This window comes from Camelina sativa, chromosome 1 (assembly GCF_030686135.1).
Source record: "Camelina sativa cultivar CO46 ecotype springtype chromosome 1, ASM3068613v1".
NCBI classification, from domain to species: domain Eukaryota; kingdom Viridiplantae; phylum Streptophyta; class Magnoliopsida; order Brassicales; family Brassicaceae; genus Camelina; species Camelina sativa.
This window is the reverse complement of record NC_141880.1, coordinates 4,829,840-5,889,264: the sequence shown is the minus strand read 5'-3', so window position 1 is coordinate 5,889,264 and position 1,059,425 is coordinate 4,829,840. Positions and strand designations below refer to the sequence as shown.

The window sequence follows — 1,059,425 nt, the reverse complement described above, 5'->3', positions numbered from 1 at the left end:
TCAGGCATCCAAAAATCCCTGGACACGGTAGCTGGCTCGGATCGCCAGGGGAGCCAGGATTTGACCAGACTCACAATCTCAGAGAATGTCCTATTACTATCTCTTGTACCCATCTAAAATCTTCCAAACCTTCCCAACCATCATGCTAGGACGGTCATGGAAAGTCTAGAATCCAAATAATAAAAAAGCTCAACAACACCTACTAAACAAATGGAATACCCTTAAAAAATCCAACAACTGCTACTGTAAATCTCCAGCAAATAAATATATATATATATATATATATAATCTCAATCAGATTGGCTCGTATCGATTCATCCTTCTTCGAGAAAACTCAAGCACATACCGATGGTCTATCATTATTCTCCAAAAAGGCTGATTATAGCAAATCAAGAGACCCCCTTGAGCTTCACCTCTCTCTCACTGAACATCAAAACAACACATATACAAAAGTTAAAATGCTAAAAATTGGTTTCAACATGAAAACATGTTTCATGACGATCTAATAATTCGCAGATTAACACAAACACCAATCATAAAAAAAAAAAAAAAAAAAAAAAATACAATTCTAGGGGGACGATCGAAGAAACATTCGTTCTGTTTTTCTAAAACATTTTTTCCCCAGGGATATATGCAACGGCGACTTAAAACCAAGCATAACCTAATAATTACCAGAAATTCAAAAAAAAAATAATCCTTGAAAATCTCACGATCATGATGAATCACAAAAAGAGAAGGCGAATCGTTTTCTTAAAAAAAAAAAAAAAAAAATGTTTACCCTAAAAACTCATCTGAATTGGAACGAATCGAATTTTACCTTTGAGCAGAGAAACCTAATTCAAGTCACACAAGAAGATCGTCGTCGTCTTCAATACTCGAATTTTGAGGGATTGTTCCCCCCTTTGATTTTTTTTTTGAAAATTAAAATTAAAAATTAAAAAAAAAAAAAGAAAACAAATGAGAAAATTTGGAGGTATTGACTGATATGATATATTCATGTTTTTCTGTGGCAGAGAAAGCGACATCGTCGCGTCAATAATCTCAGTCGCACTGATCATAGCCTACACCTTCACGTACCCAATCAATAACTCCGTATTTAATTTCCTTTTTTTTTTTGTTAACTGCGTAATTTATGTGTGTGTGTTTTTATTGGCCCACGGAATGAAGAATATGGACCCCAAAAAAATACATACATTCCATAATTAGGATTTATATAAATTATTATTAATTCGCGTTATTAGTTATTACTGACAACTACTACTACACATCAAAAAAAAAATTATATAAAAGAAATCTAGAAAATTTTTTTTTTTTTTTGTCAACAAAAGAATCGGCTCAAATGAGCCAATTTGAAGGTAAATTGTTCACAAACAATACATGATGCGGAGAGTAATGCGTTTGACGTGCCAAAGAATCCGTATTAACATTTGTAGTACGAGGAATATGAGATAAAGAGAAAGAAGAAAACTCCTCTCGGTCAGTCTTGATTCCATCCAAATATATTGCAAAGGCCGGCCAGTCGTGAGGGGAAAACACCATCTTCACGAAATCCAAATTGTCTAAGAAAAAAGCCACATCTCAGAAATCATGGTCAATCATGCACCGCATCGCCCATATGAAAGCTTCCACTTCTGCGTGCAAAGGAGACAAATTGCGCCGGTAATTGGTAGCTCCAACAAATGATGCCGATCCTTGTAAAGAAGTACAATACCATCCTGCACCTGCAAAAGCATCAGTCGCTTTCCAAGAATCATCAACAAAACACCAATAACCAGAATAAACCAAAGGAAGGGGAAGGTTTCGCCCTCGCGTCCGAAAAGTAAGAACCACAAGGGAGGAAGGAATCGCCTCCACCGCGTCTTCCACCTGGGCTTGCAGTCAAGATGACGCTTCCCCTCGTGTCATTCGCACAATGTCATCTGGTCGGTCCATCTACAGGATTTATTCCTGAAAATAGTTTTTTTAAAACTTTTATACCTTTATTTTCAAATATATAATTATATTTGTTTTAAACATTTGTTGCAATTTAGTTAATGAGTGATGTTTTTTCCACCCAAGAAAACAAAAAAAAAGTCAATTAATCATGCAAATATCCCCATTGAGATGTATATGTTTTTTAATTTTGTTTTTCTCTAATGATTTTTTTGTATATTAAATATTTGGACGGGAGAAAATAATTATAAGAAGACGGACACAAGGCGTTTCCTTTCTTTGATTTAATTCTCGTGAGTTATTTACTTGTTTCAGGAAGCCAATCAAATACACCTATGTGTCTTTCTTTCTTCACAAGATTTTGTTTTTGTAAAAAAGAGCGTTATCAAGTATCAACAAAGAATAGTACTCCTTCACTCCTAAAATAAATTATTTTCGATTAAATAGTTAGAAGATAACCAAAACATCGACTAGTCATTCCCGTTTCGTAAGCAATTTCTTATTCAACACAACCTGGCATACTTATTTTACAACTATATTACCCCTTTCAAGGTCACAACCCAAAAAATATGGTGGAGATAATATAGTATGGTATTTATCGTTTAATTATCAGAAACACGCATTTTAGTCAATTAACCATTTCGGAAGGCAACAAACATAGGAACAAGATGCAGTCATTGACAGCTAGAAAGGTAGACTAGTTTCATCATTTGGTTTGGATACGAAGTTTCCTTATCTAATTATAGATACACAAACAAATTTTTCTTTCTTTGGGATATTGCAACATGAGCCTATTCCGTTCCGACATGGGTCCAATATATACTACGTTGATGTTTTACTTTTATTTTTTGTTTCATCTATGTACACATGATGAATATAATTTCGGTGGATCGGATGTATATTACGTTGAATATATTTTGGAAGTAATTGGTACCATAACTGCCCTTTAATTTTCTTGCCATATTTTGAGTCATGGTTTTGGGCCATCTAGAGAAGCAAGAAGTTTGGTGGACTCATTGGGTCTACATGCCCAATTCGTTTTGTTTGTATCTGTTTAATTTAAAAACAGGTTTATTTGTGTGACTTGCGACAACAACAAAGAAAAAGACAAGTGCATAATCCGTTTTGGAGTTGGCTAAGTGGCACAAAGCAAGATATTGTGAAAAACTTAGGCGCTGTTTAATTGCAATTTGTACTTTTTATCAGTTATAAAAATTATAATTGAAACCTTATATTTATTTATATATTACGTATGTAGACAAAGCACTAATAATACACCCTCCCAATTTAAATCTATGAGTTTATCTTTATACAATCTTTTTTGGGGGTCAATCGCAAGCATGCTAATCTTATATGTCTCATTCCACTTTCTTAAAATGTCCCCAAAAAGAGTTTTTTTTTTAATAATTCCGTAAATTAGGATCACTCACACGTAGTAGAAGGTAGAATGGGATGTATCACTAATTGTCCCTTTGCACACCAATAGAGATGTACGTGCTCGCAAAATAATATTAGGCTACCTAATACTTCAAATAAAGTACTTCATACACTAGATCATAATTCGGTTTAATTTATCTAACGATAATTTAAAAACTCGTCTCTTGTTTGTCAGTAACCGATACATGGACCTGGTGCTTATCCTAACAGAAAAAGGGCACAAAAAGTACCCCCAAAAAAGGTTAGATATATTGGACCGTTTGTGTCATCTAAATTGGATTTGTAATAGATGATGTACACTTAGGAACAAACCCACCATTTATAAACTGTTTAAAATACATACGTCAAAAAGTGTCATTTAAGCATTGAAAGCTCTTCGACTAAGGCAATCTACATGTCTTTTGACGAGTGTTACCATGCCATGATGAGACGGGGACTAGATAAACATTTCAAAAACAAAAAAGTTCGGTTTTGAACTTTAAATCTGAATGAATCGAGATATATAGGTTTAATACAGTTAATGGTAACAAATAAACGATACTTACTGTTCTGTTAATCTGTTAGATAAATGCACAAAATTCAAATCCGGATTCGTAATTTGTTTATCTATGTAGAAGAAAAGTGTTTTTCTTTATATTTTAAACATGTTTTTTTTTCGGTGATCTCATCAAATAATATAACTCAACTTGCTGTTTTAGTATCAATTCGGGATCCGTCAGCTACGAGAAAAGTTCAATATGACAAAAGTTTGCTATTATTCAATTAAAGTGTGTAAATTAATGGGACAAAATAAAAACCTAACTTTTACTTCATATGATTAAAGAAAGAAACTCGAATATGTAATTAAGACAGAGACAAAAAGGGTAATGATGTCTGACACTTATCCGCCTAATTAGACCTAAAACCTGTGACACGATCATCGTCGACTTCAACTTCATTTACAAAGAGTGACGAGTGACGACCAAATATCATTTTATGTAATTGATATTACATAATTAATTACAATGCTATATATAACCGTACGTACCTCTTTTTATCCTAGTGTAAAATGATACACTTCGATCTTTTCAATAACTTAATCACGATCGACGCACGATATGATATGTATCAGTATACTATACTGTATACGTATATCAATTTTAATTGCGTCTAACAATTATTCAGGTGGTGTGATATATTAACTATTTAGCATTGACTCAATTGTTTATGCAGTTGCTGATATTGTGTAATTACAACAAGAAAAGTGACTATATTTCTATTGAACGAAATCTGAGTGAATATTTTTGCCATTAAAAGTTGTTAATGACAGTGTTTATTTCCTCCGATCCGTTTCATAACAAGTTTAGAATTTCACAAAAAAACAAAAAGTATATCGTATAGTACTTTCAAAGCAATTTATATTATTATTTAATTTATTAGTCAGAGAGACTACATATTATATATATTGTAATAATAATGCTATATTATAAACTCTAAATGATTTTTGCCTGGTATTTCTATAATTAGCAACGTTGTGAGTGTGACATGCGCACAAGAGGATATACAACTCAAATTTGATTGAGCAACTTCTCAAGCTACCTAGAGCCTATCTTGCTTTCTAAAATAAAAATTATAAATGTTGTATATATTTTTTTTTGTTCTCCAAAGATTGTCTTTAATTATGATTTCACATTAAACATGTGGAAGAAGACCTTGATCAGATCGATATATTAGTAGTTCACATATTAATAATGTACACAAATAAATCTATAAAATAACTCGACATCACAGGCATAAAAATTAAAAATCATTAAAATTCGAAGATTCAAACATATATAACGAGTCCTTTCTCCTAAACCACGTGGAATTAAAAATGTGATAAGAACTTAATTAATTGCTTTGAAGGTTAAGTTGACTTAAAATAATCAGAAACGAACAAAGTAAGTAACTTCCACATATCGGTTGTGCATATAAACCCCTCTTTTAATCCATTTGTGTCGACCAAATCGAATCAACAAAAAAAAAAAAAAAAAAAAATTATAATCATTGTCTTGATATTGATATATGCAATACCGACGACCTTTTGAGACAAAATCTTGGCAGAATCGAATCTGTCCAGCGGAGACTATGGTGAAGATTCATCCCGATGATGTGACGACAACCTCCGGCGCTGGAGACGAAACAATTTCGCCGTACTTGACGACGGAGCCAGAGAGTTTCACGATCTGGATGAAGTCGTTGGTGTTCAACACAAATGGCTGCACCGTCTTCAATTCCAAAGGAAGGATTATTTATCGTGTCGATAATTATAATTCTAAGAGCTGCCGTGAAGTTTATCTCATGGATTTGTCCGGTCATGTCTTGTTTACCTTACGTGGACAGGTATACACACGTCCCTCTCTTTTTTCATGCAATGATATAAAATATAGAGATAAATAAAATCTTTATTCACTTCTCGAAACTAATTAAGTTTTTGTTTTTGTGTGTGTGTGTGTAGAAATTTGGATTATTCAAGACTTGGGAAGGATATAGATCATCATCTGGAAGAGCCGAATCAACAACAAAATTAGAATATTTTCGCGTGAAAAATAAAGTTTTTCAGATTCCGAATAAAGATTCGTCGTCTTCGTATAGAGTCGTCGCGGGATCGTGTAGAAACGACGAACAATATTGTTATAAGATGGTAAATCACGGAGGAAGTTTAGTGATTGAGGAAAATTGTGGGAAATTATTGGCAGAAGTGAAGAGAAAACAATCGAGGAATGGTTTGAAGTTAGGAGAAGATGTTTTGACGATGACCGTGGAGTCACAAGTTGATCACTCTTTCATCGTTGGACTTGTTTTAGCTCATAGCCTTATCAATTGTATACTGTAAAAGGTGAATACTTTACTTAACCATTGGTAAAATAGCATAAAATTGATGAGATTTTTGGGTTGTAACTAGCTTATAAATTTTTAGCTTCCACTAGTTTTTTTGGAGTTGTTACTTATAAAAAAGTACACAACATATGTTACGATTAAATAAATACTAAAAAAAAAACAAAAACAGTACGACTGATGTTACTTGTAAGGTAAAGTTTTAATAAAGTGAGTGTAAGCTCTCTTTTCTTCGCTTAAAAAAAAAAAAAAAAAAAACAGGGTCTTATATGATAAATTAATAATTTTGAGATGAATTCTATAATTTTATATGGTAGCGGTCTGTAATAAGTGAATAAATTAAAATGTTTCAGGACCCAACTAACAATTATCCATTATTATTTTAAACCGTAATTAAAATATGATATGTACCAGCAAAATCGTAATTATTGTACACAATTTTATGGGTGAGATTCGATTCGAGACCTAAGAGAAGATCTGAATCGTTTAGCTCCGGGAGACGTTAAAATGACATCGCACCATCCCATTCTTCAGTTCTTCTCATTAGAGATGTTAAACGATCGCGCTCGCATTCATCTAGTTTGTTAGAACCACACGGTTTCCGTAATTATGTCTAAAACTCACCCTAATAAGTCTAACTAATTACTAGATCATCCCGTAGATTGGCAATGAAAACGGACGATAGAGGATAACATGGCAAGGAACATCGTAAAGGTCGCAAAAAACAACTTAGGTGCACCAAGTCAACATTGACATTGTTTTAGCGACGTTAGCTAGGAGGAAGAAAAACTGACAAAGAACTGGAATACGAAGACGTTCATACTAGAAAACTGACCAAAAAAAACTCACCCTTCATATGATCCACTCTCGAATAATCGAGAACTGGAATACGAAGACGTTCGAGAATCGAATCGATTCCTAAAAGAAGAAGATCTGCATCGTTCACCTTTGGGAGACTCTAACGCCGCACCATCTTTGCTTACGCTAGACTAATATATATCATTCATTTGAATTTTGTCCTTGGGGGAGTTTTGTAGGTGTGGGTTTCATTTTTGCTATGGATGTGGATCTGCGTGGGTTATTCGATGCGTTATTCGTACCTGAAGGCCTATTCGATGCGTTATTCCGTCAAATTTATTAAGAAAAATAAAAAAATTTGTTTTCAGTTTTTTTTTTTTTTTACTAAGGTTGTGTGGTGTATTGTTTAGCACTCTAGCGTAACGACTTTTATTGGCATAAAGAAACTGTTATGCCCATTACATGAATATGCAAATGTAAGTCCATTTTAAAAAAGAAATTATTCAAAAACAAAAGGATTAATTTGTCCCATGAAATTATTGTATCGCATTTTCATATATGAAAAGGTTTTAAAAGGTCGAAGGTTGATTCTACTTTGATTAAATCCTGTAGCACTGAAATGTGTATTGTTGTGAGTGGAATTAATCGGGTTACGCGGGTTAATACATATCCATCTACTTAGATGAAATCATGTCGCCAAAAATTATAACTATTGTAGAATCTACTACCAAAACACCAAAAAATGTGTAATTTCTATATAAGCGTAAAAGAAGAGTAATTAGAGAAAAAAGTCCATACTATATCTATGGTCCATTTTACTAGACTTCCGCCATAGACCATAGTCAAATAAATAATTGTTTTACTTTAGACGAAGAATAGTCTCTATATTTATTTACCCCACCAAAAAAAAGAAGGAAAAAAGTCTCATTTACCTGAATAATTCTGTAAAATGTAATGATCTTAATGATTATAATTCACCTAAAAGTCTCATGTCCGTATTACCCCGCCAATACAGTTGAATGGGTATACTTTTTTCTTTCGGTATAATTTTTTCTTTCGTTTTTATTACAGACTTTAAAATATTTTGGGATGGTTATCTTATCTAAAAAATAAAGAAGTTGATCAGCAGGTCAATTAAAACATAATGTGCACTTAACCACGATCTAGTGGTGTCGTCGTAACATTTCAGGATCGAATCCACAGAGACCAAACAATACACTATGAAATTGTGAAGATTAAATATAGGTAAGACAAAAGAGGAAATTTGTGAATATTGTAACAAATCGAAAAAGGAAAATAAATTAGTTGCTTTTAATTCAGAAAGGAAATATTGGGTGCAGGGAATCTATGGGGAATATTATCTCGGACTAGGATGATTAGATGGGATGCGTTAAGCACCGTTCTAGAACTCAAATCACGGTTGTAAAGCTAACCTACTTTCGCAGCGTTAACTATCTATGCAACATATTCACTAAACCCTAAACCATCGTTTGGATCTAGCAAACCAAGCAAACAATAAAAGTTTAGGTTTGATCTGTTCACAAGGTGCCTCAACTTCAACTTCTGTTGGTTAAGGTCCACCTTGCTCACCTATGTTCTTTTCTAGCAACTCAACAACACTTTTGGTGCCCCGATGAATTTAACCTATGATCATAAACTAGGTAGCTAATCTAGTTTAGGCTTTAAGAACAACAAAAGATGAAGTACAAAATAAATCAATCCCAAATCTAAAACACCATCATTAGAGAATCATAAACCCCATTGAAACCCGAAACCCAATAGGAAAACTACTCAAACATAAAGAAACAGAAACAACAAATCAAAGATGAAGAAGACATAATTGAATTGCAAAAGAAAATAAATAAAAAAAGGTTCAGAATTCTTCTCCAAAGTGTTAAAGAGGATTAGAGATCTTCTCCCAAAGTTACAAGTGCTCAAAGATTGCGTAGAATAAAATTTGTCCTTCTAGAGATCGTGCCTCTTGCTTAAATACTAAAATAAAACCCTAAAAGTCGGTTTAAAACGAAAAAGAAAAAGTTGCTTCGGGTTCGGCCGATCCAGGATGCTTTTTCTGTGTTTGCTCCATCTGCTTGCTAGTCCGATCAGTCCTCACCAAATTGGTTCCAGATGCTTGTTTTCATCCCCAAAACACTCAGGTTTAGTTTGCTTCAAATTCTCTAAAGGACTTTCTTTCACAAAACTTCTCACTTTTGTATTAGTCAGATGGTGAATTATTTCGAGTTGAGTTGCATTGAGCTTTCAATCTACATTTTATTGTTTCTATCATTTCTACAACCCTTAAACCGGGAACTACGATGAATTAACGTGAGTCTCTTTGTTAGAGAGAATCGTTATACGTACACGTTTGCTTTGTTAACGAGAAGACACATATATAACAATTTAGAAACCGATGCAACATTACATCATATTGTCTTTGGTTTAATAGTTAAGAGACACCTAAAACTGAACCATTGTAACCACACTTGAGTTACAGCAAATTTGACTACATCGAACCGTTGTAAGGCACACAAGTTTGTTGTAACCAACCTTTTTGGTTCAGAAACTCATCAATAGTAAACTTCTTCGCCTCCTCGTCTGTCATTATCGGAGTATACCCAATCCAATTGACCCTCTTAGTCACGTCAGAACCCGGTCCATAGTTTTGGTATTCTCCCAATGTTACCGTTGGAGGAGGAGGATCCGTTGAGCTGTTCCAAGCCAGCCAATCCCTAGGGTCAACTAATTTACTCAACTCGGTATGCATAACAATGACTCTAACATAGCTCCTCCATGGACGTCCTAGATATACTCTGAAATCATCGTCGTCATATGGCATGATTTTGCTAAGTGTGATGGAGAAACCCGTGTTGCTTTCTCGATCAATGGCGGCTTGCGCTGTAACATTTACCACCTGTTCCAAAAGTGGCTGTCGTGGCATAATGCTGAAGTTTTAGAACACCGCAGTCGCGTCGCCAAAAATAAAATCGACCGTGCCAACTATATCACACTCAAGAAACAACTGATGGCCTGAATGTGCATATAAGGTGTCCTGAAAGCCTTCAAAACGACATCTGTACATCACGGAAAAGGAGGACTTGCTGTGGAAAGCGACAGCTTGATGTTGAAGAAATGATATCTTTTTGTGTTTTAATGCTCATTACTGTCCTCCATTAGCCTTTTTCTATTTTTTGCGTTTGGGTCATAGAAATAGGAGTCGACATTTCTCTTTAGCTTCATATATCCTTGAAAGGTAAAGAAAACATGTCATTTTCGTTAAACTAAAGACCAAATAATTGTATGGGAGGCCATGTGACTTGTACCCGACCTAGGTGTTAACTAACCTATGTATATGATGTAGTTAATTATAAGTGTGGTTTATTTTTGAATTTCCTACTTGTAACATCAGTAACATACGTCATACTGTAGAAGTCTGATATGATTTTTTATTGTGTTGACTGAGAGGATTATTCCATGTGGGTTACTGAGGTATACGTTTTATTACTACTGTAATAAAAGAAAATCTATTAGTTTGTAATACTAAACCTTTACATGTAATTTTTGTAAAACGATGGATCATGTATAGAAAACAATTGTCGACCATAAAGAAAAAAATATTGGCTGGTTCAAGTTTAAGCATACTTTCAAAAAAAAATCAGAACTTGAACATTTAAATTTTTATCATCATTGTACGTTAGAAAAAAGAAAAAAAAGTAGTTATTATACTTTTTATAAAAATTTGGATCTACAAGCTAACATCAATAAGGAGTGTATATAAACAAGTATTTAAGTGATTTATGTAAAATCATCAAACCATATGTTAATCAGTTAGGATTTTTTAAAAGTTTATTAAAATCTAATCAATACAATAAAACTACAACTATTCTCACCAGAACAACAAACATCAGCCTTTGTATTGAAACATAGAGTGACACATCAGTTAAAATAAATATCCAATGAAATTATAACAAATAATACAACTAAGCTTTTCTTAGCTAGGTGGACAAAGGAACAAAACGTGGAGAAACAGAAAACGGTGAAGATGAAATTGCAATCTCATTCAATAGCTTTCTCAATCTCTTTGTTCTAGATTCAATTTTGTCAGCTATGTTGATTGAGAACTGTTCTATTCAAAGTTAGACTAGATATAATCTATTTTTCTCTAAAGTTTTGTTATCATTGTTTTGAAGATTTCTATAATCGATTTCTAAATCTACTCTATGTGAGTTTGTTGCTTGTGAAGATGATAACTCCAGCAGTGAAGACCGGTTTGTTCGTTGGGTTGAAATCTCGATTGCTAGGTTAAAGTAATATCGATTGAACCTAGGGTTAAGGGGGGGGGGGAATCCATGGATATTCCTCTGTCTCGTCTTAACTAAAATCTGAAGAATATCGATTGTTTTTCAACCGATGAGATTTGGGATTGAGGATCAGAATCAACCACAAGCCAAGAAAAAGCGAGGTAGGCCTAGGAAGTACACTCATGATGGTAGCATTGCGTTGGGTTTAGCTCCCACTTCTCCTTTTCTCTCTGCCGTTTCTAATTCTTACAGTGTTGTGGTGAAGGTGGTGTTGGAGATAGTGGAGGAAATGGAACTTTGTTGATCCACATGGTAAACGAGACAGAGGAAGACCTCCTGGTTCTAGCAAGAAGCAGCTTGATGCTTTAGGTATTAAACAAGAACTCTACAGTTTGAATATTTTATCACAATTTGCTTTGGATTACATGAAATTTGATTTGATGGGTTTGTTTTTGTAGGAGGCGCTGCAGGAGTTGGGTTTACCCCTCATGTCATCGAAGTGAAGACAGGAGAGGTAAAGTGTTGTTATTCTGTTTTAGTAATCTCAAAATATGTTTTATTTCCTGGTTCAAGATTGTAATCTCAAAATGTAACTGTATCACTCTTCAAGATTGTAATTTGTTTTGTTATAGTGAATTTAGATGGAAGAATGAGTGTTAGATGTTGTTCTTTTGGTAAATTGTTATGAAATTTACTTACTATTTTTTTCAGGACATAGCGGCAAAGGTGATGGTTTTTTCGGATCAAGAGCCAAGAACAATATGTATTCTCTCTGAAAGTGGTGTAGTTTGTAGAGTGACACTTCGTCAAGCTTCTCATTCTGGTGGAATCATTTCTTATGAGATTTAAAATTATGTTTTTTTTTTAAATCACAATCTGTTTAATCATTTGATGTTCATTTGTTTCGTGATGTGATATAGGTTGTAGTGGGAAGCTTTGTTGCGGAAGCAAAGAAACCTAAACAAAGTAGTGTTAACAATGTTAGGGGCCAGAATCCTGAACCGGCTACAGCGCCTGCTCACATGTTGAACTTGGATCAGTCTCTCAAAGACCATCTAGCGAGTCATCAGTAGAGAATGAGAGCGGTTCTCCAGCAATGCACCTCTTCGTCCTTATCAGATGCAAATGTATCAACATTTTTGGCCTAATCATGGTCTATGAAAAGAATTTGCTGCGGAATCCTATCTCAGTTTTGGTTTTGGTTATGGTTAGGGTGGAATTGATCTTTCTTTCTTTTGAGAGTCTGATCTCTTCTTTGTTGCTTACACAATCATAAGAAGAGACAAGTATCATCTTGTTCTTTGTAGCTTTTTCTTTTTAGAGGTTGATAAAAATATATTCATTTTCAAGTTTTTATAAATATACAATATTAAAAATATTAAAAAAATATATTATTATACTATAATAATTTTCAAAATAAAAATTTTAAATTAAGGACCTCAATTTTAAGTATTACCAATGGACCCACAAAAAAAAAGGTTTTTGCCAACAAAAAAGAAAAAGTTTTTTAAGAAGTTGTTAACTTAACTTTTATTCAAAATTAGTAATTAAAAATGTTTTAAGCAATGTTGTTAATACTCTACCAATGGAGATGCTCTTTAGTGTGCTTAGAGTCAGTTTGGTGTCAATTTTGTTCCTAATTATTGCTTAAACTTTTTTTTCTTAATTTCTACTGCTAAAGTTTTTGTCTTTTTTTTTTTTTAATTAAATTTTCTTGAAAATGATTTTGGTTTTGTCATGTTAACATAAGTTTTGAGAATGCACATTTTTCTCTTCCCATATTAAAATTTATTTGAGGTACATTAATATCACTTTTCGGGCTCTAATAAGATTTTGCAATGCTTTGCTAAAGAGCTGCATATGGTTTTTTGACAAATGCAACAATCCCATACTAACAAAAACTGCATCTTCAAATTAGAGTTAGTTAGGCTATTTCTATAATTAATTTTACTCGATTTAAATGTAAACATTTATAAGACATCCTAGACTTGACTTTGAGATTTTTCTATTCATATTTATTAGTACATTTTTCTATCTTTTGGCATTGTATAAACTATAGTTTTTACAATTAATTCAATTCTCAAAAAAATCATATTTTCAATATTTAAATCTATATATAATATCAATTTGAATAAATGCGACCAACAGTTGTGTTTTTTCAATCGTACTTGTTGGATATTTTCCGAAAAGTCGTGATGGTTCATTAAAACGGTTACTTATGAAAAGTTACAACGGTTCACTGTAGAGTTGTGTTTATTGGAACATTCATATCTTTTGAAATCTATATATATTTGTCTATCTGAACTGTTTTAATTTTTTTTGCCATGATACAAAATAATATAAATTTTCAGTCTCAACAGTTTTTACAGCTTTCTAAATTATTATTCTCTAGCATTCATTCTTTTAAAAGTAAAGAAATTCCTCCAATTCTTGATTTAACAAAAGATTTTTAGAATGATGAATCTAATTTACAACTTTTAGTTAATTTTAAATATAAAAATACCTATGTTTTTTTTCAACAGTTAGATGGATTATATAGTGAGTTTTTGAATTTGAGATTTTCAATATGGTAATAAAGATGTCTTCTATTTGAAAGCAGTTTATATGGATTATTAGGTATAATCAATTGCAGACAGTTGCGATTTTTCGTAGTACCTTTTCGTAAATTTTTTGTTTTTCTGTTTTTTTTTAAATCAAACGGTTGTATCTGTTTATTGTAGAGATGTGTCTTTTCACTATATTTTATTTATATTTTTTCATCACAACTTTCGTTCTAATAGGTGTTTGACTTGTGTCTATTTAAATAGTCATGTCTTCTGAACTCTCTTTATATTTGTCTCTTCATCAGTTACCAACAATTTCGTTGAAACAAATTTTTCACTTTATGTTGAATCTAAATAATTGAATATTAATATCTAATATTCAACGTTATTCTATAATCTAACTAAAAATTTATCGTAACTTTCGTTAAAAACTTTTTTAATTTTAAAAATTTATTTTATCATGTTTTTGAAAGTTGTGTATTTTAATTTCAATAGTTTCACTCATTATTAAATATATTTTTAATTATAATTCTTTATTAAAAATTACATTTACTCATTACAACCATTAATTCAATATTCTTAATTAAGATCACTTTGTCATTATGATTTTTTTAATTGTACCTCTTTACCATAATTCTTCATATATCTTATATATTTATAATAATTTAAACAATACTTTTTGCAAAGTTTCGTCTATTCTACATAACATTTTTTTTATAAATTTTTATTTTGATGGTTGTGTTTTAAGTAACAGATTATGTTTAATATTTATGTATTCAAACTATTCTATTACATTCAAATGATTTCATAATGTATAGTTTTAAATTTTAAATTTATTTATTTTTTTCTAAAATACTTCCCCCGCGATGTCGCGGGGGTCTGAGTCCTAGTATATCTAAAAATTGTTACAAAAAGTATCCCGCGGCGTAGCGCGAGTCTAACCTAGTGTTACTAAAAATTAGTGTCCCATACACAGCCCTCTGCTGCCATCAGCTCTGCTACTCCTATTTCTATGACTCAAACGCTAAAAATAGAAAAAGGCTAATGGAGGACAGTAATGAGCATTAAGACACAAAAAGATATCATTTCTTCAACTTACATAAAGAGAGGGAGAGAGAGAGATTACATAGGGAGAGCTCAAGAGAGATCATAGTGTCCCTCTCCTGCCATCAGCTATGCGAATCTATTATTCAAAATACTAGTTCAATACTCTAAATATCCTCTAAACCATAACTGAATTTAATTCAAACCCACTCATATAAGTGAAATTGTTTCACTCAAAAAATATAATTTGGAATTGATACAAAATAAAATAAAATATGCTGATTGTGAAATGTTGTTAGTTATAATTTAAAAATGTTGTTAGTTATAATTTATAAATGACTAAATGTTAGTATAAATTTTTTTTTTTGAAACAAAACATAAATAAATTAATTAATTAATTCACGGTACACCTCCAAACATAAATAAATATATACACTTTTTTTCCTTCAACTCCCTCCTCCTCATGAACAATTGTGATAGTCGGATCGGAACAAATCAGGAAAGACACAGATATTTCAATTCCTTATTGCTCATATTCTAATATTTTGCTTATATTTTGCTTATATTTTGCTTACTTTTATCTTATAGTTTGCTTATTTTGTCAATTCTTTTCTAAAAAGTAATATTAGTGATATTTTTGTCAATTCTTTTCATTTTTACAACCTTTTTGGTTCAGAAAATCATCAACAGTAAACTTCTTCGCCTCCTCGTCTGTCATTACTAAAGTATACCCAATCTAATTGACCCTCTTAATCACATCGGAATCCGGTCCATAGTTTTGGTATTCTCCCAATGTTACCGTCGGAGGAGGAGGATCTGTTGAGCTGTTCCAAGCCAGCCAACCCCTAGGGTCAACCAATTGACTCAACTCGGTATGCATGACAATGACTCTAGCGTAGCTCCTCTATAGACGTCCTAGATATACTCTGAAATTACCATCGTCATATGGTATAATTTTACTATGTGTGCTCGAGATCACCGGTGTTACTTTCTCGATCAATGGCAGTTTGCTTTGTGATAGTTACCACCTGTCCCAAAAGTGGCCGTCGTGGCATAATGCTGCAGTTTTGGAACACCGCAGTCGTGTCGCCAAAAATTAGATTGACCGTGCCAACTATATCACACTCAAGAAACAATTTATCGCATTCTCTGTAGAGCTGCTCGCCCTTGTGCGCATATAGTGTATCCTGGAATCTGTTGAAGGCACACAGAAACATATTCAAATGCGTCGATCTGGCGTGGAATAATGATATCCAGTTTCTACTTATATTTGACTATATCCAGTTTTAAGTTTGATTCTTTTAGTATTGTAATAAATGTTTTAAAATTTTTATAATGTAACATATATATTTTTTATAATAAAATGTATTATACTATAACTACAATTTTTAGTTTTATTTTCCTAATTTTGCATAAACTCTATAACTAACATTTATAACATAATAAAATATATTAAAAACACATTTTTAATATAAATTTTATCATACTTGGTGAAGACATCTATATTTAAGATGACTAATGGGAGGAGAAAAAATAAAAACAAGCTAGCTGGGACCTAAAATTAAATTAGTAATATTATTTAAAAGTTTAAGACATCCATTTGAGTATTTCAGACACCTAAAGATCAATCTAACCTGATCACATCTTTTTGCTGTGAATTTGAGTGCCACAGCTCAAAACTTTATTTTATAAATAAGTGTCTAAAATCATGAAGCAATAACATAATAATTGAATTCATTAACAATCCTAGATTCTTTTATTCTAATTGAATAACACAAAACTTGGAATGACTTTATAAACTTCTAAATCCAATAACCCAAATTTATTAAGATTTTAGATGACTTTTTACAAATCACAAACTAATAACACTAAACTTTAACATAATTTAACAAAATCTTGATCTAATAATAACAAATTCTAAGTAATATTTAAAATCTTTAAAACTTTATTCAAATCTCAAACCAATAACCCTCCTAGGTGCGCTCACTCCTACAGCACCCACTGCAGGGTACGTTACGTGGCGACTAAGATCAAATGTTACGTAAATGTTATTTGTTAATACATATTCAAATATTTTTTTCCAAAAATATGATGTATTAAACCAATAAGGGAAAATTGTTTATGGTAAGAAATTTATGGACATTTATGTTTTGAATCCCAAGATCAAGAGTTCTATAAGTAGAGCTTTTTCAGGATCTAAAAAATCTCAACCCAATTTGTTTCTTCAAACTTTATACAAGAAAGAAAAAAAAAAGAAGCAATGGGTTTCACAAAAATCTTTGTGACTTGCTTTCTGGTATTTATAATGGTTGTTTCGTTATCCACCCAAAGCGATTTGGTACCAGGTAATTGGTTTTTTAATCATATATATAGTTGTTGTTTTTTTTATCAGATATATAGTTTGTGTAAATTGTAAACCAATATATACAACATGGGGAAATCTGATAAATTATTAAAGAATATATGTTTGAAATATATATATATATATATATATATATATATATATATATATATATATATATAATTTGGCATGTTGTAGTTATATTTACGATTTGAGTAATATGTAGTTTGTGTATATACATGTACAGAGATCAAACCGGAGAAATACAAACTCGGCATGCAGTGCTTATTACATACCAAATGTACGATTTCATTTGATTCACAACAATGCTCCAACTTCTGCAAAGTATTGACGTACCTGAAAGGAGAATGTCGTCCTCCGTATGGGAAGCCTGACGACCCTTTTGTTTGTTGCTGCTATTATCAACAATGATGTTCCGTTAATTTCTTTATCTATGTTTGCCTTTATTATTGTATATGATGGTCATGTGACATATTTCTCTCTTATTAATAAAATAAAACAATCGCTATAATGATATGTATTATTTGCCTTTAATTAAATAAAACCATCTTGTAAAAAACATGATAGATACTACAGTTACGATAATCTTTTGTGTTTCCTTGTTGCTTTCCGGTGACTATTGCAAAACTATTTGCAGTTTCTAAGCTCATTTGATTTTTACTGGTGAATAATGCAAACTATTATCTGACATACACAAGCTACTAATGTTTTTTTTTAAGTAGGTCCTTTGTCATTCTTATAGAACCTTGATTTTGAAGCGTACAACCCAATTTTGAGGGTTGAATGATGATTAGTACTTAATTAGTCCTATAAGAATGACAAAGGACCGCCAATCTAGAGAACCTTATGTGATTTTAATAACTTCTTGGGTAAGAGTTCTAGGTTCCAATGATGCAAACATTCTCTTCCAGTCCAGATATGACTACTCTCCGCCAGTCTGATAATTGTTCCAACTTCCAACTGTCAGAGATATCATCCCAAGTTTATAATTGGCATGCATCTATGTATGCCTCCATGTCTAGTTTGCTTCGAAGAAACATACTCTTATCATCACTCCTACCGTCAATCACGGTCATTGTCCATGCGGAACGAGAAAGATTGTTTCTCTTTAATGTGTCCTCATTTGAATCAGTGATTCCTACGTCTCCAACAATGATGCGTTCACACAAACGTAGACCATATTCAGTGAACCCTGTATCGCTACACCCAGATAAAAAAGCAACAAACGTAACCCCATCTGGAGCAACGCCTGACTCAATCATCCAATCAAACAGATTCATCTCTTCTTCAATACTTCCATTGATTGCATAACAGTTTAGCATCGTGTTCCATGAAGTCAAATCCTTATTTAACAACATTCCATCAAAGACTCTCCGAGAATACTCAACCTCGCCACACTTACCATACATATCCATCAACGAATTAAGCAACGGAACATGAGGCAATATAGTCGTCAAAGTCGCCCAACTAAACCCAATCATCTCTTCCTGCATCTTTCTGAACAGATGAAACATCTCATGCACCCGAGCTTTCTTGCTGAGCACCGAAATCAAAGAAAGAAAAAGTATATTTTTTTAAGGACAACATGGAGAAGATTTAGAAATTGTAAAAGAAATCTTGGTTCATGAAAAAATAATGTGGCATATATAATTAATATTGTATGGAAATTTTTTGTATCTGTGTGTGTGCAGAGATCCAAACTAAAGAACTGAAGGTCCACATGAAATTCTTTGAGGATTTATTATGCACGATCTCATATGGAGCACGACAATGCACCGAGACCTACTTATCAAAGGGGTACGAGACAGGAGACTGCCATCCGCCCTATAAGAGGCCTGACAAACCTTTCTGTTGTTGTCGTTATTATCAATACCGATGATCCATCTACTTCTTTATGAGAGTCAGTCAATGTGGTTTCTATGCTATCAAGAAAATAAGTGAAAAGATTTATGTGTGTTTTTGTTTTTTAAAAATAACCAAAAGGCATATTTGACTACAATTCAATTAATTAAAATTTCATATTCCAATGCTATCTTCATTGACAACTAATTAATCCTATGCATTTATCTAAAAACAAAGACCCTTCGAATTCAACATCCAACGCCATTATTTAGCGTGAATGCACTTAGAGACTAGTAGTAAACTAAACTCACAGAACAAGATGAATGACGGTTCGTCATCATCATCGTCAAGCCCAAAGATGGACACGGATGTGTTGGTAGACGAAACCTACTTCTCTGCTTTATTCGATTACGACGACGTTTTCCCAATCTCCGATGAAAACTACGCTACGGAGCTCTATCTCCAAGAGGCTCTGTTTTCTTCCTTGGTCGCTTCGACGGTTGGGGTTAATCATCATCATCCCCAAGTCCAGATGAACCTTGTCACGCGGGTTAAGCAGGAACCACCGGAGATAAAAATCGAGGAGGATCCCATCGAACCATCATCAAGAATGTTCTGTATGGACCAAAAACCTTCGTCTGACATCTTCCGAGGAACAACTAACTGCGCTCACTCCTACTGCACCGACTGCACCGTACGTTACGTGGCGACTAAGATCAAAGATAACGCAGCGAGGATCAAATGCCCTGACCTGGAGTGCACGAGCCTGATAGAGCCCCACACGTGTCGAGATCTAATCCCTAAGGACGTGTTCGACCGCTGGGAGAAAATCTTGTGCGAGTCGCTTATTTCCTCATGGGATAAGTTCTACTGTCCGTTCAAAGATTGTTCGGCAATGATGGTGAACGATGGAGGTGGTGATGCTAACGTGACGCAGACGGAGTGTCCGTCTTGTCACAGACTGTTCTGCGTTCAGTGTAAGGTTACGTGGCATGCGGGGATTGGCTGTGAGGAGTTCCAGAAGTATGGGAATACGAAAAAGAAGAGTAGTGATGAAGAAGATGCTTTGTTGGTTCAGATGGCGAAGAACAAGCAGTGGAGAAGGTGTCCTCAGTGCAAGTACTACGTTGATAAAGTCGATGGTTGCTTGCATATAAATTGCAGGTTTGTGTTTTTATCATTACAAATCTTTTGTTTTTTTGTTTTTTTAGGAAGTGTCCAATTCTAACATTGTTTGGTTTTTTGTCCTTTGGGGAGTTTTGTAGGTGTGGGTTTCAGTTTTGCTATGGATGTGGATCTGCGTGGGTTTCTTCTCACGCTTGCCATATTCGTACTTAAAGGCCCATTCGATGCGTTATCTGATCAAATTTATTTATAAATCTAAGCTATGGTTGTTGGCGTATTGTTTAGCACTCCAGCGTAACGACTGTTATGCCTCTTACATTAATATGCAAATGTTAGTCTATTGGAAGAAAAATATTAAGGTTTCAAAAGGTTGAAGGTTTGATTCGACTTTGACTAATAAGTTAAAGCTAAAGCGAAAGAGGTCCATTCTATATGTTTCGCTTTAGAGAACTTCCTACTTACTAGTCAGTTCCCCCATAGTCAATAATAATTGGTTTTACTTTTAGATAAGGAATCCTAGAATAGTCTCTATTTTTTTTTTACCCCACAAATAAAAGAAGAAAAAGGAATAGTCCCATTGTACCTAAATAATTCTGCAAAATTCAATGGTCTTAATGAATTTCAGAAATTTTGGCCTGACTAATTTCTGCAAAATAAATAATACACTAGACCTACACTTACTGTCCGTATTACCCCGCCAATACAGTTGAATGGGTACAAATTTTTTCGTTTTTAATTATAGACTTTAAATTCTTGGGGTTGGTTATTTTCTTGTAACAAAAAAAAAATAGCAAAAGAACAAAAATCACGTGAACACAACACACTGCGTTGGTCTCTGGGCTAATAATATACTGTAATATAAACATCGACCAAACTAGTCAGGTGGATTTCTATGGAACATAAACACATCTTGTAACTCGTATTTATTATGCTTCCAAAATGTTTTGTTTCCTCTAAGCGTCAAACTAAGAATTATAGAGTTTTTTTATAACTTGTTGTTGTATATTTATTTTTCATTAAGAAGTCCTTCTAAGTTCTAATCATATGACATACTTCTGGTAAGATTCGTTGATCAATTTTATCGAAAGAAAAATAAATGTTATTTTGGTCAAAACATCTCAAATGTATCTAACAACTAATCAAACATTGGACAAAAATTTCATAATGGCTTATCCTTATTCTGATTAATAAAAAGTTTTAAGTTTATCCTAAGATTCTAAACACGAGTGAACTGAACACATATCGAACAAGCCAAGGACCCACGTCTGTTTAGTGTTAGCTTTTACCAAATCCAAATGACGTGAAAATCCTTACTTTTGTTTTGACGTCAAGAGATGGAATCAAAACAAGATTTTAATAATAATCGACTAGATATGTTATCCCAATCAATGCATATTTAGATTTTCTTTTGTTGAAAATAACCCGTGAACGAAACATATGAATCTGTCACCTGGAAACATAACTGCACCTACCGAATATATATGTTTTTATCTTTCCTCTTCAATTTCTTCTAATGGACAATATCTATATGAGAAATTAAAAATCCCATCTACTATTGTAGTTTCAAACACTCTCACATTTAATTTTTAGAAGAAAAAAAAAGTATATAGGGGTAATTCCGTAAATAAACAAAGCAACCAAAAAAAGAGACAGTGCCTCCAGCTCACAAAAACACAACTTCTTCTGCTTCCTTCCTCCGTGTACACACTAGGACTAGGGTAAACCACAGTCTCTCCTCTCTTTCTCCGCTTCTGTATCATCAATGTGGTACCCTCATCAACCTTCTTCTTCTTCCTCCACTCACTAACCAAATCCACAATCAAAAACCCTAACTTTCTCCGTCAATGGCTCTCTTCTTCTTCTTCTTCCTCTTCCTCTTGACTCTTCTTTCCCCATCTTCTTCCAACGACCTAAACTCCTTGACTTACATCATCCACGTCGACCACGAAGCTAAACCTTCAATCTTCCCAACTCACCGTCACTGGTACACCTCCTCACTTGCCTCACTCACATCCACCACTCCCTCTATCATCCACACATACGACACCGTTTTCCACGGCTTCTCCGCAAGACTCACTTCACAAGACGCTGGTCAGCTCTTAAACCATCCTCATGTCATCTCTGTTATCCCCGAGCAAGTCCGTCACTTGCACACCACTCGTTCCCCTGAGTTTCTTGGTCTTCGGTCCACCGACAAAGCGGGCTTACTCGAAGAGTCCGATTTCGGGTCGGATCTTGTAATCGGAGTAATCGATACGGGTATTTGGCCCGAAAGACCAAGCTTTGATGACCGTGGTCTTGGCCCTGTTCCCATTAGATGGAAAGGCCAATGCATCGCTTCTCAAGATTTCCCTACAACGGCTTGTAACCGTAAACTCGTCGGAGCTAGATTCTTCTGCGGCGGTTACGAAGCAACCAACGGGAAGATGAACGAAACGACTGAGTTTCGTTCCCCGCGTGACTCAGATGGACATGGAACCCACACTGCTTCGATCTCCGCCGGCCGTTACGTTTTTCCGGCGTCGACGCTCGGCTACGCTCGCGGCCTCGCTGCTGGTATGGCTCCGAAGGCTAGACTCGCCGCGTACAAAGTCTGTTGGAACTCCGGCTGTTACGACTCCGATATCTTAGCTGCTTTCGACACCGCCGTCGCCGACGGCGTCGATGTCATCTCTCTCTCCGTCGGAGGCGTCGTGGTTCCTTATTACCTAGACGCAATCGCCATTGGAGCTTTCGGAGCTATTGACAGAGGGATCTTCGTCTCTGCTTCCGCCGGAAACGGAGGTCCCGGTGCTTTGACGGTGACTAACGTTGCTCCGTGGATGACTACAGTCGGAGCTGGAACAATCGATAGGGATTTCCCGGCGAATGTGAAGCTCGGCAACGGGAAGATGATTTCAGGTGTTAGTGTTTACGGTGGACCGGGTCTGGATCCGGGTCGAATGTACCCGCTTGTTTACGGTGGTAGTTTACTCGGTGGTGACGGTTACTCTTCGTCTCTGTGTCTCGAAGGTTCGTTGGATCCAAATTTGGTTAAGGGAAAGATCGTTCTTTGTGATAGAGGAATCAATTCTAGAGCAACCAAAGGTGAGATCGTGAGAAAAAACGGAGGCTTGGGGATGATTATAGCGAATGGTGTGTTCGACGGCGAAGGTTTAGTCGCCGATTGTCACGTGTTACCGGCGACATCGGTTGGTGCTTCTGGAGGAGATGAGATACGAAGGTACATATCTGAATCGTCTAAATCTCGTTCATCGAAGAAACCAACGGCTACGATTGTTTTCAAAGGGACTCGACTTGGGATTCGACCCGCTCCTGTTGTGGCATCTTTCTCTGCTCGTGGACCTAATCCAGAGACGCCGGACATTCTTAAACCGGATGTAATCGCACCCGGTTTGAACATTTTAGCTGCTTGGCCTGACCGGATTGGTCCATCGGGTGTTCCTTCTGATAACCGGAGAACGGAGTTCAACATTTTATCAGGCACTTCAATGGCGTGCCCACACGTGTCTGGTCTAGCTGCTCTGCTCAAGGCGTCTCATCCGGATTGGAGTCCTGCGGCGATAAGATCAGCATTGATGACGACGGCTTACAGGGTTGATAACCGCGGTGAGGCTATGATGGATGAGTCCACTGGCAATACATCTTCGGTTATGGATTATGGTTCGGGTCATGTTCACCCAACCAAAGCTATGGATCCGGGATTAGTCTACGATATAACACCTTATGATTATATCAACTTCTTGTGTAATTCTAACTACACAGGAGCCAACATTGTGACAATAACCCGTCGCAAAGCGGACTGCGACGGTGCGAGACGAGCGGGACATGTTGGGAATTTGAACTACCCGTCGTTTTCAGTCGTGTTTCAGCAGTACGGAGAGATGAAAATGTCGACACATTTCATTAGGACAGTGACTAATGTAGGCGACTCTGATTCGGTTTATGAGATTAAGATTAGCCCGCCGAGAGGGACTACGGTGACGGTTGAACCGGAGAAGCTATCGTTCAGACGGGTCGGACAGAAACTGAGTTTTGTTGTTAGGGTAAAGGCCACAGAGGTGAAGCTGTCACCAGGAGCGACAAATGTGGAGACTGGTCATATAGTTTGGTCAGATGGGAAACGAAATGTGACAAGTCCCTTGGTGGTCACTCTTCAACAACCTTTGTAAAGGGGTTTAAGGATTTGGTGACCGGAAAAATTCTGGTCTCCTTTGTTATAAATGATGAAGGAAGATCGTAAGTTGTTGTCGTCGTCTATGTGATCTGTAATATAAAAAATTGTATCTTTTGTTGTTTAAGTAAGAAGATGCAGCATCTAAGGAACGTCCCATTTTTGTAGAATCTATCAATCTAATATCCTTGCACTTGTGATGTGGGCTTTGAATGAGGCTTTTGAAGCTTAAAGCTCTAAGCCCACATTGACGCACTTCAATATATTTTCTTTCTAGGCGAGTTGGTGAAAGTAGAAAAAGATATTCGTTTTGTCATCGAGATAATGATTATATAATTTATATTGAAGTTCGGAAAGGTTACAACCTTACATCAACCAAGGAACCTGAGAAAGGTTCACCAACGAGCACCAAAAAAATCAGACTCTACCCCATTTATAGAAACACAAAAGAACAAGGCTTCAACACCAAGAGCCCAATTGGCTAAAAAGGATTATAGAATGATAATTCGATTAATGGCCTAAAATAGAAGAGGTACGTGTTTGCAGGTGAGTGTTGTGTACTTTACTTTACTGGTAGTAGTGGCAGACAGCAATATATATTATGTTTATGGGTTAAAATAAACACTTTTAGATTTGTGATTAAAATATTCGATTTAGAAGCTTTCTAGATTTTACAGTCATCTAACATAAATACAGCTCACCTACCAGTAAAAAAAAGATCAAAAATAATTCCATTACCTTTTCCTAACAAAAAGATATAATTAAAATTGCACCTTTTTCTTTCAGAAATTTCTTTAAATACCACTAAAAAAGTTTTTTTTCCAAAAATATCACATTTTAATTTTTTTCCAAAATACCATAAAAGTTTTTTTTTCCAAAATTACCATAAACACAAAAATTGATTTTTAAAAATGTAAATTTTTTTTTAGGTTTGGGTTGGCACATTTACATTTTGGGTATAGTTTTTAGGGGTAGAGTTTAATATTTAGAATTAAGAAATTAGTTTTTAGTATTAGAACTTTAATTCAATTATGTAGTATTTTTGAAAAAAATTACATATTAATGATATTTTTGAAAAAAAACTAAATTGTGATATTTTTAAAATAAAAATCAATTTTAATGGTATTTATGACAATTTCCCTTTTTCTTTTGTTTGCCGCAATTGCGCATTTTAACTCCTTCTTTTATTTTTATTTTCTGTATATAATTTCGTTATTTAAAATTTGAGGGCGTATATTGTATAATGTGTCTCATATAATAACGAAACAAGAAATAATTGCAGGATACGGGATGGGGGTAGCATTCAAAACTTACATCATCTTCTGTTTCTTGAGATCAGCTATTTTAGGAGCTTTGTCTCAATCGAACCAAAAAAGATAATGGTCCTACCTCTTTTTGCATTCTTAACTTTATCTTCATTATTCTGTGCTCGTTTTATTTTTGTACTATATATTGATTTACTTACTATACATACCGACGTAGATACAGTATACTAAAATACACTACATAATTATCCCGAATATAAATCACCATAAAAAAACGACAAATAAAGGGTGATTTATTAAACATGCATGTTATGAAACCGGGAAAGATAAGAATAAGACCCAAACTAGAAATTCTCTTGAATTCGAAGTTAGGGGATACTCAAAAATAGAAGATGGTCATTGGATCCTCAAACTTTTTGGATGTTAACCCTAATACCTCAGGAAGCTGGTTTTGGAAGAGTTTATGCAAGCTAAGACCGCTTGCAAAACCGTTTATAGTGTGTGAAGTTCGCTCAGGAGATACTTGCAGTTTTTGGAATGATAATTGGACATTTCTGGAACCGTTAATTGAAGTCACTGGTCAGAATGGTCCTCAGACTGTGGGTTTACCTGTGAATGCAGTGGTTGCTGATGCACTAAGAGATGGCGACTGGTGGATTTCTGCTTCTCGGAGTAGGAACCCCATTATTCAATTGATCAAACAATGTCTGCCCAATCCTCATGATATTCTCAGGGGTGGAGAAGAGGATACGTATCTGTGGAAGATAGGTGACTCTGTTCCCTCAAGTAAGTTCTCTGCTGCGGCTACCTGGCGTTTTTTGAATCCTCCTGGTCCATCCATAGACTGGCATGGTGCGGTTTGGTTCAAAGGAAAGATTCCTCGGCATGCGTTTATTGCTTGGATTGCTGCTCGCCATAGATTGCATACGAGGGATAGGCTCATCAGTTGGGGTCTTCATGTCCCCTCTAATTGCCTCCTCTGCAACAGATTTGATGAATCTTTGCAACATATTTTATTTGATTGTGATTTCTCTCAGGAGGTTTGGTCTTATTTCACGTCAAGAGCGAATGTGACCTCCCCGATGGTGTTTCAAGATGTGCTCAGATGGATGAATTCTCCTGCTCGGGATAAGAATGTTGCCTTTATTCTCCTGCTCGGGATAAGAATGTTGCCTTTATTCTGAAGCTAGCTTTCCAGCCCACCATTTATATTATTTGGAAGGAAAGGAATGGGAGGATTCACACAGATTCTGCTCGGTCACCTTCAGCTCTAATCCAGGATGCAAAGACTATTATTAGATGCCACCTTGACCCCCTATCTCGTGCTCAAGATTACAGTAATCCCTCTACCGTCTCCTTTCTTGCTACTTGGTTCGATCTGTTTCAGTAAGTTTCGGGCCTTCTTCTGTTTCTTCTCCTCTTTTCTTTCTTTCTTTCGTTCTTCTTTCCCCTTTTTCTCTTTCACAGGTAAGGTTTATTTACCTTGTGAGGTCTGTTTGGCTTTTTGGGCTGTAAAGCTTTTGTAATTTCCGGTATCTAATGGAAAAGTAAGTATTAAAAAAAAAAAAAAAAAAAAAAGATGGTCAAAGGGAAAGAAAGATCACTTTGAAGAACTTGGGTTCGTGAAGTCTATAATCGAGAGTTTATTAGAAAAAAACGATAATGTTTTTATTGAATGAATAAGCTTCGGCTGCAGGCCGTACAATATATAGAGTTCTCAAACACAAACCCTCAATAATTAAATCGGTTAATAAAAGCCTGACATTGAACCATATTTAATTATAAAACCAAAACTAAATTGCATAATAAGATAGAATTAACTAAGGATCAAAAATCCTGTCACATGTTAAGAGACTCCGGATAATTTGAATTAGGAGAACTAATGATATGCAATTAACAATAAAATAGATGAAGATATTATTAAAGTTTAGAACTATGAATATGCGCGTCAAGTGTGGTGTGGTACAAAGGTAGGACCAGGACAACGCAAAGCCTTGTCGTAAAGTCCACTTGCTCAACTTGTCTTTCCTACTTCTTATCTCTCTTTTTAAAATCTCAAGAAACATCGTCTAACACAAACACACACGCACATAGATGATCTATATGATCTCATTTTTTGGTATTTTACTATTTTCTAGTTTTGCTACTCCATGATAATCTGTTTTAAAAATCCCCGCTTAGCATCGATTACGCCCCGTAAAATTGCTAGGTCCACCCTCTCCGCCTCGATTAATGACTAATCCCACCTAACATCTATTATCCGATTATACTGTCTAATCCGATTAATTCCCGCATAATTTTGGATGTACCTATTATTTTTGGAGCCAAATATAAATCAAATATATATATTTCTATTATTTAGACATTTAAATTAAGAGTTTATGATGTTTTACAATAACTAATGTACAAACTTTTAATTAAAATCATTATTTTTTCTTAATATTACGTTTTTATGTTTTTTACCGTAATTTTAAAGACAATACTATAACTTTATATTTTATTTGATATTTTTCTTTTCACATAAACATAATTATACATATATTTAGTACTATATAGTTTTAATTTACTATTAATTTAATAAAATAATCCAAAAACTAGTCTCCGATTAATCCCCGTTTAATTTCCGATTTTCTCGCTAAACGCTAGGTCCACCCCAACCGCCCGATTAGCGCCTAACGATTTCTAAAACAGGGATCTCAACTAGGGATGGGTTCATTTATTTTAGATTTGTCAAGATAGTATGAAATCTCAACAACAAATCATTTGATTGATATGTTTACGTGCTCGAAGTTGGCAATTCTGTGGGAACTGCTAGAAGTATTAAACATTAGAAATATCTACACATTTTGTATTTTACTATCTATTTTAGATACTTCTGTATCATTAGAAATATCTACACATTAGATACTTCTGTATCTCTATCTATTTTACAAATATGTAGACCGTTCGTGTTTATTGTTCAATAAAGCGGTCTATTTATAAAAAAGTATAACTTGTCATTTTCTTTTGTCAATATAATTCCATGTATTTTGGTCTCTGATTTTTTTTAACAAATGATAATAAAAATATTAAATAATGCATGCATCTAATTGTCAAAATAATGCATGCACCTAATATGTTACCCTGTGCACAGCCTCCTTTATTTACCGTGGCATGTCTATAGCCACATATTCTATTTTCTTTACTTTGCCTGGTTTACATGAAAGTCTTATACGACTTATGTATGACTCTTCTCACATCAAAGTGTTAAAAGTATAGGATATAATAGGCTGATCTTCAAGAATTCGAACCCAAAAAGTTTATCTAGACTTCAAAGGACAAATTTCGGTAATTACTTTTTGACATTTGTAAAGACAGTCAAAGATAATAAATATAGAATTCAACTTACCGTCTCTTAACCTATTCTCTTGTAGAACCATATATTACCAGGCAAATTTATTGTAAAGATTAGCATTTGTAGTTTGTTTAAATTACTTGATAAGTGTCACAACATAACCAAGATCTTTTACTAAAAACAGACAAAAGTCGACAAAATCTATATATATTTAACCCTACTATGCTTTATATGTGGGCTCAAATAAATATCAAAATAAAATATTCTTATTGATAAAGAATACAAGAATATATATCCTAATGGTCAATGTTTTTTTCATTTCTTTTTTTTCACGAAAAGATTATATTGAAAATAGTACAACTGGAACCTACAAAGGATCAAAGACAATCAATATATATCTTAATGGTCAATGTTATTCATGATTATCTCCCATATATAGTGATTACACACATTAATAGAATCTACACCAAACTGTAAAATTATTTACCCACACCTAAACCATGACAATTAACCTTATTAGCCATTACGAGTCGCGAGCAAGGGTATAATAGTAAAGAAGCAGACTATATAATATACGACGCACCCTTTCTCAATCTTTCTGGAGAGAGAGAGTAACAGACCATCATAGCTAGCAGAGAAAATTGAAAGAAAAAAAAGAGAACCCCAAAGAAAGATAATATTTATAGTTTCGCCCCAAAGATTCTATTTCTGATCATTTACACCCCTGAAAGAGCAGAGCCGCCATGTGTGGAGGAGCTATAATCTCCGATTTCATTCCGCCGCCGAGGTCCCGCCGTGTCACGAGCGAGTTTATATGGCCGGATCTGAAGAACAAAGGGAAAGCTTCGAAGAAGAGATCGACGAAGAAGCGATCCGATTTCTTCGATCTGGACGATGAGTTCGAAGCTGACTTCCAAGGGTTTAAGGATGATTCGTCTTTTGACTGCGATGTCGATGATGTCTTCGGAAATGCGAAGCCTTTTGTCTTCGCCGCAACTACCAAACCTGTACCTTCACCTGCCTCCGCCTTCGTCTCCTCTGGTATATATATATATATATACTTGGGAATTGATTCGAAATCTCAGCTTTATTTGAATGGGTTTTATGTGTTTATCTCTCTATCGTATGTTGAGTGTTCCTTTAGCCAAAAAGTAAAGATCTTTATATACTTTTCAAGGTTTCTGGGGATAAAGGAACAAGAGATAGGCTTTTTGCTTGGCTTTGTTTGAACTCAAAAAAAAAAGTCAAAATATTGAGAATTTTGTCATGTATTGTTATTTGACTTTTTTGTTTAATTATGTTGATGAAATGTTTTAGATCTTCTGGATCTTTGGTTTTCAAAGGCTTTTATGTGCGTCTATAGCTTTGATTGTTGTTTGAAGTCTTTGGAATTGGTTGATCTCGTTGGTTTTGTTACCATCTGCTGTCACTATATTGATTATTTACCAGCTTACTGGGTTTTGGAGTTGTCAATTTCCAGATCCCTTAGTCTTTGAAGAGATGCAGTTTCTCCTTTTGTTTATGATATCGTATTCTATAATTCTCTAATTGGTTATTGGTAAAGTTGTGTGTTCTGATATGAGTCTCTGACGGTTCAGTTCAGCTAATGATTGATCTTGTGTGTTTTGGCTCCAATAAAAGGTTCAACTTCTGCCAAGAAAATTGTAGAGTCAGATGGCCAAGCTGAGAAATCTTCTAAGAGGAAGAGGAAGAATCAGTACCGTGGGATTAGGCAGCGCCCTTGGGGCAAATGGGCAGCTGAGATTCGTGATCCAAGAAAAGGCTCCCGGGAATGGCTTGGAACGTTCGACACAGCTGAGGAAGCAGCAAGAGCCTACGATGCAGCAGCACGCAGAATACGCGGCAGCAAAGCTAAGGTGAATTTCCCAGAGGAGAAGAAGAACCCTAGCATCTCCCAGAATCGCCCTAGTGCTAAGACCAGTAATCTTCAGAAACCAGTGGCTAAACCAAACCAAAGCCCTACATTGGTTCAGCAGCAAACACATCTGAGTCAGCAGTACTGCAACAACTCTTTTGACAACATGGGACATGACTCTTGTGGTGATATGAGTTTCATGGAAGAGAAGCCTCAGATGTACAACAATCAGTTTGGTTTAACAAACTCGTTCGATGCTGGAGGTAACAACGGATACCAGTATTTCAGTTCTGATCAGGGCAGCAACTCATTTGACTGCTCTGAGTTCGGGTGGAGTGATCACGGCCCCAGAACACCCGAGATCTCGTCAATGCTAGTCAATAATAACCAAGCTCCTTACATTGAAGAAACCAATGCAGCCAAGAAGCTTAAACCTAACTCCGAGGACGGGATAAGCCACAATGATGAGTCTGATGATCTGATGGTGTACCTTGACAACGCCTTATGGGACGCTCCACTAGAAGTGGAAGCCATGCTTGGCGCAGATACTGGTGCATTGACTCGGGAAGAGGAAAACCCGGAGCTGTGGAGCTTAGATGAGATCAATTTCATGCTGGAAGGAGACTTTTGAAGTGATTGATGGTTCCTTAGTTTGTAAATAAAGCTGTGTGTTGGTGAGTTTTAATCTCTTCTGTAGTAAATCTTGTTGAACCGTAAAGATAAACAACCTTACTTGATCTTCTTCTGTCTTCTGTGTACAGGATTTTGCTGTTGTGGGGGATGGTACAAGTCACACTTAGCGCTTGTTGCATTGGTATCTTATGAGTCCTTCTCTTCCATTCTCTTTTTAACTTTCCTGAAATAAAAAAAGGGGTGATGAAGTATATAGGAGGTATAAAATATCATCTGATGAGTCTTGTTGTATGTTCCCTTCATTTTTGTCTTTCTTTCTCTCTGTTTTTATATTTGTTGTAGCGTATCATCATCACCCTCGAATGTATTTTTGTTTTGTATCCCCCAAACATATATAACATTATAATAAAATCTATTTGGAACCTCTCTTATATGTTACTATAAATCAGCTTTGAATAATGCAAACAAATTTCCGTTTAATCTGGTGGTTCACTTTAAAAGCAAAAAGAGAAAGAAAGATTCTTCGGAAACAATAGTGCGATTGAGTGAAAATTAAGGAAACATGATCAAGGCCACTGCTTAGATTGTTTAGAGGATAAAGTTGAGAGATTGAAGTGCGGAGCGGAGGTTGATTCAACGCAGCGATGGAGGTTGTCGAGGACGAAGCGGCGGTTTAAATTCGAAGCTGGTTTAGATTCGGTTCGGTTCGGTTCAAGGCTTCATTGATTCATTCGTATATTTAAGAAAAAAAAAATCGGTTTACGAGGTTCTCAGGTTCGGTTCAATGCGGTTTCGTTGTTCTGAATTTCTGATCATACGATGTTTCTGATCATCGTATATAACCGGAGAGAGAGACGGAGAGCTTTTAAATTTTGTTTGCTCCTCCGCTAGAGAGGTCAGCGACCGTGGAAAGGTTTCTCGAGCTTTTGCCGATAAATGGAAAACACATAACCAATCGTTTCCCTCCATGTTCATGGGTTCCTCTAATCAATCGAACTCTACTTCTTTCAAATATATCAGGTTAACAACGATCAACATTATTCAACCTTGTTTTCTTAAGATTCCTTCGTCATGTTCTTGTGTTATTAGCAGAAAGAAGTTTACTTGTCGCGTCATTCTCAGCTCACTTGTAATAAGCTCGCCTAATGTCACTCACTGCACCTTACAAATCTTAAAACACTGTCTCGGCTCTAGACGTCTTTAATGTAAACGGTTTTTTTTTGTTTGTATATCCTCGTTTCGGTATGAAATGGAATTCGAGTGTTACAGCTTACAACAACAACCATTTTACTTATTTCACAAAGAAACAGAACACGATTAGGGGGGTTTCTAAATTTCTTGCGCTGGAAGATCGGACACAGATTTACCTACGAGATCCCTTATATTCACCGGAGAGACAACATGTTTGTCTCCAGAATAAAACAAATTAGCGATTTCTTTATCGGTTTTCTCGGTGTTGTGACGCCCGTCGAAGAACAGAAACGATTTCTGGTAGCTGCAGAGCTTTGAATGCACGTTGCTGTAACCGCACCCGAATGCATTTCTCGATCCAGTACCACAGCAAGAAGTCGTTGTATCAGTATATCCTAACCATATAAACCACAATTTCATTTCGAATAATAATAACTAATACAACTTAATCGAAATGTACAAAGGAGATAAAAACTTAATTTCAATGATTTAATTACCGTGGAGTGATGGTTCATTGATCCTCCGGAGGATTTCACCGTTGAAATCAAAGAAGCTGTACCTTAAGCCACGGTATGGTACGGTCATCGCATGGAGAACACGACTAAGCCTTTCATTGTGTGTTTTCACCATGAAGTTAACCATCTCCATACAACTTTCACCTGTCTTTAACTCTTGTCTCACTATCGGTAAGCAACCAAGCGGTCCCAAGCTCTGTACCCCTAACTTCCTCGCCCCACCTGACCTGTATAATTTCTGCATATATCCAAAAAAATTTCCTACTACAATCAAAACTTGTAAAAGCTAGACTAAATCTGGACCGGTCATGTAACTATAAGATTAGTCCATTGCAACATTTTTTTCTAGCTGGATAACAAGTTAAAGACTTGTAAATAACTACAACACATACCATGAGCTCTCTTGATATCCTAGAGAGAACGTTGGCAACATGAGCAATCTGCTCCACAGGATTAGCATTTGGATGATCCTTAGCGAAATTCAAGTAATCATCAGCTCCGATGTTCAACATGTATATAGCTTCTGCTCGTTCTTTATCAGTCCATTTCTTATGCAACTCTACAAATTTCGAAATCTGTTCTCCAAAATTCATCTGCCAAAAAAAACCCAACAAAACTGAACACATAGATGTATATATAAAAATCTTACAAAACCATGGTGAACTAAAGATTGCTTACAGTTACAGTCTTGGATTCAGATCCAAGTACAACTGCTCCAGCCATAGCGAAGCTCGCTCCTCGAGAAAGATCGGCTTTTGGATCAAGTACCGGAGGAATTGGTTCCCGTTGACCAATCAATCGACCTAGTTTTGCAATTAGATCTTGAATCAATAACAAGAATTAACCCTTAAATAGAGTGTAACACTTTTTCGTCTATATTTGTATTTTTGTACCGACGAAGTCTGGGACAATGTGGCCGTCAGACCAACGACCGGTTGGATCATCGACGGAGTCGCCGTAAGGCCAGGCGGTGGCTGGATCGAACTCCGAGGAGAAGAACTTCGTGTTGCCCACATCGTAGGAAGAGTCGCCGAAAGTGAATAAGAGAGGGGGTTCGCCGGAAACGATCACCGGGAAACTGGCGAGTGTGAAATACGTTAGTAGCCCTAAGAAGAAGAGCGCGTAAGGGTTCTTTGCCATTTTTGGAAAGGTTTCAGCTTTCAGTCTTTTGTCTTCTACTCTGTTTCCTCTGTTTTGTAGTGTTAACTGTTAAACTATGTGATCTACCAAACCAAACCAAACCAAACCAAACCGAAATTAATTCCGGTTTGATTATCTTTTGTTACTCTATAAGAACATAAGAAGTCAACTGGAACTAAAACCAAAAAGTGTGTCAAGAGATAAATCATAAATGTGAGGAGATCCAATTTATATTTAATAGCCGTGGTTACCAAGGTGGGGAACATGGAGCTTGCATTACCAAGGTGGGAACATATCATAAACTCACTTTTACAAAGCTTCCAACTACCCTTGTTTGGGAAAATTCACCATAGCCATGGTGTCTTAATAAATAATCTTGGTAGAAATCGCCTATCTTGTAACAAAAGTAATCACAATTAAGGCAATTTAAAGTTTATTTTGGAATTAATGGTGTCGTTATATATCTTGGCAAGAATTGTACATCTTGTAACAAAAGTAATCACAATCGTCTATATACCTAACTTGCATTCATATGACTTTACAAGGAAGAGAAAAGTATGGAAGAAACGTTAGATTGAGATGCACGTGAAACTCGGACTTATTTTAAATTAAGTACCAGATGGAGAGCAATAATTGGATATCAAAAATTTTAAAAGTTTTTAGAAAAGCGATTACTGGTGACGTGGCAAGGGTGATTTTAAAGGCGATTAGGGTTTTTTTCCGTGACGGCTAAGGATGTCGTCGTTGGGGTCTGATGGATACTGGCGCTGATCTCGCGTCGGAGGGTAGATCTGGGGCTTGATGGTAGTGCACGGGGGCCAAGTGAGATTCTGATTCCGCAAGTGGGATCTACGCACGACTCTGTTTTCGATGTGTTGGTGAATGAGGGTGATGCACCGGCAAAGAAGTCTTTTCTCACGGTAGCTAAAAAACATATGTTTACAAAACAGAAGTTTGTGGTGGAACGGGTAGTGGGCAGGAGAGGGTTATCGTCCCTAAAGAGGTGTTAATGGGGTCGAAGCTTCTATAGGAAGATTTCTTGATCGGGAAATTTCTTAATGATAAAGCTCCTCATGTTGGAAAAGTTCATATGATTCTTAATAAGATCTGGAGGTTAGGGGATAAGTCCACAATGATTGATGTTATTGTCATCATTGACACAACACTCAAGTTTCGTGTTAACAACGAAACAATGCGGCGTAGGGTTTTGAATCGGGGTATGTGGAATATCATGGGAATTCCGATGATTGTTAGTAAATGGTCTCCGTTTGCAGAGGAAGTGCAGCCGGCTATGACGTCCGTTCAGCTATGGGTCAAGTTAAAGGATGTTCTCCCATCAATGTTCACAGAAAAGGGACTAGAGTTCTTAGCAAGTGGAGTGGGGAAGCCAGTTCGTCTCCATCCAAAAACAGAAGCCTGTGAACGTTTTGACAAAGCTCAAATTCTAGTTGAAGTTGATCTCACTAAGGTTTTACCACGAGAGTCGTAATTAGAGGTGAAAAGGAAGGAGAGTTGGATGCGGTTATTCACTATTTTTACCCTTGGCTTCCACCAAGGTGCATTGGTTGTAATAAGTGGGGCCACTTAAGAGACTCTTGTCTGATGGAGAGTACCTCAAAGGATTCGGCTCATGAGGAGCAAGAATTACCGATCACTCTAATGACTGATGGGAAGGCTTTAGAGGGAGCACGGACTGCAGAAACAAGGGAAGGTTCACCTACGGTGGCTACTGTCTCTCCTGACGCGGGTTTGGCAGCGATTTCACCGGGGGATGCAGATGGTTGGAGCACCCCTCAAAAGAAGAGCCGTAGCCCCAGTAAGGAAACTAACTCTACACTGGCTGATGGTTCTAAACTATCGAATTCTTACTCTGTTCTGAGTGAAAATGAGGATATGGGGGAGGGAGATGTGGAGGTAACGGATGTGGCAGAGACGCATCCTGTAGAGCATACGAAGGTGGGTGCTTCTCGAGAAAGTTTACTGGTAAAGCACTCAATTTCACTAGCTGACAAACCGACGACAGATCCACCGATGCGCCCATATCTTCCCCGAGATTCTAAAACAGCTCACAAAATGGTCACTATTTCTTCTACTCGTGGAGCGGGTATGAAGAACTCTAAACGTCGTTAATCATGTCAGGTTTCTTTTGGAATGTCCGCGGCTTAAACAGATAAAAAGACATTCCGTTATAAAGAAATGGGTGGAGGAGAATAAGACGAAATTTGGGTGCTTGATAGAAACTCGAGTACGAGAGATGAAAATTCCATTGGTGGTATCTAAAGTATTTAATGATTGGTCGGTTATTACAAATTATGAGTATAATCGCCGGGGTCGAATTTGGCTAGTATGGGGACATGATGTCCTTCTCACTCTTTTTTACAAGAGTGCACAGAAGATAACTTGTTCAATCCAGCTGCCTGATCAGGGAGAGGATTTATTTTGTTCTTTTATTTATGGTTATAACACGACAACAGAGAGAAGGGAGTTGTGGTCGGAGCTTCATGATCATGCAGATAGCCCGATTATTAATGGTAAGCCGTGGATGATAATGGGGGATTTTAACGAAACTCTGGACTTGTCGGAGCATTCACACCTGGACGGTCAGCCTGTGGCCACGGCAGGTATGAGGGATTTTCAAAGTATCGTGAACTATTGTTCGCTCTCCGATTTAGCAGCTCATGGCCCATTGTTTACTTGGAGTAATAAAAGGGTGACTGATCTTATCTCTAAGAAACTGGATCGAGTTATGGTGAATGCTCGTTGGTGGCATTCTTTTCCGACATCATACAATGTTTTTGAGGCAGGTGGTTGCTCATATCATCTGCGGTGTCAGATAGATCTCACGGCACGTGGGGGTAATCCATGTTCTCGTCGGAAGCCTTTTAAGTTTGTTAATGCTATTACGAGTTTACCGGATTTTAAACCATTTGTCAGTAACGCTTGGCAAACAACTGAGCCGCTGCATATGTCCACGTCTACGCTATATCGGTTCACTAAGAAGTTGAAAGCTTTGAAGGCGGGATTGCGGAAGTTGGCTAAGAACAGATTGGGTGACTTTGTCAGGAAAGCAAAGGAGGCTTATGAGGATTTATGTCAGAAACAGGAGCAGACACTATTGTTCCCGACGTCGCATGCGATGGATGCAGAAAATATGGCTTATGAACGGTGGGAGCGTGTGGCTAGTTTGGAATAGAAATACCTTAAGCAGAGATCAAAGCTGCACTGGTTGTAGGTTGGGGATAAAAACAACAAAACTTTCCATAGGGCTGTGCTTCAACGTGCGACAAAAAATTCTATTAGAGAGATCCAGAGACCAGATGGCTCTGTCAGTAAGGATCCGGATGAGATAAAACTTGAAGCAGAGAGATTTTTTAGAGAGTTCCTGCAGTTGGTTCCTGGTGACTATGAGGAGGTTTAAGTTGATTTCTTGCAGGGTTTGATGTTGTATCGCTGCTCCGAACGCGACAAAACTCTTTTGACTCGACCTGTTTTAGCAGAAGAGATTCAGAAGGTTTTGTTTGCAATGCCAAATAATAAATCGCTTGGTCCATATGGGGATACGTCAGAGTTTTATAAAGCAGCTTGGAACTCTGTGGGTCACGAGTTTGTTTTGGCGGTTCAGTCATTCTTTGTCAAAGGCTTTCTACCCAAAGGAGTCAATTCAACAATATTTGAATTGTCCATGTATTTTCGGATGATCTGCTTGTATTTTCGGATGGTAGTATTCGTTCCATAGAGGGGATAGTCCATGTATTTTTGAATTTTGCACGGCGCTCTGGTCTGCGTATCAGTATGGAAAAAACAACTGTTTACCTTGCGGGGGTCTCTCCCGAAGTTCACCAAGAAATTATAGATCGATTCTCCTTTGTCGTGGGTACTCTGCCGGTTCGATACTTAGGACTTCCTCTAGTCACTAAGCGTCTCTCTACAACTGATTACCTTCATCTCATTGAGCAAGTCAAACGACGGATTGGATCTTGGTCCACACGTTTCCTCTCGTATGTTGGTCGCCTTAATTTAATTAGTTTTGTTCTTTGGAGCATTTGTAATTTTTGGTTAGCTGCATACCGCCTTCCCTGGGAATGTATTCGAACTGTGGAGAAGATTTGTTCAACGTATCTTTGGTCTGGAGCAGAGCTTAACACAAATAAAGCCAAGGTTGCTTGGGTGGACGTCTGTAAGCCAAAAACTGAAGGGGGTTTAGGTCTGCGATCTTTGCAAGAAGCCAATGATGTGAGTTGTTTGAAGCTAATTTGGCGTATCATCTCTTGCGAGGATTCGCTGTGGGTTATATGGGTACAACAAACTCTTCTCAAGCATTCCTCTCTCTGGTCAGTTGAGGAAACACAGCTGGGCTCCTGGATGTGGAAAAAGATATTGAAGTTTCGGGATGTTGCAAAACCTTTTACTAAGACTACCGTCAATGATGGCCAGAGGACTTCTTTCTGGTTCGATAACTGGTCTCATTTGGGTCGTCTTATGCCTCTAGTTGGACCACGGGGAATCATTGATATGGGTATCAGTTTACACGCTACAGTTGCTGAGGCTTGGACCCATCGTCGGCGACGCCATCGAACAACCCAACTCACTGCAGTAGAGGACGTGTTGAATACGCACTGGTTTAACCGCAATACAGAGGTAGATAAAGTTCTATGGAAAGGGAAGAATGATGAGTACAAAGCTGTTTTTCTACTAGGGATACCTGGAATAATCTCCGTCAAGCCTCAAGTGTGGTCGGTTGGAGTAGGGGGTATGGTTCACCCATGCCACTCCAAAATTTTCTTTTGGTGTTTGGCTAGCAGTGCAAAATAGGCTGTCCACAGGGGACCGGATGATGCTCTGGAACAACGGAGCGGATGCCACCTGTGTTTTCTGTCACAATGCTCTCGAAGCGAGAGACCATCTCTTTTTCTCCTGTGAGTTTACAGCTGGGCTTTGGAACAACCTTGCGTCTCGCATTTACACCACTAGACACTCCACTGATTGGCAAATGGTCGTCAATACGGCTTCTTCTTCTTGGCCTCATCGGACAATTGGGTTTCTTGCGCGTTACGTTTTGCAGATCTCTGTATATTCGCTTTGGCGGGAACGGAATGACCTTCGACATGAAGCTCCCCCCATCGCACAAGCTCAGCTCATTCAACGGATTGATCGACAAATTCGAAACCAACTGCTTGCAATTCAGCTTGGAGGTGATGTACGGTTTCAAGATGGATTGGACATTTGGCTAGCATCGCGTTTTTGATTCCTTTGCCTTAATCCTTAATCAGCTTTCCCTGTGGAAAACAAAAAAAAACTTTTAAGTTCCATGTCGCACAGGGTATAATAACTTTTTTATTTTTTGAATCTAATTTAACATATTTTCAAAAAAAAAAATTAGATATCGAAAGTGCTTCAGAAGAAAGGAAACTCGAGTTTCAATTTAGTACTAGAGATTGCAATACCTGATTATTTTAATTTCCATAGATTACGACATTTTAAAAGCAATTTATTCGACGGCATAAGCAGAATTAGGACGCAACGATATCGATACTTTACACGATAGTAGCTCGTATATGTATCTGAACGATTCTGCTCAAAGTGATCCCTTTTGTTAGGCATAGAATCCCGCGTAGGAGTCCTGAGAGGGGAGACGACGACGGGCCGAAAACGTGTTAGGTTCCCAAAACTCACGCATCTTCTCTCCGGTTGGGTAGACGATGAGCTCACGTATATTCATAGGTTGGATCACGTTAAGGTTGGCTGAGTAGAGAAGATGGGCGATTTCTTCCTGCGCTTTCTCTGAGTTGTGACGTCCGTCGAAGAAGAGGTAAGCTCGCTGATAGTCACACAGCTTTGAGTGGACGTTTCCTTTTCCGCGACCGTATGCATTATGTGTCCCAACACCGCAACAAGATGAGTTTGATACGTAGAATCCTATACATATATGTATTCAGGTATTAATTTTTTGTATCAAACAAAAAAGAGAAACTTTGGTCGAGTGAATGATCTTACGGTAGTTGAGATTTCTCTGAGTTCTACGAAAAATAGCGTCGTAGAAATCGAAGACAGCGAACTGAAAACCGTCAATGTCGGGGGAATTAGCAAAGTCGTTTAGCATCGGACCGATCTTTTCGTTATGTTGTTTGGCCAAATCGTTGAGTAGCTCGTAACAGTCGTTGCCGGTCTTGTAGTCTTGCCTCACGATCGGTAAGCAGCCTAATGGTGCTAGCAATTGAACCACAAATTTCCTCGCCCCCAAATTGGTCAACGACTGTTTATTGGTATATAATCAATCAATTAAACACACAATAGACAAAACAAACGATGTTTTATTGGTTTGTCGAGCACTTACTCTAATGTCAGTCTTTAATTGGCTAGTGACGGAAGTGACAAAAGCTTGCTGCTTAGTAGCGTCTGCATCGGGATGTTTCTGGATGTAGTTCAAATAATCTTCCGTGCCAATGTATATCATAAACAATGACTTTTTGATGTAATCAGTGGTCCAATTTGCTTTCATAATTTCGAATGTAGTCACTTGTTGACTCATTGTCATTACACAGATATATTATAAAACAATTTAACTCTTTTTTATTGATTTTACTGATATATGTAAAAAAGCTAAAATCTATAAATTTAGTCTTCAACGTTTATAGCAGAAGTAGACTTACAGATTCCACCGGACTCCCAAGAATAGAAGCATCGGTGACAGCAAAACTAACTCCACGTGTAACATTAGCGTCCGGTTTAAGCGCCGGTGGGACTCCGTTCGGAATAGACATGAAATCAGCTATAATCATATATACCATATATTATATTATCTTGTTTAATAACCGATATATTTATACAGTATACAAGTAATATACCGATCAATTAGTGAATGCGTGAACCAACAGAAAATTATTCGAAATCTGAGAGTAATAAGAGCGTACCGATAAAGTCAGGGACGATGTGGCCATCGGAAAACTTGCCGTTAGGGTCGTCACGGGATTTGCCGTAAGGCCATTTGGTTTGGGCAGGATTTTTGTCCTTGCTGAGAAACACTTTGTTTCCGACGTCGTAGTAGGAGTCTCCGAACGTGAACAACGCTACGTTGGGAACACCCTCGCCGGCGTAGACGATGGTGGGATTGTCGAAGATGGTTAATATCAGTAACACTCCCAGAATACTCACCAAATTACAATTGTCTGCCATCTCAATAATTATTAGTTAAGTGAGGAAGTGAACTTCACACAGTTCACTTGGTCATATTTATATTGCATAGGTTGGTAAATTTTTGTTGAGTAAAATGTTACGGTTTAAAAAAAACAAAAAAAAAAGTACACAACTACAAGGTAAAAAACACAATCTAAATTGCACCTTAGATATGAGGCCCCCATAGCATGTATGTTAGGTCCGAAATTTTGTTTATATATAAACTTTCTGTGGCCATGTTATTGCTTCTAAATTTCTATCTGTTTGAAAATGAAAAAAATTCTAACTCATGTCATTTGTTATCTAATTAATTTACTTGTAAACAAAAAAAAAACAACAATTATATGATTAACATATCTACTTAAAGTTTTTCTGTTTCAAATTTAAGTTACTTTCAAATGACACTGAACATACTATTCAGTATTCATGTTTCTTTAGTTTCTTCGCTACTATTCCCATCCGTAACACTTTTTTTCGAGATTTACTGAACACAAAATTATCTAAAGTTTTTACGTGTAGATCACTAAAATGTCCAACTTCACAAATAATAGACAATTTTGATGATACTAAACCTTTTCGTATGGATTAAAACAGTCCCTTAAATTAATTGTGTGTTGACCAACTAATTCTTATATGAACATAAGATAAGGAATCACAAATGTACTTATTATAAAGATAGTAATATTCACCTAGTCATATAGTTAAAACATAACAGTTTACATTAAGAAAAAAAAATCGAGTTAGCGTAAAACAAACTGCTTTTCAAAAATAAATACGAAGGAACTCCATAACAGAACATAACTCTAATTAAAGTACACTTTAATTTGCTGGTGTCTTTTAAAGCAAATTATGTTGCTCGGGATATTGCCAATAGTTTTCATCGCCATGGTCATTTCGTTTGCGATCATATTTTACACTAGGTGGACTGCTATCTTACAAAGCTTGGCGTCACTCAAAGATTTGCTGAACAAGCGAGAATTAAGTTGAGGCTTTTTGTTTCTTTATACTCTGTTTTACCTACGTGGCTCTGTTTCATCTTTTGTTGTGTTTTTGAATATTTCTCAAAAAAATAACACTTGCATACAATATATCATTTACTAAAATATTAACAACCAATTCTTGTAAAGAAAGCGTGCAAATATATAAAACACCAAAAATGTGTAATTTCTATATAAATATACATATACAGTATTTTTAATATGTAGTTTTTTTACTGAATACAAAAATGTGGTGTGAATCTTCGTCTTGATTAATAGTGAGAAGAATCTTGTAAAGATATATTTCAATCTTGCATTTGAACAATGTATCATATCAAGTTATAAGTTTTTTTTGTTTACAAAAAGAAAAAAAGAGAGTTATAAGTTTTGGTATACTGAAATTTTTGGAAAATCCAAAATTACTTATATATATACATATATAGTTGTGTGTTTTCTGATCAATTATTGAATTGTGTACGTAGTAGTATCCTCTTTTTTTTTTGAACGAAAAAAACTTTTCATTAAAGCTTAGGAGTTCTTATACAAGAGGAGAACCTTCTTTGCCAGAAGATCGGTTTGGCGATTCTGTAATGGGGAAATGAAATTAAACGAGCAATAAGTAAAATTCGAAGATAGAGCAAGGACATCGTGGAGAGTCCCATGAAGTTCCAGTTGGAGTTTCTGATTAAGGGCTTGGACCAGCATGAGCGAGTCGGAAGCGAAAGAAATTCTTGTGATGTTCGATTTAATTGCAACTCTTATCGCAGTAAAAGTTGCCAGTGATTCGGCCATCAGGGGGGATCCAACATGATTCGTCGAGGTAGAGCCTTCTGCATGTACCTGGTCGAAGCGATCTTTAATCACCCACCCCAATCCGGATGCGTTTTCACTCCAAGATGCATCTGTGAAACATACAAGGTTTTGCCTGGGGGATGAGGGTTGAAACCTAGTTGTTAAGGGTGGATCGGGTCGAATACCGGATAATTGGGCATGTTGCCAATCCTTAGCTCTTGTCAGAGCTAAAAGCAGTGTTTCCTCCACAGAGATCTGTTTTTTACTGAAGATTAGCTGATTACGGGTGGTCCAGATCGACCAGAGCAGCCAAGGGGAGATTGGACCAGATCCGATACCTGTTGGGGGTAAACAAGTGAGTTTATTAGCTTTGGTAATGCCCTCCTTAGTCGAATTAATGCTATCCAGATGGAGTGGTTTATCAACAGGAAGCATAGCCCAGATTCGTTTAGCGAAAGCACAGTGAAAAAAGAGGTGGAGTGTTGTCTCGTCCTCATCACAATGGGGGCATTTTGCTGAGTCACTGATAGATCGATGGAGGAGGTTAGCTCCCACCGGTAGGGCATTTTGCGCAGCTTTCCAAAGGAGGAGTTTGGTTTTTGGTGAGATCTTTACAGCCCATATATTATTTTGCCAGTTGAAGGAGTTCCCGTTACTGCTAGTTGTCTGAAGCTCTATACTTGGCTGGTCATCCGATTTGGTGGACTCGAAGTAACCTGATTTGGTGGAATATGAACCATCTTTTGTGGGTAGCCAAGCCCAGACATCCTCAGCCCCTCTGAAGCTTGGTCTTAATAGCAGGATCTCTTCTTCATAGTTGGGTAGAATATTCCTGATGAGTTCAATATTCTAAGTCTTGGAGTTTGGCAGGAGGAGATCTGCAACTTTGAGGTTCTGTGAAGCTTCTGTTGGAGGTCCCATAGGGGAAAGGGGAGTGGAAACAGAGAGCCACAAGGTTCTCCATACTGGGATAGAGGCACCCGAGCCTACTAGCATTCCCAGGTTTGCTTTTAGTAGGTCATCCATACAAATACTTTGCCATCCATGCGAGGAAGAGGAGGGGGCTCTACATTCCAGAAGAGTAGTGTTCTTACAGTATTTGCCACTGAGAACCTTTGCAAATAGAGTGTGGGGTTTTGTGATTAACCTCCAACTTAGTTTTGCAAGTATGGCCTTGTTAAAGTGTTTGATATCTCTTATCCCCAAGCATCCAGCTTGTGTTGGTTTTGTCATCTTCCTCCAAGCAATCCATGACATTTTCCTCTTCTCTGTCTTTGTATCCCACCAAAATCTTGTGAGGGCTGATTGTATGCGTTTACATAATGATCCAGGGAGGTGAAAACAGGACATGGTGTATGTCGGCATCGTTGACAAAACTGACTTGAGCATGGTAAGCTTCCCAACAGTGGAGTGAAACCTCGAGGACCAGCTAAGAGCTCTTTTCTGCGATCCACAATAGATGCACGTAGTAGTATCCAATTAGTGTAATGAGACTACCAAAAATAATGGTCCTACGAAGGTGACAAAAAGCCAGTACGTCCAGTATGTATGATTAGTCTGTGGCAAAAAAAAAACACATGGCTAAAACATTGGTGGTTTAGGAAACTTCAATCTAGTTTTTCATTTTTTCTACAGAATAAAGGCTGCAAATGGTTGTCTAATATTGAAAAAATGGGTTGAACAAAATTGGGTTGAATAGTATTCAACTCATTCGCCTCCAAAATAGTGGTTGAACAGGTTGAACATTTTTGCTGTAGGATTAGTTAAATGCAAATAGTGAAAATTGGTTAAATAATTTTTTTCAACCTGTTCAATCTCTTCAACCATACAAACATTTGCACCCAAAGTAAATTCTATATTAGAGTTAGGTTTGTTTTTCCAATCCTATGGGGTGGCAACTACCGTTCTTATTAATTTTTTACCCTACAAGTCTAGGTTGAAATTGGAATTCTAGATTTTAGCTATTTTATTTTATTTTCTCTTATACTAACCAAAATTTTTGGATGCCAGCATAAAATTAGATTAATTTATAATGTAGATAAGCTGAAATTAGTGACATCTAAAATAACATGAATTTTATTTTCATTAAAAAGATATAATTTGTTAAAAGTTGATCCCAAACTCTAGAAAATGTATGAATCTAGGATCCAGATTTTCAATTTATATACCAATTTTTGTTGAAGGTGCTTATATCAATAAATTTTAGCTGGAAAGTGCTTAATTTTAATATAATTATGTTACATGATTTTAATTTCATATCATATCGTCATTCTAGAACGATAAGGCACTATCAAAACTGTATCAAACAAATAGTGACATAAACTTTTTTCTACTTCATTTTATACAAACTTTAGAAAATATAATTTAGCAGAATTTTTTTAGATCAACTAATTTTTCCAATAATTTGTTGTTAAAGCTATACATGAGGTAACACTTTAGTTGAAAGTGCTGACTTTAGTACATCCTAGTTGGAAATATATTGTTTTGTCTCAATATAATTTATACACATGATTCTTATCATCATTCTAGAATTTATAAGGGGCTATGAGACTATCAAAGACCATATCAAGAAATACGTGGGACAAAAATTTATGTTCCAACGTATAGCGTCGTTCGTTATTTATTTTTCTAAAAGTTCATCTTAATCCATCTTAATACAATTTCTTCGTTAACTTTTTTCCTTCTTTTTTGGTTTTGTTTTGAAATTCTGAAATTCCTTCAACACCATATATCTCAAACCCCTTTGAATTAGGATTTTTTCGTGTCAACAACATTATACTTCATATCCCTTATCCATTCCTTCTGATAGCTCCATATCTCATATCCCTAAAGACCAAGACCTCAGTTCTCACCGCCACTATCTTCTATAATAGAGGCTAGAGAGGACTTGTACTGTTCTCAATATACATATTGTAATCCATTCTTTACCAAGTAAAATAAGGATTAAAAAAAAGAGTAAAATAAGGGACCAAAACTGTTTCATTCAAAAGTGAAAAAGATGACCAAAACAAAAAAAAATATTGATAGTTGATAAAAAAAAAAGGAAAAAAAAAACTCTTAACACGGTTAAAAATGACAAAATTGATCACTAAGTACCAAACCACATATAAGAGCAGGAGCAATGATAGTTTTCATTATAATATTTTATAAAAATAATAATAAAATATTAAATATTAGTATTTAATTAGGAAAATCTAAAAAAAAAAGTGGGGAAGATTTTTCATAGTCTCTCATTTGAAAGATTCTATCTACTTTTTTGTGAGATTCACATCATTAAACAATAATAATTATTATTTTATTATTTCTTTTTTAGATAAGAGACTATGGGGAAAGACTCCACTCCCATTGCACATGTTCTAAGAGCATTTGTAGTCGGAAAAACCTTTCATAATCTCTCAAATATATTATTTTAATAAGTTTTGTATAATTTTATGGTTTACTTAAAATTTAAACTAGAAATAAAACTTAGAACCAATTATGTATAGACATGTGTAAAACAAGTCTCTCACAAAGTTCTCAAAGTGGGTGAGAGATTCACGGAGAGACTCCTATTTCACATGCCCTAGCTAAGAAGCTGTTGGTTTAGATTCTTGAAACAATATGGAGGAGATTTCGCTTTATTTCATTGCCTCTTGGCAAGCAACAAATTATTTCAATCCAAGGAGATTATATGAATTTTTGATGGTTTACAGTTACGAATGTACCAACTCTAGTCATTCAGCAATTTAGTTATTGCAGGTCCAATTGTGCATTTAATTTCCACCAAAGAACCCCAAACGGTCCCTTTAGTTTAATGTCACTCTGATCAAAATAAGACATTGTCGCCTACGTAGTCATACGTACTTTTACGATGATTTTTCCTTTTTGTTGTTGTTGAAAACTTATTCGATGATTGTTGTGGTAATGATGAGACGAAAGATGAATTGATTGAATACATTGAATATGCCTCCAAGAGTTATTGTGGTAATCGATTAATTCAATATATGGTCCTTGTGAATTGATGTAAATGCAGGCACGGTGTTATAAGTTACTATAGTTTACGTAGTACACTGACACTCTCTTGACAAAGCAGTAACAGGCTTACCATCTACTTCCTATGGACCATATCTTGTGTGCTACCAACTTAACAACCATGATTAATGATTTTAAAAAGAGAGACTCAAGCAATATGGTATATACCAATTGTATTCAAAACCAAAAATCTTTCATATGGGTGTTTCAACAAAAAAAACAAAATACCGTAACTTTTTTTCTTTTCGTTATCATTATATAATGTTACATGTAAGTATTGATAAAGTTTGGTCTTAACTATTAAATAGTAAATACATAAATTTATTATTATTTTTTTTTGTAGGGAGAAATTTTATTATATTTGTTTGACTAATTTTTAAACACATAAAACAAAAACTAAGAGTTAACAAAAAAAAAACGTTATTTAAAAAATATGGATACAACTAAATATTAAGATACACACCAGATTACTATTCAAGGTTTTCAAAAAAAAAATCTATAATTAACCAATAGCCATAAATCTAGTAACATTAGCCACAAAGGACTATATATGAAACCTATTTTTATTACCGACACAGTGGTGACTTTTATATATCTAAAATACCTAGGTTAAACTATGTCATGTCTTGTGGATATTGGACGGTCATTTTATCGAGAGGTTAATAACCACAGAACTTGCAAAATTCCTTCTTAAACCCTTCCGAGAAAAGTTTTGGAAGGTGAAAACAATATAAAGAGGATAGGAAGTAGCTAGAAGCTAAGCCTAGAACCATAAGTATTATAATTCTTTGCGAAGTCATTCACGAAACTATATGTTTTAAAACCAATCGTGAAACTGGCACCTTACTGCAAGACTAAAATATATATAATTAAATTAGATTTGTTCGTTAAAACAAAATAAAAAATCATATGTAACAAAATAATTAACCAAATACCAAGAATGTAACTAGCATTCGACGGGAAAAAACAGAATTGTCCTTTTGAGGATGGACGTTAATTAGCAGTGCTACCGCCCCATGTACATAGATTAAAAGACATATAACTGTAAGATAAAGAAACACAAAAAAAAATTTTGTAAGCTAAAAAGACACAAAAAAACAAAAGTTTGTAAGTTAAAAAGGTACAAAAAAAATTGTAAACTAGAAAAGGCACAAAAAAACAAAAAATTGTAAACTAGAAAAGGCACAAAAATAAAAATTATGAACCAACAAGACTCAAAAGAAAATATGTAATATGTTGAAGCCGGCAGTGGCCGTATCATTCCAGACTAGCTCGGCAACTTACTCACACATATATGTTTATATCGATCGCTTGAATATAAATATGAATAATATTGTGTTTTGGCTGCAGCTGGATTCATGGGTATCCCAAGAATCTCACCGATCATTGGCAGCTCTGCGGATTTCACTCACGGAGCTAGCTTCGCTATCGCCGGTGCCACTGTTCTTGCCTCCTTGGTTCTCCTCTCGAGACGGTATATATCCCTAAAGACTAAGACTTCTCAGTTCTCAGTAACACTATTTTCTATAATAGAGGCTAGGACTTATACTGTTCTCAATATACATATTGTAATCTATTCTTTACCAAGTAAAATAAGGAACCAAAACTGTTTAAAAGAAGATTGATGTTGAAAAAAAAAAATCTTAACACGGTTAAAAATGAAAAAACTGATTACTAAGTAACAAACCACATACTATAAAAGAAGCTGTTGGTTTAGATTCTTGAAACAATATGGAGTACTGCTGCTTTATTTCTTTGCCTCTTGGCAAGCAACAAATTATTTCAAACCAAGGAGAATTACAGAAATTTTTGATGGTTTACATTTACGAATGTACCAACTTTAGTCGTTCAGTAAATTAGTTATTGAAGGTCCCATTGTGCATTAATTTCCACCAAGAAACCCAAACAGTCCATTTAGTTTAATGTCACTCACTTCTACGATGATTTTTTTTTTTGTTGTTGAAAACTTATACGATGATTGTGGTAATGATGAGACGAAATATGAATTGGTTGAATACATTGAATATGCTCGAGAGAGTCGAAAAAATAGGTGATATCAATCAATATGTTATAACTATGTTACATTGAAACTCGTTTAAAGTTCCGTTTCCCGTTTCTGAAACGTTTCAAAAACTGAAATTCGTGGAAACACGGAAACAAGCCACAGAAACACGATTTTTAAAAATTTTTGTTTGGAAACACGAGGAAAACATTTTTTTAGCTTAGAAACTTAATAAATAAAATAATTTAAAAATATATATTCATAATACATATAAATATACAATATATTAATGTTTTAGTTCAACTATTTAAACTTTATGTTTTGAATTTATGTTATTACAAATATTTTTTTTGATATAGGTTTTATGTTTGGTGTTTTATTATGTATATACATATATATCCAGATATATATACATACGTTTCCAAAACGTTTTCATTTCGTAATTTTAGAAAATTATCGTTTTCCGTTTCTGAAACGTTACGCTTCCACATATCCGTTTCTGTTTCCATTTCCATGCAACCTAGGTTATACCAAATGTTATTCAAAAAACCGAACTCTTTCATATACGGGTGTTTCAAACTTTCAACAAAAAAAAAATAGCAAAATGCCGTAACTTTCTTCTCTTTTCATTATTGCAAATTTTACATGTATGTATTGATAAATTTTTGGTTTTAATTATTAAATCGCAAATACAATAATTTGTTGGTTAGGTACTTATTAGTTTAAGATGTTTCATATACGGTATGTTCTTTTCCTTAAGTTCAATCCTAATTTATTCCCTTTGACAAAAAGCAAAAAAAAAATGTTCCATCCTTTGCTCCACAATATGGATTTAATTTGGAGCCTTGTTGGTTTTGTACTGAATAAATCCCCTAACTCTAAGCCACAAAGAGCATAGGCAAGGCATTGCATGTAACCCAAGGATTATTAGTCGAGCTATAGTTTTCTAGTTTTCTTTACAATACGTTTGGTCAGGGAAGGGACTCAGGGAGAGGTCTGGTGGTGGTCCTGGAGGGAGAAGCAGCTAACCTTAAATACTCGTTATAGTCTGGGGCCTGTTGCTACATAATTTAGTTGATCTTCATAAGTAACGGGGAGTGTTGCTTTCAATTTTATTTGGAGCATATTATAACCAGACATATCACAACTAATATGGTACGCTTTTTAATGAACTTTACCAGATTTTAACAACCAAAATCAATGGAATGGCGACAAAACATTAATGGTCCCTGCAGTGCCGGTCTAACATTAACGAGGGTCCTACGCAAAATTTGAAAAATGCGTCTTTTTCACCTATGACAAAAGTTATAGATTTTCTATAAAAGGCCATCACTTAATATTTTAAGGTCTTTTATATATTCTACAAATGAAAAAAGGCTTTTTATATGTAAATAAAAAAAAACTTTATACATGTCTTTAAAAAAAAGCCTTTTGTTTAACAGATTTTTAAATAAAAGAGGCTTTTAAAATATTGGGCCCAAATCTTTGACTTCACTTGCTTCTCCTGTGAGCCCGGACCTGGATCCCTCCGAGTTTGTGCAAAAAGCCAGTGGGTCTCGTGTGATTGTTTGGTCGCCGGCTAAAAAACACGTGTCTAAAAAAACAGGTGAAAAATATTGTCATTCATTAGATGCATGGTGGATGAGTGGATCATTACCATTTTACCATATACTAGTGGTTAAACATTTAGCATTTTACATTTACTACTGGTGAAGTTTTATTTTTCTATTTTTGATTTCTTCCTATTAACAAAACTTCTATTAAACATTTACCAAACATTTCACAATTTTCAAAAATTTTGTTTGTAAAAATTCGAAGGATTAGGACGTCGATTTTCCAAACTTAAGTGTTGTCGAATCCATGGATCTCTAACACACATGCAAAACCAGCTCGACATATATGCTTGAACCCATATAGACCTCATATATTTGTTAGTAACATTAGCCACAAGGCTTATTTTTATTACTGTCACAGTGGTGATTTTTATATATCTAAGATAAGCCACCAAACTTGCAAAAAATCCTTCTTAAACCCCTTCAAGAAGAGGTTTGGAAGGTGAAAAGTGAAAACAATATAAAGAGGATTGGAAGTAGCTAGAACCGTAAGTATTATTTGCGAAGTCATTCACGAAACAATATCTATATGTTTTAAAACCGATCGTGAAAGTAGCCCCTTACTGCAAGAATAATATAATTAAATTATATTTGTTTGTTAAAACTTAAAAAAAAAAATCAAAAATCGTTTGTAACTAAATAAATAAATCAAATATCACTAATGTAACTAGCTACCGACGGGAAAAGACAGAATTGTCATTTTACTAATTTGCATGTACTACTATACTCTCTTTTAGAGAATTCTAGCCCTCATCACTCCTAACTCCTAATTAAGGTCCATCCTCTCCAAAGCAGTTCCACTCTTGGCTCTCGAATGGCGGATCCTAATTCGGGTCTCTTCTCTCTCTCTTGTCTACTAGTCACTACGCTAGCTCTTCTCCACTACCCCACCTCCTCCGTGGCTCAGACGCTCTTCGTCTTTGGCGACGGCTACTACGACGCCGGCAACAAGCAGTTCCTCTCCGGGAACCGTGTCGACGCCAATTCTCCCCCGTACGGAATATCCGTAGGAGAAGCTACTGGACGGTGGTCCGATGGCCGTATCGTTCCAGACTATCTCGGTAACTTACTCACACACATATATGTTTATATCGATCGCTTGAATATAAATATGAATAATGTTGTGTTCTGGCTGCAGCTGGATTCATGGGTATCCCAAGAATCCCACCGATCCTTCGCAGCTCTGGGGATTTCACTCACGGAGCTAGCTTCGCTATCGCCGGTGCCACTGTCCTTGGTTCTGCTCTCGAGACGGTAGGCTTAAGTTTTTGTTTTGTTGTTTTGTTTTTTCTTTTGAAAAGGAAAAAATCTAACGTTGAGTAGATCAAGTTTTCTTGAAATCCTAATTTCTCTGTTAGATTTCGTCTTTAGGTTATCTAGATTTATGTTCGGAAATATTCTGTTCAAATAGTATTCACAATTTGAGTTTGACAATAATATATATTTGGAGATATATTTTGGTTTAGTATGAATGTATGATTAGTTTACGTAACCTTAATTTTATCAAAAAAAAAAAGTAAAAAAAAAATATTAATATTTTACGTATGCATTATTATTATGAATGAAGAATGATATACAGATGACTCTGTCTCAACAAGTCAAGAAATTCTCGCAAAACAAGAACAAATGGACTGATAAAGCGCTGTCAGAAGCTATCTACTTAACCTACATTGGCTCTGATGATTACTTGAACTATGCCAAGAATAACCCAAATCCCTCTCATGATCAAAAGCAAGCCTTTGTGGATCAAGTCATCACTTCCATAGAGGCAGCAATAAAGGTAAATAATGCTTAGCAGCTACATGATAAACTAGATATGATGCTTTCGTATATTGGTTACATCTTTCTCTCTCTGTCTCTCTCAGGCTGTTCACGAGGCGGGAGGGAGGAAGTTCGCCTTCCAAAACTTACCACCGTTAGGCTGCTTGCCCATGGTTAAACAAGAGACAGGAAACAATAAAGACTGTGTGAAGCTGCCTTCAGAAATGGCAGCATTGCATAACAACAACTTATCGAAGCTCATAGAGAAACTGGCACTAGATCTTGAGAGTTTCCAGTTCTCGTTCTACGATTTCTTCAGCTCAATCCAGAACAGAGTTTTAGAGCCCCACACTTACAGTAAGTCCTTAATTATGATCAAATACAACCATCATTTCCTACGTTTTCAAACCCAGGTGGTCCATTAATTTTTTTTCATTTTGTGCAGTATTCGGGACAGGAACAGCTGCTTGTTGCGGGACAGGGCCACTAAAGGGGACAGGCTGTGCAGCCAACAACGTGTGTGTCAATCCAAATGGGTACGTCTTCTTCGACGGTAAGTATTTGACACAAAAAGCGAACTTTCAGGTAGCCGATCTGATGTGGAATGCAAACCCTCAAGTCATTGAACCGAACAATCTCCGTGAGCTTCTCGTCTTTCCTCTCGACATACCATTCATCTACAATGTCAAAAGCCTTGACCAAGTTGGTAAAGATGGCTCCTTTGTGATAAAATGAGATCGTGTGTAATTGAAATAATCAAAGGCCAAGGTTGTATATCTTGGCACTTCTTAAGATAATATACTGTTAATGTCGGGTTGGTGGGCAATGTAACGAAAATAATAAAATTTGACGATGATGTCGTGCTGTCAAAATATTGAAGATGGTGACGTTGTGGAACTTCTAGTTAAATGCTCCATAAACACAGAAGGAAGACATTCATCTTAAAATAGGCCTTTCGGTAGTTAGGCCTGTGGCCGTGGGCTCCTATCAAATGGATTAAAAACCCACGATTTGGTTATTTAGTTACCAATGGTATTATTTTACTTAGGTTAGATTATATGAAAGTATGAGATAAATTAGTTACAAAAGTATGTATTTGAAAATGGCCATTTTGTTATTCTTTTTTTCACTGAAATTATAAAACAACGTCGATTTTTTCTTAAATCAAATCAAGCCAGAGTAATCAATTAAATCTAGTGCTGTATGGAAATAAGTTTGCTACTAGATTTAATTGATTACTCTGGCTTGATTTGATTTAACAAAAAATCGACGTTGTTTTAGAATTTCAAATTTCTAAAATAATACCATTGATAATTAAAGGATATCCTTTGATATTTAATTGATTACTATGGGTTTTGCGGCTGATGTCTATGGGTTTTGCGGCCCATAGTAAAAGAAAGAAATTTAATTTAAAGAATATGTAAAGAGAGAGAGAGACAGGGAGAGAGTAAAGGACTAAAGGTCATCAGTTAGTTGAAAAAGAGGTAAGTATATAAATTAAATTAAGAACAAGAAAAGAAAGTGGTTGCCAAAAGAAGACACCTGTTCTCTCAATCATTGGACGTTTCACTAATTTCCACATTTTCGGCTCTAATTAATCTTTCTCTCCCCCCATTTCCGTTTTATCTTCTTCTTTAACCTAACTTCTTTTTTTTCTGTACGTAAAAATGTACTCTGATCTCATTTCGTTTTTTTTTTTTACTTTTTATGTTTTAACTTTAAAACTTCAGTCTCAAATTCACAATCAAAAGCACGCAAATAAACCTACCTCAAGTTTATTAAGAATAGCAGTAGAAGGTAAGTATGGTACTACTAACATGTTTATTTCTAAAAGAAGAAAAATATAATAATGTCCTTAGAAAGGCCCCCGCCTAGCTGAAAAAATGTTTAAGTGGGTTACGTTTCATTTGATGGATTTGTGTTTGCGTGAGTTGATGAGTTCCATTCCATTTATAAAAAATGTAATTTAGCTAATAAACAAATTACGTACGAAAACAGCCGCCACGGTGGTCCAGACATATTCCACGTGATGCTCGTTGTGATAGAACGAAACGCCCACGTTATGACACGTCATCTTGCCAGCTGTTTCCAGTTCCTCGGTTTCAGGGTCTTTCCCATGTTGTTCTTTGTACAGGTCACACTAGTTCCCCTCCCCCCCCCCCCAAACTTGGTCGTCTTAAGCCGTCAGATGTACAGAATCCAACGGTTCGGGCTTTCACATTTTACGTCCTTCCTTCCTTCTCATAATACGATTAGGTAATTCTAACTAATTTCAAAGTTAAGCATTTTAGAGTTAACTAGGACGATTTATTTATATGAGAGTGACATAAGTTGAAACTCTTATCATTTGCAAACCTTTGACTATGTAAGGGAGGAGGATTACATATACTATAATTTTGGCAAAGGGACGAATATAAGTTAGATATCCTCGTTGAGAACTTATAAATTAGATTATGATTAAATGGAATATTAAGCTGACCATGGAATATAAGCATATTAGTATATTCTTCTTTTTGTTTATACTAATATTCCCATTCGCTAGTTGCTTTTTTCTAATGATTCTCTATTCTCCAATTTACACAACTTTTAGAGAAGCCAATGGCCCGACGGCAAGTCGAATCCAACTTACACATATAATACTACTTCCGAGTCATTTTGCCCACATGTTATTCGTAAATTTTTTTAGATATCTTTTCAAGTATGCAATCGTTATCATATTTTTAAATTACCATTTTTCTGTTTTTTTTTGTTTTGGACAAAAATTTTAAATTACCATTTGTTTCCGATGTTCTATGTTATAGATATTTAAGGGGAAGAGACTTGGAAATTATTGACAAATTAAAAGTGATGACTAAATTTTAGTTGATTTATATTGTTGAATAGATTTTTATAATTTTTATTCAATTAACTTATTAGAAGCTACATATAATTTCACGGAAAAATCTGCTTAATTACTATTCCGTCTTTGAATCATTAGTTTTTGGGGCCAGCTTAATTAGTCTTTGAAGTTATCTTTTACGGGCATCTTATAACATTTTATCAATGAGTAAGTTAAATAGAACTGATTAATTCAATCACGCCACAAAATATCTGAAAGGAAAGAGCTAGAAGGATTCATGCAAATAACGTTGTACTCCCGTACACGTTTTGCTTAATCTTCTCATCGCTGTAAGAAAAGTACGAATAGGTCTTTAATTATTTTGTATTAAAATTAGTACTTACTTAATTAATGTAAAGTGAAAACGAGTTTGACATTATTTGTAAATTAGAAAATCGATATTCCCGAAGCTGACTGCGTTTTTGTCATTGACTTACTTCATAAGAGTAGCATGTAAAGAAAACGTTTTGTGAAAACTTTTGTCTTTTGTCTTTGGGTGGTTAATATTAATATATAATTTTGAAATCACGAATGTTTTTCTAGCTAACACGAGTTTAGCATTTTGTTTTGTCATGTTTTGAGTTTGCATAGTTCCGATGCTAACAAAGGAAACCGTAGGCTTTGTTGTCTTCTCATATTTGAAATAGTCTTTTTTTTTTTTTGTTGAACAAACTCATATTTGAAATAGTCTAATAACTACATTTTATGTTAAGTCGTATAAATATTATATTGTTCTTAATTTTACTTTTCTTACAGACAATGAAAGTGTTCTCCATTTTTTTTACTATGCATTTTTCCCCCATAAATTTTAGTTTTTTGATATAAACTTTACTATATCAGTGATCTATCATCATATCAATCAAACTACTAAAAATTAGATACATTTGTTTTGTTTATTCTTTTTTTTTTAATTTATCTAAAACTAATTAAGTAGTTGTCGCATTTGGGATCAAGATCGTCTGCAAAATTTCGTAATGAATCGTTTCTTTATTTGTATTTTGTCGTTTTAAATGATTACTAATCAAGCATTGATTCGATTTATTGGATATCGTGAGAAGTATTTATAAAATCTTTTTTAGAATGTCCGTTGACGTAGTTTGATCATCTAATTAAAAAATCTAGATGATTGTTTTTAACGTTTACATTTGACAAACAACCATATTAGTTATAATAATTTAACGACTTCAATTAATTTTGAAATAGTTTTTAGATTGTGACTTTCGAGAATAAATATACGCTAAATGTCAACATAAAACACAACCACTCGAGGTAGTTATAATCTTAAAGATTTTTATTGATTTGTTTTAACGTTGCAATTATGTTTAGCTATTAATATATACAATATTAAATGATTTTTTTTATAAGATGAATGTACCGATAAATTCATCTTATTTCTCTATAAATGTAATCTTCTAAGAGAAACATATTTGTTATTCTATGCTATTTTTCTTATATTTATAATTACATTAAAATTTACTTAGAAATATAATTTTTATCTTTTTTTACATCAATCTTATATTTATTAGAAATATAATTTTTCCTTAATTTATTAGGGGAATAATTTAGAATTTTTCTCCCAACCATTTTGTATAATTATTTTGTCATTATTTTAGCTCCTTAAAACTATGCTTATTTTAATATCAATATTGATTAGAATTAAAAATAAGAATCTATATTTATTCACAGTTGTGTAAGAATATTAATGAAAGATAATCTATATATATTCTTATATTGATTTCTGTTTCTGGTTTCCATGTCCTAATAGGGTTATTATCAACTTAAAATGCTTATTTATTTGAGTGCAAATTATATAAGCTAATTTACAGCAGTTAATTTTTTACAGCCAGTTCATATAGAGCTAATTTTTGATTAAGAACTATATACTTTTTTAATATATTATTGTTTGAGTGTAAAATTTTCAAACAAATAAAAACCAATTAAATCTTTCAAACATAGTCGCTAGAGAGAGAAAAAGAGAGAGGAAAGTCGCCGGCTTCGTTCTGCCTCTCCGGTTGCCCTTCCGGCGCCGGAGAGGGCTCCGCCCTTTAGTTATTTTGTAGTTCTTTTGTTGTCTTTTCCTGCTCCTTGTCTACCTTTCGCCGGCGGTTGGGTGCCTCTCGATGGTGGTGGTTCCGGAGTTATCTCACCGAGTGAAGCAAAGATTCCGTGGTGGTGGTTACTGGTGAAGGCTCTGGTGCGATGTTGGAGGACAATGTCGACTCTATGGCTAGATCTGGCGAATCTGGGTTGGCGTCTTCGCTTACGGGTTCCGGCGGTTTTGTCTCCGGCGGTTTGTTGGCTTCGGTGAGCAATAAGAGATGAAGCTTCTCTTCGACGAGCTTCTGCGGTCGGGTTTGGGTTCTTATTCAGATCTGACCACTCATTCCAGCCATGGCGGTGTATTACAGCAAGGAGCGGTTTGTTTTAGTTTCAGTCCGACCAAGGAGTGTGCCTTGTAAAACGACGAAAGTGATGTAGCTCCTCGTTCTTGCACTGTGAGGTGATGATATGCTATTCTGTGTTCTCAATTTTTCATCTTTAGAAGATTAGCATTCTGGTTGTTATTTGGTTAGTTCCGAGAAGCAGCTATTTCGTCGGTTTTGCCTCACGACCCTTGGTCGGGTCAGTCGGATGTATTGTCCGTTTTTAGGTTTAGTACCGGAACAATTAAAGGCCGGAGAGACCAAGCTCTTCTGATGATGCGCCTTTGGGTGTTGAAGCTATTGGGACAAGTTCTATATGTCGATCCAGAGGTTCTCATAGCTGGGATTTGTTCGTTTTCAATAGTAGTTTTTTTGGTTTTCTCTGTGTTAGTATTTGTTTTCGTGTCATTAGGTTAATTTAGGTGGTTTAAGAGATGATTTCACACCGAGTCGTGCTGTGTTATCTATGGTTACAAAATGCAATGGTTCTCGATCAGGTAGCGTTGGATCCGCCTAGTGTTCCAGGGTTGTAATTGATCAACCATTTTCATTTGTTTTGGTCCAAATCTTAAAAGGTGAATGTAATGTTTGTTTGATTCACAAACATTTTACTAGTCAAACTTACCTTTTCGAAATTGAATTATTTTTTTCTAAGAACCGTTTTATCTTTCTTTCTTTTGTTATTTTGGCAAAGGACAAAATATAATTACAGATTTTGGAGATATTTAAACGAGCGCCCAAAGTTAAAAAAAAAAAAAAACACACTTGGAAAAAAAAAAAGTCCTCAAAGCTAAAAAATTGTTTTTTTTTTTTTTTTCTCTCGTTAAATTTTTCTGTGGTTCCGGTCACCGCAGCTCTGTCATCATCTTCATTCTTCTTCTTCTTCGTCTGAAATTTACTCGGATTCTCTCTGAATTTCCCCTTCCTCAAAAATCTCGATCTGTTTCGTATAGTGAGAGGGTGAATTTAGGATCCTTGTGTGTCTGTGTTTCTGGGTTACAGTTGTAAATTTTGAATTATTATTGTGTGTGTGTGAAGTCAGATTCAGTTTCCTGTGAGCTGTACAGATTTGGTTTTTTGGGTTATATCGTTCTGTGATCTATTTCGGGGGGGGGGGGGGGGGGGGTTCTTTTTTTCTCTTTCTGTGATTTTCGTTTATTGTTTGTTTTCGTCGGGCCCGAGTTTACCGGAGCTCCGGGTCTGACGTGATTTTTTTTCTCAAATGGCGGCGTCAGAGAGATCGGTTGATAAACAAGTCGACATGACTTCTTCTTCCTTTCTCCAAAAATTCAGGCTTTACGAGACCCGCTCGGTGATTCTTCTTCTCATCTCTCATCATTGATTTGATTAATTCTCTTGTTTTTGTTCTCTTTTGATTTCGTTTTGATGGATTTGGTAATCTGATTAAGGTATATGTGTTTTTGATTGAAAACAGAGCTTTTACATGATTGGAAGAGATAAAAACAGAACGTCTTGGAGAGTCTTGAAGCTAGATAGGACAGAGCCAACAGAGGTTAACATTTACGAAGATTCAACGGCTTACACAGAAGCTGAGTGCTTTGAAACTTTGAGAAGGATACATGAAGGAAACAGGTCATCTGGTGGTTTGAAATTTGTCACCACTTGCTATGGGATCATCGGTAATGAATTGTCTTTATTGCATCAACCATCTGATTCTATACTATTTTGTTTCTTCTTCTTCTTCTTCTTCTTCTTCTTCTTCTTCTTCTTTTGTAAGGTTAACATAAGGTTTCTTGGTTTAGGATTCATAAGGTTCTTGGGACCTTATTACATGCTGATAATCACTAAAAGAAAGAAGCTTGGTGAAATTTGTGGGCATACAGTTTATGGTGTTGCAAAGAGCAAGATTATTACCATCCCACATGCTTCTGTGCTATCCAATGTGGCTTGTTCTAAGGATGAGAAAAGGTCTTCTTATGTCACTTCTGCTTGTAAAATGGAAAACCTGTACCTCGGTACCTTTTATCCATACATTACATTTCGACATTATTAAACTTTTACCACTTGTATTTAGATCTTAAGACCATTATGTTTTTGTCTTTGATCTGCACAATTTTAGTGTCACAGGTTTATATTAGACAAGTTAACAGTTGTTGAGGTAACTGTGATTGAATTCGTCACAGGTTCTTTTTTAATTTGTCCATTGCTGTTGGTGATAATCCAGCAGCTTAGAGTTTCATTAATATCCTTTCCATTTTGTTTAAGTCTTTAGTCAGACAATCTTTGTTGCACTTTTTGCTTTTTACTATTTCTAGGTATTCTTCTCCCCTGTCTCTACAGTGGACACACTTCTATTTGTTGTATTTATTTTGATATGTTATATGTGACAGAGGTATTATCAAGAAAGGGAGACCTCTCTTTTACCTTCTTCTACTTTCATTTGATCTGTTATATTTGGAACTTTGATTTATCTTGTAACCTTGCTTCCTTTATCAGATTATTTACTGATACAGGTTCTAAATCATGTTTTGTTTTCTTCTGTCTTCCTTGGAAACTTTATAGGTACAAGAGGCTACTCTGCACTGTTGATCTCACAAAGGACTTCTTCTTCAGCTATTCCTATCACATCATGCATACACTTCAGAGGAATCTGTCTGACAAGGTGGAAAGACACACTTACTACGAATCTATGTTTGTCTGGAATGAATACTTAACTCGAAAGATTCGGAATAACGTTCAGGACTGTATGTGGACAGTTGCATTGGTATATGGATTTTTCAAACAGGTATTACTTGTTCTTTCAGTCAGAGATAAGCATATTACAAGTAGGTGTTGTGATAATTTAACTTCACATTGAAGAATTAGGACTACTCCCTATCCCTCACTATGTGGATGCCCTCTCGATTCTTTTGTCTTTTGATGCTCATTAAAAGTTGTTAACCTTTGGAATTGCTTTTGTTGTTGTCTAATATATAGGTTAAGCTATCTGTTTCTGAGAAGAAATTTAGATTGACTCTAATTGCTCGCCGATCTCGGCATTATGCTGGCACAAGGTACAATCTCTCCACTTGAGCTTGTTCTATCTCTACCATTAATATGGCTAAGCTGTAATGGGATAAGTCTTTGTTGGATCATAATCTTCTATCTTTTTCCCCAGATACCTGAAACGTGGTGTGAACGAGAAAGGCAGGGTAGCTAATGATGTCGAGACAGAGCAGATCGTTTTCGAGGAAGCTCAAGATTGTAATCCCGGCCGAATAAGTTCTGTAGTTCAGAATCGGGGTTCAATACCTTTGTTCTGGTCTCAGGAGACCTCACGCTTGAATATCAAACCTGATATTATATGTATGATCTTCTTTCTCCAACATAATATATTCTTATCAATTCCATTTTTTTTCTCCTTTGTTTTGGTGCTGATATCATCTCTTATATGTGGAAAGTGTCAGCGAAGGACCCCAACTTTGAGGCAACCAGACTGCATTTTGAAAATCTTGGAAAGAGATATGGGAATCCAATCATCATTTTGAACTTGATAAAGGTTGGTATTCTATATCGTCGATAGTCTAGAGGATACAAATTCTGATCTATTATTCATGGTTTGTTCTAATTCACTAAATTGAAAAAAACAGACGCGTGAAAAGAGGCCTCGGGAGACTATTCTGCGTGCAGAGTTTGCAAATGCAATTAGATATATAAATAAAGGGTTAAGCAAGGAGGATCGTCTAAGGCCTCTTCACTGGGACTTGCATAAACACTCCAGAAAGTACGTGATGGGCACAACCTCATATGCTTCTTTGTTTCTATTCTTTTCATTGCATTGTAGTGTTTTTACTAACTGAAAAAGGTTCCTTGCTTTTCCAGAAAAGGCACAAACGTGTTGGCAATTCTTGGTAGGTTGGCTACTTATGCTCTGAACTTGACTGGCATCTTCTACTGTCATCTAACTCCAGATCTTAGTGGCGATGGATTTCAGAACCAGAATCCGTCCACTTTGGAGTGAGTATCCAATTTACCAATAGTTCTTTACCCTCTATGTAGTTTCTTGCGTAACACATTTCTCAACTCTCTTGTATTCTTAGTAGTTAGGCTCTAAATAACCTCTTTGCCCCAAAAAGGCTCTAATTAATTTAATCCTTCCGGTTTTTATTGTAGGAACAACGATGGTGATGGTTCTTATGATCTACCCAGTAAAGATGAAATTGCACCAGATTTGGCTGTGGAAAGTGGTAATGATAGTAAGGATGCTACTGAAGATCGGCAAAAGGAAGCTACCATGCTTCAGAAAGGAGTCCTGAGGACCAATTGCATAGACTGTTTAGATCGCACCAATGTTGCTCAATATGCCTATGGGTTGGTAGCATTTGGGCGTCAACTCCATGCTTTGGGATTGACAGAGTCTACTAATATTGATCTAGACAATCCCCTCGCTGAAGATTTGATGGGAATTTATGAGACAATGGGAGATACACTTGCACTTCAGTATGGAGGATCCGCGGCACACAACAAGGTCTCCTTGTTAGCTTCCCTGGCAACATATTGTTCCCGTTTTAGCTAAAATTCTATTAGACATAATTATTAATCAATGATCTTATATCTGTGGACACAGATATTTTGTGAAAGGCGTGGTCAATGGAGAGCGGCGACTCAATCACAGGAATTCTTTAGAACTTTGCAACGTTACTACAGTAACGCCTATATGGATGCTGAAAAGCAAGATGCAATTAACGTGTAAGATGGATTAATCTTTCTCTGTTTCCTATGCCTCCTCTGGTATGAAAACATTATTTGACTATAGACTTGTATTTTGCTACAGGTTCTTGGGATACTTTCAGCCACAACCAGATAAGGCAGCGCTATGGGAATTGGGTTCTGATCAGCATTACAATGCAGCAAGATTTCTTGCCAATGCTGTACCAGAGAATTCGAGGTATAGTTCATGGTTAACTAGACACTTGTGGAGAGGTTTGAAACATTTTATGTTCACTAGAGATACTCACATTCCATTTGATTGCCCTTTAGGTCTACGATAAAACGATCTTTATCAGAAAGTAGCATCCTTAGTGAGAGCAGTGCAACTGCGTTAGGTAGACATGGTTGTGCTGAAAAAGATGAAGAAGTTAAAGGTCTTTCAGATTCAGCACCTGAGATATCAACGTCTGAAACTGCAACGATTGCTGCTAGTTTGAGGTATAAAAAAGCTTATGATCTCTGTCAAATTAATTAATCTTGTAAAAATTTGGGTTCTTGTCAGCTAAATCTGATGCTTTTGTTTTGCAGTGCTCCACCACCAATATTAGAGGAATTAGGTTTAGATGATATTCTTGAAAACGATTGTTTCTGCTGTGATGGTCATGGTGAGCAATGTACATGTGCAGCTTTTGACATGGATTGGGTTTCTTCTTCAGGGAACTCTTGTGAAGATGAGAGTTACGGAAGGTTAAGACAAAAATGATGTCTATTTGAATATCTAAATGTCGCTAATGTTAGTATCAACCAAAAAATGTCCTCCTAATGTCTTGACATTTCTTGTTTCTGCAGATCCACAGTGGTTAGATCCTTTGAAACCATCCCTGAAAGTACAAAAATAGAGTCAGAAATTTGTGTTGTTGAACCAGATTCCAGCAGTATAAAGGTAAATAATAAGTTTAAAACACGAAGCAGCTATTGATGGATAAAAAACCTATGCTAATACCAAACTCTGATTTCTTTTCTTTTTTGGTTTACATTTACAACAGTTGAACTCAGAAGCCATTTCCGGGATTCCTGAAAGTTATGTGAGATGGGTAATGGATGAAGAGGGACATTTCTGGTGACAACAAAGCTGCTTTTCAACAGTAAACAGTATTAAGCAAAGAAAATTAAAATACCTTTAGTGGTGACGGGTAAAAAAGAAAGTAACTGAAAAAAGAAGAACTAACCGCCGCTAATTATATAATTAATCGGATTGGAAGCGAAAAAAAAAAAAAAAAAAAAAGGGGTTGAAAAGGTGAGAGTGAGAGAGTGAGAGAGAGATGGAGAGGGGATAGAGTAACAATTTGTAAATATGTTACAGAAGACATTGATGATGAACAAAACTCAGACTTTGTTCCCATTTTTCTTTTTCTTTTTTTGAGTATTCGGTTTAATTTATATATATGATGGGCAACTCTGATTATTCGACTGCAATAAAAACAGAGTGAGTACTTTCAAACGACTCCAATAGAGTGCTACAGTTAGAGATAGGTTTCCAAAACGTCTCGGACCTTTTAAACGTCTCATAAACAAGTTGATATGTCCAAGTGGTCAATGATATATATAAGTAATCTGTTAGGTAGGCAGTAGGCTTAGCCCCGGCGTTTTTGAATCTTTCTCTCTACGATATTATATCAATCAAAACTAAACTAGGTCGTTTTGATTTTTTGAACACATCAGATCCAAAACGACGGTTTATGACTCACTCGTGATAGACTCACTTTAGTCGTTTTGATGCAATACAAAAATGAAAATTGTACTAACATAACAATATATTATACTTTCTTAATTTTTAAAAAAACTAAATTCGTTTTTTAAAAATTAATCATTTCTCATGTTTTATTAAAATGTTTTCCTTAGAAATTAATATTACATAATTGTTGAATATTAATATTAAATCACTAAGATATATTTATATATAAAATACAAGAAGTATAATATACATTCAAAAATATAATTATATATTTTTTTTTGTATTTTAAAGAATGTTGGCATTTTAATGTAAACATATGAATATATTTTTTACTAATTAACCGATCACATTTAAATAGTTTCCGATCGGTTCAACTCTCCTAACTGAAGCCAACCCGAATGGATTGGTAAATTCGGGTCAGGTTTTTATCGCAGGTCCCTATCGGAAGAAACCATGCTAAATTTCGAACACCCGTGGCCAATGCTACTCAAACCCAGGTGGCGGAACTTTTCTCCTCGTGGCCAATCCTAAAATCTATTCTTTTTTTGTCATTCAAGATTTTCAAAAAATATATTCTCTTAAATTTAGGAAAACTAGTTTTGAGTGGTTTCTTCCAATTTCAAAGAGAAATTAAAAACTATAATTTGTAGTTTTTGACATCAGATTTTATATCAGATTTTGGCTTTGATTATGCAAAATCCACTTTTTCAACAGTTATTGATTTTTTAAAAAAATTGATTTTTAATATGAGGGAAACCAGATTTTGGTGGATTTTACCAATTCCTTCATCGAATCCAAAAACCACAGTTGTAGGTTTTTAGGAAAATATTACGTAACTTTTTTTTTCAAAAATAAAAATTATAATAAATTTAATAAAACCTTTTCCTAAATAATTATATATAAAAATCAAAAACTAATCAAGTTACCATTCAAGATTTTGCAAAAACTAAAATCTACAAACTAAAAACCATTTAAAACTACAAAACATTCGGGGCCTTTGTTAAAATCTTTTTTTTTCAACGATAACATGTTTTATTTTTAAGTTTTTGATTTATTAATTTTAAATTCAATTGCAAAAACTAAAAACCAAGAAATCAAAAACCAAAATTCAAAATTTAAAATATAAAAACCGAAAACCATCTGAAAACTAATAACCATTTATGGCCTAAATCTAAAATCTAGTTTCAAAAACTGGAAACAATAAAGATGGTGCCCCATACAAATATTTTTTATGGATTAGCCACTGTAATTCGGTTTCGTTAAGTAAGAAGAAATATGTTATTAGCGTGCTTGTATTTAAGTAATAATATATTTTTCCCTCCGAGTAACAGTAAGAAAAAAGAATACAAAAAAGATTCCGCTAAATACATTATATACCATTCACAAATAGTACTTGTGTTGAATTATAAAACGTGAAATGCAACTGCCTGTTTTTTTGTAGGCTCAGCTACGTTCAGAAACCCCAATCCTTTGAAAATAGACTCGATACCGGTCACAACTGGTAAAACACCAATTACCAAACCAAACATAACTAAACGACTAATTGAACGAGACATGATTGATTCCACTTACAGAATGTTGCCGTCTGATAAGTCTGAAACTTTGGATAGTCCACGCGACTCAGATTCCCTGAGACAATCGTTTTGAACTTCCGGTCGCAGTGTCCGTATATTTTCATCTTGTCTCGAGACAAGATGACGTACTCCATATATACTCCCTCTTTGATGTATACAACTACACGTGTAGTTGTTGTCTTAGGAAAAGCAGCAATCGCTTCCCTGATCGTTACGTAGTCCCCCGAGCCGTCCGCAGCCACCGTAAAATCCAGTTTAGGCGAACAGCTAATCGTTGAACTACGACATTGAGTCAAGAGGAAGAAGAAGATGATTAGACAGACGTTCATTGGGTCCTTTAGGGCGAGAAGAGTGAGGTACTCCGAGAGCGATAATAGAGGTTTTAGAAGTGTGATCTATATTGTTAAGTTATTAATTAAAAAACTTACTAGAAATCTATTTCTACAAGAAAAGACACATACGTAAAAATATTTATTTATTATGTTTTGTTGCATTTTGTATATGTATTGTTTATTTTTCGCTAATTGTTTTTTGATATAAAAACCTAGATAATTACTTAAAACACATTACTAATACGGCTACACAATATCGTTTCACAATATTCATTCGGAGTGTGAGCTATATTGTTTTTTTTTTGGTGTGGACAAGGAGACAAAGTCTCCCGTACTTTATTCAAAACAGAAAAATAAAAACTACAAACGCACACGACGAGGCTGCGCTAACCCCATAGAATCCTCTAAAAGAATTGAATGAACACTAGGTGGACAATCCTCAAGAGAATACAATCCTAGTGGTTTCTCAAAGGCATAATTAGCTAAACCATCTGCCAAGCGATTTGCCTCTCTATACACATGAGATATTCAGACTATTCAGTTCTTCATAAGAAAGCCATAGCACAGTCGTGCTAGGAGTGACATGGGATGAGTATCACTTATCCCAATCTGTAAAATACCAACCACAACCTCCGAATCTACCTCTAACTCCACTCGAGGCACCCTCCTCGCCCAAGCAAACACTAACTCATAATAAACACCCCAGAGCTCCGCCAAGGGTGCAGAACACAATCCTATATTCAACACAAACCCATGTATCCAACGACCATCACTATCTCGTAGAACTCCCCCAGCTGCAGCCAAACCTGGGTTCCCACGAGATGCACCGTCTGTATTCAACTTCACCCAACCATCATTAGGTGTAACCCAAGTAATATGTTTCACCATGCTCACTCTCTCAGATGTACCCTTACCTACAACCAAATGTGCCTGAAAGACCTCTTTGGCTTTATCCTTAATAAAACAAACTCTATCTCGACATTGACCACTCTCCCCAAACACATTGATACACCTCCACTTCCATCCCCACCAAACTGCCATACCAAAAACTGTTAGCCATGGGACATCAAACTACTGGACCATATCACCCAAATTTCCAAATAACCAGCCTAACAGTGATTGGCTAAAGAAGCACCCTCTCTTACTCGGCAATAAGAGCCGACTTCAAACTCCTGACATCGCAGGACAATCACGCAGGACATGAATGATCGTCTCCTCCCCTCATTTACAAACTTGACAAACCCTTGAATCACTCAAATGACGTCTATGACGCCTAACACAGGTCATGATCACTTGGCTAGCTACCGACCATAAGAAAACACGGACCCATTCAGGGAGAACAGCTTGCCAAATTCGTCCAAAGAAGCTCCCCATACTTGCTCTTGGCTCTGTCTGCTTTGATAAAAAAGTGTAAGCATAGCTTACCGTGAACCGACCATCAGAGGTAGACCCCCATGCCACCCTGTCCTTACCTCCAGTAAAGACATCAACCACCACTGCTCCCAACCGTAACCTGTCCAAATAAGAGACAAACGGTAAAATGCGAGATAAATCCCATCCTGACCCTGCCACCCAAAGATCACAAACTCGCAACTGAAGCAGTTCTACAGGTATCTCTCTAATCCTCCCCTTTACCATTGGTTCCTCCCCTACCCAATGGTCTGTCCAAAACTTCACATATTGACCATCTCCCACAACCCACCTCAATCCTGGGAACACCACATCTCTCAAACCTGATCCCACACTCCTCCAGGTAGACGACCAAGTAGATTTTTTTTTAGTCCAAGCCGTATCTGGGTACTCACCCACCTTATACTTGCACCTAAGCACACGAGCCCACATGCTCGCTTTATCAGACATTATGCGCCAACCAATCTTAGCAATCAAAGCCTTGTTCATCCTTTCAGAAGACTTAATGCCCAAACCCCCCTTTTTCTCTTGGCAAGCATATCCTCTTCCAAGAAACAAGGTGTTGTTTTCTCTTTTCAACAGTACTCCCCAAATAAAAGCTCGAGATAAAGCATCTAACCTTAACAAGGTTGACTTAGGCATTAAGATAGTGCTCATTGAGTGAACTGGGACCGAAGACAACACCGACTTTGTCAAGGTGATCCGTCCTGCTAGACTCAACACACGACCTTTCCATCCTGAGAGTTTTGACGACACTCTCTCAAAAACAGTTCCAAAAGTATCTTTATTTATCCTTTTGTGCAGAATAGGCATCCCAAGATACTTACCAAGGTCCCATGCATGCTTGATACCACTTTCCTCACTGATCAACCTCCCCATATCACGGCTAACATTATCTGAAAAGAAGATTTTGGATTTCTCCAAACTCACTTTTTGACCTGAAGCAACACAGAAGGTCTCCAACACTCCCTGAATAATTTGTATTTGAGCCACTGAAGCTTCTGCGAAGTGTATAAGATCATCTGCAAAGCAAAGATGTGAAAGTTTAGGTCCTCTCCGCAAAATACTAATCGGTTTCCATTTCTTCAGCTCAATGGCCCGGTCGATCTGATGGCATAACCGTTCAAGGCATAACACAAAGAGATACAGCGATAAGGGATCTCCCTGCCTTAAGCCCCGAGATGGCTTAAATGGTGCGGACTTCTCACCATTCCAAAGTATACTCATCGAAGGACCTTTAACACATTTCATAATCCAGTCTATCCACTGTACCGGGAACCTTGCTGTATGAAGAGTGTCTTCGAGGAAGTCCCAACGTATTATATCATATGCTTTCTCCAAGTCCAACTTAAGCATCATCCAACCCTTGACCCCTTTCTTCCTTCGCATTGAATGGACCGCCTCTTGTACAATAACAATATTGTTTGTGCTTAATCGACCCGGGGTAAAGCTCGATTGGGCAGGTCCAATCAACGATGGCATCACACTCTTCAGCCACATCACCATGGCCTTGGTAATGGTCTTGAATAAGACATTACACAAGCTTATCAGTCTGAACTGCTTTATAGATTCAGGTTTCTGGACTTTAGCAATCAGAACCACAAGAGCATCATTCATATGTTCTGGTAACTCTCCTGTCTCAAAAAACTTTAGCACAAACCTGACCACAGATTCTCCCACCACATCCCAGCACTCCTGATAGAACACCGGTTGGAACCCATCCGGTCCCGGAGCTTTATACTTCCCCATACTCCGCACAGAGCTCTCCACCTCCTGAGCTGTGAACTGCTTCTCGAACTGAAGAACCTCTGATTCTGAAAGGCTCACAAAACCATGCGATGGCAGCTTCTCGACCACCTTATCCATTGAGTATACGCGTTTGTAATACGCAATACCCAATTCTTCAAGTTCACTCGAATCAGAGATCCATCAGCCATCATCCCCTTTAAGCATTTCAATACGATTCCTTCTTCTCCTTAGAATTGTGGAAGTGTGAAAGTATCGTGTATTCCTATCACTAAATGCAATCAGCTTCTCTCGCGACTTTTGGAACCATATCATCTCTTCCTGTTCCAAGATCACATCAAACTCGTGAGATAAAGTACGTTCACGATCAAGGAGATCATCTGTCTGATTCAGATCCAACTAAGTTTGAATCTCTTTCAATTCTTCCAGGACTTTATCCTTCCTACGTTGAACATCCCCAAAAACATCAATGTTCCAACGCTTCAACTTATTCCTCAACACATACATAAAAATATTTACTTATTATGTTTTGCTTGTAAAATGCATATGTTTTGCTTATTTTTCGCTAATTTTTCTTTGATATAAAAAACTAGATAATTACTTAAAACACATTACTAATACGGTTACACAATATTGTTTCACAAAATTCATTGCGGAAAAACCGCTTTCAACATCCATATGTTAAGTAAAATTATATATATACATATTAATACACATATATCAAAATTTTGATTGTCTTTATCATAATTTAAAAAAGCTTTCCATAAGCAAAAGTTATTACTATATTAGAATTACTTTGATAAAAGCAGAAACTAAGACAAAGCAAACTCATGGTGTAAGAAAGTTAAAAAAACGTTAGTTCATGTTGATGATTGTAAGTTAGTTGTAACAACAGTAAAAATTAGTATTGAAACTTAATCAAACAAAGTATGTTTCATTAAAGCAATTAGATTAAAATTGGTAAATTGCATATACAAAGAAATTTCATATAAAACTTTATCATGAAATCTGTAATTATAGTGTAAATCTTTATGGTATGAGTTTTAAGGATCTCTTGATTGGGCTTTCTTTCTCTTCTCTCTCTCAAATCTTTGAGAGAGAGAAAGCAGATGTATATTATTCTGACGACTCTTGTCGTCCGTTTTTTGTTTCCGGCTAAGTCTGCTTTATATTTTTCGCTTAGATGCGAGTTCTTCTTAGCCAATATGGCTAAGTTTTGTGTTTTTTTTTCCTTTTGGAGAGCCATGTAAATTTCTTTCAAGTTAAAGAGATCAAAGCCGAGTGGTGATTCATAAGTCTTATATCATCAGATTGCTCGATTCCAAGCAAGAGGAAAGTAAATCCTCATACCCTTCCTAGTGGCTGTAATTGGCTGTGTATGATGGTTTCTTTTAATGTTTGGGAATCGTGATGGGAGGAATTTTGTTGAGGGTGAAGAGCAGTTTAGGAGAACAAAGTTTTGCGACTAATCTGACATCTAGCCATCTCCCGTTTTCCGGTGCTTCACAAATCTGAGGATTCATGGGGTTTTTGTTTCTTAACACTCGGAGTAAGATGCAGAAGGAAAGTGGTGAGATTCGGGGCAAAAAGTTGAAGATCGACGGATCCCTGTAGCGAAAAAGATGAATTTTGGCTGGATTTTCTTTTGGATCTGATCGGAGACTCAGCTCCAGTGGAAGGCGGCGTGACTCAGTCGTTTTTTCCACCCCAACTTCTTAAATTAACATATGTCCACTACGTGTCCCTTTCTTGACCTATTTGTGTTTTGTTGTATTTTGTACTAGAGGGGGTCATTGGTTCTATGGTTTTAATGGATTTGGAAATCCAAACAAAAATCATGTGTTATTCAATCAATGATTTTAAAATACTTATCAAAATTATGTGTTATTGGTTTTATGATTTACAAATACGTGTTAAAATCTCATACTATTTATTTAATGATTTGTTTTTGGATTTCCAAATCCACATTATGTTTTAAATGAATTTGAATTGATTTGAAAGTGTAAAATAGAAGGATTTAAATCCAAGGATAAAACATATTATTTCAAAATCCATGTGTTTTGATTTTTAGAATTTACAATTCCATATGAATTTAAAATCATCTCTCCAATCATAGACTATTAGGTTTATGATTGGGCTTTAGTTTGTTGGGCTCCGTTTTCACCTTGTAATGTAGGTTGCCCATCTTGGACTTAATTAATGAAGGGTTTATTGCACCCACACCCACTTTGTGTTCAACTTGTTGCACCCACACCCACTTTACAAACTTGCTATACTTGGGTAAACGAGCTATTTCCCCATAAGAACTATCATATCTAGTTAGATAGAGCCCGAACTTTGACCACGATCTAGATATCCCCAGAAAAAAGTTCCAAACGTATGTCCCCACAGATCAAAATTTCAAAATCTAAATCTCCCCGAAATAGTATTACAAGATTTAAATTCCCACAAACTATGGTTTTAATCGGTTTATTATGTACCAAATAAATCTTAACCAACTAAAACAATAATAAACCAAAAGTAAACCAATTTTAACCCAAATTACAATTAATTAACTACAAAACCAAGCCAATTTTCTCGAAAAACCAATCCTCTCGACAACAATCAATCTTCTCTTTTCCTTATCACCTTCTTCCTCACCTAAAGTCATTTTGAATAAAAGAACAGTCAACTATGCCAAATCAAAAATCATCGTAGACCTCCAAGCCCAGTTGTGATTAACACCACATGTAATGGAAACGAGAATACTAATGATCTATGAACATCACCGAAATCGGAGATCTGATGACGGAACTGACGGTTATTGAACAGATCTAAGATTTCAAATCCGAGAGCATCATCGAGTTCCGTAATCAGAGATTGAAGACGGATAAGGCAAAGCTTGTAATGCTTGGTGATTTCATCGTACTCGAGAATGAGTCTCACTTGACTAAGACGATGCTCTGTGGTTGTATATACACGAGCTAGCGGAGAAAATTGAGATATACAGCGACATTAAGCTTGAGACGAACTCTACTTGTTGTTTGTTGTTGAAGATATTCCCAGAGATTGATGATAACGGAGGAGGCAGCGATTAAGTTCAGCGCCGTTACGCATGCTAGATCTTTGCTTCTACAAATTTATAACTTCACACCCTCTAAAATCTAAAGTATTCTTAATTTACCCCACTACTTTTATTTTAATCTTAAGTATTTATTTTACTTTTAATTTGTTTTATTTTGGTTTGTTTTCGAAAATAGATAGTTTGGCCTCGGTTTAGAGCTTAAACCGATATAACCCAGATACATGAAGATTTAGATTTTGAATTTTTGATCTGTAGGGACATACGTTTGGAACTTTTTTCTGGGGGATATCTAGATCGTGGTCAAAGTTCGGACTCTATCTAGCTAGATATGATAGTTCTTATGGGGAAATAGCTCGTTTTCCCGCTATACTTTCTTAAGTTTGCTGCTTAGGTGTCATTGTTAGTTGGACAATTTTGTATCTCTCCTCTTTCTCTCCTTCTTTTCTCTATTTTTTTTTGTTATTAACACTTTAAATGGTTATCATAAAACAAATTATCTATTTATTTATATATAATATGTTATGATTATATATTTTCTATATTTTAAGATACATATTGTTATACTTTTGATGAATTTTTAGATTTTATAAAGTATCAATTTGTCGTTGAACATTTGTTCAATGATAAGTGGATAGTCAATTGCAGTATTGTTAATAGATAGTTACTTGTTTTTATTCATACAGAATAGAAGTAATATACATCAATTCAGGTGATTATGACAACATGTCTATATAGAAACATATGGGGTTATAGTGCAATTTGTGGATACGATATTTGTCCACATGGATAACTATTTGTGGATACAATATTTGTGGATACATTATTTGTCAAACTTATCCAAATGGATAACTATTTGTGGATACAATATAAGTAATGAATAACACTCACACAACAAAACTCAAACTTTTTCCTAGATCAAACTAATACAAATTCAATATTAAAAAGTTCACAAGACCACAATTAATCAGTAAAATCACAAATCACAATAAAACCAAGAAAACCCAGATCGAATTTCATATAATCTAAAGTGATAACGAAAAAGATCTAAAGATTTCACTTTCTCTAGATTTCCACAATTGTTGGAATGGTTTTTGAAAACTTTAAAAAATGAATATGAGAGAGAAAGAGAGAGAAACATAAATAAGTTTTTCTCTTTCAATGGATGAGCAAAAGCAAAACAAGGAAGATGAAGATGTATTGTTTGGTTGAATAATTGTGAGAGAGATAGAGAGAGAGAAAATATAGAAGGAGTTAGAAGGAGTGAGGGGTAATATGTAATTAAACTTGAGAAAAATATATCAATAATATAAAGTAGATGTGAGTATTAATACTTTTGGAGAAAGTGAATGTCCGTCCAAAATTTTTATTAATGAATGTGTGCCAACCAAAAAAAATAAAAAAAATGATCTCTTGATTGAAACAAAAAACTTGTTTATTTATGATAGGTTTTAATTAGGTTAATATTATGTATATCTCAATATAATTTTTGAGCTTCCGTTTCAAAACCCAAATTGCATAGCAGTTAACTTAAGTTTTTTGACAAAAATTCAGCTATTTTACAAAATTCAAAATTTGAACTCTATCTACTTTGATACAATAATTTTCGTAGGGAGAAAGAGGAAATAGATCGTCAATCTATTTTTTTTTTTTTATAGATCGTCAATCTAGTTTCGAGAATTTTTTTTTGAAAAGTTTTTATTGAGGTTTTAAAATTTTTGTAATAGATTTAGTATAAGATAATTTAAATATTAAAATACGTTTTTCATTCTTGTATAATAAGTCATCTTCGACAAAATAAAGGAGGATGTGGGCGGCAAAAAAATGTAGAAGAAACAAAAACAATTCGTAATCATGATTAGTGGGTTAATTAACTTATGGGATTAATAAAATAAATAAATATTAGGGGTCCCGTGAGATAATTTGACGCGTTTAAAACCCAAAAGCACAAATTTCCAAAAAGGCTGACGGTGGCGGAAGACCTCGGAGTTTAGTATAATTTACGAAAAAAAGCCAAACCACATCTGATTAGAATCTTCTGGAGTGTCCCTCAGATGATGTCGACACATCTGAGAAAATATCTTCTTTTTTTTTTGGCAATATTATACATTCAGCAAAATTTATTTCCAATTTTTATTGACCACATATTCAATCATGGAAAATTAATGTGTTATATATATTACGAATAAAAAAAAAATCAAAAACCCGTTTTACTCATCCGCAATATTACCGCACTAAATATTTATATAAATGTTATCACTAAAATCTAATACCACATCAGTTTTATTGGTTAGTTTAAACTGTAAAGGAAAAAAAAATATTATTTCTGATATTTTTTATTTTTATATTTCACTCGATACTCCTTTTCTTTCTTTCGTAGAAATATCATTTATTAATAAGAAGAAGATAATTATTAATTTAATAATATAATTAAAAAGAAGAAAAGTAGAAGAAGGACAAAAAAAAAAAAAATCTAACAAGTGGTAAGAGGTTCTGGAGAGTTCCATTTCCACCCTCTGTATCTCTCTCTCTCTCGTACAGAGGCAGAGGCAGAGGCAGAGGTGAGAAACAACCAACATTACAAATTTAAAAAAAAAAAGTTTTTTTTTTCTCTCCTAATTTCTTCTTTGATCATCTTCTGCAATACCAAATCAAACCCTAATCTATTCTTATTCTTTCAGTTTCGAATCTCTTTGGTACCACCACCCAAGTTCGTTGGCTCTGTTTTCTTAGGGAGTTGAATTCGTTGAAAGTACGAGTTTTTATTTATTGGGTTTCTGTTTTTGTTGTTGATCTGCTGGGTTTTTGTATCTGGAGGAGAAAGTTAAATTATGGCGTCGAATAATAACGAGAAAAGCGAGGAGAATTTGTATGCTGTTCTGGGTTTGAAGAAGGAATGTACCACGACGGAGCTCCGTTCTGCTTACAAGAAGCTTGCTCTTGTAAGTTTTCTTACTTCTCCGATAAATTTTTGATTTTTGTCTGGTTTGTTCCTTACCTCGGATGTATCTAATTTGGTAAAATATTATTGATTGTGATTGAGAACAAACATGATGCATCCTTAGATCGATTTGTTTGATTGAGATTTTGGAGATTTGGATCAGATTTGTGTGTTTCGGTAAACTGATTGAGAGAAGTTTGGTTTATTTTTGGAATCAGAGATGGCATCCAGATCGTTGTTCTTCAATGGAGTTTGTAGAAGAAGCAAAGAAGAAATTTCAAGCAATCCAAGAAGCTTACTCTGGTAACTTCCTTCCACCTGCTTTTCTCCTAATCTTTCTTTGTCTCTCTTATTGTTTCGATTTCTTTAGTGTTACTTTACAAAACAGATGGGGACTGGTTATTATTGGATACAAGAGATCTTCTATTATTTTCTGGTTCCTTGATATAATCTTTTTGATATTGTTTAATGGTTTCTGATTGAGCTTTTCTATCTTTTTATAATGGGCACAACAGTTCTGTCTGACTCCAACAAGAGGTTCCTGTATGATGTTGGAGCTTATAATACTGATGATGATGATGACCAAAACGTAAAGTCCCTTTTTTTTTTTTTCTTGCTTTTAAAGATTTTCACTTTCGACCTGTTTTTCCATAAGATTTTTATAGATCCAGCCAGAGTTACTTTTCTTCTATTGCATCTGAAGAGCATTGCTTTTGAGGATTTGATTGATCTGTTGACATGTCTATTTTGATCATATCAATCATGTAATAATAGAAACTTGTTGGTTTGTGGATGCAGGGGATGGGAGATTTCTTGAGTGAAATGGCGGCTATGATGAATCAATCCAAGCCTAATGTAAGCAGCCTGCTTTAGTTTTCAATCTATCTTTTAGACACCGTTGATTGACCTGAGTGATGATGATGATATGAGATATATTGTTTTGCAGGAGAATGACACAGGGGACGGTTTTGAGCAACTACAAGATCTGTTTAATGAGATGTTTCAAGGAGACGCTGCTGCATTCTCATCATCATCATCATCTTGCTCCACTTCAACGTTCACTTCCTCTTGTAGTTTTGTATTTGATACAGACACGCAGCGGTCATCGTCATTTCAGACAAGTTCAATGGGGATGAATGATCCTTTTGGATTTGACCCGAGAGCTCATCATACCTTTTCTTTAGGGGTAAGGAACTTTAAAAACCCTGAATACTATACTTTTCCTGTATCACTTTTTGCGTCTTCTTGATGATGAATTGGTTTTGGTGGAAAAAGCAGGTTGACCATCAGCAGGATTTCAAGAAAGGGAAGAACAATGGCGGAAGGAGAAACAACAGAAGGAAGAACAGTGTTCCATCGGCTGGTCACGAGACGTCGTCGAACAACAACTATGGAGTCCCCACCTCATAGGCAGACACTTCACTCCATATTTTTTGCTAACTCATCTCCTCACATTTGTCGACTAGTACGCAGACAAGATGATTGGTTCTTGTCTTGTCAACGAGGATGTTTAAAAAAAAAACTCAAAAAGTGTCCTCGTTTTGTTAACTACTACCCACCTCCTTCTCTCGAAGCTTCTTTTCTTTGTTTCTCTCTGCTTTTGTCATTGGATTGTTTTCTGCTAAGATCATTGAAATCAACGAAATCAACTGATTTATGCTGAGACCACGGACACATGGTCCTTCTATATTCTTATAGCCATTGATTTTTTCAGCATTTAATAAAATAAAGAGATGCATTATCAGTTGTTCCATCATAGTCGATTCTATTATTTGTTCCATTTTTAATTGTGTCAATGTCAATTACAGTAAAAGTTTACAAACCGCACTTGAAATATCCGAATTGTAAAAACAAAGCAGATTCACGTGTCTAGTGAATAATTGTAAAAACAAAGCAGATTCACGTGTCTAGTGAATCAGAGTTGTTTCTGAGACGGAATCAGAGTCTGAACCTGATCTTTCTGCTGATTCAGGTGATATTTTGCCACCATTTGTCCTGCCACCGCTAGTGGAAGTAGATAAGACAGAGCTTGGTGAGGTGGCAATGGCGATATTGGGAATTGCAGAAAGTTACGAGAAGGTGGAGAGACAGTTTAAACAAAAGATGGGAGTTGGAGAAGGAAAGGATGAGATTAGCTAAGGAGCTTGAGTTACAGAGAATGCAATTCTTTAAAGCTCAATCGGAGATGTTACGGAACAGTCAAGACGGTGTAAGGGGGAATCAGGAGTCACCATAGTACCAAGGATAACGGCAATGTAAGCTAACAGTTTAAGAGATTAATACTCTTGGGATCTTAATGTATAAAATGATGACTGCTGTGGAATGTGTGAAATGTAAACGGATTCTGAAAAATATAAGACTGTGGCATGAGTTTGATGAATGCACAAATGCTTGAAAAGATTCCAACCTTAATTCCTGAAACCAGTTACTACAAAGTGATAGACACAAGAGTAGTTTTATGAAGAGCTGAACAAAAGATAAGTCGCTAATACTACTTTCATCTGAAGGATGAATTTTTGAAAGACATTAAAGAAACTGAAACTTAGAAGATGTCAGAGTCTTCGGTGAGTGTGAACTCAGTTGAATCGAAACGCCAAGCCAGAGGAGTGGAAGGCATCATCATAGAGCCATGTCGAACTGGGGAGCGCCATGGAGTTGAGCTCTTCAGCCAATCAGTCAACTTGGGAGATGCAATCTCTTCTGGTTCGTCGTAAGTCAGATTGTTCTTAGCATCCATCTGAAACCAAAAACACACAAGGTAGAGTCACAAAACAAGAACAAAGATTCAATCAGAATCATGTAAATGACTAATCTCTCATGATTCAAGAGTCTCAGACCAAATATACACATTGAGTTCTCTTTTAAAGTAAAGTACCTTTTCCATGTCATAACTGAGATGCTTCTCCTTGATGCTAGAACCTGCAAAAATAAAAGAAGAAGCTTAGCACAAATTTACTCAAAAAGATTAGTTAGCAACTTAGCATCAGAACTTAGGAAGATATATATATATATATAGTTACCATGGTTAAGTAGAATGAGATCAGCAGAGAAGTGATCATCCCACATATTCTGCTGCTGTTTGATGCATTTGCTGTGATCGTGTAAGAACCTTTCCCCAGCTATGTCAATCTCATCTTTCACAGTAGAAGCAGCAGCAGAAGCGATTTGCTTGTTCTTTGAAGAAGCTTTAGCAAGAATCCCAGACTTGTTTGTAATATCATTCAGAGCCTTACGAGCTCCACCAGGTTTCTTCTGACCAAGTACAGTTCCTTTGGATTTCACAGAAGCCGCAGTAGCAATAGACTCTGTAAATAACCCACAAAGAAAGCAAAACAAAGAAAATGTTAAAAATCTTGTTTTCAAAGCATCCATCAAGATATTGATTTGAAGAGATTGTAATAGAGAAAGATGATTTTACTTTCGCGATGAATCGGAGCGTTCTCGTCTGGGAAGATCATCTGGTGAAGAGTGTTCATGTTCGCCATAGGTTTTTTAAAACTGTGAAATTAAAAAAACACGAAAATCAAATCACAAATTTGGGGGAGAAAGAATCAAGAAGATCGAAGCGAATTTGGCGGATTTGATTCCAGAATTGATAAAATCAATCAGATATAAACCCTAAAAATTTGATTCGAGAGACCCAATTCGAGATCCAACACAAAGATATCGTTTCTTTTCATAAAACCCAGTTTGATTCTCGATCTGAACTTAAAATCAGAAGGAAGGAAGAAAGAGATTACCTTTGTAAAGAACGAAGTAGTTTTCTTGGTGATGTTTCTTGTTAGAAGAGAGAAGAGTCTCGAAGGAAGAAGACGAAGAGCGCTTTTTGTTTTTTTTTTTGTGAAATTGTGTAACGGTAATGTTGTTCTTTCCTTTTTCTTTCTGAGAGTATCTGACGACGATAAAAGCAGAGAGAAACTCTGAATTAGGCCAAAAAAAGTGAATTTATAGAAAAAAAAAATATATATATATATATCTACTAGCCGTTAAGAGCCGTTGCAGAATACAGGCCCAATGAGAGCAGTTGGCCCAGGCTCATTGGAATTGAAAATGTCTATTTGAACGGAGAAAAAAAAACAAAAGAAAAGTTGATTAGTCAGTAAAAAAAAGTTGTTTATCTTATATATATGCTTGTGTTTCGCCTCTATCCTCCATGTAAAAGACTTGCTAGGTAATATAAATGCATATAGTCATAAGCTTGGTAGTGATCGATTTGTAAAATTAATTACTATCATAATCAAATATATATGCAGCTGGAACACCAAATGAAACGCATGCTACTAGTATCAATGCTTGCGATTGCTTTGATCTCTCTCTCTCTCTTTTTATTCCCTTGTGATCCTCTCTTCTGTAGAACATATTATTATCCTATTTGTTTAAAAGTTTGTAAATCACTATATCTAAACGTCCGGTAATATACTGTAGGATTGTGCTAAACGCATTGGACCGTTGAAAAAGAACAAAAAATATGAGAAGAAGGATCTGAACTGAAATTACTTTTGGTGTTTACGTAAATGGTATGTGTATGCTATGTACATAATGGTCACTTTTGGTGTTTTTAGAAATTTTAAATTCCTCATGGTTTTTTTTTGTTTTTGGTTTCACAATCTACGAAGATAGTATAAGTTGTTTTTGAAACATAGTCTATTTAGTTCTTCTGCAATTTCAAAAGTGTGGGTTATATTTATTATAAAAACTGATGTGATCAGTGATAACATCAACGTAATATATATATATATATCGCATTCTCGTTAATTATGCATGTGTCTTGGTGAGGGTGAGATGATTAAAGTTGCATATCGTGCTTAGGGAGTTAAAATCGCATACATGACACATTCTTTGTTCATATCCACTTAGAACAAAGTAGGTGTAATTTACTGGCAAATATTTTTAATAAGCCCATTTATAGCCCAAAGTAAATGACACCCACGTCAGCGTTCTTATTTTAATATATGAATAATAAGGGAAAAAAGGTTAAAGGGACTAATCGAATCCGATTTAACGAATGAAGAAGCAACCAACTGGAGGGAACACATTTATCGACGGACACTATAAAAAGGTCTACGACCGATACGATACTGAAACTGACGGTTAGGCTAAGGGTAGTTTCGGTACATCATCGGAAAAATGGTTGTTCAGAGGAAAGGGGATAGTTCCGGTAATTATAGAATAAGTAGATGGGCTTTTCCGTCAATATACATCCTCGTCGGCTTACCAAGAAATGGCGAAATTACGATAGAAACCCATCTTTTTACCCCTAAACCGAGCCGGCAACTTTACCGGTGACGGAATCTTACTCTGACCTACCAATCACGTCATTCCACGTCAATTCCCCGTATCTTCTCACGTTCCTCCACGTGTCCCTCTCCCTACTCACCGACGCCGTCTCCTTCCCGTTTACCCCGAACAGAATTATTAACCCAAACCCTAACCCTATCTCCTCTTTCTACCTATCTCAGATCCGGCGAAATTGAAAACTCATGGAGGACGATGAAGATATCCAATCTCACGGTTCCGATTCACCTGATCCGTCTTCTTCGCCGGCGGCGGGACGAATCACGGTTACGGTGGCTTCGACAGGTCCGCCTTCTTATTCTCTGACTCCTCCGGCTAATTGTTCTGAGCAGGATCCGGATGCGTTGGCTCTCGCGCTGCTTCCGATTCAGGCGAGCGGTGGTGGTGGTGGTGGTAGCAGCAGTGGGAGACCAACCGGTGGCGGCGGGAGGGAGGATTGCTGGAGCGAAGGTGCTACGGCTGTGTTGATTGATGCGTGGGGTGAGAGGTACTTGGAGCTTAGCAGAGGCAATCTGAAGCAGAAGCACTGGAAAGAGGTGGCTGAGATCGTGAGCAGCAGAGAGGATTACGGTAAAATTCCCAAAACTGATATACAGTGTAAGAATAGGATTGATACGGTGAAGAAGAAGTATAAACAAGAAAAGGTGAGAATCGCTACCGGCGGTGGCCGTAGCAGATGGGTCTTCTTTGACAAACTTGACCGTCTCATTGGATCAACGGCCAAGATCCCGACGGCAACTCCTGGAGTCAGCGGTGGTGGAGGTCCTGGAGTAGGAGGAGGATTGCATAAGATTCCTATGGGTATTCCTATGGGCACTCGCTCGAATCTGTACCATCAGCAAGCTAAGGCTGCTGCAGCGCCTCCCTTTAATAATCTTGATCGTCTAATGGGAGCTACAGCTAGGGTCTCAGCTGCTTCGTTCGGTGGCAGTGGCGGAGGAGGAGGAGGAGGAGGAGGAGGATCCGTCAATGTACCAATGGGAATTCCGATGAGTAGCCGTTCAACTCCGTTTGGGCAGCAGGGTAGGACGCTGCCACAGCAACGTAGGACGCTGCCACAGCAACGTAGGACGCTGCCACAGCAACAGCAGCAAGGGATGATGGTGAAAAGGTGTAGTGAGTCAAAACGTTGGCGTTTTAAGAAGAGGAATGCTTCTGAGTCAGACTCGGAATCCGAAGCAGCAATGTCAGATGATTCCGGGGACAGTTTACCACCTCCGCCTCTGTCAAAGAGGATGAAGACAGAGGAGAAGAGGAAGCCAGATGGTGATGGAGTGGGGAACAAGTGGACGGAGCTAACTCGGGCAATCATGAGATTTGGTGAAGCTTATGAGCAAACAGAGAACGCCAAGCTGCAACAGGTGGTTGAGATGGAGAAAGAGAGGATGAAGTTCTTGAAGGAACTGGAGTTGCAGAGAATGCAGTTCTTTGTGCAGACTCAGTTGGAGATATCACAACTTAAGCAGCAACATGGTGGGAGAATGGGAAACACCAGTAATAATGATCATAACAGCCGCAAGAACAACATCAATGCGATAGTCAACAACAGCAACAACAATGTGGGTAATAATAACTAGAGTGTTAGTGATTCAGGGTCGTTAATTAATATATTTTTAGATTTTGAGTCTTGAATTGTTGAAAGAGAAACTTATCTAGGCTTGATGAGTGTATTAATATTTTGCATATTTTTTGTTAACTTTGGTCACATGGAACAGATTTTAACATCCTTTTAGTCCTGCATAACTTTCTTCAGACTCCTCTGACGCATTGAATGAGGTCTTTTATGCAGGTTACTAAACTTCTCTGAATCTCTTGAGTTAGATTGCGTTTCTGTGAGCTGACACTAGTTAGGTTAGAACATGGCATAAGCTCCCATCCTTGTCACAGCCCAAGATATAAAGTTGTGAAGATTTGCATGTGTACCTAAACACATTTAAACTGTTTCCTTCAAATAATTGTTTTAGCTATAGATTTTCTTGTGTCTGAAGCATCATCAATCCACCAACGATCTGCTATAAAAGTAGAATGTTAGGCAACAAAAAAAACTTTCCGTTTGTCTGTTGAATTCTTTATGATGTTTTCGCCTTTTGGAATTTTTTTAGTAGTACAGTACTATACAAAATGACAAATCACAGAAGATTTCATCACAACACAGATATGTTATCACAGTTTCACCTTCCGCACTAAGCTATATAACTAAAATATTTGAACTATTCATGTATTGGAAAAGTAAATCATATGATACTTGAGTAAAATACACATTCTTCCCAGACCCACCGCAAACATCATTCAAACTAGCACTATTGTGATGAATACAATACAATAATGAAGACTTAGAAAATGATGCTTCTAGATAAATTCTGAAAATTTTGGTTCACTTTTTTTTTGTAGAAAGGATTTTGATACCAACAACATATTAATAGGCTTCATGAGTATAATTACTAATTAATGAACTAAATCTAGAGTGATATTTGTATCACTAGACTAGAATTACTAATTGTTTTCACTTTTCATCTTGGTTAATTTTTAATATATATTTTTGGGTAAACAAAATCTAGTAACAAAAGTGATAACTAAAGAAATAGTAAAATATTGAATGTGGCAAATGAATGAATGAATATTCTTATATTTAAAGTAGGCAAGAGAAGAAGATACCAAAAAGAAAGAAATTGGGTAGGATATAAGCCATGTCTCTCCATTATTATTATTTTGTGTTAGGGTCAATTCAGCATTTAAAATCAGAGAAGAATAAAAGATTGATATCCTATAATTAGATATTTTTCCAGCCTTTTTCAAGGGGTCCATTATTTTGATTTAAAGTGTCTCCAAAAGTTGGAATATAAAAAAAAAATATATTGGTTGGTGTTAAAAATATTAATTATGAGCAGAGTGGAATAAGTAATTTAATATACTCATATTTGTCAGCATCTATTCTACCTATTAGTATTATTTATTTTAATATATATATATATATATATATACACAGATTTTATTTACTCTTTGAAACAGCGAATCATTGTGCTTGTTTACTCTTTAAGCTTAACGTTAAATATTTAGATCTCAAAGCTAAAGTACCCAATCTACCCCCATTCGTTCATCAGCCAATTTGTGACTAAAAGACGAATTTACCATGTTGTTTGTTATTATGTGTATACTTTAAAGAGTAATAAAAATCGAAGGAGGAAGGGTATTACGGGTAAGTGAAGAAAGCCGTTTGGGATCAGGCGAGACCTATTTACGTAATTTCGCTATTTACTGCCGACTTTTTATATATTTGTTTAATTTAAAATTTCAAATTTTACGCTCTTTTACTCTTTTTTACTCGTTTTTATTTTTATTTTTATTTTTCACGCATACGCTACTTCGCGTCAACAAAAATGGTGATTTTTGTCTGAAGATCGTTTTTTTTTCCTTCTTCTTCTTCTCTCTCTTGATTTCGCACTTTCTCTCTCTAAAGTATGTTTTAAAATTTTGTGTGTGACACTAAATGGTAGATAAATCGAATCTATCAGCCAAAAAATAAAATAAAGCTTACATCCCCAACCCCAAGTGAAATTAGATACCCCTCAAGTTGACTTGAGTTTTTTTTTTTGAATTGAAGCTTATACAAAAAGAGACAAATCTCCATTGCTAGGGTTTTAAGAGGAGAAGAGGATGCTGAATATAGAAAGCAGAGAGAGAGAGAGAGATTGAGTAACTAGTATTCGAATGTGAATCTGAAAGAGACTGATTCAATCGGGAAACAGACGAAGACTCATCTTCTCAGGTAAGGTACTGATAATGACCGATCCGAATACGACTTGCACTTGAAATTTTCAGAGTCTTCATGATTACAATGGCCTTGTTATTTTTTTTTATTTTTTTTTTCTGATTTGAGTTTTTACTTGAAATTGAATTCGAATTCAAATCCTCGGTCTTTGTTGATTCGCCTTCCTTTATTGATTGGGTTTTTAAATTTTCCACCATGATCGGAACTAGATCTAAGCAATGTGCTTTGATTCTGTAATTTGGTAACTTTGGGGTTTCTATTATTGTAATTGTGATGTTACTCTTTATGTTATTTACTGATTGCTTCACGTTTCTCTTTCATTTTCTCCGGACGCTTCAAGTTCCTCCTTTAGCATGTACGTTTTTTTTTTTTTAGAGATTTACCTTTGCTTTGCGTTTTACTCAGTATATGCTTTTTTTTGGGTTTGTTAAGGGGGGAAGACTGAGGCTTTTGTGCAAAGGGGAGGAGAAGATGAGACCAGCTATACCTCTTGATTATGCTGTCTTCCAACTCTCTCCAAAGCGGTCAAGGTTATAATTATATCAGAGAGAGTGATTCTTATTTTTTCGAATTCATACTTGTTATAGTGTGTGTGTGTGTGTGTGTTTATTTTTATTTTTAATAAAGATACTACTCTTCATGTTTTTCTTTCTGGCAGATGTGAGTTGTTTGTGTCTACTTCGGGGAATACTGAGAAACTTGCTTCTGGACTGGTGAAACCATTTGTTGCTCATTTGAAAATTGCAGAAGAACAGGTCGCCCGTGATGTTCAGTCTATTAGGCTAGATGTTGAAAGCAACAAAAATGCTGGAACTTGGTTTACCAAAGGGACTCTCGAGAGGTTATACATTCAATTCTGAGTCGAGGGATGTTGGAGTCTTGTGGAGCAGAGCTTATGCTAACATACTAATTTTTTTTATACCTGCTGGCTTCTAGGTTTGTACGCTTTGTTAGTACCCCAGAGGTTCTGGAATTGGTAAGCACATTAGATGTGGAAATGTCTCAGTTGGAGGCTGCCAGAAAAATATATGGCGAGGTAGGTACTTCACCTTTTTTTTTAATTCCAAGTTAGCAAAATACTGTGTTAATTGGAATGCTTTTATTGATTTTGATATTATCTTGCTTAAGGGAACTGGTGATCAGCGATCTGGTGCAAAAGGTATGCATATTGTTAACTTGTCTTTTAGTTGTACACTCTGTTACATTTACTCTCCATGAAAAATTGTGCATTGGCTCTAAGGAGTCTGTTACAGTGATGATTGATGAACAAATTGTGAAGTGAATTAGAGTATGGGGTCTTTATATTGTTTTCTGTTAATCTACCAAGGTCCATCAGATATATTTAATTACATGTTAGTCGTTTCTTTCTTGCTTTGGCACAATCTGGCTAAACCTTTCTTGATTTTTGATGGCACAGAAACTATACCAGCAGCTGATGTGACAAAGTAAAGTCTCTTAATCTTGCAAATTTGCTTGATATTAAATAGTCTTATGCACTCCTGAAATGTGTAACACTGAATCTTTCCCCATTTTTCTGCATTTCCAGAAAGGAGTTGCTGAAAGCTATTGATTTACGGCTTGCAGCAGTTAGACAGGACTTAGCAACTGCCTGTAATCGCGCATCGGCTGCTGGTTTCAACCCTATCAGTGTCTCCGAACTTAGTCAATTTGCTGATCGATTTGGGGCCAATCGCTTGAAGTAAGTATTAAGATATCCCTTACTCCATATCCTATATAGAATATCCCAGGTTTTCCCTGTTGTTCTGGCCCTTGTGTCAGAAATTTTTTGGATCCCTTTTTACACACAAGATGACAAGACATCTTCAATTACTTGGCCTTGTCTAATTTATCTGGGTTTAAACCAAGAAGGTGGCAGGTGCTGTATTTGATAGTTGCAGCCAATAAATCGTACACCTTTATGTATGCATATTATTGCTAGGTAGACCCTACAACTAAGGTTGCTAGATTTATTACCCTCTGCCAGTGCTCCTTCTTTAAAAATTTGGACTTTGTTATACTATATTTTGCAACACCAGACTAATATATATTCAGTTAACCACCTTAATTGCATGTGTTTATAGTCACGTTTATGTTTTAGGTTTACCTGATTAGGCTTTAATTCATACTCTTTTTCGTAAACAGAAACCTATCAGGCTCTAAATTAGGTTGGTTTGGTCTGATGGAGACTTGAGAACTGCCATTAGGTGGATGGACATGATTATAATATGTCTTGGTCGCCTAACTGGACTACAAAATTCAGCATCTAAATTTTTTTCGCTGACCAATAGGCATTTTTAATTCAGAGTTCCAAACATATTTTGGCTTTCAACTTAGTTAATTGTCAGTTATGTGTACACTGATCATGCCTGGTTTCTCGCAGTGAGGCATGCACCAAGTTTATCACACTGTGCCAGAGAAGGCCAGAGCTTTTGAGCTCTTGGAGGGTCAATCAGGAAGAAGAAGCGATACGTTCGTCATGGGAATCTGATATGTCAATTGATGATCCCAGTGAAGACCCATCTAGAGACCTGGCGACTAACAGAAACCAACAACATAGGGAATATCAAACTGGTATGGAAGAGGAAAGTGCAACAGGAACCAACAACTGTCAGCCAAAATCAAAGCTTAAGCCACAAACACAAAGTAGTAATGATGAAAAGGATGAAGAAGAGGAAAAAAGTACTGTACAAAATGAGCCTTTAGTGACTCAGTCTAGGCAACTCACGAGACGGCTTAGTGTGCAGGAGAGGATCAGCATGTTTGAAAACAAGCAGAAAGAGAACTCTGGAGGGAAAACAGCTGTGGCAAAATCGACTGAGCTGAGAAGACTTTCTTCTGATTTATCATCTGCTGCAGGCATGGAAAAGGTTGTGGTACGAAGATGGAGTGGTGCTAGTGACATGAGCATTGATTTGGGAAATGACAGGAAGGATGATACTGGTGATAGTCCACTGTGTACTCCCTCGTCATCTTCAGTGTCCAAAGATGGAAGTGGTACATCCTCGAAACTATTTGTCGGCTACAATAAAAAAGAGCAGAATGGATTGAGCCATGCTGCGAATTCTCATAGGACTGAGGAAGAATGTACTTCCAACAATGGCAGTGACTGGGGAACGGATGAAGTAGAGTCTCAAAATTCAAGTTCTACTTTCTTGCAAAAAGACAAGGAGGTAGGCATGAAGGAGCCATTGAGCACGAATAATCAAGTGGGACATCAAGGATATTCTCAGGATGGTTTTTCAAAGAAGAATTCCAAGTATAAATTCTATGAAAAGAATTCCAGAGCCACTTCGGATCACACAGGGAATGCAAATAGAAATGATGAGGCGGACAACAAAATGAGCGATTTTGAATCAAATAGGCAGAATCAGATACAGTTTAGGGATCCGCGGAGTCATTCATTGTCTACATTACATCACTTAGGTGGTACTGAACCTAACATCATAAGTGTACAGAGCAATGGAGGAACTGCAGAGTCTCCTAGGAAAGAGTTACTGCCTTCGGATAGGCAATCGCCACTTGTTGAGGATCGCCAGAGAAAGACACCGGTTTATGGAGGTCAGTAAAGAAGGTTATAGTAAAGTTTTCTTGGTCTTTCGTTTATATGCATGTTCTTGAATAGATGCATTTCATATATGGGAATTTCTTTATAATTTCAGCCGTTTCTTATGCTTCGACCCAATATTGATATCAAGGGGAATTCAAAGGACCATCATGCACTCCCTTTCTCAGTTGTTTGTACGCTTAAAAGTCTATAGTTTATTCTTTGCTTACCTGCGTTCTAATGCTTAAAATGATCATGAACGTAGAAGTATTCTTTTTATTGTTATTAAACACTTGAGTCTGAGAATAGGAGAACGACTAATTCTCAATGTGATAACGTACCTCTCTTCTTTTCTTTAAATATCTTGACTTCGACAAAGGGGAAAATTGAGTAACTTTCTGATTATTTTCTTGTTGCACGATCTTCTTTTAGGTTCTCAACAGATGAAAAGGCCGCATAGTAGAAGGACTGAGAATAGTTCAGCTGATGTAAATACAAAGCCACCTGCAGCCGTTAATAGTGTTTCAGATTTCTCCGAGAGTGATACTCTGACCCAAATGTCCCCGACAGAGCAAGTTCAAAGGGCAAGACCGTCTAAGGGAAGCCAAGAGCTGAATAACGAATTGAAAGTGAAAGCAAACGAGCTTGAAAAGCTATTTGCTGAACATATGCTCCGTGTCCCAGGGGATCAATCCAGTTCTGTGCGTAGAGGTAAGCCCGGAAAGCCGAGTGAACAGGCGGTGACTTCGCAGCTGAGAAGACCTGCTGCACAGGATCTATCTTCTGTTCAAAATTCTGATCAGAAGACCCTGGCGATGCCAACTTTAAGCTCAAACGATGAAGACAAGTTCAAAACTCCGCCAACAATGAAGATGGTTGCTAACAATGACTATGAAGATATCACGAGGCAAAAATTCCCAGAAATCAGCTTTTCGGATAATTCGAGGGGAAAGTTCTATGAGACATATATGCAAAAAAGAGACGCAAAGCTGAAGGAAGACTGGAGTTGCAGAAGGACCGAGAAGGAAGCCAAATTGAAGGTGATGCAAGATATACTTGATCGCAGTAACGCTGAGATGAAAACCAAATTTTCTCAGTCTACAGGGAGACGTGATTCAGATGCCAGACGTGCAGAGAAGCTTGTATACTTCAATTCGAAGTTGAGTGCTAAAAAGGATCAGGTATAGAGCATTTCCTTCTTCTGAAAGTTTACCTGTGGTAGCCTAAAACTACTGAGTGGGTGAAATATTATCCTTGGTTTCCTAATAGTTTAACAATGTGACGACTTGACAGCATCCAATTAGCTCATTTCACAGTGAAGAAGATGAGGATGTTTCCAGGAGCACCCAGAATAAAAAGCTACAACAAAATAAAAACAATTTGACTGCTCGAACTACTGCTACATCAGCGTCACGCTCGGCAGCCAAAGTTTCTACTCCCAGTGTTGTTAGGCGGAGAGGACAATCAGAAAAACTTCTTGCACAGTCAGTCCCCAACTTCTCCGAGATCAAAAAGGAAGGCATGAAACCAGCCTCGGGAGTTGGAAAAAATGGTGTCCGCACCCAGGGGAGAAGCTCTATCCGCTCAAAGGTTGTAGCTGAAGAAGAGAAGTTGCGAAGGCCGAAAAATTTCAGAAAAGGTGCTGCTGAGTTGGCGACAGACTTATCTCAACTGAATTCAGAGGATGGTGTTTCCGTACCTCTGAATGAACAAGAGCAAAGCGGGAGAGATTGTAACAATTACGGCATTGGTATCAGCTCTGATAATGCGCAGCTGAAGACTTCAGAAGGATCTGATGCATCAGATGATATAGAGAAAGAGGGGACGGGAGAAGCACTTGACGACACGGAAGTGGAAGCTTTTACTGATGCAGAAAACGAGATGCCTAGACTAAGTCAGGAGTCTGAAGAATGGGGTAGTACTGGGATTGCAAATGGTGAATCTACTTCTCAGCTTGAACGTGGTTCAAATGCTGAATTATCTGCTGATATGGCTTCTAGGCATCAAACCATGGGTTCACTTCTGGACTCTCCCGGAGAAAGTACTGTTCCATGGAATTCGCGAGTTAAGCATCAATATTCAAACGAGGCATCTGAACTTGATGGTTCAGTGGACTCTCCAGTGGGTAGTCCTGCTTTCTGGAACTTATCTTCCCTTAACCATACAGAGAACGATACAAGTCAAATGAGAAAGAAATGGGGAGCTGCTCAGAAACGAGTGCCTGCTGGTAACCCATCTCAAAATCAGTGTCAACAGGATGTGACAAAAGGATTGAAAAGGCTTTTGAATTTTGGAAGGAAAAATCGTGCGGCTGAGAGTTTGGCTGACTGGATATCTGCTACAACGTCTGAAGGCGATGAGGATACTGACGATGGAAGAGATATTGCAAATCGATCATCTGAAGACTTGAGAAAGTCGCGAATGGGATTCTTACAGAGCCACCCCTCTGGTGATAGCTTCAACGAGAGCGAGCTATTTAATGAACAAGGTAAACAACCATTTCATATACCATAGTATTCACTGCCTCAACAGTTTTTACGAAAATCATCTAAAGATGTTCTTCACACGAATCAAATAACTCTAGATATATCAGTACTAGAGTTAACAATGACTTAGATTTATTTCTTGGTTTGTTCTTGATCTGAGTCATGTAAGATGATCTAATATTGTGTACCTGATTTCAGTCCAACCCACTGGCGCACCATTGAGCTTTAAACTGAAGGAAGATCAGACTTCAGGAACTTCTGCAAAAGGTAATCAATCAAGTGTTCTACTCTCAAAAACTCGTAAACCTTTTTTATCTCCACAAAATGTGAAGAATCTACTATCTAGCATCTGAGCTTTTTTAATCATTAAACGGAGATCTTACTTCCTAATTCACAGTCCTAGCTGCGATCTTTAACTCCTTGCTTATTATTTTTTACTCACTATTAAGTTTCATGTTTACTGCAGCACCAAGGTCATTCTTTTCACTCTCCAATTTTCGTAGCAAAGGGAAATGATTCGACACCAAGATCATAACAGCAGTCAGGATCCAAGCGAATGAAAGGTATAAGATCGCAACGCAGGCACACCAGACACAAGTATATAAGTGAAATATTCTGAGATATCATGTGCTCTTTGTTTCAGATCAATGTATCATTGAGAATAGTCCCTCTTCTCTTCAATATTTCTTTGTTAACTTTTATGATAGTGGTTTTGAAGCCTACATTGTAAATTGTATCAAACCTGAAACATGTCCGTATCGGTTTGATATCGATGTGATTTTGGTAGTACAAGCAAAAAAGGATGGCAATGTTCATTTAGTCTTTAGGTAATGTGCGGCTGTGAATCATGTCCAATATAAAACTTGGAAGCTCGTAGATAATTTAAAAAAAAAGTCTAGTTAGCAACATCTAATTTTAGTAATATTGTTGCTAACTAGACTTATAGTTGAGAAGAAAAACAATTACGTATTTACAACATATACAATAATCTCGTATTTGTGATCAACACGCAAAAGTGGGACAAAGAAGGTATATTACTCTTACTCACCTTCCCAAATAACCTTTCTCCATCTTCCTCGGAAAGTGACGTGAGATCAAAGTTGACGCGACCCACTCTGAAATCCCCAAGTAGTCCCTTTCCCTTTAACCCCAGAGTCTCTACCCCATCAAGGATTCTCAAGGGTACCTTAGTCATTCATCCAAAAAGAAAAGCAAATTGGGACAAGAAATCCTAAGTAACATGATCACTTGACTTCAAAGCCAAGTGAAAATTGATGATGTTACTTACCTGACATGCAAAGAAAGAGAAGATGCTCCATCATCAAGGAACAGAGACTCCAACCCAAAAGCAAAAAAAAAAAAGAACCAAAAGAAACCTTTCTTTATTCCCTCTTTTGTAAAAATTCAATCTCACACTGTTCAATATTCAAGAATGGCTTCTCTTACGCCGAAAGTGTTAATCAAGCTTCTTCAGACGATGAACACCAACATCAAGGTTCGAGGGGAATATCGGTCTGTTCTCCTGCAGGTAATTGGCATTGTCCCTGCTTTAGCCGGCTCAGAGCTTTGGCCAAACCAAGGCTTTTTCATCAAAGTGTCCGATTCTTCTCACTCCACATATGTCTCATTGAGGAACGAAGACAACGAACTTATCTTGAACAACAAATTGGGATTGGGACAGTTCTTCTACGTTGATAAGCTTGAAGCTGGGACACCTGTTCCTGTGGTAGTGGGAGTCAGACCGATCTCCGGACGACATCCTTTTGTAGGAAATCCCAAAGATTTGATGCAAATGTTGGTACCTAATGAGACTACACCTTTGCAAGAAGAAAATCACAGCCAAGAAAAAGTGGTGCAATAATATAACCATTAGATTCTTGAACTTTTTCACGTTTATAATAACAGATCTGTTCTCTAACACAAATCGTTCAGCAGAAAGATGGTGAGAGATCAAACAAGGTGGAGAATCTAAGAAAACATCAACCTTTTGTAATCAAAGAAGAGAAGACAGGTGTTGCTTCAAGATATATGAAAGGTATATCAAACCCAAAGACAAGTGGATCAGATTCGAGTAGCGGCGGTAGCAACACTGAGGGTGAGACTGGATCAATAATGGTGACTAAGAAACTTGGTGGTGGATTGGCTAAAGGCAAGCAAAGGGAGCACAAAGATCAGGTGAGTGTTCTTCTGATAAGTCACAATGGCCTTAAGATAAGAAAAATTCCCAACATTAGTCTGTAATTAACATATATGTGCTTAGACACGTCAACCTGGTCCTCCACAATCTCGGCCTGCTACAGCTCCAACAAAGGCAGAGCCAAAGAAACTCTCTTTGAGCTCTACTGTGAATTACATAAACAAGAAGAGTTGCTCTTCCGAGGATGCATCATGGAGCTCTCTGCCTGTTAATCTATCAAAAATGGGTAAAGTACGCTTTATATGATCTCTGTATCTCTTTTTTTTCTTTTTCTTTTTCGAATCATCCCCTTATGAACTCATCTCTGAATCCAAAAGGGAATACTGAGAAGGAGAAATATTGCTGCTCTAATTGCCACAGAGGTGCAAAAAGAGGCATTGGCTGCTTCACATCTTATCAAATGTATCAGGCAAGTTACCTATGAAACTAAGATACAAATTTTGTTTTTCTATGAAAAGTTGTCTTTTGCTTCTAATCAAGAAAACAATGATTTTGCAGTATGTTTGCTGACCTCAGCTCAAATGCTTCCCCAAAGAATCCACATACTTCTCTTAAAAACTTCTTCACTCTGCAGAGTATCCTTGACCAAGCACAAGCCACAGCTGCAGCATCAAAAGATAAATCAATCCAGCCAGTGAATATTCATTCATTATGGACGGAACCTGAAAAGTTGAGCAAAAAAGCTAGTCTAACTTCAAGCAGAGCTACAATGAAACCTCCTAAAACTCTAACAGAAGCCGAGAAGCTGGAATGGGTCAAGGGAAATGGCACAGAAGAGATAAGAGAACTGAGAAATACTTTGAAACGAGAGACAAGAAGCTGGTTTTTGAAATTCTTGGAAGATGCATTAGATTCTGGATTCCATGCTAGTGTTTTAGAGAAGAAAGGAAAAACCAAAGGAGCGCAACCAGCGGAACCAGAGAATCATATTACAGAGACATTATCCCAACTTAAGCAAGCAAACGAATGGCTAGAAAAAGTTAAAAGTGATAATCATTCTAGTGATAGTTCTTTGTTAGAGAATATAGAACGATTGAAAAAGAAAATATACTCTTGCTTGCTACTTTATGTGGATTCAGCTGCATCAGCTATTGGAGTATAGGCAAGCTCGAGACTGACAAGACAACCGATACAATGGGGAAATGTGCCTTGCAACAACAATGAAATTACTTCACAAATCGAACTAGATCTAAAGTTATGTACATTGTGTGTATGCTAATTTATTGTGTATAATAGAAACAGTATCAGACATATGTTAATATATTGAACACGAGTTTCTGTGGTTTGTAGAGTGAATTTTAAGGTTTGACAAAGATCACTTGGCAAACAAGTTTGACAAAAGATCACTTGGAATACTTGTTTGACAGTGACACATTTATGCTGTAAGCAACCGACATGATGCAACACATGAGACAACGATCACATGTTATGATGGAACAGAAAATTATTTCATAACAATATAATCAACTACACTGACCATCAAGAATCAAGAAGCTGTAGTTGTAAACACTAATCTGATAGAGGCACATTGAATCTTTCATCACCAAAAACTGATTGAAGTCGACAGGAATTTGAGGCGGCTAATTTCAAGTAGATATAAAGAGGATAATCATCTTGCCAAGATGTGATAATAACCAAAAATATATTCATAAAACGTGCAAAGAAATATGGAAAGGCTTTTTATTTCCAAGAAAAATATATAAAAAGCAGGTTATAAGCCTAGAATCTGTACAAGTTCATGGACCCCAAAACAGCTTCAAGATACATTACAAGGTTCCTGGCTTCGGGTTAATAGTACTTCCTAAAAGTAAGCTTCAGACGACCTGGCTGGATACTTGGTTCCTAAACCAGAACCTTGTGGGCAGTATAGTATCTTCAAGAACTGATTTTTGTTAATACTGCCTAAAAGTCAAATTCAGACGACCAGGTCGGAGACTTGTTTCCTGAAGAAGCACTTTGGGGGCAGTCTTTTTGCGAATTGATCTTACGCCATGAAAGATATTCCTGGATTTGCCACCAAATAGTAGAACATCTCCAGACTCCAAGACTAACGTTTCTGCCATGGCTTCATCCATTTGATCACCATACAAGAACTCGGCTGAATCTCCAACAGAAAATGAAACAACAGGTAATCCCTTCCGAATGGACTTTTCGCTCTCGTCTTTGTCCTGAAACATCAAGGATTTACAACTAATGATGCAACTACCTTTGAGCTTTATGAAATCACAAAGTTGTTTGAAATACTAACCCGATGGAGGCCAAGTCTCCCGGTGGATGTGTAGAAGTTAACAATACATATGTCTGGGGACATAAATGGCATTGTAACTTCTCCACTCGTTTCATTTGATTTAGAGGCAGTAAGGGACTGTGATTCTTTAATTGCTTTCTCGACAAACTGATTGAACTCAACTGGAATTTTTGGCGGACGAGAACCATCATCTGGTCGAACTTCTCCATATCGAGATGTTTCAGGGTCCCAGTTTTTCCCAAGGCACATCATTTTCAAGCGCAATATTGCTTCATCCCTGTAACCTGGTTGATAGAAGCCACCTTCACCCAAACCCAGCTGACGGCATTTGTTCACAATCATCACCTACACAATTTTGAGAGCAAAAAAAGTGTGCAAATGATGCATATAGGAATTGAAGGACAAGCAACCACGAGCAGAAAGAGGGAAGTAGGGACGCAGAGAGCGTACTTACTTGATCATTGATTGACAAATAGTTCTTGAGAAGTACCATTCCAGGTCTAATAACAGTGTGTCCTTTAGTTGATTTCCTCTTTTCTTTGTTCAGATTAAACAGAGCGGGTTTTAGTACTATCCCTGTCTTCTTGGGACAGATATCAAATGGTCCCGTGCTTCTTTCACTTAACGAGTTCCCTTCACCACCAGACTTGTGAGCAGTACTATTCGGATCCTCAGCACTAGAAAGCTCAACCTTCTCACTTGTAGAAGACACAGAGTCCTGGCAAGACAACGAAACATCTTCCATCTGGTTCACAAGATCATGGATTCGAGCGCAATTCTTGACATCCTTGTCCTCGGATTCTTTAGAGACAAACAAACTTCCAGAAAGACTTATGCTCTTAGGGCTAGACGAAGCAGATGATTGCAAAAGATCTTTGTTATCTCCAGAAAACTTGAAAGCAGCATCTTCATCAGGTTGCTTGGTAGAAACTATCTTATCTTCTTGGAGCTTTCTATGCCGTTGAAGACCCTTTTCCACATATACCGCACTGGACTTCGGAACGTAAAATTGCAATGGACTGTGTTCATGGCGGCCACGCCCAAAACTATCTCTAGGAGACCATGATGTTCTACTTCCACCTCTCTCACGAGGACCTCTACCCATACTACCAGACGAATCAACCAAAGACCTATCAACTGTACTTACACTTCTCCTATTATGTTGAACACCCTTTTCCACAAAAACCGCATTGGACTCCTGAAAGTACACTTGACGTGGACTGTGTTCATGGCCGCCACGCCCAGTACTATCTCTAGGAGACCATGATGTTGCACATCCACTTCTCCCCCGTGGTCCTCTACCCCTACTACCAGAAGAATCATCCAAAGACCTATCAGCTGTAACCTGTAAATTACAAAGGAAAAAAAGCTCTGCTTACGAACTATAAAAAGTAGCACACACAACAAGTAAAGTCTAATCAAGCGATTCTGGGAAGCATATGAGACGACAATCAAGTATATACCGGAATTTCGCCTTTCGGACGGTAACTCATTTTTCGTCGAGAACCCCTACGGTCGTCAAAGCCCCTAGCTTCGTCGCGATTCATCGATTTCACTCTCAAACCCTTTTCAAAAAGACGGTAACTTTAGCAGGTAGAAGTAGAACTGAAGCGTCCTCTCAGGGAATCTGATGTTTGCCCTTTCTTATAGACACAGTTTCTTTAGGGTTAAAAATTGCAACTTTGCAAAGAGACTCTTCGGTTTAGGTGAATCGGTGTTGTTCACTCAACTGACAAATCTCTCCGTTGGGAAGTTCAATCGCCGTTCACCGTCTTCGGCGTTGCTGACTCAGCATGCCATGTCATCACTGACATGGATAATCCGCTAAACAAACAAGGCCTGAAATCAGATTTATTTTAGGCCGATGATATTCCCAAATAAAGCCCATTGGCAGGACTCTCTAGAGCAAGTAGAAGATTTGCAGCAGTATCGATTCGACACGTGATCTTCCTACAAAAAGGAAACTACTAGTGAGTAGAGATTTTGTCGTAGTGTGGTCAGTGTCACCGACCGGGCCCGTGTTGTGTCGAAAAGCAGACTAGATAGATTTAGTCTCAACTTCTTTAGTCTGTCTCTGGATTTCTTCAGATAAGTGAGTAACTTCTACAATCAGCTCTTTAGATCATATGTTATGGTTTTACTTCTAAGGCCCTTAATGATCTCAGTGTATATATATATACTTTTCGCTGTTTCTTCTTGTATTTTAACAACTGAACTTACTACTACAGAGTTGACAATTTCTATTTAGGTTCTTGTGGAGTAGTGAAGTGTTGTTTGATTGTCGGTTTATTTCCTTTGTAGATAGATGGATCAAATTGTAAACGTGGATGAGTTTCAAGAGCTGGCCAAACAGGCCCTTCCTAAGATGTACTTTGATTTCTACAATGGAGGAGCAGAGGATCAACACACTCTCAAGGAGAATGTTGAATCTTTCCGTAGAATCATGTAACAAAAATCCATATCAATATATCCATTTTGGTGGGTGATCGTGTAATAGGTTTACATGTGTTGTGTGTTTTGATTGATGTTCAGGTTTAGGCCTAGGGTACTCGTTGATGTGAGAAAAATAGATATGTCTACCAAAATATTGGGTTTTCCCATCTCAGCTCCCATCATGATTGCACCAACAGCAATGCATAAGTTGGCTCATCCTGAAGGTCTGTTTACTCTATCTTCATAACTAGCTCTCAAATAGTATGCAGTTGCTGGATTTGGGATATTGATTTGATTTTTCTTTTATGTTAGGAGAAACCGCCACTGCCAAAGCTGCAGCTGCGTGTAACACTATCATGGTAATAAGGTGACTATTGAAATGCATGTTTGTTTACATTGTTTAATGATCTGTAGTGTTTTGTTGTGTGATTTCATCAGATAGTATCATTCATGTCTACTTGCACTATTGAGGAGGTTGCTTCAAGTTGTAACGCTGTTCGGTTTCTTCAAATATATGTAAGTACACACAGTCATGATTTTTTGCTGCTTTTGTTATCTCCTCCAAACTATTGCTCCCTTGGTATCTGGCCTTACTTCTTAGTTCCGCTCTAATATATTCTATAGGTGTACAAGAAACGTGATGTAACAGCTCAGATTGTGAGAAGAGCTGAAAAAGCAGGATTCAAGGCAATAGTTCTAACTGTTGATGTTCCCAAACTTGGTAGAAGGGAAGCAGATATAAAGAACAAGTAACATTCTCCATTACTCTTTTGACATTCTGGGGACATTTTCTTGCAGGAATTAGCTTTACTACTCCATTACTTCTCTTTTGGATTTACTACTTTGCTTAGCCTATCTGATATAAGGTAGTTTCTGAAAGAATGTTCCATATGTTTTCTATAGAATGATATCCCCGCAGCTGAAGAATTTTGAAGGTTTAGTTTCGACCGAAGTTCGACCTGTGAGTAGAGCTTATATTAAAGGTTCATGTAAAGTAAAACCTTACAGGTTGTTAACATGATAATTTCTCTTAGAATGAAGGTTCAGGGGTTGAAGCCTTTGCCGCTAGTACATTTGATGCTTCCTTAAGTTGGAAGGTGAAATCTTATGAATGATTCTTTCTGTGTCCTTGGAAGGTGAAATCTTACAAAGTTCCTATCTGACGGCATTCTTGGTAACTTTTGCATTGCAAAATTTTAGGACATCGAATGGTTGAGATCTATTACAAAGTTGCCAATCCTTGTCAAAGGGTTACTCACACGTGAAGACGGTAAGATCCATGTCTCATAGCATGTACCATACTCTGTCAAGCCCAAGGTATTTAAAAGAACACTCTGTTTGATGTTATTGGCAGCTCTTAAGGCTGTTGAAGCCGGTGTAGATGGTATAGTGGTATCTAACCACGGGGCTCGCCAGCTTGACTATTCCCCTGCTACAATAACTGTCTTAGAAGAGGTAACCCCATCAAAGCATGCTTTAAAAAAACTTATTCGTCTTAACAAACTGAATTTTGTTTCCTGGAACTGCAGGTTGTACATGCTGTCAGAGGTAGGATTCCGGTTTTGCTTGATGGAGGAGTACGACGAGGAACCGATGTTTTCAAAGCGCTGGCGCTGGGAGCCCAAGCTGTTCTTGTACGCTATCAATGCTGTATTAGCATACATATATCAGGTTACTCTCCGTTGATGTAACACTTTCTAGTTGGCTGATGCAGATAGGGAGGCCTATAGTCTATGGCCTTGCAGCTAAGGGTGAAGATGGAGTGAAAAAAGTGATCGAGATGCTAAAGAATGAGTTTGAGATTACTATGGCCCTTTCTGGCTGTCCCACTATTGATGACATAACCAGAAACCATGTTAGGACAGAGAATGAGAGACTTCACTCTATGCTCTGAAGTCTGATCCAACAACATCAGACAGTCGACCAACAGTATGAGATACTGTCCATGGCTCCATCCACATAAATAAAAAGCATGTTTTGTTTCGTTTTGCTTAACTTGCTGGTTATGATAACCCTATGAGAGAGACGGTTTTCTAAAAAGTGAAAGATGATTGACATATTAATCAATGGGACTAAAAGAAACATGATGTCTCAGCAATTGACAAAATTTGTCACAATGTATACATCAGTCTGATCAGTGAAATCACTCGTCTATAAAGAAAGACAAGCTGCATCGTAAATTACACAGCCAATATATGCCGTCTTTCTGGGCATTTGGTGAGGAAGAAAGTTGGTGCGGTTATAAGGTGAGACAATATCATTATATCAAGATGTTGAAAGTTCCTCCTGAAGCTCCAACTGGGACATACGATACTCTCTCTCAAACAACATGAACTCCTGCATAATGCATCTAAATCGATCAGATTATTCTCAGTCACTAACTTTGAATGATTCATATGCAGATAAGATCTCATTACTCATATTCCTTTAGATGTTTCGCACAAAAGTAACAAACATATTTCTGAGGCAGAACCATATTATTAAAAGCTAACAGATATTCATTCAGATGAATAACCAACAATGATGTAATGAAAAATGAGGAGTGTTTGACTGTTTTTCATGGAGTAAAGAACTGAGTATAACTAACCTGTAATTGTTGCCGACTGAACAAAGAGAGAAACCCAGTTTCATCAGAAGCCACAAGCTCAATCAGTTCATCATGATCTTCAGGTGGATTTCCCGACTCCATCAGAGAAACAGAAACCTGTGAATACGTAATAAATGGAGGTTAATTCATCTAACCACGGACATCCGAGTAGGTATAAGTTCGATCTTCTATAGTTCTCGCCAATGTAAACAACCAAAGACTTTTCATTCTCCAAAAGTCTTAGTAGACACTTTTGTTATAGGGTAGGCGAATTGGCCGCAGAGAGATACATACGTATCCATTGTTATAATTTAATATGGCAGAGGCTAGTTGCTTTACCTGCATCGATCGAAGAACGAGCTCTGGAAGACAGCATCTTCTACAGAGACCCCGGACAATATATGTTGCAGGTGTTTCAAGCGAGCCTTCTTTGCTTGAATACCAAGCGTCTAGGCGGGATATATCCATTGTAACACCTGCTTGGAAACGGGTAAGCTCACCTGCAGTCAAATTTTAATTTTTTTTGCTTGTTTCATTAATGCTGGTGATTTCATCTTGGATGAAACATCCCCAAATTTTTATGGAGAAAAGAAGGTAAACCACAGTGAACGAGAAATATGTTCCACAGAAATCCAAACCTTTAAAACCAGCTGCAGCCACTGCACTTAGAATACCACCGTCATTTGCATTATGTGGCCCAAGTCCATCACCCTTAATTGCTAAACACCGGAGCACAACCTCGATGCAGTAGCTGTCCCTTGAAGAAATCGATACATTGACCTGAAAGTGAAGAACACAAACATTAACGTCGTACAATGCTTTCGAGATGCTGTCACATCATAGAATAAATTAATTCATGTCCAGGGAGAAGCAAACTTTTATATATATATAACCATGGGTGAGGGAAAATCAAAGGTTCCAGGAAAACGAAACAATGGATGAAAGGATTACCATTAACTGGCGATCTAAAACAACTTCCTCACTGACAGAAGAGTAAAGTGCACTCATTAATGCAGCACAAACAGTGGCATCTGGGCGCAAACATGCACCAGAAGGCAAACAGAGCATCGCAGTTGCATGCAATTCAAGGAACAAATCTTCTTCTGATTCGAATACATGGTCTTCGAGAAATGTCATCCAGGGATTGTCTCGTCCTGTATTGAGGTTCAAAACTATCACAGTTAACAGCATTTTCAATTAACTTAAAAACTGCCAAGTCATGCATAGTCAACCATATATTATAAAGTATGGCACCACTTACTTAAGAGCAATGTCAAAGAAGAATCCAGAGTCTCTTTAGCTGCTACAACAGCCCTCTGATTTTCCTCTTCTGACAGTTCAGTGACTTCAGCATTCTCTAATTGAAATTTGAGCCAGTTGCGATATTTTGCATCACAGGAATAATACTCATTCTGTTGAAAGACAAAGAGGTACGTTTTATCTGGATACTGAATGTTTTAATCAAAGGAATAACAAAGCGTAAAACTGCAGTGAAGCACATACCCAGTCTTGGAACTCTTGCAAATTCTCGGAAACATAGTCCTCAAGGGTATCTGGATTTTCTGAGAGTTGCTTCAGAGGTTCAGCAAGAAAACTAAGAAGCGTGTGTGCACCCACGGGAGTTGCAGGCACCCTCCACATGGCGATCAAAGCAAACTCTCTGAAAAGTATGTTGCTGAAGAGAGGAAAAACAATAATACCATGAAACAGAGCCAAAAGTGAAGGATATAAGTGGTTGACAGATGTTACATATTAAAAGGACTTCTGGTCCTCTGATTTCAACATTACGTCTCCATTAAGGAATTCTTCGCAGAAACAGATATATAGCCATATGTCAGTATGTATTGACCGTACCTGTGCATCAAAGATCGCAATAGTAATTTAGAAGTAACATCCTTGACATCTTTTATAGTAGATGGAGGTGTAAAACAGAGCCACTGAATCGCTATGGCTTTTTGAAGACTCTGCTGACGATGCTGCTCCGCAACATCAACTGAGGGATCATATTTTGCAAGTTTGATTTCCCGAGATCTTGACAAAACCCTGTGAATGTTCCATGAAGTTGCAACTTCTGAGATTAATAGAGTCAAATGTATCTCACTATTACATATTAAGCTAGGAAAAAATCTCGACCAATAATACCTGTCAACTATTTCTTCAAAATTGCCTTTAGTGTCATTCACAGGAGAAAATGGCAAGTATTCCATAGCGGACAGGAAGATTTTGTACTTCACATGTACGCTATTTACAGAGCAGAAGGAAAAATGTCAAAGAATTAACTTTATGTCATACACCTATATGCAATATGGGTGCTTGTCCACGAAGTTGAGAGGGTCACACAGTGCAATATGAAAGACTATACCTCCGATATTTATCATCAAATAACCGAAAATAATAATTAGAAATACCTGCTATGCATCCTTAGCTCCATCATGTGTACAAAAAGTTCAATGCATCGATGAGGAGCAAGCTGGGAAGCATAAATTCCTACTAATTCTTCATGTTGTTTTGAAAATAGAAACATCGCATACCTGGCAACATTTCATAGGTCACTAAAAAGCCAGTTGAACATAATATGCATGAAATGTATCATGAAGTAGGATAATAAGTTCCACAAATGCACTCTGCTAAGACAGAGGAACCATCTTGAAGTGACTCACATATGAAGAATAAGATCACCAACATTATTGAGCTTCTCACTGAAAGAGTCGTTGATTTCATCAGTAAATAGAAGCCTAATAACAAGCACCACATGGGCACCGAACTTTATCATATGAGGATCTCCATGGGGCCTGCCAGATGCAAAACGTATTAAGTCAAGGCACTCATATAGCAATGCTGCAACAAACTATAAATAACCAAGAAACATCAGCAAATAGATATTGTCATTTTGAGACCCCTACCACAACATCCCTGAGTTGGGAATTTTTGTTAATTTGAAAGAAAATGCTAGGATCCGACAATCAGCAGATTATCCCATAATTTTTAATAGAAATTAAACTATCTGGAGAAAAATTAATGATTGCCTGAAGTTGCTTTGATCATCGTCTAAGGGCGCTATCCATGACCATATGATATCAAGAAGATGTGATATATCGCCCAACATAAGGTTCATCTGCCAAAAGAAAGTATTAAAGATGAACATAATACTTGACAGAAAAATCTATGGCTATTAAAATACCTGAATTTGCCGGTGCTGCTCTTTGCATCCTCTGACAACAGCTTCGTGCACCATTTCCCTATGCCAGGAAAAAAACAGTAAGTTGGGCTGTCGCTCTTTACAGACAGGACAAAAATAAAATTTCCCAGTAGTCGCATTCATACCCTGAATGGAGTTTCTGAAGAAGAGCAGGAAGGTCACGGGGTTGTTGGTTTAGGACATGGAGGGGCCAATCTTCTTGCCCAAGTGAAGCCTGACAACCATTTTGCATAGTTTCCGGGCTTTCATCAATGCAGCTTCTAAAGCTTTCTGCCAACCCTGGCTTTGATTGGGCTAGTTCAAGATCAACCTGAACATCAAGCCAAGATTTCGCCATAGCCCAGCAAGCTGACTGCAGAAAAATCACCATCAACGCTAAACAATGTCAATTCATGCAGCACTAAAGTAATCTACAGAACAAGTTAGAGGAAGATAGCAGTTTCCAGTTTCTAAAAATAAATTCATATGAATGGTAGTGACTAAAACAGGTCTTGTCAATAATTCATAACCAACTTTAAACAATTTATGTGTGATAATTCAGTTCGACAGGGACACACAGGGTAATAACTCAAGACGAAGTAACCTTTCAAATAAGCACCTTAGAATATAATGCTGAGAATTTGGCAAGACAACCAAGAAAAAATGTCAACAGGACATTAAGTAAGAGAAAAATGGTAGCCAAAAAAGCAAAGTTGGAATATGCTAAATAAAATCAATCTGATTATACAAGTGTGCATGCCCTTACCTCCCAATCGGTACAAACTGGTAACATGCGGTTCAGGTTGCTACATTGTGTTGCAAAAACAGCAACTTCATGTTTGCCGCCATCCTGCTCAGCAATTTTCTTCAGAAACAAATGAAGAAAGAATAGTAAGTTATGTTTTTCTGAGGGAAAATTAACCTCAAGTTCATTAAAAAGCAATAAAACTATCCAGATTCTGTTTTACCTCCGATGCACAGTAGGACGCCCATTTCCAAAGACGCAGTTGATTGCCAAAGCCACTTTCCTGCTCAATGGCCTGGAGAGTCCTATTTTTCCCATTCTTTACTAATGCCTCAACAGAAGGAAACATGTCCATTCCAGAAAAAGTGCATAAAGTTGCGGCTCTCCATGGCTGCCAAAGTAGAAATATTAATCGACATTATCGCTACACACCTTTCTAATCAGTATCCTTAGAGAATTCATATACTTATGAATATTACCTGCCCAGCGGACCTGCAGAGATCACATGCCTCTTCTATTCTCCCAGCCCTTATCAAAGTCCAAACATCCTCAAGAACAGATTCATCTTGTTTCTGCCAAAGAGAAGTTGTCAATAGTTATTTTAATTAACAGAAATAATGAAAACGAAATATGACCCTCACAGGGTTCTCGAACATACAAAAGAAGCAGTTAGAATTGCTATGTTACACGCCCTAAAGCAAGCCAGTTAGTTAAATAATTGAGAATGAGATCTTAATTATGAAAAAAAATAGGCAGCCATTATGACAAAATATATGTTACCCTTCTCATCCACATTGCATTGCTTTCTGCACAGTTCCACCAACATTGTGTATACCATATATTCATTGAATGATATATTGAAATGTTAAAACATGCACATCAGCACTAATAATTTAGATGAACCTAATGTTAACCATAGCTGAACAGACTTACATTGTCATCAGGAAGAATACGAGCATGTTCACGTGTTGGAGCGTCAAAATCCAGATGGTGTACAGTGTCACCGGTAGAGCCATTTTTCTTGAGATATCTTTGTGTGTGATGCCACACTCCAGCGTTCGGAAGATAAGTACCCACATGAGATCCCCGCACCTGAGAACATTAACATTTCCTGGTAAGCAAATTCTAATAAAGTGTTAATCACCTCTATCAATTTGGGGGTTCATCACACAATTCTTTACCTAAGTTGAATTAAGCCTAGGAAACAGTACCAACACCCTCAATATATGACAAGTACGAACACAAACTACAGACAATGTTTAGAAGCAATAGATAACATTCCATTCATACACAATGAGGTCCAGTATTTCTCTAGGCGCAGAGGAATTCACTACTAGAAAATAATGCAAGCATGACCAGACCAGATCAACCAATCAAGTAAAATGCCAAAATGACAATGGTAAACTAATATATTGAAAAAGAATATACTGGAATAGCCACCTTTCTTTCCAAGTCAAGTGATTTTGAAGCCATTTCTTCAAGCCACATGACTATCCGAAGGCATAGCTGAGCTGTATGGTCGTTTACAACAAACTGACAAGCCTCCAAATGAGATGTTGATGGCACCTAACGACATTCATCATAATCAAATAAGCCAACGCGTAAGATGTATCAAATATGAATGATTAATTTTAAAAAAAAATTACGAAAGAATGCTTACCAGGGTCAGTTCCTTCGGAACTTGTTCAGTAACTGCAAGAGCAAAGACACATGATCGATAATACCATTTCTAACACAAGCCACCCAGTACTTTAATTGAAAATATTACATGACACAGAGCTTTGACAGACATCAGTAATCAAAATGAACAAAACGCCTGCCCTATTCCTAAAAGGCCAAAGCAACAGAAAGATGGAGTTGAGTTTCCTAACCTTTTCCATATAGGTTCCATAAAAGTGACCAGGAGGCAGCCTCACCAAGCAAAAGCTGAGCCTTCTGTCTCATAAGTTTATCCTCCACAACACGATGTCTAATATCTGATCCATATCTGTAGATACCGGAAAGGCATGAAACACAAACAAAGAATTTAAAGTAGAAGACGTTCTGACTGTTAAACTCTCAGAGCCAGAAGACATACCTAATAGATTGTGAAACATGCCTGCATGATTCCTCAAGTCTCAATATTAGATCTGGAATGAGCATTAGTCCTGCAGAACCAAGACGTCATAATTACAATAAGAGAGAACCAGATAATAATGGGACTATAAAAACTAACACAAACAGATACATTGGATAGTTGAGATTTTGAAAGAATGAGAACCACTTAAACGCATGCAGAGAAACACAGCCTAATATCTGCATATTCATGTCTGAAGAAATCTTAGACGAAGAGTGATATATAACACAAACCTTGAAGTGCAGAATCAATTAGGGAAGCAAACAAAGCAAAAGTTGTATCTCCACTCTCGACTAACTCATCATTCTCAATCTTGCAAGCCTTGAGTGATTGACTTTCTACTCGACGAAACGAAGCCTCATTATCATCATCCAGAATTCCAACACTCTCCGTCCTGGAAGCAGATAACGGGTTGGTGTGTGTTCCTTCGTAATGATCGGTGTGAAAATTGTCAACCTCCTCCTTAATGTTTTCAAGAAGCAAAGCAGTATTTGTTGGACTATGGATGTTATGCCCATCATAAAGTAATCTATTCTCCCGGACATTTGAACTCAAGACTTCCTCATGTGGCGATGTAGAGTGTCTCTTTCTGCAAGCATTGTACACGGGCATCAAAAATGTTATACCTCCAAAACACGTAAATAAGAGGTTAAACAATACACATCAATGCAGAGTTCCCAATACAAAGAACATAAAAATGTTTTCAAAATTCTAATTCTTATGAATGAATTAAACCCCATACGCAGATTTATGAACTGAAACCATAAACCCTAACAAGAAAACAAAATCCAAAACTTCAACAAAATTCCGAAACTTTCGAGTACAATCTTATTCAAGTATTGCTACATTCAGCTGATTTAGACTGTACTTAGAAACAAACGACAACCACGAAAGAAAAATCCCACTTTAAAATCCAAAATAACGAGAGACCCAGAAGATCGAGAAAAGTTATGCAAATCGGGAAAAGGTTAAGTCGAAATAGTTACCGATAACGACGGAATTGATCCCTAACACTGAGGACCTCGGGGTCGAAGTAGCTAGGGGAAGTCTCCATATCCATGTCCATTTCTTCGCCAGCAAAAAAAAAAAAAACTACTCCAAAGTGCTATAAGAAAATCTGAGAAAACAATTCAATCGCGGGGCAAAGCTTGAGCGACGATTAGGGTTTCGTAGTCGTCGATTTCTAAAACCCTCTAAAAATCCTCCGCCCGGTGGAAGACAGTGCTACGATACTACGAGCACCGAACAGAGTTAAATAAAGCCCAAGCCGAACGCTGCGTTTCATCTTTCAAGCTCAGTAAAAAAAAGAAGGGGTATAACTGTAATAAAATAGAAAATTAGGGGCAGTAATGAAAAAAAAATAGACCAGCGGAAACGAGTTTTTAAATAAGCTTTTCCCAAGCCGTGGTTTTATCCTCTCAGAGAGCGTTCTTTAGAGATGACGGCGCTTATCCGGTGTTGCTCCTCCTTCTCCTATACTTCCGGTGGCCAACCACCGCCGCGCGACAAGTCTCATGGTCCAGGTTAGCTCATATTTCACTAGCTGAATCAGATTTTCCAATTCAAGGGTCTCTGTTGCTATGTGAGTGATCCTCTTTTGGTGATGAGGCATCAGAATGTCGGAGACTGAACTAGGCTTTTGTAATTTCATTCGGGGTGATTGTGTTGCTCAGAACACGCATTATGTTCATGATAAGTGTGTAGCTTGATTATGCCCTCAACTCTTCAAAAGCATTTTTTTTTTTTAACTCTGGCGTGATCTCCTGTTGTGTTGTTCTCATTTGTGTTCTTGTTGAGATCTTTGTGATACATCTTCCATATCCGTGTCACCCAAGACTCTGAATACGTGAATCTTATACACTCGAATTGGTAGTTGAGGAGCTTAGCGAATTTGATGGTTTTCACGGATTGTGTTTGCATTCCTGAAACTAGTTCAACCCTCTTGTCATATTTTCATGTTAGCTCATTTGTCAATTCGTGGTTGCTGATGAAGTCATCTTACTGGATTCAGACATTTCGCCGTTACTTTTTTCAGGGATTGGAAAGTTACTAGTCAGAAACCCTGGAGATCATCATCCTTTTTCCAAAATTTTGCAGTTGTCTTCTCATCACAAGGAGCGTGAAGGCAGCGTGGAAACTCTTGAAAAGTTGTCAGCTTTTGAGGTAGGTTGGTGAGTTCCGTGATGTTTAGATATATCCCACTATAACCTGTGAGTATTATATTGCTTGAATACCAGGATAGTGTTTGACTCAGTTTAGTTTTTGCTGTCAAGTTTTTTCGTTTTGATAGTAAGCCTTTAGATGTGGATGTGGCAGGGAATTGGGAGGCTCAAATTACCGGTGATGGCAGTGTTGTTGACAAACTCCCTACAGATGGCTACACCACTTGAAGCTTTGGCTGCTGAGACATGTGAGCCAGAGAGCTCCATGTTCAGTATGCCAATTTTGTTACTTGTAGCTTTAGTTGGAGCCACTGTTGGAGGTAGTAAACTAGTCTTTTCTTCAAACTTTGCTCCTACGAACTGTACTCATTGGGGTTTTGATAACAATTTTTGTGGTACACAAACCAGGGTTGGTTGCTCGGCAGAGGAAAGGGGAGTTACAGAGATTGAATGAACAACTACGACAGATTAACGCAGCTCTTAGGAGACAAGCGAAAATCGAGTCTTATGCACCAAGTTTGAGTTATGCGCCAGTGGGAGCGAGAATCCCAGAGAGTGAAATCATTGTGGAACCAAAGAAACAGGAGTTGATTTCCAAGTTGAAAACGGGAAAAACCTTTCTTAGGAACCAAGAACCAGAGAAAGCGTATGCTGAGTTCAAGTTAGCTTTGGAACTTGCTCAGAGTCTCGGAGACCCCATCGAAGAAAAGAAAGCTGCAAGAGGGTTAGGCGCCTCGCTTCAACGCCAAGGGAAGTATAGAGAAGCCATACAATATCACTCCATGGTTCTAGCCATCTCAAAGAGGGTAGGTGAAGATTCTGGAATCACTGAAGCATATGGAGCTATTGCAGACTGTTATACAGAGCTGGGAGATCTCGAGAAAGCTGGAAATTTCTATGACACATACATTGCTCGGTTAGAGACAGACTGATTCTTCCGCAATGTCCTTTGTTATATGTTTGTGTTCTATGTCAAATCACATAAAATGGACATCCAAATCCCTTTTATTGAATGTAATTTGCTTGTCTTACAGTCCATGGGGACACATAACTAAGCATACAGCTGAAGATGTAACTTTATATAGATAACTTAAGAGAGAGATGACAGACACACACACAAACAAGTTCTAGAAAAAGGAAAAACAAAAGAAAGAAAAGCAAAGAGATTGAACTTAAGATCAGTGCCTCGGAGGTTTATTACTGATAGTACATGAGCTGTTGTGCGGCGGCAACATTCTGATAGCCACCATCGTACATGGCTGCAGTATGTCCAGCTGCATTCATTCCATGAGCTGCTTGCCTTAGAGGGTGTTGACCCTGTGGATGCATTAAGGCATTCACACTAGCCATCTTGCTTAATGCCAATTGCCTCTCATAGGCTAAGAGATCAGCTGCAGACAGACCAGGCACTGGTGCTGGGGCAGGTGGGGGAAGTGGGTTTGAGGCTGTACCTGGTGGAGTTGGTTTGTTTCCCCATGAGCACTACAGTTAACAAAATGAAATGTCAGATTACATGCTAAGTCTCAGATAAAGCAAGTTTCGGGAACAGTGAGATCAAATAGAGAGGGATATTTTGTGGTTTGAAGTACCTTTATCTGTCTGTTAAAGAGGTAAGGCTGACTGTTACCCATCTGAATAGCAAGAGCAGCCTCGGGATGCGTATTATATCTCACGAAACCAAAGCCTTTGTCTCGTTGGACACGGACCTCTTCAATAACTCCAGCACCAAGAGCATGGAAGTAGCGGTGTAGATCAAGCTGAGTTACCTGCAAGATAGATCGCTGTCATGATGTACCCCAAATCTACTGATGCAATAATTCATCAAAGAGCCTTAATAAAACTGTTTTTATTATGATAGTGATCCACGTTACAAGGAGCACTTCCTAGTCGATAACGTACCTCTGGAGCAAGATTTCCCACATAAACAGTAGTAAACTGAGAATTGTTTTCAGGTGCTTCCTCATTTAGGGTCTCTTTACCATCCTCTGCACAATCAAACGACCAACGTAGCTTTGTTAGCTGTGAGTTTTTCTTATTACCCAGAGAAAATCAATGTATTTTTACGAATTCCACTTGCAGGTGAAATAGAAAATTCAGAATCTTGCACAGTCAAAGAAGAACAACCTGATGAGCCAGTTGTAAGTTCTACAACACTTTTTCCATCAGAACTGTGCTTATCCTCACCAGAAGTAGCGCCCTTCGTGGCCCAGTTGCATCTGATCTGTCTGCTACTTAACCACTTACCTGCGAATATGTGGTAAAATCAAAGGTTTATCGCTAAGGATAAAGACACAATCTCAGTTCTTGACTAATAAATCAAGATTACTCGTTGAAACAGAAACTATGTAACTTTCAGCAGTTATTGACTAATAAATCAAGAAAACTCATAATACGAACTCCACAACTGAGAAGGCACAGTTCAAAAATGAGAATGAAAGTCCTGAGATCTCAGCTGCAATACAATCCTTACCATTCATCTCATTAACGGCAGTTTGAGCTTCCTGCAAATGGAAACAACATTTAACATTAATGTAAACCACAAAAGATCCTTGAGCTAAAACAAGTAGTCACCGCATGACTTAAAAGAATATACATTACCTGTTGATTGCGGAAGGAAACAAACCCAAAGCCTCTTGAGCGCCCAGTCTTCTGGTCCCACATAACTCTTGCATCCCTTCAAGAGAATACTAATATTAGACTCAGTTCAAGATTAAGAGTTGGATGTGATGTTTCAGCAGATAAGCTTAACCAATAGGAGAATTTTGTGATTCTTAAAAAAAGTGTTTGATCAGCATATGAGAACTTACGAACAAGCGGGAAAAACAGAAAAGCTTTGATATAAAGTAGCGTCAGTAACCTCTGGACTGAGATCTCCAACAAAAATGTTGAAATGGCCTGCAACTCATGAGAAACAAAAACATTGAGCATCCCAAACAAACAAAATGCAAATCTTTGAAAAAAATCAAAAACTTACTTGAAGTGTCTTCCCTCTGACCAGTGGCATATGCCCAATTGACTTTGATAGGCTGTCCAAACCTGTGAATTGAAGTATTATAACCTAAGTGAAAGCGTTTGAAGAAATAATGAAAAAAACAGAACTATGAAAATTGTTCCTTACAGATGCCTTCCATTCAGGGACAGTATAGCCAGAGCAGCAGATCTACGGTCGAAGTAGTGAACAAATCCATATGATGACTGAAATCAGAAAAGTACATTTTTGTCAGTGAGTCCCTTTTTAGTAAAGTTGAGGAACCCAATCTAAGCAGAGCAGCAAGTAGATTTTTTCTCAAGCATGCAACTAGGCAATTCTTTTGTTATGCTCGTCCAAAAAAAGAATGCTACTTTAAAAGACGGTCACTTTCACAATCTTAACACAAAAAGGTAGAAGAAAGAAAAAAAGGTGAATTTCGAGTCTCTCTACCTTATCTTTCCTTATGAGTTTACTGCTTTCAACAGGGCCAGTGCTAGTAAAAATCTCTTGAAGCAGAGGCTCTGTGACCTGTGTATGGATGTTTCCAACATACCTGCCAAATGATTATAGGAGTTAAAACATAAACTCAGAACTACACACCTTCAAAACAAAGTGATGCTCAAAACCAATTCACTCACACGCTACGGCAAGTACTGGGATCAAAACCAGGAGGAAGGTTTCCACTTGGAACAGGCTCTAACTGCAGATGCCCAAAATTATGAAAAAAAATATGAAAAGGGATTGCAGCAAAAGAAGAAAAAAAAAATCATTCCTTTTCTATCTCCATGAGATGAGACGGTATATATCAGCTCAATTTGGTAATGGCCCAACAAAAAACTAAAACACAAAAGACATCATCAACAGATAAAGGAACGAATTGTTAGCCTGGGTACAGGATCTGGAAACCCTAGCCTTCCCGTTCAATCAAATCATAAAATGGAACACAAACGATACAGCCCGTTGGAATGAGCCATAGCTTCAAATGATGAACACAAACTAAACCCGACCCGGAATTAAAGGACCCACGAGAGAGACGATAGTGTAGAAATGGAATTAATAATTAAAAAAAAACTTTCACAACTCCGATTTCGACCAAAATTAGACACATCGAAGAAGATGTAAAAAAGGTAGAAAGAAAAATTAAACCTGAGGAGGAGCCAAAACACCAGGATGGTAAAGAGAGTGTTGCTGCATCAGAGCTTGTTGCTGCATCAAAACTTGTTGTTGTTGTTGTTGCTGTTGCTTCAGTCTCGGATTCTGCATTTTTTTTGCCCTTACTGCGATGAAAAGAAAGATATCTGTTTTGTTTCTCCCAGAAAGCTCTCCGCTAGGGTTCAGGTACTATCTCGCTCACGAGATGAAGAAAGAAAGAAAGAAAAAAAAAACTAACCAAAAAAAAAAAAAAAAAAAAAAAAAAAAGAGAAAAAGGTAGAATGAGGAAAAAAAAAAAAAAATCAGAGAGGAAAGAGAAAGAAGCTGTCCGTAGAAGATGAGAGGGACCGTGCGGCACAAGTGAACTATTTATAGCACGATTTATTTTATTGCTACTTTTCAGACAAGAAGTGAGGTGATACTAACGTTACAGGGCTGTGACGATCTTTTTTTCTGGTGACAGCCAATAACGCTCCTTGTTGTCATTCCCCTTTGCTGACACAGCCCATTGTCAGGCCCAGGCCCATATTAAAACGCAGTCGTTTATCCCGTGGATGTGGAGGGACCACTGTATATCTCTCTGACTAAACTTGTTCCGTGGACCCAAGCGTGTATATTGAGTTAGTCAGGTCTGTGTAAACTGATTGAGTTCGTGGTCTAAGTTCAGGGTCTTGAAATAAAAAAAACATAATGATAGAAAATTGTATTTATCATTTTCTTCTTTTTTTGTGAATATATATATATATATATCAAATTTTCAGATTAATTATGACTTTTCATTGTGTAACTTAAACCTAATTCTTCAAACATTGAAGAACCTTAAATATCCACTACAACTTGTATTACGTAATCATCAGCTCGATCAAAATTAAGTATGGTCCACCAACCTCATCTCATTATGAGGTTTGACAATGTACATTTATGTTAGCTGGTTTACGACTATTCCAAATAAACGTATTAAAACGTCTCCATTATAATAATTTTTTAAAAAAAAAGATTCACCAAAATTCTGGTACTACTCTTATCCGTAGAGGTAATTTGATTATAAATTGTATAATACAAAATTGATGTCTTTACCAACATGGTCCAACTCCAACCACGTCAATCAAAGTATATTGACCATTGTAGTTGTAGGTAATGTATCTATGGAATTGTGTATTATGTCATAATCATCATTATATATGCTTGACTTGAGTTTCCAAAATTACTGGCTTAAGTGATCCCACTATAAAAATGGGAAGATGAATCATCATAAGACATGATTGGATATATCTAGATATGTGTCTCTTTTTTTTGTAGAGAAAGTGGGGACTTTGTTTTAGGCATTATACTAGCATTTATGACTTCAGATCTCACCCAATTTTTAATTTTACCGGGCATTTCACGCCGCCGGAGAGTAATTCCGAACAAAGTTTAAATCTTTTGGGCAAACGTATACACAAAAACACAAAGAGAGGAGTTGAATAGTCCAAAGAGATTTTTATTTAATTTTATTTTCCGATTTCCCACTTTTCTCTAGCATAAACTTTCAAAAAAAACAAAAAACAATACTTGTCTTCATTTACCTCCTTACAAAAAAAAAAAAATTATATACATTATTATAAAATTAAAAACTTAAACCGCTCTTTTATAAATTCAAACTGATATATAATTTCGTTCTAATTGTAAAATCTAAACAATAACCATCTCATTTGTAAACTTTAACCGATATATAATTTCATTATAATTATAAAATCTAAACTCTAACCATCTCATTTGTAAACTCAAACCGAGATATAATTTTATTTTAATTGTAAAATCTAAATTCTAACCATCTCATTTGTAAACCCAAATCGACATATAATTTTGTTATAATTGTAAAATCTAAAGCATAATCACCTCATTTGTAAACCAAAACCGACATATAATTTCGTTTTAATTATAAAATGTAAAGCTTAATTCTCATATATAAACTCAAACTTATATATAACCTCCTTTAATTGTAAAATGTAAACCAAATTAATATTTTACTTTCCTTATTTTTTAATTTGTATTGCTTTTAAATTTAATTTTAATTAATTTTTAAATAAAAAAATTTTGATTAATAGAGGAAGGGGTGAATACAAAAGGTTGATCGGTACTGGTGAATATTTTTTAAAAGAAAACAAAAAACAATACTACAAAACAGACAGCTTTTGCCTTACTAATAAGACTTCTGATAAGAAAAATATTTTTAAAAAATTCGTAAGGACAAACTGAAAAAAAAAAAAAAAAAAAATTGGACCAATCTCATTCATCTGAGAAGAAGAAGAAGCAAAAGAAAAAGAAGAAGAAGACCTAATTTGAATCGGTGGAGAGGTTAGTGAGAATATGATTTCATTTGCTTTTCAACTGGTGTCTTTTTAATTTTTGTTCTGTTGTCTGATTGATTGATATTTTTGTTAAAGATGGAACCGCCGGAGAATAGTTTAGATTCCGATGATTCGAAGTTAGAGACGGCACAGAGGATAATACTCCGGTGGGACTCTGCGGCTTCTGAGGAAGCTAGAGGTAAGATGATTTTCCAAAGCGATCGTGATGAAGTTGATCGTTTCCTTCGAGCCGTTGATGAAATCCAACGCTCCTTATCTTCTATCTCCTTCTCTTCTTCCTCTTCCTCCTCCGCCGCCGCAACCGCTGTTGATGACAACGAGGTCAAAGCTAACTCAGCTATCCAAATCGCCATGGCTAGACTCGAAGACGAGTTCCGTAACATTCTTCTCTCCCATACAACTGTATTCGAACCTGATTCGCTTTTTCTCGAGGAGTCATCATCGTCATCAGTCTCTCCGTCGTTATGCGCCGAAGCTGGAGATGACAGCTCCGTAACTACTGCGACCGAAGAAGAAGAGTTGAACTCGCCAGGTGGTTCCGGTTCAAGCCGGTTAACTCGTAGGAGAAGCAGTTACAGATCCACAAGCAGTATACGAGAAATGGATCTGATTTCTCCTGAGGCTGTTTCTGATCTAAGATCGATTGTTCAGCGAATGGTCGCCGCCGGTTACTCTCGTGAATGTATCCAAGTCTACGGAACTGTTCGCAAGTCAGCCATGGAAACCATTTTTAAGCAGCTTGGTATTGTCAAGATAAGCATCGGAGATGTGCAGAAGCTTGACTGGGAAGCTGTTGTTGGAAAGATGAGACAATGGATCCGTGCAGCTAAGGTCTGTATTAGAGTTGTGTTCTCCAGTGAGAAGAGGCTTTGTGAGCAGCTTTTTGATGGCATATGCACGGCCATGGATGAGACTTGTTTCATGGAGACAGTGAAGGCTTCTGCTCTCAGACTTTTCACTTTCCCTGAAGCTGTTAGCATTAGTAGAAGATCACCTGAGAAGCTTTTCAAGATTCTTGATTTACATGATGCGTTAACGGATATGTTGCCTGATATAGAAGCAATCTTTGACTCTGATTCATCAGATACTATTAGGGTTCAAGCCGTTGAGATTCAGTCTAGACTAGCGGAAGCTGCTAGAGGTATACTCTCGGAGTTTGAGAATGCTGTTCTTCGTGAGCCTTCGATAGTTCCTGTCCCTGGAGGAACGATTCACCCGTTGACGAGGTATGTGATGAACTACATTGTTATGATCTCTGATTATAAGCAAACCCTGGATGATCTTATCATGTCGAATCCTTCTACTGGCTCTGATCAAAACACACCGGATATGGATTTCACTGAGTTAGAGAGTAAGTCTCCATTGGATTTGCATTTGATTTGGTTGATCGTGGTTTTGCATTTCAACTTAGAAGAGAAGTCCAATCACTATAGAGACACATCTCTAGCTCACATATTTATCATGAACAACATCCATTACATTGTTCAGAAAGTGAAAAGGTCACCTGAGCTAAGGGAAATGATTGGGGACCATTATTTAAGGAAACTCACTGGGATATTTAGACATGCTGCCACAAACTACCAGAGAGCTACATGGGTCAGAGTACTGAATAGCCTGAGAGATGAAGGGTTACATGTGAGTGGGAGTTTCTCCTCAGGTGTATCGAGAAGTGCACTGAGAGAGAGGTTTAAGGCATTCAATACTATGTTCGAAGAGGTTCACAGGACTCAGTCCACATGGTCGGTTCCAGATGCTCAGCTTAGAGAGGAACTCCGAATATCTCTATCCGAGCATCTAATCCCGGCTTATAGATCGTTTCTTGGAAGGTTCAGGGGTCATATAGAGAGTGGGAGACACCCTGAGAACTACTTGAAATACTCAGTTGAAGATATCGAGACCATCGTTCTAGATTTCTTCGAAGGATATACTACACCACCACACTTGAGGAGGCGATAAATGAAGATTAACACGAACATTCGTCTTCTTTCTTACTTTCTTTTTTTCAGCCACGTGCCACTTTAGGATGTCGTAGAATAGACCCATTCTTTGAATTGATATTCACAAGGTTTCTTCTGCCCGATGGAATCATTTCCAGGTAAACATATATTTGTGTGTTGTTGTTTGTGCTATATGTCTTCTTTTAACCAAAGTCCTGATTGGTCACAGGACCAACAAGTACCATGTAAATTTTGCAATGTGCCACGTCCTTCTTTAGTCTTTTGCTTTTGCTCCATTTTCGTTTCTGTTTGTGCAGTTTGGTTGTAGTTCTTCTTGCATAGATTGTCTCCAACTCTCCATCCTGGTTGGCAGAGCTTATAGGCAAGCCCCTTTGTTTACAAGTGTTAGCCAACGGTTAAGTATTCTTGAAATTCAAAACGGAAAAGTCTTATATCTTGATTTTGATAAGATATCCCAATCTCTCTACCCAATTGGCCAATTCCAAGAGAAGGCACAAAAAAAATGATAAATATTTTTCTTCTGAAAAGGTAAAATAGATCCGAAGAGACAGAAGTACACAGATTATTTTTCGCATATTCTTCCAAAATGAAACAAAAGACTTGCGTCGATCCCCTAAATTTAACACACCAAAAAGGCTCATCATAAAACTTGCGAGCCAAAGCAGAGCATCAAGCCAAGAATGAATGGGGACACAATCTGGTTTAATCAAAGTCAAGGAACTCCATTCTCTTCCTCATTGTTCCTCTCAGCTCACTTTCTTCCCTCTCCACCTTTTGCGCCTACACCAACACAAAAATTCCCCAAAATCAAATCATCAGTAAGCAAGCACACAACATCACAAATGAATTAAACAGATGTGTGAAAGTTAGAACATGTGATGTGATGCCTTACCCTTTTAATCTCTGCCTCTGAGACACGAATCATATGTGGAGGAAGTTCTTCTCTCTCCGTGTCCTAAGACACATGGTTTAAGAAACTCAGTGATCTAGAAAACACAAAGTGAGATAACAAAAACAAACAAACAAGGAGAAGTCTTACCAGCTCACCAATCAGAACAACATTCTCTCCACGGATTACATAGAGGCCTAAAGGAATGTCGCAGTATTGTTCACCAACAATTACCCTCTCACACGCACCTTCTAGAACCGCATTGGCTATACATATACAACGAACAAAGAATAGTTTAAATCTGTCTCCCATCAACAATATCACAAAAGTAGGAGCATGAATAGATAAGTATATACCAAATTGATCAAAAGAACGGAGTGTTCCCATAAGCTTTCTACCATCTCTAAGGAGCACAAGTAGTTTTCCTGCATCGTCAAGAGCAGAGCCAACAATTATAAGTAGCTGATGCACATTGATTCATTGTTAAAAGCAAACCTAACTCCAAATGAGTTTCGTAGTTAAACATCAGCAAAATGAGGATCATGAAACTTCAAAATTAAAGAAGCAATATCGAAATGAACTTGAATTTTGGATCCTTAAGCCGATAATGACAAATTCGACACAGGCTAAAGTATATTCTTCTTAAGTTGAATCAAGAGTGAGCCAGCAATCCCATCACATTTTATCTCATGCATGCTAAAAGCTTAACATCAATAGCTGATGAAGAACATTCAGATTTGACACAACAGATAAAACTAAAAGCTTTTTAAGATTCAATCTCTTAATCAACAAAGAGCGTCTCTTTTCCGATAACTCAACACCAAAATTGACAAGGCTTGAATAAGGCCGCAGAATAATAAAAGCCTAGTTATCAATTTAAGAACTCAAAATCAAAACGCAAGCAACACTGAATTGTTTGCAAGAATAAGCTCCATAAATGCATTCAAACCCATCAAGCCGTATCCTTGTAACATACATAACGCTTCAAACAAATCTGTAAATCAGAGAGGAAAAGGGAGACGGATTTTTACTATCGAGATAACTAGCGAGTGAGGTTGAAAGATAGATTTCTTCAGGGCCAGCCCAAGACATCGCTCACTGACTCTATCCGCTTGAAATTGATGAAAAGTTTCGGTCTTCCTATAAAACACAAACTGATAGATATAATGGTCTCAGATTCTCTAGCTGAAGAGATAGGATTGGCTATATCGAACGCAGACGAGTCTAAATTTTGACAGGAAGGCGGAAATTAGGGTTTTGACTAAAGGGTTTAAATTGAGAAAAAGAGATAAAGAAAAAATAAAAAGATTGAGACTTTCGACACGAGATCGGAGATTGGGACACGGGTTCGTCAAAAAAATATAAAACCCAGATCCGATCGCGCACTTTGGATGAGAAATTTCGAAGAAACAACGCCAGAGAGCTATAAAAGTGTCCGACCGAACTCGATAAAAAACTTCAACCACTTTCCCAGTTAAAAATATTGACAATTTTTTTAATTAATTTCTCATATTTACACTAGTAAATATAACAGTAAAACTTTAAAATTTAAATAATACTCCACTAATATATCGCCACGTCAGCACTAGATATTGGCGGCGCGAAACTACGCGGCGTTTGCTAAGCATAAAAACGTAGCGCAGTTTATTTATTTAAAGCAAAAACGAAATCAGTTTTGTACTTTTGTAGCTATCATCATCATCACCACCGTCGTCGTCGTCGGAGAGAAATCCCCCTACCTTCCCCGGAGATATCGTACATAAACAGCTAAAGCAAACTTAACCTCTTCCACCGAAAAACCCCTAAAAGAAAAAAATCAGGGTCACGATTCCGTCTTACTTCTCCAGGTTCGATTTCGTGTTTTTACGATTCGATTTTAGGGTTTTGTTTCTTTAGTTCACGGATCTTGTTCCCTTTGCAATCGATTATGTTCAATTTCGGATTGTTTCCATCGGTTGAAAACTGCGAATAAGTTATCTAGAGTATAGGGTTTGTTGTAGTATTCGAGAAATTTCAGGAAAGTGAGACTTTTCTATTAATGGCATAGTTTTTTTTTCCCCCAATTTTTTTTTTTTTTTTTTTTTGGGATATATCTTGAAAAGAATGTTCCTTTCTACGAAATTGTATTCCAATTTTCCAGTTTTACATGTTTTTGGAGATTTCTGGAAAAAAAAGTCGGAGATTGAAATTGTGCATCCAATGTAGTTAGATCGATTTTTATTTTATTTTTAGTCTGAGTTTTTTCTCTTTAGATTATTTCCACATCTAAGCTCTATTGAGTGATTTCTTTTGTTCTGAATTGTTTCATTGATGTTTTTATAGGGAAAGGTTGGTCATGGCAACTGCAACTATGGCAACCGCAGCTGGAGCAGCTGCTCTTCTTTATTACACGTTGAATCGGAAATTAATAGCTGGTCCATCTGATGTTGACGATGAGAATTCTGAGACTCGTGCTTCTTTGAGGATTGACCGTGTTTCACATAGACTTATCCAAGCTCCAGCCACTTGGTTGGAGACAATCTCTACTCTTTCTGAGACTCTTCGTTTTACTTACTCTGAGACTCTCGGCAAGTGGCCTATTGGAGATCTTGCTTTTGGGATCAATTTTCTCCTCAAGAGGCAGGTAAACATCTCTTTATCTTTTGTAACAGTGACAAGTTCTGGATTTTTTTTTCAGTTATTTCTTCATCTTTGTAATTGTATGTTTATAACCGCAGGGACTTTTACATGTTGATCGTGTCTTTGGTGGTAAAGATAGTATAGAGCTTAAAGGACCAGAAGTAGCCACTGAACTCAGATATCTTTTGCACTTGTTGACACTGTGTTGGCATTTCTCCAAGAAGCCATTTCCCTTGTTCTTAGAAGAGACTGGCTTTACAAAGGAAAACGTCCTTATTCACGAACCCAAAGCTGGGGTAAAACTTTAACAACTCTCAACTCCTAGGCACTTTTTTCGCCGTAGAAACTGAGAATTAGTTTGTGAATCATGTAGATATTGAAGCCAGCTTTTACGGTTCTTGTCGATCACAATACAAAATGTTTTTTACTGTTGATCCGTGGAACGCATAGCATCAAGGACACTTTGACGGCTGCAACAGGAGCAATCGTTCCGTTCCATCATACTGTTGTAAACGAGAGGGGGGTCAGCAATTTGGTCTTAGGATATGCACATTGTGGTATGGTTGCTGCTGCCCGGTGTATAGCCAAACTTGCTACCCCTTGTCTTCTCAAGGGTCTTGAGCAATATCCAGATTACAAAATCAAGGTACTTTATGTAGCCGCTTCTCTATTCTTGATTTCACCTGGTTTCTAAAACCTATTATGTGAGAAACTAAAGACTGTCTCGTGCCCCTTACATTGTAATTTTTCTGGATGTTGTTGGCAGATCGTAGGTCACTCTTTGGGCGGTGGAACAGCTGCACTTCTGACATATATATTGCGGGAGCAGAAAATGCTCTCTACAGCTACCTGTGTTACATTTGCCCCAGGTTTTTCATCCAAAATAGTTTTCAGTTATATCTGTTGATAACTTCGTAGATATTAAGACTGAGCTTTTGTTCCTATATTCTTCAGCTGCCTGTATGACTTGGGAATTAGCTAACTCTGGGAATGACTTCATTGTATCTGTCATAAACGGAGCCGATCTGGTGCCTACATTTTCTGCTGCAGCAGTAGATGACTTACGGGCTGAGGTTAGCTTCCTAGACCCTAAATTCTATGCTTCATTTATATACTTGGGAAAACGTTTGTTGTAATTTCTTGAGATAAACCATTTGTTCTCCCCTTTCCACCTCTTCAGGTAACAGCATCTGCTTGGCTAAATGATCTAAGAAATCAAATCGAACGGACTCGAATTCTCAGCACTGTTTATCGCTCAGCGACGGCTTTAGGATCACGGCTTCCATCTATGGCCACTGCCAAAGCAAAAGTTGCTGGTGCTGGTGCAATGTTACGACCAGTTTCTAGTGGCACACAGGTAATAAACTACACCGAATATGCTCCTGGAGTTTATATAGAACTTAAGACTTAAGAAGTTTGAAAATATAACAAAACTCTTTGCAGGTTGTGATGAGAAGAGCTCAAAGCATGCTGACCCGTCCTGCACTAACCATATCTTCTTGGTCATGTATGGGACCCCGGCGCAGAGCCTCTGCTATTCAATCAAACTCGGAACATCAGTTAGATTCTTCTGAAGCAATGTCCCAAGATATACCTGAAACTTCAGATCCTCTTCTTGTTACGGATGAAGAAATAACCGGGAAATGGAAATCAGAAGCTGAGAGTTCTAATTACAACGAAACATCTGCTCATCTCGGAGCAACTGATCTTGATGAGTGTGAGGATCCAGCTGAAATCGGAACACGCGAAGAGCGGATGACTGAAGCTGAGCTATGGCAGCAACTTGAGCATGACCTTTACCACGATTCGTCAGAACAACCTGAAGAAGAAACCGACGTGGCAAAAGAAATCAAAGAAGAAGAAGAAGCCGTCATTGCAGAGGCCGGTGTTGCCCCACCAGAGAACCAGACGGCTGAGATGAAAGAATCCCGCAGATTCCTCCCAGCGGGTAAAATCATGCATATTGTCACAGTACGACCCGAGGCCGTAGAGGCTAACGACGAAGAAGAAGAAGAAGAAGAAGAAGAAGCAGACGGTTCTGCCCTCGAGAGGCCTCCTGAGACAACAGTGGAGACGGTGGAGGAGGGTAGAGTAGGAATATTTCTGACGCCAAGGTCATTGTATAGTAAGGTGAGGTTATCGCAGAGGATGATAAGCGATCATTTCATGCCTGTTTACAGACGACAGATCGAACGTCTAATACAAGAGCTAACAATTGAACATCCTTAAAAAAAAGCTTCTCTTCTTGTTTTTTTCCCTTCCTCTTTTTTTGGCGGTAAAAATTTGTATTTGCAGTTGTAAATACGTACTACACTACTTGTCGACGACTATTATCTTTATGAAAAGTGATAAATTTTTGTTTATCCAGTTACATTTCGCTATTTTAGTGAGTTAGAAGATTGTCTTTTTCAAATTGTGGAATCGACAATTGTTAAAATGTCTCTTTCTAGGCCTAATCACACTCAGTAGGCGATGTCATTTGTCTCATTTTATAAAATCGTTGTCGCTTTAAATTTTTAATAATACGGATATAGACATGTATCATCGTGCTGACGAGAAATTAAAATACACTGATAGGAATGTTGTAAAGTTAAATGAAAAGAATGCCACGTCTGTCGTTGTTGATATGATCCTGATCCCCGTGTCAAAAATCAAACCTGATCACACCAAATGTTTTTGACAAGGCCCAGATAGATTCCCTCACCATTTTTCATTTGCCAACTTTCAAAATTCCAGGTTTCAATACGAAGGAAGAACATTTTACAATTCAATCCATCTCTGATTTACACAACCTGATCCTCAATTGCGTTTCGCCTGATCGAAACTTGGGGACCCCGAGGGTTTTTTTCTTCTTTTTCTTCCAATACCGTATCTTGTTTGTGTTAGAAACCCTAGCCCCCTTTTTTCTGATTCCGTTAGGTTTTTAGGGTTTATGATCATCGACGGTTGGTTGGTGACTTGTTGATAATAAAGGTTTTGTAAAATGAGCGCGGTGAGTTTTCTTTACAGCTCGAAAAACCCCAAATTTCGAGGGTTTTTTAATGGGATTTGTGCTCTCGTCCTCTTCTGCTTCTTCTTTGATCGGAGCGAAATTCTCAGGAACCCTTTGTTAAAAAACGCGTCTTTCGTCAATGGCGGTATTGGTTCCGCCTCCGCCTCCGGAGATAACAGATTCCCCCAGTTTACGGTAATTCGTAGGCATGTGATGCAAATCGAAACGAATGGTTCTGATCCTGGTCTTGGTAATAGCAGCTTGAGTAGCAGCAATACTGTGTTATGCTCGGGTTTACACAACCACATGGGTTATGCTGATCAATGCGAGTTCTTAAAAGCAAACCCAAGTTGTTCTCCTGATGGATTCTTTGATTACCTCAGCTTCTTTTACTGCTCCTGCAGAGATTTCAGGATCTTGGGTTACCTGATGCTAGGTGTTTGGCTTGTTGCTTTGTTTTATCTGTTGGGTAATACTGCTGCGGATTACTTTTGTTGTTCCTTGGAGAAGCTTTCAAAGCTTTTGAGGCTGCCTCCAACTGTTGCTGGTGTTACTCTGCTTCCGCTTGGGAATGGAGCACCAGATGTGTTTGCAAGTATTGCTGCTTTTGTTGGATCAGATAAAGGAGAAGTTGGTCTTAATAGTGTCTTGGGTGGTGCTGTGTTTGTTACTTCAGTCGTTGTTGGGATTGTTTCGCTTTGTGTTGCGGATAAGGAAGTCAAGCTCGATAAGAAATGCTTCATCAGAGACTTGAGTTTCTTCCTTTTTACGCTTGTGTCGTTGCTGGTGATATTGATGGTTGGTAAAGTCACAGTAAGGATTGCTATTGCGTTTGTGTCTATATATGTTGTGTATGCTTTCCTTGTTGCAGCGAATGTGATTCTGAGAAAACATGCTAAGAGGTTTAAGCTGGAGGCTATTACTCCTTTGCTACCTATGCAAGGAAGCGTGTTTTCCCCGAGTGTTGGAGAGGATATGCCAATGCATAACCCCTTGATTGAAACTGATACTGAGGATGGTCCACCTCGGCTACAGAGTCTTCCTCAGTGGATGTGGGCGTCAAATGTGGCCATCTATTCAAACCATTTCGCAAAAGTTAGTGTACATGATGAAGACAGGGCACCTTGGGGATGGGTTGATGACAGTTCAGAAGTTGAGATCTCCTCATGTACTAAAATCACTTCCTTGTTAGAAATCCCGCTGACGATTCCAAGGAGGTTAACAATTCCGTCGGTGGAGGAAGATACATGGTCAAAGACATACGCTGTGGCCAGCGTCTCATTAGCGCCTGTCCTTTTGGCGTCTCTCTGGAGTAGTCAAGACGATGTGAGTCCCCAAGCTTGTGGTGTGGCTTACTTTATCAGCGTTGCTATAGGCTCTACTCTTGGATTTCTTGCATACAAAAACACAGAACCAGATCACCCACCTCGAAGATTCTTGATCCCTTGGGTTCTTGGTGGGTTCATCATGAGCATCGTATGGTTCTACATGATTGCAAACGAACTAGTTGCTCTTCTGGTGACATTTGGTGAGATATACGGAATCAACCCGTCGATACTTGCGTTAACAGTACTTGCTTGGGGAAACTCAATGGGTGACTTAGTGTCGAATATCGCATTGACGATGAACGGTGGGGATGATGGTGTACAAATCGCTCTATCGGGATGCTATGCAGGTCCAATGTTCAACACACTCGTCGGATTAGGTATGTCGATGCTTCTCGGCGCATGGTCCAAGAGTCCTGACACATACATGCTACCAAAAGACAAAAGCCTATTCTACACACTTGGGTTTCTAGTAATGGGTTTGGTTTGGGCTATGGTGATGCTCCCGCGTAACGACATGCGACCTAACAAAACCTTAGGTATGGGACTCATTGCAATATATCTGATATTCGTCACTTTTAGGCTGAGTTGCGCCATGGGATTTATACCGTGGGCTGCTTAGAAAAAAGCTACTATATTGTAACCTTGTTTTAGTCTCTAACCCACAAAACTAATGAGAGGCTTACTGTATACCCAAAAACTTGTCATGAGAGAGAGAGAGTTATATTTTTGAATCTTTAGCGTGTTTGTTATTTGTTTGTCCGTTTGTCATACCTGCCCATTTTTATAACCGCAAAATCTTGTTTACCTCGTGTCAACATTAAAGATTAAACCAGTCATGTGACCCACGTCTCTTCCTTGATATTATGTTTGTTATCTTTTTTGGGGAATATGAATACCATTTGGGACCAATAGCGACCAATAAATAATTCATAAAATTGCTAACGTGGAATATAATAAACGAGATACAAGATTCAGAAGCTCGCTCAAAGAGATAATAAATACGTCACCAAAAGTATCACCACTCAACGAATCCATCGCCATTGCCAATTTGCCATGGCTAAGCTTTCTCTCTCCTTCTTTTTCGTATTCTCTCTCTTCCTCTGTTTCTTATCCACTTCTTCTTCTTCTTCTTCATCGGATTCCTTCGAATCCTATATCGTCCATGTACAGAGCTCTCATAAGCCTTCCCTCTTCTCCTCTCACAACCACTGGCACGTCTCGCTACTCCGCTCTCTCCCTTCTTCTCCTCAACCACCAACGCTCCTCTACTCTTACTCACGCGCAGCTCATGGCTTCTCCGCTCGTCTCTCCCCTCTCCAGACCGAAGCACTCCGTCGTCATCCTTCCGTCATCTCCATCATCCCAGATCAGGCGCGTGAGATCCACACCACTCACACGCCTGACTTCCTCGGTTTCTCCCAAAATTCTGGTCTCTGGAGCAACTCCGATGACGGCGAGGACGTGATCATCGGAGTTTTAGATACTGGAATCTGGCCGGAGCATCCGAGTTTCTCCGATTCAGGTCTCGGTCCTGTTCCATCTGCCTGGAAAGGCGAGTGCGAGACCGGACCTGATTTTCCCGCCTCGTCTTGTAACCGGAAACTAATCGGAGCTCGTGCGTATTACAGAGGATATTTTGCAGGGCAAGTGAACGGAACAAAACTGCATGCGGCCAAGGATTCGAGATCGCCGCGCGATACAGAAGGCCATGGAACGCATACGGCATCTACGGCGGCTGGATCGGTGGTTGCAAACGCCAGTTTGTACCACTACGCGCAAGGAACGGCGCGTGGGATGGCGTCAAAGGCGAGAATCGCCGCTTACAAAATCTGTTGGAGCGTTGGCTGTTACGATTCCGATATCCTCGCCGGCATGGATCAGGCGGTTGCGGACGGTGTTCACGTTATCTCTCTCTCCGTCGGAAGTAGCGGTTACGCCCGGGATTTTAGCAAGGACTCTATTGCGATCGGATCATTTGGAGCGACGAGGCACGGCATCGTCGTTTCTTGCTCCGCCGGTAACTCTGGTCCTGGTCCCGAAACTGCGACGAACATCGCTCCTTGGATGCTAACCGTCGGCGCGTCCACCGTCGACAGAGAATTCTCCGCAAACGTAATCACCGGCGACGGGAAAGTCTACACGGGGACATCACTTTACGCTGGCGAATCTCTGCCGGATTCTCAAATGTCTCTGCCGGAATCTCAAATTTCTCTGGTATATTCCGGCGACTGCGGGAGCAAATTGTGCACCACTGGGGAATTGAATTCATCATTGGTCCAAGGCAAAATCGTTCTCTGTGACAGAGGAGGCAGCGCCAGAGTTGAGAAAGGAAGAGCCGTCAAACTAGCCGGTGGTGCAGGTATGATTCTAGCGAACACTGCCTCAAGCGGTGAAGAACTCACCGCCGATTCGCATCTAGTTCCAGCGACAATGGTTGGGGCTAAAGCTGGAGATCAAATCCGCGACTACATCAAAACATCAGACTCTCCCACCGCAACAATCAACTTCCTCGGCACTATGATCGGACCATCTCCGCCTTCTCCCAGAGTCGCTGCTTTCTCCAGCCGTGGACCAAACCACTTAACACCGGTTATACTTAAACCGGACGTGATTGCGCCTGGAGTCAACATTTTAGCCGGTTGGACCGGACTGGTTGGTCCAACCGATTTAGATATCGATCCAAGACGGGTCCAATTCAACATCATCTCCGGTACATCGATGTCGTGCCCACACGTGAGTGGACTCGCCGCACTCCTCCGTAGAGCTCATCCCGATTGGTCACCAGCGGCAGTCAAATCCGCACTCGTAACAACGGCTTACGACGTCGAAAATTCCGGCGAGCCACTCGAGGATCTCGCCACCGGTAAACCGTCGAATTCGTTCATCCACGGAGCTGGGCACGTCGATCCAAATAAAGCTCTGAATCCTGGTTTGGTTTACGACATTGAAGTCAAAGAGTACGTGGCTTTCCTCTGTGCCGTTGGATACGAGTTTCCGGGGATTCTAGTCTTCCTTCAAGATCCAAGTCTTTACGACGCCTGCGAAACGAGCAAGCTCAGAACCGCCGGAGATCTCAACTACCCATCGTTCGCCGTTGTTTTCGGATCGTCCGGAGAGGTTGTGAAATACAAAAGAGTTGTTAAAAACGTGGGAAGCAACGTCGACGCGGTGTACGAAGTCGGAGTAAAATCTCCGGCGAATGTTGAGATTGATGTGTCTCCGAGCAAGCTAGAGTTTAACAAGGAGAAGAGCGAGTTGGAGTATGAAGTGACGTTTAAGAGCGTTGTGCTTGGCGGAGGAGTCGGATCGGTTCCGAGTCAAGAATTCGGATCGATCGAATGGACTGACGGTGATCACGTGGTTAAGAGTCCGGTGGCCGTCCAATGGGGTAAGGGATCATCATCAGCTCAGTCCTTTTGAGTTCTGATTGATGATGGCTCGTCTGGTTCTATCATGTTTTCTTCTTCAATGGAGAAAAAAAGACATCTTTGTTGGGTTTGTTTTAATGGGCCGATCAGTGTTACTTCATTATTGAGCCCTCACTGAACAGGGTTAGATTAGACCCACTATGCATTGCGTGGGGTGAATGAGCTGAAAATTCGATTGGCATTTGTAAACTTTAGATTCTTAGTTTGATTTTCATGCATCCAAATGTTTCGTAATAAAACATTCGATTCTGATTCGAAAGCAGAAAAAGAATCGTTTTGGATATGATTTGTTTTTTATTATAATAAAGATTATCAAAAACTTCAATCTTTGATTCTGTAACTTGATTAATCGATATCAAATTACAGCCTACTACGGTTTAAATAAATGATGGTTTCTTTCTTCTAACCAAAAAATCGACCGTCAGCTTGGGTTTATCGAGTATCGACTCGTGAAGCAGAGTTGGTGATGGGCAAAATAGTCTGACTAGTGGGCCTGGAATTCAATTTCGGTACCCTATATTTTACGGGGTTTTTTCTTCTTTTTTTTTTGTTTAGGTGTTGGCTTCAAAAATTAATAATGGTGGTGGACCGTATTACCTTTTTTTCTTAATGAGCCTTCAGATCTCAAGACCGGCTTCGCTTCTAACTTATTCTGAAGTGTCTTCTTTAGACCATCTCCAGTAGAGCAACTCATACTCATAACTAAACTAATTATACAATTAATACTAAACTAACTAAAGCAACCTATAAACTACATTTAAAAAAAAATTACCCTTTTACTAGAAAAACTTATAAAGATTGCTTAATCATTAAAATAATAAATTTTTAAATTACAAATTTCAACTTAAACTACAAAACAAACATCTACAATGTAAAGGATACAAAATTCAATCAAGGTTGCAAATTTTGAGTACTACTATTGAGACTGATAAACCATCAACAAGAAGAAAGAGAGACAGATCCCCATGGTCATTATATGAATGAGCAAACTCTATTATCATGTAAAACCGTCGTTTCAAAACAAGAATCCAAAAATACAAAAAAGGCTATGATTCATTCATGATGGAAAGAAAGACATCGGTGATATGAAAGTAGAAGCTACATGAGTGAGTTCTTTGCTAATTACCTTTCTATACAGCCCACTTTACGATAATACACCAAAGGCCTTTGTCTCTATAGTAGCTGTAGAGCCTTTCAACAAAAAGATCCAAATCAGCAATTGGTTGAACATTTAAACTCTGTCCATTAAGAAGACCCGACGGGCTCTCACTACCAGGACTTGGTATTCCTCCGTAGTTAGATAGCTCAATCTCGTGGGACTCATTATGAAGTAATCCGGTTGTCAAAGACGATGATGATTCACCACGTTGCCATTTAAAAATTTGGACCCTTTTGCCCAGTGCTCATCATTTGTAACAAGAATCCAACAACAAATCCTGCATCAAACATTTGAAAAAACATAAACTATCTAGAATGCAAATCACTAATGACGGATGCGGAACTTGTGGCATAACCTGCTACAAACATGTTTCTATAACTGGTTCCCACCATGATAGATACAACCAAGAACCCCCTATACTTTGCTTGACACTCAAATGACTAACAGTATCATATGGATAGTAATATATACTCAATCAAGGTTCACGCAACCTTGTCAAAAATCTACCTTGATAAAACTCAATTCCCTTGAATTGACTCAGTTATAAACAAGAAGAAGAAGCATGAAAAAAAACAGTGAATTGCTTCCCAATAGAACAAGGGTTTGTCTAATTTCAAAAGCGACTTAATCAGGAGCGAGTCTTGACAAAACCCATCATAGGCTAACAGGATGATCAACTCCACTAAACCCACGATCAACAGAACTTTCCCCTTGAATTTTTCCAAAGCAACATCATTCCCATCAATGTCCTGCCTCCAAAATACATCTCAATTTTTTTAGATTTTGTAGAATGGAGGTTTTGACTTCAAAGAGTTTTTTGTGCTAAGAAAGGTTTGCGATTCTGGTGAGATCACTATATACAAATTCTGGTGAGAAACCCTAACATTTCAAAGCCTCAGGAGAAGACGAACCTTGTGTGCGCGACTCGCTCGCCGGTGGACTCCGCCGTCCCTTTAAGGCAATCAGACTCACCATCCGCCGTCGTTATCACACCATCCGCCGATGGTTCCGTCGCCGCAGTGAAGCAACCGTAATGACGATGAGACTGAGCTGGAAGGTGATGATAGTTGCAGGGAATCGCATGTTCTATCGCCGTTTGTAACGAGAGAGACGCGAGAGAGACGCGAGAGAGAGTCGGGAAGAATAAAAGAAGAAATAGGAAAAAAAGAAAATATTTTACGCGTCCACCAATGGGCATACGCCACGTCGCGTTTCTCATAGGGTTGCTCGCTTGTTTTCGAAAGCAACGATACTCTGTTTATTGGACCTGTTTACTGGACTTGGAAATGAGTTTTTTATTGGGAAATTGGGAGTGGAGTAACCCACCATGGTTACTCTTACATTAATTAATTATATAAATAATCATAAATTAAGTTAAGTAACTCTAAGAGAACCTAAGTAAAATTATCTTATTACTAGAGAACTACAAAGAGGTTACTCAAACATTTAAATAATAATTTTTTAATTTTGATTTATTAATTATCAAACTTTAATTATCTAAAATGATAAAACAATTATTTAAATTTTTTATATTACATAAAATAGAAAACAATATTTTACAAACTTAAACATATTTTACAAAATACGGAATAGTAAACATATTTTATAAAATTCAAAATATTATACATATTAAACATAGTTTGGAGTAAGATTTATTGTGCGGTTGCACCAAATTTTTGCCAGATATGCTCAATCAAGTCTTTTTGCAAAAGATCATGCATTTGTGTATCATGAACATCATTTCGAATGCCCATCATATTATGTAGATTTGTTGGGATATCTGTAGAATATGATAAATCGACATGAGAACTTCCGCTTCCTTCTCCGTGATGGAATTCCGCTGGATCGTAGAAATTGTAGTCATGTCGTTCGTCTTCCACTATCATGTTATGCAGGATGATAGATGCTCTCATTATTTTCCCTATTTTCCCTTTATCCCAAAAAAGTGCGGGATTCTTCACGATTGCAAATCGAGCTTGCAAGACTCCAAATGCACGCTCTACATCTTTACGACATCCTTCTTGCCATTGATCAAAGAGTTTTGCTTTTCGACCACGTGGAAGTGTAATGGATTGGATGAAAGTTGCCCATTTGGGATAGATACCATCCGTTAGGTAGTACGCCATTTTGTATTGCCGTCCATTGACAACGTATCTAACTCTCGGAGCTCGGCCCTCTAGGATATCATCAAACACAGGGGAGCGGTCCAAGACGTTGATATCATTTAACGAACCAGGTGGTCCAAAAAATGCGTGCCAAATCCATAAATCTTGTGATGCCACAGCTTCTAGTACGATTGACGGTTTACCAGATCCACGTGTATATTGTCCTTTCCATGCAGTGGGACAATTCTTCCACTCCCAATGCATACAATCTATGCTCCCTATCATTCCGGGGAAACCGCGATGTTCTCCAATATTCAGTAATCGTTGGAGGTCTTCCGGTGTAGGTCTTCTCAGATACTCGTCGCCAAACAAATTTATAACTCCCTCAACAAAATGTAGAAGGCATTTGTGGGAGGTTGTTTCAGCGAGTCGTAAATATTCATCCACCGCATCTGCCGTATATCCGTAAGCCATCAAACGAATAGCTGCCGTACATTTCTGAAGTGCAGAAAGACCAAGCCTTCCAGTAGCATCTCGCCTTTGTCTGAAGTATGGGACTCCATTCTCAATAGCGGTAACAATACGAAGGAACAATGGTTTGTTCATTCTAAAGCGACGACGGAACATAGCGTTAGTGTAAGTTGGATTATCACTAAAATAATCATTCCACAACCGAGTGTGGCCTTCTTCACGGTCTCTCTCAATGTGCACTCTTCGGATTATTGGAGCTGGTGGTACATATGGGTGAGTGTAGTTGTATTGGATCATCTCCACTATACTATCAACTTCCTCTTCTACAATATCATCAACTTCTTGATCGGAACTCCAATTAGACATTTTTTTGCAATTTGGATATAGTAGAAGGCTTATGGGAAGTGTGATTTATTTTGTATAGGAAAAGGGTTTAGGTTACAAGGTATATTTGGTTGAGTAGTAGAAGTGAAAAGGTTGAGCAAAGGAAATTTTATTTGGTTGAGTAGTAGAAGTGAAGATAGGATGAAAGAGAAGAGAATAATCGGAAGAGAATAATCAGAAAGCATTGATGTAAAACGATGAAAGAGTAGGAGAAGTGAATATATAGTCTTAACAGCAAACACAAAGTACCAAGTGGGCAATACAACCCTTACAAAAGACAAAACAACACAAACAAATCTGTGACTGTCCTTGCAAGACACAAGACAACCAAAACAAAACAGAAGACAACAACTCACAACCCGTGTTACAAAACACCCCTCCACGGGTTACAAAAGAGTTAACAACTCACAGACCCGTGACAACAAGACAACAAGACAACAACTCACAGACCCGTGACAACAAGACAACAAGACAACAACTAAAAACAACACCCCTCCACGGGTGTAAACACAACACATCTATGTCTTTGACAACACATGTTTCCCTTCTCGTATCACCTTAATTTGTTGTCGCAAAACCTGAAACAAAAGAACAAAAAACAAAACAAGTGTTAAACAAACAACATATAGCATAAGTTTAATGAAAACAAGAGTTAAACACAAAAGAGGATAGTTACACACAAAAGAGTTAAACCCAAACCTAAGTGTTTGTCAACATTTGGTCAACGAGTTTGTCCCTAAGAAGTTGTTCGGCACTTGTTAGTTCAGTCTTGTTAAGGAGGCTGTCTAGCAGTCTCATTTTGCCGTGTCTCTCTTTAGCCGCTTGTTCTTGTTCTTTCATTGCAATGATCTTGTCTAGCTTACCAACAGAACCATCCTCTACATCAATAGTCACAGCCGGTTTCTTCCCTTTTTTCTTAGAAGCTTTAACCCCCGGAGGCCTCATCTCAGCTCCATCATTGCACTCTCCGGGTGAGGATGCTCCTGCTCCATCTGAAGCGAGTTTAGTCCGCTTATGGCTACACTCCTCCGTGATCCATTTCTGATCATGCTTCAGTTCCCTCCAGCAATGTCCTAGCAGAAGTGGACAGGCTGAGAAGAGAATGTATTTGGAAGAATTGGATTATCTTGGGAGTTAGAGTCTTTTTGAGAATTCATAAGATCAACAAAATATGTATGTGGATTACGAATAAGGCTTCTAGGATCCATTGGTTGTTTTAGTGAAAGCTGATGTTAAAAGAAAAGGGTTTGTATAGAAAAAGTTAATGGTTTATGTTAGTGCTAACATGGAGGGTTTATATTGAGCTCAAGTGGTTTTGGGTTTTCAAATTTATGGTTGTAAATTAACTACAACAACCACAAATTTATTACATTAAAACAACCTACTCGACAAGTATCTCTCTAATCAAGTACTATTCGTATTTAAGAACTCCAACAAACAAAAAAGCAATCATCAATGTCCTGACTTGACTATTACCTAATCTAACACTAATTCATCCCAACACACAATCGCAAACAATAACTATCAACAACATATGAAAGCTGTCGTACCATACCTTTTCAAATAAGAGAATCCAAAACGCTGCAGTCCGCTTCATGAATAATCATTCCAAATGATCTCCATTTGACCTCGCACAAACATGTAAAAATAGTCAATATAAATCACATAAACAGAAACAAAAACATTGTACTCTTAACAAGAACAACAGAATAATCTCATAATAAAAAGCAAACCTCTGGTGGTTTCGAGAGGAGCTTAAAGAGCCCCACGAAGTTTCACCTTTTGCAACCTCTCCATGTTTACACTCTTTGGCTGCTCTAATGGCAATCCAAGAGCCTGTGCACAAATCAGCTGAAACTAGAAAGAGAAAACATCATCAGAAGCAGGGTTAGTAGTATAACTTGGTAAATCTCAAAATTCATGTAAAAGAAGAAAGAGAGATGAACATAGTTAATCAGTTAACTTACATAAGCCACAATGATGGTCGTCGGTTTTTCAACTCCTAAGAGGAAAATAAAAAAGCCATATCAACAGTTATTTCACTATATCAAAAAAGAGAGTAAATATGGGAGAGATTAGGAAAACAAACAAAGAGAAGACTCCACTCTTTCTCAACCATCACCGAGAGATCTTAGTCCCAGAAACCACAAAAGGTCTTGCGCTTTGGCAAGTCATCATCTCCATTGATGCCTTTATCTGCTAGTCAAGAGACAAATCCTTGAGGCTGATGCAACAAAAAAGAAAAGAAAACATGCATACCAAAAGTTAGCTAGAGACAAGAGATAAGAAACAAAATAACAAGACATATATATAATAAGCAAGTCTAAGCTCATGGCTGCAAACTTACTTGTCCCTTCATATTGCTGCTAGTTGTGATCCATCCTTTGACAAAGCTTGCTGTTCGGGAGTAATTCCAAAAGAAGACCTGCAACAAAGAGAGAGAGAGTGAGACCCCCCCAAAAAAGAAAAGAAGTCGTTAAAATCAAACAGAGAGTGACAAGAATGAATAAAAACCCAAGAAGATCTTAGTGCCCTCCTCCTCAATCAAACCATCAGGGAGAGATCTTAGTATCCTCCTCAATCGCCGATCGATCAATACTACAGTTATCCTCCGCAATCAATCAATCTGGATTTACAAAAAAATATAATAATAGAAATATGAGTAAATATAAGGAATTCGAGTGAATGAAAAAAAAACCCTATGTAATAGAAATCAATTTAGAGATCAAACCCTAGAAGAAGTTGAGATTTCAGAGACGAAAGCCATGCTTCCAAAAAGCACCTGCGAGAGACAGAAGGAGAAGAAGAAGAAGAAGAAACAAGTTAGTAAAAAAAAAAACAGAGGAAGCAACACGATAAATCAATCACCGAAAGATCAAAGCCAAATCCTAGAAGAGGAACTCACCTAGAGGCCGTGTGAGCGACAATCAGATTAAACTTGCTTTAAAAAACCTGCAACAAGAGACGACGAAGAAACAAAACAAAAAAATCAGAGACGCGACGCGTTAAGAAAAAGAATAACAGAGCGATGCAATTGGATTGAGAGAGAGAGAGAACAAACCCTAGAAGGATAGGAACGAAACCCTTAAGAATGAAGAAGATCACTTGGGCAGACTGCTTAATCCAATTGATAACTCGATTCTTCTCTCTTTCTTCTTTTCCCGATTACATATGAATCGCCATTTCTTTCGCCGGAGTTCTCGAGAGAGAAGAGAGAGAGACTTTGGGGAAGAAAAGAAAAGAAAATGAGTAAAAAATAAAAAAAAAACGCTTTTATATTTAACAAACACCCATTCACAAGTCGCCACGTAGCGTTCTTCAAGTGTTGCTCAAACTCCTTCCCAGGGTATCGATTCTTCGATAATGGACCCATTTTTGGGTTGTTTAATATTATTTTGGGGCCCAAATAGTGGAGTAACTTTGTGAGTACTCCCCACTAATCATGCTCTAATAGGAATACTCACTATTGAAGATGCTCTTACGAATTACGATCCACAACTTACCCCGTATAAAAGATTATTTTACGAATTTGGTCAGCAGTTCGAACTATAATAATCATGTGACACGGCTAATCATACTGAATTTCACTCTAGATTGACGTTAAACCTTAGTTGGTTCCTCTATTATATAAGTTAACTAGGATTCTAAACACAAAATGTTATTTTTTCTTGGTCTTTGTTTTATTTCATGTGCAAACTCAATCTGTAAAATTTATTTATTTTTGGCCAAATTGTGCATATAAGAGCAAAAATGTACTATTGCATAAGTCAATTTAAAGTCGTGGAAACATTATTAAAGAAAAAAATTCGTGTATATAAGAGCAAAAAAGTAGTATAGTAGTCAACATCAAACCAGAAATAAATAAATGAACAAAACAACAGCCGTCCATTAATTAACGCGCACACAAAACTGTTCATAAGTCAAGAAGACACATATCATCGTTTTCTCGGTGAATGGTTTTCACTTTAGAAAATTGAACTAAAGTGGACTTTCTAGGTAATAGAGACAAATCGGCTCCCTTTGCGCAACGTAATTATATTGTGTCGTCTTCTAAAGCACAGCAAGACAAAGACATAGTACTACATATGCTTACTATTGTAGTCTTAAAAGCTTATCTACTCACTGGTCTCCTTAATTATCTACTTACTAGTCTTCTTAAATAAGATAATAGAATCACCGTTAGATAATATTCACCATATTGATCAACTATCTCTATATGAAACTTGAGTACTCGCATCATTTTGCTAGTCAAATGGTTACAAAGCATCATTTTCAGTCTATTCTCTATCTAATTTTGTTTCCCTATACCAGCTTGTTTATCTTTGGCATTCACCGTAATTTAATTCCTACTATATTTACATGAATATTTCAATACACATAAAAAATAAATAAATGTGTGGCACTAGTGAAATGACGTGGTATATAGGGCATTCCCCCTAAATAGATGGAATATATGTCGTATAACAACAAAAACTACAAATGGGTTTATGATTTGGACATACGATATTAGTTTACGGAAATTACGCAATATTTCAAATTATTACAAGTGATCACAAGTAACTTAACCACATAACAACATTTCACGACTCTTAGTCTCTCTCTCTCTCTATATAAAGTTTCTCAATCGAAGTACTTCATAAACCATCTTTCACTTTCTTTCATATATCTATAAAAAATCTATATCAAGATTTCAATGGATCCCCATTTAGTTCTCGCTGCCGCCTCCAACGCATTCCGGTGGCCGTCAAGTCGCCGAAAGATTTATCTCTGTCGCAGGGCCGTCTCTACTCCATGGCAGAGTAGGCAAATGCCATGGGTCCATCCCAAATATTAAAAAAATTCTTTAAGCAAAAGGGTCCAATTTTTTCAAAAAAAAAATTTATTAAAAGTTTTTAGGTTTTTTAAAAATTTGACAGAGATCCCATATTTGTTTAAGACGGGGCTGCTCCGTCGGCGTAAGCCACAAGTTGTTCGTCTCGGCGGTAAAAACAGTACACCACGTGGTAGGTTCTCGCTTAAGAGGGTGGTGACCAGGATGAGACTCAATTGGCTGAAGCTGTACTACGTGAGGCTCGTGAAGAATATCAAAGCGTATTATAGCACTGTAGTGAAGGAGTTTGAGGACGCCGGAGCCACCACCATCCAGCAGCGCCAGCGCAGGACGGTGGAAACGGCTGCTTTTGCCGCTCCTGGTCTCGGCTTATCTTTCCGTCCCATGTCGTGCCACGAACAACCTCGTTTGTTTCTTGTATAGCTAAATATTTACCTTGAGTTTTTACCTTCACGAGTCTTTTGGAGCTTTTATTCTAAACTTTTTTAAAATTTCTTGTTTAAAACTATTAGGAAAAAAAAAAAAATTTGAGCATAACAGTTCTGCAAGAATAATGTCAAAAACTATAGTACAAAACAGTTTGAACGAAACAGGATATTAAAGTTAAATGGAACTCTGAAGTTTGAATAGTATGATCATGGGAGAAAATAAACTTGGTCGAAAGATTCTTGTCGGCTAAAAGATATTGCTTTTCATTTTATTTTTCTTTGTTTTGACTTACATGATATATCACTTATACAGCCATGCAGGTACTTGTGTGGTGGGAATGTTTTCTATTCACAGCTAACGTCAACGAAAATCTATTTGTAACTCAAAATTTATATAGAATTGATTCCAGTAATATATATATATTAGTGATTGATCCGCACATACCTGCCGAGTTTTTTTAAATTATTTTTTTCATATGTGTTTCTTAGAATAATACTTGTTTAATTTTATATTTTTGTAATTGTATTATTATTGTACGTTCTTATTTAGTTTAGTAGTAATTTTAAAAAAAATGTTTTTAGTGATAGTATTGGATTAGTTAGTAAGGAATACCCACAAAATTGTAATGGGCCTGTATATTTTCAATTTTAGTTGGGCCGTAGATAATATCCCTTCTTTGATTTGTGAATGATTAATTGTAGTAATAAAAAACAAACAGAAAAGAAACGAAAGGACATAAAAAAAATTGGCTCTTCTTCTCCGCTCCTCTTCGACCGAAATTCACAACGAAACAAATACGATTCCAGCTGAATCTAAATCGGTATTCTGGATTTTAATAAAACCCAGATACTTCATCAATATCTTTTTGTGGTTAGAGAATTGATTCTCTAAACGGGTAAGTTTAAAGTTGGAACAGTCTTTTCAATTTTGTTTACCAATTGAATTTGTTGTTTGCGTTGAAACCTTAGATTTTATCAATCATTTAAATAGATTTTTGGTGTTGGATTTGAAACCTGGATTTTGTTGTTTGCAGATTTTAGTTTTCTTTTTTTTGTTCTAGGAAAGTGGCTCTCTAAACAGTGCTCTTTATATTTCATCAATCAGGTCAACGATTTCTCTAAGAGAAACTCAGATCTACCGTTACAATCACTGCTTTTTGATGTTCTTCAAAATTGATTGAACTGGTAAGTAAATGGTTTGATCTATTTCTCTATTTAAACCAAAAGTTTAATTTGTTATTTGTTTCGTAAACTAGTTGATGTCTTTTGTTTGAATATAGCCTTAACGTGGAATTTGTCCCATGTAAATCCGGTATGAGACTTTTGATCCTTTAAATATTAGTCTGCTTCATATTCAGTTATCAAAATCTTATGAAATTACATTGTTTACTTGTCAATTCTTCTTCTAAAATCTGTGTTTTTTTTACCTTGTTAGGATATAAAACTGTTGAGGACTACGATTAAACCAAAGATAAGTATTGAAATCAATGTTAAGTTTAAACAGTTATTGGTTTTTAAGTTTACAAAACACTAATACGAATTTGTTTTGTGGTAGGCTGATTCTGAATTTTGGTTATGATGACTACACTTAGAAACTGGCAGTTGAGTAAAGAATACATCAGCACTTGATATTTGTAAGTTCTTCAAGTTCTATAGTCATCTCTAATTTTTGGCGTTTAAATCTTGTCTAAACTTTTTAATTGTTTGTGATTAAGAATGAAAAATTAAAGACAATACTTTTATTTGAGATTTTTTCAAAATTATTTACAAAGGAAGCAAATATTGTTTTATAGACAAAATTACTGTAATAAGTTTAATTTCTTATTTGTTTTGTAAACTAATTGATGTCTTTTGTTTGAATATAGCCTTAACGTGAAATTTGATGACTACACTTACAAACTGGCAGTCGAGTAAAGAATAAATCATCACTTGATACTTGTAAGTTCATCAAGTTCCATATTCATCTCCAATTTTTGGCGTTTAAATATTGTCTAATTTTTTTATTTTTTTATGATTAACAAAGAATAATCGAAACTCACCGTAAATTCCTGAATTTTCGACTTCTCACTTATCGTTTTAAATGTGGGTGCTATTGATTTCCTCAGGATATTAAACAGTTGAGGAACACAATATCAAATATAAGAAACGGATTCAATTTTCCGTTAATACTATTCCGGTTTTAATTTATATAACTAAACTCTGATTAAATTTTGTTTTAATCTTTAGGATGATCCTGTATTTCCAAGAAGATGATTAACAGCACAATTTGGAAGTGAATCAATGAAGAAGACATCTATACTATTAATTGGTAAGTTTTCCAAGCTTCATAATTGACTGGTTTGTCATATCTTTAAAATTCTCTCAGTTTTGTGATTGTTTATGATAAAAGTAAGTAATCTATATGCAAGATTTCAAAAAAAAAATTATAAAAAAATAAGCTTTGAATAGTGTGGAAAAAATGAAGTTAAACCCACTGAAGATTCAGTTGGTTTACTTCAAACAAAAAAAACCACACTATCAAACCACATAATATCTATACTTAAAAGATAAAATCCTTGGTCATTGACGTCAGGTCCTTAACATAAGCTTTCACTGTTATTCCTTCTCAAAAACATTTCTCTGTAACTGGCACCATACTCTTCTACACCATTCTCGATTCCTTTCATCCACTGTAACAATCCTTATAAAATACCAGAAGTAGTAATAGGTTATATATTGAAAATACGTAGAAACATCAAATTATTTTATTACTAAAAATACAGAAAATATGATAGAAAAAATCATACCTTTATGAAAGATTTCTAAGCGAGTTATTTCAAATTCCGAAACACTTCTTTGAATACAACATTCATTGTTTGCTTCGGAGGGTTTCCATCTTTATCCACTATCAAAATTTTCAATCCCTTTTTTGAGGTCACTCTTGAAACTGCAACATATAGCTGACCATGTGAAAAACATGGTCTAGGCAAATAGAGACCAACATAATTCTAAAGACTGTTCCTGACTTTTGTTAATAGTCATTGCAAAAGCAACAACTAAAGGTAACTGTTTTCGACGCATTTTGAAAGGCAGTTTAGTGTCTGAAGGAGTGAGCAATATCCTTGAAATTAATACTTTGTCTCCAACTCTGTCTCCTGTAATCACAATAGCTTCTAGAACAAACTCAGCCATTTGTGTGATCTGCAACCTTGTACCATTCATTAGCCCTCCCCTTGGATCTATATTTCTTAACAACATAACTGGACAACCAACCTTCAATCTTATTCGATGATTATGTACTCCAGAGACCTTTAGACTATTTAAAAAATCAGGTGTAAGCACTGGATTGTTCTCATAACGTTTGTCAGCTGGATCTATAGAATCTGAACTTAGGTATGTTCTTTCCTCACCTATAGACATATAAACACGGGTCAGCATTAATGGCAATCTTTTCACCAGCCTCTTCAATCGCTTCTTTGATAGATGGTAGACACATCTTTTTGGAAGTAGCTGATTGTGCTGTAGCATCTTCATTAGAATCATCTTTCCTTTTTGAGGAAGGTGTAGTAACATTTGTCCCAATCTCATTACTATTGGTCAAATCATCACGGTCCTACAAAATCACGTGTTATTGATTATTGAAATGAACCAATTAGTAGTTCAAAATTTTGGAATAACACACATACATGGACATCAGTAGAGATAACATCCTTAGGATCAACAGCTACCTCAGAATCTTCAATGTTGTCAACATCTGTAGAATTATCACCCATCTCTACGTAGGAGAGCTTGTAAGTCGCTTTACCGTCTATGATGTTGGAGGTTTCTACAGAAGCAAGAAATAGGAAAGTCTTTCCTACCAAGGCTTGTAAAGCTGGTGGAACCATCGTTGGATCTTTAATCTGTAAATTTAATTGAAAGTTATGATAAAACAGCCTCTATATTTGTTTACAATAATTTGATTATCAGATCTTAAACCTCATCGTATTGTCCTCCTAACACATCGATGGAAGTTTGGTTGACCACCTTGATAGCATTGTTGTCAAGGAAAATACACTTTGTCTCACCAGTGTTATCCATAACATCTAGGACCAGTTTGTACCTTATATACATAATGCCCAAATAACGAAATGTTTCATTATACACAGTCACAATGCATCAAATAGGTAAAACTAAATAACTTTTAGTGAAACCAGTTACCTGCAGTTCACCTTTGATACATCCTGATTGCAAGTCTTGCACTCAAACAAAGTCTTCTCGTTTTTGTTCATGATATCATTCTCCTTTTTTGGTATAATAAAGCATGTTTGTTTACACTTTACACAGGTAAAGTAATACCAGCCATACTCCATATCGATATGATAGATATGGCAAACTATCTTAAACTTTTCTTCCTATAAAATAATTAAAGAGAATAAGTAAAATGTGTAATATTTAGTTTTAGGACATGAATAGTTACCATTGTAGATTCAAGTAGATCTGAAATAGTGCTTCGAGGGAATTGGTTGATGTAATCTTCCTTGTCATTTTGTTGCTTCCCACTATTGCAGTTTCTTTCCCCGATAGTTACTTTCAAATCATCATTTGGCAACCTAAGAATTTTATTGTAAAACAATTGTAATGTTAAATATATTTAAACAAAACATTGCAGAGCCATTCAAATTTTTAGTTTAGAAAAATACCCTCCAGCAAAACCTTGAACAGGAGAGTAGTTTGGGTTGATTAGCATCAAGGAAATATCAAATGCATTTGAAACTGTTCATTGGCCTACATAATTTGAAATCGGGTCAATCCAAATAGGAACCTTGATACTTCACATATAACACGAAACAGATTGACAAAACTTACCATTGTATGTATTAATTTTTGCACAATGCATCAAGCATATGACGTTTGAATCATTTGCATTGACATGCTGTCCAAATATTGTCAGCAAACTTCCCCGAGAAGGTGCATGTCAATCGCTGATCTCTGCATTTTAAATTTTTAAAGAGCAATGTTTAGTGTTTATTACTCGCAAGGAAACCAAAATTAATGAAAACTGTATTTTCTACCTTGTATCTCTTAGCTCAACCTCTAATCTCTTTTTCGGTTTGTCATTGACTTCTGACATCGTAATGTCACCAATAGAAACCACCTGACCAAGAACATCTATAGTAGAAAATATGTAGCATATTCTCATATTAAAAATATTGATCCACGTATCTATATTTATAAATTTTAACCCAACAATATAATAGATGTACCTATTAGAATGTGTTCATTCAAACCATCTTCTGCAAGTATGTTCTCATATGAAGCTAAATCCAGATAAAAGTCATTGCACAGATCAGGACAACGGGTTATGACGGTTGAGTTCATGATGGTCATCTTGTATGGATGTTTGGTAGCATGAAACTTTCCAGATGCTCTTGTCAGTTGGAAATTCTGAATAATTCTCCACTCTCCGAAGACGATCAGCCTTTGGAATTTGTTCAATTGCTGCTTCTTTACCGTTGCATGAATTAAAGTACCCTAATAATGAAACAGTCACGTTATTTTAGAACATATAATGATTGATTTATCGTAGACTTTGACGGAAAAATAAACTTACTTCGATATCAGCCAATATCATCTCTATAGTCTCTCCAGTGTATGTTTTACATTGCTTCCACGAATGAACGATCTTGACTCTAATTTTCCATGTTGTTTTGAAGGCCTTAAGATCAGAGAGATTTGTGAAAGCATCATTGGCGGCCATCTCTTTTTAAAAGGTGATTATCTGACTTATTATTCTAGGTCTGAGGTGTTTGATCGTTTATGTCGTCTACGCTTGTTTATATAGGAATTTGACTTGTGAATTGTTTGGATTGTGCAAAGTGTAGAATATTCTGTGAATAAATTAAAGATTGTCAGTTAATAATTTAAGTTAGATTGATATGATTAAGGATGTTTTTTATGGGATTAGATTAATTAACGTTTTTGTTTGATATCATTGATATTACGTTTGGTAAGTTTTTAAAATCTGTATTGTTTGGATTCCCAAAATTTTTGCAGATCATTTTGCGAAGAGATATAGAATTATTTACTTATAGCAAATGGTAAGTTATTTAAAATGGTTTACCAATCGAATCCTTGTTTTGTTGGAGATTATACGATTTTTCAAATGATATGATTTGTTTTCCATATAAACTTGTTTTGATTTGGTGAGTGTTTCCAGATTACAGAATCCGTAATCTTTGGGAATTATTTACTACCTTGTGTCTCGGAGCTCAACCTTTAATTGTTTTTGAAATGGTAAGTTTTTCTACTCTAAAATCCCGAATTTGTTGGAGAGTAAATGATAACATTGAAGAATGTTGGTGCTTAGATTTTTAATGCAAGCTGTTTGATCTTTTTATTTACCTTATATTATTGGGAGAACCAGTTTGTTTGGACACATAGTTAGCTTATGAAAGATCCGAATAAGTTAATAGGCAAACATAAAGATCCGCGTGTTTTTCAATTAAAGATTACTTCTTTGCCCTCAATTGTTTTTTTCTTTCTTCTGTCCCTTTTTATTTGGTAGGGGCATTTCATGTTATGTTTGGTTTATTGTTTTTTTTATTCCTTAGTGTGCTTCCCAATTAATAGTATAGATGCACACAATTTTAGATTTAAAATTTTCTTTAACGTGAAATTCACCTTTTCCCTTCTTTCACCATCTCACCATTTTGTAAGTAAAATGACTACTTATATTTTGTGTTCAAAATTAGATTACTTACCAGTCTTACCTAACTGATGATGAGTAGTATGAGACTCAAGTGTCTGAAATCATCTTTTGTTGGGGTGGACTACTGAGACATATATTATTTGTTTTCAATCTTTTCTCTTCTTCATCATCAGGTTCACTTATTTTATAAGTCATTGGGTTCACAAAATTTCTATATATCATTGGGTATATAAGCCCCAAAACAAATATCATACTTTTTAGCCTAGCCCAGGTACTAAACTCGACTCAAATAGCCCTCTGAAGAGGGTATTGGGCTAATGATGCTTGTTGCACTTTGCATCACATGTATATATATCCTTTACTCGAACTAAACCAGACTAAACCAAACCGGAATAATAATACAATGTGAGGGGAGGATGCGTGTGTGAGGAGGCTGATTGCGTGAAGGAGAGGAAAAGGCAGCGCAACAATTCCACGTGGTTAAGTCATGGCTGACCTAATCCTTTTGCTTCTTACGCAAATCAAATCGCATTCCATTACTCGATTGTTATTTAGGGACCATTCGTTCTTGTTCTTGTATTTATACGTTTTTAAACCGAAACTAACAAATTTGATTCCTAAAAATATCTGAATGCTGCATATAAAACCAAAAAAACAATATGTCTTTCTAACCAACTAAAATTGAAATATGTACATTCTTCTTCCGCCGTCGACATAAAATTCCACGTTACTTGTAATTAAAAATATCATACGTTAGACTAACTAACGCACGTGCTATAGAATGTAACATGCTTTGATGGAATCGTTGACCTTCTCAACAACCGTAACACAAGATTCACGGCTGTAACTCGGTTTAAGCTTCGTGAACTGCCTCAAGACACGTGATCCCCACAAGTCATGGAGGTGATGCTGGGGAATGGACACGTGAGACGAGCGTGACAGCCATTTCTTTTTTCTTCTAATTTTTATGGCCGCCAAATTAGACGCGTGTCATGTTCAGTTTTGCCGACTTGTCGCCACGTGGCGACTTTTCTTGCTTTGATTTTTTTTTTTTTTTTCTTGCTAGTGAAACGCGTCGGTGTGTCCTTATCAACACTCCCTTCTTCTAAAAGTTTAATTCATCTTCTAGAGTTTTGGCCTTTTGGGAATAAAATTAGACGAAAAAAAGATCCACATTGTTTATAAAAATTACTCCGTATTTAGACCAAGTGATCCGAATCAATCAATGCATTGGAAATTGTCACTGTTGCCCCTAGCTTAATCTCATTATTAACCTGTCCACCTTTCTTTCTTTTTTTGTTTGACTGTTAGTTTTGATATTAAAGAAGATCTGAGTTGTAATAAATACTAGAAGAGAATGCGTCTTCTATTTGAAGGAATTGATTTCACTATAGTTTTAGAATTGATTTCACTATAGGATATAATTAAATAATGAAGAAAGTTGTTTTCTCAACACTCGTCATTATTTACCAACACTGTAAATGGATCAAGTTGATGCTGATGATGCATATGGGATGACTCATCTGCCGCTGACACTATACTATAACGTCTATCTTCATTTTCAACAAAACAAATGAGCAGTTTTTTATTTTTATTTTAAAGTCCAAGAAGATAAGAAGATTATATATATATATATATTATATAAGTTTTATTAATATAATAAAAATGGCGGGGTCATGTATTGGCGTGAAGCTAAAGAAAGCATATGAGAATAATATGATTACCAATAATAACTCATTATAAATAGGAACAAAAATAATATCCCCGTATATAAATCCGACTGGTGCAAAAAAATGAATGTGAATATTTTCGAGGATAATGCCGTTTATGCAATTAGATTTGATCAAATTATAGATAGTTACGATGAAACTTGTACTTTACTACTAATCTTTTAGTTGCTAGACGAGTTAGGCTTACAGAAAAAAAAAAAGAAAAAAGATCATCTTTACAATGTCTTTTATCAGCACACAATAGCCATTTTATTTTAGTGAACTCACTCTACTTCATAAAAATATTATGGATCTGATTAGTAACATATCCAAATATGTACAGAAAAGCTGTAAGTGAAAGCTCTAAATTTTTACAAAATAATATAAAACTGTAAAAAAAATTTGAACATGAAAGCGGTACAAAAAAAAGTTAAGAATAAAGTATTTAGTAAAGCTTTTGTAATTGGTAAAAAAATCAAAATGTACATTTTGTACTACTTTATTTTTGGTTACCAATCACACCTTATCCTGTTTATAAGTTTTGAGTATTTTATAGGCAAATTGAAGTTGGGATCATATCGATGTCATCTGATTGGATTCCCATTAATCAAGTTTTTTTTAGCGTGTCATCAATTTAATTAAAATTATTATCGCAAAGTCTATTTAATCACAACGAATCAGGGATTAAACTAATAATATCCGTAGCATTATTCTAATTCGTGTTTTGGATTTGGACGACAAGTTTCATATGATCAAAATGTAAACACAAAATCGGAAGATCATTTCATTTTCATAGATCTTTGATTCGGGGATGCATCACTAACAAATATTCTATCTTAAACATCTCTCTCATAATGGATAACGAGCTCTCTAGACTGTAGTCACTGTAATAATAAACTCCACTTGGTTAATAATAGTAGTAAGTAATGAGACCGGATTAAGCGTAAAAGGGTATTTGCGTAATAGTATAACTTCGGTTTAAGCTTTGGTCGGCCGAACTTAAAACAGACGAATAAGAACAGAGCAAGAGAGAGAGAGAGAGACACTCACTGGTTTCTTCTAAATTCTTCTAATTAACGAAACAAAAAAAAAAAAAAAAAAGAAAAATCAAATACAGATATTATTATAATTTCTTCCTTAAAGCAAAGCGTCCAAGTCTCTTCTTCTTCTTCTTCTCCTTCCTCCCACACCCTCCCTTATTGCGTCCAAGTCTCTTCTTCTTCTTCTTCTTCTCCTTCCTCGCACACCCTCCCTTCCCCTCTTGTCTCCATTAGACCCTTTCCTTCAACTTTTCATATTCAATAACTCGTATAAATTGTACATACCTTTCTTCTCTTCTTCCTCCAAATCTAAGTTATTTTTTTTCTTCCTAGAGGTCCGTATACATCTGGGTTTCGTGTTAGAACTCGTGGGTATTGAGTGAATCTGTTTGTTTCAATATAAAAGAGGTGACTTTTTTTTTTTTTTTAATTTTCCCCCGGGAAAAATTGACGATTTTGAGGAGCTAATTCCGTTCGTTTATTCTTTTGATTTCTGAGACAAACTTTAAAAAAAAAAAAAAAAAAAAAAAAAGAAAAAACTGAAACTTAGGATTGTAAAGCAGAAACAACGAGCTCCAATGGTGGTGGCGACGACTATAGCACTATACGCTAGCCCACCAAGCAGCGTTTGTTCCACGCCACATCAGATCTCATCATGTGATCTCGATCTGACTTCCAGGAGTTCGTCTTCATCATCTCCTTCTTCCATGGCCTCCTCCTCCTCCTCTCCTCAGAAGCCAATCGTCGTCGGAGGTCTCTCTTCTCTTTTCTCCGGCAAATCTTCGTCTTCCTCTTCCTCTTACTCAACCGGAGTTGATGAGTTCTCTTCACTACGTGATGATTTGAAAGATCTGAGCTTGAGCAGCTCCTTTTGTTATTCCCCTGCGAAATTTGTGAATTCTTCTTGTCTTAGACGAGATCACCACCAGAGCCCTATCTCTGTTTTTCATGGTCCTGTCTCGTCTAGTTGTAGCCCTCCGATGAGAACGTCTCGTGATCGGAATCTCGATGGCTCGTTTCGTGTTGGAGCTAGTAGTCGATTGTTTAACGGATTCGTGAAGAAAGCTCTTGGGTCGTGTGTTGATTACGAATTGGGATCTTCGGATTCTGTTCTCGTTGATGAGCTTACGTTTCCTATGGAGGATGGTTTTGGGGTTGACACGAGAAAGCCATATGCTAGGGATTTGCTAAGACGTGCTCAATTAAGACATGAGATCTTCAAGGATGAATCTGTTATCAAAGCGTTTTATGAAGCAGAGAAAGCTCATAGAGGACAGGTAGAAAAAAAAAAAAACAGTCTCATTTTTATGAAAGTTTCAGTTTTTGTATGCTTTTTTTTGGTGACTGAAACTTTTTGTTTGATGTGTGTGTGTAATCAGATGAGAGCTAGTGGTGATCCTTACCTTCAACATTGCGTTGAGACTGCTATGTTGTTGGCTAAAATCGGAGCTAACTCAACTGTTGTTGTTGCTGGCCTTCTCCATGATACTATGGATGATTCGTTCATGAGCTATGATTATATTCTTAGAAACTTTGGAGCAGGAGTTGCTGATTTGGTCGAAGGGGTAAGGAACATGGACATTTATTGATTGAGATTCTTGGTTTTGAAATCCGTGTGTGTTAGCTAATTGAGTTCAATGTCTTGTGTTTTGTATAGGTTTCAAAGCTTAGCCAATTGAGTAAACTGGCTAGAGAGAACAATACAGCGTGTAAAACCGTTGAAGCAGATCGATTGCACACAATGTTTCTTGCAATGGCAGATGCAAGAGCTGTTCTTATAAAACTGGCTGATCGATTACACAACATGAAGACGCTTTACGCTTTGTCCCCAGTGAAGCAGCAGAGGTTTGCTAAAGAGACGCTGGAAATATTCGCACCTTTGGCTAATCGTTTGGGAATCTCTACATGGAAAGTTCAGCTTGAGAATCTGTGTTTCAAGCATCTTCACCCAGACCAGCATAATGAGATGTCAACCATGCTCGAGGATTCATTCGATGAAGCCATGATTACTTCTGCGATAGAAAAATTGGAGCAAGCTCTTAAGAAAGAAGGCATTTCTTATCATGTTCTGTGTGGCCGTCACAAGAGCTTGTATAGTATCTACAGCAAGATGTTAAAGTAAGTTCTCTTTCCTCTCTTTTTACAGAACAAACAGAGTGAGTGTTACTAGAAGACTAACGTTGATGTTGCCCTTTCGATTGTACCAGGAAAAAGCTAACAGTGGATGAAATCCATGACATTCATGGGCTACGTTTGATTGTTGACAACGAAGGAGATTGTTACAAGGCCTTAGGAGTAGTACATAGTGTATGGTCTGAAGTTCCTGGAAAGCTGAAGGATTACATAACTGATCCCAAGTTCAACGGGTATATCTCGTCGTTTTAGGTTGTGGTTGGTTGTGGCTTATTAAAATGTAATCAATCTCACTTTGGTAAATTGGATTTTATTAGGTATCAATCTTTGCATACGGTAGTGATGGACAATGGAACAGTCCCACTTGAAGTCCAAATACGTACACAAGAGATGCATTTGCAAGCAGAATTCGGGTTTGCAGCTCACTGGAGGTATAAGGAAGGTGACTGCAAATACTCTTCGTTTGTTCTTCAGATGGTTGAATGGGCTAGGTGGGTCGTAACCTGGCATTGCGAAGCAATGAGCAAAGACAGATCTTCCATCAGTTCTTCTGATACCATCAAACCCCCTTGCAAGTTTCCATCTCACTCCGAGGACTGCCCGGCTTCTTACAAGCCTAACAGTAGCCAGGACGGACCAGTCTATGTCATCGTAATCGAAAATGACAAGGTTTGTTATAACTTTTAATAACCTTGCCTAGTTAGTACAAAAAGAGTTTTTACACTTTGATTGTTATACTGAAAAAATCAAGAAAATGCAGATGTCTGTGCAAGAATTTCCAGCGAGTTCTACAGTCTCGGATCTACTGAGCCGGGCGGGGCCTGGGAGCTCGAGGTGGTCCATGTACGGGATACCAGCAAAGGAAGAACTAAGACCAAGGCTAAACCAAAGACATGTAAGTGACCTCAAGTGGAAGCTGAAGATGGGTGATGTGGTTGAGCTGACTCCACCAATTCCTGATGAGTCTCTGACTGAATACAGAGAAGAGATTCAACGGATGTATGATCGTGGACTCGCGTTTTCCCGCCCTGGAACTATGGTCGGATGGGGAAGCTGATGAACGAGTCTTCAAATTGTTAACTAGTCCATGTAATTTGTATATATTTATAGTAACGATTAATTTCTTGTACATAACAAATAGTTCCGTTGCTTCAATTTAAGCTTTAAAAGAATAGCTAAAAAGTATAAAACCCATCACAAGTTTAGGCCCTATAAAACCAATCACAAGTTTAGGCCCTTTTTAATCTGTAAGCCCATTAACGAAATCTTATAATCTCTTTCATCGAGACGCCGTTTCATTTGTCTCTGCAACAGCTTCTCTACTACGCCGTTTATGTAATTTTTGTTGTTTTTTTGGGAATGACGACGACGACGACGATGTTGGATCTTACTGAGGATTTGGTAGCGGAGATACTCGCTAGGGTTCCTATGACCTCTCTCAGATCAGTGCGATCTACTTGCCCAAAATGGAACGCTCTCTCCAAAAATAGGATCTTTGGTAAAGCAGCAGCAACGAATCAGTTTCTAGGGTTTATGATGATGGATTCTAGGGTTTGCTCTCTGAGGTTTGATCTCCAAGGAATCCGAAACGACGACGGTGGTGACTTGGTTGATCCATCTATAAAGCAAGTAAGTGTACTTGACAATATCGAGGTATCTAAAGCCTTGCACTGTGATGGTTTACTGTTATGCGTCCCCAAAGGACGCAACTCGAGCACTCTTGGTATGGAATCCATATTTAGGGCAAACCAGGTTGATCCAACCTAGTAACAACTTTGACATATTTGATAGGTTTGCTCTTGGGTATGACAACAACCGTAACCACAAAATCTTGAGGGTTTTTGATTTTTATCGATCCAGCGAGCGTGTTTTTGGTTGCGAAATCTATGATTTTAGCTCTCATTCGTGGAAGGTTCTTGATGATGTCACTCCCAACGGGATAATACGGTCTCATCAACGAGGCCAGTCTTTGAAAGGGTATGCTTACTTCTACGCTGAAGAGAAGGTAATATTGGAAGGAGGAGTAACAGAGACTCATGACTTTTTGCTCTGTTTTGATTTTACATCAGAGAGGTTTGGACCACGTCTGTCTCTGCCGTTTGTCGCTTCTGATGAAGACACTCTGGCTCTATCTTGTGTCAGAGACGAGCAGCTTGCTGTGTTACATCAACGTTGGGAGACATGTGAGGTAATGGAGATTTGGGTTACAAATAAGATTGGTCACGGTGAAGTGTCTTCGAGCAAGTTCTTGGAAGTGGATATGCATCAGCTCACTGGTTTCCCTATTGACCCTTGTCCTGGGAGCTTTTTCATTAATGAGGAAGAGAGAGTCGCTGTGGTTTTCGATCTTGACGGACATGTTATGACTGGGACCTGTAGCCACCAGACAGCGCATATTATTGGACCAGATGGATACTTCAAATCTGTGAATATTGGAGAAGTTCCGCCGAATCAAGGATATACTGTGATCCCACTTGTGTGCTCCTCTTATGTTCCAAGTTTAGTCAAGATAGATTGAGTAGTTCCCATTTGTGTCCATTAATGCAATTTATCTACTTGGATAATCTTTATAACCATTAGCTGCTATTCACAAGGGCTTGTTTTCGTAATGTTTATATTTTCTAAAAACAAGTTCATGTAGGTGTCTGTGATGTTTAAGTGGTGATTTGTGATTTGTGCTTTGTCCGTTGGATTCGCAACCTACTACAAGTACAAACCTAACGATGTTATTATAAGTACTGAAACTATAATTCATCGCAGCCGTGTTTTTTCGAAACCTACAAACAATGATGTCGGATCTTTCTGGGGGCTTGGTAACAGAGATATTTGGAGAAGAAGTGCCGGCGGCAAGTAATCAGTTTCTGGGGTTCATGATGATGGATAATAGGGTTTGTTCCTTGAGATCCAATCTCCAAGGAATCCGCAACGACAAGGAAGGAGGAGACTTGGTTGATCCGTTTGTAGTAAACCAAGTAAGTGTACTTGACCAAATCGAGGTATCTAAAGTCTTTCACAGTGACTGTTTATTGTTATGCGTTCTCAAGGACAACTCGAGGCTCTTGGTATGGAATCCCTATTTAGGGCAAACGAGATGGATCCAACAGAGAGACAGTTTCCACAGGTTAGATAATTATGCTATCGGTTATGACAACAAGAACCGTAACCACAAAGTCTTGAGGTTTGTTGATTATTACCTCGAAGAGCTTGTTTTTGGGTTCGAAATCTACGAATTTAGCTCTAACTCATGGAGGGTTCTTGATGTCACTCCCGACTGGAATATTGAGTTTTTTCAACGAGGCGTGTCTTTGAAGGAGGGAAACAGTTACTTTTACGCTCAAGAGAAGCTAATGCCGCCAGAAGAGGGAATCGAGTCGGACGAAGTAGATACAACAGACCTTCCAGTTTTTCTACTCTGTTTTGATTTCACAGCAGAGAGGTTTGGGACGCGTCTTCCTCTGCCGTTTCACTCTCATGATGAAGAGACTGTGTCTCTATCTTGTGTCAGACAAGAGCAGCTCGCCGTGTTATATCAACACTATGACAGGTGCTTGGAGATTTGGATCACCACTAAGATCGAGCCTAGTGCCGTGTCTTGGAGCATGTTTTTAAAAGTGGATATGGGACCACTCACTGGCTTTAAGTTTGATGTTGAAGCTGCGAGTTTCCTCATTGACGAGGACAAGAGAGTCGCCGTGGTTTTCGATCTTGACGGATATGAACAAACCGAGACTTGTCGCTACCAAACAGCTCACATCATTGGACAAAATGGAGGAGGATACTTCAAGTCTGTGAATATCAGAGAAGCTCCCAATGTGGGAAAACCTGACAGATATGGACATACTTTCCGTAGATATTGTGTCCCACTTGTGTGCCCTTCTTATGTTCCAAGTTTAGTACAGTTAGATTAGTTTATCTTTTTTCAGTTAGACAAACGTAAAAAAGATGGCTAGCTACTTCCACAATGAACAAAAGGAAACTGCCTCTCCTTTCCATGTTAACCCGGCAAAGGTGTCTCCATCTTCCATTCTTATTTCCCAATTTTTGTCATATTTTCTCAGTAAAGATTTGGCTCCATCAATCGCATCTTCACCAAATGCTTCTGCAGCAAAACCAGCTTTTCTCATCCTCTGATACCATTTCTCTTTTCCTTCATCCATCTCTCCTGCATTCATCAACACCTTTGTTGCCTCTCCTTCGATTAGCTTCCTCTCTTCGCTATTCTCTTCTTTGAATCCTGAGCTTGTTGAATCCAGAAACTTCCACATATACTCAAGTTTCCTGGAGAAACCTTCTGCAAAGTCCCCACTGGTACTGCCTTCTCCATTGTTCTCACAAAGAATCACTCCTTTTGGCCTTAAACTTCTCAGTGCCCTCAGAGCTTCGCTTCTCTCTTCAGGGATGCTATACTTCAGGTGATGCAGCCTAAACTGAGCACAGACGATCAACGTCTCGTGAGGTGAGGTATCGATGAGTTGGAACTTGTCAACTACACTAATCTGGAGGTTGATCTTGAGAGACCGAGCAAAGCCAAGGAGTTGAGAATCATAACTGTAAGCGGGTGGACCAACAGAGAAAGTTATGTCTGCGGTAAGATCAGATACAACACTTATTCGAACATGAGGATGAGGTCCTTCTGATCTGCAGCTCAGAGCCTCCAACAAAGTGGGCCATTGCATACCGTGAGAGACACCGATATCAATAATATGCAGATCCTTTTTATCTATGGGCTCTTGTGCTAGAATTTGCAGGATTGCTGAGTTTGCCATGTTATTAGGCAAAGCAAACCAAGGGCTTACCTCATAAAACTTAAGCAAAGTCTTCTGAAACATCTTCACTTCTGTTGAAGCAAACGCAACAACGCGCGACGAGGATGATGGCAAAGAGGATGATGAAAGATGATGCTGCAGAGCGCGAAGTCCAAACTCTGCAAGCCGACGATTTGCATCGCCAGATGAAGAAGCAAGTTCAGAGAGAACACAAAGGTAGTGTTGAACCCTTGATGAGTTCCTTGACCGTAATAGCCAAGGCACAAGGGTTAAGTAGTTGCTCTGCCCATCTCTCTTCCTTGTTACCATCTTTGCAGCTCTTCTCACTAGACTTGTTTGATTTTTTCTTGCTCCTTGCTGATCTTTTCACGTGTTGGGCCTCGATAAGCTTGTCACTGCTCCTTTTCCTGGACTGATTGTTTGGTTGCTGAATTACAGGTGAAGGATACAAATCAATGGGTGGACCTCCTGTTACCACTTACATGTTAGTTGCTTCCCAACCCACATATGCACTAAGATCTTGACTATAGCTTTGAATGTAACCATGTTCCGGGTCTTGAGTCTGATCCCATTCCCACGTTTGAGACCCATCAAAATCTTGGAGCAAATAAGAATCATCGAATCCTGGTAATGGGGATAAGGAAACAGAATCCTCGAGCCAGCTTAGGACATGATCTAGAGTCTGGTTCGGTGGTTCTGTTTCTTCTAACGACATTGAATAAATGATGAAAAAGGTATAGTTTGTGACTATTTGATAGGTTAAGGTAAAAGATAAACAACAGTAACAGGACTAGAGAATTTCTAGATGAGATTTGAATATATATTGAAATGGCGTGTGGTCTTCTATAGAGGAGTGTGTCGATAACTACATTGATTAGTAACCTACTTTTAGAAAAATGGTTATAAGGCTTGTGAAAGTATCATTTGAGTATTACAATTTGATTGGCATTCCACAAGTCAATTAGTCTCATCACATATTGCAATTTGGGACCATTGTTGTAGGTTGTACTATATATACTGAATATGTTGCATATCAGAGATTATATATAATGTTATAGTTAGGTAGTAGTACTACCTAAATGGACATTTACATGTGGAAATAAATCACTATATCAAATTTGAGGGATTAAAGTAATAAATATGTTATCTTCTTCTAGCAACTTGGTAGGTTTCTAGGATAATATTTTTATTGTCACTAAAAAGTACTGGTCTGAATTTATAACAATATTCATAACATTGTTGAAAGATTTAGAGAGATGTCCTGATCAAATATTGCTTCAAAGCTGTATGCGTATTTGGTTGGTGAAGGAATGTAAGCGTAACGATTTGGTTGGTTGTAAGAACTGAGAAATGATTGGAGGATATGTAAACGTCAAGACATAATATAACCTTAATAAAATGAGGCGTAGACAAAGATGTTTTTGTTCCAAGATGATCAAATGACATTTGACTGATTGTGTCTAGCCTTTTTATGGTTGGATATACAATTCATCCATACAAAAGCAAAAACGTTTTGAAAATATGTATGTAAAATGGAAGATATGAAAAATGTCTTCATCTTTTGAAATCTATAAGATAAAACCACTCTGTCAAATTTTCCAATGACTAAGTATAATAAACGTCGACAAAACCTTGTCCCATGGAGAGTCTTTTAGTTTGCTCTAGAAGTTTTCCCATTATACTAAAAGTAAAATTACAAATTAAACATTGACAAAAGCCGAAAGTGTTTATCATGTCATTGGCCTTGTTACCAATTATGGTTGATGTCGAAATTTGGTTTGGAAACAGACTAAAATAGGCAACAATATTGAGCTCTAAAAACAAATCATTTATACATTACATAAAATCACAAATCCATGTGGGTGCACACGTAATCGAAGTTTAAATCAAAGTATAAACAACTCAGCAACAAGCACACTAGAAAAATGAAAGACAAGAAAAGGAATGAAAACTGTTGAAAGATTTCAACTTCTTTTGCAGTAGAATGAAAGCAAACTTGTAAAACAGAAACTTTTATGGATCAATATATAGCCAAGGATGACTTCCCGTCATGATTCTCATTAACCACTTGCCACAGAGTAAGAGTCTCACATGAGAACTGAGACATGGTGGTTTGATGGATAACCTGAGAACCCGTTTTGTTGGAACATGTCGTTGTTGTTCCCGGTTATGTCCTGTTGCCAGAACTTTCCCGGAGAGTTCTTGCAGACATGCGGTGAGCCCGAGAATGGAGGAGGTTTTGATTCTTGAAGCTTCTTTGTGTTGAGGAAACGCCCACCAGAGCCTCTTGCTCTCTTTAACGCATGACGGTGGCGCGACTCGTGAAGGTACGGCTGCATAATTTCATACACAGAATTGGTCTTACACATTATAATTGAAACTTTATGTTGTTCTATGTGGTGCAACAGAGATAAACATACTTTGCGGACTTTGATGAGCTTGTTCTGAGCTTCAAGCTTTGCACGGTGCTGTCTACGACGTAGAATTGCTTGGTACTGTTTCGCATTAACGAAAATTGGTTCATTCTCTGGAATGTTGTGAGGCAAAAGCATTCTAGAAGGAACCAACCCTCCAATTTGGGGATGCTGCACCTACAAAGTTTTTAATAACAAATACTTCATACGATCAAGAATTGTTTTTTAAGTGCAGAGGATTCACTGAGACAAGATGCAACATGAGCATTATCTTAAGATGTAAAGTGTATTACCGTGTGTTGTGATGCATACGGAAAAGACAAGTAACCATTGAAATGTGGCGTTTCAGTGCTGTGTAAAGGCCAAGAAGCCGCCTGAGAGCATATAGACATCAGAATCAAGAAGTGCGTAGCTTTAGACTCAGTCTCATGTACGACAAGATTCACACTAAGATCTAAAGATGATAGACTAATTAACCTCAATAGGAGGAACCACGGAATGTTGTGAAACCTTCGACAAGATTGACTTGCAATGACTTCTAATAGGATTCTCCGGGTTTTCTTTGTAACCTGCATCAAAAACAAGAAGCCATTCGATCAGCCAAAACTACTAACAGGATAACAGCTGACACAATGTGGACTCTTATTCAAGAAGTTGACAAGTGGACCTGAGAGATGGGTAACAATGTTGTGGCCATAACGAGTATTAGGTTCGCTTAAACTTGCAACTTCACTATATGACTCTCCTCCAGTGGACTGAGTAGAGGAGGAATCATGGTCCTGCAACTGAAAATCAGTTTGTTTCATCCGTGGGAAATGGGTAGACATCATCTCCATCGTCAAAGTGCTGTTGTCAGTCACGGAAGAAGATCCTTGGAGTTTTTGAGTTAGTGAAGACAGAGCTGTCCTAAGAAGTTGCGGGGTAAGGCAATGAACGAAACTCTTGCATTGTCTGAGACACTACTACAGTTCAATAAGCTCATCTCCAGACCACAGTAGATCCATCAAGAGACAAAGAGATGTTTTTTACTCAGTCAACAACTATAAACCCAATAAGTAAAAACCAGTTATGATAGATATTGCAATCACTTGGAGGAAGTAATCTAAAAACCATTCTTGATTCAAAAGTATAGAGCAACAAAACAACAGATCTAAGAGCAGATCCAATAATCATAGTAAAGATAGATAGCAAGATTCAGACTTTGAGAATCAACGGCCTAACAAATCAGATTAATAAATAATAATAATAAAAAAACAGATTTTTGATTAATCACTGAACATGCAATTCCACTAACTCAATCGACTTAAGAGCCTACGAACTTGGTATGATCCAATGAAAAAGCGAGAAAAACAGAACATAACTAAAAAAAAGAAGAAACAAACAAAAAAAAGCATTCAGATGTTCTCACCAATCACCCAAAAATGGGTTTTTTTTAGGAACCCTCTCAAAGCAAAGCAAAGCAGAGTACAACAAGTAGAGTCAAATAGAGCGACTAAAAAACTTACCCAAAAATTAGAGAGAATCTATCTTATGGACTTTGGTGTGAAGATGGAGAGAAAGAGAAAATAAAAGAAAGAAAAAAATCATGTAAGGGTGAGATGATGCATGTCTCCTTCCTCAAAACATGGCTTTTTCTTCTTTTATCTCTTAATCAATTTCACTGTCTCTGCAAAATTTGGTAGTATTTAATATTATTGGCTATGGCTACAAAAGCTTTTACCAATGTTTATATTCCCAATTCTACTAGTACTATTTCACCATGAACACTACCTTTTTTCGCTGACACTATTAGTTAACAGTATTATTAATTATTCGTTGTTTACATTATGAACCACTCCTTGTCTTTCTTCCTTTTTTTTTTTCTATTTTATGTCCCTTAGACTTGGTCAGTAAAACTCATTTACTAAGTAATATAATCAGCTCAAAATACACCCTTTTTTGTATAAACCAAAAAAAATGGGTACAAAACATATGGAAGAGAGAATAATCATCATGTTGATGTTGTGTTAATGAGAGAATTAGTCACCTTAATCTGCATCACATAGAGACATTTGTTGTACCCTTTTACTTTACTTTACTTACCATTTTTTTTTTTGATTATTAAATTCACAGCCTCCACATCGCTGTTCATAAATTCACGCGCTTGTCGAGGGTGCGTGATATTCACGTCTGGTGTTTTTGGATCGGTAATAAACCAAAAAAAAAGTCTCGGTGGATTAATAGCCCTTTCAACAATCTATTTACTTGATTTAGTTTATGGGGGTTTAGGCTTAGGCTACATATATAATTTTACTTCGCGTGAAAAGAAACTGAAAATTAAGTCAAGGTAGGGGGCATAATCACTTTTCTCCCCATTTATATTGTTCTCGCAACCTGTAAGATGAAGAAAATTCCCCAACACAACAAGCAAGGTATTATAATTGAGAGTATTCCTTCCCTTATTCACCCTGCCTTCTTTCGGTATCTTAGCAAATCACCATGAAATTTCGTGAAAAGTTGTATTAAAAATAAAAAATAAAATAAAAACTGAAAGCGTAATTAGCAATTGAATAAGTGACTTAGACCATGTCGAATGGTTTCTTCTATAATAGATGATCTCTATAATAGAGAAGAGTTTTACTCCAATGGTTTTCTCTATTTTTTCTTTTAAAAAGAATATTTCAAATAGATTCTTTTTTATTTTACAATTAACATCTTTTATTTATAAAAATTGCAAACTAACTCATTTTACTTTAAATTTGTAACACTTTCATAAAATTATTATTTTTATTTAAATTAAATTTGTAACACTTTCACAATATTTTAGCGATATTGGTGGATCCCGATTATTAAGTTATTAGTTTTTTGTATTAAAATAATTACTATGGATTGAATGAAAAATAAATATTATAATTTATAGAAATTATCTTTTCCAAATGGTAGTCTCAATATTTTAGACTAAATATCTATACTTAAATTTATATTATTAGTTTTTAAAAATACTTATTTTATTAAATTTGAATTATTAGTTCTTAAAAATATTTATTTTATTTATTTTGGTCATAAATAAAATAAGTTAAATATTAAGAGGACTACTTTGCAAATAAAATAGTTCACCTCTATTTATAGAAGAAAAAATAGAGTTCCTCTAAAAATAGAGGAAAAAAATAGCAATCTCTATTATAGAGATGAAAATAGAGATCCATTGGAGCAAAAAAACTACTCTATAATAGAGTTTACATGACCATTCCAGATGCTCTTACAAGAAAGCTATAGCAAAAATAAATTCTGGATGAAGATTGGTGAGCGGCAATCATAATTTCCCATAAGTCTATTGCAATTGAAATATCCCCCACTAAACCAAAACAATAATGTTTTTAGTTTACGACATTAGACAAGGGAATATTGTTTGTAAGTTTTTTTTTTTTTAACAGGATACGGGTATCTATCTATATATATATATATATATATATATTTTTTTTTTTTTTGTCAAACATACACTCCATTAACTTAAGGTATAAGGTTTATGGTACTCCACTCTAAGAACAATATAATACAACCAACGAACTTATACAGGAGGAAAAAAAGCCATAATGTGTTGCTTAAAAAAAAGCACAACACCCAGAGCAAGCTACAACAAAGGGTAAAACAAGCTTGCGAGCATCTACAGTAGAAAGAACAAAAGATACAATAAATACTTAAACTAAGATAAAGAGGTCTTAAGATCCTATAGATAGTGAGAACCACCAGGAAGATAGGCCAAATGAAGTGACAGTAGGCTGCCCAAGACCTATTCATTGGCCGTGAAATGACGATATGCCGCAGTGGAATGCTGAGATTCCAACGGGTTTTTATAAACCTAGCTTGCACTAAAGATGATAAGTCTTCGGCTCCCTAGAAAGGGAGAGTAGGTTGGGAACAAGTTCCCAGAAGTCGAGTGACGGAGAAAAGATCTGAGATAAAACCTTCTTGCCACACCCCTGTGAAAGAGCTTAACCGAATGAATAGCAGAAAGGGTGAATCAAGACGGAATTGTGTAGTCAAGGGAATGGACTCGTCGAGAAAGTTGCTCTCCAATTGGGAGGAAATAAATAAGAGATGGATAGTAAGCAATTGGGATGATATTTTTCTTATTCGATGAACACAAAAGTCTTTTTTCTCTTAAAGGAAGGTGCTCTCCCCTAAGGAGGAATTAGGCATCACATTCCATAATTGGAACTGGATTTTAAAGCAATATCTTAACGCCAACATTCTCGTGGAATTAATAAAAGTACATAACCAAAAATTAATGGACCTAGCCTCAAATGTACTTAATCTGATAGGCAAAAATGGCTTTAAGTTTACAATATATGCTAGTCCAGTTGAGAAATTCTTGGGCCTGACCCAGAAATGATTTAACAATGGCAACCCTAAATCATAGGTTTGATATACTAGATAGAAAGCACAGCAGCAACGGCAGCATGAGGCGAGGCTGGCGGTTTGGCACACGCGCCTCCGGCAAGGTTTGACACAACCACCATTCAATAGATCTAGATCTCCAACGTATAGATGGGACAATGACAACGGCGAAAACAAACTGCGGTTGCACATAGACGTCACTGGCAACAACGACACCGAATCTGGAAGACCCGAACAAGGGCCACTGGAGCAGCCAACAGAGCAAAAAACCATGCCCTCAAGACTTCTCACCTCCTCAAGATTGAAGGATCTGGGGTTTTGCGGAGGAAGGAGGAGGCAGAACTCTTCGAAGACCAGAACGTGCGGAGGAATGAGCGAACAGACGACTGACATGGCGATATTTTGATTTCCGGCCACCAGATCTAGAAATCCAAGCACTGCCTCGACGGAAAATGACCCAACAAATATCACAGCAATAGAGATCCAGATGTGGGTTTGGTCCTTGCAGAAAACGGAATAGCATCCATCGGTGAGACTCGAACTCCACCCAAAGGAATCAGAAGCAGCGAGATCTTCTGCAGATCCATGTAAAGAGGCTCTTCGGCTAAACGCTGAGACACAATCTCGACCACTGTAGGTCGGAGTAGCAACTAGTGGGGATGGAAAATAGAGTATCCGTGTAATGGTTTGGGTAAAAGAGTAGTTTTGGAAGAGAACGGAAAAACTCAAAACCAAAGATATTTGTTTGGGATTCGAGACGGCGAGGGATATTGCAGACGGTTGTTGCAGATGAATGCCTATAAGATCTCCGGCCGCCAGATCTGGAAAAAGAGATGAAACACGGTGGTCGGGAAATGACCTTCGGTTATATACCGAGAAAGAACTAACTCCAAAAGAGATTAGTGAGCCACTGAAGTGCAAGCCGGAGCATAGAAGTCTCAGCGAGGAAGCTGGAAACAAACAGTGGACAGAGGAGAAACCGGGAGAAGGAGATTCAGTCCGACGCCGGTGAGCAATGGCTCCACCGACGTCAGAGAATGGAGAAGTTTTGGTTGTCTCATTAATAGTGCCCGAGAGAGAGTTTAAGTCCCTGTGTGTAGTACGATAGTATATTTTTATCTATATATATATATATATATATAAAGTTAACTTTTCTCTCTTCTCATTCCTCTACATCATCATCTACCTAATCAATATTTTTTTTTTGCATAAAAAATACTATTTTAAATATTCATTAATTGCTTATTTATTATTTATAATTAATAATAGTAAAAATAAATAAAAAACAAATTAACGAAAATTAATCAACTTTTTAAAATAGTATGAAGATAATATAAATTTTTTTTAGTAAATAATAAAATTAATAACTATATAAAAATGAATTAAGTAAAATAAATAAAAAAATTTAAAATAGTAAAAATAAAACTATGAGTTTGTTTTAGTAATAATGTTATTATTCAAATTATAACCAAAAAATGATCATATTCCAAAATTTAGAATGGGTTGATGAGTTTTAGAATAGAAGTAAGAGGAGGTTATTGGTTCTATGATTCTAATGGATTTGGAAATCCAAACAAATTTCATGTATTATTCAATCATTGATTTTAAAATACTTATCAAAATTAGGTGTTATTGGTTCTATGATTTACAAATACTTGTTAAAATCTCATGTTATTCATTTAATGATTTGTTTTTGGATTTCAAAATCCATAGTATGTTTTAAATGGATTTGAATGGATTTGAAAGTGTAAAATAGAAGGGTTCAAATCCAAGGATAAAACATGTTATTTCAAAATCCATGTGTTTTGATTTCTAGAATTTAAAATTCTATATAGATTTAGAAATCACATCTCCAATAACAGCCCCTTAGATTCTAATGCATGGTGGAGTTAAAAACAATTATGTAATTGTATTTATAAAAACCTAAACAGAAAAATAAAACTAAAGTGAAACATTAGTTTCTAAGAAACATATACTATAAAGATTTAATATTAAATTTCACTTATAAAGGTAAAAAATTAATTACATAACTCAACTTAAAAGTTATAATCTAAAACGAAGATATTATAAGGGTCACACCTTTTTTTAGAAAACTATGAAAAAGAATTTTGAAAAAATAATCCATATATAAAAAGAAAATTAATGGTCAGAAAATATAGAAAAAATGATATGTAAGCTGTTACAAAAAGTGGCATGTGATTTGCGTAGTATATCTCATAAGGTATATTATCAACTGGAGCTACAATTTTAATATATATATATATATATATATAAAATAAGCGCGAGACTTCATCAATTTTATCAAATGATTTTAACCCAAAATATTGGCAAAACAACATATTTAAAGTACACTATGTTTTTTATAGAAGACGAAGCTGAGGTTGTATCACAAAATTAACATCTGCAGATAACATATGAGGTTTTAGAAAAATATGTAACTTGGATTAGTGACTGGATATTCATTGTCAGGTTTAAATGTTTCACCATTTAGATATTCTCGACTTGATCGGAAATTCTATTATGGTAGGTGATGTACTTCGACAACCCCATTACAGCGACATAACACTAAAACTGTTCATGAAACTTTGTATATTTGCATTTATTGTGTGATATTGAAATGTTTAAATGGTCTCTATAATTAGATCAACAATCCACATTCGATGTTAGAAGTTTAAAAAAAATGCTTTTATGGGATATAAATATGGAATGAACTCTTCTAACGATAAAAAGTCAGGAGATTATCGACAATATTGTTTAATCTTCCTGTGAGGTTCTTAAATCATTTTTTGTTATTACTTGATATATTGTTCATTTGCCAGAAAAAACATTATTGTGACTCTAAACAATATATGTTATATATAGATTAGTAAAATAAGTATGGCGTTTATATATATTTATCTTTTAATCTTTAAATAATTATATTTATATTCAATTATTCTAATTGATAAAAAAATTAAATAAAATCTCACGCAAATAGATGTCACAAAGAAATATTATCTTCAACAATATATCTATTGTATATCACTTAGTAAAGTATGTTCAGTGTTTATATAAATTTATACCCAAAAGTTGGAATGATTATATTTGATTTTAACAATTTATATTGATAAAAAAAAAAATTAAAATCCCATGCACAGGTACAAATTCTAGTTATAAATAATATCGAGTTTTGTTACAGCAGGAGATATTTAAAGAAAAATACATCCGAGCAAATATATTAGATAGGTAGTGCAGATCAAATTAGAGAACTTGAAAGTTTTGAAACCAATGGTGGAGATAGGTATCCTGGAGAGAGATTGATGTTAGTGTGGATGATGCTGAGATATCAAGCCCCAGCAAACGACGCCTCACCATTAGTAGAATCTGCTTCCTGATCTTGGTCGTTGTGCAGGTAGATGGAGAATGTAATCTGGCGTTGCGTTCTGACCAAATGGAGTGGATGAGAGCTTGGAAGATCAACTTGCAAATGGCATTGAGCTTCCGATTCGTTGTTGGAGACTTCAGCCAATCAAGATGGCCGTTGAATGTGGTTGATTGCGGAGGTGATAGTGGAGCAAAGAAATCCAGCCAAAGCACCTTGGAGAAAGGGCATTGGAAAAAAAGGTGTTCCCTTGATTCCTCACCATCCAAGCAGAGAAGACAATTTGTAGGAACCTGCACATTCCAACTTCTCAGCCTATCTCTTGTTGTTAGTCTATCCAGAGCCGTTAACCAAGACATGAAGGCAAGCTTCGGAATGTTCTCCTTGAACCATATCTGCGAGTGCCACGATACAGCTGGACCAGGAGGGTGAAGATGCTGCCAAGTTCGTGAAGAAGAAAAATTGGCAGTGGCCTGATCCGGAAGAAGTTTCCATTTGAAGACGTCCGGATCAGTGGAAGATGTTGGTGGAGCATGATCATGAAGACAGGAGCGAAGCAGTTGGATCAGCGGGTTTCGCCCCCGAGGAATAGACCAATTTCCATTCACCACAGCTTGAGATACTTTCGACATCAAACCAAGTCCAGTAACCCGAGGACCATTCTCCCCTATGATCTCGAGAAGAGGACCCAGACCTGTCCAATTATCGTGCCAAAAATAAATGTCTGCGCCTGAAATAACCTCACTGTAAATGAAAGGACGAGCCAAAGTCCGCAATTCTTTGTAAGTTAGGGAGATTTGCACAAATTATTAAAACCAATGACTCAACGGAGATTCGATCCTCTTTCTTTTTTTTCTTAAACCTTGAAACACATGTATTTGTTGCCCACCAGACCAAATGGTCTCAGCTACGTCTCGACCCACATATTCAAATTGATCATTTACTTATGATAATAACCACGAGACCAAATAAATGAGGACGTCAAAGTGAAGACACACGTGAGAAACCTAAACTCTTATCTTCTTCGATACAAAACAAAAATGCAGAGAGTACACTCAGTACGGACTACAGATGGATCTTTATCATTTTTTTTTTTTCAGCACGAAATATCAAAACCAGATGAAGAGGAATCTAAAAAAAAAAAATATGGTTTCAGTAATTGGGCAAGGGAGAGAGAAGAAAGAAGAGTGAATAAAACTAGAAGGTTCGTTCATGTCCTCCCTTCACCAAAAAAAAAAAACAGCATCATCACCATCGGGTACTCATTAGTCATTACTCTCGTCCTTGATTATGATATTGCATGTCCTGTAAAAACACAGAGATTTCTTCAGCATCCGTAGCTCTTTGACCATCAAACAAAAAGGTAATATATATTAGCAATTTTTAACCTGCTGGTAAGGAGGAGGCTGCTGGTACGTGTAATACACTGGCCTAGGCTGACCAGGTATCATTTGCTGCTGCTGACCAGGCACCATTTGCTGCTGCTGACCAGGCACCATTTGCTGCTGCGGGTACTACATCACAATCCCAACATCAATATTAGCCTTTTGATGTTTCCCTTTTTTTTTTTTTGTTAATACGGATTCAGTAGGGTTTGTGTATTAGTGTCAAACCTGGGGTTGTCCGCCTGGATGATAATAACCTTGAGGATGATACATCATCATCGGTGGTTGGTTGCCAGGATATGGCGGGACCTGCCAATTTTCACACGGTGAGTTGTATAAACATAATTCAGTTAGACTATACTAAGATTAATATACACATGTCACAGGGAACTTACTCCGTAATTAACAGGCGGCATTCCAGGCATCTGCTGAACAGGAGCAACATGACTAGGACCAGGGTAGTAGAATGAGGCATCTGGGATTGGAGCTTGAGGTCTCGCAGCAGCTGGTTGTGGTTTGAAACTCTTCGCGTTTGGATTGAATTTGAATTCCTGATCAAACCCAACGACCCATAATTAGTGAAGAAAAACAAACGGTAGTAACATTTCATCAAGTTTGAACAAATCAAACAAAAAACCTTTGCATTCGGATTAAGCGTGGACTTTTCTGATGAGGTCATAGAACCAATTGATGAGCTTGGTGATAGCCCAGGACGACTTGATGTTGAAGGAACTGGGCGGCTTTCTGAATTTCTAGAACCCGACTGCCCAAAAGAGCTTTCAGATTTTGTTTGACCAGAACCTTGACTGACTTGACTTTCTCTCTCAGTAACAGCCTTCGACGCCGATGTTGCACCACCACCAATTTTTGCACTTTCGTTGATATCTACATTCCACACAATACATATTTACAAAATGCTCAAGTCTTACAACATGATTCCTAATTAGATGGAAGTATCATAACAGGTCACCAATCCCTGTGTACAAATGAACATTTCTAAATTCCATTTAGCAACCTTAACAGAGTTCACCATGAATGGAATATTACTAATGCCACTAGATAGTCCATTGAGATAAACGTGATAATTAATCATTGTGTCAGATCGAGAAAAAACTTGAATCATGCTTATAAAACGAAAGGTGATTCTACGTTTAGAACAACAAAACACGATCAGACTTCTGCGGACACCAATTGTTCAAACAGGCAAACAAGTTATAGTGGGTCAGATACAGAAAACAGCGTAAGAAGGAAGTAGTGTATACCTCCATGGCCAGAAGTTGATTCCTCAGCTGACTGTGTTAATACAGAAGGAAACCAAATAACCAATGTTAAAAATACTAGAACAACAATGAAAGGACATATACAATCATGATTAACGGCATAATCAACATGGCGTTGACATTACTCTGTTATTGTGTGAAACCTCTTGATCATTGTTGGTTCTTCTTCGCTCATCTAGCTGGCTCTCACTATTATTTCAAGAGAAACTTCCAATGTGATAAAATATTTTATATGATTTTTCAGATGCGTAGCTTATTAGCCAAAAGAAAATTGACCTGATACTGCTTCCTGCGGCAGGTAGATCTTTGGATTGCTGTTTAGAGGTCGAGCAGCTTTGATCTACATTTGTATTATCCCGCGAAGACTGAATGTCACCCTGAAAGAAAAAGAATGGCAATGTTACCAATCGTTCAGCTATAAACTACTATCAAAGAAGAACTCAGCCATACCCATGATTCTTCATAATGCTTCCTGCTACTAGAAACTAACTCCTGCGACTCAGAAATAGTTAAACTACCAAAAGTCATAATATCCAGCAGTACGTTGTCCTCCTCACCCAACCCACTATCATCTAATTCAGTAACTCGACGGACAGATGAGTATCTGGCTTCCTCGTCAAAATCAGATTTCACACTTAACTGAAGGCCTCTTTCCTGCAGGCAAGAATAATTAGAAATTTGATCGCATAACAACAAAAACATAGGAATCAAGGTGCAAATAAAACCCCCTGATTACCTCTGCTACATGAAGATCTCGGGTAGTCTCACCCTCAATCTCGTTCGCAATCCTCCGGGCTTGCTCTTCCAACTCTTTACTCTGAGTCCCTCTCTCAAGTTTTGTGGTATAGAGTTCTTCGTCGAAAGTGCTCTTTACTCCAAACAGTGACTCATTCGCCTCAAACTGATTCCATTTCCTACAAGCAGAAACGAATCATCTAAGCATTTTACCAGTAAAAAAAAAACCAGGTAACCACAGAGAAAAGTTTACTCAAACATTATTCTTCCTACTCTTAGGAAATTCACCACTGGCTCTTCCTCACCAAAACATATAAAGGATTTCACTAAATAATAGAATTCTAGCTCTACACATGGAAAGAGAATTGCTTTCCAAAAGGAATATCATAATCATAGTCTAAAATGCAAGCACAAGAATAATCTATTCATTCCCACTATCTCTCAACTAAATGTTCAGCTAAGAAACCATGCTCTGAAAATCTAGCTGACAAATAAGCATACTTAAGATTTGATGAATATAGGTTTGACAAGATTTACAAATATATTTATGAATGTGTGTGTGTATACCTATTCCAAGGGCTATCAAACACATTCTCCAAATCTGCACGCTGTGGAACACTCTCATCAGGTACCCAGGGTTTCAGCTGTCTTTCCCTCTCAACATGATAAGACTGTGATATAGAAGAGTCTGTCCACAGCTCCCCCGGCTTCTCACTCTGAACTGCATTTGACATGCCATTCCAGGATACAGATAGATCCTAACACCAAAATCAATGATAAAAGGTAATGACAATGTCAAAACTCCAAGTAGTATCCCTGCCATGTAACACATTGACATAAACTTAAAAAAATAAATAATTCCACTTAGTTTACAAAAGCAAGCACACCTTAGCTACAACTTGCACAATTTCATCTGCAGGAATAATGAATGTCTTGGACGGCGGCTTTCTGACAAACTCGGAACGGGATTTATGGCCTCGTAAAGTACCTTCTTTAATCAAGCATGCCATCTTTAGAATGATTCCTGGAAGTATCAAGCAATTTCTAAGTTGCAAGAAAAAGGTTGTGTCTTTCATGCTTTACAGGAAAAAAAAATAATGATTCAGAGCCTCACCATAATCCTTCTCTACATCAGCAGCATGAAATATACCACTATACATCGATCCATTTTTTAGATGCACTTCCACATGATGCCCGATCTTACATGTCGTGAGGTACACTAATCGATCATGTGAAAGCCTCTTTAAGCTTCCAGCTTCCCCATTGAATGCTGAATATTTATTAACAAGCATGAGGAATCAGAAGGTGACGTTGCAGATAAATCACAGAATATGAACAGCTAACCTGGCTCCCCATTTAATGAAGTTTTCGACTGAATAGGTTGGATACTCATTGCAGCCTTAGACTGTTCAAACTAACAAGGGGAAAAATATAGTTAGTCAAAGGTAACTTACAAAAAAGAAATAATTTAAAGGGCAATGAGTCAGAAGAATTAAGTTCGTGTAAACCCTTGGAGGCATCAAATAGCCATTATTAAATATCACAAACGTAATTGCTACACTGAAGCGGAAACTAAAAATAGGATGTTTCCCCTGAAATCCAGATTACTACTATCTAAAGGGATAATACAATCAGTGAAAAAATAAACATATAAACAACAACACTTGGTTGGCTTCATGCATCAAACATGCCGATTAGTCTTAAGAGTGTGGATGAAACAAAACGGAAACAAAAACAGTGTTGACTTTAACGATTAAGCCACAGGGAGATATTAACAACAAAAAGAGTTTCAGCACAAACAATCATCTGCAATCAAGAAATGGAAACAAACTTATAGAGTTACAGTACAACCACAGGCGAAAAAAAGGAATGCATTAAGATGAATCAAAAATGCAATCAAGAAACGGGATCTCCAACGTATTCCGAGTTTGAACTACGTATTTCAGTAAAATAAACCCTAAATCATCAAATTCCCAAAATCTGGCTCGATAACGCGAAAGAACAAAGAAGCAACGAACAATAAACAAAAAAATCCAGATATTAAGAATCTAAGAAGATGATATTTACCTAAAAAAATCTAACCCGATCAGAAACCAAACCGCTTCAGCACACCAATCAAAGAATGATCCTAAAAGGGGACGGACGAGCTCGATAGTATTCCAACGCAACACCGAGTTAGGATTTCAGATACAGCTAGGGGTTACGCGGAGAGAGTGAAGGTGAACGGATTCACCATGAATCAAAGAGCGAAAGATTAATCGAAGAGAATGATCCCGGAGCTGAGCTTAACACTTCGATTTTGTGCAAGAAGCAAATTGATCGTTTCGTAGAGTACGAATCACCTACAGGGAAGTGTACAATAAACTTGATTACTTTGATTGGGCCTTAAATGGGCTTAACTTGGGCTACCAACTGAATTTGGTCAACTTCAGAATGTCAACTTGTCTTTTCTCTGTAGTCTTTTTTTGATCGATCACTTACCTTAACCACTAAGAACGTACAACTTTCAAAAACTTCATCCGAGTATAGTTTACACACAATAAATTATTCAAAAAAGGAATCATTCTCGATCTTTTAACACGAATAAAACATAAAGGATGCTCAAGCCTTCAAAATCAGCAAGAATAAAGAGTTTTTTAAAAGGGAAGCATAACCTGAAGCAAAAGGATACTTCAAATTTGAAATGAAATTTCAAAAAGTGCATGGTTTGCTTAATGATGGGGATAAGGTTAACTTGGCTTTCAAAATGGTTTTTAAATCGAAGTGCTTAAGCTTTGAAGGAGAGACAGGAAGGTGGAGGGGGAAAAAAAAGCATTAATAGGCTTAGTTGGAAAAACAACTCTATAAAGTTTAAATGATTATTTAATTATAAGCTTGAATCTAAAATATTTTACATGCTTCATTGCATGTCTCATCATCACACTTGTTTTTTTAGATAAGTCACTTTATACCTTTTTTTCAGTTTCGAAGGTGCAATGCAATATACTATTTGTCATCATAAAGCTAGGCATAAATACTAGTGATCGTTATTGATAAAATTAAGTATTCAAAAAACACCTTAAAAATAATAATTAACGGATGAGATTCACGTGAATTATAGGTAAGCTAATTAAACATGGATTAGTTGGACTTTAGAGAGGTATGAATACAATGTTAATACTATTGCTTTAAATGACGCACTTTGTGAGGTATTACTTGGAAGTTGTAAAGGATAGGTCGTAGTTATACTTATATAAACATTAAAAACGAAAGAGAAACAACAAAAACCACAAACTATATAGTATACAAGTATCAAACAAAAAACCAAGAAAAAACACAGTAGTCATTCACGTGGCGAGGTAAAAAATTAAATAATTGATATTTTTGCAGAATCCAATCTGATCATTCATTGCTGTAAAATCATTTTTTTTTTTTTTTTGGGTTCTAACAGAATAGTGTTTCAGCTTGTTTTAGTGAAACGAAATAGAGAAAGAGCAAATAAAAAGAAAAACTAAAATGTCATATTAAATTCGATTTTTTTTTTTAAATGGTGTATACAAATTCCACAGTGTAGTTAATTCTCGCCCGTTGTTTCACGGCGCTCCTGTGACCAAATCTGACAATGTATACATATACACTACACTCGTAAATATTCCATTTTTGGTTTCTATTGAATGCCAACTAGTTGTGTTTTAATGTTGAATGAATTTTGAATAAATTAGAAGTAACTTGCTAAACTAGTAACCAAACAAAAAAAAAAAAAAACTTGTAACATTGTATCACATTGATTTCCCAGAGTCACTGTCTTAAACTATGGAAAAAATTGTAGTTGAGAAAATTGACAGATAACAAAAATGGATTATTGGTTACCTTTTCTTTTTCTTTAATTGGGTGCAAAATTAGACAGCCAAAAACATTTAACAATGCACGTATCAATATGTGGTCACAACTTAGCTTAAATATCGTCCTTTATTTATAGAAAGGAAAAATAAAAAAAAAGTATGTAAAGAAAACAAAAACCAAGAGAGAAAATAACATTTGAAAACTTCTTGGTCCAATTTCTTCCACACTCAGTTAAACAGTAAAATTATTATACTATTTGACAAAAAAAATATACTAGTTTTTTTTTTTTTTTTAGGTTTGCTTACTTAGTAGTACTATTTTGTTAACTGATCTTAATCTTTGGTCCAAGTAGTAGTAAGACATATATATGGGTAGAGAGAACTAAACGATGAATCAAAACTTGACAAAATCTAACTAAACACATAAAAGTTGCAATAAAGCCGTAAAACTCTATTCTGTTGGTTAGTAAAAACTGTGTGTTACGTTTTTTTGTTTTCTTCTTCGTTGGTCATAATAATCCATAAATACGAAAGTTAAAGACGAATCTGAAAATTAGCCAATAGTGTTGATTCTGAAGAACAAATAAAAGAAAAGAAGAAGAAGAAGAAAGAAAGAGTATAGAATAGGAAGGAACACAATACAACACTTGTGCGCAAACTTTCACAGTGTCCGACGATCTCACAGCCCAAATATCAAAGTTCCTCTCTCTCTCTCTTTTATTTCTCTCTCTCTCTCTCTCTCTTTAAAAATCGTAGCTTTATTGCATTTTGCTTCTGCATTCGGCTTTGGATTTCATAAAGTGTGAAGATTTAAGAGTGTCTCTCACTCAATCTCTCTGTTAAGAGCTTCAACCTGCAAGGAACAGCAGACCCACCAGAGAGTTTTATTTATTTTTATTTTTTTAAAAGGAAGAGTTTTTAATGCGAAATCGTTTTCTAGGTCTGATCTGCAGATCCTGGTACCCTAATTTCCCGCTGCTGTTACGGTCTCTTCCTTCTCTTGCCGTCATTTGACTGACCTCTACTTCAATGGTCTAGTTTTATTTCTGAGAATCTCTGTGCCATAAGAGAGAAGAAGATAAGCAATCGAATTAAGCGAGTGTTTTTTATATTTGAAAGCCAAGTGCGTTTACTACTGTACCGCATAAAGGTAACAAATCATTACAAGTCTTATGTCTTAAAAAGTTTTCTTTTTAGATTTGATCGTGTTTCCTTCACCTTAATTCTCAGGTTGAAATTTGAAACTTTGTGGAGGGTGTGAGAGAGAGATGCTGACATGCATAGCTTGTTCGAAGCAGCTAAACAATGGTGGATCTAAGAAACAAGAGGAAGATGATGAAGAAGAAGAAGAAGACAGAGTCAGGTCTAAGCAACCTATTAAGTCCCTGACGTCACAGGTAGATAACATTCTTTCCTCTGTGTGTCACTTTCACGAGAAACACACACAAAATGAGATAAATGAAAAGAAACTCCGAGACAGGACCATTTCTTTTGTTCTTGTTGGTTTCTGTTTGGAAGCTAAGAACATATCAACAAGTCAATTTCTGATCTTTTCAAAGAATTAGGAATAGTTTCCTTTATCTCTAGAATCCCAAATTAAGTCCGTGACTTTCTTTTTTTTTTTCTTGTACTTAATTTTGTCAATACCATGTGAATCTTCAGATAAAAGACATGGCAGTAAAAGCATCAGGTGCTTATAAAAGCTGCAAACCGTGTTCAGGGTCGTCAAACCAGAATAAGAACGGAAACTACGCTGATTCGGATGCTGCTTCGAATTCTGGGAGGTTTCGTTATGCGTATAAGAGAGCAGGGAGTGGAAGCTCAACACCGAAAATTTTGGGGAAGGAAATGGAGTCAAGGTTGAAAGGGTTTGTGAGTGGAGAAGGAACACCTGAATCCATGAGTGGTAGGACAGAGTCCACAGTTTTCATGGAGGAAGAAGATGAGCTTAAGGAGTGGGTTGCTCAAGTTGAGCCTGGTGTCCTCATCACATTTGTATCATTGCCTGAAGGAGGGAATGATATGAAACGGATTCGGTTCAGGTAACTTTAACTGTTTTGTAGCATTTTACACAAAAAAAAAAAGAAAGTTGGGATCTTGAACTGAATCAAGATGGTGGTACATTGTGTTTTTATATCGGGGACATTGCAGATGATATACTCAACTGATATGAACTATTCCATACTCCATAGTGTTTTGAAATCTGTTGAGTTTTGATTTTGGAAATAGAGATGTGTGGTTATTGGAGACCAGCTAATGAGAAGTACAGTTGATATTTAGGATATAATTATGTGAGATTTCTGTGTTGGAAACTGTTGCTGCTTTCGATTTTTCTTGATTCAATTGAAGTGGTCCCCAAACATTTGCTGGAATTATGAGAACTTGTACATCTTTTTGCCAAGAAAGGTTTTTGAGATGTGGGTTATATTTTGGTTGTTGAATCCAAATGCAGAACTTAAATGGATTCCCCAAGAACAATTGTGTGGGGAAGTGTTTGGTGAATTAGTTAGTTCTTTTTGTATGTGGAAAATCTAATGAGACCAGGAAGATCTAACAAACTTTCTTCATGACCTCATTAAAGAGGAACATTTTGGCTCTCAAGGATTGAATTGACAATTACTGCAGACTCTAAGTTTTATGCTTAAAAGGCAGCTTCTAATTTGTTGATTTTGACTTCAAATTTGTATTGCTTGCAGCCGTGAAATGTTTGATAAATGGCAAGCTCAAAAGTGGTGGGCAGAGAATTTCGACAAGGTGATGGAATTATACAATGTGCAGCAGTTCAATCAGCAGAGTGTCCCACTTCCAACTCCTCCTAGATCCGAAGATGAGGTATATGCTCTGGCTTCACTTATGAAACACATTGAATTCAGTCATCATAAAAAAAAACCTGTATTTGATTCTTTGAGGTCTAACTAGTTTTAATTTGGTATACCAGAGCTCACGAATTCCGCCTAGCAAGAATGATCCAGCAACTCCACCACTGAACAAAGAAAGCTCTCGAGGAAAAGGCTACGCTTCTTCTGGCTCACTCACTCACCAACCAACAGCCCAAACACGAAGTCGACACCATGATTCATCTGGTCTTGCTACAACGCCAAAACTCTCTAGCATAAGTGGGACAAAAACCGAGACATCATCGGTTGATGAGTCTGCAAGAAGTAGCTCATCAAGGGAAGGAGAAGAAGAAGAAGAAGCAGATCATTCAGAAGAGCTCTCTGTAAGTAACGCAAGTGACATTGAAACTGAATGGGTTGAACAGGACGAAGCCGGTGTTTACATCACAATCAGAGCTTTACCGGATGGGACTCGGGAGCTTAGACGGGTTCGCTTCAGGTAAAAGACATGACTTTTTTCTCTGTTCCTTTTAAAAAGCAAGAAACAATTAAACATCATTTTCCTTGTGGTTGGGTTTGTAGCCGAGAGAAGTTTGGGGAAACGAACGCAAGATTGTGGTGGGAGCAGAACAGAGCTCGGATACAACAACAATACTTGTGATGATGATGATCTGTAGAGGGATCTCTGGACGCAGGAGGAAAACAAAACACTTCTTTTTTAATACTATGTTTTAACTACTGGGATTAAAGCTACAGATTAATGGAAGTAACTTCGGTTTCAGATAATGCATGTACCCACCATTTAGTTGGTGGTTGTTAGTAGTTCTCTTTCTATTCTTTTTTCATTTACATCTTCTCTATAAAGAGGTATTAGTTTTACACTTTTATCAGTTTATGTATAGAAAAGTCCAATTCTAAAGAAATTCATACTAGTATTTCACTGGCCACCTTACCCAATTTGTTTTTTAAAGACAATATTAATACTTTGCACTTTATAAGAAAAAATGTACTTGTCTCTAATAAATAATTCATTTATTATATATGACAATGATTATGGTATGTACTTTAAATGTATCAATTAAATAGTAATGAAACCATGAAAATTGCAGCTATTAAACTTGTACTAATCTCTTTTGAAATTTCCATCTCTCACTTCCAATTACTATATGGGAAAAAAAAAGATATTTTTCCAAACAATTGTCCATCTACACTTTTTTTTCTATAGGTTTGATCATATAGGTTTTAATTTGGTTTTTAACCCAGTTTTGCCCTCATTTTTCAAAAACGAAAATATGAAAATATAAATAAATTTTGAAAGTAAATTTATGTCCAAAAAAAAAAAAACCAAATAGAAACCTAAGTCTCTGATTCACTGAGAGACTTCTACAAGACTAAAACCCTTATTTCTTTTTCTCTTTTAGTAACTCAATTCCACATCAAACATACTTTGCTCTGTTTCATAGTCTTCTCAAACCATCACCTTCCACTTTTCAAGATACGTAGTGGGTTGCAAAGTCAGTAATCTCGCACGTTTTTCTTCACCATCAATAAATCTCCACTCCTTGTTGGCATCCAATGTCCATACACAACAAGTAACGTAGATTTGCATCATAAACAAGTAAGGGAAATTTTCGTGGAAGGTGGAAGAGATTGTAAACAACCAATTATCATAAGTTATGTCGAATGTCATTTTTTGCTGTTTTTGTCTTTCTTCTAAATAATTTAGAATACACCTTCTAAACTATATTAGAACATATATAAACAATAAATACAGAATCATAACTATAAATTACAATTATTCAAAAAATATTCACTTTCCTTATTGAGTTTATTTTCTTTCTATTTCTAGAGTATTCTAAGTTTTACAGATTATAAATTCTCAAATGTTTATGATATATCTTCTACTAATTTTAGTATACAGGGTAAAACGTGGAAAATATATTCTGAATTGATGTAGAATGAAGAATAATTTAGAATATATATTCTTAATTTGGTAGAACATACAAAATTCAGTTTCTGAAGTTTTTAGAACACATTTTTCGTCTACACTTCTTAGAACATGTACAAACTGTAGAATTAACAATCTAAAATTTTCAGAACTTAAAAAAATCGTAGAAAGTCTTTTCTGAACAATTCAGACCAAAAATCATCAATTTATAAACTGATTTTTGACACCCTAAACATTTTTTTAAAATTTTTTTTACACAGTTGTATACTAACATGGGTTTACTATTTGTTTTTTGGTCCAAACTCCTAAAAACTTTACTATATCTACTAGTAGGCTCATTTTCATCATAATTGACCATTTTAAAAAAAAAGTGTATATAGACAAATATTGGGAAAAAACTCCTTTTTTTATAATTTCCCTTACATATTATTTACAAGAAAAATAGTTATTTTTTGGTTTATCCGATTAGTGGTTTTGGAACTAATTTTTTTTTTTTTTTAGCGTGAAGAGAATAAACCAACAAAGCCTCTCTCTCTCTCTTTCTCTCTCTCTATTTATTTTCCCCAAATCTTAACTTCTTTTTTTTTTTTTTTTTTTTTTCTCGTCTCCTCTGTGTGTACTCGAAACCCTAGTCCTCTCTATATCCGATTTTTAGGGTTTAAGAGTCAAATCATTTAGCATCTCTTACCTGGCCTACGCGGATCGCACTTGGTTTCGCTAGATAACTCTCATACTCGATCCTTTTTTTGATTTTTCTCTGTTTCTTTTGCGTGTTTGCGATTATTCGATAGAACGGCTTTGATCCGTAATGGTGACTGGGTCCAGAACTAGCAGTAATCGTGGGGTAGGACTCGATGATGGAGCCAAAAAGATGATTCAATCGATTAAGGAAATTGTGGGTAATCACTCCGATGCCGATATTTACACTGCCCTTAAAGAAGCAAACATGGACGCTGACGAGGCTGTGCAGAAGCTGATTTATCAAGGTTTCTCTCTCTTTTCCCATCTATTTCTCTCTCTCACTCTCTCTCCAAAGTTAGGGTTTTTACTATTTGTTCTCGTCTTCCTCGTGATCACAAAGGAATGATGTTACATCTTGTTTGCGCCCTATTATTATATCTGGGATAAGGCGTATGTAGAATCCTGTAGATTGCTTATGCTAAGTTCCGGTTTTGCTTTTTTGTTCTATTGGGGTTTCTGGTGATAATTCGATTGACGTTGATAGCTGTTAGGTTCCTGTTTCCATTTCGATATTTGTCTATTCTCTCCAGGATTCGTAAATTATTATATCCGTGATATAGTATTGGTCTTCACTTGGATTTCATTTTACGTTTTTTTTACTGTCATTCTGTTCTGTCGTGTTTTGTTGTTTGCAAATGGTGTCTTTTATCTGTGTTTTGGTGCACTAAAGCCTTTCTTTTGATCAGATCCATTCCACGAGGTGAAGAGAAAAAGAGACAGGAAGAAAGAGGTAAAGTCTCAAATATTTGTTTCGTTTCTTCTCTTTTGAACCTTTGTGGCATTGGCACACACCATCATGTTATAGTTTTTTCAGTTTCACTCCTTATTCTTTTCGAAGCTGCAGTTGAAGAATGGGACTAGATTTTCCATCGTGTTAGTAGTGCTTGTGTTACTAGTATATCTCATCGGGTGTCTACGTGTGTTTTTGGTTTTTAGCGAGCATTTTAACCATCCTTTTAAATTTTGTGTGCCCTTTAGTTGAACTGGTTGTCGAAAACCTTTTCAACTTTTCTAGCCATTCAAATAGTTTGCTGAATTCGTGGAGATCATTAGCAACCTCTGTCTTGTATATAACTCTGATTTTTGGGGCGTGTTCTTTGACTTCAGGATACAGTACTTGTTGAGCCGGCCGACAGAAAGAAACCTCTTGAAAATGTTACCAGTGAAGTGAAAGTTCATACGCAGCCTGAATATAATGTTCGGAGAGGAGGCTACAATAGAAACTTCGTCCCCAGGAATGCTGGTCAACGAAATGCATTTCCTAGGAATCCTGCTACTGGTAAATCAATTTTCTGATAATATACGTCCCAGTTTCTTTTGCATGCTTATACCAAAAATCTTTTCACTTGTTTTAAGTTGATTTTTAAATGGTTCTTAAACATAAACCTATAACGGGGGCATAAAATGCACTTTGTTGAATCCAGAAAAACATATGAAGGTCGAGGAAAAATAGAAATTAGTGTTTAATGCATTTTACTATTTTTGAATCTTTGTGATTGGCGTGAGGCCTTGAAGTTTTATCTGATGTATTAATTGTATTTCACCTAGAAATGTTGTTCTGTATGTTTATAATTTGTCCGTTTCATGGTAGTGCAGGATCCAACAGAGAGTTTCGTGTTGTTAGGGACAACAGGTCTAATCCAAATGTTGAAGAAGAGTTGAAGCATTCTTCTGCCCTGTCTTCTGAATCAAATATTAACAAAGTGGTGGCCACTGTGAATAAAAAGGGGTACGCATGATCAATTGTAATATATCCTGTTGTTCTTATTCGAGCTTTCTATCGCTTACTTGCCTTGTTTTGCTTTTTTACATAATGAAATAGCATGATACGTTGTTTACTCTGAATGATCTGTTTTTAGTGTTACTATTACAAGGGAGTTAATTTGCTTTAGCTGTACTTTTCCAAAAAATTAGTAAAGTAGGACTCTAAGACGATAAGAGACGTACATTTGTTTTGTGCTATTTGTGGTTTGGTAGACGAAAGTAGGAGTGTGTATGTTCTCTTGGTAGGCGTTCCTCTGAAATATTCCTCAAATATGGTTACTTTTGAGCAAACTATGCTGAATTCAAATGTGAAAAATAAGAATTTTTCGCTTTATTTTCATTGTTTGCCAGCTCAACAGGTGGTTTGGGAGATTGTGACTCTTCTGGGGTTCAAGATTTTACTGGTGATGTCAGGCTCAGGCAGGGTGAAATTGCTCCTTCGCACCGTTCTACCAATAAAGAGCTCTCTGATGGAAAGCAGACAGTCCGTGGAGTTACTTTGCCATCAACCAATTCAGTTCTTGGTGTATATGCGTCTTCCACAGATCCAGTTCACGTACCATCCCCTGTTTCTAGATCATCACCCGTGGGAGCTATTAAACGCGAAGTAAGGGGTGTAGGTTTAGGTGAAAAACCTTCTGAAAATGTTGGTAAAGATCCATCTGTCCGATCTTTTCCAGGGTCCTCTATTAGGAAGAATGGGCCTCCAAATGCATATCGACCATCTTCCCCAACTTCAAAGATTGATCACAATCAAACTACTGCACGAGAGCCTATTATGTCCAGCGGTGTTGAAAAGAATAAGTCATTTTTGAACAGACAGCGTGGGAATAGAGGAAGTCAATATGCTAGAACACAACAAGTTGGTGGCCATACAAAGGGTAACACTTATACGCCAATTATTTATTAATCTAATGGATGTTGTGCTTTATTTGATTTCTGCTAGGCGGCTCTTTTCTCTGTATATAGCTTCTGTCTTTGTTAATATAATCCTTTCTTTCAATCTATTGGGAAGTCCTGGTGGTAGCCATTTCTTTTCATGACTTCTGATACTCTTGATCAACCTGTACGTAATGCAGGAGTCTCACAGAACAAGGAGTGGAAACCTAAATCAAATCAGAAACCTGTTGGACACAACCCTGGAGTAATTGGAACACCTACAAAGTCTCAAGCTCGCCGTCCTGCTGATAATTCCATAAACGTGGAATCAGAAGCCGTTAAGTTGCAAGATACGCTTTCGCATGTTCATATCAGTGAAAGTCAGAATGTCATCATCGCAGATCATATTCGCGTCCCGGAGACTGACCGCTGTCACCTGACTTTTGGTAGCTTTGTTCAAGAGTTCAATTCGTCAAGAAATTCAGCATCTGCTTTTAAAGAATCATGCTCTTCAGAAGAACTTAGAGAATCTGATCAGAGGTAAGTTCTGACATTTGGTGGTATTGTTTGTTTTTGTACATATTGGTTCTAGTTTGAGATTATTTGCATCGTTCTTTCAATTAATTGGTGATATTGTTGACAGTTTGCCAGCTACTTGTCCTGAGGCTTCAACAGATGGTCTGGGCGTTCAGCCTATTAGTATTCTTGATGATCATGTCAGAATTTCTGCATCTGAGTCACCCGTCTCGGCTGTATCTGAGCCACAGTTACCCGACCAGAAAGAAACTAATAGATCTGACAATTTGGATGAGTACGCGGGAGTCCAATCACTCAATAGGAATGGTCCACCTTACACTCCTTTAGAGTTTGAACAGCAGCAAGATCCTCCCGACTTGCAAAAATTCTCAGTAAGGATTCTTGCAATTTTAACTTTTAAAAATTCACCGAAAGATTAATTTTAATAAAGAATGACATGCTTGTCCTTTCCAGCAGGCATATGATAATCATGGTAGCTATGAATTTCCTTATTTTAGTCCTGCAATGGATGAAACCATACGAGGTCAAGGATTACCATCTCCACAGGAGGTAATTTATGTTTCTTTTAGTTTTTACTGGTTTGGCTGCATGTGTTGATGCGTCAGAGTCTAGTTAGTTCCTCTTTGAGCAGCTGGTTTGTGCATGTGTTTATCTTTTCATTTCATAAACCAGGAAAAACTAATCAGGTGTTCTTTTAATAATGCAGCAGGCAATAGGTTCTCACATGGTAAATAATGCCCCTCCATCTACTATTCCCATGTTGCAGCAACAACAACAACAAGCATCAATGCAACAGATATATCCACAGGTTCATGTTTCACATTATCCCAATCTCATGCCTTATCGTCAGTTCCTCTCCCCAGTCTATGTTCCCCACCAGATGCCCATGCCAGGCTACTCTGGTAACCCAGCAGCATATGCACACCCTTCAAATGGTAATGGCTATGTACTGATGCCTGGAGGCGGTTCTCATCTCGGTTCAAATGGTGTCAAGTATGGGATCAATCAGCAATTCAAACCAGTTCCAACAGGTGGGCATACGGGGTTTGGGACGTACAACAATCCTAATGGGTATCCAATTAATCCTCCCAATGTAGTTGGAAACGCTACTGGACTTGAAGATTCATCTCGCATGAAATACAAAGATGGAAATATCTACAATCCAAATCCTCAGGTAATGATAAGTAACTATTAAGTATGTTAGTCTCCGAACTTCATGTTGTCAGTTATGTTTCATTCTGATGAGTGTTTCCTTATCTGACACAACAGGCTGAGACATCTGAGATTTGGATGCCAAATCCCAGAGATCTTTCAAGCCTTCAGTCTCCTCAATATTACAACGTCGCTGGACAAACGCCTCATGGCGCTTACTTATCATCCCATACAGCACATCCATCCTACAACGCCGCTGCAGCAGCAGCACAATCACCTCACATGCAGTTCCAGGGTCTCTTTCACCCGCCACAGCCTGGTACGATGGCGAATCCGCACCACATGGGACCTGGGCTTGGTGGTAATGTTGGAGCTGGGGTCGTGCCCTCTCCTCCGTCTCAAGTTGGTACTTATCAGCAATCACAAATTGGTCATCCGAACTGGCCAGCAAGCTTCTGAACAAAATCTAACCTTTGTCTACTTGTCTAATGGGTTATAATAGCCAAAAGCAAATATTTTGATTCTCCTTATGAAACGCCCAAACTCTGTTTTGATTAATCTTTTTATTCAATGCATAAAAGGTTCCCCGCTCTCAGTAGTTATCAATAAATGTTTTGTCTGCTTCCATACCCCCTCATCTTTTACAGCTGCAGGTATGTTGTTAACCTCCCATGGTGTCAAAGTGTCAAGGTAAAGTTCTATCCGTGCTTCTTAAACTTTTACTCCTACTATAGTTTCTGTCAATTCCAAGAACCCTACAATGCATGTGATGGTGTTTAAGTGTGAAACCCTGTCACTCAAAACATTGTTGCTTGTTGCTAGTGTTTCCACATTGTCGATGTTCATTAAGTAGAGTTGAGAGTTTTGTTTAGCTGTTGAATTTTCTTCTTTTGATTTGTGTCTCCATTTCTCTTCATATTTCTTATTAAATTCTTGATAGAGAATCATTAGTTGTTGAGCTTGACCTAACTTTCCTCTAGCCTTTAGAATATAAAACAAATATTCTTAATCAGAAAACTTGTTGAAGCTAAGTCTATAGGTTTTGATTAGCTCCTTGATTACTTTTGTTTTTAGGTGTCATAGCACACTATGTCATCATAACAAAAGAATCTAATTGATCGTTTTGTTGACATATTTAGAGAACTAAATACTTAGTTTGGAGGAGGTGGGTCTTTAAATCAAGGGGCCAACTAGTTTACTTAAGAGGGTAATTTGTACGGACTTTTCTTGCTCCTCTGATTTAATAGGCCGTGGCTCTTTTTTCTTATCTCCCAATTCATGCTCCTACCTTATTGAGAAATGATTACTCTCTACGAATCTCTTGGGACTCCGTGATTTTGAGCGCTAATACTCTAATTTGTCTTATTTTGACCGGTCTTGAGATAACTAAACGTGGTTTCACTGTTGTTTCACTCAATAATAATAACACCTACCGAGTTAGCAAGGATTAGCTTGAGATTTTCTAGATATTCTGTAATTTGTTGAGTTTGTGAATTAAGGAAATGGTACTGAAAATGATTGAGGAGATTTTTGTATTAGAAAAATAATTTTGACTAAGACTGGCTAGCGTAGAGTAGAGGTTTAGGGTTCATCACTTAGATAACCTACCCGCATGTAAGAGGGATAATGATGGGCAATTTTGGCACTTTTTAACCCTATTATATATCTCTCATAGAATAATTTATAGGAGATTAAGAAGAATTGGCAAATTTAATTGAAGATTAGTTTGTTTATTTTTTCCTAAATAAGTCAAAAGGTTCAATGATCGGTTTTAGAGATTTATAAAGCCATTGACCCCTAACTTCTTACCACTTTTGTTCAATGAAGGCCTGTTTGTTGAATCAAAAAATATTAATTTCTCCCAACAAATCATCTAATTCTGTTAAAAGTTGACACGTAAATGCAATGCAGTAATAAGTAAACTGTTAATATCTTTATCGACGATAATATGTTCGAAACGTTGTATATGTGATTTGTGAACATGACATGTCGAATCAAAAGATAGTGGAGTGATTTATAGACATCCATTCATACACCAACATCGAATGGTATAATGGTAAGTGTAGTTTCTTCTTTGATTGGGCTGTTAGAGGAAAATATTAATATCAAACGTTACTCTTAAAGAGTTGTATCGTGTATGCTCTCTAGCTATTTGATTTAAATGGAATCTGCTTTTGCTATATTGCATGCACCAACTCAATCATGATGTGATCGGAATCTTTTTGTCTTTCTTTTGTTTATCATATCCCACACATGCGTGGAATCACTGCAACTTCTGTTTATTGTACATATTATATAATTCTTTCGTAGTTATTTCTCTCTTGTTTTCGTTTACCTATGGTACGACTTACGGGATTATATATTTTAAAATAAGGTTATATACATTATATTTCTACATTCTAAATTTCTAATCATTTTAGTAACTTAACTTTGTAATATATGAAAGTCGTAAAAAGTATCTGCCAAAATTTAAAGCGCTGTTATAAAACCATATGTTTTTTTTTTTTTTTTTGTTAAAGAAAACCATATGTTTTTTATTCAACAGAAAATCATGAATCATCTATATATGATATGTGCGATATTTAGAAAATTTTAGAGACTGACACGGACGTTTCATTACAACATGTTAAATATATGAAATTCAGTAATTGTTAAGAGTTAACATGAACGCTTTTAAATTTTTTTAATACGTATTACTTGAACTATTTCATAATTTCTCATTAATTAAAATCAAGTTTGGTATGGTTTACAATATTTTTTATATAAACACAGCATAAATTAATTGTAAAAATGGTTGAGAGATGGGTCCAGTTAATGAAGAGCTCCACGAGTGTGAAGTTTCGTGGATTCGAAGGGGCGTTCATAATGCATATGTGTTGTGTGTCATTCTATGGTGAATTTCACATACAGTACTCTTTTATATAAGAAAACTACTGTAGTTACTTTACAAAACTCGTTTCCCCTATGTTACATTTTTTATCACGTTTAGTTTTTTTTTTTCCCTTAATTCAACCCGGCATGTTTATAAGGTTGATATAATTAATATCTATACTTATGCTGTTAAGCAACAGTAATCTATCCTTCCATGCATCTGTTTTCCCCTTAGCCCACGGGAGTAATCATTTTGCAAATGAGCACCATTATCTTTTCAGCATGCACTCTTCTCACACATTCTAATTGAGACTTGTATTATTCTTAATGATCCAATAATTTGTTATTCAGAAAACACATCTCAAAACCAAAGTTGGCAAGGGTGATTTACGATTTAATCTGAATAATATATTTCAGATATCCTGTCTATATTCTAGTACCCAACTACACCACTCAAAGAAATAGGTTAAGCAGTATAATAACTACGCACCGCATGCTTATGCATTATAAGCATCATTCTATTCTTTGTATCTATTTTAAGATCACAGCTTAAAATTAAGATATATATGAGAGATAATCAATATACATATCTTCCAAAGATTTTGCGGCTACAAATGATTAGTATTAATATTCCTTCTTTGTTATCAAAAGTGCTTTCCGTTAGCTAACTGTATAAGTAATCAACTTTACATATCATTACATGTGGAGACTAATTATACTAATTTTGTCCCATGGTGTGCGTAAGAATATTAAATTGGAAAAAGAACGTCGGAAAATACATATGTTATTGTCCACTACATTTGTTCAAAAAAATCTAGTCACATGTTATTTACCTCATCATGTTAAAACATTTCATCCATCTTAAATGTTATTCACGTTAAGTCAATATATAGCAAAAATTAATTAAATATTTTGAACCGATTGGTAGCTTGGAACGTGTCTATAAACATAAACTTAACTATCCTCTAATTAATAAGGCACAGAAAACTGATAGATACTGTATGTAGAATTCCTTGAAATTATCAAATAAATAAGCCTAATTTCGCTAAAATAGGCAAATTGCCTTCGGCAGTAGTTAGGAGGGGATCGGATACATATAGTTAAAGATGTTAATTATGAGAGAGAAGTTGATCACACACAATCAATGATTCAAAGTTAAAATCAAGTTGTAAAAATAAAAGGAACCTTAACATAATCATCATATAGCTGAGTCAAAATTTTTGAATTCAAAACTTATTTATATAGAATTCATTTACATTATAATATGGTATTGTTGTTTTGAAAAAGAAAAAAAAAACTTATAAAAGATAACAATCGATATTATAACAGTGTTGGCCTGTTGAGTCACCTTTACATGGTAAAAGAAAGCGACGTTTATTACAGTAATTCTTCATAATTAAAAAATAATCATCTCTACTTGTTAATAAAGCCTGATTTTGTTAAATCAGATAGATGATATTGTCTTAATCCCGCTGTCTATGTCTAATCATTTCCATTATACTGTTGGCTCCCTGCTGTTTTGCCCTCCTTCCTAGCAATTTCGTCACAAACATGCAATAAACAAATTTTGTAAAAAAGTATTTAAACTAAAATTTAACATGTTTGCTTATCTTATCTTATTTTGTCGACCGTTTATGTGTATTGTTTAAGATTCAAATTTTAGTTAATTATTATCTATAGGGTGTTTCCAATAATCAATCTCATTAATTTCTTAATTAGATTGAAGATAAATTAATATGAGCTAGGAACTCAAATACCAACTAAAGTTTTTTTTTTTTTTTTTTTTTTTTTTTTTTTTTTTTTTTTTTTTTAAATACCAACTAAAGTTGCTTGCAAAATTATGGTTGTTACTGAGATATGCTGATTTGGTGTTAGGTTAATAAGTGATAAGAGTCTCTTTAGCCGCATTGCTTGACTGTTGCTTAATCCTCCATTAGCTATTTCTTTTAACCAATCTTTACTCTTTACACTTCACAAACACAGCATTTTGCTTCTTAATCTTTTTTTGTTTCTGATTTCTAAAGCTAAAGCAAGCCTATATAGCGTTCGTAGTAGGGTTTTCCAAAATATCGCCATCGCTTTATTTCCTTATCTCCTACTATTTAAGTTCTTTCTCCAATATTTGACTAGTTCCCTTCATGTTACATATTCTCTACTGTATATATAGACCTGGGTCAAATTCTGCAGTTAAATCGTTTTCCTATGTTTGACTAATTCAGTGCACATTTTAGTATTTTTTTATATAAAAAACTCAGAGTGAAATATGGGTCAGAGTTTAAATATCTGTTTTGAAGGAAGAGTATTTGGCAGATAAATTATCTTAAAAGAATGCAAGACTTTTATGAGTTCTCTCAACAAATTAAAAACTCTTCGTTCCACTCGTTCTGCAATTGTAAGCCTAGATGAACATGTTCCTTCTATACGACTATACTAAATAGATACACACATTAAGTTAAACATGATCCTTAAAAGTGTTTCTTTTCGACTTGGGATCAAGAGCATACGACACACCAAATCTTTGTTCACCACAATTCCCTTATTTTCTTAACAACTCAACCATGTGGAAGTGTCTTTCAGTCTTAAACTTGAGATCATTCGTTGCACACACAAAAAAAAAAAAAAAAAAAAAAAAAAAACTTGAGATCATTCATGTCGTCTCTCAAAGTTTTTTTCTCTAATTAGTGTCTCTCTCTCTCTCTCCATGCTTCTTCTCGGTTTAATATTTCTCAGCTTTTGTAATTACGTTATAACGTCCATGTCTTTTTCTTGAACTCAAAAGCCACAACAAGAAAGCCGCCGCTTATTAATCTACACTAACATAGTTCTCAAATAGTCTAAAGATATTCACAAGTATTTATCAATTCTTTACTCCGAAATTTTATAATTTGTATCTAAACATTTAGAACGTTGTAGTTTTGAAATGTTTAATTAGGCATAATGAGATTAGAAAACAAAAAAAAAAGTTGCAACGGACCCAAGTATCTGTATTGGGTTTGCTGTAATAAATGATAGAATTGTTTTGCTTCTAGTATTAAATAAAATACAATAATATGGAAAACAAATTAAGACTTATATGATGAGGAATGAACAACTTTAATCTTTTACTTTATAAGTAGGGAACACATAAGTGAATCTTTGAGTCTTGTCATGTGAATAAAGGCTAAGCTGCTCTGTAACCCAGGAGTGATATCCCATAATCCCTTTTTGTTCAAGACCAATTCCTAGTATTTTTTAACCATTTTGATTCATGGACATATGAAAATCTATAAATTTTGGATTTTAGAATAATATTTACTACTCGTCCACCTAAAAAAAATAGCAACAGACAACACCTTTTTTTACGCTTTACGTTTTAAGGTGGCAAATTACGCTCTCACTTTTTTCTTTCCTTACATTTCACATTTTTGTAACATCTGGTTCTGCAACTAGATTTGAAGTTTTTTTTTTTAATGACCACAGAGTGTATGCTTGGCAAAAACATTATATTAAAAAAATTAACAGTTCACTAATTTATACTAACTAGTACATTGTTAACGTTTTGTCATGAAATTACAAACACACACAAAACAAACAAACTATATTATTAGCTAACTTCTCCCCATCATGATGTTGCATTGCATGGTTCCGAAGCTCCATTCTACAAGCTAAGTCTATAATGTTTCATTCAAATAATCAAATAAAAATAACGTGAACGTCAATCTATTTCCTAAGAAATCTCACTTCTGTTTTTGTCATATACCTACATACCTGTTTTTACCATATAGCAATAAGTATCAAATACTTTTAATTTTATTTTAAAAATGAAAGATGATTGATGTTAATAAGTTTTGTGGGGGACGAAGCAGAGAGAGTCCATAGCTGTCGAGAAAGACACGTGGCAATGATTACTCTCTGCCCTTCTTTATAAACACACTCCTTCCTTCTTCCTTCCTTCCGTCTCTCCTCCTCTCTCACCCATTACTTATTACATCTCTTCCCTTTCCCGGCCACCTCGAAACTTTTCTTCTCTCATGGAGACTTGGGAGAAGCCTATTTCTTCATCTCACCACCGTCGTCAACCTTCCTTCTCCTCCTCTCTCCTCGACCAAATCTACCGCTCCATCGACGATTCCTCCCCTGCCGCCCTCGACTCCACCTGCAGGAAGAAGAAACATCATCATCATCATCATCATCATCATCACCAACACCGTAACGAGGATCGTGAGATCTCTCCAGTTTATCACCGCCGCTCAGTCGCCGCTGATTTCGAGAGATCAAGTAGGAGGACCAACACCACCGACTTTCTCAGACATTCTAACTCCAGCTCCTCCGACTCTAGCGGCGGCGGTTTCTCATCTTCTGAGTCTGATTCTTTCTACGGACGTTCCAAATCTTCTGCCTCCCCACCTCCTCCGTCCACTCGTCAACAACAACCGAAGCCTATTCGGACATCAACCGTCGACAACTCCTCCTCCGTCCAGAAACCTAAAGAACTCGGTGGTTTCTTGAGAACCAAGTCAAAAGCGTTAAAGATCTACTCCGATTTGAAAAAAGTGAAACAACCAATCTCTCCCGGCGGCAGACTCGCTACTTTCCTCAACTCTCTTTTCACCAACGCCGCCGCAACTAACCCTAAGAAGCAGCAGCGCAAGAAAACTACCTCCTCCGTGGAAGAAACAGTACACTCCTCTTCCACCACCACGTGCTCATCCGCGTCGTCCTTCTCCAGGTCTTGCTTGAGTAAAACTCCGTCGTCTAGCGGCAAATCAAAAAGATCCGTACGGTTCTGTCCTGTCAATGTGATCCTCGACGAAGATAGTACTTCTTCTATTCCCATGCCTTACGCTTATAACAACAGGCTCTACGGTAGTAACGAAGCTAAACGCGACGTCATGGAAGAGCATTGCCGTGTTATCGAAGCAGCCAAGGACCTTCTCAGAACTTACCATAATAAGAACAAGGTTACTACAACAACGTACGACGATGACATCAACATCACCAACGTAGAAGATGACGATGATGCCGCGAGTTGCGCCAGCTCTGATCTATTCGAGTTGGAGAATCTCTCGGCCATTGGGATCGAGAGGTATCGTGAAGAGCTCCCGGTTTACGAAACCACTCGTCTGGATAATATGAATCGAGCCATTGCTACTGGTTTACTCGTATAATTGTATATTACTTTAGTTAATGGTTGGGGTAATTAGTTTTTAGATCATTCGGTTTTTTTACCCGTTGGGGTTTATGTTTTACCGCTTCCTGCAGTAAACGGTTTTTGTGCTCTCCTTGTTAAGTAACTCGTGTATGTATATCCATCGTTAATTAATCTCATCTTAAACTTGGTATCTAAGTTCATAACTGAGCAGCTTAATTAGCTTCTGATTACACTGAGCTAATCTTTATTGCGAGAGTTCCAGAATCATCATAGAGGTGACGGAAGAAAAAGATAGTCAAGTTTTCTATTCTCTTCGTCAATTAGAATAGCAAAGAGTCGTTGCCTTTTCTTTGTTTCTTACTCTGTTTTTTTTGGTAAAATTAATACTATATTATAACAAGAAGAAGATTTGAGTAGATGAAATAATTATTAATTAACTAAAAGTAAAATATTTGATTTGATGCTACTAATAATGATCAATAAGATGGGGGAAAAAGTGAAAGAGACATGGTCTCAAATGTCATGGACAATAGTATCCAATATTTGATTCTTTTCGAGTACTTATTTTTTTAACTTTTTTTGCCTGAATTTGATTGGGTTGGCTTGTCTGGTTCTAAACATGGCTTCTGATTATAATCTTGGATTATGCATTATATAAGTCTTGTCTATTTCTAAGTACACGCATTCCTTTCATATCTACCTATCACTGATGATTATATTAAACATCAAGTGATCAAGATATTGAACGTTACGTTAGTAGTTAACATGCATGTTGTTAATTAGAATGTTAGAACGTGTTGGGTCTGATATTAGGTCAGTAATTAATTCTTTCTTAAAACGACATGCAAATAGATTCTAGAATAGTAAAAGTTTCTGTTGAAAACACTATATATATCAAAATGACGAATCATGTGTTTTAATATGTTACGTACGTATGTCAGATTGTCATGTCAACCTTCGATTTGATTGCCTGATAGAAAGATAAAGACTCACATATGTAACGTTATAAATCATATAATAATATATTGGCCTTGACTGGTGAAGACAATTAAAACTGTACAAAGTATTTTATTTTTTACCAATTACAAAAACGTTATTAAAAACTTTACTTTCAGGGTACAGTTTTTACGTACGGCTCTTATCCACAATTTTGCACTATTCTGTAACAGCTTACAGCTCTAGTTTACAGCTTTGGGTACGTTACCAATCGGACCCATTCATATTTCGGAATTTATTTGCAATTTTGCATAATACATGCCCAAAAAAAAGGCATGACCAAAATTAAATTTGGTTCAAAGTAACAAATTGGACCACCGAATCATAGCGTTATGATAAGCTATTAAAGCTAACACAAACATGCTACTCTTAGCTTGAAATATATGTACTTATATAATAAGTAAAGTATAATTACACAAGTAAACTATTGCCTATATATACAAACTAATTAAAAAAGGCTAATATGGCTATGTAGTCAAAAGTATCCGATACAAAGGACACATCGCATAGTCTAGTAGCCCAACTTCCCACTTTTATTTTCTTTTCATTTGTTTTAGATCACTTTAATTAAACGGTTTATTTGTAGCTTGCAATCCCCGCATAATCGAGAATCAATCCTTTTAATAGCTTCAATAAGAAAAAAGGAAATAAATCTTATACTTCAATGCTGTCAAAACAAAAACAAAACAAAAATCTAATTAAAGTAAAAGTTAGTGAGTTAATTAGTGTATAAACAAATACTTACATCGGTAAGTATACTATGTGGATTTGTCCCTATTTGTGGTGGGTGAAGTGGGGGAGTTAGGAAAGTGAAAATATAATCATGAGAGTAACGTGCTGATTTAGCCAATTAATTTCAAAAGTTTGACTCCAACAATCAAATCTCTAATCAATTAAACAAGTAATTACTTTTTATATACAAACCAAAATGGCGGTAAAGACTAATGTGACCAAAAAAAAAAAGTTGTTTGTAGGACATAAAATGACCAGTTAAATAAGCGGTTGTATTTGAAAAGCAATTACAGATTGAAATTAAAATTATTATTTTTTTAATTTCCTTTCATATAATTTGTAAACTATTATAACAATTTTTATATATGCATGTCTTGTTTAACACTAATAATTTCTTTCGGTAATTAATAGAATATAAAATACACGAGTGTATAAATACGTATTAACGTAGAAGTTTCGTGGTGAATGGTGATCATACAAATCAACAAAAGCATTTAATTTGGACAGCTACATATGACATATCATATATATGTATATATATTGACACAGTAAATTGATATGTATGTTATAAAGATAAAAGAATAATAAAGGGGCATACAATGTCCCATATCAACCATGCACAACTCGTCATTCTCATGCACTACCAGCTATTTCTATATATATTAACTAGCTAGGGCTTAACACCGTTTCAAATCACACAAGCTAAGACACACACTCAGTCCACTATATGTAATATGTATATTTAATTCGAAAAACTTACTCTCTATTTGTGAGTGTGCACGGACGTGTACATGTCGTCGTAAAACGGTACATATGGTGCAATGGTGGGACACTCTCAACACTATTATAAGCTTTCTTGTGTGTGTATGTGTCTACTAGCTAGCTATCATAGAATATAGTCGAATTCGACATCCAACTATCCAAGTGTATATTTATATACCCAATGCTTATATATATTTCTAACTTTCTAAAAAGACAATTTAGCTGTAGATGAAATTGTTAATCGAATTGAGAAAGCGAGTAATTTCGTGTAGTGGTGTTTAATTGGAGAAGCCGATCGAGAAGGGAAAGAGACGAAGAGATGGACCAATCACCAATGAAGGTGAGATATAGGTCGGACCGGCCGGGGAAGAAACGAGTGGATATAAATGTAGCCCGCACGTGACGGGGGTGGCCACTTAAGTGTCGTAACTCTCCCACGTGCACACGTGTAACCACTCGTTTTTTTTCTGATCCCTATAGAAAAAATCTTCCACTCAACATCAAAATATATAGATCCCCACACTGGACCAGGATCAAAAGTAGTAAACACTGTTCCCTTTTTTTTGTTTTTTAAAAGTTACGATGCCAACAAAACTAACCAAATATACATCGTTTTTTTTAATAAGAAAACTGATTGTTTCTTTAGCTGATCAGGATAATTCTGTCATAATCAAAATGAACTTTGTTTTTCTCTTTCTGCAATTTGATGGATGAATTCAATCTGTTTTGAAGATTCGAATATGTTTTTCTTGTTGGATACTAATATATCTTCTATTTAGAAAGACAATAATTAATGGAGTGTAAGTTTTCTTTAGTTTTTGTTGTACAAAGTCATCATAATTTTACATTGTAGTGGGAAAAAAAACATTAAATGGTAAAATACCTGATTTTCTACATATACTTCGGAAATTTATCTGGATTTAGATCCAAGAATGTTTATTCAAGTTATAGAAAACAAAAGCATTCCACAGTTTTCAAGCTGTTAATTAATAAGTGAATAGAATTGATTAAAGTGGTGAATATATTCTAGGAACTGGTGAAAGTGGATTAAAATTGCTTTCTTGTACCACTTCACAGTTCACACACATCTTAATTGTATGTATTGTGTTACACAGCTAGGCTAAATTCATTCTTTGAAGAAATTATAATTAGTGGTCAAAACTCAAGACACGAGAAGGAAAGCAAAAGAAGAGAATGTTGGAAGCTAAACCCCAAAATTCTAAAAAAAAAAATTAAAGAAGAATGTTTTTGTTTGATTCCAAGAAGATTATTGTTGTGGTTCCATATTTTTTGTCTGAGCATCGATTAACGATGAATGACGTACGTATAACTTTCACCATCTGCCATGGCATACCGATTTTTCCCCTTCTTTTTTTCTTTTTTTCTTTTGGTTTGTTATCATATGACTTTTATGAATATATTGGATTATTGGTTATAGTTTTGCTATGACACAGATATTTGATTCTCTTTTTTCTTCCAAGTGCTAAAATGTTTTATAAAAAGATACAATGAAAATGACTGTAGAAAATATCAACATATTACTATTATTGCCTTTGGATTCGTCATAAACCAAACTCCAAATCATTAATTTCCAGTGCCCATGCATGATGCCTAATGCATGAGCTTGTCTTCTATCTATCTTTTGGACCATTCCTATAATCATAATTATTCGACATTACTTTATAACGATAACGATTGATCTGTTTCATATGAGTCAATGTCATGGTCTTGTTTTCTATATATGTTTAGTCCCTCTCGTCATGTAATATCTAAACGAAACACAACACTACAGTATTATTTTTATTTTCTTATAATGTTAACGATCGAGCAGATCATGATGATTAATACTAATTTTTGTTACGTTGGTACATAATGTTTCACTGTAAAATTATTAATAAAATATTACCAATATAATGATTTATTAGTTGAATACTCAGCCATGTCAGTCGATATTATATACAGTACAATTTACTTCATGTTTTTAATATTTAACTATTATAAAAGTTGTAAGTGGCATTAAAAAAAACCATTCTCGTACATCACATTTAGTCATTTACTATCTTGATAAAAAGAAAACTATTACCGGTTTAAGAAGGCATGTCTTTTTTTTTTTTTGGGCAAACAAGAAGGCATGCCAGTAAACCAGAACCAAACAGAATCAATCTTTGCTTTTATCAATTTTTTTTTCATTCTTTGTAATCGTGTTGTGTCTAATATATATCAGTTTGATTTGTAATAATTTGAAGAAAAAGAAAGTGTTGTTATCTTCAAGTTTGCCCAAAAATCTTCTCATGTTCGATCCAAGATAAATTAAAAGTTACAATTTGTAAATATCTTATAAGTCTAATGTAAATGTTTTTTTAAAAACAAAACTATTAAATGTTGAGGTTAACGAAGTCCGTAACATAAAACTATTAATGAATAAACGTAATTTCAACAATTAAAATACTTTTTAGGGTTTTCCTATATATAAAGCATCTCTTGTTTCTTTTCACCTCACCAATCTTACATCCAAAACTTGAAAAAAAAAAAGAAAGAGAATATCCTACATCCAAAACCAAAAGCTAATATGACAAAGTGTCTTCTTATGGCAGTGTTCGTATCTATAGTAATGTTTTACATGGTTAATCCAATTTTTTCACAGGAAATGGATCCATATTCACATGAGGTTCCCAACTACAGATTTCGAATTTTACGTCGAAACTCCCGATGAAGCTCCATTCGAAGAAGCTGATTCACCCGCAATAAAATATGACACAGAGCTGGTTAACCATTACTCGCACAAACAACGTGATTTTCTTCGGGCTTGTGCAGAAAAGTCAAATTCGAAATGCGAAGATGAGATTTTCATGAACGTGATGGGAGAGAAGACCCCATTAACAGATGAATGTTGTCGTGATATATTGAAGACCGGCAAAGATTGCCATCTCGAAGTTGTTAAAGCTATATTCGCCGCATATGATTACACAGATATTGCATCTAAGGCTATAAGCAAACAAACATGGAACGATTGTGTCGTTAAAATTGGGAGCAAAGATTGATGCTTCAGTCTCTTTGGAGCAATAAACTAAATATCCATTCGTGCTGATGTGTCTATGCATTTTTGTAATTTGACCGTCCCCAATTTATTTTTGGTAATCAAGAGGCAAGAATTATATATATAAAAAAAAATATTTTACGTTTTTAAACATCATTCAAACGAGCCCAACATAAACTAACAATGCATATGAAAAATGATACTAGTGGGTAAAATATTCGGATATTCAAAATATGTTTTCGATCTAATCATATAAGAAATTGAAGTCATATATGGATTTTTCGAAGTTGGATTACAATATAATACTTCACCCAATTTTGTACTATTATTCTTACAAATTTTTGGTGGATATGGATATGCCAATTCATGTCTAATTATAGATGCCTACAAATGTTTAACATTCTCTCTAATTGTGATCTTTACATCATTCGGACATGTACTGTAAACCGTAGATATTATGAATTCATAATCAATTCGTTTAAATTTTTTTGCAGATTTTGGAATCTATTACGAACATGCAAATGATAAAGTGCATTACACAAATCTATTTCAAAACACCATATAATAACAGACGGGCTTCACCGCTAACAAGATTGGGTTTATAAGCCCAAAAAATATTTTAACTTACATCAAAATCAAAACGCAGCGAAGGCGAGTCGTTTCCCAGGTTTTGTTGTATACATTACTTTTCTCTGTCAAACCGAACTCTCAACAACAATGGCGACTGAATCTCCGAATTCTGTTCAGAAAAGTAAGTCATTGACGATGTTTTTTTTTTGTAGTTGAATCTCTTGGAATTTGGATTTCTAAACGATTAACTTGATAAACCTACCTACCTATACACCAAAAGATTGTTTCCAGAATCTGATGATGATTTATATATTTTTGACGGCTCTGATCTGATCGTATTTTGGGTTTTTGTTGTCGCAGTTTTTGTTCATCTAAGAGCTACCGGTGGTGCTCCGATACTGAAACAATCCAAATTCAAGGTATATATTCTTTTTTTTTTTATTTTTTGTAATCAATCACGAATGAGAATGATCAAGTTTTATCTAATAAGACGAAATTAGGGTTCTTATGTTGATTAGAGTTTCAGTTGATACAATGTATGTTCACCATGAGATTTTCAATTTAGGAGAAAATCTACTAGTGGTTTGTTCATCATTGCCTTTTTGTTAGTTTGATAGATTCAATTCTTTCACATTGATCAACTAGGCAACACCGTAATCATGATCCTTTCTTGGTTTGAGAATGTTTGTTTGATTTTAGAGTTATATGTGCTCTTGCGTTTTTTTTTTTTTTTTTTGATCTTTTATCTTCAGATTTCAGGGACTGATAAGTTTGCTAAAGTGATTGATTTTCTAAGACGGCAGCTTCACTCTGACTCATTGGTAATTTTATTCAATCAAAACATTCTTTTGTGTTATCTTTTGAAACAGTGATTGATTTGTTTACTGATAAGTTTGTGTTATCTCTCTCTCTCTCTCTCTCTCTCTCTCTCTCTCTCTCTCCCTCTCTCCACGGTGTCAGTTTGTGTATGTAAACAGCGCTTTCTCGCCAAACCCCGATGAATCAGTAATTGATCTCTATAATGTAAGTATTATGTTTAATTCCGCATGCATTGGCTCTATCTCTCTTTCTCTTTCTCTGCCCTTAAAATCTTACAGTTTGTATTTTGGTACTATGCTACTGAAAGTAGTAGGTAGTTTTACATTATCCATCTGTGTACTTTTAATCCTGAAACCCGTATAGTTAACTTTGCTTTCATCCTCTTAGCATTGGATAATAAATAACAATGTAGTGCTGGTTTCGGTGGATGATTGCAGAACTTTGGGTTTGATGGTAAACTGGTGGTTAACTATGCGAGTTCCATGGCATGGGGTTAAAGTTGCATCTTATGTTGTCTCTCGGTCCAAAATCATGGATCTGGCAGATGTGATCTGATACAAGCTGCTACTCTTTCTTTGGTAGGAGAATCCAAGTGTAGATGTGACCCATACTTGTTGTACATCCTTAGGAATGGCACTTCATCAATTTTTTTTTTTTTTTAACCTGAATAGATATGACAAAAGTGGAACAGTTTTTGTCTGATACTTTCATATTCAAGAAATGATTCAATCAAGTAAAGAGCTCATTTTTTTTCTTCTCTGATTGGTGTTGTTTCTAGACTTAAATATATCATGCTCGCCAACAACAACAACAGTTGAAATTACAAAATGGGCTGTATAAAATGGGCTTGGATCAATTAGATGTATATGATGAGGCTAGAACGAGAATGTGATGAAATAGGTGACGGCGATTGACATTGGATCCCGTTGTTTCTTCTCTCACAACGGAACAGCAACTATTTTTTTTGTTCTCTCTTTTCGTCTCCCTCAAAAAAAAAAAAACGGAGTTATTTAAGTATTATTACAGCTTGTAAATTGTACAAATAAATATATATCGAAATCGAAATCGAAATCTTCTATATCTACGTTCCCCCAATTTTTCGCCTTAATCTCTCCTTCCTCAACCCCTAGATTTAGCCCTAAACCGTTACTCCTCTTAATCTCTCTCTCTCTCTCTCTCTTTGCATTTTCCCGGAAAAATTTACCCTTTCCGCCAAGTTTTTTATTTTTTTTCCTTTTTGTTGTATACACAGAGTCAAATTGTTCTTCTTCCTTGACGTTCTTGTGTGACCCCTTTTTTGGCCCCGAATTCGAATCTTCAATTTTACAAAATAGTTTGTGAGAGATTCCTTTTGATTCTTGCTTCTTCTCGACTCCATCTCTCTGGGGAAAATAGAGAGGGAGAGGAAGAACGAACGGAGACCTCCTCCTCAGATTATATCTCTCTTCCTCAAATCAATCAATCAATCAGTCTGGGTGATTGATGAGATGATGATATTAATGGGTTTTTTGAATTTTGTATATACATCATCCTTGAATGTTTTACTACTTCTCGGTATGTTTCTCAGCTTCCTCCTTCTTGTCCAATCACAACAACAAGTACAACCTCAATTTCAATCTCCACCTCCGCCGCCGCCTCAATTGCTTCAATCTCCGCTGACTCCGCCTCAGTTCAACACGCCTCCTCCTCCTTCACAATCCAACGCTGGAGTTATTATGTCTCCTCCTAATTCTCCGCCGCCACCATCATCATCATCATCATCACCTCCACCGCCGCCGATTCCAAAACCCTCTCATCCTCATCCTCCTCCACCTCCGCGTGCGCAAGCTTCTCCTCCTCCTCCTCCTCCGCAATCTAATAGCAGAAACCACCAACCACGGAGGCTACGGCCGCCGTCTCCTCCTCCTCCTCCTCCTCCTCCTTCTCGGGTCTTCAAGCGAACAGAGAAGAGTGGATTGAACACAGGGAAAACAGTGGGTCTAGTATTCGCTGGGTTTGCAGCAATGTTGCAGATTTGCGTTGTTGCCTTCTTGCTTTTCAAGAGAAAGCAGCTTCTCCGGATGACACATACTTATTGATTCTTTTTTCGTGGAGCAGAGATAATCTTCTTACTGAGAGATTTCATACTTTTTGAGAGACGAGGAGACAACAAGCATCAAACAAACAATTTAAATAGGAACTCAATTTTTTGATTTGCTGCAATGGATGGTTTCCTCAAAACACTTGAATCAGCCCTTTTCCTCTGTATATTTGGGTATTTCCTTCTTCGTTTGTATTCAATCTTTTGATTTTTTTTTTTTTTTTTTCGTTCTTTTTGAAAAAGGTCGTGTAGTTTTTTCGTTTACATTGCCTAACGATGCTAACTAGAGAGAGTGAACAGAGAGGTTTGGAAAAGAAAAAGAGAAACAATGGCTCTCAAGTCAAGTCATGTAAAATTTGTTCTTTAGGGATTTCTGTGAGATGAAAACCGATTATCTAATTTCATTTTGTGAGAGGTTTGGCTAAATGTGTTTCTGCTGTTGGTTTAGTATTACTATTCTTGTTACGTTCTCTTGATGGGATTCAGGGTTTGTACACAATTCCCCTGTTTCTGCATATTCTAAGGTATATCTCGCTTTGTTTGTGTGATGTTACTATGTTAGTATAGTGAGAATCTAGGCAGTGAAAAAGATAGGAAGATCAAGTTTCTTTCTCTATGTTATGCTTTCCTTAGGCTATAGATTCTTTCTCACTCCATATTGACATGGGAACTGCTTAGACTGTAGTTGATAGCTCTTGGAATCAGAAAATGTCAATCTTTCCTGTTTTATAGCCTCTAAGGAATCAGAAAATGTTGAATTTGTCGTGTTTGATAGCTCTTGGAATCAGAAACTGTTGGGATCTTTCATGTTTTTATCTGTAAAAATTTGGTTATTTAGAAAGATGCAAAGTGGGGATTTGATGATAACTGGCCTCTCTGGATGTATGTATGTATGGTCTGGTTTGGTTAGAACTTCCGGTGTTTTGGTTTACGCAAAACCTGTCTAATTAGGATAGTTTCACATGGAAGAAGAATGGTACTTTTTTTATCTTGTTCCCTATTCTGAAAGTGTTTAAGACGCGTTTTTGTTTGGTATGAGACCAAAAAGATGAGCTGGTTTTAATCTGGACCTGATTCCCCTCATAGAATCTTTCGTTGGCAACATGTTTCATTTTTAATTCTCCAAAATACATTTATGATAATACTAAAAATATAATACCAGTGTTGGTAATGATTCCAAGTAATCATACGCACGTAAAAGACTAATAAACTTAATGGATCAAGAGTCATGATGTTTGTCTTTTAACTCTCTCACTTTTTTCCTTTGGCCAAAGAAGCACATGCATGCAAGGAAGCATACCCAAAAGTTGTGTATGATTTGTTTGTTTTCCTATAAACGACAAAATTTCTTATGTTCTACATATAATAATAAGTTGAATTTGTTGCCATATTATGTTGAGTTTTGACCATTCTCTCGTTCTGTAAATGCGTGATTCAAGACTTGGGTCCACGGAACGTCATTCCATATAGTTGAGGATAGCCCCATAGTTCAAATAGTAATCGATTCTAAAAAACTTTGAAGTGTAAAAACATCATTGCGGATACTCTTATACTTTGCTTCAACCACAATTACGATAATTTTCAACAAGCCCAAGAGTCTTCCTCCAGATAAGCGTTTTACAATTTGAACACATATACTTAACATGTAATTGCCTAGAAAAAACTAGGTTCATGTGTTAAATAGATTCATATATAAGAGGTATGCCTGCACCCTAAGAAACAAACTCAATATATATATATATATAGATAGATGGCACTGCCCTGCCACAGAGTCGTGTTTTCTTTTGTTGCTTTCAGGGACACTAAAATATAAAACGATTTCTTGAGAAAGCAAGAGAACACACACAGACATATCTGTCGGATCACTTTTCTTGTTGGACCTAACACACATAGAAAAAGAGAAAGATACATAAATGTATACATATAGGTTTCTGCAAACAGTGTCCTGTCTCATTGTTCCACGGAAATAGATGTGAAATGTGACTCTTCAACATTTCGAAGTTGTGTGTGTTGGTGCAGACCCATCATTGAATACTGCCATCCTTAATCAGCTACCTGAGAAAATTAATCTAGAATTATCAATAATTAAAATCAACTTATTCTTTTTATTTAGCGTAGATTAGATTATTTTTGCAGTAATTACCAGTGTCGAGTCTTGAGTGGGAAGAAAGGTCAAGCCAAGAATCAGAACTCTTGTTCTGTGCCCAGTCCTCACCGAAGAAGTGATGAAGAGACTTCTTTGATTCCGGTGAATCTTTCTCCTCTTCTTCTTGATGACTTTGATGATCTTGTCTTGATGAATTAGCAAGGACACTACTTCTTGTGGGTTTGTTGAACATGTCGGCGCCCAAAACGAAACACTGTTGCTGTTGCTGTTGCTGTCGATGATGATGATGATCCTGTTCATGATCATGTTGAAGATGTTGAGATGATGATGAGGATGAGTATGTGTGATGATGATCAATCTTGTGATCAGTAGTACTACAGTGGTGGTACGGGTCATTCATCACTGTTGTTGCTAACGGTTGTTGGTGATGGTATGGAGAATCTTGAAAGCTTCTAGATGCTTCTGGAAAAAACGTTCTTTCTCCAACTCCAACCCTCTCCCCAATTCCTTGAAAATACCTGAAATTGTAATACAAAAAAAATCCCCATATATAAAATAGAAGTTTCTTCCTTTTCAAGAATTAACAATCCTAATTAAGCATGAAAAAGATAAATTAAAGATAAGATTATATACAGAACCTGAAGTCTTTGTGGTCAGTAGCAGAGGCTAGGACATTGAACTGAGAAGTAGGATTAGTGTTTTGATGAAGTGACAAAGCAGAAGCATGATGAAGAGGTTGTTGTTGTTGTTGTTTAGGTGAAGTAGAAGGGTAAGGATAATCAAGAGAATGGCTGTTGAAGTAACCTCTAGTGACGTTACTGCTACTTCCACCAACACCAAACCTGTTACTGTTATTGTAAGCATCCATTGAAGAAGAAGAGGCAGAATAAGTAGTTGAAGAGGAAGACGAGGAAGAAGAAGACAAGGTGGGACTTGGGCTGTTGTTGTTGGGGAATGAGAGAGATGGTGATGTTAAAGGAGTTGTAGTTGTCTGATTCTGGTCAATAGATTTTCTGGCACGGTTTCTTCCTCTGTGCATGTGTTTCTCACAGTACTTTGAATCTGGGTAAGCTTCTCTTGAGCATCTCCACTTCTTGCCATCTGTTCTTCTGCATCGTCCTGGTTCTGGATCTGGTTTCCTCCCAAATCCCATCTGGTAACATCCCCATCCAACTGCATCATTTAATTAAAACAAAACCCTAAACTTAGTCATGCTGTTAAACCCTAATTAAGACCTTAATTAGTTCCAAAATCATCAGAATAATATTGTGAAAAAACTTCCAAAGTGGTCGTTGGAACTTGGAAGAAGAAAAAGGTGAAAACTTTATTAAGCAGAAACTCAAAAATCTAAAGTGTATAAAACGCATAAAGCTGCAAACTTTGGGCATTAGAATCAACAAAAGATTGAAACTTTATGCAAGCCAAATAAAAAGAAATGAAAAAAGAAGAAGAAGATGTGTAGAGCTTACGGGATTGGTGAGGGAGGAGTCTAGAGACCAAGGCAGAATCCAAGCTTTTTCTAATGGAGAAGATGAGTTCAGGTGGGACAGGAACACCAGAGACCATGTACTTGTAAATTAGGGCTTGGTGTTCCAGTTCTTGCCATTGTGTTGGTGTAAATAAAGGCCTCTCTATTGTTCTCCCACTACTTCCACTTAGACTCATCATCTTTTCTCTTTCTATCTTCTCTCTAGCTAGCTTCCCTCAAAGAAAGGTTTATATATGTAGCAAAAGCATAAAAGAAGATAAGAGCTTGCTTTCTTGATGGATTCAGAGACTAGGGTTCCTGAGTTTCGGACAGGGACAGACAAAGAAGACCACCCTCTCTGTCACCTTTTGATCTCTCTCTCTCTCTCTCTCTCTCTCTATCAAAGCATATATTCCTCAGATGCAAATTGCATGAACACTACTAGCTTAGGTTCTTCCTCTTCACGAGACCATTCTCTCTTTAATATATATTCCCTATTTCTGTATTTAGGAGAGATATAAATTAGTCACACTCTAGTAGATAGGTTTATTTTTTGGTTGAACGTTAATCAAAACGAAACATGATATTTATATTGTTTATACTATGTGTTTAATAAATTAAAGAGTTATCACAAAACATTCAATAAAGAAATGAAAAAAAAAAAATCAAATCAGGACAAGAGCTTTTAAGGAGTTTTGCCATGTAGTGTAAAATCAAAACAACATTAAAATATCCAATATTGTAAATGTTAAAATAGATAAAATGTAATGTAAGGGGGATGAAGAAGAGTGTGGTCCTATAAAGACTGGCAAATCTGAAGAGACTCAGGCCCAGTGTTCCTGTTGCTTCTTCTGCAGCACTTGATGCTCCTGTCTCTCTGACTAAACTCTTTCCCTCTCTTCTCAATCTTTTCTTCAAATCACACCATTTCTTTAATTAATTTATTTTATTTTCAAACTAGTATATATATATATATATATATATATAACTATTTGTGTTTTTTTTTTATAAAAAGAGTGCATTGATTTTGGGAATCTTTTTTTTTCTTTCTTCCTTTGAGCTGACGCACTTTTTAATTTCAGCTGTATCCCAACACTTCATGGCCTAAAAATGAGTGCCATTTCTTTTTATTGAGCTCATTTTTTTCTTTCATTTTTTACATTTTTTGTTTATTACATTGAGTGAGCTCTGTTGTTATTACTGTCTAAGACAGGGGAAAAACAGATAGATGCAACAAAAAAAAAACAAGTATTTAATGAAAAGAATTCGGAAGGAGCTTCTTGTATCACACACTGCACGAATCTCTGACTCGAGAAGAAGAAACCAAACTTTTTTGCTGACCTGAAAAAGAGTAATATTATAGATTTTACAGTTTCTGACGACAATAGAAAACAAAAAGATTTTTACAATTTCACATTGTTTACATAGAGATGGCTGAAATGCATGTGGTTTTATTTATTTTACAAGGTGGCAAAATGGTAAATAAGGAACAAAGAAGAGGGTGTTTAGATGAGAAATAGAGAGCAGGGAAGAGACCATTGGATAAAGAAGGGGACTAGGTTTGTTTGGTTGCAAGTGAAGTGAAAGTACTTTTGTCCTTTTAAAAAAAAAATGTTAAGATATTTTGTCGTTTTTTATTAAATATTTTTTAAAAAATCGCTCATTAGTTTTTTTTTTCAGTCTATACAAAATTGAAAAAAAAAGAGTATAGGATTATAAGAAAGAAGAGAAAGGCATGTGAAGTATCAGAAATATGCAGAGAGGGTTGGGTTCATTAAGTGCAGAGAAAAAAAAAAAAAAAAAGGAGTAAGACTGTTCACTCCTCTGTTTGTTTCTCTGTCTCTTTTCACATGCTCTGTCCTTTTCTCTCCTTTTTTTTGAAGCCCCCTAGATCTTTCTCCCTTACACACCTACTATCTACTATTCTTTACTTACACATTTATAAGTCCGATACATAATGCACTCATTTCATATATTTCTTACATATACATGATCCTCAAAATTTAGGGTTTTAAAATTGTTGCATTGGATCGAATTATGAACTAATCCTTTTGTAGACTAGATCACCTTATTTTCTTGGATGGATGATAATCTGATGCATACTTTGATTTAATGGAAATAAGTTTACAAAACAAATTGAACATATATTGTGTTAATTTTATGTTTGTTGTTTGTTTTATGAACTGGAAGAATACGATCATGTAAGATATAGCTAGTGAGATCAACCAAATAAAATATCGATGGTCACCTTAGCATGACTAAACTAACCATCATCCTTAAATTGGTTGGGAAAAATAATATGCATGTATATATATTGAGAGATATAAGATGGTATTGGACCTATTGGTACGCATGTTACGTTTGGTGGTTGGTCCAACTGATGATCATGATGATGAATAAGGTAGGAAGAAGAAGGTGGAAAAACCTTTGGACTAAGGGATATTTCCGTTTAAGAGCATAAGTTTCCATTTTAGTCATTCATATGCATGATCATCATCATCTTTTCTTCTTACTTTTCTCTTCTCTCTTTCTTTTATTTTATTATGTTTTATTTAAACAAATTCATTAACATGAAAAATGGGGGAGTTGCTATATAGAGTTGTGATATCAGATATAAATAGGAGATGAGGGGTGGCTAAAGGTAGGTATTATAGGGCAGAGACCTACCTCCTTCTCTCCCTTTGACTCACTTTTCTCCATTTTTAGTTTTTTTTTAGTTTTATGACATGTAAATACTGTACCATAACTATCTTTTTAGGCCTCGAGGGATATTTACGAATCATATATATTATTTATTTTACACGAGCGAAATGTAATATACTTCTGATTTCTGAACCATCCAATCACATTTAACATGGCTATAACCTATAGTTATATGCTCAAAACTTATTATTTTTGTCCCGGTCCTTTTGGATATTAGTCTTTCCCATTAATTACGAGTTGATTATCATTTTATTTTATTTTGTAACTGAAACTATATGTGAAAGAATAAAATGAATCTAGGATAAGAATATGGTAATAATAATGACGACCAAAAGTAGACTAATCACGAATATTCATAAGGTGCTAATGTCATGCAATTAGCACAGACAATTATTAATTATAATGATTTACTAAACAATACAAACCCATAAACCTATCGAAAATGACAATATGAGACATATTAATTGTGGTGATCACAATAGTACATACTGACACCAATTTCATTTCATACGTGAGTTTGAGCCACAGGTTCATAGTTCCTACTCCTTCGTTAATGGGCCGGAGATGGAGATAGTGGCAGCAATCGTCGAGGGGATCGTCGTCGGCGTTGGCAACAACAACAACATATGAAACAAATAAGCCAAAGTATCAATCGGACAAGTTGGATTACAAGTATTAACACAGGAAACACGACCCAAAATCCAACATAAATCATTAGTATATAACGAATTATTTGATCGTCAGATTGAACTAATGCGACCGCGAAAAAGAACGCTGCCGATATACAAAGAACCGCCGCCACCATAAATGTTACGAGGGTCGCCATTATCATTCGGTTCCTGTAAATAACTATATCATCAGATAACTGTATTTTTATCTGAAGAACAATTCTCACTAATAATACCAACTGTACAAAAACCTCATAAGATATATATGAAATCGATTATTTTTCATACTTTTATAGTCCAACCAAACAACTATCGATTTAGTATTTTCATTTTTTCCAATCAGTTTTGTTGAATTGGTTTAAGTCAACCATCGGGCACATTAAACCAAAGTCAACACCTTATTGTTAATGTAGTACATGACTAATTTTAGTCCTCAGTTTTTAGTTTTTACTTTCCTGCAGTAATATCTTGTCAAACACAAAAGTTACATTAAATTTCAGACTTTCAATAATATTTACATAAGTTGCACATATAATTAATTTATTGGTTGGTAGTGGACTAGTTGGTACCTTAGTCGTAAACCGCTGATGACGAGGAGAATGAAACTCATCGAGGCAGAAAAAGACACTGTACTACTAATAACCATCCCAAGATAGGCTTGACGTTTGGAACTCTCGTACTCCAATACAGCCGTCCCCGCTTTCCCTTTACAAACCGGAGCTCCAGTTTGATTTCCGAAAGAACAATTGTCACTTTGCCATACGCCACCGGGAGGACTAACCATAACTTGAAAACTCATACCAGCTATAACCGTTGCCGTAACCATCAGATTTCCTCTGGTTTTTTCTAACCAATCACTTTGGCGGTTTAAGTACTTTGCGAACCACTCCGATGTTGATTCTTCTCGACCGTTGGCTTCCATGATTCAAAGCGATAATTGTTATTAATTTTAAGAGTTTTAACAAGTTATATGTGTAATTTCTTTGATTGTCGTCTTAGATTATATAGGAAAAAAAGAATGAACTCTTGCTTTAAGGAAGAGGGATAGAAATTTCTGGTTTCATCAGCTAAAAGTCTAGTTTGATACTATTCGTATGTTGATTATGGCAATAGAAAACATATTATTTGAGAACTACATCAGCAAGTCAACACAGCGATCGTGGGCTCGGAAACACTTCCAGGTTGGCATTTGTCTTTATGTTCTTGATTGAATTTTCTCAACTATTATCTTAATTCTTTATTCCTTGCATTTCAGGATGGTGGTGGCGTGAACCGCATGGTCGTCTCGTACGAGCGTCGCATTGCCGAGCTGGAGAAGCAACTTGCCGATTCTCGTACTTCTGAACCATCGAGGAGATCGACTGAGGAGCTTCGTCAGGATCTCGATAAAGAGCGAGGGGTTTCTGCTGTTCTCACGAAGCAAAATGCCGGTTTCAGGAAGCAAGTAGCCGATCTCAAGGCTTCTCTTGACGCTTCCCGCTCTCGTCTCGAGCAGTTCAAGGTTGATCACGCGTTTCAGAAAGCGCAGTTGCAGCAGCTGCAAGCGGAGCGGCATGGCATCGATGTCGAGGTTGCTGGCTACAGGTCTCGTATTGAGAGGATGAGGAAGCATATTCTTGACAACAGAGCGGCGCAGGAGTCTCTTCTGACCTTGAGCCAGGTGAACGACACCTATGATTGTCTTCAGGAGTTGGCGAAGAGTGGTACGATCGTTCCGTCGAAGACTTTGCTCGGCTTGGAGGCTGATGCGAAGATGTGGGAGGACAAGGTTCTTGGTTTCGATATCGCCGACGTTCTGGACAGCGATCTCGAGGCTCTCCCAGAGACTGCGATCGTTCCTACGAACCTTCAGGCGGCAGAGGTTCCCGTGATCGTAGGAGAGGAGGTCGTCATGGCAGGGGCACCTGCGGGATCGGACGCCCAGGTTGCTGACGAGCAGTGACTCGCTTTTATCTTGTTTTATTAGAACCTATTCCCGTTTGTAACGGATGTTGGGCCGTTTAGGCGATGTATTTTTCTTTTTGAACCTTTGCATTATGATTGGACTTGCTTTATGTGTTGTCTGCTGGTTTTATGATATGTGTCCATCGTTCTATGGATGTGTTTTTCGAGAATTGCGGTATTGATTGCTATGCCTCGAAAATTGCACTATTTGTTCTATAAATTGGCCTTCAAGTTGCTCATTTCTCATCATCCTCCTTTCTTGTTTTAAAGATAAATCTCTCCTTTTGAAGGGTAGTTGAGATCGGTAATATGCCTGTGACAACGAGGTCGGCGTGGCTGAGGAGGGCGCGAGAGCGGCTCTCCGTGAGGTCCGACGACGTAGTTCGTTCCGAGATGGAGTTTTATCGTGCTCGAATCCAGAGGTTGAGAGCTTACATTCTCGCTACGCGTCGAAAGTTCGAGCGTCATTTCTGGTTTCATCGTGTTGACGGAGTTATCGGATATCTTGAAACTATGATCGACGAGGGATTTTTGAATGCACGGACCATTTCTTCGTTGAAAGCAACCGCGCTGAGGGGATTCGCTCGTATCTCGAGGAGATGGCTGCTAGGGGTGCGAATGTTCCGATGGACACGCTGGAAAGTCTGCGGAGGGAGTGCCAGGTCTGGCATGTGAAAATTTGCGAGCTCGAGTTTGATAAACCCTCCGATGCCGATCTGGGATTTGACGACTAAGTTTGCACTTTGAGACTTGTTCTTTTTGTTAGTTGTGTGTGCCGAATGTGGTTTTTCGTGTTTGGCTTTCGTTGCCTTGTCTTTTGTGTTTTTCCGGAATAAGGATGTTTATGGAATGAAAATATTTTTGTGTATTTCCTATCTTTGGTATCGAGTTGTATTTTACGGTGCAAGACGTCTCCTGGCTTATCCTGTTACGTGTTTCGAATACCAAATGTTTAGGGTGGTAGTTGAGATGAGCTCGTCGTACCTTTTAGGTGCGGCTCTGGTGTCCGGCTTACCCTGTGTGTGCCACGAGGTCGGTAAGAGAGTGCAAGTAAGAACTTGGCTTATACAAACTTAACCGCCTGCTAGCTGAATGCGATATGGGTCGGCTTATTTATGCAGATTATTTCACTGCTGCATCCATGAGGAACGCGTTTTAAATCGTTCCCTTGGCCAGAGGGTCGATGTAAGAGCTGGACATCTCGCAGAGACGGACTCGTTCGAGAGAGCTCGTGTGTTTGATAGATTAAAACTTTTGTTTTTAATTTTTTGGTATAGATGTGCCGTGTGACGGGCTGCCTACGTATCCTTAGAAAAGGGATCAAGCCATTCGTAGTTCGTATTACAAAGGGAGAGCTCGGTAGTACGAGCGTTCTTTTTATTTTTTTTATTTTTTTATTTTTTTTGGTAAGCAAGTTCTAATGGTAATAACGTTTAAGGTTGCTTGAATTCCATGAGCGAGGGATTGGTGTGCCGTCCATGGCGAGCAGCTGGTAGACGCCGGGAGTGACGACCTTGGAGATCAGGTAAGGGCCTTCCCAATGAGCGCCCATTTTTCCTGCGTTGAGCTCGGCCGTGTTCTCGAAGACTTTTCGGAGGACGAGGTCGCCTTCGTCGAAGTGGCGTGGCATCACCTTCTTGTTGTAATATTTAGCGGCTAGCTGTTGATAGTTCTGAATTCGAAGAAGAGCCTTGTCGCGTTCTTCTTCGAGGGTATCGAGCATCATCTTAGCATTGAGAGTAGGATCGTGCACAAGCATTGAGCGTCGTAAGGTAGGTACGCCGATTTCCTCTGGTGCGAGGGCTTCCATTCCATGCGCGAGGGAGAACGGTGTCCTTCCTGTTGATCGGCGCGGGGAAGTTCGGTGCGACCATAGAACGCCATCGAGCTCGTCGGCCCAGAGACCTTTCTTATCTTCAAGTCGTTTCTTTAGTCCGTCAATGATGGTCTTATTGGTCGCTTCGGCCTGTCTGTTGCCTTGTGGGTAGCGGGGGGTCGACTTGCTCAAATGGATTCTCCACTTCGCGCAAAAACCTTCGAATTGGAGCGAAGTGAATTGCGCGCCGTTGTCGGTGACGATCTCATACGGAATTTCGTGCCTGCAGATGATGTTCTTCCACACAAATTTCTGGACTTCGTTTGTTCCGATTTTTGCGTAGGCGCCGCCTTCAACCCATTTGGTGAAATAATCCGTCATAATGAGAATGTATTTCTTTTGACGGGACGCAGGGAGAGGTCCAACGATATCCATTGCCCATCGCATAAAAGGATATGGTGGAGAGGTCGTTCTCAACAGTTCGGTTGGCGCGTGGATAATCGGAGCGTGGCGCTGGCATTTCTCGCATCTAGCGACGAACTTATTGCAGTCGTCGTTCATAGTTGGCCAATAATGACCATTGTTGCGTATGCGTTGTGCGAGCGCGCGACCTCCTGAGTGATTACCGCCAGAACCTTAATGAACCTCTCTCATTACATCGTTGATTTCTTCGGGACCGACGCAAGTCAAAAGTGTACCAGATGCTGTCCAACGGAAGATGTTGCCATCGAGAAGTGTGTAATGCGCACAGCGAGTTCGAAGGCGCCGGGCCTCCCACTTGTCTGAAGGGACGATACCGTCTGCGATAAAACAACGGATTTCTTCTTGCCAATCGTGTGGTCGCTCGTGAAGTTCAGGATTGGGTTGGGCGTGCAATGATGACGCTCGTTCGTGAGATGGTGGCGATTGTTCCTGAGACGACGAAGTTCGTCCTTCTTCGCTGGTTGCAGATCCCTGCTCGGCCGAGCACTCCACATGTGGCACATTTGCCGGTGGTTCGATGACGAAGAGCGTGAGTATGGGGTTGCTGTCCTTTGTTCTTTGCTTTTTCGAGACTTGATCGCTGAAAGTCTCGTGTTCGATGAGCTGTTGTTTCTTTTTCTTATCTTGGATGTTGGGCTCGACGTGCGCGGGGAGATTGATGCTTGGTCGATCGATGCTCTCGACAGGGATTACTCGGCGTAAGTCAGGATTGGAGGTGGATGCGAGGACGGCCAGAGCGTCGGCCGGTGCGTTGTCACTTCGGGGAATTTTGTTCAACTCGAATGTCTCAAAATTGTTGGACATATCTTGGACAACTCGGAGGTAGGCATCCATGCGGTCGTTCTTCGCCTCGTAATCGCCGCTAAACTGGTGAGTTACCAGCTGTGAGTCACAGAAGACTTGTATCTTTTTCACTCATATTCCACTTGCCAATCGCATTCCGACGATTAGGGCTTCGTACTCGGCCTCGTTGTTTGAGGCGGGAAAGGCGAGCCGGAACGATTGTTCGAGTACTTCACCCGTTGGTGAAATGAGGTGAATGCCGATCCCGGAGCCGTGTCGAGAGGATGCGCCATCCACGTGCAGTGTCCACTTCTCCTCTCGCGGACAGCCGAACTCTAGCTTGGGGGGAGTTCGATCAAGAAATCAGCGAGCACCTGAGATTTTGCACAAGTGCGGTTTTTATATTCGATGTCGTACTCGCTGAGTTCCACTGCCCACTTCGCCAGGCGGCCCGATTGACTGGGGCTGTGGAGGATGCTTCGCAGAGGTTGGTTGGTTAAGACTTCAACAGTGTGGGATTGAAAATACGGCCGAAGCTTCCTGGCCGAAATAACTACAGCGTAAGCGAGTTTTTCCAACGTGGGATATCGGAGCTCGGCTCCGTCTAAGCTTTTACTCACATAAAAGATTGGGTGTTGTTCTCCTCTGTCCTCCTTGATTAGTACGCCACTGACCGCCGAACCGGAGACAGCGATGTACATATATAGAGTTTCGCCCTGATCGGGCTTTGCTAGGACAGGGGGAGTAGCTAGGTAGTGCTTGAGTTCTTGGAAAGCAGACTCGCACTTATCATCCCATTCAAACTTTTTGTTGCTACGAAGCAACTGGTAGAAAGGTAGACATTTATCGGTAGAGCGTGAAATAAATCTGTTCAGAGCAGCGATCCGCCCGGTGAGGCGCTGAACTTCTCGGGTGTTGCGTGGTGATGGGAGGTTGGTGAGCGCCGAAATTTGTTTCGGGTTAGCTTCGATACCTCTCTTCGTGTCGAGGTATCCTAAGAATTCTCCAGAAGTCACGCCGAACGAACACTTGGCTGGGTTCAGCTTCATATTGTATCGGTTTAGCACTTCAAAACACTGAGCGAGATGCAAGACGTGATCAACGGCCTGGATTGACTTGACCAGCATATCATCGATGTAAACTTCCATGGTTCGTCCGAGCTGCTCGGCAAACATGAGGTTGACGAGGCGCTGATAGGTTGCACCAGCGTTCTTGTGGCCGAATGGCATAACCTTGTAACAGTAAGTTCCTTGATCGGTGATGAAAGCCGTTTTCTCTTGATCGTTCTTGTGCATCATAATTTGGTTGTATCCTGAGTACGCATCCATGAACGACAAGAGCTCGTTCCCCGCGGTCGCCTCGACTAGTTGGTCGATGCGCGGCAGGGGAAAGCTATCCTTTGGACATGCCTTGTTGAGATCGGTAAAATCGACACACACTCGCCACTTGCCGTTCTTTTTCTTCACCACTACAGGATTGCTCAGCCAGTCAGGATACTTAACCTCACGGATGGATCCAGCCTCGAGTAGTTTCTTGACCTCCTCGTTAACGGCGGCGGTACGCTCTAGCCCGAGCTTTCGACGCCTTTGTTTGATCGGTTTGAACGTCGAGTCCACATTGAGCTCGTGGCAGGTTACATTTGGGTCGATGCCGGTCATACTGTTCATGCTCCACGCAAAGGTCGCTGCGTTCTGGCACAGGAACTTTACGAGCTCGTCCTTGATTGGTTGTGGTAGGTCGGCCCCAATTCCCACGCATCGAGTTGCGTCGGAAGAGTCAATATTTACTTGGACGATTGATTCAGAGTTAGGGCGAACACGACTGTCTGGGCGCTCGGCTGAGTCCGAAACGGTGAACGTCCGAGCGTGGCGTTGTTACGCTCGATGATGAAGCAGGTTCGTGCTACCAGCGGGTCCCCTTGTAGTGTAAATATTCCTCTAGGAGTTGGGAACTTTACGCACTGGTGGTAAGTTGACGCCACGGCCTTCATCTTATGCAACCAAGGAGTGCCGAGGATGACGTTGTATACGATCGGCTTGTCGACGATAGCGAAGTTGATGCAATGCATCGTCCCGCCCACATAGACCGGCAGCATGATCGTACCCTCCGTCATAACCGTGTCACCGTCGAATCCGGTGAGGGGTTGAACATCGTGTTCGGTGGTCCGCAAGTCGATTTCCATTTGAATGAGCACGTCTTTGAAAATGACGTTTACCGAACTACCTATGTCGATCAAGATTTTGGTAACCATGCTCTCGCCGATCTCCATCTCGACCACCAGTGGGTCGTTATGGGGTCCAGTGAGACCTGATGCGTCGGCTTCTGTGAACACGATTGGATCGGAGTTCGTAGTAGGTGGCGTGCTTTGAGCTAACCATCCTCGTTTGGCCTCTAGTCCCCGTCGATAAGCTTTGATAGAACGGACCGAGTCGCGGCAAGTCGCCAGACCATCCATGATCATGTGTATTCTTCGGCGTGGAGCCGGAGCGTTGGCATCCTCAGTTCGCTCGGGATTCCTTTTATGGGTTGGTGGGGGCGGAGGTAGAATTTTGGGTCTCGGTTGTGGCGCGGTGGCGGCGTCATATTGCTTGCTCGGGTTTTCGTTCTCAGGATTGAAGAAATGGTTATCCCTGTGAGCGGCTATTTGACGTCGCTTGAGATCGACGTCAATTTGGCCTTCTTTAAATTTGTCGAGCAATATTTGTTGGAGGGTGCGGCACTCTTCTGTTGAGTGACCTGCTCGCTTGTGGTATTCGCAATATTTGTTGCCACCCTTTCCTGATGGGTCTCGGACCCACTTGTTATTCCACGGTCTTGATGAAGACGCCTTGGGATCTTGATTACTAACTGCAAACGTTTGGACTTTCTTTCCTTTGTCCAACTTGTCGGCGTATTCTTTGTCGAAGTGTTGACGAGGCTCGTGATGCTCGTCTTGTGCCTTCTCTTTTCCTTTGGATGATTTAGGGGCCGGGGGTTCTGGACGGTTTGTCCTCGATGCCTTCTCTTCGTCTAACTCTATGTATCTGTTAGCGCGATGTAGCGCGTCGTCCAGAGTCAGGGGCTCGTGTATTATGATGTCTTCCCTAAATTGGGAGCCGTGAGCGAGAGCATTTCGGAGAGCCGATATTGCTGTGTCGTCGGCAATCGAGAGCTTTGACACGATTCTTTTAAACCTTTCCATGAAGTCTCGGAGAGATTCGTCGTTTCGCTGGAACATGTTCCAGAGATCGGCGTTTGACGCGCCTCGAATCATGAATGTAGAGTGATGTTGAAGAAAGGCGGTGGTAAGCTCGTGATAGCTCCCTATCGAGTTCGGTGGGAGCCGGGAGAACCACCCTAGAGCCTCATGGGCTAAATTCTCAACGAACAGCTGGCAGCAGCCAGCTTCGTACTCTTCGTCACTGAAATGAGCTCGGCTGATTGCAAAACTCATTGACGTCAAAAATGGCTTCGGATCGTCTAATCCGTTGTACGGGGTGAACTTGAACTTGTTTACGTAGCGGACTTGAATGCGGGAGATTCGCACCGTGAACGGTGAGCGTTGGACTTCTTCGAGCACTCGATCGAGGTTGGGAGCAGAGCTCGTGGCTCGATGGACTCTGGAAGAGAGTTCGTGGACCATCGCCTCTAGGCGTCGTATGGTTTCATCCTTGAGGTCGGCTTTGGGCTGTTGTTGGATCGGCAATGTCGGAGTCGGCGGGCTACCGCTCTTTTGGTCATGGCCGTCTCGCAGCTCTTCATTTGGCTCCTCTCGACTGCGGCGATCAACGGATCCTACGATAATGGACGTCGGGCGGCGTCTGTGGCCGTCGTATCGGTCCTCCACAGAAGGTTGCGCTGGGGGAGGATTCTCGTTCTCGCCGGCAGGACTGCTGTCGTTTCGGCGCTCGCCCCTCCTTCGTTGGAGCCTGCTGATCTGGTTCTGCGAGGCCTCTTGTGCGGCTGCGATGGCCTCGAGCCGTTCGTTCGTTCGTGTTTCCTGGCCATCAAGACGACCGAGAATGATCTGCATCATATCGTCGAGTCTGTTTCTTTGTATAGGTAAGGGGAAAGCGGCGCTGGGGGGAGCGGTAGCGTTGGTGAGAGCGGCGGTTAGGAGGGCAGCGGCGCTGGTAACCAGCTGGTCTGCGACAGGTCCGGTTCCGGCGTGCGCAGCTACAGGAGGCTCGGAGGATGTGTCAGGCGCCGACGGAGAGACTGTGCTCGGCAATGGGCCCTCGTCTGGGCTTGGCAGGGAGCTCGGCAGGGAGCTTGGCAGGGAGCTCGGCAGGGAGCTCGGCAGGGAGCTTGGCAGGGAGCTCGGAAGGGAGCTCGGCAGGGAGCTTGGCAGGGAGCTCGGAAGGGAGCTCGGCAGGGAACTCGGCAGGGGGACAGTTCGCGTCCTCGTTCGCCCCCATCGCTGCCCCGTTGGCTGCTCCGTTGCTTCGTCGAAGTTTTCGCTGGGGTTCGTCATGCCTTTTGAGATTTTGAGGAAGTGAGGATCGTCGATTTTGAGTCGTTAAAAGAAACGCTTTACTCTTGCCCCACGGTGGGCGCCAATTGTTTGTACCGGGGAATTACATAGTTTAAACAAATAAGATTTAGTGGGAATGAGCGAGCAAGTTCTTTATTAATCGGGAAAAACGTGAGATCGTCACTTAAACAAATCGTATTAGAGCTCGTTAGTCCACAGACGAACTAGTAAGCTTAAAATGACGATAGAAAACAAGACGAGTTATACGAAAGATAATAGCAGTTTTCGATGCAAAGTATTGCTCTGGGGGTATTGTCCGCGGGTCAGGATGATGATCCCAATAAATGTTTTCTCCTTTTATAGGAGACTGTTGACCTAGGAGAGTTTAGGGTTCCCTTCACGAATTCCCGAGATTGCCCCTTTGCGGGAATTAATGACTTGCTTTCAACCTCGCTGGGCCGAGAATGCAACTAATGAGTGTCGTTGAGCCGAGTGGCATATTGGGCGTAGCCCATATCCAACAGATTATATAGGAAAAAAAGAATGAACTCTTGCTTTAAGGAAGAGGGATAGAAATTTCTGGTTTCATCAGCTAAAAGTCTAGTTTGATACTATTCGTATGTTGATTATGGCAATAGAAAACATATTATTTGAGAACTACATCAGCAAGTCAACACAGCGATATTTAGGTAGTCGTCGCTTTTTTTTTTTTTTTTTTTTTTTTAATATTTATATAGAGTTCAAGTTTTTTAGGTTTGGAATTGCACAACATCAAATTTGACTTTGGGAGCTTCTTTTTTCTTTTTCTATTCTTTCAACGGTCTTTGATTTTCATAGTACCTACATCTACATGTGTGATGTGTCAAATGAATGAACTTGCCAAATAAAATGTTGGAGATATATATAGATGAAGATGGAACACTCGCTGCAAATTGCATAGCATTCAGCAAATCAAAAGTAGATCAGTCGTTAATGTTGGACAGTGAAAATAATTACGTGATACTGTTTTTCCACTGTAAAATAGATAATAATCTACTACCAACATAATGTAATGATCTGGTGGTTGCTTTGATACCAAATATAAACTTAACTTCATGTAATCAACTATGAGTCTACGACCAATGTAATCTGGTGGTTACTCTGATACCAAATATAAATGTAACTTCATGTAATCAACTACGAGTCCACGACCAATGCAATTTAGTGGTTGAAATAGTCGCTATTAGATTAAAAATACCCACAAGGCCCTTTTAAGTTTAACTATTATAATAAAAGTGTCGCATAAGAAAACCATGCTCGTATATATATCACACCACGATTTTACTTATATATATATATATATGCATAAATTTAAATCCATATGTTACTCATATAGAATATGTTGGATAACTCAGCTTAAATATGTATCTGAGTGAGGTGGGTAACAAAACAAAATAGCATGTATTAGTTTTTATTTATTTATTATTAATTCAGTAATTCTCTAATAAACATGTAGCTAGCCTAAAATAAATATATATATATATATATATATATATATATATATATATATATATATATATTGTTGTTATCGAATTGGAAAGAGAAGAAAATATTAAATGTTAAAGAACCCCTAACCAAAAAAATAATTGCTTACAGACTGTGATCGACAGTCATGAAATTAGTCCGATACAAATTTACCCAGAAATATTTAACTAAAAAATCTAATCATGAATTTGGTGTATTTACATCATAATTTTCACATGTTCCGGCACAGATGCTTTCGTACATAATAAATTATATATGAATTGTATGAATCTTCCACATTAGATTGCTGAACTATTGTATGGTACTGATCAACGTCTTAATTAATTTAATAACACAATTTAATTTCAATGAAGAAATACAAAAACCCCCATGTTAAACCTTATAAAATGACAATAAGAGGCATATATTATAGTTGTAACATTGCTGACACATTGTCCTTTCATACGTGAGTTTGAGCCACATGTTCATAGTTCCTACTCTTCGTCAATTGGCCGAGATGGATGTAGCTAGTGGAAGCAATCGTGGAGGGGATCGTCGACGACGTTGGCAAATACGACGACATATGCGACAAATAAGCCAACATATCAATCGAACAAGTTGGATTAGGAAAAAAAAAAAAAAAGTTGGATTAGGAATAGTAAAACAGGAAACGCGACCCAAAATAAAAAATAAATCAGAAGCATATACAGAATTATTTCATCGTCGGATGGCACCAATACGATTGCGAAAAAGAACGCTGCCGATACACAAATTACCGCTGCGGAGTGTATAACAAAAACATCATAAGATAACTATGATATATGAGATCTATTATTTTTCATATAAAGTCAGTAAGTCCAGTTAAAAAACGATCGAGTTAGTATTTTATACCAATCTGTTTTGTTAAGTAGTTTAAGTCAACCATTGGGCACACTAACCTAAAATCAACATCTTAACCTTAATTCTTTTACATGACTATTTTTAGACTTTTAGTTCTAACTTTTCACTGTTTCAGTAATAAATTGTCAAACGCAAAAGTTACTATAAAATTCGAGGGTTCATGCAAGTTATTATAGATTGAATATCCATCCGTTTCAAAATATATGATATTTTGCTTAAAAACTCGCAAATTAAAAAAAGACTAATTTAAAAAAGTTCAACCAATTATAAACAAGACTACATAATAGAAAATATTAAACTAATCTAAAAATTACATAAAACGGAGGACGTACTAATTAAGTAGTCTTCTTATATGAAATTGTACTGTACATAGTTGATTGGTTGGTACCTTAGTCGTAAACCACTGATGAAGAGAAGAATGAGGCTCATCGAGGCAGAGAATGACACTGTACTGCTAATAACCATCCCAAGATAGGCTACACGCTTGCAAATCTTGTAATCCAATACAACAGTTACCTCTTTCTACAAACCCGAACTCTAGTTTAAAAAACAAAATTTTCCCACCAAAATTAAAAAAAAAAAAAATCCGCCAAAACAATATTGTCAAAAAATATTCCTGCCAAAAAAAGTTTACAAAAATTTTATAAGGTTTTAATAAGGTTTAAACGACTTAAAAATATTTATAAGACATTTATAAAGTTTTTATAAGTAGAAACTTTATAAAAACTTTGTAAATGCCTTAAAAAAACCTTATAAAAATCTTATAAAATTTTTTTTTAAAAACATTGTAAAAGCGTTTACAAGATTTTTTATAAGATTTTTATAAGGTTTTATAGATTTTTAAAAGCGTTTACAAGGTTTTAATAAGTTTTTATAAGATTTTTATAAGGTCAACATTATGGATTGTATGAATCTTCTTCCACATTAGATAGCTGAAGCCTCTTCTTCATCTCATCCTTATCAATATAAGTTTAAGTTCGATTAAAAGCAAAAATTGAGGTCTCAATGTTCCAAGATAGTTTTGTTGTTTTTGATAAGATAATAATTATGTAGTGAATTTGCAAGCGGATGCAGGGGATGATTGTTATATGTGGAAGATTGGTGATGGTGTACCCTATATACTTTCTCTACTGTAAAAACTTGGTCTTACTTGAACCCGCCTAGATCATGAGTGGAATGGTATGAAGCAGTTTGGTTTATAGGAAGGATTCCTAGGCATGCTTTTGTTGCATGGGTTAACTCTAGACACAGGCTTCATACAAAGGATAGACTTCACAGCTGGGGTCTAGTGGTGTCTCCACTCTGTCTGCACTGCAACTCACACGACGAGTCTCGGCAACATCTATTCTTTGATTGCGCTTATTCCTCTGAGATTTGGCACTATTTCACATCGTGAGCCCATGTTTCTCCACTTGCTTTATTTGAGGATGGAGTTACATGGCTGAAGAATCCTTGCCGAGATAAGAACACAGCTTTGATTCTTCGGCTAGCGTGTCAAGCATCGGTCTACATAATCTGGACAGAACGCAATTATCGTATCCATAACAATACCTTTCACTTGCTTCTGTTCAACTTCTTGAAGTTAAAAGCATAATTCGGTGTCATCTCGATCCTTTGTCGAGAGCTCAGCGGCTTACCTCCCCTTCGGACTCCTTTTTGGTTACCTGGTTCGTTTATTCGAGTAATCTTTTTATATCTGTTGTATTGTAGGTGTATCTCTTTTAGGAGGCACTTGGTTGTAATTAATGAAGGTATGTGTTAAAAAAAAAAAAAAAATAATAATAATAATAATAATAATAAATTTTTCACAAATCACAAACAGCGTGTCGTTTTATTTGTTTCTGATGAACTAACGCGTTGTTTTCTCTCAGACGAGCGTAGACGTCGTTATGACGTTGGGGTCCTTTTAGAACGGGTCAAAAGTTCAAGGGTAAAAAAACAAAAATTATGTGAAGATCTTTTTAATCAACTTGGATAAATACAAGGGTCCGTTTTGCAATTTTTCCTGAACAAAGTCGCCGAAATTAGGGTTTTAGTATTTTAGTGAGTGGTCTCTTCTTCTACATTGTTTGCAGCTTCTTTGATCGACTGAGAGAATCCAAAGCTTTAACAACCATGGGAAGCGAAGACATGATTGACCACCTTAACGACGAAGAGGAAGAGGAGGAGTTCAACACACCAGAACCTCTAGAGAAGAAGCAAAGGAAAGGGAAGGAGATTGCAACAGAAACAGAACCAGAAACAGAGGATCAAAACAGAGACAAGAAAATCAGACTCAAGGTGAAACAAATCCGTGAGAGACCCGATAGAATCTCTCCTATCGTCGCTTATTTCTCTACAAGCTACGATCCTTGCGAGGTAGATCCAGAAACGGGCGAGAAAGTTCATGAAACTCCAAAAGTTACTGTTTACAAGCATAAGGATGAGACGAAGAAGAGGCTTCAGGTTGTGGTAAGCCCTCCTGGCGCGAACGTGGAGTTCGTGGGAACGAATTACACTGGGGAGCAAGCGGCTATGCAGACTACTGCTTATGCATTGGGTGTCGTCAATAGAGAGAAGAAGACGATCAGGATTTTTCCGGTTGCGCACAATAAGGTTTGAAAAAATAGATTTTTTTTCTGTTACCCTTGTTTTTGATGAGGTTTGAGTTAGTGGGAATGTTTTAGTGTATTGTTAATAATAAAAGGAATGATTTTTGGGAGTTGAGTTTTGGTTTGTGTTATTAGAAACTAGAGTTGAAGTTTTGGGTTTTAACTTGCAGATAATAAGATTGGAGCCAAGAATTAAAACTGAAGAAGCAAATGAGGAAGAAGCTTCAGACGCAGAACTTAGCATAAGAGATCGACTAAGCAAAACTAACCAGAAGTATAGTACAAAGAAAGTTGTTTCTCGGGTATGTCATCTTTTCTATGTGTCACTTGTTCTCTACAGTATCTATCAGTCTTATTGGTATCATTGCAAATATAAGCTGCTGTATATAATCCTAGCTTCTGACTTAGTACCTATATTAATCTTGAGATTCATTGAGAGGATTATAAATCTTAATGAGAATGTGTGTGTCTTTATGCAGGATAAGAAGAAGCGTAACTTAAATCTGGGAGATGATGCCGAGACTCAGAAGTTCCTTGACGGGAAACTTAATGAACTTGATATTAATACGGGGGCTCTTGAAGGAACCAGTTCTACTGTTGCACGCAACATTCCTCCTTATGATGCCTCTGCAACTTCTCCAAGGGAAGCTTATCCTTTGGACAAAATCATCGAAAAGGGAGAATGGAACTTCCTTGGAGATATATACAGGTTTCTGCAGCAGGAAACTGAAGCAGCACCTGACAGTTACCCTTTTTTTGTCCGCAACAGATTGTACAAGTTGCGAGATATCAAGGTAAGATTTTGATTCTATTATTGGTAGCATATGCATATACGTGGTAAACATGGTAACTCTAACATGCGGAACTATCATGTTGGCTTTGCTGTTAACAAAGATTCTGAACTTGTAGATATAGTCAATTTGATCGTCATAGTTTCATCTACAGCTCAGATTCTGTATGCGTATTTGATTTTTGCTGTTTGATATGCAGGACGATGACGAGAAGCAGAGGGTTTCTGGTGCTTTGACGTTTCTCACTCATCTAATTAAGTTCAAGGACAGAAGCTCTATGAATTTTGAATCCGCTAAAAACCACAGGATTCCAGATATCATCCATCGGAAATTTGTTAGCATGTTCAAGGATCCTGAATCAGATAGGATACCTGTTGAGAAGTCCAACCTTCTGACAAGCTATGTTCTTGTGCTTTCACTTCACGTGGATAATTTCAAGACCGATCCAGAAGACATAGCTAAAGATCTTAGGATGAGCACAGTTGATCTAAGGAAACATTTTGAGAACCTTGGCTGCATAATCTCGATGGAGAAGACAACTAGGGTTGCAACCTTACCGACCCCTCTCAGTTTCCCGCAGATCAGGCGGAGGAGGAAGACACAAAAGTGATGACGATCTGTACTGTATTTTTTTGCTTATTTGCTGGTACTTTAGACATATTTTCGTTGGGCTTAATGTAGTATTTAAAAGACATGTTTCTTGGGTTTAATGATGTTTTCGAAAATTCCATGATATTGAACTAAGAGGTACTTTATTAACAAAACAAGTAGTATGGGTTTTAATAATTTCAACCCCATGATGAAATAAGCATTACGCCACAAAATCCGGTTAACAGTAAAATTGTTGGATTTCCTTATTTTATTTTGGGACAAAAAATCTGCCACCTCAATGTAATGAATAGCAAAACACGCAACTTTAAAGGCCTCAGTGCTAAAGGGACAAATCTGGTAGTGAGCCAGAGAAATTTGATGTCAGACTCTTATGAATTTAGCTTTGATGTGTGTGTGTGTATGTGTGTGTCTGGATTTTAGAGCAACATAGATTCCGGGGTTTCGATGTAGCCCTTGAAAGCTTTCAGCCACTCCGCTCCAATAGCACCTGCACATGAAGAACACTTACTAGATGTTTTCGACGAAATGATTACTGATAATACAATAGGGGATGGGAGGAAGAATCTGTTACCATCTATTACGCGGTGGTCACAGCTTAGTGTTACAGACATGTACGAAGCAACGTTGTATTGGTCAGGACCAGTACCGGGAACAACTCTCTTTTCGGCTGTTTTGAGATTCAGACACCACAATATAATAAGTTATGGGGAAGAAACTCCAATGGATAAAGTCGATGGGTGTGCTAAGGGCTTACCGGATCCTATTGCTAGAATGGCAGCTTGAGGTGGATTGATGACGGCACAAAACTGTTTGATGCCAAAAGGTCCTCCCAAGTTGGAGACTGTGAATGTCCCTCCCTGTCAGAAGAAACAGTTTTGAGTTGATTTTCTTTCAGAGCAGCATTATTAGTGAGCAGTGACCAAAATCTAATCTAACCTCGTAATCTTCCGGCTTCAAGCTGTTTTCTTTTGCTTTCTGGGCCAAGAATCGAACCTCTTCTCCAATTGTGGACAGTCCTTTCTTGTCTGCGTCCTGCAATCAAGCAATTTGATAAACTGAGTTTTTTATTTTCTGAAATCTCAAGTTTCTGCGAAGAAATGTTAATAACTGTATCAACAGCTCCCTCACCTTGACCACAGGAACGTAAAGCCCATTTTCTGTTTGTACAGCAACGTTGATGTTGACATTTTTAAATCTGTACATAAAAAGAGTAAAATAAGAACCACGAAACTAGATGATTTGCAAAGTTGTCATGAACCTCTGAAGCAGAATATGTACTTACTGGCGGATATATTCGTCTGTCCATGAACTGTTGCACTGAGGAACTTTTCGAAGAGCCAGTGCAGCAGCCTGCAATTTCGAATAAGAAAAGGTTTCATAATGGATAACAGAGAAGGATATTTAATTAGGCTTGCAAGAAAGGAAGTATGATGCACCTTAATAACAAGATCATTTACAGATATCCGTTTCCCACCAGAAGCCTCTTGGAATGAATTGAGTTGACTCCTAAGACTGCATATAACAATAGCTATGTTTAGCACCCATTGACCGAATCAAATACATAATCTGAAACTTAATACTTACCCCATCATTTTGTCCACACATGTATCCACGGTCAGGTAGTAGTGAGGAATAGTTTGCTTTGAGAATGCCAAACGTGAGGCTGTGACCTGTCAAATTCATACAGTTAACAAATTTTGGAATTTTTGGCTTATAGTGCCCAAAACAGAGAGATCGTGGGTCAAGGTAACCTAGAAATACCACAAGCAATTAAGATATAAGGTTGTATAGGTATTTGCCTTTCGTATCTGAGTGTGAGGGATGTCAACATAGTCCAGATCTGGAACCTTTGAATCCGTGCGCTTGGAAGGCTTGGCAGTAGTTTCTTTACCACCTGAAGCTGTCCCATAGGAAGATGCATTAGGACACATGGATGACGTAAATTCGGTAAAGAGAAGCAAGAAAGACTGGGGAAAAATGGAAGGAGAGGGCATAGCCAAGGCGTTATTATACCTAAGAAATCTTCGACATCAGCCTTCACTATCCGTCCTTCAGGACCTGTGCCTTTGATGCTTGAGAGAGGTACCTAATGTTTTTAAGGGAAAAGTAGGACAAAAAGTTAAGAGCATGGGGATCAAACACTAGAGCTTTACTAGTAACTTTTTTTTGGAAACTAACACTATTATCTTCAGCCAACTTTCTTGCAAGAGGACTGGCAAAAATACGATCTTCTGAAGGAGCCGAGCTTGGCTTGGTACTCTTGGCTTCAGGAGCACTGGTTGTTTTCTCAACCTTCTCTTCCTTTGGAGGGGAAGGAGCTGGTTTTTCTTCAGGAGCAGCACGACCAGTATCAGATGAGGGGGTGTAATCTTTAAACTTTTGAATATCCTCTTCCTCTTCAACTGTGATAGCAATCACCTAGTTGGGGACAAAGTACACTTATATGTGATTTATATAAAGAAAGATATTTTGTCAATTTTGTTGCATAATTCATTGATTTGCTGTTGCAACTCTATAGTAACAAAAAGGGAGCGTAAGGCTCACAATAAATATTTTATGAGAAGCCATTATAATTAACAAGTCTCCACGAAAAAGAAGAAACAATCATACCTCCCCAACTTGAATTTCTTTAGCCCCTTCCTCCTTTACTATCTTGGCTAGAAAACCCTCTTCCATGCATTCCATTTCGACGGTTGCTTTGTCCTAAAATATTTAGATTGAGATTAGTGTTATTTTCCTGGCAGAAGAATAAAAAGAAGAAGAGATTCAATCTGGATTAACATTACAGTTTCGACTTCACAAAGCACTTCACCAGGAGCAACTTTATCACCTTCTTTCTTCAGCCACCTGGCAATGTTACCCTGAAGTTTCAACAAGTAGCTTTAGTAGAGTGATAAAATAATATACCACGTAAATTTTAGTAAGTAGGTACTCAAAAATCCATACCTCAGTCATCGTTGGCGAAAGAGAAGGCATTCCAATCTCTTGATGAGGAGGAAGATCTGAAACATATGTTTAGAAGTTCTCGGTAAAACAAACCATGTGGAATGTATATCCACAGTGAAAGAAAAAAGGTATCCCCAAAAGGCACAAAAACCAAGTCAGACGCTAGTTATTCCAGTTACCATTAATATTCCACACAGTTGCACAATATTGCCATAACAGAAAATTCCGTGATAAACCCCTTATAGATCGTTAACTAGCTACATAGCTAGCATATACAAGGCCGGCCTAAAGAAGTATGAAATATGATCCGGCAAAAGAATACTGGTTTTCTCTACACAGATTATCATACAGGCCAAAGAATACATAAAAAGAGCAAGCTGGAAGTCATGTACAAGTTAAAGTTAAACTCTTGATGAAGAACTAAACTAACTACCTGAACTTGATGAAAATCCTCTTACTGATCGCATCTGGGAGCTGAAACGCAAGAAAGTTAGCTTACAGTAAGAAAATTAGCTTAAGATAGAAGTATCCATACAGGAACACAGTAAGAAGTATGCACATGACAATTTACATACCTTATAAATTCTTTAAAAAGTCTTGGTCCTGCCATTGTGCTGCTTAGTTTTGTGCTCATTGTTGAAATACCACTAGGCATTGATACCTATATATTGCATTTAACAACGTTACGACAAAAAACACAGAGAGGATTATGCTATAAGGGCAAAGCCGAGAAAGAAATCAGAACAGAAGGGACTAACATTGCCGGCACTACATTTAGAAATTCTCTCCACAGTGGAATAATTCAGGCGGGACTTGAAGATATCTGAAGAACAAAAACAAGAAAATGCTGAAGGGAGAAGCATAACATATTACTCAAAAACATATTAACTGTTAATCATTTTAAAGAGGGAACACAACTCTCTTCCTCAATGGGAAAACGATACGAATAGCAAATTTAAACTATTCCAGCTCCACAGAGATGGTGTGGTGCTTGTAACCGTGTCAACCAATAGAAACAACCGTATAGCTGGATACAATTCCACATCACATGAGCACAAGAATAGCAACGAAGAGGACACGAAAAATTCAAACTAAGTTACCTTGTCCACCAGTGAGAGAGGGCTGGGTACAGTTGGAGAAACATCGGACAGCCACAGCATGGTCACGCCTCAGTATTGTGGAAACATGTTTCAACTGTCAAAATCACACAACCATCAAAGCGGCGTTATACAAATGACTCTGCTTGCAAAACCAGAACCCAGAACTCTTCCAGTAGTAATAAAAATGAACACACTAGCGTGACAACCACAATTTGCAAAAATCATAACGCGAACCTTAACTAAAGCTATGGATAGCAAAATGCAGAATTGCCCATGATTAAAAATCAATCATTACCAACCAAAAGTTTCGTTAATGGAATACCAAATGGAAACAATTTTATAATCACGAAATCAAAATGATCATCGAAGAATTAAAAAACACGATCAGATAGGTACCCAAAAAAATGAAAAAAGGGAGAGGGAGAAAGAGAAACCTTTTTGGAATGATTGATGATGATACGAGATGCGTAAGTCATTGTTGTGCAAATCGGAACACTGCCTCAGCCCCCGATCCGAATTCGCAACTGTGAATGTTTCGATTAGAAAGGAAGATGTAGAAAACAAAACAAATTCAAATGGTATGGAGTGTTTAGGGTTTTCAGCAAAAACAAAATATCAGAAGATCGACGAAATCAATTATTTTGACTTTTTTTTTTTATTTTAATTCCAATCCAAATTTTCGTTTTTGATTCTCTGAGCTTTTGCGAGTCACCAAAAGACAGAGATCATCAGGTGCGTTAAGAGTGAGTAGGCATCTAATGAACGGCGGGGATTTGTCAAACTCAAACAAAGGCCGATTTTAAAGTCAAAACTTTACTAATGGGCCTAATCTTCCTAGGCCCGTATAAAATTGAATCTATGTTTCAACTTTCAACAGACTCTATAAAATACGTTGTTATTGTAAAATACGTTCTTGATGAAAATACTCGTATGGCTCAATTTTTACACTTATGATGATCATTCACCAAGTCGTGAAAGTTCTTGTCCTAGGGGACATGTTCCTCTCACTCAGCTGCTACCAGCATTTTAAATCGTTTGAAAAAAAATCTCAAAAAAAACAGAGCGGAACTGGGGGCAATTCTTTATGTCTTTTGCTTAGTTTTCCTCATACATTTTGACTCTAAAGCACGATTCTGTTTTTGCCCTCTCCAGCTATGTCTACAATGGCAACAGCTTAGTAAAGCCGTTAGAAGGCTGCAAGAAACTCATTGTGATGTCCTTCGTTTCGTCCAGAGGTGCTCAAGAAATTGTAACAATTGAATACTATGTATCTCTACTCTAGACACATAGGCATGTACCCCCTGACTAACTAACTCCACTTTGTATCCCACAACTTGTCTTCTAAAATATTTATATAAAATTATTGGATTCAAGGATTCACTTGTAAATGCATTTGAATGTTGTCATGTGGAACAGTAATTACCTGATTAAACATCGAACATAGAGAGACAAATGTGTTAATACTTGAATAATGATTAATATATTTTCCCATAATAGTTTTTTACCATTCAATTTAATTATTTTTGTAATTTGAAGCTAGGTTGCATGAAAACGGAAACATATATGCAGAAGTGAAACGCTTCGGAAACAAAACGATTTTTTCTAAAATTAGGAAATGAAAACATTTTGGAAACATATATATATATATATATTGAATAAAACACCAAACATAAATATTATATGGTTGAACTAAAACACTAATAATATTATATATTTATATGTATAATGAATTCATATATTTCCAAGTTATTTATTACTAAGTTTCCAAAAAAAATGATTTTGGTCGCATTTTCAAATAGAAATTTATAGGAATCGTGTTTCCAAAATGAAAATGGAGTTTCCATCGTGTTTTTAAATAGAATTTTTATGAATCGTGTTTCCATAACTTATTTCTTTGTTTCCACGAGTTTCAGAAACGGAAAATGGAGCTCAAAAAAGAGTTTTGATGCAACATATATTTGGAGAACGAAAGCTTTAAAAATAAATTAAAAATAGATTGAATTTTTTTTTCCTTTTTTCCGTCAATAAATAATCCTTTTGTCACAAAATAATTAATAAAAATAATGAAGAATTTATGTTCCAAAGTAGTTGCCCACTAGATATTCTTTAATCTAGAGACATATGTGTTAATACTTAATAAATAATAATAATAAACATTTTTTGAGAGAATACTTAGTTTATCATTCACTTTTATTCTCATTGTAATTTGGAGAAAGAAAACTCTAGAAAATACAATAAAATAATTATTAATGAAGAAATAATGAATTTAATTTGTGTTATTGTCCCAAAATAACTAATAAAATAATGAAGAATATATGTTCCCAAAACAAATTGAGTTAGTGTGGTTAAGACATGAGTTAGTGTGATGCATCAAACAAAACAAATGTCAAATCCTTGTCCGACGAGCCAACAAAGGAGTAAAAAGAAAGAGAGAAGAGGGGTAAAAGGGGAAATACAAGTAAAAGAAAAAGGAGGAAGAAGATTTCCAAAGGAGAGAAAGGAAAACCCTAAAGGCGGAGTATATAAAGTTAAAAAGCAACGCGTTTTCTCTCTGCCTCTTTCGGTTTTTTCACATCAGTAGTCTCTCACAACAAAGCCTCAATCTTCGCTCGCTCCTTCGCTCTCCTTACTCTCTCAACCCGGTTCAGATCCGTGTTTGGGAGATTCAAGCTCCCTGAAATTTTCCTACTTTCGTTTACTAATCTCTTCTCAACGTTTGCTCCAGGTATATTGCATCTATTTCTCCTTTTCCTATGTCTTTTATCGATTTGTGATTTGGGTCTATACTTTTTTTACTTTGTTCTGTGATTCGTTTTTGTTTTCGATAGATTTGGTGAGTTGTTGATTTGAAAGTTTTGATTTTTTTTTATTTATTATTCCGTTGTTTCTAGATCGTTTGTTATGGTTACCCTTATTTTGTTGCTCTGTTTATTATATTATATGAGATGTTGGTGCTGATGATGACGACGATTTATGTTTTTGGATCTAACCCATCTTTAGGAATCTGTTGATTTGTGAATTTTACAGTGATTGTTTGTATGTCTTTATTACCGCTAGGTTACATAACTCAGATGTTATTGTCTTTATAAACTGTTTCTTAACAGTTCGTTGTGGTTGTCTGGATTTAAAAGGTCTTTCATGTTGGAGAAATAGGTTTGAGTGGTGTCTATCTTTATATATATGGATAACCATGTGCCTTTTTATACATTCTCTCCGAACATCATCTGAGGCAGATATTAATGCTTGTTTTCCTCTCTTTATGGACTTCGAGTTTGGCTATTTTGTCACATTCCCTCTTTTGCAATCGTTATTTATCACTAAGTGAAATAGATGTTTTCTTTATTTGCCTCATCACGATATCTAATTTTTGTTGTTGTTCTGTGTGTATGTAGTATGGCGGGATCTGCACCAGAAGGCACCCAGTTTGATGCACGTCAGTTTGACCAGAAACTGAATGAAGTGTGAGTCTTTTTGTTCTATTTTTCCATCTTGTGTGTTGTGCTCTTTCTGAATGTTTAGTTGCTAATTTGTATTGTATGTATGCAGACTTGAGGGACAGGATGAGTTCTTCACTTCTTATGATGAGGTTCATGAGAGCTTTGATGCCATGGGTCTCCAAGAGAACCTTCTCAGGGGTATCTATGCTTATGGTATGTGTTGAAGTACTCTTGAAAGCTATCTTTTTGTGATTTTGTGTCTCGCTTATAAGCATCATCTCATGCGTGCATCTGTGTTCTTTTAGGTTTTGAGAAGCCTTCTGCTATTCAGCAGAGAGGAATTGTCCCCTTTTGCAAAGGTCTCGATGTGATTCAACAGGCCCAGTCTGGTACTGGGAAAACAGCTACTTTCTGCTCTGGTGTATTGCAGCAGCTGGACTACACCCTTGTCCAGTGTCAGGCTTTGGTTTTGGCTCCAACTAGAGAGCTTGCTCAGCAAATTGAGAAGGTCATGAGGGCCCTTGGTGATTACCTTGGTGTCAAGGTTCACGCCTGTGTTGGTGGAACCAGTGTTCGTGAGGACCAGCGCATTCTCCAAGCTGGTGTCCATGTTGTTGTTGGAACTCCAGGACGTGTCTTTGACATGTTAAAGAGGCAGTCTCTCCGTGCTGACAGCATCAAGATGTTTGTTCTCGATGAAGCTGATGAAATGCTCTCCCGTGGTTTCAAGGACCAGGTTTGTCAATATTTCCCTAGAGCTTCAAATCCGTTTCCCGTTATGGTTAAACTCTAATCTCACTTTGTTTCCTTGATGTTGAAGATCTATGACATATTCCAGCTTCTTCCTCCAAAGATCCAAGTTGGTGTGTTCTCAGCAACCATGCCACCAGAAGCTCTTGAGATCACAAGGAAGTTCATGAGCAAGCCAGTGAGAATCTTGGTGAAGCGTGATGAGCTAACCCTCGAAGGTATCAAGCAGTTCTATGTCAACGTTGAGAAAGAAGAGTGGAAGCTCGAGACACTCTGTGATCTCTACGAGACTCTCGCCATCACGCAGAGTGTCATCTTCGTGAACACCAGGCGTAAGGTTGACTGGCTCACAGACAAAATGAGGAGCCGTGACCACACAGTCTCAGCTACCCACGGAGACATGGACCAGAACACCAGAGACATCATCATGAGGGAGTTCAGGTCTGGTTCCTCGCGTGTTCTCATCACCACTGACCTCTTGGCTCGTGGTATCGATGTGCAACAAGTCTCTCTGGTTATCAACTTCGACCTCCCAACTCAGCCAGAGAACTACCTCCACCGTATCGGAAGAAGTGGAAGGTTCGGGAGAAAGGGAGTGGCGATCAACTTCGTGACTCGTGATGATGAGAGGATGCTGTTTGATATTCAGAAGTTCTACAACGTGGTTGTCGAAGAGCTGCCTTCGAACGTGGCCGATCTGCTGTGAAGGGAGAAAAAGAAGTCCGTCCGTTGCCGTACTAGTATCACCGGAGAAGAAAGGTTTTTCTTGTTTTGCAAGGCACTCTTTGATCTGATTTTGACACCGTCGTCTCTCTATCAGCGATTTCTCTTTTAAGTTTTTCTTAGTTGTTTTTCTCTCTTCTCCTTCCCCCTCTACGAACATATCTCTCTTCTGACCATTTTTATTTATGGAGTATTTATTTCTTCTCTATTTTAAAATTTCGGCTTTGTTGTTTGTCTTTGATTATTGTATCGATCAAATCCTTTCATCAAAAGTTTGGTTTAAAACCTTTTTTCATGTGTTTGGTTCCGAAGTCGTAAGATTCATTATCAGGCCAATGTTTGTGGCTTAAAGATAATGTGAATATGCGACGTTACATCATTGTCATTGTGGCATCAATCAAAATGCAATGGCACACTCTCTCACGCGCTACATCAATGACAAATCTTGTTATGAAAAAGTCTGTTTCCACACGGCGACGAACTCGCTTTACATCTTCTTTATATTTCTAGAGCGTTTTGTTCTTTTGTTTAAAACTTTTAATAATAGTTTTATATTTCTTGCCTTAATTGAAAGTATGTTAGATGTACACTACTAAATTTATTTCGTCTGAGCCGGTGTATTATTCAAAATGTGTGAGTCGAGCCTACCACCGACAAGGGTTACTCGGGTTTTATTATTTGAACTGAAATCATTGGTCTCAAGTTCTGCAGTGTTTTTTCACGAAAAAGAATATCTAATTAAAAGTAATTTCTTCCATTATTTCGTGTGAGAAACTACCGGTTTGGACAATCCGCGTGCCTATCAGAGAATAGTAGTTGGGAAAAAATCACATCCACACAACACAAACCTAACCAACACAGAGCACAAGCATAGAACCAAAAAAACACACAAGAAAAAAGTCTAATGATTCATACCAGTATTACCGGTAATATTTTTTTCTACTACTTGTACATTAAATGAATAACTTAACTCTTTTGAAGAGTTTGACCACACAAAAAAAAAAAAGGTTTTGAAGAAGGGAAAATAAAAACATAAGTAGGTCCTTGATCAACTCAACATGACAATTGTAAATTGATTTCCCAAAAAGACTCTTTTTAGTGTATTTTGAAAAATAAACTAATTAGTATTATTTAATTAATTTACTAACTTTTTTTTTTTTTTAAAGACAACATAGACGACGACGACTCTTCTTCTTCGTTTCAGAATTCAGACCAAACAAAACTCAAATCAGTAAATCACCATGGAGAATTATTACAAAGAAATGGAACCGCCAGCAGCTTCCGGAAACCGCAGAGACGCAGTTTCAGTGAAAGGCCACAGCGTGAGTTTCGACGATTCAGCCGCCGATCAGAGTCAGACGAACAACGATTACCAGTTAAAGATAAAGAAAAGCAAAAGCGTTCCAAACGCGGATCGTGGTTCGGCGTCGGCGTCTAGAAGCTGGAGTTTCAGCGATCCAGAATCACGGAGGAAGAGAAGAGTCGCTGGCTATAAAGTTTATTCCGTCGAACAGAAGATGAAGGGATCCATTAGAAAGAGCTTCAAATGGTTCAAAGGCGTCATCGGTATTTCTTGATTTCTATATATATTTTCTCTGAATTTCTTTATATAGAAATTTTCAAAACCCACCCGAAACGATGAAAAAAATCTATCTTCCGAGTTAAAAATATCTCTTTGTTGTAACAAATACAGGAAACTCAAACTAATATGTTTCTTTCTCGTGCAATTATATCAAGATTGTATAGTCTTGATTCTTGAATGAGACAGATAATGAATGAACAAAATCAGTTTCCATATCTACCTGTGAATGACCATACCACTTCAATTACATCAAAAAACCATTCCTTTTCAAGAAAAAAAAAAAGAAGCTATTTTATAAGAATCTCTAATCAATTTTTTTTTAGTATACACACACAAACTCGCACAATACAACATTCTCCCGTCCCTTTCTTTGTAATTCTATTATCTTCAATCCCAGTTCTCCTTGTTCTGTTTCCTCCAAAGTAATGAATATTTCTCGTGAGAGAGGAAAACTTACTGGATCAATTATTTCAACTATGTTGTGTGGTGGAGGTTGTATCAGTTGATGCTGAGACGCCACTCATCCCGCTCATAACGCTCAAAATAGAGTGTTTCCTCTGGAGCCTTCCTCTCAACTGCCGGATCTTTGCATCTACACGAGCCGTGAATCCTATCTTGGTCTTCTCTCTAGCCTTAGATCTCTCTCTCGTCCACATACGCTCGTCCTGTACGTCAATTCTGAAATACTTGATCTCTTGAATGATGTGATGGTCCAAAGGGTTCAACGATCTCTGGAACGAAATGTGAGCCAAGTAAGGAAGTGTTGTTGCGGCTATGACCAGCAGTGAGGTTAGCCAGTAGATTGGTGCTGGTGCTAGGGTTTCCGAGAGCATGTGGAACATGTTGCCTGAAATTTTTGGAGGTAACCTGCCAAAGAGTGCAAGGAAGATGTACCACATGACGATACTTCCCCAGATAAATGCGTGCTGGATCCAAGTGAAATGGCTCATGGTTAAAGCTATTTGTACGTTCACTGCCCAAATGATGCAAGTGAACATGGTGGTTCCCATTGCGTTCATGTCTGCTGTCTGGCCCCCAGAACAGAAAGATTGGACGTCGAAGATGCCAATGTTGAGGCCAAAGATGACTATGGATGCGTAGACTCCATTTCCCATCCACCCGAGGATTCTGTGCCAGTCAAAGAACAAGTTCTTGGGGCCTTGCTGGTACAATGCAGGGAACTAGCAAGAGGGAGAAAGTTAATATTAGAAGAAGGGTTTCAGGGTTTAGATTGGAGAGAGTTAAATGAGCAGAGAAGCGTAAACCTGTAAGCAGACTTCTGAAGATACGTCTTGCTCGAAAACTCCGAGGGATATGACGGGGAGAGAAGTGAGGATAACGTTGAACATCAACAAGTAGTAGTCATTGTATATGGCTTGACCAGAAAACCCAGTGAAAGCCTCAAAGTAGAAGAGAGTCAGACCAAATGTTATGTTCTTGTAAAAGAAGTAACAGATCTGTCAGAAAAGAATGTGAATCAAAATCAGGTTGTAAGTTGTCCGATGGGTTATGATGGGATTTTCTGTATATCAATTATACCACAGATACTTACCATCTGGGCTATTCTTTTGTAGCACCAGTGCCCGTGGACAACAAGTAGTCTCTCTAAAAACCGAAACTGGGCTATGGAGAAATCGCTTGCCATTACAGCCTGAAGAGAAAGAGAAATGCATTTGCAATCAGAAACAGACCTATATCGCCATTAACCAAAGAAAATGTCTAGTTAAATCGAAAACACGTTTAATGACCTGCATGCCTTCCACACCACTGATGCCTACACCTATATCAGCTTCTTGAATCATTCCAACATCATTTGCACCATCACCGATTGCCAAGGTTGTCTTTCCTGTTCCTTCTTTTGCTAGTCTTGTTACCTAGAAACCGAGATAGATAGACAAAAGTAAGTGATTTCAGTCAATAACAAAAAGATAGAACTAGGACTTGTGGTGTATCAATCTTACCAGTGCCTTCTGTTTGGGAGAGACACGACAGCATATCACTGAAGCACAATCAACAGCCAGGGCAAGAAACTGATACTTAATATCATCCTCCAAAGCATATGTAAGTGTCTTTCCATCAATGATCAAAGCAAACGCTGCATGTGGATCCTTCTCTAGTTTGATCATCTGTGAAGCATTTATGATCTGCATCAAAATGCTCTCTCTCGCAGCCTGGCCATTTACAACAAGAAAAAGTTTCTCACATCAAATGCAAGCATTTATTGAAACAGTAATGTAGGTTTTTATAGTATCAGCCTAATACATACCGCTTCTGGGTCTTGGAATGATCCCTCTTCGTTTCTTAGTGCTATGGATATCTGCTTCATACCCTGTCGCAGCAAACTGCAGGCATATCTGCATTTGGAAAAACAAAGAACTTAGTCCACTTAGTATCTATTATAAAATTCCCAAGATTTGGGGTCGTGGTATTATCAGCAACATAAAAGAATAACACACCCTATGTTAATTGCTGTCTCCATCTTATCTCCTGTCAAAACCCATATCTTGAGACCAGCTTGGGCAAGCTTATCTATGCACTGAGGCACCTGTAACGAACAATAAACAGTAAGCTGAAAGGAAATATCAGTTATTAGCGTCATGGTAGTAATCCTATACAAACTTCCACTACATACCCCTTTCTGCAGTTTATCTTCCACTGCAGTAGCACCGACAAGAATCAATTCCTTCTCCATCATATCGGATACCTTTTCGAGCATTTCATCTCTGTCAGCTCCGACTGAAGTTTTGGCTTTGTGAAATTCACTGTTCCAAATCGAATACTCAGTCTCATCCAGCTTTCTATAACTGAGCGCTAATGTGCGTAAACCAGCTTCACCATATCCATTCAAATGCTTTGAAGTGGCTTCCAGATATTTTTTTCCATTCTTGGATAACCGGTCGAATATTATGCTGCAAATTTTCAAGATGACCCATTGAACTTTACTTTAGTATAACAGATACGCTATATTGAACTGCTTGAAGTTATGAGGCCAACCTGTCAGCACCTTTACAGAGTAGAAGAATCTGCCCTTTTTCATCACGAATGATAACAGACATTCTTTTTCTTTGGCTAGTGAAGTCCAAAACATTTAAAACTTTGTATTCTCTATAAAAGATTGGACAAGTAGTTAGATATATATTCACTGGAACCGATACGAACAAGTGAAAGATTTACAGTTACAATCTCACCTTTCAAGTGGTTGGCCTAAATGTCGTTCACTGATAAACACACTTGATTGAGTTCTTTTAGTAAACTCAAAACCAAACTCCCCAGCGGCAACAAGGAAAGCAACTTCATCAGGAGACTCTGCTTCATAAGTACACTTTCCAGTATCTTCCTCCACCTCGGGAATAGCAGTGTGACAAACAGCAAGTATACGCAGAAACATCAAAATGTCATCTGGATTGGGTTCATTTAACCAGTTTCCGTTCATGAGACGTTGATCCTCAAAACTAAACCCCTTGACACCAGTGGACTGCGTCTGATCTATTTCGTCAGTAGCAGTGATTACAGTCTCCAACTCAATATCTGATGAGTTCTTGCTGGGCATTTTGGCATATCCATGCATCCTTCCTCTAGTCCTTGGAAGGTCGTTCATTTCTTCACCTTGCTCCTCATCGAGATCTATCGCCATCTGCTTTGCTGCAGCTAGTTCTACTTCACTGGCGCGAACACCATAAGAAGTACCCGCGATGGAGCATTTCAAAAAATCCATCTGATTGCATGTCAGAGTTCCTGTTTTATCGGAAAGGATTGTGTCAACTTGTCCCAGCTCTTCATTCAAATTTGATGTGCGTGCTTGAGCTGGAGTCCCGCTCTCGCTATCATACATGTGCAAGTCTTGGTTTATGAAAGTTGCCTGCAAAACTTTTACGAGCTCAATGGAAACATACAATGAGATGGGAATCAAGTACCCATAAAGCAAGACAGCAGTGATCAGATGGACGACCCAAGCGTGAAAAGGATTTCTTGGATTAGTTAAGCGCTCGGGCTTATCTGGTCGTAAGTACCACCACTCTCCCATATGCATCTTTGTCATCACTGCGAAACCCAGTGAGCTGATGAAGGAGACGGTCACAAGGAGGGCAAAGAGAGTATATATGATGTAGTCCATTCTCTTTTCAATTCTGCTTCTCTTTGAAGGGGATTTTGTTGAATTCTGCATGACTTTTGTGTCATGGCCAGTAAATATGACCACCCCATAGACATAAGCCGTGTTCCTGAGCTTAGAGTCTCTCAAGAGAATCTGGTTAGGATCGAGCGGATAAACCTGGCCATCATATTCAAGATTTCCAACAAACGTATACAGGTTAGGATTGGGATCTTCACATTTAATAGTTCCAGAGAAAGTGTGGAAAGCATCATCCCGTTCCAAAGGCAAGGTAACATCCAAACATCTCTTAACTTTGAGGTTGGTCTCGCCATCTAAGTTCATGGTCTCGACATAACAGATCCCATCCTCGTAACTTGATGACAATAAGAGCAAATCAGCAGGGAAAAATTGATCCTTTTCCACCTTGACAACATCCCCAACACGGATCTTGTTCCACTTCCTACGACCAAAAACACCATCCCCTCTATGAACAATGGCTTTCCTGGAATTGACCTTCACATCCTGCATAAACCGGCGCCAGTCCTCCAAAGCCTCTTTACCCATACTAAGCCCGACCACAAAAATCAAAGGTGCAATCATACTCCATTTGTTGAATGGGGAGAGAGGGAAGACAGAGAGAATTGCAGCAACGAGGAAGTAGAAATTGGCAACACGGTGGAATTGCTCATACAAGCATTTGGGCAAGAAGGTGATGAGGTTATACCTAGTGGTGGACACATAGTTAGAGGTGTATCTGAGGACTTTAGCCAGATGCATATGAGGCTGGTTACAGTGAACAATTCTAGTGTATCCAGGTCCATTAATGCTATGGGGTTCTTGATCTTCTAGGGTTTTTGGCCTAAGGCATCTAAAGGTGTAAAAATGGCTTTTCCGAATCCTTGATCTTATTCTGCGACGCCCCATTATCTCAAAAAGTGTGAGCACAACGCAAGATAGAGAGAGACCGAATCAGCTGTTCAACAAAGAAACACGAAGATCTCCTGGTTCAGAGGCCCTCGCCACTACTGTGAGAAATCAAACAAAAATCAAGAAAATAAAATAAAATCAGCTTAACGAACCACAAATCGAGCCCTTTGAATAAACCACCGCCAGAATCGAATCAAGAAACGATCACACGAAAAAACCAAGGAATCCGTTAACGAATCGTCGTATCAGAACCCCACCAACATTCCCAAAAAAAAAAAAAGAAAAAACCTTGCAGCACAAGACAACGGAAATCCCTAAGAAACTGCGACGCAAAATTCCAAAAATTAAATAAACGAAATCGAGTTTGGGATCGAAGGAAATACCTAGAATCGGGAGGATCGTTCATGAAGAAACTCGCGCAAACACCCGATTCCAACGGAGATGTTGACACAAAAACCAAAAAAAGCTGATGATGTGAGATGATGGCTTTTATGGCAAAAAAAACTCAACAGAAGAGGGAGGAAGAAGGCGAAAAGGCTCCTTTCTTCTCGCTTTTGTTGTCTCTCTTTCTCTCTTTTTTGAAGAAGATGAAGAAAGATCGAAAAGGGACAAAAACAATGTCACACTCTCTCTCCCTGCGGGGGGCGTTCTGCTGCAACTCTCTCTCTCTCTCTCCAACCCAACGCAGCAATTTCCGTTTCAGCTTCCTATTTTACCGATTCTTTTTATTATTAGTGTTTTTCTTTTCAGTTAAAAAAACCTAAAACAAAATCAAACTATTTAATTTATTAAATTTCTGATTTGTATAACCAAACAACTGGTTTTATTTAATATTTTCTAATTAAATAATGATATGTTTCTTTGTCACAAGGTTTACAATTACTACGATTAAGATCACACAACAATTATGTAATAGTACTCCGTAATTTAATAAAAGCGAATTTATTTTCGATAATTTTTATGAAAGTAATTGTAGTCCGTACAAAGTACGTTTACCACTTACGCACGGAGACTAAAAACCGGTTTGGTTATACAACTAAACCGAATATAACCATCATTCACTTCATTACTCTGGCTCTGGGTCGTCACTTCCAAGTCCAATCTGTTCCTCATTAAATATCAAGCCCGGCCCAATCAACTTACTACTATTACTTGACAAACAAACAAACAAACGATCCCCCTCCTGCTTCTTCTAGTATACAAAATTTCATGTTACCCAAAAAATAAATCTCACTAACGAAAATATTATATCGGTTTAACTAAGTTTTGGTTTATACATTATATACTAAATCCTAGCTAAATAATTAAGTTGATTGGTGTTTTTCATTTTTAGTAATCTTGACGTTTTAATTTACTAACAAGTCTTTAATACTGGCGAGTGATGATTATACCTTAAAAGAGATTGTACATGTGAATAAATAATATGTTAAATTGTGTTTAGTTAAGGGATTCAAAAGAGAGAATGATTTTGATTAAGGGGCACAATGGCATCTCCAACCCTCCGGCTGGTAATTAGCATAATGAGGAGAGAGGTGAGGAATTGAAGAAACGGTTGGGACTTGGATGGCTTCACATGGCTCACATCCGTAGCATTTCTTCTCACAACTTGGTGGCTTTGATCCTATCCTTCTTCCTTTCTCTATTTCTTCTATCTCTCTGTCCTCACTCGGCTTCAATAAGGGCCTATTTGAGTTGTGTTCTGCAGCTTGTGGGCTTCTTATCTCTGCAGGCCATATAGTAATTTTTATTGTGAAAAGAAAAAAAAAAAGACATTAATACATATTCCATTGAAATTCCTATGCTTCTTTTGCTATAAAGAGATGACCCAAGAACACATGCACCTTTTTTAACAACCTTTTCACTGACTAATCTATGAAAGTCATTTCTAAAACAAAATTTGTTTTTTTTTTATACCCGTTGATCATGCAAATATTTGGGACCACGGTCTAATATAGTCAGTAATACAAGTCATTAATTTGCTCATAAAATTAGTAAAGCAATTAAGAATTCAACCTAACCTTCTTTGCAAACAGAAACCAAACAGAGAACTCTTTCATTCATACTTACATATCTACATGTGCCTTTCATTATATAGATACATACATAGTAATGGTCTAATTAAGTAGACTCTTGAAGAAATAAGAAACTGAACCTGGATAAAAAGAAACGTGACTGGAAGCAATAGGCCTGCTTGCTGCACCAACCCAGCTCACTATTTGTATCATCATCACGGCCAGTATAAGCACAAGACACTTTCCTATTTCTCTCATTCGCATGATGATGATAATGTGATAATGATGGCTACTAATGATGTATATAAAGGTTTAAAGAAAAGAAAGAGGAGGAAGAAGAAGAAGAAGAAAGAAGAACCAGTGGGTTTTAGGGGGTTTAGGCCTAATGCCTATAGGCTATAGCAATAGGAAGGTTGTTGTTGCTTATGGGACAATGGAAGTAATTTTCTTACCAATCTATCAATGTTTTGCCTTTATCTTTTAATCAAAAAGCAAACTGATTAACCAATGAGCAAGTTTTTCTTTTTAAAAAATTTGAATTATTTTTTTGGGATTTTACAGCTCATTTAATTGCATATCTTTTTCTGACATGTCTCAGTACATGAAAGTAAATAATATTCGAATCAGAAAATCAGAAGAAAACAGATAAGAATACGAGTGCGAGAGAGAGAGAGAGAGAGAGAGATCAGTCTACTAGAGAAGAATCTATGTACGAGTTGGTCCATTCATCATCAGAACAATGCTTTTATATATTTTGAAACGAAAGAAAAATAAAATGATAGTATTACAGGTAAGTAAATAAAATTACTATTTCTCTTTTCAATTTATGTGTGCATAGACTGCAGAGCCATTCCACATTTCCACGGCTCAATGGCTTCGTTTCCATTAAGAGTAGTAAAATAAATAAACTCGCAGAAGGTCTCTCATTTATGAATAGATCACTCTTACAGATAATTCACATTACATATAGGACTCATGTAAATATGCATTGAGATATATAATTTTTTTAAAATAAAATAATTGATACCGATTCATTCCGTATCGAATCATCGTGACACTTAATTTGGAATAAGGTCAACTCTGATCTCATGAGGACAAAACCATGCACTTGATTGTGGACCGTCCACATATCTATCAAAATTTCTTTTTTTTACACGTTGTTCAAATTTGATTTTTTAAAATGAAAAGAAATTAACGAAGATTAGTTATATATGTGCTATTTATAATAACAAAAGTAATTGTAAACTATAATAAGATATTACATACGTGGTAAGTGACAGTGTTATTTTCATGCACTAATAAGCGTAGGTAGGAAGGCTTTGATGGTGTCAGCTCGAATAAATGAATGGAAATGGACACATCATATATCTATTTTTAGAATATGGTCCGAGCAATTTTCATAAAATTGACTGATCAATTCGTTTCTAGTTTTAGTAAACGCCAAGCCTCACACCACACGGAGTGTGAATATTACTCCAAAAAGGAATCGTATCAGTCAAATTTGAATTTCACAGTTTTAGCAATTTCTTTACATCAAGTAAAATAAATTATTCCTCCTACCTTTTTTCCTACTTTCTTACAAAATTTGTTTTCCAAACGTAAAAATGAATTTAAGAGGCATCTACCAGATTTGAATATCTTCCAAGAAGTAAAATGAATAAAGAGAACGGTTTAAAAGTACTCACATTTGACTTTGACAAAAATAAATACACTCACGTTTGACTAGGCTTCATACATTTTATATGTATTGGAAGAGTATTAATAAGTAGTACTTAATTTGTCCAAAAAAACAAATATAAAAATATATGCTAAAAGAAAAAGAAAAAAACATACATCTCTGATTGGCTATGAATTGTCAAAAGTGTACAGAGTACTGGATAGCACCTGGAAATAGCTGTGTTAAATGTCACTGTGATTTAATTAGTCATAGTAATAAGATTGATTATTTATTTTCTCTTCTCGTTTAACAAAACAAAAAGACTACTTTATTAAGTCGATAAGTATAGTGACTAATATACTAACATGTTTACATTTTTAATGGTATAGTGACTTATATTTTCCAAACTTTCACAGGGTTTATTGGACTAGCTATTCATTTGATCTCTCTTTCTATGGTACGTAGTAGTTTTTTCACACGTATGTCTTCGGAAATCATTCCTACTAAATCATGCTTCCACATGTAAACCTCTTAAGATAAATGAATCATACCGTGCATATATAAGGTTCATTTTATATTCTATAGAGAATCATGCAGTTACTACCTCTACCCCCATAGGAACATTGAAAGTGAACGTTGAACCAAATTATGGTGGATATGTGACGAGAGCTTCCTTCTTGTCCCGTGGAAGCTTTTTTTTTTTTGGATCAAATACTTGCTTTTTTATTCATCAACCCGGGTTTCATTACAGATAAAGCCTTTTTTGCGAGACCATCTGCCTAATGACTGAAATCCCTAGGGATAAATTTGAAAGAATAGAAACTAAAATGAGAGGATAGTTCCTTCGATTGGATCTCCCGATTAAGAGCTTTGACAAGATTCAACGAGTCAGAAGCGAAGATAATGTTGGTGAATTCCGATTTAGTGGCAACTCTTACTGTCGTCAAAGTTGCTAAAGCTTCAGCCATCAACGGTGAGGACACAAGCGAATTCGACGACTCTCCCTCCAAGATCAAGGTGTCGTTTGGATCGCTGAAACTCCATCCGAATCCTGTGTGGCCATCCGCTTGCCAGGCTGCATCTGAACAAGCCAAAATGGCAGATCCCCGATTGGGGAAACTCGGAGGGTCGTGCCTTTGGACAGGGTTGATTATGGATTTCGATTGGGCCTCTTGCCATTCTCGACATTGTACAATCGCCATTGATAGGGTTTCTACAGGGGTTTGAAAGTCTTTGTTGAATATCTTTCGATTTCGTGCCGTCCAAATCGACCATAGTATCCACGGTGAGAGGGGACCCAAAGTTATGCGAGTAGGTGGGAGACTTTTCAACTTTCCAGCGATGGTAATACCCGATTTGATTGTAATAACTTCCTGTTTCCTGAGCGGGGTGGACAGTGGAGCCATATGCCATAAACGTTCAGCAAAAGGGCAGTGGAAGAACAAGTGTAGGGTCGTCTCTTCGGCTCCACAGTGAGGGCATACTACGTTTGCATCGATATGTTTCTGTTGCAGCTTTGCTCCCACAGGGAGTGCCTCTTGAGCCAGTTTCCATAGGAACATTTTAACTTTTGGGGAGCATCGTAGTTGCCAAATGGAAGAGAGACAGTTAAAATCGGTTGCTGGAGGTGGTAGCAGAGGGTTGTCTCCTCTTTTGCTCAGGTTTAGTGCCTCATAGTACCCCGATTTAGCCGTGTATACACCAGTCGTTGTTGGTAACCAAGCCCATTTATCTAGGGCCCCTGTTGTACTTGGTCTCAGTTTTAGGATATCATGCTCGTAAGTAGGTAGGATCTCTCTTAATAGGGGGACATTCCAATCAGATCCCGGAATAATAAGGTCCGCAACACATAGTGTACTTGAAGCTTCTGTTGGAGGTCCCATTGGACACATCATGTTGGTTAAAGATAGCCAGGAGCTGTACCAGATTGGTGTATCCTTACCAGTTCCCTGTGGAAGCTTTTATATTATATATGTCCAACAAACTTTCATGCTCTTATACAATGTATTTTCCCACAATGTATACGTAAAAGTTGGACCTACCCATGAATCCAAACTAAACAGATTATAGATAAGAATAGTGCAGCAAGTTCTTATAAAAACAACGGCCACAAAGAAGCCAGCTGCTAACACCCAAAAAAAATTATCCATTTTTGGGGGGGAAGAAAAAGTTAAGATGTTAATGCATGCGCAATATAATCACGGAGAACAAGATAAGTAAATATGAAAACATACGTTAAGTTTGATCATGTTATGGAAGTAAAAAAATGGGATAAGAGAAATTGGTTAAGAGGTCAGTTTCAGAACCACCAAGAAGATATATGTCAAATTAAGAGATGAAGTGTGCTTCCGACAGAATCTCGAGTCCGTTGAGCTTTGACTTCCTTAAACAGCATATAACCAAATTTCACTTCAAAAGAGTTAAAGATGTTGCAAGTTTAGTGTTTTCGTTATCTTCAAATGTGCTTTTCTGATTCACAACAAAGCCAAAACTACCTAAGGTCTCAGGGCCTCGTCGGGGAGTTTTAATATTTTCGATAACTAGCTTAGGTGTTAACTACGTATATACATACCATTAATTGTTTGGTAAAACCAAAATCATTGGTATATATTTGTAAAATACTTGCTGAAAGTACGTAAGGTTTGATCACCTAGCTATTAGTTTAACAAAGTTATAATTTTTAACATCTACTAGCTAATAATTAAAGCAATTAACAAGCTTAATTGTAAGTCATTTTGTAATTACTAATTAAAGTAGAGATACACGTAATGACCTGAGAATTTTTAACTTCATCAGTTAATTAAACGAAACAACTAAGAACACAAAGACGGTAGAAAAATTAAAACAATTCGTGTTTCGTGGTAAAATTTTCTCTACTTGATATCACTAAACTGAGAAACCACTTTGCCTTTAATTTTGGGATTTTGCCTCGAGGAGAAGGAGGCAAAGTGGGGGCTTTTCTATTTTTTATTTTAATTTGCCTTTTCCTTGTCACTCTTTCTTGTTGTCGCACACAGATACTATACTTGATATGTTGATATACACGAATGATTTTTTTTTCTTTTTCTATAAGATTATAATTCATAATGCGCAAGGAAACGAAGAAAGACATCATCCTAAACATTTTATTTGCATTGTAGTTCTTTGCTCCAATTGTTTGATTTTTTTTTATCTTGTTTTAGGTTCGATCTTTAGAAAATACGATACATATTCTCCATGGACAAAATTTGTTATCGAGATAAAAAAAAAAGATACATAGACAGATCCACACATATTAATCGAACAATTTTGAAAAAAAAAAAATCAGAATAATAACATAATTTTGACACTTCAAATAGGAAAATAGGAATTCTTTTTTGCAACATTTTGCATGTAACAGTTAAGAATAATTATGGAGAGGATATGCTCATATTATTTGTTAGAATAAAATAAAATAAAATTTCTTGAAGCAAAAAGTCAAAATGTATAGAAAGTTAGTGTCCTTTGATGGCTCATCAAAAATAGAAAGGAAAGTGTGAAAGCTCTTTACTAGTTGCATGTGCCATCGAAGGCAAAATCAAAAGAATCTTATGTTTGGGCCTAGTGCTTCGGTCACAAGCATTAAATTCATCCTTAATGTTGATATCTCTGTCCTGATTCCTGAACAATATTAATGTCAATTTGGTATTGCAAGGTCGATTAATATAAGCATAAGAAGTATGTTCTATGAAACATAAATAGTGTGATGTACATTCTTTTTAAAATATGTGTATAATAATATTTCTATATTTCATTTGTCGGAAGATTTATCCATAACTTGTTACGGAGAAAGTAATATGTATTCATAAAGTTGGCTAATAAAAATAAAAACGAAGAATGTATGCATTTACTAAATTAGACGAAATATATGCATGAAATAGATACAATTTTCATATGATCATTATAATATTGATGAGATGATTTTTAGGTTATCAATCCAAACGTAATATATAAATGTTATTTTATAGGAGCGATCAACAAAGAGACCGACAAAACATTCAGCCTCCGATCCCAGACAAATCCCACCCACGAATCCATCACTTAGAATGTTGAATAGGAGACTAGCTAGGAGTGCTAGCAGGTTTTACCTTTCATAACATTTCCAGTGGCCAAATCACAGTCATGATCATTTGATTACCAACTATATAAACATAAACTATACTTATATACGAAAAAGCACGTCTATCTCAATTGTTTATAGCAAGCTTTACCGACCGAGCGGGGGTCTCTAATCGCGATTGCATCACATCACATCCGTTGTAATCAAAATGTTATGGACAATATATATCTTAACCATATGACTATAATAACCCAAACTGACTATATATATATATATATATATATATATATATGTCTTGCGATCGGTGTATTAACATATAATAAAGTACTTCACTGTTGCTTCCGGCAGAAGAGAGTAATCAACCAAATCGCCAACAAATTTAGGGTTTAGTTTAGATAATCAAACCCATCATTAATATATATTATATATATTAAACCCACACCTAACGCATATATATGCGATGCTGATGACGATTATAACATCACTCAAAACTGATTCACGTTAACAAATACTCCGACTTCACATAATTAGGAGCTAGAGTTTGAAGTTCAGAAAGAAAAAACATATTCAAGCTGTTCACTCGGGAATATCCGATTAACAAAAAAAAGGTTGAGTTAATACTGTGTACATGTAGATGTAGTGACACTATCATATCAGCTTTAACTCCTAAAGTCTTTTAACAAAAAATGTTTTAACACTTAAAAGTCAAATTAAGAATCTAATGTAAAGTTGAATTCGAACCCTTTATGTCAAAATTAAAACTTTACTTCCTTTGTTGGCAATCCTTATTACATATTATTATTATATGCAGTGCGTATCCAATTACACATTTGACATTTCTTTCGACATAATATCGGAAACTTACATATTTAAAATTTAATCATGCCAGAATGAAAACTAAATTGAAAACTAAGTCATAGGATTCACAGTGTCTGCATGAGCAACACGTGTCTGTGTAGAAGAAGACAATGGCCATGATTCTGTAATAAGCCACACAGGCTCTCACTGAGAAGAAACTTCAGCTTTTAGCCTTTTAACCTTTTATAACACAAAAACCCTAAAAAAATACACTGGGCCACTCTCGTCTTCAGTGTGCTAAAAACCACCTAAAATAATAATAATAATATTTTTTTGTTAGATCATTTGTTTGCAACTTGTTACATTACAGCTAATTCATCGTATGTTCCCCGACAAAAATAAATTTATTATAAGTTCTAAGTTATTGTTCATATAAATTATACTGTATTGTTTCTGAATTCACAAAAGAAGAAGAAACTGGGTCCACATCAGTAGGTGGAATATTATTATCTATTACTTTTGTAATTAACTAATGGTAAGTTTCTGCAGCCATTTCTCATTTTAATTGTGTGTATTAATCTCACCAATTCTCAATACAATATTATAAGTTAAAAACACTTCAACATCGTACAAACATTCTTAGAGAGAGAACGAGGAAGAGAGAGAGAGAGAGAGGATGGGTCATCACTCGTGCTGCAACAAGCAAAAGGTGAAGAGAGGGCTTTGGTCACCCGAAGAAGACGAAAAGCTCATCAACTACATCAATTCATATGGCCATGGATGTTGGAGCTCGGTTCCCAAACATGCAGGTACATATAAAATATATATATATATGGGTCTTGTGTCTTATATAATCTACTAAGTCTCTGTCTTTAGGTTTTAATCTTTTTTTTTGTGTGTGTGTGTGTGTGATCAGGTTTGCAGAGATGTGGGAAGAGTTGTAGATTAAGATGGATAAATTATCTACGACCTGATCTTAAACGTGGAAGCTTCTCTCCTCAAGAAGCTGCTCTTATCATTGAGCTTCATAGCATTCTTGGTAACAGGTTTGTCAGCTAATTAATTAACATTATACATGTAAAACAGAAACTAACACTTCATTAAGAAATTGGAATTACTTTCCTAATCAAATTATTTTGTATGTTATGGGTTTTGACAGATGGGCTCAAATTGCTAAACACCTACCTGGGAGAACAGATAACGAGGTCAAGAATTTTTGGAATTCAAGCATAAAAAAGAAGCTCATGTCTCACCACCATCATGGTCATCATCTTCATCACCATCATCATCATCTCTCTTCAATGGCGAGTTTGCTCACCAATCTTCCTTATCACAATGGATTCAGCCCTTCTACTGTCGACGATGAAAGTTCAAGATTCATGTCCAATATCATCACAAATACTAACCCTAATTTCATCACTCCAAGCCACCTCTCTCTTCCGCCTCCTCATGTTATGACTCCATTGACGATGTTCCCAACCTCTAGAGAAGGAGATTTCAATTTTATAACCACAAACCAGTCTCATCAAGACAATAACCTTTACAACAATTTCGACATTCTGTCAGCCACACCAGTCATAAACAATCATCATCAACCTTTACTCTCTTCTTCTTCTCATGATAATGATCCCCAATGGCCAGCGTTACCAGATTTCCCAGCGAGTACCATTTCCGCTTTTCAAGAAACCCTTCAAGATTATGATGATGCTAATAAACTCAACGTGTTTGTGACACCGTACAACGATAATAATGCCAAGAAGCTATTATGTGGAAAGGTTCTCGAAGGCAAAGTACTATCCTCCTCCTCGCCAATTTCACAAGATCACGGCCTTCTTCTTCCCACCTCGTACAATTTGCAAATGTCAACTACGGTTGATCATCATCATCATCATCGAGCGGACTCATACATCAATCACATGATCATACCTTCATCATCCTCATCGTCGCCAATCTCTTGTGGACAGTACGTCATTACTTAAGCAAACCCTAGCTAGTCTTACTCCATCAACATGGGATTCCTAGACATGGGTACGTATTAAATACCTAAATAGAATCTATATATATACGATTTTTATCTATATATAAATAGAAAAAGAGGGAAACATAAATAATCACCCATATGTTTTATAAGTCTTCTCAATATATATAGTACAAGGATTTGTGATATGTTACATGAATTACTTTTTATATATATTGCATTGAATTTAAATAATGAGGGAAAACATAAAATGGTGTCAGTTCTTCTTAATTCAGGTTATCGTCGTGTGAGTTGTGGAAAAAGTTTTACTATACTACATATAAAGTTCGTCCTTAGAACATTTTAATGAACACGTACAAACACACATATGTATGTAAAAGCACGTATATGTGAAGGATGTACGATCTCTCTCTCTCTCTCTCGTCATCTACGTACGCATGTGTTTGTATATGGTCAGTTTGTTTTGCCTCTGTATTGGAAAGTATTGTCTTGATCTTTGTTTTTTTCTTTGTCCCTTATTGCTTCTCTCTCTCTATGATATTTCGTAGGGTCAATATAATTTGGACCGTCATAAATCAATGCAAGTTCAGTGTACAACTTTTTTTTGGTCAACTGGGAGATTCTCTTTAGATCATTTTCAAAATGTTTTGACAAAAAAACAGAATTTGTATCCTTAATCGTCTTGCTTGTTATTAAAACGATGATAATTTTGTTCACATCATGGAGAACAAAAGATTCATTGATATAAACTATCCATTACAAAAGGAGCTGAGAACTTTAAAATTTGACCTTCACTTCAATCTGAGATCGACAACATTATCAAAACATGGATGCGAAGACATTCAAATTATTTATGAGATCGAAGTTTCAGATTTTCTAGCCTGACGGTGGAGCCTGAATCCTTTTGATAACCGAAGATTCACCAATGGAAAGATGGAAGAGATTCTAGGCTGAGACTCTGTGACGCCCTTTTGCTATTCTCCGAGCTATGACTCTCCGCCCACCTTTGGTTGCCTTCCTGCTCATATTCATATATTAACTGAGTAAACAGTTTTTGTCACTCAAACACCATGTACAAATGTAGATCTTGTTCTGTATGCAATTAGTACTAAACAACAATGACTCTAATGTGAATGAGAAGAGAATGAGCAAATGATTAGAGGAGTAAGAAGTTTCAAAGTTTCAATCATATGTTTTGATTCACTAGATTTTGCTGAGGAATCAAACCACTAGTGGATCAAAACAAGACATTGAAACACAAAGAGACATACCGAGCAAAGAATCCATGGTTGCGTTTACGCCTTATAGTGCTTGGTTGGAATGTCCTCTTAGGAAACAGAAGCAATGGCTCACTTGAAGGATCGACTACATCACCAAACACAAAGATATTAGATAGGCACCATTGAGCACCAAAATGTACAAATTTGCAGCTCTAAGACCAACAAACAATGGAAGCCTGGACTCTTCTTAAGATTCTGGACGCATTACACTCATGAACTAGATGAAACTCAAGCACAACACATCCAAATTCTTAACCCTCCTACAAGGAGAGACATAAGTAAAAAAAAAAAACAGGTTTGTTTCCCAAATTGCTACCAGCGCTCTAGAACTTGCCATGATCCCAATTCAAAAACCAGAACACTACACCATAACTCAGTAATTCCACTAGTACCAAAAGAACCAGTGACAGGACTCGAGAAAACGACCCATACATTGTTTCTATTGTGTAAGAAAAATTTCTGAATTTCATCTAGACACAAATTACAGAACACTTGATTATTGTTCGAACATCTACTGTTTTACACACTCTATAAAACCATACGGATACACCAGGAGAGTAAGACCAAATTACGAATCTAGCTACTGACAAAAACAATCAAATGTGGGGTAAGAGAGAGTGAGGTACCTTCTGGTAAGAAGAATTCGAGTGAAGGAAGACCAGAAGGGTAAAGGAAGCCACGGTCATTGAGTTCCTGGATCGAAGCAGTGTCGTTAGGGCGCGAATTGAGTGTGCTCTGTAGATTCGACAACGACGGGAAAAAATACGGCGGGAGTTCTTGTCTCTGAGGAGCTATCTGTTGAATAGACGCTCTGAGATTGCTCTGCACAAGGTTCGTCGTCGGCTTCGTTAGAAACCGATTCATCAGCGAAGCTCCTGACCTGATTAGGGTTTTGGCCGCCATTTTTGTCTCCCCCTTCTCCGAGATTGCGATATCTTTCTCCCACAGTACTTCTCACTCTTCGAAAAATGTACGAGAAGACGAGGATACATGGGCTTTTGGGCCACAAGCCCAACTATAATAATATTCAACTAGGGGTAATTTCGTCATTTGATTTTCATGTAAGCAGAAGAACTACCAAGTCTACAATGAACAAAGAAGAGTGTTGTAGTCTACAAAATCAACAGTGTTCATCATGGTCTCTAACGTTGTGTAGATCATCTCGCTCGACGAATGAGACCAATCAGCGACTGCAAAGGAATGAGTCTGGTTACTGATTACGATCCAGCTCAAGGCTGGTTCTTTCGTAACCCCAAGATCTCTCATCAGCTCTCTAACCTTCTCAGCTGAAGAACTGACTCCAGATTCGTTGTAAATGTTGTGTAGCAATACGTATGAGCCAGATGCCTCGGGTTCGAGTCCCAGTAATCTCTCTGCAACACGGCTCCCAACTGCGCTGTCCTTGTACACCCTGCAAGAACTCAGTAAAGCTCTCCACATCACTGGATGGTCTTCAAAACCAGAGCTCAAAATTAGATTCTCAGCATCTGATAATCTACCCTTGCGACCTAAAATATCGACTAGGCAAGTGAAATGTTTCTCGTTTGGGTTAATCCCGTAATCGTTCTTCATGCTTTGGAAATAGTCTAGTCCTTGTGTGACCAATCCTCCGTGGCAACAAGCTATTAGAACACCGAGAAAGGCTTGCTGGTTCGGTTTAATCCCGTGGGTTTTCATTGATTCAAAGATGTCTAAGGCATTGGTAGCATAACCGTGTTGCGCAAGGCTTGAGATCATAGCTGAGTATGCTGCAACGTCTGGGTTTTGAACTTCGGTAAATATTTTACTAGCAAGCGGCATGTTACCTGATTTTGCGTACATGGAGATGCTTGAAGTCTTAACGCCTGTGAAAGCATCAATTCCACTCTTTATAGCATAACCCTGAATCTGCTCACCTGAGCTTAACGCAGCAAAATCAGCACAAGCACTCATCATAAGGGAAACTGTATACTCTTCCGGTCTTATTCGGGTTAAAAAAAGTTGCCGGAACAGATTAAATGCGCCTTCAAGCTGCTCGTTTTGGACATGGCAATCAATCATCGATGTCCATGAGGCAATATCTTTCTTTGATGTCGCAGCAAAGCATCGCATTCCGTCTTCAGTTGAACCCGTTAACGCATACAGCTCGATTAGAGCGCTCCCAATAAACTCATCAGACTGAAAATTGTTCTTACATATGAGGGCGTGAATCTGCTTTCCATATTCCAAGGTCTTCGCCGCACTACAAGCTTTGAGCACAGCTGAAAAAGTGGATGGCGAGGGTTCAAATCCCAATCTTTGCATATCCATGAAGAGGTTAAACGCTTCAGTAGAAGCTTCCTCAGTTATTTCATCCATTTGGAGAAACCCTGAAATCATTGCGTTATACGTAATCACATTCTTGGCAGGCATCAAACTGAAAAGCTTTATCGACTCCTTCAGACTTCCATTTTTGGCATACATGTGAAGCAATGCAGTACGGACAACTATATCAAATTCCATTCCTAGTTTCACTGCGTAACAGTGAATTGCCATACCTTTTCCCATCAATCCTTCGTTCAGATATACGCAACAAGCTTTTAGGACACTTCCCAGAGCATAAGTAGTCAGATCTAGGCCGTCTCTATGCATTTTTGCCAACAGATTAAGGGGTTCTTCCGCTGCACCAACCCGGACATAACCGGAAATCAAAGAATTCCATGAAACTTGATCCCTTTCATTGCATCTATCAAACAAGGACATTGCTTGGTCAAGATTCCCACACTTACTATACATATAAATCAACACGTTGATCAAAAAAACTTGCTGAGACAGACCAACAACCAACCCATGCAACAATTTGCCTAAAGCAAGATCACATCTTTCTCCACAAAATCCCAATGCACCGGCATACGTGAACTTATCTAGCTTCAAATTAACATCCCTCGCTTCAAGAAACAATTCCATGGCTTGTTCATAAAACCCAATCTGGGTGTAGCCAGAAATCAAAGAATTATAAGAAATAATGTTTCGTTCAGGCATTCTGTCGAACAACTGGCGTGCGAAGCCCAACTCCCGGCATTTACAATACATGTTGAGAAGATTGTTGAGCAGGTATAGACACGGGTTCAATGAAGACTTGATCATGTGGCCATGAGCGAGCTTTCCCAGTTCCACGGAGCCTGATTTCGCGGCTGTCTGAAAAAGTTTGGTGTAAGTTTGGTGTAAACCAATCCAACTCGTTTGGTTAATATAACAAGTAGAGAATCTTGAGCACTGCTGCTGAAAGAAGTCTTTGTTCGGAACTGTAACAACATGTTCTCCCATCACATAACGAAACTAAACGGCTTTTTTTTTTTGTCCTGTCTGCAACACAACGGTCCGGTCTCTCTACATAAAAGACGATTTGCTTCTTTCTTTTTCTAATCTGGGTCTATATAGAGCCTTCATTAAATTGTTTTGGGCCTCGTGTGAAATTGTTGTATACCTGATTTATTTTCAATGTGTCACATTTTAGTTTGACCATCTTTTTTATCAAAAAAATTATTTTGTTTATTTTCACAAAAAAAGAAAAAAAAAGAAAGAAAATACACATGTGTACACACATACATTCATGTTAATTAACTCAAGCTCATATACTGTACGTAAAATTTCGCCGTAAATTATATTTACAGAGACATTTCTACTATCACCAAAATAAATCTCATTAACTTTTTAGATTTGTTGGTCAACGGAAAAATGAATCGGGCGGTGGAAGAATTTACTAAACCGGAGGGGAGCACCACCGTCCAAAACTTTGGAAAAGGTAAAAGAGGCGGCGAAGTGGATCCCAACTAATATAAACTGGGCTTTCATGTGGGGCCCAATATCTTATTGTCCAGCAGCCAGCCAATGTAAATTCACACGTGGACCCCATAATCTTTCTTTACCATCTATCGATGCAATGAGTATATCATAATTTTCTTTTGGTTTAAAATAATTGTTTTTTTCTTCTTTAATCCAATATAGAAATTTTTAAATTCATATAGAGAAATTCATATACTGTATTTGGTTAAATTTTCTATTAGTAAAAACTAAAAGACTAAAAGAGTAGTATGTATTTTAGGTGAAATGTCTTATTGTTTAAAGTTGTTAATTAACCGGAACAAGGTTTATAATTAATCCCAAAACCAAAAGTCATATTTTAATTTTATGTTGTTGGGTTAAAAAGAGTATTAGAAAATAGAAATAAATCAAAAAGTAAATTATTCGTTGGGAAAAATTAAAAAAAAAAAAATATATAACTTTTTGGCATATAGTATTTTGTTTTGTCAAATAAATAAGAAAGAAGAAGCTCCTATGACCTTTGGAGAAGCAGTCGTCTTAAAGAAGCACCGGTGTGCATCCCCAAAGCTAAGCTCGACAGATCTCTCTTTTTTGTATTCCTCACCATTCTCTTCATCAATTTAATCTGAGCTTCGTTGAGCGATGATGGGTAATTTTATACTTATACAATCCCTTCTCTGCTCAATTAATAATCTTCCTCCTGATCTCGTGGATCCGTTTTTTTTTTTTTTTTTTTTTTAAATCTCTTTGATCTGATCAGTTTTTGTTTTTGACCAAGCGTTACTCGTTTTCGATTTCAGTTTCTTAGTAACTTGTTTGTGTGATTCGGGCTGTGATCTATCTCTGCTGTGTATTTCGATTAGGTGATTCGGTTCTTCATCTGTGTTCTATTGAGTAGCAGATTAGTGTAAAAGGTTCGATTTCTGGGGAAATTTGGGTGAGGGGTTTAATGGAAATATCTGAATCGTGGCTAGGTTTCTAAGTGGATTAACAGTTATTTGACTACTGCGAAAATGCGATAAAAAAAATCCAAAGTTGTGATTCTGGGTTTAATGGCGACACTCATGCGAGGAGTTAGGATGATTTAAAGCCTATTTTTTGGAGATTTTACTGAACAGGAATGATTGAGTTTCAGATCCAGTTATTTACATGAGGGAAGATCTTGCTTCGTTTAGAGATACTACTTTGTTGGTGTGTGCTAATTTTATTTCTTTCTTCATTGCTTTGAAACTGCAGATGCCGCTTGCTCTACCCAGCTTATCGATGGAGATGGTGTCTTTAATGTTACTGGTGTTGATCATTTCATCAAGGAGGTTAAGTTGGAAGAATGTGGTCTTTCTTATGCGGTTGTGTCCATTATGGGTCCTCAAAGTAGTGGTATGTATCATAACCTTGAATGTTAAAATTGATTCTTTTTGGGATCTATTTGTTTGTGTAAGGACTGATTCTATGCAATCCTGGTTGAATCTGCAGGGAAGAGTACGCTCTTGAATAATTTGTTTGGAACAAACTTTAGGGAAATGGATGCATTTCGAGGAAGGCATGCTCTATTCTTTGTATACGTTGTTCCAAGAATATAGATTCTAATTCAATATTTTTAACTGCTGAAATTCCATGTTTTCAGGTCTCAGACGACTAAGGGTATTTGGATCGCCAGATGCGCTGGTATTGAGCCTTGTACCGTTGTGATGGATTTAGAGGGTACCGATGGGAGAGAGCGTGGTGAGGTGTGTAACCTCGATCCTTTTCATATTTGCTTCTTTTAATAATTTGCATCACACGCCAGTTAGTATGTCTTACTTTTAGGCTTTGCACTTAATGTGACTGTCTAAAAAGAATGTGTCAGTGCAGAATGCTTACTGACGAAGTTTTCTTGTCTATGGATGTTAGGATGATACTGCTTTCGAGAAACAGAGTGCTCTTTTTGCACTTGCTGTGTCAGACATAGTTCTTATAAACATGTAAGTAGATTTCTGTACTTTATTTTCTTTGGTACTAAAAGATAACAGGACATCGTTTGCCGTCTTTATCTTATCTCCTACTGTTACTCGGATTTGTAATGCAGGTGGTGTCATGATATTGGTCGGGAACAAGCAGCGAATAAACCTCTTTTAAAGACTGTGTTCCAGGTATGTGCCTGTATCTTCTTATCAGGATGAGTTATTCTGATCCGACGTCTCGACATCATTTTCTTTTCTACTTGCGTACAGGTTATGTTGCGGTTGTTTAGTCCGCGGAAGACGACTTTGATGTTTGTCATAAGAGATAAAACACGGGTATGCATTTTGTGTTTTATTTTCTTCGTCGTTCTATTTTCCGGATTTATAAGTTTTGGATGTTTCTAAATCCTGAATAATTGCAGACGCCACTCGAAAATTTAGAACCAGTCCTGAGGGAAGACATTCAAAAGGTACAAGAAAACACAGTCTTAGCTTTTATGTGCTTTGATCCTTTGAGTAATACTGCAATTCCTAATATTATGTCCTTAAATACAGATATGGGATTCTGTCCCCAAGCCTCAGGCACACAAAGAAACTCCACTTAGTGATTTCTTCAATGTACGTCTCTATGACACAGGATAAGAACTTAGTATCCTTCTTCTTTTCACTAGGATCAAGAAATAGAGTTGTTTCTTGTTTGACAGGTTGAAGTAGTTGCCCTCTCTAGTTATGAAGAAAAAGAAGAGCAATTCAAGGAGCAGGTTTGTTCACAATTACCTTTACATTTTGGAGAAGTCCAGGGTCACCATTTATTGCTCAACATATGGTTCGTAGGGTAATACTAATCTTTTTCTTTAACTTTTGAAAGGTCTATAATTTGAGACAGCGGTTTTTCCAATCTGTCGCACCTGGTGGGCTTGCTGGTGATCGACGAGGAGTTGTCCCTGCCAATGCATTCGCTTTCAGTGCAAAACAAATGTGGCAAGTCATCAAAGACAACAAAGACTTGGATCTTCCAGCACACAAGGTAATTTTGCTTGCCAAGGCTCCCTCCCATCAGTTGTACATCATTGTTCCTTCTGGTCCTGTTAATTATGTGCTGCCTATACGCAGGTCATGGTAGCAACTGTGCGATGTGAGGAAATTGCCAATGAAAAATTCTCTGGTTTTATCGCGAATGAGGTGAATTTCCTTTATACTGCTTCACGTTTATTCTTTTTCAATGGCTCTTTCGTTAATATTAATATCTAAACTTTTGATAGAATTGGCGTGAGTTGGAAGAGGCCGTACAGTCTGGTCCTGTTTCCGGTTTTGGAAGAAAGCTTAGCTCAGTTCTCCAGTCTAGCTTATCAGAGTAAGAATATCTTGCTGAAAATTGTTCTGTACAGATTTTCCTGTGTGTTGCCGTTATTAAACTATAGGTTTTTATACATATATTTTGACTCTAGGAGGGTGGGAGTTTCCTTTTCACGTGTTTGCTGATTTTTTTCATAGGTATGACACAGAAGCGACATACTTTGAAGAAGGTGTAAGATCATCCAAGAGACAACAGCTGCAAGAAAAGTTATTGCAAGTAATGCAAATGCTCTTAACCTTTGACTGTTATACTTGTGTTTTGTTGCTATTATGTGCCGCCTGGAACATTCAGAGACTTCCATCGTTGTAAAAAACCAGATACCTAGTATTAGGCTCTCATTTTCTTATTGTCCTGTCCTGTCCAGCTTGTTCAACCAACTTTCCAAGACGTGCTTGGACATTTAAGATCTGGAGCACTTGAAAACTTTAAGCACGCTTTTGAGAAGGCCTTGGATGCTGGAGAAGGGTTTTCATCCTCCGCGAAATCCTGCGCTCTGTCATGCATATCTAAGTTTGATAAAGGATGTGAAGGTATAGCTTATTGTTGACGTTACTTCTGAAAGTATTGTGATATAGGATAGAATGTTAGAAACCTGAAGATTATAAAAATGAAAGAAGAACTAAAAAGATATTCGACCTCAATGGGAATCACAAAGGAAATGTTTTGTTGCAGAGGCTGTTATTGAACAAGCAAAATGGGATACAACTAAAACTAGGGAAAAGCTTGAGCGTGATATTGAAGCCCATATCTCTTCTGTTCGTACTACAAAGATGTCTGAACTGACTACTCTGTATGAGGTAAATAGAATTGGTCTGCATAATCTAGCATCAAGAAAGTGTAAACTCCTATCTGGACCTTCCTAATAGATAATCATCATTGCAGTCAAAGCTAAATGTAGCATTATCCGGACCGGTGGAAGCACTTCTGGATGGGGCTAATGATGAAACATGGCCAGCAATAAGAAAGCTACTTAGACGGGAAGGAGAATTGGCTGTCTATGGTCTATCCAACGCATTATCTGGTTTTGAAATGGACGAAGAAACACGAAATAAAATGCTCTCTGACCTTGAAAAGTATGCTCAAGGTATTGTTGAAACCAAGGCTAAGGAAGAGGCTGGAAGAGCGTTGATGCGCATGAAGGATAGGTGTCACCATTTTACTCTTTTATCATTTCCTTGTCGGATAACTTCCATCTTTTTACTCAACTTTCTGAATTCTGATTAAATAAACTTCTATTCAGATTTGCTACAATCTTCAGCCATGATTCTGATTCAATGCCACGCGTCTGGACTGGAAAGGAGGACATCAGAGCAATCACAAAAATGGCTCGTTCTGCAGTATGAAACCTACTTGATATAGCAATCTCTCAGTACCTATTCTTTGAATCAATCTCAAATTTCTCAAAATTTTGATATTACCCTTGTTCTCTTTTTTTTTTTTTCTAGTCCTTAAAGCTGCTGTCTGTTATGGCTGTTATACGCTTGGATGATGAACTTGACAATATTGAGAAGACATTGACGCTCGCTCTGTTTAATTCTACGGGCAACAATGCTACTAGCAAGAGCATCAGCACAATTGATTCACTCGCCTCAAGTACTTGGGAGCAGGTGGCTAAAACCTCACTCACTTTATATTATGAAAACAGAAAATTTCTCATATTTATTGCTCACACCTTATTGTTACCTTGTTATTATCAGGTTGCAGCAGAAAAGACGTTGATCACGCCTGTGCAGTGTAAAACTCTGTGGAGGCAATTCAAGAACGAGACAGAATATACTGTTACACAGGCCATTTCTGCACAGGTATTTTTTGCAATCCCTACTTTCAAACATATATTCGTTTTGCTCATTCACACGAGCTCAGTGCTGTAAATTGTTTTAAAATATAGTCTCTGGCCATTTTGTTTTTAGCTTTTTATCTCCTTTCTCATCTTGGTGATTCATAAGCTATCAGCCATTTAAAATTATAGATGTTTCAATCTGAATAAAGTCGCATTAAATTTCAGGAAGCTAACCGACGGAATAACAACTGGCTGCCACCTCCATGGGCAATTCTAGCCCTTGTTGTTCTTGGATTCAATGAATTTATGACTCTCTTAAGGTACTCTTGCCCATTCTTTTAAACTCACTCAGCTTTTTCATATAATCAATCAAGATTTCCCTACTAACTTTGGCTTTTCTTGCCTGCATCTCTCGTTGCAGAAATCCTCTATGGCTCTTAGTTCTTTTTGTTGGATACCTTATTTCCAAAGCATTGTGGGTGCAATTAAATATTTCAGGAGAATTCCAAAATGGCGCGGTATGAGCACGACTTCCAACATCCTTGTTTCCACTTTTTCTCCTGCTCTTCATTTGATCACAGTTGTATAATCTCTCTGAAATGCCAATGTTTTATCTGTGATCGACAACAGCTACCTGGACTTCTCTCCTTGTCAACCAAATTCCTTCCAACGGTCATGAACCTCCTTAAAAAGCTAGCAGAAGAAGGACAAGCACCACCCACAAACAGCAACCAATCAATGAACTCCTCAGCTCAATCCGAGGTAACAACCAATGGAGAAAGCAGTAGCAGCAGCAGCTCTGGTTCATCTCCAGCAAAAACCGTACCAATTGATACGAGTGCATAGAAGGAAGAAACTATACAAGCTTATGCTGTAGTGCGAGCCCACGAAACTAGAAACTTAAAATTCGTTGCCCTTTTCAAAAAAGGTAGCTCTCATTTTTGGTGTTGATCAGAGAGATTCACCGAGAGCCATATGTTTTTATGTCCTCCGATGGCATTGGTTCCTCTTGCAGATGCCAAAGTGATCTTGTATGTTCCTAGACTAAGATTCTGATGCAGACAAAAAAATATTGTTGATTTGTTTGCAAGTTCTGTAGTGATGTGGTTTATTGTATCTGTTAAAGAAGAAAAACCGGTTTTTGATTAAGTGAATTCAGTTTGGTTTGTTGATTGATAAATTACAGATTTTCTCATTTGCAAGTTATATCACGTCAAATTCAGTGTAATCAGTTTTCTCACTATAGAATTTTGGGCCGTTGGAAAAAATTATCAAATGGGCCTGAGGTAATGGATGAACTTGCAAACCTAATTATGGAGTTGCAGAAACAGAGCTTAACCCAACAACGCACACAGAAAGTTCCAGACTTTTGTTTTTCTAAAAGAAAAAAGTTTCACTCTTTGGACGAAAATAAAATAAAATTCATTGATCATTCACCATCAAAGTCAAAAACCCCAGAAAAACCCTAAAGCCCTTGAAGCCTCTCTCCTTGTTTGCAAGCGGAAATGTATCGAGTGCTATCAAAGTTATCTTCTTCAATTGGGTATGGTTTCGTTCTTTCATACAATGAGCTTATATTCAAAACTTATAATTTACTCGATCAATTTGTACTGATGGGCAATAGCTTTTTTCTTCTTTCTGGGATTGATTGTTTTGCAGTGCGTCTACTTCCAGGAAACTGGTGAGTTACTTTGAACTCTCTGGGTTACTTTTTTTTTTGCAAGTTTGATTGCATTTCGTTTATGGACATTATTGTTTGTTGGTTACCTGCTAAAAATGTGTCAAATCACAGATCAAATTACAGGTCCAGAGAAGTTGCATCAGTGATGCAATGTAAAAAAATTAGGGTTTACATCAAAGTTTACAACTTGAGCTACTTAATTGGCAGAATTGCTCTGGTTTAGTCTGGAATTTAGCTTGAATTGGCCTAACCTCTATCTCTAACTGTCTGTTTGATTACGATTTTGATCTTCTTTTTGGTTTTATCTCTTGCCATTAAGGTTTCTGGGCGGATTATAAGTAGCAGAAACTATGCAGCCAAGGATATCAGTTTTGGGATCGGTGCTCGGGCAGCTATGTTGCAGGGTGTATCCGAGGTTGCAGAAGCTGTGAAAGTCACTATGGGGCCAAAGGTATATTCTTTTTTGGTTCTCACAGGGTTTAGAGCAATGTAGAGTGGGTTGTTCTAGAAACAGTCGGTCAAATTCAATATCTTTCTTTTAATTCTGGGATGTCAGGGAAGAAATGTGATAATTGAGAACAGTTACGGTGGACCAAAGATCACAAAGGATGGTGTCACCGTGGCAAAAAGCATATCATTCCAAGCAAAAGCTAAGAATATTGGTGCAGAGCTCGTGAAACAGGTTGCAAATGCCACTAACAAGGTTGCTGGAGATGGTAATGTTCCCTCTTTGAGTTAATGAGAACACATTGCAGAGATCATATCATCATCTTAATTTCTGTTTGCTTTCTTTGGTTATATAGGTACCACTTGTGCCACTGTTTTGACTCAGGCGATACTCATCGAAGGTTGCAAGTCAGTGGCTGCTGGTGTAAATGTGATGGATTTGCGTGTTGGCATAAATATGGCAATTGCTGCAGTTGTCTCTGATTTGAAAAGCAGAGCTGTTATGATTAGCACCCCGGAAGAGATTACACAGGTGAATTTAGAAACTTATTCACTATGTCAGCATTTTCGAATGATATACCAAGCGTTGATCTGTTTACTGCTATTGCTTATATTCCTTTGATAGGTTGCTACTATATCTGCAAACGGGGAGCGTGAGATAGGGGAACTAATTGCAAGAGCCATGGAGAAAGTTGGAAAGGAAGGGGTTATCACCGTTGCTGTAAGCTTACTTTTTCTTCTCTTGCCTTGCATATTAGATCACTTGATGATTGCCTGATCACTGTATTATTCTTCGAACACTCAGGACGGTAACACTTTAGATAACGAGCTAGAAGTAGTGGAAGGAATGAAGCTAGCCAGAGGTTACATTTCTCCTTATTTTATTACGGACGAGAAGACCCAGAAATGCGTGAGTGAAATCTATCATTTTTGGTAGGTTGTGAAAAGGAAAGAAAGGGTATTGAGGTAACTAAAGGTTGTTTTGTAGGAGCTTGAAAATCCCATCATCCTCATTCATGAGAAGAAGGTTTCAGACATGAACTCTTTGTTGAAAGTTCTAGAAGCAGCTGTGCAAGTAAAGTCTTTCCTTGATTAACTATAATACTTTGTTCTGAAGTTCGGTTTATATAAGTTTGCTACAAGAAAAAACCACTCACTTCTCTTTTTATATTTTTTATGGTTGTACAGAGTAGCAGGCCACTTCTTATTGTAGCAGAAGATGTTGAGAGTGATGCATTAGCTATGCTTATTCTCAATAAGCATCATGCTGGGCTTAAGGTATGCGCTATCAAGGCTCCGGGGTTCGGTGACAACAGGAAAGCAAGCTTGGATGATCTTGCGGTTCTTACTGGAGCGGAGGTAATTTCTAAGAAACAGCATGTATTATATTTGTGTCACGTTTTCATTTTCTAACTCACTCGTTTATGCACAGGTTATCTCTGAGGAGCGCGGGCTATCTCTAGACAAAATTCGCCCTGAATTGCTTGGAACTGCGAAGAAAGTAAGAGGATATATCATATCTGGTTTCTGTTTCTGCTTATGTGAGTATCATTTCTAATACAAACTCTTTGAAAAAGGTTACTATCACCCGTGATGACACTATTATCCTACATGGTGGTGGTGATAAAAAGCTAATCGAAGAAAGATGTGAAGAGGTATATGATTATTTTCCAACAATATCTCTATCATGAATCTTGCTCACTAGAATACTACACTATATACAGTTGAAGCAACCCTTTGTTACTTTCATGTTCTACAGTTAAGATCAGCCAATGAAAAGAGCACTTCCACTTTTGATAAAGAGAAAACGCAAGAAAGACTCTCAAAACTATCAGGTGGTGTTGCAGTCTTCAAGGTTAGTCAATCACCCATCAATCGAGTCTTTCTAAACTCTTCCATACCAAAAATAGCTGATATGTGTCTGGTTCCTATATAGGTTGGAGGGGCAAGTGAAACTGAAGTTGGAGAGAGAAAAGACAGAGTCACTGATGCTTTAAACGCTACAAGAGCAGCCGTGGAAGAAGGCATCATACCGGGTAAGTATATATTATTCGTTTGCTCTCTCTGTTTCCTCTGATTATTTCATCATGTTGCTTTCTAAGTGTGTAAATTTCGACTAGGTGGTGGTGTGGCTCTGTTATATGCTACAAAGGCTTTAGACGACCTTCAAACTCAAAACGAAGATCAAAGAAGAGGTGTTCAGATTGTTCAGAATGCTCTCAAGGTTTTAATCTCTTTCTTCTTCATCATGAAAGTTCTTTTCTTCAATGTCCGAAACTGTAAACCGTGACAAGGAGTTGTGAATCTTTGTGTAGGCTCCTGTAGTGACAATAGCTGAAAATGCTGGTTACGATGGTTCTTTAGTGGTTGGCAAGTTATTAGAGCAAGACGATTGCAATTTCGGTTTCGATGCTGCCAAAGGTTAGATACTTAGTTTCCTTGAGTACATCTGAAAACGCAAGTCTCATCAATCTTTGAATTTTGTTTGGTGTTGCGATAGGTACATATGTGGATATGGTGAAAGCTGGAATCATAGACCCGGTGAAGGTTATCAAAACTGCCTTAACCGATGCTGCCAGGTAAGAAGTGTCCTAAAAAATCAAACCGTTGGTTGTGTATGTGGAACTACATACTAACTTATGATCATGTATATGTGTTGAAAACGCAGCGTCTCTTTGCTTTTGACAACAACAGAAGCCTCAGTCCTTGTGAAGGCAGACGAGAACACTCCAAAGCATGTCCCTGATATGGCAAGCATGGGCATGTGATGACACACACAAAAAAAACATCCAAATCTTTCTTTTTAAGGATTTTTGTTTTCTACCAAGTTAGAAACTATCTTTTTCAGTTTTAATTTGTGGGTCTGATTCTCTATATATTGTTACAGAATTATAATGAATTTTGTGGAATCCGCAAAAAATATATTTGTCATCGTGTGTTACGAGTTCTGAGCTTAAATAAAGTTTATATAAATCTCACAGGGACAAACTTCTGCGGCATTATTAAGAACCTTCCCTCTCGGATAGAGGATAACGCAATGTCAATAGATCTAAGCAAAATTATTATTACATCTTTTCCGACCATGGGAACATCAAAAACTGAAGTAATTGATAAAGCTAAGGTTTCAGAGCAACTTTTGTTGTTTAAATGTGTCGGAAATTTCGGTTTAAGCTACAGAAAACGAGAAGGGAAAAAAAAAACCAGAAGAACAGAGGAAGAAGAAGAGATCGATCTAAGAAATTTTTGGGAAAAAAAAATTTGGACCATTTCTCGATTTGTGCGTGTCATCCTTGCGCAGGTATCGTTCCAATTTTATCGGATGTCCCCGAAGGGACAATCACGAACCCGACTCTATCGATATATAAACACAGGTCCTTCTCTACATTTGAGCGATGTGGGATAAATTGCCCTCGTCTTTAGTATTAAATGGGCCTGTCTGCCTTTCTTGATGGGCCTTTTTCATTATTACTTCACACCCGTTCGAGCTATTTTTATTTTCTTAAGATAGGAAATATTTTATTCAATCAAATTCTTGTAGATTCCATCCATGCCTATTCAATCTAAAATCCTAGGAGATAAATTAAGAAATTGAGATACAAACAAAAGATTCATGAAAAAATCTATTTAAAATCGATCAATGAGGTGTTTGAGCCCTACGTACGTCTCAAGCAAGACAGAGTAAACCTGATCATACAAAAAGATTAAATGAAGTGGAAAAATAAAAAATAAAAAGCTATGAAGAGATGATGAACTGTGAGGAAGGAGGCAAGTCGAGTTTCCGTTGTTCAACGAAAGCTTCATGAGGCTCGAACTCGTGTCTTTCGCTAGAAACCTCTTCCACGGGCTTTATGTCCTCACATTCATCGATAAAACCTGCCTTCATATTCACTGTCGTTGATGAATCTTGAAGTTGTAGACACCACATGTCTTCTTGTAACCCACTGAAGTTATTTCCGGAAGAGCAATATTGTTGTTGTTGTTGTTGATTTGGTTCTTGAACAACGTGGTGGTTCAGAGGGTAATTGTAAGGAATCGAACTGTTGTTGCTTAGATCACAAGAACTAGAAAAACTCGAGAGATCCTCTGGTTCTTGAATCTGAATTTGCGTTTCTTGATGATGATGAGCACGGTCACGGAACATAGCCAGTTGCTGAAGAACAATCTTCAATTCGTTCCTAGTGTATTCGATCTGGTATTGAAGCTTTCTTATGATACCATAGCATCCATCAACAGGGTCATTGGCACGAGCATCGGACTGAAACATGATTGTATGCATAGCTGCGTCTTTCTCAGGAGGGGTAAGGGATTTGATGATCTTGGTGATGTTGCTGACTCCAAATAGCTTATGCGCATTTAGGAATTGACGGTGACGGTCGTGAGGAAAATAAGGAGCCAGAAGACAATCGGGAGCGCATTTCCTGCGTTGGTATTTGCAGGCGGCGCATGCTTGGTTTGTGCTGTTGGTGTTGGTGTTGCTGTTGCTGCTGGAAGGTTTTAATGGTGTTGTTGGTTTGGGAGGATGTAAAGGGAAGGCAGAAGAAGGTTTGCCTGAGGGCATATTAATTGTTTGACAGGCTTGGGGAGTTCGGTTCCTTAGTTTTCTCCTGGTGGGAAGGAAATGCAGGGGAATGGAGAGAAATGAGGGAGGAGAGACAAGATGATATAAGACAGAGAAAATGAGACAAGAGAGAGAGAGAGAGAGAAAGAGATTTTGACCAATTCAAGTCATGGGGCCTTAGTGTCTATATTTAGAAAAGTGATAGAAGTGAATATGGTCGTGTCTTTCCTAATGGTGAAAAAATAGAATGGACGACTGGAATTAACTAAAAATTGGCTATGTATAGCTTTATAAAAGTCATTCTGTATGGATGTAATGTAATAGAAGAGAAAGAAAAGATAAAATGGTTATATATGAGCTAGCGTTACCAGTTTCTAAACCTGCTTTTTAGTTTCTTCTTCATCTGCAACCAAAAATTTTCAGCTTCATGGACATCATCAAGAAGTTTCATGAGATTCAAAAGCAATAACAAGAAGTTTATGTTTAGGGTTAAGATACCATTTACAGCCTAGCTTCTAAAACAAACAAAGATTTAATTTCTTACAACTTACTCTGGAAATGGTGTGAGACATGGAAACTAAAGACAAACTACTACCATGCTAATTCTTTTCTTCCTAAGGCTTCTTTGACTTATAATGTGAGACAATCTTCATATCGTAGAAGAGTCTAAGACCAGAAGTAAAAAAAACAGAGAACTATACGAGTTGGTCATACTGGTAACAAATGCAATACCGTTTTGGTAATATTTCTAAATGTCTCAAAAGCTCAAAACGTGACGCTACTTGTGTAACTTAAAATATAAAAATGTAACAATGACTAAGGTTGATGGTCCATGAGATTCCCTATCTAAGGCCATAAATAAATTCCATTCCATGTTAAGATTAAAGAAACAAACTTAGGAACAAGAATTTCACCTTCTTTGTTCAAGCAAGATTGACGGATTCTTCCAGCTTTTGTTTCTGTCCATCAACAGTCTAAAACACACAAGATCCATAGATTATCTCAATTAGAAATAAAGCCAGAGCTGAGCTCACATCACAACACACTAGCTAGTGTACTTCAAAGTCGAAACACAAAAACAAGAAACAACAAACTTGTGTTACCATAGTTTTAGAGCCAATGGACACAGAAATCGAATTCAACATCTTCTGACAATGCTCAAAACGCATTTTTTTTTCAATTCACTCACCTGAAAATCCCAAAGAACGTAACCAAAATCAATCCTTACTACTGGAACCCAAACAAGGACAACAATGGGATTATTTGAACGAACCGATGAATCATAAGTTCCAGAAATTAACGAAGACCATATACAATAATCGAAATGAGTTGTACAGGTCACTACTGTTTCCTTACTGGACAGAAATGGAAAATGAGAAGGTAACGACTGCGTCTGGTCCGGCTCCGGATCTTTAATTGACGGCTTCTGAACCGCCGGCGACGGTAATATAAACTTGACTTGAGTATCCAATACGACGCCGTAACGGAAAAAAAGTATATCAAACGTAAAGGCAAGAAACGACGCCGTCACTAAAAGAAGAACATTACTCCATGAAACGACGTCGTACGCTAAATATATTTCTCAAAAACGACGCCGTAAAGAAAAAGTGTTAATAAACACGAGGTCGTGAAACGACGCCGTTCGAGATTCTTACAAACTTCGTTACGCTCTCTATTGTGAGAGGAAGAGAGAAGTTGTCGCCGATACCAATACAAAGGAGAAGGCCATTGACGGTGAGTTTGTCCTTTCTCTTTTTTCTGACAAAACCAGAAAGTTTCAATCTTTATTTTAGAGCGAAATCGGTTTATTTGAATCGCCAAGAAAAAATACTCTTTTTTTTTTTATCGTCTCTTATATAAAAAAAAAAAGGCTTTTGCTCAGGTAACAACCGTTCTTCTTGGATCTTGGATTGTATTCTGCTTTTATGTTCTAGATTCATAGGTCGAGATAAGTAACAAATTAATGGAATTACTTTTGATCTTCGATTCGTTTGGATAGTCAAACTGCAAATCTCTCTGGTGTTGCAATTGGGTAGGGGGGGGGGGGGGGTCATCTGAAATCTTGTAATTTTGAAATGCTAATGCCCAAGTGCATCTTAGAGGTGTTTAGAACTCTTCAACACAACTTTGAGAGTTATATGGATTGATAAAGTTATGTTTTTTTTCTGGTGTCTTTCTTAAAAAAACCATGTGAAACTATCTAAGCTCTCAATGACATGTATTGGGAAGTAAATACGATGTTATTTCTTTTTCTAGTGCAGAGCTTTCTTGATTCTTAATTATAACTTTGCTTGTAGTGATAATTGGTTGTCGGTTTGCAAAATTTTATTTGGGTTCAGAACAGGAAGTTTCTTTCCTATGTCTTGTAACACATGTATGACCAGTGTTTGAATATGAATATATGCAGGACTAAACAAAAAAATGTCGGTGAAACCCACAGTCGCTTTGAGAGGTATCCTAGTAGGTGGAGTGGCCATATTTGCCAAAGTTGCGGCTGCAATGAAAGCAGCTGGAGGTGTAAAGCTTGGTGCAGCTGCTACAGCTATGACCGTGGCTGCTACCGCTGCTGTGAGTGGAGGATCTAAGCAAGATCAAAAGCAAGATGCTTCCAAGGCACCACCACCTTCTAAATAAGTATTATTATGATATCCAAGTAATTCTTCCTTACCAAATCAATAAAGCAGAGAATAACTCCATAAAAGACCATTCTAGTTTTTCCAAGGGTTCTTATGGAGTTACATTCGATGTAATGTTGTTGTTACTTGAAAGTGTTAAAACTGTAGTTTTCTTCTGTAATAATAACTTCTTTATTCATATAGTTAAAAGGAGATCGATTGCGATATTGAGCTTGTATATCCACAAACAGGAGTAGTTTTTTAAAAGAGAGTTATAAAAACATTTGGGTGTGAAAAAAACTTTCAAGTCTTTAACCAACAATCAGATGAAAGATAATTACCTATTCATTTCAATAATCTTAGTATGTATTATGTCTTCGGAAACATACACAAACAAACCACTACCCAGTAGTGGTTTGATAGAAAAAAAAAGATCTGAGTTTGACCAACGGATAGAAGATAACACAAGATTTTATGCGTGCATCATACTATGTCCCCACAATCTAGGCCTTGTTTTTCTATAATACTTAATGACAACATCATAGTACAGATTTGATACTTTAATCCCTCAAATTTGATATAGTACTACCCAAATATAACATTATATAATCTCTGATATGCAACATATTCAGTATAGTACAACCTACAACTACAACAATGGTCCCAAATCGCAATAAGTGAAGAGACTAATTGACTTGTGGAATGCCAATCAAATTGTAATATTCAAATGATATTTTCACAAGTCTTACAACCATTTTCTAAAGGTAGTTACCAGTTAATATAGTCCTCGACACACTCCTCTATATAAAGATCACACGCCATTTCAGTATATATTCAAATCTCATCTAGAAATTCTCCATCCATATGTTTTCTATTCCTGTTACTATTGTTTATCTTTTTCCTTAACCTATCACCTAGTCACAAACTATACATTTTTCATCATCTATTCAATGTCGTTAGAAGAAACAGAGCCACCGAACCAGACTCTAGATCATGTCCTAAGCTGGCTCGAGGATTCTGTGTCCTTATCCCCATTACCAGGATTCGATGATTCTTATTTGCTCCACGAGTTTGATGGATCTCAAACGTGGGAATGGGATCAGACTCAAGACCCGGAACATGGTTTCATTCAAAGCTATAGTCAAGATCTTAGTGCATATGTGGGTTGTGAAGCAACTAACCTGGAAGTTGTAACAGAAGCTCCATTCATTAATTTGGATCCTCTGCCTGAACTTCAGCAACCAAACAATCAATCCAGGAAAAGGAGCAGTGACAAGCTTATCGAGGCCCAACACGTGAAAAGATCAGCAAGGAGCAAGAAAAAATCAAACAAGTCTAGTGAGAAGAGCTGCAAAGATGGTAACAAGGAAGAGAGATGGGCAGAGCAATTACTTAACCCTTGTGCCTTGGCTATTACGTCAAGGAACTCATCAAGGGTTCAACACTACCTGTGTGTTCTCTCTGAACTTGCTTCTTCTTCTGGCGATGCAAATCGTCGGCTTGCAGATATTGGTCTTCGCGCTCTGCAACATCATCTTTCATCATCCTCAGTGTCATCATCTTTTTGGCCTGACGTTACGTTTGCTTCAGCAGAAGTGAAGATGTTTCAGAAGACTTTGCTTAAGTTCTATGAGGTAAGCCCTTGGTTTGCTTTGCCTAATAACATGGCAAACTCAGCAGTCCTGCAGATTCTAGCACAAGAGCCCATAGATAAAAAGGATCTGCATATTCTTGATATCGGTGTCTCTCACGGTATGCAATGGCCCACTTTGTTGGAGGCTCTGAGCTGCAGATCAGAAGGACCTCCTCCTCATGTTCGAATAAGTGTTGTATCTGATCTTACTGCAGACATACCTTTCTCTGTTGGTCCACCCGCTTACAGTTATGATTCTCAACTCCTTGGCTTTGCTCGGTCTCTCAAGATCAACCTCCAGATTAGTGTAATTGACAAGTTCCAACTCGTTGATACCTCACCTCACGAGACCTTGATCGTCTGTGCTCAGTTTAGGCTGCATCACCTGAAGTATAGCATCCCTGAAGAGAGGAGCGAAGCTTTGAGGGCACTGAGAAGTTTAAGGCCAAAAGGAGTAATTCTTTGTGAGAACAATGGAGAAGCCAGTGGAGACTTTGCAGCAGGGTTCTCCAGGAAACTTGAGTATCTGTGGAAGTTTCTGGATTCAACAAGCTCCGGATTCAAAGAAGAGAATAGCGAAGAGAGGAAGCTAATCGAAGGAGAAGCAACAAAGGTGTTAATGAATGCAGGAGAGATGGGTGAAGGAAAAGATAAATGGTATGAGAGGATGAGAGAAGCTGGTTTTGCCGCAGAAGCATTTGGTGAAGATGCGATTGATGGAGCCAAATCTTTACTGAGAAAATATGACAAAAATTGGGAAATAGGAATGGAAGATGGAGACACCTTTGCTGGGTTAACATGGAAAGGAGAGGCAGTTTCCTTTTGTTCATTGTGGAAGTAGCTAGCCATCTTTATGCTTGTCTTGGTTTATCTATCTGAATAATCACAACATTTGGAGGCAATTTCCTGTTGTTTATTGTGGAAGTGGCTAGCTTATTAATTTATGGTTGTCTCTTGGTTTATCTATTTGAATGATCACAACCTTTCACCAGCTTATTGAATGATCACAGAAACAAGTAATGAGGCAGAAGAAATCAGAAAACAGGCAAAAGCAGAATTCTTTTTGTACTCGTGTTCAAAAGGAGATAAAAGTATATGACTGATCACAAAAGGAGATAGATGCAACAAGAAACTATCTAATTATCTCTTTGTTTCCTTTTGCTCGGCTTGTTGTATCTCAGTGACACTAAGCTTGGAACATAAGAAGTGAAGTATCGAGGCATAGAAACTCCAACATTCACAGATTTGAAGTATCCATCCTTTCCAATGATACAAGCTTTTGAGTAGTTGAGCCTTGGATCAAAAACTACAGCGACTTTTTTTTTTTTTTTTTTTTTTTTAAAAAAATTAATAAGAAATACAAGAGATGAGTTTAATACAGAGGGTCCTTGTACGGATCTTTAGCAGTAGAGTGGTACAAAAAGGAGATAGTTTTAAAACGGCTGGAAGTTTGCAAACCAATGGAAGAGGTAGGTGTCTTGAATCGAGTCAGAGGGTGTAGAGTTGTCCAGTCCTATTGATCGCCTCCTCAAAAGAAGTTGAGTCTCTTTTTTCATCCTTGCCGGAGTACGGAAGTCGTTGCTGTGAAGTCTTGCATTCATCTCTGTCCAAATGTTATAAATGAGGGCTTGGAACAACAATTTGCAGATGGAATTAAGCTTCATATTTGTGGTAGGGTTCTTAATCCAACCATAACTCTTTGGAGTAGGGACACTCGAAGAATAAATGATCTCTTGACTCCTCCCCCGTTGCACATAGAAGACAATCTGGAGGGACCATAAGATTCCAGCTCCTTAATCTGTCTCTTGTAGTGAGTCGGTTCAAAACTGCTAGCCACGCTGTGAAGGACATCTTTGGAATCCTTTCCTTAAACCAAATATGAGAATGCCAGTCGACTGAGGGGCCGACAGGGTGAAGGTGTTTCCAAGTTTCCCTTGAGGAGAAGGTTCCGCGAATCTGATCCGAAGATAACTTCTAGGTAAATAAGTCGGTGTCGTCAGATGAAGCTGGAGCCGAGTGAGATTGAAGACAGCTTCTTAGTAGCTGAACCTGAGCGTTCCTACCGCGAGGAAGAGACCACTAACCATTCACTACTACTTGAGCCACTTTAGCAAATAAGCCTATGCCTGTGATACAAGGACCAGTTACACCAATAACATCAAGTAAAGGTCCTAGTCTCGACCAATTGTCATGCCAGAAGAGAGAATCATTTCCTGAGCCAACTTGGCAGTGAATAAAGGGTCTCGCCAATTCTCTCAATTTTACTAACCTTCTCCATATCCAACTTCCCGAAGCTCGAAAATCAGCAGTCCAAAAACATCTTCGTTTAATCAGATGAATTTTTACCCAAGAGACCCAGAGGGATCCAGCCTGAGAGTACAACAACCAGATCAGTTTCAAACCAAATATCTTGTTCCAATCAATCAGCCTTTTTAAACCGAGGCCACCAGCTGATTTTGGCGTGCAGAAAATCTTCCACGAGACCTTTGCACCACGAGCCGAGTCCGCCACTCCCTTCCACAAAAAGGCACTGCAAATTCTTTCTACCTCTTCTAGACATTTGTTTGGCAGTAAGAAGACTGAAGCCCAAAAGTTAATAGTACTATTTATCACTGATTGGAGAAGTTGAAGTCTTCCTGCAAAGGAGAGATGTCGATGAGTCCAACCCGATATCCTGCCCTTCACTTTATCAATTAGAGGCCTATAATCCGAAGCAAAGAGCTTTTGAATGATTAGGGGAACACCAAGGTATCTGACTGGCAATGATCCGTGAGAGAGGTTGAGTCGTGATGCCATATCTCTTATCGTGGCTCGATTGTTACCATCAAGAAAGAGACACGATTTGGATAGATTAACTCCCAATCCTGAGACTGTTTTGAACTGGTCCAAGATTCTCAATATCTCCACTAGTGAGGACTCAGAGCCATTAAAGAATACCAGAAGATCGTCAGCAAAGCTCAGATGAGTGATCAACGGCTCAATACAGAGAGGATGGGGACTAAAACGCTCTTGAGCAACTGCCAAGTCCAACTGCTTGGATAAAATATCCACCACTAAATCAAATAGAGGAGCAGAGATCGAAACACCTTGCCTCAGCCCTTTCTTCCCAGGAAAATAGCCCATTAGCTCACCGTTTAATGCAACTGAGAAGGTTGGGGTAGTGAAGCAGGCTACCAGCCAGTTAATGAAGGTTCAAGGGAGCTCCAATGCATAGAGAATGTTGATCAGAAATCCCCAGTCAACATTATCGAATGCTTTAGATATGTCAATTTGTAGGCAGCCCCTTGTAACCGGTCCATCCTTATGAAAGTTTGTCACCAGCTCAAAGGCAAGAAGGACATTCTCACATAACAACCTGCCTTTGATGAAGGTCACCTGATTCCTCTGGATCGCTATATCCGTGAACAACTTTAGTCTTCTTGCAAGGATTCTGGAAATGATTTTGTAGATTGTGTTACAGCATGAGATAGGTCTGAAGTCCTATAACCTCTCGGATGATGTAGTCTTCGGTATGAGAGCAATGATAGTGGCATTGATCTGCTTCAAAAGCTTTCCTGTGGTAAAGAACTCTGTCACTGCCTCTATCACAGTAGGACCGACTGTTGACCACGCTGAGATGAAGAAGTCTGCAGTGAAGCCATCGGGACCAGGAGCCTTGTTCTTAGGGAGAGAGAACATCGGGATCTGATTCAGAACTACAGCGACTTCCTTCTCCACATTAACGAAGAAGCTCCCAACTCTAAAGCCATCCGTAAAACCATCGAGCATCACCAAATCCATTTCCACAAACTTACTCCACAACAACACCACATTGGGCTGGATCTTAGTAGAAATCCAAATATCAATCGACTTGTAGCTTCGATATAACACAGCGAGCTGCTCATCTCTAACACAAGACAAAGCCACATTGTCTTCACCATCACCCTCAGAGTTAAACGGCAGTTTCAAAGGCTCTCCAAATCTCTCTATTGTGAAATCAAAACAGAGTATATAATCTCTACTCTCTTCCGACTCCATCGGTTCCACACCTTCTTCTTCTACTTCAAGTCTCTCTGGAAATAGCTTCGTAGCAAAAAAGTAAGTGTTTCCCTTCAAAGACACGCTTCGTTTTTGACCAAGCTCTGTGTCTCCTCCGTCTAGTGTACCCTCAAGAACCTTCCATCTATCAGTCCTGAAACTGTAAATCTCGTAACCATCACCAACAGATTTGCTTCTCAAAATCTTGTGGTTACCATCATCATCGTAACCGAAAGCATAAACGCCTGATCTATCGAATCGGTTAAACACGTGTCTAGGTTTGATCAACCTCGTTTCACCCAAATAGAGGTTACACACCATGAGCCTACTGTTTTTGAGGTTATCTTTGAAGATACAAAGCAACAAGCCGTCACAGTGAAGGAGTTGAGCTATCTCGATTTCATCAAATTTTTTTACTTGGTTCACTGATGATTTTGATGTATCGACAAAATCGTCGTCGTTGTTGATGATTCTATGTAGATCGAGTTTCACCGAACAGATCGTGTAATCGACTAAGGTGAACCCTAGTAACTGCGTCCTTGCGGTTGCTGAGGATGTTCCTAGAATATGAGTTTTCGATAACGCTTCCCATTTTTTACAAGTTGATCGGAATGATCCGAGAGATGTAATCGGAACCCTAGAGATGATCTCGTCTACCAAAACCTCCGGGAGATTTGACATCGTCGTCGTCATTTCTCTCAAATTTAGAAAAAGAAACTAACACCAAAACTGCAAATAGAAGTTTAAGGGAATTATTAAATAATCTTTTTTGAATTAAAAAATTTGTAATCAAAAAAATTGGTGGTAGTCATTATCCCTAATTTATTGGAACAACTTACTGGGCCGTAAAAATGGCCCAAACTGGCTTATTACTGATCTAATTAAATGGCCGAGAAAGCCCGTATGCTTCGCCAAGGTTTTTTTTTTTTTTTTTTTTTTTTTTTTGTGTAGTCTGGAACAGATGCAAAACAATCTTTCAACTTCTCTAGGCTAAAAACATGCAAAATCGGATGACTTCTATATTATTAGATGGGGGATGCAAGAAGAAACAAATTATTTAATAAATGCATGATTAATAATAATAATAATCTCTTTCTTTTCTTTTGCCCAACAACACTACTTGGTTGATTTGTGCTGCTGGCACTAAACTTGGAACATAGGAAGAGAACACAATTGGATCACAATATCCATTTTTGTCAGCTTCCCAAAGATGACCGTCTCCGATTCTCACAGGTTTTGAGTATCCATCTTGTCCAATGATGTAAGCTGTTTCATATTGACATGTTTCGTTCCATCTATACCTAGGAGATTCGGAAACCACAGCAACTTTATTCTCCTCATCAATGACGAAGCTTCTCCCAACACGAAATTCAGAGAGAGATGTCCTTTCCACTCTTAAGAACTTGATCCATGATACTTCACAGGGCTCAATCTTAGTCGTTATCCAAATCTCTATTAACGAACATGTCTCGTAGCCTTGATATAACACAGCCAGCTTCTCTTCTCTTACACAAGACAGAATCACATGTCGTGGAACATCATAGTTGGTGTGAAAGGGTAGAGGAAGACGTTCTCCAAATCTCTCTCTTGTAAAATCAAAACAGAGTAAAAAACCAATCATCTCTGAAGCTACTACCTCTCCAACCTTTTGTATTCGTCGAGCAAAAAAGTAAGTATTTCCCTTCAATGATACGCTGCTTTGTAAATCACAGTCGGGATTTACATCAAGAACCCTCCATGAACTAGAATTAAAACCATATATTTCGTAGTAGAATGGGATATTTTTATAACCAATCTCTTTGTAGTCATCATGACCCAAAAACTTCCACAAGATTTTGTGGTCACGGTTGTTGTTGTTGTTGTCGTAACCGAAAGCAAACATGTCTAATCTATGGAACTTTTGGGATTTGAATCTTGGTTTGATCCACCTGAATGGCCCCCCCAAATACGGGTTCCACACCATGAGCTTCCTACTCGTTTCGTCTTGGCCGACGACGCATAGCAATAAGCCGTCGCAGTGTATGACATTAGATATCGTGTTTTCTTCAAGTAAATCTATTTGCTTTATAGATGGACCAACGAAATCGTCATTGCGGATGCCTTGGAGATCAAGTCTCAGGGAACAAAGGCTATAACCCACTGTCACGAACCCCAAAAACTGCTTACTTGTTGCTGCTTTACCAAAAACAAGATTTTCTGAAAAAACGTTCCAGGATAAAGCGTTCCACGTTTTACAAGTATATCGCACCGCGCTTAGAGATATCAATGGAACTCTAGAGAAGATCTCCCCCACCAAATCCACTGAAAGATCGGACAACGTCGTCATTCCTTAATTCCGAGTTTCAAACAAAGTTCCTAGTTTCTACGCTTGTCCACGATCTTTTCTCGATCTCTCCATATATACATGCATAATCGTTTAGTTATATGATGTGTCACCGCTTCTAAAACTCTCTCCTTTTCCTACATTAGTTATACTTCCAAATATTTTTTCATTAATTAATAAAGATTCTAGAATTCGAGTTAAAAATTAGAAATATATATATTTTTAAAAAAATAATTAAATCCTTTTCGGTAGCGGAGAGCCGAGATTAGAGAAAAGGATCCGACAAAGAAAACCAATTACATGTATCAGAGATTATAACTCATTCATTATATATATTCACAGATAGTCTTGTTCAAAAGGACATGAAATAAAATTGAGTTAAAACATAGATAACGACCATAGATTATTACACAGTACTAAATTAGCCAAAGAGAACAAAATATATAGTAACTGAATGAAGATAGTCTTGTTCCAAAGAACATGATATAAAATGAGCTAAAACATAGATAATGCTTTTAAACAAATAAAGCATTGCAAATGGAACTAACCAATAATCTCTTCTTCTTCTGTTTTTTTTTCTTTACTTTTCCTGTTGCCTGGTTGGGTGGTTGATTTGTAGTTGCACCAAACTTGGAACATAAAATGAGATCGTAAGTGGGTGAGAATCTCCAATATCTGAAGCTCTTCTGATGTTAACATATTTTAGGTAAGTATCATCTCCATCTCCAATGATGTGAGCTTTTTGGTCTTCACTGAACAGTAGATCGAAAAGCACAGCAACTTTCTTCTCCTCCTCAATGAAGAAACACAGAGGCCTAATGTCCTCAGGACGAGTGCGTGGATTGATATCCATTTTCATAAACTTGCTCCACGACACCGCATTTGGATCAATATTATTGGTAACCCAAATCTCTATTGCTCCACGATACCACTTGAAGCTACGATGTAGCAAAGCGAGCTTTTCTTCTCCAACACAGGATAAAATAATATTCTCGTCAACATAAGGGTTAGATGGTAGAAGTAGACGCGGACCAAAGCTCTCTTTTGCAAAATCAAAACAGATCAAAAAAATATGATTCGCCTCTTCGGTATCTCTGTATACATACCCTTGAATAAGAAAATAAGTATTTCCCTTCAAAGACACGGAGTGACGTTTATTAGACCGTACAGTCCAGTTGGGTTCCACATCAAGAGAACTCCATAAATTTGAGTTGAACCGGTAGATTTCGTATCGTAAACCGCCCTTGTAGTTATAATCTCTCAAAATCCTCAAGATTTTGTGGTTACGGTTGTTGTCGTAACCGAGAGCATACATGTCGTATTCCCTGTCGTCATAATAAAACCTAAACCTTCGGGCTTTGCTATAAGAATAAAACCTTTTGGAATTGTTAGGGACTTCGATCCGCATCGTTTGTCCCAAATAGGGGTTCCATACCATAAGACTAGAGTTTTCTTCGATAACGCATAAAAACAAGCCGTCACAGTGAAAGATGTTCTCTATCCGTACATGGTCAGGAATATGTACCTGCTTTATCTCTGAAACAACAGATCCATCATTATGGATTTGGAGATTGAAACTCAAGGAACATACTTTTTCATTGATCAACATTAAACCTAAGAACTGCTTCCCTGCTGCTGCAGCGTTGCCAATAATATGGCGTTTTGAGAAATCGTTCCATCTTTTGCAAGTAGATCGCACTGCTCTCAATGATGTTATCGGAATCCTAGAGATGATCTCCTCTTTCAAGTCCTCTGGAAGATTACACATAGACATCGTCGTCATTCTTCTAAACTTCAAACAACCAATATTGCAAATGTGAATGGCGGATTTTCATGTTTAAAAAGGCGCCACAAATATATTGGTTTAGAATTAAAGAGATTATTCTCATAAATTACATTAGATTTGTTTTTTTTTTGTTTAAATTCTCAAAAATTACATTAGATATAGCATTAAACATCTAATCAAATTTAAACCAACAAATATTAGAAAGAAAAAAAAAAAGCAAATTGAATAAGAAAAAATCTAAGCAAATTAAATAAATTTTTTTAAAAAAACAATCTAATTAAACAAATTGGAGATATGATTGATAGAATACGTAATTTTAGATTTGTATCCTGATTTATTGTTACAATATGATTACAAAGGTGGGTCGCTAAAACGACCAAAACTGGCTTAAATATTTTGGTCTAAAATATAGTGAAGTCCCATTAATCACCTTGTTTTAAAAATCATCGCCTAGCATCGAATACGCCTCGCAAAATCGCTAGGCCCACCCTTTCCGCCTTGATTAATGACTAATCCCGCCTAGCATTGATTATCCAATTATGCATGTCTAATCCGATTATTTTCTTCTTAATTTTGTATATACCAATTTTTTTAGAACCAAATAAAAATCAAACATAAATATTTTTGTTATTTAGGCATTTAAATTAAGAGATTATGATGTTTTACAGTAACTAATATATAACTTTTAACAAAAATCAGAAAAATTTCTTTTAAAATGATGTTTTATGTGTTTACCATAATTTTAAAGACAATACTACAGTTTTATATTTTATTTGATATTTTCTTTTTAACATAAACAAAAATATACATATATTTAGTACAATATATTTTTATTTTATTGTTAATTTAATAAAATAACCCCAAAATTAGTCCCCGATTAATCCCCGTTTAATCCCCGATTTTCTAGCTAGGCGCTAGGCCCATCTCGACCGCCCGACTAGCGCTTAGCGATTTCTAAAACAGGTTAATCATAATCTATACTAGGTAACAGTATAAAATAATTATTAAATATTTTTACAGTAATTTTTATTTACAAAATCTGTTTTATTTATCGGTAATTGGAATCAAAATTCGATTATGTAGTATATATATATATATATGTAAAATATATAATTTTTTTATAATAATTAAAATTTTAATCCGTGAGAATTATTATAATATCAATCTTATATTATCATATCATATGAACAAAAGGTTCTTAATTTTTTTTTAAAGATTTTATGAAAATGTAATTAAAATATATAATTAAGTTAGAAATAGAATATAAAAATTTAATTTTGGGTGTTAATTATATTTTTGAAAAAATACATTGGTATGTAAATGTAAATATTATATTATTAGAAACTGATGACAAATAAAGGAAATAGTGTTTGAAACTATGTGAGTGCGACACGTCAGCATTTTGTGTGAAAATGCTTCTCTTTTAATATATAAGGGATATATACATTTTTGAATAGGATTTCGATGATAAGTATTATCAAACCCATAGGAATTTCCATTATATCCATTTGTTTATAGCTTAAAACTTAACTTTGGAGAGAATAACTAGGACAACCCTATTTTGAAGGGAAAACAAACTTTCAAAAGGTTTTGCATGTAACTCTATTTGTGAAATTGCATATAAATTAATTCAGTGTGCACATTCCCTTTCTCCTTATATTAGGATATCACCAACTTCATTACAATGTGTCCAGTTTTTTTGAATGTGTAAGATTGGCTAGTTACAAAGTTTTAGACCTTTTACAAGCATTATTGTATAGCATAAGGTTTTGTAAAAGTTGTCTTTGACAAGCAAAAAAAAACAAGTAAATACTAAATAGTGATTGTGGGATCACTTCATTAAAATCAGACAAAAAGCAAACGTTACAAATGCCAAAATCATCATGACATTGACAAATTCATGGGTCCTCTATAGTTGACACATTTAACCTTTTACATATGTAAAATTTTAGATGTAAAAAATGATGATGGTATATGATTATTTTTGCTTAAAATGAATGTAACAGGTGTGATCATTCTTTTTTTTTTTTTGGCAGACGTGGTTATATGAATTGATATTACACCTCTTAAGAATCAAATGTACTCATTTATTCTTTTGCAATTCAATTTCTTTTTCTCTTTTTTCCTTTTTTTTTTTTTTTTTTTTTGCAAGTTTCCGAAGTAGACAGCTTTTGTAAAGTTATAACAATAACCATCCATTTGTGATCATAGGCTAATTATAAACTCTAAGTCTATATATAACAATTCTTGTTGAATTCTTCAATTATAAACCTTCTTTTTATCCTGTTTCCCCATGAATATTTCATGGTCTTATCCTTATTGTTGTATATTCTTCTATTTAAACCAAGTTATTATTAGTTTATCTACATGACAAATGTATTAAATATTATTTACGTGTAAAACCCCAGAAAATTGTTGAAAATGTCACATCCGCCACGTCGAGAAACAAGAAGACATCTTCATTTATTTCAATCATTTCCCATACTTTATTGCATGTGAAATTATTATTCGTTTAGCGAGTATCACAGACACACACACAAAATTAATATAATCAAATTGTAGCGATGTAAACTATGGTTCCGAATAGTAAAAATAGTTGAAGCGTTGCAGATAGTACAGATCATGCAGTTCATGCTGAACAAATGCAGATCGTGCAGATCATGCTGGAAAAGTGCATATCATGCTGATTGAGCAGTCCAAATTATATGTTTGAATGGTAAAAGCAGATCAAACAGTGTAAATCATATATTAAACTATAAAGTATTTAAAAACACATCCAATTCAGCAATTTTATTTAAAAAAATGATAAAATTATTGTAAAATAAACATAATTTTTTTTAATATAGAATATTTTCTAAATAATTTCACAGTTTGAAAACATTAAACACAAATTATCCAAATGCAACAAAAATAAAACTTAGAATAGTTTAACGGAAATTATTTTGATTTTTCCATAACATATCTGCAATATTTTTTCTAGTGTTTGTCATTTGATCTCTATTAGTTATAGCCGTAGTTTCCATGTCACCTTCATCATTCTCAGAATTTGTGTCGCTAATGTCAGTATGCTCCATTACTTCGGAAAAATCTTCATCAAAATAATTTGAAATTCTGATAAAGTTATGTAGTCTCATTGTAGCCATCACCACTCTTTTTTGAACATGAGTGTTATATCTAGGAAATTTACAAAGGATCCTCCATTTCTTCTTCCAAACTCCAAATGTCCTCTCAATGACAGAACGTAGTGATGCATGACAACGATTAAATAGTTCTGTTTGTTTCTAGGAGGAGGACCATTGTTGAACTGTGACATATGATACCTAACAACCCCATTCCGTGAAGATCTATAAAGAGCAAAAAAACCGATAGTTTATATTTAGATTGAACTCCTTGTTAAATTTTTCAACCAAGAACTCTCTTCCAAAGGGTGTAGGATCTTTGAAGCGGTAACCATCCATGGCAATTGCTTGATCGTACAAATCAATAAATATTCTTTCTCGATTATAAGTCCATTTGAAAGTTTCTTCGATCTACAAGTTTTAAATATTTTTTAAATTTATTGCAATTAAATTCTAACTAAAACTTAGACAAATGTGAAATATTATACACTTGTTGATGTTTCTGTAGGAAAATTTGTATCTTCTTGCACGGACGAATTTCTGTTTTGTCTGCGGTTAGCCATACCTACAAATACAATTTTAAATTGATTTTTCGTTATTATATATTTCAGAAAATTTTAAAATACTAACTAATATTTTCTCACCAAAAAGTTGATAATAACTTATTTATCTTAACTTACATAAACTATTATATCTAACAATAAATCTTATAGTAAATTTTACTTATGATTGAAATAAATGATTCCAAATTTTTTTTAGAACAATATTTTACAAAACTAAGTGATACTTATAAATAATCTACAAATTAAGTGAGATTTATAAATAATCTACAAAATCATGTGAGACATATGCATATATATTCAATATAAGAGACTTATATATATATATATGTACTTAAAAAAATCATAAGCTTTAAAAGTTTCTGAGAAAATAGATTTACAATATTCTAAATCATTATCTAATAGTAATTATTGAGTTCATAGCACATTTGTTAATCTATAATAAAAATAATTATCTATCATTAAATCTGATTAAATAAAGATTTATGTATATAAATTTTTCTAAACATGTAATCCTATACAATATATATTCATATTATATATTAATATTAGGAGAAAATATACCCAACAATGATGAATAAATATGATAAAGTAATCTTAACTTATTTATCTTAACTTAGATAAACTATTATATCTAACAATAAATCTTATAGTAAAATTTACTTATGATTAAAATAAATGATTAAATTTTTTTTAGAACAATATTTTACAAAACTAAGTGAGACTTATAAATAATCTACAAATTAAGTGAGATTTATAAAGAATCTACAAAATTCAGTATAAGAGACTTATATATATATATATATGTGTGTGTGTGTACTTAAAAAATTTCATAAGCTTTAAAAGTTTCTGAGAAAATAGATTTACAATATTCTAAATGATTATCTAATAGTAATTATTGAGTTCATTGCAAATTTTTTAATCTATAATAAAAATAATTATCTATCTTTAAATCTGAGTAAATAAAGATTTATGTATATAAATTTTTATAAACATGTATCTATATTTAAGCACCACCATATATATATACATATATACATATATAAAATCAGCATTCTCATTACATAATTGGTTGGAAAATAAAACAGTTTACAGTAACTATTATATAACATAAATAGAACTACTAACATATTATATAGCATAAATATATTTATTTATGAAATAAAAAATACATACCTTTCAACAAAAGAATATGGAAACAAGAGGTGATAGGTAGAATCTTTGATTGTCTTTTGAATTCTGTCCAAAAAAAAATTTGATGTTACAACAAATATTATATAGCATAAATAGAACTACTAACATATTATATAGCATATATTTATGAAATAAAAATACAGACCTTTCAACAAAAAAATGTGGAAACAACAGGTGATAGAGTAAAAGCTTTAATTGTTTTTTGAATTCTGTAAAAAAAAAATAGATGTTACAATAAATAGAAAAATAAAAAAAAATAAAAAATAAATAATGTGTTTATTTATTTAAAAAAAAATACCTTTGGTGGAGAGAAGATGAATGGAAATAGAATTGATAGGAATTTGAAATATTTGTTTGTGTTGGTTGTATTTTTTTTTTTGTTCAAAATTTTGTGTTGGTTGTAAAAGTGAGCAATGATGTGTTATATAAAGAGTAAATAAGATGAATCTGTGGGCAAAAATTTGGATCTGCTGATAGATAGCTTCAAAAATGCTGTAGGCGAATTAATTAGTGGTTCTCCTGCATCTATAGCTAAAAGACAAAAAAATTTAAATTATGGACAGATAAACTGCATTAGTTTTAAAAAGAAAGAAAATTGTTGAATAGTGCTTTTATGACAGGAGAACTGTAGGTGTGGGTCCACCGTACTTTATCTGAAACTCCCCTATGTATGTATGTGATCAACTGGAGCACAATATAAATAATTTTCTTTTTATTCTTTATTTTATTCATTTTGATGAAAATGGATTTTAGAATAATCCCCGGATGTATATTATAACTAATTAGTTTAAAATTTTGAACTACCAATTGATGAAGAACTGCTAACTAAATTAATCATCAATTAAAAGGAAGATTTAGTGTGTAATCAGCAATAGCATACTATAAAGTTAATTATGTCCATGCCTGATAAATAGATTTACATAAATAATATTTATACATGCCATGCCACCAAGCAAAACGTCATGTGTCCCTATCTCTTGTTGGATCCCACTTGTGTACCTGCATGAGATGAGATCTAATAAGAAAAACAATTTACGAAATAGGTTTTTTAGCAAAAGATGAGTCACCCTTATCGAATCCGATGCATATCCTCCTCTTTCCTTTATATATGCTTTTCATGTGCCACATTTCATAGTCAGTTTCTTTTATATTCATTCTTTCTTCTCTTCTCATTTTCATTTTTTCTTTACTTAGATTTCGATTACCTAATCATGAATTTGTAATGATCGTAAGTAAAAATATTTAAAAAGGACGGTTAAGTCTAAATTTTTTGGCTTTTTTATATTGAAAAAATAGTGTTTGACTTGGAGTTGGAGGAAAATTGAAGTCAAGATATTTACTCTTATATTTTCATCAAAACAAAAAGGAACCAAAATATTGAAATTATGAAATCAAGCACTTGACAATATATAGGTTGATAGTTTTAAAAAGATAAGATTTTAAGTTTTGTTCATGTAATAAAATGAGAAATAATTACTACAAAGATACAATACAACCATGAGCATTCTTAATTAATTAGGGATTAAAATACCTCCGGACCTACCTACGTACGTACGTGCCCATCTTTCTCCTTCGCCCCGTGAATAATATAACCAAGAAAATTAATTTTGAGTTGACCAATAATCATGATCGCTTGTTTCTTATAATCCAAGAAAAAGATAAGGGAGAAAATAAATATGAAATAGACGAACAATTTAATCAAATGTTTCTGTATAAACTTGCACCATTTTGATTGGCGATAAAAAATTATAAAACGAAAAGCAACACAAGAAAAATATTATATATGAAAATACGAAACTACCTATATATTTAAATATATACACATTAATATTAAGAATTTTAGATAGGTTTATAGTAATATTATATGAGCAAAAAAACTAAACTAACCCTGCCAAGGCTTTGGATGAAGCTGATCAGAAGCAGAGCTATTGATGCAATTTCCAAGACCAGCAAAAGTTAGAATCTCGTTATGAGACATTAACGGTCTTAGCCCCAAGAAATCTCTCGTCAAACTTTCTCCTCCACCGCTTTTACTCTTCTCTGATCTTGCGGCTGAAGCAGTTGTTGTAGCTTCGTTTGTTCTCAAGAACCCGCCAAACGTATCGTCAAATGCTTCTTCTCCACCGTGATGATCAAACCCGGATGCGTTGTAGTCTTGGAACAAACCTTGATTGTTGTTGTTGGAGTTGATGAATCCAGACGACGACGTCATCATCGATGCCATTGTCGTCGTGAGGTTGTTATTATGAGTTGACCTCTCCAAGTCCGTGGTTGTTGTCTTTGTAGAACCCATTTGGGCTGCTTTCTGGAGCAATGCGGTGGCTGACATAGCCGGAGAAGCAAGAGAGAACAAACCTCGTCCTCCACCGTTACTAGGGTTAGGGTTTGAAGACGTGAGATCGTGTGGCTGGTGAGAAAGGGGCTGAGGAGCAAGCCAGGGGGGGATATTATGATGGAAATTGATGATATGGTCATTGCTTTGTTGTTCTTTCTTCATGGGAAACGTATGGAGATGGTTGCTGCTACTGTTGCCATTACTAGTACCATTGTTGGTCTCGAAGTGAAGGCTATTGATGATGTTGTGAGAGGGTGAAGAAGTAGAAGAGACGTTTATGTTTGGTTGAGTTTGATGATGATGAGGATGAGAAGAAGATTGACGAATCACAAGAGGATTTGGTTGACTGTTCTGGTTTTGTGTAGGCAGTACGACTTCTCTTGCAGTCTCTTCAGCCAATGCTTCACAAAATGCTCTATGAGTTATGAAACTATCCCTCCTGTTAAATTTACCACCAGAAAAAGAAAAAAAAATACTCAATGAAATGATCAATCAATATGGTTAAAATAAAAGTATATGTTTATTCACATGGAGAGAAGATATAAAAGTCATGTGGTCCATCTAAAGCATGTAGCAATCACATATGTATTATAAGATGAATGATTAATGCAAGGAAAAGATAATAACTCATAATAGTTTTATTTTGTGAGGGGAAAAAGAAATGAAGAAAAGTACCCTGAACTAGTTCCATATTATAAATGAAGATTCTTTTGAGCTACCATTTTTGTCCTTTTTCAAATTAATTGAAATTACTCATAGCACAACAGATAAAACTGTGTACCATGTGTCCCTCCAGTTCTTACAACACCACATCGTATATATATCTCATATTATTCATTATGATCATTAATATCGATTTGTAATTCCTACTACTATTTTCTTAAAAATCAATTAATAAAATAGAAAGAAACCAAAAAGGAGTTTAAATTTACCTAGAAAAGAGAGTGCCACAGTCACATCTGTATTCCTTGGTGCCACAAGTCTTAGAATGAGCCTTGCAATCTGATTGAACAGCATACTTCTTAGAGCATTTGTCACATTTCCACTTCTTCTCCCCATGTTTTCTGCAGAAATGCTTCTTGATTCCGGTTAAGTCACCGAGAGCTCTAGATGGGTCATGGTGGACACAAGTTGCTTCTGGACAGACGTAGACTTTCTTCCTTATGACTTCTTTGTTGGATCTTTGTTTCAGCTTCCATGGCAGGTTGTGACCTCTTCTGTGAAGCTGTAAATTCTGGTCTCTTTGGAAACCTTTGTTGCAGATCTCACACACGAACCTGTTTGTTGCCAGTAGTGTTTTTGGTGATAAAGCTATCACTTCTGATTCTGGGTCTGAAATTTTTTTTAAAAAAAATTGACCCATTATATATTGTCAAAAAACTTCAATAAACACTAATAAACATATTTAAAATCTATCATCTTGGTTTTTATCCAAACAGTAATTATAATAAGCAAAACTTTATAAAACATACCCCAACAAAAATCAGAAATTTCAAAGATAAACTAATATAGTTGTTTGGTTTTGGATTTTATTTTTCTTAGATTAGAATAGAGATGATAAAGAGAACAAAAAGGGTAAAAAATAATATTTTTTTGGGAGAAGACACAAAAATTTCCAAGACGATGACTGTATCAAATAATTGGAATAATGAATCAGTCCAAAACAAAACCACGATAAGAAAAAAAATTGTATTATTTTTTTACTTTTTTTTACACACAAACCTGGATTCCCTGGTTGGTTTCTCCTCTTCTTTTGAGGTTGTGATAAATCTGGAACACAGAACTGTTGTTGTTGCTGATGATGAGGGAAGTAGTTAGAGCCACTTGCTTCAGTTATGTTTCCCGAAGAGACACTTGCTTGATCACCACCAGACGCTGATGTTAGATTCGACATATTCTCGTCTTGTTGATGCTGTACTTGTTGTTGTGGTTGATGATGATGCTGATGAAGTAACATGTCTTTGTTCATCATCACCAAACAAAACAAAAAACAAGAACCTTATAAGAAAAAGAAAGAAGAAGGCAAATAAGTTAGAAATGGACAAAACTTTGTTCAGATCTATCTATATATACAGACATATACTGATAAATAAAATAAAAGAGACAAAAGAGAAGATTAAACAGAAACATACAAGAAATGAAACTCTCTATAGACTATAGCTATATATACTGTATATCTATAATCTCCTAACTTCTTTGATTGTGTGTGTATATATATTAACTGCCTTCTTTGGCTTCAACCCAAGAGACAATATATCTATCCACTTTTTTCTGGTTCATGTTTGAAACTCACACGAAATATATATATATATATATATATATATATATATCTCAAAGAAAACAAAATAAAAGGTAACAAACAAATTACTACACAGAACATATGAACCAAGAAGTTGAGAAATTTAAATTAAAAAGAAAAGAGAAAGATGGATGCAAATCCAATATACCTAGAAGTAGAGAGAGAGAGAGAGATTGTGGACAAGAGAAACTCTATAGTATTATCTATTTATCTTCCTCTCTCTTTCTGTGTATATGAAACCGAGTAATTCAAAAAAATATAAAATAATAAATAGGGGCAATTAAAGAAGAAAATGAACCCTACCGCTAAGAAAAAAATGGCGTTTTTTCTGCTCTTTTTTTTTTCCGTAGCAATATGTCCTTTCTTTATCATTACCTGCAAAACAAATTTCCGTATTTTTTTGAAATATTTATTATTGAATATTTTTATATCTCTTGGCTAAAAAATAAATATAACTTTCTCAACAAGCTCTGTGGAAAGCTTGCAGAAAGAGAGGTCTTTGCATTTTTATAATTTTTTTTCTTTTACATTTCTCGAGAAGCAGTAGACATATGCATTTGAATATATTAAGTCCATTATTTTGCTTTGGAATTATAAATTTCACTATCTTCTTGAATCAGAATTACTATAGTTTATGTATCGCACATAAAAAAGTTTGTGACAAAAATACTTATTTATGGTCCACTATAGTAATTGCCGACCAAAATGAGTGAACTATTATATGAGTGAGTGTTTGTTTATAACTTAGTAATTTATTTTTTTGAATTGAGTTTAGTTATTTTTACAGCTTTATACTGTCATTTACAGAACTAAGCTATGATTGAGTCATTGATTATATATTTGAGGTTTTGGGCAAGAAAGGTAACCTTTCTCTTGCATCTTTTTTTTTTGTTTTCCTTTTCGATTTGATGCTTTTCATGTTAAAATAAAAAATGAGAGAGTTTACATCAAATGGATTGATGAAAAGAATTTAAAAGCTTTAATCATGTGTCAGTGCCGCATGCCCTAACCTACTTTATGACCCAAACATACAAAATTCTAGAAGATTATACACACGTAATGGTAAACGGATATTAAATGATCGATATATACGTAGTAACATATATATATATATATATATGTATAATACAAAGTTGAAAGAAAATTATACCGGAAAAGGAATGATAGAGAAGTGGACAAAATTTCAACGTTCCAAAGGGCCGCCGAGCCAATAAAGACCATGTAATATACAGAAATAATAACAATAATATATTGCATTATCACTATTATTATTATTATTATTATTATTATTATTATTATTATTATTATTATTATTATTAAATATTATGAGAATATAATGAGTGATATATATATATGAAGACGAAAAATAATATTTGGTAAACCCTTTAACAAAAAATTGTTGAAGTATTGTGAAAAATAAAAATGTTGAAGACCAAAAATAAAACATATATAATAGTATGGCTTGACTTGTTTGTCAAACACACCCCGTGCTTCTTTACCTGAAAATCAAATTAACATGCCTTTAAATATTGCACTTCCAGCTTTGTGATCCACTATCACGTAAATTTTACAGATTTTGAAATTTGAACACTGTTGTAAATGTAAACATATGTGTTTCCGGATAATCCATTTACATGTTGTCCACCATATTTTTTTGGGAGGGGGTAGAGGGAATGAAGTAGTTATTTTACTTTTAACAAAATGTGGAGAGGAAAAGATATTTTATATAAATAGAAAATTTCATAAATGTCTAATCGAGTCATATATAGTCATTCAATTTGGTGACTCCCATGCATCCAGCATATGAGATTGGTTTAATTTATTGATAAATAAATATTAGTATAGAACTATAGATAAGTATAAAATATGCTATTGTTAGAAAAATTACTACACATTGGCAGCCGTCATAATTAATTGCGTTTGCATTTAAATACAAACTGCCAAAACCATTTACCTAGTAAGTTAGTATTTTCCTAAACAAAAAAAGTTTAGGGTAACTCTTACACTTAAAAGGTAATCTGAAAATGAATTATATAGAAAATGTTTCGTCTTTTTGTCTTGTTCTTGTTTTATTCCACAATAATTTTAGCTTTTCTTAATGTGTGATTTGTCCGATCCTCTTCCCAATATTAAACACCAGCTCACCCCACACAATAAACTAACTTTATAAGAAACCCATTAATCTAATTATATGTGTTAAAAGTAGTAATCTTTATTTTAAAATTTGAAAATATTTGAATATATATATAACCTAATTAGTTTAAACTTTAAAGTAAGGACTATTTAATGTGCCTCGTTAAATCACACAGTGTCGAGATCATATGGTTTAAGTTAAATCTTCACGATCAGACATACGGAGAACTCTCTAGAAATTATGTCGAAAACTGAGTTTTCCGTATAGGTCAGAAAATTAACTCATCGTCTATTCTCAGTAAACTAGAAGCAAAACAATAAGGCTGACATGAAAATAAAATATCAATTTAGATGAAACTAGGGGGAGTTGGGAAGCAATGTGTATATAGTTTTTTTTATTATTATTCAACTGTCCTGAAATCATGGGTCTATAAAAAGATTATACGTCTCTGTCTCCATGTCAGCTATGCATGGCTTAGAATTATAACAAATATCATATTCTGACACCACATACAATAACTCTTTTCTTTTTCTAGATCATTTGCATGTGTTAACAAGTTTGAATGATTCTAATGACTGATGATTGTGACACAGGATAGATCTGATTCAACTATATAAGAACAAGGGTCTCATTGATTAACTATTGTTTTACGAAGTGAAGGCCTTCCTTGATATGTGATTTTCCAAAACAACACAGATGGACAAATCTAATATTTCTTTTTGGGGTATAATTTAAGTCTGAAAGGGTTAGTGAGTTACAGTGTAGCTGTGTAAGTGTGTAGGAGAGTCAATAAGTCACAGCTACGAGAGTTCACGAGCGGAGCAGCATATATCAGGAAAAAAATAGTAGGGCCAACTTTGTTTATGACAATGATTGAGCTAACACATGGACCCCAATTAGTTCTATTCAACAATTAAATTTCAATACAATACTTAATGATTAACCCCAAATAAAAAGTGTAATTTAATTTCTTAAAACAGTCGCACCTAACTTTCCTATAGTTGATTTTTTGTTTTCGCCGACGTCGTTTTCTACCACTTGTTACATTAGTAACATGCACAGCCTCAATTATTAATTTTAATAAGTAGTATCTTTTCATATATAAGACGTTAAATAGTTCTACAGCCAAACTCTAAATAGTTAATAACATATGTTTTACAAATTTTGAAATTTCAAAATACTTTAAAACTTATTATTTTGATTAGAAGAAGGGATAATGTAATTTTGAGGGAATCCTTTCATGTAATGTTAATACACACGCGTGAAAGCGACCGGTCGAGGGGACCGTACCGGACCGACAGAACACGTGCCATGACACAGTTGGATTGTAACCAGAACAGAGCCATGCAATCTGGTCGCCGACTTAGCAGACGCCCTTATGAACACATCCGTTCCCGTGTTCTCCGTTTCTGGTCTTCCTCTTGCCATTGTCGCTATATAAAAAATTAAAAACGTCTCCGTTTCGTTGTGGTGGTCCCCGTACGAACCAGCAGTTATAATCAGACCGGTTTGCGCAAAGCAAGACTTATATAACCAAATCGCTTACAATAAAAATTTGTTGAGTGATTTTTGTGAACAGAGATTACAAAGATAATACAAAAAAAATAAATTGGTATTTTATGTAAGGTATGATTTGTTATGAACCGGTTCTACCGGGTAAAAAATATGAATAAACCGAGTTAGATTGAGATTGGTACACGAAGACCATCGTAGCTCAATTGGACATCGATGCCTTCTGTGTCCATAAGTTTCTCCAGTTCTTCGCTCACCTTTTCGTGGTCCATCAAATGCATCATTCCTTCAGAGGAAACAGAAAAAAAAGATTACTCAAAAAGTTGAACAAGAAAAGGATGTATACCTTTTTGTATTCAATGTGAGATTTAACAGATTGTACCGGTGAAAAGGGTTCTTTTTGGTTTGATTTTTCGAACTTCCTCTAATGCCTGAAGGAAGGAAACAAAAAGTGGGAGTGAATGTGAATTTGATGATTTGGAATAAATTGCATAGTTCTTGTTTCCAAGAGAAAGAATCATAAATAAGGAGGAGAATGGGAAGCAAGCTTTGTACCCTTGGGAGGCCAAAGTGTGTTGCTGAAGACCGGTCAGGTCTCAAAGCATCCTAGAGAGAGGAAGATATGTTTCTTGGGTAAGAAGCCATCTTTGTTGAAGAAACAACAATAATAGTCGTCATGGTGAGAGAGTTGAGATTACCATAATTAGGAGATCACAGTCTTTAAGGAGCGGGTAGGTTTCTTCAGGTATGTCACTGACATCGCTGCATATATTAAAATATCATAACTAAAGACTCTGATATTCATGAACAAACTCTGGCACAAAAATGCTAGACGGAAGTGAGTGTTTACCTTATGTAGCAGACATTACCAAACCGGAAACCAAGGGAACGGTAGTTACTTCCATGCCACACAGGTAATGGGATGATCTGAAACAGTTAAAATATCCAATTCATGCCTAAGGCAACGCCAAGATGATGACTGAACATAGTAGTGTTGATGATTATAAGCTGGGAATAAAGGTGTTACCTTTAGATCGTTTACTACAAATGGTTGGTCCTCATGTATGATTTTAAACTCCAACTCTGAGACCGCAGCACCGGGTATGATCACACTTGTATCAACCAAGTAATAATGGGTCTTCTTCATCACCTAAGGAGATTCACATGTCATGGTGGAGAGCCTTATTTAGCAACTGAAATAGCATTGTGAGAGATGAGGGAAACATTTTGGAGTGTAGGTAAAACAAGGTAAACCTCAAGATCACGGGTAGCAGTGTAAATCGGTATGTGAGGTTGGACATTGTTTGTCCAATCACGGAGATCATCAAGACCTGGATAGCACAAAAGAAGACTTTCAATTAAGCATACTTTACAGGAGAAAAAAACATGGAACAAGAAAATGATGGAAGGGCAAGATTTAACTTGTCAGTTTCAGAGACCTCCAATTGCGTCAGCATGAGAATGAGTAATTACAACCGCATCAAGTGTTCTTAGCCTGACAAGAAAAGCACAACTAGGTATTATGGGGATGGCCATAGAATCAACAATAAATCAATCACAGTGTGACGGAATTATTAGAAGCAACAAGTGATAAACAGAGAGTTCAACTAAACATACTTGTTCACAGCATAACAAATAATAACAAGTCGTGTAAGAAGCATCATAATCTAATAGGGGGATTCAAGAAGTTTTCCAACAATCAATTTTTGACAACTGAATCCTTAATGGTTGAAGGAAAAAAAAACTAACCCGAAGGTGGGGAACCATTTAAGGGCACTGTGGTAGAAGAACCTGCCAAGACAAGGGAGTCAAGAAGTCAGCATACAATAATCAAAATGGATGTTGGATGCTCAAGGATCAATCATAACAAATGTCTTGTATGAAAAAAGATGGACTTAACCCCTCTATCTAATGGCTCATTACAATGTGATAAATAGAAAAATCACATTCACATTAGTCATCTCACAACACTTACTTGCCACAATCAATGAGGATGTTACTTGTTCCGGATGGTCTAATGTACCGAACAAGAATACTGGTGTTAAGTCTCCTATTTTTGTTTCCTGGTTCTGTTGCTTTTTTGCATACCTAAAAGAACCAAACAGAGTTTCTTCAATGAGATTGCATTGAAATCGTCGATGAATCATAAAAAAAACAGAAGAGATAAAAGCCAAAAAAAAAATATATACCAGACATGTTTTCAAAGGATTAGTGAGGCAGCTGACACGAGGAATCCCTTCACTCGTTCCGGTACCCATAAATACAACCTCAGAACGTTCATTGGATGATGACACCAAAGCATCATCACCATTTGCATAATCTAATCAACCACAACATACATACATAGTAAAAAAAAATGATGATAGTGTTGAATGCTACAAAGAAGCCATAGATTGACACATAATAGATATCTCTGGATTCCTATTGTTAGGATATTATTATTCAATACCTATAAGGCTATAAACACAACCTCAGAATGTTCAATGGAAAATGACACCAATAGAACAAACAACAGACGTAGTAGTCAAACAATGTATGTACAGGATTCAGAGTCATTGATTATATTATAGTCTCGAACGATCATAGAGAGAGAGAGTGAAGTCAAATCTAGTTCAGACCTAGGAAATCTAATCACATCAAAAGAATCAGATGTTGTTTGTTGTAGCAAAATTTGAAGAAATTGAGTAAAAAATTTAAGAATAGATACCCACTGGATTGAAGGCAAGCCTGAAGAATCTTGTTGAGCGGAGACCTCGTCGTGTTTCTAGAGATGAGACTTTGGCAACGGAGGAAAGATGTCTGGTGCCGGAGGGAATCGAAACATGAAAAGGAACGATGCGAAGGGCGAAGTGTGCCTAAGCCCAGAGACAGAACCGCTGACATAGCCGCCATTACCAAACTCCTGAATCTCGGAGGATCGATGCTACGTTTTTGTTTGTTTGTTTTTTTTTGCTATGGGTTTGTGTTTAGCTGGCTCGAACAATCTCCGACCGAAAGTGATTTTTAGAATAAACGCTGTCGTTTTCAGTTTTTAACTGAACACAATTGATATTAGAGTTTTTTTTTGCTGGCTCGAACTCTTCTCCGACCGAATGTGATTTCTAAGACAAACGTTGTCTTTTTTTGTTGGGTTTCTCTTTAACTGAGCTAGCTAGGCTAGGCACTGGGTTGAAGAAGTCCAGCGACCTTTGTTTTCAGTTTTTTTTTTTTTTTTTTTTTGTTTCAATTTTGTAAGATTTGGTTTGCGTAGGATAATGATGTGTCCTCTTCTTCAATTATTAGTGGCTGGAATAGAGAGAGGAGCGGTGTAAACAAATTTCATTACATAACATTATAACAAAAAGGGGAGATTTGTCTATCTCTCTTCTCTCCATGTATCCCTAATTTCTTCAATCGTTCGTAAGTCCGTTTTGCAGAAGAAGAGAATGACGACAATATCAGATCTTCCATGTGATTTGGTAGGGGAAATACTGTCTAGAGTTCCATTGACATCTCTGGGAGCAACACGATCTACTTGCAAAAAGTGGGAAGCTTTATCAAAAAATCAGATTTTTGGTAAAAAATCAAGAGCAGCAGCAAGGAAGCAGTTTCTGGGGTTTATGATGAAGGATGCAAGGGTTTGTTCTTTGAAATTCGATCTCCAAGGAATCCGCAACCACGGGGACTTGGTTGATCCATCTATAAATCAAGTAAGCCTACTTAACCAAGTCGAGGTACATAGAGTCTTTCACTGTGACGGTTTATTGTTATGCGTCCTCAAGGACAGCTCGAGGCTCTTGGTATGGAATCCTTATTTGGGTCAAACCAGGTGGATCGAACCCAGGCAAAACTTCGACGTCTTGGACAGGTATGCTATCGGTTATGACAAGAAGAACCGTAACCACAAAATCTTGAGAATTTTCGGTGAGCAGCGAACGGTTCTTGGGTACGAAATCTACGATTTTAGCTCTAATTCATGGAGGGTCGTTTGTGTCGAACCACCCGAGTGGTTTATATGGTCTCATCAACGCAGTGTGTCTTTGAAAGGGAATGCTTTTTTTGCTGCTAAAAGGGAAACAACAACAGTGGTTGGTGGTGGAGGAAAAAAGATTATTGAACAAGATATCTTACTCTGTTTTGATTTCACAACAGAGAGATTTGGACCGAGTCTGTATCTTCCGTTTTGCTCTGATGCAAAAGACAATGTTACTTTATCTTGTCTTAGAGATGAGCAGCTCGCCGTGTTACACCAACACATGAATGCATGTCAGATCATGGAGATTTGGGTTACGACTAAGATTGATCCCGATACGGTCTCATGGAACAAGTTTATGAGAGAGCTCGCTGGTTATCCGGTTGACACTGAAGGTGGGAGTTTCTTCATTGACGAGGAGAAGAATGTTGCTGTTGTTTTCGACCTAGACCATTTTCATGGGGCTATGGCTTCAGCTCACATGGTTGGACCAAGGAGGTACTTGAGATCTGTTAAAATTGGAAAAGCCCTTAATATCGGAAAACTTGACGAGTTAGGATATTTTCATGCCAAGTATCGTCTCCCTCTTGTGTGCTCTTCTTATGTTCCAAGTTTAGTGCAACTGCAAATCAACCAACCGGGTTGCCAAAAAAGAAAAAGAGAAAGAGTTTATAAACCCAAAAGCAAAATGAAAGAAGAACAAAGGGAAAAAAATGGTGGGATAGAGGTTTACTAGTTAGTTCCATCCCTTGTTTTATTTGGTTTTATTTGCAATATAACATTACTTATTTGTTTCTTGCATCTCTCCGATTTTTAATTTATTCATGCCCCCTAGACCACCCTCGTTATCTTAGTCCATCTCCTTTACTTTGCAATTAACAAAGAAATTCCATCTTCACTTAATTCATGTTACTTTTTCATTTTCAGTTTGTTGCTGTGGCATTTTATTATTATGTTTTGTGTGTGTGTGTGTCAGTGTGTGTGTGAAAGATTGGATGTGATTAACGTAGGAGTTTATCTGGAAGTAGAAAAGAATTAAGAGAATCATTTAAAGTAGAACTGGTATGATAGCTCAACTGAAATTCGTATAATCGCCAATAAAACATCTTCAATCCATTCGTTTCAAGACAATAGTTAGATTAACCTTATAACCTTCTCTCACTATTGAAAAACAGACAACGAGTAGAAAAAGCCTTTTTTTTTAATCACTATTTGTGCAGAATTTATTTTGTCAAAACAAATAAAACGATGCTAAGTTTCATGAAGTTTACAAAATTACAGTGTCCACAGTCCCGTGTGCCTCTCTGCACATATGCACATACACGTGCATATGGATTGTGGGTAGCACAAGCAGGTTAACATATAAAAGTGTTATATTTTCTAGTTAGAACCGTTAATATGCGAAAAAAATCCCATCAAAATGATTAGGAGAATGTGATATGATCATTGGAGAGAGTTAAGATTGACAGTTTTAAACAAAACAGAGCATTTCACAAATCGAAGCAAGTGAAGCTTCTCGTTCATCTGCATGATCTAAAGCTAGCTTACCTGTCTGCAGTAAGATAGGTGGTTTTCAGGTCAGCATACATAGAAAGAAAATTAACTCCAACCACAAGTTAGCTCTGTCGCATCAAAATATATTTTGTGCAGCCTTGGTTACAAAATTCTGAAGATAGTAAATAGGATTCTTAATTCACCGCACCATATCCAACAATAGAATAGAGATGAGACTCACTACCGAATCGTATCCAACAACAGAATAGAGATGAGACTTACTTCACCGCACCATATCACCACATAATAACTGAACAAGTGAATGATTAAAAAATCCAAAACGTAGAAGTTTCTGACACAGTCATATACCACGTTCAATCGAGTCTTGGCCTCATCTAGCAAAGCAGTCAGTTAAGGTTACATCTCTGTATTCCGATGTCTCAAACTGTTTGTAATGTATTCAAGGACTACACCAAACTTAACATGGCTAACTCTAGCGAGGGTTAAGTTTCATCATTGTCTGGAAGCCGGCCTGCTTTTCTGGCAGCCTGATTCCGGGTAACAGGATAGCTACAATTACGAGTGTTATCTCTTTAACGAGATTATGCGTGGTTCCTCTGTTCCCTGCGCAGAGAAATCACAATTTCTAAAAGATTCAAAACCAACGTAGAATTCAGATGAGTTTATCTCCACATACACTAGCTGTGATTCCAGAGCATATTCACGTGGTTGTAATCAATGTTAGCTTCCCATGAACTGCCATTCCACATTGAAAGGCGATTAATTCTGCCATGTCCGTCATGCTTGGGTAGTCGGAATAAGCTTCATACATCTAAAAAAAAAAGCTAAAACTGCTATGGATCAGGGAAGTATTCAAGATTGTGAAAGCCCAGGAGATGCAGATGATTGAGGAGAAGGTTTATCTTTAGCTATCTCGATGGTTGTGAATATCATACACTTAGGTATTTCACTAACCTTGCAATATCATACACTTAGAGAGTAGTTTTGTAGTTAGATCAATCTTATTTATCATTGGGACAGTTTCAATGATCGAGACAATAGCTTCAGAAAAACCACGCTCATACAAATCACACACGAGAAGAGAAACTATTAGCAGATCCGGAATCTTGTAATATTGACCAAAATTATTCTAGGGATCAAGTTCACCGATTGCACCTGTAGGTAGAAAAATAGTTAGTATCATATAGTATATAAAACAAATATGTAATCAAAGCAAGGGGTTGACAATAACACATTACAAACCTTGACGATCAATAACCAAACCCACTTAATATCTTGGCTGATATTGACACTCCATGTCAAGAAAGGTGAATTATGTAGTGGTAGCTTTGTTAGTTGATGATCATCAAGGCACCAGCTGTATAGGATCCACCCAGAAGAGCTAGTTCTAAAAACCCTAGAATTGGCTTGACTTGTCAATGGTGGTAAAATCCCTAACACCTTAAGTAACAAAGGCGGTGAACATAAGCCTATTCTTGACATCTTATACTCCTTCGTCTGAGTCTGACTTACATATTCACACAAGGACTTCAAAATCTGCATGTCACCTATGCAATTCTCAGTAATAAGGCATCTAGGGAGGGAGGGGGGCACATGATTGTTTGACAGTGTCCAGAAGAAAGTTCCACTTGCTATTGTTGTAAGACAACAGACCAGTTAAAAAACTATTTGAGACGACTTAACATCAAAAGCAGAAGTATGAAAAGAATTCTCACCCATTCCGACAAAGCAGCTGAATAATATAGACAAATTCAGGTTATATAAAATCAAATGTGATGTCTTTGACTTAATGTTGGAACACTTTTTGTGCAGTATGTATGAGTGAGTGATTGTATAACTGACTTCCCGCAAATTATTCTGCAAAGCCACAATCATGTGTAAGGTTTTGTTATGGATTGTGTGATCTCTTGATCGTTAATTTATTATTTTGATTGGTAATCTTTAAATCATATCTAATTTATCACACTACTTTCGGTAGGAAAATATATTTAAAATAAACATAAATGAACCAAACGGGGAGATAAGGTTATAAGTAGTATGGTGAGAATTATATACCTATATGTTAGGTAAAAGCTTTTGTTATTATATATTACTCATTTTGTCAAATTCAAATGTTTCCACATTTTATGTTATGTTAAAAAAATTTGGAAGTAGTAAAATTGTCACTTATTTAACAATTTTATTAAATTTTGCATTTGTGAACTCTTAATATCATTTAAATTAATAACATGAAGACTATGATTTTTAAAATTTCTTGATAAATAAATTGAACCAAAAAAAAAGTTTAGAATCAAATTTTTTTAATTGATTTATCGAGTTACTAATTTATTAACGAAATGGAAGAAGTAATTACCTTAATCATGAATATATTTCTGTTTACAAATGCATTTGTACATTATGTCAAAAAAAAAAAAAAAAAAGATCAACTAACTTTTAAAAAATTTCTGTGTATTAATGTCATTATAATAATCATCAACTAACTTTACTTAATGAAATATAAATCATTCATGGGATTTATATTTTATAGAAAATTTAAAGCTTAAGTTATTTCTTGAGAGTAAATCAAGCCATATTATAACTTGCACAAACTTAAGCATCACAACCAATATCTCTCTTTGCTTAGACATGAAGCTTCTTAATTCTGGTTTTTTAAAGCAGTTAAAACACTTATGTAATTCACATTTAATTTTGGAGTTTAATAATGTAGTACAAAATCTAAATTCTTGTCTAGAAATGAGTGATCTGCATAAGATATTGCAATCCTAAATTCCCAATAATATTATTCTCTATGTTCCCAGCATAACAAATGTCAAAGAAAAGATCAACAAATGTCATACAATTAATGGAAATTATTTCAAATCTTTTGCTCTTAAGTTGACAAAAGATAAATAACATTTACTTTTTTTTTTTTTTTTAAATATCTTATTTTCTACACTTTCTAATTTGTAAGCTATCACAAACATTGAAACGACATCGTATATTCTCGTCATCTTTGTTAAATAAAAACGCTTTCTTTTTTTAATTTGCTACGGGCTACTTTTTTGTTTTGTTTAATACCGGTTTTATATATATAGTTGAAGGAGTACAATACAAGGAGGATTTCAATAAGAAGCTCGATCTAGGTTTTATGGGTCTGAGTTATATTCTCTTTTGTCGTGTGGTTTCATTTACCTCTCGTTGAAAATTTTGTCACCGTTTGTGTTGGTAGCTAGCTACTATTTGAGTGGGTTGATGAAATTCGTTGAGAACACAGAAACTTCAAGTTTGAAGTTCTGTGATATACGGAAACGAAAGTGGCACCGTCATGTGTGGAGAGAGAGAGAGGGTCGTGTGAGTATTTTGAAGTGTCAATATGAGATGTAGAGATCTGTGTTTCTAATGAAAGATCCTTCCTCTGTGTATCTGATTGTTTAGATTTCCTTGTCTTTCGCCTAGTGGAATCTATCTATGAGATTTACAGATTCTTGAACCATTTCGATTTCTTGGCTGAAGTCATGACTAAAATTTAAGATATTGTTACTGATTATGCATTTCAAACTTCAAAAGGTCCATTGACTTAATTTGATGTGATAATGCATTAAAATGTCAGCAAATCCATGGATCTGCACTTGAAACTTGTGTTTTCACATCTTTTTTTGCTTTACTAGTAGTATCGTGGCTGTTCCTCTTGATTTGTTATTTTTGTCTGGTCGAACAGGGTGATCCTCTTTATGTTAAAAAGAACAAATTGTCGTCCACCAAGACACAACTTCTCTTATGACTACCTACTATTTGAACAATGCTGAGAATTTGGGGGAGGTTCTCAAAGGAGACCGCATTGAGAATTCGGTTTATACTGTAAGCAAATACCCAATTTTTTTGCCTATAGAATGTTGTTAGACTGCTTTTCTTACATACCTGAATGAGAACAGAAAAAGTTAAAAGCTAAAGAAAGGCTTTCTAAGTATTTTGCCTTCTAGATCGTTTAGTTGCGGTGTGATGTATCAGATCTTGTAAACAGGAGTGATTTCAAGAAGGTGGAAGCATTTCCGCATGACTATGGCCGTTGCTTCACAAAGTAGGAGACGGCTTGTTTCCTCTGCTGAACCATTGACCTGTAAATGTTTAATGTTTCAAGTGAAAGATTAGAACGATATGGTTGTTGATTATGCAGTCTAATATCACAATCTTTAAATAGTTAAGTAGAATATTGGGAATGTACTCACCTGACAAGTGGAGTAGAATTTGGTATAGTGTTCAGATAAATCGTAGAGGTACTCGCACAGCATGTGTGGTAACAATTTTTTGTATGCTTCCTCAACCGTCTGCAAATCATTCACATGGATATCAATTATTCATCTTTTTTACCAAGAAAAAAATAAGTGGATTATGAAAAGAACTATCTAATTAGCATGTGTTTTTACCTCGGCAAACTGAAGCAAGTGAAGCCCCAGTGCTCTTTCATTAGCATGATCCAATACTAAATTTCCTGTCTGAAATATAATAGGTGTCAAGATAAGTATTACAGCACATTACACAAACCAAAAGAGGAACAATGAGTAGTATTAAGTGGTTTTGAGTTCATGCAGCTAAAATACCTTTTTCAGCTCATCTATGTCTTTGCCTGACTTCTGGATGATTGAACAGATCCGAGCATGAGCGTAAAGAAGGTAAACGGCTGTATTTTCCTGCTCATGACATACGATCAAATATTTAGTAAGCAATTAAGCATGTGTAGATACCTGCATAATACAAATATGTAGACTAGCTGCCAAATTCCAGTACCTTGTCACTAAGCATTTCATCATAGCTGAATCTATAATCTGTCGATATGTTTTTCTTCATGTCCGCATACCTTGAAATAAAATTAAACATAACATTAAGTTAGCTGTAGCATAAAAATATTCATCAAATTTGATCAGCCTTAAAAAGTCAGAAGATAAAAGTAGAATAGAGGTGAGACTTACTTCACCGCACCATATCCAATTGCCTCTGCTGTTTGGTACAGCTCCTCTGGTGTCCATTCTTTGTCCTTAGCTAGAGCCGAGTGGACAACATATAAAAGAATGAATAAGAACACAAGAAGTTAATGTTTCAACAATTCAAAAAAACGTAGAGAGTGATGACGTAAAGTAAGATACCACGCTCAATAAGGGCAGCTTTACTGCGAGTCTTGGCCTCATCCAGCAAATCAGCTAGAGGGACTATTTCTCTATCACGATTTCTAAACCGCTTCCCATCTTCCCCCTTGACTACACCAAATTTAACATGGCTAACTCTAGGGCAAGTTTCATCATTTTCTGGAAGCCAACCTACCTGTCTGGCAGCCTGATTCAGAGTGACAAGATAACCACAGTTAAGATTGACAGTTTAAATTAAAACAGAGCATTTCACAAGTCGTAAAATACTTATTCATCAAACCTACTTTGAAGAATCTGTCAAAGTGCTCCTGCTGGCCAGCATCGGTCACATAAATAATCCACTCAGCTTTCTCTTCATTAAGCCGATACCTAGACCAAGCAGACTCTTACATCAGTATATAAACTCATTGATTAAAGTGAAAGTTTAGATTAAGTCACACACTTAAGCAGATACAAACACCAAAAGTCTTAATAGTTGAAATATATATATTCCAAAGATTGCTAACTAAAACCACCATCACTCTTTACAAGCATGCATGGGGTCTTGAAGTCTTTGATGAACATCACTTGGGCACCATCACTCTTTACAAGCATGCATGGGGTCTTGAAGTCTTTGATGAACATCACTTGGGCACCATCACTTTCTTCAACTAAACCTTTTCTATTCAGTTCCTCAATCATGTTAGCAATATAAGGTTTGTAAGAGCTTTCCCCCCGTCATGAAATAATGTAATGTCTCATTAGCCATCCATCCATCTATTTCCCATCCTGACTCAAATTTATATTAGAATATGTCCAACTATGCGCTTACCTTTTCTTCAAGCTCAACTCGAAGGCGTTGATAAATCTCAGCATAATCCTTACGGCTGATTTCACAAAGCTTTTCCCAAGTCTTGTGGTATACAGGATCTTCACTCTGCACAGAATTAACGTAAATAACTAAGAAAAAAAGACAAACTACATATTGAGACACTACCAGACGGAAAAACACACCAGTGATTCAGGTTAGGAGACTAGTAGTGTTACCTGTAGACGGACCACAGCCTTCTGTGCCTTTTGTTTTAAAGTCTGGATCCGCATCAAATTTCATTTTTGATGGTTTGTATAACGCCTATAAGATGACATCTAATAGTTAAGAACTGAATAGCTTTGATATTCACATAAAATTAAGCATAGCTTATCAATACTGGTACATAAGGAAGTAGTACTGTAAAAACAGCTGACCTGAATATTTTCAATTTCTGTCTCTGTCGCACTATCTGGAAACTTCTCAAAGAGGTACTCAATCAACATGCCAAACTGCAAATTGAAACAGCTTTTACATCTTTGATAAATATTGGAACACCAACAACAATAAAACAACACTTGGTTTCAAGGTCTTGATTAGAAATCATTCAAAGAGCAGAAAAATGTAGCTACCTGTGTTCCCCAGTCACCAACATGGTTTCTGCGCAGAACTTCAACATTAGAGTACTCAAGCATGCGAGCTATCGTGTCACCGATGATAGTTGACCGTAGATGGCCAACATACATTTTCTTAGCAATGTTTGGAGAGGAAAAATCAACTACAGCTATCTTAACCGAAAGATTAGGCGCCCATGTCTCAATCCCATTGATAAGCATATTCTCAATGCTCTGCAGATAAGATTAGAATAAAAACAATGATGTTAAATATACGAATACTAGTGAATGAGTACACACAAAAGTGAGGAATAAAACATGAGCGCTGATCATTACCTTAGCCATCCATTGAGCTGAGAGTACAACATTCACGTATCAAGGTTGAGCTACAGAGCATGATTCCACCATATCACAAGTAGGGAGATTTGTAACAAGGGCCTAACAAATTTCAAAAGTTCTGATAAGAATCAAAATAAAAAACACACGAAATTTCTAAAGACCAATAAAAAACCAAACCTCTGCAATAGCTACAGGACGACTGAACTTAGTACCCTTTCCTTTAACTTTAGACCATAGTGACATTGCATTTTTGTTACTGCAAACAAAAATAAACAATATATACATGAGAAAACAAAACACAAAAAGATTGGAACTTTATATGTTGCTTCTCAAATCCGAGATTCTGGTTTACAGAACCGCGAAATCGAGATCGGGACGTGATGAGAGTCTCTAACCTGTAGGCCTTATAAGGAAGAACAGAGGAATTTACCAGTGACGTGATGGAAACGCGAAAGCTCCTTTGGAAGAGAAAACGATCAGACGAAATTAAAATTAGGGTTTCTTTGAACGGTTGAAAGGGACGAATATTTCTAGTTTTTTAATATTCCCAATTTAACAATTTAACCCTTCACAAAATATCATTCCCAAAATTGGTCTAAAGATATTTATATTACAGAAAATTACCCTAAGCAAAACTTTAGATTTTGTAAAGGAGCGCCAGGCACTGTTTTAAACACAAACGTGATCCAATGGCGGTTTAGTAAAATCTATTTTTTTCATCTGGTTCGATCGAAGACATGATGACGAACCTTCCCCGAAAAATTGGAAAGGCCTGAACCCGCGCCATAAATCGAGTTTTTGGTTTGTTTTACGGAGAAATTGAAACATCGTTGTTTGCAAAAAAATGTTTAGACGGTGTACGGCTGGATTTGTTGCTTTTAGAAGAAGATCTCTAGTTTGGACCCCAACAAAAAAAAAGCTCAAACAAAATCTCAAATGGTTCCTTTATATAAGAAGAGTTGTATTATTTGCATATAACTAATAAGCCGATATGATCAGACGTCACTTTTTTAATAATAAGAAATGACTATGATTTTATTTTCGATATCGTGTCAAGATATCAACAATTATCCTGTTATCAAAATCCGAATGGTAAAATTGATCATCAATTTGACTTTTTTGTTCATTGTCCTCATATGCAACATTATTGATGATGTCTAGTCTCTAGTTATGGAGGGATAATATAGGTACACACACAAAAAGGTCCATTGATGAAAAAGATGTAAACAAATCGTTGACGGAAAAAAAAAGATTTTAATAAAAATGAATTTTTAGATCAAAATTCTAAGCTATATATAGTTAGAGTGAAATATATTCAGCCAAAATCTTTCCAAATTAATTATCAAAGTAAAGACATATTTGTAAATAGTAACATTAAAGAAAACATATGAATGATGTAGAAAAGTTTTGGTTTCGCCAAAGACTTTTCATTCGAAGACGTAATTTTTTCTCACAATCCTATCTCGCGAGTGTTGTCGCTGAAAAAGGAATGTATATATCATTTGTTATTATCCATACCTCATAAAGATATAGTAGTATTAATTAATAAAGTTGCGACTAAGCTATTTAAAACACCTTTACAGCTTACTTGTGTAGATTTTCTTGAAACGAACGGATGTGTGTAGTCAACTTTGATGCCCTGATACTTGGGTAATCTCTATACACTCATACAAAGAAAAACCACCAGTAAAGGAGCTTGTATATTTCCTTTGATAAATTAGTATACGAGCTTGCTTGCTAATAAGTGTGAAAGAGCTTGTTTATACAATGTCATTAATTTTCCTTGTCAATTCGCCGTTCTCTATGATAAAGAGCACAAACATGATATGGGTCTTCTTAAGGACTCCAGTTCCATTCCTTCCTCTCTTTTTCTTTCTTAATATATATTTTACCTAAAAAATGTTTTAAATATTTTATCACAAAAAGACGCAATATTTTGGGTCCGCCAATATTTATTAACGATATTTATACTTCCACATATGGTTCGTATGGGATGGAAATACAAATTAATGTTATATATATATATATATAATACGACACCTCAATTTTAAAAATCGTTATATTTGTTGTTGTGGTGAGATTAGTTAACAAAATAAAATTAGGATATGATACGATTGAGTTAACAACTAATTTTCTTATAATAATCATTTTTATTGGATTAATAAAAAATGGTCTAAATGCTAACAATTGTAGATGAATATTTTGGTGATGAAAACTGTCTCATACAATGGGTATTTGTGAAATTATTTCATACAATGGGTATACATTGGTTTTTTTTTTTTTGGGTCAAAAAGGGTATATATTGGTTTAAGTAACTAAAAGTTGAAGCTTACAACTGGTATGCATGGTCTGTTTTTAGTAATGTCAAAATATAAAGTTTTGTACAGAAATGTGAAGCATGATACTACAAAGGGACAAAGGTAGAGTCCAAAATTTGTCTTTTCCACTATAATAATATTCAAGTATTTAATAACGTTTTCCATTTAATCAATTATTTAATCTCTTCGCCTCGTGTATTGATTGGGCGGATGGTGGAGAGTGGTGACACGTTCTTATTAACTCGGGTTGTTGACTACTTGACGTCCGTGTAAAACATGAAATTCGCAATTTTATTTGTTATTGTTGTCTGTTGTTGATATTTTAGTTATATTGTTAATATATGATTATCATTAACATATATATATATATATATTAGATGTCTCTTATTATAACCATCAGTATATAGTTATATAATTGTGCACCTTACCTTTTCACATATGTCAATATGATATAGTATGATTTAAAGCAAAATTAATTCGAAATGTTAGACTCGCCATAAGCATATTTTGAACCTGATATCATCATAGAACTTTTATAAAATGAACTTTTGATAGCCTAAAATAGTTGAGTAAACAACGTGGGATAAGTCGGAAAAAAACTTATTTACAAATATCTTTTTGTAAAATTTTAACTTACAAGTTACATCTAACCAGTATTGGTTCTATCATGTAAACCAAAACGCTACTAATTGTGAATATATATCTTTACACTGTAAATTTGAAATGATCAAATTTTGGGTGAGAAAATTATTTGTAGAAGTGTACAACCTTTTAGCCGTAAAAAAAAGTTATACAATACGATTTGGTATAGTACTTGTTGTTCCTTCAATCTATTTCCCTGCTTTTATTGATTGTTTTTTTTCTACCAACAAAACTATTGTATTTCAATTTTTCAGTAAACAATTAGGTCATGTGCATTGGTTAGTTTCTCAGCAAATTTCTCACTAACCAAAAAAAATAATAAAATATAAAATAATAATTTTTTACTACAAAAGTTTCTCAAAACAAGAGAAAAAGTTTCTCAGAAATTCTCAAATAATATTTTTTTTTTCTACCAACAAAGCTTTAATGAAAAACTCTTATAATAAAAATTTACTATAATATATTTTATTATTTATTTTTTAAGTGAGAAATTTTTGTGAAAAATCCCCAATACATATGCTCTTAGGAAACATTAACAACTTGATTTAGATGTCTGACTTATGGCAGTATAACATTTACTATTATTGACAACAAACCCAAAGAAACAACAACTTTTTTTGGACAAATATTATATTCAAATTTAGATATTGATAGGCTTGCCCTCGTCCTTTGCCTGTAAATTTGACATGATCCATTCCTTCAAACAAAAACCAAACCAGTAAGAAAAACAAAAACACACAATGACCAGAGAAGTTTTCTCCAACATTGGACTTTCGTTATTATTCACGTTACTTATTGGTAACTATGTCGTCGATCTTGAAGCCTCGCACCATGTCTACGAGAGACTTTCCCAAAGCACTAACACCGAATCTCCTTCCGTAAACCAGCGCTACCGGACCGGTTTCCATTTTCAACCCCCAAAAAATTGGATGAACGGTATGACTAACTAAAATGCCATATCAACCTCAATGGCAATGGCAAAATATTGTTTTTATCACTCTCTAACATTTGTCTTGTTTATTTCTTTTCGTTTTGGTTCGTACCTTGGACAATTTGGATTGATCTTTGGTTGTGAGCAGATCCTAATGGTAAGATTTTTTTTCCTCTTCTTCTCCTACAATTTTGAAACTTTTAGTCAACTCTTCATATCCAATAGACAAATCATTTCCCTAGAAACTCGTTTATTTATTGTTCTCTAAAACATTAAATTACATCAATAGGTCAGCAACTCAGCATACCGACTGTATATTAGTTTTTTCTAATGCATTGGTCGACCTTATGTTACGCTGCACGTTCCTTTTATAATATCCATATGATTAATAAAATATGCACATATTTTTAAACTTACGCAGGGCCTATGATATACAAAGGAATATATCATCTTTTCTACCAATGGAACCCCAAGGGAGCCGTGTGGGGTAACATCGTGTGGGCTCATTCCACGTCAACAGACTTAATCAACTGGGAGCCACATCCTCCAGCTATCTTCCCATCTGAACCATTCGACATCAACGGATGCTGGTCCGGTTCAGTTACAATTCTCCCCAATGGCAAACCGGTTATCCTCTATACCGGAATTGACCCCAAGAACCAACAGGTCCAAAACATAGCCGAACCTAAGAATATCTCCGATCCTTATCTCCGAGAATGGACAAAGTCTACGTTAAATCCTTTGATGGCTCCTGACGCCGTTAACGGAATCAACGCCAGCTCGTTCCGTGACCCAACCACCGCGTGGCTAGGCCAAGACAAGAAATGGAGAGTGATCATCGGAAGCAAGATCAACCGTCGTGGGTTAGCGATCACTTACACGAGCAAAGACTTTCTAAAATGGGAAAAATCTCCCGAGCCGTTGCACTACGACGACGGAAGTGGTATGTGGGAATGCCCTGATTTTTTCCCGGTGACGAGGTCCGGTTCTAAAGGCGTGGAAACGTCTTCGTTTGGTGAACCTAATGAGATTAAGCACGTGTTGAAAGTAAGCTTGGACGATACGAAACATGACTACTACACGATCGGTACGTACGACCGGGTTAAAGACAAATTCGTACCGGACAGTGGTTTTAAGATGGACGGTACGGCTCCTAGATACGATTACGGGAAGTATTACGCGTCGAAAACGTTTTATGACTCGGCCAAGAGCCGGAGAATCTTGTGGGGTTGGACCAACGAGTCATCGTCGGTTGACGATGATGTTGAGAAAGGCTGGTCCGGTATTCAGGTAATCATTTTTAGAATAAAGTTCATAAATTGATGAACTAAAGTCAATATAATATTGAATCAAATTTTCGTTTCTTTCTTGATTAGACGATTCCGAGAAAAATATGGCTTGATCGATCAGGGAAACAATTAATTCAGTGGCCCGTTAGGGAAGTTAAAGGATTACGTACGAAAGAAGTCAAAAACTTACGCAACGAAGTACTAAAGTCTGGATCTAGGCTTGAAGTCTCTGGTGTGACAGCTGCACAGGTTTGATTATTAAAAAAAAATAAAACAACATTGGTCTGAGAAAATTATTTTTTTGACAGTATTCTTGTGATTGTACAGGCGGATGTGGAGGTTTTATTCAAAGTAAGAGGCTTGGAGAAAGCGGATGTGATAGACCCAAGTTGGACCGATCCGCAGTTGATTTGTAGTCAGATGAATGTGTCGGTTAAGTCTAGTTTTGGTCCATTCGGTTTGATGGTTCTCGCATCTAAGAGCTTGGAAGAGTACACATCTGTTTATTTTAGAATCTTCAAAGCCCGTCAAAACAGCGGTAAATTCGTCGTGGTCATGTGCAGTGACCAAAGCAGGTAAGTTTCTTTGATTAATCACAAATATTTACATTATATTTCCAACAGAACTCGCTCACACACATATAGATCTAAGACTAAAATCCTTTGAAAATATTAAAAAAATATCCAAAACCTGACTTTTATATTTTTGGACTTGTTTTGGTGATGTGGAATTGGGACAGATCTTCACTGGAGGAAGATAACGACAAAACGACTTACGGAGCTTTTGTGGATATTAATCCTTACAAACCAATACCTCTCAGAGCCTTGGTAATTAAGTCTCTATTTTACACATATTTAGCTGTATATACAATTAATTTATACTTTATGTTTACATTTAAGAAAATATTAATACGGCATGCAACTATTTAAAAAACCTTCCTTTTTGGGAATATTCTTTGAAAAACCATGAAAATATTTAAGAGATTTTATTCATTATATACTATTAATAACTGATCAAAACATTATAATGTTGCAATGATTTAATACCAGAATCAAGGGGAATATTTTGATTGCAGATTGTTTTTTTTTTTAAGTGTATGTTATATGGTGTTGTTGTAGATTGATCATTCAGTAGTGGAGAGCTTCGGTGGAAAGGGGAGAGCATGCATTACCTCAAGAGTGTATCCAAAATTGGCAATAGGGAAAAGTTCACATCTCTTTGCTTTTAATTATGGATCTCAAAGTGTTGATGTCTTAAACCTAAACGCTTGGAGCATGAACTCTGCCCAAATCAGTTGATCACGTACGGCGGATATAGATACACATGTTAATCCACATACCTATATGTGTATATATTTCCATTTATTGAACATTTGTATTGTACATTGGAGAGATCTTATATGGTCCACTTTGTTTGGTTGTCAAAAAAGGCTATATATATGACATTAATTTTATTTGACTTATTATAGTATCGTTTTCACTCTGTAAAAAACTACAATTCTGGTCGGTAGTCAATATCTTCCAAGTGCCGACGAGGCGAAAGTGATAACAGTGGACTTTATATGAATATATACAAGTAAATTTGAATACGATTTGGCCCCAACAAAATAAATACCAATGTGTATACATGTGACGTGAGGTATGTATATGCAATATGTGTACGTCGAGTACATGACATCTAAGATATAGGTTTTTAAACCAACACTTGTAATTTTTTTTCTTTCGTTTATAGTTTTATATATGCCCAATGGCTGAAATTTAATAGTTAAATTTTATTTTAACATTAAGTAAGCTTCACGACTGAACGAATTTATAACACTAGACATCACTAGAGAGTAGAGATGACAACCTTATTTATTACAATGGAGTTTACTTTTATTCATCTAAACGGCGCCATTTAGGGTAATTAACAACTTCACGTCAATGGATCTGGTCAACTAATTAAAACTCAATTCGTTGAGCGATCGAGCCATGCCTCTCGACCGTACGATTTTCAACGGATACTAATCCAACTCTGTCATGTCCCGCCTAAGGGTAAACCAGTATGGATCGACATGTGGGACAGATAGCATGCAGGGTTGATGGTAGTATGGCCTTTATTATTTCCAACAGCTTAGGCTTTTAAATCGTTGTCGTTTAGCTACATGTGTTCCCCAGTCACCAACATGGTTTCTGCGCAGAACTTCCACATTTGAGTACTCCAGCATACTACGAGCTATCGTGTCACCGATGATAGTTGACCTTAGATGGCCAATACGCATTTTCTTCGCAATGTTTGGGGAGGAAAATCAACAACAGCTCTCTTAACCAAAAGAGTAGGCGCCCATGTCTCAATCCCATTGATAAGCATATTTTCAATGCTCTGCAGATAAGATTAGAATAAATACAATGATGTTAAATATACGAATACTAGTGAATGAGTACACAAAAGTGAGGAATAAAACATGAGCGCTGATCATCACCTTAGTCATCCATTGAGCTATAACATTCACGTATCCAAGTTGAGCTACATAGCATGATTCCACCATTCACGTATCCAGGTTGAGCTACAGAGCAAGATCAGCCCCGTCTTAAACAAATATGGGACTTCTGTCAAATTTTTAAAAAACCTAAAAAACTTTAATAATTTTTTTTTTTTTGAAAAAATTGGACGTTTTTGCTTAAAGAAATTTTTTAATATTTGGGATGGACCCATGGCATTTGCCTACTCTGCCATGGGGTAGAGACGGCCCTGAACAAAATTCCACCATATCACAAGAAGGGAGATTTGTAACAAGGGCCTATAAAAGTGACAATTTTTCAAAACAAAACCAAACCTGTGCAATGGCTAAAGGACAAGTGAACTTGGTACCCTTTCCTTTAACTTTGGACCATAGTGCCATTGCATTGTTACTGCAAACAAAACAAACAATACATGAGAAAAAAAACATAAAAACATTGGAACTTTATATGTTGATTCAGGAGGAAGCAAGCAATTACCATTGGTAATATTCAAATTTCCCAACCTCAACCAATGGTTTAACACTAGGTTCATCTTGAACCGTCAATTTGAGAGAGGTATCAGTGTATCACCGTATCAAAGAGTTTTAGCAGTTGATGTTTCAGATTTCCCATGGATTCTTCTTCTTCTTCCTTCTGTCGATCACACCAGTCAATAATCATCAGGACATATCAAATTTCGAATTTCACTTGGATTCAAAAAGAACTGTAATCACTTACAGCTGCCACCATGGTTGCCAAAGCAAATCTCCAAAGCGTTGCTTCTCAAATCAAAGAGTCTGGTTTACAGAACCACGAAATCGAAATCAGGACGTGATGAGAGCCTTTATCCTGTAGGGCTTATAAGGAACAGCAGAGGAATTTACCAGTGACGTGATGGAAACGCGAAAGCCCCTTTGGAGGAGAAAATTATCAGACTAAAATTAGGGTTTCTTTTTTAGCCGTTGAAAGAGGCAAATTCCCTTTGGGAGGGACGAATATTTCTATTTTTTAAATTTTAATATTCCCAATTTAACAATTTAACCCTTCACAAAATATCATTCCCAAAATTGGCCTTAAGATATTTATATACAAAAAATTACCCAAAGCAAAACTTTAGATTTTGTAAAGGAGAGCCCCCGGGCACGGCCGGGTTGCATGCAAGACTATTTCAAACACAATCGTGATCCAATGGTTTAGTAAATCTATTTTTTTTCATCTGGTATGGTCGAAGACACAATGAAGAACCTTCCCCCAAAATTTGGAAAGGCCTGAACCGGCAAAAAATTGGTTTGTTCTACGCAGAAACGGAAACGTCGTTGTTTGCAAAAAAGTGTTTAGACGGTGCACGGCTGGATTTGTTGCTTTTACATTTTCTATGTGTTTAAGAAGAAGATCTATAGTTTGGACCCTACCACAAAAAAAAGGTCAAACAAAATCTCAACTGGTTCGTTTATATATAAGAAGAGTTGTATTATTTGCATATATCTAAAAAGCCGATACGATCAGACGTCACCTTTTTTATAATAAGAAATGACTATGATTTTATTTTCGATATCGTGTCATATTAACGATTATCCTGATATCAAAATCCGGATGGTAAAATTGATCATCAATTTGACTTTTTTGTTCATTGTCCTCATATGCAACATTATTGATGATGTCTAGTCTCTAGTTATGGAGGGATATATACGTACACACAAAAAGTTCCATTGATGAAAAAGATGTAAACAAATCGTTGACGGGAAAAAAAAAATAAATAAACAAATCTAAGCTATAAAGTCAGGGAAATATATTCAGCCAAAAACTTTCCAAATTAATTATCAAAGTAAAGGCATATTTATACATAGTAACAGTAAAGAAAACATATGAATGATGTAGAAAAGTTTTGATTTCGCCAAAGACTTTTCATTCGAAGACGTAATTTTTTCTCACAATCCTATCTCGCGAGTGTTGTCGCTGAAAAAGGAATGTATATATCATTTGTTATCATCCATTTACCAAAAAAAAAAAAACAGAATTTCTCCATACCTCATAAAGATATAGTAGTATTAATTAATAAAGTTGCGACTAAGCTATTTAAAACACCTTTACAGCTTACTTGTGTAGATTTTCTTGAAACGAACGGACGTGTGTAGTCAACTTTGATGCCCTGATACTTGAGTAATCTCTATACACTGATATACATAACAACCACCAGTAAAGGAGCTTGTATATTTCCTTTGATAAATTAGTATACGAGCTTGCTTGCTAATAAGTGTGAAAGAGCTTGTTTATACATGTCATTTTCTTCTTTGTCCAAACATAATTTTCCTAGTCAATGAGCCTCGATGATAAAGAGCACAAATATGATATGGGTCTTCTTAAGACTCTCCAGTTCCATTCCTTCCTCTCTTTTTCTTTCTAAATATTTATTTCACCTAACAAATGTTTTAAATATTTCATCGCAAAAAGACGCAATATTTTGGGTCCGCCAATATTTATTAAGCATATTTATACTTCCACATGGTTCGTATGGGATGGAAATACAAACAATTAATACGACACCTCAATTTATAAAAACGTTATATTGTTGTTGTGGTGAGATTTATAGTTGTCAATAAAATATTAGGATTATGATACGATCGAGTTACAACTATTTTTCTTTTAATAGTAATCATTTTTATTGGATTAATAAATAATGGTCTAAATTTTAATAATTGTAAATAAATCCTGTGGTGATGAGAACTGTCTCATACAATGGGTATTGGTGATATTATCTCATACAGTGGGTATATATTTGTTTAAGTAACTAAAAGCTGAAGCTTACAACTGGTATGCATGGTCTGTTTTTAGTAATGTCAATATATAAAGTTTGTACAGAAATGTGAAGCATGATAGATACTACAAAGAGACAAAGGTAGAGTCCAAAATTTGACTTTTCCACCATAATATTCAAGTATTTAATTATGTTTCCATTTAATCAATTGTTTAATCTCCTCGCTTCGTGTATGGATTGGACGGATGGTGGAGAGTCGAGACACGTTCTTATTAACTCGGGTTGTTGACTTCTTGACGTCCGTGTAAGACATGAAATTCGCAATTTTATTAGTTATTATTTTTTGTTGTTGATCATTTAGTTATATTGTTCTTATTATTAACATATACTTATATATATATATATATATATTAAGATGTCTCTTATCATTAACATCAATATGTAGTTAATACACTTGTTCACCTTGCCTTGTCGCAATATGTCAATATGTTTGAAGAAAAATTAATTCGATATAGTCACAACTTTTATAAAATGCACTTTAATTTTTGATAGCCTAAAATAGTTGACCAACAACGTGGGATAGATCGGAAAACCTTATTTACAAATATCTTTTTGTTAAGTTATTTACAAGTTACATCTAACCAGTATTGTTTCTATATATAAGGTAAATCAAACGCTATTTATTGTGGATATATATATATATATATTTTTATACTGTAAATTTGATATAACCAAAATTTTGGATGAGAAAATTACTCGTAGAAATGTACAACTTTTTAGCTTTTAGCTTTGAAAAAGAGTTGTACAAATTTCTTATAGTAGTAACTTTTCTTCCTTCAATCTATTTCGTTATTTTTATTTCCGTTATTGGTTTTTATTTATTTTTTCTACGTCATCTCTTTAGAGATCACCAATAGAAACAACAACAATATTATCGTATTTCAAACTTTTAGTAAACAATTAGGAAACAACTTGTTTTAGATGTCTGACTTATGGCAGTATAACACTTATTATTATTGACAATAAACCCAAAGAAACAACAACATTTTATTGACAATTATAATATTCAAATTTAGATATTGACAGGCTTGCCCCTCGTCCTTTGCCTATAAATTTGACATGATCTTCATTCCTTCAAACAAAAATCAAACGAGTAAGAAAAACAAAAACACACAATGACCAGAGAAGTTTTCTCCAACATTGGACTTTGGTTATTATTCACGTTACTTATTGGTAACTATGTCGTCGATCTTGAAGCCTCGCACCATGTCTACAAGAGACTTTCCCAAACCACTAACACCGAATCTCCTTCCGTAAACCAGCCCTACCGGACTGGTTTCCATTTTCAACCCCCAAAAAATTGGATGAACGGTATGATCACTAACTAAAATGCCATATCAACCTCAATCTCAATGTCAAAATATTGTTTTCATCATTCTCTAACATTTGTCTTTTTTTTTTTTTTTTCGTTTTGGTTCGTGCTTGGACAAAATGGATTGATCTTTGGTCGTGAGCAGATCCTAATGGTAAGATTTTTTTTCTCTTCTTCTCCTACATTTTTTTAACATTTAGTCAACTCTTCATATCCAATAGACAGATCATTTTCCCTAGGAACTCGTATTTTTATTATTTTTTAAAACATTGATTACATCAATAGGTCTGCATACCAACTGTGTATTTGATTTTTCTAATGCATTGGTCGACCTTATGTTACGCTGCACGTTCCTTTTATAATATCCATATGATTAATAAAATATGCACATATTTTTAAACTTACGCAGGGCCTATGATATACAAAGGAATATATCATCTTTTCTACCAATGGAACCCCAAGGGAGCCGTGTGGGGTAACATCGTGTGGGCTCATTCCACGTCAACAGACTTAATCAACTGGGAGCCACATCCTCCAGCTATCTTCCCATCTGAACCATTCGACATCAACGGATGCTGGTCCGGTTCAGTTACAATTCTCCCCAATGGCAAACCGGTTATCCTCTATACCGGAATTGACCCCAAGAACCAACAGGTCCAAAACATAGCCGAACCTAAGAATATCTCCGATCCTTATCTCCGAGAATGGACAAAGTCTACGTTAAATCCTTTGATGGCTCCTGACGCCGTTAACGGAATCAACGCCAGCTCGTTCCGTGACCCAACCACCGCGTGGCTAGGCCAAGACAAGAAATGGAGAGTGATCATCGGAAGCAAGATCAACCGTCGTGGGTTAGCGATCACTTACACGAGCAAAGACTTTCTAAAATGGGAAAAATCTCCCGAGCCGTTGCACTACGACGACGGAAGTGGTATGTGGGAATGCCCTGATTTTTTCCCGGTGACGAGGTCCGGTTCTAAAGGCGTGGAAACGTCTTCGTTTGGTGAACCTAATGAGATTAAGCACGTGTTGAAAGTAAGCTTGGACGATACGAAACATGACTACTACACGATCGGTACGTACGACCGGGTTAAAGACAAATTCGTACCGGACAGTGGTTTTAAGATGGACGGTACGGCTCCTAGATACGATTACGGGAAGTATTACGCGTCGAAAACGTTTTATGACTCGGCCAAGAGCCGGAGAATCTTGTGGGGTTGGACCAACGAGTCATCGTCGGTTGACGATGATGTTGAGAAAGGCTGGTCCGGTATTCAGGTAATCATTTTTAGAATAAAGTTCATAAATTGATGAACTAAAGTCAATATAATATTGAATCAAATTTTCGTTTCTTTCTTGATTAGACGATTCCGAGAAAAATATGGCTTGATCGATCAGGGAAACAATTAATTCAGTGGCCGGTTAGGGAAGTTGAAAGATTACGTACGAAAGAAGTCAAAAACTTACGCAACAAAGTACTTAAGTCTGGATCTAGGCTTGAAGTTTATGGTGTGACAGCTGCACAGGTTTGATTATAAATATTTTTCAAAACATATATTGGTATGAGCAAACTAGGTTTTAAAAAAGTCATGTGATTGTACAGGCTGATGTCGAGGTTTTATTCAAAGTGAGAGACTTGGAGAAAGCGGATGTGATAGACCCAAGTTGGACCGATCCGCAGTTGATTTGTAGTCAGATGAATGTGTCCGTTAAATCTAGTTTTGGTCCATTCGGTTTGATGGTTCTGGCATCTAAGAACTTGGAAGAGTACACATCTGTTTATTTTAGAATCTTCAAAGCCCGTCAAAACAGCGGTAAATTCGTCGTGGTCATGTGCAGTGACCAAAGCAGGTACGTTTCTTTGATTAAAGATCCCGATCAAGTACATTAATTTAGATAGTCTTTTGTCACATATATTTATATTATATTTCCAACAGGACTCACATATATTAGATCTAAGACTGGGTTCCTTTGAAAATATTAAACAAATATCCAAAACCTGACTTTTAATTTTTTGGACTTGTTGGTGATGGGGAATTGGGACAGATCTTCACTGGAGGAAGATAATGACAAAACGACTTACGGAGCTTTTGTGGATATTAATCCTTACAAACCAATACCTCTCAGAGCCTTGGTAATTAAGTCTCCATTAATTTTACACATATTTAGCTGTATTTACAAATTTATACTTTAGGTTTACATTATGAAAATATGAAAAAGGCATGCAAATATACAAAAAAAAAAGGAACAAAATTTCCTTTTTGGGATTGTTCTTTGAAAAAACCATGAGAATAAAGATGAGATCTTATTCATTACATATATAGTACTAATAACTGATCATAACATTATAATGTTGCAGTTGTTTTATAACAGAATCAAGGGGAATATTTTGATTGTAGATTTTCTTCTTACTTACGTGTATGCATGCTATATGTTGCTGTAGATTGATCATTCAGTAGTGGAGAGTTTCGGTGGAAACGGGAGAGCATGCATTACCTCAAGAGTGTATCCAAAATTGGCAATAGGGAAAAGTTCACATCTCTTTGCTTTTAATTATGGATCTCAAAGTGTTGATGTCTTAAACCTAAACGCTTGGAGCATGAACTCTGCCCAAATCAGTTGATCACGTACGGCGGAGATAGATACACATGTTAAACCACACACGTATATGTTATCTCCATTTATTGAACATTTATATGAGTTGATTTTGGAGAGATCTTATATGGTCCACTTTGTTTGGTTGTCAAAATAGGCTATATATATATGACATTATCTTTGACTTATAATAGTATCACGAAAAAAACTACAATTTTATTGTCGGTAGTCAATATCTTCCAAGTGCCGACGAGGCGAATGTGATAATAGTGGACTTTATATGAATATATACAAGTAAATTTGAATACGATTTAACCCAAACAAAATAAATTAATGACAATGTACACATGTGAGGTAAGGTATATATACATGTATATGCAACATTCGTATGTTGAGTATAAGACCATTCTAGAATATAGGTTTTTAAACGAACACTTGTAATATTTTTTTCTTTCTTTTATGCCCAACGGCTAAAATTTCATTGTTGACTTTATTCCAAACATTATGTCAGCTTAACGATTGAACGACTTTATAACACTAGACATCACTAGAGAGTACTAGAGATGCCAACCTAATTTATTACTATGGAGTCTAATTTTATTCATCTAAACGGCACCATTTTAGGGTAAGCAACAACTTCACGTAAATGGATCTGGTCAACTAATGAAAACTCAATTAGTTGAGCGATCGAACCATGCCTCGACCGTCTGATTTTCAACGGATATTAATCCAACTCTGTCATGTCCCGCCTAAGGCTAAACCAGTATGGAGTGGCATGTGGGACAGATCATGAGCATGCATGGTAGTATCGCATTCTTTTTCTAACAGCTAAGGCTAATTAAATTGTTGTCGTTTATTAAACCTCTGGCACTAGATATGAAATACGTGCGTAATATGTAAGCCAGAGGAAATAGTCGGCTAAAGCCGGTTTGTTGTGTCCACTTTGGTGTAATGATTCTCGCCTCCAAAAACTTTTTGGAAAGTACACATCTGTATATATCTCTTTCGAAATCTTCAAGTCAATATTGATGATTTGGACATATGTACTAAGCACTAAAAAAGCAGCAACAAAATCAGTTATATTGTTATTATTATTATTTTGCATTTTCTCTCTCACGTACAGTCATTAACAAAAAAAAAAACCTTCTCATCAAATTCAAATTAATTCAAATTTATGTTTCTGCTAATAATCTACAATTACAATTAGAATTGGATAGAGTTCCTGAAGAATTTTATTGGGTGTATATATACTAAGTTTTATTATCTAATGGGTATCATAACTTATTAGTAATTATTGTTCAAAAAAAAGAAAAAAAAAACGAATTCCCAATCAAATAATCGGAAACTTTCTAGTATTTTCTCTATCTTTTCCTTTTCCTTCTCCTTTCAAAAATTACTATTTGAATAAGTTGGCCAGACCATTTGTGATGAAAGCTATTAACGATGCTAAGTTTCATGAAGTTTACAAAAATAAAAGTGTCCACACTCCCGGCCGTGTGCCTCTGCACAGCACATACACGTGCATATGGATTATGGGTAGCACAAGCACGTTAACATACAAAAGTGTGATATTTTCTAACTAGAATAGAACCGTTAATATGGGGAAATCCCATCAAAATGATTAGGATAGAGTCGAGAGACTTAGTGGAGCGATCTCACTTTAAGGATATTTTGATTTTGTCTTTCTAATTGAGTACTGAGAGAGGGTTCAGGAAGAATCACGTGTCATTTTACTAGTAGGTATGATCTTATTCAATTTCAACTAGGCTTCTCAATCTATATTTTTTCCTGTTATAGATTGAGCATTCAATAGTGGATAACTATATATGGTGGGGGAGGCAAATCATTCATAAACACCAAAACTGTATTTCCAAAGCTGGCAATAGAAGAAAATGTACATTTTCGTTGCTTTTGAACAGATGAAATCAATAGTGTTGTTTATTTTACACCGCATGCATCAATGATGAGTCACTGACATTCATAAAAAGTCATATTACTGAGTGGGAAATAATTGCAATAAAGAGACGAACAAAAGGGCTATAAGATTTGGAACATTCCTGACTGTCGGGAATACGTACGTTATCTAGCGTATGTGTTTATTTATTTGCAATTTTGTATCTTCATATATCTGATACCAACCAAAATGGTTGAAACAATCGTTGAAATGTACGAGTTTATGAGTTTTACGCATTGAGTTTTACAATCATCCCAAACTTCATGCCATTTAATTTATGAGACTTATTTCATACATTAACAAAAATTTATGTATTTCTATAATTAAGAAATCAATATCTGATCTCAACTAACATAAAAGGGCATTTAGATCGACATCATAGAATGTAATTATTACAATGTAATGGACCACCACCTCAAGCACGCACCAAAGACCCCCACACTGCCTATAAATTTGGCATTTTCTCATACGTAAAACTCAAACATTAAAAAACTTCAGAATATTAAATAAACGGTTTACAGTGACTAATATGGTTTGGTGTAACAGAGCCATTTTCTTGTTAATCTCGTTGTTTCTTGCTGAAAATGCTCTTGCTGTTCTTGATGCCTTGCACAACGTCCCCAATCATATCAAGAACCAACCTTACCGAACCGGTTATCACTTCCAGGCCCCAAAAAATTGGATGAACGGTAATATTAATCATCGGGCACATTAGATTCAGTTTCACTTAGTTATCTTTATTTTCAATTCTCTAAGTATAATCTTGTCACTAATCTTTTTTTTTTGGTATATGTCGGGGCCTTGTTTCAATGCTACAAGATCCTAACGGTTAGTCATTGTTCTCTACCTCAATACTATTTTAAACATTCAGTATGTACAAGCATAGTTATGTATGTTTTTTATTGGACAGGGCCTATGGTATACAAAGGAATCTACCATCTATTTTACCAATGGAACCCACACGGCGCCCTTATGGAAGTTAACGACACTGTATGGGGTCACGCAACATCAACGGATCTTATCAATTGGATCACACATTCTCCAGCCATCAAACCATCTCGACCGTCCGATATTAACGGATGCTGGTCCGGCTCCGTCACGATTCTCCCTAATGGCAAACCCGTACTTCTCTACACAGGCAACGACCGTTACAACCGTCAGGTCCAAAACCTAGCCATACCCAAAAACCTAACCGATCCATATCTCCGGCACTGGACAAAATCTCCGGAAAATCCCCTCGTGACACCTGGCGACGCCAACCACATCAACTCCACCGCGTTTCGCGACCCAACCACCGCGTGGCTAGGCCGTGATGGTCGATGGCGTATAACCACGGGAAGCCAAGACGGTCGCCGAGGGTTAGCGATTCTACACACGAGCCGAGATTTCGTGAGGTGGAAGCAATCTCCAAAGCCTCTACATTACCACGACGGCACTGGGATGTGGGAGTGCCCTGATTTTTTCCCGGTGGCGAGAACTGATTCACGCGGCGTCGATACGACGGCGTTTAATGGGAAGATGGTGAAGCTCGTGCTTAAAGTGAGCTTAACAGATACGTTTCATGATTACTACACGATTGGAACGTACGACCAAGTGAGAGATGTCTACGTACCGGACAATGGTTTTGTTCAGGATGAAACGGCTCCGAGATACGACTACGGCAAGTTTTACGCCTCAAAGACGTTTTACGACTCGGTTTACCAACGGAGGATTTTGTGGGGTTGGGTTAACGAGTCGTCGACGGATAAGGACATTGTCAATATGGGTTGGGCCGGTTTACAGGTAATCAAACCGGTTATGATTTTAACATTTTTGACTAAATTATGCAAATTTAGAAATTAGAAGTGATTAACTGGTTTTGGTGGTGAATTAGGCTATTCCTAGGAAAATATGGCTTGATGAATCAGGAAAGAGTTTGGTGCAATGGCCAGTTAAAGAAATAGAGAGGTTACGTACAACGCAAGTCAAGTGGGGCAACAAAGTTTTGAAAGGAGGAGGATCGGTCATGGAGGTTCATGGAGTCACAGCTTCACAAGCAGATGTGGAGGTTTTCTTTAAAGTGAGTGGTTTAGACTTAGAGAAAGCAGATGTGATTGAACCAGGTTGGACCGACCCGCAGTTGATTTGCAGCCAGAAGAATGCATCGTTGGTTAAGTCCGGTTTAGGTCCATTTGGTTTGATGGTACTGGCTTCCAAGAACTTGGAAGAGTACACATCAGTGTATCTCAGAATCTTCAAAGCTCGTGAGAATAGTAAGGAGCATGTGGTGGTCATGTGCAATGACCAAAGCAGATCAAGTTTAGAGAAAGGAAATGATAAAACAACGTATGGTGCTTTTGTGGATGTCTCTCCTTATCAAACAATCTCTCTCAGGACTTTGGTAAGTCCACTTATCATAATCCCAAGAACTTGATCAAAAAAGTGAAGACTAATTTAGTTATTTGAGATTCTTTTGTCAATAATGATGAAAGTTTTTTTGGTTTTTGTGTTGTAGATTGATAATTCAATAGTGGAGAGCTTTGGTGGGAAAGGGAAAGCATGTATTACCTCAAGAGTTTATCCAAAATTGGCAACAGGAAAAAGAACACATCTCTTTGCTTTTAACAAGGGATCTCAGAGTGTTAATGTTTTAAGACTAAGTGCTTGGAGCATGAAGTCTACTCTCTAAAATCAGTTGTTGAGATATATGTATTCAGATAAATTCTTGAAACTCTTGGTGTATCTGTAATAAATAAATTGGAGAATATGAAGCTCCTCTTTCAATTTGCAAACTTTGTTGAAACAAATCTTCTCTCGCTAGTCACTCTTCTCATCATCATCATCATGATCATCATTATCACCATCAGAATCATCTTCATCAACAAGAGCCTCTCCAGTAAACCATGAAACTGCATGAGGGATCAGTTTATCTCGGATTGTCACACTGCAAGACCAAAAAAGCCAGTAGTTAAGATTAAGAATTAAGTTCTTGAATATATATCTCAATGTCAGAGAGATTGTGAACTGTAAGCTTACGCAATGTCATAGTCTTGGTCCATCAGGTTTTGGAGTTCTTCTGTCTGCAATATTTTCGATAATTTGAAAATTGATATTAGCTGAAGAAAAAAGAAACCATTGGTTCAGTATAAAAATCAAAAGAGAGAATGTATTCTAACCATAATAGTATCAACATCATCGTAATCGTCAACTTCATCAATCTCAGGAATCTCAGGTGGCTTGAAGAAATTAAAGAAACTCTCACAGGTTTCAGTTTTGGTCATGGGGATGTTGTTGATCTTCTTTGACCCTTTCATTGTTTTCTTCTTCACAACAACCGTATGAGTCAAACATTTACCTGGACACCATTCTATGTCCGTTCTACACATCACAAGAGACTGAGTTATAGCTGATCAGGTAAAACTAAAACCAAGTAAAATGAGGCTGATTAGTTTACCCAATCACTTTCTCAAGAACAGGACCATCTTCATCGGTCACATGGTAAGTTTTAGAGAGAACCGAGTTCTTGAAGTAAGGATTAGGGTCAAAGTGAAACTCAAGCTTGAAATTTCTTGACTTGTCTTCAACTCTGCAAGATCTGATGTCTTTAAGATACTTCAATGCTGCCTCATCTCTTTCAGTTATCTATATAAACCAAAACAAGACAGTTGTTTACAATCTATTTATTGACAATGAACACAAAGCTTCCGAAACAACGCAATTGAAACATGGACCTCATTTGCGAGCATTTCGTTGGTTTTCATTGCAATCAACCAGAAATTAGGCACTCCTTCTTTATCTGCTTCAGCTTCAACCATACCATTCACAATTTCATATCTCTGCAAATTCTCAGTAGATCTCAGGAAAATACACCAAGTGTATAATCCTAAACCCATATAACATTAAGCCAATTTTAACAGGAAAGATGAAAACTTTAAACTTGTCACCTTAGCAAAAAGCGGTTTGTAAAGATTATCGTATGTTGCCTCCAATGCAGCTTTTTCCGCAAGAAACTTCCCTTCGAGTTCATCGTGTTCAACCTGAAAATTTACACACAACATTTACATAACCAAACAATTCTACAAGATAATAGTTTTTGTTGAGATCGTCGATTTGACATTACCTGAATGTCCTTGAGGTACAGAACACGTTTGGTAACTTTCGGAGAGAGTGTTTTCAGATCAAAGGTTCGCTTTAGGTTCTGTAAGTTGATTAACACCCAAAAAAAGTTCATAAAACAGAGGAAACACAAAGAAACTACTGTAAGAGATTGATGTGTTAACCGATTTGAAGTAGCTTGCCTTAAGATCATCAAGAAAAGCAAAACCCTCCGGAGAAAGATCTGAAAAGCATATAATGGTTAGCTAGCTTCAAATGAACCTTATTCCTTGTTGATAATTACCAAAGCGAGAAAGGAAAACAGGGGATTTACTTGAAGCAGAAGTTAAATCAGAGAAGGTTGAGTTTTTGGTAGAGGATTATCCAAAGATTCAATGTTTTCCAGAGAATTATATTTCCAGGAAAGAAAACAACAACAAGAGTTAGTTTCTGAAATTACCTAAGGCGGGAACGGTAGAGAGATCAGAGGAATCGCCACCGTTATTATCGGTCTTGATGGATGTGATGTTTTCCTCGCTACTCATGTTTTTGATTCTGTATATGGAAAAGGCTTCGTTGTATTGTGAGAAAATGGGAAGAAGAAAGCCAGAGAATGAGGAGGACGATGGAGAAAGGAAGGAGGAGAAGACTTCGCGGCTTTTTTTCTTTCTTTTTAATTTGTAAAACTCATTCACACGTACGATGAGAAGAACTCACACGTACAAGATGAAGAACGTGGATCCTGATACCTTAGTGGGGTACCATGAACTGCCAAATAACAGAAAGGCAAACGGCATCGTTTAAAGCAATCAAAACTGGGGTTGCACTGTTGCAGAAGCAGCAATGTTGTAGAGAATTTCAAAAGTAAGCATACAACTGAACAATATATATATCATAAGATCAAAAATTTCAGCTCTTCTAATATACACACACACAAACACAAATCATACGACTGAACAAACGATTGTGTAGTTCTAGAAAACAACAAGAAGATTAGCTTTGCTTACATTTCAGGTTTAGTAAGTCTTTAGGAGATTTCAAAAACCTCAGCTCTCACATACACACACACATCATCATAGGATTGAACAAAATATTGTGTAGTTCTAGAAAACAAGAAGATTAGCTTTGCTTACATATTAGGTTTAGTCAAGTTCTTCGTCTTCATCTTCATCAAGATCTTCTTCTACATTTGATTCGTCTTCTTCTTCTAACTTATCTTCTTCATCACTAACAATGAAGCCTCCCAATGTTTCATCATCATCATCATCTTCAGAATCCACTCTTCCACGCTGTTTCGTTTGAGTACTACTACTACTACCTCCGCTTGTATCTTTCTTAGTCTTCTTTTTGGATCTAGTAGAATAAGTAGGAGTCAAAACTCTTTTCGACTTCACAATCAACTCTTTATCTTCATCACTTTCAACACTCCAATCATCATCATCATCCTCATTTCCTTTCTTCCTACTTCTCTTTTTGCTTAACCCTTTCCTTCCCTTCTTATCTCCCTCACCATCATCATCATCGCTATTTCCTTTCGTGGAATCTTCTAAAAACCAGTCCCATTGCTTTACATCACGCATCCTACTCTTTGGATACTGATCAAACTCTTTCCCAATCACAAGAAATCCAAACTCTGCAACACCACATACACATTGAGACTCATTCACTAAGCGCCAATGTTCCCCCAAACTTTGTATTACTTTAGAGATAAAGACATCAAAGTGCAAAATTGATCACCTTTAACAGGGTCAGTATCCGAGATATCTATAACACCCAATTCGCTTTCACTATCCAATGCTCTTTCTTCCATAACTTCATCGCGTCTCTTCTTCAAAGTGAACCAAATTGGGTTATGACTCGATACACAAAACCGATCGCCGCCGGCGATCTCTCCCGTCTCTGATTTCCGTAAAGCTCGGATCTTTTCGCCCGGTTCACCCGTCTTTACCCAGACCGGATTCCTCCCGAGAACCTCGAAGTAAACCCTACCGGATTCAGACCGTTCGGTTCCGGCGGCGGCGGATTTTAACTCGAACGATACGTGGCGGCGTGACACTGATAGATCTTCGGTTTTGAATCCCGCTCCTCTTCCGAACACAGACTTTACTCCGGCCTTCAGTAAGAGCTTCGTGCCGTCTTCACCTTCGATTTCCATGGTGGTTTGGTTTCTTTGACTTTCTCAGTCACTTTTTTTTCTCCTTATTTCATTTGCCGGCGGCATCAAAACGCATCGTTTTATTATTATTTAAAAAAAAAACATATTATAAAACGCACCGTTTTGTTTTTTACTCAACATAATTTTCTCTTTACAAATGCATTTTTTTTACATGAGGTCATACAAATAAAAAGATAAACTAACTTTTAAAAAAATCCTGTTTATTAATGTCATTATCATAATCAATCAACTAACTTTACTTAATGAATGATTTATATTCTATAGAAATTTTAAAGCTCAAGTTATTTCTTGAGAGTAAAGCCATATTGTACTTACCCAAACTTAAGCATCCCACAACCAATATACATTATATCTCTTTGCTTAGACATGAAGCTTCTTAATTCTTGTTCATTAAAGCAATTAAAAACACTTCTGTATTTTACATTTAATTTTGGAGTTTAAATGTAGTACAAAATCTAAATTCTTGTCTAGAAATAAGTGATCTGCATAAGATATTGCAATCTTAAATTCCCAATAATATTATTCTCTATGTTCCCAACATAACAAATGTTCAAGAAAAGATTAACAAATGTCATACAAGTAAAGGAAATTATTTCAAATCTTTTGCTCTTAAGTTGACAAAAGATTTTAAAAAAAAAAAAAAAGCATCTACTTATTTGAAAAATCTTATTTATACACTTTCTTATTAGTAAGCTATCCAAACATTGAAACGACGTCGTATATGGTGAACACCTTTCGTCATCTTTTGTAAAATAAAAACGCTTTCTTTATAATTTAGCTCCGGCTACTTTCATCTGAAGAAGAGAACCTCTGGCTCTGAGGAGAGATTAAACAGAAGAAAACAAAGATGAAGAAGACGAAAGGAAGTAGCTTTCGATTCTACGCGACTCTATTCCTCTCTTTCCTCTCTTTCTCTTTATCTCATGCCTTCTATCTCCCCGGAGTCGCTCCTCGCGATTTCCAGAAGGTAAGCTCTTTTTGTTTTTTTGTTTTTTTTTCTTTCCTTTCCCCGATCTCGTGTTTCCGATGAGAACCTCGATCTCTTTTGGCGTGTGGTTTCATTTACGTCTCGTTGAAATTTTGGTCACCGTTTGTGTTGATAGCTAGCTACTATTTGAGTGGGTTGATGAAATTTCTTGAGAACACAGAAACTTTAAGTTTGAAGTTTTGTATATTTGTTCTATATCTTGGCTATGTGATATTCAGAAACGAAAGTGGCACCGTCATGTGTGTAGAGAGAGGGTCGTTTGAGTATTTTGAAGTGTCTTTATGGGATGTAGAGATCTGTGTGTTTCTAATTGAAGTTCCTTCCTCTGTGTTTCTGATGATTTGAATCTCCTTTTCTTTCGTCTAGTGGGATCTGTCTATGAGATTTACAGATTCTTGAACCATTTAAGTCATGATGAAAGTTTAAGATAATGCATAAAAAAAATTATAGTCAGCAAAATCCATAGATCTGCACTTGAAACTTGTGTTTTCACATCTTCTTTTTTGGCTGTACTAGTAACTTGGCTATTCAGCTCTTGATTTGTTGTTTTTGTCTGGTCTGGAACAGGGTGATCCTCTTTATGTTAAAGTGAACAAATTGTCGTCCACCAAGACACAACTTCCTTATGACTACTACTATCTGAATTACTGTAAGCCTCCTAAGATCTTGAACAATGCTGAGAATTTGGGGGAGGTTCTCAGAGGAGACCGTATTGAGAATTCGGTTTATACTGTAAGCAAATACCCAATTCTTTTGCCTATATATATGTTCTTAGACTGCTTTTCTTGCATGCCTCAACCTCTTCACTATAACTCTATAAGTGTTGACCTTATTGAGACAATTTTTTCAGTTTCAAATGCTGGAAGATCAGCCCTGCAAAGTAGGTTGCCGTGTTAAACTTGATGCTGAGTCCACAAAAAATTTCAAGGAAAAGATTGATGATGAATACCGGGCCAATATGTAAGTAGTAGATATAACTTTCTTGTTCTTTGCATTGCTGTCTCCTAGACTTTTTTTATTACTCCGCAAACCTTAACCCGAATTGTTGTACAGGATTCTTGATAATCTTCCAGTCGCTGTACTTAGACAAAGGAGAGATGGAAGTCAGTCAACGACTTATGAACACGGTTTTCGTGTTGGCTTCAAAGGGAGTTATGAAGGGGTATGTCTCTGAAATCTTGTGCTTCACTCTTGCATTCTTTTTACCTTTTCCCACACCGACCAATATTTGCTTGGCTTTGCAGAGCAAAGAGGAGAAATACTTTATACATAATCACTTGAGCTTCCGGGTTATGTACCACAGAGATCAAGAGTCTGATTCTGCTCGAATTGTTGGATTTGAGGTTACTCCGAACAGGTAGTTGCCTACTAGTTATCTTCACTACTTGGGTACGCTTCCCTATCCTAATTTCTATTAGCTAACGGCTTCTCCTTTGATAGTATCTTGCATGAATACAAGGAGTGGGATGAAAAAAATCCTCAGTTAACAACATGCAATAAGGACACAAAGAATCTAATCCAAAGTAACACTGTCCCTCAAGAAGTTGAGCTAGGAAAAGAAATAGTGTTTACATATGATGTCTCATTTAAGGTAAAGGTTTAGGCTTTTTGCCTTAGACTTCTGTTGCTTTACATTTTGACCTTGCTAAACATTTTCCGGACTCTTAATATACAGGAGAGTGAAATCAAATGGGCTTCTCGATGGGACACATACCTTCTTATGAACGATGATCAAATCCACTGGTTTTCCATCATAAATTCACTTATGATCGTCCTTTTCCTCTCTGGAATGGTAGCCATGATCATGATGAGAACTCTGTACAAGGATATCTCAAACTACAATCAGCTCGAGACCCAAGATGAGGCTCAGGAAGAGACTGGATGGAAGCTTGTACACGGAGATGTCTTCAGGCCACCAGTGAACTCTGGATTATTGTGTGTTTATGTTGGTACCGGTGTTCAGATCTTCGGAATGTCGCTTGTTACAATGATGTTTGCGTTGCTTGGTTTCCTATCTCCATCCAACAGAGGAGGGCTTATGACTGCCATGGTTCTTTTGTGGGTTTTCATGGGCATATTCGCTGGTTACTCCTCGTCTCGCCTTCACAAAATGTTCAAAGGAAACAAGTGGAAGAGAATGACCTTGAAGACTGCATTCATGTTTCCCGGTATCCTTTCTGTTATCTTCTTTGTTCTGAATGCCCTCATTTGGGGAGAGCAGTCATCTGGAGCCATACCATTTGGTACAATGTTTGCTCTCTTCTGCCTCTGGTTTGGCATCTCAGTCCCACTAGTCTTCGTCGGTAGCTATCTGGGTTACAAAAAGCCAGCAATTGAATACCCAGTCAAAACAAACAAGATCCCGAGGCAAGTACCAGAGCAGCCATGGTACATGAAACCAGTGTTCTCCATACTAATTGGAGGCATCCTCCCGTTTGGAGCAGTCTTCATCGAGCTTTTCTTTATCCTGACATCAATATGGCTGAACCAGTTCTACTACATCTTCGGGTTCCTCTTCATAGTGTTCTTGATCTTGATCGTCACTTGTGCAGAGATCACAGTGGTGCTCTGCTACTTCCAGCTTTGTAGCGAGGATTACAACTGGTGGTGGAGAGCTTACTTAACTGCAGGCTCATCCGCTTTCTACCTCTTCCTCTACTCAATCTTCTACTTCTTCACGAAGCTGGAGATCACCAAGTTAGTCTCGGGAATGCTCTACTTCGGGTACATGATCATCATCTCTTATGCATTCTTCGTCCTAACTGGCACAATCGGTTTCTATGCTTGCTTCTGGTTCGTGAGAAAGATCTACTCTTCAGTGAAGATTGACTAGAACCCAACTGTTAAAAGATGCCAACTTTTGAGTCTTTCAGGTTTTGTATGTTTGGGTTTTGTAAGGTTCCTATCCTAGCTGTAACAAAGTAAAAGAATATCAAATCAACTTTAATTTGTACCGTTAATCTTCAACACCTGCATTTCCACAGATGTTGGCTTAGTCAATATTACATGCCTTTATGCGATGTTCACCAATCACCAGTAATCTCCACATGAACATATTCCTCGGACAATTTGATGGAACCGGTTTTTATCCCTTAAGGTCACTTCTCGTTCAAAAACCTTTGAGAAGATCTTAGCAAAGTTGTGACAATCAACGCATATACGAAGATTCTTGAAAACTCGAATTGGAATCCCTTCACCAGTAGCAATCAACCCAAAAGTCAAGGCTAATTTCTCACTGTGACCAAGTAACATCTTCTCCTTCTGCTCTTCATCCACATCATATAACACACAGCTAAGATCAGGAACATAACCAGCTTGCTTCATTTTTATCGATATTTCTTTCATTTTAGCTAATACTTCTTGTCTTCTTGGATGAGAACGATCATTTGCGTGGAAGTAATGCAAGGTTTGCTCTAGTTGAATCCAGCTTCTTCCTGGTTCTTTCGTAACAGCTTTCTGCGTCATCAAAGCTCTTAAATTGTTTACATCTTCCCATCTACCTGCAGAAGCATACAAGTTCGAGAGAATGACATAGTTACCCGCATTCTCTGGTTCAATCTCAATGAGCTTACGACCTACAGATTCGCCAATATCTACAGATAAGTGAGCCCTACAAGCTCCTAAAAGAGAACCCAAGACACCAGCAGTTGGTTCAGATGGCATTCTTTTGATGAACTCAAATGCCTCATCAATCCTACCAGAACGGCCAAGCATATCAACAATGCAACCATAATGCTCAGTGTCAGGCTTAATCCCATAATCTCCTGCTATCATGCCTTCAAATATGCTAAGCCCTGTCTCTTCCATTTTCCCATGGCTGCAACCAGACAAAACAGCCAAAAGGGTAACTGCATCAGGCTTCACTCTCTTCTCATCTCTCATCAATCTGAAAAGCTCAAGAACTTCTCTTCCTAAACCATGTTTACTATATCCCACAAGCATCGCGTTCCATGAAATCGCTGTCCTCTCAGGCATGTTATCAAAAAGCCTTCGAGCGTAAGAGAGATTCCCACATTTTGAGTACATATCAATAAGCGAATTCTCAAGGACCGCGTAGAATGGAAGTTCACGTCTCAAGACATGGCAATGAGCTTGCTTGCCATGATCTATCAAAGCAAGTCCAGATAATGCAGTTAAAAGACTCGCGTAGGTAACATAATTCGGACTCATCCCTTCACTCAGCAGTCTCTGGAACGTCTCTAACGCCTCTTCATCAAGACCTAATTGTGCATATCCAACAATAATAGCAGTACATGAGACAACATCTCTCTCAGGCAAACACTCGAAAATCTCACGAGCTTCTACGATTTGACCAGCTTTGGCATACATGTCAAGTAGAGAGCTCCCAACAAAAATGTGAGAATCGTAACTCCACTTAACTATGAGTCCATGGATTTGCTTACCAAGAGCTAACCCAGAAGCACGTATACAAGAGGTGAGCACAGTAGCGAAAGTGAACTCATTTGGTTTGCCATCTGATCTCATCATCTCAGCAAAAACAGAGAGAGCCTCAGAAGAATGCCCAGTTTGAGAATAACGCGAGATCATAGCAGTCCAGGAAACAACGTTCTTCTCAGGCATTTCGTCGAGCACTTTCTGGGCATCCTCCAAACAATCACATTTACCGTAGAAGATGAGAAGACGAGTCCGGAGGTACGTAGCGGGGGAATAACGGGTTTTGATCATGTGGGCATGGACTCTCTGACCTTCTCTAAGAGCCCTTTTGTCCAAACACGCATTCAACAACGCATCGTAATCATGGAATCCCATCTCGGGGCCTAACATCACCATCTCCAGTAAAGCTTCTCGAAGGCGTCCGTTAGAGCATAGTTGAGAGATTGGAAGGAAGGTCTGGAGAGCAGAGTTGGGAGACGACGAGAAGGGTCGATGATATAGTTTCATAAAGTTAAGCATTTGACGAACTGGTTTTTGCATTGTAATGCCCAAAGGAGGAATCAAATTAGATAATTAAATTGACAAAGACTCTGCGATTACAAATACTAGTCTCCGTTCTCTTTCAGTAATAGCACCTCGTCAGCATTATTGGGGCTTTGACAGTGTAAAGAGCAAAAAACAAGTGTACGAGTACACCCTTACAGTTACATGTAGCCTTCGTAGTAGATGGTGCTGGTGCAACGGCGCTTACATTCATAACAGAACAGTGTTTTTTTTAACAGACAATTGACACTCCCGGTCTTTATAAAATCTTCAGACAAGCCTTTTCCTATAAGAACATTTTTTTCCTTGTGTATAATAAGCAGAACATTGAATGTTATCATGTTGTCTTTAGACCTTAAGCAGACACTCTTATATTATTAGGCAAGTTTTATTAGATGACATTTAGTCTCCATCAATATGCAGATTAAGATAGAGTTTCAACAGATGTTTGAATTTCTGATCTCTAGAAGAGACAAGACAATCCTCCTATATATGAGCAGAACATTGAATGTTACCATGTTGTCCCAGTAGACTATCTATAAACGGACAATCGAGATTTCAATCTGTGAACACCGTTAAAGACGAGTTTTATTAAAGAACATTTCTCCAAATCATATCTAGTTTTGAGCAGATAATTAATTTTCTCATGACATCGTTGTCCAGGCCTTAATAAAGGCTGATATGTTTATGCAGAAACTGAAGTTTTCTCTATAGCAGAATACTGAAAGTTAAACTGCTGTCTCAGCTCCAGCAAAATATCTTACTATCGAGATTCTAATCTCTAAAAAGGTATTGTGTTTTCAATCCAGATTCCAATCTCCAGCAAGAGTTTTTCTTTAGCTAGATAATGTGTTTTCAATCTCTAGAAGAGAGACAGACATAACTTTTCTCCATATAAGCAGAACACTGAATGTTATAACATGCTGTCCCAACCCCAGCAAACCATCATTAAACGTATAGTTGAGATCCCAACCTTAGAACACCGTTTAACACAAGTCCTCCTATTAAAGAACATTCTCCATCAGTTTCCAGATAATTGAATATCTCATCGTTGTACAAGAAAGTTTTAGCAGAGATTGAAGTTATATATAGCAGAATAATGATTGTTATCATGCTGTCCCAGCTCCAGCAAAAACATATTTAAATGGACAATTCACCTTTCCAATCTAAGAAAGCCATTACACAAGAACATGTCTTTTTTTCCTCCATCAATTTGCAGAATATTGAATTTCACAGCGAGGTGTATAGTTTTAAGCAGATAATTGAATTTCTCAGGACATTATTGTCCAAGCCTTTATAAAGGTTGATCATAGCAGAGATTGAAGTATTCTCTAGAGCAGAATATATGAATGTTAACATGTTGTCTCAGCTCCAACAAAATATCTCTTAATCGGGCTATTAAGCTTTGCAACCTTTCAAAGCCATTAAACTTGTTAAAGTACTTTTATTTCTCCATCAATTAGCAGAACATTGAGTTGTATAGTTTAAGCAGATAACTGAATATCTCATGAAATTGTTGTACAAACCTTGATAAAGGCTGACCTTAGCAGAGATTGAAGTATTCTCTATAGCAGAATATTGAATGCTATCATACTGTCCCAGCTCCAGCAAAATTATATATTTTAAACCCACAATTGAGCTTTCCAATCTTACAAAGCCATAACACAAGCCTTAACAAAGAAATTTTATCCTCCAAAAATTTGCAGAATATTGAATGTCATATCTCAGAGAGATGTATATAAGCAGATAACTGAATTTTCTAGAGACATCATTGTTCAAGCCTTAGTAAAGGTTCATCTTAGCAGAGATTGAAGTATTCTCTATAGCAGAACATTGAATCTTAACTTGTTGCCGCAGCTACAACATCTTTTAAGCAGACAGACATCATTGTAAAAGCCTTAAAGGCTGATCTTAGTTAGAGTATTGAATTTTAACTTGTTGTCCCAGCTACAACAACATATCTTTCAATCGGACAGACATCATTTTACAAGCCTGAAAGGCTGATCATAGCAGAGATTGAAGTATTCTCTATTGCAGAGTATTGAATTTTAACTTGCTGCCCCAGCTACAACAAGACATCTTGTTAATCGAACAAACATCATTGTACAAGCCTTACTGATCGTAGCAGAGATTGAAGTATTCCTTTATAGCAGAATATTGAAATGTTAAATTTTTGTCCCAGCTCCAACAAAAGCTGATTCATAGCAGAGATTGAAGTTCTCTCTATACAGCAGAATATTGAATGTTAACTTGCTGTCCCAGCTCCAACAAAGTATCTTTTAATCGGACAATTGAACTTTCCCTCATTACAAAACCATTAAAGAAGACAATTGAATTTTCTCAGGACATCATAGTCCAAGTCTATGTTTTAGCAGAGTTACTTCTCTATAGCAGATTATTGAATTTTTAACTTGCTGCCCCAGCTACAAAAATGCATCTTTTAATCGGACAGACACTACAAGCCTTAAAGGCTGATCTATGCTGGCCAAGCTCCATCAATATATCTTTTAACTGGCCAGACATCATTGTACACGCCTTTAAAGAGGCTGATCTTAGCAGAGATTAAAGTATTCTCTATAGCAGAACATTGAATTATATATACCTTGCTGCCCCAGCTACAACAACACATCTTTTAATCGGACATAGATCATTGAACAAGCCTTAAAAGGCTGATCTTAGCAGAGATTGAAGTATTCTCTATAGCAGAATATTGAATTTTTTAACTTGCTGGCCCAGCTCCAGCAAGATATCTTTTAATCGGACAATTGAGCTTTAACAAAGGACTTTTATTCTCCATCAAATTCGCAGAACACTGAATTTTGTATAGTTTAAAGCAGAGAATTGATTTTTTCTCAGGACATCATAGTCCTAGCCTTTAACAAAGACTGATCATAGCAGAGAAATCGATTTTTCACAGTCAGCACAGCAAGACAATAGAGATTGATTATCTTATCTCCAATCCTTTTTCCTAATATCGGACAAATATCCCCCAAGTTAGAAACCGGACAGACACAATCATGTAATGTGTAGTCGTAGTCCCTTCCCTTAGGGCATCAAACATTAAACTAAAACCAAAGACAAAAGGAAAAAAAAACATAAGTCTTTGGAAAAAAGATCCCTCGTAAAAGAGGGTTCTTTTTTTTTGGAATTCTGAATCTCAAGGAAACCCTAAGTTGAAAAAAGAAAAGGGATCTTGCAGAGATGAATAAGATATCAGAACTCCGAATCAATTCATCGGAAAAAAAAAAACGAAACCTTGCAGAGATGAAAGAAGAAGAAGAAGATCTTTAGGTATCGCTCAAGAGAAAAAGGAAGACGAGAGCGAAGGAAGAGAAATTGCAATTGTGAGAATTACTAACGAAAGATCACATCGCGACCTTTCTTATATAGACGATACCTCTTAGGCTTAGTCACCGACTCACCGTTATGATGGGCTTCAGAGCATAGGCCCATATTTTAGTTTTAGGTTTTCCATTTTTTTTTTACTATTTCTAATTTTCTTTTTAACTATTTCCTTTTTGTTGACATCTTTTTAAATTTTCTTTGGGGAAATACATTTTATTTCCTTTTCTTATGCCTTTTCTTATGCTTAAAAAAAAACAAAATCTAAATATAATAAAGTGAAAAAAAGGAAACTATAGCTTGCTTATCCTGTGAGATAGTTGCATATTAAGCAAAACATTTCATAGATTAAAGCAATGAGATAATTGCAGATAATGTCTCATCTGATGAGTATCGATGACAGACTACAACAACAACAACAACAACAACAACAACGAACACGTTCAAAGCAAAAACTTGGAGAATAAACTACTCCTACTTTTTGCTCCTATTAAAAGAATCTACACATGGACTCATCAGATTCTCCAGTCACAGTGTGCTTCTTCTTCTTCTTCTTTCTTGGGTTACAATTACAAACCCCTTCCCAAGCTTATTTACATATATAAATCACATCTCTGCAAATTGTTGAACGGCGTGTTGCGTCCCTTTGTACAACTTCCACCGCGATTAAATAAAAATTTACTAACTTGTTTTGTTGTCGTCTTCATAGAGAACATACTAATAAAATCAGAAACCTGTAAGACATGCCAAAGCTTTTACTTTACAGTCTTTTTGATTGTTGCTGAGTCTGCTTTCCACTTAAGCACAAACGGCTTCCACCGCCAGTTTCTTCATTACGTTTGGACAAGGATCTCCACCAAACATTGCCGGTGCTACTGTAACAGAACACCAGTTCTGCCCAACACAAAGCTGCAAAAGAGAAATAACAAACTCGCTTTCAGAAACATTCAAGACTCAAAAACAGAACAAAGAAGAAAGATCCATGCTTTTTCTCTAACTTACTCTGTTGAAAGCATCATATGAGTGATGAGCGTGACAGCCTCCCTGGCGGTAACTACCACAAGTCCCTTCAGGTGTGCCAAAGCTAGCAAACTTCACGTTGGTGATCTTTTGTCCAGCCCCACATTGTAAATGCACTTTGGGGTGCAATGGTTTATTAACTTTTCCAGCAGCATGCAGTTGGTAATTCACCAAGGTTGATTGCCATTCATAGATATCTGCACAAACAGTGTCCACTTCCCTTCTGACCAACGAGATACCATTTGGGTCTCCTCCCCATTCTTCAAAGACAACCAATAGATTGCCACTTGGTTTCAGCCACGACCGTGGGACATGGTACCTACAAACAAGCATAACACTAGTCAAAACCCTGAAAACTTCATTAGCAGAGGGATAAAAATGGCATTTTTAGCAGCCTTTTTACCATCTTTGAGAAGCCTCTCCACAGTTTCTTAAGCACTTGTCTTCATTGAATGTTCCAGCATAAGAACACTCGCTGCAAGAACCAACTGCTTTATATGCAGGCCAGTGACGTCCTAAGCTCTGCCCATTTATCCATATTTGACCTTTTCCCATGCTTCCCATGTCTACAGCCAACGGCGAATCTCCAGCTGGAGCAGAGAAAGTTGTCTGGAAGCAAGCCATAGAGACATGTCAAACATGGCAAATTTTGTTTTACCGAGATAAACTGCATTTCAATTTTGGAATATGGATAAGCTTACCTTGTACCAAGTAAGTGGTTGCTTCTGTGCAACAAATGCACCTTCTGCCCACTCAACCGATGAGCTCCCACTAAGTGAATGAAGACTCAAACTCTCTCCTTTAAGACCAACCTGAAAAAAATCGAAGTATAAAATTGGATAATCAGTAGAATGACACAATCATATATGATTGATGAAAAATGTCTTGTAATATTTGTCTCTGTACCTTATAAGTCCATTTCTGCCATGATAGATCTCTCCGTCCCCCATTGAGACCGTTCAATGAAACTGGACCTAAAACTCCAGCATTCCATGTCTCAAAATGTGGACCCACATTCTGCATTGTATAAACACATAGATTAAGAACACCTTTAGGTCAGACTTGGTGTTCTGCAAAAAGATCGATGCAAGAGTATTGATGCTATGGAAATTGATGACTAACCGGGAGACCAACAGCGATGCTTAGTATCGCAATTTTGTTGAAACCAGCTCTTAGATTCACACCTCTCCGGAAAGTTAGCTTAGGAGAGTCTAAACTACCATACGCAGATCCTGAATAGAGACAACAAAAAAAATGTCAAAATGAGGTGAAAAAGTGTTGACAGGAAACTGTTCTTAGCAATACTTAAAACTGGTAAACGAAGTACTTACCAGATAAATGGCCATTGATGAACACATGCATAGCATGGCCAGCTGATAGAACAGTAAGAGTAGGCAAATCTCCATTCCTCAAAAATCCTTCATTGTTATCAATTTTAACACTGATAAATCAAAAGAAAGAGACAATTAGAGAAGAAATCAAAATGCATTCAGAGAATTCTTCCACATCCATTTTATAGAGACATATCTGCAAATTCTATGGATACTTACTCAGTCATGTACCACAGGTAATCCGAAGTGTCACGTGTAGTGTTGATCTGCTCCACTAATCCGACCATTGTGAAAGACTCATCAATGTAAGTTGATGGGTCTTCGTTGTATGCTTGCCAAGATAAACCACCATGAACAGGAACTCGAACCATTTTCATCCTTGAAGTTTGAGCACCAACCTATAGCCAAAGGCCCAATACCAGTATATCTTTGTCAGTACTCAGGGAAAAACCAAGAACATATAAATTTCATCTTTTGCTAACATATTTTATTTACCCTGGCTGTGTTGTAGACTGTATTTTTGCAGTCTGGGAGAATACTAATAGACCATGGAGGTAGATTGTAGTGATTGCTCCCGAAAGAAACTTTAGCGTAAGCTTTTGGATTATAGTTTGCTAAGAACGCAGAACAAGCTCCAGATTTCGCTTTGTACACATGAGCCTGCAAATTTACAAATGTACAAAATTTTATCAAGTTGACCACAGCAAAGACATTTCTAACAACAAAAAAATGAATTGAGTTGAGACCTCTTGATAGTTTCCGAGGGGCATTCTTGTAGGCTCTCCTGATACTAATGCTGGCTCACACAGCTTTATTGCTCTATGCAAATCTTTCAAGTGCCCCCACTTAGGCTGCCTTTCAAGTCCTGTTTGAAAACAATTTACAATAATTATAGAGAAGACAAACAATCTTTATCTTTAGGAAATAAAAAGTTGAGTTTTAACAGCTTACCATATTCGTCGAGAGGAGCATCATAATCATAGCTGGTTGCAATAAACGGACCACCGGCAGTACGACCAAAATTAGTTCCACCATGATACTAAGCATGGAAAACCGTGTATGAGAATTAGACAAGCTCAAACTCTCCCTTATATTTACTTTATGAATATGGTACCACAACTTTAGCCTTACCATATAGTAGTTGATGAAAGATCCACCCTTTTGGATAAACCTTGCAACGGAAAAGGCCATATCTTCAGCTGGACGGTAAGGAACTGGGCCTCCAAACTTTGTAAACCTGTTGAAACATCGAGAAAACAGACTGAGATCATTGAGAAACAATAACAGAAGCAGAGATTCACTTTGAGTTTCTGCTTACCATCCAGTCCAGGCTTCGGTCCACATTTTGGGCTTGTAAGCCTTGTTTGGGGAGAAGTAATCGCAGTAGAATCCATTGCAAGCGTTGATCTAGCAGAGAACAAAACGTAGATTCAATAAGTTAACAAATATTCAAAGAAAGAAACTGACAAATGAATGATCCACATGGCTTGTCGTTAACCTCAGCACAACACAAGACAACAAAGAATTTCTAATATGATTGAATATTATTATTAGAGACAGAAGCAAGTAAGATAATCAAACAAAAAAAGATCATGAAAAGAAGTAACACCAACACATGTGCAGTTTAAATGAATCCTAATATTTAATAAATTGATTTCTAACAGAGAGAATGAAGAGAGACAAGAGAATACAGCTAATGAAGAAAAGATGTCACAAAGACTAGACAAAAGAACTCACAATGGGGTCAGGAGCATCGTCTTGTTTGCACATGACCCAAGGGACACCAGTGCCAAGCCCCACCGCCATCTTAGCTGCCCAGTTGGTGTAAGAGCGTCCCGGTGCACCAAGCTCGTACTCCATTGGTCCATATTCATTTTCAATCTGTCACATAACATTCCATTAGATACAAACAAGAAGTCTACTGAGTCTCACTGTCACTCTAGTGTAGGATTGTTATTAAACACACACACAATTCACTTTAAAGGTTTTTACCTGAGAGAGGATTATAGGACCGCCTTGAGATTCAAAAAGCCTCTCAGCTTTCATCATGTTAACAATCTTTGTGGTGAATCTTTGCATTTGAGCCTTCAAATGGAAGAAGAAAAAAACAATCAACGCTCATTAGTAAAGTTATCATCTCAGGAGTCAAACAATGGTCAACGAACAAGTGTGAAGTCTAATAACTTCAAATTGAAGATAGATTAGCCTTTAAAAAACATGTCTAACCTTGAAAGGACCGTTATCTGTTCTGAAGCTAATCCCTGGAATGTACTTAAGCCAAACAGGAAATCCACTGAGAGATTAAAACAGAGACAAATCAATCATATTAGAATCTCTTGGAAAAAAATTTCACCTTTTAAACTTTCTATTTTTAGGTTTAAGTTACACGAAATTAGGTTATAGTTACCCGAAGTTCCATTCTGCGCAGACATAAGGACCAATCCTTAGATGAAGATAGAGACCAGATTGTTTGACCAACTTGACAAACTTAACCAAATCATAGTTGCCCTCGAAATAATACTGCAGAAGAGGACAAAAAACATAAAAGTGGAATCCAATGAATCAGTACTTCGTTCACACAAACACCAATAAAAAAGATCCGACAAATCGAGAAATAAGATTTTTTTCTTACTTTTCCAGGAGATGGCTCATGCCCATTCCAGAAGACATAAGTCTGAATCACATCTAAGCCTCCTTCTTTTGCTTTCCGAATTAGATCTGGCCACATCTACACACAAACACACAGACATCCACAGATAAGAAACAAAACCCTAGATTTTGAACATACTCATATAGGGAAGACAATGGGGGAATACCAAAAGCTTCAAACTTTGGGAATAACTATTCACTACATTACAACTCAAAAGAAGAGGGATAATGAAAGAATAAAGTAAAACAAACCTCAGGAGTACTTCTTGGGTAATGAATAGATCCAGAGATAAGGATTCTTCTTTTGCCATTGATGGTAATGGCTCTGCTATCATAGGAAACAGAGCCAGAAACAGAACAAACAAGAAACCCTAGAAGAAACAGAGCAGAAACTGCCGCCATAGCCACATTCTTCATGGCATTAGGTTTCAAACCCATACCTATTAAGTTGGTTCACTCACTTTAGGTTTAGCCACTTTATTATATATTCTTCCTTAGTCGATTGAGCTAGAGGATAAAAGGAAGGTGTGGTTGAAGAGAAAGATTGAAGCTTTCTTAGCTTAAAACTTTAATATTTCTTCCTGAGAAAGATCTGTGAGGAGGAAAATTATATTCTTGATTGTTAAAAAAACAAAAAGAAGAAAACTTGTTTTTTTTTTGGGTTGGGATGCCAAAATGAAGATGCTTTGGAGCTGCTTTTAAGCACTCAACAATGGAGGGTAATCTCATGGGACCTACCTTGAGTGACCTTTTTGGGTCCCACATTGTTTGAGCCTTTTTGCTCATTTGTTCATATAAAATTATTACAGGATTTGTGTTATGTAGAAAAGGCCATTTGTGTTATGATTTGAATGTCCATAAGTATAGTTGTATACTTCTATTATAAGCAATTTAGACGAATTTAAAGTGTTAAGTTTCTAAAGAAAGACGAATTGTAGTTTTGTCCCACATTTGATAGTATGAGCAAAAAAGTAATAAGTTTACCTCTAATGAAATTTTGTTATCTTACTAGTCTACTTACTACTAGGTTTCCAAAAAAAAGAAAAAAAATGCAGAGAGTAATAAAAATCGATTCTAGGTCAGTTTAAGTTGGAATTTTGGTCTTAAGTTAGTATGGTTTAAGTTGGAGTTTTTTCGCAAATTCTATATTGATATAAAACACTTGAAATAAATTCCAACGGCAAATTGATTTCCTATTTCAGATTCTAATCCTGATATGGTTTTGAGTTTTCAGTTTTATGGAAAATATTCAAAATAAACATGGAAATTAAGTTCTTATAATCAGATATTTTGCTTTGGTTTGGCTAAATTGGGTACGAGATTAAAAACACACCCTTTTTTTTTTTTTTTTTTTTTTGACAAACACACACCCTAATTCTCCATTATCTTCCATACTTTCTTGTTTTTTAATGCTACGTGTTTTTTTTTCACGCGCTTCTCACCACGTTGTAATGGCCCAATAATTTACAAAGTCATGTCACGGGTTAAGTTTAGCCACCACAAATTCTTAAGACATTTACAAGACAATAAAATGACGACAGAATGGAGTTTTTTTTTTTTTTTTTTTTTTCACTACACTACACATCACAACGTTTAACCTTTTCTTTGTCTGCTTGAAAGAAATAAGTATTAGTGAACCTTACATTTTACGGCGTCTAACCAAGTAACCATACACTTGGCAAAAGTAAAAAAAAAAATAACTTACATATAAATAACCAAGTAACCATACACTTACCAACTTTACTAGTAACTGAGATATTTTTGGGTTAGCCAGAAAATTGTTCGTTAGATAAAAAAACCAATCGTTATCTCAACCACTGAACACATGCAAACTTTTGAAAAATTAAATTGTCTTCGACTTCTCTACCTAAAACTATACGCATTTAAGACTTTATAACTATAAACTTCGTTTTGTTTTATCATGATGTATAAATTTTTTTATTAAAGTATTGTGATATTGAACAATTTGTTACATGGCCAATTTTAATTAAGACGATTTGTGATCATATGATTTGTTCAATTATTAATTATCAATAGCTGTGAGTGTGTGTGACCATAAGAGTTATCGAGATTCGACGTTGCTTACTCTATATATATATATGGCTGGTTGTGTCTACAAATTTCATAAATTTCGTTGATATATGTCGTAATGAAAGGAGGGAACTTTAAAAGTTATATTAATTGATAATTTCAAACAAGTACTAGTATAATATACTCAGTCATCAAAACACGCAAACATACACAATAATTGTTATAGTGGAAGAGATAAGGTGTCGAAAAAGGGCGATATCGTGTTTGTAAAGCATCATTAAAGTTAAATCGCAATCGATTACATCAAATAAAAACCATGCTTTGTCGTCGTCAGGTATATATATGGAAACAATTGTTCGAGTTATGAGCAAGTACGTAGTAGTCAAGCTAAATAAAGATGCACCGTGCACGTATTCATATATATCGATATATGGCAAAGAGCTAGCCAATAGCCACGTCAAAAGAAAAGAAAAAACACACTAACATTAAAATGTAAATAAACCATACCATCACATATAATTATTTTTGTCGTGATTATCTGTTATAATTTTCTATATTCACATTGGCCATCTATCTACCATCTAACAACTACAACGAAATACTTAATGACGCAGTTTTTAATTGACTGTAAACACTCGGTCAGGTATTGGATTTTTAAAAATGAGATTCAATCTATTGTAGACAACTCTCGAATAAACGATATGGTTAAGTTTTTTCAACTCCATATATTATAACTTACAAGCCAACTGCATCGATCTGAATTTCGTGATGTTATTTTAGATCCGTATAATGCTCTTAGATCTTATATATGAATATATGATCCACCACAGCCGGTACTTCTTCTTTATCTTTAATGTTTAAATTTGTTTGTTTTGTCACTTTGAGCTGCGTGAGACTGAGGTAATTAAAAAGGGAAAATGAAACGAGGACCAAAATTGAAAAATAGTAGAGAAAATAAAAATGAACCATCCACAAAACCAAACCCGTTAACTACGACGACAACAACACAGTTTACGCGTTCCGAGTTTTTGTGCTTTTTCTCTTTCTCTCTTCTTCCTTTTTTTTTGGTTTATTATTCCTTTCCCACTCAGGTAATTATCATGCACGCGCCGCGCTTGACGATAACATAAAAGTTAGTTCACTGCATCAGTTTTGACTTTAATTTCTTCTTGTTCCGGATCTTACGGCCGTCTAGAAAAATCTGTACGGGTTGGTATATAGTATCATATTATTAAGAGAGGAATTGAATTTTGTTTGATCAGAATCATCAGATTTATTATGGAGAACAACAAGAGAATAATATCAGCTCAAGAAAGAGAGAAGCTAACGTGAAAGGTCCATGTTTCTGTACTGTACTTCTCTGTTTAAGTGTAGATTTAGATCCGACCTGTTATTAAAAAATCTTTATTACTAAAGTCAACCATAAAAATGCCATAGTATTCGTAGTTTTTTTTTCTTCTTTTTATTGTAATCCCGCGAGAGGTTTTATACTTTCACAACGTTTTTTACGAATTTATTACACCTGCAAACCTGTTTTTTTTTGCCAGCTCATCCTAATTTCATTAACACAGCACTTCTGATCCGTGGACTGATGTGATCCGAACAAAATATAGTTAGACGCAAATGATGGTTTTGAATCAAGCATAAATACCAAGGCGCTAGCTTCATTAGAGAAAAATCGTATACCTTTCACCTCTATCCGATCCAAATAAAAATTATATTCTTAAGACACAACAACAAGAACGTATAAATTTATTTGAAAAACTATGGTACGTTAAATCATCTACCTATAGTACGTAAAATAAAATTAGACTAATGCCATAACTCACAAGAGTCACTTAAAGATCCATGACTTGGGAGGTTTTCTATTTCTTTTTAGTTTTACATTCCGTAAGTCAACGTATCATATAGTAACCACGTGTGGTCATGATCATTAGAACGTGTATGAAATGATTTTGCCACTAATGAGTCAATAACAAGGGAAAATTCCAGTCTAAAAATCTAATAAAGTACTACTATCTTCATCAGTCAGTCCAATTGAATCACACAGTGTTCTGTCTGCATTATGAACTCATACTCATAGGATGCCACTTGCAAAAGATATTATTATTTCAAGGATGATGAAATATTCTTTAATAATCAAGTATATATTTTTGCTCAAGGGAAAGGCATATATGCATGCATGTTGAAAGCTAATCAGCACACTAATTGAGAATCCCAATTTCTTCACTGGACAAAAAAGTATTTCACTCCAACTTTGTAATACATATGAAAAGTTTTAACTTTTTGTCTGTGATTGACACTCTACACTCAAATTTGCTGTTACGTTGAACTATTGATGATCATTTCTATTAATTAGTGCATACAATATAATTGTAGGATATTTAGAAGACTCGAAATTTAAGCGTCACATCAAGATACCTTTCACAATCGAAAAGAATCTCGAGAGCAATTTTGAATAAATCGACACATTATGAAAACTTATCCATATAGGAACAAGTAGAGGGTCCTAAATATTTTGATGGGGTACATTTATTTCGAAGGCTTAGTTTAACATCTACAATATTGTTTTGGCTAGCTCCTGCCTTCCTTTTCAGCGATTGCCTTATCTTATCTTATATGGAAGGTCTCGTTTCTTCTACACTTTCTCGACATATCATATTTTGATATCCTCAATTCTCTGATATATATACCTAAGTTTTTGTCCACCATAAGGAATTAAGGATAAAAATATTTATCCACAAAAAAAAGCAAGGATACAAAGAACGTCCTTCTACGTTTTTTTCATTCCTTTTACAAAGAAAAAATGAAAAAAATAAATTATATACGTGGCAGAAACAAATTTGAGTCTCATCCGAATTGTATTTACTCGTATCGCAATGGAAATGGACGAACGAAGAAGGATTAGAATGACATGTAAGCAAGAAACGTTAGGTTCTGCAATAACTGTGGCACGATATGATGACATGTCAACCTTGTCGACGGACCCATGATCATCTACTAGATAATGTGCATGTTTATAGGACAAAACCGTATCGACGTTACTATCAAAATGGGTGGCTAAAAGATAGGAGCTACAAAACTATGTTATGCTTTATCTTTGGCTTTTTTTTTTCATTTTTTTCTTTCAGATATGAATTATCGTTGAAACCGCCACATAGTTCAGTTTTAAACCATTCACATCGGTGTATGTGTATCCATCTTTTACATTTTTAGCGTCCCCCTTCTGACATTCGATAAAAAAAAAATGAAAGTAATGCATAATTATTTTATTCTTCGAAAATGATATTTGTTTGTGCTTGAAGGTTTTTTTTTGTGACAAATGTCGTTGCTTAAGCATACTCATCCAAAAACACATTTGATATTTGATTCGGGAAAATATGAAATATATATCTCTATTATTCTGATCTACAATTTTCAGCTGGTGGCTTCTAATTTTGGTATATATTACACAAAAACTGACCTTTCATATAGTAAAGGAAAGCTAGAAAATTGGTGATATTTTATCATACGAATCTCACATTGATTGATTTGGTCGGTCCATTGTAATCTATTGCAATAGTAACAATTTTTCGTTGGACAATTATGGGCCCGATTATTTAAAATGGGCCTACTCGAGTCACCACCAATGACAACGGAATCTAGTATAGTCTATTTAATTTATAGACTACACTATGATATTTGGAATTGCCTTTTTAATCTTTGGATAAGGATGTTGATGAGCTGGATTAGATCATATCAAGAACGTCACGTTTACAATTCATTATTTGAAATACGTAATAGTCGAGCTGCAGTGGCTCCAACTTGCTTTAAGATTCTGAATTTTATATGTAAGATAATGATGATTCAATGTTTATTTACCGTGATATAAAAATCATATAGTAGAATGCTAGTAGCTAATATATCTTCTTTTTGTTTAAATATCATATCTATGTTGTTAGTACACTATCATGGTTGGGACAAAAGACAAAAGTGGGCGGGCATTTTGATTTGCGACACACTGTATGTACTACATATACAAAACACTGTCGTCTCCGGTTAAAAGAGCACTGTAATGCTAAACCAGCCAAGTAAGGAAACTTTGATTCTTCAGTTCAGCTTGTCCATGATCCGAAAGAGTTACGACCTTTGCTATAACTACTGTGCCACCACTTGCTCGTCTACAAATTAACCAGGAAGGAGAATATGATTATGCCTAAGTATTGGTTACTGGGAATTCAACCAAATGATGAAGTTTATGATCGAATTTAATGGAGATAGATAGATTTAACTCACTGAGTATAAAGTTTGGCAGGTTTGATTCTGCTGGTTTAGGCTTGGCCTCTTCAATTATGATCTCAGTTGAAGAATCGCTTGAGAATCCTAGCTTCTGCATTATTTTTTCTAATCTTTTCCCATTTGTCAGATACAGATAACCAATCTGGAAATTGAACAGATGAAGCGGGTTTAGTATCACGCAGATCATGGCCTTGTTATAAGAGTTAGAAGCATAAAGAATAACGTAGTGTAAGTTTAGATATTGGGGTTACTTACTAGTGTCTCCAATGATGATGCTTTGTTATAAACCGCATTACCTGCACGCCTTCTTGTACGTGTTCTAGCGGAACCTAGATTCTTTCCCCACCTGAGCACATCCCTGGAGCAAAATACAAAATTTCATTAAATCCAATGAGAAGTGAAATCATGTATCTCAGCTCAATCAAGGGTTCTTATCATAGTGGCAGCAGAGTTTAGATGGATGCTAAAATTGTGAGTTCTGTGTACTGACCTCTCTTCTTTTGTTAAGAAATCATCATCAACAAGCTTCTTCAGCAATGCATACTGAAAGAGTGAGAGAGAAAGAAACAATTTATCAACCAGCACATATTCAAAACAAGAATGTGATAACAACACGACTCAGCAAGCTGACATGTTGGAATACTGTAAGCAGATTTGGACAAACAAAATGAAGATGGTAATGCTGATACTAACTAATGTATTACTATTACATGAGCAGTGTTTAACACAAACGAAAGATATAAAAATAAGTAGCAGAATCATGAAACAGAACAAACAACACAAATAGTCTGTTTCTACAAGCAAACTTATTTGTGAAAACAAAGGAGGTCAGAAGAGAACCTGCGCTTCAGCGCGCACCACTGCTCTAACACGGTCGTTATAGTCTTCAATACTAAGCGGAGGGAAAAGAAAATGCCTACGAGCATAAAGCTGCACAACCATGAGAGAAACTGTTAATTGGAATGGGAGAAGTTAAGATTTGGAGAAAAGAGTGTAAAACAGTAACGGGGGATCTGCATTGCACATATTGAGAAGCTAACAACACAAATCTTTCCTAAAAAAGCATATGGAAAAAACAAATCATACAGTGTCCTAACCTCGTAAATGGAATCGCCTATAAAAGCTAATGAAGCAGCATTGAAGACTGATCTTGGTTTCTCCAACTTTGGTGGACTTGGAGACCATGTCTCATATCCCATATAAGTATCATCATCGTCAACAGGTTGTAACTCTACATAAAAGAAACAAAATTTTAGCAAACCCTCTCTGATAGAGCCACGAATTTGAAAATTAGACAAGTCTTTTACAATCCAAGTTTAGTTTATCAATAATACTACTACATAACAGAATTTAAAACCAAACATCGCAACTGATTCAATTCTGAGTTAAAGCTTCTACCTTTACTAGGGGGACGCTTGAGTAAATCGGCGACGGAGATACTGATTACCGGAGACGGTGCAGGTAACGCAGGCGGTAAGAAAGAATTACTGTTAGGGTTCTTCTTCACTTTCCGCGGCGCATTAGGATTGTACGGGAGCCTAGGTTGTGTATCCAGGGCAGCTCTCACGGTGGAGCTCGCCGATAAAATCACCATTTTTCTAAAGCTTGCTCTTTTTTTTTTTTTTTTTTTTCTGCTTTCCTTTGGGTTCGAAAGATAAGGCCGGTGACGGTTCATTTAGACACGTGGCATATTATTATTCGTCTGTTAGCATTAAGATTTTAGGCAGGCCTCTCCTCTCTTCTCCGGTCTCCCCGGTTCGGTTAAACCCTAAATGCCACCGGTTCCGTTAACTTTTCGTGATTGATGGGCCAAATTTGGGCTTTCACTAATAGATTTTAGTGGGTGTTGGGCTGTTGCAAATTTAGGATTGTGTTCATCTTTGTTAATCAAGTTCATTTTAGGATAATTTAAAGTCATGTGAAACTTATACTGTACTGTATATATAAGCATATAGGATTGATAATTATCATTGCAGTGTCTTCTATGCATAAAAGTATTTCATTCGTTTTTGATTCTGCCTCTGAGAACAATTCATTTTTTAGTACTTAGAAAACGTTTAATTGTTATGCATTACTTTCGTCACATGGTCACTAACTAAGTAGTTAGAGTTCTCGTTTGGGAATGTTTTAGCTAGCCAATGGTTTTAGCTAACTACTACTGTTGTCTACTTGACTCTTTCCTGGTTAATGTTAAGCTAAAGGGTAAATGATATGAAATTAGATTCTCCATTATGTTGTTACTTGGACATGAAAATCTTTTAGCTTAATTTCTAGATACTATGGTCGAGTAGTAGGGGGGGGGGGGGGGGGGGATACTATGGTCGGATTCGTTTTTTTCCCCCACCATTAAGTCCTTTCGACTAACATAACATTTTCTGCTGAGTAAATGATTGCAACGCTCCATGTGAGTCGATGAGAGACCTTATAAGAACTGCATTTGGTGGTCCATGAATCTCCTCCATAGTGTGTTATATCATCTGTCGACACCACCTACGTGAGGATCCCTACAGGTTTTACCTGTTCTTTTTTCGTAAGGTTAAAGTTGGGGAGACTTTATCCCCATTTTGAAATGACAATGTGTTTTTTACCTGAGAGAGTCCCACCTTCATGAAATATGGCCTTGTGAATTAACTATCTACCTTTTTGCTTTTGTTTTCTTGTCCTGTGGTAGCTGCAAAACTAGTTTGGGACCGAGCAAGAGCGAGAGCTTATTTGCATGGATGTTACAGGCTAAAACTAACGCAAACCCCAAGGAGAAAAGAAAGCAAATTTAAGACCCTGATACAAATTATTCTTGACAAAATTACTCACTAATGAATATTTTGTATAGCTGCTTTGACTGATTTGAGTTTGATTTTGATACAATACACTTGTTTATGTTGGGCACAGTCAACGGTCATTAATTTAGATTTTCTTCAATTTTAGCATATCCTAATTAACAGCTAGCATATGTATTGTTATCTTAATTTCTTAAATCTATGCATTCTCCAAAGATTTAACAGGAAAAAAAACAAAAAAAACGGATAGAATAAATTTCATCGAAGAGACAAAATCTTAGTGGTCTTGCATCAGTTTCGTAAAGAGGACAAAGGATCATGTTCTCGGCTATCCAAAATCCTAGAGCGAGATTGTGAAATCAATTGGGACAAAATTATTCTTCGGTTTTTAACTTCAAGTGGTTCTTCACATGGAGATATGGTCCAAATGAAAACAACCCCACAACTCCTCCAAAATTATATAATAACATGCATTTTTGTGTGCATATTATTTGTCTCTCATTCGTATTTTTTTGTTAAAGCTCTCATTGGTTTCGATTTATTTTATTATTATTTTATTTCTGTCAATTGTCAATCTTTGAGACTTTTTTCGGCAAGCAAAATATACAAATCTACAATTTTCGATTTTCTTTTTATGACAAAAAGTTGAAAATAAATAATAGATGATTTTCAAATACTTTATTCAAAAACCCTCTCGGATTTCGAAAGATGCACGACCTTAAACTAAAGGAATCATGCAATAATTAGATATGATCAAAGCACTAATTTTTATAGTATCTATACAATTAAAGTGACGATCAATGGTGGTTTTAAGATAGCTCGCTCTTGTTAGGTATTCCTTCAATGAAAAGCTTATAAATGGCGTTTATAGATATGATAAAAGAATCATAGGTTTCCCAAAAGAACTAATATTTTTGACAACACTATTGTAAAGTGAATAAAAAGAGAATGGCAAATTCAAATTTTCTTGTTTGGCATTAGTCAAAAGTTTAGATATTTAATTACAATGAAAATATTAGCTTTTTAGGCTCAAAAGTATGGTACAATCAACGATCATCAAAGTATACAAGCGGCTAAAGAATCTCACTTCTTTTGATTCTAATAAATTATACCAATCACAGTCATACACACACACAACTTATTTTATATGGTATATATTTATATTGGTTACATTAATTTTACATGTATACTACTTATATGAAAGTGTGCGCATGCGGTCTAATCATGAGGAGATTGCCTTAAACAAATGTATCATACTTTTCTTGTAGAGCTTCGTTTCATTACGTAATGCACTACTGGATGGATTAACATAAAAAATGTAAGGCCTATATCCAATAATCGACGACTCTGTTTTTATAGGATGCTGTCCCGGTCCGGGAGCCTCATAATTACATAGACAATGCTTTTGGTTCATCTCCATGTTGAAATATACCTCCAACAGGTTTCTGATATTCTGATCTCATACAAACCATATTTTTGTTCAGTCTCAAGAAACCGTTCTGCGTCTTCTGACCCGCGTACGTCTTTTGCAACGTCTTACCTACTATACTGTAATTTATTATTTCGGTATAACACTGCTATATTATTCTTACATCCGATTATCTTTATGTCGTATTTCCAAAGGTCATTGATTTGACGTACAATAGTACAATAAATCAACCGATTTCACAAAGCTAGCTATAGCCACGTATTGACGTGTTCATACATATGTATATAGTACTATGCATGTAATTGTTTTAGTACTCTACATGTCTTGGCATGCATATCTTTACACATACATGATATATATGGGAATGCATGTATCCAGTATAATCATGACAAAAATTTATATGTGAAATAAGAAAAGGTGGCCTAATGGAATTTCGCACGAAGGCGCACCCAAAATACCCCACAAGCCAAAAGACAATTAGCACACTTTTCTTCGAAATATTCTTTGTCTATTCTTTATACGGAAATTTTCTTCATACAATAACCTTACTTCTTCATTTAGATAACCTTTTAAAAAAACCATTGATACACATGTTCTGGCTCATACCATCGATATTCAAGCGGCCGCTTGATGCTCTAAGGGTCTGACTGGTTCAAACGCTGCGGTTGCGGTTGCGGTTGCAGGAGATTGCGAAAGCGGGCGATTGCGGTTTCAAGCGTTATTAAGCGTTTTGAACGACTGGTTTAGCGGTTTAAAATTGGTGCGTTTGCGGGAGGTTTACGACTGGTTGATCAGCGGGTGCAATAGCGGTTGAAACATAATACATGTGATATATAATATATAAATTTTAAAAACACCTATTTTTTTATTAAACTTGATTTATAATTAAAATTTATTAAAAAGGTACTAAAATAATTATTCAAAAAACAAATAAATTTCATATTGAAATACTTATTCCTTTATGCATTTGGCTTTTCACTAAAAATTTAATCAAATAATTTGATAAATGACAAAACATATGCTTTAGATTGTAGATCTTTTCTCTTTTCTCTTAGATCTTGGCTCAGTAGTTTCATCCGTAGGAATAGTCATGTGAGAGTTGAGATGAGTCACTGGTGATTTGTTTTAATATTTTTTACAATTAATCTTATTTTCTTAAATTTCTGATAAAATATTATATTTATTTAGATTTTTTTGAACTTATGTACGATGTGCCATTAAATTTACATCAAGTTTTTTGGGTTATTGTTAATTGGAATATTATTTAATTCTAATTGTTTATTTTATAATCTCTGCAATCATATTCGTATTTTATTTTTTCCCATCCTTAATGAGTAAAATGGATAGATTGAAGATATAACAAAAAAAAATTCATTATCATTGATTTCTTTTAAGTTTTTTTACAAAAAAAAAAAAAAAAAAAAAAAAAAAAAAAAAAAATCAATCGCAATCGCCCGCAACCGCAAACGCTTGCGGGAGACAGCTTTTGAAATTCAGTGGTTTGAAGCGATTGGAAGCGATTTGGAGCGACTGAGAACGATTTGTGTGATTGGTTCCAATCGCTAGCAACCGTTACCACCCGCAAACACAGCGTTTGCGGGAGGTAGCGGGAGAACCAGTCACCACCTAAGTAGAATTATATATTGAGAGTGTAATAACGTAATCTGTTTAACATATATATATATATATATATTGGACGCATTTTTTATATCTTTATAACACAGGCTTAAGTACTACCAGTTTACATTTTTGGTGAAATGCAAAGTAGCTTAAGTAGACGCATTTCCCACGTTGAGGTAACAATAATTAGATTGTTTATGTCTTTTTATTTGTTACTCAATTTGTTTTCTAGTGATACATCTCAAATCCTAACAATATAAACCAAAGTATAAAATTAGATGATAAAAAAAAAAAAAAAAAATCAAAGAATATAATAAGAGAATTATCATCCACATGATTTGTTGCTACACCGCACCATGATTAAAGTTATTTAAAGAGATACCAAGACAGATTCAAAGTGGAAGAAAGTCCCAAAAACAAAAACCAATTTTTAAAAACACAAACCCATTCGTGCGTCCGGCTAATTGAGTTAAAACACTAATGGACACTTCTTTATCACTTTTGCTCTTCTTCTTCTTCTTTTTCTCTATCATCATCATCTTGAACAAGATCAACCGTCTCAGATCATCCCCAGCTTCAAAGAATAAACTTATTGATCGTCATGTTATTTCTCACAGTCAAGAATCAAAGTTTCCACAAGGAAGCTTGGGATGGCCTGTCCTCGGAGAAACCATCGAGTTCGTCTCTTCTGCTTATTCAAACCATCCTGAGAGTTTCATGGACAAGCGTCGACTCCTGTAAGAACTCTTGTCCCTCTCTATGTACAGTACGCACTTCAGAATTAAATTTAATACGTAAGACAAAGTAATCTCTATATATATTCATATGCATATTAAGTATTTGTTGGAAAAATTAAACAAAAATAAACTTGCAAATAATAGGGATTCAAATCGGAATCCGTACTTTTATACGGAAAGTAGGATATTTTTGCAATTTAAAACGTTATTGTTCTTTAATCTAAAAATATACACGTGTTTACGTGTATGTAAAGTTATGGGAGAGTGTTTAAGTCGCATATATTTGGAACGGCGACGATCGTGTCGACGGATGCTGAAGTGAACAGAGCCGTTTTACAAAGCGACTCGACGGCTTTCGTGCCGTTCTACCCGAAAACGGTGAGGGAGCTAATGGGAAAATCGTCGATACTTCTTATCAACGGGAGTTCACAAAGAAGGTTCCATGGACTAGTCGGTTCTTTCTTAAAGTCACCGCTTCTCAAAGCTCAAATCGTTAGAGACATGCACAAGTATTTGTCGGAATCCATGGATCTGTGGTCCGAGGACCAACCTGTTCTTATCCAAGACGTCTCCAAGACTGTCAGTTCTCCCTTGATTTAATGTTTTCTTTCGTAAATTTTAAATACTCCAAATCTTATATATGATTAATGAATTGATTAAGAAATTAAAAGGGACAATCATAATGATGTTACCATGGAAATAATAATTTATTTCAAAGAACATGGTTACAATTATTACATTTGATTTAATGATTACAAGTTTCTCTTTCTAATTTGTTTAACAACTAGTAATTATTACCCTTTTAGTTGTGTTTTTACATGTAATAAAATTTAATTTATTTTAATTGGTAGGTTGCATTTAAGGTACTTGCCAAGGCATTGATAAGTGTAGAGAAAGGAGACGAGTTAGAAGAGTTAAAGAAAGAGTTTGAACAATTCATATCAGGACTCATGTCGTTACCAATTAACTTCCCTGGAACCCAACTTCATAGATCTCTCCAAGCTAAGAAGAAGATGGTGAAACAAGTTGAAAGGATCATAGAAGGCAAAATTAGGAGAGCAAAGAACAAGGAGGAAGATGTTGTTATTGCAAAGGATGTCGTGGACGTGTTACTTAAGGACTCAAGTGAATATTTAACTCACAATTTGATTGCTAACAATATGATTGACATGATGATTCTGGCCACGATTCTGTCCCTGTCCTCATCACACTTGCCGTCAAATTCCTCTCTGATTCTCCTGCTGCCCTCAATTTTCTAACGGTAATCAACTTTAACACATACTTAGAAGGCTATAAATTTTGATAATTTGTAGTATGAAATTTGTATAAAATCGTATAGACATTGAACAAGAAGAAGTTAATGTTATAGAACAAGAGGTGTGGTAGGCTTTTCTCTCTTCCACAGTAGAAAAACAAATCAGTCAATCAAATAGACTAGTGATAGATTGGAAGCTGATACATATTAATTTACTCGTGGCTATATGATTGCCACTAAAAATCTATATAACCTCTTCTTTACGTTAAACTTCTTTTTTCTTTTCATCAGGAAGAAAACATGAAGCTGAAAAGTTTGAAGGAATTGACAGGAGAGCCACTATATTGGAATGACTATTTGTCGTTACCTTTTACACAAAAGGTATATATTATTCTTCTTTTCCCCTGGCATTAGTTAATTGGAAATATGAATTAGCTTTTTAACTATCAATTATCATCAGGTCATTACAGAGACATTGAGGATGGGAAATGTTATAATAGGAGTGATGCGAAAGGCGATGAAAGATGTTGAAATAAAAGGATATGTGATACCAAAAGGATGGTGCTTCTTGGCCTATCTCAGATCAGTCCATCTTGATAAGCTTTACTATGACTCTCCCTACAAATTTAATCCATGGAGATGGCAAGTACGTAAAAAATCACCCAAATATATTTAAAATATAATTTTATACCTCCGAACTATATATTTAACTGGATAGACATTTATCTATACAATAGGAAAGGGACATGAACACGAGTAGTTTCAGTCCTTTTGGAGGTGGTCAGAGATTGTGCCCTGGTCTTGATTTGGCCCGTCTTGAAGCTTCAATCTTTCTTCACCACCTTGTCACTCGCTTCAGGTAACCAATCAAGTACTATATGGATACAAAAATTATTTATATTTGTTGTAAATTTTAAATTTTTTGAAAACATAAAAAAAAAATTTGGTAAGTGCTCTAGGCTTTTTAGACAAAATGGTACGTTATGGCCAAATAAGTCTCATCTCCTTTTGACAAGTTGAACTTAATTCTTTACATGACAAAATAGTATATAAGTTCTCCTTCGGGTATTATTCCCATATTGATATGCCGATATGTAGTGACTTATTTGAAAATTTGTTTGGGATTATGATATGCAGGTGGATAGCAGAAGAAGATACAATTATAAACTTTCCTACGGTGCATATGAAGAAGAAACTACCAATTTGGATCAAAAGAAGAGAAATTATCTTCTCTGAATTGAAATATTAAGAATCAATTTTGCATTACCAAAATCTAAAAGGTTAACGAAGGAAGTGAAAAAAGATAGTGAGACAGAAAAGACAAGAAAAAAAAAAAAAAAAAAAAAGACAACATGATGGAGTTTGGAGACAAAAACAACTCACACGTGCGGAAGGCGATAGCGCACACTTGTCAATTATTTTGTCGTTTCCTTCCAAGGTAGAAAAGGACAGAATCACAAAACCTTTTTGTTGACCGTATAGTTTCTACTCGTTCTAGTACAAATGTGTATGATATTTATGTCACTGTATAAATGCATAATATGGAATCCTAATTTTCGTGATTATTCCTCTTCCGTAGTATATATTATATTAATCAAGTAAGCAAATCATTATAGAAAAAGCTGTAAATCTGGTTCTCTTTGTGTTATTCTTTCTTCTCTAGTGTGATGGATGATATGATATGATTGTAACTAACATAACAACAACCCACTGAATTCAATTAAAACGTGACAAGACAATTGAATGGTGTGTTGCTTCCACTGAACATCATATCCTAGCAACCAGATCGATCATCACAGTTTCATTAACAACCAATTTCATTATTCCATTTGCTTATAACGGTGAGTACAACAAGTTAACTTTCACTTCATAATCACCGTAACCTTCAAAATTTATTTAGATATTAATAATTCAAGACATGTCGACCCAGAGGTAAAGCCCAATAAGCAAGAGCTTTGGGCATCAAAATAAATAAGTACTTTTTAAGACATCAAAATATGTAAAATCGCTCATAGTACATTAGTTAAATCTCAGTCGGTAGCTTTCTAGGTTCTTGATTCGAATCCTAGTGTGGTAATTTAGTGTATTTTTATATTTTAGGGCATCAAAAAACTATTTTGCTTCAGGCAGCTAATAGTAATAGGTCGGGCCGCTGTCACTGATACCACGAACTTCGTATGTATGCTGTCAAAATTTAGTAAGAGGGCTTCATTTCTTAAACACCCGTAGAAAAGCATGTTACATGTCCAAGAAGTATAGTTCGTGGTATCAGTGACAGCGATGTAGTTATTGATCGGGTCAATTGCATATGTAGTTATTTGGACGAAACTAATAGTTTGTGTAGTTTTATAAAGATTAAATTTGTTTATGGTATTTATTTAAGAAGCAAAAAGTTTGTGTATGAAAGTTGAGAAAACAATAAGTACATGGTGGAATAATGCGGCAACCCTATTCTCTTCCCATGTTCAAAAATTTCGATGTTGCATATAAGATTTCCCTCTTTATTTCCAAGTAATCTAGACATCGACCCCTAAAGCCCTTAACCGATTTTATTAATATACCTCAAATCATCATCTCTTCATTCCCGCAGCTCTAATCTTCCCTATTCAACATCACTTTTTTTTTTTCTTTAAAATCTCTTCATTCCCGCAGAATACATTTTGAATGTTGTAAAATTTTATAGCCTATGATGCTAAATAGTCACAAATGTTGTATGAACTAGCTTCTACAACTACAAGAGGAATATATTGAATGAGTTTACAATCTTTTAAAGAAAATGTGAAACTGTTTTTTGTAACAACAAGTCACATTTTGTTTTTGTTTTTTTGAATATATGAGATCAGTCCTCTTCATAGCTGCAGAAGTTGATGATCATACAACATATGTGACTCTGAAACATCTCGGCCATCTATTTGGATTAGTGTATCTGATTAGTCGTGAGATAACCTTTGTTGGTGATCCTCTAAGTCAAAGTTGTAATGAAGAAACACCATAGTTGTTTCATGTTTGGGTTAATCACACTTACATTTTGATGTGGTTTGATTTTATAGTACCTCTGGTCTAGTGTTTTTGAGACACTCTTTTGTTTCTTGTTACGAATTATAAGAGCCACCATGAGTCTTGCTCGCTAATCCTAAAGTAGCCTCGCTTCGAACAGGTTTGAGATATATTTTGAACGGTCTCAAGTCAGAGAGAGAGCATATGATCTGTTTTGAGCTCATCTTGGTTAAGTAATTTCGTGACAAATGTAAAGCAAACGTTTGGGCATGAATCAGTATCATGACAAAAGCAAGGGATTATAACCGTAAATAATTACTCTTTGTTCCTGCCGACATGACACGTGCCGAAAGAGTAGTTGCATGCCAGAGAGACTCCGCTAGAATGCGGTCATGTGTAGCCTGTTTGACAATTCAATAATGCCATGTAGCTCCGTTACACGGTGTTTGTTTGCTTGTTTATCGTTAATCCTTCAAACTAACTTAATTACTTAAGTCCAACGTGTAATCCTCTACTAGTACTAGTATATAAGTTGCCATTACCAAAAAAAATCTCGTAAATCTAAATTTATAGTTCCTCACACATTGACCACAGACTGAATCAAATCGTCACGCTACTCTATATGTTACTAATATTATCACTGTTTTCTTGTGTGGAAAACAATCACGATCTAATAAATCTTGGTTTATCCCATAAACATATAGATTAGTTTAGAAAAACGCCATATGCAAATGTGTATTACCTAATACTTTGGGACCTTTCATAATAATTCACATATACATATAAACAGTTTCCTATCATTATTTTTCATTTACTACTCTCTATTCATTCAATCTCACAAGCGCTATAGCTAAAATCCTAACATGACGAACTACGGCGCGATTCCGACGTCGTCCGATGGATCTCCGGTGGTGGATCTTGAGTCTATCTCACGTGCCAAGCACCGTATCGTAGCCGGACTAGCCACGCGCCGTCCTTGGAAAGTGATGTTCGATTTCCACTCCATGGGGATACCTCACGGCTTCTCCGATGCTTTGTCAAGAACCAAGAAGAATCTTGCTTACTTCCGTGTGAACTACGCTATCATAGTCTTGATCGTTATCTTCTTCAGTTTGATCTGGCATTCGATCTCGCTCATCGTCTTCACCGTCTTGGTTTTTGTTTGGATTTTTCTTTACTTCCTCCGTGACGAGCCTCTCAAAGTGTTCCGGTACCAGATCAATGATCTGACGGTGCTGATTGTTTTAGGGGTGGTAACTATCGTCCTGCTTCTGTTGACCAACGCGACGTTGAATATTATTGGTGCGGTGGTGACCGGAGCTGTGTTGGTTCTGATCCATGCGGTGGTTAGGAAGACTGAGGATCTTTTCTTGGATGAAGAGGCGGCGACAACTGAGACTTCAGGTCTGACGTCATACCCATCGTCTTAAATCGATTGATCTCGAATTGTTAATGTATATTATCTTGTTTTTCTTTTTTAATAAAAATATCATTTCATGCGTAATCAATTTTATTGGTGTGTGTTTGGTTTGAGACTCTCTCTCTTTCTTTCTTTTTAAAGTTTGTTTGAAGTTTGAACAAATCTAAATTGTTACAATTTTTTTACTATATTCGTAATGCTTAGGATTCAGGAACAGTTTCTTGTAATGAGTAGATATTTGAAAGACTTTTTTTTTTTTTGTTAAAAAGAGATTTAAAAGACTTTTGAACTAAATATAGGAATCATTTTAGATTAGAATAACCGAGAAAAGAACATAAATCATTTGAATCAATATCTAGAAGACTAGAACTAACTCAATAATGTCAACACTTTGCTTTATTTTATTTTTGACAGGCTGCTTCGTTGTATCACTTTTTTTGTCGGGTTACCATCTTATCTGAAAATTACGAACCACATTTCAGATTATTTTTTCACAGAAAAAATACTAATAATTATGAAAAAAAAAATCACTGTAAACTTAAAAACGATCGTAACGAATATTCCATTTCTGAATGCCGTCAAATAAAAAAAACAACTTTTCTTTTGTATAGTATACAACTACAACCTCATGTCGGTAACATTTTAATAGGTTTTTTGAATTTTCAAATGCTATGAAAAATCTTTTTCGATACAAATAAATAATGACTTTAAATTTTGGAAGTTTTGAGGCAAAAAATCCCTGTAATCTAATTGGACCTTTTCGACGAAAAAAATATATATAATTGGACCTTTTATTTAGGCCCAATGATCTCGGCCTATACATTAAAAATTCTAGAAGGACGCTTTTAGTTTTAGACAATTAACAGTTTTGTCACACATCTCACGTCAGCTCTCTTCGCCGGCGCTTATTACGACCGTCAAACTCGACGCCGATCAGTACAAGAAGCAGGCACCGGCGAAAAATGGTGTATCACCAACAGTACGATCTTTACAACGTCTATCAACCTTCATTCTCATCTCCCATAATCTTGTGTCAACTCAACTCAAACACTAGACGTCGTGGCGATAATTAAGTTTTGTAATTCCTCCAACTTCATATTCCGAGAACACGTAGTATTTCAGACATTGACCAAATTGAATCAATTCCTCACGCTACATTATTGTAACAATAATATCACAAATCTCTTTCCAAAAATATCTCGATCTAATGTTTTTTTAAATAGCACGATCTAAATTGTCTTTTTTATTCCATAAGCAAATATGTATCAATATCACCAATTCAGGAGACCTTCCGTATATATATGTAGAGTCCAAAATATAAATTAGAACAGTCTTTAAAGTTATTTCCATTTAGTCCGATCTCTTATTCAACAATGACGAACAACGACGCAGTTCCGACGTCGTCTCATGCACATCCGTTAGTGGATCTCGACTCCATCTCACACACCAAGCAACGTATCAAAGACGGGCTCGCCACGCGACGTCCTTGGAGAGTAATGTTCGATTTCCACTCCATGGGGCTACCTCGCGGTGTATCCGATGCTTTCTCAAGAATCAAGACCAATCTTGCTTACTTCCGTAGTAACTACGCAATCTTCGTCTTGACCATCGTATTCTTCAGCCTGATCTGGCATCCGACCTCGCTCATCGTCTTCACCGTCTTGGTTTTTGTTTGGATCTTTCTTTATTTCCTGCGTGACGAGCCTCTCAAGATGTTCCGATTTCAAATCGATGATCCAACGGTGTTGATTGTTTTGTCGGTGATAACAGTCGTGCTGCTTCTCTGCACCAACGCGACGTTTAATATTATTGGTGCGCTGGTCACCGGAGCTGTGTTGGTTCTGATCCATGCGGTGGTTAGGAAGACGGAGGATCTTTTCTTGGATGAAGAGGCCACGACGACGTAAGACTTCAGGGTTTACGTCATACCCTTCGTCTTACATGATTAATATCGAACTTTATATATATTATATTGTTTTTGATCCATCTTATTTAAATTTTTATTGGTGTGAGTTTGGTTTGACACCCTCTCTCTCAGTTTCAACTTTTGAGTTCTTAATTGAGTGTATAACAGTTTGATTTGAACAATTCTAACCTTTGACAACTTCGTTAGTATAATCGATCGAGAAAAGAACATAAATCATTTGAATCAATATCGAGAAGACTAGAACTATTACTCAATAATGTCAAGAGTTTGCTTTATTTTTATTTTTGACAGGCTGCTTCGTTGTATTACTTTTTTGGTCGGGTTATCTTATCTGAAAAATTCTTCTAGTAATTATGAAAAAAGTCACTGTAAACTTAAAAACGGTCGTAACGAATATTAAATTTTTTGAATGCCGTCAAAAAAAAAAAAGTATGGAACTACGTACAAAGCTCATGCATGTCGGTAACTTGATTGCCGGCGTCGAGTTTGATGGTCGTAATAACTAAACATTTTGTCAGTTGTCACACATCTTGTAACGAATGAGCTTATTAGTTATTACGACCGTCAAACTCGACGCCGATCAGTACAAGAAGCAGGCACCGGAGAAAATGGTGTCTCACCAACAGTACGATCTTTACAACATCTATCAACCTTCATTCAGTCATTCTCATCCTCCATAATATTGTCAACTCAACTCAAACACTAGAAGACGTGGCGATCAAGTTTTGTAATTCTTCCAACTTCATATTCCAAGAACACGTATTTCAGACATTGACCAAATTGAATTAAGGGTAAATTATATGCAGTAGTAGGGATGGAGTGAGTTTTTTATTCACTTCAGGTCAAAGTGAAAAATGTTTTTCATATGTTAGCCATCTCAATAATTTTGGACAGCTAAACCCTCGAAGCAAACAAACTAAATGAAGTCTTTAGTTAAGCCAGTTAGGATTATTCTCATTTTTGTGACTAAATGAAATAAAATCCGTTTGCTACAGTAAAAGAATAAATAAAATAAAATAAGTCATTAATGTGTTTTGCTAGTACTGTGTTTTGATGTACAGTTCTTTGCAACTGTGTACGTACACAAGTCATTAATGTTGTGTACGTACATATACAATGTTATTGGAAACATAATTATACTGTTGATTATATATAACTTTCAGAATTATAATTATTCAGAAATAGTACAAACATTCCGAACATTCATTAATGTACGTAAAGTTCTTTTATCCAATGTGTACGTTCATACGTGTTCAGTAATGTACGTAATGTTCTGAGTACATACGTACACTAAGGAAAAATAAGGCTTATGATTTGCGCTATGGTATGATGTACGTAGATAATGTTCTTTTATTCAATGTGTACGTCCATAAGTGTGTTTTTAACAGAGGGTATAACTGTATTTTTGCAGTCATCTTCAACATGTGTATCCTCTGCAACCCTAATATTGCATCCATTGTTCACAGTTTCTCATAAGCCTTATTTTCCTTTACATTTTAATATTTTTTACACCTAAATCTTGTAAATCTAGCTTATATTAGCATTTTTAAATTCAAGAACTAAAATTTTTGAGTTTTTAAAGTGTTTGGAATTATTTTTGAGTTTTACTCACCCAATCTGAAATTTTCTCTTCTTCTGCTTCTCGTTAGAGTTCTAATCGAAAACTATAGTTGCCAGAGTTCTAAACACAGTTTTGTTTCACCGAAATTTATTATTCCAGTTTTTTTGGTGAAGGAAGATGATGAACTTCACGCTTTGAATTTTTTTTCTTTTCTTCGTTTCGTACACTGAACTAAATCTTTAAAATTATTTCAATTATGTTTTTCTTTTTTAATTAACCAAACACTATATCGTTTGGGTAATGACATCAAATTATAATTGTCTAGTTAGAGGGTATTTTTGTTCTTTTATTTGGGGTGGCTATTTCGTGAGAAGTTGTATTGACTTTATTAATTCACGAAAGAAAATGTTTTTTTGGTGTGATTGGTGAAAATTTCTTTTGAATTAATTCCTCACGCTACATTATTGTAATAATTTCATCACAAATCTCTGTCAAAAAATATCTCGATCTAATGTTTTTTTTTTTAATATAATTAGCATGATCTAATTAATTTGTCTGTTTGACAAAAAAAAAAATTTAAATTGTCTGTTATATTCTATAAGCAAATGTGTACCAATATCATCAATTCAAGAGAACTTCCGTATATGTATATATATATAGTCCAAAGTCCAAACTATAAACTAGAACGGTCTTTAAGTTATTTCCATTTAGTCCTCTTATTCAATAATGTCGAACTTCATATTAAAAAAAGATTTGACGAACGACGGCGCAGTTCCGACGTCGTCTCATGGACTTCCGTTAGTGGATCTCGACTCCATCTCACACACCAAGCAACGTATCAAAGACGGGCTCGCCACGCGTCGTCCTTGGAAAGTGATGTTCGATTTCCACTACATGGGGCTACCTCAAGGCGTCTCCGATGCTTTCTCCAGAATCAAGACGAATCTTGCTTACTTCCGTAGTAACTACGCAATCGTCGTCTTGAACGTCATATTCTTCAGCCTGATCTGGCATCCGACCTCGCTCTTCCTCTTCGGGGGCTTGCTTCTCCTCTGGATCTTTCTTTATTTCTTCCGTGACGTGCCTCTCAAGTTGTTCCGATTTCAGATCGACGATCGGGTCGTCCTGATTGTTCTATCGGTGATAACCGTCGCTTGTCTTCTGTTGTTCACCGACGCGACGTTTAATATTGTTGTGGCGTTAATGGCCGGAGCTGTGTTGGTTCTGATCCATGCGGCGGTTAGGAGGACGGAGGATCTTTTCTTGGATGAAGAGGCCGCGACGACGACTTAGACTTCAGGGTTTACGTCATACCCTTCGTCTTACATGATTAATATCGAACTTTATGTATATATTATATTGTTTTGGGATCATCTTATTTGAATTTTTATTGGTGCGTTTGGTTTGAGACTCTCTTTCTCGGTTTCGACTTTTGAGTTTTTAATTGGGTGGATAATAACAGTTTAATTTGAACAATTCTAAACTTTGACAACTTCGTTAGTATAATCGAAAGACTCATGAAAAAGAATCTCGTATTGTTTGAAAGATCTAAAATAAAAAAAATTGGAATCGATGAGGCCATGAAAAATCTTTATCAATACAAAAAAGTTTTAGCTTCAATACAAGTTGTAGCTTAAACAATTTGGAGCCAAAAAACATAGCACTGTTTAAATTTTGAATATTAATGGGCTTTTCGTTTAGGCCCAATAGTAAGAGCCCGTTTTGAAGGGATGCATTGAATAATTTAACATTGTGTCATACATCTAGTTACACGTCAGCTTCCTTCGCCGGCGATAATTGCAATCTAGTTACAACCTCGCCGCCGGCAAGAGAATAATGGCGTATCACCAACCGACGATCCTTACCAAGTCTATCTACCTCATTCTCATCCACATCCTCTTCCGCCACAGTTCATTGACGAACCCGGGGCGATTAACACGCTCTTTGTCTCTGGATTGCCTAACGATGTTAAGGCTCGTGAGATCCACAACCTCTTCCGCCGCCGTCACGGATTCGAGTCTTGTCAGCTCAAGTACACTGGACGCGGCGATCAGGTTCTGTAGTTTCCTACTCCAATTTCTGTTTTTCATTTCCATTTTTAGAAAAAGCTGTTTACTTTAAGATTCTAATCGATGTTAAAAGCTGTTTACTTTTTAGGAATTTATGATTCTATCTATCAATGTTAAGCTTTCTGAAATCAGCTCTTTTACTGGTTATGTCAGGTTGTGGCGTTTGCAACATTCACGAGTCATGGGTTCGCTATGGCTGCATTGAGTGAGCTAAATGTAAGCTCCACTTCGGTTATATTGTTGACTCTTTTGGTGATGGTTGTTTGTTACATCATATTCTGAAAAGGTCTTGTGTACTGTGTTTAGGGTGTGAAATTTGATCCTCAAACAGGATCAACTCTACATATAGAACTAGCTAGATCAAACTCTAGAAGAAAAGAAAGACCAGGTATTTTTAGACTTTACTCTCTTCTTGCTATTGAGTTAGTGTGGTAGAGAGACTTCTATGAGTAATGAACCGTCTGTGTGGATAGGAAGTGGGCCTTATGTTGTGATTGATAACAGAAACAAGAAACCGTCTAAGTCTCAGGATGACCAGAGTGATGAAGGTAATGTTCTGGTTACCTTGTGAATTCCAAATTTTGTTTATGTATGCTTTTTGTTTCTGAATGATCTTTGATACATTTAATAGATAGTGATCCTTATGAAGCGCAGGAACCTGGTAGTAGCGATTCTCCAAAGGAAAACGATAATTCCAAAAGGTCGAAAAATGGTTACTTAGAAGGCTGGTTTTTGTAGTCTTTCTATGTCAAAAGTAGTTGACTAATGCCATTGCCAACTGATTTAATTTACAGTGAAGCGGACTCTGATCAAGATAGTAAGGCACCATCTGCTAATGTAAGTACAAGCCAAATCTAATCTTTCAGCCTGTTGCTATTTCTCTTTGACTCTTTCTCTAGTTTATTGAAGATTAAGAAAATCTTATCTATTACTATAAGTTACTTCCATATAAACTTGTTTATGGTTCAGTAGCTTGTTGACACATTTCCACAGGGGCACTTGGAAAAAGCATGTGAAGGAAGTTCTTGTGCTCGACCATGTTCAACCTTGTTTATAGCTAATCTAGGGCCTAATTGTACAGAAGAGGAACTTAAACAACTCATATCTAGGTAAGCTTGTGCATATTTCTTCAAAACTTATTGTATTTTGCCATTAATAAAAAGTAGATTGATCTGATCCGTTTGCTTACAGATATCCTGGTTTCAATATCCTGAAAATCAGAGCAAGAGGTGGAATGCCAGTTGCTTTTGCTGATTTTGAGGTATAAGTTGTTATGCAGTCTTAGAATTTTGTCTTTACAGTCTATATTCTTACTCTCAGCAATAACAGGAAATCGAGCAAGCTACTGATGTCATGAATGAACTTCAAGGGTACCTCTTATCCTCTTCAGACCGAGGCGGCATGCATATAGAGTAAGTTCTTACATTATATTGATTACTTTAAATTTGACAGTCTGCCTGATTATTACACTCATGGCTATTAGAGCTAAGCAAAGTTCACACTCTTGGTTATTCTTTCTTGTAGATATGCAAGATCGAAGATGAGGAAACAGTAAAGATTTTCGTAACCACAGAGCCTCACTTCGCAAATGGAGTAATGTGGTCGGTAATGTACCACATGCCAGTAGTATATTTCTTCTGAAGACGAGATATAAAGATCATAAACAAATAAGAGCTGTATTTATTATTTAAAATCTCCCCTGACTATTTGTTTTCATGAAGATGGATCTACTGAGAGGTAATTTGTGTACATATATATTTATTCAAGACTTCAAGATTTTACTATTAAGACCTCTAAAGTATATAAGCACACAGAAGATTTTAGATGAGGATGGAGAGAGACAATCAGCCATTGTCATAATCCAGTGAGTAAACATCCATGGAACGTCATTTAATCACTGCCCCACCTCAGTCCAAGCCATTTTTGGGAGTTTCTTGTGTGTTTAAATTTGAGAAAATTGTTAACTGGTGATGCGGATAAGTAGAAAAGATACCCTGGACCCTATGCTAGTATGCATCACTGTTGTAACAGGCAAAGTCAGATTCAGATTCAGACCTAACTTCTTTCTCTCTCTCTCTCTCTCTCTCCCTCTCATGTATCATTATTACATTTTGGAGGCTTCCAAATTCCAATGTCGATATCGTGGGAGTAAGGAAAAAAGGCTTCTCATAGTTTTGTTTTCTCCTGTTCCTCTCTCTCCTCTGCAGGACAATTCTTTTGACTCTCCAAAACCAATAATTCAAATTTCGAAAGAAGAAAAGGCCAATTTAATTCCTTGATAACATATTTAGGTATTTTAGCAACTGTTTTTGCATCTTACCCCGCTATACAAACAAAAAATTGCTGTGTTGCCAGCTTTGGACCAACATTACTCAAAACAGGGGACTTAACTAAAATACCCTATTAACTAAACTTTTCATAAGAAACAGTAAGTCAACTGTCTTGATCTTTAGTATTGCTTGTTGTTGTGGTTTAGTTCAAACCTCTGACTTCTTTCTCTCTCCCTCAAAGCTAGTCTTGGCGTTTCAATAGAAAGCCTTTCACTGAACGTATCCGACCCATCATTTGTTAGATGACCGCTGTAATGATCCGCCCAGAACCGCCCGCTTCTGTTGCCTGCCTCTGAACCTGGTGTTGATGCATAGTTTCCATCCATTATCATATCTCCTTCCAGTATACGCAACACCTTCATTATTGACCAGATGTTTTTTTAGTATCATCAGAAACATTAAATTGAATGATCCGAATGAGACTGAAGAAAATGATTTGAAGGGGTTCTTTTGATTACCTGAGACATGCGTGGCCTCAAATGTGGATCTCTCCGTATGCACAATGAAGCTGCATGAAGCATACAAATGACCTCACTTTCTACAAAATGGTTGCCAAGCCTCGGATCGATAAGTTCATCTACCGCATATTCTTCTAGTAGCGGACGTGCCTGAGATAACAACAATCATCACTTCCATCACTTTGTTCAGTTCTGAAAAATTAAGATATGAATTTCTTACCCATTCAGTGAGGCATTGCTGGCCTTTCGGCCTGGTGATATCAATGGCTTTACGGCCAGTGACTAACTCAACTAGAACAACCCCAAACGAGTAGACATCGGCTTTTTCTGTGATTTGGCCACTTTGAGCATATTCTGGGGCTAAGTAGCTATACACCAACAAAGTACTTTCCTTTAGCAATAGAAAAATTGTTCAAGTTTCAGTAACAAAATTATAAATTTAGTTGATGTCTCACCCGAACGTTCCTATCACTCGTGTATCTGCACCCAGTTCCCCATCAGGCTGCCATCTCGCCAGGCCAAAATCTCCAACCTGATAACATTATGAAGGAAACTCAGCACGAAGCATATGTAAACAGACGCACTGTTAAAAGCAAGTGCTGTTACAATGTATCAGCAAGGCTATATTTATATATACCAATGGCTCATTATCATGAGTGATGAGGATGTTGTTAGGACGCATATCTCGGTGGACAATACAGCCAACTCTGCATTCTTCGTGAAGATACCGGAGACCTCTAGCAGCTCCAACGGCAATCTTTTGGCGTGCTGACCATTCCAGAGTTTCCTTTTGGCGACCTGGATATGAGCTTGATACTGAGCAAACACATTCTCTACCACAAAGCGTTCAAATGGGAAATTCTAGGTAACATTACCGTATAGATGGGAATCAAGTGAACCGTTGCATATGTATTCGTAGACCAAGAGCCGTCTGCTGTCTTCGATGCAGAAACCAATAAGCATAACGACATTTCTGTGCTGAGCACAGCTGAGAACTTCGACTTCGGAGCAAAACTCTACATCTCCCTGAGAACTGGCAAGTTTGTGTTGCTTCACTGCAACTACCTGGCCTTCCGGTAGCACACCACGATGAACAGATCCATAACCACCTTCAGCCAAAAAGTTAGCCTGTGAAAACCCACCTGTTGCAAGCTCCAACTCTGCGTATGAAAACAGCCTTGGTGGTTTCCCAAATACTGGCGCCTTGTGCTGGCAGATAGAACAGAGAGGAGGAGGACCAGGCGGAGCACTTCGAGAGAGTGATATTGCATCTCTTAGGCTTCCACTAAACTCCATATCAATCCTTCGACTAGAAGACAAGCCAGCTTCAACATCAAGTTTTGAGAACTTTTCAAGCAGAGCCTTTGTAGTGGATAGTTGTGCCCTATCATCATTTTTCCATAGGCTTTCTTCAGCCTCCTGTGATGACTGGCGGTGGGTGCTAATATATTCTGATATCCATGGCTGAAACCTCATACTCGTCGACGCTAATGACTGATTTTCACTCTCCGTTTCAGAGCCAGAATCATCAAGATCATTTTCCTTGATGACCAATGCTCCATCCTTCTTCATGTACCCGTTCACTCCCAATGTGAAAAAAGGTGAAGTTCCCGGGTCAGAGCTCGACACTGATGAAGTCCCGGCTTCTGTACTTGTGAATGGTGTCCCCAGCTCAGGGCTGCTAGTAGGAGTTACAGGTAGTCCTTTTGAGTTCCTGGCGTGTTTTTCAGACGCTGCTTCTGGTCCAGTTGGTAAAGGAGACGCTTTGTCAGCATCCTTCTTAGGCGATCCAACCAAGTTTAAGCGTAAAACTTTTGCCTGAGAACGCTTCATTACCACAATGTTACACTGCAATTCATCCATACACCGTTTCTCTTCCTGCTTGAGGTGTCTGTAAGACATACCACACAGCACCATTCATTAAGAGATCTTACCTATATAACGTTCTTAAGTACAAGAGGGAAAGGGTATATATGAGAGTAGATTATTACTTGTCCAGTACTACCCAGTTTGCTTGGGCTTTCATCGACTCAGCAGCAACTGCTCCGCAGGGTGATCCAGAAACAATCTTAATCTTGACATTTATCTACAAAGCAAATCACAAACAAGAACAAAATAGCATGAGAAACAACATGTGATGGTTTCAAAGGATCATCAAAGGTAAACAAGCCTGCCTAGAGAGTTAACCTTATTGGGATCATAGACATCGTGAAGCTGGAGAATCATTTGAGAACAAGTGTCAGTGAGATCACCCTTTATCTCAGGTAGTGCTTCAGAATGTGATTTCCGATGGCCACTTGCACAATCCCCAGCAAACATAGGGAAACTCCTAGTGAAACCCCAAAGTTTTCGTCCTAAACATTCATCAGAAAGCAAATGAGATAAGGATCAATAAAGAACAGAACAAAAATAATAACAAAACAGTGCCAAGAAAAGTACAAACCAGAGTTGTGGGAAGGGACAACAACAATGAGGGTAATGCAATCCCCAGGCTGAACGACATGAGTCAAAGCCCAAATCAAAGCTGTCTTTGGAATCTCCCTAGAGGCTTTAACAGCGACAATAACCTTTTGAGCTCCATCAGATACTAAAGGCTTTTCCTGCTTCCCTCGCTTCTGAAGTCGACTCATTGAAGATTACAATAACCAGAAATAAGAGAAGCGAGGAGAATGCAAAGAGATTTTATTGACCCTCTTATGTTTTCTCTTTAGAAGAAGAACACAATCCTCAGAGAGAATTGTACTTTGTTGGAGAGATAGATAAAAAAAAAAAAGGCTGAATAGATTCTGGAAGATACCAAGTTTCTAGCTTTGAATTATTTGAGTATGCCCCCACCAAGTTGGAAATCAAGACAAGAACCAAAGACTCTCTCACCTTTTGATTGCAGATGAATACAAAAAAACTCACAGACTTTGACAATACCTCTGCTCTCTGCTTCTTCTTTTTTTTTACCACTTTCTCCAATGAATCACATGAAACTGAAAACAGAACACAGTACACAAGCCCCAAACACCAAGAAAGATCCTTTCTTTTCTTCTGTCCACACCCAACGGATTCAACTCCAAGATCCCAAAGAAAGATGCCTCAAATAGATTCCTTATCCACTCAACAATACCCAAATCAAGTGAAGAACTTTATTGAATCTTCTTCCTTCTCTGTTGTCAAATCACTCATTTCTTCAAGTCAAAGCTATAAACAGCCTCTTGATTTTGGATCTGACACAACACAAAAGAGACAAAAAAAGTATTAAAAAAAAAAACTGTTTAAGAATTCTCGAACTTTATCAAGACAAAAACCACATAAGAATCACTTAAAAAGCTATTCTCAACCTCAAAATTTCATCAACTGCAATATACAAAGAAACAAAAAAAAATCGCAATGGAGGAAGAAGAATAAAAAAAACCTTGAAATCGAAATCCTTGATAAAGAAAAACACACAGAAACTAGAAGAAGAAGAAGAAGAAGAAGAAGAAGAAGAAGAAGAGAACAGAAACGATTTGACAGAACCAAAAAGAAAAAGGAATTTTTTTCGCAATAAACCAATACGAAGGGATGATAGATAGAGAGAGAGAGAGACATAAGATGATTAAAACATATTTAATAGTAGTTTTTAATCACATACTGCCAGAGATACTAAATAATAATTTTACAACGATTACAGAACCACACAAGTACCCAAAAAAAAAATTCACCAGCGAAGCAAAGCTCTCACATGAAATTCACCGCCATGAAAATAGATAGGAGACGATGGAGTGAGACCAGACGAGAAGAAGAAGAAGAAGAAGAAGAAGAAGAAGAAGAAGAAGAAGAAGAAGAGAACACAAACAAAATTTTAGGGAAAGTGATCTTACCATAACAGACAGAAGCATTGTTTTTTTTTTCCAATAATTAATAGTTTTTTTTTGTCTGTCTTCAATTCAAGTAAGGGCTTCTTCTTCTCCTTTCACATCAAAAAGCACGACTTCAGAGAGAGAGAGAGAGAGATAGTACTAATTTGCTGCTGCTGAGAAAGAGAGAGTATGGTAGAAACCAGGAGATAGCCGCGAAAATATGTTTACAGTTTTTTTTTTTTTTTTAGGGTTTTTTTTTGCTCTCCCTCTAGTCCTATTTTAGTCTAATCGTTCTTCTCTTCTTTATGTGTTGATTTGTTTTGTAACTACTCTTCTAACTACTTAGACCATCCACAATGGCGTGGATTTGGCCCGTCCCCAATATTTATTGGATTTAAATTTAAATGAAAGCTTCTCCTTATTATTATTATTTAATATTATTAATATATCTCTTGTGTCTTTTCCAATGCTACTCTTTTTTTTTTCTTCTTTCATGTTTTCATGAAATATAAGTATAGAATAGGTTATTTTTTTTGTCTTTTTGAATAAATAATCTTATTATAGTTATCTTAATTTAAACTTTGAATGATATCAACTACAAAGCTTTTGGGTTATGATTAAGTATGTATTGACTTTTTAACTACTACTCCTTTATAGGTCCCAGTTTTGACTAAATATGAAAAGTGAAAACTAAAATTTTGTGAATTATAACAAAAAAAAAAAAACTATATAGTTGCTATGATTGGGTTAAAAGATCATAAACAAGTGATTAGCTCCAAAAATTATTCGAATTGTAAACTTGAAGCTTCAAAAAAAATTATGTTTTACTTGTATATTAGTTCAGTTTATCCAGTTTTATGTAAACTTTTTTTTTTTTTAACAAATCCAGTTTTATGTAAACAAGTGAATAAAAATCGATGAAATTGCTTATTCTTTATAACATCATCATAAGAAAGAGGACATTACCGCCGTACTTACTTATACAGTTATACTTACATATCCCATATATACATAATGATACGAAAGACAGGCAGATTTGTAATAAGTGTTCGTTGCTAATTACACGGATTTGAATTTGCTTAGCTCCAAAATTGCTTGAACTGAAAGATAGCTAATGTTGGTCTTTATACTTTTCTCTTTTACCAGTTACCTTGTTACTTTGTTAGTACAGTAATTTATTAGCTTATAAAGAACTCTTTAGTTTGAATTTAAAGTTGTTTGTAGCTTTCTGACCATATTATTTTGGTTTCTCCTAAATACCCTCTCGATCACCAAAATTATCAAGTGTGACATAAACCATCGTTTTGTTACCTCGGGAAATGGAAACATTTTGAATCAAATATTTGAATCAAACGCAGTCTCCGTCTCTAAACGTGAAGAACGAACGTACATTTTTATAAATACCAAATTTCTAAGCTGACAAACACAAGTACGTAGTCACACAGCCGACACATCTGATCAAATTTTGCAAGTCGGATTTTTAAAACTTACTTAGGGCATCATTAATGGGAGAACTTTTTTTTGTGTTCTTATATTAAATATATAGTGAAAATAATGTTAGATCAGTGGTTAAGATCATAGGTAAAAAAAATGGGAGAACTAATTATGGTGTTCTTAGAATAAAGATATAGTGAAATAATATTCATAAACATTTTACAAATTATAAAAACTTATAAAATAACATTTAAATTGCTTACTTATATAAAAGCAATTATATACTTATAAATTAATATAATATTCTTAAACATATTACAATTATAAAAACTTATAAATTAACATTTAAATTGCTTACTTATATAAGAGCAATTGTATACTTATAAATTAATATAATATTCTTAAATATATTACAATTATAAAAACTTATAAATTAACATTTAAATTGCTTACTTATATAAAAGCAATTATATACTTATAAATTAATATAATATTCTTAAACATATTACAATTATAAAAACTTATAAATTAACATTTAAATTGCTTCCTTATATAAATGAAATATTTTTTTTTTCCAAAAAATCTCGTCCAATCACATGAAGCCACGTCAAATAAGAACTGAGCTTAGATCAGTTCTACATCAAGAACTAAAAAAAGTGTTCTAAGCCACTATTCATTATTTTTATAATTTTTTTGGGCTAAGAACACTCTTGGTGTTTTTCCATTAATGATGGCCTTATATAACTATGGTCTTGTAATTACAATAAATTATTGCTAACAAGTAACAACCATTCAAAACTAAAATAAACGAGGCAAGCCTTACTTACTTCTTAATATAATTAAAAAATCGAATTCTTTATAAAGAAACCCGTGATTGGCTATGCATGAATTCAAATAAAGTGGAATTCATCGGATCGGATTATATTAGACAATGTGAAAGTTAATTACAAGTATTCTAATATGCAAGAGACAAATAAAAGAGAGAGAGAGAGGAGAGATGGTCCAAAATGTGTAAGTATAGAACAGAGCACAATCACAGGTAGTTCAGGTTCGGTGTCATGTAGTAAAACTCCGTAGGTCCGTCCAACCCATACACCCTATCCCCCCTAATCATTATCTTTCTAATTCCACTCTTTTAAAAATTTTGTTTTCTCATTTTTACAAATTTTTCAAATCATGTGGTCCTCTATGCAAATTTCCACACGACGCATGATCCCACGATAGTATATCTCTGAATTAAAAACAAAATCTAATTTGATTTACAAATTTGTTTTTTCATCTTTTTGCAAAGATAGTTCAATAGTAATGGTTAGTTTGTTGTTTGAATTTGGTTAGTGTTGGAGAGTTGAGATAATTAATCTAGTTACGGGTTAATTATTATGGGTCCCAGAACGGTTCTTTCACGTAAGCTCTGTCGCCGTCACGGGACACATCATCAACGGCGTCCAATGCCGTCCAAGCTGCAATCAGTCTCCTCCTGTCACACTAGCACCCACACACATTAACTATATATACACTTCTTCTTCTTTTGTTTTTCAGACTACCAACAAAACCAAACAATTTGACACTTAATCGTAACGCTATGTATAGGTCTAAAGTCTAAACTACAGGGTATGAATGGTGACTGCGGTCAGGGCGGCCAAATCCGTCAGCGGTTTAGTCCACCCCAAAAATAGGGTGGAAAGCAGACCACTGCGGACCAAGTCTATTTGTATGTAAAAGCGGTCCGCAGTCTATTGTATTGTATGTAAAAGTGTAATATTTAGTTGATCGTTGTTGATATATTCTGAGTTCTTCAAAATAATAATAAAAAAAAATATAATAACGACAACGTTTACTGGCGTTTTTTGATAGGGTAGGTGCCGGCATGAGCATGTATGATGTACGCAAAGACAAAGAACTTAATTAATTAGTGGGAGGGGTTTACTCAAAACTTCGTAGTAATCAAACTGACGTTAATAGTAGAAGTATTAACCAGGTATCTCTCTAATCAATTCGTGGTGAGTTCTTTAATTGAGGAAGGAATAAAATACATATATTTTCTAGTTTTCGTTTGAATCAAAGCTTTATAAATAGTTCATATTCATATACTATATGCAACAGATATTTGAATTTTGATACGGAACAAAGTATGCTAATTATCCCACTTTTCAAAGGGGTCCATTGTCTCATGTTTTCGAGTCCTCGACCCATATTATTAAAATATAAAGCAACTAAAAGTCTAAAACTTTCAGGATTAATGGTTACGAATTAGGGCATTCTAATGGCACAACTGATTTTAAATTATTTATAATAATATTATAACAAGGTAAGAAAAAGAAAAAGAAAAAAATATATACTTTCTTTCTCGTAAAAATTGATGTTTAGAACCTTTTACACATTTTAAGAAAACAATGATTACTGAGTTTAAATATATTTTTTTCTTTGACTAAAGAGATATTATTTAATTTTAAACCAATAACAATTCAAAATTTTGAATATTTTCAATAATTATTTCTTAAAATTTACAAAATATCAATCTTTATGGGACAAAAAAATATCCCAAAACATCAATTTTTATGAGACAAAGGGAGTATATAAGTCAAGATCAATGCCCAAGACCAGATCTTGCTCAAGACCGTTCTTCCGCTTGTTCCTCTACTGTTTGAGTTTTTTTCTATTTTTTTATATCCAAGATCAGTGTAAAAGATGCTGCGTTACAGATGGCCTAAAACGACGTTTGTTTGGATAAATCTGATACAAAAATTATCAATTCCACATTCAAAACTAGGATAAAAAACGATATCGTAACGCTTATAGGATTATAGTAATTTGTTTCATGTATAAATAACGAAGTTTTAATAGATTCATGTGTTGGTTTTGTCCGACGACATGGCAAAATTTGTAACGTACTCCATTTTTGATATATTGCATATCGTGCAGGGCATTTTTCATTAAGAATATTACATGCACGTTTTTAAGGACATTGCTTGGTCGTATTCCTTGTTATATTAGTATGTGCATACTTTAACTAATCGGTCCTACATCAATAGTTTAGAGACAATGACCCTTAATTAACCTACGTTGTACTAGTAGATTGCTAACGAGTAGCGACCATTAGTTGTACTTGTAGTTGGACACTGAACTATTAACCATAATTTCATACTATAGTAGAGAGAGTAAACACAAATATATGGATTCTTGTGATATTACCAGACCCTGCTTAAGATACCATTAGACAAACAAGCAAAAACTAACATGAAAATTGCAGTTGCACCATGCTTTGCGTGATACCTAAGGCTTCTGAATTGTAGGTTTACCGTTTGAGATTTTTAAACGCTTGTATTTTGTTTTATCTTTTTTCTTTTAATGTGTTTTTTTTTTTCCATTTGAAAACATTTGTCACAAAGAACACATGAATATGGTTTATGCCTTTTTTTGGGAAACATAGATAAATAATAATCAGTCAACTATTTAGTTCTACCAATTATTTACAAATATACACTATCAATTGTTGTTTTATGATTCAAATTTTCTTTCATAATAAGTGTAATTCTTGATTTGCAATGCAGATTTTTTTTAATAAATATTTTGGTTTTATCCCTACTGTATTAATGTGTTGACCAATTAAAAACTATAAAATGTATCAATAAATGATAAAACATAACTTTAATTGTTTTATTTGAATGAAAAATTAGACAGAAGGAATTATAACATTGACTATTTTTTGTCAATACTAATCCCATTTGCATCTATAAATACAGTGAAGAGAGCTCCTCTAAAAAGCTAGAGTTTACAGAAAAGAGCTAATAAAAGCTATCAAGTTGAATTTACTTTTGAAAAGATTGTTATTTGTGTTTTCTATTAATGAAATACGGATACAATGAATTGTCGCCTCCCTCTTTAATACTGTGTTTTTTTTTCCGAGGTTGCGTATTAATTTAGTTAATGCGTTTTACAATTTCGAGGAAAAAATTACATTAAAAATATGTCCAGAACGGTAACATACATTTATGACTATCATTTTGAATAAAACTAAATAAATAAACAAACGTAAGTGTAATATTGATAACTGTACCAGGTACTTGTACAATCAATTTGTAGAAGAACTCAAAACTTATACTACTACTGTAAACAAGAAAATTTGAACACAATGTGATATGTTTTGATCCACGTCACGGTATATATATATATATACATGTGAGACCATATGTATAGATAAATCATGCAAAGCTACTGTAGAACTAGAAACAATGAAAAATGACCTGGTCCACTACATGCCATTTTCGAGCTTCTCGTTACTGCAACTACGTTTTTAATATTTACCCCCATGCAGGTCCAAAGTGTACAACTATTAGCATGAAAAAAGGTAGTAGGATTTTATCCAACCATCATTACAATTATACTCTCAACGTCCGCACATCAATCATAACACCTTTATACAGGTGTGGTACCTGCACATATTGTCCAATCATCATACTATATAATCTATGTTTACATATATATATATGCTCATGAAGAAAAATATCTTTATGCTAATTTATCTTTTTAAATTCAATTTTTATTACCTTTTGCAGATAAAATTTTCGGGTTTGAGATCTTTTTATGTGTCTGAGTGATTTTGTCTCTCAAGTTTGGATCACAAAAATAAATGACATGTGAATGGTAAGATGTGGAAAGGCCATGTGAGAAAGTATCATCATCTGCATGACTGCATTGGGTCGAAATGTCAATTTTTTTTCATAATGCGATGAAGAGAAGAGACAATGACCCTACACTAATAAATTGCATGTTCTCTTTATCTTCAACATTAGCATACATCATCACTAACTTGTATGGGCCTCTTTGGTTACGTCAACAATGACATGTAACTATCTTCATCCCAAAATTTCTCAATAACTATCTTTATTTAAACATGAACACACTTATCCACAATTGTGATAGACTAAATTAATAACACTAATAATAATACTGGGCACTAATTAAGAAAATATTAATAATATTTAACGTTAATAAAACAAAAATTAGTATCACCAAAGTGGCCCAATGGGCTTGTATTACTATTTTTTTGTTCATTTAGGCCCAGGTATAGGCCGTCGTAGGTTCAAAATTCGTAACAGAAGATTTCATTCGGGAAAACAGAGGGTTTGGATTTGGACTTTGGCACTCTTCGGGATCGAGTAGAGAGAGTCTCTCAAGGAACAGTAATAGGTTTCTTCGTTAATAGATGGAATTAGGGTGAGAAAACTCATTGGTGAAGCAAGCAAGAATGACGGCAATGGGAGATCTTCCAGGGGATTTGGTAGCGGAGATACTCTCAAAGGTTCCGATGACATCTCTGAGAGCAATACGATCTACTTGCAAAAAGTGGAACTTTATATCGAAAAATCGGATCTTTGGATATAATAAAGCAACAGCAGCAAGGAAGCAGTATATGGGGTTTATGATGATGGATTCAAAGGTTTGCTCAATGGAATTCGATCTTCAAGGGATCCGAATTCTATTATTATTAAACAAGTAAGTGGTAGACTCGAACAAATCGAGGTATCCCAAGTCTTTCACTGCGACGGTTTAATTCTATGCGTCGTTAAAGACAACACAGGGCTCTTTGTATGGAGCCCTTATTTAGGGCAAACTAGGTGGATTCAACCCAGAGAAAGTTACAACAGACTAGACAGGTATGCTCTGGGATATGACAACAACCGTAACCACAAAATCTTGAGGATTTTCGATTTGTATCCAAGCAGAAACCGCGTTTTTTGGTACGAAGTCTACGACTTTAGCTCAAATTCATGGAGGATTCTTGATGTCAAACTCGAGTGGGATATACAGTCTCATCAACGCGGCGTGTCTTTCAAAGGGAACACTTATTTTCAAGCACAAAAGAAAAAAAGTAGTGGGAGGAGTAAAACAAACAAATATAGAAGATGTTCTACTCTGTTTTGATTTCACAAGCGAGAGGTTTGGACCGCCTCTGTCTCTGCCGTTTAACTCTTACAACGCAGAGGGTTTTGTGTCTCTATCTTGTGTCAGGGAAGAAGAGAAGCTCGCTATGTTATATCAACGCTGGGAGACGCCTGAGACGATCGAGTTTTTCGTTACGGATAAGATTGATCCAAACGCGGTTTTGTGGCGCAAGTTTTTGACAACGTTCACTGGTTTTCATGTCGACACTTTTTCTGGGAGCTTTTTCATTGACGAGGAGATGAAAGTTGCTGTGATTTTCGATCTAGATATGGGGACCGAGACCTGTTGCTACCAAACAGCTTACATTATTGGACAAGATGATTACTTCAAATCTGTGAATATCGGAGTTGCCCCAAACCTCGCTAAACCTTACCCTGGATGGAATCCTACCGCATACTGTGTTCCCCTTGTGTGCTCTTCTTCCTATGTTCCAAGCTTAGTTCAACTACAGATCAACAAACCTGGCAAACAAACAAGATGGTGGTTATTATTAATTAGTTTCCATGTACAATACTTAATTTTATTTGTTTATTGCATCATCTTAGACATACACATCCAACGAAGAGATGATTAAAACATTATTAACGAAGAAAATACAATCGAACAAGTGACTTAAACGACGCTTTCGTCATCCCTAATTTTTCTATTTCATCTAGAGTAATATACATCACTAAACTGACCCAATGGGCTTATATCTTTTATATACATTTAGGCCCACGTATTGGCCGACGCAGGTTCAAAAAAAATTCGTAACTGAAAGAAGATCGGAAAAAAAAGCAAGCAAGATTTGCCGACGGGGTACGGATTTATTTCTCCGGTCAATTTAGAGACGATGCTTTTTCGTTTGTAGAAATTTCTGGAATTGATCTCGGAGGTAGATGGGAATCGATTGCTTGCTTGTTTAAAACGACGATGGGATTAGGGTTAATGTGTTTCTAGGTTTTAGCGAAAGCGATTGTGTGATTTGGTTTTTAAGGGTTGAAACGGAAATGAATAATCCGGCTTCGGATGGAACGGCGACGAGGAGGACGTTGAGGAGAAAAGTAAGTAGGAAGAACTACGACGAGAATGCGATGGATGAATTGATTGAGAAGCAAATAGGTGGGAATCTGAAGAAAAAGTTCAGGACGAAGCAAGATTTGGAGAAAGAAACCGAGACGGAGGCTCTGATAGCCTTGTCCGTGGGTTTCCCAATCGACGAATTGCTTGAAGAAGAGATTCGAGCTGGAGTCGTAAGAGAATTGGGCGGGAAAGAGCAGAACGATTACATTGTGGTTCGGAATCATATAGTAGCTAGGTGGAGGGATAACGTTAGGATGTGGCTACTCAAAGATGAGATTAGAGAAACTGTGAGTAGTGACTGTGAGCATTTGATTTCAGCTGCTTATGATTTTCTCTTGTTTAATGGTTACATCAATTTTGGGGTTTCTCCATTGTTTGCGCCTTACATTCCTGATGAGGGAACCGAGGGATCAGTCATTGTTGTCGGTGCTGGACTTGCTGGTTTGGCTGCTGCAAGGCAGCTCTTGTCATTTGGGTTCAAGGTTCTTGTTTTAGAAGGTAGGAGTCGTCCTGGTGGACGAGTGTATACTCATAAGATGGGTGATAAGGATAGATTTGCAGCCGTTGAACTCGGTGGCAGTGTTATCACTGGTCTACATGCGAACCCACTTGGAGTTCTTGCGAGACAGCTTTCTATTCCTCTTCACAAGGTTAGAGACAACTGTCCTTTGTATACTTCAGAAGGAGCAATTGTCGATAAGGTAGCTGACTCCAATGTTGAGTTTGGTTTCAATAAACTGCTTGACAAGGTCACTGAAGTAAGGGAGATGATGGACCGGGCAGCTAAGAAGATTTCTTTGGGTGAAGTCTTGGAGACTCTCAGGGTATTGTACGGTGTAGCTAAAGATCCTGAGGAAAAGAAACTTTTTGACTGGCATCTTGCTAACTTGGAATATGCTAACGCTGGGTGTCTTTCGAATCTTTCAGCTGCTTATTGGGATCAGGATGATCCATATGAAATGGGTGGGGATCATTGTTTTCTTGCTGGTGGAAACTGGAGACTGATAAATGCATTAGCTGAAGGGTTACCCATAATGTACGGGAAAAGCGTTGATACTATCAAGTATGGAGACGGAGGCGTTGAAGTCATTTCTGGCAGCCAGATATTTCAAGCTGACATGATTCTTTGCACCGTGCCGCTTGGTGTCCTGAAGAAAAGATCTATCAAGTTTGAGCCAGAGTTACCTAGAAGAAAACAAGCAGCCATTGACAGGTTAGGGTTTGGGCTTCTGAACAAAGTTGCCATGCTTTTCCCGTCTGTCTTTTGGGGTGAAGAGTTAGACACCTTTGGATGCCTCAACGAGAGTAGCATCGACCGAGGAGAGTTCTTTCTGTTCTATGCCTACCATACAGTCTCTGGTGGCCCTGCCTTGGTTGCCTTAGTTGCTGGAGAAGCTGCTCAGAGATTTGAGTTAACAGAACCATCTGCTTTACTTCATCGTGTTTTAAAAAAACTCAGAGGTAATGTTTTATAACGTCATCAACCGTTTGCTGCTCCCAAGTTTTCGATATAACAATGTTTTTTTTGAAATATTTGCAGGCATATATGGTCCTAAAGGTGTTGTTGTGCCTGACCCAATACAGACAATTTGCACAAGATGGGGAAGTGATCCTTTGTCATATGGGTCATATTCTCATGTAAGGGTTGGTTCATCTGGAGTGGACTACGACATTCTAGCTGAAAGTGTAAGAAACCGACTATTCTTTGCTGGTGAGGCCACTACAAGGCAACATCCAGCCACAATGCATGGTGCCTACTTAAGCGGTTTAAGAGAAGCCTCGCGGATTCTACACGTTGCGAATTTTTTCCGCAGTTATCCAAAGAAACCTGTTCAAAGATACAGTGGAGTTAACATCGATGTTCTTGAAGATCTGTTCAGAAGACCCGACATTGCAACTGGAAAGTTGTCATTTGTCTTCAACCCATTAACCGACGATCCGAAATCAACTGGATTAGTCAGAGTTTGTTTTGGAAACTTTGAAGACGACCCAACCAATCGACTTCAGCTTTACACTATTCTTTCCCGGGAGCAAGCCAACAAGCTTCAAGAATTGGGGGAAAATAGTAATGGAAGCAAACTGTCCTATCTGATCAGTGCTCTTGGATTAAAGCTAATGGGTGCCAACTCAGTACTAGACACAGGTGGTGCGTTGATCAGTGTCATAGCTAATGCACGCAAAGGCCGAAGCAGGCCCCGTGTTGTTGCAGGGTAATGCGTTCTCCCGTAGCAGGCTCCGTGTTGTTGCAGGTTTCTTTCTTTGTCAGTAGTTTGTGACTCATTTTCCCAGAGAAACCTGAACTTGTCAAGATAAGTTCATATTCTTTACTAACCCCGTGACATAGTTTCGGCTTTGCCTTATTTCCTTGTCATTTTTGGGGGCATTCTTTTATGTTTCTGAAACTGCGCCATGTATATACAAAACAATGAAATATAGAGAATCAGCGTTTCCTGGCAAAAGAACATCTCTCTCTCTCTCTCTTCAGATATATAATCTTTGTTTGACTATGTTCTTTAACTCGTGGTTGAACCTTTGATACACTTGTTATACACGTCTTCTTTTGACTCCACGTTAATTACTACTATAAATAGTAACACTGTAACAGTTTGATATATTGTAAAAAGGATTAAAGGTACACAGTCTACACAGAGTCGTTAGCTTCTTTGTCACGTTAAAATTACTGAAAAGGACAAGGTAAAAAACTTAATTATATAAGAAAGGGGACGAAAGAGATTAGAGAATGGGCGATCTTCCAAGGGACTTGGTAAAGGAGGAGATACTCCCTAGGGCTCCGTTTACATCTCTCAAAGCAATACGATCAACTTGCAAAGATTGGAACGGTTTATCGAGAAATCAGATTTATTGGTAAAAAAGAAAAAGCAGCAAGGAAGAATCAGTTGATGGGGTTCCTGATGATGGATTATAGCGTTTTTTCAATGAAATTTGATCTCCAAGGAATCCGAAACGGGGGCGATTCTGTTAGTCCATCTGTGAAGCAAGTAAGTGTACTCGATCAGATAGAGGTAACTGAAATCCTTCACTGTGACGACTTATTGTTGTGCGTCCTCAAGGACAGGTCGAGGCTCTTGGTATGGAATCCTTATTTAGGTCAAACCATGTGGATCCATCCCAGAAAAAATTTCGACGACTTGGACAGGTATGCTATCGGTTATTATGACAAGAACCGTAACCACAAAATCTTGAGAATTTTCGGTGCGCCTCTAACGGTTCTTGGTTACGAAATCTATGACTTTAGCTCTCATTCGTGGAGTGTTTTTGCTGTCACTCCCGACTGGGAGTGGGAGATACCCTTTAATCTATGCAGCGTTTCATTGAATGGACATGCTTATTTTTTGGCTGAACCCGTGGGTGAAAGCATGGTTACCAATATCTTAGTCTCTTTTGATTATACAACAGAGAGATTTGGACCGCGTCTGCTTCTGCCTTATCCTTGTCATTATCCCCCTGTGTCTCTATCTTGTGTTAGAGAAGAGCAGCTCGCTGTGTTATATCTTTACTGGGAGATTTGGATTACGAACAAGATTGATTCCTATGAGGTGTCGTGGAGATCATTTTTCACCTCACATATATGGTGGGAGTTTTCTCATTGACGAGGAGGAGAATGTTGCTGTGGTTTTTGATCTAGATCACGTATATAAAGGGGCACACCAAACAGCTCACATCCTTGGAAAAGATGGCTACTTCAAATCTGTGAATCTCCGAGAAACTCGGTATTTCAATAATACTGGCCAACTTGGAGCTGTCGCACCTGTGTGCTCTTCTTATGTTCCAAGCTTAGTGCAACTCCAAATCAACCATCCAAATCAACCAGCCGGGCAAAGAGAAAAAAAATTCATCTTTAGTTACTTCCATGTATAATTTGTTTTTTTCATCATCATCTTCTTTTGAACAATTACTAGTTTGTGTTTTGCTACTTATCATCATCATCATCATCATCGTCTAATAAATAATTATTCTGAATCATTTTGTGTTTATATCAAAAAAAAAAAAACGTAGGCCTTTTTGGTGTGTCTCCATCTTAGCTAGACAACCGAAAAATTTACGTGATAAGGTTTGATATAAAGCTAGCCATTGGGCTAATCATATCTTATAGTATGTATTTTATATCACAAACTCAAATAATGATAATCACTAATCTTCCTTTGTTTCATTTAATTGGCATCATGTTCTTTTGAACAATTATTAACCTGTGTTTTGCTATTTGTCATCTAGTAAAGGAGTCGGGTTTTGTATGTTTCATCCTCTTTTCAATTGTTCATGTCACTTGTTATATATATATGGCAAGAAAAGAAGGAGAAGTTAACATAAACTGATCAGTGGAGTTTTTACGGACTAACGGATAACCATTACTTATGAAGTAATTTTGACAGGAAAAATTGCTCTAAACTTGAAAGAATGTGAACTCAGACGAGCTTTTCCTCTTTGAACAAATTAAAGAGCATCAAGTAGGAAAATATATAAGACGCAAGCAAAGTATCCAAGAAAATTACTTGAGCACTTGGCCAAAGAAGAAAGCAGTGAGTGAGTGTCATACAAAAAAAAAAAAGCAACACATTATGTTTGTAGCACACAAACGAAACAAAAGCAAAGAGTGGACAAATGAAGACGTACGTTTGCTTAGAGAGAATTGTAGTGAGATGCTATATTCATTTTGTCATAATTAACATACATCGATCCAACATTTTGAGACCCATTAAACATATAGAAAGCAAAATATTCAAACAAATCAATCACAGAGAACAGGCATGCATCTTCAAACAAAGGTTAACAAGAAATTGCTAACTTAACAACATGACTGAGGCTTAGAACTAAAAACTTAGGTTTCTCAAGACAGATCTACGTTTTCATCCAAGAGCGTTCAGACTGCAGACATATCTTAGGAGAACATGGGAGCTTTGTTCTTCTTTACTCCTGGCCATGTATCTCTCTCTCTGTCTCTAATAATGGGCATAGTTTCATATAGAGACTGCCTTTTGTAACTCAGAATTTTAATTGCTTTTTTTTTTCCGTTATGTTGGGAAGAAACAAATGTAAATTTGAAAATGAGCTCACATGCTATACAAATTAATTACCTAGTGATACAGTAAACTCTTTGAGTTGCCATACACACCACTGCAGAAACGTTTGCTATTACTTGATTACTTGTTTACTTCAAACTTGCTTTTTATGTGCTGCCTTGGTAAAAACAACATTATGATATGGTCCTCCAGTCACAAAGAAGTAGATTGTTAAGGTTAACCAACCGAATCGGTTTCATCTGAAGACTAAATCTGATAAAATGGTTAATTACAAAGTGCCACACATACAGACATGTCCTTAAGGAACTAAAGTAATACATAAACTTAGAACCAAGGAACACCGTATCATTGATCAACCAGCAATCTTTAGTAAAATGTTAAAATTACATTAGTAAAATAGATAGACGTAAAATCCAATCTAACATAGCACATTTTCGTAAAAGAAATGTGAAACGGAGGCACAGCACAACCTTGTACATCAAAATCTTGGATATTTTACAGAGAGAGCTGTGTGAAGAGCAACTCTAACTCCCTCTCTTGAGATAACGTTCTCTGTCACACAACACAGAAACATAAATTAAGTCTAACGCCGAGTTTCAAAGGTTTGGTGGTAGTTATGTGAAGATGATAGACTTACTTGAACAGATAAAAGCTCGTTGATTTTGTTGAGAACCTTGAGACGATGAACTGCATAAACACTATTGGAAGGAAGCTTACTAACCCTTTTGATCTCTTCCTGAATCACGCTCGATTTCTCATCACAACCCATCTCATTCCATCTATCTCCCACACGATTACTACCTCTACTTCCCATCTCTGTAGCTCTTAATACTCTTTAGATCTTTCTTTGCTTTTCGAAACTGATTCCTCAACTTCAATAAAAGACACACATACAACCAAAAAAACACAGAGAATCAGTACTACAAAAATATAAGAACTTTGTGTTTGATCGAAACAGAACAGAACAGAACCAGAGAGAGAGAGGGGGAAGAAAGTTTGAGTTTTTACATCAAGGGTTACGAATTCAGAGCTCGAAACTTCCGATTTTGTCACAATTCCGAATCACTCAAAGCGAAATTGCGAAATAAGTAACCGAGAAAAGTGGTCTTCGAACCCTAAATTCGATTCCGATTCCGATTCCGGTCTCCTTTTATTATCAAAAAAATTCTTCTTTTATTTAATTTTATTTTACCCGACTCGTAAACCCGACCCGTAACCTTAAGCCCTAAAATCTCTCCTCCGATCACAAAATCTGATTTTGCTTCTTCCTCGTTTTACTGGCAATGGCGTGTTCAAGAGTGTTAGGAAGATTCTCGTCTCGGTTAAAGCATCTGTGCCAAAACCTCAGCAACAAGAATGCTAATGTTTCATCACTCCCCTCTCCCATCAAATCTGCTTCACCTTCCTCAGCTACTTGCCGTCTCAGTCGATCTTCAAGGTCTGTGTATCACTTCACTATCGATAGAGAAAGAAAGAAAAAGTCTTCCTTTTTTTGTTCACTATCAATGGGTTTTTCGGAATTTGAGGGATAAATTTGAAATCTGAATCAATAAAGTCAAAATCTTTCCAAGAAAAATTGCAATTTTGATGAACTTCTTTGATGGTTTTTTTTTGTTTTGTTTTCTCTTTACAGATTACCAGTGGAGTTGAGTTCGATGATACCTCTACACAGTGCTATAGCATCGTCCAGGCTGGTCTCAAGTTTGTCCATTGAATCCAAAATCTGGGGTTTAGTTCCTCAAGGTCAGTTTTTTGTTTTGATTGATATTCATCTTTCTACTGGCCTAAGATTTAGAGCATTATAATTACCATGTGGGTTTAATTTTACATATGTGTATCATTCATTGCACAATACTTTCTGTTGTTTCTATGTGTTGCATCTCAATCTGATATACACTGTTTATATTGGATAACTGTTATGATGTGTTGTGATTGGAATTGAAACCAACGGTTAAGTCCTCAGATAAGGACTTTACTTGGAGAACTTAAGATCATCTTATAGCATTGTTATTTGTGAATCTGAGTGAAGTTGAACCCTTTCATGTGTGTGTATGGATCTGAGCCAATGAATCACACATTACTTCTAAGTTTCCTTTTGTTGTTGTTCAATACATTGAAATGAACCCTTTCTCTGAAATTGCAGGTCTTTCGATGCCTTTATGACAGTTTTCTTTCCTCAGCTTACAACAAGTTTCCAGGAGGATATAGAGGCATAAACGAAAGCTGGGGTTGTATTGTTCTTTTAAGCTTTTTCAGATCCATAAGTCCTGTATTTTGATTCGGTTAACTCGAACTCTCTGCTTAGATTCTTGCGGTTTTGAGTATTCAATGTAATGTTGCAGGCAAGATCTTTCATCTTTGGATTCTTCTTTTCCTATGCAATGTGTTTTGCTGCTGAACCACATGACTGATTAAGAGATCAATCAGCAGCCTTTAGGTCTTAATAAGTTATACTGAAATACAATGATTTGATTTGGTTAAGACTCATTTGTCCACTTGGTATCTTGAAAAAGATGGTTACAACTTGCAAGTTCCAATTGGATGCTTGCTATGACAACTCCAACTCATGAGTGTCGTGTAACCAAGAACCTTGACTAATGTGTAATTTCAGTTTCAAGTCATATACATGGTTTTTGTTTGTATTATTTTCTCCCCTACAATTAAGCTCTTTGACGTACGCAATCTCCGGATCCAACTATTACATTAACCATCTACTCCACGTTGCCTCCAATAATTGGACGTTGAAACTTGAAACAACGTAAACGTATCTGTGTGGTGATTGTATACTGTATATACATATGTACACATACAAAAACTTGTCTCCTCCTCTTTCCCTTCATCAATTTCCTTGCCATCTCATGATTTCCGGCGAAATGGAACCTCGAATCACTGACCTTCAGATTCACTCTCGAGTTCATGAGTTGCTCGATTTACCGGTTTGTATAAACCAGATCTCCTCTCCAATCTACCAGGTATGTATATCTTACAATAAGAACAGGGTGCTGATACAATAAGAACAGGATAAGTAACAGAGATCTTATTACAGTGTCCCAACGACCACACTGAAGATGAGAACACTAAGAAGAAACCGTACAATTGTCCACACTCTGTATCCAAGTGTAATGTCACAGGAGATATTCCATGGCTGCTTTTGCATCTAAGGAATGATCACAATGTTGAAATGCATGATGGGCGTAGTTTTAGTCACAGATATGTTCATCACAATCCTAAACATCTTCATCATGCTACTAGGATGTTAACCGTAAGTTATAGTTCTCTCTTTTGCTCTGCTTCTCTGCAACTTTGTAAATCTTTAACCCACACACAAAAAACGATGCAGCTTCTGGATTGCTTTGGTCGACAATTCTGCTTATACTTTGAAGCATTCCACCTGAGGGAAACACCAATGTACATAGCTGTTTGTACCGGGGATTACGCAGTTTAAACAAATAAAAATTTTGTGGGAAAAAGCAAATAAGTTCTTTTATTAATCGGGGAAAACGTGAGATCGTCACTTAAAACAAGTCGGATTAGAGCTTGTTAGTCCACAAACGAACTAGTAAGCTTAAAGTGACGAACTGAAAACAAGAACGAATTATACGAAAGATAATAGCAGTTTTCGATGCAAAGTATTGCTCTCTAGGTATTGTCCGCGGGTCACGATCATGATCCCAATAAATGCTTTCTCCTTTTATAGAGGACTGTCGACCTAGGGATGTCTAGGGTTTTCGTCGTGAATTCCCGAGATTGCCCTTTTGCGGGAATTAATGGACTTGCTCCCAATCTTGTCGGGCCGAGATTGTAATTCTTGAATCTTGTTGGGCCGAGTGGCATATTGGGCGTAGCCCATATCCAACAATAGTCCCCCCTTAGTCCGGAGAGTGGCAGTCCTTCACGAATCGGCGGACGATGAATTTCCCGAAAAAGAGTAGATCGCATATCGAGGCAACGGATTTTACAGTAAAATTTCCGTTTTATTTACTTATTTATGTCTCCCCATCTTCTCCTTTTTCTTCACTTCCTCATCTCCATAAAAAGGTAATTTTCTCTCTCTATCCTTTTATTTTTATGCTTTTACTTCTTTCACTCTCTATTTTTCTCTCCCCTTTGTTTGGTCATATATCCTTGAAGACCTAGTAGCCGCCGCCGAGCTTCTCATGGGGAGATCGCCGATGGTCGGCTCAATACCGCCAGGTTGCTCAGATTGGCAAGGGTCTGCCGTTGTTGGTGACAGTCTAGAGCTCGCTGTGAATCGTCCAGGTCGGCCTTGTGAGGTCGGCAGTCTCTCATCGAGGCGCGCGTCTGACGAGGACGATTCCGCCAAACGGAGCTCGGCGCCACTCCTTGATTCCGCCGATTGCGAGGTCGGCAACCGTGAGGTGAGGTCGGGCAATGTCGATATGGGTCCTCTCGATGGTGGAGATCTCCGAGGTCGGCTGGTTGAGGGTGAGCTCGGCGGATCGCATGAGTGGGTGATGGGATCCATCGGTCGCAAGTCTAGCGAGGTCGGCACGATTTTGATCTGTTCCAATGACGGAAAAGGAGATAGGCGGAAGGAGTTGGATTTTGAGATCGGGGGAAATCGAGATGGGCCGAGTAGAGGTGTCGAGCTCAGAGGGTCGAGCGGAGGTGACGAGCTCGGAGGGACGAGTGGTCGTAACGAGCTCGACAGCAAGCTTGGCGAGCTCGGAGGGACGAGTGGTCTTGATGAGCTCGGCGAGCTCAGAGGGACGAGTGGCCTTGACAAGCTCGGCAGCAAGCTTGGCGGGCTCGGAAGGACGAGTGGCCGTGACAAGCTCGGTAGAGAGCTTGGCGAGCAACTCGGCCGAGAATTTGCCGACTCCGACATTGTTGGTCGTGGGATTGAGAGTGCAGTTGGTCATCGTGAGGTCGGCGGAGCAGTTGAGACGGGAGATCGCTCTGCCGATCTGAGACATGTTTGCGAGATTGCAGACGAAGCCGAGGTCGGCATAGAGGGTTGCGGATGTCGTCTAGGTGGTCATGTTTGCCATGAGACTGATGCCAACTCTGATGATGGCGATGTTGATCTTATGATGGGAGGTCGCGAGGTTGGCACGTCTTGCGGAAAGGAAGGTCGTCCTTCGACGAGCTCCTGAGTTTCAACGCATGCGCGTGGTAAAACTCTTGCAGGAATCCGACGCGCTTTCTCCAAAGAGTATGAGGCTTATAAAGACGTTTTCGATGACGTTGGTGTCGACATTGGAGCAGAGTGCGGAGATCTTGACAGTTTGGCCAACGACTACAATTTTGCTGATATTCTCGAGTTCAGCGAAGATAGCAACAGTGGTTCTGGTGGGAGTCCCATGGACGTCGTCCTGGCCGAGGATACTGGTCCACGTTCGGCTGTTTTGGGTCTTAGCGCTGCGTCGATTGGTGTCAATCTTTCAGTCGGTCCGGCCGATCATGGTCCTTCGTTGTGCACATCAGATACTATTGCTGAGATGGCGCAGTGGTGTAGGATGCCAGAGGGATTGGTTTTCCGGGTTCCTGAGTTTCACGAACGTCCTTGGACGACTCCGACAGGTTTCATTGCGCTTTTTGAGCATTACTTTACTGAATGCGGTCTTTGGTTCCCTTTGCCGGAATTTTTGATACGTTATTGTGCGAGGCGTAGGATTGCCATTTCTCAGCTGTCTGTGGGAGGTATCTGTAATGCGGTTGGTTTGGCGATACTTGGTACCAATTGTGGTGTAGAGGTTGACGTGCATTTTCTGGAGGAAGCCACCAAGTTCACAAAAGTTAGAGGTAGTCCGGGATACTTCTACACCAGTGCTAAATCGGGTCATCAGATAATCGTCGGGGCTGAGAAAAAGATTCTTCGTTGGCAACGTTATTTTTTTTTTGTCAAGCGTGACGAGATTTCGTTTGATGACCTCGATGTGTTTTGCTCTACTGAGTGGAATATGTTTCCCGGTAGCTTCATAGTTTCTCACTCATACTTGTTTGATTGCTACTTGACTGGTTTCTGACCCTTTCTTTATTTTTGTCGGTGTTTACAGAGCCTGTCGTCCACTTGCGCGCTCATCCTCCAGGATTTTTCGATAATCTCAGACATATCCGAACACTAGGGGTACGTTTAATTTTTTTTTTTTTTTTTTTTGGTACTGCGGTTGTTCTAATGGTAATAACGTTTAAGGTTGCTGGAATTCCATGAGCGAGGAATTGGTGTGCCGTCCATGGCGAGCAGCTGGTAGACGCCGGGAGTGACGATCTTGGAAATCAGGTAAGGGCCTTCCCAATGAGAACCCATTTTTCCTGCGTTGAGCTCGGCAGTGTTCTCGAAGACTTTTCGGAGGACGACAGCACATTCGTCAAAGTGGCGTGGCTTTACCTTCTTGTTGTAATATTTAGCGGCTTGCTGTTGATAGTTCTGAATTCGAAGAAGTGCCTTGTCGCGTTCTTCTTCGAGAGTATCGAGGGTATCGAGCATCATCTTAGTATTGAGAGTAGGATCGTGAACGAGCATTGAGCGTCGCATTGTAGGTACGCCAATTTCCTCCGGTGCAAGGGCTTCCATTCCATGCTCAAGGGAGAACGGCGTCCTTCCTGTTGATCGGCGCGGGGAAGTTCGGTGTGACCATAGAACGCCATCGAGCTCGTCGGCCCAGAGACCTTTCTTATCTTCGAGTTGTTTCTTTAGTCTGTCAATGATGATCTTATTGGTCGCCTCGGCTTGTCCGTTGCCTTATGGATAGCGGGGGGTCGACTTGCTTAAACGGATTCTCCACTTCGCGCAGAAACCTTCGAATTGGAGCGAAGTGAACTGCGCGCCGTTGTCGGTGACGATCTCATACGGAATTCCATGCCTGCAAATGATGTTTTTCCACACAAATTTTTGGACTTCGTTTGTTCCGATTTTTGCGTAGGCTTCGGCTTCAACCCATTTGGTGAAATAATCCGTCATAATGAGAATGTATTTCTTCTGACGGGACGCAGGGAGAGGTCCAACGAAATCCATTGCCCATCTCATAAAGGGATATGGTGGAGAGGTCGTTCTCAACAGTTCGGTTGGCGCATGGATGATTGGAGCGTGGCGCTGGCATTTCTCGCATCTAGCGACGAATTTATCGCAGTCGTCATTCATCGTTGGCCAATAATGACCATTATTGCGTATGCGTTGTGCGAGAGCGCGACCTCCGGAGTGATTACCGCCGGAACCTTCGTGAACCTCTCTCATTACATCATTGATTTCTTCGGGACCGACGCAAGTCAAAAGTGTACCAGATGCTATCCAACGGAAGACGTTGCCATCGAGAAGTGTGTAATGCGCGCAGCGAGTCGGAAGGCGCCGGGCCTCCCACTTGTCCGAGGGGACGATACCGTCTGCGATAAAACAACGAATTTCTTCTTGCCAATCGTGTGGTCGCTCGTGAAGTTCGGGATTGGGATGAGCGTGCGATGATGACGCTTGTTCTTGAGATGGTGACGATGAAACTCGTTCGTGAGATTGTGACGATTGTTCCTGAGACGACGAAATTTGTCCTTCTTTGATAGTCGCGGATCCTTGCTCGGCCAAGAACTCAACAGGTGGTACATTGGCCGATGGTTCAACGACGAATAACGTGAGTATGGGGGTGCTGTCCTCTGTTCTTTGTTTGATCGCTGAAAGTCTCATGTTCGATAATCTGTTTTTTCTTTTTCTTATCTTGGATACTGGGCTCGGCATGTGCGAGAAGATTGATGCTTGGTCGATCGATGCTCTCGACAGGGATGACTCGGCGGAGGTCGGGATCGGAGGTGGATGCGAGGACGGCCAGAGCGTCGTCCGGTGCATTGTCACTTCGGGGAATTTTGTTTAGCTCGAATGTCTCGAAATTGTTGGACATGTCTTGGACGACTCTGAGGTAGGCATCCATGCGGTCGTTCTTTGCCTCGTAATCGCCGAGCCGGAGACAGCGATGTACAGATATAGAGTTTCGCTCTCATCGGGCTTTGCTAGGACAGGGGGAGTAGCTAGGTAGTGCTTGAGTTCTTGGAAAGCAGACTCGCACTTATCATCCCATTCGAACTTCTTGTTGCTACGAAACAACTGGTAGAAAGGTAGACACTTATCGGTAGAGCGTGAAATAAATCTGTTCAGGGCAGCGATCCGCCCGGTGAGGCGCTGAACTTCTCGGGTGTTGCGTGGAGATGGGAGGTTGGTAAGCGCCGAAATTTGTTTCGGGTTAGCTTCGATACCTCTCTTCGTGACGAGGTATCCTAAGAATTCTCCAGAAGTCACGCCGAACGAGCACTTGGCTGGGTTCAGCTTCATATTGTATCGGTTTAGCACTTCAAAACACTGAGCGAGATGCAAGACGTGATCAACGGCCTGGGCTGACTTGACCAGCATATCATCGATGTAAACTTCCATGGTTCGTCCGAGCTGATAGGTTGCACCAGCGTTCTTCAGGCCAAATGGCATAACCTTGTAACAGTAAGTTCCCTGATCGGTGATGAAGGCCATTTTCTCCTGATCGTTTTTGTGCATCATAATCTGGTTGTATCCTGAGTACGCATCCATGAACGACAAAAGTTCGTTCCCCGCGGTTGCCTCGACTAGTTGGTCGATTCGCGGTTGGGGGAAGCTATCCTTTGGACACGCCTTGTTGAGATCGGTAAAATCGACGCACACCCGCCACTTGCCGTTCTTTTTCTTTACCACTACTGGATTGCTCAGCCAGTCGGGATACTTAATCTCACGGATGGATCCAGCCTCGAGTAATTTCTTGACTTCCTCGTTAACGGCGGCGGTACGCTCTAGCCCAAGCTTTTGTCGCCTTTGTTTGATCGGTTTGAACGTCAATGTCGGTCATACTGCTCATGCTCCATGCAAAGGTCGTTGCGTTCTGGCACAGGAACTTTACGAGCTCGTCCTTGATTGGCTGTGGTAGGTCGGCCCCGATTCCCACGCATCGAGTTGCGTTGGAAGAGTCAATGTTTACTTGGATGATTGATTTGGAGTTAGGGCGAACACGACTATCTGGGCGCTCGGCTGAGTCCGAAACGGTGAATGTCCGGGCGTGGCGTTGTTGTCGCTCAATGATGAAACAGGTTCTTGCTACTAGCGGGTCCCCTTGTAGTGTATATATTCCTCTAGGAGTTGGGAACTTTACGCACTGGTGGTAAATTGACGCTACGGCCTTCATCTTATGCAGCCAAGGAGTGCCGAGGATGAGGTTGTATACGATCGGCTTGTCGATGATAGCAAAGTTGATGCAATGCATCGTCCCGCCCACATAAACTGGTAGCATGATCGTGCCTTCCGTGATCACCGTGTCACCGTCGAATCCGGTGAGAGGTTAAATATCATGCTCGGTGGTCCGCAGGTCGATTTTCATTTGAATGAGCACGTCTTTGAAAATGACGTTTACGGAACTACCTGTGTCGATGAAGATTTTGGTAACCATGCTTTCGCCGATCTCCATCTTGACCACCAGTGGGTCGTTATGAGGTCCAGTTAGACCCGATGCGTCGGCCTCTGTGAACACGATTGGATCGGAGTTCGTAGTAGGTGGCTTGCTTTGAGCTAACCATCCTCGTTTGACCTCTAGTCCCCGTCGAGAAGCTTTGATAGAACGGACCGAGTCGCGGCAAATCGCCAGACTACCCATGATCATGTTTATCCTTCGGCGTGGAGCCGGAGCGTTCGCATCCTCAGTTCGCTCGGGATTCCTTTTATGGGTTTATGGTGGGGGCGGAGGTAGGGTTTCGGGTCTCGGTTGTGGCGCGGGGGCGGTGTTATATTGCTTGCTTGGGTTTTCGTTCTCAAGATTGAAAAAATGGTTATCCCTGTGAACGGCTATTTGTCGTCGCTCGAGATCGACGTCAATTTGGCCCTCTTTAAATTTGTCGAGCAATATTTGTTGGAGGGTGCGGCATTCTTCTGTTGAGTGTCCTGCTCGCTTGTGGTATTCGCAATATTTGTTGCCACCCTTTCCTGATGGGTCTCGGACCCACTTGTTATTCCAGGGTCTTAATGAAGATGACTTGGGATCTTGATTGCTAACTGCAAATGTTTGGACTTTCTTTCCTTTGTCCAACTTATCGGCGTATTCTTTATCAAAGTGTTGACGAGGCTCGTGATGCTTGTCTTGTGCCTTCTCTTTTCCTTTGGATGATTTTGGGGCCGGGGGTTCTGGACGGTTTGTCCTCGATGCCTTCACTTCGTCTAAATCTATGTATCTGTTAGCACGGTGAGTGCGTCATCTAGAGTCAGATGCTCGTGTATTATTATGTCCTCCCTAAATCGGGAGCCGTGAGCGAGAGCATTTCGGAGAGCTGATATTGCCGTGTCGTCGGCAATCGAGAGCTTCGAGACGATTCTTTTAAACCTCTCCATGAAGTCTCGGAGAGATTCGTCGTTTCGCTGGAACATGTTCCAGAGATCGGCGTTCGACGCACCTCGAATCATGAATGTAGAGTGATGTTGGAGAAAAGCGGTGGTAAGCTCGTGATAGCTCCCTATCGAGTTCGGCGAGAGCCGGGAGAACCACCCTAGAGCCTCGTGGGCTAAATTCTCAACGAATAGCTGGCAGCAGCCAGCTTCGTACTCTTCGTCACTGAAATGAGCTCGGCTGATTGCAAAGCTCATTGACGTCAAAAATGGTTTCGGGAGATTCGTGCCATAAACGGTGAGCGCTGGACTTCTTCGAGGTTGGGAGCAGAGCTCGTGGCTCGATGGACTCTGGAAGAGAGTTCGTGGACCATCGCTTCTAGGCGTCGTATGGTTTCATCCTTGAGAACCGCCTCGGGCTGTTGGATCGGCAGTGTCAGGGTCGGCGGGCTACCGCTCCTTTGGTCTTGGCCGTCTCGCAGCTCCTCATTTGGTTCCTCTCTACTGCGTCGATCAACGGATCCTACGATAATGGATGTCGGGCGGCGTCTGTGGCCGTCGTATCGTCCTGCACAGAAGGTTGCGCTGGGGGAGGATTCTCGTTCTCGCCGGCAGGACTGCTGTCGTTTCGGCGCTCGCCCCTCCTTCGTTGGAGCTTGCTGATTTGGTTCTGCGAGGCCTCTTGTGCGGCTGCGATGGCCTCGAGCCGTTCGTTCGTTCGTGTTTCCTGGCCATCAAGACGACCGAGAATGACCTGCATCATATCGTCGAGTCTGTTTCTTTGTACAGGTAAGGGGAGAGTGGCGCTGGGGAGAGTGGTAGCGTTGGTGAGAGCGGCGGTGAGGAGAGCAGCGACATTTGTAACCAGCTGGTCTGCGGCAGGTCCGGCTTCGGCGTGTGCAGCTACGGGAGGCTCGGAGGACGCGTCAGGCGCCGGCAGAGAGACTGTGCTCGGCAGTGGGCCTTCGACTGGGCTCGGCAAGGAGCCTTCGGTTGGGCTTGGCAGGGAGCTCGGCAGGGAGCTCGGCGGGAGGACAGTTCGTGTTCTTGTTCGCCCCCATCGCTGCCCTGTTGGCTGCTCCGTTGCTTCGGTGAAGTTTTCGCTGGGGTTCGTCATGACTTTTGAGACTTCGAAGAAGTGAGGATCGTCGGTTTTGATTCGTCAAAAGAAACGCTTTACTCTTGCCCCACGGTGGGCGCCAATTGTTTGTACCGGGGATTACGCAGTTTAAACAAATAAAGATTTTGTGGGAAAAAGCAAGCAAGTTCTTTTATTAATCGGGGAAAACGTGAGATCGTCACTTAAAACAAGTCGGATTAGAGCTTGTTAGTCCACAAACGAACTAGTAAGCTTAAATTGACGAACTGAAAACAAGAACGAATTATACGAAAGATAATAGCAGTTTTCAATGCAAAGTATTGCTCTCTAGGTATTGTCCGCGGGTCAGGATCATGATCCCAATAAATGCTTTCTCCTTTTATAGGGGATTGTCGACCTAGGGATGTCTAGGGTTTTCGTCGTGAATTCCCGAGATTGCCCTTTTGCGGGAATTAATGGACTTGCTCCCAATCTTGTCGGGCCGAGATTGTAATTAATGAATTTTGTTGGGCCGAGTGGCATATTGGGCGTAGCCAATATCCAACAATAGCCTTCGTGCAGTTTATGGGAGATGAAGAAGAAGCAATGAGCTTCAGCTACAGTTTGGAGGTTGGAGGTAATGGCAGAAAGCTGACATGGCAAGGCGTGCCGAGAAGCATTCGTGACAGTCACAAGACGGTTCGTGATAGTCAAGATGGCTTAATCATCACTCGCAAATTAGCTTTGTTCTTTTCTACAGGCAACAACAGCAACAAAGAACTGAAGTTGAAGGTTTCAGGTCGTGTATGGAGAGAACACAGTGACCAATACTACATCCTGTTTTTGTTTTGAATTGGACAACTGAAATTTATATATAACAAATAATTGTACGGTTATATCGGTTAGATTTTTCAAAAACCGGAAAACCAAACCGAATAGTTATATTTTAGAGTTATTTGGGGAAATGATACGTTTTTGAAACAAAATTGGCAAATCAATACATTCACTATTTACAATTAGAAAAAACAATTTTGACCACTATTCATGTAATTATATTGTCTTTTTTGCCATCCAAGACCTTACTTAATTACATCTTATGCCATTACTCTTCTTTTCTCCTATTTTCTTGATTTTTCAAATAATTGTTAATATATTTCTTTTTTTTAGAAAACTTCTTAGATACATAAATATATATATATATATATATATATATTTCTTTACAATTTAATATGAATTTTGTTTAATAATTTTTTTTAATATATTATATTATCCGTACACTGTTTTAAGTATACAAGTGTCTATACATCTTATTAAGTGTACATATGTCTGTACACATAATTAAAAATACAAATTAAACAAATTACATCAGTACAATAGATAATGTGTACAGACATCTGTACACTCAATAAAGTGTACAGACATCTGTACACTCAATAAAGTGTACGGATACAAAATTTGTAAAAAAATATTTAACATTATCAAATAAAACCATCAAATTGTAAAGAAAAAAACATAGATTTTTATATATCTGAAAAAATTTCGAATACCAATTTTAATTATCTAGTATTTTTGGTTTTAGATTATATAAAATATAATAAAGAAGTAAAAAAAAAACTTTTATATCCACATAACCACTCTCTTCCTTCCCTCTCTCTTGTCTTTCTTCCCTAGAACTCTCAATGCCCTTCTCGTAATATTCTATTAATCACTATGTCACACACACTGCTATCTCTTGCTACCTCTATCTCATACCTCCCTCTTTTCCCAATTATAAATAGTGATTGTATCATTCTCCTAATTATGTTTCTAAAATGTATTAAAATGCTAACAAACCCTATATTTTAGGGTTATCCGGATACAAATTGAAGTTGCAGCCCATGAATTGTGTGCATCTCAAGGCAGGTTACATCGATCCTCATCAATGTCCAATCTCCCAAAAGATTTGTCGGATCTTCCAAGGGATTTGGCGGAGGAGGTGCTCTCTAAGGTTCCGGTGACATCTATGAGAAGAGTCCGGTCTACTTGCAAAAAGTGGAACACATTGTCCAGAAGTAGGAGCTTTACAAAGAAACACCTCGGTGTTCAAGCCAAACTAGCTACAAAGAAAAGAGAGTTTATGATGGCCATGATGATAGATTATAAGGTTTATTTGGTGAACGTAAATCTTCACAACAATAACGAGCAGGGTGAACTATTATGCATGAAACGTCAAGGTACACTTACTTCTCCCGCAGGTTCTGATCAAATCTGTGTACGTCATGTCTCTCACTGCGACGGTTTATTGTTATGCGTCCTGAAATACGACCCTAGGGTCTTGGTTTTTAACCCCTATTGTGGGAAACCCCGGTGGATCCTTGCCGCAGATAATTCTTACAGAAACTTATATTCGTATGCTCTCGGATACAACTAGCATTACCAAATCCTACAAAATCTTGAGTGTTGTTATGTTTAATTATGTCACACTCGCATTAGCTGAGTTCAGAATCTACGACTTTAACTCTTTTGATTCTTCATGGAGGGTTCTTGATTTCACTTGAGACTGGGACATATTTTATTCTAACCGTGGTGTCTCTCTCAAGGGGAATACATATTGGTTTGCTCAACCCAGGAATCCAGAAACCCCTAGCCAAGGAGGAGACCCTTGTTTCTTACTCTGTTTTGATTTCACAAGAGAGGCATTTGGCCCGCGTTTGCCTCTGCCCTTTGAGTGGTGGTATGAAGATAATCCCAATCTATCTGATATGTTTTGCTTATAGAAATGATATGATAGATTATAGAACTGGAATTACAAAAGGAACTGAGGATTTTATTAATGGAGCTCCTCCCACTCCCCCTACAAGACCTCACCAAATACTCGATAAAGCTCTCTAACCCTCTCCACATTATATATATATAGATAGACAAAAGAAATAAGCTAAACCAGCCCCGGTTTACTCTCACACTAAACCTTTCTTAAGTTGATACTTAAGAAAATATGATTAAGTCATTGAACTGCTTCTATCACTATCCATTGTTAGAAATGAGCAGCTTGCCGTGTTATGTCAGCGTGTGGATACAAATCCAATGGAGATCTGGGTTACAACTAAGATTGAGCCCAACACGGTGTCGTGGGGAAGCAAGTTCTTCTTATCAGCGGATATGAGAGCACTCATCGGCCATGAGTTTATGTTTTCGTATACTGGTGGTAGTTTCTTCATTGATGAGGAGAAGAAAGTCGCTGTGGTTTTCGATACAAGCAAAGACAGGATGAGGACGAGCAATGCAGCTTACATTATTGGAGAGAATGGATCCTCCTTGAAAGCAGTGGAATTGGATCTTGGAGAATCTCCAAACAGTTATCTTGAACTACTTGCGTGCCCTTATGTTCCAAGTTCTGTGCTACCTTAAATAGTTCATTATTTCACTATACCTATTCATAATTCACTTCTGTCTCTCATCCTTCTTTTTGTTTGCCATATTTGGCTTCGTTTTGCTTCCTTGGGTTGCTTAAGTCCCTTCTTCTGTTGTAGTAGACTCATATTGCAATAAATTCGGTATCTTTTCTTTCATTTGTAATGTTTCTGTTCTTGCAAATTGGCAGCTCTGCTGTTGTGATTTATGTTAGAACAGAGTAGGCTGCGTTTAGCTTTAAAATTTGCAAGTAGGTGTCCTTAGATTTGAGTTTCCCATTTTGACTTTTGCCTTGTCAGCTTTACAGAGTACGAGTGGCTGGGCTGATACGTAGAAGATTGATTGATTTCTTGGAGTTAAGTTTTGTCCTTTGGTACTCCATGTTCTTGATGCCCCGTTGCTCAATGGTTTCTGTATGGGGGATCGTACTAAATGCTTCTTCCAACAACCATCACTTGCTCGAGTTAAGTATTCAGCTTCGGTCTCTCTGTGATGATACATACATTTTAAATTCACTGCTTTATAGAAAAGGTTACCTCCAAAATCATCTAACATCACAGAAGCCTATTTTGTTTCGAACTGGACAACTGAGGTTAATAATATATGACAAAAATATATTTTCTTGATATAAAAATTAGATAGCAATTTTAGAGGGAAATGTGTAGCTAAACCGGTGATTATGCCTCAATCTCCTTCACAATCGAAGTCGAGAAGAAACAACACAATCACCACTTCTTTGCTTCACAATTCAACTGAAAAAAAAACGCACAACAGAGCCTGAGAGGCCAGAGGGTTGGATATGGAATAGGATAAGAGACTTAGAAACATCTATCTCTGGTCCTTCAACATTTTTACTAAATCTCAAGATACAGTTCGGCCATAGCTTAATGATGCGAGGTAAAGATTCTTTCCCCACTTTTCCTGCACAGACGGAAGTAAAACAATGCACAAGATCTTAGGTATTTGCCATCAGATACGTAAATCTTTTTGAGCTATACACTAGAGAGATGTAGAGATTAGTAATACTTTTGAGCTACTATATCTCACCTTAACATGTGTGCTGGGGAATTGAGAGGTACGCAATGTCTCTTGTGTCTCATCGACCAATCTACGGCGTGGGATGCTTAGGATGAGAGCAGCTTGATCGGTTGTTGCTGCTGTTGATGTGATTCTGAAACCACCATCCCAACGCCTATGGATGCCTTCACTCGGATACAGAAAATCCAATTCAACAACCTGTAGACCGACAATTGTGATTTACTCGATCATAAATCAACATAAAAACTGAAGGAAGAGGAGGATGAAATGAAGAACCATTAAAGTCAGTGAAGTCTAACCTGTTCACTGTAGCCAGAATTACGGGACATAACAACACCCCACCGGCTTCCGGCTGTGGCCATTGAGGTTACATGGAAGCCTTCTCTCCATTTCTTGTTTATCCACTTGAACGGGAATGAATCGCTTACTTTGTAAGACTGCTGTGTATACTGCGTACCTTCACAATACATTGAAACCAAACATAGAATAAGTCACAAATTCAGAGACTAGTAGTAAAATACCTTCATGAAGAAAGTATATAAAAGGTTTAATGAAAGCAGGAAAAGTGTACATACCTTTTGACATGACAACTAATGAGCTTCCATTGTTTGCACCAGCAATAGAACTAATGTAGTAGTTCTTCTCCCATTGTTCCATTATCCATTCCTGATCCAGAAAAGAGTTCACTCTCAGGTAAGATCATCTTGACAGACCACAAAACATAAGAATAATTAACAGAGAAACATCGGATCACCTTGTGCAAGAATACAGGAGAGAGTTCATAGACTTGGTTAGTGAAGCCAGTTCCAGCATCCATTATCAATGCCCAGAGATTCGAACATGATGATACACAGCTTATCAACAAACCATCTGCAATACCTCTCTCAATATGCTGTGCCAGTCTTATATCAGCCACATTATAATGATACCTGGTTGAACAAGTAGATCGTCAGTCCCAAAACATTTCACCGTAGACACATTGAAGTCAAAGAATCTAAGATTATAACGTAATCAAGACAAAACTCAAAATACAAACGCAGTCCTGGTCATGAACTTTTTTTACCTCTGCTTCATTGGTTGCCTGGCATTGTAAATCGATATCCATTGTGTTGCAGGGACTCCTAGACGGACTTTTTTCCTTGGGGCATCTTCTTCTTCTTCCCCAATGCTCAACCTACCTCGCTTCTGTCCAACTTGGAATATGATCTAGTACAAACAAAAACCAAAAACAAGGCGTTAAACAACAGCTCCAAGATGTACTAATAAAGAAAGAAAGGGAAAGATGGACAGTATGAAAACGTCACCTTTTGAGCACCCTCTGTGTTTATAGGCCTAATTGCAGGATTTTCGCCCAAGAGGTCTTGAAATAGAGATACTAACTTGCCATAGTTGGGTTCTTCGTCAAATTTCATATTTACCACAATCTCAAGAAATTGCTTGAAAGGAGGGGGACAGAAACAACAAAGCATATCCGGTGATGTTGCCATCTTCTTTTTGCAAACAAGGAATGACTTGTTATCTCCCTAAAAATTGAGGAAGAGAAAGGATTAGCAAAAAAAGTGTCATGCTAACAACATCATTCTACAAAACAAAATAGATAGGTCTGCAGTACCTGATATCCTTGCCATGGCAATCTACCTCGGTGAAGGAAGATGAGTGTATATGCCAATGATTCAAGATCATCCCTTCTGCTTGCAGTTCTCCCCAAGTGAGCATGTGCACTTGCGTATCTAACTGTCCCCCTACAGAAATGAAGAAGATAAAGATATTCAAGAAAGAGTAAGTGTGAATATAAGAATTTGAATTCGTTAACGGTAGAAAATATATTACCTAAACATATCAGGACGTTGATCATATTCCACATGTTGTCCACTACCACCTTCTCTCCACTTTGTTGCTGAAAAGTTGGTTAATTAATGAGAAAGGTACAGATGAACCTATCAAGAATAACTAAGCGAATGAAATCAACCTACCTAGTCCCAAATCAACAAGAAACAGCTTTTTCTCTTGAGACGTAGAAGGCTGGCCGAGTAAGAAATTTTCCGGCTTAACATCTCCATGCACGTAACTGAAACCGAAGACAATCATGACCCGTTAGGCTAGTTAATAGAGAGAAAACATAAGAACTTAGATCCCAGGTGCCGAGACTCAAAACAGTTATCAGAAGAAACCTCAGGCAACAAGTTAAATACAAAAACCAAGGAAAAAAAAAATCAATTACAAACCCTTTTGCATGCATCTTTTCAAGGATGGACAGTGATTCAACTGCAATGCAAGCTACCATTTCCGAGGACATTCTGCAAAGCAAAGGGGGAGAAGAATTGTTAGAGCAGGCATATTTCAATCATTAACAGGTTTTTTAAAAGCAGACTGTTACTCAGTATGAATTTATGTAGTAAGAGCAACAAAATTCAAGTCACATTTCCAAAGAAACCAAATAAATTTTGCATCATGTATGGAAAACTACGCTAATTGAAAAAACAAGAGACATGAGCTCCCTAAGGATGTGCAATTGAGACTCACGCTTGCCCTGAAGTATTCCATAAATCCCATAAACTTGGCCCGAGCATGTCCATAACCTGAGGCCAAAACAAAAAAAAAGGAGCATCGAACATCAGTAACACAGAGTACAAAAGAGGAGAAAAGTAGAAAGGAGAGAGGGGATACTGGGGAATCCCGCACCATAACATAATAGTCTCCTTGCCTCCCTTTGAAATGTACTCTAGGGACTCCATGGCTACCACCCAAGGTGCTGTTCACAAAAAAAGTAAAATGTTAATTTCACATCTCAAGTCAAGGAAGCCCCTACAATCCAAGGTAAAGGAATTTAAGAAACATTGAAAGAAAGATAGGACAAATCGAAACACCCACTTGTACACCTGCCACTCATGTGGAGGACCATAGTTGCAACCCTTGCTGCTTCGATGCTCAAACTTTAGAGCAACCTATAAAAGAAACTTAGAAATGTGAGAAAGCTTAAAAACATAACTAAGCTAATAAAACACAGACTGGAGATGTTGTGACAATCAGCCAAGAGTAGTAAACACAGACTGAACGAGTTAGATTACCTCCAAGATGCTAGCTCCTGCACTACGCTCATTACCACCACTAAATACGACGTCCCACAAACACTTGTCCAAAACCACCCTTCCCCAGCTTTCTCTCAACCTTATACAGTGGAGATCCTCCAACTTGGACCTGAATAGAGACAGAATCATTAGTCATTATTACCACACAAAAGAGGATAAGTAAGTCTACAAAAACTATGAATCAAGATTAAAAATTGATGATACCCTCTCAGGGAAAGGAGCAGTGTTTCCTTCTTCTTCCTGAGCAGCAGCCTTGTTAGAGCCACCACTATCGTTACCAATCGCCATATCTTTCTTCTTCTCTTCTTCTTCTTCACCAACTACAACCTCTTTACCTTTGTTTTTATCGATATCGGTGGTATCCTTAGACGGAACAACAACGGGAATCTCCTCCTGAGGGGGAAGCTCCTCCTCTTTATCTTCCTCCTTCAATTTCCTGGCAGCTAATCTAGTCCTGGGCCTCTCGGCGGCGGCGGCAACGGGTTTCCGGGATTTAACGTTACTAGTCTTCCTCTGTTTCTTCTCCTCCGTAGGTTGTTTAAGCGGAAGCTGACTGGGAGCTACAGAGTCAGTAACACGGCCACGGCGGACTCCACGGCGAAGCTCCGGCATAGCTCAAACCCCATGCAATCGAGACGGGACAGGGAGAAGAGTCCGATCATTATAGTCCTCTCGAAACGAAGGTCTTGCTCATGTCGGATTTGGTAAGCGATTTGAATTTATATAATCAAAAAAGAGCAGATTCGATTTTTTTTTGCCGATGAGGAAACTTTTTGATTTTGGGCGATTTTTAGGGTTACGACGGTTCGTTCGTGTTTTCTCGATGATGAGAGACCAAAAATAATACTAATAATAATTATAAAAATAAAATAAACTTTTTATGGATGAAAATTCCCAAAATGGAGAGAGAGAGAGAGAGAGAGAAGAGGCGATGTCAAAAAGGCCGTGTTTATGCCACGTCAGATATTGTAATAACCAAAAATTGGAAAATTTTAATTAATTTTGCTTTTGAGTATTAATTAATTCCTAAATTATATAATGTGAATGGACCTTTTTGTGTCACACACAATGGTCCGTGACTTTGCTTATTGAGTATGTTTGGTAACAAACGTTTCACGGTTTTTTGTTAAGATATAAAAATGTGATTTTCTTTTTTGTTTTACTATTTCAAATCACTTTTCTATTTCAATTCAATCATTAAAAAAAGTAGGCTTAGCTATATGTATTATTTGATTTCTCCCCATTACCTTTTTTTCTTTCTTTTCTGTTTATCAAAACTCGTCTTAGACAATAGATAGGTTTTGATTAGCTAGTGATTATTGGGCTAATCATTATATTTTTATTTTTATATCACAGCTCGAAAATAATGTACTACTAATTAGTTGATGATAAGTTTAGAATCATCTTGTGTTGCCACTTAATTTGACCCAAAACCAACTACTTTTCTTATTTATTTTATAGATGAAATCAAACCATGCATTATTACAATAGAAAACACGTTATTTAAGTTGGGACCGGAAAAGACAAATAACACACTACAGCTCACAAACAAGACATAACGAAGCAAAATATGCATATGTTGTTACTTGCGTAACGAAAACAAATGAGCATTTCCAAACTTATAATACTTCAGTAATGCAAGACATAACAATTATACTCGACAGTGGCATCACCGGATTTGGGATCAAAAAACTTCGTGCGAGCCTCCACATGACCTCTAGCAAACCGAAACATTCCACTGCCTCCGACCACTGGCATTTCCCTAACCTTTGAGGTCACCGTGTTCCGGCCAAGTATCGTGATCGTACTTCCGTTGTACTTCCCTGTAGTGAAAGCAAAGTTCATCACCATCAAGAAGCTAACCTCTCTTTGGGCCGCTCCTACGTACATCCCTTGGGCTTGGCCCACCACAGTCGAATTCCTCGACACGTCCAATGTCAGTGCATCGTCCATCATGGTGATCAATCCGAATACCGAAGAGTTGAAGACCGGTTGTTGGATTATGACGGAGCTAGGGTTTCTACCGGTTGTGGAGTCGTGCCAGTAGACTCGGAGATGAGTGAGTTTCTCCTTTTTGTAAAGGCCAACGTGTTTCCCGTCCATGGTTCTCGCGAAGTCTCCAGCGGAAGCAACGGCGGTCATGAGGATGAGGATTTGTGAGGCGAGCATAAGTATGAGCTTAGTCATGTTGTGGTTATATATATGTGTGTTATTCGTGGTTTTTGTGTCTCTAGATGAAGATTTATGCTATATATAAACGAGTGTTTGTGTGTCTATCTTTATATATAGGAGAAGAATAAGGCACGTTTTTTATTTTGAGATGTCTCCAACAAACATGGTTTGCTCCATCGGATACCCTTGTGAACTGTGATGTGTGATCAGTTAAAAAACACAATCATGGGATTTATTGAACTCTTTTTTCAAAAGTGACAAGACCAACCATCGATGTATATCATAATTCGTACTCTGCATAGTTGATAGTGGATTTAAGTACGTTTTTGAAAGTAACTTTATTTTATTGTTCTCCACAATTTTTTTAGTTTGATCCATTTTTTTTTGTCTTAATAGCGCGTTACATTTCATTTAAAAGTTTAGTAAATTTAAAGGTATGCAAATGAAACTACACTTGGTTATATCTGCCTACACTAGTATCGTGGTTGAACGTAACACACTACAATTTACTATCTACTTTATCATTGTGTCACTCAGAGAAGATTGTGAGACACTAGACCATATCTCTTCATGTTTACTCACACTTTGCTTGAGTAAATCTCTTTTTGCAATTTTATCAGCAAGTTCTCAAGTGATAACCAAAAACACAATTAAGACGAGTTCTAGTTCAATTTACTCTCATGCATGCGAGGGCATCATCGTACATGGAGCGACTTACTTCACGTGTATGGCTCAGTAGAGGCACGGTAAAAAGTATACAGATGTTAGTGTGGAGCATAAGCAGAGGCCGTGAAACATTTACGTTACCCATCAATAAAAGTATTTATATGGGATTTAAAAAAAAAAATTATCAATCAAATGTATTTATAAGATAAAAGCTGACGGAGCCATTTGCTTTGATATTTGCAACAATTTTTTTTTGTATTTAGGTGGGATTGTATCGTATAAGGTGTAATAGTTGTATGAAATGTTTTAGTTTATGTATTTGGTTTGGGATGGGATTTTGTAGCCAACTTCATGTACTTTTATGGGTTCTTGATTGTAAACCAACATCACGTACGTGTTAAAATACCTTTTGGAAATTGGAAACAGTCCTCGTTTCCTTGGAAAGGCTGAGGAAAATTGAGCGGTGTGGACATATGACCTTACGTACATTGTTCTAAAGGAGAAGAATGCATCACACTATAGAGTTCAATACTGTTTGGCGTGTAAGTCTTGCCGTACAAAAATGAAGAACTTACATGATTGACTATGTATTAATTATAGAGTGAAAAAATCAATATTTTATTTTAGTCATTTCTTCTGTTTTTGGTTAGTGATATTTAGATTTTATTCAACTTTTGAATTTCTTTATTTATTTATGATGAGACTTCTCCTCTTTTTTCTTTTCTTTTCTGTGGAGTGTTTGAATTCAAACGCTTTAGGAAGCTATTGGAAATTATAAAGCGTTATAAGATTACTCACAACCAAATATTTAACTGAGTTTACGTTGACCTACTAATAACGTGGCAGGATGTAACTGGACGGTTTATTAATCAATTAACTTATATATGCAACATGTAATCTACAAATCATTCACACCTATATCCATTTTGTTAGTTGTTATTCATGATTGCATCATATAACCATTCACACACATCTCTATTTATAAAAGTGATCTCACACATAAAAAAGGAGAGTTGTATAACAAAATGAAAATTCACATTGGTTACATACATCCTCTACTAAAAGAAAAACAGTATGGGCCGATGATGTTATTATTTAAGCCCAACACAATTATAACACTCAAGATTTTGCATACGCTATTTTAGCTTTGCTTTGGTTGGATAGATCATTCAGTCTTCTGCTTACTTATGAAGAAAAGCAATATCCTTTTAATAAGGATTGTCGAAAATTGATTCTCAAGAACTAAAAATTCAGTGTTCTGCTCTATATTTTGTTGAGCTTTGGACTAACAATCATCTGTTTAAAAGACATTATTAATGAGCTTTAACCGTACCTAACGTCTTTGCAGATCACGTCAAAAAAAAAAACAAGAAAGGTATCAAAATTTATTAAAAGACATAAATATCACTCAACAATCATGCATCACTTTAAGCAGGCAAAAGCCGACATAAAAAAAATTTAACTAAACATACAAAAAGAGACATATTCATCAATAATGCAAGACATAACAGCTGTACTTAACCGTAGCATCTCCTGACTTTTGATCAAACCACATGGTCCGAGCCTCTACATAACCTCTAGCGAACCGGAAGAGTCCACTTCCTCCAATCACCGGCATCTCCCTAACCTTGGTCAACACAGCGTTCCGACCAAGAATCGCGATCGAACTTCCGTTATACTTGCCTGTCTTGAACGCAAAGTTCATCACCATAAGCGCAGACGCATCACGTTGACCAGTAGCAGCGTAGATCCCTTGCGCCTGACCCACTAGAGTCGAATTCACCGCGACCTCCGTCGTCAATCGGTTATCGATCATAGTGACCGCTCCGAAGAAGGAAGAGTTGGAGATAGGAGGGTTGATCACGACCGCGCTAGGGTTTGAGCCGCTCAAAATGTCGTGCCAGTAGACACGGAAATGAGTCAGTTTCTCCTTACGGAGGCCGTGGAGCTTTTTGTCAATGGTTTTTGCAAAGTTTTCGCCGTTTCCAGCGGAGACAAGGGCTACGAGAAGAAGGATTTGGGAGACGATGATGAGGATGAGCTTTGCCATGTTTGTGGATTGTGTTAATGGTTAAGTATTTTTTATCGTTCTCCCTAATGGTGTATATGTCTAGACTATATATAGTGGAAGTATAGAAGAACAAGATATACAGCAGTTTTTATTTACGTTTTTCTCTTTTCTCTTTTACAGTTTTTTTTTTTTTATCGTTTGTTTTCATTCACATGTTTCTGTTTTCCTTTTTTTTTGGGTAAGAGTTGTCGAAATTTTTTTCATTGTTTTTGTTTATTTCCTGTTTTTAACAAGAAAAACTCCAAATATTATATTTAAATTCTACTATAATTTCTTCAAACAAAATTAAATATTAAAAAATTCTACACAAGAACATTGATCATTGGTGGTGCTGAGTAATTGAGTAAGCTTTTGTTTTTTCTCCTTCTTAACTTTAACCCTTATTTTATTATAATGATATACTATCAACTGTTGGATTATTATCAAATCAAAAATCAAAGATTATGATTTTAAAATACTGAATGTATTTGGGAATTAGGGTTTGCAAAATTATGTTCGTCGTCTCATTTTGTATACATCAACAACTTTTTAAAAAAACTTTTAGTTATATTTTAGTATTTTTGTGAAAAAACTATTAGATTTTACATAAAAAAAATGCTTTAGGCCACCATAATTCAAAAACTGGCCTGACTGGTTCATTTATCAAAGACTCAAAGTGTTTGGTATAGCTTGGAGTTGCTGTCAAACACATTACAATATTTTCTTTTACGGAAGTCAAACATTAGTACAGTACCATTTCTCGTTACGTTACTAAAATATACTTATTTTCTTAATCTAATATGGTTCCAGTACAAGTTTTCTTAGTAACGAGTTTGTGAGGATGTAATTTGGCTCATAAGTCATAAGATATCATCGTTCAATCGCTCAAAGATAACATGAGTTGTTGGTTTAATCACAGAAACAATTGTAGAATACTAGATAGCCAGATATGATAATTAAATGGCATCAAATTCTAGACATCAAGTTCGTAAACATGACAATCATATTGAAAAAAAGAAAAGCGAAACATATAATCATAGATAAATCATCAAGTTGGAGTATTATATTCAACGGCGGCGTTTAAGACTTTAAGGTCAGGAAATCAATCCACATGGTCGGAGCCTAAACATAACAAGAAATACTCCAAACTCCCCCTTCCTTCGACCACCTTCGACGTTACCTCGCCCTAAACAGGAAAGTAAATTTCATTGTTGCCCTAATAAGTTTATTTTATTTTCTATGCAACAATATGATTCATATTATTAAATTGGCGTAGAAATAAATCAAAAAATTTTTAGTCACTGATTCTAATCAGAAATGTTACAAATTTTCTCCATAAGATTGTTGTTAAATGGAAATCACCAGTTGTAAATTTGTGATAATGATATCAAGGAATTGTCCATCTTATAGCAATAATAATCACAATGGCTGAGAAGTCTATAAATAAGTCAGAAAATCCAAAGTTTCCTTTTAACTATTTTGTTTTGGAATCCACAAAATTTCAATCTTTTTTGTTTTCCTTTTTTCTAACAGGTCCACAAATTATATTGTTTTTTAGTAATCTTATATACTATCATCTTGGAGGAAAAAAAAACAATCCCCATCTATAACGTCAAAAATCTAGCCCTAACCTGTTTTCTATTCTAATTGCCGTTGCCACCGTACGTCGATCTCCGTCTCCGTCGATCCCAAGGCCTGAAAGGTTTGGTTCTGAATTAATCCCCCTTTTAGTTTCTCACACTACTCATAATCTCTTTCAAATTATTTACTCACTCCTAATTTTATCTTTTTTCACTACAGCTGTTTTTTTTTTTTTTTTTGGAACTTGGAAGAATGACGACGATGTCTGAACTTCCTGAGGATGTGGTAGAGGAGATACTCCCAGGGTTCCATTGACATCTCTGAGCGCAGTGCTATTTACTTGCAAAAAGTGGAACTCATTATCTAAGAATCAGATTGTTGGAAAAGCAGCAGCAGTAAGGAAGCAGTTTTTGGGATTCATTACGATGGATTATAGGGTTTGCTCGATGAGATTTGATCTTCAAGGAATCCGAAACGAGGGCGGTGGTGACTTGGTTGATCCATCTATAAAGCAAGTAAGTCTACTTGACCAAATCGAGGTATCTAAAGTCTTTCACTGTGACGGTTTACTGCTATGCGTTCTCAAGGACAACTCAAGGCTTTTGGTATGGAATCCTTATTTAGGGCAGACTAGGTGGATTCAACCGAGAAACAGTTTCCATAGGTTAGAAAGGTATGCTTTAGGATATGACAAGAACCGTAACCACAAAATCTTGAGGGTTTTTGGTGATTATCAAGGCAGAAACCAAGTTTTTGGTTACGAAGTCTATGATTTTGGGTCTGATTCATGGAAGGCTTTTTATCCAACTCCCGATTGGGATATAGAGTCTCATCAACGTGGCGTGTCTTTGAAGGGAAACACATATTTCTTGGCTCAAGAGAAGAAAATAAAAGTGGGTGAACGAAGAGTTAAGGATATTCTAGTCTCGTCTGATTTTACAAGCGAAAAGTTTGGACTGCCTCTGTCTCTTCCGTATGACTCTAACGAGGCAGGTAATTTTGTGTCTCTGTCTTGTGTCGGAGAAGAGAAGCTCGCGGTATTACATCAAAGCTGGGAGATTTGTGACGACGGATTGGAGATTTGGGTTACAAATAAGATTGATCATCCCGGTGATGTCGTCTCTTGGAGCATGTTTTTGAGTTCGGCCTCTGTTTCTAGCGTTAATTCTCGGGCTGGGAGTTTCTTCATTGACGAGGAGATTAAAGTTGCTGTGGTTTTCGATTTAGACGAAAATAAAGGAACCGAGACATGTCGCAACCAAACTGCCTACGTAATTGGAGAAGACCATTACTTCAAATCTGTGAATATCGGAGAGGCTCGGAATCTCGGGAAGCCAGACGAATTTGGATATAATACTCCACGCATGTATTATCGCCCACTCGTGTGCTCATATGTTCCAAGCTTAGTGCAACTCCAAATTAACCAACCAGGCACAAAAGAAGAAAACGATGATTAAGTTAGTTCCATTTTCAATACTTTGTAATTTGTTTCTTGCATCTTCGTTTGATTCTCTGATTTTCATGCCCTTATGAACTAAGACAAATGATAAGGAATTGTTTTTTTATTTTTCCTAAACAAATTATGAATTTTTGCTTTGTGTGTTTGCAGTTTATCATGTAGTTTATATGAGAATTGAGTTTTTTCATGTACATGTTTTAGCTTCGTTTCAACTGTTCACGTCAACTTGGTGCATTAGCAAAATTAGGTGTATATATATATGTACCAAGTACCAACAATTCTTCTTCGTTTAACTGCAGGAACAAATAATTTTCTTTTTCAGCTGTTAATTACTTTGTTTGAATCATACTAGGTGGTTAATGTAGGATTTTCATATGGAATCATTGAGTATACTTTATAGAAGAAGAATTCATGATATGTAATACGTCAATTAGCTCCACTGATTTTCTAAGGTTTTTACTTATCCTGACGTAGAAGAAATCATCTTATTCGAAAATATATATACAACTCTAGAACCAGATAAAATGCATATTCAAATTAGACAACAATTTGAAAACGTGAAAACTATGTTTAAAACGAAAAAAAAAAAAAAAGAACATATAATCATCATAGATGAATGAAACATAAAGTAATGTAATACATAAATAGTTATAATATATTCAACGGTGGCTTGTAAAGTCAGGAAATCAAATCCACATGGTCCGAGCCTACGCATAACATCTAGCGAATTCAAACGCCACCTTCCTTCGACCACCTCGTCCGGACCAACAATCTTGACCGTGCTTCCCCACCTTAAACAGGGAAGTTCATTGGCATCAACACTCCCACCATCTTGGACCACATTCTCATTCATCTCTTGGGCCTTGCCCACTACAATACATTGAATTTTGAGATAATATTACTACACGAATCACTAATTTATTTTGATATTAAATTATATTTGCATTTGTTTATGCGCAAAAATGTTCAAATTTTATGCAGAAGCTAAATTTAACATCAAATTTTGAAAAGCTAAATTTAACATCAAATTTTGAAAAGCTAAATTTAGTACCACACCACACTTTCATCTTTATAAAAGCTGGAAAGTATATTTCATTTCTTTTACGTTAATAACTTTTATTGTCTAAGCAACAATGTGATTCATTTTACTTAAGTACTGATTTAGTTAGTTATCAATGTAAAGTAAAATAAATATAGGGAATTAGACAGTTTTACAAATTTTCTCTAGATAAATTTGTTTGATGGAAAACACCAGCTGTAAATAATTGAAAGAAAAGGGATAACTGTTTACATCAAGGAATGGCCCCTCTTATAGCACGAATTGCAATGTGGGATATTAATGTTATCATGTATTCTCATTGGCTGAGAAGTCCACAAATAAGTTAAAAAATTTTAAGTTTTGGAGGTTTCTCACCGAACAAACACTCATACTCTCTCTCTCTCTCTCTCTCTCTCTCTCGAGTAGTCGAGTTAAACACTACTCGGTAATTATCTTATACAAAGTCTTCATCAACGACCAAGAAAACACATTAATTAAATCTCTAGTTATAGAACTGTGTATGTTCTCCTCGATCGTATTAAAAAGAGCGACTAAACAATAATTACGATTTGTGCATGGCTCCGTTATGAGATTGTTGCTCTTACATATATATCATCAGCTTTTCGTACTACGTGCGTAATTGCATTTTTTATTTGTTTTTTCCTTCTTCTTTTTTTCTTTTTTTCCACTCTTTTTTTTTCTACGTGCATAATTTTAGTCTGCATTTTCCCCACTCTACATACAAAGAAAAAAAATTCAGCGAGAGTCTAGAATATTCTATCGATTTCTTTTAAAACTTGTAAGTACAAGAAAAATGCCATCAAAGAATCTTTTTGGACCACTTTTGTTTTCCTGAAATGCATGTTTTAGAGCTCAACATATATGTCCAAAACTGAAACTTTCTAATTTGAGCATTCAAAGTGGTTACAACTACTAAAGCTCTCAATATTAATTATCACGTGTTACCATGGTAAGTAGAAACTCTTTTTTTTTTGTAACCTAGGTAAAACCTATAGCCGTGTTTAGTTGCATAAGCATACAAAGTCTTTCATTAACAACCACAAGCACATTAATTAAGACGAGTTCGAACTATATAATTAAGTTTTACTCTATCGTTTATTATTATTATTATTATTATTATTATTATTATTTTGACAATCAAACCCCATACATTAAGCTATCAGAGATGACTTTCTTTGAGAGAGAGTCAATTAGGTTCTGACGAGCTTACATGGATAAAACAGAAATCTCGTGCTGTTGCACATTTCGCAAGCTTATCGGCACGAATATTATCCTCTCGAGGAATATATCTAATACTACAGTTAGCAAATCTATCTCTGAAATGAATAAAATTCTTCAATTATGATGAAAAGGTCGGCCAATCTTCAATATTAGACGTCGTGGTTAGGAGGTATGAACAATTTGTAGTAAAGAGAGCTTTATCTATGTTCAAGGCCAGAAGGCACTCCATAGCCCAAACAAGAGTGTCTAACTCCGCATGTAAGGGGGATAGGCTTCGATCTACGCGAACATTTAAGCCCATGTGCAAGAGTCTAGCACCGAAAGAAGCAATCCAGCCATGTCCACTCGTATCCACCTCTGCATGCTAAGATCCGTCTATAAAACATACAAGGCAATCTTGTGGGATTTGGGTTGGTATGCCCGCTTCTACTAACCTTGATGGTATGTCCCTATTGGTTGCTCTTCTCCAAACTTCTTCTTCTTGGATGGCTTTCTCCGAGGTATCTTGCAGAGACTCGGATATACTTTCAAAAATTTTCTTGTTTCTTGCCTTCCAAATGTACCACATCATCCAAGGGAACGTCCTCAAATTTTGATCAATTGCACCAGAGTCTCTACCACGCCCATATAGAAAATCGAGGTTGCTATATAGGAAAGATGAAGGGAACACCATAGGATGGGAAGGGATTGTCGATAATGCCCATACTTGACGTGTTGGAGGGCATTCAAATAGCATATGATTTATAGTTTCCTCCTCTGCTCCACATCTAGGACAATCTTTACCTCTACCAATATGGCGATAATGCAGGCGTTGACATGTAGCCAAGCACCCATTCACGCATTGCCACACGAAATGCTTAAGCTTTCGTGATGTTTTTAACTTCCATGCTTGCGCCTTGAGTGTTGTAACACTTGGATCCTGAAAAGGGAGGTCGCAAACAGGGCGAGAGATAGCTCTCGCGGCTTCATACCCAGACTTAACGGTGTAATTCCCAGACTTTGTCAAGGTCCACGCATAACCGTCACTCGAGGCATTTAAGCTTGGTTTAATTCCCAAAATAAGGATAATTTCTTTCGGGGGGAAAAGTTCCCGAAGACGCTCCAGTTTCCACCTTTTTGTATTGTAGTCGATCAAGGTGTTAACACATATCAAGGGGTTTCTCTCAGTAATTAATCCTTGTGGCGGCTGCGCTGGAGTATCTGGGATCCACAGTTCAGTCCAGATGCACGTGTTGAACCCCTACTCTATGGTCTGACGGATTCCATACGAGAGAACATGTTTTGCTACCAACATGCTCCTCCAACCATATGAAGGTCGATTGGATACTTGTATCTCTAACGGACTACAATAACGAAAGTATCTCCCTTTGAGAATACGACTAAGGAGGGAATCTGGATATCTCAGCAACCTCCATAGCTGCTTTGCCAAAAGAGCAAGATTAAATTCTTCTAGTGTTCGGAAGCCTAGCCCACCTTCAGAAAGTTGAGTACACATCTTCTCCCATGAGATCCAGTGTAGACCTCTACTATCTGCTCTATTGCTCCACCAGAAATCAACAATCGCACTAGTTAGTTTTGAACATATAGCTTTTGGTAAGAGAAAGCACGACATTACATATGTCGGAATTGCTTGTGCCACTGATTTTATCAGGACTTCCTTGCCTCCCTTGGACAGGGATTTTGAGGTCCATAAATTCACCCTCTTATGGAGTCTATCCCTTACGAATGCAAAGACTTGTGCTTTTGACCCACGAATATGATTGTTCCATATATGGCTCAAAAATATGAGTTGCTTCTTTTTTTTTTCAATCACAAAAACAATTTTAAAATAATATAGCCAGATGAAAGGCATATTCAAACTAGACAACAAGATTGTAACGTCACAATTATAATTAATAAAAAAGAAAAGAAACAAAAAAAAAAACAGAACATATAATAATTATAGATGAATGAAACATTAGTAATGTAATCCACAATATATTCAACGGTGGCTTGTAAGGTCAGGAAATCAGATCCACGTTGTCCGAGCCTATACACATAACACATCTAGCGAGTCCAAACGCCACCTTCCTTCGACCACCTCGTCCGGACCAACAATCGTGACCGTGCTTCCCCACCTTTAAACGGGGAAGTTCATTGGCATCAACACTCCCACCATCTTTTGGACCACATTCTCATTCATCTCTGTGATAAATTACACAAATCACTAATTTATTTTGATATTAAATTATGAGATTTGTATTTTTTTTATGCGCTAAAATGCTCAAGTTTTATGCAGAAGCTAAATTTAACATCAAATTTTGAAAAGCTGAATTATCCTATATAAGTTTTATGTTTAGTACCACACTACTACACTTTCAACTTTATAAAAGCTTACGTTAATAACTTTTATTGTCTATGCAACAATGATTCATTTTACTTAAGTACTGATTTAGTTAGTTATCAATGTAAAGTAAAACAAATATAGGGAATTAGACAGTTTTACAATTTTTCTCTAGATAAATTTGTTTGATGGAAAACACCAGCTGTAAATAATTGAAAGAAAAGGGATAACTGTCGTTTACATCAAGGAATGGCCCCTCTTATAGCACGAATTGCAATGTGGGGAATTAATGTTATCATGTATTCTCATTGGCTGAGAAGTCCACAAATAAGTTAAAAATCTTTAAGTTTTGGAGGTTTCTCACCGAACAAACACTCATACTCTCTCTCTCTCTCGAGTTAAACACTACTCGGTAATTATCTTATACAAAGTCTTCATCAACGACCAAGAAAACACATTAATTAAGACGAGTTTTTGAATTATGTATGTTCTCCTCGATCGTATTAAAAAGAGCGACTAAACAATAATTACGATTTGTGCATGGCTCCGTTATGAGGTTGTTGCTCTTACATGGAGTATATATCATCAGCTTTTCGTACTACGTGCATAATTGCATTTTTTATTTGTTTTTCCTTCATTTGTTTTTTCTTTTTTCACTCGATTTGATCGATAAGTTTAGTCGGCATTTTCCCCACTCTATACACAAAGTAAAAAAATTCAGCGAGAGTCTAGAATATTTTATCAATTTCTTTTAAAACTTATAAATACATGCATCAAAGAATATTTTTGGACCACTTTTCCTGAAATGCATGTTTAGAGCTCAAATATATGTCCAAAACTGAAACTTTCTAATTTGAGCATTCAAAGTGGTAACAACTACTAAAGCTCTCAATATTAGTTATCACGTGTTACCTACCATGGTAAGTAGTAACTCTTTTTTTACTACTTGTAGTAGTATAAAACGATAGTTGGTGGTGTTCGTTCTGTAATACAACACTTGCAAGAAAGAAAAATGGCTGCAGCTGCTAGGCTTGACGAGGTCATAATTTTTGTTTTCTTTTCTTTGTTATTTTTTTTATTAATTAGAATTTTCTATTGAAATTTAATATGCTAATTGCTTCTTCTTTTTTTTTCCTTCTCCTTGCTCTTTTGCTATAGATCCGGAATTTTCTAAATTCTGCAAATGGAAAGAATATACCCAAACTGGATGCTGAACTGAACGCGATAATGTATAATCACTTTGCTATATATGATTTTTATTTATTATATTATGTAGTTAAAATTTTTGGTTCATGAGTCATGACTTATGGTTCTTTATTTTTTTTCTTTTATGTGTGGTGTGGCATATAGGGAACGTTACAAGGAGGTTGCTACACATGACGAGGTTGCAGCAGAGTTACTTGATTTTATGCTTGCACAAGAAGGTATATAAATTTTTTTACATATATATTATTTGTTTTGTGTGACTACATATAATAATTATTTTGTAAATCAAAGACTAACATTAATTGTTTTATTTTTCAGACAACTTTGGGAATTATTTTGAGTGCTATGGAAACATTCTCACACGTTTTGGTTTCGACCAATTAACCATGATTGAGCATTTGGAGGATACACTACTCTTGGACCCTCCCTATTTTGTTCACGTAATTAATGATTATATCTGGGTTAAGTTATTATTTTTTAATGGTTTAATTTGTAATATATGTTTTTTTTTTGGGTCTTATAAAACTGGCGATGGGCATTCTGGAAGTTAACGGTGCACTCCATGAGAATCTCGTCCAAGTATGGCTAAACCTTCGGGGTGAAGCAAAGATGGCTGGAACTCTGGTTCCAGAAAAAGTCGTGCTCTTGGATGCATATCGCGCAGACAGAGAGGATAATAGACGCGCCTAAGACAGAAAGTGTGAAACGCTACTACGGCTATATCTCCTCTCTGTCTCTCGAGTTATCCGCCGGCCCTATCTATATCTATGTTGAACAATTAATTAATAATGCCGTTTGCGGGTGTGTGTGTATGTTTTATCCTATTTATACTATTTGGACATGTGGTGAACGTTTAAGTACTTTTTAAGTATTGTTTATCTTTGAAGCTACTAATATATGATGCGCATGTGCATGGCGTTAACTGTTGTAATTTTTAAATTATGTCGTTGTTATTTTTCCTTGTATATATTTTTTCTTTGATATAGGAACGGTGGTGGTGGTGAATCAGTGATGGCGGAGCCTCGGAGGAGAAGAAGCAAGACAATATATTTAGGGTTTCTGTTATTTTATATATATATATATAGATTTGCATTAAAAAAGTTTATTTTTGAGAGATACTTTTTGTTATATTGTCTAACACAAGAATCGATCAAGTTGTACGGTCTTTTATATTTCATTTGTTGTTTCTTTTGGTTTAGAATTTAAATGTAAATGTTTTTTCTCCATTTTTGTTGTTTTATTAAATAAAGACATGCAAGTGGCAAGTGCCACCCAAAAAAAAAAAATAAGTACATAAATATGCAGCAAAAGCACTTTGGAGTTTGGTACTCGTTAATCGTAAGGTCGTAAAATTGTTCCTTTTCACACACATATAGGAATCAAATATCCGATTGTTCTGTAACCATCCCAAAATAATGAATTAAACACACACGATCTAAAACGAAACAATGAATCACCCACTTTCTTTTCAACTCCTTTCAATATAATAGTGCCACGTTTCAGAAACGTCTCCTTCCATAATTTGCATGTCTTTTTAAGAACATTGTTTCGAATATCTTACCTTTACATACTGCAAGGCCCAAAGGGCCTAGGTAGCTGCGGCAGCGCAGTAAACGAAAGGAGGCATATATATCTTCTTCTTATATATTATGATTAAAGGAACTACTAACATAAGAGAAAATACATCATTGTATACTTCACCACCAGACGTAGTTTTTTTAAATAAAATTTCTGATAAATTATAACTTGCGGACTAATACAAATGGCGTAGAGAAAGGTGTCTCAGCGACAACGACCGTCGGGTTGAACAGACCCGGTACTAGGAACATTAATAAGAAGAAAATGAAAGATTAGGTAGAGAAGCCCCGAAACCAGTGCGCTAGCATACCACCAGATGTAGTTAATATGCTGTTAATTTAGTACGTACCTCGTTCAACTCCGACAGCGCGTAGGGCGTGTATGTTAGATACTTAGAGCATCTCATAGTTGTGTTGTTTCACTTGTCCGTTTCTAAGAACTGTCACGACCGTAAGATTTTATACAAGTGTGTGTAATGTCTTAATCATACAAAGTTGTCGAAAACAAATAAAGACAATTCGTGATTTTAGACTCTTTTTTTTTTTTTTTTCTCTGTCCATATTCCTTGGTTCAAGATGAACACAAACAGATTTAGTCTCAATCCAACCAAAATTGTTTCTCTATAACACGGTCCACGGATATTATGTTATCCACTAGGACCACTAATGTATTTGTCTATTTATTTTTTCCGAAGACGATGAAGCTCAAATACTCCGAGAGTGCTTGCAAAGTTCGACCAAGTTTTTTTAGCGCCTTCCATCTACTCGTACAGTGTGTCCGGTTGACTTATATTATTATATACATGTAAATGTATATAATATGCTAGCTAATTTATTTAGAGGTCTTACGCATTACGCGCGAAAAAACTTAGTATTTATTTTGCTTATCTGATACTCACACTTGATTCATATTTCTGATTGCTTAATTATGATATAACACTTAATTAATTCATACATTTGAATATTTGATTGATAATCTATCTACATTTAGTTATATACACAAAACATGTACACACACATGACCCATACAATATCACGTATATCACCACAAAATGATATGGCCAAGTAATGCTTCATTGCTTCGCTTTTTGATCGTCTCTTTCGCGATTTCGGCCTACGTCGATTGAATTCATACAGACTCAGTAAGTATGCTAAACACTAGATTTGTAATAAAGTAGATATCAGTGTAGGTAAATCATGAGAAGTTATACGCCGGTTACCACTTATGATATCCTTTATACTATAAAACACAAGTCACATGACCAGTAAAAATATCCCACATAGGATTTTAAAACATTTTTAATTAATAAAAATCAGTTAAAAACTAAAACGTGATGATGCTAACAAAGTACCAAATTAAAAAAAAGAAAAAAACACATAAACCATATCTCCCACGATCTATGCTTCACCCACGATCTCTGTTTCTTATACCTTATATATTAAATCTGATACTCAAACATCGATCATAAATTTTCTCAATCGATCCAAAAATAAAATATCGGTCTCCTCAATCAGTTTCAAAAATATCGGTCTTCAACACCTCATCTTCCAGGAACTTGATGCCGCCACTAATAGGTATACATACTCCGACAATATCTTCTTCACTCCTTTTCTTTTCTTTCTTTTTTGGCTCCAAGGTTTGAGGTAGGGTTTTTGTCCAATGTTCAACTTCTATCATGCTAATGTATCTATTGATAGGTGAAGTCACCAATGTTCAACCTCAATCAGTTTCAAAATATCGGTCTTCTTCACTCCTTTTTTTTATTTTTCACTTCCATGAATTGTTGTAAAAGTCTTAAATTTAATGAAGCATCATGCTACATTTTTATCTGTGTGCTTTTCAAATTAATATGTGCCGCTGTGATTCTTTAACCAGTTCAGCATGTTGTTTTGTGTGTATTTCATAGGATTTTGATGTTACTTAAATTAAATATAAAGTGTATAGGATACGTTAATATTAATATGTATAAAGATAATGTATATTCAAAATAATGACTAAAGTAACCTTGATCACTTAACTATGTTTCTATTGTTTCAAAGTGATTTTTAATTCTTGATTGCCTTTGCTACAGTTTGATATTTTACTTCTAATTGTTTTAATTAGATTTGTAAAATTGTTTCCAGGTAAGGTCATGAATGAAATAATGAGAAGCCATAAACTGCTCACTGAGCTAACTAAGAATAGAACAACAAGTAGAGCAAGTAGTACTTATAAAATAATCAAAACAGGAAATTATTAAACCAATATTTGTACTTTGTTTTTATCAAAAATAATGAGTTGTGCTCTATTTCTAATAAAACCAAATCTAATTTAGGTTTATGTAAAGTCTTTTTTTTTTTTTTAACTTTAATCTAACTTAAGCGTTCGTATGTTTGTGGATTGTGAGTTAATCAGTGAAAGTTATGGATACACCGGAGATGCCGTTGTGCTCCGGTGTGTGGGGTGGGGATGTGAGGTGAGAGATGCCGGAGGTAGTGAGGAAGGACCGTAGAGCCACAAATGCGCCGCCATTGTCTGAATATAGGGTGCCAATTCTTTGCTTGAACCGATTCTCCACCAGAGCTTTGAATGTTATGAAAGTTTTTCGCACTTGAGATTTTTGTTTGAGCGGATATAGCCAAGTGTAGCGACTGTAATGATCAACAAAGACGAGGTAGTACTTGAATTTGTCAATGGAGACAATTGGCGAGGTCCATACGTCTGTGTAAATGAATTCGAGAGGATGAGTTGAGTGAATGGAGGATTGAGAGAATGATAATTTATGGGTTTTATTAATAGGACAGTCTGAGCAAAGGGAACTGATGGGTACAAAATTATTGCAAGGTAAAGCGAAATTTGAGACAATATTATGAAGAAGTGGAAAAGACGGTTGGCCTAGACGATGATGCCAATCGGTGAATGATGGTTTGGATGTGGTGGAGACAAAGAAGGAAGCAAGGGTGATAGGAGATGTTGGCCACTCGTATAAATCTGCCTTAGTCCTGCCTGGATTAACGGGACCCCCGAGATTAGATCCTTCACCTGAAAGTAAGCAGGAAAGAAATGTACAGAAACTTGATTAGCGTTGCACAAACGGTAAACAGAGATGAGGTTTTTATGAATATTAGGAACACAAAGAACTTTGTTTAAGGTTAAAGGGCGAGTAGAGGAGGGAAGGGTGAGTGGACCAGCATGAGAGATGGAGAGTCCGGAGCCATCGCCAATGAGAACTGAGTCCTCCCCGTGTATGGCTGATGCATCGCTAGGTTGTTGAGGTCATTGGTCATGTGGTGTGTGGCACCACTGTCCATTATCCACGAATTAGCCGGAAACTGTGAGGAGAGAGCAAGATTTGCTCTTGGTTGCCAAGGACGAAATGGGGTCGGAAGAAGCCCATTTGGTGGAGTAGACGGAGGTTGGGGGAGTATTGAGGACACCGACGGGCACTATGGCCAAAGATGCCACAGATTTGGCACTTACCTTTGTATCCGCGAGACATGCGACCATCATGTTTGGAGTTGTACTGTTGGTTGTTGGAGTTGTATTGGCGGTTGTTAGGTCGGTATTGAGTGGACCGAGGACGAGAGGTAGCGACATTCGCGGAGAGTGGTACATGACTCGGCACAACAGTTGAAACAGAGAGGAGTTTAGCTTCCTTGGTCAGCAACTTTTCATGAACTAGAGTGATGGTTGGAGACACATCACGACATTCAACTTGATCCACAACTGACTTGTATTCTTCAGGTAGACCTTGAAGAATGTAGTCAATCTGTTCTTCATGTTGAACCGGTTGTCCAAGGAGAGAAAGTTTGTCCAAACGAGTGGTCAGCCATTGCATATACTCGTCGATGGTTTTGTCACCCTTGGGGAAGTGTTTGAGTTGGTGTCAAAGTTGCTGGACATGGCCTCGACTTGGTTTAGCGTATGTGTCAGCCAGAGATCTCCACATTTCTGATGCAGATTTGGTGGTAGAGACAAGAGGTTGCACAGTGGGGGAGAGTGTCCCAAGAAGACCGCTGTAGATCAGCTTGTCTTGGCGCATCCATTTGGTGAAATCTGGGTTTGTGATGGTTTGGCCGTTGGTCGTGACAGTTGGAGACGGAGAGGGTGTGGTTCCATCAATGAAACCAGCTAAGTCATAGCCATCAAGTAGGGAGTGTACTTGGAGACTCCAAGTGACATAGTTGAGAGAGGTGAGTTTGGAGACATTGCTCATGTTGACATGAAGCAGTGGTTGAGTGTTATCCACAGTTTCAGCGGCCATGACAAAGAGATGAGAAAGACGAGATGAAAAGGAAGAACGATGAGAGACAAGGACAAGAAGAGAAGGAGCCGAAAGAAGAAGAATTTTTTTTTTTTTTTTAGATATCGAAACCTTGATCTGATACCATGTAAAAGCTGTATTTTCATATATCACTTGAGTGTTACAAGGAGGCTCATATATACAGAGAGTAACAGAGGAGCCTCTAGGTTAGGCGTAATTACAGAGCTTTCCTAATACAAAGATATCAAATATTGAGGAGTTAATACGAATCCTATCATATCTCATCATATCTCTATCATATCTCTAACAATATATACATCAACTTTAACTATTTTCCCGCATTTTATCAAAATCAACTAAAAATAATCATCTTGATTTTCATTTTTTTAATACAAGTTTGTTTGATAAATTTTGTCCCGCACGAAGTACGGGCTTACTACTAGTTTTATACATAATTTAACTGAGATATCATGCGAAACTGGTAAAGTAAAATGATTCATTTATGATATGCAATGTCACAACTATAGAAATGGAACATGTATCAAATTTGAGATTATCCTAGTGTTTAACTTGAGCGGCACCCTGAACATCGTTTATGTCAAATATCAAGTTCTTCATACTGTTGGGATGATATATTAAATTAACATATTACGGATTCTGTTACTATATTTTTGGTGTATTTTTCAGAGATCAATGTGGAATATATACTTTTAAAACTTGAGAAAAAAAACAATAAATATATAAGAGAGAAGAGAGACGTGTATCCTACTGCATGAAAGACGAAGGAAAAAAAACTGGATATTTGGATGTTTTTATCTTGTAAGAATGGCTGGTCAGGGAAATGAACCTTTGTGCCGTACGTCTTAAGGTTGCACTCATGTCATGCCAGAGGAGAGGACTAAAGATCTCCTTGGAAGAACTGTCGAAAAGGAATGGAGTCTTGGTTGGTGGTGATGATGTAAGCCAAACCCAGAGTGAATAGAAGCGTAGATTCAAAATGTACGTGAGATTTTGGAAATAGAGGGCTGTCAGCTGGGAAAGAAGAAGCAAAGAAAATAACGTGAGATCATGTAAAGCAGATGCAGAGACAAAAAAAAAAATGAATCGAACACCCAATTTACCTTGGATGTGAATATGTGATTGTCAGAGGAAAAATAAACATCCAAGAGCCAACGATTGTTTTGTGGATTTGTTCTGATTTCTTTTAACCGTAGAAACTAGTTTTGGTTTTTGTAAAATACTACTGTAATATATATATGGTAAAAAAAAAAAAAAGTAGTTATTGTGTGGAAATGTAGACGATCATGGAGGCATGGGAAAACAGTTAGAAAAGTTACTGGAGATTTTCTCGTTTTTTTTTTTTTTTTAAGTAAAGTTTTTTTTCATCTTTTTTTTTTTTTTTTAACCCTTCAACTACATTTATATTAATACATAACCAAGCCAGAGTTTACATCATACATAATACATAAAGGAACAGAGTGATAGATAGTGAAATTAGAATTTCTATTCCGTTGGTCTTTGGCTAATTTATCAGCTAACTTATTTGAAGACCGTGACATCCAGCGGAAGATTATGTTGGCAAATCTTGTTGACCAACCTTGTATTTCTTGTAGCCAGTTGAAAAATATCAAAGCGTAGAGATCTTTTGTTGATTGCATTGATGAGCGATTGACAATCACCCTCAAATATTATACGTGTGTATCCACTTCTCCAAGCTTGTTGCATTGCGTAAACTAAACTTTGACATTCAGCTTCAATAGCAGACGTAGCTAAGGGATCAGAAGCTTGACCTGCTTCTTTAAACTGACCATGCTCATCGCGTATTATCCATGCTGAAGTAGGATGTGTGTCGCCATTGTTGAAGCTACCATCATAGTTACATTTGACCCAGCCAGGAGGTGGTTTAATCCAGTTGGCTCTATCTCCTCTACCATTACAGGTATTGTTTGAGTCCCGACGATTGTGCTCTGTAATTGGAGGAAGAATGTCTAGGCATTCATCAGTCTCTTGTTTCGCTTCTTTTAGTACTCTTTGCCAGCTGATTGATCTTCTGGAATGTGAGTTTGTTGCGACTTGTCCAAATTTTCCATAGGATCAAAAATGGAAGTATGGAAAGCCTACCATATATCCTCCTCTGTTTGTGGAACTCCAAATTTGTTTTAAGCTTGGTGTCAATGGAAACATTCGGATTGAGAATACCTCTGATAGGAAGATGTGAACCACGCCAAATCTGCATCGAATGAGGGCAGGTAAAGAACAAATGTTTTGGCGTTTCAACTTCGGAGACACAACGTTTATAGAAAGAGCTTCCAGGGATATGTCGTCGCTCTAATTCAGCTCCAGTAGCCAATGCTCTTGATGATAATCACCACAAAAAATGTTTAAACTTCGGCGAGAGTTTTGTTTTCCAGATTTCTGTTTTTGTTTGTAGATTTCCGTATGGAGGTCTGATCTGGAATTCTTGATTCGGAAGGTGAGTAGCAAGCCAGTAGCCATACTTAACAGTATAAATTCCTGATTCAGTGTAGTGCCATCCCAGATAGTCTTGATGCTGCCAGTAACTTACTTTGATTCTCAGAATGTGATTGATATCATCTGGATGAACTCTTTCTCGTATTAGTCTTTCATTCCAATTGCTTCTGTCATGAAGCAAAAGACTGTCAATAGTGAAAGTGTCAGATTGATTCTCTATTGCCTTCTGAGGGGGTCGTGGTGGATGGACTGGGAGCCAAAGATCAGTCCATGTTTTAATACACCATCTCCAACTGTAAATCGCATGCCTTTCTTTAAGAGGTCACGACCATGAAGGATTGATTGCCAACCAAAAGAGGGTTGAGTTCCTCTTGAAGCCTCGAGAATATTTGAGTCTGAGAAGTATCTACCTTTGAGGATACGAGAGAGAAGACTAGTTGGATTTTGTAGTATTCTCCATGCTTGTTTGGCAAGTAGAGCATCATTAAAGAGCTCTATATCTCTAAAGCCAAGTCCACCTTCTTTTTTCATATACTTCAGACGATCCCAAGCTACCCAGTGAACTGCATTACCCGTTTGCTGAGTGTTCCACCAGAAGTTAGCGATAATCTTTTCTATCTCTTCGCAAATCCCTTTTGGGATCTTGAAACAGTTCATTGTATAGACAGACATTGCAAGGGCTATTGCTTTCAATAAAATCTCTTTACCGCCTTGAGATAAAAACTTATTATTCCACCCCTTTGTTCTGTTCTGGACTTTCTCCACAATATATTGAAACATCTCTTTCTTTTTTCTACCGAACTGTTCAGGGAGCCCCAAGTACTTGCCACATCCACCGTCATTGTGAATCTGTAGAACCCGTCGTATCTGAGTTTTAGTTGTGGCAGGAACTCGCTTTCCAAAGGTTAGAGCAGATTTTCTTGTGTTGATTTGCTGACCAGAAGCTCTTTTATACTGTGTAAGGACCTCTTTTATAGCTGTGCATGATTTGATATTTGCTTGACCGAAGAACAGGAAGTCATCTGCAAAGAGTAAATGGCTCACTGAAGGACTAGCATTACTTATCTTGATTCCTTTGATTGTACCTTGTGCTTCTGCTTGCTTCATCATATGGCTTAAGACTTCAGCACAGAGGATAAATAAGTAAGGTGAGATTGGGTCACCTTTTCATATTCCACGTTCCGGCTGTATAAAACCTTGGGGATTACCGTTGATGTTTACTGAGAATGTTGGCATCCTGACGTAGATCATTATCCATTGCACCCATTTAATATCAAAACCGAATTTAAGCATCGTTTCCTGCAGAAAATCCCACTCTAGACGGTCATAGGCCTTCGTAATATCTGTTTTTATCGCCATATAAGAGTTTGCACAACGTCTTTTGACTTTGAGGGCATGGATGAGTTCATGTGCTATAAGGACATTGTCTGTAATGTTTCTTCCGGGGATGAAAGCAGCTTGTTCTTCAGAGATGATATGATGCAGATGTTGTTGTAACCTTCCAACCAACACTTTGGAGATTATCTTATAACTAACGTTGCATAATGCGATTGGACGAAAATCACTCATATGCCTCGCCTCGGTAGTCTTAGGTATTAGACAGATATTTGTATAATTCAGAGCTTTGTCAAAAATACCTTGATCAAAGAAGTTCCAAATTTCCTCGATTACTGCATCTTTTGTTACTTCCCAATAGTTTTGGTAAAAAGCTCCTGTGAAACCGTCTGGACCCGGGGCTTTAGTTGCTCCAAATAGCAAACACGGTTGTTTTGACTTCTTCTTCAGTAACAGGCTTCACTAGGTCTTCATTCATCTCTGGTGTGACACGCTGCTGGAAGTCCTGGAACACGTGGTAGTGGTTGTTCTGAACAGACAATTCACTTTTGAATAAGTTGGTGAAATAAGATTCAGCAACCTTTCCCATCTGACTGTCACCATGATGCTCACGTCTCTCATCATCCAGAAAAGAGTATAGTTTATTCCGAGCTGTATGATTTTTTGCAGTGGCAAAGAAATATCTTGTGTTTCGATCACCACTTTATAACCAAGACTTTCGGCTCTTTATTCTCTAAAACTCTTCTTCGCTATGATAAGCACAACTAAGTTTACCTCTAAGATCTCGGATATGTTGTGTAGTAGAACCATTAGAGTGAGCTTAATCAATTAGCGTCTTTAGAATGCCAATTTCTTCTTGAGCATTCGTTTTGTTTGCTTTTTTCCAGACGGATATGGATCTTCTACACTCACGCAAACGTGTACTGAGGCACTTCGCTTGACATGGTCTACGGATTGTCCAACCTTTAGATACTGCATCGCTAAAACCCTCTCTGTTTACCATACATGAGTCGAAGTAGAAATGTCCTCTGCGAGGGGAGAAATCATTGGTAATAGTGGTGATAACTGGTTTGTGGTCTGATTCAATGAGCTCTAAAAACTCTGTTTGAGACGCAGGAAATTGTGCTAACCATTCAGAGTTCACCATTGTCCAGTCTAAGCAACAAGCAACATTGTGATTATATATTTTTCCCATCCAGGAGAAAGAATCCCCAGTGTGTTTTAAGTCTTGAAAGTCACAGACTTGCATCATTCTTTTAAAGTCAGAAAATGAACTCTCAGGACGTAATGGTCCTCCTCTTTTCTCAGTGTTGTTCTTGATGTCGTTGAAGTCACCAATAGCCATCCAAGGGCCATTCCTACTCGTTGCAATCCGTTCTAATCTTTCCCAAACCAAGTATCTTAAAGATGGATTTGGATTACCGTATACACAAGACAAGTATAAACCAAATCCATTAATTTGAACATGAGTATCTACAAGGTTTGGGGACTGAGACAGAACGGAAACAGATATTTTGCTATTCCAAAATAAAGCTACTCCACCACTTAAACCAGCAGGAGGCACTGTTACAACACGATCATAACCTAGTTATGCACCTACATCTCTAACAGTGTCATCTCCTTGTTTTGTTTCAAAGAGGCAAATGATGTCTGGAGAGAAAGTCTTCTTAATCTCCTTTAGACGTCGAACTGCGAGGTCATTGCCTAGTCCTCTACAGTTCCAAGCGGCTGTCCTCATGGAGAAAGTGGTGGTATAGGGCCCACTGCGCCTCTGTCAGGATCATGGGGAATGCGAACCTCCCCGGAGTTGCTACCTTCACTGACTTCATATACCATAGCTTTGGAGCCCTCAACCCTTGCAGAAGGCTCATTGATCTCATCCCTCTTACGTTTGCCTCTAGCATTCATATCAGTGTCAGTTTCCCCATGCAGTGTGCTACGCATCTCTTGTGAAACCAGGTTTGGAGCATTGTTAACATGGTTGTCTCTAAGTGGTTCCTCTGGAATGCGGTCATCCGGGATATGTATCTCTTGAGCAGCATAAGGGATTGGATCATCCTCCACAGTTCACGAATGGCGACACCACGGTTAGGGATGTCTTCAGGATGGCCAGGGTCTTCATCATCATCAGGATCATCAAAATGCTCTTCACCACCATTTTGCAGGATGCAAGCACCGGTATCATGAGTGAGCATACCACATACCTCGCAAAATCCTCTGAGACGTTCAAAGCAGAAACGCAGAAGAGTATTGACACCTTGTTGGAACTGGATTTGTCTCTGGAAGCGGAGTGGGAGTTGGATGTCCCAATGGATTTGGACACGAACGAATTCAACTCTCGCAGCAGCCTCCGCATCATAGTCAACATCAAGCAGAGTACCAATAGCACGTCCAATGTAGGAGATGACTTCAAGGTTAAGAAATTGGAAGGGTATTCCTCGGATATGCACCCAAAACGGGATAAAGTCAATGAGAGGCGGGTTGTCATTTGGATACCAGCGTTGGAGGATCAACATGCGATCGTTAAACGCCCAAGGACCACGTCGAAGAACCAGTTCCATTTCACCTTCAGTGGGGAAGATAAATTGAAAGTGATTCCCACCAACAATACGACCATGGACAATACCGGCCTGACCCCAGATTCTAGGCATGGATGCAATGATTGAACGCAGATTTTGACGACGAGGCATGACTGGACGACCAATGAGAATGAATCGGTTTTCCGTCGCTGCATTGGCCATCACAACTTCCGGTATTGCCAAAGGGGCATCATCGGCGCCTAAGTTGATATCTTGAACTGCTCTTCGGAGATTATTAGCCATTCTTTGAAGTGTTGAGTAATAGTGATATAAGAAGAGGATCGCAGATGTAAGTAAAGCAGAGTGATGGAAACAACGCCAATCAGATGATCGGTATTTATAGTATAAACTAGTATTTGACCCGTGCTATAGCACGGGATAGTTTTATGTTATTAAATTTATTTTTAAAAAATTAAATTATTATTTTTCTTCAAAATCTTACATAAACCTAACAAAAATCCAAATTTAATTTATAAATATATAAACAATCATTATTCTACCATCACAAAATTAAAAATGTATGAAAAACACTTACAAATTTATGATGCATCTAATCTCTGCAAAACTAAAATCTACATCTTTAATTAAACTACATATAATTTTCAGATTTTGTTCTCAGTGGTTATTTCACATATACCATAAAAATAGTACTCAACGTTTATTAGATTAAGTAAAATGGTAGATTTCTGTATATAAAAAAAATCATTACGTATAGCTTGTTAATATAATTTAAATGGATACACATTGGCATGTTTTCATTAGTAGTTATATATACACAGAATACATGCATAATAATAATTTACTATAATGTGACATTCTAAATTTTAAATATTTTTAGTTAAAAGACGAACTTTCCCACGAAGAAAGTTTTTTTGCTCTCTTGCCCAACATAAAGGATGATTACAATTATGTTATTTGGCATTGCAATCAAGAACAAACAAACTTATCAAATTCAATTTCTACAGAATCATTAGACTACAACCTTATCTAAATATATGGCAAGAGAGCAAAAAATAGAATCAAATGCTACACAATCGGATGATTGAAACAAACTATATCATCCAAAGTTTTTTTTAATTATTTTAAATGTAGTACTTAATTAAAAAGAAATGAGGACTGAGGTATATACAGAGTAAATTAAGAAGAACGAAATATAGAGCATCACAACAAAATAATAGTGTCTAGAAATACAGAGCCACACCTCTTGGTCGAAGATGGTTTTAGGGAGCAGTTGAAGCTTCTGGTTGGAGACGGTTGAAGACGGTTGGAGAATGTGTATGAGTGTATGAGACAAGTTTTCGATTGACAGTGTCCGCGATGAGTCTCGATGTACCGAAATGGGTGGCTGGATTGTTAACGTCGGACGTTCGTTTTGTGGCCAGAACCATGTTGAAACGATGAAAAGGTAATGACTATATTGAGGCTGTGAAGCGTGGTAGTCCACAGTCCGGATTAGTTTTTGTGCCAACTAATTTGTCTTGGATTACATCTGGTTCACCACATTGTCATGGGGAGGATCTTGTATAAGATATGTATAGAAGATTCAGAAACAGAACAAACTAATAAAAAGTAACAAAAGAACTAATAGGATATTAACACAAAATTGTGAATAACGATAATTTAAATGTAGACATATTCACTAACTAAAGAGTTATTGTTGTTTTACCTCGAGGAATTTGTTTGAGAGTTTCTCAACTAAAAAGTCTAACGCAAGAAAAGACTGTACTACGACGTATATAATTAAGAGTATTTATAGAAGGTTAAGCCTGTAACATATCAGTTTAGTAGGGGAGTTAAGAAAGATCACGAAAAAAGTTTTTTTTCATGATAGTGTGAGAGTTAAATTCGGAGTTTTTGAACATACAAATAAACGACATGTTTATATGCATTTTTCAAGATAGCTTTATATTAGGAGTTGTTAATTTCTCGTAATAACTATGTTAAATGGCAGTTACTTTTGTTTCTGTATTATTATTATTTATTTATTTTTCCAACTGAAGTTACTTTTGTAAAAATGTTCAGTTGGATTTTTTAGTTTTGTCCAACAGAATGAACGTGCTCTTCTTCTTTTTTTCCCCTTCTTTTTAGCATTAAACGTGTTTTTTTGGGAAAGAAATATTTTTTTTTACATGTTATTTATTGATTTTGAAGAATAGCTGTTTTTATAATAATTAATTAGTTTGGAGAAGTAAATAGTTAATAACTCATAATTTAAAATATATTGGTGGAATCTTGTTAAGAAAATATTTTCAAATTAAATGGTGGAAAACGTAAAATTAATAATCATGAGTTATTAATTGAGAGTATTTTTAGGACTCTTTAATTAAAATCATGAGATATGTTAGAGTATTAAGGGATTTATAGCAAAAATATTATATTTTTAATATTTATTTTTAGTAAAAGTATGTTTTAATATATGTTTGAAAACTAAATCTTACTAATATATGTGTTTTTACCATAAATTAGATATTCATTTTTTTTTTCAGAAGTTGTCTAACCGATTTACTTTTACTTTTTTTTTGTTAATTACTTAAATTATGAAAAGAAATCTATGTGGCGATATTTGATTGGTGAAGTGACTTGTGCTTTATAGTATAAAGGATTTTTCATGGAAACCGGCAAAAGTGCATCACGAAGAGGGAGACACTTCGTGTTGATAACCGTCACACAATTGCATAGAGTGGATATCCCCACGACGTCGACGAAACTGCAAGTAACCGTCTCCGGAGAGACGAGATTCAACCACCAAGAGAGATGTCAAATCGCCTTCATAATCGCCTACAACACGTTTCCAACCGAACTACAAAAACAATAGTTTTTTTTCATCTTTTTATTATGCTACGATCATGTCTTGTTTTATATATATTTTAAAAAAATAATTTAGTTTGGCTGATATGTCAAATTTTTATTAGTAAAGTGACTTGTGCTTTATAGGATAAAGGATACCCGATGCGTTAATAATTATTTATAAATCAATATAAAAAATCTGATAAATCCAAATTGGACCAATGCAATATTTAACACAATTTGATAAAATAATATAATGATATATATATATATATATATTGAAAATCGCTCTTATCACTATCATAGATTAGTAATTGCATAAACTTATTAATATCTATATACACATATATAAATGTAAGAAAATTAGGTGAAATATGACTTTAGTGTGTTAGTTTGTTTTTTTCTTGAATTTGTATTAGTTTCTGTTAGAATTTATTTCCAATACCACATTGAAATTTTTTGGTACTTTATAGTGAACAAGATAATGTTTTCTTCTTGTGATTGGTGCTAATAACAAATAGAGAAATTGTTAGAAATGTCTTTTTCAAAAATACTCTTTTTTGGTCATTTTTATTTTTGTATTCTTTTACGTAATTACAATGTGGTAAATTAATTTTCAGAATTTTTTTTAAAGGTTGTGCTCTCTATTTTATATTTAGGGTATAGTTTTAAGGGGATATAGTTTAGTATTTGGAGTTTAGAGTTTAGAGTTTAGTTATTTTATATGTAGAAAAAAAAAATTTTAAATAAACAACATAAAAGGGTATTTTTTGAAAAATGACGTAGAAAATATGTATTTTTTGAAATGCCCCTAACAATTATAGAGCACAATGAAACCTTATAAAACTTTTCTAGATTTAATAAGAGATATTTTTGATAATTGATAGATGAAAGAGATATTTTCGAAAAGAGATAATATGTCTAGTATTTTTTGAAAACCTACGACGAAGCAAGATTATAGAATAAGAACAGAAAATCAGAATAGCACTACAACAACAACCATTGAATCAGAAGTGATTTCTTTGAAAAGCCGAGTCAATTACCTAGAAGACGAAGTAAAAAAATTGCATGATCTTATTAAGTCTTTGATCTTATTTTGTTATATTAGAAAATCATTAAGTGGTGGACGATGGATATGAGAATAACATTCTTTTATTTAGATTCATGCTGTTTCAGAAATTAAGTGGTGAACATGAGATGGATGGACATGAAGTAAGCTTAAGATGAATGTTTAACTATAAGTTAAAATAGTTATCTACTTTAAAATAATATAATTTTTTTTAGTTTTAAGGAAAATTATGAAATGTTAACGATGATGATGTAATTGACTTATTTTATAAAAGTAAGTTTTTGGTTATTAATTTATATTTTCTTTCATACAATTCAATGATCATTCTCTATATTAAAAGGTCACAAATGTGTGACAAATAATTTTGTCTCAAATAAATATCACTATTTGTGACTACATGATTGTAGTAAAACCGTCACACTTGTTACAATTAATAATATCGACATTATTTAGTCGCTAATAGAGACAATTTTACGATTTAATTCGTAATAATATTTTGTGACGAAATAATTACTAATTTATGACTGAAAAATTATGTCACAACATAGTATCTAAACGGTCACAAATTTGTGAAAAAAAAATTTCGTCTCAAACTAACATCATAGTGACAGCTTTTTCTTGTAGTGCACCCAAAAGAGATATTTTAAAAAAAATAAAAGAAAAAAAATGTTCTTGGCTAAAATTTGTATAAAATTTTGTTGTTCTTAATACATGTATGTTAACCAGAATTTGCGGGTTTGGTGTATTATTTTTTTTTTTGTTTGGGGTTAATTTTTAGAAAAATTTCCACTGTGATTTTAATATTAGTGGGTGAAAGAAAAAAAAAGAAAAAAAAAAAAGAGAAATTTGAAAAAAAAAATTGAGATTTTGTATATGACTAGATTTTAACATATTTTTGTAATTATTAAAACAAAATGTTGTACTTTTGTGTTTATTTTGATTAATAGATTCTACAGTTTTAGTTGGATTATATTTTTTTTGTTGGTTTCGAGTATGTTTTCCTAGTTATTTAGGTTGTATATTTTTTGTTGGATTGTTCGTTTTAGAACAAATAATATGTGACAGATATACCTAGATAAATATTATACAATAAATCATTTTGATATTTTATTATCTTATATATATATATATTGTATCTTTAAAAAATTTATACTTTTTGGTATATAAAACCAATGGTAGTAGCTATAGATTATTGATATTTTAAATTTATATCCTAACTCGTCCCATAATAGTTTCTTTTAAAAGGTTAACTATAATATTTTAAAATATGTTTGAAGTCTTGTATAGAGTAGAAAAGCAATGACTTGTTGTCTGGTAAGTTATGTTTGTTTCTGCGATGGAGAAAAATCATTTAGATAGCTCTTACTTTTTCTGGTATGTGGTTGACATATGCAAAAATATATTGTAAATAAAAAGTAATATAGATTTGATAGTCCAATAGATAACATAGCTTCAATAAAGCACATATGAATAGTTATTGGATACGTTTATTGGTTGTAAATTCAGTTTCATAGTCATGTTTACCATTACAATTTGGTGATACCCCGTGCTACAACACGAGATTATATATTTTGTTAGTTATTTTTTTTTATAATTTGTATTTTTGTAATGTAGTTTTTTATTTTGACTTATTTTCTTTGTTTATATAGTGTTTATTTGTATATTTGGAGTTATACAGTAAATTGAAAATCCAAATAGAGTAAGTAGTTTGTAAAATGTAGCTTTTCACGGAAACAGGCACACCGCAATATTGGATAGTAGTTTTGTAAGAGAATAGACACTCCGCAATATCGGATAGTAGTTTTGTAAGAGGATATACACACCGCAATATCGGATAGTAGTTTTGTAAGAGGATGAGTTTTTCTTTATTTTGGTTTGTTGTCGAAAGAGGAGAAGTTGCTTGTTTAATTTTAGTGTGAGATATTTCAATGGTTAGGAAACCATTGTATTTATAGTGAGATTAAATATATTTAGGTTATCATTTAGAAGTTGATATTTGATATATCAAATCTCAACAAAATTGAAAAAAACCAATTTAATTTATAGTTTGATAAAAATACATGTTTTAACGGGTTTAACTCAAACTTTTTTTTTATTTTAAAATTTTTAAGAGTAAAAATATTAATATTACTTAAATATTTTATAGAGTTAAATTATCTTATTATATTTTAAACTTTCGACGGAATTCAAATATTTATAATAATTTAAACATTTTATAAAAATTTAAATATTTATAATCTCTTAAACTCTTTTTAAAAACGTAAATATATTATAATCTGTTTACTTTTTAAAAGTTTAAATATGCTCAAATAGAGAACCAAATTAAATTGTTAAATTTGGATACCTGATAAATCAAGCTTCCTGCTCATTTGTACTCAAAACATATTAGTCATATATTTATAGTGATTATGAACCATATTCCAAAATATTTAGTCGAAATAGGATATACAATACACATTTTCTGTAAATTAGTTTACAACTTTACATATATATAATTTCTGCGTTTTTTATTCTTTCCATCTATACTAATCATAATTAATTACTATAATTTCGTTAAGGAAATATTGAAAAATCTAAACTAAATGATGATTTGTTTTTATTTAATTGTATTAAGTTGATTTGTTGTTTCCGTAAATATCTCACAATATAAAAGCAAATCAAATAAGTTTACATATATATACAATTTCATATTTAATCTATTGATTATTTTGGAAGCAACAAAGTCACAATCCATAAGTATTAAAGATTTCTCATTATTATTAATATTCGTAATAATTATAGGGATTAAGTATGGTAGTAGTTAATATTTGATATTACTGAAGCCATTAAATACTCGATATCAGTTTCCTTATTTACAAGGACTATACGTCTGTTTGGCGACAAGAATAATTACTCTTGAACCAAACAACATACATGATCCGAATATTATAAACCTGGAGTACAAACAGATTCGCGAGTTGTTTTTTCTTCTACTTCCGGGTTAAAGAGGATCTGCGTATCGACCCGGTCGTAATTAAGTGGTCGAGCAAGGGTATAATGGTCATTTAGATAAATCATAACTATAAGTTAATTTAATTAAATTAAGTAATTCTCTAATCATTTATAATGAAAACATACCAAAACAAAGTCATAGTCCAATTTGAGTCTAATGAATACTTTTGTTTTAATAGTATAGATGACTGACCTACATTTTAAAAATGACCCAGCTATAGTTACGTTAAAAAAGATATAGGCTCTTCTAAAAATTATAATTGGAAAAGCATAATAAATTGACAAAACCCCAGATGACAAAAAAAAAAAATTAGGGACAAAAAACAAAAGAAAACAAAAAGGATTTGGTTAAGATAACTTTACATAATAAGATATGTTTATACAACATCTTTGTTCTCATACAACACAATGAAATACTGGTGTTTTGATGTTTCTGTGCTTACCTTTCATCTAGTTTTACCATATAAATGCACCACATAACTTGTATTTATAAACGGGAATCTTTGTAAGCTTATGAAAATAAAAATGTGTTAAAACAAACAAAGATTATGTTTTAAAAAGGGGATTAATAATAAGAGACCCACCTTTTCATTTAAGATTGTAGGGTCGCACATCACGAAGAAAAAATAAAGTAGCAGCCATTGTAATGAGAACGGAATTATGTTTTTTTTTTTTGTGTATGTTGTTGGTTTGTGTTTTGGTGATGATAATTGCCATGTAGGTGTAGAATATTTATAGCGTCCTTAGTAGGTCGATTATGATTAGCAAGTAAGCAAGTAATTATTGTCGTTAGCAAGTACTTACGGAAGAAAGATTTGTAATCTGTAAAATACCTTCAAAATAATTGTAAATATTTATATGGGATAACTGTTTTGAATATTTGTTGCTATGGTGTATAAAAACAAAAAGCAGCGTTTTCAAACCTAGACCGGACCGGCCGGTCGAACCGGTTAATCCGCAACCGTTCAGTATTTTGGTTTGGGTTTAGCTATAAAACCAGATTATTAAAAACACAGATAAATCCGTTAAAAATCAGTGACTCGACATTATTAACCGACCCGTCGGGTTTTTGGGTTCCATTCTCAGCCATCCGATTTCATCTATCAATCCTTTTTTTCACTTAATTTTACCAGATCTATAAAAAAAAATTTGTAAAAATTGATGAAAAACAATGTTCTGGATTTGAGTTGAAGCGAGGAAGAAGATAAAATATCATAAGAGAGGCGTGAGATACGAGGGGTTAAAAAGAGAGAAAAACATACATTTGTATTATAATTTTAAATTAATATTATGTTCACTTAAAGTAAAATAAACTAATTTGTCTCTGTTCTTATACCGTCGTTATACGAGTGATATATATATAGATGCTATCGAATAATAAATAATCCATATTTTTAAAAATATTAACTAGTTAAACAAAATAATAAAATTTGGAATGAGGACTTTGTTGAGTATATACACATTAACAAAAATACAGAGCATTTATAAGCTACATAAGTATATATTTATATATGATATTGATATGTTGACTAGGGTTGAACCGGGTTGACCCAGCGATCCGATGATATATCCGATTCACTGTCCGGTCCGGGTCTCAAACAAATAGTAAGATAAAACTGATTTAAAATATTTGTCGTCAGTGGCCGAACGAGGGAGATATTATTCCGTACGATGATTGGGTTAGAAGTGCATAAATGAGTCAGAAGACTCAGAACCAAAAGATTTCCTTTGGTTTTGGAGATCCACAATTTTTATTATATTGTTATTTTGAGACTATCTTCTACACTCTAGACTATCATATCATCAGGTCCTTGTTCCGCACTAGCTTATTCGCCTGTTCCTGTTTCCACCGATCTCTCTTTTTTTTTTCGTTTCTTTAGCATATGCCGGTCTCCATCATCTTTGTGTCATTGCCCCTCTGTGATTTTCCTTGTTAAACTTTGTTCTTTGTTTCCTGCAGTACCATGGCAGATCGATTGACCCGAATTGCTATCGTGAATGAAGACCGGTGCAAGCCGAAGAAATGCCGCCAGGAGTGCAAGAAGAGCTGTCCTGTTGTCAAGACTGGTACTTTTCCATGTTTCTTTCTCGGGTGTTTGCTTGCTTGCTTGTGTTGCTGTTAGCCCGTTTCCTGCGCTTTCTCTTTAAGTGCAAGAAGGATGATGATTTGTTTTCTTCTCTAGGGAGACTTTGCATCGAGGTGTCTCCGTCTTCCAAGACCTCTTTCTTGTCAGAGGAGCTGTGTATAGGATGTGGCATCTGCGTGAAGGTCTTTGGCTCTATTTTTTTTATTTTACTTTTAACAATGAGTGTGTCACCCCTCAAGCTGTTTGTTTGGTGGACACTAACTAACTGCTACATTTTCTTCTTTCTTTCTGCAGAAATGCGCTATTCAAATTATCAACCTTCCCACGGACTTGGAGAAAGATACAACCCACCGCTATAGGTCCAATGCTTTTAAACTGCACAGGTTGTTAGCTCATTCTGTTTTTTTCTTTTTTCTTTTGTGCACTGCGGAATCCGTTTTATCATATCGTCTTTAAAGACTCCGAACTATATCTCTCGACTTGCAGGCTTCCAGTTCCAAGGCCGGGGCAAGTCCTAGGTTTGGTTGGAACAAACGGTATCGGTAAATCAACTGCTCTCAAAATCTTGGCTGGAAAACTCAAACCAAATCTTGGCAGATACAATGTAAGTACGGCTTTTCTTTACTCCTTCTGCACTCACTCCATCTCTTCCGTACCTGATAACATTGACCACCTCTTGGGCAGAACCCTCCGGACTGGCAAGAAATTTTGACTCACTTCCGCGGGTCAGAGCTTCAAAGCTATTTCACCCGAGTCTTGGAAGAGAATCTGAAGGTATGGTGGATATTTTTGATCTTGATCTTCTTTCCTTTTGTTTTTCGTAGACCTACGGAAGCAGCAGCTCATTAAGCGGGTCCGATGCCTCCTCTTGTATGATATGACAGACCGTTATAAAGCCTCAACATGTCGACCAAATCAAAAAACTTGTCCAAGGCGACCTTGGGAAGATGCTTGAGAAGCTGGACGAGAGAGGAATGATGGTGCAGATTTGTGCTGATCTGGAGTTGGACCCTATCCTTGACCGCAGGGGAAAATATGTATCCGGCGGAGAGCTGCAGAGGTTTGCGATTGCCGCAGTTTTCATTAAGAAGGCTGAGATTTACATGTTTGACGAGCCATCCAGCTTCCTCGATGTGAGGCAAAGACTGAAAGCTGCTCAAGTTCTACGCTCACTTCTCAGGCCTGACAGGTTTGATTCTATCATCTTCTTAATGGATCTCCCTTTATTTTCATTAAACACTAATAACCTCTCTTAAGTTATACACTCACTCCTAGTTTTATCTTTTCACTGCAGCTGTCTTTTGGAACTTGGAAAAGCGACGACAATGTCAGAACTTCCTGGGGATGTGGTAGAGGAGATACTCCCTAGGGTTCCATTGACATCTCTGAGCGCAGTGCGATTTACTTGCAAAAAGTGGAACTCATTATCTAAGAATCGGATTGTTGGTAAAGCAGCAGCAGTAAGGAAGCAGTTTTTAGGATTCATTATGATGAATTATAAGGTTTGCTCGATGAGGTTCGATCTTCAAGGAATCCGAAACGACGACGGTGGTGACTTGGTTGATCCATCTATAAAGCAAGTAGGTCTACTTGACCAAATCGAGGTATCTAAAGTCTTTCACTGTGACGGCTTACTCCTATGCGTTCTCAAGGACAACTCAAGGCTTTTGGTATGGAATCCCTATTTGGGGCAGACTAGGTGGATTCTACCGAGAAACAGTTTCCACAGGTTAGATAGGTATGCTATCGGTTATGACAAGAACCGTAACCACAAAATCTTGAGGGTTTTTGGTGATTATCAAGGCAGAAACCAAGTTTTTGGTTATGAAATCTATGATTTTGGCTCTGATTCATGGAGGGCTTTTTATCCAACTCCCGACAGGGATATAGAGTCTCATCAACGTGGCGTGTCTTTGAAGGGAAGCACATATTTCTTGGCTCAAGAGAAGAAAATTAAAGTGGGTCAACAAAGAGTTGAGGATATTCTAGTCTCGTTTGACTTTACAAGCGAAAAGTTTGGACTGCCTCTGTCTCTTCCGTATGACTCTTACAAGGCAGATACTTTTGTGTCTCTGTCTTGTGTCGGAGAAGAGAAGCTCGCGGTATTACATCAAAGCTGGGGGGTTGGTGACCAGCTGGAGATTTGGGTTACAAATAAGATTGATCATCCCGGTGATGTCGTCTCTTGGAGCATGTTTTTGAGTTCGGGCTCTGTTTTTAGCGTTAATTCTATGGCTGGGAGTTTCTTCATTGACGAGGAGATTAAAGTTGCTGTGGTTTTTGATCTAGACGAAGATAAAGGAACCGAGACATGTCGCAACCAAACTGCCTACATGATTGGAGAAGACCATTACTTCAAATCTGTGAATATCGGAGAGGCTCGGAATCTCGGGAAGCCAGACGAATTTGGATATACTCAACGCATATATTGTCGCCCACTTGTGTGCTCATCATATGTTCCAAGCTTGGTGCAACTCCAGATCAACCAACCAGGCACAAGGATAGAAAGCGATGATCAACATAGCTTCTTGCATCTTCTTTGATTATGTGAATGTCATGCCCTGAGCAAAGATAAATGATAGAGAATAATTAATTTGTGTGTTTGGAGATAAAAGAAATCAGCTATTGCATGTTCAGGTCAACTCGTTCAATAGCAAAATCTAAGTTGTCTACCACAATTCTTCGTCGTTTAATAGCATGAACGAAACGAAGAATTATTCATTTTCAGCTGTTATTTTGTTTGAGTCATACTAGGCGGTTAATGTAGGAGTTCATGCGGAATCACTCTGAGCATTGTTTATACTTTATATACTCCACCTCTGTCCGAAAGATCAATGTTTAGAACCTTTACAATATGATTACTGATTTTAAATATATTTTTTCTTTTAACTAAAGAGATATTATTTAATTTTAAATTAATAATAATTTAAAAATTAAAATATTTTCAATGATTAGTTTTTGAAATTTACAAAATATTACTTTAATTAATTTAAAATTGTAGAAAATTAATTTTTATGAGACAAAAAAAATATTCTAAAACATCAAACTTTCTGAAACAAAAAGAGTAGTTTATATAAATTATAGTTTATATAAATCAAAATAAAGAACCATATATAAATTAAATTTGTGGTAATTAAAAGAAAAGGATAAAATTGTATGTTTATAATATCAAGGAATGGTCCCTCTTATAGCACGAATTGCAATGTGGGATATTATTCTCTATTTTCATTGGCTGAGTAGTCTATAAATAAGTCAGAAAATCCAAAAGTTTTCCTTTTAACTATGTTTTTTTTTGGAGTCCACAAATTTTAACTGTTCTTTTTTCTTTAATTATTATTTAGATTCATATAATATTAATTTAATTAGTTTTGAGAATCCTATACTATTTTTAAAAAAAAAAGAAAAAAAAAACCAGTGCATTGTAAGGGTTACAAATCTAGCCCTAACCTGCTAAAGTGCCCCTTGCCCAGCTTCGCCGCTTTCATCGCCACCTTGTACGAGATCTTTTCTTCTTCTTCTTCTTATCTCTTCTTCTCTTTTGAGATCGATTACTAGTATTATTTTTTTTTGTTTTGCTTGATACTGCTATACTCTTTCCGAGATTGTTCGGTTTTAGTTTATGAGCTGTTCCTGTTGGTACCCTTAACTGCATATCCTGTTTTACTTGTCGATTTAGATCTGGTATTGTATGCATCCAATAAAGGCTTCCCCTTTTTTTTTTTTTTGATTACCTCGTGAGACACGTAAACGTAGATTCTCTTTGTATCTTGTGAATGTAGGATCCTTGTTGAGAGATGGCAGACCGATTGACTCGAATCGCTATCATAAGTGAAGACAGGTGTAAGCCGAAGAAATGTCGCCAGGAGTGTAAGAAGAGTTGTCCTGTTGTCAAGACTGGTACTTTTCCTCAATTTTGTCCTTCGGCTTGAGCATGGAACTTGTATTACATAAAAGGACGGTTTTTTTTATAGGCCTTGTTTTGTGTTTTCTCTAGGGAAACTTTGTATTGAGGTTGCTCCTACTTCCAAGACTGCTTTCTTATCCGAGGAGCTGTGTATAGGATGTGGTATCTGTGTTAAGGTACTTACGCCTAGGCTATATCTTTTTTCTACATTGAATGATTTTGTCTCCCTGATTTGTTGGTGCACCATTTTGCAGAAATGCCCGTTTGAAGCTATTCAGATTATCAATCTTCCTAAGGACTTGGAGAAAGATACAACCCATCGTTATGGTGCTAATGGTTTTAAACTGCACAGGTTAGCTTATCAACTTTTGTTTTTTTGCTTTGTGGAATCTGTTTGATTATCTGTCTTTAGAAATCTGAGGTATATATCTCGTCTTGCAGGCTTCCAGTTCCAAGGCCGGGGCAAGTCCTTGGGTTGGTTGGAACAAACGGTATTGGAAAATCTACAGCTCTCAAAATTTTGGCTGGAAAACTCAAACCAAATCTTGGCAAATTTAATGTAACTATTGACTCTCTCGCAAGTTTCTCTACCCCTTACGCATAGAGTGTGTGTACTCTGTAATTTATGTATGATTGATTTATTCTCCTACCTTTTGGGCAGAATCCTCCTGACTGGGAAGATATTTTAACTCGCTTCCGCGGGTCAGAACTTCAAAGCTACTTCATCCGAGTCGTAGAAGAGAATCTAAAGGTAGGGTGGAAACTATTCTTGATATTTATTCTTAAGGAAGATGCTCACTAAGCGACTCTGATCCCCCTTCTATGTATGACAGACTGCTATAAAGCCACAACATGTCGACCACATCAAAGAAGTTGTTCGAGATAATCTTGGCAAGGTGCTTGAGAAGCTGGACGAGAGAGGAATGGTGGAAGAGATTTGTGCTGATATGGAGTTGAACCAGATCCTGGAGCGTGAAGCAAGACAAGTATCTGGTGGGGAGCTGCAGAGGTTTGCGATTGCCGCAGTTTTCGTAAAGAAGGCTGATATATACATGTTTGATGAACCATCTAGTTACCTCGATGTGAGGCAGAGACTCAAAGCTGCTCAAGTTATACGCTCACTCCTCAGACATGACAGGTTTGATTTTCTCATCTTCTGAAACTCCTTTAGTTTGAGTTTATCTTCCTGAATAGGATAAATTTTGCTTACATCGGCTTCGCCATTTCGTTGTTGTAGCTACGTAATTGTTGTGGAGCACGACCTCAGCGTCCTTGACTATCTCTCCGATTTCGTTTGCTGTTTGTATGGGAAACCAGGAGCATATGGTGTCGTGACTCTCCCCTTTTCTGTCAGAGAAGGAATCAATGTGTTCTTGGCCGGGTTTATCCCCACAGAAAACTTGCGTTTCAGGGATGAATCTCTGACCTTCAGGGTAAAGCTTTTCCAATAGCCTCCAAGAGAAGTGGTTGTCATTTTTGACTGATATAGTTTTTTTGCTTCTCTTTCCTAGGTTTCTGATACTCCACAAGAGACTGATGGGGAAGTGAAGTCCTATGCAAGATACAAATACCCAAACATGAGTAAGCAACTTGGGGGTTTCAAGCTGGAAGTTATGGAAGGGGAGTTCACAGACTCTCAGATTATTGTAATGCTCGGAGAGAATGGTACAGGGAAAACGACCTTCATCCGCATGCTGGTAAAATTCCTCTCCTTTGCTTTCTCTGCTCGTTGTGGTTAGACGTTAAAGGAAATGATATTTGTATCCTAATGCAGGCAGGCGCATTCCCACGTGAAGAGGGTGTTGACTCGGGGATGCCGGAGTTTAATGTGTCGTACAAACCGCAAGGCAATGATTCCAAGCGCGAGTGTACAGTAAGACAGTTGCTACATGATAAGATCCGTGATGCATATACGCATCCTCAGTTTGTGTCAGATGTAATAAGACCGCTTCAGATTGAGCCGTTGTTGGATCAAGTGGTAAAAACTCTGTCGGGTGGAGAGAAGCAGAGGGTTGCCATTACTCTATGCCTTGGGAAGCCCGCTGATATCTATCTGATTGATGAGCCAAGTGCGCATTTGGACTCAGAGCAGCGGATCACAGCTTCAAAGGTGATAAAACGGTTTATCCTGCATGCAAAGAAAACAGCGTTTATCGTAGAGCATGACTTTATTATGGCGACCTATCTGGCGGACAGAGTCATTGTGTACGAAGGACAGCCAGCCGTCAAGTGTATCGCTCATTCGCCACAGTCGCTGCTCAGCGGAATGAACCTCTTCTTATCGGTAATCTGACACTCTTTCAAGCCTTATTGTGTTGTAATGAATCAGTCTCTTTATAAAAGCGAACTAACTTGTTGTCCTTTGCAGCACCTGAACATCACATTCAGACGAGATCCAACTAACTTTAGGCCAAGGATCAACAAATTAGAGTCTACCAAGGACAAGGAGCAAAAGGCTGCGGGCTCATACTACTACTTAGACGATTGATTTGATCGGTGAGAGAGAGTGAGAGAGAGATGTAGCTTATGCATATGCCTGAAGACTTAAATTTACCCTTCTTCGGGAAGTTTACTACTACAGTAGTAGTTTGAGACTGAAACAGCCCCTTTGATTATTCTGTTAGTTTCGATAGTCCTTGTCTGCCGTCTGAAGTTGACTTTAAGCGTTAAATACTTAAAATAGATTTGATTGCGATTGTCTTATTCAAGTGATATCTTTGTCGTATTGTTCTGTTTTTCTTTTGTTTTAGTCAACTCGTGAAAGAGAGCTCTGTTTTCTCTGTATTAATGGTTTGCCTATGCATAGAACAAAACACCCCTTTTTAGGCTGATGTGTGCTAGAGAAAATGCAGAGAATGGTGTAAAAATGGGTTGAGAAAGATTTTCGGGAAGTTGTTTAATTGCCAAAATGTGTAGAAGTGAGAACATGTTCACAATTATGATAAGAAAAAAAGTCTTATGACTTAAAAAGAACTAGTTTTTGACCGTGCATAATATGAGAAAGTTTTTTTCTAACATTGCCTGCCAATGCGACACTTGGCACTCTATATTTATGACACATGTCTTTCTCACTAATAATAAATTAAACATTTTTTACATACTTTATTTTATTTATATCTTATATGGTGTATAGTTGGTTTTTTTTCAAAAAATCACATTGTCACAAAAATATATTTCTTCCAACTTTTTAGTTTTAACATATAATATATTTCCTAATAAAAGCATATACCATATAACTTAAAAATAAAACTACTGATCAAACCAATTAAAACAAAAAAAAGTTTTCATACTTTTAAAGTAAAAATTGAAACCAAGTTCATTTATGATAGACTAATTTTAAAATATAGAATATGTACTAATATATTTTAAAAAATCACATTGTATTCAATAATCATATATATTGTATTAAAGACAAAACTCAGATAAAATGAAACTACTGATCGAACCAATTAAAACAAAAAAAGTTTTCATATTTTTAAAATAAAAATTGAAGCCAAATTAATTTATGACAGACTAATTTAAAAATATAAAATATGTTCTAATATATTAAAAAATCACATTGTATTCAATAATCATATATATTGTATTAAAGACAAAACTCAGATTAAATTAAATTATATTTAATATTCTATAAGTTACAGTTTGACTGTCTCTAAAACGTATGTACTAAAAAAAAAGAAAAATAACGTAATTGCTTAATCACCCCATCAAATAGTAGGAAACAATAGTTTCACAAAAAAAATTACCATAACGTTTGAAATAGTAAGTGTGAATCAAACAAAATAATTATAGAATTAGATCAAAATCATCTCATAATCTTATGTAATTTTTCAGAAATCAAGCTCAAAATTTTAATTTCACATAAACAATTTTTAAAAAATTTAAACTAATTTACTTAAATAATACATACCAACCATCTTACTTAAATTTGATTCCATTTGTGCCCCAGAAAATTATATAAGATTCAAACACAGAAATTAAACCCAAGAATTCAAAACTATAAATTTAATTAAATGTTGGTATATAATTCCAAGATGAAACCAATCACAGACTGATAAAAGGTGGCTTTAGATTTTTGGGGGTTGCATATGTTTCTGATTAAAGAAGGAAGGAAATGTGACATCTGACTTATTATATAACTGACACATGTCCTCTCTTATTCTTAAAGGCCATTGTTTTTATGTTTTCATATTGGGCCTAACAAAATAAGACCAATTACAGGCTCAACAAATATAATTGACAGCCCTTACACTCATCAGGACGATATAAACTAAACGATGTCGAATTCACCTGTACTTACCTTTTCAGAACCATCGTTCCCAGCAACTACCACCTCCGATGTACTTTCACAAAAATCTCCTAATTTTGGGTTTCTTTGGTTTAATTCTCCTACTCCACCACCAAATTCGAAATCATTTCCGGTTTAATGTCTGTGTCAAGATCCCGAACACCTATTTGAAGTTCCGAACTGTATGTAACATTAATCCTGTCCAAAATCATTTTCAAATTCTTTTTTTTTGAAAAAGGGGTTTAGATTTGCAGTACCAATTAGAATCATATGAACCATTATTATGATTATGTTATTTGTATTACTTATTATAATCTTTAACGTAATTAAAGAATTCCATTGAAGTATTATCCTTTATTTTCATCTTTACGTTTACCACCCAATTATAACGTAATGAAAATAATACCAAACACCTATGATTTCATGGTCATTATTTGTGAAAGATTTAATATAATAGAAGTTTTAGTAATCCTTTCAATAAAATTTAGTTGTATATTATCAATTGATTTTTAGTAATTTTAACAATATAATATGATAGTATAATATCAATTTAGATGTTAATAGGAAAAGTAACATTAATTTGTTAAAAGTAATATTGGTAAGTACTTTACAATATAAATTGGTTGAATTTTTATATTTTTTTATGTTACTCCTGAAAGTAAATGTAGTTATATGTTAAAAAAATATAAAAATATAACTTTTATAATCATGTAAAACTAAATAAAAAGTATAAAAAAAAATTGAAGATACCCTTTATAATATGTTAAAATGAGAAATAAGGCATTTTGTATTAGATAAAACAGAAAAAATAAGAGACTCCATAAAATAATGAGAATATTTGTGTGATTGTTTAAATAGTAACAACTAATGAAAATACTACGATAATTATTTGAAGAAGAGGAACTAATTATTCCGTTTTTTTTTTTTTTTTGAATTCTCGTTTGGTTTGACTGTTAAATTAAATAAAAGGAAAATAGATGGTTTAAAAAAATAAAAAGGAAATAAGGAGTTATTGTAGAAACCTCTTATCCTTTGTCGGCACAATTCTTTAGCCCCCAAATTGCGATGTGAGCCACCGCCTCCCAGACCATCCTCTCTCTTTCACCACCGTTCTTTTGCCATACCTCTTTTGTGTATATGGAATACATGAGCTACACATATAATCGACAAACCTTTGCACACAATACCCAATGAGCCTCAAAACATCAAATTTGACAACGGAGTAATTGAGTTGAAGAATATAAGACTCCTATTGTATATGCGACTCTCCTCGACGTGATGGGTATATCTTCTTCCATATTCAACTCTTCTCTTTTTCCTTCAATTTATACAGTTATCAATTATTCTAATCTATGAGACTTCTCTGTAATCTCAATTCTATTGTATACTCGAATTGGTCTATTAGATGACAACCGATTTGAAATTTTTTATTCAGTTTTTATTCATCTATTCATTCTCTGATTACAGCTGAGATTTTCTTCAGTTTCTTTACTTACCTTCTGTTTGGGATCCAAATCTTTCACTCAATTTGTTTTATTGCTAAGTCTATCTATTTCTTGTTTTTAGTTCTGTGAATTTTTGACAAATTGGGAGTCAAAAGTATGACAAAATGGTTCAATTTGTTTTTCTCCTTCTTATATCTCTTTTTATAAAAGATTACTGGCTATTGGGATTGAAACTTAAACATTTATGTGGATGCAGTTGATATTGGTGTAGACATGCCATTGACATTATTGCAGCTTCGTTCCACCTCTAAGGTACTTATCGTTGCTTTCTTTAACTTTTATAAAAGTAGCAAATAATTTAGAGTAAGAGTCATATAAACAGAAACAAATATAAACAGTAAGAGTCATAGGAAATGTGAAACATTAAACAGAAACAAATAAAACATAGCAACTGTGTTCTTGAAATAGAAAATAGGATTGCATTGATATATTATTCTACTTATTGAAGGACACCTAGAGCAGAACATGCATCTCTAAACGTAGGATACAAAATGCCATCAACAGTACGTAAATCTTCAAAACTCGTTGCACCTCTTCTATGTGTTAAAAGGATTCTCAAGTAAAACTGCTCACCAATAGCTGATGAACTAAATTGCATCTGAGTAATACCTGAAATTCTTTTACGCTTGGTCCATTTTTTAGTAATTTTGTTCCAAACAAAGTGTTTAGGAAACTCAATGTAAGTCAGCTGTCTTGCTTCTGTGTTGTTTGCGTTCATGTTCATCCACTCCAAAAGTTGAGAACCATGAGAATAATAGAGAGACATCTTGGAACTGAAAAAAAAAGATTATAATTAATAAATTGTGTTAAGCAAAGATAACAGAATATAATAAAAAAGGAGAAACTAATTGATTCAATAACTTGTACATATGTTATCAAGCGGTGAATATCGTTCCCAGAGAAGTGAAAGAAGGAAAAGAAGTGAAGAACGATGAGAAGATTTAAGAATACTGTAAGTACAACTAACCTGGAGTTATATAGGAGAATAAATCTTTCCATGATCTTTGCTTGTACGTAGTGGTGTTAGTGTCAGAATATTACGGCATTTTGGTTATAGGATTTTTTTGTTTTTGGTTTCTTAATTAAATTTTTATCTCAAAAATCCCACAATTAAATTAGCAAGGCGTTTAATACGCCGGCCATAACAAAGAGTTTTAGGCACGTATTAATTTTTGATAATTAAACACCTTCTTTGATGTGAATAAAACACGACCATTACATCATTAATATTAAATATAATTTCGAAAAATATATACATTTGACACCAAAGAGTACGGCATTCAGTTTGATCCTACTTTTCATGAAACTGGAATTTCAAATTTGAGTTGTTTTAACATTGCAAAAGATAAAGGATAAGCCATAAACACACTTGGTGTTGATTTCCAAGAATCGACTGGCGCTCTCCTTAAACATGAAAAATATGAAACTTACAGTTAGATAAATGTAAAGCAATGTAAGTTTGTAGGTCCAATAATTAGTGTTATATTAAAAACAGTAATATAAATAAGTAGAAAAATATGTATTACCTATAATCGTTATCTGATTTGTTGAAAAATCTCCTTAAAAACAACATTTGTTGTTTTTGTATCTCTGTTCCCATCCTCATTAAACAATTAGGATCTTCAGACCCCTTCTGCTTTTGACTCTTGACACGGCGACGTATAGTTGGCCGTGAGTAAATACCGGTCCTGGCAAATAGATCCCAACATGAGATAAACTCTGACCGTGGCTCTTGTTAATTGTCATTCCAAAGCATGGAGAAATAGGAAACTGAGTACGGCGAAATCGAAAAGGCAACTTCACATCTGTAGGTGTAAGTGCCATGCGGGGGATATAAACTCTCTCTTCATCATTGTCACCGTCGTCGTTTAGGCCGATAACTCTTGCTTCAGTGACATGTTCTCCCAGCTTTGTTATCTGCAATCTGGTCCCATTACACAATCCATTTTTTTGGTCAATGTTTCTTAAGAGCATAATCGGAACTCCTATCTTCAACTTGAGCACATGGTTTGGCAATCCCGAACATTTGATTGAGTTTAGGAATTCAATGGAGACATTCCCGTCTCTGATAGTAGAAGCATCTGTTGGGCATATTCTGTCACAACTAAAATATTCTTTGGTTTCTCCTGGTAGAATATCCATTCTATGATTGTGGATCTCCTCAACAACCTCATTGGTAGGACATAAGATAGCCCGACCCTTGAAAAAATTCACATCTTCCAGATTTTCAATCAAAGATGGATATATGGCATTCATGATTGAATCTATAGGGTCAAGATTATCCAAAAGAAGCATGTCACCTGGAATATCGATCACAGCTTCACCATGATTTGGTTCTGAAAGCTTTCCATCTCCTAACTTTAGAATCCATTCTGAGAATTCTTTGATGGATTTAATCTCAGCAGGATCCGAATCAGTAGTAAGACGCATGTTTTTTGTCAGACGAAGAACATAGCAAAATCGCCATAATGATGAAGAGGTTAGAGAAGCTTGAACAATTTGCCCTCTACTCCCTTTAGCAATAACTGGTAGCACTTGTCAAAAATCACCACCAAAAACTATTGTTTTCCCACCAAATGGATTATAAGCATTACTAACATTAGCTGCTCTTGCTATATCTCTCATACTTCGATCAAAAGACTCAAAACAATGTTTATGCAACATTGGTGCCTCGTCCTAGATAATCAACATAGATTCCAATAGTAATCCAGCTAGATCACTATCAGCAGCAATATGACATGTTGAAGTTTCGTGTAGCTGTATTGGTATTGCGAACCCTGAATGAGCAGTTCTTCCTCCTTCCAATAATAAAGCTGCCATTCCACTCGAAGCAACATTGATCACAATTTTTTCTTTCGATCGGATATATGACGACAAAGTCTTCCAAAGAAAAGTCTTTCCCGTACCTCCAAATCCATAAACAAAATATACACCTCCACAATTTGATTCGACTGAAGCCAATATACTATCATAAACATTCCTTTGTTCATCTGTTAGACTTGGAAGCATATTTTGATGGTCTGAAGCAGCCTTGTCTTTGTCATAACACAACTCTTCTGTAATCAATTTGTTTGCTGAAGATGGGATACTGGTGTTGGCAGGAAATGGAAGTGAAGAATAAGTTTTGAGGCTACTTCCATTGGACTGTAAAAGCTTTTCAATTTCAAGCAAAGCTTGATTTTTTAACTGATCTGTGCTCATTTCCAGACCTATGAGTTTTCAAAATCAATGTTAGTGATCAAATTTTTTTTTAAAAAAAAGTTTATACGTGAAGATAAAATTTACTAACCTGGTTTTTCCTGAATTCTTCTCTGCATTTCTAAAATGTCTTCTGCAAGCAAATGCCATGTTTTTAACCAAACATGATTAGGTGATGAGAAACTATCAGAGGTTAGGAGCCTCACAAATAGTTGACGCATGTACTTAGCTGATCCCCATTGGCTGGCTTCTGCGATTGTATCAATATACAATTGGTCATCTTCAAGGAGACCAAGAGCTGCACATGCATCTTGATACCTTGGATACAAAATACCATCAACAGTACGTAAATCCTCAAAGCTGATTGCACCTTTGATCACCGTAAGAAGGATTCTCATGTAAAACTCATCACCAGCACATGGTGAGATAAAATGCATCCGACCAACAGCTGAATTTCGTGTATGCTTTGTCCATACTTTTTTGGTTCGGTTCCAAACAAAGTGTTTAGGAAATTCAATGTAAGTCAGTTGTTGTGCTTCCATGTTGTGTTGGTTCATTTTCATCCACTCTAAAAGTTGTGATGTATGATTCCCCGGACTGTTTAAAACATCATCAACATCATCATCATCCTCCATTGTTACATTTTGCTCCCCTTCTAAATGAAATGACAGTCTTTGCACAGTTGTGCTGCTGTGATGAAGGTCAAAACCCCACATTCTCCATGTTGCTTCAACAGGCGATACATATCTTTTAAAGAGAACATATAATTAAGACTTATGTTAGTGAGTTAGGCTAACTAAAAAAAGACGTAGCTAAAAAAATAGTAAGGTTAAACAAATTACCTGCAATCGTAGTATTCCTTTATTTTGTCTATAACCTTTTCGGTACCTTCCACGTACCTTTGTTTATATATTTGAATAAATATTTGATTGCTCTGGTCTGGTTGCACCATTCTACATTTATATGGGCATAGTACTTTAGAAGCAGATAAGGGTTGTAGGGAATTACAAACCGATTATCTATGAGAATTCCATTTTTTTCCACAGTTCTCCCATCTTCTCTTCTCCTGTACACTGGGTAACCATCCTTGTTGATATACGTCTCTTTGCAGAATCCTTTTGGGAATTTTTTGGTGCATTTTCTTTTTTCCATGCACGGTGAACGTGGGTTTACTAACCCACATGGACCATGAATCATTAGTTCTTTAACTATTCCATGAAGGACATGGTTAGTAGCTTCATCAGGGATTTTAGCACATATGACTTCATCGATATCCTTTGTAGTAGCCAGTTTTGACCCACGCTTTAGCCATAACAAAATATGAGCATGAGGGAGACCTCTTTTTTGAAATTCGATTGTATATATCACTGTTTGGAAAAAAAATAGAAAAGGAGATGGATGAGAAAAAACATAAATATGTGAACATAATCTGTTAAAAATATAAGAATTATATGTAGGTAACCTGCGATTGATGGACCAAAAAGGTTTTTGTTATGAATGTCGAAGATGAGATTATCTAACTTCATCTTGAATATTCGGGAGATCACGTCAGCCCTGTCTTCTGTTTTTAGGGCCCTTGCTTGTAGGTGTCTTGTAATCTCTGGCCATTTAGGATTGCAAGTGAATGTAATGAACAAACTCGAGTAGCCAATGTTTTGACAAACTGCCATTGCGTCCCTGTATTTTTCTTGCATATATTGTGGATCTCCCACAAAAGTTGATGGTAAGAGAATTCGCTTCCCACACTTATCAACATCTTGATTTTCACTTGCTGCAGAAGCTGCAACATTGTTGTACTTATTTGCCCGAAATAACTTTTGGTTTAGTCTAAGATATCCTATTCTTTCAGCTTTGATCATTGTAAATCCATCAACCAAAAACTGCTGAAAGAGTTTCCCAGAATGCAGAAGAGGATTAAACTGCCCATGACCTCAATGATTTTATAAGCAAAAAACTCTCGCATGCTTAGTCGAAACCGTGGGTTTCTCGATGTTGTGGTCGTCTTCTTAAGATACAGATCAATATGGTAACCGTCTTCTCCAATGGAAATAAAAGAGGATATTGTAAAGGAAGGTATGCAGGGTGAAGCTCACTTATCCTTGCCAATTGCTTAGTCTTTGTTTCCACAACAATATCTCTACCATCTAATTCAGTGTCAAAATATCCAACAAATAATGCAGCAATTTCAGAACTTGTTGGGAGCGTATATGTCTTGTCATGAACTTCATGCCCAGAAATCAATACAATCTTAACATCTATTGATTCTAATGAATCACCGAAACGATCCCTTGCAGTTCGAAGTATCTTATTATATGGATTGCACTCATATAGCATAGATTTAATTGCTTCGATAATATCAGCTCTTAGTGTTCTGGATTCTGTTGTAGGTGTTCTTCGTTTAAAACTACACAATTATAGAAATTGGATAGTTGATTCAAAACATTAGTATTTGTCGTAAAAATTCAAAAGTCGAATAATATTCATAATATAGATCCACTTTTAAGATTTAGTTAACATTATTACCTGAAAGCTGCTATTCTGTTGCTTATTTCATTTTCAGTATCAAATATATACAACTGTGCAAATGCAGGAGGAGTGCCTTCATTAGGTAGCAAGCTGCCTATTTGATGGAAGTTTTGACCATGGAGTCGAAAGATATATGGTTCACGTCCGTTGTTAACTGCATCAATTTGTCCACCCATGGAAGTGAAAGCGAACATGGAATTATATGGCCTAATGTTCTCTTTGAAGTTTATGCTTACACTGTCAATCCCAAATATCAGTCTGAAGAGGTTTGGAGGTAACATCGGAGGGGGGGGGGGGGAGTTCAACTTTTCCGTGCATACAACACATTGAAAACTGTGGAGGTATTTGGTTTCTTCTTTTGTTAATACGTTCATTGTACCACATCAAAGCATTACAATGCTGACACAAATAAACTGCATCGCCATAGTCTTCATAACCTGTCAAAACAAAGAAACGATAGAACGGTAGTAAATTTATTGTTCACGTAAAGTTGTTGTAAATATTGCATAAAAAATAAAGCTTACATATTTGGCCAATATCTGTTGAGATGTTCTTTCCACTTGCTGAGTATTTGAGCTGCTACATCTGTATCTCTCTGCATTATTAATAATGAAGTGGACTTAGGGTTAGTCATACTTTATGCTGAATAGGCTGACTGATTTTCCTTTCTTATGTGTGAATATTTGATGATAGTGTGTGAATATTTGATGATAGTCATACTTTATGCCTTGAATCGATTCGAATTCATACTTCAGTTGAGTTGTTTAGTAGAAAAGTTAAGTTAACTTACGGTTTGTAATGTTAGTTAGAGGCTGTTGTGATTGACTATTTCTGGATGATGCAAAAGAGGAGGTAGCACTTGAAACTGCATTTTCTGTTTTGTAGGATAACATATTGAATAGAAAGAGTTAAATAATATATGTTTCAGTTTAGGTTAAATAATAGAATGAGAATAAGTAACTTACCATCACTGAAGATTTTCTTTGCCTGTCTGCTGTTTACGTTTAACACTTGTTTCCCTTTCCTTTTGTTAGGACTCTGGCTATTCATTTTCTGAGCTTCGTCAGGATGAGTTACTTATAGATGAATCGGATCATTCTCTGCAAAAGGTATACATTTTTTCTAAAAAACTGAAGAAGATTATTATGAAAAATCTTTTGAGCATAAAAAAATTACCATCACAATATACTTTCTTTTCCTTCCTAGTGTTTGACAGCTCTTTCCCTTTCCTTTTGTTACAATTCTCGCTATTCATTATTGTAGTATGGTGGGATGAGTTAGATAGAAATAAATGAGTAGGATCATTCTATAGAAAAGAAAGACATTTGTATGTTCCTACAAAAGAAGATATGGAATCTATTATGAAGGACTGAAAGAGAATTCTACTTTTCTTACTATGAAGACAGAATATCGAAATGAATAAGAAAATGAGGGATACAGGTAGTTGCGTGAAAAGATGGGTATATTTTGGTTTAAATTTTTTTTGATAGACAGTTACACACAGGGCATGTTCGTGGTCCATATCTTTGGACGGTTACAGGTAACTAAAGTTCATTTATCATTTAAAATTAGTTTTATACGAATTCTGCATAATCATATTCCTAACGATAATATACTTTTATGTCTTATCTGTAAGGATGCTTCTGTAGTATAAAGGATATTTCTTTGGTTTTGTTTTAGAGGCTATGATGATGATCTCATCTAATAATTGTACTTCGAAGGTGTTGTTGAAAGGATTGCAGGTAAGCTCAAAAGATTTGACTTTATATTCTATAAACTGGATCGGAGTTTGACATTCAACAAGAATTGGATCGTAACAGTATTTCTTCAAGGCCACAGAACATTTGATTCTCCAGATTGAATTTACTATGTGGTTGTTGAGATTTTGTTTTACAGGTTCCTGGTTCGAACACAAATTGAGCTTCCATGAGATATATAGTCTAAGACATTGCTGGTTTAACTTTCAATAATGTTTTTATTTGTAATGCTTATACAGGTTTGTAATATATAAGTGGAGCTTATAGAGGTTTGATCTGAAATAGAATAAAATTTTGCTGTGGGAAATAAATAACAGAGTATTATTGTAACAACTGGAGTTCGCTTGGGTTAAATTTATTATATTTGGAGCTTCTATTAATCATAACTTGCAGCTTCAAACTTATTTGACGTATGTAAGTGGAGGTGAAACATGTTAGTGGAGGTGGCTTTGGTTAAAAGTGAGCTTCAAATTATTAGTTGAAGCTTCTATTGATCCTTACTTTTCAGCTGTTTGATTTTTTTACTAAGTAGGTAGATATTTGTTTTCCTATATCAAAAATAATGCCCAGATATGTTTAGTTTTAATTTTACTTAAAGCAGGAAAAAATCAAACGTCACAACATTACAGAATTCACACATATTTACAAACGTAGGAAGAAAAACTTAATAACTAAGTACAATATGGAATCGAGATCTGGAGAATTTTCAATTGATTTTTTCGAAGCTATGTGGTCCGATCACCGTCTATGTGAACTTCAATGTTCCTTCAGCCTTTTTTGACAACATTATCATCAACATTGCATGACGACAGAAACTTGTGTTTCAACAAAGCTGTAGAGTCAAACCTTTGCAAGGGATCTATCTCCAAACATTTGTTTAGAAAATCCTTTGCATCATCAAATAACCATGAAGGTATGCACGGCTTGAAAGAGCTATGGGCGATGACATCTTCGAGTTTCTTTCTGTCTAATACCTGGAATTCACTCCAAGGCTTCTTCCCAGTTAACATCTCTAACACAGTGCATCCAAATGACCAGATATCAGCAGCATAATCCAAAAGACCTTCTCTTAAAACTTCAGGAGACATGTACAATAATGTTCCTCTTTTATGACCACTACCATCTCCATACTCATCTGAAGTTTTTCTTAACGCTAACCCAAAATCGGCAATCTTTGGTTCAAAACCATTAGACATAGAACGGGTTACTTGAGGTTTAAGTAAAATATTACCTGGTTTAATATCACAGTGGATAATCTTCATTGAGTGTATATAGCTGATACCTTTGAGGATATCTGTAGAAAATAGCTGAACATCATTTTCCACCATCCCCTTTCCTCGAAATTTAAGAAAGTCTGCAATTCTTCCTCCAGAACAGTATTCAAGAATCAAATTATAGTCGCTTCCGTTTGGTCGAGTTTTTGACATCGTTATTTTGCTACCATAGCATGAAATAACATATGGAGAAGAAAGCCTTGTGAGTATTTGTTCCTCATCAATAAGGCTTGATGAAAATGTAATGGATGAGCATTTGATTGCCATCTTTAACGGCAAACCATCAGTTTCTACATCGGTGTTTTGCTTGGCTAAGTAAACAAAACCATGAGCACCTTCGCCAAGAGAGTGACAATGAATCCATACAGAACCATCAGGAGATTGTTCTGTTTTTGAGCGTTTGGAAACAGAGGCTTCAAATGCTTCACGACTTATAACCTTTATGCTGCTACCAAATTGATCAGAATATGTTTGTGGTGAAGCAATGACACATGTTGGAGAAGCAACAACTTCGAAACTCTTCGATAGTTTGTAAACGGCAGCTTCAAATGCTCTTTGACTAATGATCTGTACGCTGCTCTCACTTGAACTCTTATTAGTTGGTGATGCGGCCACAACTCGTTTCCTTTTATTGGATGTGATCTCCATAGACTTATCAACTAAGGTTTTCGTCTTAGTCTACGAAAACAATATAAGTAAATATCAGTGGAATGAAAAAAACACTAAAAAAGTAGAATTTGAAACATATGAAGAAAAAAAGAAAGGAACGAAGAGAATGAAAGACACAGAGGCACAGACAGAGCCAAAGGGAGGAAGGGATGTAGGGTAAACTTGATAACTGTTTTTATACTTGTGTTAAAACAGTTTGCCGGAAAAAAAACTATTTGGAGGCAGTTCTAAGTATCCAAAGATCGTGCAATTCGTGGTGTTGTGTTAGAGTAAATTTAGGGATTATATGTTATTATAATTACCATTTTCTTTCTATAATAATTATATGGAAAAGTTATTTGGTTTTGCATGCATACAGTTTCATTATAGGAAATATTAACAATCATGTGAGTTAGTTAAATGCAATGACATAAACTTATTTAATATTTTATAATTGAAGTTTGAAATAGTTTAACTCTAGGCGATAAAATCAGATTTTACAACGACTTCTGGTCTTGTGAGCATAACCTTTGAAAGTTCATAGTTATTAATTGGATACATTAAGGAAAGTTAAAAGAAATTGTTTTAAAAAATGACAATGTTATTGATTTTATATTGATTTTAACATAATATTAATTTCACTTTGTCTAATAAATGTCCTAAATATTTTGAAATAGATAGAAGAACTTTAATATTAGAAAAAAAAAACTTAATTTACATAAGTAGTTACAAACATAGAGGTACTAAATAAGTCATAGTTAAATAAAAAGAAGCACAAAGGGATGCATTACATTAATGGAAAAACAATCAAAGTGACATAACATATTAATTTCTCGTCTTTTGGGAACCAACTACGTCGATGCTTTTGCTTTGCATGATGTTTCCTGAACTTTACCAAGTGTTCCAACCTAACAATTGTAAAGGAACTTAATTCATATTTTTTAAATGACAAATATGACTTTTAAGTATATTATGCTTTTGTATGCAACCTTAGATGTTGATTTTTGCTTTGTTGATGATTCTTGAACAGCATCAACGACATCATCACGTCCTCGTTTTGTGCTTGGAGTAAGAGGAGAAGACAGAGGCAATTCAATATCTTTTGTTTCTGAAAAGATATTTTCCATCTGCAAATATTGGAGAAAACTTTAATATATATATCAGAGAGCTATAGTAATAACTTAGTATGTAGAAATATGAAAACTATATAACCTGAATAGCGTTTGACATGCTTGAAATGATAGATACTTCAGATAGAGTTTTCTCCTTGTACATGTAAACCGAGTTAATAAGGATGTTTCCATTCACAACTAAGACAATAATACAAATACAATAACTACCTCTGTAACAACGTACCTTGAAGATTAGATTATCTTGAAATTTCTGAACAGTTTGTGGTTTTTCAGTCAGTTTAACAACTTTGAAGCTTGATTGTGGATTCTTTTTTTCAGTACCTTTGACATTAACAATCCAAACAATTTCCCTTCTTTGTAACTCAATGAGATCTTGAGGAATTTGACCTTGACGGTTAAACTACAAAATAAATTAGAGAAAAAAGTTTGGTTATAAGGTGATAGTTATATCTGTAAAAAAAACAAAAAAAAAAACATGTTTGGACCATGACATAGAGTTGTATTTAAAAAATGCAAACCACACATGAAGTTGCTGTTCAAGCAATTCATAGGCAGACTTATGAATAAGTTGCATAACTTCTCTATCAAACAAAAGGAAGGTAGCGGTTGCAGCTGTATGATCAACAACTTTAACATGTACTTTGTACCTAAGAGGAAGACAAAGAAGGCTGATATTTTAATCTTTGTGATATGCAAGTGTCATACTTTATTAAATTGTTAAGGTCAACATTACCTTATACTTGTTGAAGTTTCTTCTTTATTGCAATGATCACATGAATACTTGTTGAGGTCAAGTGCTTCTGTTTCTGGATTAAAATAGGGCATGGCCCTCTTGAAACATTGTGTGCATCCAACATAATACCATTCAATGTCTTTTCGAAATTCCAAAATTCATGCAAAAGTAACGCAAGTATTTTTCTGACAATTTTAAAAATCAAATAAGTATATATCAACTTTATATTAAATAGACTTGGATATGAAAACAAATACCTGAGAGGTTTTAGTAATCTGATCAATAGATTCACAACTGCTTAATGGGAAAGAATCTTCAACTTTGTTGCTCAAATCAAGTGTCATGAGTTGAGAAACTCTATGAACATCATTTGAGTCTCTATTGCCCAGCCTGAAGTGTTTTGTTGAAAAAAAAGAAGATAATATGAAGATTTTTCCTTTTAACAAAGTATTTCCTTAGAAAATTTTAAACAAATAAATGACTTACTGCTTTTTAAATTCAGCAATCTCAGATAGGTCTCCATCAAGAAACAACTTTGTAGAGAATCTAGAATTTTGAACAGATACTTTACCTATATATAAAATAATGTTTTGTTAAAAGGTCGCATAGAGAAGAGTTCATATTATAAATTAGTAATAAGATTGAATTTGTTACCATTAAATTTTTTGATCCTCATAAGACTCCCAAGTAATATTATAGGACCTGCAGTTTTTTTGGTAACATCAGTATATACATCTTCAGCGTGATTCTCCCATAAAGTACACTCCATGATAGTGTCACTACAAGAGAAATCAAAAAATTTATGGAAAGTGAACAACGCCATATGGTGTACAGTTTATAAAGAGAGACATGAAGAAGTGTGAAACTCTCCAGCAACTTCACTTACCTTAGATCTCTTAGCTGAATATCCAACAGCTTTGACTTCTATCCAGAACAATCTTTCTCAGTAATCTGACTCATACCAACAACTTCTCCAATAATATCTGGGAAAAAAATGGGAATCAGAATGCTTAAATAAGCAGAAAGGAATATATTGTCAACATTTTTCCTTTTAAATAAACTTTACTGTGAAAGATTGAGCTCCACTTGAAAACGATAAAGGATTTGTTAATCTATTTAAGAGTAAAGTGACATGTAGAATAGCAGGAGGATACATACCGAAGAATACATCATCCACATTGGATTGAGTTGAAATCTCTGAGAAAGAATAACAGTTGAAGCGAGATATACTTGGGATCTGATCACACGGCTTCACCCATGTAGTAAACATGAAATTAATCTTGTAAGGATGTACAGTTCCCTTGTAGTCACCAAAGTTATCACGAACTTCAAAATTCATGATATCACAAAACCTTCCTTCACCAATCCTTTTTGAATTTTCTAACTAAAGTGTTTTTCACTGATGCTTGAATTTGATCCTCTTGTCATGATCAAAAAATATTTTGCAAATTTTTTGAAGTTATTCGATTGTGATTTGAAAAGACTATAATGTATTACAAATTTTAAATAACTACGCATACTTACCTTTGCATCCACCAGAATTGCTTCAATACCCAAAATAACTCGAGGTTTGTCTTTTGGATAAAAATTCCATGTCCTGACTATTAGAACTCTGATCTTCCATTCTCTTTTTAAAGAATTTAGATTAGAGAGATGAGTAAAATCAAGAGGCATGTTGCAGCTGAAATAATAGAAATCAGAATTAATATGGATAGAAGAAAAAATTAATGGATATGATCAAAAGATAAAGAACTTACACCCGTCAGAACTGTTGTTTTGAAAAGAATTTAATTTTGTTCAGTTGAAAGAGGTTTTGGAAGGGAAGATTGGGGCATTATTTTTTTTTTATAAAAGAGGTTTTGAGGAAATTTTTTTCTGCGATTAGAGTATGTTACAAAACATTTATATAGAAGATGGAATTTGTTGTAACCACCATGAACGTGGATCTGTTAGTGGGAGTGAAATTAGGATTGTTTTTCAGTTGTGTTTGTCAGTTCTGTTTCTCGTGAAACAGAGGAGAGGAAGAGGAAAGGGTGAATGACATAAAATCATAGTGGACTTAAGGTTATTATTTCAAATATGTTTGATGGACTTAAGCTTATTCCAATAATTATGTTTGATGGATTTCTTTGTGGGCTTTATATATTTTTATTTTATCCAAAAATCCAAAAAGCTAATAACTACTATTACGTTTTTTTGTTTTTAAGAGGATTATTTATGAGTTTTTCTGATTTGGAATTTGAGAAACTATTTTTTTTTTTATTAATTTTATTTCAAAATATCTGATGTGGCACAACCTTAGTGGACATATGACTTGTGCTTTATAGCATAAAGGATAAGTTAAAATTTTATATTTTGTTTTCGGAATCAAGTAGTATGAAATTTGTTTAAAGGAATTGTATCTTTTTTATGGAAAAACACAAAACAAGATAGTATTTGGACTAATCGTGGAAGAAAAAAAAAACAGAGAAACAAATAAATGCAATTGGGCCACGATGACCAAATATAATTAAGCCCAAATAAAACAAATAAAAGACATTAAAAAAAAAACTTAAAACGCACGTGGAGGAGAGAATCAATCGTATTCTTCCTTTGGATCTGGTTTTTTTAAACCAGCCAACGAAGAACTTGCAGGGCCTGACTGATTATTTGTTTATCCTGACTTGTGGACCAGTTGAACAAAAAGGATAGTAAAAATACACATGTGAACTACATAAAGTCATAAACACAAGGGAAAGCTTTACAAATCAGATTCTTTTATGATATTCTGACTCACTTAACCAATAAACCGTACCGAATTGGCTTGATGGGTTCTCTTAGTATATCCTACAGAAAGTCCAATACGACCCAAATAAAAGAAAAAATATATAATACTGTATAAGAATTTTGGACTTCTCTTTTAAAAAAGCTTATGAAGTTTGAACATGTTTGATTGATGACTTCAGCATTTTATTGGGTTGGTAGTTGATTAAGACCCGCCGGGCAAATTTTATGGTTTAAAGTTTAAACCATATAATACCTCAATATAATTTATTTTTTTATATAATATTTATTTAATCAATTTAATTAATTTATTTTTATTCTCTAATACCACCGATAGTGTTAACAAAATAATGAATTGATGTTTTACCTATATAACACTAAATTAATAATATTTTAAATTTATAAATATCAACAAAACCCGTCCCGAGATATTTTAACTTGCACCATATCATCTTAATTTTTAATATTTATTGTTTCGTATTATAAATATTAGATTGAGTTGATATGTTATTTATTAAGATTGTAACCATTTACATTTTATAAGATTGGTGCTTCTTATAAAGTTTAAATATTTATAATACTTAGAATTCTTAAAACGGTTGAGTATTTCTCATATTTGAAGTTTCGTAAAAGTTTTAATATATTATTAATATTTTAAAGGTCTTCTAACTTTTTTAAAAGTTGAAATATTTATAATATTTGAAACTTCATAAACGTTTAAATATTATTAATATTTTACAAAGTTTAACTTTCTAAATATATATATAATATTTATACTTTTTATAAAATATAAATATTTATAATATTTATACTTTTTAAAAATCTTTAAAATAAATAACTGGAATAAACCAAATAATTTTTTTTTAAGTTTAAATGCCTGATAAATTAAACTTTCCATTCATTTGTATTATGAATCATTTTGACCCCTTTTATACTATGACTCCAAACTATTGCCCAATTTTTTAGGCGATATGAGATATTGTATCCGTATTTTATATTCATCTATTGAATAATATATGTCTGTTTTTAAAAATTTGTATAACATCATATGCAGGAAAAAATCACAATTTTTATTAACTATATGTATTATATAATAATTCAAGATAATTTAAATATAAATTCAAACAAAAATGAAAGGGAATCATATATTTATGTTTGAGTGAGGTATAAAGATTCTCTTTTTTTTTTAAATCTTATTTATAATTAATTTTGAAATTTTTGGTAATTAATATTTAAGTCAATGGATTGAATGTTAATTGTTTCCAAAATGATTTTTTGTCAAAAATTTCTGCAAAAATACTAGTATAGATTTTTTATTCATCTATTGAGTAATATATGTTTGTTTTTAAAAATTTGTATCATATCATATTCAGGAAAAAATCACAAGTTTTATTAACTAAATATATTGTAGAATAATTCAAGATAATTTAAATATAAATTCAAAAAAAAATGAAAGATAATCATATATTTATGTTTGAATAAGGTAGAAAAATTTTCTTATTTTTTAAAAATCTTATCTATAATTAATTTTGAAACTTTTGGTAATTAATAATAAAGTAAATGCATTGAATGTTAATTGTTTCCAAAATGAATTTTTTGTCAAAAGTTGTTCCAAAAATACTACTAGTATATATGCACAATTTAATTATTCAATTAAAAGCTCAGTATTCAATTATTTTAATCACTAATCCTTTCTTTCTTCTTTTTTTTTTGTTTTGTTTGACCTATCATAATAATAAAACCGTGATTAAGAAACTAATTAATTATAAAAGGATTATAAAAACAGAACACATTGATATCGGATGGTCCCGAATCTTCAGCAAAATATTCGATTCTGATACGACCAACTGACTAACCCTCCCATTACATACACGTTTTTTCTCAAAGATGAAATTTTTGGATTCCTTCCCATTTAAAATCGTGCTTTTATTCTGAATCTTCCACAATCTCTCTCTCTCTCAAAGAAGAAAAAATAAATAATGGCAAATTCGGAGACATCGAGATCGAGGCACGAGCTACCATTAACAACCTCTGACTCAAGCGGCAACAAAGCAACCACTGCTAAGAAACTGACTTTGGTCCCTTTGGTTTTCCTTATTTACTTTGAGGTCGCTGGTGGTCCTTTTGGTGAAGAACCGGCTGTTCAAGCGGCTGGACCACTTCTAGCTATTCTCGGTTTCCTCATCTTCCCTTTCATTTGGAGTGTCCCTGAGGCTCTTATCACCGCTGAACTCTCCACTGCCTTCCCTGGTATTCACAAACTTAATCCCAAACCCTACAAAGATGTTCACTTTTTTTTTTTTTATCTCTAAGAACACTACTCTTATCCAATCTGAGTTTAAAGATTAACACTTTATTCAAGAACTAGGGTTGTAAAATTTGTAATTGGGATCCAAATTTTGAAACTTTGTATTCAGGCAACGGAGGGTTTGTGATATGGGCACATCGGGCTTTTGGCTCTTTCGTTGGCTCTATGATGGGTTCGTTGAAGTTCCTGAGTGGTGTGATCAACGTTGCTTCGTTTCCAGTCCTCTGTGTCACTTACTTGGATAAGCTATTCCCTGTTCTTGAATCCGGATGGCCTCGGAATGGTTGCATATTCGCTTCAACTGTGGTCTTATCTTTCCTTAACTATACTGGTTTAGCCATTGTGGGTTACACAGCTGTTGTTCTCGGTCTAGTGTCTCTCTCGCCTTTCCTTGTCATGTCAGCTATGGCAATCCCGAAGATCAAACCTCACCGTTGGGGTAGCCTAGGAAACAAGAAAAAGGATTGGAATCTCTACTTCAACACACTCTTTTGGAACTTGAATTTTTGGGACAATGTTAGTACTCTTGCAGGGGAAGTGGATAAGCCTCAAAAGACATTCCCGTTGGCGCTTCTTATCGCTGTGATCTTCACTTGTATAGCTTACTTGATTCCTCTTTTCGCTGTCACGGGTGCGGTCTCAGTAGACCAGAGCAGATGGGAGACAGGTTTCCACGCTGAAGCAGCTGAGATGATTGCAGGAAAATGGCTCAAAATATGGATTGAGATTGGCGCTGTCTTATCAAGTATAGGACTTTTTGAAGCTCAGTTAAGCAGTAGTGCTTATCAGCTGGAGGGTATGGCAGAACTAGGGTTCTTGCCTAAATTCTTTGGTGTACGATCGAAATGGTTCAACACTCCTTGGCTCGGGATTCTACTCTCAGCTCTCATGTCTCTCGGGTTATCGTACTTGGACTTCACCGATATCATATCCGCAGCAAATTTCTTGTACACATTAGGGATGTTTCTAGAGTTTGCATCTTTCATTTGGTTAAGGAAAAAACTACCTGAGCTAAAGAGACCTTACCGAGTTCCGCTGAAAATACCAGGGCTAGTGATTATGTGCTTGATACCTTCAGGGTTTCTAGTACTGATCATAGTGTTTGCTACTAAGATCGTCTACCTTATTTGTGGTTTGATGACCGTAGGAGCAATAGGTTGGTACTTCTTGATCAATTACTTCAGGAAGAAGAAGATCTTCGAGTTCAACGAAGTTAATGATGATCTTGACTACAATGTCAACGGAGAAGAACATCCCAAAGTTGATGATCACGAATCATGATAAGAGCTTAAACAGAGGATCTTATATATCAACTTTGAGATAGGTTTTTCAATTAAATGTAAGTTCTTGCTTTTGTAACATTTTTAGTTTGATAAAGGAGAAATTGTATTTTGATCAGTGATAGTTATACAAGACAATACTGAACAGAGGCTCAAGAAGACATCAGATATGTCCTCTTGCTTTCTTCTTTATTCACACACACACAAAAACACAAACAGGAAACAAAACAAGAAAGTTTGACTATGATCAGATCTTGGCGTAATCGACGGTTTTCTTCCCGTCGTGTGCCTTCCTGAAGAAGTACTTGACGTAATCAGAGTAGACAACGTCTCTGTAGATCGGTTCCTCTCCGTTTGCAATCACCTCAGATAGTGGACCAATCACAGACTCTGGTTTTGGATTCACAAAGATAGGAACAGAGATTCTGTTATTGTTACCATTGGCTAAGACACGATGCTCCACGCTCTTGTACCGACCATTGCTCAAGATCTGCATCGCATCTCCGATGTTGATCACAAAAGAATTGGGAACCGGTGGCACGTGAACCCAGTTCCCTGACGCTAGAGAACGAACGTGTAGACCACCGATCTGGTCTTGTAAGAGAATGGTGAGAGAAGAGACGTCTGAGTGGCGACCAACACCTACGGTTAGGTCAGGGTTAGGGCAGATGGGATAGTAGTTGAGGTTGATCCGAATGGAACCCATGAAGAGTGACTCTTTCGTCTCGTCTAGCTCTTTAACGTTGAGATTCTTACCCAAATACTCTAAAAGCTTCCTCACCATCTTCTTTGACTTGTTCATGTACTCCAAAGTTTCATTCCTGCAAACAAAAACAACAAATCAAGAATTATATATATAGAATCAAATCAATGATTACAAAGATTGAAAAATTGTGAAACTCACCTGCAAACATCAGGCCAGAACTGTTCAGCTTCAGCATCAGAGACGTAGAAGAGACTAAGATAGTCTTTCCACTCAAGAGCTTTCTCTGCAAGAGGACTAAAACTAGTCCCAAACCTAACAGTCGACGACAAAGAATTCTCCTTTGTGAACTTGCTCTTCTCCTCCACAGGGAGATTAAAGAACCTGTGAGTCGCAGCCTTGACTTCATCAAGAACTTCCAAAGGAACTCCATGGTTGACCACCTGAAAGAAACCCCACTTCTCAGCAGCATCACAGACAGCTTCAGCGACTTTGCTCTCATCAGGGTTGGACATGTCGATCACGGGGATCGCTTCGTCTGTCTCGTTGACGAATTTGTTGATGAGTCGTTCTTCAAGTGGCTGAATGTATTGGTCTGGAAGAGATTTGATTCCTGTTTCTGATAAACCCTTTACACCATTTCCTTTGTGGACTACGAAGTCGGTCACTTCAGCTGGGTTTGAGAATTGGGATGTGGAGAGTGTTGGAGCCATCGGAGCTTTTTTTTTTTGGGTTTGTTTGCTTAAAAAGACTGAGACTTATTGGATTTTGATTGTGAAGATTAAGTTACCAGAGAGAGGAGAGGGTATTTAAAAGATTAGATTGAAAGAAGAGAATGCAATCAGCTGATGACCGAACAACCTCTATGGCTCTCACCATGCTTCTGCCGTTTATTTTTATTTTTACTTTTCTTCCCGCGTTTATTCCTCTATTTAAATAATACCTATTTGTATTAATTAACACTTTGGCTTTGGAATATTTGATTTGGGTTATTATTGTAGGATTATTACTAAACTATGTTAAATACATAAAAAAACAGTACATGTTGTCATGTTGTTAACAACAACAACAAATGACTAATTTCTCGTTATTAGCCAAGGCTCCAAGCTTATTGGCTGATCAACTGTATTTTTAATGATATTTTTAGAGTGCAACTTATACAAATAAATGAATGCAAAACCTACCAGAAAATTTCAACATAATAGAGGTAAATCAGTTTGACGTGATGACACGATGAACATGTGTGTTGTATATGTGGTATAATTAACATTATTTGTTGGTGCAATTGTGTTTCCAATTATTGCTTAAAAAGTACATTAGCTCGTCGTGACTGGTATATTCAAATGAAATTCAAAAGACATCTAGGGATGCTAATTGTTTTAGTTTCAATTACTTGTTTTTGGATGAGTAACTCGATCCAATCAAAAACAATTTGGAAAAGGAAATAAAACTACAAATATAAAGTTGAAAAAGCTAACTATTACTAAATTTCTACTTGGAGAATAATTAACTCGATTTGAGTATATATATTAGTATTGCATACTGTATGTCTTCTCAGTGAACACACATATACACTATATGTTTTAGTGATTCCAATATTTTTGTAAGTGCCATTTGTATTAAAACATTGGCCAAAATGTGCATGTGCAGATACTTTAACGCATTCAACAACCAAACATTAATATTTGGTAATTTGAGCAAGTGAGCACTAATTAAATTGATTAAAAAGGCATAGTATCGCGATAATTGATTCTAATTATGCAATATAATAGTAGTATTCATGAGTCATGACTCGGAAGGAGTGAAATACCAACGGTCCTCGATTGATTTGTTAGGTTATTTTTGGCTTGGTTAGGTTGGTGAGTTCATATAACAATACTACTTGTTAGTCTTTCTAATTTTTCCTTTTCTTTTTTTTGTATATACTAATTAGAGTACCATGAATCAAAATACTTAAGAAATCCAACAATCCAATGCATTTGACTAATTATAAGAGTTCATACATCACACATATATTGACTTTTTGTCAAAAAAAATTAGTTAGTGTGAACTTGTTATTTAGCATTTAGCAATGATAATTGCAGAATCAAATTTTGTCATATTTCGACCTCATAACTAAGTATTTTATGATGATTGTCAACAACAAAAAAGTAACTATGTCTAAGGACTTCAGTGGCTATCCCTTAAATAAGTATATTTTTCTTTTACTTAAAAAAAAGTACTAGTCTCTGTGTAATTAACGTAGTCGTACACATTACATCGTAGGAAAAGATCAATTAGTTTTATCGTGACTTTATATAATAGCATTACAGAAGATACTTGCATAATGAATATAAGCAATTTGGTTATCTTTGTGGTAGGTGGAGAAGCGTGGGACTAGGCATGGTTCTTGTTGCGGCCACCACTATAAACGGCTTTTTTCTCTTCACCTACTTAAAATGGGCCTTTTAAAAGCCCAAATATTTCGTTTGCATTAGGCCATTAACAAAATAACTAACGTGCCACCACAAACAGTCGAGAATTTAGACGAATATTATTAAGCTGTAGTGTGTGACTGTGTGTATTACACAGGCTTTAGTCAAAACCAAAAAGCCGAAAGAATATTAATACTTTTTTTTTTCTTTTGTAATTTCTTGTTAAACAAGAAACTAAATAAACAAATGAAATGCTACTCTGTTACAGTAAAAAAGGGAAAAAATAATACAAAAGAATTTCTAAGTCACATCATCTTCTCTATTCACACAAAAAGAATAGATCAGATCGAGAATAAAAAAACTTATGAATGTGCATCAGTTAAGAATTTGTGAGTGTAATAAATCTGCCGGTAGTGACATTCCTCGCCATAACGGTGACATTTGGGGCGTTTGCATTTGTGATGACGATGAGAAACATAGCCTTGAAACAGAAGCACTTCTCGGAGATAAGTTCACTTGTTCTAGTGCTTGAAACTGAAGCTCTGATGGATAATCTCTTACACAACCGATCCTTGGTCCTGCACCTGTTGTCCATTTGCATGATAGTTGTTTCCCGAGTTGGAAAGATCTAGTTTCCTTTTTTGAATTGATCCTTTTTAGGATTGATTCTTCTGTGACCTTCACTACTTCACTCTCCTTGGTTTCTACCTCTTCTCCTCCTCTGGGTGAGCTCTGCTCTGAAGGCACTGACTCTTGTTCTAAGTCAAACATCTCTTCCTCTTCCTCTTCATCGTCACCCGAATCGTAGTCTTCTGATACTTTTGTTAACTTTGAACCCGCGGATTGGACTTCATCGCCTAATGTGCTAAAAGATTCCATCTTTTCCGGTGTCTCAAGATCACTTTGCTTTCTTGACATGGACTCAATTCTCACAAGAGTTTGCTCTTCTCCAATTGGATCAGCCTTATCTTGAAAGACAATGGTTTTCTCAGCTTCCAAATCCTCTTCCAAAGAATGGTTTCTCATATGAGTGCTTCTCTGTTTGTATAAAGAGAACTCATCTTCATCTGTAGGACTCATCTGAAACACAGCAATAAACCACTTATAAGAACATAACCCTCAACAGCTTCCAGCTAAAACAATGAATGAGTCTATTTCTCTTACCTTTACATCAGTGATATCGACATTGTTCTCTCCTAGAAAAGAGAGAAAGTCCATGAAATTCTCAGCTGTAGGTTGATAATGTCCACTGTGTGGCCAAACAGCCTTGAGAACACCATCCTCAACAACTAATCTTCCTGCAGCGACAGTAGCTCCTCCAGCTAAGAAGCTTGAATGTTGAAACGTACCCTTCTTCTTCTTCCCAACATATAACACTTTAGATGTGCTGAGCACAAAAATCCATTTGGATTCACTATCTTCCATATCAGAAGTTTGAAGAATCTCTCCGCTATGCTTGTAGAAGAATTTGCCGTCTTCCACAACCACCTCATAAGCTTTTCTTTCCATCTACACAAAACATATACATGACAACAATAAGAAACAAGTTCTAATTTCTTAGCGTTATTACTTGTTAAGCAGAGATAAAGGGATAGATACTAACCGGACCAAGGTACTTGATGCATTGTTGTTGAAGTTTCAACCTCGGACATTTCTCCACAAGATTTACTTCTTTCCCCTCGCCGATATCTAGCCTGTAACATTTGAATCAAACCCATGACTAAGTTTAGTTTCTTGATCTAGGACAATAAATGTTTAGCAGGAATGGGATAATAAGTCGGTGAGAGAAGTAATTACCAGTAGAAGAAAGGTTCTCTACTCTGACAGTGGAGCCATTTATTGTAGTAAAAGTGCAGGTTGTGTCCATACCGATGTCTTGGATCAATCTGTTAAAACAAAAGTGCATAAAACAAGATCAGATTACGCTCAACCGAAAAAGCAAAACAACTAAAAAAACAAGACTGGGATGAATCTCTAACTTACCGCTTCAAGCCAGTGTTGTAAAGCAAGCTTTTGAGCTTTTCCATTCTTTGACAATCCTTTACCAACCTTAGCTGCTCTAGTCCTCGCTCTAGACCACCTCGAGATCGCGGTTTCGTGTTTCTCAATATCAAAGAAAGATATAGAACTTCTCTTCAACTCAGCAAAATCCAAAAGTTTCCACCTGTGAATAAAAAAAAACATTATTAGATCATATCACCAAGAAGTGTCTTCAAATGTAACGTTTCGAGTTAGAAAAAAAAAAAAAAAAAAAAAACTAACCAGCTTTGCTCGACGAGCACAGCGCAATCAGCGAGCTTTCGTCTAGTACGGAAGCTCTTGTAAACCTTCTGGAGCTTAATAGCAGCTTCATGTTTGGGATTACTCGGATCAAGAACTGAGAACTCTTTAGCAATCTCAAAGCCATTGTCTTCTTTATTGTTGTAATCTTCTTTGAAGACAGACCTGTTAAGCGAGATCATTCTCTCGAGGTGCATCCCTTTGAAGCTAACAGATTTCTCAACAACCATTTTACCAGATCCCAGAGATTTCAAAATCCTAGGCTCTAGAGTCCCGTCATTGAAATTGACAGATCTCTTTGGAGTTCTACACTCGTCGTCATCGCCAAAGCTTATGGACTTTACCGTGACTGAGTCAAGAGCAGCCTCCACTTCGTCTTGCTCTGCGAACGAACAGGAGAATGATACCCCCATTCAACAGATCCCCCAAATTCTTACCTGAAGTAAAAAATAAAAAAAATCATAAAAATCAGAACTTTTCGGATCTGAACAAAATAAAAACAGAGCATTATTCGGGATTTGTAACAGAACCGAGAACTAATTCGTAACCGAAACACATTTTATAAGATGAACTAAAATAGTGCTATTTTTAAGCTCTCTACTAATGACATCACATAATAATTAATATCAAAAAGATTTGATAAAAACCCCATTTTGGTGGAAACAGAGACAAATATTTAGAAAGCAGAGAAGAATGAAACAGAGGAGAATGAGTGGTGATGAAGAAGATGAATGAGTACCTCGAATATACTTTTTGATTTGAGTGAGTTATTTCCACAAGAAGAGAAGCTCTTTTTAAGGAATCTTTCTTTCTATTAGTTGTTCTCTTGAATCTTCTTTTTTGATAACGAAGATTCGAAAAAGGTTTCTTTGTTTTTAGGTGTTTTTTTTTTGGTTTTGAGTTAGGGAGAGAAGGAAGCTCAGAAATCGCAAGTTATATTTTACAAACTCTTCAACAATGGAGTTTATATATATATAATACTACCGTTCGTTCAACTCCAGAGCGACAAGAGAGAGAGAAGAGAGAAGCGTCGATATTTCAAACCACGTGTTTGTAGCTGCGGAATATTCATACGAGGTCAAAAGTTCCATATTCAAAATTAACACTTTACCCTATTATTATAAAAAAATGTAATACAGTATACATGATCATTAAATTACTAATATATTACTCAAAGTAATAATAAAAGTATATAATTCCGTATATACACATCTTTCGAAATTGTTATCAACACAAAAAAAAAAACTTATGAATTCGTACTTAATAATATACTACACAGTTTGGCATATACTAGTCTCTCTCTTTTTTTTTTGAAAGTTTATTGAGTTAACTTTGTTATGATTATTTACTGTAACGCGTGACTTACAAGCTATATAAAAAAGATTTGACTCATTCCATTTTCTAGGGAATTCGTTAGTAGAAATTTAAAGCCAGTATAATAGTGTGACGTAGTTGCAGACGTGGAATTTTAAGTAGGTGAATACTAGTAACGTTGAAACTTTTGCACTTTATCCATATCTCTTAAAGAATACTAAAACACAATTCAATATTAATTTGTTTCCGTCATATACTAATCTATTCAATCAGAAGTGAAATTTCCTTCTTCCTTTCGTGGCGACCCACAGATTACTAATCTATTCAATCAGAAGTGTTTTGGTGGGTTAATAAGAACAAAAGCTATGGAATTAAATAAGCATATATACAATTAGAGTGTTTCGGTTTACGTTTTTTAATTCAGAATGTAACGAGGCAATGGAACATTCAACCTTTGCACATAGCGACACTTTATTGCATCATTTATAATCATATACATATGTTCTTCAAAATAGTTTATTTCAAAATTTTGTCCGTATCGACATGGTCTACGTATTAGCATATATCATTGCAATTGCTACGGTTTAGTCTGTTACTTGGCTGTATCAATAACAGTAATTAACAAAGATCGACGCTAACACGGTAACTGCGTTAATGTAAGTAACGCAGTATATCATTGCAATTGCTACAGTTTGTATTTCTTTTGTATATATCAACCGAAAAAATGTTAATAGTATTCAAAAGGTAAGTGCCACATAACATAATACATGCATATGCGCACTTTCTCTTAAAAATTAGGTCGATAGCGACCTGTTTCCGTATATGTCCCTTCAACAAACTCTAAACATATCAAAACCGTATAATCAAAATGCACCTTTATTCAGCAACATTTATAGACAAAATAAATTTCTTTCGTACGTCATCTAGTATTTAATATTAAACTACAATCTACTACTGTTATTAAACCGATATTTATCAAAAAGAACACGGTTACATACTTGCATTTTTGTCAGTCTTATATACTTGTTAGTCGATTAATTAGAAGTGAAAGGTAAAGGTAGGTAGTATAGAAGATGGACAAATGATACAAAAATTACTAGTACTTAACACAAATATAAGTCGACATAAAATTTTATGTAGTGGTATGCTGTATGCATTGTGCACAATAATAATTTTTTATGGGATATAGGAAACAGTTGCGTATCCTTATATATTTTAAGTTTTGACATGTACTACAAAAAAAATATTTATATATGATCATGAAAAGTGAGTTTGAACAAGAGGTCATATACGCGTAACTTTACACATCATACGTACGTACTGAGATACGTAAGTATATACTATATATACATGGATAAAGTTATATAAGTACATGCTTATTTAGTTTATTACTACTATTAAATTAATTTAAAGTTGCTACGTACGCGTAATTATACTAAGAAAACCAATAAACTCTCCCACCCCCGCAAGAAAATAATACTTTATGCTAATTAAACATCGGTCAAGACATAGTATAAAGCCACCGTGCACATGCGCGCGTATTGGAAAGGCTAACTAAATGATTTCAAAAGTATTTTCTATACTCTTTCAATTCCCTAATGTACTAGTTTCATGCATTCCAAGTCTGGTTGGCAGCACAATTTGATGCGAATTTAGAGGATTAGACTTTTGAAGCTTGTGATAGTACAGTACCAAACGAACTGGTCCTAATTCAACCAAACACATCTTATATTTATATATGTACTGTAAATGTAATTAAGTGGTCAATTTGTTGTCTATATAAGAACGTTTATAATGTAATGTAGTCATATCTTATACCAGCTAGATATAAATGCTCGTAACTAAGTAGTAGTATAAAAACAAGTGAATCGATCTTTAACATGGACGTATACGTAGAAAGAAATGAAGGTTCTCTAGTATAATTTAACGAAAAAAAGATTGTGTAAACTGGTCGTAGTAGTTTATAGAATCCTAGAAAACAATGAACCAACAAGATTTGATATATGTGTCCGAATAACAAGAATCATAAAATCAAATAGTTAGACTAAGCTTAGATCTCATCGATTTTATTCCCTTCGTCGAACACTAACATTCACTATTATTTTCAAATTATACTAATGAGTGAATACAACTGTCAGCTCAGATCTCAATGAGTGAATGCTGGTAGTAATAAGTATTTTGGCTCGGTATGTACGGATCATTAAATGCACAATTTCATTCATAATGTCAAAGTAATTGGCTGATTGCATTGCTTCATTAGCATTCATATCTTTTATTTATCTTGTGTGATTTGCAATTTGAGAAAAAATTTCGAACTTGTGATAGATTTAATAACGGGAGACGACAGGTTCCATACACTAAAAGAAACAATAGTACCTCTATAAAACCGTAAGTAACTAATTATTGTGTTTATACTATATTTATAAATCTGATCCATTATCCATATGAAAAACGTTCAAGAAATAATACAATTTCACTGAAACATGGTTTCCAAATCACAAAATCGTGAACTTGGATTTAGTTCTCTTTATTTAGACCATAATCGTTCACGAAAGAATTAAAAACCAAGCATCTTAGATTTTGTTCTTAGCATATAATGAAACGATTTTAAACTAATTAAATTATATACCAATACTCCCTATTAGAAAAATGGCATAGTTTGACGTAAACAAACTTCGGACCGTACAGAAGACATCGGTAAGCTCGCCACGTGTAGAGTTCATATCGATCCACGAGGCTGATGTCGCTTCAAGTACCACACCGTACCTAACGTGGAGACAACCGTATCTTTTTTGGCGGCACTCGAATTTATGACACTTTTTTGTGTCCTCGAGAATCATAGATCTGTGGAATGGTAATTAGAGGCACCTTTTTAAAAAATTACGATGGACCAATCATATATACTAATTTGACATCAACAATCATACATACTAGTACTACTAGTATATATATAACCGCTTAAAATATGATTGATCTGATCTAATTATACAACTATTAGTAATGGCTTCTGTAAAGTTCATTTGTCCCTGATTCAATGATTAAAGTATTTAGTAGTAGTAATAATACCCAACTTGAATACGAAGAAAAAAGAATATGGACAAGTTGGTTAGATAGAGTTTCTATTATTGAATCTATTGCCTAAGTAAAACTTTTGGAACTCTGCTTTGAGTAACGCGGCCTAATTTAAAAAGGTAATTACCGTTAATGATCCAAGATACATTTGAAGATGAATAAGATGTACAAAGTTAGTAGTAAAAGTTTTACGTAGGTAGCGAAAGATAAAAGTCAAAGGATGAGAGAGTGATAGCATAACAACAGCCGAAAGCCAGCTGGGAAGCACAAGGACGAATTAAATAAAGCCAGAGAGGATTCTTGATAAGGATAGAATCGTCCAATGAAGGAGACCATTTGAGATTACAAATACTATTAAATAAAAATGTGCATGATAGAGACCAAAAGAACGAAGCCGCAAGATTCCAAAAGGAGAAGACGCGGGGTTGGTTCAGTAAAAAGAGAGAGAAAAAAGTGCACCGACGCGACGACAAGTAGGAGTGAGGCGAACCACCTGTGTGTGCGGTGCACCGTCTCGTACACTACTACTCTATTATTGTTTGTTGTTTTATCTTTTCCCAAGAGAGTACGGCCACTTTTGCTTTGTTGACCCTTGCTGGATTTTTAGTCTCTTGTTGACTAGCTCTCGTTCAAAACTCATCTACAGTACTAGTCTCTACCGCTCTTCTGTCTCAACGTGTGGAATGGATATAACAAGTAACAACTACTAGTAGTACTAATCTTGTGAGTCCAAAAAGTAAAACTTATTCTGTTCCGTTTGCTTCATTTATTGGACGGTAGAAGAAAAGACCAAAGGAGTAAACCCAAAAAGGGAATTAGTTGTAGACTATGGATCTCATTTAATACTTCATTACTCATGATCCATCTACCTCTTACATATATTAATCACAGATATTTATGGTTTCACTATTTTAATTATTTTACACGTGAAAATGTTTTATATTTTTCTTATTTATGTTCTTTTTTTTTTAATTATTATTTATGTTCTTATTAATAGGAAAAATATATTTGTGACATATAAATGTGTTAAGATTTTATAGCAGAACCTATCACAAATCAAAAGTAATGTACAAGACATGTGTCATTTTATTAATCGCCGATTGATTATGAAATTAAAATCCATGATATTTAACATGTGTATTGGAGTCTGGATTTTGATTCAAATGATATGTCTCTGATCATATAGTAGATTAAAATCTCATAATTTCATAAGAACGTGTTAATTAAAATCCCATATTAAACATAGGAATAACTTATTAATATACAATAGGCATAATAGACATAAACCAATTCGTTAGTTGTCTTATTATAAAGACATGAAACTTAACAAAATGTTGACCACATGTATAATAATTTTAGAAACATATTGTGGATTCGAAATTTCACTCGACAATTTTATTTTAATTTTGAAGTGACTTACCTTTCAAGTCTTTTTTTTCTTTTCTTTTCTTTCAACTAGTTATATCTTCTATGTTAATTGATCGATAAATAGTTTGTAAATATTAATTCCCATATGTAAAAAATAATAATTCCCGTTGACCTTTTATCACACGGTTTTACTTGCAACGATTGACTTGGTATATTGATATTCTAACGTCTCTAGCATTTCCAAAGGATATCATAGTTTGTTGTTTGCTTGTTGACTTATTTATTCATATTGTCCATACAAAAATAGTAAAATACTAGTATCTCAGTAGCTAGTAATTACCGATGGCGTAAATGTCAATCTTGTTATTTTCTCAAAACATAAATTTTAAAAGCTAAGGTCTAATACCATCTCCAATGGTTTTCCCTACTTTTTCTTCTATAATAGAAATCTTTATAATAGAGGTGAGTTTTACTCCAATGGTCCTCTATTCTCACCTCTATAATAAAATAGAGGAACCTTTTGTAAGAAAAAGTAGAGTTCTTCTATAAATAGAGGAAAAAATAGCAATCTCTATTTTTGAAGTGAAAATAAAGGACTATTGGAGTAAAAATCACTCCTATTATAGAGGAAAAAATAGAAGATTATTGGAGATGGTCTAAGTGCACATAAAAAGTTGGTCAACTAGTTTGAAAGATTCAGTTCATACATCTCAACCAAATTACACGATTTTATACATTTACTGGTTCAAATCTTTGTTCTTAAGGAAATTAATATGTGACTGAAACTAAAAGTTGAGTTAAATGAAAGTTTCAAACTATCTATTATTGTGTTGGGGTAACACATAAAAAAACAAAATAAAAATATTGTCATCATCTATCGCCATCATCAGTTACACATCATGGCCGTCCATTTCAACATGGGGACAAAACTTATGGTTATATCTTAAATTAATGAGATGTTTCCATTAGGTCAAATAGTATTTTAAGCTATTAATAGATAGTTCATCTACTTTGGAATATATATCTCATATTATAGTTTTTTTTTTCCAAACATATAAATTTATGGTTTTAAAATGTGAATTTATATCATCTGGAGGCCCAGCTTTAGAAGGCTAGTTTTCTTTTGCAAAATTTGTTTGAAAGCTTGGTCTAGCCACCTATTACATTTACCTTGTCAAATATCTGATCATACAATTTTTTATTTTTTTTTTGGGCAAAAGAGAATTATACAGATCTATTACTCCGAATACAAGTTATTAAGGAATATAAGATAATTCCTTAATTGTTTCTCAAAATCATGGGATTTTCATGTCTCTCTCTTGGCCCAAAAATGTCAAAATCAAAGACTTTTAACATTTTGATGAGGAGTATTTAACTATTTATAGAACTTGTACGGCAAGTTGGTCAACGAGAAAAATACTCATAAACGGATAAACCCAAGCCTAGTAAATATGATGAAGTCAAAACTTCAGAGTGTTTCCCACGAAAATTACGGTCAAGTCAACTATAAAGATGATTTTGGAAACGGGAAAACGAAATTTCAAAGTAAAAGCTAAACTTTGTAATCTTACCTTTTGACATGGACAAATCATCTTTTCTTTTTCAACTACCGAAAATATGGTGATGATCACCAGACGGTCCAGACCAACCACGTATAGTTATTTATACTATTAAAATCCAAATTGTACACATAATAACGTAATTATTAGATAATCATGATTATAAATTAATATGAAACATCTTAGTTAGGAATAGGATAGGTACGACGACCATGCACAATCCATGCCTTGCATTTCAAAAACCACAAAGTGATCAGATCTAGAAGAAAATCATATACATCCAAAAATCAATTAACAGACTTCATTTGTTTAAAGACCACACAAATACACACAAGTACTACAGCTAATAGATATTAATCATGCAGATTATGTAAAACATGTTCAGTAGTTGTGCCAATTTAATATTCAAATTTTGGTCTGGTTTAGCCTTTTGGGCATATAATTACATGGGTCCATGAATTTTTCTCCCCGATATATCACATTTGCATATTTTAACATTACAAAGAAATCACATTTTCATTTGTAAGGTGAACTGTAAAACGCGTTTCACAATAAACAAAAGAGATGCAAATAAATAATATCATATTATCATGCCGTCATTATCTCGCTAATTACATAATCTATCATTTGTAGCCAAGAAGTGTCAACAGCATCAGCATATACAAAAGAGAAGTAAGGCAATCATATTCATGACTCATGCGAAACAAATTGGTTGATTACTATGCTAAATCCAGACCATGTGCTTGTTCACCATAACGAAATTTCAAAAATGGCATGAAACGAACAGTTAAAGTATAACCCCTTATAAAAACCACAATTAAGAGACACAGATATCATATGATACAAAGCTGGCTTGCACAACAACAACCCCCTCAAGATATAAACAAAGAGAGCCATATATAGAATGAATGCAATGAATACCTTCCATTGACAAAAAAATCTGATCCTCAGTCTCTTTCCTTTATGATCTTTATTATTCATTTTTCCTTTATTATATGTGATTCGTGTGTTTGATGAGTCTCTATGAGAAGAGTTTTCATTGGTTCATGGGAAGTTCGAACAAGTTTCGAAAATCATAAGCCATTTCTGGTATTGCATAGCTCACCTGTCATGGTCGACACTTACCTGTCACCCAAACGAAATCAAGCAAGTCAGATGCATTGATATCTCATCCTCACCTACCATACTATATATCTTAAATTCTTGATTTAGAACCTAAAAAATCAAGATTACTCTGCACTTTGGAGATGCATATCTCTACCAAATAAATCAAGGAAGTAAAATAGTAAACTGAATTTTTGAATATAATAACATCTTTTTTTTTTTTTTTTTTTCCTGATTCCTCCTTATCGTGAATGTACAGAGACAAGTACAACTAGCTGTACTTGGACTAGAGGTCATTAAAAAAGATGAATGTCATAAATGTGAACAGGTTCGGAGACTAAAATGCACTTATGCAGCAACAAGGTACTACGGAAAATAAGATCTGAGGAATTATTTTTAGTTAATAAATGAGAGCCACTATTGAAGCCACATGGGCATTGTGATTAGTTTTGGAGACAAAGTTTGTATGATATGGCTTAACTAGGGAGAATATTAGCTGGATTATAACTTATACGTTTATAACACTACTCCTTTTTGACACAATAATCTCTTTAACGATTCAGTTTCAATAACCCTGCTCGCGTGCATGAATCTGTTATGCACTAGAAACATGATGACTCTATATGTCAGAGATCTTCTGAGACAAAGAGTAGCTCTGTTTGGTTTTCGAATCTAGAAAAAAACATTCGGTAAGTGTGTTTGGATATAATCTACCTGTTCGATATCAGCAGTTTTTACTAATTTCAAGGGACTCAAACAGGGGAGAGACCGGTCAAGCAGAGGAACATGGAACTGATCATGGACCATCTTTTTTAATTTTGGCCCAATGAAAACTTTGGCACAAATTGGGCCTATGACAATTTTGAACCCTAATTCCAGATTAGCATATGGCTCAAACCTTTTACAGACAAAGAAAGTAATATTCTTGTTCTTTACCAACCGAATCAAGATTTCGAACGGATTGTCCAGACTCTATAATGTGATAGAGAACATTCGACAAAAAAAAAAAAAAAAAATTGCAATGGCGTAAGTACATGTACAAAGTATTGTTATGGACTTAGCTTATTCCCCAAGCATCCATCGATATCCTCTTCTTTGTTGTACGTACATACAAGGAGAATAACAGTTTATCTATATATACGACATGATTCGATTATATAGTCTATATACATCAAGTTAGAAATCCCATTTCTTACAAAATCACATCGCCGTAATGTATTACAATATCCACTCTAGACACATATATGAAGAATCTCCATGCGAATCTAGAGAAGCAATTTGCAGTTTGTGTAAAAGTCAGGTTTCTTTTGAATCTTTAGCATATTATTGCCGTGGATGTGGATCCCATGTCCACAGGGATTGTCTCACAATAACTTATCCAAAGATTCATGAGCATACTCTAACTTTCATTCGTAGAGAGATTTATGTTCGTTGTGATGTTTGTGGGAGGGAAGATAAAAGTATATATTACGGATGTTTGCAATGCGATTTCATTGTACATAGACACTGTATATACTTACCAAAGGTTATAAAGATCACACGTCATTCACATCGTCTCTCTCACAATCTTCGTATCAATTATCATGGCGATAACATTTGTGGAGTTTGTCGGGAATATGTTGAAGCTAGATATGGAGGATATTCTTGTATTGATAAAACATGTAATTATGTTGTCCATTCATCATGTATAATTACTTTCAGTGTGTGGGATGGAAAAGATCTTGAAGAAGAACCTGAACCAGAAGAGATTGACTCTGAAGTTGATTTTGCGGCGTTGGTGGAAATAGATGCAAAATCAAAACGCCATTTTAGCCATGAACATGACCTACTGATACTCGATATGGACGACAAGGAGGAAATTGAACAAGTATGTCAAGCCTGCATCCTTCCAATTGAATTTGGTAGTTACTTAGGTTGCAAGCAATGCGACTTTGCTCTCCACGACGTGTGTGCGAGTCTTCCTCGGAAGATGGAACATGCGATACATGTTCATCCGCTAACCACGATGAACTACGAAAATGGGTTCTTCACTTGCTCTGTATGTAACCAACGCTCTTGCGGATTCATGTACAAGTGTAGCCAAGAAGATTGTGGGTATAAAATCGATGTCAAGTGTGCTTCTTTTGCGGAACCATTCCACCATAGTACGCACTAACATCCTCTTTATCTCGCAGCATATTTTGATGAATTTATTTATAGGTGTGCAGGTTGCACTGAATCTTCAAGGTTTGCGGCACGATGTTACGAATGTTGGTGGTTCCCCTTGGAGTTCAAATGCTTGAATTTACCACAATTGGTAAAATACAAGTATGACATTCACTCACTCACTCTATATTGTGGTAGAGATTACTCGAAGAGAATTGAAAAGCAGCTAGAGTGGTGGTGTGAGATTTGTGAAGAAAAGGTAAACGTAAAGAAATTTTGCTACACCTGCCATGATTGCTCCACCACTCTACATGTCGACTGCATCTTAGGGAAATACCCTTATTTGAAATCTGGTCATAAGATCAAAGTGAGTGGTTTCGAGGTCGAGATTGCTCCAAACAATGGTGCTTCTCGACCGGTTTGTCATACATGTCACCGTATGTGCCAAGACAAACAAATTTTCAAAGGAAGAGATAATGTACGTTTCTGTTCTATCAATTGTATTCATTCTAACAATTGAGTCATGTACTAAATGCAATGCAAGTCTGTCGATGTATATAGTGCAAGGAAATACTATCAAATAGGTGATGTATATCAACATTAACTTAAGTCATAAAGCTTATTTTCCATCCGAACATTGATAATGCTGAGAGATAATGTTCACCAATCAATACTAGAAAGTTTCGACTGAAGGGCATTAATATTGATTCAATATTTCCAAATCAAGAATATACCCCCTGTTGCTAATTAATAATATTTCAGAGTAGAAGCTCTTACGGTTCAGTTCATTCTCCTAACGAGCTCGTTGATAAAGTTCTCACGGTTTCCAGCGTCTCCACCTTCCAGGTAATGGTTCCTCTTCTTTTTCATCCCTCCCAATGGTGCCTTCAACTGGAATGGCCACACAAAGTTGTTGGCTTCCTTGAAATGTGGCCCAACAGTCATGATCTCATGGATCAGATCTTCAACACAGATTATGCCATGCTTCCCTAGCCCCTGTTTCAACGGTATAGGAGAACATAAATATAGACCTTTGATGATTAACATCAATCCAAATCTTTGAGACCAATTTGATTCAACACTGTTAATAAAGCATCGATATTTAAGGGTGGGAGAAAAGACAACAAATTTGACTTATGGTCATATCCTAATATGAACAGAATCAGACATGATGAAGGAAATATACTGAAGGTAGTCACCTGGTCTACAATGGAGTTCTGTCAAGGCAATCCTCTGGTGGTTAAGCTTTCCAAAACCTCGTTTGTAAACCAATTCCTTCACAATTTTTAAGTTTGAGTATCTGAGGTAAACAAGAGTTTCCCATGGGTAAGACAAACCGGCTTAAATGTAAAAAGAAAAATTTGAAATGTAAGTGAGAATAGATGTACCCATAGGTCACATAGGGTTCAACATGGCGAAGCATGTTAATAGTTGCCTCGTTGACCTTCAAGAATACACCATTAAAAATCTGCAATAAAGTATCATAGTGTCAGATACTATCCTTTTCTTTTTGTTTTAAATTTGGTTTAAATGTACTAATCTCTCACCATAAGATTGTGTTACCTGTCTTAAACGCAAAAGTTGCAAAATCTTCTTTGTCTTTGGGTCAATGGCATTGATACTGATGAATGAAAAACAAAGACAGAAATGAGAAAACAGTTCTAGAAGTAAAACATCCCTCACATTTGGGAGATAGAAGATCACATTACCCCCGGATACGAACAATGAAAAGCAATTTTGCTTCCGGGTCAACATAAAAGCCTCCTTTCAACTTTGCCTCACGCTTCAGCTGGATTAACTCCATTTCCTGTAGAAAACAAGTAGCCAAAACTCTCCATGAATCTGATATTAGACAAAATTGCAAATTAAACTTGGATTAGAAAAGAAAAAAAAAAAAACTTTCTCCTGGTACTCCTTGGAGTACTGCTTTGCTTTGCCCGGTTAATAATGAGTTTCCTCATGTCAGCATTCTGCTTTTTGGCAGACTCAAGCTCCTGTTTCTTGGCGAGTGCTCACTCTTCCTCCCTCTTTCTCTTATTCAACACTGACTCAGGAACAACAGTCTTAAATTCTGCCTCAGTAATTTCTGTAAAATGACATAGCCAAATAACAAACTTGGATTACATAATCGTCTTAGTAGTATAACCAATTTGTGTAGGTTTGGATACACTTTTCCTGGAGAGGGAAACTGAAAAATATAAACAAAACCAAATGCTACAGCCATTTTAAATAGCAAAAGAGAAAACATACATGCTCTACATGTATACAAACCTAATAAGTGAAATTTTTTAGCATAATCAAGCACTATATAGAATAGATTTAACTGGAACTGCATTACATAAGTGGTTTCACCTCGTTACTAGCATCATCCTCATCCATCTCTATTGTCATACAAGCCTAAGAAATGGGTCTATATAAGCCATAGATTCCAATTACATTCTACCACAGTGGTTATGAGCTTCAAGACTCTTAAATTTCAAAACCAATCCAATAGGTAGTAAGATCACAGGGTAGTTTTAGAGAGTTTAATCAGGACTCCACATTCGTCTGAACAGAATAGCTAATATCTGTTTAGGCCAAATAAAGCCGCAACACTACCAAAACACACATAGCTTTCCTTAAACCCCTAACAATGAACAATTCAAACATAGCTAGAAACACGATTGAATTCTCCAATGAGGTTGAGACGGAGAAGAGAAGAGAAGACAGACTGACCGGCGATCACTAACGTACGTCGTCGGCGGTAGAACAAAGTGGAGGCGGGGCCCGTTACGGAATGAGAAAGAGGAAAAAAAAAAGTCTTTTTTATAGTATAGTAGGGGTTTGTCATGTTTTTTTTTTATAGATTTGCGCTTTTAACCCTTTAGAATCACGATATCTATTGTTTTTGACTCAGATGATTTGGTTTCCCAAAACAGACCCTAAATTATAGTTCTACCCTCTTACATTAGTGTCAATTAATATAATTTATATTTCATTTTTTTTTCAATTATTTTTTGTTTCTTAAATTCAAAGATGAAATTTAATGAAAATAAGTCGATTTGACGAGAAATTTTGGGTCTACATGTAATATAGAGAAAGTATAAGCGGAAAACTAACTTTTGGAAGAATTTAGAGGCAAAAAGTTGAGAAAGAAGAAAAAAAGGAAAGGATTTGGTGGCAAAACATAAAAAAGGAAAAATAAAAATAAAAGAATTGCAGAAAAAACCCTACACCATAAGATCCAACCAAGACAAAGGAAAACTAGGTTTCACTCTTCCCTCTATTATTACTCACCGTCTCTCGTTTCCCTCTGTGGTGTTCTCCGCCGTTCTTCTTAACACTGTCCTTCTTAACACCGTCCTTAGCTGAGGTAAGCTTCTCGATGTCTTATCTGTTCTTCTTCTTCTTCTCCTCCTTCTTCTTATTCTTCTTACATTATCCCGACTTTTAACGGCGGGAAGAACTTTACCTTTATTCCCGGTTGGGATTCCTATTACCTTCATATTCATGGGTTCGCGGGTGTGGTTGATTAGTTGATGAAGGAAACGTAATAGATCGGAGATTTACGTTTTCTGATAACATAAAAAGTTCAATTTTTTCTCGATTCGTTGGGTCCCTATCTATCGAATTGATCTCAAATTTGTAATCTTGGTAGAGATTATGTTGTTGGGTAGCGTATATGGCTTCTTAGAAGCTTAAAAGTTAGTACTTGACATGTTTTCTGGTGGCCCAAGTTCAATTTTTGTTTTTTTTGTGCTCTTTTGAAGTGTTCTTGTTCTCTTATATGTTGAGCATTCTATCATATCTGCGACATTTTCTTAACTCAGTTTCTTTTGGTTTCTTGATTGATATAGAACTTGAAGTCTAGACTCAATGAGGGGAAGAAGCTACACTCCGTCACCACCAAGGGGTTATGGAAGGAGGGGCCGCAGCCCTAGTCCTCGAGGACGATATGGTGGGAGTCGTGACAGGGATCTCCCTACCAGTCTTTTGGTTCGCAACCTACGTCATGATTGCAGGTTTGTTCTTTACTACTTTATCTGTGATTCCCTACTCTTCCTTTTTCTCTATTTGGACCGTATCTTTTCAATGGGATATGTGGCTTTGTAAGTTTCTGTGATTCCATATTTGCTTGTTTGCCTGAAAAAGGCTTTCAAAAAGCTGATGTACATTGCGTCATCTTAGTTTGATAGATATGTTGGGTGCTCTTACTGTGTGGCGCAAAATATATTTAGAAGCATTTAAGGCGTAACGTTTCTAGTTATAGCTCATGCATGAACTTCTGTTTCTATATTACAAGAATGTCACAGATCTTTGCAATAGGTTGACTCCGTTTTCGCTTGACTCTCTTTTCTCCAGGCAAGAAGACCTTAGGAGGCCTTTTGAGCAGTTTGGTGTTGTCAAGGACATCTACCTTCCAAGGGATTACTATACTGGGTGAGCATGCTCAGTAAGACATTGAATGTTTTAACTCCCGGGGCATTATTTTACATTGCTTTAATTAGATCGTGTCTCTTTTTAATAGTTTTCATTGCTTCGTAAACCACATTTTGTGAATCTACATCACATCTAAAGCTCATGAATTGGTTAGATTTATAGAAAATTTCTAAATTTCTTGATAGATAAATCATATTTGGAGCCTTAAAACATTTCCAGTGTGAGTAGGTATAGTACACCTAGAACTTCATCCTCTTCTAGTCACTTTAGGGAAAGAATACAGTGATATAATTCATGTTCGATCACACTTCGAGCGTGTTTATTAAAGTTGTTTAGGTTTAACAGTGAATCTAGAGAATTGAAGAGACCAATGAAGTAATTAGAGTTCTTTGGAAGATGTTCTAAATGGTAGTGAAGGTTGGAAGGAAGTTGGGTTTGAATTCAATTTGAAGATGTATCAAGTCTTGAAGAAGTCCTCTTTATACTGAAACTTGCAAGGTTTGCAGGCAAGTGCTTGCTTTTTTCATGTTTATCATGATGGCTTCTATTGCAGGAGATAGTAAGGCCAACTTTTTCAAAAGGCTTCCCGTCAAAGCTGTTCATCTTCCTTGGTCATTGTGTTGACTGTTCATCTTCCTTGGTCATTGTTTTCTTTATTTGGATTTTCTTTTGCAGAGATCCAAGGGGGTTTGGATTCATTCAGTATGTGGAACCTGCTGATGCTGCTGACGCAAAACATAACATGGATGGTTTTCTTCTTCTTGGTCGTGAGTTGACTGTCGTATTTGCAGAAGAAAACCGGAAGAAGCCAACTGAAATGAGAACAAGGGATCGAGGTGGAAGGTGAATTGAGATTCTTCCTCCTTTGAACAAGGGACACCGGATTAGGATTAGTTTGTCTCTATACAACCCCTGGAGATGACTTGATCTTAACTTATATTTTTTTCATATTTGTAGGAGCAACAGGTTTCATGACAGAAGGCGTTCTCCTCCTCGGTACTCTCGTTCTCCTCCCCCTCGTCGTGGTGGTCGTAGATCACGATCACGTAGCCGCGGCTATAATTCTCCTCCCCCTAAAAGACATCAATCTAGGTAACTAGCTCTGCGTGCCTGTCTGAATTTCATACTGTCAGATGTCATTACAGTTCTCTGATGGATTAAAACACTCAACTCTCAATATGGCAGGTCTGTCTCACCTCAGGATAGACGATACGAGAAGGAGAGGTCATACTCTCGCTCACCACCCCATAATGGCTCAAGGGTTCGCAGTGGAAGTCCTGGGAGAGTGAAGAGCCACAGCAGAAGCCCTAGAAGAAGCGTGAGCCCAAGAAGAAACAGGAGTTATACGCCTGAACAAGCCAGGAGCCAAAGCCCAGTCCCTAGGCAGAGCAGGAGCCGGAGCCTGGTCCCTCGTGCGGCACGAAATGGAGACCGTTCTCCTAGCCAGTGATTACTCACATCATGTTGTATCTCTCTACTCTTGAGTTCTTGAAATTTAAGTTCTGTTCTATCAGATATTTTGTTTGCCTCTCTAGATTGGATACTTAAAAATCTTTGTTTAGACAAGTTTTAAAGACAGATATTTGTAGTGCTATTTGTGTGTTTGCTTTATGTGTTCGATCAATGGATCATCTTGAGACAGGATTTTGAAGTAGCATGTGTTTTTTTGTCATATCTTATCTTTTTAGATCTCATCTAACATTGTTATGGTGAAAGATGGTCCTATTAGGAAATGAGGGAGCTTTTTTGACGTAAGGCTCCATTGGTTTTTGAATCGGCCTTTTGGCACTTTCCAGCTAATTTTCTTTTTCCTCCATAAAGCATCACAATGAAGAGAGCTTTGTTTCTTTCTTTCAAACAAAATGCCAAGATTAACAACGGTTTCTTATGTTTTTTTTCAATTTTTGGTAAACGTTGGAATTTTTATTCTTCCAAAATCCAAACCCTGGGACAAGTCATTGACTCATTTGATAAATATTCTCGTTCCAAATCATATACTAATTTATTTTATTTTACAAGTTTTAAATTACAACTGGTCATATGGTTTGAGTGTTACTAACGATTATGTTCTTTTAGCCACATCCCCACATAAACCTTTTAGCTTCCGTTTGACTTGTCCCGAGTGTGTCTTGATCCGACAAAAGTCTTGGTCGTCGCATGTTTCTGGATTTTCATTGAATTTTCAGTTTTCCCGTAGAGCACGTAGCTTGGATCTAAATGCACGGCAATAATGTCATTTTTTTCTTCTTTTTGGAGAAAATTTGGAAACAATCGTTTAATCTGTAGATGAAAGAAACTCCTGAATCCAAGAATAATTAGAGAGCATCCAAAAAACATTTTTACAAGTCCCTTAACAAGAGGAAAAAGATAACATTTGGAAGTCATGCACATGAAATTAGCCAACTCACGGATCTTTCTTTCTTTCTTTCTTTCGATTCTAGATCATATTTAAATAAAACCCGAAATTAAATGAGAAGACAGAAGAGCGTCGATATCGAGCCTCTTGTTTTTACCTTAATTTAATATTGTTATATTTATATATATTTCAAAATTATTAAGAAGGTGGAATACTAGGTGTTCGGAATAAAGATGCACATACTACTCTTTTTTTTTGTCAAACCTTTTGTTTTAATGAATGAGGTAGAGTTCCAAAGTTCAAAATAATACAAGAAAGAACATTCCCAATGCCATAAGATTAAACCATGAGTTTGGGAGCCCATTGGCACATGTGAGATCAAGGTAAATCCATAGACCATCCTTGGATAAACCAGAGGACGGATGGTTGGTCTTGGTCAAACGACGCTTAGACGATGAGAAGAGAGTCGATACTTTGGAGTCCATAGGGGCAAGAAGCACTGCCCACAGTATCCAAACAGCACAGACTCGGAAGACTATATTTGTGTAGTCGAGAGGAGGTTGCTTTAACATCCAAAGCAGAGGGATTAGATCACTTCGATAAAACGCTTCAAGGGCTAGTTGGTATGGGATCCGGGTGATGAGGAGGGTAGAGAAGAGATGCTTATCATCATCATATAACCAGCTTAACTGATAACTATCATTGAACCTAAAGAGTTCAAGACCATATGTACCACTTTTGCTAGCACAGTTTGAGAAACATAGACCATAGAATCGCAGAGGATGATACTCAATCCGAAAACCCCTAAAGACAACTGCAGCAAGGTTCCATACAAGAGGTGTGACTGACCAAAGCGGAACTGGTGTTACCTTTCTCCAATGGAGTCTTTGACCATCGGATAACGGGATACTGGACAGAACTCGGCAAAGGAGACACAAGGACTGTGAGGTACTGGGCTTTACCTTGTTGTTATTGCAGGTTTGATGGAAGTTGAAGAACTTAGGCCTTTTTTGGCTTAATTGTCCTATCCTGAATACTAGGTCCACTAGGGAGAACCCTAGTTTCAGGAAGAAGAGCCGCCGGTGATGGTGAGGATGGTGGCCGCCCGAGAGATGCGGAGAGGTCTGCGGTGCAAGGAGTTTCTCCGGTGAGTGATAGATCGGCGGCTTCCTACGGTGAGCGTAGTAAGATTCGCCATTACTAGCTAAGTCCACTGGAGAGAATCCTAGCTTCAGAACCGTTTGCCAAACTGATACATGGAAATGACGATTGCCCGAAAGAAGCAGAGAGATTTGTGCTACAAGGAGCATCTCCGGTGGGTGGAAGGTCGGCAGGGAACGTCGTTGGCCTCTGTTTGGTTCGACTATGGAGACTAGGTCCACTGGGGAAAATCCTAGTTCCACAAGTAAATGACATGATGAATGGTGAATATGTTGGCTGCCCGAGTTTGGCGAAGAGAGGTTCTCCGGTGAGTGATAGATCGGTGGGGGCATGCAATGGTCTTTGAATGGATCTAAGGCAAGTTTTATTAGGGATTTAAAAAGGATTAAAAGGGGAAAAAAGTAGAGAAAAAGCTTAAAAAGGGTTACACTAATCGGAATAGAGATGAACAGAGCAAGAGCTGGGTCGATTAGATCCCGACCCCGACGGGCAAAAGCCTCGCCGGCGCCGGAAGTTTTGGTTGGGAAAAGGTTTTCGATACTCGTGCCTGGGAGAGAAATCCTACATTACATCTTGGCTTGCTTTTTCGTTATTTTTTTAGATGCACATACTACTCTTCTTTACATTTTATATGATGTTTTGACTTGGAGGTGTTTTGTAAAATTGTGATATACTATGATGATTATCAACACGTCAAAGTAAAATTGTCTCTGTAACAAACAGAAACGTTTCTGGGCATATTCTCTTTCATCATTGTACCCATGGCCAGCGAAACATGAATATAGTTTTATTCGAAGCAAGCAAACTAGTGTTGATCAGTTTTGCTCCCAATCTCCCAGAAAGTCAGAAAGTCAGGCAATGATCACTCTACTCACTATTCTAATTTTGATGTGATAAAGATGAGAATGATGACTGCAACACCAGGGCAACTGATCTCGATTCTGTGCAATGAGGGACCGATTAGATTGTTCAAAGGAGCAGTCTCGAGATTCTTCTGGGTGGCTCCTCTAGGTGATATGAACTTTGCTACAACATATATCTATAAACGTTGTTATTGGGTTTGGATTTTTTTTATATTGGCATTCACATGGGTAGGAAGAAGAAGACCCACCATCATTATGTGGCTTTCTACAAACTCACCATAAAAAGCCAAATAGACTATGATGATTCACTAATCTCTTTATTTTATGGAAGAGTTTTCATGAATTTTTTTTATGAAAGTAAATATATAAAATCTTAAACCAATAACATAATAATTTAGTTTGATGGCAATCCAAAACTCTTTTGTTTTAATTGAATAACACAAACTTTTAAAGATTTTATAAAACTCTTGATCCAATAACACTAAATTTATAAACATTTTAGATCATTTTATATAAATCCACAACTAATAAACAACAAATTTTACTAGAGTTTTGAAAAGTCTTGATTGAATAACAACATATTTTACATAATATTTAAAATCATTAAAATTCTATTAAATCCTAAACTAATACTCCCATCTCGTCGGTCAAATAAACAAAGAATATTGAATATAAACAATTGAACATTGTGCAATATTTTTGAGTTATTTTATAATTAAAGTTTGAGATACTCTATAAAAATTTGTGAGATTTTCCAAGATTAAGAAAAACAAATCAATAAGATTTTAGAAAACTTTCTAACAACCTCTTAAAAGTCTTTTATTTGTATTTTCTATGATTTTATTAAAAGTCATTAAAATTTTATTTAAATCTCTATGATTTTTTTTTTAATGCAAAATGTAATTGTATTTGATGTTTTATGACTATTTTTAGTACCAATGTCTTTTAAAATTTGAGATACTAATTAATAATTGGATTGGAGGGCAATGACACATTGAAGGTAATTAATAATATTATTAAGAGGTCTTTGAACTTTGAAGCCTCACCTTCCAATTTCCACAGACACACCTCTCTGGTTTCCCACGCATTATATAAGAGAGATGAAACCAAGTTTACTGAGAGCACATCAATCTCTTAATAAGTATTTCCTTTTTTTCTTTTTTTCAATTTTCGCCGAAAGAAAAGAAGAAAATAAAAATAAAAAAAGGTATTTACTTTTTGAGTTTCACTACACTAGAAACATCTCTGAACCTGTTCTGTCTCAGCAGCAAAAACCTTGAGGCTTCTTTTATCTTTCTTTTCTCTGTGATCTAAATTCTCCTCGAGTGAATCTGGGAAACGAGCAAGCTCCAATTAGGTACTTTTGTAATCATTTCTTGATTTTTTTTTTTTTTTTTTTTTTTGCATCTGGGTATCTCGCATTGTTTGTCTTAGCTTCTTTGTGTACGAACTAGCTTTTGATTGTATCTTCCACATTCTTCTTCTCTCCCTACTGCTAATCCTGTTTCCACAGCACATGTCTGTAAGAGCGAAACGACAAAAGGAGTTAAAAGATTAAAAAAAAATTGTGGCTTTTCGAATACTCGATGGGTTATCGTTTACTGTTTATCCCGTTCTGTTCGCTAGTTTCTAGACCCCATTACTTCACTTCTGTCTGAAATTCTCAGTTTTTTAATACATATTCATAGGTTAGTATCTAAAGTTGCTTACTTGAGTTTTAGGGTTCTTACCATATTTGAACCAATTATATCTCTCCTGAAAAAGAATAAAAAAAAAAAAAATGCTTTCTGAATTAAGAAGAGTGACAAATCTACAATCCATCTCATGTTAGGTTTCTAATTTCTGGTACAATCATTTACACAATGACTCAATTTTAAACTTTTCAAAGTTTTCCTTAAGGTTTCAAGCTCTCTGTTCCAATGCTGCTTCCGAGATGGTTTGCAGAAGCGTTCTTGCTCCTAATTTCAATTCTTGCGTGTTCAAACGGTAATTTCACCTAATTACATCTTGTATCTATCTCCTAAGTTTACTTCTTTTTTCTATTCTGGTGGAGTTCTCAGAGACACTGAATCTGTGTTCTTAATACAGCTGCATTCATTGGCGTGAACATCGGAACTGATGTCACTAACATGCCATCGCCTTCAGACATCGTAGCGCTTCTTAATTCACAACAAATCACACACGTCCGTCTCTACGATGCCAATAGCCATATGCTCAAGGCATTCGCCAACACTAGCATTGAAGTTATGGTCGGTGTAACCAACGGAGAAATCCTCAAAATTGGACGGTTCCCTTCAGCAGCAGCTGCATGGGTTAACAAGAACGTTGCTGCTTATGTTCCTTCAACTAACATAACTGCCATTGCTGTTGGCAGCGAAGTTCTCAGCGCGGCTCCTCACGTTGCCCCAATTCTTGCCTCGGCTCTACACAACATTCACAAGGCTCTTGTGGCTTCCAATCTCAACTTTAAGGTCAAAGTTTCCAGCCCTATGTCTATGGACATAATGCCTAAACCGTTTCCTCCATCTACATCCACCTTTAGCCCGTCGTGGAACACAACTGTTTACCAGCTTCTCCAGTTTCTGAAGAACACCGATTCCTTTTTCATGTTAAACGCGTATCCTTACTACGGTTACACCGCTGCTAATGGGATTTTCCCGCTCGATTACGCGTTGTTCAAGCAGCTTTCTTCGGTGAAGCAGATCGTTGATCCAAACACGCTTTTACATTACAACAGCATGTTTGATGCTATGGTTGATGCTGCGTACTACTCCATGGAAGCTTTGAATTTCTCCAAAATTCCTGTTGTTGTCACTGAAACAGGCTGGCCTTCAGCTGGTGGAAGCGATGAAGCTTCTGCAACACTCGCTAACGCAGAGACATTCAACACTAACTTGATCAAGAGAGTGTTGAACAACTCAGGTCCTCCTAGCCAACCAGACATGCCGATCAACACTTACATCTACGAGCTTTACAGTGAAGACAAACGATCAGGACCAGTCTCTGAAAAAAACTGGGGGATTTTGTTTCCAAATGGGACATCTGTTTATCCTCTCAGCTTGAGTGGTAGCTCTAACTCTGCATCTCTAAACGGTTCATCGATGTTCTGTGTGGCTAAAGCAGATGTTGATGATGATAAGTTGGTTGACGGTTTGAATTGGGCGTGTGGTCAAGGCCAAGCTAACTGTGCTGCGATTCAACCGGGTCATCCTTGCTATCTGCCTAACAATGTTAAGAGCCATGCTTCTTTTGCTTTCAATGACTATTACCAGAAGATGAAAAGTGCTGGTGGAACTTGTGACTTTAGTGGTACGGCCATTACCACTACTAGAGATCCCAGTAAGTTTCTCATTTCTTCGACCAACTTACCAATAACATTACATATGTGCATAAATCTCAAACTTGTTGGCTTGTGTGTTTTGCAGGCTATAAAACATGTGCGTACACAGGAAGGTAACACTATTTCTTCTTGTTAAGTTGTCTTATTCTTTTTGAAAACTCAAATCTTTTTCTGAACTCTTTATCCATCTTTATATTCAGCTTAAGCGCAAACGCAACTGGAGGAGACTTTCCTCCGAGTGCGTTAGGACCCGTAAGTCCATTGGGAGGAAACGCAAACGCACTTATCACCTCTAGCTACTACCATCTACCCTTATTGGCACCACTAGCTCTCACGCTACTACAACTGCTACTACTTCAGCACAACCGCCTTCTGTAGAGCGTTTGTCAAAACACGGTTTTGTAGTAACCGGAGAAATCTACTAGCTGCTTGGTTATTTTGCCTGTTGTTGTACTTCGGTTTAGTGTAAGTGTAGTAACTAGAGACCAGAGAGAGCTCACAAGTTCCCATTCTTTGTCTTCATCTTTGACCTTAAAAAAATCTTCGAATTACTGTGATTTACTATATTTCATATTTAAATGAATCATTATTACAATATATTGAGATATATCAGAAAGAGCTTGCAAACGTTATCAATGTTATTTCAATAAATAATAAAAATTTGATATTTGATAAATTTTCTAATTTTATGTCCTTTCACTTTGTCTTCTTATAATCATTTATCAAAATAATTAAGGATTCATGTGGTTGTAACATGGATCATTGGATCCCATACACAAGAATATTGAATATACAAATTTATCAATAATCAAAATGGTTACAAAATTATTGAAGTAGAGAGAGGTAGAGGAATGAAATTTTTATAAAAATTATTATTACATTATCCACGTCAGCGATTACTTTATTAGATTAATATGATTGGACACAAACGCGGCGTTTCGAAGAATGGAGTGCGAGCGAAACGCTGAAGTGGGGATTTGGATAAGCAGAGAATCGGAAGACGACGACGACGACGACGAAGACGGGAGATGATGACACCTGGTGGAAGCGAGAGATTGAAACCGTTACCTACGGCGATGTACGCTGGATATTCAGGAACGGCGTCGTCTTGGGTAGCAAAGACATCAGTTTCAGCGTCAGGGAAGAGGATACAGAGGGAAATGGCTGAGCTTAACGTTGATCCGCCTCCTGATTGCTCAGCTGGTCCAAAAGGAGATAATCTCTACCATTGGATCGCCACCATCATTGGTCCTTCTGGTTAGTTCCACGATTCAAGTTGCAATTTTTAGGTTTTTTCAAGTCATTTGATTTTGGGGGTTTTTTTTTTGTTGTTGTTGCAGGAACTCCGTATGAAGGAGGGATCTTTTTTCTGGATATTATTTTCCCATCTGATTATCCTTTCAAACCACCTAAGGTATGATCTTTCAATCCTTTAGTTTGGTTCTTTCTTCATGAAAGTTTCAATTTTTTTTTTTTGTGTGGGAGGAGCTTTTACTACTTTAAATGGTAATGCTTTTGAGTTTTGGAAGTTTCAAGCTTGATGTCTCTGTAGGAAGTTGATAACTTGATGGATTATCAAATGAGTCTTCAACTGTGTCACACTTTGAGACAGAGATCATCTAGAGTTTCATTTGTCTGGCATGTTATGTAGTTTTCTTTCTTGTATTTAGGTATTTAGGATACATTTAGTAGCAAATTCTTTTAAATTTTGGGATTTTGAGTGAATCAAGCTATGTTTGGGTTCTAATCTTGAGCTGGCAAGTTCGTTACATCAGTCTTTTTTGAGTCTTTTAAATTAAAGATCGTGAGGTTTTGCAGTTGGTGTTCAAGACTCGGATCTACCATTGCAATGTGGATGCTGCGGGGAATTTAAGTGTGGAGATTCTAAGAGATAGTTGGAGTCCAGCTCTTACAATCACAAAAGTCTTACAAGCCATCAGATCTATCTTTTTAAAACCTGAACCATGTAAGTTTCTACTCTGCTCTCAGGCTTCCTTTGATGAATTGACCAGCTCAAGTCAGATCTACCTAAGAAAAGCCTTTTTTTAGTTTAATCTGTTCATGATGGGTTTTGGCCAACAAACATAATAGATCTCTGGCATCCAACTACCAGCTTTAACTTCCTTAGTAAATCTCTATCTTTCTCTTTAACACATGTTCTCATTCTTTCTGTACCAGATAGTCCAGTTTTGCCAGTGATTGCACGGCTCTACTTGACAGATAAAGAAAAGCATGACGAGGTAGCCAGAGAATGGACTTTGCGATTTGCCAAGTGAAACAAGATTTGGATCTTCAATACGAGGAAACACAACAGATTGTATTATAATAACACCTAGTTCTTTGGTTAATTAATGGTCATCAATGTACATCCATCAAAGTGGAACCACAATGTTAGATGACCAAAAAAAATTGTTTGCTCAGAGAATAGGTAACAGTGTGAGGTTGAGGTAGGACCATTCCTCAACAACTCAAATTTATTGAAAAAGGTTATACAATTTAGTGTCAATTTTTTTTCATCAAGGACTCAAGAACCAAATACCACATATAACTGAGGAATTGTTTCTTTTATAAGAAAAATAAGATCAAACAAGCGAAAACTTCTTTAGAAGAGAGAGAGAGAGAGAGAGAGAGAGAGAGAGAGAGAGAGACATTTACAGATGAGATAATTAAAACCAAAGAGTATTAGTTGGCACCTAACATGTGTCTATAATCTTTATGATTTGATTATCTCAAAAAAGTAAGATCAAACTTTCTATCAAAACACACAACTGAGACTTGAGAGACCAAATCTACCGGTCAATTCTTTCATTCTTTTAACCTAATTCTGTTTTACATAACTATTACAAACGGTCAGCAGACTCAACACATGTGGCATATATATAGAATAGAAATATTGAACAGCAATGTTAAAAAAAGAGCAGCTAGCATATGTTGAGTCTTTGCGACTAATATATCTTTATATCGGTATGTTGTATTATTTATTCATTTTAACTATACGTGTATATTAGATGTGTTATGTGTATATATGATGATGAATTTGAATATGCGTACTCAATTTTGATTATCTTTTTGTTGATGTTCTTCTTCGTTAGCATGCATGAGGTTTTTAAGTCACAACTATAAAGTTTGTTGTTCTTACTTTGATACAACGAGAGATCTTGGGGAGATATTGAGCATGTCCAATCTTTAAATGACGATATTTATCTGTAAAACCTTTTTTCTTTATTTACATTCTTAGTTTTACTAGATTTTCGAAAAGAAATATTTTATTTCTTCGAATAAATTTGGTTGCGCCAAAGAATTTCAGTTCGTTATTTAATTTTGCTGATGTGATGTGAACCGAAGGGTCAAAGAAAAGGTTAGGTTGGAGCAGCATACTCGTTTGCAAAGTTCGTTTAAGTTAACTTATGTTAACGTCATTTAATCTTGCGACTTGTATTTGAAAAGACTAGGTCTAGCGCGGTGTGTTTTGAGCTTGGTCGTCTATGATTTAATTTCCTAGACATTTTTTTAAGAAGGGCCGTTTTCTGGCGTAAATGTGGAGAGACGTGTGAAGAGTCGATGTGAAAATGGCATGGCCGGTGTTGTTTTTGGTTTTTAACGAATTCTAGAGGGAAAACGAACGGACCAATCATAACATGTGTACATTAGTACATAACTGTGTTTGACGTACATATAATTGTTAGCAATCTTTGAGTTTTTTTTTTTTTTAAAACTAAAATTTAGTATTACATGAAAATAAAGTTTTTCAAAAACATAAACTCGTGCGGTAACAGACACGTTTGCATAAATCACTAGGTTTAGTGTAAGGCTGCATTATTTTCAATTTTTTGTACATTAAACAAAATGTATCTTATTATATTGTAACAATTTTTTTTGTTAATTAATTGTAAAACCTTATTAGAAAGCTTTATATCTAACTTATTTATTCGCATTATCCATGATAGATACATGATCTTAATTCGACAGATGACAGAATATATATAGAGAAAGAGGTTTGTGTAATCAGTTACACTCACAAATTTGGTTTTATAAGCACAAAACGCACCGCAAAACAACGTACACATATCCACCAACCTTTTAGATCGCATATATAATCCCTTCACGAAGCATGTGGTAGATATAGAAGACATCAAGGGGTCGATCAACTATATATCTTCTTGTCGATCTGGTCATGTCCTAAGCTCGACGACGCTCCAACAATCTCCTCCATACAATCATCCATCTGCAACGATTGAGATATTGGGATCATGTTACCAAAAGGATCATCATCATCGTTGATAAGCGAATTAAGAAACGATGAGAACTTGTCGTCGTAGCAGAAACCAAAGTCTTCGTAGTTTCCCTCACCACCAAAGACATTAATACTGTTCTTGTTGCTAGCTTCGTTTCCGCTATTGACGGTGGTATCCGTATGAGAACTAGAATTAGGCTCTAGAGGGTTTTGTCCCCCGGAAACTTCTTCTTCTGGTTTATGGATATTGTTTACATCAAGAGGCTTGTGGGTTTGAGGATCAATGCCCTGCCTTAAAAGTTTCTTACGAAGATGAGTGTTCCAATAGTTCTTGATTTCATTATCAGTCCTTCCCGGTATCCTTCCCGCGATCAATGACCACCTGCATCACACATTAGAATTCCCATAAAAGAGCATGCATATATGTGACTCGAAAAAAACAACAATTAACTCCTATGGTTATATAACAAGCTTGCGTTCTATTTTTGTTACTTTTTCTTAGTAATCATAAACAAGTTTTTTAAAAGAATGAGTTGATGCTATAGATCCAGAAAATAATAGAAATTACCTTCACTTAAAAAAAAAAGAGTTATAGTCTAAAGAAACTAGCTAGAAAAGAGATTTACATTTTTATTATAAAAATCCAACCAAAAATCAAAATATAATTGAATCAAGAATCAGAACCTTCGTGTTTATGTATAAGAAGTAAAGCCCTAGCTTAAACCAAAAAAATAACCCTAGTTTATGTGTAGAGAGACACACAAACACATATACGTATATATACAGTACGATCTTGTGTATATCCTTGACTATATTAATATATATGTACCGGTTGCCGAGGAGGCGATGAAGACGGAGGATGAGATCTTCCTCGTCGGAGGTAATACCGCCGCGTTTAACAGACGGCCGGAGATAGTTCATCCACCGTAGACGGCAGCTCTTTCCACATCGAAGTAAACCAGCTCTCTTGGGAAGCGATCGCCAGCGTCCTTCACCTTCTTTCTTGATGAAGCTCACAAGAATCTCATCCTCCTCCACCGTCCATGGTCCCCTCTTCATCCCCATCTTCGTGCAACACGGCGTCGTTTTCTTGGACAGTACTGGTTTCTTCCCACCACATGATGATAACATCATCTCCGCCGTATTGTACGTACGTGTTCAACCGATATCTATATATCTAGCTCTCGTTCGCCACTACTAGGGTTTCGTGATCTCTATGAGCTCTTCGATTGGTTGGTTTTTTCTCTCTATCTCTCCATTAGTCTCCTGATGTTACCAATGAACCTACCGACCTTTTTTGCTCACGCGCTAGCTTTGGCGTTTGGTAATAACTAATAATAAGGCACTTATTGTATAATCTTCATTTTGGTTTTTATTTCACCTGCATGGTTCTTTCATCTCAAAGATTTCGCACTAGATTTCCGGTTCGAATAGTAAAAAACTATTCGTAAATAGCTAAGACCAACCTTCACAGCTAGTTAGATTTTGCAATAACTCAACCACAAATAGAACAATCAAATTTAGAAATCGAGATGATTATATAGATACAGTACACTAAATAGCTGAGACCAAACCTTGCTACAATGCACAGGTTATTTATATTAAAGATGTGAAATATTACGAAACAATTAGTATTTGATTGGCCATAAATATCCGCTTATCCTAGCTCCTCCTACAATAGAGAAAATGATAACAAAATGTTTAAAAGTGTTGATGAATACATTAATGAATACTAACCACCTTGATTAAAACACAATTAATTAAAATTGACACCAGCAGTTAAAGAAGAGCATTAAAATCTTGATGGACCACTTTTTTAAAAATAGCGGTGACTGGGACAAAAATGCCAGATAATGTTCACAAATCCGGAAATATAGGGGTGAAATCATAAACAAAGAAAAGTTACGCCCCCCAGAATAAAGGCGCATAAGTAAAATTAACATAAGTATCCTTGGGCTATTACAGTGAGTTCATTAATAACCCAAAACTTTATGTTCAGTTGTTTCTTTCCTTTTTCTTTTTCTTTTTGATTTTAATCAAAATTTACACTACTGTAATAGAGCTGGCAATCTCTCTGATCTTTCAACAGTTCAAACTCCATCTTCGATCCTTCAATTTTTCTTCAGATATTAAAAACCCTAGTTCTTATTTTCCTTTCTCTGGATCTGTTTTTTCGAGGAGCAATTTTGTGTTCTGTTCGCTTCGCTGCATTTTTTTTTTAATCGAGGAAGAAGAAGAAAACGAGAAGTAAGAGATGGCGCGGCAAATGACGTCATCTCAGTTCCACAAATCAAAGACTCTCGACAACAAATATGTGAGCTTTCTTCTTCTTCCGCAATTCCTGGGTTTTGGGTTTTTTTTTTTTTTTTTTCAAATGGGTCTCCTTTGGATGTTAGCAATTTGAAATTGGAACGCTAAAAATCTTTAAAATTTTGCTTCAAGTCTGGTGCTTTGTGTAGTTTTCTCTACAGCTATTTTTTTGATTTAAGTGTTGATATTTGAGCGTATAGATGCTGGGAGACGAAATTGGTAAAGGAGCTTATGGTCGAGTTTATAAAGGGTTAGACTTGGAGAACGGAGACTTTGTGGCCATTAAACAAGTCTCTTTGGAAAATATTGTTCAAGAGGATCTTAACACCATTATGGTTTGTTATTCTTCTTTTTATTGTGGTCTCTCATCCCCTTACCAATGCTATGCTGACTGAATCCTGGTTTTATACATGTGGGTGATTCTTGGCTTTTTGGATGATTTTTTTCTCCAGCAAGAAATTGACTTATTGAAGGTACCTTCTTTCTTCAATATCCCACAATCTTTATCCATTACACATTCTTTAGTTTTAGCATTGACTGGGACTGGAATTCATTTGTATTTTGTCCTATCCCATGTAGAGCTCAATCCTGTTTTCTTAATTCTGCACATTTATCTGTTTACTAATTCGGGGACCCTGATGTTTAAGTTTCCATCAACTTACGTCAAATCAATCAGCTTCTCAACTTTGGCTTCTTCTCATTAAGGTTTTGCTGTTACGATGCGGTCCTTCTCTATGTCTTCTAAGATGATTTTTCATTGCAGAACTTGAACCATAAAAACATAGTGAAGTATCTTGGTTCTTCCAAGACAAAGACTCACCTTCACATTATTTTGGAGTGAGTTCTAATTAGCCTTTTTGTTTGTTTTGGTCTACTCTGGACTGGGACCTCAGGTTTAATCATATTTGTTTGCAGGTACGTTGAGAATGGCTCTCTTGCAAACATTATCAAACCAAATAAATTCGGACCTTTCCCGGAATCGTTGGTGGCTGTTTACATTGCTCAGGTCTGTTTTAATCTTTCTAAATGAGTTAATGTTTTAATGTATTATTTACTAACTAATGATTACAGGTCTTGGAAGGTTTAGTATATCTACACGAGCAGGGTGTCATACACCGTGATATCAAAGGTGCAAATATTTTGACGACAAAGGAGGTGGGTTTTTCTGTATTATATATTCAATTCACATGCTTGTATTCAGTGTGTTTCTGTTTCAAGATCTCTAGGATGCATAAGGTTCTTCTAGGCTTTCCCCTCCTTAGATAGATACTTGACTACATCACACTTCAGGGTCTTGTTAAGCTTGCTGACTTTGGAGTTGCCACTAAACTTAACGAGGCTGATGTCAACACTCACTCAGTGGTTGGAACTCCTTACTGGATGGCTCCTGAGGTACCCCTTTGATTTTATATTTTCCCTCTCACCATATTCTGTATAGGTTAGCTTTCATTTACAATTTTTGCAAAATTGCTTTGTTGTTGTTTTAGTTTTAAAGAACTCTTACCTGATTATGTGCGCAGTGATGAAAGCCTAACTTCTGTTGCAGGTTATTGAAATGTCAGGAGTTTGTGCTGCTTCAGACATTTGGAGCGTTGGATGCACTGTTATCGAACTTCTGACATGTGTACCTCCTTACTATGATCTGCAACCCATGCCAGCCCTCTTTCGTATTGTTCAGGTATTTGACAACGTTTTTATTAGTTTGCTTTTAGTCAATAAAATTTAGATGCCTCTTCCTTCCCCTTTTTTCCTTATTCTCCATGTTGGAATACACGTCTATCCTGAAAAAATGCACAAACTGATTGCCAGAAGTAACAAACTATTGCCTTTTCTTGTTTCATTTCAGGATGATAACCCTCCTATCCCGGATAGTCTTTCTCCAGATATTACAGACTTTCTACGACAGTGCTTCAAGAAGGTATATTTTTTCTGCGATGGTGTTTATTCACCTACCTCTTGAACCTAAACAATTTGATTTATTTTATTTCCTGTATGTACATCCGATTTATATCTTGTATATTACAGGATTCCAGGCAGAGGCCTGATGCAAAGACACTGCTCTCTCACCCTTGGATACGAAATTCTAGACGAGCATTGCAGTCATCACTTCGGCATAGTGGCACCATCAAGTAAGAACCCGTGGACTTAACTTTAACTTATGGAAGAATATATCAAATTATTATATATCCCATCTTAGAGGACGCACTAGTGTTCCTTGCATCCACTGAACCTGTAATGTCCTTGGGTTCTTCACCCTTTGCAGATATATGAAGGACCCCGCTGCAAGTACGGAGAAGGATGATGAAGGTAGCCAAGATGTAGCTGAAAGCCTTTCAGCAGAAAAGGTGGGGATGTCAGAAACTGTAAGATTCCTTAGCTCTAATTTACCATCGATCAATCTTTTGAAGATGGCAGATAAAGTCATAAAGAGTTGAGATATAAAGAGGAGAACACATAAAAGCGGGTGATGAATTTTCTAAAGCTACTGATACAGTATTTTCTTGCCTAGGACTCAAAAAGCAAATTACCTCTGGTAGGGGTGGCGAGTTTTAGGTCCGAGAAAGATCAGCCTACACCTAGTGATCTAGGTGAAGATGGAACGAATAATTCAGACGATGATGTTATGTCAGATAAAGTTCCTACACCTTCGGTCAATGAGAAATCTTCTCTTCAGTCTGGTGCTTTAAGTATTCCTTCGGATGCTAAGGGGACATCTCAAGATGTACATGGGAAATCTGAACATGATGAAACAGCTGGAAATCTTGAAACAGAAGCTTCTGAAGCCAGAAAAAACAAGCAGGTTGGAAAAGAATGTTCCATCCAAGTGGACCAGACATCACATAGTTCTGGCTTAAAAGGCGAAGATCGTGGGATTCGAAAGGTTAGTTGTGCTGTTACGTCATTATTGTCTTAGCAGTTTCTTATATAATGTGGTAATCAAAAGGCAGTATATCGTACTTTTGTTGTTGAGTTGATAAGTTATTCAGTGATAAACAAAACAGTTTACTGGTGTTGTAATTGTGTTATATAATTTTTTTTGGCGAATTCGACACCTACATGCATAGAGGCTTCTATAGTGAGACAGGTTTTGTTTGTCTTTGGGCCTTGGTCTAATTATTTACAAGATAATGTTCAATTTGCAATACTTTCTATTACTTTGTTGAATGAGGTGTCAGACTAAATGCTCTATTTCAAGACAAATGTTTCTTTCTTTCGGGAGGTAGGTTGTTGATAGCTTACCTAATACTAAGCTGAAAACTTGTTTTGCTTGTTATTTCTATCTTGAAGGCTGTGAAGACTCCATCTAGTCTTGGTGGGAATGAACTGGCTCGATTTAGTGATCCACCAGGGGATGCTTCTTTGCATGATTTGTTTCATCCATTGGATAAAGTTCCTGAGGGAAAACCAAATGAAGCCTCAACATCGATGCCTACATCAAATATCAACCAAGGTGATTCTCCTGTCGCAGATGGTGGAAAGAATGATCTGGCAACAAAATTGAGGGCTACAATTGCTCAGAAGCAAATGGAGGGGGAAACGGGCCATTCAAATGATGGTGGTGATCTATTTCGCTTAATGATGGGTGTTTTGAAAGATGATGTTATTGACATTGATGGCTTGGTATGAACTGTCTCAAGTATGCAGGTTTGGTATTTCTAGTAGGATACTGCTAAAACATTTCCATATCTTGTTTCTCAGGTATTTGATGAAAAAGTGCCCGCGGAGAACCTTTTTCCTCTGCAGGTATTCTGCAAAACTATATCCTGATAGTTTTGGCATTCTTTCGGCATTTCGTATTTTGCTATTGCAATCCAGTAATGAAAGAATATTGTCGCTTCTTTACTCTGTTTTTTAGCTAATCCAGATCATAGTATTTATTGGTTAAATTTTTGTAGGCAGTCGAGTTCACCAGATTGGTCAGCTCCTTAAGGCCTGACGAGTCAGAAGATGCAATAGTATCTTCTTGTCAGAAACTTGTTACCATGTTTCGTCAGAGACCTGAGCAGAAAGCAGTATTAGTGACTCAGCATGGTTTCCTGCCTCTAATGGATCTACTCGATGTTCCTAAATCTCGAGTATGTTTTTTTTTTTTTTTTGGTCTTTAATCATATCAGTATTTTTCTGTTCGATGAGAATACTGACTGGCTTGTTATTGTGAATATGTTATGGTGTTTTTAGGTAATATGTGCCGTGCTGCAGCTGATAAACGAAATTATAAAAGATAACACTGACTTCCAGGAAAATGCTTGTCTTGTTGGACTTGTAAGTCTCGCTTTCAATTTAGTTGCTGAGTTAGTGGATCACCAGTAGTTCCTTAGTATGGTTGGTGGATTTGGCCAATTTGTTTTATCAAAGGCGTGTGTCTCCATATTCTATTTTAAACTTCTATTTAGAAATTTAACAACATTTTTGGAAAATAGTAGGATAGTAGTGTATCCATGGTGTCTTTATCTTACAACTTATGTTTTCGCTCTCAAATAGTCAAATCTGTGTTTTATTTGTTGTGGCCAAAAAAAACCCACGTAGATTGATTATTCCAAGTGAAATGGCAGATTCCTGTTGTAATGAGTTTTGCTGGTCCTGAGAGGGATCGTTCTCGAGAAATTCGTAAGGAAGCAGCTTACTTCTTGCAGCAGCTTTGTCAGTCAAGGTTAATAGTCATCAGATATTTATTATTTTGCTTCTTCATTTTTAGTATGTCATAAAGTTGATTTGGTAGCTTCTTTGCAGCTCCTTAACGTTGCAAATGTTCATAGCTTGCCGTGGAATACCCGTTTTGGTGGGATTTCTTGAAGCAGATTATGCCAAATACAGGTATGCACTGTTTCTCATCTCCTTATGGTGTCTAGACTACTTTGAACAATAGCTGACCAGTTATTGACTTAGCTCTTCTCTCTTTAATCAGTTCTGATCCTTTTTGCTACGAGATTCTACTGATTTGCTTTCTGTTCAGGGAGATGGTTCACTTGGCTATTGACGGGATGTGGCAGATATTCAAACTCAAAAGATCCACCCCAAGAAATGATTTCTGCCGTATAGCTGCAAAGAATGGAATTCTTCTGAGGCTAATCAACACTCTTTATAGCTTGAATGAGGCAACTCGGCTGGCTTCTATATCAGGGGGCCCACTGATTGTGGATGGTCAAGCTCCACGAGTGCGCTCTGGCCAACTTGACCCTAACAATCCTATTTTTACTCAGCATGAGACTTCACTCAGTATGATTGATCAGCCTGATGTATTGAAAAATAGGCATGGGGGTGGTGAAGAGCCTTCTCATGCTTCAACTTCAAATTCTCAAAGATCAGATGTCCATCAACCAGATGCCTTGCACCCAGATGGCGATAGGCCTAGACTAAGCAGTGTTACACCAGATGCGTCAACGTCTGGCACAGAAGATGTTAGACAACAGCATCGACTATCTCTCTCCGCCAATAGGACATCGACAGATAAGCTTCAGAAGCTGGCAGACGGTGCCTCTAATGGTTTTCCTGTTACTCAAACAGAACAAGTTCGACCTTTGCTTAGCTTGTTGGAGAAAGAACCCCCTTCAAGACATTATTCTGGTCAACTGGATTATGTTAAGCACATCACTGGCATTGAGAGACATGAAAGTAGGCTTCCTCTTTTGCATGGATCAAATGAAAAGAAAACCAACGGAGACCTCGATTTTCTGATGGCTGAATTTGCAGGTAAGTTTCAAAGTTTTATATTTAGCAAGACTGTTCAAATTTAAGGCACATATATGATTTTTTTTGTTTGAGCCGTATCATTACATCGTGTTTTCAGAGGTCTCTGGACGTGGAAAGGAAAATGGAAATCTAGATACTACGCCTAGGTATCCTGGTAAAACAATGACAAAGAAGGTTCTGGCTGTTGAAGGAATTGCTTCGACGTCTGGGATTGCATCTCAGACAGCATCTGGAGTATTGTCAGGTTCGGGTGTCTTAAATGCTAGACCTGGAAGTGCCACATCATCTGGTTTACTTGCCCATATGGTCTCTACGCTGAGTGCAGATGTCGCTAGGGAATACTTAGAGAAAGTGGCTGACCTGCTTCTTGAATTTGCTCGAGCTGATACGACAGTAAAGTCATACATGTGCAGCCAAAGCTTACTCAGTCGTCTTTTCCAGATGTTCAACCGTGTCGAACCTCCTATTCTGTTAAAGGTACTTGAAATACTATGAAGCTTTATTTCTTTTTCTTTCCGAAGGTGTTTTCCTATGATATATCTGCTTTCTCTGTGGCCAAGCTTGAATGCTTGATTTGGAAGATCTTTAGGTCGCATGCTTACTAATGTCTTTCATTTTCCAGATACTGGAGTGCACCAATCATCTATCCACTGATCCAAATTGTTTGGAGAACCTGCAGCGTGCAGATGCAATTAAGCATTTGATCCCCAACCTTGAGCTTAAGGATGGGCATCTTGTTTACCAGATTCATCATGAGGTGACTTTCTTGACTTTCATAAAGATAGCTTTGGCCTGTTGGTGACAACCTCTTCTCTGATTTTAAAGATCGAAGTTTGGATTTATAAACCTTTTAATTTATGTAGGTGCTTAGTGCACTATTCAACCTGTGCAAGATAAACAAGAGGAGGCAGGAACAAGCGGCTGAAAATGGAATCATTCCACACCTGATGCTTTTCATCATGTCTGATTCTCCCCTAAAACAATATGCATTGCCCTTACTTTGTGATATGGCGCATGCATCTCGGAATTCAAGAGAGCAGTTACGTGCACATGGCGGTCTGGATGTTTACCTGAGTTTACTCGATGATGAATATTGGTCCGTAATAGCCTTAGATTCAATCGCTGTTTGCTTGGCGCAAGACAACGACACCCGCAAGGTGGAGCAGGCGTTGCTCAAGAAAGATGCAATTGAGAGATTAGTTAACTTCTTCCAGAGCTGCCCAGAGAGACATTTTGTGCACATTTTGGAGCCATTCTTGAAGATAATCACGTATGTACCTCTCCCCTTTTCAACAGAGTTATCTATCTTTCCAAAATGTTCTGATACGAGAGAAATAAAGCAGCAGTTGGAAGCAAAGCGAAGTTGCTCCCTTCTAATCCTTCTCCTTCTTGAATTTATAGGAAATCATATCGGATCAATACGACATTAGCTGTAAATGGATTAACTCCGTTACTCATCTCAAGGCTAGACCACCAAGATGCAATTGCTCGACTTAACCTCCTAAAGCTCATCAAGGTAATCTCATCAAATCATTGAATATGGCATATCTATGTAATAAGTGTGTAACGCTTGTTGTTGAAGTGCTTTGGTTTGGGTGATCATTTGAAACAGGCTGTATACGAGCATCATCCACGGCCAAAACAGCTGATCGTAGAGAACGACCTGCCTCAAAAACTGAAGAATCTGATAGAAGAACGACGTGATGGACAACGTTCAGGAGGCCAAGTTCTGGTGAAGCAAATGGCAACGTCTCTCCTAAAAGCACTTCACATTAACACGGTATTGTGAGTCCAACCAAATGCCAAACTTATATACCTTGCGGACTGTACAAAATTTACTCCCATTTTTTCCAAGAAGAAAGTGCATATCTCTTCTTCTCGTCTCTTCCATACTTACAAAAATTTCACCAGAAACTGCTGGCTCTTAAAACATGCAAGATTTGTAATAGTTTTAGTAGTGTGGCCCTCTAGTGTGTGTGTTTTAGTCCCTCGAGAGATTGCCAACACTTGTGGTTTTGTAATATGTTTTCCACCTTAAAAGTTTTCTATAGAAGTTAACGTGATAATTGATATTCAGTGCCGCTAGTAATGGTTACACTAGTTATAGTGCTTAAAATATTGGAAACCAGTGATTATTACTGGCAGTTTTGCCAATCACTCAAATCAACAACATTCTTCACAAAATTCATATAATGTTATATCGACTAAATTGGTTTCAGTATTGAGTCCCTTGTTCACAGTTCCATCTCTCACCGTCCACGCGTCTTTGCTTCATAAAGACTCTTTTTACCATATCAATTCATTATGTCTTTTTTTCAAAAAGAAACAAATGTGATCATAAAACATTGGAGCATAACTCTATATTTGTTAACACATAACAGAGAGATTACTCAAGCAGATAAGATCATTTTAATATACGCACAAATAAAATCCTCGAAACCACGTTTAGAGCGAATCTAAAGGCTTCGAAGAAGAACTATGTGCGATATATATATATATATATAATTCAAAACCCAGATTGAAAAAAAAAGATGGGTAAAAGGTGCTCAGATATATAATGAATGGTTGGGAAGTTAATCTCTTCAGTAAAAATCAGATTAACGAGATTTATACCCATCATCACCGCACCATTATATGCCTCAAATTGAACAAAAAAAGAAAGAAAGAAGAAAACAATTTTCAAAAAAATATTAGGTTAAATCGAAGGAAGAAGGAAGAGTAGCTCTTAATTAGGGTTTTGTAGTGCGAACACCTTATTTATATATATATAGGTCTCGCGCTAGGTTAACCACCTCGTTGACTCTTTTATGGGCCTTGGGCCTTTTGTGGCCCATTATTGTGTGACCAACCACGCTGTTACGGGCCACTTTCCTCAGTAAGTTGCGTTAACGTTGCTTCTACAGTTGTAATCGGACAGGATTCATGTTTCTTCTATATGTATGTTTCAAACTTTCAATGTTTGTTTGATGAATCATGAATCTATTAAAGTTTAATCGAAATTTATACAGTATATATATATGTAACAAAGTTGCAAACGCAAAATTTTACTTTTTGTTGTTCTACGTAAATTGGAGTATACTTATTAATTTTTGTTATGAGACCTATATAGTCTAGAGCTGTTCACAATATCTTATGTGTTAAGTTATATGTACAATACAGCCAATCAAAAGAAAAGTTGTATTCATCTTTAGCGTTGGCTTAAGATGATTGGTTTACCACAAGATCTTGTGTGTCATCATCCATTGTTCTTTTGATTCGCAGGCCGTAAAGACATTTATGGAGAAAACAAATCTTTTTCTTGTTAATGAATGAATATAGAGAACTGTACTTTTTGGAAAGAACGAGTAAATTGATCAAATGAAAAAAATGTGGCGGCCACTTACAAAAGTTTTTTGGGACTTCATCAAAGACAGGAAAAAAAAAACAAAGCATGCATGAACTAATAAAAAGCGAGGGTTATATATGGTCCCATTTTTGCTGCTGGCCACTTTGCTTCTATGCATCTCACATGGCTTAACATGTTCTTGTCTGATACCATCCCATACCCTCAAAGAAAAAAAGTTTGTTTATTATTACTTAATTAATGGGTGGTTTATGTTTGGGTTGGTCTGAAACTTAGCCACTGCAGTAAACTGTAAAGTTTACCTGATAGGCGCCTATTAATTAGTATTGGCTACAAATTGGTTTCTACGGCTATTTTCATCTACACTTAGACTTAACTATGTAAAACGGCCGGAATGCTTAACATATATATTTGATTCTTACACTTTTGAGTTTAAATGTATGTTTGATGCAATTAAGGTTGCCATATATTTGTCTCCTTCTTGCCTCACTTTGGAGCTTTATTGTTGTGCCCACATTTTTTCTTATATTTGTTTGTACTTTGTTTCATGGTCTTCATAATATTGATGATACCACACATATTTGAAACCACCACAACCTTCCAAAATTTCACAGCTCATCGAAACATTTTGATCATACCACTCGCAGATATCTTTGTGATCATACCACTCGCAGATAACATTTTGAGGTTTAAACAATTTTGTGTGGTCTTATATCTTTCATTCTGTATGTGATGTATATGTTACCTCAACAAATTAAAGAATCCATAAACCGATATCGTATTAATTATGAAACATATGCACGCACAAACACCCAAGCAATTACAATAATAAAACCCGAAGGCTAAATTAAAACTTATAAAAATATGGTAGTCCAAATATTAGAAACAATAACACGAAGCTCATGGCGATCCAATAAACCGAAGTAAAATGGCAAAAACAAATTAAAGAACCCTATAATTCTATGGAAGGTATAGAGAGACTTTTGGTTTAGAAGAGAAAACCAGATGCCAAAGCAACAACAGATGCAAACAATGCTGGGACGAACATAGCAGCATCAGAAGTAGGACTTGGAGCCGGAGCCTCAGTCTGTGCTGCCGCCTTTCCTACTGTGGAGAAAGCCACAACGGCCACCATCAACACCACCATAAGGTTCATCTTCATTGACTCCATGACTCCTCTTTTTACGCTTGAAAGATATTTAGAATTAGAATATATTTATGAGAGGAGAGGGTTGTTTTGTTCTTCTCTTTGGTGCGAATGATGAGTTGTGAGTTGTTTTGAAAGGGTATTTATAAGCCAATTGTGAGAATGTTGTTTCTAGAGACGTCTCTATAAAATATATTTTTCATTCACTTAACTTTTTAGTAAAGGAAAAGGTATCCGAATTACAGCACAGAAATAAAACATTTTGTCTAACAATTATGTGTAGTTTAATGGATGTCTTATAAAGTAACTGCTAAAATTAATGGACTTATTGGTGTCAACTGGAGGGAGATTATAGACACCGACTAGACCAAATTATAGTGTTTCTATTGTCTTTTGTACATCATTCAATACTTTTGTTCTATATAAAATAAAATGTATATATACTAGCTTCCGGTGATTAACTATCTAACTATAGGATTTGAATAATTATTCGAAATTATTTATCGATATGTAAAAAATGTGAGTAGAAATCGCCAAATTGGATACTATTATTCTTGAATAAGAAAGAAACAAAACTGGTTGTCCCAAAGCTGGCAGAGATTGGCTGTCTCTTGGCCCAAACTACATTGTTGTTTTTCTCAACTACTCTGTTTTTTCTTTACAGCCTCACGACTCATTCATGACTAAAATGTCTTATTCTTTGTTTTATTATAGTAGCTATAGTAAACAAATTAACATCTTGATTCTAATTCATACGGTAGATTAGACCAAAATATTGCTTTGAATATACGTAAATTGCGTGTAGCCTTCGTGTGGGGATATTTTTTTGCTTTAGTGTGTTTTTAGATTCTAGAAGATGTCTTTAATTAACATTCTAGATTCAAATTTGATCTTCCTATAATATGATTAAAAATTATGACATATGGTTAAAAAAACAACTTGTAAACAATATAAAATGTAATGTACGTGTTCCAAATTATAATTATTGCTTGTATAAATAACGTTTGTTTACATAATACATTGTATCAAGCTTTAGATTATGATATATGTACTACGTATGATCTCCACGTATAAAATTAGTTCTTTTGTGGAAAAGAATAGTTTAGTAAGAAATGGGTATCCTTATGTTGACTAATGATTCGTGAACCTAAAGATTCATATGAACACTCAATATACCTAGATTGAGATGAAATTCAAGAACTTATTAATCTTTTGGCTTTTTTTTTTTTCCTTTGTGGGTTTTGTAATTTCTGATGGAGTTCTAAAGTTGATTGCGTAACACAAGGATCAATTAGCCGTTTTAGCCTTTATAGTTTTGTTTTCGTTGAAACCAATGATACTGCTTTCCCCAACGTTCACTAGTTCATATCATACCAAACTATGATAATGACCAACCACCCCCCTTTCCTAAAATCCTTTTTCACACCTGTTAATTTTATTTGTATTGTTCTATTTTATATGTCGGCCATTTGTTTGTTTAAAAAATAATTTGCACAGTGTTTAGATATTGAAACGGCTTATATATTTGTTTTCATTAAAACAGTGGAGAAACTAGCCGGAAAGCTTGAATACCCCAAACATGCATTATTATAAGCATGGGGTTTCACTACAATGTGGCCCCAACCAATGAAACTAATTGTTGTTTTTTTTACCAAGTTCCAAAACAAAATGACTAGCTCTTTTATTATTTCATTATTGTGCTTAATATATTTACACCATATAAAATGTGTCATGAAATGCTGGATATAAACTGTATTTTAGTTTGAATAATAGAATAAGGAACCTCGAAATATACTGTTATCTTTGATTAAAATTTTTAAAGAAAATGTTTTCTTGGAGTCTCTTTCATTTTAGTTTTTTTAGTATATAGGAAACTTTAGCGACCTGTGCATGATGATGATTACAGACTTTAACAATGTTATCGTTCACTTTAACTTTGAAAATGGACCGTTGGTGGAATTCGAATTTAATTGTTTTTTTTTCGGATGACTTAAAAGAAAATAAAAAATCAGTCTATTTTTTTTTTTGTTATGCGACTTTTAGGCTTTGTTCCTTTTAGATTTTGAGAAGATTTATGTAGCAGATCAAAAAATTTATAGATAATGACAATTCCAGAATCATATTATACAGAATTTTGTTTTATGTTATAATTTGCTGTAAGATCAGTTTGGCTGAAATAACCCTACGAGAAGAATCTAATTTGCATTACTTTGAAAGTAAAAAATTGGTCAATATTTTTAAATAACATGAAAAGAGTAATAAGATATAGTTATGGATTTTTCATTTTTGTTGTGGTTAAAACAAAAAAAAAGACATGTATATGCTAATAAAAGCTTTTAGAGGCCAATGTTGGAGAATAATATTGTGCTTTGACAAGCCCATGTATAAAACTAACTTAGCCCACATAAATTTGAGTCATGTTTGTATCAAAAAAATTGAGACTGTTAACGTTTCTATGATGATTGTGTATATTGAAATCGGAAGATTGTATGGTTGTAAAATTATGTAATAAAGGGCCTTTTATGGATTTTACCACCTTTGTGCACTTTATATGATCTATCGTCTTACGGTCTTAGTTCTTTAGCTAGGCAAAGGTACCATTATCATATAATTGAAACAAGTTCCTTTCTAACTCCAATCGTCATTTTCTTTCCTTGCTTTTTATTCATTTCAAAGCAATGTTTTGTGTCTGTTTTCTCCATTCTTGTTGTTGGTAGTATAAGGTAGAAAGTGTAGTACGTAGTGCTATGTGATGGAAGAGTGATTCAGTTATTTGTATGAATTTGAAGAAAGATCAAAGCTTTTATGGAGAATTAACTTCTTTGTTTTAACTAAGCTACAAGCCTACAACTCAATTCTCCAGTGACATTTTTGTTTTTCAGTGTTAAGAGTTGAGACCAAGAGGATTGGACGCAAACACAAAGCATTAAGAGGATATTCAATAATCAATTTTCTGGTGATTGGTGAAGGAAGGAATGAGTGATCAAAGAAGAGGCATACAAAGGAGAGACAATGTGAAATTATACTAAGGGCTGAAGTTTCTTTGAGCTTTTAAGAAACTTAAAGTCACACCTACTTTTTCCCCCATCTACTTACATGGAGAGTACTACAAACAAACACCTTATCATAACGTTAATAACCAGACACATACTCAAAACTTCCCATCACCTAGAGAGCTTACACAGACTATCACTAGTTGGTTTTTTTACTACAGCCTAATACTACTACACAAGGAGGGATTTCACAAGATTGAAAGAGAGATAAAGGTGAGTACAACACTACACACATGCCTAGGTTATGGGCAGTTCTTGTTCTTACCGGGCCCACCGTAGTAGAAGTAATGTCCCCAGTCATCGTTGCTTCCGGTCTGAACATCATAACAATTAGATTTCTCGGTGAATGTCCCAAGTCCTTTTGGTGCTTTGAGGTTGTTGGATCCATCAACGACTTGGATGTTTCGAAAGTAACTTGCTTTGCTGAAACCTTCTTCTGGAAAATGACCGCTTCCCATCTGTGTCCAAGTGTGGTGACCATCTGACTGCGTGTTTACAACTTCTCCTCCCCATTCGATCATCGATGCACTCTCTGTTAGGTAGGAGAAAAGAAATGATGGCCAATATCCCAAAACATACCCATTTCCAAATTGCATCCACCAGTGTCCCTCTTTTGGATCCTGCGACATGTTAAACATAATACATTCAGCCTCAAGGCTTTAATTTTTCTTTAGAGAACAAAAAGATTGCAGTTATGACATAAGTACCTTCCAGATTAGAATACTGATATCGTACTGGGAATTACGATATCCAGAGACTGGTGAGATGCTTGCTCCCATTGCTATGTCACTGTTGATTTGAATAAAACCTGAGCAGAGAAGATTGTAGCAACCAGTAGCTTGATAGGCATCACTCTGCAAGAAGAAAGATTGAGCAACATAAGAACATCATGCTATATTTATTATACATACACCAAAAATATTTAATTCAAAGGGAGTTTTGAAATCTTACAGTCCAATAAGTGAAGAGTCTTGTGTTATTGTCTCCATATAGATCCGGACTCACCTGTAGTAAGCACAAGAAATCAAAATAAGCAACAAATTGCACAAGTCATCTTCACATCTCCAAAAGATAATGACAATGACTTTACCTGCCAACCAGCTTCAATGCTGTTAAGATCTTGTCCAAAGGAACCACCTAAAAGCCATATCTGCGACAAGCTGAATTCATTTGTGTTCTGTATCTTTGGCTCCCACACATTCAAAGTCGCCTTAGCTCCGTAATACCTATCTCCTTCCACATAAGCTATGGCGTGCTAATCTCATTCAAAAGGTTCAAGAAACGAAAACTTGGTTACAACAAAATGCCTCAGACCAATCTAAAAAGTGTCAAAAACAAATGAAGCATTTCTGATAATCCCTCACCTGATGACCATTTTGGTTGATGAGGTCAGGTTCCGCAGATTTAGGAAGAGGAACAGTTCTACGCTTCTTCTTGCCGTATCTTTTAACTGAACTTGCTCTTAACACATCATCTTCCCTTGTCCTCCTCATGGGAATGGTTCCTTCAGAACATTTACCATGCCGGTGCCACAACTGAGGGATGTGAGTTTCTTTCCCCTTTGGTTTTGCAGATACCTTATTGTCATCAAAGAGCCCTTCAGGGTGGTAACTAGGCCTCATCTGAACACACCAAGTAACCAAAAATCAGCAATGGAACAAAACATCTCAAGAGAGTTATCTAAATCATTAGTATTTTTTTTATCTACTGAACCTGAATCTTGTGATCTTTGAGGAAAGGGTGGTCAAAAGCTGGCTGCTTAGAGATAGGAACACAGTCGATTATATCTCCATCTGGGCTCTGTTAAACCACAAAGAAGAGCAAAGTAACTATAAGAACTCATCCCACACTCAGATTCCCATCATCTTCTCATCAAACTCAAAAAACCAGAGACAACACACAAACTAGTAAATATAAAAAAGAGAGAGATTTTGAACCTGAATGCTCTTAACAGCAGGTTTGTTCAACCTATTCAAGTGCTTCTTCACCTCAAACCTCTGCTTCGAAGCGCCATACCTCGCTGCTGCGCAGGACAGCGAGAGCATCCCCCACAGCCATAAACACACAAAGAAACCTCTATTCAATTTCACCAAGCTAAAATGCAGAGCTCCCATTCTCGCAATAAACCCAGAAACACCAACAAAAGAACAAAAGAACTTCGCTTTCGGTGAGATTCACACACCCAAAGGTCTACTACTAAGCTATAAGAATAGCTCTAAGAGCCAATGTAAAACAGAGAAAGAAGACTAAACCCTAACGAGAGAAGAAGTTCAAAGGAAACAATAATAATGTAGTTCGTTCGTGGGGACAGACAAGCTTTGGGGAGGTGGTGGTGGGTCTCAGTAAAATCCAACCATACATATCAAAATCCAAACTTTCTCAATTCTCTCTCTTCCCCTGCTTTGAATGAGAGAGAGAGAGTGAGAGAGATAGCTAGTGGAGAAAGCTCTCTCCTTTATTTTCACTTTCTCGCTCCAATTAGTTAATAACATGATTACAGATTTAGCTTACTTTTAATTTTTATTTTATTTTTGGTCAATATCACTTTAGTTTACTTTTGATTTTCTCTTCTTTGTTTTACCAATTTTTGTCCATAACACACCATCCCTTTGTATATAACGTACCGTTCAATTATGTGGTTTTTGTTTTGATAATTGGCAAATTAGGTGCTTCTTGTAATCTATCTTAAACTAAGAGCATTATAAAATGTAGTAAGTATTGTTTTTGTCAAATTGGTCTACCTTTGAGTATTGGTCTGTCTCTGTCACGTGGTATTTGTGGTTTAAAGAGAACCTTGGGCTCTCCTCCACATTAGTCTCCCAAATTTTCCTGATTTGCCCCCCCCCCCCCCCCCCTTCTTGATGAATGCAAAAATGTTATAACAAAGGGTGTCATGGTAGTTTACTTTTCATACTAGCAAATGGAAAACAAAAAAAACTAGACCCTTTAAAATATCTTTGACTAGCGTCGTTAACTCCATGTCATGGGCCACGCTTTGGATACTGTGACAGCTAGTAACTTACTAGTGATGGTCTAGTAGCACCGCACGTAATGTATCTGTGTAGGCAAAGGAAACTCACACGTGCGTGAAGGTTGCATCATTCATCGTACGCGCAGTTTAGGTTATCGCCACTACTGAACAAGAACAACGCAATCACTAATATGAGGTATTATATCAAATTATGTATATGATATGATGAAATGGGGAATGGAGGTCTATTATAGCTAACGGTCAAAAACGTAGTAGAATCCAATGAGATCGAATTAGTTGGATCCCTATTAAAGAGGACTTGCTCTCTCTACCAAATTATAACATTCTCTATAGGGTAAAATCATTAATGTGTGGAGACTTATTATTGGTCTTTCTGTCCATACATTTTTATAATTTGCATTTATGTATTATAACATCTCAATTAATTAATTTAGCGGATGCCCATGTTAGATCAAACCCTAAAGATGACAAAATCACACATGCAGGGGCAGGGCTGTCGCCTGGGTAGATGTGGCGGTGCTATAAACTGAAGAAGACAACATTTGTTAGACAAATTTTTTTGGGACTCAATATTTAAGATTTATTGAAGCACGTACGTGTGGCTTCATTATTGACAAATAATAAATTTTGGAAATTAATACTATTAGAAAAGGAAATATAACAGTAGTTATTGTTTCCTTTTAATTAGATTAGGAAGTCTCATATGTTATGGATGTACCTCACCGAATATTACGGGTATCACAGAGTTGAACTCTGAAAAATTAATGTATTCATTTCATGTAGTAGAACTTTCCATATAACAAAACGGTAAATCAAGAGATTTGATGTTGATGCATATGCATTTGCAATGGTGTAGGTGTAGCTACGGGCTACCTTTCGTTTCTAGTGGATTAGTTTTTGAATTCGGTCTTAGCTAGGAAGTAAGTTAAAGGACCAAAGTTCGTAAACTAATTGTGTGCTCTCATTTATGAACTAGATCATCTGTTTCCCCATTTAGTTAGAACAACGAAACCACTCCCGTATACCTATCTCCAAAAATTTATCTACTACGCATGGGTTAAGACTTAAGACTAGTCCGGAATGTCGGTAAAGTGAAAGGCTATATATATCCAAAACTTATAATTGCATTAAAAGCCACAACACAACGTTGTGATAGGGCATGATTGAAGGAGAGAGAAAAAGCAAGTAAAAGAAGTTGAATTTATGGAGCCATATAGATTTTATATAATGCGAAAAAGTTAGTATGATAATAGTGTGTGACATGATGGTATATGACCACACGAAAGGAAGTGGAGCCACAAGCTTTTCTCATCGTATCCCGCTTTATTATCTTCTGTTTAATGACTCCATTATTGGAAAATGGACACACAATGCGAATCATACGTGTATATTTTTTTTTTTAATAATGGAGGCCTGGAGGGATCCTTCCTATACCAAAATTCATAAGCATTTCAAAAGATGTGAAAGTGATATCTAAAAAAAAAACTAACTATGATTGAAATAGAGGTGAAAACATGATTTGAACGTTTATAATCGGTAGGTTAACTCGATAGATTCTTGGAGGGTACCAAATGACTGATTTCATTATAGTATCATAGTACGCTAACCATTGGCTGTATAAATAATTATATATGCCTGACATGATCGTCAATCTATGGATGTATCCATATTGTCTTCGGGCTAATACATTGAGAAATGTGACTTTTTCACTTTATTCCTGTTTAGTTGAATTATTAGATGGAATCATAGAGAGACCTTGAATCCAATTTTGACTTGTTCCTAAAATATCTAGGAAAATGTCATGCAATGTAATTATTATATAACACCATCAGTAGATTCAGAAATAACATACGGTCTACGGAAGAAGGGTTATAAACTTATAACTTGTAATGTGATCTGATCTTGTTATTGATTATCCAAGAGTAATTTTACAGTATCCAAGAAATATCAAATTAATAAATTAAGACATTCACATATTCAATTAGCTAGGACAACAATACCAAAAGAATCAGTAAGTAATTAAAAAAAAAACAGAAATCAACTAGTCTAATTAATCTGAGTCCGGGAACTGGTAATAGTCATCTCAAAATCCGAAGTAGATGATGAAGAATATTACGGAGAATCAAATCATATAATCCCTTTGATTACGCTACTCAATCACTCTCGTTAATCTTTCTCATTTACTGTATAGAATATTGACTTACTATAGTTAGCTTGTACACTCTTGTATATATTGCCTTTGTAATACTCATCAATAGATATCACATTCAACACTTACATGATATCAGAGCATCATAGTCCATAACCCTAAATTTTTCCTTTTTCTTCTCCATTTGTTTTTCTTTTGCCGTCATGGCTGCTTCTCAAAATCTTACTCCCACATATAACATCACAAAGCCAAAAAGCAAATTAAATCTTCATGTTGCAGGTATGAGACAATCACGAGAACCGTCGATTGCTACACAAGCTTTAAGGGATGAGCGGTGGCGTCGATCGATGTCTGTGGAGTACAATGCTCAACGTCTTCATCAAACGTAGGATTTAGTTCCTCCAAATCCCGCGCAGAATGTTATTGGTTGTCGTTGGGTCTTTACCACCAAGTATCATCCTAATGGAGAATTGAATCAATACAAGTCGCGATTGGTTGCAAAGGGTTTCCATCAGAAGTTTGGGGTTGATTATGCAGAAACATTCAGTCCGGTCATTAAATCAACAACGATTCGATTAGTACTTGAAGTTGCAGTTGCTTGCTCTTGGCCAATCAAAGAACTTGATGTCAATAATGCGTTCTTACAAGGTGAACTAACGGAGGAGGTATATATGGCTCAACCTCAAGGGTTTGTTGACAAGGATCGTCCAGACTACGTTTGCCGACTAAAGAAACCGATCTACGGTCTAAAACAAGCTCCGCGTGCCTGGTATCTTTCTCTCAAACAACATCTTCTACAAACTGGTTTCCGAATTCTCTTGTCGATACTTCTTTATTTATCCATCGGACTGCCCTAACATTCACTTATGTTCTTGTATATGTGGATGACATTCTGGTAATTGGTAATGATCCCAAGCTTGTTGACCAAGTGCTCCATGCCTTTGCTACTCGCTTCTCTATTAAGGATCCCACTGATCTTAGTTATTTTTTTGGGATAGAGGCTACACGATCTAAGCCTGGTCTACATCTAATGCAACGAAAATATATTGTTGATCTTCTCGCGACTCATAACATGTCCGATGCAAATCCAGTCGCTACACCGCTTCCTGTTTCACCTAACTCACTCTCCATGGAGGAACTCCACTTGATGATGCAAAACAGTATCGTTCAGTTGTTGGGAGTCTACAATACCTTTCTTTCACACGGCCTGATATTGCTTATGTTGTCAATCGTTTGTCACAGTTTATGCATCGGCCAACAGTAGAGCATTGGCAAGCAGCGAAACGGGTCTTAAGGTATCTTGCAGGGACTCTCACTCATGGTATTTTCTTTCCCTCTAACTCTGCAATCTCTCTACAAGCATATTCGGATGCAGATTGGGCTGGTGATATCGATGATTTTGTGTCTACCAATGCCTTTATTGTATACTTGGGACGTAATCCAATCTCATGGTCTTCTAAGAAACAACGTGGTGTCGCTCGATCCTCCACAGAAGCAGAATATCGGGCTGTTGCCAATACAGCCTCTGAAGTTCGATGGTTATGTTCTCTACTTACCGAGCTTGGTGTTACCTTACCTGCAACTCCAGTTATTTTTTGTGATAACATTGGTGCCACATATCTATGCGCCAACCCAGTTTTTCACTCACGTATGAAACATCTGGCTTTGGACTATCATTTTATTCGGCAACAGATTCAAGCTGGGATACTACGGGACCTTACATGTCTCTACACAAGATCAGCTTGCCGACGCCCTTACTAAGCCACTGTCGAGACCGGGTTTCCAAAGAGCATGTCACAAGATTGGAGTTCGAGGACTCCCTCCACCTTGAGGGGGCGTATTACGGAGAATCAAATCATATAATCCCTTTGATTACGCTACTAAATCACTCTCATTAATCTCTCTCATTTACTGTGTAGACTTTGACTTACTATAGTTAGCTTGTACACTCTTGTATATATTGCCTTTGTAATACTCATCAATAGATATCACATTCAACACTTACAAAAAGACCCATGATGATGATCATCAAAATCGCCGTTACTAGTATGATCAATAGCAAGCACGTCCTCATCATCATCATAATTATCATCATGATAATAATAATAATAATCATCAGAATCATAATCATATATGGGGAAACACATAAACTCCCATAAACAGATACCAAAATGAAAAAGAGGGAGGCAACAAGCCATCTTCATAAGCTCTTGGGTATTCAACAAATCCGACGACGGAACGCTCCTCATCCGCTGCAACTTTTCAGTGGAAACGTTCGCCACCGTCACCACTGCCGAGCTTCTAAACACCACAGCCAACAAAATCCTCTCTTTTCCTTCTTCTATACGGAACTAGCTCGCGGTTTTTGACCTTGTTATAGTCTTGCACATGTCGTGAAGCTTGTGATATCATTATTTTTTCACAGCAAAATATTCACATTGTTTGTTACAGAAAAGAAGAATTAAATAAGCCAAAATTTACATGTAATTGTTTGTTTAAATGTTTTTATTTATCTTTTACAACATTAAAGTACTTTATTTATATAAAACTGCTATTTTTAAAAATAATTATCAGATACATAACAAATTTCTATTTATTTTGATCATTATCCTATTATATTAATTGATAAGTACAAATATAAAATTAACTTTATAAAATGTAAAAAAATAGTAAATTGTATTGTTCACAATTAGAATATAATAATTACTAATTTAATATATTTCACAAAATAGTGATGCAACAAACAAACAATACAAAATGGTAATATACATGAAACACATTAAAATATTTTAATATTCTAAAATAACTAGTATTTATGATGATAAATGTAGATTTACAAAATAATTGCAATATTAAAAGTAAATACCTCAGATTCTATAGGTTTTGTGTCCAACAAAGTAAAAAAAACAACAAAAGACTTCTAGAAAAAAAAATAAAAAAATAATAAAGAACCGACTTGTAAATTTAAGAAAATCAAAAGCCCAACAAAAAATTAGAGGTTTTGACATTTTCTTAGGGTTTTAGTCAACCCTATCCACTCACTAGTCGAGAAACAGAGAGAGAGAGAGAGAGAGAGAGAGAGAGAGAGAGATAGAGATGGAGGCACTTAAGGTATGGAGCCTAACGGCGACGCCATTGAAGCAGTTACTCCGTCTATCTTCTTCCTCTACGCGTCTCGCCACCACAATATACGGAAGAAGATCCTACCACTTATCACCGGTGCTCCGATGTGCCTCCGCAGCTTCTTCTTCTTCTTCCAATGCCACGACGGCTGAAACTTCCAAACCATCCGGCCGTAACCGCCGGTCCGCTTCCTCTTCCAATTCCACTTCTGATCGTGAAGCTATCCGCTCCATTCGCCTTAAAAAGGTGTGATTTTTAATTCAAATATGTGAGCTTTTCATTCAAATATCTGAGCTAGGAATTGGGTTTTGATCAATGTTTGTTTTGTGTTGGTTCATAGGTTGAAGAACTGAGAGGTCAAGGTCTTGAACCGTATGCTTATAAGTGGGAAAAAACTCACAGTGCAAATCAGCTTCAAGAGATATATAAGCATTTAGCTAATGGTGAAGAATCAGACAATGAGAGTGATCGTGTTTCTATAGCTGGCAGAGTCGTTGCTCGTAGAGCGTTTGGGAAACTTGCGTTCTTGACTCTGAGAGATGACTCTGGAACTATTCAGGTTTCATTCACTCTTTTTTTGTTCCTATTGTTTAGATCATTAGATGGCTTTGTATCCATTTCATTAGAAGCTGGCTGTAACATTTCCTTATCGAAACAAGAATTTATTTCCCCTTGTATTTTCATCTCCTGGTCTTTGCAGCTTTACTGTGAGAAGGAAAGGCTTTCGGATGATCAGTTTGAACAGTTGAAGGCACTTATCGATATTGGTGATATTTTGGGTGCTAGTGGCTCAATGAAGAGGACTGAGAAAGGTAGAACTTTCGAATAAGATGATTAATCTGGATAGAAAAGCATTGTTTTTTGGGGTTTGTTTACTAACTGTTTGGTCTCTGAACTTTACAGGGGAGCTTTCTATATGTGTGAATTCTTTTTCAATTCTCACAAAATCTCTCCTTCCACTGCCAGACAAATATCATGGTCTAACTGATATTGATAAACGTTACCGCCAACGGTGAGCTCTGTCTTCTATCTATGTAAAATCGGTGGGTCTAATTCTTTAAAGAAAGTCTATAAGTTTTACTGTGTTTCTTACTAGGTATGTTGATATGATTGCTAATCCTGAAGTGGCTGATGTGTTCCGGAGAAGGGCAAAAGTATGTTATCAAAATATTCAAACTCTCATTTGAGCATCTAGTTTCTTTGGTGTACGATCCCTAAACAACCTCACGAAGTATCAATAGGATTTTCAGTTGATTCTCGTTTAAGATTGTTCGAGTTTTTTTTTTTATTTTTACAAATCAATGATACTCTTCTTCTGTTTTGTTGTAGTAGATTGTTTCAGAGATACGCAAGACAGTTGAGTCTTTTGGATATTTGGAGGTTGAAACTCCAGTTCTTCAGGTTTGTGGCCTACCTTCATTCTCAAATGTTCACTTAATACTGAATTCTCGTGTAGGAGTCGATTTGATGAACTTGTGAAAACTAGGGAGCAGCTGGTGGAGCGGAAGCAAGACCGTTTGTAACGTTTCATAACTCACTTGGGAGGGATCTATACCTGAGGATTGCAACTGAGCTTCACTTGAAGAGAATGCTGGTGAGAAACATCTTTTATTTTCAAATCTCTTAGCGTTTGCTGTCGTTCTTTTTATCTTTCTTTTGTATTAGCTCACCACTTTTGGTTGGAAATAAAATTACCTGTACCTCAGATATTTATGAAGGATAAATGTTGTCTCTGAATAGATTTCACTTTGTGGTCACAGGTTGGTGGGTTTGAGAAAGTGTATGAAATTGGTCGTATATTTAGAAACGAAGGCATTTCGACACGGCACAATCCTGAATTCACGACCATCGAGGTAGTTTATAATATGACTTCTCCTCGATCATATGCATCACTTGTGCTTCCATACTCTTTAATGGTTCCCTGATCCATAACATTTTTAGCTTTGTTTAGATGTATGAAGCTTATTCGGACTACCAGAGCATGATGGACATGGCTGAACTAATCGTCACTCAATGTGCAATGGCAGTTCATGGGAAGCTAACAATTGATTACCAGGTGAATATGCTCTGCCATCACAGCTAGTTTCGGGAGATAAACTCATCTGGATTCTATGTTGGTTGTGAATTGTTGAGAGACTGAGTTATGGTTGCTCTGTGCAGGGAACAGAAATCTGCCTCGAGCGGCCTTGGAGGAGAGAAACCATGCATAATCTCGTCAAAGAGATTACAGGAATCGATTTCAGTGAGCTAGGGGAAGATATCGGAAATGCCAAAGACACAGTTCTGCTGGCACTCCAAGACGTGCTTGAGCCCAAGGACAAATCCGGAATCAGAGCTTGCTCTTCCCTAGGCCATCTTCTGAATGAGGTGAAGCTTCTTCAGTTGACACTTACTATCAAATCTGAGATTTATGTGCTTAAATCATTTCGCGTTTTCAGGTTTTCGAAGTTGTTGTAGAGCCAAAGCTTGTGCAGCCCACATTTGTCTTGGACTACCCAATCGAAATATCTCCTTTGGCCAAGCCTCATCGCAGGTAAAGTTGTTGCTAGAACTCTGTTTCCTGGCATTGACTCGATTTTTACCTTTTCTCCCAATACTGTTACCATCTTCTAGATCATTCATCTTGTGTTATAATATATTTTCCAAGTGTAAGTAGCTTCTTTTTCTGCAACAGCAACGCAAGTTTGACTGAAAGATTTGAGCTGTTCATCTGTGGCCGTGAAATGTCAAACGCATTCTCTGAATTGACTGATCCAGTGGACCAGGTAATGGGATAATGAAGCCTTCCACATTCCTGCAATTTTGTGTCCTCTTAAATAACAGTCTACATAGTGAAGGATATGCTTTTTTAGTTATCTTTGTGTACACTGGATCATAAAAGATTATTGATTTGTTTAAATATGGTAGAGGACGCGGTTGGAAGAGCAGGTAAAGCAGCATAACGCAAAGAGAGCAGAGGCCGCACCAGAATCTCCTGAACCAAACGCAAAGAAAGATGATGATGATGAGGAGTCATATGAGGTAACCCTTGACGAGGACTTTCTCACTGCCCTGGAATACGGAATGCCTCCAGCTTCGGGAATGGTACTTATGTCTATTTTCTTTCCTTTATACAATTAGAGTAATAGTATCACATTAGTTTAGTGTTAGCACACTGACATCTGTAACATGACTGGATTAGCCTTCTATGCTCAAGTACTTGTATTGTTTCTTTGTTTCTCTTAGGGGCTTGGAATTGACAGGCTAGTGATGCTACTGACGAACTCCGCTAGTATAAGAGACGTGATTGCGTTTCCTGTTCTGAAAGTTCAGCAGTAACTCTTAGTTATGCCGAAAGTGGTAATATGCATGTTGTAACTTTTTATAGCATTCTTGTGTATCTTTTTTGGCGATTTTTCTAGCAGCAAGTTGGAGGAAGAATGTGTAACAGACGCAATTAGATAGCAAAACAACATTCATATTCGTCAGTTTTCTGGAGATTTGGAGCTTCTCCAGTTTTGACAGTGTTGAAATATCCATCTTCCCTCAATGAAGAAGCATGCAGCATAAAAGTCATACGGGAAACTCTTAACCCCTTTGTTGGGGAAAACCATTATTGTTTTTGAAGTTGTCTATGGAACTTTCATAGTCTAAAAACTAATAGACTTCTATATTGTCATAATCAGATTCTATCATATCATTAAGCTTCTTTTATAAACAAAACACACCAAATGAAACTCTTTACGAACTCATCTCTCTTCTCCCACATGAACTCCTACATCTAATCTAAAGCTACGTTTCAAAAGAGAATGCGAGAACAACAAACTATAAACAGCTAACGAATGTCGACTAACAAAAAAAAAACAGCTAACGAGTAACATGATGAGCTGAAACGTACTTTTCTTACTCGTGCAATGAAAATAAGATGCAACAGCCAAATCCTTTATAAGATGCAATCAATGGCAAAACACAAGTTAATTACATAATACTGAACACAAAACAAAAAGAGAAGAAATTAATAACAGGTTATTTCAAGAGTACATGAAATGAAAGTCAGTAAGAAACACATCAAGGATCTGGAAGTTGAACTAATTAATAACATTTTGCTTTCCTTTTGCGGTTGATTTGAAGTTGCACTAAACTTGGAACATAAGAAGAGAAGACAAGTGGGTGACAATCTCCGTTATCGGGACCATCTCCAATCACAGATTTAATATATCCATCTTCTCCAATAATATGAGCTGTTTGGTAGTATAAAAACTTGTACTCTAAATACGCGTCAAGATCAAAAACCACAGCGACCTTCTTCTCCTCGTCGATGAAGAAGCTTCCAGCTTGAAAACCAACAGGAAAACCAGTAAGATCAGCTGTGATATTAACGTTCAAAAACTTGCTCCATGATACCGCACTGGGATCAATCTTATTCGTAACCCAAATCTCAATCATCGACGGCCCATCTGTCTCAGACCTTTGGTATAACACAGCCACCTGCTCCTCTCTGACACAAGATAGAGTCACACGCTCTTCAGAAAAAGAGCTAGAGGGCAGATAAAGACGCGGTCCAAATCTCTCTGTTGTAAAGTCAAAACAGAGTAAAAAACGTTCATCCTTTTGAGCCAAAAAATAAGTATTTCCTTTCAAAGACACGCAACCTCTTATAAACCATGCATGCTCGTCGGGAGTGACAGAAAGATCTCTCCATGAATTAGAGCTAAACTCGTAGATCTGGCTAATAAAACCTGGTTCTATCCCACTGTAGTAATCGAAAAACCTCAAGATTTTGTGGTTACGGTTCTTGTCGTATCCGAGAGCATACAAATCTAATTTGTATGAACGGTGACCGTCCTGGATACACCAAGTTTGCCCTAGATACGGGTTCCATACCACGAGCTTAGAAGCCTTAGATTCGTGCTCGATATCACATAATAATAAGCCGTCACAGTGAAAGACTTTATATGGCTCGACTTTACCAAGTATACTTATTTCCTTCATAGGTGGATTAACGTAGTGACTATAGTCATCGCGGATTCCTTGGAGAACGAACGTCATGAAACAAACCTTAAAATCCTTTATATAGAACCCTCGAAACTCTTGCTTCCTTGCTGCTGTACCTAACATATGGTTTTTGGATAAATCGTATAACGTTTTGCAAGTGGATCCCATTGCACCTAGAGATTTCATTGGAACCCTAGAGCATATATCTTCTGCTAAATCCTCTGGAAGATCGGGAAAACTCATCCTTCTACCAAAGTTTTCTAATCCAAACAGATGTTTTTGCGCTTTTTGTCCACTCTTTCTCGATCGCTTCTTGATGCAGAGACAAAATCTTTAAAAGCTATATAGGGTACGCGATTAGTTTTATTTTTATGCGTCACCGCTTTAGATAAACTTTTTCTTTTTCCTACTTTGTTTTTTTGTTAATATATCTATTTTCTCGTTTAATTCACAAAAAAAATAATGATTCTAAATTTGTAATCAAGGAAAACACTGAAAAGGATATATAATGAAAGTGCAAAAAGTCACCATTGGTATTAGACAGTAGACACCTTCAAAACTGGGTGTTTCAAGTAATATGTATTACGGTATTAGCCACATGTTCAAGGTGTTGAAGAGATTAACACTGATTGATTAAAAAAGGAAGCTACACGCTCCCCTTCTAGCTCTCTAGACTTTTGCTAATTTTCTAACTGATTCTGTGTCGACCAAAGTTGATCTCCTGTTGTTTAGGTTAGGGACAAAGCTAAAAACAAAAAGAACTTTAATCATTACTTTTCCATTAAATGCTTCGAATGTTGTTTTTTAAAGTAATTTTATACTAAAATATTCTTCTTCTTCTTTTTTGTTTGAAAAAGACAAGCTAACGCCAATGTTTAGAATTTAGAAAGTTAAGTATGATGGATTATACTACAATTTATAGTCTTTTTTGTTTGGAGAGGGTAATAATAATGCTTGTGGGTTTTCTAGCTTTAGATGTCGATTGAGGTAACTTGGAGTGTATCCGACCAATTTATAAATGATTGACGCCTACACACAATAATAAGCAAATCTCACACATGTGTAAGAGAGACAAGTTGTATGGCTTTTGAGTTTGATTGATCTCGAAATATATATATGTCAGAACTCAGAAGCATCCTATGTCTCATCATTATTCTCTCTATTAATTGGCACACGCATTATACGCATTTACATACCTATGTGTTTATAAATACATATGTGATCTATAGATCATATCTGGATTTGTCAACTAAAGAAAAATACATAGAAATCAAAATTTTGATATATATACTTCTCCTTCACGTGGAAACTTCGTGTGACTTGTTCCATTAATCATCTAGATTTGACATGGGTTATCACATTATGCATTTAGATTTGCAAGATGATCTCGACACAACAGTGCATATTGTAAACAGAAGGTATAAATTTAATCCTGTTATTAGATGATTTGCAAACAAATTCAGTAAGTTCACTAGATTAGGACCCGTGCTACAGCACAGGTTGAAATTCTTTTTATTTATATTATAATTTTAAAATAAAATATAATTTATATGACTATTTTAAAAAGTTTTTTTGGATAAAACATTATGCAATAAAATCATATGCTAAATATAATGACTTGAAAAAAATATCTATTTTGTAAGTTTTATATTGTTAATTTTGTAATTTTATTTATGAGAAATGGTTATGTTTTTTGTTTGTTTTTATTTTAATTTTTGAACATGTTTGGTGAAAGTTTTTTAATATGACTCGTGCTTAGGTAAGATTTTATTTTCAGTTTCACAATAAGATCTCGAAAATCACGATTAAGTGTGATAAACTGCCAAGATTTTATTCCTTTTAACGCCTAAGAATATATTTTTATGCCAAACAGTATATATTTTGTAACAATACATGGAATACTAAAGATGTTATTCAAGAAATGATATAAATCATTGGAATATTCTCTTTAAGAAGACTATTTGGGATATTCTTAAGTGTATTCATATAGCCTATGGATTGACCAATTAATTTATAACGTTTTTTGTAACCAACCTATATTTAATGTATAACATATTTTGTAACCAACTTATAAAAATTATATAGTTTACGAAAAAAAGTTGTGTACTCCTGTTTTATTATATAGGGGATGAAAGCATGTGGTTTAGAGTGGTAGATATAAAAAAATAAAGTTTTTTTAATTATTTTAATTTGTAGATAAATATATATATATATATATATATTTTTTTTTTCTTAGTAATTATCTAACAGGTAAAAAACTAAAAAAGTATCAAAACAAAAATATTTGATATCTTCTGGAACAAACAAAGGGAATCCAATATATATTGAGAGATTAACTAAGCGAGGGAACAGTTAAGAAAATACAAAGACTTCACCTTTTTACTTGTTTTTGTCAACCCAAAGACTTCACCTTTAGAGGCACTGGAAAAGAAAAAGCAAAAATTCGAGGACTTACTACTTTATCTTCATCTTCATCTTCTTCTTGTTGTTCTATGAGAAAGAAGAAAAAGCAAAAACTTGGTCATTCTTTGTCTCTCACACAAATCATAAAAGTAAATACCTTTTCTCTCGATTTCTTTTACTTACTTATAGTTATTATATATGGCCATGGATGATTGTTCTCTCAATTTGGAATCTGTTCTATTGCAATTAGTATAAAAAGCGTGGTCCCTGTACTTTTTTTTTTGTCTGCTTCCTCATCTGATCAACGCTTAATTTATGGGTCTTTGGATTCTATCGGAACTTGGATAAAAAAAAATATATTTGGTGGTTATTAACTCTTCTTCGAAACCCCTTTTGTTGTTGCTCTCTTTCTTTATTTTTTTCTTTTTGTGTTTTTCAGAAATCCAGAAATAATCCAACTCTTTTGTCGCTCGGCCCGAAGCTTTTGGTTTTTGTTTTGATTTTCTCAATCTGGGCACATCAATGGGGGAAGAAAGTTTCTAACTTTACAAAGAAGACAGAGTGGTGTGTTTTGAATTTGATGATTGGGTGTTTTAAAGACGCAACATATGTTTTGATGAGGGTTTTGCTTTGTAAGATCCAGTGCCCTTCTTTCATTTGTTTCTGTAAGCCTTCTCCTCATATCTACGCATCTGGTTCTCTTAAATTGGAGAACGCTCCTTCTTCTCAAGTGTCTTCTTCTACTACTGCGGTTGTCGATCACGATGATGATGATGATGATGATGATGATGATGCACATGTAGAAGAAGAAGAAGAGGTTGTTGATCATGTGGATGATGGTTTGTTGACTGAGGTTAGAGGAGAAGATTGTGCTCTTGTTGAGGTTAAAAAAGAAGAAGAGGAAGAAGAAGGTCATGGTAATGGGGAAATCTTGAAGAGCAGTCTCAGAAAGGAGGTTTTAGATTCAGCTGATGGTGGTGTGAGAAGGGAGAAGAAGAAAGTACAGTGGGTGGATTTGATGGGGAAAGAACTCGCTGAGATCCGAGAATTCGAGTCTAGGTTAGTCATCTATCCTTTTATCAATTTAAGCTTCAAAGTTGCAAACTTTACCAGTAATGTTGTTCTTGAGAATTAGTTGGATTGTCATTTGTCTGAACCCTTGTGTTTATTTGCAGTGAAGAAGAAGATACAAGATATGATGGCGATCAAAGCTGTGTTTGTGTTATTCTGTGATCAATTCGGCTTAGTTTTACGCGGAGATATGGCCATGGTGAAAAGTGAAGAAGCTTTCTTGAGAATTGTCTCTGTTCAGTTTGCGGCTTTGGATTTAGAATCCATCTACATTGAGGTACATATTGTAGAATCCACATTTGGATATGATTCTCTATTCAACGGTTACGGTTTTAGAATTGTTAAAAGAATTGCATTCTCTTACACTTGTTTACTTCACCAGTTAATGGATTTTTTTCTTAATCAGATTCAAGAAGCTTTTAAATTTAAAATCACCATGTGCATTACTTTCTGAGCACCACAGTTTCTTAAATCCGTAGCTTCCCTACATACATAACAAACCAAAGATGGTTCTAAGTTCGCTCAGCTTTAACAGATCTTTGTCTTTACCATATATATACTGGAACTACCATATCTAATCAGAATTGCTTCTTACCATGCTTATATTTCATAGTGTTCACCTGACCATCCATAGTCGTGATTTGTTCAGTCATTGGAACGGATTGGGTGAAGGATCTAAGCTTTGTAACCTCTCTAGGCATCCAAATTTGAACAGTTAGCTTCTCGTTAGGCAGTTGTATGGGACACTCGGTGTTTTTCAACATGGTTTTGGGGATTGATCGATCGGTATGAGTTTGCGATCATAATTCATCCATAAGATGGTGCTATTGAGAGATATCCCGACGTTTTGAAGAACACTGACGATTTATTCAAAATGATTCCAAATATGATATCTTGAACACATACACAGTATTCTCTTGTTAAAAAAATCATTACACTTGCACAGAAATTTGTTTGCAAGCCAAAGGAATCCGTATCCCGGTGAGCTACTCTCGTTGCGGAATTCTCGCCTATCTCTCAACTTTTAGAGCAAACCCAGTCCGTCCATCTTAGTATCCATATCCTGAAACAGGGCAATCAAATAATCAGTGGTGAAGAAACATGAGTTTAGTTTTGGTGTCACCGTCCAGTATTCATGAATCAGAATGTGTGGGCTAACCTGAGTTGTCCATGGGGTTGCCAGCAGGAACTGGCTCTGGCTCTGGGATCTCAACAACCACACAGTCAGACATCAGGAAAGTTTTTGCAACCGAGGCTGCATGTTCCAAGCAACATCTCACAACCTGAATACAAAAGATCCAATCTATCAGATGGGATAGCAAAAAAGAGTATGAGAGTGTTGTTAAGCGAGAAACTGACCTTTGTTGGGTCGATGATGCCTGCAGCCATCAGGTCTTCATACTTGCCCGTTGCAGCATTGTAACCAAATTTCATATTATCATTAGCTAGTACCTGCAATGAATAAAGACAGCTTTTTAAGCAACTTACGTAGATCAAGAGCTGAATAAACATGGAGACTTTTTTATGTTGTGTTATTATAACCTTCTCGCTGACAACACTTCCATTGACACCCGCATTCTTAGCTATCAATTTCAGAGGGTAACTCAGTGCTCTTTTAACGATTTCCGCTCCAACCTACAGGTGGGAATGGTTGAAAAATGCAGTAAGAGCAAAGCAATTTGCGCAAATCCCCAAACGTATAGAAAGGTCTTGATTTTCCCAATTACCTTTTCTTCATCATTTTCAAGGGTATTCTTGATGGCATCAACCTTGGATGCAAGCCGGAGCAGAGTGCAACCACCACCGACGACAATACCTTCCTCAACAGCAGCCTGAAACTCAATGAGGTCATATGATTAAGATATTACGTAGTGAGAATAACACGCTCCTCTATAACCCCATCAGCTGGATAAAGAAAATCACCTTTGTAGCATTAAGAGCATCTTCCACTCTCAGCTTCTTTTCTTTAAGCTCCGTCTCAGTTTGAGCTCCAACCTTTAACCACAATATAAGAGGTTTAATCAGGAACTCATTCTTCTGTCATACAAATCGAAGAAAGCCCATGTGATTACTATTATTTACCTGAATTACAGCAACTCCACCAGAGAGTTTTGCAATTCTCTCGTTTAATTTCTCCTTCTCGTAGTCTTGCTCCGCTTGCTGTACAACAATGGTTATTAGCATAAGCAAGCTATATACAAAAAAAAGTAGCTATCATAGACTTCGTATGCAGAGTATGACTCAAACACATACCTCAATCAGATTCCTAATCTGTACAACACGTTTGTTCACTGCTTCCTGTGTGGTCCCATCACCTACAATCGTTGTCATTTCCTTTGTCAGGACAACCTTAGAAGCGTTACCCAGAACTTCTTTTCCAGCTTTGTCAAGAGAAAGACCAACTTCCTCTCTTATCACAGTTCCTGGGAACACACAGCCACATGACAAGATTACATCAACAAATGATTCCAAAACAGGAGGGCACATTGACTGATACCTACATATAGGTTTTGTTAAAAACCATCACCTACCTCCAGTTAGAATGGCAATATCGTCAAGGTACTGGCTCTTGCGCTCTCCAAATCCAGGAGCTTTGAGAGCTGCAATCTTCAATGTGCCTCTAAGCTTGTTAACAACAAGAGTAGCTAAAGCTTCTTGTTCAATATCTTCTGCAATTACAAGGATTGGGTATCCACCCCTAATCGCATCCTCTAGAACACCAACAAGATCCCTTGCATTGGTAATTTTCTTGTCAACAAGAAGCAACTGCGTAGTAGAAAATTGTTAGGCCATCTGCATCACAATATCATTCTGGTAGCTCAGGACCTAGAAAAGTTACCTTGCAATTATCGTACTCAACAGACATTTTCTCACTGTCTGTCACAAAGTATGGGGAGATATAACCACGGTCAAATTGCATTCCTTCCACAACGTAAAGGTTGTTCTCAGCGCTTTTACCCTCCTCCAGGGTAACCACACCCTTCCTGCCCACTTTGCTCATTGCTTCAGCAATCATACTTCCGACTTCATGGTTATTACCAGCACTAACAGCTGCCACATCAGCGAGTTCACTGTCTTCAACCTGTAGTTCCCATGATATAACCATTAGACCCTCTTGCTGTAGATTTGTAACACATTAAGAAGGCAGTTTAAGGAAAGTAATTACTTACCTCCTTAGACATTAGTTTCAGCTCGTTAACCAAAGCCTTAGCTGTTTTCTCAATGCCTCTAGTGATCAATACAGGGTTTGCACCCGCAGCCACCACCTGAAAAATCCAAATTCAAGATTACTTTACTGATTTGAGTTTTTAAGTTTTCCATCAGAGAAAGCTGAAAAAAAAAGAATGTACCAACCTTGACACCCTCAGCAATAAAACCTTGTGCAAGAACAACAGATGTTGTTGTACCGTCACCAGCCAAGTCATTGGTCTTTGCAGCTGCCTGCCTTACAAGCTTTGCACCAATGTTCTCAACAGGGTCCTCCAACTCGACCTAACCAGAAGAAAAACCTTGAGCTTACAGAACTAATTTAAACGAAATCATAACTGCGAAAAGACAATATATTCCATACCTCCCTAGCAACAGTGACACCATCATTAACAATTCTTGGGGATCCATACTTGCTCTCAAGAACAACATTTCTCCCTTTTGGTCCAAGTGTGACACCAACAAGGTCCGCAAGCTTGTTAACACCGCTCTAATAACAAAAAAAAAAAAGGTAATCACTAATCAGAAACAAAACACGAAAGAAACAAATCCTAATCTTTTACTCCGTATAAAACAATTTCATTAATTTTCTCACTTGAAGTCTCCTTATGGTAGTCCCATCCTTGTTGAAATGCAAATCCTTGGCTGCACATACTATCGCAGGACGGGACCTTCTTAGGCACAGATTCTGTCTCCTCCCAAAAGAGCTTGATGAAATGGAAGCCGCAGAAGACAACTTAATTGCATTGGGAGCAACCAAGGAACCAAGGGAAGACGTGGCAGTGAACGTCGATGCCATTCACTTTCTCACACTGGAAAAATCAAAATCCAACAGTCACACATAAACATTTATAACCAATTAAAACTGGGAGGCAACAAAATTAAAAAAACACAGATATAAAAGGCGACTCAATTCCAAAATCAGAGCTCACTCCCCAAAATCCAAATACTCAAAAGCAACCAATTAAACTAATAACCTCCGAGAGCACGAAAACGAGGTCATGCTAGTGGAAAAAAAGGTGGTACTTACCGTACGGTAGGTAGAACAACGGAGAAGCGGTGGGAGATGGCGTCGGAGAGGTTAATTCCGGATAAGGAAGAGGAAGTAGGTTTCTTCACGACTGAAGCAATGAAGACTGCACTTGCTTACTGATTTTTATTATTTTTTATTTCTTCTCTGAAATATATATAAAAGGCGAAATGAGCCTCTTGAAACTTCGAGCTAATCTTCACCGTTGGATTGTTTTGTCACTAAAGAACACTCTAGAACGTCGGATGGGTAATCGAATCCTGGGTCAAGTTCGAGGTTCGGCCTTGTTTGGTGATTAGGGCCGCTTTACTATCTTTTAATCAAATAGGCCCATTATTTAACCAAAAATAATAATCAAATAGGCCCATTTAAAAAAACTAAAGGCATAATAAATTTTATTATTTCTTTCTTCCTTAGCTGATCTTGGTAAGTTCCTCTAAAAGAAATAAATAGTTTTTTTTTTTAAATTTATTATCTTAAATGAATTGCTTTTAGGTTTTAAATAGGTTGATCAAAACATAAAAAAAAGTTGAATACATAATTTAAGATATTTCAATGAATATATTGGGTGAAAAGTTAGAGTTTAATGGAAACTATAAAAACTTTGACCAATTTGCTAATTGTTTTTTTTTTTTGACAACAATTTGCTAAATTTTATATAATGAAAATTATTAATTTTGGCAACAGATTTTTATCTATTTATTACAAGAGTACCAATAAAAAAAAAAAGGGAAACAAATATACAGTAGTATATAAAAAGAGATATTTATGGTAATTAACCAAAACCACAAGGTGTATAGTCTTTTATAACAAAAGAGGAAATATCTTAAGGTGGAAGAAATAAAAATAAAAAAATAAAAAAAAAAAAGGAAAGAGAGAGAGAGAGGGGGTGAGGTGAGGTGGTTGATTCGTGGATGTATTTGAATCACTAAGAGAGGTACAGAGACAAAACCCTTTTTTTCCTCTTCCTCCCGAAGCAAAACCCTTCCCTTCTCCTCCTCCTTGGCGGCTGCGGCCAATTTTTTTTCTCCTTCTCTCTTCTCTTCTTTCTCTATCTCTTAAACCCTAGATTCGATCTGGGTTTTTCTGATTCCGTTTAGGGTTTTCTCTATCCTTCTTTTTCTCTCTCTTTTTTTTTTTTTTTTTTTTTTATCTTTTATTGGTCGCATCCACCCTTTTAATCCGAGAAGGATCTATCCAAATCTTCGTTTGTCGAATCACCCTATCATGGCTACCGTTGCTCCTCCTGCTGATCGTATCCTTTTTCTTTTTATCGATCTGTGTTTTCTCTTCGTTATTATTTCTGTTTGGATCTTGATTTTGTGGTGATGATTCAGTTGTTATTCAGATTGATTTGATATTTCGTAGATTTAGTTTGTGTTTTCAATCTTTCTCGATTGTTAAGCTTCTCCTGGGAGTTATTGATTGAAATCGGTTCTTTTGTGGCGGGTTTGATTGATTTGATAAGTTTTTTTTTAGGGTTGGAAGTGACTGCGTTCCACTATTCTAATGGTTGATTGTGTAATTCTATACGAAGGTATGTGCTTCCTTGACTCACCCCTTGTTTACAGAAGCTGCAGATCTGTTGCAGAAACTATCTTTGGACTCGCAAGCTAAAGCTTCTGAGATCCCTGAGCCTAACAAGAAGGTGAGTACCATATTTTTTTATTTTGGTTTCTGTTGTTCGCAACTTTTGAGCTTCCAGTTTTTTTTTTAACAAGAACGACTTCTGTGCAGACTGCTGTGTACCAGTATGGAGGCGTTGATGTTCATGGTCAAGTTCCTTCGTACGATCGATCTTTGACACCAATGCTTCCCAGTGATGCTGCCGACCCTTCTGTTTGCTATCTTCCTACTCCCTACACTCCCTATTATTATAATGGTACCTTCATATCCTCTAAATCACCCACTATCTATAATCATTATCTCACAAGATTTTCACCAATGCTGAAAAGTTTCTCCTTGTATAAGTTTCATCAGCATATGGGAGTGGTCAAGAGTGGACTGACTACGCAGCTTACACAAATCCTGAGGGCGTTGACATGAATTCTGTAAGTGTCTGCTGACTAGTTCTTATTTGCCTTTCATCTTCTTTACGTTTTCTCTCCTTGACAGGTTTCAATATCTTAGCAGGGAATTTATGGAGAGAATGGAACTGTTGTGTATCCTCAAGGTTACGGTTATGCACCATATCCTCCTTACTCGCCAGCAACAAGCCCTGTCCCACAGGTTGGCGGAGATGGCCAGTTGTTTGGTGCTCAGCAGTACCAGTATCCTACCTATTTTCCAAACAGTGGACCATTTGCTTCATCTGTGGCTACTCCTACCCAGGGGGATCTCTCCGCAAACAAAGCTGCTGGTGTGAAGACACTTCCTGCGGATAGCAATAATGCTGCTTCTGCTGCTGGTATCACTAAAGGAAGTAATGGATCAGCTCCAGTGAAACCTACTAACCAGACCGCACTTAACACCTCAAGTAATTTGTATGGAATGGGTGCTCCAGGAGGAGGTTACAGTTCTGGGTATCAGCAGGATCCCAGGTATAGCTATGATGGGTATTATGCTCCTGTCCCGTGGCATGATGGCTCTAAGTACTCAGATGTGCAGAGACCTGTGTCTGGTAGTGGAATTGCTTCCTCCTATTCCAAATCTAGCACTGTACCTTCATCGAGGAACCAAAACTACCGCTCAAATTCTCACTACACGGTATGATGTCTTTTGATAATTTATTGTACTTACTGGTTTATTCATTGCCGCTCATGTCCTCCAATTTTGTTGACTGATCCATCAATCAATTTTTGCTCTATGCAGAGTATGAACCAGCCTGCATCAATGACGGGCTATGGTACAACTCAGGGATACTACAACAGGATGTATTCGGCAAACAAGTTGTATGGTCAGTATGGTAGCACAGGGAGATCTGGTATGGGTTATGGTTCTTCTGGTTATGATTCAAGATCAAATGGAAGAGGATGGGTGACCGCAGACAACAAATACAGAAGCTGGGGAAGGGGTAACAGTTACTTCTACGGAAATGAGAACAATGTAGATGGTTTGAATGAACTTAACAGGGGACCTAGAGCTAAGGGCACAAAGAACCAGAAGGGAAATTTAGAAGATAGCTTAGAGGTTAAGGAGCAGACTGGAGAACCAAATGTAACTGAGGTTGGGGAGGCGGATAGCACATGTGTTGTTGTTCCTGACAGAGAACAGTACAACAAGGAAGATTTCCCAGTGGATTATGCAAATGCCATGTTCTTTATCATCAAGTCGTACAGTGAGGATGATGTGCACAAGAGCATTAAATATAATGTTTGGGCTAGCACACCAAATGGAAACAAGAAGCTTGCTGCCGCATACCAGGAAGCTCAGCAGAAACCTGGCGGCTGTCCCATCTTTCTCTTTTTCTCGGTGTGTACATAATTCTGAAAATCAAATGGTGTGATCTTTATACTACATTTTAGGATATTGAGCTGTATACTCCATTTTGTCTTTCAGGTTAATGCAAGTGGACAATTTGTTGGTCTTGCTGAAATGACAGGACCAGTAGATTTCAACACAAATGTGGAGTACTGGCAGCAAGATAAGTGGACTGGCTCTTTCCCCCTCAAGTGGCATGTTGTGAAGGATGTTCCAAACAGTTTGCTGAAACATATCACTCTTGAGAACAATGAGAACAAACCTGTTACTAACAGCAGAGACACACAAGAGGTAAAGATTTTTGACATATCTTGATGGCTTATTTTACTGATTAACATAGTCTTCTTGTGCTGAAGTTTTTCTTTTAATCATGTTAGGTCAAGTTGGAGCAAGGTTTAAAGATTGTGAAAATTTTCAAGGAGCGTAGCAGTAAGACTTGCATTTTGGATGATTTTTCATTCTACGAGGTTCGACAGAAGACTATCTTGGAGAAGAAAGCCAAGCAGCAGCAAACCCAGAAACAGGTAATTACAAGAAAACAGTTTCAGAATTTTTTTCATTTAAGCATATGTAACTCAGAATGTTTCTAATGAATTAAAAACTTAACAGGTAAGTGAGGAGAAGACGAGCGAAGAAAAAAAGGAATCTGCAGCTGCGGATTCAGCGAGTAAAGATTCTCCTTCAGCAGTTCAAACAACTGGTGATGTCAAGGTTGCTGAGAATGGATCTGTTGCTAAACCAGTCCCAGTTGATGTGGTGGCAAATGGTTGCTAGCTTAGAGGATGTTGCTCACGGCTTGAGCGTAAAACGGACAAGAGAGAAGTTATGAACAATCCCGTTTACAGTTTCTCTTGAGAAGAAAGACTGCCGTGAGCCTTGAAGCAGGCATGGGAAGGGAGCTGCTTTAGTACCTGAGGCGATCCTCCTTTTCTTTGCCCTTAGAAGTTTTAAATCCCAGTTATTTTTTCTTTCAAATCTTTCTTGTTTTCATTTTCTTTTTCTTTTAATCGCATCGTCGTTACAAGTTTATCTTGTTTTTTTTTTTTTAATTTTCATTTTATGTTGATCCCTACCCTGTAAAAATGCCGTATAGGACCTACTAAATTGTGGGAAGAATTAGAGGAGAAAAAGAAGAGATAAAAGCAGGGTGGGATTTTGTTTTTGATTTCTGTTGGATTTTAGGCAGAGTTTGTCTCCTTCGTTTTTCGTTTCTTTTGTTTCTTGTTTTGGTTTCAGACTCTGTTTGATGAGTTCTTTAGAATCTAAGGTGGCCCTGGCCACATTTTCTTGCTTATGTAACTCTCCAAAATTATCTGAATCAATCTCATAATCTAGTTGGCATCAATAGATTGAAGAAGAGTACCTAAACCAAAAAAGTGTAAGCACTATTTCCATTTCACCTTTTTAATGCATTCGTTAGCTGATGTGGTAAACGCCGTGATAGGCTTAGCTTGAGATTGCCAGCTGAAAGTATCAAAAATTTGTCAGTATCAATCTGAAAACTACTTGGAAAGAGTCTCAACTTCTGTGTAAATGGCAGCTCTTCTACAATGAAATTGGTAGGACTTACTATGCTATCAATCAAGCTCTACACATTCAGCTATCATACTCTGCTATCAATTAAGCTCTACAGATCACTTGGCCTTATAAACCGATCCTCAACGAGACTTTCTCATGTTTTATTCCTAAAATCCATGTTACTTACTTGGATACATTTTAATTTATTATTGATAATGTATTTGGAGCCACATGAATCAAGGTCTTATGTATTTGGGGAAGATGTTGGATTAGCTCAACGATTCAGGAAAACACGAAACTTCAGTCTTCACCTCCTCTTGGCGAGCAAGGCAATGATGGTTTCGGCATTGGTTTGGCTGCAACGGTTACTTCTTCTGTTGTTGTTTTGTTTCCAGGTCTCATTGCTATTACAACATCTTAGTGGTCAAAAATTCTTTTACAGTGTTATCCAGTTATTGCCATCTCAACATCTTAGTGGTCTCAACATCTTGTTGGATGTGGAGCACATCTCAATATCATGGAACAATCATGTCTTGACGCGGAAAACGGTAGTTTTTTTTTAATGTTTTGCAATACTTCACAAGTCTTTGGGTAAATCAGATGACTTAAACACAATATTTTTGTAAAAATGAATATCATGTGATTTGATAGATCTCAAGACTCTGATCCTTTGGGATAAAGAAATCGTTGAGACCTCAGTGAAGCTCCTCCGGGAAGCAGCATTGTCCTACCTTGAGCGGGTAAATGTTTTTGCTTTCTTCGGTTGCAGATTAGCCATGAAGATCCTGTTACAGGGGTGGCTTTGGGGATAATACCTCTGCAAGTATAGTTGAGCGTTTATGCAGAGTTTGTTGTGGCCTGGATGATACTCCCTTCTCTGTTTCTACATGCCAACCAAAAACAAGGCTTGTTTCGTTTCGTATATATATCTACTAGTATACCTCATCTATTATCGTTTTCGTTGCTAATTCTTCCTTGGCTCACAAGTTGATACTTGATACTAATCTGTGTGAATTGTTTGCAAGATTCTTCGAAAATGATGGGAAAACTGCCATTTTGCTCATTTGTCAAAGTAATTATTGTTAAACGATATTAGTTTGGAAGTTTCAAAATAGTTTCAGTTTTGAAAAATAGGTCAAAATCTTGACAATATTTGATAATACCTTCTATCAATATAAAGTTAAACAGTTATAGAAGTAAAATATTTTTAAAAATGGATATTGAAATTTCATACATTTTGAATCAGGAGAGGTTTATATAAAGCTAGAAACAACTTAAAAAAAAATATTCACCAAAAAAATGTTATACTATGATCCAAAACGTTTATACAAGTTGTCAAATGTTTGATTTTCATTCATTTGAATGTATATGCAAGGGTTAGTAGATATTGTTTTGGAGATTGATAAAAGCTTATATAAAGTTCAAATTAAATAAAACACACTAATAATATCCTAGTATAATTCTTTTAACCAAATTAGATTTTCTTCGATGAAATCATAACCGTGTTCTCAAAAGTTGTTTCGTTTTAATCTAAAATGAATATAAATAATAATAATACAACGGTTTATAAATAAATTTGACATCCAAAATAGGTAAATAGATAAATGCAAATGCAAACAGTGAAATCTTCTTAATCCGGTTTCTTCTCTCTCTCCTTTGGCTAATCACAATTAATTAGGCTTCAAAATCTCTACAAATCCCTATAGCTACTCTCTCCTCATAGTCATACATAGAGAGAAAGAATACCATTAGTCATAAATCTTTTGCTTAAATCTCGCTCAGATTTTATTGTTTCCATAAGCCAAAATGCAAAGTTAATAAACATTTCTCAAAACGTTTAACCAAAAAAAAAAAAAGAAGTAAATTGCATTTCTTTCTTCTTCTCTAGAGGTTTAGAAGATGTTGAAGAGAATAAGAGACGCTTACGGTGATGAATCTTCTTCATCGGAATCTGAAGAGTTTCACCGGAGAAAAATCGGGGTGAAGGTGAACTTACCTGATGAAAGAAGTGAAGATGAAGAGGATGAGTCCTCTACTCAGCAGCAGCTTCCGCAAAGGAAACACTTCTGTGTGATTTGTAAGAAACAGTTTAGCTCTGGTAAGGCTTATGGTGGTCACGTGAGGATCCACTCGACTGAGTACAATAACAAGGGAAAGATGAAGAAGAAGTTGAAGATGACGAAGAAGAACAAGAGAAAGATTGGTTTGGTGAAGAAAGACAAGGAGAAAGAGATAGATCTGATTAGTACTGACATGGAAGGTAAGATTAGGTGTTGTCTTTGTGGAAAAGCATTTCAAACGATGCACTCTTTGTTCGGACATATGAGGAGACATCCTGACCGGAGTTGGAAAGGGATACGACCTCCTCCACCACAAGACAAGTTCAAGCTCAGCTATTTGGGTGATGATGATAATGACGATGATGATGAGGAGGAGGTGGACGGTGTGATGAGTAGATCCATGATGATGAGTCGTGTGACCGCTGATGTTCAAGAAGCTGCTTACATTCTTATGATGATCGCTTACACTTCAAGCAAGTACGATGGGATGAAGAAAGCTATGGAATCACCCAAAGCCGAGGTAAGAAGTTCAAGTTGCTACAAAGAAAAAGATAAGGTATTAGGTGATGGTGGGATGGATGATAAGAAGGGTTTGATTGTTGATATGAAGATAAAGATGGAAATTGAAGTGGAGGTGAATGATTCTCCAGATGAAGCTAAGAGCCCATTAGGGTTTGATCTCAACCAGCCTCCTTACCATGAAGATCATTCTTATTCCGGTTGAAACTAGTTTGGATTTCAATCCATGGAGAAGTTTATAGTATTCAAGTTTCAACATATCGCTCTATGAATTTTACATCTATATATGCATGTTTTATCACTAGCTAGGCTTTTGTAAATAACATGAAATCCTTGTTTGGTTCACATTATATCAGATCAGTGCTTTTTTAAAATAATATTCTAGTCTTTTCTGTGTCAGTTTCTGTTGAATATGTCTTTGATGTTTGTCTGGCTACAATCAACTTTTTAACTCTTAATTTAGAGTCTGTCATTTTGAGATCAATGACTGCACAAAGTTGATGAAGAATCTGTCTGATGGAGTCAAGAGTTGTCATACTTGTTTCAGTATATTTACAAATGAAATTCTCAACTCTCGCTATTAATTTTTAAATATGTATCTGTTCTTGGTAATAAACAGTCTTTGGAAACCCAAATAGTGAACTATGAAGACTAGTCTTACCTACAAAAACATGATATTCTCAATGTGACCTGAAAACAATATGTCCCACTAGCACGCTTACCAGTTCCATGGATACCTCTTAAACTCAATATAACTTCTCCGGTGCGTATGGCTCTCTCCCGGAGATGGTCTCTAGTCCAGTAGTCCCTAAATAAATCTCCCCACTCGCAAGGAACATAACTATTCATATTTCTCTCTCTCTCTCTCTCTCTCTCTCTCTCTCTTTTAAATCCGTTCAAGTAATCATACTCCTAACTATCCTTGGTGGTTTATAAGACTCCAACAATAAACGTTAACGATTTCGTCTTTATGCGGTTGAATAAACTCTACCTTCTAGATTGTTAATGAGGCTGCAAAGTTCAGATACCCTAGTGGCAGCCAGTTTAAATGTGGAGGTAATCATATCTTGTAGTGGATCTTCTGGTTTTGAGACTCCCAATTGTCAACTTTTTAACTGGTTAAGGTTGTATGGAACTTGTACGGCTTACGATAAGGGCATCGTACGGAGCTGGTGGTCAAGGTGGACAGTACCACTCTCAGTCCCTGCTTTGTTCTGTCATGCCCCTGTTATCAAAGTGCATCTTCTTACCAAAAGCTTATTGTTGATACCTTTATCTGAGGCAGAAGTATATGTATTCCATTTCCAATGTCTCTTCTTAGCAGACGCCTGATCGTACACTTCTGAGACTAACAAAAGAGAACATTTGGTTAGCTTATACGAGAATGTTGGATGGTGTGTCCTAACTTTATAGTATGTATTTGCTTGTTTTGGTTGCAGACTAGCCATGAAGCTCCTGTTACAGGAGGCTTTGGGGCCGAGATCTCTGCAACTATAGTTGAGTGTTGCTTCTTGAGAGTAAAAAAAACAAGTCTGCAACCGTAGTTAGTGGTTCAGGTCATTCTGCATTTAATCTATGTACGTAAACTCTCAATCTTTGTTCACAATCTTGGCTGCTCTATGCTAAACTAGATTAGTATCTTTTCGCCAATATCTTTCATTGCAAACTAATGAACCTGAGCTTTGTACAATGTACATGACCTCTGCCTCTTATCTTGGAAGTAGTGATTGAATCAAAGCGACTGTGTAATGGATTTATACATGTAGTGTATTCTACAATCATTTTCTGTATTCACCCTATGTTCTTGGAACTCTCCATCGTCGTTAAGATTTGACTTCTCTATGCTAAACAAGACTTTCGAAGCTGGTGCTCAACACTGAGTTAAAGTTGTACATTTAACATATGTGGGAAGTGAAGAGGATACATGTAAGACACATCTTGGAAAAAGAACCGAAGAATTGTCTTTGGAATTTCCATTGTGTATTTACAAATGTTCTATTATGAACCAAAACACAAGGTGAGAGTCTAGCTAGACTGTGAAAGCCTTTGTTCAAGGGCCAGATTCTCAGCAAGCTTTAGCAACTCCAAGGTGCTAAGACCGCACAACTAGTTTCGCAGGGAACAAATCCTCCAAATCTGTGATCCTATAAAAATTAAACACAACAATTACGTTCATGCAATTATAAATCGAAAAATCAACCAAAACTAAGAAAGATGAGAAAAGTTAAAGTGTGTGTTACATACTATTGCTGTATCTTCCTGAACTCCGTGAGGACGGGGTATATATTCTCAAAGGCTCTGTAGGTCTCGTCTCTCATCTGATAGCGAGTGACCTCAGGATTTTATCAGATGGCAGAAGAGCTAGAGGCTAGAGACTAGAGAGACATAGCAAGAGAAAGAGAGATTTTACCTTGGCTCCTGTGATCACGATCTTCCCAGAGACAAAGATTAGAAGAACGATTTTTGGCACTTTCATCCTGTAAATAAGCCCTGGGAAGAGCTCGGGCTCATACTGGAAACCCCAATATGTGTGAGAGAGAGGTAAATTGGCCATCAGAACAACGTTTTTATCTCAAAAAGTTTGACGTTTAACTTCTAACTATGCTATTTGAAGTTCAACATAAAAACAATAATGGTTTCACGATCAGATCACTTACACTTGAGAAAGCAGCGTGAGAGTAAGCAAGACCTTCAAGTCTTATAGGAAATTTGACATCACAAGAACCTACTATATTCTGAATCTTGAAATCCTGCAGGATGTAGTCATGAAAATATTTAGCACAAACAAAGCTAAGAAAAAATAATGACAGTGGGAAAAGTATTGGTAGAAATTGTACCTTGAATTTTGCAGGGAATCCCAATTTCTGCACAATCCTAGCATACTACACAACAAAACATACGACTATTAGCATAACACATCCGGATTATAGCTAAAGGAAAGAAGAAAAGATCCAGATTCTGTCAAAATAGCTATAACCAAGTTAAACAAAAGAGGTTCGAAAAACAAAAAAAGTTACCTTCCTTGCAGCCATCTTTGAAAAGTACTCGCTCTTCGCTCCAGTACAGACCTAATTGTAGATTATACCCCAAATTAAGAAGAGAATTCAAACCAGAATCAAAATATCAGTAGTATGAAAAAGTATTGCCAACCAAGAGATATACCATTTTCCCTGAAGCGAATATTAATGCTGTAGTCTTCGGTTCTCTGATTCTCATTATCACCGCAGCAAAACGCTGAAAACATAAAACGAGACCTTTAAGTTAGACAAACTTAGCTATGGCCACAGTAGGATAGACCACCACTTCTTTATATCCTCAGGTAAACAACAAAGGACGGCATTCAAGGTGACAAACGCATTCCAAACAAACTTGTTGACCGTTAACCAAAACAAAATGTAACAAAAGAATGCAAATACCTTAGGATTATATTCAGCATTCCGAGCCTGCAAAGCTATAGCTTTAAGATCTAGCTTGCAGTCTAAGTTCACCGTAGAAACAATGTTTCTGTAACAAAAACATCAAAAAGACGTATTATTATTATCCACAAGAGTTAAAAACACAAAACCTTAAAGAGAGTAAAACAAAGGAACAAAAGGAACTCACTGAAGAGTAGGAACAATCCCTGAAGGATGCTTGCTAAGGTCCACTGGATTACTCCCTTCCAATCCTTGTTCAGCCATTCCCTCTAAATAATTACACAAAACCAAAATCAATACAAGAGAATATGCTATAAAAGTCTTATCAGATAACTACACCAAAAGGGTTTCAATTATTTGAGAGACAATTTTAAAATTTTCAATCTTCCAAAACAACGATGACACACATAAGATCCAATCGTATTCAAGAGGTTACACTCAGAACAAAAACCCATGATGAGAGAGGATTAAAGTTTAGACCTTTCGATAAGGAGCGAGCGAATCCGAGCTTTGAACACGAAAACTAGGGTTTCGTAGCTTTGAAACGATGAAGGAATTAGGCGAAAGGGAGACTGAAGAATTGAGGAAAGGTTGAAGCTTTTATACAAAAGAATCGGGTGGGAGAGGGAAACAAAGATTTATAAATCTGTGCTTTTATATATATGTAAGAAGAGGAGAGAGCCTTCTGATTTTGTTCTCTCGTTTCTTTGGTTTTTTAGATCTGTTTATGAGAGAGAGAGAAGCTCACCGACTTGGATTTGGGGATGCCTTTATGCCCCATCTTATACCTATTTATACATGCCTATGCTACCCTTGACCGTCTTTGTAATTTCGAGGGTATTTTTGGAATTTCCAGAAAAAGTTTACGATGACGGTACTTTGCTGGGTTTTATATGAACGTCCACTCTTCTTCTGCCACGTCATCATACAACGCTCCTGTGTTTGGTTACTGTATTTGAGCTTTCTTCTCTTACAAAGTGTAGTGAACTTTCAAAAAATCAAATACTAAACTCCACTAAATCATAGTGCTTACAACAAACTTCATAACAAAGAATGATTTATGAGATCTTTGTGGTATCAACGCCGTTGTTTCTTCTCCATAAGCAATGATAAAGATTTATAAAACTGAGAAACAAACGTTGGTGATGATATCTCCTCCTCCTTGTCCTTGCTCTCCTTATCATCATCATCCTTGTCTCTCCAGAACTTGAGGATAAGGAGATTCTCCTCTTCTGTTGATCTCTGTACCACAATTCTCGACGCGTAACCTTTCTTTCTCATCATCAGACAGATCTCTACAGGGTAATTCGAAGTTAATGTCACCAAGTAGAGCCAACCTTTCTCCGAGAGCAAAACATCAACCACTGGCAAGATTTTATCAATAACCGTCCGGCCATTCTCACCTCCAGCCCAAGCAGAGGCGATACCTTCCATTCCAACTTCGTATTCCGGTGTTGGCACATAAGGCGGGTTCACAACAATCACGTCCACTGATCCAGCGAGTCTTTTATCTAACCCGGTGGCTATATCAGCGCAGATAACATCAGCATTGACTCCATGTGCTTCTAGAGTTTCTTTTGTCACTCTTGCAGCTATGGGGTTTGTGTCAGTGGCGAGATAGTGAACACCATGAACCTCACTTTTGAGAAGAAGTATAAGCGAAGTTATGACATACCCGCTTCCACAACCAATCTCCATACAAACCTTAGGGTTGTGCTCTATCAGGTTGGTTCGATCAGCGAGTAATGCATCAACTAGCGCAAATGAATCATCACATGGTTCGTAGACCTCACGGTGAGAACTTACTAGACGGATTGAAGCAATTTTTGATGACATTCTCGCAACTAAATGACTGGGACTGACTACAAGTAGAAACCACATAATAATAGTTAGAAGACCTTAACAAAAACCAAACCCATTAAAGGGTAATGATCCAAAAACAAAACCTTTTGATCTTATAAGTGAACTGCCTACAATGTTGTTCAAGTTAGGTTACAAAACTCCGAATCTATGTTATCTTCCTAATGAATATTCAAACTCGTTGATTCTAATGATCATCAATCAATTCACTTAAGCATGGGATTAACTAAGGGTTCTTCTTATAAATATAGACTCTGCAAAGTTCTGGTAAGACTTGAAGATCTGAGTACATCAAAGAATAAGACGAGAGTTTACCCACTAAAAGATGAGTCCCGAAAGGATGAAACTCAGGAGTATGCCGAACACTGGAATCGCGGTTGGAATCGGGATTGGTTTTATTCAGACAAGCTCAGATTTCACAGGTGAGGAGGAGGAGGAGGAGACGACGGCGGTGGGAGGAGAAAGAGTGTGAAATTGAGAAAACATGCCCTTTCAAGTTTCAATAATTACACTTTATCCCCAAAATAATAATTGAATCTTCCAAGTACACATTAAATACAGTCTACTGAATCTTAAAGCTTGCCGTATATAATTGGGCCGAAAGCCCATTAATGATTCACATTATTTTTTTAAGCTTTGACTTTGTTTGGGTAATTTTTAACGCCTTTAGCTGGAGGTGAACGGCTGGCTCCTACGGTGATCTTCTTTATCTTGTGAATGTAAATCTTTTCACCTTCTTCATCGACTTTTAACGCTTCCAAAACTGAGTTTAAACCTCATTTTAATTAGTTACACATAACAATATTTAGTTTCATCGGAAGTCGGAACCCTAACCTTGAACATATGTTTGAAAATGGTCCTCGTAATCAGCTTCTGAATATTTGATCATGAGTCACCACCACTTGGCACTCTTGCATATGAATATGTACGTTTTAAAAAGAAACGACAACATTTTTGTCTCTTGTCAAATAAACAAACGGTGGTTTTTGATAGAGGAAAGCATTTGAAAGTAAAAAAAAAAAAAATTACGATGGACTTTTATTTTTAATTTCTTTATAAGGTAGAGTACAGTACTTTATAACAGCAGAACATTTTATTCGTATCTCATTTAAGAAAAGAACCTATTAAAATAATTTTGATGATTCCCTGTTTTTTTTTTTTGCTGATTACAGTATAAAATTAAATGTCAGTCCATCTAAAGTCTAAACACTACGACCCATAAAACGGCAGCTCCTCTCATGCATACTCCCTTCTCCCGCCATTGCCTTGCTAACAACAGTGGGGTGCCGGTCTTGACTTACTAGGCCGTGCATCTATAATCACTGCGATATAAATTGATGTTAGACTGTTAGTCATATAAAAGGAAAGTGTATGGAGCAAACGGGATGATAAATATCGGGACTATACTTATAAAGTTTTCGGATTTGGTATGGCTCACTTGAAGCTGCATAAGATGAGATCACCAAATAGAGAGCCAAAAACAAAGCAATTAACCACAAATTTCTCTTCATTTTCTTCTATATCTTTGCCCTCTGTGTTGTGCGTAGACTTGAAGTTGTAGGTTTATTTATACCAAATTCAGTTTTAAAACGTGAGGTATAGAATGAGGCAGCGTGTGCAAACCACCTACTCTCTCTGACCTATAGCAGATCAAGTCTTCGACGTAGACAAACAGACAAGGGAAACCTTTTTGTTGATCATTTCTGTTGATTTCTTTTATAAATATGTTATAATTCCTACATACGAAAATTAAAATTAATATAAACTAAAATGATATATTAGAGCATAATTCAATTTATCAATCATTTAATTTTCAGTTAATTTTGAATTTGAAGTCCATGGATGAATCATGATACATAATAATGTACAAAAACTCACTTCATTCATGTAAATAAAATTAAATGGCAGTAGAATATGTTGCCGGGTCAAAAGTAAAATTTGATTCAAAACAGACCGGGACGAACTAATATCTCAAAAAGACGTGTTAGACATCTAACAACGAAAATTAAGATGAGAATTTTCTTGGTTTCTTACATTGGATTTTTCTAATGCTAGAACAAAGAATAGTATTTATGTATAATTGGTCTTTCTGACCAACACGGTGTTTTTTCTACGAGAAGTTCCTTTGACGTTCGTCCCCTTTTGCTTCCTAGCAACATTGGTCGGCCGGTCGTGATACACTAGGCCCTGTGTCTATAACTCTCCCTATATATATAAATACTAAATATCAATTACAAGTCATATATGAAGAAGAAAATATAGAACAAAATCAAATCTACAAATGATAAATATTATTCGGGCATGAATTACTCACCAAGTTTGCGGAATTTGTAGGCCTGAGCTGAAATCGCATAAGATGAAATCACCAAAGAAAGAACCAAAAGTAAAGCAACCAACCACATCTTCCCCTTCATTTAATCTCTATGTATGTGTTGATATTCTTCTTTTTGTACGTTATAAATGGTTTACATGTACATTTGTGTATTTATGTGAATCAAACACACATGCGACTAAGTTTGACCGTAAATTATTAACTAACTAGATGGATCTTTCGAATGATATCATCCATCGCTTACTTTATATGGTTGATAATTCAAAGTCTTTCATAAATAGTTTCTTATGTGTGATTTATAGATTATCTTGTAACATAGGTTATGGAAAATGTGACAAAGATAGTTATAAATAATACTTATAATCTGATATAATGAGTTTCAAATAGTGCGTGAAAGGACTTTGAAATAAAAATAAAAATATAATGTGTAACTAGGTCTTAATCCTAATTATGCTTCGACGGATATATATGATTAGCGTACGTATGTACTCTTCTACTATTGTTGTTATTTTGAATTAAAAGTCCATAAAGCAATGTTTTGAAACCTGACCCGGATTGTGAACAGGACTAGTTCTCGGGTCACTGGGTTATCGGGTCAACCGGGTTCGATCACGGGTCAATTGAGTAAAATATGTTTAATGTATTTATGTAAAATAAATATTTTTAAAGATATTATAAAAAAGAATTCATATCATGTTTAACAAAGTATAAAGTTTAATAATAATAATAAAATAATTAAAAATTTTAAATCTAAATAAAAAAATAAAGAACACAAATAAAACATTTTCAAAAATAACCAACTGATATTACCCAAAGTTTGAGATATGACAAAAAAGTTGAAGACGAGAGCTGTGTCGTGAGTCATGTGTTACCGTTTAAGCTCTAAACGAATAAAAGGTTCTAAAAGTAATTGAAACTGTGAATCTCTATACATTTTTTCAAAAATCAAGTAGATTTTTTTGAACCGCTAACCATCCAGGTCAACCGGTTTACCGGGTCACGGATTAATAGCGGTTTTTTCTGGGTTTTGCCGGTTTTATTACTACCGGTTATTAACACTATACCCGAACCGGTAAAGTCTCCGGATCGCGGATTAACCGGTCGGACCGGCCGGTCCGGGTCGGGCGTGAAAACATTGCCATAAAGTTAATATGCTAGCTAGGAAATTTTGTTATTGACCCAAATAAAAAATGGTATATTGCTGATCCAAAATTGGAATTCGGTATGGATCGAAAGAACTGTTATTTTTTAAAAATGTAAAGAATTATACATAGGAAATTGAGATAAACCCTATAAAAACTAAAAAGATACACCACGGTTTCGTTTTTTTTTGTATAACGGAACAAAGAGTAATCTTTCTTTATGTAACCGGTGTGTTTAACAGTCATGGCCCTGAACCGGCAATTATCTACGAGATGTCCCTTCGTTCGTCGCCATGTGCTATCTAGCAACATTGGCTAGCCGGTGGTGTTCTACTAGGCCCTGTGTATATCTGCTCGCCTATATAAATTAGTATCAATGATGTCATATAAAGAAGGACAATATAGAACAAATCATATATAAGATATTATCCGGCATGTACTATTATTACTCACCGAGTTTGCGGAATTTGTATGGCAAAGCTAAAACCGTATAAGATGAAATCACCAAAGAGAAAACCAAAAAGAAAGCAGCCAACCATATCGACCCTTTCATTTAATCTATTTATGTGTTGATGTTCGTTTTATTGTACATGTGATAGATTTACGTATATGTGTTTATTTGTATGAATCTATCATGTGACTAAGTTTAACCATAATTCATTAACTAACTAGATGGAGCTTTCGAATGAATTTCATTCAGCCTTTAATTTATATCGTTGATAATACAAAGTCGTTCCCATATATATATGGTTTCTTATGTGATTCATAGATTTTTTTTCATGAGTTTCGAATAACGCGTGAAAGGAATTTGAAATATATGATACGATCGAAACAAGACTGAGAATAAACATTAAATATGGAGATATAACTAGAGAAAGACTAGGTCATCTTAAAAACCACAGAAACTAGACTCGGTCTTAATTGATAAGGATTGGACTAGAAACAGTATGTAAGGGAAACACATGTATAAAGCTCATTTCTTTCAACACTTTTTAGAGATAATTAAGCACTCATTTTATGTGCCATGTGGGTTACTTTTCCTGCTTTTGCTGTTTTGTACGACTGAACAAAAGTATGAACAAAGCGTATAGGCCTTTTTTCTCTTTAGAATTAGGATATATGAACAATAAAAGAAACAAGCAGATGGTTGACTAAAACAAGAACACAAATATATCTTCAAATCACGGATATATATATATATATATATATATATGTTGTATATGGTTCACTTTTAAAAGCTAACCATCATTGCCTAGAGGGGACATATTTCTACAAGGTTTTCCTTTGCCCGTGGTCTGCGGATTGGCACTCGCTTGTCCTGCAGATGGCGACATACTACACGGTGCATGTTTCGATTTTTTCTTCTGTGTAGGTAATAAAAAAAAAGTGAAGTAGATAATTAACTTGATACTAGCAATCATGTCAAATGAAAAATACCTATTTTCAGTATTACGAGGAACCTTATAACACGTGTAACATGTAAGCTAAGCTATGAAATACGACATATAAAATAATACCCGAAAAAATACGACATATTAATTTCATAGTGTGCTGTTATAAGAAAAAAAGTTGGCTTATAATTTCATTATGTTTACAAATGAAATATTATATATATATATATATCAACTAGGTTTAATATATATAACCTTTTTAGATATGTGGAATAAATCGGATGATGAATATCAATATTACTCACTGAGTTTTCGGAATTTGTATGGCTGAAGGGAAATTGCATTGGAAGATAACACCAACGAGAGGAGCAAAAGAGAAGCAATTAACCAGAACTTTCCCTTCATAATTTCTTCTATTTTTGCGTTGATTCCTTTAATTTTGGAGTAGGTAATAAAGATTGGTGTACAATACATGTGTGTGTTTAGCAATAAGACGTGTGAGCAAGTTTCATTATATTTAGGTTTAGTGGTTTGTGTGATAATTAATATCGTTGTTGCGTCACTTTACGGATTCAAATTTCAGTGATGCATTTTGTAAACAACAGAGAGAAAAGAAAAAAGAACTTACAAGTTTTCTAATTAACTTTTCAATGCTGATCATTGCAGATTTAAAATTCTTCTCATTCTATCAAATTGATTGGTATACGTACTATTCTGAACTGAACGTATATTAATTGAAATGATTTTAATTTATTTCATATGATTTTGAAGTTTGATCCGTCCGTCTCCAAAAAAGATGGAATATATCAATTGTGTGTAGAAAACTAGAAATTAAAAGACAAGGTCAATCTATTATTCTTACCTAAATAATTTAAAATTAGATGACAGCTAGGTCCGGTCTATACGGCAAGTAAGTGAAGCTAAGGATTAGAGCATCAAATTTTTAAGGGCATATTTTATTCCAAATATTTCATATCTTTATGTAGAATTTTTCTTTTTTTCTAAATTTAGTTTTTATTAGATCTTTTTAGAAGTACCAAAGTTAATTAAAAGTTAAAGTTTTATATAAAAAATAATATCTTATTTATGTAGATATCTCAAATTTATAGATGGAGTTTTATTAGGTTTATGAAAAATATTAACACATCTTTTGAATTGTTGGGAAATGATCATTCATTAATGTTAATTAATTTTTTTGTCAATGAATTTAAAATTAAAATTTAATTTAGAAAAACAAATTTATAACTCTAATAAAAAAAGTTTCCATATTGGAAGAGTTTTAAACAATAATGAGTTTAAACAATATAATATTTATTTTCATATAAAATTTTAAATGAACATAAAAGACAAAGAAAAATGAAAAAAGGAAGCGAGCAAAAGAAACATATTTGGGTTTATGATTTTGAATCTAAATTATGAAAATAATTATTTATATTACTATTTTTTATTGTATATACAATAATAAAAAATGGTATTTAATTTTTTTTTTGCGTAGGGCATCTAAAATTATCGGACCGACACTGGCCTTGGTTCGTTGACAGAAAATATTGTATGAAGGAACTCCAAAACAAAAAGAAAAAAAAACCAACATTTAGGAATTGAAAAATGATAAAAACACATAGGAATCGGCTATGGGTTTTCTTAAGTATCTTGTACTTTGCATAAACTAAGTAAGGAACATATATTTGAGATTATACGATGTAGCCACAAATCGTATAGCCACCGCCTTATAGTGAATTTGGACCTGCGGCTTGTGACGAATCACTACCACCCCATTGGCGATCGCGTGGTGACTTACTACGAGGTGTTCCGATCTTCATTATCTTTCGAATGTGGATCGTTTCTGCTATTGTTTCTTCTTCTATAAAATTTCCATTAGGTATCAAAACAGTGAATTGATCATATATACTATCATGCATAGATGTAAAAGAAGTAGCTAGCTAAATGTTATCCAATTTCTTAACCAATTTTGATATCTTTTACTTTACATATTAGCTTCTCATTTAGCATATATAAGAAAGAGGATGATACAAATATCAATAATACTTACTGGATTTGTATGATTGAGCTAAAACAACGTATGACGAAATCACCGCAGAGAGAATCAAAAGCGAAGCAATCAAACAGAACTTGAACTTCATTTTTCTTGTGATACCATACATTGTTTGATTATAGATTAGGTATATATCAATCAAACTTAAGGTTTATCATAATTTATTATTAATCAAGTTTTCGAGTAGCGCGTCGGAAGACTTCTATATAAACATTTTATACTTTATAACTGATATATCATATAAGTCAACATGATCCGGGGTGATTAGACTATATATGCGCATGCACGCTCTTTTGGTTCAGAGAAATATATATTTAACTACAATACTTTGAAATTTCTCTTTCAAAACCTTCGGAAGTTTACTAAGTTTTCCTATTTTTTTAAACGATATATATTAATTTCTTGACGAAAAAGATATTTATTCTATTTGATCAGCATCTTAACACAAAAATATGTACAAGTCAAACAAAAAACTTCTTTTTCCTCTGATTGGGACTGTCCTTTTACATTGGGGTCTCTCTCATCAATAACAACAAGTCATGCAATATTTTAATGGGGTTTTAGGGGTTTTAGTATGTTTATAGAACTTAATTAGTTGTTTGATACAGTTACTATTTACAAAAAGAAAAAAGAGAATGGTGTGAGATAGAGAAGAGTAGAGATAGAAATAATGGTGGGACACATGAGAGAGGTGGACATTATAGAATAGCCCTGCACTGGATTGGGGGAAGTTAGAGGAGAGAGAAGGTGGAAGCTGATGAGAAGGAGAATGAAGCATTTCTCTTTCTATATATATTATTTTTTATTTTTTTTCTTTTTCATCATATTACTCTTTTCCTAATTATTCTAATATTTATTAATATATTTTTTATTTTTATTTTCTTTCCACATACAAAAAATCTATGTTTTTTCCTTTATAATTTGATGTACATTTTGTTTCAATGATTTCAACTATATTTCAACTATATTTTTTATTAACTATTTTTCAATTAACTATTTTATCTTCTGTACATCAATATTTGTGTACAGTTTAAATAATTCATCATGTTAGATAGATTCAAACCGTACTCAAATATTGCTAGATGGTGTGAATCTATCCAGCATGTTGGATAGATTCAAACCGTCCAGCAAATATTTGTGTATGGTTTAAGTCATCAAGCATATTGAATAGATTCACATAGTCCAGAAATATTTGAGTACGGTTTAAACTATCCAGTATATTAGATAGATTCACACTATCCAGCAATATTTGAGTATGGTTTAAACCACCCAGCATATTGGATAGATTCACACCGTCCAGCAATATTTGAGTACGGTTAAAACCATCCAGCAATATTTGAGTACGGTTTAAACAATCCAGCAATATTTGAGTACGGTTTAAACCATCTAGTTTAATAAGGTGTACAGATACAAAATAGGTATATAATATATTTAAAAACTATTAAACAAAATTCATATCAAATTGTAAAGAAAAAAAACTATAGATTTTTTTTGTATCTAAAAAGTTTTCTAAAAAAAAATTATATTAATTTGAAAAATCAAGAAATAAGAAGAAAAGTAGAGTAATTGTACAATGGCATAAAATGTAATTAAGAAGATTGTTGAATGGCAAAAAAGGCTGAGAAAATAGTCAAATAGTGTTAAATGTAGGTTTTTCTAATTGTAAATAGTGAATGTATCTTTTTATTAATTATGTTGAAAAATGTATCATTTTGCCAAATATCTCTATTTTATTCTCATATCTTAAAAAGACAAATTAAACAATGTACGAGTATGCCTTGGCCGGCCCGTCTAACCATATCAGCCGGCGTCCGAGGCACCTCTACTGGATGTTGAGCCTTGGCCTGCACGCTTTGACACACTCCCTGGTGTTTGTATCTTCTTTGTCTTGTTAATGTGAATCATTTCTTTTCTTTCGTCTTCTACAAAGAAAACAAATTAAAAAAAGTGTACGAAACTACAACTGTTAGATCCTTCCAGTGAGTTTATCTATGGTGGTTAAAATCGAATATAGCATATATTAAGATACTCACTGATTTTTGGAAATATATATGGTTGAGCTGAGATCATCTCGACTGAAAACAACAAAGAGAGAACAAAAAGTGAAGCGACCAACCCCAACTTGCCTTTCATTTTTGTTTTGTTTTTTGTCGGTTGATATACGTTTTGTATACACAGCTCCATACATGTGTAATAATTTATATATATCAAAATAAACATACTGTATATGACTACGACTCTACGAGGTTTTTCAGTTATAAAAACCGTGGAAAATGATTTGGGTTTTTAATATCAGATTGGAAAGATGTTGTTATACGCAGCTAGCTCCAGCCATCAAAGAGGTTCAGAAACTGGTCTTGGATGCAAAGTAAGTCAGAAAGAACTTAAGCCAAGACTGATCGTGAAGTGGTTCTTACGTTAAATATATGGCTGCAAAAGATATGGAGCAGAGCTTGGTTTTGAGGACCCCAACTAACCAAAGCAGTCTCTCACAACTTGGACTAGGCAATCAAGCGGCCGCAGCAAATCAGACATGATTTGTATATCATGTTTCATAAATATTCATAACCATCATTACTATTAGTCAATATGAAAAGTTTCTGTATAGAAACATTATTTCTGACTAACAATGAAAATAGCAAAGATTGTGGAATAAAACCTTGTAAAAACATCTCTTCTATACACATTTATTCTTCAGCAAGGCCAATCTTCCCACACCCCAACGGTCAAAAACAAAGCGACGTGAACAGTTGAAACGAGGCTAAAACATGCAAAATAACTATAGTTTAAGATTAACTATGTGGAGATCTTCTTACACAACAAATAGACTGGCAAAGTTCTAGCTAATAAGACATAAAAATCTGATACATCCAGAATAAGACGCTAGTTACCACTGAAGTGTGTTGAACGCTAAAACCGTGGTAAGAATCCGGTTTCTTTGTGAAACGCCGTTTTGGGTAGTCTTCGAGATCTCAGACGATAGATTTGACGGATAAGGAGGCCACGCGGAGGAGGAAACAAAAAAAATGGAAGTTGGAATGTGGAAAACTGTTGGTCGATAATTGAGTTTGGTCAACAGTTGCAACGTTTCCGTCGAAAAGTTGCACTTTGTGTTGTTTCATCTTCGAGGCACAAGTACAAAGAGATATCTCACTATGATGTAGTGTCTGTTTGTTTTCTATATAAATCAGTTTTGTCGTTGATGTAAAGAAACAAGTTTCATGTACATAGAAGTTTCAGCTTTCGTTCTTTGTTCTTTGTCTTCTCAAAGAGAAGAGACAAAGTCTCTTGCTCTGTTTCTTTTCTTCTTCCTCTCAATATTCTAACAAAAACATGCCTTTTCAAAGTTTAAAAACTTTACGCTTTAGCCCCAGAACGTACAAAATAGCATAATTGAACCTTTCCATGCAATCTATTAAGCCTTCCGTTCCGTATATGCGAGCAATGGGCCGAAAGCCTCTTAATTAATGATCGAGACATAGCAAATACTACTTGTCTTGTATGTTCACAAGTACGTAATTCTTTTAATCATTGCAACAAATCCAGCCTTTTGCAGGAGGTGAACGGCTAACTTTTACTGCGATCTTGTTTCCTTAGTGAATGTGACTCTTTCTACCTTCTTCTTCATTTGCTTGTTACACATCAAAACTATTTTATGAACCTCATTATAACTCTTTATTGCAATAGTTGGATTTGTACACGAATCAAGAATTATAAAGAAGACTTACTCATTTTCCGGTTTTTGGAAATCGTTATGATCATCGAACTGGAAGATGCGATGCATAAAAGTAGAAGCGAAACTATTAGAATGAACCTGGGACTCATTCTTTATATTTGCTCCTTTCTTTTGTGTGTATATGTAAGAATTAGAACACAACGCTAGCTAGTGTTCTTCCCTAGCATATGTAAATAAATAGTATCTTATAAACTAGTTAGTTAAGACTGTTAGGTAGAGATTATCTCATCAGGGGTCGTTCTCAGCACATTTAGTGATACATATAAGTCGATGCATGTAATGAAAGCTGTTGACTTTTTTAGCCTCGTTCTTTTTTCCCTTATAACTTGCACAGTTGCACGAGTTGAAAAGTCCAGTGTCAATCATCAAGTTTGGTACGAAAGTAAAAACAGAAGAAAAAAAAAGAACTCATTGTCATTCTGTTACTGATCAATTTTCGTTAATATAATTAACTATTAAATAATGTAATTATATATCAAAGTTCTATTTCATTTATTCAAAGAGAATATTTATAGTACGTACGTACAGAATCAAACAAACAAATTAATCAAATAATCAAAGATAATATTTATAGTACTTACCAAATATGCAGAAATCACAAGTTAAGATATATATAGAACAGATCGATAGAATCCACATGTTATAACTTAGAAATGACTCGGTGGATCGTTTCCATGATGAGCAGATCTAGAAAAACTGCCTCGAAAGCCAATCTTCATTCCTTTGCTGATGTGTATATCTCCGATCCTCCCTTTCCCTGTTTTATAATTTGATGCATAAACGTTCAACAAACAAATTAATCAAATAGTTTTTTTTTTCCTTCATCAAGAACATGTATATATAGATTGTAAAATTTATCATTTCTTTTATATATACACACAACAACTGAGTGTTACTAGTTTAGTTTATCAATCGAAATCAAATATCAATTTATTAAGATATATATTATTTCTAGATGATTTTTTTTTAATGAAAATAAGCGGTGGAAACTTACTTGTCGTGAGAGATGATGGATAAGTTACTTTAGCCAAAGTTGGGTTTAATGCAATAGACGAGAGGAGAATCCAACCAGTAAGCAAAACTAACTTCCAATTCATTTTTTTTTTGTTGATAAAATTTAAGGACTTTTCAAACACCTAAATGGTGGTCATATATATAGAGAGAGTTTTTTTTGTTTTTTATGGGGTCGTCAAGTTGTTTATTACAAAGTAAATTAGAACAAATCATGCTTCCCGGAAGTAACGTTAATTATAAAATAAAATTAGTAAGCATTTTTTACTTTGTTTAATCGATGAAGTTGTTTGAACATGTTTAATTTAATAAGGTCAAATTAGAGACGGGGGTGTCATGTTCGATATATAAAAAGCATAATTATCTATCCCATACGCTTATATCTCAGTTTTTATATATGGTTCAGTTCCTTTAATTGCTGTATCTTTTCCTCCATATATGTTGTATGTTAGATATAGCCTTGCAACTTGCAAGCGTCATTAACCAAACATGAGCGGACAAAAGGTTTGGCATGATACCTTTTGGGAGGTTTATAGTGACCATGATACCCATTTGAGAGATTTATCTTGACCCTGGGTCTGATCCTACCTGGAGACGACGAATTAGTGTGTGTGCCTTTTTCATAAGCGTAGTTATGGGATTAGAGAGATCAAAGGCGAAAGTTCGAACGTTCTAACGGATTTTAATTAGCTCAACCAAACAAAAAAAATAAGTATAGAGATATGCAGCAAAGCAATTACACAAATTTGTACTAGTATCAGCGAATAAAATATGTACGCTGCTGAAAAAAACGACAACATTTTTGTCTCTTGTCGAGTTAACAGACGGTGTTACTAATGAAATTAGTATCGGCTGTTTTTGATAGAGGAAAATATTTTAATGTAAATAAAGAAGTATTACGATGGGCTTAATTTTTATTTTCTTTCTAACGTAGAGTTTATATGATCTAGAAAATTTTATTCGTAGCTCATTTAAAGTAAGAATCGATTTTAATTTTGTTGATTCCCTCTTTATTTCTAACTACAGTAGAAAATAATGAAATTAAGTACCAGTCGAAATTAAAGTCTAAAGACTACGACCCATAAAACGCCAGCTCTCATGGGAGCATGCTCCCTTCTCCCGCCGCCTTTGCGTAGCTAACAACACTGGCCTGTCGGTCTTGACGAACTAGGCCGTGCATCTATTATACCCACTGGGAGATAAATTGGTGTTAGTCATTAAAAAAGGAAAATGCATGGAGCAAACGGGATGATAAATCGGGACTTTACTTACAAAGTTTTCGGATTTGGTATGGCTCACTTGAAGCTGCATAAGATGAAATCACCATATAGAGAGCTAAAAAAAACAAAGCAATTGACCACAGATTTCCCTTCATTTTCGTCTATATATCGCTTTGTCCTTTGTGTTTTAGTCTTGAAGTTGTAGGTGTGTATTTATACCAAATTCAGTTTAAAACGTGAGGTATAGTCATAGAGAATGAGGCAGCGTGTGGAAACAATTTAGCCTGACCTGAAGAAAAGTCTTCGACGTACACAAACAAACAAAGGAAACCTTTTTTGTTGATCATTTCTGTTGATTTTAATTTCTTTTAAAAATATATTATAATTCCCACATACAAAATTTTTTAAAAAAAAGAAACTAAAAGTATTACAGTAAATCAATTTATTAATTGTCAGTTAATGAAACTCGAAGTCCATATATACAACATAATAATGTACAAAAACTCACTTCATTCATCTAAATAAAATTAAATGGCAATATAGTAGAATATGTTGCCGAGTCAAAAGTAAAACTGGATTCAAAAACAGACCGGAACAAACTAAACAACTCAAAAGACGTGTCAGAAATCTAACAACGAATATTAAAATGAGAATTTTCTTGGTTTCTTACATTGGATTTTTCTAATGCTAGAACAAAGAATAATATTTATTCGGTCTTTCTGACCGACACGGTGTTTTTTCCTACGAGAAGTCCCTTTGTTCGTCTCCTTTTGCTTCCTAGCAACATTGTTTCGCCGGTCGTGATACACTAGGCTCTGTGTCTATATCTCTGGCTATATATATAAATAGATACTAAATATTAATCACGAGTCATATATGAAGAAGAAAATCTAGAACAAAATCAAATATACAAATGATATATATTATCGGGTATGAATTACTCACCGAGTTTGCGGAATTTGTATGCCTGAGCTGAAATCGCATAAGATGAAATCACCAAAGAAAGAACCAAAAGTAAAGCAACCAACCACATCTTCCCCTTCATTTAATCTATTGATGTGTGTTGATATTCTTCTTTTTGTTCGTTATATTGGTTTACGTATGTATTTATACGAATCAAACACATGCGACTAAGATTAACGGCAAATCATTAACTAATTAGATGGATCTTTCGAATGATTTCATCCATCGTTTTCTTTATATTGTCGATAATACAAAGTCTTTACATATAAATAATTTATTATGATTCATTGAATATCTTGTAGCATAGGTTATGGAATATGTTGATAAAAGTAGTTATGAATAATAATACTTATAATATGAGTTTCAAATAACGCGTGTAAGGACTTTGAAACAAAATATAAAAATAGAAGATGTAACTAGAAAAAAGAGAAAAAAGAGAAGACTAGGTCTTAATCCTAATTATAATTCTACGGAGATGATTTACGTACGTACGTACTCTTCTACGATTTTGTTCAAATAATTGAGGTGTGTGTATAAAAGACAAGGTCAATCTTACGTAAATAATAAAAATTAGGTGACAGCTTGGTTCGTTGACAAAATTTTGTATGGAGAACTCCCCAAGAAACACAAACAAACAAACATTTAGGGATTCGGAAAAATAATCAAAAACACATTGGAACTGGCCATTGGTTTTCTTTTTAAGTATCTTGTAGTTTGCATAAACTAAATAAGGTTCACAAATCAGGAGCATATATATATATTTGAGATTATACGATGTAACCACAACTCGTATAGCCATCGCCTTAGTGTGAACTTGGACCTATCCGGGTAGTGGCGAGTCACTCCCACCCCACTGGCGATCGGGTGGTGATTTACTACGAGGAGCTCCGATCTTCATTATCTTTCGAATGTGGATCGTTTCTGCTATTGTTTCTTCTTCTACACAGTTTTCATCATGTGTCAAAACTCAAAACAGTGAATTAATCATATATATTACCATGCATAGATGTAAAAAAATAGCTAAATGTTATCCATGCTTCTAACAAATTTTAATATCTTTTAACTCTTTTTTTACATACAATTATATTAGCATATATATATGGGAACAACTAAAGAGGGTGATACGAATATAAATAATACTTACCGGATTCGTATGATTGAACTAAAACGACGTATGACGAAATCGCCAAAGAGAGAATCAAAAGCGAAGCAATCAAACAGAACTTGACCTTCATAATTATTGTTCTGGTGATACCCTATAGGCCTATACTGTTTGAGTGTATATATATATCGATCAAACTTAATAGTCAATTTTTCACATAGCGCGTCAGAAGACTTCTATAGTTCTATACTTCTATATAAAAATATTTTATACATACTAACTGAGATAATCATATAAGTCAACATATATATAGAGCTATGCTTCCGGGCAGAGTAGACTAATATGCCCGCTCTTTTGGTTCAAATGAATACTTTAACTATATTTCTCTTTTCAAACCTTCGTAAATTTACTAAGTTTTCATATCAATTAATTTCTTGACGATAAAGATATTTATTCTATTTGATCAGCATCTTAACACAAAAATATGTACAAAGTCAAACAAAAAAAAACATTTTTTTCCTCTGATTGGGACTGTCCTTTTACATTGGGGTCTCATCAATAACAACAAATCATGCAATATTTTAATCTCATATCTTAAGAACACAAAACAATGTACGATTATGCCTTGGCCGGTCCGTCTAACCATATCAGCCGGGGTCAGGGGCACCTCTACTGGATGATGAGCCTTGGCCTCCACGCCCTGACACACTCCCTGGTGTTCCGATTTTTTTTTGTCTTGTGAATGTTAATCATTTCTCTTATTTCTTCTTCTACAAAACAAAAAAAAAAATACAACTGTTAGATCCTTCCAGTGAGTTATGGTTGTTAAAGTCGAATACAGATTCCTTAATTTAATTGCGCTTTAGCATATATTAAGATAGATGACCAAAAAAATGATAACACTCACTGATTTTTGGAAATTTATATGGTTGAGCTGAGATTGTCTCGACTGAAGACAACAAAGAGAGAACCAAAAGTGAAGCAATCAACCACAACTTGACCTTCATTTTTTTTGTTTTTGTTTTCTTTGGTTGCTAGACGTTAATATATATACAATGATTCATACATGTGTATTAATTTATATGAAATCAAACATACTGTAATATGACTACGAGGTTTTTTCAGTTAGAAAAATCTTGGAAAATGGTTTGGGTTTTTAATATCAGATTGAAAAGATATCTTCATACGCAGCTAGCTCCAGCCATCAAAGAGGTTCAAAAACTGGTCTTGGATCCAAAGAATTTAAGCCAAAACTCTAAAGAGTGTAAAGTGAATTTGGTTCCTACGTTATGGCTGCAAAAGATTGGGAGCAGAGCTTGGTTTCGAGGACCCCAAGTCCCAACCAAAGCAGTCTCTCATAACTTGGACAAGGCAGCAAATCAGCTGCACTTCAATCAGTCAAGATTTGTATAGCAGTATAAAATTCATTGTTGTGACTTTAGTTTAGACTACTACAATTCAGGATTTGTATGTATCTATGACTGTATGTATCATGTTAAATAACCATCATTACTATTAGTCCATATGAAAAGTTTTTTTAAATAACTCCCAAGCAAACCAATAATAGAAACATTACTTCTGACTAACAGTGAAAATAATAATAATAATAGCAAAGATTATGGAATAAAACCTTGTAAAAACATCTCTTCTATACACATTTATTCTTCAGCAAGGCCAATCTTCCCACACCCCAACGGTCAAAAACTTTCAGACTTAAGTCCCTGAAGCTCCTTAGCCACGCCTGAATGGAAACTTCAAAACAATCGGTGGAAGTTTAGGGTATTCGGTTAGGACTGGCCTTGAATCCTGTATTCGATCAAGAGCCTTACTCTCAGCTCTTGCTTCACTGAGAAGATAGCTAGGCTTTGAATCCTCTATCTGATCCAAGGGCTTACTTACTGGTGCTTTCTTTACAAAACTGCTTCTATCTTCTCTTCTGTGCTCCGAATCTGCACTCCCATTTCTGTTACACGCTTTAGCAGACCGCTTTTTCTTCGTTGAACTTTCACGTTTTCTTGGTTCTGGTTTACTAGTGCTTTTCATTTTCTTGGTTGTCAGAAATCCGGATTCAAGAGCTTCCAGAGCCCGGGTGGTCAATGGTCGTTTTCTTGTGCTCTGTCTTCTCGGACCATCTGTATTAATCTGTTGGTCGTGTTGTCGTTCAGATGAACCCAGTTCTTGAGTAGTTCCCAGATCATTGGAAGAACATCTATTAGTATTTGAGCCTGATAAAGAAGGGAGCTCAACTGCCTGCTTTTGTTCCATATCATTGGAAGCACGTTTCTTTTCTGACTCTGACACTGCACAGAGCCTCTTTGGTTCTTGTTCTGGAAAAATGTGTTTTTGGGGTGTTCTTATCTTCTCTGGAGAACAGTGCTTGTCTACACCAGAGATAGAATTTAACCCACTTGGTTCAATCTCTGACGTTTCGTGGATCTCAACAAGCGGAGAAGACGGCCCAGTTCCAGTCTTCATTGGTTGATCAGACTTTAAGTTCATATGCTCAACCGACAACTTGGTTACATATGTCTCTTTGTCCTGATTCATCTCTTCAAAAGTGCTATTTTGGTGTTGGACTGCACATATATCTTGCTGCTCTGATTTAAGACAAACAGTGTTTTTTGTGTCATCATCACCCGGTAAATGTTTGGACACTGGACTTTCTCTTGATATGCAAGCACTGAGCCGTCTGCGTTTTAAATATGGTGCAGAGTTTACTGAATGATAGTTACTTTCCGCTCGAGGAGTAGACCTGTGCTTACTCGACCTCTTTGATGGATCCTTAACCTTCCCCAAAGACTTCTCCTCCTTCATGGCAGAATCAGCCCCTACATAACCCCTTTTTGTGTCATCATCACTTGGTAAATGTCTCCATCTCCTAAACCCAGATACCTTTCCACAGTGGTCTACACTCGTATCAATAATCGTGAATCGCATTTGCTCATTTACTTGGTTCTTGGCTTCTAGAGGCCTCACCTGAGACTTTTCCACATTCTGATTCTCCAGGGAAATTTTAGGCGCAGAAGAATCTTTATCTCCCAGTCGAGTCTTTGGCTCAGAAACTAGAGACACTGAATGAGGATTTCGTAATTCACACAACTTCCCTCCTCCAGCAGCTAAACTAGTGTCCACAACAGTGAATTTCATTCCCAGAGTTCCACGGTTAGAGCATGGAGACCTGAGGTAACGGTATCTTTGACTACCAGATGGGGAAGACTCTTCATCTGATTGGTCAGAAGAGTTCTCTGCAACAACGAACTCATTAGCGGTCGCTTCTCTGATCTCGCCTCCTGTTTCAAACTCAAGAAGCTCAGGCTCTGAAACAACCTTTGTTAGAATATCACTGACGGAATCAAAGTAATGATCGCCTTTGACATGCTTCTGTCTTGAAAACTTCTTCACGCCAGGGACAATGAAAACAATGTAATCCTTAGATCTTAAATAGCCTTGGTCCTCAGGCTGCTCTGAACGCCATCCTCTGGCTAGCAAACGCGGCCATACAGCTTCCCAGAATATATCATTGCAACGGGCTTTGCTCATACGTGAACAGCCGCCAGTTAACTGTTTTATTATGCCAGCAGATGTGAGTGAATTGTAATCCCCTAAGCCCGTGACCGAAGAAGGTTTTGAAGAAACCGTAAACCATGGTTTGGTCTTCATTGGTGTTGATGTAGGAATTGAGAGATCTTCTTTTTCTTTACCAATCGCCACGGCGTCTACCAGAAGCCTGAGACCCGCAAGATTCTTCACTGTGTTTACGTATTTCTCCAGAGTGATATTGCCTTCAGCAAATGACTTTGAGGCCTGCGAAATAGTAAGATCAGTGAACAAAATATATATATAGTGGTTACAAATTCCGCATCAAGATGTGAAAGAGACTCACATTCACAAGCATCTGCTTCTGAGCTTCATCAGGAATAGAAGGCATCAAACGGGTTAACAACTGTTGCTGTCTCCAACCTGAATAGAGCTTTCTTCCATATACACATTTCCGGTTCCGCTTCTTGCGGGATTCAGACCAACTGTGGTACTTAGCAGAGTTGTAGAACATCCCATAGTAAAACAACACAATCTCTCCTATTGCTTTGTTCCCCATGAAACTCTTCACCTGAGTAAAGTTCTTCCCAAATGTATACAGACCAAGAACAAAGCTAGCCACCTCAACATCTTCCCAAGAACTGGACGGTATTGCAGGAACAGCCTCAAGATTCAGTCTTTGCTTCTTGGATTCAGAACTCTTGTCACTCTTGCCTCTGTTCTTGGCAGAGCAACGGCTTTTTTTGGCTCTTAAAGATTTCAAAGATTGGTTCATGTCAACATTTTCATCTCCGTTTCCTTTTCCTTTTCTACGTTTGTCAATCCACATTACTTGGACAGGTAGTCCGACGAGAAAGGAATATGAAGAATCATCCAAAGCAACAGGAGTGGAAAGAAACACAGCACGCTCAGATGCAGACATCATAGGAGGAATCTCGACCTGAAACTCATCTCCAACACGAGGCTCAACTTGTGGATCTCCACAGGAAAATCCATCATCATAGGAATCTTCCATAACAGCTGTTTCATCCATGATATTATTCTCCCCTTCCATCAGAAGAACCATGCTCAACGTAGTGAAACCTGAAGGAGAGAGCAAAATAGCTGCATTTTCAGTAATGAGTCTCAAAACTGTTGAAAAAATTGTAAAAATCAACAACATCTAAATCAAACAGCAAAGAGAAATCAATCATAGTTATTTACCCGGCAAATCAGATACGTACAAGATCAGACACCAAGAAACACACACAATGATTTAAGATGGGACTAAGAAATTCATTATCCTAAGTATGAAGAACCCAAATACATACATTGTCCAGAGCAACACGACGGGGTAAAATACAAAGCTCAGATATTTCAGATCACAGTATCAAAAACTGAAGATTCAACAACTTGAGAATCGTGGAAGAAATTGAAAGATACCAACAAATACATTCGATTCAGTTCACCTCTTTTGATCATTGAAACAAACAACAGACACAGAAATTAGAGCAAAAACCCCCCCACAAAAGCACCGAAGCGGAGGAAAAAGATAAAGTGTTTTGAGAGCCAAATTAAGTTGAAACACAGACCCAGATTCGCTAATCAGACCTGATCAAAAAGCAAAGCCCATAAAAGCATCGATCCCGAATACAAACAAAAGTTGTAGCGTAGACGGCATGTAATTTCTCAATGATCTCGTTACGGATTAACCCACGAGAGTAGACGAACATATCAACAATGGTATGAAACAAGAAGCAGCAAAAGTCGAAACCTTTACGACAAAAAACATGGAACACACAACAACAAAAAGATGGGTACTTTGATGTTAATAAAAGGAGGAGGATTCAGCAATCTCCCGATTGTAAAGTTTCTCGATTTATAGGGATAATAAAAGCAGTTAGCGTTGCTGAAACAAGAAGACCCAGAAAGAGGAAAGCAAACACGAAAAACGTGAATTGCCAAACACGGCATAAGAGATGAAACCAAAGGAGAGGAGATGATATAATATAGATTTGATAACCTGATGTTGTTAACTTAGTTTATGATGAGATGTCTCAACTTTTGTGCAATGTTGGAGATTGTGGTAGCACTGTGAGAATCTGGAGTTGCCAAACAAGAACAAAAGAGGAGGAAGAATTGTTCGTGTTTTGTTGAGAGAGAGAGAGAGAGAGAGAGAAGAGAGTTCTGGTCGCTCTTTCAACACGAAGTCTTTGGGAGGAGAATGGGGCAACAATAAGGGAGAGAAGTATACGAGAGGAGTTAGTCGAATATAAAGATTTTTTTTTTTTGTTTTTTAAGATGCACTTTGGAGATTTTTCTATTGGCTATTCTTTATAGGGTTTTAAAGTGTTTATTGTGTTCAGTTTTTAAGTGTTTTGTGTTCTTTATAGAGAGACTCAAAGAAAGTTGTGGACGTGTTTTGTGTTCTCTGTTAATCTTATCTATCCTGTGTGAAAATTCATATCGTTCAATACTAGACTTCTAATCAATTATTTAACATTTAAACCTAATATACAATGTTTACCAAAGTATTAGGTTAAAAAGATTTATAATATCTTAACTATATTGTAAGAATTATATCTATATGTGACCCAAACTTTAAGGGGAATTTCGCTTAATGAAAGTATTCATTTTTTTTTTTTGTCTAATAGATAGATGAAAATTTGCTAAATATACCGATAAAATGGGAGTGAAAAATTCTTAAATTAGCATGCATATTACCAAATAAACGATTTCAACACTTTAAATGATAATGTGAAACCCAAGATGATTTTCAAACTCTCATATGATAGAAGTAGAAAGCCATAATAATATAGGGGGAAAAATAATTGTCATGTTTGAATTATATATATAGGTACAACCATCCAAAAAATGTTATAGCTCACTTTGTTTACCATGGAAAAAAAACACCCACATTTTGTTTACCATGAAAAAAACACCCACATTGTCTTAATCCAATCTTTTTTTATTGCCATTTTCTTACAACTTTATATCAAACAACACAAATTATATATCACTCAATTTAGTTTGGTCTACTTGACGTGAAATCTTGATGTTTGTACATTTAACTTACAAAACTGGTCTTTTTAATTGCCATAGCCTCGCGGGGGCTTTTTACAAGATCCACCATTCGGATGTGACTTGTTGTTACATCCATTTCCTGGTGGCGACTCACTATGAGGTGTTCCGATCTTCATCGACGCTCTTAAACCTTCTTCTAGAAAATATAAGGACCAACATATAATTTTAGCATAAATCCAAACTGGCACATGTGTTATCCAACTTCTTACTATATAAAACAAGAATCAGCTGAATACGAATATATATATATATATATATATATATATATAATAAAAATAAAATAAAAAATAAAAAAAAAATCAAGGAATCAATTTTTGTTGCCCCTCGTTAAACAAAAGATGATATGAAAAATACCTTCTTCTTCTTTTTCAACTGACCAATTCAATAAAAGAAGTGAGAAAAAACATATAACACACTTCCGTAAAGTTGTGTTATTGAGAAAACAGTTCGAAACTGTGGAATCACTCTACCAATTCAGAAATTACAGAACCACTGCATCATATTCTCAAACCAATTATTGGTCATTCTGCAAATTACTACGTGTTGATTCCTTTTTATTGTTGGTATGCTACAACTTAATAAGATTTTATGTAACATACGTATATAGATGATATATAGATTAGTGATACTACCTGTATCCGTAAAAACACCAAAAATTACTCACTCAGTTTGCGAAACTTGTCTGGTTGAGCTGAGACTGTCTTCGATGAAATCACCAAAGAGAGAACCAAAAGCGAACTGATCAACCACAACTTCCCTTTCATTTCTTATAGTTTTGTGTTGAAATGGCACAGACTAGTTATGCAGTAAATATGTGTATTTATATCAAATCAAACATACGACTATGGTTCATTATATAATGCTAACAGATCGCTTTCGAATTGTACGTATTCTTTTTTTAACTTGGTAGACATTTTCCTTCTATTTTATTCATTTTTTATAAGGAATTCTAAGGTTTCCAAATTGCCGCGTGAAGAGATTTGAAACAATCGTAATAGAGACAAGATCAAGTCTTCTGCTCAAAAGAAGATTGGGATGACTCTGCATTAAGTTAACAATTTTAAACACTGGTTAATCTAGTTGTAAGTCTTCATGGTTTTTGTAATGAACTAACAGGAAGAAATTTGAAACAATTAATCAGCAAGAAAATGTTGTAATTAATTCCAGAGAATCCATTTTCTACCAAATTCGAGAAAACTAAGGGCAACAAAATAAACATAAAATACTAAATGACTGATCTCAAATGATCCTCTGTTCAAGTAACCTTGACTCAAATTGTGAGCCTTAGTTTTTAGTAAACTAAGCTGATGAATTGTTCGAACTTGAGTCTGGTGATGATGATCCATTGCCCACCACCACAGAATCAATACTGATATCCTCTTCATTGTTTCTCAAAGCTTCTCCATCGGTCTTTGGCTCACCATCATCATCACCAGTAGGAAGCAGATATCTGCACACAGGGCACGAGCTATGAAGTTCAAGCCATGGCAACAAGCAGTCGCTATGAAACTTATGCTTACACGGCATCTCTTTAGCGTCCATACCAATCTCAAAATCATCCAAACACACAGTACATTGCAACAAACCATCTTCGATTTTCACAACCCCCAGCGCCTCAACCGCTTCTTTAGTAGCTGGAGGTGTCCCGTACCGGTTGTTTAAATCATTCTGAGCCAAACGCTGAAGCCAAGCCTCGAACCCAGGTCCAATGAGATAGTCACCCAAAGGTCCAGAAGCCACATAAGTTATGGTGTCGATGGAGTCTTCATGAACACTGATCGTTTGGTTAAAGGAGTTGATCAAGGTAACAAGCTCGCTGTTATCAGGATTAGTCTCGGATTCTACCAATAAGCCAGCTCGAATCCCTTGAAGCAGATTAGAAATGGCAGCTGAGTGCCTACTCCTTATCCTCCTAATCGCTTCAAGTTGTCTATTTATATCAACTTCTTCTCCATCATTGTTCTCAACATCATCATCATCATTGTCATCATCTTCGTCTTCAACAACAGATTCAGAGTCTTCCTGATGTTGTTGGTCATGATGACTGTTCATCATCCCCATCAAGATCGGAGCCCAGAGAGAATCCGCAGTATGATGATGATCATCATCATCATCAGCGGAATCTTGAAGATGATTGTTATCATCCATTTCTTCAACAAATCCACTTTGACAGAAATTGCATGTGATGATCTCGCCTTCAATCACTGGATTCACCGATCGAGAACACACGTGACACCACCAATACGTCGTCGTCTCTGTTGCATCTTCCATAATAGCACCACAAACTCTCTGCTTGCTTAAATAGCCAAATGAAAAAAAAAAAAAAAGCACTGAAAGATTTTTAAACCAAATGAAAATGCAGAAACGATATCGAACCCTAGAATCAACAAGAGACTAGTTGATCAAAACCACAGCCAAAAACAAAAAAAAATTATAATCAACAGATTAAAAAAAAAAAAACTCAAATCGTTTAACTACTCATTATAGACAATCTCGCTCGTCGGATGATATTATTGTTAGATTAGGGATTCCAAACTAGGAAATTCGAACAACACAACCCAGAAAAATCAAAAACAGCGGAATCGAAACAACACTTACCTCTTCGAACCCCAAAAACAAAAAGCAAGACTAGTACCAAAATCCAAAAGAGACGAAGACTAGGAAACAATCGAGAGCGACACCCAAAATATTCAGCAGAGTGGGATCATCGTCATCGTCGAGCGGAGATTTTTGTGGGTAATGAAAACGGCAGCAGATCCACGCAGACTTTGTTTTTTTCTTTGGTTTGGGTTTGGGTCTTTGATTTGACCCCTTTTTTTCAAAACGGAGTATTAATCTAATCTCTCTCTCTTAATCAGCAAAAGTCAGACGTGGATAAGTTTTCGATTTTCTTAGGTCAAAGTGTCAAACAATTAATTTGCACGATATCATTTTTATTTTATTTTCACTGGGCCAGATTAATTTAATTAGTAATTTTACTACGCAACTTCGCAGTTCCACATTTTGGGCTGCTCGTCGTTCAACGTCAGGCCCCATGCCACGCCCCTCTATATACATCAGAGATGACCCTGACTCATCATCATGTGTAAAAAACAGCTGGTAGTTCTTTCTTAAGGATTTTTACAGTAATATTTCACCATTGGCAAATCATGTTGCTACTTAAAAATCTGAAATTGTCAATCCATTTGCTTCACTCTGCATAAACTTTTAAATTACGATGAATACCAAATGTTTGGACTAAAAAGAAAAGAAGATCTTTATACTAATCTTCCAATTCACCTCAAAAGAATGTATTTTAATATTTTTCATTTACAGAAAAGAATGCTGATATGTACATTCCTATTCCATATGTCACACCGTATCTATACAGTTCTCTGGGTCAAATCAGTGATGATGTAAGGCAAATGGTTCTTGAATGCCTTTCGATTGTTGACTGAAGTTCCTCTATCCAAAAGCTATCTTCCTGCGAATTGGAAACTACCAGGCAAATCTGAGAAGCTAAGAAGAGCAAATGCTGCAAAGTAGGATTGTCAACACTTTGCAATTTTCCACTAGTTAGAGGCCTTAAAGGCTTCTTTCTATGTCTATATAATTGAATGTGTGAACCAGAAAAAATAGGCTTAGTACAATACCGGCCATAGTCAATAGATGTTGTATCAACGGAGACTTGAATCAAGCGCCTCCAAGGATCTGGAGAAAGGAGACTTATTTCGAGAGGCTTCTGCAGCAGATGATGGGGATCCTTTGTAAATGTCTCCAGCTGAATGATATTTAACCACCTACAAAAGGATACACAAAAGGATGAAAACCTACTTGCTATGGCTGTGTAAGTTTTACAGGAGTGCTTGAGACAAGAGAAGCAGCATACTGTTATGTACTATCAAAGCTGTACGACTCTTGTTTCTCTGTGACTAGAGTGACGAAGAGCTAAAAGGCATAGTTATTTTCAAGATGGTTCATCCAATTCTCACAATATTGCATCAACTGCAGTTTCAACAGAAGAGCCAGAAAAAACTATTTATGAAGGGTATTCACATCCACTAACGAGATCTTGGCAGAGTAACCCATTGCAAACGCATTTCAGAAGTCATAGACAAATAACTGAAGAAGTGTAAAAAGTCATAGACAAATAACTGAAGAAGTGTAAAACCTCATCTACAATGAGTACATAAACTACTTAAGAGAATAATAGGTAGAAAATAGAAAGACCTGTGTTATATCGGGCGTAGTGATATTGCTTTGGCAGCCATCAAGCAGAGGAGTGTAGAAGGCTGGTTCGTCAGCAGAATCTCCCAAGATTTCATGAGAACGTGAACGTGGCTTAGGTATAGCAGGAGGCTCTAAGAAGCTATTTCGTGATTCTGGATCACGTGAACGTTGCCTAGTGAAAATAGGAGGTTCTAAGAAGCTATTTCGTAAGTCTGAATCTGATTGACGAGGAAATGAAGTGTCTATAACAGAAGATCCCAGCCTATAAATCTGAAACCATAACAGAGAAGACGATATCCTCACAACAAACCCAGCAATTTCCATAGCCATAGCGAGCTTCACAGAGAAGATGTAAAAGGCTTGATCCATCTCAGAAGAAAGGTTCCTACAGTGATAATCAAATCTTTTGTCAATAATAAGGCAGCAGATGATAAGTGGCTCTCTACAGAATCTGAACAGGACATAACAAAGATTTAATGATCATATCATTTCAAAAAAAGACAATGAGCAAATAAAGACAAGTTCAGGACAGTTAAATAGATTATGTGTTGCAAATTAAACAAAGCCACAGAAACCAAATATATGATCATCATGATCACAAGAGGATAGTGACATACCAAATCTCCTTGGAGAAGAGTATGAACCATGAGACATCAAGAAGAATGCCACAGAAGAGAAGAACCGCATAGGTTCTGCCAAGCTTCTGGCTATTACTCTCGATTGCCACTAACCCAAATAACGCAATCGCCAAATTTATTAGCAAGACTCCATTGTACAATGCCCCTAGTGAACCGATCAACGCGCACCCAATCTGATACCAATCGTTACAAATCATTCATCAATATGAGTTTTCTTTTACTTATAACCACAAATAAACGAAACAAAACAAAAAAAATCGACAAAGGAATCAAAGAACCCTAGCCCCCAAAATAGATATGAATCATTCATAAGAGAAACAACAGAAAAAAAAACGCGAAATCAAAAAAAGCAAATTACGGAATTACCTGAGCGTAAATAAGAATCACAACGAAAGATTGGAGCCTAACATAGTCGCGAAGCCAATTATGTATTCGATTTCGTAACGAAACACAGATCATCGTCAAAATCTCAACCTCGCTGCAGCTTTCGTTACTTGTTGTTACTCCGATGTCTCTTCATTATATACAAAAAAAAAAAAGGCTCGAAGATTTTGGTGTTGAATCGCAATTTCCCCGTCGCACGAATCACAGATGACGCAAGAGAGAAGCAAACGACGCGTTGAGAATTTCCGAGGAAGAGAGTAAAAGCTTTGGCGGGATCGCGTTTCCGTTTCTTGCTCAGTGATACGGATCACGGACGCTAAACGGATTGAAGAAATTGGGCCGTATTGGATTTTTGTAAAAGCCTAATCTAGCCCAAGACGGTATACCGGTTCTTATCTTAACTTAACCAAAACCGGTTATCTTTGTTGGTTATTGATTTTTTTCGTTGCAAAAACGACGTTATTTAACGCCTGACATGTCGTCGACCTCTACTCATCTTCATATGTGTCGCCCAGATTTGAGGATCGGAGAGATATTATGAATCTGTCGTTCCATTGAATTCGAGACTTGATTTATATATATATTTTTTAAAAATCTATTGATCCGTCAAATTCTGGAAACGATCTCAGATTCTTTAGGTTTGTTTGTGATTATGTACTTTTGGATTTGTTGATCGTTTCGTGCGGCGTGATGAATTGTCCGATTGATTTCTTTTGTTTCTCCGGTAGGATTTTTTTATCTGACGACGAAGATGATGAAGATTCAAATTGGTGTGGTGGCGTTGTTTGTGGCTCTCTCTGTGTCCTCTCTCTTTGAATTTGGATTGGCTTCTCCGAACACAGTTCCTGCTTTCCTCTGGTCTCCTCATCTCCAGTTATGCATCTCTTTCTCTAAATTTGGTAGATAGAGCTGTGATATCTGATGTTTGTTTCGTAACTGTGGCTTTAGATTACTTGTTTAATTTGGTGAATTTGATTCTCAAAATCAGGTCTGCTAATGGTGAGTTGGATCAGGCTGTAAACTATCAGGTCATATCTGCAAAAGATCTTGTAGCTTCTGTGTTCACTCAAGGAGGCTGGTCAAATTTTCTGGTATGGCTTCTTCTAATGATCCTATGATTTTTTTTTTCAGTTTCTACAACTCACTGGATGTCATTTGGTTTTCTCATTCTCATTTTACTGTTTCTTTGTCTAGTGCTCGGAGAAGAAACTTGAGCAACCTGTTGATGTTGCACTTGTGTTCATTGGCAGAGAGGTAAGGAAAAAAAAGATTATCTGTGAAAGATCAAGATCTATTATGTCAATTCTAGTATGAGTGAATGATGTAAGAGCTCATTGTAACATTAGCATAAATAATCATCTGGATCTTTAGTTTCTTGTTGTGATATTGTGAAGAAACTTGTGTATTTTACTATTGCAAGAAATTAAGCGTATCTGCTCTATGATGAGAATTCTAATATTTACATTCTCTTCTGCCTTCAGTTACTCTCCTCTGATGTTTCTTCAAGAAGGAACTCTGACCCTACCCTTGTTAATACATTGAATGTAAGTGCAAGTTTTTCATTTCTTCATCAGTGGAATTTTGATATTGCTTCTATGGAACAGATCTCTGACCCAGTTGTTTGTTTAAGTCTCTACAATACTCTAACATCCAAGTCTTTTTTTTTCAACAGAAACTATTTACAGCTTCCAACTTCTCGCTGGCATTCCCATTTATTGCTGCGCCAGAGGAAGAAAGAATGGAGACTTTGTTGCTTTCAGGGCTTAACGAAGCTTGCCCCAACAATGTAGGAGTCAGCAATATCGTGTTCTCAGATTCATGCTTTGTTGAGGATGGGTCTATTCAGAAACTATCAGGCCGGCAGTCTTTCAAAGTAATACTTGTTTGTATTTTCCCTATTCCCATGCCTGCTCAATGATATCACACCTTTCCTTCACTCTCTTGTTACTCATAAATAATTGGCAGGATCATTTGCTTGCTAGAAGAGAAACAAGGAAAGAAGGAGAAACTGATTTAGTTGTGCTTTGTTCCGAGGGATCTGAAGAATCAAAAAGTCAAGCTGGCCAATCTCATTCAGAGCGTAAGTGGAAAGAACATCATTGTAAAAGAATACTAACTGATAGATTATATGAAAAGAAAGAACTGAAGCAATTCATTGATCTATGCTGCAGGTGAAAGCATCTCCGAACTTGTTAATTCTGTAGAACAATCCGGCAGTAAATATACAGCTCTTTATGTTTCTGATCCTTATTGGTACACATCTTACAAAACTCTCCAAAGGTTTCTGGCTGAAACTGCTAAAGGAAACAGCACTCCTGAAGTTACTACTGGTTGTGATGAACTCTGCAAATTTAAGTCATCCCTTTTGGAGGGCATACTAGTGGTAAGAAGTTACTCTTTTTAGTCTCGGTTATGCTTCTGAATTTGGTGTTCAACATTCTTAACCAAGATTATGAATTCATAAAATTGACAAGTGTAATAAAGGATCTGGGTCATATCTAGGTCGAAAGCTAATTTCACTCAGTCTTGTGTTGATATCTTCAAAGCCTCTGATTATATGTCTCGTCCTTTTCTTTTTCTTTTTGCAGGGAATCGTTTTTCTTCTCATCTTGATCAGTGGACTTTGCTGTATGGCGGGTATCGATACACCGACTAGATTCGAGACTCCTCAAGATTCTTAAGCTGTTGACCCTTAAGAGCCATCCCCACCTTTTGCTTTGCTTTTGACGAGTCTTTTCTTGTGCATAGTGCGCATTGTGAAAAGGTACTTCGATGTCGATTCGTTACATTACTTTAAAAACAGAATCTGCATAAAAAAAAAAAAAAAAAAAAAAAAAAAAAAAAAAAAAAATCCCCTTGTAAACATTTATTCATCTTGTTTGTGAGTCTTTGTTAAACGTTATAAATTAATAATGGAGAACCGAGTGGAAAAACCAGAGAGACACTGGACGGACTACATTCTTTTTCAGGAAATTTGTTGTTTCTTTACATAGAAATTATTTTCAACAGTGATCTTGTGGTATCGTATGCATATCAATTTGGGGATTTGGACATAGATTTCGTGGGAGAACTCTGGACACCGATGTCAGTAGAGTGAAGAGTCACAGAGTGGTAGGACATGTGTTCCATCATTGTATAGTTTTTTTTGGGTTAAAGAGAAAGTAAATAAGACTATGATTCATGAGAAATTGCATAGATGTACAGTAGATGGTAATTTTATATATGTACTCACATCGATCATGCAATAATTGCAATTTGTGGATCTACGGATGAATTGATGGACACATATTAGAACATACACACACTTTATATTTAGTTTAGCATACGTAATATGTTCGTTGTCATATACTGATATACTATACTAATAACCACTTAACAGTTTATCATAAATTTCTTTGTTTTACTATTTCGTAAATTTGTTCTATGAATCAGTGCTTCGCAAATTCATCTTCTGTTGGGGGTCCTTTATATGGTCCCTGCATGGACCTATTGAAAAAGTCTAGAGACCTCTCTTCTCTCTCTCTCTCCACAAAGAGAGAGTAGTACAAATTGAAGAATCATTACGATCGAAAACGACGGTTCTAATTTCGGTTCATCTTTCCTACACTTATATTTTACTTCTTTTTTTTTCACTAAAAAGGATTATATTGATAACATAGTTGAGAAATATTACAAATCACAAGATAAAAGACGAGAATGAAATTACAAAGACACAATGATCTTTTCATAACCTACATCTAGAGGAGGAAAGGAGTTTACAGATACATTGTTTAAACCAAAAACATTTTGTCTGGAGACTGATTTAGCTTTCGAAAAACCATAAGGATTTTCCGCATACCAAAGGATGATAACGGGCTTCAACACAAATGGCCATAACAAGATAATGAAACTTGGTTTTCTCCGCATAAGATACAACTTTCTCTATAAGTGTTTTGTCAAGGGTCTCCCGGGATGTAACCGTAAGATAATCGAGACCCACTTGAAGCAACAACCAAGTAATTAAACTTAAACGAAGCTTAATACTAGATGAACTGATCCAAACCTAACCAAAACTCAACCCCAAACTAACAAAGAGAAATAGTCGAGGAAGAGAAACTTAGCCCAAACGAGGGAGACTACAGCCCAAACAAGTGAATCTACTAAACCTGAGCTCTGAAGATACCAGATCTTAAACGATTACAATCTGAACAGAGCAAACAGGGGAAACAAAAAGGAAGACAGTAGAGACGAACGAGATACCGAGAGGATGAAGGAAGAGAGAAAGGTCGTTGCTAGCAAAACAAGTGAACCAGCGAACATGACTCAGCCTAAACAATGTTCCACTCCTTGAATCGCGAACAAACCGACAACCCAAGCACACCAGCAACCATCAGATCCGAAGAAACTGGAATCAAAGGCAAAATCTCACTAGATCTGGAATTCAAAATCATCAGATCTCCATCGCCAAAACTCCATGCTTCCACAACCACATAGAATAAGAAAAAGGACTGAAAACTAAGTTACAAACTAAAGGAGGTGACTGACGTCGGTGTTATATGAGCCGCCACGCGCCGGTCAAAAATTTCGTAAAAATTGTATGTTCAAGAGGCGGCGAGAGAGAAAATTAGGTCTTAACTTGTTGTTACTATTTTACATGATACTATTTTTATCTCCTTTTTGGTCAAACTATATACTATATAACAAAGACTTTAATCTACGTACAGTGTTTGTGTAATCGCGAAAAAGTTCCCTAAACATCATTTATAAACAATGTTTACCTTATAAATGACATATAGCTGAGTTCTACTTCAGTATTAGCACCGTTTTTGTGTAATTTTTACCTAAATTTCAATTTATACCTTTTTTTTTTACTATTTTGTTTCCTCTACTGCCACATTAAGTTTCAAGCTTCAATTTTTATATGCAAAAACACAATAACATGAAAACCCCCAAATTTGGTTTTCCAATAAAAGTTTTCCATTAAAATCATTTTCAGCATGAAAAAAAAATATATATAGAGGGAAGCACATGAGGCATAGGGGTTTGAGCCAAAAGAGCAGTGAAAATCCCATCGATCTGCCACTCCACCAACTGACATCACATTGTACCCATTTACTCCTTTTCCCCAAGTATCCATTTTCTTGTATAGGCATCCGAAATTATTTTTACGTGAAATAACAACATGACGTTGATGGACAAAGCAATATAAAGAACAATGTGATATGACAAATTTGCTTCCTCTTTTATTTTTTAATTTTTTTTCATAAATCACATATATGACATATTCCGTTTTCTTTCTCGATAATGTGTTGTTTACTTTACATATGACATATTGCGTTATCTTTCTCAATAATGTGTTGTTTACTTTACATATGACACATTGTCACTTTGATATCGTATTAATAATATTTTGAAAAATAATGAAAATATAAAAATATGTACGGCCACGCAAGTGACCTACTCGAGCAAGGACTTTTTGATCTTTTCGATAACTTTGAGATTCCACGTTCTCATTTTTGTGTGTGTATACAATATTTTTTTGTCAAATATATGCAGAACTTAAGGTCTCTATATTTTTACCGATTACTTGTTTTATAAATAAATTAATACTCTATAAATGTTTATAAAATAGTGCCCTTTCGAGTACCTGTCGGGATAACTAGGGATACACGTAAATGTTAAGATTCCTCTCTTCTTTTAAAAATGTTTACTAGAATCGCTTTCTATCTTCTCTCTCTCTTTCTCTACACATTTTTTCTTTCTCGAGATTTATTTCTTAGTAAGTACTAAAATTAGAAACTTATGGTTCCTATCAACTTACCATAACCAGGTCGATATTGTGCAAGTGGGTCTTCTTCCTCAAACCACGTCCCTCTTTTTTTCATATAATACTGCATATCACTTGTTTTTGCACAAAGAGAATCTATTTACCTAGGTTAATCAAAACCTTAATTTCTGAGCTTATTAGAAAAAATCTAAACATTCAAATACATTAATATTTTATATTCTTGATGATCAGTAATTTGTATTAGCTAGAGAGTATCTAATTTTTAGAGATGTTTTTTCAAAGGGTTAATGACAAAGATGGGAAAGGGATACGCTTATTTTCGTCAACGAAAGAAGATTAAAAACAATTAATAAAGAAACAATAAGATGACGATTCGTTATACACACTAGCAATCTAAATATCTACGGTTTTTTTTTGTCAAAGTAAAAAGAAAATTAAATATCTAATGGTACATCATGTGTATGTGTATATGAAGAAATATGTGTGTGTATATGAATGTGTATTTGTGTCTATGGGCCATATCTCTTAATGGCATCTGTGAAAGCTGTAAAGCTTTTGCAGCTTAAGAAAACTAATATTATGAGGATGGAGAAGCATGGAGGAACCTTATCTCTTTAAAAATAAAATTTTGGTCAAATATCTCTTTAATTAAATTCTTTTGTTTTCGATTCTATTTATTCATTTAATTATATATTATTACAACTAGTTTTATTTTCCTTTGTGGGATTTTGCATATCTACCTTCTTGGGGGCATAAATGAATATAGTGCATCTCAAATCTTTCTCTCTTTTCAATTTAATTATTTTATTCCCCCTCATCTCTCTTATCTCTCTGCACCGTCTTCTATATAAACCCAGGGCGAGTGAGACCTCTAGTATTCATAAGCAGCCAAACTAATATGTATAGATCTTCCTCTTGCATCTCTTTTGTTACTTTCGAGTAGAAAAAATATCAAATATATATGGTTTCACATATACATTTTTTGGTATGTGGTTTTCATATATACAAGTGGGTTATAGTGAAACGCGTATGTGACGGAAGTAGTGTGCAGCCAAGGATGACTTGCCGATTTAAATGATCTTTCTTTATACTCTATTAAGACATTTTTAGTATCAAAATTCTTTGGTTCTTGAAAAAGTCAGGAAGAAATTATAATTGATATATAGTGTTCCTTATTATATACAATTATAACCAAAAAGAAAAAAGTAACATGATCGGCAAGTTGTCCTTGGCTACACGTTACTTTGTGTCGCGCTTAGGTGTTATGTGTGGTAAAGATCACAAGAACTCAAACAAAGGAAGAATGCAGAAACGAGGTAAGTAAGGTTCATAAATCCTGTTTCTTTCCTGAAAACTATATGTTTAAAACCGAATGATTCTTCTAATTATTGAATAAAAGTTTTGTAGCTAGAACTTGTTAACATGCTCACAAAGATATTTTTTGGTCTATATTTCTGTCTCGTTATAGTTTTATTTAGTATAAAATATGAGGATCTTATCTTATATATCGTAAAGTCCAGAATAGTTTAATTTCTGGAAGAACAAGATCTTGATGAATAATGATTTTTTCACTAGTGATTAATGATTTTTTCCCCCGGTGAAAGGGTTGGATCACGCTTTGTATACATCTATGTCTTATCTGCTCAACACGTGCTTATGAAAAAGACATATATGTAATGTTCAGCCAATTTAATTTTTGTTTTTCCTCTAGAATTAGAAACTATTTGTAAAATTGTTGCCAAGAATAACATGAGTAAGAAAACGTTCTGCTCACCGAGTGAACGAGGTAATTAAATGGCGGCCACATTACAGGAAGCCTTATATCCGGCAGCTTCGAACTCTCTCGGGTGGAAAGAGACGGTCGCATCGCAGGTGGAAGGCAACTAGCTAGGCTAAGGCGCTTCTCGTTAGTTAATAATAAGTTATCACACCAAAGTAGATATTATAACTAGGGTTACTGAATATATACTTTTCTTGGAAAGTTTATTTGTAAAAACTATCATACGGTAGTCCAAAATTGTAAATAAGTAATAAATTTTCACGTCTGATATAAATAGAGATTGTGATATTGTATATCTTTTTAAAAAAAAAAAAATACATGCAAGAAATAAACTACTACTTTACAATTCTTTCTTTTGCTATATATTATTTTAATATATTTTTACAGACAACAAGTTTTTAAAAAACAAAAAAAAAATATTGAATTATGAATTAATATATAGATTAAAAACATCGAAGAGAGAGAAAGAAAAAAAAAGCGTAGCTTCTTCGAGTCGCATCGTCACAACACACGCGCGCGTGAACTTTATTTTCTTCGTCTATCTCCTTCTTTAACTTGTTTGACTTCAACAAGCATCAGCTTGTTTTGCTCTCTCAGCTGCTGAGCTGACGATGAGAGACTGTCTCACGCTTGCTTGCGGTGGAATTTAATTAACCTTTCAGGTGAGTTAGGGTTTATGTCGATCTAGGTTTCTTTTTGTTTCTCTGAACTTTTTGGTCTTTAGTTTTTCCGATTCATGTAATTTGGTGCTAGGTTTCGGGAATCTGATTGTGATAAGTAGAAGTCGAACTTCGATTCCTCTTCTTTCGAACAATATTAAGCTGTGAAATTAATCTGGTGTGCATGGAACCAATATTTGAATCTCTTCTTCGCCTAGTGTGTGGTCTTTACCGATTTACTCATCGATATGATCGAGGAGACTTTGAAGGGATTTTATTCACAGACTATCCCACAAGGATTTAGTATTCTTTTTACTTAATCACTTGAGATTAATTTCAAATGACTCTTCTCCTCTGTGAATTGATGAACAATAGTCTCTTGTGTATAAAAGAAGTTAATTTAGGTTATAAGTGAAACAACAATTTGGTCTGTAGTTAAATTATATATAGTAGGTTTAATGAGATTAGGAAAGGGTTAATTAGTCACGTAATACACTCACTTTGGAAAAGTAGAATTTTACATGTAAATGAAATAAAAAAACTTTGTCGAAGTGAGGCTTAAATAGTGTAAGGTGCAGGCAATGGCAATCCCTTGACGATGCCGCAAAGGTTGGTGTTGAGAGGGATGTTGTACTCGTCTCTTAGTGATTTTTCAGGTGAGAGAACACTGACGTACAATTGCTCGCCCAAGTATCTTCTCTCCCAGTTCTCTGATCTGATGTTCCACATACCGGCGTTGTCGAATGTCAAGAGAATGGCTGACCAGGATTTGGGGTACACTTGCACTGTGTGTCTGCTAACTGCGTCGAGCAAGTTGTAGTTACTTCTCTTCTCTGGTGTCCATCTTCCTGGCTCGGAACTGCAAAAGACATGTTATAGAGCTAAGTGTTAGCTAGGGATCTCATAAGAAAGACCTATTGCGGAATTGGTTTTGAATGGGGGCTTACGCGACAGCGAAGAAGGAGTAACCGTCCAAATGGAAAGATTGCATGCTTTTCTCGTGGTTCTCGAAGATGATTTCGACAAAGGTACGGAAAGTGATGTTGAGGACATTGGGCTCGACAGTTAGTGCTGTGATCTTGGCTGCTGGTTCATCCTTGATGACGTTGTACTTGAAAACCTTCTCGGCCATTCCGAAGTACTCAGCAAGCTTCAAGGGAGTCTCGGTGTCAACGTGTGATACACCGTTGAACCCAAACCTGACCTTCCCGTTCACCACATTCTTGCTGTTGGCGAGCTTGATGGTACGGGTGATGTTGATCTTTCCGTAATGGTAAGATCCTTGTGGGTTAGGTCTGGCAGCACTAGCGGTCAAGTTCCATCTGAAGGATCTGAACTGGTTGAGAGACCAAGCCCAGCCGACGGGAGCCTTGGGGAGCTCAGCTGAAGCCTCAACGTTGCTTCCTTCGTAGCTCAACACACCAACAGTGCTCACTTCCTTCTTGAGGAACCTAGTGGATGCAACCATGTAGTAGTTCTTGGCCACTTGGTCAGCGGTCACTAGAACGGCAAAACACTGTCCGACGTGGACGTCAAGAGAGTCGTAGTCGTTCTGGAGGACGTGAGAGCCTTCCATCTCAACAAGCTTCATCTTGTGTCCTTGGATCCTGAAGTTAAGAGTGGATTTGAATCCAACATTGCAGATCCTGTACTTGTAAGTCTTTCCTGGCTTCATGGTGAAGAGAGCCTCGTTCTTCTCGCCAACTTTACCGGATTTCCCGTTGATGAGAACACCGTCGGGGGATCCAAGAGTACGGCCACTGTCAAGGAAGTTCTTGAGAGCGGTGTGGCTCTTGGTAAACCAGTCGTTGATGAGGATGGTGCGGTCGTCTTCGGGGTCAGCGTAAGGTACCGGGATGAGGAGACGGCTGTTGACACGGAGGCCACCGAAACCACCGGCGAAACGGTGGAGAGATGTGGATGGGTAGTAGAAGTAACTACCGATCTGGTCCTTAGGCTGGAAATGGTAAGTGAAGTTGGTGCCTGCTGGGATTGGGCATGAGGTCCCAGTCACACCATCTTGCCAGGAGTTCTTCCTGTGCTGAAGTCCACTCCTGCCACGTCACCAAAAACCATTGTCAGGACTAAGCATCTTAATATATAATAAACCTAGTCCTAATGCAAAAATAAATCTACAAACTTTAAGATCTTAAACATAAATTTATTTGTTAATTGTAGATAAAACATCAAAAATGAAATCTCTTCATCCAAAAAAAATGATCAAACGAAATGAGAACTCCCATTTGCATGCATCTTTGGCCTTTGAGCTTTATAAGATGATGAAAAATATTTTTCTATTTCTAAAATATGTTTTGTTTTTGAAAACAAATTTAGATATATATATATATATATAGATTTAAACCGAACGAGACAGATTGGTAACGAACCAGGTCAATAAGAAAGGCTCGTCGAGGTTGTTGAAGACGTTAATGACAACATTGTTGTTGGAGGTCGAGTTTAGGTTAGGACCAGGGAACTGTCCGTTGATGAGAATCACCTGTTGAGGAATTCCGAGGGGAGCAGCGGTTCCGTAGGTCACGTTCCACGTGTAGTAGAAGTAAGGGTCTCCGGCGCTAACAATCGCCACCGTGGAGGCGAGGCACACCAACACCGTCAAAAGCCTACCACCCTGCATTTTCTCTTTTCTGCTTCTTTTTATTTTTTTATTAATAAATTAACCCTTTCCTATATAAAAAATATTTTAATTATATTTTTTTTCCTCAAAAGCAAGAAGAAACTATGTTCTCTTGCTCTTGACGATTTTTTGGTAATGTCGTGATTAAGTATTTATGCAGGTGAAGCTACCTTGGTTTGCACGGAATCGTTGCCTTTTTTCACGCTGCATCTCTAATTCTCTTTACATGAAACTTCTATTTTTGAATCTCTCTCGCTCCCTTTGGTCCTCAGGATTTCGATTTTTTCGAACGAGCACACAACTCGGATCGTATTCTAATATTGGAAATGTCTCTAAAGATACCAAATTTAACTATTGACAAGTCATCAAGTGATTTTTTGTTTGTTATAACATACCTCAGCTATGTTTGATTATTCCACACGGACAAAAATTATTACGGTCTAGTAAGAAACTGCATACTTTGTAATTGTAACAGAACTTAAGCTTGCATGTTATTCAAAGATGATTTTTTTTACATACCGTTTTCGGTGATCTACTCCAATCTTCTTTCGTTACTTAAAAATATAAAAAAATATATTAAAACACGATAATGATACATTTGCGATATATTCATATGTTTTTACGATTTTACATGTGTGTATACGGTATATTATTGAAAAAAATGTAATTTATTGATTTATGTGTGGGCAATTGTCATAAATATCACTATAATAGGTTTTTATTCCAAAAATACCACAATTTAGTATTTTTGGAACTAAAATGTATTTTTTTCCAAAATATCACATAATTGAATTAAATTTCTAATACTAAAAACTAATTCCTAAATTCTAAATACTAAACTCTACCCCTAAAAACTATACCCTAAAACTAAATGTGTCAACCCAAACCTAAAAAAAAAATTCTACATCCTTAAAAATCAATTTTTTGTATTTGTGGTAATTTTAGGAAAAAAAACTTTTATAGTATTTTTGGAAAAAAAAACTAAAATGTGGTATTTTTGGAAAAAGAACCTTTTTAATGGTATTTACAGGAATTTCTGTTTATATATTCATCACATTACTACACTACGTACATAAGATTGTGAGTTGAGATGTTGGGATAGGCCCAATGAATGGTAACTGAAATCCTCGCGCTGTCTTACGTGAAATATTTATTGTCTTTCTCTTAATTCTTGTAGTGTCACATTTCTTAATTGTATTTGACTGTTTGGTAAATTAATAATCATTTTTTAGTGTCTCAAATTTGAACTTAAAATGTTTTTCATTACTTGTTATATAACACTTGTTCTTCTTCTCCAACTCGCTAATTGATGATTCCTGTTCAATAAATTTGGTATTTTTTTTTTTGGTGCGAGACAGGAGGCCTTGCCTCCTTAATTTATTAAAAGTAAAAAAAAACATAAAAAAAACATTCCACACGATTTCGACGGGGAAATGAAATCCCATTAGCATCCTCAGTACATAAAAAAATAACACAAGCGGGACACCCCTCTAACAACTGCAACCCTAACGGTTGGGACTGTGCATAAGTAGCCAATCCGTCTGCAAGACGATTTGCTTCTCGATACATCTGTGAAATTCGAACTGTCCAGTCCTTCGAAAGAAAGTCATAGCACAACCGTCCTAGGAACGACAAGGGATGAGTATCAGGAATCTATGTCTTAAGAAAATCAACTACCATCCCGGAATCCACCTCTATCTCCAAGTGAGTTATCCTTCTCTCCCAAGTGATAACCAAGCCATAGTAAATACCCCATAATTCCGCCATAGGAGCAGAACAAACTCCTATATTCAGCACAAAACCGTGGAGCCAGGTTCCCTCCTTGTCCCGTAATACACCTCCCGCTGTAGCCAACCCAAGATTACCCCGAGAAGCACCGTCAATATTCAGCTTCACCCAGTTCTCCGGAGGCGGGGACCATGCAATCTGTCTCACCACCCTTTTACCACCTCGGTTCTTTGGATCCGTCAAGACGTGAGCTCGAGCCACCTCATTAGCAACATCTTTAACAAACCGTACCCTATCCCTACACGTCCCATCCATATCAAAAACATTACCACATCTCCATTTCCAACCCCACCACACTGTCATCCCAAAAAAGAATAGCCCAAGATACATCAAACCGCAGTTCTGTAATCCCCATGTTCATGTAAATCCACTCCAACAATGTTTGACGAAAAAACAGATCCAGTTTCTCAGGTGCCATAATCCTACTCCATAAACCCGACATTGCAGGACAGTCCCTCAAGACAAGGAGAATTGTTTCCTCCCCTCGTCAATAAATTTGGTGTTGCCAATATACATAAGTGATTAATGCATTTTCTATATAATTTTAAAGATTAAACAGCTGTTTCCTTACGTACGACACTGGATATATTTTTAAGAATTATGGAGGAATACTTTATACGTTTTGGCATCAGTGATTAAACGCTGATAGAGCATTAAGTATTTGGAGACCATATATGCCTCTTTCCAAAATCTCCACAGTGCAAGATTTGTATAGGAAAGTAAATTCTAATATTTTTTGGTGTTAACATTGTCTGTTTAGTTTCTTGAATTTGCCATAAAATGATTGACTAACTCGTCGGATTGAGGAAACGGGCGAGATACTAGTTTATCTTTTTTTTTTTGTTAAGAATTTAAATATTTCATCGAAAATAAAAATAGTTTAGGAATGCAACCAATTAGAGTCAAAGACTATAAACCTATGTAATTGCATTGGTCCCATGGCAAGAAAAAGAAAAACATAGAAATATAATTTGGAAAACCACAAATTTCAGTCTAATAAGCAACAAAGCTAACGGGGTCAAATGAAGAGATATTACTTCTAACACCGAAGCTTTTGATTGTATGTAGAAGCTAGAGCGAACTACGACTCTGATAACTCCGGTGAGGTGGGCTAGTTTTTATTACGACTCTTATCCCCTTTCCTAATTAACCTTAATTATGTTGTTTACAAATATGCTATGTCCCATACCCTGATCCCCATTGTCATATCTAAGTTCGTCTTTGGAGTTTAAAATCAAATCGTATAGAGATTGATGAAAGGACTCGACATATCAAATTACTTTTCTAGTACTATATAAAAAGATTATAAGTAAAAAAATACAGATAACAAAAATGTTATTATAAAGAGACGTATTAATATAAAAAAAAACAAAAACAATAATTATAGTAAAATAATGTGATTTTTCAAAGTATTCTCCATAATTGTCGAAAATGTTTTTAGGTCCTATAACGTTATGGTATGACTTTGTTAAATTTCTATCTTGTAAAATATTTTTAAATCCAAAATAGCAAAATTTTCCAAGACATGGAAATAAAAAAAAAACATTAAAAACAAAATAGAGAATTCAAAAGGAAACACCAAAAATAGGGAGAGGTTAAAAACTTCAAAAGTCTTAACACACCAAATATGGACGAAAGGAGTAGCGAGATGATAGGAGACCCCAAAGAAGATGAGAAAAACCAGGAAAAACATTTGTCTAAGAAAACCCTATAAAAACGCCTTCAAACATTTCCACAACTCGAAATTCAAACCCCAAAGCATAATTATATAACAATAAACAATTAGTAGTACCCCACCAAAACACATAAAAATATAAAATTGTTATCCGAACCAAAAATTGTTTATTGTTATGCGAGGGGTTAAACTCTTGGCCGCGTGCCTCTACCTGGCCGCAGCCGCAACATTGGTGGTCCGAGCAGAAGACCCTTACTTCCATCACGTGTGGAACGTGACCTACGGAACCGTGTCTCCTCTCGGCGTTCCACAACAAGTCATACTCATCAACGGCCAATTCCCTGGTCCCAACATCAACTCAACCTCCAACAACAACATCATCATTAATGTCTTCAATAACCTCGACGAACCTTTCCTCCTCACATGGTAATAACATTAGTTTCAATTTATATGCATGTTTTTCAATAGAAAATTATTTACCCAAGAGTCTGCTCATTCTCAGATGTTTTATAATTTATATATATTTTTTTTTGCGTTTTAGGAATGGGATCCAACACAGGAAGAACTGTTGGCAAGATGGGACTCCAGGGACCATGTGTCCAATCATGCCCGGTACCAACTACACTTACCATTTCCAGCCTAAGGATCAGATCGGAAGCTATTTCTACTACCCGAGCACCGCATTGCACCGTTCCGCTGGTGGATTCGGTGGACTCCGTGTGAACAGCCGTCTTCTCATCCCGGTTCCTTACGCTGACCCAGAAGATGACTACACCGTCTTGATCGGTGACTGGTACACTAAGAGCCACACTCAGCTGAAGAAATTCCTTGATGGTGGTCGTACTCTTGGCCGTCCAGATGGTATTCTCATCAACGGAAAGTCCGGGAAAGGTGATGGATCCGATGCGCCCCTCTTTACCTTGAAACCTGGAAAGACCTATAGGGTTAGGATCTGTAACGTGGGTATGAAGACATCTCTCAACTTTAGGATTCAGAACCACAAGTTGAAGCTAGTTGAGATGGAAGGATCCCACGTTCTCCAGAACGATTATGACTCTCTCGACGTTCATGTCGGTCAGTGTTACGGAACCATCCTTACCGCTGACCAAGAAGCTAAAGATTACTACATGGTTGCATCCTCTAGGTTCTTGAAGTCGGTTATTACCACAACTGGTCTTCTCCGCTACGAGGGAGGAAAAGGCCCCGCCTCTTCGCAGCTACCCGCTGGTCCAGTCGGCTGGGCTTGGTCCTTGAACCAGTTCCGATCTTTCAGGTGGAACTTGACCGCCAGTGCAGCCAGGCCTAACCCTCAGGGATCTTACCACTACGGAAAGATCAACATCACACGTACCATCAAGCTTGTGAACACTCAAGGCAAGGTCGATGGAAAGCTCAGGTACGCGTTGAACGGAGTCTCGCACACTGACCCCGAAACTCCATTGAAGCTCGCCGAGTACTTTGGAATTGCCGACAAGGTTTTCAAGTACGACACCATCACCGATAACCCAACCCCAGAACAAATCAAGACCATCAAGATCGAGCCAAATGTTCTTAACATCACTCACCGCACCTTCATTGAGGTGGTGTTTGAGAACCACGAGAAGAGTGTTCAGTCTTGGCACTTGGACGGTTACTCCTTCTTTGCCGTCGCGTAAGTGAAATAAACAAACAATCAATTTTTATGTCTATACATTTCTTTCATAACAAGTAACCAAATACTTTCTTTTACATCAAGTAACCCTTCATTTTAACCTAATTTTCAAATTTACTTTGTTTCAAAGTGTCGAGCCAGGGACTTGGACCCCAGAGAAGAGAAAGAACTACAACCTCCTGGACGCAGTGAGCAGACACACAGTCCAAGTCTACCCAAAATGTTGGGCAGCAATCTTGCTCACATTCGACAACTGTGGAATGTGGAACATTCGATCTGAAAACACCGAGAGACGTTACTTAGGACAGCAGCTTTACGCGAGTGTCTTGTCGCCAGAGAAATCACTGAGAGATGAATACAACATGCCTGAGACAAGCCTCCAATGTGGTCTAGTCAAGGGCACACCTAAGCCTAACCCTTACGCTGGAGCCTAAGTTAAATTTTACCGAGAAAACAATATACGTTTTAATGCAACAAAAGACTTTGGATTCTTCTGTTGATACAATCGATTGAGAGACGTTTGGCCAACGGATTAATTTTTCTGGTTTTTTGGGTCTTTTCTTCGTAATTATTTTTATTTAATGAAATTGTTTTTTTAAAGTATATGGTTTATTCGTATATACATGACATTGGAATGTATGTATGTCTATCCCTTAAGTAATTTTTTTTCCTTCTTTTATAAAGACGCATTAATTTCCTCTTTTTGTTTTGGTTTTGTTCTTCACTTTTTTGTAACGCGTATATGTAATGTATCCATATTCTTCAAACGAAATAAGCAGAGAGATCTTATTTGTCTGACCATATGACATGAAGTTTTTGTTCCTTAATCGCCAAACTTAAGACCTAAACAAGTATCACCAATCTCTTAAGAGTTTATCATATATATTCAGATGATCAGATACAAGTGTTAGTTACCAAGATTCTCCATATAACAGGTTCAAAATCTTATCTATAGAGTTCAATATCAAACAAAGGAACAAATGTAGAAAAACTTTCAGTATGTAATTTGAATCATCATCACATATAACATGCCTCAGAAAAATAATAACAAAATGGAACGAAGATATAAAAACTATACAAGAAAGTAATTCTCTATAGCCTAGAATGGTAGAACCGTGTGTGTTAAGTAAAACCCTTCAGTGTCGATGTCTGTCATTCCATATTTCCACATCTAAAGACTTGGATTGGCTGTACTGTTATTATATACACTGAATCACTAGCAAGTAACAACAAAAATCGGAAGAAAATAACAAATTTTAAATCTTCTTGATGTTCCTGAAGTCTACACAATCTATCAGCTTCTTAAGGCTCTTTCTCTCGTGATTCTTCGACCAACGGCGTTTCCTTGAGCGAAAACTCATCCAGACTATCGTTCTCTGTATCCACCTGAACGAGCTCTTTGAACATTGCCATGACTTGAATCATAGTTGGTCTTTTGAACGGCCGATCATCCAAACACTGAGACGCAATCTTCAAGTAATGAAGTAGCTCAACATCGCCAAGTTTGTCTGTTACTAGCTCCGGGTCAAGAATCTCAGCTCCTCTGTTCTCTCTGTAGAGTTGTTTTGCCCATCCCACAAGGTTGTTGTCTTCACCAAACTCCTCCGGATCGATCGGTTTCTTGCCTGAGAGGAGCTCGAGAAGTATAACTCCGTAGCTGTACACATCTCCTTTTGCGGTGCACCGGAAACTCTGGTAATACTCTGGTGGAACATACCCTGGAGTACCTGCGAGCGTACTCACGCTCAAGTGAGTATCTAGAGCGCTCACCAACCTTGCCATACCAAAATCTGAGACACGAGCTACGAAGTCTTGGTCTAGAAGAACGTTGCTTGACTTCATATCCCTATGTATAATATGAGGAATGCAGCTATGATGCAGGAAAGCTAGCCCACGCGCAGCTCCTATAGCAATTTTCTTCCTCGCAGACCAATCAAGAAAGATTCCTCCCTTCTTGGTCTTTTCGTGTAGAACGGCCTCTAAGCTTCCGTATTTCATGTAGTCGTAGACAAGAAGTCTCTCTTCGCCGATCTTACAGTATCCAAGTAGCGGTACCAAGTTTCGATGTTTGATTTTTCCAATGGTTTCCATCTCCGCCATGAACTCTCTATCGCCTTGTCCCGTGACTTGAATCAGTTTCTTGATCGCAACAACAGATCCATCAGCGAATTGAGCCTTGTAGACATCGCCAAACCCGCCTGAACCGATCATACTATCAGCACTAAACCCATTTGTGGCTTCTAAAAGGTGTGCGAAAGTAAGTTTTCGCAACGGCTTCTCAAAGGTTGCGACATTGATGCTCAACGGTTCAGGAACGCTAGAAAGCTTCCAACTGCTGCTACCAGAGGTTGGAAGGCTCTCAATATATTTCTCTCTCTGCTTTTCCTTCTTTTGAACCTTGCTTACTCTGTAAAGAGCCATAGTAAGCATCACAATACACATGAAAGAAAACACAATCCCTGTGATCACCCAAGTCGCAATACCCCGTTTCTTAGGGTGAGTATGGGATCCCGTGGGCCGAACACCAGAGCTGCAAGGTAGCAGAGGAACCCCGCAGAGGCCAGAGTTGTTGGCGTATTTTGTGACTGGGAACGTTGTAAGTTGGCCTCCGAATGGGATTGGTCCGGTTAGATTGTTGTTAGAGACATCTAAGTCACTAAGAAAAGAGAGACCTCCAAGTGATCCAGGTAAGAATCCTTGGAGTTCATTGTGAGATAGATCAAGCACCCCGATTGCTTTCAATCCCCCGAAGCTATCAGGTATGGTTCCGGTTAACAGGTTATGTCCCAGATTCAAGACCTGAAGGTACCCCATATCACCATAACCCAAAGGAATAGAGCCTGAAACCGCATTGTAAGATAGGTCCAAGTAAATCATACTCCCGTTCGCCGTGAACGTGTACATGGTCATGCCTGAGTATATCCGAGTCCTGGGACATGAATGAACCATCGGAAAATGCTCTAACCGTTCTGCACGAATGCCTTCAAACTCAACCAAACCACCTGCACCTCTACAATCTGTCCCACCTTCGTTCCTCACAAACGAAAACTGTTTACCAGAGACGCTACCAGGCATTACCCGTCCAGCCTGACTTGCAAGTTCAGCTGGGAGATTCCCAGTTAGATTGTTGCTGTTAAGATCAAGCCAGATAAGGCTCTTGCATTTCCCAAGCTCATGTGGAACGTTACCAGTCAAAGAATTGTTCCCGAGTTGCAGTATCGCTAGCTTCTCGAGGTTTCCGATTGCTACCGGGATTTCCCCTGTAAGCAAGTTACTAGAAAGAGAGATCCAAAGCATGTTGGTGCATTTGGAGATTGATTTTGGAATAGAACCGGTTAAGAGATTGTTGTTTAGGATTAACGTTTCCAAGTTTCCTCCATCAACACAAATGTCGTTAGGGATTCCACCAGTGAGATTGTTCGCCCACATAACCAAGTCTGAGAGTTTCGGTAATGTCCATATCTCTTTAGGAATCGGACCAGTGAGAGCGTTGAAGCTAAGATCTATCGTCTTCAAGCTTTTGCATGTACCAAGCTCCACAGGAACAGTTCCTGAGAGGTAGTTATTGGCAATAAGTAACTTCTCAAGAACCGAAGGGCTTTGAAGAGAGCAGAAGCCAGATGGTATTACTTTGCCAGTGAACTCGTTTGAGCTCAGATCAAGAACTCGCAGATTACTACAGTTGGTGAGAGAAATCGGAACAGAGCCTGAGATGTTGTTGAAGGGCAAGTAAAGATGAGAGATTCTTGGGAGTTTACTCACCACGGTTGTTATAAAGTCGCCGGTGAGCTTGTTGTTTCCCAAATTCAGGTTTTGTAACGAGCCACAAGAGGTGAATGTTTGTGGAAGCTGACCAGTGAGACTGTTTCCGGAGAGATCGAGAACCTCTAGAGTTGGACAAAGCAAAGAAAGCTCCGGTGGAATCTCACCGGTGTAAAGGTTGTGTGCGAAGGAGAGCTGCTTCAGGTTCTGGAAACTTCCCCAATATCCATAGCCGGGGATTTTTCCGGCGAGACTGTTCCGAGAGAGGTTTAGCGCTTCGAGGAGATTACAATTCGACAGACTAATCGGGAATTTGTGGCCGGTGATGTTGTTCTGTGATACACTGAACACGGTGAGGTTCCCACAGAGACCAAAACTGAGACGAGAGAAGTCGCCGGAGAAATTATTTGCGGCTAAATCGAGGTGTTTCAGAGACGCCGGGAAACTCGATAAGAAAGCCTCCGGAATCTCATCGGAAAAGAGATTGTTCGAGAGATCAACAGTGGTGAGTCTCTTGTTACTCGTCGACGACGGAGAAGTCTTCAATTTCCCGGCGAGTTTGTTATGCGAGACGTTAACAGAGACCAGATCCAAACATGTGGAGAAAACGTAATCAACGATCGAAGAGTCCGTAATCAAGTTTGAAGATAAATCCAGAACCTCGAGCGAACATCCTGAAGAAGAAGAAGAAGAAGGAGAAGAACCAGAGGAGAACTTGTTTCCTTGCAGATAAAGATTCCGGAGAGTGGACAACGCAGTGAGATTATTGAGATTTAGGCTTCCGGTGAGACCACCGTTTCGTAGATCGAGACCAGTGACTAAACCATCGGTAGAGCAAGAGACGCCTCGCCAAGAACATGGGTCATGATGATGACCCGACCCGTAATTCCAATTACCCAGAAAGTTATTAGGATCCGACGTAACGGAGATTTCTTTAAACGCCGTTAACAGAGCAGCTTCTTCGCTAACGTCGTCTTTGAGTAGCCGTCTGCCACGAGCGTCCACTATTAGAAACAATATTACGAGGAAGCAGAGGAACAAGAACTGCCATTGCTGCTTCATATTAATTTTAGGCACACCAAGTGTTCTATCAAATTACTTCGATGAGAAAACCCTATCCTCCATTAACCAACCTGAATCCTTCCTTCACCGCAACACTGAAATAATCCAAAGTGTACCAAGATTAGTTTTTTCTGAAATAAGAGTAAAGAAGTTAGCAAAATCAAGACTTTATTTTCAAGGAAGAAGAAGAAGAAGAAGATGAACATACATGTATATGTATGTGCTGAGAGATTGTGAAGAAACAACAACAACAAAAAAAAGCAGAATCAAAAGGCTGACAGATACGGAAAAAAGAGAAAGGAGAAAGTACAGAGAGACAGAGCAGAGAGAGAGAGTTTTAGTTCTCCAAGTGAAGAAGACAACGGAGATGGTCTTTCGACACTGTTGTCTCCCAAAGTACGATGTTGCAGAGATGGTCGGATCCGAAACACACACACAAAAAAAATATGTTGAATTCAACCATAAAAAAAAAAAGGGGCAGTGGTTTTGAAGATTCCACAGCTTTTAGATACACATAAAGGAAGCGTGTTTAGTACGACCACTACATAAAAACGAATTTTCCCGGAAAAAAAAAAAAAAAAAAGAAGAGAGTGCTTTTTAAAAAAAAAAATATTTGCTGGACAAGGTGAGAAACTGAGAAATTATCGTGACAGCCTTTAGATAGAATTGAAGAAGAAGAAGTGAATGAATTTTTTGCTAGAAAAAAAATGTAAAAGCGAAAGAGAAGAAAAATTGGCAAAGAGGAGAAGAAAAAAGCTAAAGAAGACAAAACAAAGAGACTAATCTTACGTGAAAAGAGGATATGCATCATCATTATTGTTAAAGACTAATTTTTTCCCCACTAATTATTTAATCTCACATTCCCACCTAATAGTAGTAGTATTCGTGCAATTATAAAATAAAATTTGCAATAGATCAAACTCCACGTCAATTGGTTTTTTATGTGTATATGAGTTTTTTACAGGTTAAGGAGAGAAAGAATCTTTATAAATCTAACGAAAGTTACTGTTTTCTGTGGGGGACTTTTAGATTTGTGTGCTTTTTTCAAGTGGTCTCATGTTAATAATGTCAATGAAATCTAACGCTGTATTTGTGCAACATGTAAAATTAGAATTTGTTCCATGTATCTATCTATGTATAGTTAGGTTTTCACAATTTTTTAATTATTCAGATCTCTTTGGAACTAAACCTCTTTTTAAAAAAATCAAGGCACCATATATTAATTGCAATGATGACGTATAGAATTCAAAAATCCGGTATACCAAAAACCATCAACACACACATGTCTGAGCTTCGAATTTTAAAAGTTACCGCAACTATAGTTTTGCTTAAATATATCAAAAGGAATTTCCAAAATATCATAAAAATTCCTTGTGATTTATTTGGGTCTACTGAAGCAAAGTCATATCCTCAGGTTACATTAATAGCTGTATTACTCACTCCGTCTCTCGCTTCCATAAACGATAATTACCATATAGACCTAATTCCCCACCACCATTCTCGTATTGTTCTACGCGTGTATGTAACTTTATAACCCTACACGCACGAAGCACTAGCTTCGTGATATAAAAAACAAATATGGTTCTTGTCTACATGCACCTCGTAACTTCTTATATCAGAATTATACGCCCCACCCCCATTGGTATTGCTTGTACTTTATGGACTCACCCCTAAAATATAACACAACTGTCAAACTTTATAATTGGTTGGAAAAATGAATAATCGGATCCATAGTTTCATCAATGTCCAACTTTACCAAAATTTTGGTTAATATCTATCTCTTTTTCTTTTTGAATAAAATGTAAAATTTATTCAAAAAAGGTAATAACGGTTTTACATCAAGTGCAATAGTAGTTTAAGAAATTTTAACAAATAGTCAATGCAGAAAATAATGAACTGATTTCCCTAGTGTGTTGTGAACCACACCCCATACATACAGTCCTCATAGCGACCATCGCCTTGCTCTATGAGAGAAGTCGTTAATATCTATCTCTCTGTACGTTTTATATAAAATACATGCTTGAAACGTAATTAGTGCCCTGACCAAAATAAATAAAACAACTGTAACTGTATTCAACGATTGACATGATATTATCACCTCATATGTTGACCAATTATGCATGCAAGAGACGTGACAGGAACTTAATTTTGGTAGGTACGAAATTAAGTTAGAATTATGTATTATCAATGAGCCGGACCTGTTAAAACTTTAAATTATCCTTGTTCAACTTTTGAAACCTCAACATACATAATCGAAATTTTATAAAACTACCAACTATTCGTACTTAGAAATTATTTATTAATTTAAAAGATTAATTAATTACGTGCCTTAAGTTATTGAAAATTTGGATGTCGTTGATTTGTTCATATGCAATGATGCATCGTGTTTGCGCTGCTCGTGCATATAATGAATAAATTTGCACTGCTCGAGTAGTTGCGCAGAACAAATCAAAAGAACTTTAATTTAGAAAAATCAATTCAAACTTATCTGTTTCGTTCCTATCTAACTCTCACCTAAAACACAATTATAGGTTAGTTAGTCTAATTAAGCTGAAACTATTATAATAAGTAAATAAGAGAACCCTAGCTGGATAGACAAAAATTATAGTTTAAGGTTTCAAAACCCGTGCCATATATTACGGAGTAAATTTTAACAGGCTTCATTAATTAATTATTTCACATAAAATAAATTCTGAAAAAATATAATAAACAAAATATCAGCTTGAAAAATCCGTGACATTAGCATATACTGTACTATTACGAATAAATTTAGGGAAAGAGACCAGAATGATCTCGAATACCTCCTTTCACGCATTTGCATATTATATAAAAAATTTAAAGTTCGTTGGTGTGTACTGTGTAGGATGTCTTTTGTAAATCTGGCAGATGTTAAAAGGGTCCAAAACCTGTATAATAATAGTACTAATAGCGAGGGTCTGGAGCGGATGGATTATTTAACAACTCTGATAAGTTCATAAGTACTAAATTAATTGAGGGGGTTTGTGAAAAATAAAACGAGAGTGCGGTTGGGGCCGGGGCCGTAGGCTTGCATCTTTTTGTCAGTTTCTTCGGCCGCACGAGCGCATTTCATTTTTTTTTTCTGCTTTATATATTAGAGTATTATTTTTAGACCAATATACTGAAAAACACTTTGGTCCAAAATGTATAAAGATTTTTGTTTTTTCATACTTTTTGTAGACATATATAAATGGGGTCGAAGTCTCGAAGAAAAGACGAAAAGTCGATACGATTTGAAAATCTTACCCGTCACTATCATGCATTTCATATTGAAGAGTATATATTTGTTTCCTTGAAATAGCGGAATCATCGCATTCAAATCTGCCTCATTTTTTGTATAACTGTCCCCTTTTCACGAAAACTTGTTCAATTTCTCTTCCTTTTTTTCTTTTCTTTTCTTTTATTTTTGGTCACATGCATGATTCACATCTTGTTGTTATTGGACTAAAGTAATACATTTCTAGTAGTCTCGTTTAACTTTTTTAACAGCATAGAAATATACAGAAACACTCACGAAGACCTATGTTGAACAGAATCGAGAATTTTGTGTATAATTCATGAGCTCATGGCCAACAATTATATACAGTCTTCTAGTTTGGAGGATACGTACATAATCAATCAATATTAACTATAGAAGATACATAAATATACGCAGAGAAATATGCAAAAGCGTATAAGAAAGATGGAGATGATTGACGAGAGATTGACGAAGACTTGATGACAATGAAGCATACGTACAGTGGGCTACCGTGGAGTCCAGTGGGCTTAATATCGCAATACCCTCCCTCAAACTGGAGCATGGAGATTTAAAATGCCCAGTTTGACACGAAAATCTTCAAATGATTGTTCACCAAGTGGTTTTGTAAAGATGTCGGCTAACTGAGCACTACTATCAACATGAACTGGTGCAAGAATATCTTTCTGTATTTTTTCGCGGATAAAGTGACAATCATTTTCGATGTGCTTCGTACGTTCATGGAAGACCGGGTTTGTTGCGATGTAAATTGCAGATTTGCTATCACAACAAAGACGCATTGGTTGATCATGATTGACGCCGAGATCATGAAGAACACGTTTCAGCCACAAAAGTTCTTTGGTGATGTATGCCATGGCCCGATATTCTGCCTCGATGGAAAACATACTCACTGTGTCCTGCTTTTTGGCTTTCCATGAGACAGGGGAATCGCCAACTTGAACAAAATACCCAGACACTGAACGTCTTGAGTTCCGACAACCTGACCAATCCGAATCACACCAGCCTGTGATCTGGAAATTCTTCTGTGCTCGTAAAAAAATACCTTGGCCAGCAGTCCCTTTCAAGTAGCATACAACCCGTAATGCTGCCTGCCAATGGTCCTCTCTTGGATTCTTCATAAATTGTGCCAGATGATGTACACAATAAGCCAAATCAGGTCTTGTTGATCCCAAATAAATCAGTTTCCCAATCAGACGTCGATACGGTTCAGGATCCGGGAGCAAAGGAGAACTAGAGATAGACAAGTTGGTGTTTTGCTCTAACGGAAATGTGGCAGGTTTACAGCCCAACAGACCTGCTTCTTGGACAACCTCCAAAGCATATTTCCTCTGACTTAAGTAAAATCCCTTGGAACTTCTAGCGACCTCAATTCCCAAAAAATATTTCAGAGCACCAAGGTCCTTCATCTTGAAACAAGAAGCCAAATATTCTTTGAAGATATGTAGAGCTTTATCTGAATTGCTAGAAATAATCATATCATCAACATAGATCAAAATATGTATCCGCACCCCACCTTTGCCAAATGTAAACAATGAATAATCAGAGAGTGATTGTTGAAACCCATAAGCACACAAAGCCGTTGTTAACTTTTCAAACCAACACCGAGGTGCTTGCTTCAGCCCATATAGAGACTTGCGCAATCTACAAACTTTCTTCTCATCATTTGTAAAATAACCAGGTGGTGGCTTCATGTAAACTTCTTCATTTAGATCCCCATGGAGAAATGCATTATGCACATCCATTTGATGCACAGGCCAATTGTTTCCTACAGCAACTTCTAAGAACATACGCACAGTCTGCATTCTTGCAACAGGAGCAAACGTTTCCTTATAATCTAAACCTTCGATTTGTTTGTTGCCGAGAGCTACAAGACGTGCCTTATAACGCTCAACAGACCCATCCGAATTGTGCTTAATCTTGTAAACCCATTTTGATCCAATGGCTGTTTTTCCTGGTGGCAAATCCTCAATCGTCCATGTGTTGTTATCCTCAAGAGCTTCAATCTCTGAGCCCATAGCTGTTTTCCACACTTTAGTTCTAATAGCTTGAGTATAACCACGTGGTTCAACAGCCTTTGTGATAGCAACTAAATAAGCCCGATGCGTAGCAGAGAACCGAGTACAACCGACATAGTTCTCAATCGGATACAAAGATTTCTTGCTGCCAATTCCCAACAATTGAGTTTGAGCTGTATTAGAAACATGATAATCTTTGAGAATTATCGGTTGTGTACGTGGTCGTGTTCCTCGTCGAAGCGGAATCACCGGAGCAGGTTCTTCAACCACAACAGCGGGTGTCGGAGATGATGGAGGAGTGACCACCGGAGTTGCATCCCGGCTAGGCGAACTTTGTGGTGTATCAGAAGACGTGGAGGAAGTATCTCTTGGTGAATTGGGAGCGTCAGGTTGTGAAGATGTCGGAGATGGAGTTTCCATCGAAGAAGAAGAAATTTCAGCTGGTGGGCTGCTAGGCACGTGGTTGGTCTCTAATGGGCTTGCAGAATTTATTTGGCCCATTAAGGGTGCAACCAAACTAGGCCGAATTTCTTCATCTAAAAAATGGCTTGTAGAAATAGGAGCCCACAATCCTTCTTTGTCTTCCTCGACATCTTTTCCAGAGATGTTAACTTCAGCAGTTGCAAACGGAAACACTTCTTCACAAAAAATCACATCTCTCGACACAAAAAATTCCTCTTTCTCAAGATCATACAATCTCCAGGCCTTCTTCCCATATGGATACCCAACAAATATACATCTTCGTGCTCTTGAAGCAAATTTATCGCCTTTGTGTCCTTGATTATGAGCATAACAAAGACACCCAAAGACCTTTAAATGTTCATAATCAGGTGCTTTGCCGTAGAGCTTTTCATATGGTGTCAAACCGTTTAACACAGAACTCGAAGTTCGATTAATCAAATATCCAGCTGTTAGAATGCATTCTCCCCAAAAATCGATTGGTAAATTCGATTGAAAACGCAACGCTCTAGCAACATTCAAAATATGCCGATGTTTTCTTTCAACTCTTCCGTTTTGTTGTGGTGTTCCCACACACGAAGTTTCATGAACAATTCCATTTGTTCGAAAATAACCACTCATACTCAAGAATTCTGTGCCATTGTCGCTTCTAACACGTTTCACTTGCTTTTGAAACTGTCTTTCTACTAGAGAAATCAAATTTTTCAGATTTGTTGTTGTTTCTGTCTTGTCGTTTTGAAGATAAATCCAGACGGTTCTTGAAAAATCATCTACAACCGTAAGAAAATATCGAGCACCAGAAGAAGACGGAGTTCTATATGGACCCCAAAGATCGACATGTATTAGCTCAAAAATGGACAAAGTTTTATTATCGCTGGTCGGAAAACAAGCTCTTGTTTGTTTAGCGCGGAGACATACATCACACGCCTTATTGGAAATTTCAGAATCAACAGAAACAAAAACATTTCGAAGTGAACCAACTACTCTTGCAGATGGGTGACCCATCCTATTATGCCACAACTCATAGTCTTTTGCATCTCGAGTTGCCACCGATGCTACCAGCTCCATTCTGCAAAAGCGGAAAGTTCCACAATATCTCTTACCTGCACCAGTCATCGTCCTCGAAGCGCGGTCCTGGATAACAAGAAATTGATCAGCCAACTGCATTACACACTGATTCTCATCCATTAGCTGACCCACAGATATAAGATCAGATTGTAATTCTTCAACGTAAAACACTGATTTCAAAAGCAGATTAGACCCCAACACAACAGAACCTTCAGTAACAGACACTCTTTCTCTACCGTCTGCCAAGATTATCAAAACTGGTTCCATATTTCTCACGTTGGTGAGTAAATCGAAACTCCCTGTCAGATGGTGCGACGCACCTGTATCTAATATCCAGGAAGGAGAAGAAGACTTACCAGAGAGTTTCTCATTGCTATTGCTTGCTCCCCCGTTTGTATTATTCAAGAGCTTAACAAGATTACGCCATTGACTGTCATTCAAACCGCTTACTCCGTCACGATCTTTGTCTGTGAGAACATAGTTAACATGTTCTTGAGTTGGAATGTGAGGAACATGAACTGCATTGGCATAACTCAAGTTTCTTCCAGGTCCACCAGTTGCAGCACTACCACGTCCTCTTCCTTGCATCGCTCTGTTTCTTGGACGCTCACCCCACCATTCTGGATATCCAATTACAGCGAAGCAACCGTCGGGAGAGTGACCGCTGCGGTTACAGTGTTTACACACCGTCGTCACATCAGTTCGCACAAGTGGATTCACACGAGCCCTTTGTTGCACAGCAAATGCGGAGACTTCAGCTACATCTTCACCCTTCTTCACATTGTTCTTTAAATCCTCCTCTTGACGTACAACGTTATACACTTCTTCCATTGGTTGGATTGGTATCCTTGACACCAAACTCGATCGAACTGTTCTGAAAGAGTCATCAAGTCTAAACAAGAACTCATGAACTTTGTCTTCTTCACGATCTTGTTCCTGCAGCACCGTCAAATTGCACTCACATTTTCCACATTTGCAGACACGCACCGGCCTATGATTGGCCATGCTATCCCAAATACGATTCAACTTTCCATAATAGGTTTCAATAGCAGCCCCTCTCTGCTTGCAGCAAGCTAATTCTGCCTTGAGCTGTTGAATCCTTGGTCCATTGGTCACAGAGAAACGCTTTTTCAGATGATCCCATAAATCTTTTGCCACATCCCGATGAGAAATGTTGGAACGCAAGGCTGGATCAATTGTCATTCTGATCCACGAGACCAACAAAGCTTGGATTGTCCACCAATCTTCTAGATCTGCAGATCCTTCTTCTGGTCGCTTGATAGAGCCATCAAGAAAACCAAATTTCTTTCTTGAACAGAGCGCTGTCTTCATATCACACACCCATTCTTCGTAGCTCATCCCTTTCAGCAATGGATGTGAAATTAGTGTGTAGTGCAGTTGGCTGATCAATTTCTTGTTATCCAGGACCGCGCTTCGAGGACGATGACTGGTGCGGGTAAGAGATATTGTGGAACTTTCCGCTTTTGCAGAATGGAGCTGGTAGCATCGGTGGCAACTCGAGATGCAAAAGACTATGAGTTGTGGCATAATATCTCTGCAAAAGCGGAAAGTTCCACAATATCTCTTACCCGCACCAGTCATCGTCCTCGAAGCGCGGTCTTGGATAACAAGAAATTGATCAGCCAACTGCACTACACACTGATTCTCATCCATTAGCTGACCCACATATATAAGATCAGATTGTAATTCTTCAACGTAAAACACTGATTTCAAAAGCAGATTAGACCCCAACACAACAGAACCTTCAGTAACAGACACTCTTTCTCTACCGTCTGCCAAGATTATCAAAACTGGTTCCATATTTCTCACGTTGGTGAGTAAATCGAAACTCCCTGTCAGATGGTGCGACGCACCTGTATCTAATATCCAGGAAGGAGAAGAAGACTTACCAGAGAGTTTCTCATTGCTAGTGCTTGCTCCCCCGTTTGTATTATTCAAGAGCTTAACAAGATTACGCCATTGACTGTCATTCAAACCGCTTACTCCGTCACGATCTTTGTCTGTGAGAACATAGTTAACATGTTCTTGAGTTGGAATGTGAGGAACATGAACTGCATTGGCGTAACTCAAGTTTCAAAATTACAGCGCCGGGATTGTCAGCCGTTGTCAGATCGTACGGAGAGATCGTACGTCTCACCTCCACAGTCGTTGGGTTCGGGTTCGAGGTTTGGTTCTGGTTCTCGGTCATGATCGATTAAGAAAATAAAGAAATTTCAGAGTTTTTTTTTTTTTTTTTTTTTAAATATCCTGCTCTGATACCATGAACAGAATCGAGAATTCTCTGTATAATTCATGAGCTCATGGCCAACAATTATATACAGTCTTCTAGCTTGGAGGATACGTACATAATCAATCAATATTAACTACAGAAGATACATAAATATACGCAGAGAAATATGCAGAAGCGTATAAGGAAGATGGAGATGATTGACGAGAGATTGACGGAGACTTGATGACAATGAAGCATACGTACGGTGGGCTACCGTGGAGTCCAGTGGGCTTAATATCGCAATATATGTGTATATATCGTCACAAATTAAGTAATAAACGATCAATAGTTGTACAAACTTCAACCAATCGATACTAGAAATTAAAAAATATCAAACTCGTTACTAGCAAATATATATATATAAAAAAAAAAGTCCAAAAAATCTGTTTTTGATAGTTGATTTGATTTTGATACTAATAGTAGTTGCTTCAAATACAAGGCTTCTCTCTTCGCTGTCCTACATACACAAAAACCAAAATCGACGTATGATACTGATACTTGCTTACTCACAGATAGGTCCCATTCAAATGGCGTTCTTCTTCTCTAGTGTCAAACTAGGCGCGTGGAATTCACACAAATGATTCAACAATCAACGCTGATCACATGAACCTGAGTTCTTTAAACCAACATTGGCAAGAGATCCAACTAAAACAAAGTAAATAAGAAAATATTCGACCACACGGACACAAATTATGACTAAAAGATAATATTAATTATGTTTGACTAAAACATATGTGATAAATTAGAAGAATTTCGGTTAAAATACACAACACACAATTTTACCAACATATAATTACACTTACTAAAAATGTATTTATCGGTTAAAATATTCATTATTTGTTTTACATAAAAAAGGTATTAATCGTATTTCTAGTTTATGATACAGTAAAACCTCTATAAATTAATAAAGTCGGGACCATTAAATTTTATTAATTTATAGAGGTTTTAATTTATATGAAGAGATTTTCTCATTTTTATAATTTTGAAATTTTTTCCAATTACAAAATAAAATATTTTTGTTATCATTCATATTTTAAAATGAATTTTTTTAATTCATAATTTTGGCTATTGTAATAGAATAAATGTCAATTGTTTAGTAAATTATCTAAGTAAAAATGATAAAAGTTACAAGTTTAGAGTTTAGAAGAAATTGCTAGTACTATCCTTCATGTTAATGATGAAGTCGAATAATATATTGTGATATCTTTAGAACCAGTTACTAAAGAAGCAATTATCGAATATAAGACTTTCCATAATTTTTGGATGCGATTTGAGAAGAAAACAATAAAAAAGATTAGAGATGAGCTCTAACAAGAATGCAAATTAAAGAATAGTCAAACAACAATAAAGTCATATTTCACTATATTTTTTTAGATATATATATATATATATACATATTTTAGTTTGTTTGATTATTAATTTATGATATTGATGGATCATATATTTACATAGGAATTTCAAAAAAAATATTATTTTAGTATTTTATCGAAATGTGTCATTTTTTATATCGGTCCAACTCGGGAGCGAAAGACTTTCTTAATTTATACCGAATATTATAATATAAAGAGTATTAATTGATAGAAGTTGTTACAAGATTAGTTAATCATGGTCTCTTTTGTCTGACCTGTTCTTTTAACTTACTTGTTTACTATCTGTCATTGAAAATTTCTAATAGTGAAAAATTAAGTCGAGGGATTAACGTCTGAATAGTACGTTTGAATCAACTTCTTAGTAAAGTCGATATCTAGGAAGATTTTAGGTTGAAATTTCGTTGCTGGCTATAAATCTAATGTTGAATTATTTTACAGGGAACGGAGACTAAATAATAAATTAAATAAACGCATGCATCACGCAAAAGATATAACTAAATTGAATATCATTTTGAGTCACTATTCGTATTTATTAGTATTAATCAACCAAAGGAAAGTAAGATTCTTCGTTGAGGAGTCAATCGTCGACCCACGTTGAGTTGTTGAGGACGTAGTAAGGCACTCTTCCTCACGGATCTCTCCTTCGGGTTATATGATTGATATTGTCTGTTGCGACTCAGGGATTCTGAACTACTACTTTTTTCTTTTCAACTTGAAATCAATTAGGGATCGATCGAAAAAAATAGATTAATTTTGGTATATCATTCGAGTTTTTGTTTTCGATTTGTTGATAGTACGTATATATAATTCGAGTTTGTCTAATACACCATAAACATGTATATAAGTGAAGAGGTATACGTTTTTTATTTGAATGCTAAAGAAATGATATATGTCTCTATAATTTTTTCAGTTTTAGTCTATTTTATTTTTGTATTTACACAAATATGTTCGAGTTGTATTTGACTTTGTGATGGTTTTGTCTATGGAAGTTCAAACTTGTAATAATTTGTTTTTTTGACTATATTCATATTTTCTTTTTATCTGAATGCTAAAGAAATAATATGCCTATAAATTTTTTAGTTTTAGTCTATTTTATTTTTATATTTACACAAATATGTTCGAGTTGTTAAGGATATGTTTGAATTTGTGATGACTTTGTTCATGGAGGTTCAAACTTGTAAAGATTTATTTTCTGACTATATTTAATTATATTTTATTTTATAAGGAAATTTATTTATTTTTAGTTAATGGTATTAAAGTGGCTTACAGTTTGGTTTTGGTTATCATTATATTATACATATAACTTATATAAACCCAACACTAGCCATGCCATCTTTTTTTCTTGATGAACCGGGAAACGACACTGAACCATGACCTTTCCCTTAATCTTCATATTCACTTTTATAGCCTTTTTAGATTATATTCATAGATGTTTTCGGTGGTGGTGGTACATCATGACCTCTTCCTCCATCATCAGGTCCACTTTTATAGCTTCTATATATTGTATCGATCGGTATTTTTGGTGGTGACGGTACATCGCGACCTCTTCCTCGAACATCAGGTCCACTTTTGTAACTTCTATAGATTGTATCCATCAATACATTTGGTGGTGGCGGTACATCGTGACCTCTTCCTCGGTCGCTAGGTCCACTTTTATAGCTTCCATAGATTGTATCCATCGATACTTTTGGTGGTGGTGGTACATCATGACCTTTTCCTCGATCACTAGGTCCACTTTTGTAACTTCCATAGATAGTATCCATCAATACTTTTGGTGGTGGCGGTACATCGTGACCTCTTCCTCGGTCGCTAGGTCCACTTTTATAGCTTCTATAGATTGTATCCATCGGTACTTTTGGTGGTGGTGGTACATCGTGACCTTTTCCTCGATCACTAGGTCCACTTTTATAGCTTCCATAAATTGTATCCATCAGTACTTCTGGTGGTGAAGTCAGTTCTCTTACATGGGCATAAGATTCAAGACACATAAAACAAATGAGAAATATGAAAAATGTTTCCCGTGCCAATCGAGCCATTTCGATGGAGGCAACGAGAGTAGGAAAATAAATATTTTTGTTAATATGAAAATGAGAGAAGGGTAGTACAATGTTAAGATGATACAACTAACACAATGTGTGTGTATATATATGTGTGTGTTTATCATACTTTTAGGTATCTCATCAATATAATATTAATTATTTTAAATGTTATTTAATTTCAAAAAAAAATATTTTGAATTTTGATTCATATATTATAAACATAGAATTACATTCCTAAATATATTATAGTGTATTAATTAGTTACATTTGTTTATAAGAAATACAATGATAAATGATAAATATTAATAATCTTAATAAAAATAAAGAATTAAGAATGCAATCTATTATAATAATACAATCAAGTAGCTATTATGTGTGTTACATGCACAATTAAGCAAATATAAGAAATGTTATGGAGGTAAATCATGAAGATATGAAGTCTATATATCAAATGGAAGAAAAGTAATAACTATACATGATTTTTATCAAAATACTAAAATGTTGATAAAATGTTATCAAAACTCTCTACTTAGAGCATGTGCATTGGAGGTTTCTCAACAAAATTCTCATTATTTATATTATAAAAAGTAATAAAAAGGATGAGAGATAATAAGATAAGTTTCTCAAGGTTTTTCATTTGTGTTTGTTTATAGTTGGACAAAAAATTTTAATTATCATTTTAAATATAACTAAATAACTAAAATGATCAAAATCTTATTATATAAAGTTGGATTTTCAAAGTTAGCCATTTACAAGATCATGACACGTATCAAGTATACTAATGAAATGTTGACACGTGTCAAACAATTATTACTTTTCAAAAAAAAACTAATTAAGAAAATAACATTAAATGTACGTAAAATTTACATGTTTATATCTTAAAAAAATCCTAAATCAAAAAAGAAAATTAACAAAACTAATCTATTTTCTATTGTACGCTAACTATATTATAGATTTATCTTAATTAGATTTTGACATATATAAAAAAATAACACATTAAGCATGTATATTATTATTATTAATCAATAAATAGTGAACAATAAATTTTAAAAGAAAAACATAAGTTAAGTTAAAAGAATTATTATTTTTGAAACGTAATAGGACACCTAATTAAAAAAATAACATTATATCTACATAAAAATTATGTTTGTCAAGTGACCTTTATTGCAATGACCATTGGTAAATCCAACTGTAGAAAACACCATCATACCAAAGATCGAGTCTCGCTCTCTACGAATGTAACGATTTGGTTACCGGCCTGTTGTGACCCAAATAGTGACATAATAAATTAAATGTTTATATCGAAAGCTTTGATCTTTGATTATTTTTTCCTCAATGGAAGTTATCGGATGCAATGAAATGGAATCGAAATATATAAATCACGCTAATTTAATCGAGGATGGAGACACTGATGGAGGTTCTAAAAGTGATTCTACAATTAGTAGCATTATAAGTTTGGAAAATTAGTCGGTGATTGATCTTTCTGGTCAAAATTTAGAGTTTTCTCTTCCGAATAATGTCGATGATTCTGGTACTAAAACAATAGATGCTTGATCGAGTAATTGAGAAGCGATTTTCAAATTTGGAAAGTTGGAATAGTAAACCGTTTTAAAATTGGTTTCGAACCGGATTTATGTTGTTTTATATCGGATTTGGTTCGTAAATTGTTTAAACCCAGATATATGGAGAAATATATGAGAACTTTTGATTTAGATAGAAATAGTTGATAATTTACTCTTCGAGGTCATAGTTTTAAGTTGTTATGGTACAATGCGATACTTCCGAGGAGCAAATAGATCGTCGATCCTTAACGTGATTATGAACGTGATTATGACATATGTCATGTTTTGGATTGTTTATAAAGTTTCTATTTTGTATATTTGAATTATCTAAAACTGATATATACCATCGTAATTATAATTTTCAAATTTTTCTTTTTATATGTTTATTATGTTATATTAACTGTTTCTCAAATTTTTAACTTTTATTAGGTTGACCATAAAATCATTAAAATATAGTAGATAATTTTCACAAGTTGTTCATCCAAAATATATTTAGAGTAAAAAAAATTCATGATTAAAGAAATTATGTTACAAAACAATTTTAGTAATTATAAGAACTATAATTATGTTAAAATGAAAGTAAAACAACATAAATTGTTTAATTTGTTCAGAAGATATTTTATTGGTGGTGATAAATAGCATATTTTAACAATACAATCATTTTGGGTGTAAGAACACATAGAATAAAATTGTACATGCTTACTAATTACATGTTGCTTTGATGAACTCTTTGCATATAAAATATTTTGTGAATAAGTTGTGTAACGTTTTTAAAATTTGACAATACTAATATTCATAATGATGAGTATTTGGCAAAAAATTTAGTGGGAGATAAATAAGTGTATTGAAGGTAAATACAAATATGATTGTTTCTCTAACTAAAATTATTTATATCTTAATTCAGAAAATAAAATTTCTTTTTATATTTTTAAAAATTTGTTTAAGTTTTATAATTTATTTTCTTCAAAAATTTTAAAGCCAGCACATTGCGAACCCTTATCTAGTATTATATATGAGAAAGTGAGTGTTTTCACCAATCCTCATGGTCTTAGGGCCTGACTGGTTCTCCCGCTACCTCCCGCAAACGCTGCGTTTGCGGGTGGTAGCGGTTTCTAGCGATTGGTGCCAATCACACAAACCGTTTCCAATCGCTCCCAACTGCTCCCAACCACTGAATTTCAAAAGCTGCTTCCCGCAAGCGTTTGCGGTTGCGGTTGGAATTTTTTTTTTCGTAACAAAAAACAAATCAAAAATACTACAAAATATTTTTCTTATATCTTCAACCTAACTATTGTACCCATTAAAGATGAGAGAAAATGAAGTACAAATACGATTGACGAGATTAGAAAATAAACAATTACAAAAAATAAGATTCCAATTAACAAAAAATCAGAAAACATGATGTAAAACTATTGACACATCACAAATACGTTCAAAAAAATATAAATAAATAAAACATTTCATCAAAAGTTTAAGAAAATCAGATTATTTGTGAATATATTAAAAAAATCACCAATCAATAGTCAACTTTTTCATAATTAATTTACCTTGGCCTTGTAATTCAATGTGAGGAACTGATTGAGTGTGTGAGATTTAGCAGTGAATACCTATAATCTAAAGCATATGTTTTGTTATACATTACTTGATTAAATTTTAGGTGAAAAGCCAAATGTATAAAGTAATAAGTATTTCAATATGAATTTTGTTGGTTTTTTGAATAATTATTTTAGTATTTTTAATTATAAATCAAATTTAATAAAGTTTTTGGTGTTTTAAAATATTTATATAATTATATATTACATTTATTATGTTTTAACCGCTAATGCAACCGTTGGTCAACCAGTCGTAAAACTCCCACAAACGTACCCATTTTAAAACGTTAAACCAATCATTCAAAACGTTTAATAACGTTTGAAACAATAATCACCTGCTTGTGCGATCTCCTGCAACGGCGACAGCAAAGGCTTTGAACCGGTCATGCCCTAGTCTCTCTATGCAAAACTTGGATAGTTTAATTAAAGGAGCGACTCGACTTGATGGGCCTTAACAGCCCAATAAACTGGGCTCATATACTTGGGTTCCTCGGACATGTTGTTCTGTGTACTCCAAGAGTCCAGATTGGACGGCCAGCTGTGCGCACTGGGGGGGGGGTTTATGTCATGTGGGACCCACGTGTGTACTCTGTTGTCCGCAAATCATTCTGTTGTTCGGTCTTCTATCAATCATTTCGTTGATGCCAATTCGCAAGCAGCTTAGCTAAATAAGTTCCCTTCCGGTATCATCTCCAATGTCGGCGGGTTTCTCCGTCGCATGACCATCCGTTAGATTCTTTGTTTCTCTTGTTCCTTCTGTAACTCGTGAAAGCTCTCGACGTTGGATGAGTTTTGTCTACTGATTGTATTTTAGGTACGCTTTTCTATTCGATTCGATTCCTCTCTTCTAAGTTAGATTTATAGAATTTTTGATCAGATGAGATTTGTTGAATTTGGGTCTTCTCGTCGTAGTTCGTTGATGAAGTTTATATATATTTGTTTTTCTGAGCTAAATCTAGTTACTTTAGAGATCTTAACGGAGTGGTTATGGATTTAGGAATGAATGACTCAGTCCCTGAATCTGTAGAGGAAGACAATGGTAACTCAGTACTTGCTGATCATACTGCAAATGGAAGTGTTGGATCACCACCTCAACGATCGAACAGCGTTGATAGTTCTATCAGGGTTGAGTCTCCGGGTGGATCGGCGACGAGGAAAGGTTTCGGTTTGAAGAAATGGAGAAGGATCAAAAGAGATGGTCCTGTAAAGGACGATGACGCTGCTCCTGTTGATGATGGTAGTAGTAGTAAGTTGCTGAAGCGTAATTTGACTGGTTTTGTGAATCCTCCTTCTAAACATGTGGACTTGTCTTCAGTTGAAGCAAGGCAGAGTAGTGAAGGCTCTGTTGGTTCTGTTAATATGGTGCATCATCATCCAGGTGTAGTCAACGGGTTTAGTCCTCCTGATCCAGGTTGTATCTTTACTGTTGGCCAAGCGTCTGAGAAAAGCGAAGAGCATAGCGGTAATGCAATAGGAGGGAAGGTTGTTTCAGGTAGCCAAGGGAAAATATGGAGTGGTGATACCGTGAAGAAGGCTAGTGAAGAGCGGGTAGATATTGAGAAGGAGAAGCCTTGTTCCAGCATGGATTCTGACTTGAGAAGTAGTGATTTTGTGTTTTCGAGTGGTGCGGTTTCTGTTGCTAACTATGGAGAGAAAGATGAGAGATTTCATATTGGCGGATTTAGCAAAGAAGGTCAAGTTAGGGAGGAAGTTGAAACGTATAGCCGAAGAGAGAATGGGTATAAAGAAGAAGATGGAGATGAGAGTAAGGAAAACAACAATCATTGGACAGACAAGGATCCGTTTGCAGATTCTATCAAAAGTTTTGCAGTTCTGCAGGAAGCTCTTTGGAAAGGTTCCATGCACACACAAATCTTGATTTCAATAATCATGTCTGAAAGATATTCACATCTTTATGTTGTTCTCAATGTTTATATATGATATTTCTAAACTAACACTATGCAATTGAACCGTGTGCAGAGGTTCAAACTTTTCAGGAGCTGGGTAAGGAACCTATACCATTACAGTCGAACATAGATGAACTGAGCTCATCAGACCAGCCAAGAAATGAAAATTGTAGAGAAGATAACTCAATATCCTCAGGACCAAAGGCATTGATCTTGAAGGAGAAGGTAAAACATCTGGAACACAAACTCGAGGAAGCAAGAAGTGCTCTCGAGGAAAAAGAAGGCAGGATCCAAGAACTCGAAAACTCGAAGATGGAATCTGAACTCGAAGACATTCTCCAGAGAAAGATCGAAGCCGAAATCGAGCATTTGATGCTCACAAGATCTCTGAGCTCACTACAATTACCACAAGAACCTAAGAAGTTACATTCTTTGACAGAAGATCCTCCTGAATCAAACCGTGAAGTCATCTTAGGTAAAACATGTAAGCTCGGTATCTATATTTTGACACAATTGATCTTGCTTGTCTCCATGCTTTGGTTTCTCGTCCTTCAATTCTCTCCTGCTTCACAGTTAGTTATACCAACTTGAAAAGATTTGGTTTTGTTGTTGTGGAATTATCAAACGTTTTTGTTTCTACAGATTTTTCATTTATTGTAATACTGTAATAATAAAAATGTCTCTTTACCACATTGTCGGAACAGTTAGACTAGTTACGATTATAAAATTTGTCCCAATCGGACCGGATACTGAATTGGATCACCGGTTTAATCGGTTTCAACCAGCTTAATAACTCAATTCCAGTTTACAATCCGACCGGTCCGGTCTTGTTTTTTTTAAAATTAGGCCCATTAACCCGGGGAAGATGCTTTTGTTTAAGGGGCTCGGCTCTCACTCTCACAGTTAAACCTAATCAAAAGAGTAACTAAGACTAATTAGCCGAAAAAAGGAAGTAAATAAATTGGTTTGACTAAAAAAGAATAAAACAATTTCCCTATATGATGATTTAGGGAAAAATCTCTTAAGATAAAAAATCACTAAAATTTGTGTGGTGAATTTGGTTAAAACGTTATCCTGTTTCTCAATATAAAAATATGTAAGTGAGGATTAATAATAATCAGAAAAATAAAAATCTTAAATACGGTCTCGCCTCAAGTGCTCTTTACCTCTCTTTACCAAGACGGCCAAAAAGATAAATGTCGACTGATATTTCACCACCCTACTCTCAAACTCACGTGGAGCCCGTTAATGGTTATCCTTCTGATAACAAGAGATGCGACGATTCCTCTGCTCCTGCCAAATACGATGATCTTGTTCGTAACTCTGCTCTTTTCTGGGAAAAGCTCCGAGCTTTGCTCGGTTTAACCACCAAGACTTTGAAGTGAGTTCTCGTTTTGTGTGTGTTTTTGGGTTTTGTGAGACTGTCGCGTTCAGTTCAAGATTGTTTTAAATTTGTTTTCGTTTTTGGGTATTCTATTATTTGTCTCGTCGTGTCGATTGAAATTGAATTGTGTTTCTTTGTTGTTCTGTGGTTGTAGGATTTATTAGAAGATATATGCAATTATGGTTTGTATTTTACTCTTTAGGATTCATTAGGGTTATAGATTTAAGGGCTGAGTTGTTGATATTTTGCTTGGTAAGATTAAAGCAAAAAGCATTAGATTTTGTGTTTAGTGCAATGATGGTAAATGTCAATTAGGGTTTTACGGAATCTGGATTGGTGAAGTTTGTGTTTCGTTAATGCAGTGAGTGTGTCGTGTCATATGTATCGCCTGTTGAATTAGGTTTTATATCAAACTGGATTTGGTATTTACTAATCACGATATTGTAATTATGATCTATGAACGAGTTTAGGCTTTATGTGTTGATTTATCTTTGGTTTCCATTAACTGAAAGATTGGTGATATGTTATCTGTCTGTGTAAAAGGGTTCCTACTGTGGGAGGAAACACTCTTGATCTCCATCGGCTTTTCATCGAGGTGACATCTCGAGGTGGCATTGAAAGGGTAGGAGGAGTTCCTGTTGCCATTAATCCATACGGTTTGGAGATTATTTTTGTTTTTGTTGAGAATTGAAATGTTTTTTTTTTGTTTTTTTTTGTGTTACTCTAGGTGATTAAGGATAGGAAATGGAAAGAAGTGATTGGTGCATTCAGTTTTCCAACGACGATAACAAGTGCATCGTTTGTCTTGAGGAAGTATTATCTCAAGTTTCTCTTTCAGCTGGAACATGTGTATTACCTTGAAAACCCAGTCTCTTCAATCCAGTCAACAGGTCTATTTCAACACTAAAAAAAGTTCTTATCGTTGTCTTGCCTTTTCTTCCATTTATATGTGACATGCTGCGATAACCCTAAATTCTTATTCTTTGCCAGATGAAGCAATGAAGAACCTTGCCAGTGACTCTCCAAACCCTGAGGAAGGTATAAGAAACGTTTCTCTAACTCTGTGGCTTTTGTTTTCTTCCCTCCATATCCCTGTCCAATGCATCAGCTTGTAGAATGTTGTATTTAGTAGTCTCCCCATTGAATAGAGTTCACGACAGCTTCTTTGTAAACAAGTCATAGTCTGATATGCTGTTAATTCCATATTCGGGTTCATTAGTTTTCTCACGGTTTAATTCATCCTGAGTTAACGTGTCACAAATATGGCGTAATAGCCAAGCTCTCTCAGGTTCATTCCTTTTTAGTTTTATCAGCTTCTAACCCATTCTTGGTGAATATAAGCCGCAAATTAAATACACTGTCTCTCCTTTGATTTCATTCCTTATCTGTGTAAGATTACCGCATAGATTCGCCACATCTGTCTAAGTTAAATTTTGACGTATGTTATGGGATGTGCAGGTATTGATGAACCACAAGTTAGGTATGAGGTTCATGGATGCATTGACGGGAAGTTTGATAACGGCTATCTGGTGACGATGAAAATTGGTACCCAAGAGCTGAAAGGTGTGCTTTACCACATGTCTCAAACGCCAAGGCAGCCCCAACAAACCATGGAAGCACCTTCAGCCACTGTACCATCATCACAACGCCGGCACAGGAAGAAAGCAAAGTTGGCTGTAGTCGACTCTCAGAAGCCCAAGTGCCACAGGAGTGGCTACAACTTCTTCTTTGCTGAGCAGTACGCTAGGCTGAAACCTGAGTACCAAGGACAAGAACGAACCATCACCAAGAAAATAGGACACATGTGGAGCAATCTCACTGAATCTGAGAAACAGGTATCCGATCGAATCATCATTAAATCAAATACATATTTTGTTATTATTATTAAAACCAGTGTTTTGATCGCAAGTCTGATCGCCGTTACAGGTTTATCAAGACAAAGGAGTGAAGGATGTGGAGAGATACAGAAGCGAGATGTTGGAATACAAATCTGCACATGACTCAGGAGCTGCTGCTGCCTCTACAGGGGCTCAGTAGTGTCTCTACCTTTTGTTGTCACCTGTGTTTGTTGTAACATTATCCTTTTTTCTTCAGAGAACTTGTTTAATTTTACCTTGAATGTTATGTTTTTGATCATCTGCAGAATTTGCCATGTTTATGGTTATAGGGTTTAGTGAAGAGGTTACTAACTGCAGACTTGTGTCTTTCTGTCGTTGTTTTAGTAAGTGCCATTTTGTAGTGTTGCCGGCATAGCCATATATATTAATATATCCAGGGAGACCAAGTTCTATGTTTTGCCTTTTGACATAAAACTCGACTCAATATTTATATTCTCATGTTTATGTATGGACATTTTAAGAAAGACAAAACATTTATTTCATAACCGACCCGATACTATAATACACAAACAGTTACCAATTAAAATCAGCCAAAGAAGTTGGGATCGTAACCATTGCTAGAAGTAGCTAAGATGTAGTAAGCGACGATGTGTCCGATTGATCCCCAACTGAGAACATCCACAATGTTGAATCCAACTGGATCGTTCGATTTCAGCAGACTCACGTATTCTTTAGCTCGATCATCTCCGGCTTCATAGTGAGTTTTCCCGTTCTGCTCAGGGCAACCCCTATTTCGCCAAGTTTTGCTTTGGAAGTTTGAAGAAGACGAAGCGGCCTAGGAAGAGTGAGTCCTGTGCTGAGGCTGATCACGACGGAGAGGGATTGAGTGATATTCGTAAGCAGCAGAAATGTAATGAAACAAAGATTAAATGTAGTCGAATTCTAACGAACAGGGATTATTATTATTATTATAGTTTAATTAAGCATCTCCATATTCTAAACTCAGAACATGATTCAAACACTCGAGATCCTACAACAACCACAAATACAAGGAACAAAAACAAAAGACTCACAAGCCACCAAACAGAACAGCAATGATCCTTGTATCCCAAACTGACTTTGAACATGGTGAATCCAGCTGCAGCACCACCATCAAGTCCTAATCCAGACTGTGCCACCACTGAACCATCCCTTTTTGTACACATCTTTGAAACCAAGCTTGAATAAGGAAGCAACACACCAGCCGGAAAAATGTAACAAAAGACACTACCTACTAGCATTTGCACAACACATCATTTACACCTTCAAGAGATCCATGATGTTGTTTGTCTTCACTGGTTGCTGTATGAGCTCTCTTTTATTCCTTGGAGAGGGTTGTGTATACTTCTTTTTGTGCTTAAAGAAACGAATCAAGGTAGGAATAGTTCCTGCGCCGACCAAACTCAAGGAGGCTACCATAAGTGCGGTCCCATACCCCAATAAAGAGCGCCTCTGTGTCAGGGCTGAAAGATATTCCAGAGATCTCCCCAAAGAAGTCGATTTCCTGCTCTGTTTCATACCCGTTTGAGACATCATAGACATGTACGAAATCAGCAGGTTCAGCCATGGCCATGTATTTTCCATCAGATGTGTAGCGGATTGACCGGATTGCTCCCAGGTTACCCTTCAAGACAGCAACGGATTGAGATAGATTACGGATGTCCCAGATACGGCAAGTCTTGTCCTGGTTTCCCGTTGAGAAAGTGACTCCGTCTGGATGCCATGCCGAGGCAAAGGAAAAGTCCACATGCCCTGATAGTGTTTCCAACGTCTGCAGAGGAAATTCCCAAGATTTGACATTATAATGCATATGCATGGTGACAAGCCATTTTCATACGCTTATATCCAGGACCACAAATATGTACCTTTCCTGTGTTGGGATCTACTATAAGGCACTCTGGGTTGTCTCCAACAATAGCCAGTAATTTACCGTTAGGACTCAAAGATGCGTGCTGTACCAACAAATTGAAAACAAAAGAATACCATTTTTGTTAAATGATTCGAAACACATATACATTTATCACTTGGATTTGGTTAATTGGATAATAAATGGGGTTATAAAAGCCTAACTGTAACTCATGCTATTTGCCGCAAGTCTAAGTGATCACGAGTTATGCTAAATCCAAAGCAAAACCGAGAAAGAAGCAAGGACTTTACATTCACAGGCCAAGGAAAACGAAAATGCTTAACAAGCTGGTATCTCTCCATGTCGAAGTCTCTAACACCACAGTCATTATTTGAGGCAGTAAAATGAAGTGCACCACTGCCATCAGAAAACAAAAACTAAGTTAGATAGAAGCAGAACTTTCTGTGTATCCTTTCAGCAAAAGACAAGCACAAACCTGGGTTTGTTGTAGATCTCAATAGCGTTGGTTATAGCATTATCATCGTAAGTCGTACGAGAGCAAAAGCTGACACCCGGTCTATCAAGATGCTGAACCAATATGGAAACAGACGAGGCTTATTAATGAGAATGCACGTTGCTAATGTGATAAAAATCGCTAATAAATAAAATCTAGACTTACCTTGCAAATAAGTTCTCCTTGAAACCCACCAGCAACTAGAAAGTCATCTTTTACTGCAAGTGTACTCACTTGAGTCTGCGTAAATCCTTCCAGCAAACTTCCAGGATGTTTCTAAATGCAGCAAAAAAAAAAGTTCAGGACCGAATATAGTTACATTATAGTAGAACTTTCTACATTCTGGCAAAAACTAACCTCGGACGGTGCAACATGACCACGAACATTGAGAACTTCATGCTTTCCAGACGTTAGAGAAGAATAATGTGTAACCAGGAAATTCGACATAAGATAAACGTCGTGCTTAGAAGTTGCCCATACCAGATTCCTCAACTATGACACAGTAAAGATTTTTGATCAGACAGAGAGTTTAAGTAGTAGACAAATGTTATGTCCTCAACCATGCCAAAGACGAAATATAAATCAAAATCACAAAGAAAAATACTATCAACTAGTTCAAATTAGCAAACTCTCAAACAAATAAAAAAAAAAAACCTGGAAATGAAGTATAGTAGATTTAATAGATCTTGAATTCCTCCAGAAGTCATAAAAGAGTCCCCCTTTCTGTGTGACCTTGCAAACCTGAATCCATACGATCAAATAATGTCAATAAGTAAATGCGCCCACCTGAACACTAACAACAATGGAGGATCAGAGAATATAAACCCGTACCTTTTCAGAGGATTCCCCAGAGTTAGGGACATTTTCATAATTCTTATACTGCTCTAATCTAGTTTGTCTGTATTTCTCTCTAGAAATACTAAGCCTGTCCCAAGGAATCCCCTGGATATCTTTCCCTTTCCGAGCTTGCTCCGCCGAGGTATCAGCAAGTTTAGTATTCTGAAACCAAATAACACCAAAATTTACAACATATATAGGTAACTAACTGAATAAGAAATTATTAATAAAGTAGCATAGCAAAACGAAACAGATAAAGCCAAGGCCAAAGCCATTATCAGGGGATATATATACTTACAGACTCAACTTCATCAACATCAGAATCTGAGGCAGCAAGATCATCGCCACGAAACTCCTCATCCATATCATCTTCAACATCTTCCATCTCATCATCTACGTCTTCCATGTACTCAGCATCATCATCTCCTTGATAATTGGACATTTTATTGTTTTGGTAATTCCTTAAATTATAGGCACCTTGCATAAAACAAACACACAACCATATTACTAAAAATCCACCATATTAAGAAACACTAAAATTCCTTACTCAAAAACAGCTTAAGAGTTAAATAATACACATTAACAAAAAAAAAAAAAAAAACAAAAAGAACAAAAACATTAAAACATGCAACTCTCACTAGGCTAATTCTAATTCATAAGACTAGATATACATAATTGAGGACAAAAAAAGGAGTTAAACATATATATAAACCAAAGCGGACGAAATTGGAAAAAAAGAAAGAAAAGAGGAGAAAACTGCAATTAATTCAGAAACCCAAACAATCACAACATCAAAATTAGGCAGTGACGAAAAGGGACTACAAATAATATAGATCAAAAGATGGAGGGGGACAAACCCTAGGATTTTAGTAGGAATCAGAACGAAAATGAAATTTCTGTTTTCGATCCAGATGCGAGAAATTTCAGCAATATAATCCTGAGATATAGTGATAATTTTCAATTTGGAGGTCATGTGAAAAAACAATATATCTGAAGAGGTAGAGCGACGGGATCGGCCGCCAGAGAACGAACAGAAAAGAAAAAGAAAAAAAAAAGTGAAAACGGGAAGACAGAGAGAGAGATAGGAACAGCAACAAATTTTATCTTTTCCCCTTTCACAGAAGAAGAAGAAGAACCAATTAAACAAAACTGACATATGAGTGGGAAAGAGACGGTCCGTTTTTTTTTCTTTCTTTTTTTTCCTTTACTAGATTTGATTAATTTCTTTTTTTTTATTGTATAATATCTACATGATTGTTTGGCATTAATTAAACCATATCTAGCTACAAAATTCTATATACTGACTGTATATGCCATTTATTTTAGACATATTCACCCCTGAGATACAAGAAAAGATGAAAGTTTTTTGGTTTAGTGTATATGAGGACAGATTTGTCTTTCTTCTCTTCTATAAGAGATTTTTTGTTTAACATTATCTTGGGAACTAGGTCAGGGCATAAAAATCGTATCTAAATACCCAACTCGGAACCTGACCCAAAAACCGGGTTAGAATTGGATACAGGTTTGCCTATAAAATTTTATTGGGTTCTATTTTCTAATACATGTGGGTTTGGATTAGGGTCGGGTAATACCCGGTACCCATTTGGGTAACCATAAAACCCGAACATATAAGTATATTTATAATATTTATCATTAATATAATGCAATTACCCAAAAATTATGATTATAGTTTTGAATATTTCATTTATTTTTATATCTAAATATCAAAAATAATCAAAATATCAAAAATATTTTTGTCACATAAGTCAAAATTAAACAAAATTTATTTAAATTTAATTAATTTTAATTATATTTTTTCGGGTATCCGGTAGTTCGGGTACTAATCGGGTTCTAAAATTTGTAACCCAAACCGACCCGATCCCAATAATACCCAAACCGAACCGAACCCATATATCTAAAAATACCCAATGATTTTTATTTTTCTAAACCTGTTTACCCGAACCCGAATGGATAATACATGAACCCGAACGGGTTACCCGAATGTCGAGCCCTATAAATGGGAACACAGACACTACTTTAATTATATCAAAAAAAATATCATGACGTCGTGTTTTATGGTCCCATCCAAAAAATCCGATATTTTTTACACTTGACATTTTAAGTGAACTGATGATTTAAAAATCTACTTGACATTTTAAGTGATTTGTGTAAAATTTACGAATTCTATGTTATTTAATCATGGATTTTAAAAAGTCTATTAAAATCTACTGTTATTGAACTGATGATTTAAAAATCTACTTTAAAATCCATTGTTATTGAACTGATGATTTAAAAATCTACTTGAAAATCCACTGTTATTCAAAACAGTTTTGTGGATTAGGATTTTAATAATTTTTAGGATTCTGAAGGATTTGTTTAGTTAAAAATACAGAAATCCAAATCTCATGGTTTTAGGTGGATTTTGAAAAAAATTTACAGAAAATCATATGAATTTCCCTAAAATCTATCAAAATTCTAAATTTCCTAATTCCCGTCAAATTCTCCAAAATCATGGTTTGAATACGCCCCCAAAGACTCCAAATTCTGAGGCACAAAATTCTATCTCTATAATGATATGAATACTACTAGATTGTTTTTTATTCAGATGTAACTTCGAGAAAATTAACTTACAATTAATAAGAATGTTTAGTTTGGCTGTCAATCATAAAAGTATGTATTTTACATAATCTTAGATGAGAAAACTACCGATCTTAAGCGAGAATCAACCCTTTCACTATTGTATACCATCATCAAGTGGATCGTTCATATATATATTTTCCCAACTGTAGCATAAAACTAACATGTGTTTGGAATGTTTCCTCTCTGTATTGAGACAAATGGTATATGAAATCTTGAAGATATTAATGAAGATGCTTCTCTATATATATATATATATATATATATGAAGATGCTTAATCTTGAAGATATTAATGTTTGGAATATTAATGAAGATGCTTCTATATATATATATATATATATGAATATTACTCGGTTTTGCATATTAGGAAACTAGGTTAATTATAGGTTCTCAGATCACTCTATATCATATGGGCATGCTATATTTTGAGTTTTGAGAACTCTTCACCATCTAACAAAAAAAGATTTTAATTTCTGCACAAATAGACATTAGCATTTAAGAGGACTATGCACCATCTAACGCTGCTTCATTACCCTAACCTTGTGTTTTAAGATTCAACAAAATGCACAAGACAATATTGTTCATGAATATGAGACTCCGATCCTGAGATACATCATATACAAAAGAACAATGCTTCATTTATCATCTTCGTTTTGTCGAGATTTTTTTAAAAAATGGTTTCCCTGAGATAGTAGGTTTGTTCTTTCGCATAACCGTGTAACTTTCTCTAGCTCATAAAGGCATGAATGAATCACTACATGCTCTATATCATTGTAAGCTTTGTACGAGTTAGTAGTAAGTGGGCTATTCACATTTTGTTTTGGATTTGTAGGAAAGTCCACTCTAATAAAACTATATACCGTATGCTTTTCTTTCCTGCAAACGAGTCATGTGTTTTATTTGCTAGATGTGAAGCATATAAAAAAAACAATCATTTGATATTTTCCGTAAGTACAAGTTATTAATAAAAAACCATACAATTTACTAAATGGCAAAAAAAAAAACAAAAAATCTTCGTAATTGCTGAATAAAAATTCTGGTTTGTTGTTTGGGCCTTTAACAATTATTGGTATGGGTCATATAAATAGGCCTTTAAGTCTTCATTCCAGTCACACAAAAGAACGACCTGTTGCACTCAAAAAGGAAAAAAAATTCGCCGTTGCCAGGGATCGAACCCGGGTCACCCGCGTGACAGGCGGGAATACTTACCACTATACTACAACGACTTAGTTGCTATCCAAAACTAAAAGTTTTATAAGTATAAAATCTTCAAAAAATAAGGTACAAAAAAAAGTTAAAATCGCCGTTGCCGGGGATCGAACCCGGGTCACCCGCGTGACAGGCGGGAATACTTACCACTATACTACAACGACCTTGTTGTTTGCTTACTTCCCTTAAACTAATCTAGAATTCAATACCAATACAAATTAAACTTCAATCGGGAGTATCTTAGTAATAATTTATCATTTAATAACTTTTTAGTCAGTTATTTAGAACGTGGAATCTTATCAGTTATCACAGCCCTGACCTAACAAAAAAGAAAAAAAAAACTGCAATGTGAATGTCGTCATCATACATGCAATGTATAAAATTTCGATGAACAATAATAGCTGCATATAATTCCACCTGTTGACAACAAAATATCCATCTATGCGTATGTGTCACCATAGCACGGTCAGAATTTAATTCACAATTTATTGGCCGGAGAGAAATTACTTGTGTGGACACTGGACAGTAATGCGTTCCAGCTTAGAGAATAAAATTATAGCTAAAACTTACGGGGCTAACTTAAAATAATATTAGTCGGTTTCGGTAAATTGGTGGGTAATACATACCTGCTGCAGCACCTGTTGCCGGTAGCCAGTCAACGGTAAAGTCAATACGATAATTAATTAATTTGTTTCACCAAGCTGTATTTCATTTGCTATTATATTGTGTGTGTTGTGTTGTGTTCATTGTCCTTTTCCTTGGATATGATTTTTCTTGCTTGGAAAGAAAACAAGAGAAGAAAAAAACTGAGAAAAGCAAACGCAGCTATAAATTCAGAGTCCGAGAGAGAAGAGAACTGCATCAGATCAAATCTGCAGAGAAAAATTGAAGACGGGAGAGACTGAGAAGAAGAGATGCATCTGTACAATGAATGGTTACCGCCGCCTGTAGCGGAGGAGACGAAGAAGGAGAAAGAGTCCTTCGCTCGTGTCGTGCGTAGCGTCAAAGAGTTGCACCGACCTGATGATCCTGAGTCTGTTTACGCCACTCTTAAATGGATCTCCGTTATTGAACTGTGAGTCCTCGATTTCGCGGTTTGATTGCAAAAAACCCTCGTTCAATTTTTTTTTTTTTTTTTTTTTTTTTTAATTTCGTTCGAATTGCTTGCTTCTTGTTGCGATTTGAAGACGTGGATGATGAATTTAAGAGACGATTAGCTCAGTTTACAATCGAGTCAGTATATCGAAATTTATTTGCTGGGGTTTAGGTGTTCGCAATACACGACTAAGACTGAGTTAAATGAACAGTGTGTTAGGTGTTCCGGTTAATTTCTGGTTATCTCTATGTAGCTGGGATTGATTGTGTAGTAACTTGCATCATGATGTTTCACTTTGTAAGTTGGGCATACTTGGTTCTTATGATGCTGTACTTTGCTATTGTCTGATGGCGTTTTCTTAATACATTTTGCAGCTTTGTTAGAGCGAAAAGTGAATTGTCCGTGGAAGATGTTACTGACCTCGTGGAAATTGGCTTACAAATTTTTCATTCATCTGAGAATAAGTTGTATGCACAGGTTCGAAGGCTAATACCAGAATAAACTCAACAGTTACCTACCCGTTTCCTCATATACCTTTTACTTTTTTCCACTATATTATGCTTACCGTTTGAGTGATTGTTTCTGGTACAATAGGTTAGATGGGGTAATGTTTTAGTCAGACTGATCAACAAGTATCGTAAGAAGCTGTCTTTGAAAGTTCCGTGGAGGCCCTTGTATGATACCTTGATTCATGCACATTTCAGCAGGTTTGTCCTCTTTGATTTTCTGGCAGGCATAGTTTATGGGTCCTTTTTTCCTAGATACTCATGAAGGGAATTAATTTTCTATCTCCGTTTTTGATGTCTTGGTTTTGTTTCATCTTTAATGTTTTCAAATTTGTATCATCTGTAGGAGCCCGGGTCCTGAAGGTTGGAGATTGAGACAACGACACTTTACGGCTGTTACTTCTCTCATTCGTTCCTGTAGGAGATTTTTTCCACAAGGGGCTGCATCGGAGATATGGTCCGAATTCATGTAAGTTGTTGGCATGGGATCTTTAAATTCATCATGGTAGTGTTATTACTTCTACAAATGCGTTAGTGTATCTAGTATTGTCAAAGAGCATTATTACGACACTATCATGATCCTGTCTGTTCTATCTTGCATTCCTATATGTGAAAGTTGGAACCACTCTGTTATATTGCTGCATTGGACAAAGAGTTGGGAGAAGGGGGGGAAAAGTACTGTAGGAATCATCGTGTTCATTATATGTGGATCTATTATGAGGTTACAAAACTTTTCACTATGGCCGTCATATTTCTCAGTAGTTCACTCCTGTATACCACGTCCCTATGTTAGCACGTCAGTCTCTGTGAATCAATGCGTAAAGCATCATATCAAAAACTTACTATTAGGATACCTCGTGCCTTCATTAGTAGGGGTAAATGATTAATTCAAGCTTTTCAGTAGAATCATTACAGATAATACGATATTTGAGTTAGACAATTTAAGACTATTGCTGAAATTAGAGTCTATTAGATGCTATAGTGTGCTCACCTTTTTCTTCTACTCACATTCAGGTCTCTTTTGGAGAACCCCTGGCATAATTCCTCGTTTGAGGGCTCTGGCTTCGTGGGATTGTTTCTTCCTACGAACCCCGAAAATCAGGATTTCTTCTCTGAGTAAGGACAAATTCTTGTTTTGGTAACCGGTGATATCTTTGGTTTTTTCACATTTTAACGAAGGAATTACTTTGTTTTTCTTCTTCTGACCTTGTAGAAAATGGATAAAAAACTGTCTAGAGCTCTGGGATTCCATACCAAATTGTCAATTTTGGAATAGTCAGTGGACTGCTGTGCTAGCTCGTGTGATAAAAAACTGCAGCTTTATCGACTGGGAGTCCTACTTTCCCATGCTTTTCAGTAGATTCTTGAATATGTTTGAGGTGCGTGAAGTTTTCCTGGTGTTGCTATTAAGTCTTTAGAATTCCAACCTAAAATGTCAAAAAATCTTGGCTTCTGTTTTATTTTGGAAACCATATACTTTTTCTCTCACGGAATGTCTGGACAACTGAACTGGAAAATAGAAAATTGATATGCTTGAAAGCAGCTGGGGATGTATAGTCGTATAGATGGCAAAATTTAAATGAGATTCAGATGCTTCTGTCCGGCCTCCTGTCATCTTCCAGATTCTGTATTACCTTTTCCTCCATACACCGGATTCTTATTTAATTCAGTTTTAGGTTCCTGTTGCAAATGGAAGTGGATCATATCCTTTTTCAGTTGATGTTCCCAGAAACACAAGATTCTTGTTCTCTAACAGGACTACTACTCCATCAAAATCAATTGCACAATCTATTGTAAGTTATTGTACATTTTGATTTTACTGCATTTCTCTGCTGTATCTGACTAATAGATCTTAATGGGATGAATTTTCTGGCTTCTGTTTCAGGTATACTTTCTGAAACCTGGAAGTTCGGCACATGAGCAGTTCAAGAAATTGGTCAACCTCTTAGAACAGTTTGTTGACTGAAACCTATAACGCTCTTTTGTTTATTTATTTCGTAAACTGCAAAGTTACAACTGTTCTACTTACTGTTTCTCTATTGTTTAAATGTAGATATTATCATCCGTCTAATGGTGGCCGTTGGACTTATTCCTTGGAACGGTTTTTGCTCCACCTGGTGAAAGCATTCCAAAAGCGTTTACAGCGTGAGCAGCAGTAAGAATACAACAATATCACCATTTTTAATGCATATAATCATATTGGCAGTCTCTTGATTAGATCATAATCCTATAGGGATCCAGATAGTCTGTCAGCAGTCTGTTTAGGAAAGCCGGAGAGGATAGCTTTTGTCGACGTGGTGTTGAAGCTGATTGATCGTGGTCAATATAGCAAGAATGAACATCTTTCCGAGACAGTTGCTGCAGCGACATCCATGTTGTCTTATGTGGAGCCCTCTTTGGTCCTTCCTTTTGTGGCGTCTCGGTTCCATTTGGCTTTGGAAACGGTTTGTAGTTTGTGTTCGCTTCGTTATCTTACAGACTTTTGTGTCCTTATTTTACTATATCTATTTCTTGCAAAATGACAGTTCTCATCTATCAATTAACTTCGTAACAAATGTTTATGTATAGTCAGACAACTGCCACCCACCAGTTGAAAACTGCTATGATGTCCGTAGCATTTGCTGGCCGGTCAATCCTGCAGTCATCCATGTCAACTGCTGAAGCACAAGATCTTGGTGGTGATGTGGATGGTAGGATGTTCCTTGATCTTATAGGGATTTCTCTATCAAATGCATTGCTTGGTATGGATGCCAATGACCCCCCTAAAACCTTGGCAACTATGCAACTGATTGGCTCCATATTTTCCAATGTAAGCTCTTTAACCTTGAAATATTTCAAACATTCACTGTTCAAAATACTTGTTTCTTTAACCGATGTTATCCTTGCATGTTGCAGATGGCTGTATTGGACGATACTTCTGATGACTTATCACTCATGACTATGGCTACCTTCTCTGAGTGGCTGGATGAATTTTTGTGTCGTTTGATCGCTTTGTTACAGCATTTGGAACCCAGCAGTGTTATGTGAGTAATGTATTACAACCCTGCTTCATTATTGTGGTCTCTTCTTCTTTGTTATATAACATTTGATACTCCTCTCATCTATTATTAATTATGTTAAGATTTTCTGATGCTGTAGAAATGAAGGCCTAAGTTCATCGGCAACATCAGGAACGTTTTTAGTTGAGGATGGTCCTTATTACTATTGCATGCTTGAAATCCTACTTGGAAGACTATCTGGATCTCTATATAGCCAGGTTGGTTTGTCTCTGTTACTATAGAAACTCCTTATACTTTTCGGTGAAAGAGAAGTTTAAGTGCTTGTTTGCGTTAATCTCTAACAGGCCTTGAAAAAGATATCAAAGTTTGTTCAGACAAATATCCTTCCTGGTGCAATCGCCGAGGTTGGGCTGCTTTGTTGTGCCTGTGTTCATTCAAACCCCGAAGAAGCAGTTTCTCAAATTGTTGAACCAATGCTCCTTGCTGTTATATCTTCTTTGAAAGAAATCCCTGTCACTGGGTATGGAGGAAAAGGAAGTGCAGAGACCCTTGTTGTCAATAAGGTGCTACCAATAGTTTTTGTTTGAAGCTTCTGCATTCTCTTCAGTTTGCAAAGTAATTAATTTTTTTGGTTGCTTGTATCACCCCTTTTCAGAAAGACAAACAAACACTTTCTCCAGCGCTTGAGGCAGCTATAGATTATCAGCTGAAAGTATTGTCAGTTGCCATCACTTATGGAGGCAGCTCACTTCTTCGGTACAAAGGTCATTTGATCGAAGCTATATCTTCCGCATTTAATTCCTCATCTTGGAAGGTATAAATTTTTCCTGAAATGATATTTATGGACTCAAATTTTTCTTTTGGTATACCATTTTTTAGTGATGTGTACGCTTGTCTTTTGTATACCATTTTTAGCATGTATGTTTATCTGGCTTGTTTGATAATGTGATGGTTGCCTTATGAAAGGTTAATGGAGCTGGGGATCATCTTCTTCGATCTCTCCTCGGAAGTTTGATTCTTTACTATCCTATTGACCAGTACAAGTGCGTAATATCTCAAGAATATTTAGCAATATCTTGGTGTGTTTTTTTTGTCTCGTTACTTAAAACAATAACTTTCTGCTCTTGTTAGATGTTTGTCTCGTCACCCAGATGCTCCTGCTTTGGAGGAATGGATCAGCACCAAAGCTTCCTCTAAGGATGAGCAGGTGGCACACTCCAGGTGGCATGTTCCCACCAAAGAGGAAACTCAGTGTGCCAATGAGCTCTTAGACCTCCATCTTCAGTCAGCATTAGATGATCTTTTGAGTATTTGCCAATCAAACATCCACTCTGATGCAGGTAATTTCGGTCATTAGTTTGTGTGTTTCAGTCTTACTTCAAGGATATATACATATTTATCAATCGTATACCAGTGTGGTTTGCATGTTTCATGTTAAAGCTAAAGGCTGACATTTCTATATTGCATGGGTGATATCACGCGCCGTATTCATACTTGTTTGCTCCAAATATTTTACATGTGCTTGCCTCATTGATGATATTTGTGGTGCAGGAGAAGAGAAAACACACCTTAAAGTGACTCTTTTGCGTATAGATTCGACATTGCAAGGTGTTTTGTCTTGCCTACCTGATTTCAGGCCATCACCTAGACATGATATGGATGAAGATCCGCCGTTCTTTATTGCTGGAGCATCAGGTTCATGTGTTGGCAGTGCTGAAATACGAGAAAAAACTGCTGAAACTATTCATGCAGCCTGCAAGTAATGTTTATTCAATAGCTGCTCTGCTTACTTCTCTTTAAAAAGCATATACTACTACTAAAAGTATATGCTTTTGATGGTTTTGTTATATGATGTTTGCAGATACTTGTTAGAGAAAAAGTCAGATGACAGCATCTTGCTGATATTAATAATCCGCATAATGGATGCTCTAGGAAACTATGGTACTGCAGAAAGCTTCTGGCTTGCTTTCTTTCTGTTGACTAGCCGCATGTTTTCTCTCCGTAACACTTGTCTTTTGAATGTTTGCAGGCAGTTTGGAGTATGATGAATGGTCAAATCACAGGCAGGCTTGGAAACTGGAATCTACTGCGATTGTAGAGCCTCCAGCGAACTTTATTACAGAGTTTCATTCTAAGGGCAAGAGAAGGTAATTCTCTCTTTTGTTTGAATTAAATACATACACGTCTTGATTTTAATTTCTTGCAAATCTTCTTGTCTTCCAGGCCTAGATGGGCACTCATTGACAAGGCGTACATGCACAACACATGGAGGTCATCACAATCGTCCTATCATCTGTTTCGTACAGATGCGAACTTCTCTCCACCGGAACCCTTGACACTTATGGTTGATGATCTTTTGACCCTGTGTCTGCACAACTATGAGACTGTTCGAGTGTGAGTACTTTTGTGTCCATCTGTGGTTAAAATATGCATGTCAATGGTTATATTTCTTAAACTTTGGAAAGGACTAAACATCTCCTAAAATGTTGTCTGTAAAATTCTCTTCCGGGCTTTTACCCTTCTTTCAATACATTAATGACCTGGCTTTGCTTTAAACTCTGGTGTTATTCAGGCTTGCTGGAAAGTCTTTGCTGAAACTGTTAAAGAGATGGCCCCCCTTGCTTTCAAAGTGTGTTCTGTCCCTTACTGAGAACTTGCGAAATCCGGATGTACCAGAGCATGTAGTCCTTGGTTCTTGTGCCATTCTCTCTTCACAAAGTGTTCTCAAGCATTTGACGACGGTAGTCATTTAGTGTTAGTTGTTCCTTGCTCTATTTCGAATGCAAAAACTAATGTTTGTTCTGCTACTCCAGGATCCAAAATCATTTTCCTCTTTTCTTCTTGGTGTTCTTTCAAGGTAACCTTTTTACATTTCTAAAATAAATAACATATATTTCTTGCTAAGGACATATATGCGTGTAAAATTGATATTAAAATTTGTTTTTAATCTTCTGTAGTTCTCATCATGAATCTATGAAATCCCAAAAAGCAATCATTGAGGTAAAGGTCCAGTCTTTGTTATTAGGGTGAAGGCCTTCTTTTTCCTTCAGTTCCTGGCTAATTTTTTTATGCTTGCAGCTTTTTGTCAAATATAACATTCACTTTGCGGGACTGTCTAGAAATATACTTCGCTCATTGGAAAGCCGTGTTGACGGGTCTACTTCCGGAGATCTTGTATCTCAGATCGGCTCCATGAGTTTTGATTCTTCTAGCTTGCATTGGCGGTATATCTATCCTACCATTGATCTATTTTTTCCATTGGAAAAGCATTTATGTAGACATAGTTAGACTTTTAGCTCCCGAACTCTCAGTTCATAATTTGGAAGGTATGGAGACATAATGTTTTTTTACTTATTCCAGGTACAACTTGATGGCTAACAGAGTGCTCCTTCTGCTAGCTATGTCCTCTAGGATTGACCCAAGTTTCTCCTTCAAAATTCTTGATGAAACTGCTGGTACAGATTTTAGTTGGTGGAATATATTGGAAGGCTTTTTCTTCATATTATTTGAGTTTCTCCTTCCTAACTAAGATTATGGTGGTATTTACAGGCCACTTCCTCAGAAACTTGAAAAGTCAACTTCCTCAGACAAGAATACTAGCAATTTCAGCTTTAAACACGCTACTTAAAGAGTCACCGCAGAAGATGCAAGGAAAGGATCAACCTTCTGTGTCTTCACAAGAAAATGCCAACTCATCCCTTGATTTAGCATTGAGCCAAATTTTTCAAGAAGAAGGATTCTTCAGGGAGACTTTTGAAAGTCTTTCGCATATCCATATTACTGACACTGATAGTTCCTCTAGAAATCATGGAAGTTCATCCTTCCAGAGCATGGCGGACAAGTCAATCACTCGTTTCTTTTTCGAATTTTCGGCTTCATGGCCAAAAACTCCTAGTTGGATATCTTTGTTAGGAAGTGATATATTCGACCCAAGTTTTGCTCGTATCTTCAAGCGATTAGCACAAGAATGTGGAGTGCCTGTGTTGATGGCACTAAAAAGTCCCTTAGAGGAGTTTTGTAATGCCAAGGAGAGACCAAAACAGTGCGTTGCTGCTGAAGCATTAGCAGGTGTACTGCACTCTGATGTTAATGGTCTTCTTAGTGATTGGGATAGCTGGATAATGGTTCAGTTGCAGAATGTTATTCTTGGCCAATCAGTAGAATCCATACCAGAGTGGGCTGCATGCATACGTTATGCTGTCACAGGGAAAGGGAAACAAGGAACCAAAATTCCTGTCATGAGACAACAAATTTTGGATTGTATAGTGGCACCATTACCACCAAGTGCGACCACCACTGTTGTTGCAAAGCGGTATGCTTTTCTTTCAGCTGCTCTGATAGAACTATCTCCACCAAAGATGCCCATATCAGAAGTGAAGCTGCATATCGTACTTCTTGATGAGTTGATCTGTAATATGTCCCATTCCTCGGCACAAGTAAGATGTCTCACACTCATCTATTGTACTCGACATCTCTGTCCATTTTGTTTTCATGAAAAATTATGCATTTGAGTGTCTTTTGACAAGCTAAAATATGAGTGTTAAAGTAAAAATTCTGAAAACCTGTTTGTTTTGTGTGACAATGAACAGATAAGGGAAGCTATCGGTGTAATTCTTTCAGTATTATGCTCTAACATTCGTCTGCGGATGTCATATCAACAAGAATATCCATCTGAAGAAGGGAGAACAGATGTTGATAGCCGACTAAGGGAAGAAAATTGGTTCAAGCTTATTAGTGCACGAGCATCTGAAGCTGTTACAAACATTCAACAAGCTAGCATATCAGACAGCTTAGACACTTCAGCAGATGTAGATATGGAAAGTGCTCAATCTAACGGCGATTCTCTAGATGATGTTAAATGGATGGAGACGGTACTGGCTCTCTCAAATTTTTTTCGACCCAGTACTTGAGAGACATTTGATACTAATATTTTTTCTTCTTATCCTATCTTTAGCTCTTCCATTTCATTATCTCATCTTTTAAATCGGGGAGGGCTTCGTATCTGCTCGATGTAATTGCAGAATTCCTCTATCCAGTGATATCCTTACAGGTATAACCATTATATTTTTTTAACTTTCTTTCATCTCAATCGCTTTTCCATGACTGGGAATCATGGAAGATTTATTTCCATCTATTGAAGGAAACATCACATAAAGATCTGTCAACATTGGCTAAAGCAACCTTTGAGCTGCTAAAGTGGAGATTTTTCCCAGACTCTCATCTACAGAAAGTTATTGGAGTCATTCTTTCTTCTGCTGATGACTCTAACTGGCGTATAAGATCTTCAACCCTGACATATCTGCGAACTTTTATGTACAGGTATTATCTGTTGATTATATATGTTACATGTAGCAAAGTGACAAGCAAATACGCTTTTTACTAATAAAGATTTTTATTATATAACCTTTTCTACTAGGCATACTTTCATCCTCACTAATGAAGAGAAGCAGAAAATCTGGAAAACCGTGGAAAAGCTCCTTGTTGACAGCCAAGTAGAGGCAAGTTCCTAGCTTCTTTTTTTCTCCTCATCAGAATTATGTTGTTGTCCATTAGCGTTGTTTTTGAATAATTCAACCTTGTGATTAATTGCATATGGTAAGATCAAGTGCGTAGTTTTTTCTTTACTCATTGATTTTATCTGGTCTTCAGGTACGAGAACATGCTGCAGCAGTTCTAGCAGGCCTAATGAAAGGAGGAGATGAAGACTTTGCTGCAGATTTTCGTGATAGATCCTATGCAGAGGCAAACTCATTCCAAAAGAGAAGGAACCGGAGGTTTAACTAACCTTCCCTTCCCTTTTCAGCATTTTTGTGTTAACTTTTGTCGCCCATTGTGAAAACGCAATTAACAAAAAAAGAAGCTGTGATTTGCATATATTTTCTTTCATTTTGTTTTAACATGACCTTAGAGTTGCATCGAGTTGTTTCAGGAAATCAAGTTCAACCAAGTGTGTTGCGGAGGTGCACGGAGCAGTTCTTGGTTTGGTAGCTTCAGTTTTGTCTGTTCCATATGACATGCCCAGGTAACATCTCTACGTCAGAAGTGTGTGGCGCAGAGCTTAAGCTTGAACTTGAACTTGAACGTCTATGACTAATCTTAAGTTTTTGTAAATGTTTTCAGCTGGTTGCCGGATCATGTGACATTACTGGCTCGTTTCGCGGGTGAACCTACACCTATAAAATCGACTGTGACAAAAGCAGTGGCTGAGTTCCGACGAACACATGCGGACACATGGAACATCCAGAAAGACTCTTTCACCGAAGATCAGCTTGAGGTAATGAGTTTGAATTTACATTATTTTCCTTGATTTATAAATGCATAAAGAGGAAACTTTCTAGAAATATATTTCACTTATTAAACAAATATAGCGAATGTAAGATTTAAAAACGTACAAGTAAAAAAGCTAACATTATACAGTTATGTCACTAAACTAAAGCATACAGTTTCGTTGTCTATTTATTCCTGGTGATGAAGAAATAATGTGATATTTTGTCTCCCTACAATTGCAGATATTGGCCGATACATCTTCCTCTTCTTCGTACTTTGCTTGATTTGTGTTGGGGAATAGAGTGAGTTTCGTCACAAAGACAGTAATACTACTCCTTGTTTAAGGAACCACATCTTTGTAACTCCACCTTTTATTGATTTTTAGTTTTGTGCCCAATAGATTATAAACAATAACAGGAAAGCTATAAAACCATGGTTTCGGTTTTTTATTTCATAATCATCATTGTGGCATCGCAACTGCTTTGAAGTTATAAGTTATACTTTGTTTTTGAACGATACGCGCGTGCATGGATGGAAAAAAACAAAACCACATGCACCAAAGGCGCGTTTAGCGCGTGAGACTAGAATGCGTGGACTATAACCCTCCGATTTGGGGATTTTTCGCATAAATGGAAAATTAAGAGGACCTGCAGCGCGTGGGTCTGGATTTTTTTAGTTAAACATACGTTTCGGTCTTCTTCCAGTCAATAGCTGAAGAAAGCCCACAATACCCGAAACATCTTTTACCTCATTTTTAATTTTAAAATCAAGATAGACAACAATTATTTCCGATCAACTTTGCCAATAAATAACTGGTAACCTACTAAACAATTTAGAGTATCTATACCAGATGACTACTCCCTTTGTCTTCACAAAAATTGATGTTTTGGATATTTTTTTGTCTCACAAAAATTGATGTTTTGTAAACTTCAAGAAATAATTATTAAAAATATGTAAATTTTTTGAATTTTTATTGGTTTATATTTTCTCTCTACCAAAAAGTAATTATAAATTAATTTATAAATAAAAACTAAATTTTTTCTTAATATGTGTGAAAGTGTCAAAACATCAATATTTGTGAGAAAGAGGAAGTATATTTTTACAAAGAATTCATAAAATAACTATGATCCATGTCCGGATGTCTGCTATACACCTTAAAATTACCTTCCTCGCCTCCCGTCTCCTACAAACATAAGGGCCCCATGCGACAGATAATCAATGATTACCTAGTTTGAATTTTGAACGTTATCTACTCTCACACGTTTCTCATTTATTATTCTAATTCTTTGTAAAAGTTGTGGAAATTACCATATAGTATCAAACATGTTACCGTACAAGTTACATGGCCATGCCCCTAATATACGGTGGCTGCAATAAGATAGAATAATGTATGCAAGTAAAATTACATGTTACATTAAATTATGCCATGTTTCGATAGTGAAGAAGTAATGTGATAATGTACGGTAACATGTTATAGTAAATAATGTATTGTTATTATGTTATAACAGTGTCCTTTTTTGATACTCTAGTTTCATAAGAAGTGAGTTGGTAAAAAAGCTGACGTGGCGAGAGACAAAAAAGGCAATTTAGGATTTTGGCTTTTCACGCAAGAATCATGCCGCCGCCGGCCTCTCTGACTCTAGGGGGAGGTATTCCGGTGTCGGATGAGAGGTTTTCTTCTCAGGGGGATGACGTTTCTCAGGAGGTTGGTGGTCTGCAATTGGTGCAGGACAGGGTGGAAGGGTTAAAGGAAACGAATCTGGAGCAGGGGGTGGGCTTACAATCTAAGCGATCTTATGCCAATGTAGCTCGGAAACATGGTTTCACTAAGCAACCGTTTGATGTAGTGGACATTGATGGTCAACAATGGGTCATCGTTCCAAAGGACGTCTTGCAGGGCTCCAAACCTCTATGGGAGGATTTCCTGCTTGGGAAATTTTTGAGCACTAAAGCTTCTCATGTGGGTAAGATACATATGATTGTAAACAAAATATGGCGTTTGGGAGACACCTCCACTTTGATTGATGTTTTTGAAGTTAATGACACTACTGTGAAGTTTCAGATTAGGAGTGAGTCTCTGAGGAGTAGCGTTTTGAATCGTGGGATGTGGAATATCATGGATATTCCCATGGTCATAACGAAGTGGTCTCCGTATGAAGAGGAGAATCAGCATGCTTTGCAGTCAATACCCCTGTGGGTTACTCTAACTGATGTTCCACCCACCACGTTCACCCATAAGGGTTTACAGTTATTGGCTAGCGTTGTTGGTAAACCAGTACGCCTCCACCCGAAAACTGATGCATGCACAAGTTTTGATGTTGCACAGATTCTGGTCGAAGCGGACTTGACTAAGCCTTTACCAAAGGATCTTGTATTCATGGGAGAGGAAGAGGGAGAGTTTGAGGTCGTCATTAAGTACTCTTATCCTTGGTTGCCACCAAAGTGTGGAGTTTGTGGTAAATGGGGCCATCTCAAGGAGACTTGTCTAGCTCAACCTGCTGTTTCACCAACTAAAAACACTCCTATCCTTGTTTCTGATCAAGAAGCAAGATTGATCCCAACCTCGACCCATGCTAGCAAAACAGGGGAAAATGAACCTCTTCCCTCTGTTGTTACTTCTATTGTGGGGAACATTGCTAGAGGAGAGGAAGAGTGGAAAACACCTAAAACAACTCGAAGCCCGGGTCAGCAGAAGTCTATAGAGAGGAAGTTGTTAGAACCTTCTATTCTATCCAATGCTTTTTCAGCTCTAAGTGATAAGGGGGATACAGAGGAGGTTGTTTTTGATGAAGAAACGATTTCGACTGATGTTGTCGAGGACTCGAGTCCTGTGGAGGATGATACGGGTATGCCCACACAGCAAGAGACACAGTTGGAGACTTCTCAAATCCCTCAACTACGTCCAGTTTTACCTCGTGTTTCAAAGACCACTCATAAAGTTATTTTGAAGCCTACTACTCAACTCCCTAACATCAATCTTAGGGATCAGAGTAAGAGGAACTCTTCAAAGCGTCATTAATGTAGTGCTTCTTTTGGAATGTTCGCGGTTTAAACCGTACTTTAAAACATTCTATCGTAAAGAAGTGGGTGGGTGATCCGAATTTGCGTTTTGGTCATCTGTTGGAGACAATGGTTAAAGAGCGAAAGTCACAGTGGTTGGGTGCAAAGTTATTCAAAGATTGGTCGATTTTGTCTAATTATGAGCATCATGCTCGAGGGCGTATCTGGGTGGTGTGGCGGAGTAATGTGAGATTGACTCCAGTATACAAAACTGGGCAACTTATTACCTGTTCAGTTAAGTTGGAGGAGGAAGGGAATGAATTTTTTTGTTCTTTTGTCTATGCATTCAATTTGATGGAAGAGAGGAAAGCCTTATGGGAGGATTTACGCTGTCATATAGACTCTCCACTAATGAGGGATAAGCCTTGGATTATTTTCGGTGACTTTAATGAGACTTTAGCCATAGAGGAACATTCGCGTAGTGAACTACTGTTCTCTCTCTGATTTGGAGTCTCAAGGCCCCCTGTTTACCTGGTGTAATAAGCGAGAGAATGATCTAATATCCAAAAAGTTAGACCGTGTGTTGGTAAGTGAGGCTTGGCTCGCTGACTTTCCACAGTCATATAATGTTTTCGAAGCAGGTGGGTGTTCGGATCATTCACGCTGTCGAATCAACCTGGTGAGTCAAGGGGTACCTAGGCCACGTCGTAAACCTTTCAAATTTGTAAATGCCTTGGTGGACATGCCTGAGTTTAAGCCATTGGTAGAGGAATTTTGGGGTACTACAGAATCAATCCGCTTGTCTACATCATCTCTTTTCTGGTTTACAAAGAAGCTTAAGGCACTCAAGCCTAAACTTAAAGCTATGGCGAGAAACAGGATTGACCATTTGGTTGTGAAAACGAAGGAAGCATATGCTCATCTTTGTGAAAAGCAGGAATTTAACCTCCTTTATCCCTCTACCACTGCTATGGCGGAAGAGAAACAAGCCTATGATAGGTGGAGTTTTGTTGCAGGACTTGAGGAGAAATACTTGAAGCAGAAATCTAAGCTTCACTGGTTGAAAGTTGGAGATCAAAATAATAAAACTTTCCATCGGGCAGTTCAGGTTCGAGCAGCCCAGAATGTGATTCGTGAAATCCAACGGCTGATGAGGCAGGTATCAAGATAGAAGCAGAACGTCATTTTAAGGAGTTTCTCCAGCTTATCCTTTCTGATTATGCGGGGGTTCAGGTTGCAGAATTGCAGGCATTATTGTCGTTTAGGTGTTCCTTGGAAGATAAGCAACGCCTTACAAGACCAGTCTTGGCGGAGGAAATCAAGACGGTGTTGTTTGCAATGCCTTCTGACAAATCTCCAGGCCCTGATGGTTACACCTCTGAGTTTTTTAAGGCGGCTTGGGACATTATTGGGTTGGAGTTTGTACTTGCGGTTCAATCCTTTTTTGATAAAGGATTTCTTCCTAAAGGTGCAAATGCTACAATTCTTGCTCTGATTCCAAAAAAGGTTGAGACACGTGAAATGAAGGATTACCGCCCCATCTCATGCTGTAACATTCTTTATAAGGTCATCTCCAAGATCTTAGCGAACCGTCTGAAGCTTCTCCTTCCAAAGTTCATCTCTGGCAATCAGTCGGCTTTCGTTAAGGACCGTTTATTAATTGAGAATGTCCTACTAGCTACAGAACTAGTCAAGGACTATCATAAAGACTCCATTTCAAGTCGATGTGCCATCAAGTTTGATATATCAAAAGCTTTCGACTCTGTCCAATGGCCTTTCTTGAGAAACGTTTTGACAACCCTCGATTTGCCGCCTGTTTTTGTGCATTGGATAATGCTCTGTGTGACAACGGCTTCCTTCTCAGTCCAGGTAAACAGTGAACTTGTGGGTTTCTTTCAAAGTGAAAGGGGTTTGAGACAAGGATGCTCTCTATCTCCATACCTGTTTGTTATTGTTATGGACGTCCTCTCCAAAATGTTAGATAGCGCAGTCGGACAACAGTTTGGTTATCATCCAAAATGTAAGCAACTTGGTGTTACCCATCTGTGTTTTGCGGATGACCTTATGGTCCTCTCTGATGGTAAGGTTAGGTCCATTGAAGGCATAATCGAGGTGTTTGACAGTTTTGCTAAGCGCTCAGGCTTAAAAATTAGTATGGAGAAGTCTACAGTTTACCTGGGTGGTTTATCTGCATCTGCCAGCCAGGAGATTCAGGACAGTTTTAGCTTAGAGGTTGGCCAACTCCCGGTTCGGTACTTAGGCTTGCCCTTAGTTACAAAACGTCTGTCTCCCTCAGACTGTTCGCCTCTCATTGAGCAAATTAAGAAAAAAAATAGGTTCCTGGACAGCCCGTTTCCTCTCTTTTGCGGGACGTTTAAACTTGATTCAGTCGGTTCTCTGGAGCATATGCAGTTTCTGGTGTTCTGCTTTTCGTCTTCCAAAACAATGTACTCGTGAGATAGATAAACTATGCTCAGCGTTCCTCTGGTCTGGTCCGGATTTAAATCCTCACAAAGCTAAGGTCGCTTGGGAGGACATATGTAAGCCAAAGAAAGAAGGTGGCCTTGGTTTAAGATCTCTGAATGAAATGAATGATGTTTGTTTTCTAAAGTTGATCTGGAGAATATTGTCTTCGGGGGACTCTCTGTGGGTTAAGTGGGTACATAGCTCAATACTCAAGCAGGAGTGTTTTTGGAGCCTCAGAACCACCACTGCAGGCTCCTGGATGTGGAAAAAAAATCTCAAATATCGTCACTCTGCAGCTTCTTTTTGCAGAACTGAAGTGGGAAATGGTTCACAAACATTTTTCTGGTTTGATAACTGGTCAACCATGGGGCGTTTGATTGACATAATGGGGGACAGAGGTTTCAGTGATATGGGAATAAGCAGATCAATGACAGTTGCGGACGCATGGGGTAGACGTGGTCGAAGGAGGCACCGCCTGCAGCACTATGCTCTAATGGAAGCTGAACTATTGGCTAAATTTGAAAGCAGATCCACCAGAGAAGATATGGTTCTTTGGAAAGGGAAAAATGGTCAGTTTCGTCCACGTTTTTCTACCAAGGAAACTTGGAATCAAATCCGCTCCACGGCAACTGAGGTCTCTTGGTACAAATGCGTTTGGTTTGTTCACTCAACCCCAAAGTTCTCCTTCTGTACTTGGCTGGCATTAAGGGATAAGCTCTCCACCGGTGACGGGATGGCACAGTGGTCTCGCGGCGATCTGGGGGAGTGTGTATTCTGTAGTGCTGCAGAACCTAGAGACCATTTGTTCTTCGCCTGTAGCTTCAGCTCGGAGGTATGGGAAAACATTGCACAAGGCATTTTCATGACTCGTTTCTCCACAAGATGGTCTTCGATAATCCCCTCCATTTGCAACTGGAGAGATCGAACAGAGCAGTTCCTCGTATCCTCTGTTTTCCAGGCAACGATCTATACCCTTTGGCATGAGCGTAATGGGAGGAAACATGGCGAAGCCCCCAATCCTCCTTCCCGCCTCATTCAGCATATTGACAAGCATCTACGAAACCAACTTCTAACAATTGGACTCAAGGGAGATCGACGATACGACAATGCTCTTCCTACTTGGCTAGGCACTAGATTTTGACAATTTAAAATGTCTTATTTTTTTTGAAAAGTTCAGCAAAATGATGCACTGGTTGTAAAACAGTTTTTACTTTTTGAAATATAATTTAACATTAATTTTAAAAAAAAAATAACAGTGTCCTATTATTAGTATCAAGCATGTTACCGTACAAGTTACATGGCCATGCCCCTAATATACGATGGCTGCAATAAGACAGAATAAAGTAATAATGTATGCAAGTAAAATTACATGTTACAATAAATTATGTCATGTTTGTGATAATGTAAAATACCATGTTATAGTAAATAATGTATTGTTATTGTGTTATAATAGTGTACTATTATTAGTATACATGGTTTTTGTAACAAGTTATTTCAATTTATATCAGTATCATCATTACGTCCTACCAATGTTGTTCCCTACATAGAATAACCTACTGGTGGGCCACTTTTACTCCCGCCTAAACACCGAGGATTGTTTGGACTTTTCAGCCCCCCCCCCCTACCAAGTTTTTCTGCCACAACGTTATTTTCTCTATTTTACGAAATGCCATGGTCATCTACCTAAGTAGCTCAACAATTTATTATGTATAACCATTACTAATAACAAAAAAAAAAACGCTATTCTTGATCTTTTTATACTGTTTTTTCATTACCATATATATGACTATTTTTGTGTCGCTTACAGTTTTTTCTTCCTGCTAAATTTTGTTAAATCATTTTGTGCATTTTTTTTGATCTAATGTTAAATTATATTCAAAGAAAAAATATATTGTTTTACAACTTGTGCAACGGTATTAGAATACAGCTAGCACCATAAAAAAACTTAAGCAACCCCTCCTACATCTGCAGTCGAGCTTGTAACCATTTTTTGAATCATTTTGTGTATTATATGCGAGAGAATTACAAAAACTAGATGAATACCCGCGCTTTATGGTTTACCGTTTTTTAAACAATTTAATTTGCTACTTATTTGTTTTTTATGTAGAGTTTATCTTTGTTTTTTTTAATTGTGATAATCTTGAAAAATATAATTTGACGTTGATTGTTTTAATACTTCACATAGGTTTTCTCATTTTATAATTGAATTATTAGATACATGTTATGCATGAACAACTTTGTCTTGAGAGATTTAAACATTTTACAATTCTTGTCTAAAACTTCAAAAAAATATATTTTAAATGAAAGCTTGATCTAAAGATGCATATTTTGTAACAAAGGGTTTTTTGGCTGTATAAATTTTACATTCATTTTATTTAGATATATTCATATTTAAGCTTCTCAGTTAAATACTATGAAACACTAACATTTCCTATTTATCAAGAATTGTAGATTGGTTAAACTTTTTAATAGATATAATTAAGATAGACATCTTCTTTTCATGTCAGCTCTTCAATTTTTTGAATATAACTCTAGAATTTGGTTTTTAATAAGAATTTTACTCAGTTTTCTTTTTGACAACTTCTAAATATTAAAATAGAAAAACCAACAGTCATGAATTTATTCAACTATCTTCCTCTTTTTCTCAGTATTTTTCTAAACCAACATTCTACAATTTTATTCAAACATCTTCCATTTGATAGTGAGCAAAACTCCAATCTTCTTTATATATAAAAAATTATTTCTTTAGGGACAAATTTTCATAATTTTTTTTACAATATTAATCAATATCTCTATCACTACTGCAACTTTTCAAACTATTGACAAATTTGTAACGCTTAAACAATATGCCAATACATTCATGGTTTACGCTAAGAGAAAGAAGTGGCGCTTTGATTCACTACCGATGCACTTTTGTCTTTTGGTGATGCATCTATTTTTTTGGGACATGTTCTAAGCCTCTCTAAATTTTTTATGTAAGTATTGAAACTGTTTGTGATATATACATTAAAAAAAAATACATGAAAGATGTTTCATATTCCTTTTAAGTTTAGGTCTATTTGCTTTTAATAAAAATAGATAGGTGGCACTCTTTCTACTGTTGGCCATATTTCATAATATAGATTAGCTGTATCTATAAAAAATAGAACAATTAATCTGGATTTTGTAGATCAGCAATTTGGTAAGTCCAGGATTCCAATTCTCACATAAAGAAAATAGCATTCATGTGGAAAACAGATACTGAGACCTGTCTATGTTGCTGTGTACGTAGTTGTGTTTTCTGGTCTCAGTAAAACAAACTGAACCAGCTTCTTCCGCCATGGTGCCTAGCCTTAGTTGCTCCTGTTTGATGTTCATCTGAATCACTCAAGATTCTTTCAAACAACCCTAAAAATTAAAAAATTTAACCTTACATCCGTCCATAAATCTAAATAAAAATAGCATGTTTCCTTAACTTTAACAACGCTGCCAACGTTTTCTAATTTAATTATATGAAAAATCCGGTCGTCCCCTTGCACACTACTTCTCTGAGTATCATCATTTCAAGTCAAAATGCTATTGTTTAGCACAAGAACAAATCTTCAATCTTTCATAATATCATTGTAACATAAACAAAACTTGTAACCTTCTATGTCACTAATAAGAATGTTGATTTTTGTGGGGGGAGGGAAAGCCAAAAAGGAATATATAAGCTTCACTTGTTCGAACAATATTTTTGCACGAACAAGTAAAGCAACATGTTTAACAAGATTCGAGTTTGTGGAAACCACTTTAGAATCAGATTTACATCTTCAAATCTCTCTCCCCAACACTTCGTGTTACTGAGATCATCAGCTTTTAATTAAAGACCCTTTATGCTTCACGCCAGACTCTTCCTCGGATTTATATACCATCTAACCAAAACAACACAATAGAGACATATGCAAATTTCAATAAAGAATGCTCTTCTTGAATGCAACGAAGACACAAAATTCTCTAGCAATTCCCTTTCATGTCCATATCATGGAACAAGAACAAGCCAATACCTGAGAAACTGCAAAGAAACTCAGTAAGTGAACTAACCTTGAGGAGGATCTTCGTGTACAAAGAAACTGGCAGCTACTATCAAATAACAAAGAATGAGCATCAATCCTTTAAAGTAATTCGATGTCCCTTCCTGTGTACATAACAGAGATCATCAGTTATAAGTTTTGGAATTTCCTTGCACAATAAACGATGTTTAGACTTTAGCATTTTATCCACCTGAAGGAAAAAAGCTACTACTATAACGGTGATGAACAGCATCGCCGTCTCAAAAAGCTGGAAGTTAAGGTCCATCTGTTGACCCATCATCCATCCAATCACCACGCAGAATGGGACCTAATCAAGTAGCAACAGAGATTATCGAACAGAACTTGTTGTCCAAATATGATATAATGTTCTTGTAATGTATTAAAGGTGCATACCGCAAACATGGAGATCTGGATCGAGGACCCAATAGCCACTCCCAACGACAGATCCTGTAGAAGAGAGAAAATGTTAAGCTGTGTCTCAAGGAAAAAACTAGTTTGGAATGAAGAGCCTAAAGGTGTTACAGCTCAAGAATGCTTACCAGTTTGTCTTTCATAGCAAACATGATGGCGCCTGCATGTTCAGCTGCGTTCCCGACTATAGGAAGCAAAATGACACTGATAAAAGAAATTGGTATGTTCCACGAGACCGAGGCACCCTGAAAAAACGGTACATTCATATCATGGTATTGTGGTGGTTTTCATGCAAGGCCAAGTTAGTATAAGACCAACGAATGAAGGCCAAATTAACTATATTTTAATTAGTAAATTAATAAGATCTTTATTTCTCATATGATAAAATGATCGTTTGTTACCTCTATGGCATCAACAAGATAGCCAGATAGAAGAGAGACCCAAGCAGTCAAGATTGAGAGCCAAATGATAGCTTCCCACTTGGAGATCTCAGGATCTTCATCTTCGGCAGAAGTCTCTTCGTTCTGATTTGTTTCCTAGAGTTCGCAGCATTTAAACAAGAAGGTAAGTCCAGGTTTAACAGAACTACACAAACCAAATAGTTTTAGGTCTGTTGGTTTATATACGAAAAATGAAAAGTTGTAAAACAGGGGAAATCAGCTCTTGTCAGATGGTTTTATGTGTTTAAAATGGAAATAAATCAAATGTTTGAATAAAGGAGGCAACTAGTGGTGGCACACAACAAACCTCATCAAGAGGACTATAAGAATTAGACTGGCTCTTTAACTGAAAGAAGAGGTAAGCAGCATAAGCTATAAGCATTATGCAACTGCTGAACCTTGACAGGGCTAGCTCCGATGATCCGGCGTGAACCTCACTATGCGTGTAGTGAAGAACAGCAGGGAAGAGTATCCCCATGACAGCCATCAAGAGCAATCCTGAATTCACAGTCGCAGTTCCCTGGATTGCAAAAGAAAAGGGATCAGAAACAAGATAAAGAATTCCAAGAAAAGGAGAATATCATGAAGCGGATAAGGATTCCTACCTTGTCAAAGACTTGGTCTTTTTGGTAAAAGACTAGCCCACCACAAAAGAAGGCGCAGCCAAGTACAAGCAACATGTTAGATAGAATCGAGCCTAGTAACGTCAGCTGAACAACACGTATCATTCCATTTTTCAAAGCGAAAATCGATATGATCAGCTCTGTCACATTCCCGAATGTAGCATTTAGGAGGCCTCCAACTGTGAAATATGTATAACACGTTTAAAAATTATCGCAAAACAACAAAAGGAAAAAGAAAAGGAATTGCCGGTTTTAGAAGAACAAAGTCATACCAGTTGGACCCGTGTAACAAGCCAGTTGCCTGTTTCAAAGAAGCAAAATACTTACACATAAGACTCCCAAACAGAAAGATGATAAGGTAAGCTAAGTGCTACAAGTGTTAGCGGGGCTTACTCTGTGGCATATCCTAGACGTTCAGCCAATGGTGTAATGCCTACTAAGGTCAGCAAGAACACCCACCTCTGAATCACAGCAAGAATCAATTCTTGAGATTCAGCTCTTAGACATGAAATGAAACTACAAGTATTAGTAAATAGTTTACCTTACTATCTATCATGTAGTGTACCAATATGGCTAGAGGACCGAAAGGTAATAATAGATTGAGTTTATTACAAAAAATAACGATCTTGATGCTATTAAGCACGCTGTTCTTTGGGGATTTAGGCGTGTGTTGGGGGAAACTAGTAGAAAGTGATCCTTGCTCCATTAAAGAAGCTTCTTTAGTTTGTGCTGCATCGTCTTCTTGTCTAAATAGGCTTTTGTGCTCAAGTTCATTAACCGAACCCATCTGTGACAGTAACAAACATCTATAATCATTAATCCCAAAACAAGCCGAGGAACTCAAGATAAATATCTGATCGAAAGGTATGACTTACTTCAACTTGTGCTTCGATAAGAACTGGCACTTTACAACAACTCATACCCGTGTGCTACCAACACATGGACCAAAGATAAACTACACAGCGTCCGGTTCTGCTGCAACCTGGATACAGGGGAAACTTCTTGAATGAGATCTAAGTCATAACAACTTGTGTTACTTGGCATTAGGGAAACATTCACAAACAGCACGGCATAGCCCTACACAGAACCATACTACTGAAGAAACAACTGCATTAGCCACTCAAGTAAATTTGGAAAAAAAAAAGAAAAAAGAGTGAATCCAAAAACAAAAGTAGCTAAACAAATTGCTACAATACACAGCAAGATGAATGGAGTCAAAACTTAGTCTTTCGATTAAAATCGCTAAACCCTAATCTACATGAATCCAAAAGAAATCGTAGACTTGGTTAGAGAAAGAAAGAAAGACGGCAACTTTATTACCTTGCAGTCAACGAAGAGTCAGAGAAGAAGAAGACGAATCAAACAAGTTGCAGGAACCAAATCGAGCATAACTTAAAAAAGGAAATAAACGACTTTGAGGTTTCTACTACTTCTTTGTTGTTGTGAATCTGGTGGAGACAAGGAACGCAGAGTATATGTATTGTATGATGCACCCGCTTGATTGATATCAAATAATAGAAAACGAGATTTTTGATCTGGATATAGAAGAAGAAGAAGAAGAAGAAGAAGAAGAAGAAGAAGAAGAAGAATCTCTTGTAGATCTCAGATTGTCAGTAGAGAGCGCGAGCGCGAGCGCGAGGAAGTTTCGTTCTTGGTTGAATTTGTTCTTTCATCATAAATTAGTTCAACATCAAACTCCTTTTCTTTTTTCTTTTTTTTTCTTAATACGTTGAAGAAGACAAGTATAACGGCGCCGTTTTGCCCATTTACGACAGTTCTCAAGAGATATAGCCTCTTTGTCCTAACTCCTAATAATATAAAGAGGGGTACAAGAATCTTTTTAGTTTGTTACTTTAGGTTTCGAATTTATGAAACAAAATCACTATTCAGGTGTTGTTGTTTTCATCATATTTATAAAAATATTGTATAGTCATAAAACACAAGGATATTTTGATCAACATTGAAAATAGAAAGTTACAAAGAGAACAAAAAAAAATTGCATTTTAGTATCTCTATTTCGGACCAATTATGTGATGGTCCATGGAGTTGATTATTCTTTCTCACGTTAAGTCGAGATTGGTCATGACCGAGTTTCAACCACTCACTTTTATGCTATACACCTTAAATATCAAAATTATACTACATAGTATATGAGTATTAGGATTATTTTGAGTTTAGATTTTTTAAAATTATGGGATCAAAACAAAATAACGGTGTGAATATAGTTGATTCCCCAAAAAGAAAACAACACAATTTTCAACAATTCTCTCTTCATATTTGATTTCCACACAATTTAAGTTGTTTAAACAAACACACAAGGAAAGAAAGAAAAAACTACTATAAAGGAATGTGAAGAAGTGGAGATACAACAACCCCCATTTTATTTAGAAGGGTCAACCAATTTACTCTTATTAACCGATTTGTAGACTTGTAGTCATCAATTCAGTGATAACAACATTATCAAATACGTTTTACTTTAAATAATTAATACTTGAATTTTTGTAGATTGATTACTTTTCTTTCTGCAATTATACCAAAAGATAAAAGACATCGCACTACCAAAAAAAATAAAAAAATAAGAAATCTCTGGGCTATAATTAGGTTTGTGGGCCGTAAGGTGACTGTGCTCAATGTGTACCCAATATAATGAGGCTCACTAGCAGCTAGCCCAATTCCTCCTAAAGAAAAAATTATGCTATCCTTTCTAATTAATTATAGGTTTCTCAGCAGAATCATTTGAAGAGAGGTTGACAAGTACTTTTCAGTTAAGCACATGGCCGCAGGGGCGGATCTACAGCCAAAGGGGTGGGGCACATGGCCCACACTCCTTTTTAATAATTATTCAGTTAGGTTTTACTCTAATGTATCTGATAGCTCATTTGAAGAGGAATGCCTTATATTGAGTCTCATGACAGAGGTTCAAATCCCCTCATATGCATTTATTTTTCATTTTATTGTTTATCCTTAATGTTTTGCCTTCCTGTGCCCCACATTTTTTATCCTGGATCCTCCACTGTCTTAGCGTGAACAGAAAATTCATATACATGTAAAAGCTAAATCTAATACAGACATAGTTGCAAAAGCTACTAATCAGAAAAGACATAGTCGCAAAAGCTCATAATCCATTAACGAAAAATGTGAAGATTTATGCTGTTTTTTGTTTTGTTTTACGTGATATTCTATTTAATTAAAATAGTGTCTACATAGAAAGGGAAAAATAAAAAAAAAAGATTGAAACGCTAATTACACGAGAAACTTACGAACCAAATGAAAATTTCTATTTTATATGTTCCATGCGAAACTATCTATTTTAAATCTTAATAAGTCGCTTCGGGTAATTATTACCTAAAAAAAGTAGGTTAGAACAATATCCAATTTGCTTGGGAATATGATCAAGATCAACATATAGCACCAAGGGCGGATGTAGGTGTAATGGAGGTGGGGCAAGTGCCTTATACTCATTCTTAATAATTCTTCAATTTTATCTATTGTGTATAACATATCTTAGCACATTTGGTTAAAAGTGCCACATACTATGTCAAAAGAGGAGGGTTCAATGTCTCTCATCTACAATTTTTTATCACTTTTTATGTTTTGGCTTGTATTAATATTGCTAAAAAAAATTTTGTTAAGGTAAATATTCATCTGTGCCCCATGTTAATTTTCCTCCTGGATCCGCCGCTGAATTGGCCGCCAGGTCGCTTCATACCGACTTGTCGCTCTATTATACTCATCTACGTTGCTGTTTTAATTAATTATTTATCCAATACTCATCTTGTATTATAATCTAGATTGATGATTAGTTTTTTTATAAGCGTACCGTGGCTCCAATCGATGATTTCGAGCAAATATATATATATATATATAGTGTGATCAGCTAGAGAGAAATAATAAACAGAGCTGAGTTGCTACTTGCTATAGAGCCAAAACAAAATATCCACATATATACAATAAACTATATGTATTTGACAAACAAAAAGAAGCAACAAAGATTTATTATGTTTTGGCACTGGTTGCTTGTGGACCTGTCACCTCTGGTTATATTTTTTTTTTTTTGTGGTGGTGCTTTTTATGATGATAAAGAAATTTTCACTGTTTCCTTATTCTTCTTTTTTTATTTATTTATTATTACTAAGTGGATGCTTTAGAAATTAGATTGCAAGAAAACTAAAATATTAGTAGATGGTAACAATAGAAAAATAATTGGTTACTAATGCATATATATTAAAAAGGGAAATAAGCAAAGAAGAGTTAGAGAGTTTGTGGAACTTGGAGTACACACAAAACATGACTCCCCCACCAAGTTCCCCAACCAAAGCAGTAGTCCCCACATTTAACTACACAATTGATAAAATCACACCATATAATAAACGTTAATTATTGCGAGAGACACTCATTATAAATAACTACCAAAAGGTAAATTTGATTCAATAGACTAATAAAATATTGATTACATGCTTATCAGTCACTAGTAATTAATATCAACCACAGGTCCACCCACAGTCTAGAAGCTTATTTCGAGACACTTATTATATAAACAAAGTCAAATTTTCATTCATCCAATACTAATAATTAAAAAAAATCATCCACGCTTACCTTAGCCTTATTATTACTATCAACCACATTCTAGAAGCTTTTTGGGAGTCATTCATGATAAAAATAACTAACAAAGTTCATTTTCCATGCATTTTTTTTAATGTTACAGGTTAATTTCCATTCATCCAATCCAACATACTAATAAAATAATAACCCCATTTTACATGAAATTGTATCAACCGATATCAATACTAGTATCAAATCAAGCACAATTTACAAGCAATGACAATGTAATCAGTTGTGCTTTTTGTTCGAAGAAATTTGGGAATGATAGTAATATACTTAATATAAAAAAAAGGTTGGACTAATCCACCGTTCCTTTTTGTTAAAAGAGAGTGTGTTTGTTTGTTGTTACCACTGCGCACAAAATCGAATAGTAAAGAGGTTTCGTTGGGTTCGTTGTCTTCTAGAAGACCTAATCCTATCCATCTTGTCCTCACCGCCACGTCCTTCGCAGACACTTTTCTCTCTCTCTCTCTCTCTCTCTCTCTCTCTCTCTCTCTCTCTCTCTCTCTCTCTCTCTCTTTTTTTGTTTCTGTACAACAATACGACTACATACGTATAACACTTTGATAGTATTATTTAGTATACGTATAAAACTTTGATAGTCAGCAGATAAAGACAAAAAAAAAAAATGCTTCTAGAAAGGCTTTGATATTTATTAGTCGACAAGTTTACTTTTCTTTCGTCTGATAATCATGTGACGGTACTCTGTTATATTTGTTGGATCTCTTAAATCTCAGCCGTTGATCTTCTCTGCTGGGTACGATTCCTTCTAGAAGAACTTTTGTTTTTGTTTATGTTTTGAAAATCGAATATATTCTGTACCAAGTAGTACTAACTAATATAAATCCTTTAGTGGAGATGACATTATCTTAAAGATCTAAAACGTACTTACCATATTATAAACACTCGCTCTATATATCGACAGATTTAAATTAATGGTTATAAGAGTTGACTGTTCAAAAAATGTATCCTCTAATAATTTTATAATGATCTCTTTTAAATCATAGTAGTATAAAACATGTAAAATCGAACAAAATAAATGACAGATGGATGACATGTCATCAGTTGAATCTTTTTATAAAGCGAGCCGATTACAAAAATAAAAATAATAAAAAAGTAAAGCCGAGCCGGGTGAAGGGGGTTCTAGAAGGCGAATCTTATTATGAACTGGATGACACGTCATCATCAATCCCTTCCATTAGAATTTTCATAAAACTGGTGACTGCCACTCCCCACGGGTTTTACCTTTCTTTTTTCCTTAATTTTCGCTCTTTTTTTTTTTTTTTTTTACCTTAAAAAAAATATTTTCAATTGTAACTTGCATTATATTATATAGTCTATGATATTCAAAATGTCGGTAGAATGCTAAAATGTGTAATCTATCAAATTAATCACGACTTTTCCTAGCTCACTATTAGATATTTTAATTTAATTAATTTTGAAAAATGCTGACAGAAAAAAAAAACAGAATTAGTAGTAGAAGAAGAATTATAGATATTTATGTTGTTGACAAAAAAAAAATGATAGATATTATTTCCTTTACATAATTAATAATGGATAAAAATGAACAGACACGGTTTGTAAAACCAATCCAATAATTAAATAATACACGGTTCCGAAATAAATAACAACGATTTTTTTTTTTTGGAAATTTGGAGGTCTCTTTATATAAAGCCTTTCTCAATTCCTCTCTCTCTACTTTGTGGATCATTCAACTTCTCTCCTACGAACCTTTCTCTCTGCTTCTCTTCCTTAATTTTAATTACTCTCTTCCGAATTTGCCCCTACGGTTTTTTTTTCTCTAATTTGCTTTAAAAATGGCCGGGACCCTAGTTTACTCCGCCGGGTGTTTCTCACCGGCAAATTCCCTTCTTCCTCAACAACAACAACACAAGACGACCAGATCATCATTTAACGGAACCGCAAGGTTTCCCAACGGAGCTCGGTCTTCGTTTAGGGTTTCATCAGCTCAGACGCTTAACGCCGAGCCAGCTATGACGGAATCCGTTCGTCGGCGAGTTTCGAGCCTCTACGAATTACTGAAAGTGAACGAATCGGCTTCGCTGACGGAGATCAAGACGGCGTACCGGAGTTTGGCTAAAGTTTACCATCCGGACGCGTCGGAATCGGACGGTCGAGATTTCATGGAGATCCACAAAGCTTACGCGACACTAGCGGATCCGACGACCAGAGCGATCTACGATTCGACGTTGCTCAGAGCACCACGTAGACGGGTACACGCTGGAGCGATGGGTCGGTCGGGTCGGGTTTACGCTACGACCCGGAGATGGGAGACGGATCAGTGTTGGTAGTTTTAGTTTTGATTTCGGGTTTTGCAGCAGCGAAAAGGCACTTTTTGACTTGTTTTTTTTCCCCTTTTTTATCACATTTTTTTTTTCCTTGTTGGAAAATTAAGAGTGGGGGAAAATTAAGTTGTTTTTTTTTTTAATCCGCCATTTCTGTGTGTGTTTTTTTTTTTTTTTTTAACTTAAGAAGTTAACAATGTATAAAACAAGAGATTATGAATAGAGAGACTGTGACATGTATATTATCAATCTTTTACTCTACTTTTTTCAAGGATACACAAAGCAATTAGACCAAAGTAAGACATCATTTTATTCTGATGTTGAAATATAATTCCGAAAATAATTTTCTCGTGACATTTATTGGAAAGACCCTTACAGTTTTCTGAGATTCTGGCACTGTTTGTTTTAGTAAAGCAAGTAATGATTTTTCTCTTTAATTTATTTTGTGTAGACAAACTTTTTGTTCACCATAACTTACAACAGTTTACTAGTTTCCGTTTCATAATAATATAACATGTTTAGAAAAATATATATTATTTTTCTGTAGAAGTTTAGAGAAATATTTTTGTTTCATAATATAGGATGTTTCCAATTTTTTATGCAATTTTTTGATAAATTTTATATTTTCTATTATGCAGTCTTTTTATATAATTGGTTAAATTTTTTAAACATAACTATATTTTAATATACATGATTTAACCAAAACATCATATATTTTTGAAACCTAAGGAATACTAATCATAATAATGATAAAACACTGTTTGTTAGATATTTTATAAAATTTGTTTCTCTTACCAAAAAACAGTACCATTAACCCCGTGGGTGACAAAAGACGACAATACGATATAATTAGTGGACAAACAACCTGTAACCAAATACATTTTTAAAAAGTTACATCTTTAATAATCCAAACATTGATTTGGCTTTTACATACGATCTTCTTGTGAAGAAGAATCAACAGTATACGTAATAATATGAAACAAGCAGATTTTACATTTTCAAAAGAAAGATGGAAAAAGAAATACAAAAATTCAAACCAAAACTGAAAGAAAAAAAATCAGAATCTAACAAGCGTAGAGAAGAGATACAAAGAAGAGTAGTGATTGTTGTTGTTTTCCTATGTTTTATATAAGCAATGAACAAGAAAGAGAGAAAGAGCTAGAGAGATATCATTTGCAGCCCATAAGCATGGAGTTGATGACGTGCATTATCAGTCTGATGGCTGAGACATCGCTGCCCGGTGCGTTTCGGTGATGGTGCAGAATCTGATATACCTGTTCGAAGATCGGGCGAGCGTGTACCGCAATCATCTGATCTGATGGGTTTATGGCTGCCACCACATCAGTCATCCAAGCAAGCTTACGAGATGTGTCCTTGCTGATGTCGCAGGCCAGCTGCTGCAGCAGTGAAAGAAGAACGCCTTGGCTCAGCGGAAGCGGATTCATCGCCAGTAGTCCACGAAGATCCACCTGTATTGGCACAATGGGATCTTATGTAAAACTGATGGTTATGTGATCTTATGATGAGCGAAATCCAAACAAAAGTTTCACCTGTGAGCAAAGCCATGATACTATAGAGACATCGCTTCTCTGTAGTGCCGAAGTGAAAGATTCTTCAAACTTACGTTCAGATATCAACCTTGAAAGTTCTGCTGTTGGGTCCATAGGTGCTTCAACCTGAAAGGACATATGTTGCGATAGTCAAAACTCAGAAGAAATTACATCAAATTAGGATTCGGATAAGAACCAGAAATGGTTCTCTCTTTATTCAGTCTCTGAGTCAATTACAAAAGATATCAGAGAATAAACTGAAGCCAAGAACCAAGATAAAACCCTAGGGTGAGCACCCTAGACTCTCCAAAGCCAAAACCAGGATCATAGACATGCTCAATTCTTCTGCCTAAACTTCCTTTTTAGATGTTAGTTCTCTTCTCTAACTAACCCACTCAACTATGATTACTGACAGCTAAAAGCCACCAAGAGCAACTACAATGCTCATGCACTAGACCAACACAAGATATATGGTTAGTAATTAGTTCCAGAGATGTGCAAACCTTTTCAAGAAGTCCACCCAAATGTCCGCCACTTAGTTGAGTAATCAAGGGATTTGACCCACCAGAATTTGCTCCAGCAGCTGCGAGAGCTAAGAGATTCCTTTGGCTCTCAGCTAATTCACGGCTTAAGGCTTGAGCAACTGATGATGCAGAAGTAATTGTTTCCTGTAGAACAAGTAGTAGCTTTAGAAAGAAGAAAGAAAACTGGATTTAACAAACCATAACAATGCCGTACGAAGAATGACTTTCCATCATACCCTTAAAGTATGAGCAAGCTGGGAGTGTCCAGAGTCAAGCCGTTGCTGGGCTGCATTTGTGTGCTCAGCAATTCCTTTCTGGAAAGCTGAGTCTACTTGCTCAAACATGGTCTTGCATGACCTCTCAAAAGAAGGTATGACTGAGGACTCTAGACCCGACCTAAGAGCTTCCTGAAGTTTACAAATGGCAAAGCATCAACGATGAATTCCCTTTCCGTCAATCTATGATGCAGTTGAGACTTCTAGACAGTTCTATTAAGTATCGTAAAACGATAGCAGAGTCGATTAGATTAAGGATAGGTGAAACTCGATATTACCTGGAGGGCTTGCCTGCCAGAGGTCTGAAATTGGGCTTGAATTTGCCTAGCTATGGTTGCTTCAAGCTTTAAATTAACAGATTTGTCAAGCTGATTAACTGCTTTGTCACCAAGTCCTCTCTGTATAAAAGAGAAAAATGTTTTTTTACAACAATGAACCTTTTACGAATTAGCTCCACATTTTTAGAAAAAAACTAACCTGGAAGGACTCTGTGATTGCAGAAGATACAGTTTTTTCAATAACTGGTGTCACTGAACGTGCTAGGGCTGGACCAATTGCAGCCAATTCCTTCTTTATCGTTTTCTCAAACATGGTATTTAACTCTTTGCTCATGAAGTTCGTCGTTGCAGTCACAATTTGCTGTGCATGGTCGCGCAATGCCTTTTCATTCTTAGCTGTCTCCTCTTGGAAGCGGGCCCATAGAGCATCAGCATTTGACTTGCTGGATTTCTCAATCATTCTCCCTAAGGCCACTTCTAGTCTCTTACTTTCTTTTACAATAGGGCCAGTGACAGCATTTGATAGTTGTCTCTGCATCTCCTTCTGTGAAGCCATTATCTGGAAAGGAAGAATTGATTTGAAGTCAACAAATAAAATAAAAATAAAATTACCAAGGTACGTCTTAAGATGAAGAGCAATAACTTATCATCGATACATGCCAGTTACGAATCAAACCTGATTTTCGTTTTAAAACGAATGTAACAAAGGAACTCTTATGGGCCAAATCAAGGTAACACCAAATTTTATAGCGTATCAGTGAAATGATGCAAGAGTATCAAAACAGATATTGCTAAGAAATAGAGTACTAATTAGTTTCAAGATCAATATGTCACCTGATTCATTGTTTCTTGCATAGCTAGGAACTGAGGAAGTGAATCTGTCATGGGATGACTTGAGCTCTCACGTTGCTCATTGAAGGATTCAGCAAGATTTGAGGATGTAGATGACAGACCGGGACCTTGTGAAGTTTTGGCCTTCTGCTTCTTCCCTTTGCTATTTGTAGCTGACGACTGTGGAAGCCCACTGGATGAACCCGACTCAGGAAGCTTTGGAGACCCACCTCTCGAGTCAAGACCACTTTCATCTCCAGCTTGTAAAGGTTGTCCATAAGCCTTAGATTCCCCTGGAATGAAAGTCCCCTCTGTACTAGGATAACAGTCTCTTTCCATCTGGGTGCTGAGATTTGAAGCCTGTGAGCAGAAGACTTTTTCTAAATTTTCTGAAATGCGATTCGCAGTTTCTTCATGATTATTGCTTTCACCATTCTGTGTCGACCTTGCTTCACTTACTTCTTTCACCTCAACTTCTGCGCCTCTTGCATCATTATTCACGTCCTGAATATTTGTATCTCTATCTCTCTTGTCTTCAGTAGTGGTGGAGGCTTCAGCGGACGAAACGCCCATCAATATCTCTGAAGGAGTTACAAGATGAGTGGGGTGTTTGAAAAAAGCTGATGGGCTTCGCATCCCAGACACATCATCATCAGGCTTAACATTTGAGTCCTTGCTTCTTGAGTTTTCTTCTACGGATGACACATCCATATTTCTTTCTCCAACAGCATCCATTTGCCTATCAACAGAATAGTCAGCAGAAGGTGCTCTGCCACCAAGCTCATGATGAGGTATAACTGGCTCAACAGCATCTACAGGAGTGTTGTAGCCAGAAAGTTTTCTTGATAGTCTGGGACTTACAGGAAGTTGGGGTGACATAGCATACGCAGAACCTGCACCACTTGTCTCAGATGGCAGGCCAGAAGTTTTAGGTTCACCGTTGGGTGGAACAATTGCTTGTGCTGTGGCTTCTGATGATGGAAAACTCAACTTATTAGCACTTTCCGATCTATTCACTATAATAGAAGGTTTTGGCACTGAATTAACTGATTGTAATTTGGTAGGTTTCAGTCCAGATGGTTCAAACATACTTTCAACAAGATTTGCTTCCCGTGACACACTAGAATCTGACTTCTCAAAACCCACATTCTCTGTAGGAGGTGGCAAGCACAAGCTTAAGTCTAATGTATACTGCTGGATTGCTAGAGTCTGAACACAATAAACCTTAACAATAGGCTCTTCTGGAGGATCATTTGTTCCAATAAAACTCAATATGGGCATAGTGACTGTAAATTCTGACAGGTAATCCATCCGCGAATCAACTGGAGAAGAACCATAGTCCAAATGCACAGCATATAAGGCGTTCCTTTTTGCGTTTGCAAGTAAAAGCAATCCTGCTTCAGATAATGCTATGACTTGGTTAAAAAATGCCTCTTCAGCTCGTGGCTCAGTTGAACTTTTCAAGTCAAGTGTCTGGGTACACCTCCATGATTCAGCATCAGCTGGTAGAAGCCACCCTTCTTCCCCAGCAGAGACCCATATTTTCATTTCTCGATTTAGAGGTCCCTGTGAGAAGAACATTGCCAACACTGTCAGAGTCAGTAACTTAGCAGAAAGGAAAGCTACAATTATAAAATGTAAACCCAACACAGCAAGGCCAAATAAAATTAGATAGAGCTGAGAAATGTAACTAATATTAAATCAAGAAAATTACCCCTGTGATAAGTATGATGTGATCAGGTCTCTCAGGAGATGTAACGAACGTCGCTGAACTGACTGGATGTCCATCATGAGGCCTCAAAACTACAAGCGGTTGTGCTTTACGATCTTGCCATATCTTAATCTGTAGGTAAGTTATAAGGAAGGAGTGAGACTCACGCACACAAAAATACTATTTGTTGCAAAATGTGTCCTGGTTGAAAAGAGATGATATACAGTGCAAGTCTGAGATGAAACTTAGCAAATCTTCAAAAATTCAAAACGTGTTAGAATAGTTTTTGAATATCAAATGCGCTACCAGGACCAAAATAAGAAGGCTGACTAGTTCTAATTACGAAAATGTAATGATTACATCAAGTTTGCAACGTAATCAGTTTAAACTCGGTTCTTTGAATTGGGTCATTTTCCGAAAGGTTTAAAGAAAGGGGATGATTAAAATTGGAAGAACTGAGTGTAGCAAAATGATACAAAGAAACACAAACCGTGCCATCAACAGAAGAAGAAACCAGGCGCGTGGTCATCCATTGGCACATTGACAAATCTGTAACTTCCCCATCATGCTTGCCAACAATCTGAACACCATCAATCAGCTTATCAAGGGGACACTGGAGAGGTGCCTCAGCAGAGAATACTTCACCTCTGCCAACTTTGGTAGTATCAATACGAAGCACATGTTTACCAATAGAAACTACCAAAATTTCCTGGAAAAAATAGATTTCACGCAATCAGAAGTATAGTCACAATAGAGCGTAACTTTGAAAACGTCAAGTACAAAGAAGCAAACTATGCAACTTCCCATGAAAAGTTATCAAATACCTGTTTGTGGCAGTGCCAACAAACACGTGGATGTTTGGTGTCTTGCTCTCCTAGTATCTGAAGAGCACAAACTATCTTCCCAGTTATCTGGGGTTGATCATCTCCCTCAGATCCTTCAGAGATTTTCCACACGAAAACTTTTCCGTCTAGACTAACACTGTTTAGAAGAAACAGAAAAGTACAGGTATAAACCACAAAGTAGAAGAAACTAGCCAAACAAACTCTAATATCCAAAGAAGAACTGAATGAGCGCTCTAGTTCCATAGCTATATATAAATAGTAAAGCCGAATTAGACAACAGTCCCAGAACATTACCTGGCCAACATATGAACATCCTCGGCAAAGAAAGCCATGTCCGTCACTCTCTGGACATAAAAACGTAGTTAGAACCAGATGGTAACTATGATGATGGCGAAGAAGGCCGATTAAACCAGACGGGTAATTCAATAAGTAATTCACAAATTGAAATAAGTATAAGTAAATGAACCTGAGAATGGCCCCGGAACAGAGACCTTAATGCAGTGTTTATATTGAGAACCCTAATGTTTCCTCCTTTCAAGCCGTAGCATATATAGTCCTTATTCACGGCGATTTGCCGGCCCACTACGAGCTGAGGATCTGAGCCGTATTTGGTAATCGGAGTCACCTCGAGCTGCGGCTGAATCTCCCCTTGTAATCTCACATCCACATCGTAGACCGCGTGTTCACCAATCAATCGCCTTCCTTTTGGAAGCTTACAGCTCGGGATACGAATAGGACCCGAACCACCACCGGGAAAAGACCGAGCGATCTCGTTGTGATTCACTACCGGAAGCTGATGCGAAGGGTCTTGGTTAGGCACGGCGCCTCCGTTGTTGTTATTGTTGAGGAGAGCGAGGATGTGGGAACCGGGATTGTGATTGGAACGGGGAGACTGGAGATTGAGAGGTGGCGTGGGATAAGAAAGCGTTCTCTGTGGATGCAAATTAGTCGCGGAGGAAGAGGAAGACACATCTTGAGTGACCGGCGATGGTTGAGCGGAGATAGGAGGCGGAGCGTAGTGCTGCTGATCGTACTGGTTGTGAAGAAAAGGACCTGTGGGCGGAGGATAAGAAGCCGGCGGGGCCGGATAAGGATTGGATGAAGGTTTGAAGAGAGTACCAAGATCAAAAGGAGGAGGAGGAGGAGGAGGAGGATTGGTATTACCAGGTGAAGACGCCATGGATTTGATGCAGATTTTTAAGATCGCCGAAGCTAGGGTTTGTGAAATCGGATCAATAGAGAGGTTTGTATTTTGATTGAAAATACTCAGCTCCCTTGAAAAGATTCCACAAAAAGAAGACTCGGCGGATCTGAAAGTCACATAAACAAAAAAGAGAGAGAGAGAGAGAGCAAAGCAATAGAGAGATAGACGATGATGACTTGAAAGTGAGAACAGGTAGAGAACTTTTGGAGACTTGTACTTTTTTTTCCTTTTCTTTAATGTAAAATTAATTGGGGGGCATGATCCAGATCACAAAAAGTTATGGGGTGATAATCGTGTATATAATTAAAATATGAGGATGCTTCTGTTAGTAATCGATTCAGATTTTACTTGTTTGGGCCGCGTCATTCCCATTACAGGCCCCAATATATATTTCTGGAGATTCACTTGTTCAAAGATTCATCATGGAAACGAAAGAGAGAAGAAGAGGATAAGGATTCTGATTCATGGTCAGCTCCTTTATCTCCAAAAGTAAATGGAAACTGAACCCAAAAGCAAAATATCGATCTTGCTATATGCAATTGCTCAATTTCTCTGTTTACTGTCGACCAAGACTACCATAATGTATATTATCCATGTAACATTGTCTTTAAAATCACGTTCTTTAGAAAAAAATCTATATAGACGTAGAAACCAGATTTTACATTTAAAAGGAAATTCGAACAAAAGACAAAAACCAAAAATGAAAAAAAAAAAAAAAACCTAACAAGAGTAGAGAGATGCAAAGAAGAAAGGTTTCCTATTTTTTTATGCATGTAACTAACGAACAAGAAGAAAGAGAAAGAGTGATGTCATTTGCAGCTCATAAGCATAGAGTTGATCACGTGCATTATAAGTCTGACGGCAGAGATGTCGCTGCCCGGTGCGTTACGCTGGTGGTGCAAAATCTGATAAACCTGTTCAAAGATTGGGCGAGCGTGGACCGCAATCATCTGATCTGATGGGTTTATGGCTGCAACAACATCAGTCATCCAACCTAGCTTACGGGATGTGTCCTTGCTGATGTCACAAGATAGCTGCTGCAGCAGTGAAAGAAGCACGCCTTGGCTCAGTGGAAGCGGATTCATAGCCAGTAGTCCACGAAGATCCACCTGCATTGGTACAATGGAATCTTATGTAAAACTGATGGTTATCGGATCTTATGATGAGCGAAATCCAAACAAAAATTTCACCTGTGAGCAAAGCCATGACACTATAGAGACATCGCTTCTCTGTAGAGCCGAAGTGAAAGATTCTTCGTACTTGCGTTCAGATATCAACCTTGAGAGTTCTGCTGTTGGGTCCATAGGCGCTTCAACCTGAAACAAGCAGTAAGCATATATACTTGTCAAAACTCAAAAGAGACAACACCATTCAATGGGTCAGTAAATTACACCAGAGATGTGCAAACCTTTTCAAGAAGAGCACCTAAAGGTCCATTACTTAGTTGAGTAACCAAGGGATTTGATCCACCAGAACTAGCTCCAGCAGCTGCGAGAGCTAAGCGATTCCTTTGACTCTCGGCTAATTCATGATTTAGGGCTTGAGTAACTGATGATGCAGAACTAATGGTTTCCTGTACAAACGAGCAGCAACTTTAACATGCGGAAAACAAAAAAAGAAGCATTTTGCTACCATAACTGGTGATTAACCAAAAAAAAAAGCTGGAAGGATGATCTTCCAACATACCTTCAGAGTATGAGCAAGCTGGGAGTGTCCAGAGTCGAACCGTTGCTGGGCTGCACTTGTGTGCTCAGCCATCCCTTTCTGGAAGGTTGAGTCTACTTGCACAAACATGGCCTTGCATGCTCTCTCAAAGGACGGTATGACTGAAGATTCCAGACTTGACCTAAGACCTTCCTGAAGTTTTTATAAATGGCAGAAAAGATATGGATATAAGAGATCAACTGATTTTACACTAAACAATGATGCAGCTGATAACTGTATGTAAAGGACTTGTATATACATTTTATAAAGTATCATAAAACTAGGTTAAACTCAAAGTTTTACCTGGAGGGCTTGTCTACCAGACGTCTGAAATTGGGCTTGAATTTGCCTGGCTATGGTTGTTTCAAGCTTTGTAATAACAGATTTATCAAGCTGATTAACTGCTTTGTCACCAATTCCTTTCTGTATAAAAATCAGTTTTCGTTTTCAACAATGAACCTTAAAAATGAATCTTCTCATGAATCAACTCAATATATCTCGTAAATTACTAACCTGAAAGGATTCTGCGATTGCAGAGGAAACAGTTTTTTCAATAACTGGAGTTGCTGCACGTGCTAGGGATGGACCAACGGTAGCAAATTCCTTCTTCACCGTTTTCTCAAACATGGCATTTAACTCCTTGCTCATGAAGTTTGACGTTGCATTCACAATTTGTTGTGCATGGTCACGTAATGCCTTTTCATTCTTAAAAGCCTCCTCTTGAAAGCGGGCCAATAAAGCATCAGCATTTGACTTGCTGGATTTCTCTATCATTCTCCCTATAGCCACTTCAAGTCTTTTACCTTCTTTTACAATAGGGCCAGTGACAGCATTTGATAGTTGTCTCTGCATCTCCTTCTGTGAAACCATTATCTGGAAGGGAAATAATATTTCAGTTCAACAGATAAAACAACAACAACATTACCAAGGTACGTCTTAAGATGAAAAGCAATAACTTATCATTGATAAATGCCAGTTACAAAATCAAATCTGACTTATCGTTTTAAAACGAATCTAACAAAGATAGCAGTTTTGTGTCCAATCAAGGTTAAAACAAGTTAGTAGTGTATCAGTGAAATGATGCAAGAGTATAAAAAATGATATTGTTAAGAATAGGGTACTAATTAGTTTCAAGATCAATATGTCACCTGATTCATCGTTTCTTGCATAGCTAATAACTGAGGAAGCGAATCTGTCATGGGATGACTTAACCTCTCACATTGCTCACTGACGGATTCAGCCAGATCAGCAACATTTGAGGATGACAAACTGGGACCCTGGGAATTTTTGGCCTTCTGCTTCTTCCCTTTGCTATTTGTAGCTACCAACTGTGGAAGCCCACTAGATGAATCCGACTTGGGAAGGTTTGCAGACAAATCTCTTGAGTCAAGAACTCTTTCATCCCCAACTTGTAAAGGCTGTCCATATGCCACAGAGTCCTCTGGAATGACAGTTTCCTCAGTAATAGGATGACGGACTCTTGCTGTGAGATTGGAAGCCTGTGAGCAGAAGATTTGTTCTCTACTTTCTGAAGTGTGATTCGCAGTTTCTTCATGATAGTTGATTTCACCATTCTGCGTAGACCGTGCTTCACTTACTTCTTTGACCTCAACTTCTGTGCCTCTTGCATCATTATTCACGTCCTGAATATCAGCATTTCTATCCCTCTTGTCTTCAGTAGTAACGGAGGCTTCAGTGGATGAAACACCCATCAATATCTCTGAAGGAGTTACGAGATGAATAGGGTGTTTGAAGAAAGCTGATGGGCTTCGAATCCCAGACATATCATCATCAGGTTTAACATTCATGTCTTTGGTTCTAGAGCTTTCGTCGACAGAAGATACATTCAAACTATTTTCTCCAACATCATCATTTTGCCTATCAACAAAACAATCAGAAGGAGTGTGATAGCCAGAAAGTTTACTTGATAGTCTTGGACTTAGAGAATGTTGAGATGAAGGAGCATACGCAGAACCTGCATCACTGGTCTCAGAAGGCAGCCCAGAAGTTTTAGGCTCACCATTGGGGGGAACAATTACTGGTGATGTGGTCTCCGCTGATGCAGAACCCGCTGGAAAATTCAACGTATTAGCACTTTCCGATCTATTCACTAAAATAGATGGTTTAGGCACTGAATTAACTGATGGTAATTTGGTAGGTTTCAGTCCAGATGGTTCAAACATACTTTCAACAAGATTTGCTTCCCGTGACACACTAGAATCTGACTTCTCAAAACCCACATTCTCTGTAGGAGGTGGCAAGCACAAGCATAAGTCTAATGTATACTGCTGGATTGCTAGAGTCTGAACACAATAAACCTTAACAATGGGCTCTTCTGGAAAATCATTTGTCCCAATAAAACTCAATATGGGCATAGTGACTGTAAACTCTGACAGGTAATCCATCCGCGAATCAACAGGAGAATAACCATAGTCCAGATGCACAGCATATAAGGCGTTCCTTTTTGCGTTTGCAAGTAAAAGCAAGCCTGCTTCAGATAATGCTATTACTTGGTTAAAAAATGTCTCTTCAGCCCGTGGCTCAGTTGAACTTTTCAATTCAAGTGTCTGGGTACACCTCCATGATTCAGCATCAGCTGGTAAAAGCCACCCTTCTTCACCAGCAGAGACCCAGATTTTCATTTCTCGATTTAGAGGACCCTGTGAGAAGAACATTGCCAACACTAGCTGAGTTAGCAAATTGGCAGAAAGGAAAGCTACATTTACAAAATGTAAACTTAACACAGCAGGGCCAAGTAACATTATATAGCACTGTAAAAAGTATGTAATATTAATTAAAGAAAACTACCCCCGTGATAAGTATGATGTGATCAGGTCTTTCAGGGGATGTCACAAATGTGGCTGAGCTGACTGGATGTCCATCATGAGGCCTCAAAACTACGAGTGGTTGTGCCTTATTATCTTGCCATATCTTAACCTGTTGGTATAAAGAAGGAGTAAGACTCAAACACAAATATACTAGCTGTTGTAGAATGTGTTCAGGTGGTGAAGACACGATGCAAATGCAAGTCTATGATGAAACTCAAAAAACCTCTTCAACTTAGGATGAGCTATCAGAACCAAAAAGAGGCTGACGATTTTCAATTAATTGAACTTCGGTACCCATTAAGGAGCCAAACAGTTGAAGTTTTAGTTCTTTAAATATATTCAACTAAGGTTATGAATATGAGAAGACGGAAAATGATAAGAACAAACACAAACCGTGCCATCAACAGAAGAAGAAACCAGGCGCGTGGTCATCCATTGGCACATTGACAAATCTGTAACTTCCCCATCATGCTTGCCAACAATCTGAACACCATCAATCAGCTTATCAAGGGGACACTGGAGAGGTGCCTCAGCAGAGAATACTTCACCTCTGCCAACTTTGGTAGTATCAATTCGCAGCACATGTTTACCAATAGAAACTACCAAAATTTCCTGGAAAAAATGTGAATTTTCGCAATCAGAAGTATAGACATAATAGAGCGTAAATTTGAAAAGGTCATGATGTTCAAAGAAGCAATGTATGCATCTTCCCATGACAAGTTATCAAATACCTGTTTGTGGCAATGCCAACAAACACGTGGATGTTTGGTGTCTTGCTCTCCTAGTATTTGAAGAGCACAAACTATCTTTCCAGTTATCTGGGATTGATCATCTCTCTCAGATCCCTCAGAAATTTTCCACGCGAAAACTTTTCCATCTAGACTAACACTGTTTTAAAGTAATAGAAAAGTAGTCGGTATGAAAGCAAATGTAAACCACAAAGTAGAAGAAGCTTATAGTTCCAGAACATCACCTAGCCAAGAGATCAACATCTTCGGCAAAGAAAGCCATGTCCGTCACTCTCTGTACACAAAGACGTAGTTAGAACTGGTTGGAACAAAATAGTTCAATAATTAAAAAAAAAAAATTGCAGAATTGAAAAGCAACCTGAGAATGGCCTCTGAACAAAGACCTCAAAGCACTGTGTATATTAAGAACCCTAATGTTTCCTCCTTTCAATCCATAGCATATGTAGACCTTATTCACGGCGATTTGCCGACCCACTACAAGCTGAGGATCCGACCCGTATTTAGTAATCGGAGTCACCTCCAACTGCGGCTGAATCTCTCCCTGTAATCTCACGTCCACATCGTACACAGCGTGTTCACCAACCAACCGTCTTCCCTTAGGCAGCTTACAGCTGGGAACACGGATAGGACCCGAACCGCCAGGAAAAGACCGAGCGATCTCGTTGTGAGTCACTACCGGAAGCTGATGCGGAGGCTCTTGGTTAGCCACGGCGCCTCCGTTGTTGTTATTGTTGTTGTTAAGGAGAGCGAGGATGTGGGTTCCGGGATTGTGATTAACACGGGGAGATTGGGGATTGAGAGGTGGCGTGGGATAAGACAGCGTTCTCTGCGGAAGCAAGTTAGTCGCGGAGGAAGAGGAAGACACATCCTGTTGCGTCAGAGTCACCGGCGATGGTTGGGCTAAGGTACTCGGCGGCGCGTAGAGTTGCTGATTGTACTGGCTGTGAAGAAAAGGACCCGCCGGTGGAGGATAAGATGACGGCGGCGCCGGATAAGGGTTCGATGAAGTTTTGAAGATAGTACTGAGATCGAACGGAGGAGGATTGTGAGGGTTAGTATTACCGGGTGAAGACGCCATTGATTCAAAGATCGTCGAATCTAGGGTTTGCGATATCGGTATCAGAACAGAGGTGTAATTGGAATGTAGAAAAGAATCCACAAAAAAAAAAAGAAGACTCGGCGGATCTAAGCAAGAAATCGAGAGTCACAAAGAGAGAGAGAGAGAGAGAGGGAAGCGCGAAAAGCAAGAATAGAGAGACGATGATGACTTGAAAGTGAGAACAGCTAGAGAACTTTTGGAGACTTGCTTTTTTGATACTGGGGACGTCAATTCAATGACTAAAAGTTATGGGGTAATAATCGCACTTATAATACAATACGAGGGCGGTTCTGAACAAATTTAGATCTTATATATCGCATAATTAGTTTGGGCCTTGTTTCTATTTATGAAGCCCGAATAACAGTCCACCGAATCATTCGATAACTTCATAACAGTCCACGTCAGCACAAATCATTCTCTTCTGCTGAGTCTTGAGATATTAATTCTGATCTTGTTACCATAACTTGTTGCAATGATTGATGCCTAGTACTTGTTTTGCGTCTTTGGCTTAAGATTTATCTTAGGGAGTACACAAAATCATTAACAGAGAAGCATCTCTATACTTTCACCATGCTCTTATTCAGAAACCTGCAATTGCCAACAAAGATGGACATGGCACCTTTTGAAAACCTGACAAAGCAAGTGGTTACCACTTACCACACTAGGTTCTTGAGGAACTAGACCAAACAATAAACATCAAGATTTTGCTCTCTAATTGTTCAATTTCTCTGTTTTAGTGTCGTTTAGATTCAACTGATGTCTCCAAATTCACCTGTATGGCTGTATAACGTAATGTCACCTTCTTGACAACATCGACTTATATAAGACCATTTGAAAAATTCTACCAAATGAATTCGTTGAACCCTTTCTTCGCTCATAGGCTTATGTACACTCAAGGGACATGATTCTCTAATTATATATGCACCACCGCCCCTTCGTAAGCCTCCAATACTTATATATGACGTATGATGAATTATAAAACTATCCCTTTCTCCAGTAGTTATTATGCAACACCTAGCTGCCATCAACCCTTTTGCTCATTCTTAAACTTCTCTTAGCTTACTACGAATTTTTCACTGAGTCGAGGCATTTGTATAAATGAACACGGGACATATTTCCAAATAATGCCCCACCATCTATTCATTCAGAAGCTCCCCATGGCTATTCGGACTTTTTAGCCAAGTTAAGGCATTTGATAAATCAAGACAAACATATACATATCCTTACCATGCACCGCCACTTATAGACCTCAAATGAGCATATGATAAAAATTTTAGCCGAGCCAAACAAATATTGGGACCAAGTTTGTATCATGCACCACCATCCACCCTTTTTCTATCAATAAGCTTTGACAATATGGACTTTTAACTACAAAGAGGCATTTTTATTGACTTTTGGAACAGAGTATCATGTATCTTTTTCCCATTCATTAGCTCTTGATAGGCTGAGGCAATTGTATAAACTTTTCGGGACCAATTATCATGCATCACCGTGAGTTCCCGTTCATAGGCTCTTGATAAACGTATAATGGGGTTTTAAACCGAGTCGCCACCTTTGTATAGACAGCATGGGACAAAATGTCATGCAACAACATTAATCGCTTATAAGGCGTTATTTTATTCGAGGCACTTGAATTAGACAATCCAGAAGCAAGTTTCACACACCAGACCAGTTCCCGTTCTTAAGTTTAATATGTTTAGCTTTCAATGGGTTTTTCTTACCGATAGCCTTTGTATCATGATGAACCATACGCTTTTCCGTTTATAAGCTTACTATGATTTGCGTACATTGGGGTTGTAACCGAGGCATTTGTATGGACAATCCGGAACCATGTATTGTAGTATCATGCACCACACTCTTTCCCATTCCCAAGCTTATTAAGATTAGCTTCCAACGGGGTTGTACTTTTTTAACCAAGGCATTCTAATAGAGAATCTAGGATCAAGGTATATCATGCACCACACTCTTTCACATCCCCAAGCTTATAAAGATTAGCTTCCAATGGGGTTTAACTTTTGAACCAAGGCATTAAAGTAGAGATTCAGAGACATAAGTATTATGCACCATAGTCTTTTCAGATACTAAGCTTGTCAATATGGACTTTTAACCACAAAAAGGCATTTTTCTAGACATTTGGAACAGAGTATCATGCATCTTTTCCCGTTCATTCGCTCTTGGACGAGCTGAGGCAATTGTGTAAACTTTTCGGGACCAATTATCATGCATCACCATAATTTGCCGTCCATAGCCCTTGTATAGACAATTTGGGACAAAATGCCATGCAACAACATCAACCGATTGGCTTATAATGCGTTATTTTAACCGAGGCACTTTGAATAGACAATCCAGAAGCAGGTTTCACACACCAGACCAGTTCCCGTTCATAAGTTTAATATGTTTCGCTTTCAATGGGTTTTTCTAACCGAGAACATTTGTATCATGAACCAGACGCTTTCCCATTTATAAGCGTATTATGATTTGCTTGCATTGGGGGTTGTAACCGAGGCATTTGTATGGAAAATCCCGAACCAAGTACAATATCATGCACCACACTCTTTCCCATCCCCAAGCTTCTTAAGATTTGTTAACCGAAACAGAGCCTTTTTATAGATACTTGGGACAAAGTCTTACATCTTTTTTCCATTCATTAGTTCTTGTTTTCTTGATGAGCTGAGGCAATTGTATAAACTTTTCTGGGCCAAATATGCATCACCATCTACACTTTCCCATTCTTAAGCTCTTGATGAACTTACATTGCCTGTTTTTAACTGAATTATCGTAACCGATGTATAGACACTATGCAACAATATCCACCGATTGGCTTAGAATGCGCTGTTTTAACCAAGGCACTTAGAATTGACAATCCAGAAGCAAGTAGCACGCACTACACCAGTTCCTGTTCATAAGCTTATTATATGATTAGCTTACAATGGGTTTTTAACAGAGGGCATTTGTATAGGCAATACTCTTTATATCATTGAACCAGACTCTTTTCTATTTTATACGCTTATGATAATTAGCTTACAATGGGGCTGTAAGAGGCATCTGTATTACAATCCGGATCCAGGTATATCATGCACCACACTCTCACATTCCCAAGTCTTTCATTGGTTTTTTTCAATTTATTTTACCTTCTTAACCAATGCATTTGAATATAGAGAATCCGGGACCTAGTATCATGCACCACTCTTTTTCCATTCATGAATGTATTGAAATTAGCTTGCAGTGTGGTTTTTAACCAAGCAATTGTTTGAACAACGAGGGACTAGGACCAAGTACCATGCACCACACTTTGTCCATGTCATAAGCTTACTATGAATAGCTTACAATGGGGTTTTAACCGAGGCATCTGTCTGAACAACACGGGACCAAGTATCATGCACCACAATCTCCTTCCCATTCTCAAACATATTAAGATCAGCTCCAATGGGTTTTCAAGTTCAACCAAGGCATTTGAATAGGGAATCTGGGACCTAATATCATGCATAAAAGCTTAGTGGATTTAGCTTGCAATGTGGTTTTTAACCAAGGAAATTGTTTGAACAATCAGGGACTGGGACCAATTATCATAAATACACAACACTCTTTTCTCAATCATAATCTTATTGTGGTTTTTAACTGAGGCCAGGACAAGTATCATGCACCACAATCTTTTCACATCCCCAAGCTTATAAAGATCATCTTCCAATGGGTTTTTAACTTTTGAACCAAAGCATCAAAGTAGAGAATCAGGGACCTAAGCACCACAGTCTTTTCAGATTGAGCTTACACTTTGATAACTTAGAATGGGGGTTTTTAGAACAGTCGGGACCAACTTTTATGGGAGACAGGGACGAGAAATTTGTATAGATCGATTCCGGACCAAATAGTATGCACCACCACCAATATTTACTTTTCCCGTTTATAACCAAGCCGAAGCTTTTCTTTTCCAAACCCATCTCATCGGACCAATGTATATCATGCACCACACTGCGCCCCAATCATTAGCTTATTGTACATATAAGCCTAGAATGGGTTGTTTATTAACCGAGGCATCTGAGAATATGAGGGACCAAATCATATGCACCAACAGACCAATTTTTCCATTCATAACAAAGCCGAAGCTTTTGTTTATACCGATGTGTTTATTGAACAATCTGGGACTTATCGGACCAAGTATCATGCACCCAGTACACTCTGCCCCAATCATAAGCATAAGCTTTAGAATGGGTTATTTTATTAACCGAGGCATCTGAGAATAGAAGGGACCAATTAAACGGGACAAGGAATCACACCCATTCTTTTATTTCCTTACCGAGCCGAGGCATTTGTATATACTGATATGGGTATGAATAGCATGATTCATGAACCCTAAATCGAAAACAACAGAGACGAAACCTACATCAGTTGGCAGCAAAACCAGCTGCTGAAAACAGGAAACTAAAAGAACCCTAGAGATCGCAGCCGCATGAGGATTTGTGGTAGGTCTCTGATGAATGATATAAAAGTTCTCTACACACTATGTATATATATATAGAGAGAGAGAGAGAGAGAACTGGATCGATGACAACCACCGCCTAACGCGAAAAAGTGGAAATTTTCCAATTTCACTAATGGGCCTTTGAAGCCCAAAAATATAAAGTCTCTGTCTCGCAGTCAAACTAGGTTAATTAAGGAAGGAGCCAATCAAGAGAGAAAAAACAACCTAAACAGAGGAGGAAAAGGAAAAAAAAAGAAAAAAAAGAGACCGTTGTTGTTGTTATTATTATTGGGTTGGGAATTTTTTTATTTTGATTAGCTTTAAAAGCAAGAAATAGGCGTAACGTCCACACAGCACAGCACAATTCCAATTCTCTTCTTCTTCTTTCTTTATATCATCTCTATCTCTATCTCTCTTTGCTTTCTCTTTAACCCACTAAATTTATCATCTCTCTCTCTCTCTCTCCACAATTCTCGCCAACTAAACCAACAAACAAAACTCCATCTCTCTTATATAGAAAGAGAGAGAGATTGTTCAAACCTAAATCAAAGACGAATCTCGGAATCTCCGGAGACGAAACTTTATTAGAAAAAAAAACAGAGACGAAACGGAGGAGGATCGAAGATGTGTTGCGGAAGGATATGCATGATGTGCACGTGTTTGGTATTGGTGGTGATCGCGATTGGGTTTGTATTTGGATTCGGCGTTTTCAAGGATGGATTTCACAAGATCCACGACTCTGTTCATCTCCAATGCGATCCCAGATTTGGTTGCGGCGCTCCTCTTGGACGTCGCGGTTACGGTTTCCCAGCTCCGCCTGGTATTAACTAGCTATAGTGTGATCTCATGATTTTGTTTTTGTCGTCTTTGAATTCCAAATCTTGGGTATAATAGCGATTCTTTAGGGTTTTTTTATTTATTAACAACCATTGTTTTGCTTTTTTTATCTTCTTCTTTATTAACTTTCCCCCGAGTTTCTCTTCTCACATGGACTATACTTGTGCGCATTCGTGGAATGTTTCATTAAATTAGATTTTAGTTTCTTGACCTTGTTATTAAAACTTATGATTCAATATTTTTGTCTTTCTTTCGATTCAATTCCACCAAAAAAAAAAAAACGTAACGTATGTGATTCGTATTCATCATATAACAAAAAGCTTCCGCAGCTTTTAAGCAATAAATTTATTTCAGATAAAGACCACAATTAAAAAGATGCCTAATTAGCCTATAGCATAATAATTCTATCAGAAATAATACACAAGAGAAGAATAAAAGGAAAATAATAAATTTTTTTATTCTTATCTATAAGGAACAGTAAGATTCTCCATGACCAGAAAAGTAAATATTCTCGCTCGGTACGGCTAAACGTCTTCCTAATTTACATAAATAACCCATCTTTACCAATTCTATTATAAAAAAAATGTAAAGTTATATCTCAAATCAGTCGATGACATTATAAACGGTCGGGGCTAAGCAACAAACAAAATAGGTTAATTAATAAACCAGGGGTAGTTCCGGGACTTAGTAGAACACTCTGGGTCAAGTAGCGGGTTCAGGGTAAATTTGGCTTCTCTCTCTCATAAGACAAGAGTAAAACCATAAGTAAAGCAACCTCTCCGGGAGTCACAGAGTCTCTGAGTTTATAAACACAATTGACCAAAACAAGTAAAAAAAGAGGAGACCGAGAAAACCCAAAAAAAAAACCCGACGACGATTACAAAGATGAGGATCACTGTTATGACCGCCGGTGAACAAATCATCTCTCTTGATGTCGATTCTAATGAAACCGTAAGTCTTTTTTTCTTCTGAAAAAACCCTAAACTTTCCTGATTCCTCGGGTTGTAGTTAATCACAATGTACTTGTCAAAATTTGCTCGATGGTGGTTCTTGGAACTTGGGTTTCACTACTTTATTTCACTGATTCGTCCAAGTTTTGTTTTTTTTTTGTTTTTTCTTTTGTTTATGCTGATCCTTAAAGTTTATTTGTTCTGTAGGTTGAGAATGTTAAAGCCTTGCTCGAAGTTGAGGTAAAGGGTTCCTTCTTCTCAGATCTCTTTTGTCGATTTATGTTTCCTGGAATTGTGTTTGGCTCTTGCTACTGAGAAAAAAACAAAAAATCAAAGATTGAAGCTTGAATTCTGCTGGGGTTTATGGGATTTTTAGAACTTAAGCTAATTTTTTTTTCTTTTTTGTTGTATCAATGAGCAGTCCAATGTTCCGATTCAGCAGCAGCAGCTGTTGTATAATGGAAACGAGATGGGGAATTCCGATAAATTGAGTGCCTTGGGTGTTAAGGATGATGATTTATTAATGATGATGGTTTCCACCAATTCCTCATCTGGGTACGGTGGATTTTACTACTACCTCTTGCTTCTCTGTTTTGTAATTTTGGATATTGGTGTTTGTGATATATGATCCCTTGTTTTTGTCTCATTTGTTGGCTTTTCTCAGTGGTGCTGCACCAGCAACAGGGAGTGATTTGGGCATGAATCCTGATGGGTCAGCTTTGAACCCTGCAGCCTTTCAACAACACGTTAGGGGTGATTCTAATCTTATGGGACAGCTATTTCAGGTATGAATTGATTGTAACTGGCTTAAAAAGATGACATTCTTCTTTGGCCTTCGTTTATGACACTGTTTCCTTGGCTTTGAATATTGTGAATTGCAGACAGATCCCGAGCTTGCGCAAGTGATTTCTGGAAGTGATTTGAATAAGTTACAAGATGTGTTACGTGCACGGCATCGTCAGCGATCTGTTTTACAGCGTCAAAAGGAAGAGGAACTCGTAAGCCTTTTTTCAATATAAATGAGTTTCAGTAATCAGGATTACTAGTTCCGAAAGAGTTGATAGCTTCTCAGTTTTTCTACACATTAAGTTACATCTACCACTATCAAAGAATTCTGCTTATGTATTCCCCACCCTTGCAGGCCCTTCTCTATGCTGATCCTTTTGATGTTGAAGCACAGAAGAAAATCGAAGCTGCAATTCGACAGGTTAATGGTTCTTACACAAGTTACATGTACCGGACTCTTGTATTACTTTAGTTACAAATAGCTCTTGTGGTTTACTGGATGCAATCCTTCAGTTTGGTTAGGTTCTTGTGTTCTCCTAATTTGTTTGTTACCTTTTCAAGTCATTTCTGAATTTTGGTGCTGTCTTGATACATTTGATCAGAAAGGAATTGATGAGAACTGGGAAGCTGCCCTTGAACATAATCCTGAAGGTTTTGCTCGGGTGGTATGTGTGCTTGCGTTTAGTATGTTTTGAACTACTTAACCTCTTTGTACACAGACATGATTTCTTTTGTTTTTTGCTTCCATCATTTCCTTAGATAATGCTTTATGTGGATATGGAGGTCAATGGCGTACCTTTGAAGGTAGAATTTAGCAACCAGATTATAACCTCTTTTTACCTTGCTATCTATTTTAAAAATTTATCGGTCTCTCAGCGCGCTTAAAGCACTCCGTAGACCATCTTGTTGTTCTGAACCTATATTTTACACCATCTCCAGGCATTTGTTGATAGTGGTGCACAGTCGACAATTATATCCAAGAGTTGTGCTGAGAGATGCGGGTAACTTGCGTTATTTATTTCTTCTGGCACTTCTTTTAATATAACATGATGGAATAACTCACCAGTCTTGTTAAATATACACTTTCAGATTGCTGAGACTAATGGATCAGCGCTATAAAGGTATTGCTCATGGTGTTGGCCAGTCAGAGATATTAGGCCGCATTCATGTTGCTCCAATAAAGGTATTGCTCATGGTGTTGTACATCCGATCTTTTTTCTTATAAATGAGTTGCCTTGTTTTTCTGGTTTATTGTTCTTTGCAAAAGACATTGAAATTGCGTAACTTGCAGATTGGGAATAACTTTTACCCATGTTCATTCGTGGTGCTGGACTCACCTAACATGGAATTCCTATTTGGCCTGGATATGCTGCGTAAGCATCAGGTACAGTCTCCATCTTTTGACTTTGGATATTTTGGATCCTGTTTCAACCAAATGCAGCGCTGTTACTGTCTTCGTCTCTTTGTAGTGCACTATAGATTTGAAGGAAAACGTCATGACTGTTGGAGGAGGAGAGGTCTCTGTTCCCTTTTTGCAAGGCTAGTTCTCTATTACCATCTCATTCTTGAAAATGATGAGCCTTTTTATGTTCGTTATCTTTGTTTTCAATTAACCTGGAAAAAAAAACTGTACTTACTTCAGAGAAAGACATCCCTTCCCGATTTCTTGATGAAGAACGTGTTCTTAACGAAGCATCTGGCTCTGGAGCAACGGTAAGAACTTTTACATGCTGTCTTTCTTTATAATTGGTTTTGAGGAAGAACTATATTTCAAAATAATTTTTGTATCAAAAACTTTTGGTCCAATAGGTTCCCTCTGGGTTTACAGAGAAGAAGAATAACACGGTTGCAAACCCAACGAGTCAACAACCTAAAAGGCAGAACACATCAGAGGTAAAAATCTGTGTTTAAAGTTTTAGTCTCACTTCTTTTGATTCCTCTTTGTCTCCATTAATCATTTCATCATGTAATCCATAGGGACCTGAATTTGAAGCAAAGATTGCAAAGCTTGTGGAGTTAGGCTTCTCCCGCGAAGCAGTGATTCAAGCTCTCAGATTGTTTGAAGGAAACGAAGAACAAGCCGCTGGCTTTCTCTTTGGAGGCTGAGGGTTAAATTAAACTGGTTCCATATACCAATGGCCAACAAATTGTGATTTAAAGAGACTCTTCACATTCTGCTTCTATTCCTCATTTTCTTTTTTGTATTTTATAGAACAAAACATAAGGAATGCAAAGACCATGTCATAAGTTATCTCTCCATTGTATGCTGTCGAATAATCAGACTATAGGGTCTACAAAAATGCAATGCAAGTGTTCTTATATTTCTTTTAATAAGAGTGTTTGATTTGGTTCCCTTTTAAAATTGATACAACCTTCCAACGAGTTCAATAGCAACAACAGAATTCAAATAACTTTCATTTAAAGAACACCATAACATTTTGTTTCGGCAAAATTTCATTACAAAGATCACTCGGACAAAACCAAATTAATGTTCCAAAATTTCGCCATTAAAAATATCTATTCGTTTAATCTAGCAGAGACAGATCTGAGCTTCGAGTAAACTTTCCCAGCTGGAGATCCCATAATAAGACTGCAAAGTGAACTCCTTGCGACTTTAATATTAGTGAAAGCTCCCAAGATATGAATCCTAGTGTCAGCAATCACAATCCTAGTCTTGGTCGAGTTCTCAATAGCAAACTTTGTCTTCCCTCCTTTACCAGACAATCTACCAATGGCCCGAGACAAGTGCTCTCCTTTCAGAGTCTTGACATCCTTAATCTCAAACGACTCAACATACAGCTCGTCCATCCTCAGAAGAGAGATAGCATCAGGGATATCAAAACCAAGCATAAAAGCGTGTACAAAATCAGCAGACTTCTGGAGATTACTGATGTCAGGAGTGTCAGCTCGGGTTTTAAGCTCGACTTTGCGGGCTTTGAGATTCATCCTAATGTCAACCTTCATCTGATCGTAAATGGGTGTGTAGATATCTAACCATGCTTTCTTGAGAGGCGAGTATCTGTTTGGTGGGACTGATATTTTCCTGAATTGGACTTTACCATCAGACATTTCATGAGCTTTCAAAGGCTTGAAGGTTGGTTTAGCCGGTAGCGGCGCCGTTTGTGTTGCTGTCTCAACTTCCATCTGAGTAGACTCTGCCATTTCTTCGATTAGTAACTGTTACCTACAAGCTATGAATAAAACAACATCCATAAGCAACCAAACACACTATCAAAACTTAAATTCATGTGTTTCCTACTAGTTATTAGTTAACAGAGGCCCCAAAAGATTAAGCAGATCTCATAACTCCAGCTACACCATATTGGTTACACCAAAAAAAAAAAAGTAAATTGAACACAACCCATATAGATACATACAACTCGAATGGTTACACTAATATCTGAAATTACAAAAACCTCGAGAAATTTCTGATGCAATTAGATTCAATTGACCTCTTAAGGAGCTTTCAAGAGAAAGAGATTGATCAAGAGCTATGAAAAGATTGAAAATTTCAAGAGTACCTGAAACTTTGATTGGGATCTGATGGCGGGAGGACGAAACAACTGAGAGGAGAGCTGCTGCGACGGATGCAGAGGAAGTTTTCTGTTTTATGATACGAAGGGTTTTTAAAGCTTAGGGTTTTATCCAATGTCGCCGGACTTACACGACTCCGTTTTGGTAAATTCTATTTAAAAAATCTACCGATTGGGTTTGTGAAGCCCATAATAGCTTTCTTTAAATTCGGCCCTTATATAGCCCAGTTAAATTCATTTAGTAATGAGTGATCTAAAGAATATTCTCTAATAACTAGTTCTATATATGTTACCAAAGATAGGTAATTAGAAGATCCAAACTTAGAAGTAATCTATTCATAGTAAACTTCAATCAAACAAAAAACCTTCGGTTTACTTTAGTTCGTTTCACCAAACAAATTCAGGTCAGCAAAAATTTCTCAATTCTATAGAGCACAATTCCAAGTTCTTAAATCTCTTCAACCAAACAATATTCAATAATGAGAATTGTAAACCTGAGGCGGCTAAGCCTGTGGGTTTTTTTATTCAGGCCTCATTTATACCGATAAAGATTTCAAGAAACAACAACATACGAGAAATGTTTAATCAGTCCAGCTCTGTCTCGTTAATCTACGTAGTTGAAATCGCCAATACAACGCAAAACGTAGACGTCACTTGGTCTAAAACCATCTCTTCACATTCCTTAACCATCAAAACCAATAATCCCACTGACGAACAACAGAATCATCATCAACAACAGCAGGTGAAGATAGATCTTTCAGGTTCTTCGTTTTGGGCTAAAAAGGGTCTCAAGAGCCTAGAAGCTAACGGGACAAGGGTTGACGTATACTGGGATTTTCGTCAAGCCAAATTCTCCAACTTCCCTGAACCTTCATCTGGCTTCTACGTCTCCCTCGTATCCCAAAACGCCGTGGTTTTAACGATCGGTGATCTAAAGAAGGAAGCTTTGAATAGGACGAAGAAGAAGCCTTCAGCCACAGAAGCTGCCTTGGTCTCTAAGCTAGAACACGTCCACGGGAAACGTGTTTTCTACACGCGCACGGCGTTTGGAGGTGGGGAGTCGCGGCGGGAGAATGAGGTGGTGATCGAGACATCTCTCTCGGGTCCTAATGATCCAGAGATGTGGATCACGGTTGACGGTGTGCCGGCGATTAGGATCATGAATTTGAATTGGAGATTTAGAGGAAACGAGGTTGTGACCGTGAGTGATGGTGTTTCTGTGGAGATCTTTTGGGACGTTCATGATTGGTTGTTCGAAACCTCTGGCTCGTCTAGTGGGTTGTTCGTGTTCAAGCCTAAAGCAGGATTCGAGTCTAGAAGTCTTAGCTATAATGGTGGCTATGTTGATGGAGATGGTGACGGTGATGTTGAGGGTGATGTTAATGATCTGGAGGATGATTCGTCTCCCAAGTATTGTCATGTTCTTTATGCCGTCAAAGTTTGATTTAAGAATTGGTGGAAGAGTCTTTTTTTTTTTTTTTTAAATAATATGATTAAGAAGCACCATGTCAACAACTAGAAAGTCCATTTATATGATTTGTTAAAAGTCAATATTAGTTTTGTTAGCTACGTACGTAGTTAACTATTTAGCATGATCCTCCTTTGTATGTTTCCTTAATACTGTCTATCTATTTGTAATGTTTGCATTTCATAGTGTAGTAGTCTAGTAGATCTGTAGATATTCTTGTGATGGTCGTGTGGTCATGTTTTGGTCGGACTCATTTGTAAATTTGTGTTGGCCTATGGTTGAATTTTTGCAAAACAAGTTAAATTTGTACTTTCCTGTCCGAAGTCGGATCACCTAACTAAGGTAATATAACTAATGATAAACATGTTCCCTGTGTATGACTTTTCATATATATATCTGATTTGATATCTGTAATTAGGTTCTATGTAAAAATCACTAGAGAGTAAATCATTAAATAAAATACACATCCCCAAATTCTTATCACCCCGCCGCAAAATGCTAGATGACTCACGCGCACGTTAGCAGCTAGATGAATCACGCGCACGTTAGCAGCTAGATGAATCACGCGCACGTTAGCAGCTAGATGAATCACGCGCACGCTAGCAGCTAAGAAACTTCGGATGTTGAAGAAACTAGCTAAGCTAAGGTTTTACCAGGACGACGACGGGTCTGGGCAGATTCCAATTGGGAGATGCTGAAACAAGGCTTTTTTAGGTTATCGTTTGGCATTCAACATCGCGTCTTCTCTATTCCATGGTGAGAGTTAAATTTTTTTACTCTACAAAATCGCCGAAATGAAGGAAAAATTCACTTTTGGTACTTGATTGTTTTGTATATGTTCTGTTGATTCCTCTTCTACTTTTATGGTGACTGTTACTAATTTGGACCCAAGGCATAGTTTTTAATCCATGTATCTGATATTTTGGTAGGGTGAAGAAGAGTCACTCTGTGCCGAGAATCTTGTGTTCTGGAGAGCAGCGGGAATGCTATTCTTCGGGACTGTTTAAGTATGTTCCAAAGAAATCTCGCAAGATTGGTGAAGATTTGACATCTCAGCCTGTTGTTGATTGTTCTGATAATAAAGGTAGATTGGATCATAGTGTTTTGGGATCTCAACTGAGTGGTAACAACAGTGAAGAGGCTATAGATGGTACCTTTTTGGATCTCAAGGATATAAACGTTGCTGGAAGTTACATGAATGTTGTGTCTAGTGATGACTCTGATGAAGGTATTGTCAATTTGGCCAAGGGTTTAAATGAATGCTAGTAGGTTTTGGCTTCAAACCAAGCGTATTTGAGTCCCTTGTTTCTCTTATCCTTTTGCAGAGTTGGAAGAAAGGAGCTACCAAGTTGGCTCTAGTTGGAATAAAGGATCAACGACCAGACAACACAAACAAGCTTATGATAAAGTCAAAGTAGATATGGAGGAAGCTGAGCAGGCTATGAGTAGCAAAGACGCCTGCAAAACCACGCAAGAGGCAGAGAACAGCGCCATTCGCTATCTCGGTTTAAGGTTTGCTTGCAACTTTGTTTTTTTTTTTTTTTTTTGTGTAGCTTCAGTTTTAAAATGTTGCAGAATGGTTTATTTCTCTTCTTCTTCATTCTTGTTAGTGTGTATGATTTCTTATCAACATCTTATTCTGCTTTTCTCCTTGGTACTAGAGCATATTCAGCAGCTGAGCTGAAGAAGAAGCTTATTGGAAAGAAATATCCTCTTGAAATTGTTGACAGAGTGATCAATGATTTTCAGATTCGGTAAGGTTCTTCTTGTTTTCAATGAGGATCCATAGCATCATGTGTTTGTTTTCCTTGATACCTAAGGGACTAGGTTGCTTTTGTTGTACCATTATGCGCTTTACCATTGATAGAAAACTGAGTAAGAAGAAGTCTCTCTTTCAACTTTTTGCTTGTTTTGTTTCAGAGGTTTTATCAATGATAGCTTGTACGCTGAGTCATTTGCTCGATCTAGATGGTCTTCTTGAAGTTGGGGACCAAGGCGGATCAAGCAAGTAAGAATTTCCATTCACATTTTTTTTTTTTTCGTGAGATAAGAATTTTGTCTGATCTTTCACTACTAAAGACAAGTGAGTATTTTGCGTGTGAATCAGGCATTGTTTAAGAAAGGCATAAGCAATGAAGACTCGGAAACGGCCATAAAGATGGTTTTTGAGAAAGGCCAATGCAAGGAAGGAGATGAAGAAGAAGAAGCAGAACCAAAGCATGGGCTGTCCAAGCAAGCAGTGGATCAGCTTTATGTTCAGGCATCGAAGCGGTGGCTCCAAGGCCGAGACTTGCCTATAGAAACTCGTAAAGCTAGAGTCATCCGGTGGCTTCAATACCGGGGATTTAACTGGGGTGTCGTTGCCCAGCTTCTGCAGCGGTTAGAGTCTACTCGTGAGTCGTGATTCATATTGTTACACATGTATCGTTTTGGCCCCTATGTTTTCTATTTGTAATATTGCCAACAAACTCACTCACTTGTTAAGTTCCACTCGATTAGTCTACCATGCAAAGAGTAAGTTTTATTTGAATTGGTAAATTTTTACGATTCTTTGATTTCTTAACCTTCTATTGATGCGGTGTTTCGTGGTACTTGTGGTGCACAACAATAATACGTTGCAGTGAAAGTTTTGATAGCTATTAAAAAGAGTAGGCCAAGTTTAACCTCTATTCATGCATCAATGTTATTGTGAACCCCACCAAGATCAACACTCACAGAATGATAAACTTTAAAACTAGTCATCATCAGAACTTAAAGTCGTTGCTGCTTAGGAAAAGAAAGCAGTTGAGATTATCTCAGTCTCAGATTAGAGATTTTTACCTTTTTGGATCCTTTCATGGGAAGGAATATCGAAGATGTGTGTAAACCGGGTATATGGATCGTTCTGATTTAGCAAAACCTTAATCAATTAAACGACATGCAATGCACAATTTTTTTCCTTTAAAAACCCCAAAACGGCACGGCGTCTTAGACAGTTAGGCGGCTAATGAGGAAAACGGCGTCGTTTTAGTCGAAATAGAGGTGTTTGTAACCTTCGACGCGAAAGCTATTTTTGTTTTTGGGTTCTTTTGGCTGTAAACAACAACAAAGGTTAAGAAGAAGAGTCTGTAGAGAGAGAGAGTAAGAAATCTGATGGGGAAGAGAAAAGTGCGTCGTTTCGCCGCCATGAATAGCACCGGCCGTCGTGTCAAGCTTGATCTTTTTGCGGAACCCTCTGGTATGCCTCTCATCGTGCTTCTTCGATTCGTTTTCTGCTCTTTTTGTTCGATGAAAGCTATTAGATTGATGGATTTGGGTGGATTCGATCTCGTTTCTTAATTGGAGAAAGCTAGTTAATGCATGAATTAGTGCGTGAAGCTGATTAAGATTGTATTAAGTTTATCATAGATTTTTTTGTTTGTTTAGTATATGTTGTTTTGATATATTTTTGTAGGAGATTTGGGTGGCTCAGATGTGCGTGATGGAGTTGAGCGGGAACAACAAACAGAGCCTAATGAGTTACCCAATTCACCTTCTTCTTCAGGTGGGTTCCATCAGCTATCTTCAAATCAAAACCTGCTATGTAGCCAACGACCGTAAAGTGCTCCACATGTTAATGCTGCAAAAAAAAAATTGGGAAAAATTCTTATTTTTTGTTCCAACACACATGTTATGTTTGTTTGTCCTCTATAAATTCTTCTCAGAGTAGAGAGTAGAGAGTTGTTGTGGTCTTGAGGACATCGTGTGTGACATCTCAAGTTCAGGCCAAGACACAGTGATTTTTTGAATGAGTTTCTCTATTTTGCAGCTTCAAGCTTTTCTGGGGACTTTCTTCTGGACTTAGCTCCCTAGCGGTTTGTATGTCTCTGGCTGTTTTTGGCTTGCTACGCTTAACTGATGGCTTTGTCATTTATTGTGACAGGTCGCTGAAAAATCTTCCTCGATGCTATTCTCGATTATTCTCTACTTTATATTGCTACCTAAAAATATCACATAGCTATTCTTCTATCAGTTCATATACTCAAGTCTAGGTCTGTAGTTAAAAGTAGTACGGCTTCCAAATTTTGACGCTTTCATTTTCTTGTTTTCAGGTCAGAAAACAGAAAACCCTTTGCTTTTACTTGGGCAGTACAGTGATGATGAGGTGGAAGAAGATGCCACTGCAGTTAGTTCCTTAGCCAATAAAAAAGAGCAGGTAACAACAACTAACTTATATATAACAGAGTACCAATGAGTGATGATGTCTTTGTTAGTCTTGATGAGTTTTATCTATACCAGGTTGATGGATTAATTCAAGAAGGAGACAAAGATACAAATGTTGGATCAGGTGCAGACACCACTATGCAGATGGCTGACCAACAGCAGACAGGGGAGGATTCTTCTGCACTTGAGTTTAGAGTTGAAGGAGAAACTGGTTTTGACACAGTGACTAACTCAACAATCTTGGATGGATTAAACAAGCAGACAGTTCCCTCAGTTCAAGCATCTGGCAGCGTGTCTTTGGAGCACCATGCTCCCACAGATGTTACTTCGCAGTGGAAGATGATTTTGCATGAGGAGAGCAATCAGTATTACTACTGGAATACAGAAACTGGGGAAACTTCGTGGGAAATTCCTGCAGTTTTGACTCAAACTGCCAGTGTATATGGGACAGGCTACAATGAGTCTGGGCCCATGGTTACAGATGTGTCCACCTTGATTTCTGGTGTTGAACCAAGCTATTTGCTACCCGTGCAAACTAGTTTCACAGGAACTGACTGTTCGACTTTTCCAACTGTTGCGCCGGATGAGAGAAACAAAAGTGAAGATCTATATGTCAAGAGTTTAAGAACTGATGGTCATCAGGTTGAATGTCGGACAGACTCTGTTATTAATACCCAACTATGTCAGGACGACCTTGCGAGGCCAGAAAATTCAGATCATGTGCATACTAACTTTGATACAGAAACGACTACTGACCTCCCATCTCGCTTGTTGAGTCAAAGCGAAGGCTTACTGGAGAAGCTGAGGTCTCTGAAGAGGTAAGCAATTTTAGTTTGCGTCTTCTTGTGTACATATGTTATATTATTAGGTAAATATGATTATCTCTAATAACTAGATTATCTCTAATAACTAAATATTTATAGGTCGCGTGGCAACTTTCACAGCAATGAGCAGATATCAAAGTACATTCTAGAGGTTGAAGTCAGACATTCTGATGTAAAGGCGCTCATATTGGATTCCTCACCTTTACTTTCTTTTTGGCTTCACACTGAGAAACAACTTAAGCGTCTCGAAGACAGTGTAAACGATGAAATTTACCAGCTTGCAAAATCTGCAGTAATGGATGAAATTGCAGAGACTAACAAAAGCCCTCCCAGAGAAAAGTTGGTAGCGGATGCTAATACAGAAAGTGAATCTGAGGACAGTGGGAGAGAAGGAGAGTTAGGTCAATCTGGAAAATCTCTTCATTCAGATGAATCAGCTGATGTGAGCGGGGATGGATCTCCTAAACACTCTCGAAGTCATCCAGCTGGACAGTCTGATATTATTCCTTCAACTGAAAAGGTTGGCTCCCCAGATGTTGAAGATATTGACATGGATGTTGATATGGAGGTTGAAGAATCAGTCCCAGTGTCTTATGTTCAAGTGATAGATGCTTCTGATGGTAAGATGGTCAGAACAGAGCCATCAAACCTTCAAACAGATGTTCCACCACCTCCCGGTGACGAATGGATTCCGCCGCCGCCGTCTGAGAGTGAAGATGTTCCTCTACCGCCACCAGACAGTTATAGTGAACCAATTCCTCCACCACCTGAAAATGGCGATGTTCCTCCATCTTTATCCAGTGACTCTCTGGGAGTTCCCTACAGCGTACCTCAATCTTATATGCAGCAATCTTCTGATTATGCGACACAATACAGCTTATCCTATCCAGAATCCAATTATCAATATATTGGCAATGCTGTTGCTCTAGATCCCAACACTCAGTTCTATGGCCATGGCCATGTTGACGGATCGCAAGTTTCTGTTCCCCAGTCGACATATTATTACGAAACTGTTCCTGGTACTAGTGAAGTAGCTCCTGCAGCTGCCAGTGCCAGTGAAGCTTATTACAATTACAATGGTGCAGCTCCGCTGTTTCCTGTCATTAGCTCTGTGCAGTCATCGCTGCATCACAGTGGAGTTGCTTCTGCTAATTACAACATTCCAAGCAATTCTTCTACAGTTGCAGTGCCTAGTTCAAGATCCAGCGACTCCGCTGAGATTGCATCTTTGGGAACTGCTTCTCAATCCACAGACGTTACAGGTGGATCGTCTCTGTTAGCAAAAGCTCAAACCAAAGGTATGATAATTCTTCATTGATCTCTAATCATAGTTTGAGCGTGCTCTGAGTGTTTTGCTTATAAGTCTTTGGCTTTGGTAACAGTGAAAAGGCCTAAAAAGCGGACAGTGGGTGCTACTACATCCACATTGAGGTCAAATAAAAAGGTTTCGAGTTTGGTTGACAAGGTATGTTATTTATTTCTTGAATCTCGTGACGAACAAACCCCCTTTTCTAGATTATCTTAGATCTAAAACTTAAAAGGTGTCTCCTCCACTTGTGCTCAGTGGAAAGCTGCGAAAGAGGAGCTAAACGATAGTGAAGAAGAAGAAGATGATTACGGAATCCTTGATAGAAAAAGACAACGAGAAATCGAAGAATGGAAATCCCGACAAATTGCGAGTGGAGAGGCTAAGGACAACGCAAATTTCCAACCCATCGTTGGCGACTGGTTAGTTTCTCGGTGTAATGCCTAATTTAATTTATCTCGTCCTCCAGTAAAACATGAGTTAATGTGCTTGTATGATGTGATTAGGCGAGAGAAAGTGAAACGGAAGAAAGAACGAGCCGAGAAGTCTCAGAAGAAAGAACGAGCTGAGAAGTCTCAGAACAAATCTGACGAGAAGTCTCAGAAGAAAGCTGACGAGAAGCAGCAAAAACCTGATCTAACCAAACTCTCCACAAATCTTCCCTCTGGATGGCAGGTTAATTATGTTGTCACCATTTTACTAGTGTTTGTTTTGTATATAGAAACGCGCAGTCGCTAAAACAATTTCACTTGTCTCTCTCTCGCAGGCGTACTGGGATGAATCTACCAAGAAAGCTTACTATGGGAATACAAGTACATCTCAAACTAGTTGGACACGACCCACTACCTGAATCTCAACTGCTTTCTCGACCCAATTTTTACTATTTTTTTCTGAGATACATTAGTTTGAGATTTTCTTCTCTTATCATAATGTAAATTTACTACACAGAGCTAGTGTTGTATGTACCATACTGGTGGATGCACCTTATTTTCTATTCGAAATGATTATTGTACTATTCCCAATGCTAATGTAATACTATTTATAATTTGTTCTCTTTTTAATACTCTTTTGACTCTTAAGAAACTTTTTATGTTGTGTGTTACCACGAGTCTCCAAGCCTATTCTCTCAAAGGGGACGTATTGAGTGATAAAATTTGGAAACTCATTTTTTTCCATCCGTTCAAACTTAACGTTTTAAACGACCGACTGGCGTCGACTAGATAGGTGGCCAGAGACGTTGCTGTTCAAATCTCTAACCTTGCCGGCCGAACGCTAGACGGATCTCCTCGGGTACTTCAACGTTTTAATCAATTTCTCCCTTTATCCGGCATGGAAACAAAAATCACGACACTTGAATTTATTTCATTTGTGCAAACAGCAAAGTGAATATCCAGATATTTCTCTACTTAATGCATTTTTTTTGTTGGTATATACACAGACACATACGAGGAATTTAAATTGATGAGAAAGAAAGCACATTATATATTGATGATCACTTAGGAGAGGCAGAATTAGAGTCTCCAACCAACATGGAAAGGTTTGACGGAACGGATATGCCACGTGACATCCCAAGTCCAGCGTTACGACGGTGGTAACGGCATCTGAAGGAGCCAGGGTGTGTCGTTGGCGCGCATAAACAGTTTTGCCTCACGCTTGATGACTTGATCATACCGACTGAGCCACCACCACCACCACGAGCACTTGTACGTGGAGACATGTTGTAAGCTTCTTGTCTTTTAATGTCTTCTTGTCTTATGTCTTCTGTCCCCTTAAGCTTGATCTTCATCATCATTCTCCTCTTTGCTTCTTCCTCTTTCCCTTCCATTTGTGTTTTTCCTTCTTCTTCTCTTTCCTTCTTCGTTTCTCTACCTTTTTACGAATAGAGAAAACTATAAAAATAGTCGGAATTGTGAAACTGAAGATTAGTTTTTTTGTAGAGTTAAAAAGAGACGTTAATGTAAAAACCCAATATGTGCCTAGAAATAGTATGTGTCCTTACTTCGCGGTTCTGAATGCCCGAGATTGTCGTTTTCTTTGCAGTAAAATCGTTATTTACATAGACATTTTGGAAAATCGTTTCTTCATTTCAAAAATAGATAGAAATGAGTTCAGACTTGGGAGGACAATATACAACCCCTTTGTTACCAAAACATGCGAACCTACGATGCGCCATACTGCTAGGATCGGCCTTAAATTAAGTACCAATTTCAGTTATCAACTTTTCAGTATTTTGTCAAATCTATTAAATGTACTGTACAATCATATTTCACTCAGTGTTTTAAAAATATATGAAGTTCGTTTCTGAGAGAAAGAATCAACTTCTTATATAACTCATTAGACGTCATATTCATTTGTTGACTTTGTCCAAGAATCGAGTCTTTGTTGTTTGCAATAATATACATATATGATATATATCCCATTGTAAAACCATATACACAAAGTGCTATACATTTAATCGTTTAGACTGCAATCTAAATCGCATTGATAATAAAATATCGATAACAAAGAAATTCAAAACATATAATGTATATGTGACACTTGCCCAAAACGCAAAGGAAACGAAAACCATATGAACAATGATTCAGATATATGATTGTTTGACAAAAAAATTATATATATAAGATGATTTTCAAAAACATTAAAATTGATTTTAAATAGTTTTAAAATACATACAAATTACGAAATATGTCCAATTTGTCGTTAGAACCTACGCAGTTGACAAATATATACTTACACATGCACAAGCTATAATTAATCCACAACTAACTGCCCTTAAAACTTTGTTCGGAACAACAAAAATCTACGGAGATAACAAGAGACCACATAAAGCATTCAGGTTGAGCTCTAAAGAAATATGAATGCACATTTTGCAGAGCTTCTTAAGCTAATTCGTATGATTGTGCAAACTAAGCTAAGCGAGTGATTAATCATCTAACAAGACTACCAATAATAAATAGGCTTTGTCTAAATCAATCTTATGGCAGTGAGAAAACAAGCTCCAAACCCAAATATGCTAAAGTCTACATAACACAATCTAAGTTAAGAGATAAGACAACACTTGAGCACACTAAAAGATGTCTCTAATAAAACTTTTTTGATGATCTTCCTGTCCTTAGAAATCTTTCCTGATGTTGGCGCTACATGATAGCTCTAGTTTCCTCTAGAATGCACCTAGAGTGATTGGAACAATCTAGAGAAACCTGTGAGAGAAGCTTCTATAGCGTCTACTGATTGGTATTACCTCGGCCCTATCTTGCATACGGATGGTATCGACTACTGTTACTATAACCCCTCCCATATGGACCACCTGCTCCTTCATAACTGCCACCTGGGCCACCAGATTCAAATGCACCACCGTAACCTGGCCCACCATATCCCCCATAGCCTTCCCCTCCTCCACGACCATAACCTCCACCTCCATAACCTCCACTGCCATATCCCTCGCCACCAAACCCACTCCCATAGGGTGCAAAACGACTAGAATAGCCAAGGGGTGGTTCACTCCGGTAACCTCCTAAATTACCACTCCCATAACCACCATACCCTCCTCCAAATTCAGGGCCTACACTACCAGGTCCACCACGACCATACCCATATCCCCCAGCAAACCTACTGGTAGGGCCTCCATGTGACCTAATGGGACCTGGAGGACCATAGCCTCCATCAAAACCCCCGTAAGGCCCACCATACCCGCCATAATTATCATTAAAAGAACGACCTCTAGGGTGACTACCATAAGAAGGAGGTGAACGGTTTGAAGATTTCTTTGGTTCAGCTTTCTTGATCTCCACCTACAACAAAGTAACTTAATTAACCTAGCTATGCTAAGGATGCAAACTATAACAGAGTACTTCCTAGTTTACTGTGACAACCTCCTTACACTTGGTGGGAAGCTAACGGGTGGGAAGCTAACTAAGTTAAACGTTTATAACGAAATGAACAAGCAGAAAAATTCAAAATGAAACCAAGATATAAATAACTTCATGTACCACCACAATTCTAGGCACCATTTGTACAAGCTTACCTGAGTGTCTGCCATATCGATCATGTTTCCTTTGGACAATAATTCATCTACGACTTCTTCGCTGTCAAAAATCACGAAACCAAAACCTCTGGACCTGTTTGTTTCATGGTCTCGAATAATCTGGTGCTCCACCACGTTCCCATACTTGGCAAAGAAGTCCTTAAGCTCATCTGATCAACAGAACAGACAACTTCGATAAGCACAGAGAGCCAACATAGTCTCATGGAAAAAAAGTAAGAATGTGGCAAGAGGGAGATATACCTTCTGTAACAGTGGAGGGTATGCCACCAACAAAAATCTTCTTTGTTTTGATATCCTTGGCCTGATTGCCACCAGCACCTTTCGGAATAGTCCTTTTGATCTCAACCTGTTCCATTCAATCAAAACAAGGAAAAAGTATTGATCAAACAGAGGTATCCTACTTGAAAAAAATCAATAACAAATTCTTGAATCCATAAAATACATCAATCGAATAACATAGTGTAGGGAAATAAAAAAAGAGAGAAGGTGGGGTGGGGGTAAAGAGACCTGTTTGCCATTGATGACATGATTATCTTCAATGACTTTATCAACAACAGAAGAATCGGCATAGGTGATGAAACCAAAACCCCTAGGTTGCCCAGTATGTCGATCACGCATAATGACAGAATCTGTAATCTCCCCGTACTTGCCAAAGTGCTTGTTGAACACAGCTGCAGTAAACATCAACATGATGAGCAAGGATGCTAAATAAAACAACACAACAGGCAAGACCTAGAACAATCCCTAAACAAACAGAAGAGACTTACTAGTAGTGGTGTCTTTGTGCAAACCTCCGATGAAAATTTTCCTAACAAACACACAAATCGAAACAAAAAACATTAAAAAGCCACAGATCAGGAGATGTCTATCTAATTTGTTTCGATCAACCTACGGATTGAAACATGCAAAGAGGAGGAGGAGTAAAACGTACCCTGGACTAGCACCATCGCCGGATTGGAAATTATCATTACGAGATCTGGAACCCATGGCGATTCCTAAATTCAGTCAGTGGTGATTCTGTTTTCGAATTGAGGATCTTCCGACAAAACTCTCCGAGGTTAAAAGAAGATCGAGAGAGAGAGACAGAACGCTAGGGTTTTGCTTATCGGACAAGATCTGAGATAATCTTTTTATTAGTTCGTGACTTCTTTGTACTATATATATATATTATATTTTCCTTATATTCGGACCTTAAAAAAAAAAATCAAAAAAGGAAAAAAATTAAAAAGTTACGAAAAGAAAAAAGGAAAATGTTGACAGTGGGATTTGAACCCACGCCCTTTCGGACCAGAACCTTAATCTGGCGCCTTAGACCAACTCGGCCATATCAACTTTGGTGTCGGTCTTTCCTGTATTATAATATTTCAACGAATAATAACAATCTTAATTTTTAAAATTGGGAATTAGTGATGTAAGCGTATAAAAATACGGAGAGAAAGAGAGGTTTGTATTTTAGCTAGAGGTTGATTAATTTATACGGAAATAAATGAAATAATACATTTATACAATATATATCAAGTACTACATAGTCGTATGTTTCAAGTCCCTCTCTGCCTGACCCATACCCATACCCATACTCTCTCTCTCTTCTCCCACCCCTTCCGCTTCCCTCTCTCTCTCTCTCTCTCTCTCTCTCTCTCTCTCTCTCTCTTCTCCTACCCCTTCCGCTTCCCTCTCTCTCTCTCTCTCTAATATACCAACATGACGAGCAGCAGAGGCGATGGCGGCTCTAGGGTTTCGATTCCGGCCGATCTGCTTAAAACCATTCAAAACATCAGAGAGGTTACCGGAAAACAACATTCCGACGAGGATATCTTCTCTATCTTTAAAGAGTGTTTCAATGATCCACATGAGACCACTCAGAAGCTCCTCTATTTAGGTACCTTTCTTCCTTTACAACAACGCTTCACCATTTGTTTTTTTTTTTTTTTTTGTTGATTCAGCGCGCTTTCTTCCTTCCTCCCTTCTAGGGTTTTGTTTGATCTTTGTTTTGTATGAAACACAGCCCCTTTGTTGATGGTTTAGAAGATATTGTCTTGTGCCTCTCAATACTGCAATTTTTTTTTATGAGATTTCGATTTGGTATATAATATGCTTGGAATGTTCAAATAAGGAATATTTTTTTTAACTGATTTGGAATATGCAGATTTTGGGTTCATATGATTAGGGGAGGAGCTCTCGTTTTTAAAATTGGCCTATCTGTCTTAATCACTGCTTTAAATCTTTACCGTTTAGCTTTTTAGATGATGAAACTGTGGAAACAGGATTTGTTTTTAGCTCTGATTTGAGTTTTTAGTATATGGGGTTTGGGATTTTCTCTACTGTTTCAATATCAACGTTATGAACGTACTGTTGATAACTGGCATGTAACTCATATGTTATTGTGACCACCTTTTCAGATACATTTCATGAGGTGAGAAGCAAACGGGAGAGAAAGAAAGAGGTATATGTTTCCTCTTTTTTTGTTTTTAATCCATTCTTTGTAGAAGCATGATTTGTGAATTAACCTTGCAACCCTAAAATTATGTGTTTATCACTTGCTCTAGTAGCTTACATTATCCCGATTCTCTTATCCCTATGTGTATCCCTGTTGCAGAATTTAGTACTAAATACACAAGGAAGGATCAGGACTAGACGGAGGAGCTTTGCTTCAAGTTATACAGGTCATTCTAGTTTATGTTCTTTTACTTCTAAACGTCTGTGCTATATTTCCTTTCTTGATTTAAGCTCTTTGTTGTTGATTTGCAGATTCCAGCAATGGAAGAAGTGCAGCTTTTAAAAAGCAGAGTGGAGCTAATCACATTTCTGGAACTGTTTTGTCCGCTCCCAACAATGCAATAAACGATACAAAACCTTCTTCCATCAAGTATTCATACTTATCCTGTCTATGTCTTTAAATACCCTTTCTGTATATGGGTTTCCTAAAGCATTATATTCTTTTGCAGGTCCCCTAACCCTATAATTTCTCCAAGTGGAATCAGTAACCATAAAATTCAAGAGGCTTCCATCTCCCCTGTGAACAAGGAAGTCACAGAGGAACAGCCTCTCTCCAAGTCTACTTCTTCTTCTGAGGATGTTGTTGAGCCGGATAAGTCTAAAGCAAGTACTGTACCAGTGGCTCTATCCGATTCTGTTGTAAAAAACGACACACAATATACTGTAGATGGAACTTCTCAGATCTCACAGCAATCATCTATGATTGTCACTTCTAATTGCAGCCAGTCAGAGCAAGGTATAGTTGCTCTTTATCTATGTAGCACTATGTTCATTCTGTATTCTTCTAGATAAGTTGTGAATGATGCAGATTGTTTCCTGAGTTCAGTTGCTACCTCTTATTTGATTTGACCTATGGTTTTTTTGGAACAGTCGGTAAAAGTGAAGCTGCGGCCAATAAAGGCAAGAGTCAATCGGTTCTCGAGTCCGGTGTTGGTGAGCGGTCGCATGTAACATTTCCTGTCCACCTTCAGGTTGCCAAAATGCTTGAAAATGGTCTAACATTTGGGAGTTTCGATTCCAATTTTGTGAAAGAGGCATCTTCTGACAATTGTACTATTGGGTGTGATGACTCCAATATCGAGTCTTCTCATGGGACAGCAACTAGGTTGGTACTGATTATAACTTTTAAGTTAATCTTACGGTTTTGCTTGCTGTATTCTCCTGAATTGCTTTAACTGTCTCAGATGAGTGAGTTTCTGATATGACAATGAAATGGGGTGTTTCAATACCATTATTTGGTTTGCAGGAAAGATATATCAACGATTTCTCAAGATGAGGATCATGAGATTTTAAATTCAGCATCTGAGACTGAGCTATCATTGCAGTCAGATCAAACCCGTCACCCTGTAGAAGGTTCGGAAGGAGATAAACCACTCACAGACACTCATCAGGTTAGTTATGTTCAAGAAGCCCCATACAGTGTCATTTTTGCGTCATGTGCTTTTGCCTGAATATTTACATACAAGCTTAATCACTGTCTTTTATATTTTGTTGATAATTGCAGGCCACAAATTGTGATGCTCAACCTATCTCCTATCCTGATCAGTATTCCATAGCAGCCTATCAACAGGCAATGCACCTTTTTAGGCAACAATTCCCTCTAGGTTTTTTCCCTTACGGTCCCTATCTTCCACCCTTTTATATGCCGCATCCATACATTCACCAGTTCGTGAGCCCAAACGGGTACCAACAACAGTCTTACTTACCGCCTGGAGATGATGCTTCACCACCTTCAGGGGTTAAAGTCCCTCTCACTCACATCAAGTCAGGAAGCGACATTGGAAACTCCCCACTTACCACAATTCCATCTCCATATGATTTGTACGCCTTCAACCACTTCCCATCAGCAGCCACTGTAATCTCTACCAACAAAGAAGAAAAGAAGGAAAACATTAACTCAACTGGACCACTGGTTAGTTTGTCTCTGCCTCCTTCCTACTGTCATTGCATGTTATGCTATACTTCTTTTAACAGGGCTTATTGTATATATTGGCTGAACAGAGTCTAGCCAATCTGCAGGCCAGTCCCATGTACAACTTACCCTTTCAAGGTCAACCATTAGCTTTCCCAACCATGCAAGCTGGGTTTACGGGAATATACCAACAATCACAGCCCATTATGGCGCCTCTTACTATATCTGCGAGGACTGAACCCATAGGACCCTCACATATTACGAATCAGCAACCTCAAGCTGCACTAACAAATCAGGGGAACAACTATTAGGTCAAGGAGAATTACTAGAAAGATGCATATTCAGATTGGTAAAAGAGATGTTCAAGTCTGGATTTTTGAGTGATTTTGTGTAAATACTTAGGATACATCATCCCCTAAGAAGAAATTAGTGTGTGGGCAATTTGAAGAGGAGGGGGGTCAAGAGAATTGGTGCCGTTAGTTTTCTTGTTTTTGTGAGAACCACAAACAAAGTCTAAAGGATCAGTTTATCTGTGATTCTTCTGAATTTTTTAATACAGACAAGTGATCAGTTTATATGAGCAAGTGGAGCATTTCATACGTGGCCCAATGTGATCTTCAGTAACAATTCAGATTGGTAAAAGAGATGTTCAAGTCTGGATTTTTGAGTGATTTTGTGTAAATACTTAGGATACATCATCCCCTAAGAAGAAATTAGTGTGTGGGCAATTTGAAGAGGAGGGGGGTCAAGAGAATTGGTGCCGTTAGTTTTCTTGTTTTTGTGAGAACCACAAACAAAGTCTAAAGGATCAGTTTATCTGTAATTCTTCTGAATTTTTTAATACAGACAAGTGATCAGTTTATATGAGCAAGTGGAGCATTTCATACGTGGCCCAATGTGATCTTCAGTAACAATAAGTAAACCAATTAGATAAATGTAAATTATTTTAACCCACCTCATCAGTAATGACTATTGATATTGATTTCATTTCATTTTCTCCTTGTGCAAGTCAACACATGCATAATTAAAGAAACTCAAATTCATTCATACAAAGACATTGAAAGAATGTGGTCTACCAAACTAACACCCTGATAAACAGAGAGAGAAAGAGAACACAAAAAGCAAGAAAGTTTCAGGTTTGACACAGTTGATCAACACACTTCTTCCATTATATAACACAACCTTACATTCAGATTAATCTTCTTGTGATACAAGCATAAGAAAAACCATGGAGATCAGAAGAACAACAGAAGAAGTTGAAGAGAATCATGTAATGCAGATTACAGGAAGCAATGGCATAGTTCATAACATGGAGTTCATGCCCCAAGCTTACCTCAGAAACCAATACTCATCTGAGATTGACATTGATGAAGAATTCGTTTCCTCTTATCCTCTTGAAGACGCCCCTATTCCCATCTTTCTCAAGGTTTCTCTTTCTCTCTCGGTTTCGATTTCTTTCTATGAGACAAAGCTGATTGGTTTTCCTCTTTACTTAACTTGCAGTTTGAAGATGTTGAGTATAAGGTGAGAAACAGCAAGGGAAGCTCAACAAACCTGGTGAAAACAATGGTGTCAAAGGTGGTAACACATACGAATCCGGATCAAGATGGGTACAAGCACATTTTGAAAGGCATAACAGGAAGCACGGGCCCTGGTGAGATCCTTGCGCTAATGGGTCCTTCGGGTAGTGGCAAGACAACTCTCTTGAAGATAATGGGAGGAAGATTGACAGATAATGTCAAGGGGAAGCTTACCTATAATGACATTCCTTACAGTCCATCTGTTAAGAGGAGGTTAGATAGAATCCTGAGTTGGATACTTCTCCTAACCTGAATATTATTATGCACTTATCTTTCAGTATTCTCCAGAATTGGTTTCGTGACACAAGATGATGTTCTGTTACCACAACTTACTGTGGAAGAGACCTTAGCATTCGCTGCGTTTTTAAGACTTCCAAGTAGCATGAGCAAGGAACATAAATACGCCAAAATAGAAATGATCATTAAAGAGCTCGGCCTTGAAAGGTACACTTTTTTACTGGAATTAGCTAGAATAATCCAACTTATAGTGAGTGAGAACTCGTATACTTTGTGCTTGATGACGTCCAGACACATTTCTTGTAAAAACTAAACTTAATTTTCATTGAAACAAAAAAAAAAACCATGAAAGATGCCGTCGCACAAGAGTTGGAGGAGGTTTTGTCAAAGGAATATCAGGTGGAGAAAGAAAAAGAGCGAGTATAGCATACGAAATTTTGGTAGATCCTTCTCTGTTGCTTCTGGACGAGCCAACTTCTGGACTTGACTCCACCTCTGCCACAAAACTTCTTCATATTCTGCAAGGAGTAGCTAAGGTATCAGCCTTTCTAGCTTTTACAATGCAAATAGATTACTAGAAAAATAAGTTCTTGAATGATACGGGAGAATAAGAACCAATATGTCTTTTTCAGGCAGGAAGGACAGTCATCACGACAATTCACCAACCATCAAGCAGAATGTTTCACATGTTCGACAAGCTCTTACTGATCTCAGAAGGCCACCCTGCCTTCTACGGCAAAGCCAGAGAATCTATGGAGTATTTCTCATCTTTGAGAATCTTACCTGAAATTGCAATGAACCCAGCAGAGTTCTTGCTAGACTTGGCAACGGGACAGGTGTCAGACATTAGTTTACCGGAAGAACTAATGGCTGCCAAAACCGCACAGCCTGATTCTGAGGAAGTACTAGTGAAAGTAAGGATCACATTAAGTCATAGACTATATAGTATATACGAATGTATTAAGAGTTATAATGGGACTCAATCCTAATGTTGTGATTTTGCAGTATTTGCAACAAAGGTACAAGACAGACTTGGAGCCAAAAGAGAAGGAAGAAAACCATAGAAATAAAAAGGCCCCAGAGCATCTTCAAGTAGCAATCCAAGTGAAGAAGGACTGGACGCTTTCATGGTGGGATCAGTTCTTGATTATTTCCAGAAGAACATTCAGAGAGCGGCGTAGAGATTACTTTGATAAGCTAAGGCTAGTTCAATCACTTGGCGTGGCCGTTGTGTTGGGTCTTCTATGGTGGAAATCAAAGACAGACACAGAGGCGCACCTTAGAGACCAAGTAATGAATGAAACTACATAATTTTTGTGATTATACCATAGTTATATAAGCCTACTAACTATCTGGTAAGCTTGTAGGTTGGTTTGATGTTCTATATTTGCATCTTCTGGACATCTTCATCCCTATTTGGAGCAGTATACGTGTTCCCCTTCGAGAAGATCTACCTGGTGAAAGAAAGAAAAGCAGACATGTACAGACTTAGTGTGTATTACGTATGCAGTACACTATGTGATATGGTGGCACACGTTTTATACCCAACATTCTTCATGATCATTGTCTACTTCATGGCTGGGTTCAATAGGACGATCCCCTGTTTCATTTTCACCGTGTTAACAATACTACTGATAGCCATAACTAGCCAAGTAAGCAGAGAACATATCGAGAACGTGTCTCCCTATCGAACTTAAAGCATGTTTTGTTTTTTCCAATGTAACTGCAGGGTGCAGGAGAGTTCTTGGGAGCTTCAGTATTGAGCATTAAGAGAGCTGGTATGATCGCCTCTTTGGTTCTAATGCTATTTCTTCTAACAGGAGGTTACTATGTTCAGGTAGCAAACCTAATAACTTAGAACATGGATTATTCTTTTTAGTGAATCATAATAACAAGCTGGTTAATAACTGTTTACGCTCAAACAAAAAAAGTGATGCACTTTTGAATTCGAAATGCAGCACATACCCAAATTCATGCAGTGGTTGAAGTACTTGTCCTTCATGCACTACGGCTTCAGGCTGCTTTTGAAAGTTCAATACTCAGCGGACCAACTTTTCGAATGTGGGAGCAAAGGCGGCTGCAGGACATTGCAAAGCTCATCATCCTTTGACACAGTCAACTTGAATGGCGGTTTGCAAGAACTGTGGGTTCTGCTAGCCATGGCATTCGGCTACCGTCTCTGTGCATACTTCTGCCTTCGCAAGAAAATAAGCATTTGCCATCTTTGATAACAAAATGTAAACCAGAAAATGACAAAAGAAGTTCATACAGCTGTTTCCAATTTTGAATTCTCGTGGTTTGAGTGATGAAAGATGACTAAACTAGAAACAGAGGGAGTCTAAATGATCTGAAATGGTCTTAAATTAGATTATAGTGTCATTTTCACGTTTAGTGTTATCATAATCAATATTCAGGAGAGAAAAGAGTGGCAAAACCTTCATCTTGTCATAAGACATCAAAGCTCTTTGATCACATTTATATGCCTCTCTTCCCCTTGCGAACCTTCTCCATCTGAATCTATATGATTTCTTACTTGTCTAGTTCTTCTACGACTGCACCGGTTCAAGTACAAATGCCTTCACCTATTTTTTGGCAGCAAGTCACTGCAAGCTTTAAGCCAAATAATGACAATGAAATTGCAGTGGTTCTTTGCCCAAATTACGGAACACGAAATTTTATTTTTAAATTCGTTCATAAAATCAGCATATATAGATCAATGTATGTTCCAGTATCATTAGATCAATAATATTAACACCGCAAGAAACATCATCACCTACTACATTATGATGATTTTTAAGCTGGAAGGGGAGTGCATAACACTACGTTAACCACTATAGACTCATTCCCCAGCTTTAACAACCTTCTGCTTCTTCCATTTATAAGCAGCTTCAATAATCTTAAGATTCGTCGTATGTGATTCTTCTAGGGACAAGTAATCAATGTATTCTTCATACCTGCCAAAGATTCAAACAATTTTTTTACATTAAGCTTTAGCATTTGTACCTCACATTTCAAAGATAAACAAATCGGTGAATTATATGTATGCAATGCTTACTCTGTAGAGCCGTCTTCGCCACATGTCGGCTTTCTCTTCTTGAGCTTCTTAGGGAGTTTTGATTGAACGACACTAACATCCCCAAGCTTACCAAATCCCGTCTCCATGTTAAGCCAATCCTCCAAAAGCGTAGCACGCTCTTCTTTCAGCTCCGGTGTGGAGTCTTTGTAGTATGTGTTGGCTCTATCAAAGATCGCTGAATAGAAGAAAGAAAATACAACAGAACAGAAATAAATGATAAGAAAAAACAGTCAAACTTGTCACAAGGAATCATCAAAATTCATGATATAACATGCAGCTTCAAACCTCTGGCACGTCTGATGCTGTCTCTTTTGCATTCAATAGCATCTTCTTCTTCCTCGTCTTCTTTGTGTTCCGCAGCAGAAGCTTCAAACTTTGCAAAGCTAATCCACACCTTGCAATGCTTTGTACGGTCCAAGAGTCGCTCATATAATTCACGTGTCCTCTCTAGTTCCCCTTATGATATCTCAAAATCAATGTACGTCCGCCACAAACAATATAGAGAATTTAATGATCCAATCATTTCCAAAATCTGAGAAACTTTCAATTCTTTGGATGCTTTAGAATGAAAAAATTTACCTTCCATAGCAGCTCGGGCATGTCTAAAGCAGGCTGTGATATTGCAAGTTCGAAGATAGCTCTAGCTCGTTCTGTTTCAGCAAGAGACATCTCAAACTCAGCATAGTTTCTCCAAGCATAGCAATTCTCAGGAGACCATTCAAGATAACGCTCGTATATTTTTCTACATCTATCTATGTTTCCCAACCGGAGTTCGATCTCAATGTATTTCTTGAATATCTGTTTTGCAGAAAAACAAAGCCATCCCAGTAAGTAAAAGATGAGCAATAATGTAGACCATTTCCAAATTAACCGTTGTCAGACTTACCTTGTTTTTTGGAGCTTTCCCAATCGCATTTCCTAATATCTGCCGTGCACCCGTGAGATTCAATTGCCTGATTTCATATTGTGCAGCGAGCAACCATATTTCGGCAAAAGAAAATTTGGTGTGTGGGATAAGCTTGAGGCATTCTCTGTAAAGTAAACACTAAACCTCCATTAGTGAAACGTAGATGAATGTAACTTCAAAATTTTCAGAATACCTGTAAACATTTCGGGTACGCTCCACATCCTCGGTCTCAATCTCTTCATATAACGCATAATTAATCCTACACCAGTTAGTCACATCAGTGTCAGTGGTTGAAAAAACCGCAGAACCATGTATGCCACAAAAGAAAAACAACAAAAGCTTTCCACAGAATGCAAGAATCTGTATTAGTAGATTATTTAGTGACCTTAATGTGCTAAAAGATAGACAAAGATGATAGAACTAATAGCGGCCTAAGAAAGCCAAACCCCAAACACAGTGAAGTTACACGAAGCTAAACTTAACCTTCTTATGCAAACCTTGATCAACATAAGGAGTGATTACCAAAATCTGTAAAGGATGTGGATAGAATAAAACTCACCAAAGATATATGTATCTTCGCCAGTATCGTTTCTCTTGGGCAGGTGGGACATTAGCAATAGCCCTCTCATAGATTTCTCTTATCCTATCCTTGTTATTTAGAGTCTCCTATAACCTAATGTAATCAAACCACAAATCATAGTTCAAAGGGCTCTTCCTCAGTTCATCTTCATACTGAAACTTTGTTTTGCCAACAATGGCGTCCTCAATCCCTTCCTTATCACCATATCGCTTCTCAAACGCCACAAACTTACTGTACAAAGTTTCAGCTCTTACTTTAGGAATACGATCAAGAGCAAACTTGTAGATGAGCCTAGCCCGTTCTACTTCCTTGCATAGTTCTTCAAATTCAGCAAACTCCACAAAGAGAATCTCTGCTTCGTCTTCATCGTATGCAAGCTCCTTCTCCGCGCGTTCGAACACTTTCCTAGCAAGCTCAACTTGACCAAGCTTCATCTCAAACTTTGCATATCGAATATAAGAAGAAGCATTCGGATGACAAAGAACAAATCTCTGATAGATTGATCTAGCACGTTCGATTTCACCATACCTAAGTTCGAATTTAATAAAGCAGAGCCAAGCTTTTTGATCCGGTGACCAATTCATCCACCGCTCGAAGATCTCTCTAGCTCCGGCGATATTGCCAAGTTTCTCTTCCATGTAGACATACTCATTCCAAAGCTGGTCCACTCGAGGGAGGATCGTAACAGCACGATCCCAAACGTTCCTCGCAAAGTTGACAAACTCGTTCTTCATCTCAAACTCGGCGTACTTAACCCAGAGCGTCTGGTTCCGGTAATCTCCTGCTTCTAAGGCTCGTTCCCACACGCTACGAGCACGTGCGTAATCCATCTGCGATTCTTCCCACTGCGCATACCTGACCCAAATTTGGGTGTTCCATCTCCCCCGGCGGATCTGGTCCTCGAAATCCTTCCGACGACGGAGTCTATAGTTGGAAAGTTCAGCTGAATCATTAATTGCCTGCATAGGCTGACGGATTTCAGCATCTTGCCTCTCTAGGGCTTCCCTAAGAATTTGCTCGGCAGTGATTTGCACCGGAGCCGGTGTTTTGTTTTTTACCCCCGTCGTCCGTGGAAGCTGCACTTCCGCATCGTTGCGGTTCATGTACCCTAGTTTACGGTCGGAATCTTCGCCGGAGAGCATGACGATCGCGTTTTAGTTTTGGAAAATAGGGACGGGGGATTTTTGAACACAAAAATATAATGGCTTGTTAATGGGCCTGAATACGTAAAATTCAGAGAAATTTTAAAAAGACCAAAGGCCCAATAGAGAAAGACAAGTCAATAATGACCTTGGCGCTGATGGAGAGCATTAAGCGAAGAAAGTGCGTGGGAGGATGGATCAATGTCAAAGGAGTGCACAAGCTCTGGAGTCTGGAGCTTGTCTTCGTTGCTGCTATCGGGTACTAGTTTCCTTGTCAATCAAGGATAATGTGAGCAATTTAAATATTTAATAGTATTAGACGGCCAGACATTTCTATGTCAGTTTCTATGTCATATAAAGTTATACTGCTTTTTTCCTTTCTGGATAAGAAGATGTAAGCAGGAATTCGCGATGTAGCATTAGAGTCAAATGATATAGACCATAAAACAGTTGGTAGTTTTGAGTATTGAGAGACATCATAATAATCCCATACAGAATAAAAAGCATTAAATCGTAATCATCATACAGACAAAAGTAGCAACAACAGTATTGTTCAACAATCACTTCATGTATCTCTGCAGGAATTTTCTGTGGAAGTCACTCCTGATTGTATCATTGATGAAGCGCTTAGGTGCTTTCATTTCACCACGTGCCTGGTTCTTGAAGACAACATCATCATCCCACCTGAAAAAGACACAAGTAGTTTTAACTATCTACCTTCAAACAAGTAATATATAAAATCCCAAGATATCATGAAGAAAGAAAAGATTTCAAAAGATGCTATCTATACCTCCTTTTGACATTAAACGAAGTTGGAGCATTAAGCAGTGGGTTTCCTTTGAGAAGTTCCTCTTCCTTGGCGTTTAGCTCTTCCATCTGCTCCAGCTTTTCCTGGAAAATGCGCACGACACATTAGTTACCAACAAATAAAACATTTAACTGTAGCAAGAAAGAGATCTTCCTCATGTCAAATATGTTAAAAGAAAAACCTATCATATCCATTTTTAATAGTAATCTGAGCAGAAACATCATAGACAATAGCAACATTACCTTCCTGAGCCTCTCTTCCACTCTTTCTTTCTTTATCTGGTCGAGTTCAGCCATAAGAGCTTCAGTGTCGTCCTCGTCATCATCGTCACTTTCATCATCACTGAAAAAAAAACAAAAAGATTGTAAGATAACTTTGAAAGAACTAGAATATTGGGAGTCCACATAAGTCGTCAAACATTTTCCCCAAAATCAATTGTATTTTGCCAAACTATGGCCCAGATGAAAAGCAATGAGGTACAGTTAAAGCTTAGGTACCAGATTCCCAACCTTGATACTATTAGCGAAATCTAAAGAACAACATAAAGAGGAAGACAAGAGTGGGAGAGATCAAGAATAGGCACCTTTCATCGCCACCATTGTTATTGTTATCACCATCAGAATCATCAGCATCTACATTGCGAGCATAAATCCGATCTTCAGGATCCTTTCTAGAGCCTAAACGTAAGGGCATCCAGGTTAGAAAACATATAATCAAACTATCAAATGTGACACAAATAACGGTCACGACATAAGGTGAAATAAATAAATGAGTTTCTCTAACCTTCCAGTAAAAGCTGACTTCCTCTTCTGCTATCTCTTTCATCTAAGGATTAAAAAAAAAAACTCATTAGTCCATATCCAGTTCAACCAAAAAGGTAGAAGCTTTATTAGCAAAATCATAATGAAAAAGGCTTGAAATTTATTATCTTACCACTGTATGATTTGTCTTTGGAAGAGAAGTGTCTCCTCTCACGGTCTTCAAGCTCATCACGAAGATTTTTCTTCTTGAGTTCCTCTTGAGTGTGTTGCCCTTCCCTCCTGCCAAACAACAAAATAGTTTAAGAGACATTAGTATAGAATCTATTGAATTTACTACCCATCTCAGTAACCCAAAGACAAAGTACTCTACTGAATTTAATAAACCCTAGATTTCTAGACAATCTCATCAAATCAAAGACCTAATATTTCATGTAATCTAATTCGCACCGAATCAAGGGAAGAGAGAATAGTTTTCGAAATATTACCTCGGCTTTAAAGTTGTGTGAGCGGCGACATCACGGGACGAATACTTCTGAGACGGACCAAAGATCCGAGCACCACCTTGCTCGTTACCTCCCTTAGCTGGAGCCCATGTAGGTCTTGCTGCAGTCGTCATCTTTAGAAAACAAAAGCCCTAATTTTCTGATCAGAGAGCGAAATCAACCAAGATCGAGATAAGGGACGACGAAGAGGACTCTCAGGCTCGTTAACGAGAGAGAGAGAGAGAAGAAGAAGTGGAAAAATAAAACGAGCCTTCGATCTATATTTTACGATCCTTCAATTGTGTATTAACCGACCTTAATAAGTACTCTTATCTTTCTCCTTTTTGTTAATCGACCTTAATCATATATATATATATATATTTTTTTTTTAAATGTAATCACCGACTTTTTGTAATTTGTTGCTAATATAATCAAAATCATCAAATTTGTTTTTTTGATGATGATCGAACCACACAACCTTATTAGTTAACGCTTACAAATTTGACCACTACCAACAAAGTGACACTTCTTCTCCTTATTATGAGTTACAGATTTTCACAATTACAAAAGTGATTAGAGATTCATTCTAACACTTGACCAAACAACCTTCTTTTGACGATGATCTCGGTTTTGACTTGAGCACTTCCTTTGTTGATTTGGCACACATTTTCGATTCTGCCAAGATCCTACTCGCTGCTTTACGCCTTCGTTTAAGCTCTACATCCACTACAACTGTAGCTTCTTGAGCTATCTCAGCTTTCTTCAATGCATCTTGTGTTGCTGCTTTTATATCTTCAATCTCTCTCTCACTCATCTCTAATGTTTTCAGTGTTTCATCTCTACAAGCTCTTAACGCTTCTGTCTCAGTTAATTCTTCAGTACCACTTTCTTTCACCTCAGCTGATGATGATCTGAAATCGGATTGTAAAACTGCAACATTTAACTGTTCCCTGGCATGTTTCTCTGCTGCTTCTGCTTCTTGAGCCTCGGAAAGAGCAATCTTTAGCTCTTCTTCTAACAGCGACAGCTCGGTCTTGGCATCTTTGGTTTCCTTCTTCAGCTTCTCAATGGCTTGATCCCTCTCTCTTTGCTCACTCTCTTTAAGCTCTGAATGTTCTTTCTCCACTTTTTGAAGCTCGAGGTTAAGAGACTCCATTAACAAACACAGTTCACTCTCCTCTTCAGCTACTCTATGAATCGATTCCTTAGCAAAGCCTAACTCTGTAGTCACACCTCTCACACTAGTACTCAAATCTAAATCTATCTCACCACTTCTCACATTCTGCTTCGTTCCTAGCTTCTGACTGAGACGTTCAACTGTTTTCTTAGCTTCCTCAAGCTCAAACAAAGCCTCAATCTTGGTCTTCTCAGCATTCTTTATCTTTTCTTTCAACTTATTAATCTCTCTGTTCCAGAGACAGAGGTTTGTCTCCTCCACCAACACTCCCTGCAATCACAATTAATTCAAAAAATATATCACCTCCAAAGAAACATAGATGTTATAAATACATAACTTATAAATAGAGGAAGAAACATATACCTGTTCTTGTCTCTTGTTAAGAGGTTTTCCTCCACAGAAACCAGCGTCAAAGAGCTTCACCGCATCTTTAACAGTATGAAAAGTAGCCATTCAATCCTAAACATCAACGACAAAAAAGATTTGGCTGTCTCTTAATAATGCAGACAAGAGAAGAGACGAAAATAAAACACTAATGAAACCAAGCTTTTAGCAGGAAAATTTTGTCTATAAAAGAAGAACTTATAAGAAGAAGCAAAGACCTGAAAAGAAAGTACCCTTTTTTCTTTAATTTCAAGAACCCCAAAAAAAGAAACTGTGTAGTGTACCTTAACAAACAGTGACTCGGCTCAGCTCAGTACAGTAATGGAAGGGGGAAAGAGGGCAGCTTCGTCTCTAAATATCCAATCATGCTCACGTGTCACGTACGTGCAAGGGAGAGGTCACGGGTCTCTTTACTTTTTATTTTTACTTTATCTCTGCGCTGACTGCACGTGAAATGCCTATTCTGAACCACATGACTTCCTCCTAGTTCAATTCTACTGAAACAAAGTGAGAGTTGTAGATTTTTAACACGTTTGAAAATACTAATAGCGTAAAATATTTATCTTTATGGAAGGTAAGTTGTAAAATAGCAGTAGACTTTTTGATATGAAAGAGTAAAAAAAATTACTTACCAAAAGGAGAAATGGAGAAGAGAGATCCAAGTAGCTTCAGCCGCCTGCAACAAGGGTTACAAAACCCATAAAGAAAAAGCTGGGGAAGACGACTCTTGACGTTATTACGGTTTTGACCTTGAAATAAATGTAAATGAAAGCATAGAAATAAAAACAAAGTAGAAGGGCCGGAATTAAACCGAAAGCAAATCCGCAGAATATGGGCTTTAGGCCCATTAATCGTTGCTATGACACCCTTCCAGAGGAAAAACCCTCTTTCCCAGAAAGAGTTTTTGTTCTGAAGTACGATAAAGTTTTTCTCTTTTTATAAATCCAAGGTTTTGGCTAGCTCCAGATAGAGAGAGCATCCATGGCGCAATTGCTCTCATTTCGCGTTTATCTATCTGCTGAAACGCAGAAAGCTTCTTCAGAGTCGTTGAAGCGAACCCAAAAGACACGTAAACCATTTTCTCCTGGTAGAAGAGGTAAATGGTTCAACTTTTTTTTTTGGATTCCTTGAGAGAAACTAGAAAACTAATGGCAGTGTCGTCAATCTCTGTGCTTTACTCGGAAATTTCTCAATATGCAGGTCCGGTGGCTCCGCCGAGGAAACCCCAGAATCTGAATTTGGAAGTTTCTCCACATAGAGCTGGTAGCGTAATCCATACTTTTGTTACATTTTTACACTATGCTTGCTGAGGGGTGATATTGTCATAGTGAGGTTCTAGGTTGAAATAGAATTGTGTCGTTTAAAAGAGTAGTTAGTATTTTGGAGTCTTTTTGTTTCGATATAAGTCGACTGCAATTGAGTTTGCCTCATATCTGATATCAGTTTGTTTTGTTTGTGGGAGGCTTAAACAGTATCTGCAGTTAGATTGATGAGAATTGAGTACGGAGGTGCGTTTGCTGATCTTTTGAATGAGAAAGGAAAAGGCTCTGGGAGCAATGAGATGAGTTACGTTGAAAGGACTATCGGTTTTCGGACTCGCGATTTGGATGACCGGGATCTTAGACTGGTTAGTGTTGCCACTCTCTTTATCTTGTTCTAAGCCATTTGGAAAAACTGTGTTTTCCTAAAAGTCAGTTACTTATCTGCAAACCAATTAGGTTACGGATGTTGTTGGAGGAACAATACGATGGAGGAGGTTTCTTGATCATTTGATTGGTTCCCTTTGCCACAACGAGAGAACATTTCGAAATATGGAACCTCTTCTATTGCAGGTATCAATTCCCTTGTGAATTATGTTTGTTTCTGTCAGACTTTGCAGACTGCCAGCAATATGGTCAAACTTATAGCGCATCTCCAACCTTTTCACTATTGTAGATTCTCCGCATTGCTGTCTATGAGATCATTAAGCTTGATATGCCGTCATATGCTGTTGTAGATGAGGTATGAGTATAATATAGCACTAGTAGTTTTCTATTTATTTTCTTTCTCAATTTCTTCTATATTTTTATTGTTTACTTGCTCATGTCCAGAACGTAAGGCTTGCAAAGGTTGCCCTCAGACCTGGTGCTGGAGATTTTGTCAATGGGATTCTTCGTAAGCTAGTCTCTCTTAAGGTTTCTCTTTCTTAAACTTGTTTCCGTGTTTTTCTCTTCAGTTGAACTTTAATCAAACAAACTTAAGCTTCTATGAATTCTGACGTAGGGATCTGCAGGAAAAAGACGCCCTTCCATTACCTAAAGTGGAAGGGGATGATCGTGCACAAGCACGTGCACTTGCTACCCTTCATTCACATCCCGTTGTAAGTTCGTCTAGCTATAGCCTCATCTTTTCTTGCGGTTAGAATTTGAAGCTAGAGTTATATAATGGTGTGAAATTGATTTTTTGAACTTGTGAGGCTCCTAGATTACTTGGTTTAGCTGTGAAAATATCTATGTAGTGCTGAACAACTGCAATGAGGCCTCATTTTCTTTTCTTTCCTTACCCAGTGGATGGTTAGGCGATGGGTAAAGTATCTTGGGTTGGATGAAGCCACAAAGCTGATGATATGGAATAACAGTGATCCTGGATTTAGCTTAAGGTTAAATCTTCAGATAACATTTTGCTTTCACATAAGGAAAGATGAACTTATCAGCTGTCAGGCAGATAATACTTTTTTCTAATGCTATCAGGGCCAACACGGGAAGGGACATTACAAGGGCAGACCTTGTGGAGCGTCTAGAAAGTTTAAAGGTGTTTTTCTCGTTTAATCTTTCACGTTCTTTATTCCTTATGAAATCATCATGTTTGTGTAAAACCAGGCACATGTTTCTTATAAGGCTTAGTTTTTTACTTCAAGTGTGGCTTTCCTGTGCTGCAGGTTCCGCACGAGCTATCCTTAAATTTGGAGGAATTTGTCCGCATCAAAACAGGCTTGCAGGTGTTATAATGTAACCCTAAATTGCCTCTTGTCGGCAATTTTCCTTAATCCTCGTTTTCCTAACTCCACTCTTTACTTTTTTGGGCTGATAAGTTTCAAAATTGATAATTGGAACAGACTGTGGTGCAAGCTGGTTTACTCAAGGAAGGCTTCTGTTCTGTTCAGGATGAGAGTGCAGGTCAGTTTTAGTTTTGTAATTATTTGGTCTGCTCCTAAGAAAAAATACAGTCTCCTCTTCAAAAATTGTTCATGTGTAAACAGATTTAAGGTTATCCCAAATCCTCTAGTTCTTTTGGTAGTTAAATATCTATCCACGTCTGGTACTGCAGGACTAATAGTCTCAGTGGTGAAACCTCAGCCAGGCGAGAGGATAATGGATGCATGTGCTGCTCCTGGAGGAAAGACCCTATTCATGGCATCATGCTTGAAAGGCCAAGGTAATATCACAAAGGCTTGTGGTCCTTGTATCTTACTCTTTACTTTTCGAAATCATCTATTTTGAGAAACTTTCTTGCTATACTTGACTGGTTCCATCCTCTGACTGGCAAACTCGCATCGGTTATAGGTATGATATATGCTATGGATGTGAACGAAGGACGTCTAAGAATTCTTGGCGAGACAGCAAAATCACACCAAGTTGATGGACTTATCACAACCATTCACTCCGATCTCCGTGTCTTCGCTGTAAGTTAACACTGTTTGAATAACTGAACTTTCCAAGTTCGTAAGTTACTCACATGCTTGCTTCTAACTTAATGTATTAGGAAACCAATGAGGTACGATATGATAAAGTTTTGCTTGATGCCCCGTGTTCTGGACTCGGCGTCCTCTCCAAGGTTGAGAAGTTTTATCCAACTGTTTCCGCAGCAAGATTCTCTTTTGTTAGTTGAATTAATCTGATCTGATTAACCTGTTCGCATTAATCTGTGTTTTGTAGAGAGCGGACTTGAGATGGAACCGTAAACTCGAGGACATGGTAGAGCTCACAAAACTGCAGGATGAGCTTCTTGATTCTGCCTCCAAGTATGCACTCTGTACATACATTTTGGTCAGTCACTAGATTGATTCTGAAAACTATTAAGTGCGGCTTATCTGATACTTTTCTCTGTGACGACACTCCTGATTGAAATCTCAAAGACTGGTGAAGCACGGTGGGGTCTTGGTATACAGTACTTGCTCAATAGACCCCGAAGAAAATGAAGGAAGGGTCGAAGCATTTCTCCAAAGACATCCCGTAAGAATCTTTGTAGTCCATATTTGCTTTTGTTTAGAGATGTTGATATCTAACGACTAGCCTCTCTGCTTTTCACCAGGAGTTCTCCATAGATCCAGTAACTAGTTTTGTACCGTCGAGTTTTGTAACCTCGCAAGGCTTCTTTTTATCCAACCCAGTGAAACACTCCTTGGATGGAGCATTTGCAGCCCGTCTGAATCGAGCCTTATGATGTTAAAAGCTAAGCAACAGCAGCAAGCTTTCTTTTCTTTGCCTCCAAAAAGAGTCTGGATTCCATTTGTCTATGATGAGACGGAAGAGAGTAAAAGAAAAACACTTTTTTTTTTCTTCGTGCATCTTATTTGTAGAGTTCGAGTTTAGGAGAGAACTGTAAAGTCGTTAGATGCTGAATTGTTTTGACTGTAGGGAATGACTCATTGTTTGTGAGAGCTATTCCTCTGTTTTAACTTTTTTACAAGTTAATGGTTTAGAAAACTTCATAAAATGTTTCTTCATCCTTGCCAGATTTCTATGTGATGCACACAACCAATCAAAATGGCCGAAGTACACCAAATTCAGAACAGCAACAACGCCAGAGAACCCGGTTAAGAAAACTTTAAAACTTTTGTTTGATCCGCCAAATTAAGAAAACTTTTGTTTTCTTAATAAAATTTAAATTGACAAAGTCAGAGAACCCGGTTTAATCCGGTTTAGTGTGTACAGGCTAATGTTTGATGGTGTTTTCTGAATAAATTATACAATTAGAAAGAAAAAAAATTGACGTATTATGACCCAAGAAAAGAAAAAATAATAATAATTGACGTTTTAGCCTTCCCTCCAACGGCCAATATAAAGGGAACACCGCCACAGAGCGAAGGCTCTCGCAGTCTCGAGAACTAACGAACGAAAGATTCCCCCAAAGATCACAAGTACAAACAGAATCTTCCACAAAAAGCTACAATTATTGAAGAACCTCATCAATCGCTTACTCGGTGTCGCCATGGCGAAGCAAAAGTTGATCGTCGGATCTTTGGCGAGCTTCAGGTCGAAGAGAACCGGAGCGTTCTTTCAGGGAACGGTTTACTTTTACCGTCCAGAGGATGCTAGTTTCGGGATCGATTGTGGTAAGTTCTTTGACTTACTCTGCAATTACGGAGAACGGAGTTGTGTTTTTTCTCGGGAAAATTTTTGTTTTCTCGGGAAAATTTGGAGGCGAATTCAGTTGCTTGTCCAAGAATATTGAAAATCTCGTTGTTTTCTTAGCGTATTTATGTTTCTATATGAGCGAAACTGTTTATTTATGGAAGGTTTATTTGTGTTCGTGGTGCGATGGATTTTGGATTTTCTCGGGAAATTTTTTTGGTTTCTTGATGCGATTTCAGTTGAAGAAACTGTTGTTTACGAGTTTGAGTCTTAATTCTCGGGAAAAATAGTGATTTGTGATTTTGTCTACCAAAAGCCTTATTTCTTCGATTAATAACTCTCTGTTCGTGGTCTCCGGTGAATCTGAGTGTTTTCTTGGCCTGAATTCTATATTTTTTTTAATCTCAAGCTCTTCTTTTTATGTGGATGCAAGTGTAATGGGTTCGCCTCTGTTATTGTGCAGTATTGCGTGTGGTTGTGTCTGGACGTACTGGTTTTGTTGAAGGCTGTTACCAATTTCTAACCAGTGACATTGAGGTTGGTAAATATGGATTTGATGTTCTTAGATATCATCTAAAGTTCATGGTGTAAATAAAATAGTTTATTTTCATAAACCAGGACCTGAGGGTGGTTCCCTTTGAGCCAAATTCTACCATCAACGACACTGAAGAGGTAAGACTAAAACCTAGAATTGTGAGGTTCTTATGCATGCAAAAGAGTTTTACATGTGGCAAACGCTTTTTTTTGTGTTTTGTTCTCAGGATGATCAGAAAAATAAATCCGGTGATGCATTATCATCATCCACTGTAACTTCAACTTCAAAGTACGGTTTCATTGCATGTACATTTAACCATATTACCTACTAATATGATACATCATGTCTTCTCAGTTGTTCAATTCTTACATGGTTTTCTGTTTTTATAGATGTGTGACGAGTGATGGAACGTATCACTGCATCAATGCTGAGGTGAGTCTAATGGCCCGAGAACTGTATTTCAGATAGATATGTCTCTGATACTACTGGTTGGTTAGAATTCATATTAATTCATGGAGAAGTGGAGCAGTTTAAACGTTTGGGGACTCTACCTAGGTTGTATGATTTGGCTCATTGTGTCTCAGTTATGATATAGTTAATATCATGATTGAAAGAGAGATTCATGGAGAAGTGGACTAGTTTAAACTTTTGGGGACTCTACATGGTATTCGTTGGCGCGTTGACATTGTGTCTCAGTTTTTGGTTAATTGATATACCTGGAATGTGTTTCATGTTGTTTGAATACTTTTTCATTCCCTTGGAACTTATTTTCTAGCCTTACTGATTGTTGTAAGATTTTTTTGTTTTGTTTTACCTCTGTTTGTTGCGGCTATTGGACAATTTGAATAGTCATAATCTGAATTTGGATGCATATCATGATGTTGTAGAATCATTTTCCAAAGCAAAGCTACTAACACTCTTTCCAAATACACGACCACACTCTTTGTTCTGTTCCAAGAAACCCGGTTCGTAATATTCAATTGAACCGGTGTTGCAATTTTTGCTTAAACTCGGTTTACTCAGACCGGTTCCTTTTATCACATACATACATATATATATATATATATATATATATATATATATATTGTTGTTTTTAGGTTCAATGAATTGAGTGGGAACCCAAAACTAGAAGACGACACCCAAATCAAAGAAGAATGCACGGTCGTCCAAGGAAGGCGGCTTCGAATCCAGCAGAGGAGGCAGCCTCCGCTGCTAAAGCCCTAAAGCTTCGGTCGCTCCAGTCCCAGTTCATGTCCAATCACCATAAAAAAATGTACGATAGTACAGTCTTCTTCTTCTTCTCTTTCCTTTCTCTCAATCAATCAATCAATCATATGTTTTTGGTTTTATACTAGTTACACGCAGGAAGCAATTCAATTAAGCGCGGAACTTCTAGAAATCAATCCGGAGGCCTACACGGCTTGGAACTATCGGAAGCTCGCCGTCGAGGATAACCTTTCTCGAATCGACGACTCTGATCCAAGCTTGGTCAACTCAATTCTCAATGAAGAACTTGAAGTCGTGAGTGGAAAGTTTACTCATTTATTGCTGTGTTAGATTCTTTTCTTCACATCCCATTCATGTCTCATCGAATTGCCTGTGATATATCTTAGGTAGTAAAAACCCTCCGGAAAAATCTCAAGTCCTATGGGGCATTATTCCTGCTTAGAAAAAGAATTGCAACTTTTGAATAATTATCAAAAGCTCGATCTCAGGAACTTTCACGCTTGGAACTATCGCAGGTGAGGTGAGATTTTAGGGAATTGCTTCACATTGTCAATCAGATTTTGCATATTTCATATCTCGTCGTCGTCTTGTTCCTTTTTCCAGGTTTGTTGTGGAGCTAACCAAGACGTCAGAGCAGGATGAGTTGCAGTATACAACTGATATGATTAATGATATGATCAATGATAGTTTCAGCAACTATTCTGCGTGGCACAATCGCAGCAACTATTCTGCGTGGCACAATCGTAGGTATGTATATTTAAAGTTGGCATGTGTGGACTAGATTGATGGTCAGATACATATGATTTGTTTATCAACCATATCAAGTTTACATTTTCTTTTTTTTGGTTGGTAAATACCACCAGATTTTATCTAGTATTAATAGAACTAAAGGTTTTGTTACACTATACCTTCTTGATCCAGTAATTTTTATCCACAGTAACAATGTGATCGGGTTTTCACTTTTTTTATTTATTCTAATAATTCTGCAGTGTACTTCTATCAAGTTTAGTCGCAAAAATGGCTGATGGATTTATGCCAAAGGAAACGATTCGTCGTGAATTTGATTATGTTCATAATGCTATTTTTACGGACGAAGGTGACCAAAGTCCTTGGTTTTATTATCTTTGGCTTCTTGACCAGACTGTTAAATTGGAGACTCCTCTTCGCACTTCCTCGTGGCCTTCAGATGGTTCCATTATCATTCTATCTGGACCTGGCTGCTTCACTGGCTCTTCTTCTAAGTTCACTACTTTCTGCTCCGAGTCTGGTTCCTTTCCACTGATTCTTTACTTTGACCAAGCCGTCAGTGGAGTAAACTCGTCTACTGTTACTGTTGATTCTGAACTAAAAGGACATGAGGACCTTGTTTGGGAACCCGTTTCAGATAATAACTCTCGAGTGTTTTCTTGTGTATGGGTTGCTCGTCTGAAATTTGACAGTACAGAACCTTGCTCTCGCACGGAAAACAAAGTGAAGGTCAGCCTTGGGAAGTCTCCAGGAATTGTTTCTTCCAGGGGATGTAACTTCAGCACTCCTTATGAGTTTGTATTTACAGTGCATATTCATGACACTGCCGGAGTGTCACAAGAAGGCATTGTTTTATGGACGGGGGGTGGTTTTGACAATTGGGACGCACAGTCGAAGGATTTGAATTCTCGTATCTCCTTGAATCATTTAAATGCTGATACGGGTTTTGAGTGGCGTAAGAAAACTATAAAGATGGAGATTGAATGTTTTCGTGATTTGCCTGACAGGTAAAAATAATCATGTAAACTTTATTGATTTAATGGAAAAGAGAAGTTGTAGTCTTGACCTTCTGAGTTCTTCTTTTCTTTTTGTAGCAAATTTGGAAAGCTCATTCTTGCAAGGCTTTTAATGGCTGAGGAAACTCTGATCTCGGATGATGCTGTTAAGGGTATCCATTATAAAGAAATCCTCCAGCTGTATAACGATTTGATTGCCCTTGATTCTTCGCATGACCAGTACTACAAGGATGAGCTCAGTGTAGCTCTTCTCCACAAGGTACTTAGTCTTCCTTTTAGCTGTGAATCTCATGTTGAGTTTCCGCTCTTAATTTTTTGTCGGATTTGTATGAGTTTTTCACTGTTTGTAAAGATGCCTATTATTTATTAGTCATAAAGAGAAATGTTGATGCACAGGTGACTTCAAGCACCGAATCCCTGTCCAGACACCTCTTTCGGTACAGGAATATGAACAATATTGTATGTCTAAGGCTCAATAACTTTACACTCTCTCGGATGGCCGCTGTCGAGAAGTTGCTATTTGTCCAAATGTTAGATCTCAGTCACAATGAGCTTCATTCAGCTGATGGTATGTAGTGTTTTCTAACGCTCTGAGTCTTTAATATCAGTTGTTGCATCTGTGTGATTAAATATGGGTCCTGTAGGATTGGAGACGATGCAGCTTCTCTGTTGCCTAAATTTGAGTCACAACAGAATCAGGAGCTTTTCAGCGCTTGAATCTTTAAGACTTCTGAAGCAGCTTAGGGTGTTGGATGTTTCACATAACAACATTGCTGGCAAGCACCCAGTGGACACAACAAGGTACCTTTGCTCTTCTCCGCTCTCTAATTCGGATGAAATTGGAAGAGAGGTGCCTAGTAAATACTGGGATGCGTATTTGGTGCTTGGGGATTTGATGAAACTGAAGCAGTTAGATATAAGAGGCAACGACCTAATTGCAGGGGAAGAGTTCAGCTCCTTAGTCCGCCAGGTTGTGCCAAAGCTTGTATGGCTCGATGGCCACAAACTTGCAAGTTAAATTTAGGCCAGTTCTTTTTTACTTAAATCTTTTGTTTTTGGTTTAGACCTGACTAAATATTAAATTATAGAACTTGTGTGGTTCAGTTTGATCTAAAGTAGTCCGGTTTGATTTGGTTGGACTTGACAAGCAAGTTGCAAACACCTTAAAATATAGAAAACACAAATTCATATCGGAAGCACCGAATCTTTTGCCTTCCTTATGTTTGAGATGCCCAATATCATCAACCTCATGGATTAACATTAATATGAACGATATTGTATGTCAACGGCCGAATAGTTGATGTTTATCTAAATGGTAGATCTCAGATTCTCAGTCACAATGAGCTTCATTCAGCTGAAGGCAAGTTGTTGTTGAAAATGTGCTTATTTCCTCATGCTCTGAGCCTTCAATATCAGTTGCTGCATCTGTGAGATTATATATGGTGTGTATGGGTCATAGGTGCAGCCTATCTGTTGTCTATATCCAAATCACAACAGGCATTGATTATGTATTATACACTAGAAAAATGTTTATAATATTTTACTTCAATTATGGCTTTCCTGTGCTACAGCCTACAGGTTCCACACGAGCTATCGTTACATATGGAGGAGTATGTCCGCATCAAAACAGGCTTGCAGGTGTTATAATGTAACCCTAAATTGCCTCTTGTTGGCAATTTTCCTTAACATGAGAAGTTTTATCCAACTGTTTCCGCAGCAAGGTTTTCCTTTGCTAGTTGAATTGATCTGATATGATTAACTTGTTCGCATTAATCTGTGTTTTGTAGAGAGCGGACTTGAGATGGAACCGTAAACTTGTGGACATGGTAGAGCTCACAAAACTGCAGTATGAGCTTCTTGATTCTGCCTCCAAGTATGCACTCTGTACATACATTTTGGTCAGTCACTAGATTGATTCTGAAAACTATTATGTGCGGCTTATCTGATACTTTTCTCTGCGACGACACCCCTGATTGAAATCTCAAAGACTACTGGTGAAGCACGGTGGGGTCTTCGTATACAGTACTTGCTCTATAGACTCCGAAGAAAATGAAGGAAGGGTCGAAGCATTTATCCAAAGACATCCTGTAAGAATCTTTATAGTCCATTTGCTTTCGTTTAGATGTTGATATCTAACGACTAGTCTCTCTGCTTTACACCAGGAGTTCTCCATATATCCAGTAACTAGTTTCGTAACCTCGCAAGGCTTCTTTTTATCCAACCCAGTGAAACACTCCTTGGATGGAGCATTTGTAGCTCGTCTGATTCGAGCCTTATGACGCTAAAAGCTAAGCAACAGAAAGCTTTCTTTACTCTGCCTCCAAAAAGAGTTTGGATTCCAATTGTCTATGAGGAGACGGAAGAGAGTAAAAGAAAACACTTATCACTTCGTGCATCTTACTTGTAGAGTTCGAGTTTAGGAGAGAACTGTAAAACTTGTAGAGGTGATGAGTTGTTTGCTGACATGTAAACATCACGCTGTTACAAACAATATGGAGGGAATGCCTCACCGTTTACTAGAGCTAGAAACGACGGCTCGTTCCGTGGGGTTCTCTCGTTTCGAAAACTTGAATGCCTTAGAAATGCGACTTCGTTCTATTGTGACTGATATGAGATATCATATGATAAGTGATAAGATTTGTTACAATCATCTTTGTAATAAAAAAGAGTTGTCAAATATTCCCTTTTATAACATCCCCAAAGTATTCTCAGAATACTATTCTGTAAGAAAAAAAAAAAAAAAAAAGACAAATCGGGCTATAAAGGCCCATAAAATTGTTTGACAGGCCTTATTATAAAAGTCGACATGCAAAACGGACAAAAGTTCATCTCTCTTATCACTATTATTATCTTTGTACGATTTACTATTTGTGTCAGAAAATGTTAATATTCTTTGACTTTAACGTAATATTGTTCATATTGAACCAAAATAACCTTTTAACTCTTGTATTGATTTTAAAGCAAAACAGTAGCATGATTTTTCCATTTTTCAAACGCGTTTTCAAAAAAAAACAAAATAACTATAACATGTAAAAAAACAAATTAACTTCAGATTTTGACGTTTTCCTTGTCAGCAAAGAATCTTTCCTATTTCTTTACGTATAGACACTAAAGAGGAGAGAGAGAGAAAGTTAGCATTATATCTTTTATCTCTTATCTCCATCTCTCTGCTTCTTCACTCTAGCTATCTTTCTCGTGATAACAACACAAGACTGTCACAGAGATCTTGGTCGGTGATCGGAGATGGAGTTCCGGGAGAAGCTTTTGAAGTTCAAGTTCCATATCTTCTTGGCTTTCGTTTTATCTCTCCTCACCGTGGCTCTCGTCACTTATTCCCCTGGTTTCCTCACTGTATTATCTTACTTCTGGCCACTATTTGTCTCGACAGCTCTCTTTCTCGCCGCCATTTTCTTCTTTGCACGCACCTCCGACCTTCCGTCTTCATCTACCATCCCTGGCGAAGGCGCCGGCTTAAAAGTGGCGACGGAAGGGATTCTTGACTATGTTGTCGGCGGACAACACGAAGAAACTCTCTTTGGTAGTTTCACCAACCTCGACTGAGTAATAGATCTCTCTCTCTGTTTTTTAAATTTCTCAAGTACTTTCGTTATTTTTTTTCTTACTAATACTAGAGTAATATTTACAAATGTAATATTTTTAGTTCACGGGGAATAAGAATAAAAATCTTGCTTTATGCTGTTTAACAAAAATAATAATAATAATCTGTGTGGTGCGAGGCTTATTTTTAGGTATCTCTCATTTATTTTCTACGTTACATTTTACATTTCATTGATCGGATTTAGTAATCAGATTTAGTTTCAAAATAATTCAAAATTTCTGATATTTGAAAAAATGCTGAACGACGTTAAAATCCGTGCCGTAACTTTTGTTTTTTTTACTATATTTCCTAATGAAAAATACAACCCACCGACGCGACAGCTTTCCATTTGTTTACTAATATAACGGAAGAATACAATTTAAATGTTATCACTGTTTGTATTATAGTCAGAAATACAGGATGAGTCCATTATTTAAAAAATAAAAAAAAATACGTATCTGATGATCATTAATTCGTTTTCAGATAAAATATATGAAAGTAGTATATTCTTACTTGTTTTTTTTTTTTGTTAAAAAATATATTCTTAGTTGTTAGATTCTATATATATTATTAGGTGAGGGGATATCAAAGAGAAGAAAAAATATTAGATAATTGAATAGCTATCATATAGATTCGAACATGTTGGTACGTTCCTCACGTGCTCGAGCGTGTAGCTCACTCACGAACAAATCTCGACCACTGGACCTAATTCTAAATTATCAAAGCTATCCAATATATATTACCGTATGAATTAAAATATAGTTCATAGGACAGGAGGGTGGAGCCGTGGAGGGACTAGGGAGTATATTGGCATCACTAGCTAGGCTCATTATCAAACATATATATAGGTAGCTCTCCAAGTCCGATATTTTCTGTTTCTTTCAAGTTTCATCGATCCATACTCGCAAATAAGTATAACTATGGTTTGTTCAATATCCATTTATTTTGAGTTGTTTCTTCTTCTTCTTTCGCATAATCTCACCACGGTCATATATACGTTGCCTAGATTAATGAATAGTGTGATAAAACGCATAACCATGAGGTTCGGACATAACGCATTAACCGTGACGGAGTATTTTTATTTGGACGGAAGAAACAAAACGACACGCAATGTTTTCATTCTAAGCTTATAACGGCAAGCTTTTCGTACACCCTCCCACAGTTCTCCCGTCTGTATCGTCGCCGATTTGGCATTTATTGAGTTTTGAAAAGAAATTAGAGACGAAAGAGATGGAGGGAAAATTTTCGAGTCCAGAAGAGACTAATTTGCTTCAAAGGATCAAAGGTAATCCAAAAAAAGCCCCAAAAGTGTATTCCCAGAATTCCGAATCGTACTCTAGATTGAATTCTCTCGCTGGTCGATGATTTCGCTGATTCTGAGTTGTTTTGTTCATCCCCATGATTTGATTTTTGAGCAGAGTTTACTCGATCGGTCGTTGAAGATCTTGCCGAGGGAAGATCTCCGAAAATTTCAATCAATCGATTTAGGAACTATTGCATGAATCCAGAATCGGACTGGTTTGTCTCTATTTTTAAAATCTCTCCCTTGAATTGTTATATATATATATATATAGAGAGAGAGAGAGAGAAGACGGTGTTTCTTAGCCCTTAGGACTTGGTTCGAGCTATTTATGAAGAATGGGATTATGAGTCTGGACTGATTCATCGATTTTTATGCTGTCTATATAGCTTTTGCAGCTCTGATAAACCAAAGGGTCAGGACATTCTCACTCTTAAGAGGGAACCTCAAACCTACAGAATCGGTGAGAGTCAGGTTTCAGTGTGTTATCTCTTGGTTTAGGTAGTATCACAGTATGCAGTTTCCACCTTTCAGATATGTTGCTAAGAGTAATGTTGATAGTCCAACAACTTCTTCAAGAAAATAGACATGCATCCAAAAGAGATATCTACTACATGCACCCTTCAGCATTCAAAGGTATTTTATTAGTTATGGATGTATCTGGTGACCTCTTCCTGATAAACTCAACTTCATATATAGTATGCTTAACTAATGAGTTTGCATCACTATTGTTGTCTTCTTGGCCTTACTGTTTTTGTCTGCTTCTTATATAGCACAATCAGTTGTGGACCGCGCTATTGGTGATATATGCATCCTTTTTCAGTGTCGTCGGTACAACTTGAATGTGGTTAGTACTTTAACACCTTCACTTTCATTTTTTTCCTTATAAAGAATTAGAATCCCCCTTTTTTGAGTCTGTGATTCGTGTGATGTTTTGCAGGTTTCTGTTGGAAACGGGTGGGTACTCCGTTGGTAACAATTACACTGCTTCTATCTTGGGAATGTCACTAGTTTAGGATCCACCTCATCATTCTTTCTTTTGTGTTGTAGGTTGGTGATGGGCTGGTTAAAATTTAGGGAAGCTGGAAGGAAGTTTGATTGTTTAAACAGCTTGAATACTGTAAGATTGGAACTTAGAGATTTATTTTTTATGTTGGCATCTAGAAGTGTAACTCTACAGATGACTTCATTTCAGGCATTTCCCGTTCCTGTTCTTGTAGAGGAAGTCGAAGGTATCCTATATCTGCAATTATTTTATGACTCTATAGAAGTCAAATCAATATCTAAGCTGACAATATTTGTGTTAGGAATGATATTTGGATGTCATCTTCATGCTTGCAGATATTGTTAGCCTAGCAGAGTACATACTGGTGGTGGAAAAAGAAACAGGTAGACTCTCTATTTATATTGTAACCAGGATGATGCTTTTTTTTCTTCATTTCACCAACTGATCGATCACTTCATCCATTCTACTGTTTATATATAGTATTCCAGCGTTTAGCAAATGATATGTTTTGCAAGATTAACCGCTGCATCGTTATCACAGTAAGCACTGCAGTTGATTTATTCTTTCTGATTTCAGTTTTGACTAGTTTTCCTTTCTCTCTTCCAATTTTTTTGGTAAAGGTATGATTGTTTTTGGCAGGGAAGAGGCTATCCTGATGTCTCAACAAGAAGGTATATAACTTAATCCCAGGTTCTTGGATTACTACCGTATCAGACATTATCTTCTATTGAGGAAATATACTAGCGAATAACACAGATTCTTTCCAGGTTCTTGCGACTCCTCATTGAGAAGTTGCAACTACCTGTGCATTGTCTAGTCGATTGTGATCCATATGGCTTTGAGATCCTAGCCACATACCGTTTTGGCTCCATGGTTAGATTCTGTTACAGAATATTAGATGATTGAACTTGAATTTTTTTACCGCTTGCATTGTTTGTTGGTAGTGATCTATATGGCTTTGACCCATTTCATTTTGAACCATTTTCCTTATGTCGCTTGTTATCTTTCTGTAAGCAAATGGCCTATGATATTGAATCATTACGAGCACCAGATATGAAATGGTTGGGAGCTTTTCCTTCAGACTCTGAGATATATGATGTACCCAAACAGTGTCTTTTGCCTTTGACAGAAGAAGGTAAGAGCATTAAACCACCTTATCGTTTTAATCTTTGTATTTTCCATTTTTTCATTGGTTACGTTTATGAGATCGGACTATTTTCACTGACAGATAAGAAAAGAACTGAGGCACTGTTGCTTAGATGCTACCTGAAACGTGAACTGCCACAATGGAGGTATCAACAAACTTCCGTGTCTTTTTGTATTTACATTTCATTTAAGAGTACAAAAACTAGTCTTGATCAAAACGGTTTTTGTCTAAGGTTGGAACTTGAAACGATGCTGGAAAGAGGAGTGAAGTTTGAGATCGAAGCACTCTCAGTTCACTCACTGTCTTTCTTGTCAGAGGTTTATATTCCTTCCAAGATTCGTCGTGAGTTAAATTCGCCTTGAGCTTCATACTGGTCATTAGTCAGTAGTCTCCAACTCAAGGTATGCTCATCGTTCTTATGACTCTTTCAAAGCTTTTCTTAGTGACAAACACCAAATGCAGTCGGGATCGGATAGGTACATGGACAAATGAACATAACATTTAATGGATAACTACAAAATATAAAAATTCACAGTTTTATACTTTTTAATGATACAAAGTAAATCCCATCCCCAAAGAATATGAGTGAATTGTCATTTAAAAACACTATTTCGGTTGCTTTGTAATACAGAAGTAAGGGTTCATTTTTCTTCTAAACATTTCCAAACCTAATTTGAAGTATTAAAGCCGTCCCCCTGCCTGCCCTGACTAAAACCTCAGAACACTCCGATCCAAAAAAAAAAAAAAAGAGAGAAAAACCTTGCACACAGCTAAAAACGATGTCGTCGCTCTCCCGCTTTCTCCTCCGTAGCACCTTCAGCTTCAGCACTCCCACAAACCGCCGCTTTTTCTCCGCCGTTACCGCAGCTGCAACCACAGCCTCGCCATCCAAACCATCATCCCTCATCACTCTCGTAAATGACGAACGTGACCCCAAATTCATCACGGAGAAGTTCAAGAAGGCTTGCCAAGTAGAGTGGTTCCGGAAGAATATAGCCGTCTATGAGAGAACCGTTCGCCGTCTCGCCGCAGCCAAGAAGTTTGAGTGGATCGAGGAGATCCTGGAGGAGCAGAACAAGTACCCAAACATGTCAAAGGAAGGATTCGTGGCCAGGATTATCAATCTCTATGGACGAGTCGGTATGTTTGAGAACGCGCAGAAGGTGTTCGACGAAATGCCTGAGAGAAACTGTAAGAGAACAGTGTTGTCTTTCAACGCTTTGCTTAATGCGTGTGTGAACTCCAAGAAGTTCGATTTGGTTGAAGAACTCTTCAAGGAGTTGCCTGGTAAGCTCTCGATTGAACCAGATGTTGCATCTTACAATACTTTGATCAAGGGATTGTGTGGAAAAGGTTCCTTCACTGAAGCTGTTGCCTTGATTGATGAGATTGAGAACAAGGGATTGAAACCTGATCATATCACCTTCAACATACTATTACATGAGTCGTATACAAAAGGGAAGATCCAGGAGGGAGAAAAGATATGGGCTAGAATGGGAGAGAAGAATGTTAAGAGAGACGTCCGTAGTTACAATGCTCGGTTGTTAGGATTAGCCACAGAGATGAAATCAGATGAGATGGTTAATCTCTTTGACGAACTTAAGGTTAATGGGATTAAACCCGATGTTTTCACATTCACTGCCATGATCAAAGGAAGCGTCAGTGAAGGAAAACTGGATGAAGCCATAACGTGGTACAAGGAGATTGAGAAGAATGGTCTCCGTCCGATGAAATTCATCTTTACCTCACTACTTCCCGCAATGTGCAAGGCGGGAGATTTAGAGTCTGCTTATGAGCTCTGCAAGGAGATATTCAGTAAGCGGTTTCTTGTCGATGGAGCCATCTTGCAAGAGGTAGTTGATGAATTGGTGAAAGGGTCCAAGCAAGATGAAGCTGAAAAGATCGTCGAGCTGGCAAAGACGAATGACTATTTGCAGTGCAAGCTACGTCTCTCTTCCGAAGAGTAGTGTTCATTTTGCTCTTTAGTGTCTTATTAGTCCATGTTTCCTTTCATTAGTGTCCTCTGGTGTGATTGAATAACAGAACTATCTGTAGCTTTGTCGTTTTTGTTTGTGTGGGTTTTAAAAGTTGAAAGAATTTCCATTTTTATTTTTCTGATTCGAAAAAAATGGCATGCATTTAAGGGGTTAAAACTTAAAACGCTGCGTAGTCAAGAAAAACGGCACGCTGTTCTGTTTTTAAGAGGCTTAAGTAAGAAGACCTAGCCGGAGTTAAAACCCTAAACCCTCTCCTCACTCACACTCACATTCGCGATCTGCAAAAAGCTATGAGCAAGGTGGGCTCATCGCTGTACACTCGCCTCCATGAGATCTTCAAAGAGTCTGCAATCGCCACCGCTAAGTCCACAAAACCTAAACGCCACACCAAACCCAGTAAATTCCCTAGTAAATTGAAGGCACCCACCGCATCTTCCACCGCCGTAGTAGACGGAGTGGAGTCGTCGAACGACGCAAAGGAATCGAAAACTTCGAAATTGACGAAGAAAGTAGAGAAGTTCAAGAAATCATGCGAGTCAGAGAGTTTCCGGCAAGTCCATGGACTCTACAGTGCGTTTATCCGCCGTCTCAGGGAAGCGAAGAAGTTCTCAACGATCGACGAAGTCCTTCAGTACCAGAAGAAGTTCGATGACATCAAGTCTGAAGATTTCGTTATCCGTATGATGCTTCTTTATGGATACTCAGGAATGGCGGAACATGCACACAAGTTGTTCGATGAAATGCCTGAGCTAAACTGTGAGCGTACTGTCAAATCGTTCAATACTCTTTTATCGGCTTATGTTAATTCGGGGAAGCTTGATGAGGCAATGAAGGCCTTCAAGGAGTTGCCGGAGAAGTTAGGTATTACCCCTGATTTGGTTACTTATAATACTATGATCAAAGCACTTTGCCGTAAAGGCTCTATGGATGATATATTGTCCATCTTTGAGGAGCTGGAGAAGAATGGGTTTGAGCCTGACTTGATTACTTTCAACACACTGTTAGAAGAGTTGTATAGGAGGGAGCTGTTTGTTGAAGGAGATAGGATTTGGGATTTGATGAAATCCAAGAATCTTGCTCCTAACATAAGGAGTTATAACTCTAGGGTGAGAGGTCTGACTCGGAACAAGAAGTTCACTGATGCAATTAACTTAATCGATGTTATGAAATCCGAAGGGATATTGCCAGATGTTCATACATACAATGCTTTCATCACGGCTTACCGCCTTGATAACAACCTCGAGGAGGTTATGAAATGGTACAATGAGATAAAGGAGAAGGGTTTGACTCCTGATACAGTGACTTACTGTTTGTTAATCCCTCTTCTCTGCAAGAAAGGTGATCTAGATAGAGCGGTTGAGATATCTGAAGAGGCCATCAAACACAAGCTTCTGTCTCGCCCCAACATGTACAAACCCGTGGTTGAGCGTTTGATGGGTGTAGGCAAGATTGATAAAGCAACACAGCTAGTGAAGAATGGCAAGTTACAGAGTTACTTTCGGTACCTACCAGACGTGTCTGGTAAGAAGAAGGCCACTTTCAGTCCGGTCTCGTCAAGTCCGGAGACCTTTTCGGGTCTGGTAAATACGGAGACCATTCGCGTCTCTTTTTGTCTGGAGACCTCTTCAAGTCCGGACTCCTCGAGCTCAGTCTCTTCCAATCCGGACTCTTCCAGCTCAGTCTCTTCAAGTCTGCCGACTTCTTCCAGTCCGTATTCTTCCAGCTCGGGCTCTTCGGGTCTGCACTCTTCCAGCTCGGATTCTTCCAGCTCGTACACTTCCAGCTCGGGCTCTTCGAGTCCCTACTCTTCCAGCTCAGTCTCTTCGTCTGGCTTGTTGGACGATTAAGAGTGGTTGATCAGTGTTTAGCAACTGGAATGCGTGATGATGTTGGCCTCCTATATCTTGTTATCACTTGTTTAGATTTGGTAACCCAGTGGAAACATGGTTATATTGGTCTCTCTTGTGATTTTGTTTTCAGTTTTTATTTTTCGGAATTTTACTTTACTTTCTAAGTGTTAAAGATTTCTCTCTTTCTTTTGGGCAAAAAATGTTAAGAGATTATGTCTTGAATAAAGTTTTAAAATCTTCTTGATGTCTCATGGTTCATACTCTTCTCCAAGGAGATTTGGTATGTCATTATCCACTTGTGATCATGATGATCATATATTTGGTTTCTGTGGCTTTGTTTAATTTGCAACACATATTGTATTAACTGTCCTGAGCTTTTCTTTGGTTGCTCCTTCTCTTTTTTGAAATGATATGATCATTAAATCTTTGTTATGTCCTCTTCAGATTCTGTAGAGAGCCACTTATCATCTGCTGCCTATTATTGACAAAAGATTTGAGATGTATCAAGCCTTTTACATCTTCTCTGTGAAACTCACTATGGCTATGGAAATTACTGGGTTTGTTGTGAGGATATCGTCTTCTCTGTTATGGTTTCAGATTTATAGGCTGGGAGCTTCTATTATAGACACTTCATTTCCTCGTCAGTCAGATTCAGATATTACTTGAAGAATGCTGCTATTGAGATTTATAGGCTGGGAACTTCAGTCAACATTCTAAAGACATTACTTGAAGAATGCAGATAGGAATGTTCATAGCAGCATTCTTTTCTGTACATGACAAAATACATTCTTTTGAGGTGAATAATTGGAGGATTAGTACAAAGATCTTCTTTCTTTTAATCCAAATATTTGGTATTCATCGTAATTTTTAAGTGCATGCACAGGGAAGCAATTGACAATTTCAGATTATAAAGTATCAACATGATTTGCCAATGGTAATATACTATTGTAAAATCCTTAAGGAAGAACTACCAGCCAATTTTTTCACTCAAGTTTCCTCCTACACAGGATGATGAGTCTGAGTCATCTGATGATAGAGGGCCTGACGTTAAACGACCAGCAGCCCATAATGTGGATTACTAATTATATTAATCTGGCCCAGCTAGATATAAAAATGATTTGGTGCAAATTAATTGTTTGACCTAAAAAAGATACGAAATCTTATCCACGTCTGACTAATTAAATTAGCTTTTTCTTTTTTTTTTTGGGGGGGGCACTACACGAAAACACGGCGTTTGGGACTACTTGTTGTGACTGAATTTATAGTCGCAAACTTTTGTGACTACTGTGTGACACTTTTGCGACGGACTAACGATGACGAATACAGTTGACGTAAAATCGTCGCAAATTTACGACTACTAATTGTAGTCGCTAGCTCGTTGCTATTCTGCGACTACTTTGGGACATTTTATCGTGAAAAAATAGCTCGTCGCAAAATAATCGCAATTTATGACAAACCATAAACTGAAGATTAAGTCAGTAAAGTTAGTCGCAAAACTGTCTTCAAATCACGACGTTTTTGCCACTATTGTTTTGCTTTTGAATTTTATAGTCACAAATCAGTCGGTGACTATGTCGGTAAAAAACGTGCTAAATGTGGTAGTGTGAGTTTGTATTGAACTTTTGTGACCCTTTTATGAGTCTCAATTACGTGGTAAAACAGTGACAAATGCGTCGTTATTTGCGACACACTCTTTCTTTGTTGCAAAAGAATCGCAAAGCAGTCACTTATTGATGTCGGCAAAAAACGTGATAAATGTTTCAGTTTGCGTTTGTACTGAGCTGTTTGGAGCTTTAATTTGTCTCAATTATGTGGTTTTTAGTGACAAAGGAGTCCTTATTTGCGACTGTTTTGCCTAGAGTCGCAAAGTAGTCGCAAAATTTATACTATATATAACACATCATTCTCACCATTCCATTCATATCAATCTCATTCATTTCTAACTAGAGAGACGGAATAAAAAAAAATTAGTGAAAAAAAGATTTTTTTTTTTTTAGAAGAGAAGAAAAAAAAAAAAGAGAGAAAGAAGATTTGTTGTTTTAGAAGAAAAGAAAAAAAAAAGCTATGTGGAATTCATCTCGAGAGTGGATGTATAATCGGATCGATGGAAGAACAAATAATATCTCTAAAGAATTTTTGGCGGGAGTTGAGCAGTTCATGAATTTCGCAAACAACCAGCCTATGGCACAAAACAGTGGAGGTAGGTTTTACTGTCCTTGCGTAAAATGTCAGAACGATGTTATTTTGCATGGTACGACAATATCTAATCATTTGCATAGTAAAGGATTTATGCCAAATTATTATGTATGGTCTGAACATGGTGAAGATTATGACGTGTTAGGGGTAGGAACTAGTAGTCATTATCCTAATACAAATTATACTAGTACTAGTAGTCAGCATGGTAGTCAACCTGGTAGTCAGCCAATTGGATTTGAGGGAAATGTATATGCTGAGATGGTGAATGATGCATTTCATGGTACCACGCCTTTTAATGAGTATCATGAGTATGAAAGTGGATATGATCATGGATATGATCATATCCATGAAGAACCCACTGAAGAGGCGAAACGGTTCTACGACATGTTAGATGCTGCAAATACTCCACTTTATGATGGATGTCATGAAGGTCATTCGCAACTATCATTGGCGTCTAGGTTCATGAACATCAAGGTTGATAATAATTTGTCTGAGGCATGCATGGACGATTGGGCTGAATTGTTTACGGAGGTTTTACCAGAGGGTAATCAAGCTACTGGTTCATACTACGAGACAGAGACTTTAGTTCGAAAGATAGGATTGCCATACCATACAATTGATGTATGTATAGAGAATTGTATGATATTTTGGAAAGAAGATGGGAATTTGGAGCATTGCAAGTTCTGTGGGAAGCCAAGGTACAAAAGTAGTGGGGGTAGAACTAGAATACCCTTCAGTCGTATGTGGTATCTACCTATTGCAGATAGATTGAAGAGGATGTACCAATCAGAGAAGACCGCATCATCAATGAGATGGCATGCTGAGCATGATTCAGAAGATGGAGTAATGTGTCATCCATCTGATGCGCCTGAATGGAAGAATTTCCAACATTTACATCCCACATTTGCGCAAGAGCCACGAAACGTTTACCTTGGGTTATGTACAGATGGTTTTAATCCATTTGGGGTCTCCAAAAATCATTCTTTGTGGCCTGTGATCTTAACTCCATACAACCTACCTCCAGATATGTGCATGAACAGCGAGTATTTATTTCTTACGATTCTGAACTCCGGACCAAACCACCCACGAGCCAGCCTTGATGTTTTCCTCCAACCATTAATCGATGAGTTAAAGGAGTTATGGTATAATGGGGTTGAGGCTTATGATATCTCACTAAATCAAAATTTCAACATGAAAGTTGTTCTTATGTGGACAATAAGCGATTTTCCAGCGTACGGTATGTTGTCGGGATGGACGACGCATGGAAGATTAGCATGTCCAATTTGTATGGATGACACTGGTGCTTTTCAATTACCAGCTGGGAGGAAAACATGTTGGTTTGACTGTCATAGGAGATTTCTTCCTACAAGTCATCCGATGCGGAAGAATAAAAATGACTTTCTGAAGGGAAAAGATTCATTGAATGACGAGCCACCAGCATCTCTGAGTAGTCAAGCTATCTATGAGCGTATAAGGAAAGCCAAAGCACCTAAAACATCTATTTGCGGTGGGAATGGTCACGAAAAGAAAGTTAAAGGCTACGGAAGATGGCATAATTGGCATAAAGAAAGCATATTATGGCAGTTACCGTACTGGGTCGATCTGAATTTAAGGCACAACCTGGATTTGATGCACGTCGAGAAAAATGTCTTTGATAACTTGATGTACACCACTATGAATGTAAAAGATAGATCGAAAGACAACGTGCAATCAAGATTGGATATTGCAAGATTTTGTTCCCGGCAAGATTTACATCTAGATGCTCAAGGGAGAGCCCCATTCCCTATTTGGAGATTGAAAACCAAAGCGAAAGAGGCTTTATTAAAATGGGTAAAAGAAGATGTTAGATTCCCAGACGGATATGTCGCAGATTTAGCTAGTTGTGCTGACATGAAAAATGGAAAGTTTTCGGGAATGAAGAGTCATGACTGCCATGTGTTTATGGAACGATTGCTTCCGTTCATATTTGCAGAGCTTTTACCGCGTAATGTCCACCTGGCGATTTCAGGTATATAAATTAAACATTTAATTTGGTTTAGTTGTTGATATTATATTTATATGTAACAACATAACATGTTATAACTTTGTAGGGATTGGAGCATTTTTCCGCGACCTATGTAGTAGAACATTGGAGCAATCCCGCCTCGAAATTCTGAAGGATAATATTGTCATGATCTTGTGTAATTTGGAGAAAATCTTCCCTCCTTCATTCTTTGATGTAATGGAGCACCTCCCTATTCACCTACCTTATGAAGCACAACTTGGTGGTCCTGTGCAATATAGGTGGATGTATCCTTTCGAAAGGTTTTTTAAACGTTTAAAAGGGAAAGCGAAGAACAAAAGATATCCAGCTGGCTCAATAGTTCAATCCTACTTGAATGATGAGATATCTTATTTCTCAGCACACTATTTCGCTTCACACATTTCTACAGCAAGGAGAAGAAGGTAAAACTTCAAATATGATTATTGAATTTTTCTATCAACTTCTAAAATTGTGAAAAAGTTTTACAAAATAAACTTTAACAGGTTAATTCGGCATGAAGAAGGTGAAGTACCTGTATATCCTATACCAGTACCAGATATATTCACTCAAGTTGGTCGTCCAGGCGGAAAAAGTAGTGAATTTTGGTTAACTGAAAAAGATTATAAATGTGCACACGCATATGTTCTGCGCAATTGTGATTATTTCCAGCAACATGAGAGGTATTTTTGATTTACCAAGTATATTTATAACCATATGTTCTTAGGTAAACTTTACAATATTTACTTTTTGTTGATAAAATACAGATTGTTGGAGGCGCAAATTCGATATGAATATCCAGAACTATCTGATGAAGATGTTAGGTCGAAAAGAGAAGAAGATTTCCATGAATGGATTAAGCAATATGTATGTTTTACTATCCACCAATTAATTATATCAACATGTTAAATATTGTGATCTAAAATTTTGTATATATATTTGGCACAGGTGCGTGGTGGTTTTGAAAGTTTTCCTCCATGGGTCCATGAAATCGTGGACGGTCCTGAAAATAAAGTTAAGTCTTGGCCTATATATTTTACAAGAGGTTATCTGTTTCACACAAAAGCTCACGGTCTCACTAAAAAAACAATGAATTATGGGGTATGTGTCCGAGGACAAACTTATTCCGATTCATCTGACGAGGACGATTTTTACGGGACCATTGAAAATATCATAGAACTTACCTATCCAGGATTTTTGAATTTACGGGTCACACTTTTCTATTGTGAATGGTATGACTCTACAATTGACAAAGGCACTCGAATACGCGATGGAGGCATTGTTGACGTGTTGTCATCAAGGAGATACCGACATTATGAACCGTTTATATTAGGTAATGTTCTATTTTAAATATATATTTAAAGATATATATATACATCTAATTGGAGAACCATTTTTTATGTGTAGGTTCACAAGCTGAGCAAGTTTGTTATCTTTCATATCCTCACACTAAACGACCTCGAAAAATTTGGCTCAACGTTCTGAAAGTTAATCCAAGGCATGCTGTACAAGGGAACTTAAAACAAAAGGAGGTTGTTATATTGCAGCAAACAGTTGATGATGGAATGACAGATTCAATAGAGGAGATCATAGTTGACAGTTTCGTAGATGGTAATCATCCTAATGAAGAACTTGATTTTGAGATCAACGATGCTGAACAAGAAGACGAATTTCGTGGCAACTACTCGTCCTCGTCTTCGTCTTCAGATGAGGATGAAGATCAAGAAGATGAAAATGAGGAATATGAATAATTTTCATGTTTATTATTTGTTTATTTGTAATTTTATTGAAATCGCAAACACTAGTGTTATTATAAATTTATTGAAATTTCGATGATATTTTCTCTCTAATTTTATCAATATTTTATAGTCAGAAAAACGTCACAAATTGAGACTATAGTGCGACTCACGTTTTGCGACTGTTTTGTCACTAAAGTCGTCACAAATTGAGACTATACTGTTTTGTCACAAAGTCGTCACAAATTGAGACTATATTGTGACTGAACTCATGTTTTGCGACTGTTTTGTCACTAAAGTGATTGTGCATCTGTTTATTTCAGTCGCAATAGAGTCTTAAAGTACAACGGTTTAGCGAGTATCTCACATTAATTTTAGAATTTTACAAATTTGAGTACAAATAATGTCAACTTATACATTTTTACTTATATGTGACATCTAATTTTAACTAAATTTCTATAATCACATAAATAAAACACCAAATTAGACAATTATGTTTATATCCTCCAACACATGTATTAGGGTTACATGTGTTTTAATTAAGTTAGAGTAGTGATGGTTGTATATATTTACAAAAACATATAAAAATTGTTATGTTTGATATTTTATCAAAACTAAACTCTTAAAGGAGAGTATACATGATCAAAGGGTCATGTCTAATATGTTTTTGGTTAAAAAATCTTAACACAAAATTAGACTAATATTGTTTTGTCACAAAAAAATCTTAACACAAAATAAGTAAAATATTTATCATTTGATTATCATTTTATCATTTGGTAAAATATTTTTTTCTTTTATTTTATAATTTGATTATCGCATTGCTCCCATTTGAAAAACGCTTTGTGTGTTGTGTAGTTTAGATAAAATAAGTAGATTATTGTTTGGTTCAGTTTCTTATTGTTTTCAAAGTTTTGTAACTTTTCTTAGTTGTTTTCAAAGTTTCTAAATTGTTTTCAAAGTTTGTTGTGTTGTGTTGTATTGTGTTGTGAAGTTTAGTTACATGTCCAATTTGATTATTGTGTTGTGATCCATTCGCTTATATTTTATAACTTAACACTCTCATATTTATGTAACAGGTTTGGACGAGACAAAGGAAAGCTATCTCGTGTTATTTCTGGGATTTTAAGGAGAAAGTTCGATGGTCCATACTTCAGCTGGAAGGTTACGCCATTACACATACGGGAGAGATATTTTAGATCCTTTGCGGTAATGAGTTTCTTTTTAGAAACAGTTTCTTTTTTTACTAAACTAAGTTAATGAGTTTGTCTTTTGTTTACTTACTTGACACTTACTTTTACATTTTTTTACTGTGTAGAGGAAATACAATTGGGATGTTGCGATTACGGAGCTTGTGCGAGAAGGATTTGTGAAGATAGCGAAAAACAGAATGAAAGGAATTGTAAGTCAAGCAAAGACATATGATGAGCCACCGATTTGGATCAATCCTACACTTTGGTTACAAATGTGGGAGCATTGGGACACACCCGAAGCTAAGGAGAAGAGCTCTAATGCATCCCAAGCCCGTAATTCTGATCGTGACGGTCTTGGAATCCACAAACATCTATCCGGCCAGAAATCTTACTTGCGAATTCAACAAGAGTTGGTAAATGCTCTAAACTAACTCTAATTATTTCATTTAAATAGTTTAGTATCCACAATTAACATTCTTTCTATCCATTGTAGGAAGAAAAGTTGGGACGTCCTGTCTCGCTTGGAGAGGTGTTTGTCGCAACACATACAAAGGCAGATGGAAGTTTTGTTGATCAGAAGGCCAAACAAGTTGTGGAGACATATGAGAAGAACATAGAGGAGGTAATGTCTCAAATGGAGTCTGATGTTACAGACCACTCCTCGCCAGATTCTCCTCATGCAACCGTCCTCCCCATTCAAGAAAAAGATGACATTTTCTTAAAGGTAATTTCCAGTACAATTGTATTTGTTGTGCCTATGATAATTGTCTTATTTTGCTAAGCTAAGTATCTGATTTTGATTGATGCTTAAGAATCCTTGATATTGATATACTTTTGATTGATGCTTGAGAATACTCGATGTTGATTATCTGGGTTGATATTATATTTCTATCTGGGTTTGTGTGATATTTCTGTTTGTTATGTTTGTTTTGTCAATGATCATCTCTTCTTTTGTCTTAGTGTACTGTAACGAATGCCAAGGGAACCCCCTTTGGACTTGGAAGTCTCTCGGAGATAATCACCAAAGGGAAAAGAAAGGCTACTTATCCAAGCTCTAGTCCAGATTCGCTGTTAGAGATTCAAGAACAACTCCAGGTTGCTCGTCGTAAGCTCGCTGAGCAAGATGAAGAAAATGCTCGACGTGCCAGAGAAGATGCTAGACGTGATCAGGAGCATCGTGACGCTCAAAACCGCATTGCAACCTTGGAGATGCTCGTATCCTACTTGAAGACTAGTGATCCGGGGTTTGCAGAATTCTTGTCTACTCAACCACCAGCCAATGCGCCATTAACCACAGCAGCAGCAGCAACCAACATCACTCCAGCCACTGCGACCAATGTCAACCAACCTGCAACAACCACTTCAGGAACTAGTTCACCATCGACTGCGACTGCACCAACCACTTCACCTGCGACTGCACCAACCACTTCACCAACCACTTCACCTTTGTCAGTATCATCCTCTCATGCTTAACAAACTAATTCTATCTCTCTTAAGCCTCTATAACTATTTTTTGGATTGTGTAGTAGTGTTTCTAGATCCTTAGCCTACTAAAACTATGACTAATATATGATCTAGAATGATTTGTATGTTTTTTGTTAAGATCATTCAAATCAGGATTTTAATTTAAATTCAGGTTTTTTTTTCAAAATTTATTGTATACTGTCCCAAATTACTAGGTATATTTTCACTGATTTGCGACCATTTATAATTTAAATAAACACAAACAAAGTACCAAATTCGTTGTTTATATGTCACGATTTTGGGACTAAACAAAATTAGTCTTCAGTCCGTCACAAACAATTCTGACTCCTTTGCGACTACCTTGTGACGAAACAGCGACTACTTTAGGACCAAATTTCAGATTTTTAAAGTTTACTGTGGTATTAAGTCAGTCTTCCAAACGTAGCTAATTTGTGACTACCATGTCGTCTGAAAGAAGTCGTCTATTACGACTGCCAAGGCGAGTCACTATACCGTCGTTAATTACGACGATATATTCCGGTCTGTCCGTAGTCGCCAATTACGACTGCGCCAGTGAGTGACTATAGAGTCGTTCATTACGACGGCAGGTTTCGGTCTGTGTGTAGTCGCTAATTAACGACCACAATCCTTGTCTCGAATGCGTCGCAAATAAGGGACTGGTTTGCGACCAAAAAAATTTGCGACCAAATATTTGCGACCAAATATAACAGTCCTTCAATTGTCGCACATACCGACTTAGCGACTGATTTGAGACGATTCCGGTAGTCCCAAACGCCGTGTTTTCGTGTAGTGGGGGGGGGTTCGAAGAGGTAATTAAAGTGTTGTTCCGAATCCGCTGCTTTTATTTTATTTTATGGGGTTTCGAAAAGGTAAATGATTTTGTTATCTCATTCTTATCCTAATCTGGCAATCTCTGAATTAATTAGCATATATACTATAGGATCCATTACAAGATTATACCGATATCAAATGATCTTTTCATTTCCCTTCCTAGTGGTCCGTGGATAATACGATTTCGGAAGACAGTATCCTTCAAAACGCTATTTTGGGCAATACAATATTCATCTTCGATCAAATATGCAGCACTTGCCTTAAACTATAACAATCTATATAAGTTTCAACCCATTTGCCCTCTTTTAGTTTCAGCTGTTAGACCACCACGCAACCAAAGCAGAAATAAAATAATTCACAAGCTTCATCAATGGATTACAATTACTGTGTCGATATGGTTAGCCAAACGATTCTGATTTATTAATCCATTATAATTTTATATGTGTTTTTAAAATTAACGATGTTGTTTAATTTACTCTGTAGAGCTGTGTGATGAAAGTGAACAGAAGCTGCATGCTTTGTCGGCAAAAAGTGACAGAAGTAATGCATTGTCTCTACGGTACGTACGTACGTTTGGTTTTGTTTTGTTGATGATTTGTTTTCTTGGTGATATTTTTCAAATTTTCAATATTGTTACAGCAATTTACTCAATGGAATTCGTCGGAGACGACAACTCAATAAAACTAAAGGCGAGGGTTAACCCTAGTATATTGATGGCGGCTATGGAACGGTACGGCGAACATGGAAAGATCATCAATCTCCGTTTCGACGGAGAAGTTATGAATCCCCGCAGCGGCGGTTATTACGGTCATTCAGGCTATTACCTTCCTGCCATGGCCTCCGGCGCCGGTGGTTATTATCCATATTCGTATCCTCCGTATGCGTGCGGCGGAAACTATGCTCCTTATACGTGTAATCAGCAGCGGCAGACGGATCAGGCACCACGGAACCCGCATACAACACCGCCGGAGTATCCTATGCCGATGCCATCGGCAAGATCGGTTCATAGTTACGCTTACGTAGAACCGCAGTATTATACGGGTTCGTCGGGTGGACTTTGCGCGATCATGTGATGCATGCGATGCGACTCTCTCTCTCGTTTGTCTCAGTGCCGCGTTTTTGGTTTATATTCCTGATCGCTGTTTTTTTTTAAGCGATTGCGTTTATAGACGTGGACTTCTGAACTTTTTCTTTTATTTGGTTATGCGTTTATTTTTATATGCGACTCTCTCTCTCGTTTCTCTCAGTGCCGCGTTTTTGGTTTATATTCCTGATCGCTGTTTTTTTAGCGATTGCGTTTATAGACGTGGATTCTGAACTTTTTCTTTCATTTGGTTTTAAGATATAATGGACTGAAGATACTATAGTTTTGTCCTATTTTACTAAAGTTCTTGACTCATCATATTTCTCTTTATATATATATATTTTTTTTTTGTACTTAAGTAAAATGAGTAGAGTGATCATCATATTCATTCGAAATATATATGCATGGTTAGATTTTGCCAATGTTGATGACTTTGTTCTCCCTCGACGCAAAACAGACATGGTACAATATTGGCCTCATAGATCAATGCAGGTTGGCACCACATTGTGCTTATACCAGTTCTCTCAGCCATATTAGCAAAATTTCAATTCCTTTTTTTCTTTTTTTTTTTATCTCTTACAACTGATTTTTTCATCTCATGAATGAGTGATGGGTCCATGAACCTCCCCGTACACAAACTACCCACAGGGCCCCGGTGAGCAAAGTACTGATTACTTCTTACTTCAAACTTGACCGCTCATTCTCTCATCATTTTGCCTTTTTCTGGTTGTCACCAAAAACTTTTATCTTTAAAAAAAGTCTTTAGAGAGAGCAATAAAGAAAGACAAAAGTAGAGAACAATGTTTTTCAATTTTTGAGCTTCGTAGTTCGTACCATAGTTTCTTTTCCTTTTACATACTCTAAAACAATTACATTTATTTGCTTTTTTTCACTCCACTGTTCCATATAAACTCAAACAACAGCATCTGTACGCATGATCTTTCCCACAAAATACTGATTTTATCTTAGACTTTAGTCTTGTAATATCCTTACGTCTTTTGTTCTCAGCAATTCACGAAGATTTGTTATGGTTTTTTTTTTTGGCTTTAGCTTTGAACATTATTAAGCATATATGTGGTTGTTGTATTCATCATGTATATGATGTGGTTTAATCAAATTTCCTCTCAATAGGAATTGGACCCACTTAATATTAATTGTTATAATTTTGATTCTTTTTTTTTTTTGTTTCGTTTCTTTGTTCATTGATTGAGTTTACTGTTCCTTCTCCATGTCTTTCGGTTTTACTTTATTTTAAAATTTTGGATTTTGGTTATGTGTAAATAGCTCCATGATTGATCTATACACTACCATCCATTTCTTTCTTGTTAGGTATTTATGGCTTTTTTGTTTAATCTATATCGTACGCCATTTGGAACCTTTACATCTTAGATGGTCGCCTAAATTGAAAAGTATTAATCGAAATCGAGTGAGATATACAAACTAATTAATATGCATAACGTCGTTCGTTAAGAATACTTACATGTCAAACATGTTGCGATCAAAGCCTAATATCCATTATAACATGAAATAAACTGACCCATTTCATTTATTATCTTATTTTCTTTTGTCATGTTTAAGTTATACATGTGAGTCCATTTATTTATATGAACGCGATCGAGTGGACATGTTCCGTTGTGTCAAAATCGTATAGTCTATCACTATTCGATAGATCTTTCGCTCTCGATCATTTTCTTAAACTAATAATTAACCAAGAAAAACTAGAGGTGTTTGAAATAATGATTACATACTAATCAACAGAGTACCGAATCTTCATTTCCCATGCACTTCGACTATCTCATTCCGTCATTCGTCATTCCTGCCTGTTTGATACATGTAAACATTACTAAACTCTTTTTCTAGTTTGATTAATTATTTATATTCATTTTGTCAGGTCGATAAATTGAATTAGTCAAAATCAAATTTTCTTTTTGAGTAAAAATCTCTGGAAAGGACTAGAGAAAAGATATTATATATCAAATAAAATGGAACGTGATACTGATATAGTTGAAACGGTTATAATATAAGTGAACTCCTAACGCTATGTCGACTAGAAGATTCTAAACAAACTTCACAATAACTCCATTTTTTAATATTCAAACTAAATATTTATTTTGGAGACTGGTAGTGGATAGGTAGGACTAGCTAGGATGGATAGTGGAAAAACTGAAAAAAGTGGTATGGAGAAAAAAAAATTAAAATCAGAAGAGCCGAGAATCTATATGGAGTCTTCAAAGCAAACTTATATTCCCTTTTTAAAAAAGAAAATATAGATTCGATTATTCGTTGATAATTGTTTCCACTATTTGCAACATATGGATTGATGGATCATGGGATTAGATATATGAACACACTATACATCATTTTGACGTAACATAAAAAATTAATATTGTAATGAGTCTACTACTAAAGTCTCTTGAAGTTATCATTTGAGAGTTCACTAATAGTAATAGAGATAAATGCATATGTATGTACATTTTACTTTTACCAGAACCGTATTGCACCATTGTTAGATGTCAAGTTTCGGCATCATGGTAACTGATATTGAAAAGAAAAAAACATTTTTCATATTAATTAAAAAGTTATCAGATTAAGAAAATTAGACATTCGAACGATAATCAACTAGCGAAGAAATTAATTCAGGAATAGATTAAACCATTAAATATGCAATGTGTGAAACCACATCGCTCCTCTCCATGAATCTGAACTTTTTTTTTTTTTGCTTTAACGTTGAAAATATATTGTATGCATTGGTACACGTTTGCATAGACAACATTATTCCCCGAAACCATCGGGTGCAGACAACGCACCGCTAAAAACATGTAGTACATCAGTCTAGGCTATATAGAATTAATCATGGAGATCGACACATATGAAATATATGTACATATATATATATATATAGTTGTATGTTTATGTGTGTTTGGTCAAATGTTATATTAATCGTATTTTTGAATGTGGATCCCTACCCACCTTATTACACATGTTTGTTTGATGAGCTTCACTTTTTGCATATAGCAATGTATATAATTAATTAAGAGAGAATGTTTGATTAAAAAAAAATGTAATGCGAGAATTAGATATAAAAAGTATTTCATTAAAAGAGATGTCTTTGATAAGTAGTACAAAGGCCACTAGATGAAGCTAGGAATCTTGCTCTATATAAACGAGCAAGTTGCATGCAATAATTAATTTAACGAAACTAAATTAACTAAGAACTCAAACAAGGATTAAATGCCGTCTAGCTTCGATTCTAAGCTCTTCCTTCATCTTTCTGATAAACTCATCGAACTTCTTATTCATCTCCTCCTCCTCCGTAGATGTCAACACTAATTCTACGTCCTCTTGTTCCTCTTCCTTACGAAGATCACACTCTCCATCTCCATCATTATCCGCTAATGTGTCGTCCTCGTCGTTGTCATTTTCTTCGGTTTCTTGATGTTTTGTATCCTCCCCAAGAGTTGTAACTTCCTCTGCAAGAAAGGACTCTGTTCCTCCTCTTCCATCAGTACAGTTATACTCCAGTTCCAATATCGTACCGTAACTCTTAAAATCTCGGTAATCAAAAGTTTTATCAATATTACTACTCAAGTTTGTCTCTAGAGGTTTTGACGAAACGGCCAAACCAGAGCACTTTGCAACAACCACTAAGAGACCATTGCAGAGGAGGAACATGTAGTTCTTATCTACTGCATGTGTTACGAGTTGAATCGTGAATCTGTATAAATAGAAGTTGTGGGTGACTAAAAGAGATAACACCCATATCGAAACTACTATAAACTTCGTCAATCTCTTCAGAAACTCCGGTTTCATTTGATCCATCGCTCTCTGGTTTGGTTTCTTGGTTTTGTGAGTGAGTGATGAAAGATTATAAGAAGAAAAAGTAAGAAGGAATGAGCAAATGTTAAGTGTGGTTTGTGCAAAGCTTTACACTCAACGGCTTTTGGTATATATAGAAGTTATTGGGGATATTTGTGCCACTGAGACCAACTCCACTCAAGAACTTGGATGAAGATTCTCTTAATTAAACTAATTCTTTTATCAATATTAAACTAATCAAGAGAACCATTAACAACTTAAACTAAATCACTCCTCCATGTTACCACATTATAATAAATTATAAATTAATCAAAAAATAGGTTTTTAATTATTTATATTACATGCAAAAAAGGAAAACAACAATATTTTACATAATTCATAAATATAGAACATATTTTACAAAGTCGAGAAATACAAACATAAAATTTCAAATATAAGAAATGAACTCGGTTCTATTCTTGGGTTGCACCAAATTTTTGCCAGATATGCTCCACCAAATCTTTTTTTAGACGATCATGCATTTCTGTATTTTGAACGTCATTTCGAATCCTCATCATATTATTGAGATTTGTTGGCATATCTGTAGAATACGATAAATCCATACGAGAAGTTCCGCTTCCTTCTCCTTCATACAACTCTGATGGATTGTAGAAATTGTATTCATGTCGTTCGTCTTCCACTATCATATTATGCAATATGATACATGCTCTCATTATTTTGCCTATTTTTCTTTTATCCCAAAAAAGTGCGGGATTCTTCACGATTGCAAATCGAGCCTGCAAAACTCCAAATGCACGCTCTAATATTTCTGGCATGCTTCTTGACATTGAGCAAAGAGTTTTGCTTTTTGACCTTGTGGAAGTGTAATTGATTGGATGAAAGCTGTCCATTTGGAATAGATACCGTCAGTGAGGTAGTACGCCATTTTGTATTGTCATCCATTGACAACATAGGTACCCCGTGAAATTAATACAATCGGAATTGTAAACCCAATCACAATCGATCAAAATTGTAAACCCAGACTCACATGCATGTTCGATTAAAATTCTCACAAACCCTAACCTTACAAACCCTAATCGGTAATAATCAGACGAACCTTATGTGTGTGTGATCCGCCAGCTGCTTGACCTCGCCGTCCCATTAATCCCATCACAGGAACCTTCCGCCATCGTTATCGTCGTGGGAGATGGAAGGCCTTGAGCAACAAATCGTCACATCGAGTGGAATCTCGATTGGAACCCGAAACCTCAACATATCTCTCTCATATATGAAGATCTTTCGTGTTTCAGCCGAAAAATCCAACGATTCAAGGTAAATCGGAGAATTTTCACGGTGAAACGGCAAATCGTCGTTGATATCGCCGTTTCTCTCAGAGAGAGAGATATGTCGCGAAGAAAAAGAAAAAAATAGATAATTTTTTTTTTAATCCTTATTTATATCTTTTCCCCTGGCCAATCAGAACCGACCACGCATCGGTTCTCATAGGATTTTCGAAATCCCTCTTGTGGAACCGATTCTCCTAGTTTCTAATTTATTTTTGGATTTTTTCTTTATTTTTGGGTCTGAGAATTCTACCGAGAATCCCCAGTGAACTTGCTCTGAGCATATGGCAAATAATTTGACCAAGCTACCCCTTGTTCTTCATCTGCATGCCACGTGTGGAGTATGGTTTTCCCAATTATGTGGATCGAAAAGAAAATATCAATGTTCCCACTTTTGTTGGTTTGTCAACTAATAATAATCTATGCTTCCTTTTGGCATTTTATTGGCTATAGATTTCATATAAATTTAGTTTTCCAAAACTTGTTATAAGTTTTGATTTAATTAGGAATTATATGTCTAAATCGTCAAAGCTATAGATGACTTTTATGCAATGTTAATGGAAAAAGGTATCATGATAATTAACTTTGGGTGTGAGCTAGTGATGAATATAAAATATGCTTATGATCGAGACAAGTATATGTATGTATAAGCGGAATACAAACGACTATGAGGGATGATTGGTCTATGAATAGTAAGGGCGTGTGGACAATAATTCTTAGAAGATGTCATTGTCTCTTTTTTTCTTGTTATTGGTTCAAGTCATTTTCTTTTAATTGCATTGCTATCATCATGCTAATTGTTAGGCTTTGTATCTGTATTTTTGTAAATTTTTTTTTTCTTTCAGTATGAGTTCATGAATCAAACATGTAACGTAAAATTAAAACCAGTTGCACACACCATAGGTGGTTTTGAATCGTGGTTGTGTAGAGAACTCAAAAACTCAAAACTCAATTAACTAAGCATTCGTGTTCTCTTCTTTCAAAATAAAAACAAAAAATGTACATATCAAGAAGACACCTATCAGTCACACGGATGAGTTTTCTACGAATCTCAAATCTAAATTGGTGAGAGACCCCCCAACCAAAAGAGCAACAAAACCATCAATGACTTGTGAGAATAGTGAGGAAAAAGCACTAATTATTGTTTCCTTGATTTATAGTAATATTTTAGTGGATTAATTTTTTATGATTTTATCCAATACTTATCAACGAGTCAATTGTCTTATATGTACAATTCTTTTCCACATCTACTGCATATTTTTATTAGGTTTCTTTTGTCGTGTTTTATTTGAAGAAATTTTTGTGAGTTGAATTCTCCAAAGATATTTATAGAAAATTTAAAGAAATTTCGAGAAAATACTTTAGTTAACAAACAATCCACGAGAGGAAAAAAAGATACCAAAAGAGTCAACATGACATATTGTAGACATAAACAAGCCGGAAAATATTGTGCAGCAGATTATAATAATGATTGTTATTATTATGGTTTTTCTATTGGGCCAAATGGGCTTTAGTAATAATAAGGTTAGGCCTTTTTTGTTTTATTAAATGGGCTTGGAATAAATAATATCTCATCACATAAAAAATATACAAAAAAGGTTTTGGATAAAATGGATAACCCTCGAGACCAAACAAACAAACACAGCTGAAGAAGAAACCTCACCCTTCGAACCTTAAGATAGAGGACGAAGAAGAAGAAGAAGAAGAAGAAGAGAAATCGAATCCTTGTTTTGGCTAATTCCATGGCGGTTTCTACTGTATCATCGCTTCTGTTACCATCATTCGTCATTCCAAGCTCTTCGCCTTCTTCTACGAAACTCAAAGTCTCTCTGCTACCTTCATCTTCTTCTTCTACCCATAGCGGCCTTACTTCCTCCGTCCTTACCAAACCTTCCATCTCGTTTTTGAAGCTCTTCGCTGTTCCTGAAACCCTAGATCCTACTCCAGAAATTCTCGATGAACCCTCTGAGGTATACACTCTTCTTCGATTTGGGAATCAAATTCCGAGCTTTTGATGTAATTCTCTTAATACATTCTTTTGTTTGTGTGTCTGTGTGATTCTCAGGTTCCGAGTTCTTCCTCCATCAGTGTTGACGCAGATAAGGTAAACGTCCATTGCTTTTTTAAAGTCCATTTGCTTTTAGAGCTCACTTACTAGAGATTGATACGCAGATTTTACAGATTACTTTATGCATTGGTGTGTTCTAACTTCTATGTCCATGTTCGTCAATTCACTAGCCTTTTTTTTGGTTTGCTACGTCTTCACAGTATTATAAAGTCTTATATCATTGTGTTGTAACTTTTATGTCCATTGCTGTTAGAGCTCACTACTAATAGAAATTGATACGCAGCAGATTGTTCCAACGATATGTTATAGTTTGTGTTTTCTATGTCCATCTTTGTCCAATTCATTGACTTTTTCTTGCTTCACTACATTTTCACAGCACTTAAAAGCCTCATTTGTGTGAAATGCCCTTCAAGTTTAAATCATCGTTAGATGGGAATGTTCTTACTGTATCTCAATAGGATTCCCCCACACCAGAGTTTTTTATTTTTTTGGTGAAGTTGGTGTGTTTTTGTGTTAGCAGATGGCGCCAAAGCAAAAGATTAGGATCAAGCTTAGATCATACTGGGTGCCTCTTATTGAGGATTCATGCAAGCAGATACTTGATGCTGCCAGAAATACCAATGCTAAGACAATGGGTCCTGTTCCATTGCCAACCAAGAAGCGTATCTACTGTGTTCTCAAGTCTCCTCACGTTCACAAGGACGCTAGGTTCCATTTCGAAATCCGGACACACCAGCGCATGATTGATATTCTCTACCCTACTGCTCAAACTATCGATTCTTTGATGCAACTTGATCTTCCTGCTGGTGTTGATGTTGAAGTGAAGCTCTGAAGAACCAACGTAACTATAATGGTAACAATATAAATCTCTTTCCTCTTTCTGTATATTCTGAATACAGCTCAAACTGATGTGTTTAGTTAGTGAAAATTCTGCAAATAGGCTCCAACTGAATCCTGTGTGTACTTACCCACACCAAGAATCTTCATCAAATTACAATCTTGCTCTTCTTGTTCTGAACCAAAATAATGTTTTTCTTCCTCAGAGGTGGATGGGCGTTTTGCATTGAATGAATAGACCGTTTCAGATATCAACCGCATTGTTTAGAACTGGTAAGCCTTGTTATCATCTTTTTGAGAGAGAGCCTTTGTAATGAAAAATGTAAGTTGTATTATCTGGTCCTAGCAAAGTTGGAATCTTTAGCGATGCTTGGTTCTTAGTTGATGAACATATATCTTCAATTAAGCAAGTTCAAAGGAATTTGTTTTTTGTTTTACTAATTGCTGTTATGATCAAATTGTTTTCTTTATGTATTTGAGTGGAATCTTTCTTTCAATATAAGTATGACTTAGTAATAATATGATACACACTTTTTTTATAAATCAGGACGTTGGAATCTTGAAAGCGACGTCATTCTTGTAATTAACGCATAAGTTCATTCACAAACTCAATAGGGGAAATTCTTTTTTTTTCTTTGAGCATTCCAATGAAAAAACAAGAATGATTTTATTGTAAAAAAACGAGGAGGTTCATCGCCCACTCTTGAAGACCTGAACTGAAGCTGTAGAACCAACAAACTCAACTAGATGGCCAGTCCGACATAACACATATGGAACTAAAGGATACTAGAGTCAGTGCTTTAGGGCGGCGATACGTCACATTTCTTAGCAGCCAAATCTAACAGTCATAACTTTAAAATGTTTGATTTCCATTTTTTTCCTTATCTGATTTGGATTATGCAGAAATTTTCAACCCCTACAATTAAACTTGAAGAATATTCTTTGCCACACGTACAGTGACATACAACTTTATGATTACTTAAAATTATAAATGCCACAGTATGTGGTTCTGTAAGTGATCCATTTCATTGCAGGATCATCATCTCTTGACCTAAAGAAATAAAAGAATAGTCGCCAAAATTGAATTTTAGGTAAGTGGATGAGACAATGATGTGGCTGTTATTTATTAGTCGCTAAAGTTAAATAAGGCATATTCCCACGATATACCAACATGGACCGTCCGTTTTTATTTAATTTCGATTATATAGTTTCTCTTGCAAAAAAAAAACTCGAATAAACAGTAGGATTACTGGAATGAATCATACATAATCTCAGCGTCAATAGTCTTTATATGTACGAGAGATAGATTCTATAATAAAAATTGAAACAGTAGTATCATATTGGGTTGTGCTTCTTGCATTACATAGTGAAATCGTATTTGCATCAACAAAATGCTTAAAACTTTTGTACATATTGACCGACCCTACAAAGTTTTAGATCTTAGATTTAAATTGAAGTCAAAACTGTGCTTTTTTCTTCTTCTTCTTCTTCTTCTACGATTTATATACCAAAATTCTCATATTGGATTAAATCTGTGACGTGACGATACACACTGATATGAACTAGTACTATACTATACTATCACTTAAGATTTACTATTTTTGCAACTGTATTATGGAATTTAGCTGTAAATGATTCGTGATATCCTGAAATTAATTCTAATTCAATCTTGTTGTTTGCTAAATAGTCTAATCCCAATCGTTATATAAGAAGCATCAAGCAAACAGGGTTATGTTTTTTCAACACTCGAAGAGACAATTCTTTCAACGGCTGAAATTGAAAGGAAACAAAATATATACTCTCGTTCTCGTAAGCCTGAAAGAAACATAAGTTCCATTTTCTTTTCTTTTTTTCTTCTTTTGGTTTTAGCAAAGTATTATTTTGAGACTCATACATAATTGTCGGGAAATTATTGGAGGGGTCCTCATCTCCTCATTGTCATTGATGTGCCCTCTTTATAGTAGCTTTGCGTTTTATAATACCAACTGTGTTTAGAAAAAAGAAAAAAAAAACACACACACACACCTTTGTGTCTTTTTTGTTTCCCCTTGTTGTTTGGGATGGCAGTTACTAAAATAAAATATTTTTCTTAAACCCATAGAAGATTTTTTAATTTCCTTTTCACATCAACTCACTTGGATATAATAATTTAGTAAGTCACTATATATCATTGTCTACTCTAACCTATATTAGTTGAAAACAAATTGATAAGATAATTCAGTTGATTGGAGAGAGAGATGATAAAATTCAGCTGACCTTGGTTTGAAAATGGGAAGACAAAGAGAAGAAGATGGCTTCACGGATCTATAGACAAACTAAATAAGACCATGGGCATCGGTAGTCCTTCAATATTGGTCCCTCAATTATAATAGTAATATTTAGGAAGGTTCTTATTATTAATATGAGCATTGGTGTCTACTTCTTTTAAGTCCCCCAAATAAAATAATAATATTTTTAAAATTGAAAACATTAATTATTTAAATTTCTAAAACAAAAACATACTATTAAGATATTAAAAATAGAAAACATAAAACATAAAACATCAAAAGAAAAACAAACATTTTATTCAACTCATAGAAATTTGAAAATTAATCTTCATTATTTGGAAGATGTCCGAAGTTAGTCCAAATATGCTCAATCAAATCATGTTTTAGTTGGTCATGGGCTTGTTTATCCCGAAGTCTTGTTTGACGAGTAATCGTAGTGCTGATATTTGAACCGACACCGGGAGCACCAACAGTATATGTTTGATCGACATGTTCTCCGTGTTGAAATTCAGAAACAATGTTTCTGTAACTGTATGTATGTCGTTCATCTTCGACAATCATATTATGGAGTATTATGCATGATCTTATAACATTTGCCATTTTGTATTTATTCCATAAGCGAGACGGATTTTTAATAACGGCGAATCTAGCTTGCAAGACTCCAAAGGCACGCTCAACATCTTTCCGAACAGCTTCTTGTTTTTTAGAAAAGAGAGAATTTTTCATACCTTGTGGAAGTCGGATAGATTGAATAAAAGTGGCCCAATTTGGATAAATACCATCGGTGAGATAGTACGGCAAATTGTACTCCCTTCCGTTGACAACGTAGTGGACTTCGGGAGCTTTACCGGTTATTATGTCATCAAAAACATTAGAACGATCAAGAATATTAAGATCGTTCATAGTACCTGGAGCTCCAAAAAAGGCATGCCATATCCATAGGTCATACGAAGCTACCGCTTCCAACACAATTGTAGGTTTTCCGGTTGATCGTGAATACATGCCTTTCCAAGCCGTGGGACAATTCTTCCACCCCCAATGCATACAATCAATGCTACCAATCATCCCGGGAAATCCACGCTGTTCATTCTGATAGAGTAGTCTATGTAGATCCTCCTGTGTAGGACGTCTTAGATATTCATCTCCAAACACTTGGATGATGCCGGCGGTAAACTCGTGCAAACATTTCCGAGCTGTCGAAGCACCAATTCGTACATACTCGTCAATACTGTCAGAAGAAGTACCATATGCCAATTGACGAATTGCTGCAGTACATTTTTGTATAGGTGAAAGACCAGCCCGTCCAGTTGCATCTTGGGTTTGGCGGAAATATTCGATTTCGGTAGAGAGACGTTGCACAATTCGCATGAACAATGGTTTGTGCATGCGAAACCGTCGCCGGAATAAATATTCTGGATATGTTGGAGTGTCACTAAAATAATCATTCCAAAGATTATTGTGGCCTTCTTCCCGGTTTCGCTCGATATAAATCCTATCGTGTGGCTGGTTTGGTTCTGGAATAATGTGCGAAACATCATAAATGTTTTCTAAATAGCCCTCAAAATTATCACTGTCATCTGCTTGGTAGTGATAATGATTATCATCGGCTTGATAGTGATAATGATTTGAAGATGATCCCATTTGAAGAGAAAGGAAAAGAAAGGAAGATGTAAATTATATTAAAGAGAAAGGAAGAGAAAGGAAGAGAAAGGAATATAGAGGAAGAAATAACTGCCAATATGTTGTTGGTTTGATCGTGTTTGGTATGAGTATTTTGCTTGAGAATGTTTTGTTGAGAATGTTTTGTTGAGAATGTTTTGTATAGAAGAAGGTGGTTCTTGAGAATGTTTTCTTGATTTGGTCTTGTTTGGTGAGAGTTACGAGTTATCATATATAGGAAGAAAAGACTAGTGTCCGTGAGTTGCATTATTTTGTAACCCGTGAGTCTGAACAAAACAAAACAACAAGTTTCCCGTGGGATAACAAAACAAAACAAAGTACATAGCTAAAAAAACAACAAGTACCCGTGAGATAGGAAAACAAAACAACATACATAGGAAAACAACAAGTACCCGTGAGTTATTACAAAGTCTCATTTAATAAGTAGACATGAACAAAATACATGCGAAAATAACCATGACACAAACAACCAGCAAATCAGTTATATATCTAAACCTATTTTCATTACGTATCTCGTTAACTACATTCTCTAACATAACCATCTTCTCATTGATCTCTGATTCATATTCATTGAACAAAGTTAAGTAATCTACCTTCTCAACCATCACTTCATATCTTCTATCATTGTCCCTCAACTCCTCCACTACAGCCACATCCCACCACTTGTGAATATGCATCTCTCCATCATCGACATTTGGACATGTAAAGAACCTACAATATGTAAAAGAGTTAGCATATATAGCGAAACTAAATTGACTGATAGAATAGCAAAACTACATTAATATCACATACCTTCTATTGTAGCAGTTCGACAGAATAGGCTGCGCACCACAGTAGCATTCCTTCGGGAATCCATGCTCCACCTCAGGCTGAGGGGGGTATACCCTCGACTCTGCTTCATCCATACGAATGAAAGCATCTAGCTCTCTCTCCGCAGTGTCCTCTGAGTGCTTATCAGCCAGATCGGATGAGTCAGGCTGAGAGTAGCTATAGTCGTGTCCCATTTCTTACTTAACCTGAACATAGACAAGAAGAAGCACATTAGATTTAGTACAACAATTGTTTTAAAGAACTAACAATCTGATTAAGTTACTGATTTAGTTAAAATAGGCGAGTTACTAGCAATTGAAATATACTTATATTGATTTAGTTTCAAACAGCAAATACAAATCAAACAGAAAATACTAAAACATGAAATACAAATCCAACACGAAATATTAAAACATGAAATACAAATCAAACAAACAGGAAATACATAAGCCGAGTAACTAGAATGACCATAGAAAACAAACAACAAACACATGCTCTAATATCAGAAATACTGGGACACTATCTTCTTCATAATAACTTCTTCACTAGCATTTAAAGGTTCTTTTTTGGCTAAGAGAGTATCTAGGATGGCCAGCTTCTGCAGTTTCTCCTTTTCAGCCAATTCCTCTTTCTTGACATCCCACATGCTCTTATACTCAGCAAGAGTCTTCACGTTTGTGGACTGAGCATTGTTCCTCTTCGCCTTCGCAGCCTTAATCCCTTCTGGCCTTTTCTCATACTCCTCAACATTGCAGCTTGATGATTGTGAACCTTCGGCAGCTTGTTTCCTCTTTGTTGCAGGCTGGGATGGGGGCGTGTTAATGGTGTTTAGTGTGAGCCATTTCTGCTCAAACCTTAACCGAAACCAAGCATGTTCAAGGTTAAATCTCTTCTTATGGGCATCGAAGTAGATATCATGCGCATGCTTTAAGATATCATTTTCAGAATGACCAGAGCTGTTCAGTCTCTCCGCAGCTGCGAATGCCGCACAGAACTTGTTAGTTTGGTCATTTATCTTGTGCCAACGCTGCTTGCAATGTGTCGTTGGGAGCTTTGAGATGAAGGTTGGGAGCTGCGAGGAGAAGGTTGGGAGCTCTGTCCAGAAGGTGGATAACTTTCCCAATGAAAGTTATCATTTAAACCACCTTCTTCTTGACTGTTAAGCAAGTTTAAGTAAGAAGAAGACTGAAAGAAGGGATTCGTTGAATCCATATGAAGAAGCGAGTAGAGAAGAGAAGGAATGAGAAGTTAAGCAAGTATAGAAGAGAAGTTAAGCGAGTATAGAAGAGAAGTTAAGCGAGTAAAAGTGAGAAGGGGTTACTAAGTGAAATAGATTTCTGATGGAAATAGGAAGAAGATGGTTGGGGTTTAATAGCTTAAAAGTTAACTTGCAATAAGTAACTAAACATAAAGACCTAACAACCAATGTCTAATCAAAATTTAAGACAAGTACTTGATACAACTACCAAATAAAACAACAAACTATGAACATACCAAACCAAAATTAAAGACAATCAACTACACAACAATCACAATTTATTAGAAGTACACATTAATGTTTTACCTAAAATATTACAACTACCAAATGTCCTTTATCCTAAAATTCTTTATCAATTAAGACAAAAAAACAAAACAAAATAGAGTTTGTCAATTTAAAAACCAATGTTTTAACCAAATCAATGTTAAAACCAATTTTTGCAAATATACGATTTCGTATACTATCAACAGCAAACGACACAGAAAATAAAACATTAATTATACTCATGTTATCAAGAAACGAATTGACCTTTAGACAAGCACAAATCGATCTTTATAAATAGATAAATCGATCTTTACACATGAAAAAACAGAACAATTGAAACTAGACACCAATAGATACCCCTAATTCGAAACCCCTAATTCGAAAACCCTAATTCGAAAACCCTAATTCGAAAACCCTAATTCGAAATCCCTAATTCGAAATCCCTAATTCGAAATCCCTAATTCGAAATCCCTAATTCGAAATCCCTAATTAGAAAACCCTAATTCGAAAACCCTAATTCGAAATCCCTAATTCGAAAACCCTAATTGGAATACCCTAATTCGATAATCAGAGATAAGAAGACATACCTTAATTAGCGTCGGGAGAAAAGAGAAGATCGCTTCGGGAGAGAAGAGAAGATCGGTTCGGGAGAGAAGAGAAGATCGCGTCGGGAGATAAGTGAAAATCGGACCGCCAGGAAAGCTTCGAGACGTTGATAAGATCGGACCGGCCTCGGGAGAAACAGCAGATCGGCTTCGGTAAGAAATTCTGGTGAGAAGAAACGGAATCGCTTCGTGAATTCGACGAGGATGTCTATCGCCTCTCTCGTCGCCGTCGAGAGAAAATAAAGAAGTGAAAGAAATTTTTGTCCAAAGAAATGTTTTTCGGAAAACCTAGAGATAATCTACAACCAATCACAGTTGAACACGTGGCGAAGTTGACGGATGAAAAACGTCCTAAAATAAGAAGCGTTCCTTCGATTATGGGCCTTTTTGATTTAAATTTAAATCCAAAAATAACGGGGGACGGCCCGTGTATACGCCATTGCACTTGCTCTAATGTCATTACATACGTCACTCTATTTTTTTTTTTTTTTTTTTTGTAAATATAAAAGCACCAAGGTTGGTTCATATTATATATGTTAGATGTTGACAGTGAAATATTAGAACTAATATGGTATTGTACTAGCAAAAATTCACTTCTACGTACGTCCAAAATAATCTCTTTTCATTGAAATAGTTATAAATTTTTGCTAACCAAAAAAGGATGTAGTTTGATTTTTCGTAGTCCTTGTTATTTAAAAAAAAAAATTATTTTGAGAAAAGAATAAACAAATAGAAATGGGGGTTGATGGTAACCAAAAAAGTAGGTGTCACAAAAAAAGTACATGTGATGAGTGAGCTGATGAGCTTCACTTACACAAAATTAAATAGTACTATTATTACACACAACAAAAAAACTCTGACGACAATTAAAATAAACATGTGGTAATTTATTGTTTAACCAAACAAGGTGCTACTTTGTTATGACAGGTCAGGTCGATCGACATGTGTATATCAAGATTATTTCATTTGCACGGGGGAAAAAAATATTTTATGTATAAAGATTGCCATGCCATTTATTTTTAAAATAAATTACACAAAATTTTAAAACTAAATAACACACATTTTTATTAATTCAATTTCTTTTACAATAGTACAGCTTGGTGAAAAAATAATTAACTAAATGATGGAAAGAAAAAGTATAACGTATAAATTTCTCATAAAATACTGCAATCATATTTATCCCCATAGCCTCTCCACGACAGACTAGTGTTCACAGTAAAATACTACAAAATGATGTACATAAACAAAGAAATTACTAATAAAGCATTTTGTAAAAGAAGGAAACAAATCTGAAAGGAAGAGAGAGAGAGAGAGAGAAAAAGAAAAAAAACCAAAAATATATAAATTTGTTTACATCCTTCCATTTTGGTTTCGATTATGATTATTACCTAAACAAACAAAAAAAAATCTCTTTTGTTTTGTTTTTTTTTCTATCTTCTTTTTATAAGCCGAGGAATTGCAAAAATGTTGCCGGTCACAAGTCGCCGCCACTTCTCAATGTCCCTATATATGCTCCGTTCATCTTCACCACACATCAATCTTCATCATCATCATCATCGTCACTCTTCCTCCTCTTTCCTTCTCCCTTCTTTTCTCTCCTCCACCTTGAAACAACAACAACATACTCCTCCATCTCCTCGTCCTCCAATGGCTGCGTGTATCGACACCTGCCGTACTGGTAAACCCCAGATCTCTCGTCGCGATTCCTCCAATCCCACCAACGACGATGTTCGTTACATAAATTACTTCCGTTCTTCTTCTTCTTCTTCTGCTTCCTCCTTCAATGGAACCCAAACCAGAACCCTCCACACCCGTCCTTTACTCGAAGACCTAGACCGAGACGCTGAAATCGACGACGTTTGGGCCAAGATTCGCGACGAAGCTAAATCCGACATCGAGAGAGAACCAATCGTCTCCGGCTATTACCACGCTTCAATCGTCTCTCAACGTTCCTTAGAAGCTGCGTTAGCCAATACCTTATCCGTTAAACTCAGCAATTTGAATCTCCCAAGCAACACGCTTTTCGATTTGTTCTCAAGTGTTCTTAACGAAAGCCCAAAGATTGTTGAATCTGTGAAACAAGATCTGTTAGCTGTTAAAGAAAGAGACCCAGCTTGTATTAGCTACGTTCATTGTTTCCTTCACTTTAAAGGCTTCTTAGCTTGTCAAGCTCATCGTATTGCTCATGAGCTTTGGACCCAAGACCGCAAAATCTTAGCTTTGTTGATTCAGAACAGAGTCTCTGAAGCTTTCGCCGTTGATTTTCACCCTGGGGCTAAAATCGGTACTGGGATTTTGCTTGACCACGCTACAGCCATCGTGATCGGAGAGACGGCGGTTGTTGGGAACAATGTTTCGATTCTTCATAACGTTACGCTTGGTGGAACGGGGAAACAGTGTGGAGATAGGCATCCTAAGATTGGTGATGGGGTTTTGATTGGAGCTGGGACTTGTATTTTGGGGAATATTAGTATTGGTGAAGGAGCTAAGATTGGTGCTGGATCTGTTGTGTTGAAAGATGTGCCGCCACGTACGACGGCTGTTGGGAATCCGGCGAGGTTGCTTGGTGGTAAAGATAATCCGAAGACGCATGATAAGGATCCTGGTTTGACTATGGACCAGACATCGCATATATCCGACTGGTCGGATTATGTAATCTGATTAAAAAGTTGTTGTTGTTAATGGCTTTTTCATTGTTCTCTCTCGGCTTCTTTTGTTATTGAAGCTGGAGAACTTATGATATGCGATGCTGTTTCCATAATCAGATCATTTGTCTCTCTCTATAAGTTTGAGTCTGATTAAGATGGGATTTGAATGTAAAACTCGGAAACCCTAGACTCGAGTTTCCTGTGGTTGGTTTCTGATTAGCAGAGACTTTATGTTTAGTATGTAAGTGTTTATTTGGTTAAACCATGGATTCTGTGATCAATCCTGTTGGTGGGAATAAAACGAAGATTCATCATTTCTCTTGAGTTTTGTTTTGCTTACTACAGCTTTCTAGGAAATGATAACAAGACCAGTCAGGATCCTGGATTGCTTGCTACAATCTATTAAAACTCTTACCTATTTTGTCTGTAAGTATTGTCTGCTTCTGTTGGAAATTGTTGTAGAAAAAACGGTAAAGCGAATACAGAACCAGGTCTTGGTCTTCTTGGCTTGTTCTGAGCTAGTTTCCGGGAAATTAATATTCTGTTCAGAAAATTTACTATGAGTTTCTGCGTATTGTTGTGGTGGACGTTGTTGAGACGTCAAGGAATTATAATCTATTGCCACTGATGAATTTGTCTTCCAAATAATATATTTTTTGACGGGTTTTTCTATATATACTATCCATCGTGACAGACTCGAACAATTATTCTCGTTTCCATTGCCTAATGAAACAGAGTTCTGCAATGGACATTACTATCGATTTTTTCCTCTTCGAGTCCAATTACTTTCCAATGTTCTCCATTTTCTTCAATCTGCTTCTGTTGTTTGTTATGTTTGGTTCCTGTGTTTACAAGAAAAGGGTGGCTTGTGACAATAGTGATGGTTTTACGAGTGAGAGATTTAAGGATATGTCTTTAACATACAAGAAACTGGTCGTTATATGTTGTGAGTCTTTTTCTGCCTTGAATTCAGTCTTGTTGCTGGTAAGTTGCTTCCACCTGCATACAAATGGTTGGGATCGCAGTGAACTGATGGTTATTTTAGATCATCTATTTACAGTCCTTTCTTGGGGTGCCATCTCTTTCTACCTTCGTAGTTTATCCACCAATTCTCATGATAAAAAGTTTCCTATTTTGCTTAGAGTCTGGTGGGTTTTCTATTTTATGTTTTCTTTCTACCGTCTTTTGGTAGTCATTTCTCTATACAAGAAGCAAGAACTGGTGTCAGTTCACCTTTTACTGTCTGATGTAGTGGCCGTTAGCATGGGGTTGTTTCTTTGCTATTCATGTTTTCAGAAGCAAAGAGAAGGTGAAAGGATCAACTTACTCGAAGAACCCTTCTTGAATGAAGGTGAAACTAGAGCGGCTACTCCTGTGCAGTTTGATAAGGCCGAAGAGGATGAGGTTGTTACACCTTTTTCGAACGCTGGGTTTCTAAGCCATGTAAGTTTCTCTTGGATGAGTCCTTTGATTGTCTTAGGAAACGAGAAAATCATAGACAGCGAGGATGTTCCTCAAGTTGACAATAGTGACAGAGCTGAGAAACTATTTGGGATACTTAGGAATAAGCTTGAATGGGACGATGGTGAAAGAAGAATCACCACGTTTAAGCTTATTAAGGCACTCTTCTTTTCAGTATGGCGAGATATCCTCTTGTCAACTCTGTTTGCTTTTCTCTACACAGTCTCTTGCTACGTTGCACCGTATCTCATGGATACTTTCGTTCAGTACCTGAACGGTCGAAGACAATATACAAACGAAGGGTTTGTTTTAGTGACAACTTTTTTTGTTGCTAAGCTCGTAGAATGCCAAGCGCGGAGGAATTGGTTCTTCAGGTTGCAGAAAGCTGGGATTGGAATGAGATCTGTCCTGGTTACGATGATCTACGAAAAGGGCATGACCCTTCCCTGTTATTCAATGCAAGGACACAGTAGTGGTGAGATCATAAATCTCATGACAGTAGATGCTGAGAGAATCAGTGCTTTTAGTTGGTATATGCATGATCCATGGATACTTGTCTTACAAATCAGTTTAGCCTTACTGATCTTATACAGAAGCCTTGGGCTAGGATCCATTGCAGCTTTTGCTGCAACTTTTTTGGTTATGCTGGGAAACATTCCCTTGGCAAAGTTGGAAGAGAAGTTTCAGGGGAACTTAATGGAATCTAAAGATAACAGAATGAAGAAAACAGCGGAGGTCTTACTGAACATGAGGATTCTTAAACTTCAGGGATGGGAGATGAAGTTCCTTCATAAGATTCTTGAGCTTAGACGCATTGAAGCAGGGTGGCTTAAGAAGTTTGTGTATAACTCGGCAGCTATCAGCTCTGTTCTATGGGCTGCACCATCTTTTGTTTCCGCAACAGCTTTTGGCGCTTGTATGCTTCTGAAGATTCCTCTTGAATCGGGAAAGATAATAGCTGCTCTTGCAACTTTTCGAATTCTGCAAAATCCGATATACAAACTTCCTGATACAATCTCCATGATTGTTCAGACAAAGGTATCTCTTGATAGGATTGCATCTTTCCTTTGTCTTGACGATTTGCAGCAAGATAGTGTGGAGAGAATTCCTAGTGGAAGTTCAAATATGGCTGTAGAAATTACCAATGGTGCTTTCTCTTGGGATGACTCTTCTACCATCCCAACGCTGAGAGACATAAGTTTCAAAATTTCTCATGGGATGAATATTGCTATTTGTGGTACTGTTGGTTCGGGGAAATCAAGCTTACTCTCATCTATACTAGGTGAAGTTCCCAAAATATCTGGAAATCTTAAGGTTTGTGGAAGAAAGGCATACATTGCACAGTCGCCTTGGATCCAGAGCGGCAAGGTCGAAGAGAACATTCTGTTTGGTAAGCCAATGCAAAGAGAATGGTACGAAAGGGTGCTTGAAGCGTGTTCTTTGAATAAGGACTTGGGGGTACTTCCGTTCCGTGATCAGACGGTTATTGGGGAAAGAGGTATCAATCTAAGCGGTGGACAGAAGCAGCGAGTACAGATTGCACGTGCTCTTTACCAAGACGCAGATATATATCTATTTGATGACCCTTTTAGTGCAGTAGACGCTCATACTGGATCACATCTCTTCAAGGTAACAATCATTTTCTTTTCTTTTTGATAAGGTAGAAGGTACATATACTCTTACCTTCTACCCTGTGCTGGCTTCTGGCCTTCTTTTAGGTATTTTGATATGATCTCTCACGCTCATCGTTTACTATAACAGGAAGTCCTGCGGGGGCTTCTGAGAAATAAGACAGTCATATACGTCACTCATCAACTTGAATTCTTGCCTGAAGCTGATCTTATACTGGTTTGGACTTGTTCCTCTACCATCTTTCCAAAGCATTTGCTAATCACAAATTTATGATATCAAATAAATAATCGTTTTGATAGGTTATGAAAGATGGGAAGATCACACAAGCGGGAAAGTACAATGAAATTCTTGAGTCAGGAACCGATTTCATGGAACTTGTAGGAGCTCACACTGATGCCTTAGCAGCAGTTGATTCATATGAAAAAGGATCTGCTCCAGTACAATTAACTACAAGCAACGATAACAAAGTTTCCGACGAAGAAGAAAAACAAGAGGAAGATTTGCCGCTTAACCCGAAAGGACAACTAGTTCAACAAGAAGAGAGGGAGAAAGGCCAAGTTGGGTTCACTGTATACAAAAAGTATATGGCACTGGCGTATGGTGGAGCACTTGTACCTATTATATTGGTTGTACAGATTCTCTTTCAGATTTTAAACATTGGGAGCAACTATTGGATGGCTTGGGTAACTCCAGTTTCTAAGGATGTGAAACCTCCAGTGAGTGGCTCTACATTGATTCTAGTCTATGTAGTTCTAGCCACTGCAAGCTCCTTCTGCATACTTGTCAGAGCAATGCTGGCTGCGATGACTGGTTTCAAGATAGCTACTGAACTTTTCAATCAAATGCATCGTTGTATTTTTCGAGCCTCCATGTCATTCTTTGATGCTACACCAATAGGCCGAATTTTGAATAGAGTAAGAACTATCTTTGCTTACTTACTCGATGTGTAGTAACGATACCAAAAACTTCCTTCTCTGATCAATGTTGTTTCCATCCTGATTAGGCTTCTACAGACCAAAGTGCCGTGGATTTGAGATTGCCAAGTCAATTTTCGAATCTTGCTATCACTGTTGTAAACATTTTGGGGATTATTGGAGTGATGGGACAGGTTGCTTGGCAGGTCCTTATTGTCTTCATCCCTGTCATTGCTGCATGCACCTGGTATCGGGTATTCTTCATAACACAACCGCACTTGGATTATAAAGCTTAGCTTGATACTTTGGCTTGTATAACTTTTAGAATCATGATAAGATAATCAAGGAGAACTAATTTAATCATTGATACAACTCATACTAACGTTCTTGAGGTTCTCACACCTAAGTCTTAATATTGATTTAACATATGTATGCAGCGATATTACATATCTGCGGCTCGGGAACTCGCAAGATTAGCTGGAATAAGCAGATCGCCTTTGGTGCAGCATTTTTCTGAAACACTTTCAGGGATAACAACTATCAGAAGCTTTGATCAAGAACCAAGATTCCGCACCGACATCATGAGACTCAACGATTGTTATTCTCGGCTGAGGTTCCATGCCATTTCTGCTATGGAGTGGCTCTGCTTCCGTCTTGATCTCTTATCCACTGTAGCATTTGCGCTTTCGCTTGTTATCTTAGTTTCTATCCCCGAAGGAGTCATTAATCCAAGTAAGTCACCACCCTTTAATCAGTGTTTTTGTTTTTGGTTCAGATTCACAACTAAAAATCTTCCTCGTCATTCTGCTTCTTAAAAGGCTTTGCAGGATTGGCGGTTACATATGCTCTCAATCTAAATAGCCTGCAGTCCACTTTAATATGGACACTTTGTGATCTTGAGAATAAAATGATATCCGTGGAGAGAATGCTTCAATACATAAACATCCCCAGTGAACCATCACTCATTATTGAATCAGCTCGGCCTGAGAAATCTTGGCCCTGTAGTGGAGAGATTACTATCTGTAATCTGCACGTACGATATGGGCCACATTTGCCTATGGTGCTGCGTGGTTTGACATGCACTTTTCCAGGAGGCCTGAAAACAGGAATCGTTGGAAGAACAGGATGTGGCAAATCCACTCTAATTCAAACCCTTTTTAGGATTGTGGAACCTACTTCCGGAGAAATCAGGATTGACGGAATAAACATCTTGACCATTGGGCTGCATGACCTGCGTTCTAGACTCAGTATCATACCTCAAGAACCAACTATGTTTGAAGGCACGGTTCGTAGTAACTTGGACCCTCTTGAGGAATACGCTGATGACCAGATCTGGGAGGTTCGTTGGCCCTTTGTTTTTTCTTTCTCTTTGTGTTTTGAAGATGGCAAGAGTAATCTTCTCACACAATTTTGTTTGTTGGTCACATTTCAGGCACTCGACAAGTGTCAACTTGGGGATGAAATAAGGAAGAAAGAACTAAAGCTAGATTCCCCTGGTTAGTATAAAACTACTTCTTTAATGAGTCATGTTGAATCTCTTTAACAAATCTACTTAATCTAAGCGTTGTTTTGTATTTCAGTAAGTGAGAATGGACAGAACTGGAGTGTTGGTCAGAGACAACTGGTGTGTCTGGGACGAGTCTTGCTCAAGAGAAGCAAAGTATTGGTTCTTGATGAAGCAACTGCTTCTGTAGATACAGCGACTGATAAACTGATCCAGGACACACTGAGACGACATTTCTCGGAATGTACAGTGATAACAATTGCACACAGAATATCTTCCGTTATAGACAGCGATATGGTCCTCCTCCTAGACCAAGGTTATTGAACTGGTGAACATACACTTTTTTTTATTTTACGTGAATTCTATCAGAAGATCTAAGAATGGTAAATCTATGCAAGTGCAGGGCTTATAGAAGAACACGACTCACCGGGAAGATTGCTGGAAGACAGGTCGTCTTCATTCTCAAAGCTTGTGGCAGAGTACACTGCAAGTTCGGATTCAAGATTCAAAAGAAGCTGTTAGGATCAAAGATCCATCCATAAAAGCTTAGAATGCAACATTGTATCATTATATTAATAGATTAATCATCCTGCTTTTGTCGTGTTTCTATAAAAGAATCGAATTGTAATTTGTAAAAAACAAAAGTTTACTGTTTATGTAAAAAAAGAGAGATTAGTCACGCTATCTTACTGCAAAGTTTTTTTTTGTTGTCTAATGTTAAATTATTCTGGCTTGTTTTGGTAAATTTGGTTAGTGAAAAAAGCCAATTGTTTTGGTTATTGAGTTGATTTTTTTTTTGTTCTTTTTAAAAAAAAAGAGAAATTGTTTATTTATTTTCTTAATACTTAAAAAAAAATGTAGTAAACAAAAAAATCCAAATCTGCTCCAAAACTCAAAAGTCAAAATATTCGAAATCTATGTTGGAGCCACAAATTTTCTGCTGGGAAGGGTTACATGAAGGAGCTCAATCACACACTTGTTGCTCTTATCAATTTTGTTCATCGTGTTGGTCTCAAGCTAAAGCTCTGAGGAGGAAGTCTGAAGATGTTATAAGGCGTTCGGGAAACAGTGCGGCCATGGGGTTTCCCGATCAGATCCGCCGCGTACGACCGCGTTGCAAAATCCGGCGAGATTTCCAGGTGATGATTAGATTCTGTGATCAAATTGGTGGGAAAAGTTGAAGACTTTATCATCCTAGAGCACTCAGGGAGTAGATAGATGCTGCTACCGTCAGTAACTATCATCTGTTGTTTCTCTGAAAAGTCAATTTTTTTATGGTCCTTCTTCGTTCGGTGGAGTTTCACACTTTTTGTCATACGGGAGTTTCTGCGAAGGAGGCTTTAAGCATTATTAAATTCATCTTTGTTAGGATGCTGCGTCATGGTATGTATATACTTCTATTTTGTGCTTGTCTTAGTCTTGCAAAGTAGTATTATTTATTGACTCAGTAGCCTATAAATACCTTGTCATGCGATTGAACATTTTGGTCAACACTCAATTTCCTCATGGAAAATCCTATAGATTTTTTTCTCCTTGAGCCCATCTACTTTTCGGTGCTCTCCTTTTTCTTGAATCTGGTGTTGTTGCTTCTTCTTTTTGGTTCATGGGTTTACAAGAAGAAGGTAGCTTGTGAATATAGTGATGGATTCATGAATAAAGGGATTAAGATAGTGTCTTTCTTGTATAATAATAAAGTGGTTCTTCTGTGTTGTGTGTCATTATCTGTGTTTTATTCTGTCTTGTTTTCGTTAAGTTTGTTCCACTTGCATACAAATGGCTGGGTTCTCTTAGATCTTCTGTTCGCTGCGCTTGCTTGGGGTGCCATCTCTATCAACTTGCGTGGCGTGAACACTGATTCTCAGGAGCAAAAGTTACCTTTTTTGTTTAAAGTCTGGTGGGTTTTCTATATCATGGTTTCTTGCTACCGTCTTGTGGTAGATTTCATTCTATACAAGAAGCAAGAACTGGTGTCATTTCACACTGTGATTTCTGATTTGGTGGGAGTTTGCACTGGCTTGTTTCTCTCTTGTTTGTGCTTGTGGAAGAATGGAAAAGGGGAAAGGATCAACCTTCTCGAAGAACCACTCTTGAGTAATGTTGAATCTAGTGAGAATGAAGAGGTCACTACACCTTTTGCAAAAGCTGGGATCCTAAGTCTCATGAGTTTCTCTTGGATGAGTCCTTTGATTACCTTAGGAAATGAGAAAATCATAGACAGCAAGGATGTTCCTCAAGTTGATTGTAGCGACAGAGCGGAGAGCCTATTTTGGATATTCAGGAGTAAGCTTGAATGGGACGATGGTGAAAGAAGGATCACCACATTTAAGCTAATCAAGGCACTCTTCTTCTCAGTGTGGCGAGATATTGTTTTGTCAACTCTGTTTGCTTCTGTCTATACCTTGTCTTGCTACGTTGCACCATATCTCATGGATACTTTCGTACAGTACCTGAATGGTAACAGACAATATAAAAACCAGGGTTATGTGTTAGTGACAACTTTTTTTGTTGCTAAGCTTGTGGAATGCCAAACACGGAGGCAATGGTTCTTCAAGGCGCAAAAAGCTGGGCTTGGGATGAGATCCGTCCTGGTTACGATGATCTACGAAAAGGGGTTGACACTTCCATGTTATTCGAAGCAAGGACACACTAGTGGCGAGATTATAAACCTCATGGCAGTAGATGCTGACAGGATCTGTGCTTTTACTTGGTTTATGCATGATCCATTGATACTTATTTTACAAGTTAGTTTGGCTTTATGGATCTTGTACAAAAGCCTCGGGTTGGGATCAATTGCAGCTTTTCCTGCAACTATTTTAGTTGTGCTGGCAAATTATCCCTTTGCAAAGTTGGAAGAGAAGTTTCAGAGCAGTTTGATGAAGTCCAAAGACAAGAGAATGAAGAAAACAACGGAGGTCTTACTGAACATGAAGATTCTCAAACTTCAGGGATGGGAAATGAAGTTCCTTTCTAAGATTCTTGAACTTAGACATATCGAAGCTGGCTGGCTAAAAAAATTTGTGTATAATTCATCCGCTATCAGCTCTGTTTTGTGGACTGCACCTTCTTTCATATCTGCAACAGCTTTCGGCGCGTGTATATTACTGAAGATTCCTCTTGAATCAGGGAAGATACTCGCGGCTCTTGCTACTTTCCGGATTCTGCAAGGCCCAATCTACAAACTTCCGGAAACAATCTCGATGATTGTTCAGACAAAGGTATCTCTTAATCGGATTGCCTCTTTTCTCTGTCTCGATGATTTGCAGCAAGATGTTGTGGGGAGGCTTCCTAGTGAAGGTTCAGAAACGGCTATGGAAATCAGCAATGGTAACTTCTCTTGGGATGACTCTTCCCCAGTCCCGACATTGAGAGACATCAATTTCAAAGTATCTCATGGCATGAATGTAGCTATCTGTGGCACTGTTGGCTCGGGGAAATCAAGTTTACTCTCATCCATACTGGGTGAAGTTACCAAAATATCTGGAGATCTTAAAGTTTGTGGAAGAAAGGCATACATTGCACAATCACCTTGGATCCAAAGCGGAAAAGTCGAGGAGAACATTCTGTTTGGTAAGCCAATGGAAAGAGAATGGTACGAGAGGGTGCTTGAAGCATGTTCTTTAAATAAAGACTTGGAGATACTTCCGTTCCATGACCAGACAGTTATTGGGGAAAGAGGTATCAATTTAAGCGGTGGGCAGAAACAGCGTATACAAATCGCCCGTGCTCTTTACCAAAACGCAGATATTTATCTCTTTGATGACCCTTTTAGTGCAGTAGACGCTCATACTGGATCACATCTATTCAAGGTAAAAAGCTCCCTTTATTTCTGATTATCTTGACTTGAAGTCCATCAAAATCTTACAATCTACTTTGTGTTGACTTCTGAAATATTATATGATCTCTCACGCTTATTGTTCTTTCAAACAGGAAGTTCTGCTGGGGCTTCTGAAACACAAGACAGTCATATATGTCACTCATCAAGTTGAATTTTTGCCTGAAGCTGATCTTATACTGGTTTGTGACTTATCGCTCTACTATCTTTCTAATGCATTGTCTAATCACATGTTTATGAAATTAGAATAACTATTGTAGGTCATGAAAGATGGCAAGATAACACAAGTGGGGAAATACAATGAGATTCTTGAGTCAGGAACAGATTTCATGGCACTTGTAGGAGCTCACACCGATGCCTTAGCAACAGTTGATTCACATGAAAAGGGATCTGCTTCTGCCGAATCAACTATGAAGAAAGAAAACGAATTACTCCATGATGAAGAAAAACAAGAGACAGATTCGGGTCACAAGCCAAGCGGACAACTTGTTCAAGCAGAGGAAAGGGAGAAAGGCAAAGTTGGGTTCACTGTGTACCAAAAATACATGGCACTAGCATACGGAGGAGCAGTTATTCCGTTTATATTGGTAGTACAGATTCTCTTTCAGCTTCTAAACATTGGGAGCAACTACTGGATGACTTGGGTGACTCCTGTTTCCAAGGATATGGAACCTCCAGTGGGCGGCGTCACATTGATTCTAGTCTATGTAGTTCTAGCGATTGCGAGCTCCTTCTGCATACTCGTCAGAGCAATGCTGGTTGCGATGACTGGTTTTAAGATAGCTACGGAACTCTTCACCCAAATGCATCTCAGCATTTTCCGTGCCTCCATGTCATTCTTTGATGCCACCCCAATGGGTCGAATTTTGAATAGAGTAAGTAACTCCAAATGCTTGGTTACTCAAAATAAAAAAAATAGATCCTATTCGAGCTCTTTCCCTTAATGACTCTATTTTCAATATTTGGTTTAGGCTTCTACAGACCAAAGTGTCGCAGATTTGAGATTACCCGGTCAATTTGCATATGTTGCTATCGCATCTATTAACATTTTGGGAATTATCGGAGTGATGGTACAAGTCGCTTGGCAAGTTCTTATTATCTTCATCCCTGTGGTCGCTGCATGTGCTTGGTATCGGGTAATATTCATAAATCCATGTCACGTTTAGCCTCTTATTAATATTTAACATACTAATGTTTTTGTGGTTCTCAATCTTACTTATTGAGTTAATCTTGTACACAGCAATATTACATATCCGCAGCTCGAGAACTTGCAAGATTAGCTGGAATAAGCAGGTCTCCTATGGTACATCATTTTTCTGAAACACTTTCAGGGATAACAACGATCAGGAGCTTTGACCAAGAACCAAGATTCCGTGGTGACATCATGAGACTTTGCGATTGTTTTTCTCGGCTGCGGTTCCATTCGTACGGTGCAATGGAATGGCTCTGTTTCCGCCTTGATCTCTTATCCACAATCGCATTTGCTTGTTCACTTGTTATCTTAGTTTCTGCCCCTGAAGGTGCCATTAATCCTAGTAAGTAACCGCTCTTTATAATTGATTTTATTTTGGTTCAGATTCACAACTTAAAAGTCTTCCACATCTTTCTTGGTATTCTGCTTCTTGAAGGCTTTGCAGGTTTGGCGGTTACATATGCTCTCAATCTAAATAGCCTGCAGTCCACTTTAATCTGGACACTTTGCGATCTCGAAAACAAAATGATATCTGTGGAGAGAATGCTTCAATACATAAGTATCTCCAGTGAACCACCTCTTGTGATTGAATCAACTCGGCCTGAAAAATCATGGCCTTCTCGTGGAGAGATTACTATCTCTAATCTGCAGGTGCGATACGGGCCACATTTGCCTATGGTGCTACATGGACTGACATGCACTTTTCCAGGAGGTCTAAAAACTGGAATAGTTGGAAGAACAGGATGTGGCAAATCCACTCTAATTCAGACCCTTTTTAGGATTGTAGAACCTGCAGCTGGAGAAATCAGGATAGATGGAATAAACATCTTGACCATTGGGCTGCATGACCTGCGTTCTAGACTAAGTATCATACCTCAAGATCCAACCATGTTTGAAGGCACGGTTCGTAGTAACTTGGATCCTCTTGAGGAATACACTGATGACCAAATCTGGGAGGTTCGTTGGCTCTTGTTTCTTTCAGTGTTTCTGCAGATAGCAAAAGGAAGGTTCTCACGTGATTTTCTTGTTCTTTCAGACACTAGACAAGTGTCAACTTGGGGATGAAGTAAGGAAGAAAGAACTAAAGCTAGATTCCCCTGGTTAGTATAAATAAATAAAAAATTGTTGAGAAGAGTATCTTGAATCTCTTTGACATAGATTTATGAAAGGGATCTCTTATATTTCAGTTAGCGAGAATGGACAGAACTGGAGTGTTGGTCAGAGACAACTGGTGTGCCTGGGAAGAGTCTTGCTCAAGAGAAGCAAAGTGTTGGTTCTTGATGAAGCCACTGCTTCTATCGATACCGCTACTGATAATCTGATCCAGGAGACTCTGAGGCAACAGTTTTCGGATTGTACAGTGATAACAATCGCACACAGAATATCTTCTGTTATAGACAGCGATATGGTCCTGCTCCTAGACCAAGGTCCTGACTTTGATCATACACTTCTATTTACAATTTATAATCAGAAGACTAGTGTTTTAACTGTTTATGTATCCTTATTGAAGGTCTTATCAAAGAACATGATTCACCGGCGAGATTGCTTGAAGACAGGTCGTCATTATTCTCAAAGCTTGTGGCGGAGTACACAGCGAGTTCTGATTCCAGATCCAAAAGAAACTGTTAGAACCAAAGATCCATAAAAACGGGACCAAACAAGTTTGTTTACCGTCTTGCCTTTGTCGTGTTTCTATTTTATTTGTGATCAGACGTTTGTGCTCTACTTTTTTAGCTGATGAAACTTCCATGAAAGTGGCATAATTAAATTGGCAAAAGTAAAAAAGTTTGGACATTAAAAGATTTTAAAAGTAGACTTGGACTTTTTTTTTATAGTCCAGTGGCTGTGACCACATACATGCACAAGGCTCCATACCGTGGTAAACTAACGGCTTACGGAATGATAACATGATTATTATTAGAATATATAGACTTGGTGGTATCTTTGAATGCTGACGATATTATTAAAATCATAGTTATGAAAAGTATATACAATATTAATATAGTGAGATTGAGTGTGATGTTATTGGGACAGGCATTGACTGACAAAAACAGAGACTTATCACTTCCTTGCAGCCCAATCCTCTAGGAATCTTGTTGATTTTCTTCCCAAGAAATTTGTGCACTATGAGACAGACAACTTTTCAAATAAATCTTAACCCCACAAAAAAAATGATAATTTAGTTGTTGGGCTATGATATGCCTTGTGATTAGTTATGTTAAAAATAGGATATATACATTTCTTAATTGTTGTGTGTCGAATTTCACTTTTAAAGAAGCTTAAATTACGTTTTGTTTGATGTCACAGTCCAATAGTTTCTATATTCAAAGATCTAAAAATTAAAATCTTAAGAGTTATGTGAAATGTGATAATAGATTTTAGGTTTCAACTTCAAGTTAACACAAGTCAAAAGAGTAGATGAATATTCCACGAAATACGAAATTAGTTTGTATACGATGATACCATATAACCTATCGATTATTATTAATGTATGACTCATAATACAGTATGAGTATGACACAACTTTATTTAAAAGGAAAAAAACGTACATCATCAGACACACATGGATGGATACTAGTTGAAAGGTCAGCTAAGCACTTTGCTTTGGAAAAAAAGGGAGAGACCTCTATCTATCTATTCTATCCTTTGTTACGAGACTTAATTATCAATAAAGATTTTTTTTTTCTATTAAAGTTTTAAAAAATCGTTTTTTCTCTTCTTTTCTATTTATATTATTTTTTAAATGTAAGAGCTGCAAAAGTAGATATGAGGACAAAATTAAGCAAAGTAAGTTAAAATACTTGGAGAGGTGTAGAAGAAGAAAAATACAAGAGTTCTATTAACTTGTAAGGTACCAAGTACCAAATTTTGTTTTTTTTCTTATTTTTTTCTAAATCCTTCTTCTTAAAAAATTCTTATCAATATGGTAAAAAAAAACATCCCCTGAAGTACACAACATTATTTTGTAGACTATATAATTTTAATAAGTTGGTTACAAATATGTTATACATTAATGATAAAATAATTAGTTACAAATAAGTTATACCAAAAATCTTAAAGAAAATATTCTAAAAAATCATATCATCTAACTTACCATATTAATTTTCTTTATTAAATTATTCATCAAATAAAATCTTTTGATATCTAACTTAACATATTAATTTGTTAACTATCATTATACTTCACCTTTTATTTTTATATATGAGTCTATTTTGTGAAACAAATAAATTATCATATTATTTATAATAATTAAAAATAATTTTATTTCCGGATATACCATAAGTTGAATTTTAAAAACAAATATAAATTCTTCAATATATAAAATATTCAAGATTTAGTAATATTATTCTTTAAATATAAAATCAATTGAATTAAAATTTTTACTGAGTAACATATCAAAATTTGAATATTTAAATTCAAATTTACAAAATTATGTCTTATAATGACATTCAAGTCATGATGTAAAATATAAATTGTTAAAATAACTTCACATATATAACCTAATACAACATATTAAATTTTTATTTTAAAATATAAAATATACAAAATTTCGTTTAAAATAAAATTTAACCAATGTTATAGCACGAGTAATTATATAGAATCATTAACAATATAAAACTTACAAAATAAGTGTCTTTTTTTTCAAGCCATCATATTTAGCATATGATTTATTGCATAATGTTTTATCCAAAAAAACTTTTAAAAACAATCTCATAAATTATATTTTATATAAAAATTATAATATAAATAAAATGAATTTTAACCCGTGTTCTTAATCTAGTGTAAGAGCAACAAAATCAAATCAGCTAATAATAATCTTTAAGATTGGAAAACAAAAACATGGTACAAAAATAGAGATATAAAAAAACGAATATCCTTTTTGGCTTTAAAACAGAAACAAAATTCAGATTTTTTCCAACATTTTAAAATTATAATTAATTAAAAAAATCGAGATTGTCAAAAAAGACCCGTGTGAATATGGAAAAATAAAAGAACCCTCACGTTTCCAAAGTGCTCTGGTGGGGTTTTGAGAGAGGAGGGTTGTCATCTTTCTTCTTCTCCTTCTCCTTCTCCTTCGTCTTCTTCCTCTTGGCTTCGTGAGCGTGCTCTCCAAGGGATACTTCTGTCTACATCATCACTCCACTCTCTTTTCTATAAGTAGTCTCCTCCTTGAGAAAAAACTCAATCCAAAATTATTAAATTAACAACCTTTTTCTCAAATCATTGGAAAAACAGAGAGAAGAGAGAGAGAACAAAGAGCAAAAAAAAGACATGGACTTTCGCGGTTCCACGACGGGTAACGGTATGTTAGCAATGTTGTTATCGTTTTCGGAATCTATTTTGCCTCCGGATCCTACGTCCTTCCTTCTGAAACCCCTTTTCCTTACATGGGTTTCCGGTTTCTTACACGCGGTTTTGTTGCTGCTCCTGTTTTGCTCATTCGTGCGTGATAAAATTAGGGGTAATAATAATAATGGTTATTCTGCTGTTACGGAGAGCTTAAAAGATAGTAGGGGTTTTGGGTTTAAGTCGGCTCTGTTTTCTAGTTTAGCCTTATCTCTGCTTAATCTGGTGTTGATGTCGTTGAGTGGTTTCTATTGGTACGATAGTGGTTGGTCGGATAATGACCAGCTAGTTTCTTCCCTCGGGTTTCTATTGGGATTGGTTTCTTGGGGGGTTTTGTCGATTTGTTTGCATCACTGTAGGGGTTATGAGGATAAAAAGGCTCCCTTTTTACTTAGGATATGGTTGTGCTTCTATCTCGTGGTTTCTTGTTACTCTCTTGTGGTAGACTTTGTTCTGTACAAGAGACATGAGACTGTATCTAGTCACCTTCTAGCGTACGATGTTCTTGCTTTTAGTATTGCTTTGTTTCTCGGTTATGTGGCTTTCTTCAAGAAAGATAGAAGCAACGGCAATGGAGTTTTGGAAGAACCTCTATTGAACGGTGGTGATTCTAGTGTTGTTGTTGGTGGTGGTGGCGTTGAGTTGAATAAAACCAATGGGCGTGGTGAGGCTACTCCTTATTCGAGAGCTGGCATTCTCAGTCTTTTGACTTTCTCATGGATGAGTCCATTGATAGAAGTTGGAAATAAGAAGACCATTGATCTAGAAGATGTTCCACAGCTTCATGATAACGACAGCGTGGTTGGGTTAGCTCCTAAGTTTAGGAGTATGCTTGAAGCAGCAGATGAGGGACAGAGAAGTGGCGTTACCACGTTCAAGCTTATAAAGGCGTTGTTTTTTTCGGCTCAGTGGGAGATTCTAGTGACAGCATTCTTTGCTTTCATCTACACGGTCGCATCATATGTTGGGCCAGCACTCATTGATACTTTCGTTCAATACCTTAATGGACGTAGACTGTACAACCATGAAGGATATGTGCTAGTCATTACTTTCTTTGTTGCTAAGTTTGTGGAGTGCCTGTCACAGAGACATTGGTTCTTTAGGCTACAGAAGGTTGGCATTAGGATGAGATCAGCCTTGGTCGCGATGATATATGATAAGGGTCTGACCCTTTCATGCCAGTCAAAGCAAGGACGCACAAGTGGGGAGATTATAAATTTCATGACGGTGGATGCTGAGAGGATTGGTGATTTTAGTTGGTACATGCATGACCCCTGGATGGTGTTGTTACAAGTTGGTCTGGCTCTGTGGATCTTGTATAGAAATCTTGGACTAGCATCAATAGCGGCTTTAGTTGCTACCATTTTAGTAATGCTTGTGAATTTTCCATTCGGGAGAATGCAAGAGAGGTTTCAGGAGAAGTTAATGGAAGCTAAGGATAGCCGGATGAAATCAACATCTGAGATCTTAAGAAACATGAGGATTCTCAAACTTCAGGGGTGGGAAATGAAGTTTCTGTCCAAGATTTTTGAGCTTCGGAAATCTGAGGAAGGATGGCTGAAAAAGTATGTGTATAACTCGGCTGTTATAAGCTTTGTTTTCTGGGGGGCTCCTACTATTGTGTCAGTCTGCACTTTTGGTGCTTGTATACTTCTCGGTATCCCCCTTGAATCAGGAAAGATACTCTCCGCACTTGCAACCTTCAGGATTCTACAAGAGCCTATCTACAATCTTCCCGACACTATCTCCATGCTTGTGCAGACAAAAGTCTCTCTTGATAGACTTGCAACCTATCTTTGTCTGGACAATTTACAGCCTGACATTGTAGAGAGGCTCCCCAAGGGAAGTTCAGACATGGCGGTGGAAGTTATCAACAGCACTTTATCTTGGGATGTCTCATCCGCTAACCCAACTCTAAAAGACATAAACTTCAAGATCTCTCCTGGGATGAAGGTTGCAGTTTGTGGTACTGTTGGCTCTGGGAAATCGAGCTTGCTTTCATCTTTACTAGGAGAAGTACCCAAGATATCTGGAAGTCTTAAGGTTTGTGGGACAAAAGCGTTTGTTGCACAATCTCCTTGGATTCAGAGCGGTAAAATTGAGGACAACATCTTGTTTGGTAAACCTATGGAAAGAGAACGATATGATAAGGTTCTTGAAGCATGTTCTTTGAGTAAGGATCTGGAAATACTTTCATTCGGTGATCAGACAGTTATTGGAGAACGCGGCATCAATTTGAGTGGTGGACAAAAGCAAAGGATACAGATTGCACGCGCTCTCTACCAAGATGCGGATATCTATCTGTTTGATGATCCATTTAGTGCTGTGGATGCACACACTGGGTCACATCTCTTTAAGGTACGATCTTCTGTCTTAGCCATTAGTGTGATTGTGATCTCCCATTCTGTAATACAATCAGGTTATCAAATTGATTCTCATGCTCACACTTCTTTCAGGAAGTCTTACTGGGGCTTTTGTCTTCCAAATCGGTTATATATGTAACTCATCAAGTTGAGTTCTTACCTGCTGCTGATCTTATACTGGTATGTAATTAGTTTACTGTCTTTATCTTCTGTTATCTATATGAATATTGTATACTGAGAATATGAAACCATCCAAAATCGATTTCTTATGCCTCAGGTCATGAAAGATGGGAGAATCAGCCAAGCTGGAAAATACAGTGATATCCTCAACTCTGGAACTGATTTCATGGAGCTTATAGGTGCACATCAGGAGGCTCTGGCAGTAGTTGGTTCTGTTGATGCCAATTCTGTTTCAGAGAAATCAGTTTTAGGCGAAGAAAATGCTGCTGTGAGAGATGCTTTAGGTTTCGATGGGAAACAAGTATGTCAAGATCCGAAGAACGATAAAGTAGATTCCGGGGAGCCCCAAAGACAAATTGTTCAAGAGGAAGAGAGGGAGAAAGGTAGCGTCTCTTTGGATGTGTACTGGAAATATATCACACTAGCATACGGAGGAGCTCTTGTGCCTTTCATATTGTTGGCGCAAACTCTCTTTCAGCTTCTACAGATTGGAAGCAACTATTGGATGGCTTGGGCTACTCCTGTTTCTAAGGATGTGCAAGCTCCTGTGAAACTTTCCACGTTAATGATTGTGTATGTGGCTCTGGCCTTTGGAAGTTCCCTCTGCATTCTTGCTAGAGCCACTCTTCTTGTCACCGCTGGTTACAAGACTGCCACTGAACTGTTTCATAAAATGCATCACTGCATTTTCCGTTCTCCTATGTCCTTCTTTGATTCCACTCCAAGTGGAAGAATCATGAGTAGAGTACGTCGCTGGCCACTATAGTTATTTGAGGATTTCCATATATATCTTTTTGGTAATCTATGTGTTTATTTGTTTTCCTTCTGTAGGCTTCCACCGACCAGTCTTCAGTGGATTTGGAAATACCGTATCAATTTGGATCAGTTGCTATCACAGTCATTCAGCTTATTGGAATCATTGGAGTAATGTCTCAGGTTTCTTGGATGGTTTTTCTCGTCTTCATCCCTGTGGTTGCTGCCTCTATATGGTTACAGGTACTTTCAATAAACTTTACAATCCAGTCCTCCACAAGAGTTGTTGATTCTAGCAAAGTTTATTCAAGTGATGAAGTTGTGACAAAAGGCTTTCAACTGTGCAGCGGTATTACATAGCTGCAGCACGAGAACTTTCGCGGTTAGTTGGAGTATGCAAAGCCCCTCTGATTCAGCATTTTTCTGAAACGATCTCAGGGGCGACAACCATCAGGAGTTTCAGTCAAGAATCTAGATTCCGTTCTGACAACATGAGGCTAAGTGATGGTTACTCTAGGCCCAAATTTTATACAGCTGGAGCTATGGAATGGCTTTGCTTTCGCCTTGATATGTTATCATCACTTACATTTGTCTTTTCATTGGCTTTCTTGGTCTCCATACCTACTGGAGTGATTGATCCAAGTCTCGCGGGATTAGCAGTGACTTATGGACTCAATTTGAATACCCTCCAAGCTTGGCTGATCTGGACTCTCTGTGGACTTGAGAACAAAATCATATCGGTAGAGAGGATTCTTCAGTATGCAAGTGTTCCCAGTGAACCACCTCTTGTGATAGAATCAAACCGACCAGAGCAATCATGGCCGTCACGTGGTGAAGTTGATATCCGTGATCTTCAGGTATTGATCTACTATACCTTGCTCCTATTATGATTACGTGTTATAGTTCTCGCACTTGTTTCATTTTCCATCTTAACCGTTTGGAAAATTTTGACACATTGTTAGGTCCGATATGCTCCACATATGCCTCTTGTGTTGCGAGGAATAACATGCACATTCAAAGGAGGTTTAAGAACAGGAATTGTTGGAAGGACAGGAAGTGGGAAATCGACTTTGATACAAACTCTGTTCCGCATTGTAGAACCTTCAGCTGGAGAAATCAGGATAGATGGAGTGAATATTTTGAACATTGGGTTGCATGACTTGCGTTTAAGACTAAGTATTATACCTCAAGATCCAACCATGTTTGAAGGAACAGTGAGAAGTAACTTAGACCCTCTTGAAGAGTACACAGATGATCAAATCTGGGAGGTGGGTTGGTTTAATTTGCATTCTTATTTCTTTATCTAGTTTAAACAATGTTCAGTCTTGACTAAAGTTTTCACTGTGTTTTAGGCTCTTGACAAGTGCCAACTAGGAGACGAGGTGAGGAAAAAGGAACAAAAGCTCGACTCATCTGTGAGCGAGAATGGAGAGAATTGGAGTATGGGTCAGAGGCAACTAGTGTGTCTCGGGAGAGTTCTTCTGAAGAGAAGCAAAATCTTGGTGCTTGATGAAGCCACTGCTTCTGTTGACACTGCAACTGACAATCTGATTCAGAAAACTTTAAGAGAACACTTCTCAGACTGTACAGTGATAACCATTGCACACAGGATATCTTCAGTTATTGACAGCGACATGGTTCTGCTTCTAAGCAATGGTTAGTCTGAAAATAAAATAAAAAAACTCAAATTCATTCTCGATTGAACATGTGTGCAGATGAATCATTCATTGAGGTATATCTTGTTTTTTTTGTGTGGGCAGGGAGCATTGAGGAGTATGACACGCCAGTAAGACTGTTGGAGGATAAGTCTTCATCTTTTTCTAAACTCGTGGCTGAGTATACTACAAGATCTAGTTCCAGTTTCGAGTGAAGCTAGAAACATTTATTTTCTTGGTGATGATGATGATGAAAAAAAAGCCTTAGGAAGTCTGAATCTGGTTCAACTGCTTCACTAGCTGGATTCTGATTGACAAGAAGAAAGACTTATTTTGTTAAGAGCATTTTTGTTCGTAGTTACCTTATATAGCTTGTAATGATATGATTCGACATCGCTACATTCAAATTAATAAAAAGATGTTCATTCATAAACGTTGAAGAGCGAACCGGGTTAGTTTATTAAAATCAAAATCTTGGGTCTAGGAACAAACCGGACCGGTTCAGTAAGCTATATTTGCGTGGTTGCCTGGTAGGTGGATGCGACAGGGGTATTAAAGTCATTTAACCATATCTGGCTGCCACTTGCAGACGAGTTTGGTCTGAGGAAAAACAAACTCGACGGAGTAAAGAAAGGCTGCGCCTTTTAGCTCCGCAACATCACCATTTACGGCTTCTCGCTGCCGGAGGGGGTCTCCCCATCTTTAAGCTATGAACCCTAGTTCTCATTCTCAAACTCACCATTTTACTTTAACTAAACAGATAACTATCCTTTTAGTCTACACCAATTTTAGACGCTTCTGAGCATTTCGAGAGACATTGACTTGGATTAAAAGGAGGAGCCGTCTTATCTTTCCTCATACTTTCAGCTCGGGGATTCTGTTTTTGTTTTTGTTTTCTCTAGGGTATTTTTTGGTTTATCAATCAGATTCTTATGACGGGCATGGCACTTGAGTTATCTGTTCTGGGTCGATCTGTCATTGACACAAAAGCTTTAAATTTGAAGAGATATGGTCAAAAATCGAAGCTTTCAGGAAGACTTCTCCCGAGAGCTGAGCTGAAATGCCCTGTGGTGTTGAGTTCGTTTAGAAACTCCAATTTGAGTTTTAGATTCCGACGAAGTTGTGAATTTAGCTACAGAAGTCGCTTTATGCTGTTTAGCTCGAGTCAGTGTCACGATGGTAGTCAACAGAATTCCGATTCTGGCGAGAAGGAGCTGGAGTCGATTAAGGTTTTGCTGAAACGTGGAATTGTTCTAGGAGCTGTAGTGTGTGGAGTTTTCTTGTATCGATGCCCAAAAGTTTTAGCATCGGCTGGTGTTGTGGAAGCAGGCTATGAAGTATTTGGTCAGAGTGTAGTCTTGTTTAAGAATGCTTTGCCTAAAATTTACCAGGTTCTTAAGGTTCTTAGAGAGCAAGGTCTTATATTGGCTGCGCTGCTCAGTCTCTCTGCATTCTTCTCTATGGCTGAGACCTCCATTACCACTTTGTGGCCGTGGAAGGTAATTTCATATTGTTTTTTTCTAATTTTGTTTGATCTGATTGTGTTTGAAATATTGCTGTTTTATGTTTGGTTCATCTCAGGTTCGTGAGTTGGCTGAGAAAGAGCCAGAGAATGGTGTATTCAGAATGCTCCGGAGTGATGTTACCAGATTCTTGACCACAATACTTATTGGAACAACGTACTACCTTTTTTCTATATGCAATTTGTCTTTAGAGGATTGCTTTAAATTTTGTCTCTTATCTTAGGTCTTGTGGTTGGTCTTAGTGTTGTAAATATTGCGGCAACTGCCCTGGTCACTGAAGCGGCAACAGCTATATTTGGGGAAGCTGGTGTTAGTGCAGCCACTGGATTGATGACAGTAAGTATAATTGTTTCAACACTTTCCATACCTGTAAACTTTCAAATTCTTCTCTTTGGTTCAGTACAATGCCTCTTTTGTTTCTGTACGGTTATTCTTTGATCAGTATTGTTGCTTCCTAAGGATTTTTCATTCTTGAATTACTGTATAGGTGGCTATTTTACTCTTGACTGAGATTACTCCAAAAAGTGTTGCTGTCCACAATGCTCAAGAAGTTGCAAGGATTGTGGTAAGTTTATACGAATTGGCATTGGTTCACTTAATATATGTGGATACTCATTGGCTTTGCTCACTGTGACCATTCTGATAGGAAATAGCTTTATTGTTCAAATATCTCATATGTGGGTAGTAAAAAGGAATACATGATTTATGTTGTCTGACTGTGCATAGGTCAGGCCAGTGGCGTGGCTTTCCTTAGTATTATATCCTGTGGGAAGAATTGTCACATATCTGTCAATGGGAATACTGAAAATTCTTGGTTTGAAAGGACGGAGGTATGCATCAGCCTAGACTTGTTTTAGTATCTCTTATAGTTTTTGGCTTGCCTGAGAAGAATACTTGATTCGGTTTTACTGGATTGTCATGCCTTATTCTTTGTTAAAATTTAGCGACTCGTAGTCATAATCCCTTGGCTTCTTGATTTTCTCAGCGAACCATATGTTACTGAAGATGAGTTGAAACTGATGCTACGAGGTGCAGAATTAAGTGGCGCCATTGAAGAAGAGGAGCAGGTATGAGTTTTGTAATGTATTAGTTTTAAGTTTAAAATCTATACATTCTTATGTTTATCCTAATGATTGCCCTGCAGGATATGATTGAAAATGTGCTGGAGATAAAGGATACCCATGTCCGAGAGGTGATGACTCCTCTTGTTGATGTAGTTGCTATTGACGCCAGTGGCAGTCTAGTTGATTTCCATAGTATGTGGGTGACCCATCAGTACTCAAGGTAAAGAAATTTTCGAAGCCTTCATATTCTTTTTGAAGCCATTTCCCTTGGGACTACTCATCACGCTCATGTTTTCTTGCAGGGTGCCTGTTTTTGAGCAGCGTATAGATAACATCGTGGGAATCGCATATGCCATGGATCTCCTAGATTATGTTCAAAAGGTTTGACGGTTTCATTTTCTGTTACTTCCTTCCAGTATTTCATAGGGTTTCTTTCTGTTAGTCGTGTTGTTTAGAATGATATATCTTGTGTTGATTTTGAAGGGTGATCTGCTAGAAAGTACTTCTGTTGGGGACATGGCACATAAACCTGCATACTTCGTCCCTGGTAATCATCAATGTGTTTGCTTTTGCATTTGAAACCGAGCCCCTAGGCATTTTATTGCTTCGGATTTTCTCCATTCCGTTTAAATTATATTGTTATATTTACCGACGTTAAACACTAATTCTTTACATCCAATTATTTCACAGAGAAGAAAATCTAATGATATATGTTACACTTTGCAGATTCAATGTCTGTTTGGAATCTTCTTAGAGAATTTCGCATAAGAAAGGTTCACATGGCAGTTGTCCTTAACGAATATGGTGGAACCATTGGAGTATGTGCTGCTCCTTTTTGATCTCTTCTTTTATACTTCTCTGCTCTCTCTTCCACAAGTAGTTGATCTTTCTCCTATCAATTTGCTTCTGCAGATAGTAACTCTTGAAGATGTGGTCGAAGAGATTGTTGGTGAAATATTTGATGAAAATGATTCAAAAGTAAATGTCCTAGTTTCAATTCTGTTAGAAAACCATCCTAGACCTGTTAATATGATTAACCTATCTTACATAACTTATTTCCCCATTGGTGAGGTTCTATTCCGTTACTTAATTTCTGGCCTCCATGATTTTGGCTCATCAATAGGAGGAGATTCAGAAGAAAACAGGGTATATCGTCATGAGAGATGAGGGGATATATGATGTTGATGCTAATACATCGATTGACCAGCTATCTGAAGAACTGAATATGAAAATGCCAGAGGTAATGTAATTTTTAAGCAGTGTCTTTGATACCCCTTTATTGCGTCACTTTGGAAACAGAACAACATCTTTAAGGTTACTTGTATGTAGACAAGCTTTTATTTAGGCCCTCTGAACATGTTATGTCTCTTTAAAAGTTGAAACCCACAATGTTTGTTCATTTGGGAAGCAGGGCATTCAGTACGAGACAGTCTCAGGATTTGTGTGCGAGGCCTTTGGGTATATCCCAAAAACTGGAGAAAGTGTAAAGGTTGTTCTTGAAAAGGAAAGCTGGGAAGAGGATAATGAAGAAGAGGAAGGTAAACAGGAGAGGCAAGAGACAAAGGAAAAGCACCAAATTTATAGAGTAGAGGTATTGAGTGGCTCATTATCATTTCTGACATAAATCATTAATCAACCTCCAATGTTTTGAACTAATTAAGGTCTTTTGCCGTGAGCAGATACTAGCAGGAAATGCAAGAAAAGTTAGTGCTGTCCGCTTTGAAAGAGTGAACGATATGGATCAAGTGTCGGAGGCAAAAGATGTAAAAAGCATGGTTCCTAAATTTGTAAGGAAATGGAGTAGCGAAGAGGATGATGGGAACTTGTCTGATGAAGACCAACCCGAGAATGCTGTCTTAGATGAACATGTATTGGCTGATAACAGCAAGAAACAGCAATGACACTGAGACACAGTTCCAATTTTTTCTTTAAGCTGCATTTTTTTTCAATTCTTCTTTGAAAAGGAAAGAAGTAAAGCTCACAAATACAGGAAGCTTTCTTCTTAGCTTAATGTAATAATCAGAATGGATAAAAATAAGAAATTCATGTTAGGTAATACCTATACAAGAAAAATAACTCACAAACGAATCAGGAGAAATATGAAACTAGTGATTAGGCTACATTTAATTTTTAATTCGGTTTACGAACAGATGGGAGATGATGACTCTGTTTCCGAAAACAGAGCTTTCTGCTTGATTTTCTATTCACATCTTCCCTGGATTTGATTTGTGTGTTTGTAGATGATGAATTGTATGCAAGAAAGCGTGTTATATGTCTTATGTATTGTTCTATGACACTGCTAGTTTTCTTGTTCCTTTTCTCAATGATTAAAAGATTAATCTAAATGTTAAGACATGATATGAAACAAAAACCCAAATACTAGAATCTCTGTCTCTCTTTTCATCCACCATCTTTACCACCTATCTCTCTCTCTCTCTATACAAACCTGAATCCAATAGCTTTTGAGTTCCTACTCGAGTTGGCTCAGAAGTTTATCTGGTTTTTAGCCTCAAATCTCCAAAAGAGTTATTCTTCTTCCTTGAATACATTCAAGCACATCAATATAACTTGAGGCAGTAGACTACACTAGCCTCTTCAGTGCCTCCACCACATTTGACACTGGAGGCCGAAGCCCAGGCTCCGTCTGAAAAAAAAGTAATAACAATCCAACTTTCACAAACCTTGAACCTTAAAACTCTAAATGAACATAATAACACGGTAGAGAGGATACCATTACGCAGATTGAAACAATATCCGCAAATGCCGATACAGATTCTGGAGCGTAGAGTCCGCACAGCGCAGGATCCGCCATTTCCACCAGACTATCCATGTCCTTAAGTTGCGGCTTTGCCCAACGAACTAGAGACTGTTCTGGTTTTGGCCTATCACTGTAGATCAGAGGCAAGCAAAGACCATTTCAGATACTGGTATAGTTTTGAGAATTATATCAGAGACTACTGTTTTGATCATTGAACCTGTCATAAGGCGTTCGACCAGTTAGCAGCTCCAGCATCACCACACCAAAGCTGTAAACATCACTCTTTAGTGTGTAAGCCGAGGGATCTGCGCATTCTGGAGCATTGTATCCAACTCCAAGATTCTGACTTATGCGCTGCAATTTCAAGAAAGAAACATTTAACTACAGACATATGGGAAACAACTCTGTATCTCATCAGTACTAAAGTTCAAAGAGGCTCACGTGGTGAAAGTTTGCCAAGCCATAGTCTGAGAGGTGAGGATTTAGCTCACTGTCGAGTAAAATGTTCGATGACTTGATGTTTTTGTGAACTAGCGGAGGCGAACATGCTTCATGAAGGTACCTAACAAAAGAAAGTTTCTTGTCAGAAAATAAAACGAAAAGTTAGAGCAGCTAATACATATAGCTAGATGATTTTAACTAATTACTCTATAGCTTGCGCAGTTCCAAGAGCGATTCGGATTCTGGTGTTCCAAGTTAATGGTTTGCTAAAATCATCAGAGAGGTGAAGAAATCTGTGAAGTGATCCACTTGTGAAATACGTATAAACAAGCATATTCCTTCCTTGTTCTGAACAATAACCCACGAGTTCTGCCATATTCGGGTGGTGAATACTCGAAATACTCGACACTATGTGTGAAAACTCTTCCGGATTTCCTTTTCCTAACAGCGAAGAATCAATCTCTTTGACTGCAAATTTCTGTTAAATAAAGAAAGAGAACTGAAGGAAGTTTCTTGAGAAGAAGAATAGAGAGAAAAGTGGAAAGAAAGAAGGAAAAACAAACCCTTCCATCCTGATATTTAGCTTTGTAAACACGTCCAATGGTTCCTTCACCAAGAAGGCGATTGGGTGAGAAACCAGATGCGGAGTTCTGCAAATCCGTTAGCGTAAACGCTTTCACACCGCGTGTGTCAGGGGATTCTTCAAGGTTGGAGAAACGATCAGGAGTTGCAACGACTTGAGTAGAAGGTATGAGATGAAAAGTAGGAGAATTCTTGAAACTGACAGAAGAAGTTCTTTTAACAGAAGCCTTTGTCTCAATTGAAGTGTTGGAATCAACCGTCTTCTGGCCTCTGAATTCATCCATATTATCGAACTGAAGCATCTGAGAGGGTTGTGGTGTGAAGAGTGGCTTGCTTCGGTTGGTTCCTCCTTTCTCTTCGTCGAAAAAGTGAGAAGAAAGCTGAGCGTTCTTTCTTCGAGTTAACAATGCAATCACTCCTGCAAAGAGAATGAGTCCACCTATACAAGACACCGCTATTATAACTCCAGTGATCAGAGCCTTGCTGATTCCTCCACTGCCTCCTGAGTTTCTGTCTATGTGACGGGTTCCGGGAGGTGGTGATGGAGCTCTACTGGTTGACCACTTGTTTCCTCCAGTTCTGACCAAAGAAATTAAAGAAAACAATATCAATGCTTTTGCATCTTTTCTTTGTTTTCAAGAGAGAATGAGAGATAAAACTTACTCAAGATTTCCAATGTTCTTCAGCTCGTTTGGGATCCAACCAGTAAATTGATTGTTTGCAACGTTTCTGTCATCGCAAGATTCATAAGCAACCATTAATCAAAGAAATATATAATTTCAAGGATAGAAACTCTGTTTTTAGCCTGCAAGATACTTACACATCATCAATCTGAGGGAGGTCCCTGAGAGCATTTATAGAGCCTTTGAATTGGTTGTCTTGCAAGTGTCTGAAAGTAGAGGGTTATAGATGGGGCAATGTGAGTAAAAAAACAAAGGAGTTAGAATTTAACAACTACTTAAAAGTGCATTCTTCTCTTACACTGTTTTAAGGCCTGTTAGATTGGCAAAACTCTGCGGTAGTTTTCCCGTGAGTTGATTGGAAGACAGATCACTGCAAAAAAATACTTGATGAAGTTTATGACATCTGACCAAATTAGCTGTAAGATAAACGTAAATGGCTTACATTGTTTCAAGCTTTGGAAGCTTCTGAAACATATCGCTCAGTTCACCATTGAGGTTGTTACGACCAAGGTTTCTGAGCAAATCAAAACAAGAACGGGTATGAAGAAAACACTGATATGTGGGAAAATAAAATGCAAAGGGTCTTGGCTTACAGGTAAGTGAGGTCGTTCATGAGAGATACCGAGTATGGCACATTACCGTTGAAGTCATTCTCCGAGCCATCTCTGCATTATTTAAGTAAAGCTCAACACATTGAAACTGTGTAGTAAAGATCAATATCATGGCATTGTAATTGGAAGATACATACAGGTAAGTAAGCTTATCAGGAAGCTGGTACGGTAAGTTTCCGTTAAGATTGTTCTTGCTTACATCACTGTTACAATGACAAAACAGAACATGTAGCTTAATATCAACCTGAACCTGATCAAGAAGTAAAGATTAAGGAAATGTATTGAAAAAGTGGGAAAATTCTCACAGGTAAGTGAGTGATTTCAAGTTTGCAAGCTGATAACCTAAAGATCCACTGAGTCCACGTCCAGATACTTTTCTACAAAAAACAAAATAAAACAAAATAATAATCAGAATCGATGAAGCGAAAAACCATTGATGAGATAGGCGAGCAAGTAACAAACATTTCAGTAACCGATGAGCCCTTGCAAGTAATGCCATCCCATGAGTCACCACAAGGATCGCCTCCGCTCGAAGACCAGCCTTTGAGTTTTGATGGAGAGTTCATGCTCTTAAAGGCGTCATTAAGAGCCGATACTACAAAAATCCATAAAAGATCAGGCAGGAAGAGCCAAAGATGAAATTTTATAACCACCTCTCTGATTCCAAGATCGGATCACAACTATTTGAATGATTGAATAACAATACTCACCGTCTTGGCTATCGGTTTTTGCAAGAACAAGGGAGGTGAAGATTCCGAAACAAGCAATGAAGAAAAGTATGACCAGCTGCAGATTGGGCGCCATGATTGACACTTTTGAGCTCAGAAATGAAAATCTGTGAAAATGTAAAAAAGATGATCCAAAGAGAAACCCAGGGCTGGTTCCGGGTTTCCTTGGGGGCAAAGGAAACACACGAAAGCCGAAGGAGAGGAAAGAAAGATGAAGGTCATGAAAGAAGAAAACTAATTTGGAAATGGTGTGGCAGTAACCAAAAATGGCAAATTCAGTTTCTTCTGTTTTTTTTTTTTTTCTTTTCTTTTTTGAATGACGTTATTGAGTGAAAGGGCGTATAAATCTGGACGTGTGAATAGAGAAATGTACAGCTAAAATTGAAGCAGACACCGAAACATTAGGAGAGAGACCACAACTGTGTCCAAAGTCCGATCTAACTGCAAAACACACATAAACAAAGTTTGTTTCAAGGTCTATTCAAGCATACGTGTGAACCATCAAAACAAACGAAAAGACACCATTTTGTTTCCCGCAGAAACTGGGAGAAATAACATTTAATTTGTCTGGAATTTGGTAAGAAAAAACAAGATCTTGTCCGAATATATATTTTTCTTGGCCACATATCCTTAGGCTTGACTGCGTAAAATACAACTTTTTTACATTCACATTTAAGCCATAAATATAGTCGTCCAGGAGACGTATACAAAACTTTGAAGACCCAGAGGTCATGAGATCAGAGCCATTGCAGAAATAGAAGTTTTCTATGACAGTATTCACATATTTAATAGACACTCCCCCTATCACACAAGCTTAATCTAAGCTTAGAAGTTGCGAAGTTTCATCAAAACACATTCTATGCATGAGTTAAATACCAGCATTTTGGGTGGTTTGGCTCAGTGGAGCTCCACGCTTTCTCATCTTCGACAAGAAGTAAGCCAGGGCAACCTTTGCACCTAAGGCAGAGTGACCACGAGACAGACAGATTGCACCACCAACTGCACCGCCCACAAGTAACATACTGTTTGCTATCAATTTCTTTGAAGGCTTTCTCAACAGTTTCTTCCGTTTGGCTCCTTCACCTGTGTGCAGACCACTAGTAGTAGTAGTTCCCAAGGAGTTTGTGATGTCACTTGTCTGACTTTCTAACTCCGATGGAATCTGTGGGATAACACAAGGGTGATGACGGCATATTCAGTTTCAGAAAACCAAATTTAAGATTTTATAAACACATATTTTTGCAGTGCACAAACTTCCAGCACTTGACCAGAAATCTGAACTCAGATCAAATTAACACCCACTAACATCTAACCTTTTTCATTAAGCTGACAGCAGATAAAGTTGGGCCTTGGGGTTGATGACTGGTTGCAATGAATTTACGAAGTGCATTTTCCATCTTACAAACGTAACTCCATATGCCTCTTGAGAAAGCAAGCTTTGCCATCTCAACATTTAATCCCGCATCTTCCTGGTGAAACATGTGTATCTCACAAGCGTTCCTGCCAGGAACTGCAGCAAGTTTAAGTTATGCATATACAGTGTGGAGGAATGAAAAACCTTATACACCACTGATAAAATCTCTTATTACAGAGATTTGTATTACTGATGAGACATCAAGAGAAGCTATAGTTGAAATATAGATGATGACAAACCTGACAAAAAACACTTGCCTTTCCTGATTCGCCAACCAGATCTGAAGTAACTTACACGTACATACTTCCTCTGTTGCGGCACCATATTGTGATCACACTCCTGATAATAACCAAAGAGCCAGAAATAATGGGTTAAGTGGCAAAGCCAATAACAGATAATATATGAAATGGTCCAGGTCTGTGATGTCTAGCATATACAAGAAGTACTTAGCAAATTGAAGAGGAGTACATAGGTGCAAATGAATAATGTAAAAACAGGTAATTTAGAATTAGTTTGTTTCAATAGCAATGTTTTAGTTAATTATACCTTGATGAAACAGTAAAACTCATCCTTCCCTTCCCACAATCTCCAAGCTAATACATACTCTCTTGGTGTCAACAAGGGAAACTTTTTTATAGTGCGGCCAATCTCAATTCCGCTAGTACTATCAACCTGCAATTGCACATGCTCGACCACAGTTTTATCCCATTGTGCCCTGTACTCATTATCCATGTAAAAGTCCCTCAAAACCTCCGGCGAGCAGTCCTCAAACACCGTAGTACTTAGGTACTTCACAGGACCACCATCCTACAAGAAACCAAAAAATTCAACTCAGTTATCAGAGAAAACAAAATCTTACTCTACACTCAAAGGTTGAAGCTTTGCTATTTACTTTTGGTTTGCAGCATTTAGCAGTGTATGACACGCGAGGGTTGCTTTTCTGAATAACATCTTCCCAAATCTCAGCATCTTCATTTCTTTCCCCCAATTTCTCAATCAGTCCCTTAAGATCTTCATCAGAAACAAGTGTCGAGATCCTGCAAAACAATATAGTCCATAAATGAATAAGATCATAGACGATTACAACTCAAATCATACAAGGCACACAGTAAAGGAGAAGAGACTAAAGTTTATAAATTTACTCAGCAGAAAGAAAAAAAGGAACCAAATTGCGAAAGTCCTAACACAGAACAAGAGATGACAAGAAAGATTAAAACAAAAAAAACCCTTTACCTTGATTGGGAGTTGTGAGATTGAGAAATCGAGACGGCTGGGGAAGAAGAAGAAGAAGAAGAAGAGGCATGACTAAAGAATCGAAATTTCCGGGAAACGAGAACTTGGTAAAGAAGAATGAAGACAAGAGCGAGCACGGTAGCCGAGCAATAACAAAAGCCTCCATCAGCTCGCCGGAAAAATTTATCGGAAGAGGAGATAAACTGAGCAAACGTCGATAAGGTATCGCCACTATTCATCGTTTTCCCTGAGCAAAAACCCTCACTGGAGATCGGTCGGTCCGTCCTATCAAATGGCTTCAAGACGTTTGTATATATTCGCGCGTGGACTAGGACTAGGACTAGGACTAGGACTAGGATTAGGACTAGTCTGGTTCTTGTAGACAACAACCAATCTCAAGGGTTAGAGAATATGACCTCTTCTTAACTTTTGTTCTCTTTTGTTTTTCTTTTTGGGCCTTTTATGTTTTTGTTGTTATAATTTAGCCCCTTTTATTTTTAATGTTTAATTTGGGCCCTCTTGCGTGAACCAATGGGCTACTTCTTCTAAACCATTTTCACGAAGGTTTACAAAAAAAACGTTAGTACGTAGATCAGATCTGTGCACAGGTCAGGTTTAGACCCGATTAGATCTAGAAACAGGGCAAAATAGACTAAAGTAAATTACATAGACACACGACACACACGGCTTGAGCATTATAGAGATCTCGGGGCAAAAAACAGAACAGAACATCTATTACACATAAAAAAAAAGTTGTTCACAAAAGTATAGCAAAAAATAAAAGAACGTTTACAAAAAGAAAGCAACAACAATATCATTTTGCAATTTTTCCTCCAACAGATGTAAATAAACAGTCTCACAAAAAAGATAAATTTCCAGTGTGCTTTCCTTTCCTTGCTTTTCTTGTAATTTTGTGCTCTCTTCTGCTTCTAGCTGGCCTTGTAAGCTTGTTTTATCCTTTCCATCTCCATATATGTAAACTTTCACATCTTTTCACACTTGAAAAAAAAAACAGAAGCCAATACTCATTCTTGAAAGATATAAAGGATCACAAAATCCTATTTTTACGAGTTTTAGTCGATGCAAAATCATGAATAATAGTTTCAGTATCAATGCTCTCCAATATATTCTTTTCGATGCACAAAATAGCTAAACCATTCAACCTTTCTTGAGACATTGAAGATCTTAGATAATTTTTCAATAATTTTAGTTTTGAAAAGCTTCTCTCCGCTGAAGCGACTGTCACCGGTATAGTTAACATGATTCTATATGCAATTGAAACATTTGGATAACAACCAATATCTTCAACAAACTCAAGAACTTCAGTAGGTTCCATTGACACATCAGGTAAAGTCGTTTGAAGCACTCTCAATTCTGAAAAAAGATCATCTGAATCAACATCCGACGAGTTACCATGAGAAAAAGTTTTGCATAAGTTACAGCAATGCTCTTGTAAATCACTATCAAAACACTTTCAAAAGTTTTCATTTGATCAAATCTGGTCTTCACCGAAGTGATTGCCATGTCCACCACAACCAAAAAGTAATTGACTCTAAATACATCTTCACTAGATTGTATTTCCTCATCCAAACCAATTTCATCAAACTGTTTTTTTCTGAAAACATGACGCTTATGTGGAAATATAGGATCTACATCCATATCACGAGCAATAGTTTGAGTTATACTCAAACTAGAACTAAACCCTTCATGTATATACTTCTCAAAAAACAAACACACACCTTGCAATTGTTTTAAAGCATTATCAATGCAAAATGATTTAGACTGTAAATTCTTACTCACTGAGTTAATGGCAAACAAAATATCATACCAAATAACAATGCCAAGGATAAATTCAAAATTATCAAATGCCATGATCAAACTTTCAGCATCACTCTTTGTCATAGCATCATCACAAGACTCATATAATTCCAATAAAGCTGATCTTACTTGTGGAGCTTGGAACCTAATAGCTTTGACACTTTTAATTCGACTCTCCCAACGTGTGTTACACAAAGATTTTACAGTAAAGCAAGGAACATGATCAAGCAAAATTTTCCATCTCTTAGAAGAACTAGAAAATAATGCATATATGCGTTGCACAATTCCAAAGAAAGAAATAGCTTTTACACATGAATGAGCCATATCACTAACCACAAGATTCAGACTATGACAAGCACACGGCATATACAAAGCTTTTGGATTTACATCAAGTAATCGCTTTTGAACACCTTGATGTTTTCCTTTCATGTTAGAACCATTATCATAACCTTGACCTCTAATATTCTCAAAATCAAGAGTAAGAGACTTTAAAGCATCTAGTAACTTATCAAAGAGACCTAAACCAGTGGTGTCATCCACCTTTAGAAAGTCTAAGAAGTACTCTTCTACACTTGCTTTTCTGTTTGATATTTTCACACATCGAATTATCAAAGTCATTTGCTCTTGATGGCTCACATCCGGTGTGCAATCAAGAATGACAGAAAAGTACCTAGACTCTTTAATGGTTTTAACGATGGAAAGCTGAACATTATGAGCCAAAAGAGAGATAAACTCATTTTGAATATTATGACCAAGATAATGACAATGAATTTCATGACTATGAATTCGTCTAATATGATCTTGGATTATCAAATCAAATTCTGCAATCATTTCAATAGCACCTAAGAAATTATCATTGTTATCTTGGTAAAGTTTTTCATTTTTTCCACGAAAAGCTAGATTTCTTTTAGCAAGAAATTTTACAACAGCAATTATTCTAGTTAAGACAAACCTCCAACGTTCTTTCTCTTTAGCAATTTCTTTCTATAGTGGTTTATCAATTGTGAGATTCTTCTCAAATCTAACTTTCAGCTCTTTCCAAGTTTTCATGTTATTCATATGCTCTACACTTTTCTCATGATCTTTAAGTCTCTCACTAAGATGCTTCCAGTCATTATAACCATCATTAGCTAAAGCAAGCATATTTGAACAATTTCTAGATTTAAACATTTGCAACAAAAGCAATAAACCTTGTTCACATGTTTGGAGTAAACCAACCAATTTCTGTCACTAGTTTCCCCACTACGCAGCTTCTTAGAATAATAATTATATGAGAAACGCCTCTTGTTTGCATCTAAAGGAAACACAAGACTCAATTCTCTTTGAGGTCCTTTTTCAACTAACACATCTCTCATTTTATTATCAAGGTTTTCCCAATACCTTGGATCAAAAATATCAACACGAGAATTTGGGTTTTCACAAACATTTAAACTTTCAACATTAGATGCATCAACCACATTATCATGCTCACTCAAGTGACTACTGTCATCGGGATTATTTATACCACCACCACCAGATTCTGAATTTTCATTAGCACCACCAGATTCTGAATTTTCATTAGCACTTGCTCTTGTCACAAATTTATCTAAAGAGCCTCTTAGTGATTGAACAAACAATTCATCTTGTTTTCTTTTTTTTCTTTTCTGACATCCCGGTTTCTGTCCTGGCATGATGCAATCTTAACTAGATGCAAAGAAAAAAGAAGAATAGCACCTGGATTTTGGGGCTGGGCTATTGGGGAATGAATCTGATTATATGAATGCTAGAGAACAAATGAACAAATATAAACCTGAAAAAAACAGTTGTTAGTGATTAGCGAGTTCCAATTTTAGAAATTAGAATACAAAATACTAGTTTAGAAAAAAGCAGAGCAAGAATCAAATAGAACATTACTCAAAAACTTGTTGTCTGCTGCTTAACGGCTAGTCGGCTATGGAGATCGCTTGTTGGAAAAAAGAGACTTGTGTGTTGTGGTCATGTGAATGGGGGGAAGATGAAAAAGCTTCGTACGTAAACATAAAAGACAAAGATCACCGATTCCTTTTTTCCACCAATCATCGTAAATCCTATAAATAACAAAACCAATTTGGCCCAATAATTTAATTTTGATTTTGGCCCATTAACTCATCAAACTTGGATTCTCTCGAACATGTTTTTTTTCGTCAGCTTATACTTAAAAAAAAAAAAACTTGATAAATATTAAAAACTGAAATTTTTTTTGTGCCCCCTAATTTGGTGGATCCGGGGCAGTCGCATCGGTTGTCCCCCATTTAAGCCGGCACTGTCACACACGTTTGTTAAATATATGGAAGAATTTTATTTGTTTCTCACTAATGGATAATATCAAATAAAAGTGAACCCTTAGCCACATTATCTTGGTGATCCGTAACATCTTCACAGATCTGAATCTGCTTTGCTTGTAGAAAGGGTCATGAATATACTGATTTGGCATGAGTGTGAACCACACAATCCCAGTGTTCCTTTTGATGACAATCTCTCAATTTTTAAGTTCAATAGAAAAATATGAAATAATATGGATAAGGCATTGATTGACTTTCTTGTCACCTTCACAACCAGGCTGCCCTAATCTAAAAAAGATATGTGAAGGAAATAAAAGACCAAAATTTGGAGATTTGGAAAGCTGAGAGCTTTGAATATGATTGATAGGTGTAATCTGCATTTTTATTCATATAAAAAAAAACTGCCTGCAAAGATAAATGAGGCATTTCCTTTACAAGAGCAACATTATATTGTCTTTCGTACATTATCTTCTTCTTCTAATCAACCCAGAAGAGTGAGGGTATTATATATAAAAAACATTGAAAAGAGGGAAATGAATCAAATTTAGCTAAAAGACCCCGGAAGCAGAAAAGGGCGAAAAAAGAAGCTTACTTTACACAAAAACCAGACCCGGTCAGACGTAAAACTTTCATTTGAATACCTTCTTAGAACAAACAAAATATCATATATTATGGAATTGAAAACATAAGTCTTTGCTAATTTCATGTCTTTTACTTACTAGTTGGATTGACCGGAAGAGACTGCTGCTGTTGCTGTAATTGCATCTGGAGATGAACTGGCCTTGCTTGCTTCTTTGCTCCCCTCGTCCAAGCGGACAACTTGTGCAAAACTTTTAGACATGTTCTTGATGAACTCTGTTGGCAATGCAGCAGATGCAGGTTTATGTTCTGTTTCTCCTGCTACCACTCCTACCGATGGCAAGCTTGGCTGTCTTCTTGCCTTCCGGTCCTGTATAATTTTCTCCCGTTCTTCATAAAACCCGAAATCATCCAAGATTGACGTGTCAGCATCGTAGTTCTTGAAGATCTTCAGCATCTCGATGCCCTGTTCCAGTTTTACCTGCAGTTTTTGGTTGTGGTTATTGTGTGGCTTAAAAAGAGGTATCTTATGGACAAGAAAGCTTGAAAATGGTACTACTTACTTCTTGGGTGTCTCGACTATTAGTCACAGGCTTGTTGTCATTGTTTTCCAATATAATGTGGCGGAACTGACTGTTTGGAACATCTTTGATAATGTGCCACTTCACTGGGAACTGTCCACTCCATTTGTCTTGTTGCCAGTAATCAACGCTCTTCTCAAAATCAACAGGTCCAACCATCTCCGCTACACCACAGAATTGAGAACTTGCATTTACCTGAAATCACAACCCCATAAATAATCTGCAGAAAGAAGAAGAGAACTGGGTAACCAGATCTTTTTTTATTCAGTTTTTATTTCACTTGATCAAGGATTAGACACGTACAGAGAACAGAAGAAACACTGGGCAGGGTTCTTTCTCATCCTTGGCCTCACGATAAGCAGCGTCAAGCTTTTTGTTGCCATTAGGGGTGCTAGCCCAAACATTGTATTTAATGCTCTTGTGAACATTGTCTTCACTGTAAGACTTGATGATGAACAACTTGGCGTTATCGTAGTCGGTGATAAAATCGGAACTGTTGTTGGATTCCTCGTGTTCCGTTGCACTGCCTTTGTTATTTTTCTTAGAATCAGCAGCAGAATCAAGCTCCTCTGAGACCTGAGTCTTGGGCTTTGAAGCCCTTGGTCCTCGATTTTGCTCGTTCAGGATATCAAAGGTACCATTATAACCGCCACCACCCAGAGATAGATCGCTAACCCTTCCACGCCCTCTAGTGTTGTCAACCCCGATCCAGCCTTGGTTTCCCATACCCACATTAGAAATTAGTCTAGTTCCATAGTTAGAGCCTTGGCCACGACCACCACTATGCATGTAACCTCTGTTATAGGAGTTTGAACCAGATCCAAAACCGTAAAATGATCTTTGTCGCTGTGATCCCTGACAAATTAAAAGAACAGTATCCACTTTCAACATATAGTCCAATATACAACCATTAATAGACCAATGATATCTATGTGTTAGATAAGAATAGCTAAGAAAAGTGAACTAACCATGGGAACGTTCTGGCCAAATGTTCCAAATGAGCCAAGTGGCTGAGGAGATAAAGCTGGTGAAATAGAAGAAGAATGCCTGTGCATATCAGAAGGCTTGGACCAATCTGACCATATCCCCCCGTCAAAACCTTGCTGCCATTCAGGAAAACCAAGGTTTGGCTGGTTTCCATTAAACGGTCCAATGGGATGAGGATGGTAGGAGGGGCGTGGTCCAATGTTATCACCTTGTTGGTCAACACCGACAAGGCTGGTGAGCTGGGGCTGAGTTGGAGAAGTAATATATTGCATGCTAGGAGGAACTACCTGCTGGTAATACGGTGATGCCCCCGAAAACGGAAACTGCTGTGGCGAATACAACTGCCCCTCAGAAGGTAAGGGACTTGCAGCAGGGGAATATGGCCCATATGGCATTTGAGGGTTATATCCGTAGCCCGTTTGGTAGACCAGAGAAGCATTCTCATTGAAGCCAACCTGATTTTATCAGAGAAATAATAGTGAACAATTAGAAATGTTCTAAAGAAGAAATCTGAAAAAGAGATGGTAAGGTGTACATACAGGAGATGTGATGTCCAATCCTTCAACATTGACATACGAAGAATATTCGTCCCATTCGCCAGAGGGGTTTTCATAACCTAGCTCCCCAACATAGAAAGTAATCTGGATTAGCTTCAAAACGACCCAATACTCAGTTCAAGAACTAGAGAAGTAACTCATGTGTAAAGGAAGGCATATACTACTCTCTCCTTTTGATTGCCTCTAGTATTTATACTCAAACAAACCGCAAGAATATGAAACCTCAAAACCAATACACAAAGTCCAAACTCTAAGACCTCAGAAGATAGATACAGTATAATAATCAGAGAAGCTAAAAATACATATATCACAAACCAACCTCTATAGTAAAAGCCTTGTGCTTGAGGAGAGAGGATGCTGCTAGGTAAGTGTCCGGCGAAATCACCTGATAAACCATAAGGTCCAGTCAGTGGAGCAACTTTTGCTGGATTAACTACAACAGCAGCTTCCTGGGAGGACTTAAAAGAGGCTGAAGTCTCGTTGTTTGCCGGAACAGGCTGCTTAAGATAAAAGGAATACAAAGATTTGAAGTTAATTTTGTTCAGTGAATCTTCAACCGGATGGAAGTAATAACCAAAAGACCACTCAGATCAACTACCAGCTCCTTCATGATGTCCAGACTAGCAGGTTGCTCCTCTGTGTTTCATGCATAACCGGTAAACACAAATAAGTCGGTGGAATCATTCATGAACAAGATCAAGATCGGCAAAAAAATAAAAGCAGATCCTAATGCAAAAATCTAAAAGTTGAACTTAAGGAACACTAATAAATCAAAGAGCTTGGATCCCAGATCCTAACAGAAAGGAGATCGAGATTCTCCAAACTTAAACACTTGCAATTCAATTACGCTACTAGTGAATTCATGAGACCACTACCAAAAACTGAAAAGGCAAAACTAGTAATTCTAAATCCAAATCAACGAAACCTAACCTAACAGATCAAAAAAATCCGATGTCAGAGGATTTGGACACGAAAGCCACTAAGAATTTGAGAAAAGGAAAGGCAGAGATCAAACGTAAAGGAATCGAATTTAGAAGAGAATCTGAAAAAATTGAGAGATGGGTCAGTAAGTGACGTTACCATAAGTAAGATCTGAGGTGTGTGATTGAGTCGTTGCCATGAATCTGATCGAAAGGGGTCAAGAATAAGGATCTGATTCAAAAAAAAAAACTGGAAAAACAGAATCTTTATATGTAGGGAAGGACACAGGATCTTTCCATATATGTATAAATACGTCGTAAGCAATAAGGCCAATACGTAGGTGTAGGTGGTGTTATAGAGAGATTACATTACAGTAAATAATAAAGTTTACAAGTTTGCGTCTTTTTTTGTTTCTCTCTGTTTTGAAAGAACCACCACAAAGAACTTTGTTGCCATTAATCGTTTAATCGTTTGTTGTAAAGCGCAAAGTGTTACTTACTACAAGATAGAAAAGAGCATTGCTTCTTTTTTTGGTGAGAGACCTCTTTTGTGGAAAAAATGGAAATAACGATGATCTCTTTCTTTCTTTTTTATTTGCCTTTTCTCTCTCTGTATTTGTTTCCCTTGGAGACTCCGAGAATCTTTATTTTCCTTCTTCTTTTTATATTCATTTTACTTACTTATGTTATGTATCTCTTAATTAATCATATTAGATCAAATCCTGGACTTTTTTTCTTGTTAATCAAAAATAACACAATCTTGTTTTTTTATAGGAAAAATTAACACAACTAGATTTTAACCGCAGGATTTTGCTTTTTGCATATTTTATATAATTTATTAAAAAAACATTATATTAGATCAAATATATATATATATATCTAAAGTTTTTTATAATAATATTGAGATATTTGTAATTTTATTTGCTTTATTTATTTGAAATTTAATTAATCAAAATTCTTTTAGAATTTAATCAATCAAAATTAGTTATTGTAAAAATAAATATCTGTTAATATGTATAATACTTTACAGTTTATATAATATTATTTAATTTTTATCCACCAATTTGAAGTTAGTTAGTTTCGCTCAGAATCTATTAGCTATTAAAAATAAAATAAAAAATAATAGTTAGTTTTGTATATGAGTCTAAAAGTTAGTGTTGGTTTTAACTTTTAACTCTTTTTATATAAAATTAAGTTTTAAGATATTTTGTTTGTGCTTTTAGACCAACCCGCAAAAATACATAAGTGTACTAATATTAACTCAAATTCTCGTGGATATTTTTCAGTCTAGGTTTGTGAATATTTTTGTTTGTGTATATTTTTCATTGTACCGCAAAAATATATAAGTGTACCGCATTGTTTGTGTATTTTTTCAGTCTAGGTTTAAATCCGTGGATAAATAAAATTTTCCATAAAGTATTGTTGTTTATTTAGTATTGTGCGTATGTAAAATTGCTAAAATTGGTATTTACACAGATTTTAGTTTATTATCACAAAGTTAGTAACATTGTTGATATTATTCCTATATGAATAAATTTGATGTACTCAATATTTAAATTGTGCAGGACATATATTTGTATTTGACATCATAACTCTATAAATGACACATCTTTTTTAGTCAAAAAAACATACATCACTTGTGGAGGTTAAAACAAAATACATATAAAATCATACATTGTTAGTTTATTTTTCTGTTTTTATCCATGACATCAATGGCTCAATCCATTTTAAACAACTTATAAAAACAAAACATGTGTGATGGAAAATCATTTATTAGTATTTTGCAAAATCTTTGGAAATAAATTTGCCAAACAAATTTTGGAAATTAAACATTGACAAAAGGTAAGAAGTTATAGTTTATTTTTTCACTACAACATTTAAAACTTGTAATTAAAAAAGAAAATAAAAATTGATTTTGTTCAGATATTTTAGGAAAACATGTATACCCGATTTTTGCTTAATTATTTTGATTATTATTACTATTATTAATTCCTAATTACAATAGCATGAAATATAAATATTTCTCAACTCCAAGCCTACTTTGTCAAAACTGCTGCAAAAATGTTAATATAGATATGTGATCATAAATACTAAATTGGATCGACTGAACAAATAATATTCATTTTTACTTACTTATTTATGTTATGTATCTCTTAATTAATCATATTAGATGATTGACAAAATAATAATAATAATAATAATCAAAGATCAAATCCTTGACTTTATTCTTGTTAATTAACACAATCTGTGATCCTAAATACTATAATGGATCGATTGACCAAAGAATATTTTAATCAGTTTATAAATCCATCCATTTACATTTATGCCCACCAAACAACTTTTTTATACAGACCAATAATAATTATAAAAAAATAGAGGTGGGGAACGAAGAAGTTTCAAAATTCAAATAACTTGAACGGAATACATTAATAAGGGTAAAATTAGAATTTTTTTTTTAAGAGATTGTAGGTATGAAAATGAAAATATTTAATTTTTCAAGTATTAAATTATCCGTTTTTATTAATATGAATATGATTTTTTAACAAAAAAACCGGATATTAAATTTCCAAATAAAAAATAGATAAAATATTTTTTAACTTTTTTTGCTCAGAGAAAATAAAAAGAGTTATATTACTTTACGTTTTTAATATAGGTTTTCCTTTTTAATATAGGTTTTCAGATTAAGTTGTATGCCAAAGATGGAGCAGAAGTTACATAATGGATTATCATAACTTCTACTGGGTACTCTTTTTCGTATAGTATTGTTGGTTACTAAATGCCCAAAATTCTATGAGAAAGAGTCCTAAAAGTCTACAATTTATCAAATCAACCAGTCACAGATCATAAGAAAAAAAATCTATGATTATTAATCAGTTCCATTTTCATTAATTTATTTGTTTATTTCATCTTCTTTGATTTTCAGACTTTACACCTGATAGTTAGTTATTAATTTTTGTTTTGCTATTTATCATCTAACTAAATATTAGTATTAGTTAACTAATACAAATCAAAATGTGTACATAATATTTTAAAGATTATTATTTTGCTTATCTCTTATGGCTTTTTTTATCAAGTAATAATTTGTTAATATATACACCAAACAATCCCAAACAAGTCCAGTCACATGAATGAATGGTCAAACTTGTATTATAAAACAATTTACTGTACAATAAATGCAATACTTTGAAGGCTGAGTTGTTGGTATTTTCTGTTCTTTGTGTTAATATATGAATACTCTGAAAATTCAAAAAAAAACTTTTTAATATAAACTGTGTATCAATTATTATCTATATATACATTTTTAGAGTCATTTAGCAAATAAATTCTGGAGTTCCAATATATTTACAAGCATGTCATTCGCATTTATATTTAATTGATAATTTAAACTAAAATATTAAAATTGATTTACCAACTTTGGAAAATCAGAACTGATATTAAATATGTTAATCTAATATTAAACACAATTTTCCATAAAACTCAGATCCTAATTTACTTACTCTGTAGTTCATACATGGATAATTTAGTAATTACTGAACTGCAAAAAGACTGAAAAAGTTGATCGAAAGAAAAGTATCTAAGTACTCACGCTAATATTTCCAAGTGTGTATGATGATTTCGATTTCAAGCCGAATCAGTTGCCCCTTAGTCTTCAAACAAACAATGACTTTGTATAATAATGTTTACACATGAGATATAAATCATATTACTAATCTGTGATGATGTATACAAAATATCTCTATTTGTAATCACTCAAGTTTTTTGTTTTCTTTCCTTCCAACAACTAAATAACTACAATGGTCAAGAAGAATTTGGCTATACAGAAGCTGAAGGTGATTCTTTGGACGCAGAGATACTATCTGTCAGGTCACGACCACTTGTCTCGAAAGGGAATAGACAAACGCAAATTCCTGAGACAAGAATCACAATCTCAAAGAGAAGAACAGCGATCGTCTGATGGCATCCGTGAACTAACCCAACGGCCACCAGTGGACACAAGACTCCTCCAATTCTTCCTACCGAGCTCGCCACTCCTACTCCAGTTGTTCTCACCGCCGTTGGATATATCTCCGGAGCATATATGTAAACCACCGTGAAAGCAGCCGAGATGCATATACGACCGCCAAAGAGAAGAGCAGTAGTTATGAATGGAGATTGATGAGATAACAGAGGAAGAAGGAAAAAGCAACAGGTGAATAACATTGATGCCATTGAAACTTTTCGTCCAAGTCTATCCACCATTGCTGCTGATAACAGTAGACCTGGAACCTCTGAGAGGATTCCACAGATCAAGATAATAAAGATTTAGACTTTTTATCCGATTTGGATTTGCTTGTGCTAACAGAGAACAATATATATGCATGTACCTGCAAAACTGGCGATGAAAACGTCTCTGTAGTTAACGTCGTTTGAATTTAGCAATTTTTTTTCGGTTGGATAGCATCTGTTATGGGAACTGGTCAGCTCGGTGGTGAGAAGGACAACGCCGTAATAAGCAAAAGCATTTCCGAAGAACACAACCCATAATAGCAAAGTCCGATTGATTAGCGTTGGAGATAGAAGAGCTAGTAACGAGAAACCTGGTTCCTTATCAGCTGTTAGTACTGTCTTGGACACTAAAACAGCTTCTCCTACTTCTCCAGGCTTAAGAAGAAGAGTCTTTTCTGTTGGAAGGTTTTTATTCTCTTCCAGCTCGGTGTCCAACTCTGAACTGAGATCACCCGGGGGTAGTTTGGTTCCATTCATTCTCGCAATCTTCTCTAATATAGAAAGGGCTTCAGCTTTCCGGCCTTGTAGGATTAAGTAACGAGGAGACTCCGATGTCCACCTATAGAACAGAAGAAGCAACGATGAAGGTATAGAAGAGAGTGCAAGTAACCACCTCCAGCCCAATCTTGGCATGACTAACTGCAAAAAAAATCATCAAGGTGATGTGAAAAGCTAGCGTCCAATTTGTACTGGAAAAACAAAGCAAAGAAAGGCATGTGTTGTACCCAAGCGAGGGAAGCTTCAAATATGGTTCCAACGGTCCAGAAAGCTGAGAAAACAACCATCCAAGTCCCTCGGCTTGGTGCAGGTATGAATTCAAGATACCAGGAAGCAAGAACAGGACCTCCTCCCAACCCGAGACCAACCAAACATCGGAGAATGATCAACCACGTGTAGCTTGGTGAAAATAAGCTCAAGAAACCAGCTACAAAAGTCACCACTGCAGTTATAATAAATCCTTTCCTGAGGAAGATAAGGCACAAGCATCAAATTAGAATGAAGCCACAATGCGTCATAAACAGAAGATATGACCCCTAACCAAAAAAAGTCTTCTTTTTTTATCATTGATGAACATTGACAAGATACATAGAAGCTCAAGGAAGGAAGCGTCATGGACTGAACATACAACTTCAGAGATAATACAATTCAAGAGTTATAAGGAATCATATGAACAAACAGAACAATTCAGCCCCTTTTTAGACAATCTATGAGCAAAGGGCCCATACTAGACCAAACAAGATTCAATAAAGAAGTAGTTACCTGCGGCCATGTTTGTCAGAAACAATGCCCCAAGAGTAAGCCCCAATGAGCATACCAGCAAAAACAACGCTGGTTATAAAGCTTTCCTGCCGAGAAGAGAGATTCCAAAGCGACTGAACAGCAGGTCCGACGAAAGAGAGAAGCATCATCTCCATGGCCTCTCCAATCCAACCCATCCCAGCGTAAGCAAGGACGTAGAGTTGGAACTTACCAAATCCCATCGCCACAAGAGCTTCATCAACTGTGAAACTAGGTTTCCCCATCTGCCATTTCAAAAATCTGGAGGAAAAAAAAAAAAAAAAAAAAGAACAAGAAACTGACAACAAGAACCATTATAATCACATTCCAAGAGGGGAAGGTTTGATCACGAAGCAAAAAGGGGAAGTAAATCCCAATAATCACATTCCAAGAGGGAAAGGTTTGATCAGGAAGTAAATCCCAAATTTAACCCATTGAAATCATGAATGTTAACGCATCACACGCATGGGGACATTACTGTGTCTGGATTTCAAAAAGTCTTGTAATTGACAAAAAGAAAGATCACAAAAATCGAACCTGAAGCAACAAAAAATGCAGATCTTCTTTCTCCAAGTTTTCAGGACAATGAAATTAGAATTGTAAGAGAAATTATCACAAAGTCAACGGCATTGAATCGACGAATGGAATAATAAACCGTAAATGAAGGTCACTGGCCTGTTAGGCCAAAGAAAACATGTGAAATGTTGTCAATCTCTGTGGTCTTTGTACGTACACCGAGGCTGACCGGACTAAAACGTGTGTGAGACAATAACCGAACTTCAAGTCTCCGTTGAATCGTTGTATGTATGTGTCTCTTCTTGTCCGAAACCTTCTTCTTTTCTTTTTTTTTTTGGCAATAACCGAATTTTTTTTGGGCCTTATTATAAAAACCCAAATTTATATAAGGACTCTTTTACAAAGCCCATTTGTTTTCTCTAGTTAAGATGTGTTAAAGGAACTGTACTTGACTAATGTGAATGGACCCAACTCTTGTACAAGACTAAACCAAAACATAGGACAAAAGTGGGTCACCTTTTGTGGGACTATAGTCTATAGAGATAGATTGAGGTGTATTGGCAAAATGCAAATTGTGAATTGGATTTATCAAACCTTTAATGAAAAATACACTTTTATTCTATTATACTAAAATATATATATACAACCTAGTCTGATGAGATTCGAGAATTAGGGAAGTAATAAGATAGGATGTGTTAAAGTAATTGAAGGTTACCCCACCAACCAATTATTACTTATAAGGATTGAGACGTTCTACCACTTGATGATCCCTCGAGTTTTTCTTCACTTCCCACTCTATCTTTGTCTTGTTTCGAAATTGCTTTCAATAGTCTAAAAACTCGTAATTTTTGCAAGGAGAGAACTACAAGTTTCAATTTCATTACCATTTTTCACATAAAATCTTTACCTTTATATATAGAAAAAAAACAACCAGAATATTGTATTTGTAAATTAGACACACATATCATTCTATACTAGAAAAAGCTCAGCAAAATGATGTACCGTAGAAGTGTATAATCTATTAAAGTTATTCAGCTGGTATATTATTAGATGGAGCAATGCTTTAAATTCTTCTAGTTGTCAATAAACCAAAACCAAGTCGTTTGTTTTATTTGTTCTAATTGAAAACATATTACTTTCTAAGCTTCATGTTAGTTTATTTATACTTTCTAATCAGAGATACCAGATACTCATTTGAATAAAAATACCCTCAAGATAAATTCATTTAACACAATAATGTTAGTAGTTTATTTTATAAAACTAAGGGTGCAAATGGTTGCTTAAAATTGAAAAAATTTGTTGAACAAAATTGGGTTGAATAATATTCAACTCATTCATCTTCAAAATAGTAGCTGAACAAGTTGAACACTGTAGGATTAGTTTATTTTTTCAACTTTTTAAGTTGAATCAGCCGAATAACTTTTTCCATCATTTTCAACTTTTTCAATGCAAATGGTGAAAATTGGCTGAATATTTTTTTTCATTGCAACCATTTGCACCCTAAATAACTCGATGACCCTGTTGACGATATGGGCTAGTCCAGGCCTGAAGTAAATTGAAGACCCAAACGGGTTGTTTTTAGATATACACGAGAAGGATACAGTTTTTTACCTGCCCAAACGGGGTCAATTGCTAGTAATAATAAAAGAACGGAAAAGAAAAAGAAAAACCTAAAGCTCTAGAACCGAAAAGGATCTTTTTACGCCCTCTCGGAAACCTAGCGGAGTCGCATCTTCTCAACTTCTCAATGGACGGATCCGCCATCAATCCTTAATTATGGTTTCTTATAATCTCTCTGTTTCTCAGTTCGAAGTTTCTGATTAGATCTGTTGTACCTTAGGGTGTGGAATTGAACGATAGTGACGTAGGCATTCGGAGAAGCAGGTACGTACAAAATTGATTTTTTTGTTGTTGTTGAGATGTGTACCTGTAAGATGTGTTGTTGTTCTGCATGTTAATAATAATAATATTATTAACTGCAATTGCAGTAGCAGCATGATGAGCGATTGCAATTGCAGTAGGATGTTGAGCAGGATTTACGTTGAGGGATACGACACTTCGCTCTCTGGCTATGATTTCGTTGAGGGTATGAGAAAACACTTCGCTTCATGTGGAGATGTGATGCATGTTCATATTCCCGGATACCGTGTGAGCAGCGTCCCCAGTATTCTCAACAGATTTGTTTGTGGCGTCTTCCTCCACTTCTTTCACAAAAAGTTGAAATGCAATTTGCTTATAAACAAACACTCTTTGTATTTGTTTTACAGTTTTGCCTTGGTTTATCTTCGGGGAGAAGGTGCAGAAGAGAAGGCGTTGAAACTTAGTGGGAGTGACATGGGAGGACACAAGGTAGTCGCTAAGCCTTGCCCGTTTAACGCCACTGACCTTGACCCTGTGCTCTCTCTTACAAGAGACTCAGACAATAGCCGACAGTTCATGTAACTTGTTTCGTTTTAACTTTTTTTTTGGATCTGTAAGATATGTTGCTGTCATGTTAATAATATGCAATCAAATTATTAGGATGGGAGTTACGGGATTTGACATTTCGCTTCATGCGCCTCATGTCGAGCATGCGCTGCTTGTACATTTCTCTCAATGTGGACGTGTCCTGAGTGCTTGTGCTCCTCCTGCTGACATAGAAGAATGCGAAGGTGTTCTCGACAGGTTTGTGGCCTCTTTCTCCCAATGTTTTTTTTCCCAACTCTCATATGTTATCAAATGCTAACCAAAGATTTGTTTTCGTACGTTGGTTTTTTATAGCATAGCTACCGTTACTTTAGAGGGACAAGCTGCCGTAGAGAAGGCGCTGCAACTATGTGGATGTGATGTCGTAGAGAAGGCGCTGCAACTATGTGGATGTGATGTGAAAGGATTGGGTTTTTTTCAAGTTACTGGAGTTTGTCCGCCCCCAAAAAGGACGCTCCCCATCATGACGCCACCCTGGATGTGGACGGACGGCAGCCTCATGATTCGTCGTCCGGATATGTACATGAATTTGATTCCTGATCCTGTATTCTTGGTAACAAAGGAAAACCTCTCGTTAATTCATTCGTGCTTTGTTTTATTTTAGGCCAAGGATGAGTCGAAGAACGGACGGCAGCATCGTGTTTACTCCTCCTCCCCGCATATACATGAATTTGATTCTTGATCTTTTATTGTGGGCAAGAATATAGGAAATCCTCTCATTAATTCGTTCTTGCTTTGTTTTAGGCCAAATTATGGAGAAGAAAAGATGACGGCGAGTGAGAAGAAGAAGGCTACTCTGGCGAAAGTTCTCCTTCTCCTGGGATACGACGTAGCAGCTCTTTGCTGTTTTCTGTTTATTACCCTTTTTTTATAAAAAAAAAAAATCTGTCTGGAGCTTAAAAATAAGCTCACTTTATCAACAATCTCTGCCTTCATTGTAACTTGTTTTTATCTGGATTTTTAAGATAAGCCCAGTAAATAATTATTTGCTTTCATTTACTACCCGTAACCGCATCGTCACTGTTCGTCTCCACGGGACAATTCTCTTTTACCGAATCCGAATCGTTCTCTACTACTGCACATACAATCGTATTCAGGATAACCTTTTACTCTATCATTCTCTACTGCACAATCATCTTCAGGATGTTCCTTCTCGATTCTTCTCACTTCCTGTCCTCTTGCAAACAAAAAAAACCCATTAATTAAACTCTCAATATACTTAACACAAAGGTCGTTCGTTGTTTTACTACTTAGTTTACCTCTTGTTTCTTGTGCTATGTTCCATGTTAAGCTGTAGAGGAACCAAACTATTACGCAATGCTCCATTCATCAACATTTCTTTATCTTCTAATGAGCTATCTTCCTTAATTCTCCCTAACTTCTTTAATTTGCCTCTTTCTTCCAATCGCAAAATTAGGGCTCGGGGCTAAAACCGCTCGACTATCTCCAACATTCATCACATGAACATCTTCTCCTTTCATCAATGTCACTAGAACGCAAGATCCCATCAGTGCTAATTCTGGATTCTCTTTAACCATCAAAGCCCATTTCTTTTTTCTAGTTAAGATGTGTTAAGGAACTGTACTTTTGTTAAGCTGCTAAATAATGTGTTAAGCTGCTAAATAATTGACTAATGTGAGTGGACTCAACTCTTGAACAAGACTAAACACAAACATAGGACAAAAGTGGTCACCTTTTTGTGGGACTTTAGTCTATAGAGATAGATTGAGATATTGGCCAAAATGCAAATTGTGAATTGGATTTATCAAACCTTTAGTGAAAATTACACTTTTATTCTATTATACTAAAAATATATATAAACTAGTATGATGAGATTCGAGAATTAGGGAAGTAATAAGATAGGATGTGTTATAGCGATGGTTACCCCCACCAACCAATTATTACTTAGAAGCGTTTTTGAATTATTGATGTTGCCTAAAAGAATATAAAATATATATATATAAGGATTGAGACGTTCTACCACTTGATGATCCTTCAAGTTTTTCTTCACTTTCCACTCTATCTTTGTCTTGTTTCGAAATTGCTTTCAATAGTCTTATAAACTCGTAATTTTTGCAAGTAGAGAAATACAAGTTTCATTGCCAGTTTTCACATAATTTTGTTTTCATATAGAGAGAAATAAAAAACAGTCAGAATATTACATTTGTAGATTAGACACAATTCACACAAATATTAGAAAGAAAAAAATATCAGCAAATTGATGTACTCTAATAGTATAATATTTTTTTTTTGTTAAGTTATCCAGCTGGTATAGATTGAGCAACGCTTTAATTCTAGACTCTACTTGTCGAAAAACCAAAAACCCAAGTCGCTTGTTTTATTTAGTATCTGCCCAAATATGTTAATTCTAATTGAAAACATGTAATATGTTGTTATTTTTCAGCTTCATGTTAGTTTATACTTCCAAATCCATCAGAGATTACAAGATTTGATAGTACCATTTAAAATTTAATACTAATTAATTTATAGGGGTGAATCAAAACGTAAGCCTCAGCCTTTCACTTCATTAATATATACGTTCAAGATATAATAAAACAGGTAAAAAGCATTTGGTGAGCTCATTCTCTCTAATCTCTATGATGAGCTTTAGATTTCAACATTATCTTAATTATGTGGTAAAGAATAGAGACAAAATGAAAGTGGATCGGTCTGTGTGGCTGAAGCTTTAGATATATATATATCTGTAATATGTCCCACAGCTTAGTATAGTTTTTGTCTTTCTTTTTGGAAGGTTAATGATCATTAATTTGCTACTTAAAGAAATCATATTTTACTATAATGCAATAGAGATCCGTCACTATCATTTTTGCCCACCGCTTGTACTCACTATTCGCTTCTCAATTAGTTGTGTTTTTTCTTGTAGTTTCACGTTTGTTCTTAGAAAACTACCAAAGATATTTATCAATAAGCAACTTTTTGTAAAATCATCACTTACTATATTATTGTGTCGTTCGTATTTGAAGTACACACAAAGACCCATTCGTATTTAACAACTACACATCGAATATAAAAGTAATGTATATTTTTGTTTGTTTGTTAATAAAAAAAAAAAACAAAGTTGACATTTAGAAGATACTCAGCTTCCTTGTACTACTAGAGAACTCCAATCCTTGCAAAAGAAGTTGTGTTGAACTTAAATAATTACTTATCAAATTATAAACGTAAGGAACATCTCCTCTTTGTAAAATACACACACATACAAACATAAAATACCTCCAACTATTAGTCTATTTATTATGTTAAAAAAAATATATGTAAAATATTCAGAACTAACTGAACCAAAAATCAAAAATCAAAAATAAAGCTTGCAAATTAAGCAGAATTGACCAGATGAATCACCAATTAAGAAAATTGGATAAAAATACCCTCAAGATGATTCATTTTAACACAATAATGTAGTTAGTTCCTAAACTAATAGTATAACTTGTGATTGACCAACGATGATTAGGAAGAGAAAATGAAAGAGAGTTTATTATGTAAGTGACGACATCAAATTTATTATTAAAAAAAAAAAAAAAAACATAAGATAAAGTAAAATAAAAGAAGCGTGTGGCAAAACGCACGACCACTTGGCTCCTACGTGGCAGATGAGCTAACGGATCGAATTGGTTCGTAAGCCACACGCGAGGCAATCACGCGTGGGAAGGTCCAGCGAGACGGAGACCAATGAAGCAAAGCCAACAGTACACTTCTCTACTCTTCCTCGATGGCGATTCGTGTAGGCCAAATCGTCGTCGTCGTCTTCTTCTTCCATTAAACCCATCTCTTCTTCTTCTTCTTCTTTTGTTGCTAGGGATTTAACTTCATCTCTTTACATATGTGTTCTCTCTGATTTTTCGTGTTTTCCCCCACTGAGAAAGTTTCAATTTTTTTTTTGGCTTCTGATGTCACATTTGGTGATTTTTTAAGGGATGATCCCTATAAGGCTATGACCCTATGCTATGAAGTGGTTAGGAGGCAGGAAGTATAGAAAAAGTTGAAAACTTTATCATCCTCTCAGGTCAGGTCCGTTTCTATCGCCTTGTCGTCCTTTGCTTAAATTTGCTTTTCGATTTATCTCTGTGACTCCGTCGTACTACTACTTGTCAGTCTCAGCATTCTGGATTTAGATTTCCCTCTGATTTCTCTTTTCGTTTCTGTACCGTAGTCATCGTGTCTTGTCAATACCTTTTTGATTCCTCTTTGCCAAGTTTTAAAGGTTTCTTGTGTCGGTTCCCTCGTTTTGTATTTTCTTGAATATCAACTACATTTAATCGTTGCTCCTTTCAATGTCGTCTGTATTGTTATATGGTGAATCTCAATCTCGGGTGTCTAAGTCTTAACAAATAAAAAATTATCCTTTTTATTGTTGCTCCGCTTCCACAGTTTTGAGTTCCCAAGTAACATTTCAACTTGTCAAGTTTGCTTGGATTTAGATCCGGTTCGGTGTGACTCAGCCAAGATGGATCACTGTATGATTTCTGTTATGCCTTGTTCTGAAAGTTAACTAAACTAACTGAACTCAATCATGTTTATTGACTCCAACATTCTTATGCTAATTATCTTCACCTATTAATGTTTTGCTTCTCAGCGGCTTGAAGGCTAACACTGCAAACTTATGGCGGATCTTGATTGTTGATGTAAGAAACCGATTCGGCAAGTTCATCAAAAGCAATCATGAACAGACATAGCCTTGTCTCAACGGCACCAAATGAATGCAATAAAGGAGTTGGTCAAGCTTGCTTGTCTTCTCTACCTCCGGTGCATAACTTTCTGAATGTCCAGCCAGAAACCCGGAAATCTCCCTTCATAAGATCACAATCTCCAGATTCACCTGGTCAGCTATGGTCTAAGAATACTTCTCAGAGCACCTTCTCTCGGTCTTCAACCTTCTGCACAAACCTCTACCTGTCATCATCTTCTACCTCTGAGACTCAAAAACATCTAGGAAACAGCCTTCCTTTCCTCCCTGATCCCTCCTCTTACAGCCACTCAGCCTCTGGAGTGGAGTCTGCAAGATCTCCATCTGTTTTCACTGAGGATTTGGGCAATCCATATGGTGGAGGAGACAACTCTGGATCGCTTGTCAAAGATTTCCTTAATCTTTCCGGGGATGCTTGTTCTGATGGCGGTTTTCATGATTTTGGCTGTTCGAATGACAGCTACTGTTTATCAGATCAAATGGAGTTGCAGTTCCTGTCTGATGAACTTGAGCTGGCCATCACAGACCGTGCTGAAACTCCCAGGCTTGATGTAAGTTAATCTCAGTCTTGTACATCTCTTATGAGTTTGCATCAGTTACTTTGCAAAGCTATGACAAATAGTGTGAAAATTTTATGACTTTCGGCCTTTGCTGTTAATACCTAGAGTGTGAAAATTTTAGTTTCTGGTTGATACAGGAGATCTATGAAACGCCATTGGCTTCGTCAAATCCAGTTACCAGGTTGAGTCCAAGCCAAAGCTGTGTTGCTGGAGCAGTGTCTATTGACGTAGTTTCATCTCACCCTTCTCCGGGATCAGCAGCCAATCACAAGCCAAGAATGAGATGGACTCCTGAGCTCCACGAGTCTTTTGTAAAGTCGGTGATCAAACTTGAAGGTCCCGAAAGTGAGTTTTTAGATTTATGAGATACGAGTAGGCACTTATAAATTAGACCTCTAGCTACTCTTGTGCTTCTCGTTGGTTCTCTTTTCATCTTTTTTGTCGATAATGCTTAATGCGGTGTTGCTTCAAACATGTAGAGGCCACTCCAAAGGCTGTTCTGAAGCTCATGAATGTTGAGGGCTTGACGATCTATCACGTAAAAAGCCACTTGCAGGTACTAATCAGTTTGAATCTGACTAAGTTAACAAATACATAATACGGAATAATCTGAATATCTCTAAAAATCATGAATTTGCAGAAGTATAGACTAGCCAAGTATATGCCAGAGAAAAAAGAAGGTAAAGCCTCCAACTTGTTATTGTGAATATTGTAAACAGATTCTCTGTTCCTGCATGATCATCAGCCATGATTATGATCTATCAGACAGTTTTTCATCCTATACTTTTCTCGTTTATTTTGCAGAGAAAAAGAATGAGAACTCAGAAGAAAGGAAACTGGCTTTGAGTAACAGTGAAGCTGACGAGAAAAAGAAAGGGTAAAGCATTGTGTTTATCTGCTTCCATGGTTATTCCGCAGACTTTTTTCAACATTATCTCTAAAGTGACTCTCTTTTCCCATGGACAGGGCCATACAGTTAATTGAAGCTCTGCGTATGCAGATGGAAGTTCAGAAGCAATTGCATGAACAGCTTGAGGTAAAACCGACTACGGTTTCTTTACTTCAGCCAAAGAAACGTTCAAGATTCTTAACTATAACGTAAATTGATCAATTTGCAGGTGCAACGGGTGCTTCAGCTGCGAATTGAAGAGCATGCTAAATACTTGGAAAAGATGTTGGAAGAACAACGCAAAACCGGAAGGTTGATTTGTTCTTCTCCTTCTCAGACAGTGTTATCACCTAGTGATGACTCTATACCAGATTCTCAAAACATGTCTAAAACCGAAGCAACTTCTCCTCAGCCGTCACCATCTAAAAAGAAAAAAGCTTCTGAAACCGAAGTCAACAAATGTGAAAGCCCTCAGAAACGTCCCAGGCTTGAGAACAAAGCTGATCTTGAAGGTCCTAATAGGTAGCAAGATTCTTCAAGTATGTAAATATTGTATGTTTTGTGTAATTTGGTTATAGAGAGAATGAGAGATGGTGGTGATCACTCAAAGTAGTTGTTTGTAATGTAGATCTTTATCGTGTAAACTTATAAAGGATCTTGAGGATGTTCCTTTCATTTGCTTGTTATAATTGATAAGTTTGGTCTTTTTAGTCGTGTTTTTCAATTAAAGACATCTGATAAAAACTGAAATCCCAGACTATGCATGTGTGTATAGATCACTAAGAAAATATTATCTTAAGGGTCTCTAATCTTCATATAGTTTTCTATGTCAAAAAGTGATTCTTTTTCTGGTTAACGAAAAGAGAGAGAGAGAGAGAGAGAGAGACTTAAATAGACCTTCATGTATGCAATTACTTACGGGAAGCAAAATAAAAAAAAGTTTTTCACTACTATATATGTATAATCACACCTCTCGCTTGGAAATATTAAAATCAAGGGTTTCGTCGTCTCTTGTAACCGACCACTCGCTTTGACTCGCTTTGACTCAGGTATTCTAACAATGTTAAGTTTTGGTTGGTTCTTCTGTATAAAAGTTGTTTGCTTTGAGCTTCTGTTTTACCATGGAGGAGACGGTGATGGATAATTTTGATAGTTCCTTGAGATGACTATATGGGTTTACCATTTCGTATGACTTGTTTAAGCATTCAAGCTGGTTTCGCTTTTCGTCATTGTAGAGATATTTATTAAAGTTTCTTTTTTTCTTCTTCTTCTCTCGATGAACATGAATGATTTCAATCTTTGAGATAAAGTTAGTGAAATCTGTGTCATATTAAAGCCATTTAGTATTCAATTGTGATGCATGTTCCTGTTTGTTTCAAAAACTGTATTGGATTTAAGTGCAGGTGACGGGCTGGAATCTGAGTTGAGAAAAGCCAGAAATGCTTCCTCTGTATTTTTCTGATTTGAATGTCTGGTACCTTCATGGATGTTCATGACCATGAGTTATCTGTATGGACAAGAAGAAAATTCGGGTTCAATGCAGCTACTGTAAGAAACATATGACTTCCTTCCATTGTCTGAAACACTTGGGTGGTCCCCGTGAACAAGTTCTTATAGAGACGTTTTGAATGATGTTGATGGAGGAAACATCTGGTCATACTCCTAACAGAGTTGGGGAAGTCCAAATGGGTAATGGTCATAAGCGTGAAAGAAGTGAAGAGACTGACAAGCAGGATTTGGTGTCAAACAAAGCCCAAAAGTGGTTCTTCCAAAAATGTGTCAATTTTTCAGCTGTGGATTCCCCAAGTTTCAAAGAAGCTTTGAAGGAAGTGCAAGATCGTGTGAAGAAGATTAAAGATTCATGGGCCATCACTGGGTGCAGCATCTTGTTGGATGCTTGGGTTGACCAGAAAGGCCATGATCTGGTTTCTTTTGTTGCAGATTGTCCAGCTGGGGCAGTGTATCTGACATCCTTTGATGTTTCAGATATTAAAAACGATGTCACTGCCTTAACATCGCTAGTAAATGGGCTCATTGAGGAAGTCGGAGTGCGTAATGTAACTCAGATCATTGCATGTTCAACCTCTGGTTGGGTTGGTGAATTGGGAGAACAATTTGCGAGTCACAACAATGAAGTTTTCTGGTCTGTGAGTCTATCCCATTGTTTTGAGCCTATGCTGCTGAAGATTGTGAAAATGTATTCCTTTGGAGACATACTTGAAAAGGTCAATAGTATCTGGGAGTTCATCAACAATAGTCCCTCGGTTTTGAAAATCTTCAGAGAGCAAAGTCATGGAAAAGACATAACAGTCTCCTCCTCAGAGTTTGAGTTTGTGACGCCATATTTAATACTAGAGAGTATTTTCAAGGCGAAGAAAAACTTGGCAGCCATGTTTGCTTTATCTGATTGGAAGAAAAACTTGAAAGCAATGTCCAATTTGGTGAAAGATTCCTCTTTTTGGAAAAAAGTTGAAAGAGTTGTGAAATGTACATCTCCTCTGATTCACGGTCTACTCTTGTTGTCTACTGCAAACAATCAGCATGTTGGATATATTTATGACACTATGGACAGGATAAAGGAGAGTGTCGCGAGGGAACTCAATCACAGTAAACAATGTTACAAGCCGTTTTGGGATGTGCTTGATGATGTCTGGGACAAGCACCTTCACAATCCTCTTCATGCTGCTGGCTACTTTCTGAACCCGAGTGCTTTCTATTCAACTGATTTTCATCTTGATCCAGAAGTTGCAACTGGTCTTATCTCCTCTCTGCTTCATATGGTACAAGAACGTCACATTCAACTGAAAATTGCCACACAGCTTGATATGTACAGACTCGGTCTAGATTGCTTTAACGAGGCCAGTCAAGCTGATCAGATCTCTGAAATATCTCCAGGTTAGTCTACTTCTTGAGGTAGTTGTTTAATTTGCAAAAACACTTGTGTTGTTGAATTGGTAAGCAAAGGGTTTTGTCGTTTTTTCTCTTTGCAGCTGAGTGGTGGGCTCAAAAGGCAGGCCATCATCCAGAACTACAGAATTTTGCATTTAAGATTCTGAGCCAGACATGTGAAGGTGCTTCGAGGTACAAGCTGAAGAGAAGCTTAGCAGAGAACCTGTTGCTCACTGAAGGAATGAGCCATGGTGAACAACATCATCTGGAAGAATTGGCATACGTTTATTATAATCTTCAGCTACAAATCTCGAAAGGCAAAGCAAGTGAAGAGATTGTGCTGGTGTAACGAGCAGAATTAGGCATCATTGTTCATGTATGCTTTAGTGAGAAACATACGATAGAACCCGAAATCAAAGATTCACCAGGAACAAAATATCTGAACGGTCTTCATGTAGTAGTTTCTTCTTTCATATGTTACAACGAGACACAAGAGTCAAGATCTTTAGCACATAGTGTCTGATCTTACCTACACAACATTTTTGACCTCATCATCATACCTATTAAATATGTTCCTTCTTCTCTAGGCCATGGTATAGATGCTTGAGTTTTGGCGGTCCCTCTACAAGCAATCAAATCCTTCTAACAGTTACTGGCTTCAGTCCAAACTTCATTCTTTACCACAACCTCCTTTAACACAAGAAGCAGATGTGAGAAAAAGGGTTGAGTTTCTCATCACCATTCACCAAAGCGTGCACCTTGAGCAAACAAATGATACTTTGTTCAACTAATTATGTCCAAAAGTGAAGTGTGTTAAACAGCAAAAAAAAGACTCTGCCTTAAACAGAGACTCTCAACGTGGAAGCGAAGGAATTCACTTTCTTGCTCATACTTACACGCTCGCCGCTTCTAGGGCCTGGAAGAATGACAAGAATGTCTGATCTTCCAAGAGATTTGGTAGAGGAGATACTCTCTAGGGTTCCGATGACATCTCTGAGAGCAATACGTTCTACTTGCAAAGAGTGGAAAGCTTTTTCGAAAAGTCGGATCTTTGGTAAAAAAGCAACAGCAGAAAGGAAGCAGTGCTTTTTAGGGTTCATTATGATGGATTATAGGGTTTGCTCGTTAAGATTCGATCTCCAAAACTTGGTTGATCCATTTAGTATAAAGCAAGTAGGAGACATACTTAACCAAGTCGAGATAACTAAAGTCTTTCATTGTGACGGCTTACTGCTATGCGTCACTAAGGACAACTCAAGTCTTGTGGTATGGAATCCCTATTTGGGGCAAACTAGATGGATACAACCAAGAATTAACTTCCACAGGTTAGACAGGTATGCTCTCGGATATGACAAGAACCGTAATCACAAAATCTTGAGGCTTTTCGGTGATACAGATAGCAGAAGCCAAGTTTTGTGTTACGAAATCTACAATTTTAGCTCTAATTCATGGAAGGTTTTTTATGACACTCCCGACTGGGATATAGATTTTTGAAAGGAAATACTTATTTCTTGGCTCAAACGAAAATAAGAGATGCAGGAACGAAAGGGGAGATTCTACTCCCTTTTGATTTTACATTGGAAAAATTTGGACCACCGCTGCCTCTGCCGTTTCCCTCCTCTGGTCCAGATACTTTTGTGTCTTTATCTTGTGTCAGAGATATTACATGATAGCTGGCGGAATTTTCGTCGTCACACAGTGGAGATTTGTGTTACGAATCAAATTAGTCTCGGTTCAGTGTCGTGGAGCATGTTTTTGAGTTCGACCTCTAGTTGTAGCGTTAGTATTCTAGCTGGGAGTTTCTTCATTGACGAGGAGAAGAAAGTTGCTGTGTTCTTCGGTCTAGACAACGAATTTGAACCGACCAAGACCCGTTTTAACCAAACAGCCAACATAATTGGACAAGATGGATACTTCAAATCTGTGAATATTCGGAGAGGCTCCAAATCTCGGAAAACGTACCAGTTATGGAGATATTCCTCGCCAATTTTGTCGCCCACTTGTGTGCTCTTCTTCTTATGTTCCAAGCTTAGTGCACCTGCAAATCAACCAACCTCAACCTCAGCCTCAGGTGATAAGGAAACAGATCGATTCTTATCATCTAAATTTGTAAAGAATTCAGGTTTTCAAGTTTTTAGGCTCGTTTCAACTCTTCACGTCAACCTTGTTAAATAATAAACTTAAATTATATACCACAACTCTTTTTGGTTTAGCCGGATGAACAAAGAAATCATTTCTTCAGCTGCTTATATTACTTGTTTGAATCATATTGTGGTTACTGTAGGGGAGTTCATGTGGACTAGCTCGTAATTATGACAGCATAAAGGAGTCTTGAGTATCTACACATTGTGAAATTTATGTTCCTTCTTCTCTAGGCCATGACGTGGATGCTTGAGTTTTGGCGGCCCCTGTTCAACAGTTCAAGCAATCAAATCCTTCTAGTCCAAACTTTATTCTACCTCCTTTTGACACGAGAAGCGTGCATCTTGAGCTAGTACTTCTACAAATTATGTCCAAAGTGAAGTGTGTCAAACCAAAGAAGACTCTACAAAAGACAGAGTCTCAAAACCCCGAAGTCTCTGAGACAGGCAGAGTCTCTCAACAAAGCAAAGGATTCATATAAAAAAATAATTTAGAGAAAACAAAAAAAGAAAAGAAGCGAATGAAGGAATCATTAAATTTAGAAGCCTAATTAAAATGGTTTTGGATTCTGTCTCTTTGTTTAATCCGCGGAGTCAAAACAAGCTCTTCAGTTTCCCTCTCCCTCTCTGGGGAAAGGAGAAAACAAGGGTTTTGATTCTGTCTCTCTTCCAGGTTTCATCGCCTCCTGTAGAACAAATTCGTCACTTTAACACAGCTACCGAGGTACTCTCTCATCCCTTACCAAAGCAATGTGTTTGTTTTATTCTCTGTTAGAAAAGCTGCTCCTTACTGTGTCACCAATGAAGGTTTTGTTTTTTTTTTCTTTCTGAGTGATGATAGAATTTGTATGGGTCTACCTTTCATTTGCTGGTTATTTAGGTTTTTAGTAAAAAAAAAGTTTTTTTTTAAAATTCATCTCTATGATTTCAATTACTCTGAGATCAAATTAGTGAATTCTGTGTTAAAAACTCAAAATTTGATTTTGATGCTTGTTCCTGTTAGTTTGTAGGTAAACGTCAGGGGATCTGAGTTGTGAGAATCGAACAAATGCTTCCAAGTCTGACTCTTTATCTGTGTTTTGTGAATTAAGAAAAAACGAAACCTTGAGAATGGCTGGTTCTGTCACGGCTATTCATGAGCATGGAGTTTGTGTGGACAAGAAGAAGTCTCGGGTTAAATGCAATCACTGTGGGAAAGAAATGAACAGCTTTTCTCGTCTCAGGTACCACTTGGGTGGTGTGGGTACAGATGTAACTCACTGTGACCAAGTTTCACTTATTGTTAGAGATATGTTTCGGACGATACTTATGGAGGGAAAATCTGGTCATACTAGTACTGCTAAGAGAGTTGGGAATTTCCAAATTGGTAAGCGTCAGAAAAGCCAAGACTCGTCAAGCAAGAGTGTTTCTCCTCCTGATATACTGACAGGATTTGTTGACGTAGTTGTGGAAGCTGACAGACAGGATTTGTTGTTAAACAAAGCCCAAATGTGCATTGGTCGGTTCTTTTATGAACACTGTGTCGACCTTTCAGCTGTGGATTCCCCATGTTTCAAAGAAATGATGATGGCAGTTGGTGGTGGTGAGATGGAGCTAAAGATCCCTGATTCTCTTGATTTAAACGGCTGGATGCTTCAAGAAGCTTTGAAAGAAGCGCAAGGTTATGTGAAGAAGATTAAAGATTCCTGGGAGATCACCGGGTACAGCATCTTGTTGGATGCTTGGACTGACCAGAAAGGCCGCGATCTGGTTACTTTTGTTGCTGACTGTCCAGCGGGCCCAGTCTATCTAAAATCCTTTAATGTTTCGGATATTAAAAACAATGTAGCTGCCTTACTATCGCTAGTCAATGGGCTCTTAGAGGATATTGGAGTGCGTTACGCCACTCAAATTATTGCTTGTTCGACTTCTGGTTGGGTTGGTGAATTGGGCAAGCTTTTTCGGGTCATGACAGGGAAGTTTTCTGGCCTGCGAGTCTGTCCCATTGTTTCGAGCTTATGCTAGTGAAGATTGTGAAAATGCATTCGTTTGGAGACATACTTGACAAGGTCAATAGCATTTGGGAGTTCATCAACAACAACAAATTTTGTAGAGATCACAGTCATGGAATAGTCACAACTGTCTCCTCCTCCTCTGCGTTTGAGTTTGTTAAGCCTTATCTAACTCTTGAGAATATCTTCCAGGCGAAGGAAAACTTGGCAGCTATGTTTGCTTCATTTGATTGGAAGAAAGAAGAAGGGGGCGTAGCAATATCCAATTTGATGAAAGATTCCTCTTTTTGGGAAAATGTTGAAAGAGTTTGGAAATGTACATCTTCTCTGATTCATGGTCTGCTCTTGTTTTCAACTGCCAACAATCAGCATGTAGGATATATCTATGACACTATGGACGGCATAAAGGAGAATATCGCGAGTGAATTCAATCACGAGAAACGATGTTATGAGACGTTATGGGATGTGATAGATGATGTTTGGAACAATCGACTTCACAATCTTCTTCATGCTACTGGTTACTTTCTGAATCCGGCTTCTTTCTACTCAACTGATTTCCATCTTGATCCCGAAGTTGCCACCGGTCTTACCCACTCTCTGGTTCATGTGGCTAAAGAAGGTCACAGTAAAATTGCCGCACAGCTTGATAAGTACAGACTCGGTAAAGATTGCTTTAACGAGGCCAGTCAAGCTGATGAGATCTCTGGAATAACTCCAAGTGAGTAAACTTCTTGACTTTTTGATTTAGTTGTTTTGTTTGTAGACACTTGTGTTGTTGAATCAGTGAGCAAAAGGTTTTGTTGTTTCTAAATTTCTTTTTGCAGCTGAGTGGTGGGCTCAAACGGCGAGCCAATATCCAGAACTGCAGAGTTTTGCAATTAAAATTCTGAGCCAGACATGTGAAGGTGCTTCAAGGTACAAGCTGAAGAGAAGCTTAGCAGAGAAACTGTTGCTCACTGATGGAATGAGTCATTGTGAACGAAGACATCTGGAAGAGTTGGCGTTTGTTCATTACAATCTTCATATACAAAGCTGCAAAGCCAAACTTAAGTGAAGAGCAGTGAAGATATTGTGATGCACATGTTTATATGGATTGACCCGTTCAGCTTTTGTCAATGCGCAGATTCAGTTTTGTAGTTTGTATATTCATCAAGGCTCATCTTTAGAACCAATACTGGTAAATCGAGCAGATATATCGATATGTTGCTGCGCCTATTTTGTTTAATTATAAGGAGATTTGTTCTTATTAGATGTTCACAGATACAGATAGATGTTCCATCTTGTACTAGACTCCATGTGCTGAGAAAAGCCGTTGTCGTAGGTTCTAAAGATGAGGTTGCTTGGTTAGTAACTTAATATGTACAGAGGCATAGAGAAAGCGGGCAAGACTCCACAAGTGGTGAATCATTTTGTAACGTTCACTTGATAGAGTCCACAAGTGGTGAATCATTTTGTAACGTTCACTTGATAATTAATCAATCATATAATGGTGGAAAAAAATGTAATTATTTACTGAGTAAAAAAAAATCATTCACTTTCAAACTCAAATTCACTTCTTCAGCATATAATCAAAAATGTTTATCCCAATTAACCTTAATTCAGATTTTTATCTATATTTTTTATTAATTACCTGAAACCCAAAGTACATATATAATATATATATATATATCTTTATATATGCTAAAAGCAAAATAAAAAAATATGTTATGATTGCATAATACAACACTTCAAAGTGTAAAATAACCTACGGTAAGATATACGCACAACACACGGGAAATTACCTAATTAAAAATTTAAAGATAAAATATTTATTTTTCGTTATCTTCTTTTGTTTAATAAAGAGAAACTAATGTTCGGCACACAACATCACTTTACAGTGTAAAGATAACTTGTCGTAGAATACACACATACACCACGGGAAATTATCTAGTATAAAAATTTGAAAGTAAAAGATTTATTTTTTTAATAGAAACCTAACAAATACAATGAGAGAGAGGCTAGTGGCCAACATAATTGTAGTAAGTGTAAAAATTACTTACCATAACATACACATATAATACAGGGAAAAATTACCTAGTTTAAAGTTTAAAATAAGAAAATTACTTTCCTTTTAAAGCCTAATTAATAGATTTTTATCTTTTTTTGGCTAATGAAAGAGAGACTAGTGTTATGTTTAAAATATCCAACAAATGAAAGAGAGACTAATGGTCTCATGTACACACAATTATTTATGGTGTCAAAAACAAATCCATCTCTTTCTCTATCTGTAAGTGTAAAATAACCTACCGTAAAATATACGCATAGCACGCGGGAAATTACCTAATTGAAAATTTAAAGATAAAATATTTACTTCCCGTCATCTTCTTTTGTTCAGTAAAAGAGAAACTAATGTTCGACACTACAATGTAAAGATAACTTGTCGTAGAATACACTTATAAACCGCTGGAAATTATCTACTCTAAAAATTTGAAAGTAAAAGATTTATGTTTTGTTAGAAACCTAACAAATACAATGAGCGAGAGGCTAGTGGCCAACATAATCGTATTTAACATTAGCAAGTGTAAAAATTACTTACCATAACATACACATATAGCATATAATACACCGAAAATTATCTAGTTAAAGTTTAAAATAAGAAAATTGCTTTCCTTTTAAAGCCTAAGATTTCTTATCTTTTTTTTGACTAATGAAAGAGAGACTAGTGTTATGTTTAAGATATCCAACAAATGAAAGAGAGACTAATGGTCTCATGTATGCACACAATTATTTACGGTGTCGAATACAAATCCATCTCTATCTCTCTCTCTCTCTCAACAAAGAGTTTTGTGACTTCGATCACTCTTCCTAGTCTCGTTGTCTCTCTGAGTCTTAGGCTCCGTTTGACAAACCCACTCAGGTAATTCACTCTCTCGTCAAGTTCTAATAACAATGAGTCCTGTTTTTTTTTTTTTTTTTTCCTTGGTAAAATCGATCGTTACTGAAAACTGGAAGTGTCTCTCTTCCCGGTTCTTGAATAAAAACTTGTTTGCTTTTTGATCTTGTGTGTGTCACCCATGGACGGTAACTGATGATGAACAATTTCGATAATTCTTAAAAAAAAAAACCAAAAAGGGAAAAAACAAATTTCGATACTAGTTAGGATAAAGTTATATATATATGGTCTGATACTCTGATCCATTTCGTTTGACTCGTTTGCTGGTTGTTTGAACGTTATATATGGTCGGTTTAATCTGTCGTCATGTTTAGAGTCATCTTTATGATTTCAATTACTCTGAGATCAAACTAGTGAATTCTGTGTTCAAAACTCAAAATTTGATTTTGATGCATGTTCCTGTTAGGTTGTAGGTAACGTCTGGGGATCTGAGTTGTGAGAATAATCATTAATCTGAGTTGTGAGAATGGCTGGTTCTGTCACGAATGTTCATGAGCATGGAGTTTTTGTGGACGAAAAGAAATCTCGGGTTAAATGCAATCACTGTGGGAAAGAAATGCAAAGCTTTTATCGTCTCAAGTTTCACTTGGGTGGTGTAGGTACAGATGTACCTCCCTGTGACCAAGTTTCACTTACTGTTAGAGATACGTTTCGGACGATAATTATGGAGAGAAAAGCTGGTCATGGTCATACTACTAGTGCTAAGAGAGTTGTGAATTTCCAAACTGGTAAAATTCATAAGCGTCAGAAAAGCCAAGACTCGTCAAGCAAGAGTGTTTCTCCTCCTGATATACTGACAGGATTTGTTGACGTAGCTGTGGAAGCTGACAGACAGGATTTGTTGTTAAACAAAGCCCAAATGTGCTTTGGTCGGTTCTTTTATGAACACTGTGTCGACCTTTCAGCTGTGGATTCCCCATGTTTCAAAGAAATGATGATGGCAGTTGGTGGTGGTGAGATGGAGCTAAAGATCCCTGATTCTCGTGATTTAAACGGCTGGATGCTTCAAGAAGCTTTGAAAGAAGCGCAAGGTTATGTGAAGAAGATTAAAGATTCCTGGGAGATCACCGGGTGCAGCATCTTGTTGGATGCTTGGACTGACCAGAAAGGCCGCGATCTGGTTACTTTTGTTGCTGACTGTCCAGCGGGTCCAGTCTATCTGAAGTCCTTTGATGTTTCGGATATTAAAGACAATGTCACTGCCTTGCTAGCGCTAGTCAATGGGCTCTTAGAGGATGTTGGAGTGCGTTACGCCACTCAAATTATTGCATGTTCGACCTCTGGTTGGGTTGGTGAATTGGGAAAGCTTTTTGCGGGTCACGACAGGGAAGTTTTCTGGTCTGCGAGTCTGTCCCATTGTTTCGAGCTTATGCTGGTGAATATTATGAAAATGCGTTCCTTTGGAGACATACTTGACAAGGTCAATAGCATTTGGGAGTTCACCAACAACAACAAATTTTGCAGAGATCACAGTCATGGAATAGTCACAACTGTCTCCTCCTCCTCTGAGTTTGAGTTTGTTAAGCCGTATCTAACTCTAGAGAATATTTTCAAGGCAAAGGGAAACTTGGCAGCCATGTTTGCTTCATTTGATTGGAAGAAAGAAGAAGGGGGCGTAGCAATATCCAAGTTGGTGAAAGATTCCTCTTTTTGGGAAAATGTTGAAAGAGTTGTGAAATGTACATCTCCTCTGATTCATGGTCTGCTCTTCTTTTCAACTGCTGGCAACCAGCATGTTGGATATATCTATGACACTATGGACGGTATAAAGGAGAATATCGCGAGGGAATTCAATCACGAGACACAATGTTATGAGGCGTTATGGTATGTAATAGATGATGTTTGGAACAATCGACTTCACAATCCTCTTCATGCTACTGGTTACTTTCTGAATCCGGCTTCTTTCTACTCAACTGAGTTCCATCTTGATCCAGAAGTTGCCACCGGTCTTACCCTCTCTCTGGTTCAGGTGGCAAAAGAAGGTCACAGTAAAATTGCCGCACAGCTTGATAAGTACAGACTAGGTAAAGATTGCTTTAACGAGGCCAGTCAAGCTGATGAGGTGTCTGGAATAACTCCAAGTGAGTGAACTTCTTGACTTATTGATTTAGTTGTTTTGTTTGTAGACACTTGTGTAGTTGAATCAGTGATCAAAAGGTTGTGTTCTTTCTAAATTTCCTTTTGCAGCTGAGTGGTGGGCTCAAACGGCGAGCCAGTATCCAGAACTGCAGAGTTTTGCAATTAAAATTCTGAGCCAGACATGTGAAGGTGCTTCAAGGTACAAACTGAAGAGAAGCTTAGCAGAGAAGCTGTTGCTCACTGAAGGAATGAGCCATTGTGAACGAAAACATCTGGAAGAGTTGGCGTTTGTTCATTACAATCTTCATCTACAAAGCTGCAAAGCCAAACTTAAGTGAAGAGCGGTGAAGATATTGTGATGCACATGTTATATGGATTGACCCCTTCACCTTTTGTCTCTGCGCAGATTCAGTTTGTAATTTGTATATTCATCAAGGCTCATCTTTAGAACCAATACTGGTAAATCGAGCGGATTATTTTGTTTAATTATAAGGGGATTATTTCTTATTCTATAATGACATTTGTACTAGACTCCATGTGCTGAGGAAGCCGTTGTCGTAGTTTCTAAAGATGAGGTTGCTTGGCATAGAGAAAGCTGGCAAGAGTCCACAAGTGGTGAATCATTTTGTAACGTTCACTTGATAGAGTCCACAAGTGGTGAATCATTTTGTAACGTTCACTTGATAATTAATCAATCAAACAATGGTGGAAAGAAGTTGAAGTACGTAAATCTTTTATTCCAAATTACCAGAAAAGTGAGTACATATGTCTTACAATACACTCTCTTTTGAAATATTATATACTACTTTCAAATGTAATTATTTACCGAGTGAAAACAAATCATTCACTTTCAAACTCAAATTCACTTCTTCTGCATATAATCAAATTTTTTTTTATCCCAATTCATCTTAGATCACATTTTTATCTATAATTTTATTTCTTATCTACCTAAATATATAGCAACCATAAATATATAATTTTAAGGTTATAGATATAGATGTGATCTAAAATATAGAGAAAAAAAATCTTAGATCACATTTTTATCTATAACCTTAAACTTTATGTATGTTAAAAGCAAAAAAAAATGTACATTTCAAAGTTTAAAATAACCTACCGTAAAATACACGCATAGTATGCGGAAAATTAATTACCTAATTGAAAATTTAAAAATAAAATATTTACTTTCCGTTATCTTCTTTTGTTTAATAAAGAGAAAATAATGTTCAATGTATGGCATACAACATCACTTTAGAGTGTAAAGATAACTTGTCGTAGAATACACGTATAGCACCGCGGGAAATTATCTAATTTAAGTTTTTTGAAAGTAAAAAAAAAATATTTTTCTTTAGAAGTCTAACAAATACATTTATGACCCTTTAATTTTACTAATGAGAGAGAGACTAGTGGCCAGTATAATTGTATTTAACATTAATTAAGTATAAAAATTACATACCGTAACATACAAGAGAAATTATCTTAGTTAAAGCTTAAAAATAAGAAATTTAGTTACTTTTCCTTTTAAAGCCTAATTAATAGATTTCTTATCTTTTTTTGACTAATGAAAGAGAGACTAATGTTCATGTTTAAAATATCCAACAAATAGGCTAATGGTCTCATGTACACACAATTATTTACGGTGTCAAAAACAAATCCACCTCTTCTCTCTCTCCCAACAAAGAGTTTGTGACTTCGATCACTCCTCCTAGTCTCGTTGTCTCTCTGAGGCTTAGGCTCCCTTTGACAAAGCCACTCAGGTAATTCACTCTCTCGTCAACATATCAATGAGTCTGTTTAATTGTTTTTTTGTGTTGGAATTATCTCTCTTCCGGGTTCTTGAATAAAAACTTGTTTGCTTTTTGTTCTTGTGTGTCACCCATGGACGTAACTGATGATGAACAATTTCGATAATTCTTAAAACAAAAAACCCAAAAAGGGAAAACAAATTTCGATACTACTTAGGATATAGTTCCATTTATATATGGTCTGATCCATTTCGTTTGACTTGTTTGTCGGTTTAATCTGTCGTCATTGTTGGATCTAAAGTTTAGGGTTTTGTTTTTTCTTCTCTTAGTCGACATGTATTTGTTTCATTGACTCTGAGATCAAGTTGAGTAATTCTCTGTGAAACTAAAGCCATTCAAATATTTTGAATATTGGTGCAGCTGCTTCGTTTTTTTTGTGCGTTAAGTGAATCTTTAAATGGCTGGTACCGTCATGAATGTTCATGAGCATGGAATTTGGGTGGAGGGGAGAACTCGTGTTGAGTGCATGCACTGTGGAAAGAGAATGAGTAACTTTTTTCGTCTCAAAGAACATTTGGCTAATGTAGGTCAAGACGTAACCCACTGCCGACTAGTTCCTCCTACAATTAAAGTGGCGTTTTTTACGATGATTATGAAGATGCGATCTAGGAGTGGTCGTGGTTTGCCCGGAAGACCCAAAAAAATTCTTGCTTCTAAGGACATGAAAGCAGCTGCGGAAGCTAACAAACAATTCCAAAGGTGCGTTGCTCGGTTCTTTTATGAAAACGGTCTCGACTTCTCAGCTGCGGAGTCAACAAATTTCAAAGAGATGATAATAACGATGATGGCAGTAGCTGGTGGTAAGAATAAGATGTGGATAAAGATCCCTGACTCTCGTGATTTAAAAGGCTGGATGCTTCAAGAAGCATTGAAGGGGGTGCAAGATCGGGTGAAGGAGATTAAAGATTCATGGGAGATCAGCGGGTGCAGCATCCTTTTGGACGCTTGGATCGACCAGAGAGGCCGCGATCTGGTTTCTTTCGTTGCTGACTGTCCAGCTGGGCCAGTCTATCTGAAATCCTATGATGTTTCGGGTATCAGAACCAATGTCACTGCCTTAAAATCGCTAGTAAAGGGGATCGTTGAGGAAGTTGGGGTGCACAATGTGATTCAGATTGTTGCATGTTCGACCTCTGGTTGGGTTGGTGACCTAAACAAGCTACTTGGTGCTCAAGACATGAAACTTTTCTGGTCAGTGAGCCTATATCATTGCATCGAGCTTATGCTGTTGGAGATTGGGAAATTGTATTTCTTTGGAGACATCCTTGACAAGGTCAATATCATTCAGGAGTTCATCAATAACAAACCCTCGCTTCTGAAAATATTCAGAGCTCACAGTCATGGAGTCTACGCAACTGCACTTGCCTCCGGGTTTGAGTTTGTTACGCCTTATCTAACTGTAGAGAATATGTTCAGGGCGATGATGGCAGGAATGTTTGCTTCTTCTGATTGGAAGAAAGAAGAGTGCACCGTATCAGTTTCCAGTTTGGTGAATAATTCCTCTTTTTGGGAAGCTGTTGGAATATCTGTGAGAGGTACATCTGCTCTTGTTCATGGCGTGCGTCTGTTTGCAACTGCCAAGAACAAGCACGTTGGATATATCTATGACATTATAAAGAGCATCAAGGTGAGCACCGCAAGTAATTTCCAGAAGAAGAAAGAGTTTTACAAGCCGGTATGGGATGTTATGGATGATGTCTGGTGCCATCACTTTGGCAACCCTCTTCATGCTACTGGTTACTTTCTCAATCCAACGTCTTACTACTCAGGTCATTTCCATTTTGGTCGAGATGTATGCACCGGTCTTGTCCTCTCGCTGGCTCACATGGTTAGAGGACTTCGCCAGGAAGTAACAATTTCCGAACAGATTAATATGTACAGATTCGGTGAATCTTGCTATAAGGAGGCAAGTCAAGCTGATCAGATCTCTGGAATATCTCCAAGTGAGTCAATTATTTTCTTGAATTTTTGAAATACTTGTTCTGTTTGCTTTGCATATATACATTTGATTTTGTTTTTATTTTGAATCTCGTTGCAGTTGAATGGTGGACTAAAAACGGGAGCCAACACCCAGAGCTGCAGAGTTTTGCCATTAAGATTCTGAGTCAGACATGTGAAGGAGCCTCAAAGTACAAACTGAAGAGAAGCTTAGCAGAGAAGCTATTGGCCGCTGAATGGTTGAGCCACTATGATAAAAAGCGTCTGGAAGAATTGGCGTTTGTTCATTACAATCTCCATCTACAAACCTGGCAAAACCAGAGTAACTGAAGATCAGCAGTGATCGAGTTGTGACTTCATGATCACAAGCTTTAGACATTGATCTTTGAATCAAAGTACTTTTTAAGTTTATTTAGCATCTTCATGTACAAAGATGCAAAGCCAAACCTAATATGCTAGTGAATCGACTATGATCAACTTTTTATTTATTTGGATATGAAATTTGTATTTGCATCATTATTTGTCTATTTATCTATTTATTTCCTCCTAGGTTGTTGTTATCTTCGGGTTGGCCGTGGGCACCATTGATAAATCTCTTTTGGTTGTGCTTCACAGAACAGGTTTTTTTGCATCTTAAGACTAATATTTTGTAAGATTTAAGCCTAGTAGCCTATGCTTTTAGCTTACGGGTTCGTCCTCTTTCGTTTTAGGTTTGAGTTTTTCGGCTTTGTTTCAAGTATTTTCTTCTCTTGGATAAGATTTAGACTCTGGGGAATTCTCGTTTTCCGCCGACTTAGACTCCGGGGATATTTATGTCGTCCGCCGGCTTAAATTTCCCTCTTTAAGGCTTTGTATTTTATTTTGGTATCAAAACTAGTTCATTAATAAAATTTCAGATGACAAAAAAAAATCTATTTATTTCCTCCTTTGAACGAAGTATAAGTTCAAAAGTGAAAAGATTTAGAGAAATATACGCAAGAATGTAAGAACAGATTAAAAGACAAACAAAAAACTCGTGATGAGTACACAACACAATTATTTCAACACAAAACAACACCATGATTTTCTGGGAAAGTGGTTTTATTTTTTATTTATTTTTATAACTCGTTTGGTTTTTCAAATTTTCGAATATTAAATTGTAAAATATAATAATTCATAAAAATATCAAATTGTCAACAAAGAAAACAAAAACTCAAAAAAAGGAATCAGGCTACAGTCCACTAAGCTCTGACTAGAAAGCGACAAAAAAAAATGTATAAACATGCGTTATATCGCTTGCTTGCATGTGATAATGGGGTGCTTAATGCTACACGAGTTTGGTTCTTTGCTTCTCTGCTTTTAAGATTTTTAATTTACTTTTGAAATATCCAATTTTGTTTTTGGGAGAAAAAGACGTCAAAATCTAAGTGCCCGTGTAAATTGAAACTAGTGTTACAGATTCTCCACTGTTCTGTTCGACTGTATCTTTGTCTTGTACTTCTACCCCAATTCCTAACTCATTATTTTTATTTTTTTTAATAAATAATAATAATAATTGGATAATAATTATAAATAAATAAAAATAGAGTCTTTTTTTCTAGTTAAGCATTAAATGCTGACACACATTTTGAATTTCAAATTGACAAACTTTTTCTAAGTTTGGTAAATAAATAAAGAGGGTTCGTCTCTATTCTTTGTACTCTTAATAAGGCAGAGAGAGTTTAAGATTTTTTCTTTTGGGGAGAGAATCTAGCAGAAGAAAAAGTCTAGGGTTACCGAATCCACATAATCTTTCATCTCTATCTCTCTCAGATTCTTTCTTGAATGTTCTCTTTCAGTCATTGCAAGAACTAGAAAAAAGGTTTGCTTTTGTCCTCACTGCTCATATCTCTTTCTCTTTGTTTCCAACTTTTTTGTTGCAGAATTATATTAAGTTTCAATCTTTTTTATATCTGTTCCTGACCCAATGATTTTGGTATATTCATTCTTTTGTTGAAGTCAATTAGAAAGATTTGTTATTTCAGAGACCACTTGATCTGTCTTTTAGGGATAGGAGTCTTTAGCTTCTTCTTTCTTTTATCTCTTCTCCTTTCATCAATTTTGTATGATTGAATTATCTTAGCTTTAAGTCAAATCACCACATGAAATTCAATCTTTTGATTACACACATTCGCCAACAAATCTAGAATTGCATCTTCTTGTTTTTCAGCTGGTCCATTGTGTTATCCGGAACCACTAACTGATTAACCTGTCAAAACCTTTCAATGTGAAATTTGACCATGTGGACTGGTTTTGCTGTCTGGTCGTTTTTGAAAAGGACATGTTGCTGCGCTTATTTTGTATAATTATAATTAGATTTGTCGTTATTAGATGTTCACAGGTGTAACAGTGTCTTCTCTTGCCTCTTCCTCTTGTACTTGGACTCGACTCCATGTGCCATTGTCAACCTCCAAAATTTGTTTAATGTCTTGTGCTTAGTAGACAGCAACGTTGGTCTTTGCCTCTAAATGTTATCTTATCTCATTTATTATGTGAATCTGATTTGTGCAGGGACTTTGTAATTTAACTCTTTTGTACTTGAGAGAAGAAGCTGAAGTACATTTGTTTGGAGAATTTATCATTTGGTTTATATGGTAATAACTGCCAAACTCCAGAGGATGTATGACTCTCAAGTTTTGAAATCTAAGTAAGTATTACCATTTTTTCTTCTTCTCTCTACAACTCCTGGATTTTGTTTTTGCATCTCCTTACTAGTTGTTGACTTAATTCTCTTCAGATCCAATCCATTTCTCAGACGTTCGAATTCTATAAAGAACTCCCAGGGTACAGTAACCATGCCAGAGGTATGAACATTTACATTGAATTTATATTCAGAAACTTACTGTTGAAGTTCTTGAAAATATAAGAAGAGCTTGCTTATTTAATTTGTTCAGGGCATAGAAGAAACTTGCCAGGAATCTACAAGTGGTGAATCTTTTCCATATAGATTTCAACTAGAAGAGGATGTGAGCTTCCTGAACTCAATAAGAGAAGTGATGACTATTATGTGGAATGTTTATAGTGCTGAAAGAGTTTTTATTGTTGCAGGTAAAAAGATTGCAACTCCAACTCCAAGAAGAAATAGATTTACACACCTTTTTAGAGAGCGTCATGGAGAAAGATCCTTGGGAGTTGTCTCCTTCTTCTAGTGTTCCCCATCCTGTGTGTTCCTTCAACTCATGCTATTGTTATTGCAATTTCAAAACTACCGTTATGTTTTCGCTGATGAATGATGATTTTGAAAATTTGACAGGCTCAGGAACTGTTTTCCAATATAGTTACACTAGAGACTGCAGTCACGAAGCTCGAGCAAGAAATGATGTCACTAAATTTCCAACTTAGCCAAGAACGAAATGAGAGGAGACTCGCGGAATACCATTTGACACATTCGGCTTCTCCACCAGTATGTATCTCACTTTTTTTAGTTCATCACTGTTTTATTTTCTTTGTAATCTTTTGTTAGTGTTTAACTATGTCTTAGTTATGCAGAACCCTGCCTCTTCCTTAAGATATTTGAATCATTCAGATTCCGAGTTCCATCAATCAGCAGAAGACAGTCCATGTCAAGACCAGACAGCTCAAAACCAAGAATCTTCATCTGAATCATCTCCAGCAGAATCAATTTTTGAGGTACTGACAGTGATATTCTTCTTTTCCACCTTTAGGTTTGGTTCTGTCTATCACTTAGTATCTGACATTTTTGCACTTAATAATCCAGAAAACATTGGACCCAAGTAATAACTTTCTTGAAAAGAGGCTAATGAGAAAGACAAATGCGAAGAAACTACCTCGAGGAATGCCACCAAAGTACCTGTGGGATCATCCTAATCTATTGTCTGAAGAAATGGTGAGATGTATGAAGAACATCTTCATGTCTCTGGCTGATCCGAAAGCAACCTCAAAAGCATCCTCAAACGAGAGTCAACTCTCACCAGTATCACCTCGTGGGCATCTATCAAGCTCAGCGTCCTGGTGGCCTTCAACAGAACGTTCAATGATCTCATCATGGGTGCAAAGCCCCCAAATAGATATCCAAAACAACGCCAATGTTTTGGCCACAGGAGATGTCTTTGATCCTTATAGAGTTCGTGGGAAGTTAAGCTGGGCGGAGATTGGAAACTATAGTTTGGCATCCGAGGTTTCTTGGATGTCTGTTGGGAAGAAACAGCTGGAATATGCTTCTGGGGCATTGAGGAAGTTCAGGTAATGGAGTTTCCTTCTATGTCATTTTGTCAATATGATTGAACTGTTAAGACTCAAATTCAGGATTGAACATAGCTGATTCTGTGAATAGGACTCTGGTGGAGCAATTGGCTAGAGTAAACCCTATTCATTTGAGCTGCAACGAGAAGCTAGCTTTCTGGATTAACCTTTACAACGCGTTGATTATGCATGTTAGTTCCTTTCCCCTTCTTTTTATCAAGAACCATTGTTAATGAGATGAATGCTTATGAGAGTTATGGTCTTTTATATGTACGTAGGCGTATTTGGCTTATGGTGTCCCAAAAAGCGACCTGAAGCTTTTCTCCTTGATGCAAAAGGTTATATCAGTTGACATAAATTTTGTTCTGATCTTCTCATCCGTATAATTTCTTTCTTGCCTTATTTTCTTCCTTTGTGCTGTCTCCACAGGCGGCGTATACAGTTGGAGGCCACTCATATACTGCAGCGGCAATGGAATATGTGATACTGAAGATGAAACCGCCTATCCACAGGCCACAAATTGTATGAGCTTGAACCCCAGCTTCAACTTCCGGGATTTTTTGTTCACCTCTTTCAGAATCAGTTGAACAATGTACTCTACTTTCTGATGCAGGCTCTGCTTCTTGCCATCCACAAGATGAAAGTATCAGAAGAACAGCGCAGGGCAAGCATTGATACACATGAACCTCTTCTCGGCTTTGCTCTAAGCTGTGGAATGTACTCATCTCCTGCGGTAACTAACTAACTACGTCTCCTCTTTTGACGTCTGAGTGTATAATGTGAAGTCTAAAGATTGGAGACTTTTATCTTTTGTTGCAGGTGAGGATCTACACAGCGAAAGGAGTGAAGGAAGAGCTACTAGAAGCTCAAAGGGACTTTATACAAGCATCAGTAGGACTGAGTAGCAAAGGGAAGCTCTTAGTACCCAAAATGCTCCAGTGTTATGCCAAGAGTTTGGTGGAGGATTCGAACTTGGGGGTCTGGATATCGAGGTACCTTCCTCCGCATCAAGCGGCTTTTGTGGAGCAATGCATCTCTCAGAGAAGACAAAGCCTTCTCGCCTCACGCAACTGCGGAATACTACCCTTCGATTCTCGTTTCAGATACCTGTTTCTCCCCGACAACAACATCTCGTTGTAATTACATTTTGAAAAACTGCCATTTGTAAAAAGCTTAAACCGACTTCATAAGAATGAACAGCAGGAGGTAGCTGTTCATAATCAACGTAATGACATTTTGAAAACTGTCATTTTGATCATATCAACGTTTCTACAAGTGTTGCTGATCCGACATCTACAACTAAAATCTTTACCGCCAAAAAGTTACAATCAACCACCACAGCCATAACCAAACATGTATCTCTGCAGCTCTTTCCTGACCTGAGGACTTCTTTTGTTGTTGTCTCTTCCTACACAACTACAACAGGTCCAGAAACTTCAGACTTAGCCAAAGTATGATGTCGCTTCACTTTCTGTGAGCTCCTCTCACGGTTGTATGCTTCAACCTACACCATGAAAACAAAGCACAACAAAATCGAATCCTTAAGATTAAAAGAAGTCGATCCAAAAGGAAAACGTCTGGATAATGAAACCCTACAGCTTCTCTAATAATCTTTGTTGTTGCAGCAGCTCTTGAAGATGCAAGACGCATGCAATGAAGGATTACACTCTGGTTCACGCCTTCTTCTCCCGGTTTTTGGATTGCGCAAATATCGCCATTGGCATTAACTGTCACAGTCATTCTCCCACACATAACAGCTTCTTCAACATAAGTTGGGTCCATCACCTGCATAAGAACACACCACACTTCTTATCTCAGGAAAAGAAGAAAGTAGTAAACTAAATTATCAGTAATAAAGCACAATTCTATTACCAAGATGCTGCCTTTATTAAAAAATCCAAACGTGAAGGCTATTGGGAGATGATGTATTATCAATGGAAGTGGTTCCCTTTCCTGTAAAAGAGACCAAATATAGAACAAACAGTTGAAGTTGAGAACCTCCTTGTCTCTAGTTATCAAGTTCTTACAAGTTCATCAACTAAACTGAAAAATTTGAATGACTAACCTCGGGTGGATGTATGACCACTTCTTGACTGCCCTCCCCTCCTACAGTGCAATCAGGTCTCCTGAATGTCATGAGTGCAGCTAAAGCAGCGATATTTGCAGCATCAACCAAATTCCTATAGAGAGTGAGCAACAAAATACACATAAAAGATCATTGTTACAACAAGAACCTACACATGAAGAAGAAATGCAGCGAATTAAACCTACCCTCCGTTGTCCAAAATGTGAAGATCAATGCGGACAGACCAGACAAGCTTTCCGGCTAGAACACAGAGCGACTCTGTATCTACTGCACGGCTTTCTCTGCAACCACCAAGACAAAAACACATCAATCCAGCCACAACATCCAAAAGTTTTCGTTTGTAGCATCAACAGATACCAATCCAAAAGAGATGTTTACCTTAGAGCACGGTCTATAATGCGGCCCAGCTCGACAGCAGATTCGCCAGGATGACCTGGCTCAAACGAGGGATCAGCCATTGGAGAAAATTCCGTGAAAATAGAGAAGGAGCCTTCATTAGGTCTGTCTTTGTAAGGTGGTACTAGCTGAGCAGTAACAAAACCCATAACATGAGTCTGGCCAAGTTGAACTTCTGAGCTACCATATTCCCTATTAAAAACTCACACAGTTAACAACAAAATTACAAAAACAAGAGAAATCAAAAGTACAAGGAAGGAAACAAAAGCATAATAATAAGCTAGTATGCATTCTAACAGAGGTAAATAAACTGAAGAGACCCAAAACCAAATGCATAAAATCACAGGAGCAAGGCAAATGCATCCAAACATATTACAAAAATCGAAGCTTTCAAGCTAAACAACATCAATATATATATATATATACATAGGAGAGAAGTGTAAGAACTAACTTGCCAAATTTGATAGTAAGCTTGCGGTAATCATAAAGGCCACGACCATCGACTCTGAGCTCAGAACGCAACGCAGATTCCACGAATTTACTCTCATTCACAGTCAACCTCCACAAATTAGCAAACCTCCCCTCCATTCTTGAATGCTATCAACACGAATTTGAGAATGACAAACAAAGAAAAAGGAAAAAAAAAAAAAATCAAAACTTTGAAGAATATACAAAGCCCAAGAATCAAAATAAGAAGCTTTCTTCAGAGAGGGAGAGAAACAACTAACCTTCTGTTAGCCCCTCAACGAGTTACGAGTAGTATCAGCGGGAAGGAGAAAGCTAGGGTTTTGTGGCGCGAGGTTTTTCGGAATAGAGATTAAAGAGAAAGAGAGATTTGATATGGATCAATCGAATTTTCAATTTAACCCCTCGTCTTTTCAATCTTTTGCACCAAAGCCCGTATGAATTTTTTTATATCATACGATTCATACCATACCATTCAATTTTTTTATTTTTTTTATTTTTTGCACCAAAGCCCGCAACGCAGATTCCACGACCATCGACTCTGTATCAACGCAGATTATAAGTAACTAATCAATTTTCTTGGTTCTCTTTCCTCTTTGATTAAACAAATACACTTTATTAAAAAACTGATTTACTTAATTAGTTACTTAATCAGTAGTTTACATTACTTACATTCAATTGAATATATAACCCGCGCACGTCTAATATAATAACTGAAAGTCAGGAATTTTATTATATAGTTTCGCCAAAAATAATTCAATAGGACTGCACAGAGGTCATACACAAAAGAACTGTATCATTTTCTTCATAAAAATTGATATTAAGGTTCAATACAGATAACCTGCGGTTTTGGTCCTCATGAATATAAAACTGAAACCTGCACTTCCATACTCTCACTAGCACTTCTGCACTTCTATAGTATATTAATAATTGACAATCAGGAATTTATTAGCTTATACCTTTGCGAAAAAGTCTACAATATACAATACGAATGGATCAATCAGTAAATTAAGATCCAATTCAGCTGAGTCGAATTCAATAGGATTCCAATTAATTGAATCACCAAAAAAATATAAGTCAAAATCACAATTCACATATGCACACGTCTCTATACCTTAGAATACAATGTAAGGAAAAAATATCTATGTACCTCCCTCATGAAACCTAAATTAGCAGTTGACGCATCTGCTCATTTTCTCATGAGCTCTCCTAAACTGGCTTCTTGAATCTCCAAATTAGTCTACCAAAAATATCTCAATTTTTCTTGATTCGCCTGCCATTTGCATCCTTACTTCTGGCACGAACCATTGACCCCATTGATAGAGAGATAACAATATGTATCTGTTCATCAGTCAGGAGTGGGGGCTGTTGCATCAGCAGCTCTCTGCCGCACCATCTCCATCACCGCTGCTCTGCGTCTTGAATCTGCTTGTTGCTGCTTTCTACTAAAATGAGCTCTCAATTCTCTGCAAAACAAGTGTCAGATAGATTAATCAACTTCTTGAAGAAAATATCTACTGCTCAAGGACAAGTTTCTTTCAAGTAGTTTAGATTACGTACTTGCATTTGGCTACTTTGCATTGGGGATCTCTGCAGTTTCGGGCATGCAGTCGGAAGAGGCCCCACATTTTCTTACAATGTGGGCAACCTCTGGTCTTGCATGCAAGACCATGCCTGACGAGAAGCTTAGTCATGCGGCACCTCGGATACTGACACTGGCCATTCAAGCATGTCATCACGTGTAGCAACAGCTCTCTCAACTGCAGTACAACAAGCCAAACCGTATTGAGCAATTAGGAAAAGAGAAGCCAAGGGATGCAAACTCGATTTCTAAACATATGTTAGCCGACCCTTATCTAGCTACACCATATTTGGAAGAGGAACTGAGCCTTTCTATTCTTTCAGCTCGATTAATGAATAATAATGAACAAGAAAACGCATATGGACATCAATTGTGTGACTAAATCTGAAAGATTGAATGAGAAGGAATACCTGGGCAGCCTGAATTTGATTAGTTTGTGTGTTCTGTACAACAGAATCTGTAGCAGATGGACGGCTAATGAAGCTATGTGGATGGTTGATGCCTTTTGAGTAGCAAGCATTGCAAACATCATAGTCAGGGCATACTTCGCAACGCCAACCTTGAGCAGTTTCAAGTTCTTGCTGGCAGATGACACATGCCGTTGCAAATGCAGGGACGGTTGGATTGTGAAGATGATATAGAATCATCATAGAAGAGTGTTTTGCCCGCCTTAGTGTGTCATACTGATAGTGATTACCTTGGCAAAGACTCAGAAAAGCTTGCCTAGTATCAAAGAATTCGCTCTCGAGGATGTCATCATTGTCCTTAATTACAGTAGGAACGTCATCAATGGTAACCTGCAGAGACCAAAACCTTATCATTTTCCAACCGACCAATAAGAAGATACCAAGTTTCTTAGAGCTCTATCTCCTTAGAAACTTACAGGATATAGTGCATGCTTCTCCTTCTGATTGACGGGATGTTTCTCCTTTTCCACACGGTTCTCTTCCACTTCATGACACCTGAGGTAAAAGAACGCTTGTGAGATGCAGTCCAAGAATGTATATACACCTCCCAGAATGCGACAAGTGCATAAAAGATAACACTGGCTCCCATTATAAAACTAGACACCCCCTCCAGCACACGTACTGGAATTGCTTTTAGTGCAGCGAAGAAATTCTTTTTGCTGGATATTTTAACCGTATTATGGAGATTTTGAATTTATATTGCACCCAAAATCCCAATATAGTTGATTTAGTTACACTATACAGGTATAAAATAACAAAGCGACTAAGCGAGCTAATGCGTAAAACTTACTTGTCACAAATCTGAAAATTTTTACACTGGTTGCACACCCAACGATTTCCAGACACCATGAGAGTGCAACAATGCTTGCAACAATGTTGCAAATGAACCATGATGAAATCTTCCTTCATTGGGAGAATGATCTCACCCAGCTACAAAGAAGAAAAAACAATGAAAAGTTAGGGGCGACCGAGATATTATCACTTTCTTCAACAGAGGCATGAACAGAAAGAAAAAAATAGAAAAAACAAGATTATCAGTGAAACAGTTTTAACGAACAAAGAGGATAAAAAGTTACTTTATGCATCAGCAGGAGATCCTTCGAGGCATTAACAGAAAGGTCCAACTGACCTACTGCTTTTAGAGCCCTTTTCGATATGACCTTTTTGGGCATTAATTTTCGATTAGACTTTTTGCCATCCTCTTCTTGGCTCATTTGGTCTATTAAATCCTCAGCGGCACCTGGCCAGTAGTCGCCATCAAAATATGGCAACCTTGCTGCTGTCACCTTAGCTCTACATTCACCAGACTGGACGAAAAAATGGTCATAGAAGTTTGTACACTCAACGACCACTTTTTCCTTGGAAGCTTTCTTTAGCATTGCTAAATACCTGAAAAAGGAGTATTAGGCATCATCTAATGATGTAATATTCTCTCCTACACGTGAGAAACAAAAATTACAAGAAAATATGTATTCCATACCATTCCCTAAGTTTGTCAGTCTTTGGCGTTTTCTGAATTTCAGGATGGCAATATAGAATATAATCTTCACCCTTAAGAGGAGGGCATGCCCATATATAGCAGCTTGAAAACCCACGTTTCTTACAGTAATCAAGGTAACCAATCTGCAATCCAAAAAGGCCACTCTTGATAAGACTTGTGCAGCAACATAGGTGCCTGAAAGCAACTTGGATCAGAAGAAAAGCGGCTCACCAGAATTTCATGGTATACGAACGTACGGAGGGCTTCTCCAGACACTGTTTTAACGTCAGGTCTGAAGTACTTAACTGAGTCCAGATAAGAAAGGTAAACCCGTCGCTGATTGGGAGACGCAGAATCTGTTCCAAATTCCTGGACGTACATGCCAAATAAGCATACTTCAACACCTTCAATCTTTTGAAACAACAGGACGGCCTGAAAGAAAAAAAGAAAGATACAGGTTTGTTAGTACGAAAGGTGATAGTCAACAGATATGATGTAGTAGAAGGGCAGCATAATTAGAAAACATGACACGAATAAGAACCAAGCATATGAAATCTGTACCTTAGACTTATAAGGGAATTCTGATGAGTAATTATCTTCTCGAAAAATGTCAAGGAACCGTGGCTTTACTTCTAGTATTTTGTCGACAGATGCCACAACTCTGATAACAAGCGAGTCGGCTCCTGGGACCTGATATATCAACAAAGAAGGAAAATTGATTATTCTCTTACTTAGCTTTATTATAGGAAAGAGCAGTCTAGGAAATAAGGCGTCAAACAAATAGGTGAATTTTCTAACAAAGAAAACTAGCTAATTTCGTATCTTTCTGTGTGCCATACTCCCGTGTGTACGCACAACTTGATATGTCTTTCAAAAATCAACAAAATATATTTAAATGTGTTTAAAAACCCCGGGAGCAGTCACAACAGAGATGCAGAGGAAAATAACCCAAGATTTATCGGAAAAGTTAATAATCACCTCCTCATAGCTTTTTCCTTGAAGTCTAGCCCTCTCCTGTCTTTCCTGCTTCAATTTCTTGAACAACCGCTGTTCTAAATGGTTGCTAAGAGTACTGGCTGGCAAGCTATTTGCCCCCAGAATAACACTTTGCGATACTGGTTTCCTTTCTCCTTGTTCCACTTCTTGTATATAGCAATTAGGGCAAGTGTACTCTGCTTGCCCATGATTCCTACGGCCGTTGAACAAAGCACAAATTTGATGCTGCCATGCTTGACATTTATCACACTGCACCCACTGCACGGAATCATTGGTTCAGAAAAAAAGAGTAAATCATCTAAACATAAAATAGGGAATTCAATAAAGCAATGCAGAACTTGGCTTACCGATTCTTCAACCTCTTCATCATTTTTCTTCTTCTCAAACCTTGACTTCGGCACAGAAGTTCCATCAACAGAAACAGTGTTTGCACGCGCTTCGTTGTAACAAGGAATGCAGACATAATGCCGTGACTCACCAACCACAACCGTATAGTGCATAGCATTTCTCTTGACACGTGCACCACAAGGTGTGCAGTAAATAGGTGTTGGCTCAAATGCAAGCCTCTCAACAGCACATAACTGGCAAGAGTTCTCAGACATTGAGAGTCCCATTGCTTTATTTTTTTCTGCCTTGGTTTTACTCTGAAATAAAATAAAGAAAAAATAACTAGCATTATCCAGTATTACCGGCCACGTACAAATTCATTTATCAACGAAAAGGTATGCATAAAGAGATAGAAAAATTCCGACAACACCAAAGAGACCTAGAGAAAGTAAAGAAGGATAAACCGAAAATATTTCTTGGTCGAACTCAATCTTATATATCAAACAAGATTTGTATCTAAAACTTTGTCAGCTTACCTGGCCTACCCACTGACGAAGACCACGGATATGTTCCTCTACTTGCTCTGGGGTGAACAGCTCAATCAGTGAGACTCCTTTGATCTTTGACTTCCCGTTATTAGACACAGATACAGCACCCACAGACTGTTCCGCTTTCTCTTCTTTAAGTGCGCTTATTTCGTTTGTACGCTTTGGGTTTTCTTGCTCTGATAAAACATTTTTAAATGCAGATTCACCACCAACACGTCTTCCCATGGGAGTATCTTTGCAAACAGGCTTTTCCAGCTCACGCGAAACTGGAACAAGCCTCCTTTTAGAATCAGAACTATCTACATTCATAGGCACATTTGTTCTGACCGTTTTACAAACATCACTTTGTAGCCTATCCTTCTCTTGCGAACCCACTGAAAAATGACCTTCACTTACACCAGCAGATGTTGTCGCTGGGATGCTCGGTGTTTCATGATAAGCAAATTGGGAGGGTTTCTCTACTTTCAGGCGCTTCGGAGCAGGTTGCAAATCATCAACAACAAACGCAGCTTTAGAGTCTCTTCCATTAGAAGTAAGCAAAGACTCAAAAGATTCCTTGGGTCCATGGTTTAAACTAGCTGGGCTAGGCTCAGCTCTTTGGAGGAAGGTAAATTTTTGTTTCTCCTTGAAGCTTTTGACAAAAACACAGACTGGGCATGCTTCATTCCTGCAGTGCTTGTAATGATGAATCAGATTTCGGGTTTGAAGACAAAATTGATATGCGCAAGCAGGGGACTTGCAGTCATTGATATGTTTCAATAGCGTTTTGGTAGTAAAACAATACTTGCTTTCACAGTTATCTTCTGCAGCATTGCATTTTCGTACATGTAGCAGGAACAAAAGCCACCGCCTCTGGTTTTTGTAACTTAGACTACTATCTCCATTCAGCTGTTTACTCAAGGCGTTGCTTCCTTCTAGGAGATGTGGAGCCTCCAAGGTGCCTTTAGGAGCAACATTTTGGCAGTTTGTAGACTCTCTTACAAACGAACTATTATTAGTTCCTTCATGCTGCATAGGAAATCTTACCCCAAAACGTTCTCTCTCTTCACTAGAATTTTTTGATAGATGTGTCACGTTCTGCGAAGATGAATGCCATTGACCCAGACCTGATACTGGCTGCACTCCAGCTGAGAGGTTGCTCAAATCTTTCCATTGTGATATCTGCGGCGCCTGCTGAGTTCGTGGTGGAATTGATGGAGAAATCTTCAGCTGGCTACTACTACAAACCGGTGCACTCTGAACACCAACATACTCGTCTTTGACAGCGTTCTGCTTGTACTGGTTTTGCAACGTGGATGGTTCTGCTTTGTTTATAGCCTGCATCTGAAAAGCTTCATTGTAGTATTCCACGCGAGGTTCATGCTTAACTTGACTAACGAAATTTGAATCTAGCTGAGATTGACGATCAGCTTCATTGTTCATTAAGTGCTCTTGTTGCTGGTATTGAGCATGATGAGCTTGTTGGTTGAATTGATGTTCTAATGGTCGATGACTCACCTGAGCCAAATTTTCTTTGGAATTGGAAGAAGATTGGAAATTCCCATTCTCGAACTGATGAAATGGTTGAGATTTTAGCAATGGATTGTTTTCCACTACTTGCAGGCTTGACTGGTTACTACCGAAGGAAGCATCAACTCTCCGCATAGGATTTAGGCTCATTGAATTCATATCCACAGGAGTTTCCATTGAGCCAGATGATGTTAGAACTCCATAGAGATCCCCAGACGCAAAAGTATTAGCGTTGCTCATTGAGTATCCTTCACATGATGAAAGCAACTTCCAATTAGCATACCACAATGAGTAACCTACTCGCCAATCAAGAGAAGCATTGAAATTTGAAAAGAATAAGATAAAAGGAAAATTGGAGAGATTTACTGTTCACATGTGACACCTGCAACTGATCGACAGGCTGCTGTAAGGGTTGGGATAAAGTTGAAAAATTCGTAGAACTGGGGACCCCTTCAGAAGTCCTGGCCCCAGTAGCAAGGTGTACATTGTTCCCGCTCATCCCTACACCAGCATTTAGAGGAATATTGGTCATCCCAGATGTATTCTGGTGAAGATTTGACCTGAAACCACCTCCCAACTGGTGATCAAGGTTGTAAAGCATACGGTCATTTGAACCAGTAGGACGTTGCCTCTGCAGCTGAGATGGATTTCCAAAGTCAGACCCAGCAGCCAGACGCTTGCCAGAATCTCTAGAATAATCTTCATTTCGATGAGACTGATATACATCAGTAGTAGCACTATTGTCAAATCCAGGAGTAGGAATCATCTGGCCAACTGCAGATAATTGCTGACGACCATAATTTATCGAAGCTGTCGATATAAAGTGTAATGAAGAAAAGAATCAGGACGGGCTCTTTGACTGTTTGTGTGGTCAAACTTACAGGGACACAGTAGAATCGAACATAAGGTAAGACCGATATTACCTCCGTTCATGCGATTATTTGGCAATAGCCTTCCAGTTTCGCTAGTTGCATCTGATAAGTGATTACTACTACTATTGACTGTGCTCATATCCATCATAGGGGTGGCCGTATGATTCTGACCCCATCCATGCGAAACCCCAGGTGTCTGAACCATCGTACTGGCCGAGCTTGAAGGATTAGCGAGACGCTGGCTAGTTAGTAGTTTCAAAGTAGACTCCACGCGAAGCTCAAAATTTCGGAAATCTAAGTAGTCGTCCTGCGAAAAGAAATTACCATCACGATCAGTGACCACCAGTGCAACACTAAAGCATCTCCAAGTGATTTCAGGAATCCAAGTATAAACTGCGACTAGCTAGGAAAAAAATTAAGAAACTGAAGCAATGAGGAAGATTAAGAACGGGAGGAACCTTAGACTTAGCCATTCTCAACATTGCATGCTCTAACCGTTTGGCAATCTCAAATAACTTAGCCTTGGAGGCCTCATCAGTCTTTGAAGGCTGCCTCTGCTGTAACCAAGCGTAGCTGGGGAGAATGAGAAATCATGCATAACAATCAAATAAATAAGTGTGTTCTCCATCAACATAGATTTACACAAAAGAAGAGAATGCAGTTGCATATCACGAGAGCGTGAGATGGTTCTTTGGCACTCCTAGCTAAAAACAATTTTAAGTGTTGGAACCATTAAAACGAAAGTAAAACTAGTAATGTCAAAAAAAAAAAATGCAACAGAGAAACATTCATACATTTTGTTGAGCACATCCTGCCGTACTCCGAGATTATCACGAGATGTGGTTGCATTAGGCTGAGAAGAAACACTGGAAGCAGGATTCTGCATCTGTCCTGGCTGAAGAACATTCCTATTCTGCCCCTGAGCCATTCTCACTCAGAAGAATATGGAGCAAATGCACTCAAAACAATGGAGCTAAAAGCCCCGCCATCAAAGACACACGATCATCACCATGACCACCATAAGCTAACAGTCTACAATTAACAAAAGAAACAAAAAGAAAAAGATTTGAGTTCGAGAATGATGTAATCATAAAGAACGCGTAATTACACAACTCTTCAATTACACCCAAGTTTTTTTTTATTTTTTTTTTTAAACTTTCATCCAATAAATCGAATAGCCCGGATTCGCGAAACAATCAAATTGGATCAAATTTTGGGAAGATATTGTAAATTCAACACCAACCCTAGCTCGCGATCGAAACCAATTAATGAATTGAACAATACAATTGATAACCCAAAAAAAAAAACCCTAAACCTGAAACAATTGGGGGGGGGGGGGGGGGGAATCAGCAATTCCGATCTGAAGAAAGGCAATTCGAGATAACAAGAAGGAGAAGGGGATGATCAACGCCGGAAAATTAAGATACCGAATAAGGAAACAAACGGCGAAAGACAAAAGAAGATGGACGACGGAGAAGGGGGAAAGGTCGGTGCGCCTTGGATAATGACGCGCTTATACAAAATATCCTTTTTTTGGGTGCAAAATCCGTATTTTTCTTTTCTTTCTTTCTTTCTTTTTTTTTTACTGACCAAAAATATTCTTGATTTTATTTATTATTATGGAAAATAAAATTAAAATTAAAAATCCCTTTAAGTTAAATAAGTAAAAAGAAATATGAAAATCCAACGGACAGAACACAACACCCGGAGCTTCTTTTTTTTACCCAATCAAAATATTTCAGACCGAAGCCTTTGATTTTTTTTTTTTTTTTTTGTCTCTCTCTCATCCTCCACAAAGTCAATCAATCGTGTATAAAAAAAGGGCACGTGGAATTTCCTTATTACTTGCCTTTTTTGGACTTCCGTAACGGTACGAAGATGCATAGCCCAAACAGTAACCGCGACGAACAAATCTTATTAACTTTAGACCATAAGTTCCATATTTCTAATCATAACGAACAATGTTATCAAATATAATTTATAACGTAAAATTTAATTATATTTTCTATTGTGTTTTCTATAACAAGAAGTTTTAAGATTGGATTAGTATTCTTAATAATAGCCCTGTCTTTCGATGAATTATCATTTTAGCTATGTCACTACGAGAAAATATTTGATATCCTACCACAAAAATTAAAGGAAATTAGTAGGAAATGGTTGTTTCTTACCGTTTTCCTACGAAAAACAAAGGAGGAAAGAGTCCGAAGGAAATCAAAATTGGTGGGAATTTAGAAGGAAAAATCTTTCAAAATTCCTTCAAACTACTTTCGAAGGAAGTCTTTTAGGAAAAGCGAAAGAAAAGTAAAGGGTGGCATCGTCCATTTTCCTACGAAATATTAAAAAGAAATTCATTCTTACTATTTTTCTACCAAAGTGGTCTTATAATTTTCCTACAAACTTAATAAAAAATAAAACTAATTAATGTTGTTTTCTATTAATTTCAAATTTAATGAAAAGTTATTAATTATTAATCTGAATAATATATAAAATCAAATTATTAATTTAATTAGAAATACAATTCATTTTTTAAACTAAATGACAACCTAATAAACAAATATTTACAAACTAAATACTAAATATAAAGAAAATAATAGGTTTTGTCGTTTTAGCTTGAAACGCTTAACGTTCCTCCAAAGCTTCAGATCTGGAACTACGCTGCCATCAACGATGGAGATTCTCAGGTTATTTCAGCCAGCGTAGATCAGATTAGGCAGAGTCTAAAGCTTCTAAGTTGGGTCTATTAAATCGATTGTTGGTGATGTATGGATTGATTCAGTTGTTGGTGATGTCTTGGTTTCTTTCCCAATGAATAAGACAATAGAGATGGAAGAGGTAGAGAAAGAGATCAGTTGCTTCGATTAGAGAAAGCAGAGCAAAATGTTGGATTTTCTAAAAAGAACAAAGGAGAAAGAGAAAGAAGAGGAAAAAGGAGGAGAAAATATTTTTGATCCATAAAAAAAATGAATAAGAAGTATAGAAAGGAATGAGATGGAGGCTGGAGCGTAGAGTTTCTATATCTAGGGTTTTTACCAATTTCACTACAAAGCTTTTTTATTTTTATTTTTAATATTTTACAGAAAGAAATTCGAAAAAAAAAATTCTACCAAATTCGTTTTACGTCTTCTCTTTTCATATTCCTTCTGGGTTCCTACGAGCTTTAGTTCAATAAACTTTTTGAAAAAAATTTAAAAGAAACATTCCTACCAAATTCATTCAACGTCTTTTCCTTCTATATGATTTCTGTTTTCCTACAAATTTTTTCCTTTGTAGGATTTTTCGTAAGTAAATTCCTACCATATTCTCATCGTATTTTCGTATGAAATTATTTTCTTTTTTCCTACGATAGTTGCTTTTCGTCAAAATAAGGTAAGATTTTGGTAGGAAATTTTTCGTACCAAATTTTTTGTAAGAAATTTCGTAGAAAAACATGATGTTTTCTTGTAGTGTGTTTTATATATAAATATATATGTGTACTATATATGAATGACCATAATGGTATAACAGTTTACATAAGAGGGTGAATAAATGTTTCTAACCATGAATATGATTCTAGTACATATAGTGATAGTCTGATAGAGATATCTGGTAAGCCTTAACCATATAATCAGTAATTTCATGCGTGACTTGGGATGCCAATCTCGGTCAATTGGCTCTCTCAGCTTCCTTCTCCGTAGCTCTGTGATTTTTCGACATTTTTAGGGAGCTGACTTAACAAGGCTCGGAAAACCATTTGATCAGATGAAGCACTATGTAAGGGGTTGGAGTTCTTGGAGACTAAACCGGATTGGTTAGTTTGGTTTTGTGATAAATTATTGGAGAAGCAGGGTACGGGCTGATTCATGATGTTGTGATGATCGAAGTTGATGAAAGAGTCCATTAATGTAGAAGTTGTTTCATGAGAGCAGTTTCTTGTGTTGTCGTCACTTTCAGCTATGTTGCTATTCTTGTGGAAAACTCTACACAATACCCACTCTTCCTGTTTTAATTTATCCCAACGAAGCAAATTTTGTCAAATTATGGTTAAGTGCAGATATGTGTGCCAAGTCAAAGATTATCAGCTTAGGTTAGCCACAAATAAATCTTTTTAGAATCATCAGCAAAAAACCCTAAAAAGACATTTAACATTGAATGTGAAACAAAGATAAAGTCAAAACTTTTGCCTTAATCATGGGATCATATGATTGTGACATCTCCGGCCGTTTGCTTGATTCATGCTTAAATTTTCTTTTGTTATTTGTATCCAAAACACATATACTATAAGATAAAAATTGGTTTGACAAACAAAAAAACAACGATAAAAATTGAACATCCGAGCGTATCATGATCATATGAACCTCACAACATCTCAGAGAGAGTAAATTTTATGAGCACAAACATAATGTAGTATACTACCTCGGTTTCACTATAACATGTTAATTTTTATGATTTACCAGACTAAAAACAAATTAATTATTCTTTTTTTTCCCACAAAAACAAATTAATTGTTCTTTTCTAGTATTTTTAACATATTTTGTTAATACTAATTAGTTAATTAAAATGAGTATACAAAAAGAGACTAAAATGAGAGAATAATACCTTGAAAGAATTAGGAGGGTGGTGAAAAAGTGAACTTTGGAGACGAAACTCGTGCATGACCCAGTCGGTTTTACGACCTTTAGGGGCTCGACCTCGGTAAAACACGAGTGTCTTTCTCATACCAACAAGACTGCCATTTCTTCGGATTACTCTATCTTTTCCGGTGGCTTTCCAATAACCGGTGGCCGTAGCCCGATTTGTTCTTTGCCCCGTTGCGTATTTCCGATCTTTTTGGCTATAAAAATACCATTCTTTCCTTCCCACTCTCGCCGTTTCTGAAAATGACCTTCTTTTTATGTACTATCGAACTTAAATATTGATAACAAGTTAGGCATTAAATGATTATTTTCTGTTAATGGCGTTGAATTTTTTGGTATAAAGTGAATTCTCTTTTTCTTAATGACATATTCAATAATAACCAAATGATTTCTATCCGCATCATATCTTAAATCAACCAGGTTCCTAATTACCAAGCATCCAGTAGGCATCCAACACGTCTGCATGATTAGGATGATTTGGTTTTTTATGGACAAGTGGTGATCATCTTGTACTCTATTAAATAGAAGAAACAATCGAATGATTTAATCTACATGATTGATGAGTCATAAGATTATTTGTAGACACATATAACAACATTCTGGATCATTTAATTTGAATCCATGAGTAAAAGAGATAAATGAACCACACCAAAAGTACTTACGAGGAATATTCCAAGGCTCGCACTTGTTGAGATCGACGTCGATCAAGACAACTGGTTGATAGAGGCTACGAACGGTTCTTCTCATTAAGTAGTCGCAGACGAGCTCGTCGTCTCTCGGATGGAATCTAAACCCAGGAGGTAAGTTGGCCTCAACCATACTTATACTGCCCTTCTTCTCTTCTTTATTCTCCATTTCCATTAATATCTGAAAATTTGCTTAGCTATAATAGTGTTTCTTAACATCTGATGATAGAGAGAGGGAGATGTAGAGGAATTCAGGATTCAGGAGTTTTGAGCACAAGAGGAAAGAGGAGCGGTGGTGTAAATAATTAGCTAACAAGCAATAAAGTCAACTTCAATATACGCTGTAATCCTCCATGTAACTCTATACTGTTAACATAATCTTTCTTTGTCTAACCACTATTTTGTATTAAATGCCAAAATAAAATTATATGTCCCAAAATGATGTTGCTTTCAGTTTGATTTTTTTTTTCTAAGGCTAAAAATTCATTATATCTTCCGATCAAGTTTTGAAAGATTTCACACCGAAAATATAGGAAAAGTATTATTTACCTGAAAAAATATACACCCATTCGGCCACTCAAAGGCCATATTTTATGCTCAATTTGTAATATAGTATGCGAGGTTTTTTAATTTTTGGCTGTGTGAAAATAAAAGAGACGCAGTGTACTGTAAATCAACAGGTCATATTAATGAGTTGATTAAAATTAGGCATCAAAACCCCACTACCCCTCTCAATTACGCATTATCGAAATGGTGTTTGCACTCAGATATGGCAAAAAGACAGTTTTGCCCTCCTTTTGCTGATGTCAACTTTTATCTTCGTTCTACGCTTTTGGTCTTCAACTCCATCTCTCCTTTTTAGATGTCTTTTTGTGGATGGTGTACTGTAAATTAATCGGTTTGGGTTCTTAATAGCTAGTAGTTAACTAGTGTTTAATTTAGGGTTTAATTTTTATTAGTCATTAACAAATTATTAATATTAAAACTAGTACATCTTAGACTCTAATTTTTGTTTATGATGATTTGTGGACATTTAGTGTTTCATCGGAAGTCCGGTGTTGTTGCACACTGTCGAAGCCGCATGTCGAAGATACCACCTGAATCGCCACTTGAAGCCGTCACCACCATCTTTCAAAACTGTCCGTCTACCACCGTCCACCGAAAATTTGCGCCCACCGCGGAAGCTACACGTCCACCGCCACTAACACATGTTTCTCAAAATTAATCATAACTAACAATCAGTGAAGGCGGAGATGTCGAACATCCTTCAAGTTTGCTGGATCTTTCAATTGAGTTTCATTATAACTTAGAAGAGAAGTAGAGAACTTCTTCTCTCATGTGACGTCATTTCTCACAAAATTCACTCATACGCAGAGGACAAAAAAGTCATGAACAGTAATGTTTGTATTTAATATTGTACCTTTCACTATTGTAATGCCTAAATCCGAATCTCACTCCTAAAAAATGCCTATTTTTATAAATTTCCCCGTATTAATTCCATGGTTGTTTTTGGCATCTTTAATTCCATAGTTGTTTTTGTTCTGAGCATTGAATATTAAAATGATGTACGACATGATTTGTGTTGCCACAAAAACAGTAAATATTTGTCTGAACAAGCAAAAGTACACAGAAGTAATATCGAGTCGGACCATTTATAGTTTTAAGACTAAGTCACGTTTCGTTATGGGCCAAAACTTTACGACTTTGAGTTATCTGGTGCTGTCATTTGTAATTAAGTTGAGGTGAATCGGTAAATCTATGGAAGCGATAATCGTATCGTACCAACTTAATTATGCGAGACAAAAAAAAAAAATTGTAATCTTTGACTTGCCTATAAATTTCAATGCATGCTTTTCAATTTATTCTGGAGTAAGACAAAAAATAATAAATCCATTTCATTTTCGTTTAATGTACTTTTTTGAGAGAAATTTGTCTATTCTATTGGATTGGATGTAACATAAATCTTTTGGAGAATGTAGGTGTGAGTGTGAGGTACAGCAGTCCATACAAATGCTCCAATATGTTAGACACGTATATTAACTTGTAAAATTAAATATTACGAATATATTTGACAAAATATTCATCTAAAAAACCATAGAAACAGAGTATCGAGTTTAAAAGTTGCAATAAAATTCATTTGATAATTTTCTATGTAACATATTTTGAACGAGCGTGCACTTATGAATTATCAGTGATATTTCTCATACGAGTAAAAATCTAAATGCAATCGAATATTTCCCTAAATTTTCATATTAAAATTTAAAAGTGGTCAGTATCTTTGCAAAATATCTACCATTCAATATCGTTTCCGTAGCAGGATGAAATAATTTGGTTTGTTTGGTTAAATTCAAACCCGACTCGAATCTTTACCCAAAAGCGAGTGAATCAAGTAAAAAAAAAAAACACGTGTCTGTGTTGAGACGTGAGAATCTAAAGCTGAGCTGTATAAATTGCTTGTCTCTGTCATTGCCACTTCTCTACAAACCCTAAAGAGAAGAGACCGCCAAAAATAAATAAATAAAATCTATTTTTCTTTTTTTCTCTCTCTCTATCTCTCTCGATATCGACGGTAAATGGCGTCGGGTTGCGTTAAAAATGTTGGTACTTCGGCGAGTCACTCGTGGACCAGCTCCTCCAAAATGTTATTGACCCGTGAATCTCAACCGTTGGATCCACAGATGGAAGATCTTGCGGACGACTTTGAGTTTCTTCTCGAAGATCCCGTCACAATGCTGTCCGCCGACGAGCTTTTCTCCGACGGAAAGCTAGTCCCGCTTAAGTTTTCCGGCGTGACTAACTCGGAGGAGAAGCCTATTATAACAACGTCGGCGGTTAACACAACGGTGAAACCATGCCGAAGAATAGAGATGGAGATCTCCACCGGCGTCGCTGATCCTTATCTCTTCTCTCCGAGAGCTCCTCGTTGCACTGTGAGATGGCGTGAGCTTCTAGGTCTTAAGAGACTCGCTAAAACGCAAGAAGAAGCGTCAGCTTCGTCTTCGTCTTCATCATCGCGTTTGTCTTCTTCTTCTCCAAACCCAAAAACGGCATCGTTTAGACATTTTCTCAACCGGGGTTCTAAATCCACCGCTCAACCACCGTCTCCTCCGCCGGCGGGAAAAGACTCAGACGTCTTGGAGTCTTCGTCAACGTCTATCTCCTCCTCACGTCTCTCACTCTCGTCGTCTTCTTCTTCCGGTCACGAGCTCGACGACCTTCCAAGACTATCTCTAGATCTTGACAACAACAAACCCGGAACACCAAACCCCTTCGCTCGGTCACGTGCCCACCACCAACACCACTTACGCAACCCGAACCAACCGAGGAAGCCAAGACGTCACACACAGGCTGATGAATCGACAGAGAGTGGTATCGAGTCAAGGGGAATGACTGTGACGGCTGATAGTCCAAGACTCAATGCTTCAGGGAAGATCGTGTTTCATGGACTCGAGAGAAGCTCAAGTAGTCCCGGTAACTTCACAGGAGGACCAAGGATGAAGCTTCACCATGGAATGCCGAGATCTCACTCTGCTAATGTCAGAATCACTCCTGTTCTCAATGTTCCTGTCTCTTCTCTCCGTAGCGGACCCAAATCAGGTCTCTTCTTTGGCCAGCTATTCGCTTCTTCTTCTTCTTCCTCGCCATCGTCTTCGTCATCTGGAAACAGAGCACAGTTGCAGAGCATCAACACGAAGAACCGTACAAATCGAACCAGACTTGAACCGACCAGTGAACTGTAAGAACCGAACCAAATTCTTTTATTAGTTTTTTTTTTGGGGGCTGTTTCGTTAGATGAGATTATATTTGGGGTCAGAATGTAAATAAGGTGAAGTATTTGAATTTTTATTTTTTTGATGTTGAGGCTCTTCTACGTAGAGCGGGTTGTTCGATACCCAAAGTGAGTCAGTCACATTAATTACTGTAGCGAGAGTGAGAAGTGCTTCACATGTTCAGAGATCGATTCCGAAAGATATTAACCACATGCTTAGATAATATAAACAAGTTTTTGACTCATTAGCACAGTGTACTTTATCATCAAATTAATTTTCTATTTGCACTTTAGGGGAGCGACAGCTTTTGTTCCTCTTTTCTCATATATAGTTTTCTACTTAAATTAATAAGTAATGATTTTGCATGTTAGAGAGACACAATCCAAATTGCAAATCCTCTCCGTATCGGCTTACTGGCTTAGTTAGTTCATCTACTACACCGGTTTAGTTATTTTAATCAGTGTCAAGTGTCAACTTAATTAGTGTAATAATTTAAGAAAAGAGACAGCTTCATCTTGTTGGCTCAGATCAAGAACTACTACTACTTGTTGATCTCCCATCTAAAGATCTCTATTTACTTCAAGCTTTGATTGCATAATAATAGTATAACGGAATTTGTTTATCAACTATGAAGAAAATAAAACATTGTATTTCTGGTTAAACCAAAAAGAAGAAACCAAAACTAAAAACCAACTGAAGGGTAAAATGGTGAATGATTCAAAGCGTGAAGAAGGATGTCAGTAATTTTCTCGAGTAAAATGTAGTTGGCTCCAATAATTTATCTTTTCGAAATAATTTACGTACATGCATAAATGAATAGAAAGACTACATCACAAATAAAAGTTGCTGGTCGTTCTCGAACACTGTGTTTTCAATCCCATCCGTTGGATGATTCCTTCGTCTTCACCTCAATTTAGTGACCACAATAATCTAAGTACATTTACGGTATTAGACACACACATCACATAAAAGAACAAGTTATATTTCTCAAAATCTTTTAATTTTTTTTTTTTTGACAACCAAAATCTTTTAATTTTTACCTACGATAAAGAGTTGTTTATTTTTTTACATCTTATAAAGAGTTGTTTTGCACAACTATGTAAACATTTCTGATCAATATAGATAACCTCAAACTTATATGACATATAAGTTTTTAGAGTTGTTTTGTTTGATACACCATTCAGTTTCAGTATTTCAAAAGATAAATACTCATATAAATTTATGTCAAATTTTGTTATTAGTTGGTGACAAACTAACCATATAACGTACAAGTCTAGTATTAATTACTTAATATGTAGAAATGTCTTTAGAAATATTTTGATTCAAACTTTCAACCCGAGATTGTAAACATAAAAGATAATGATAAAAGATTACATAGCTAAAGCATGCAATTTGCTGTATTTATCATTTTGTTAAGTTCTTGATTTAATTTTCAGTATGCTATAAAACAAAACAGAGTCCAAAAACAAAATCTGCGGTGGTCTTTTTGACCGGTCTTGAATTTATGAGGACCCATCGTCCTCTTGCCAATTATTTGGATTTGGGACGTACAACATATAAAAACAGTGTTAGACACTGATTACTACATTTTGTTTTTTCAATCACTGAACCACACATATTTTATTTTTATTTTTTTGTTAAAGTTTTTCAACCACATATTACTACAATTTACTCACCAATTTCAAGGGATGTTTTCTCTCACGAGTCGGCTTCAATCCAAATGGTGTAGAATAATTGAATTGGCTAGATATTTATGCCTTAACGAGTTAAAAAGTAACACTGATCGTTTGAATATAATTTTTCTGTAGTTTACTTCATAAATATATTGTTGTTATGTATTTAGAGAATTTGATAAACTTGTAAACATAAAAGAAAAATGAATCGTCGAAACAACTTAATAAAGCCTAAAAAAAACGACAGAAGTAGGAAATTTATATATAGTAACTAAACCTATTTCATATGGGGTTCTTGTAGGCTTGTAGCATTTTTGGGATTACTCGATCAATAAGACATTCTAGCAGAACATATGGATTTTAAATCAACTAGAACAAATATACTAGCTGATTCATTTGAATCCTGAGAGAAATGGGAAAAAAAAATAGTGGTAAAACACTTTTTGAACAATAAATAATATATTTAACAAACAAAAGTAAAATAATATAACTTATAAGGATAGAAAAGTTAGAGTAAGAGGTGGGGAAAATGAAGAAGAGAACGTGATACTTCCCAGTCTTGCGCCCTCTGATAGATTCTCTATCGCTTATTTGATTCTCATGATGCTTTTATTCATGTCTCTTTGCTCTTTTCTATATATATTTTCCACATCTATATTTATTGTTTATACCGGGATAACGAGCCACGACAAGTGGCCTAAGCAGGAAAGGCCGACAAGAAAGGAGGAATTAGTTAGGAATAGATAACCGAGTTTACTACGTCAAATTGACATTATTAACATGTCATAGTTTTCACCTTTCATATGACAAAGACTAATCCATAGATAAATAACTAATTTTAAAACCCTATAGCTACGTCTTGTTGTTTATGCTAGGCTTGTTCAATCATAAAACTTTTAACTCCCGGATTTTGTTGCATGTGTGATTTATTATAAGAAGGCATATAATAAGAACTATGAATTCGATTGTAGAAAAAATTCGACAGTAGTGTCTATGTATATGTAATGTAAATTATGTAACTATGTATAAATATATAAATCATAGTTATGCAAACAGAATTGAAAATATTGTACGTACATAATTGAAAATTTTATGTTACACATTAATAATGCTCGTGACGACAAACACCCACTCTATACAAATTGATACAATGCACGTCCTTATCCTAAATTCCGAATTTGGCAACAATTGCTATAGTATGAGTGTGATAAAAGACACAGCTAGGATGCTATAATGTAGAAAATGGTAATAATACCATTGCAATAAATCATGTTGGTGGTAGTCCCTCTCGTTTGACCATAATGAAGCATGGAACATCTCTCTCACTCTCTCTCCTTTCTCTTATCTCTTCTATAGTTGAATTGGCATTAAGTGAAGGTGAATGTGAATGGAACAAGGGGACATACATATTGGCTGCAGAAAAAAGAGAGGGCAGCTTGAGCTGTGTTCTTAGCTGTTCGTTACAGTGAACCAAATGCGACATAAGTATAATTTAATAGTACTATTTTTACTTACTTTATATAATAAAAGAGCACAGAAAGCAGCAAACATACAAAAATCAAGTATGTATATATGTACATACTATATGTGCGATTGCAATGGGCAATAATGAGGACATATATGAGTTACATCACTGTTAAAGTCAAAATTGGAAGTATGTGTTGATGGGTAACAAAGAAGAAGCAGCACTTTTGTTTTCTCTTGTCTTTATTCTCTCTCACAATCTCGCTGTACTAATCCACACATACATCTATGTAATTTTTCTTCTTGTTTGTCCTTTTTCACTAATCTCTCTCTTTACTAAATCCAATAATCTCAAGTCCGTTACATGGGCCTTAACTTTTGAGGCCCAATAAAAAATATCACGGCCTTATCAGATTCTGAGTAAGTGGAAAACCCTAGCTATATATTTGGAGACTCTTCTCTTCCGTAAAGTGGAGAGAAAGACGGCGAACGAAACGACGATTGCAAGATGAGAGCCAAGGTATGATCATTTCCTCTGTGATGTGTCTTAGATTCTTGGATTTACAGATTGTTTATTTGTATTCTATTGCTCTCATTGTTATTTTTCTACACTCTATTGAATTGGTTCTTTTACATATTTAGAGCAAATCTAACTTGCTACGTTATTGAATTGGTTACTGAGTATTTGCCTTGTTAGAAATTAGGTTTGAAATAAATTGGTAATCTCTGGTTTTTGCTTCGCTTATCGATTTCAATGCGATTTACTTAGATCAAGTGATAATTTTCCCATAATATCAACTTGGTTATGTATTGTTCGTACAAGTTTGTTGAAGCTTTTGATCATTATTAGTAATTCCTAGTCTTGATGATAGTGTCATTGCTTGTGGTTAATAGTGTATTAATGTTATTGAACATTTTCTTGGACAGTGGAAGAAGAAGCGTATGAGGAGACTAAAGAGGAAGCGCCGAAAGATGAGACAGCGATCTAAGTAGTTCAAGCAAGGACTTGTCTCTAAATCTATCTCTATTATGTAATGCTACCTTATCTAGTTTCTTGACTTTGAAGCAGCAGTTTATCGATTCAGTACTTTGATCCTTTTGTGATCTTTTTGCCTTTAAGCTTTTGAACAATCCCAGTCCCTGTATTCATAACTTGGGTTCATTCCTTTATATTCTAGATGCAGTGCTGGCTAAGCAGAGTTTTGTTTCTGAGTATTTCAATAAGTTTAGTCTACTTATGTTGTGTTTATTTGAGGTTAGAGGTTCAAGTTATCATTATCTATAAGAACATGCTTAAGTCTGTTTTATTTAGAGAACAGCATATGTCTAAAGATATCGAACATAACAAACCCATATAACTACACTGTCAGTTCAACGGGGACTATCGTCTGTTCGTGTTCCGGGGACATCTTTGACGTCACGTTGCATCTGTGTTTGGCCGCCAGAGACCAGAGACTGACTGATCTTTTCCCTGTTCGATCCTTGGAGCACTTGAGAACAGCTCTACAGGCTCGGACTCTGCAATCTTGCCTCCCTCTAATGGTGTCTCGTGTTTGTAGCTTACACGGATTGGTTCGTCTTCCGATAGCTTTGCTTGAGCCGTTGCGTACTCTATGTCGTCCTTGTTCTTTGCCATTTTTAGGTTTTAGGGGATCACGAGTGGACACATGAGACGAGATGTCGTATATAAGGAGAGACAGGTTCGACGTGTCCCTTTCCGGAGTTTCGTGCTGGCTTTATATCTTGTTCTTCGTTTCTCTTTGCTTGACACGTTCTTTCTAAATTGTAATGCCAACACATGCAATTTCTTTGTATGCAAGTATATACTTTGGTGGATAAGATGAAAAAACGTACGGAAATGATAATGATTAATATTTTGGATTTGGATGTACATGTACCTGAACGGGAAAAGTAATCTTCAAGCTTATGACTTAAGTGAAGAAAATTAGTCACAAACCCTCATTATAAATGAAATGGCTAAGAATTGAGAGACGTAGCACCTAACTTTCTCTCGCTCCTCTTTTAATACTCCTTTATCTCTTTCTGAGTATGTATCAAGTATTTCTTGAAACAGCAAAATAAATAGAGAGATTGAGAGAGGGAGAGAGAAAAGAGAGCTCTAATAGATACAATGATGAAGAGGATGAGGTTGATGATGATGCTCAGGAGATGCAAGAGCGTGTCCACACAATTGGGACGTTCGTTTTCTTACACAAGTCTCAGAACCCAATCGGCTAGGAGAGATAACCAAGACCATCTCCATGACGTCGACCAAGGCCCTACACCGTCCTTGTACCAGACAGTGTTGGTTGGACGTACGAAGAAACCTTACTTGATCAGTAAGCAACACCTGAAGCACCCTCTGCTCAACGCTCTCGTAGAGAAGCAACAGAGATATGAAGAAGACGATAATGAAGATGGAAGTTGTATAATCACTGTGAAATGTGAGGTCGTTCTGTTCGACCATCTTCTGTGGATGCTCGAAAACGGAGACCAGAGTCACATATTGGAGTCTCTAGATGACTTTGCCCATCTCTATCTGTCCCCTTGATTAGGAGGTTTCACTTGCTTATCGTTTTTCGTATTAAACTTTAAATCCTTGTTTTTTTTTTCCCTTGAAATGTAAAGATTACCAACAGGTGACACTGTGACAGGTCAGTGACTTCTGTTGGTGAAATAACAAGACATCTTACCAAAGTGTGTTGTTTATACGTTTTTTCTGTGCGTCACATTTCTAAATTATGGCACATACTCGTCGTACAAACCAATTAAACCATTACTTTGGCACGTTATCAAAAACTTAACTTATCACTAAGCCTTTATCTTCACTATTTCTTCAGTCTATTCGTAATTACTTCGAAAGATTTGTCTTCTTGGGTTACATGTTATATAGTATACAATGCTTTCTGTATAGTGGGCCAAAATGAGGTTCAAAGCTAATGAAACACAAAGTTGCCATAAACAAGATGTCTAAATCAAAACCAGAAAATCTTTAAGGTTTCTGACATGAAAGCACTAACCCATAATTAAATCACAACCAAAACAAAAGCGCTTTATTTTTTAAGTTCATACAAAGAAAAAGTTGCAAACTTTCGAAAACTTTACCCATAAAGATAGAAATTTTGAATTTTTTTTTTTTAAAATTTAAGCTTAAAAAATAAAAAAGCTCTTTAACTTTACTCTTTTGATGTGCCATTGAACTTATGGCCGCGGTTCGCTTACTGCTTCAACTACGATTTCCGCAGTTGCATAGACATCATCGCACATCCTTCGAAACCGAGTTTTGGGTATTGAGTAACTTATCGTGAGAATTCAAGAAACCATCTTTTTCTCCGCTCAGTATGTGGTAGTCTTAGTGTTCGTCTCTCGGATCAATTCTTTTTGGAATTAGGCTTCCTTAGTTTCTCTGATTACTTGTGTAGATGTGATTACCCATTAACCCGAATTCAAAAAGGCGTGATTTTTTTTTTTTTTTTTTTTTTTTGTGATTACTCCGGTGTTTAGAATGCATCAGTATGGGTCAACCGGTCAACACTGCGAGTTCACGGCGGCGTCTTACTTCTCGTGGCCGACTTCAAGCAGGCTGAGCAACGCTGCGGAGGAAAGAGCTAACTATTTCTCAAACTTGCAGAAGGAGGAGGATGATGATGATGATGAGGTTTCTCCTTTACCTGCCTCTACAGAGCCTAAAGGGCCACGAGCCACCACTTTGCTTGAGCTCATGACTATTAGAGCCTTCCACAGTAAGATCTTGCGTTGTTACAGTCTTGGAACCGCTATAGGGTTTAGGATCCGGAGAGGGGTTCTTACTGATATCCCGGCGATTATTGTGTTTGTGTCTCGGAAAGTGCATAAGCAATGGCTTAGCCCTCTTCAGTGTCTTCCTACTGCTCTTGAGGTACAACATTGAATTCAAAAGTTTTGATGGCATTGGAATGGAAGTTGTGTGATTTGTGAATTTGTTACTTTGGGGGTTTGAATCAGGGAGCAGGAGGGATATGGTGTGATGTGGATGTGGTGGAGTTTTCTTATTTTGGAGAACCTGATCATCAGCCCACTCCTAAACAGACATTTACCACTGACATTGTTGATCATCTCCAAGGGTCTGATCCTTTCATTGGATCAGGCTCTCAGGTACAATCACTCACTCATTTTAATCTGGTGTTGTGGAAACGATTGCAAAGTCGATAACTTTGTATTGTCGTGCTGCTAACCTCAATCAGGTGGCAAGCCAGGAGACTTGTGGGACTCTGGGGGCAATAGTGAGGAGTCAAACCGGGGGTAGACAAGTTGGATTTGTGACTAACCGCCATGTTGCTGTTAACTTAGACTACCCGAGCCAGAAGATGTTTCATCCTCTCCCTCCAGCCCTCGGCCCTGGTGTCTACCTTGGAGCAGTCGAGAGAGCTACTTCCTTCATCACAGACGATCTCTGGTTTGGCATTTTTGCTGGCACCAATCCAGGTTTAGAAACATCATAGGTTTTGAGTTTTAGCATCAAAGAAGCAGCAACCTCCCGCAATAACTTTACCTTATTTTGCAGAGACGTTTGTGAGAGCAGACGGTGCATTCATCCCCTTTGCAGACGACTATGACTTGTCACGAGTAACGACATCTGTCAAAGGTGGAGTTGGAGAGATCGGAGAGGTCAAAGCCATAGAGCTGCAGTCTCCAGTTGGAAGTTTAGTGGGCAAACAGGTGGTGAAAGTCGGGAGAAGCTCTGGCCTGACTACAGGAACAGTGCTGGCTTACGCACTGGAGTACAATGATGAGAAAGGAGTCTGCTTCCTCACTGATTTTCTTGTTGTTGGGGAGAACCATCGCAGTCCGTTTGACCTTGAAGGAGACAGTGGAAGTCTCATAGTGATGAAAGGAGAGGAGATTGCAAGGCCCATTGGGATCATATGGGGAGGCACTGGAAGCCGTGGGAGGCTGAAACTGAAAGTGGGTGAGTGTCCAGAGAGCTGGACCACTGGTGTAGATCTGGGCAGGCTTCTTACACATCTACAGCTTGATCTCATCACCACCGATGAAGGGTTAAAGGGTAATGATTCCTTGATCCTTTTCTTTTGCTTTTTCAAGGACTTGAGCATATAAAAGAACCGAATTGTTGCTGCTTCTTGTTGTTGTATTTGTTCAGCGGCTGTGCGGGAACAACGAGCAGCCTCAACAACGGGGATGAGCTCAATGGTTTCAGACTCATCACCTCCGTATGTGAATCTCAAGAAAGAGAAGAGAAGCCCAGAAGAGAAGTTAGAGGCATCATTAGGACCTCTTCAAGTCCAACATATTGATCTTGAAGAGAGAATAGAAACAAAAGGAGGTACACCGAGTGTGGAACACCAGTTCATGCCGACCTTCAGCGGTCAATGTTCCGCTTCTGCTTGGCCTGAGGCTGCTAGGGAGGATCTTGTATTCAGCCTTACGAATGGTAGTGGCTGCGATGGGGATTTATGTGTTGGACTGCGTTTAGGAGACGATGGAGCTAAACGCAGACGCACTCAAGTGACCATGGAAAGAATGAGACCCGCTGAATAGATTTAAAAAAAGGCTAACCAACTATGAAGATTTGTCCTGGTCTCTCTGCCCACAACTTCCATTGGAAGATTTAGATTGGATATGTTGTCAATATACTTGAACATACCCCTTTGTGTTGTCTACTTCATGTAATGCAACCGAACAACGAGGCACCATTGGTCATAATCCAAGATTTTTCTGTTTTCCAATTTTCGTTATTGTATCAGTCAATTTCTTTATTTTCCCCAAAAACACATGTCAAGCTTGATCTTTTAGCGTTCTTGTTTTTTGCTGTCACCCGAGCTGCGTCTGTTTTATATGTTTTTTTGGCTTTCCTTCCAATACCTGAACTACAACTCTGTTTCTCATCGTCTTCAAGCTATATGAACCACCAAATGGATGACATCAATAGCGTAAAGGCCAACCCAGTCAGAGAACCGATCCTCGAAACTCCGTTGGCTGAGTCTGCGCTTTCAGAAAGTCCATCAGCAGCGGCACCCGGAGCAGAGGATGGTGGCTCGTCATGATCATAATCACCATCATCATTAGGTGAGTCTGCAGGGCGTGGTGGAGATGATACCGGTGAGGCGGTGAGGTGACAAAGGAGAACCAGTAGGTGCATTATCAATCGTTATAGCCAGCACTACTACTTAATATGAAGCACCGAGATGTTAAATGGTATAGTGACGCTACAGAGTCTAGCAGCTGAGCGTTAAGATAACATTCAATCTCATAATTCTACAGTCCTGCGTGGTGTTCACATCATGATAGAGGTATCATCAGGTATGCAAAGTTGGGAAAGTAGTGTGCATGTTAAGTAGCTTTATGATAGCATATGTGACAGTAAAACGTCATCGTAGGAAGAACCGGGAAAGTGAAAAATTCATTCGCTCCAAAATTTTTGACTTGTCACAAAAAAAAAAAAAAAAGGTTTATGAGGTCGAAAATAAGGGGTTTCTTTTTCGGTTTTTCCCATTCGGACAACTCTGTCTTTTTCAATTTTTCTTTCCGGCAGCTCTGTTTCGATCTCTCAGTCACAGTCCCGTTGAGTTAACGTCTCAGAAGTCCCTAAAATAATTTGACAAATCTCCTATCTCCCTCTCTATTCTTCATACTCTCACCTTTTTTAATAAGAGATGGTGAGACGATTTTAGCCTTACAATTTAATTGATTTAGATTCATTTTTATAAATAAAAAAACGAACCCAGCTGTCTTTCGACCCGAGAGAAATCCGACCTGTGAGTTCCTCTCAATCCAGCCGCCGGCGATTCTTCCGACGTCGGAGCTCCTACTGTTGTCGTTCTTCACCAACTCGACTTGAATCAAGTTGTTCTTCAAAATGCAGGTGCGTTACTTCACATTAGAGTAACTTTTGGTTGAATTTGTTTTTTATTTGTAAATTTATAAATTCAATTGGATTTAGATAGAAGAAAGCTTAGCACATTGGGTGTTTTACAAAGGTTTATGGGTCGATTGAGCTATCTATTAGATAGGAAATGGATTTGGCTTTCGATTTCAGTGAATTAAGGAGATTAGAACTCGTTTACCATTCGATTCGATTTTGATAGGAGAGAGAGAAAGTGAAACTGGTAATACTGGTATATTTAGTAAAACTAGTTGTAGTACTAATTATGATTTTTTTTTATATTGGTTGGTTTGGCAGGATACAATATGCGAGAACGTCAGCCTACATTTTAAATGTGAAGATCGCATGTATAGTATAATGTTCAAGAGGAATATAACATTGTTGATGTTAAAAGCAAGGATACAGAGGAAGTTTGGGTTTGTTGTAAGTAACGTTCAGTTGCAGCTGAGCTACAAGCCACTACTGGTAGAAACAGTGGAGCATTGTGAGCTTAATGATGATGAGGATGTTAATGTTTATCTAGACTCCGTTAATTATGAGAAGCGAAGATGTATGTTGTTTGTGAATGTCATCCATTCCGAGCCTCAGCCTGAGCAAGTTCCCATAGTGCCCACAATGCCCACAGTGCCCATTGTGGACCAAAGTTCTGTTGGTATGAACTTTGAAAACCAACATGCGAAGGATGGTGAAATCGGACCTAACACCATTGTTGTCTACGTAGGCAAAGAAAAGGCTGTAGAGGGTGATTCTAATAAAGAGGTTGAAGCTGAATCACGTGATGAAGGTGATGAATATACTGAGCCACGACCTATTGTAGAACCGTGTAAGTATATTGAACCATGGGATGACGATTTGGATCTGACTAAACTTCAAGAATTTCCAAACAAGAAGGCATTGCAAGATGTGGTGGATAGAGCTTCATTCGCTAACTGTTTTAGTTTTGAAATAGAAAAGTCGGACAAGGTGCGTTATGTGGTCAAATTTCCTAAAGAAGGATGTAATTGGGTTTACGAGGTGGTAGGATTCGAGGTACATATATTTTCTCGATTAGAAGGCACAACAAGATGCATACATGCTCTCGGGCTATTCAAAGTTCAAGCAACAGTAAGAGACAAGGCACTCCACAATTAGTTGCTTCTCTTTTACATGGTGATTATCCAGGGCAAATGGAAACTCCACCTCCGAAAATTATCATGGATCTTGTCAAGAAAAAATTAGGTGTTGATATATCATATTCCACGACTTTGAGAGGGAAAAAACAAGCTGTTACTGATTTGAAAGGTAGCTCAAAAGAAAGCTACAAGATGTTGCGATGTTATCTGCACATGTTAGAGAAGGTTAATCATGGTACAAGATCATATGTGCATTGCAATGAGAATAATAAATTCATGTACTTGTTCATAGCTTTTGGAGCTAGCGTTGAAGGATTTAAAGTCATGAGGAAAGTTATAACTATGGATGCAACTTTCCTAAAGAACAGATATAAGGGTGTTCTTGTAATTGCGTCGGCTCAAGATCCTAACCGTCACCATTATCCCTTGGCGTTTGGTGTTCTTGATGGTGAGAATGATGCAAGTTGGAATTGGTTTTTGGAGATGTTGAAAACCGTTGTTGGAGATTCTTCTGAAATAGTATTTATGACTGACAAAAATACAAGTCTCATAAAAGCCATAGCTAATGTGTATCCTCTGGCTCATCATTGTTTTTGTATATGGCATTTATCCCAAAATGTGAAAGGTTATGCTAGTAACGTCAACAAAGACGTTGTTGCATGGAGATTCATGGAGTGTAGTAGGTTTTACACAGTGGCTGAGTTCAACATTGCTTACGCTTCTTTTACGACAAGATATCCTTCTGCTGCCAAGTATCTTGAAGAATCTACCCAGAAAGAAAGATGGGCAAGATGTGTTTTTCCAGGAGATAGATACAACCTAGACACAAGCAACTGTGTTGAATCGATGAACAACGTATTTAAAGATGCAAGGAGGTACTCCTTGATATCCATGCTTGATGCAATACTTAAAAAATTCTCTGAATGGTTTAATGAACATCGGAAAGATGTTGTGTCTGGATCAGACGCAAATAAATTGGTGCCTTTAGTGGAGAACTACTTACATGATTTATGGGCAACTGCTGAGAAACTAAAGGTGACAGAGCTAAATGGTTTCGAACTTGAATACAATGTCATTGACAGTAACGGAAAGCCTTATTTGGTGAAGTTGCGATTGAGAAGTTTCAGTTGCAGGTTTTTCGATATACAAAAGTATCCTTGTGTGCATGCATTGGCGTCTTTCATTACATTCTAAAAATATGGAGGTAAGGATATCGAGTTACATGAGTTGTGTTCTAAGTATTATTGGACGGAGCTGTGGGAAATTGCATATTGCAGGACAATTTATTTAGTACCTGATAAGTCTCGATGGGATGTCCTAGATGAAGTCCAAGATATGCATATCATTCCTCTGGATCGGAAAATAAAAGGGGGAAGAAAGAAAACAAAAAGGTATGCATCTGCTGGGGGAAAACGAGCAAAAACTCGACCTAGGACGCAGAATAAAAGGCGCCGGAGACAAAGACTCCAATGGTTGTTATTTGGATATTCTTGTAATGTTCATGTTTGATTCACCTCTTCATGTATCAATTGTGTTTGGTTTGACGAATATCTACTTTTTATGGCATGACTCCCTCTTGAAACTTAATTTGAAACTTAATTTGAAGTCTATTAATGTTTTCTTCTTTTAAAATATGTGTATATAAGATAGTAGAACTAGCACAACTAAGATAAAACTGGTAAAAATGGTAAAATTGGTACTACTGAAAATAATAAAATTGGTGCTACTACCTAAAACCAGTGTTGACAATGAGTTGACAATACATATTGTATAAATGTTCTACAAAGGTTTCTACTATAAATGAATAATTTTCTAAAATATACTAATTTTAATTTATTTATGAAAGAATCTCAACAAGTGTTTCCTAACACTTTTAATGTCACTTTGTAAATAATAATCAAGTAAGCATGAAAAAGTTATAGAATTATAAGTTTTAACTTATGAAGTTGCAAAAAGCTGGAGAAGAAGATTCTTCTGACGAAGAGCCGGAAGATTTCATCAACGATCCCGACTATGGTAAATATCCTTTTTTTTTTATTCTTTCACCTACTCTTCTCTCTTCTCTGTAGATTTATCTTTTCATGTGTTTACTTTCTTCAGATCCTAAAGCTCTTCAGACTCGTTCCCCTGCAAAATGTGACTCAAAGGTATGTGATCGGTTAAGTTACAATCGCAGATTGCTGCTTAATTATGCTAGAAATCTATGAAATTTAGCATGCCTTGTGATGTAGCAGAATCAAGTTTCGTACTTTTTAGAGAATTTCCATGCATGTTGAAGACTTTGGTTAGTGACCATGAACTTGTCATCTTCATCTTTCCATGGAATGTTTTAAGTTTTTACATTTTTGGAGAATATACCAGCGTGTCTATGTAGTTCAAACCATTGTTCATTCTCTATGGTCTTCTCTTCAGGTGAGAATAGCAGTTGTGGTTGGAAAGTACACTAGTCTTACTGATTCATACCATTCCGTGTTGAAGGTAATTGGATCCGTATGTTTTTTTTTTAAACCAAAAAATTGTTATGCATTAACTTTTCATTTTCACTGCAGACCCTTTTGCAGGCTTCTGTTGCATGTCATAGAGTGGGTTGCAGCCAGTGACCTTGAAGACATAACTGCACAGGAGGTAAGTCTGGCTTTCGTTGCTCTCTGGGTACGGCAAATGCATTTAGTCTCATCAGCTTCTGTATGACTTACTATTGCAGGCGCCAGATGTCCATAACGCTTCATGGGATCTTTTGAAGGTAGGTCAATCTAAATGGAGCCTGGCGTACCAATTCGTTTCGGTCATTATCTTTGACTCAACATTTCGCTTGTTGCAGGGTGCTGATGGTATCCTAGTACCAGGAGGGTTTGGTGATAGAGTGCAAGGGAAGATACTCGCCCCTGAAGTTCAAGTTCCTTTCCTTGGCGTATGCCTGGTAATGCAGCTGGCTGTTGTTGAATTTCCCCGCTCCACTCTCGGTTTTCTTGATGCAAACAGTACAGAGTTTGGACCAGAAACTTCATGCCCTTGCGTCTTATATATGCCAGAGGTACTTGGCCTCTGTCATTTGATTGATTACATGTTTCCCATGTATCGAGTATCTACTTATACTTGTTCAATCTCTTTTTAGGGATCCACAACTCATATGTGGGGCACAATGCGCTTAGGGTCAAGGGGGACTTACTTCCAGGTCGCTGATTGCAGGTCTGCAAAGCTGTAAGATCACTATTAGGATTCATTTCCAAAACCTATATAACTTATTGTTCTTGTTCATTCAGGTACGTCAATGCAAAGTTTGTTGATGAGCGACACCGGCACAGTTACGAGGTAACATTTCAGCTTCTTGTATTTTACATGTTTTTTTCCTTAAGATTTTTTGTTAATTATTGAAAGTGAAATATATGAATTATTAGCAGGTAAATCCAGCCAGATATGATATCAGAAATTGAGAAGGCTGGCCTCTCTTTTGTTGGGAAAGATGAGATTCGGTGTCGTATGGAGGTAATATGCTCATGGAAAACTTGTTGAATGTGTGACTCAGTTTGAGCTTGAACAATATATGAATGCTTTTGTGATGTTGTGCTTCATTTTTCTAGTGGCTTGGTGTGCAGATTGTAGAACTACCAAGCCATCCATACTTTGTGGGTGCTCAGTTTCATCCTGAGTGGAAACCTTCTACATTGTTTCTAGGTTATTGTTGGATAGTGTTATGAATACATTTGTAAGATTCTGTGTTGATGGTGTTTGTGATTTACTAAGAAACACTTTGATACCACAGGTCTTATCGCAGCAGCGTCTGAAAGTCTCAAGGTGAACAAAGTTTCGATAAATGGAGTAGCCAATGGAACTGCAACGGGGAAAGTTCATCAGAACGACATGTGTACAGCAATGGAAACGGGCTTCACCAATCACCACTGACTCAAGAAAGGAACAATTTTACTGCTTTTTTAAAGTTTTTTTTTTTCTTTTTTCTTTGCTTTTAATCAAAGCTTTCGTCAAGGCCAGTCTACATGTATAGTCCCTGAATTTTGTTTCCTTGTCAGAAAGACTTGTTGAGTTTCGTTGTTAGGGTATGGGGAGAGACATGTATAAATATGAATGTGCTTCCTGTTCTATAAGGTTGCTTTTTTGCCTTTCATAGCTAAAAAAATCTATAATCTAGTTTCTTCAGGACTACACAATGTTTCCCCCCTTCAGTTGGAATTTTGTTGCCATTCTCATTACTTGTGTTTTGTCCGATCCCATTTCTCAGTATTCATTGTATCATTGATGTCCCAAAGTGAACAAGTTATGAAAAAAAGTTGATATAAAAATTGCGTCATTATGTATGAAAACAAAACATATCCAATAGATATATAGCTTTTGAAATCAAAGAACAGAATCGCAGATTCATGAAAGCTTTGAGCTTTATAAAAAAAAACGCACAGAGACAGATTGTTAATCTTCTTGTCCTAAAGGAGGCACCTTTACTTTTGGTCTGGTCTGGTTAGGAGACGGTCATCTTTTACTTCTTGCAGAGATTCGCCTCGATTGCTTCTCTTCTCTTCGATTCGACTCTAGGGTTTCTCTCTTCTCGTGTCGTGATTGAAAGTTTCAGTTTTTTTTTGTTTGGGGTATCAAAGAGGGTTCTGATTTCATTCCGTTGCTTCAATCATTGCAATCGCTTCTGTGTCTCGCTTTTAAGCTTTTAGAAGCTATCGAATGCCCTCTTCTGCTTTCTCCATCTTCTTCAACAATGTTCAACCTCCTGTAAAAGCTTGTTGTTGCCAAATTGGCTGATTGTGTTTTCTCTGAATTAGTTTGATGGCAGGAAATGGAATGCCTACATTGGGTCGTGTCAAGGTTTGTGATTTAGCTCCTAGTGAAGGCCTACCTTCTGATTCTTACAAGTTGGCCGTGACTACATTATCTCAATCTCTGGCTCAGTACTCTGCAGCCATCATCCAGTTTCCAACTAGCGATGGAGCTCTCCTTAGATCTGGTCTTGATTCTGCTCGGCTCTATTTTCACCAGAGAGATTCATATCCAGCCGCTAATGATAATATGATCCACACAAATGATTCAAGTGATTGGTGCAAGACCTCTGGCTACTATGCTGATCCTCAGTCGTGGCAAGAGAGTTACGAGTATAGACCCGGTTTGAGTCCCACTGAGCCAACCAATTCTATGGAGTTCCCTCCATCTGGTTTGCCTGATATCTTTGCTTTACTAGGCAAAGCTGCTCGTGTAGTTCTTGATGCCATTGGTTTCTATTTGAACTTGAGAAGCTGTCCTTTTACTGAGATTCTTGATAATGTTCCTTTGAGGAGTAATGAGATATCGTCCTCTGTGTTGTCTGTTTGCTGTTATGCTAGGCCGTCATTTCATGGAGCACAGCACCATAACTTAACAGAAGACGAGCAGCTTATCCTGTATTCAGACCATGATCACCAGCTTGACAAGAGTCTCATCTCGTTTGTGAAATCAGACAAGGCAGGGTTGCACATTAGGGACATGCATGGGCAATGGATTTTAGTTGATATGGATCTTGGTCCTCGAGAGGCTGTTGTATACCCGGGGCTAGCTCTTTACCAGGCTACAGCAGGGTATGTGAGTCCTGCAGTTCACAGAACCGATTTAAACAGTATGCAAGGAAGTATAGAAGGGAGGTTCTCCTTGGCCTTCAAACTCATGCCAAAATCAATGACCAATCTGAGTTGCTCAGAGATGAGAGCTGCAGGTCATGGTGTTGAAGCTCAGTTTCAGCTCCCTGTTTCGGTCGATGACTTCATGCAGAGACCTCACTCAAACGATGAACTCTTTAACAGACAGACTTTGCAAAGCTTCAGCGTCCCTCAATCCCAGGATGGTATAAGAGTCTAACTTTTTAGTCTTACAGTTTAATTTCCATATTTGTTCTTTCATAGCATTTTAGAAGGATTCAGATTGAAGAGAGTCGTAGTTCATAGTTCATGTGATGTCAAGTTACTCCGTAGTTAGAAGTTTTGATCAACAGTAGGTCCTTCCTTATGGTACAGGGTCAATGAAACAGATGAAAAAGCGGAGGAAGAGCGATTCCAGATGCAAACCACTACCACCATCAAAGCGGCTGAGATTAGAAGCGCAGAGAGTTCTGAAGGAACGAGTTCAGGAGATTGCAGACAAAAAAGGAATCAAGCTCAGATTCTGCAACCTCAAGGAGTGCGAGAACAACCACAATGTAATGAACAGCCCTTGTGCGAATATAAAAAGGGAGATTGGGTGGCCGCATGGAGTTCCATTTGTTCATCCTCACGACCTCCCCAATAAAGCTAAAATCGGTTTCCTTGAGACATATGAACCAGGATGGTCTGAAACACATGACATGGAGCTCAATCTCTCTGAAACCGCTCAGGGGAACCAACATGTGACTAACTGTAACCATTCTTTCACCCAATAACTCGTGGTCCTTCCACTGAAACTTAATTCCGAGGTTACCAGTTCATTTATTTGATTGCGGGAGATGAGACAATGAGAGTACCAGTTTTGGTCCCTTGTGTTTCTTGATTGTTCAGATCAGGTTTCAGTGTCAGTGGTTGCACACGCTGTGTATGAGCTAGAGAACAGCAAGATGAGATAGAGCTATGTGAATTACTCCTACTATTTGACTTATTGTACATTGTGTCTTTGTATGGTATACAAGTATAGCATGTACCGAGATTCTCATCTATGATCAAAAATCATTTCATGTTGTATTATTATTCAGTGATTTTGATGAATAAGATTGAGTTCCTTTGATTGGTTATCAAACGAAAATTAATCTAAATACAGGAATCTTGTTGCTGTGAAAAGCAAATTAGCTTCTTAGAGTCTTGGTCAGTGGGTGTTCCATAACATGAAGAATCATCCTAAAGCATACATTACATAAAGCTGCAAACACAGTTTTTTTTAACTCTATCCAACAAACAAATTAAAGCATGTCTGAGATCTCCTGACTGTTGTTGGACCATCTTGGCCAGCAAAATTCATCAACCCCTCACGCCCAGAGCTGTGTAAAGCATCGGAGCATTGCGTGGACAAACAAAATGAAATCTCACAGCCTTCTTGCATCATGCCTCACGGAGAGCCGTAAAGAGAATCAACAAATTTCTCCTTCCAAAACTGTTTACTTTTTTTTCTTTTGCTTTTTGGAACAGAGAGTGCATCATCAGTTCCTTGGTGGTAACTGATCCTCAAAGGGAAGTTCAATTTGCATTGCATTCCCATAAAAGTCTTCCAAGTTGTAGAATGTCCTTTGTGGAGGTAAGAATAAATGGATCACCACATCACCTGAAAGCATATCAATCAACATAACACTGTCAGTTTTTACACCCCACATGACATATCGAGTAGAGGCAGGACATGAATGCAAGAAGAAACTCACCAAAATCTAACAATGTCCATGAATTAGGCTTTACATCTCCATTAGCAACTTTACCGTACTTCTTCTCAGCCAGGTCTCTCATCCTCGATCTGCATACGGTTCATAATGAGAAAGTCAGTTTATGATGTTTTTTGCAACTATGTTCAATAAATCCAAACACTTGTCTACCCAATTGCATCGATTTGAGGGCGGGAGAACGCAGTGGCGATGATGAAAAACCGAGTCCAGTAGACAAGAGGCTTCACAAAGAGGACCTTAATGTCTCCAGCTTTCACGTCACTCGCAACTTTAGCCAATTCAACAGCAACTGCAGCAAATGGATTTACAACGCCAATATCAATATTTCACATTCTTTCAATTCCTAAAGCCAAGCAAGACTGAAATATACTGCAAACGAAAATAAGGCTTTGTGGCTTACATGCTAAACTTTCAGCGTCATCATCAACCTCAGCTGTTGGGGACTTAACATCGTTGCTCTTGAAAACAACCTTGCCATATTTATTGAACAAGTCGTCGAACATCTCATCGGTATCTTCACTTATATTCTGCACAAGACAATGTTTATATACTCATCTTTCCAAGTGTTAACATAGTCAAACCAAAGACAACTCAGCTCAGATATCCATAAGTAGTGAAAGGAACTAAACACTTGTAGCAAATTATAAGAATGTGAAAAGGTTGAAACTTTGAAACTAGAGCAATAAAAAGTTCCAATCTTTTCTCGAATTTGTTAGCAAACAAACAAACCTTGATTTCAAATTAGTAAGTAGTTCACACCTAAATCACTTCATACAACTAACAAAGGGGGAAATTGCAATACAAAAAAACGAAACAGAGGTTAAGATTTGAATGTACCGAGAGAAACCCATCTTCAGCTTCCTTCCCCACAGCAAATCTCCGTGAGTTACTCAGACAAGTCAAAGGTTTGCCTCGCCAACAGGAATTGTATGGTAGCGGTAATGACAATGAAGAAGAAGTCTTTCTAGGTATTTGAGAGGATAAAACTGGTAATCGAAGAACTCCGGCGACGGTGAGACCGGTGAGAGATGTCATTGATCGCTTTGGTAAGAGGAGAGTTTGCGGCAGTTTCGAAAACTTCTCTAGTTCATCGTTGAAAAGCGGATAAGATAATTATAATCCTAAAAACCCTTTGGTGTTTACGTTTAGTTTCTCCCCTAAAATATTAACTTTTAATGATTGAATAATTAGATGATTAGTTCTATTATCAATTTTTTTTATATGATTATCGTTTGGAATGTTATATTGTAAGGTCCTATGCAATCTTCTCTTAATTGACACACATATCGTGTCATGGGCTTATATTTCATTATCGGGCCTCCCATGGCTCTACACAAAATCGTAGAAGAAATAAATGGGCCGGTTTCGAAGAACCATATCAGATAAAAAAACATGCAAGTCAACTTCGAATTCCAAAGCCGAATGTTCTCTTCTCTAATATCTCATCATCATGTGTGGTGTTTAAATTTGGTTAAAGGATCAAGCTAACTCGATTGGTTCGATTAATAGCCCAGGCAAGATTGTTGAGAATGGAATAAATGAGATATGAAATTATCGAAAAGATAAGACTTGAAATGGGGGTGGACCACTAAAAGCATACTTTCTAGTAGGACTGGCCAAAGGACGGGTACCTTTGAATTTTCTCATACCCTTTATCCGATCCGACTCTAACGGGTAATAGAAAAAATTACTCGTACTCGACCCTTAAATAAAGGGTATCCGGAAAAACAGGTACCCGAAAAAAATAGTTGACCCTTTAAATACCCGACCTTTACCCTTACCCGGAAAAATGAATATCCGATAAAAAAAATTGTCAATAATCGCAATAATAATTTTATATTCCAAAATCCAAAAAAAGAAAAATTTATAAATGTATGCAACATATAAGGCCAAAAATTAGAAAATTACAAACTTAAAAAATAAACATAAAATATTAATTCAATTGGGCGTCCAGTTGGACTAAGTTAAATTTAGGTTTTAACTTTAACTCTATAATATATTTATAAATTAATAATAAATAATAATAATACAAAATATTAAAGGGTATTTACGGGTCGGGTAACAAAACGGGTAAAGGGACGAGTAACGGGATGGGTATTGAAAACTAAACTAATACCCTATACTCGTCCCTTACTCACGCGTAATATAATTATAATACCCTTTACTCGACACTAAAACTGCGGGTACTCTTTTTTTTGGAACGGATACGAGCCGAATAACGGATCGAATATGGGTAACGGGCATTAGTACCTAGGCCTACTTACTAGAGTTCCCAAATTGGCATTGATCATTAATCATATACATATATAAAAAAAAATGTCGCATTCTATAATGAGTACATAACACAGAGGGCCAAAAATACTCAAATGTCACAGTCTCACATAGGTCATAATCCCACGGAATCAATCGATATGATTTATGAAAAAAAAAAAAAGAGGGTAGCTACTAGCCTAGACAGACACACACATGTCTCTGCCTGCATATATATAAATTTATATAAAAATTATACGAAGCAAACAAGTTTGGTTGGGGAAGTGTGATGAATTGGACAAGTTTGTGTAATTATAGAGGAAGAGAGGGACATTGCAAATAATACAACCGCACATCTACCTTCCTGTCAACATTTTTATTATTAATATCTCTCCCTTTTTCTTTTATGAGGGTGCCATTTATTTTTCTGTTCATTACAATTCTGACAAATTTGTTTTGTTATATCACATCTACTCAATAACTAAAACATATAATTATTTTTCTTCAAAGATATTGACATTAAAAAAAATCCACACGAAGAAATGTGGTGTAATGGAATTGGAGGGGACGAGCCATTCAATTTTTTCCGACCCCTTTTCCCTTTCTACTACACATTTTCATGCATTCTCTTAAAAGTTGACAGTGAATTAACGTCTTCTCTTGGTCTCACATTTTTAAAAAAAAATAGTTTTGAATATTATATAACAAAATCCATATTTTATTGAGAAAAAGAGTAAGACCTGATCGATTTCACTTGTTTTCTGTTTATATGCGTAGTGGGTGGGAGGGTGAGGTGATTCTTATCTTCACCCGAAACTTTTATATTTTTCAACCATATGCTAATCAATCTTGGCAGATAATTAACACACTAGTTTAATTAATTTAATTAAATATGACAACTTAGTCAATTTGTAGCTATCAACAGAGGATAATACGATTCATATCAAACATGGAAAGAGAGATTAGTTGTGGCATCTGATTCCAATTATATATGAAGAACGTTAACGTGGGGGATGGGATCATGGGAAGGATTAGGTGAAAGGATGAGTACTGAGTAAACATATAATAGAGGGAAGCTTTCTTGTTTTGTTTTATACGTTTTAGTAATTGTTATATAGGCGTCCTCGATAATTACGGCCCCGTCTCGATCTAAAAATTGCCTTGGATCCACGTAACGTGTAAGACTTGAAAAATTCATGAGTTTTTTGCTGCTCTACTCAATTATCACTTTATCAGATAGATTAGGCGGGTCCACATGGGTGCATGAAATCAAGTGCAACGGTCAAAAATATCGTGGACTATGTTAAAGAATATGGGTAGAAGAGACTAGCGAGGGCAAAAAGGAAAAAGAAAGGAAGTGTTGTTGTTATAAGAAATAGGAGTTGTGATGAGTGGAGATTAAAGTCATTGTTTAGTGTGTTTCCTATAGAAGTAATAAGATGTTGAATGTTGTTGACAATGGGCTCGATTGATCTATATATGTCAACCTCCCTTCTCCACCAAAATCTCCCACTAAATTAAACTAACACAACGCATAAATTCCATCTTTTAATTCTTTTGTAACAATATATTTTGACAAAAACGATTATCAATTGTATTAAGTGGTTGTTTGATTTTAAACGATGTATTATGAAATCTACACTCGTGAAATTAATCCATTCTTCATAACGTGTAAAGAGTAAAAACTCTGTTTGGTTTTGGTATATGGAAGTATTAAAAAGTGGACACACATTATTGAGGTTTATGGGATTGTAATGACACATCGCTCCACTTTTCCCAATACATGTGATGCCATCTCGAGCCGTATCCAATTCTTTGCTCAACCAACTTTTCTGATGCCAATGCTTTCACGTATTTTACGTATATCGACATCTAAACATGCCAATGGTGCCATATTGCCATACATATATGTATTAATGCCCATATTCTCTACTTTAATATATATATATATATATATGTGCATCTACGTATGGCATATATGACGTTTATCGGGAATATATATGGTAGAGGACCTTACAAACACTACAAAATAAATTATGAATATAGGGATGATGAAAACGAGATTCCCTCGAGAAAAAAGAATACTAATAAAGTTTGTTACGGAGTATACAAAACTAGAGGTACGATTATGTGACATTGAGATTCTCTCATTATGGTGAGCGGTTGAGATGATGTGCGGAAAATAATAGATCAACGACTTTTTTGTTTAAGTTCAACTAAAGAAAAAGCAAATAAACTACTTTTATCAACTCAATGGAGTCATGCCTTTGCCCTCAAAAGCAGGCACGCCAAAACCATCACACATACATTTATATTCTTTACTTCTTGCAAAACCAATATCAGTTCTAGTACTATTTGAGTATTTTCTTTCATGATTTCCTCACTGGCACACTTCCTGATAAAGTTAAAGAAATCAAACCATACGTTGAAATGTGCACGGAAGTACATTGTCATGAAAAATAAAATAAAGTTATGATTATTCAAGAAAGACTCTAGATTTTATTTTTAATAAGTCTCATTCCTTTGCACCATTTTCTCAAAAATGCCATTCTTATGTTTTATATTCAGGGTTAAACAGAAGAAACTTGAACCTTAAACTAAACTTTAAAAAAATTAGATGATGATGAGCATGTGGTTCGCATTAGACCAATTTTGTTGCCCCAAATTTCTTAAAATTAAGTAGTTCAGACGTGAGACTCATTCAAATGATCTCTTTATTTTTCCGTTGATTATGCAGAAGTTATAATTTAATCCCACGGGAGAATATATCTCGACTGCTTATTTACGACTCTTTAATAGTAGTAATAGATTTTGGAATGAGCCTCGACTTTTGCTATTAGGGGCAACTTGTATTTTATTTATATCATTTTAATAACAATATTTTTGAGTTGTCAGCGAAAATAAAGAAATAATAGTTGTACGATGTCAGATCGACCCAAATAATAAGAAAATGCCTGATACGACTAAACATTAGAATAATGGTAGAGATAATGTCTGAAAAGCAGATGATGCAAAAGGCATGCCCATCTTAATGCGTTTGCTATGCTAACCTCGTGATTCTATGCCTCTCTTCGTGCTCTACCATTTCCAAGATAACTTAGTTTATCTGGCGGTGGCTTTTTATATATAAACATGATGATAGTGTCCGACTAATATAATTTAAACTTTAAAGTGTAATAATTCTACATTAGTTTTGAATCGTCAAAGAGACAAGGTGTACACATGCATTAGATATTAACAAAGACAAAAGCTGTAATCTCCTATAAATTATGACAGATTAAAAGTTAAATATGTACTAGCTTAAATATATTCAGACGGATACAATAAAAAAAATTATCACAAAACTAGAAAAGAACATCTTTATAACCTAATCCGATTAATTACATAGCATATAGAGGTAAAATAACTTTGTGGGGGAACGGGTACCGATTAAATTCTCCACCTAGACGAAGTATAGGACAATGCAAACACTTCCTTCTGATTAAAAAAAACATTCATAAAGAAATAAGAAACTAAAAAAAAAAAGTTGACAAAAGAAGTTAAAGAACAAAAAAATAAAAACGTCATCAATCTAATTTTTATTAGGGATTGTGAGTATACGCCAAAAACTAACGAAAGAGAAGACTATTAGTATAAGTGTATACGGTAAAACCTCTATAAATTAATACTCTATAAATTAATAAACACTATAAATTCATAAATTGTGTTGGTCCTAAGTCGAGCCAGTGTAAAAATTAACAATATTCGATAAGATAATAAAATAATAATTTTTTCGAAATCTCCTTATAAAATATGATCTCAATAATATCATAAACTAATAATTATGTAAATTTATATATATATATATATATATATACTGATATAATAGTGTATGTTTTTCCTAAAGCTCAATTCTATAGAACAATTGTAATGTTGTATTTTCAACCTATAATAATATCTCTAAAATATTTTATAACATGTCATACAAATAATTAAAATTTAAAGTTTTAATTTTTAGATATGCATCATTTACAATTTGATAATTTGACAGATTATTAAAATAGGAGAATTGATATTATTATTCATAGATTTGAATTTATGTGTCTCATGTGTATAAGTCAATTTGTCTATAATATTTGTAATTTATTGTAAATAGTGCTTTCTAAATATTACAAGTTCAATTCCTAAACCATAAAATTTATAACATCCGAAAGTTTAATCTTATTTCGCTATAGTTATTCCAATTCATAATTTTTTTAAAAATAAACAATTAAAAATATATCTATAAATTAATAATTATTAATTTACACTATAAAATAATAATTATTAATTTATAGATAAATTAATATCATTATAAATTAATAAAATGTGTTAGTCCCAACATTATTAATTTATAGAGGTTTTACTGTAACTAGTTTATCCTATTAATTAATGTGGCAATGACACTAGTCCTCAGACGGAGCCGGATATTCAGGTTTTTTAAGAGTATCCAGATCAAAATTCCGGATCCGCCGGATATGTGAAACAAATATCCGAATCCGGCTTCGTGATGATCGGATATTCGGTTACCGGTTATCCGCAAAAAAATATGATAACCGCCGACAATATTTTAAAATTTAAACTTTCCAATCTTCTGAACTAAAACTAATAGATCCAATAAAGCCCATCTGTTGAAGCTCGGAGGTCTATGGAATTTTTGTGGAGGAGAGAGTGTATATTTATAAGGGAATAAAGTAAGAAAGATGTGAGTTAGAGCCTATGTGGGACAAAATAATTAGGGAAAGGAGTTTCAAAGATCCCACATCGCCCACTTGACAAATGTAACCTCTCCAGCGTGATTATATATACCCGATTATACACATGACTCATTACACGTGATTCTTTCGTTCAGCCTTTTTTAATTATTTAAATTTTAAAAGTCAGATGACAGACATTAATAAAATAAATAAATATAAATCGAATAAAACTAAAATGGATATGGATATTCGGGTCAAATTTTTTGTGATATCCAGATCCGGATCCGATTTTAGCAGATTTCATATTTTGATATCCGAATCCGGTTCTACCGGATATCCAGTTTTTCGGTGCGGATACACCTGGATACCGGATATTAGGTCTCAAGGCTAAATGAAACTAGTCGTAATGAGGAAGAGGGGTTTGTATGACACGTGGCACGTTGTTAGTTTCAAACATACGTGGCAAAGAGGAACCATGAAAGTAACAGACAAAACCATAATTTAATAAATAAAAATAGAATACGAAAACAAAATAAAAGGTAAAGAAGCAGCGGTGGGTACACCGTACCTTTCTCAACGGCTGCAATTTTTTAATTTGAAAAATAAATAAAAATAAGAAAGAAAAAGAGGATAGTGCCAAGCTGGCAGTACACACGTGCCCATGCGACCCTCGTATCCTGGCAACTCAATCACACGTGGACCATATGTCCCACAACTCTAAGTTTTGTCTGTATTGACACGTGGCATTGTCAGCGACCGTCTGTTGTTTCTATCTTATGTGGCTCTTTTTACGGATTCGCCCCGTTGGAATCTTACGGGCTTTTTGTCCTCCTCTTCCTCTCAACGGATAAGCCACTCAATTCGATATTTTTTCTTTTTCTTTTCCTAAACAATTAATAACTGTTTCAGAAATTTTCTGAGCCTCTGAAATTTCAAAACTCATGCATGCGAAGCAATTAAATGATAAGCAGAGTAATAATAATACACCGATTCACTTCAGAGAGGATAGTGTTAAATTAGGCTAATTGGCATGTCTTTGAATTTTAATATTCTTGATCTTGATCTTATTTTATGTGATGATTTTTTCGTTCGTTTTTGGAAAGGATACGGCAATTAATATTTAAGATAGTCACAAGACTCAGACCTCTTTTTTTTTTGTCACATGAGCCACCTCTATTGTAGTACCATTATTTTTGTTTTGGCGTTTATATACACATTTCGTCGTAAATGCATTTCACGCATGTATACAGTGAATCTTACACGGTGGAAGTAACTTACTTACATTTTTCAAAAAAAGTAACTTACTTACACCAAACATTTTTGTTACCAATAGATCCTCCTATTAGTTGTCAGGTTTGACCATTAAATATTAAAGACGAGAGAAGAGTTCCGCCAAAAAGAAAAGATAAAATTGAAAGTTAAATTAAAAAACAAGAAACAACCAGAGAAAGTAAAAAAAAAAAGAGCAGATATAGATATTATGATTTTGACCGTGATTCTGAACCAAAGATTTCACAGCTGTCCTTGTCAAAGTTTTTATTATTATTATATCTCATGAAGAAACGCTGAAAAAGGCAACTACTTTAATGGTCACTGGTCAGCCGGATAACCGAAAAATCCTCCTCATGCTTAATGATTTCTATAAACAAGAAAAAAACTAATAAAAGAATCAAGAAAACAACAAAATACAATTAAAGTATTAAAAAAAAAACATCACATCTTCCTCTCTGTTCTCTATAAATTGGCAGACAAGAGTGTGTTGGGGTTCTGCTTTGATATTTGTTTTCTAGTTTCCCCTCACCCCCCCTCTCTCTCTCTCAAAACCTCTTCACATAACTTCTTCTTCTTCCATCTTTCGTTGCATTCACGTTTCTAGAGTTTCCCCTGAATCACCACCCCATTAAATAGTCAACAAAACATCAATCCAGCGATGGCTGTTGAAGCTCACCATCTAAACACTCTGTTTTCTTCTAACAGGTAAAAATCTTTCCTTTTTTTGTTTTTGTCTGTTTCCTCTGTTCTTTTCAATATCTTAACGTTACTCGTGATTTTTTTGTTAACAGAGAAATGATTCATCCTAATCCTATAGAAGCAAACGGCTTAGTTTACAACACCCAGATGAGATACGGCACCGTTCCGACGTTTAACCCCACCGTGGATTGTCAAACTTCTCTGTTTAATCCAGTGTTCAACAACATCGCACCAGTTAGTGATATGGTTCATCAACCCATGAAACCAACGTTACAATCCGTTGATAGTTCGGTCACATTCAACAGCGATAATAATGCTAACAACAACGTCGATTTCATTCGTCCTGTGTCGTCGAGAAAACGTTCCAGAGAAGAATCCGTTGTTTTGAATACTCCGGCTTATATGCAACCCCACAAAACTTCCACCGATCCTCTCATGTTTCTTGGCCAAGACTTGTCTTCTAACGTCCAACAACATCACTTCGATATCGATCGTTTGATCTCTAGTCACGTAAGTTTCATTTGATTGTTACAAAAGTTTTTTTTTTTGCTGGTTCACATCGATTGAACGGTCATTTCATTAATTTTCATCATCAGGTTGAGAGAATGAGATTGGAGATTGAAGAGAAGAGAAAAACACAAAGGAGGAGGATAGTGGAAGCAGTTGAACAAGGGTTGATGAAAACACTGAGACCATCATTAGTGGAGTAACCCACCATGGTTACTCTTACATTAATTAATTATATAAATAATCATAAATTAAGTTAAGTAACTCTAAGAGAACCTAAGTAAAATTATCCTATTACTAGAGAACTACAAAGAGGTTACTCAAACATTTAAATAATAATTTTTTAATTTTGATTTATTAATTATCAAACTTTAATTATCTAAAATGATAAAACAATTATTTAAATTTTTTATATTACATAAAATAGAAAACAATATTTTACAAACTTAAACATATTTTACAAAATACGGAATAGTAAACATATTTTATAAAATTCAAAATATTATACATATTAAACATAGTTTGGAGTAAGATTTATTGTGCGGTTGCACCAAATTTTTGCCAGATATGCTCAATCAAGTCTTTTTGCAAAAGATCATGCATTTGTGTATCATGAACATCATTTCGAATGCCCATCATATTATGTAGATTTGTTGGGATATCTGTAGAATATGATAAATCGACATGAGAACTTCCGCTTCCTTCTCCGTGATGGAATTCCGCTGGATCGTAGAAATTGTAGTCATGTCGTTCGTCTTCCACTATCATGTTATGCAGGATGATAGATGCTCTCATTATTTTCCCTATTTTCCCTTTATCCCAAAAAAGTGCGGGATTCTTCACGATTGCAAATCGAGCTTGCAAGACTCCAAATGCACGCTCTACATCTTTACGACATCCTTCTTGCCATTGATCAAAGAGTTTTGCTTTTCGACCACGTGGAAGTGTAATGGATTGGATGAAAGTTGCCCATTTGGGATAGATACCATCCGTTAGGTAGTACGCCATTTTGTATTGCCGTCCATTGACAACGTATCTAACTCTCGGAGCTCGGCCCTCTAGGATATCATCAAACACAGGGGAGCGGTCCAAGACGTTGATATCATTTAACGAACCAGGTGGTCCAAAAAATGCGTGCCAAATCCATAAATCTTGTGATGCCACAGCTTCTAGTACGATTGACGGTTTACCAGATCCACGTGTATATTGTCCTTTCCATGCAGTGGGACAATTCTTCCACTCCCAATGCATACAATCTATGCTCCCTATCATTCCGGGGAAACCGCGATGTTCTCCAATATTCAGTAATCGTTGGAGGTCTTCCGGTGTAGGTCTTCTCAGATACTCGTCGCCAAACAAATTTATAACTCCCTCAACAAAATGTAGAAGGCATTTGTGGGAGGTTGTTTCAGCGAGTCGTAAATATTCATCCACCGCATCTGCCGTATATCCGTAAGCCATCAAACGAATAGCTGCCGTACATTTCTGAAGTGCAGAAAGACCAAGCCTTCCAGTAGCATCTCGCCTTTGTCTGAAGTATGGGACTCCATTCTCAATAGCGGTAACAATACGAAGGAACAATGGTTTGTTCATTCTAAAGCGACGACGGAACATAGCGTTAGTGTAAGTTGGATTATCACTAAAATAATCATTCCACAACCGAGTGTGGCCTTCTTCACGGTCTCTCTCAATGTGCACTCTTCGGATTATTGGAGCTGGTGGTACATATGGGTGAGTGTAGTTGTATTGGATCATCTCCACTATACTATCAACTTCCTCTTCTACAATATCATCAACTTCTTGATCGGAACTCCAATTAGACATTTTTTTGCAATTTGGATATAGTAGAAGGCTTATGGGAAGTGTGATTTATTTTGTATAGGAAAAGGGTTTAGGTTACAAGGTATATTTGGTTGAGTAGTAGAAGTGAAAAGGTTGAGCAAAGGAAATTTTATTTGGTTGAGTAGTAGAAGTGAAGATAGGATGAAAGAGAAGAGAATAATCGGAAGAGAATAATCAGAAAGCATTGATGTAAAACGATGAAAGAGTAGGAGAAGTGAATATATAGTCTTAACAGCAAACACAAAGTACCAAGTGGGCAATACAACCCTTACAAAAGACAAAACAACACAAACAAATCTGTGACTGTCCTTGCAAGACACAAGACAACCAAAACAAAACAGAAGACAACAACTCACAACCCGTGTTACAAAACACCCCTCCACGGGTTACAAAAGAGTTAACAACTCACAGACCCGTGACAACAAGACAACAAGACAACAACTCACAGACCCGTGACAACAAGACAACAAGACAACAACTAAAAACAACACCCCTCCACGGGTGTAAACACAACACATCTATGTCTTTGACAACACATGTTTCCCTTCTCGTATCACCTTAATTTGTTGTCGCAAAACCTGAAACAAAAGAACAAAAAACAAAACAAGTGTTAAACAAACAACATATAGCATAAGTTTAATGAAAACAAGAGTTAAACACAAAAGAGGATAGTTACACACAAAAGAGTTAAACCCAAACCTAAGTGTTTGTCAACATTTGGTCAACGAGTTTGTCCCTAAGAAGTTGTTCGGCACTTGTTAGTTCAGTCTTGTTAAGGAGGCTGTCTAGCAGTCTCATTTTGCCGTGTCTCTCTTTAGCCGCTTGTTCTTGTTCTTTCATTGCAATGATCTTGTCTAGCTTACCAACAGAACCATCCTCTACATCAATAGTCACAGCCGGTTTCTTCCCTTTTTTCTTAGAAGCTTTAACCCCCGGAGGCCTCATCTCAGCTCCATCATTGCACTCTCCGGGTGAGGATGCTCCTGCTCCATCTGAAGCGAGTTTAGTCCGCTTATGGCTACACTCCTCCGTGATCCATTTCTGATCATGCTTCAGTTCCCTCCAGCAATGTCCTAGCAGAAATGGCTTGCCCTTGTCGTTCTTGTAAAGCTCATACGCCATGCTCAATACATCATCTTCTGATTCTCCACTCTTTCTTCTTGAACTCGCTTGTGCGTAACAGCCCACAAACTTATTGACTCCATGGTTTATCTTGCTCCACCTAGCCTTACATTGTGTAGGCCCTCTTGCATTTGAAACAGATGACCCATAGTTAGCTTTGTAGTAGGCAGCAACCCTCTTCCAGAAACTTTGTAGCCGCTGCTCATTACTTACAACTGGATCCTTGCTTGTGTTTAACCAAGCGCTTATGAGGTTAACATCCTCCTCTGCAGTCCACCGCTTTCTTATTCCCCTTCCTTCGTCTTCTTCATCCTCATCAACCTCAACCTCGATACAATCATCATCTTCAGATGCCGGCCTAAACTGAAACGGCTGAGAAGAGAATCTAGGCCCACAGTTGACAGGCTGAGAAGAGAGGGTTTGGGTAAAGTTGACAGGCTGAGAAGAGAGGGTTTGGGTAAAGTGGACAGGCTGAGAAGAGAATGTATTTGGAAGAATTGGATTATCTTGGGAGTTAGAGTCTTTTTGAGAATTCATAAGATCAACAAAATATGTATGTGGATTACGAATAAGGCTTCTAGGATCCATTGGTTGTTTTAGTGAAAGCTGATGTTAAAAGAAAAGGGTTTGTATAGAAAAAGTTAATGGTTTATGTTAGTGCTAACATGGAGGGTTTATATTGAGCTCAAGTGGTTTTGGGTTTTCAAATTTATGGTTGTAAATTAACTACAACAACCACAAATTTATTACATTAAAACAACCTACTCGACAAGTATCTCTCTAATCAAGTACTATTCGTATTTAAGAACTCCAACAAACAAAAAAGCAATCATCAATGTCCTGACTTGACTATTACCTAATCTAACACTAATTCATCCCAACACACAATCGCAAACAATAACTATCAACAACATATGAAAGCTGTCGTACCATACCTTTTCAAATAAGAGAATCCAAAACGCTGCAGTCCGCTTCATGAATAATCATTCCAAATGATCTCCATTTGACCTCGCACAAACATGTAAAAATAGTCAATATAAATCACATAAACAGAAACAAAAACATTGTACTCTTAACAAGAACAACAGAATAATCTCATAATAAAAAGCAAACCTCTGGTGGTTTCGAGAGGAGCTTAAAGAGCCCCACGAAGTTTCACCTTTTGCAACCTCTCCATGTTTACACTCTTTGGCTGCTCTAATGGCAATCCAAGAGCCTGTGCACAAATCAGCTGAAACTAGAAAGAGAAAACATCATCAGAAGCAGGGTTAGTAGTATAACTTGGTAAATCTCAAAATCCATGTAAAAGAAGAAAGAGAGATGAACATAGTTAATCAGTTAACTTACATAAGCCACAATGATGGTCGTCGGTTTTTCAACTCCTAAGAGGAAAATAAAAAAGCCATATCAACAGTTATTTCACTATATCAAAAAAGAGAGTAAATATGGGAGAGATTAGGAAAACAAACAAAGAGAAGACTCCACTCTTTCTCAACCATCACCGAGAGATCTTAGTCCCAGAAACCACAAAAGGTCTTGCGCTTTGGCAAGTCATCATCTCCATTGATGCCTTTATCTGCTAGTCAAGAGACAAATCCTTGAGGCTGATGCAACAAAAAAGAAAAGAAAACATGCATACCAAAAGTTAGCTAGAGACAAGAGATAAGAAACAAAATAACAAGACATATATATAATAAGCAAGTCTAAGCTCATGGCTGCAAACTTACTTGTCCCTTCATATTGCTGCTAGTTGTGATCCATCCTTTGACAAAGCTTGCTGTTCGGGAGTAATTCCAAAAGAAGACCTGCAACAAAGAGAGAGAGAGTGAGACCCCCCCAAAAAAGAAAAGAAGTCGTTAAAATCAAACAGAGAGTGACAAGAATGAATAAAAACCCAAGAAGATCTTAGTGCCCTCCTCCTCAATCAAACCATCAGGGAGAGATCTTAGTATCCTCCTCAATCGCCGATCGATCAATACTACAGTTATCCTCCGCAATCAATCAATCTGGATTTACAAAAAAATATAATAATAGAAATATGAGTAAATATAAGGAATTCGAGTGAATGAAAAAAAAACCCTATGTAATAGAAATCAATTTAGAGATCAAACCCTAGAAGAAGTTGAGATTTCAGAGACGAAAGCCATGCTTCCAAAAAGCACCTGCGAGAGACAGAAGGAGAAGAAGAAGAAGAAGAAACAAGTTAGTAAAAAAAAAAACAGAGGAAGCAACACGATAAATCAATCACCGAAAGATCAAAGCCAAATCCTAGAAGAGGAACTCACCTAGAGGCCGTGTGAGCGACAATCAGATTAAACTTGCTTTAAAAAACCTGCAACAAGAGACGACGAAGAAACAAAACAAAAAAATCAGAGACGCGACGCGTTAAGAAAAAGAATAACAGAGCGATGCAATTGGATTGAGAGAGAGAGAGAACAAACCCTAGAAGGATAGGAACGAAACCCTTAAGAATGAAGAAGATCACTTGGGCAGACTGCTTAATCCAATTGATAACTCGATTCTTCTCTCTTTCTTCTTTTCCCGATTACATATGAATCGCCATTTCTTTCGCCGGAGTTCTCGAGAGAGAAGAGAGAGAGACTTTGGGGAAGAAAAGAAAAGAAAATGAGTAAAAAATAAAAAAAAAACGCTTTTATATTTAACAAACACCCATTCACAAGTCGCCACGTAGCGTTCTTCAAGTGTTGCTCAAACTCCTTCCCAGGGTATCGATTCTTCGATAATGGACCCATTTTTGGGTTGTTTAATATTATTTTGGGGCCCAAATAGTGGAGTAACTTTGTGAGTACTCCCCACTAATCATGCTCTGAGAGCCAAAGACGAAGAGATCAATCACATCGGGAAGCTAAACCTCTTTCTAGAAGAAAAAGTCAAGTCTTTGTGCGTAGAGAATCACATATGGCGTGACGTGGCACAGTCTAATGAAGCCACCGTAAACGCACTCCGTTCCAACTTGCAACAAGTTCTCGCCGCCGTGGAGCGTAACAGGTGGGAGGAGCCGCACACGGTGGCTGAAGACGCACAGTCTTGTTGCGGGAGCAGCGACGAGGGTGATAGCGAGGAAGACAGGTGGAAGTTAGCGGGAGAGGCGCAGGATACGAAAAGGATGCGTAGGGTAGCGACGACGACTATGTGTAGAAACTGTGGAAAAGGAGAAGCCAGTGTGTTACTGTTACCGTGTAGACACATGTGTCTATGTACTGTGTGTGGTTCTTCACTCAACACTTGTCCAATCTGTAATACTCCTAAGAACGCTAGTCTACATGTTAATCTTTCCTCTTAGAGGGGGATCCCTAACCAATACCAGTAAAATTGTAAATGTTCTAAAAAGAAAAGTAAATAGTTGCAAAAAGAATCTATCAATCTTTTGGTCTAAAAAATTTTAAATACTTTTCATTCTTTATTTTAATTGATGTATTTTTCTCTGGATGGATGGTGATGATGATGATGATGGAACACGAATCTTTGACATATGTGTCAGTATCTTTAAATTTCGTAAGGGGTTCACGAGGAGGGACGACCTCTGTTGGCTAAAAATCGTGGGTTAGGTTTACACACCCACTTTCAATGTCATTTCCCATCTTTGTATGAAAATTTCACCAAAAAAAGTGGAAAGTTATGTGTGTGGTTCAACTACTAGTCTTTGAACATTGTAGTAGTAGGGGTATAACGCCACTTTTCACAACCTTTGGCTTATCTTTTGTCGAATCGTTATTATATTTTGTGTTTTTGTAGGAAATTTGTTTATATTCGATACCAAAAATAAGAAAAAGTGAAGTGGTCGAAATCGTGGGTTATGCGTGACAGACAGACCATTAAACCAAAAGCAAAAAAATAAAACAAAAAGCCAAATCAACTTTTCCTCTATACCCGAGAGAGAAAGAGAACTGATGCTAAACAAACAAAAAAAAGAAGACTTGAGGCAGTGGGCTGGTGCAAGTTAGCTAGCCAGTAGCAGATTTTTTAAAGCGCAAGTTAGAATAGCGAACAAGGTTTGACTAGCCGTTAGGACTGGCGCGTGGAGAAATAACGGTGGTGGCGGATGGCCAAAGCTGACGTGGAGAGCGCGCGCAAATGTCGCTGGACAAAAGGGAATTCCAAAATTACCCTTGTTGTGTTGTGTTATATAAAAGTAAACTCGCAAGTCCAAAAATCTCGTCTTCTGTTCTGTCTGTTCCACTTCTTCCGGCGTTTTTTTTAATTCCCAAAATGGCTCTTTTAACCCAACTCTTATTGTGATTACTTTTGGGTTAAATAGTACTACCAAAACTATTCAATAATTCACGTAAGAATAATTTTATTTTTTGACCCAAATATTCGAAATACTCGAAATAAGGAACACATAATGTAGTAGATTCATTCACACGTCAGTGAAAAAAAAAATGATATGATAGGGTTAAAAAAAGAAAGTTAGGATTTGAACGTATTAAAATGCCCATGATGAAACTGATAGATTTGGCTTAGCTAGGTGAGGAAGAAAATTAGAGAATCGAGACGCGTGAAGAACACGTCCGTGAGTAGTCGCTTTCGTATCAAAGAGATGCGAATTTTTTTTTTTAAATAAAATATTTAAGTATTTGACTGCCTCCATTCCACCCAACACAATCACCACCTTCCTTTCGTATATTAAACATAATAATTAAAATACTCTTCTTCTTTTTTCGTCTTTGTTCTAAAATATCGGAATGTCAATATTAGTTGTGTTAATCACTCAATCAACCACGTCATCATTATATTAAGTAACCGGTTATTAGAGATTATGAATTTGAAGGTTGTATGAATTAGTGGTAATTGTTTTAAGGGTTTGTTACGCGTTTAGGGTGACGAGGGTTCGAGGAATCAGAGACCGTCGAAGCATGTGAAATGCAGTTGGTTCACGTTCTCTTTCAAGCCACTTTTTTAATAGTAGTAATATTTCTATCAGGATTTATTCATTTGTCCTTTTTGTTTACATCTTTGTGAATACAGAGTTCTGCAAATTATTAAAAACAAATTCTGAAAACATTTATATCGATAGAAAGAGTATCGTATAAAATTCACCGCTAAAATAAATCACTTTGTCATTGATTGTGTCGTATATAGATATAGTACATATAATTTGGGCAGGACTCTGAACTTATCGTGGAATGGTCCCGGGGGTTGGATTCATCAACATTCACATTATTATTGCCGTCCCTTCACGCTACTTTTGTCGTTTTGTGCCATTAACTTATCTATGTTATCAATAAAGATAATATACGGACGTTGCAATTGTGATCATCAAGTCACGTCAAACTATTGCTCCCTCGATCTCGTTCTATTATTTGTTTTCTTTTTAAAAAATCTTAGCTGTACCAGTACAGCTTACACTTTCGATTATATTTTTATATATCCACAACACAAGGAAAATGAAATATTAATTATGAATGACTTAGCTTTCCTCTTAACAATAACACATGTTAGATACGATCCACTATCTTCTGATTATGTTAGTTCATGTATGGCGACGCTGACGCAATACGCAACTACGCACCACCTATTAAGGTAAGTAAAACTTGCGAATTTGTAAATGGAAGGAGGAGGAGGAGGAGGAAACGAAATGGTAAAAAGAACATTGTCGGTAGAGAAAGAGGTTATTTTAAATTTAGGGAGCAGCCCCAATCTTAAAAGTGGACTCCACAAGAACAAAAAAAAAAAAAAGACAGGAGAAAAGCTAAAAATCGGCATTTAAAAAAGTATTATTAAAAAAACATAACATAAACACATCCACATCGCACCGCCGGGCCCACAAATTCATTTCCTCTTTTCTTCTTTAAAATAAAAACAGTATTTAGGCCGTTAATGGCCCACTGAGGGGGACCGTTTATTCTTTTTAAATTTTTTTTTTTTTTTTTTTTTTAATTTGCAGCTTCGTCCAACACGTCAATTTGATTCCACACTTGGAACTTTCCTCGACTTTTTTTTTTAGGAGATACCTTTTTTATATATGATTAAGTGTTTTTACACCGGAGCTTCACATAAATAGCCATATAGATAAAGAGAGTGCTAGCTTAAAAATATTAGAAGTGCTGGAACCATTGATAGAGGTAAGTGTCCTGTGGAGTACTTGCTGGGGTAAAAAGGCTTGAGCTATCAAGTCCGATGATTCTTCTCCTCAACAATAGTTGTATCTCCTTCTTGATTTGATCCGCGGACTTGAAAGAGGGTGAGTGTAGTCTGCTGTTGCGTTCTGTCCAGATGAAATAAATAAGAGCTTGGTAGACGATCTTGCAAATGACATTGAGCTTCCTATTCAAGGTAGGATTCTTGATCCAACTCAGAGTTCCCATGAAGGTAGATGCTTGAGATGGTATGAACGGAGCAAAAAAATCGAGTCAAAGAACCTTTGAATACGAACACTGGAAAAAGAGGTGGTCTCGAGACTCCTCCCCTGAATGACAAAGTAGACAGTTGGAAGGGACTTGAAGATTCCATCTCCGCAGCCTGTCTCTTGTGGTTAGCCTATTTAAAACCGTAAGCCAGGCCATAAACGCCATCTTTGGAATTCTCTCCTTGAACCATATCTGAGAGTGCCAACTAACCGTATCACCAGGCGGATGCAAGTGCCTCCAAGTTTTAAGAGAGGAGAACGTACCTCGGGATTGATCAGTGGTTAGGTTCCAAGCAAACTCATCACCACCAGTTCGATCCAACGGGGGATGATGATTCTGCAAACATTCGCGCAGTAGTTGGACTTGGGGATTCCTTCCTCGGGTAATAGCCCATCCCCCATTCCTAACGGCTTGGGAGACCTTTGAGAGTAGACCTATACCAGTAACTCTCGGACCCGAATCGCCAATGACATCAATGAGTGGCCCCAATCCTGTCCAGTTATCATGCCAGAAAAAGGCTTCATTGCCAGATACTATTTCACATGAAATGAAGGGTCTTGCCAAATGACGTAATTTAACAAGCCTCCTCCAAATCCAACTTCCTGAGGATCTGAAATCTGTAGTCCAAAAGCTTCTTCCTCGAATAAGGTGCTTCCTAACCCATGAAACCCAGAGAGAACCAGCTTGGGAGAAGATTAACCAAATTAGCTTCAAGCCAAAAATGTGGTTCCAGTCCATGAGCCTTCTAAGCCCTAGACCTCCTGCAGTTTTTGGTGTGCATACAACTTCCCAAGAGACTTTTGCGCCACGAGCAGAGTTTGCAACTCCTTTCCAGAGGAAGGCACTACAAATTTGTTCAAGTTCCTCAATACATTTGTTTGGAAGAATAAAAATGGAGGCCCAGAAATTGATGGTACTGTTGATAACTGATTGTAGAAGCTGAAGTCGTCCCGCAAAGGAGAGGTGGCGATGCGTCCAACCCGAGATACGAGCCTTGACCTTATCAGTTAAAGGTCTGTAGTCTGAAGGAGTGAGCTTCTGAGTGATCAGTGGAACACCGAGATACCTGACTGGTAGAGATCCATGGACTAGGTTGAGAGATAATGACATTCTCCGAGTTTCCTCTCTATTGTTTCCATCCAGGTAGAGGCAAGACTTTGCCAGATTGATTCCCAAACCCGAAGCTTGCTTGAACTGATCTAGAACTTGTACAATTGCAGTGAGGGACGCCTCCGACCCATCAAAGAACACAAGAAGATCATCCGCGAAACTTAAGTGGGTGATGAGAGGATCAATACACATCGGATGAGGCTTTATCAAATCTTGTGTAGTAGCCAAGTCAAGCTTCCTTGATAGAATGTCCATGACCAGAGTGAATAGAGGAGCTGATATCGAGTCACCTTGCCTTAGCCCTTTTTGTCCCGGGAAGTATCCTATGAGTTCACCATTAAAAGCCACTGAAAAGGATGGAGTCGTAAAGCATGTAACCAACCATTTGATGAAAACTAGAGGCAACTCATAAACCTTGAGAATGTTGATCAGGAAGTTCCAGTCCACATTATCAAACGCCTTGGATATATCAATTTGTAAGCATCCTCTGGTGGTAGGTCCTTCCTTATTGAAGTCTGCAACCAATTCAGCAGCCAGGAGAACATTCTCACATAGCAGCCTCCCTTTGATGAATGCAACCTGGTTACGCTGAACCGCTTGATTTGTGAAGAGCTTTAGTCTTCTTGCCAGCAACCTTGAGATTATCTTGTATATCGTGTTACAGCAAGAAACGGGTCTGAACTCGTTCAGTCTTTCTGAAGTTAGAGTCTTCGGTATGAGCGCCAGAATGGTAGCATTTGTCTGCTTTAGTAGCTTCCCAGTTGTGAAGAATTCAGTGACTGCAGCAATTACATCAGGACCAACTAAGCCCCATGAATTAACAAAAAAATCCGCAGTGAAACCGTCTGGTCCAGGCGCCTTATTACGAGGAAGAGAAAATAACGTGCTTGTTACTTCCTCAGGAGTTGGAATAAGTTGGAGTTTGGTTGCCAATTCATTGTTGCACCTGAATGGAGTAAGATCTTTGATTTCCTGGACAGACAACGGTTGTACCGCATCGTTCCTGACTCCAAGCAAATTCCGGTAGTACTCTGTTATCAATTCCTTTAGCTGAACCGCCTCTGAAATCCTTTGAGCATCATCAGTGAGAAGGTAGCAAATTCTGTTCCTTGCCTGATGAGCCTTGATTGACTTGTGAAAGAATATCGTGTTCGAATCACCCTGTGAGTACCATCGTATTCTCGATTTTTGCTTAAGGAATGACTCTTCAGCCGAAGACAAGAACAACCATTTTTTCTTTAGTTCCTTCTCCTCACGAAATAATTGTTGAGTTGGACTGCTAAGGACCTGAGATTGAATCCTTAATAGTGCTTCATGTGCTTCTGTTGTTCTAGCCTGAATATTGCTGAAGTTGTTTCGATTTAGTGCCTTACAACCAAGCTTAACTTCCTTAAGCTTCTGACAAAGTCCATACATCGATGTACCTCTCAAAACTGGTCTGTTCCATGCAGATTCAAGCATACTTGCATAGTCAGGATGAGTAGAGAAGAAGTTATAAAACTTGAAAGGTACCTTCCTCCTCTCGACTTGAGTAGAGGTTGTGACTAGAATAGGAGAATGGTCAGAACCACCTGGAGCATCGAAAAGGGCAATTGACTGAGGATAAGTATCCAACCAAGCTTCATTTATCATCGCTTTGTCCAGTTTCCTTGTCATTGGATTCAGCTCTTGTCCATTGTACCAAGTGTGAGAAGATCCTCGACCAGGCATATCCATCAACTCGCAAATGTCTATACACTCCTGGAATTCCTCCATACCACGCAGAGGAAGCGGATAGGAAAGCATAGAGTAATGGTCCTGTGCCTGTAGAATTTGGTTGAAGTCACCGAGGACGAGCCAAGGCAAATCACGTTGGCTGCTATAATGATGCAACTCTTCAAGCGTGAGCCAAAGATCACGTCTAGCTATCATATAGTTCCGGCCATATACAAAGGTGACTGAGAAAGATTGATTCGTTGAAGTATCAAAAACGCCACAAGCAATTACCTGATCAGTTTTTTTGTAGATGAACACTTTAAGAGAAGGGTCCCACACTACCCAGATTCTTCCATTACTTGCTTGAGATGAGTAGTTAGAATCCCATCTCCACCCTGGGAAGGTATTATTCAAAATAGAGTCAGCACTCTCCTGATTCACATGAGTTTCCAAAATGCCTCCTATATGAGGTCTTTGAGACTGAATCCATCTCTTAAGCTCCTGTTGTCTATTAGAGGTATTTAACCCCCTTATATTATAACAAAAAGTTGTATATTCATCATCAATGGGCAAAAGGTGTTGAAAGCTAAGCTTTCAAGCGTGATGATGGGAACGACCCTTCCCTGGTCGTCCACTAATGGAGTTCTTAACACTCTTCTGAGTCCCTTTCTTAGACTTATTAGGATTGGCTGACAATGAGGGTCCAACAGCCCTTGTCCTCCTATTAGAACCTTCGGGACACACTTGTTTCTCTTGTGTCAATCCAACTCTCTGGACAGAACTTCCTGTGCTCTGATTCTTTGACAAATCTGTCGATCCCAATATCACCTGAGACTTAGAAGTAGAAGCTTCACCAATAACTACAGTGCTATTTTCCTGTATTATAGCAGCTTTGTCCTTGTTCGTAGTACCAGTTTTCTTAGGTGAGTTCGATCTACGCTTGACCACCGTCCATTCTGATGGAGAGTCTGCAGGAGGAGATTCAATGTATCGATGGGTTGGTTTAGGTCTGAACTCTTGCACCGCAGGATTTCCTAAGTTGATAGCAGGAGTTGCAACATTAGCCAGAGGTGCGATTGCAGTAACCTTAGAAGCATCAGACGAATTTCTTTCATCAGTGCTCCCTGTAGGTATAGGAGGATCTGATATTGATACGGTAATAGCTGGTGCAGAAGGACAACGGTGGTAGAGATGACCAAACTCACTACATTAATCACACTTTGGCGGAAGCCGAGGATATTCAACCCAAATTCTGATCTCGTTTCCATCATCATCCTCCACCAATACTGAATGAGGGAGCTCCTTTTTGAGAAGTATCTCGATTTTGATTCTAGTGTCCGCAGTCAGAGGAGGCAACTGAAACTTCTCTGTATGGAGAGGTTCTCCTATTCCAGAAGCAATTGTACTTAGACCTGGGAGAGAATATAGCTGAGGAGGTACGTCTTTAAGAATAACCCATATTGGGAGTGATATGAGCTTAACTGGAGTGAGTGAAGTAGTCGGAGACCAGGCAGTGACAGTGAAAAGGCAGTTCCCCGCTTGCCAACATCCCACCTCTAGAACCCATTTCCGAGTAGCTTCAGAAGGAATATAAATGAGCACAAGTCCATTCGCTAGACAACGAATGTTAATACGACCATTTTTACCCCAGATAGGATTAAGATCTACAAATATTTTTCCAGGAGGTGGAGGATTGCCATGGAAATGGGCCACTATGTGATCTTTCCAAGTATCGGAAGCTTTTAGTATCACTGCAGCAGGAGCACGAACTCTCGGAGTACCATCCTCTGTGTACGATGGTTTAGCAGCCTTTGTAAGATTCCTAAGACTAGTGTCAAACCTTTCTGCCCAGACTAGCTCAGTATCTTTTATTACCGGTGGAGTTTTAATCGCAGGAGGAGGAAGAGGTAAAGATTCAGAAATTGGAGGTGTAGAGTCAGGGGATACATTACCATTCTCAATCAACAAGGATGGAGGAGGAGGTGGAGGTGGATGAAACGAGGGTAAGCTTGCTCCAGATCTGAAATGATCCGAAGACACCTTGTTTAGATCTGGAATCGAGGTTGGTCCTTTGCAGGTTATTTCCTGCGGATCTGGTGGTTCAGATTGTGACATTGAGGAGTTCTGGGGGCAGAAAAGAAGAAGGGGGAGAAAGGAGAGATTCTCGTTGGCGGCGTGAGGCCAACCGACGATGACGATGTGTTTTAGGTCTTCTTCTTTCTAAAGAGATAAAAAGATGATTTTGGCCAAAATCTTCCTCAACTTCCATTAGAGTATCAAACAAAACTACGTACCCAACTTACACGTTATCGTATTTTAATTTTTAAAACCATCAGTTAAATAGTAGACTAGTAGTAGTTTAATCTTAATTTCATGTAAACTATACAAAGTTCATGTAACGCAGTGACGTGCTGATAAAATTCCACGCATATATTTTATATATATATATATATATATATATATCAATAGTTTATTTGACCGATTGGATGCGTTTTGGAGCCGATCGACGACTATCATATATTTTAACTACAATTTCACATGAAGAAAATGGGCTACATTGTCATGAAAGAGCTAATTAACCTTCTATGTTGTTGTTGTCTGAGTCACCTTCACCATCTGATATATATATTCACTATCGATAGAGCCATTGAATAATCGATTATTTTGTTCTTTCACAAAAGTCAATACAGTGGCACATTATACACTCCATTACTTCAAACAATATAGTAAACATGAATAGTACTAGAAGAATTTTGTTAGATTTCCGAGTGGGGTCACGATGGGTAAAGTTTTTATTCATTTTGGAATGGAAACTATCGAAGTCATCTTTTTTACTTTCCATGTATCAAGATGAATGAATATGATTCCTCTTTTATATAAAAAGTAATATATTCCACAACTTGATTTTTATGTTATCTAAGAAAAAGAAAAAAATAAAAGAGAAGAAATTTCCAAGGGAAAGACGGCACTAAACCAAAAAAAATTAATGTCATCATGATTTCGAAACTGATTGATTTGTGGGTCGGTTTTCATTTGTTCTCTAGTCTCTAACCTCTAACAATCAACGTCCCTACTTCATTAGTTATTATATATTTCATGTATATTAAAGAAATCAAATATAAATGCTTTTCGAGAAACTTGGATGAGACCTCATCATATTCATAAAGAATGGTGTACCATGTCAACCATGGAACAACGATGATATTGATGGCCTTCTTTCTTTATCTTTTCTTCTTTCTCACAACTCTTTACTAAATATTCTACTTTTCATGCCAAAGTGGAAACCCAACTTTCGGTTTACATCAAAGTCGTTCATAGCCTTTGACGCAGTCGAGAAATTTTGTTTATTGTGATTACGATGTTGATTATATCCCATCTTTCGGTTGAAAATTGTTGCATTTGCCATGTTTGTGATTGTGTATACATATAATATTATTATATATGTTCATTGGCTTTTGCTTTTACAATCCGCAGAAAGAATCGATAGAAAAAAAAACACTCAAAGTATAATGCCTTTTTTTCTCTCTAATGCCAAACAAAAGTTATATCAATTCCCTAACGATAGAAATTGAATCACTACTATTGGACTGAAGGATCAGAAAATTACTAGGTATCATCAAATAACCTTAATTAGGGTATACCATATAGGCCAAGTAGTGGAATCCATTTAGTATTTTACATTTAAAATTACGAGATGAATCGTGTTAATATAAAAAGGGTAAATAATCCTCACTTCCGCACTTTATAACTAGCCTGAATGCCTGTTCATTCCTTGTTTCATTGTGTGGGACATATATGCATACGTATAAGTCTATTTGATCATATGATAATTTGTATCAATTTGCTAAAGCCACGATATAAAATGTCTTGTTGGTCAGATCTTGGATCCATCACATACTAGTAACAATTTAAAACATTATAGTGACAGATCTAAATGGACAACACAAAGATGAATTTGAAAAAGAGAAGGTGATCAGAGGATATCAAGGGTTAAAAGTAAAAGGAGTAGTCTATACCACTATTAAGCCCACTTGACCTAATCTATTTTGTTTTTCTGATTAAATATTGTACCTATATATGCAAATATCATCCTCTCACCCACTAAATGGTACAAAATATCAAAACACCATGTGGTTTAGATGAGAGATATAATTAGAAGTTTATGTTACTATCAAGAGACAAAAAACCAATATATGGTTGAGACATGACATTGATATATTGGATAGAAACAAGACATGAAACATTTACAAGTAAAGACTGTACTTTCGTATGGATGAAAAAAGGTGAGAAAATAGTTTGGTTATTGTCCACATTAGGAATAACCCACTAAAAAAAATAAAAATCTAACTATTAATAATATCAATTTTGGTTCTTTAGTGGGAGCAAGTGGGAACGTATATTATTTACAATATGGAATTTCAAATATGTCGATAGATTTATAAATAATTGGACTCTTCATTTCAAACAATTATCATGACATATGAATTTCAAAACAAGAGTAAAGCAACACAATGATGGTTGAAGAAGAATCAATTCACAAGATAGAGAATATGGGATAGCCAAAAAAAAAGGTGATGGGAAAAAACAAGATGTGCGTCGGCTACTTTTTGTCAAAGGAGAAAAAATAGTAAAAGACAGACTTGAGGTCGAAGATGGCACTATAATCAAAAGCTAGTAACTAACAACAACAACTCATTGTTATCCTATACACATGGATTATTCTTTTTATTTGTTTGTTAAAACAAAACAATGAAGGTCGCTATAGATTATTATGATTTATGGAATTTAAGATTCAATAAGTGTTTATTTTGTCAAAGTAATAATAGTATTGATGATTATAGTGGTGCACTGTAAGGAAGATGAATGATGTGAAGTGATGGATGAATGGTGTCCTTAGTGTCCAGCAGGCCAAGACAACAACGGAACACGATTACTTAATTGAATCAAGAAAGCAAATATGGACCCTATCCACCACAAAAATGGACCATTAAGATTGAGTCCCTACAAAATCAAGATGCCTAAGTTGGATGATTGTGACACAGAGTTATTTCATCTGCAGGATCCAATCAATCGTATCTTTGTTCACATTTTAAAACTAAGCATTTAACAAGTGAGTGGGAAAATTAGTGCTGATCTAACGTCGTAAGGGAATGATAAACTTGAAAACTTTTTATAACATGTATTTTCACATATTTTTTTACACTCAAACAGTGACATGTCACTATTATTTATATCTCCACTATGTGGGAGGCGATTCAATGTTCTTCTAGACTTCTAGTTGAGCTGAAATGTTTTTGGTTTATCCAAGACAAAAAAAATGGGCACATCTTGAAATCAAAGAAGAAGAAAAAAGACAATACTGTAAATGGGCCGAAAAAGAGGACACGAAAATGAGCTACGACACACAATACCAGTAAGCTCAATCATTGAGCCTCAAATGTATATCATGTAACATCCTTATGGTATTGTTAAAGCTTAAAACCGGCTTGTGTCAGATCATACAACTCCTTCGAAGTAAATCAGCTTCGATTCACACAGAGGCGTGTGGTAAAGCATCCCGATGGTGTGGCAGAGAAGGTTCATGTATGTAGAGTATTCCTGAGATCTTGGCTTTGCACTTTAACATTATCTGTAGTTTCTAGATACAGTATATCTGAAAAATCCACTTTGCTAACATCATGTGAGAAGCATCAATGACCTATGAAACCATTGACTCTAATCTCTGCAACTGAAACCGGTTCCCCATGACTTGGCTTTTTAAATCGGTATAGCTAGGGAATTCTCAGAGCAAAGTTTGTTTTTATGATTTTTGTTCTTCATGAACTATGATGGTTCTAGAACTGTCTCTCTTTATATATTATAGAGGCAGCAACAGAAGCCTAATCGCCTCAAAGGTTTTACGATGAGTTATATTTCTGTTTTGTAACTTGTTCAGACAACACGGAAGGAAAGAGGAAGCTGTCTTGAAGATTCAGAGTTTTGCGATGGGATCAAAGTGAAAGCATATTAAGCTTGTCATCGAAAGAGAAAAACCAAGTTAAAACAGAGAAAATAATTCAACTTGTACAAACAAAACTTGATTGATCTTTCTATGATGTAATAAGAGAAAACACATTTGTCTTCAATAAACACGGGCGGAGTAATGCTAGATAAAAAAAAGTGAACTATAAACGAGCCTAAGAGGGAGACAGTCATTAAGAGTAAGAGCAGAGTAATGGTCCGATTACAATTTGTCTTCAAAATCGGAGAGTGGAGTCATCTGTAGCTTCAGTCCTTTTCTCTTCCTGATATCAGCAACCAATGTAGCAGCCTGTGAACCAGCCTCGAGCGGATCAGAAGACATCATGTCCCAATGGTCAAACACACACTGAGGAAAGGCTTGTCCTGAGGTTGCAGCCCTTAGCTGACCTGAGAAACCAAATGACTCCACTACAGGAAGGTAGGCTTTGATGTTGTAAAGAGGTGTTCCTGGCCTTTGCATTTCTTCAAACACGTGTCCACGCTTCTGATTCAGCACACTGTAGATTCCTCCCAAAGCTCCCTCAGGTGCTTGGATCTCGACCATGTAAACCGGCTCAAGAAGTCTTGGCTTGGCGGTGAGCTGCGATGCGTAGATGACTCTTCTAGCTGTTGAAATCATCTGACCACCTCCTCTGTGGATTGCATCAGCATGGAGCACAACATCACATACCTCATAACAGATCCCTCTCATGTTTTCATCTGCTAAAGGACTTTCCTTTGAAGCCCATTGGAATCCAGCAACCACTGAGTCCTTGATTTCATTCAAGTACTGCACTCCTTTACACATATAAACCACCATGTTGGGCCCTGTAGTGTCAGGTCCAAACGCCCAGATTTTCTTGGCAAGATCCTTGTCCCACCCAAACTCTTCTGCAAGGATCTTGGATCGAACCTTGGGGTCATCAGATGGACCAATGCGGCCTTCATCAATGGCTTCTGCTAGACCATCCTCCATTGGTCTGGCTTCCATGTAAAGACGGTTATGTTTGTTTGGGGACTTACTCATCACAGTGCGGCTAGACCTCTCAAGGACTGTCTCTCGCAACGAAACAACAGGATCTGACACTATGATCTCAGCACCACCCAAAAAATCTTGAAGATCCTTAACACAAATTTCAATGTGGAGTTCTCCAGCACCAGCAACAATGTGCTCACCAGACTCTTCCATTGTGCATAGAACCATAGGGTCAGACTTGGCCAGCCTCTTGAGACCTTCCACAAGCTTGGGAAGATCAGATGCAACCTTGCATTTTACAGCAACACGAACAACGGGAGAGACAGAAAACTTCATGTCACGAAGCGGATGTGCGTCCACTTCCTTCTCATTAGTCAAGGTAGCATTCTTGGTGATGAACTGATCCAACCCAACCATAGCAACAGTGTTACCACAGGGAACATCCTCCACAGTCTCTTGCTTCTTACCCATCCAAATGACAGTCCTCTGCACACTCTTGACATACAAATCTTTCTTTTCACCAGGGACATAGTTGGGACCCATGATCCTGACTTTCAAACCAGTGGAAACAGTACCAGAAAAGACACGACCAAAAGCAAAGAACCTGCCCTTGTCAGATGCAGGAATCATCTTAGAGACATAGAGCATCAGAGGACCTTCTGGATCACAGTTTCTGATAGCTGCAGCATACTTATCATCAAGAGGACCTTCATACAAGTTCTCAACACGGTACCTCTGCGCAGTGTAGGGTGATGATTAGTGAAAGATCATCATTTCAAGCAGAGCGGTACTGGCAGGGAGCCATGTCTGCATGACACGCTTCATCAAAGGTTTACCCATCAACTCTTTATCATCGGGCTTCATCTGGACACCAACCTTCTCCAACATCTACCACAGCTTATCCTTCTGGTAATTCATACAAGTGTTGATGATCCGCTTAATGGGCTCATATCAGAACTGAACAAACCCACGCTTGCAGGTCGCTGAACCAGTGTTTTTGGTGGTCCATTTTCCGGTTTCAGTATCAAAGAAGTTCTCACCCCACAGCCTCTGCATCATTTTAGATTCAGAACATTTAAACTTGGAAGCATACATCTTAGCTAAATTGGTCAGAGTGAAAGCCCAGCCGTGGAGACCAGCAGAGAAAGCCACTGTCCCCTTCTCAGGGTAAACCTGAACATCACCAAGGAGAGGATCCTCATACGTGGCCATGATGACATTAGCATTCTCAATCACCCTCTGGAAATTCTGATTAGACTCTTCACCATCAACCTTGAGCTCAAGGAAACACCTGTCCATTTTGTTCACAGTCAAAACAGGCCTAATCCTTTCAGGCCTGAGAACAGTCTCGGTCTGAACACAGACACCTTCGATGCAGTCAACAACCACAAGAGCACCGTCAGTAATACGGAGAGCAGCTGTGACTTCTGACGAAAAGTCGACATGTCCAGGAGAGTCAATGAAGTTGATGAGATACTCATTGCCGTCTCTAGCTCCAGTGAAACTCTTCAAAGAGTCATCGGTCATCTCATAGTAGAGAGAGATACCAGTAGACTTGATGGTGATACCACGTTCTGCCTCATCAGCACGCGTATCAGTCATACGCACATCACCAGCAGATTCTTGAGCAATAATGCCAGCAGCAGCAACAAGTGAATCCGTAAGTGTAGATTTTCCTGTCATCAAAAGATCAAAACTTTGTATTTCAGAATATATTTTTGATAGAAAACAGAACAATACTATAAACGCTTCACGTTTTTAAATAAAAGCATAGGAATATGAGAAACACAAAAGCTTCAAAAATCATCAGAGAAACGATTAGAAAAATAACAGTAAGCAAAAAAAAAATATATATATATATACCATGATCGACATGGGCAATGACAGACATGTTACGGATGTTGTGTTTACGATCCATAATTTTCCGTTGCTCTTCAACTGTGAACTTCACCTGCAAGTTACAAACAATTAAACAAAAAAAAGGAGAACAAACCCGTTAGATTAATATCACACAAACGAATAAAAACAAAGCGTTAGAATCGATGCTACAAAAAAAAAAAAAAGAGAAGAAGCCCTTTACCATTGTCACTTGCTTTGTTTCTCACGATTACCAAATTCTCTGCAGGGAAAAGAAAAAGAGATATACAAGAGTGTATTAGAGAACTCGATCGCGCGACACATATGATATTGAAATCAAAGCTAGAATTCATAGATGAATCAAGAACAACAGAAGATAGTTTAGACGGAGAAGAATCATATCAACCAACCTAACTAGCCTGGGGGAAAGATGTTGACACGCCGAGTAGGAGGAGAAGCCAAAGAAGTAAAACCTTTCTTCTTATATAACTTAGGGTTTGCCACTTTTCCTTTAATAACACGATTGTCGAGTTTGAAATTGTACTTATTTTTTTAGCCGACAAAAAAAAAAAATTGTACTTAATTTTAATTTTTTTATGGGTTTCTTTCTAATGGGCTATTGAAAACTAAGCCCAATACTATGTAGACTTGTGTGCTATTTTTAGTCTTGTAAAAAAACAAAAAAGAGAGTCCGAACGAGTTTTTCCACTTTTATTATCACCGTAATTCATTAACTATATATATTATTTTTTGTCATCACATATTCATATGTAAACGATGAGATACCAAAGATAAAATATGCGAATAATATAAGCCATTCCGTGAATTGACATATAGGCCAATACAAATATATATAATCAGGCGCGTTCATATACATACATACAAAAGATCCATGTTTATAAATAGAGAATACAAAACGTCCAAGTAAACATATAGATATGCTAGTGAGTTAACTAGTGGTTTAATGATCTAACTAAAAGAAGAAGGTGGGAAAGCAAATTCCACAACCGATCGAAGCTCGTCCCAGTTTTCGTAGCTCTCATAGTCAATGTTATCGTTGGAGAATTGTTGAAGCGAATCAACCTGTGTGGTGTCCATGGGAATTGGCTGGTCTTGATGTTGATGTTGATGATGATGCGTTTGGTGAAGCTGGAAAGCGCTCCTCTCGTAACTCCCTTTAATCACGTTGGTACTACTACTACTTTCATTGTCACCAAAATTGATATATGCTTCTTGGTAATTAGATTGTTGCGGCTTCACCCGTTTGCCATTTGCTAATTCTCTCCAGTCCGAAGTGTATTTTCGACTAGACACATTTCTCTTGAATATCCGGCATAAAGTCCACACTTCCTGCAATTATGTAGATATATATATATATATATATATATATATATATATATATATAGTAAGAATCAACCACACTCACTTCCCAAAACATTTTTTATTTTTACACAACAAAACTTGTCAGAAAAAAGAAATAGGCTTGCCATTTAAAACGTTTAGAGTGGCCAACTATATATATATGCATGATAGATATGATCATCACATGACCGAGAGGATTCCAAACTTACTGCTTGTAGTGCGGAAGTTGGAGTAGGGTTAGAGTGTGTAGGGCCACCGGGGATAGTGTCATTGGCTGTGGGGAGACGAAACTCGTGCATCATCCAATCTGTCTTGTTTCCTTTCCCGGCGCTTCCAAGGTAATACACGAGTGTCTTCTTTAGACCGATCACTGTTTTATTAGGTCCATCCGAATAGACAGGTTTGTCAATTCCCGTGGCTTTCCAAAAACCGGAACCAGTCACTCGGTTTGGTCTTATGCTGTTTCTGTATTTCCTTCCTCTCTTGCAAAAGAAGTAGTTTTCCTTCTCCGTGTTCCTCGACCCTTCAAAACAAACATTACATTTTGGCATCAGTTTGGTTACAATAATTAATGTGTTAGTTTTTTACTTCACAACCATGCATTCAAGTGATCTCTACTTTTCTCTTTTCTAAAAAATAGTAAGACCAACAGATGTAAATGAACAAATTAACAAGAGGGAGTAAAACAAAACTTACTTGGAAGATCCCAGGGATCGAATTTATAGATATCGATTTGGCTGACAATCTCATCGATCTTGCTCGGTTTCTTGAGGAGTACTTTCTTAGAAAGATAATACCCTACGAGTTCCTCGTCCGTGGGATGAAACCTAAACCCTGGAAGCTTTACCACTTCTTCCTCATCTTCTTTTGATTCACTTATGTTTTCCCGTACTCCCATCATCTTCTCCATGGCTTTGGTTTTACTATTTCCTCCTCCTTTTTTCTCTCTTTATATAAAGAGAGTTAATTTGTGTCGTGTGTGTCTTATTCATCCTTTTATAATCAATGATCCGATTTGGTCAAGTCATGTCTGTTGACTTATAAACCCTTTGTAATCAATGATTCGACCCGGTAAAAGTCTTTTGGGCTTGAGATTTTGGAATCAGTCTCTTCGCATCACAATACGTGGACCTAAATAAATGTATATGACGCTTTTACCATTCATATTATTAGGACGCAGAGGAAAACGCCAGGGAGAGGACTGACTTTTCGTACCAAGATTTGTTTTTTGTGTGTTTCCTCTCTATCATAAAGTGTCTGACGAGGATTCATTAACTTCTTGTATGATGATTATATTACCGCGCTCACCACGAAACATCTATTGATCATCATGACGCATAACTCCGACTTTGTGCTCGTAAAGGTAAGATTTGTATTGCTTCGTTTAAAGATCTTAACTTGGGGGAGATCAACAAAAGAAAAAAAATACAAAAACATGAATAATTTTACCTTCTTTTTTTTGGTCGAGATGTTACGTTTTTCTATCTGGTAGTTTCTCTGAAATTGACAATGACAAAGCCACCTAATCAAAACCGAATATTACCCGTCAGTTCCTTTCTCACTTCAAAATATTTTACTGATTTCTATGTGGACATGAAGTAATATAACTGGCCTCTAGTCGGCCTCTAGTTGACAATTGATCTTATTTAACACAAACAAAAGGTTTAGTCGTTTCTTGTCACTGTCTTCCAGTACTTGCAACTACAGTTACGGGATAGTTCACACAAACCGTCGTTAGTAGCCAACCAATCCCATGAATCTTTTTTCTTTTTCCAATCCCATGAATCTTCTTTATTCTAAGTTCTAATATATAGGAAAAAGAGAGTCACATGTTTTTCTTATAAAATCTGTGGAATTATTTAGTTTCCACAACGCTTTGTTGGATATTTTTCCCACTACAATTTACAACCAGAAATTTCTGAAATTCTTGGAGTGGGCTGATTTAAAAAAAAAACAATTATACTTCATTTTGAATTGGTCAAATTTGTTTATAATTTTAATTAAAAATCTATCTTCATATTTTTTTTCCTTCTAAAACTGTATTAACTTCTATATATTGTTTGGATGATCTTGTACTTCAGTCAGTAATCACATTTACGCATAAAATGTAGATATAACAATTTAAAAATAATTTATCAAAGATTGACATATCTGATTTCTTAATTCACTTATGTTAATCTTGTACCTTTCCATTCGCATATACATTCTGTTTTTTTTTTTCAATTACTAAAAATTATATTGAGTCCAGTGGTGATTGTGTGTAACTCTATTTGCAAACCATGAGGCGAAACTTTGATCCGAGGAGCGTGAGTAAAAAAGCTGTGGAAATATGCCGTCAATTAAAAAAGTAGTGGAAATACTAATAACTATTACCATTCTTATTTTATTCAGAAATCGCACTAAAGAGTCTCCCATTAATCCACTGCTCATTGTCAAAACTCACTCTAGGAAAAAACGCTATTCAAGCTAATGTTGGTCCTGACTTTTTTGTCCAATCTTTACCACATCTTTTTGGTAAACGAATCATTCTCTAGCACAAACATTTACCTTTCAACAAAATTCATTGAAATGCTAAGAAGAAACTAGCTAGTACTATAATTTTGATGTAAGATAGAAGTAACAAAAATAGGGAAGCCATGAAAACGAGAGTAATTTAATATGATATTTGTTTTTCAAATACTCATTTCATTGCATTAAAAAAAAATTGATATTTGTACATAAAATCATCCCTTACATATTGTCTGTTTCAATTTGTTGAGTCAATTCGTAGCGGCTGGTCAAGTCAAATGATCATTCAACCAGAGTCATCAATGGTTGACCCCAAGTTGTTCTTGTTGGACATCTTCCTCTCCATCTATTCTAAACCTTTTTTCCGCATTACATAGTATAAAACTTATTTAACTTATCATCCAAAAAAAAAGTTAGAAACTAGTTCATCATTTATAAAAAAAACTTACGAGGAGAAAAATACTGTCGCGGAAAAGTAAATTACACCATAACTCCTATATTTGTTTTCTAATGACAACGCCTATATATTTTTTTTTTCTATGTATGGATATATCAGCATATGACATATCACATTTTTTTTTTGTTTTTTTGACCGCCATTAATCACATATTTAATCCTATACTTCAAGAGTTTGGTATCTTCTCATACACGCTCAATATATAAGAAACACTGGAATTTTGTAACTAGCTAGAAGAATAATACATGCGATGGGACGCCAAACGCAAGTAAGAAAAAAACGCAACGATGCGATGATTAATCTAGTATATATTATGAGAGGCAAAGACGTGGTTACTCAAAATGAGTCGTCGGATCGTTGATATTGAAAAAAAGAAAGGGTCGTCCTTGTCTTTTTTAATCCAATCGTGGATATATATTGACTTTTAAAAGGCAAAAAAACGACATTATAGTTGCCATAAATTGTTTCATGTGAAAAAAATAGTTTTTTGAATAGATGCTATAGCAGGAGGATAAATAAGATTGTTATAGTTTTGTGGATTAATGTTAGTAATTAACTAATTATCAGTATGAATTTTGTCATAGTAAACGATGTGATCGACCATAATGTTAGTGTGAGATTTAAGTAAAAGAAAAGTTACTTTTAAAAAGTGGTTTAAGGTTAAACACGTTATTATATGGAATATTATTCGAATCTGTGACGAGTTAACGAGATTTAATTGGTCGTAAGTGGGAATTTACTCTTGTGAAAAGTAAAAAAAAGGAAAATTTTGAAGAAGGAAGCAAAAAGCACGGGGTTTGAATAATCCGTTAACATATAACGTCACAATGTTTGAAGTACACGATTCACGTCATAACCTGAAAGTTTCAGAATCCCCTACCGCTTACGTCACATCGACTTTCTTCAAAATTGTACCATATATTTTGCATTTTAGTGAACGATGTATGTAGTTTTTTTTTTTTGTTTTTTTTTTAAATATGATTTTTATTTCATTACTTCTAGTAGTCAACGAAATTTTTGAGCGACCTTAGAACCCGGTAAATCTAGAGCGTAAATAGTCTGCCATGAAAGCGAGATGGAGTATGGAAATAATAATGGAAATTCAAATTAACATTATAAATGAGCGGAAAAGTCCCCGATATAGAGATTGGAAATCTATGGCGAAATTGGTAAAAGATAATCATTGCAGTAAAAAAAAATCAATAGGTAGGTAAAGACTATGGGACTTTGAAAATTTTGGTTAAAGATTTCATAAAGATTCATCAGGTTTAAGGATTCTCACAAAGAAGGCAGATTTTATTAACTTATAAATTGTACCAAAATAAAAATATGGGGATCGAGCAAGGGTAAAAAGAAAAACAATTTACATCAAAAACAAAATAGGGAAACAACAACTCAGTTTAACGTGGGAGTGAGGATAACAAAAAAGAACAAAGGATAAAAAGGAGAAACATGGTCGCGTAGTTGTGGTTGATTTAGTACGTGACAACTGCTGATAGTCTCACTCTGCACGTGCAAAGTCGAGAGATTTTTTGCCGTCGTGTGGTTGGCCGAAGAAGTTATTCATGTAGTCTCGAAACAACAACTCCTTGTATCTAGCCACTCCATCGCGTTTCACAACTTCCGGCAATGGTCCTATCTTCTCTGATGGATTAGGTGCCGTGAAAATGGGCACAGAGACTCTTGATCCGATGTTTGTGGTTCTAACCCTATGCTCCGCACTTTTGTACTTCCCATTGCTCAAAATCTGTTGAAAAATTCATATATTTGTATTACAATATCAAAAATAATTATGGATACCACATTTGTAGTATATAAAATATATGTATAAGTCCATTCATTGTAAATTCGTTTTGACAAACCTGCAAAGTGTCGCCGATGTTGATGACCAAAGCTCCGTGGACAGGAGGGATCTCGGCCCATTCACCGTTGTCTAGTTTAACGTAGAGACCACCGATGCCGTCTTGTAACAAAACAGTCAACATTCCCATGTCGGAGTGACGGCCAACACCAATGGTCAGCTCGGGGCTCGGACATGTGGGGTAGTAGTTCATGTTGACCATCTTGGTTCCCATCAAACCATTCATCCTCTCTTCTTCTAGTTTCACTCCTACATTCTCCATCAGAATGTTGACTACATTTTTCACCATTTCCATCGATGACTTCATGAACTTAAGTGCCACCTCTCTGTCACACATATATTATATGTTATATTTTTGTAAATTGGTTATTCAAATATAAGTCTATATATTATTTTACATTTCATTTTATTTTCAACATGAATTTCCTAACATTTATACTCTATTTATATTACACAAGTTTGATGTTCCTATAAATATTAATATAGATCTAGTTCATGTATATACCTGCATGGTTGAGGCCAGTGTTGAAGAGCCTCATGATCACTGGTGTACATCATGCTCACATAATCCTTCCACTCAATCGCGTTCTCCTTATCTGGCACGAAGCTCGTTCCGTACTTAACCAGCTTGCTTGGACTCACTTCTTTTAGGTATATCGCTTTTTCCTCAGGAGCTTGTGCAAAAAACTCATGAGCCGACGTTTTCAGCAATTCGAGCAGCTCAACCGAAACACCATGGTTCACCACCTGTCATTTGCATTTCATCCTCAAATTATACAGTTTTATCTTATTAAACATGTATGTAAAAGATTGATGGAGACACTCAATCATATAAGTAAGCATTCAATATATGTACTAGTATATCTTTTAGATATTAACGTCAGTTCAAATTAACAAGTTTACACAGGCATATATATTGCTCGTTTCTACACCAACCCAAATGATATGTGTCGACCATTATTTACCTGGAAGAAGCCAAGTGTCTCAGCAGCTTCAACGATCTGTTTGGCCACCTCCTTGTGGTGTGGGCCGTTTAGGTTGGAAAGATCGATTGGCTGGGAAGCCTCACACGTAAGGGCGTTTTGGGTCGGGATTCGCTCAGAGATAGGCTGGACGAAGGGCTGTGGAACACTGGAGAGGCCCGAGTCTATCATACCTTTCACGCCGTTACCTTGTTTGACCACAAAATTGTACAGTGTGGTTTGATCCTCAAAATTGATGATAGCCATTGTCTTTACACTTCTTCTGCTTGAAAATCGAATGCTTTTATGTTTTTGTTAGATTGAAAACTGAATGTTGAGAAGTAACAAAGTGAAGTGGGTATAAATAGTAACGAAAATAGCTAGAGCTAGTATTTGTCTAATCACAAGCGTGCATAATGCCAAGATCATTTATGTAGTACGTAATGTGTATCGAAAGAGGCGTTTTAATATATCTCAACTACCCACATATCTCTCATTTATATTTTGATTTGATGTTTTATCAATTAGTATGTTGGCATTTACCAACCCCCTCTATATAAAAAAGTTTGATGCATGGTAATACAAATAAAAGTAAACGTTAAATTAATTCATTTTCTGCGTATAAAAATGCTTCAACCATTCAATGCTATATTTAAATAAACAACTCTTACGTTAGGGGTTTCTAGCTAGTTTCCTTAGTAAGAGAACATTTGTGGTGTGCGTCTTGCCATTAAACACAAAGACATTCAAATATCAAAATTATAACATATGAAAAGATATACAAATACATCTTGTAAGTGTGTATATACGTAAGCAAGTTATCCTTGAAGCTCATACTTAAAATCCACGCCTGGTACTACTTAACGGCTGGGTATCGTGAGCCATGCCCCTCTTTCAATGTCAACGCCTTGGGCTATGTCTATTTATTATGGGCCTAAAATTTGAAGCCCAATAAGTTGAGAGCTTGAGTACTATATTATAGGTGCTGCTCAATAAAGCGGATGCCTACGTTCTCAATCAATTCTCAGAAAAATTAGCTCCTTTAACAACAACAAAAATGACTAATGTCGGTATGTCCTATACATATAAGTGTTACTTTTTTTTTTTTTTTGGATTACCAGTTTTTTGTTTCTTTAGTATATGCATTGATTATGAATCAATGACATTATTTTCTGTTTCTTTCAAGAAAGAAAAAAAAACTCAAATTTAAATGTTATTAGCTGTATATGGGTTTAGTCACTACCTAAGAAAATGCTACTGCTCAAGCTAGGTGATTATATTATATGTTTTGAAATTAATTTTTGCAGTATCACCTTTTTGTTTTGAGGTGTTTCAAAAATGCAAAAGTTAATGTAAAAGAAAAATTGAAAATATTAAAAGAAGAGAGGAGAGGGATATATGTCTTGTCTCGAAGACAAAATTTGTGAAAGAGACAGCGGAAGTGAAATCTCACATTTGGGTTACAAGATCGCTATTGTTACACAGTTGCATGCAATAAGAAGCTTAACTACGTCCCTATTTTGATTAGCTTCCTCAAAAGAAGATTACTTGTTTCCACTTTAACTTGTTAATCGTTTTCATGATTGGATTTTTGAAGTGCTTTCAAATTACATAGAAAAAGGAAAAGGGTCAGATTTTCCCAGTTCAGTGGGAAAGGTCAACCCATCTACTCTAGTAATGTATAATTTTCTATAAAGATTCTGTCGGATCGATCGGACCCTATCGTGTGGCCATCGTTGCATGATCTTATTTTCCAAAATCCCCACGAACCACATGTACAGTATGTTTACTTGTATATATGTGTGTGTGTTCGATATTTATTTATTTATCTTGAACATGTTAGATTCAATTGCTGCATGATTAGAAAACACGTGGCTCTGTTGATCTCAACGTAGACTCTTTGTTGGCTGCAACATCACTTTGAGCAGCTGCTTAATCCTATGTTTGACGATTTCCCTAATCAAACTACCTCGTCTCATTTTAAAATTGAATAATCATCAATCAACCAATCTTCTTACCAAAATGCATAATTATACCAAATAGTTGCACTTTCTCTGACTGCTTATTACAAAGAAGATACCGATACAAGTTTCTCTTTCTACAATCATAAATATACAAAATACAATATTTTGATCCCTTTTTTTTTTGGTCTAACAATATCCTTAAAAATGCACGAAAGAACATAATCGTTGATATAAACATATTATTATATTTGGAAGAAAAAAAACATAAGAAAAAATTATCCCTAATTGCTATCATTTTTTTTTTTTAAGTATGGGAATATTAGAAATGCATATAAAACTCAAATATCATTTTCCAAAAAGATATATAGGAATATCAGAAATGCGTTGAAAACACAAATTATATTAGGTCGAGGCTTCGCATTAGACATATTATAGCTCTCCCTCCCATTGAAGGGGTAAGTTGTTAATTGTAGCTTTCGTTTTCAACATGCATAGAGAGCGACCTTCACTGCTCTAACGGTAACACATGCTTTATAAAAAATTTGGAAAATCCAACACCGAATCTTTGTAACATTCTGTTGAAGTGGACAAAAGCATTTTGTATTACTTAATTTCAACGCATCATAACAATATGTGAAGGCGCAAATCCTCCGACATATAATGTACTATATGTATACAATTGGTAATTTTATTAATCAGTGTCTTTCAAGTACGTACTAAAGTTACGTTGCAACATTATTTACTTTTTTTTTTGTCAAACATCTTTAGTATCATCACACTAAAATCTCAACCTCTAGAAATACATTCAAAGCAAAGGAAATACAAATTACTAAGGCAACAAGTGCCAACCCCCCCCCCCCCCCCCCCCCCCCCCCCAAAAAAAAAAATTGTTAAATAAGGGTTATACAAAGTAGTAACTAATTAAGTGCTTAACCAACGTGAACATTATACTAAATACTTGTATCACTTGAATTTTAGAAAACTGAATTAAGGCCTATATTGCCTTTTGCCTGTTCAAGTTGACCAGTTATATATAGAAGACAAAAAAAAAAAAAATTGAGATAGTGGGAATTCACCGAAATTATTGAAAATATATGTGAAACACTTATATCTTTCTTGATAGTAAGAAGACTGACAAAATGAAGATAAACAACTAATGATTACTTGATGCAATCTTTATTATCTTGTTTTGACCTAAGCATATGCGATATATAGATTGTATCATATATGTGCCCCAACGTCAAGAAGCAAGGTCAACACACTTTAATGACATAAATATATAATTGTCTATGATATATCCAAATCGTGAGACTTATATACTAGCTAGTAGTAGTAACACCTTGTTTAGTAACATGTCATGTTAAATGTTAGAATTTTAGACCATTTTTAATGAACTTATTCAAATTGCTTAAAATTAAATATTTAATATTTTATTAATAAAAAAGATTTAACCAATAAGAAGGATAGAAAAGAAGAGCAACATTGTTCAGTCAGTTTTTAAAATACTTAAAAAAAAATGTTTTTTTAATTTCTCTTTCCTTGGTTATGGATTTTTAATTTTTTTTAATTTTTTAATTAAGAGCAATCCTGTACAAAACACTATTGGAGATGTCCTTAACTACTAAAACGGAATTTTCAAAGAATATGACCAAAGCAAGCAATTAAATTAAAATGATACATATAATTATAGTCATTTTTGAATTACATTTATTTCCTTTTCCTCGTGGATTTTATTATAAAAAGAATAAAAACTTGCAACAACAAAACCAATTTTTTTTTTACTATTCAACATGCACAAAGATAGATGAAAGAGAAAATCATTAAGCAAACGATTAGAGGTCAATATAATCAACATGAGTTCCAATTGTCGGGGCTTCACGGCGCAAACCAAAAATTAGGCTCCACAATTCAATACTAATAGACGATTAGATTTTTTTTGGAAAAATTTACACATATATAAATTTTTGTTTTCAGGTACATAAGTTTCATTTATTTATCATTAGAAGTGTGTCGAGAAGAAAAAGGTGGAAAAGTAAAAGCAAATGAGAGGGCTTCAGCCTTCATCTTCACATATATTCGTCAAAGCAGAAAATAAAGGGGACAAATTTCAGAGAATATAATTTGCAGATTTTGAAGCCTTATTATGTTTGTTATAAGAATTATATGTCTTAAAAAGTGATTGGAACTTGGTTCCGTATCATGTCTTTCATCTCCATCCTCTCTCTATATTTTCATGCATCAATAATAATAAACCTATAATGAATAATTGGATGCTTTAATTAATTAATTTGTAGACATCATTCTTTAGCTCCTTGCCTATCATTGCAAGAATTTTGTGTACAACTTATCGTGTTTCTCTGTTTTGTTGTGACCAATATAAGTCGGCATTATTCTTTATATCCATTCATATGTAAGCATCGGAAGAAAGAAAAAAGAAAGGCCACAAGCTATTTTACGTTTAGTCATTCCGTCTTATGATTAAAATTGCATCACATATTCCTTAATACACAATTGTTCCACGAATCCACTAGTTAATTAATCTCTTATCGACTCACCCAATTTATTCGCATCGTAATAAAAGATGTTGTTTGCCTTAAATAATCTCAACAAACTTTTCACCCCTCTTAGAATCGTCCTTTTGGTTTTCATATTAACTTTGATTTACCGTAAAAAGGTAAAGTAGATGAAAGAAACCATAATAACTTGATCTTGATTGCCATTGGCTAATTTTATTCTCACGTAATAATTAGATATGATGATAAAAAGTGAAGTTCTTTTATTTTATTCACTAGACAGAATCTTCATGTTCATTAACCCCAGGAATAATTAAGTACATTATGATAAATCTACCATGAAAATTATAAATAAGTTGCTTAAGTAAACTAAACTAACTGATCAAATTCAATAGCTAGCTAGCGACATTAATTGATTCGGAATTAAGTAAATTTTGATATGTAGTAATTAAGATCAGAAGCTCCACGTGTTTGGATGATGAGCATCTCCAGGCGGGTTAAATTCACAAGGGAAAGGAATGAGGGTGGACATTGCTTCGTGAAGCCATCCGTCATCATGTTCCATCTGCTGAAAATTGTGATGCATTAGATTTAAAAATTACAAGTAATGATGGCATATATAATAATACACTGTTTTGGAATAATATTAAGTAATACCTGCATTAGATAGTCGTCCGATCCTGAAAACATATCTTCGTCTTTTTCAGAATGGTTGTTGTGATTCTTAGACATGTGAGATTGTTCTTCACATGTTTCATTGTTTCTGGCAAATCGGCCCCGGACGCGAACTCGCCGGTCGGCTAGGGTTTTACGACAAACATACTGCATATACATATATATATAACATAATTTATGAACATTCAATAACCAATTAATACAATTAACTAAATAAGAATGAGAGTGTATATGTATACGTACCTTGATGGTCTTATTGAAGTTGCGTTGGTTCTTTTTCTTCAAGTACCTCATAATTCTGTCTTTACGTTCCTCCACCGAATAGCGCCCCACTTTTATGTTTGGCTGATCTGCTTGTATCCCTCCTTCACTATTTCCCTGCTTCATATAAATATTTTCTTTGATTTTAATTCTTTTGTATATTAATAATAATTAAATAATAAATGCATGTCTCTCTTATTAACAAACGATTTAGAGACGTGTATACGTACCCAGGATTGCTCTCCTGTGGCCGGACGGAACAAGGGCTTGATCTCCGGTGAAAATCCGTAGTATTCTTGATCTCCACCGTGAAAGTATTGTGTGGCATTATTCACACTCATTTTCTGGTAGTAATTGTTGTATTCAGGCACAGAGACGACGTCAGAAATCGCAAAAACTTGGGGTACAAAGATGGATTCTGGATTAGAAGAGGTGTTAAAGGAACCATAACAGTCGTCAAGGTAGCTAGATAACGCAGAGTCTACGTCAGGACATGAAGAAGAGCCGTGAAACTGTGAAGAAGTCTCGCCGGAAAATGTTGTGAAATCAGCGCCATAAAACTGTGGAAGAGATGATGCCATTTTGTTTAATTAGGTCGGGGTTGTTTGGGAGGAAATGAGAGTGTGTGTAAGTGTGTATTATATATAGGAAACGTTGAGAGGAGTTTTTGTGTGGGGATGTTACAAGTTGTTGAGTTTGGGCAGGCTGACCGTAACACAAATTGGGCAGACCGAACACACCAGACTTACAGTTAGTGTGAGACTCTCTATGCTCTGTTAATAACTTCTTACACTCTCTTTTCATGCTGTCAAAGCCATTTTCTTAACTTAACATCTTAACAGCTACATGTGATTTTAATTATCAGTTGAGATGGAGATTTTTATATATTCAGTTCCCGGTGCTATTGTTTGATTCGAAGATTTGTTGTAACAAATGGTAAAATTGTAACTACTAGCTATAATATGAAAATTATAAACAGCTTCACTAATCGAATATAAAACTTTGATATATACTAAGATACATCTGTCGAATGGTGATACGTTAGATAATATATGGAGCACACGCGAATAATTAGATATCTAATTTAAGCCACACCAGTTGTCCTCAGTTGCCAATGTTCTTGTCTCGTCTTTTTTCATTAAACAGAAAAAAGAGAATTTATAAAAATGAGAATAAATGTTTTCGCGTTTTTTTTCAAAGGGCCGTACACAAATACTCACGCTATGAAAACTACGTAAAGAGAAACCCTACGCCTAGCCCCAGAATCTTAACACATGTTCTTCCAATATTTTGCATCATTTTAGTTTATTAATTACTCTTATGTGCAAAACAGCCCCTACGACTTGAATGAATCTACCTATAAATATTTACGATATTGTCTACGAACTTAGGTTTGTGCCTATTTACCCATCTTTCCACAGTCCAATTGATATGCCCTGCAGAAGTAGAATTAATAATAGTGTGACAACCATGTATGCGTATTATACAAGATTTGATATCTAAACTTTAGTCGGCAATGCTTCTAATATATAAGTATATAACCACCAACGTCGGTAATCTCTGGGATCTGTGAAGATTCTTGCCATGATTCAAATTACTTAAGTTGTATATATAACATTTTTTTAACCTCTAAATCACCACGAATTGGTTAATTTGTTTTGAAAAAATGAAGACAATGCTAAAAAATCAAATATGGCTAGTGGGACTGATACGAGATCATAAGCGTATATATCAAATACTGATGGCTGCCTCAAAACATGTTCTGTGAGATAGGAGATTCGAAGAAAGATGATGGATGGGTCATGACATGACTGAATATGCATTCAAAGACCAAAGTGAGACATGTTTTTCTTTCCTTTATCTTGTTTTCTGTGAAGTTGTACAACTTCATAATATTAGATTCTCTGTCCATGATCTGCTAAACTTGAAACTCGGTCTCATGGACTAGACAATGAAATATTTTATGAGAAAAAAAGAAGATCTTCCAAAATATCTTAAACATTACATCATATATAACATGCCAGTTAACTCTCATCTATTGTAAAAAAATCAACATGAAAATTGGGTATTAATTATTAACAAATTAAAAAAAAAAAAAAAAAAAAGTTACGAAATTGCCATGCATACATGCATAAGAATAGAATATCATTTATTTCGAAATCTACTATCCGATCTTATCCTATTTGTGGATTTCATTATGCTCTTCCAAAAAGAAATTCATCAGCTATCTCTAACAGCAGTGAATTATCAATATCTGAAACTCTGCGTCGTGTTGCCCTTCAAAGTACTAATACCTTTTTTTACTGAATTGTTTATATATAATTTTTGAGCTTTTGGTTGCTTTTCGTTCAAACTTAAAAAAGTTGTTCTTGGAAATCTTACTCTCATGTGTTCTGTTAAGCTAAAGCGAAACTGATATCTTAGTTCGATCTTTTATTTGTTATCAGAAAAGATTCCTACCTTTAGTTATCCTACACTTTGAAAGAAGCATTCATTCTTCTCAAAAAGACTGATCGATACAGTCTAACTGTAACTCTTAAAAAATGTACTATAAACTGTCACAAATTTCAACCCTTTTTTTTTTTATGTTTTTGTTGTGGAAGCAAAAAAAAAAAAGGGTTTTTATGGGAAGAATTCTGAGAGATGTAAGATTAAGATGAAATGAGAAGAAAAGAAAAGAAGAAAGCTTAACGTGCAATTGCCAATTGTTGCAAGTTGTGTTTGGCTATTGTTATTGGTGCATGTTGCCTGAGGAATGAATCTTTTAGGCATGTAGCTGTTTCCTTGAAGAACAAAAAAAAAGTTAGAAAGATTTTTTTTTCCTTTTTTTTCAACTATTTCACATAAAATTTAATCCACTTTACAAGAGTGTTCTTTCCCTCACATAGTTACATTTACTATTGTATATGCTGCCCAAAAAGAGAAGATCTGTCCTGATTTTGTTCTGCATGCTTAGGCAACCGGGCTCGAGTTGCTGCCTAAACATTATCTATCTTTTATCCTAGAGAACAGAATACCAAGTTTTCTGTTAAATTTCTCATTCAGTTCTAAAAGAAATTGAACCATAACCAAAGATAAATGAAGAAAAGAGAATAACTAACTAAATGATGAATTTCTTATTTGGCTCTTGGAACTTAGAAACTCTGTTTCTTTAAACAGAGTAGGTAAATAAACATTTCAATCCTTCATCTCCGGCAATATGTGGCTTGAAATGATTTTGTTCTCAAACAACTTATAAGTTCTGTTTTATACTCTGTGAGGATTATGACTATCTTGATGTTAAGATCTAATTCCTAGCTTGATTCATCTATGTATTTTTTAAAAAAAAACACTGTAGACACCAATTTCCATACAAAACTTCCACTTAGCTTTTTTATTGTTTTTCAGGCATATTTGGAGTATTCTCGAGAGGTTTGACCCATTGACTAGGAGTCTAGGATTAATGAAGCTTATATCAGTGCAAAAAAATATATATATATAACAGAACCATATAAAAATATCAGCTGCTTTGTTTTTAGCTTCTTAACACGAACAATCAAATTTGGATTTTAATTTTGAGGCCTAGACATAATTAAAGACTCTGATAATATAAGGATAAGACAATGACTTGCTGGAGAAACATAAACTATCTAGAAGCGATCAACGATCCTGAGGAGAGCTTGAGTCAACGCCAAGTAGACCTCCATATGGTAACGGAAACTTGAGGGCACTTGGATGTTGAGTGTCTTGAGATCGGTTTTGCATGAAAACGGAGGATCCACCACCTTCACGCTAACGTCAGACGCAGCCTTGTCGTAATCTCCGACTGAAAAATGAGCGTCGGCCTCTCCCACGCCACGCTTAGCCGTCGAGAAACTCAAACCGCACTGCTTCAACGCTGCTGCAGCCTTGGGATTTCGGTAGTAATGCTGGGAGCCCAAAGTGGAAGCATTCTTGGTTAGGGTGAGGAGGTGAGAGTTGATGCATCTGAGGATGATTCGAGCCAGTCCGAATTTGTCGGCTTTAGGAGAAGCGGGGTCGGAGCTTAGACAGCGAAGACACAAGGTGGGACTGTCAGAGTTGTGACATTGTTGCATCATTAGCTCTTCATCGGCTCTGGTGATTACTGATATTGTTGTTACAAGTGTGGTTAGAAGAAGAAGTTTTGCAAGCAAAGCCATTTTTTTGTTATGTTTTATTGCTCTTCTCACTTTTTTGTAGGTAAGTGTGAATCATCACCACACCACCATTGTCTACGTTCTCCTTAAGTGCTGTTCCGATTTCGTAACGTTCGGAGATGACACGTGGTTCAAGCGTTAGTTAAACACCAATATAACGTGAGTGGTAGACGTCTTTATGTTTTTCTGTTATTATGGGCCATTAATGGGCCTAATGCGGGCCAGTTTAAGAAAGTGCGACGGTGGCGGTGCCAAGTCGAGCTGTATTTTAACGACCGTTAGAGGCGCTCAGGACATATCTGTAAATTCACACAAATTTTAAAAGTAAAACCCAAAAGAGCCGTTACGAAAGAGCCTTGACGTTATTAATAAAATCCACATATCTTTTCCTCAGCGAATCACACAACTTTAGTACATTTCTCTATCTCTGTTTTTCTATATCACATCAATGGCGTCAGATCAGAGAACGATCATGGAGGCGAAGACGAGACATCCTCTACACCAGATCGCAGATACACCAACACACAAGCTTCTCCTGAAACAATGGTTAAAAGAAGAAGAGCTCATCCTCAGCCGCGTCTCCCACAAAGAATCTCAGATCGACTCTGTTCGTAGAGAAATCACTCAGCTTTACATCTTCTTCTTTCTCTTCCACTCCATTTCTCTGTTACTCCTCTTCCACGCTTCTTCTTCTTCATCCGTCGATGCTGCTTCCAGTGCCTGTAAAAGATCGTGGATCCCTTCACTCTGCGCTCTCTTGTCTTCGTTGGGGATCATTTGGGCGGTACGGTACAAATCTGAAGTGGAATCTCATCTTGAGAAGCTGTTGGAGAGGGAGAAAGAAGATGCGAAGCTTCTGCGCAAGTGCGTTGAGGAGTTGAAGAAGAAAGGTATCGAATTTGATTTGCTTAAGGAAGTGGACGCTCTTCGTAGAGCGAAGAGTTTGAGAGTTGAGTCGAAGCCTGTGAGGAAATGGTCTGCTAGGGATTTTGTAACGCTCTTCTTCTTCTCTGTTTCGTGTTTGGTTCTCGCCATGATTAGACTCATTCTATGCGATTAAAGATTCTCTTATTATCCTCTTTTGATTTCGCATTTGTAATGAATGAGTCACAGCAGAACTCTCTGGTTTCTGCAATTTTAGTTTTGTTTCAGATAATAATAAAGAACATGTTTGATTCATCTAATTCAATCCTTATCCGTAGTGTTTACTTTCTTTAGTCCACATTTACAAAGATCCGTTTCAAGGTTTTGATTTTCTATTTGACCTGAAAATTAATAATAACCAACCTTGTTCTTTTGCCAGCTTAATTAATAGTTGAAAATCTGATATATAATTTCTCCATGTTTAAAAGTTGTTTTAAAGTAAAAAACAGAGCCATGTGGGGAAAAAGAACTAGTTTAAGACAGGCACAATAGTAGTAAATTAGTAATCAAAAGCTATGTGGGAAGAAAGAAAACTAAAAACTAGTGCAATACTACTGAGACTGGTTTGTTTATTCATCATCTTGTGACTTGGTTTTCTTCTTCTTCTTCTTCTTGCTGTCACCATTATCTGTTGTTGTCAACTCCTCTTCTTCTACTGCTTTGCTTTTCTTCTTCTTTTTCTTTGATTTCTCCTCTTCCTTCTCCTCTGTCTTTCTCTTCTTTTTCTTCTCTGAGACTTCTTTTACAGTTTCTTCTCCCTCGTCTAGAAAAAAAGAGAACAACCCATCAAACAAAACCGTTTACCTCAAAAGATCAGACAGCTTTGTTGGGTCATTAGAGAGAGAGTCATAAGTTGTACCTTTCTTCTCAAGATTTTCCAGCACTTCTTTCATTACGTCAACATTCTTACGTGGGGCAACACCTTTGTCATAAAAGTCAAGTCGTTCCTCCACTTGTTCCCTTAGTTTCTCACCGAAAGCTGTAGTGCTGCTATCTGTATACGACACCGCAACAGTTTTATAGTTAACAGCAATGCATTATCTCACTATATTCCAACATCTCTTTCTTATTCAGGGGAGTCTAGATTTTTACCAGCGAAACAATCAATCCGGGAAGCAATGGAACACTTGTTTGCAAGGTAACGAGCAATACGGCCCTTGTTTTTGGCAGATGCACGCCCGATGAATGACGAATGGAATATTAGACCATATTTGGGTGTGTTTCCACGTGTTTTCAGCGCCCTGAAATTTACACAAAAGTCAGTCACTGCAGTTAAATTGAACCTTCATAACAGAAACAAGGCTTCAAATGCACCTGAAAAGTGCCTTCTCAGCACCGAGAATCTGAAGAGTTGAAGATGGGCACTTGGCAAGATTTGTAAGACTTCCTGCATGTGAAATCAACCTAGCACCTACCATCTCTCCGATCAAGGCTGCCAAATTTGGAGCAATGTCGCTCATTTTAGTAACAAGATAATCATGGAGCTTCTTCCTGTAATCTGCGAGGTCCATAACTCTCTGAGCAAAGGTCTGGACGTTGATCAGATCAACGGGTGATAAATCCTGGCCTTCAGATAGGGAAAACAAACAATGTCTTAGAACAAGAGAACTAATAGATACATTGTAAGAAATAGTTAAACAAGCTCCACCAGTTTCTTCTTACCCATGGATGCTTTTCCAGCTTCAACAACCTCTCTTGCCTTATCTTCATCCCCCAAGACTTCAGTAAGCATTGGGATGTGCTCTTCAGACAACTTCGACTTGTCCTCGATAATCTTTGAAACTCGGGCATAAAGGTAGTTATCATTGACTATCTTGACAAGTTCAGGGAAGTGCCACGAGTACCATTCTCTGCAAAAACATTACATATACTGCTCTCAGAAACCATTTTCTCTCACGGTAAACAAACAGCAAGACATAATCTTAAAAGCAAAACAAACCTGACTCTCATAGCAAAGGAATTGACATCCTTATCAAGCGTGTCAAGTAGGAAAATAGCTTGAATAACCATGTTATCCACCCGGTTAACATTGAACTTCACCTTTGCTCTACTGTAACTGTGAGCTAGTCCAAGTTGAGCTTTTTCCAAATCACCAGGCTACATTTATAAGAAATTTGAATTGATATTGAGCATAAAATAGCGAAAAACATCAGCAGAGATATATAGGCATAAGGTAAATCATAAATAAAAGTTGGCACCTTTAGGTCTTTGATGAACCTATCAAAATGCTGGCGCACACCTCTAAGAAGCTCATGGATGAACTCATTGCTCTGGCAAGGAATGTTAGTGGCTTCAAATATGCAAGACCCGATTTTTGGCTCAGCCACTCCCAAACTAAACTTGGGCTTCTTCCCTTCCTTCACTTTCGGAAGATTCAGCTCCAGAAAACTTCTCAGCTCATCACTCATATACCCTACAAGTTTAAATCGTGTAGAACCAATACAAATATCAATACTTGTTATCAAGAACCTCAAACAAAAACTAAAACAGAACAGAATAAGCAGATTCCAACTGTGGTCTTTCACGACAAAATCCAAATTATATAAAAGAGCATAAACATAATAAAAAGCAAGCAATACAGTAAAAGAAAGCTGTAATTTAGTGGAGAGTTAACCTTCAGAGACAGCGTTGGCTTGGCTGAGAGCATCGAGTGCAGACTGGAACGGTTGAAACGCAGTGAGCTGGACGACCCGCCCAAACCGACTAAGGTCCGAGACGGAGCTCCGAACCGCCTCCGTGTTCTGTCCAATCTCATCTATACCGTGTGCCTCCCACAGTCCGAAGCCGGAGGGTGATTCGGAAAGAAGATACAACGCCATTGTAGAGAGAAGCAATAAACCCTAGCCGTCTCTTTTATAAAATTGAAAATTCGAGTATCTATTTATGCAGCAGCTTCCGTTTCGGAGAAGAATTAGAGAGATTAGGGTTTTAAGGTTTTTCGCAGGGTAGAGGATGACGGCTTTTGCTCTAACATTAACTAGATGGGCCTGGCCCATTAAGTGTGGTTCACAATGCGATTAATTTGCATAATTTGTCATATGTATATTATTAAAACCGCATTTGAAAAACGATAACTTCAAATATATATTACGGCTTAGGTGCGGCGGTTGAAGTAAGGGTTTTTCTTGAAGATACTGAAAATTGTCATAAATATTTTTGAGAAACATATTGTGTGTGTTAATTTTTCGAACAAAAACAATCATAATTTGGACATTCTACGTATTATAAGAAATTCAGTCAAAATTTGATAATTACTATAATGGGCCCCTCACAAACGACAGTCTATATCGGAAATTAAGTTTGTGGAAAAGGCACATATGCTTTTTTATTTTATTTTAAGTTCCTTTTTTATATTTGGGGTTCCTAGCTACTTCCATTTTTGACAAGATATATATATATATATATATAGTTACCAAAATCGATTAGGGTTTGTTATTATCAAAAACGAAAGAGAAGCGAATCTTTTGATTAGGGGTTCTTAATTATTTTCTTCGCAAAAGGCCGTCTTTTACGAAGCTCCTTTTTTTTTTTTAGTTTCCCACAAATATTATTTGATTTCTCAATGTATCAAAAAGCAACCAGAACTGGTTCAAATTTGGGAAGAATAAGTGATTTGCCGGACGAGTTATTGGTCGAGCTTTTGTCATTCGTTCCGACAAAAGAAGCCGTGGCGACAAGTGTTTTGTCCAAAAGATGGCGTCCTGTTTGGAAACTGTCTCTAAACCTTGAGAGAGATTGTGTAGAGCTATGTGCTATATGCTCTCTCGATTATTTTCCTTTTATACTAATGCAAAGCTCTAAACTGCGAGTTCTCAGGTTCAAACACCAAAGATGTTGCTGCAGTAACCTTTTAAGAGAAAAGTGGAAGGAACCGAATTTTGTGCCTCTAAGTTTGCGTAGGAGTCTGGAAGCTGTTGAGTGGATTGGGTATAAAGGAAGAAAAGAAACAGAGATAGAAGCGGCGATCTACATCTTACAGAATGCATGCAACCTAAAGACGATGGATATTACATCCTCAACATCCAACACGTTTCAAGACAATACTAACATAATGGTTGACTTAAATCTCATCCTGACGAATTCTCCGGACTGCTGGGTTTCAATTAAACCTTGATGTGAACTTGTATTTGTTTTTCTTTCTCTTAAGCTACCTAATATTTGTCCCAAAAAAAAAAAAAGCTACCTAATATATTTTTCTCTGATGATGGCTAGGCTATACAACCGTTGTTGCTTAACAAGCCAAGATCTCATTCAACAGCGAGTCCTTATGCTTCTATTTATTGAACCTCATTGTTTTCTCATTTTTTTCCACACATGAGTAAATCATCCAGTGCGAAGACTTTACAAAAGCTCCATGAAATCTGACTACCGAACATGTCAGTTACGAGCTCGTCTGCCACTAGATGCAATAACTTGGCACAAACAGAAGAAACAACATAGAGTCCAAGTTTAGTTTCCTTCAAGGATCAGGTGCAGACTATTAAAGGATTGAGGGTCCTAATCCGGACACATGAATCAAACGGGGGCACCAGTAATCGACAGAGACATAAAGGAACATAAAGAAAAAGGAAAAAAAAAAGAATTGAAAGGCGTGAGAATGAGAGGAACAAACTGATATAAGAAGAAAAAAACAAAATTCTTCCTTTATTGATCATGAATATGATGATTACAGTTTACAATCAAGAGTACACATCAAATCCAAACCAACCAACTTCATTGAAAACTCCTATATTTTCCCTCTTCCTCATTTAATACTATCCTAGAATCTGTGACTGCACGAACTAGCCTAGAGAGATGAGAAGCAGAGTCTAGGAAATTCTTTTGCAACACACGCTGATGAAGACACTCGAACATCGATTGGAATTGGATACGTATGTCATTAAATAATTATCTAGCACCAAACTGTTAATAAAACCATAAGAAACCGGAATTGGTCCAAATGCCTTCATCATCTTAGTCTGCCTGTATAGCACAGAGGTAAGGTCTTTGTTCATAAGGTAAGCGAATATAAGCTCCGAGGCCGGACAAGAACGTATCCGTCATCATAAATCTTGGCGTTCCGAAACACAGGAGACCAACTCACAACTGCTTCATCCTCAAGAAATGTAATCCATTACCGGGCTTATTTCTCAACCATCGACGTCGTCTCTGAAGGTGACCCTCTCCACCACCATTCATTCTTTTTCTTTTTGATTAATCAATTCGTTTTTGTTTTACAATTAGATCTTTTGTAAAGATTACAGAGTAAAAAATATTATTTCGGGACACCCATAATGGTAGAGACAAAGAAGGATGATATGTAAACTAAATATACTTCATTTCACTAGGTACTGTGATGTTTGTAGCTTTGTTAGTGGCAGGCAGGGGAGTTTTAGAACCTCCTGTTGCATGAGCAGCTCCATTTTCCCTTCTAAAAGATGCACTACTTCTTCCATTACCTGTATAGGAATGTCAACAAAGAGCTTAAAAAAGGGAAGAGCATGACAATTGCTGTTTCTAAGATATGAATAAAAGAAAACAAACAACCTTGATAAGTTTTACTTGAACTTGAAGCAAAGTTCCTCCGACCACATCTGCCACTTGTTTGGATAATTGGCACTATATTCTGCAGGCAGTCAGAGAGTGATCATATGAGATAAAGGAAAGCTATTATAAGAGCAAGTGATCCACACACAAGTAGTATAAGGATTGGTATGTGAATTCACAAATCATGCAACCTGTTGAATCTAAAGACAAATAATAACTGAAAGAAAGAAGAAGACTTGCCTCCTTCCTTTTCTCTTTTTTACTTCTCACGTCATGAAATGTATCTGCAATATTCAAAAGGTTACACTGTATAAAAGGACATGGTTCATAAAGAATTTTGAAACTTCCATGTCTTGGTTTATCAAGGAATCTTTGGTTACTGCCACTACTATCAAATAGTACTACAATACCAGACGCAGATACCAAAAAGTTGCAAGTCCCAATGTCAAAACATATCTTGGGGTAATTTAAAATTTCAGTTTGCTTTTTCTTTCCTTACCATTCCATGGTAAACAAAAAGAATCAAGATTTCCTTGTCATGCATTGTAGGAGAATAGAGCTATTGTAGTGGATGAACTTGGAGTTACTATATGGATCTCGATTGTATGGTAGGTCGTATTGGGGTGATCAAGATTTTGTGATGGTAGACACAGGAGGTGTTATGACTGTTTCAAAGTCACCATCTGGTGTCATGGAAGAACTGAATCTATCAACCACCATGGCCATGATTGGCACGAAAGGTATTACACAAAGTTCAGAGAAAACAGCCTTCAACATATACTATGAATTTGGTTGCTGTGTTATTTTTTCTTAGACTTGTAGTAGCTAAATATACTATATATGAATTTGGGTGTGAGTTGGTTATATGTGAGATATTCTTTTTAGAAAGCATAAACATAATAGAAAGCAAGTATTACAGTAAAAGAGAGCTGTAATTTAGTGGAGAGTTAACCTTCAGAGACAGCGCTGGCTTGGTTGAGAGCATCAAGTGCAGACTGGAACGGTTGAAACGCAGTGAGCTGGACGACCCGCCCAAACCGACTAAGGTCCGAGACGGAGCTCCGAACCGCCTCCGTGTTCTGTCCAATCTCATCTATACCGTGTGCCTCAAAAAGTGCATAGCCGGAGGGTGACTCGGAAAGAAGATACAACGCCATTGTAGAGAGAAACAAAAAAACCTTAGCCGTCTTTTTAAAAGTTGAAAGTCGAGTATCTATCTATTTATGCAGCAGTTTTCCGTTTCGGAGAAGAATCAGAGAGATTAGGGTTTAAGGTTTCACGCAGGGAAGATGATGACGGCTTTTGCTCTTACATTAACTAAATGGGCCTGGCCCATTAATTTTAACGGGCTCAACCAAACAACGCAAAATGACTAACATGTGCCAATAATATTATTCATGTAAGAAAACAAACAAACAATAGCCAGGATATTGAGGTAAGTTACCTCAGGTAACTTTAATTGGTCAACTTGTTTTCGTTTTCGTTTCTGTTTTCCTGTAAAACCTTTTGGATTTATACTCAGGCCCGGTCCATAGGAAAACAGTGAAGCCATGGATTAGGGCATCAAAATTTTTGGGCATATTTTAGCCCAAAACTTCTAAGCTTTTATGTTGAATTTTTTTTTCCTATATTTAGTTTTTATTATATTTTCTTTATAAGTACAAAAAAATATATATAATTCAAGTTTTATATAAGAAAACAATATATTATTTATGTAGATATATCCAATTTACAGATGAAGTTTTATTTGGTTTATGAAAAATATTATTTCATCTTATGAATTGTTGGTGAATAATCATTAGATTAATGTTAACTAAACTTGTTGTTAATGAGTTTTAAGTAAAATTTAATTTAGAAAAACAAATTTATAACTCTAATAAGTAAAAATTTCATATTGGAAGAGTTTTAAACAATAATGAGTGATGAGGCAATATAATATTTATTTTTATATACAATTTTAAATGATCATAAAAAGACAAAGAAAAATGAAAAAGAGAGCAATCAAAAGGAACATATTTAGGTTTATGGATTTAGAATCTAAATTATGAAAATTATTTTTTATATTATTATTTTTGTGATTTTATATACAATAATAAAAATGGTTATTAAAAAAAAAGAATTTTGGCGTAGGGCATCTAAAATTGTCAGACCGACCCTGTTTATACTTTATAGGTAGATATTGCTGTCGATTAGTGGAACATCCTCTTGTTATAATGGCATTTACTTAGGTTGATGATCCATTCTACTTGGATGTGGAAGCTTATTCACGAAATTACAAGGGAAGAAACTTAGTGCTTAGGCTACTTCATATCGCAAAGAATTGCATTGGCCATGTACAATGAAAAATTGGAACTTGAGGCACTTCAACTTGCCTATGATCTGATTTGACATCAATAAAATTGTGTGGGATATGCATTCGCTCAAAGTTATATCTGAAAATATTAAAGGGAGATTGGGAGTAGCTTATGTCTTGGATGAACAGTAGCGTTCAAAGAAAAGCAACTAGTTAGTCACCGAAAACAACTACCTAAGAAACAAGTTAGAAAGAGCTACAATACATAAGTGATTGGCAATGTACCTACTGTAAATAGCCAAATTTTTTAGGTATTTACTAAAATTAGCTAAAAGAAATAATTAATGTTAACTTTGAGGTGACATGGTTAGATTAATATTAGTATATTTATATTTTTTTCATATGCATGGGCGCATTTATATGGAGTCAGAACGTAATAGCTTCTATCTCAGTTTGCATCGTAGTTCATGTTAATATGTTAATGAAACCAACTAAGTAGCTAGCTTCTACTTAATTTTGCATATATCATATTTCATTTTCTATGAAATCAGAACTGAAGTTTTTGTATAGCCATAAAGAAAAAATAATAATATGGGTTTGGCTCATTAATTTTGGGCTTATTTCTACTAGTAAATAATAAAAATATAAATTAATTCACATACAGTAGAACCTCTATAAATTAATAAGGTCGGGACCATGAAATTTTATTAATTTGTAAAGGTTTTAATTTATCGATAAATTAATAATTATCAATTTATCGATAAATTAATAATATATTAATTTATAAAGAGAATTTTTTATCATAAATTCAGAGTTTAGAAGAAATTGCTGCTACTATTTTTCAAGGTGATGATGAAGTTGAAGAAGATATGACGATAACTTTAGAACCAGTTACACACAAGGAAGCAATTATCGCGTCAAGAACTCTCTACAATTTTTGGATGCGATTTGAGAAGACAACACCAGAAGTTTTTGATGCAGTCAGAAAGATTAGAGATGCTCTCCAACAAGAATGTAAATTCAAGAACAAACAAACAACAATATATTCATATTTCACTAAATATTCTTAGATATATATATATATACTAGTTTATTTGATTATTAATTTATGATATTGACGAGACCATATTTTTACATGAGATTTTTAAAAAAGTTATTAATTTATTATTTTATCGAATAATGTCCAATATTATACTAGTCCCAACTTGGGACTGGAGAAATTTATTAATTTATAGAGGTTATTAATTTATTGAGTATTAATTTATAGATGTTCTACTATACATTTATTTATGTTTGTAAAAAATAATAATACGTTAAGTATCTGACATAATTTTTTAAAAACATAGCCTAAACGTCCATCGAATTTTGTAAGCTCAATCAGAGCCCTTTCTGATTAATAAATACTTCTCTAATTGTATGGTCAATGTTATTGGAAATGCACTATATTAGTCTAATTTAGAGGGCACTAGGGCAGGGAAATTTGCAACATAAAAAACAGAAAAAGGCACGGAGGATAAAGTAAATGATCATAATCCAGCTTTAATCAAAACACGAGCACACGACCGACCACAACATCTCATTAAGAAGGATAAGACGAAAGATTCATATGGCATTATCAATCTACAATAATATATAATGAATGGTGGAATATTTAAAATATAGGTGTAGCAAGGTTGCTTAGTCATGGAAAGGATGTAAAGGAAGAGGATGAGTCACAAAACGTCATTTCTAAACCAAAAGTTTGAATAAGAAAAAACAAAAAGACAAAGGTGGAGCCAAGAGGGAAAAGAGTGAGGTCAGTATACCCTAAAAGCTAAGACCAATGTGCAATGTGGGCACCCTCCACTTTGACATACTTCTATATCTAGTAAATATTGATGTTTTGAAATATTTTTTTGTCCCATAAAAATTGATGTTTTGTAAACTTCAAAAAGTAATCATTGAAAATATTTAAAAATTTGAATTGTTATTAATTTAAAATTAAATAATATCTCTTTAGTCAAAAGAAAAAATATATTTAAATTAAGTAATCGTTATTTTCTTAAAATATGTAAAATCTTCTAAACATCAATATTGAGCCAAAGGGAGTATATAACTACTAAATGGAGTTATGACTCTCCGTATTTTTTCATTAAGCAAATTAATGTGTAAGACACGGAAAAGTAGAAACGAGAGTGTCGTGTGGTTGTCCTGCGGTACGGCTGGTCCCTTGAGGCTTGTCTCATTAAGTTGGAGTCAAACATTTTTGACTTTCTTTAATATAGAGTTTGATTTAATTTCTTTGCAATCAAAAACTCTATTAGCTATTGCTATTATTCCAAAAGATTTACGTTTCTTCGTTCACCAACCGCTACTCAATAGTCAATACATAGATAAATGAGTAAAATTATTTTCTTTCTACAACTAATTAAACCAAATTTTGTCAGATTTTTTTCTCGGTCTAAATATGTAGTGGAGTATTTGATATACTCAACAACAGTTGTATTCAATTTTCATTTTACATAATTTTTACAACGAATTTAATTTTTTGTGTCACCAACATATATTCAGCTAATTACATCTTAATTAAAAATTCTATTTTAACTTTTTTTGTCACCAACAAAAAAAGTCAATTAACTTAATGGTAGGTTGCTAATGTCAAATATATATATCGAGTGAGTTCAAGTGTTTAACTGAAGTATTGATGAAATCTATTCACTTTTAAACCAGTTTTTTTGCATATAAAATTATAATTTGAGGGCAATGTGACCATATGAAGCATAGAGTAAAAGCATACAAATAAAAAAACAAAGAATATATATATATATATATATAGGGGAATTGCATTGTATAACCAACAAAAAAAATATAATTCAAAGAGTAACTACTCTAAGTGATATAATTTTAATTTTAATTTTAATTTGACATTAGCAACCTACCATAGGAAACAAAAAGAAGTATCAATGGTTTTAATTTTATTAATTTTCCAAAAGAGTACAAGACGAGTCCAGTTTAATACAGTTTTAGTGATTTTTAGCCGACTAATTGAGATTGACGTTAATAATATAACAAAACAATTTTTTTAAAACAATTGTGGCGTGTAAACGGGCATTTGTGAATAGTGGAGAATAAATAGGTCCCATACAGTATTTATTTTTTCTTTACTTTTATTTGATATTTTTAATATTAAAATTTATTTAATTAAAAACTGTCAAGAAAAGTCAAGTTGGTTTGTACGGCATGACACGTAAGAGCAGCAAACCCAACGAAAAAAATGAGAGGTGGGAGTGGGTAGGTTATCCTGTACGACCGTACGGACTTTTCGATCTCATTCGTTTCATTTACTACATTTATTAATTAATTCCCACCACCAAAAACTCCTTTCACGTGACTACTGACTGCTATTTACATTCCCCTTTTTTATATATTTATTATAGTTTGTTTGTTCAAACTATGTTTTTTTATCCGATGCTTTGCTTTTACGACTAGCAGCAACAGTACAAATATAGCCGCTTATGCTTTTACTTAATAGTATAAATAAATCTCAATGCTAAAATTAAAGATTAGCATCAGTCAAGTACTTTTTTTGTGTTACATTCGGAGATAGCAGTTATAATTAGTACTACTACTATATGGTGGAAGCGGTGACATATTATTTTCATTATAGTAGTATTAATGATGGATGCAATAGCGCGTAACGCGTTACAGCTATAACCAAATCAGAGTGTTAAGGAGTTTTCAATCTTTTGACGTGTTTCTCAATCATTTGGAGGTCGTCATGGCCTCTTACTAAACCTTTGCCGTTGGAAGAATATTCTCTTTTAGCTCTTATATATATCTCTGTTTTATTTTTATTTTTATATATATATGATCAGCTGTCTTTTATTATTTTTATTTTTATATATATATTCATTTCAGACCATGTATTTTTTGAGCATCAGATGCTTGTTTTCTATACATATGTTTATATTTGATTTTTTCTTCCTTTGAAATGCAGTACTACCTAATTATTTATTAATCAAATATCAATCACTAACGACCATTAGAAATGTAACCGATTCTTTGCATGATTTTATTATTAATACACATATAACAACGCATAAATTAGGTTATTTAGATATTCATTCTAGTCATTCTTTAATTAGATATTATTGTGTTTAATGCCTTAGGTGTGGATTTTTCTTAGTATTGGATACAGATATATAAACAGATCTATACTTACTAAATTAGTAATACTGCATGGAGTTGTTGTTTCCGTTTGGAATGAGCTTTTTTAAATAAATAAAAAATCAGTTCATGCATGATTTTATCCAAACTTTAATTAGTGAAGATATTGAGAATGGGTGACCACGTACGTGACGGTTGAACACTTTCAGTTCTACAAGAAATCAATAAAACTCATCTAAAATGTATTACGAGAGGAGTTCCACGGAAACTTGAGTAGGAGTCGTAAGGGAATTAACCACTTGAGAGTTTGTTTTACTAAAACACTCCATCAACCCTTAACTAGTTTGCTTCTTTGCCTTTATTATTTCCGATCTAACAAATCAAACTACTTTATGATCAATCTTATCCTTATATGTATATATCTTCGTGTTGATATTTATCTTGTTGTGACGTAAGAGTATGACTTTAGACCAAGTTGTAAGTTCGAAATTTCTATATTGGATGAAACATACCAAAGAGATGCTTGGCAGTATATTTATAATATAGATAACTCTTGTACGAGACTACTTTAATTTGATTAATCTATATGTGGACTAGTCATATATGTATAAATCAAAACAAAGTTAAGAGTCTAAAAAGGGGTCTAAAGTTGCAAGCCCCCAAGATAAGTTGGGACATACACTTTTTTGATAACCAGAGAAAATGAGGTCACATCATATCTTTGTCTTTAAAGTTTTAACCTTTACAGAATGGAGAATGATCCTTCAACATTTCTGCTCTACGATTTCTCTCTCTATCTAACTCACACACACATGGTGCTGGTCCTTCATGATATCCACGCACGGCATTAATTTATATGCATGACGCTGTCTAATACAATTTCACGCGCCAATTTTTTTTTATATATAGATAATGGGAAGAGATGTGCTGAAAGTCACGAAACTGAACTGTGTATTAAAATTTTGGACAATATCGGTTTTTGAAATCCCATCATAAACCTATAGTTAACTAACTAGTCATAATTCAAGATTAGAGTAGTTAACTTTTCATAGTCGGATGCTTCTTCTATAGGGTTACAAGTTACGATCTATTATCAACATTGATTAGTGTCGAATATCGTCAATTATTATATATGACGTTTGGTTTAATCAAGTATGCACCACTATATATATTTTTAGTCTTTTGATTAAATTATGTCACGTTAAACTTTGAATGGCTTGTGTTTATATTATGAAAATGATAGATTTTCATGTTTACACACTGAAAACGAAAACATGTTATCATTTTTATTAATTATAATATGAAACTAATAGAACTACAATGATTAATCTAGAGAAATACTTACATAATGGAAACTTACAAGTAACTTAAGATTGGTTCTAGTTTTCAATGATGTTTACTGGAGGGTATGAATATGACCAAGGAGAAACAAAACGAATATCGCAGTCTTTGAAGTCGTCGAGGGTGAGTATGGACTTATCTGTACAAGGGACCTTATATACTTTATTCAAAGAAAATAGAAAAATCGTAATGTTACACAAATGGCTCATATTTAAATTTACTTGGTCCAAGTTCTAGAAGCCATTATGTCATCATTTTGGGTCAGCAGAAGTTGAAGCTCCATATTTTTGTTTCGTAATTTTTCCTACCAGAATAATTTGTATGTCATAAATATAAAATCCAGCCTATATATATATATATTAGACTTTAATTTGTGTTACCAGATGAAGGCTTCATTTATTCCTAAGAAATATGGTTATGAGACATAGGTCATATGATAAATCATTAGCGAAATTATAATAGATCTCACATGCATACATAATCAATAAAAAACATTAGTATTTAGCGGAATTTATAATCTCACATGCATATATATATATATATATAGATATATAGAGCTGACTTAATGAAGAACAGCTTAATGATACCTTACAAAGTTACAATATAAAATTTGTATATAATTAACTACTTCCACAAACAAAAAATAATAATTCTTACCCCACTTCATCAGTATTTTCTATCTTTATCATATTGTTGAAAATATAATTATAAACGTACGAGGCGGTCTATATTCTACCCTTTTATATATTGAATAGGATTATATAATAAGAAAAAGAATCAGAAATTGGATATCTAAAATTTTTCCAAAGTGGGATTGGATTTATCCAATCTTAAGTTATTAAACTACATAATGAAGGATTACAACGCGTGGAACTATAAAGATGCATCTAAACAAAGATATAATTTAATAACTCTTTTTTTCTTTTTTTTTTAGAATGAATTATAATCAATTTATTTACCATGAATAAAGTTATATATATTTTATATATGATAAACAACTTAAATAATATTTACAGCATAGGGGATGATATATTTTGAGTTGCTTGCTTCATGAACCTCGCGTGTATTATAAAACTCACAATATATAAAGGAAAAGAAAACATATATCTGATGAATTCTAGTAATTGATAGGGAATATAAATAACCAAGCTAAATTAATTGGTATCTTAAATCCTATCATTAAGAGGATATAATATTATCACTATAATTTAATTTTGTATAATGTTTAAGATAATGCAGGAATATAGTTAACGGAAATCCAAAACAGTTATCTAAAAGATTAAAAAATTCATGAAAACAATAATTTAATTAAACGAATCACATCAATGAATCATATAGGTAAAATCAATGAATTATTAAGAAAAATCAAAGATCTTTCCCCTCTTTTCATAAAAACTTCCTTTTTTATATTTTTAAATAATTAGTTTATATAATTATATAAGTGTTTTTTTAATAATAATAAATAAAAAAAAGTCAGTGGAAAATTACGAGTAAAGTGTGTGTACCTGGCAAGTACTCCTTCCCCGTACCTACTTTTATCAAAATAAAGGAAAATCTCCAAAGTACCCTCGCCTCGATATATATTCAGAATCCTTCCCTTCACTTCTCTCCTTCACAAACAAAAAAAAAATCTCTCAATTCAATTCTCGTTCTCACCACTTCACAAGCAAAAAAAAAAAAAAGTTTTAATCTCTCTCAAACCTCAACAAACACGAAGACGATGAAGCAATTGATCCGCCGTCTATCTCGCGTGGCTGATTCAGCTCAATACAGTCTCCTCCGTTCAGATTCACAGCGACCACCTAGTAGTAACAACCGCCGCCGTACAGAATCGTTCCTCCGCTCTTCGGTTGCTCGTAGATCAAAGAAGCAGAACTCATCCGTTCCAGAAGGACACGTACCTGTATACGTAGGTGACGAGATGGAGAGGTTCGTCGTAAGCGCGGAGCTGCTTAACCATCCGGTTTTTATCGGTTTACTAAACCGATCTGCTCAAGAGTATGGATACGAGCAAAAAGGAGGATTACAAATCCCATGCCACGTGCTTGTCTTTGAACGAATCATGGAGTCGTTTCGTCTTGGACTTCCGGTTTCGATTGATTTACTCGGAGACGAGACGATTTGAAGATGAAGAAGACAAAAGAAGAAGAAGAAGAAGAAGAAGACGAAGCTTTTTTTTTTTTTTTTTAGAAGAAATCTTGGGTAGTTTTTTAAGTCAAAGGTTTTTTTTCTTTAGATCTGGTGGTTTTTGTTCAGATACTGAGTAATACTTCGTCGTTTTGGGATGTAAATAGGTATATATATATTTTTCTTTCTTTCTGGATTCGATTGATGATGATGAAGAAGAAAGTAGACAAGTTTAGAGTTTTCTTTTTAAAAAAAAATTTGTTTGTTGCAAAATTCTCTAATTTTTTTTCGCCGGTTTTAAGAATCGGTTTGAAATTTTTGTGAAGATTTATATATATGGAAGTTTGCATCAAATTTGTTATCTTTTGTGTATGGATGGAGTAGTAATTTCTGGGTTTATGTGACATGAAATTCGATTTGATTCAATTTTTGGATTTTGAGTCAGAAAACAAAAAGATCGGATTTTGATGTTTTACCGACATTACCGGAAGGGTATATACGTCAATGTGTGATACATAGCATAGAGAGAGGATATAATGATACATTCTGCGGCCGTTACTAGAATATTTTTTTTTACCCGTAACTAAACTCTTTTTCAGTAGTTATCTCTGTTAGTGTTACTTGTAGTTAGCTTAAAAAGAAAAATAAAGGTTAGATTCTCTTTTTCTTTTTATAAAAGATAAATAAGTACGGTCTAATGCCAAAAATGTATAGTACTAATATATAAAACAAAATAATTGATGAGAATTATGGGGAAAAAGGTAATAAAAGACCATGTGGGTTTGCATCTCTTGTTTACTATTCTTTCAGATCCAAAAAAACACACAAAGCTTGTTGTTTCCAAGCCCGATATGCCTTGGCCACAAAGCTATACTACAACCATCATGATTGTTTTACATTAATCAAGTTCAACTCTATAACTATGAATCTTCTACAGCCACTACATAAAACTACCATTTTTCTATGTATGTCAAACACTAAAGGAATATTGTATAGTTACACATAATTAATTGGTTTAGTACATTTTCAGGTAACCTTCGTTTTATGTTTAATGAAATCAAAGATGTATATAAAACACCAGCACATGTGTGTATATTTGCTTTGCTTTATATACGACCCGAGTGAACTACATGTGGAGGTTTAACTGTCCCACATCTATGGATTCTCTTAATGATATACAGTATTGTGTATCCCATAATATATATATATAAGTCTTCTTAGTTTAATCGAGATTATAATTATTACTTGTGTGACCAATCTGAATAAAAGGGTATATCAATCATAGAGAGTTGGAATTTTTTCGTCCATTTATAATGATTTCCCATGTTGCCATCACCTGCACCACCACATGCGAGTTATATATATATATATAGCAATTCGCAGTCAATCATTAACTTCCCTGTTTCTTTTGTTTTGTTCTATTTATTGTCAATTAAGACGATTGATCCACAACTATCCAAGGTAACCATAAATTTTGATAAGGTCGGTGTCTCCACATTTACATCATCAGTATATATGTATCGTGGTGTTATTAGATCTACTACACTTATATATATAGCATCATAAATGTAGTCAAAAGTCATCGAGCCACATAGATGGGATCCATCAATTTCGTTTGAATATAATGATAACAATAACTTTGATTATAGTTGGTTTGATGGAAACAAGTATTCTGTTTTGTTTACTTTACGTTAATGTACATTAATTATGATGACTGTCCAAGTGTGAAATCGATTTTTTCTTCATGACTTAAAAAATAAAGTCATACTTCCATTCATTTTTTTTCATTATCAAGTACCTCTCAACGGGAAACATACATGTGTAACTATAAAAATGATCAGGAACTATAATATAAAACTCATTTGTTGTTAAGATTCTCTTGAATGAGGTCCAAATGACAATGTTTAATATGTACTTATATTTTAAAAAAGGAACATTCGTAAATTGAGGTATTGCAAGGGCATATATAGTAGTAAGCATGAGGACTTAGGCAGCTCATTTCAAGTATGAATCGGATTGTTGCTTAGGAGGACACGGCTCACCACCTCATGATTGATTCGATTCTTTAAAAAAATTATTCAATCTCTTTTGGGATCACATTGTGATTATTGTTGTCACTATTCTTCAACAGATATGGATTATACTATTTTTCTTCGTGACACATAAATTAGAAACGAAGTAATATTGAATTATATTTTTGGTAGAAATGCAGTAATCCCAACCATTCCATATATGAGTGAGCGACTCCTCTATCTCACATAAAACCCAACACGCAAATAAAAACTTGAGCTGTATGCCAAAATTTGTTATCGTATTTCTCAAATTCATGTTTTTATTTTTATTTTATTTCAGCCATTAAAATTGGAAGGATTTATGTTAAAATAATCTCGTCTCGTCTTCTTATTCATGAGTTTTAAAGGTTTTTATAATAATGGTGTTATTTGAAATATGTAAACTAAAAAAAATTATGGTGGTCTTGAGATTTTTTATGTTAAGGTCTGCTAAATAACATTAAACAGAAATCATCTATAAAGAAAGAAAAAAACTCAAATCATTTAACAACGTTGAGTGATTTACAGCTATAGAATAAATAAAGTCATAAACATTTAGACTATATATTGATGGGCTTCTGTTGTTTAAAGCCTCCCTAAACAAGATTAGTTTAGGACCCAGTTTGGTTTCAAAGCCCATAAAACCTAAATAAGATTTTCTTCTAATTTTTTTATTATGTTATTTAAATATAAAATATTTGTAAAACTAAATATTAATAAAAATAATTTTATAGAAATAAAATTTAAATTTATACCACATTATTTAAAATTAAGAATTAACTAAGATGATATTGATAAAATTGAAATTTTGTTTTTATTATGAAATCATGAATATGAAGTAACAACATTTAAGTTTTAAAGTATCAAATCATACTCTTTCATTAATATGTGTATTTTCTTCAAAATCAAAAAATTTCAGATATTTTTTTTTTTTGTTGAGATTTTTGGCCTTTGAAAACTCAAATCATTGTAAACAATTCGACTGCGGGGCAAGCACGTGGAGACTTGAACAAGCAAAACGGCGTCGTGTGTACTGTTCAAAGAAGACACAACACAACGCAAGTACACATCACTAATAATAGTTTGGTAGATTAAATGAAAAAAGTGGATACAAGTTGAAGTTGGAAGGTAATGTATCATGCATTTCTATGTCTACGCTTATCTTCTCTCCCACTCATATCATATTTTGTCTCCATCATTTCAAATTCTGTTTATTGAAATGTTGATGATACATCGTAACATTGATACATTCCCTACGTGCATTCAGCCAGTTATTGTTATGTAAGTTGATTTACAGGTTTATATTTGCTGTCATTGTATAAATGGAAGTTCAAGACGTAACCATATATACCATCTCTATATACTTATTTACTTTTTTTTTACTTCTGGAATAAAATCTTACAAATTTTAACGCTTCCTTTAAAATGCATACTTTGTAAAAAAAAAGAGAAAAGATTTCTACATTAATCGTCTTTGCATAAATAACATAAATTCAAGTTGCAGATCCAAATATAGTCAAGGGTGACAACTAATACTAGTCAATATTTACTATTGTGAACAAAGAATAATATTTTCCCTTATATTTTTCCTAAAAATGAAAAAAAAAACTTTTTACCTTTTAGTCTGAAAATTGAAATCCGAATTTTCACAGTATAAATATTTAAGTAAAGAAAAAATATATTTAATTAATTAAGATACTTTTAAAACCTTTGAGATTTGAATATGAAAAGAAAGTTGATTTTAGATTTGAGAAAATAGTGCCAGAAAAAAAAGAAGAAAAGAATTGTAGTAATACAAGGACTAGTAAAGGCAGGACAAAAATTGTCATATGAAAAAAGTCAAAATTTAATTGATAGAAAAGTATGAGGATATATATTATGAGAAAAATAGATACCCATTTAATTAATTTATTCAAGTAGGTTTATTTGTAGATGAAATTAGTGGCATGGCCCTTCTGGTCTCTCGTAATTAACCCTTATACATATATGATGATGATGATGATGATGATGATAATAAGTACATAAGATTCTCTAAAAATTAAAGTCGGTGTGATGGGGAAAAGAAGAGCACCATGCTGTGACAAAAGCCAAGTTAGGAGAGGGCCATGGAGTGATGAAGAAAGTGAAAGACTCAGAGCTTTTATCGAAAAAAATGGTCACCAGAATTGGAGATCTCTTCCCAAACTCGCTGGTATGTCCTACTCCTATCTATGACAATGCATGCTTCACTATCTTTCTCATTTGCATTATCTTTCTCCCTCTCTTTCTCTCTAATAATGTTCTTTGATCTGATACGATATATGCAAGATGCACTCTTTTCTTTTTCGTTAATGATGCATTTTGGTCTGGATTAATAGAATATCTATACAGAACAAAACCTTAGTCTCTTGCATCGATTATTCTAAATACTTCTGATTACTTATCAAATCTTACAATTCTACATATTCAAACAGTAGAAGTTACGAATTAGTGAATGTTTTGGGTCTCAATTACAATTTTGGTGACTACTTCATAAAGGTGGCATATACTTCTTTGATGAATAGAATTTGAAGAGATGTTTGACCAGAATCTGTAACGTTCGTGTTTATTACCAAGTAATTTTCTGCTAAAAGTTAAAAGTTGAATAAGTCTCATACAAAATCTTTCGGAAGATGGGGTGAAATATCGAAATAAATGGTTAAGTTGCTCAATTTAAAAATTTATTGTAAATAAAAATTTGGTGAAAATTATAAACCTCGTCTTTCTTCCTAGTCTTATATGTTAAACTTGTAGTTTATCTGGTGTTCAAAATTGATAGTGTTGTAACTTAATAGGATTGATGAGATGCGGAAAGAGTTGTCGTCTAAGATGGATAAACTATCTGAGACCAGGTCTCAAACGAGGCAACTTCACCAAAGAAGAGGAAGATACCATTATCCACCTTCACCAAGCTCATGGAAACAAGTAATCATGTCTCCTTCATCTCAAATCATCATTTTCTGTGTGTGTGTGTATAACTATAGTGCATTATTTGACCAGGTGGTCTAAGATAGCATCCCACTTTCCGGGAAGAACAGACAACGAGATCAAGAATGTGTGGAACACTCATCTCAAAAAGCGATTGATGAAGAGAAAATCATCATCATCATCAGAAGAAGATGTCACCAATCATTCAGTGTCCTCTACGTCTTCTTCCTCTTCCTCAGTATCGTCAGTCTTGAAGGATGTTATTATAAACAGCGAGAAGCCTAACCAGGAAGAGGAGTTTGAGGAAATCTTTATGGAGCAAATGGCATGTGGATTTGAGGTGAATGCGCCACAATCACTAGAATGTCTCTTTGGAGATAGCCATATTCTTCCTCCTATATCTAAACCAGACTTACTAGAGATCCATGGGAAATCAGATCACGAGTTTTGGAGCAGACTGGTTGAACCAGGGTTTGATGATTACAATGAGTGGCTCAATTTCTTGGATAACCAAACTTGCTAGAACACACAAGGAGTTGATCCATCATGTACTGTTGCATTGTCTTTTTCTTTCTTTTAGATAAATTTAGACTACACTGAGAACTCACTGTTTTTCTAAAAGCTAGAGAATTTGGAAACTAGAATGTAAACGAGTCAGAAGCTAAATTGTTGGTATTATTATACAGTACGGTGGGGATAAAAATCATATTTGAGATTAGATATTTTGATGAAGTCATGAAACACAAAAACCTACGAAGCTGTCACTTTCTGCTTTACACAAGATTTTGCCCATCAAAAGTGGTTAAGAAAATGATCATCCACAATCATCAGCAGTTTTACTTTTACAAAAAGGCTTTTACTACTCTATTTCTGAGATTTCAGAAGCTAATGAGCAATCATCAAGGCCTGAGGTAAAGAATGGATCATACCACTGTGAACAACTTATCATCTCTATCTCTTCTAAAACCGCCTTCTCCTCAACCTCCTCATCCTCCCTATCCGCAGGTGTGAAATCAAACTTGAGATTTGGGTCATTTGGCCTAACCCATGCCACTTCTGTTTGCTCTGCCAAGAGTTTGCGCTGTTTGCTTTTTGAAGACTTGGCTGAGTCTGCGACAGATAGCTTATGTTTCCCCAGGGACTGTGCTTTCGTGCCTGTTCTGGACTTCAGATCGTTGGCTGGGAACGTGTTTGAAGCCCATCCAAATGAATCTTCAATACAAGCATTTGCAGCATTCCTACAAAACAAGATCACCAATTCTTTAGTGACTATTACTGCTCTCAAAATTATCGGACGAAAAATCAAATGTATCAGCTTTTCAAACCTGTAACGGTTCTCTGCAGCAATCCTATAACCTTTTAGAACATCTTCCACTGGGGGCTCGTTCACATAATTTAATGAATCTGACCCATCAATGGACACACTTATCATGGGTGGAAACTGCGTCAGGGAATCATCATAACCACGTGGGGGGAATTCCAAGGTTAAGTCTAACTCCACTTTATTGATAGATTGATTCTCCTGCAACCTCGAACGGGAAGCAGTATTGTTTGGCTGACTCGTGCTGGAATCCTGGAGAGCGGCTTCTAACAACTTTCTACTTAAGCTGGTGATCTTCATCCCCTGCCAAGGCTTTCTAGCTATATCCTGGGAGTGATTCACGGAGCCAATAAACTGTCTATTGAAAATGGGATTGCTTAAGGAGAGCAGTTGTTCATTCCCTGTCCGGGTCGACGTCCTCCAAATTGATGACAGCAAGCAAGAAAAATGTTTTTGTAGGAGCATCTCTGTATCTGGCTGCTCAGCTGCAACATTTAGGAGTGTCCGAATATTTTCCTGCACCAAAAATGATATTAGTGAAAAGCATCTCCTTTCCATTATAATCTTCTACTTGATTGAAAGGACCCATTTAGAAGAAATGTTTTGATCTTTCCCTAATTCATCACTACTTTAATGCATGCTAGTGAGTAGCTAACCTAACGCTATGCCATAATCAACCTTACCTCAGTGACTTTCAGGAGTGCCTTCCCAGAACCTGTGTTGAGGTTCTTCTCGTTCACTGCACTGTCGGAAGCAGACATAATATGTCGTTGGATAAGCTCTCTATATCTCTCACAACAATATGCAGGATGGCGATACCGTCCCCTGTAAGCCCCACCAGCTGTCATTCCATAAAGAGTTCCACTAACAAAACTCCAATTAGGCCCATATTCATGAACCATCGCACACAATATAGCATCTTCCTGAGGCAGCCAAGAATCAGGCAAGGGAACACAGTCTCTAGACCACAGATTCCCTTTCTTTAGCTTCTCTGGCTTGATCATAAGAACACGCTTTATTGGCATGGAAGTGATGGATTTTTTCCCTATAGTTTTACCCCTGCTCGTTAGTTTCATTTCATTATCAACAACCATACTGTTAGGCGGCTTTGATGGTTCCAGTTCATCATGTAGAGCACTTGGTTGTTTGTATTTGATATCTGAATTCGGAAGAGATTTCTTATGCTTCTTTGCTTTCTTCTTCGAGGTATTCTCTTCTTCGGTGTCAACAATTAAATCTCTTTTCTTGCCTTTCATATGCATCCGCGAAAGCGGTGTAACCATATCTGAGTCACTGCTACTCACATAGGCGAATTCTTCATTATCATCATCAGTCGAATCTTCAACTTTCACAACGGACTTCAGATATTTTGGTTCGGCAGCCAGTGATCCTTTCTTCAGGGATTTAAATTTGGCTTTCTTCGCTTTTTTCTTCTTCTTAGACTTTGGTACATGAGGAGTTTCATTCCTGAGGAAAAGAAAGGTTTAATTAATCTACTTGTTTTGATTACTTGTTATATCAACGATGAAATATAATTTTCAACAGCAATGTTATAAATATATAATATTGACAATGAACTGTGCGGACTCAGAAGTGTCTTACTGTATCAAATCCATTTCAGCCATCTCAGCAGCTTCCCTCTCTCTAGCTTCATTTTCCAAATCTTCCATCAACTACAAACATATAAGTAAATACGTGAACAAGCTGAAATACATGACACACGGTAGATGCAGTAATTAATCTCACCTGGTGTTGAGCTAAGACTTCCACTTGCTGCCTGTATGCTTCAGTTGCAAAATCAGCATCCCATTCTGAAAATAGCAATAACATTTCACGTGAGCTAAAAACCAGGCCATGGGATAACATTATACAAAGTTACATCACAGGCAAGGCTCATTGTCAGTTAAGTAGGAATACTAGTTAAATTATTGGATTGAATGTGCAAAAAAGGGTACACTTACTCTCATAAACAAGAGGCTCTTCCCCATCATCAATCTCAGCTTCCATTTCGTCCTTGTACTTTTCAATGTGGTCAAGTTCCCATTCTTTCTCTTCGAACCCCGCTTCATTTTCCATTGCAGACTCACCAATGATGGGGTCCCAAAGCTCTAAAAATCTTATCGCATATCTATCAATAGGACGTAGCTGATTCTCAAAAGATGAGATAGCTTGTCCAGCAGCAGCGGCTGCTGCAGCCATTTGCTTGACATCATCTAATACATCAGTGTCATCTTCTTGGCTTGAAGTAGTGATGACAGCTCTCTCATCCCTGGTCTCACTATGTAACAATGGAGTATCTTCTTTTGTCGACCCTGATGCAACTAAACCTTGATCAACAGGCTCATCAGCCTTGAGGTCATCTTCATTTACTAGCTCATCGTCTTCTGGTCTCTCTACAGGTTCTTCTGTAAACTCTTGATTGTCCACAGCTTCTTCTTGTTCTACTCTTTTGAGAGCCATATAGTCTGCCTCATCTTCTGCCTGTTTTAAAGCAGCCTCAACATCTGCATTTGAGAGAGGTACCTCCGCCCCACAATTCTTGATTGTTTCCTTTTCATCCTTTGTAGTCAGAGCCTTATGCCCAGAGAACAACTCCATGGGATCAAGCTTCTTAAAAAATTCGGTGTTATACTCACCGTTTTGAATTACTAGGTTATCAAGCGCACGCTTCTGGTTTGCTTTCTTTAAGATATTTTCCTCAATGGTGCTCTCACTTATCAACCGGTATATATGGACTTCACGTGTCTGACCTATCCTGTGGCACCGATCTTGAGCTTGTTGGTCCATAGCAGGATTCCAGTCACTGTCATAGAATATAACTGTGTCCGCACCCACAAGATTGATGCCAACACCCCCACTTCGGGTTGACAAAATGAAAAGAAAGATTTTGGGACTTGTATTAAACCGCTGCATTAACGTCTGCCTCTCTTCTGGAGGAGTAGAACCATCAAGACGCATGTAGGTATAACCATATAAATTAATGAAAGCCTCCAAGATGTCAAGCATCTTGGTCATTTGCGTGAATATCAACGCCCTGTGACCCCCAAATTTTAATTTCCTCAATAACATAGCAAGCTCCTGCAGCTTACCACAATCAAACTGTATCAGTCGCCTATCTGGAAAATACACTTGGCTCCGAACGATTGCAGGTCTAATCGGAGACAAAAGAGGTGACACTAAATCTGTAACTTTCTCCTTGTATGATGGACTAAGAAAAATAGGAGCGTCACTACGGCTGCACCAGCAAGCAGGTGAAGGTACTCGTGCAGCTGGAATCGCAAATGTGAAAGCTTCAACTAGCTCAATTATCTTCTGAAAGCGCTCGATCGGTGAAAGAACTATGTCAGCGAGGGTTGAGGAATACATGTAAGATGAACGATTAGCTTTAAGATGGTGTATATCATCGAGTGGACTCTTAATGGTTAAAAGAGTTCTCAGAGATGTAGAGTAAGTCGGCTTTCTCTGGCATCTCAAAGAATTCCACCATGCAATGGCAGCTGCCCGATCCTTAGTTTCTTTAACCCTTTCCTCAAAGATGGCCTTACGTACTTCTTCAAAAATATTCGTCCCTTGCAGATTTTTGCGGTTTTTCGAACTCAAAGGGATTGCTTCTGGATCATCCTTCAAGTCCACACGCTGCTTGATTAATTCTGAGGGAGTTGAAATAGCTTTAATATCATCCCCTTCCCAAGAAGTCATAGAAAAATCAAGATGTGTGAATAAGAATCCCAAAGCTTCAAGATCAACCTTGGAAAACGGACTTTCCAAAAGCAGCGAACAGATTGTTGAACTCAACTGCACATCAATGCCAGCCATATCAAAGGAACTTACAATAGGACGACCCTCAAAGAGATCAGGATGATTACACACTTTCCGCAATTGCATAATGATACTTATCATCCCAAAAAAGCTTCCACTGTTAAGTGTAGCCTGTGTTTCTGTGCTTGCTATGAAGTCCTCGTACAAGTTGCGCTGCCTCTTAGACAGTCTACAGAAAATAACATGCTCATGTTTTGAAGGAAGTTGCTTCTCCACATCCCTTTTTAAGCGCCGTAGAAGAAAAGGACGGAGGACATTATGTAAGCGATCAATAACTTCTTTGTTGATTTTTTCTTGTCCCTCAACCATCCCTGCTATCGGGTTACAGAACCAATCTTTGAATTCCTGGTGAGACTGAAAGACATGTGGCATCAGAAAATGCATAAGTGACCACAATTCCATAAGATCATTCTGCAGCGGTGTACCAGTCAACAAAATTCTGCGTTTAGAATTGAAGTTCAATAGTGTTTGCCATCTCTGAGACTTCCAATTCTTAATTAAATGGGCTTCGTCAAGAATCAAGTATTTCCACTTCTTGCGCTTGAACATTTTACTGTCCTGAATAACTAGCCTATAGGTTGTTATGCATACATGAAATGAGTTAAGCTTCATCCATCCTTGTCTCTTGAGTTTCCGCTCCTTTGCACTCCCAAAGTAGGTGAGTATTTTAAATGCAGGACACCACTTAAGAAACTCAGTTTCCCAATTAAGCATCACACTTGTTGGAACCACAATCAGATGGGGACCCCATATCCCCTTATCACATGCAAGGTGTGCTAGAAGAGCAATGGTCATAATTGTCTTTCCAAGACCCATTTCATCAGCTAGAATCCCGTTCAATCTTTTCTCATACATCGTGACAAGCCAGTCCAAACCAATGTGTTGGTACTCACGCAGAGAATGCTTGAGCAGAAACGGCAGTTTCGTTCGAACTTTTGTTGTAGAGTACGTAAATCCAGTTGGCTGCGCAGATCTTGCTGCTGCTGCTGCATCAGCAATTTTATCACTACTATCTTTACCATTATCTTCTGTTATTTCATGGGATGTGCCATCAACTATTTCCGCGCAAGGCTTTGGATCTGGCTTACATTCTGTTGAATCAACGTTTTCATCATCTGAATTAGCTTGCTGCCTATTTTCGTGTGAGTCTACACCAGACTCTTCAGACTGAGCACATGAATACTCAGATTCATCCTCAGAAATATCCTTGTCACCGAAATCCTATCACAAGAAACTTGAGTTTCAGAAAGAAAAAAAAACAGTAAAACACTACTGAACACATGCACACAGGAGACTTAATAGCATACCTCCTTATACCTTGCGAGCAGTACTTCAATAGGCATTTCACTCTCTTTTTGCAGCAGAGAAATCTGCAATACAAGGTGAAATTTCTGTTTGTAAACTCTCTAGCTAATAACGTTTTCCATGTTACAAGAAGACAGCATAATTAATAGATTTGTCACCTCTTCGACATGGTCTTCATTTTCTGCTTTCGCTAATTCCTCTTCGAGAGAAAGTGTTGTCTCATCATCCTGCACCAAAAGAGCAGATATACAACTTTGAATCTATATGCTTGTTCAAAACTTTCTTCCACAAGAGCCTTGGCTAAGAGAATCAAGTTAAAAGAGAAAAGTTTTAAAATGACTGATCTCTGGCATTTGATGAGATGGCTGACCTTTTCCTCACCAGTGGCAACAACAAAGTCGACATCTTCCTGCACATATTACAATCAGTGACAAATCAAGTTCATCATTAGTCAGAACCAGAGACCTTATGTTAATTGCAACGAAGAACATCATTAAGGTCTCCTGACAAATGATCCACAAATGAGATCAGATCCAGTTACCTGTTCATCGTTAAAATCATAAGTATGATCTTCCTTTCTGCACTTAGCAGAAGCAGTCGTCGTGCCTGGCTCGAGGTCATGAGAATGGGTCTTGGTTTTTGCCAAACGACCGCAGCTATCATTCTGTAAATAAAGGATATATATTACATTTGAGCCAGAATTTCAATGACAAATCAGACAATGGGATTTTAAAAAGACATACAACTTACAGAACGACGAACACTTGGGCTCTTTTCTGTTTCTTCAGAAGCAGTAAGATTGTTCATGTCTGCTGTATATGTAAAATGGGAAGAGGAAGTCAAAGAGAAGTTGCATTGCTTTTCAATACATTATAGGGACTTAATACCACTCACCCTCTCCATGATCTTGATCTACTGAGGCCAGTTTGTCTCCACTTTCATCATTTTCTGGGCTGGTTTCTCGACTGACTGAGGGATCAAAATAAAACTCTTATACAAAAAGAGGATGCAATTCAAATAGTTGACATCTAGTAAACTTCAAAGTATATAACGAAAAAAAAGGTCAACGAATTGCAAGCATAGAGTTATCCCAACCTCTCCCAGCAGTATAACGTCTGAGCAGCTCCTCAACTGGTAGATCCACTTCATCTCGCAAAGCTTCCAACTCTTCCTGTCTTTCTCGTTTGGTAAAATGTTTTTCATCCTCCTCAATAGTATTTTCATCATCTTCCTAAGTGTAATTGTGGGTTTACAATGAGATATGGAACATATGACTCCTCAAAGATAAGAGATAAATGAGCAAAAATAATCACTTCTATCTCCACAGAAACTATTCAAAACTAGAGTATAGCCTATATGTTGGGTACAGGGTAGTGTCATGACAAAACGTAACAATTTTCTTTGAGGTGCAGGTAGATTCAAGCTGTGATACACAGTAATTGCTAAGTGGTAAAACAAAAATAAAAAGAAGATTAAGTGAAACTCACGGTCTCATCCTCGGATTTTAGATCATAATCCTCATCGATTTCAGGACTTTCTGATTCAAGATCTGCAGCTACTGCGTCAAAAGATTGTTAGGATCCACTTACACTTGACAATAATGCTGTGTTGAGTAATAGGGTGCTCACAAGAATTTATCTCTGGAGGTATCTGTTCTGCCATCTCCTCATCACTTTTCAACTCGATAGCTGGCAGAGTTTTTGGAGGACTACTATGTCCTTCTTTATAAGGCTCCACTAAATTTTCTGCCAACATGGTTGAGTACCTAACATAAACAAACAGGTCAAATTCAGTTCTTTTAAATATGTTCCAGAACTAAAAAAAAACTGAGTAAGAAACATTCCGTAGTAACCTCTCGGTTTGGCCTAACAGAAACTCTAGTTGCTTGTCCATAGCCTTCTTCTTTTTCTCATTGCGTACCAGCTGATGCTTGTAAAGCACCTATAAAGACGCAACACCACACAGAACAACAGGTTTCAGACACACAGAAGTTATACCAAACCTTGAATTTCAAGTCCAGGGAAGAAAAGTAAAAGAATTACCAGCTTCTCAACTTTCATCCAAAACTTTTTCATGTCTTTCGAGATATTAAGAGCTACTTTCCGTAACCGCAGTTCTTCTTCCTGTAAGAAGCAATAATGTCAATTAAAAACTAATGCTGGAGAGAGTGTAAGTACTCTGAAAGAGCAAAGAGAAAAAGAGGAAAGAACCTTTAGCTTCCTTTCTTCCCTAGATGCCTGATCAAGCATGCCTTTACTGGCCCTCAAAGCAACCTTCTTGGCCTGCGCCAGCTTCCACTTCCTCTCGGACTCAAAGTCCTACAAAACGTCAACAATTAGAAGAGAAGAGAAAAAGCATGCATGCATACCAATCCTAGCTGAATGATAACAAAGTAGCACTCTTTCTAATAACCTTTGAAAGCCAAGCCATCTCTTCCAAAACATGGTCCCAGTGAGTTTTAGGGCGACGTGGTTCTTTAGGAGCTTCGAGCGTCTGTAAAACAGAAAAAAAAAAAAACCCGTCAACACTAAGCTCAAAGACTGGAAGGAAGAAGATGAACTCAAAAGCGTAAAGATAAAAACTTGGAAGCTAACCTTCTGGCGCTTAGCTTTATACTCATTATCAGGTTTAGATTTCCCAGCTTTGGAAGCCATAACTATATCAGGTTTAGATTTCCCACCTTTAGACGCCATTACTAACGCTCTCTATGCAAAACCTTCAAAGGGCGAAGCAGAAGAAGAAGAAGACTAGAGACAGCAGAGTGCAAACAGAGACACTCCACAAGGTCCCCGGAATTAGGGTTTCAACTTCAATGCTATAAAACAACCGCAACGATTTCATCACTCAACAAAAACATCACAGGGTTTCCAAATCTCAAAACTTTAACCGACTAATCTTAGCTGAACAATCAAAAAAAAAAAAAAAGTTATCCTCGAATCGAAAGGGGAAGAACGAATTAGGTTTCTTTATCAAATTTCTTTCCACTTCATTCTTTACTTAAAAGAAAGATGTGATTTTGAGATCGAGATAACAACAATGAGAGATATACGATAAAGGTTGAAGCTTTGGCTGTGAGAAAAATTAATAGTTTATCGGAGAAGGAGGAGCTTCGAGAGAGACGAAGCGAGCTCGCGGCGCAGATAGATCAAGTCAAAACATTAAAAACAAAAAAAAAAAAAAAAAAAACAAAAACAAAACAAAAAAAAGGTTTGGGCCTCTCTCGTTACCCTTTGAATCCTATTTTTCTTTAAATTAAATAATTTTATTAATAATTCTTTTTTATAAAATATCTTTAAAATAATTAATTAAATAGTGTTTTGTTTTGGGTTATTATTATAAATCTTTTGCGAGATAACGGTGAGTGGTGAATCGTCGTCATTAGGCAACAAATTTGTGATTAGTAGAAATAAATATCATAATTATGTAATTTTTTACTTAAAAAAATGCGGAGACATTTAAATCAAATGTTGGTTTAGTAGGTGAGAGGTTGAGTGAGTGGCTTTAATTTACCAAATTTGCAAGAGTGTGTGTGGTGCCGTGGTGGTAATGGAGTCTCCGTTCAAACCTGATGTGGTCAAAGGTAAGGTAGCTCTCATCACAGGCGGCGGATCCGGTATCGGTTTTGAGATCTCTTCTCAGTTCGGCAAACATGGAGGTTCTATCGCCATCATGGGACGCCGGAAACAAGTTCTCGACGATGCTGTTAACGCTCTCCGATCTCTAGGGATTCAGGTACTTCTCTCTCTCTTTCTCGATTCGCGATTTTTTTATTGAGGATTTTTGTATGATGTTTGTTGTTTTTTTTTTGATTGAAGGCTATTGGATTGGAAGGTGATGTTCGTAAGCAAGAGGATGCGAGAAGAGTTGTGGAATCAACTTTTCAGCATTTTGGTAAAATTGATGTTCTTGTTAACGCTGCTGCTGGCAATTTCCTCGCTACTGCTGAGGATTTGTCTCCTAATGGCTTCAGAACAGGTTCACTTTTTGATAATGATTTGAGAGGAATTGTGCCTGAGATTTTGAGTGTTGCTTTAGCTAAAGGAAACGCTTTTTTAATTTTATATTGTGCAGTCTTGGACATTGATGCAGTAGGAACATTCAACATGTGTCACGCAGCACTTAAGTATCTTAAGAAAGATGGGCCTGGGAGAGACTCATCAAGTGGTGGTGGTTCGATTATTAACATAAGTGCTACTTTGCACTACACGGCTTCTTGGTACCAAATTCATGTTTCTGCTGCCAAGGTAATTTCCTTTGTATGGTTAGGAAATCAAGAACCGAGTAATAAGAACAATCAAATGTAGCAAATGGGATCTTAGGAGTTTGAAACTTGAAACAGGCTGCAGTTGATGCTACGACAAGAAACTTGGCATTAGAGTGGGGAACTGACTATGATATTAGAGTGAACGGGATTGCACCAGGACCCATTGGAGGTACACCGGGAATGAGTAAACTTGTACCTGAGGAGATTGAAAACAAAACCCGAGAGTACATGCCTCTTTATAAACTCGGTGAGAAGTGGGATATCGCAATGGCTGCCCTCTACCTAAGCTGTGATTCTGGTATGCTGCTGAGTTAAAATCACTGTCTTTAGTATATAAAACATATAAATGATTGAAATGCTGATAATACACATTGCCTGATTTGTTTAAACAGGGAAATTTGTGAACGGACTGACAATGGTGGTAGATGGAGGACTGTGGCTTAGCAAACCTCGCCATTTGCCCAAAGAAGCTGTGAAGCAACTCTCTCGTGCGGTGGAGAAGAGGTCCAGGGCCAAGCCTGTTGGTCTGCCCACCAGCAAGCTTTAGACCATTTGTGTGTCTGATCTCATATAAAATTGTATCGGGTTATATTGAATTACATTTGGAGACAGAGAAAATTATATTATCATGATTATGTAGATCAAACTATCTTATGCACAATAAAATAGCATTCTTTACAAAATATGTAGAAAAAGAGGGGCCAAAACAGTAAACTAATCTCTGAGAAAAAAGGTGAAAGCTTTAGAACCTCTCATCAGTGATAAGACAAAAAAAAATTCCAATCTCTCTCTCTCTAAAAACCCAATAGCCAAGAGAACATTGTGAGTCACTCTCTCCCTCTGTTTCTCATCTCTTCATCTTTGTTATCTCCTCTTGATCCACATGGCTTCAGCCGCCGCAAGCCCCGCATTTTCACTCCTTAAGTCCACCAGCGGCGTTGCTTCCTCCGCCGCAACTCGTGCACGCGCCTCCCTTTTGCCGATCCCCTCCACCTCTGTTTCCGCGCGTCCTCTTGGCTTCTCCGCCACTCTCGATGCCCGTCGTTTCTCTCTCCACGTTGCTTCCAAGGTTGAATCAGTTCGCGGGAAAGGGAGCAGAGGAGTGGTTTCTATGGCGAAGAAGAGCGTCGGAGATCTGACCTCAGCTGATTTGAAGGGGAAGAAGGTTTTCGTGAGAGCTGATCTCAATGTACCTCTCGATGATAACCAGACCATCACCGATGATACCAGAATCCGTGCAGCTATTCCAACGATCAAGTATTTGATTGAGAATGGTGCTAAAGTCATCCTCTCCACTCATCTGGTAATATATTCCCACACACACACTCTCTACATTTGAATGCTCCATCCCCTGAACTAAATTTGAACACTTTATTGGTTTTGATCTTTCTTTCAGGGAAGACCAAAGGGAGTCACACCAAAGTTCAGTTTGGCTCCTCTTGTGCCTAGACTCTCTGAGCTTCTTGGTATTCAGGTAAAGTTCGTGTTTTGTTCTCGCTGATGAATCATGTTCCTTGGCTTGAGAGAGCTTTTTTTGACTTAGAATTTTGTAGGTCACGAAAGCTGATGATTGTATCGGTCCGGAAGTGGAAAGCTTGGTGTCTGCTCTTCCTGAAGGTGGAGTTTTGCTTCTTGAGAACGTCAGGTTTTACAAGGAGGAAGAGAAGAACGATCCTGAGTTTGCCAAGAAACTTGCTGCATTAGCTGACCTCTATGTCAATGATGCTTTCGGAACTGCTCACAGAGCTCATGCTTCTACCGAAGGAGTCACTAAGTTCTTGAAGCCTTCGGTTGCTGGTTTCCTTCTACAAAAGGTGATTTATTGATAGAAGAGATTCTACTTCCCTTTGATTACCAATTCAGCATCAAAGCATCGTTGCTACAAATGATACCATGAACTTATTTGTTTACTTCTTTCTCTAACTACAGGAGCTAGACTACCTTGTAGGCGCTGTTTCATCCCCAAAGAGACCATTTGCAGCCATAGTGGGTGGATCCAAGGTCTCATCCAAAATTGGAGTTATTGAATCGCTTCTGGAGAAGTGTGATATCCTTCTTCTTGGTGGTGGAATGATCTTTACATTCTACAAGGCACAAGGTCTTTCAGTTGGTTCGTCCCTTGTTGAAGAAGACAAACTTGAATTGGCTACAGAACTCCTTGCCAAAGCTAAGGCCAAAGGAGTGTCTCTTTTGTTGCCCACAGATGTTGTGGTTGCTGACAAATTTGCTCCTGATGCCAACAGCAAGGTCTGTCTCTCTCATCTCGCCATTGCTTAAAGCTTGGCAGTTTACTAGTTTATATTCTTGGGTGATGATAGTGGAAATAAAAATGGGAACTGGGGTTTTGTAAGACTTTTCTGTGCTGAGATTCTTGGACAAACCCTTTTGACTGGTCTACATCATCTAAAAGAAAAAGAGAGAAGTTTTGCTCCTTTTAAAGCTGAGTTTTAACCTCTTATGTGAACCATATGCTAGCTATACTTGTGCCTTGTAAAAGAAATATGGGGAGCCATTAAGTTGTGCTCCTGTTTAAGCTCTATGTAAACTCGTTTGGTTTGTTCTTGCTTGATGATCTAAAAGAGAGATGTGAGAAGTAGAATTGTTAAATATTTGATTTTTCTAAAGCTTTGTGTTCTGAGCAAAGAATGTGATGTGGATTTCTGTAGATCGTGCCTGCATCAGGAATTGAAGACGGATGGATGGGATTGGACATCGGTCCAGACTCTATCAAAACTTTCAACGAAGCTCTGGACACAACACAAACAGTCATTTGGAATGGACCTATGGGAGTTTTCGAGATGGAAAAGTTTGCAGCTGGAACAGAGGTAAGAAAGTGATTCCTCGTATAGAATAAACATATGGTAGATGAATATAAGATTTTAAGTTGTGGATTATGGTTGTTGCAGGCGGTAGCAAATAAACTAGCAGAGCTAAGTGGAAAGGGAGTGACAACGATAATAGGAGGAGGAGACTCAGTGGCTGCAGTGGAGAAAGTGGGAGTAGCAGGAGTCATGAGTCACATCTCCACTGGTGGTGGCGCCAGCTTGGAGCTGTTGGAAGGCAAAGTACTTCCCGGTGTTGTCGCCCTTGATGAAGCGATCCCAGTCACCGTTTAGAAACTCTTACCATTGATGAGGCAAACACTGTATACTTTACAGAGTTTCTTTCGCTGTAAATCTACATATTCAACGCTTGTCTGTTTAATTTTTATCAGAGACATAGACTCGTTCCCCTTTTATGAGGCAAACTCTTACCAGACACTAATAATCGAAAGGCAAGTACTTGCTAAAGAAGCTTAGGTTTTTGGATGTCTTCTTGAAACCATCGGACCTTTTAGTGTAGGTTGGGTAGTAGGGAGATGGAGAACCATAGTAGTAATCGCTTAACGTATACTCTTTCTCCTTCATATTCTCCAGCTCTGCTTTGAGATCACTGTTGAGAAGATGCCCACAATAAGCTTTATTGTCTACAAACGCAGTGTACACCTTCCAGAACATTTCTTGTCCCTCTCCTTTTCCATATCAAACTCTTCCATCAAGTTCCGAAGAATCAACGGTCCCTTCTTCCTAAAGAAACCTTTTACGAAATCTTGAAACCCAGCGAGCGGCCGTTCGAGCATATCTAGCATCTGGTGACATGACTTGTTGGTGTTCATCAACACAATGTCTTGAATGTGGAGAAACACATCTAAGATGTTGTAGCGGAGCTTTACACCCAATGACCTTTGGGATTCAAAATTGCTCAAAGGAAGGCCATACGGATGGTAATAGAAACAAGGTGCTCCATATGGATACTCGGTAGGGAACAGGATGTCGAAGAAGTACAAACTGTGATAATGATGACAATCAGTCACGGTTACAGCAACCCTCATCAGCTCTTTTCTTTCTTGATAAGTTCTCACGAAGAAGCTGACTCCTTTCTTCTCCTTCAAGGCTAATCCTCTCTCAAGAATCCACCACTCTCTCTCCACGGCACCGGTCTAGCAAACGCAGCAGCAAGAAGGGTAACAGCAACGGTACTTGTAGAAGTGATGGTCTCGCGGAGCGTCTCCATCAACAGCTTCCAACTTTCTGAATCTTTTGAAGTTCAGATCCACTTTGTCTCCCAACTCCATGATCTCTTTCTCGAAGATATCAATCACGAAGTAACTGTTCTTCCCAAAACGAACGACGTCACCCACCTTTTCTTCTTCTGATCCCGGTTTAGACTCACGTACACGTTTTAGGGATTCAACTTTTTCCTCCTCTGTAGTAGAAGGAATTGCCCAAACTTTCTCCGCACGTCTCATGAACTTATGCCCAGATCTTGACCTTAACTTGTCTGAATGCAGCACTCTAGGTTTACCCGGTGCTGGATCATCGTCAGAGTCATCAATACCTGCTCGATCACCATCATCATGATCAGAGTCACAGCTGATACCTTGTTCGTGTGGCTCTTGGGAGAGATTAGTAATACCAGCTCGATCACCATCATCATGATCAGAGTCACTGCCTTGTTCGTATGGCTCTCCGAAGAGATTAGTAATAAAAAAACTCATGATTTTGCTTTCTCTATCTAACTTAAGTTCTTTAAGCCTCTCCTAAATATATTTATAGTGGAGAGAGCTAAAATAAACAAATTGTCATATAGGATCAGGAAAAAAAAGAGTAAAACCCTAAGAATTAAAGGATAACATTGGGATCTTATTTATGTAGATCCTGAACAAAATTGTCAAATTGTCATATATGATTTTTTGAGCCTTATTTTTAGCGTGTTTCTCTAATTGATAACTTTATTAACAAAACTTGTTATGATTTACTTTCCTTAATATCATTATTTAGCTATACATTAAAAATATTCTTTCAATTTTAATTGATTTTATTTCAATTTGGTTTTCTTCTCCCCATTATTAGTACTCATTTAGTTATTATTTTTTTTCCCTCAATAATTAATTTATATAACTTCAATTGGATTTCCATTTTAAATTGGTATTATTTATCTTCCGAATATATCTTTTTTAACTGAATACAAAAAAAAAAAAAAAAAAAGGAGAATAGGCCCAAGCCCAACAACAAAAAGTTCACAAAAATTCCATAAATAAAATAAATTTTCAGAAAAATATAAATAGAATTCAAAATCGATATGAAAAAATGTAAACTCTGAAGGAGACAAAGACAAAATAACCAAACGAAGAATGAAAAAGAAATGAGGCAGCAATGTCGGCGGAAGCATCTCTTCTTGCTTCTCCTTTACTCTACAGTAAGAAGAAGAACTCTAAATTTGCTGTTTTCGATCCCCAAAAACAAAACTCTCATATGATGTGAAACTCTGTTCTTGTTTTTTTTTTTTGGTTGCAGCCAATTCAGGAATCCACTCTGATTCTTTCTACGCGTCGCTTATAGATAGCTCCACTCGTAAATCTCAGCTGAGACAAATCCACGCACATTTACTAGTACTTGGTTTGCAGTTCAGTGGTTTCTTGATCACCAAACTCATTCAAGCAAGCTCTTCTTTTGGAGACGTTACTTTCGCACGCCAGGTGTTCGACGGTTTACCTCACCCTCAAATATACCCCTGGAATGCTATCATCAGGGGTTATTCCAGAAACAATTACTTCCAAGATGCACTTCTCATGTATTCCAAGATGCAGCTCGCTCGTGTTTCTCCTGATTCTTTCACTTTCCCTCATCTTCTTAAAGCTTGCGGCGGTTTGTCTCACCTTCCCGTGGGTCGGCTTGTTCACGCTCAGGTGTTTAGGCTTGGATTTGAGGATGATGTGTTTGTTCAGAACGGTCTTATTGCCTTGTACGCAAAATGTAGGCGTTTAGGGTCCGCGAGAACTGTGTTTAAAGGGGTGCCATTGACTGAGAGAACGATTGTATCATGGACGGCTATTGTTTCAGCTTATGCTCAAAACGGTGAGCCTGTGGAAGCTCTTGAGATTTTTAGTCAGATGAGGAAGGTGGGTGTGAAGCCAGACTGGGTATCTCTCGTTAGTGTTCTCAATGCTTTCACTTGCTTACAGGATTTGGAGCAAGGGAGATCTGTTCATGCTTCTGTTGTGAAGATGGGTCTTGAAACAGAGCCTGACTTGCTCATCTCTCTCAACACCATGTATGCAAAATGCGGACAAGTCGCAACTGCTAAAGTTCTGTTTGATAAGATGAAGTCACCCAACCTTATTTTGTGGAACGCAATGATCTCTGGCTACGCTAAGAACGGTTATGCCAAGGATGCTATTGATATGTTTCATGAGATGATTGAGAAAGATGTCAGACCCGACACCATCTCTATAACATCTGCCGTTTCAGCTTGCGCTCAAGTTGGTTCTCTTGAGCAGGCTCGCTGGATGGACGAATATGTAGGCAGGACAGACTACAGGGATGACGTTTTCATTAGCAGCGCCCTAATTGATATGTTTGCTAAATGTGGTAGTGTAGAGTGTGCAAGATCGGTTTTTGACCGAACTCTTGACAGGGATGTTGTGGTGTGGAGTGCTATGATTGTTGGGTATGGATTGCACGGGCGGGCAAGAGAAGCAATCAGTCTGTACCGTATAATGGAACGTGATGGAGTGCATCCCAATGACATCACTTTTCTGGGGCTCCTCATGGCCTGTAACCACTCAGGCTTGGTAAGAGAAGGCTGGTGGTTCTTCAACAGGATGACAGATCACAAAATAAATCCACAACAGCAACACTATGCATGCGTAATTGATCTTCTCGGGCGGGCTGGTCATATGGATCAAGCTTATGAAGTGATCAAATGTATGCCAGTCCAGCCCGGTGTAACAGTTTGGGGAGCCCTCCTAAGCGCGTGCAAGAAGCATCGCCATGTGGAACTGGGAGAATACGCAGCTCAACAGCTTTTTGCTATAGATCCATCCAACACAGGCCACTACGTGCAGCTCTCAAATCTATATGCTGCAGCTCGTTTGTGGGAGCGTGTTGCAGAGGTGCGGGTGAGAATGAAGGAGAAAGGATTGAGCAAAGACGTTGGATGCAGCTGGGTTGAAGTAAGGGGAAGGTTGGAGGCTTTCCGAGTGGGTGATAAGTCACATCCGAGATACAAAGAGATAGAGAGACAAGTAGAGTGGATAGAGAGCAGACTAAAGGAAGGTGGATTTGTGGCATACAAGGATGCTTCATTGCACGATCTCAACGATGAAGAAGCTGAAGAGACTCTGTGCAACCACAGTGAGAGGATAGCGATCGCATATGGACTCATAAGTACACCCCAAGGGACAACACTGCGGATCACAAAGAATCTAAGAGCGTGTGTGAACTGCCACGCTGCAACAAAGCTTATCTCAAAGCTTGTAGGCAGAGAGATTGTCGTGAGAGACACAAATAGGTTCCATCATTTTAAGAATGGAGTTTGTTCGTGCAATGATTATTGGTAAACAACAGATAGAGGAGCAATTTTGGTTTCATTATACTAAGACAAGTCATAAAAGTTGAAAAGCTGACTTATTTAATAATCAATTTCAAGATTCTGACCAGAAACACAATAGAAATCTGTAAAGTCTATTAAAATAATGAGACGAAAGGAACATTGTAAGATAGAACAAATTACTTCTCCCAGTTGGCTGGTCACTTCTCAACGACATTCTTGTCATACAGGTACTCAACGAATTCATCAATGAGGTAAGGCCATGCTCCTTCTGCATCATAATTCGACAGCACAGGGTCGACCATCTGCATTCACAAAAATATTGTCTCAATCCATATATCAACGCTACTCCATCATAGTTGCAATAATGTAAACTCATTGACAGCTGTATCTAGTTTTTCTCTTACCCTTGAAAATTCCAGGAGCTGCGCCCATGTGTCCTTAGATATGGCCTTGTTATGACGATCCTGATTTTTGGAAACAAAATTGTATCAGAAGCAACAAATAAGATAGAAGATGCCTTGATGATATATTATACTCGAGTGTTTACCTGCAAGAAATCACACCAGTGAGTTACCAACGGCCACTCTCTTTCTGCAAATAGCAACTGCCACATCCCGATCGCCGTATCTAGAGCAAGAGATTTTTGCCCCTGAAACATTTTACCATTAAAATATTTGTCACTAGCCTCTGAAAAAAAACAACATATCCTAGAGGCAAATACCTCATATCAAGGTTTTTACCTTCTCTTTCGCCCACCCAAACGCAAAGTTGTATATATCATGGAACTTTTCTGAACAAGATAAATGCACAAGAAGAACATTACACAAATGTCAGCTAACGTAGGACTTTCCATCAATCAAATTGTGAACCAGATAAAGAATGGCCACTCATTTTTCTACTTACGTTCATCTTTTAGCTCAGAACGCATAAATGGCAGCTTTTCGCGCAACTTCCCAACTGAATCTACACTGCCATCAGAAAATTGAGTCTTAGTACTCCACATAAAAAGACCCCTCATCAGGTAAAAATGTTACAAAATCGAAAAGCATCAAGGCTAGTTAACTCACCCTAACGCCTGTAATCCAGTGATAAATTCTTGCTTAGAAAATTCACACGCTGTGGCAGCATTCATATGCCACGAAAGAACCAACTGAAATTGGAATAAGTAAATATCCAGAAGATGAACACGAAAACCCAGAGCAACCAGTGAGAAACCAATGAGTTAAAACTCTACTTTCAATCTGTTCCTCTATAACTCATACTGGGTGGCATCCTTAAGGCAAAAGTAAAAAAACCAGATACACGCAAGCTAGTTATAGGAAAATGTTTCAGGATAAACATACCGTGACTATGTCTTGTGGTTCCACCTGGAGATTGAATTCAAGACAGTTTTAATTAACACTGTGTAAGATAAACCACATCATTCTTAAGCATATATTCAAGAAGACAAATATAATACCTCAAGATCATTACACAGATTCGAGATACCCTCTGCTAGAATCATATCAGAATATTGGTCTGCAAAATGCAACACAACATTGTTAATGCAAAAGGAACACAAATGATATCAAACAGTGGCTTTGATCAACTCAGAGAGCAACAAGTAGCTTGCCTTTATATCTATTGTAGAGCTCCTCCAAGCGTCTTACATCAGAAGAATTGGTTCTTGGGTGAGGCTGGCTGTAAAACACATCAAAGGCTGCTTCAAGGTGCCAATCAGTGGCTTTGAGAGCCTGAAGAGCACTCTTCTCACTGCCCAAATACAATTTAACAGGTCAAACCAAAACACAATTTGAGATAATAATATAGACAAACCCAACAAATGTTACAAATACGTTTGCTATCAAACTACAGATACAGTTCCTTGTATTGGCCTTATGTAACAACAAATCTACAGTAAAACTAGCGATGATAAGCTTAGCTCATGGGGATAGATCCAGTTACCTAGCTCCTGTGATATCCACGAACTGCTGAAGTTTGTCACGGTTGTTTCGATTCAACTTATGCTGAAGAAACAAAAAGTAATCATACACGATTATATACTCACAAAAGATGCCAATCATCACTGAAATCGCAAAATTAAGGGAGCCTTGTTCGTTTCTACTAGACTTTGAAATGAAACTCCAAACACACAAAAACAAAACAAAAAAAAAGCACAGACGCCATTAGAGGATTCGTAAACCCAAAAGTGGATGAAGGAGAAAGCGCGTACCATTGTGAAGAAGAATCAAGAACACAAAATACAAAACCCTAACAAGGTAATTGAAGGGAAAGATGTTGTTAGCTCTCTTTATCTCTCCCAAATTCGCCGTCGTCGCCGAAGCAAAGAGGTGTGAGAGGAGAGGGGGAGTGACTCAGGAAGACTCGAGAGTCTCTCACGATTGCTTCTTCTGCTTTCCTCTCTCTCTCTCTCTCTCTCTCGCTCAATGCAAATGTTTTATTTCTTTTTTCTTTTTTTCTTTTTTTTTACTTTTCTTTCTTATAAATAAATGTTCAATTATGCAATGACTCGGTTCACTAAACCGGTACATCGTAAAAATATCTCAGTACACAAAAACGGGACCGGAAGACATATTTCTGTAAGTAAACCACCCGGTATGTGTTCGAATAACTTTTGCTAGTTTAATAGATGAGGATATAAATGTTTTGTATAGCTTATAAATAGTCCTGATGTTATATAGCTTATATATCCATCAATATAATTCAGTTGACCAAAAAAAAAGCGTATATATAATCCTGATGTTGTAGAATATATTAAACAGAGAGTTTCGATTTGTGACAAATAATGTTGTATTGATTTTTTTAACGATAAAGAAAAACTGAAAGTATGTTTTGGCTATCGGTTCTAGCTATAGTCATGTACCATTAACCGAGTGAATCATGTACAAAAGTTACCACTCAAAATAAGAAAGTGAATGTCTTAAAAATATTAAAAATTAATTAGGGAAATATATCTGGCAAAATACAAAGTTTGGAGATATGAGATCACCAATTAGGCAGTGTTTTTAAAGTTAAAAAGTAAATTATGATTTAGGTATTTTTTATTGATATCACAAAGATTATGAAATCTAATGAAGATTATGGGCTATAATTATAAAGTTGGTGTATTGAAGTGTTTTTTCTTTTTTTTTTGGTGTATTGAAGTTATTAGGGTAATGTTGGGCTTAATTCATTGTGGATAGTTATTGTGGATAATTATAATTTAATTTTTATGGTTGTGTGTATATATAAATTACGGGAAAATCATTATATTGGTGTTAATTACTAAGCAAATGAAATGTGCAATCGTCAAAAATATTATATATACATCACTCCATCGACATTTTCTTCGTTTCCATCTTATTATTTACATGGAATGTAAAATATTAGTGATAAAATTCTGATAGGAAATGAGAAAGAAAACAAAAAGAGTGAATGCGTTCATGTTAAATTCGAATAGGCAATGCACATGTAGATGTTTGTGAACGATTGATTGATGCTCGACATTTTTTTTTTCATATATAAATATCAGTTATATTTAAATATGTTTTCTTTTCGTACGTGAACAATGCTTTTTACATGTTTAAACTTAGCACAACTACCAAACTAACGCAAACCATTTTGGTAGATATCCTAATGAAGTATTAGATTAAAAGATCAAATCTATATTATTATTTTCGGAGTATTTTTCAGAATAAGGTTTGAAGTTGGACAATATTTACATCATATGTCATTGTAATTAAAATATTTAATAAAAAAAATTAAAAAAAAATTAGGAAAATCGAGTATGGAAATATATATTTCCCTAAATATCTGAGCAACATCAATTTCTATTTTCCTTTTTAATCACAAATTTTAAAAAAATTTAATGAAAAAAGAAACTATAGTATTTTACCTTATTCAATTTCGATTTTCCATCATTGGTTTGGCATTATACATATTTTCCATTATACATAAATTGTTTAATATTTTCTATGTTAAAATGGATAGAGTAATTGATGTCAAAATGGGTAGAAAAAAATATAAAAATAAACTAATAATGTATGATTTTATTATACTATATATATATATATTGTTTTAACCTCCACAAAATGATATAAGTTTTTTTTACTAAAAAACATGTGTCATTTATAGAGTTATGATGTCAAATACAAATATATATATATATATATATCCTGTTGCACAATTTAAATAGTGAACACATCAAATTTAGTCATATGAGTAATATCAATAATATTATTTGTGTAAATATCAATAACAATACTAAAAAAGCAACAATAATTTATGAAAAATTTTATTTATTCACGGGTCCAAACCTAAACTAAAAATAATCATAAGAATGTGATAGAAATTAGGTTAATATTAGTAGACTTATATATTTTTGCGGGTTGGTTTAAAAACACAAACAAAATATTTTAAAACTTAATTTTATATGAAAGAAGTTAAAAACCAACACTAACTCGCTCCATCATACTCAGATACAAAACTAACTATTTTTTTAATAACTATTTTTTTTTATCTACGGGTCCAAACCTAGACTAAAAATAATCATAAGCATGTGATGGGAATTAGGTTAATATTAGTACACTTATATATTTTTGCGGGTTGGTCTAAAAACACAAACAAAATATTTTAAAACTTAATTTTATATGAAAGAAGTTAAAAACCAACACTAACCCGCTCCATCATACTCATAGACAAAACTAAATAATTTCAAATTGGTGAATAAAATTTAAATAATTTTATACTAACTACAAAGTATTATACATAAATATTTACTTTCACAACAACTAATTTTGATTGATTAAATTCCAAAATAAAAGAATTTTGATTAATTAAATTTCAAATGAAAATAATAATTTTTAAATAGATAAAGAAAATAAAATTACAAATATCTCAATATTATTGTTAAAAAGTTTAAAACATATATTTGATCCAACATAATGTTTTTTTAGTAAGTTATATAAAATATACAAAAATACATAATGCGGCGGTGTATCGCGGGTTAAAATCTAGTTTAAGGGTATAAAAGTTACACAAAAATCTAGTTAAGCGTCGTGATCAAACATTGATGTTTTGGGATCAGTTCTGTGCGATTTCTCTTCTTATAAAACCCAATAATTGTTTCCTCAAACGTCTATATCTGAATTATAGTTCAGAGTTTTTAAGACTTGAAACCAAGAGAAACAAAAGGCCAAAAATCATTGGGTTCAGGTAACCATCACACTCAAGTAGAGATGGTGAAATCTGAATTCGAAACACGTGGCTTGATTGGCCTAGCATTACCCACCCATTCCCACCTTGAGAGGAAGATGAGACCATCGTAAATTTCTTGAACCCAAAAAGTAAACTAAAGAAATCAAATTAAAATCACTCACCTCACGGTTCACAGGTTCACAGACTAACATGACGACATTCTGTCTTCACATTTTACTTTCTTGTTAAAAAAATGTCTTCCACATTTTCAATTCATATTTAGTCATCTATTTTTCGCTTTTGATAAAGTGAAAAAGCTAGAGATCATGTACTACTAAACTTGACAACTAATAGTTACAAGGATTATATAATTCACAGCTAATCTCTTTTCTACTTTATCATAATCGTCAAAATGGTTCCATTCAATGCCTACTTAAAAAGAAAACAGTACGCTCCATGTTGTTCCTTAAATATACATACTTTGAATTGTTCATCGTCCTAGTTTAATTAGTGCATATCTCAAGAGAATGTATAAATAGATATAAGTAATGATTAGAAGAGATCGAAAGGGCGTCTTGTTTGAGCCATCCATACACTACAATCTAAGATGCTTGAAGAATTTCTTATAGTAACCAATGAATTCTAAAGCCGACCTTTTCCATAAATGTTCCTTCCTGTTTGTATCTAGACTAGACTTTGTTTAAATGACTTAGTGTTATACAATAAGAGTAATAAGAGAATTTCAAATTCTTTTGTGCGCGACAAACAAAGAAATGTGTATAGTGGTAAACTCTACGTATATAGTGGTCAACTCTACGTAATATATAGATTCTGCTATTAACATATATGGACCACTCGCTTATTAAAAGTTAAGGTTCTCTCTCGCTTTCTCTCTATAAAAAGCTTTCGTTTCTTCACCATAACTCTTCACACTTTACTCTCTTACAAAATAATAGCAAAAAATATCTAAAAACCCCATGTCTGAATGCGGCTGTTCTTCAGCAACTATGTTGAGAGTTTGTGTAGTATTGATATTAATATGTTTACATATGTGTTGTGCCTCGAGTGATTGTACAAGTCACGATGATCGTGACGCTGTATCTAAAGATGAAGCAGAGAAAGCGACGAAGTTGAAGCTTGGTTCGATCGCTTTGCTTCTTGTGGCGGGAGGACTCGGCGTCAGTCTACCGTTGATCGGGAAAAAGATTCCTGCGTTACAGCCGGAAAACGATATCTTCTTTATGGTGAAAGCTTTTGCTGCTGGGGTGATCCTATGCACAGGTTTCGTCCATATACTACCAGACGCGTTCGAGAGATTGAGCTCACCTTATCTTGCGGACACGACAGCTGGCAAGTTCCCATTCGCGGGTTTCGTAGCGATGCTGTCGGCGATGGGGACTCTGATGATCGATACTTTTGCCACGGGGTATTACAAGAGGCAACATTTTAGCAATAACAGCGGGAGCAAGCAAGTGAACGTAGTAGTAGACGAAGAAGAGCATGCGGGTCATGTTCACGTGCACACGCACGCGAGTCACGGACACGCGCATGGCTCGACTGAGATGATCAGGAGACGCATAGTGTCACAAGTGCTTGAGATTGGCATAGTTGTACATTCGGTTATAATAGGGATATCACTTGGAGCTTCACAGAGCATAGACACCATAAAGCCACTCATGGCTGCTCTTTCGTTTCATCAGTTCTTTGAAGGTCTTGGCCTCGGTGGCTGCATCTCCCTTGTAAGTCTCTTCCACGAATCTTTACTTCCTATTAGCCAGACGTGTGGTTTAGTTTAGACATATTTTTAGTGTCACAGGTAACTTACATTAGTCTAGGCGAACCATGTCACAACAATCATCTTTTTTTCATGTTTAAAAATAAATTGATTGATAATAGCATACTGATGTTGTGTGTGTATGTATGTATAGGCGGAGTTGAAATCGAAATCAACGGTGATAATGGCAACATTTTTCTCGGTGACAGCACCAGTTGGGATAGGGATAGGGATGGGGATGTCGAGTGGTTTAGGATACAGGAAAGAGAGCAAAGAGGCAATAATGGTGGAAGGAATGTTGAACGCTGCATCTGCTGGGATTCTCATTTACATGTCACTCGTTGATCTTCTTGCTCCTGATTTTATGAATCCAAGATTGCAATCCAATCTCTGGCTTCACTTGGCCGCTTACCTCTCTCTCGTCCTCGGCGCTGCTTCCATGTCCCTCCTCGCCATCTGGGCCTGATTACTGAACTGTAGCTAACAAACAAAACAAACCAAATGCCGCTCTTTTTTGTCGAATCTGTAATGGTGTTTCTAATCTCGGAATCAAATACTATTCTATTTGAACGCAATGAGTGCTCTTGATTGATACAAACATATAGTTTAAAAGGCAGAGAGAGTCCAGCTAATAATCCATTTCGAGGGAGTTGCTTTTTCCGAAGAGAAAAAGGTAATGAGCATGATAGGAAGCATCAATCATTCTATGTAATGAGCATCTTTTAACTATAACATCTTACATACATTTCACATCAATAATAAGAAAATCATCACTTGCAGTTTTGAATCAGATTACAACCACGGAAAGTAGATTTACAAACGTTGATGATGCAGAGTCTTTGTTTACCGACCTCCAGGAATTCTGTTCCACGACAAGTAGGTAGGATCACCAAGCCGCCTGTACAAACCCAACACCACACCAAATCAAAATCTACCTACACTTTGCTTTTATCTTTGAATAATACGTTTAAAAGGCCAAGGATAAGATACAAACCTGGGTTTCACAAGATACATGACGGTAAATGCAAGAGCCAAGACGAAACATATCCCCCCAACTGTGAGGTAAGCAATGCCGAGGAAGTCGTTCTTTCCACCAAGCCAACTTGTTGTGGACAGGACAAGCTTCTTCTTCCCACTGAAACTGTATGTGTTGTAGTTGTTCTGCAGATTCACTTCTATGGTATCACCCTTATGCAAATCACTCTCTATCTTCCCGTATAATTTTCTAAATGTTGGCAAAGCTGCAGTCCTCATCCACACAATCAGATCCTCTTGCTCACTCAACTGAAAGATATAAGAGAGAAAGGGAGACCAAGTCAAGTGTTTTGCAAAGGATATGACCCTGTCTAAGACTGTACCATGTTATTAAAGGCTTACTGGTATATTTGGATTTAGTTTGGCACCACCGGTGATATTACCCTTCTGGAAGTTCTTTGGAAATACATTTTTCCCAAACTTGTGTTCCTTGTCACTCTTCCATGCGATTCCTTTCTTGTTAACAGCTAAAGGCTGGTTCTTTCTTGATAGAGTGTATGTGTCATTAAATAAACTCCAAGCAATTAGACCACATGGTACAATCGGCTGCCCACCAAAATCATCCTCAGGCTTGCATGCGTCTATTTGATTCTCATCTTTCACACTTCTCAATTGCGAATCACTTCGGCTTTTCACATACCTGCAACATCAAAGATGACAACGACAGAACAATTTAAAGGAATTCGTAAGTCAAACTTAAGAATTTCTTTCCATGCACCCTGGCTACTTTGTGATATCAATGTAGCCGTTCACTCTAGTTCTAGCACTGAAACCCCCATACAAATACAAAATATTACAAGAAAGATAGAAGTTCTCAACACATACCTGCGGTGATTCTGGTAAAAGTTCTCAAGCTGGTAATATACGTAGATAGGCTGCTTCATTTCCTTAGGCACCTAAACAAAATACCAAGAATACGAAAAGAGCCAGTAAACAAAAACACTCAATGACTAATCAAATCTCCAAAGAACGAAACACTGGCATAGGGAAAAACTAACAGTTAGTGTCCGAGTACAAGATTTATTTGCAGCTCCTTGAATGTATGCAACCTTGTTAGCCCTATCAGACGGAGGTATGCATTCAGTATCATACCGATCAACAATCTCAACAACCTACATCACAAGAGTTGAAACATGTGAGATAAAGAACCCATATTAGTGAAGGCCTCAGCACAGCAGTATTGGATCATCATCACTTACATCTTGAGAAGCAAAAAGATAAATAACTCCGAGTGGAATGAAGATGACACTAATGATCAAAAATGTCGAAATCACCTGCAGAACAAAAAGATAAATTCAATTGAGCGTTTCAAAGCAAAATAAACACTGTAGACTGAAAAAAAAACATGAGTATAAAGAGATTACAAGTAATAAAATCAAGAAGCTAACTTACCCAACCAGGCGTAAGAATAGGCTTGCAAGCTGGAAGCTCCTGCTGTGTAAATTTTGAATCTGCAAAATCAAATCATAATCACCCTTTTAGCTATAGAGCATACTCGATTCCTAAGCTAAAACTTCTAAATTAAAAAATCAAGTCTTTTCAATGAGAAAGTAAGAACCCTAATAATATAGTCAACCTACTAGAGTCAAATCTAATAAAGACATAGCGAGAATATTGAATCGAATCGAAGAGTTAAACAAGAATCGTGACGATGAGGGAAAGAAGAGATATACACTTGGGTCGTTTCGAATTTCTCCGGGCGGCGGAAGATTCTGCCGATCCGGCAGCAGCGGCGGCGCTAGAAGATGGTGTATTAGAAGACATCTCTCTGTGTAGAGGAAGAAGAGAATAGTGAATGGGAGAGAATGAAAAAGAGAAAAAAAAAAAGTAGAAGGAGGCTAGAAGAAGAAGAAGAAGAAGAAGAAGGAATGGTCGTCGTAGTCGTCAATGGCGGCTGGTAAGACCCATTTCCTCCGATCTAGAAGGAGAAGAGAAGAAGAAGAAGACGAGAGAAAACCCCAAAATTGAAGTTTCGTAGGATGGATCGTGGCAGTTGCCCATTTTTGTTCTCTTCTGCTTTGTTTTTTTTTTAAAAGATATTTTAGTAGAAATGTGATAAAAATACAACTGAATATTACCAAATTAATGCATGGCCAATTATATATGATTTTTGGTATGGACTTATTATATATGATCACAGCATGAATATGGCCAATTGCTTAATTTTTACCAAAAGAAAAAAAAATACCTAATCTGCTCAATTGCTTAATTTTTTTAATGAATTGATGATGTAGGTGGACTGTTTAGAATGGTCAAGAAAATTGAAAAAATATAGAGTTATTTGGGGAAATGATACGTTTTTGAAACAAAATTAGCAAATCAATACATTCACTATTTACAATTAGAAAAACAACGTTGACCACTATTCACATGTTCATATTGTCTTTTTTGTCATTCAAGACCTTACTTAATTACATCTTATGCCATTACTCTTCTTCTCTTTTATTTTCTTGATTTTTCAAATAATTATTAATATATTTCTTTTTTTAGAAAACTTTTTAGATACGTAAAAATATATATATTTTTTCTTTACAATTTGATATAAATTTTGTTTAATAATTTTTTAATATATTATATTATCCGTACACTATTTTAAGTATACAAGTGTCTATACATCTTATTAAGTGTACATATATCTGTACACATAATTAAATGTACATATATCTGTACACATAATTAAATGTACATATATCTGTACACATAATTAAATGTACACATTAAACAAATTACATCAGTATACTAGATAATGTGTACAGATATCTGTACACTCAATAATGTGTCTACACTCGATAAAGTGTACGGATACAAAATTTGTAAAAAATATTTAACATTATCAAAAAAATCATCAAACAATATGCAAAACAAATTGTAAAAAACATAGATTTTTCTATATCTGAAAAGTTTTTGAAAACCAATTTTAATTAGCTATTATTTTTGTTTTTATATTATATAGAATATAATAAACAAATGAAAAAAAACCCACATAACCACTCTCTTCCTTCCATCTCTCTCGTCTTTCTTCTCCATAACTCTCGATGCCCTGATATTCTCTCAATCACTATATCTCACACACTTTGCTATCTCTTGCTACATCTATCTTACACTTTCTTCTTTTTTCAAATTCAAAAATATACTAAAATGCTAACAAATCCAAAAATATATGCACATGTCAGGTTAGTTTGACCACATCATAAAGATACTCAAACTAGTTGGGCCTTTAATATATAAATTGGGCTTTAACTGTGTTGAAAAGGGCCTCGACGTATTGATCTTTAGCTGGATCAAATACAAGTTGCGTATTATTGTTATTGGTTTGGTTTGGTCCGATACTCAACGGACTTGGTTGAGTTTGAGAGCATGAGTTAACTGAGTTGTGTCATATATGATATATGAGTGGTGTGTGTGATTTGAAGGGGAATATATTCATCTCTGTGTAGAGGAATATAAGAAGAAGAATCCATAAACTAAAAAAAGGAGACAAGAGGCTGCTTGAAAATTAAGCTAACAAAACAATTACTTTCCTTCCTCTTTTTTTTTTCTTTTACATACATATAACTTAATTGATGAGCTAAAAGTTAAACATCAGCTTTGTTCCACTTGTCTTCTTTATTCAAAGTTACAAAGCACACGAATCTTTTCATCTAGATTAATTAAACAAATTTTAACTAAAACGAATAAGATGCCTTTGTTCCTTGGTTATTCCCATGCATGTGCATATTTTTAAATGCAAAAAAAAAAAGCAATTTCATATCGTATGTAATTGTAGTGTGTAAGGCCACACGCGTCAATACATCGGAAATAGAAGGAGTTTAGACATGTAAATTTGGATTTGTTTTCGTATTTTAGACATGTGTGGATGCAAAAAAAGCTTGCATGGGTTACAACTTCAAAGCCTAAACCCCTACTGCGTTTTATAGATATGTCTCCCTTTTTATATTATATTAAAATTTATTTATGTCAATGTCACTCCATAATTTATACTTATAATATGGCAGACGTCGTGTGCTTCCTTTTTCATCTTTCATAAATACTAATATTCTCTTGTTGAATAAGCATCATCGATCGGCATTAATTCAGTTTTATTCCTTAGTTAAATGATGCAGTCGAGGGAGGAGATGAGAGATGATTCATCATCAGGTCTCGTCCTCACCACTGACCCTAAGCCTCGCCTTCGCTGGACGGCAGAGCTTCATGAACGCTTCGTTGACGCCGTCACCCACCTTGGAGGCCCTGATAGTACGTTTTCATCATCATCATCATCATCATTTGTATCTCTATATGTATAAACTCTAGCTAGAGCTATGTTAATTGTGATATATATATATCAGTAGAGGCCACACCAAAGACGATAATGAGAGTGATGGGTGTGAAGGGTCTTACGCTTTATCATCTCAAGAGCCATCTCCAGGTCTCTACCCTCATGTTCTTCTTCCTCAGTTTCCTCTTCATTCATTTTTTCTTCTTCTTAGTTAGTTTCCTATCTATTCGTGGGGTTTAGGATTTTAAAAAATGTGTGTATTTTTAACTACAGAAATTCAGACTTGGGAAGCAGCCTCACAAGGAGCATAATCAAAATCACTCCATTAATATTAGGGATACTAATAGAGGTCCGTCATAATTTATCACCCTTTTATTTAATTTATATATGTGCACCGAGAATAATGATACCATATTGGTTAAAAATTTGTGATTGAGTTATGCATGCAGCTTCCATGTTGGATCTTCGAAGAAATGCTGTATTTACGACTAGTCCACTGATCATTGGTCGCAATATGAACGAGTATGTGCTTTGAATTCCAAATCCTAATTATATTCGAATATATGTGTACTCAAAATCTAATGATAGACAAATGGTAATTATATGGATGGTGATGAAGGATGCAAATGGAAGTGCAAAGAAGGATAGAGGAAGAAGTAGAATTAGAGAGACAAGTGAATCAAAGGATAGAAGCACAGGGGAAATACATGGAGAGCATGTTGGAGAAAGCATGTGAAACCCAAGAAGCAAGCCTCACCAAAGACTACTCTACTCTTTTCTTCGACCGCACCAATATTTCGGCCCTCCCGATCCCATGGTTCGAGGATCATTTTCCTTCCTCTTCCTCCATGGACTCTACGTTGATGCTCCCTGACATCAATTCCAGCTTCACCCTGCAAGATTCTCGGAGTTCCATAACTAAGGGCCGTACGGTTTGTCTCGGTTAGAGAGTACATATATAGATCTAGCTAAGCTATTTGACTCTTTCTACTCTAGTTTCTGATGCGCACTTGGTGTATAACTGCGCAAATTTACTCGTAATAACTTCTGCCAAACATGAAGTCTTCCCTATTCGCTTGATATAAAAATGTGCTGATAACATATGGTGAAGTAGGCTGCCTCATGATGCCTATATGTTTTATTATGTGTTCAATTGCAAAATGCTTTAAAGATTATGGGGCGAGTGGTAAGTAAAATTTAAAGGTTTTACACTTTTAATTTACCGTATCGACTTCAAAACATTTTTAGTCCTAAATACGATCCTAATTCTCCAAAAACCTAATTCTTCTTATTTGTTTTTGTTCTTTCGATGGTTTTGTTGTTCTAAAGCTCATGATATTTGATTTTCTGTTTTTTTAAAGTCACATTATTTACATGCAAAACTTCTAAGGTCAAAATTTTTGTAAGAAAGTCTACATGCACAATTATAACCGATCAAATCGTATGTCTTTCTACTAGTCACTTTTCTAGCCATCATCACCATCCGACGATACTTGGCCTGTTAACCACTCCAGTCATAATCTATACTAGATTTGAACCCGTGGTACACCGCAGGCATATAATTTCTATTATAATTTATATTTTATGTTGTATCTATATATTAAATATTGAATGTTTTGTAAATTGAGGAATAACTAAATTTTCTAGTTGTTGTATGGCTAAATATTTATATTATTTTTTTACCCGCAATACACGTCATGACAATTTGTTTGTTATATTTAGTTTGTTTTGTTTAGTGTTTGAGTTTCTATTTTGATTTTTAATTATTATAACAAAAAATAAGGGATCTAAATACATAATCAATAATTATACGCTGTGACTAAGTCATATTTTTCCTAATGATTTAATTATTTTATACAATCTTAGTTAAATCAATTTGATTTTATGTCAAATATTCTAAATAGTAGTGTTGATAAATAATTAATTGAGGATTTAACCCGTGTTAACACAAATTTAATAATTATTATTAATTTCAACATGTTCTCTTTATAACTCATCTACTATATAACCACATTATATAATATTTTAGAAATTTTTTAATTTTACATATTCATAATGATTAATTTTTTTATTAAGTTTATATATGTTAATTATAATATTTAAATAATTTTCAATCGAAGTTTTTATTACGTTAAGAATCAAAGCTCACAGATTTTGAAAAACAAAATGGGAATCAAATTGTTTTTTTCTTTGTTTACGAAGAAGGATTCAGATATAGAATATCTTCAAAACACAACATAATGTATGGTTAAATATATGATAACTTCTATTTCCATATTGATTGCTGTTATTTTTTTAATTGAAATAAAATGTAAAATATTTAGGAAACAAAATCTGGAGTAATGTTAGTTTTGGAAATTTTTTAGAGGTTAATGTTGTAAATAACTTTTTAAATAAACAAACTTAAAAAAGCATAACACAAAATGTATTTCAAAAATGTTAATATAGATATCTCTTAAATCATAATTTCCTTACAATAAAATATCACTGCAAAAAAATAATACTTGCCATTACATGGTTTTGTGAAAAGTTTGTCAGTTAACTTTCCAATTGCCCACATTCCGATAAATTCTTGCTAGTGTCCAATAATTGAAATTTCAAATTTGGGCCAAAAGCGTAAAACTAGAAAGTCTATTCTTATATTTTGAAGTGGTGAGATTGTCGGATTGTCCTACGATTAAAGATCAGTATATTGGAGGCTTCATACTTAACTTAAAGATAAGATTGGAGTCTGTCGGTTGATGAGTCAATGCAAGTCTTTTGGGTCTCAAAAATGGATGTGTGTTTTTAAAAAGACTTTGTAAGGACCGGTACATAACTTAAAATAAGATTGGACGATGGAGTAATTGTGTTGTTTGTTTTCTCTCACACTTCACCAGCTTTCAGAAATCCAGATTTTTGTTATTATTCGTTCTTCTCACCTTTTTTCTAACAATAAAAAAGTTCAATGTAAATATCTAAAAGAATTTTTGTATATCTCCTTGTTAAGCTGATTTGTTTTTTTTTTTTGACGACAGCTGATTTGTTTTTTTAATATAAATAAATATTCTCTGCAACTCAAATTCAATAAATCATGTTACCAATCAGAGTCATAATTAAAAAAAATTACCAGCTGACAAAATATAAACTCCCCATAAGCGTTATCAAATTGTTTAAAAAAAAAAAAAAATCCACTCTGTATAGTGTATTGTAATGTTTGCCACGTTGATGAATGTAAATTCAACTAAACATTTGGTCGTAAATAAAATAAAAAATATTGAAACAAGAAACATAACACCCAGAAAAGAGCTTCTTTGCTACTACTTCTACAATTGCTAAATCACATACGTGTCTTGGACAATAACTCATGAATCATGATTACCCAATTATTATAAGATTTAGAAAATGAATTGTGCGCATCATTCTGACTTCATGATGTCAAATTAATACCAGAATGGCCCAACTATTGCCTCTTTTTTCTATAATTTTAGATTTTTATAGATAATATATAAAGATTACCTAGTGGTCTATTCCATCAGTTTACCCATGGTTAGGGTTTATCAATAAAGCAAATATTTTATAATAAGGAAAAAGGACTGAAAGAGAGGACTACGTTATATTAATGGAAAACCAAAACAAGTGTCTAGTTAAAATATTTGTAGCTTCATCTAGACAAAGATTTTTTACATTATACGGTAATTAACAGCGACGGCTTTATATTATTTATGTTAATTAACCGCTTTCTCCCCACCCATTGATTAGTTTATTCTTACGTTTAACTTGACGGGTTCAAATAAACGTTGCGTCGTAGAACTATATCTACACTAAGCTTGACGCGTACGTGGCTTACTTAAGCAGAAAATGTTATTCGGAAGGTTTATGGAATGATTCAAGTTTCTAGTTGTTGAGATTAGGTCGGAATTTTTATGCATTCGTGATCCCTACTTTACCTCTAATTTTAACTAATGTGTTAGTAAATGAAACGTATGTACGGGGTAGTAATATTATTTGTGATTCCCATAATATCCAAACTCACTTGCAAAGATATAGTCTCCCCTCATGACGATCAAATTAACTAACCGGTTGGGACTAGTTATCTTATGTTTTTGTTCATATTGGTTTCCACGATACAACCTCCTCGAATCCTATAAAGGGTTGGGTTCGCCCTGGACTGAGATCCGAGTACTCCGATTTGCTATATATGTTGCAATCATATAGATATAAATTTTAAAGGAAAATACTTGATTTGTCCATAGTCTCCGAATATTATAGCTTGCGTTTAGACTAGAGTCATATGTAATATATAAATGAAAAAAAAAAATTACGCTATGTCGAAGTTTACATGGTAAAAGAGTGGGATAAAACTTAATCAAAATATAAAATAAAAGTAATTACGATCATCTAGTTGACGACTCTAGTACTGCATTTTAACCATACACATGTTATATAGGTTAATGAAGTGAAGGGGCAACGCTCGTATAAGTGATCCTTTATTTTGTTATATAGCATTTATGCGTATTTATATATTGTTTACAAAGAAGCGTGAAAGGTCTGAAACCCAACGAGTCATTCATCTAAAATAACGTAATATATCATGATCCCATGACAATAACTTGTGTGTTTATTCTAGTACTATTTTTCTTACCAATGTTCCGAAGTATTTTGAAGTCCAGTAGACAACAATTTAATGAGTGTCCGTTAAAGCATACTATAGAAGATCATTAAAACCATTGCATTAAACTAAACTGATAATTACAGGAAGCAAGCATGCAAATGTATGGCAATAACGAAAATCACAAGTTAACTAGATACATAGATGATTTTGTTAAGGAAAGTGACGTGAACAACCATTGTCTCTAATCAGGCTTCCGTTTGAAGACACAGAGAAAAAAGAGAAACAACACAAGTTTGGTTATTCATATAGATTAATTATCCAAGGAAGAAATTAGTACTAATGTGGGTTAATCAATTAAATAATGAACACCAAGAGACTCTGTATATATAAAATAACGAAGATGAGAGAGAAATGGGAAATGAAAAGAGATGATATGGGACATCGATGCTGTGGGAAACACAAGGTGAAAAGAGGGCTCTGGTCTCCAGAGGAAGACGAGAAGCTTCTTCGTTATATCACCACTCATGGGCATCCTAGTTGGAGTTCCGTTCCAAAGCTAGCCGGTTTTGTATCTTCTATCTCCAACTCTTTTTACTATTTTTTGTTCATATATTTGTGAGAAATTCAAAACTAATTAGCAATGAGTGAACTAGCCTATGTGGCTATGTTCTTTTTTTATATATACTTTTGCTAACAGTATGTATATATGTGTGTAAATAGGGTTGCAAAGATGTGGGAAGAGTTGTAGATTAAGGTGGATAAACTATCTGAGGCCTGATCTGAAGAGAGGCTCGATTAACGAAGAGGAAGAGCAAATCATAATCGATGTCCATCGAATTCTTGGTAACAAATGGGCTCAGATTGCAAAGCACTTACCTGGACGCACTGATAATGAAGTCAAGAACTTTTGGAACTCATGCATTAAGAAGAAACTTCTTTCTCAAGGCTTAGACCCTTCTACGCATAATCTTATGCCTTCACATAAAAGATCTTCTTCTTCCTCTTCTTCTAATAGTAATATTTCCAAGTCAAAAAAGACGACGTCCATCATGAAGAACCCTACTGATCTTGATCAAACAACCACTGCTTTTTCAATCACAAACATCAATCCTCCCACGACCACTAAACCAAACAGACTTAAATCTCCTGTTCGGACTTTAATCCCTTCTCAAACCATGATCCCTATCAACGATACCATGTCAAGTCTTTTGGATGATGAGAATATGATTCCTAACTGGTCAAATGTTGATGAAATGGCGATCCACCACGAAGCTCCGATGTTGCCGGGTGATAAGTCAGTAGTAGGAGTTGATGATGATGATCTCAACATGGATGTTTTGTTTAATACTCCTTCTTCTTCTGCTTTTGATCCTGATTTTGCTACCATTTTCTCCTCTGCAATGTCTATCGATTTCAACCCCTTGGATGATCTTGGCTGGACCTTTTAGCTTAATTACACTATATTTTTCATTTTCTCAAGTGTATATATAAGTATATGAATAATTGCCCCTTTCTCCTTTTCACTAGTTTTGAAAAGCTGAGAGTTTTTCCAAATCAGTGTATCATTTTTCCCCTCATTAATGTAAAGAGTAGACTTTCGTTAGTTTTCACGTAAGTAAGGGCTTTTTTTGGCTTCAGCATCATTGTTTTATACTTGCGCAGCATCAAGTGGGCTAAATATGTTGAAAAATATGGTGTTAAGATAGCCCAATAGAGGCCCAATATATTCAATCAATAAAGTTCTTGCGTCGTTCGCCTATGATTGACGACGAGACTATACGGCGATATTCCTTCCGTTTATTGGTACGGAAATAATAATGCTAGTTTTTAATGAAACTTCGTGGGAAGAGCAACGGCAAAGAGGGAACATGTTACATTGCCACATTCTTTTGATTAAATTGCGGACTTAACACTTGTACATGAATATATGAACAGGTGTTGAAAATGTCAGTTATATTAATCACAAAACGGCAATCCAATTATTACGTTCCGATCCGCGCGCGTTAGAAATATTGATTGAACTGAAACAAAACGGATGACGCAAACATAATAATCTCATCTATATTTAAATCATTGAGCAGCAACACGAAGACGACACCGAGGCACAGTAGATCGAGAATAAAGGATATGTATTAAAGTAGTGTTTGTTATAATTACAGTATTGGTAATGATAATGGATAGAGAGGATAAATGGTATCACATGGTCTGTCTCTTACCTTATCTCCTTCATCGTAAACACTTTGATTACTTAGGTTTTGGTCCTTTTTTGAAATTCATCCCAATTTCTCCAAAAATTGCGTTCCATAAAAAAAAAATTGTGCATGAAGAGAAAATTATGTATGACAAAAGCAAAAGATGCGCGAAAGTTAACCGATCCGGTGACATACAATTGAACAAACACACTTTAATTAATGTTTAATTAATTATTTGTTGACTAATGAAGTATTGATTATTCTTGTAAATTAAACTGCTTTTGTAAATAGTATGATTTTTATGTGTGTGTGTGTGAGACAAAAATTATAAAAGAAAATATCACAAGATATATAGGGACAACAACTGAAAATTTTAAAATATCAGAAGATAATTAGGAAAGCAGCCTAAAATAATACAAGAAAGAATATCGAAGTACCAAAAGAAAAGTAAACACAAATAGTTAGGGAAAGACTTAAAAGGTCACATGGGATGATTTGGTGGCATCTTTGCATCAAATCCTCTGCACATGCTCTGCCTCTCTTCTCTTTTCTATATTCCTTCTCTCTCTTTTTTTTGTTATTACTTGTTGAACTAATCCAATAATATCCACACGGTTTTCGTTTTAGAATAATGTTCACTTTGTAATTAAGAATGTTTACATATCGCCCTTACACATCACTACTTTTCAACTTTCTCTGCCTCTCACAGTTATATATACGTACACAATCACTTCTCTTCTCTACTTCATCACCATTGATCGTTATCTCAACCATTCTCTCTCTTCCTCTTTACTAATACAGCTTCCATCATCCATCACCATTATATCTTAAGAATTAATATAATTAAGAGAATATGAGCAATACGGAGGCAATAAGTTTGACCAAAAGAGGAATGTTGCCGCCAAGTAATTGCAATCGTCTAATGGACCGCTCTGAGTCCCTCAAGAGGGACAGTGTGATGAGCAATAATGGTGCAGCCAAAACGAGAGGAAGCTTAGAGCGCAAGAAATCAAAGAGTTTTAAGGAAGGAGAGAGCTATTCTTCCTGGCTCATAACGGAGGCTCCTGGAAGTATAGCTGCCGTGAGGAGGGAGCAAGTGGCGGCACAACAAGCCCTAAGGAAACTAAAGATTGCTCATTACGGCAGATCCAAATCAACCATTAATTTTACTTCTTCTAAAGTCGTCCCTCTTCTTAACCCTAACCCTAACCCTCATCCTCAGAGGTGCAGCTTCCTCACCCCCACTTCTGGTATAAACCTATTTATCTCTTTGTTACTTTTTTCTGTGTGTGTTTCTCTTCAACATCTGATTTTACTATAAGTTTCAATTCAAAATCAGTTACTCAAAATCAATTGGTAATAATGTCTAAATTAGCTCATGACTCATATAGGATTATTATAGTACTTTTGAAGTTTTTTTTTTTGGTTTAACTTTAATATAGGTTCATCTTAATTTATATTATAGTTTTTAACAGATTCTTTTGGTTATCTTCAGATCCTATTTACGTGGCCTACCATGATGAAGAATGGGGAGTTCCAGTTCATGATGACAAGTGCGTACATAACACTTCTTTCCATATATGTAAAAAGGGTAATTGATATTTCATTTAATTCTCGTCAAATAGTAAATTAAATATCTTTAATTCTTTATTTCAGGATGTTGTTCGAACTGCTGACCCTCAGCGGGGCACAAGTAGGCTCCGACTGGACTTCAACCTTAAGAAAACGCCAAGACTACAGGAAGGCGTTTATGGAGTTTGAGGCGGAAGCGGTTGCCAAACTCACCGAGAAAGAGATGAGTGCAATAAGCATCGAATACAAATTAGAGATGAGCAAAGTGAGAGGTGTTGTGGAGAACGCTACAAAGATCGTAGAGATCAAGAAAGCGTTCGGGTCACTAGGGAAGTACCTTTGGGGATTTGTGAACCACAAGCCTATCTCCACAAACTACAAGATTGGACACAAAATTCCGGTTAAGACATCGAAGTCTGAGAGCATCAGCAAAGACATGGTTCGTCGAGGCTTCCGGTTTGTTGGTCCAACTGTGGTTCACTCATTCATGCAAGCCGCTGGTCTTACTAACGACCACTTGCTCACTTGCTGTCGCCACAATCCTTGCAATATCCTCGCAAACAATCCCTAATTATTTAAATTTTAGTTTAATTGAAAGCGTTGTTTTTATTTAACTTTCGAGTGCAAAATATAGGTGTAGGAAAAAAGATATTGCGGGTTTTTTTTTTTTTTTTTTTTAAAAAAAATTTGGCTATGTAAGATAAGCCTCGTTTGATTATTTTCTGTTGTGTGAGGTTTTTTAAAATCACATGTATAAGGTTTTTTTGATGTATGTGTGGTGTGACAAATTGAAATAGTAATTGATTTTCATTGGATTTATCTATTGTATAAAAGTTCTATAACGTCAATATTAGACGTTCAAGAATGGTCTAACGCCTAGCAAATTGAACTGACATTAAGCAAAAATCGATCGGTAGTTTGTTAATTGTATCCTTATATATGCTTAATTGGTGTAAAATTGTATACATAATGTTATATAACTTTTCAGGATACTGGTGAAAAGGATTAAAACATAATTAATTGAACATCTAAGACCAAAAGCCATTTAACCTTTCCACTAATCAATTTTAAACATATTAGACCAAAATTTAACTTGCCAGATGATTTTGGCCGCCTAAACGACCGGATGGAAAAATTGAGCATCTTCTTGGTTCCCATACGTATTATTATCATCATTTGATGGTCTATGATATTTTATTCACATTTGTACTATTGAAAGAAGAGTAAGTAGTGATTGATTCTCGTAGAAGCAAATGTCATGATGATGCAGCATGTGATGCTTCTCTGTCACCAATTATGATTGGATCATTTTAGTGGATGCCATGATGGGATTGGTCATTGGGTATGTGACTATGTGTTTCCCCCCATCCCCCAAATTTAACTTATTTTCTACAATTCCCACTCTTTTATAGTTTTATTCATTTCACAAGTTCCAACAACAACGCTCCTTCTTCACTCTATATGTTTATTCAATCTATATTTTCCTTTTAGTAGGTTTTAATTTTTGGTGTGTTGAAGATGATGTGATCTTTAAGCAAGGATGGGTTACTTTTGGTACAAAACAGAGTACTCTACAAGCGTTACTAATGTTCCATAAGTGACAGAGTGGAAAAAATGAAAAGAGACATATGCTCTGTGAAGAGAGCGCATGAGATCATACATACAACGATGCATAAGATTCCTATTGTCAGAAACAGCCTTGTCTTGTCAGAGTGTAAAACTTATCAGGAATGGACTTCTGAGCCCAATCTTATTACAATTAAACCCATTTTATCTGCTCTGGGTACAGCCCTTTTAACGGTATAAGTATGCCTTATCTTCTAAAGGCCCAATGATGACAAGTTTTGTAAAGGATGATGAAATCTAATCTAAATGATTTACAAGGAGATCAAGATGAACAAAAGTGCCAAATATTGCAATTTTTACAACAAACATGTTTTTATTACATTCACTAACAAAACAATATGTAGTATATTCCAATTAATCAAAAGTATAATTAACACAAGAGAGATGGACAAGACAGCTACGTGCAAGAAGAGGGAGCAAAAGACAAAGTTGAGGCCTTAAGATCAAACTCCCACAAATAATTCTGCTGCATTATATTCCCAACCACATTAGTCGCCGGCGTTCCCGCCGACATAAACCCTAAACACTTGACTCCAGGCGCAGCATCTACTAGGTAGCTTTTACGATGCGGCTCAAAACGTGCACCACCCTTCATATGAAACGTCAGTTGCGGTAGCTTGCTCTCGTTGAACCCGGCCTTGGAACTAAAACAATACTCAATCGGTACTCCTTCTGGTTTGACTCTTTTCAACTCAACAAGGTAACGTGCGAGCCCTGTAACCACCGGTTTATACGCGGCTTCAGACAATAACGTGAGGCTAGTTCCTGAGTCCAAGATAGTCCCACCACCGGCTGTTGCGTCCCACACTTTCGCGGGGATATTGAGCATGTCGTCTCCGAGGGAGATTCCTATGACGTTGATCGCGTAGAAGGGTGGAATGACACTAAGATCAAGCGGGGTGGTTCGTCCGGGGGCGTTTTTGGTGGCAGAGGAGGAAGAGCCAAAGATGAGATAATTAGAGACGTTTTTGTGTGAGAGATGATCAACGAGGCAGTAAGAGAATTTGGCACCGAAGAGACTAGTGGCTGTGGAAGTGAAGGAGAAATCACTATAGGCTAAACCAAGAACCCCATCAGCTCCGGTAAAGCTCTGTCCACTAAAGGAGCTACTGCAACCGATGAGGAGACCGTGGAGTCTAGCCTTACGACCACTAGTTAGACCAACAGTGATTGTCTCTTTTGCGAATACACCTTGTGCCGACCCTTCCGCATATCTATTCCAAAACCCATCAATTTAATGTTAAATACAAAATGCAGAAACTCAGATCATTAACAATTTTTGCATTAGGTTAACCTGTCGTAAGAGAGGTTTGAAAATTTATGTATGCACAAACGTCAAACCTAACTCACAAGTCACAATAAGTGACATTTATGTATAGTGCTGAATTGTAGCTCAACTCACATTTAATTTCACCCTCCCTTACATACACTTGCATCTAATCTATGCCACCCCCAAGAGTTCTCTAAATATAAACATATGTGATGAGAAGAGACAATGATATAGTGACAAGAGATAGTGAGATAGAGATAGAGATAGAGAGAGAGAGAGAGAGAGAGAGAGAGAGGTCCCTCTTCCCTTCTCCTCTCTCATTGATTGACCACCAAACTTTGTATCTAAAATATCTTGTCTCAAACACAAACAATTCCTTAAACAGCTATTTGTTCCTCCATTAAAATGTCTGTAAATTCCACCATCACCATCACTACAAATTCCAATAATCAAACCTACTTAATCACATTTGACTCTGTATTTAAATAATGCAAAAAAAAACATTACGAAATTGAGAAAAGTGTGTTACCTGTAATCGTAGGAGCAAGGAGTTGAAGGAGTGGGACAAGTAGAAAGTGAGAAAAGATTCATCAAATCAACTTTACAAGTCTGAGTAGAGCATCCAACTGTTCTAAAACTCTTAGACTCTTCAGCTCTAAACACTCTACGATTCTCAGCTTTACCTTTGCCTCTCCCACGGTACCTACAATTCACCCAAGTGAGCTCGCTCCCTGTATCAACCACCACTCTGAACTTCTTTGCCGGAGTACCGACCCTTATCTCCGTGAAGTACTGCGCCGTTCTGTAATCAATCCCTGATCCCAGAGGCATTTTAACTCCTCCTTTGTACATACGCTTCTGAGATATCAAACTGTGACGCTTATGGTCGGCGCCGGTAATGTCCTCAATGCGGCTGAGAGGATTTGGCCAGAGAGTCTCTCGGTGCGCTAATTCGAGCCGCACCGACGTGTCTTTAGTGGAATCTACGGCGGCGATTAGGAGGAGCATCGTCGTGGTGATGAGACAGGAGAGCACTAGGCTCTTCTTGTTTCTCTGCATTTTTTTTTCTTTTCGTCTTCTTGTTTTTGCCCCTTTTGGGTTCTGTTTCCAAAACAGAGTATTTATATACATTGATGAAACGCTTCTGTCTCTCTCTTCCTATTTTATTTATTTTATAATTATCAGTTAGTGTAAGGGGAAGTTACTCGTTTAGATTTGAATAGAGTATTAAATACTTTAAATGTTATGTAGTATTTGCTGTATTAGATAAAATTTTATCAAGTTAAGTATTAGTATTAGACTGTGATTTGTAAAATGTTATTTAAAATTTTAACAAATCAAAGTTATTGGATTCATATTTTTATAAAATCATTAAAAGTTTTGTGTTATTCAATTAAAACAAAAAAAATCAAGTATTGTGAATAAATTTAAGGAAGGGTATTGGTTTGTGATTTGAATAGAGTTTTAAATACTTTAAATATTATGTAGAATCTGTTGTTATTAGATAAAAATATTTTATTAAACTCTTGCTAAAGTTTAATGTTATTTGTTTGTGATTTGTAAAAGTTAATTTAAAATCTTAATAAATCTAGGTTATTAAATTCAGACTTTTATAATGTTATTAAGAGTTTTGTGTTATTCAATTAAAATAAAAAAACTAGAATTGTTAATGAATTCAATTATTATATTATTGGTTCTTGATTATATATTTTATTCACAAAATAAAATCATGAAAAATATCATAAAAATACAAAAATCGTATAAAACGTTTTACAAGATTTTAGAAAACTAATCAACAAAATTACATAATAATCTTTAGCAATTTTTAAAAGTCTTTCACCAAATTAAGGGCTTTAAATACTAGTAACCATTTAGGACAAAATTAGTGTTTACTTAAAGACGAAACGGGACATGTCCACGTTTGTATTTCCCACGTACAAGCTTTATGGTGATTTGTTCATAAACGCCTAGACAGAACAGTATTAAAACCAAAACACTTCTTAATTTGTTTTATTAATCTAAATACTATTCAAAAAGAATAAAATGGACTAGTATTACTATAAGTCTATTAGATTTTCAACACGTAAATGTTTAGAGAACATAGTTTCACATTTTTTTCTTCGTGGTCTTTTTAATTAGTTCATTCAACAAGAAAACAAAAGTAAACCTTTTGAAATGTAGCTAAATGGTCAACAATGACAGATATTGTGAGATCTATTCTCAAATTATTGAGTTTCTCACTTATTTTTTTGACGATTAATGTTTACTATGTTGGATCCTCCTCCAATAATTTTTGGTACAATTCGAAACTAAAGTTTCATTTACACAATGTTCTTCTTAGTTTTGTTTTAGAAAAAAATAATAATAAGATGAATGCATTTAATAAGCAGTAACAAAATTAGAGTTTGCATGATCTAAATTCCAAAAAGTGAAGTCGGTTATTTTTTTTAACTTAATTCTGACCACTAGGAAGAAACCGAAGGTATGCTAACGTATTCAAGAAGGGTGATGAAACTCTTACATCATAAATTATTTTATAACAAAAAGAAAAACACAAAATACGTTTCATATGATTGAGAGGGTTAGGTATAATATTATATATGTAATGGATGAATTGTACGGGGAGAGGCCAAAGAGAGTCAAAGTCACCATGGGGCGAGAGTAAAGATGTATAGCTGTCATATTCTCATTGGCTGTCTTTTGCACCGTTGGATTCTTGTAGAATTTCTTAGTTTTTTTTTTTTTCATTTATATTCGTCGGTTCAAATTTAAAACTAAAAAAACTGTATTATGGAGGAGATAGAGAGACACAAAACATGACATAATGTGTAGTATTTTTTATCGGAGTATATCCGAATCGAAAGAGATGCGTGCACACTGTGTTGCGTTAAACTCCAATCCAAGCTACGCTGGCCTCATCTCAAAAAAGTCTAAACAGTTTAAAATCAAATACTATCGTATATTGGTAGTGTCACCGCTTGATACTGTGTATATACAGATTGAACAAACAGTGAAATGTTATTGTCTTTTTTTGGTAAAAAATGGCTTGTTATTTTATTCCTAGGTGTAATATATAGTTAGTATCACCGAACCTTTTAATTTAAGATTATAAACTAATTAAAAGTAATAAAACTATAGATATATAGTAGAATATCCTAACTGCTCGAGAAATATGAAACGAACGACAAAGACAGTGGATGATGAAAGGGAGATTAATTCAAACTGCCAGTTTGCACTTTGCACACAATAATGTTATACGATTAAAACAATCTTAAGGTGACGACAAATGAAAAATATTATAACAACCCTAAGGAGACTTCATGGACGCCTCATTGCTACTTCCTTCCCTTATCTCCTTAACTCATTAATATATCAATTTACATAGCAAATTACCAAATTCATAATGTTCGATAAGCGACAGGTTATGTAGCTCAGTAGCGTAGACTACTGCATGACGGCGTTATATATATATTTTTTCCATCCGTCATAATAAGTCGACAGTGTTGAATAATACAGGGAGGTGTATTGACTATTTATTTGGTTTAATCACGGGTCTTTTCGGTGATTTGAATAAAATTAAATGTTGGTAACACCAACAAGTTACAAGGCTTTTGCCGATTCAGTGAATTATATATTCAAGCACAGACATGTATAGACAACAAATTAAAATGAATACATAATATAGCTAATATTTGAAACTGTTTTATTTTATTGTGAGAAGAACAAGTAATTGTATCGAGAAGATGATGATAAAAGGATAAAGGCATGAAAGGCCGGTGTTGATTGATTCTCTGCCGCAAGTATAGAAAAAAAACGAGTTATACCATAATAATTACAAGCAAGTAGCCACATGACGATATTTATTTTGTGCGCTAGTCATTTATAACCATTTGTATGATAAACGTGAATACGAATAGGCCAGGCAAAGAAAACATGAAGACAGATATGCTATTTAAACCAAATTGAATTTTTCTTTCTAAAATAAAGAAAATATATTCATTTTTTGTTATTAGGATCATAGAAGAGGGTAAGTAATATCGTCGTCGTTGGTGTGGATGTACTCTACTATGATATTGGTTGGTTAAACTAAAAGACTAAACAAGTAACAATCTGTGATATCACCAAACGCCTCATTGTTGCCAACGATTTGTTGGGAGTTGGGACCCCACGTATGTCAAACAACTCACCCCTAGCGATGTAGCAATGGGCCAAACCGTTGCGGTTTGTATCCAATATGATTTGGTCCGCCAATCACGGATCGGTCCACACTAAAGTATAGAAGAAAAAAGAGTGGTTTAATTTGGACGGATGGGCCATTACAAACTTAATCTTAAACAAGCTGAATCAGGTTTGCGAGTAGTTGTTACGCAGTCAATCATTTTGTAACCGCATATATACAGTAATAGATAAGAGTTATATAAAACCAGCTTTTATAGCTAGATCTTGAAGAAGACAAAACAAAAGAGTCATCAATACCATTCTTTTGACATGAAATCACTTGATTAGTATATATATTTGCTAGACTAACTTAAATAATACTGCATTGTTGGTTTATAATTATACATGTATGTGTACAAACACACGTCAAAAAAAGAACGACCGTATTTATACTTGCACCTTCGTTAAGTAAGTGGTGTAGACATAGACCGTATGGTACAAGGAAAGGAGGAGAGATGGTGTGTAATGTTATCATGACATCATCCATATGCCCCGCCATTGCTTAATTTCCAGATCATCTATCTTATAATTGGTTTTTGTATTTATCCCATAATTGATTTCTTTTTGTATTCATCTGTTTGACATATCCCTTATATATTAAAAGAAAATCATTTTGGAGAAAAATCTGATCTGTCATTGTGAGAAAGCTCTATAGCCATTTATTATTTATTAGTATTCCATAAAATTACATAAAACTGCCACTGACTATATATATATATATATATATATTTTGTCAATTGCCACTGCTCTTCAATTTATTTATATACACAATATTTTGCTCCTATAAATTCTAAAATTGATGAATATTATTCAATAATTGATAAATTATATATTTTCAAAATTAAATTAATTTCACTATGTATTGTAATATAATAATATGACTATATTATGAGATGTAAAAAAAATATATATTTAAAATCAGATTTTCAGAAATATAAATAATGTTACCTTTCTAATAATTTTATAAAGCTCTAATAGTGAAAGAATCGAAGATCATTTGAAACTGACTTAATGTTTATTCTTTTGCTAAAAACAATAACTATATTTGCCCAAAAGAACATATGATCACCAATTGAAATGACATGGATATATAATTTAATTTGGATAACTATGTAGTTAAACATTATATATAAATATGTAGTTATAGTGATTTTACAGAAATCTTAAAATTTAAAAAATCCAGTTCAATAAAAAGGAAAACAAGTAATAATATTATACAAATAGCTAAGATATATAGGGATCTAATGACCAATAAAAATTTATTAAATCCAGTGATATAATATTGTAACTAAGACCAATTATATAAGGGATTTAATGACCAATTATAGTCTTCCCCCCCCCCCCCCCCCCACGAAACAATTTATAATTTTATATCTCCATCAATTACAAGCACAAATATTACTTTAAAAAACTAAAAATATCCAAATTAATAGAATTCTCCATAATAAAATACCTTCTGGTATCTCATATAGAAAATACTTTATATCCCATTTTCTTTTTTTCCCTTCTTTTACTATATTATTTTCATGAAATTGTCATTAATATAAGTATGGAATATTACATTCAATAATTGAAAGAAATCTATATTATTAATTGGGGAATACACTTAAGGGTTTAAAAAAAAATCATATCAAATATCGATGTCACTAAACTGACCCAATTTACATATTAGAAAGAAAAAAAACATGAAACAACAGATTTATTATATTTTAGGAAATCGTTCAAATTATTTCAATAATAATCAGGTTATGAGAATTTTTGCGTGGGTATATTCATGTATGACAAAAAACGGGACGAGAATTTTCAAAACAAGAATTCAAGCAGAACATATGCGGACGTACTATTTACTCATGTAAATTACGAGGAATGAGTTTTTTTGGGTAAAAAAAAAATAAACGTTGCAATCAGACATATTAGACCGGTTTGATAGCTTGACAATTATGTTTTTTTAATAATTTATGAAAAATAACTCCGCACGTACGTGCGGGTCCGAACCTAGTACAACAAATGAACAAACACAACTAACAGAATTCAGAAAAAAAGAGAACTTTTGCATTTAAAATGAAGATATTAAATAATAAGATTATAATTTTACTCTAAAAGAAGCAAACAGAACTATATATGCTTAAGCTACTTATTCTAGTTGTGTAATTTGTGGTTATTTGATTATCTTCTCTAGTCCCCAACCTTTATTCATTATATTGTTAGATAAACACCTAGCAATGCAAATTCTGCTCATACAAATCTATTAGAAAAGAGAACGTATGCATTTTGTTTCTTTTTTTCACAAAATAAAAGAAAAAACTATTTTCTCAGAAAGAAGAGCATAGTGCAGATTAAGATGGGGCTAAATTTTGCACGGGTTTATGATAAATCTAGCTGAAATGGGCTTTAATAAAGAAGCCCATGAATCGTAAATAACCAAAATTCGAGTTTCCTTGTAAATTTCTCCGGTTGGTCTCTCCCGTGTTTCTGGGTCGCTGCTTTGATTCGTCGGCGATGGAATCGGAGAGGAAAGACAAATACTTTGCAACTCCTTTGACTTGGTATCTCGGAGTCATGCTTCATTTTCGAAAAAACGTTGCTAACGGTTCGAACCCACTACCTTGGACGCCGTCGAGAACAATTCAATTGGAAACATCACTTTCTTCTCCGTTGGTCAGAAGAAGAGGAGAGACCAGGTTAGCTATGACTGTAACTAAGCTCCTGTTAGCAATGTCTGGCTGCATTTGGTTGACATATGTCTTCTGTCGATGAACCAAATTAGGTAAAAATGGTTAATTTAGACAAAAAGAAAAAAAAATGGAATTAGGGAGAGAGAGAGAGAGAGAGAGAGAGAGAGAGAGAGAGAGAGAGAGAGAGAGAGAGAGAGAGAGAGAGAGAGAGAGAGAGAGAGAGAGAGAGAGAGGAATAAACGGCAATGTATGCGTAAGAGGGATGAGAGGCTAAGAAAGTTTCCCTCTCTCCATCTCTTTTGCATCTCCTCTTGTATCTCCTCCTTTGAAAATGTTCTCTCTCTCTGCTTTTCCAGGTTGAGATACTATTAAGGGGATTTTTATACGTTTACAAAGACAGGACATTTCAAGTCCCTCTTTCTTCATTTCTGGATTTGGAATCTTGGAACATTTTAACTTGTTTTTGTCTTTGTTTTAGAGTTTGATATTTGCATTATGGGAAATACATACTCTTATCTCTAAACATGGTTCGCATTCTTGATTTTTCGTAACCTGTTTCAAGATTTTCACTTTTTTTTCTCGTTTCTCTGACGCATTACAATCTCTTTTACTTTTTTTTGTATGTGTGTTGTTCCTTGCTTTCTGGTGGCAGTTTCTTCGGTTTGACATGGTTTGATTCTCCTCAGCTTGTCTTTTGTATCAGCAAGGAAGCGTGATCATCTCAGGTAAAACGGAATTTTAATGTTTCCCACGCATTTTTGCTGTTGTTGTCTTCATGTTACATAGCAACAATGCATCTTTAAGGTGATTTTCTTTGATGATTTCGTAGGTGAGCTACTTTATTATAACCGAAGAACCATCATCAACCTGGAGACGTTCTGAAAATGGACTTAGCTTCCAAGAAGAACACAGCTAATGTCGGCTCCAAGGAGATTGAACCAAACGTAAAACCTAAGTCGCCTCGTGCAAACCTCTCTCCATTTTCACTTAAACTAGGAGACAATGTTCCCAGGAACCCTCATTTAGATCCCAAGAAGATGGATCCTCTTGTCAAACATCAACCAGCAAAGTCTCATGAACCTCCTCCCACTGCAACGAGAGCTGCCAACAACGAGGGTGATTTAAAGCATAATACCTATTCGAGCGATGGTGATAGCTTACCTATGCGGAAGAATCCTCTTAAAAATCTTCATTATGATCCCAAGAAGATTGTTCCTTTAACCACCCCTGAGATACAATCACCAAGCGGCAGAAATCATCACCACCCTAGGACCAAGTCCCCAGACAACAAGAGAGCCCCTAGAAATAATGCCGACTATACCTATGGTGATAACTCGGTCGGTCCATCAGCTACACTTTTCAAGCCTCACACGGGAGGGGACGTCAGATGGGATGCCATTAACTCAGTCGCTTCAAGAGGTCCTCAAATAGGTCTTGACAATTTCAGGCTTCTGAAACGTCTAGGGTATGGGGACATAGGCAGCGTTTATCTTGCGGACCTGCGAGGGACAAATGCAGTTTTTGCGATGAAGGTGATGGATAAGGCCTCCTTGGCTAGCAGAAACAAGTTACTGAGGGCTCAGACCGAAAGAGAAATCCTATCCCTGCTTGATCATCCTTTCTTACCGACACTCTATTCTTACTTTGAGACCGATAAATTCTACTGTCTGGTCATGGAGTTCTGCAGCGGCGGAAATCTCCATTCTCTCAGACAGAAGCAGCCCAGCAGGCGTTTCACAGAAGAGGCCGCGAGGTTAGTAAAAACATTCAATGTATTTGGCGTTGGAGCTTACATATTATCTTCTCTGATGAGTTTGTTGACAGGTTCTACGCGTCTGAAGTGCTATTGGCTTTGGAATATCTACACATGCTGGGGATTGTGTACAGAGACTTAAAGCCAGAGAACATCCTTGTTCGAGATGAAGGCCACATAATGCTCTCTGACTTCGACCTTTCCCTCCGTTGCACTTTTAATCCAACCCTCGTTAAGTCCTCCTCAGTCTGCAGCGGGGGAGGTGCTATCCTCAACGAGGAGTTTGCCGTCAATGGCTGCATGCATCCATCTGCCTTTCTTCCCCGCCTCCTCCCTTCCAAGAAAACCCGTAAAGCCAAATCCGACTCTGGCCTTGGTGGCCTCTCTATGCCAGAGCTCATGGCAGAGCCAACAGATGTGCGGTCAATGTCCTTTGTGGGCACACACGAGTACCTTGCTCCAGAAATCATACGTGGCGAAGGACATGGCAGTGCTGTGGACTGGTGGACATTTGGGATCTTCCTCTATGAGCTTCTCCATGGGACCACCCCGTTCAAGGGGCAGGGAAACAGAGCCACGCTGCACAACGTGGTGGGTCAGCCACTGAAGTTCCCGGATAGCCCGCATGTGAGCTCAGCGGCACGTGATCTCATCCGTGGACTTCTAGTGAAGGATCCTCACAGAAGGATTGCTTACACGCGGGGAGCCACAGAGATAAAGCAACACCCTTTCTTTGAAGGAGTGAATTGGGCTCTGGTGCGCAGTGCTTCCCCTCCTCACATTCCTGATCCTGTTGACTTGGGACCATACACTGCCTCTAAAGGGAAGGCCAAGAACCATGGAGTTGGTGATCATGGTAACTCAATTAAGCCTGAGCCTCTGGTCACCTGTGCTGCTGGTCCAACCGATGATACGGCATATATAGATTTCGAATACTTTTAGACTAAAAAACTTCACAAGCTGAAAAGTTCTATGTGTTTTTTTTGTTCATATTCTTAATTTTTGACCAATACAAATTGTGATTTATAAACAAGAACAAATGACTTGGTTTAAGAGACATGAGTTTTTACTAAAAGGGTGAAAGCATATTTTGTTTGTAAGACAACACTCTTGTCGACATAATAGAGCCATTGGTTCCCAATATCTCGCTGCCCCTTTCTTATCGTCATCCGTACAAAATAACTCTCAAGTTCCTTCCTTTTCACTAGGCAGAGATGTTGAAGCACTGTTTTGTGTCTCATAACGCCGCCAGTGATCTCTATTTCCCTTTCTCCAACTCCAGATTCAACCCTGCAAGCTGCCGAAAGAAGCCACCTCGTCTCACCTCCTGCGTTGTCAATGTTGGATTCCAAGATATCGCTGAGGTCATCCACAACAAGGTTTCACCTTTTTTTCTCTTCTTTCATTCCTTGGGAGGGTCATTCGTCACTTAGGCTTTTTTGATTTCACCGGCGTGAAGGTACTCATAGCTGCTGGGACTTCCGCTGCGATTGGGCAGCTTTCAAAGCCCTTCACTTCTGTGGTTTTGTATGGGAAAAAATTGGACTTTAGAAGTGTCTTTCAAGCTGGAGGTTTCCCTTCAACACATTCATCTGTAAGCTCTTCTCTTTCTTTCTCTTTTCCTCTAATAACCGTGTTTGTTTATATCTCTGACATTGTGACTTGATTCCTGAGAAATTAGTCTGTTGTGGCTGCAGCAACTGCAATTGCTTTTGAAAGGTGCTTAGCTTGAAAACCTTTCTTTTCTCAATTCCCCCAAATATATATTCATTATGTAATCTCCTATGGTGTGGTTTCAGGGGGTTTGCTGATTCCATCTTTGGTCTAACTGTGGTTTATGCTAGCCTTATCATGTATGATGCCCAGGTAATGTTCCCCTTTTCCCCAAAATTCGAACTTGCATTACACAAGTAGCTAGGATGATCTCTAAAGAAATGCTGAGGCTGGCTGGCTTTTGGATTGAAGTCTCAGTACACCTATTGTATCTATAGATCTTGGCTGGTTCTCCTCAGTATTCATGCTTTAGTTATTGCTTGTATAGGATATGAGTTAATAATGTCTCATATCTCATATTTGATTGGTACCATCACAGGGGGTGAGGAGAGAAGTTGGGAAACATGCGAAAGTGTTGAACAAACTAACAGCAAATGCTAGTAGAAGTGAAGTGATGAGTTTAAAGGGGAACAAATCTAACAAGGTTTTACAAGCAGACGAGATCAGTGAGGAAGTTGTTCCACCATTGAAAGAATCAATAGGACACACTGAAGTTGAAGTCATAGCAGGGGCTTTGTTCGGTTTCTTAGTTACCTTCAGTGTTTATTCCCTTCTGTAAAAAAAAAAAAAAAAGCTCCAAACTTTTATAAACTAAATATTATTTTTGTGTGTTGTTTGATAAGAAAGAAAGAGAGAGAATTTAATAATGTGGAAATTGCAATTAAACAGAATCAGTGGTAATGTCAAAATCAGTTTTGATGGATGATGGATCTGAGAGAATTGTTCTGTTTTCGTTGGTTGTTTTAGCGTTCGTTTGCTTAGACTTGGAACAATAAAAAGTAGAGAAACAAACAAACCCCACAAACACACAACACACAATAGAGTTTGACACCAAAAAGTACAAAGCTTTCCTTTAGGGTTTCTCTTTTTTTTTTTCCTTCCAATCGAATGGCACATCGTCAATTGTATAGCTACGCTCTTCATCAACCTTCCCACGCTGCTGCTGCCTCTGCCGTATCTCCAGCTCCTCCGCCGCAACCGCCAATTACTGCTCTTTCCTCTCTCTACGGTTCCTCCTCTGCTGACCATTATTATCCAGATACCACGTTTCGTTTCTTAGCTCGTGACGGATCCGAAGCTTTGAGCAACTACAATTCAGGGACTCTTGCATCGTCTTCCGCTATGTATCACCATCTGCCTAACACGACGGCATCGCATTTGGCGTATCCGCAACTGCTTCAGCATCAGGAAGCTTCTTCTTGGCCGCCTGGTGTCGAGGTTCCAGGTGCTGCTTCTGCCGTCGAGCCTCTTCCTCCTGGTGTCAAACGCACCTCTGAAGGTACTACTATGCTCTTCTTTTTGTTTTGTTTTCCTTACTATTCTGAGATCTGCATCATTTTCTTATTTATTGCTTGGGAAAACTATGCCGTATAATTTGGAAATTTAAAGACTTTAGCTTTTCCCTTTTCTCTGCTCATCGTGATTCTAGTCCTGGTCATAGCGGAGACTTTAGGTCTCTTCAATTGCAGCATAAAAAACACAGCTTTAATGATGGTCTCTACTCTCTAGCTTGGTATTTTTTAGGAGAGATCTTACTTTACATTTGCACAAGCACATTTATTGTTGGGTTGTATTCATTTGTGCTTTCTCGTTAGCTAGAATTGAGGTTTCATTGGTCTGGCCAGCTGCTTTGTTTTGTGTTTGGACATTAAGTTAGAATCGCAAGTATTCAGATCGAATTACATCCCTAAACTGTATTCTATATAGCTTATTGTAGTGTTCTTATTTAAGTCTTTGTTGCTTTAGAAGTAGCTGAAGACTATTGTTTTTAAACTTGACCTCAATGTTTTGAGTTGAACACCTTAGTGATTATGCAGTATTAATTGATGCACTCTATGGGTTTCAGTAGACTTTAAGAAATGATTGTGTGTAAACCATAATTTCTTACTGGAAGTTTAACTAAAGATACAATTGATGCTATATTTTGGTTTCTGCTGTAATTATCTGCTACATTTATTACCCCAAATTTATTTTCAAATTATACTTATACTCAGTACATATATTCTCATTTCGTTGTATATTATTGTTTATTATGTAATCTAGCGCTCTACTATCCGACTCTGTTGGGTGCCCATAATACAATTGGTCAAACCGAAGCTTGGTATACTACAGACTATTTTACCAAGCGCCCTAAGTTGGAGAGTACGAGCCATTTGCCTGTATATCCACAGAGGGCAGGGGAGAAGGATTGTACCCACTATATGCAAACAAGAACATGTAAATTTGGAGATAGCTGCAAGTTTGATCATCCTATTTGGGTTCCTGAGGGCGGAATCCCAGATTGGAAAGAGGTGATCGTTTACTACTATCTAAGTATTTCTTATGCCCTCATATGATATTTACATTATTATGGTAACGTTTTTCTATATTCTGTTATGAACTTATATGTTTTATACTGCGGGAGTTTGTGCCTAATTACTTTTTATTTTTAACTATATACTATATTGTTTTTGCTTGGTCTCGGAGGGCTTAGATCTACTACATTATCATGAAAGTATAGACATGACATATGGTAGCTTGATTGTGAGTCAACACTTGAGCTTTTGCGACCATGTTTGTTATCCTTGCTCTTCCCGTTGTCAGATCATTCCTTGAATTGGAAGAGACAACATACTCATTTTCTTGGCATTCCATGATAAAATTGATATGATTGTTTTTGCTTATGAATATCCTTTTTCATTCAGGCACCAGTTGTACCAAATGAAGAGTACCCTGAGAGACCAGGAGAACCAGATTGTCCTGTAAGCTGCTCGTGAGAACTTTTCGAGCTATATTATTTCTGTTTTGCCTGAGGATCTGATTATTTTTTTCTATTTACTGCTGTCCAGTACTATATAAAAACACAACGCTGCAAATATGCTTCAAGGTGCAAGTTTAATCATCCGAGAGCTGAGGCTGCAGTAAGTGACTTTTCCATTTTGCACATAAAATCTAGTCCTTGTAATATGTGCTGGTTTAGTTTTTTCTTGGGTTGTGCATGCACATAAAAGCATTATGCTCTTATATATTTCAGGCTAGTGTTGAGAATCAAGATGTGTTGCCTGAGAGGCCTTCTGAACCTATGTGCACAGTAAGATACACACATAATAGACTCGTTAATACATATCCGCTTTTTGTAAATTCCCTTACAGATGAAACTGATTTTGATTAGTAATTTGGCAATGTTTCGTTTCTGCATCAGTTCTACATGAAGACTGGAAAATGTAAATTTGGTTTAACATGCAAGTTCCACCATCCAAAGGATATCCAGCTGCCATCATCTAGTCAAGGTAATGGTAGCAGTGAGGTGTTAACCAGTGATCCTGATGCCACAAACAATCCGCATGTCACATTTACCCCAGCGTTGTATCACAACTCGAAAGGACTACCTGTTAGACCGGTAATGAATACATCAATTTGCCTTAAGACTGATCTATTATCTTATAGGCACAATTGGTGAACTTTTTAGTGTCTTATAGGCACTATACTTAGAACTGATGAAGATGGTTTGTGAGCATTATGTGCTGGCATGTTCTGAGATCTGAGAATGAAGTTTCACTAACTAGACTGTAGCTTTTGCAGGGGGAAGCGGACTGTCCATTCTATCTCAAAACTGGAAGGTGAATATCTGTTGTACAATACTAGTTCGTTGGTTACAACCTTGCTAATAAAACTGTGACATTAACGTTCTAACTGGTTTCCCGTTTCCACAATCAGCTGCAAGTATGGCGCCACTTGTCGCTACAATCACCCTGAGAGGACTGGTTTGTGATCATATCAATATTTGTCGTTCTTAGAGGCTTTAACGTATCACTTTCATCTATTAATTCTTGTGATGTGCAATGTTTTGATTTTGTGCACAGCATTCATCCCCCAAGCTGCTGGGATAAACTATTCTCTACTTTCGTCGAACGCTGCGAATTTAAACCTTGGGATGGTTACACCAGCTACCTCCCTCTATCAGACTTTGTCTCAACCCACGGTAAATGCCTTATATTCATGTTGTACGAAGTATTCAAAAGCTCCTCCTAAGTTGCTAGAGGTTTACAAAGTTGAGCTTGGTGCAGCTTGGAGCGGTTTCAGCAACTTATCCCCAAAGACCTGGACAATCAGAATGTGACGTGGGTATTCTTGTTTCTTTTTGAGAAAGTTGAGCTGTGCTTCTACATATCTGTTGGACTTAACAAAAAGTCTTGTTCTCCAATATTACAGTACTACATGAAGACAGGGGAGTGCAAGTTTGGAGAGAGATGCAGGTTCCATCACCCAGCAGATAGGTTAAATGCAACGGCCAAACAAGCTTCTCAACAACCGAATGTAAAGCTGAGCCTTGCAGGGTATCCCAGAAGAGAGGTACCTACAAGTACAAAGTGGTATCGTTAGAAGCGTGCATGTTATGAGTTTGTGTGCTAATGCCATAGAATAAAAAAAACTGTTGCAGGGTGCGCTTAATTGCCCTTATTACATGAAGACAGGGACTTGCAAATACGGGGCAACATGCAAGTTTGACCATCCTCCTCCAGGTGAGGTGATGGCTAAGACCACTTCAGAAGCTGATGCTGCTGGAGCAACAACAGAAACTACTCAATGAGTATCCCAGCTTTGTGTAAGATAAGATGATATTGTGTTCAGGCTGATTGTGTTGTAATCTTAGTTTACTTTGTATGTTCTTTATCTGTTTCGTTTGAAGATGCTTCTCCCCCCCCCCCCCCCCCCCCCCCCCTCTCTGGGTTCTCCATATCATCCTAAAACGAAAAGAAAAGCTTGAGCGAGTATTCTTTAGTGAGTAAAAAATTCCCATCTTATTATTTTGCTCAGTTGAGCTAATAAAGTCAAAGGTGTTCCACTACTGTTTTATCAATGATTCAATACTTTAACCGGATTGATCCTCCGTTGATTTGGTCCCCTTGGTAAATGCCGTTTCCCTTGTGATTTTTGTTGATGGCAATTATCAGTAAACTCCAACCAATCACCCCAGTAAGATGAATCAATACGTATCAACAGGATGTGACAGTTTGACAGAGAGCCAGTGCATGTAACATGCTTCTTCAGCAAGAAACACGTCGGTGCTAACTGCTAAACCAAAAGGTGGGGTCCTAAAGTCTGTTCTTGTAAGTTGAAGAAGAGGACATGAAACAGAGGCGAAGGAGGAATACAAGGACTCCTTTGACTGCACAAGTTTTTGTTCCTTTGATGAAACATGTGAACACCTCTATTAATGATATAACGACAAATCATGAAGGTGTGTCAAAAGGAGGAAGTAAGACTCAAAAGTTTGATACCTTTCCCTTGTCTTTCTTTTCAACTTTTTTTTTTTTATTTTAATTTGGATCATTTTAAATTGTGGGGGTAAAAAAAATATGTGACACTATCCAAAACGCTCTTTTTGGGCCTATCTTACCAAAATTATGCAACCTTCCACAAAACAAACACGACTGTCTGTCATCTCAGAAACCCTAAATTTTTAATTTTAATCTTTTAATCTTAAGACTCTGTGAAGAAAACAAAAGACTAAAGTGAATAACAGTAAAATAAAAGTGACCGTATTGAAATGTTAAATGTACAGTTAGTCAATCAAACCCTATTTTTGTTAATGTGCAAAAATAAATAAATAAATATTGTTGATGTTGAGATATCCCAAAATAATAATATTAAACTAATATAATTGGTTTAATTTTGGGTTTAAATAAGAGTGAGAGAGGGTCTCGCACTCGCAGGTTATAAGCTTAGCCGCCGCCTTGAAAAAAAATCCTGAAGGCCAAATTTTGTTGGAGCAAAGGTAGAATTCGTTAATTTCTTCTTCTCACCTTCCTTGATTTTTTTTTGACTCAGACCCTTTAATCTTCTCTTTGTTGGCAAGAGACATCTCGTTTCAAAGTCTCATCTTTGCTTTACCGTGTTCTCGATGATTCAGGTGAAGAAGCAGAGACAAAACGAATATGAAGTACGTTTTGGTGACAGGAGGAGTGGTGAGTGGTCTTGGCAAAGGTGTAACTGCTAGTAGCATTGGACTTCTCCTTCAAGCATGTGGTCTTCGTGTCACTTCCATCAAAATTGGTTAGATTCTTGTAATTTGTTTTCACCACTTTTGATTGCATGTAACACGCTGTATTTTTATTCTTCCCCGACCAAGAATCCGGCGAAAAAGGACACCTTTTGTTGTGTAACGACTTGTATTGTGCATTTATGAATCCTTTTTTCAACAGTTACATTTTCTTATTGTTATGCAGATCCTTATCTTAACACTGATGCTGGAACAATGTCTCCGTTTGAGCATGGAGAAGTATTTGTATTGGATGATGGTGGTGAGGTATGTCATTTTGTGTTTATGTCCTGGATTTTTTTTATTATCTCAATCAATGCCCCTCAAACTAATAGCACTGTGACCCCCTTTCAGGTGGACCTTGACCTTGGAAACTATGAACGGTTTTTAGACAGTACATTGACCCGTGACAACAATATAACAACTGGAAAGATTTACCAGGTATATCTAATATCTACCTCAGTAGTTATCTCTTGTTAGAACAAGTTTACAAATTTCTGTGCCCTCATTTTTGCAGTCAGTCATTGACAAGGAAAGGAAGGGGGACTACCTAGGAAGAACTGTACAGGTTCATTACATTCTGTTCTTTTGCTCTTTACTTGACTTCCTCTCGTTCTCATTTGGTTGAGTGTTTTGAACAAAGCTTTTAATTTTCTGTTTTTAAGGTGGTTCCTCATATTACTGATGCAATCCAAGATTGGATTGAGCGTGTTGCTAATGTTCCTGTTGATGGGAAGGAAGGTCCTCCTGATGTCTGTGTCATCGAATTAGGCGGGACTATAGGTACTGTTTGTTGGCTTATATAACCTTTTCTGACAATTGTTCGCAAGAGTGGCTTTTATTCATTTATGTTCTGTACAGGTGATATTGAATCTATGCCCTTTATTGAGGCCCTTGGTCAATTCTCGTATAAAGTTGGTGAGTGGTGCTCAAATTTATATTAACTTTTGAAGTTTCAGTAATTTTATTAGGCTATTATTACTTATCAGCTCCGTCACTGCATCTGTCTTTTGTTCTTAGGACCTGGTAATTTCTGCTTGGTTCATGTCAGCCTTGTGCCTGTTCTCAGTGTTGTTGGTGAACAGGTAATTTGCCTATATAATTGATATCTTCCATGGATGTTCTATTGTATTAGTTTCTAACAACTACGCTATGAACATCTGTATTGCAGAAGACTAAGCCAACCCAGCATAGTGTGCGAGGACTCAGGAGCCTTGGTTTGACACCAAATATCCTAGCATGTCGCAGCACAAAGGTAATCGGAGCTCCAATATTTTCATGTGCTTTAAGTGTTGATGTTAGCTATGGATTTTGTTTTTAACCTATCAGTTCTTGTTTTGTAACAGGCACTTGAAGAAAATGTCAAGACAAAACTATCTCAATTTTGCCATGTGCCGGTATATATTGTTGAATTTCTGGTTTTTATTTGCTCTTCTTAGATTACGGAGGTCAGATCTCTCATTAAAAGACCCCTGTCCGAATAAACATTCTGTCTGCTTTTCTATGGTTTCTTAGGAAGTGAATATTGTAACGCTCTATGATGTTCCAAACATTTGGCATGTTCCGCTGATGTTAAGGGTAAGCACATTTCTCTTGAATAGTTTCTTACTGTACTTACGAAAGCAAATGAGCTTGTTACCATGCTGGATTTGTTTTTCTTATCATTCTTTTGGTGTTAACTTCTCTAAAATAGGATCAAAAGGCTCATGAAGCGATCTTAAAAGAGTTGCACCTTCTTAGGTTTGTCTCTGAACAATCTTTTTTTTTTTTTTTTTTTTTTTCGTCTCTAAGTGTAAATTTAATTTCCCTGCCCCAGCAAGCACATACTCAGTTCTAAAAAAAAAAGCGTGACTTTACTGAACCTGAGATCCATCCTTTGTTCCCTCCGGTCAATGGATGTTTTCTCTAGGCTCCACTATAGCTTGTCTGTGTTGACTTTTCTCTTGTCTGACATTTGCTTCTTCTGCAGTAATGCTGTAAAGCCTGACTTGGCAGAATGGACTGCAAGAACTAAAATTTATGACACACTGCGCGATCCTGTTAGTCACCTTTTTCTAAATAATTTTTTGAATACCAGCGTGTCTATATAATTCGAACCATTGTTCATTCTCAATGGTCTTCTCTTCAGGTGAGAATAGCTATGGTTGGAAAGTACACTGGCCTTACTGATTCATACCTTTCCGTGTTGAAGGTAATTGGATCTGTGTGTTCTTAAACAAACCAAAATTTGTTATGCATTTACTTCATTTTCTTAACAACCGTGTCTAATATTGAGGATTCTTAAAAATGGCTTCTGTCTCGCGTCCTTTTCACTGCAGGCCCTTTTGCATGCTTCTGTTGCATGTCACAAAAAGCTTGTAATAGAGTGGGTTGCAGCCAGTGACCTTGAAGAGATAACTGCACAGGAGGTGAGTCTTGCTTTCGTTACTCTCAGGGTACGGCAAAGGTATATAGTCTCATGAGCTTTTGTATGACTTACTGTTGCAGACGCCAGATGTCCATAAAGCTGCCTGGGATCTTTTGAAGGTAGGTCAATTTTAATGGAGTCTCGCATACCATTTCGGTAAATATCTTTGACTCAAAAATTTTCTTGTTGCAGGGTGCTGATGGTATCCTAGTACCAGGAGGGTTTGGTGATAGAGGAGTGCAAGGGAAGATACTTGCTACAAAGTACGCCCGTGAAAATCAAGTTCCTTTCCTTGGCATATGTCTGGGAATGCAGCTGGCTGTTGTTGAATTTGCACGCTCCATTCTCGGTTTTCATGATGCAAACAGCACAGAGTTTGAACCAGAAACTTCAAGCCCTTGCGTCATATTTATGCCAGAGGTAATTGACCATCTGACTCTGTCATTTGATTGATTACATGCTTTCCATGTATCGAATATCAACTTATAGTTGTTCAATCTCTTTTCAGGGATCCACAACTCATATGGGGGGCACAATGCGCTTAGGGTCAAGGAGGACTTACTTCCAGGTTGCTGATTGCAAGTCTGCAAAGCTGTAAGCACAGAACTCATTAAGATACAGTAGCACGTGATAACTCATAGGATTCATTTCCAAAACCTATATAACTTCTTCTTCTTCATTCAGGTACGGCAATGCAAAGTTTGTTGATGAGCGACACCGGCACAGATATGAGGTAACATTTCAGCTTCTTTTATTTTATATGTTCTTTTCCTTCAAGATTTCTCGTTAGTTATTGAAAGTGAAATATATGAATTTTTGGCAGGTTAATCCAGATATGATATCAGAAATTGAGAAGGCTGGCCTCTCTTTCGTTGGAAAAGATGAGACTGGGTGTCGTATGGAGGTAATATACTCATGGAAACTTGTTGAATGTGTGACTCAGTTTGAGCTTTAACAATATATGAATGCTTTCGTTATGTTGTGCTTCATTGTTCTACTGACTTGGTGTGCAGATTGTAGAACTACCAAGCCATCCATACTTTGTGGGTGCTCAGTTCCATCCTGAGTTTAAGTCCAGACCTGGAAAACCTTCTGCATTGTTTCTAGGTAAATTCTAGGTTATAGTTGGGATAGTGTTATGAACACATTTGTAAGATTTTGTGTTGATTGTGTTTGTGGCTTACTAAGAAACGCTTTGATACAACAGGTCTTATCGCAGCAGCGTCTGGGTGTCTAGAATCAGTTTTGCAAACAGGTGGCAATGTGAACAAAGTTACGATAAACGGAATAGCCAATGGAACTGCAATGGGGAAAGTTCACCAGAACGGCAATGTGTACAGCAACGGAAACGGGCTTCACCACTGACTCAAGAAAGGAACAATTTTACTGCTTTTTCAAAGTTTTTTTTTTTTTTTTTTGCTTTTAATCAAAGCTTTCTTTAAGCCAGTCTACATGTATAGTCCCTGAGTTTTGTTTCCTTGTCTTAAAAGAGTTGTTAAGTTTCGTTGTTAGGGTATGGGGAAAGACATGGATATGAATGTGCTTCCTGTTCTTGGGTTGTTTTTTGCCTTTCATAGTTAAAAAAACTAATAAAGATCTATAAACTAGTTTCTTCAGAACTACACAATGTTTCTCCCCTTCTTTGTGTCATCTATTTCATGTAATGCAACCAAACGAGGCACCATTGATTAACAAACATTAATATCCAAGAATTATTGAGTCTTACGTTTTCCCACATCTTTTATTGTATCAATTTATTCTCCCCAAAAACATGTCACGCTTGGTCTTTTAATTTAGTGTTCTTGTTTTTTGGCTGTCACGCTTGGTCTTTCAGTGTTCTTGTTTTTTGCTGTCTCCCGAGCTGAGTCTATTTTATATTTTTTTGGCTTTCCTTCCAATACCTGAACTAATCTTGTTTAGTTCTTGCACTCTGTTTCTCATCGTCTTCAAGCCATGAACCACCAAATGGATGACATCAACAGCGTAAAGGCCAACGCAGGCAGAGAATTGATCCTTGAAACTCCGTTGGCTGAGTCTGCGCTTTTGGAAGGTCCATGAGCAGCGACCCTCGGAGCAGAGGATGGTGGTGGCTCGTCATATTCATAATCATCATCATTAGGTGATTCCGCAGGGCGTGGTGGAGATGGTGACAAAGGAGAACCAGTAGGTGCATTATTAGCTTTAACATCAATCATTATAGCACTACTAATATGAAGCACCGAGATGTTAAATGGTAGTGACGCTACAGAGTCTAGAAGCTCAGCGTTCAGATCAGGCCCGGGAACGGCAGATCCAAATAACACGTCTCCGTCTTTCGTAACTGTTGCGTTCAAGAACCCTTGTTGGCCTCTAGCTTGGCCGCTTGATTGGAAAAGAGTGGTGAGGAGTACTGACTTCTTGCTCAGATTCTTGAGCTTCTTCTGGTCGTAGTAATCTAAAATGATGTGGAGGCTGAGGATCTTCTTGATGAGGTTGGCTGGTTGGCCGGAGAGGGAAGAGAGTGCGCCGTTGGAAATCACAAGGACGGTTATGGTTTGACGACTGTTGATGGTAGAAGCGAGTTGAGTTTCGGATAGAAGTTTGTTGAAAGTGGAGAAATCATCGTGCTCGTTTAAAATGTTAGTGATATTGAATGAATTTGATGAAGTGTAGAGGAATGTGGAAACAAAGAAGAAGAAGAGAGTAAGTGAAGAAGACATTATTTTGTGGTTTGATTGATGAGCTATTAATTAAAACTTGTGGCTTTTGGTCGTGAGCTTTATAGAGTGCAAGTTTGATTTGTGTTTCTCTTTATTAAAGGCATGGGGAAGAGAGTGTGTTTCTCCAAACTTTGAGGGGAACATTGTGTGGTTGTCTTGGATTGACCAGCACTTGTCGGAACCGATTATACTGGTCAATTAAGCGTTATGATATTCACTTTAGAGTAAGCCACTTGTTGGACATCGAGAGTTCTATGAATTAGGCATACCGAGAGTAATCAAACCATAATTGTCTGATTTTGTTAATATCGACGTTGGACAGAATAAACCAAAGTATCCGGTTAAAATTGATCTAAACCGTTGACTTGTCTAGTAGTGAGCCACCAAAATTGGCAATAAGAAACCCTAAAATTACGTTAAGCTTATTCTCCCTTCTCTGTATCGAAATCGGCGACGACGATGATGATCTCTCGTCGATTGGTTTCCAAATTCCTTAAACCTTTGTCTTCTCAATCACTCAACGTCACTCGCCGTCAACTCCAATCCTCATCATCTCCCATCAGACACCATCTGATCCACGGATCGGTTACTCGGGAGCTAGGTCTGTTAAGATCCTTTTCTGCTTTCAACATCGACACCAAACTTCGATCTGAAACATGGTCACCGAGGTATTTCTCGACACCAAGCGGAGATGTTGAGCCGAAGAAGCCAGAGGAGTCGAAGCCAGATGAGCAGCAGCCGAAGTTCGAAGAGATGAAGCACCAAGAGATCGAAGGGCCAACGGTGGAACGCGATTTGTCGGCTTTGGGAAATGAGACGAGACAAGTGTTGGAAGGGATGATGAAGAACATGTACAGTCTAAGTGGAGCTTTGGGTGCTCTGGGTTTAACTCAGCTGGTCGTGGGAGCTACGATTTTGTATGCGACTAAATCAGATCCGATGAAGGAAATGACAATTCAGAGCTGTATTGCGTTTGGATTCCCGTTTGCTATGGCGTTAATGGTGAGAAGATCGTTGAAGCCAATGTATTTCTTCAAGAAGATGGAAGAGTTAGGGAGGTTGCAGATTCTTACTTTGTCACTTCAGGTTGCTAAGAATCTCAATTTGTTGTTCGTTAGAGCTCGTCTTGTTTCGATCTTGTGCGTTCTTGGGTTGTGTCTTGGAAACCTGTTCCTCTTGTTATCACCATGAGAGAGCGAGAGCTATTGAAATACAATTTCTATATTTTGTTTTCTTCTTCAATATTAATCCAATGATTTTTAAAAAAGCATTAAAAAAAAAAGTCGATACAAAGTTTTAGAGTAGCTTTTTTTAGAGACAAAAAGAAAAAAAAAAAAACAATTTGAGAATAATATCCGAATGGCAGATGATGAAACTCATCTTCCTTCTTTTTTACCTAAGCTCTTGACTCTCTATTTTTGTCTTTCAATCGTCTGATTTTGATTCTGTTCGGACGTAAGTAAGACTACGAGCATTGTTGGGAGCATTGTTTCCAGTCTCAGATGAGTCGCGCTTCCATTGCATACTCCTGCCTCCAGCCCTCGCAACAGAACGGCCTCTTAATGCACCACCTCCTCTAAAGTATGCGGGTGCTCTTGCAAACCTTCCACCTCGAGACCATGTCATGCTTGATGCAGCCTCCTGCTGTTGCCCACTGCTTCCTTTCACAATCTGCATCCATCATACATACACACCACTGAGTCCTTATATCCAATCTAAGATTCTAACCAATCCTAAAGATCTTAACAGACGATAATTGCTATGGTAATACAGAATTGAACATTTGTTTCCATTTGTACCTTGAGAATCCGAGACATGAAAGAGGTACCGTCGAGAGACAATGCATTCTCTGCAGCTTCTTTGCGTGTGAACTCGATATACGCTGATCTGCAAAGGGCAATTAACTAAGGTTCCACATGACTGAACTGTGACATATTAAGACAATAATAATTGGGGTCATGAATTCAGACAACTTACCCACTTGGTTGTCCTGTTGCTGGATCTGTAACTATGATAGCTTTAAGCACTTCACCACACTTGTTAAAATGCCTTGAAAGGCTATCCTTGGTAGCACCAAAATGAACCTGTTTTACGACCAATCACATTCAAATCAATACACTAATTGACAAGTTTTGCCTCAATTCCAGTGCAAGGGTAAATAAACATAAACAATTATTACATTGGCGACAAAGATTGTCCGAGAGCTAGCATCTTCCAACGGGCGGGTCGTGGATAATGTCCCTGCAAATGCCAGCATATCATCTTAGATCAACTAATCCATTAGAATTACATCAACAGGAACGAAAGAAGTAAGTTTTCCAAGGAAAGAAAGAAACTTCAACCCCATGAATCTTCAAAAAGCTCAAGACTGATATAAACAACTCACCACGAACAGATTTATTGGTTGTTGAATCTTCTTTCGCATTGACAGCAGGTTTTATCTGTCAAAGAACAACAAGTCAGCTTGTATTAGGAGCCCTATTGTTGTCACTCTTACAAACGAAATAAAACATCACAACATAGCCATGACGGGTAAATATTAGCAAGAAACTTTCAAGATGTTTTATATTTCATGGCTAACAAATTTTGGAAGAAGCCTGTCATTGAAAAAGCTAGTAAGAGCATGCATTTATACATGAAACTTACATTTCCATTCCCTATTGTATCACTCTGCGTAGCTGATTGTGTGATAGTTTCACTAGAAACCATTCTGCCTTCGTCCATATATCTTTGCAGACCCACATCTGGTACTTTCATCTGCCCCTCTAACTTTACTGTTTTCCCTGTATCTACATTGCCCGAGAAACTTGCTGTCTTATGCCTGGTTGCACCTTCAGTAAGGTGATTTTGATAATTCATCCCTTTAACTCTTTTAGGGTCATCGACTAAACGATGCTGCAGACTATTTGCATTGTTAATTCTGTTCCCAAGAAACGTACTCGGGTGAGGCAAATTAGCACTTGAACTGAGTCTGCCTCGATCAGAGGCAAATTTTGGCTGCAAACCAGTGTCAAAAGTTGGCATGCTCTCAACATACACTCCATTATTGTCAAGACGGTGCGTGTATTGATGATGCACTCCTTCCAGATCATCGCTAATATTCCTACATTCTTCATTCTTAGGAGAAACTTTACCAAGTACCACCATATGTCGGTCCAGGGTCTCAGAAGTAGACTGACTAATTCTGTCAAAGACACTTCTCCCAGGTTTTGGTTTTTTGGCATCTTCGGCTGCTTCGGCAACAGCTTTCATTACAGAGGCCATGGGATTCACAACCCTCGCAACAGATCGAATTTTACGAGCTGGGTTGGGGTCAGATGATTCTTGAGTAGATGTGGACACCACTGAACGAAGACGTTTTAATGAGGATTCAGTCGAACTATTTGCTGGCTTTGGTATAGCTAGAGCATCTCGCACCGCAAACTGAAGCAGCCGGCGAGAGACATCAGGTTTAGCTTCCCTCTATCGAACAAGTCAAAGAAAACAAAATCAGAAAACTAAAACCAGTATCCGCACAATAGGCTTTACCGCAGAACATGTATTAAAATACTGGAACAAGGCAACCCCACGACACTAAGTTCATAGTAATTAAGGATGTCTGACATGTAAGTCCCATAAAAAGCAGAACGCAAAGGTTATGACATCCCATCCAGTAAACTATTTTAGCATTTTTCTAATCCAAGTTCTGCACGTGATAGTGATTGATATTCAATTGACAAGTACAAAACACAGACCTGTTCATTCCGCGAGTCATCAGTTCTAGACTTTTTCCTGTGGGATTGAGACACGGGAGATGGAGACCTCTTATTATGTCGGTGTTTGTGATCTTCCTTCTCATAGTTATGAATTTTGTGAACCTCAGAACTCAGAAGAGGAGGAATCTCAGAGACATTAGTTGGCTGGCTTTTCCATTGTCTACCACGGCGTGATCGTCCCTTTTCAGGTTCAGAATCCATAACCCCAAGTGCTTTATCCTCATTCTGACTGCTTATCAGTGAGCTTTTTACGGTAGTTTTCTCAACACGAGAATTAAAATACTCATCACCACTTTCAGAGATATGATCCCACAACCTGCATACATCCTCCTAGTGAATATGAATTTCTAAATACAAAAAAGCAATAAAACTTTGTATTCACAAGGGGTAAGAAACATATAAATACCAGGCCACAAAAGAGTCGCTATCATCTCCAAGAAATATCTTCAGTTCATTATTTGCTTCCTCTTTTCTTCTCCCATTTCTAAGCAAAACTATCACATATTCCTGCAAGCAAAAAAAGACATTGGTGTCATTTGAATTGTAAGAGCATCAAAGCACACTAAAGTTATATTTCAAAACTCAGCAATACCACAATTCAGCTAAACTAAAACAAGGAGAGCAATCGTTGTAAAATTACAGACCCAAAATCGATTCCAAATTAAGGGAAGATCAGAGAGTTGAGAATCAGGATGATAAAAAAAAAAAAAAAAAATCGTACCACGAGAGTGTCATCCGTGTAATCGCCCATATACTCCTTGAGTTTATCCATGACAATCTCTTTCAACTTCACCACTCCTCCATCACTGAAATCACCATTGAAGGTCCGATCATCGACTAGATCAGCGCTTCCCATCTCCTCTGAAATTTTCCCTTACGAGAGATTATATTAAGAACAGAAAGAAAAAAACCCCAACTTTCCCACCGGATTGAGAATACCACTAAAACCCTAACCTACGAGCGATTCAATTAGAGAACAGATATAATCTAGTAGCTCTGGGGTTGGTGGTGGTGGTGCTAGGGTTTGGGTTTCTGGTCGGAGAAATCCAGAGAGCAGTCGATTCGTGATTATTAATCGAAAGGGATTTGCTTCGACAAAACTAATTATAAACGGGGAACCTTTTGCGTTTCAATTTAATTTGCTAACATTTATATTTTTTTTCATAATTGGGTTGGGCCAAAAAATATCATATTAGGTGCTCCAACTTTGAGATTTTCCTTCTTTTTTTTTCTGGTTACAAAATTTAATAGTAATCAATGGGCAATTTGCTAAAATATCAACATTTTTGTTTATTTAATTTGTCCCAGTGACTTCTTTTCTGAACACAATTTACTAAAAAAGTGTCAAATATGTTCGAGTAATTGTACTGTCACGCGTTACAAAAAAAAAATTTGGTCTAAAAACGTTCATAATTAATTCGTACTGCTACGAAATATAAACTTGTTGAAAATATCGAAATTTACGAAGATATTAATAAATTTCACGAGATTATTATACACACTTTACAATATTGTTCATCTTCATTCTTTGAATGAATTTTCTTATGTAAACCAATGAATCATACTAAATTTTAATCCCCGTCTTAAACTTTTTCAAAAACTTATAAAAAGCTTTGAACATAAAACACTAAACTCGGACTAGTAAACCTTTTAATATTTACCGTCGTTAAAACGTTGTCGACACTCATATATTACATCCCTCACCCAAGCCTCATCTTCCAAGCATTTTTAAATACTGTCTGAAAAAAACAAGTTAGCCTTTATATAGTTTAAACAATTTTTTGAAGGTTTTTGTATCCTAAAATGTAAAATGAATTTTTTTAGTTTTGTTACGAATCTCTGAAACAGTTCTGAGTTCTGACTAGACTGATAGTTGCCTGAGAATTGAGATATACAATATTTTGTTGGATATCTATTATGCACAGTAACTTGTTGTTTATAGCTTACAAATCCCACAATAATGCATCGCAATTAAAAGATTGTTAAGTTGACAATAAAATAAAATCGTTCTGCATCGGCATTGGTTGGTTGGTGTTACGTACTACGTAGCCATTTTTTCTTTAAAAGTCGCAAGATATTTTTCTAATGCATTGAAAACAATTATTCAAAAAGATATTTGAGAAAATACGTAACCTCTTGCTATGTACTATTAAAAAGCAAAAGTAGAATTTATGATTTTAATATGTAATGCTTTTTTACTATATTGACCTATAAGAAAGAGAAAATAATGGAACACATAAGAAGAAGATGATATAACCCATACAAATCAAACACGTTATTGGTTGCTGCTGCTTATTATACGCCAAGTAAAGTTTTGTCGAGAGAGAGATCTGGGGTTTGTGAGTTGTGTGAATATAGCAAATCAATACGATATAATAAGATGTAATTGGGTGACAAGGGTTTATAACTTTCTAGAGTACGAACAACGAATCTCTATAACAATAGTCTCTAATGATAAAAAGTTACGGCCAAAAGATTAAAAAAAAAAACCACTAAAGAGACGATAAAGGTGAGAGAAATAATACAAATCAATAGATATCGAAGTCGTCAAAGTCATCCTCAAATTTGTTGAAGAAGTTGGAGTCTTTTAACCCCCACTCGGTGGATAAAAATCCTCCACCGTCTCTTAACATATCCGTAGACTCGTAGTAATCATCATCGACGTCCATCGCCGTATCCATCGAAGATTCTTCATATTCCATCTCTGCCAAAAAATCACGGGGCATCATTGGCGGCCTCATCATCCCCTGTCGCCAACCTCTATTCATCATTGCTTAAGAAAAAAAAAAGATGTGTTTTCAGTTTTTGAGGATTAGGGCATCCTTGTGTAATATCCGGTACATTCATTATAAAGGCCCGTTAATTAGAAAAGGGAATTGGGCCATCTTTTCTATTTATTTTCATAAATAGTTTACAAAAATATAAAATAGAAAATTTAAAAAGATTTGTGACGCATAATGGACTAATCGTTGATAAGTACAGCTAAACCACACGAAACGTAACCAGAGAGACACGTTCCTAAAAATGACCAAAGCACCCCTTTTCGTTTCTACCGAATCCTTTTTTCACTACATACACATTTCTCGATGATCATCAAGAGGGATCATAGTACATTCGAAAGAAAGCAAATTCATGAATCGGTAAAACGATAATAATAATAATAATCATTCACTAATATAATTAAGCGAATTAAATTAAAAAAAAAAAAAGGAAAAAAATGAGGTTCAGATTTTGATTGAACAGAGGAGGGAGGGAGGAATCTCTCTCTCTGATCTTTCGTTTTTACAACACAGCCACCACCTATCAATCAAATCGATGTCTCTCCGAGCATCTCTTGTTCCCATCGTTAATAGATCGGAGCTTTTTGAACCACCGGCCACCACAAGTTTTTTTTTTTTTTTTTTTTTTTGCCAATCAAACGGTTTTTGAGATTTAAAAAAAAAATTCAAACTTTGACCATCTTAGCCGCCTTGACCACCGGGTTTTCTCTAGCGATCGCCTCACGTCCGGCGGTTTTGTAGTCGTAGCTACAATCATGACGATCGGAGTAACGGTGTTCGGAGCAGAAAAGGTCACCGCAACGACACCTGAATCCGGTCAACCCGACCTTCTTCCGACAACCGGAACATCGGTTAACGATCTGTTGATCTCTCTTAACCGCATCGATCTCTCGTGGACGAATCACGACTTTAGCTGGCGACGACCTGAGGTTAACGGATCTAGCCGGTCTCTTCAAGACCGAAGAACCGGAATCAACGACAACAACACCCGTCGAAACGAGGGAAGCGTTGAAACATTTCTGACACATGTTGTTGGTCGCTGGATTCGCTGTAACGCCGCAGTTATTGGTACATAGCGTCGCCGCCGTTGTTGTTGGTGTCGTCGTCGTCGTCAAGGTTTCGAGTACTTTGAACTCCGTCTCTTCCTTCTCCGTTCTCTGCGCCATCGGTCTTTATTGAATCTCTCTCTCCTTTGCTTTAGCGCTCCTTCCTCCGGCGAGTTCACAGATCGAATTAAGGAGGAAAGAGGAAGAGAGAGAGAGAGAGAGATGAAATGGGGGGAGAGAATATGGATGGGCCTCATAGAGACGCGTTACCATCTCTTATCATCTCTCCTTCCACCATCCCCACTTTCTCGTCTTCTTGGTGAGTTACGTTAATACCCTCTTCGCTTTTTTGTAATTACGGACCATTTTTTTATGTATTTCAATGATTCTAGAATGGCTTATAACGCCATTCAGCGGCCAACATGTTTCTTTCTCTTTCCATCATCTCTCTTTCTTTCTTTTTTCTGCTTTTTTTTTTGTTATTTTGGGTATTTCTAATTTTTCTTTGAGTATACTCTAATTTATTAGTATGATGACTTTTTTTTTTTAGTATAATTGAGAGATATGAAGGGAGATGGGAAATCGCTGGAATATGGGCCAAGTTGTCTATATGTATGTTTCTCTCCCTACCAAAAAAAATATTATCATGTATCTAGAGGTGGTGTTATTGTGTTAACTAGGAGTCTAGGACCGAACACATGTTATGTTATGTTTTGGTTCGTCTTCGGACATGTTATTTTTATTTTTATTTTAGGAAATTCAGAAAAAGAAGAAATTTTGCGGGTTAAAACTGTCATACAAAAAAGACACGAGCTGTGAGGTTGTAAAAAGCTGCGCGTACAACATGTCAACATGCCAATTTGCAAACTTCAGTTTGTTTAGTTTTTTATATAAGTAAACTATTTTTAACGAGAAAATGTTTTTGGGTTAATTACCACTAGTATTTTTATTTGGTCTTGTTGGAGGTTGATGAAGTGTGAAGGCGGTGGTGGTGACATGGTTTTGCGCTTAAGGTCTTTATTTTCCTGACCATAATCAACAACCCAGAAGTGGCTTGTATTGCGGAAAATACTTCTCTTTTTTTTCATTATATAATAAAATATTAAATATTAAATTCAATTTAAATCTATATTAACATCTAAAGAAAAGTCAAATACATATTTCAGTCATTTGATATGTCAAATTAACTAACCAGAGTTCAACAAACAGTGGAAAATATCATCATTTGTTTTTTTCAACCAACCAGATAAAATCATTTGATTGGACAAGTCCGAATTGGTACTTTTGATTTTAGCTTTTATTAATTTTTTTTGGTTTCACTAGGATTTTTTGAAAAGATTAAATCTATATTTATGATAGTATTAATAATTTCTTGAAAAATGGAGAAACGTTGCTAAATTTGGGAGAAAAAGCTGCCTAAAACGTCGGGTTGTTTCTGAGGTCAATGGCCTAAACAGCTAAACTCGAAAGCAAAATGAACAAAAATTAAAAATTAAAAAAAATATATCGGAAAAAAAGAAAAAAAAAAAAGAAAGAGAAATTTCAGAGAAAATGGAACACCCAAATATGGAATTCTGACAGAGTCGCTGCTAGATTTGTTTTTTTTTTTTTGGTTTGCCATTACTCTATCTCTCTCTCTATTTCCCTCTTTGTAATTCAACCGGAGTTACGATTCCCTCTTATCGTAACTCCTGCTTCTTCCGATCTCGATCCTGTTCATCGGACCCTGTAAATCATTTCGCGGGCTTTTCTTATTCTTTTTTTTTGCGATTCCACAAAAGGTAATTTGCTTCCTTCTAGTTTGATTTACAATATCGATCCTTTTTATATGCAGCAATGTAGATTGATTGATTAACTGATTCGTATTCGTTTGTTTTTTTAGGGAAAGAGGAATAAGCAAATTTTGAGATTTGATTTGATTCCGTTTTGGGGTGGTGGTGTTTAGTGAGAGATCCTTTTTTAGATGAAGTGAAACATTTTTTTTTTTTTTTTTTTGGTTATATTTATTTCTGAGGGGATTTATTATGTGAGTTATGGTATCATCATCAACTATATTGCGGATGGTAGTACCATGTTGGAGACGACCTTCTGTGAAAGGTGATCATTCAACTAGAAATGACGCTAATGGTCGATGTGATGGTCTTCTTTGGTATAAAGATTCTGGTAACCATGTTGCTGGCGAGTTCTCTATGTCTGTTATCCAAGCCAATAATCTTCTTGAAGATCATAGCAAGCTTGAGTCTGGTCCCGTTAGTTTGTTTGATTTTGGTCCTCAAGCTACTTTTGTTGGTGTTTATGATGGTCATGGAGGTCCTGAAGCTGCCCGTTTTGTTAATAAACACCTCTTCGACAACATCAGGAGTATGCTGCTCTGTTTCCTTTCTTTATTATTACATGTATGTGTATATTGAGGACTAGTTAGCTAATGTGCTGCTGACACTTTTCTGATTTGCAGAGGTTACATCAGAGAATCATGGTATGTCTGCCTCTGTTATAACCAAAGCGTTTTTAGCTACGGAAGAAGATTTTCTTTCTCTTGTGCGGCGGCAGTGGCAGATTAAACCACAGATTGCTTCTGTTGGAGCTTGTTGTCTGGTAGGGATCATATGTAGTGGATTGTTGTACATTGCAAACGCTGGGGATTCTCGGGTTGTGCTAGGAAGACTGGAAAAAGCTTTTAAAATTGTCAAGGCGGTTCAGTTATCGTCCGAGCACAATGCAAGTCTTGAATCTGTGAGAGAGGAGTTGCGCTCGTTGCATCCGGATGATCCTCAGATTGTGGTCTTGAAGCACAAAGTTTGGCGTGTTAAAGGTATTATACAGGTAAAAACACTCTCACGGTAATGCGTGTTGCTGATTTAATAGATTCTTTTCTTGCAAGTAGCTCTGCTGTGAAAGATACAGTTTAAAGCCTTGTGCATGTAAAAGACTCAATGAATTATGTGTCTTAAGAAGAGAAGTGTATAAGAAGAGATTTACAATAACCTCACTTTAAGAAGATAAAAGAGGATTTCTAGCTAGATATAACCTTTGGCTGGTTCTTGAAGGTCTCGCGGTCGATTGGTGATGCCTACTTAAAGAAAGCAGAATTCAACCGGGAACCGCTGTTGGCAAAGTTCAGGGTCCCTGAGGCTTTCCATAAGCCCATACTTAAAGCAGAGCCGGCAATAACAGTACACAAAATCCATCCAGAGGATCAGTTTCTTATATTTGCATCAGACGGCTTGTGGGAGCACTTAACTAATCAGGAAGCTGTTGACATTGTGAACACATCCCCTCGCAACGTATGATTGCCTCTTGCTCTCTCTTTCTCTCTCTCTCTCTCTCTTTGTTTTGTTTCGTTTTGTGTGCAAATAGATAGATTGAGAGAACATGTGGGTGTTGTGCAGGGAATTGCAAGGAAGCTCATAAAAACAGCTCTAAGAGAGGCAGCAAAGAAGAGAGAGATGAGATATTCGGATTTAAAAAAGATTGATAGAGGAGTGAGGAGACATTTTCATGATGATATAACAGTTATAGTTGTGTTTCTTGATTCAAATCTCGTCAGTCGCAGTGTCTCACGCCGACCTCTACTCTCCATCTCAGGCGGTGGTGACTTGGCTGGACCTTCCACTTGACTCAACTCTCACCACAATCTATATATATTATATATATACACATATCCACTATATATATAAACACATTGCAAACCGCAATTCAAGTTCCTTCTTTTTTAACTTTATATAAAAAAAATCCTTTTTAACTCTGTTTTTAATTCATCCCAAAAAAAAAATGAAGAGTTGAAAGCCAATGTATAGGTCTTATGGCAAACTGAGTTTGATTATGGATAATATAAAGAGATCACTTGTTGGAAAGATTTCTACTTCTTGAGTACAGAGTACTGACTGCATTGCATCGTCTATATCTGTTGTTGTTGTTTTTTAATGTATTAGCATGAACATACGTGAATGTGTCAGTGATGCACAATAGACCGAGACTGTTACAAATTCGTCTTTTATGCTAAGGACAAGAAAACACATTGCTTTCCAAGGCCTGAGAATTCAAATTATCTTGTCAAGTAAGAGATTAAATAATCCTAAAATATAATTGAAAACAGTTCCAAGTTCAAAAGTGATCCGGGCCATAGTTCCAAAATCTTTCGAAAAGACCTTGAAAAAATCTTATGATCTAGACATGCATATAACGTAATTTGAATTCTTGTGGTGTTAATTTCACATAGGACAATTAGTATTCTACCGTTATGATTGAGAATTTGAGATTATATTGTGTGGTATATATAACTATATATTATTGATCAGCAAGGCCATAAAAAATTAATACTACAGTACTAATACATTAAAGAAAAAGACAGCTCCAGAAAAATGGATCTTGACTCAAGGGCATGTGATGGGAGTTGAATCGTGTCCTAACCAAGACAACGCAAATTCCGATGTTTAGGTCATAAATGCTGGAAAATGCCCTAATAATTCTGATCATAAATATTATTATCTCATCAAGGTTATATGTGATATAGTTGTTAGAAAAAAATTTGTATAACTATAAACCCTTAGGGCTATAAACTTGTTAGATGAGATCACATGTAAAGAATTTTAACAATGATAGGTTTATGATAAGAAAATAAAATTAAATCAAAGTTTGGACAGAGAGATGCGTAAATGCTTCTGTAGTTATGTAGTAGGACCACATGAGTCACATGTAAAAGTATTTATGGAGGACCAACCATATTTGGTTTATTAAATGCTGTCTCTAATAATTGGTAAAATTATCAAATCATAATTAGTCATATAAAGCTTTTATTGATGTGAAGTTTTGGCGTTTCAGTAAAATCGAAAATCATAATCATTGCTGTATATATGGCAAACAACCTTTGGATGAATAGGAAGTTCACCGTCCATAATCAGTACGTGCATTGATCTTATATTCTTATATAGCCTTTGTATACATACGGTCTAAGAATATGCATTAGTTGATAAATGTCTATGATAATCAAGGAATCAAGATACTACCGTTGAAACAAATCAACGTGATTAACTTATATTTTACCGGATCATGGTTGGATACTCGATCCATTCGAATAGATCAGTTTTTAAAAAGTTAAAAAACTGACACACACATGATCCCCCTCTTTAGTACAATAAATCTAAAGGTATAAGAATACATTCATAAGATAAATTAAAATTATACAGAACAATAGTAGTAACATGCACATGCCCATGATACCATGCACATGCAATGTCTCTCTCTCTCTCTCTCTCTCTCTCATCTTGACGTTTCTATATAATCCAAAGGTTCATTTACGCAACACCACTCTCTCTTCACTATCATCAAATATTTATTGCAAAAACATGAGGAAGTTGGTGGCGTCGCCGTTTAGTTCATTACTCGTCGTCGTTTTCATCTCTGCTATCTCCGACGTCCGATGCTGCTCTCCTAAAGATCAGACGGCTCTCAATGCTTTCAAATCGTCACTGAGCGAACCAAACCTCGGCATCTTCAACACTTGGTCTGAAAACACTGACTGTTGCAAGGGATGGTACGGTATTAGCTGCGATCCTGATTCGGGTCGGGTCACTGATATTTCTCTCCGAGGGGAATCCGAAGACGCCATTTTCCAAAAGGCTGGCCGGTCCGGTTATATGTCCGGTTCGATTGATCCAGCGGTTTGCGACTTAACCGCACTCACTTCCCTCGTCCTCGCTGACTGGAAAGGAATCACCGGCGAGATTCCTCCGTGCGTTACCTCCTTAGCCTCTCTCCGCATCCTCGATCTCGCCGGTAACAGAATCACCGGAGAGATTCCCGCGGAAATCGGCAAACTCTCCAAACTCGCTGTTTTGAACCTCGCTGAGAATCAAATGTCCGGCGAGATTCCGGCATCGTTGACATCACTCGCCGAGTTGAAGCATCTCGAACTGACGGAGAACGGAATCACCGGCGTGATCCCGGCCGATTTCGGATCGTTGAAGATGTTGAGCAGAGCTTTACTGGGCCGTAACGAACTAACCGGGTCAATTCCAGATTCTATCTCGGGGATGCAGCGGTTAGCGGATCTGGATCTATCCAGGAACCATATCGAAGGTCCGTTACCGGAATGGGTGGGTAACATGAAGGTACTCTCACTTTTGAATCTCGATTGCAACTCGTTAACCGGTCCAATTCCCGGTTCGCTTCTTAGCAATTCCGGTTTCGGTGTTTTGAATTTGAGCCGGAATGCGTTGGAAGGATCCATACCCGACGTTTTCGGGTCTACAACGTACTTCGTGTCGCTTGATTTGTCACACAATAATCTATCGGGTCGGATCCCGGATTCGTTGTCGTCAGCTAAGTTCGTGGGCCATTTGGATATTAGTCATAACAAGCTTTGTGGGCGTATTCCAACGGGTTCTCCTTTTGATCATCTTGAAGCTACGTCGTTTAGTGACAATCAATGCTTGTGCGGTGGTCCGTTAATGAAGTCATGTTGATAATAATAATGAATGACATGGTTCCGGTCGGGGGGATATCTCAAGTTTCTTATTTTTCTTTATAATTTTACCTTATTATTATTATTTTTTCTTTCTTTCAAATTTTAAGTTCTACATAGCTATGAGCTAATATGTTCTATTGGCAACCAATGGGGGTACACTGATCCAATGTGTTTCACGTTGTATGGAATATGTAAGCACATGTATAATCAATCAAAAGCAATGTTATAGATCTTAAATAGTGATGATGTGGAAAAACAAAGAAAAGCTATGGAGGAGATGGCGTGATGCAATTCATTTGGAATGATTCATCCGAACTTCTCATATCCATTTTAAGGTTCATCGATTTACAACTTTATTACTTTACCATATCTTCTTGAGTTCTTTCATATCCATCTCTATTTCAGTATGAGATACTTAAACCAAAACTAATAATTACAAGACAACTAAATCATGCTAGAGCCCCAGCTTTATAGTATACAAGTACAGGCAAATAATATATTCGACAGCCACAGCAAACAATTTCTTAAACCTGATTTTGATAAAACGAGATTGTCAAGAGCTGTCAATTTCTTTTCTCAAAATTATTGCAAAATGATGAAGACAGCTGTGAGAAACAGGGGAATAATTGAACTTTAGAAACTTTGAAACTCTTATGTTTCGCAGTCACAGATTCTCCAGTGCATATGACTTAAAAAAAGGTAAAAACAAAATCGAAAAGGAATGAAAAACAAAACAGAATTATGCACACTTACTTAAAATCTTCATCTGTGATCTCTCCTTTTTCCATCTTCTCCTTATGCCATTTACAGAATCCATCCACCAAGGCGTCCTTCATCCATGCGTGCCTGCAACTCTCTACCGCTTCTTCAATTGTCAGCCAAGTCCGTGTTCTCGTCTTTTGTTCCGGCCACATCTCTAGCTCTTCCTTCACATGCAAGGCGTACATTGCTGCTTTACATAAGCCTTCTGGGCTAAACTCATCTTGGTGTGTTTTGCTCTTAAACTCATAATCTCCCAAAAAATCCTGCAAAGTTCCCAAGTATTCCTCATTCAGCACCAGCATCCTAAACATTAAGCAAAGGGATAGATACACTAGAGACAGTTTTGCGGAAGGTGGTTTACCATTAAAGTCCCACGGACACCTGCTTCTTCCACTGCTTCCCTAACTGCAGCCTCCCTGACCGTTTCATCATTCTCCCATCCTCCCTACATGAACCGGAGATACGTTACTTCGTTTCCAAACAAAAGGGAAAGCAAGAAGATACAGCAATTCAATTATACCTTGGGAAACAAAAGACCCGGCCCACTAGATGAGCTGATCATCAACACTTGAATCACTTTCCCAGATTCAGAATTACCATCTTCCTCAGAGTTTATGTACCTAAACGGAATACACCTATAGAAAAAAACGCCCCAGATTGAACTTGTTAATCAAAAAAATCAAAGACAACTAAAAAGGCTAAAGTCATGGTCAGTCGAAGCATTTCATCAACCAAGAAATTGACCATTACAACCAAAACAAAGGCTAAAAGCATGTCAATCACTACAAAAATCCTCAAATCATGATTCTGAGACAAAAAAACCTTCAATAGAGATTCAAACAAGGATACAAAGGTGACACGTGAATTCTTGATTTAACAAATTCTAGAAAATGAAACCAGTCATAATACCACCTCAAAATCACAATCTTAGCCACCAACAATCACATTATGCATAGCTAAGCACGAGCTCCATAGAGACGATACAAAACGCAAACAGGAGGAAAAAGAGGAACAAAGGTTTGGATTAAGAAAAAGCGGTTACCCGGCTACGAGACGAGAGCCATGCTCGTAACGCTGCTGGAGTCGACCCGTACGCGCGACCAAATCACACATGACCGAGAAAAAAAAAGGGGAAAAAAAAAATATATTCTATCTAGAGGAAATTGGATTTGTTGTTGGCCATCAAGATGAGAAAACACCCAACTTGGAGATAATCCTCACGCCTCTTCTGGATACCCACAAATACGATTCTACCTCTACCATTGCTGCCTTCCTCCTAAAAGATTCCAACGGTCTAGAAGCGATTGCCCGATCTATTTGATCTGACGGCTGGGGTTAGATCTAGGGTTTGAGGTGAGTCTCTCGCTCTCTCTATTAAGGATCAAAGCAACAGATAGATACAGATTAGTTTTTTTTTTTTTTAGGTCAGTCAACAACAACAATGTACAGATTTGTTATATGAAAGAGAAAGCAAAAAAAAAAAAGGAAAATGTAATTAAACAAATATATATTTCATTTTATTCGGGCCATTAGGGAAGGAGCAAACCGTGAGCCGTGAGCGTGAAGAACGAATCGACACAGTCAGCAACTCACGTGGGTTATGGGACTGCTTATTGGGCCCATTATCTTTTTTTTCTCTTTCGGTTTATGGGCCCACTTCTTTTATAGTATTGTTTCGCGACCTTATCAAGAGAGATTCAAACATTTGCAAATTTTTAGTTTGTTTAGGCATTTTAAGTGAAGTGCTGTGAGACATCTTTACGAGTTTCTAACAATTAAAGACTAAACTTTATCATCCAAAGACATCTTTAGCATAATAGTACGTAAAATGTATGAACTCGACCGTAAAATATCACAATCACAATGCCAAAGTATTTTCTTCTAACAGTAATTGGACACCACACCAATGCCAAAGCCATCATTAATACTTCCCCACATGTGAAAACGCAGATCACATCTGGATTTTCGGACCAATATAGCACTAAATAAAGGTATGCTGCTGAATATAGGAATTATTAAAATATGGGGGACCAGATTGCAAAAACCATGTCTCCGTCATTAGATTCCACCATGGATTCAAAACGGAGAAGCTTTGACAGCTCATCTCTGTGATGTGAAGCACACGACGTTAGCCAGCAACAGAACCAAATCGAAAAGAAAAGAAAAGAAAAAAGTCTTTACTCCTCGCAGCAAGAGTGGCGCAACTCCGGCGAGATTTGATTCATGTCTTCCACTTTTAGCCCCGGTCAAAGCCCCGGAAGCTCCCGGTTGCTGCAGCTGGGCGTTGCCGGCTCTGCCTCGCGCCTTAGATCTTCTTCCTCCAAGAAGCCGCCTGAGCCGCTGCGCCGAGCCGTGGCGGACTGTCTCTCATCCTCCCCTCCTCCGGCTAACTCTCACCATGGCGCGATCCCTTCCATGGCTCCGTCTGAAGCTCTCAGGAATCTCCGGGTGTGTACCACCCTACCTTCGTTTTGCTTGCTTTATTTTTCCTTTGCTGTGAAATGGGATTATCCCTCGTCTAGGTATTTTCCATTTTTGCGCTTAATTTTGGAGGTAATTCGATCCTCTTCTTTGATTGTGTAAAGAGAGGAATTGAGTATCTAGGGCTTTTTTTTTTGTTATCCATTGATATAGGAGTTCTGTGCGGCGTAAAGAGATAGTAAGAAGATAGCAATGTCTACATTTGCGCTTCCTTTGAGTAGTGTTGGCGTCGTAATTGTTTTTTAGAGCTGGGATTGTTCAATCTTATTGTGGTATCAGTACTACTAGTTACCATGTTTTATTTTTGTGAAGACCTTGTGCTATATATCACACATTACTCCTCTTGTTCAGTAGCCATTGCATTTGAGGTCTAAGTGTAAATGGAAGATTTGGGTAGAGAGATATGCAATGGAGAAGCCTGTTTTCATGCTCTATTTTCTTGGCTTGATAGGACCTTGGTAGTTGATTGGAAATATTTGATCTGCGTCTTTAGGAAATTGCATGACCTCACACAATTACTTGGTGATTACAGGATTATCTATCAGCTTCTGCCACGACTGACCTGGCCTACAACATGCTGTTAGAGCACACTGTAGCAGAGAGAGATCGCAGGTAACTGATTCGTACTTCATATGTTTTCATCATCCTGTGAAACTTTTACTCTTTTGAATCATAGTTTGGATAGGCGACATGTATGTTCGGTATTTTGGTAATACTCGCTAGTCTGATATTGAAACTATATTATAAGGATCGAGCTTAAGAATTCAGTGAAATAAATGTCTTCAAATCTGGAAGCCTGAACTCATAGAAAATTTTGAGTGAAAGGAAATGAGCTCATTATTTTGCTCCCTCATGATGCGGAAACTGGGGCTTTAATTGCGGAATGGGAGATTTTGACCAAATATTGGATGTCATAAAGGCAGATGTATTTCTCTGTGGGTATAGTCATTGTAGCTTGATCCCAAAGGAAAATGAAGTATGATGATAGCTTTCTAGAATTCTATATGGACAGAAAATGTAGTTTTGTAAGTCTCTTGTTGGTTTAACTATGAAGATTACTTAAAGACGCTTGTAGAATAAATGGCTATCTGAACAGATGTCTTAGAAGTGTGTGGGAAGGACTCTTACAAGTAAGCGAGCCAAGTCGGAAAAGTCCCTGCATAGATATATTATCAGCCCAGGTTGACTATTAAAGTACTTGAGGAGTTATGTCTACCTGGACCTATTGTTGAATGGAATCTGATTTAGCTAGGATCCAGATTGCTATAATCTAGATATTTCTCAAGTAGCATGGTATTTAACTATTTGTTGTTGCTAATTTCCATATCAAATTTCTGCAGCCCAGCTGTGGTTACGAGGTGTGTAGCACTACTGAAACGGTATCTCTTAAGGTAATTTTTTCTAGTCCAAAGATGAAACTTGGTTATTTTCATTTGTTTCTTTGAACGAGCATCTCTTCACTTGTCAATGTCCCTAAGCTCGCCCTTCTCAATATAAGAATACTTTGCGCTATGTTTATGGAGAACACTATGTTTGGTGAATTATTTGGTAGATCAGTTGTATATGAAAGGGGTCATAATAAATGTTTTAACCTAGAGAATAAGTGTGCAAATTTTTGCTATATTATGTGGTCTGTCTGTAATATGTATGCAGGGTATTCCAATGTTTTCCATGGATTGTATTTTACATAATAATGATCCCTAGGTTTTACAACACTACAGATATAAGCCTGGTGAAGAGACACTAATGCAGGTCGATAAATTTTGTGTGAACCTAATTTCTGAGTGCGATGCTAGCTTGAAGCAAAAATCCTTGCCTGTATTATCAGCACCAGCGGGTGCTTCTCCTTTACCAGTGTCCAGTTTTGCTTCTGCAGCTCTGGTGAAGTCATTGCATTATGTGCGTTCCCTTGTGGCTTTACATATCCCAAGGCGATCCTTTCAACCAGCAGCATTTGCAGGAGCTACTCTTGCGTCAAGACAGTTACTGCCATCTCTATCCTCTTTGTTGAGCAAATCATTCAACTCCCAATTAAGTCCTGCAAATGCCGCAGAATCTCCACAGAAAAAAGATGCTGCAAATCTGTCAGTTTCAAACTTGTCAAATATACAAGAAATTAATGCTATGGAAGACACTGAATACATATCATCAGACTTGCTGAATTGGCGTTGGGTTGGGGAGCTCCAGTTATCATCAGCTTCTTCTGAAAGGTACATTGTACATGATTTCGATTCTTACAAATGTTCAAACACATCTTTGATTCTTTAATAGCACTTGACTATCGGTGATCATTTTCTCTGTATGGTTAGCGAACGCCCTGTTAATCTTCAAGACATGAACAATTGTAATCTTCTGGAAGTTGGTGCTGCCGGCTTACTTGTAGGAGATATGGAAGCTAAAATGAAAGGCCAACACTGGAAATATTTTGGTACCACAGAGATGCCTTACTTAGAACAACTGCTGCAGCCAGCTTCTGTTACGATGATAACAAACTCAGCCTCAGCTCGCTCTCACTTAAGAGCAATAACAGCTTCCAAACGCACTAGAGCTGGCCCTCAGCAGATATGGTATGTATTCTACCGTGGTTTTCTGAAGTAATTTGCAGAGTGTTGGCTTAGGATTATACTTGCCTGGTATCCCTTGCGAGCTTTATCATGGCTCTTCTAGCCGCCAAGAACTGGAATCCTAGATTTCGAATAAGTGTTATAATTCTTTCCTCTAGATCAGATGCTATCCGTTAATTGTGATAACGCAGTAGAAGCAAAATTGTGGATTTCATTTTTTTTAAGAGAGCATTTATAAAATGGCACTGGGTGAGTTGATGAATATAACATCTTCTTCTTTTATGTTTTGAAAACTAGCATTCTATTGAGAACGAAAACTCCATTATGATCCCTTCTGTCTTGTTAGAGACTTTCACCATTTGAAGAATGTAATTTCTGGATTGTTTCACATAATGCTGCTATTTAGAATAGATACAGGGACTGCATTTAATGATTGTACCTAAGGAAAGTGGTGTTTTGGGAAGATTATGATATTCAAGTATAATGAAAGTTAATGCGAGTTCTTAGATTGATGATTTGCATGATATGCAGGGATGATTCCACTGTAAACACATTTCGTCCACGCGCCAGACCGCTTTTTCAGTATCGTCATTACAGGTATTTTGGCTGTGTATATCCTAATAGCTTTAATGTTAATACGTTTTTGCTTAGTAGCACGTAACGATTGCCTTTTGAACATTTACCATAATGCCTGCTAGCTTCTCTAAGGATCACATCTGGTAAGCGTATTGACAAATAGCTGCAATTGAATAAACTCTCTATTCATACAAAAAAACAAAAAGAAGAAACTCTCTACGATCCATATATCTTATTTCACTGTAACTTATGAGTGGTTTCAGAGTGACTCTTTTACTATTTTGTATGTGGATGTTTAATCACCTTATTTGTGTAAATAACTGTATCTTTTGCGAATGAAAGGGGATTCTATGCACTGGATCATCTTTATGCAAAATTTTAGCTTTCACCTTTATCACACAAATCAATCTCGTTCCCTGCATGATTTTTCAGTGAACAACAACCACTGCGCCTAAATACAGCCGAGGTAGGTGAGGTGATCGCCGCTGTTTGTTCTGAGGCATCATCCACCCCTTCAAATCAAATGACTGTATCACCCCAATTAACTAGCAAGACTGGAAAGCCGTCGATGGATGTGGCTGTGAGCGTCCTAATTAAGCTTGTTATCGACATGTAAGCTCTTTTATTAAAAAAAATGTTATCTTATGTAGCATGTTAATTTGCTGCCAACCGAACGCTGTTGTCTCAATAAGACTTATAACCATCCTTTCCTTCCTTTAATTACCGTTGATTAGCTTATCGTACAACCATTTTTCGAAACTTGTTTTTGTAGGTATGTATTGGACGCTAGAATTGCTGCTCCTCTTACTCTGTCCATGCTTGAGGTTGTGACTTTTGACACTCAGATATATTATTGTGATATTTAAACAGCTTACTAATTTATCTAGCCATGGATGCAAATTTATTTCAGGAAATGCTATGCTCTACAAAAGCAGCTTGTAGGATTCGTGTATTTGATTTAATTCTTAATTTAGGTGTTCATGCACAATTATTAGAGCCAATAGTAAGTGATAGCGCGACAACCATTGAAGAAGAATACGCCCAAGAAACATATATCGACAATGAAAATAGGCTACTGCTGCAAGGGACAAGAACGAAAGACTTGCCGAAGATGTCAAGCACTTCGTCAGCTATTGAGAACTTTGAGTCTTGGATATTGAAAATCTTATTTGAAATACTTCTTCTCCTAGTTCAGGTGTCTTACCCTCTTCTTGTTTTTTTGCTTGACGTCTAAACTAGACTTGTTTGGGATCTATACCTTCAAAATTGTTTTCGTAGGTTGAGGAAAAAGAAGAATGCGTTTGGGCTTCTGCTCTCAGCTGCTTACTCTATTTTATCTGTGATAGAGGCAGAATACGGAGACACCAGCTAAATGGTCTGGACATAAGGGTATGTTAGTCTTATGAGGCTGAATATTATCATCGCCCTCTGCTATGTGGATTATTCCTTCTTTCATTCCCTTCCTACTCTCATTTGGATCCGTCCTTTTTCCTCCTGCATGCTACTATTGAATTGGTTTTCTTGCTAACTTGTACTTGCTAATGAGCCAGCTACTTTCCATTAATCAGGTTATCAAAGCTCTTCTGGGAACTAGCAAAAGGAATTCTTGGTCAGAGGTTGTTCATTCCAAGCTTATTTGTATCATGACGAATATGTTTTATCGATCTCCAGAACCAGAGGGATCTACCTTAGCAATTTCAAGTGCCTCGAATTTTCTTATAGACCAGGTCGATCTGATTGGTGGTGTGGAGTACATTTTCTTGGAGGTACTGCAAAAATGTATTAAAGGATTTCCTTTGAGACACTTTGAGACCTAATAATTTTTTAGTGTATTAAAGGATTCATTTTATTGGTACAGTACTCTTTGGCAACCACTAGGGAAGAAAGAAGAAATCTCTACTCGGTTTTATTTGACTATGTCCTGCATCAAATAAATGAGGCATGTTCAGCTGCTGGTCTTTCTGAGTACACTGACGATGAGATTCAACCTTTGGCTGTTCGGCTTGCTCTAGCTGATGCTCCTGAAGCTTTTTACATTTCTGTTAAGCTCGGTGTTGAAGGCATAGGGGAAATCCTGCGAAGATCGATTGCTGCAGCATTGTCTGGGTTCAACAACAGCGAACGACTAAACCAGGTAGGTTTGTTCTTGTAGAACATGTTGCAAAATGGTCTTCTGAGGATCTGGCAAAGACTCTTATATTGAATTGTTTGCCAGTCAAAGCTCTTTTCTAAATCTTTAATTTTTTTATTCTTGCAGCTTTTGGCAAATATAACAGAAAAGTTCGACACGATAATAGGTTCATTTACTCACTTGGACAAAGAGTTCCTGCATCTCAAACAGATAACCAAATCTTCCAAGTTCATGGAAAGCATTCAAGATTTAAGAAATGATTTAAGTATGTCAGTGAATCTAGCTTGGGCTACTCTGCACTCTCTTCTTCATTCAGAAAGGACTACATACCGTCAAAATGGATATATCTGGTTGGGGGATCTTCTGATTGCGGAAATTAGTGAAGAGAGCAGTGGAAGTATATGGCTGAGCATAAAAGATCTGCAACAAAAGATTGCCCATTGTGGTACCTCAGACTCTCTGGTTACTTCTGATGTACCTGTTTCCATTCATCTTCTATGTGGACTCTTAAAGTCAAGGAACAGTGTTATCAGATGGGGTTTCTTATTCATTCTGGAGAGGCTTCTTATGCGTTCCAAGTTCTTACTAGATGAGAATGAGACTCAACGATCAACTGGTGGAGTTGCTACTCAGGATCATAAAGACAAACGTCTAGAGAAAGCAAATGCTGTTATAGACATAATGAGCAGTGCTTTGTCTTTGATGGCACAAATAAATGAAACTGACCGCATTAATATCTTAAAGGTACATCTTCTTAGAGTCCTTTTGTTTGTTAAATTTCCTACCAAAACCCACTCGAAAAATTGCTGCTATTTGTAGTAAATGCTGCTCTATATTTCGAATAACTGGCAAAGATGGTAACTCTGTGTATTTCTCTTATTGGAATTTTCACCTCATTAATTTCACTTTGTGTCTTCTCTTTGTTATTTCCAAGCAGATGTGTGACATTCTTTTCTCGCAATTGTGCTTGAAAGTTTTGTCTACTGACGATGATGCAGTCCCCAGTTCTGCTGATAGAAACAGTAAATTTGAAACTTCTCATCGTAACAGCTATAAAGAAAGTATAGATGAAGCTGACACCAGGCCTCGGTACAACAATGTCTCTGTTTCAACGTGCGAGACGGCTTCAATGGCAGCGATGCTTCTTCGTGGACAGGCAATCGTTCCTATGCAACTGGTTGCGCGTGTGCCAGCAGCTTTGTTTTATTGGCCGTTGATTCAACTAGCAGGTGCGGCAACTGACAACATTGCACTTGGCGTCGCCGTTGGAAGCAAAGGAAGAGGAAATATTCCAGGGGCAACCTCTGATATTCGAGCCACCCTGCTATTACTTCTGATTGGTAAATGCACCGCTGATACAATTGCTTTTCAAGAAGTTGGCGGAGAGGAGTTCTTTAGGTAATTGATTGACTATTCCATACTTCCAAACCCAAATAATTTATCTGGGAACATGTTTCATAGCATTTACAAACTTGTGTCTTTCTATGCAGGGAACTCCTGGATGATACTGACTCAAGGGTGGCATATTACTCTTCGGCATTTCTTCTGAAGGCAAGAGGATTTCTCACATTCACCATTTTGATTTTGGAAAGACATACCTTGTAAGAAAGATACGTTTCCAAATATATTTTTGGCTCACCGGTTAAAATTTGGATTTTTCAGAGGATGATGACGGAGGAACCAGAGAAGTACCAAAACATGCTTCAGAAGCTTGTCTTTAAGGCTCAACAGGTGACTCTCTCGTAATAAGTCAATATATAGAGTCGTAGAGCCTCAAATATTAATTTGAACTTGTCCTTTGTATTGTGCATTTATGATAAGAAGCCGCACTGAACTATTCCTGTTTGTGCAGAGCAATAATGAGAAACTGCTGGAGAATCCATACCTGCAGATGTGTGGTATACTTCAGCTATCAAACGAGCTCTGAACTTGCGGCCCGGATTAGTCTTCAGTTTCTTACATATGGCTTCTGTAAGTTCCTCGGTTTTGGATAATCTAAGTGAGTTACTTTTCCACCACCCTAACTATCCACTTCCTGCGGTGAAAGAAGAGAAATTATTGAAAGTAAAGAACAATCTGTAGATACTGGACTCGTCGGTCAAAGTAGCAGGGGAATCTGGAAGTGAATTCAGATATGGTTCCATGTGTGACAGAGTTTTGTGAGTTTATCTGGCATCACTTAGGTTATCTAGCACTGTCTGGTATCTAATCTTTCCCAAAGTGTTGGTTGAGATCTGAAGGTTCTGAAGAAAGGTGTTGATAGTAAAAGAGTTGGCTGAACAGGTCAAGAGGAATGTGATATAATTCATCCGCTTTCTCCTTTTTCTGTGGGAATGGCGCGATTTTAAGGAACTTACAGACACTGAGCGTCTGATCATTTTTTGGGCTAACAAACTGAAGCTTTTTTTTTTCTTCTCTTATGCTCTGTGTGTAAAAACAAAACATGAACAGAGGCTGGAGCTTCAGAAATTTTAATTTTCTTGGAGCTCTGCTTTTGTACAGTCAGGAACAAAACTAATTAGGGGTTGTGTTGTGTAGAGAATTAGAGATAGAGGCTTTTGCCTTTTTGGGTGTCGAATGTTTTGCATTTAAAATGGTTATGTGAAAAGTTGTGAGCCTAACCGGTGCCTTTGTAATCTAAAAATAGAATATCTAATTTCTTGTCCATTTTGGCTGCCGCTATTTGATCTGAGAAGACGAGAAGGGCCGTTGAAGTTACACTTGTTAGTCAAAACTTAGAAGTTAAAAGTAAAACTCTGAAAAACCAAAGAGTTACGTAGGGGGACGGACGATAAAAAATCAAGAGTAATAACATATACCAATTTGATCCACGTATAAACGACGTCGTTAGAAAGTAATTAAGTACAGTATTGGGCCAAAGCAAGCTTGTAAATAAAAAAACCCTCAGACATCGATCGAGAAACCCAGAGAGATCCAAATTACTTTGCTTCTGTTGTGTAAATCGCATTTGTGTCTCTGGAGATCTCGTCCGACCTTTCCCACCGATTCCGTCCTGATAAAACGGTAAGTCTCGCTCAATTTTTAAATTTCTACGCATATCTCTTCTTCGTTAGATCTGATCCAACAATTGTGTGTGTTTCGAGAGTTTTGATCTGGTCAGTCTCTGTCTTAGTTGTGTTGTGTGTTTAGAGTTTGTTTCTGTGGCGGCCATCTGTGTGATATGTTTCATTTGAATCCCGTCTCTGTCGACGTGAGAAGGTGCCAAAATCTCTTGTCGGATTGTGTCACGTTTTAGGTTTTAGATGGTTGAATTCTCAGCTTCTTCTCCAATGTGATCCCATAGCGGAGTGGATATCGCGTTAGACTCCGAATCTAAAGGTCGTGGGTTCGATTCCCACTGGGATCATCCTCTTTTTGTTTTTTTTTTTTTTTTTTTTTTGAAAATTGAGTTTTAGTTATAACTCTAGTTGGAGATTGGGATAAGAGCTATATATATCCTTGTGTTTGTTTGTTGATGGGATAAGAATCGGTTGATAAAGTATTGTTGTTTCATTTGGTGTTGGGGTGGCAGATGATCGATGATCAAGACTTGGGGTTTATTGTCAATTTTCTTGGCATCTTCATCTTCGCATTGGTAATAGCTTATCACTACGTTGCTGCTGATCCCAAGTTTGAAGCGACCTGAGTGATGGAAACTTTAGAATGGATTGATGATGTAAGGCTTTTTATTAGTTTATAGTATTATTATTACCTGCTTCAAACTGAAAAGAGATAATAACAGTCTTGTTGAGGAGATGAATATGTTGTTACAATGTTCCTAATCCATTTCCCATTTTTCATTATCCTCTTTGCGGGAGATTCAATTCTTCTTATCTGCATTTCACCTTTATCCCTTTCGCATGTTTGATGAACTTGCTAAACAGCAAACTCCGAGTGAGAGGCTCTTTGTACATTGAAAGGCGTTGATTTTACAGTAAATAATGCTTTTAGGTTGTCTCAACTTCACTAGCAGAACCGACCAAATTGAGCTTTTGAATTAAAAAAAATTACTAGTAATCTGTCTCGTTCCACTTACCATAAATATGTCCCATGGATGATCATACACTTTATTGAATTTAATGCTATGCAGTAAATTGCTACGACCATTCTTTTTCCAAGTTTAGTAATTTTTACTAATAAGATTACCGCGTCATACTTACCTGATTACAAATAAAATCTGCACAGTAAAGACAGTGAAATTATATTTTATAAAATTAGGTAGAAAATAACTTTCTTTTTCTTGGGTCAAATATAGAAAATAACTTAAGTTTATTTTTTATCCTTAAATATCCAATTAACGTGAAATTAGTTACGTCAGCATACAAAAAACTTCTCTCTCTTAATTCTCTCGGATCATTGAGAGAGACAATGAGAGAGACAAAGCTTTATATCTTTTGTTTGTTCGATTAACATCGGAGATCTTTCGACTGTATGTCGGTTAGTTTTTTTGTTTTAGGTTTTCCGGCTTTGTCCGGATCTAGTTCCGACGTTTTGTTGATTTAGTTTGTTTAAAGCCTTTTGCTTATTCTTCAATTCAGTGCTTTCATATCGAGGAAGTGTTGAAATCTGAAAGTTTTTAGACTGATCTTTGTTGTGCTGTGCTTGAATCTTCGTCCAATTGATGGTAATATCCTCACTCATCCATATATGATTTATATTGAGTGAAGGTTCTCTTTGGCAGTGTTGATTCAAGTTGTTGCGGTTGAGAGAAGTGGAGTATGAAGATTTGGAGTCCTTGTCGTGTTAGATAGTTCTCTGAAGAATACTTCAGTTTCGATTGATCGAGATTAAATTCCAGTAAACAAAATTTAAATTCAGTCAATAACTTCCGAAAACTTTTAGCAAAAAGTGATCAGTACAAATTGAACGTAGCTACAATAGAAAATCTGTGCAAAAGCTTGAAGAATCGGCCTGCAGTGAGTGAGTCGCTGGCAATGTCGTGTGTGGAATACAGATCTGCTCAGAAGTTGCCATGTTACTACATATATATTTTTTACCTTTCAATACTTATCTTCATATGTATTGCAATTTATGGCTTGTTAGACCTAAATTTGTACTTTTGTATTTGTCGGTGTTGGGCTTTTTAATATAAAAGGTTAGACAAAAAAAAAATATCCAATTAACGTGACTCGAGCGAATTACTAATTAACTTTTTTAGAAATATGTAAAAAAGCAAAAAATGTTATATTGGGTCACCTGACTTTTCTTTTTTCCTTTCTTAAAACGAGAGTTACTACTTTTTTTGAGTTAATGGACATATTTGAAAGACCACTCTCGAAGGAGCGAGAAGCTATAGACAAAAAAAAAAAAAAAAAAAAAACAATAAAAACTAAAAAACGCAAAAAATAAGATCCGACGGCTGAGATTTACACTCGTGAACATTCTCGAAACCTCTTTTACCGACCCATCCTCCATTCATATATAAACACCTCGTCCTTGCCCTCTTCTCCTTCCTCACACCATAATCGAACGAACGAAACAAAACACTCACAATTTCTCAAAAAAGCTCTCACACACAAATTTACTTTCTATTTTTGTTTGATCTCTAATAATGGCGGGTAAAGGTGAAGGTCCAGCTATCGGTATCGATCTCGGTACCACTTACTCCTGCGTCGGTGTTTGGCAACACGACCGCGTCGAAATCATCGCCAACGATCAAGGAAACCGTACCACTCCTTCCTACGTTGCTTTCACTGACTCCGAGCGTCTCATCGGTGATGCCGCTAAGAATCAGGTCGCCATGAACCCTACCAACACCGTCTTCGGTAAGATTCTTCGATTCCTCTGCTTTATTTTCTCAACTTGTTGCCGCATGTGATTGATCTTCATATTATTTATCAAGTTTGTGTAGATAGATCGGTACATAGTGATTTTGATTTAGCTTGCTCGTTAGGTCTAATCTAAATATAGAAGGTTTTGGAACTCATGACCATGGAATCTATGGAGTTAGGATGTTTTATTGACTTGTTTGTGCTTTTTTTTTTTTTTGCAGATGCTAAACGTCTTATTGGGAGAAGATACAGTGATCCGTCGGTTCAATCGGATTTGAAGCACTGGCCATTCACGGTTAAATCCGGTCCAGCTGAGAAGCCTATGATCACTGTCAACTACAAGGGAGAGGAGAAACAGTTCTCTGCCGAGGAGATCTCCTCTATGGTTCTCATTAAGATGCGGGAGATTGCTGAAGCTTTCCTTGGCTCTCCTGTTAAGAACGCTGTTGTTACCGTACCTGCTTATTTCAACGACTCTCAGCGTCAGGCGACTAAAGACGCTGGTGTTATCTCTGGTCTCAACGTGATGCGTATCATCAACGAGCCAACCGCTGCTGCGATTGCTTACGGTCTTGATAAAAAGGCGTCGAGTGTTGGAGAGAAGAATGTTTTGATCTTTGATTTGGGAGGTGGTACTTTTGATGTTTCTTTGCTTACGATTGAGGAAGGTATCTTTGAAGTCAAGGCCACGGCTGGTGACACGCATCTCGGTGGTGAGGACTTTGACAACAGGATGGTTAACCATTTTGTTCAGGAGTTTAAGAGGAAGAACAAGAAGGATATCACTGGTAACCCAAGGGCTTTGAGGAGGCTTAGGACAGCTTGCGAGCGGGCCAAGAGAACTCTTTCTTCTACTGCTCAGACGACTATTGAAATCGACTCGCTCTACGAGGGTATTGACTTCTACACAACCATCACTCGTGCTAGATTCGAGGAGCTCAACATGGATTTGTTCAGGAAGTGTATGGAGCCAGTGGAGAAGTGTTTGAGAGATGCTAAGATGGACAAGAGCAGTGTCCATGATGTTGTCCTTGTTGGTGGCTCTACAAGAATCCCTAAAGTGCAGCAGCTTTTGCAAGACTTTTTCAATGGGAAAGAGCTCTGTAAAAGCATTAACCCGGATGAGGCTGTTGCTTATGGAGCTGCTGTTCAAGCTGCGATCTTGAGCGGGGAAGGGAATGAGAAGGTCCAAGACTTGTTACTTCTTGATGTCACTCCTCTGTCCTTGGGTTTGGAAACCGCCGGTGGGGTTATGACTGTCCTGATTCCGAGGAACACAACTATTCCGACGAAGAAAGAGCAGGTATTCTCTACGTATTCAGACAACCAGCCCGGTGTTCTGATCCAGGTCTACGAAGGGGAGAGAGCAAGGACAAAGGACAACAACCTTTTGGGAAAGTTCGAGCTCAGCGGTATACCACCTGCTCCACGAGGTGTTCCCCAAATTACAGTCTGCTTCGACATCGACGCTAATGGTATCCTGAATGTGTCGGCTGAGGACAAGACGACTGGTCAAAAGAACAAGATCACAATCACAAACGACAAGGGAAGGTTGTCTAAAGAAGAGATCGAGAAGATGGTACAAGAAGCAGAGAAGTACAAGGCTGAGGATGAAGAACACAAGAAGAAGGTTGATGCGAAGAACGCTCTCGAGAACTATGCATACAACATGAGGAACACGATCAAGGACGAGAAGATCACATCTAAGCTTGATGCAGCTGATAAGAAGAAGATTGAAGATGCGATCGACCAAGCTATTGAGTGGTTGGATGGTAATCAGCTGGCGGAGACAGATGAGTTCGAGGATAAGATGAAGGAGCTCGAGTCTCTTTGCAACCCAATCATTGCTAGGATGTACCAAGGCGCTGGGCCTGATATGGGTGGTGCTGGGGGAATGGACGAAGACGCTCCGGCTGGTGGTAGCGGCGGTGCTGGCCCCAAGATTGAAGAAGTTGATTAAGCTTTTTAAAGCTTTTCGTGTTTGTACTCTGTTCACTTTTAATTTTCTAGTTGGTGTTACCTAGTTAATCTTTCTGTGTACTCTGAACCTGCCTGCTCTGATCAATTTGATGTTTTAAGATTTTTGCTTTTAGTTTTGAAAATTTACCGATAGATCTAAAAGACAATTGGGAAATTGATCTTCAAGAGAACTCATATAAATAGATTGTTTGAATCTCTTATCAAGTTTTTGATACTTTAATATATTATTTAACTGTGAGTTGTGGAATTTGAGAATTTCTTAAATTCTTATAAGTCGTCAAAGGTATTGGTGGACAAAATTTTTTAAGTGATGAATGAATAAGAACCGAAAGGGTTAAAAGAAAGTAATAAATGGGGTAAATATGATTAAATATGAATAATCCAATGATACATGAACCAATAAAATCCTTTTAGGAAGTTATGCACTACAATCTCACTCTAGCACGAACGGACGGAGACAGACGCGAACCTCATGCTCCTCGGGTCCCATTCGGTGTTTTGGCACTAAAACCTCTAGCGTTGTTCCGGTTTCATCCCGGTAAGCTTCAAGCTTGGCGTCATCTGGAATCCTGTTCGGCAGGGAGACTTCGCGGACAAACTCCCCTGGTGGGCAATGCTCTGGTGTCGGATCTGTTAGCTTAAATGTTCTATCATGTCTCTTGATGAATGGCTCACATGCTGTACTTACGCATGATATCTTCACTATTCCATGTGTTGGTGTATTCCTCCATGTCACCTTCACCCTTCCCGAATCAACAAATGGCAGGCTCATAACTATTAAGAACCCCTTATCGTCTTCATATATCGTTTTCGCAGCTGTGACTGGACCGTACACATTCTTCATCACCCCACTGAAATCATTCGACCAAGGCAGCTCCGTTGCATGGATTTTCATGTCCAGGGATTTCTCACTTGAGCTCGAGTCATCGCAGTTTCCTAGAGCAAGACAATCCCTTTTGCGCTTATTGCTAGATCCGGGTCGAACTTCCACTGTATCAACTACATGGTCCGGGGAATGTGTTGACAGGTTCAGGCAGGTACCGTTCAGTTTTTTCAGGTGGGTGTGCCCGTTAGCTTTAGCCAGAGGAAGAGGACGCTCAGCCTCAAATTCAGTGGTTGGGAGATTCCTCCATGAACCATAATCACTAGCTTCAGCTGGAATAGCAAAGTTGACATCCCGGCCTGTGAGTTCTGTCCACTTCTTCTTTTCATCTTCGTTGAGTACAGAAAGATTGGGTGAATGAACAACTTCGATTCCATGGAGGCACTGTGGGTTAGAGAGACCACGGTAATGTTTCCTCTGCATCCTATGAGAGCGAACAAAACCTTTGTCCACACTAAAAGGGAAAGGACGCTCACCCTCACGTGAGTGTCCGTTCATGTAACTGCGCAGCTGCATCTTGCCAAGTGCATTTTCAGGCTTTTCCTTAAACACCCACATGTACATATTCTCCATATCATGCTGAACCAAGAAAGAGTCGAGCTGCAAATCAGATTTATCATAACCAGACAAGCCATTGCTGTCCCTGGTCAACTTATTTTTGGACTTGTCATCCAAAACAGGTTTGAAGTAGAAACTGAAGAAAAGCCAAGCACCCCAGGCACTATCAACACGCTTGTTATACTTCTTGGCAACCTTAGGCACATGAACAACAGCCTCAGGCTCATACAGCTGAGGGCCAAGTCCAACTTCTAAGATATCACAGTGTTCATTCCAAAGAAGCAGAGATGGGCTTGCTTCAGATGAGAGTGGAAGATTGATATCAGGAGGTCCAGTAAGTATGAGGGAACGGTTAGTCTCCCTCTCTGATTCTTCATGAGTAAAAGCACCAGAATCCATTGAAAGAAGTGTCGACGGGTGATAGTTCTCCATAGACAGGGTTGTGATGAGAGTCTCACCCATATCTCTCTCTTTTAACTAACTTAATTAAAATTTCCACAGATCCGGTGGTGGTGGAGGGACTCAAAAACCCTTAGGTAGCAAGAGAATTAGAACATCAATCGACAAAGCCATAGATGCAAGTTAAGGATATTTTCATCTTTACAGGATCTCTCACTGATTACACCACCTCTTAAAGTTTTCACTATTAAAGCTCCAAAAACAACGGCCAGCTAAGAAGAGAGAGTCACTCACAACAACAACAACAAACACATGGAGAGCTACCTATATAACCCCACCACCTGAAAATATCAATCGAGAGAGAGCAAAGAAGCACAGAAATTAACAGAGGGAAATAGGGATCTGGAACAAAGTTCATCAACAATCAAATCCACAAATCTGTAATTTTTTCAGAGATTCGAAAAGATCAAACAGTGATTTCTTCCTCGTTTAATTGCAAACAAAAAAAAAAAAAAAACAGATAACAAATTCAAATACGATCATCGAAGAATATGAAGGAGAAATCTAACCCGATGGATCAAGCTTGGAGACGAGACAATTGCGTTATCGGCGGCCAAAGGATTAGAGTCGCTTCTCTTCTATCAAAAAAAAAAATGATCCCAACTTTTTTTTTTTTTTTGTGTGTGAGAGAAACGAGAAAAAGAGAGAGAGAGAGAAGTTATGGCGATTCGATCTAGGGTTTGATATGCTTTGGTTCAGTGCTGTTGAGAGGCGGAAGATTGGTCTTTCGTGTGCTCTGGTTACGTTTGGATCTCGGAGATGGATCGGAAATCTGTCTTCGATTTGGTCTGGGTTCACTCGGGACTTACGGGATCTCTTTCTCTATGGTGGGGATCGAGTTGGATCGAATCTTATCGGGCTGATTGAGGATTCGATACGGTACGGGTGGATTGAGGATTTGTATCGGGTTGGTTTTATTGAGGTTGATTCGATTCGGGTTGATTGCGAGTGCGATAGGATTTGCTTCCGGATTGCATGGCGATTGATTTTGCTTGTTATACATTGTCGAGATTTTCATATCATGTTGATTGAGGCTCCACCTGAATATACTATCGGGAGGATTCATTGGTATGTTAATTATGGTATGAGATCAATTCTCTTTCCTTGGTTTGTCAGATGGGTATCTCGTTACGATCTTGTATTGGTGATTCTGGAATGTTTTGTGATGTTCTCTGAGATATCAATTTCGGACAGATTTTGTCTATCCCTTGACAATGGGTGTTTTGTTCAAGTGGTATTTATCCGCGAGCTCAGTTTGATAGGGTGGTTTTATAACTGCTGGATCATTCTTTCTTCAGTGGGCGATTTGTCTGATTTTCTGAGAGAATTGTGTCTTGCGGTGTCGTGTTTTTCAGACCTCAAGGAGTTTTGGTTGTGTCGTTGGTGGTCTATCATGTCTCAGTTAGCACTCAACAAAGGCAAAGCTCCGTTGGTCCGTACGGAGACAGTGAGGATCGCTAATTCGGTTTTGGCTCAGAGAATACAACAATTCTCACTGACTCTTATTGGGCGTTTGATGAATCCAAGTGTTCAGCAAATGGAGTCTTTGGTGGCTAATCTACCGAAGATTTGGAAGCTGGAGGACAAGGTGGTAGGAGCAGACTTGGGTCAGGGCTTATTTCAGTTTAATTTTGAGGCTGAAGAGGAACTGCAGGCGGTGCTGATGAACGGTCCATACCATTTTGATGGGTGGATGCTCGCGTTGGTGAAATGGGAGCCTATCATATCATCTACTTATCCCTCCGCAATCAACTTTTGGGTTAAGGTAACGGGTATTCCCATGCATCTTTGGGAAGAAGCGACTTTGAGAGCAATAGGTAAGAAGGTGGGTATTCTCAAGGAGATTGATGAGGAGACTGGAAGTTTCTGTGTGACTGTTAATGGCTTTAATCCTCTCCTTTTCAAGATGGTTGTTCCCTTTGAGTTTGGAGATGAGGTTATTGTCTCCCTTGAGTATGAGAAGCTGACAGGTTTTTGTGAGCATTGTTCTCGTCTAACTCATGATGTGCGTGAGTGCCCAGAATTGAAGAAGGGAGCGGGGGAGCAGGTCGCGGAACAGCAAGTGGATAAACGGTTTGTTCTGAAACATCATCTTCAGGGTAAGCAAGGGGGATTCAAAAGTGAAGGTGGTTGGGAGAAACCAAGGAAGCATGTTAAGAGGGCTTTGGATTTCCAGGGTCACGAGGGTATGCACGGAGATGGGGGTGCTTATGGTTCCCGATATCAAGAAAGGTTCCAAGGTTCAACGTGGGGACAGAAAAAACAGTTTACAGCTGTGGAGTCTAGTGGCTCTGGTGGACAGAGAGGTTCGCAGATGCTAAGTGGTGAGTTAGAGGGACAGGTTCCTTCCTTCAATCTGAATCGAAAGGGTATGGGACCTGTGTGGCCAAAACCGTTGTATAAGGTCAAACAGGGGAGCGCGGTGAAACAGAATGCTGTTGCAAAGAGATCCCAAGAGGAAGAGGATGCGGTTGGGAGAGGTTCCACTTCTCAGGCTGTTACGGTTGCTCCGGAAGAGACTCTCACCGGATTGGTCAAGGAGGGAGAGGAGACTGGCTTTATGGAGGAGAATGATGACTTGTTGGAGGAGGGAGAATATCCCGAAGGTGATGATGCGGTTATACCTGATACTGAGTTGGGTAAGGAGGACGACACTCTCACCGAGCAGGGTACGGATTCACAGTCGGATATGACTGGTGATTCACAAGGTAAACCTCCTGTTTTAGTCTTGCCGGATTCGGTTTTGGGTCGTGTTAATAACGCTTTGGCTGATGTTAAGCTAGTGGATCCGGTAATACATAGGGTGAGACTTAATAGGCCTAATGTTAGAAAGGGTGTTAGTGGTTCAGGAATAGTTGCTAAAAATGTTGTTAGGACTTTGGCTTCTCCGGGGAAACGGTTATTGGCTAAGGCGTTATCTAAACCTGCAGGTGCAGGAAAAAAACAGAAGAGTCAGGGGAGGCAAGATATTCCCTTGAGAGGTAAACCAGCGGATGGTAGTCGTCAAGTCAAGAAAGGGACGGTGGCTCTCCCGAAACCACCGGCGCACACGTGAAGATCCTGAGTTGGAACTGTCAGGGCATTGGGGTTGATCTGACAGAGAAGTATTTGGGTGATTTATGGAAGCAACATCGACCAGACATTTTATTTTTATCAGAAACTAAGAAATGTTTTTCTTATTTGCAAAAGTTTCAGAATAAGTTTGGTTTTAATAATTTGTATACTGTTGAACCCTGCGGGACAAGTGGTGGTTTAGCATTATTTTACAAAGATGAAATAAAACTCTCAGTTCTTTATGATTGTGATCGCATTATAGATGTACAAGCTTTCTTTGGCCAACAATTAGTTTATATGTCTTTTATTTATGGGGATCCGGTCCCCCAAAATCGAGTAAAAGTATGGGATAAATTATCGGATATCGGGTCTTTCCGTGTTGATCCGTGGTTTATGATTGGTGATTTCAATGAATTGAGTGGTAATCATGAGAAAAGGGGAGGTGCTTTGCGTCCAGCCTCTTCTTTTGTGCCTTTTAATTCCATGATCCGACATTGTGGGATGTTAGAGTTTCCTTGTTATGGTGAGCATTTATCATGGAGGGGTAATCGGTGCAATAACCAGGTTGTTCGGTGCCGGTTAGATCGTGCTTTGGGTAATGAGGACTGGCAAGGTTTTTTCCCGAATTCCAAGGTAGACTATTTGGATATGATTGGTTCTGATCATTGTCCAATTTTGGCAACTTGTCTGAAGACACATATAAAACGGAATCGGCAATTCCGTTTTGACAAATGCTGGTTGGGGAAGGATGGATTATCCGGGGCAGTTGAGTCAGGTTGGAATCGTACTATAAATTTCCGGCCTACGGGCTTTGTGGATAAAATAAAGAATTGCAGGAATTCGATTTCTTGGTGGAGAAAGAATAATATTTTTTCTGGCCCAAGACTCATTTCGTCCTTAAAGGCGGCGTTACAGGAGGCGAAAATGGATGATTCAATTTCTCAGGAGGAAATTCGAGGTATAGAGAGGAAATTAAAAGAAGCATATCGGGATGAGGAGTTATATTGGCAACAAAAGAGTAGGAAGTTCTGGTTAAGGGTTGGGGATAAGAATACAAAATTTTTCCAAGCTTCTACTAAACAGCGTCGGGTAAGAAATAGGATCATTGGTCTTTTTGATACAGATAATGTATGGAATGAATCGGCTTCAGGTATGGAGAATATTGCTACAAAATATTTTGAGGACCTTTTTAGGAATTCAGATGCTCAAGGTGTGTCAGAGATGTTACAGGAGGTTACCCCTTTAATATCGGATACTATGAATAGAGATCTAATTCGGGATATTTCTGAAGCCGAAGTTCGGAAAGCTCTGTTTGCTATGCACCCGGAGAAGACACCAGGACCTGATGGTATGACGGCCTTGTTTTTTCAACGATTCTGGTCTTCCTTAAAAGGGGATTTAGTGGCTCTAGTCAGAGAGTTTTTCCGTTCAGGACGTTTTGACCCGTGTTTAAATGAGACGAATATTTGTCTTATTCCTAAAGTTGATCGTCCGCAGCGGATGGCGGAGTTTAGGCCGATAAGTCTTTGTAATGTGAGCTATAAAATTATTTCTAAGATCCTGTGTTTTCGGCTTAAGCGGTTTCTCCCATCTTTGGTTTCCGAAACTCAGTCGGCTTTTGTTTCGGGTCGTTTAATAACGGATAATATATTGGTTGCGCAGGAGATGTTTCATGGGTTAAATACTAATAATAGGTGCAAGTCGGAATTTCTGGCTTTCAAAACGGATATGAGTAAGGCTTATGACCGTGTAGAATGGGCTTTTTTAGAGGCAGTCATGGTTAAGTTAGGGTTTGATCGGAATTGGATCTCTTGGATCATGTGGTGTGTATCTTCGGTGTCGTATCAAGTTCTTCTTAATGGTCAACCCCGGGGTTTTATTAAACCACAGCGGGGTCTTCGTCAGGGGGACCCGTTGTCACCGTACTTGTTTATACTCTGTACAGAGGTTCTGATAGCGAATATCAAAAAGGCAGAACGGGAGAAAAAGGTAACGGGTATCACAATCGCCCGGGATAGTCCTACCATTTCGCATTTGTTGTTTGCTGATGACAGTCTTTTCTTCTGTAAAGCAGAGGCGACAGAATGTCAGACGGTCATGGAAATTATCAGGAATTACGGCAAAGCCTCAGGACAAGAGGTTAATTTAGAGAAATCATCTATAATGTTTGGCAAGAAGGTTCCTACTGAGATAAGGGATCAGTTGAAGTCAGTTATTGGTATTACCAAAGAGGGAGGTATGGGATCTTATTTGGGCATTCCTGAAAGCCTCCAGGGTTCAAAAAATAAGGTTTTTGGATATGTCAAGGATCGATTGGATGATCGTGTCAATGGTTGGAATGCAAAGCTTTTATCAAAAGGTGGTAAGGAGATTATGATTAAATCGGTGGCTTTGGCACTTCCCACGCATGTGATGTCCTGCTACAAATTGCCGCAAGAGTTGACATCTAAATTAACGAGTGCTATTTCCACTTTTTGGTGGAAATCCAACGATAAGGCTCATGGTTTACATTGGGTGGCTTGGGATAAACTATGTAAGGATAAGTGTGATGGGGGTCTAGGTTTCAGAGCCTTGGAACAATTTAATGATGCTATGTTAGCAAAACAGTATTGGCGTTTAATTCAACACCCGACGTCATTAATGGCGAGGGTTTTGAAAGGCCGATATTTTAGCAATAAACACCCGCTTATGGCCAAAAAACCTTCTAATCCCTCCTTTGCCTGGAGGAGTATTTTTTCAACGAAAGATTTAGTGGAATATGGAGCGCGATGGGCGGTAGGTTCGGGTAGTTCTATTTCGGTTTGGAGAGATCCATGGATTCCGGATATTAGACCACGTCCTGCCAATGGTCGGGGACGACTCTGGTTACCGAGCTTGATGGTGAACCACTTAATTAATCCTGTCACGAAGGATTGGCACTTGCCTACTCTAGAAGAGTTTCTGGATCCGGGGGATATACCGATTATTCGGCGTATGTCGGTCAGTAAGGTCCAGCAACGGGATCGGTTAGTATGGCATTTTACCAAGTCAGGGAAGTATACGGTTAAATCAGGTTATAGATTAGCCAGAGAACTGATGACGGAAGTCGAATACGGACCAACATGTATGGCCCTCAGGGCCCAGGTGTGGAAGCTGGATGTTCCCCCAAAGGTCCAACATTTTTTCTGGCAGATTGCGTCGGGCACCCTCCCAGTGCTCGAACGACTTGCGTATAGGGGTATCCGGTGTGATACACTCTGCAAACGGTGTGGGGCTGCACCAGAAACTATCAATCATGCTCTCTTTGAGTGCCCTCGCTCGCTCGATGTTTGGGAGTTGTCCCTAGTTTCGTTAGTCCCCGATGGCTTTCCATTTGCTTCAATTTATGCAAATTTAGACTTTATTTTTTGGCGGGCAGCCTCTCAGTCGGGGGATTCGGATGTAGCTAATCGTCTTCCTTGGATACTTTGGACATTATGGAAAGATAGGAATAAAAAAGTTTTTCAGGGGTTACAGGCCGAGCCGACGGAAATTCTACACCAGGCGAATAATGATAAATTACTATGGGAAGAAGCAAAATCCTATTCGGATAGGTATTTGCATACTACGCCTCTGGTGGAGGATAGGGGAGCGTTTCCTCGATGTCAGATTGATGGTTCTTGGAAAGGGTCAGATGCTATGCAGGGTCTAGGATGGTGGTGTTGTAGTGATGATGATGCGACTCTCCTTTTGGGAGCACGGAGTCAGAGATGCGGTCCTACATCCTTACATGCAGAGCTACAAGCCTTGATTTGGGCTATGGAGTCACTCTTGGCGGCTGGAGTTGGATGTCAAAGCTTTGAGACAGACTGTGCAGAATTGGTGGCGATGGTGCAGACGCCTGACGATTGGCCATCTTTTTCGAACCTGTTAGAGGAGTTTCTTGTGCTCAGACCATGCTTTTCCTCGTTCTCCCTGATCAGGATCTCTAGAGAGCTCAATGTAAGGGCAGATTGTCTAGCCCGTTCTTCAAGATTGCTTTCCTCTGAAATTTCCTTTGTAAACTCTTTTCCTCCGGTTTGGGCAACCAATCTTGGAGTTATTTTTTAATTTGATTAATGTTTGGTTGAAAAAAAAAAAAGAGAGAGAGAGAGAGACTCGTAATTTTTAAGACAGGGGACGCCGTTTGTTTTGTTAACGTCGTTTAAGTTTAACGGAGCTACGAGGATTTGCCGTTTGCGTTTAGTCAACATATGCGGGTCCACTCATGGGCTTGCGGCTGCTCGTTGATTTTCCAAGTGGTTGGTTTGTTACTTTACTTGTTTAGTAACAAAGTTAATGACTACTTACTTACTTGGATATATATACTAAGTTAATGACCATTGACTCCAAAAATTTAATCCCACATAAGCAAATCCTTTGTATCAATCTACCCTTCTCGGCTCATCGAACTTTAATCTGGGAACAAATTTTTGTCTACGGGGGTGACCTGCGGTATGGGAATCCCCTCGTGTGGTTCCTTTTCGTTATATGCTTTATATCACAAATACGGAAACCAACTGTGTCATTTGGTTCCAACTTCCAAGCAGGAAGGGACTCGTAATACAAAATCCTTCATCCATATATATTACCAACATAAGCTTTTTCGTTTTTGTTATGATGTAAACAACAGTTATTTTTGGTTGAGCAGTAAACTTTACAACCAAAAAAAAAGAAGAAGAAAAAGTCACGTACAATGAAATATATATATATATATATACACACTTGTATAGTCACGCATCCTAAAATTCGTTAAAATATATAAATTAGTAAAGTAACTCAAAATTAACTTTATTAATTATCATCATAAAAGTAAGAAATACTGTTATAAATTTATTCTCCTTATTTTGGCACCACACGTTTTCAAGGTTCTATAGTGTATAAAAGCATACGGCATATCAAAATAGAGAATAAAGCATATGGGTTTTTTTTCTGTAAATCTTTAAGCTCCATACTATCTTAAATTTCCGTATATCTCTTTAGGTGCTAATATATTTTTGTCATTTATACAAAACTCAGAATATATATCAATATGCATGAAGTGCATATGCAGCATGTGTATAATTAAAACAAATTAAATGCATGTTTATATGTTTAGTGACACACGCCTAATTAATATCTTAAGAAGAGAAAAATTGAAACGAGGATACGAACTTTCTCCCTGTAACGGCTATATATAGAAATAGAACTATAAAACCGTAACCAACGATAGTTGACTCATAATCATGAATGCAAAGAAAAAAAAACTTTATTAGAGTCATTTAGAGAGAATGGTCGGAATAGCTTGTCCTCGGGGAATGTGTACCTTACTTCTACTTTCCAATAGAATTGTCCGACCCGACCCGACCCGACACGACCCGACACGACCCATTCATCAAATGTCATGAGGCCCATAACGAAAGTTACAACAACTTACAAGGGTCCAAGACCAGCCACATACAAGTATGTGTTGTAATAGACACGCTCAGAGAAGTCCACACTACAAAAAAACGTGTATGTTGTATCACTTAAATTGTATCACAAAACAAAATGATATAATATTAAATTATTTATTGACAAGTGAAGCAAATATATATTGACTTAGCATCAATTATTATAACTGATATTATAATTATCTATTTTGGCATCAATTAATTAAAATTGATTCAATTTTTATTATATTATGTCACTTTTCAATAATCGATATAAAATATAAATTCACATCATTTAGATAATTGATGTATTTATTCATTTTTTGTAAAATCATTTTTTTAAATGAAACATAATTTACATCAATAAAAACTGATGCTAAAATAAATTACATTGATAGCATTAATAAATTAAATATACTTTTTGAAAAAAATAACGTAATTTAGAAAATATATATACAAAAATTGAATCCTAATTATTATACACGAAAATTATAAATCTAATAAAACTAAAAACAATTTTTTTTGTTTGTATTGTTTTTTATCTTCAGATTATTACAAATCTTAATTAGCTAACCTAATAATTGGGTTTCTCATTCACAAACGTAGATTGTTTTAGATACTGATCTTTTTTAAATAAAATATTTATAACTTTTTTTTTGTCAACAAAGGGTATAAGATTGGCTCAAACAAGCCAATGCGAAAGAATATTGTTAACATAGATAGCTAAATGCGGAACTGTGCGAACGCGTCGTGCAAGATAAAATATTTATAACTGTCAACACTAATTTCATGAATTTTCCTTTTAAAAATATCAAAACGTATAAGATTTTTTTTTTCTGATTTTGTTTCTTTTCTCACCCACGATCTTTTTTATTTGCCCACAACCATCTAATGCTACTATATTATCTCCAAAAATATTGCTTGTATCAGATCTCTCTCAATTCTTTCAGCCTTTGTAAACATATATTCTTTCTAGCCTCTTCTTTATTTTATTGTTTTTGAGTTTCCCTTTTCATAACTACTGCTAATTGTTCAGTATTTTGTCATCTTTGTTCATTACTCAAGCAGCAAATCCATCATGAACATTGTTAATGTTACAAAACAACCCAAACAGTTTTGCAGCTCATAGGCGAGAAAGAAAATTGGGAATTGTCGATTTGTTCTCACTGTTTGTGAAGACAAAAATAAGGTAATCTAAAATTTTCTGTTGAATACACATACAATTATTATTTTAATTGAGTTAAAGTATTCTACAATTTAGATTTTTTTGTTTTCACTGTAATCAATGTTTTAAAATACGCTAGGCGCTAGCCGGGCGGTGGACCACCGTTTAGCGTATAGCCGTATACGCAGCTGTATATACGGAATATATACGGTAAATATATTTTATTAAAAATATATATAGATATGAATATATTACATATAAATAATTAAATATATATAATAAAAACAAAATAAATATCAAAATCTTTACAAAAATACTCATAAAATTGTCAAACCAATAGTATCAACCTTTATATACAAGAATCCATTGGAACTTGAATAATTTCTGAAAATAATTACAAAAGACAAATATGCGGTGAGATTCCAAAAAAGAGTTTTACGATATCAAAACTCTGTTTTACGATTTCAAAACAGAGTTTGGCGATATCAAAACTCTGTTTTACGATATCAAAACTTAAACTCAAACATAGTTTTAGGATATTAAGAATTATAGTTCTTTAACCAACAAAACAACAACGATAGATGATAAAGCCTAAAAAGAAAAATCATATAATCAAAACAAGAGAAGAAGAGTAAAAAAACCTAAAGACTCTCTGTATACAGAATGAAGTTTGAGAAACAACCTAAGTGTCACGGCAGTAGAAAACGATAATGAAGCTTAGCGTTTTATTAATTTATATATCTATAGCTTGATTGAAGGTAAAAAAAAAAAACTTACCGTATATACGCTAACCGTATAGTCGTCCATATATACGCTGTATAAGCAACCGTATTCAACCAACCCGTATTTGTTAAACGCTTAGCCTAAAAACGGTACAGTGAGTCACTGTATACCGTATTGTCACCGTATATACGGCCGCCTAGGCCGTACTTTAGAACATTGACTGTAATCTAAACTTGCAGATAAATGTCTTTAACTACAATGATAATTCAAAGGTTCATAATCATGACTACAAGTAGAAGACAAGAAACAAAAGGAAAGAATGCAAGTTTTTAAGATTGATGAAAAATAATGTGATGCTAAATCATGTTTGTGATTGTTTATTTCTATTTTTTTATGTATAGGAAAAATCTTTCAAATATTTTATGACTATTCAAAAGGAGTGATTTTAGGATAAAAATTTGACATAGCAATTAATGGATTCAATATTTAACACAGCAATTTCGGAAAACATTTAAACTAATATTTTAAAAAAAAAAATTATTACGGTTCTTTTTGGGTTATTTTCCAAATAATACAAATATTACTTTTGAACAAAAAAAACAAATATTACTATCACTTATCATAAATGATACAATTATTATAAGTATTTATGAAATTAACCCTAATATTTTCAATGATTATTTATAACATATATAAATATTTACATCACTTTTTATAAATGAAACAAAAATATTAACATCATTTCTATTAATTGATGTGAAATATAAATCACTTTTTGCAACTGATGCATATTAATATCAATTACAAAAATCGATACAAATATTTTGAATATTAACATCAGTTTGAAATAAACTGATACAAATTATTTGCATCAGCAAAATATAAATCATTTATTAGAGTAATACAAATTATTTTTACATTATTTAAAAGTGATGCAATTATTTAAAATAAATGATATAAAACAACACTTTTTTTGTAGTGCCAACACGACATAAACCAGTATGAATCGATTCAACACTTGGCCATAATAAACTTATGTTAAGAACTTGAGATTCAACACATCTCAGTTCTTATAGTTAGTCAAGCATATGCTTATTTAACACACGAACATGATCATTAATCAACAAAATACACCAAATACATTAAAACACATATCACGTTCATATTTGGCCACATGGTCTATCAACATGTCGAAGATATACTTATGTATATAGCTCATAAAAACAATTACTATCAAGAAAATCATATTAGCACTCCAGTTTTTTTTTTTTTTTTTTTTTTTCTTTTTGGTGGGGATGAATTATCACTCAAGTTAGTAGTAAACAAAACCGTTTAAAAACCTTGTGACGTTATTACCAAAGCAATAAGACTTGTTGTCTCACTCTAACCACGTGGAAGAGATAGACAACTCTTGTTGTTTGTATAGTAGTACTGTATTACAAAGACCCCACTCCAATCAGAAAACACTACAACTATTCAATTGTTTTTTTTGTTTATATCCGATCCCTAAAAATAAAGATTCTTTCTGACAAAACCTATCTTGTTATGAAGTGATCCCCCGACACCGAGGGAGAGAGAGAGAGGGTGACCCTCAACCTCAATAGCCAGTTAAACGGAGAGAGGGGTTTACAACATAATTCACAAAGAGTGACCGTCAATAGCCCGTTTCCTTTCAACTGCCTCATCTATCATCTCAACCCATAGTTATTTGTGTGGTCAATTAAAAAAAAAAAGCTTTTTAATATATTTATTTATTTAATTTATGAGAAATATGTAAAAATAAATAAATAAATAAAAAAAGGGGTTTTTCTGTTTTGGCGATGGGGCTTTTCACGTCTTCTTCCTTCTTTCTTTTCTAAGGACAACGACGGATTCTTACCGCACATACCCAAACCCAACCAAAACCAAAAAAACTCGAAGAATTGTTCATTTCTTACATCTCGAGTTTCTTGTATAGATCGGAATTCTAACTTTTCCTTTTTTGTACATTTTTTTATTTATTTTCTAGACACGTAAACGGAAGATAAAATTGGGGTTTTAGTTATAAGTTTGCGTGATCTGTAAATCATAAGAAGTGGTGGTTTTTGGATCGTGATCAAGAAACTGGTGGCTGATAGGTGAGTTTTCTTTTTTTTATCGCAATTGATTTATATACTTACCGATCTGTAAAATTCTTTGGGGATTTGGAGTCAATTTTGTTGATTTTTCATCCTTTGACTCTCATGCTGATCCGGATTTCAAATTTCGATTCAATTCTTTCGCGGGTCGTCAGAAATTTGTGATTTTTGTTTCGAGATCTGATCGGTAGCATCATCAGGTGTTTACTGTTTGTTTTCATCTTCTTTTGTAAGCAGCTTTCGTAGCATTTTGAGTCTTTTTCTTCAATGATCACTTATTATGCTTTTGCATTTCCATGATTTTAAGCTTTTGTCAGATCAAACGCTCGGATTTGCTGTGTTGATCTGATGATCTAACTTGCTTTACTGATGATTCTTGTGGCTGTCTGCTTCGTTTCTGTGATTGTCTCCAATTCAATGTTTTGATCTGTATTCCCTAAAATGTCTTAACATCATTTTGGCTTCTCTATACATTGTAACATGCGTGCTTCGAGCTATTTTGATCTCATCTTGCTCAATCTAGCTAGTGATGATCTGGAAATTTACGTTTCTGCTAATCATTTGTTTGGTCTTAACACAGTGATATGCATATTTGAGAGATGGTGTTCAAGAGGAAGTTAGATTGCCTTTCCGTTGGCTTTGACTTTCCCAATATCCCCAGGGCTCCTCGTTCCTGCAGGGTAAGTTCTCATTTGTGAATCATCTTGGATCTGTTAGTTACTGAACCGCGTTCTTATGACTATTGGTTTGTTGTTTTTTTTTTTTACTTCAGAGGAAGGTCCTAAACAAGAAGATTGATGATGATTATGACACTAAGATCTGTGCTATTGACTTACTCGCTTTGGCTGGGAAGTTGCTACAGGAAAAGGAAAGCGAGAGTTCTTCAGCGTCTTCCAATGCATTTGAAGGGAATAATCACGATGTTAAACAAGAACAAGATGATAAATGCAAGCCTGTCAAATCTGAATTTTCTGACCAAGGAAACTCTGTGTCAAGGCCTACTACATATGACAACTCTACTGAGAAGTGTGTGGTGAACAGTTTCTCATTTCCGGATAATGACGGCGTTTTGGAGCGAACTCCAATGTCTGATTACAAAATGACTCATGGCTCGATGGCTTTAGGGTGTGACACCAAGAATGCTAGTTGTGACTCTTACGTTAAATCTGGAGGCATCACTGGGGAGACAGGTGGTGTAAATGTGAATACTGGGTTTAAACAAGGAGAAGCAACCGATCCCTTGGGAGATGGAGGCTTAATCACTGCTGCTTGCAACTTAGAGGATGCAACTGCTTTAGGTGTGCGGTTTCCTAAATTAGTTCGTGTGGGTGGTGATTTAAAATTGCCATCCAGCATGGATATGACTCCTAATGGTTCCTTTGCTAGACATGGGAATCATACTAACTTAGTTAGAAAAGATGATGATGAAAAATTCTTTAGTTATCATAAGCTTAGCAATAAATTTAAGTCGTATAGGTCTCCATCAATTCGAAGAATAAGAAAGTCGCTATCGTCCAAATACTGGAAGCAAGTTTCCAAAGATTTTGGACACAGTAGAGCTGGTATGTATCTTTTTGAATATTTCTTCTTTTCTTTTTGTCATTCGCCCTGTTCTTACTTTGATCATGGATGATGTCTAGATGTGGGTGTAAAGACTCTTTATCGCAAAAGAAGATCATGTTATGGGTACAACGCATGGCAGCGTGATATCATATATAAGAGGAGAAGATCACCTGACAGAAGCTCTGTCGTTACTTCTGATGGAGGACTCAGTAGTGGAAGTGTTTCCAAGTTGCCCGAGAAGGGAGATACAGGTGGTTATTGTAGTCTATATCAAAAAAAATCAGTAATCTTATCTTAGCTGTTTGTGGTCCTCTCAAAGGGCTCCCATGGTACTTGACCGGATGGTATATGATACTGAGACATATATCCCGAGACTGGATAATGTGGTTCTCATGTATTTTTTATCTCTGGTGCAGTAAAGCTAAGCATTAAGTCCTTTAGGATTCCAGAGCTTTTTATTGAAGTTCCAGAAACTGCATCAGTAGGATCACTAAAGGTACACGCCAATATGTAATTTCTTTCGTTCCCTCACTTATGTTTGGTTCTCCTGTGTGGTGTTAACATAATACCGTTTTGATCTTTGACCCTTTTGGTTCCAGAGGACGGTGATGGAGGCTGTCGGTGTTTTACTCAGCGGAGGAATACGTGTTGGGGTATTAATGCATGGGAAGAAGGTCAGAGATGACAGGAAAACCCTCTCACAGACTGGGATATCATGTGATGAAAATTTGGACAACCTTGGGTTCACCTTGGAGCCTGGCCCCGGCAAAGTTCCCCTACCTTTGTGTTCCGAAGATCCTGCTGTGCCAACCGACCCTACGAATTTGTCTGAACGGTACTAAGAAATTCGCTATCATATCCTTGTGCTGCTTTAGTTGAATATCACTGGTGCTCATTCTTCTTGAAGATTCCTAAGCAAAAGCGGTTCTGAATGATCATCCCAGGTCTCCGGCTTCTCCCACGTTAGATTCTGGAGTGCCCCTTGCGGATGACGTGATTAATTCAGGAAATATTGTGAAAAGTAACCTCGATTTAGTTCCATATCAGAGTGACATATCTGTTGATGAACCTTCATCAGATTCAAAAGCGCTTGTTCCACTTCCATCCTTGGAAGTTAAGGCGCTTGCCATAGTTCCGTTGAACCAGAAACCTAAGCGTGCTGAGCTTGCCCAGCGCAGAACCAGGAGACCCTTCTCTGTGACAGAGGTAGAAGCTCTTGTACAAGCAGTTGAGGAACTCGGGACTGGAAGGTAAATAACACTAGTTCCATCCTAACTCATTAACTCATGTGGTTTGGTAGTGGGTTAATGTCAAAATTAAAAAAGCTAATGGTCGATATATATCATCCACACAGATGGCGTGATGTGAAATTGCGTGCTTTTGAGAATGCAGATCATCGGACTTACGTGGACTTGAAGGTAAACACATTAAACAAGAACATTTAATCTAGAACATATAGCGTCCCATAGTAGCCTAATGTTCCAAGAACATGTGAATTTGCAGGACAAATGGAAGACGCTGGTTCACACAGCAAGTATATCACCGCAGCAACGTAGAGGAGAGCCGGTGCCACAAGATCTCCTAGACAGAGTCTTGAGGGCATATGGGTATTGGTCGCAGCACCAAGGAAAACATCAAGCGAGAGGAGCATCTAAAGATCCAGACATGAACAGAGGTAGAGCTCTTGAATCAGGTGTTTCAGTGTAAAAAAAAAAAGGAGGTACGCATTGGTGGGTGGGTGTACAGAAGCAAACAACAATAATGGAAAACTCAATTTCTGCAAAGATTAATTGTCTTTATTTCTCATTTTTTTCTCTTAAATACACTTCTTTTTCCCTGCTTTCGTCACCTGTAAATGACTCCAACTGGGATGAGATTCGTCCCTAACCAACTTTTTAGGTTTTCTAAATTTGTGTTTTTTAAAAAAATATATATTTTTCACATTGATTATTTTGTGTAATATTGTCACGGTCCAAAAAAGGAGTATTGTAATTTTAGCCATTCGTTCCTGTCTGACAAGTGACACAAGTCAGGGTTCTCCTTTCATTGTTTTCGTTTATTTTCAACTCGAGAAAGAAGTGAGAAATACTGTGCAGATTTACATTGACAAATGAGAATTACCCAATTTGAAAGATTAGAATATTGCTCTGTGACTATGGAATAGGAATAGAAGACACAGTGGAGTGTTCCTTATTGGTGATAGACTCTTCTAATTCAGTTGCAAGTGTTCATTTCATCACAAATTCAAAGACTTCTCTAAAGGTTTAGAAGCTTCTACCAATGTTAGTTACTTTACTTTGCTACGATGTTATTTCCTATACTTTCCACCTACTTCCCGAACCTGAGACCCATACTGCATCAAAGTTGAGACACTTGTTGAATCTGGCATCTTGACATCCTTTTATACAGAAAACTTCTTCTCCTCTTCTGCAACTGCAAAGTAAAGACCTCACATTAGCAAAATTTGAAAAATCAACTATATAAGCAAGTAGGCAAAATTCGAAAGAGCTAGGAAATTTGGTAGTTAGTGTACCGGGTAAATGCAAATATAACCTTTAAGGCCTATGACGCTTCGCCTGATTCCATTGCTCCAGGAGACTAGTAACACCTTCCTCAAGCGTAGCCTTCCTGTCTTCTCTGAAGTTCCACAGCTCTGAAGAAATGTACCTTCCGCTCGGATTATACTCGTTTATTTCCAGCAATGCATTTGCCACTGCTTGGTAGGCATTATCCCCCAGTTCATTCTTCAGGGTTCTTAACTTCTCGTCATCCTCATCTATTACTTCCTGCCAAAGATATCAACAGCTTCAGGGTTCTATATATCATACACAAATCCACTAATCCATAAAACCACATCTGCATATGCAGCTGGCAGTTGTACACATGCCCATGAATGCAGGTCTTCTGCTGGTAACCAACTTTTTGAAACATATTATTTAGGATGGAAGATAAGAACAAAATCGATTTAGATTAGTGATATACAGGAGAAGCAATACCACTACATTTTCTTCAGTCTCAAGCTTTATCCGTTTAAACGGATGCCAATCTGGGTCCTTAAGATATTCCTCCCAGAGCTGGATAACTTCAACTGCCCAATCCTCCAGATCTTCTTGACAATATTTTATTTTCATTGCTTCCATGAGTGGTTTGGTGTCAAGCTCCCCCATTCTCCTAACACCGATAGGCGATCTCGTCTCTCTCAAATTCTATAAATATAATCAATTTAAGAAAAAATCAAAGAGTGTCTTTCTGTTGTTAATGCATCCAACCACTCTAGCCTACCATGTCCAGTATAATCCGAGGTTATAATTATGTAAACTCACCATATGCAAAGAATCACCTAGCTCCTTTATGAACTGATAAGTTCAAATAAAATATGTTCGAATATAAGAGATCTACTTACGCTTATCAATGCTCTTCGAGCTTCTTGAAGCTCATCATTGGTCTTCCGCTCTTGCACAACAAGATCTTGATTAAATTTATTTAAGTGCGCAAGCTCTCCTTCTTGCTCACTAAGGTCTCTAAGGAACGTCTCCACCTTGTTCACTATTTCAGAACCACCGTCCAGTTCCATGTGTCTCATCAGGCCCAGCTGTCTTTTCAGTTGCTCGACCTCCAGTTCAAGCTCCTGTTTCTGATCAAGCTGTCTTTCTAGTGCAGCAATTCTCTTATGAAGCTTTTCCTTTTGCATCTAAGGTTAAAAACACGGCAGGACCCTGTCACATAAAGTTAAAGAGCCAGCCTTTTTTAAAGAAGGAAGCATTCCCAGACCTTGTGATCTACAGCCAGTTTTTGCACTTTCTCTCTGGTCTTTTGTTGTTCCACGGCAGCTAGTTGAACGTAACTATATATAGCAGCACTCTGATAATAATGCCATTGAACAAATTTTATAAGAAGAAAGAGGCAGTCCAGAAATTAGTTTTTAAACGAAGATGTTAGCATATACCTGTTCAAACTCTTTTGCCAATAATTTCCTCTGTGTTTCATTCTTTGCCTCCCGTTTTGCCAACTCCAATTCTTTAATTTCAAGTTCTTTTATCTGAGACTCCAGCTGCACCTTTTGCTTTTCATGATCAGCAAAGATCCTATTGAAGTGATCAGTCGATTTTTGTTGTCTTCCCGTCAGATCTTCAGATGCAAAACGAAAAAATGTAAAACGAATATATCTATAGAAATATGTATAGTTGGGTGATGCAACGATACTTTCTTAAAGGGATGCAATTCTTGAAGCAAGTAGGAAAAGCCCACCTTCATTGTAAGCACGGAGAATCTTTTCTTTTTCTTCAGTCTCATACTTAAGTTTAATCGAATCCTTTGAATATTTTTCCTCTAACTTCTTCAACCGATTTGTTTTGCTCTCAACCATTACGTTTAGAGAGTTCATAAGCTTTTGTTCTTTCCTGGCCTCTTCTTCTGCAAACTTAGAAATACTTTTGAGGTCACCCGTCTTCCGCAAGTTTTCACCTAAATAGTTAGCCGTATAGTAATCATCAGCATTGGCAAGCCATGCATAAAGGCTCGAGTCAGCAGCACCACACAGCCAATCCTTTTTCCCATGACCATCAGCTTCATAAGCCTTCTTAAACACCAAAGCATCGTGAAGTCCATTCCAGTCTCTATTAAACTCCACTATTCCGGTTCCAGAATGACCAAAACGGTCCCACACAGTACGAACTCTGATAGGGTTGAACCCTCTTCGTATCAATTCATCCTTAAGTTTTGGTCCACTCTCTCCAGTACAATACAGGCCATCTTGTGTCAACGTTGTGGGAATATTAACCAAAATGCCTATCCCAGCGACAGACACAACTTCAGTTAGTAGAGACTATAGTGGTAAGGAGATAGGACTTAACAAAAGTAAGGGTGCCAATACCTTTCCAAGGCCAGACAAGTTTCTCGAACTGATCATCATAAACTGGAAGAGTAATGCCGCCGGGGGTTTCAGCAGCTCTTCTGGCTTGTAAACGCTTGGATATTCTAGTAGTAGCGTAATGAGAAAGATCTTTAATAAGGTATTTGGCAAGAGCACGGTGGCTAGCCTTCTCAGTGAGACTTCTTTTCTTGGAATTGCTGTTACCAACTCCAGAAGCATGCTGAAGGATGTCAAGATAGAGACCAACCTTCTTCTTGTTGTCGGGGCAATAAGGACAGAGAAAAGTACGGTAAGAGACTTCAACCTCGAGCTTTCCACTCTTGAGCTTTTTGTACAAACTTTTCTCAAAATTACTCAAGTTGTCCTTCATCACCGCCTCACACTGTTTGTTTTACATCTAAGAGCTGCATTATAATAATTCTTTAAGTACATTGTTATAAGAAACCTAAACCATAACTTGGAAATTAAGATCAAATCAAACCGATAACAAAACACATTTTGAGCTTTGATTAGATAGATCCGAAAAAAAAAACATGTTCACTCACTCCTCTACTTAACTCATTTCTATGAAACATGAAACATGCATGTTTGATTTCTGGAGAAATTATGAACAATGGTGTGAGTGGGATTATAATGTCTCCGTAGTGTGGTCACTACTATCGGACTTGTGAAATAGTAAAATTGATTTGGAAAAAATATATAAGAAACCAGAAGAGAAATTGGGAAGGAAAAGTTGAATCAAAGAAGACTGTTACCTGAGAAATCGGGTGTAGAAGGAAGAAGAGAGATATGGTTTAAGCTCTCGAGAAACTTCAGCAGCTGATTCTGGAGATCATAAGATAGAGTTTTTTTTTTTTTTACCAAAAATTAGTTTCGATTTCCTTTTTTTAGAAGAGAACCTCTGTCTGTTTTCCACGCGCCATGGTCGCACGTTGAAGTCGTCGCGACAAGGGATTTGTGAACCGGAGTTGAAATTATTTGATTTGCTGATTTTTCGGTTCGGTTTATGAAAGGGCTTTGGCCTATATCATACAATTTCAGGTTTTTCGAATTAAAAGTAAAAGTTTTTTAAAAAAAAATTCTACAGGTTATTCGGTTTATTGAACAAGTCAATTGCGGAATTGTAAATAAAAGTAGAATTTAGCATTTTCCTATTTTGAAAAAAAAAAAGAATTGTTTCCAACCATTCATATTTGATTCCAGTTTCCTATTTAGTACCTAGCTAAAACAAAATAGCCAAAGCATTTTCTGCAAAATTACTTATCTTATTATACTGATTGGGATTTTTTTTGTTACGTTGTAGACCAGTTTGTTAGACATGAAGATCGTTACTTTGATGCTCACTGCCTTCGTCATACTCTTCTTGTCAGCTCCGATCAAAGTTGCAGCTGGTGATTATAAAATGATGGTCAAATGCCACGATGAGATTGGAAAATGCTTAGGTGCCATTTATAAAGGAACCAAAATGCCTGGTTACTGTTGTGGAAAACTCGTTAAGCCACAACCATGTGCCTGTAAGTATTTTATCCAGAACCCTGTGCTACTTCCCAGACTTCTCATTGCTTGTCGCGTTCCTCATCCCAAGTGTTAAAATATGTATCTACAATTTATAACAATAATATAGCATACTTGGAGCTTTCGATACTATTTTGTTTGTTTCCATGATTGTAATAAAAACTCACTAATTAATGAACCAGTCCTTTCTATTTAAAAAAAAAAAAACACACACACACACACACACATAGAACAATTGTCTTTCCAAGGCTTCGAATACTACAAAATGAAGATTTTACAACGGATAGAGATATCGAAACTCGTATTCGTGAGCCCTCACTTCTACCAGTTTTTTCAATTGAGATTCGGTACCTTTCTTGTTCAACCACTCCATCGCTGTTTCCTTTAGCTGCAAGCAACGCTGGACTGGTGGTAACTGGCTGCATATCCATTCAACTAATGAACCTTCATCCTCTGCGAAATCCCGCAGACGCTTGCGCAAGAAGCTCGGAATCATTATCTTTTTCCTTCCCGAGATACCGATGGAAGCTTCTAGATACTCTGTTCTTGCTTTGATTAGCTCGTTCACTACATCTTCTGCTGTATAGACTCTCAACTGTATCGTGTAATGTAGTATATCAGGTGATTATGAAGAAGCATGCTTTGTTAGTTACTACGTACCTTTAGAGCAATACTTATCAAATAGGATTCGAGTGAACTTACAGCAGGTGAGGACCAATCTCCACGACAAAGCACGAACATTAGGTTTGGTTCTACGCATCTGAACCCGTACCGTTTCTGTATTCTCGCTTCGCTTTCACCCGTTGGAACCAGCTTTTATCTCAGAAGAAATTCAAAACATTTTAAAGATCGGTTATCACAACGCCACATAATTATGATATATATGAACATCCATCAGTATGAATTCTTACAGATTCCCTAGGTTCGCATGGACTCTGCAAGATAGAGTCTTCAATATCTAGAGCTGACAGTTGCATGCCTCCCACGTCAATTGTTGCCTACAAACAACACAAGTCAATTAACTAATTTTGAAGTATGAACAATTTAAAATGTTTATTGTTACATATGTGTTATTTACCATGTTACCAAAAACACAGTAAGCAAATATGGTCAATTTGATTCATTAAGTTCAAGTATGAGAAATTTAATAATGTTTATTGTTATGTACTGTATTATTTACCATTTTGAGGAGGGTAAGTAGCTTCTCCTTTGATGAAGGTAGTCCGTGTTCCAGAAACCCCTGCAAACAAACAAAGTTTCAATTCTGGAATCTTGATTTTAATTCTTTCAACTAAAGATGAAGTTTAGTTTTATGGTGTTACATTCATGACGCATGCGTTGTATGTATTGATCCAGAATGCCATCTTTTTCTTGTGGTTCAAGAAACTCAAATCTACTCTGCTCAACTTCTCCTTCAAAACCCTACATGTAACATGTGTGTTTATATTATATAGAGATCATGGAAATAATGTGATCTCACAGATAATTTATAAGTATATTGATGTTTAAGTACCTCAAATTGACAAGAGAAGTGGAACAATCGGATAAACGGCTAACATCAATGGAGGTTCGAGTGATGTGGATGAAGTTCTTGTACTCTCCTATGTCTCTAAGAGAAGCCCCCATCACAGCTCCATAAGGATCAAGATTTGAAGCGTTATGGTCATACACCGATTTGCGTTTGAAAGAAGCATTCTTGAGGTGTGTGAGGCTCAGCTTCGAAACAGTTTTTGACCCTTCTCGTTCCCGCGATGACCTGTTGAGTTCTAAATATATTCCCATCAAGCACTTCACCAGATCCTCCGATACTACATTTGCTGTCGTCTCTTGCACATTATTTTTCTCTTGCGTTCTTGATGTTCCATCAGAAAAGGTCGAGGAATGGATTCTTGATGAGAACTCCCTGGCTGATCCAATTGACGCATAAGTACGAGGACTGTTCATTTGAATATCCTTAACAGCACGATGATCTTCATAACTATGAGACTTGGATCTGTGTTTTAGATCCTCAGATCTCATCTTTATAATGTCATTGTCAGCGTCGCAAGGAAGATGATTCTGCCTTTGTAGTAGTTTTTTAGGATTCATCATCTTCTCTTCTTCTCCTTCATCAATACTGGCTTCAAGTACTTCATTCTCTTTTTTCTCACTATACACATCAAGTTTCAAGTCTTGAATTCGTTTCTCAAGACAGAGTATCTCTGCCTCAACCGTCGCTAGCTCCTCTATCAGCTCTTGAACCTACACAAACTTAACTTATATAATCAGGTTTCTAAATCATATTCCATCTTTTTTTCTCAAAAACGCTGCGTTTACATATGTTTTCTTAGATGTAACAACACCAGAGAAATGGACTTGCCTGAGGAGGAAGAAGCAGTAAAGAGAGACGAGGCTGGGACATGACGGGACCACGGTGCATATCACGTAGAGCCTTGTTCAATGCCTGCTCGTCCTCCAGCTCTCCTTGCATTTTCATCACTTCTTTTTGAAGAGTTCGCTTTTGCTTCTTCTTGATCAAATCATTCTTCTCTTCTTCGCTCTTATGCTCCTTCAGTTTTGATGATGGCTGCAACCAAACCGATCAGAACAAAAGTATATATTCTTCTCTTCTTGATCAATTCAAAATAAATTGCCAACGGATGGATTTAATCATGCATAATTTATGTTCATCTCTTTGTTGAGTTTCAAATATCACGAGATATACGAGTTTGACTTACTTGTTGCAGAAGCTGAGGGTGACGACGGTGATGATCAAGAAGAGCCGCGACGCTAACGCCATTTTGATCTTTGGTTTCGTCTTCCACAAGTAAGTCTTCCAGCTTCATTTTTTTTTTTGTTGTTTTGGAAATCGAGATAAATGAATTAAAAGCAAATTTGGTAAAGCATTATTACAAAAAGGGAAAATAGTGAAGATCATGAGGAGAAGATATATAACAGTCGTGCCTGCAATCAAGTCTTGTGTTGTTGATTCACCTACCTATTGGTTTGGGTCTTTTGTTTTTTAAGGATTAGGAGAAAGTCGTCATGACGTGAAAGCCATGATGAACAAAATAGAGTTTGATTTTGGTTAGAGAGGAATTTTAAATTTTTAATAAAATTATATATAAAAAAAACTTTTTACCTTATTCTTTAATAATACAGCTCAACAACATTTGGTTCACCATCTTTCGTCTGGAGTCTGGACTATATAATAAACATGCCAATTTAGTCTTTGGCTTCTTAAACATATCACAATAAAACTTTATTTTGGGTTAACAATTTCGGTCCTGGTTTGAGATCGGTTAAACTAAAATTCCGGTCCAACCGAAACCTATTACAATAGAGTTAACACTAGTCCATTCTCTTTTAGTTTCCCGCTATACTGAAATCGGATTTCCCGCCAACGTAGAAAGCCGAAATCGATAACTCTCACTCTTTGAGAATTTCGATCGCTTTCCGATCGGAAGAGATTGATCTGATCGTCAAGGAATCACCCAAATCTAACCAGGTAAACTCGAGCTCATATCTCAAATCAAAAACTAGGGATTCTCTCTTTACTTACTGTATCCGGCGTTTTTATGTAAAATAAATTGTTCCCAGATTTTGCGAAATGTTGCTTGTTAGATCAGTAGACATGTTTTGAATTGTACCCTTTTTTGTTGCTGATTCATGATGCTGCTGAAATTGGAAATGGATATGTTCTAGCAAAAGGAAAAAAAAAGAAGAGAAATTTTCGTGTAGACAAGGTGTTTGATTAAATGTCTCTACGAAGGACCCTTTTGTTTTGGGCTACTGAGACGAGCTAGGTTTTACTCCCTTTGATAATTTTGAAACTTCCTCAGCTTTGTTTTAACATGCTCTTTAGATTTTAGATGGTTTTTGCATTTTGTCTCTGTTTTTTTTTTTTTTTTTTTATATCAGAGTTTCTCTGTCGTCTCTGTACTTTCTGTGTATTATCCCACACGTTAGTAATCTTATACAGTTGTTTCTATTTCCGTTTAGGTCGAAAAGCTGAGATTTTTTTAGAGACAGCCATGGCTGGCCAGACTGATCCTCATATCTCACTATTTTCTCCACAAGAGGTTCTTCTTCTCTCCTCTATGCTTGTATGTGTTCCTTCATGTACTGTCTGCAATGGTATAATTGGTTAGCTATTCATACCAGGTTGAGTTTATGGCAGAGGACGAACTTGTGGAGATTGTTCCCAATATGAACATGGAGCAACTCAATTTCATCAGTGTAATAATAATCTTTCTTGTTTTTATACAATCCACTGCCATCGAAACCTTTTTGTTAACCATGTGATTAATATGTGAATTAATAATGACAGGGGGATTTCGGTCGGTTCATTCCTCAGATTCCGACCAAGGTGCCTCTGTGGCTTGCAGTGGCACTGAAGAGGAGAGGAAAATGCTCTTTCCGGCCTCCGGGATGGATGTCTGTTGGTAAGACACAAAAAAATGCACATTTAGCAGATAAAAATTTCAATGTTAAAAGGGAAAGTAGATGCGTAAGTGTTAACTATTGTTGTTGCTTCTTTGATTGTGAACTAGACAATTTGACTCAGATCTTGGAAGCAGAACGGGAGTCTCAGTCGACTTTTCAGGCATTACCATTTAGTTACGTGGAAATTGCCCGACTACTTTTTGACCAGTAGGTTCTTTGACTCTTCTTGTTTCTTGACTCCCCCCTTGCATTTATAACATCCCGATTTGCTGATGAGTATTTTAAAATCTCACTCTTGGCAGTGCACATGACGATATTCCAGACAAATATATGGTAATTTCGTACATCTGCTGGGTTTTGTCTTCCATTCTAACCATGTGTTTTGAATCTTCGAAGCGATTACAGCTGTTCATGATTTTTGTATAGGTGAGATCCCTGGTTGAGGATATCAGAGATGTGCGACTTCACAAACTTGAGACTAACTTAGGATCATTTCAAGGTACATCTGCAGTAAAGGTAATTGTTTTTTTTATTGCTTCTTGCCGTTGCCTTTAACTCATTACCTCTCTCTAAAGTGATTCCAATAATAACAGTATCCGTAACTTGAGAATGTAGATCTCTAATGTATCGGCAATGGAAGTGAACATAGTCCGCCCATTTGTGAGAAGAGCCTTAGAAGCATTTTATAAGCATGACAAGCCTGAGGCTGATATAGACAGAGATACTAGAAGTAGCAGACAACAGCGTGAAGCCAACAATGAACCAAGGGTAAGGCTCTTCACACTCCTCACTAAATTTTTCATCTTTTTTTTCTTCTAAACAAGTCACAAATACAAACCGCAACACATGTTTTACAGAGACCTCTAAGGCAACGCTAGAGAGCTTCCTACGTCCTTGCCTAAGTGAGAACAAGTCAGGTATCTTCTGTGTTAATGTCGGTCGAGCTCCAAAGCCATCTACATGTATTAGTATATAAATATATTGTTTCTCCTCTGAACTACTCTTGGTATTAAGCATCTTTGCGTTCACAACTAAATGTTCACTTTAGTGTAGAGGCAGTAAGATGGAAAATAAAAATGGTCACAAGATGGATTTCATATTGTTTCATTTCAAATACGTGGAATAAACCAATGTTAGCAATATCGCCCAGCACACGTCTGCAGACTGCAAGTATGAGTCCAGTGGTTTTTTATATGGAGAGTGAAGAGCACAAAAGGTTGAAAACATACGAACTCATAATTCATAAAACCAACCACCTAGTTTAATGAGATAATCTAGTTACGAAAATGAACGAATTTTAGAACAGTGGAGTCAGAGGTGTATACTAAAAACAGTAAACATACTGATTTAGTAAGACACGCAATCATATAATTAAGCATTGATTTGATATAAGTTTTAGATTCATAATGAACGTAGCCGCCTTTTCGTCCATATCCATCACAAACTGGAACTAGGCTTCTCTGTTTCTTCATGCTACAATCAGAGTGATACGTCCCTTTTTCACGTTGATCTCATTCTTCTCTATCCTCACAAATTCCGATGTCCGTCGCCGTCAAGAATCTCTCCGCCGCTTCATCCTCTTCATCTCCGGCGATTCCGGTTAAAGTCATCCCTCTCCAGCATCCCGATTCCACCTCTTCTAATCCGCGCTGTCATCACTCAGTTCCCTTCAATATTTTCTTCTCCCGATGGACGGAGAAGATCAAGTGTATGACGTTCTTCGACTGGATTGATACGATTTTTCCTTGCTTCCTTTGGATTCGGACTTACCGTTGGCAACGATACTTTAAACTTGATCTTATGGCTGGTATCACCGTCGGTATCATGCTTGTTCCTCAGGTAATTTTCTGCTTCTTCGTTCTCTATTGATTTTGGTTTTGTTGGTTCTTTGGAATAATTTTTGTTAATCTTTTATGGATTTGAGCAGGCAATGTCATATGCAAGATTAGCTGGGCTTCAACCAATATACGGTTTATGTGAGTTCATTGTGATACAGACCCTTTTTATGAATCCATTATTGTGATACTAAGCTGTTCCCACTTTTGCTTTTAGTTATTAATCTTGTTTTGATGCAGACTCCTCATTTGTTCCGGTATTTGTGTATGCTGTGTTCGGTTCATCCCGTCAGCTTGCAGTTGGACCTGTAGCTTTAGTTTCCCTTCTCGTCTCTAATGCCTTGAGTGGTATTGCTGATCCATCTGAAGAGTTATACACTGAGCTTGCCATTTTGTTGGCTCTTCTGGTTGGAATATTTGAGTGCATCATGGGGTTCTTGAGGTAATTTTATAGTCTTTCTATAGCTTACTTGTGCAAGAAAGTCGTGTGTTTATTGTAGTGTGTTAGAACAAGCAAGTCGTTCGTTTGTTTTTGTCCAACTCCAGGCTTGGATGGCTTATTCGTTTCATAAGTCACTCTGTCATATCTGGATTTACAACTGCTTCAGCTGTTGTGATTGGGTTATCCCAACTGAAATACTTCCTGGGATATAGCGTTTCTCGGAGCAGCAAGATTGTGCCTTTAATTGAGAGTATAATTGCTGGAGCTGATCAGGTGAAACTTTGTCTGAGCTGACATTTAGATACTCTGTTCTTTTTTTCTTAATGTCTTTAAACTGGTATGTATCAGACTGATCTAGACTGTTATTTTTGTTTTTCGTCTTTCTTAATCTTACTAGAGATATTGGTCTGCAGATTCATTTTGGGGTTGCAATTCTTTGTGGTTCAACATACCTCTACTTGCATAACTTTATCTATTTTTTCTGTCTTTCAGTTTAAGTGGCCACCTTTCTTGTTGGGATCTACCATTCTGGTCATCCTTTTAGTCATGAAGCATGTGGTATGAACCTTTTTCTTCCCTGTGTTAGCAAGATAGTTCGTGCTTTCCCTTACTTTTATAATGCTAAGGCATTGTGTTCCACTGCAGGGAAAAGCAAAGAAAGAACTTCAGTTTGTACGAGCAGCAGGACCACTCACAGGGCTTGCTCTTGGTACAACCATTGCAAAAGTGTTCCATCCACCTTCCATCTCGCTGGTCAGATTGCTAAAGAATTCAAATATTCTTATATTATTTCTCATTGAAGCTTCATATATTGTTGTGTTTGCAGTAATTGCAAAGTTTATAGGATTTCTCAGGTGGGAGATATACCTCAGGGCCTTCCAGAGTTTTCCTTCCCAAAAAGTATTGATCATGCAAAATTATTGCTTCCAACAGCGGCTCTCATTACTGGTGTTGCCATCTTGGTGAGACATCATCGTCACTAACTTATTCCTTCTGGACTTATGCGAAGTGCAGCTGAACCTAAATCATGATAATTTGTAAATGGATGCATATGGCCAGTCTTAAGACATTGAGTAATTTGACATCTTGAGAAGCAAAAGAGCGAGTTTCTTGATTTGTTTCAGCTGCAGTTTGCGCATGTTTCGTGTTTTCTGATGTGCTAGTTTGATTTTTTTAAATCCAGGAATCTGTAGGCATTGCGAAAGCACTAGCAGCGAAAAATAGATACGAGTTGGATTCAAATTCAGAGGTATTAACCCTATAGAATAAGGAAAGTTAAGTGCTAGCCGGCTAGCCCAACATTTCATGGCCTTGAGGCCCTTGACCCTTGAGAGTTCTAACTATATCTCCCATGACTTGACAGTTGTTTGGTCTTGGTGTTGCAAATATATTTGGGTCATTATTTTCTGCGTATCCGACTACAGGTATGTTAATCTTATCTTGAGATGAGCACAGCCATAACCAGTAAATGTAATGTGTGTTCTTTTTCCTTAAATAACTTCAAAATATAAGTGATGATATCAACTTCTCAGTTATAGCCTAAATTTGATGAATCTACTAATGCTTTCCTATACGTATCATATAGGATCCTTTTCTAGGTCAGCGGTGAATAGCGAAAGTGAAGCTAAGACTGGCCTATCAGGCCTTATAACAGGAACCATCATTGGATGTTCTCTATTGTTCTTGACCCCAATGTTTAAATATATACCACAGGTAAGTCTAGGATCTTTTCTTCTACTTCACATGAAATTTCTTAAAATCTGAAACTCTGGAGAATACTGAAACTGAAATATGGCTTCTAACTCCTTCCCGTTTCTCAAATTTTTAGTGTGCTTTAGCAGCAATAGTGATATCTGCAGTAAGTGGCTTGGTAAGTTCAAATCAACCCACCAGAAAAAATCTGGCATGTGTACTGCTGCCGTTGGTTATTGAGCAATAAATATTCACAGTTACTCTTTCTGGATGGCTTACCATATTAGGTGGACTATGAAGGGGCAATATTTCTGTGGCGTGTGGACAAGAGAGATTTTACTCTCTGGACCATCACTAGCACCACCACTTTGTTCTTGGGAATAGAGATTGGGGTCCTCATTGGTGTGAGTATGTTCAGATTCACTTAACTCAGCCGATCATGTCTCTTTGTTATATGAAGGAGTGATAGTTGAAAAGTAAGATAATTTATATGAACTGTGCAACGCTCTTTAAGGACTCACAGAGTTGCAATGCTTGGAATTTCAGGTTGGTGTTTCACTTGCATTTGTTATCCACGAGTCTGCAAACCCTCATATCGGTAAAAGAAGTTTATGTGCAGTTACCACTCTGTCTAAATTTCAGTGTTTTGTTTCTTAGAATGGCTTTAAACTCATCTTCTTGATTACATTCATTACATATGATTTGGCAGCTGTCTTGGGGCGTCTTCCAGGGACCACTGTATACAGAAACGTAAAGCAGTATCCGGAGGCATACGCTTACAACGGGATTGTGATTGTTCGAATCGATGCTCCCATATATTTTGCCAACATAAGCTACATCAAGGACAGGTGAAATTGACATTTGATTCCTGAATCGCCTTGTGTTATGATCCACATTTTCGTGAGTTAACACAACATCACCGTGTATCAAAATTGCAGGCTACGAGAATATGAAGTAGCTATCGACAAACGCACAAACAAGGGGCCAGATTTGGAGAAGATATACTTTGTTATCCTGGAATTGTCTCGTAAGTCCAACGTTTTTTTGAATCAGGTTTTCGAACCTAACGTATAGGTGCTTAATCGATAATGGTTTTGGGATGTAACGCAGCTGTCACATACATAGACTCAAGCGCCGTAGAAGCTATTAAAAAATTGTACGAGGAGTATAAAACAAGAGACATTCAGGTTCGCTCGCACCTGAAATCATCATTCTTGTTCCTTATTTGGGAAAAAAAAAACTTTGATTATTTTTGTCAATGGAGCAGCTAGCGATTTCGAACCCGAGCAAAGAGGTTCTATTGATTCTGGCAAGATCAGGCATTGTGGAGCTTATTGGCAGGGAATGGTTCTACGTGAGAGTACATGATGCAGTCCAAGTTTGTCTTCATTACGTCGAGACACCACCCACGAATGTTGAAGAAAGCAGCAATAATACAAGCTTATGGAGAAGGAGTAGCGCTAAAAACTCATCAACATACGCTGAAGTGAAACCCGAAACAAACCTTTTGGAAGGAACCATTGGTGTTAAGAGAGAACTAAGACATTCAAAACTCTGATTCTTTTCACATCCCTCTCTAATGTATTAATATGTAATGTGATTCCCATGCATTTCTCAGTTTGTTAAGCATATGTATAGAAAACAACAGTGGAAGTTGTAAGATATAAGATTCATTGATGTTAAAAAAAAAAAAAAAAAAAAAAAGATAAAGCCATAAGATGATTAGAAGAAATTAAACTCCTATTACGAACAGAATTAGGAAACTATAATTGCAGGGCAAACTAGACATGGAAATGAAATGGATCAGCCGCCTTCAATTAGGGTTTGGGTTGATCCTGCTGATTCCCAGAACCTTGAGATGCTCTCGATTTGGCGTCTAATTCTCGAATCATACGCGGCTTGTAACTCTTCCGGATTCGTCGAATCGAGTAGCTTATCATCCTCCCACCAAAACCCTTGCGACGAGCCATCTTCTTCCTCCGCATCATCCTCCTCATCCTCTTCCTCCAAATCATCATCCTCATCCTCCGCGTAATCCTCTTCATTCTCCGCTGGTGCCCCCGGATCTGAATCCTTTAGGAAAGTATTAACAACGCCATTGACAGAGGGATGGCCAAAGGAGTACATAGATACGTCCGATTGGGAAGAAGAAGAAGAAGAAGAAGGAGGAGGAGTGAAGAAGATGGCGATTTTGGTGGAGGGAGCGTCGGAGACAAGTTTTGCTGCTTCACGGAAGAGATCGTCACGTAGTTCTTCGAAATCGACGGATCCTGCTGATTCTTCATTCTTGTTGTTGTCGACCTTCGCCGTCTCCGTCTTCTCGACCTTCTCCTCTACCCTTTCCATCTCCGTCGTCTTCTGTCTCTTGGCATCTCTATCTCCTCCCATTGTTGTTGTACCGTTTCGAATCATTCGATTTCAACACTATATATATATATTTTTTTTTGTTTGCTTTCATACTACTTTTTTTTATATAAAAGATGATCACGAAAACCCCGATTAAAATTGAAACCGAAATATAAATCCAAACATCATGAGAGGATTATCTACGTTTTGATTAAAATCTTATTATATCAAATATAGGATTGGCGTAACGGTAGTACTAGTACTTACTAAAATTATTTACCTTTTTACCCAAAAACATTACCTTTTTACCGGACTGGATGGAAAGTCCAAGTGCAACATGTAACAAGGATTATATGATCTATGTGAAACATTGAAAACAGAAAAGAAAATAGAGTTCATTGTATAAATCCGATATCTCATTAGTCAATCCATTCGCCGACTTCTGACGGGAGAGAGAAAAAAAGTATTGACGTAAGTAGTTTTGGTTGGATAACAAAGGTTTTCTAGCTTAGAATTTGTGACCAGAAAATCAAAAAAGAATAATATACCTAGTCAAGCTCCCTAGGTGAGCATTCACTATAGGCGGGGGGGTTCAAGTTGTATTTGCAATGTGCATAAGTGCATGTAATACAATATGTGGAGATTGTTGGGTTCCTAGAATCAGGATGAGACATATTGTTTGTTGCTTGAAGGGTGTGTCACCCTTTGATATAATTTGTGGGATGCTATTATTTATTGTAGTGCCATCATGTGACCATATGCAACTGCCTAGCTAGATTTGGTTCTTCATTTGTTTCTATGATTAAATTTCAAATCATATTAGTGCCTATCACATTTTATTGTTTAACCCGAAAGTGACTGCAACGCAGCCCACACTAATGGAGCTAGATTAGAGCGAGACCCAGTCAACGTGTAGGTGTAGTATTACGTAGAGAGAGATTAGACTATCATTTGTATTAGCTAGTCGGTAAACTATATAAGAAGAGCACGCAGGTTTCGTCGAGATTTCGGATTTTTCAGTCTGTAAAACCATGGGTCCATGTTAGAGTTATATGTATATATCAATATATGGGTATATTAGTCATTCTATTGTCTATGCGATTAGGTATATCATCTTGTATAAATACTCAGCCTCTTGGCTAATGATAAATCAACAGAAACACTTTTCATACGCCGCTAAAGGTTTCTGACATGGTATCAGAGCTATAGCCAATTATACAAAACTTTTGGCTGCTCTCGATCTTAGACTTTGTTTTTTTTTTATCACTTTCTGATTCTCTCTTCAATCGATTTCTATCATGAGTGAGAGTACTGCACTGGTTCCGGCTCGTAGTAAGACACGCCGTACTATTGATCCTTATGATTTGTCTTCTGGTGATAATCCTGGTAGCGTGATATCTCAACCCCTTCTTCGTGGTCCTAATTACGATGAATGGTCCACTAATATCCGACTTGCACTCAAGGCGAGAAAGAAGTTTGGTTTTGTTGACGGAACGATTCCTGAACCGACGGTCGACTCCGAAGATCTTGAAGATTTGGGAGCAAACAACGCTATGGTGATCTCTTGGCTAAAACTGACAATTGACGAGAACCTTCGTACCTCTCTTTCCAATCATGAGAATGCTCATGAACTGTGGAAACATATCAAGCAGCGCTCCTCGGTCCGGAATGGTCAGCGTGTACAACGCCTTAAAGCTGAACTTGCTACGTGTACTCAGAAGGGACTTGCAATGCAAGATTACTATGGGAAGCTAACTCAATTATGGAGGAGTTTATCTGATTATCAACAGGCAAAAACGGTGGAGGAGATTGCCAAAGGAAGAGAAGAAGACAAGCTTCATCAATTTTTGATGGGTCTTGATGAGACAATATATGGCGCCGTGAAGTCTTCATTATTGTCTCGTGTACCGTTGCCCACACTTGATGAAGCATATCAGATTTTAGCACAAGATGAAGAATCAAAGTCAGCTAGTCGTGTGCTGAGTAATCGAGTTGAAGAAATGAGTTTTGCTGTTCAGACTCAGGGTTCACAAAGGTCGGTTCATCATACCCGAAATCGTCATGTGTGTACTAGTTGCGGGAAAACGGATCACTTTGCAGAAAATTGTTTTCGGAAGATTGGGTATCCGGACTGGTGGGTTGAGCGATCTGCACCATCTTCTCGTCCTCGCCAAATGTCTCTGGGTTCACCACAAGTGCCGAATACAGGAAAAGGCCTTGGGCATCCACCAGCTCGTGCTAACTCCATAGTTGCAGTGCCATCTACTCCGTCTACCGGTGTTCCCCAAGCTGCCGCTAATTCGGTATTGAGTGTTGCCGATCGTATTGGACTCACTGGCCTTACTAATGCGCAGTGGGAAAGCTTGAAGCTAGCTCTTGACGAACGTGACAAAACTTCTACAACTCTTTTGGGTAAGATTCCTCATTCTTCTTGGATCATTGATACAGGTGCTTCTAATCACATGACTGGCTCTGTATCAACTCTGGATAATCTTCACACTATGTCGCATGTTCTCATTAAGTTACCGAATGGTCAACATGTTGTGTCTTCGCAACAAGGGACAGTTTCGCTGGGCTCACATCTTATACTTCAGGATGTGTATTTTGTTGATGGTTTGCAATGCCATTTGATTTCAGTGTCTCAGTTTACTAGAGATAGGGGCTGTGTTTTCCAGATTATTGACACATTGTGTGTTATCCAGGACCGCATTACCAGGATGTTGATTGGTTCGGAGGAGCAACGTAATGGCTTATATTTCTTCAGAATCATGGATGTCGCAGCTGCAATGCATATCACGAAGATGACATCTCCAGAATTATGGCATCAACGCCTGGGGCATCCCTCTTCTAAAGCCTTGGAGTCTTTATCTATTTCTGATTTAAGTTGTAGTTCCAAGTTTGATCATAAGGCATGCGACATTTGTATCCGTGCTAAACAGTCTCGTGACACATTTCTGAATAGTTTGAATAAAACAAACAGTGTTTCTGAGCTTGTTCATTATGATCTTTGGGGTCCGTATCGCACTCATGCGTTGTGTGGTTCTACATATTTTTTAACCATTCTTGATGATTTCTCACGTGCTCTTTGGGTTTATCTACTTCCAAATAAACAAGTTGCACCTGGAAATTTGAAAAATTTCATTGCCATGGTTGAGCGACAGTTTTGTAAGCAAGTGAAAAGCATTCGTAGTGACAACGGAACTGAGTTTCTTTGCCTCACGCAGTATTTTCTTGAAAAATGAATCCTCCATGAGACATCTTGTGTTGGTACTCCGCAACAGAATGGTCGTGTAGAGAGGAAACATCGTCATATTCTCAATATTGCTCGCGCCTTGCGTTTTCAAGCTTCTTTACCCGTTGAATTCTGGGGACAGTGTGTGTTGGCTGCGGGATACATTATTAACCGCACTCCGTCATCACCTCTTTCTGGTAAAACTCCATTTGAGATGTTATATGCTCGCCCTCCTCCTCTCTCGCATCTTCGAGTGATTGGGTGTCTTTGTTATGTTCATAACCAACATCATCGTGGGGACAAGTTTGCAAGCAGGAGTACTTGATCTCTGTTTCTTGGCTATCCGTTTGGTAAAAAGGGGTGGCGAGTTTATAATTTGGAAACTGGGAAGATCTCAGTTTCTCGAGATATGATTTTTTGTGAGGATCAATTCCCGTATGCATCATCGGTGAGTTCGGTGAGGGATGATCCTCCGCCTTCTATTCTTCCTTCTTCTTCAATGTTTGATGTTGATGAGGAGTTGGATACACCTGCACTTATTTCTCCACAGTTGGGAGCGTCTGATCTACCACTACCCTTGGTTGATACGTCAGCCGTTTTGCCACCTATTTCTCCACAGTTGCAAGAGCTTGACTCAGTAGTATTGCCAATATCATCTACTGTGATTGAATCCACTGCTGATGTGCCTGCAGTTCCACTTCGTCGTAGTGAACGTGTGAGTAAACCACCTTTGCGGTTAAGTGATTATATCTGTCCGACACTTCCTGATCCGGCCACTTCTCATCATATGGTTACGGAGAGC

General features: G+C 36.9%; 210 protein-coding genes, 18 long non-coding RNA genes, 6 other non-coding genes and 41 pseudogenes across 434 annotated transcripts in view; 151 read left to right on the top strand and 124 right to left on the bottom strand.

The window, feature by feature from the left end:
• LOC104779124 (1-phosphatidylinositol-3-phosphate 5-kinase FAB1B) overlaps positions 1-959 on the bottom strand; it is a 7,728-nt gene extending 6,769 nt beyond the window's left edge. The window contains exons 1-2 of the mRNA XM_087502597.1: positions 818-959; positions 1-423 (exon numbers count right to left, since the gene is read on the bottom strand). The exon at positions 1-423 is cut by the window's left edge and continues 495 nt beyond it. Of these exons, the coding sequence (XP_087358723.1) occupies positions 1-113 (113 nt within the window). The 5' untranslated portion in view covers positions 114-423; positions 818-959. The remainder of the gene's footprint in view (positions 424-817) is intronic.
• Positions 960-5,346: 4,387 nt separating this feature from the next.
• LOC104779120 (protein LURP-one-related 11-like) lies at positions 5,347-6,327 on the top strand. Its single transcript, XM_010503512.2, has 2 exons — positions 5,347-5,730; positions 5,846-6,327. The coding sequence occupies exons 1-2, from the start codon at positions 5,413-5,415 to the stop codon at positions 6,221-6,223; spliced, it is 696 nt and encodes a 231-aa protein (XP_010501814.2). The 5' UTR covers positions 5,347-5,412; the 3' UTR covers positions 6,224-6,327.
• A 3,199-nt stretch (positions 6,328-9,526) lies between these two features.
• LOC109132724 (pectinesterase 1 pseudogene) lies at positions 9,527-10,925 on the bottom strand (annotated as a pseudogene).
• A 202-nt stretch (positions 10,926-11,127) lies between these two features.
• Positions 11,128-12,597, top strand: LOC109132723 (AT-hook motif nuclear-localized protein 8-like; annotated as a pseudogene).
• Positions 12,598-17,109: 4,512 nt separating this feature from the next.
• Positions 17,110-17,781, top strand: LOC147949594 (uncharacterized). The gene is made up of 2 exons (XR_015595282.1): positions 17,110-17,253; positions 17,497-17,781. It is a non-coding gene; the product is annotated as an uncharacterized LOC147949594 (long non-coding RNA).
• Positions 17,782-19,431: 1,650 nt separating this feature from the next.
• LOC104704796 (E3 ubiquitin-protein ligase RSL1-like) lies at positions 19,432-20,490 on the top strand. The gene is made up of 2 exons (XM_087509602.1): positions 19,432-20,305; positions 20,378-20,490. The coding sequence occupies exons 1-2, from the start codon at positions 19,432-19,434 to the stop codon at positions 20,488-20,490; spliced, it is 987 nt and encodes a 328-aa protein (XP_087365728.1).
• Positions 20,491-21,709: 1,219 nt separating this feature from the next.
• Positions 21,710-24,563, top strand: LOC104779115 (subtilisin-like protease SBT1.5). Its single transcript, XM_010503507.3, has one exon. It carries the CDS (start codon positions 22,082-22,084, stop codon positions 24,407-24,409), a length of 2,328 nt encoding a protein of 775 aa, XP_010501809.2. The 5' UTR covers positions 21,710-22,081; the 3' UTR covers positions 24,410-24,563.
• Positions 24,564-29,393: 4,830 nt separating this feature from the next.
• LOC104779108 (ethylene-responsive transcription factor RAP2-2) lies at positions 29,394-31,943 on the top strand. The gene is made up of 3 exons (XM_010503503.3): positions 29,394-30,051; positions 30,652-31,560; positions 31,648-31,943. The coding sequence occupies exons 1-2, from the start codon at positions 29,754-29,756 to the stop codon at positions 31,515-31,517; spliced, it is 1,164 nt and encodes a 387-aa protein (XP_010501805.1). The 5' UTR covers positions 29,394-29,753; the 3' UTR covers positions 31,518-31,560; positions 31,648-31,943.
• Positions 31,944-32,718: 775 nt separating this feature from the next.
• On the bottom strand, positions 32,719-38,238 carry LOC104779086 (GDSL esterase/lipase At3g14220). Its single transcript, XM_010503482.3, has 5 exons — positions 34,119-38,238; positions 33,904-34,028; positions 33,618-33,818; positions 33,208-33,463; positions 32,719-33,105 (listed from the first exon to the last, which is right to left on the bottom strand). The coding sequence occupies exons 1-5, from the start codon at positions 34,363-34,365 to the stop codon at positions 32,849-32,851; spliced, it is 1,086 nt and encodes a 361-aa protein (XP_010501784.2). The 5' UTR covers positions 34,366-38,238; the 3' UTR covers positions 32,719-32,848.
• Positions 34,798-41,652, bottom strand: LOC104779096 (GDSL esterase/lipase ESM1-like). Of its 2 annotated transcripts, none has more exons than XM_087452525.1 (7): positions 41,277-41,652; positions 41,016-41,134; positions 40,700-40,761; positions 40,360-40,618; positions 39,810-40,281; positions 39,068-39,641; positions 34,798-38,953 (listed from the first exon to the last, which is right to left on the bottom strand). In XM_087452525.1, the coding sequence occupies exons 1-3, from the start codon at positions 41,536-41,538 to the stop codon at positions 40,714-40,716; spliced, it is 429 nt and encodes a 142-aa protein (XP_087308651.1). In that variant the 5' UTR covers positions 41,539-41,652; the 3' UTR covers positions 34,798-38,953; positions 39,068-39,641; positions 39,810-40,281; positions 40,360-40,618; positions 40,700-40,713. The 2 variants fall into 2 exon arrangements, with proteins under 2 accessions (XP_087308651.1, XP_019095378.2); XM_019239833.2 differs by having other exon boundaries at positions 40,700-40,777; positions 41,277-41,569.
• Positions 36,620-39,610, top strand: LOC147949593 (uncharacterized). The gene is made up of 5 exons (XM_087509593.1): positions 36,620-37,543; positions 37,598-37,690; positions 37,799-37,968; positions 38,088-39,115; positions 39,168-39,610. Exons 1-5 carry the CDS (start codon positions 36,620-36,622, stop codon positions 39,608-39,610), a joined length of 2,658 nt encoding a protein of 885 aa, XP_087365719.1.
• Positions 41,653-43,043: 1,391 nt separating the features above from the next.
• LOC147949592 (uncharacterized) lies at positions 43,044-43,742 on the bottom strand. The gene has a single exon (XM_087509589.1). The coding sequence runs from the start codon at positions 43,740-43,742 to the stop codon at positions 43,044-43,046; it is 699 nt and encodes a 232-aa protein (XP_087365715.1).
• A 7,659-nt stretch (positions 43,743-51,401) lies between these two features.
• LOC104779072 (inactive GDSL esterase/lipase-like protein 25) lies at positions 51,402-53,566 on the top strand. Of its 2 annotated transcripts, none has more exons than XM_087452517.1 (5): positions 51,402-51,994; positions 52,072-52,187; positions 52,501-52,713; positions 52,799-53,051; positions 53,140-53,566. In XM_087452517.1, the coding sequence occupies exons 1-5, from the start codon at positions 51,748-51,750 to the stop codon at positions 53,427-53,429; spliced, it is 1,119 nt and encodes a 372-aa protein (XP_087308643.1). In that variant the 5' UTR covers positions 51,402-51,747; the 3' UTR covers positions 53,430-53,566. The 2 variants fall into 2 exon arrangements, with proteins under 2 accessions (XP_087308643.1, XP_010501774.1); XM_010503472.3 differs by having other exon boundaries at positions 51,496-51,994; positions 52,513-52,713.
• Positions 53,567-58,726: 5,160 nt separating this feature from the next.
• LOC104779062 (phosphoinositide phosphatase SAC2) lies at positions 58,727-64,047 on the top strand. Its single transcript, XM_087502418.1, has 16 exons — positions 58,727-59,307; positions 59,431-59,635; positions 59,759-59,924; positions 60,519-60,741; positions 60,933-61,009; positions 61,114-61,301; positions 61,397-61,494; positions 61,586-61,719; positions 61,818-61,952; positions 62,109-62,463; positions 62,563-62,684; positions 62,770-62,883; positions 62,976-63,143; positions 63,234-63,392; positions 63,495-63,588; positions 63,692-64,047. Exons 1-16 carry the CDS (start codon positions 59,218-59,220, stop codon positions 63,767-63,769), a joined length of 2,406 nt encoding a protein of 801 aa, XP_087358544.1. The 5' UTR covers positions 58,727-59,217; the 3' UTR covers positions 63,770-64,047.
• Positions 64,048-74,879: 10,832 nt separating this feature from the next.
• Positions 74,880-77,188, top strand: LOC104779048 (uncharacterized). Of its 4 annotated transcripts, none has more exons than XM_087502236.1 (7): positions 74,880-75,064; positions 75,185-75,445; positions 75,663-75,747; positions 75,960-76,033; positions 76,243-76,299; positions 76,391-76,630; positions 76,723-77,188. In XM_087502236.1, the coding sequence occupies exons 2-7, from the start codon at positions 75,335-75,337 to the stop codon at positions 76,852-76,854; spliced, it is 699 nt and encodes a 232-aa protein (XP_087358362.1). In that variant the 5' UTR covers positions 74,880-75,064; positions 75,185-75,334; the 3' UTR covers positions 76,855-77,188. The 4 variants fall into 4 exon arrangements, with proteins under 4 accessions (XP_087358362.1, XP_087358420.1, XP_087358468.1 ...); XM_087502266.1 differs by having other exon boundaries at positions 75,042-75,058; XM_087502294.1 differs by lacking the exon at positions 75,960-76,033 and having other exon boundaries at positions 74,970-75,064.
• Positions 77,189-77,829: 641 nt separating this feature from the next.
• LOC104779040 (protein PATRONUS 1-like) lies at positions 77,830-79,389 on the bottom strand. Its single transcript, XM_010503440.2, has 5 exons — positions 79,185-79,389; positions 78,863-78,942; positions 78,465-78,749; positions 78,320-78,363; positions 77,830-78,181 (listed from the first exon to the last, which is right to left on the bottom strand). The coding sequence occupies exons 2-5, from the start codon at positions 78,927-78,929 to the stop codon at positions 77,987-77,989; spliced, it is 591 nt and encodes a 196-aa protein (XP_010501742.1). The 5' UTR covers positions 78,930-78,942; positions 79,185-79,389; the 3' UTR covers positions 77,830-77,986.
• Positions 79,390-80,351: 962 nt separating this feature from the next.
• On the top strand, positions 80,352-82,479 carry LOC104779035 (trihelix transcription factor ASIL2 pseudogene; annotated as a pseudogene). Its single transcript, XR_015558404.1, has one exon. The product of XR_015558404.1 is annotated as a trihelix transcription factor ASIL2 pseudogene (transcript).
• Positions 82,480-84,039: 1,560 nt separating this feature from the next.
• Positions 84,040-91,446, top strand: LOC104779002 (uncharacterized). Of its 8 annotated transcripts, none has more exons than XM_087501933.1 (13): positions 84,107-84,510; positions 84,941-85,038; positions 85,167-85,349; positions 85,445-85,544; positions 85,637-85,667; positions 85,926-85,953; positions 86,055-86,207; positions 86,889-88,066; positions 88,168-88,246; positions 88,485-89,233; positions 89,346-90,540; positions 90,737-90,805; positions 91,005-91,446. In XM_087501933.1, exons 8-13 carry the CDS (start codon positions 87,968-87,970, stop codon positions 91,052-91,054), a joined length of 2,241 nt encoding a protein of 746 aa, XP_087358059.1. In that variant the 5' UTR covers positions 84,107-84,510; positions 84,941-85,038; positions 85,167-85,349; positions 85,445-85,544; positions 85,637-85,667; positions 85,926-85,953; positions 86,055-86,207; positions 86,889-87,967; the 3' UTR covers positions 91,055-91,446. The 8 variants fall into 8 exon arrangements, with proteins under 8 accessions (XP_010501705.2, XP_010501710.2, XP_087358059.1 ...); XM_087501957.1 differs by having other exon boundaries at positions 84,140-84,505; XM_010503415.3 differs by lacking the exon at positions 88,168-88,246 and adding an exon at positions 84,849-84,863 and having other exon boundaries at positions 84,383-84,505.
• A 329-nt stretch (positions 91,447-91,775) lies between these two features.
• On the top strand, positions 91,776-94,048 carry LOC104778976 (protein CORTICAL MICROTUBULE DISORDERING 1). Of its 5 annotated transcripts, none has more exons than XM_087502169.1 (5): positions 91,776-92,390; positions 92,471-92,713; positions 92,799-92,961; positions 93,053-93,144; positions 93,234-94,048. In XM_087502169.1, the coding sequence occupies exons 1-5, from the start codon at positions 91,971-91,973 to the stop codon at positions 93,243-93,245; spliced, it is 930 nt and encodes a 309-aa protein (XP_087358295.1). In that variant the 5' UTR covers positions 91,776-91,970; the 3' UTR covers positions 93,246-94,048. The 5 variants fall into 5 exon arrangements, with proteins under 5 accessions (XP_087358295.1, XP_010501688.1, XP_010501681.1 ...); XM_010503386.3 differs by having other exon boundaries at positions 91,811-92,390; positions 92,474-92,713; positions 92,799-92,966; XM_010503379.3 differs by having other exon boundaries at positions 91,814-92,390; positions 92,799-92,966.
• A 353-nt stretch (positions 94,049-94,401) lies between these two features.
• LOC104778965 (DNA N(6)-methyladenine demethylase ALKBH1C-like) lies at positions 94,402-96,908 on the bottom strand. The gene is made up of 4 exons (XM_010503370.2): positions 96,447-96,908; positions 95,438-96,328; positions 94,984-95,328; positions 94,402-94,903 (listed from the first exon to the last, which is right to left on the bottom strand). The coding sequence occupies exons 1-4, from the start codon at positions 96,528-96,530 to the stop codon at positions 94,628-94,630; spliced, it is 1,596 nt and encodes a 531-aa protein (XP_010501672.1). The 5' UTR covers positions 96,531-96,908; the 3' UTR covers positions 94,402-94,627.
• Positions 96,909-96,942: 34 nt separating this feature from the next.
• LOC104778927 (peroxisomal (S)-2-hydroxyacid oxidase GLO4-like) lies at positions 96,943-99,498 on the top strand. 6 transcript variants are annotated; one of them, XM_010503350.3, is made up of 12 exons: positions 96,943-97,075; positions 97,289-97,428; positions 97,516-97,640; positions 97,729-97,775; positions 97,855-97,932; positions 98,041-98,165; positions 98,320-98,377; positions 98,451-98,513; positions 98,617-98,686; positions 98,771-98,871; positions 98,946-99,050; positions 99,131-99,498. In XM_010503350.3, the coding sequence occupies exons 2-12, from the start codon at positions 97,289-97,291 to the stop codon at positions 99,308-99,310; spliced, it is 1,092 nt and encodes a 363-aa protein (XP_010501652.2). In that variant the 5' UTR covers positions 96,943-97,075; the 3' UTR covers positions 99,311-99,498. The 6 variants fall into 6 exon arrangements, with proteins under 6 accessions (XP_010501652.2, XP_010501638.2, XP_010501656.2 ...); XM_010503336.3 differs by having other exon boundaries at positions 97,285-97,428; XM_010503354.3 differs by having other exon boundaries at positions 97,070-97,117; positions 97,285-97,428.
• Positions 99,446-107,401, bottom strand: LOC109124617 (nuclear pore complex protein NUP107). Its single transcript, XM_010503361.3, has 24 exons — positions 107,029-107,401; positions 106,276-106,631; positions 106,004-106,073; positions 105,798-105,913; positions 105,587-105,618; positions 105,367-105,492; positions 104,860-105,018; positions 104,406-104,498; positions 104,150-104,317; positions 103,948-104,046; positions 103,328-103,554; positions 103,185-103,242; positions 103,030-103,118; positions 102,664-102,795; positions 102,412-102,534; positions 102,146-102,244; positions 101,858-102,046; positions 101,507-101,678; positions 101,265-101,415; positions 100,955-101,157; positions 100,642-100,783; positions 100,343-100,503; positions 100,004-100,120; positions 99,446-99,753 (listed from the first exon to the last, which is right to left on the bottom strand). Exons 1-24 carry the CDS (start codon positions 107,106-107,108, stop codon positions 99,682-99,684), a joined length of 3,234 nt encoding a protein of 1,077 aa, XP_010501663.2. The 5' UTR covers positions 107,109-107,401; the 3' UTR covers positions 99,446-99,681.
• A 36-nt stretch (positions 107,402-107,437) lies between these two features.
• On the top strand, positions 107,438-109,239 carry LOC104778910 (protein FLUORESCENT IN BLUE LIGHT, chloroplastic). Its single transcript, XM_010503322.3, has 4 exons — positions 107,438-107,565; positions 108,078-108,205; positions 108,359-108,524; positions 108,613-109,239. Exons 1-4 carry the CDS (start codon positions 107,481-107,483, stop codon positions 109,134-109,136), a joined length of 903 nt encoding a protein of 300 aa, XP_010501624.1. The 5' UTR covers positions 107,438-107,480; the 3' UTR covers positions 109,137-109,239.
• On the bottom strand, positions 109,192-112,715 carry LOC104778917 (oligouridylate-binding protein 1C). Its single transcript, XM_087501518.1, has 12 exons — positions 112,322-112,715; positions 111,814-111,875; positions 111,626-111,728; positions 111,323-111,399; positions 111,179-111,240; positions 111,012-111,099; positions 110,803-110,878; positions 110,675-110,705; positions 110,329-110,448; positions 110,104-110,189; positions 109,794-109,970; positions 109,192-109,686 (listed from the first exon to the last, which is right to left on the bottom strand). The coding sequence occupies exons 1-12, from the start codon at positions 112,436-112,438 to the stop codon at positions 109,402-109,404; spliced, it is 1,284 nt and encodes a 427-aa protein (XP_087357644.1). The 5' UTR covers positions 112,439-112,715; the 3' UTR covers positions 109,192-109,401.
• A 1,699-nt stretch (positions 112,716-114,414) lies between these two features.
• LOC104778903 (exocyst complex component EXO70A1-like) lies at positions 114,415-116,911 on the top strand. Its single transcript, XM_087501325.1, has 2 exons — positions 114,415-114,664; positions 114,754-116,911. Exon 2 carries the CDS (start codon positions 114,754-114,756, stop codon positions 116,632-116,634), a length of 1,881 nt encoding a protein of 626 aa, XP_087357451.1. The 5' UTR covers positions 114,415-114,664; the 3' UTR covers positions 116,635-116,911.
• Positions 116,912-117,137: 226 nt separating this feature from the next.
• Positions 117,138-119,001, bottom strand: LOC104778894 (sm-like protein LSM1B). Its single transcript, XM_010503309.3, has 5 exons — positions 118,557-119,001; positions 117,882-117,950; positions 117,676-117,791; positions 117,529-117,591; positions 117,138-117,416 (listed from the first exon to the last, which is right to left on the bottom strand). The coding sequence occupies exons 1-5, from the start codon at positions 118,615-118,617 to the stop codon at positions 117,339-117,341; spliced, it is 387 nt and encodes a 128-aa protein (XP_010501611.2). The 5' UTR covers positions 118,618-119,001; the 3' UTR covers positions 117,138-117,338.
• A 203-nt stretch (positions 119,002-119,204) lies between these two features.
• Positions 119,205-122,511, top strand: LOC104778885 (uncharacterized). 2 transcript variants are annotated; one of them, XM_010503302.2, is made up of 8 exons: positions 119,205-119,372; positions 119,848-120,148; positions 120,243-120,440; positions 120,518-120,790; positions 120,911-121,013; positions 121,099-121,217; positions 121,325-121,501; positions 121,588-122,511. In XM_010503302.2, exons 2-8 carry the CDS (start codon positions 119,861-119,863, stop codon positions 122,371-122,373), a joined length of 1,944 nt encoding a protein of 647 aa, XP_010501604.2. In that variant the 5' UTR covers positions 119,205-119,372; positions 119,848-119,860; the 3' UTR covers positions 122,374-122,511. The 2 variants fall into 2 exon arrangements, with proteins under 2 accessions (XP_010501604.2, XP_087357352.1); XM_087501226.1 differs by lacking the exon at positions 119,205-119,372 and adding an exon at positions 119,594-119,726.
• Positions 122,512-122,734: 223 nt separating this feature from the next.
• LOC104778875 (cation/calcium exchanger 3) lies at positions 122,735-125,268 on the top strand. Its single transcript, XM_010503293.3, has one exon. It carries the CDS (start codon positions 123,128-123,130, stop codon positions 125,081-125,083), a length of 1,956 nt encoding a protein of 651 aa, XP_010501595.1. The 5' UTR covers positions 122,735-123,127; the 3' UTR covers positions 125,084-125,268.
• A 10-nt stretch (positions 125,269-125,278) lies between these two features.
• Positions 125,279-128,173, top strand: LOC104778867 (subtilisin-like protease SBT1.4 pseudogene; annotated as a pseudogene). The gene has a single exon (XR_015590817.1). The product of XR_015590817.1 is annotated as a subtilisin-like protease SBT1.4 pseudogene (transcript).
• Positions 128,174-128,864: 691 nt separating this feature from the next.
• LOC104778862 (uncharacterized) lies at positions 128,865-130,326 on the bottom strand. Of its 2 annotated transcripts, XR_015590811.1 has the most exons (3): positions 129,963-130,196; positions 129,559-129,800; positions 128,865-129,328 (listed from the first exon to the last, which is right to left on the bottom strand). It is a non-coding gene; the product is annotated as an uncharacterized LOC104778862 (long non-coding RNA). The 2 variants fall into 2 exon arrangements; XR_015590809.1 differs by lacking the exon at positions 129,559-129,800 and having other exon boundaries at positions 129,963-130,326.
• Positions 130,327-133,153: 2,827 nt separating this feature from the next.
• LOC147949591 (uncharacterized) lies at positions 133,154-135,452 on the bottom strand. 2 transcript variants are annotated; one of them, XR_015590805.1, is made up of 8 exons: positions 135,073-135,452; positions 134,917-134,963; positions 134,743-134,793; positions 134,526-134,637; positions 134,359-134,436; positions 134,101-134,235; positions 133,979-134,013; positions 133,154-133,868 (listed from the first exon to the last, which is right to left on the bottom strand). It is a non-coding gene; the product is annotated as an uncharacterized LOC147949591 (long non-coding RNA). The 2 variants fall into 2 exon arrangements; XR_015590806.1 differs by lacking the exon at positions 133,154-133,868 and having other exon boundaries at positions 133,974-134,013; positions 134,117-134,235.
• Positions 135,453-136,649: 1,197 nt separating this feature from the next.
• Positions 136,650-137,379, top strand: LOC147949590 (uncharacterized). The gene is made up of 2 exons (XR_015558392.1): positions 136,650-136,810; positions 136,928-137,379. It is a non-coding gene; the product is annotated as an uncharacterized LOC147949590 (long non-coding RNA).
• Positions 137,380-138,002: 623 nt separating this feature from the next.
• On the top strand, positions 138,003-143,637 carry LOC104778856 (uncharacterized). The gene is made up of 9 exons (XR_766454.3): positions 138,003-138,166; positions 138,376-138,455; positions 138,551-138,582; positions 138,706-138,904; positions 139,136-139,208; positions 139,497-139,578; positions 142,946-143,002; positions 143,286-143,329; positions 143,449-143,637. It is a non-coding gene; the product is annotated as an uncharacterized LOC104778856 (long non-coding RNA).
• LOC147949589 (uncharacterized) lies at positions 142,300-142,863 on the bottom strand. Its single transcript, XM_087452509.1, has 3 exons — positions 142,843-142,863; positions 142,496-142,763; positions 142,300-142,400 (listed from the first exon to the last, which is right to left on the bottom strand). The coding sequence occupies exons 1-3, from the start codon at positions 142,861-142,863 to the stop codon at positions 142,300-142,302; spliced, it is 390 nt and encodes a 129-aa protein (XP_087308635.1).
• Positions 143,638-146,650: 3,013 nt separating the features above from the next.
• LOC147949588 (putative GTP diphosphokinase RSH2, chloroplastic) lies at positions 146,651-150,004 on the top strand. Of its 2 annotated transcripts, XM_087500923.1 has the most exons (7): positions 146,660-146,804; positions 146,860-147,966; positions 148,069-148,254; positions 148,347-148,807; positions 148,897-149,055; positions 149,140-149,491; positions 149,583-150,004. In XM_087500923.1, the coding sequence occupies exons 2-7, from the start codon at positions 147,268-147,270 to the stop codon at positions 149,877-149,879; spliced, it is 2,154 nt and encodes a 717-aa protein (XP_087357049.1). In that variant the 5' UTR covers positions 146,660-146,804; positions 146,860-147,267; the 3' UTR covers positions 149,880-150,004. The 2 variants fall into 2 exon arrangements, with proteins under 2 accessions (XP_087357021.1, XP_087357049.1); XM_087500895.1 differs by having other exon boundaries at positions 146,651-147,966.
• Positions 150,005-150,066: 62 nt separating this feature from the next.
• LOC147949587 (F-box/kelch-repeat protein At3g13680 pseudogene) lies at positions 150,067-151,503 on the top strand (annotated as a pseudogene). Its single transcript, XR_015590792.1, has one exon. The product of XR_015590792.1 is annotated as an F-box/kelch-repeat protein At3g13680 pseudogene (transcript).
• LOC104778835 (scarecrow-like protein 29 pseudogene) lies at positions 150,188-154,329 on the bottom strand (annotated as a pseudogene). Its single transcript, XR_015590787.1, has one exon. The product of XR_015590787.1 is annotated as a scarecrow-like protein 29 pseudogene (transcript).
• LOC104778827 (F-box/kelch-repeat protein At3g13680 pseudogene) lies at positions 151,474-152,884 on the top strand (annotated as a pseudogene). The gene has a single exon (XR_015590797.1). The product of XR_015590797.1 is annotated as an F-box/kelch-repeat protein At3g13680 pseudogene (transcript).
• A 1,066-nt stretch (positions 154,330-155,395) lies between the features above and the next one.
• LOC104778818 (nuclear transcription factor Y subunit A-6) lies at positions 155,396-157,767 on the bottom strand. 4 transcript variants are annotated; one of them, XM_087452468.1, is made up of 6 exons: positions 157,508-157,767; positions 156,670-157,042; positions 156,480-156,571; positions 156,296-156,376; positions 156,009-156,179; positions 155,396-155,921 (listed from the first exon to the last, which is right to left on the bottom strand). In XM_087452468.1, exons 2-6 carry the CDS (start codon positions 156,836-156,838, stop codon positions 155,676-155,678), a joined length of 759 nt encoding a protein of 252 aa, XP_087308594.1. In that variant the 5' UTR covers positions 156,839-157,042; positions 157,508-157,767; the 3' UTR covers positions 155,396-155,675. The 4 variants fall into 4 exon arrangements, with proteins under 4 accessions (XP_087308594.1, XP_087308616.1, XP_087308627.1 ...); XM_087452490.1 differs by having other exon boundaries at positions 156,670-156,953; positions 157,508-157,704; XM_087452501.1 differs by having other exon boundaries at positions 156,670-156,903; positions 157,508-157,661.
• Positions 157,768-164,743: 6,976 nt separating this feature from the next.
• Positions 164,744-169,916, bottom strand: LOC104778807 (polyadenylate-binding protein-interacting protein 4). 2 transcript variants are annotated; one of them, XM_010503241.3, is made up of 15 exons: positions 169,208-169,916; positions 168,485-168,554; positions 168,255-168,410; positions 168,028-168,164; positions 167,708-167,898; positions 167,142-167,319; positions 166,856-167,059; positions 166,682-166,782; positions 166,531-166,594; positions 166,388-166,418; positions 165,763-166,010; positions 165,521-165,676; positions 165,354-165,434; positions 165,129-165,254; positions 164,744-165,045 (listed from the first exon to the last, which is right to left on the bottom strand). In XM_010503241.3, the coding sequence occupies exons 2-15, from the start codon at positions 168,531-168,533 to the stop codon at positions 165,013-165,015; spliced, it is 1,755 nt and encodes a 584-aa protein (XP_010501543.2). In that variant the 5' UTR covers positions 168,534-168,554; positions 169,208-169,916; the 3' UTR covers positions 164,744-165,012. The 2 variants fall into 2 exon arrangements, with proteins under 2 accessions (XP_010501543.2, XP_087308578.1); XM_087452452.1 differs by having other exon boundaries at positions 168,485-168,545; positions 169,208-169,480.
• Positions 169,917-171,122: 1,206 nt separating this feature from the next.
• On the top strand, positions 171,123-174,620 carry LOC104778789 (protein Brevis radix-like 2). 2 transcript variants are annotated; one of them, XM_010503234.3, is made up of 7 exons: positions 171,336-171,659; positions 171,915-172,111; positions 172,192-172,358; positions 172,624-173,003; positions 173,658-173,793; positions 173,900-174,297; positions 174,381-174,620. In XM_010503234.3, exons 3-7 carry the CDS (start codon positions 172,230-172,232, stop codon positions 174,457-174,459), a joined length of 1,122 nt encoding a protein of 373 aa, XP_010501536.2. In that variant the 5' UTR covers positions 171,336-171,659; positions 171,915-172,111; positions 172,192-172,229; the 3' UTR covers positions 174,460-174,620. The 2 variants fall into 2 exon arrangements, with proteins under 2 accessions (XP_010501530.2, XP_010501536.2); XM_010503228.3 differs by having other exon boundaries at positions 171,123-172,111.
• Positions 174,621-176,191: 1,571 nt separating this feature from the next.
• On the top strand, positions 176,192-181,410 carry LOC147949586 (uncharacterized). 4 transcript variants are annotated; one of them, XM_087452380.1, is made up of 10 exons: positions 176,192-176,732; positions 177,174-177,217; positions 177,595-177,766; positions 178,084-178,216; positions 178,603-179,132; positions 179,331-179,670; positions 179,774-180,038; positions 180,124-180,216; positions 180,374-180,841; positions 180,937-181,410. In XM_087452380.1, the coding sequence occupies exons 1-10, from the start codon at positions 176,555-176,557 to the stop codon at positions 181,276-181,278; spliced, it is 2,565 nt and encodes an 854-aa protein (XP_087308506.1). In that variant the 5' UTR covers positions 176,192-176,554; the 3' UTR covers positions 181,279-181,410. The 4 variants fall into 4 exon arrangements, with proteins under 4 accessions (XP_087308506.1, XP_087308495.1, XP_087308528.1 ...); XM_087452369.1 differs by having other exon boundaries at positions 176,206-176,732; positions 180,121-180,216; XM_087452402.1 differs by having other exon boundaries at positions 176,246-176,732; positions 180,377-180,841.
• A 6,114-nt stretch (positions 181,411-187,524) lies between these two features.
• LOC104778746 (protein BIG GRAIN 1-like A pseudogene) lies at positions 187,525-189,016 on the top strand (annotated as a pseudogene). Its single transcript, XR_015558317.1, has one exon. The product of XR_015558317.1 is annotated as a protein BIG GRAIN 1-like A pseudogene (transcript).
• A 4,852-nt stretch (positions 189,017-193,868) lies between these two features.
• LOC104778735 (protein DOWN-REGULATED IN DIF1 11-like) lies at positions 193,869-194,377 on the top strand (annotated as a pseudogene).
• Positions 194,378-194,995: 618 nt separating this feature from the next.
• LOC104778725 (ubiquitin-like protein ATG12B) lies at positions 194,996-196,470 on the top strand. The gene is made up of 5 exons (XM_010503171.2): positions 194,996-195,099; positions 195,279-195,337; positions 195,671-195,739; positions 195,879-195,941; positions 196,175-196,470. The coding sequence occupies exons 1-5, from the start codon at positions 195,066-195,068 to the stop codon at positions 196,232-196,234; spliced, it is 285 nt and encodes a 94-aa protein (XP_010501473.1). The 5' UTR covers positions 194,996-195,065; the 3' UTR covers positions 196,235-196,470.
• A 198-nt stretch (positions 196,471-196,668) lies between these two features.
• On the top strand, positions 196,669-198,243 carry LOC104704763 (uncharacterized). Its single transcript, XM_010420797.2, has one exon. It carries the CDS (start codon positions 197,225-197,227, stop codon positions 197,813-197,815), a length of 591 nt encoding a protein of 196 aa, XP_010419099.2. The 5' UTR covers positions 196,669-197,224; the 3' UTR covers positions 197,816-198,243.
• Positions 198,244-199,620: 1,377 nt separating this feature from the next.
• Positions 199,621-202,308, bottom strand: LOC104778714 (growth-regulating factor 5-like). The gene is made up of 4 exons (XM_010503161.3): positions 201,394-202,308; positions 200,563-201,097; positions 199,961-200,442; positions 199,621-199,872 (listed from the first exon to the last, which is right to left on the bottom strand). The coding sequence occupies exons 1-4, from the start codon at positions 201,590-201,592 to the stop codon at positions 199,865-199,867; spliced, it is 1,224 nt and encodes a 407-aa protein (XP_010501463.2). The 5' UTR covers positions 201,593-202,308; the 3' UTR covers positions 199,621-199,864.
• A 2,122-nt stretch (positions 202,309-204,430) lies between these two features.
• Positions 204,431-205,773, bottom strand: LOC147949585 (uncharacterized). The gene is made up of 2 exons (XM_087452323.1): positions 205,333-205,773; positions 204,431-204,934 (listed from the first exon to the last, which is right to left on the bottom strand). Exons 1-2 carry the CDS (start codon positions 205,683-205,685, stop codon positions 204,646-204,648), a joined length of 642 nt encoding a protein of 213 aa, XP_087308449.1. The 5' UTR covers positions 205,686-205,773; the 3' UTR covers positions 204,431-204,645.
• A 3,386-nt stretch (positions 205,774-209,159) lies between these two features.
• On the bottom strand, positions 209,160-216,328 carry LOC147949583 (uncharacterized; annotated as a pseudogene).
• Positions 211,573-213,414, bottom strand: LOC147949584 (uncharacterized). Its single transcript, XM_087449664.1, has one exon. It carries the CDS (start codon positions 213,409-213,411, stop codon positions 211,573-211,575), a length of 1,839 nt encoding a protein of 612 aa, XP_087305790.1. The 5' UTR covers positions 213,412-213,414.
• Positions 216,329-217,543: 1,215 nt separating the features above from the next.
• Positions 217,544-218,729, top strand: LOC109132712 (uncharacterized; annotated as a pseudogene).
• Positions 218,515-220,752, top strand: LOC104704741 (uncharacterized). The gene is made up of 4 exons (XM_010420779.3): positions 218,515-219,240; positions 219,407-219,538; positions 219,716-220,030; positions 220,227-220,752. Exons 1-4 carry the CDS (start codon positions 218,761-218,763, stop codon positions 220,635-220,637), a joined length of 1,338 nt encoding a protein of 445 aa, XP_010419081.2. The 5' UTR covers positions 218,515-218,760; the 3' UTR covers positions 220,638-220,752.
• A 104-nt stretch (positions 220,753-220,856) lies between these two features.
• On the bottom strand, positions 220,857-225,452 carry LOC104778698 (dihydrolipoyllysine-residue acetyltransferase component 2 of pyruvate dehydrogenase complex, mitochondrial). The gene is made up of 19 exons (XM_010503145.3): positions 225,120-225,452; positions 224,686-224,779; positions 224,344-224,408; positions 224,161-224,246; positions 224,019-224,059; positions 223,586-223,641; positions 223,426-223,500; positions 223,250-223,342; positions 222,818-223,057; positions 222,653-222,725; positions 222,439-222,539; positions 222,224-222,309; positions 222,076-222,151; positions 221,922-221,989; positions 221,768-221,834; positions 221,576-221,671; positions 221,394-221,496; positions 221,211-221,306; positions 220,857-221,126 (listed from the first exon to the last, which is right to left on the bottom strand). Exons 1-19 carry the CDS (start codon positions 225,159-225,161, stop codon positions 221,056-221,058), a joined length of 1,629 nt encoding a protein of 542 aa, XP_010501447.1. The 5' UTR covers positions 225,162-225,452; the 3' UTR covers positions 220,857-221,055.
• Positions 225,453-227,026: 1,574 nt separating this feature from the next.
• Positions 227,027-229,883, top strand: LOC109124852 (eukaryotic initiation factor 4A-1). The gene is made up of 5 exons (XM_087452305.1): positions 227,027-227,410; positions 228,078-228,146; positions 228,232-228,335; positions 228,428-228,858; positions 228,943-229,883. Exons 2-5 carry the CDS (start codon positions 228,079-228,081, stop codon positions 229,576-229,578), a joined length of 1,239 nt encoding a protein of 412 aa, XP_087308431.1. The 5' UTR covers positions 227,027-227,410; position 228,078; the 3' UTR covers positions 229,579-229,883.
• LOC147949582 (small nucleolar RNA snoR98) lies at positions 227,863-227,977 on the top strand. Its single transcript, XR_015565603.1, has one exon. It is a non-coding gene; the product is annotated as a small nucleolar RNA snoR98 (small nucleolar RNA).
• Positions 229,884-230,744: 861 nt separating the features above from the next.
• Positions 230,745-231,392, top strand: LOC104778683 (uncharacterized). The gene has a single exon (XM_010503133.3). It carries the CDS (start codon positions 230,837-230,839, stop codon positions 231,170-231,172), a length of 336 nt encoding a protein of 111 aa, XP_010501435.1. The 5' UTR covers positions 230,745-230,836; the 3' UTR covers positions 231,173-231,392.
• LOC104704733 (putative phospholipid-transporting ATPase 7) lies at positions 231,368-236,949 on the bottom strand. 5 transcript variants are annotated; one of them, XM_087452269.1, is made up of 13 exons: positions 236,581-236,878; positions 236,350-236,485; positions 235,127-236,243; positions 234,366-235,036; positions 234,172-234,282; positions 233,810-234,086; positions 233,634-233,722; positions 233,444-233,531; positions 233,139-233,348; positions 232,926-233,051; positions 232,730-232,828; positions 232,443-232,634; positions 231,368-232,358 (listed from the first exon to the last, which is right to left on the bottom strand). In XM_087452269.1, exons 3-13 carry the CDS (start codon positions 236,192-236,194, stop codon positions 231,648-231,650), a joined length of 3,642 nt encoding a protein of 1,213 aa, XP_087308395.1. In that variant the 5' UTR covers positions 236,195-236,243; positions 236,350-236,485; positions 236,581-236,878; the 3' UTR covers positions 231,368-231,647. The 5 variants fall into 5 exon arrangements, 4 of the variants coding, with proteins under 4 accessions (XP_087308395.1, XP_087308390.1, XP_087308392.1 ...); XM_087452264.1 differs by having other exon boundaries at positions 234,366-236,243; positions 236,581-236,898; XM_087452266.1 differs by lacking the exon at positions 236,350-236,485 and having other exon boundaries at positions 235,127-236,295; positions 236,581-236,886.
• A 657-nt stretch (positions 236,950-237,606) lies between these two features.
• LOC104778674 (EPIDERMAL PATTERNING FACTOR-like protein 3) lies at positions 237,607-238,594 on the bottom strand. Its single transcript, XM_010503126.3, has 2 exons — positions 238,350-238,594; positions 237,607-237,920 (listed from the first exon to the last, which is right to left on the bottom strand). The coding sequence occupies exons 1-2, from the start codon at positions 238,471-238,473 to the stop codon at positions 237,670-237,672; spliced, it is 375 nt and encodes a 124-aa protein (XP_010501428.2). The 5' UTR covers positions 238,474-238,594; the 3' UTR covers positions 237,607-237,669.
• A 2,051-nt stretch (positions 238,595-240,645) lies between these two features.
• LOC147949581 (uncharacterized) lies at positions 240,646-241,758 on the bottom strand. The gene has a single exon (XM_087509569.1). The coding sequence runs from the start codon at positions 241,756-241,758 to the stop codon at positions 240,646-240,648; it is 1,113 nt and encodes a 370-aa protein (XP_087365695.1).
• A 3,581-nt stretch (positions 241,759-245,339) lies between these two features.
• On the top strand, positions 245,340-247,349 carry LOC104778651 (transcription factor MYB26). Of its 3 annotated transcripts, none has more exons than XM_087452207.1 (4): positions 245,340-245,551; positions 245,659-245,788; positions 245,902-246,770; positions 246,996-247,349. In XM_087452207.1, exons 1-3 carry the CDS (start codon positions 245,419-245,421, stop codon positions 246,719-246,721), a joined length of 1,083 nt encoding a protein of 360 aa, XP_087308333.1. In that variant the 5' UTR covers positions 245,340-245,418; the 3' UTR covers positions 246,722-246,770; positions 246,996-247,349. The 3 variants fall into 3 exon arrangements, with proteins under 3 accessions (XP_087308333.1, XP_087308355.1, XP_087308344.1); XM_087452229.1 differs by having other exon boundaries at positions 245,366-245,551; positions 247,269-247,349; XM_087452218.1 differs by having other exon boundaries at positions 245,366-245,551; positions 246,981-247,349.
• Positions 247,350-247,384: 35 nt separating this feature from the next.
• Positions 247,385-251,326, bottom strand: LOC104778641 (uncharacterized). The gene is made up of 3 exons (XM_010503093.3): positions 248,627-251,326; positions 247,992-248,085; positions 247,385-247,738 (listed from the first exon to the last, which is right to left on the bottom strand). The coding sequence occupies exons 1-3, from the start codon at positions 248,901-248,903 to the stop codon at positions 247,666-247,668; spliced, it is 444 nt and encodes a 147-aa protein (XP_010501395.1). The 5' UTR covers positions 248,904-251,326; the 3' UTR covers positions 247,385-247,665.
• On the bottom strand, positions 249,033-251,275 carry LOC104778632 (pentatricopeptide repeat-containing protein At3g13880 pseudogene; annotated as a pseudogene).
• Positions 251,327-251,942: 616 nt separating the features above from the next.
• Positions 251,943-258,040, top strand: LOC104778621 (protein ROOT HAIR DEFECTIVE 3). Its single transcript, XM_010503076.2, has 23 exons — positions 251,943-252,432; positions 253,020-253,160; positions 253,257-253,323; positions 253,408-253,510; positions 253,674-253,744; positions 253,849-253,912; positions 253,994-254,059; positions 254,146-254,193; positions 254,279-254,341; positions 254,428-254,484; positions 254,592-254,750; positions 254,837-254,905; positions 254,986-255,077; positions 255,218-255,296; positions 255,445-255,610; positions 255,753-255,877; positions 255,963-256,225; positions 256,321-256,417; positions 256,526-256,687; positions 256,778-256,882; positions 257,086-257,180; positions 257,282-257,378; positions 257,491-258,040. Exons 1-23 carry the CDS (start codon positions 252,426-252,428, stop codon positions 257,704-257,706), a joined length of 2,412 nt encoding a protein of 803 aa, XP_010501378.1. The 5' UTR covers positions 251,943-252,425; the 3' UTR covers positions 257,707-258,040.
• Positions 258,041-258,189: 149 nt separating this feature from the next.
• LOC104778610 (chaperonin CPN60-like 2, mitochondrial) lies at positions 258,190-261,919 on the top strand. Its single transcript, XM_010503066.2, has 17 exons — positions 258,190-258,403; positions 258,520-258,541; positions 258,861-258,992; positions 259,098-259,257; positions 259,345-259,520; positions 259,614-259,709; positions 259,794-259,898; positions 259,977-260,063; positions 260,177-260,347; positions 260,421-260,489; positions 260,566-260,643; positions 260,748-260,843; positions 260,925-261,024; positions 261,109-261,212; positions 261,304-261,409; positions 261,489-261,567; positions 261,657-261,919. Exons 1-17 carry the CDS (start codon positions 258,366-258,368, stop codon positions 261,754-261,756), a joined length of 1,719 nt encoding a protein of 572 aa, XP_010501368.2. The 5' UTR covers positions 258,190-258,365; the 3' UTR covers positions 261,757-261,919.
• Positions 261,920-262,240: 321 nt separating this feature from the next.
• LOC147949580 (U6 spliceosomal RNA) lies at positions 262,241-262,323 on the bottom strand (annotated as a pseudogene).
• Positions 262,324-262,592: 269 nt separating this feature from the next.
• On the bottom strand, positions 262,593-265,051 carry LOC104778575 (LOB domain-containing protein 22-like). Of its 4 annotated transcripts, XM_087452257.1 has the most exons (5): positions 264,903-265,051; positions 264,650-264,735; positions 264,461-264,520; positions 263,915-263,949; positions 262,593-263,592 (listed from the first exon to the last, which is right to left on the bottom strand). In XM_087452257.1, exons 4-5 carry the CDS (start codon positions 263,947-263,949, stop codon positions 262,722-262,724), a joined length of 906 nt encoding a protein of 301 aa, XP_087308383.1. In that variant the 5' UTR covers positions 264,461-264,520; positions 264,650-264,735; positions 264,903-265,051; the 3' UTR covers positions 262,593-262,721. The 4 variants fall into 4 exon arrangements, with proteins under 4 accessions (XP_087308383.1, XP_087308377.1, XP_087308379.1 ...); XM_087452251.1 differs by lacking the exon at positions 263,915-263,949; XM_087452253.1 differs by lacking the exon at positions 263,915-263,949 and having other exon boundaries at positions 264,820-264,967.
• Positions 265,052-265,164: 113 nt separating this feature from the next.
• LOC109130248 (uncharacterized) lies at positions 265,165-266,388 on the top strand. 2 transcript variants are annotated; one of them, XM_019239760.2, is made up of 2 exons: positions 265,165-265,280; positions 265,954-266,388. In XM_019239760.2, exon 2 carries the CDS (start codon positions 265,968-265,970, stop codon positions 266,178-266,180), a length of 213 nt encoding a protein of 70 aa, XP_019095305.1. In that variant the 5' UTR covers positions 265,165-265,280; positions 265,954-265,967; the 3' UTR covers positions 266,181-266,388. The 2 variants fall into 2 exon arrangements, with proteins under 2 accessions (XP_019095305.1, XP_019095316.1); XM_019239771.2 differs by lacking the exon at positions 265,165-265,280 and adding an exon at positions 265,289-265,428.
• A 596-nt stretch (positions 266,389-266,984) lies between these two features.
• LOC104778565 (scarecrow-like protein 29) lies at positions 266,985-268,790 on the top strand. The gene has a single exon (XM_010503021.3). The coding sequence runs from the start codon at positions 267,112-267,114 to the stop codon at positions 268,633-268,635; it is 1,524 nt and encodes a 507-aa protein (XP_010501323.2). The 5' UTR covers positions 266,985-267,111; the 3' UTR covers positions 268,636-268,790.
• A 300-nt stretch (positions 268,791-269,090) lies between these two features.
• Positions 269,091-272,536, bottom strand: LOC104704718 (F-box protein At1g11810 pseudogene; annotated as a pseudogene). The gene has a single exon (XR_015558315.1). The product of XR_015558315.1 is annotated as an F-box protein At1g11810 pseudogene (transcript).
• LOC104704710 (F-box protein At1g66490 pseudogene) lies at positions 272,529-274,137 on the bottom strand (annotated as a pseudogene).
• Positions 274,138-274,439: 302 nt separating this feature from the next.
• On the bottom strand, positions 274,440-275,953 carry LOC104778555 (F-box protein At3g13820 pseudogene; annotated as a pseudogene). The gene has a single exon (XR_015558314.1). The product of XR_015558314.1 is annotated as an F-box protein At3g13820 pseudogene (transcript).
• A 2,736-nt stretch (positions 275,954-278,689) lies between these two features.
• Positions 278,690-281,249, bottom strand: LOC147949579 (uncharacterized). The gene is made up of 5 exons (XR_015558313.1): positions 281,092-281,249; positions 280,939-281,002; positions 280,776-280,838; positions 279,528-279,604; positions 278,690-279,450 (listed from the first exon to the last, which is right to left on the bottom strand). It is a non-coding gene; the product is annotated as an uncharacterized LOC147949579 (long non-coding RNA).
• A 351-nt stretch (positions 281,250-281,600) lies between these two features.
• LOC104778500 (protein indeterminate-domain 11) lies at positions 281,601-285,761 on the bottom strand. 9 transcript variants are annotated; one of them, XM_087452097.1, is made up of 6 exons: positions 285,576-285,761; positions 284,851-285,126; positions 284,061-284,460; positions 282,681-283,567; positions 282,337-282,363; positions 281,601-281,792 (listed from the first exon to the last, which is right to left on the bottom strand). In XM_087452097.1, the coding sequence occupies exons 2-6, from the start codon at positions 285,098-285,100 to the stop codon at positions 281,764-281,766; spliced, it is 1,593 nt and encodes a 530-aa protein (XP_087308223.1). In that variant the 5' UTR covers positions 285,101-285,126; positions 285,576-285,761; the 3' UTR covers positions 281,601-281,763. The 9 variants fall into 9 exon arrangements, with proteins under 9 accessions (XP_087308223.1, XP_087308243.1, XP_087308240.1 ...); XM_087452117.1 differs by lacking the exon at positions 285,576-285,761 and adding an exon at positions 285,261-285,543 and having other exon boundaries at positions 284,851-285,087; XM_087452114.1 differs by lacking the exon at positions 282,337-282,363.
• A 3,308-nt stretch (positions 285,762-289,069) lies between these two features.
• LOC104778473 (putative hydrolase C777.06c) lies at positions 289,070-292,321 on the bottom strand. 2 transcript variants are annotated; one of them, XM_010502936.3, is made up of 12 exons: positions 291,785-292,321; positions 291,263-291,393; positions 291,049-291,161; positions 290,823-290,864; positions 290,513-290,568; positions 290,328-290,404; positions 290,101-290,223; positions 289,924-290,000; positions 289,772-289,835; positions 289,629-289,679; positions 289,456-289,504; positions 289,070-289,359 (listed from the first exon to the last, which is right to left on the bottom strand). In XM_010502936.3, exons 1-12 carry the CDS (start codon positions 291,963-291,965, stop codon positions 289,241-289,243), a joined length of 1,083 nt encoding a protein of 360 aa, XP_010501238.1. In that variant the 5' UTR covers positions 291,966-292,321; the 3' UTR covers positions 289,070-289,240. The 2 variants fall into 2 exon arrangements, with proteins under 2 accessions (XP_010501238.1, XP_010501243.1); XM_010502941.2 differs by having other exon boundaries at positions 291,781-292,231.
• A 177-nt stretch (positions 292,322-292,498) lies between these two features.
• On the top strand, positions 292,499-293,945 carry LOC104778489 (F-box/kelch-repeat protein At3g13680 pseudogene; annotated as a pseudogene). The gene has a single exon (XR_015558194.1). The product of XR_015558194.1 is annotated as an F-box/kelch-repeat protein At3g13680 pseudogene (transcript).
• A 3,686-nt stretch (positions 293,946-297,631) lies between these two features.
• On the top strand, positions 297,632-298,923 carry LOC147949578 (uncharacterized). The gene is made up of 3 exons (XR_015558266.1): positions 297,632-297,870; positions 298,238-298,377; positions 298,541-298,923. It is a non-coding gene; the product is annotated as an uncharacterized LOC147949578 (long non-coding RNA).
• On the bottom strand, positions 298,370-300,375 carry LOC104778466 (arginine--tRNA ligase, chloroplastic/mitochondrial-like). The gene is made up of 9 exons (XM_087452087.1): positions 300,189-300,375; positions 299,945-300,043; positions 299,661-299,847; positions 299,487-299,556; positions 299,305-299,374; positions 299,118-299,207; positions 298,944-299,012; positions 298,746-298,844; positions 298,370-298,634 (listed from the first exon to the last, which is right to left on the bottom strand). Exons 1-9 carry the CDS (start codon positions 300,339-300,341, stop codon positions 298,524-298,526), a joined length of 948 nt encoding a protein of 315 aa, XP_087308213.1. The 5' UTR covers positions 300,342-300,375; the 3' UTR covers positions 298,370-298,523.
• On the bottom strand, positions 299,945-310,011 carry LOC147949577 (arginine--tRNA ligase, cytoplasmic-like). Of its 2 annotated transcripts, XM_087452080.1 has the most exons (9): positions 309,945-310,011; positions 309,559-309,711; positions 301,578-301,656; positions 301,398-301,499; positions 301,080-301,295; positions 300,885-300,959; positions 300,687-300,771; positions 300,472-300,576; positions 299,945-300,029 (listed from the first exon to the last, which is right to left on the bottom strand). In XM_087452080.1, the coding sequence occupies exons 4-8, from the start codon at positions 301,404-301,406 to the stop codon at positions 300,572-300,574; spliced, it is 390 nt and encodes a 129-aa protein (XP_087308206.1). In that variant the 5' UTR covers positions 301,407-301,499; positions 301,578-301,656; positions 309,559-309,711; positions 309,945-310,011; the 3' UTR covers positions 299,945-300,029; positions 300,472-300,571. The 2 variants fall into 2 exon arrangements, with proteins under 2 accessions (XP_087308206.1, XP_087308205.1); XM_087452079.1 differs by lacking the exons at positions 309,559-309,711; positions 309,945-310,011 and having other exon boundaries at positions 299,997-300,029; positions 301,578-301,779.
• LOC104778457 (beta-fructofuranosidase, insoluble isoenzyme CWINV1) lies at positions 304,991-308,042 on the top strand. Of its 4 annotated transcripts, XM_010502915.3 has the most exons (7): positions 305,052-305,296; positions 305,440-305,448; positions 305,713-306,581; positions 306,668-306,829; positions 306,908-307,155; positions 307,320-307,407; positions 307,699-308,042. In XM_010502915.3, exons 1-7 carry the CDS (start codon positions 305,101-305,103, stop codon positions 307,876-307,878), a joined length of 1,752 nt encoding a protein of 583 aa, XP_010501217.2. In that variant the 5' UTR covers positions 305,052-305,100; the 3' UTR covers positions 307,879-308,042. The 4 variants fall into 4 exon arrangements, with proteins under 4 accessions (XP_087308191.1, XP_087308199.1, XP_010501217.2 ...); XM_087452065.1 differs by lacking the exon at positions 305,440-305,448 and having other exon boundaries at positions 304,991-305,296; XM_087452073.1 differs by lacking the exon at positions 305,440-305,448 and having other exon boundaries at positions 305,019-305,296; positions 307,320-307,415; positions 307,561-308,042.
• A 2,932-nt stretch (positions 310,012-312,943) lies between the features above and the next one.
• On the top strand, positions 312,944-315,968 carry LOC104778450 (beta-fructofuranosidase, insoluble isoenzyme CWINV1). 2 transcript variants are annotated; one of them, XM_010502902.2, is made up of 7 exons: positions 312,944-313,186; positions 313,333-313,341; positions 313,597-314,465; positions 314,552-314,713; positions 314,791-315,038; positions 315,234-315,321; positions 315,631-315,968. In XM_010502902.2, exons 1-7 carry the CDS (start codon positions 312,991-312,993, stop codon positions 315,808-315,810), a joined length of 1,752 nt encoding a protein of 583 aa, XP_010501204.2. In that variant the 5' UTR covers positions 312,944-312,990; the 3' UTR covers positions 315,811-315,968. The 2 variants fall into 2 exon arrangements, with proteins under 2 accessions (XP_010501204.2, XP_087308189.1); XM_087452063.1 differs by lacking the exon at positions 313,333-313,341.
• A 2,228-nt stretch (positions 315,969-318,196) lies between these two features.
• On the top strand, positions 318,197-320,507 carry LOC104778415 (beta-fructofuranosidase, insoluble isoenzyme CWINV5). 2 transcript variants are annotated; one of them, XM_087452044.1, is made up of 4 exons: positions 318,197-318,425; positions 318,647-319,518; positions 319,610-320,116; positions 320,231-320,507. In XM_087452044.1, the coding sequence occupies exons 1-4, from the start codon at positions 318,266-318,268 to the stop codon at positions 320,402-320,404; spliced, it is 1,713 nt and encodes a 570-aa protein (XP_087308170.1). In that variant the 5' UTR covers positions 318,197-318,265; the 3' UTR covers positions 320,405-320,507. The 2 variants fall into 2 exon arrangements, with proteins under 2 accessions (XP_087308170.1, XP_087308173.1); XM_087452047.1 differs by having other exon boundaries at positions 318,216-318,564.
• Positions 320,255-322,444, bottom strand: LOC104778425 (nucleosome assembly protein 1;4-like). Of its 2 annotated transcripts, XM_010502871.2 has the most exons (9): positions 322,271-322,444; positions 322,014-322,054; positions 321,836-321,913; positions 321,660-321,752; positions 321,447-321,551; positions 321,170-321,357; positions 320,892-321,093; positions 320,752-320,795; positions 320,255-320,659 (listed from the first exon to the last, which is right to left on the bottom strand). In XM_010502871.2, the coding sequence occupies exons 1-9, from the start codon at positions 322,353-322,355 to the stop codon at positions 320,533-320,535; spliced, it is 963 nt and encodes a 320-aa protein (XP_010501173.2). In that variant the 5' UTR covers positions 322,356-322,444; the 3' UTR covers positions 320,255-320,532. The 2 variants fall into 2 exon arrangements, with proteins under 2 accessions (XP_010501173.2, XP_087308177.1); XM_087452051.1 differs by lacking the exons at positions 321,836-321,913; positions 322,014-322,054; positions 322,271-322,444 and having other exon boundaries at positions 321,447-321,520; positions 321,660-321,733.
• Positions 322,438-324,117, bottom strand: LOC104778435 (uncharacterized). 2 transcript variants are annotated; one of them, XM_010502892.3, is made up of 3 exons: positions 323,548-324,117; positions 322,944-323,443; positions 322,438-322,578 (listed from the first exon to the last, which is right to left on the bottom strand). In XM_010502892.3, exons 1-2 carry the CDS (start codon positions 323,963-323,965, stop codon positions 322,953-322,955), a joined length of 909 nt encoding a protein of 302 aa, XP_010501194.2. In that variant the 5' UTR covers positions 323,966-324,117; the 3' UTR covers positions 322,438-322,578; positions 322,944-322,952. The 2 variants fall into 2 exon arrangements, with proteins under 2 accessions (XP_010501194.2, XP_010501185.2); XM_010502883.3 differs by lacking the exon at positions 322,438-322,578 and having other exon boundaries at positions 322,676-323,443.
• Positions 324,118-324,160: 43 nt separating this feature from the next.
• Positions 324,161-328,004, top strand: LOC104778396 (transmembrane 9 superfamily member 7). Its single transcript, XM_010502840.2, has 7 exons — positions 324,161-324,953; positions 325,542-325,706; positions 325,825-325,934; positions 326,028-326,136; positions 326,219-326,331; positions 326,415-326,565; positions 326,650-328,004. The coding sequence occupies exons 1-7, from the start codon at positions 324,834-324,836 to the stop codon at positions 327,805-327,807; spliced, it is 1,926 nt and encodes a 641-aa protein (XP_010501142.2). The 5' UTR covers positions 324,161-324,833; the 3' UTR covers positions 327,808-328,004.
• On the bottom strand, positions 326,439-333,250 carry LOC104778405 (putative pentatricopeptide repeat-containing protein At3g13770, mitochondrial pseudogene; annotated as a pseudogene). Its single transcript, XR_015558244.1, has one exon. The product of XR_015558244.1 is annotated as a putative pentatricopeptide repeat-containing protein At3g13770, mitochondrial pseudogene (transcript).
• Positions 333,251-333,581: 331 nt separating this feature from the next.
• On the bottom strand, positions 333,582-339,127 carry LOC104778388 (beta-galactosidase 1). The gene is made up of 19 exons (XM_010502829.3): positions 338,507-339,127; positions 338,238-338,333; positions 338,013-338,125; positions 337,832-337,898; positions 337,598-337,690; positions 337,343-337,486; positions 336,924-337,012; positions 336,737-336,842; positions 336,557-336,644; positions 336,352-336,470; positions 336,101-336,265; positions 335,825-336,003; positions 335,606-335,715; positions 335,397-335,506; positions 335,181-335,291; positions 334,976-335,086; positions 334,678-334,883; positions 334,257-334,593; positions 333,582-334,163 (listed from the first exon to the last, which is right to left on the bottom strand). The coding sequence occupies exons 1-19, from the start codon at positions 338,690-338,692 to the stop codon at positions 334,053-334,055; spliced, it is 2,541 nt and encodes an 846-aa protein (XP_010501131.1). The 5' UTR covers positions 338,693-339,127; the 3' UTR covers positions 333,582-334,052.
• Positions 339,128-344,164: 5,037 nt separating this feature from the next.
• On the bottom strand, positions 344,165-346,303 carry LOC104778377 (uncharacterized). Its single transcript, XM_010502820.3, has 7 exons — positions 345,962-346,303; positions 345,661-345,794; positions 345,404-345,493; positions 345,054-345,106; positions 344,819-344,921; positions 344,561-344,705; positions 344,165-344,445 (listed from the first exon to the last, which is right to left on the bottom strand). Exons 1-7 carry the CDS (start codon positions 346,236-346,238, stop codon positions 344,423-344,425), a joined length of 825 nt encoding a protein of 274 aa, XP_010501122.2. The 5' UTR covers positions 346,239-346,303; the 3' UTR covers positions 344,165-344,422.
• Positions 346,304-350,729: 4,426 nt separating this feature from the next.
• Positions 350,730-353,244, top strand: LOC104778371 (3-epi-6-deoxocathasterone 23-monooxygenase CYP90D1-like; annotated as a pseudogene). Its single transcript, XR_015558234.1, has 6 exons — positions 350,730-351,126; positions 351,381-351,705; positions 351,978-352,387; positions 352,673-352,762; positions 352,842-353,027; positions 353,119-353,244. The product of XR_015558234.1 is annotated as a 3-epi-6-deoxocathasterone 23-monooxygenase CYP90D1-like (transcript).
• Positions 353,245-355,938: 2,694 nt separating this feature from the next.
• LOC104778363 (PRA1 family protein F3) lies at positions 355,939-356,882 on the top strand. The gene has a single exon (XM_010502797.3). It carries the CDS (start codon positions 356,242-356,244, stop codon positions 356,806-356,808), a length of 567 nt encoding a protein of 188 aa, XP_010501099.2. The 5' UTR covers positions 355,939-356,241; the 3' UTR covers positions 356,809-356,882.
• A 1,176-nt stretch (positions 356,883-358,058) lies between these two features.
• Positions 358,059-358,902, top strand: LOC104778354 (PRA1 family protein F3 pseudogene; annotated as a pseudogene). Its single transcript, XR_015595274.1, has one exon. The product of XR_015595274.1 is annotated as a PRA1 family protein F3 pseudogene (transcript).
• Positions 358,903-360,967: 2,065 nt separating this feature from the next.
• Positions 360,968-361,701, top strand: LOC104778345 (PRA1 family protein F3 pseudogene; annotated as a pseudogene).
• Positions 361,702-362,062: 361 nt separating this feature from the next.
• Positions 362,063-364,139, top strand: LOC104778329 (uncharacterized). The gene is given in 11 exon segments (XM_010502757.3): positions 362,063-362,138; positions 362,141-362,340; positions 362,509-362,571; positions 362,662-362,743; positions 362,829-362,903; positions 362,987-363,056; positions 363,150-363,192; positions 363,349-363,464; positions 363,547-363,616; positions 363,685-363,767; positions 363,880-364,139. Coding segments are annotated over 11 exon segments (849 nt in total). The 5' UTR covers positions 362,063-362,122; the 3' UTR covers positions 363,911-364,139.
• Positions 364,140-364,599: 460 nt separating this feature from the next.
• Positions 364,600-369,449, bottom strand: LOC104778294 (inactive protein kinase SELMODRAFT_444075). Of its 4 annotated transcripts, none has more exons than XM_010502715.2 (10): positions 368,995-369,449; positions 367,587-368,358; positions 367,331-367,497; positions 367,135-367,229; positions 366,019-367,034; positions 365,781-365,941; positions 365,599-365,675; positions 365,364-365,511; positions 365,144-365,293; positions 364,600-365,041 (listed from the first exon to the last, which is right to left on the bottom strand). In XM_010502715.2, the coding sequence occupies exons 2-10, from the start codon at positions 367,771-367,773 to the stop codon at positions 364,805-364,807; spliced, it is 2,238 nt and encodes a 745-aa protein (XP_010501017.2). In that variant the 5' UTR covers positions 367,774-368,358; positions 368,995-369,449; the 3' UTR covers positions 364,600-364,804. The 4 variants fall into 4 exon arrangements, with proteins under 4 accessions (XP_010501017.2, XP_010501032.2, XP_010501048.2 ...); XM_010502730.3 differs by having other exon boundaries at positions 368,856-369,249; XM_010502746.3 differs by having other exon boundaries at positions 368,836-369,066.
• Positions 369,450-375,531: 6,082 nt separating this feature from the next.
• Positions 375,532-376,982, top strand: LOC109132695 (F-box/kelch-repeat protein At3g13680 pseudogene; annotated as a pseudogene). The gene has a single exon (XR_015558192.1). The product of XR_015558192.1 is annotated as an F-box/kelch-repeat protein At3g13680 pseudogene (transcript).
• On the top strand, positions 376,968-379,874 carry LOC104778285 (lysine-specific histone demethylase 1 homolog 2). Of its 2 annotated transcripts, XM_087451942.1 has the most exons (3): positions 378,102-378,239; positions 378,343-378,876; positions 378,956-379,874. In XM_087451942.1, the coding sequence occupies exons 2-3, from the start codon at positions 378,375-378,377 to the stop codon at positions 379,627-379,629; spliced, it is 1,176 nt and encodes a 391-aa protein (XP_087308068.1). In that variant the 5' UTR covers positions 378,102-378,239; positions 378,343-378,374; the 3' UTR covers positions 379,630-379,874. The 2 variants fall into 2 exon arrangements, with proteins under 2 accessions (XP_010501005.2, XP_087308068.1); XM_010502703.3 differs by having other exon boundaries at positions 376,968-378,876.
• Positions 379,875-380,155: 281 nt separating this feature from the next.
• Positions 380,156-381,294, top strand: LOC147949576 (F-box/kelch-repeat protein At3g13680 pseudogene; annotated as a pseudogene).
• A 1,393-nt stretch (positions 381,295-382,687) lies between these two features.
• LOC104778271 (uncharacterized) lies at positions 382,688-383,268 on the bottom strand. The gene is made up of 2 exons (XM_019246092.2): positions 383,092-383,268; positions 382,688-383,006 (listed from the first exon to the last, which is right to left on the bottom strand). Exons 1-2 carry the CDS (start codon positions 383,266-383,268, stop codon positions 382,950-382,952), a joined length of 234 nt encoding a protein of 77 aa, XP_019101637.1. The 3' UTR covers positions 382,688-382,949.
• Positions 382,947-384,935, top strand: LOC104778278 (uncharacterized). Its single transcript, XM_010502691.2, has 3 exons — positions 382,947-383,892; positions 384,088-384,197; positions 384,598-384,935. Exons 1-3 carry the CDS (start codon positions 383,738-383,740, stop codon positions 384,615-384,617), a joined length of 285 nt encoding a protein of 94 aa, XP_010500993.1. The 5' UTR covers positions 382,947-383,737; the 3' UTR covers positions 384,618-384,935.
• Positions 384,936-385,157: 222 nt separating this feature from the next.
• On the top strand, positions 385,158-394,786 carry LOC147949575 (putative inactive E3 ubiquitin-protein ligase SINAT6). 2 transcript variants are annotated; one of them, XM_087451976.1, is made up of 4 exons: positions 385,158-385,426; positions 385,501-385,716; positions 385,795-385,876; positions 394,440-394,786. In XM_087451976.1, the coding sequence occupies exons 1-4, from the start codon at positions 385,253-385,255 to the stop codon at positions 394,718-394,720; spliced, it is 753 nt and encodes a 250-aa protein (XP_087308102.1). In that variant the 5' UTR covers positions 385,158-385,252; the 3' UTR covers positions 394,721-394,786. The 2 variants fall into 2 exon arrangements, with proteins under 2 accessions (XP_087308102.1, XP_087308100.1); XM_087451974.1 differs by having other exon boundaries at positions 385,501-385,876.
• LOC104778218 (meiosis-specific protein ASY2-like) lies at positions 387,587-388,768 on the top strand. Its single transcript, XM_087451984.1, has 3 exons — positions 387,587-388,388; positions 388,475-388,545; positions 388,612-388,768. Exons 1-3 carry the CDS (start codon positions 387,779-387,781, stop codon positions 388,627-388,629), a joined length of 699 nt encoding a protein of 232 aa, XP_087308110.1. The 5' UTR covers positions 387,587-387,778; the 3' UTR covers positions 388,630-388,768.
• Positions 394,787-395,696: 910 nt separating the features above from the next.
• On the top strand, positions 395,697-397,416 carry LOC147949574 (putative F-box protein At3g23420; annotated as a pseudogene). The gene is made up of 2 exons (XR_015558217.1): positions 395,697-396,593; positions 396,865-397,416. The product of XR_015558217.1 is annotated as a putative F-box protein At3g23420 (transcript).
• A 446-nt stretch (positions 397,417-397,862) lies between these two features.
• LOC104778257 (casein kinase 1-like protein HD16) lies at positions 397,863-402,346 on the bottom strand. Its single transcript, XM_087451967.1, has 16 exons — positions 401,590-402,346; positions 401,365-401,494; positions 401,168-401,241; positions 400,979-401,048; positions 400,820-400,875; positions 400,522-400,593; positions 400,270-400,364; positions 400,127-400,193; positions 399,909-400,038; positions 399,601-399,819; positions 399,360-399,502; positions 399,051-399,225; positions 398,872-398,962; positions 398,596-398,753; positions 398,306-398,494; positions 397,863-398,179 (listed from the first exon to the last, which is right to left on the bottom strand). The coding sequence occupies exons 4-16, from the start codon at positions 400,979-400,981 to the stop codon at positions 398,120-398,122; spliced, it is 1,458 nt and encodes a 485-aa protein (XP_087308093.1). The 5' UTR covers positions 400,982-401,048; positions 401,168-401,241; positions 401,365-401,494; positions 401,590-402,346; the 3' UTR covers positions 397,863-398,119.
• A 460-nt stretch (positions 402,347-402,806) lies between these two features.
• Positions 402,807-403,632, bottom strand: LOC104778200 (dirigent protein 8-like). The gene has a single exon (XM_087451982.1). The coding sequence runs from the start codon at positions 403,570-403,572 to the stop codon at positions 403,015-403,017; it is 558 nt and encodes a 185-aa protein (XP_087308108.1). The 5' UTR covers positions 403,573-403,632; the 3' UTR covers positions 402,807-403,014.
• Positions 403,633-405,587: 1,955 nt separating this feature from the next.
• On the bottom strand, positions 405,588-406,359 carry LOC147949573 (dirigent protein 7). The gene has a single exon (XM_087451980.1). The coding sequence runs from the start codon at positions 406,271-406,273 to the stop codon at positions 405,713-405,715; it is 561 nt and encodes a 186-aa protein (XP_087308106.1). The 5' UTR covers positions 406,274-406,359; the 3' UTR covers positions 405,588-405,712.
• Positions 406,360-408,097: 1,738 nt separating this feature from the next.
• On the top strand, positions 408,098-409,449 carry LOC104704700 (putative F-box protein At3g13624 pseudogene; annotated as a pseudogene). Its single transcript, XR_015558208.1, has one exon. The product of XR_015558208.1 is annotated as a putative F-box protein At3g13624 pseudogene (transcript).
• A 5,425-nt stretch (positions 409,450-414,874) lies between these two features.
• Positions 414,875-416,045, top strand: LOC104778171 (uncharacterized). Of its 2 annotated transcripts, none has more exons than XM_010502563.2 (5): positions 414,875-414,956; positions 415,076-415,146; positions 415,268-415,341; positions 415,442-415,563; positions 415,671-416,045. In XM_010502563.2, exons 1-5 carry the CDS (start codon positions 414,930-414,932, stop codon positions 415,710-415,712), a joined length of 336 nt encoding a protein of 111 aa, XP_010500865.2. In that variant the 5' UTR covers positions 414,875-414,929; the 3' UTR covers positions 415,713-416,045. The 2 variants fall into 2 exon arrangements, with proteins under 2 accessions (XP_010500865.2, XP_087308089.1); XM_087451963.1 differs by having other exon boundaries at positions 414,878-414,956; positions 415,442-415,562; positions 415,651-416,045.
• Positions 416,046-426,485: 10,440 nt separating this feature from the next.
• Positions 426,486-427,573, bottom strand: LOC147949572 (uncharacterized). Its single transcript, XM_087509545.1, has 2 exons — positions 426,823-427,573; positions 426,486-426,781 (listed from the first exon to the last, which is right to left on the bottom strand). The coding sequence occupies exons 1-2, from the start codon at positions 427,571-427,573 to the stop codon at positions 426,486-426,488; spliced, it is 1,047 nt and encodes a 348-aa protein (XP_087365671.1).
• Positions 427,574-436,141: 8,568 nt separating this feature from the next.
• On the top strand, positions 436,142-442,893 carry LOC104778135 (ABC transporter E family member 1). 5 transcript variants are annotated; one of them, XM_010502532.3, is made up of 11 exons: positions 439,510-439,758; positions 440,044-440,161; positions 440,259-440,344; positions 440,423-440,520; positions 440,610-440,727; positions 440,830-440,919; positions 441,002-441,306; positions 441,406-441,601; positions 441,680-441,865; positions 441,943-442,452; positions 442,537-442,893. In XM_010502532.3, the coding sequence occupies exons 2-11, from the start codon at positions 440,059-440,061 to the stop codon at positions 442,654-442,656; spliced, it is 1,812 nt and encodes a 603-aa protein (XP_010500834.2). In that variant the 5' UTR covers positions 439,510-439,758; positions 440,044-440,058; the 3' UTR covers positions 442,657-442,893. The 5 variants fall into 5 exon arrangements, with proteins under 5 accessions (XP_087308031.1, XP_010500834.2, XP_010500812.2 ...); XM_087451895.1 differs by having other exon boundaries at positions 439,634-439,945; XM_087451905.1 differs by lacking the exons at positions 439,510-439,758; positions 440,044-440,161; positions 440,259-440,344; ... (2 more) ...; positions 440,830-440,919; positions 441,002-441,306 and adding exons at positions 436,142-436,244; positions 436,361-436,446; positions 436,559-436,647; ... (1 more) ...; positions 436,949-437,038; positions 437,149-437,453.
• On the top strand, positions 437,536-438,822 carry LOC147949571 (putative F-box protein At3g13624). The gene has a single exon (XM_087451921.1). It carries the CDS (start codon positions 437,590-437,592, stop codon positions 438,805-438,807), a length of 1,218 nt encoding a protein of 405 aa, XP_087308047.1. The 5' UTR covers positions 437,536-437,589; the 3' UTR covers positions 438,808-438,822.
• Positions 442,894-445,448: 2,555 nt separating the features above from the next.
• LOC104778124 (uncharacterized) lies at positions 445,449-453,753 on the top strand. 3 transcript variants are annotated; one of them, XR_766406.3, is made up of 7 exons: positions 445,449-445,738; positions 446,158-446,213; positions 446,842-446,913; positions 450,731-450,882; positions 451,009-451,232; positions 451,750-452,026; positions 452,720-453,753. It is a non-coding gene; the product is annotated as an uncharacterized LOC104778124 (long non-coding RNA). The 3 variants fall into 3 exon arrangements; XR_766407.3 differs by lacking the exon at positions 450,731-450,882; XR_766405.3 differs by lacking the exons at positions 450,731-450,882; positions 451,009-451,232.
• A 456-nt stretch (positions 453,754-454,209) lies between these two features.
• On the bottom strand, positions 454,210-455,364 carry LOC104710423 (mitogen-activated protein kinase kinase kinase 20-like). Its single transcript, XM_087509540.1, has one exon. The coding sequence runs from the start codon at positions 455,362-455,364 to the stop codon at positions 454,210-454,212; it is 1,155 nt and encodes a 384-aa protein (XP_087365666.1).
• A 674-nt stretch (positions 455,365-456,038) lies between these two features.
• LOC104778116 (uncharacterized) lies at positions 456,039-459,300 on the bottom strand. 12 transcript variants are annotated; one of them, XM_087451747.1, is made up of 13 exons: positions 458,988-459,272; positions 458,755-458,911; positions 458,389-458,650; positions 458,117-458,213; positions 457,885-458,009; positions 457,717-457,801; positions 457,488-457,620; positions 457,231-457,415; positions 457,021-457,144; positions 456,721-456,897; positions 456,577-456,630; positions 456,354-456,491; positions 456,039-456,272 (listed from the first exon to the last, which is right to left on the bottom strand). In XM_087451747.1, the coding sequence occupies exons 8-13, from the start codon at positions 457,320-457,322 to the stop codon at positions 456,216-456,218; spliced, it is 642 nt and encodes a 213-aa protein (XP_087307873.1). In that variant the 5' UTR covers positions 457,323-457,415; positions 457,488-457,620; positions 457,717-457,801; positions 457,885-458,009; positions 458,117-458,213; positions 458,389-458,650; positions 458,755-458,911; positions 458,988-459,272; the 3' UTR covers positions 456,039-456,215. The 12 variants fall into 12 exon arrangements, with proteins under 12 accessions (XP_087307873.1, XP_087307876.1, XP_087307860.1 ...); XM_087451750.1 differs by having other exon boundaries at positions 457,231-457,369; positions 458,988-459,269; XM_087451734.1 differs by having other exon boundaries at positions 457,231-457,328; positions 458,988-459,269.
• A 2,454-nt stretch (positions 459,301-461,754) lies between these two features.
• On the top strand, positions 461,755-463,699 carry LOC104778107 (putative polyamine transporter At3g13620). Its single transcript, XM_010502478.3, has 2 exons — positions 461,755-462,243; positions 462,411-463,699. The coding sequence occupies exons 1-2, from the start codon at positions 461,973-461,975 to the stop codon at positions 463,580-463,582; spliced, it is 1,443 nt and encodes a 480-aa protein (XP_010500780.2). The 5' UTR covers positions 461,755-461,972; the 3' UTR covers positions 463,583-463,699.
• LOC104778096 (feruloyl CoA ortho-hydroxylase 1-like) lies at positions 463,663-465,156 on the bottom strand. Its single transcript, XM_010502467.3, has 2 exons — positions 464,486-465,156; positions 463,663-464,402 (listed from the first exon to the last, which is right to left on the bottom strand). The coding sequence occupies exons 1-2, from the start codon at positions 464,995-464,997 to the stop codon at positions 463,829-463,831; spliced, it is 1,086 nt and encodes a 361-aa protein (XP_010500769.1). The 5' UTR covers positions 464,998-465,156; the 3' UTR covers positions 463,663-463,828.
• Positions 465,157-466,885: 1,729 nt separating this feature from the next.
• LOC104778085 (IQ domain-containing protein IQM2-like) lies at positions 466,886-469,922 on the bottom strand (annotated as a pseudogene). The gene is made up of 7 exons (XR_015558109.1): positions 469,718-469,922; positions 468,961-469,415; positions 468,682-468,862; positions 468,496-468,584; positions 468,302-468,392; positions 467,863-468,207; positions 466,886-467,778 (listed from the first exon to the last, which is right to left on the bottom strand). The product of XR_015558109.1 is annotated as an IQ domain-containing protein IQM2-like (transcript).
• An 8,640-nt stretch (positions 469,923-478,562) lies between these two features.
• LOC104704660 (uncharacterized) lies at positions 478,563-480,175 on the top strand. Its single transcript, XM_087451872.1, has 2 exons — positions 478,563-479,489; positions 479,595-480,175. The coding sequence occupies exons 1-2, from the start codon at positions 478,609-478,611 to the stop codon at positions 480,058-480,060; spliced, it is 1,347 nt and encodes a 448-aa protein (XP_087307998.1). The 5' UTR covers positions 478,563-478,608; the 3' UTR covers positions 480,061-480,175.
• Positions 480,112-480,485, bottom strand: LOC147949570 (large ribosomal subunit protein uL30w pseudogene; annotated as a pseudogene). Its single transcript, XR_015558189.1, has one exon. The product of XR_015558189.1 is annotated as a large ribosomal subunit protein uL30w pseudogene (transcript).
• LOC104778078 (large ribosomal subunit protein uL30w-like) lies at positions 480,112-482,375 on the bottom strand. 2 transcript variants are annotated; one of them, XM_087451880.1, is made up of 7 exons: positions 482,256-482,375; positions 481,440-481,626; positions 481,250-481,347; positions 481,104-481,161; positions 480,929-481,008; positions 480,740-480,840; positions 480,112-480,536 (listed from the first exon to the last, which is right to left on the bottom strand). In XM_087451880.1, the coding sequence occupies exons 3-7, from the start codon at positions 481,342-481,344 to the stop codon at positions 480,505-480,507; spliced, it is 366 nt and encodes a 121-aa protein (XP_087308006.1). In that variant the 5' UTR covers positions 481,345-481,347; positions 481,440-481,626; positions 482,256-482,375; the 3' UTR covers positions 480,112-480,504. The 2 variants fall into 2 exon arrangements, with proteins under 2 accessions (XP_087308006.1, XP_087308003.1); XM_087451877.1 differs by having other exon boundaries at positions 481,250-481,626.
• A 353-nt stretch (positions 482,376-482,728) lies between these two features.
• On the top strand, positions 482,729-485,631 carry LOC104778067 (serine/arginine-rich SC35-like splicing factor SCL30A). 2 transcript variants are annotated; one of them, XM_087451869.1, is made up of 7 exons: positions 482,738-482,892; positions 483,377-483,541; positions 483,882-483,959; positions 484,305-484,465; positions 484,635-484,802; positions 484,917-485,051; positions 485,145-485,631. In XM_087451869.1, the coding sequence occupies exons 5-7, from the start codon at positions 484,702-484,704 to the stop codon at positions 485,407-485,409; spliced, it is 501 nt and encodes a 166-aa protein (XP_087307995.1). In that variant the 5' UTR covers positions 482,738-482,892; positions 483,377-483,541; positions 483,882-483,959; positions 484,305-484,465; positions 484,635-484,701; the 3' UTR covers positions 485,410-485,631. The 2 variants fall into 2 exon arrangements, with proteins under 2 accessions (XP_010500739.1, XP_087307995.1); XM_010502437.2 differs by lacking the exon at positions 484,305-484,465 and having other exon boundaries at positions 482,729-482,892.
• A 3,704-nt stretch (positions 485,632-489,335) lies between these two features.
• On the top strand, positions 489,336-492,276 carry LOC104778052 (glucan endo-1,3-beta-glucosidase 4). Of its 2 annotated transcripts, none has more exons than XM_010502420.3 (5): positions 489,336-489,696; positions 490,239-490,325; positions 490,428-491,678; positions 491,765-491,792; positions 491,880-492,276. In XM_010502420.3, exons 2-5 carry the CDS (start codon positions 490,259-490,261, stop codon positions 492,055-492,057), a joined length of 1,524 nt encoding a protein of 507 aa, XP_010500722.1. In that variant the 5' UTR covers positions 489,336-489,696; positions 490,239-490,258; the 3' UTR covers positions 492,058-492,276. The 2 variants fall into 2 exon arrangements, with proteins under 2 accessions (XP_010500722.1, XP_010500729.1); XM_010502427.3 differs by having other exon boundaries at positions 489,405-489,696; positions 490,228-490,325.
• A 299-nt stretch (positions 492,277-492,575) lies between these two features.
• On the top strand, positions 492,576-494,195 carry LOC104778040 (constitutive photomorphogenesis protein 10). Its single transcript, XM_010502409.3, has 4 exons — positions 492,576-492,936; positions 493,020-493,093; positions 493,498-493,645; positions 493,858-494,195. Exons 1-4 carry the CDS (start codon positions 492,708-492,710, stop codon positions 493,953-493,955), a joined length of 549 nt encoding a protein of 182 aa, XP_010500711.1. The 5' UTR covers positions 492,576-492,707; the 3' UTR covers positions 493,956-494,195.
• A 1,393-nt stretch (positions 494,196-495,588) lies between these two features.
• Positions 495,589-497,264, bottom strand: LOC104778023 (transcription repressor MYB5). Of its 3 annotated transcripts, none has more exons than XM_010502388.2 (3): positions 496,743-497,264; positions 495,987-496,295; positions 495,589-495,904 (listed from the first exon to the last, which is right to left on the bottom strand). In XM_010502388.2, exons 1-3 carry the CDS (start codon positions 497,045-497,047, stop codon positions 495,859-495,861), a joined length of 660 nt encoding a protein of 219 aa, XP_010500690.1. In that variant the 5' UTR covers positions 497,048-497,264; the 3' UTR covers positions 495,589-495,858. The 3 variants fall into 3 exon arrangements, with proteins under 3 accessions (XP_010500690.1, XP_087307981.1, XP_010500684.1); XM_087451855.1 differs by having other exon boundaries at positions 496,030-496,295; XM_010502382.2 differs by having other exon boundaries at positions 495,589-496,295.
• Positions 497,265-497,904: 640 nt separating this feature from the next.
• LOC147949569 (MAP3K epsilon protein kinase 1) lies at positions 497,905-505,990 on the top strand. 2 transcript variants are annotated; one of them, XM_087451846.1, is made up of 24 exons: positions 497,905-498,227; positions 498,424-498,558; positions 498,676-498,696; positions 498,987-499,060; positions 499,139-499,229; positions 499,295-499,378; positions 499,514-499,615; positions 499,770-499,901; positions 500,070-500,141; positions 500,249-500,352; positions 500,487-500,568; positions 500,733-501,104; positions 501,512-501,844; positions 501,923-501,967; positions 502,120-502,299; positions 502,403-502,486; positions 502,777-502,874; positions 502,955-503,038; positions 503,178-503,914; positions 504,012-504,391; positions 504,537-504,671; positions 504,778-505,184; positions 505,316-505,430; positions 505,527-505,990. In XM_087451846.1, the coding sequence occupies exons 1-24, from the start codon at positions 498,168-498,170 to the stop codon at positions 505,701-505,703; spliced, it is 4,104 nt and encodes a 1,367-aa protein (XP_087307972.1). In that variant the 5' UTR covers positions 497,905-498,167; the 3' UTR covers positions 505,704-505,990. The 2 variants fall into 2 exon arrangements, with proteins under 2 accessions (XP_087307972.1, XP_087307967.1); XM_087451841.1 differs by having other exon boundaries at positions 500,487-500,586.
• Positions 505,991-506,458: 468 nt separating this feature from the next.
• LOC147949568 (small nucleolar RNA U30) lies at positions 506,459-506,541 on the bottom strand. Its single transcript, XR_015565655.1, has one exon. It is a non-coding gene; the product is annotated as a small nucleolar RNA U30 (small nucleolar RNA).
• Positions 506,542-508,017: 1,476 nt separating this feature from the next.
• Positions 508,018-508,535, bottom strand: LOC109133126 (arabinogalactan protein 12). Its single transcript, XM_019246061.2, has one exon. The coding sequence runs from the start codon at positions 508,426-508,428 to the stop codon at positions 508,246-508,248; it is 183 nt and encodes a 60-aa protein (XP_019101606.1). The 5' UTR covers positions 508,429-508,535; the 3' UTR covers positions 508,018-508,245.
• Positions 508,536-511,408: 2,873 nt separating this feature from the next.
• LOC104778014 (protein neprosin) lies at positions 511,409-513,968 on the bottom strand. Its single transcript, XM_010502371.3, has 7 exons — positions 513,395-513,968; positions 513,171-513,257; positions 512,822-513,079; positions 512,548-512,712; positions 512,409-512,462; positions 512,165-512,311; positions 511,409-512,077 (listed from the first exon to the last, which is right to left on the bottom strand). The coding sequence occupies exons 1-7, from the start codon at positions 513,569-513,571 to the stop codon at positions 511,700-511,702; spliced, it is 1,266 nt and encodes a 421-aa protein (XP_010500673.1). The 5' UTR covers positions 513,572-513,968; the 3' UTR covers positions 511,409-511,699.
• Positions 513,969-519,597: 5,629 nt separating this feature from the next.
• Positions 519,598-523,423, top strand: LOC104778004 (lysine--tRNA ligase, chloroplastic/mitochondrial). Of its 2 annotated transcripts, none has more exons than XR_015558161.1 (14): positions 519,598-519,967; positions 520,062-520,280; positions 520,422-520,533; positions 520,625-520,733; positions 520,818-520,875; positions 521,054-521,122; positions 521,208-521,315; positions 521,482-521,574; positions 521,663-521,777; positions 521,882-522,088; positions 522,160-522,254; positions 522,396-522,486; positions 522,629-522,805; positions 522,947-523,423. XR_015558161.1 is itself a non-coding variant. In XM_010502360.3 (14 exons), exons 1-14 carry the CDS (start codon positions 519,695-519,697, stop codon positions 523,037-523,039), a joined length of 1,809 nt encoding a protein of 602 aa, XP_010500662.2. In that variant the 5' UTR covers positions 519,598-519,694; the 3' UTR covers positions 523,040-523,423. The 2 variants fall into 2 exon arrangements, 1 of the variants encoding a protein (XP_010500662.2); XM_010502360.3 differs by having other exon boundaries at positions 521,673-521,777.
• A 200-nt stretch (positions 523,424-523,623) lies between these two features.
• On the bottom strand, positions 523,624-526,048 carry LOC104777997 (F-box/kelch-repeat protein At3g13680 pseudogene; annotated as a pseudogene). The gene has a single exon (XR_015558152.1). The product of XR_015558152.1 is annotated as an F-box/kelch-repeat protein At3g13680 pseudogene (transcript).
• A 996-nt stretch (positions 526,049-527,044) lies between these two features.
• On the top strand, positions 527,045-529,694 carry LOC104777985 (uncharacterized). Of its 3 annotated transcripts, none has more exons than XR_766369.3 (4): positions 527,046-527,247; positions 527,538-528,157; positions 528,274-528,446; positions 528,819-529,694. XR_766369.3 is itself a non-coding variant. In XM_010502331.3 (3 exons), the coding sequence occupies exons 1-3, from the start codon at positions 527,188-527,190 to the stop codon at positions 528,329-528,331; spliced, it is 738 nt and encodes a 245-aa protein (XP_010500633.1). In that variant the 5' UTR covers positions 527,045-527,187; the 3' UTR covers positions 528,332-528,600. The 3 variants fall into 3 exon arrangements, 1 of the variants encoding a protein (XP_010500633.1); XR_766370.3 differs by having other exon boundaries at positions 528,576-529,694; XM_010502331.3 differs by lacking the exon at positions 528,819-529,694 and having other exon boundaries at positions 527,045-527,247; positions 528,274-528,600.
• Positions 529,015-532,600, bottom strand: LOC104777965 (chaperonin 60 subunit beta 2, chloroplastic). Its single transcript, XM_010502297.2, has 15 exons — positions 532,407-532,600; positions 531,972-532,188; positions 531,741-531,866; positions 531,524-531,661; positions 531,340-531,435; positions 531,009-531,251; positions 530,701-530,935; positions 530,423-530,592; positions 530,252-530,329; positions 530,093-530,164; positions 529,897-530,001; positions 529,712-529,804; positions 529,529-529,621; positions 529,329-529,452; positions 529,015-529,232 (listed from the first exon to the last, which is right to left on the bottom strand). The coding sequence occupies exons 2-15, from the start codon at positions 532,173-532,175 to the stop codon at positions 529,219-529,221; spliced, it is 1,791 nt and encodes a 596-aa protein (XP_010500599.1). The 5' UTR covers positions 532,176-532,188; positions 532,407-532,600; the 3' UTR covers positions 529,015-529,218.
• Positions 532,601-533,187: 587 nt separating this feature from the next.
• On the top strand, positions 533,188-537,118 carry LOC104777950 (YTH domain-containing protein ECT2). Of its 4 annotated transcripts, none has more exons than XM_010502278.3 (9): positions 533,188-533,661; positions 533,978-534,054; positions 534,144-534,288; positions 534,378-534,457; positions 534,540-535,112; positions 535,218-535,817; positions 535,905-536,117; positions 536,204-536,350; positions 536,436-537,118. In XM_010502278.3, the coding sequence occupies exons 1-9, from the start codon at positions 533,634-533,636 to the stop codon at positions 536,598-536,600; spliced, it is 2,028 nt and encodes a 675-aa protein (XP_010500580.1). In that variant the 5' UTR covers positions 533,188-533,633; the 3' UTR covers positions 536,601-537,118. The 4 variants fall into 4 exon arrangements, with proteins under 4 accessions (XP_010500580.1, XP_019101480.1, XP_010500586.1 ...); XM_019245935.2 differs by having other exon boundaries at positions 533,191-533,661; positions 534,537-535,112; XM_010502284.3 differs by having other exon boundaries at positions 533,224-533,661; positions 534,387-534,457.
• A 2,113-nt stretch (positions 537,119-539,231) lies between these two features.
• Positions 539,232-540,218, top strand: LOC104704634 (uncharacterized). Its single transcript, XM_010420689.2, has one exon. It carries the CDS (start codon positions 539,244-539,246, stop codon positions 540,126-540,128), a length of 885 nt encoding a protein of 294 aa, XP_010418991.2. The 5' UTR covers positions 539,232-539,243; the 3' UTR covers positions 540,129-540,218.
• A 1,582-nt stretch (positions 540,219-541,800) lies between these two features.
• LOC104777939 (TATA-box-binding protein 1) lies at positions 541,801-544,192 on the bottom strand. Of its 2 annotated transcripts, XM_010502267.3 has the most exons (10): positions 543,820-544,192; positions 543,527-543,608; positions 543,340-543,427; positions 543,086-543,157; positions 542,941-542,991; positions 542,761-542,805; positions 542,581-542,673; positions 542,334-542,435; positions 542,168-542,241; positions 541,801-542,067 (listed from the first exon to the last, which is right to left on the bottom strand). In XM_010502267.3, coding segments are annotated over exons 2-10 (603 nt in total). In that variant the 5' UTR covers positions 543,604-543,608; positions 543,820-544,192; the 3' UTR covers positions 541,801-542,066. The 2 variants fall into 2 exon arrangements, with proteins under 2 accessions (XP_010500569.1, XP_087307914.1); XM_087451788.1 differs by lacking the exon at positions 541,801-542,067 and having other exon boundaries at positions 542,167-542,241; positions 543,820-544,118.
• Positions 544,193-544,322: 130 nt separating this feature from the next.
• Positions 544,323-545,175, bottom strand: LOC104777929 (uncharacterized). The gene has a single exon (XM_010502259.3). The coding sequence runs from the start codon at positions 545,173-545,175 to the stop codon at positions 544,417-544,419; it is 759 nt and encodes a 252-aa protein (XP_010500561.1). The 3' UTR covers positions 544,323-544,416.
• Positions 545,176-546,499: 1,324 nt separating this feature from the next.
• LOC147949567 (uncharacterized) lies at positions 546,500-546,737 on the bottom strand. Its single transcript, XM_087509532.1, has 2 exons — positions 546,607-546,737; positions 546,500-546,521 (listed from the first exon to the last, which is right to left on the bottom strand). The coding sequence occupies exons 1-2, from the start codon at positions 546,708-546,710 to the stop codon at positions 546,500-546,502; spliced, it is 126 nt and encodes a 41-aa protein (XP_087365658.1). The 5' UTR covers positions 546,711-546,737.
• Positions 546,738-551,477: 4,740 nt separating this feature from the next.
• Positions 551,478-552,215, bottom strand: LOC104777891 (uncharacterized). The gene is made up of 2 exons (XM_010502218.2): positions 552,115-552,215; positions 551,478-551,925 (listed from the first exon to the last, which is right to left on the bottom strand). Exons 1-2 carry the CDS (start codon positions 552,203-552,205, stop codon positions 551,792-551,794), a joined length of 225 nt encoding a protein of 74 aa, XP_010500520.1. The 5' UTR covers positions 552,206-552,215; the 3' UTR covers positions 551,478-551,791.
• A 3,225-nt stretch (positions 552,216-555,440) lies between these two features.
• Positions 555,441-556,345, bottom strand: LOC109133125 (uncharacterized; annotated as a pseudogene). The gene is made up of 2 exons (XR_015558142.1): positions 555,846-556,345; positions 555,441-555,748 (listed from the first exon to the last, which is right to left on the bottom strand). The product of XR_015558142.1 is annotated as an uncharacterized LOC109133125 (transcript).
• On the bottom strand, positions 556,322-558,312 carry LOC104777898 (uncharacterized). Of its 3 annotated transcripts, XR_015558143.1 has the most exons (4): positions 558,137-558,312; positions 557,914-558,056; positions 557,383-557,452; positions 556,322-556,610 (listed from the first exon to the last, which is right to left on the bottom strand). XR_015558143.1 is itself a non-coding variant. In XM_087451801.1 (2 exons), exons 1-2 carry the CDS (start codon positions 558,237-558,239, stop codon positions 558,001-558,003), a joined length of 159 nt encoding a protein of 52 aa, XP_087307927.1. In that variant the 5' UTR covers positions 558,240-558,312; the 3' UTR covers positions 557,807-558,000. The 3 variants fall into 3 exon arrangements, 1 of the variants encoding a protein (XP_087307927.1); XR_015558144.1 differs by lacking the exon at positions 557,383-557,452 and having other exon boundaries at positions 556,480-556,610; XM_087451801.1 differs by lacking the exons at positions 556,322-556,610; positions 557,383-557,452 and having other exon boundaries at positions 557,807-558,056.
• Positions 558,313-558,511: 199 nt separating this feature from the next.
• On the bottom strand, positions 558,512-559,331 carry LOC147949566 (uncharacterized). The gene is made up of 2 exons (XR_015595270.1): positions 559,030-559,331; positions 558,512-558,917 (listed from the first exon to the last, which is right to left on the bottom strand). It is a non-coding gene; the product is annotated as an uncharacterized LOC147949566 (long non-coding RNA).
• Positions 559,332-559,581: 250 nt separating this feature from the next.
• LOC104777875 (uncharacterized) lies at positions 559,582-560,299 on the bottom strand. Its single transcript, XM_087508510.1, has 2 exons — positions 560,192-560,299; positions 559,582-559,986 (listed from the first exon to the last, which is right to left on the bottom strand). The coding sequence occupies exons 1-2, from the start codon at positions 560,280-560,282 to the stop codon at positions 559,868-559,870; spliced, it is 210 nt and encodes a 69-aa protein (XP_087364636.1). The 5' UTR covers positions 560,283-560,299; the 3' UTR covers positions 559,582-559,867.
• Positions 560,300-560,651: 352 nt separating this feature from the next.
• Positions 560,652-561,201, bottom strand: LOC147949565 (uncharacterized). Its single transcript, XR_015595260.1, has 2 exons — positions 561,057-561,201; positions 560,652-560,919 (listed from the first exon to the last, which is right to left on the bottom strand). It is a non-coding gene; the product is annotated as an uncharacterized LOC147949565 (long non-coding RNA).
• Positions 561,202-561,642: 441 nt separating this feature from the next.
• LOC104704627 (uncharacterized) lies at positions 561,643-566,016 on the bottom strand. 2 transcript variants are annotated; one of them, XM_010420681.3, is made up of 3 exons: positions 565,689-566,016; positions 564,033-564,769; positions 561,643-563,953 (listed from the first exon to the last, which is right to left on the bottom strand). In XM_010420681.3, exons 2-3 carry the CDS (start codon positions 564,750-564,752, stop codon positions 561,881-561,883), a joined length of 2,793 nt encoding a protein of 930 aa, XP_010418983.2. In that variant the 5' UTR covers positions 564,753-564,769; positions 565,689-566,016; the 3' UTR covers positions 561,643-561,880. The 2 variants fall into 2 exon arrangements, with proteins under 2 accessions (XP_010418983.2, XP_087307842.1); XM_087451716.1 differs by having other exon boundaries at positions 565,277-565,880.
• A 1,866-nt stretch (positions 566,017-567,882) lies between these two features.
• LOC104777861 (E3 ubiquitin-protein ligase SIRP1) lies at positions 567,883-569,659 on the bottom strand. 4 transcript variants are annotated; one of them, XM_087451708.1, is made up of 3 exons: positions 569,348-569,656; positions 568,294-569,038; positions 567,883-568,199 (listed from the first exon to the last, which is right to left on the bottom strand). In XM_087451708.1, exons 2-3 carry the CDS (start codon positions 569,018-569,020, stop codon positions 568,141-568,143), a joined length of 786 nt encoding a protein of 261 aa, XP_087307834.1. In that variant the 5' UTR covers positions 569,021-569,038; positions 569,348-569,656; the 3' UTR covers positions 567,883-568,140. The 4 variants fall into 4 exon arrangements, with proteins under 4 accessions (XP_087307834.1, XP_087307833.1, XP_010500491.1 ...); XM_087451707.1 differs by having other exon boundaries at positions 568,294-569,045; positions 569,348-569,550; XM_010502189.3 differs by having other exon boundaries at positions 567,883-569,045; positions 569,348-569,659.
• Positions 569,660-569,980: 321 nt separating this feature from the next.
• On the bottom strand, positions 569,981-572,272 carry LOC104777827 (uncharacterized). 4 transcript variants are annotated; one of them, XR_015558103.1, is made up of 6 exons: positions 571,963-572,257; positions 571,576-571,769; positions 570,959-571,343; positions 570,618-570,733; positions 570,382-570,528; positions 569,981-570,263 (listed from the first exon to the last, which is right to left on the bottom strand). XR_015558103.1 is itself a non-coding variant. In XM_010502156.3 (5 exons), exons 1-4 carry the CDS (start codon positions 572,053-572,055, stop codon positions 570,406-570,408), a joined length of 795 nt encoding a protein of 264 aa, XP_010500458.1. In that variant the 5' UTR covers positions 572,056-572,272; the 3' UTR covers positions 569,981-570,263; positions 570,382-570,405. The 4 variants fall into 4 exon arrangements, 2 of the variants coding, with proteins under 2 accessions (XP_010500458.1, XP_010500466.1); XR_766336.3 differs by having other exon boundaries at positions 569,981-570,212; positions 571,963-572,251; XM_010502156.3 differs by lacking the exon at positions 570,618-570,733 and having other exon boundaries at positions 571,963-572,272.
• Positions 572,273-572,424: 152 nt separating this feature from the next.
• Positions 572,425-574,953, top strand: LOC104777818 (uncharacterized). Its single transcript, XM_087451691.1, has 9 exons — positions 572,425-572,618; positions 572,709-572,853; positions 572,969-573,071; positions 573,175-573,234; positions 573,462-573,524; positions 573,653-573,853; positions 573,946-574,060; positions 574,152-574,363; positions 574,569-574,953. Exons 2-9 carry the CDS (start codon positions 572,732-572,734, stop codon positions 574,659-574,661), a joined length of 969 nt encoding a protein of 322 aa, XP_087307817.1. The 5' UTR covers positions 572,425-572,618; positions 572,709-572,731; the 3' UTR covers positions 574,662-574,953.
• A 3,402-nt stretch (positions 574,954-578,355) lies between these two features.
• On the top strand, positions 578,356-579,881 carry LOC109133129 (uncharacterized). Its single transcript, XR_002038220.2, has 2 exons — positions 578,356-579,063; positions 579,560-579,881. It is a non-coding gene; the product is annotated as an uncharacterized LOC109133129 (long non-coding RNA).
• Positions 579,882-580,084: 203 nt separating this feature from the next.
• LOC147949564 (uncharacterized) lies at positions 580,085-580,620 on the top strand. Its single transcript, XR_015558099.1, has 2 exons — positions 580,085-580,189; positions 580,281-580,620. It is a non-coding gene; the product is annotated as an uncharacterized LOC147949564 (long non-coding RNA).
• Positions 580,610-582,989, bottom strand: LOC104777807 (protein SKU5 SIMILAR 14-like). Its single transcript, XM_010502133.2, has 3 exons — positions 582,574-582,989; positions 581,134-582,240; positions 580,610-581,045 (listed from the first exon to the last, which is right to left on the bottom strand). The coding sequence occupies exons 1-3, from the start codon at positions 582,819-582,821 to the stop codon at positions 580,745-580,747; spliced, it is 1,656 nt and encodes a 551-aa protein (XP_010500435.2). The 5' UTR covers positions 582,822-582,989; the 3' UTR covers positions 580,610-580,744.
• A 3,325-nt stretch (positions 582,990-586,314) lies between these two features.
• On the top strand, positions 586,315-588,736 carry LOC104777798 (L-ascorbate oxidase homolog). Its single transcript, XM_010502121.2, has 3 exons — positions 586,315-586,710; positions 586,826-587,935; positions 588,066-588,736. The coding sequence occupies exons 1-3, from the start codon at positions 586,460-586,462 to the stop codon at positions 588,367-588,369; spliced, it is 1,665 nt and encodes a 554-aa protein (XP_010500423.1). The 5' UTR covers positions 586,315-586,459; the 3' UTR covers positions 588,370-588,736.
• A 321-nt stretch (positions 588,737-589,057) lies between these two features.
• On the bottom strand, positions 589,058-593,550 carry LOC104777785 (receptor-like protein kinase BRI1-like 3 pseudogene; annotated as a pseudogene). 2 transcript variants are annotated; one of them, XR_015558089.1, is made up of 2 exons: positions 592,968-593,550; positions 589,058-592,854 (listed from the first exon to the last, which is right to left on the bottom strand). The product of XR_015558089.1 is annotated as a receptor-like protein kinase BRI1-like 3 pseudogene, transcript variant X1 (transcript). The 2 variants fall into 2 exon arrangements; XR_015558091.1 differs by having other exon boundaries at positions 593,070-593,550.
• A 10,896-nt stretch (positions 593,551-604,446) lies between these two features.
• Positions 604,447-605,344, bottom strand: LOC104777776 (uncharacterized; annotated as a pseudogene).
• Positions 605,345-608,924: 3,580 nt separating this feature from the next.
• Positions 608,925-611,025, top strand: LOC104777768 (WPP domain-interacting protein 3). Of its 2 annotated transcripts, XM_010502082.2 has the most exons (3): positions 608,925-609,242; positions 609,426-610,283; positions 610,409-611,025. In XM_010502082.2, exons 2-3 carry the CDS (start codon positions 609,428-609,430, stop codon positions 610,924-610,926), a joined length of 1,374 nt encoding a protein of 457 aa, XP_010500384.1. In that variant the 5' UTR covers positions 608,925-609,242; positions 609,426-609,427; the 3' UTR covers positions 610,927-611,025. The 2 variants fall into 2 exon arrangements, with proteins under 2 accessions (XP_010500384.1, XP_019101517.1); XM_019245972.2 differs by lacking the exon at positions 608,925-609,242 and having other exon boundaries at positions 609,411-610,283.
• A 406-nt stretch (positions 611,026-611,431) lies between these two features.
• Positions 611,432-614,031, top strand: LOC104765111 (high mobility group B protein 10). The gene is made up of 6 exons (XM_010502070.3): positions 611,432-611,716; positions 612,263-612,341; positions 612,447-612,609; positions 612,710-612,757; positions 613,178-613,554; positions 613,646-614,031. The coding sequence occupies exons 1-6, from the start codon at positions 611,532-611,534 to the stop codon at positions 613,754-613,756; spliced, it is 963 nt and encodes a 320-aa protein (XP_010500372.1). The 5' UTR covers positions 611,432-611,531; the 3' UTR covers positions 613,757-614,031.
• A 466-nt stretch (positions 614,032-614,497) lies between these two features.
• On the bottom strand, positions 614,498-618,043 carry LOC104777750 (putative WD repeat-containing protein C2A9.03). Of its 2 annotated transcripts, none has more exons than XR_015558078.1 (10): positions 617,651-617,971; positions 617,092-617,270; positions 616,788-616,955; positions 616,611-616,697; positions 616,314-616,448; positions 616,122-616,232; positions 615,939-616,030; positions 615,667-615,859; positions 615,462-615,548; positions 614,498-615,367 (listed from the first exon to the last, which is right to left on the bottom strand). XR_015558078.1 is itself a non-coding variant. In XM_010502060.2 (10 exons), exons 2-10 carry the CDS (start codon positions 617,233-617,235, stop codon positions 614,954-614,956), a joined length of 1,344 nt encoding a protein of 447 aa, XP_010500362.2. In that variant the 5' UTR covers positions 617,236-617,270; positions 617,651-618,043; the 3' UTR covers positions 614,498-614,953. The 2 variants fall into 2 exon arrangements, 1 of the variants encoding a protein (XP_010500362.2); XM_010502060.2 differs by having other exon boundaries at positions 615,754-615,859; positions 617,651-618,043.
• Positions 618,044-620,585: 2,542 nt separating this feature from the next.
• Positions 620,586-620,657, bottom strand: TRNAD-GUC (transfer RNA aspartic acid (anticodon GUC)). The gene has a single exon. It is a non-coding gene; the product is annotated as a tRNA-Asp (tRNA).
• Positions 620,658-620,732: 75 nt separating this feature from the next.
• TRNAD-GUC (transfer RNA aspartic acid (anticodon GUC)) lies at positions 620,733-620,804 on the bottom strand. Its single transcript has one exon. It is a non-coding gene; the product is annotated as a tRNA-Asp (tRNA).
• A 349-nt stretch (positions 620,805-621,153) lies between these two features.
• LOC104777734 (proteasome activator subunit 4) lies at positions 621,154-631,979 on the top strand. Of its 4 annotated transcripts, none has more exons than XM_087451621.1 (36): positions 621,368-621,715; positions 622,111-622,213; positions 622,331-622,443; positions 622,589-622,711; positions 622,859-622,963; positions 623,257-623,358; positions 623,456-623,621; positions 623,919-624,035; positions 624,128-624,195; positions 624,296-624,397; positions 624,476-624,686; positions 624,815-625,051; positions 625,138-625,265; positions 625,381-625,498; positions 625,586-625,804; positions 625,897-626,055; positions 626,208-626,284; positions 626,373-626,581; positions 626,793-627,000; positions 627,103-627,182; positions 627,271-627,388; positions 627,465-627,635; positions 627,814-627,982; positions 628,055-628,098; positions 628,199-628,241; positions 628,320-628,465; positions 628,602-628,696; positions 628,791-629,677; positions 629,831-630,112; positions 630,196-630,291; positions 630,382-630,560; positions 630,658-630,739; positions 630,891-631,015; positions 631,171-631,263; positions 631,362-631,515; positions 631,751-631,979. In XM_087451621.1, exons 1-36 carry the CDS (start codon positions 621,555-621,557, stop codon positions 631,790-631,792), a joined length of 5,532 nt encoding a protein of 1,843 aa, XP_087307747.1. In that variant the 5' UTR covers positions 621,368-621,554; the 3' UTR covers positions 631,793-631,979. The 4 variants fall into 4 exon arrangements, with proteins under 4 accessions (XP_087307752.1, XP_087307756.1, XP_087307747.1 ...); XM_087451635.1 differs by having other exon boundaries at positions 621,389-621,715; positions 624,811-625,051; XM_087451626.1 differs by lacking the exon at positions 622,859-622,963 and having other exon boundaries at positions 621,154-621,715.
• A 1,144-nt stretch (positions 631,980-633,123) lies between these two features.
• Positions 633,124-638,115, top strand: LOC147949562 (uncharacterized; annotated as a pseudogene).
• A 2,420-nt stretch (positions 638,116-640,535) lies between these two features.
• On the bottom strand, positions 640,536-644,290 carry LOC104777722 (vacuolar cation/proton exchanger 2). Of its 2 annotated transcripts, XM_087451611.1 has the most exons (13): positions 643,821-644,290; positions 643,376-643,482; positions 643,042-643,287; positions 642,894-642,961; positions 642,773-642,801; positions 642,483-642,679; positions 642,185-642,397; positions 641,839-641,973; positions 641,566-641,682; positions 641,420-641,473; positions 641,217-641,333; positions 641,037-641,130; positions 640,536-640,867 (listed from the first exon to the last, which is right to left on the bottom strand). In XM_087451611.1, exons 2-13 carry the CDS (start codon positions 643,418-643,420, stop codon positions 640,857-640,859), a joined length of 1,326 nt encoding a protein of 441 aa, XP_087307737.1. In that variant the 5' UTR covers positions 643,421-643,482; positions 643,821-644,290; the 3' UTR covers positions 640,536-640,856. The 2 variants fall into 2 exon arrangements, with proteins under 2 accessions (XP_087307737.1, XP_087307741.1); XM_087451615.1 differs by lacking the exon at positions 640,536-640,867 and having other exon boundaries at positions 641,032-641,130; positions 643,821-644,273.
• A 4,497-nt stretch (positions 644,291-648,787) lies between these two features.
• Positions 648,788-649,657, top strand: LOC104777711 (chaperone protein dnaJ 11, chloroplastic). Its single transcript, XM_010502011.2, has one exon. The coding sequence runs from the start codon at positions 648,920-648,922 to the stop codon at positions 649,412-649,414; it is 495 nt and encodes a 164-aa protein (XP_010500313.1). The 5' UTR covers positions 648,788-648,919; the 3' UTR covers positions 649,415-649,657.
• Positions 649,658-650,288: 631 nt separating this feature from the next.
• On the bottom strand, positions 650,289-656,927 carry LOC104704606 (enhancer of mRNA-decapping protein 4). Of its 2 annotated transcripts, XM_087451583.1 has the most exons (13): positions 656,587-656,927; positions 655,889-656,475; positions 655,717-655,766; positions 655,402-655,558; positions 655,068-655,286; positions 654,581-654,709; positions 652,870-654,432; positions 652,235-652,594; positions 652,036-652,155; positions 651,719-651,889; positions 651,462-651,626; positions 650,959-651,084; positions 650,289-650,877 (listed from the first exon to the last, which is right to left on the bottom strand). In XM_087451583.1, exons 1-13 carry the CDS (start codon positions 656,600-656,602, stop codon positions 650,578-650,580), a joined length of 3,963 nt encoding a protein of 1,320 aa, XP_087307709.1. In that variant the 5' UTR covers positions 656,603-656,927; the 3' UTR covers positions 650,289-650,577. The 2 variants fall into 2 exon arrangements, with proteins under 2 accessions (XP_087307709.1, XP_087307706.1); XM_087451580.1 differs by having other exon boundaries at positions 655,889-656,891.
• Positions 656,928-657,247: 320 nt separating this feature from the next.
• Positions 657,248-663,286, bottom strand: LOC104777700 (enhancer of mRNA-decapping protein 4). Of its 2 annotated transcripts, XM_087451591.1 has the most exons (13): positions 662,266-663,243; positions 662,132-662,181; positions 661,890-662,046; positions 661,552-661,770; positions 661,139-661,267; positions 660,516-660,990; positions 659,479-660,401; positions 658,844-659,203; positions 658,634-658,753; positions 658,313-658,483; positions 658,035-658,199; positions 657,817-657,942; positions 657,248-657,735 (listed from the first exon to the last, which is right to left on the bottom strand). In XM_087451591.1, exons 1-13 carry the CDS (start codon positions 662,983-662,985, stop codon positions 657,436-657,438), a joined length of 3,915 nt encoding a protein of 1,304 aa, XP_087307717.1. In that variant the 5' UTR covers positions 662,986-663,243; the 3' UTR covers positions 657,248-657,435. The 2 variants fall into 2 exon arrangements, with proteins under 2 accessions (XP_087307717.1, XP_010500304.1); XM_010502002.3 differs by having other exon boundaries at positions 659,479-660,990; positions 662,266-663,286.
• A 4,658-nt stretch (positions 663,287-667,944) lies between these two features.
• LOC104777691 (uncharacterized) lies at positions 667,945-668,540 on the top strand. The gene has a single exon (XM_010501990.3). It carries the CDS (start codon positions 668,090-668,092, stop codon positions 668,294-668,296), a length of 207 nt encoding a protein of 68 aa, XP_010500292.1. The 5' UTR covers positions 667,945-668,089; the 3' UTR covers positions 668,297-668,540.
• A 363-nt stretch (positions 668,541-668,903) lies between these two features.
• LOC104765105 (protein DNA-DAMAGE INDUCIBLE 1) lies at positions 668,904-672,369 on the top strand. The gene is made up of 15 exons (XM_010501982.3): positions 668,904-669,253; positions 669,460-669,492; positions 669,674-669,807; positions 669,917-670,037; positions 670,134-670,250; positions 670,394-670,459; positions 670,641-670,703; positions 670,798-670,842; positions 670,978-671,039; positions 671,128-671,221; positions 671,330-671,422; positions 671,508-671,577; positions 671,681-671,751; positions 671,848-671,931; positions 672,016-672,369. Exons 1-15 carry the CDS (start codon positions 669,188-669,190, stop codon positions 672,142-672,144), a joined length of 1,248 nt encoding a protein of 415 aa, XP_010500284.1. The 5' UTR covers positions 668,904-669,187; the 3' UTR covers positions 672,145-672,369.
• A 57-nt stretch (positions 672,370-672,426) lies between these two features.
• On the bottom strand, positions 672,427-673,694 carry LOC104777666 (uncharacterized). The gene is made up of 2 exons (XM_010501961.2): positions 673,560-673,694; positions 672,427-673,229 (listed from the first exon to the last, which is right to left on the bottom strand). Exon 2 carries the CDS (start codon positions 673,198-673,200, stop codon positions 672,556-672,558), a length of 645 nt encoding a protein of 214 aa, XP_010500263.1. The 5' UTR covers positions 673,201-673,229; positions 673,560-673,694; the 3' UTR covers positions 672,427-672,555.
• Positions 673,695-673,966: 272 nt separating this feature from the next.
• Positions 673,967-675,350, top strand: LOC104777658 (uncharacterized). Its single transcript, XM_010501949.2, has one exon. It carries the CDS (start codon positions 674,149-674,151, stop codon positions 675,013-675,015), a length of 867 nt encoding a protein of 288 aa, XP_010500251.2. The 5' UTR covers positions 673,967-674,148; the 3' UTR covers positions 675,016-675,350.
• A 287-nt stretch (positions 675,351-675,637) lies between these two features.
• Positions 675,638-677,577, top strand: LOC104777648 (uncharacterized). The gene is given in 6 exon segments (XM_087451531.1): positions 675,638-675,795; positions 675,969-676,296; positions 676,298-676,551; positions 676,701-676,793; positions 676,960-677,047; positions 677,147-677,577. Coding segments are annotated over 6 exon segments (1,125 nt in total). The 5' UTR covers positions 675,638-675,730; the 3' UTR covers positions 677,444-677,577.
• A 368-nt stretch (positions 677,578-677,945) lies between these two features.
• On the top strand, positions 677,946-682,407 carry LOC104704597 (uncharacterized). Of its 5 annotated transcripts, none has more exons than XM_087500748.1 (10): positions 678,076-678,256; positions 678,473-678,562; positions 678,827-678,876; positions 679,110-679,213; positions 679,297-680,039; positions 680,145-681,343; positions 681,428-681,510; positions 681,610-681,773; positions 681,858-682,026; positions 682,118-682,407. In XM_087500748.1, exons 5-10 carry the CDS (start codon positions 679,360-679,362, stop codon positions 682,199-682,201), a joined length of 2,379 nt encoding a protein of 792 aa, XP_087356874.1. In that variant the 5' UTR covers positions 678,076-678,256; positions 678,473-678,562; positions 678,827-678,876; positions 679,110-679,213; positions 679,297-679,359; the 3' UTR covers positions 682,202-682,407. The 5 variants fall into 5 exon arrangements, with proteins under 5 accessions (XP_087356761.1, XP_087356874.1, XP_087356787.1 ...); XM_087500661.1 differs by having other exon boundaries at positions 678,827-678,940; XM_087500635.1 differs by having other exon boundaries at positions 677,946-678,256; positions 678,473-678,940.
• Positions 682,408-682,683: 276 nt separating this feature from the next.
• LOC104774231 (uncharacterized) lies at positions 682,684-683,176 on the bottom strand. The gene has a single exon (XM_010498887.3). The coding sequence runs from the start codon at positions 683,174-683,176 to the stop codon at positions 682,844-682,846; it is 333 nt and encodes a 110-aa protein (XP_010497189.2). The 3' UTR covers positions 682,684-682,843.
• On the bottom strand, positions 682,684-686,693 carry LOC104704590 (heterogeneous nuclear ribonucleoprotein 1-like). Of its 2 annotated transcripts, XR_015590658.1 has the most exons (7): positions 686,328-686,693; positions 686,164-686,204; positions 685,904-686,067; positions 685,637-685,742; positions 685,376-685,545; positions 683,351-685,142; positions 682,684-683,240 (listed from the first exon to the last, which is right to left on the bottom strand). XR_015590658.1 is itself a non-coding variant. In XM_087500783.1 (6 exons), exons 1-6 carry the CDS (start codon positions 686,381-686,383, stop codon positions 684,600-684,602), a joined length of 1,080 nt encoding a protein of 359 aa, XP_087356909.1. In that variant the 5' UTR covers positions 686,384-686,693; the 3' UTR covers positions 682,684-684,599. The 2 variants fall into 2 exon arrangements, 1 of the variants encoding a protein (XP_087356909.1); XM_087500783.1 differs by having other exon boundaries at positions 682,684-685,142.
• On the bottom strand, positions 686,648-686,728 carry TRNAL-AAG (transfer RNA leucine (anticodon AAG)). The gene has a single exon. It is a non-coding gene; the product is annotated as a tRNA-Leu (tRNA).
• A 152-nt stretch (positions 686,729-686,880) lies between these two features.
• On the top strand, positions 686,881-690,403 carry LOC147949560 (GBF-interacting protein 1-like). The gene is made up of 9 exons (XM_087451515.1): positions 686,881-687,275; positions 687,796-687,839; positions 687,993-688,059; positions 688,145-688,262; positions 688,342-688,628; positions 688,763-688,997; positions 689,139-689,283; positions 689,397-689,804; positions 689,894-690,403. The coding sequence occupies exons 1-9, from the start codon at positions 687,098-687,100 to the stop codon at positions 690,113-690,115; spliced, it is 1,704 nt and encodes a 567-aa protein (XP_087307641.1). The 5' UTR covers positions 686,881-687,097; the 3' UTR covers positions 690,116-690,403.
• A 403-nt stretch (positions 690,404-690,806) lies between these two features.
• LOC104777609 (ABC transporter G family member 26-like) lies at positions 690,807-694,061 on the top strand. The gene is made up of 9 exons (XM_010501888.3): positions 690,807-691,230; positions 691,308-691,597; positions 691,673-691,828; positions 691,974-692,157; positions 692,254-692,535; positions 692,627-692,911; positions 692,989-693,273; positions 693,351-693,458; positions 693,580-694,061. Exons 1-9 carry the CDS (start codon positions 691,033-691,035, stop codon positions 693,847-693,849), a joined length of 2,058 nt encoding a protein of 685 aa, XP_010500190.2. The 5' UTR covers positions 690,807-691,032; the 3' UTR covers positions 693,850-694,061.
• On the bottom strand, positions 692,525-694,231 carry LOC147949559 (uncharacterized). The gene is made up of 4 exons (XR_015558041.1): positions 694,057-694,231; positions 693,587-693,812; positions 693,166-693,221; positions 692,525-693,075 (listed from the first exon to the last, which is right to left on the bottom strand). It is a non-coding gene; the product is annotated as an uncharacterized LOC147949559 (long non-coding RNA).
• Positions 694,232-694,279: 48 nt separating this feature from the next.
• On the bottom strand, positions 694,280-695,419 carry LOC147949558 (pre-mRNA-splicing factor CLF1-like; annotated as a pseudogene). The gene is made up of 3 exons (XR_015558039.1): positions 694,983-695,419; positions 694,677-694,872; positions 694,280-694,575 (listed from the first exon to the last, which is right to left on the bottom strand). The product of XR_015558039.1 is annotated as a pre-mRNA-splicing factor CLF1-like (transcript).
• On the bottom strand, positions 695,358-697,366 carry LOC104777599 (uncharacterized; annotated as a pseudogene). Of its 2 annotated transcripts, none has more exons than XR_015558034.1 (4): positions 696,164-697,366; positions 695,798-695,863; positions 695,584-695,742; positions 695,358-695,495 (listed from the first exon to the last, which is right to left on the bottom strand). The product of XR_015558034.1 is annotated as an uncharacterized LOC104777599, transcript variant X2 (transcript). The 2 variants fall into 2 exon arrangements; XR_015558029.1 differs by having other exon boundaries at positions 695,584-695,728.
• A 395-nt stretch (positions 697,367-697,761) lies between these two features.
• LOC104777591 (uncharacterized) lies at positions 697,762-699,824 on the bottom strand. The gene is made up of 7 exons (XM_010501870.3): positions 699,381-699,824; positions 699,068-699,174; positions 698,918-698,959; positions 698,718-698,811; positions 698,377-698,476; positions 698,117-698,217; positions 697,762-698,010 (listed from the first exon to the last, which is right to left on the bottom strand). The coding sequence occupies exons 1-7, from the start codon at positions 699,509-699,511 to the stop codon at positions 697,887-697,889; spliced, it is 699 nt and encodes a 232-aa protein (XP_010500172.1). The 5' UTR covers positions 699,512-699,824; the 3' UTR covers positions 697,762-697,886.
• LOC104777576 (WEB family protein At3g13190) lies at positions 699,784-701,690 on the bottom strand. The gene is made up of 4 exons (XM_010501853.3): positions 701,571-701,690; positions 701,223-701,435; positions 700,918-701,013; positions 699,784-700,824 (listed from the first exon to the last, which is right to left on the bottom strand). The coding sequence occupies exons 3-4, from the start codon at positions 701,005-701,007 to the stop codon at positions 699,964-699,966; spliced, it is 951 nt and encodes a 316-aa protein (XP_010500155.1). The 5' UTR covers positions 701,008-701,013; positions 701,223-701,435; positions 701,571-701,690; the 3' UTR covers positions 699,784-699,963.
• On the top strand, positions 701,669-705,633 carry LOC104777532 (uncharacterized). 2 transcript variants are annotated; one of them, XM_010501811.3, is made up of 17 exons: positions 701,669-702,034; positions 702,139-702,201; positions 702,411-702,565; positions 702,657-702,770; positions 702,874-702,939; positions 703,029-703,112; positions 703,211-703,297; positions 703,485-703,576; positions 703,668-703,728; positions 703,856-703,915; positions 704,033-704,093; positions 704,245-704,352; positions 704,481-704,599; positions 704,680-704,751; positions 704,853-704,938; positions 705,053-705,149; positions 705,229-705,633. In XM_010501811.3, exons 1-17 carry the CDS (start codon positions 701,920-701,922, stop codon positions 705,358-705,360), a joined length of 1,572 nt encoding a protein of 523 aa, XP_010500113.1. In that variant the 5' UTR covers positions 701,669-701,919; the 3' UTR covers positions 705,361-705,633. The 2 variants fall into 2 exon arrangements, with proteins under 2 accessions (XP_010500113.1, XP_087356605.1); XM_087500479.1 differs by lacking the exons at positions 701,669-702,034; positions 702,139-702,201; positions 702,411-702,565; positions 702,657-702,770; positions 702,874-702,939 and having other exon boundaries at positions 703,070-703,112; positions 703,201-703,297.
• Positions 705,634-706,017: 384 nt separating this feature from the next.
• Positions 706,018-707,637, top strand: LOC147949557 (uncharacterized). Its single transcript, XM_087451503.1, has 5 exons — positions 706,018-706,252; positions 706,735-706,808; positions 706,890-706,943; positions 707,033-707,094; positions 707,196-707,637. The coding sequence occupies exons 1-5, from the start codon at positions 706,129-706,131 to the stop codon at positions 707,272-707,274; spliced, it is 393 nt and encodes a 130-aa protein (XP_087307629.1). The 5' UTR covers positions 706,018-706,128; the 3' UTR covers positions 707,275-707,637.
• Positions 707,638-707,895: 258 nt separating this feature from the next.
• LOC104777556 (geranylgeranyl transferase type-2 subunit alpha 2-like) lies at positions 707,896-710,940 on the top strand (annotated as a pseudogene). The gene is made up of 8 exons (XR_015558024.1): positions 707,896-708,079; positions 708,162-708,327; positions 708,420-708,548; positions 708,637-708,780; positions 709,023-709,787; positions 709,875-710,055; positions 710,193-710,364; positions 710,441-710,940. The product of XR_015558024.1 is annotated as a geranylgeranyl transferase type-2 subunit alpha 2-like (transcript).
• A 1,969-nt stretch (positions 710,941-712,909) lies between these two features.
• LOC104777528 (uncharacterized) lies at positions 712,910-713,506 on the top strand. Its single transcript, XM_010501805.3, has one exon. The coding sequence runs from the start codon at positions 713,040-713,042 to the stop codon at positions 713,355-713,357; it is 318 nt and encodes a 105-aa protein (XP_010500107.1). The 5' UTR covers positions 712,910-713,039; the 3' UTR covers positions 713,358-713,506.
• Positions 713,507-714,159: 653 nt separating this feature from the next.
• Positions 714,160-720,938, top strand: LOC104777482 (meiotic recombination protein SPO11-1). Of its 2 annotated transcripts, none has more exons than XM_010501751.3 (15): positions 714,160-714,679; positions 714,813-714,912; positions 715,084-715,157; positions 715,229-715,330; positions 715,468-715,541; positions 715,635-715,651; positions 715,745-715,814; positions 715,890-715,926; positions 716,036-716,083; positions 716,181-716,239; positions 716,340-716,371; positions 716,468-716,573; positions 716,715-716,835; positions 716,929-716,992; positions 717,080-720,938. In XM_010501751.3, exons 1-15 carry the CDS (start codon positions 714,625-714,627, stop codon positions 717,207-717,209), a joined length of 1,089 nt encoding a protein of 362 aa, XP_010500053.1. In that variant the 5' UTR covers positions 714,160-714,624; the 3' UTR covers positions 717,210-720,938. The 2 variants fall into 2 exon arrangements, with proteins under 2 accessions (XP_010500053.1, XP_087356471.1); XM_087500345.1 differs by having other exon boundaries at positions 715,635-715,666.
• Positions 717,627-718,958, top strand: LOC104777508 (small ribosomal subunit protein mS79 (rPPR3b)). The gene has a single exon (XM_010501784.2). The coding sequence runs from the start codon at positions 717,627-717,629 to the stop codon at positions 718,812-718,814; it is 1,188 nt and encodes a 395-aa protein (XP_010500086.1). The 3' UTR covers positions 718,815-718,958.
• Positions 719,135-720,938, top strand: LOC104777519 (pentatricopeptide repeat-containing protein At3g13150-like). The gene has a single exon (XM_010501792.3). The coding sequence runs from the start codon at positions 719,135-719,137 to the stop codon at positions 720,689-720,691; it is 1,557 nt and encodes a 518-aa protein (XP_010500094.1). The 3' UTR covers positions 720,692-720,938.
• Positions 720,939-721,881: 943 nt separating this feature from the next.
• Positions 721,882-725,441, top strand: LOC147949556 (uncharacterized). Its single transcript, XM_087500321.1, has 2 exons — positions 721,882-724,898; positions 724,981-725,441. Exons 1-2 carry the CDS (start codon positions 722,759-722,761, stop codon positions 725,337-725,339), a joined length of 2,499 nt encoding a protein of 832 aa, XP_087356447.1. The 5' UTR covers positions 721,882-722,758; the 3' UTR covers positions 725,340-725,441.
• LOC147949555 (uncharacterized) lies at positions 725,428-726,761 on the top strand. The gene is made up of 4 exons (XM_087509515.1): positions 725,428-725,518; positions 725,638-725,777; positions 725,859-726,243; positions 726,318-726,761. The coding sequence occupies exons 1-4, from the start codon at positions 725,428-725,430 to the stop codon at positions 726,659-726,661; spliced, it is 960 nt and encodes a 319-aa protein (XP_087365641.1). The 3' UTR covers positions 726,662-726,761.
• A 960-nt stretch (positions 726,762-727,721) lies between these two features.
• Positions 727,722-729,487, top strand: LOC109130015 (uncharacterized). The gene is made up of 4 exons (XM_087451493.1): positions 727,722-727,852; positions 727,962-728,249; positions 728,330-728,560; positions 728,797-729,487. Exons 2-4 carry the CDS (start codon positions 728,034-728,036, stop codon positions 729,307-729,309), a joined length of 960 nt encoding a protein of 319 aa, XP_087307619.1. The 5' UTR covers positions 727,722-727,852; positions 727,962-728,033; the 3' UTR covers positions 729,310-729,487.
• A 794-nt stretch (positions 729,488-730,281) lies between these two features.
• LOC104777474 (uncharacterized) lies at positions 730,282-731,551 on the top strand. The gene is made up of 3 exons (XM_010501740.2): positions 730,282-730,549; positions 730,636-730,711; positions 730,792-731,551. The coding sequence occupies exons 1-3, from the start codon at positions 730,523-730,525 to the stop codon at positions 731,223-731,225; spliced, it is 537 nt and encodes a 178-aa protein (XP_010500042.1). The 5' UTR covers positions 730,282-730,522; the 3' UTR covers positions 731,226-731,551.
• A 2,758-nt stretch (positions 731,552-734,309) lies between these two features.
• Positions 734,310-735,148, bottom strand: LOC104777464 (uncharacterized). Its single transcript, XM_010501728.2, has one exon. It carries the CDS (start codon positions 735,053-735,055, stop codon positions 734,453-734,455), a length of 603 nt encoding a protein of 200 aa, XP_010500030.1. The 5' UTR covers positions 735,056-735,148; the 3' UTR covers positions 734,310-734,452.
• Positions 735,149-737,903: 2,755 nt separating this feature from the next.
• On the top strand, positions 737,904-739,716 carry LOC104777455 (small ribosomal subunit protein uS10c). Its single transcript, XM_010501721.3, has 4 exons — positions 737,904-738,344; positions 738,440-738,478; positions 738,963-739,295; positions 739,486-739,716. The coding sequence occupies exons 1-3, from the start codon at positions 738,117-738,119 to the stop codon at positions 739,272-739,274; spliced, it is 579 nt and encodes a 192-aa protein (XP_010500023.1). The 5' UTR covers positions 737,904-738,116; the 3' UTR covers positions 739,275-739,295; positions 739,486-739,716.
• A 3,862-nt stretch (positions 739,717-743,578) lies between these two features.
• On the bottom strand, positions 743,579-746,601 carry LOC147949554 (uncharacterized). The gene is made up of 3 exons (XM_087500313.1): positions 746,146-746,601; positions 744,019-744,242; positions 743,579-743,937 (listed from the first exon to the last, which is right to left on the bottom strand). The coding sequence occupies exons 2-3, from the start codon at positions 744,228-744,230 to the stop codon at positions 743,643-743,645; spliced, it is 507 nt and encodes a 168-aa protein (XP_087356439.1). The 5' UTR covers positions 744,231-744,242; positions 746,146-746,601; the 3' UTR covers positions 743,579-743,642.
• On the bottom strand, positions 744,539-745,248 carry LOC109127025 (glutathione S-transferase T2-like). Its single transcript, XM_087509511.1, has 2 exons — positions 745,182-745,248; positions 744,539-745,131 (listed from the first exon to the last, which is right to left on the bottom strand). Exons 1-2 carry the CDS (start codon positions 745,246-745,248, stop codon positions 744,539-744,541), a joined length of 660 nt encoding a protein of 219 aa, XP_087365637.1.
• Positions 746,602-747,627: 1,026 nt separating the features above from the next.
• On the top strand, positions 747,628-749,125 carry LOC104777445 (serine acetyltransferase 3, mitochondrial). Its single transcript, XM_010501713.3, has one exon. It carries the CDS (start codon positions 747,628-747,630, stop codon positions 748,822-748,824), a length of 1,197 nt encoding a protein of 398 aa, XP_010500015.2. The 3' UTR covers positions 748,825-749,125.
• Positions 749,126-749,380: 255 nt separating this feature from the next.
• Positions 749,381-755,006, top strand: LOC104777420 (ABC transporter C family member 7). Its single transcript, XM_087500212.1, has 9 exons — positions 749,381-751,901; positions 752,034-752,120; positions 752,204-752,818; positions 752,908-753,072; positions 753,256-753,550; positions 753,637-754,157; positions 754,251-754,314; positions 754,399-754,638; positions 754,726-755,006. The coding sequence occupies exons 1-9, from the start codon at positions 749,538-749,540 to the stop codon at positions 754,842-754,844; spliced, it is 4,470 nt and encodes a 1,489-aa protein (XP_087356338.1). The 5' UTR covers positions 749,381-749,537; the 3' UTR covers positions 754,845-755,006.
• Positions 755,007-755,117: 111 nt separating this feature from the next.
• LOC104777402 (ABC transporter C family member 6) lies at positions 755,118-761,146 on the top strand. 2 transcript variants are annotated; one of them, XM_087500278.1, is made up of 10 exons: positions 755,118-755,705; positions 756,114-758,128; positions 758,250-758,336; positions 758,415-759,029; positions 759,126-759,290; positions 759,395-759,689; positions 759,783-760,303; positions 760,383-760,446; positions 760,534-760,773; positions 760,857-761,146. In XM_087500278.1, the coding sequence occupies exons 1-10, from the start codon at positions 755,597-755,599 to the stop codon at positions 760,973-760,975; spliced, it is 4,230 nt and encodes a 1,409-aa protein (XP_087356404.1). In that variant the 5' UTR covers positions 755,118-755,596; the 3' UTR covers positions 760,976-761,146. The 2 variants fall into 2 exon arrangements, with proteins under 2 accessions (XP_087356404.1, XP_087356370.1); XM_087500244.1 differs by having other exon boundaries at positions 755,179-758,128.
• Positions 761,147-763,310: 2,164 nt separating this feature from the next.
• Positions 763,311-769,077, top strand: LOC104704582 (ABC transporter C family member 3). The gene is made up of 8 exons (XM_087499830.1): positions 763,311-766,051; positions 766,150-766,236; positions 766,334-766,981; positions 767,068-767,232; positions 767,337-767,846; positions 767,952-768,257; positions 768,342-768,645; positions 768,750-769,077. The coding sequence occupies exons 1-8, from the start codon at positions 763,619-763,621 to the stop codon at positions 768,857-768,859; spliced, it is 4,563 nt and encodes a 1,520-aa protein (XP_087355956.1). The 5' UTR covers positions 763,311-763,618; the 3' UTR covers positions 768,860-769,077.
• LOC104777393 (putative DUF21 domain-containing protein At3g13070, chloroplastic) lies at positions 769,040-773,287 on the top strand. 2 transcript variants are annotated; one of them, XM_010501640.3, is made up of 14 exons: positions 769,040-770,143; positions 770,226-770,323; positions 770,410-770,503; positions 770,655-770,732; positions 770,894-770,997; positions 771,153-771,234; positions 771,312-771,451; positions 771,534-771,612; positions 771,715-771,778; positions 771,958-772,049; positions 772,144-772,209; positions 772,355-772,471; positions 772,643-772,822; positions 772,911-773,287. In XM_010501640.3, the coding sequence occupies exons 1-14, from the start codon at positions 769,577-769,579 to the stop codon at positions 773,130-773,132; spliced, it is 1,983 nt and encodes a 660-aa protein (XP_010499942.1). In that variant the 5' UTR covers positions 769,040-769,576; the 3' UTR covers positions 773,133-773,287. The 2 variants fall into 2 exon arrangements, with proteins under 2 accessions (XP_010499942.1, XP_087356134.1); XM_087500008.1 differs by having other exon boundaries at positions 769,222-770,143; positions 770,899-770,997.
• Positions 769,154-769,503, bottom strand: LOC109133122 (uncharacterized). Its single transcript, XM_019246049.2, is given in 4 exon segments — positions 769,154-769,336; positions 769,339-769,425; positions 769,428-769,469; positions 769,471-769,503. Coding segments are annotated over 4 exon segments (345 nt in total).
• A 247-nt stretch (positions 773,288-773,534) lies between the features above and the next one.
• Positions 773,535-777,377, bottom strand: LOC104777378 (protein STRUBBELIG-RECEPTOR FAMILY 4-like). Its single transcript, XM_010501619.2, has 15 exons — positions 777,017-777,377; positions 776,769-776,901; positions 776,612-776,683; positions 776,444-776,509; positions 776,289-776,360; positions 776,138-776,209; positions 775,994-776,065; positions 775,833-775,901; positions 775,676-775,741; positions 774,994-775,591; positions 774,637-774,908; positions 774,431-774,551; positions 774,207-774,343; positions 773,963-774,119; positions 773,535-773,875 (listed from the first exon to the last, which is right to left on the bottom strand). The coding sequence occupies exons 1-15, from the start codon at positions 777,108-777,110 to the stop codon at positions 773,813-773,815; spliced, it is 2,064 nt and encodes a 687-aa protein (XP_010499921.2). The 5' UTR covers positions 777,111-777,377; the 3' UTR covers positions 773,535-773,812.
• Positions 777,302-780,118, bottom strand: LOC104777356 (Polyketide cyclase/dehydrase and lipid transport superfamily protein). Of its 5 annotated transcripts, none has more exons than XR_015589400.1 (7): positions 779,682-780,092; positions 779,341-779,485; positions 778,995-779,255; positions 778,688-778,787; positions 778,348-778,534; positions 777,911-778,196; positions 777,302-777,475 (listed from the first exon to the last, which is right to left on the bottom strand). XR_015589400.1 is itself a non-coding variant. In XM_010501595.2 (7 exons), exons 1-7 carry the CDS (start codon positions 779,918-779,920, stop codon positions 777,357-777,359), a joined length of 1,347 nt encoding a protein of 448 aa, XP_010499897.1. In that variant the 5' UTR covers positions 779,921-780,116; the 3' UTR covers positions 777,302-777,356. The 5 variants fall into 5 exon arrangements, 3 of the variants coding, with proteins under 3 accessions (XP_010499897.1, XP_010499904.1, XP_010499909.1); XM_010501595.2 differs by having other exon boundaries at positions 778,348-778,544; positions 779,682-780,116; XM_010501602.2 differs by having other exon boundaries at positions 778,348-778,544; positions 778,706-778,787.
• A 277-nt stretch (positions 780,119-780,395) lies between these two features.
• LOC147949553 (uncharacterized) lies at positions 780,396-783,737 on the bottom strand. The gene is made up of 2 exons (XM_087500168.1): positions 783,393-783,737; positions 780,396-783,288 (listed from the first exon to the last, which is right to left on the bottom strand). Exon 2 carries the CDS (start codon positions 782,328-782,330, stop codon positions 781,050-781,052), a length of 1,281 nt encoding a protein of 426 aa, XP_087356294.1. The 5' UTR covers positions 782,331-783,288; positions 783,393-783,737; the 3' UTR covers positions 780,396-781,049.
• Positions 783,738-784,163: 426 nt separating this feature from the next.
• Positions 784,164-788,079, bottom strand: LOC104777343 (YTH domain-containing protein ECT4). Of its 7 annotated transcripts, XM_087499753.1 has the most exons (10): positions 787,792-788,014; positions 787,584-787,627; positions 787,102-787,139; positions 786,823-787,000; positions 786,486-786,562; positions 786,234-786,401; positions 785,928-786,154; positions 785,263-785,814; positions 784,942-785,154; positions 784,164-784,859 (listed from the first exon to the last, which is right to left on the bottom strand). In XM_087499753.1, the coding sequence occupies exons 7-10, from the start codon at positions 786,012-786,014 to the stop codon at positions 784,518-784,520; spliced, it is 1,194 nt and encodes a 397-aa protein (XP_087355879.1). In that variant the 5' UTR covers positions 786,015-786,154; positions 786,234-786,401; positions 786,486-786,562; positions 786,823-787,000; positions 787,102-787,139; positions 787,584-787,627; positions 787,792-788,014; the 3' UTR covers positions 784,164-784,517. The 7 variants fall into 7 exon arrangements, with proteins under 7 accessions (XP_087355879.1, XP_010499885.1, XP_087355790.1 ...); XM_010501583.3 differs by having other exon boundaries at positions 785,928-786,401; positions 787,924-788,079; XM_087499664.1 differs by having other exon boundaries at positions 785,928-786,401; positions 786,823-787,003; positions 787,792-788,059.
• A 2,992-nt stretch (positions 788,080-791,071) lies between these two features.
• Positions 791,072-793,798, bottom strand: LOC104777328 (organic cation/carnitine transporter 7). Of its 3 annotated transcripts, none has more exons than XM_010501563.3 (5): positions 793,505-793,798; positions 792,950-793,228; positions 792,415-792,652; positions 791,788-792,328; positions 791,072-791,691 (listed from the first exon to the last, which is right to left on the bottom strand). In XM_010501563.3, exons 2-5 carry the CDS (start codon positions 793,210-793,212, stop codon positions 791,237-791,239), a joined length of 1,497 nt encoding a protein of 498 aa, XP_010499865.2. In that variant the 5' UTR covers positions 793,213-793,228; positions 793,505-793,798; the 3' UTR covers positions 791,072-791,236. The 3 variants fall into 3 exon arrangements, with proteins under 3 accessions (XP_010499865.2, XP_087355675.1, XP_087355637.1); XM_087499549.1 differs by having other exon boundaries at positions 792,950-793,265; positions 793,505-793,692; XM_087499511.1 differs by lacking the exon at positions 793,505-793,798 and having other exon boundaries at positions 792,950-793,360.
• Positions 793,799-795,096: 1,298 nt separating this feature from the next.
• On the top strand, positions 795,097-796,944 carry LOC104777318 (nucleolin 1-like). 3 transcript variants are annotated; one of them, XM_087508495.1, is made up of 7 exons: positions 795,097-795,367; positions 795,472-795,631; positions 795,751-795,921; positions 796,004-796,147; positions 796,244-796,468; positions 796,554-796,587; positions 796,694-796,944. In XM_087508495.1, exons 2-7 carry the CDS (start codon positions 795,609-795,611, stop codon positions 796,727-796,729), a joined length of 633 nt encoding a protein of 210 aa, XP_087364621.1. In that variant the 5' UTR covers positions 795,097-795,367; positions 795,472-795,608; the 3' UTR covers positions 796,730-796,944. The 3 variants fall into 3 exon arrangements, with proteins under 3 accessions (XP_087364621.1, XP_087364614.1, XP_087364617.1); XM_087508488.1 differs by having other exon boundaries at positions 795,228-795,367; positions 795,472-795,629; positions 796,554-796,869; XM_087508491.1 differs by lacking the exon at positions 795,097-795,367 and having other exon boundaries at positions 795,478-795,631; positions 796,554-796,869.
• Positions 796,945-799,498: 2,554 nt separating this feature from the next.
• Positions 799,499-802,806, top strand: LOC104777295 (myb family transcription factor PHL6). Of its 4 annotated transcripts, none has more exons than XM_010501512.3 (9): positions 799,499-799,975; positions 800,336-800,421; positions 800,541-801,202; positions 801,349-801,556; positions 801,691-801,767; positions 801,852-801,891; positions 802,016-802,088; positions 802,178-802,247; positions 802,330-802,806. In XM_010501512.3, exons 3-9 carry the CDS (start codon positions 800,627-800,629, stop codon positions 802,624-802,626), a joined length of 1,341 nt encoding a protein of 446 aa, XP_010499814.1. In that variant the 5' UTR covers positions 799,499-799,975; positions 800,336-800,421; positions 800,541-800,626; the 3' UTR covers positions 802,627-802,806. The 4 variants fall into 4 exon arrangements, with proteins under 4 accessions (XP_010499814.1, XP_010499823.1, XP_010499830.1 ...); XM_010501521.3 differs by having other exon boundaries at positions 799,542-799,970; XM_010501528.3 differs by lacking the exon at positions 800,336-800,421 and having other exon boundaries at positions 799,611-799,975.
• On the top strand, positions 802,779-805,504 carry LOC104777291 (uncharacterized). Of its 2 annotated transcripts, none has more exons than XM_087451462.1 (3): positions 802,779-803,149; positions 803,499-804,995; positions 805,091-805,504. In XM_087451462.1, the coding sequence occupies exons 2-3, from the start codon at positions 803,729-803,731 to the stop codon at positions 805,336-805,338; spliced, it is 1,515 nt and encodes a 504-aa protein (XP_087307588.1). In that variant the 5' UTR covers positions 802,779-803,149; positions 803,499-803,728; the 3' UTR covers positions 805,339-805,504. The 2 variants fall into 2 exon arrangements, with proteins under 2 accessions (XP_087307588.1, XP_010499809.2); XM_010501507.3 differs by having other exon boundaries at positions 802,973-803,149; positions 803,504-804,995.
• A 406-nt stretch (positions 805,505-805,910) lies between these two features.
• LOC147949552 (F-box/kelch-repeat protein At3g13680 pseudogene) lies at positions 805,911-807,324 on the top strand (annotated as a pseudogene).
• A 391-nt stretch (positions 807,325-807,715) lies between these two features.
• Positions 807,716-810,367, top strand: LOC104777281 (uncharacterized; annotated as a pseudogene). The gene is made up of 3 exons (XR_015557997.1): positions 807,716-807,854; positions 808,134-809,839; positions 809,946-810,367. The product of XR_015557997.1 is annotated as an uncharacterized LOC104777281 (transcript).
• A 1,435-nt stretch (positions 810,368-811,802) lies between these two features.
• LOC104777262 (uncharacterized) lies at positions 811,803-814,720 on the top strand. Of its 2 annotated transcripts, none has more exons than XM_087451395.1 (3): positions 811,803-812,017; positions 812,460-814,134; positions 814,241-814,720. In XM_087451395.1, exons 2-3 carry the CDS (start codon positions 812,520-812,522, stop codon positions 814,468-814,470), a joined length of 1,845 nt encoding a protein of 614 aa, XP_087307521.1. In that variant the 5' UTR covers positions 811,803-812,017; positions 812,460-812,519; the 3' UTR covers positions 814,471-814,720. The 2 variants fall into 2 exon arrangements, with proteins under 2 accessions (XP_087307521.1, XP_087307527.1); XM_087451401.1 differs by having other exon boundaries at positions 811,875-812,017; positions 812,467-814,134.
• Positions 814,721-815,689: 969 nt separating this feature from the next.
• On the top strand, positions 815,690-818,388 carry LOC104777252 (uncharacterized). The gene is made up of 3 exons (XM_010501467.3): positions 815,690-815,886; positions 816,295-817,877; positions 817,973-818,388. The coding sequence occupies exons 2-3, from the start codon at positions 816,332-816,334 to the stop codon at positions 818,200-818,202; spliced, it is 1,776 nt and encodes a 591-aa protein (XP_010499769.2). The 5' UTR covers positions 815,690-815,886; positions 816,295-816,331; the 3' UTR covers positions 818,203-818,388.
• A 1,010-nt stretch (positions 818,389-819,398) lies between these two features.
• LOC104777231 (uncharacterized) lies at positions 819,399-823,351 on the top strand. 2 transcript variants are annotated; one of them, XM_087451447.1, is made up of 13 exons: positions 819,399-819,712; positions 820,402-820,537; positions 820,628-820,694; positions 820,785-820,856; positions 820,939-821,052; positions 821,144-821,293; positions 821,372-821,520; positions 821,609-822,093; positions 822,185-822,284; positions 822,372-822,431; positions 822,523-822,615; positions 822,707-822,826; positions 822,913-823,351. In XM_087451447.1, exons 7-13 carry the CDS (start codon positions 821,374-821,376, stop codon positions 823,231-823,233), a joined length of 1,326 nt encoding a protein of 441 aa, XP_087307573.1. In that variant the 5' UTR covers positions 819,399-819,712; positions 820,402-820,537; positions 820,628-820,694; positions 820,785-820,856; positions 820,939-821,052; positions 821,144-821,293; positions 821,372-821,373; the 3' UTR covers positions 823,234-823,351. The 2 variants fall into 2 exon arrangements, with proteins under 2 accessions (XP_087307573.1, XP_010499747.2); XM_010501445.3 differs by having other exon boundaries at positions 819,455-819,712; positions 821,380-821,520.
• On the bottom strand, positions 823,328-825,581 carry LOC104777242 (exosome complex component RRP45A-like). Its single transcript, XM_010501456.3, has 8 exons — positions 825,304-825,581; positions 825,027-825,172; positions 824,558-824,767; positions 824,365-824,460; positions 824,159-824,273; positions 823,966-824,046; positions 823,690-823,878; positions 823,328-823,597 (listed from the first exon to the last, which is right to left on the bottom strand). Exons 2-8 carry the CDS (start codon positions 825,161-825,163, stop codon positions 823,502-823,504), a joined length of 924 nt encoding a protein of 307 aa, XP_010499758.2. The 5' UTR covers positions 825,164-825,172; positions 825,304-825,581; the 3' UTR covers positions 823,328-823,501.
• Positions 825,582-825,970: 389 nt separating this feature from the next.
• On the bottom strand, positions 825,971-834,412 carry LOC104704566 (histone acetyltransferase HAC5). Of its 3 annotated transcripts, none has more exons than XM_087451433.1 (17): positions 834,137-834,412; positions 833,616-833,853; positions 833,280-833,394; positions 832,873-833,128; positions 832,316-832,759; positions 830,429-832,197; positions 829,913-830,209; positions 829,548-829,823; positions 829,131-829,259; positions 828,801-829,001; positions 828,570-828,712; positions 828,166-828,478; positions 827,880-828,019; positions 827,506-827,584; positions 827,033-827,419; positions 826,601-826,800; positions 825,971-826,506 (listed from the first exon to the last, which is right to left on the bottom strand). In XM_087451433.1, the coding sequence occupies exons 2-17, from the start codon at positions 833,747-833,749 to the stop codon at positions 826,389-826,391; spliced, it is 5,001 nt and encodes a 1,666-aa protein (XP_087307559.1). In that variant the 5' UTR covers positions 833,750-833,853; positions 834,137-834,412; the 3' UTR covers positions 825,971-826,388. The 3 variants fall into 3 exon arrangements, with proteins under 3 accessions (XP_087307559.1, XP_087307563.1, XP_087307569.1); XM_087451437.1 differs by having other exon boundaries at positions 833,280-833,378; positions 834,137-834,408; XM_087451443.1 differs by having other exon boundaries at positions 832,332-832,759; positions 834,137-834,398.
• A 1,857-nt stretch (positions 834,413-836,269) lies between these two features.
• On the bottom strand, positions 836,270-838,453 carry LOC104777208 (NAC domain-containing protein 21/22-like). The gene is made up of 3 exons (XM_010501424.2): positions 838,097-838,453; positions 837,397-837,671; positions 836,270-836,797 (listed from the first exon to the last, which is right to left on the bottom strand). The coding sequence occupies exons 1-3, from the start codon at positions 838,293-838,295 to the stop codon at positions 836,477-836,479; spliced, it is 795 nt and encodes a 264-aa protein (XP_010499726.1). The 5' UTR covers positions 838,296-838,453; the 3' UTR covers positions 836,270-836,476.
• Positions 838,013-839,635, top strand: LOC104777218 (uncharacterized). Of its 2 annotated transcripts, XR_766230.3 has the most exons (3): positions 838,095-838,234; positions 838,350-838,463; positions 839,158-839,635. It is a non-coding gene; the product is annotated as an uncharacterized LOC104777218 (long non-coding RNA). The 2 variants fall into 2 exon arrangements; XR_015558001.1 differs by lacking the exon at positions 839,158-839,635 and having other exon boundaries at positions 838,013-838,234; positions 838,350-838,559.
• Positions 839,636-840,605: 970 nt separating this feature from the next.
• On the top strand, positions 840,606-842,134 carry LOC104777199 (uncharacterized). Its single transcript, XM_010501414.2, has one exon. It carries the CDS (start codon positions 840,694-840,696, stop codon positions 841,858-841,860), a length of 1,167 nt encoding a protein of 388 aa, XP_010499716.2. The 5' UTR covers positions 840,606-840,693; the 3' UTR covers positions 841,861-842,134.
• A 3,283-nt stretch (positions 842,135-845,417) lies between these two features.
• Positions 845,418-846,221, top strand: LOC147949551 (uncharacterized). Its single transcript, XR_015588958.1, has 2 exons — positions 845,418-845,547; positions 845,955-846,221. It is a non-coding gene; the product is annotated as an uncharacterized LOC147949551 (long non-coding RNA).
• Positions 846,222-846,302: 81 nt separating this feature from the next.
• On the bottom strand, positions 846,303-846,750 carry LOC109133124 (SEED MATURATION PROTEIN 1 pseudogene; annotated as a pseudogene).
• A 284-nt stretch (positions 846,751-847,034) lies between these two features.
• LOC104777190 (auxin-responsive protein SAUR78-like) lies at positions 847,035-847,740 on the top strand. Its single transcript, XM_019246047.2, has one exon. The coding sequence runs from the start codon at positions 847,159-847,161 to the stop codon at positions 847,576-847,578; it is 420 nt and encodes a 139-aa protein (XP_019101592.1). The 5' UTR covers positions 847,035-847,158; the 3' UTR covers positions 847,579-847,740.
• Positions 847,741-847,952: 212 nt separating this feature from the next.
• Positions 847,953-850,753, top strand: LOC104704558 (protein NARROW LEAF 1). 5 transcript variants are annotated; one of them, XM_087499162.1, is made up of 6 exons: positions 847,953-848,366; positions 848,532-848,925; positions 849,012-849,161; positions 849,251-849,491; positions 849,571-850,071; positions 850,168-850,753. In XM_087499162.1, the coding sequence occupies exons 2-6, from the start codon at positions 848,533-848,535 to the stop codon at positions 850,563-850,565; spliced, it is 1,683 nt and encodes a 560-aa protein (XP_087355288.1). In that variant the 5' UTR covers positions 847,953-848,366; position 848,532; the 3' UTR covers positions 850,566-850,753. The 5 variants fall into 5 exon arrangements, with proteins under 5 accessions (XP_087355288.1, XP_087355342.1, XP_087355372.1 ...); XM_087499216.1 differs by having other exon boundaries at positions 848,034-848,373; XM_087499246.1 differs by having other exon boundaries at positions 848,052-848,314.
• A 2,323-nt stretch (positions 850,754-853,076) lies between these two features.
• Positions 853,077-854,216, top strand: LOC147949550 (uncharacterized). The gene is made up of 2 exons (XM_087463769.1): positions 853,077-853,470; positions 853,648-854,216. The coding sequence occupies exons 1-2, from the start codon at positions 853,077-853,079 to the stop codon at positions 854,214-854,216; spliced, it is 963 nt and encodes a 320-aa protein (XP_087319895.1).
• A 732-nt stretch (positions 854,217-854,948) lies between these two features.
• Positions 854,949-857,125, top strand: LOC104777181 (uncharacterized). The gene is made up of 11 exons (XM_087451391.1): positions 854,949-855,038; positions 855,123-855,169; positions 855,435-855,500; positions 855,572-855,647; positions 855,727-855,765; positions 855,844-856,056; positions 856,138-856,211; positions 856,286-856,334; positions 856,424-856,508; positions 856,619-856,697; positions 856,786-857,125. Exons 1-4 carry the CDS (start codon positions 854,963-854,965, stop codon positions 855,620-855,622), a joined length of 240 nt encoding a protein of 79 aa, XP_087307517.1. The 5' UTR covers positions 854,949-854,962; the 3' UTR covers positions 855,623-855,647; positions 855,727-855,765; positions 855,844-856,056; positions 856,138-856,211; positions 856,286-856,334; positions 856,424-856,508; positions 856,619-856,697; positions 856,786-857,125.
• Positions 857,125-859,770, top strand: LOC104704548 (uncharacterized). Its single transcript, XM_010420615.2, has 2 exons — positions 857,125-858,855; positions 859,025-859,770. The coding sequence occupies exons 1-2, from the start codon at positions 857,811-857,813 to the stop codon at positions 859,423-859,425; spliced, it is 1,446 nt and encodes a 481-aa protein (XP_010418917.2). The 5' UTR covers positions 857,125-857,810; the 3' UTR covers positions 859,426-859,770.
• A 34-nt stretch (positions 859,771-859,804) lies between these two features.
• On the bottom strand, positions 859,805-861,648 carry LOC104777169 (protein Iojap, chloroplastic). The gene is made up of 5 exons (XM_010501381.3): positions 861,244-861,648; positions 860,807-860,933; positions 860,557-860,695; positions 860,389-860,477; positions 859,805-860,294 (listed from the first exon to the last, which is right to left on the bottom strand). Exons 1-5 carry the CDS (start codon positions 861,439-861,441, stop codon positions 860,173-860,175), a joined length of 675 nt encoding a protein of 224 aa, XP_010499683.2. The 5' UTR covers positions 861,442-861,648; the 3' UTR covers positions 859,805-860,172.
• A 7,471-nt stretch (positions 861,649-869,119) lies between these two features.
• On the top strand, positions 869,120-876,342 carry BRG3 (SBP (S-ribonuclease binding protein) family protein). Of its 2 annotated transcripts, none has more exons than XM_087499032.1 (4): positions 869,120-869,348; positions 869,435-869,852; positions 869,939-870,034; positions 875,647-876,342. In XM_087499032.1, exons 1-4 carry the CDS (start codon positions 869,302-869,304, stop codon positions 876,115-876,117), a joined length of 1,032 nt encoding a protein of 343 aa, XP_087355158.1. In that variant the 5' UTR covers positions 869,120-869,301; the 3' UTR covers positions 876,118-876,342. The 2 variants fall into 2 exon arrangements, 1 of the variants encoding a protein (XP_087355158.1); XR_015588753.1 differs by lacking the exon at positions 875,647-876,342 and adding an exon at positions 871,732-873,875 and having other exon boundaries at positions 869,125-869,348; positions 869,939-871,580.
• Positions 874,161-875,647, bottom strand: LOC104729706 (uncharacterized). Its single transcript, XR_015588764.1, has 7 exons — positions 875,255-875,647; positions 875,099-875,145; positions 874,925-874,975; positions 874,708-874,819; positions 874,541-874,618; positions 874,299-874,417; positions 874,161-874,195 (listed from the first exon to the last, which is right to left on the bottom strand). It is a non-coding gene; the product is annotated as an uncharacterized LOC104729706 (long non-coding RNA).
• A 10,907-nt stretch (positions 876,343-887,249) lies between the features above and the next one.
• On the top strand, positions 887,250-888,118 carry LOC147949549 (uncharacterized). The gene is made up of 3 exons (XR_015588700.1): positions 887,250-887,402; positions 887,485-887,572; positions 887,925-888,118. It is a non-coding gene; the product is annotated as an uncharacterized LOC147949549 (long non-coding RNA).
• Positions 888,119-888,256: 138 nt separating this feature from the next.
• On the bottom strand, positions 888,257-890,925 carry LOC104777148 (elongation factor 2-like; annotated as a pseudogene).
• LOC147949548 (uncharacterized) lies at positions 889,751-891,556 on the top strand. Its single transcript, XR_015588717.1, has 3 exons — positions 889,751-889,874; positions 889,945-890,625; positions 891,091-891,556. It is a non-coding gene; the product is annotated as an uncharacterized LOC147949548 (long non-coding RNA).
• A 71-nt stretch (positions 891,557-891,627) lies between these two features.
• LOC147949547 (NAC (No Apical Meristem) domain transcriptional regulator superfamily protein) lies at positions 891,628-893,154 on the bottom strand. The gene is made up of 3 exons (XM_087498690.1): positions 892,881-893,154; positions 892,394-892,707; positions 891,628-892,172 (listed from the first exon to the last, which is right to left on the bottom strand). The coding sequence occupies exons 1-3, from the start codon at positions 893,092-893,094 to the stop codon at positions 891,792-891,794; spliced, it is 909 nt and encodes a 302-aa protein (XP_087354816.1). The 5' UTR covers positions 893,095-893,154; the 3' UTR covers positions 891,628-891,791.
• Positions 893,155-896,424: 3,270 nt separating this feature from the next.
• Positions 896,425-898,405, bottom strand: LOC104777120 (2-oxoglutarate (2OG) and Fe(II)-dependent oxygenase superfamily protein). The gene is made up of 4 exons (XM_010501333.2): positions 897,976-898,405; positions 897,516-897,757; positions 897,012-897,336; positions 896,425-896,896 (listed from the first exon to the last, which is right to left on the bottom strand). Exons 1-4 carry the CDS (start codon positions 898,237-898,239, stop codon positions 896,651-896,653), a joined length of 1,077 nt encoding a protein of 358 aa, XP_010499635.2. The 5' UTR covers positions 898,240-898,405; the 3' UTR covers positions 896,425-896,650.
• Positions 898,406-902,710: 4,305 nt separating this feature from the next.
• Positions 902,711-904,043, bottom strand: ASML2 (activator of spomin::LUC2). Of its 4 annotated transcripts, none has more exons than XM_010501312.2 (4): positions 903,616-904,043; positions 903,368-903,502; positions 903,107-903,271; positions 902,711-903,017 (listed from the first exon to the last, which is right to left on the bottom strand). In XM_010501312.2, the coding sequence occupies exons 1-4, from the start codon at positions 903,964-903,966 to the stop codon at positions 902,904-902,906; spliced, it is 765 nt and encodes a 254-aa protein (XP_010499614.2). In that variant the 5' UTR covers positions 903,967-904,043; the 3' UTR covers positions 902,711-902,903. The 4 variants fall into 4 exon arrangements, with proteins under 4 accessions (XP_010499614.2, XP_010499625.2, XP_010499608.2 ...); XM_010501323.2 differs by having other exon boundaries at positions 902,711-903,014; positions 903,616-904,026; XM_010501306.2 differs by having other exon boundaries at positions 903,368-903,505; positions 903,616-903,998.
• Positions 904,044-906,839: 2,796 nt separating this feature from the next.
• LOC104777086 (pectinesterase inhibitor-like) lies at positions 906,840-907,617 on the bottom strand. Its single transcript, XM_010501293.3, has one exon. The coding sequence runs from the start codon at positions 907,543-907,545 to the stop codon at positions 907,015-907,017; it is 531 nt and encodes a 176-aa protein (XP_010499595.2). The 5' UTR covers positions 907,546-907,617; the 3' UTR covers positions 906,840-907,014.
• A 264-nt stretch (positions 907,618-907,881) lies between these two features.
• Positions 907,882-908,726, top strand: LOC104777077 (uncharacterized). The gene has a single exon (XM_010501284.3). It carries the CDS (start codon positions 907,991-907,993, stop codon positions 908,600-908,602), a length of 612 nt encoding a protein of 203 aa, XP_010499586.1. The 5' UTR covers positions 907,882-907,990; the 3' UTR covers positions 908,603-908,726.
• Positions 908,727-908,850: 124 nt separating this feature from the next.
• LOC104777067 (NOP56-like pre RNA processing ribonucleoprotein) lies at positions 908,851-911,435 on the bottom strand. Its single transcript, XM_010501273.3, has 8 exons — positions 911,081-911,435; positions 910,665-910,879; positions 910,406-910,563; positions 910,129-910,316; positions 909,781-910,033; positions 909,559-909,707; positions 909,326-909,460; positions 908,851-909,229 (listed from the first exon to the last, which is right to left on the bottom strand). The coding sequence occupies exons 1-8, from the start codon at positions 911,283-911,285 to the stop codon at positions 909,036-909,038; spliced, it is 1,497 nt and encodes a 498-aa protein (XP_010499575.1). The 5' UTR covers positions 911,286-911,435; the 3' UTR covers positions 908,851-909,035.
• A 593-nt stretch (positions 911,436-912,028) lies between these two features.
• LOC109133094 (F-box/FBD-like domain protein) lies at positions 912,029-912,580 on the top strand. Its single transcript, XM_019245914.2, has one exon. It carries the CDS (start codon positions 912,029-912,031, stop codon positions 912,578-912,580), a length of 552 nt encoding a protein of 183 aa, XP_019101459.2.
• A 1,031-nt stretch (positions 912,581-913,611) lies between these two features.
• LOC147949546 (GBF-interacting protein 1-like) lies at positions 913,612-915,241 on the bottom strand. The gene is made up of 4 exons (XM_087498526.1): positions 914,945-915,241; positions 914,233-914,276; positions 913,993-914,071; positions 913,612-913,904 (listed from the first exon to the last, which is right to left on the bottom strand). The coding sequence occupies exons 1-4, from the start codon at positions 915,147-915,149 to the stop codon at positions 913,771-913,773; spliced, it is 462 nt and encodes a 153-aa protein (XP_087354652.1). The 5' UTR covers positions 915,150-915,241; the 3' UTR covers positions 913,612-913,770.
• Positions 915,242-923,384: 8,143 nt separating this feature from the next.
• On the top strand, positions 923,385-924,253 carry LOC104777059 (SAUR-like auxin-responsive protein family). The gene has a single exon (XM_010501263.3). The coding sequence runs from the start codon at positions 923,493-923,495 to the stop codon at positions 923,895-923,897; it is 405 nt and encodes a 134-aa protein (XP_010499565.1). The 5' UTR covers positions 923,385-923,492; the 3' UTR covers positions 923,898-924,253.
• Positions 924,254-927,776: 3,523 nt separating this feature from the next.
• Positions 927,777-929,627, top strand: MYB10 (myb domain protein 10). The gene is made up of 3 exons (XM_010501250.3): positions 927,777-928,140; positions 928,763-928,892; positions 928,968-929,627. The coding sequence occupies exons 1-3, from the start codon at positions 928,002-928,004 to the stop codon at positions 929,416-929,418; spliced, it is 720 nt and encodes a 239-aa protein (XP_010499552.1). The 5' UTR covers positions 927,777-928,001; the 3' UTR covers positions 929,419-929,627.
• LOC104777013 (protein PHOTOPERIOD-INDEPENDENT EARLY FLOWERING 1) lies at positions 929,587-938,562 on the bottom strand. Of its 4 annotated transcripts, none has more exons than XM_087498126.1 (20): positions 937,935-938,562; positions 937,753-937,833; positions 937,551-937,658; positions 937,383-937,463; positions 937,193-937,281; positions 936,969-937,105; positions 936,828-936,895; positions 936,436-936,571; positions 936,235-936,309; positions 936,091-936,152; positions 935,882-936,004; positions 935,711-935,749; positions 935,499-935,567; positions 935,343-935,405; positions 932,178-935,256; positions 931,963-932,027; positions 931,819-931,889; positions 930,900-931,683; positions 930,221-930,732; positions 929,587-930,133 (listed from the first exon to the last, which is right to left on the bottom strand). In XM_087498126.1, the coding sequence occupies exons 1-20, from the start codon at positions 938,031-938,033 to the stop codon at positions 929,755-929,757; spliced, it is 6,120 nt and encodes a 2,039-aa protein (XP_087354252.1). In that variant the 5' UTR covers positions 938,034-938,562; the 3' UTR covers positions 929,587-929,754. The 4 variants fall into 4 exon arrangements, with proteins under 4 accessions (XP_087354252.1, XP_087354275.1, XP_087354186.1 ...); XM_087498149.1 differs by having other exon boundaries at positions 936,091-936,149; XM_087498060.1 differs by having other exon boundaries at positions 936,828-936,898; positions 937,935-938,560.
• Positions 938,563-938,651: 89 nt separating this feature from the next.
• SDRB (short-chain dehydrogenase-reductase B) lies at positions 938,652-940,287 on the top strand. The gene is made up of 5 exons (XM_010501193.3): positions 938,652-939,072; positions 939,156-939,315; positions 939,412-939,584; positions 939,680-939,902; positions 939,997-940,287. The coding sequence occupies exons 1-5, from the start codon at positions 938,887-938,889 to the stop codon at positions 940,149-940,151; spliced, it is 897 nt and encodes a 298-aa protein (XP_010499495.2). The 5' UTR covers positions 938,652-938,886; the 3' UTR covers positions 940,152-940,287.
• An 87-nt stretch (positions 940,288-940,374) lies between these two features.
• PGK1 (phosphoglycerate kinase 1) lies at positions 940,375-942,894 on the top strand. Its single transcript, XM_010501169.3, has 6 exons — positions 940,375-940,907; positions 941,001-941,078; positions 941,158-941,418; positions 941,534-941,851; positions 942,271-942,429; positions 942,511-942,894. The coding sequence occupies exons 1-6, from the start codon at positions 940,488-940,490 to the stop codon at positions 942,718-942,720; spliced, it is 1,446 nt and encodes a 481-aa protein (XP_010499471.1). The 5' UTR covers positions 940,375-940,487; the 3' UTR covers positions 942,721-942,894.
• On the bottom strand, positions 942,509-944,274 carry LOC104776996 (uncharacterized; annotated as a pseudogene). Its single transcript, XR_015588313.1, has one exon. The product of XR_015588313.1 is annotated as an uncharacterized LOC104776996 (transcript).
• Positions 944,275-944,705: 431 nt separating this feature from the next.
• Positions 944,706-947,154, top strand: MEF22 (mitochondrial editing factor 22). Its single transcript, XM_010501147.2, has 2 exons — positions 944,706-944,842; positions 944,941-947,154. The coding sequence occupies exons 1-2, from the start codon at positions 944,800-944,802 to the stop codon at positions 946,983-946,985; spliced, it is 2,088 nt and encodes a 695-aa protein (XP_010499449.1). The 5' UTR covers positions 944,706-944,799; the 3' UTR covers positions 946,986-947,154.
• Positions 947,038-949,451, bottom strand: LOC104776975 (defective in cullin neddylation protein). Its single transcript, XM_010501158.3, has 11 exons — positions 949,191-949,451; positions 948,923-948,984; positions 948,591-948,730; positions 948,438-948,496; positions 948,322-948,345; positions 948,046-948,128; positions 947,882-947,946; positions 947,719-947,768; positions 947,526-947,627; positions 947,383-947,442; positions 947,038-947,280 (listed from the first exon to the last, which is right to left on the bottom strand). Exons 1-11 carry the CDS (start codon positions 949,191-949,193, stop codon positions 947,176-947,178), a joined length of 753 nt encoding a protein of 250 aa, XP_010499460.1. The 5' UTR covers positions 949,194-949,451; the 3' UTR covers positions 947,038-947,175.
• Positions 949,452-952,975: 3,524 nt separating this feature from the next.
• Positions 952,976-954,502, top strand: LOC104776954 (zinc transporter 1). Its single transcript, XM_010501137.3, has 2 exons — positions 952,976-953,892; positions 954,082-954,502. Exons 1-2 carry the CDS (start codon positions 953,131-953,133, stop codon positions 954,391-954,393), a joined length of 1,074 nt encoding a protein of 357 aa, XP_010499439.2. The 5' UTR covers positions 952,976-953,130; the 3' UTR covers positions 954,394-954,502.
• A 108-nt stretch (positions 954,503-954,610) lies between these two features.
• LOC104776943 (ALA-interacting subunit 1) lies at positions 954,611-957,203 on the bottom strand. The gene is made up of 8 exons (XM_010501128.3): positions 956,636-957,203; positions 956,355-956,413; positions 956,162-956,236; positions 955,961-956,074; positions 955,788-955,858; positions 955,305-955,602; positions 954,922-955,211; positions 954,611-954,825 (listed from the first exon to the last, which is right to left on the bottom strand). The coding sequence occupies exons 1-8, from the start codon at positions 956,724-956,726 to the stop codon at positions 954,771-954,773; spliced, it is 1,053 nt and encodes a 350-aa protein (XP_010499430.1). The 5' UTR covers positions 956,727-957,203; the 3' UTR covers positions 954,611-954,770.
• Positions 957,204-958,441: 1,238 nt separating this feature from the next.
• LOC104776930 (myb family transcription factor PHL12-like) lies at positions 958,442-960,395 on the top strand. Of its 3 annotated transcripts, none has more exons than XM_010501119.3 (5): positions 958,442-959,198; positions 959,294-959,370; positions 959,494-959,569; positions 959,670-959,742; positions 959,840-960,395. In XM_010501119.3, exons 1-5 carry the CDS (start codon positions 959,057-959,059, stop codon positions 960,165-960,167), a joined length of 696 nt encoding a protein of 231 aa, XP_010499421.2. In that variant the 5' UTR covers positions 958,442-959,056; the 3' UTR covers positions 960,168-960,395. The 3 variants fall into 3 exon arrangements, with proteins under 3 accessions (XP_010499421.2, XP_010499411.2, XP_087353896.1); XM_010501109.2 differs by having other exon boundaries at positions 958,704-959,198; positions 959,291-959,370; XM_087497770.1 differs by having other exon boundaries at positions 958,913-959,198; positions 959,291-959,370; positions 959,832-959,894.
• Positions 960,396-964,209: 3,814 nt separating this feature from the next.
• LOC104776921 (uncharacterized) lies at positions 964,210-965,417 on the top strand. Its single transcript, XM_010501098.3, has 2 exons — positions 964,210-964,377; positions 964,535-965,417. Exons 1-2 carry the CDS (start codon positions 964,215-964,217, stop codon positions 965,260-965,262), a joined length of 891 nt encoding a protein of 296 aa, XP_010499400.1. The 5' UTR covers positions 964,210-964,214; the 3' UTR covers positions 965,263-965,417.
• A 1,042-nt stretch (positions 965,418-966,459) lies between these two features.
• LOC104776915 (uncharacterized) lies at positions 966,460-968,393 on the top strand. The gene is made up of 3 exons (XM_010501086.3): positions 966,460-967,256; positions 967,502-967,559; positions 967,663-968,393. Exons 1-3 carry the CDS (start codon positions 966,860-966,862, stop codon positions 968,147-968,149), a joined length of 942 nt encoding a protein of 313 aa, XP_010499388.2. The 5' UTR covers positions 966,460-966,859; the 3' UTR covers positions 968,150-968,393.
• Positions 968,394-969,497: 1,104 nt separating this feature from the next.
• LOC104776905 (aspartic proteinase NANA, chloroplast) lies at positions 969,498-971,685 on the bottom strand. 2 transcript variants are annotated; one of them, XM_010501074.3, is made up of 2 exons: positions 971,004-971,685; positions 969,498-970,418 (listed from the first exon to the last, which is right to left on the bottom strand). In XM_010501074.3, the coding sequence occupies exons 1-2, from the start codon at positions 971,603-971,605 to the stop codon at positions 969,602-969,604; spliced, it is 1,419 nt and encodes a 472-aa protein (XP_010499376.1). In that variant the 5' UTR covers positions 971,606-971,685; the 3' UTR covers positions 969,498-969,601. The 2 variants fall into 2 exon arrangements, with proteins under 2 accessions (XP_010499376.1, XP_087353733.1); XM_087497607.1 differs by having other exon boundaries at positions 969,498-970,907; positions 971,004-971,620.
• A 5,408-nt stretch (positions 971,686-977,093) lies between these two features.
• On the top strand, positions 977,094-980,195 carry LOC104776884 (serine/threonine-protein kinase AGC1-5-like). Of its 3 annotated transcripts, XM_087497432.1 has the most exons (5): positions 977,632-977,723; positions 977,846-977,894; positions 978,020-978,092; positions 978,197-979,120; positions 979,192-980,195. In XM_087497432.1, exons 4-5 carry the CDS (start codon positions 978,252-978,254, stop codon positions 980,060-980,062), a joined length of 1,740 nt encoding a protein of 579 aa, XP_087353558.1. In that variant the 5' UTR covers positions 977,632-977,723; positions 977,846-977,894; positions 978,020-978,092; positions 978,197-978,251; the 3' UTR covers positions 980,063-980,195. The 3 variants fall into 3 exon arrangements, with proteins under 3 accessions (XP_010499354.1, XP_010499345.1, XP_087353558.1); XM_010501052.3 differs by lacking the exons at positions 977,632-977,723; positions 977,846-977,894 and adding an exon at positions 977,094-977,373; XM_010501043.3 differs by having other exon boundaries at positions 977,354-977,894.
• Positions 980,196-980,207: 12 nt separating this feature from the next.
• On the top strand, positions 980,208-981,540 carry LOC104776896 (uncharacterized). Of its 2 annotated transcripts, none has more exons than XM_087497654.1 (5): positions 980,208-980,499; positions 980,580-980,714; positions 980,818-980,839; positions 980,920-980,986; positions 981,213-981,540. In XM_087497654.1, exons 1-4 carry the CDS (start codon positions 980,335-980,337, stop codon positions 980,946-980,948), a joined length of 351 nt encoding a protein of 116 aa, XP_087353780.1. In that variant the 5' UTR covers positions 980,208-980,334; the 3' UTR covers positions 980,949-980,986; positions 981,213-981,540. The 2 variants fall into 2 exon arrangements, with proteins under 2 accessions (XP_087353780.1, XP_010499364.1); XM_010501062.2 differs by having other exon boundaries at positions 980,247-980,499; positions 980,802-980,839.
• Positions 981,541-981,595: 55 nt separating this feature from the next.
• On the top strand, positions 981,596-985,721 carry LOC104776865 (zinc finger CCCH domain-containing protein 37). 2 transcript variants are annotated; one of them, XM_010501031.3, is made up of 12 exons: positions 981,596-982,172; positions 982,937-983,184; positions 983,578-983,634; positions 983,722-983,793; positions 983,907-983,963; positions 984,075-984,272; positions 984,455-984,492; positions 984,590-984,636; positions 984,736-984,854; positions 984,940-984,993; positions 985,085-985,225; positions 985,314-985,721. In XM_010501031.3, the coding sequence occupies exons 1-12, from the start codon at positions 981,782-981,784 to the stop codon at positions 985,461-985,463; spliced, it is 1,572 nt and encodes a 523-aa protein (XP_010499333.2). In that variant the 5' UTR covers positions 981,596-981,781; the 3' UTR covers positions 985,464-985,721. The 2 variants fall into 2 exon arrangements, with proteins under 2 accessions (XP_010499333.2, XP_010499317.2); XM_010501015.3 differs by having other exon boundaries at positions 984,446-984,492.
• A 395-nt stretch (positions 985,722-986,116) lies between these two features.
• LOC104776850 (uncharacterized) lies at positions 986,117-990,941 on the top strand. The gene is made up of 22 exons (XM_010500994.3): positions 986,117-986,651; positions 986,787-986,929; positions 987,103-987,182; positions 987,270-987,356; positions 987,433-987,483; positions 987,581-987,698; positions 987,777-987,833; positions 987,936-988,000; positions 988,087-988,170; positions 988,262-988,312; positions 988,431-988,493; positions 988,609-988,655; positions 988,885-988,954; positions 989,044-989,106; positions 989,234-989,323; positions 989,403-989,441; positions 989,515-989,742; positions 989,831-989,916; positions 990,007-990,055; positions 990,146-990,226; positions 990,336-990,429; positions 990,530-990,941. Exons 2-22 carry the CDS (start codon positions 986,812-986,814, stop codon positions 990,685-990,687), a joined length of 1,779 nt encoding a protein of 592 aa, XP_010499296.1. The 5' UTR covers positions 986,117-986,651; positions 986,787-986,811; the 3' UTR covers positions 990,688-990,941.
• Positions 990,852-992,071, bottom strand: LOC104776857 (fasciclin-like arabinogalactan protein 14 pseudogene; annotated as a pseudogene). Its single transcript, XR_015557932.1, has one exon. The product of XR_015557932.1 is annotated as a fasciclin-like arabinogalactan protein 14 pseudogene (transcript).
• A 148-nt stretch (positions 992,072-992,219) lies between these two features.
• LOC104704532 (uncharacterized) lies at positions 992,220-993,421 on the top strand. Its single transcript, XM_087451377.1, has one exon. The coding sequence runs from the start codon at positions 992,481-992,483 to the stop codon at positions 993,210-993,212; it is 732 nt and encodes a 243-aa protein (XP_087307503.1). The 5' UTR covers positions 992,220-992,480; the 3' UTR covers positions 993,213-993,421.
• On the bottom strand, positions 993,278-997,013 carry LOC104776841 (uncharacterized). The gene is made up of 9 exons (XM_010500982.3): positions 996,498-997,013; positions 996,183-996,283; positions 995,756-996,092; positions 994,668-995,483; positions 994,408-994,462; positions 994,201-994,262; positions 993,999-994,105; positions 993,821-993,908; positions 993,278-993,692 (listed from the first exon to the last, which is right to left on the bottom strand). The coding sequence occupies exons 1-9, from the start codon at positions 996,630-996,632 to the stop codon at positions 993,447-993,449; spliced, it is 1,947 nt and encodes a 648-aa protein (XP_010499284.1). The 5' UTR covers positions 996,633-997,013; the 3' UTR covers positions 993,278-993,446.
• A 1,786-nt stretch (positions 997,014-998,799) lies between these two features.
• LOC104776824 (zinc finger A20 and AN1 domain-containing stress-associated protein 5) lies at positions 998,800-1,000,134 on the bottom strand. The gene has a single exon (XM_087497388.1). It carries the CDS (start codon positions 999,720-999,722, stop codon positions 999,222-999,224), a length of 501 nt encoding a protein of 166 aa, XP_087353514.1. The 5' UTR covers positions 999,723-1,000,134; the 3' UTR covers positions 998,800-999,221.
• An 857-nt stretch (positions 1,000,135-1,000,991) lies between these two features.
• LOC104765030 (putative protein phosphatase 2C 38) lies at positions 1,000,992-1,003,458 on the top strand. The gene is made up of 5 exons (XM_087497321.1): positions 1,000,992-1,001,383; positions 1,001,485-1,001,963; positions 1,002,058-1,002,425; positions 1,002,650-1,002,886; positions 1,002,992-1,003,458. Exons 2-5 carry the CDS (start codon positions 1,001,636-1,001,638, stop codon positions 1,003,217-1,003,219), a joined length of 1,161 nt encoding a protein of 386 aa, XP_087353447.1. The 5' UTR covers positions 1,000,992-1,001,383; positions 1,001,485-1,001,635; the 3' UTR covers positions 1,003,220-1,003,458.
• A 1,308-nt stretch (positions 1,003,459-1,004,766) lies between these two features.
• LOC104776809 (uncharacterized) lies at positions 1,004,767-1,006,307 on the top strand. Its single transcript, XM_010500940.3, has one exon. It carries the CDS (start codon positions 1,004,804-1,004,806, stop codon positions 1,006,064-1,006,066), a length of 1,263 nt encoding a protein of 420 aa, XP_010499242.2. The 5' UTR covers positions 1,004,767-1,004,803; the 3' UTR covers positions 1,006,067-1,006,307.
• Positions 1,006,308-1,006,674: 367 nt separating this feature from the next.
• LOC104776801 (nudix hydrolase 16, mitochondrial) lies at positions 1,006,675-1,008,361 on the bottom strand. Its single transcript, XM_010500928.2, has 4 exons — positions 1,007,873-1,008,361; positions 1,007,351-1,007,465; positions 1,007,192-1,007,275; positions 1,006,675-1,007,093 (listed from the first exon to the last, which is right to left on the bottom strand). The coding sequence occupies exons 1-4, from the start codon at positions 1,007,941-1,007,943 to the stop codon at positions 1,006,818-1,006,820; spliced, it is 546 nt and encodes a 181-aa protein (XP_010499230.1). The 5' UTR covers positions 1,007,944-1,008,361; the 3' UTR covers positions 1,006,675-1,006,817.
• Positions 1,008,362-1,008,764: 403 nt separating this feature from the next.
• On the top strand, positions 1,008,765-1,017,249 carry LOC104776779 (uncharacterized). 2 transcript variants are annotated; one of them, XM_087497221.1, is made up of 17 exons: positions 1,008,765-1,009,278; positions 1,009,844-1,009,923; positions 1,010,652-1,010,702; positions 1,011,033-1,011,521; positions 1,011,621-1,011,878; positions 1,012,407-1,012,472; positions 1,012,884-1,013,063; positions 1,013,224-1,013,275; positions 1,013,362-1,013,646; positions 1,013,730-1,013,840; positions 1,014,020-1,014,217; positions 1,014,310-1,014,585; positions 1,014,709-1,015,326; positions 1,015,520-1,015,980; positions 1,016,073-1,016,133; positions 1,016,245-1,016,313; positions 1,016,435-1,017,249. In XM_087497221.1, the coding sequence occupies exons 1-17, from the start codon at positions 1,009,054-1,009,056 to the stop codon at positions 1,016,507-1,016,509; spliced, it is 3,555 nt and encodes a 1,184-aa protein (XP_087353347.1). In that variant the 5' UTR covers positions 1,008,765-1,009,053; the 3' UTR covers positions 1,016,510-1,017,249. The 2 variants fall into 2 exon arrangements, with proteins under 2 accessions (XP_087353347.1, XP_087353372.1); XM_087497246.1 differs by having other exon boundaries at positions 1,008,939-1,009,278; positions 1,010,408-1,010,702.
• Positions 1,017,250-1,017,876: 627 nt separating this feature from the next.
• TRNAR-CCG (transfer RNA arginine (anticodon CCG)) lies at positions 1,017,877-1,017,949 on the top strand. Its single transcript has one exon. It is a non-coding gene; the product is annotated as a tRNA-Arg (tRNA).
• A 165-nt stretch (positions 1,017,950-1,018,114) lies between these two features.
• LOC104776773 (dolichyl-diphosphooligosaccharide--protein glycosyltransferase subunit 4A) lies at positions 1,018,115-1,018,385 on the top strand. Its single transcript, XM_010500894.2, has one exon. It carries the CDS (start codon positions 1,018,115-1,018,117, stop codon positions 1,018,226-1,018,228), a length of 114 nt encoding a protein of 37 aa, XP_010499196.1. The 3' UTR covers positions 1,018,229-1,018,385.
• Positions 1,018,386-1,019,831: 1,446 nt separating this feature from the next.
• Positions 1,019,832-1,022,445, top strand: LOC104776762 (heat shock 70 kDa protein 4). The gene is made up of 2 exons (XM_010500882.2): positions 1,019,832-1,020,347; positions 1,020,575-1,022,445. The coding sequence occupies exons 1-2, from the start codon at positions 1,020,134-1,020,136 to the stop codon at positions 1,022,311-1,022,313; spliced, it is 1,953 nt and encodes a 650-aa protein (XP_010499184.2). The 5' UTR covers positions 1,019,832-1,020,133; the 3' UTR covers positions 1,022,314-1,022,445.
• Positions 1,022,446-1,022,676: 231 nt separating this feature from the next.
• LOC104776752 (uncharacterized) lies at positions 1,022,677-1,025,120 on the bottom strand. The gene is made up of 2 exons (XM_010500874.3): positions 1,024,743-1,025,120; positions 1,022,677-1,024,514 (listed from the first exon to the last, which is right to left on the bottom strand). The coding sequence occupies exon 2, from the start codon at positions 1,024,234-1,024,236 to the stop codon at positions 1,022,767-1,022,769; it is 1,470 nt and encodes a 489-aa protein (XP_010499176.1). The 5' UTR covers positions 1,024,237-1,024,514; positions 1,024,743-1,025,120; the 3' UTR covers positions 1,022,677-1,022,766.
• A 958-nt stretch (positions 1,025,121-1,026,078) lies between these two features.
• Positions 1,026,079-1,027,532, top strand: LOC147949545 (uncharacterized). Its single transcript, XM_087497177.1, has 2 exons — positions 1,026,079-1,026,941; positions 1,027,164-1,027,532. Exons 1-2 carry the CDS (start codon positions 1,026,140-1,026,142, stop codon positions 1,027,286-1,027,288), a joined length of 927 nt encoding a protein of 308 aa, XP_087353303.1. The 5' UTR covers positions 1,026,079-1,026,139; the 3' UTR covers positions 1,027,289-1,027,532.
• An 8,681-nt stretch (positions 1,027,533-1,036,213) lies between these two features.
• Positions 1,036,214-1,040,264, top strand: LOC104776738 (telomere repeat-binding protein 3). Of its 2 annotated transcripts, none has more exons than XM_010500854.3 (9): positions 1,036,214-1,036,700; positions 1,037,281-1,037,380; positions 1,037,473-1,038,262; positions 1,038,341-1,038,514; positions 1,038,680-1,038,759; positions 1,038,863-1,039,098; positions 1,039,208-1,039,513; positions 1,039,618-1,039,681; positions 1,039,767-1,040,264. In XM_010500854.3, exons 2-9 carry the CDS (start codon positions 1,037,300-1,037,302, stop codon positions 1,039,968-1,039,970), a joined length of 1,935 nt encoding a protein of 644 aa, XP_010499156.1. In that variant the 5' UTR covers positions 1,036,214-1,036,700; positions 1,037,281-1,037,299; the 3' UTR covers positions 1,039,971-1,040,264. The 2 variants fall into 2 exon arrangements, with proteins under 2 accessions (XP_010499156.1, XP_010499165.1); XM_010500863.3 differs by having other exon boundaries at positions 1,036,699-1,036,900.
• A 183-nt stretch (positions 1,040,265-1,040,447) lies between these two features.
• LOC104776724 (factor of DNA methylation 3) lies at positions 1,040,448-1,044,132 on the bottom strand. 2 transcript variants are annotated; one of them, XM_019245851.2, is made up of 9 exons: positions 1,043,892-1,044,132; positions 1,043,137-1,043,540; positions 1,042,512-1,043,051; positions 1,042,210-1,042,391; positions 1,042,035-1,042,124; positions 1,041,667-1,041,954; positions 1,041,260-1,041,469; positions 1,040,817-1,041,049; positions 1,040,448-1,040,696 (listed from the first exon to the last, which is right to left on the bottom strand). In XM_019245851.2, exons 2-8 carry the CDS (start codon positions 1,043,504-1,043,506, stop codon positions 1,040,819-1,040,821), a joined length of 1,911 nt encoding a protein of 636 aa, XP_019101396.2. In that variant the 5' UTR covers positions 1,043,507-1,043,540; positions 1,043,892-1,044,132; the 3' UTR covers positions 1,040,448-1,040,696; positions 1,040,817-1,040,818. The 2 variants fall into 2 exon arrangements, with proteins under 2 accessions (XP_019101396.2, XP_010499136.2); XM_010500834.2 differs by having other exon boundaries at positions 1,040,797-1,041,049; positions 1,043,892-1,044,084.
• Positions 1,044,133-1,044,783: 651 nt separating this feature from the next.
• LOC104776714 (uncharacterized) lies at positions 1,044,784-1,047,626 on the bottom strand. The gene is made up of 8 exons (XM_010500825.2): positions 1,047,369-1,047,626; positions 1,047,011-1,047,217; positions 1,046,165-1,046,892; positions 1,045,974-1,046,073; positions 1,045,832-1,045,891; positions 1,045,563-1,045,649; positions 1,045,354-1,045,464; positions 1,044,784-1,045,246 (listed from the first exon to the last, which is right to left on the bottom strand). The coding sequence occupies exons 1-8, from the start codon at positions 1,047,474-1,047,476 to the stop codon at positions 1,044,926-1,044,928; spliced, it is 1,722 nt and encodes a 573-aa protein (XP_010499127.1). The 5' UTR covers positions 1,047,477-1,047,626; the 3' UTR covers positions 1,044,784-1,044,925.
• A 246-nt stretch (positions 1,047,627-1,047,872) lies between these two features.
• Positions 1,047,873-1,050,175, top strand: LOC104776681 (DNA replication complex GINS protein PSF2). The gene is made up of 9 exons (XM_010500788.3): positions 1,047,873-1,048,138; positions 1,048,633-1,048,712; positions 1,048,795-1,048,869; positions 1,048,961-1,049,075; positions 1,049,184-1,049,283; positions 1,049,379-1,049,409; positions 1,049,503-1,049,592; positions 1,049,692-1,049,844; positions 1,049,934-1,050,175. Exons 2-9 carry the CDS (start codon positions 1,048,665-1,048,667, stop codon positions 1,049,952-1,049,954), a joined length of 633 nt encoding a protein of 210 aa, XP_010499090.1. The 5' UTR covers positions 1,047,873-1,048,138; positions 1,048,633-1,048,664; the 3' UTR covers positions 1,049,955-1,050,175.
• A 16-nt stretch (positions 1,050,176-1,050,191) lies between these two features.
• Positions 1,050,192-1,054,777, top strand: LOC104776696 (putative sulfate transporter 4.2). Of its 7 annotated transcripts, none has more exons than XM_010500814.3 (17): positions 1,050,192-1,050,915; positions 1,051,004-1,051,052; positions 1,051,152-1,051,353; positions 1,051,458-1,051,626; positions 1,051,846-1,051,911; positions 1,051,999-1,052,106; positions 1,052,208-1,052,315; positions 1,052,537-1,052,602; positions 1,052,717-1,052,777; positions 1,052,939-1,053,066; positions 1,053,182-1,053,223; positions 1,053,333-1,053,449; positions 1,053,592-1,053,643; positions 1,053,755-1,053,893; positions 1,053,984-1,054,072; positions 1,054,156-1,054,232; positions 1,054,313-1,054,777. In XM_010500814.3, exons 1-17 carry the CDS (start codon positions 1,050,616-1,050,618, stop codon positions 1,054,601-1,054,603), a joined length of 2,064 nt encoding a protein of 687 aa, XP_010499116.1. In that variant the 5' UTR covers positions 1,050,192-1,050,615; the 3' UTR covers positions 1,054,604-1,054,777. The 7 variants fall into 7 exon arrangements, 4 of the variants coding, with proteins under 4 accessions (XP_010499116.1, XP_087307459.1, XP_087307466.1 ...); XR_015557896.1 differs by having other exon boundaries at positions 1,050,480-1,050,915; positions 1,053,333-1,053,453; XR_015557908.1 differs by having other exon boundaries at positions 1,050,563-1,050,915; positions 1,052,180-1,052,315; positions 1,053,333-1,053,453.
• LOC104776672 (uncharacterized) lies at positions 1,054,698-1,055,606 on the bottom strand. The gene has a single exon (XM_010500776.3). It carries the CDS (start codon positions 1,055,455-1,055,457, stop codon positions 1,054,849-1,054,851), a length of 609 nt encoding a protein of 202 aa, XP_010499078.1. The 5' UTR covers positions 1,055,458-1,055,606; the 3' UTR covers positions 1,054,698-1,054,848.
• Between the last annotated feature and the right edge of the window lie 3,819 nt (positions 1,055,607-1,059,425).

Coding starts and splice junctions, on each gene's coding strand:
- LOC104779120 (XM_010503512.2), top strand. CDS start 5,413: ATGCAATACCGACGACCTTTTGAGACAAAATCTTGGCAGAATCGAATC. Junction 5,731..5,845: donor TGTTTACCTTACGTGGACAG/GTATACACACGT, acceptor GTGTGTGTGTAG/AAATTTGGATTATTCAAGAC.
- LOC104704796 (XM_087509602.1), top strand. CDS start 19,432: ATGAATGACGGTTCGTCATCATCATCGTCAAGCCCAAAGATGGACACG. Junction 20,306..20,377: donor TTTATCATTACAAATCTTTT/GTTTTTTTGTTT, acceptor GGAGTTTTGTAG/GTGTGGGTTTCAGTTTTGCT.
- LOC104779115 (XM_010503507.3), top strand. CDS start 22,082: ATGGCTCTCTTCTTCTTCTTCTTCCTCTTCCTCTTGACTCTTCTTTCC.
- LOC104779108 (XM_010503503.3), top strand. CDS start 29,754: ATGTGTGGAGGAGCTATAATCTCCGATTTCATTCCGCCGCCGAGGTCC. Junction 30,052..30,651: donor CTCCGCCTTCGTCTCCTCTG/GTATATATATAT, acceptor CTCCAATAAAAG/GTTCAACTTCTGCCAAGAAA.
- LOC104779086 (XM_010503482.3), bottom strand. CDS start 34,365: ATGGCAAAGAACCCTTACGCGCTCTTCTTCTTAGGGCTACTAACGTAT. Junction 34,029..34,118: donor CATTGTCCCAGACTTCGTCG/GTACAAAAATAC, acceptor TTGCAAAACTAG/GTCGATTGATTGGTCAACGG. Junction 33,106..33,207: donor CAATGAACCATCACTCCACG/GTAATTAAATCA, acceptor TTATATGGTTAG/GATATACTGATACAACGACT.
- LOC147949593 (XM_087509593.1), top strand. CDS start 36,620: ATGAAAATTCCATTGGTGGTATCTAAAGTATTTAATGATTGGTCGGTT. Junction 37,544..37,597: donor ATGAACGGTGGGAGCGTGTG/GCTAGTTTGGAA, acceptor CACTGGTTGTAG/GTTGGGGATAAAAACAACAA. Junction 37,969..38,087: donor TGGAACTCTGTGGGTCACGA/GTTTGTTTTGGC, acceptor TTCGGATGGTAG/TATTCGTTCCATAGAGGGGA.
- LOC104779096 (XM_019239833.2), bottom strand. CDS start 41,538: ATGGCAGACAATTGTAATTTGGTGAGTATTCTGGGAGTGTTACTGATA. Junction 41,135..41,276: donor CATCGTCCCTGACTTTATCG/GTACGCTCTTAT, acceptor ATATGATTATAG/CTGATTTCATGTCTATTCCG. Junction 40,778..41,015: donor TTGGGAGTCCGGTGGAATCT/GTAAGTCTACTT, acceptor AACTACATCCAG/AAACATCCCGATGCAGACGC.
- LOC147949592 (XM_087509589.1), bottom strand. CDS start 43,742: ATGCTTCCTGTTGATAAACCACTCCATCTGGATAGCATTAATTCGACT.
- LOC104779072 (XM_087452517.1), top strand. CDS start 51,748: ATGGCGGATCCTAATTCGGGTCTCTTCTCTCTCTCTTGTCTACTAGTC. Junction 51,995..52,071: donor TATCGTTCCAGACTATCTCG/GTAACTTACTCA, acceptor TTCTGGCTGCAG/CTGGATTCATGGGTATCCCA. Junction 52,188..52,500: donor TTGGTTCTGCTCTCGAGACG/GTAGGCTTAAGT, acceptor TTATGAATGAAG/AATGATATACAGATGACTCT.
- LOC104779062 (XM_087502418.1), top strand. CDS start 59,218: ATGGCGGCGTCAGAGAGATCGGTTGATAAACAAGTCGACATGACTTCT. Junction 61,495..61,585: donor TCATTTTGAACTTGATAAAG/GTTGGTATTCTA, acceptor TGAAAAAAACAG/ACGCGTGAAAAGAGGCCTCG. Junction 62,685..62,769: donor AAGCAAGATGCAATTAACGT/GTAAGATGGATT, acceptor ATTTTGCTACAG/GTTCTTGGGATACTTTCAGC.
- LOC104779048 (XM_087502236.1), top strand. CDS start 75,335: ATGGCGTCGAATAATAACGAGAAAAGCGAGGAGAATTTGTATGCTGTT. Junction 75,748..75,959: donor AATCCAAGAAGCTTACTCTG/GTAACTTCCTTC, acceptor TGGGCACAACAG/TTCTGTCTGACTCCAACAAG. Junction 76,300..76,390: donor TGAATCAATCCAAGCCTAAT/GTAAGCAGCCTG, acceptor ATTGTTTTGCAG/GAGAATGACACAGGGGACGG.
- LOC104779040 (XM_010503440.2), bottom strand. CDS start 78,929: ATGGCGAACATGAACACTCTTCACCAGATGATCTTCCCAGACGAGAAC. Junction 78,750..78,862: donor CGCTCCGATTCATCGCGAAA/GTAAAATCATCT, acceptor GGTTATTTACAG/AGTCTATTGCTACTGCGGCT. Junction 78,364..78,464: donor TCTCATTCTACTTAACCATG/GTAACTATATAT, acceptor TTATTTTTGCAG/GTTCTAGCATCAAGGAGAAG.
- LOC104779002 (XM_010503403.2), top strand. CDS start 84,980: ATGAGACCAGCTATACCTCTTGATTATGCTGTCTTCCAACTCTCTCCA. Junction 85,039..85,166: donor CTCTCTCCAAAGCGGTCAAG/GTTATAATTATA, acceptor TCTTTCTGGCAG/ATGTGAGTTGTTTGTGTCTA. Junction 86,208..86,888: donor TTTGGGGCCAATCGCTTGAA/GTAAGTATTAAG, acceptor GGTTTCTCGCAG/TGAGGCATGCACCAAGTTTA.
- LOC104778976 (XM_010503379.3), top strand. CDS start 91,971: ATGGCTTCTCTTACGCCGAAAGTGTTAATCAAGCTTCTTCAGACGATG. Junction 92,391..92,470: donor ATCACAGCCAAGAAAAAGTG/GTGCAATAATAT, acceptor CAAATCGTTCAG/CAGAAAGATGGTGAGAGATC. Junction 92,967..93,052: donor ATCTATCAAAAATGGGTAAA/GTACGCTTTATA, acceptor TGAATCCAAAAG/GGAATACTGAGAAGGAGAAA.
- LOC104778965 (XM_010503370.2), bottom strand. CDS start 96,530: ATGAATCGCGACGAAGCTAGGGGCTTTGACGACCGTAGGGGTTCTCGA. Junction 96,329..96,446: donor GTCCGAAAGGCGAAATTCCG/GTATATACTTGA, acceptor TGTAATTTACAG/GTTACAGCTGATAGGTCTTT. Junction 95,329..95,437: donor ATTTGTCAATCAATGATCAA/GTAAGTACGCTC, acceptor AAAATTGTGTAG/GTGATGATTGTGAACAAATG.
- LOC104778927 (XM_087501710.1), top strand. Junction 98,166..98,319: donor GAAGCAGATATAAAGAACAA/GTAACATTCTCC, acceptor TGTTTTCTATAG/AATGATATCCCCGCAGCTGA. Junction 99,051..99,130: donor TGGGAGCCCAAGCTGTTCTT/GTACGCTATCAA, acceptor TGGCTGATGCAG/ATAGGGAGGCCTATAGTCTA.
- LOC109124617 (XM_010503361.3), bottom strand. CDS start 107,108: ATGGACATGGATATGGAGACTTCCCCTAGCTACTTCGACCCCGAGGTC. Junction 104,499..104,859: donor GTATTCTTCCTGATGACAAT/GTAAGTCTGTTC, acceptor TCTCTTTGGCAG/AAACAAGATGAATCTGTTCT. Junction 103,119..103,184: donor AGCAGCACCGGCAAATTCAG/GTATTTTAATAG, acceptor TTCTTTTGGCAG/ATGAACCTTATGTTGGGCGA.
- LOC104778910 (XM_010503322.3), top strand. CDS start 107,481: ATGACGGCGCTTATCCGGTGTTGCTCCTCCTTCTCCTATACTTCCGGT. Junction 107,566..108,077: donor CGACAAGTCTCATGGTCCAG/GTTAGCTCATAT, acceptor TACTTTTTTCAG/GGATTGGAAAGTTACTAGTC. Junction 108,206..108,358: donor AAAAGTTGTCAGCTTTTGAG/GTAGGTTGGTGA, acceptor TGGATGTGGCAG/GGAATTGGGAGGCTCAAATT.
- LOC104778917 (XM_087501518.1), bottom strand. CDS start 112,438: ATGCAGAATCCGAGACTGAAGCAACAGCAACAACAACAACAACAAGTT. Junction 111,100..111,178: donor TCAGAGGGAAGACACTTCAA/GTAAGTTTTTGA, acceptor CATGAGTTGCAG/GCCATTTCAACATTTTTGTT. Junction 110,449..110,674: donor TGCCGTTAATGAGATGAATG/GTAAGGATTGTA, acceptor ACATATTCGCAG/GTAAGTGGTTAAGTAGCAGA.
- LOC104778903 (XM_087501325.1), top strand. CDS start 114,754: ATGGAACCGCCGGAGAATAGTTTAGATTCCGATGATTCGAAGTTAGAG.
- LOC104778894 (XM_010503309.3), bottom strand. CDS start 118,617: ATGTCTTGGGCTGGCCCTGAAGAAATCTATCTTTCAACCTCACTCGCT. Junction 117,951..118,556: donor ACTCGCTAGTTATCTCGATA/GTAAAAATCCGT, acceptor TTGACGATGCAG/GAAAACTACTTGTGCTCCTT. Junction 117,592..117,675: donor TTGTTCTGATTGGTGAGCTG/GTAAGACTTCTC, acceptor CATGTGTCTTAG/GACACGGAGAGAGAAGAACT.
- LOC104778885 (XM_087501226.1), top strand. CDS start 119,629: ATGTTCCTTTCTACGAAATTGTATTCCAATTTTCCAGTTTTACATGTT. Junction 120,149..120,242: donor ATTTTCTCCTCAAGAGGCAG/GTAAACATCTCT, acceptor TTATAACCGCAG/GGACTTTTACATGTTGATCG. Junction 121,502..121,587: donor CAGTTTCTAGTGGCACACAG/GTAATAAACTAC, acceptor AACTCTTTGCAG/GTTGTGATGAGAAGAGCTCA.
- LOC104778875 (XM_010503293.3), top strand. CDS start 123,128: ATGAGCGCGGTGAGTTTTCTTTACAGCTCGAAAAACCCCAAATTTCGA.
- LOC147949589 (XM_087452509.1), bottom strand. CDS start 142,863: ATGATATTGGCTGATATCGAA. Junction 142,764..142,842: donor TGATATTGGCTGATATCGAA/GTAAGTTTATTT, acceptor TTTCATTATTAG/GGTACTTTAATTCATGCAAC. Junction 142,401..142,495: donor GAATGAACACATTCTAATAG/GTACATCTATTA, acceptor TTTCTACTATAG/ATGTTCTTGGTCAGGTGGTT.
- LOC147949588 (XM_087500895.1), top strand. CDS start 147,268: ATGGTGGTGGCGACGACTATAGCACTATACGCTAGCCCACCAAGCAGC. Junction 148,255..148,346: donor TTGCTGATTTGGTCGAAGGG/GTAAGGAACATG, acceptor TGTTTTGTATAG/GTTTCAAAGCTTAGCCAATT. Junction 149,492..149,582: donor TCGTAATCGAAAATGACAAG/GTTTGTTATAAC, acceptor AAGAAAATGCAG/ATGTCTGTGCAAGAATTTCC.
- LOC104778818 (XM_087452468.1), bottom strand. CDS start 156,838: ATGGAGATGATGTCTACCCATTTCCCACGGATGAAACAAACTGATTTT. Junction 156,572..156,669: donor CATTGTTACCCATCTCTCAG/GTCCACTTGTCA, acceptor TTTTTGATGCAG/GTTACAAAGAAAACCCGGAG. Junction 155,922..156,008: donor AGCTCATCAAAGTCCGCAAA/GTATGTTTATCT, acceptor GAAATTATGCAG/CCGTACCTTCACGAGTCGCG.
- LOC104778807 (XM_010503241.3), bottom strand. CDS start 168,533: ATGAGTATCCAACCTATTCAGTCGAAAACTTCATTAAATGGGGAGCCA. Junction 168,411..168,484: donor TTCATTAAATGGGGAGCCAG/GTTAGCTGTTCA, acceptor ATAAATATTCAG/CATTCAATGGGGAAGCTGGA. Junction 166,783..166,855: donor AGCATTATGAAGAATCATGG/GTATGGCTGAGT, acceptor TTTTTCTTTCAG/GGTGACATTCAGTCTTCGCG.
- LOC104778789 (XM_010503228.3), top strand. CDS start 172,230: ATGCTGACATGCATAGCTTGTTCGAAGCAGCTAAACAATGGTGGATCT. Junction 172,359..172,623: donor TTAAGTCCCTGACGTCACAG/GTAGATAACATT, acceptor GTGAATCTTCAG/ATAAAAGACATGGCAGTAAA. Junction 174,298..174,380: donor CTTAGACGGGTTCGCTTCAG/GTAAAAGACATG, acceptor TTGGGTTTGTAG/CCGAGAGAAGTTTGGGGAAA.
- LOC147949586 (XM_087452369.1), top strand. CDS start 176,555: ATGGTGACTGGGTCCAGAACTAGCAGTAATCGTGGGGTAGGACTCGAT. Junction 179,133..179,330: donor AGTTGGTGGCCATACAAAGG/GTAACACTTATA, acceptor TACGTAATGCAG/GAGTCTCACAGAACAAGGAG. Junction 180,217..180,373: donor GATTACCATCTCCACAGGAG/GTAATTTATGTT, acceptor TTAATAATGCAG/CAGGCAATAGGTTCTCACAT.
- LOC104778725 (XM_010503171.2), top strand. CDS start 195,066: ATGGCGACTGAATCTCCGAATTCTGTTCAGAAAA. Junction 195,338..195,670: donor TGAAACAATCCAAATTCAAG/GTATATATTCTT, acceptor TTTTATCTTCAG/ATTTCAGGGACTGATAAGTT. Junction 195,740..195,878: donor AGCTTCACTCTGACTCATTG/GTAATTTTATTC, acceptor CCACGGTGTCAG/TTTGTGTATGTAAACAGCGC.
- LOC104704763 (XM_010420797.2), top strand. CDS start 197,225: ATGATGATATTAATGGGTTTTTTGAATTTTGTATATACATCATCCTTG.
- LOC104778714 (XM_010503161.3), bottom strand. CDS start 201,592: ATGATGAGTCTAAGTGGAAGTAGTGGGAGAACAATAGAGAGGCCTTTA. Junction 201,098..201,393: donor ACTCCTCCCTCACCAATCCC/GTAAGCTCTACA, acceptor TAAATGATGCAG/TTGGATGGGGATGTTACCAG. Junction 200,443..200,562: donor ACTGACCACAAAGACTTCAG/GTTCTGTATATA, acceptor TTACAATTTCAG/GTATTTTCAAGGAATTGGGG.
- LOC147949585 (XM_087452323.1), bottom strand. CDS start 205,685: ATGGAAGCCAACGGTCGAGAAGAATCAACATCGGAGTGGTTCGCAAAG. Junction 204,935..205,332: donor ATCAGCGGTTTACGACTAAG/GTACCAACTAGT, acceptor AGTTATTTACAG/GAACCGAATGATAATGGCGA.
- LOC147949584 (XM_087449664.1), bottom strand. CDS start 213,411: ATGGTCCACGAACTCTCTTCCAGAGTCCATCGAGCCACGAGCTCTGCT.
- LOC104704741 (XM_010420779.3), top strand. CDS start 218,761: ATGGGAAGCGAAGACATGATTGACCACCTTAACGACGAAGAGGAAGAG. Junction 219,241..219,406: donor TTCCGGTTGCGCACAATAAG/GTTTGAAAAAAT, acceptor TTTAACTTGCAG/ATAATAAGATTGGAGCCAAG. Junction 219,539..219,715: donor CAAAGAAAGTTGTTTCTCGG/GTATGTCATCTT, acceptor GTCTTTATGCAG/GATAAGAAGAAGCGTAACTT.
- LOC104778698 (XM_010503145.3), bottom strand. CDS start 225,161: ATGACTTACGCATCTCGTATCATCATCAATCATTCCAAAAAG. Junction 224,780..225,119: donor TCATCAATCATTCCAAAAAG/GTTTCTCTTTCT, acceptor TGATTTTGACAG/TTGAAACATGTTTCCACAAT. Junction 223,501..223,585: donor TTTCGCCAACGATGACTGAG/GTATGGATTTTT, acceptor TTGAAACTTCAG/GGTAACATTGCCAGGTGGCT.
- LOC109124852 (XM_087452305.1), top strand. CDS start 228,079: ATGGCGGGATCTGCACCAGAAGGCACCCAGTTTGATGCACGTCAGTTT. Junction 228,147..228,231: donor GACCAGAAACTGAATGAAGT/GTGAGTCTTTTT, acceptor GTATGTATGCAG/ACTTGAGGGACAGGATGAGT. Junction 228,859..228,942: donor CCCGTGGTTTCAAGGACCAG/GTTTGTCAATAT, acceptor TTGATGTTGAAG/ATCTATGACATATTCCAGCT.
- LOC104778683 (XM_010503133.3), top strand. CDS start 230,837: ATGGAGAATTATTACAAAGAAATGGAACCGCCAGCAGCTTCCGGAAAC.
- LOC104704733 (XM_087452262.1), bottom strand. CDS start 236,194: ATGGGGCGTCGCAGAATAAGATCAAGGATTCGGAAAAGCCATTTTTAC. Junction 233,723..233,809: donor AAGATAAACTGCAGAAAGGG/GTATGTAGTGGA, acceptor TGTTCGTTACAG/GTGCCTCAGTGCATAGATAA. Junction 232,359..232,442: donor CTTCAGAAGTCTGCTTACAG/GTTTACGCTTCT, acceptor CCCTCTTGCTAG/TTCCCTGCATTGTACCAGCA.
- LOC104778674 (XM_010503126.3), bottom strand. CDS start 238,473: ATGCGAATGAGAGAAATAGGAAAGTGTCTTGTGCTTATACTGGCCGTG. Junction 237,921..238,349: donor TCACGTTTCTTTTTATCCAG/GTTCAGTTTCTT, acceptor TATGGCCTGCAG/AGATAAGAAGCCCACAAGCT.
- LOC147949581 (XM_087509569.1), bottom strand. CDS start 241,758: ATGTGTCCAATGGGACCTCCAACAGAAGCTTCAAGTACACTATGTGTT.
- LOC104778651 (XM_087452207.1), top strand. CDS start 245,419: ATGGGTCATCACTCGTGCTGCAACAAGCAAAAGGTGAAGAGAGGGCTT. Junction 245,552..245,658: donor CTCGGTTCCCAAACATGCAG/GTACATATAAAA, acceptor GTGTGTGATCAG/GTTTGCAGAGATGTGGGAAG. Junction 245,789..245,901: donor CATAGCATTCTTGGTAACAG/GTTTGTCAGCTA, acceptor GGGTTTTGACAG/ATGGGCTCAAATTGCTAAAC.
- LOC104778641 (XM_010503093.3), bottom strand. CDS start 248,903: ATGGCGGCCAAAACCCTAATCAGGTCAGGAGCTTCGCTGATGAATCGG. Junction 248,086..248,626: donor CGAATTCTTCTTACCAGAAG/GTACCTCACTCT, acceptor TTGGTGATGTAG/TCGATCCTTCAAGTGAGCCA. Junction 247,739..247,991: donor AACCATGGATTCTTTGCTCG/GTATGTCTCTTT, acceptor GAATATGAGCAG/GAAGGCAACCAAAGGTGGGC.
- LOC104778621 (XM_010503076.2), top strand. Junction 255,611..255,752: donor GTTTGATAAAGGATGTGAAG/GTATAGCTTATT, acceptor GTTTTGTTGCAG/AGGCTGTTATTGAACAAGCA. Junction 257,379..257,490: donor GAGAATTCCAAAATGGCGCG/GTATGAGCACGA, acceptor GATCGACAACAG/CTACCTGGACTTCTCTCCTT.
- LOC104778610 (XM_010503066.2), top strand. CDS start 258,366: ATGTATCGAGTGCTATCAAAGTTATCTTCTTCAATTGG. Junction 259,899..259,976: donor ACGAGAAGACCCAGAAATGC/GTGAGTGAAATC, acceptor GTTGTTTTGTAG/GAGCTTGAAAATCCCATCAT. Junction 260,844..260,924: donor GTGGTGTTGCAGTCTTCAAG/GTTAGTCAATCA, acceptor GTTCCTATATAG/GTTGGAGGGGCAAGTGAAAC.
- LOC104778575 (XM_087452245.1), bottom strand. CDS start 263,997: ATGAAACTTCTTGATGATGTCCATGAAGCTGAAAATTTTTGGTTGCAG. Junction 263,593..263,914: donor AAAAGCAGGTTTAGAAACTG/GTAACGCTAGCT, acceptor CCTTCCCACCAG/GAGAAAACTAAGGAACCGAA.
- LOC109130248 (XM_019239760.2), top strand. CDS start 265,968: ATGTCGGTGAAACCCACAGTCGCTTTGAGAGGTATCCTAGTAGGTGGA.
- LOC104778565 (XM_010503021.3), top strand. CDS start 267,112: ATGTCGTTAGAAGAAACAGAGCCACCGAACCAGACTCTAGATCATGTC.
- LOC104778500 (XM_019246155.2), bottom strand. CDS start 285,100: ATGATGAACAAAGACATGTTACTTCATCAGCATCATCATCAACCACAA. Junction 283,568..284,060: donor TGTGGCACTCTCTTTTCTAG/GTAAATTTAAAC, acceptor TAAATTTAACAG/GAGGGATAGTTTCATAACTC. Junction 282,364..282,680: donor TCATCCAAAGCCTTGGCAGG/GTTAGTTTAGTT, acceptor CACGGGGCGAAG/GAGAAAGATGGGCACGTACG.
- LOC104778473 (XM_010502936.3), bottom strand. CDS start 291,965: ATGGCGGCTATGTCAGCGGTTCTGTCTCTGGGCTTAGGCACACTTCGC. Junction 290,865..291,048: donor ATCCTCATTGATTGTGGCAA/GTAAGTGTTGTG, acceptor TTGTCTTGGCAG/GTTCTTCTACCACAGTGCCC. Junction 289,360..289,455: donor AAAAAGAACCCTTTTCACCG/GTACAATCTGTT, acceptor TTTCCTCTGAAG/GAATGATGCATTTGATGGAC.
- LOC104778466 (XM_087452087.1), bottom strand. CDS start 300,341: ATGATTGAGGAACTGAATAGAAAAGGTTTAGTTGAAGAAAGTGATGGT. Junction 299,375..299,486: donor ATTGGATATGGTGCGGTGAA/GTAAGTCTCACC, acceptor TTTTATTTCAAG/GTATGCGGACATGAAGAAAA. Junction 298,635..298,745: donor AATTCTACTCCACTTGTCAG/GTGAGTACATTC, acceptor AAACATTTACAG/GTCAATGGTTCAGCAGAGGA.
- LOC147949577 (XM_087452080.1), bottom strand. Junction 300,960..301,079: donor TTGGTGACTGGGGAACACAG/GTAGCTACATTT, acceptor TTCAATTTGCAG/TTTGGCATGTTGATTGAGTA. Junction 300,772..300,884: donor CAGAAATTGAAAATATTCAG/GTCAGCTGTTTT, acceptor GTCATCTTATAG/GCGTTATACAAACCATCAAA.
- LOC104778457 (XM_010502915.3), top strand. CDS start 305,101: ATGACCAGAGAAGTTTTCTCCAACATTGGACTTTCGTTATTATTCACG. Junction 306,582..306,667: donor AAGGCTGGTCCGGTATTCAG/GTAATCATTTTT, acceptor TTTCTTGATTAG/ACGATTCCGAGAAAAATATG. Junction 307,408..307,698: donor CAATACCTCTCAGAGCCTTG/GTAATTAAGTCT, acceptor GTGTTGTTGTAG/ATTGATCATTCAGTAGTGGA.
- LOC104778450 (XM_010502902.2), top strand. CDS start 312,991: ATGACCAGAGAAGTTTTCTCCAACATTGGACTTTGGTTATTATTCACG. Junction 314,466..314,551: donor AAGGCTGGTCCGGTATTCAG/GTAATCATTTTT, acceptor TTTCTTGATTAG/ACGATTCCGAGAAAAATATG. Junction 314,714..314,790: donor ATGGTGTGACAGCTGCACAG/GTTTGATTATAA, acceptor GTGATTGTACAG/GCTGATGTCGAGGTTTTATT.
- LOC104778415 (XM_087452044.1), top strand. CDS start 318,266: ATGGTTTGGTGTAACAGAGCCATTTTCTTGTTAATCTCGTTGTTTCTT. Junction 319,519..319,609: donor TGGGTTGGGCCGGTTTACAG/GTAATCAAACCG, acceptor GTGGTGAATTAG/GCTATTCCTAGGAAAATATG. Junction 320,117..320,230: donor CAATCTCTCTCAGGACTTTG/GTAAGTCCACTT, acceptor TTTGTGTTGTAG/ATTGATAATTCAATAGTGGA.
- LOC104778425 (XM_010502871.2), bottom strand. CDS start 322,355: ATGAGTAGCGAGGAAAACATCACATCCATCAAGACCGATAATAACGGT. Junction 322,055..322,270: donor CTCTACCGTTCCCGCCTTAG/GTAATTTCAGAA, acceptor TATGCTTTTCAG/ATCTTTCTCCGGAGGGTTTT. Junction 321,094..321,169: donor GTTCTTGAGAAAGTGATTGG/GTAAACTAATCA, acceptor TGTGATGTGTAG/AACGGACATAGAATGGTGTC.
- LOC104778435 (XM_010502892.3), bottom strand. CDS start 323,965: ATGGAAATCGAAGGTGAAGACGGCACGAAGCTCTTACTGAAGGCCGGA. Junction 323,444..323,547: donor GGATACTGACCCTGTTAAAG/GTGATCAATTTT, acceptor GTGGTGTTGCAG/AGTTTGGATTTCTTGTGATT.
- LOC104778396 (XM_010502840.2), top strand. CDS start 324,834: ATGAAGAAGACGAAAGGAAGTAGCTTTCGATTCTACGCGACTCTATTC. Junction 324,954..325,541: donor CTCCTCGCGATTTCCAGAAG/GTAAGCTCTTTT, acceptor GGTCTGGAACAG/GGTGATCCTCTTTATGTTAA. Junction 325,935..326,027: donor GATGAATACCGGGCCAATAT/GTAAGTAGTAGA, acceptor ATTGTTGTACAG/GATTCTTGATAATCTTCCAG.
- LOC104778388 (XM_010502829.3), bottom strand. CDS start 338,692: ATGGGTTTGAAACCTAATGCCATGAAGAATGTGGCTATGGCGGCAGTT. Junction 335,716..335,824: donor TACCTGTGGTACATGACTGA/GTAAGTATCCAT, acceptor TTGATTTATCAG/TGTTAAAATTGATAACAATG. Junction 335,507..335,605: donor CATCAATGGCCATTTATCTG/GTAAGTACTTCG, acceptor GTCTCTATTCAG/GATCTGCGTATGGTAGTTTA.
- LOC104778377 (XM_010502820.3), bottom strand. CDS start 346,238: ATGAACCGTCACCGGCCTTATCTTTCGAACCCAAAGGAAAGCAGAAAA. Junction 345,107..345,403: donor TGGTGCGCGCTGAAGCGCAG/GTTCTCTTCTGA, acceptor TCACTCTTTCAG/TATGCATTGCTGAAGAAGCT. Junction 344,706..344,818: donor CATCATCATTGGAGACACTA/GTAAGTAACCCC, acceptor TTCAATTTCCAG/ATTGGTTATCTGTATCTGAC.
- LOC104778363 (XM_010502797.3), top strand. CDS start 356,242: ATGACGAACTACGGCGCGATTCCGACGTCGTCCGATGGATCTCCGGTG.
- LOC104778294 (XM_010502715.2), bottom strand. CDS start 367,773: ATGAGTCGACTTCAGAAGCGAGGGAAGCAGGAAAAGCCTTTAGTATCT. Junction 367,035..367,134: donor AACTGGGTAGTACTGGACAA/GTAATAATCTAC, acceptor TATGTCTTACAG/ACACCTCAAGCAGGAAGAGA. Junction 365,942..366,018: donor ACTTGATTCCCATCTATACG/GTAATGTTACCT, acceptor GCTCATATCCAG/GTCGCCAAAAGGAAACTCTG.
- LOC104778285 (XM_010502703.3), top strand. CDS start 377,343: ATGAATAATCCGGCTTCGGATGGAACGGCGACGAGGAGGACGTTGAGG. Junction 378,877..378,955: donor TGTTTTAAAAAAACTCAGAG/GTAATGTTTTAT, acceptor AAATATTTGCAG/GCATATATGGTCCTAAAGGT.
- LOC104778271 (XM_019246092.2), bottom strand. CDS start 383,268: ATGGGAAGTAGAGGTAGTAATCGTGTGGGAGATAGATGGAATGAGATG. Junction 383,007..383,091: donor ACGAGCTTTTATCTGTTCAA/GTAAGTCTATCA, acceptor GTTGTGTGACAG/AGAACGTTATCTCAAGAGAG.
- LOC104778278 (XM_010502691.2), top strand. CDS start 383,738: ATGGCGTGTTCAAGAGTGTTAGGAAGATTCTCGTCTCGGTTAAAGCAT. Junction 383,893..384,087: donor CGTCTCAGTCGATCTTCAAG/GTCTGTGTATCA, acceptor TTCTCTTTACAG/ATTACCAGTGGAGTTGAGTT. Junction 384,198..384,597: donor CTGGGGTTTAGTTCCTCAAG/GTCAGTTTTTTG, acceptor CTGAAATTGCAG/GTCTTTCGATGCCTTTATGA.
- LOC147949575 (XM_087451974.1), top strand. CDS start 385,253: ATGTACACATACAAAAACTTGTCTCCTCCTCTTTCCCTTCATCAATTT. Junction 385,427..385,500: donor TCTCCTCTCCAATCTACCAG/GTATGTATATCT, acceptor ATCTTATTACAG/TGTCCCAACGACCACACTGA. Junction 385,877..394,439: donor ACCAATGTACATAGCTGTTT/GTACCGGGGATT, acceptor ATCCAACAATAG/CCTTCGTGCAGTTTATGGGA.
- LOC104778218 (XM_087451984.1), top strand. CDS start 387,779: ATGGACGTCGTCCTGGCCGAGGATACTGGTCCACGTTCGGCTGTTTTG. Junction 388,389..388,474: donor TGAGTGGAATATGTTTCCCG/GTAGCTTCATAG, acceptor CGGTGTTTACAG/AGCCTGTCGTCCACTTGCGC.
- LOC104778257 (XM_087451967.1), bottom strand. Junction 399,503..399,600: donor ACACAGAGGGTGCTCAAAAG/GTGACGTTTTCA, acceptor TGTTTGTACTAG/ATCATATTCCAAGTTGGACA. Junction 398,180..398,305: donor TCCCCAGCACACATGTTAAG/GTGAGATATAGT, acceptor CCGTCTGTGCAG/GAAAAGTGGGGAAAGAATCT.
- LOC104778200 (XM_087451982.1), bottom strand. CDS start 403,572: ATGACTAAGCTCATACTTATGCTCGCCTCACAAATCCTCATCCTCATG.
- LOC147949573 (XM_087451980.1), bottom strand. CDS start 406,273: ATGGCAAAGCTCATCCTCATCATCGTCTCCCAAATCCTTCTTCTCGTA.
- LOC104778171 (XM_087451963.1), top strand. CDS start 414,930: ATGGCTGCAGCTGCTAGGCTTGACGAG. Junction 415,147..415,267: donor GCTGAACTGAACGCGATAAT/GTATAATCACTT, acceptor TGTGGCATATAG/GGAACGTTACAAGGAGGTTG. Junction 415,342..415,441: donor TTTTATGCTTGCACAAGAAG/GTATATAAATTT, acceptor TTTATTTTTCAG/ACAACTTTGGGAATTATTTT.
- LOC147949572 (XM_087509545.1), bottom strand. CDS start 427,573: ATGGCTAATAATCTCCGAAGAGCAGTTCAAGATATCAACTTAGGCGCC. Junction 426,782..426,822: donor TAACCGTGGTGTCGCCATTC/GTGAACTGTGGA, acceptor ATGCTGCTCAAG/AGATACATATCCCGGATGAC.
- LOC147949571 (XM_087451921.1), top strand. CDS start 437,590: ATGTCAGAACTTCCTGGGGATGTGGTAGAGGAGATACTCCCTAGGGTT.
- LOC104778135 (XM_010502510.3), top strand. CDS start 440,059: ATGGCAGACCGATTGACTCGAATCGCTATCATAAGTGAAGACAGGTGT. Junction 440,521..440,609: donor AATGGTTTTAAACTGCACAG/GTTAGCTTATCA, acceptor CTCGTCTTGCAG/GCTTCCAGTTCCAAGGCCGG. Junction 441,307..441,405: donor TCACTCCTCAGACATGACAG/GTTTGATTTTCT, acceptor TCGTTGTTGTAG/CTACGTAATTGTTGTGGAGC.
- LOC104710423 (XM_087509540.1), bottom strand. CDS start 455,364: ATGGAGATCACATCCAATAAAAGGAAACGAGTTGTGGCCGCATCACCA.
- LOC104778116 (XM_087451733.1), bottom strand. CDS start 457,999: ATGGAGTGTACTTTATGGGAGAATCACGCTGAAGATGTATATACTGAT. Junction 457,621..457,716: donor ATTGCTGAATTTAAAAAGCA/GTAAGTCATTTA, acceptor AAAACACTTCAG/GCTGGGCAATAGAGACTCAA. Junction 457,145..457,230: donor GAAACTTCAACAAGTATAAG/GTAATGTTGACC, acceptor TCTTCCTCTTAG/GTACAAAGTACATGTTAAAG.
- LOC104778107 (XM_010502478.3), top strand. CDS start 461,973: ATGGCAAATTCGGAGACATCGAGATCGAGGCACGAGCTACCATTAACA. Junction 462,244..462,410: donor ACTCTCCACTGCCTTCCCTG/GTATTCACAAAC, acceptor CTTTGTATTCAG/GCAACGGAGGGTTTGTGATA.
- LOC104778096 (XM_010502467.3), bottom strand. CDS start 464,997: ATGGCTCCAACACTCTCCACATCCCAATTCTCAAACCCAGCTGAAGTG. Junction 464,403..464,485: donor TTCTGGCCTGATGTTTGCAG/GTGAGTTTCACA, acceptor TTTTGTTTGCAG/GAATGAAACTTTGGAGTACA.
- LOC104704660 (XM_087451872.1), top strand. CDS start 478,609: ATGTATTACAATATCCACTCTAGACACATATATGAAGAATCTCCATGC. Junction 479,490..479,594: donor TGTAGCCAAGAAGATTGTGG/GTATAAAATCGA, acceptor ATTTATTTATAG/GTGTGCAGGTTGCACTGAAT.
- LOC104778078 (XM_087451877.1), bottom strand. CDS start 481,344: ATGGAGTTAATCCAGCTGAAGCGTGAGGCAAAGTTGAAAGGAGGCTTT. Junction 481,162..481,249: donor TTCATTGTTCGTATCCGGGG/GTAATGTGATCT, acceptor TTCATTCATCAG/TATCAATGCCATTGACCCAA. Junction 481,009..481,103: donor AACTTTTGCGTTTAAGACAG/GTAACACAATCT, acceptor ACTTTATTGCAG/ATTTTTAATGGTGTATTCTT.
- LOC104778067 (XM_010502437.2), top strand. CDS start 483,396: ATGAGGGGAAGAAGCTACACTCCGTCACCACCAAGGGGTTATGGAAGG. Junction 484,803..484,916: donor ACAAGGGATCGAGGTGGAAG/GTGAATTGAGAT, acceptor TCATATTTGTAG/GAGCAACAGGTTTCATGACA. Junction 485,052..485,144: donor CCTAAAAGACATCAATCTAG/GTAACTAGCTCT, acceptor TCAATATGGCAG/GTCTGTCTCACCTCAGGATA.
- LOC104778052 (XM_010502420.3), top strand. CDS start 490,259: ATGCTGCTTCCGAGATGGTTTGCAGAAGCGTTCTTGCTCCTAATTTCA. Junction 491,679..491,764: donor TACCACTACTAGAGATCCCA/GTAAGTTTCTCA, acceptor TGTGTTTTGCAG/GCTATAAAACATGTGCGTAC. Junction 491,793..491,879: donor ACATGTGCGTACACAGGAAG/GTAACACTATTT, acceptor CTTTATATTCAG/CTTAAGCGCAAACGCAACTG.
- LOC104778040 (XM_010502409.3), top strand. CDS start 492,708: ATGATGACACCTGGTGGAAGCGAGAGATTGAAACCGTTACCTACGGCG. Junction 492,937..493,019: donor CACCATCATTGGTCCTTCTG/GTTAGTTCCACG, acceptor TTGTTGTTGCAG/GAACTCCGTATGAAGGAGGG. Junction 493,646..493,857: donor CTTTTTAAAACCTGAACCAT/GTAAGTTTCTAC, acceptor TTTCTGTACCAG/ATAGTCCAGTTTTGCCAGTG.
- LOC104778023 (XM_010502382.2), bottom strand. CDS start 497,047: ATGATGTTATCATCATGTGGTGGGAAGAAACCAGTACTGTCCAAGAAA. Junction 496,296..496,742: donor CATCGCCTCCTCGGCAACCG/GTACATATATAT, acceptor TGTGTGATGCAG/GTGGTCATTGATCGCGGGAA.
- LOC147949569 (XM_087451841.1), top strand. CDS start 498,168: ATGGCGCGGCAAATGACGTCATCTCAGTTCCACAAATCAAAGACTCTC. Junction 498,228..498,423: donor AGACTCTCGACAACAAATAT/GTGAGCTTTCTT, acceptor TTGAGCGTATAG/ATGCTGGGAGACGAAATTGG. Junction 500,587..500,732: donor AGGTGGGGATGTCAGAAACT/GTAAGATTCCTT, acceptor TTTCTTGCCTAG/GACTCAAAAAGCAAATTACC.
- LOC109133126 (XM_019246061.2), bottom strand. CDS start 508,428: ATGGAGTCAATGAAGATGAACCTTATGGTGGTGTTGATGGTGGCCGTT.
- LOC104778014 (XM_010502371.3), bottom strand. CDS start 513,571: ATGGGAGCTCTGCATTTTAGCTTGGTGAAATTGAATAGAGGTTTCTTT. Junction 513,258..513,394: donor CTGCTGTTAAGAGCATTCAG/GTTCAAAATCTC, acceptor GTGGTTTAACAG/AGCCCAGATGGAGATATAAT. Junction 513,080..513,170: donor TCAAAGATCACAAGATTCAG/GTTCAGTAGATA, acceptor TGGTGTGTTCAG/ATGAGGCCTAGTTACCACCC.
- LOC104778004 (XM_010502360.3), top strand. CDS start 519,695: ATGGAGGCACTTAAGGTATGGAGCCTAACGGCGACGCCATTGAAGCAG. Junction 521,575..521,672: donor CTGAATTCACGACCATCGAG/GTAGTTTATAAT, acceptor AGCTTTGTTTAG/ATGTATGAAGCTTATTCGGA. Junction 522,806..522,946: donor TGCCTCCAGCTTCGGGAATG/GTACTTATGTCT, acceptor TGTTTCTCTTAG/GGGCTTGGAATTGACAGGCT.
- LOC104777985 (XM_010502331.3), top strand. CDS start 527,188: ATGAGAAAGAAGAAAAAGCAAAAACTTGGTCATTCTTTGTCTCTCACA. Junction 527,248..527,537: donor CTCTCACACAAATCATAAAA/GTAAATACCTTT, acceptor TGTGTTTTTCAG/AAATCCAGAAATAATCCAAC. Junction 528,158..528,273: donor ATCCGAGAATTCGAGTCTAG/GTTAGTCATCTA, acceptor GTTTATTTGCAG/TGAAGAAGAAGATACAAGAT.
- LOC104777965 (XM_010502297.2), bottom strand. CDS start 532,175: ATGGCATCGACGTTCACTGCCACGTCTTCCCTTGGTTCCTTGGTTGCT. Junction 531,867..531,971: donor CTACCATAAGGAGACTTCAA/GTGAGAAAATTA, acceptor TTTTGTTATTAG/AGCGGTGTTAACAAGCTTGC. Junction 529,453..529,528: donor GCATCATCGACCCAACAAAG/GTCAGTTTCTCG, acceptor TTTTGTATTCAG/GTTGTGAGATGTTGCTTGGA.
- LOC104777950 (XM_019245935.2), top strand. CDS start 533,634: ATGGCTACCGTTGCTCCTCCTGCTGATC. Junction 534,289..534,377: donor CACTCCCTATTATTATAATG/GTACCTTCATAT, acceptor TCCTTGTATAAG/TTTCATCAGCATATGGGAGT. Junction 536,351..536,435: donor AGCAGCAAACCCAGAAACAG/GTAATTACAAGA, acceptor AAAACTTAACAG/GTAAGTGAGGAGAAGACGAG.
- LOC104704634 (XM_010420689.2), top strand. CDS start 539,244: ATGTTGAAGAGAATAAGAGACGCTTACGGTGATGAATCTTCTTCATCG.
- LOC104777939 (XM_010502267.3), bottom strand. CDS start 543,603: ATGGCTGAACAAGGATTGGAAGGGAGTAATCCAGTGGACCTTAGCAAG. Junction 543,428..543,526: donor GGGATTGTTCCTACTCTTCA/GTGAGTTCCTTT, acceptor TTTTTGTTACAG/AAACATTGTTTCTACGGTGA. Junction 542,242..542,333: donor TCGTGATCACAGGAGCCAAG/GTAAAATCTCTC, acceptor ACTCGCTATCAG/ATGAGAGACGAGACCTACAG.
- LOC104777929 (XM_010502259.3), bottom strand. CDS start 545,175: ATGTCATCAAAAATTGCTTCAATCCGTCTAGTAAGTTCTCACCGTGAG.
- LOC147949567 (XM_087509532.1), bottom strand. CDS start 546,710: ATGAAGAGAAATTTGTGGTTAATTGCTTTGTTTTTGGCTCTCTATTTG. Junction 546,522..546,606: donor CAAATCCGAAAACTTTATAA/GTATAGTCCCGA, acceptor TTTATATCGCAG/TGATTATAGATGCACGGCCT.
- LOC104777891 (XM_010502218.2), bottom strand. CDS start 552,205: ATGAAGTTCAAGTTCTGTTTGATTGCTTCGCTTTTGATTCTCTCTGCG. Junction 551,926..552,114: donor AGCTCAATCATACAAATCCA/GTAAGTATTATT, acceptor GAAATTTTATAG/AAGAAGAAACAATAGCAGAA.
- LOC104777898 (XM_087451801.1), bottom strand. CDS start 558,239: ATGAAGGGAAATCTGTGGTCAATTGCTTTGTTTTTTTTAGCTCTCTAT. Junction 558,057..558,136: donor ATACCAAATCCGAAAACTTT/GTAAGTAAAGTC, acceptor TTTATCTCCCAG/TGGGTATAATAGATGCACGG.
- LOC104777875 (XM_087508510.1), bottom strand. CDS start 560,282: ATGAAGGTCAAGTTCTGTTTGATTGCTTCGCTTTTGATTCTCTCTTTG. Junction 559,987..560,191: donor AGTTCAATCATACGAATCCG/GTAAGTATTATT, acceptor AAAACTGTGTAG/AAGAAGAAACAATAGCAGAA.
- LOC104704627 (XM_010420681.3), bottom strand. CDS start 564,752: ATGGTTCTTCTGATGGAAGGGGAGAATAATATCATGGATGAAACAGCT. Junction 563,954..564,032: donor AGAAGCAGATGCTTGTGAAT/GTGAGTCTCTTT, acceptor ACTATTTCGCAG/GCCTCAAAGTCATTTGCTGA.
- LOC104777861 (XM_010502189.3), bottom strand. CDS start 569,020: ATGGAAGATGCAACAGAGACGACGACGTATTGGTGGTGTCACGTGTGT.
- LOC104777827 (XM_010502156.3), bottom strand. CDS start 572,055: ATGATCTGTGTTTCGTTACGAAATCGAATACATAATTGGCTTCGCGAC. Junction 571,770..571,962: donor TGATTCTTATTTACGCTCAG/GTAATTCCGTAA, acceptor GATTGGTATCAG/ATTGGGTGCGCGTTGATCGG. Junction 570,529..570,958: donor CTACGCCCGATATAACACAG/GTCTTTCTATTT, acceptor ATCCTTTTGTAG/GTGGTTAAATATCATTCAGC.
- LOC104777818 (XM_087451691.1), top strand. CDS start 572,732: ATGATGAAGATTCAAATTGGTGTGGTGGCGTTGTTTGTGGCTCTCTCT. Junction 573,854..573,945: donor CAGGCCGGCAGTCTTTCAAA/GTAATACTTGTT, acceptor AATAATTGGCAG/GATCATTTGCTTGCTAGAAG. Junction 574,364..574,568: donor TTTTGGAGGGCATACTAGTG/GTAAGAAGTTAC, acceptor TTCTTTTTGCAG/GGAATCGTTTTTCTTCTCAT.
- LOC104777807 (XM_010502133.2), bottom strand. CDS start 582,821: ATGCAGGGTGGTAGGCTTTTGACGGTGTTGGTGTGCCTCGCCTCCACG. Junction 582,241..582,573: donor GAGCCTTTCTTATTGACCTG/GTTCGTTACCAA, acceptor GTGACGTGGCAG/GAGTGGACTTCAGCACAGGA. Junction 581,046..581,133: donor TACTCCTTCTTCGCTGTCGC/GTAAGCCCCCAT, acceptor TGTCTTTTGCAG/TTCCGAGCCAGGAAGATGGA.
- LOC104777798 (XM_010502121.2), top strand. CDS start 586,460: ATGCGAGGGGTTAAACTCTTGGCCGCGTGCCTCTACCTGGCCGCAGCC. Junction 586,711..586,825: donor GAACCTTTCCTCCTCACATG/GTAATAACATTA, acceptor TTTGCGTTTTAG/GAATGGGATCCAACACAGGA. Junction 587,936..588,065: donor TACTCCTTCTTTGCCGTCGC/GTAAGTGAAATA, acceptor TTTGTTTCAAAG/TGTCGAGCCAGGGACTTGGA.
- LOC104777768 (XM_019245972.2), top strand. CDS start 609,416: ATGGATTTAGGAATGAATGACTCAGTCCCTGAATCTGTAGAGGAAGAC. Junction 610,284..610,408: donor GCAGGAAGCTCTTTGGAAAG/GTTCCATGCACA, acceptor AACCGTGTGCAG/AGGTTCAAACTTTTCAGGAG.
- LOC104765111 (XM_010502070.3), top strand. CDS start 611,532: ATGTCGACTGATATTTCACCACCCTACTCTCAAACTCACGTGGAGCCC. Junction 612,342..612,446: donor CTCGAGGTGGCATTGAAAGG/GTAGGAGGAGTT, acceptor GTGTTACTCTAG/GTGATTAAGGATAGGAAATG. Junction 613,555..613,645: donor TCACTGAATCTGAGAAACAG/GTATCCGATCGA, acceptor TCGCCGTTACAG/GTTTATCAAGACAAAGGAGT.
- LOC104777750 (XM_010502060.2), bottom strand. CDS start 617,235: ATGTCCAATTATCAAGGAGATGATGATGCTGAGTACATGGAAGACGTA. Junction 616,449..616,610: donor CTACTATACTTCATTTCCAG/GTTTTTTTTTTT, acceptor ACTGTGTCATAG/TTGAGGAATCTGGTATGGGC. Junction 615,549..615,753: donor GTTTTCCTTGGCCTGTGAAT/GTAAAGTCCTTG, acceptor TTGTTGGTACAG/CACGCATCTTTGAGTCCTAA.
- LOC104777734 (XM_087451621.1), top strand. CDS start 621,555: ATGCATCTGTACAATGAATGGTTACCGCCGCCTGTAGCGGAGGAGACG. Junction 625,266..625,380: donor TTGGAACCCAGCAGTGTTAT/GTGAGTAATGTA, acceptor CTGATGCTGTAG/AAATGAAGGCCTAAGTTCAT. Junction 630,292..630,381: donor ATCCAGTGATATCCTTACAG/GTATAACCATTA, acceptor CATCTATTGAAG/GAAACATCACATAAAGATCT.
- LOC104777722 (XM_087451611.1), bottom strand. CDS start 643,420: ATGAGTTGTTGTAAAGTGCCAGTTCTTATCGAAGCACAAGTTGAA. Junction 642,398..642,482: donor AAGACCAAGTCTTTGACAAG/GTAGGAATCCTT, acceptor TTTGCAATCCAG/GGAACTGCGACTGTGAATTC. Junction 641,974..642,184: donor CTTATAGTCCTCTTGATGAG/GTTTGTTGTGTG, acceptor TGCGAACTCTAG/GAAACAAATCAGAACGAAGA.
- LOC104777711 (XM_010502011.2), top strand. CDS start 648,920: ATGGCCGGGACCCTAGTTTACTCCGCCGGGTGTTTCTCACCGGCAAAT.
- LOC104704606 (XM_087451580.1), bottom strand. CDS start 656,602: ATGGCGTCTTCACCTGGTAATACCAATCCTCCTCCTCCTCCTCCTCCT. Junction 654,710..655,067: donor CTTCTTCTGTTGATGGCACG/GTTTGTGTTTCT, acceptor ACTTACCTACAG/ATTAAGATATGGCAAGATCG. Junction 651,890..652,035: donor CTGGCAGGCAAGCCCTCCAG/GTAATATCGAGT, acceptor TGTAAACTTCAG/GAAGCTCTTAGGTCGGGTCT.
- LOC104777700 (XM_010502002.3), bottom strand. CDS start 662,985: ATGGCGTCTTCACCCGGTAATACTAACCCTCACAATCCTCCTCCGTTC. Junction 661,771..661,889: donor GTTGGCATTGCCACAAACAG/GTATTTGATAAC, acceptor CATTTTTTCCAG/GAAATTTTGGTAGTTTCTAT. Junction 657,736..657,816: donor TGTCATGGCTTTGCTCACAG/GTGAAATTTTTG, acceptor GTACCAATGCAG/GTGGATCTTCGTGGACTACT.
- LOC104777691 (XM_010501990.3), top strand. CDS start 668,090: ATGTGTTGCGGAAGGATATGCATGATGTGCACGTGTTTGGTATTGGTG.
- LOC104765105 (XM_010501982.3), top strand. CDS start 669,188: ATGAGGATCACTGTTATGACCGCCGGTGAACAAATCATCTCTCTTGAT. Junction 670,038..670,133: donor TTATGGGACAGCTATTTCAG/GTATGAATTGAT, acceptor TGTGAATTGCAG/ACAGATCCCGAGCTTGCGCA. Junction 671,423..671,507: donor ATATGCTGCGTAAGCATCAG/GTACAGTCTCCA, acceptor GTCTCTTTGTAG/TGCACTATAGATTTGAAGGA.
- LOC104777666 (XM_010501961.2), bottom strand. CDS start 673,200: ATGGCAGAGTCTACTCAGATGGAAGTTGAGACAGCAACACAAACGGCG.
- LOC104777658 (XM_010501949.2), top strand. CDS start 674,149: ATGTTTAATCAGTCCAGCTCTGTCTCGTTAATCTACGTAGTTGAAATC.
- LOC104704597 (XM_087500613.1), top strand. CDS start 678,172: ATGGGGAAGAGAAAAGTGCGTCGTTTCGCCGCCATGAATAGCACCGGC. Junction 678,257..678,472: donor TCTTTTTGCGGAACCCTCTG/GTATGCCTCTCA, acceptor ATATTTTTGTAG/GAGATTTGGGTGGCTCAGAT. Junction 681,774..681,857: donor CAACCCATCGTTGGCGACTG/GTTAGTTTCTCG, acceptor TGATGTGATTAG/GCGAGAGAAAGTGAAACGGA.
- LOC104774231 (XM_010498887.3), bottom strand. CDS start 683,176: ATGGAAGGGAAAGAGGAAGAAGCAAAGAGGAGAATGATGATGAAGATC.
- LOC104704590 (XM_087500783.1), bottom strand. CDS start 686,383: ATGGGTTCCAGATCTCGTAATGATAATTTCCAATCCGGCGATGGTGCT. Junction 686,205..686,327: donor GGCGATGGTGCTAGTCCAGG/GTACGTTTTACT, acceptor TGTGTTTGTTAG/GAAAATTTTCATCGGAGGTT. Junction 686,068..686,163: donor GCACAAAGACACCACTACTA/GTAAGTCTCTTC, acceptor TGTTTACTGCAG/CTGTGTTCAACAAGCACTTT.
- LOC147949560 (XM_087451515.1), top strand. CDS start 687,098: ATGACGAGCAGCAGAGGCGATGGCGGCTCTAGGGTTTCGATTCCGGCC. Junction 687,840..687,992: donor AACGGGAGAGAAAGAAAGAG/GTATATGTTTCC, acceptor TCCCTGTTGCAG/AATTTAGTACTAAATACACA. Junction 688,629..688,762: donor TTGCAGCCAGTCAGAGCAAG/GTATAGTTGCTC, acceptor TTTTTGGAACAG/TCGGTAAAAGTGAAGCTGCG.
- LOC104777609 (XM_010501888.3), top strand. CDS start 691,033: ATGGAGATCAGAAGAACAACAGAAGAAGTTGAAGAGAATCATGTAATG. Junction 692,536..692,626: donor CTGAGGAAGTACTAGTGAAA/GTAAGGATCACA, acceptor GTGATTTTGCAG/TATTTGCAACAAAGGTACAA. Junction 693,459..693,579: donor CAGGAGGTTACTATGTTCAG/GTAGCAAACCTA, acceptor TTCGAAATGCAG/CACATACCCAAATTCATGCA.
- LOC104777591 (XM_010501870.3), bottom strand. CDS start 699,511: ATGACGACTGCAGCAAGACCTACATGGGCTCCAGCTAAGGGAGGTAAC. Junction 698,960..699,067: donor CAAAGACAAATCATACAGTG/GTAAGATAATAA, acceptor TTTAATCCTTAG/ATGAAAGAGATAGCAGAAGA. Junction 698,011..698,116: donor TCGTTTAATGTCAAAAGGAG/GTATAGATAGCA, acceptor TGTCTTTTTCAG/GTGGGATGATGATGTTGTCT.
- LOC104777576 (XM_010501853.3), bottom strand. CDS start 701,007: ATGGCTACTTTTCATACTGTTAAAGATGCGGTGAAGCTCTTTGACGCT. Junction 700,825..700,917: donor TTAACAAGAGACAAGAACAG/GTATATGTTTCT, acceptor TTGTGATTGCAG/GGAGTGTTGGTGGAGGAGAC.
- LOC104777532 (XM_010501811.3), top strand. CDS start 701,920: ATGGCGCAATTGCTCTCATTTCGCGTTTATCTATCTGCTGAAACGCAG. Junction 702,771..702,873: donor TGGAACCTCTTCTATTGCAG/GTATCAATTCCC, acceptor TCACTATTGTAG/ATTCTCCGCATTGCTGTCTA. Junction 704,600..704,679: donor CCGATCTCCGTGTCTTCGCT/GTAAGTTAACAC, acceptor TTAATGTATTAG/GAAACCAATGAGGTACGATA.
- LOC147949557 (XM_087451503.1), top strand. CDS start 706,129: ATGGCGAAGCAAAAGTTGATCGTCGGATCTTTGGCGAGCTTCAGGTCG. Junction 706,253..706,734: donor TAGTTTCGGGATCGATTGTG/GTAAGTTCTTTG, acceptor GTTATTGTGCAG/TATTGCGTGTGGTTGTGTCT. Junction 706,944..707,032: donor CCATCAACGACACTGAAGAG/GTAAGACTAAAA, acceptor TTTTGTTCTCAG/GATGATCAGAAAAATAAATC.
- LOC104777528 (XM_010501805.3), top strand. CDS start 713,040: ATGGAGTTCCGGGAGAAGCTTTTGAAGTTCAAGTTCCATATCTTCTTG.
- LOC104777482 (XM_087500345.1), top strand. CDS start 714,625: ATGGAGGGAAAATTTTCGAGTCCAGAAGAGACTAATTTGCTTCAAAGG. Junction 716,084..716,180: donor GGTGGTGGAAAAAGAAACAG/GTAGACTCTCTA, acceptor GTTTATATATAG/TATTCCAGCGTTTAGCAAAT. Junction 716,836..716,928: donor TTTGCCTTTGACAGAAGAAG/GTAAGAGCATTA, acceptor TTTCACTGACAG/ATAAGAAAAGAACTGAGGCA.
- LOC104777508 (XM_010501784.2), top strand. CDS start 717,627: ATGTCGTCGCTCTCCCGCTTTCTCCTCCGTAGCACCTTCAGCTTCAGC.
- LOC104777519 (XM_010501792.3), top strand. CDS start 719,135: ATGAGCAAGGTGGGCTCATCGCTGTACACTCGCCTCCATGAGATCTTC.
- LOC147949556 (XM_087500321.1), top strand. CDS start 722,759: ATGTGGAATTCATCTCGAGAGTGGATGTATAATCGGATCGATGGAAGA. Junction 724,899..724,980: donor TGTCCACCTGGCGATTTCAG/GTATATAAATTA, acceptor ATAACTTTGTAG/GGATTGGAGCATTTTTCCGC.
- LOC147949555 (XM_087509515.1), top strand. CDS start 725,428: ATGAAGAAGGTGAAGTACCTGTATATCCTATACCAGTACCAGATATAT. Junction 725,778..725,858: donor ATGAATGGATTAAGCAATAT/GTATGTTTTACT, acceptor TATTTGGCACAG/GTGCGTGGTGGTTTTGAAAG. Junction 726,244..726,317: donor TTATGAACCGTTTATATTAG/GTAATGTTCTAT, acceptor TTTTATGTGTAG/GTTCACAAGCTGAGCAAGTT.
- LOC109130015 (XM_087451493.1), top strand. CDS start 728,034: ATGAAAGGAATTGTAAGTCAAGCAAAGACATATGATGAGCCACCGATT. Junction 728,250..728,329: donor TGCGAATTCAACAAGAGTTG/GTAAATGCTCTA, acceptor TATCCATTGTAG/GAAGAAAAGTTGGGACGTCC. Junction 728,561..728,796: donor AAGATGACATTTTCTTAAAG/GTAATTTCCAGT, acceptor CTTTTGTCTTAG/TGTACTGTAACGAATGCCAA.
- LOC104777474 (XM_010501740.2), top strand. CDS start 730,523: ATGGATTACAATTACTGTGTCGATATG. Junction 730,550..730,635: donor ACAATTACTGTGTCGATATG/GTTAGCCAAACG, acceptor TTTACTCTGTAG/AGCTGTGTGATGAAAGTGAA. Junction 730,712..730,791: donor AGTAATGCATTGTCTCTACG/GTACGTACGTAC, acceptor ATATTGTTACAG/CAATTTACTCAATGGAATTC.
- LOC104777464 (XM_010501728.2), bottom strand. CDS start 735,055: ATGGATCAAATGAAACCGGAGTTTCTGAAGAGATTGACGAAGTTTATA.
- LOC104777455 (XM_010501721.3), top strand. CDS start 738,117: ATGGCGGTTTCTACTGTATCATCGCTTCTGTTACCATCATTCGTCATT. Junction 738,345..738,439: donor TTCTCGATGAACCCTCTGAG/GTATACACTCTT, acceptor TGTGATTCTCAG/GTTCCGAGTTCTTCCTCCAT. Junction 738,479..738,962: donor TCAGTGTTGACGCAGATAAG/GTAAACGTCCAT, acceptor TTGTGTTAGCAG/ATGGCGCCAAAGCAAAAGAT.
- LOC147949554 (XM_087500313.1), bottom strand. CDS start 744,230: ATGGGACACGACTATAGCTACTCTCAGCCTGACTCATCCGATCTGGCT. Junction 743,938..744,018: donor TCGAACTGCTACAATAGAAG/GTATGTGATATT, acceptor TACATATTGTAG/GTTCTTTACATGTCCAAATG.
- LOC109127025 (XM_087509511.1), bottom strand. CDS start 745,248: ATGGATTCAACGAATCCCTTCTTTCAGTCTTCTTCTTACTTAAACTTG. Junction 745,132..745,181: donor GCTTAACAGTCAAGAAGAAG/GTGGTTTAAATG, acceptor CCTTCTGGACAG/AGCTCCCAACCTTCTCCTCG.
- LOC104777445 (XM_010501713.3), top strand. CDS start 747,628: ATGTTGCCGGTCACAAGTCGCCGCCACTTCTCAATGTCCCTATATATG.
- LOC104777420 (XM_087500212.1), top strand. CDS start 749,538: ATGAAACAGAGTTCTGCAATGGACATTACTATCGATTTTTTCCTCTTC. Junction 753,551..753,636: donor CGAAGGAGTCATTAATCCAA/GTAAGTCACCAC, acceptor GCTTCTTAAAAG/GCTTTGCAGGATTGGCGGTT. Junction 754,158..754,250: donor CTGATGACCAGATCTGGGAG/GTTCGTTGGCCC, acceptor GTCACATTTCAG/GCACTCGACAAGTGTCAACT.
- LOC104777402 (XM_087500244.1), top strand. CDS start 755,828: ATGGAAAATCCTATAGATTTTTTTCTCCTTGAGCCCATCTACTTTTCG. Junction 759,291..759,394: donor CTGCATGTGCTTGGTATCGG/GTAATATTCATA, acceptor TCTTGTACACAG/CAATATTACATATCCGCAGC. Junction 760,774..760,856: donor GGTCCTGCTCCTAGACCAAG/GTCCTGACTTTG, acceptor TCCTTATTGAAG/GTCTTATCAAAGAACATGAT.
- LOC104704582 (XM_087499830.1), top strand. CDS start 763,619: ATGGACTTTCGCGGTTCCACGACGGGTAACGGTATGTTAGCAATGTTG. Junction 766,237..766,333: donor CTGCTGCTGATCTTATACTG/GTATGTAATTAG, acceptor CTTATGCCTCAG/GTCATGAAAGATGGGAGAAT. Junction 767,233..767,336: donor CTGCCTCTATATGGTTACAG/GTACTTTCAATA, acceptor TCAACTGTGCAG/CGGTATTACATAGCTGCAGC.
- LOC104777393 (XM_010501640.3), top strand. CDS start 769,577: ATGACGGGCATGGCACTTGAGTTATCTGTTCTGGGTCGATCTGTCATT. Junction 771,452..771,533: donor GTGACCCATCAGTACTCAAG/GTAAAGAAATTT, acceptor GTTTTCTTGCAG/GGTGCCTGTTTTTGAGCAGC. Junction 771,779..771,957: donor ACCTGCATACTTCGTCCCTG/GTAATCATCAAT, acceptor TACACTTTGCAG/ATTCAATGTCTGTTTGGAAT.
- LOC104777378 (XM_010501619.2), bottom strand. CDS start 777,110: ATGGCGCCCAATCTGCAGCTGGTCATACTTTTCTTCATTGCTTGTTTC. Junction 774,552..774,636: donor GGAACTGCGCAAGCTATAGA/GTAATTAGTTAA, acceptor TTCTTTTGTTAG/GTACCTTCATGAAGCATGTT. Junction 774,120..774,206: donor GGTCGAACGCCTTATGACAG/GTTCAATGATCA, acceptor TCTGATCTACAG/TGATAGGCCAAAACCAGAAC.
- LOC104777356 (XM_010501595.2), bottom strand. CDS start 779,920: ATGAATAGTGGCGATACCTTATCGACGTTTGCTCAGTTTATCTCCTCT. Junction 778,788..778,994: donor AGTTTTACTGTTTCATCAAG/GTATAATTAACT, acceptor GGTTATTATCAG/GAGTGTGATCACAATATGGT. Junction 777,476..777,910: donor CCAAACCACCCAAAATGCTG/GTATTTAACTCA, acceptor TGTGTTTTGCAG/TTAGATCGGACTTTGGACAC.
- LOC147949553 (XM_087500168.1), bottom strand. CDS start 782,330: ATGATTGCAGAATTTGATTTGATAATCCAAGATCATATTAGACGAATT.
- LOC104777343 (XM_087499664.1), bottom strand. CDS start 787,623: ATGGCAACGACTCAATCACACACCTCAGATCTTACTTATG. Junction 786,402..786,485: donor GATTGGACATCACATCTCCT/GTATGTACACCT, acceptor TGATAAAATCAG/GTTGGCTTCAATGAGAATGC. Junction 785,155..785,262: donor CAGTGTTTCTTCTGTTCTCT/GTACGTGTCTAA, acceptor TTGTGATTTCAG/GTAAATGCAAGTTCTCAATT.
- LOC104777328 (XM_010501563.3), bottom strand. CDS start 793,212: ATGGGGAAACCTAGTTTCACAGTTGATGAAGCTCTTGTGGCGATGGGA. Junction 792,653..792,949: donor TCTGACAAACATGGCCGCAG/GTAACTACTTCT, acceptor TATCTTCCTCAG/GAAAGGATTTATTATAACTG. Junction 792,329..792,414: donor TTGAAGCTTCCCTCGCTTGG/GTACAACACATG, acceptor TTTTTTTTGCAG/TTAGTCATGCCAAGATTGGG.
- LOC104777318 (XM_087508488.1), top strand. CDS start 795,592: ATGTGGAGATGTGATGCATGTTCATATTCCCGGATACC. Junction 795,630..795,750: donor TGTTCATATTCCCGGATACC/GTGTGAGCAGCG, acceptor TTTGTTTTACAG/TTTTGCCTTGGTTTATCTTC. Junction 795,922..796,003: donor GACAATAGCCGACAGTTCAT/GTAACTTGTTTC, acceptor TCAAATTATTAG/GATGGGAGTTACGGGATTTG.
- LOC104777295 (XM_010501512.3), top strand. CDS start 800,627: ATGAACAGACATAGCCTTGTCTCAACGGCACCAAATGAATGCAATAAA. Junction 801,892..802,015: donor TATGCCAGAGAAAAAAGAAG/GTAAAGCCTCCA, acceptor TTTATTTTGCAG/AGAAAAAGAATGAGAACTCA. Junction 802,248..802,329: donor AATTGCATGAACAGCTTGAG/GTAAAACCGACT, acceptor ATCAATTTGCAG/GTGCAACGGGTGCTTCAGCT.
- LOC104777291 (XM_087451462.1), top strand. CDS start 803,729: ATGATGTTGATGGAGGAAACATCTGGTCATACTCCTAACAGAGTTGGG. Junction 804,996..805,090: donor GATCTCTGAAATATCTCCAG/GTTAGTCTACTT, acceptor TTCTCTTTGCAG/CTGAGTGGTGGGCTCAAAAG.
- LOC104777262 (XM_087451395.1), top strand. CDS start 812,520: ATGGCTGGTTCTGTCACGAATGTTCATGAGCATGGAGTTTTTGTGGAC. Junction 814,135..814,240: donor GGTGTCTGGAATAACTCCAA/GTGAGTGAACTT, acceptor TTCCTTTTGCAG/CTGAGTGGTGGGCTCAAACG.
- LOC104777252 (XM_010501467.3), top strand. CDS start 816,332: ATGGCTGGTACCGTCATGAATGTTCATGAGCATGGAATTTGGGTGGAG. Junction 817,878..817,972: donor GATCTCTGGAATATCTCCAA/GTGAGTCAATTA, acceptor ATCTCGTTGCAG/TTGAATGGTGGACTAAAAAC.
- LOC104777231 (XM_010501445.3), top strand. CDS start 820,482: ATGGTAATAACTGCCAAACTCCAGAGGATGTATGACTCTCAAGTTTTG. Junction 820,857..820,938: donor GATTTCAACTAGAAGAGGAT/GTGAGCTTCCTG, acceptor TTATTGTTGCAG/GTAAAAAGATTGCAACTCCA. Junction 821,294..821,379: donor CACATTCGGCTTCTCCACCA/GTATGTATCTCA, acceptor TTAGTTATGCAG/AACCCTGCCTCTTCCTTAAG.
- LOC104777242 (XM_010501456.3), bottom strand. CDS start 825,163: ATGGAGGGGAGGTTTGCTAATTTGTGGAGGTTGACTGTGAATGAGAGT. Junction 824,768..825,026: donor CTTACTATCAAATTTGGCAA/GTTAGTTCTTAC, acceptor AGTTTTTAATAG/GGAATATGGTAGCTCAGAAG. Junction 824,461..824,557: donor ATTATAGACCGTGCTCTAAG/GTAAACATCTCT, acceptor TGGTGGTTGCAG/AGAAAGCCGTGCAGTAGATA.
- LOC104704566 (XM_087451433.1), bottom strand. CDS start 833,749: ATGGCTCAGGGGCAGAATAGGAATGTTCTTCAGCCAGGACAGATGCAG. Junction 830,210..830,428: donor TTCGTCAGTGGGTAGGCCAG/GTAAGCTGACAA, acceptor ATTTTATTTCAG/AGTAAAACCAAGGCAGAAAA. Junction 828,479..828,569: donor ACTGACAAACTTAGGGAATG/GTATGGAATACA, acceptor CTCCTTTTTCAG/GTATTTAGCAATGCTAAAGA.
- LOC104777208 (XM_010501424.2), bottom strand. CDS start 838,295: ATGGAAATGGAGAATAAAGAAGAGAAGAAGGGCAGTATAAGTATGGTT. Junction 837,672..838,096: donor CGAGCCTTGGAATATTCCTC/GTAAGTACTTTT, acceptor GGTCATTTTCAG/AAACGGCGAGAGTGGGAAGG. Junction 836,798..837,396: donor ACCCTCCTAATTCTTTCAAG/GTATTATTCTCT, acceptor AAATTAAAACAG/GAAGAGTGGGTATTGTGTAG.
- LOC104777199 (XM_010501414.2), top strand. CDS start 840,694: ATGGCGTCGGGTTGCGTTAAAAATGTTGGTACTTCGGCGAGTCACTCG.
- LOC104777190 (XM_019246047.2), top strand. CDS start 847,159: ATGATGAAGAGGATGAGGTTGATGATGATGCTCAGGAGATGCAAGAGC.
- LOC104704558 (XM_087499125.1), top strand. CDS start 848,231: ATGGCCGCGGTTCGCTTACTGCTTCAACTACGATTTCCGCAGTTGCAT. Junction 848,926..849,011: donor GTCTTCCTACTGCTCTTGAG/GTACAACATTGA, acceptor GGTTTGAATCAG/GGAGCAGGAGGGATATGGTG. Junction 850,072..850,167: donor CACCGATGAAGGGTTAAAGG/GTAATGATTCCT, acceptor GTATTTGTTCAG/CGGCTGTGCGGGAACAACGA.
- LOC147949550 (XM_087463769.1), top strand. CDS start 853,077: ATGGAAACTCCACCTCCGAAAATTATCATGGATCTTGTCAAGAAAAAA. Junction 853,471..853,647: donor GGCGTTTGGTGTTCTTGATG/GTGAGAATGATG, acceptor AAAATGTGAAAG/GTTATGCTAGTAACGTCAAC.
- LOC104777181 (XM_087451391.1), top strand. CDS start 854,963: ATGAAGTTGCAAAAAGCTGGAGAAGAAGATTCTTCTGACGAAGAGCCG. Junction 855,170..855,434: donor CTGCAAAATGTGACTCAAAG/GTATGTGATCGG, acceptor TCTTCTCTTCAG/GTGAGAATAGCAGTTGTGGT. Junction 855,501..855,571: donor CATACCATTCCGTGTTGAAG/GTAATTGGATCC, acceptor TTTTCACTGCAG/ACCCTTTTGCAGGCTTCTGT.
- LOC104704548 (XM_010420615.2), top strand. CDS start 857,811: ATGGCAGGAAATGGAATGCCTACATTGGGTCGTGTCAAGGTTTGTGAT. Junction 858,856..859,024: donor CGTCCCTCAATCCCAGGATG/GTATAAGAGTCT, acceptor CTTATGGTACAG/GGTCAATGAAACAGATGAAA.
- LOC104777169 (XM_010501381.3), bottom strand. CDS start 861,441: ATGACATCTCTCACCGGTCTCACCGTCGCCGGAGTTCTTCGATTACCA. Junction 860,478..860,556: donor CCTCAAATCGATGCAATTGG/GTAGACAAGTGT, acceptor AACCGTATGCAG/ATCGAGGATGAGAGACCTGG. Junction 860,295..860,388: donor ATGGACATTGTTAGATTTTG/GTGAGTTTCTTC, acceptor ATATGCTTTCAG/GTGATGTGGTGATCCATTTA.
- BRG3 (XM_087499032.1), top strand. CDS start 869,302: ATGGCTGTTGAAGCTCACCATCTAAACACTCTGTTTTCTTCTAACAG. Junction 869,349..869,434: donor ACTCTGTTTTCTTCTAACAG/GTAAAAATCTTT, acceptor TTTTGTTAACAG/AGAAATGATTCATCCTAATC. Junction 869,853..869,938: donor ATCGTTTGATCTCTAGTCAC/GTAAGTTTCATT, acceptor TTTCATCATCAG/GTTGAGAGAATGAGATTGGA.
- LOC147949547 (XM_087498690.1), bottom strand. CDS start 893,094: ATGGAGAAGATGATGGGAGTACGGGAAAACATAAGTGAATCAAAAGAA. Junction 892,708..892,880: donor CGATCCCTGGGATCTTCCAA/GTAAGTTTTGTT, acceptor TTTGTTTTGAAG/GGTCGAGGAACACGGAGAAG. Junction 892,173..892,393: donor CAACTTCCGCACTACAAGCA/GTAAGTTTGGAA, acceptor ACATAATTGCAG/GAAGTGTGGACTTTATGCCG.
- LOC104777120 (XM_010501333.2), bottom strand. CDS start 898,239: ATGGCTATCATCAATTTTGAGGATCAAACCACACTGTACAATTTTGTG. Junction 897,337..897,515: donor CACTGGCCTCAACCATGCAG/GTATATACATGA, acceptor TATGTGTGACAG/AGAGGTGGCACTTAAGTTCA. Junction 896,897..897,011: donor ACATCGGCGACACTTTGCAG/GTTTGTCAAAAC, acceptor ATTTTTCAACAG/ATTTTGAGCAATGGGAAGTA.
- ASML2 (XM_010501306.2), bottom strand. CDS start 903,966: ATGGCATCATCTCTTCCACAGTTTTATGGCGCTGATTTCACAACATTT. Junction 903,272..903,367: donor ACTTCAATAAGACCATCAAG/GTACGTATACAT, acceptor ATGTATATGCAG/TATGTTTGTCGTAAAACCCT. Junction 903,018..903,106: donor CGGACGACTATCTAATGCAG/GTATTACTTAAT, acceptor CACAATTTTCAG/CAGATGGAACATGATGACGG.
- LOC104777086 (XM_010501293.3), bottom strand. CDS start 907,545: ATGGCTTTGCTTGCAAAACTTCTTCTTCTAACCACACTTGTAACAACA.
- LOC104777077 (XM_010501284.3), top strand. CDS start 907,991: ATGGCGTCAGATCAGAGAACGATCATGGAGGCGAAGACGAGACATCCT.
- LOC104777067 (XM_010501273.3), bottom strand. CDS start 911,285: ATGGCGTTGTATCTTCTTTCCGAATCACCCTCCGGCTTCGGACTGTGG. Junction 910,317..910,405: donor TCCTTTGCTATGAGAGTCAG/GTTTGTTTTGCT, acceptor ATGTTTTTGCAG/AGAATGGTACTCGTGGCACT. Junction 910,034..910,128: donor AGCTGGAAAAGCATCCATGG/GTAAGAAGAAAC, acceptor CCCTATCTGAAG/GCCAGGATTTATCACCCGTT.
- LOC109133094 (XM_019245914.2), top strand. CDS start 912,029: ATGTATCAAAAAGCAACCAGAACTGGTTCAAATTTGGGAAGAATAAGT.
- LOC147949546 (XM_087498526.1), bottom strand. CDS start 915,149: ATGGCGTTGTATCTTCTTTCCGAGTCACCCTCCGGCTATGCACTTTTT. Junction 914,277..914,944: donor AGCCAGCGCTGTCTCTGAAG/GTTAACTCTCCA, acceptor TGAATATTGCAG/ATACATTTCATGACGTGAGA. Junction 913,905..913,992: donor TTCAAGTAAAACTTATCAAG/GTTGTTTGTTTT, acceptor ATTCCTATACAG/GTAATGGAAGAAGTAGTGCA.
- LOC104777059 (XM_010501263.3), top strand. CDS start 923,493: ATGAAGCAATTGATCCGCCGTCTATCTCGCGTGGCTGATTCAGCTCAA.
- MYB10 (XM_010501250.3), top strand. CDS start 928,002: ATGGGGAAAAGAAGAGCACCATGCTGTGACAAAAGCCAAGTTAGGAGA. Junction 928,141..928,762: donor ATCTCTTCCCAAACTCGCTG/GTATGTCCTACT, acceptor GTAACTTAATAG/GATTGATGAGATGCGGAAAG. Junction 928,893..928,967: donor CACCAAGCTCATGGAAACAA/GTAATCATGTCT, acceptor TTATTTGACCAG/GTGGTCTAAGATAGCATCCC.
- LOC104777013 (XM_087498060.1), bottom strand. CDS start 938,033: ATGGCGTCTAAAGGTGGGAAATCTAAACCTGATATAGTTATGGCTTCC. Junction 937,106..937,192: donor CTGTTAGGCCAAACCGAGAG/GTTACTACGGAA, acceptor TGTTTATGTTAG/GTACTCAACCATGTTGGCAG. Junction 930,134..930,220: donor GCTGCAGAGAACCGTTACAG/GTTTGAAAAGCT, acceptor CTTGTTTTGTAG/GAATGCTGCAAATGCTTGTA.
- SDRB (XM_010501193.3), top strand. CDS start 938,887: ATGGAGTCTCCGTTCAAACCTGATGTGGTCAAAGGTAAGGTAGCTCTC. Junction 939,073..939,155: donor TCCGATCTCTAGGGATTCAG/GTACTTCTCTCT, acceptor TTTTGATTGAAG/GCTATTGGATTGGAAGGTGA. Junction 939,585..939,679: donor TTCATGTTTCTGCTGCCAAG/GTAATTTCCTTT, acceptor AACTTGAAACAG/GCTGCAGTTGATGCTACGAC.
- PGK1 (XM_010501169.3), top strand. CDS start 940,488: ATGGCTTCAGCCGCCGCAAGCCCCGCATTTTCACTCCTTAAGTCCACC. Junction 940,908..941,000: donor TCATCCTCTCCACTCATCTG/GTAATATATTCC, acceptor TCTTTCTTTCAG/GGAAGACCAAAGGGAGTCAC. Junction 941,852..942,270: donor CTCCTGATGCCAACAGCAAG/GTCTGTCTCTCT, acceptor GGATTTCTGTAG/ATCGTGCCTGCATCAGGAAT.
- MEF22 (XM_010501147.2), top strand. CDS start 944,800: ATGTCGGCGGAAGCATCTCTTCTTGCTTCTCCTTTACTCTACA. Junction 944,843..944,940: donor TGCTTCTCCTTTACTCTACA/GTAAGAAGAAGA, acceptor TTTTGGTTGCAG/CCAATTCAGGAATCCACTCT.
- LOC104776975 (XM_010501158.3), bottom strand. Junction 948,129..948,321: donor AACCACAAGACATAGTCACG/GTATGTTTATCC, acceptor TTCCAATTTCAG/TTGGTTCTTTCGTGGCATAT. Junction 947,281..947,382: donor AGCTCCTGGAATTTTCAAGG/GTAAGAGAAAAA, acceptor TTGTGAATGCAG/ATGGTCGACCCTGTGCTGTC.
- LOC104776954 (XM_010501137.3), top strand. CDS start 953,131: ATGTCTGAATGCGGCTGTTCTTCAGCAACTATGTTGAGAGTTTGTGTA. Junction 953,893..954,081: donor TCGGTGGCTGCATCTCCCTT/GTAAGTCTCTTC, acceptor ATGTATGTATAG/GCGGAGTTGAAATCGAAATC.
- LOC104776943 (XM_010501128.3), bottom strand. CDS start 956,726: ATGTCTTCTAATACACCATCTTCTAGCGCCGCCGCTGCTGCCGGATCG. Junction 956,237..956,354: donor CTATTCTTACGCCTGGTTGG/GTAAGTTAGCTT, acceptor TTTGTTCTGCAG/GTGATTTCGACATTTTTGAT. Junction 956,075..956,161: donor ATCTTTTTGCTTCTCAAGAT/GTAAGTGATGAT, acceptor CTTGTGATGTAG/GTTGTTGAGATTGTTGATCG.
- LOC104776930 (XM_010501109.2), top strand. CDS start 959,057: ATGATGCAGTCGAGGGAGGAGATGAGAGATGATTCATCATCAGGTCTC. Junction 959,199..959,290: donor CCACCTTGGAGGCCCTGATA/GTACGTTTTCAT, acceptor TATATATATCAG/TAGAGGCCACACCAAAGACG. Junction 959,570..959,669: donor TATTAGGGATACTAATAGAG/GTCCGTCATAAT, acceptor TTATGCATGCAG/CTTCCATGTTGGATCTTCGA.
- LOC104776921 (XM_010501098.3), top strand. CDS start 964,215: ATGAGAGAGAAATGGGAAATGAAAAGAGATGATATGGGACATCGATGC. Junction 964,378..964,534: donor TTCCGTTCCAAAGCTAGCCG/GTTTTGTATCTT, acceptor GTGTGTAAATAG/GGTTGCAAAGATGTGGGAAG.
- LOC104776915 (XM_010501086.3), top strand. CDS start 966,860: ATGAGCAATACGGAGGCAATAAGTTTGACCAAAAGAGGAATGTTGCCG. Junction 967,257..967,501: donor CTTCCTCACCCCCACTTCTG/GTATAAACCTAT, acceptor GGTTATCTTCAG/ATCCTATTTACGTGGCCTAC. Junction 967,560..967,662: donor GTTCCAGTTCATGATGACAA/GTGCGTACATAA, acceptor TCTTTATTTCAG/GATGTTGTTCGAACTGCTGA.
- LOC104776905 (XM_010501074.3), bottom strand. CDS start 971,605: ATGTATATAAATACTCTGTTTTGGAAACAGAACCCAAAAGGGGCAAAA. Junction 970,419..971,003: donor CCTTGCTCCTACGATTACAG/GTAACACACTTT, acceptor GTTTTGGAATAG/ATATGCGGAAGGGTCGGCAC.
- LOC104776884 (XM_010501052.3), top strand. CDS start 978,252: ATGGACTTAGCTTCCAAGAAGAACACAGCTAATGTCGGCTCCAAGGAG. Junction 979,121..979,191: donor TTCACAGAAGAGGCCGCGAG/GTTAGTAAAAAC, acceptor GTTTGTTGACAG/GTTCTACGCGTCTGAAGTGC.
- LOC104776896 (XM_010501062.2), top strand. CDS start 980,335: ATGTTGAAGCACTGTTTTGTGTCTCATAACGCCGCCAGTGATCTCTAT. Junction 980,500..980,579: donor CTGAGGTCATCCACAACAAG/GTTTCACCTTTT, acceptor ACCGGCGTGAAG/GTACTCATAGCTGCTGGGAC. Junction 980,840..980,919: donor ACTGCAATTGCTTTTGAAAG/GTGCTTAGCTTG, acceptor GTGTGGTTTCAG/GGGGTTTGCTGATTCCATCT.
- LOC104776865 (XM_010501015.3), top strand. CDS start 981,782: ATGGCACATCGTCAATTGTATAGCTACGCTCTTCATCAACCTTCCCAC. Junction 982,173..982,936: donor TGTCAAACGCACCTCTGAAG/GTACTACTATGC, acceptor TATGTAATCTAG/CGCTCTACTATCCGACTCTG. Junction 984,994..985,084: donor CTGGACAATCAGAATGTGAC/GTGGGTATTCTT, acceptor CCAATATTACAG/TACTACATGAAGACAGGGGA.
- LOC104776850 (XM_010500994.3), top strand. CDS start 986,812: ATGAAGTACGTTTTGGTGACAGGAGGAGTGGTGAGTGGTCTTGGCAAA. Junction 988,171..988,261: donor TAGCATGTCGCAGCACAAAG/GTAATCGGAGCT, acceptor GTTTTGTAACAG/GCACTTGAAGAAAATGTCAA. Junction 990,227..990,335: donor AGACTGGGTGTCGTATGGAG/GTAATATACTCA, acceptor CTTGGTGTGCAG/ATTGTAGAACTACCAAGCCA.
- LOC104704532 (XM_087451377.1), top strand. CDS start 992,481: ATGATGATCTCTCGTCGATTGGTTTCCAAATTCCTTAAACCTTTGTCT.
- LOC104776841 (XM_010500982.3), bottom strand. CDS start 996,632: ATGGGAAGCGCTGATCTAGTCGATGATCGGACCTTCAATGGTGATTTC. Junction 996,093..996,182: donor AGCGACTCTTTTGTGGCCTG/GTATTTATATGT, acceptor GGATGTATGCAG/GTTGTGGGATCATATCTCTG. Junction 994,463..994,667: donor ATACAATAGGGAATGGAAAT/GTAAGTTTCATG, acceptor GTTCTTTGACAG/ATAAAACCTGCTGTCAATGC.
- LOC104776824 (XM_087497388.1), bottom strand. CDS start 999,722: ATGGCGCAGAGAACGGAGAAGGAAGAGACGGAGTTCAAAGTACTCGAA.
- LOC104765030 (XM_087497321.1), top strand. CDS start 1,001,636: ATGGTATCATCATCAACTATATTGCGGATGGTAGTACCATGTTGGAGA. Junction 1,001,964..1,002,057: donor CCTCTTCGACAACATCAGGA/GTATGCTGCTCT, acceptor TCTGATTTGCAG/AGGTTACATCAGAGAATCAT. Junction 1,002,426..1,002,649: donor GTGTTAAAGGTATTATACAG/GTAAAAACACTC, acceptor TGGTTCTTGAAG/GTCTCGCGGTCGATTGGTGA.
- LOC104776809 (XM_010500940.3), top strand. CDS start 1,004,804: ATGCACATGCCCATGATACCATGCACATGCAATGTCTCTCTCTCTCTC.
- LOC104776801 (XM_010500928.2), bottom strand. CDS start 1,007,943: ATGTGTGATTTGGTCGCGCGTACGGGTCGACTCCAGCAGCGTTACGAG. Junction 1,007,466..1,007,872: donor GGCTCTCGTCTCGTAGCCGG/GTAACCGCTTTT, acceptor TTTTTTCTATAG/GTGTATTCCGTTTAGGTACA. Junction 1,007,276..1,007,350: donor CGGGTCTTTTGTTTCCCAAG/GTATAATTGAAT, acceptor CGGTTCATGTAG/GGAGGATGGGAGAATGATGA.
- LOC104776779 (XM_087497221.1), top strand. CDS start 1,009,054: ATGTCTTCCACTTTTAGCCCCGGTCAAAGCCCCGGAAGCTCCCGGTTG. Junction 1,015,327..1,015,519: donor ACCGCATTAATATCTTAAAG/GTACATCTTCTT, acceptor ATTTCCAAGCAG/ATGTGTGACATTCTTTTCTC. Junction 1,016,314..1,016,434: donor TTGTCTTTAAGGCTCAACAG/GTGACTCTCTCG, acceptor CTGTTTGTGCAG/AGCAATAATGAGAAACTGCT.
- LOC104776773 (XM_010500894.2), top strand. CDS start 1,018,115: ATGATCGATGATCAAGACTTGGGGTTTATTGTCAATTTTCTTGGCATC.
- LOC104776762 (XM_010500882.2), top strand. CDS start 1,020,134: ATGGCGGGTAAAGGTGAAGGTCCAGCTATCGGTATCGATCTCGGTACC. Junction 1,020,348..1,020,574: donor CCCTACCAACACCGTCTTCG/GTAAGATTCTTC, acceptor TTTTTTTTGCAG/ATGCTAAACGTCTTATTGGG.
- LOC104776752 (XM_010500874.3), bottom strand. CDS start 1,024,236: ATGGGTGAGACTCTCATCACAACCCTGTCTATGGAGAACTATCACCCG.
- LOC147949545 (XM_087497177.1), top strand. CDS start 1,026,140: ATGGTTGTTCCCTTTGAGTTTGGAGATGAGGTTATTGTCTCCCTTGAG. Junction 1,026,942..1,027,163: donor TATGACTGGTGATTCACAAG/GTAAACCTCCTG, acceptor CTAAACCTGCAG/GTGCAGGAAAAAAACAGAAG.
- LOC104776738 (XM_010500854.3), top strand. CDS start 1,037,300: ATGGTGTTCAAGAGGAAGTTAGATTGCCTTTCCGTTGGCTTTGACTTT. Junction 1,038,760..1,038,862: donor CATCAGTAGGATCACTAAAG/GTACACGCCAAT, acceptor TTTTGGTTCCAG/AGGACGGTGATGGAGGCTGT. Junction 1,039,099..1,039,207: donor CCTACGAATTTGTCTGAACG/GTACTAAGAAAT, acceptor TGATCATCCCAG/GTCTCCGGCTTCTCCCACGT.
- LOC104776724 (XM_019245851.2), bottom strand. CDS start 1,043,506: ATGAAGGACAACTTGAGTAATTTTGAGAAAAGTTTGTACAAAAAGCTC. Junction 1,043,052..1,043,136: donor ACTTGTCTGGCCTTGGAAAG/GTATTGGCACCC, acceptor TCGCTGGGATAG/GCATTTTGGTTAATATTCCC. Junction 1,041,470..1,041,666: donor CTCGAAGAGCATTGATAAGC/GTAAGTAGATCT, acceptor TTATATTTATAG/AATTTGAGAGAGACGAGATC.
- LOC104776714 (XM_010500825.2), bottom strand. CDS start 1,047,476: ATGAAGCTGGAAGACTTACTTGTGGAAGACGAAACCAAAGATCAAAAT. Junction 1,045,892..1,045,973: donor ACAACGCATGCGTCATGAAT/GTAACACCATAA, acceptor GTTTGTTTGCAG/GGGTTTCTGGAACACGGACT. Junction 1,045,650..1,045,831: donor TACTTACCCTCCTCAAAATG/GTAAATAATACA, acceptor TGTTGTTTGTAG/GCAACAATTGACGTGGGAGG.
- LOC104776681 (XM_010500788.3), top strand. CDS start 1,048,665: ATGGCTGGCCAGACTGATCCTCATATCTCACTATTTTCTCCACAAGAG. Junction 1,049,410..1,049,502: donor ATATTCCAGACAAATATATG/GTAATTTCGTAC, acceptor ATTTTTGTATAG/GTGAGATCCCTGGTTGAGGA. Junction 1,049,593..1,049,691: donor AAGGTACATCTGCAGTAAAG/GTAATTGTTTTT, acceptor TTGAGAATGTAG/ATCTCTAATGTATCGGCAAT.
- LOC104776696 (XM_010500814.3), top strand. CDS start 1,050,616: ATGTCCGTCGCCGTCAAGAATCTCTCCGCCGCTTCATCCTCTTCATCT. Junction 1,050,916..1,051,003: donor GTATCATGCTTGTTCCTCAG/GTAATTTTCTGC, acceptor GGATTTGAGCAG/GCAATGTCATATGCAAGATT. Junction 1,051,053..1,051,151: donor TCAACCAATATACGGTTTAT/GTGAGTTCATTG, acceptor GTTTTGATGCAG/ACTCCTCATTTGTTCCGGTA.
- LOC104776672 (XM_010500776.3), bottom strand. CDS start 1,055,457: ATGATTCGAAACGGTACAACAACAATGGGAGGAGATAGAGATGCCAAG.